Source organism: Nomascus leucogenys, chromosome 11 (genome assembly GCF_006542625.1).
Source record: "Nomascus leucogenys isolate Asia chromosome 11, Asia_NLE_v1, whole genome shotgun sequence".
Lineage (NCBI taxonomy): Eukaryota > Metazoa > Chordata > Mammalia > Primates > Hylobatidae > Nomascus > Nomascus leucogenys.
In genome coordinates, this window is record NC_044391.1 from 22,435,384 (window position 1) to 23,588,816 (window position 1,153,433).

General features: G+C 38.4%; 13 protein-coding genes, 1 long non-coding RNA gene, 1 other non-coding gene and 1 pseudogene across 42 annotated transcripts; 7 read left to right on the forward strand and 9 right to left on the reverse strand.

The window, feature by feature from the left end:
* The first annotated feature begins 5,136 nt into the window (after positions 1-5,136).
* AKAP9 (A-kinase anchoring protein 9) lies at positions 5,137-182,682 on the forward strand. 2 transcript variants are annotated; one of them, XM_030822060.1, is made up of 51 exons: positions 5,137-5,411; positions 43,624-43,881; positions 50,215-50,259; positions 62,066-62,119; positions 62,795-62,965; positions 64,528-64,683; positions 65,508-65,705; positions 70,705-73,092; positions 82,207-82,420; positions 83,696-83,775; positions 85,578-85,713; positions 86,469-86,554; positions 90,422-90,536; positions 90,998-91,196; positions 96,108-96,204; positions 98,053-98,145; positions 104,033-104,389; positions 106,294-106,518; positions 107,899-108,039; positions 108,518-108,621; positions 109,133-109,228; positions 110,864-111,069; positions 124,742-124,974; positions 133,234-133,396; positions 134,227-134,439; positions 137,194-137,426; positions 138,380-138,499; positions 142,264-142,440; positions 143,113-143,217; positions 149,057-149,209; positions 149,900-150,079; positions 151,273-152,346; positions 154,750-154,890; positions 155,400-155,885; positions 156,874-156,937; positions 157,052-157,173; positions 157,739-157,930; positions 158,479-158,667; positions 161,575-161,719; positions 165,280-165,499; positions 167,201-167,351; positions 168,826-169,494; positions 169,723-169,931; positions 170,247-170,352; positions 171,822-172,004; positions 173,320-173,520; positions 175,027-175,259; positions 178,106-178,191; positions 179,729-179,858; positions 180,931-181,070; positions 182,554-182,682. In XM_030822060.1, the coding sequence occupies exons 1-51, from the start codon at positions 5,364-5,366 to the stop codon at positions 182,589-182,591; spliced, it is 11,823 nt and encodes a 3,940-aa protein (XP_030677920.1). In that variant the 5' UTR covers positions 5,137-5,363; the 3' UTR covers positions 182,592-182,682. The 2 variants fall into 2 exon arrangements, with proteins under 2 accessions (XP_030677920.1, XP_030677921.1); XM_030822061.1 differs by lacking the exon at positions 109,133-109,228.
* A 2,194-nt stretch (positions 182,683-184,876) lies between these two features.
* On the reverse strand, positions 184,877-207,540 carry LOC100582853 (lanosterol 14-alpha demethylase). Its single transcript, XM_003252414.4, has 10 exons — positions 207,183-207,540; positions 204,770-204,868; positions 201,870-202,046; positions 200,518-200,644; positions 199,261-199,435; positions 196,754-196,873; positions 196,140-196,335; positions 191,532-191,627; positions 190,103-190,271; positions 184,877-186,544 (listed from the first exon to the last, which is right to left on the reverse strand). The coding sequence occupies exons 1-10, from the start codon at positions 207,372-207,374 to the stop codon at positions 186,366-186,368; spliced, it is 1,530 nt and encodes a 509-aa protein (XP_003252462.1). The 5' UTR covers positions 207,375-207,540; the 3' UTR covers positions 184,877-186,365.
* Positions 207,541-207,572: 32 nt separating this feature from the next.
* On the forward strand, positions 207,573-253,322 carry LOC101177545. Its single transcript, XR_178957.3, has 5 exons — positions 207,573-208,091; positions 210,990-211,174; positions 212,684-213,019; positions 237,666-237,750; positions 251,459-253,322. It is a non-coding gene; the product is annotated as an uncharacterized LOC101177545 (long non-coding RNA).
* LRRD1 (leucine rich repeats and death domain containing 1) lies at positions 215,056-237,894 on the reverse strand. Its single transcript, XM_030822063.1, has 5 exons — positions 235,972-237,894; positions 231,408-231,606; positions 222,856-223,017; positions 218,111-218,228; positions 215,056-215,411 (listed from the first exon to the last, which is right to left on the reverse strand). Exons 1-5 carry the CDS (start codon positions 237,886-237,888, stop codon positions 215,225-215,227), a joined length of 2,583 nt encoding a protein of 860 aa, XP_030677923.1. The 5' UTR covers positions 237,889-237,894; the 3' UTR covers positions 215,056-215,224.
* Positions 253,323-266,163: 12,841 nt separating the features above from the next.
* Positions 266,164-311,132, reverse strand: KRIT1 (KRIT1 ankyrin repeat containing). Of its 13 annotated transcripts, XM_030822070.1 has the most exons (20): positions 310,822-311,132; positions 310,496-310,707; positions 309,937-310,169; positions 309,044-309,191; positions 307,061-307,164; positions 306,011-306,170; positions 302,673-302,765; positions 301,426-301,555; positions 300,412-300,655; positions 299,811-299,926; positions 299,451-299,594; positions 293,286-293,442; positions 292,468-292,575; positions 289,572-289,728; positions 288,650-288,801; positions 281,415-281,581; positions 280,695-280,782; positions 279,996-280,202; positions 268,055-268,171; positions 266,164-267,554 (listed from the first exon to the last, which is right to left on the reverse strand). In XM_030822070.1, exons 5-20 carry the CDS (start codon positions 307,160-307,162, stop codon positions 267,486-267,488), a joined length of 2,211 nt encoding a protein of 736 aa, XP_030677930.1. In that variant the 5' UTR covers positions 307,163-307,164; positions 309,044-309,191; positions 309,937-310,169; positions 310,496-310,707; positions 310,822-311,132; the 3' UTR covers positions 266,164-267,485. The 13 variants fall into 13 exon arrangements, with proteins under 13 accessions (XP_030677930.1, XP_030677929.1, XP_003252474.1 ...); XM_030822069.1 differs by lacking the exon at positions 310,496-310,707; XM_003252426.3 differs by lacking the exon at positions 310,496-310,707 and having other exon boundaries at positions 309,937-310,206.
* ANKIB1 (ankyrin repeat and IBR domain containing 1) lies at positions 311,006-464,055 on the forward strand. 4 transcript variants are annotated; one of them, XM_003252435.4, is made up of 20 exons: positions 311,006-311,533; positions 360,787-361,065; positions 373,896-374,193; positions 385,752-385,934; positions 394,224-394,341; positions 409,637-409,845; positions 411,575-411,663; positions 417,549-417,693; positions 419,075-419,241; positions 428,762-428,850; positions 437,988-438,118; positions 449,173-449,307; positions 450,464-450,550; positions 450,641-450,707; positions 452,644-452,789; positions 453,836-454,014; positions 454,904-454,955; positions 459,041-459,152; positions 460,397-460,533; positions 460,885-464,055. In XM_003252435.4, exons 2-20 carry the CDS (start codon positions 360,878-360,880, stop codon positions 461,620-461,622), a joined length of 3,270 nt encoding a protein of 1,089 aa, XP_003252483.1. In that variant the 5' UTR covers positions 311,006-311,533; positions 360,787-360,877; the 3' UTR covers positions 461,623-464,055. The 4 variants fall into 4 exon arrangements, with proteins under 4 accessions (XP_003252483.1, XP_030677926.1, XP_030677924.1 ...); XM_030822066.1 differs by having other exon boundaries at positions 311,122-311,533; positions 459,059-459,152; XM_030822064.1 differs by lacking the exon at positions 311,006-311,533 and adding an exon at positions 345,902-346,383 and having other exon boundaries at positions 460,885-462,006.
* An 11,160-nt stretch (positions 464,056-475,215) lies between these two features.
* On the reverse strand, positions 475,216-501,160 carry LOC100604470 (protein lifeguard 1). The gene is made up of 10 exons (XM_030823074.1): positions 500,784-501,160; positions 495,726-496,000; positions 491,965-492,043; positions 490,603-490,656; positions 489,017-489,107; positions 485,021-485,058; positions 484,848-484,935; positions 481,003-481,092; positions 478,134-478,181; positions 475,216-475,783 (listed from the first exon to the last, which is right to left on the reverse strand). Coding segments are annotated over exons 1-10 (915 nt in total). The 5' UTR covers positions 500,786-501,160; the 3' UTR covers positions 475,216-475,633.
* Positions 501,161-505,827: 4,667 nt separating this feature from the next.
* On the forward strand, positions 505,828-506,244 carry LOC100594388 (annotated as a pseudogene).
* A 4,802-nt stretch (positions 506,245-511,046) lies between these two features.
* Positions 511,047-559,172, forward strand: GATAD1 (GATA zinc finger domain containing 1). 6 transcript variants are annotated; one of them, XR_004032243.1, is made up of 9 exons: positions 511,047-511,653; positions 512,428-512,553; positions 514,381-514,440; positions 518,784-518,967; positions 520,654-520,790; positions 521,810-521,847; positions 525,535-525,626; positions 527,184-527,256; positions 557,224-559,172. XR_004032243.1 is itself a non-coding variant. In XM_030822085.1 (6 exons), exons 1-5 carry the CDS (start codon positions 511,396-511,398, stop codon positions 521,839-521,841), a joined length of 660 nt encoding a protein of 219 aa, XP_030677945.1. In that variant the 5' UTR covers positions 511,047-511,395; the 3' UTR covers positions 521,842-521,847; positions 525,535-525,614. The 6 variants fall into 6 exon arrangements, 3 of the variants coding, with proteins under 3 accessions (XP_030677945.1, XP_012365917.2, XP_030677946.1); XR_004032242.1 differs by lacking the exon at positions 527,184-527,256; XR_004032244.1 differs by lacking the exons at positions 527,184-527,256; positions 557,224-559,172 and adding an exon at positions 540,057-540,327.
* On the reverse strand, positions 533,008-542,513 carry ERVW-1 (endogenous retrovirus group W member 1, envelope). The gene is given in 2 exon segments (NM_001304545.1): positions 533,008-535,236; positions 541,974-542,513. A coding segment is annotated over 1 exon segment (1,617 nt). The 5' UTR covers positions 535,010-535,236; positions 541,974-542,513; the 3' UTR covers positions 533,008-533,392.
* On the reverse strand, positions 553,023-595,371 carry PEX1 (peroxisomal biogenesis factor 1). 7 transcript variants are annotated; one of them, XM_003252445.3, is made up of 24 exons: positions 595,146-595,371; positions 589,141-589,284; positions 586,020-586,103; positions 585,160-585,274; positions 584,295-585,061; positions 581,011-581,130; positions 578,745-578,868; positions 578,112-578,215; positions 576,501-576,583; positions 573,871-574,003; positions 573,125-573,221; positions 571,591-571,761; positions 569,898-570,052; positions 568,752-568,941; positions 568,371-568,537; positions 566,263-566,397; positions 563,273-563,337; positions 560,469-560,611; positions 560,276-560,379; positions 558,937-559,113; positions 557,253-557,483; positions 555,708-555,905; positions 555,286-555,416; positions 553,023-553,542 (listed from the first exon to the last, which is right to left on the reverse strand). In XM_003252445.3, the coding sequence occupies exons 1-24, from the start codon at positions 595,272-595,274 to the stop codon at positions 553,458-553,460; spliced, it is 3,852 nt and encodes a 1,283-aa protein (XP_003252493.2). In that variant the 5' UTR covers positions 595,275-595,371; the 3' UTR covers positions 553,023-553,457. The 7 variants fall into 7 exon arrangements, 6 of the variants coding, with proteins under 6 accessions (XP_003252493.2, XP_030677942.1, XP_030677943.1 ...); XM_030822082.1 differs by having other exon boundaries at positions 585,985-586,103; positions 595,146-595,359; XM_030822083.1 differs by lacking the exons at positions 589,141-589,284; positions 595,146-595,371 and adding an exon at positions 586,988-587,004.
* A 246-nt stretch (positions 595,372-595,617) lies between these two features.
* On the forward strand, positions 595,618-607,942 carry RBM48 (RNA binding motif protein 48). Its single transcript, XM_003252446.3, has 5 exons — positions 595,618-595,763; positions 596,314-596,504; positions 599,242-599,387; positions 601,244-601,812; positions 604,296-607,942. Exons 1-5 carry the CDS (start codon positions 595,653-595,655, stop codon positions 604,380-604,382), a joined length of 1,104 nt encoding a protein of 367 aa, XP_003252494.1. The 5' UTR covers positions 595,618-595,652; the 3' UTR covers positions 604,383-607,942.
* A 7,629-nt stretch (positions 607,943-615,571) lies between these two features.
* Positions 615,572-646,841, reverse strand: FAM133B (family with sequence similarity 133 member B). The gene is made up of 11 exons (XM_003252454.3): positions 646,722-646,841; positions 637,700-637,797; positions 635,514-635,592; positions 634,515-634,589; positions 634,346-634,378; positions 633,565-633,627; positions 633,022-633,114; positions 631,735-631,785; positions 624,583-624,675; positions 620,796-620,843; positions 615,572-617,147 (listed from the first exon to the last, which is right to left on the reverse strand). The coding sequence occupies exons 1-11, from the start codon at positions 646,743-646,745 to the stop codon at positions 617,061-617,063; spliced, it is 744 nt and encodes a 247-aa protein (XP_003252502.1). The 5' UTR covers positions 646,746-646,841; the 3' UTR covers positions 615,572-617,060.
* A 15,006-nt stretch (positions 646,842-661,847) lies between these two features.
* CDK6 (cyclin dependent kinase 6) lies at positions 661,848-902,706 on the reverse strand. The gene is made up of 8 exons (XM_003252459.2): positions 902,620-902,706; positions 901,840-902,437; positions 843,320-843,455; positions 787,702-787,869; positions 727,581-727,690; positions 679,963-680,013; positions 674,974-675,109; positions 661,848-672,203 (listed from the first exon to the last, which is right to left on the reverse strand). Exons 2-8 carry the CDS (start codon positions 902,070-902,072, stop codon positions 672,057-672,059), a joined length of 981 nt encoding a protein of 326 aa, XP_003252507.1. The 5' UTR covers positions 902,073-902,437; positions 902,620-902,706; the 3' UTR covers positions 661,848-672,056.
* Positions 760,258-760,364, reverse strand: LOC115837466. Its single transcript, XR_004032498.1, has one exon. It is a non-coding gene; the product is annotated as a U6 spliceosomal RNA (small nuclear RNA).
* Positions 902,707-904,390: 1,684 nt separating the features above from the next.
* Positions 904,391-981,524, forward strand: LOC100604804. Its single transcript, XM_030823121.1, has 4 exons — positions 904,391-904,553; positions 905,125-905,297; positions 923,659-923,702; positions 981,174-981,524. Exons 1-4 carry the CDS (start codon positions 904,391-904,393, stop codon positions 981,274-981,276), a joined length of 483 nt encoding a protein of 160 aa, XP_030678981.1. The 3' UTR covers positions 981,277-981,524.
* Positions 981,525-1,153,433: the final 171,909 nt, after the last annotated feature.

Sequence of the window (1,153,433 nt, forward strand, 5' to 3'; positions counted from 1 at the left end):
ACTTACATTTTACAAGGATTAGTCTGGTTACTGTATGAAGAATATATTACAAGGAAGCAAGGGTAGAAACAAAGATATCAGTTAGGATCTTGGCAAAATTCAAGGTGAGAGATGATGGTGGCTTGGACCAGGGTAGCATTTGCAGAAGTGAGAACAAGTAACAGGGTTATGGATCTATATGAACGCAATTTACTGTTAGACTGACTATGGGTTATAAGAGAAATTGAAGAGACAAGGATGACTCCAAGATTATCGACCTGAGAAACTCCTAAAGTAGGACTACCATTTACTGTGATAGGAAGGACGACTGGAAGAGCAGATTTTGGAGGGAAAACCAAAGGTTGGTTTTAAACATATTTAAATGTGTGTTACTCATTCAAGTAGAGTTGGTAACTAAGTTGATAAATAATCAGATAAACAAATTTGGAGTTCAAGGGAAAGGTCCAAGCTAGAAATACAAGTAGATAGCCTATCAGTGGAATTTTAAGCAATGGCACTATCAGGGAACGTGCCCCCAACAATCACATAGGTTCTTTTCTATTTTCCCTAAGTGTCGGCCGGGTTGAGAAATAAAGGGACGGAGTATAAAAGAGAGAAATTTTAAAGCTGGCCGTCTGGGGGAGACATCACATGTCGGTAGGTTTTGTGATGCCCCCTGAGCCGTAAAACCAGCAAGTTTTTATTAGGGATTTTCAAAAGGGGAGGGAGTGCACAAATAGGGTGTGGGTCACAGAGATCACGTGCTTTACAAGGTAATAGAATATCACAAGGCAAATGGAGGCAGGGCGAGATCACAGGACCACAGGACCAGGGCGAATGTAACCCCAATAGAAGAGACCAATTAGATTTTATTTCCCTTTTCAATTCTGGTCCATTGGACATGACTGCCAGAGGCTCTTTATTGAGAAGGATACTGAAGCAGTGCTTGCACTCATTTGGAAATAATTAATGATTGATTTACAGTGCCTTCTATGGAAGCCTCCAGTGACCTTTACCTTGCTATATCCAATGTTTATTTCTCATTCCTCATTTTACGTGACCTATTAGCAGCAGTTGTCCTGGTTCATCACTCCTTCCTCCTTCACTTTCTTCGCTTGGGTACTGATTCCTTTCACATAGCTAGCCACTGTTCTCAGTCTCATTTGCAGATTCTGCTCACCTTGCCTCCCTCTTAGAGTTGAAGTATTCCAAAACTCAGTCATTGTAACACCTTTCTATCTAAACTTGCTCCTTAAAGCAGCATAGTCCAATAGAAAAATAATGTGAGCCACAAATGCAAGCCATATATGTAATTTGAAACTTTGTAGTAACTTCATTTAAAAAAAGAAACTGGTGAAATTAATATATATCTTCTTAAACCCAATAGGCCCCAAATATAATCATTTAATAATACAAAAATAGTGCAACATTTTGTTATTTTACTTTAATATTAAGTCTTCCAAATCCAAAGTGTTACACTTACAGCACATCTCAATTCAGACTAGCTAATAGCTGTTGTATTGAATAGCATCGCCCTAGATTATCTCATCCAATTCCTTAACTTAAAATACCACCTACATCCTGAATACTGACTACTCTCACATTTTTATTTCTAGCTTGGACCTGTCTCCTGAAGTCCAGACTAACTGATGTCTAAGGGTGACATCAGTTCTTGGATGCCTAATGTGTATGTCTAAATTACCATGTCCAAAACTGAACACTTGGTCCCCAGATTTTCTCTTCTCCATTTTGGTTACTGGCAACTTCATCACTTTAGTTGCTCAAGCCAAAAATGTTGGAGTCAACCTTGACTTTTCTTTTTGTCTCAAACCTCACATCCAATCTACAACTCCTATGATACTATTGGTTCTATGTTCAAAAGATATCCAGAATCTGATTCCGTATCATTTCCTCCACTACAGTACTATGGCCCAAATTCCCATTATCTGGGATTACTGAAATAACATCCAAACTGATCCCCTTTTCTCCTCATAGCAGCCAAATGTCCGTGAACAACATAAGCCAAATCATGTCATTTATCTGCTCAAAATTCTCCAGTGGCTCCTAATCTTCCCCAGAGTAAAAGCTGAAGTCCTTACAAAGACCCTTACAACTCTACAGGATCTGAGGCCGGGCATGGTGGCTCACCTGTAACCCCAGCACTTTGAGAGGCTGAGGCAGGCGGATTGCTTGAGCTCAGGAGTTTCAGACCAGCCTGAGCAACATGGTGAAACCCTGTCTCTACCAAAAATACAAAAATAAGCTGGTCGTGGCAGAGTGCGCCTGTGGCCCCACCTACTCAGGAGGCTGAGGTGGGAGGATTGCTTGAGCCCAGGAGGTTGCAGTGAGCCAAGATCGGGCCACTGCATTCAGCCTGGGTGACACAGTGAGGCTCCGTTTAAAAAAGAAAGAAAGAAAAGAAAGAAGGAAGGAAGGAAGGAAGAAGGAAGGAAAGTAAGAAGGAAAGAAAGAAAGAAAGATGGAAAGGAAGAAAGAAAGGAAGGAAGGAAGGAAGGAAGGAAGGAAGGAAGGAAAAAGAAAGAAAGAAAGAAAGAAAGAAAGAAAGAAAGAAAGAAAGAAAGAAAGAAAGAAAGAGAAAGAAAGAAAGAACCCTACAGGATCTGGCCCCCTGTTACTTTTCTGACTTCATCTCCTACTATTTCCCTTGCTTATTCCACTCTAGCCACCCTCACCTCCTACTCTTCCTTGAGAAGGTCCATCATGGTCTCCCTTGAGGGCTTTTCTTTGGATTTGCTGCATCCTCAACTATCTCCATGGCTCTCTACCCCCCACCCACCACCCCCTTGTTTTTTGGGACAGTGTCACCTGTTGTCTAGGTCCTTACTCTAGAGTGCAGTGGCACAATCTGGGCTCACTGCTTTGGCCTCCCGGGCTCAAGTGATCCTCCCACCTCAGGCTCTGGAGTAGCTAGGACTACAGGCTCCCGCCACCACACCCAGTATTATTATTATTATTTTTTTTGTAAAGACAGGGTTTTGTCATGTTGCCCAGGCTGGTTTCGAACTCCTGAGCTTAAGCGATCCGCCCCCCCTCAGCCTCCCAAAGTGCTGGGATTACAGGCGTGCACCACCCCGCCCAGCCTCCTCATCTCTTTCAAGTCTTTGCTGAAATATCTTCCGAAAGAAACACTTGAATAAGTGAATGACATGACATGAATTAATGATTGGTATGACGAGATATGACAGAATAGGTGCCATAAGGAAGAGTCAGAGCACTAGTGCCCAATGCTTGCCCTTCTAATAGAAGTTAACACAAATCTAACTTTCAACATTGATCGAGCACCCATTACGTAAAATAGACATGTATATGATTGGCTATCAGTGAAGGAAACATTGAAATAATCTTGTTGCTTTGGAAGATATTCTTGAACATTCTCAGCACATACAAACAGCTGACTTATTTAGTCACCGAGAAAGCAGTATCCTTTAACAAACAGGAATAGCTTCAGATACCCTGGGGCTTCCCCCTCCTAGGCAATCAGCATCTACACACATAATCCCTCAATCCAGGCAGTATTTAAATCACTGCACTATTAGAACACTTAGTTCTAGTCCTTACTCTTAATTTGATGGGTAACTAAGTAAATCACTTATTGCCTCAATTCTTTTATCCCTATGATAAAATGTCTAATTTTACCTGGTTCCTAATTCAGGTTGAGATAACAGGACAATATGCACTTGGCTGTTAGAAGTTGGCAGAATGTATGCATTACGGAGCTTAAGAAAAAAATCTTTTTTAAAGCTAAGATTTCTAAATGAGGGCTATTTAAAACTCATCTTCAGTTTGTGGTAGACTTAAGGTCTTTAGTCTCTCCTTTTTTGTTTTTTAACCTCAATTTTTCACTTAACAACACTTCTACGCTTGAACTCATTTTAGCCTATTTTTTGTTCACAACTGCTAGTTTTTCAGTCCAACCTACCTCAAAGCAACGGAGAAACATGATAAACCTGAGTAATCAACCAGAGACATTAAAATGTGTAGTTCACTCCAGGAATGGATGTGAGCATTGGAGGGTAGGGAGAAGAACACAAAGGATTGAGGGAGCACATGTAGGGGAAACAAGGAAAGATAGTAATGCTAAATTTACAAACACTGCTCAATTCAATCCGAAAAGCGTTTATCGAGTGCAGAGTTCTGTGCTGGTCATTTTAGTAAAGCCAAGATGAGCAAGACTCATGATGAGTCTCTGTCATCAAGGAGCTGGGGGTATGAGCTGAACTAAGACGCACACAAATTATTAAAATATGGTGCAGGGTACTTAAAGGAAGTCCAAGGAGAAATAAAGCTGACATTATTCAGGACGTTCTGATATGTCAGGGCAGTCACATATATTAACAACCCTTCCAAAAATTCCAGGTAGGCTCAGGGAGGATAGATAGGTAACTTGTCATTAAAGCTAGAAAGTTAGTGTAGTCTAGCATTGTCCCTAACCGAGGTTCTAAAGCTCAGGCTCCTTTCAGAACACTACTGTTAAAGGGAAGCCCGAAGGAGTGGGGGGAGGGGACTAAGTTTTGACTGGATGTGTCACGGTTGCCGTGGAGGGAACAGGAGGTCAGAAAAGCCATTTGGAGGCGGCGTGTGCGATGGGACTGGAAGGATGAACCGGAGATTGAGTGGGAACCAGCGGAGGAAAGAGGGAGGGACTTTTCAGGCTAAGGAAGTAATAAGAGCAATTAGCTGCTCTCATAATTCCTTTAGTCAAGCAGTTAATGTAGGTAGAAAAAACCTGGCGTCCGCCCCCCGACCACCCCCCACCCCCGGAACTTTTCCGTTGGAGCTTTTAGGTGTTCGCCAATTTCACCATTAGATGTGTTAGTTTTGTAACTTGAAGGAAAAAAAAACAAACTCATGTTTTAATAGCACTGGATTCCTCGGACGGAGGGTGGAGGTCCGGCCAGGAGCCTCTGGCACACTCCGTCTCTCCTACCCCTCAGCTCGGCCACCACCTGGGAGCCGTTGATGTGCGGGAAGTGCGCTCCCTACGGCGGGATCCTCGCCGGTCGGAGGCAGGTCCCATGCCTGGCAAGGGCTGACCCCTGAGGGCTGGACCGGGGCGGGACCCCAGGCGCACCTGCCCGCGAGGCGGCTGCGCGGACAGACGTTCCAGCCCCTCCCGCCTCGCCGTGTGTTTACGTGGAGACGAAGATGGCGGCGGCGGCGGCGGTGACGGCGCTTCCCGTGCGGCTGAGGACGATCCGCCAGTGAGCGCGGAGACTGCTTCCACTTCGGGCGGGGGAGCGCCGGACTGGCTCGGCTCTCTGAGCCGCGGAGCTTGCCGTCCCACCTCCCTCCAAACCGAGCTTTCCTTTCTATCCCCGACCACCCCTCAACCCCCGTTTTCCCCTGCTTTCCTTGCAGAGGCCATGGAGGACGAGGAGAGACAGAAGAAGCTGGAGGCCGGCAAAGCCAAGGTAGGAGAGCCCGAGGCAACCGGGCCTGCGGTGGGAGGCGGTGGCTAGCACGGGGTGGGAGGGGGCCTGGGAAGCGGAGTTCGCCGCAGCCCCAGTGCACTGCCCGAGAGGGAGGTGCTGCAGGGTCTCAGGGTCTGCATCTCTCCTCGCCCACCTCCTTTCCCCTTTTTCCAAATGGGGGACAAAGCCTTGTGCTAGCTGATAATACTTCCGTGAGGATTGAATATTGTGGCTCCTTTCTCGTGAATGTCCAAATAAAACTCCCCTTTTACTGTATTGCTGTAAACTAGTGTTTAGTTGCTTCTAAACCTCCGACCTTTCATTTTTTTAAGGAGTTTTCTGGGTGGTGCAGGCATTGTGCTTTCCAGGGTGGGGATTTAGAGCTTTTCTTTATTGGGTTGGGGATTTGTGCGCTGATCATCAGCTTGTCTGCCTTAGGTGGCACGCTGGCACTCTTGGGTGTGTGTGATTGGCCTGTGACAGCTGTCTCAGCAGTGGCTTGTGTGTGCCACAAGTGCCAGCTGTGAACTTGGCTTTAGGGGCGTTTTTAGAAGCGTGTCTTTGTATGTTTGTACTTGAAGGTCTTTGTCATGGCATGCGCTTTTGTGTCGTATGGAATGTTAATGCAGTCTGTGAGTGGAATTTCTGGGGACCGAAAGGTTCCATATGCCAACACCTATAGAATTCCTGCTTTAAATAATTTAGTTGTTATATATCTCTCTGGCGAATTCTGATTGTGCGTGTGTGTATGTGTGTGTACGTGTACGGAAGAGCCTGTAAAGCAAACAATACAATACACAGTTATACACAGGCATCGTTCATTGGGCTTCATGAGAAATTTAACATATACAGAATATAAGCTGCGTAGCATATTTCTTTTAAAAATTACATATTTGAGCATATATTTTGTCTGGACTCAAAAGCCCCCTTCCTCCCGTCAATGAAATCTTCTTTTATAGATTATATTCTTTTTAGAGATAATTGTTAGCAATCATACTTGGACAAAAAATTGTATTACAGGTAACCGTTTTTCCTCTCTTCCTTTCTCTTCTCCGCACATAAACAAAGGAAACCAGGTTAGTGATTTATTATCAATGAAGGGCCATACCGCAGAGATGCAGTGATAGAAGCTCAATACAAGTTTGTTAAATGAATATATATGTAAAAACTAGCTTCATATTTCTAAAATATAGTTGACTTTCCTATAAGCTCCCTCTATTTAAGATCAAGGTTTAAATGCTTGTATATAGCCAGGTAAATTTTTACTTTCGAATCTATAAATGGTGGGAAAGGGCAATCAGGGTATCTTTAGAAGCCCAAAGCTTACACTTGTGCAATATGAGGGGCTGAGCAAGCTCTATGCATCTAAGGAAGTAGTGGAGGTGAAGTGTGTGCCCCTCCAGAAGCATTGAAGATCTGATTAGATGTCTTATTTGTCTGTTACCTCACTATTTTTATTGCCTGCCCCCAGAAATATCTTTCCTAAATATATGTGAAGCAGTCCTACAAAACATGGTTTACTTTGGACATACACATTTCATAATAGAGGATTTAATTTAAATTGTTTGCAGTTGTAGTTGATTTGGCAAAATACAATTCTAGTTTCTTTGTGTGTTTCTTTGTCTTTCAAAATTCTACGTATGGGGTAAAAACCTGTTTAAGGTGAATTTTTGTTGTAAAAGAGTATCTTCTTTTAGAATTTAGCCCTTTTTCCAGTAAGATATAAATATATGAGACTTGTAAGGCAAGGTATGTTTGCTGCAACATTAGCTATACAATATAAAAATGCTGACATTGGGAGCCTGGGGTGAGAGGATCGCTTGACACCAGGAGTTCAAGACCAACCTGGGCAACATAGTGAGATTATACAAAAAATTAAAAAAAAAATAGCAGAGCGTGGTGGTGTGTGCCTGTATGTAGTCCTAGCTACTCGGGAGTCTGAGGTGGGAGGATCACTTGAGCCCAGGAGTTCGAGGCTGCAGTGAGCTATCATCATGTCACTGCACTCCAGCCTGGGCAACAGAATGAGATCCTGTTTCAAAAAACAAACAAACAAAAACCCTGAAAATAACTTTTAAAGACAACATGAAGAGAATCATTTTCTAAGTTATATAAATATAATGGAATATTTTAAAGCCATTACGATTATGAAGACTGATAGGAATATGAAAAATAGTGTGAAAAGGGCATTATCAAAAATAGTATCTACATTATTTCATTTGTATAAACGTGTGCTTTCAGATTAGAACTGAAAAACTCTGGATTATAATGTCATTCAGCAAACCTATATTGAACCCCTATTTTATACCTAGAGGTGGTGACAGTGTCTTCTCTCAAGTTGCTCACTGTTTAGTGGGAGAGACAGACTCTGGGTGATAAGTACAAAGAGGGATGAGCTGCAGTAGGATTTGGGGGATTTTTTCCACATATTGTTAAAGTGTTTTAAATGCTACTATCTCATTTTATAGAATCACTAAGAAAGCTCTTACTATTGATATTAATGCACCATAATATAATGCCTTTCAAATAGTAGTTATTCATACATATTTGCTTAACGAATGAGCAGAATGATTAATGAGTCATTAATAAGTGTTACTTTGCTAGCATGGTTGTAATTTAATAACAGTAATCTAGAATTCTCTTAATGTGAAATCCATATTGCTGGCATCAGAAACAACTTTAAATGATCATTTTCCAAAGTTTATCTGAGACTTCATTATCCAAGTGTCTCATTTGTTCCCTGGACTGAAGTATTGTATTTGATAATCTAGTTTCACAAACCACAACTTACAAATCTTTTTGGGGGTAATTTGTTGGTAAACAGTTCCATTGAAAAATTCCCTTTCTGTATCTAAACCTTATAAATGATCACTTTTTAAATAGTTTGTCATGTATGCAGTATAATGTATAGTATACTGTATAAAATGTTTTATACTACCCCAAATCTGTAATAATGGGTTAATAAATTATGGTATGTAAAATAATTCTACAAAGGCTTTTTGAGTGCGGAAAATGCCCACAAATAATGCCAGGTTAAAAAGAAAAAAGTTACCAGGAAAAGGTATATGTACATATTTAAATATGAAGACACCTGAAAAAAAGCACCAAGATGTAAATCGTGGCTATCTCTGGGTGGTGGCTTACAGGCAATTTTAATTTTCTTTATACTTTTAGTATTTTCCAAATTCTTGATACAATATATCTCTTTTATGACCAGAAAAGAATGTTCAAATGCCTTTTTTTTTTTTTTTTTTTGAGACAGCCTGTCTCCCAGGCTAGAGTGCAGTGGCAGGATCTTGGCTCACTGCAGCCTCCACCTCCCAGGTTCAAGTGATTCTCCTGCCTCAGCCTCCCAAGTAGCTGGGATTGCAGGCCCATGCCACCACGCCTGGCTAATTTTTGTATTTTTAGTAGAGATGGGGTTTCACCATGTTGGCCAGGCTGGTCTCGAACTCCTGCCCTCAAGTGATATGCCCGCCTCGACCTCCCAAAGTGCTGGGATTACAGGCATGAGCTGCTGCACTCAGCCTCAAATGCCATTTTTAAAAAAATATAAAGGCTTATCAAATACATTATATTAAACATATATTATAGTGTATGACCATTATCCAGAACAGGAAAATGAGGCACAGAATAATTAGGTTTCCTATTTTAGCATAGGCCTGGAATTGTAATTGTTCAGTGCAGAGTGTATTATATAGTTGGGATTATATCGTTAGACATTTTATAGATCTCCTTTCTGTTTTTGTTGTTCTTATTCTTTCCTTTGCTGTTAGTTCCTATTGCTGTGGGCACACTCTTACTCCTCATCTGCCTCTTTTTCTAATTTGCTGTTTTAGGTTTGCTACAACTAAGGAACCCAGAACTGAGGTTGATAGAATACTATGTAAAAAGAAAAAAAAACAACAACAAAGACCTTAGGTGGGGTGTGATGGCTCACACCTGTAATCCCAATACTTTGGGAGGCTGAGGTGGGAGGATCGCTTGAGCCCAGAGGTTCTAGATCAGCCTGGGCAATGTAGTGAAACCCTATCTCTAAAAAGAAAAAAGTATAAAAAACAAAACCAGTGGAGTGCAGTGGCTCACACCTGTAATCCGAGCACTTTAGGAGGCTGAGGTGGGTGGATCATCTGAGGTCAGGAGTTTGAGACCAGCCTGGCCAACATGGTAAAACCCCGTCTCTACTAAAAAATACAGAAAAATTAGTCAGGCCTAGTGGCGGGTACTAATCCCAGCTACTGGGGAGGTGGAGGCAGGAAAATCACTTGAACCTAGGAGGTGGAGATTGCAGTGAACCGACATTGTGCCACTGCACTCCAGCCTGGGTGACAGAGCAAGACTCTGTCTCAAAAAACAAAACAAAACAAAAACAAACAGGCCAGTGGAGCCTGCCCAGTGGGCTTTAGGGCAATTTAGTTTTTCTGCTGCTTGTTGGTTGTTTTGGTTTACTGTTGGGTCCTCAGCTGTTTCCTCAGTATTGATGTTGCAAGAAGCATGACCCTGGGAGATGTAAGACATTACTGCATTATGTATTAAGTAAGTATTTTCAGAGCTGGGCTACCTCCCTCTACAGTGTTTTGACGGGGATGGCACTACATAGGTTGTCCTTGTGTTGAACCAAACTATTTTAACTCCACTTTAAATGACTTCATTTTTTTCCAAGTATAATTATTCATGTCACTTTAAGGAAGTATTGTAATTTAAGTGAACAGAATTAAATAGAGGACAGTTGTATATTTAATATAAAATTATTACTCTTGTAAATTTGCAGTAGGTATACTTTTTAAAGTTATTAAGTATTTTATATAATGGGCATTATTTGCTGAATAATTGTAAAAAACTATTGCCTGTTATATTCAGTAATTTGTAATTACATGACTTTTGTTTAACAAGCATTTTCAGTGTGAAGAGTAGTTCCAATTATGTACAAAAAAAAGGATGGTGCTCCATGCAAGCTGTATATTGATTATTGATAGCAGGACTTTTCAGTTACTGTTTCCACTGTGATAGCCAAAGCTAGTTGTGCTGTAAAACTGTTCTTTACATGTTCCAGATACTTTGTTCCACAGCTAAGAAAGTGTTTTCCCTTCCTGTTTTAAGCATTCTAGTTTTTCATACTTACATGTGGCAGAGCTTACTTAGCATTCAGAGTAGATGCAGCAGTTTGAAACCTTCATCAACATTTATTGCAGCAATGGTGCACTGCCTGTGACTTAAAACTAATTCATGACCTTCAGGCTTTTTTTTTTTTTTTTTTTTTGAGACGAGGTCTTGCTCTGTTGTCCAGGCTGGAGTGGCAGCCTGCCTCGACCTCCTGAGCTCAAGTGATCCTCCTGCCTCAACCTCCTGAGCACCTGGGACTACAGATGTGCACCACCACACCTGGCTAATTGTTAAAATTTTTTTGTAGAGATGGGATTTCACCATGTTGCCCAGGCTGGTCTTGAACTCTTGGGCTCAAGTGATCCTCCTGCCTTAACCTCCCAAAGTGCCGGGATTATAGGGGTGACCCACTGCACCCAGCTTAGGCTTTGTCGGAATGAAGCAAAACATGGTGTTTAGAGAGAGAATGTGGAGGAAGGAATGTGATGCCCTGTCAGTGAAACTGAAAGTTGAATGATAGCTCATGGAAAGAGGAAGTGAAAAAGATAGGATACATTCAAGTGATTGAAATATGACAAGAATGGAACAAAAATTTTTTCAAACAAAAACATCTCTTATTTTATAAATAAAAAGGTTCTTAGTAAAAGCTAAACTATTACTACAAAGTATATATTATAGGCTACTAAATATTGAAATGTAAGTGAATTTCCTCTAATATAGCTAGAAAAGGTTATGGTAAATTGTTAATAAGGGACATTATATTCATTTCTTAGTAAGATTCCACTAAAATTAAGATTAGTCACTTTGTAATTGTTTAACATCCATTTAAAAACTTTAATTTGGAAAAGCTACAGAATTTTTCAAAACTTATTTATAAAAGTGGTTTGGTGTCTGGTGAAACTTATTTATAAAAGTGGTTTGGTGTCTGGTGTGTGTGTGTGTGTGTGTGTGTGTGTGTGTGTGCTGGAGAGAGGGAGAAAGAGAATTTATAATGCTATCTGGCCTGGTAGAAATGGCACTAGGACTTTGGAGACATTTATTTGTTCATTTGTTCAACCAACATTTTTGAACGCCTACAACTGCAGCTATGAACTTTTACTTAGCAAGCATTTTTTTTTTTTCCTCGAGACGGAGTCTTGCTCTGCCACCCAGGCTGGAGTGCAATGGCGCGATCTCGGCTCACTGCAACCTCTGCCTCCCAGGTTCTAGCTGTTCTTCTGCCTCAGCCTCCCCAGTAGCTGGGACTACAGGCACCTGCCACCACACCCGGCTAGTTTTTGTATTTTTAGTAGACACAGGGTTTCACCATATTGGCCAGGCTGGTCTCAAACTCCTGACCTTGTGATCCGTCCACCTTGGCCTCCCAAAGTGCTGGGATTACAGGTGTGAGCAACCGCACCTGGCCGCAAACATTTATTTAAATGATCACAAATTCTGTGCCTTATTGTCTGTTGGAATAATCTTATGATGTGTATCTCAAGAGATGTTTTGAAGGATAAATGAAATAATGGTTGGGAGCTTTTTGAGTTCTCTAGGTGCTAAATATAAAGAAGCTATAATTATTTTTTTAATTGAGGTGAAACTCATAAGAAAAATTAACCATCTTAAAGTGAACAGTTCAGTGGCTTAACACAATGTTATGCAACTACCACTTCTATCTACTTCCCAAACATTTTTTCATTTCAAAATATAACCCTGTGCCCATTAAGCAGATATTCTTCATTGCTTCTTCCCTCTAGCCACTAACAATCACCAACGCACTCTCTGGATTTACCAGTTCTAGATATTTCATATAAATGGAATCATATGTGACCCTTTGTGTCTGGCTTCTTTCACTTAGTATGTTTTCAAGGTTTATCCATTTTGCTGCATATATCAGTACTTCATTCCTTTTTATGGCTGAATAATATTCCATTGTATGTATATACCATAATTTGTTTGTCCATTGATAGGCATTTGGGTTGTTTCTATCTTTTGGCTATTGTGAATAGTGCTGCTATGAACATTTGTATGGATGTATTTGAGTACCTGTTTTCATTTCTCTTGGGTATATACCTAGTAGTAGAACTGAGCAAGGTCATATGGTAGTTATATTTCAACTTTTTGAGGAACTGCCAAACTGTTTCATAGTGACTGTACCATTTTACCTTCCCATCAGCAACATATAGGACATTCCAATTTTCCCATAACCTCATTAACACTTGCGTTTTCTGGTTTTTTGTTTGTTTTGTTTTTTGTTTTTTTTATACTCATCCTTGTGGGTATTAAGTGATTTCTAATTGTGGTTTTGGTTTGTATTTTCGTAATGAATAATGATGTTGAGTATCATCTTTTAATGGGCTTTTTGGCCACTTGTAGATTTTTTTTTTTTTTTTTTTTGAGACGGAGTTTTGCTCTTGTCGCCCAGGCTTGAGTACAATGGTGCAACCTCAGCTCACTGCAACCTCCACCTCCTGGGTTCAAGTGATTCTCCTGCCTCAGCCTCCCCAGTAGCTGGGATTACAGGCACCCACCACCACGCCCGATTAATTTTTTTGTATTTTTAGCAGAGATGGGGTTTCACCATGTTGGCCAGGCTGGTCTTGAACTCCTCACCTCAGGTGATCTGCCCACCTCAGCTTCCCAAAGTGCTGGGATTACAGACCTGAGCCACTGCGCCCAGCCCATTTGTAGATCTTCTTTAGAGAAATGTCTATTAATATCCCTTGCCCATTTTTTAATTGGGTTGTTACCAACTTCTTTTATCTCATATTAATTTTATATATATATATATATATATAAAACATATATATATATCCTTTCTGTATAAGTGGAGAGAGAGAGAGAGCGTGTGCACTCAAGCGCCAGAGAGGAATGGGTAGAAATACATATCCCCGGTGGGATTATCTTCCATATATATTTTTTTTAGGCTTTTTGGGCTTTGCCAAAATTTAAATTGTTGCTTCCTTTGAATAATAGGTTCTTGGTGAGTTGATAAGAGCATGATGCTGAAGTTTGATTTCTTTGTTGGCCAGTGAGTCATTCCATTCCATGACCAGCTGTTTTACAAGTGCATGCAGTTGGTTAAAGGGGCATCTGTTGGATTTTTGGCTTGATCATTGCCAGTCCATTTACACTGTGAAAAAAAAGTAACCTAGTGTTCAAAAATGAAAAGACCTGTCATTTTAGTATGTGAACATGGCGGGTCTGTAGCTACTTCAGTATGAGATGTCTTTGTTGTCATATTGACACCCCTTTTACTTTTTGTCTTAGTCATCACCAAAATGTAACGTACAACACTTAGTGCCCTTCTAGGTACACTGCATAAAGTTTTGGTTGATTCGTGCATGGGTTTAACAGTATTCAAAAGTGTTCAATATTCAGAGTATTCAAAAATTTAACATTATTTCAGGAGTAGTTTTGCTTAGGTTCCTTGTTTAAATTTATGGATTCTTTTGTAGTATGTAAAATTCCTTTTTCCTCCTTGTTCATTAACAATGTAGTGTTTGTTTTCAGTTACCATCAGAGTTAAGATTCTTATTGTGGTTTACTGTTATCTGAGATTTTTGTGTGGTCTGAAAGTTTCTCTGTAAAAATCTAAGGGTTTTTCCCCCTTTTAAGAAATAATTTCTTAAAGCCCCCAAGATTATTGTTTTGATGATTCAGAACTATAATCAACTTTACTATACAAAGTCCTAATCTGTAAAGATTGATTTCATAGGTTCTCTGATTTACAGATCTCTGAAAAACTAATAGGATATAAAATCTAGATTCTCTCTCCTATTAGTACTGAACACACTACAAAATTCCTTGTTGTTTACTAGGATTGCTCATTGTGGGCTCTGTGATTAGGCTGTATTTATTCCTCGAGGGTCTCACTTTTTTTTTTTTTTTTTTTTTTTTTTTTTTTTTTTTTTTTTTGAGACAGAGTCTTGCTCTGTCACCCAGGCTGGAGTGCGGTGGCGCGATCTCGGCTCACTGCAAGCTCTGCCTCCCGAGTTCACGCCATTCTCCTGCCTCAGCCTCCCCAGCAGCTGGGACCACAGGTGTACGCTGCCACGCCTGGCTAATTTTTTTGTATTTTTAGTAGAGACGGGGTTTCACTGTGTTAGCCAGTATGGTCTCAATCTCCTGACCTCGTGATCCTCCCGCCTCGGCCTCCCAAAGTGCTGGGATTACAGGCGTGAGCCACCGCGTCCGGGCTAGGGTCTCACTTTTATTCAAGTTAGTATTGCCTTATTGTTTCCCCAGAGAAGATAGTGACAGGGATCAATTATAACTAAAATAGTAGTTCTCCATGTGTATCATAGATCAAATTTTGTGTGTGAAGGAGACCTTGTGGGGATTGCAGTGGGCATGGGGCAGAGATCTCAGTTAATTCTTATGCCATTTATATCCTCTACTCCATTTCTTGAGAGCCAAATAAATTAGTAGATCTTCTTCTAAATGGCAAGGTATTAGAAAATATGTTAAAACTGCATTAGGAAATATCTACTAGGAGTTTATATATGAAATAATGAGTTTTGGCTGAAAGTTACAGAAACTCTTCTATTCATATACAACTTAAAAATACTGGAAATACTTTTGGTGTGAAATTTTTTATATTTGCCAAAATAATATTTAATTTTAATTTGTATAAATTCCTTTCACAATGAAAATTCATATCTGAGCATTTCTAATGACTCAACAAGAGAACTCTCACTTTTCCACTTTAAACAACCATTAGTAATTTTTATAATAAAGTTTGAGAAAAAGAAAAGATAATTTGAGGGTTTTTTTTAGTGGAGAAGAATATGTAATTTTTTAATAAATTCAAAGGGTGAAATAAGGTAGGCAATTTTAATAGGCCTCAGGATTTTAATTGTATGGCAGGAGAGTCTGTCTACTTTTTTTCTAGGATTTGTACTTAAATTTTTTTAATGTTCTAAGCTTTCTCTTCTTTCTCTATCTCACTCTCTTTCTATCTTCTTTTTTTTTCCTTTTTTTTCTTTTCTTTGATTTTTGAGACAGGATCTCATTCTGTTGCCCCGGCTGGAGTGTGGTGGCATGATCACAGCTCATTGCAACCTCGACCTCCTGAATTCAATTGATCCTCTCACTTCAGCCTCCCAAGTTGCGGGGCTACGGGGGCTCACCACCATGCCTGGCTAATTTTTAAATTTTTTGTAGAGACAGGGTTTTGCCATGTTGCCCAGGCTGGTCTTGAACTCCTGGGCTCAAGCGGTTCTCCCACCTTGGCCTCCCAGTGTGCTGGGATTATAGGTGTGAGCCACCACGCCCAGCCAGTTTTCTCTTTTCTGTCTCATGTATCATCATATTTTCTAGACTCAGTAGTTTAGTTCGTACCTATTAATATATTCAGAAAGCATCTTGATTGAAAGATCCTTTGAATTATTCTGTGATTATTTTCCTTTATTCTATATACTCATAACCACATGCTACTTTTTAAATTAAAAATTTGTCTCACACGCTTGCAGTGAGCCAAGATCATACCACTGCACTCCAGCCTGGGCAACAGAGTGAGACTCCGTCTCAAAAAATAAAAATAAAAATAAAAAAATTTGTCTCCCACTTAACCTTTTTCTTTCTATTCTAATATTGCAGTCCAATAAAATCAGGCCCACATCCCCTCATCTATCTAGTTCCCTTGCCTCTATTCATCTCTGGTTCATCCTATATATTGTCACTGCGTTCATCTTAAAACACCCTTTTCATTTTGTTAATCCTCTACTCCATTCTTTTCAGTCTTTCAGATCAAATCCTAGATAACTTAATATTTACTTGAGCCTCTACTTTATGCAAGTCAGTGGGAATTCAGAGATAGTCACAAGCTTGCCTCTGATACTTGCACATTCGAGTAGAGTAGAAAGTCAATCACGATATAGTGAGTATTCAGAGTGAACTACAGGGAGCTATTTATTTACTCATTCAGTAAATATGATTGAGCACTTACTACTTGCTAGGCACTTTGCTAAGATGATAGGATATGAAAGACATGGACTCTGCCGAGCATAAGCATTGTTTAGTTAGTAGGCAGACACATAAAGAGATAATTATAAATACACAATGGGTAATATAATTCTGGGTCCATGAAAAACACAGAAGAGGGATATCTGATTCTATCTTGGCAGTTAGGGAAGGCTTTCTGGATGGATAAACACTGAATTAAGCCTTAAAGAATGGGGAGGAACTGCCCAGGTGAGAAGGGAGTGGAAGGTGAGTAGAAGCTTCCAGAAGAATGAGACAAAATGGAAAAAGCACAGAGATGTGGAACCGTTTGACTTGTTTTGGGGAAGGTGTTGTATTACCTACCTTGTTTGGTATTATTGGAGTATAAAGCTATTAGCAAGATGTGGCAAGAAATGAGACTACAGGCTAGGGCTCCATCTTGAAAATCCTTGAATCTATGTTAAGGAGATTGAATTATATCGTGTAGATTGTGGGGATCTATTATTGAGGGGTATTTTTGTGTTTTATATATTTTTTAGAGGCAGAGTCTCACTCTTTCACCCAGGCTGGAGTGCAGTGGCGTGATCATAGATCATTGCAGACTTGAACTCCCAGGCTCAAGCAATCCTCCTGCCTCAGCCTCCTGACTGAGGACTACATGAGCCACCCCACCTGGCTTATTGATGAGTGTTTAAGCTGGGGAATAATGGTTAGCTAGATTTGCATTTTAGATAGATGTATTTGACAGCTGTGTAGAGGATAGGTTGAGGAGGATAAAACCATTTACGAGGCTGTTGAAAGGACAAATGACAGACAGTGAGGCAGGAACAGAGGGGATACATCAGTAAATATTTAGAAGGTAAAATCAGCAGAACTTGGTGACTGGCTGGATCTGAAAGGTAAAGGATAGTGAGCATGAAGAGAAGGTTTCTGTTACTACTAAGAAAAATGTGGTCAAGGTTTCGGTTGTTGACCTAGGCAAGATTGTGAAATCAGTTTTGTACATTTTTTATTAGAAGTTCCTTATTAGACATCTAAATGGAATTTTTCAAAGATTTTGAATTGATAATTTTAGTGGTTACGAGGTTGGACTGGACCAGACCGTCTAGGCTCAAATCCTGACTGCCATTTCCTAGTTTTTTGACGTCAGGAATTTACGTAACCTCTCTTTTCCTCTGTTCCTCCTCTGGAAAATGAGAACGATAGTAGTACCTGCCTTGGTACTTGGGGTAGTTGTGAGGATTCACTAATAAGTCTAAAACATTGAGAACACTGTCAGTCTATAAGAAGTGTTCGAGAAGTGCCAGTCATTATCATCAATTGTCATTCTGGAGCATAGAGGATTAAGCTATATAGCAGAAAATGGGATTGGAGAACTAGGGATCAGATAATGAGGAGCCACATATGACATTTAAAATGGTGTGGATGTTATCCTAACAGTAGTGGAAAACTGTTAAAGAATGTGTGTTTGTCATTGTTAACTTCTAATGTTACTTCTTTACCCCCTGCCCACACACACACACACACACACACACACACACATCTCATCTTAAGATAGGTATGCTGCCACCAGGTGGCAGTTATATGTTATTGCTGTACAAATGAAGTAAAAACCATTGTGTTTCTTTTTTAATATAAAATATTTACTTGATTAAAATAGCCAACTGTAAGCAGTCTAATTCTAGTAGGGCTCTTTTGTTCCAAAACAGAACAAAACTAGTTAAGTGAAGGAGAGAAAAGAGAGGGTTATTGTAAAGATGTGGAGATTTCAGAGGAAGGTCAGTGTATAGCTGGGCCTCGTGGAAACTGAAAAGCCATTGGAAACTGGTGCCATTCTCTCCATCATTTTTTTCTCTCACTTTCACAATGTGTTATATTCCTCTGTTTGTAGATCAGCTTCCTTGTCTACATATCAGTTTGCACATGACCAAAATTATGGGATGAGTCTCCAAATCTGTTCTATCCAGTGGAATTGTTTCCTACTAAATATACCCTTATTTATTTATTTTGAGACAGGGTCTCACTCTGTCACTTAGGCTGGAGTGCAGTGGCATGATCATTACTCACTTCAGCCTCAACCTCCTGGGTTCAAGTAATCCTCCCACCTCAGCCTCCAAGTAACTGGGACTACAGGTACACACCACCATGCCCAATTATTTTTTATAGCGGCAGGGTCTTACTATGTTGCATGGGTTGGTCCTGGACTCAAGTGATCCTCCCACCTCAGCCTCCTGAAGTGCTGGGGTTATGGGCGCAAGCCACTGTGCCCAGCCCCAGTAAATATACTTTAAAAAGAAAGAAGGGGAAAATAAAAATTATATAAATCATAGAAACACATCTACTCGTACAGTAATCATCTAGCCTAGAGGCTCCCAAATTTTGCTGCATATAGGAAACACCTGGGAAGCTTTACAATTTTTTTGATGCCTACATTACATCCCATACCAAAATCAGAAAATCTGGGGTGTCAGGCCTCACTATTTTTTGTAAAGATCCCCAGTGAGCAATAAACTTTAGGACCCACTAACATAGCCACTTCACTTGATTCTACAATACTGTGATTATGTATCACGACCTCTTCTAAGCCAGCTACTTTACTTGGTGTGGAACTGAAGGAATAGGGATGATTCAATGCCAGAAGGAAAATTGACTGTGTTGAATACAAAGAGAAGTGTTTTATAGTCTGTAACATGTTTTGTAGGTTGATTATGTAAATTGTACTTTATAGATGATTTTAGGAGTATCTGTAGATTGATATGATTATTGCATGACGCGCTCATTTTAGAATCCTTTGTATAAGATGAATCTCCTCGTGTTATCTTTCTGGATAGCTTCTTACCTTCTTGTTCCCTAATTCTAAGAGAAGAATCTAACTGACCTTTCTTTCCTTATCAAACTTAGGGTGGGAGGAGAGGCAGGGGTGTCATGGATGGGAGAAACTATGACCACTGACCAGTTCCCTCAGAAAGAAGTTCTACATACTTTAAAAATACTTAAATGTTTCTTCTAAAAAAGAATATATGTAAAATGTATGTATAAAGACTGATGATAAAAAGAACACCTCTGTACCTATCACGCTGCTGAAGAAGCATACACATACGAATATATCTGAAACCTTTCCTCATCTAATCCCAACCCCTCACCACTTGAGGTACCTATAGTTCTAAATTTATTTCCTTGCTTTTCTATACCACATATATATACACATACAACATACTAGTTTTCCTGTGCTTGAACTTAATGGTATCATATGAAGTCATCAGTGATTTGCCTTTTGTTCAGTATCATGTAGCGCATGTTCACATCTGCATAGTATTCCATTATAGGAATTTACATCAGTATCCATTGTGAGGTCAGTAAGTATTTGGGTTGTTTCCAGTTTTTGCTATTATAAATACTGCCACTGAGTGGTGCGATCTCGGCTCTCTGCAACCTCTGCCTCCCGGGTTCAAGTGATTCTCCTGCCTCAGCCTCCCGAGTGGCTGGGATTGCAGGCACCTGCCAGCATGCTCGGCTAATTTTTGTATTTTTGGTAGAAACGGGGTTTCACTGTGTTGGCCAGGCTGGTCTCGAACTCCTGACCTCAGATGATCCGCCCACCTCAGCCTCCCAAAGTCCTGGGATTGCAGGTGTGAGCCACTGCACCCAACCGCCTTGAATTTATTTCTAAGTTTACTTTTTATTTTCAAAAAATTATTATATATTTCCTCATTTTCCATAAGAAAATTTTAGTAATGTTTCCTCATCAATAAACACAAAAAAAGAGTCTTCACTATGCTATTTTCACTATCAACTTTAATTCAGTAATAAGCAAATCTTTGTTAAAAGTAGAGATGGAGGCCGGGCGCAGTGGCTCATGCCTGTGGTCCCGGCACTTTGGGAGGCCGAGGCAGGTGGATCATGAGGTCAGGAGATCGAGACCATCCTGGCTAGCACGGTGAAACCCCATCTCTACTAAAAATGCAAAAAGTTAGCCGGGTGTGGTGGTGGGTGCCTGTGGTCCCGGCTGCTCGGGAGGCTTGAGGCAGGAGAATGGCATGGACCCAGGGGGCGGAGCTTGCAGTGGGCCGAAATTGCACCACTGCACTCCAGCCTGGGCAACAGAGTGAGACTCCGTCTCAAAAAAAAAAAAAAAAAAAAAAAAAAAGTAGAGATGGGATTTCTAGCCTCCTAAATTAATTTAGCCTCCCAAATGCCAGACAAACAATCTAACATAAAATTTACCTTGAATAAGATATATGATATTGATTCTGAGCTGCTTTGTATTTTTTCTAACTTTGGCATCTGTATCTTGGTGCTTTCTGTGGACTGATAGAGTTTTAGAACCGAAGGAGTATGCATTGTACTTCAGCGCTAACTTTCTTCTTCATTACTTTCTGTGGATATAGACGCATATTTTTTTGTAGAACATTAACCCAGATTGCTAATAGCTTCATGTTGTGGCATTCTTCCACACAGTCCAGATTGATTTAAGGAAAAGCAGAAATGGAAGTCAAAGTGTGTTATAAATTGAGACTGAAAAACATGCTCTAACAAAATAGATTTAATTTCTTACACTGTGAATAGCCATTGTATTGTTTTGTTTCTGATAAATCAGTTGTTTTGGACTCCTATTTTTGAACTGTTAAAAAATGTTGATGCTTTTTGTGGATAAAAGTAGTGCCTCTCTTTACACAACTGATGGGGTTTTAAAAAGTATGTAAGTTGCCTTTTTTGTTAAACTTATTTTAAATGCTTTAGTATTTAAAGGGTATATGTTTTTAATTAATCTGCATATTTAAAAACTTTTTGTAACGCGAATAACTACTTCCTGATTTACATCTCAATATATTCTCCTTTCATTTGCCCAATTTAAAAAATATGTGGTCTCTATTGTTGCTGTTTACTAATAGTTTTAGATCCCAATGTGTATTAGAATTATAGCTACAAAAAGTTGCAAGTAAAATTTAGCAATTTCCTATTGAAACAGGATCTCATTATTATGTTTTTAAATGTGTAGAATTAACACTTTAAATAGGTGTGAAAATTGTAAAGGAATATATATGGCAACTATTTTCTGTACATTAATGTCTGAACATTATACTTGTTTTTCATAATAAAAAAGACATTTTGGAACAAAATTTGCTGAGTTTAGCATAAAAGCATCTTTGAATTATTTCTGAGTTTCCTAAAATATGCAACATTTTAATCTTAGCATATCTAATCCTATGTGCTGTTCTATAAGAGGTACACTGGACTTCTAATCACTATATTTAGTAGAATAATGGTATCACAAAGGAACAAGAATTCCAAACTTATAGTTTGAAATGTATCATAAACAACCCTTTCATATTTTAACTTAGTAGTTTTGTATAGCTATTTAACACAGATGAGTACAGTTAGCTTTATATATATTATCCTCTGAGTCTTATCTATGACAATGTGTATTTAGATTAAATATGTTCCTCCTGTAACTAAAGTTGTATCTTTGCAAAGGAGGAAAGTTCATTTCAGCAGACACAAATTCTTTAAAAGATTTGGGCTATAAACTAACACTTCAAATTTTGTAATAATCAATATACTTTTATCAAGAATGAAATTATTTCATGCTTAATTACCCTCCTTATTTTGTTTCCATAATAAAACTATTTTCAGAAAAAAAAATACTGCCACTGTGCTGTTTTTTTCTGTTCTGATGTACAGCACATGCCAAGGGTTTAGAGATATGCAGAGATCATGATCCCAAGGTCCGTCAGTCCTTGGGGAGTAGTGACTACATTCAGGAATGGAGTAAGAAGAGGGAGTGAAGTCAAAAGCAAACTGATATTCATGTGTTTATTACATGCCTGATTTCATCACATAAATGATCTCTGACAGATGTCCATGGGAGCTGATGATGGATACCTGATGTCCATCAACATGGACCGCTATACTGACCAGATGCAGCAGTTCTTTTATAGTAAATATTTCCACAAAAATATATCCATATAAAAGGGAATAATGTATAATGTAGGTTTATAAATGAGTTAACCTCAGATGGTAAACTGGCATGCATTTTATGCTGTTGAGAGAGTGTCTATTTGTTACAAATATACCTAGCTTTGGGCATTCTCCTTTACATAAACTGTGCAGTGTTATTTGTTATTTTTAATGGGATTAAACTTAATATACTTAGGGTAGATAACGTTAGGGGCAAAGTGCCATTCTTCTCACTGTTCATTTTTAGCAGTAACTGAGATGACTGTAAAATGAAGCAGAGATAGGTGACATCTAAACAGCACTTTCTTTAGGGATAAGATTTCTAGTAGGTATGTAGTTGTATATATCCTTTAAAAAATAGTGATATTAGCATATGGGCTCACGATAATTTTATTAGTGAATATTCTTTAGAGTTGTGTGAGGGAGGCAGGCAGTAAAGATCTTTCAAAGAGAAAAACAATTACCTGTTGTGTTATAACCTACAAGTAATGATTTTGAATAGTTTGTTGTTGTCTATTCTTTTTTTTCTATGCATAAGTAAAACGTTACTTAAATCTTACTCTATATATGCAGCTTTGTTCTTTTTTACCCAAGTTTATGTTGAGAGCATTTTTGCTCATTAAGTTTTTTTTGAAAACATTATTATTATTATTATTTGAGACAGGGTCTCATTCTGTCACCCAGGCTGGAATGTGTTGTTATTATAATTATTATTATTATTATTATTATTATTTGAGACAGGATCTCACTCTGTCACCCAGGCTGGAATGCAGTGGCATGATCTTGGCTCACTCCATTCTCCACCTCTCAGGCTCAAGTGACCCTCCCACCTCAGCCTGCCAAGTAGCTAGGACCACAGGCCTGCACCACCATGCCCGGCTAATTTTTATATTTTTTGTAGAGATGAGGTTTCACTATGTTGCCCAGGTTGGTCTCGAATTCCTGGGCTTAAGCAGTATGCCCGCCTCAGCCTCTCAAAGTGCTAGGATTACAGGCATGAGCCACCACACTGACTTGAAAACATTATTTTTGACAGCTACATGTTATTACATTGCATAGTTGTGCAATAGTGTAACCATGGACCTGATATATCACCTTGGTTTTTAAAATAATTTTAATTTTATTATTACTACTATTTTTGAGATAGGGTCTCACTCTGTTGCCCAGACTGGAGTGGAGTGCAGTGATGTGATCCTAGCTCACTGCAGCCTCGCTCCTGGGCTCAAGCAGTCAGTCCTTCCACCTCAGCCTTTCAAGTAGCTGGGACCACAGGTGTGGGCCACCACTCCTTTCTAATTTAAAAAAAAAAATACCTTTTTAAGAGATGGAACTTGTTACGCTGTTCTGGCTGGCCTCAAACTCCTGGCCTCAAGTGATCTTCCCACTTTAGCTTCCCAAAGCACATATTCTTTTTGAAACATTATTTTCCAACAAATAAACATTTGTGTCTACTATGTGGCAGGCAGTGAAATTGTGTTAAAATATGCAACATTAAGATGGTTCCTTAAGCTGAAGAATTTGTTTTCTTTTTAGACATGACGGTGGTCCAAAACCTTTATTTAAAAAAAATTAAATGAGATTATAGGCTATAAGTAGAACTGGACTGGTCACTCAATACTGTAAAGTCCTGTGGTCTTTTCCATTCCTGATTCCCTCAGGCCTGTTTGGCACTGTTATTTTCCAACAGTTTGTATCTTTGTGATATTTAATAATATTTTAGAGCATCCTTAAAATGTTGCCTTTGTCCTCTTTACTTTCAGTTGCCTTACTTCAGCTTCATTTACAAATGGTCTTTGGGACAATTGTTATAATCTTTTTATTCCCCTAGTTAGGCTACTGGAGTTTTGTTGTAGTTGTTTGTATTAGCATTCTTGTTTATCATTCATTAAGGAATACTAAAAACGTTTAAAGGCAGCATTGACAAGTATATATAGTCATCATAATTAGAATTAATTGGTATTTCTTAACTTTTCTACAGCAGAAACAAAAAACAGCTCTATTTACCGCTATTTTTGAATACTGGAGAAACTAGGTAACACATTTAAGTAATATTTTGTACCATTCTCTCGAGTATATTTGTTTCATAATGACAGATGAATGAAAAGCAAGATGAGAATGCATGGAAAGCAAATGGTGTAATGGAAAGTTGGATTTTGAGTCAGATACTGTTGTTCCATTTTATTTTGCTGCTTACTGCTTATGATCTTCGGCAGATAACCCATATTCATCTTTAAATCTTGGTTTCCACATTCTTTCAACATTTCCTGACTTCTCCCCACACAGCCCCATTTAAATTAAATCTTTTCTGTGTGAGGCTCTCCTAGTACCTTTTTCTTCAAAGCACTTTTTATCACTTGAGATGATATATTTCTGTGTTTATCTATATTTAATTTGTTTTTCCCACCTGTATTACAATTCATGAGAGTAGGGTTTATATCTCTTTTATTCCTCACTACATGTCTTACTTTAGCACAAAGTTGCATGCATGATGGGCAGTCAATAAATATCTGTTGAATAAATAAACTACTTACTACCTGACATATGCCAGGTTATTTTCTTCACAGGTAAAACTCTACAACCACATCTCTTTTGGAAAGCCTTCTATGAAGAAATCAGGACAAGGGAGGTTCCCATACCACCTCCTTAAATATATATAGGACTGTTGAGTTTGTGAAATTGTGTATTAACTTTTATCTCATTTATTTCTCACAACTTGATGAAATGAGAGACTGTTATTAAATAATAGTAGACTAAAGGGTCCTACTGTTAAGATCATATATTTTGACACATGTCTAGCACAGTGCCTGGCACATAATGAACAATGAACACTCAAGAAACTGAAGAGATTCCAAATAGTTGATTTTTTTGAATTGACGTTATAAAAACTTGGCTTTTTTTTTGTTTGAGATGGAGTCTCACTCTGTTGCCCAGGCTGGAGTGCAGTGGTGCCATCTCGGCTCACTGTGACCTCCACTTCCCAGGTTCAAGGGATTTTACTGCCTCAGCCTCCCGAGTAGCTGGGATTACAGGCGCCTACCACCACTCCTGGCTAATTTTTGTATTTTAGTAGGGACGGGGTTTCACCACGTTGGTCAGGCTGGTCTCCATCTCCTGACCTCAGGCTATCCGCCCGCCTCAGCCTCCCGAACTGCAGGGATTACAGGTGTGAGCCACCGTGCCTGGCCAAAACTTGGCATATTTTTTACAGCATTTTGAAAATTCATTGTTTTATTCAGAATGATCGTCTATTAAGTTAAAAATAGTGAGTTTGGCTGGCACAGTGGCTCACACCTGTAATCCCAGCCCTTTGGGAGGCCTAGGCGGGTGGATCATTAGGTCAGGAGATTGAGACCATCCTAGCTAACATGGTGATACTCCATCTCTACTAAAAATACAAAAAATTAGCCAGGCGTGGTGGCGGGTGCCTGTAGTCCCAGCTACTCCGGAGGCTGAGGCAGGAGAATGGTGTGAACCGGGGAGGCAGAGCTTGCAGTAAGCCGAGATCGCGCCACTGCACTCCAGCCTGGGCAACAGAGTGAGACTCTGTCTCAAAAAAAAAAAAAAAAAAATCTTGAGTTTAAGGAATAAGTTATTTGTATTAAGTCATTTATTCATTGTCTGGTCAGGATAAGACATTTGCTTGAGATCTGAACCAGTTTTGAAAGGCAATTATATATGGACATAATATCTTTCCAGTAAATCTTGCAACTATTTCTGTGACTACATATGTTAACATTTTTATAATTGGCTTCCAAATAACAAACACAGATGGCTGTAGTCTGAATTTTCACCATGTTTTAGAATAAATGTTTTCTCAGAAATTTAAAGTGCATCATTTCAGTATAAGATGATTACCTAATTGAGTAGAATTTTTTCCTTATCTGCTAGCTTGCCATTTTTCAGATTGAAAGTAAATAGCTTAAATATCTATTAATATAAGAAATTGGATATATATTATCTTGTTCCCTCTCTCACATTTTTACCAAACAGAACTCTTGCTAAAAAGTTATTGTAGATATTATTTTCCTGAGAATTTAAATTTTGTTTTGCTTTTTGTCTTCTGGTGGAGGAGGGAGATTATAATTTTTTGTGTTTTAATTCATTTAATAAGTAACTAGAAATTTGTTAATTTTGAAACCATGAGTTTTTAATGTAGTAGAATTAAATATGCCCGTTAGACTGTTTTGGTTCTCAAGTCCTATGAAGTGGTGCTTGAAATCATTGCTTGGTGGTGACTTTTCTGTAAAAGATAAATTATCTTTTTTTACTCTGAATATTATTTTAGGCTTTGTATATATAGCAGAGAACAAAAGAAAAGCCCTTAACCCTCATTGAACTTACCTTCCGGTTAATCTGAAAAATAATATGACTTCATATAATCAGTAACGTAGGTGTAAAACAATGCCATGGTAATTTAATGTCCTTAAAAGTGATTCATTCTAAGCACTATAATAGAAAAATTCCTATTTTTATTCCATATCTATCTATTATCTTTTCAATTTGGGTTCATTTAGTAGTGAATATTATTGTCTCAGATTTTTAATCAAACTTTTTATGATGCAGAGTTTTAGTTTTTCTTATGTGTTTGCACATCTGAATAAATATTAAATATAAATTATGTATATCCTAATTACAGTTGGAATCTCAAACCAAATTTTCATTTTTTCCCTGATATATTTTGCTGTCTAAATGTATTTTCTAATGCAGACAATGCGGAATTTTAAGTTTCTGAAATTGAGCATAAATATCAAGAATGCTATTAATTTCTTGTGGTTTTGCATCCTCTCTGAGGGATCTTTTCTTTTTAAACAATGCACCTAGAATTCTGATTCCATTTACAGATAATATATTTAGCAGTATTCCAGTTGGTTTATTTTTAAGAATGAATTTGCTATCCTCCAAAGTAGTTTGAGTGCATTCCAGTTGCTTAATGTACAAATAGAGGCAACTGGTCTTGCACCTGTTCCTCAAGGAGACATGAGGTGGAATAACTGTGTAGTTGCTGAATAACTGGGAAAAAATTTAAATATAATCTATTTTTATATCCTACTAGGCTAGTGATTACCTATTTCTGATTTATAAATTAGATGTCTTTATTAAGTAAATAGTACATATACTTTCCTTCATCCACAGCAGACAAAATAAGTATAAAATATGTTGTGTGTTATTCTGTAGATAACATATTTGTCACACACACACACACACACACACACACATATATATGTATATTTTTTTTGAGACGGCGTCTTGCTGTGTCGCCCAGGCTAGAGTGCAGTGGCACGATCTCGGCTCACTGCAAGCTCCGCCTCCCGGATTCACGCCATTCTCCTGCCTCAGCCTCCTGAGTAGCTGGGACTACAGGTGCCCGCCACCATGCCCGGCTAATTTTTTTGTATTTTTAGTAGAGACAGGGTTTCACCGTGTTAGGCAGGATGGTCTTGAACTCCTGACCTTGTGATCCGCCTGCCTCAGCCTCCCAAAGTGCTGGGATTGCAGGCGTGAGCCACCGCGCCTGGCCATTTGTCACATATTTTGATAGTAATATGAGCATCATTAAAAATTGCTTTATTTTTATGATAAATTTTCTGACCGTTGTTGTAATTGGTCTAATTAATAGTTATATTAATACTAGTAGTATATTTCCTTTTTTTAAAGCACAAAAAAGCTTACATCTTTTCTTATTCTTTGGTTTCTCTCCTCTCAGAATGACCAAAGAGCTCAAATTCAATTTAGGAATAGGTGGCTAATAGTTGCTTCTTAGAAAAATTAGAAAATCTATTGCACAGCAAAAGGAAATTTCACATCAGCAAAAGGAAAAATACCTGTAATCTCAAGTCCAGAGACACACCAAAGTTATCGGTTATATTCTTCCAGAGTTTCTTTATGCCTACAAGTACAATATTATTAAAATTCAAGCTAGATATAATTGTTGAAGGATGTGAGTTCGAGTCCTGCCTTCTCTGTTAAAAGAGGTGTACATATTTTTCCCATAAAAATAGGTTATACAGCAGTAATATACCTACTACTGTGTCATGAACATCTTTGTTAGCAATAATGTTTTACATAAATATTTTAATATGGCATCATCATAGCTAACCTAATGTTGCCTAAAGCATGTAATACATACTTCTGATGTTAGGTGGTGATATTTTAGGTCTATCCTGATCCAGTATTAAAAACATTGGATAAATGGGTACAATGTACACTATTTGGGTAATGCCTACCCTAAAAACCCAGACTTCACCACTATGTAATATATCGATGTAACAAAACTGGATTTGTACCCCCTAAATCTAAACATTAGATAGTATTGTAAGAAAGTTATTATGTTTGCCAGTTTTCTTTTAGTTCATCTGCTTGTGATAGCCAAGAGTCTGTTTGATACTCGTATATCTTTAACACCCTTTTAACACTTGTCTATTTCTCTCATACCCTTCAACAAAATCTAACTAAAATTTTAATAATTTTTCATTGTATTTATTTTTGTTTACTTTTCTAAAAAAGAAATGACAGTGATACTGACTTTTAATTTGTGCCAGAGATAGAAAGTCTCCTTTTAAAATAAATTTACTTTAAAATTTCTATTGATATGTAATGTATATGTTTTGGGAATACATGTGATAATTTAATGCACTCACATAGTTTGGAAAGATCAAATCAGTGTAATTGGGATGTCCATTACCTTTAAGTAGTGAAATATTCAAATATTTTTTAGAAATATTCAAATTATTTTATTCTAGCTATTTTGAAATATTTAGTAGTTTTTTGTAAACTATAGTCACCCTACCAATCTATCAAACACTAGGTTTTATTTCTTCTGTTAAACTGTTCTTTGTACCCATTGTCAGCCCCTCTTCATCTTCTCCACCCTCCTACTCTTCCCAGTCTCTGGTAACCACCAATGTACTCACTATTTTCATCTACTTTTTCAGCTCCCACATATGAATGAGAACATGTGATATTTGTCTTTCTGTGCTTAGCTTATTTCACTTAACATAATGCCCTCCAGTTGTGTCCATGATGCTGCAAATGACAATTTGTTCTTTTTTATGGCTGAATAATATTCCATTGTGTACATACCACATTTTCTTTATCCGTTTATCAATTGATGGGCACTTAAGCTAATTTCATATTTAAGCTATTGTAAATAGTACTACAAAAAAAATGGGAATGCAGATATCTCCTTTATATATTGATTTCCTTTCTTTTGAATATATACCCAGTAGGGGAATTGCTGGATCCTGTGGTAGTTCTATTTTTAGCATTTTAGAAATCCTCCATACAGTTTTCCATAGTGGCTGTGCTTATTTACATTTCTATTAACAGTATACAAGGGTTCTTCTCTCTCCACATCCTCCCTAGCATCTGTTATTCCCTGTATTTTTGATAAAAGTCAGTTTAACTTCAGTGAGATAATATATCATGGTGGTTTTGATTTGCAATTCTCTGATGATTAGTAACATTGAGCATTGTTTCATATACTTGTTGACCATTTGTATGTATTCTTTTGAGAAATGTCTGTTCAGATATTTTGCCCATGTTTTAATCAGATTATTTGCTCTTTTGCTGTCCAGCTGTTTGAACCTCTTATATATTCTGGTTGTTGTTAACTCCCTGTCAGATGAATAAGTTTGTAGCTATTTTCTCCCATTTTGTGGGTTGTCTCTTCACTTTATTGATTGTTTCCTTTGCTGTACAGAAACTTTTTAGCTTTAAAAACATTTTTTAAATTATTTATTTTGTGTAGAGATAGATCTATGTCTCACTATGTTATCCAGTCCAGTCTCAAACTTTCAGGCTCAAGTGATCCTCCTGCCTCGGCCTCCCATGGTGCTGTGCTTACAGGTGTGAGCCACCACACTCTTCTGAAACTTTTTAGCCTGGTTCCATTTGTCTGTTTTTGCTTCGGTTGTCTCTGCTTTTGAGATCTTAGACCAAAAAAACTTTCCCCAGACCAATGTCCTAGAGTATTTCTCTACTGTTTTCTTTTCGTAGTTTCAGGTCTTAGATTTTTTAATCCATTTTGATATGTTTTTTTTGTGTATGGTAAGAGATACTTATGTAGTTTCATTCTTCTACATATGGTTATCCGGTTTTCCCAGCATCATTTGTTGAAGAGATTGTCCTTTTCTCAGAATATATGGTCTATTCTGGACAATGTTCCATGTGCTGAGGAAAAGAATGTGTATTCTTCAGCAGTTGGATGAAATGTTTTGTAAATATCAATTTAGCCTATTTAGTGTGTAGTTTAACTCTGATGTTTATTTTCTCTGTGGATGTTGTGTATTCTTGGCACCTTTGTAGAAAATGAGTTGACTGTAAATGTGTGAATTTATATCTGGGTTCTCTGTTTCGTTCCATTGGTCTGTGTGTCTGTTTTTATGCCAAGACCATGCTGATTTGTTTGTATGGCTTTGTAGTATATTTTGAAGTCAGGTAGTGTGATGTTTCCAGCTTTGTTCTTTTTGCTTTGGCTGTTTGTTATCTTTTGTGGTTCTGTCAAAATTTTAAGATTGTTTTTTCTATTTCTGTGAATAATGGCATTGGTATTTCAGTAGGGATTGTATTGAATCTGTAAATTGCTTTGGGTAGTATCATTTTTACAATATTCTTCTAATCCACAAACATGGATTTCTTTCCATTTTTAATGTCCTATTCCATTTCTTTCATCACTCTTTTATAGTTTTCCTTGTATAGATTTTTCACTTCTTTAGTTAAATCGATTTCTGGGTATTTTATATTCTTTGTAGCTATAGTAAATGTGATTACTTTCTTGATTTCTTTTTCAGATTGTTTGCTGTTGGTATATATAATTGCTACTGATTTTTGTATGTTGATTGTGTATCCTGCTATTTTACGGAATTTTTTTATCAGTTCTAACAGTTTTTGGTGGAGTCTTTAGGTTTTTCTAAGATCATATTGTATGCAAATAAGGCTAAATTAACCTTTTCCTTTCCAATTTGGTTATCTTTTATTTTTTTTCTCTTGCTTAGTTGCTGTGGCCAGGACTTCCAATATTATGTTGCATGAAAGCGGACCTCCTTGTCTTGTTCCAGACTGAGAGGAAAGGCTTTTAATTTTTCCCTATTCAGTATGATATTAGCTGTGGGTTTGCCATATATGGCCTTTATTATTTTGAGGTATGCTTCTTCTGTATCCAGTTTGTTGAGGGTTTCTATCCTAAAGGGATGTTGAATTTTATTAAACGTTTTTTCAGCATTAATTGAAATGGTCATAGGGTTTTGTTCTTGATTCTTTCAATGCGATGTATCATATTTATTGAGTTGCACATGTTTAACTATTCTTGTGTCTTTGGGATGAATCCCGCTTCATCATTGTGAATGATCTTTTTAATGTGTTGTTGAATTCAGTTTGCTAGTATTTAGTTGAGGATTTTTGCATCTATGTTCATCAGTGATATTGGCCTGTAGTTTTCTTTTTTTGTTGTGTCCTTGTCTGGTTTTGGTATGAGGGTAATGTTGGTTTCATAGAATGAGTTTGGAAGTACTCCCTTCTCTTCAGTTTTTTGAAGACTTTGAGTAGAATTGTTATTCTTTCTTTAAATGTTTATTAGAATTCAGAAGTGAAGCCATGAAGTCCTGGGCTTTGCTTTGATGGGGGACTTTTTGTGTCTGTGTGTGATTGGGTCTCATTCTGTTGCCTAGGCTGGAGTGCAGTGGTGTGTTCATAGGTCACTGCAACCTCTGCCTCCTGGGCTCAAGCCGTCTTCCCATGTCAGCCTCCCTAGTAGCTGGGACCACAGGCATGTGCCACTATGCGTGGCTAATTTTTTGTATTTTGGTAGAGATGAGATTTTGCCATGTTGCCCAGGCTGATCTCAAACTCCTGAGCTTAAGCTCAAGCAATCCGCTTGCTTCGGTCTCTGAAAGTGCTGAGATTACAGGTGTGAGCCGCCACTCCCAGCTTGATGAGAGACTTTTTATTAAGGCTTTGATTTCATTATTGGTTTGTTGAGGTTTTCTATTTCTTCATGGTTTAATTTTGGTAGGTTCTATGTGTCCAGGAATTTATTTATCTTTTTCTTCTAGGTTTTTGAATTTGTTAGCATATAGTTGTTCATAATAGTCTGTAATGATTTTTATATTTCTGTGGTCTCAGTTTTTATATCTTCTTTTTCATTTCAGATTTTATTTGACCTTTCTCCTTTTATGAAACTTAGTATAGCTAAAGGTTTGTTGATTTTGTTTATGTTTTCAGAAAAGCAACTTTTTGTTTCATTGACTTCTTTTTTTTTTCTTTTTTTTTTTCTTTTTTTTTATTTTTATTTTTTATTATACTTTAGGGTTTTAGGGTACATGTGCACAATGTGCAGGTTTGTTACATATGTATCCATGTGCCATGTTGATTTCCTGCACCCATTAACTCGTCATTTAGCATTAGGTGTATCTCCTAATGCTGTCCCTCCCCCAACCCCACAACAGTCCCCGGAGTGTCATGATCCCCTTCCTGTGTCCATGAGTTCTCATTGTTCAATTCCCACCTATGAGTGAGAACATGCGGTGTTTGGTTTTTTGTCCTTGCGATAGTTTACTGAGAATGATGTTTTCCAGTTTCATCCATGTCCCTACAAAGGACACGAACTCATCATTTTTTATGGCTGCATAGTATTCCATGGTGTATATGTGCCACATTTTCTTAATCCAGTCTATCGTTGTTGGACATTTGGGTTGGTTCCAACTCTTTGCTATTGTGAATAGTGCCGCAATAAACATACGTGTGCATGTGTCTTTATAGCAGCATGATTTATAGTCCTTTGGGTATATACCCAGTAATGGGATGGCTGGGTCAAATGGTATTTCTAGTTCGAGATCCCTGAGGAATCGCCACACTGACTTCCACAATGGTTGAACTAGTTTACAGTCCCACCAACAGTGTAAAAGTGTTCCTATTTCTCCACATCCTCTCCAGCACCTGTTGTTTCCTGATTTTTTAATGATGCCATTCTAACTGGTGTGAAATGGTATCTCACTGTGGTTTTGATTTGCATTTCTCTGATGGCCAGTGATGATGAGCATTTCTTCATGTGTTTTTTGGCTGCATAAATGTCTTCCTTTGAGAAGTGTCTGTTCATGTCCTCTGCCCACTTTTTGATGGGGTTGTTTGTTTTTTTCTTGGAAATTTGTTTGAGTTCATTGTAGATTCTGGATATTAGCCCTTTGTCAGATGAGTAGGTTGCAAAAATTTTCTCCCATTCTGTAGGTTGCCTGTTCACTCTGATGGTAGTTTCTTTTGCTGTGCAGAAGCTCTTTAGTTTAATGAGATCCCATTTGTCAATTTTGGCTTTTGTTGCCATGGCTTTTGGTGTTTTAGACATGAAGTCCTTTCCCATGCCTATGTCCTGAATGGTATTGCCTAGGTTTTCTTGTAGGATTTTAATAGTTTTAGGTCTAACATATAAGTCTTTAATCCATCTTGAATTAATTTTTGTATAAGGTGTAAGGAAGGGATCCAGTTTCAGCTTTCTACATATGGCTAGCCAGTTTTCCCAGCACCATTTATTAACCAGGGAATCCTTTCCCCATTTCTTGTTTTTGTCAGGTTTGTCAAAGATCAGATAGTTGTAGCTATGCGGCATCATTTTTGAGGGCTCTGTTCTGTTCCATTGATCTATGTCTCTGTTGTGGTACCAGTACCATGCTGTTTTGGTTACTGTAGCCTTGTAGTATAGTTTAAAGTCAGGTAGCGTGATGCCTCCAGCTTTGTTCTTTTGGCTTAGGATTGACTTGGCGATGCGGGCTCTTTTTTGGTTCCATATGAACTTTAAAGTAGTTTTTTCCAATTCTGTGAAGAAAGTCATTGGTAGCTTGATGGGGATGGCATTGAATCTATAAATTACCTTGGGCAGTATGGCCATTTTCACGATATTGATTCTTCCAACCCATGAGCATGGAATGTTCTTCTATTTGTTTGTATCCTCTTTTATTTCATTGAGCAGTGGTTTGTAGTTCTCCTTGAAGAGGTCCTTCACATCCCTTGTAAGTTGGATTCCTAGGTATTTTATTCTCTTTGAAGCAATTGTGAATGGGAGTTCACTCATGATTTGGCTCTCTGTTTGTCTGTTATTGGTGTACAAGAATGCTTGTGATTTTTGTACATTAATTTTGTATCCTGAGACTTTGCTGAAGTTGCTAATCAGCTTAAGGAGATTTTGGGCTGAGACAATGGGGTTTTCTAGATATACAATCATGTCATCTGCAAACAGGGACAATTTGACTTCCTCTTTTCCTAATTGAATACCCTTTATTTCCTTCTCCTGCCTGATTGCTCTGGCCAGAACTTCCAGCACTATGTTGAATAGGAGCGGTGAGAGAGGGCATCCCTGTCTTGTGCCAGTTTTCAGAGGGAATGCTTCCAGTTTTTGCCCATTCAGTATGATATTGGCTGTGGGTTTGTCATAGAAAGCTCTTATTATTTTGAGATACGTCCCATCAATACCTAATTTATTGAGAGTTTTTAGCATGAAGGGTTGTTGAATTTTGTCAAAGGCCTTTTCTGCATCTATTGAGATAATCATGTGGTTTTTGTCTTTGGTTCTGTTTATATGCTGGATTACATTTATTGATTTGCGTATGTTGAACCAGCCTTGCATCCCAGGGATGAAGCCCACTTGATCATGGTGGATAAGCTTTTTGATGTGCTGCTGGATTCGGTTTGCCAGTATTTTATTGAGGATTTTTGCATCAATGTTCATCAAGGATATTGGTCTGAAATTCTCTTTTTTGGTTAAGTCTCTGCCAGGTTTTGGTATCAGGACGATGCTGGCTTCGTAAAATGTGTTAGGGAGGATTCCCTCTTTTTCTATCAATTGGAATAGTTTCAGAAGGAATGGTACCAGTTCCTCCTTGTACCTCTGGTAGAATTCAGCTGTGAATCCATCAGGTCCTGGACTCTTTTTGGTTGGTAAGCTATTGATTATTGCCACAATTTCAGAACCTGTTATTGGTCTATTCAGAGATTCAACTTCTTCCTGGTTTAGTCTTGGGAGGGTGTATTTGTTGAGGAATTTATCCATTTCTTCTAGATTTTCTAGTTTATTTGCATAGAGGTGTTTGTAGTATTCTCTGATGGTAGATTGTATTTCTGTGGGATCGGTGGTGATATCCCCTTTTTCGTTTTTTATTGCATCTATTTGATTCTTCTCTCTTTTCTTCTTTATTAGTCTTGCTAGCGGTCCATCAATTTTGTTGATCCTTTCAAAAAACCAGCTCCTGGATTCATTAATTTTTTGAAGGGTTTTTTGTGTCTCTATTTCCTTCAGTTCTGCTCTGATTTTAGTTATTTCTAGCCTTCTGCTAGCTTTTGAATGTGTTTGCTCTTGCTTTTCTAGTTCTTTTAATTGTGATGTTAGGGTGTCAATTTTGGATCTTTCCTGCTTTCTCTTGTGGGCATTTAGTGCTATAAATTTCCCTCTACACACTGCTTTGAACGTGTCCCAGAGATTCTGGTATGTTGTGTCTTTGTTCTCATTGGTTTCAAAGAACATCTTTATTTCTGCCTTCATTTCATTATGTACCCAATAGTCATTCAGGAGCAGGTTGTTCAGTTTCCATGTAGTTGAGCAGTTTTGAGTGAGTTTCTTAATCCTGAGTTCTAGTTTGATTGCACTGTGGTCTGAGAGACAGTTTGTTATAATTTCTGTTCTTTTCCATTTGCTGAGCAGAGCTTTACTTCCAACTATGTGGTCAATTTTGGAATAGGTGTGGTGTGGTGCTGAAAAAAATGTATATTCTGTTGACTTGGGGTGGAGAGTTCTGTAGATGTCTATTAGGTTCACTTTATGTAGAGCTGAGTTCAATTCCTGAATATCCTTGTTAACTTTCTGTCTCGTTGATCTGTCTAATGTTGACAGTGGGGTGTTAAAATCTCCCATTATTATTGTGTGGGAGTTTAAGTCCCTTTGTAGGTCACTGAGGACTTGCTTTATGAATCTGGGTGCTCCTGTGTTGGGTGCATATATATTTAGGATAGTTAGCTCTTCTTGTTGAATTGATCCCTTTACCATTATGTAATGGCCTTCTTTGTCTCTTTTGATCTTTGTTGGTTTAAAGTCTATTTTATCAGAGACTAGGATTGCAACCCCTGCCTTTTTTTGATTTCCAGTTGCTTGATAGATCTTCCTCCATCCCTTTATTTTGAGTCTATGTGTGTCTCTGCACGTGAGATGTGTTTCCTGAATACAGCACACTGATGGGTCCTGACTCCTTATCCAGTTTGCCAGTCTGTGTCTTTTGGTTGGAGCATTTAGCCCATTTACATTTAACGTTAATATTGTTATGTGTGAATCTGATCCTGTCATTATGATGTTAGTTGGTTATTTTGCTCGTTAGTTGCTATAGTTTCTTCCTAGCTTCGATGGTCTTTACAGTTTGGCATGTTTTTGCAGTGGCTGGTGCCGGTTGTTCCTTTCCATGTTTAGTGCTTCCTTCAGGAGCTCTTTTAGGGCAGGCCTGGTGGTGACAAAATCACTCAGCGTTTGCTTATCTGTAAAGTATTTGATTTCTCCTTCACTTATGAAGCTTAGTTTGGCGGGATAGGAAATTCTACGTTGAAAATTCTTTTCTTTAAGAATGTTGAATATCGGCCCCCACTCTCTTCTGGCTTGTAGAGTTTCTGCTGAGAGATCAGCTGTTAGTCTGATGGGCTTCCCTTTGTGGGTAACCCGACCTTTCTCTCTGGCTGCCCTTAACATTTTTTCCTTCATTTCAACTTTGGTGAATCTGACAATTATGTGTCTTGGAGTTGCCCTTCTCGAGGAGTATCTTTGTGGCGTTCTCTGTATTTCCTGAATCTGAATGCTGGCCTGCCTTGCTAGATTGGGGAAGTTCTCCTGGATAATATCTTGCAGAGTGTTTTCCAACTTGGTTCCATTCTCCCCATCATTTTCAGGTACACCAATCAGACGTAGGTTTGGTCTTTTCACATAGTCCCAAATTTCTTGGAGGCTTTGTTCATTTCTTTTTATTCTTTTTTCTCTAAACTTCCCTTCTCTCTTCATTTCATTCATTTCATGTTCCATCAGTGATACCCTTTCTTCCAGTTGATTGCATCTGCTACTGAGGCTTCTGCAATCTTCGCGTAGTTCTCGAAACTTGGCTTTCAGCTCCATCAGCTCCTTTAAGCCCTTCTCTCCATTGGTTATTCTAGTTATCCATTCTTCTAATTTTTTTTCAAAGTTTTTAACTTCTTTGCTATTGTTTTGAATTTCCTCTCGTAGCTCAGAGTAGTTTGATCGTCTGAAGCCTTCTTCTCTCAACTCATCAAAGTCATCCTCCATCCAGCTTTGTTCCGTTGCTGGTGAGGAACTGCGTTCCTTTGGAGGAGGAGAGGTGCTCTGTTTTTTAGAGTTTCCAGTTTTTGTGCTCTGTTTTTTCCCCATCTTTGTGGTTTTATCTACTTTTTGTCTTTGATGATGGTGATGTACAGATGGGTTTTTGGTGTGGATGTCCTTTCTGTTTGTTAGTTTTCCTTCTACCAGACAGGCCCCTCAGCTGCAGGTCTGTTGGAGTTTACTAGAGGTCCACTCCAGACCCTGTTTGGCTGGGTGTCAGCAGCGGTGGCTGCAGAACAGCGGATTTTCGTGAGACCACAAATTCAGCTGTCTGATAGTTCCTCTGAAAGTTTTGTCTCAGAGGAGTACCCGGTTGAATGAGGTGTCAGTCTGTCCCTACTGGGGGGGTGCCTCCCAGTTAGGCTGCTCAGGGGTGAGGGACCCACTTTAGGAGGCAGTCTGTCCGTTCTCAGATCTCCAGCTGCATGCTGGGAGAACCACTACTCTCTTCAAAGCTGTCAGTCAGACAGGGACAATTAAGTCTGTGGAGGTTCTTGCTGAGTTTTTGTTTGTCTATGCCCTGCCCCCAGAGGTGGAGCCTACAGAGGCAGGCAGGCCTCCTTGAGCTGTGGTGGGCTCCACCCAGTTCGAGCTTCCTGGCTGCTTTGTTTACCTAAGCAAGCCTGGGCAATGGCGGGCGCCCCTCCCCCAGCCTCGCTGCCGCCTTGCAGCTTGATCTCAGACTGCTGTGCTAGCAATCAGCGAGACTCCGTGGGCATAGGACCCTCCGAGCCAGGTGCGGGACACAATCTCCTAGTGTGCCGTTTTCCAGGCCCATTGGAAAAGCGCAGTATTAGGATGGAACTGACCCGATATTCCAGGTGCCGTCTGTTTCCCCTTTCTTTGACTAGGAAAGGGAACTCCCTGACCCCTTGCGCTTCCCGAGTGAGGCAATGCCTCGCCCTGCTTCGGCTCGCGCACAGTGCGCTTCACCGACTGTCCTGCACCCACTGTTTGGCACTCCCTAGTGAGATGAAACCGGTACCTCAAGCAGAAATGCAGAAATCACCCGTCTTCTGTGTCGCTGGGGCTGGGAGCTGGAGACCGGAGCTGTTCCTATTCGGCCATCTTCTGTTTCATTGACTTCTGTATTGACTGTTTTGGCCTCAATTTCATTTGTATCTGCTCTGATTTTTGTTATTTCTTTTCTTGTACTAATTTTGGGTTTGGTTTGTCCATGGTTTTCTAGTTCCTTGCAGTGCATTGTTTGGTTGTTTATTTGAAGTCTTTCTCATATTGTTTTATTGGTATAAACTTCCCTCTCATTACTGCTTTTGCTTTATCACATAGATTTTGGTATGTTGTATTTCCATTTTCGTTTCTTTCAAGAAATTTAAAATTTTCTCTCTTAATTTCATCATTGACCCATTTGTCCTGCAGGATTATGTTGGTTTTTTGTTTGTTTTGTTTTTTGAGACAGGGCCTTTCTCTGTTGCCCAGGCTGGAGTGCAGTGGTGTGAACATGGTTCATTGTAGCCTCGACCTCCTGGGCTCAAGCGATCCTCCTGCCTCAGCTTCTCAAGTAGCTGGGACCACAGGCGTGGGACACCATCCCTAGCCAATGTTTTGAATTTTTGTAGGTTTGAGACCAACCTGGGCAACAAAGTGAAATCTTGTTGCCCAGGTTGGTTTTGAACTCCTGGGCTCAAGCAATCACCCCACCTCAGCCACTCAAAGTGCTGGGATTACAGACATGAGCCACCATGCCCAGCAGGAGCATGCTTAATTATTATTTTTTTGTGTTTCCTGAGGTTCTTCTTGTGACTGATTTTTAGTTTTATTCCATTATGGTCAGAAACGATACTTGATATGATTTCTGCCTTTTGAATTTGTTGAGACTTGTTTTATGACCTAATATATGGTCTATTCTGGAGAATGTTCCATATACTGATGAAAAGAATACTCTTCAGGAGTTGGGTGAAATGTGCTGTAAATGTCAGTTTGGCCTATTTGGCATAGTGTGTAGTTTAATTCTGATGTTTTCTTTAATTTTCTCTTTGGATGATCTGTCCAATACTGGGATTGGGGTATTTAAGTTCCCTATATTACTGTATTGCAGTCTATCTCTCCCTTTAGATCTATTAATACTTGCTTTTTATACTTGGGACTCTGGTGCTGGGTGCATAGATACTTATAATAGTTATATCCGCTTGCTAAATTGACACCTTTATCATTATATAATGACCTTCTTTGTCTCTTTTTATAGTCTTGACTGGTAGCCTGTTTTATCTGATATAAGTATAGCTACTCCTGTTCTTTTTTGGTGTCCAGTTGCATGGAATATCCTTTTCCACCCCTTTACTTCCAGTCTGTGCGTGTTCTTAATAGGCGAAGTGGGTTTTTTGTGGTTAGCTTATGGTTGGGTCTTACTTCTGTATTCATTCAGCCACTTGCGCCATTTTAATTGAAGAATTGAGTGTATTTACATTCAGTATTATTAAGTGAGGAATTACTAGTGCTATTTTGTTGCTTGTTTTCTGGTTGTTTTGTAATTCCTCTCTTCTTCCTTTCTTACTGTCTTTCTTTGAAGTTAAGTGATTTTTTTTCTGGTAGTATGTTTGAATTTGTTGATTTTTTATTTGTAGTGAATATATTATAGTTTTTGGCATTGTGGTTACCATGAGACTTAAAAAGACATAGGTTCAAGCAGTTATTTTAATGAGATGACAGCTTACTTTAGATCACAAAGAAAAGAATGGAAACAAAAGAAAAAAAAACCCTCTATACTCTAACTCCATTCCCTCCACATTTTGACTATTTTGTCTCTACATGTTTTTATATTGCCTATTTCTTAATAGAATGCTGTAGCTATTGTTTTTGGTAGGTTTGTCTTTTGGACTTCATCCTAGAGTTATGAGTGGGCACTACACCACAATTACAGTATTAGAGTATTGTGGGTTTGTCCACGTACTTAATTTTACTAGTGGGTTGTATACCTTTACATGTTTTGTTTTTTCACATTAGTTTTTTTTTCTTTCAGGTTGAAGAACTCTCTTTAGCTTTTCTTGTCAGACAGGTCTGTGTTAGTGAATTCTCTCAGCTTTTGTTTGTCTGTGAAAGACTTTATTCCTCTTCTTTGTATTTGAAGGATAGCTTTGCTGGATACAGTATCCTTGGGTGGCTGTTTTTTTCCTTCAGCACTTTGAACATGTTATCCCACATCCTCCTATATGGTTTCTTCCTCCTGTATGACCTGTATAGTATCTGTTGAGAAGTCTGTTGCCGGATGAATTGTAGCTCTTTTATACATTGTTTGCTTCTTTTCTTTTGCCACTCTTAGGATCCTCTCTTTGTCCTTGACCATTGAGAGTTTGATTATTACATGTTTTGGAGTAATCTTTTTTGGGTCAAATCTGCTTTGTTCTCTAACGTTCCTATACCTGGATATTTTATCTCTTTCTCAAGTTTTAGAAAGTTTTTATTATTTCTTGAATAAGATTTCTACCCCCTTGCATTATAGTTAGGCATTATATTATGTAGTGCTGAAAAACAGGCAGTGACATGTTACAAAAAAAAAAGATACAAAAACAATACGTAAATTGCAAAGACTCTCTAAGTGAACACATTCAGTAAAAAAACAAGCCAGACACTGAAGACTAGAACTCCCTTTTCAACACTGATAATTCTTAGATTTGATCTTTCGAGGTAATTTTCTGTATCTTGTAGGTGATCTTTGTTCCTTTTCATTCTTTCTGTTTCTCCTCTGTGTATTTTTAAATAGCCCGTCTTTGAGCTCACTGATTTTTTTTTCTGTTTGATCCATTCTCCTGTTGAGAGCCTCTAATGATTCTTTCTGTTCAGCAAATCTTTCTCAGTTCCAAAATTTCTGTTTGATTTATAAAAAAATTTTAATCTTTGTAAAATTTTTCTAATAAATTTCTGAATTGTTTTTCTGTGTAATGGAGATCACTAAGTTTCCTTTAAACTGCTATTTTGAATTCTTGTTCAGAGTTCACATATTTCTGTCTTGTTAGAGTCATTCACTGGTTCTTTGCTTTGTCCATTTGACTAAGTCAAGGTTTCCCACTTGCTGTTGTTTCTTGTGGATATACGTCTATATTTTTAAAGTGAAGATTTTGTTATTTATTCTAGTTTTCTCTGTCTGGCTTGTTTTAGCTTTTACTGGATGTGTTTGCTTAGAGAGGCTTTCATGTTTTGCCTTTTTTTTTTTTTTTTTTGCACTATGTCACTGCCTCTGTTTCAGTGCTACATAATATAATGTATATGATGTCTTTAGCCCCAGTTTGCCTCGGTTCTAGTAGACAATCAGTGTTATCCATCCTTGATGGGTAGGGTCCCAAAGGCCCATAGTCTGGCTAGGGGCTCATGCCCAGAGGACCTGTGGCATGAACCTCTTACAGTGTGATGCTGCTGAACAGCCAGTCTGATTTGGCGTCTCCTTTGGCCAAGTTACAAAGCAGGGTTTTTCAGGGCTAGGAATGGTAGCCTTGCCTTCCCACTTGGTCTCTGGCTGTTAGGAATATTTCTCCCTTCAGATATTCCCAGTACTTCCCATGGGTTGAGCCAGGGACAGATCTCCTGTCAAGGAGCCCAAGTTGATGGGGAAGCTGGTTGTCCACCTTGATCTCACTTTTTCCAGTGTAGAAACCATGAGTCAGGGGAATATTTTCCATGTTTGGTGATGGGCAGATTAGGAGAATGGGAATCATGAAAATCAAAGTCTAATTCTTTTAACTTCTGCTCAGAGTTTTTTTCACTTCTCTGTGGTCTTGAATACTGTTTCTTCCTCATATTTGAGTTCTGGGATATTGCCAGTAATAATCTAGGCTGTGTATATTTGCTTTTGGTTTTCTGTGAGGGGAAGTGAAGGCAGCTTGCTTCTATGCCACCATTTTGGAGCTATTAGGTTGGTGCAAAAGCAATTGCAGTTTTTGTACCAATCTAATGGAAGCCTCTGTTCTTAAAATAAATTTAAATAAGAAAACTACATTGGTTAAAACATGTTAAGTAAATGATACATAAAGGTGGCTCTAAGATAGGACAAAAATCCTGATGATGATATGTAAATGATTAAGGGCTGGAAAGCACTGCTGTTTGATATTTATTTCCAGTTTTTTTCCCATTATAAATAAGGCTGCAGTGACCACTTTATATAGCTAAATCTTTTTGCATGAACTAAATCTTTTTAGTATATAGTGATAGAAGACACAGAAATTCCAGAAAGCAAATTCATTTAGTGCTCTGTGTGCGCATGTGTATATGTGTGTGTTTTCATATAATCTAAAATCCAGAGCTTGGCCAGCACCCTGGCTCACGTCTGTAATCCCAGTATTTTGGGGAGGCTGAGGCAGGCAGATTGCTTGAGCCCAGGAGTTGAAGACCAGCCTGGGCAACATGACAAAAACCTGTCTGTACAAAAAAAATACAAGAATTAAATTAGCCAGGTGGGATGACATGTTCCTGTAGTCCCAGCTACTTGGGGGCTGAGGTGGGAGGATCCGTGGAGCCCAGAAAGTTGAGGTGAGCTGTGATGGTGCTACTGCCTTCCAGCCTGGATGACAGAGTAAGACCGTGTCTCAAAAAATAAAAAAAAATCTTGGTGAGATTATATTCTCACTAAACAGTGAATGACAGTGCCTGATTTCCCTTATTCTGCCTAATTCTGGGCTAATTTTCTTTTATTTACACATGACATTTTCAGTTCTTACCCTCAATATTTCAGTAGGTTTATTCAGAAATGTTTCTTTGTACTCCAATAGTTACATTAAAGACTGTAATAATTGTTCTTTATTTTATCATTTTTATTTAGTGATAGTTTGATCTTTAAAAGAGAGACTCCCAAAGCTGCTTTTTTCTTGGTAGCAATAAAGAAAAATTATCTTTGACAATAACGGTAATTTTCTTTTTTCTTAGCTTGCCCAGTTTCGACAAAGAAAAGCTCAATCAGATGGGCAGAATCCTCCCAAGAAGCAGAAAAAAAAGAGAAAAACGTCAAGCAGTAAACATGATGTGTCAGCACACCATGATTTGAATATTGATCAATCACAGTGTGATGAAATGTACATAAATAGTTCTCAGAGAATAGAATCAACTGTGACTCCTGAATCTACAATAATGAGAACTCTACATAGTGGAGAAATAAGCAGTCGTGAGCAGGTCTTCTCTGTGGAAGTAAGTATTCTCCCAGATTTTTAATCATTATGGTTCTCAATGGAAAGTAGTTGTAATAACAACAGTCATTAGCAACTGTGTGCAATTTGATCATGATTTTTATGTTCTCTTGAAAGTTTTAGTAGTATGGTAACTAAACAGTCATAACTGAAAGATTTGATCACCTCAGAGAGGGAGTTTTATGAGTTTAATTTAATATATGTTGAACAACTGCAGTACACCAAAGATTGAGCACCAGAGTTACAAAGATGGATATGACTGTCTCTGCCCTTTAGGAAAATTATTCTAGTGGAGAAGGCAGACTTAAAGATATGCAGTGTGCTATGATTAAACCTTTGCTAGTATGGGAGATAGATGTCCAACTTCATTTTTTTTTGTTTGTGGCTATCCAGTTGTACCAATACCATTTGTTGAAAAGACTATTCTTTTCCCAATGAACTGTCAATGAATATAAAGGTGAGGGTTTATATTTATTCCCTCAATTATGTTCTGTAGATCTGTATGTTTAGCCTTTGCTACTATGCCCCCAAGTCTTGATTAATGTAGCTTTATAACAAGTTTTGAAATCAGTAAGTGTGAGTCTTCCAACTTTCTTCTTTTTGGGGATTGTTTTGGCTGTTGCCTTGCATTTCCATATCAATTTTAGGGTCAGGTTTTTCTGTTTCTGCATTAAAAACACCAAGGATTTTGACAGGGATTGCATTGAATCTGTAGATGAATTTGGGGAGTTTTGTCATCTTAACAATATTAAGTTTTCAACCTACGAACACAGGATTTTTTATTTAGGTTTTTAATTTTTTTAATGTTATCTTGTTTTCAGTGTAAATGTCTTACATTTGTTTTGTTAAATATACTCTCAGGCATTTTATTTTTATTTTTATTTTTATTTATTTACTTTTTGAGATGGGTTCTCACTCTGTCACCCAGATTGGAGTGCAGTGGCACGATCTTGGCTCACTGCAACCTCTGACAGCCAGGCCCAAGCCATCCTCCCACCTCAGCCTCCTGAGTAGCTGGGACCACAGGTGCATGCTACCACACCTGGCTAATGTTTTGTATTTTTGGTAGAGATGGGATTTTGCCATGTTGCCCAGGCTGGTCTCAAACTGCTGAGCTCAGGAGATCCACCCACCTTGGCCTCCCAAAGTCCTGGGATTACAGGCATGAACCACCGTGCTTGGCCTTGTTTTTGTTATTTTATTTTATTTTATTTTTTTGTAGAAATGTGGTCTCACTTTGTGTCCAGGCTGGTCTCGAATTCCAAGACTTAAGCGATCCTCCTGCTCTGGCTCCCAAAGTGCTTATGCCTGTAAAGTTTTATTTACAGCCATGAACCACTATGCCTGGCCACCAAGCATTTTATTGCTATTTTATTTCTAAGCATTTTACTGCTATTCTAAATGTAATTGTATTCTTAACTTTATTTTCTGATTATTCATTATCCATGTATACAAATACAACTAAATTTGTATATTGATCTTGTATCCTGTACCCTTGCAGAACTAACTCGTCTGTAAGTTCTAATAGGTTTTTTGTCTTGTTTTGTCTTGTTGAATTCCTTCGATTTTCCCTGTATGCAAGACCATATTATCTGCAACTAAACTAGAAATGTTCAACTTCTTCCTTTCCAATGTCGATGTTCTTTTCTCTTTTTTCTAATTGCCATAGCTGGAAGATATAGGACAATGGTGAAAAGAAGTGGTGAAAGCAGACATCCTTGTATTATTTCTCCTCATAAGGGGAAAGCATTCAGGTTTTTTTTTAACCACTGAGTTTTATATTAGCTGGTTTTTTTTTGTTTTGTTTTGTTTTTGTAGCTATCCTTTATCAGATTGAGGAGGTTCCCTTTTATTCCTGGTTCATTAAGTGTTTTCATTATGAAGAAATGTTGAGGTTTTTTTGTTTTGTTTTTATTTTTTATTTTATTGGTTTTTTTTTTTTTTTTTTTTTTTGAGACTAAGTCTCGCTTTGTCACCCAAGCTGGAGTGCAGTGGGGTGATCTCAGCTCACTGCAGTCTCCACCTCCCAGGTTCAAGCGATTCTCCTGCCTCAGGCTCCTGAGTAGTTGGGGTTGTGAGCCATCACGCCCAACTAATTTTTGTATTTTTAGTAGAGATGGGGTTTCACCATGTTGGCCAGGGTGGTCTCGAACTCCTGACCCCAAGTGATATGTCCACCTCAGCCTCCCAAAGTGCTGGGACTACAGGCATTAGCCACCATGCCTATCCATTTATTTTATTGTTTTTTGAGACAGGATCTCACTCTGTTGTCCAGGCTGGCATGCAGTGGTGCAATTATGGCTCACTGCAGCTTCAACCTCCCAGGCTTCAGTGATCCTGCCACCTCAGCCCGACAAGTAGCTGGGACTACAGGCCCATGCCACCACACCTAGCTAATTTGTGTATTTTTTTGTAGAGATGGAGTTTTGCCATGTTGCCCAGGCTGGTCTTGAACTCCTGGATTCAAGTGATCTGCCTGCCTCAGCCTCCCAAAGTGCTAGGATTACAGGCATGAGCCACTCACTGCTCCCAACCTGAGTGTTGAGTTTTGTTAAATGCTTTTTTTGTGTCTATTTGCAATGACTTTAATACAAAAACCAATACTAGGGACAAAAGATGTTACAGCACACATATTATATAAATTTAGCCTTTTAAAATATTTTGGGTATTTAAATGGTCTAACATATAGTCATCTTTCTATTCTTCAGAGTGGATAATTGCAATTGATCTATCTTGAAGTTTGCTGATTCTCTCTTCTTCCTACTTAGATCTACTACCGAGTCCTTCCAGTGGCTTTTCATTTATTTTCCTTTTCAGTTCCAGAATTTTTATTTGATTATTTTATAATTTCTTTGTTTTATTGATATTCTTCATTTGGTGAGATGTTGTTCTTACAATTTAAATTTTGTTTTGTTTTGTTTTTAAATTTTATTTCCTTTAGTTATTTGACTGTATTTAAAATAGCTGAGTCAAAATCTTTGTTGGCCAGGCGTGGTGGCTCATACCTGTAATCCCAGCACTTTGGGAGGTGGAGGCAAGGGGATTACTTGAGCTGAAGAGTTCGAGACCAGCCTGGGCAACAAAGGGAGATTCTGTCTTTACAAAAAGTAAAAAAAATTAGCCGGGCCTGGTTGTGCACACCTGTGGTCCCAGCTACTCCAGAGGCTAAGGTGGGAGAATCGCTTGAGCCCAAGAGGTAGAGACTGCAGCAAGCTGTGATCACACCAGTGCACTCCAGCCTGGGTGAGAGAGTGAGCTTCTGTCTCAAAATACAAGACAAGGGCCAAGCACGGTGGCTCACGCCTGTAATCCTAGCACTTTGGGAGGCCAAGGCAGGCGGATCACGAGGTCAGGAGGTCAAGACCATCCTGGCTAACATGGTGAAACCCTGTCTCTACTAAAAATACAAAAAATTAGCCGGGCGTGGTGGCGGGCACCTGTAGTCCCAGCTACTCGGGAGGCTGAGGCAGGAGAATGGCATGAACCCAGGAAGCAGAGCTTGCAGTGAGCCGAGAGCACGTCACTGCACTCCTGCCTGGGCAACAGAGCGAGACTCGGTCTCAAAAAAAGAAAAAAAAGACAAAACCAAAAATAACTTTGTCTATTAAGTACAATATCTGTGTTCCTCAGGGGCAGTTTCTATTGACCATTGTTTTTCTTGTGCATAGGCTATCCTTTCTTTTTTTTGTATGTCTTGTAATTTTTGTTTTATTAAAACTGGAATTTTAAAAATAATGCAGTGTGGCAACTCTACTGCTTGATTTGGCGCAAAAGTGTATTATCTATTTTTTAATATAACAAACCAGTATTTGGGTTCTCTATTCCATAGTTTTAGCATTTTGAATGCAACAACTGTCTTATTCACCATTTAATTCTCAGTACTACTGTTTCTAGTACACAATATGCACTTAATGAATATGAGGGATTGTGTCATGAAAGTATTTCAGATTTAAAAGATAATCTTGGCTGTGTGCAGTGGCTCATGCCTGTAATCCCAGCATTTTGGGAGGCTGAGGTGGGCAGATCGCTAGAGGTTAGGAGTTCAAGACCAGCCTGGCCAACATGGTGAAACCTTGCTACTAAAAATACAAAAATTAACTGGGCATGTTGGTGCGTGCCTGTAATCCTAGCTACTCGGGAGGCTGAGGCAGGAGAATTGCTTGAACCTGGGAGGCGGAGGTTGCAGTGAGCCAAGATGATGCCGCTGCACTCCAGCCTGGGCAACAGAGCGAGACTCTGTCTCAAGAAAGAAAGAGAGAATCTTATGAGTTAGGAACCACTGTTAATAGCATTTTAGATTAAAGGCAAGCTTATTTTTGTTCTTGGCCTCAGTTACTACTTCATGGAGAAGGTAGTTTTAGAACTTAGACTTGAATGTTGAACAGAATTTCCATAGGTGTAGATGAGAAAGGAGACAGTGACAATTAATATTTGTTGAATGAAAGGGTGAAACTCTCTGGGTCTCACCTTTCTAACCATTAAAATGAGATTCTTAGGTTAGATGACAGGGTCAACAGTGAAAATAGTACTTTTGGGGTCAGAAAATTTGGATTTGTTCCTTGACTCTTTCTACTACTACTTTTAAGGAAGCTTGAAAAAGCTGCTCACTTCATACCCAAATCCAGGGATGTGATAGTAAAACAAGAATGACTTTAAAAGTGCTTTTGTAAACTGTAAAGGTGTTATAACAACAAAAGTGGTTATTTTTTCTTTAGTTATTACTTTTTTTAGCACCAAGATGATATGATTTTTCTTTCAGAGAAATTGAGCTTTTCTTTTTTATTGATTTATTTTAATTATTATTATTTTTTTTTAAAGACAGGGTCTCACTCTGTCACCCAGACCAGAGTGCAATGGCACGATCTTGGTTCACCACAAGCTCTCCCTCCCAGGCTCAAGCAGTTCTCCTGCCTCAGCCTCTCAGGTAGCTGGGATTACAGGCAGGCACTACTACCGCCTGGCTAGTTTTTGTTTTTTTTTTTTTTGTTTTTTTTTTTTTTTTTTTAGTAAAGATGAGATGTCACCATTTTGGCTAGGCTGGTCTCGAACTCCTGACCTTAAATGATCCACCCGCCTCAGCCTCCCAAAGTGCTGCGATTACAGGCATGACCCACCACACCTGGCCGAACTTTTCTAACAGTAGCATTTTAGGACTTTGTTTCTTTTTAAAGAGGTACGGTAGTTCCTCCTTATTTGTGGAGAGTTGTATTATTCCATTTTCATGCTGCTGATACAGACATACCGGAGACTAGGTCATTTATAAGAAAAAGAGCTTTAATGGACTCACAGTTCCATGAGGCTGGGGAGGCCTCACAATCATGGTAGAAGGCAAAAGGCACGTCTTACAGGGCAGCAGACATGAGAGAAATGAGAGCCAAGGGAAAAGGGAAACGCCTTATAAAACCATCAGATCTCGTGAGACTTACTACCACAAGAACAGTATGGGTAAACTGCTCTCATGATTCAGTTATCTCCCACCAGGTCTCTCCCAAAACACATGGGAATTATGGGAGCTACAATTCAAGATGAGATTTGGATGAGGGAACTCAGCCAAACCATATCAAGAGTATAGTCCAATACCCCCAGTGGAGACCTGAAACCACAGATAGTACTGAACTCTGTATATACTGTGTTTTTTCCTATACTCATATACTTATGATAAAGTTTAATTGATAAATTAGGCACAGTACTCTTGTGCTTTGGGGCCATTACTTGAACACAAGCACTGCAATACTGCATACTGCCATACTGTATGACAGTGCATCTGATAATGGAGGTGGCTATCAAGTAACTGTTGGGCAGATAGCATATACTGTGTGGATAGCATATACAAAGGAACGATTCATGTCCTGGATGGGACAGAGTAAGATTTCATCATGCCACTTAGAACAGTGCACAATTTAAAACTTATGAATTGTTTATTTTTGGAATTTTCCATTTTAATATTTTCTAACCACAGTTAACCATGGGTAACTGAAACTATAGGAAGCAATACTGTGGATAAAGAGGGGGCTACTGTATGAGGATTGGAGGAATGGTGTCTTACTTTGTGCTTCTGGCTTACAAATGATATGTATATAGGACACTGTATGAAAGTACCTCTTGATACTTCTATATTTAGAAGATGCCTACTGGTACATTTTAGTTGCATTATTTTGCCATTGTTATTTATAATTAAATGAAAATTTTAAAGATTTGAATAATTTTTACTAGTTTTTTAGTGTTATTTTATGTGACTTTTCTATCATATGTTACCAATAGTAATGGTTTAGTAAAGTATGATATTTAGCACAAAAAAAGTCATAATTATATTTGGTTTTTATTGTTGTTTTAGCTGGAAAGTGAAATTTCAACCACAGCAGATGACTACAGTTCAGAGGTAAGACTAAATTATATTGATTTCTAATATCATAAATGTATATTTTATATTATTGAAATCATTGTTGCTACTTGATTTCTTGTCACTCATGCTTCTATTATATTTTTACAAATATAATGTTAAGTGACCAGAACCTGAGGATTATGTATTACTGACTTTTTTTTTTTTTTTTTTTTTTTTTTTTTTTTTTTTTTCAGATTATTAGCTAAGGTCTTAAGTCTGGTTAAATAGCTTGGTCTCTGTTTTAGTTTCTGGAAAGTATTTGATACTGGGTTTCTTAGACATGTGACAGTTACAAGGCATCCATATTTAGCACAGTAAAAATATCAAAATTTTTTTGAGACTTTGAATAGGATATTTCATTTTGAGTAATACTTTTTTATAAATGCTTGAATTCTAGTTAATCATATGAACTTGTTTATTGAAATTAATGTTTCAATAGTAGTTTAGGTGATAAAGGTATCGGCCACTTTAGGAAGTACCTTCTTTGTGTGTTGGTAAAAGTATATGTCATTTTGTTATCTTTTTTTATTCCTTTAGATGTGATTGTCATTTCTTTACTCCAGAATTTGAGGAGACTATAAACTATTCTGTACTCTGAATGGTTTAGCAACTCAGTGTATTCAGTAAGTCTCAATTTATTGTAGGTTTCTAATAGGAAAAAAAAAACTCCACGTTCTTAAATGAACATATTACTGTTTTAGATTGCTCATAGCAATAAAAACTGCTACTTTAGAAGTTAATGTGCTTAAAAGTTGGAACATACTTACTAGTAATCTGGCCAGGAAAATAATTAGCCAACATTAAATAAACACATTGGTGCCTGATTTAGGCTAAAGTTGCCTCTATGGGAAGTATCTTGATTTAAAATCACTGCTTACAATTCAGAGTCTGCTTTTGTGACTTTAAATTTGGGGCACATACAGTTGGCCCTCCATATTCCTGGGTTCTGCATTTGAGGATATGAACAACCACAGATAGAAAATATTCAGAAAAAAATTAAAAATAACAGTACAACAATAAAAAATATATAACATTTAAAAATATAGTATAACAACTAAGTACATAGTAATCTTAGAGATGATTTAAAGTATGTGGGCAGATGTCCACAGGTTTTATACAAATACTATGCCATTAAGGGTCTTAGGCACCTGCGATTTTAATGTCCTTAGGGGAGGTCCTAAAGCTAATTCACTTGAAGACACCAAGGGATTATTGCATTTGAAAGCTTTTTTTTTTCTCTATAATGCTCTAATTTTTGTACCTTGTATTTCTTTTTTTTTTTTTCCCCAAGATGGAGTCTCACTCTGTCGCCCAGGCTGGAGTGCAGTGGTGCGACGTTGGCTCACTGAAACCTCTGCCTCCTGGGTCTAAGCAATTCTCTGCCTCAGCCTCCCAAGCTGGGACTACAGGCATGCGCCACCATGCCCGGCTAATTTTTGTATTTTTAGTAGAGACGGGGTTTCACCATCTTGGCCAGGCTGGTCTTGAACTCCTGACCTTGTGATCTACCCACCTCTGCCTCCCGAAGCACTGGGATTACAGGTGTAAGCCACCGTACCTGGCTATAACTTGTATTTCTTGACCCAAAGTCATAGATGCTTTGGTGCTTAAACTGACTATATCTTTGGGGACACCCCAGAGTTCCACAAAGTGCATTTTTCTCTTTACACTAAAGTGAATATTTTTTAATATGCTAGTGGCTGTAGGTCAGACCCTCCCATATATGCCCATGAAATTTGGTTACAATTTGTATAGCTGTTCTCTCACATTGAGATAATAGAGCAAATTTTAATTTAATTTTTTTATCATTCTAAGTATTATTTTACATATGTATGTATGTATGTATTATACTTTAAGTTCTAGGGTACCTGTGCACAACGTGCAGGTTTATTACATAGGTATACATATGCCATGCTGGTTTGTCGCACCCATCAGCTCGTCATTTACATTAGGTATATCTCCTAATGCTATCCCTCCCCCAGCCCCCCACCCCTCGACAGGCCCCCATGTGTGATGTTCCCTGCCCTGTGTCCAAGTCTTCTCAATGTTCAGTTCCCACCTATGAGTGAGAACATGCAGTGTTTGGTTTTCTGTCATTGTGATAGTTTGCTCAGAATGATGGTTTCCAGCTTCATCCATGTCCCTGCAAAGGACATGAACTCATCCTTTTTTATGGCTGCATAGTATTCCATGGTATGTATGTGCCGCATTTTCTTAATCCAGTCTATCATTGATGGACATTTAGGTTGGTTCCAAGTCTTTGCTGTTGTGAATAGTGCCGCAATAAACATATGTGTGCATGTCTTTATAGTAGCATGATTTATAATCCTTTGGGTATATACCCAGTAATAGGATCGCTGGGTCAGATGGTATTTCTAGTTCTAGATCCTTGAGGAATTGCCACACTGTCTTCCACAATGGTTGAACTAATTTACACTCCCACCAACAGTGTAAAAGCATTCCTATTTCTCCACATCCTCTCCAGCATCTGTTGTTTCCTGACTTTTTAATGATTGCCATTCTAACTGGTATGAGCTGGTATCTCATTGTGGTTTTGATTTGCATTTCTCTGATGACCAGTGTTGATCATTTTTTCATGTGTCTTTTGGCTGCATAAATGTCTTCTTTTGAGAAGTGTCTGTTCATATCCTTTGCCTGTTTTTTGATGGGGTTGTTTGCTTTTTATTATTATTATTATTATTATAATACTTTAAGTTCTAGGGTACATGTGCACAACACGCAGGTTTGTTACATAGGTATACATGTGCCATGTTGGTTTGCTGCACCCATTAACTCGTCATTTCATTTGGTATATCTCCTAATGATATCCCTCCTCCTGCCTGCCACCCCACGACAGGCCCCTGTGTGTGATGTTCCTTGCCCTGTATCCAAGTGTTCTCATTGTTCAATTCCCACCTATGAGTGAGAACATGTGGTGTTTGGTTTTCTATCCTTGTGATAGTTTGCTCAGAATGATGGTTTCCAGCTTCATCCATGTCCCTGCAAAGGACATGAACTCATCCTTTTTTATGGCTGCATAGTATTCCATGGTGTATATGTGCCACATTTTCTTAATCCAGTCTATCATTGATGGACATTTAGATTGGTTCCAAGTTTTTGCTATTGTGAGTAGGGCCGCAATAAACATACGTGTACATGTGTCTTTATAGTAGCATGATTTATAATCCTTTGGGTATATACCCAGTAATGGGATCACTGGGTCAAATGGTATTTCTAGTTCTAGATCCTTGAGGAATTGCTACTAAAATGTCTACTAAAAATAACAAAAATTATCTGAACATGGTGGCGCATGTATTTTTGTTGGAGATGGGATTTCACCAACTGTCTTCCACAATGGTTGAACTAGTTTACACTCCCACCAACAGTGTAAAAGCATTCTTATTTCTGTACATCCTCTCCAGCATCTGTTATTTCCCTGACTTTTCAATGCTCGCCATTCTAACTGGTGTGAGATAGTATCTCATTGTGGTTTTGATTTGCATTTCTCCAGTGACCAGGGATGATGAGCATTTTTTCATGTGTCTGTTGGCTGCATGAATGTCTTCTTTTGAGAAGTGTCTGTTCATATCATTTGCCCACTTTTTGTTGGGGTTGTTTTTTTCTTGTAAATTTGTTTAAGTTCTTTATAGATTCTGGATATTAGCCCTTTGTCAGATAAGTAGATTGCAAAAATTTTCTCCCATTCTGTAGGTTGCCTGTTCACTCTGATGGTAGTTTCTTTTGCTGTGCAGAAGCTCTTTAGTTTAATTACATCCCATTTGTCTATTTTGGCTTTTGTTGCTATTGCTTTTGGTGTTTTAGTCATGAAGTCCTTGCCCATGCCTGACCTAAATGTTATTGCCTAGGTTTTCTTCTAGGGTTTTTATAGTTTTATGTCTAACATTTAAGTCTTCAATCCATCTTGAATTAATTTTTGTGTAAGGTGTAAGGAAGGGGTCCAGTTTCAGCTTTCTACATATGGCTAGCCAGTTTTCCCAGCACCATGTATTAAATGGGGAAGCCTTTCGCCATTTCTTGTTTTTGTCAGGTTTGTCAAAGATCAAATGGTTGGAGATGTGTAGTGTTATTTCTGAGGCCTGTGTTCTGTTCCATTGGTCTATATCTGTTTTGGTACCAGTACCATGCTGTTTTGGTTACAGTAGCATTGTAATATAGTTTGAAGTCAGGTAGTGTGATGCCCCCAGCTTTGTTCCTTTTGCTTAGGATTGTCTTGGCAATGTGGGCTCTTTTTTGGTTCCATATGAACTTTAAAGTCGTTTTTTCCAATTCTGTGAAGAAAGTCATTGGTAGCTTGATGGGGATGGCATTCGATCTATAAATTACCTTGGGCAGTATGGCCATTTTCACAATATTGATTATTCCTATCCATGAGCATGGAATGCTTTTCCATTTGTTTGTGTCCTTTTTTATTTCATTGAGCAGTGGTTTGTAGTTCTCCTTGAAGAGGTCCTTCACATTCCTTGTAAGTTGGATTCCTAGGTGTTTTATTCTCTTTGTAGCAATTGTGAATGGGAATTCACTCATAATTTGGCTCTCTGTTTGTTAATGGTGTATAGGAATGCTTGTGATTTTTGCACATTGATTTTGTATCCTGAGACTTTGCTGAAGTTGCTTATCAGCTTAAGGAGATTTTGGGCTGAGACGACGGGGTTTTCTAAATATACAACCATGTCATCTGCAAACAGGGACAATTTGACTTCCTCTTTTCCTAATTGAATACCCTTTATTTCTTTCTCTTTCCTGATTGCCCTGGCCAGAACTTCCAAGACTATGTTGAATAGGAGTGGTGACAGAGGGCATCCTTGTGTTGTGCCAGTTTTCAAAGGGAATGCTTCCAGGTTTTGCCCATTCAGTATGATATTGGCTGTGGGTTTGTCATAAATAGCTCTTATTATTTTGAGATACCTCCCATCAATACCTAGTTTATTGAGAGTTTTTAGCATGAAAGGCCATTGAATTTTGTCGAAGGCCTTTTCTGCATCTGTTAAGATAATCCTGTGGTTTTTGTCTTTGGTTCTGTTTATGTGATGGATTATGTTTATTGATTTGTATATGTTGAACCAGCCTTGCATCCCAGGGATGAAGCCAACTTGATCACGGTGGATAAGCTTTTTGATGTGCTGCTGTATTTGGTTTGCCAGTATTTTATTGAGGATTTTTGTATCAATGTTCATCAGGGATATTGGTCTAAAATTCTTTTTTGTTGTGTCTCTGCCAGGCTTTGGTATCAGGATGATGCTGGCCTCATAAAATAAGTTAGGGAGGATTCCCCCCTCCTTTTTTTTGTGGCGGAGTCTCTTTCGCCCAGGCTGGAGTGCAGTGGCGTGATCTCAGCTCACTGCAACCCTTGCCTGCTGGGTTCACGCAATTCTCCTGCCTCAGCCTGCTGAGTACCTGGGACTACAGGTGCGTGCCACCATACCTGGCTAATTTTTTGTATTTTTATTAGAGATGGGGTTTCACCATGCTGTTCAAGCTGGTCTCGGACTCCTGACCTCTTGATCTCCCTGCCTTGGCCTCCCAAAGTGCTGGGATTGCAGGCATGAGCCACCTCGCCCAGCTGATTCCCCCTTTTTCTAGTGATTGGAATAGTTTCATGAGGAATGATACCAGGTCCTCTTTGTACCTCTGGTAGAATTTGGCTTTGAATCTGTCTGGTCCTGGACTGTTTTTGGTTGGTAGGCTATTAATTATTGCCTCAATTTCAGAGCCTGTTATTGGTCTATTAAGAGATTCTTCCTGGTTTAGTCTGGGGAGGGTGTATGTGTCCAGGAATTCATCCATTTCTTCTAGATGAAAGAAATGGGACCTGCTGAGCCAGGCACAGGAGAGAATCTCTTGGTCTGCCAGTTTCTAAGACCATTGGAAAAGCGCAGTATTGGGCGGGAGTGTCCTGTTTTTCCAGGTACAGTCTGTCACAGCTACTCTTGGCTAGGAAAGGTAAATCCTCCAACCCCTTACCCTTCCTGGGTGAGGCAACGCCCCACCCTGCTTTGGCTCGCCCTCCGTGGGCTGCACTCACTGTCCAACCAGTCCCAATGAGATGAACCAGGTACCTCAGTTGGAAATGCAGAAATCACCCATCTTCTGTGTTGATCACGCTGGGAGCTGCAGACCGGAGCTGTTCCTATCGGCCTTCTTGGAACAGATCCTCACAAATTTTAATTTTAAATATTGATTTGAAAAGCTAAAGAGGTCAAAAGATGGTGATTTTCAGGTTTTCTGTAGGAAAATGTGAATTAATAATATGAGAAATTCTTGTTATAATAAGACAGTCTTCAGTTAAATTTTTTAAATTAAAAAACTGGTGGAGATTATCAGGTTCCAAAAAATGTATTGAACCTATTTATCTGAGATGCCTAGTAAATATATGTTTTAAGGTAAGGTACAAATAGTATTTAAATATAAGTACTACTGATAAAACTTAGAACAGTATTTATCATATTTGTTGACCATAGCTCGTGGTGAGAAATATATTTCACATACATGTTTGTAATTTCATATATATATACATATATAGTTACATATACTTATAGTTATATACATGAATAATTATATATGAATAAATATATACATATGCTTACTTTTTTTCAAACAAGTTTTTGGAAAGATACTTATTCTTACAGTATGACATGTCTTGTGATGATACTGTTCCTTGTTAATGTTGGTCAAAAAAACTAAACTGATGAGCTATCTTACCGTGTGGAATAAACAGTGACTTAGAAGATTACATTGAAAAAAGATAATTATGAGCTAGGCACATTCATGATAATTATGAGGTGGCTCATTCATGCCTGTAATCCCAGCACTTTGGGAGGCCAAAGTGGGTGGATCACCTAAGGTTAGGAGTTCGAGACCAGTTTGAACAACATGGTGAAACCCCATGTCTACTAAAAATAACAAAAATTATCTGAACATGGTGGCATATGCCTGTAATCCCAGCTACTTGGGAGGTTGAGGCTGGAAAATTGTTTGAATCCAGGAGGTGGAGGTTACAGTGAGCCAAGATAGTGCCATTGCACTCCAGCCTGGGCAACAAGGGTGAAATTCCATCTCAAAAAAAAAAAAAGAAGAAAAAAGATAATTATGAAGTAATTTTTGACAGATTTGACCTGGTTTGAATTATAACCCTAGTAATATTTTATGTGTTATGTATGGATTCACAATGGATTATACTTTGAGAAATTTATAGATTCACTATGTCTAGAGAAAACATAGAAATAATGTTGATATTTGGTGAAATGTTTGGTATGTGTCATCAAAATTGCTAAGATGGATACTAGTTGGATCTGTGATGCTCTAGGCTAGTTTCGAGGCTTGAATTCCTCCATTTAATGATATCAGACTGGCTTGACTGAACTAGAATTACAGGAGAGTTCTAAGCCATATCCACCTATTCAGGAGGCAGAAGAATCACCAGTGGACCAAATTTATAACCCGAGAAATAAACTCATACTGTAGTAGTTTTTATATTGGAACTTTTATGGAATTATCTGTCAATAACACACCTAAAAAATGAGATTTATTGGCTGGGCATAGTAGCTCACACCTGTGATCTCTGCACTTTGGGAGGCCAAGGTGGGAAGATCACTAGAACCCAGGAGTTCAAGACCAGCCTTGGCTACATAGGGAGACGTTCATCTCTACAAATTAAAATAATAAAATAAAATTAGCAAGGCACAGTGGCAGGCACATGTAGTCCCAGCTACTTGGGAGACTGAGGTTACATTTTTCAGTATAATCTTCTAAGTCACTGTTTATTCCACACGGTAAGATAGCTCATCAATTTAGTTTTTTTGACCAACATTAACAAGAAACAGTATCATCACAAGATATGTCATACTGTAAGAATAAGTATCTTTCCAAAAACTTGAGCCCAGGAGTATGATCACACCACTGGCACTCCAGCCTCGGTGACAGAGCAAGACCCCATCTCCAAAAAAAAAAAAAAAATTAGCCAGGCGATAGTGTGTGCCTGTACTTCTAGCTGCTCGAGGCTGAAGTAGGAGGATCCCATGCACCCAGGAGTTTGAGTTTGCAGTGACCTAATGATCACACCACTGCACTCCAGCCTGTGTGACAGTGAGACCTTGTCTCAAAAAGAGAAAGAGAGAGATTTCTGGACAGCGTGTAACATTATAACTTCACTGCAATGCCATATTTGCAAAGTTTAATAATCTTGGCAGATCTAGATTGTATTTGAGTATTCTAAAATTTTGAAATCAAGTAGTTTTAATCATAGATCACATAATTATCTCGTATTTTGCCTACATATGACTATCATTTTTCTGGTAAATAGGGCAATAAGATGTAAGAAAAGAGCAGGGGGACTTTGGAGCCAGAAAGTCCTGTTTACCTACTTCATCACCTTTGAGCTGTATGAACCTGGGCACATCACTTAAACTCTGAAATACAGTTTGTTTTTTTATTATTATTGTACTTTAAGTTCTAGGGTACATGTGCACAACGTTCAGGTTTGTTACATAGGTATACATGTGCCATGTTGGTTTGTTGCACCCATCAACTAGTCATTTACATTAGATGAAATACAGTTTTTTAAACTATAAAATGGGGGACGATAATATCCACCTATTTGCATACCTCACAAAGTAGTTCACAAAATAACATTGAGAATGTTTAATACGTGTTTGGCATACATTAGACGTTCAGCAAAGCGTGGTTTTTTAAATTGCTCATCACTAGAAATACACTTTTCTTTACACTATGTTTATACGAAAAGAGTGATGAGGATTCCCTTAATAAATTGTTCTCAGAAGGATTTCAGGTTCTGATAATATTTGATTAGAACTTACTTCGTAAATTGTGTTTATTTAGGTATATTGTGGGTTTAATGTTCTTGACTTCTGTGACTAGTACACTCGTTGGGTTGGAAAATGGGTTCCATCTTAGAATTAGTCAAATAATTTTATTCCAAGATCTGTTTTGTAGAAATATGTATCCTGTTATGTACACTAGAGAAATCAGACTAAATGAAAAATACTCTTCTTACAAATTAAATTATATGCAATCATCTTCAATCATTAATGAAGGGACGTTTCATGTCCAGAATACCATATTCACATGAATTGTTTTTGATACCCTTTGAGCAGGGTTATTTGGAGCAAGTTGGGAATACAGGCAATATAGTCAAGACAAGTAGATAAATATACTTTGCCATGTATAGAAAGATGAAATGATAGTAATAGGGTATTAACTCTTACTATAGATTTCATCTGATTATTGAATACTTTTTAACCAAGTGCTTGTATGGTTTATGACATTTATTTTAACCTCGTTAAGTACTTGACTGCAACTCCAGAAGTCATTTAGGCACATTGAACTCTTACAATTTTCATGAACTTTTATGAGCCATCAGATTTTTATTTTTTATGAAAATATTCAATATTAATGTTTTTAATTTATATATTTCCAAAGTACAAGAGTAAGATATTAATCATAAATAAGGATGAGTTATTCTTTTATGTTTCATCAACCTAATGTTCACCACAAGGATGAGTTTTTATGTGAAGGCCATTTTATAGTCACACAGTGAAAGTTACCTTTCCTCTGATTCTTTCTGAATAGCAATGTTGTTATGATGTGATGCCTCTATAAAACATTTTAAAATTTAAAATGTACCTCACTTGTACTTTCCCAGATCTTTAAGTTATCTGTACAGATAGAGTAAATTTTTCTGTGAATGCGGAAAGAATATATTAACACAGTCTGTAGGTTAAATAACTTCAACAAATGCCACAATAGAAAAGGACATTGAGAGAAGTTGAGCTTTTTTCAGTTGAAGGAGTCTGTTAATCTAATCTTCATGTTTCAAGTCATTTATTTACTTTCATATGAAGGTTTACTTAGTGTTAGAAGACTAATGTTAGAAGAGGAGATAAATACTCTACCCTTTAGGTATCAATAAAATAATTACCTAAATTTAAAAATAGAATAATTTATTGTTAACTATTAATGATCCTGATATTCCGTTAAGTGTTCCTATTCTGACTTTGGAATATAGTGTGTTTTAGTTTAGTTCTGGTGAATAATCTTTTATAACCAATTTGATGTTAAACTTTTCAAATTTATTAATATTGATAAGTTTTACATTTATTATAACATAAGTATGTTTTGAAAAACAGTCATGTATTAATGGTGTTTTAAGAATTCAATACATATGAGTTCAAGTATAATATTTGCTTATCTGAATTAGAGAAAAATTAAACACAGTGGCTAAATAAAGTACTAGATGAAACTATAAACATAATTATTACAAACTGGTAACTGATAACTGATTCATGTAATACTGACAATTATTACAAACCGATAACTGATTCATGTAATACTGACATAATCACTCCTTAAAGGAATATTCATTGCTTTATATCATATGTGAAGAAGCAGTAGTCCCTCCAACCCTGTTTTTACTTTCTGTAGTCAACCATTATCTGAAAATATTAAATGGAAAATTCCAGAAATAAACAATTAATAAGTTTTAAATTGTGCCTTGTTCTGGGTAGCATGGTGAAATCTTGCTCCATCCCATTCATCCCACCCAAGATGTGGATCATCCCTTTGAACATACAGTGGATCTACACCATATACTCTGTCCATCTCATATTCATTTAGTAGCTGTCTACCTTATCAGATCAAAAAAACATAGTGTATATAGGGTTCAATACTATTTATGATTTCAAGCATCCGCTGGTAGTCTTGGAACATATCCCCTGTGGATTAAGGAAGACTACTGTATTCATAAACATCCATTTCATTACACTGATGGGCTACATTAAACTATTTTAGAGGACACATCAGAATGCTACATTTCAGGATCAAGGAAAGCTAATTGCAATTTAGAAGTATTTAATTTGAAAGTTACTGCAAATGACTTGATATTAATAATCTTTTAATTAAAAAAAATTTCTTTAGAGACATGGTTCTCAGTATGTTGCCCACAGTGGAGAGTGGTGGCAATTAATAGGTGTGCCAGTAGTGCACTATATCCTCAAACTCCTGGGCTCAAGCAGCCCTCCTTCCTTAGCCTCCCTTGTAGCTAGGAACCAGCCAAATGGGAAGATCTCTTTTTTTTTTTTTTTTTTTTTTGAGACGGAGTCTTGCTCTGTCACCCAGGCTGGAGTGCAGTGGCTCGATCTCGGCTCACTGCAAGTTCTGCCTCCTGGGTTCACGCCATTCTCCTGCCTCAGCCTCCCAAGTAGCTGGGACTACAGGCACCCGCCACCACACCCAGCTAATTTTTTGTATTTTTAGTAGAGATGAGGTTTCACCGTGTTAGCCAGGATGGTCTCGATCTCCTGACTTCGTGATCTGCCCGCCTCGGCCTCCCAAAGTGCTGGGATTACAGGCGTGAGCCACTGCGCCCGGCCTAAATTTTTTTACTTGAAAATGAATAGGGCTTAATAAAAAAATAATTATTTGAACTATTTTAAGGAAGCCTTTCATAGAAGAGGTTTTATGGAGGTTTATACTTCTGAAGAGCAAACAGAAACTGCACTTAGAACTTTAATTCACTTAAGTGAAAATGTATATATGTAGTTCAGTGTCTTTTGCATTGTAAGCACTCAGATGTTTGAGGAATGAATGGCATTTGAAATGGTCATTATGTCTCTTAGATATTTTAAATTAATCTCTGTATCTGTTTTTGCAATGATGCATTTTCCTTAGGAATAAAAGACATACACATGAATACAGTTAACAGAAATATTGTTAGCTAAATAAAATTATGTCTAAGATCATAATATATCAGGAAATTGTTTTTATACAGGTAAATGGTTGCAGTTTTGTGATGAGAACAGGAAAGCCTACAAATTTATTAAGGGTACAGTATTTAAAACTACTCGTGATACTAATGTTGGATACTATTTAAAATCATCTGGCTTACTAACAAAACTTGTTCCTGCATGTACTTCTTTCTGTGTGTGATTTCAAATTAATTTTAATGTTTACTAAAACAAAGTTATCTACCATTTATTATAAAACTCAATTGTAGGCCGGGCGTGGACTTACGTCTGTAATCCCAGCACTTTGGGAGGCCGAGGCAGGTGGATCACCTGAGATTAGGAGTTTGAGACCAGCCTGACCAACAAGGTGAAACCCTGTCTCTACTCTAAGTACAAAAATTAGCCAGGCGTGGTAGCAGCCGCCTGTAGTCCCAGCTACTTGGGAGGCTGAGACAAGAGAATTGCTTGAACCCGGAAGGCGGACGTTGCAGTGAGCTGAGATTGCGCCACTGCACTCTAACCTGGGTGACAGAGCAAGACTCTGTTAAAAAACAAACAAACAAAAAAAAACCTCAATTATAACAGAATTTGCAGATAGCCTGTTTATGTTCTTGAGGTAAATATCATGTTAACAAAGTAGGTTGCCATACCGTAATCTTCCAGGTGGTGAGTGATGTTTTAAAGTGGACCTTGCTATGGATTTCAGTTTCTGAATCTCTCTCCCTAAGGAATATTGCTAATACTGAATTCTTTAAAATCTTGGATTGATTTAGGAAGAAGAATTTGGTGTTGATGATTCTTATTCTGAACAAGGAGCACAGTACAGTCCGACTCACCTAGAGATGATGGAAAGTGAGTTGGCTGGGAAGCAGCATGAGATTGAAGAGCTAAACAGAGAGCTGGAAGAAATGAGGGTTACCTATGGGACTGAAGGACTGCAGCAGGTATGTTTATTTTCTGTGGCTTTTGATTTGCTACTGACAAAAACAAAAACAGGAAATGTGAATAATAGTAGTCTTTAAAGGTGGGGTTTTTAAATTTTTTTTAAACTTTTTTTTTTTCTTTTCTTCTTCTTTTTTTTTTTTTTCCCCCATACAGGGTCTTGCTCTGTTACCCAGGCTGGAGTGTAGTGGTGCAATCTCGGCCCACTGCATCCTCTGCCTCCCGGGCTCAAGCGATCCTCCCACCTCAGCCATCTGAGTAACTGGGACTACAGGCATGCACTACCACACTCAGCTAATTTTTTATAGAGACGGGGTGTCACCTCAGATTCCTGGACTCTCCTTGGCCTCCCAAAGTGCTAGGATTACAGGCACGAGCTACCGTGCCTGGCCTAAAGAAGGGGGTTTTCAAATGGTAACTTAGTGGGACACAGTGGCATGCACCTGTAGTTCTAGTTATTCAGGAGGCTGAAGTGGGAGGATCACTTGAGCCCACAAGTTCAAGTCCAGCCTGGGCAACAGTGAGAGTCCCTGTCTCTTAAAAAAATCAAACAGAAAAGTAAATGGTAACAATATCACTCATAATTTTTGTCCTTATACATTGCATAAACAACCCTGTTTAAAAGTAGGATTTCATTCACAGGGTTAATATAACACAGACTCTTATTTAACTTTATGATAGCTAGCCTGAAATCACTTTAGTAAGACAGATGTTTTTGTAATCAGCCTGAGAGAAAATTATGGTGCAAACCACATCAAAATATTATAACAAGTCCATTAGGAATGTCAGCAAGTTGGGCATGGTGGCTCATGCTGGTAATCCCAGCACTTCAAGAGGCTGAGGCAAGAGGATAGCTTGAGTCTGGTAGTTTAAGACTGGCCTGGTCAAAATAGCAAGACCCCGCTTCTACAAAAAATTTAAAAATTAGCCAGGCATAGTGGTGTGTGCCTGTAGTCCTAGTTACTTGGGAGGCTGAGACAGGAAGATCACTGCAGCCCAGGAGATTGAGTCTGTAGTGAGCCAAAATCACACCACTGCACTCTAGCCTGTGCAACAGAGCGAGACCCTGTCTCAAAAAAAGAACAGAAAAACAATGTCAGTGGGTCCTTGTAAGTAACCTCTTGTGGTTAGACTAACATCTGTTGTTAGACTGCCATAACTGTCTATGGCAGTCAGTTATGAAAACAAGGTGAAATAAGACATTGATGAGGATGACAAAATACATTTCAGTTTCATCCTCTTCAGAAACAAGTTAGGATTAAACATGTCTAGGGTGGTGTTGCCTGGGAACAGATTAGGGGCACCCCTAAATATAAAGGCACTTGTCCTTCTATAAGTAAATATATGGATAAGCCAGATCAATTTTTTCCTTAGTTCAGATAAATTTTTTGAAGTTAATTTGGAAGCTCCAATTTCTGTAAGTTAATAGTTTTCAAATGTGGAAAATACTGATTACAAAGTGTAAGAATTCTACCAATGTGTTTTGAATTCTTATTTTGAAAAAGTTACCTGTAATAATAGTCAATTAAAAAAAATAAATCTAGCACTTACTATTTTCTTTTAGTTACAAGAATTTGAAGCTGCCATTAAACAAAGAGATGGCATTATAACCCAGCTCACTGCTAATTTACAACAAGCAAGAAGAGAAAAGGATGAGACAATGAGAGAATTTTTAGAGTTGACAGAACAGAGTCAAAAATTACAGATTCAATTTCAGCAAGTAAGTATTACTAATGCAACAAAATTCATTAGTTTTTTAGTAATGAATTTTAAAAATTCACTTTCAAGAACAAATCTAAATTTGTTAAAAGCCATTTCTTATTATATCATGTATGAAAAATAAGTGAATATGTGTTGCTATGTTAACCAGGAATTTAATTCATACTTCTTAAATGGTTCTCTACTAATATTTTCTTTTTGTTTACTCCCTGTCTCTATTTTGAAATCTTACAAATTGTATAAGGTTGATTGAGGGTATTTCTGCAGAAATTAACCTGTAGCCACATCTTACCTTTGCCAATTCTGGTATAGTTTATTTTAGTTAGGTTCTAAATGATAACACGACTAAATATATTCCATTTTCCTTGAATTAGAGCCACAGGAATCTAACTGCATTAATCAGAATTTCTGATGGCAAGTAGCAAAACAATTTGAAATAGTTTAAGCAGAAGGGAGGTATTTAGTGTAAGGATTCAAGCTGTTTCCAGAACCCAAGGGCAGAAATACAGCCAGGCCTCTGAAAGGGATTGGAACTACCAACTGGAAAGCCATAGGGAATTCGGGAAGTACTGTCTTTGAGGTCCCACTTTTCTTCGTATATCTGCCTCAGTCTCAGGAGATCTAGGTTCTCTGCTGTATCATGGAAAAGATAAGTTTATTGGCTCAGCTTGGGTATACCTATCTAGTCAGCCAAGGTAACATGTTTGCTAGGGTCTCAATCCTGCAAAGTTCCCAGAGAGCTATTGCAGGGACACCCCAAAGGTGTCTATTCCCTAATACAGTCACTTCAGGATTTAACATTTTGAGGTTTCTTTCTGTTTTCAGTTACAGGCTAGTGAAACTCTGAGAAACAGCACTCATAGTAGCACAGCTGCAGACTTACTACAAGCCAAACAACAGATCCTCACTCATCAACAGCAGCTTGAAGAACAAGACCACTTATTAGAAGATTATCAGAAAAAGAAAGAAGACTTCACAATGCAAATTAGTTTCTTGCAAGAGAAAATTAAAGTATATGAAATGGTATGTTTATTTTAAGGAAGTCAGCTAACTTGTAGAAGCTTTACAGTTTCAAGTTTTTTATGCAAGTGGTTTTTTTTTTGTTAGGCACATGAATCACAAAATTTTATAATTAAGCTCTTTGTGTAATTTATTTCAAAAGCAAATGGGAATCTCAGTAATGTAGTTTTTAAGATAATAGTCATTACTGAGTTCCCTAAAAGTGATCAGCCTATGTTAAACTGAATGAGCAAGAAAATACAAATTGATAACTTTTTTTTTTGTCATTTATAATTATTTCCACTTATTTTAGCCATGGTTGTGAAATTCAGAAAATATTTTCACAACAGAAAGAAATTGTATGGATTTTAATGAGAAAAAAATTGAATGTAGTCAGTTATCTTTATTTACATAAGTTGTGTTCCATAAACTTAAGTGTTTCTGGGAACGCTTATTTAGCAAATAAGTTCTCTCGTGGGGGACTGGTGGGGGGAATATGTGTCTGTGTATGGGTGCGTGTATTTTACATATATGTATATCACATTGATTATAATCTTAAATCATAAAAACTACTCATCCTGGAAGATTCTGTTTATTTATTTTTTAAAAGAGAAATCAAGGTTCAGAAGTGACTTGCCTGAGGTCGCCCCACTAACAGGTGTCAGACTGGGATTCAGATCCTGTCAGTTGCCCCACAGCTGGAGCTTCCTGTACTACACTGCACTACCTCGGGTCCTCTCCATCCCTCTGGTCCTCTCTATAAGGGATGAACAAGGCAGTGTGGTCACCTTGTTTGACCTCAGCTTGAAGTGTATGTCCAGCAACTCAAATTTTTTGTCACTCTTTGCACACCTACAAATGACTAAAAGTACCATGAGCATTGATTTGGGGGTTACAAATAAATTTTAGCAAGAACTCACAAATATGGAATCTACAAAGAATGAAGATGGATTGTACATGCAATATAATACTTCTTATAAACTTAGGAGGTTCTTCTGCAGGAGGTTGAGAAATTACCAAGACAAGAATATTGTTTGGATAATAATAACAGTAGTAGTAATTAGCATTTATTAAGTGCTTACTGTGTAACAGGCAGTATTCAAAGCATCTTATATTAACTCATTGAATCATCACCATAGGCCTGTGCAATAGAAGTACCATTATCACTCCTATTTTCTAAGTGAGGACACCAAGACAAAGCAAGATGAGGTAAATTGCTCAGGTATACACAGGTAGTAAGTTGATAGAGCCAGATTTCCAATCTAAGTTGTCTGACTCCAGAGACTGCTTTTAAATAATAGAGAATGTACAAATTGAAGACAATGAAATTATGAAAAATACATGGTTTACAACTAAGGTAATTTAAAAATTATTAGGTAAATGTTTACAGAACACCTATTTTTGTAGCAGGCCCTTGCAAGAAATACAGTGAGGCTTAAAGTGTGCCCTTTTTTTCACTGGAACTCATAGATGAGTAGGAGAGCTATGGCATGTACAAAGGACACCACAAAACAAGGATAAGTGTGGGCAAAAAGTGCTTTGAAAGTTCTGAATAGGTCTGGCTTCATGAGGGAAGATTCAGGGTAGGCTTTAGTGGAAGAGTTTCTATTTGAGGTAAGTTTATAAATTGGGACAACTCCTTTTTAATTGTATTTTGTTTCCCCAACAATTGGCCTAATGCCTGGAACATAGTAGCTACTCAATACTTACTTCGTAAACAACTGGGTAAATTAAGGATCTCAACTGATAGAAATGGGGAGGACATTTTAGATAAGAGTGTGGAGTAGGCATAAAGACTCAGGATGAAACATGTTAAAAATCAGTAAGGAGCAAAAAATGGTGTAATTTGTCTAGAAACAGTAGTCTTTGAAAGTTAATCTTTCCAGGAGGTAAGAGTAGAAGGATCATCTAGGACTAGGTGAGAAGAGCCTGGAGATTGGATTGGATTGTATTTACTCTGTGGGCAGTGTAAATTGAGATTATTTAAAATTCAAGTAATTCATTTTTGTAAGGGGAATAACCTTTGTTATTTGAATGTAACAAGAATACTTTTATCAATCGGTTTTTCACTATATACATTTTTTAAAATTTTTATTCTTAAAATGAATCCCCCCAAGTAATAGTTCTATTGGCAGCTGAGACATTAGGGTCAGCTAAGGCATTAGGGTCACAAATGAAATTATCTTGGTTCCCTAGACCAGTGGTCCCCAACCTTGTTGGCACCAGGGCCAGTTTCGTGGAAGACACTTTTCCCACAGACGTGGGGGAGGAATGGTTTTGGGATGACATCGGGCATTAGTTAGATTCACATAAGGAGCTTGCAGTCTAGATCCTTCACATGCACAGTTCACAATAAGGTTCGAGCTCCTAGGAGAATCTAGTGCCGCAGCAGATCTCACAGGGGCGAGCAGTAATGCTTGCTTACCTCCTGGTGTGTGGCCCAGTCTTTAACAGGCCCCAGCCAGTACTGGGTCGGCAACCTGGAGGTTGGGGACCCCTTCCCTACACAACTGTGTCGATGATCAAAAGCTCATTCTCATTGTCCTAATCCTCCAAACTTCCCATTGGTGCCATAGCATAGTATTCCCCCCATCTCAGATGTATTTCCAAAAGATAGTGTATTCAACCACAGGGCTTTTTTTTTTTTTTTTTTTTTTTTTAGAACACAGAATAAGTGATTTAAAACCATGTACTTTGAAACAAGTGATACTAAGAAAAATAAACCATAAATTTGTGTTGTTTAACAGTTGAATGAAGAATTATTGTTGGTTGTTATTATATCAGGTGTTGGACAATTTTGAATTAAATGATTAAATGATACTGTTTTATGAAGTCCCCCCTCCCCTATAGAAATCAGGAAACAGAAAAGTTAGATTTTATAGCATTAACATTTTTCAAACTTACTTATTTAACAGTTTAACTGGAATTGACCACCATGAACTGATTTTACTTTCTCATAGGTTCCAGATGTTATAGATTTCTTTCTAGTATGTAAATATATTACACTTGTATGTATTATAATAGTACAGTAAGAATAAAATGCTTTAATAGGTGGTTTTATTTTAGCATATTCTGTGAGATAGAGGAAATAATATTATTTGTATTGTACGTATGAAAACACTGGGATTAAAGGAGATTAAACTGATTTATTAATATCCTATTGTAGTGCAGAGTTTGAAGTAAGAAATCTCAGGACTTGGTAATAACATGGTAATATTGGGTGGGATATGTGATACCAAGACAAAAGATGATAGAATTTTGCCCAAGAGGCTGCATAGGATAACATTCATTGCCTTGGTTAATTTATATAGTACAGAATCTGGCCTTCGACTTGTAGGTTCAGAAGTCTGATTTTTTTTTCCCCTGTCAACTGAGATGAGCTACCTCAGAAGTGAACTCAGATTTTCCAAAGTTAACGAGGCTAATTTTTTTTGTTTGCTTTGAGACAGAGTCTTGCTTTGTCTCCCAGGCTGGAGTGCAATGGTGAGATCTCAGCTCACTGCAACCTCTGCCCTCTGGGTTCATGTGATTCTCCTGCCCCAGCCTCCTGAGTAGCTGGGATCACAGGTGCCCACCCCTACGCGCAGCTAGTTTTTGTATTTTTAGTAGAGACAGGGTTTCACCATGAGGCTAATGTTTAAAGCTTGAATAAGATTATTAATTTACAATGAGAAATCATTATCACAGAGACTTAAATATTTCAAGTTCATTGGATTTCATATTATTTCCACGGGCAAACGAATTTTAAAAGCCACACAATACTTAGAAAGTTATTTAATGACCATGAGATCAAAAGGTTTCAGAGGAATCGGATGTTCAAGGGCATTAAAATGAGATAACCTGATCTATCTCACAGTAGGAATGGTCATGCCTATAGATGGGAATTCTTAAATGCTGTTTGCTACAACCCCTGACATTTCTTTTTACATTAGGTAATGTTTTTTCTAGAGCGACCAAAATTCTCAAAGGCTGTACTAGAATGGGCACTGCCAACATTTCCCTCGGAGGCTTTTCTTTTTCTCGGCCTTGACATTTCTTCTTTAGATATGTTCATTCATTCATTCAAGGCACTTTTAAGTCCTGTTTGCCTGGGACTCCTGTCTCTTTAAAATGATTTTACTTACCTACTTATGTCCTGATCCATTCTGTAGATTTCATGTGTTTATTTGTTTTTGAGACTATAGCCCTCTATTACTTACAGAGGCAAATAAGTTACTGAAGCAAAACTTTGACCTAGGGCCTCTGCTTGACTTTGTCATGCTGAAGTAATCACTATAACAGATATGCCTTGGCCTGTGTCTGGGCTTAGCCTTATCTCCATTCCAAAATAGAATCCCAAATAAGAACTGGGGGAGAGTATCTGCTTTGCTTTGAAAATTCTGTTTAAACCAAAAGTCTAGGACCAAGTTGATATGCCGTAAACGGTATAGTTGTCTTAGATGTCACTTGAGGTTCAGCCTTTTAAGCATTGCATATCTCTAAATTTCTGACTGACTTAAGACCCCAGGACTGAAGTTAAGACAGACCGTTAGGAATCTGTTTTTGTTGTTTTTCTTTTTCCATAGCCCTTGCGCATGACACACATTGAAGTTACCGGAATACATGTGAGGAACTTTTATTTATTTTTATCTTTCTGAATGTGTCTAGAGTATATGCAGTACTTTAGCTATAGAGAATACTAAATATTGTTGATCAGTTAATAAGAAAAATGGAAATATAACAGTTTGGAGACATCTAAAATCAGACTGGGTTTTTAAACTAAAAATTTTAATCACAGAAATGTTAAGAGAAATTTCTTCTAAGAAGGCCAAAACTACTGTAGTGTTTGCTCACAAGTAGTGTTGGGTACACGAGTTCTAAGTCTCATTATTGTGGAAAAAATTGAGGGGCAGGACCAACATTTACTTTTTGTAGAATTTTTTAAAAGAGAAACTTCTATCAGTCTTTTGGTAATGAGATGAAGCAGTATAATTTGCCAGAAGCTAAAAATGCCATTCTTACATTTTCGTTTTTTTTCCTAAAGGAACAAGATAAAAAAGTAGAAAACTCGAATAAAGAAGAAATACAGGAAAAGGAGGCAATCATTGAAGAATTAAACACAAAAATAATAGAAGAAGAAAAGAAAGCTCTTGAGCTAAAGGATAAATTAACAACTGCTGATAAATTACTAGGAGAATTACAAGAACAAGTTGTGCAAAAGAACCAAGAAATAAAAAACATGAAATTAGAGCTGACTAATTCTAAGCAAAAAGAAAGACAATCTTCTGAAGAAATAAAACAGTTAATGGGGACAGTCGAAGAACTTCAGAAGAGAAATCATAAAGACAGCCAGTTCGAAACTGATACAGTACAACGAATGGAACAAGAAACACAAAGAAAGTTAGAGCAACTCCGGGCAGAGCTGGATGAGATGTATGGGCAGCAGATAGTGCAAATGAAACAAGAATTAATAAGACAACACATGGCACAGATGGAGGAACTTAAAACACAACATAAGGGAGAAATGGAGAATGCTTTAAGGTCATATCCAAATATTACAGTTAATGAAGATCAGATAAAGTTAATGAATATGGCAATAAATGAACTGAATATAAAATTGCAAGATACTAACTCTCAAAAGGAAAAACTCAAGGAAGAACTAGGACTAATTTTAGAAGAAAAGTGTGCTCTGCACAGACAGCTTGAAGACCTTGTCGAAGAACTGAGCTTTTCAAGAGAACAAATTCAGAGAGCTAGACAGACAATAGCTGAACAAGAAAGTAAACTGAATGAAGCACATAAGTCCCTTAGTACAGTGGAAGATTTGAAAGCTGAGATTGTTTCTGCATCTGAATCCAGAAAGGAACTAGAATTAAAACATGAAGCAGAAGTTACAAATTACAAGATAAAACTTGAAATGTTAGAAAAAGAAAAGAATGCTGTGTTAGACAGAATGGCTGAATCACAAGAAGCTGAATTAGAGAGGCTGAGAACACAGCTTCTATTTAGTCATGAAGAAGAGCTTTCCAAACTGAAGGAAGATTTAGAAATTGAACATCGAATAAATATTGAAAAACTTAAAGATAATTTAGGCATTCACTATAAACAGCAGATAGATGGTTTACAGAATGAAATGAGTCAAAAGATAGAAACCATGCAGTTTGAAAAAGACAATTTGATAACTAAGCAGAATCAATTAATTTTGGAAATTTCAAAGCTAAAAGATCTACAGCAATCTCTTGTAAATTCAAAGTCAGAAGAAATGACTCTTCAAATCAATGAACTTCAAAAAGAAATTGAAATACTCAGACAAGAAGAAAAGGAAAAGGGTACACTTGAACAAGAAGTTCAAGAATTACAACTTAAAACAGAATTATTAGAAAAACAGATGAAGGAAAAAGAGAATGATCTTCAAGAAAAATTCGCACAACTTGAAGCAGAGAATAGCATTCTTAAAGATGAAAAGAAAGCTCTTGAAGACATGTTGAAAATACATACTCCTGTTAGCCAAGAAGAAAGATTGATTTTCATAGACTCCATTAAGTCCAAATCCAAAGACTCTGTCTGGGAAAAAGAAATAGAAATACTTACAGAGGAAAATGAGGACCTCAAACAACAATGTATTCAGCTAAATGAAGAGATTGAAAAACAAAGGAACACTTTTTCGTTTGCTGAAAAAAACTTTGAAGTTAACTATCAAGAGTTACAAGAGGAGTATGCTTGCCTTCTCAAAGTAAAAGACGATTTAGAAGACAGTAAAAATAAACAGGAATTAGAGTATAAAAGTAAGCTTAAAGCACTTAATGAAGAGCTTCATTTGCAAAGAATAAATCCAACTACAGTGAAAATGAAAAGTTCTGTCTTTGATGAAGACAAAACTTTTGTAGCAGAAACATTGGAAATGGGTGAGGTTGTTGAGAAGGATACAACAGAACTCATGGAAAAACTTGAGGTAACCAAGCGAGAGAAATTAGAGCTGTCACAAAGACTGTCTGATCTTTCTGAACAATTGAAACAGAAACATGGTGAGATTAGTTTTCTAAATGAAGAAGTTAAATCTTTAAAGCAAGAGAAAGAACAAGTTTCATTGAGATGTAGAGAGCTAGAAATCATTATTAACCACAACAGGGCAGAAAATGTACAGTCATGTGATACTCAAGTAAGCTCTTTATTAGATGGAGTTGTGACTATGACAAGCAGGGATGCTGAAGGATCAATTTCTAAAGTAAACAAAAGTTTTGGTGAAGAATCAAAAATAATGGTGGAAGATAAAGTTTCTTTTGAAAATATGACTATTGGAAAAGAAAGTAAGCAAGAACAGTTGATTTTGGATCACTTACCATCTGTAACAAAGGAATCATCACTTAGAGCAACTCAACCAAGTGAAAATTATAAACTTCAGAAAGAACTCAATGTACTTAAATCAGAACAGGTATGTTTACTTCTTTATATATGGTAAAGCACAATGGAAAAATGTACATTTCACACTAAGGTTTCACCTTCATAAAACATAAGTTCATATCCTTACAAGAGAATGAAAGTGAACCCTCTGATGTAATTTTAACTTGAGCCTATCATTTATTTATCATTTAAGTATTTTTTTTTAACCGTTGTTGCCTTTCTTTCAGTTAATCTATCTTGTATATTCTGCTCAGGAAATAAAAGACACTAATGGATTCAGATTTTCTTTGGAAAGACGAGTTTGTATAACTTTGTGGAGAATCTCAGCATTAGAAAAGTTATTAATTTCATTTTGTAATTTTTGTTATAATCTCAAAGATTGGTTTCAGAGTTTTTATTTCATAGTAATGTTTTCAAGTCTCCACAACTGAAAATGAACTCCTAAGCTTTTTAATAGTCTCTGTAGTTGTTAGGTGGTTATGAAATTATATTTTCCTGGGAGAAAAAAAAAACCTTTGATTTAAATCCTAGAGTTTTTTCAGAAGGGGAAAAAACAGTATTGACTCTAAATGTAGTTAAAGAATTATATGTATATAATAATAGATCACTCCTGATAATTTGTATTTGCCAGATACTGATATTAAAATAACAGGAAAATTCTGCTATCTACAATGTAATGATGCTAACTAAAGTTTTATGTGTTTCTTCATTTATCTAACAAATACTTATTGACTCTCTTGGCAAGTACGAATATAGTGGCCAACAAGAGAGAGATTTCTGGTCTCAAAGAGCATATATTTTAGTGAGGGAGGCAGGTGATAAATGAAACAAGTAGGATAGTTAGAAATAATGATAAATTCTATGAAGAAATAAAACAGGATAATGTGATAGGGGATGATGGAATTATTTCTGAGGGCTCTGTTCTGTTCCATTGGTCTATATCTCTGTTTTGGTACCAGTACCATGCTGTTTGTAGTATAGTTTGAAGTCAGGTAGCGTGATGCCCCCAGCTTTGTTCTCTTGGCTTAGGATTGACTTGGCAATGCGGGCTCTTTTTTGGTTCCATATGAATTTTAAAGTAGTTTTTTCCAGTTCTGTGAAGAAAGTCATTTCTGTGAAGAAAGTCATTCCTGATGGGAATGGCATTGAATCGATAAATTACCTTGGGCAGTATGGCCATTTTCATGATATTGATTCTCCCTATCCATGAGCATGGAATGTTCTTCCATTTGTTTGTATCCTCTTTTATTTCGTTGAGCAGTGGTTTGTAGTTCTCCTTGAAGAGGTCCTTCATATCCCTTGTAAGTTGGATTCCTAGGTATTTTATTCTCTTTGAAGCAATTGTGAATGGGAGTTCACTCAAGATTTGGCTCTCTGTTTGTCTGTTGTTGATGTATAAGAATGCTTGTGATTTTTGCACATTCATTTTGTATCCTGAGACTTTGCTGAAGGTGCTTATCAGCTTAAGGAGATTTTGGGCTGAGACAATGGGGTTTTCTAGATATACAATCATGTCATCTGCAAACAGGGACAATTTGACTTCCTCTTTTCCCTTTATTTTTTTCTCCTGCCTGATTGCCCTGGCCAGAACTTCCAACACTATGTTGAATAGGAGTGGTGAGAGAGGGCATCCCTGTCTTGTGCCAGTTTTCAAAGGGAATGCTTCTGGTTTTTGCCCATTCAGTATGATATGGGCTGTGGGTTTGTCATAAATTGCTCTTATGATTTTGAGATATGTCCCATCAATACCTAATTTATTGAGAGTTTTTAGCATGAAGTGCTGTTGAATTTTGTCAAAGGCCTTTTCTGCATCTATTGAGATAATCATGTGGTTTTTGTCTTTGGTTCTGTTTATATGCTGGATTACATTTATTGATTTGCGTATGTTGAACCAGCCTTGCATCCCGGGGCTGAAGCCCACTTGATCATGGTGGATAAGCTTTTTGATGTGCTGCTGGATTCGGTTTGCCAGTATTTTATTGAGGATTTTTGCATCGATGTTCATCAGGGATATTGGGAATGATGGAGAGGGTAGTAACAACATTAAATATGGTGGTCAGGAAAGGTCTCTAGGAGGCATTGACATTTGAGCTGAGATCTGAATGACATTGAAATTAGAGCAATTGTAACGACAGGGGTAAGTTTAAAGAACAGAATGAAGGCTTGTGTAGTTGTGTTTGAGAGAGCAGGAGAGTGGAAGAAGAGTTTGAAGGAGGAAGAGACCAGACCTTGGAGAATCTTACAGACTTTGGAAGCCATTGGAAAGTTTTCTCTTTTTATTCCTAAATATATCATACTTATGATCTCATATCAAATGTCGAGATATTTTATATTTATGATTTATATCAAATGTAGAGATATTTTATATATTTAATTGCCTAGAGTCAAGAAATTCAAATTGCTTAACAATTTTTTTTTTTTTTTTTGAGACTGAGTCTCACTCTGTCACCCAGGCTGGAGTGCAGTGGCATGATCTCAGCTCGCTGCAACCTCCGCCTCCCGGGTTCAATCAATTCTCCTGCCTCAGCCTCCTGAGTAGCTGGGATTACAGGCGTGCACCATCACGCCTGGGTAATTTTTGTATTTTTAGTAGAGACAAGGTTTCACCATGTTGGCCAGGTTGGTCTCAAACTCCTGACCTTAGGTGATCCAACAGCCTCGGCCTCCCAAAGTGCTGGGATTACAGGCGTGAGCCACCACGCCTGGCCAAATTACTTAACTATTAATGTTCTGTTAAATGTCTGGAATTGTTTTCAAAACCAAAATTTATGGCAGTTACTTGTAAAAATGTCACACATCTTTTAAAATTTTTTAGAAAGCATTTTTGGGAGAAGACCTGAATTTGACCCTCAGATGGTCAAATTTTCTTATTAAGAATTCTGATTTTCTTTTTCTTTTTTTTTTTTTTGAGACAGGCTGTCACTGCCATTCAGGCCAGAGTCTCATAGCGCAATCACAGCATCCTGCAGCCTTGACCTCCTGGACTCAGATGATCCTCTCACCTCAGCCTCCTGAGTAGCTAGTATTACAGGCATGCACCACACACCCAGCTAGTTTTTTGTATGTTTTGTAGAGACAGAGATTTGCCATGTTGCCCAGGCTGGTCTCAAACTTCTGAGCTTAAATGATCTTCTTGCCTTGGCCTCCTAAAGTGCTGGGATTACAGGCATGAGTCTTTGTCCCCAGCCAGAATTCTATTTTCTGTACTAAAGAGATACTAAAAAGATACTTTTGATGGCATTCAGATACCCTCTATTTGACATTGACTACATAAAGTAAAGCCTGGAAACTTCCTGCCCATTCTCATTACCAAGACAAACCTCTTTATTGATGGGAAGGGAAGTTCACAGAAGAAATCGAGTGGTGACTTACACAATGGTAACACCTAAGAGCAGCCTAAATATGCTTGAAATAATGTGGATGCCACAAAAATATCTCTAATACACTTAGATAGTTTGGGCAGAAGGAGAAAAATAAAAATATCATAGAAGTCTTTTCAGTGTTGGGATGCAAGGAAGAAGGAAGAGTGGCAGGAATTTTATAGATACTGATTAATTATTGATGCTGGGAGAGGTCATAGATTGAAGTGTATGTGTTTAAAATTGAAGATGATTATTAGAATCAAAAGAGATACTGGAGCTTAGAAACTACAGGAGGAGCCACTAGAATATCAGCTCCTTGAGAGCAGGGACCCAGTCTCCTGTATCTCTAGTGCCTAGAATAATGTCTGACACATGATAGGCAGTTAATAATTTTTTTAAATGAATGAATGAATTCATGAATAAAAGGGGGGGGGAATAAATAAAGCCCACTTACCAAGAACCGGTGAAATAGCACAGGCCTTCATGTTAGAGTCAGGAAGAAGATCAGAATAGCTTTTGTCACTTGCCATTCTATTGTGTGGGTCCTAACCATTGCAAAGACAAAAAGATACATGGTGTGAATGGAGAGAAAGATACTTAATTGTCATAATTCACATGTATAATTAAATTAAAAATTAAGCATGATAACTGAAATCCTTTTTTTTTTTTTTTTTTTTGAGACAGAGTCTCACTCTGTTGCCCAGGCTAGAGTGGATCTCAGCTCACTACAAACTCAGCCTATCAAGTAGGTGGGATTACAGGTGGCCACTACCATGCCTGGCTAATTTTTGTATTTTTAGTAGAGATGGGGTTTCACCATGTTGGCCAGGCTGGTCTTGAACTCCTGACCTCAAGTGATTTATATCTTTAATGTAAAATAAATATGAATAAACCAATGTAAAAATTATAACACTTTAATGAAGGATAGGAGACTTGAATAAATGAAAAGTCTCATTTCTGAGTGGGAAAATTTGAATATTGTAAAAACCCAGGTTATCTTTAATCTATAATCCTTATGTAGTTCCATTCCAACTCACAATGAAAAGTTACTGAAATTCAACTTAGTAATTGCTTTATAGTTTATCTGGAGAAGAAATGCACAAGAAGAGTCAAGAATGTTTTTGAAAAACGCAGAATAGTAATTGGTGTGTAGTTTATCTGGAAGAAGAAATGCACAAGAAGAGTCAAGAATATTTTTGAAAAATGCAGAATGCATTTAACATGATGTGTTGAACAATTTTTAGCCTTAAATATATTGATTTTATAAATATTGAAAACGAGTTATGCTGTTAGTTCTAGAGGCTAGAATATCAGAGCATGTAGACTTAAGAAAAGTAAAAAGAAGGAAATAATAAAGTTAAGAACAAAATAAGCAAAGTTAGAATAACCAAAACAGGAGGAAAAGTTTTCAAGGATTTTGAAAGTTTATTATTTGAAAACACTAGTGGCTGGGTGTGGTGGCTCACACCTGTAATCCCAGCACTTTGGGAGGCCGAGGTGGACAGATCACAAGGTCAGGAGTTCAAGACTGACCTGATCAACATGGTAAAACCCTGTCTCTACCAAAAATGGAAAAATTAGCCGGGTGTGGGGGCGCGTGCCTGTAATCCTAGCTACTCAGGAGGCTGAGGCAGGAGAATTGCTTGAACCCAGGAGGCAGAGGTTGCAGTGAGCCGAGATCGCACCACTGCACTCCAGCCTAGGTGACAGAAAAAGAAAAGAAAAGAAAACACTAGTAAAGTATTGGACTTTCAAGAATATGGGCCAGTGGGCGTGGTGGCTCACGCCTGTAATCCCAGCACTTTGGTAGGCCGAGGTGGGTGGATCACGAGGCCAGGAGATCGAGACCATCCTGGCTAACACGGTAAAACCCCATCTCTACTAAAAATACAGAAAATTAGCTGGGCATGGTGGCATGCACCTGTAATCCCAGCTACTCAGGGGGGCTGAGGCAGGAGAAATGCTTGAACCCAGGAGGTGGAGGTTGCAGTGAGCCGAGATCTCACCACTGCACTCCAGCCTGGGTGACAAAGCGAGACTCCATGTCAAAAAAAAAAGAATATGGGCCAGGCACGGTGGCTCACGCCTGTGATCCCAGCACTTTGGGAGGCCGAGGCAGGCGGATCACGAGGTCAGGAGATCAAGACTATCCTGGCCAACATGGTGAAACCCTGTCTCTACTAAAAATACGAAAAATTAGCTGGGCATGGTGGCACACACTTGTAGTCTCAGCTACTCGGGAGGCTGAGGCAGGAGAATCGCTTGAACCCTGGAGGCTGAGGTTGCAGTGAGCTGAAATCGCACCACTCACTGCACTCCAGCCTGGCAACAGAGCGAGACTCCATCTCAAAAAAAAAAAAAAAAAAAAAGAATATGATCAGGGAAAAAAAGACTTAAACCAAATGAGGCTTGGTGCAGTTGCTCACACCTATAATCCCAGTGCTTTGGATGGCCGAGACAGGAGGATTGCTTGAGCCCAGGAGTTCAAGACCAACCTGGGCAACATAGCAAGATGCCTGTCTCCACAAAAAATTAAAAAATCAGCCAGATGTCTGCAGTGAGCTATGATTGCACCACTGTACTTCAACCTGGGCAACAGAGTGAGACCCTGTCTCTAAAACAAACAAACAAAATCAAATGAATGAAAATCAAAACCTAAGTATAGATACCATAGAGATTCATAAAAGTCATAAAAGAATACTATAAATAAACGTCCATTAACAAATGTGAAAATAGAGATAAACTGGATGGTTTTCTGGAAGAATATAAGCTACCAGAATCAACTCAAATAGAAACACAAAACCTGAAGAAACCAATAACCATTAAAGAATTTGAAATCATAGAGGTTTTCCCTCTCTCCTCTCCTCCAACCAAAAATACTAGACTGAGACCATTTTACAAGTGGGTCTTACCAACTCTCAATGAATATATAATTGCTTAATAAAATAGGATTAAAGAGAGAGAACTAAGGGGAAGAAAAGAAGGAAAGAAGAAAGGTAAGCTAGACAAAAGAAAAACCCAGTTATGAGACTGGTATAATATTGATACGAAGACCTGATAAGAACACTACAAACAAATAAAATTATAGATGAATCTTACTTATGAGTGGTTGTAGAAATCCTAAATAAAATATTAGCAAATTATTCTAAGAATGGAAGAACAGTTCAACATCTGAAAAATCTATTAATGTAACCTTCACATTCATAGATAGCAGGAAAAAAATCCATATGATCAATTTTATTTTTTATTTTGTTTTTGAGATGGAGTCTTGCTCTGTCACCCAGGCTGGAGTGCAGTGGGGCAATCACATTTCACTATGGCTGCAACCTCCCAGGCTCAAGTGATCCTCCCAATTCAGCCTCCCAACTAGCTGGGACCACAGGCACATAGCACCATGCCCAGCTAAGATTTTTTAAAACATTTTTGTACAGACAGGGGGATCTCACTGTGTTGCCCAGGCTGGTCTTAAATGTAGGGGATCAGTCAGGGTGGTGGGAGATTATATAAAGATAAAGTTATAGGAAATAGACACAAACCTTCTTGGGAGGCCGGGAGGTTTGCATAGCTTCAGTGAAAGATTTGGTTGAAGGCAGCTGAATTCTCTTAAAAGCTTAGGGCGTAGCTACATAGCAATGTAAGGAAGTTTATCTGAAGAGCTTGTTTACTCATGTGGTCCTAAGACCAACCTTTGATCATTCACCGGACTGCTCTCTCTGGGGAGGGCGACCAGATTAATTACCCACAAGTGTGTTGACTCAAAGCCTTTGTCATTAAATCTATGCTGAATAAATGCCCGCAGGGCCAGCTAGTCAGGGCGTGCACTACTGCAATTCTTTCTGTGAGCGGCCCAGCCCCCTAGCCACTCTTTCACTGAATACTGGTGTCAGAGTACATTATTCATCTGTTGTGCAGCCTGAGTCTGCAGGTCAGACCCTGGCACTTAAACTCCTGGGCTTGAGCAGTTATTCCACATTGGCTTCCCAAAGTGCCGAGATTACAGGAGTGAGCCATCATGCCTGGCCTTATTTTATGTTTTTAGAGACAAGTTCTTGCTCTTGCCAGGCTGGAGTGCAGTGGCATGATGATAGCTCACTGCAACCTTGAACTCCTGGACTCAAGCAATCTTCTCATCTCAGCCTCCTAAGTAGCTGGGACTACAGGCACATATTACCACTCCTGGCTAATTTATTATTATTTTTTTAGAGATGGGGTCTTTCTGTGTTGCCCAGGCTGGTCTTGAATTCCTAGGCTCAAGCAATACTCCCACTTGAACCTCCTGAGTAGCTGGGATTATAAGTACAAGTTACTGTTTCCAACCCACATAATCATTTTAATACATATTGGAAAATAATCCATAAAAAACTAATAACTCATAATTTTTTTTCAATGGAGAAAATCTGGAATAGAAGGGAAATTTCTTAACCGCAGTAATTGTTTTCATTAAAACATTTAGCAGATAACATTTCTAATAGTGAAATTTAGAAGCATTCCCATTAATATCGAGTATAGAATAAAATGTGATAGAAGCATTCCCATTAAAATCCAGCATAGAATCAAGTATAGGATACCCACTTTCAACATTACTATTTCAACATTGCTTTGTAGTTCCTAGCCAATGCAATTTGACAAGAATAAGAAATGAGATAAAGAATATGAAAACTTATTTATGAATAACAAAATAAACCCTACATAAGATGTTTTGAACTTTTGTCAAGAAAATTATAAAACACTGAAGCATGTAAAGACCACACTATATGGCAATATGTACCATATTCATAGTAGAAAGATGTAAAGAAAAATGTCAGTTCTCTCCAAATTAATCTCTGTATTCAGTGTACTTCCAGTCATAATGACAAGGAAATTTTTCATGAATCTTGAAAAACTGATTGTAAAATTGATACAGACAAGTAAATACTCAAGAATAATCAAGAGCCCTAGAAAAATGTATTGCATCTGACAGCAAGATTTATTACAGAATCATAATAGACAGGATGGTTTGATGCTAGGATGGACAATTAGGTCAGTGGAGCGTAATGGAAAGCCCAGAAACACATTGAGATCCTTGTGAAATTTTAATGTATAGGAAAGAGACCCTACAAATCAACATTTATCTAATAATACTGAGTGAGCCTCTGCTGCATTCTATGCACTGTTTTAGTCCCTGGTGATATAACAGTGAATAAAAACAAGTAGTAGGCGGGGTGTGGTAGCTCATACCTGTAATCCCAGCACTTTGGGAGGATTGCATGAGCCCAGGAGTTTCAGGCCAGCCTGGGCAACAGAGTGAGACCCCATCTTTACCTAAAAATAAAAAGTTAGCTGGGCATGGTGGCATGCACCAGTAGTCCTAACTACTTGGGAGGCTGAGGTGGGAGGATCGCTTGAACCCAGGAGGTCAAGGCTGCAGTGAGCGATGATTGCACCACTGTACTCCAGCCTGGGTGACAGAGTGAGTATTTGTTAATTTGGGTTGTGAGTACATAAATGTTTATTACTTCATTATTTCCATTTCTGTACATTTAAAATATTTTAGAACAAAAAAGGATGAGTCATGCTAGCTATACCAAATATCACAATTTAGTACAGGTAATGAAAACATTGTGTTACTTTCCTTGAAAAAGAAAGGTAGATCAATGCAACAGCACGAAGACAGAAAAAAAAAATTAGACTTCAGTTCTCAAGAATTTTTAAACTCTTGTAGTCAGTATATGAAAAAAATAGAAGTTAAATTATTTGATTTGTCATTTAAAAATATTACAATGTTTACATATGTTTACTTTAAGAATGATTTAAGGCTGCAGATGGAAGCCCAACGCATTTGCCTCTCTCTGGTTTATTCAACTCATGTGGATCAGGTTCGTGAATATATGGAAAATGAAAAAGATAAAGCTCTTTGCAGTCTTAAAGAAGAGCTTATTTCTGCTCAAGAGGAAAAGATCAAGGAACTTCAGAAAATACACCAGTTAGAGCTACAGACTATGAAAACACAAGAAACAGGTAAAATGGTTTCTGACTTATAAGTACCATGATCCAAATAAGTATTGGATAGAGCCCACCATTCTATAATTTTTTCCTTGTCATAGAACCCACAGAGGAAGGTGATTTGTTTACCAGTTGTTGATATAATCATTAGATAGTCATTTAAGTGCTTGAGAAAACTAAAATCATTTTCCCATAGGAAGTCACAATCCATTGCGAAAGCATATATAAAATAAACAATTTCTCCAACAGAAGAATGAATAGAAAGAATGGGAGGAGAAAGGAGAAACATCTAGTGCTTCCTGGCAGGATGAGTAGGGTGAGGTGGTAGACAGAGTGGTGGGGTTGGAATTTTAAGGCAGGCTCTGGAGTCTTTAGAATTGAGGTGTAAGGGTACACCCATTTTGGAAAATTGAGAGTTCAAGGTGTGTGAGAAAGTAGTTGGGGTTACAGCTAGAGAGATTGGCAAGAGTTTGATTAGAAAAAGTTTTATTCTGAAAGAAGCATGTATAAGCCTTATGCTGTTGGTGATAAGACCTACTGCAGGATTTTAAGTAGAGTAACACAATATGGTTTTTATTTTATGAAGACACCACTGGGGTGAGTTGGGGGAGGTGAGAGTAGTGATTAGAACATCAGTTAAACAACTAAGGCTGTCATTTCCATAAACAGTAAGTATTAACTAAATGTTAATGAGGATGGAAAAGAAGTTTGCATTCAAAAGTAGAAATTTGAGAGTGGCGTAAATAACAGTACCAAACTAAAATTTCAGGAGTGCTTTGGGTTTGAATTTAATAAGATTTTAAGCATGTGATATTTTTAATGATGTCCTCTTCAAACAGGCTAGTGTTTTTCAAACTAGAGGCTAATTAATAGGTCCATTAATGGGTGGTGAAGTCAGTTTAGTGAGTAATGATCAACATTTAAAAAAAAAAAAAACAAAGTAGAACAGAAAACATTGGAGTACATGGCACTACAGTAGAAGAATATTGATTCTGAGATTTTTATTTCAGTTTTACATAGATGTATGTAATAGGTTATGATATATGATGCATTTTTTTGTGTTGGGTTGTAGTAAAAAGAAGTCACTGCTTTGTACCATTTTGTGGATAGAAATGGAAAATCCCACAAATTTTCTGAGACAGTGTTGAGCAATGGAAAATAACTCAAAGAAGTAAAGAATTTAAAATGATTCTTACTGCAGGGGAGCTTCCAGTTGAAACATAAGTTAAATATGATCATAGTTCTTAAGTATTTAAATTGAATTTCTTAATCCATTATCTGTTCTATTAGGTGATGAAGGAAAGCCTTTACATCTGCTCATTGGAAAACTTCGAAAGGCAGTGTCTGAAGAATGTTCTTATTTTTTACAGGTAAGATGTTTAAAAGTACTTTTATGGCCATATGTGGTGGCTGACACTTATAATCCCAGCACTTTGGGAGGCTGAGGTGGGCAGATCACTTGAGTTCAAGACCAGCCTGGCCAACGTGGTGAAACCCGGTCTCTACCAAAAAATACAAAAATTAGTCCAGCGTTGTGGTGTGTGCCTATAGTCCCAGCTACTTGGGAGACTGAGGCATTGGAATCGCTTGGGCATGGGAGGCAGAGGTTGCAGTGAGTGGAGATCATGCTACTGCACTCCAGCCTGGGTAACAGAGTGGGACTCTGTCTCAAAAAAATAATAAATTTTAAAAACTAAATAAAAGGTACTTTACCACAAAGAGTGCTAAATTATAAGTTGCTACTAATTTGATGATCACCCAGCCTAGTTTTCTCCACTACCTTCAGAACTGTACTTAGAAAGTATTCCTGAGTTTTTAACTTAAAATGAGCATTAAAAATTTTCCTGATTATTGGTTCGAAACAAAAGAAATTCAGGTAAATTATCTCGCCTGTAGAATAGACACTAATTGTTGATGTTGCCATAGATGAGTTATAAGGACAAGATGGAGACATCCTGGAAGACTGTAGAGTGAGCCAAAACACTAAGATGGCACCCATCTTTCTGGGTCCCAGTTTCTTTGTCTGTAAATTGGTGATTGTTTTAAGTTTTCTAAAATCAACTCTAATGTGAGAAAACTGCATCTTAGGGGCTATGCTGAAAATTTAATAAACTTAATTGACAGTATAGTTTAAGCAAATCTCAAGAAATCTGGAGAAATGGCAAAAAACAATTTGATTTTTAAGTCTAGAAGTTGGTGGTGGTAATTTTTTAGTTTTATGAAGAACAAAGGTAAAAGTTATTTGAGAGCTTATCAAATGATTATGGGGCATGTATTGTTTTAAATGATGATAGAAGTGTCTGTTGCTCAGGAGAAGAACCGGAACAATGTGTCAAATATTTTCAGTTTTTGTGTGTGTATATAAACTACATAAAACTATTCTTGTGTGTTAGGAATCTTTTTTTTTTTTTTTTTTTTTTTTTGATACAGAGAGTCTTGCTCTGTCGCCCAGGCTGGAGTGCAGTGGCACAATCTCGGTTCACTGTGACCTCTGCCTCCCAGGTTCAAGCTATTCTTGTGCCTTACCTCCCGAGTAGCTGGGATGACAGATGCACACCACCACGCCCAGCTAATTTTTGTATTTTTAGTAGAGATGGGGTTTTGCCATGTTGGCCAGGCTGGTCTTGAACTCCTGACCTCAGGTGATCCACCTGCCTTGACCTCCCAAAGTGCTGGGATTATAGGCGTGAGCCACCACACGTGGCCTCATGTGTTATGAATGTTATCTTAAGTATATGAATGTTACTCTTTTGCTAGATACGATTTCTTTAGAATTTATAGATTTCTTTCTGATCAACATTTCTGAACGTCCATCCTTGTCCTGTGGTGTTTTTTCAAAAGTATTTGAGATTACAGAGATACATCAGAAATAGGATCCAAGCTAGGAAGTGGTTGATTAAAGTATAAGATAAATTTTATTATAGGGAAGCAGAAAAAATTATGGTTTTGTGCAATGAAGTTTATTATCTTCCTGATATAAGAAGATTTCATGCCAGAGAGATAGATTTAGACTTGTTTCTTTTGCAGATTGATAAGGGTATGGAGAGAATGTTTTCTTAATTATTTTTATGTGCCATTTTGAGCGCCTTGCATCTAGGAGAATAATGTTTAATCTTTAGAAGCAGAAATCAAAATTTAAATTCCTTAAAATACACAATTTTGTTGTTAACAGACTTTATGCAGTGTCCTTAGTCAATATACTCCTGCTTTAAAATGTGAAGTGAATGCAGAAGACAGAGAGAATTCTGGTGATTACACTTCTGAAAATGAAGATCCAGAATTACAAGATTACAGTTATGAAGTTCAAGGTAATAAAAGCTTACCATACTATTGAACAGTATTTAATCCTCTTAAATTAATTGATGACAGATTTTTACTTTTGATTATGATTTAATCACCCAGCCAAGTTGTTTTTCATCTTAACATTTTATCCTCCTTTCAGATTCATGAAATCTCATATTTAATATACATTTTAAATTTTTATAATGCGATAATGGTGATATGAATATAATTGGAGCTGTCCACTATTGTCTATCCTCTATTTCTCTACTCCTATCTTTTTCCTTATCCTAATTCTTTTAACTTTTTATACCATAGATCCAAATTTTTAAAAGTTATTGTATTTATTGAATAAGTTCATATCAATGGTTTTTGCTTTAAAATGAGTAAGATAAACATTAAGAAATAAGAAATACATTAGTATCTTTCTTAATATAGATCTGCTATAAGTTTGTTTTAACAAATAGCAATGTCACCACTTTTTTGATGTTCTTTCACAAATAAAATGTTTCCTAGCCCTGTCCATTTGTATAGCTAATGAACAAAACGTGTATAAATTAATGACTACCAAAAGAAATTAACATATTTTAATATGAAATTTTCAAGTTATCTTCACAGCAGGCATTTCACATGAATGAGATTTCAATTTTTAGTTACCAAATAGCTGAGGTTTACTTCTAGCAGGCAATTTTTTTAAGTTATAAATAGGTGAATAATATTTATTGAAAAGATGCAGACTTTTACTGTGAAGTGAAATTATTGTAATTGTTTGTTTACCATCCAGACTTTCAAGAAAACATGCACACTCTTCTCAACAAAGTAACAGAAGAATACAACAAACTCTTGGTACTTCAAACACGACTAAGCAAGGTTTGTGAGATGGAAAGTGTATTGTAATATTTGCATTTATTGTATTGTCTGCTTTTTTGTAAGCTGCTTTTATCAACCAAGAATTTCTAAAGTAAGAGAACATGAAAAAGGAGATTGGGAAAAGTGACATATATTTGTAGTAGATAATTTATATTGGTAAGCTGAAAGAATTTCTGCAAGTCGAATAATAACCCCTTTAGAGAGTTTTTAGAATTATGATAAGTTAAAATATACATAATATATCAACTTATAAACTGTGTGAAACAATTGCATTTAATTTTACATATAAAATTAAAGTAGTGGGCCTTCTGTCTTAGAGAAAACTGGTAATGAGTTTAATTGCTTAGCACATAGCTAATTAGTTTCACACAGCATTATATATGTCAATTTTATTTTCAAGCAATTTTTTTAAAGTCTATAGAAAACTAGGTAAGACAGTATACGTGACACAGTGTAATTTATTAACTCTTATCAGTAAAACAACTTAAGGCATATATTGGCAAGGATAAGTGTAATTCTCATGTAGAAAGAAATCCAGAAAGATGTCTATGTCTATTTATTTGGGGTGCTTTTTGAGGTTCAGTTAATATTAAAATGTTTAGGCAGATTTGAAAGATTTAATTGATAATGAAAGTTATAATGTTGATGATTTATGTTTTGGCTGAAATTCTTCCTCTCCATCTCTCTCCCCTTCTCTCTTTCCCGGATCCTGTTTCTTCTTCCCGACTCTGTTTCTGTGCAATTAAGTACAACCTTATCAGTAGCCTTTCCAAAAATCTATAAACCTACTCCAGTAGATTTATATAAGTAGAATCTCTTTTGGTTTCATCTCTTATTTTCTTGTTCATTATGGATTTATGCCTTTTAAATATTCTTTACTATCACTTTAATTGAGTAATGGAAAGGGAGGAGGTTTATGTCAGTAATCACAAATGTAAATCCCTACATTAACTTAGCTAATAAAATAAATGAAGAAGGCCAAATGAAACCTGGAGAAAACATGCCTCATCCAAAAGGGGCGGCGGCTGCCCAGCTTATGCATCTTGTTGCCATTAAGTAGGAATCAGGGCCCAGTGTTTTTAATCTATTAATTTTATATGATTTTTTTCTTTTAAAAATATTAGGAAGTATAAACCAGGCATGGTGGTACATGCCTGTCGTCCCAGCTACTTGAGAAGCTGAGGTGGGAGGATCACTTGAACCTAGGAGCTTGAGGCTGCATGAGCTATGATTGTGCCACTGCACTCCTGCCTGGGCAACAGAGCTTAAGACCTCTTTTCTAAAGATTTAACACACACACACACACACACACACACAGAAGTATTCAAAACTAAACGTTCTATTTTAAGGTTGGGAAACAGAAAGCAGCCAGACAACAACAAAAACTGTTTTGTCCCCAAAAGAGCACTTTTATAGACTGGATTTAAAGTTCAAGCTTTCACTTTGTAACCTCAGATATAAACCCCATCTCTACTAAAAAAAATGCAAAAAAATTAGGTGGGTGTGGTGACACGGGCCTATAATCCCAGCTACTCGGGAAGCTGATGCAGGAGAATTGCTTGAACCCAGAAGGTGGAGATTGCAGTGAGCCAAGATTGTGCCACTGCACTCCAGCCTGGGCAACAGTGAGACTCCATCTCAAAAAAAAAAAAAAAAAGAAAAGAAATGTAGATAAATACGTTTGCTTAACAGGTAGATGAATATAGCAAACAGGTAGATGTCTTTTCTGCACAAGGGGTAATAAGAGGGTATCATATTTGAATGCAGTAAATTAGCTGCAATTACAGAGGCATTTCAGTTACTTTGAGATCAGGATCAGGACTGCAGTACATCACTGCCTAACCTTTTGGCTTCATCTTCTAATCTTCCTCCTCATTTCAGCCATACTGAGATACTTAGTTTCCCAAATGCATCCTGATCTTTGGCACCCTGGGCTTTTTTGCATGCTGCCCTTTCTGCATAATACTGCCCATCCCCTCCAAGCATTTTTAGTTTGTTCCTGCTTGTTCCAATTGGCTCAAATGTTTACTCCCTCTGTGTCATCTTCTTTACCTGTCTTTCTAGGCTTAGGCATTTCTTCCTCTGTTCCCTTAGCAACAGTACAGGCCTTGCTTATCGCATTTCTCTTTTTTCGTTACTTTAAATACTTGATTACCCTTCTGTCCTTCTTCCATGTTCCTATAGCTCCTTATACACATTTGCATTTGTATCACATTACTTTTCATGTTATATAATTGTTTACCATTCTGCCTCTTTCACTATTATTCTAAACCCTTCAGAATAAGAGAATCTTCTGTTTATTTTTATTTCCTTCTCTTAACACGGTGTTAGCATACAGTAAAGGCTTAATAAATGTTTGCTGAATGAGTTAGAAAGGTTGGACTGGAAACTTAATAATTTACCTGATGATCTTTATTTTCCCTGGGAACTAAGAGGCAAGATTCTCTGTTGAAATTACTCATGAGGTAGGAGTTGGGTAGAGGATTTATAAGAGTAGTGAACAGTTAAAACAGCCTTCTTAGCAAATAGCTTTTTTCTCTTTTGCTCAGCTGCTTCTACAGTATCCTTTGTTCATCCGGTCTTGCAAGTCCAAAGTCTTTTCCCTTGCTTTTAAAGTCTTCTGTTATTTGGATCTATCTCATTTAACTAGTTTTATTTCCCCCTCCATATCCAAATTAAACCCTCCTCAAGAAGATCATTGTCAATTATGGCATACGTCATTCTTTCACAAATATTCTTACTCTTTCTTCCTTATAGCCTTCCCAAATCATTGCCAAAAATATATGAGCCTAAATCAAAATTGACTTCCATAATTATTCAGATCCACATCGGTCTTCTGTATCATTGTTGTAATAGTCAGATTTTATAGTTTAGCCATTCTCTAATTGTTTATTTTCCCATCTGATTGATGAATTCTGTGCAGGCAGATATATTGTTATTTTTTAAATGGATTTTACATTTTTACTGTCTCTTGTCACAGTGCTGGTCACATTGATTATTAAGTATTTGATGAATAAATAAATTAGTACACACAAGTATCTGACATATTGCTGCTTAGTTTTATTTATTTATTTATATACTTACTTATTTTTTTAAGGCAGAGTCTTACTCTGTCTCCCAGGCTAGAGTGCAACGGCTCAATCTTGGCTCACTGCAACTTCCCCTTCCCAGGTTCAAGAAATTCACCTGCCTCAGCCCCCAGGTAGCTGGGATTACAGGTGTGCGCCACCACACCTGGCTAATTTTTGTGTTTTTAGTAGAGATGAGGTTTCACTACATTGGCCAAGCTGGTCCTGAACTCCTGACCTCAGGTGATCCAGCCATCTCGGCCTCCCAAAGTGCTAGGATTACAGGCTTGCTGCTTTTTAATAGTTAAGGAAATAAGCTGAGATTTATCTATTTTCATTATTTTCTTTTCTTTTTGTTTACTGTACAGAGCAGCATACCATGTGTCAGTTACCTGGTTGTACATAGGATATATCTAGAGATAAACAGGCTGTATTAATCAAGTATTGGTAATATAAAGTTTATAATGTATGAATTGAAAGACAGGGTTATACTATAAATATTGTTATCAGCTGTCTACCAAAATTCTCAGAAGCACTTGTTTTTGTAGTAAAATGAACTTCCTTTTAGATATCAGAGAACATTACTAATATAATTTCAGTGCTATGAAAGGTATGGAATATGAATTACTGTTACAGAAGAGAACAAGGAATAACTTAGAAGGGAAAACACTTGTATTAGAGTACCACAATTTTGGGTGGTTTTAAAAAAGCATCTTAAATGCAGAGTTGTTTTAATACAGCTTTCTAATTGCTGGATTACATATTTATGTTACTGCTTTTATTCTGTGGTTTTCAATAGATTTGGGGACAGCAGACAGATGGTATGAAACTTGAATTTGGAGAAGAAAACGTTCCAAAAGAGGAAACAGAGTTTTTACCAATCCATTCTCGGATGACCAATTTGGAAGACATTGGTAAATTTTGATCATATACCACAATGTGTTGTTTTTATACCAAATATTGAGTAATTTGCTTTTTTACTTTAAAATGTGAGCTAACGTAGTGACCTTTGGCATTTCACTGTAGCCTCTCTGATCTCAATTTTTTCATCCTTAAAATGAAAGATTTGGACTACTTATCTATTTGGTCCTTTCCCCCTTCTTATGTTCTGTGATTCTAAATTGTTTTAAATTTTAAAGATATAAAATGTTGGATTTAGGAGTACTACAGCATGAGGATCTAAAAGATGATCTTGAATTATACTATTTATGTTTCTTGTTTTCATCAGAATGAGTTTAAATTGAAACCAGAGTTATTACCACTAAAAACATACTTTTTCAAAAAAGAATTAATATTTTCTGTACACAGTGATTGTGCTATTTCACTAAGAAACTTATATTGAAATGTGCATTTTTTGTCTCTTTATATAACATAGATGTCAATCATAAAAGCAAGTTATCTTCTCTGCAAGATCTTGAAAAAACTAAACAACTTGAAGAACAAGTTCAAGAATTAGAAAGCCTCATATCCTCTTTGCAGCAACAATTGAAAGAAACTGAACAAAACTATGAGGCAGAGATCCACTGTTTACAGAAGAGGCTTCAAGCTGTTAGTGAGTCCACAGTTCCGCCAAGGTATTCATCTGCTTATAGCTTCATTCAACAGTATTTGTAGCTTTGTAACAATTATAGTATCCTCCAGAATGGTTATTTTAAAAAGTAACTTAAGCAAAGTTGCTAGAAAGAGATAGGATGTAGCATTTTTTAGAAAGAAGAGCAAGAGATCATTCTATATCTTTGAAATGCCTGAAAAAATGTTGATGTAAACCAAAGACATAGGAATTTTACTTAAATTTTTACATTATAAAGATGTTGGTTGTTGTTAATCTGCTTAATTAAATTGGCAATGCGCACATATTTGCAGTTTATTCTGTACCTAGTCTTTGCTACTTTGATATGGTGAATACTTAAGGAATATAAGATAGGATCATTCCAGTCATGGCAGGGTTTCCTCCACTTTATTGTCTCATGTTCAAATTCACCACGTCCAAAGTAGAACTCTGGATCTTCTCAAAATTTGCTCCTTCTGCAGCTATATCCCTCTGTCGTTCCTCCTCTTTCTCTTATACCTCTCTTCTAGTCTATCAAGACATCCTATGTTCTACACCTTCAAAAATATATGCAAACTGTACCACTCCTTAAAACCTTGCTGGTCTCTGCCATCCTTTTGTCTCAACTGGATTACCCTAACTCCTCCCTAAAGTCTATTCTCGACATAGTTAAAGCAGGTGCCAGAATCTTGCTTTTAAAATTTAAAATAGATGATATCATTCCAAAGCTCTTCTGTCCTACATGATGAGTACCCATTACTTTTCTTATTTTTAATCTCCTACTGACTTGTCTGTCACTGTCTTCTGACCCCAAGATATCTGTCACCAGTATCTGTGACCAGTATCTTGGGGTCCTCAAACAAGCATTATCAGTGTGCTTCTGCTTTAGGGACTTCTCATTGGCTGTTCTTTCTACCTAGAATGGTCTTCCTCCAGATACATGCCTGGCCAACTCCCTCACCTCCTTTGGATCATTACTCAAGTGTCATGTTCTCGTGAGGCTTTTCTTAACCATTCTGTGTAAATTAAAATTGTCTCCTAGAATGCTGATTCCTATTTCTCTACTTTATTTTTTCTATGTTACTTAATATTGTCTATTTATATATATGTATACATTATGCATATTTTATATAATATATATTATATATATAACTAGGTTGGTCGTGGTGGCTCATGCCTGTAATTCCAGCATTTTGGGAGGCTGAGGCAGGCAGATTACCTGAGGTTAGGAGTTCAAGACCAGCCTGGCCAATATGGCAAAACTCCATCTCTACTAGAAATACAAAAATTAGCCAGGCATGGTGGCACGCACCTGTAATCCCAGCTACTCAGGAGGCTGAGGCACAAGAATCACTTGAACATAGGAAGCGGAGGTTGCAGTGAGCTGAATTTGCACCACTGCACTCCAGCCTGGATGACAGAGCAAGACTCTGCCTAAACAGATTATATATATATATATATATATATAATGTGTGTGTGTGTGTGTGTGTGTATATAAATATAAATATATATAACCAAATATATGTAAATTTGGAGGGGGTAGATTCATTTTTATTTTGTTTATTGCTCGTCTCTGGTGAAAGACTTTAAGCTTTATAAGGGTGGGGCTCTTTTTCCATTTAGGTCAGTGATATATCACAAACACCTAAGATAATTCCCTGCACATAATAGGTACTCAATAAATTATTTGTTTAATGAATGAACAGTTTATAATTTAGTTGGGAAGTATGCTATAGTATATAACTAGCTCCGTAAAACCCTCAGAGATTTATTCTAACTGTGGCTGGCTCTGCTATTCTAGCACTGATGTCTTCCTAGGCACTTGCTAGTAAAACCTCCACACAGTTTTTTTGGATAGTGGACGAAATATTGAATGTCTGCTTGTTTGGAACTAGTCGTTACTCTTTTTTATTTGAAACCTACATATGGGCTTTGGAATTATTTGCTTGGTATTGGGCTTAGCCTTATAAAGCCTCCATTTTCTTTGAGATTGGTGGTTTCTAAACATGACCATACATCAGAAATAGTTGGAGGTTTTTGAACTTTAATATAATTTTTTAAAATACTTACAGTGAAAGATCACTGAATTATAATTTGGAGAGTCATACTCAATAGCTTTGAGATGGAACTTAGAAATCTGTGTTTTTAACAGTATAATTCGGAGGCATGGAACCCATAGATTGACATTTGGAAACCACTGCTTTCTGATATGAAACAAAATAGGTAATTAGGAAGAACTTTGTAATAAACAGTATTTCAAGTAACCTTCCTTTAATTAGTGATGCTTTCTGTCCAAAGCATGAAGAAAAGAGAGGCTTCTGGAAACATAGGCTTACATTGTTATTCCTACATTTGGGCTTCTGCCAGCTCACCAGCCTCTCAGAGTTTCTATAATACTCCGTGGAAATGTGTTGACAATGGCTTTGAATGAAAACCATTCGTTTGCTCCCTGCACGCCTACCAAAAAGAGTTTTACTCGCCACCATCCTCATTCTTACTAATAGTAATGAGTCAAAATTATTTTTTGTAAATAGCATCACATATTTTGGACACAACTGTAACACATTTTGAATACAGTATACTGTTCCCTGTGGGTAGACTTGAAATAGTTAAGAAAAATAATTGAGTCATTCTCTCAACAAATATTTGGTGATTTCATACTAGAAACCTCTAAGAGAAACACTGTGAGGTTGGAAAGATCATGGGTTTTAGTCAGACAGATCTGTATTTGACCCTGATTTGACCTTTTACTGGCTATATGATCTTGGACAGATTATTTAAACATTTCTAAATAATAATAAGGATAATAATAATTACCCTTAAGATTGTGAGGATTAAATGAAACAGTAACTGAGAAGAGCCTTAGCTAGATACCCTGGAGGTAGAATTCGATGTTTATGTAAAGTGGCTATTTCCTTCCAGGGACTTCAGTGTAATCACTGAAATAATAATTACTTGCAAAATAATTTTTCGAAGGTAATGATTGGGGAATATAACATAGTGATATAACTAAAATGCTGGAATTTAAACCCATGTCTTTGTGGCATTTTTCACTGCACATCTGTAATACTGCCTATTAGAGTAATAACAGCAAAATGGAAATGAAGGATGAATATTTAGACATTGCAATGGAAGGAATGTTGGAAACAAAGCAGAGGGGAAAAAACAAAGATAATTCTGTGTTGCTTGAGCCTAGGGAGTATGGAAAATGAAGGTACATCATATGAATAGGAAAATCAACAGGGGTTGCAGATAGTAGGAGCTTAATTGCAAGAGGGGAACAATGAATTAAGTTTACGCCAGACTATTTTTTTCGGTTTGGAGTAAACACTTTCAAATACTGTAAAGCTTAAAGAATGAAGTCATTGTGGACTAAGTAGTACTTTTTGGAGTTTAGATCATAATGACCGGATAGATAATCAGGAGGATTTTCTAGGCTGTGAAAGTAAGATCCAAGACATAAAGCCAAGGATCAGAGGAGTATATATAAGGGACAGTGAGGAAAAGAGAGACAAAATAGTAATAAAGAAGAAGCAGGAAAGGGCAGAGAAGAAAGAGAAGGGAACGAGTTTTTAGAAGCATGGGATGGTCATAGAACATGAGAAGGCAGTTCACAGCAGGAAAAACCTAAATGGCCAATAGCATTTGAAAGAAAATGTCTTCTCAAAAATAAAGACATACATATTCTAGCAAAGTTTTACAATTGTTATGACCCCTGATTGCTGAAGTTTTAAGAAAATACTTAAATGATACTATTATGAGAACAAAATTAATAAAACTTTTTGGAATATGGCCCTGTATTAAAACATTAAATATTAAGCTTAACAATTACTTATAAGATTTTATCATATAGAAACATCCATGGAAGTGTGCCAAGATACGTTTGTGAAGATCTGTATTATAGCATTGTTTGTAACGGTGAACAATTGGAAGCAATCAAATGGCCATCGTTAGGGGTTTAGTTATATAAGTTATGAAATGGGATGATGACAACTTTGGCCAATTTTGGACAGAATTTAGGGTAGAAAAGAATAGGAGAAAGAAGGATATGTGGACAAGAGGAGGGTCAAACTAAGAAAGCAGCATAGTTGCACATGAAAATGGGTGTGGAAAATTATATTTGCCAGAAATGAAAATTATAATTTGCTCCTTTTATTTTTTTCCCATGGTTCCTAAATGCTGATCTTAACCTTAGTTTTTATGACCTAAGTTAAGGGTTTTAAGAAAAAAATTTTTTTTTAATAATGAATGCATGTAAAAACTACACAATACAGATGTGAATACCAACAGATAAAACGAAAAGGTCCGAAAGTGAATATTTGTAAATTGAGATTCTTCTCTTTGCCACCACTGCTCCTGACTGAGTTCCACTAGAGGTAAACATTGTTACTTTCGATGTGTATACATAGGAAGAAAATCAAACTTTTTGTCCAAATATACATATGTATGTTAAAAGAAGTTTCTCATAAAAGTGAGATTTTACAAACTTTTTTAAAGTCACTAATATATCTTAGATAACTTTAAAAAAAAATGTTAGTACTGGCCAAGCACAGTGGCTCATGTCTGTAATCCCAGCACATTTGGAGGCTGAGGCAGGAGGATCACTTGAGGCCAGGAGTTTGAGATCAACCTGTGTAACATAGTGAGACCCCATCTGTCCAAAAAAACAGTTAGTACTTATAGTTCCATATCATACATTTGTAGTGTAAAATGACATAAAATTCAGTTGATCATCTGTTAAAATACTGTTACTCAATTGTGTTCTTTTAAGTGGAAATATTAGTCAAAAATATAATGTAACTTACAATACCTGTAACCCTTGACTCATTTTTGTCTCCCATGCCCCATTACACATTTTATGTGTGGTGTAGATTTTGGATGAACACTAAAGCACATATACAACTCTAATTCTTTAACTTTTTTTACTTATATTCAGCTTACCTGTTGATTCGGTGGTAATTACAGAATCTGATGCACAGAGAACAATGTACCCTGGAAGTTGTGTGAAAAAGAATATTGATGGTACAATAGAGGTATTATATTTTTAATTTTTATCTTTTAACTGTTATATACACTGATTTTTCTGCTATCATTTTTATGTCTGGTTTACTATCTAATAAATAGTTGCTGAGAAGTAAGCATAATAAATATGAGGATAATACCTTATATAGAAAACTCAGAATACACATGTAAAGAAATTTAATCTATTTATATAGCATAGGTAAAACACAGAGGAAGTTAAGTCTGAGGGGTTATATTTCCCTTAAATATGTTATAGTTTAAGATTTATCTTGTTTTTGTAACATGTGGGCTATGTACAAACTAGTTTCAGTGCCCTAGTCAACAAAGCTTTGTCTTCCCAGCATGGGAAGTTGGACCAGGCCATCTCTAGAAAAGTGTTTAGGGGCCAGGCGCAATGGCTTACGCCTGTAATCCCAGCACTTTGGAAGGCCAAGGTGTGTGGATCATGAGGTCAGGAGATCAAGACCAGCCTGGCTGGCATGGTGAAACCCCATCTCTACTAAAAATACAAAAAATTAGCTGAGCGTGGTGGCACTCGCCTGTAGTCTCAGCTGCTCAAGAGGCTGAGGCAGGAGAATCACTTGAACCTGGGAGGCGGAGGTTGCAGTGAGCTGAGATTGCGCCACTGCACTCCAGCCTGGGTGACAGAATGAGACTCTGTCACAAAAAAAAAGAAAAAAAAAGGTTTAGGAATCCCCAGAATCCAAGACAATATGGCTGGGATAATAGATTAGGCCTATTCCAATAAGGTCCATATGGTAGATAAAAAAGTTCCACATCTTTTAAAGTGCATGCCATCTAACTAAACCACCCCCTGCCTCTGCTCAACATTGTGTTATTGTAAATTTCTCACACCTGCAACTTTCTCAGACCTGCAGCTGCCAAACCCTGGTCTTCACTCAGTAGATTTTTAGCTCTTAAGTCTTAGAAAAAATTAAAACATCGTTCTTCCTTGCTCAGTATACAGAGGAAAGATGTTAGACACATCCTTGATTCTGCTGTACTCATCCCATATCATGATGATTGGTAAATAAATACTTTCATACTGAGAACATATTTATATTTTTTAAAAGTTTATGGTTTTTTCTGTTGATAAAAGTAATTTGTATTTGTAGAAAGTTATAGTATTAATAAGTACCAAGAAGAAAAGAAAATTTGCTTGTAATTTTATGAACAAAGATAGCCACTGTTTAACATTTTACTTAAAAGAAAATATGTACACACATATATATTTTATTAGTTGTATTTAAGTGTCCTTTTCCCACTCTAGAACTGTACGTTGGCGTTTATAAATATGTAAACATATTTCTCTTTGCATCTTTGTTAAGTTCACAGTAGTAAGTATAATTATTTAGTAGAATTATTTACTAGAATTGTTTTTTTTTTGTTTTGTTTTGTTTTGTTTTGTTTTTTTGAGACGGAGTCTCGCTCTGTCGCCCAGGCTGGAGTGCAGTGGCGCAATCTCGGCTCACTGCAAGCTCCACCTCCTGGGTTCACGCCATTCTCCTGCCTCAGCCTCTCCGAGTAGCTGGGACTACAGGCACCCGCCACCACGCCCGGCTAATTTTTTTGTATTTTTAGTAGAGACGGGGTTTCACCGTGGTCTCGATCTCCTGACCTCGTGATCCGCCTGCCTCGGCCTCCCAAAGTGCTGGGATTACAAGCGTGAGCCACCGCGCCCGGCCAAATTATTTACTAGAATTGTTTTTAATTGAGAGAATTAAAATTTATTTTTTGCTGAAAGTATGTAGAACTTTTCTAAAAATACTGATACTTTGGGGAGATTTTGAGGTAGAAGTTTAAAAATAAGTGGTGTATAATTAATGTAAATAAATGTCATATTTTGCTTTTAAATGTAGTTTTCTGGTGAATTTGGAGTGAAAGAGGAAACAAATACCATTAAGTTGCTTGAAAAACAATACCAAGAACAATTAGAAGAAGAAGTAGCTAAGGTAAGCTTATAGCTTATCTGGAAGATTATCTTGGTTTATATTCCCTTTGAGCCTTCAAAAATAACATAGATTTTATTGATGGTATGTACTTTATTTTTATAAGTTTCATATACAGTTCATCTTTAAGTGGTTGGATAATATCAATTATAGTTGCCTTTAAACAAAATATCTTGTGAATTTTTATTTGAGAAGAGCATTCTTCTTGATGTAGACTAGTAAATAGAAGCTTTTCAGGATGCCAAAACAAGTCTATGTATTTGTTGCCTTGTGAAGAAGTTTGGTCTTCCTTAAAAGTTGGGGAGAAGATAGGAAAAGAAAGAGAAAGTGGTTGGTCCTCTGTATATATTATCTGTATCTATTTCCAATCAGAGAAGTTTTATTAGGTAATGACTACAGATACTAAGGGAGGATTATCACTGAGTATTAATTAGCTCCTGGCTAAGTGAAGGAGTTTATCAATGTGAGTTTTGCTCATCTCTGCTTATCCGCTGTGTCCAGAGTCATTCTTTAATATTAGCCATATACCCTAGTGTAACATTATGGTTCCATTTGTTTTGTCTTTGTATTCCTTTTCAAAACTTGTATACCTGATTGGCTTTTAATATTGGAACTGGCAGGGTGCGGTGGCTCATGCCTGTAATCCCACCACTTTGGGAGGCCGAGGCGGGCGGATCACCTGAGTTCAGGAGTTTGAGACCAGCTTGACCAACATGGAGAAACCCTGGCTCTACTAAAAATAGAAAATTAGCCAGGTGTGGTGGCGCATGTCTGTAATCGCAGCTGTTCAGGAGGCTGAGGCAGGAGAATCAGTTGAACCCGGGAGGCAGAGGTTGTGGTGAGCTGAGATTGCACCATTGCACTCCAGCCTGGCCAACAAAAGCGAAACTCCATCTCAAAAAAAAAAGAAAAAAAATATATATATATGGGAACTATTGAATTATGAGTTTGCTTATTTTTTATAATATTTCAACTGTCTTAATATAACAATCCCAGTGGAATATGTGCATTTTAAAGGGGTAGGATTGATTGGTAGGATATAAAGGAAATATATAAGGAATTAGGAAAAACATAAATTAGATGAGGAAGTCAAGACTTAAGGAAATATCTGGGCTGTAAGGACTTATTCACTTATTATGTCTAAAGTGAAAAGTGACACACTATCATTTTTTTAATAGCTTTCAATGTCTAGTTCTTGGAGGAATGCAAGTTTTCCCCTGCATGTAGCTCTTACACAAATTTATCAGATGGAATGGTGTATCAGGGTATAGTAATTAATATGAGGTTTGGTATTGGATATACCATACTTTAAATTCTTGTTCTTTTGGTTTACTAGATTTGTGACCTTAGGAAAGTTACTTAACTTGTGAATCTCAGCGTTTTATATGTTGAAAGAGGAAATTGGCTTAGTAGCAATTGTTATAAGGATTCAATGAGTTAATTCATATAGAACAGTTAGCAAATGAGTTGATACATAGTAAAGACTCATAAATATTATTTTAAAAATAGTCTTATTACTGTGATAATGGTGGTAATAAGATGATGTTTTATAAAGCATTACTCACTCAAGCTGATAGCAGAGCACCAAAGTACTGGTCAGTGATGTAACAGACCTGCACGTTGTGCACATGTACCCTGAAACTTAAAGTATGAGAAAAAAAAAAAAGACTCTTCTAAATGCAGCCAAGATACTGTGGTCCAAGAGATTACATTTGATGGCCCAGCTTGGTCCTAGAATAATATAGATTGTTGATATTAGTCACCAGTACCGATGGGATTATGCTGTACTCTGTACCCCTCAGATATGATAGAAGAAGATGGAGAACCATTTTTCTTTTCTTTTTTTTTTTTGGAGACAGAGTCTGGCTCTGTCGCCCGGGCTGGAGTGCAGTGGCGCAATCTCTGCTCACTGCAACCTCCAACTCCTGGGCTCAAGCCATCCTCCCACCTGAGCCTCCCAAGTAGCTGGTACTACAGGTGTGCACCACCACCCCAGCTAATTTTTTTGTAGAGACAGGTTTTGCCATGTTGGCCAGGCTGGTCTTGAACTCCAGGCTGGTCAAGAACTTCACTCTTGCCCAGGCCGTAGTGCAGTGGCAAAATCTCAGCTCACTGCAACCTCTGCCTCTGGATTCAAGTGATTCTTCTGCCTCAGCCTCTCAAGTAGCTGGGATTGCAGGCACGCACCACCACACCCAGCTAATTTTTGTGGGTTTTTTTTTAGTAGAGATGGGGTTTGATCATGTTGGCTGTAACTCCTGACCTCAAGTGATCCACCCACCTCAGCCTCCCATAGTACTGGGATTACAGGTGTTAGCCACCATGCCCCACCTGTAATATTCTTTTATCATTTAATGTCTGTGGAATCTGTAGTGTTATCCCTATTTCTCACCTTTTTGTCAGATTGGCTAGAGGTTTATTGATTGTATTGATAATATTAAGGATTCAGCTTTTTGTTTCATTGTTGTTTTTATTGTTTTTGTTTTTATTTTCAATTGCTACCCGTATCTTTTTGATATCCTTTTTCTGCTTGCTTTGGACTTAATTTGCTCTTCTTCTGCTTTTCTAAAAGGAATTTCTTTTCTAATGTATGCATTTAATGCTATACTCAAAAGCATAGCATTACAGCTTTAAACATTATAGCTTGTAAGTATAGCAATGCTTCCTTGTAAGCAATGTTTAAAGCTGCATTCTGCAAATTTTCATTCAATCCAAATATATTATTTCCCCTGTGACTTCCTCTTTGATTCATGGGTTATTTAGAAATGTACTGATTTCCACATTTTTATGATTTTCAGATAGCGTCCCATGGTTGATTAACTTAATTAATTTTTAAGTTTCTTTGTGGTCTGGCAAAATACCTCATATAATTTCAGTTCTTTTAAATTTGCTGCCCAAAATATGGTCTTTTCTGGGTGAAAGCTCCGTGTGTACTTGAAAAGAGTATGTGTTTTGCTGTTATTTAAATTTCAGATTTCCCTCTGGTGCCATTTTTCTTTAGCCTAAAAACCTTCCTTTAGCATTTCTTTTAGAACAGGTGAGCTGACAATGAGTTCGACATACAACGAATTTTATGTTGTCTAATTTTGAATTGTATATTAAATGTTTTGTATTTTATCTTTTATATGCTCTGGATGTCATTATAATTCTTTGAAGAATGTGAATTTTTTTTAAAAAATAGGCAGTCCGCCCAGTTAGGTTCAGACTAAAAATCCTGTTTCTTCTTTCCCATACAAATCACCTAAGTTTTGACTTCCCTCTGCAGCCTCCTAGTCATTGTTTACTCTTCAGAATTCTTTAGTTGTTTTGTATTGTGCTCAGTTTTTAGGTAATCAGTGGGAGAAGCAGGCTGTAGTGGGCTTATTTTATGTTGCCTGGAAGCACAGTCTTTGTGTTTTCTTATTCCACAATTCAGATGCGATTATTGCCTTATAGCATCAATTTACCCACATATTTTTTTAAAAAGGATGTTTATGCTGTAATCCTTTTTGCATCTTAGGCCATCCTTTTTTTTTTTTTTATTGATTATCTATTGGGAGTAAACTATGTTTTTTAGTTGTCTTTATTTTATGTCTTTATTGTGTTTTTATCCATAAGTTTGTTTTGTTGACTGTTTGAACCTGTTAACAGTTACTTTTATGCCAGAACTTTGAAGGTAGCATTCCAGTGTTTTCTGATTTCTTGTTTCTGCCGACAAGGTCCTTGTCACTTTGTTGTTCCCTTGTGGGTAATACGTCTTTTTTCTTTGGAAACATTTAAGATCTTTTTGATTTTGGTGTTCTCTTTTCTCCTTTTTTTTTTTAAGAGATGGGTCTGTCAGCCAGGCTGGAGTGCAGTGGTGTGATCATAGCTCACTGTCGCCTTGCACTCCTGAGCTCATGCAGTCCTCTCACCTCAGTCCCTGGAGTAGCTCACCACACCCAGCTACAAATATTTTTGTAGAGATGAGGTATTTGTTTTTATTATAATTCATTGATTATCTTGAATCTTGGCAGTGGTGTCTTCTATAAATATTCTCAGCCATTATCTCGTGAAATAGTTCCTTTCCATTGTTCTCTATTATATCCTCCTGGAACTCTAATTAGATGTTGGTTGACCATTCTCTATCCTTCGTATCTCTGTTCTTCTCTTTCACATTTTTAATCCTTTTTGTCCGTGTTACATTCTCAATATATTCAGTATGAAGAGACAGAGGGAGATCAGGTTCAAGACAGGAAATTAAAGCAAAACCCAGTCATAAGGTTTTGATCACTATTTAGAGAAGGTTAAAGATATGTTTTGTTAAGTTGTATTGTCTAGTTAATTATTTTTAATTATCTTTATCTTTTGACATTTTGCCGTAATGGGTATATGTTCCAGATGACATTGTTGTTACCAAACCCCGGTTCTTCCTGAGCTAGCATAGGCACCCAGAGGTCCAATTTGGTAGGTGAGATATAGTACCAGGATTATCTGGGAAGAAACAGGATGACATACAATGTTTAAGGTGCTTGAGCTCTGTATAGACACATTTTGATTCAAATTTCTGCCCTAACATTTATTAAATATGTGACCTTTGATGTGGTTCCTAATGTTAGAGCACTTGAATTTTCTCTGCCTTGGCTACTGGTATTATAATTATTCCTCTTAAGTCAGTTTTAGCATTATACTTCTGGACAGACTCATTTAGATGTGGAATAGTATAATGTTACCTTTTAGAAAGTGAGCTTAGGCAAGACTATAGGATTTTGAACCCCAGCTTCAATGATTTATTTGCTTTGTGTTTTTGAGTCAAATTACTCCAAAGGAGGCTAGCACAGGAATCAGGTGGGAATCAGGACCCCAGATAGGTGAATCACATTCAGGACAGGAAATTAAAACTAAAGTTCAGTTATATGACCTGGACCAGCAAGGAAAATAATGCTGCAGATCAGTAAGTACAAATATTTCTAATCCCAGGCATACTTTATTCTGGGTTTATTACAGCCAGCCTTCCTTCATTACAAATTATCTATGGAAAAAGGACTTAAAGTTACTGATACAGTTGGTTCTCAAAGGTGTAAGGGCTTGTCAGAGCCAAAACTACTAGTCAGAATTCCGAAGTACCTGTGCTGGGGTGGGATGGGAGGCTAGAATAAGCAGGGATTCAGGATCATAGTTGTAGTGAAAGGTCAAATTGGATTATAATGAAATGTCTACTCATATTTACCAGTCATACAAACTAAGTGTTCCGCTTCTGGGAATTTGTTTTGAGGAAATAAGAAAAGATATGCACAATTATATAATTACAAATATTTCATCACACTGGTATTTAAAATAGTAAAAGAGTGGAATCACTCTAAATGTCCAACATAGAGAATTGATTTAATAAACTTATACTACATCTGTGTAATATGAAACTTTGAACCCATTAGAAATTACATAGAAATGTATTTATTTCTTAACTTGAAGAGATATTTACTGTAGTTAAGCTATAAAAACTGGTTACAGTATTAGAATATGATCACATTTTTATAGGAAAATGATATCTGTATCTATTCATATCTATCTCTCTAAAGAAGAATAAGAAGATTTGGGAAAGTACTAAAATGTTTACAGTGATTTTTCTTGGAAGAGAGAAATATAAGGGCTTTTATTTTCTAATTTTTACTGAACATTTATGGCTGTTATAATCAGAAAACATTTTACTTTTTATTTAAAGTGGCAGGCAGTAAAATAAATACTTTGACATTAGATTTATTGTGAAATAGAGAATCTATCTCGGTATTACTTTATTATAGGATTTCTTTTTGTTTAGAACCATGAGGCCATGCTTTTTTCTATTCATACAATTTTGAGTAGTAACTTGCTTTTTAAATTCCTGCTGATATTTCTAAATCTAATCCTTTATTGTTTGCTTTTATTTCTTTAGGTTATTGTGTCAATGAGTATAGCATTTGCTCAACAAACTGAACTGTCTAGAATATCTGGGGGAAAAGAAAATACTACATCATCAAAGCAAGCACATGCTGTGTGTCAGCAAGAACAACAACATTATTTTAATGAAATGAAATTATCACAGGATCAAATTGGTTTTCAGACTTTTGAGACAGTGGATGTGAAATTTAAAGAAGAATTTAAACCACTTAGTAAAGAGTTAGGAGAACATGGAAAGGAAATTTTATTATCAAATAGTGATCCCCATGATATACCAGAATCAAAGGACTGTGTGCTGACTATTTCAGAAGAAATGTTCTCCAAAGATAAAACATTTATAGTTAGACAGTCTGTAAGTATGCCTCCTGGAATATAAAAAACTTTTTTAAAAATTGTGAATTCTTTCACTATAAAAATATTAGCAATAGTGCTGCTTAATGTTTGGAGGAGGAAAATATCAAATTCAGTCTTATGACTCACATTGTTGTTTTGTTTTGTTTTGTTTTTGAGGCTGAGTCTCACTCTGTCACCAGGGTGGAGTGCAGTGGCACGATCTCGGCTCACTGCAACCTCCGCCTCCCAGGTTCAAGCGATTCTCCTGCCTCAGCCTCCTGAGTAACTGGGACTACATGCGCGTGCCACCACATCCAGCTAATTTTTGTATTTTTAGTAGAGATGGGATTTTACCATGTTGGCCAGGATGGTCTCAATCTCTTGACCTTGTGATCTACCCTCCTCAGCCTCCCAAAGTGCTGGGATTACAGGCATGAGCCACCGTGCCCAGCCAGTTCACACTGTTAATGTGTTTTATTAATTGTAAGATATGTGGATAAGTGACTTAATATTAGTATCAAATAAAACAAGTCTGGTTCATAGTATTCTTGTTTATCTTAAAGATGTTGTACCTGGTAAAATCCCATTGTAAGTTGTACGTACATTAATTCTGTTTCAACCAATTCAAGATTAATTATACTACGATTTGGTAATATCTGTGAATAAAAGATTTGCTTAATTAAATATAACAATATTACAAGGAAATAGCTACCTATTTAGGAAGACTAAAAGATTTTACTATCTATATCCTAATTCTTGATTTATGTACTTATTTATTAATAGATCTATTCTGTGTCTGTGCCTCAACTGTTCACTGCCTTTAACAGAAAGTAATAAATCCTACTTCTTTTAACATTATCTGAATTAAAATTTTTTATTAATATTCAGGATAGGTTATGTTTTGTTCAGACTAATATTCAAGTAAAATTGCCAACTCCAGGCCGAGTGTGGTGGCTTATGCCTGTAATCCCAGCACTTTGGGAGGCCGAGGCAGGTGGATCACTTGAGGTCAGGAGTTCGAGACCAGCTTAGCCAACATGGTAAAACCCCCTCTCTACTAAAAATACAAAAATTAGCTGGGCATGGCGGTGCATGCCTGTAATCCCAGCTACTTGGGAGCCTGAGGCAGAGGAATCACTTGAACTGGGGAGGTGGAGGTTGCAGTGAGCCAAGATGGTGCCACTGCACTCCAGCCTGGGTGACACCAAGACTCCCTCTCAAAAATAAATAAATAGAATAAAATTGCCAACTCTTTATGGAATGCGAAACTTGTTAGGTGTTCTTCAAGACCTCTTTAATTTACCAGCAACTGTTCAAAGTAAAATTATTCGTATAAGTAACATTTCTCCAGGAAATGATGTACTCATAGAATGTATTAAGGAGTTGACTTCTTATGAGTGTGAGACTCTGGAATGTAAAGCTTTTATTTTAAAATAAAATGTATTGAAAATTATTTTTTATCAGTAGTTCTCTGTAGTACTGTGATAACCACTGTGTAAATTAAATGGGTAGTTTCTCATGTTTTATACATTTAATTTTAAAATATAAATATTCCATGGATATTATTTTCCCTTCATAAAATGTCAAGAGGAATAATGGCATTATAGCTTCATTAAGAGTAGAAGGAATCTTAAGTATCTTAGTTCTTTTTTTTCTATTAGAATTAGATTAAGTCTAAACTAATTGATAAATAGCTGTTTCGTTTTTGGAAAATAACATGATAATAAAGTAGCTTTATGTTGTTTTAGAATTGTAATTAAGAAAAACACCATTTTAAAAATTATGTTTTTGTTTAATAAATATTACATGCTTTATGGGATAAGTAATAGAATTGCTTTCGTATTTCTTTAAAATATTAATGCTGACAGATTTTTACAAAATGTGTTATGGTTGAATTTTTTTTTTTTTTTTTTACTATTAAAGATTCACGATGAGATTTCAGTGTCAAGCATGGATGCTTCTAGACAACTAATGTTGAATGAAGAACAGTTGGAAGATATGAGGCAGGAACTTGTACGACAATACCAAGAACATCAACAGGCAACAGAATTGTTAAGGCAAGCACATATGCGACAAATGGAGAGACAGCGAGAAGACCAGGAACAGCTACAAGAAGAGATTAAGAGACTTAATAGACAATTAGCCCAGGTAAGGGTCTTGTAGTCCCCTTTCTCTCCCCAGTTATTTTTTTTTTCCAAACACCATCTTGAACCAGATCCCCAATTAAAACAACAGTATTTTTTATGTAGCCATATTTTTTTTTTTTTTTTTGCTGAAATCTGAATAAATTACATATATTTAGCATCAGGTACACACTCTATACTAAGACAGCAGCTTTAGATCTTGTTAGGGACACCTATCTCAACCTTGGAGTGGGCGTTGTCTTTTCTGTCATTTTATTTAACTCCTTTTTCAAGCACTGGAAAAGTGACTACACGGTTTTGTTTTTTTCTTTTAAATCATTTCATTAGCCATATATAGCAAACTCACTTTGACATTTTGGAAATAACATTGCGCTGAGGTGCTCCATTATGCAGTTACTACCATTCAGTTTTATTATCTTCATTTATAGTTTTGTGAGTCCACCAATTAGCATCTTGAAGGTTTACCTTTATCTGTCTTTAATCCATCTTTTTAATCATGAATGGAAATCGGAAGTAGTATGCTTCTGGAACTCTTTCCAGGGAAACATTCTTCTTGATTTGAGAAATGCAAATTTATTTAACATTCTTATCCCTTTCTTGACTAAATTTAAATACTTCTTGGTATTTGGGAGCTGGATTCTTGTCAACCGCTGTATAAAATATACTCACAAAACCATTGCAGAAAAGCAAGAAATATTTATTTAGAAGTTCTTATGAAAACAAATTTATTGAATTTAATTTTGAAAACTGAAGCTAAAAAGAGATAATAAATATCTAGAGATAACTATTAACAGTATTCTTTCAAACATAAAATAATAGGATAATTGGGAGCTGAGCATAAAACATTATTTGGAAAAATTAACTTTGCTTTTCTTCATTGCATTTTGTGAATTCAAACTTCTTAATTTTCAATGCAAAATTGACAAAAAATAATTGAACTGCACAAATTCCTGAATATATAGACTTAATTGGCTTTTAAAAAATATTTTAACCATCCTGGCTAACACGGTGAAACCCCGTCTCTACTAAAAATACAAAAAATTAGCCAGGCGTGTTGGCGGGCGCCTGTAGTCCCAGCTACTCGGGAGGCTGAGGCAGGAGAATGGCATGAACCCGGAGGCGGAGCTTGCAGTGAGCCGAGCTGGTGCCACTGCACTCCAGCCTGGGGGACAGAGAAAGACTCCGTCTCAAAAAAAAAAAAAAAAAAAAAATTTTAAATTTTGCATTGATCTTTGTATATACTTTTAACCCCTTATGATGGAATATGAATCATAAGTAGAACCAGGGCCTGTTGGTCCTGGGGGTTAAAAGAAATCTGCTTAATATATCTGCCCTTTTTCTCTATCGCAAACAGTATTCTTTCATGACCTTTTTTCTTATTTAGAGATCCTCCATAGATAATGAAAACCTGGTTTCAGAGAGAGAGAGGGTGCTTTTAGAGGAGCTGGAAGCACTAAAGCAGCTGTCTTTAGCTGGAAGAGAGAAGCTGTGTTGTGAGCTGCGCAACAGCAGTACGCAAACACAGGTAGTATGGACTTTGCCCCACCTAGGAGCAATGGATCACCAATTCAGTAGGATTTGTTTGTCTTTGTTTTTGGTATGAGATGTATTATTTTACAGGTACTGAGCTTAACATATTTGTGACTGCATACGTGTAAGGTAGGTGGAGTCAAAATGCCTTACATTTCATTTAAGGTAATTTGAATATGACATTCTGTTAACAGCAAGTATTGTTTCACCAAAGAGAACCTAACAAACTTTATTGTTGCACTACAGCATGCGTAATTTGAACCCATTAAAATTTTTTATTGTGTACGAGAATGTTTTATCCTTTTGATAACACTAATCTCAAGTATAGTTAAATATTATACCAAACAGTATCAATTTTGTGCACAGAGGTTTCTATTTTATCTCATACCAATATAGAAGAATGACATGCTGTTTCCAAGATGACAGGTTTTCTTTCTGTCTTCTCCTCTCTTCCTTTACACAAACTTAAACAGAATGGAAATGAAAACCAAGGAGAAGTTGAAGAACAGACATATAAAGAAAAGGAATTAGACAGAAAACCTGAAGATGTGCCTCCTGAGATTTTGTCTAATGAAAGGTATACAAAATGTGTACTTTTTCAGTGCAAAGTAAATGAAAATGGTTGTTTCAATGTAATAGACTTTGTCCTTATTTTTATCTTGTACATTGATGCTTTGTCTTAAAAATCATCATACTCTCTGTGTATGAAACACGTCCATGTATGTGTAGTATGTAAAGGATTTTCAGTTTTTCATCATTAAATAGATAACATTAAAAAAAAATCTTTTCTATATAAATTTTGATTGGATATTAATCACATACTTAACTGTTAGTTACCTGATGTTAGCAAAACTTTTCCTTACTTTGATTTTGTAGAGGTTAATATAAAAATGTAAAATATTAAGTGAGAATAGTTATCCTACGTTAGTATTAAAGACTTTTAAGCACAATATTTTAAACTTTGTTTTGTTCAAATGAAAATAATTTCTTTAATTTTAAATTAAAACTAATATTTACTTCTTAATTTCCTCCTTTTCCAATTTCTGTGACTGTCAACCCTCTTGTGTTCTCCTAACCTCCTTCCTCAGCTTGCATGGAGGAATTTGGCCCCTAAGATTTTGGCTTCCCCATTGGATCATCAGTATGGAACGCAGTCAGTATGGAACTCAAACAAGAAAGACAGTGTATGAAAATTAGAGTTACCATGGCAATATAAAATAAACACTTTGTTTATTTTATATTATTTATCTCTAATTGGTAAATTTTGAAAACTATGGAGTACTTAATTTTTAGGAATTTTTATAGTAAGTGCCAATAAAATGAGTATTCTTTTTTTTAAACCATGATATTAATTTTAATCATTTCTCTTAAGTAGAAATATTTTCACATTATTCTAGTCCTGGGGTTTGGGGCTTAAACAAAACCTCAGAACAAGTTAAGGAAATAAAACCCTTGGCTTCCTACTAAATTAGTTTAGTTTTATTTTTAGTATTCTTGATTATATAAGCAGAGAACTTGATCTAGGTGCAAAAATAGAACTGTCTCTTTCACTTGACAAATACTAACGGAAAACTTCTCCATTTATTATCTTGTCTTAAAATAGATATGTCATGTGCCTGTGAAACAGGTATCCTTTAGCCTGATTTTTGGCAAGCTCCTACGGTGTGAAGCTAAAAGATAAAACTGTCTTAAGGCAGAAGACCTTTACCATGAAAATCTTTTATTTTGTCTGCATGTATAAAGTGTGCCTTTGTTGAACTGAGTTGCTAGGACAAGAGAGTTGTTTAATTTTTAAGAAAATTAACCAGGCAATCTTCTGAATCACCGTTTATGGAAGTACCTTTCTTCGCGTGCTAGAATGTTCATGTTAAGCAAAAAAGAGAGTACAAAAACACTTTGTTCAGGATGATCTCATTTTTGTTTTTAAAATATGTGTATATTTATAAGAGAGGCAGGAGGAAAAGTCTAGAAATACAGACATTAAAATTGTAATAGTGATTGCTGAGGTTTTTTGGTGAGTGGTTAGCAGTATTTTCCAAATTTTTTTAAGTAAGGATTACTTTTTAAAAAGAGAGACACACCAAATTCATTCTATTTAGTTGAAAACAGGTTTCTTCTACTGACTTAAATGAGTGTGGTGAGTGTAACTTGAGAAATTTCTGTCTCTGGAGCAGATGTAATAAAAACGGCCTATGATACTCCCTCTGGTGTTGACAGATAGTGGAATTTCATTACAGACCTTTTTAAAAACAGATCTCTGCCTAACTATTACTTTTTGTAATTTAAACATTCAGCTCATTACCATTAACTTGTACAGATACTACCACATAATTTTTTCTGGTGTGATTTTAAAATTATGTTTTAAAATATGTTTTTATGTTTAACATATAGAAAGATTAAATGTACAAAATACATATGTATAACCATGGACAGCAAGCTCAATAACTTGCATATGCTTTGGCACTACCATACTTTTTAAAACTTAAATTTTGTCTCCCAAAATTTTCTCTTAACCTAGTTACTAGCTTAAGACTTTAGTTATTTTTTTCAAGTCAACTAAATACTGTACATTTTAAAAAATGGTATGATTAAGCTAACTGGCCAAAATTTTTCAGACAAAAACAAATCATTTTATAATATAGTTACAAATAAAAAACAAGAAGCGCTTTATTGTTGATGCTGTTGGGTATTATTTTAATAAAAAGGATCATCTTATTTTTCAAATCAAATATTTTGCAGTGTACTTTTTAGTGGACATAAGCAAAGTGTTTGCTTCAAAAATATTAAACATTTTAATCAATGCTTCTTTATCTATACAGGTATGCACTCCAGAAAGCTAATAATAGACTTTTGAAGATCCTCTTAGAAGTTGTAAAGACAACAGCAGCTGTTGAAGAAACGATTGGTCGCCATGTCCTTGGGATTCTAGATAGATCTAGTAAAAGCCAGTCATCTGCCAGCCTAATTTGGAGGTCAGAAGCAGAGGCATCTGTAAAGTCATGTGTCCATGAGGAACATACAAGAGGTACTAGTTTTCTATATTGTGGAAACAATCATTTCAACGAATCTTGCTGAGTTCAAGGCATTTTGCCATGTGTTGAAAATATAGAAGAGAAAATAAGTATTTTCCAGCAAATGGACCTTCAAACAGAAATACATTAGAGCAACTCTTCTCAAACACCATTATTGTATAGCATTTGCCTAGTGGGTATCATAGAGTTGTCATTATATTTACCCAGGGTTGCCACAGTGTCTACATAAACCAGAATGCTGTTACATTTCTCCACTGATAAAATTTATACATCAGCACTCAGGACTCTTACCAGTATCTGTGAGGTATGGATGACATCCTGAAACCATCCTATAGATTAAGGAAAGATTAGAAATAAAGACTTTTTAGGAACCCAGCACCGGTTTCACGTACCTGTTGAAATGGTTAGAAGAAAGTCTTGATCAGAAACCCAAGATTTGGTCTTATCTTTGGACTGTCCTCTGCTAGATTCTTTCTTCCTTTTGAAAAAGTGAGTTGAAATATTACACAATGTATATGGATCAAGAGATTAGGTCCTGATATGCCAGAGCTGTCTTCGTAATTCTGTCTTCCTTCAGCTGTGTGGATTCGGCTCTTCTTTCCGTTTCTTTCTTTTTTTTTTTTTTTTTTTTTTTGAGACAGAGTCTCGCTGTGTCTCCCAGGCTGGAGTGCAGTGGCGCAGTCTAGGCTCACTGCAACTTCTGCCTCCCGGGTTCAAGCAATTCTCCTGCCTCAGCCTCTCAAGTAGCTGGGACTACAGGTGCATGCCACCACACCGAGCTAATTTTTGTATTTTTAGTAGAGACAGGATTTTACTGTGTTAGCCAGGCTGGTCTTGAATTCCTGACCTCAGGTGATCTCCCCAGCTTGGCCTCCCAAAGTGCTGGGATTACAGGCGTGAGCCACCATGCCTGGCCTCTTCTTTCTATTTCTTCCCATCATATTGCTGAACTCCATTGTCTCTTGTTTTTTCAATTTCTTTTTCCTTGCAGGAGAGGGAAATGAGGAAATCAAAAGAGGGGAAAAGTTTTGTGAGATGGAGAAACATAGGATCTGGACTCCTGGCTTAGAAGATCAAGCCCGCAGTTCACTACCATTCCACACTCAAGCACTTCTCCCATAGAGGCAGACCTAAAATGCCAGTTTTTGTAATTTTTGAGAGCATTCTGTTTGTTAAATTTCATGCGGAGAAATGAGAAGAAATTATCCCATTTATGGAAGGTTTGCCTAATTATAAGTTGGCCAGTAGTGTGTTTCTAAGTACAGAGAAAAGCTTGATTTGCAATTGCAAATAAAACTGATTTTTAAACACCTCAGCTGAGTTCAAAGATAGTTTTAAAAATTGCTTTTAGTAAATTAAGAGCTGAAATAATAGTGAATTTGAAACCTTGCTTTCAAATTCACTCTTTTCAAACTTGGTAGAAGGATTTTTAAAATTAACTTCACTCTTGGTTAAGCTCTCAGTCACGGCTATTTTATTTCTGCATATGGATCTTTATAGAGAAGAATTAGGTAACATTTTCTTGGTCTGGTAGAAGTGTTTGTCAAATTATGCTTTTTAAAAAACAATTATTTCACAAGCTTGTTTCACCTAACCATTTAGGGAGGGATTTTGCTGTTCTACTGGTAAGACCTAGACCAGGTTGACTGCCATATTCAGAAGACACTCTGAGAATGTTCTGTGCATTACAGATGTATTTTGTGCTTTTGTTGTTGTTGTTGGCACTTCTCTTAGATACTTCTCAACATGGCTGCCAAAGTATTCAGCAGACAAAATACCTTGAAAGACAGTGAACTTACTTCCAGAGCACTGTCTCCATAAAAAGGAATAAATTGATAATTTAACTCAAGCACAGAGGATTATATTTATGTTCATTTTCCATGAGAAAGCAGACCTAAAAAGACTTCTGATCCACTAGCCTATTTTCTTGCATAAGTGTATCTAAATCTTCCAACACAGATGAAATATGTATATCCTATTTTAAGATACAGTAATGGTTTTCTTTTTTTTTTTTTCCTTTTGAGTCTCGCTCTGTCACGTAGGCTGGGGAGCAATCTCTGCTCACTGCAACCTCCACCTCCCGAGTTCAAGCGATTCTCCTGCCGCAGCCTCCCAAGTAGCTGGGACTACAGGTGCCTGCCACCATGCCTGGCTAATATTTTTGTATTTTTAGTAGAGACAGGGTTTCACTATGTTAGCCAGGCTGGTTTTGAACTCCTGACCTCAAGTGATCCACCAGCCTTGGCCTCCTAAAATGCTAGAATTACAGGCGTAAGCCACTGTGACTGACCATAGTTTTCATTTATAAGCAATTTTATGAGTTTAATTCTACAGACATTTACTGAGCTATTTCTCTATGCTCTCAGCTTTACAGCAATTCATAGTCTAATGAAGAAGTCATTGCTATTCTGATTCAAAGCAAAATAGAGTCATAATACTTAATATTTTGCCTAAAACCACTACGTATATTTGAATCAACTAATAAAGCCTTTAAAATTTTAGTTATTTAACTGTTGACCGATTCTGAGAATAATAGTGAGATAAGAGAAAAAGCTAAATCCACAGTTAAGAAATATAGCGTATAGAATATTGTAGCAGAGATAATTTTGCTAGGATTAGTATCATTGGTTATATTTACTTTCCATTTAGTTAACTCCATCTTACTGTTTTTATGTTTAGCAGCGGTGTGATCGTCTTACTAATAAAATTGGAGCAACCACTAATATTACTGGGGGACACTTAATGGATCCATCTTGCATCTTTAAGGATATATTGAGTTAATAGAATTTATAATTTAAAATTTTTAATTTTTAAGTAAACTTGAAAGAAAATACTGGCTTTAAAATATTAACACTGTGTTCCATATGTAAGAATTTTTTCTGACATTCCTTCATAAATGTAATGGAAGCATTATTTTTAAAAATGAAATAACTTTTGACAGATTTATGTTTTTTAGTGTAACAAAAAAATTAAATCAGTCTAATTGCAAAGCAACTTTTGCTTTTCAGTTTTCATATATGACTTTTTGTTTTAACACTTGTGATGTATTTTCAGCCTTCAGGTCTGAACTTGTTTCGATTTTAAACATGTATGGACTTGTTAACACTCAAAAAGTAAAGAATAAAGTTGCTAATATTTGCTTCCGCATAAGAGTAACCTAGTTTATGAAACTGAAGGGAAAATTTGATCTAACATAAAATTACTTAAACCTGAATGAATATTAGATCAGTTCATAAAAGTGAATTCCCCAGGTTATGTTGAAAAAAAAATTTCCTTTAGGTCTTCACTGTGATGATTCAGTGGTTTTATGCTCACCTCTCCCATAGGAGGCCAGGGATGGAATCTTGTTTGCTGCTGCCTCCTTTTGGAGAAATGTGATCTTACAGAAGGAATGCTCTAGGGGCTGAGAGTCATGGCTCATGCCTGTAATCCCAACACTTTGGAAGGCCAAGGCAGGCAGATCACCTGAAGTCAGGAGTTCAAGACCAGCCTGGCCAACATGGTGAAACCCCGTCTCTACTAAAAATATGAAAATTAGCCAGGTGTGGTGGCGCATACCTGTAATCCCAGCTATTCGTGAGGCTGAGGCAGGAGAATGCTTGAACCTGGGAGGTGGAGGTTGCAGTAAGCCGAGATCCCACCACTGCACTAATCAGAAGGCTTTTTTTTTTTTCTAGCCCACCGTGATATTGGGCAAACCTCTTAAGTCTCCCAGGGCTTCAGTACAGTTTTCTCAACTGTCAGATACCAGGATCAGACTAAAGCCTAGTGGTTTCCACTGGAGCCATAGAGATTCAGAGAGCCTTTGGGGCAGAGAAGGCTTTATCATATTGCCTATCCCACTTTAACCTGAGAAGTTTATCGTTATCTGTCAGGGAATTAACATGTTATAATCCATAAAGTTAATAACTAAAGGACTTGAATAATCATCATTTACTATGTTTTAAGACATAAATCCAAGAGGTTCACCAATTTGAAATGATTATATTTACCAAACTGGACATTCTAAGATTATTATTGGCATCTTGTGAACTTCCCCTGCTAATCTATATTATCCTCTGAATTTTTCCCTCCAAGACTAGTTATTACAAATAAAGTTTAGGGGCAGGCACAGTGGCTCACGCCTGTAATCCCAGCACTTTGGGAGGCTGAGGCGGGTGGATCATGAGGTCAGGAGATGGAGACCGTCCTGGCTAACATAGTGAAACCCCATCTCTACTAAAAATACAAAAAATTAGCCAGGCATGGTGGTGGGTGCCTATAGTCCCAGCTACTTGGGAGGCTAAGGCAGGAGAATGACGTGAACCCCAGAGGCGGAGCTTGCAGTGAGCGGAGATCCAGCTACTGCACTCCAGCCTGGGTGACAGAGTGAGACTCCGTCTCAAAAAATAAAAATAAATAAATAAATAAATAAATAAATAAAGCTTAAGCTTGATGTCTTTCTCATATTTCTATTTTATAGGATTTTTTTAAATTCGGTTTTTTCTTGGAACATAATTCAGATTATTTCAGATTGTTTATACCTTCAAAATGTTATTAAGAAAATACCTTAAGCTAGTTGACGTCTTCGCCTTTTCTAGGTACTTTAATGTCTATTTTTAAAAATTAGCCATTTGGCTTTAAAAAGCCAGAGGCCTTTTATAAGTCACTTTCACGCACCCTCTGTATTTTGTGCTTGAGATTTGCTCCCATCTAATACACCATACCTTCAGTCTTTTCTTCATGTTGATTCCTTCTCTATAGCCCAAAACATTAGACTATCTTCATACTGCCTTAAAAATTTAAGAAGTGTTGAATTTTCTCACCTTTGTTCCCTGCTCAAGGTAAATTTCAGCAAACTTTTTTTAATTTTTTTTTTTGAGACGGAGTTTCGCTCTGTCGCCCAGGCGGGAGTGCAGTGGTACAATCTTGGCTTACTGCAACCTCCACCTCCTGGGTTCCAATGATTCTCCTGCCTCAGCCTCCCAAGCAGCTGGGACTACAGGCACGTGCCACCATGCCCGGCTAATTTTTGTGTTTTTGTAATTTTTTTTTGTATTTTTGTATTTTTTAGTAGAGATGGAGTTTCACCATATTGGCCAGGCTGGTCTTGAACTCCTAACCTCGTGATCTGCCTGCCTCGGCCTCCCAAAGTGCTGGGATTACAGGCATGAGCCACCGTGCCCAGCTGATTTGACAACTGGGAGGTCAGTGTTGTCCTCTGAGAGAGCAGCTTTGGTACTGCAGGAATAGAATTCAAGGCTGGTAAACACAGGAGTCTCCATAGCATCTTCCCAGTCATTGTCTTGTTTGTTTTTCTAGACAAATAACATTACTAAAGTGTCTTGAAGCTGTCTCTTTTTGTCTGCTGGAACATCTCTCTCCTGCCTCTCTCTGATATTTTTTAACACAGGTTCTTTTGTTAGATTGTGATATACAGAGGCTTCAACTTTGTCTTCCTTCTCTCACTAAATATTACTCCTAGGACAAATGTATCTACTTCAGGGTTTCAACTCTCACCTTTCTACAAATAACTCCTAAGTCATTGCAGACCCAAAATTCCAACAGTTGACTCATTCATAAATGCTATTAACACTTAAGACTAATCATTTTTCATCCCTACTCTGTATACTTTTTCCTGATTTTTTAGTATTTTTCTTAATGATTTCTCTGTCACCCAAGAATTATCTCAGCTGGAAGCCCAGACTCATCTTATGCATATCTTCTTTCCTTGTCTTCTTCTACATTGTCTTCTCCAACCTGTGCTCTTTCTCAATTTTTTCTCCTTTAACTTAGCTCTACATTGCTACAATTTGCTTCCTGATTCACATATTTGATATTATCTTCTTATTCAAAATATGATTTACTCTTTCCATTTGTTTATAGCAAAACCCCTAAGGTTCCTATAAAGTTTATGACCATTTACAACTTGAATCCAGCTTACTTTCCAGCTACCTTCTTTTAGCTCTCTCACCTACCTCACCACTACTTCTCCATGTCCCTTTGCCCTAAAAAGCCTAGCGTTCCCGTCATATCACACTGTTCCTTTGCCTCACATTTCTGTACCCATGAGAAAGAAAATGTTACTAGAATGCATTTAATTTCTCACATAAAGATGCTATAAATTCCAAGATTATCTTGCACTTCTAAATATTTTCAAGGCATTCAATTTTGAGCACATGGAGTAATATAAATAAGTACCAGTGTAGCTGATGTGTTTTTTACTTTGGAGAATAAAAATACAAAGTGAAAGTTGTATTTACTGTTACCTTAAGAATTAGATAAACCTGTATATAATGGCAAACATTTAAAATCATGCCCTAAAATGCAGTTTTGGGCTCTACAGCCAGTGACTTACAAAGAGGACATGTTTAGTGAATATGGAATTGTGCTGAATTCAGATCTTGCGTCTGAAGCTGTATCTGATGTCATTACTACATAGATTAAGAAAACTCAATATGGCACCAGCTACTTTAGCAAGACAAGTTCTAATAAGTAGCTCGTATTTTGAGTGAATGTGTCAAACTGAATGCTTATTCCAAGCACTTGATACATGAAGATTTCCTCTGCTTTAATTGGTTAACTTTGTACAGTTACTGATAACAAATATGTACTACATGTAATAAAAGAATAGGTAATGCCTCTTCAGGAAACTTCACTGTTGAGTTGTAACATCTGCCACAAATGAGTATTTAATGGCAGTGGTGAACAGCCTGTGCTTTTATTACAGCCTAGAGAAAGTACTTGGAAAGCTTATCTTCTACCCATGCAAACTCATTTTTTTTTACATAAGAAATAAGAATAGTGTGGGTAATGTGGATAACAATGTCCAAAGTTAAATTAGACCTGCTCATCAGTCTAATCTTATCCCAGTATTCCTCTTAAAACAGTAGCAAGCAACAAAATGATCTCAGTTCCTTTTACTGTGTAGCCAGAGCAGATGATATTGCCCAGTGTTGGCCCAAAAGTTAGTCATCACCAGACAAATTCAAGCACTTATTTCTATCCTGTACTCCCAATGCAGGCTCAAAAGTCAGTCTGCTCCCAACAAATTCAAGCACTTATTTCTATCCCTCTGTACACTTGAAATGGCCTACTGCACAATGCCTTTCTTTTCTTGTGATTGTTTATGTGTTTCCTCATTACATTGTAAAGTCGTCGAGGATTGGAGCCAGATCTTGTCACCTATATGTCCCTATTACTTAGCAAACTACACATGGTGGGCATGTAGTAAATTTCTGTTGAAAGGTATCTTAGAAGTTTTTATCAAAGAAAAAAATACTGAATTGCCCAAATGATCAATTTCTGCAAATTCCTATAAGCATAACATTTCTCATTCATTTTTTTATTATTGTACTTTAAGTTTTAGGGTACATGTGCACAATGTGCAGGTTTGTTACGCATGTATCTATGTGCCATGTTGGTGTGCTGCAACCATTAACTCGTCATTTAGCATTAGGTGTATCTCCTAATGCTATCCCTCCCCCCTCTCCCCACCCCACAACAGTCCCCGGAGTGTGATGTTCCCCTTCCTGTGTCCGTGAGTTCTCATTGTTCAATTCCCATCTGTGAGTGAGAACATGCGGTGTTTGGTTTTTTGTCCTTGTGGTAGTTTACTGAGAATGATGATTTCCAGTGTCATCCATGTCCCTACAAAGGACATGAACTCATCATTTTTTATGGCTGCATAGTATTCCATGGTGTATATGTGCCACATTTTCTTAATCCAGTCTATCGTTGTTGGACATTTGGGTTGGTTCCAAGTCTTTGCTATTGTGAATAGTGCCACAATAAACATATGTGTGCACGTGTCTTTATAGCAGCATGATTTATAGTCCTTTGGGTATATACCCAGTAATGGGATGGCTGGGTCAAATGGTATTTCTAGTTCTAGATCCCTGAGGAATCGCCACACTGACTTCCACAATGGTTGAACTAGTTTACAGTCCCACCAACAGTGTAAAAGTGTTCCTATTTCTCCACATCCTCTCCAGCACCTGTTGTTTCCTGACTTTTTAATGTTGGCCATTATAACTGGTGTGAGATGGTATCTCATTGTGGTTTTGATTCGCATTTCTCTGATGGCCAGTGATGGTGAGCCTTTTTTCATATGTTTTTTGGCTGCATAAATGTCTTCTTTTGAGAACTGTCTGTTCATATCCTTCACCCACTTTTTGATGGGGTTGTTTTTTTCTTGTAAATTTGAGTTCATTGTAGATTCTGGATATTAGCCCTTTGACAGAGGAGTAGGTTGCAAAAATTTTCTCCCATTTTGTAGGTTGCCTGTTCACTCTGATGGTAGTTTCTTTTGCTGTGCAGAAGCTCTTTAGTTTAATTAGATCCCGTTCCTCAATTTTGGCTTTTGTTGCCATTGCTTTTGGTGTTTTAGACATGAGGTCCTTGCCCACGCCTATGTCCTGAATGGTAATGCCTAGGTTTTCTTCTAGGGTTTTAATGGTTTTAGATCTAACATGTAAGTCTTTAATCCATCTTGAATTAATTTTTGTATAAGGTGTAAGGAAGGGATCCAGTTTCAGCTTTCTACATATGGCTAGCCAGTTTTCCCAGCACCATTTATTAAATAGGGAATCCTTTCCCCATTGCTTGTTTTTGTCAGGTTTCTCAAAGATCAGTTAGTTGTCGATATGCGGCATTATTTCTGAGGGCTCTGTTTTGTTCCATTGATCTATGTCTGTGTTTTGGTACCAGTACCATGCTGTTTTGGTTACTGTAGCCCTTATAGTACAGTTTGAAGTCAGGTAGCATGATGCCTCCAGCTTTGTTCTTTTGGCTTAGGATTGACTTGGCGATGCGGGCTCTTTTTTGGTTCCATATGAACTTGCAAGTAGTTTTTTCCAATTCTGTGAAGAAAGTCATTGGTAGCTTGTTGGGGATGGCATTGAATCTATAAATTACCTTGGGCAGTATGGCCATTTTCACGATACTGATTCTTCCAACCCGTGAGCATGGAATGTTCTTCCATTTGTTTGTATCCTCTTTTATTTCATTGAGCAGTGGTTTGTAGTTCTCCTTGAAGAGGTCCTTCACATCCCTTGTAAGTTGGATTCCTAGGTATTTTATTCTCTTTGAAGCAATTGTGAATGGGAGTTCACTCATGATTTGGCTCTCTGTCTGTTACTGGTGTATAAGGATGCTTGTGATTTTTGCACATTTATTTTGTATCCTGAGACTTTGCTGAAGTTGCTTATCAGCTTAAGGAGATTTTGGGCTGAGACAATGGGGTTTTCTAGATATACAGCCATGTCATCTGCAAACAGAGACAATTTGACTTCCTCTTTTCCTAATTGAATACCCTTTATTTCTTTCTCCTGCCTGATTGCCCTGGCCAGAACTTGCAACACTGTGATGAATAGGAGTGGTGAGAGAGGGCATCCCTGTCTTGTGCCAGTTTTCGAAGGGAATGCTTCCAGCTTTTGCCCATTCAGTATGATACTGGCTGTGGGTTTGTCATAGATAGCTCTTATGATTTTGAGATACGTCCCATCAATACCTAATTTATTGAGAGTTTTTAGCATGAAGGGTTGTTGAATTTTGTCAAAGGCCTTTTCTGCATCTATGGAGATAATCATGTGGTTTTTGTCTTTGGTTCTGTTTATATGCTGGATTACATTTATTGATTTGCGTATGTTGAACCAGCCTTCCATCCCAGGGATGAAGCCCACTTGATCATGGTGGATAAGCTTTTGATGTGCTGCTGGATTCGGTTTGTCAGTATTTTATTGAGGATTTTTGCATCAATGTTCATCAAGGATATTGGTCTAAAATTCTCTTTTTTGGTTGTGTCTCTGTCCGGCTTTGGTATCAGGATGATGCTGACCTCATTAAATGAGTTAGGGAGGATTCCCTCTTTTTCTATTGATTGGAATAGTTTCAGAAGGAATGGTACCAGTTCCTCCTAGTACCTCTGGTAGAATTCGGCGGTGAATCCATCTCGTCCTGGACTCTTTTTGGTTGGTAAGCTATTACTTATTGCCGCAATTTCAGAACCTGTTATTGGTCTATTCAGAGATTCAACTTCTTCCTGGTTTAGTCTTGGGAGGGTGCATTTGTCGAGGAATTTATCCATTTCTTCTAGATTTTCTAGTTTATTTGCATAGAGGTGTTTGTAGTATTCTTTGATGGTAGATTGTATATCTGTGGGATTGGTGGTGATATCCCCTTTATCATTTTTTATTGCATCTATTTGATTCTTCTCTCTTTTCTTCTTTATTAGTCTTGCTAGTGGTCTATCAATTTTGTTGATCTTTTCAAAAAAAAACCAGCTCCTGGATTCATTAATTTTTTGAAGGGTTTTTTGTGTCTCTATTTCCTTCAGTTCTGCTCTGATTTTAGTTATTTCTTGCCTTCTGCTAGCTTTTGAATGTGTTTGCTCTTGCTCTTCTAGTTATTTTAATTGTGATGTTAGGGTGTCAATTTTGGATCTTTCCTGCTTTCTCTTGTGGGCATTTAGTGCTATAAATTTCCCTCTACACACTGCTTTGAATGTGTCCCAGAGATTCTGGTATGTTGTGTCTTTGTTCTCGTTGGTTTCAAAGAACATCTTTATTTCTGCCTTCATTTCGTTATGTACCCAGTAGTCATTCAGGAGCAGGTTGTTCAGTTTCCATGTAGTTGAGTGGTTTTGAGTGAGTTTCTTAATCCTGAATTCTAGTTTGATTGCACTGTGGTCTGAGAGACAGTTTGTTATAATTTCTGTTCTTTTCCATTTGCTGAGGAGAGCTTTACTTCCAACTATGTGGTCAATTTTGGAATAGGTGTGGTGTGGTGCTGAAAAAAATGTATATTGTGTTGATTTGGGGTGGAGAGTTCTGTAGATGTCTATTAGGTCCACTTGGTGCAGAGCTGAGTTCAATTCCTGGGTATCTTTGTTAATTTTCTGTCTCGTTGATCTGTCTAATGTTGACAGTGGGGTGTTAAAGTCTCCCATTATTATTGTGTGGGAGTCTAAGTCTCTCTGTAGGTCACTCAGGACTTGCTTTATGAATCTGGGTGCTCCTGTATTGGGTGCATATATATTTAGGATAGTTAGTTCTTCTTGTTGAATTGATCCCTTTACCATTATGTAATGGCCTTCTTTTTCTCTTTTGATCTTTGTTGGTTTAAAGTCTGTTTTATCACAGACTAGGATTGCAACCCCTGCCGTTTTTTGTTTTCCATTTGCTTGATAGATCTTCCTCCATCCTTTTATTTTGAGCCTATGTGTGTCTCTGCATGTGAGATGGGTTTCCTGAATACAGCACACTGATGGGTCTTGACTCTTTATCCAGTTTGCCAGTCTGTGTCTTTTAATTGGAGCATTTAGTCCATTTACATTTAAAGTTAATATTGTTATGTGTGAATTTGATGCTGTCATTATGATGTTAGCTGGTTATTTTGCTTGTTAGTTGATGCAGTTTCTTCCTAGCCTTGATGGTCTTTACAATTTGGCATGATTTTGCAGTAGCTGGTACCAGTTCTTCCTTTCCATGTTTAGTGCTTCCTTCAGGAGCTCTTTTACGGCAGGCCTGGTGGTGACAAAATCTCTCAGCATTTGCTTGTCTGTAAAGTATTTTATTTCTCCTTCACTTATGAAGCTTAGTTTGGCTGGATAAGAAATTCTGGGTTGAAAATTCTTTTCTTTAAGAATGTTGAATATTGGCCCCCACTCTCTTCTGGCTTGTAGAGTTTCTGCCAAGAGATCAGCTGTTAGTCTGATGGGCTTCCCTTTATGGGTAACCCGACCTTTCTCTCTGGCTGCTCTTAACATGTTTTCCTTCATTTTAACTTTGGTGAATCTGACAATTACGTGTCTTGGAGTTGCTCTTCTCGAGGAGTATCTTTGTGGCGTTCTCTGTATTTCCTGAATCTGAATGTTGGCCTGCCTTTCTAGGTTTGGGAAGGTCTCCTGGATAATATCCTGCAGAGTGTTTTCCACCTTGGTTCCATTCTCCCCGTACTTTCAGGTACACCAATCAGACGTAGATTTGGTCTTTTCACATAGTCCCATATTTCTTGGAGGCTTTGTTCGTTTCTTTTTATTCTTTTTTCTCTAAACTTCCCTTCTTGCTTCATTTCATTCATTTCATCTTCCATTGCTGATACCCTTTCTTCCAGTTGATCGCATTGGCTCCTGAGGCTTCTGCATTCTTCACGTAGTTCTCGATACTTGGCTTTCAGCTCCATCAGCTCCTTTAAGCACTTCTCTGTATTGGTTATTCTAGTTATACATTCATCTAATTCCTTTTCAAAGTTTTTAACTTCTTTGCCTTTGGCTTGAATTTCCTTCTGTAGCTCGGAGTAGTTTGATCGTCTGAAGCCTTCTTCTCTCAACTCGTCAAAGTCATTCTCCGTCCAGCTTTGTTCCGTTGCTGGTGAGGAACTGCGTTCCTTTGGAGGAGGAGAGGCGCTCTGCTTTTTAGAGTTTCCAGTTTTTCTGCTCTGTTTTTTCCCCATCTTTGTGGTTTTATCTCCCTTTGGTCTTTGATGATGGTGATGTACAGATGGGTTTTTGGTGTGGATGTCCTTTCTGTTTGTTAGTTTTCCTTCTAACAGACAGGACCCTCAGCTACAGGTCTGTTGGAGTTTGCTAGAGGTCCAGTCCAGACCGTATTTGCCTGGGTGTCAGCAGCGGTGGCTGCAGAACAGCGGATTTTCATGAACTGCAAGTGCTGCCGCCTGATCATTCCTCGGGAAGTTTTGTCTCAGAGGAGTACCTGGCCGTGTGAGATGTCACTCTGCCCCTCCTGGGGGTCGCCTCCCAGTTAGGTTGCTCGGGGGCCAGGGACCCACTGGAGGAGGCAGTCTGCCCGTTCTCAGCTCTACAGCTGCATGCTGGGAGAACCACTACTCTCTTCAAAGCTGTCAGACAGGGACATTTAAGCCTGCAGAGGTTACTGGTGTCTTTTTGTTTGTCTGTGCTCTGCCCCCAGAGGTGGAGCCTACAGAGGCAGGCAGGCCTCCTTGAGCTGTGGTGGGCTCCCCCCAGTTTGAGCTTCCCGGCTGCTTTGTTTACCTAAGCAAGCCTAGGCAATGGTGGGCGCCCCTCCCGCAGCCTCGCTGCCACCTTGCAGTTTAATCTCAGACTGCTGTGCTAGCGAGACTCTGTGGGTGTAGGACCCTCCAAGCCAGATGCGGGATATAATCTCCTGGTGTGCCGTTTTTTAAGCCCGTCGGAAAAGCACAGTATTTGGGTGGGAGTGACCCGATTTTCCAGGTGCCATCTGTCACCCCTTTCTTTGACTAGGAAAGGGAACTCCCTGACCCCTTGCGCTTCCGCTTCCTGAGTGAGGCAATGCCTCGCTCTGCTTTGGCTCACGCACGGTGCGCTGCACCCACTGTCCTGCGCCCACTGTCTGGCACTCCCTAGTGAGATGAACCCGGTACCTCAGATGGAAATGCAGAAATCACCCATCTTCTGCATCGCTCATGCTGGGAGCTGTAGACCGGAGCTGTTCCTATTCAGCCATCTTGGTTCCCCCCCTTCCCCCCCCGCCGTTTCTCATTCTTTTGCTTGGTTATTGAATAATATTATATCCTATATTTGCGTATTTTATTTGTTTGGTTGCAATATTGTTTTAAAATACCTTACAATTTCCTTGATTTCCAGTTTAGTTTGATGTTGTTTTATAACTTTAAAAAAATGTGATTATTATAATTACTTTATGCTTTAAAACACTGTTATTCTAGTTACAGATGAATCCATTCCCTCTTATTCTGGAAGTGATATGCCAAGAAATGACATTAACATGTGGTCAAAAGTAACTGAGGAAGGAACAGAGCTGTCACAACGACTCGTGAGGAGTGGTTTTGCTGGAACTGAAATAGACCCTGAAAATGAAGAACTTATGCTGAACATTAGCTCTCGACTACAAGCAGCAGTTGAAAAACTCCTAGAAGCCATAAGTGAAACTAGCAGTCAGGTAACCTCCTTATATTGCTAATATGTACTGAGTTTGAAGTACAATATACTATCCCACTCTCTTGACTGAGCTAATTTCAATATTTTCATGGATAGCCGTTTGGCATTTTCAAAGCTTGAATGCATATGCATCTTAATTATCCCTTTGGTTGTATGAAAGTTGTATAGTAGAAGTGATTCTATACTGAATTCCTACATGATCCTGCTTTTGTTTTGTTTTGGTTTTTGCTTATTTCGGGTATATTAGTATTTAATTTTGTGATTTGTACTTTCATATATGAAAACAACTGTTAATACTTTTTGTTTCTTAACTGCTATTAAGTACTTTTGACCTGGATCTCAGCCAGTGTTAATGCTGTTGCTACTACTTGATACCATTGTAAATTATGAGCAGTTTAGTTAATGCAACATAGTATTTGTCTTTTGATAAGCAACGTGAAAAATGTTAAATAAATCGGAGGTGGTCAGTGGTTCCAATAGGCTACTTGTTCTTAACAGGCTACTAGAGAGAAACTTCTCCAAAATTTGTTAATGCTGCCAATAGTCAAGCGTGTGGGCTCCCCCTGAAACATTCACTTCCCCAGGCCAAGACCACGGCTCATAGCAGCCGTCTGCTTATGTGACCAGGTAGTGAAGTACAGTAGGAGTCTGACCATGGCATTTTCCAGATTTTTCCCAATTTGTTGAATACTAAATCCACACTGTGTTATTTAGCTTCTTCTGTATTGTGGTAATTTAAATATCACTGAATGGGTCACAAAAGCTTTGTGTAGAGCAGTAACCCTACGCAGAGACTTCTCAAAGTGCAGCCCATAACCAGCAATATCAGCATCACCTGGTGATGTGTTCAATATATAAATTCTTAGGCCCCACCCAGACCTACTGAAATTGAGGGCCCAGCAACCTGTGTTTTTAATAAGTCCTTTATATGATTCTGGTTCACACTAAAGTTTGAGAACCACTAATCTGTGGATTATTAGTATAATGTTCACATTGTTCTCTGGCTTAATTTTGAAGCACTCTACTAACATCTTTTATATAAAATGTTAAACTAGTTGTTGGCATTAGGTATAAAAAGTTATAAAAATGGAGGTATTTCTTAAGTGAATAATATTTTTCAGCATTGGGAGTAGGTGTTTTTAAAAACTTTCTTTTAAATGAATTCAAATCTTCCATGGATAGATGTTTAAAGCCATTAGTTTCTTCAGAATAGTCTTATTAATTAATAACTAAAACTATCTTGAACCTGGATGAATATTTTTAACAGATTGACACAGAATAATGTGTAATATCTTTGTGAAATAACTTATATTCCACTTTCCTCTTCAACGTGTCATTGTTTGGTCCTACTTTATAATAGTATACTTCCCTTTAACCTTCATTTTTTTTTCACTTATTATAACAAAATGTAAAACAGCTGGGAGGCATGCTGTACTATCTTTGCGTTTTCATTGAAAGAGAAATTCAGGAAAATAGCTTTGTACAGGATACTCTGAGACCAGAGAAGAGAGCAGCATCTGACATATTAGAGTATGGTGGGGACCAAGTAAAGTTTACTATAGGACTTGATGCTTAAGATGCTTAAGATGAGTCATTCATGGGCAAAATTTTTGAATATCAGGGCACTGGACAAGTATCTGCCTTATAAGCTGATTGGGTGATTTCATAACCTCTATTATAGGAGTTATTTACTTTAGATATTTGATTTGAGGGGTAACTTGCCCAGTGGTATGTCCAAGTCCATATTATAATACATTTATTACAATGGTTTTACCTCTCTTTTGCTTCGACAGGCTATCGTACAATCAGGCCTGTGTTCACTTTATTGTTAGGTTCCTACTGGTTGGGATAGCTTTCATGATAGTATGAAAAAGAATGCTTAAGAGACTGTCATAAGGCCCTTAGAGAGGTAATCTCTTTAACAGAATCCTTATTCAGTAGGCTCTTTGTGGTTCTGCAGAAATGTTATCTTTGAGAGTATGGTTTCACAGATTCTAGACTCCTGGATCAGGTAGAAATCAAAACCATTCTCTTCTTTAGGAATGTTTTTCAGCAATTAAAGTTTTCCAGAATCCAGAAGTATTATTTAGAGCCATAGGAGGTTATTTACCAGAGATTCCCCTAGGCCTTGGAATAAATTAATGTAATTTATTCCCATGGAATTATTTTCACTGTAAGAAATTTTTATGGGCTTCCTAATACTTGTTTTTAAGAATTACAACATCAAAGCTACATGCTTCTATATTTTCTGAAAAAAAGGAATCTGAGGATGAAACAGTAGTGTAAGTTAAGATTTTGTTTTGTCATTGTTGTGTTTGAAATGTAACTGTAATCAAAACACTGAAACACATTTTGCCTTCAAGTATTGTCCCCAGTATGCTTAGCATTGGTCTAGGCTCTGTCAGGGTAATGTTTGCAGGTTATAGGCCCTCTGTGAAATAACTTCAAGAAATAGGTGAACAAATCAAAGTCCAAAAGAGAGCAACAAAAGTGTTTTACAGTTTGAAGAAATAATTTATGAAGAAAGGTGGTTAAATGGTTTGACATTATTTGATTTAAGTAAAGCTATTTTGTTTAGGAAACAACTCTATGCTGCAAATTAATAGCCTTCAAATATACATTAAAATCTTGATTATCTGAAACCTGGCGATAATAAGCTAGTCTGGGTAATTAAAAGTGTGTTCTTCTAAGTCATTTTATTATAACTATTTTTGATTGCAAGAAGTTTTATATGCTTTCTAAAATAGAAGGGGAAGCAAGATAGAATATAATTTGAATTATTCTAATTCAGTCACCTTTCTGAACATCAATTAATATATCATCAGTTAATATTACTGTTGTTACAAGGGCTGTATGCCACTATCCTGAATCATCTTTATTTAATACTGCTTTTTTGAGTCTTTTTTGCCCTAATTTTACTTTATTTTCTTTGTGTAAGCTTCTTACCTTGACCTGTGCTCCTAATATAACTACTTACTTACAGGTTTTTGTTTTACATGGATGGAAGCAAGTTTTACATGCTTCTGAAAATGGGTGAAACAATAGACAATAATTTCAATTATTTTAATTCATGGTCATCTTTCTGAACATGAATTAATATAATACTCCATCAGTTAATATACTGTTATGAGGGCTGTTTGCCCTATTCTGAATCATCTTAATCTGTTACTTTTTTGAGTCCATCTTTCTCCATAATTTTTCTCTCTTTGTAGTTAGTTCTTATCCTGACCTAAATGTTACTGTTTATAAAGGGCTATTTCTTCTTACAGATTTTGTTTTTGCTCCAAATAAGAGAAATTGGATATCAGATTATCAAAACAAACTGTAGTTTGCAGAGGGAGCAGGGAAAGAGTATTTTAAGAGCTATTTGATAGGCTAAGCATGAGTCCCCACAGTTCATAAAGCTGAGCATCCGGGATATTGACAACTTCTATCTGCCAAAGCCCCACTAAAGTCACATTTAGCTGCAGCAGTGATAAGATTAGGCCTCTATCTTGTATAGGTGTTTATTAGGGTTTCTTACACAACCCTCCAATTAATCTGTGAATGTGCTTTGTTAAGACACCTTCACAGACTAACTGGAGGGTTGCATAAGAAACCCTAATAAACAAAAAATTTTTATTGCCTAGTCCAGACTTGTAAGAGGCAACTGCCCCTCCACAGCTACAAGCCATCTCCCTGTAGATTCTGGCTTTCTGTAGAAAATGTCATTTTCTCTGCCCTAATTATTAGTCTACCTACTGTGAAATGGTTTGAGTACTGGTTTAAACAACTTTATAGTGTGAGTAGCTGTAGAATGGATTTGTGTTGGTATTACCTGCCTTCTTTAGTGTGGGTTTTTCCATTTAAATAAAGGCTTTGTGGATTTAGGATATTTACTTACTGGATAGAATAATACCAAAATGAGGGCTTTTTCCTTTCTTTAAAACAACTTTCATTATTGAAAACCCTTTAATATTAAAAAGTAAGTTGTTTATCTTCTAAAATTCTGAGTGGCTTATTTATTCACTATTGCCCAGGTTTCTGGAGCTACCCAGAAGGCTATTATATATAACTTGGGCTCTTAAAGTTTAGTCAGGGTTCATAAGATACCTTAAGTGGTATAGTTTTCAACTATTACATACAGTGTAGCTTTAAAAAGAATTTTTTCCTCAACATGTACTCCATAAACAATATGAAAATAGGTTATAACTGAAATGTCTATATTTAGTTTTAGTGGCTGCTTGAAAGATGAGTAATATTTCTAAGGAAACAGCAAAAGTAAGTTTTAATTTTCCAAAAATAATTATGGCTATTTTATATACTTGAATAACTTGTTACTAATGTGGACTCAAACATAATTAATTTCACATTTTTAAATTAAAGCAATTTTTTAATGGAATGGAAAAATACCAGCTTATCTTACAAACATTATAAACTTGTCTAAATGCCCTTTCAAAGCCCTGACGTGGAACTTGGATCCTGTCTGGCAGGCTTTTTTGTGGGCGTATTAATTCACATTCCACCTGTCAGTGTACCTATAGGTAAAGACATTAAACCACACCCTCTGTTCTGACCTTTTCCTCAGGGGACACTGACTAGAATCCTTTGGCTCAGCATGAGAGGCTATTTGAATAGCTCAGTTCAGAAGAGCTTTTCCTTTTGATTAGAGTGAAGCAGCAAGAGCAAGAGAAATAATGTTGCAACTGCATTTCTCAAGACTGCTACTATGGAGATTTCAAACTTGACCTTCCCTGCCAGGTTCTGCTTTGAAGGCTTACTTATTACTACAGACATCGTTGATATTAAAAGCAATTTTATTGCTCGTCTAATTAGATGTTTTTTATTCTTCTCTTCAAGGACTTAATTATGCTAGTTTAAAAGGTGTTTTTGTTTGTTTGCTTGCTTTTATTTTTGTTTTTTGATGGTTTTTGGTTGTTGTTTTGGTTTGGGTTTTTTTGAGGGGGGATCAAGATTGATAGAGACCTAAGTTTTTTTAGATTTGTAGTTTTTTTCCTGGACTTTCCCCCTCCTTTTATTGTGCAGTTATATGAATTAATTTTATAACATTTATTTGATAGTGCTAAAAAAGAAATTTTTATACTGCTATGGTAGATCTTGATAAACTAAAAAGAAATTTTTAATGTATTAGAAAACTGATAAAGCAAATTAGGAAGTTCAGCAGCTATATCTTCTGGGATGGATTCTTATAGCACCTATTTGGCAACTGTCAAACTCAGTGGCTCGTGGTTAGAAGAGCAAGATGAAGACATTTATGAGGTTGAATCTCGTGTGCCTTTACCACATCCTTTTCCTCTATGTGAACATTTGGATGAAAATAACTCAGTAATTGTTAATACTTCTATTTTCCATTTTATTCATAAAAGAAACGGGCATATATTAAAGCTTATTTCTAAAATTTCACTGCCTACCCCTCCTTATTCAGTAAGTATAAAAATATTCATTTAGTTAAACACTATAATGAGAAATTAAATTTTGAGTGCCTATATTAAGGCTAAATGGGACAGAACCATGTTTGATGTGTTACTACTCATTCATCCTAGATGTATTTAAGGGCTAAATTTGGTCTGAGTTCCAACTTGGCTATGTTTTCAATTACAGAAAGCAGAATGAGATAATATTACATTTCTCCAATGCCAGGCAAGTTGTTTAAAAAGATCCTGCTTTTCCTTAATATTCTTGCTTTTGTATGTTTATGATGCCAATCCTGAATAAAAATGGAATAATTATTATATTTGAGAGACTAGGTATTATGATACTTATAAAGCAGCTAAGTGAATTGTCATTGAGCAATTAGGAAATGTTTACAATCATATGATATATTGGCTGTTCCAGTTCAGGAAAAAAGGAAGCTTGGGTTCTAATTTTAATATTCTTAACAACCTAAGAAACTTACTTTTTGTTTTTAATATGCCTCGTAATCTTGTGGAACAAGACCGTTTTCTGCTTTTTATATGAAATATATTTTATAAACATTGTTAAGGATAAGTGTTTAGCATAAAGAGGCTTGAATATTTAGTATTTCAGGTTCACTACAAGTTATTCAGTATAACTAAAAGTTATTCAGCACTTTTTATGACTTTCATAGCTTTATCCTTTACTAGCTAATATTTAACAAGCCAGATGGTTTTCAGAATAGTTTTGTTACCTCTTCTGCAACTTTTAATTAAAGTGACAGAATATTAACTGATACTTTACATGTACTTTTAATGTAATAGGTTTCTTAAATACTTTGGAAATATTGAATATTAAATCTTATATACTTCATATTGTTATAGATATTAGGAATAAACATACTCTAACTGAGTGGAAGAAGATTCTTTAAATATTAAGTATTTAATGAACATTTATTTGAAGGGTGTCTCTTATCTCCCGATGAAGTGTGGATCTCATCTGCTATAAGAAATGAAATTTTTTTTTGCTAGATTTACTGTGTTTGATTGTTCCAACTTTTTCATTTTATTTTGTAAAACAAGTTTTTTTCTTGTGGTTTTATGATAAATATTTAAATGGATTATAAGGCTGGTTAAATCTTGTCAAGAAGTAGAACATAGAAGCAAAGACTTATTTAATTTACTTACCTAAAACAAGCATTTATTTTGTTGTAAATCCTTTGTTGTATCCTTATAGTAAATTTGACAAAGACAAAAAGAAAGCATATCCTTTTTAGTTATATGTATTTACTAGTCATTATGTAATGAACAGAAAAAAATGACAAATGTGTAAAAGCAATTGATATGTTTTTAAAATATGGATTGTGACTAAATTCCCATGTAGTTGTATATAAATTAGTTCATACTTTATTGTTATGTTTCTTTATAATAAAAATTAATGATATTAGTTATCCAGACTTAAAGGAAAAACGCTTGCCAGTTAAAAGTAAAAATATTTCTTTTGAGATAACAACATATTATCATGGGTATTTTAGGAAATAATTTATAATTTAAAATGTATGATTAATTTTCTATTATGAATCTTATACGTGTATTCATCTTAATTTCAAATAAGTTATAAGTGATATTTGAAATATCTTATTAAAACAAGAATAATCGCATACTGGATATTTTGGAAATTGATTTAGAGTAGCCATCAAAAGCTATAGTTACTCTAAAATCCATTTGCTATGACAAATACCGCTCAGATATGAAAAGCGGAAGTCTTTAACAATAAAGTATTCTTTAATATTATCATGATTTTGTAATACATTTTCAATATGTGACTATAAATTAGAAACCACTACATTTGATCATATTTTAAGCTTAAAATGTAATATCTTTTTAATGCACAAAGTACTTTATATATAAATTTACAAATTCTTATGACTTTACTGTGAGCCTGTTATTAATATATGTGATGATTTCTTCTTAAAATTTTTGGACTAAATACTAGAAACATTTGAGTTCAATTTTTTCCCATGTAATTGTTTCAGTAATAACAGATAAGCAGGTACTGAGAGTCAAAAGCTCAGAAAACTAAGGCAGAGACAGTACTTTTCTGCAGTTTCACACAGCTCATTTAGTAGCAGTGATCAAGAGAGCTTTGGCCTTAAGCTTCCTGTCATCTTAGAAAATTGTTTAAGAATGTAGTCAGTATGTGCTATTGGTAGTATTTTAAGGAATCTGTGTTTATGGTTAATGTCTCTGTATTCTGCGGTTTTGAAAATAAGCTGAATATTCATAGGAGCTTTAGGTGTTTCACAAATGGACAGAAATATAAAGTTTTTAGTTAAGAACATGGATTATAAATATAATTTCATTTTGTTGTGCTACTATCATTTTGTTAATTGATGCCATTATATTAATCATGTATTATTGGTCCCCCACAGTATACAGCAGATACTATAGGAGTCACAATCCATAAATACTAAATGTAAAAGAAAGTTTATCATAGACCGTATAGTTACATAAAATTCTTTGGCAAATACAATAAATGCCTGTGCTTCGTTAACTTTATATCTTCTTTTATATGATAAACTACACAGCCATTGATTTAAAGTGGTTTATATCCAAAAGAAGCATATTCTTTTGTTCAGTAAAGCTAGAATGCATCACTTTACGGAAAGTTGTGCACAGCCAATATACATGTCTCCTCTGATTTCTCCTACCTACTAATCTTAGCATGCACTGGCAATATCTAAATGACTACAATTCAGTAGTATATCTTTATTTTAAAATCCTTCTTTTTTCCAGCTTTAATGGGGAATGAAACTAGTATTTCCACACTTTATTTTCTTTTATGTATTGTTTCCCTCTTTGTTTAGCTTGAACATGCGAAAGTTACACAGACAGAGTTGATGCGTGAGTCATTTAGACAGAAACAAGAAGCAACAGAGTCCCTTAAGTGCCAAGAAGAACTTCGAGAGCGCCTTCATGAGGAGTCCAGGGCCAGAGAACAGCTAGCTGTGGAGCTCAGTAAGGCTGAGGGTGAGCAATTTGCCATTGACAACTAAGGGTAGAGAAATTTCAGTCTTAAAATAGAGATTTTTGATGCACAGCCAGGTTTGGAAGCCATCAATCCAATTTAGAATGACCATTAAAAAGTACTTGTGGTTTATCTTCAGAGTTCCTCCAAGCAATTTTTAAAACTATATATATATTTAATTATAAAAAGAATTTACAGAGTTACAGAAAATATTAATAATTTCAGAAAATACCAAAAAGGATGGTGGTGACTCGTTACCATAATCACACCATCTTAAGACAACCCTTGTAATTTAAAGATGAGGAAACTGAAGCTAAAAGATGTTATTAAATTGTTAAAGGGCACCAATACCATTAAATGGTGATTCCAGGCTTTGAATCTCTAAAGCCCTATGCTCCTTTTAATTCTCCTCTGCTGTTACGGGTGTTGGCCTTCTAAAATTACTTAAAATGTCAATCTTCTAATTTTCAAAATGTGATTCACTTCACAAGCATCTAATTTGTATTAAGCTTTTGAGAAACTTACTGTTTATATCTGTTTAATAAAGTGAGTTACACCTACACAATGTGGTACTTTGGTATGGCAAAGTATTAGAAAATTCAGAGAAATTTCATGTTTATGCACAATGGTAAACAAGGAAATGTCTGCATTGACCATACCCTATTAAAGGTTGATAGTTGCTGTGATGAGCAGCAAATTCATTCAAGACTTTTAATAGGTTGGAATGATGGAAAGTTTTGCTAACAGTACACCTTTTGTTGTTTATATTAAAACCTAGTGGTTGAATTTGAAATGAATAATAGTTCTATTTTCTGTTAATTTTGTATTATAGGTGTCATTGATGGCTATGCAGATGAAAAAACTCTTTTTGAAAGGCAAATTCAGGAAAAAACTGATACAATAGATCGTCTTGAGCAGGAGTTGTTATGTGCAAGTAACAGATTGCAAGAATTGGAGGCAGAGCAACAGCAGATCCAAGAAGAAAGAGAATTACTGTCCAGACAAAAGGAAGCTATGAAAGCAGAGGCAGGCCCAGTTGAACAACGTATGTATTTTCAGAATTTGTATGAAACAGTCCTCTAATTTTATTTGTATTCTTCAAAGGCTTAAGGTGGCTTTTTTCCTCTTTCAGTGCCATTATTCATATATTTTATAGAGAGATTTGAAAAATTATAAGAAAATCTGCCTTACAGATAAATGTCTTATTAGCCAATCATGTGGAATCAGGTTTTTTTTTTTCTTTTTCCTTAGGCAGATGTTAACAGGAAAAGATAGTTCTTCATTTATCCTCAAACTTCTGCTTCAAGAGAAAGCTGCAAATAATGAGGCAGGATATTTTAAAAATTGTGTAAGGTTTAGTTCTAATAGCAGAGAGGCAGCAAAAATGTATACTTGGATTAAATATCTAAAAGCACTGATCTGGCACTAGTAATGAGCAGGTGGAGGGGATTTTTGACTTGCAAGCAGAGTAGATTTAAAAAGGTCAGTGGCTGGTAGGCTGACATCTAGTTTAATGTAGTAGGAATTCAAATAATACTTAAATGTATAAGTAACCTTTCATTTTTCATTAAATAAGAAATTAAGTAATATCTTGAAGTGAAAGTTTGTTTAGCAGTAAATGTCAGTCCTTGTAACGATGGAACTTTAAATCCTGTTTACCATGTCCTCTCACTTTTATATTACACATGCAGTTGGATTTTTAAATATGCAATTTCACCAGTTTCATTTTATCAGTTTAGAAATACAGCATACGTTTTTGTAATATAGTTAAGTTTCTTCCGGCTGCTCAAATTAATTAAACAGGTTTAGTTTGGGATTTTTAATATGGAAAGTATATGCCATATATGCAAAATATTCAAAAAATACTGGAACTTCTCAAAATGTTACCAGTGGTAATCAGTGTCTTCAACTCTTGCTTTTGTTACATGTGTGTGCCTGTGCATTATCCCATTTTAGGAAGTAGAAGACATATAAATTATACTTTTGTTGTGTCTTTTTTTTGTTGTTTTTCTCTATTTCCCTAGGACTAGTAGATGCTGCAGTCGATGCAGCACCAGGAGCAGGTGTGTGTATGCAATTGCATGGCCAATGTTTCGGTGGTAGACTTTAAACTCCAAAATGTGGGTGACCTCTGGATTTTCAGCCAACTAACATCTCTAGTTTTGCAGTGTTGCTGTTGTTCCATACTTACAGTTTTTCTCTTTAACAACAACAAATAAACTTTTCTTACAATAAAAGTACAAATTTTCATTTGAAATTAACATCTGAGATTCATACTGACCATCATCTTATGATGTCGATTTTTGCATAGAGCTTAAAACCATTTTGATTTTTGTCTGTTTGTTTGTCTGTTTGTTTTTTGAGATGGAGTCTTGCTCAGTCGCCCAGGCTAGAGTGTAGTGGTGTGATCTCGGCTCACTGCAACCTCCGCCTCCTGGGTTCAAGCGATTCTTCCACCTCAGCCTCCTGAGTAACTGAGACTACAGGCGGGAGCCACCATGCCTGGCTAATTTTTTGTACTTTTAGTAGAGACGGGGTTTCACCATGTTGGCCAGGCTGGTCTCAATCTCCTGGCCTCGGGTGATCCGCCCACTTCTGCCTCCCAAAGTGCTGGGATTACAGGCGTAAGCCACCATACCCAGCCATTTTGAGTTTTTTAAGAAACCATTTAACAAATATATTAAACTCTTTCAATCTATGAGTTTTTTAAATACTCCTTCTAAATCAGGAAGTATGTAAGATGATGGTAGCAAAAGGATCAGTGAAATTTAATAAGAGGCTTTCTGGTTGATTTATTTTTATGTTAACATCTAATATTGTTTTAAAAGGAAAGCTGTTTTCTAGAGATCCCTAGTCCTGAGTATAATGTTGGCATACTAGTTAGTTTAAAGACCCTAGGGATATGTTCTTTCCATTTTCTTCATTAGAAGATTGTTTTATTTTTACTGTATACACTTTGTTATATTAATAATATTAATAGCTAACACATAGTGCTTACCATACCTCAGACACTTTTCTTTACATATATTAACTCATTTAATGCCAAAATAACTCTGAGAGATCAGTAATAATATTATCCTCAGTTTACATATAAGGAAACTAAAGGACATCATCATAATTGTCACATCGGAGATAAGGTGCTGAGCTAGGTTGAGCCTATGGTCTGTTCTTAAGCACTACACCACACTGCCTCTCATACATGTCAGTTTTCCCTGGATTCACATACATGTGACCATGCAAAAGCAACTCAGGAATATGGATCTAATAAGGAGTAAGACTAACAGGAAATTTCAATTACAGCTGTATTTATATTTCTGTAACTCTTAGACTTGCCTTGGTTAAAGATTTACACTGTTTGATCTTCACGTTTATTGTGTATGCAAATAAAATTGACTTTATGGGTTTGGAATGAATTGCTTTTTGCCTGAGGTGAAGAAAACGCTGAGTTTTTTTCTGTGCTTGAATTTAATTGGACTTTGTTCTTTGCCCAATAGTAAAAATAGACTTTTTTTGGTCATTTGCTGTGTTCTTTTCACAAAAATATTATTTTTAGTGACAGGACATATTTTTTGTTAATAATTCTGTATAATTTTATTAATAATGGCTTGTTTACTTATATAGAAATATTTTAATATAATTTTGATATTTTCATAAGAGAATATTTACTTTCATGTGTATTTAAAATAATTCTCAGCCTTTTATTTCGTGAATGTAAAATTTGGACATAGTTATCAGGGATTTCATTATCATAACATCATTAATTGTGATTTAATTCAGTATATTTTGTATTAATAAACAGAATTACTACAGGAGACAGAAAAATTAATGAAGGAAAAACTAGAAGTACAATGTCAAGCTGAAAAAGTACGTGATGACCTTCAAAAACAAGTGAAAGCTCTAGAAATAGATGTGGAAGAACAAGTCAGTAGGTTTATAGAGCTGGAACAAGAAAAAAATGCTGAACTAATGGATTTAAGACAGCAAAACCAAGCATTGGAAAAGCAGTTAGAAAAAATGAGAAAATTTTTAGATGTAAGTATTCTCAAGTTGAATATTGATTTTTCTTAGTGGAATGTTCTTTGCTAGTATACTAGGCTATGAATTTTAAATTATGAAAAGACTGTTGAATTAGTTTTTCCGTGTTTTATTAGGTGTCGATTCTACTAATCGATCAAAAAGTACTATTCCAATTTAAGATTCCAATAATTTTTATTGTGCAGCACTCAGAATTAAAATCAGTACATTTTATTATGTATTGAGTTATACATAATAAAAATTATGAATAAGCCCCACTAGTTTACCTTTCCAAATTCAGATCAGAAGCTTATTCTAGTTTTTTATTTAGGTAGGCAAAGAGATAATGGGCCACCACTGCTTCACCTGTAAAAGATACTCATAGGTAACAGTGTGGCCGTTGGAAATGGGCCTGGAACAGTGGTCATGCTGTCATTACTCTCTTCCAAAAAGATGTTAAATCTCTAATTTCACATTTTTTTTTCTTTTGAGATTTCACTTAAGCCTGATATTCTCTTCATAGATCAGAGAATCAGATTCTTACTCATTTTATAACTTTAGATGTAAAACCTAGATTAGGATTCAAGAAATTGATTTACCAAACAATTTGTTTTATTTGTTTAATGGCTAAACTAACGTGGAATTCCTCCTTTGTTCCAGAAAAGTAAATTCATTTTAAGGTGAATATTTTTTCATCCTGTATTTAATATTACTTGAATAAAAAAAGAAATGTACTTCAAATAATATTTTAGTATTAATACTTGAATTTTTGTTGAGGAGGCCAAATAGGCTATATGGCATATAAAAAATAAAATGTTATCTTTTAAAACTTTTGTGGTTTGGGATATTCCATGATCATCAGTCCTTTGTCTTCAAACAAAACTAACATATATCTAAAAGAGAAGTAAGAAATAATAGCTTCACTAAATACTGTTTCTTCAGCTGCTATCATTATTATCATTAAACTTTAGGAGCAAGCCATTGACAGAGAACATGAGAGAGATGTATTCCAACAGGAAATACAGAAACTAGAACAGCAACTTAAGGTTGTTCCTCGATTCCAGCCTATCAGTGAACATCAAACTAGAGAGGTAAGGACTTCACTGATATTGCCCAACTTACAGTAATTTGTATCAAGTGTAAAATAAGATGCATATCATTAAAAACTTAAAAGTGGATTCTTTCCGTTGTATGTAAATCTTCAAAATCAGAAAACTTAATATTACTTAAGCATGAGAAGGTAATTAACCGTAAAAATTGTTGGTATTGAAATTTGGAATCATTTCCATCTGCATATGTCTTCTAGTATTTCCCAATTAAATAAACTCTGTTTATTTCTTTATTCCCATTCCTAACAAAAGTGATCAAGAGAGTTATCTGTGTTCACACTTTACTCTTCCATTTCCTATTCTCTTATTAGTCCGCTCCAGTGAAGTATCCAACCCTTGTTTCTCAGTAGGGTTATACCTTCTACTCCATTTAAATTGTTCTTGTGAAGCTGACCCAGAGCCTCATGGCTATGGCTAATATCCACCTCTGTCTCCATCCTACTCAACCATTTACGGCATTTATTGCAGCCTTCTCCCAGAAATACTTCCTTCTCTTGTTTCTGTGACACACCTACTCCACTGGTCTCTCTCCTCTAGTCTTTGTTTCTCCTTTTCCTACCCAGCATAAATGATGGAGTGCCCCAAAACTTACTCTTGGGCCCCTTTTTATTTCCTATTTATAGCCTCTTCCCAGGCAGTCATATATAAATGACTCCACATTTGTATTTCCATCTGTGACATTTCTGTTAAGCTCCAGAATTGGATATCCAGTGCCTACTCTGTCTCTGCTTAGATGTCTCAAAATTAACATGTCCAAAAGAGAGGTCTTGATTCCTGATTAGCCACTACCAGAGAAAGACAAGCATAAAACATTTTCCTTCTTCATCTCAGTAAATTCTGTACCTTCTAACCTGCCCCATTGCTGAGAACTAGAATCAGCCTTGATTCTCCTCTTTTTCTCAACCCCTACTTCCAACCCACTGATGGGTCAGACTGCACTGCCTCTTTCTGTTCTTTGCACTTTTGTTCATCTTCCTAAATCCCAGTTGTCACTTGTTTGCCTGGATCACTGTGGTAGCCTCTTAACCAGTCTCCCTGCTTCTCCTTTTTCACCCCAACTGCCCATTTTCCTCATAGAAACATAGTCAAAACTCTATTTACCAAATGAATGCTACATAAATGAGAGAGGATTCACTGTATGAATACCTAAAGATGGCTTGTCATGGTGATAAAGACATTATGCTTTGGGTAAGGCAATCCCAGTTTGTATCATGGCCCTGCCATTTACTAGGTAATGACAGTAACTAAGTCAGTTAACCTCTCAAATCTCTGTTAATTCATTTCTAAAATAGAGATTGTAATAGCACCCAGATCATAGGAGTGTTGACCTGGCACATAGTGAACACTTTAACTAGTATTATTTCTGAAACAATTTTTATTTCGAATGTAATTTCTAAACAGTTTAGTGGATTTCATTTCTCTTAAAGCTGAAGAAGTACAGAGTGCTAATAAATTCCTTATAATAAAATGTTGTATACTAGAGTAGTACAAAAGTTATCAGTCTCCAGGGCCGGGCGTGGTGGCTCAAGCCTGTAATCCCAGCACTTTGGGAGGCCGAGGTGGGCAGATCACGAGGTCAGGAGATTGAGACCATCCTGGCTAACACAGTGAAACCCTATCTCTACTAACAATACAAAAAAAAAAAAATTAGCCAGGCGTGGTGGCAGGCACCTGTAGTCCCAGCTACTCGGGAGGCTAAGACAGGAGAATGGCATGAACCTGGGAGGCAGAGCTTGCAGTGAGCCGAGATCGCGCCACTGCACTCCAGCCTGGGCAACAGAGCAAGACGCCGTCTCAAAAAAAAGAAAAAAGTTATCCACAGTTTCTAGTTATGGCCCCATTTCTGACAAACATATTTTTGGCTTTTAAAAAGTAGTCATTTGTTGTACTTCAAAGAATATTTAAGCTCTAGAACCTAGGCTGTCATTTCCTATTATGTAGTTTTCTTTTATTTGAAAAGGTTGGCCTGCTTTGCTCATGAAACTTTAAGAAACTAACAAAGATGTGCATGTTTGATTTTTTTTTCTAACTGTTGCACCATTTTATTGTACCTACATTGTTGCCTTTTTTCTTAACCTTACTCCAAATCTTAGTCAACTTATTAAAGTTTCTCCTCAGCAGCTTTTTTTTTCCCATTTTTTTCTTTTTCTCTTTAAAACTGACTGCACATATCAGTGGCTTTATTGCTATCATCCTTGAACCTGAAATTATAGTTAAGCTTGCATTCTTTTAATGTTCTGAGAAATAACTGTCATTTTTTAGATAATTTCCTCAGAATATTTCACTGAAAAGAAAAGGTAGAATTACTTTCTTAACGTCACACGTTGCTTTTTTTAAAGTAAGCTTTCCTTCCTCACTTTCCATACAGTACTACTAATCCTTCCTGTCACAGAACCATTCACTGGAAGGGATCTCCATATCATTCTTAGGGAATAGGTCTTGGCACACATCATTATTTTGGTTAAAGGAGAAACCAAGACTAGAGACATTTAGGGAAACCTTCAAGGTGCACAGATCCCTCTCACACCCCTTCATCCTTATCTCTTTCCTGGGCTGATGGAATGTATAGATTGAAAAAGCTTTCCCAATGACTGTTTCCAAAATATAGTCCATAAAAGATTTATTTAGGTCATTTTATCTCATACAAGAGTAAATCAGTACCTGCAAATTTGTCATCTTTATTAGGATTTAGTGTGGTTGTGCCATTAGATAATTCAGCCTTATGAAAAATGCATTTTTTTCCCCTCTTCCTAGGTGGAGAAAGTCTTAGTCTTAAGAGAAAGATTTTTTAAAGGATTACGTGAAAGCAATATTATTTGTGGTCTACTAGTGTTGCTTAATTTTTTCAACTTGTAAAATGTTACCTTTGTTGGAGACAGCAGTTGCTATCTTTATACAAAGTTATATTAGCATAACATTTAAAAATACTTTTTAGAAAAAAATTTTTGAAATGAAGATTGTTTTATATGCATTGAGTATTCTTTAAAATGCTTGAGAGAAGTGTTTCAGGTTTCAGATTTCAGATATTTTGAATTTTGTAATATTTGCATTATACTTACCTATTCAACATCATAATTTGAAATGTGAAATGCTCCAATGAGCATTTCCTTTGAGCATGATGTCAGTGCTCAAAAAGTTTCAGATTTTGACCTGGGCTTGTTGGTGTGCATCTGTAGTCCCAGCTACTCAGGAGGCTGATGCAGGAGAATTGCTTGAGCCCAGGAGTTTGAGGCTGTAGTGCATGACGATCGTGCCTGTAAATAGCCACTGCATTCCAGCCTGGGTAACATAATGAGACTCCATTTCTTTTTTTGTTTGTTTTTTGAGATGGAGTCTCACTCTGTTGCCCAGGCTGGAGTGCAGTGTCACAATCTCGGCTCACTGCAAGCTCTGCCTCCTGGGTTCACGCCATTCTCCTGCCTCAGCCTCCCGAGTAGCTGGGACTACAGGTGCCCGCCACCACGCCCAGCTAATTTTTTGTATTTTTTAGTAGAGACAAGGTTTCACCGTGTTAGCCAGGATGGTCTGGATCTCCTGACCTCGTGATCCACCCGTCTCGGCCTCCCAAAGTGCTGGGATTACAAGCGTGAGCCACCGTGCCCAGCCCCATTTCTTAAACAGACAAAAAAGTTTCAGATTTTGGAGCATTTTGGATTGTAGATATCCAAAATGAGGGATAACTCAACCTTTACTAACTAGCTTGCTGAAATTTTTTTAAATTAAATTTTTTGCCTCTTATATTTCAGGTTGAACAGTTAGCAAATCATCTGAAAGAAAAAACAGACAAATGCAGTGAGCTTTTGCTCTCTAAAGAGCAGCTTCAAAGGGATATACAAGAAAGGAATGAAGAAATAGAGAAACTGGAGTTAAGAGTAAGAGAACTGGAGCAGGCACTACTTGTGAGTGCAGATACTTTTCAAAAGGTGTGGCATTTTATTTGGGCTAACTTTATTAAGTGTTTTAATGAAGAATACTCTTAAATTGTCAACTTCTTGTAGGTATTATTACATAATATGTTTATGTCTCTGTTGACATCATAACCATTTCTGTTTGTTCTTATTTCCAAATGTTGCTTGCATGTCTTAGTCCTGAGAAGGGAAGAGTTTTTTTTGTTGTTGTTGTTTTGTTTTGTTTTGCTTTGTTGAGACGTAGTTTCGCTCTTGTTGCCCAGGTTGGAGCGCAATGGTGTGACCTTGGCTCACCACAACCTCCGCCTCCTGAATTCAAGCGATTCTTCTGCCTCAGCCTCCCAAGTAGCTGGGATTATAGGCATGAGCCACCACACCCAGCTGATTTTTGTATTTTTAGTAGAGACGGGGTGTCTCCATGTTGATCAGGCTGGTCTCAAACTCCCAACCTCAGGTGATCCACCTGCCTCAGCCTCCCAAAGTGTTGGGATTACAGGCGTGAGCCACCATGCCCGGCCAACTTTTTTATTATTCACTAATTAGAAGTAGACTTTCTACTTCTAATTGGAGAAACAGAATTGCTGCTTCTCAAAAAAAAAAAAAAAAAAAAAAAAAGCAAACAAAAAAAAACCTGGATAATCAGGATTTAATTTATCAAATTTTGAGAAAATTTTTATATATTTAAAGGTAGAGGACCGAAAACACTTTGGAGCTGTAGAAGCTAAACCAGAATTGTCCCTAGAAGTACAATTGCAGGCTGAACGAGATGCCATAGACAGAAAGGAAAAAGAGGTAAGGAGTTTGTTTTTAGATGACACAGTGTGGTTTGAATTATTTTAAATCAGTTACCTTGAAAATATTATTTGAACTCAATGGAGTTTATAATCTAAAACCAAAGTTGAGGCTGTTTCTCAGCTCAATGCCAAAACTGACCTTGAAGGCAGTAAACATATGAGTAATTAAGCTGACGGGAAAGAAGAGTGCTCCAGATAGAGAGAATAGCCAGCGTAAAGGCCTTGAAGCAGGACGAAGTTCGGAGGAACAGGAAGAAGGCCAATTTAGCAGGAGTGTAGAGGGTGGAGAGATATAGTAGTGTTAGGACAAAAGGCAATATCCCTTTTCTCCTAACCGTAGAATACATACTGAATTATTGCTGCTTTGCTGTGTTTTTTTTTTTTTTTTATTGTATTGCCCTGGGAGATTATAGTCCTATTTTACAATATATAGAATATGTTCCTAAAACAAAAGATTAATAGTAAATTGCTTTAATAGTAAGGCAATTATATAAAGTTCTCCTTTGTTTCTCTGCCCCTTCTTCCAAAAAACTAAAAATCTACTTTCAGAACAATGGTAACCTCAACTTCCTAATTTATAACTTATTTAAGCCTTTGTCTACTAATAGTTTTTAAAAAACATAGCCTACTCTACATTGTCTAGCTATATCTTATCATTTAAAATGTTTAAAATTTTTTAAATTACATTTTTGTCTCTAATATTCTCAGAAGACTTACTATATTTTAACAAATAGTTATGAACTTAAGCTGCTTTGAAAAATATAAGAATGATTTAGATATCAGCTAAAACTATAGTTCAGAAAACCTGTAGATTAGAGGAGAAAAAAGGCATCTATGTAAGTGACTATAGTTGAAATCATTTCCATGAGAAGGATTATTTTCTCACTATCACATAGTACTGAGTAATGTTTATCTGAGAGGCTCTTATTTATTTTGACTTTTGATTTTTTTGTGGGAGGTGGGGAGCACTTTTGTTTATATGTAACTATTTCTGTGTTTCAAAGAGTTAACATTTAAAGATTTCCCTTAAACTGAGTAAAGTAATTATATGTTACCTAAAAAGACAGACCTTCTAAACTGGACCCAAAGCAGTAATAGTTGACTGTGGATAATTGATTAACCTTACTGATTTTATATTTTTATTATCTTTTGAATATAATATAGCACTGCTATCTTGAATTAAGTATCTGATAACTGTCTGCCTTTTACTCAGAATCATAGTTGTTCAAAACTATGAGAAACTTTAGAGGGCATCTGTCAACTGACTGATGTTTTTTACAGATAAGGAGAGAAACAGTAAATGAGTAAGAGGTTAAACTGACAGCTGACCCTAATAACAGTAACAAGTACTTTATCAAAACCCATTCACCTACCATAACTGGAGACTGAGAGGCAGGAACATAGAATTAAAATGTATTTTATTGAAAATAACTTCTTAAGCATTTTTTCCCCAGAAACTAGGCAAATGCTTTCAGATATCTGATGGAGTATAAATATAAGATGTCCCTATGTATCATGGTATTTGAGATACTTTACTCTCAGAGCCTAAATTTGTATAAAACATTTTTTTAAGTTTATTAGAAATTTAGAAATGCAGGATGAATAAAAAGAGAACTACAAAAGAAAGGAGTTTTAGAATTATAGGAGGAGGTAGAAAATGGGGAAAGGAATAGAAGGATTTTAGAAAAAGATACATTCGATAGGTTTTAGCTCTCTGTAGAGCTAACGAGATCTAGCTTACAGTTAGCAATAATAAATAATAGTTTTGTTGAGGCCTATGTAATTAGACAGTACTAAGTATTTAAATGCCCTTTTACCATTAACACTTTCTTCCTGAGGACAGACTGTTATCCCCATTTTACAGATGTGTAAACTGAGCCTTAAGAGAAGTTAAATAACTTGATCATGGTCACACTTTAAGTGGTTGAAAAGGAGTTCCTCATAGATTTCTGTGAGTTTGAAGGCCTTGTGATACTATACTCTCAAAGCATTGGGGCCCATTTTGTCTTGTTGGTGAGAAGTATTAAAGACTGCCATTCAACATTTAGTGAGCTCTTAATGCACCTGTAGCACCAGTACCCAATTGTAAAACCAGCAGTGGATGTCTAGGAATCTACTGTGTAATTAAGGAGACATATGTACATTTGAAAGGGATAAAAATGCTTTTTAAAAAAGAAAACAGGCCGGGCATGGTGGCTCATGCCTGTAATCCCAGCACTTTGGGAGGCTGAGGCAGATGGATTACTAGGTCAGGAGATCGAGACCATCCTGGCTAACATGGTGAAACCCCATCTCTACTAAAAATACAAAAAAAAAAAAAAATTAGCCAGCCGTGGTGGTGGGTGCCTGTAGTCCCAGCTACTCGGGAGGCTGAGGCAGGAGAATGCTGTGAACCCGGGAGGTGGAGCTTGCAGTGAGCCAAGATCGTACCACTGCACTCCAGCCTGGGCAACAGAGTTGAGACTCCGTCTCAAAAAAAAAAGAAAAAGAAAAAAAACAAAAATAGATGCAAATTAATCCAAACATGAATTTCAATTATTAGATAAATTAAGCAAGATTAAAACAAATATTTACCAGCCTTTGTTTTTAAATCTTAATAATGTTCTTCTGGTTGTGGGTGGTTACGGGCTCAATAATAAGAGAGCCTAGTACTAAACTAGAGCCTGACTGAATAGAGGAAAGAATGTCTCATAGTGTCATTTGGGGGAATTGAAGTGTCTGATATGATGCCTGAACTTCAGCTACTTAGAATAGGAAAGTTAGTGCTTTAGACCAGTGCATTTCAAACTTTAATACACACGCGAATCACCCAGGGATCTTGTTAAAACACAAGTCTTATACAAAAATTAACTCAAGATGGATTAAAGACTAAGACCTAAAACCATAAAAACCCTAGAAGAAAACCTAGGCAATACCATTCAGGACATAGGCATGGGCAAAGACTTCATGACTAAAAAACCAAAAACAATGGCAACAAAAGCCAAAATTGACAAATGGTATCTAATTAAATGAAAGAGCTTCTGTACAGCAAAAGAAACTGTCATCAGAAACAGCAGGCAACCTACAGAATGGGAGAAAATTTTTACAATCTATCCATCTGACAAAGGGCTAATATCCAGAATCTACAAAGAACTTAAACAAATTTACAAGAAAAAAAAAAACCCATCAAAAAGTAGGCAAAAGATATTAACAGACACTTCTCAAAAGAAGACATTTATGTGGCCAACAAACGTATGAAGAAAAGCTCATCATCACTGGTCATCAGAGAAGTGCAAATCAAAACCACAGTGAGATACCATCTCATGCCAGTTAGAAAGGTAATCATTAAAGAGGAAACAACAGATGCTGGAGAGGATGTGGAGAAATAGGAACGCCTTTACACTGTTGGTGAGAGTGTAAATTAGTTCAACCATTGTGGAAGACAGTGTGGCGATTCCTCAAGGATCTAGAACCAGAAATACCTTTTGACCCAGCAATCCCATTACTGGGTATATACCCAAAGGGTTATGAATCATTCTACCATAAAGACACATGCACACATAGGTTTATTGCAGCACTATTCACAATAGCAAAGACTTGGAACCAACCCAAATGTCCGTTAATAATAGACTGGATAAAGAAAATATGGTACATAGACACCATAGAATACTATGCAGCCATAAAAACGGATGAGTTCATGTCCTTTGCCAGGGACATGGATGGAGCTGGAAACCATCATTCTCAGCAAACTATCACAAGGATAGAAAACCAAACACCACATGTTCTCACTCATAAGTGGAAGCTGAACAATGAGAATACATGGACACAGGGAGGGAAACATCACACACCGGGGCCTTTCAAGGGGTGAGGAGCTAAGGGAGGGATAGCATTGGGAGAAATACCTAATGTAGATGATGGATTGATGGGTGCAGCAAACCACGATGGCACATGTGTACCTGTGTAGTAAACCTACGCATTCTGCACATGTATCCCAGAACTTAAAAGTATAATTTTTTAAAAAAGATTAAAAAGGAATATATAATAGAGTTCATTTCCTATGTGATTACTGTAAAACAATAAAATGAGTCAAAAATTTTAAAAAAATAAAACGCAAGTCTGGGGTGTGACATGGCATTTTGCACACCTAACATGCTCCCACATGATGCCAACTCTACTGCTCTTGAGACCACACTGAATAGCAAGGCTTCATGTCACAAAGTTAAGAAATTGGTCATAAACTATTGTATAAAAAAAGGAAATTTCATATGAGATAGGGCAGCAATTTGAACTTAAATAACTATTTATATGTTGATTTTAAAATAATACCTTGTCATCAAAGTAGTTACAGAAATGTAGGGATAGTTGTAAATACTATGTTAGATCACTTTGAAGAAGATATAATCATTACAGTTTTCAACAACCTGGTAATTATTTATGTTCAGTCATTAAATGTATTTCAGTGTCTACTGAGTTTAATAACCAGTGTTACAGAAAAAATTTTAAGTGTAAGTCTTAGACATTAGTTATTAGAAGCAGGATAAATGATAGTTTAGAGTGGAAGATTCAGAGATAGACTCCTCAGGTTCAAAAGCTGGCTTCTCCACATACTTGCCATGTGGCCTCAAAGCAAATTACTCCTCTCTCTGACGTCCATCCTCATCTCTAAAATGGGGATACTCAGAACAGATCTCATAAAGTTGTAACAGGGTTTTAAGAAATAATACATGTAAAGCACTTTGTACAGTGCTTAGTGGTAAACTGTTACAAGTGATGGCTATTACTACTAGTATTGATACTGTTTAGGAAATACTAAGTTAACTGGTTTTTAAGGATTTGCCAGTGTTCAGATATGGTTCTCAGTATGTGATGTGTTAGTGTGTAATCAGCAATTCCCTCTTTCAGTTTCTAAGGCAGTAAATGATTTATAAGCTGCTTTCTGAGCCACTTGTCACTAAGTGTTGCTGAGGATAGGCTCTGTTGCCTTAAATAACAGAGATGCTCCTGCATCTTAGTTTGCTTTTTGATCAGCAGTTTTGATCATGAGGTAAATACACATTTGGAAATCATTCATTCACTTTGTATTAAGTAGCAACAAACCAGTGAGCTAAATGAATGTTACTGTCCTCAGTCAAAACCAGTTTTTAAATATAAAAATAATTCTTAATAGTCACCATTCGTTTCAGTCTCTAACCATCAAAAAGCAGTTGCTTTACCATTATTGATAATCCATCCTCAAAATGATTAAATAAATTTCTGTTGTCCTACCTATAGGAGCTATCTAATTTTCTCCTGAATTGTATAATTCACTTACTCTGAGGTTTTTGTAATTCAGACCTAAGGATCTCTTGGTCTTAGTTTCTATCTCAGCTTCCTTCTGCTTAACAAGCCACATGGCAGCCAGGCCTTTTAGTAAGTTAATTAGATATTTTTGGACTAAATTGAGTTGGTCTTATATGGTGGCTAACAAAACAAACAATTCTACGACTTTTCTAGGCCTTTTGATAGCAACTAAATGTAACATAAACTAAGATTTAATATGTGGACTCTTTCCCTTCCTCCTATGACTCTTTTCTGCTTCAGGAAAAGATACTTAGATAGGAAGTGGCTCCTTTTATCCTTCCTCAGGAGGTTTCCTCTGTGCTTTGTGTAGGATAGTTTAAGGGTGGCCAGTTTGAGCATGTCTAGGAACCACACAGGTAACACAGGTTATACCTGACTTAGAAAAACCACATTCTTTTATTCTTATGACTCATGTTTTAAGCATGCATACTTTGTAAAACTAATATAGCACTCTTCATTTTATCTTCATAAATGTTTGTATAAACATTTTTTCTCTTTTGATAATTTTGATATTAAAGATTACAAACTTAGAAGAGCAATTAGAACAGTTTAGAGAAGAACTGGAAAATAAGAATGAAGAAGTTCAACAATTACATATGCAATTAGAAATACAGAAAAAGGAATCTACTACCCGCCTACAAGAACTTGAACAGGAAAACAAATTATTTAAGGTAATTAGTTGAGAAAAACATTTATCTGTAAATAAGTCATAGTTTTAGTCCTATATTGCTTTATTATTATTATTGTTATTATTTCTTTTTTTTTAATTTTTTTTGAGACTTAGTCTCACGCTGTCGCCCAGGCTGGAGTGCAATGGTGTGATCTTGGCCCATTGCAAGCTCTGCCTCCCCAGTTCAAGCAATTCTCCTGCCTCAGCCTCCCGAGTAGCTGGGACTACAGGCGCGTGCCACCGTGCCTGGCTAATTTTTGTATTTTTAGTAGAGATGGGGTTTCACCATGTTAGCCAGGATGCTCTCGATCTCCTGACCTTGTGATCTGCCTTCCTTGGCCTCCCAAAGTGTTGGGATTACAGGCATGAGCCACCACACCCGGCCCCTATATTGCTTTATTAAGCATTCGATAAATCCAGCTGTTAAATAATACTCAACAGAGGGACATTAACAGGCAGACACATTTGCATAGAACTTATTTTCAGCCCAACCTGAACATTTGAATTCATCACGAATGAAAATTTTGGGATCATTTATCAAAATATTTTAAGAATTATTGATTTACAATACCCATATGGTATCTCTGATTTTATTCATTTGTACGTTATAGGCTCTGATTTCTTTTGTAATTATGTTCTGAAAATGATATGTAATGATACATCCAACAGTGATAATTATTTTTGTTCCTAGGATGATATGGAGAAACTGGGACTTGCCATAAAGGAATCTGATGCCATGTCTACTCAAGACCAACATGTGCTATTTGGGAAATTTGCTCAAATAATACAGGAAAAAGAGGTAGAAATTGATCAATTAAATGAACAAATTATGAAACTCCAGCAGCAACTTAAAATTACAACAGATAACAAGGTATATTCATTTAAAATTTATTATGAAATTAATATGAGCCAGAGTTTTAAAGGGCAAAGTGGTTATAAAGTTGCTCCCCATTGAATTTAAAAAACAAACCAATTCTATTTTATTTTATTTTATTTATTTTGAGACGGAATCTCTCTCTGTCGCCCAGGCTGGAGTCCAGTGGCGCAACCTCAGCTCACTGCAACCTCCGCCTCCTAGGTTCAAGTGATTCTTCTGCCTCAGCATCTCGAGTAGCTGGGATTACAGGCACCCGCGATCACCCTCGGCTAATTTTTTGTATTTTTAATAGAGATGGGATTTCACCATGTTGACCAGGCTGGTCTCTATCTCCTGATGTCAGGTGATCCACCCACCTCAGCCTCCCAAAGTGCTGGTATTACAGGCATGAGCCACCACGCCTGGCCCAATTCTCTTTTAATTTATTAATTTTAATTTATTAAGACACATTGGTGGCCAGGCACAGTGGCTCACACCTGTAATCCTTATACTTTAGAAAGCCTAGGTGGGCGGATTGCTTGAGCCCGAGAGTTCAAGACCAGCCTGGGCAACATGGTGAAACTTAGTCTCTACAAAAAATATAAAAATTAACTGGACGTGGTGGTATACCACCTGTAGTCGCAGCTGCAGTGAGCCATCATCATACCACTGCACTCCAGCCTGGGTGACAGAGACCCTGTCTCAAAAAGAAAAAAAAAAAAAAGCAAAGACACATTGGCTTAATAATTTATATGTATTTTTCTCCCCTACTAATATTGTCATAGTATTTTAATGTTTTTCAGAAAGGCTCTGTGACTTAGATTTTATCATATTATTCTAACCAAATCTATTATAAATTCTAATATTTAATATGAGTTAAGTAAGGTAATTACCTTTAGTGCCATCGGTTGTAGACTTTATTTCCGTACTTCATCCTTTTCCATTAAGAAGTATTGATATTGACTATTTTCCTAATAGGGAATCAGCAACTAAAAGCTTAAATTACTTTATACTTAACAGAACTTTCTGAGCCTTGTTTGATATGATGGGGGAGATACTGGTCTATAAAGAAATTAAGGTAGTATGTCTGAGAAGTAGTGTATTATTTTTGTGTGATCATCTCTTTGAGGTACTGCCCTAAAGTAAAGTAAAATTTTCAAAATGTAAATACATATATATTTTGTGTTACCTTTTTCATTAATTATTAGGTTATTGAAGAAAAAAATGAACTGATAAGGGATCTTGAAACCCAAATAGAATGTTTGATGAGTGATCAAGAATGTGTGAAGAGAAATAGAAAAGAAGAAATAGAGCAGCTCAATGAAGTGATTGAAAAACTTCAACAGGAATTGGCAAATATTGGACAGAAGACATCCATGGATGCTCATTCCCTCTCAGAAGAAGCAGACAGTTTAAAACATCAATTGGATATGGTTATAGCTGAAAAGCTGGCCTTGGAACAGCAAGTAGAAACCACTAATGAAGAAATGACTTTCACGAAAAATGTACTTAAAGAAACCAATTTTAAAATGAATCAGCTAACAGAGGAATTATTCAGCTTAAAGAGAGAACGTGAAAGTATGGAAAAGATTCAGAGTATACCAGAGAAAAGTGTTAACGTGGCTATAGATGATCTGAGCAAAGACAAACCTGAACTAGAAGTAGTCCTTAAAGAGGATGCTCTTAAATCCCTAGAAAATCAGACATACTTCAAATCTTTTGAAGAAAATGGCAAAGGTTCCATAATTAATTTGGAAATAAGGTTGCTACAACTTGAGAACACTGTTAGTGCAAAGGACTTAGAACTTACCCAGTGTTATAAACAAATAAAAGACATGCAAGAACAAGGCCAGTCTGAAATAGAAATGCTTCAAAGGAAGATTGTAAACCTACAGAAAATACTTGAAGAAAAAGTGGCTGCTGCTCTTGTCAGTCAAATCCAACTTGAGGCAGTTCAAGAATATGCAAAGTTCCGTCAAGATAATCAAACAATTTCATCAGAACCTGAAAGAACAAATATTCAGAATTTAAATCAACTAAGAGAAGATGAGTCGGGGTCAGATATATCAGCATTAACCTTGAGAATATCAGAATTAGAAAGCCAGGTTGTTGATATGCATACTAGTTTGATTTTAGAAAAAGAACAAGTAGAAATTGCAGAAAAAAATGTTTTAGAAAAAGAAAGGAAGCTGCTAGAACTACAGAAGCTATTGGAGGGCAATGAGGAAAAACAGGGAGAGAAAGAAAAGAAAAGAAGCCCTCAAGATGTTGAAGTTCTCAAGGTTAGTTTTGCATTTTATTAGTTTCATTTAAATACTCCAAGAAACTAAGCTGATTGCTAATTTAGTAAATATGGTGTTCTGTTTACATCTAGCAATTTATACAAGAGGGTTTTTATAAAAATATACCACTTATAAAAAATAAACTCTTGTTAAAAGAAAAACTAGGATGGGCACGGTGGCTCACACCTGTAATCCCAGCACTTTGGGAGGCCGAGGTGGGTGGATCTCGAGGTCAGGAGATCGAGACCATCCTGGCTAACACGGTGAAACCCCGTCTCTACTAAAAATACAAAAAATTAGCCGGGCGTGGTGGTGGGCGCCTGTAGTCCCAGCTACTCGGGAGGCTGAGGCAGGAGAATGCTGTGAACCTGGGAGATGGAGCTTGCAGTGAGCCAAGATGGCGCCACTGCACACTCCAGCCTGGGCGACAGAGGGATACTCTGTCTCAAAAAAGAAAAGAAGAAACACTAGACAAACTAAATTTATGAGAGTTTATTTGAACAAAAAAGGATTCATGTATTGGGTAGCACTCAGAACCAGAGGAGTTTCACAAATCTCTTGTGCAACAGTGGCCAGTGAATATTTATAGACAGAACTACCAAATAAAATACAGAAATAGCTTGATTAGTTACAGTTAGGTGTTTGCCTTATTTGGACCCGGTCTGCTCAGTTGACTGCTTGTCATTAGCTAAGAACTGGCTGTTTATTATACTCCTAAGATACGTTTTCAGTTTGCTTACGTACTCCTAAGTTAGATCACGGTTCCTTACCTAGGAACTCAAGATACAGAGACAGCCTCAGGCCAAATTTAACTTAACACTGTGTAGTCATATTATTATCACTAAAATAATGGATACAGACTGTATTTTGTGGTCTTTAAATATGTTTATTTCATTAATATCATCATTAAATGGAGCAGTCAGAAGAAACTCAGAAACATTAACTTTAGCAAATGTCCTCTAGGATTTTTGGGGATTTTTTTCTTAATTTCCTTCTAATATGCATGTTATGTTATCATTCCTTGTAAGTAATAATAAGTATGAAAATATATTAGGATTGACAAAGAATGCAGACTTTACAGAAAGAAATCTATTATTTAATAGCATCTACTGAATTAATTAATGTGTGGGTGACATATTTTACAATTTTTTTTTTTTTCTTGAGACAGAGTCTTGCTCTGTTGCCCAGGCTGGAGTTCAATGGTGTGATCTCAGCTCACTGCAGCCTCCACCTCCTGGGTTTCCAGCGATTCTCCTGCCTCAGCCTCCCAGGTGGCTGGGATTACAGACACGCGCCACCACACCCGGCTAATTTTTATATATATATATATATATATATATATATATATTTTTTTTTTTTTTTTTTTTTAGTAGAGACGAGGTTTCTCCGTGTTAGCCAGGCTGGTCTCAAACTCCTGACCTCAAGTGATCTGCCCGCTTCGGCCTCCCAAAGTGCTAGGATTGCAGGTGTTAGCCACTGTGCCTGGCCAGCTTTTACAAATTTTATACCTGATAATAGATTTCATCCGTTTTAAGTAAAAATGCGTCGTTGACCTCTGTAAGTTTACTTATGAGAAGATCTGAAATCGCAGTTATTTCTTAGCATATGACAGATAGGACAAGAGCTTTTTTTCCCTCCAAATTCTCACCTTATAAATTTATAACTTTGAGTAGCTGAACCTCAGTCTTCTCCAAACACCAGAAGATTAACTGATAAATCACAATTCTATAATTATATAATATATTTTGCAAAGAATAATAATTCCCTGGCTTTTTCCTCCTTCATTGGAACTAAGTTACTGTTAAGTTATAGATAATTAAAATAGTAATACAACTTTCTTTTTTTCCTGGAGACAGAGTCTTGCTTTGTTGCCCAGGCTGAAGTGTAGTGGCACAGCCTTGGCTCACTGCAACCTCGGCTCACTGCAACCTCTCCCTCCTGAGCAGCTCGGACTACAGGTGTGCACCACAACACCTGGCTAATTTTTGTATTTTTTGTAGAGACAGGGTTTCGCCATGTTGCCCAGACTGGCCTCAAACTCCTGGCCTCAAGTGATCTACCTGTCTCAGCCTCTCAAAGTGCTGGGATTACAGGCGTGAGCCACCGTGCCTGGCCTAAAATAGTAATATAACTTTCCATTTTAGGCTGTATATGAATGACATTACTTACCTTTTATTCCCAGAAAATCATTCTTTTCTCAAGAAGAAAATCATTGTCTCAAGAATATAAGATGATGGTTCTGAAAAAGCTTCTCTGTTTTTGGAAAGAGCATTGATTTGTTCCACCTCCTTATATCTGTAGGCAATCATTCCTTGGATAGTTTTATTAGAATGTATAAGAGCCTTGAATTTAGCTATTTTTTTTTAAAATTATGTGTTTCTTGTGTTTTCCACTGTCATTCAGACAACTACTGAGCTATTTCATAGCAATGAAGAAAGTGGATTTTTTAATGAACTCGAGGCTCTTAGAGCTGAATCAGTGGCTACCAAAGCAGAAGTTGCCAGTTATAAAGAAAAGGCTGAAAAACTTCAAGAAGAGCTTTTGGTAAGATAAGTAACATAGCTCCTAATTCACTCATTTCTACCTATCTTAATTGCGTTTCAAAGTATATACTCTTTTGTAACAAATGAGCTCCATAACTTAAAAGCTAGGTAAAAAGTACTTTGTGGATTTGATGAAAACTTTCATTGTTATAAATTTCTTTACCAACATCTTCTTGCCTGGTTTTCCTGGAAATCTTTGTTAGGAGGATACTTTTTATTTCCATTCTGTTAATGAAGGAGTAGAAAGTTGTTAAAGAGAACTGTATATCCCATGAGAACCAAAAATAGAAGCTGATAGAATTATTTCATTTCTATAGTAATCTATGACCATACGTACATACAAATATATATATATGTAAACTGTGAGTGTTTCTGAAATGTTTTTCCTACTACTCTGAGGAAAATGAACGTATAATCATGAATTACATTCCTCCCACCCCCTTTAAATTCTACATTTAATATGGAAAGATTTTAACTGAATGCCCTACTGTTTTATTCATTACGTTTTAGGTAAAAGAAACAAATATGACATCTCTTCAGAAAGACTTAAGCCAAGTTAGGGATCACCTCGCAGAGGCAAAAGAGAAATTGTCCATTTTAGAAAAAGAAGATAAGACCGAGGTACAAGAAAGCAAAAAGGCCTGCATGTTCGAGCCACTTCCTATAAAACTAAGTAAGAGCATTGCATCCCAGACAGATGGGACTCTGAAGATCAATAGCAGCAATCAGACTCCACAAATTCTTGTTAAAAATGCAGGAATACAAATTAATTTACAGAGTGAATGTTCCTCAGAAGAGGTTACTGAAATAATCAGTCAGTTTACTGAAAAAATTGAGAAGATGCAAGAACTACATGCTGCTGAAATTTTGGATATGGAATCCAGACATATTTCAGAAACTGAAACCTTAAAGAGGGAACACTATGTTGCTGTTCAGTTACTGAAAGAGGAATGTGGTACCTTGAAGGCAGTGATACAGTGTCTGAGAAGTAAAGAGGTATTTGGTTTTTATAATACGTGTTTTTCAACATTGTGTGCTTTTTAAAAAAAAAAATCAGTTTAAATTAATTCATTTTGTAGATGACAAACCAAAATGCAACTCATTAAGGCACTTGATCTTTCTAAGTAGGTGTATTATCAAGGCAAGTTTTAAACTCCTAGTACAATATTCCTTTTTTTCTTTTATTATACTTTAAGTTCTGGGATACATGTACAGGAGGTGCAGGTTTGTTACATAGGTATACACGTGCCATGGTGGTTTGCTGCACCCATCAACCCATCATCTACATTAGGTATTTCTCCTAACGCTATCCCTCCCCTAGCCCCTCACCCGCTGACAGGTCCCAGTGTGTGATGTTCCCCTCCCTGTGTCCATGTGTTCTCATTGTTTAACTCCCACTTATGAATGAGAACATGCGGTGTTTGGTTTTCTGTTCTTGTGTTAGTCCACTGAGAATGATGGTTTCCAGCTTCATCTATGTCCCTGCAAATGACATGAACACATCCTTTTTATGGCTGCATAGTATTCCATGGTGTATATGTGCCACATTTTCTTTATCCAGTTTATCATTGATGGGCATTTGGGTTGGTTCCAACACTGTGTGCTTTTAAGAGAAAATAAAAAAAAATCGGGAGACAGTCTCTTCCTTATGATCACAATTTTAATAGTTTTGAACTTTTTTAAATTTAAAGAGTTTTTAGTTTTAAATTTCTTTAAATCTTTCCATTGTGTAGAATTAAATAATATATGATGTTCCTGTATGGATTTGGAACATGTTATCATTCCTTAATTCATGAATATCTCTTCTTATGGTGATATTCATGAAGAAACAGACTTGTTAAAAAAAAATCCAAGAATAGTTTCATTTATTATGAAAGGTGTGACAGATTTGATTGATTACAGCATGAGAAACCAGCAAAATAATTCATTGTATTCTATTTTTATTAAAGCAAAAAAATATGTATTTTTTGTTTTCTCTAATTAGGGATCCTCAATTCCTGAGTTAGCACATTCTGATGCTTACCAGACTAGAGAAATATGCTCCAGTGGTAAGTTATATAAACATCTGTAATGTTTGTAGTATTTGTTTAGGAAGCATTAGTTTTTTGGGGACTGGGGTTTGATTTTTTTTTTTTAACAGCAAATGATTTTCTTTATTTTAGATTCTGGATCAGACTGGGGTCAGGGAATTTATCTTACGCACAGTCAGGGATTTGGCATAGCATCAGAAGGCCGAGGAGAAGAAAGTGAAAGTGCAACAGATTCCTTTCCAAAGAAAATAAAGGTACTAAAAGATAGATACCTTTTATTAACTCAGCCAGTGTTGTTTCTATGTTGAACATAGCAGTTCATTAGAAGTTATATGGTGGGATCGTTTCTGAAGAGAGAATTGCTTAGCTAGAAGGAATGTGAGAGATCTATTTTATTTCCATATTTCACAGATAATAAAGAAAGTAATGATGATATGTATGAAGACTTTTTTTCTTTAATTCTTATTCCTGATGTATTCGTTTGCCAGAATTTTTAAAGTAGTCTCAAAGAGGAGAAGTTATAGCCCATGTATTTATTTTGGTCAAATCAGTAGCTTATCAGTAAACCTAGGAGAGTACATTAGCCAAACAGAAGGAACTTAGAGATGAGAGTTTTGGAAAGTCATAGGCCATCTGCTGGGATTGGCTTACCCCTCCACAGGAAGAAGGCATTCAGTAATGTTGGGCTGGAGTTTTCTCTCTGCAAGCTATCTTGCTTAAAACTTATTTCTCTTTGTATTTCTCTTTGTATAAAATTTATATCTCTTTCAGTCTGTGAAGAAGTTGTCATAATTCTGGCTTTTGGGTTTTGGTTTCTAGGGATTACTGAGAGCTGTCCATAATGAAGGCATGCAGGTGCTTTCTCTCACTGAGTCTCCCTACAGTGATGGAGAGGACCATTCTATTCAGCAGATTTCAGAATCTTGGCTAGAAGAGAGAAAAGCTTACATTGATACAATCTCATCTCTAAAGGATTTAATTACTAAGATGCAACTGCAAAGAGAAGCTGAGGTACCCAAAGAATACTATGCATTTAAATCATTTTATATATTATTTGAACAATAATAATACATTATAAATTAAATTTTATACATATTTTTGCATGAATAACCGTATATATATATTTTCACACTTGAAACTCAGCCAGAAGCAGTGCCTCACGCCTGTAATCCCAGCACTTTGGGAGGCCGAGGTGGGTGGATCACCTGAGGTCAGGAGTTCGAGACCAGCCTGGCCAACATGTTGAAACCCGTCTCTACTAAAAATACAAAAATTAGCCAGGCGTGGTGGTGGGTGCCTGTAATCCCAGCTACTCAGGAGACTGAGGCAGGAGAATCGCTTGAACCTGGGAGGTGGAGGTTGCAGTGAGCCGAGATCACACCACTGCACTCCAGCCTGAGCAACAGAGTGAGACTCTGTCTCAAAAAGAAAAAAAATAATAAAATAAAAGAAGTACACATGCTCCTAGGCTTTTATTTTTCTTTGTAGATTAATATTTTTAGAATGTTTTTAAAACATGCTTATTTGAAAACTAACTATCATTGTATGTACTTTGCTAGGTTTATGATAGTTCTCAATCTCATGAGAGCTTCTCAGACTGGCGAGGTGAACTACTGCTTGCCCTTCAACAAGTTTTCTTAGAAGAGCGTAGTGTTTTACTAGCAGCATTTCGGACGGAGCTGACAGCTTTAGGTACTACAGATGCAGTTGGTTTACTGAACTGTTTGGAACAGAGAATACAAGAACAGGTATAATGAAACTTCATTTTAAACAACACTTTAATAGAAATAAGGAAATGACTATTGATTTTAGAGTCTTAATTTAAGTATGAAGGTTAAGATTTTAATAGGAGCCACTATGAATATTAAAAAAAATTATTGTAACTATTTTAACATATTATGTTAGAAAGTAAGAAAGACTGAAAGTTAATGAGCTTATTTTCTAACCTAGGAAATCAGAAAAAGAGCAACAAAATAATCCCAAACAAATTTGAGAGAGTAAATTCTCATTATTTGCACTGGTTACATTCCATAAAGTTGCTCTGAACATTGAGCGGTCATTGCTCCTAAGGGAAATACAAGGTTAGGTTCCTGTAAGCCTTTGGTCACAACATTTTCATCAGTCAGTACATAACCTTGTCTATATGTGATTCTATTTTAAGACACCTTATTTACTATATATTACTGATTGATTAACCTTGAACACCACCAACAGCACTATAACTCATGCCTGAAAAAAACTTGGCTGACACACATATTTTCTCCTTAAGGCACATCACAGCCTTCTCGTACTTAGGAACACCATAAAGCACTTCAGCACTACTTTTGGGGTCCATTCTAAAAAGTGAAATCACAAAAGGCACAAAAATTTGAGAAGTCACTAAATACTTTGTAAAAAGGACATTTGACTTCAGATGGGGACACCCACATTGGACCATTTAAATTTTTTGCTGCTGTATGCATTTCTGTGAAAGACAGTGAAAGCAACACAACAATGGATTTGGGAGTTACAAATACATTTTAGTGAGAAGGCAAATCTGCAAATATGGGATCAGAATAATGAGGATTCCCTTTACTGAAGAAGAAGACGTCAATAGACACACTGGTACAATAGGATAAAATGTTAAAAGTTGGACATTTGAACTTTTCTGGAGAATTGGTTAAGCAAAATGATAAAGCACACATTTTTAAAGTTAGGAATGAACTAAAGATATACCTGAGATATAAAAATAATAGAATATTATGAATAATTTCATGAGAGTAAAACACTTGGGTGAAATGGACAGATTTCCTATAAAAAGATCACTTATGAAAACTCTTTCAGTAAGAAATAGAAAACCTCCAAAGACCTATTACTAGTAACAGAATCAAATCAATAGTTAAAAATCTACTCATAATACTTAACACTCAGATCTTGTTTTTTAATATATTCTCCACTGAAAAGAACTAGGACTTCTTGCAGAACTGATGATTCTAGGGATGGATCAGGGAAAGTACAAGGTGAGTCTGGAACATCTTGTTTTGCTGGCAAGTAAGGAATTGTTCAAAGAATGAAGGAAACATGTTGAAAGGTCACAGAAGCCAGCTTGAAGGTGCTCCAATTGGCCAAATTCTAGAAAAATTTAAACATTATATTAAATGATAGTGACAAATTATAAGCCAAAGAGTGAAATAAGAACTCATGAGACCATACTGATATAAATAAATAAATATATATAAAAATAAATAAATAGTATTACCATGGAATGACAGCTAGTAAATGTAGAAGGAACAATTAAATTAGGAAATCACCCTTTATTAAACACTGTAATGTTAAATCACCCTTTATTAAACACTATTTAGGCAATAGTTCGCAACGGATGCTAAAACTAGTGTGAAAAGGTTTGTTAAGAAAGTATATTTACATAGTCTCAAAGTAAATCCCCAGAAAATCTTCTTTAATTACCAAGGAAAAGCAGTAACTTTACAGTGGAGAAACCTTGCAGATACCACCTTAACCAAGTGATCAGAATTACTATTACCAGTAATGGAATAGACATCATACAGTTCCTAATGTGAAGGGCACAATGCCACTTTTGTAGTGTTTTTGTCAAATGAATATTCAGAGTCTACTCTTGGGGAAATATCAGACCAAAACAAATTGAGAACACTACATCTATCAAAATAAAAAATAGTGACACTAAGTACTGGAGAGGATGAAAAGAAACTGTCTTATAGATTGCTGGTAGGAATATGAAATGGGAGGGCAACAGCCAAAAACGAATGTTCTTTGACAGGGGAATGGATGGACAAAATGTGGTACATCCATACAATGAAATATTACTCAGCAATTAAAAAGAAACAAACTATTTATGCCTACAACCACTTGTATGCTATATAATGCTCTTAAAATGACAAAATTATAGTAATAGAGAACAGATCAGTGGTTGACAGGGGTTAGGGTTAGGGAGAGAGTTTGACTACAGAGGAGTTTCTTTGTGTTGAGAAAACAGTTGGTACCCTGATGGTAGTGGTGGTTACATGAACCTATCTATACATGTGATCAAATTTTGTAGGACTACACACCAAGAAAACTAATGAAATCTGAATAAGCCCTATAGTTTAGTTTAGTATTGTACTAATACCATTTTCCTGGTTTTGATAATATACTATGGTAATGCAAGATGGTATCATTGGGAAAAACGGCTAACAGAAACATGGGAACTTTAGCTTTAATTAATTCAAAATAAAAAGTTTTTTTAAATTGAGGAACGTACAACAAAATAGCCTGTAGTCTTCAAAAATTCAAGGTCATGAAAGACAAAGAAAGACTTAGGAATATCACTTTTTTTCTTTTTGCTGTGAAGTACATTTCACAAAATTTGAATAGGCTCTGTATATCACATAATGGTATTGTAATGTTAATTCCACTTTCGCTAATTGTGTTATGTAAAAAGAATGTTCTTGTTTTAAGGAAATACACTGTGGTATTTAGAGGTAAAGGAGCATTTGTCTACAGCATATCCTCATACATTTTGGAAAGGAAAAATAAGAAAATTTTTTGAAAAAGAAGATTTTAGTATGTGTGTTCCATTCATTCTTCTTCAGATTTCTTGGTTGTTAATTGTATTGCCTTTACATTGCTCTTCACTTGATTTTTACCTTCCTTTGTTACAGGGTGTTGAATATCAAGCAGCTATGGAATGCCTGCAGAAAGCAGATAGAAGGAGTTTGCTATCTGAAATTCAGGCACTGCATGCACAAATGAATGGTAGGAAAATTACTCTGAAAAGAGAACAAGAGAGTGAGAAACCAAGCCAAGGTATGTTGTATGACAAGCTCATATGGTTACACAAATAGGTGAAAAGATTTCACTTTGTTTTCTTTCTTATTAAGTTAAAACATATTTTCTCGGTCACATTTTCTTCTCATTCTCATAATGTTAAGGATACAATCTATATTAATTACTCTAGGGGTTAGAGGATTGTCTAATTGGTTTTAAACAGCTATGTTGACTTCAAAATAAACTGCCATTCCCCTGATCAGGTTAAGCCCATTGGGTTCATTCTTTTTCTTTATTTTAGAGCTGTATGTTAAAAAAACAGTCTTTCCAATCATAAAACAGAAAATACTCTTTAGAGGAAAATCCACAATGCATGTAACTAGTTCTTTTTTAATCCTTTTTTTAAAAAATTGTGAGCCATAACATACAGAAAATTACAAATTGCAAATATGCAGTATGACAGATTTTTAAATGAGTATCTATGGAAACATCACCCATGTGAATATAGCCAGTATCCTAAAAGCCCTTTCTCCCAAGCACATGCTCCTCTGAGTAACTTAGAGGTAATTATTGTTCTGAGTTTTTCTTTAGTTTTACTATCTATTTATATATTCCCAAAACATATAAGTTTCAAGTTTTTTTCTGTTTTTGAACTTTATCAATCTGTATGTATTTTTTATCTTGTTTCTTTCACCTCTCTGTAACATTCTTCCAATATTCTTTAAAGTTACTGCATTTTTCAAGTTACTGCATTCTTCCAAATTAGTAGTAGAACATTCTTCCAAGTTACTGCATTTATCTCTAGTTCATTCATTCTTGTTACTCTGTAACTCTATAACCCTGTGTAGGGCCGGGCGCGGTAGTTCACACCTGTAATCCCAGCACTTTGGGAGGCTGATGTGGGTGGATCACGAGGTCAGAAGTTCAAGACGAGCCTAGTCAAAATGGTGAAACCCAATCTCTACTAAAAATACAAAAATTAGCCAGGCGTGGTGGCAGGTGCCTGTAATGCCAGCCACTCGGGAGACTGAGGCAGAGAATTGCTTGAACACAGAAGGTGGAGGTTGCAGTGAGCTGAAATCATGCCACTGCACTCCAGCCTGGGTGACAGAGCAAGACTCCGTCTCAAAAAAAAAAAAAAAAAAGAATTCCCTGTATAGATATTCCAAAATGTATATATCCATTCTATTAATATGATTGAGCATTTGGGTTGTTTCTACTTTTTAGCTGTTTAGCTATCAATGTTATTATAAACATTGTTGTATAGTGTTTCTGCTACATATGTGCATGCATCTTCCGAGTATATAACTAAGAGCAGAATTGCTGGGTCATGGAATGCCTATCTTAGATAATGTCAAATGATTTTCCCACATAGTCATATTAGTTTATACACTTAGTAGCAGTATATGAGAGTAACGTTGCTTCACATCTTTGCCAACAGTTGGTATAGTCAGACTTCTGTTGCCAATCTGATGAGTGTGCGGTGGATTCTTACTGTGGTTTTAATTGGCTGTTCTCTAGTTCCTGAAGTGTTTAGTCCTTTTTCATATGGTAATTGGCTAGTTGGATTTTTATTTTTGTGATATGCTTGTTTAGGTACTTTTTGATAACAGTATCTGGTCTTTTAAATTGAGCTACAGAAGGAAATCATTAGAAAGTAAAGTGAAATCTAATTTTCATCATCTCCACTGAGGACACATACCTGTGTGTTCAGTAATTTTGTTTCATGTACTGGTAGAAACATGTATCCTTTTGAAAATTTTGAAAGTCACAGCATGGTCTCACATTGGTCATTAAAAAGCTGAAGCAGGCCGGGTCCTGTGGTTCACTCCTGTAATCCCAGCACTTTGGGAGGCCGAGGCAGGAGGATCACGAGGTCAGGAGTATGAGACCAGCCTGGCCAACATGGTGAAACCCCATCTCTACTAAAAATACAAAAATTAGCTTGGCACGGTGGTGGGTGCCTGTAATCCCAGCTACTTGGGAGGCTGAGGCAGGAGAATCGTTTGAACTTAGGAGGCAGAGGTTGCAGTGAGTCGGGATCGTGCCATTGTACTCCAGCTTGGGCGACAGGGCAAGACTCTCAAAAAAAAAAAACAAAAAAAAAAACAAAGCTGAAGCATTCTTACCACTGAGTTTAAGAAGGAAAAAAAAACCAAAGCGGGTTAAAATTACTTCAGAAAAGAGAATCATAATGAGATAAACATACCACTTTAAACGTAGGCTTAATTGAAGATGCCTTTTAGAGATAGATTAATATTGTTTTACTTAGGTTAAATAGAACACCATTGAAAGCTTAATGTCACAGATTCACATTTATGTAAATCCTTAACCTCTAAAGTTTTTAGAAGCCTAAATTAAACATGATTGATTATCATCTAAAGCTAATGTTATTTCTGTCTCCTAACATCACTAATATGAATTGTAATGTGAATTGTTGAACTTTGATAGTATTTTTTAAGTTAAAAATGCTTTTCTTATTTGAGTAGTATAGTATTATATATTTATGGTAGAATACAGAAAAGAATAGAGTGAAAATCATCCCTTGAATCACCTAAATCCTAAAATAATGACTACCTAACACCTGGGTAAATATGTCTCCAGACCTTTTCAATGTGCATGTGTACATAAGCTTATATTTTTCATAAAAAAGGAATCCTGATACCTATTTTATAACATGCTTTTTTTCATTTAACATACTGAGGCATTTAAAATTTTCAGTTTGTTTTTATTGTAGCAAACATGTAGCAAGGGTTTTGTTGGCTTTCAATGGATAAAAGGACAGTATCCAAAGGGGGGTTTGAATTTCCCACTTCTGGGATCAGAGTCCTATTAAAGTTCCAAGGGACTATCTGCAAAGGGGTGCTGAACAAAAGATATCAGCAGTGCTCATCATTGTAGTCAGTTACTTTGGTAACTCCTGCAGGTACTTTGTGTGGCTATCAAAAATCTTTGGAATTTTTTAATGTACGTTCTTGAAATTCTGAATGTACAAATATGAGTTCCATTTAAAGTTTTTTTTTAAATTTTAAGTCTTGCATCCATTAATGTATTCTCTTAAACTTTTATCCTTATATATTTATAGTTCTGAAATCTTGGCCACTAGCACTGTGAGGAAAACATGCCTGAAATTTATTTTTATACATTACCAACCCTTTTTGTTTGTTTTTTTGAGACAGGGTCTCACTGTCACCGAGGCTGGAGTACAGTGGCATGGTCTCAGCTCATTGCAACCTCCACCTCCCGGGCTCAAGCAATCCTCCCGCCTCAGCCTCCTGAGTCGATGGGACTACAGGCACATGCCAGCATGCCCAGCTAATTTTTGTATTTTTAGTAGAGACAGAGTTTCACCATGTTGCCCAGGCTGGTCTTGAACTCCTGGCCTTAAGCAGTCCTCCCTCCCACCTCAGCCTCCCAAAGTGCTGGGATCACAGGTGTGAGCCACCATGCCTGGACTGCATTACCAACTCTTGGGACTATAATTTTTCATGTTTCCTTTGAAGTAATCTCCTAACCTACAAATCAGTTCTTAACAAATATTTATAAACCAAATATGAGTTGCTTGATTATGTTTTAAATATTAATCGTGTTCTATGTAGAACTCTTGGAATATAATATACAGCAGAAGCAGTCTCAAATGCTGGAGATGCAAGTGGAGCTCAGCAGTATGAAAGACAGAGCAACGGAACTGCAGGAGCAGCTGAGTTCTGAGAAAATGGTGGTTGCTGAACTGAAGAGTGAGCTTGCACAAACTAAATTGGAACTAGAAACAACACTCAAGGCACAGCATAAACACCTAAAGGAACTGGAGGCTTTCAGGTGTGCCCGGCTTCCTTATTATAAACATGTAACAAGGAATGGGAGTAATTTTGTCATAAACACTGTGCAAATATAGAAAAATATAACATGCATGATGTTTAAATAGCATGCAACTGTTTTTTTTAGGAAAAACTGTAATAGAAAAAACTCTAAATGCTTCCAAATCATGAACTTATGATCATGATTATAGCATATTCTCTACTGTGACTTCAGTTCTGTGTGAGACTTGTATGAAATATAATTTTGACTTTGACCTTTATTTTACCATCAACCAATTTGAAGTGATATTTATGAATGCAGTAGAATTCATGATTGAGTGAGCTAAAATATGCAAAATATTTGAAGAGACAATGCTTGTTAAAAGAATATATTTCTTGGTATAAATACTGAGATATTCTGTTGCCAGACACATTACAACTAGTCGTTTTTATATTGAACATTAGCTTCACACACAAATAGACATGGTGATTCCCATGTTCAGTAAAACTCAAAAATTTTTACTTTTTATTTATTTATTTTATTTTATTTTTATTTAATTGTTTTGAGACGGAATCTCGTTCTGTCGCCCAGACTGGAGTGCAGTGGCATGATATCGGCTCACTGCAACCTCCACCACCCAGGTTCAAACAATTCTCCTGCCTCAGCCTTCTGAGTAGCTGGGATTATAGGCACCTGCCACCATGCCCAGCTAATTTTTGTATTTTCAATAGAGACGGACTTTCACTATGTTGACCATGCTGGTCTCGAACTCCTGACCTCAGGTGACCCACCCACCTCAGCCTCCCAAAGTGCCAGGATTACAGGTGTGAGCCGCCATGCCCAGCCAAAATTTTTATTAATACTATTTTGTAACAATAAATTGCATAGTTGTTTGCATTGATAATTAATAACTAATAATTGTACTACTAGAAACAGTTAATTTGAAGCCAGGTGTGGTGACTAACGCCTGTAATCCCAGCACTTTGGGAGGCCAAGGCAGGTGGATCACCTGAGGTCAGGAGTTCCAGACCAGCTTGGCCAACATGGTGAAACCCCATCTCTACTAAAAATACAAAAAATTAGCTGGGCGTGCTGGCGTTCACCTGTAATCCCAGCTACTCGGGAGGGTGAGGCAGAAGAATCGCTTGAATCCGGGAGGCGGAGGTTACAGTGAGCCAAGATCACGCTATTGCACTCCATCCTGGGTGACAAGAGGGAAACTCCATCTCAAAAAAAAAGAAAAAAGAGGGCCAGGTGCGGTGGCTCACGCCTGTAATCTGAGCACTTTGGGAGGCCGAGGCAGGCGGATCATGAGGTCAAGAGATTGAAACCATCCTGGCCAAAATGGTGAAACTCCATCTCTACTGAAAATACAAAAATTAGCTGGGTGTAGTTGCGGGCGCCTGTAGTCCCAGCTACTTGGGAGGCTGAGGCAGGAGAATTGCTTTAACCCGGGAGGTGGAGGTTGCAGTGAGCCAAGATGGCGCTACTACACTCCAGCCTGGCAACAGAGCGAGACTCCGTCTCGAATCAAAACAACAAAAAAAAGAAAGAGTTAATTTGAAATGAACCCCAGTCAAGAATCTTTAATAGTTTATATTTTCCTCTTAGCTAGTTTATTATATGCCTCAGCTTATCAGTGGAAGCTGTTTTTCTCTCTCTCTTTCATTATATGCTTCGTCAACATAGCTTTATGGAAGTTCATTTGTCTTTCTGACTTAGGTTGGAAGTTAAAGATAAGACAGATGAAGTACATTTGCTTAATGACACATTAGCAAGTGAACAGAAAAAATCAAGAGAGCTCCAATGGGCTTTGGAGAAAGAGAAAGCCAAGTTGGGACGCAGTGAAGAACGGGATAAAGAAGAACTTGAGGTACTGTTATCTTTGTCTTTAAATGTCTGGAAAATCCAGAATGATAGAAGAGAGTCTTGAGACTTTCCTCCATCTAAAATGTCAACCTTAGACTTCTTAATAAGATATGGTAAGTTGTTCACTGTGCATTGAATACTACATAATGTTATCTAAACCGTATTATGAAGAAATGCTAATGGAGTGGTGATTGGTTTTTTTTGTTTGTTTTGCTACATCCAAGGATGCATATAGACTGCTCTGCTGCAACATGTTTTGGGCATGTGAATTGGTACACACAGATAAATATGGCAATCCTGTCAGTTTAATACAGAGGTAGTTTTGGTTCCTGTTTTCTCGTAGAGAAGAGGAACAGGGATACTTTTCTGGAGCCCTCACTGCTTAAGAACATTTAAAGTGAACATTGGCCCCTTTCAGAGAGACACATCCTTGCTTTGCAAGGATCTCAGCTCAAGGCAGGCTGTACTACTAAATGCAATATCTGCTTTTAATAGAGGTGGAGTTGTCTCACTGGCTCAGAGCTCTCCTAGCCATGTAATCCTAATTCTCACTAACTCTATGCTGAAAAACAATGTGTTGCCAGCATTTTTGCCCAATTTTTTATTTTTAATGTCCACTGTGTTAGCCTCCAGGCAAAGAGAACTCTCTGCCCGGCAGGGACATGATATCTCCCTAGGTACCAATTATAGTTTTTTGACCATTAAAAGTTTATGTATATTTTGAGTTATTTGCCCCTAACCTTGCTTTCCTTATAAGCCCTATTATTTTTAGCATGTGATACTGCAAAACATAAGGTTTTTCAGGAACTCCTATCACATTATATCAGGAACATTTATTTTTTTATACAAATTTATTAATGTGCACAGGAATCTTATCAAAACGTAAGATCTCCAGGAACAGTTATATTTTTAAAGGTTGTTATTCTTGTAAGAAATGTACCCTGCTTCATATTACCTAGATTAAGATTTTTTGAGAAAAGTATTATCTTACCCTTCTTTTATTTATATTTCATGATTATGCACTAACTACTGAACATTTAAGTTAATAAACTAAATAATCAGTTCTATTTTCTAATACAGATACTACCAACATAGTATTAATAAACACATGGTTGTATACTTATAAATTTTTTTTTTTTTTTTGAGTCAAAGTCTCGCTCTGTTGCCCATGCTGGAGGGCAGTGGTGCAATCTAGGCTCACTGCAACCTCCACCTCCCAGATTCAAGCAATTTGCCTGCCTCAGCCTCCCAAGTAGCTGGGACTACAAGCACGTGCCATTGCACCCAGCTAATTTTTTGTATTTTTAGTAGAGTCAGGGTTTCACCATGTTGGCCAGGCTGGTCTTGAACTCTTGACCTCAGGTGATCTGCCCGCCTCGGCCTCCCAAAGTGCTGGGATTACAGGCTTGAGCCACCACGCCCGGCCAAGTATTTATAATAATATTAACAAGTTCTTAAATTTGATTTTCTCGTACCAGGATCTGAAGTTTTCGCTTGAGAGTCAGAAACAAAGGAATCTTCAGCTAAATCTACTTTTGGAACAACAGAAACAACTACTGAATGAATCCCAGCAAAAAATAGAATCACAGAGAATGCTATATGATGCCCAGTTGTCAGAAGAACAAGGTCGAAACTTAGAGCTTCAAGTACTTCTTGAATCTGAGAAAGTTCGAATTCTGGAAATGAGTAGTACCCTAGATAGGGAGCGGGAATTGCACGCACAGCTGCAGAGCAGTGATGGTACTGGGCAGTCTCGGCCACCCTTGCCCTCAGAGGACCTACTGAAAGAGCTGCAGAAACAGCTAGAGGAAAAACACAGTCGCATAGTAGAATTGTTAAATGAGACTGAAAAATATAAACTGGATTCTTTGCAAACACGACAGCAAATGGAAAAAGATAGGCAGGTTCATAGGAAAACACTGCAGACAGAACAAGAGGCCAACACTGAGGGACAGAAAAAAATGCATGAGCTCCAGTCCAAAGTGGAAGATCTTCAGCGCCAGCTGGAAGAGAAAAGACAACAAGTTTATAAGTTAGACCTTGAAGGACAGCGACTACAAGGAATCATGCAGGAATTCCAGAAGCAAGAACTAGAACGAGAAGAAAAACGAGAAAGTAGAAGAATTCTGTATCAGAACCTTAATGAGGTAAACTGACAGTTTCTTTTTAGATATTTTTAAGGAAAGTACTGCAGCCCTTTGATCATTAAATTTTGATATTGGATTAAATTACTTAAATAGCTGTATGTAAATCACTTAAAAATGAAATCTATAGAAGTTTATTGGATATAAACAATAATTATGTTCCCTTAAGATAGACTGTGATATGCTGTCCACTTATAATTATTGTTTTCTTATTCTGTCCAAAATTGCCAGCCAACCACATGGAGCTTAACCAGTGATCGAACTAGAAATTGGGTTCTTCAACAGAAAATAGAAGGAGAAACAAAAGAATCAAACTACGCTAAACTGATTGAAATGAATGGAGGAGGAACCGGCTGTAATCATGAATTAGAAATGATCAGACAAAAGCTTCAATGTGTAGCTTCAAAACTACAGATTCTAGCCCAGAAAGCCTCTAAGAGGTTAGACTTTTCTGCCTGATCTTTGGGAAAGTAGTATTCTTAGGCTGGGTAGACCCCCATGCCTCTTTGACAGCTAGCCAAGGGTGGGGAATTGAAATTTTAAAGGTAATGCATGTTTACATTAGGAGGTGATATTCTTTAACATAACTGAAATGTCTGAAAACAACTATCTAACACTTTGACCCAGGGAAGAGAGCACGGGATATAAGGGAGAAGTGATAGGTGAAGTAGAACGTTGCCTGCTCTGTAATGTTTGTGGCAGTAAACACCCCTAATTGAGAAGGTATGTTTTGACTTTTTGTCTTTTTCTTGAAGACTACAGTTTGAAACAGCAGATGATGAAGATTTCATTTGGGTTCAGGAAAATATTGATGAAATTATTTTACAACTACAGAAATTAACTGGCCAGCAAGGTGAAGAGGTAATACTTTTTAAAAGTTATTTCTAAAGCATTGAGAGCAAAGATTTAATAGAAACTGAATCATTTGAAACTTGCAGCATATTCTTTATACTCTTTATATAGAGTTTTATTTGTATCTTTTCATTTATTTTAAATATGAATAATAATGCTTGCTTTCCCCCAAGAGAAGATAATGAAAGCTTAGGGGGGAAATTAGCTTTCATTATTGTTACTGAATAATTATGTTGACCTTTTACTGTATGGAGACAAGCTTCCTGAAAGAGTGATCTGGCTTCTATCCTCTCTACTCCATGAAACACCCTTAGACTCCTACCAGTGTCTAAACAATTGACTGGTGAATTTTTTCAGTTTATTTCTTGACTTCTTTGTAGCATTTGATACTTTTGACCTCTTTTATTTTCTTAAAACCCTCTCTTTCCTTGCCTGTCATGTCAGTATTCTAGCTTTTCTTCTGCTTCTTTCATCAGTTGCCTTATGGTTCCTCTTCCTACCCTCTTCCTTCTTTTCTCTAACCTGTAACTATGAAAGCTCACACAGTCCAACACCCTGAGCTCTCACTAGACTTATTTATTAAATAAATACTTACATTGAACACTTATTCTGTGCCAGATAGGTTCTGGAGATACAGTGAACAAATCTGACTAAAACCTCACCCTTATGGAACTTATCTTTAGTGGACTGTGGTTCTAGTCTAGACTTCTGTCCTGTGTTCCATGTTTATATTTTCAATTAGTTACTAGACATTTTTCCTTGGGGAAATGTACCCCATAGTGACCCCTTAGGAAACTCACAGGCACATTCCAAACTGAACACCATCTTCCCTTTCTACTTCCTGCTGCAGACCCTCATTTCTAGTCATGATATCACCCAGTTTAGAAAGCTGAAAGTCACCGTAGACCACTTTCCTTCACCCTTATCTGCACGTCTAGACAGTCACTAAGTCCTGTCCCTCTTACCTTCTAAATACCTCTCCCACACACCCTTTACTTTCTGTCCCTTAGTCATTGCCTCCATTCAGGCTTTCAGCATCTCTTACCTGGCTGTTGAAAGAACTTCCTGATAGGTCTACCTGACTCGAAGATTGTATCTTCCCTAATTTCCCCTGCTTTGTACGTTACTACCAAAGGAATTTTCCCAACACATAAATTTTGTGTCATATTTTTACATCAAGCCTTTCATGACTCTCCATTGCCTGCATTTAGGTCTGTTATTCATAAAGTGAAGCAATCTAGACTTACCAGGCAACCTACAACACCCCAAAAACAATACACACTCGCTCAAGCCTTTGTGCGTTTTGCTTAATATGCCCTTCCTTATCTTTTCTGCCTGGTAAATATCTACCTATTACTGAAGACTCAACTCAGGCACCAATTCATGAATTCTGTTGCTCTCAATGCCTATTCACACTTTATATGCATTATTCACATCCATTTGTGCTTAAGTGACCTTACACCATTTTATTTTTCCAGCCCAGCTTGGTGTCCCCAAGTACTTCCTGTGGCTCACTGACTGAAAGACTACTGAGACAAAATGCTGAGCTGACAGGGCATATCAGTCAACTGACTGAAGAGAAGAATGACTTAAGGAACATGGTTATGAAGCTGGAAGAGCAGATCAGGTGGTATCGACAGACAGGAGCTGGTAGAGATAATGTATGTCCATTTTTAGCATCTCCATATATGAGAATTAGTGCATGCTTATCATTTCTGCTATCTAGTTCAAGTTTTAATCCTGTTAATGTAAAACTGTCACACACCTGATTCTTAGTAGGATCTGTAGAAAATTTTATAGGGATGACAATAATAATATTATTACTAAGTTACTAATAATTACGTTATTTATTGGAAACCATCTCTGTACTCGACTCTGGGTTGTATACATATAGAATCTCTAATCCACATCCACCTTATACCTGAGAAAACTGAATTGAAGTCATAGTCAAACCAAGATACATTTATCTCCAAAGCCAGATACTTTGCTACCTAGGGACCAACAACAGATACACGAGATATTCAGTGTGAATCCTGACTGTTTTCTTCAGTTACTTTATCAGTTATTGTGTTCATGACTCAAGTAAAAGTTTCTGTTAAATTATGTCTTTCAGTCTGATAAATTACTCTGAGAATTTACTTAAAAGTTTTCCATTTAAAAACAGGTATAAAATTAATTGCTAGTTTCCATAATCACCCAATATAAAGATAGAAGAGACCTGTAAGACAACTGTATGGTTAAATACATAATAACACATTTACATGCCTTTTATAGAAATCCAATTATTATGTACATACTGGCTTGTTTTTTTCCCACTTCTCCAGTACACTATTTCAGGCACAGGCTCAAAATTTGGACCCAAATGGTCTGTTAGGTCTGTTGACTTTTTTAGTTCAAAGCTCTGCTAATCTGCTAAACCTTCCCTGTGGCCAGGCTTTCTCAAGGACTTTTAGTTGTAAAACTAATGTACTGAGCAAAGGACCATGTACTTAAGAGTTAGTGTATATGGGCCAGGCGCAGTGGCTCACGCCTGTAATCCCAGCACTTGGGGAGGCCGAGGCGGGTGGATCACGAGGTCGGGAGATAGAGACCATCCTGGCTAACACGGTGAAACCCCGTCTCTACTAAAAATACAAAAAATTAGCCAGGTGTAGTGGCGGGCGCCTGTAGTCCCAGCTACTCGGGAGGCTGAGGCAGGAGAATGGCGTGAACCCGGGAGGCAGAGCTTGCTGTGAGCAGAGATCGCGCCACTGCACTCTGGCCTGGGGGACAGAGCGAGACTCTGTCTCAAAAAAAAAAAAAAAAAGGAGTTAGTGTATATACTTAATGTCAATTGAGATTGGCTTTGAACTTTGTCTGGGTGGGGTTAGAAAGTTGAGACTGCATCATCATGCAGATATCTTTAATATGTTTAGCTCAGACTTTTCTTCAGAGACTTGTTCTTAAAAACCATGTAGTAGGCTGTGGTCTTTGTAGTCTTCCAGGTTTTCATTGAATGGCAGTGCCAACATTGAAGCCATCATTGCCTCTGAAAAAGAAGTATGGAACAGAGAAAAATTGGCTCTCCAGAAATCTTTGAAAAGGGCAGAAGCTGAAGTATACAAACTGAAAGCTGAACTAAGAAATGACTCTTTACTTCAAACTCTGAGCCCTGATTCTGAACATGTCACTTTAAAGGTAGGAGACATCTCCCATCTAAACATCACAGCTGGTTCTATGTTTTTGCCTTCTTTCATCTCTCACTGACCTTAAATAAACAGTCTAAAGAAATTTAGGGCCGGGCATGGTGGCTCACGCCTATAATCCCAGCACTTTGGGAAGCCGAGATGGGCAGATTACGAGGTCAGGAGATCAAGACCATGCTGGCTAACATGGTGAAACCCTGTCACTACTAAAAATACAAAAAAAAAAAAAAAAAAAAAATTAGCCGGGCGTGGTGGCGGGCGCCTATAGTCTCAGCTACTCTCCCAGGCAGGAGAATTGCTTGAACCCAGCGGGTGGAGGTTGCAGTGAGCCTAGATCGCACCACTGCACTCCAGCCTGGGCCACAGAGTGAGACTCTGTTTCAAAAAAAAAAAAAATTTTAGATAGTATTCAGGTTTTGCCTCTAGGTCTTTTTATTCCATCTTTGTCATGAATGCAGGTCACAGAGGTTTGTGGAAAGGCATGCCCAGGATTGGGACCAAATTAACCTCTATTAATGGTCACAGTGACAGCATCCTGGGCTCACGGTTCCACTTCCCCTGGTTTCATCCCTAATAGACCAAAAGAATGTTGTCTTTTCAACTCCTAACAAAAGCTCTACTATTGTCAATGTAAGAGCATCATACTCTGTAAAATGGCAAGCCCTCTGAAAAGCCTCTCTAGTGACTAATAATGAATGTTGTTAAAACTACCTTAATCAGTCAACAAGAAAAACTTTTGGAACATTTATTCCAGTTTATGACTCGGAAGGGATAGAAAACATTAACATTTAAAAAGTTAGATTAGGCCAGGCACTGGTGGCTCACACTTGTAATCCCAGCACTTCGGGAGGCCGAGGTGGGTGGATCACTGAGGTCAGGAGTTCGAGATCAGCCTGGCCAACATGGTGAAATCCCATCTCTACTAGAAATACAAAAATTAGCCAGGCATGGTGGTAGGCACCTGTGATCCCAGCTACTTGGGAGGCTGAGGCAGGAGAATTGCTTGAATCCGGGAGACGGAGGTTGCAGTGAACTGAGATCACGCCACTAAACTCCAGTCTGGGTGACAGAGTTTAGTCACCCATATGACTAAACTCTGACATATGACACTCCGTCTCATAAATAAATAAATAAATAGATTAGTTACCCTAATAAAAATAGCTCTGTACAATTAAAAAAAATTGGGATGACAGAAATATTTGCAATTAATATGATTGATAAGGGCTAAAACCCAAAAGCAACAAGAAGCCTAACTATAATATTAGTATTCAGACTCCATTGACTAATAGAGGCAAAAGTGTAAAGGTTAGTTTATCTTAAATTTCAACTTTGCTGATAAAGTAGAAAACAGTGATAGGATACCTGCCATTTTACTACTACTACTACTACTACCACCACCTCTACTACTACTACTTCTTAAAATCTAGGTTACTTTCCCCTAGAGAGCAGGTTGAATGTTTTCTTAATGTCTTTACATTCTTCTCTTCCTTAAATATAGAGAATTTATGGTAAATACTTGAGGGCAGAAAGTTTTCGAAAGGCTCTCATTTACCAGAAGAAATACCTGCTGCTGTTACTGGGTGGGTTCCAGGAATGTGAAGATGCCACCTTGGCCCTGCTTGCCCGGATGGGGGGGCAGCCGGCTTTCACGGATCTAGAGGTGATCACCAATCGCCCAAAGGGCTTCACCAGGTTTCGGTCGGCCGTCAGAGTATCCATTGCAATTTCCAGGTAAAGACTCGAAGGAAAATGCATTTTACTAGTAGACTCTCTAAAAGGATTAGTTCTTTTTAATTCTCCCTCTATTCTTTGCTGGTTATACTCTATATTTGTATAGTAGGAGGTATGTGCCATCACTGAAGCATGTCTGCCTTTTTTTTCTAGGTTTTCATTCATTTAGCAGGAATACTGGCACGGTATGTGTAGACTATGAAAAGGGCCTTCCTAGGTCCAGGCAGCTGGTGACTCAAGAGCTGGCCTATCCAGTCACGGCTGCCTTTTAGAAAACAATCTGGGTCGGGCATGGTGCCTCATGCCTGTAATCCCAGCACTTTGAGAGGCCAAGGGAGGCGAATCACAAGGTCAGGAGATCGAGACCAGCCTGGCCAACATGGTGAAACCCTATCTCTACTAAAAAAAAAAAAAAAAAAAAAAAAAAAATTAGCTGGGCATAGTGGCAGGTGCCTGTAGTCCCAGCTACTCGGGAGTCTGAGGCAGGAGAATCACTTGAACCTGGGAGGCAGAGGTTGCAGTGAGCCAAGATCGGCGCCACTACACTCCAGCCATGTGATGAGTGAGACTCTTGTCAAAAAAAAAAAAAAGGCCGGGAGTGGTGGCTCACACCTGTAATCAGAGCACTGTGGGAGGCCAAGGCCGGCGGATCATGAGGTCAGGAGATCCAGACCATCCTGGCCACGCTGAAACCCCGTCTCTACTAAAAATGCAAAAAAAATTAGCCGGGTGTGGTGGCGGGCGCCTGTAGTCCCAGCTACTTCGGAGGCTGAGGCAGGACAATGGCATGAACCTGAGAGGCAGAGCTTGCAGTGAGCCGAGATTGCGCCACTGCACTCCAGCCTGGGCGACAGAGCAAGACTCTGTCTCAAAAAAAAAAAAAAAATCTGAAAAAGCCCATGAACAAGCTCACACATGTAAATAAATAAAAGATTATAAAATTTAAAAATGTGGTTGACAAATTACTTCTTAGGCTGGCATACATTCATTTTCTTCATTGCTAAGATAACCCACTTTTGGTGCCCATCTATGGAAAGTCCTTTCCTAACTGTATTCAAGTCAGAGGTTAGCCTTTAGAGCATTGGATTTTTGCTAGTGCTTTTATTGTTCTTTCTCTAGTAATTCCAAGCAAAGAACTCTGGTATTCATTCTGTGATTGACATGGAGCCAAGACTCAAACTACTTTGAGGACCTGGCCCACTCTACAGTCTTCTGACCTGGTTATATGTGCATACAAACACCAAGGCTTCTCCATGCCTCCCCCTCCCTTTTAGGAGGCAGACAGAATCTTAAAGGAATTTTGCTTTTTAAAGTTCTTTCTGTCAGGTCACATCTGATGCTTCTTTTTTTTATTTATTTTATTTTTTTATTTTTTTTGAGACAGAGTCTTGCTCTGTTGCCCAGGCTGGAGTGCAGTGGCGTGATCTCAGCTCACTGCAAGCTCCGCCTCCTGGGTTCACGCCATTCTCCTGCCTCAGCCTCCCCAGTAGCTGGGGCTACAGGTGCCCACCACCACGCCCGGCTAATTTTTTATATTTTTAGTAGAGATGGGGTTTCACCGTCTTAGCCAAGATGGTCTCAATCTCCTGACCTCATGATCTGCCCACCTCGGCCTCCCAAAGTGCTGGGATTACAGGCGTGAGCCACCGCACCCGGCCTATTTTCCTCTAAAAATATGGCACAGTTTTTTAATTGGAAGCTGTCTGAGATCACCTAGTCCAGAATCTCCTTTCACACTCGAGGAAACTGAGGCAGGGAGAGGTTACAAAGCCAGTAGTGATAGAGCTAGAACAACCAGCCCAGTCTCCCAAGTCTCATTCATGCTGGCTCTGGAAACAGGAGCACAAGTTTTATCTTACTGTGGGCCTTAGACCCTCCTTGCTTCTGATATTCCATATTGTAGTCTCCTGGTTTCATTTACTCTTCATCACCTTTCATTTTCTTCATCACCTTGTATAGAGTAAACCAGGGTAAGTGCTGGTAGATGCATTGATGAGAAAATATATCATCCTGCCTAAATACCTAAAGGCAGCTCACTTTCTAGTGGGGAAGACTAATATGCACAGAACTTAGAATATAATAAATAAATGGGAGGTCTCAGGAGTTAGCTAGTAATTTTGATTAGAGGGATCTAGAGAGGCTTCATGAGAGCAATGTAGAAGTTGTTATTGACATACTTGACTCTGCCCCGCTTTTTCTTATCCAAGATTACGTTTATCATATTTTGACCCTTCTAAGACGGAGCCTTGGAACTGATTCAAAGTAAATCAAAAGTGGTGCTCCAAAAGCTCCTTGGGCCAAGATGGGGCAGGTGGTAACTTGCTGCACCTGGTTCATGAAGCTAACACTCCCGTTCCTTTTGAAACCAACATTTTTTTGTCCCTGATCAAAGGGACAAGAGCCTCACCCACCCACCTTGCAGCATTCCCAGCACATTCTTATTGCCAATTTAAGGGTCTTTTTGTTCTCTTCTTATCTCATCTGCCCTTTATTCTCTATTCTTTTCTCTTTTCATTACTTCTCACCCTTTCTTTGCCTATCTGCTTTTCCCATCTACTTTTGCCTTCCATCTCCTTATACCCAATTTATCCCTCAAGCTGCAACCTGATGCTGACAATATAAGAGACCTCTAATGCTTCTTGGGAAGGGGATGAGGGGATCTTGAATCCCTATTCTTCTGTTCCAGTCGATTTTGTCACAACAGGCATTGACATAATTTAATTGGGCAATTGTGAAATTTGACATTTGTTCTATGTTCATATTTAAATGTGTGATGTGATTTTTGTAGGAAGTGTATATACTGTTTATAGATGGGCTGTGAAATTTTATCTCGGAATCTTTTTTAGAATGAAATTTTTGGTTCGACGGTGGCATCGAGTCACAGGTTCTGGTTCCATCAATATTAACAGAGATGGCTTTGGACTGAATCAAGGTGAAGTCAAAATAGCATATTTTCTTATGTTTGTGACTCTCTAAGTCAGAAGTCCCCCACCCCCAGACTATGGACCATACTTGTCTGTGGCCTGTTAGGAACCAGGCCGCACAGCAGCAGGTGAGCGGCGGGCATTACTGCCCAAGCTCCACCTCCTGTCAGATCAGCCGTGGCATTAGATTCTCATAGGAGCACAAATCCTATTGTGAACTGCACGTGAGGAATCTAGGTTGCGTGCTCCTTATGAGAATCTAACTAATGCCTGATGATCTGGGGTGGAACGGTTTCATCCAGAAACCATTCTGGCCCCTTTGGGTCCATGGAAAAATTGTCTTCCATGAAATGTGTCCCTGGTGCCAAAAAGGTTGGGGACTGCTGCTCTGAATTACTGCATGTGTAATACTTAACCAAGTAATGAATTCTGGAAGCAATGTTTTCTAAAGACAAAGCCCTTATAACTGCCAAAACTAGGTAACTTCACTGTTTTAAAGAGGGTAATAATAGCTGATTTTCATGGAGAACTTAGTCTGCACCAGGCCGTGCTCTTTTCATGTATTCTCCCAATCCTATGATATAAGTACAATTGTTACTATTCTCACTTTTGGATGAAAAATCGAGGCATGAAAAACACATGTCATTTGCCCCAGAATGGCCAGTAGGGAAGTGATGGAACCAGGACCAAACACTGGCAGTCTGGCTCCACAGCCCACACTCTTCATAACTGCATTTAAGGCACTGGTTCAAGACAGCATTGCTATTAGTCATATGGAAGAATTAGGATGTTTTCATAATTTAACAATATTCAAACAGGTTTCTGAGTTTACCAAGAGGTTGTATAATAATGGTAACAGCTAAAATTCCTTCTCTCTACACCTAGAAGTGGAAACAAACTAGGGCTTGAACATTTCTGGCAATAAAGATGAGGTCCAAATCTGGGGAGCACACAGAGGTACAGGGGACACAGCATCCCTGTGCTGTGTGTTCATAGTAAACCACCTTTACATACTCTACCAGGAGCTGAGCATCCGAGAGAGGGGAAATAGATTTGATACCCTACACAAAGTATTTTGAAATATCATTACACTGAAACAGCTGAAATTTGTATCATAATGAGTTGTGTTTTATTAAAACTTAGCAAATCTTGGTTTCAAGTCAGTAGAGTGGAATGGTTACATTAGTCTAATATTTTTTATCCACATCATTTCCCACAAACCACACCCACTCTAGACACCCCTCCTCTCATCTACTTAGAGCTAAGGTCTTTAAAGAAGAAAATATGCCAATTAAATAATTTTCTTTGAGACATAATTCCAGATATCAGAAATACTCATATTCAAAAGTAAACAAAATAACATTTGAAAGCCAAATTTTTGTTTGTACTGTTTTCTCCTTTAGCAAGAATAATAGAAAATGACTATAAATAGGAGATGGTATAATATAGTATAATAGTCTTTTGAGCAGTTACCTATTTTGTAGAAATTTTTTAAGGACTTGGGATTTTATTTTTCTTTACAAGGAATATTTTGGGTTACTTTAGGTGCAGAAAAGACTGACTCATTTTATCATTCTTCTGGTGGGCTGGAGCTATATGGAGAACCAAGACATACTACGTATCGCTCAAGATCAGATCTGGACTATATTAGGTCCCCTTTACCGTTTCAGAATAGGTAAGAATTTGAGAAAATCTGCCTGGAATTGTTAAATGTATTAATATTTAACAGAAAAATGGACATTTTTAGGGCTTTGACTTCTTTGTATTGAGATAGACATCTTTGTTATATATAATTTACATAATCTGACCAGGTGCGGTGGCTCACACCTATAATCCCAGCACTTTGGGAGGCTGAGGTGGGCAGGTCATGAGGTCAGGAGTTCAAGACCAGCTAGTTTGAGACCAGCCTGGCCAACGTGGTGAAACCCTGTCTCTACTAAAAATAAAAAAAAATTAGCCGGGCGTGGTGGCAGGCGCCTGTGGTCCCAGCTACTTGGGAGGCTGAGGCAGGAGAATGGTGTGAACCTTGGAGGCAGAGCTGGCAGTGACCTGAGATTGCACCACTGCACTCTAGCCTGGGCGACAGAGCGAGACTCCGTCTCAAAAAAATATATATATATATATATACAAAAAAATTAGCCGGGCATGGTGGTGGGTGCCTGCAATCCCAGCTACTCAGGAGGCTGAGGCAGGATAATCGCTTGAACTCAGGAGGCGGAGGTTGCAGTGAGCTGAGATCACGCCACTGCACTCTAGCCTGGGCAACAAAGCAAGACTTAGTCTCCAAAAAAAAAAAAGTACATAATCTAAGGCTTAATGTGAAAATGTAAAAACCAGTGTTTAAATTTGTAACTGATTTCCAAGGGTATAGCAAACAAAGCTGACCAAGTGTTATTTAGTATATGCTATGGTTAGATATTGGGAAAAGTATTGACTAAAATTGATACTCTGACCATTATGAAAAGCTTAACAATCTTCATGACAAGATACATTTATACATACCCAATTTATTGAGACCTCTGCCACAAGCATTGTATTGGACATTCTTATGTTGACTTAGTAGCATCTTTTAATTCATTGGAGAGTTGTCTCTTTCTCATCCCAAGCTCCAAAGCTGAAGCTTGGGGGATATACATTATGTGTGTACAAGTGACCCACCTTTTTGGGGAAGGGAGTGGAGGCAGGTTGGTAACTTATATGCATATTTCTGGATAACTTGATTCATGTACATATTTTTAATCCTTTAGGTACCCAGGCACTCCAGCTGATTTCAATCCTGGTTCTTTAGCATGTTCTCAGCTTCAGAATTATGATCCTGACAGAGCCCTAACAGATTATATCACGCGGCTAGAGGCACTGCAAAGACGACTTGGAACTGTACAGTCAGGTGCTCTAAGTTTAACCACATCTTGGCAGCACCACAGTGCTAGACCCACAGCTCCTCTTTCTTTGAAGTTCTTTCACACTCATCATTAGGATGATCAAAGCTTCCAGTTTAGTACATGAGCTATTAAGTTAGCTAAAGCTTAAACTCTTGTAACCAGCAGAGAAACTGACTTTAAATAATTTAAGTGAAAATATGATTTATCACCCCAGATCCCACTCCTCCCAAAAATGATTTCCTACTATGTTCATTCAGCAGACTGATGACACAAAATGCACAGTGAGCACCAGTGTGCAAGGTACTCTAGTCTACAGAGCCTAACTGGAGAACGTATTCCTAAGTAGTGCATGGCAGAAAGTGGTAAGGCCGTGCCGTGGCACTCCAGCCTGGGCAGCAGAGCGAGACCCTGTCTCAAAGAAAAAAAAAAAAAAAAAGTGGTAAGGCATGCAAATCAGGTGGAGTTAAGGAGGTAGCACTTACTTTAAGCACTTAATGTAACCATTATCCCTGCTACTATATTGTGCTTTTATGTATCATCGAAAAAACTATCCCATTTAAAATACTTTGTAAGGATTCTTTTATTTTTCTTTGTTCAAAAACAAAAAACAATTCATACTTTAAAATGAAGGTGGATTCCCTGTTCATGGAAGGAAAACCTCTTTTCCCTATCTCACTTCAGATCACTCCTGATTCAGAGACTTTGAATCATTGAGTAGTTTATCTCTTCCTTCAAGAAATCATTTGTTTAAACCCAAGCATCTTGTAGTAGTAGTAAACTTTTATTATAGCTGAGTTTGTTTGTTGGTTTGCCTTGGCTTGTTTTGTTTTGAGCATCCAAATTTCACAAGACCCAGATTTTGAAGACCAAAAGATTTTTCAAAAATGTATGAGGTATAGAACATTCCATTTTGAGAGCACTTGAAAAAAACTCTAAATATTAGTCTCACCTACTTTGCTATAGAGCCAGTCATGGTGATTTTTACATATATATTCAAAATCTCTTAAAAATCAGCTTAAGTATATGGGCTGGGCGCGGTGGCTCATGCCTGTAATCCCAGCACTTTGGGTGGCCGAGGCGGGCGGATCACTAGGGCAGGAGTCAAGACCAACCAGTTCAAGACTAGCCTGGCCAACATGGTGAAACCCCTTCTCTACTAAAAATACAAAAATTTGCTGGACGTGGTGGCACGTGTGGGTAGTCCCAGCTACTCGGGAGGCTGAGGCAGGAGAATTGCTTGAACCCAGGAGGCAGGGGTTGCAGTGAGCCAAGATCACACCACTGAATTCCAGCCTGGGCAACAGAGTAACACTCCATCTTGGGGGTAGGGGGGAGAGACTCAGTTTAAGTATGAAGAGGACATTTTAAGGAAAAAAAGGGCTTTTAAAAAAATGGAGAATAATAATTTCCTTTGTGTGAACTCTGGTGGGTCTGATACAGGTAAAATGTAATTTGAAATCAGTTGAATTTCCTGTTTTTCTCTCATAGGTTCAACTACTCAATTTCATGCTGGCATGAGAAGATAATCCTTTGAAACATCATTAATTGAAGTGATTTTTTTTTTTTTTTTGAGACGGAGTCTCGCTCTGTCGCCCAGGCTGGAGTGCAGTGGCGCGATCTCAGCTCACTGCAAGCTCCGCCTCCTGGGTTCACGCCATTCTCCTGCCTCAGCCTCTCCGAGTAGCTGGGACTACAGGCGCCCGCCACCACGCCCGGCTAATTTTTTTTGTATTTTTAGTAGAGACGGGGTTTCACCGTGGTCTTGATCTCCTGACCTCGTGATCCGCCCGCCTCGGCCTCCCAAAGTGCTGGGATTACAAGCGTGAGCCACCGCGCCTGGCCGATTGAAGTGATTTTAAACAGATTTCCTTTTGTAAATCAATGGTTCTTTTGTGCTTTTGTATTGTGAATATTCAATGGGACCAATATGAACACAGCTTATGATTGTATACAAATCCCTTGCCAGCACATGAAAACAAACTGGAATTTGTATATATAAGCATTGTGTATGTATTCATGCACAATAATTATTGAATTACCTGTATATTTGTGGAATGCTAATTTAAAACATTAAATTATAAACCTTGTGTATTTATCCAATGGGTGAAAAGATTAAACTTTTACGCATTACAATACTGCTGAATGTGTAGCTTGAGGTGTCCTGCACTTTTCTTATAAGGCTACTGAAGTTACATGTTTTGCCTAATATATTCTACTGGTGATGAAGACAGATAATATCACTTGTAGAGACCTATTTTTGTATAATGGTAGAAGTTTTGAATTTTATGGGGTATTTTGTCAAGTACTGAAATAAAAATGACTTCACCATTTTCACCACACTGTATTTGAACCTTCTTCATTTTTAACTGAGCCATAGTTCTTGGTACATAGCATCTCGTTACTTATGTCAAATATGTAGGAGTGAGAGATTCAGAGAAAGCTGTCCTAATCTTAGAGTTAATACTGTTGAAAGTTTTCCATGTGTCTTTGTATCAACTTTACATCTACTTAGTGTTTTTTAAAAGCTATATTGGTATTTCATGATTAATCAATATTTACTGTATTACAGTTAGTGTTAATTGTTTCCAAAGATGTGTTCTCACAAATCCACGGCCCACTAAAAAGATGAAGAAATCATTAACTCACAAGATCTTAATCACATTGCAGCCGAATTAAACAGTATCCCTATTGTCCAAGCCACATTCAGACTGGGAGGCTCTCACAGAGATAATACAAATCGCAATGTTATTTCTCATCTGGAGTCCTCCCCAATAACATGGCAACTCACTAAAACAGCAAGAGGACTAGTATTTGATGCTTACATCTGGAGGATTTTGTCTTATTATTTGATGTTCCATGATTTATACCAACACAAACAGACATGGTAGAAAGTTGTACATTCTTGAACATTTCTAATTTCAGTCATCCCGCAGCATGTGTGGGGGATTAGTTCCAGGATCCCCCTTGGATACTACAGTCCGAGAATGCTTAAGTCTCTTATAAAACAATGTGCTATTTGCAAATAATCTACACACATCCTCCTGTGTACTTCAAATCATCTCATCTCCAGATTATTTGATACCTAATACAATGTGAACATTATGTAAATAGTTGCTAATACTGTATTTTTTTATTGTTGTGGGGTTTTATTTTTAATATTTTGAACCTGCAGTTGGTTGAATCAGAGGATACAGAACCCACAAATACAAAGAGCCAACTATACTTAAATTTTCCACATTAGAAGCTGGGTTCCAATAAGAGGAATTCTAGAAATAGCAAATGTACTCTAAAGCAGTTAGTTGAAGGGGCAGGTTGTGGGTAAAAACCTTTTTCAGCTAGCATGGCTTGCCATTCAAGGCCATTCTGCTCCAGGAGACAGTGGAGAAAAAAAACAGATGGACAAATGATCTGATCAAGCTGAGTTCACTGCCATTGTTTGACCACCACACCTCCTTATATTAGGCCTCTGCAATCACACTTGTTTATGCACCTCAACAATTAGTCTGTGATTAAAAACGAAATCTGTTTGTTACGTCTAAAACTATTCGCTAAACATTAGTCTAGCCTTATCTCGGGGTTGTAACTAGATACTTCAAGAAATCTGTAACATCTGTAATACAAAAATATCTGACATTTCTATTGACAAAATCTTGGATACTGCTAATGCTGCCCAAAGTCATAAATGAAATAAATACTAAATTCCAGTTAGAAATTAGTGCAAATAAAGATGTAATTTTTCCCACCCAAGTTCCTGGATTCCCTCACTCTGCTCACTGAAGCACATACTTTACAATTCATGAATACAGACTGTATTTTTTCAAAGAGAATTTTAATGTGAAAAATTAGCAGAGATTCTGCCTTCACAATTAGAGTTTAACATGAGTCTTCCAGTGTTTTAAAAAGAACTGTAATATACATAAAGCAAAATATTTTGGCATCATCTGGTGAAAACAGATGATGTGGTATTTTTTCAGCCATCTCATATAGTTAGGCCCCGAGTTACAATTATTTGAGATAAGTTGATTCCTAAACAGAATGTGCTTCACAGAACGTGACCAATTTTATTACTCCCAAGGACCTTGTTTCAGATTATCTTAAAACCAGAGTTCACTGATCTCACATTTTAAAAAGAAAAAAGTTTGTTTACTGTTTTAATCAACATAAGTAGTAACAAACATCCCTAATTGGATTCTAGAGAGGAAGCAGGGAAGGCCAGGCGCGGTGGCTCACGCCTGTAATCCCAGCACTTTGGGAGGCCAAGGTGGGTGGATCACAAGGTCAGGAGTTCAAGACCAGCCTAGCCAACATAGTGAAACCCCATTTCTACTAAAAATACAAAAAACTAGCCAGGCATGGTGGCAGGTGCCTGTAATCCCAACTACTCGGGAGGCTGAGGTAGAGAATTGCTTGAACCCGGGAGGCGGAGGATGCAGTGAGCTGAGATCGTGCCACTGCACTCCAGCCTCGGTGACAGTGCGAGACTCCATCTCAAAAAAAAAAAAAGCAGGGAACAACTGAGCCAAAACAAAATTATCCCCTAAGGACTTGACTTTGGATTTCCACATAAATGTGACCTTGTAGAACTAGATACATATTTATCAGGTAAATATGTAATTATTTAGTAATTAGATCAAGATACCTGAGCAGTCTTTAGCATTAATAATTACATTATTTTTAGGAAATCTTATCAAATATGGTCCTGGCTCTCTTAATTTCCCATATGCAGTGATTTTAGTTAAAATTCCAAAGGATTTCTTTTTTCTATAATATCTCCATTTCTGAGTATCATCATACCAAAACAATCAGTATTCTCTTATTCAAGGCTTTAGATGTTCGATTATTCCCTACCCTTCCATCCTCACACACACAATAATTGCCCAGATAAATAATAACCTGTGGTTTCCAAGTATCTCACTGGGATTTTTATTCTTTATACCTTGCAGGACTAGTCCAAGATTTGAATACCCTGAACTTATTTGGCAAGAGCAATGAGTACTCTTAAAATTACTACCTGGAAATTATATTATTTAGAATCTGCCAATTACCTAGATCCCCCCTGAACAACTGTTTACTAATGAACTTCCTGAAAGCATAAGTATCATAACTATTAGAAAATGTTTCAAATGCTATTATATTTGAGAGAACCATTCAATTAACAAAATACTAAATCATAAACTGGCTTTTAGAATTACACACAAAAAAACAGTACACTACAAGAGTTGTTTTGTACACTTCATTCTCTTCGAATGCCTTTGTGGTTTGCAGTGATGATCACATATATTAGTTCCTTGCAACCTTTTTCATTTTGATCTTCGTTTGTAACGGATAACTGGGTTTTCAGGGGTGTGAATCATAGTTGTATAATTCACAGTGGGAAAGTATCCATCAATGAGATCAAATTCATATAAACGAAGCATAGTGGACCAAATTGTCTTAATTTGAACATAGGCAAAATTTTCCCCAATACAACGATGACGCCCTAAAAAAAAAAAAAAAAGTTATAAGAATCAGTTTAACTTCTTTCTCATCCTTTTTAGCCTGGGGTGATATTTTTTATCTACATTTTTAGATGAACAGCAAATGTACAGATAGTATAATAAAAAGATGACATTCTTTTCACATAAAACAATGTGAATTATTAAAAATTCCAGGAGATTTTCAATATCACATTTTAGGAAAACAGTACTTGACTAACCACATAACTTTTCCAATTTTTCTGAAAATATATATCTGGGTTAAATATGTGGAAAGTTTGAATCATAAGATGGTAATCTAGTTTGGGAATATAGTAGAATATTCTGTTTGTCCCAAGAAAGCCCTAGTTAAAAGTCAATATGAAAACCTTCCAGTCAAAACCTCAAATGTCATTATAAATGATTATGGAAGAAAATGAGATTTACTGAACCCAAAATAATACATATACTAAAAAGTCACACCTATGTAGAAACTGACAAGCTGATTCTAAGATGCATATAAAAATGCAAAGGACCTAGGATATCCAAAGCAATCTTGGAAAAAGAACTGAGTTGGAGGACATAAAACTGATTTCAAATCTGACTTCAAGACTAAAGGTAAAACAGAGTGGTACTAGGTAAGGATCAACAAATAGATCAATGGAACAGAGCAGAGAGCCTCGAACAGAATATTTTTATGGTTATTTGATTATCAATAAAGACACCAAAGCAAGCCAATGAGGAAGTCTTTTCAACATAAGGTCCAGGAATAACTAGATATTACATGGGGGAAAAATGAAATTCAACTCCTATGTCACACCATAATCAAATATTAATTCAAGAAGGGTCACAAACCATGATGCTAACAGCATTAATTTCAGTAGAGAAGAAGAGGAGAATATCTTCATGACTCAGGGGCTAAGCAAAAATTTTAAGACAGGGCCAGAAAGCAATAACCATTTAAAAGATTGATAAATCAGACTAAACTAAAGGTTATTCATTTGTCAAAACTCAATGAATGTTGACCTAAGATTTGGGCATTTCATTTCAAGATTTTTCATCAAAAGAAAAAACCTAAACTGACAGTGCTTAGCACAGTGCTTGCTTGGCCCATAACTGTACTTATTTCTAGGAGTGACATTTAAGATGAGCATTTACAAATTGGTCCATATTTCAAATATAACAACCAAAGAGAAGCTTGGCTTACAGGAAGAATAGTCAAAGGACTTAATCGCAACAAGCAAGAAGTATCCCAACTGAATCAACATAAGAGTAGATAAATTCTGATGATTCACAAAATGTAATATGAAAATGAATGAACTATATGCACCAACATAAATAAACAGCACAATTACGAGGTAAAAGAATGAGTAAAGAAATTAGAGACATGTAACGTGATATTTAACAAGATTAACGTAAGATCATCTATCCCCCCACAAATTCAAGTCCATCCAGAACCTTACAATGTGATCTTAATTGGGAAATAGGATCTTTATATATGCAATCATTTAAGATGAGATGACCCTGACTTAGGGTAGGCCTTAGATCCAATAGACTGGTGTCCTTATAAGAATGCCATGTTAAGATACAGAGACATGAACAAGAAGAAAGCCTGTTGAAGACAGGGGTAGTAATTGGAACGATGTAGTTACAAGCCAAGGGTTGCCAAGAGCCACCAGAAGCTAGGAAGATGCAAGGAAGGATTCTCCTGTAGAACCTTAAGGAGGAGCACGGTCCTGCCAATACCTTGATTTCACACTTCCAGCCTCCAAAACTGAGAGAATAAATTTCTACTGTTTTAAGCCACCCATATTGTGGTAATTAGTTACAGAAGCCCTAGGAAACTAACACAAAGATTGAAAAAAGATTGAGACATTCTATCTGTACTCAAATACCTCATACAATATTAAGTTCAGAGACTATGGTTAGGACCAACTATAAATGGGATGTTAAAAGGAAACAGATTTCAGCTTTAACATAAGGCTCTAAAAATGACAGCTGTCCAAACATGGAATGAGCTATCATAAAAGGTAACTGAACAACCCACAACCTATTTCTAGTAAAGTTCAAGTGGAAACCAGATAATTACTAGTTTAGAAACGATTCCTCTTTGGGGCAGAATTTGGGCTACAGAACTAATGCTCTTCCCATCTGTTAACAATCTGATTCTTTGGCCAGGTGGCATGGCTCACACCTGTAATCCCAGCACTGTGGGAGGCCGAGGTGGGCAAATCGCTTCAGGCCTGGAATTCCAGACCAGCCTGGCCAACATGGCAAAACCCAGTCTCTACTAAAAGTACAAAAATTAGCTGAGCGTGTACCTGTACCTGTAATCCCAGCTACTCAGGAGGCTGAGTACCTGTAATCCCAGCTACTCAGGAGGCTAAGGCACGAGAATTACTTGAACCCAGAGGTGGAGGTTGCAGTGAGCTGAGAGATTGTGCCACTGCACTCCAGACTGGGTGACAGAGCAAGACTCTCTCAAAAAAAAACTATGATTCTTTTATATATTGTGTTATACACCACAGTATTAAATTTATTACATAAAGATCTGAAGTTCCCAAAGGACTTTATACTTTCCTTTATATGTGGAAAAAGTGTGACCAATGACAAGTCATCTGTCATTTAAATGATCCCTTTGGAAAGACTAAAGTCACAGAATATAGTTTAATCAGTACAGAGAACCAATGGACAGAGAAATTACTGGAGAAACAAGGGTATAGCTAAATTATTTTAGGATCTTACTGGAAATGAAATTTGCAAGCCTACAAAGAACTGCCCAAATTTAAAGAACATTTTCTCATAAGGATATTCACAGAGAGCAAAAATGTTGACTAACAATCCAGAAAAGCTTTAATTTTAAAAGACTGCCTTTGATTTTTTGTGAAATGCTAGTAATCTGTTATGATATTTAACCTAAATTAATTCCCTGAATGGTGTGCTGACTCCAATGGTTCTTTAAAAGAGAATCCACAAAGAGCTTTAAATACGGCCGGGCACGGTGGCTCACGCTTGTAATCCCAGCACTTTGGGAGGCCGAGGCGGGCGGATCACGAGGTCAGGAGATCGAGACCACGGTGAAACCCCGTCTCTACTAAAAATACAAAAAAATTAGCCGGGCGTGGTGGCGGGCGCCTGTAGTCCCAGCTACTTGGAGAGGCTGAGGCAGGAGAATGGCGTGAACCCGGGAGGCGGAGCTTGCAGTGAGCCGAGATCGCGCCACTGCACTCCAGCCTGGGCGACAGAGCGAGACTCCGTCTCAAAAAAAAAAAAAAAAAAAAAAAAAAAAGAGCTTTAAATACTATTGTAAGGGGAAACAAGGATGTTCTATAAAAATTAGACCTAATAAAACCAGACAGGTTGGGAAGTAGTGAAGCATTATGTAAGAGTTTATGGAACAATTCCATTTAGTACAAAGAAAATATTTTTCTCCAACTTATAAAGATTCTTCTCCTAAAAAAGTTTGCAAAAATGTCCCTATGAGAAAAGGGAGAGATAATTTGTAAACACAATTCGGAATATTTTGACAGAGACAAATATGTTATCAGAACAAACATTTCCAATCTAAAATATAATCATCTTACCAGCTCCAAATGGCACATAGGCAAACTTTTCCCCTGATGCTGGGTTATCCTGTAAGTAGCGATCAGGATTAAAGTCCAGGCGTTCTACCCATGAGTCTTTAAGTCTTTGATTGACAGTGGGAGAAACACACACCTGATGTCCTGGAGGAATGGTATACCCTGCCACAGTCTATAAACAAAAGCCACACATTTCATTAGAGAATTTTAAAATGTGCTGCCAAATAATCAGATAATTGTGTAATAAAGCACGAATATACATGGGATACTCAGATGCTCCTTGATTTATGATAGGTTTACATCCTGATAAACCCATCATAAAGTCACAAAATTGTAAGTTGAATCACCAGAAATCAAGAACCATCTGTACATATATTTAAAAACTGGCTAGATAATAGGCCAACTAAAAATTATTTTAACTCAAGATGATTTCCAGTGAGCCAGCGTTGGGTTGGAAGTACACAGTACACAAATCAAACCCATAATGCCTTGGAGGTAGGATTGGAATTTCAGAGAGGCTTTCACTATCAATTTGTACACTTCATATTAACAATTTTTTACAACAAAATGTTATGAAAAATGCAGAGCATGATTAGCATTAAAGATTAGCATGTAGGCCGGGCGCGGTGGCTCACGCCTGTAATCCCAGCACTTTGGGAGGCCAAGGCGGGTGGATCACCTGAGGTCGGGAATTCGAGATCAGCCTGACCAACATGGATAAACCCCATCTCTACTAAAAATATAAAAAATTAGCCAGGCGTGGTGGCATGCCCCTGGTAATCCCAGCTACTCAGGAGGCTGAGGCAGGAGAATTGCTTGAACCCGGGAGGCAGAGGTTGCGGTGAGCTGAGATTGCGCCATACACTCCAGCCTGGGCAACAAGAGCGAAACACTGTCTCAAAAAAAAAAAAAAAAAAAAAAGATTAGTATGTATACTATCTACAATTAGGTAAAAATATGTTTTCAGAATATATAAAACCGAAGATTAGGTAGAAGTGATTATTCTACTTTTTTAATTAAAAAAAATCTCTTTTATGCTACTCTACTTCCTCTTTTTTCTTTCTTTTTTTTTTTTTTTTTGAGACAGGGTCTTGCTCTGTTGCCCAGGCAGCAATGCAGTGGTGTGATCATGGATTACTGCAGTTTCAACCTCCTAGGCTCAAGCAATCTACCCACATCAGCCTCCCAAGCAGCTGGGACCACAGGCATGTGCCATTATGGCCAGCTAATTTTTAGAAAAAATTTTGTAGAGATGAGGTCAGTCTCACTATGTTGCCCAGGCTGGTCTCAAATTCTGGCCTCAAGTGATCCTCCTACCTCAGCCTCCCAAAGTGTTGAGATTACAGGTGTGAACCACCACACCCAGCTATTTCTTCTTTTTGATAAATAAAAACTGGGGGTATAGAGGGGAAGATGTAGCCAAGATACTCACCTGAGGAGTTCTGGCCATTCTCATCATGATCATTATAGGAGGTCTAAGTCTTAATGTTTCTTTTATACAGCGATCAAGTAAATTTAGATCCTTGAGCTAAAATGAGAAAGCATTTCCTGATTGTTATAAATAACATACTTCAACAGTACAAAAAATTAGTTTAACCTCTTAGTTAGTACAAGACTGGTTGCATTCCAGCTAAAAGTACAGAGGTAACTGGTTCAGGGTGGCTGGGGTTATCATGCTCTACCACTGTCCATGGTGAAAAAGGAGGGCAAGGGTAACAGAAAGAGACGATCGCCCTGAAGAATGAAGTAAGAACCTACAAAAATTCACTCCTCTAAAAAATGAAAACAGTAGCAACAATCTCAATGTCAACTTTTTCAAAATTCTGGAAGATTAACCAAAGGCTTGCAACAATCTAAGGAGAGTTAATTCAAGAAAAAGAAATCTGAATCTTGGTAAGAAGAGTAAGCTTTGTGGTAGTGTAAGTTGTATTTCTTTCATCCTCCTCTCCCCAAATCCATGGTAGCCCCGGAAACCAACAGCATGACAACTATAGCAGCTGTGAAAGCCAGAAGCCTAATAACTATTAGAGGAGCCAGAGCAAATTTTCCAAAAATAATTAGCAAAAATTATTTAACACTGAAGGCACCTGAGATGCTGATATTAGTTGGTGCTAAGAGACAGAACAAGAAGTTTAAACGGGAAAACTGGGGAGTAAGATGTCCACAGGAGACTTTGAAAAGTTCCAACATAAGAGAATCTTGAAGGCCACACATATGTATAAGACCATGCATATGCCCAGGTAAGATCTAAGAGGCTGTAATCTTCTACCTCTGGCTGACCTGTACACACAGGTAGCGAAGGCAGACTTGTAACTCCCTGTTGGAGTGTTAATAACATCCCCTAGCACACACACACAGAGCCTTTCAGCAAAAGCTAGGAGACTGGCTGTTCAAAGCACTTCAGTAAATCTCTGTCCAAATATTAGATGCCCACTAAAGTAAGCAAGCAGAGATTTCAGTGACCTCACTGAACAAGGAATGACATAATTAATCTAGGAAAGGCAGTAAACAAACAGCAGCAGCAACAACAACAACAAAAAGCCAGCAACAATAGACCTAGAGAGGAGGGCATCTGATTTCCACAGTTGCCACATTATTTTAAATGTACAGTTTTCAACAAAAAAAATTACAAAAAACACACCAAAACAGGAAAGTATGGCCAGTACATAGAAAAAGCAAGCAGTTTAATAGAAACTATCCATGAAGAAGCCCAGACATTGGACTTACCAGATAATGAATTTAAATCAGCTATTATAAATAGGTTCGAAGAACTACAGTAAAATATGCCTAGCTATCTCTAGTAAAATGGAGAATATCAATATATTATTTTTTTAGAGAACCAAATAGAAATCCAAGAACTGAGAAGTATGAGAACTGAAATGAAAAATTCACCCGAGGGGATCAACAGCCGATTTGAACTGGCAGAAGAAAGAATAACATCAAAAAATAATAATAACAAAATACTTAAGAATACATTTAACAATTGAAGTTTAAACATTGTGCACCAAAAACTATAAAACATTGTTGAAAGAAATTAAAGAACTAAAATAACAGAAAGACATCCCATGTTCATAGATTTAAAGACTAAAATTGTGCTCCCAAATTAATATGGTGATACAATGCAATCATTGTCAAAAATCTCAGCTAGCTTCTTTGCAGAAATTGACACACAGACCCCAAAAGTCATATGGAAACTAAAGGGACTAGAAGTAGATAAACAGCCTTGAAAAGGACAAAGTCAGAGGACTCACACTCCCGAATTCAAAACTTATTACAAAACTACTGTAATGGCATCAGACTAAACATATCAATGGAATAGAACTGAGTCCAGAAATAAAGCCTTAAATTCATGGTCAAGAGGCTTTTTAAAATGTATTTATTTTTTCAGAGACAGGGTTTTGCTATGTTGCCCAGGCTGGACCCCAAGTCCTGAGCTCAAGCGACCTTCCCATCTCAGCTTCTCAGTAGCTGAGAATACAGGCACGTGCCACTGCGTCTGGCTATAATAGATTTTTTTACAAAGACAATTCAACATGGAAAAAACAGTCTTTTCAACAAACAGTGTGGGACAACTGGATAAACACATGCAAAAGAATGATGACCTCACACCACATACACAAATTAATTCAAAATGGATCAAACATCTAAATGTAAGATATGAAACTACAAAACACTAAGAAGAATACACAGAAATAAATCTTCATACACTTTGATTAGGCATTGGTTTCTCTGACACCAAAAGCACATTAAAAAAAAAAATAGATGAACTCTTACAACTCAATAATAAAAAGACAACTCATTTTAAAAATGGGAACAGGATGTGAGCAGACATTTCTCCAAAGAAGATATGCCAAAGCCAAAGAACACATCATAAGACACTCAACATCACTAGTCACCAGGGAAATGCAAAATCAAAACAAAATACCAACTGGCACGGTGGCTCACACCTGTAATCCCAGCACTTTGGGAGGCCAAGGTGGGCAGATGACTTGAGGTCAGCAGTTTGAGACCAGCCTGGCCAATATGGTGCAACCTCGTCTCTACCAAAAATAAAAAAATTAGCCAGGCGTGGTGGTGTGTATCCAGCTACTTGGGAGGCTGAGGCAGGAGAATAGCTTGAACCCGGGAAGCTGAGATTGCAGTGAGCCAAGGTCGCGCCATTGCACTCGAGCCTAGGCATCGCACCAAGACTCTGTCTCAAAAAAAAAAAAAAAAAAAAAGTACCACTTCACACCTATTATAATAAAAAAATCAAGTAACAAGTTTGGTGAGGGGGTGCAGTCAGGACCAACATATACTGTTTAGTGAGATTTGAAAGTGGTGCAGCCACTTTTAAAAACAGTCTGGCAGTTCTTCTAAGTTACCTTATGACCCAGCAATTCTACTCCTAGGTATGACCCCCCAAAATTGAAAACACATGTCCACATAAAATCAGTACACAAATGTTTAGAGCGGCATTATTCATAATAGTTTAAAAGATGGAAACAACTCAAATGTCCATCAACTGATGAACAGATAAACAAAATGTGGTATATCCATATAATGGAATATTATTGGTGATAACAAAGACTGAAGTACTGATACATGCTACAACATGGATGAACCCTGATAACATGCTAAGTGAAACAAGCTAGTCACAAAAGACTACATATTGTATGATCCCATTTCTATGAAATATCCAGAATAGGCAAACTCATAGAGGCAAAAGGAGATTAATGGTTGCCAGGGGCAGCGGTCAGGGAGAATGAAGCATGACTGCTAATGGGTACCAGCTCTCTTTTGGGAGTGATGTAAATGTTCTAAAATTAAATTATGATGATGGTTTCCCAACTCTTAATATGCTAAAAACCACAAAGTGTACATTTTAAATGGATGGGTTTATGCTATGTAAATGTATCAGTTAAGCTGTTATTTTAAAAGTTACTAAAAACAAGAATGAGTGTTGAGACATCACTACTGAGCTTACAGAAATAAAAAGAACTATGAGAATACTATGAACAATTGCATGCCAACAAATTAGGTAACCTAGATGAAATGGACAAATTCCTAGAGAGATATAAACTACTGAAACTGACATAAGAAGAAATGGAATATCTGAATAAACCCGTAACAAATAAATTGAATTAGTAAGTAAAGTCTTCCCAGAAAGAAAAGCACAGATCTAGATGATTTCACTGTTGAATTTTCGCAAATATGTAAAAAAGGATTAACACCAATCATCCACAAACTCTTCCAAAAATTAGAAGAAAAAAAGAATACTTCCAAATTCATTCTATGAGATCAGTATGATCCTGATATCAAAACCAGCCAAAGACATCACAGTGAAACTAGAGATCAATATCCCTTACGAATATAGACGCAAAAATCCTCAACAAAACACCAGCAAGTTTATATGCAGTAACATATAAAAACAACTATGTACCATGACAAAGTAGGATTTATCCCAGGAATACAATTAACATCTGAAAATCAGTGTAATGTGCCATATTAATATAGGACCAAAAACACAAAAGATAACAGGAAGATGATATCACCAAGGTTTGCTTCCAAGATGGAATGTCAGGTTGTGCAGTGAGTTGTCCTCTCTTCCTTTCCACCCAGCAAGATGCATGTAGTATTTGTAAATGTCTAGTCCTCATTACTACTACTACTACTTTTAGAAGTCTCTGCTCATGCACAGGCCACTCTGGACATATAGAATTCTAAGTAACTCAGAGGCTTCTACACTTCATAAGACACACAACATGCACATAATATCCTCTACGTACAGAAGCCAGACTTTGAAGCAGAGGAAGTAAGTACCAAAGAAACATCCCCAAGGATCTCTAAGCCATCAACCCAAAACATATCTGATAAAGCTTAATGGCAAGAAGCAATAACATTAAGATATTTTAGGTAAGGTTATAGGGAATTGCTAAAAATAGAGAAGCTGATCAATTTAAGCTATAGTATATAGAAAATCTCAAATTGTCCCTTTTAAAAACAAGCCACAGATCCTCAAAGTCATAAGGCAGCAATGAAACTGAAAAATCCAACAAACCTGGTCATAAGTTAAAGGAGGCAGATTCTCTCCACAGACTGTTTTCTGTTCTAAATAACATTTTTCTTGAAGTGTTTTGTCTCTGGCCAAAAAGAAGCCCATCCAAGCACTAGTAGTTGAGGATGTATGCTGCCCTGCCAAGAGTAATCCAATAAGCATCCCTGCTACTTCATCATCAGTCAAAGGACGCCCATCCCTAAGGAATGAACCAAACACACAAATTTAACATTTTGGCAGATACATTTCATGCCGCAACCTTTAAATAAAGTGTCATAATGAATACATTTTTCAGGTATAATAGTCTCTTATATTTGACTATCACAAGTCAAGAGTTTTTTTTCTCTTAGGGAAGAGACAGACCAGCACAAAACGATTTTGATTACAAAAGACTCCATTACAGTTCATTAGCAAACTTTTACCATACCCAGTTACTGGGATTACAGTAAGACACAGGATGCCAATAGTTTATGTCTCAACAATTTAAAAAGTCCAAAGATCACAGCTACCAACTTATTTTGCCAGCATCACTGTTTTTTAACTGGAAATATTATTTAACTGTGTTTTAATGTGTAATTTCCTGCTTCAGCTTAATATGTTATCTGAATAGCTCTTACTTGTATGTAGCATCTAGTAAAGTTTGGAGAATGTCATCAATTTTTTCTTGAGACTGTCTGCGTTTCTGGATTGCCTTATAGAAAATATCCTTGATTTCCCGATGAGCTCTGTCCCTGCGTCTGTAATTAAAAGATGAAGATGATTTTCTTAAATAAAGAAATAACCTTCTAGGATCAAATTCATTTTGAGAATCAGGACCGAGCATAAAGCATCTTATTTAACCAACTTTAATGACTCTAAAATAATTGCAAAAAAATCAGAACCAGGAACATGCTGGAAGTCATGAAAATCTTACATTGTTAAAAATGTCCATAGTCCCTAAGGGCAAGAACTGTGCTTTATTTAACATCTATATCCCAGATTCTTAACACATTACCTGTGTTCAAACTAAAGGCCTAAAACAAGCAAGAAATTCCTTTAGAAGTATTTTCTAGTTCAACAGAAAGTAGAATACTCTTTTAAATTAACATAAAATTCCAATTTTAATACCAAATCAAGTCTTAAAGCAGAAGAGTCACTCTGGTTCGTCTATGGAATCTGATTCTACTTTTCGCTTTCTAATACAATAGTTTTTTGTAGGGGGTGAAAATACTAGCAGATTCAGAAAACAAGCTTCAACTCCTAAACTTCACCTTTAAATAGTATGTTCACTATGTAGCAGGTACCATATTAAGTGTTTTACATGAATTACTCACTTTTATCTTCCTGTGAGATACATACTATTAACCTCAAGTTATAGCTAGCTGCATAAGATCACACAGAAAGCAAACATTGGAGCTGGAATTTAAAACTAGGCAATCTGACTCCCAAGCCCCCTCTTAAATCAAGCCTTCTAATAAAAACTCCTACCCTGTTTCATTTACAAGACTGTTAATCTCTTATTGAGGATCAACTGAAACCATGTGTACAGAAGAGAAGATGTTGGGGCTTAACTGTATGAATACAGTCAAACCAGGAAAACATAGGCCTGTTTAAGACAGTGAATTGAATAATCTGGTTAAATTAGTTGGTATGAGTAGAAAAAAGAAAGACTGGGCCAGAATATGAAGGGCCTAACATAGCAAGCTCTGACTTCATCCAAGAGACAGAGCAGGTAGAAACAGGCAGGTAGAAATGCACATTTATGGGCCAGGCACAGTGGCTCACGCCTGTAATCCCAGCACTTTGGGAGGCCGAGGCGGGCAGATCACAAGGTCGGGAGATCAAGACCATCCTGGCTAACACAGTGAAACGCCACCTCTACTAAAAGTACAAAACAATTAGCCAGGCGTGGTGGTGGGTGCCTGTAGTCCCAGCTACTTGGGAGGCTGAGGCAGGAGAATGGTGTGAACCTGGGAGGCAGAGCTTGCAGTGAGCCGAGATCACACCACTGCACTCCAGCCTGGGCAAGAGAGAGAGACTCCGTCTCAAAAAAAAAGAAATGCACATTTATGGAGAACCCACTATGGGTCCAGGGCTGTGCTGGGTGTTCTAATATAAGATATATTAAAACATTTTGAAACTGCAAAGCTCCTTGCAAATATAAGGTATGATGAGTTCCAGAGAACTTTAGGGAATCTCTCCTGGCTCTTCCTTTTACTCCCACCCCTCTTCTAATCTATAACTAGATAGAGGGGGCAGAAATAGAAGAAAAGGGACTAGCAATCTATCTCCTCCCCATCTGTCACCTAAACACAAATAAATCAACAAAAGTATAGAAAGCCTACTAATACACAAAACACAAAGCACTAAGCTATAGATCAAGTCCTAAGAGCAATATTTCTTTATATCAGAGGCAGTCCTTGTCCTTAAGAAACAGAAAATTAAAGAAAGGCACAAATATTCAAAACAAAGAAACTTCACAATACAATAAAAAGCCACCAAAGATTTCAAACAAGTGCTAGAGAAGAGCTATATCACTTTTAGGTATAGTTCGGAGACTTCCCTGAGGATAAGGAATACGTGAGGTAAGCAGGCTTTTAAACTAGGCTGGGCTCAGTGGCTCATGCCTGTAATCCTAACATTTTGAGAGGCTGAGGCAGGTGGATCACCTGAGGTCAGGAGTTCAAAACCAGCCTGGCCAACATGATGAAACCCTGTCTCTACTAAAAATACAAAAATTAGTTGGGCATGGTGGCACGTGCCTGTAGTCCCAGCTACTCAGGAGGATGAGGCAGGAGAATTGCTTGAACACAGGAGGCAGAGAATGCAGTGAACCGAGATCACACCACTGCACTACAGCTGGGGCAACAGAGCAAGACTCCATCTCAAAAACAAAAACATAAATAAAATATTAGACTAGACAGACAACAAATCACCTTTTTAATAAACTGAAACTTACTTTAAATGAGCTCACTATATAAAGAAAATTTGTCTTGAATTCTTATAGAAGAAAGGGGATTCATAATCTTACCCATTTTGTATGTTTTACTTGTTTAATTTTTATCTTCGTTAAGGCAAAGCATACCAACACTACAATAATTATACAAAGTTAAATAACCAAGTGTAATATCTTCTTTATCCATACCTGAAACTAGGCAAAGGCAGCCAACCTGGTAAGAGCCAGGCTGCATGGCTGAAACCTCCATCCAAATCTGCATACAGCTGTGCTACCTTTTCATTGAGTTGACTTCTGATTTCCTTTCCATGCAAACAATGGCTAGCTGTTAAAATTATGAGCTCAGAAAGAGCTTCAAACACATCTAGGGAGAAAAAAAGATTATTCTCATTACTATTTCCAAAAAGTGAAAGAAAATTGAGAATTAAAAACAGAACTCAAACAAACAAGATCCTATTCATATCATCGAAGAAAGTCTGTAGACAGACATGTGACTATGTACAACAACAAAGAAAGGGGGGCAATAAACCAAACAATGGGAAGTACCCTGTCCCTCTGAACAGCCAAAACAGATCCCAGAAACACATCTCAAAACCCCACTCATGAGCACTTCATCATGAAAAGAATAAATGTGGTTATTTGATTTCCAGGTCACAATAACAAAAGCAGAAAAAAGGTTATTTATAGTGCATATGACAATAATAAGGTACGTCCCAAGGAATAGTAGCCAAAGATCAGATTATTTCCCAGGTTAAAAGTAGGAAGATCAGGGACAAAATGGAATTACTGGCCATATATAAAAGAAAACTATAATCACCAATTAGTATATCCCAACACTGGAGACAAATGCACCAGGCAAGCATAATTTGATGGCACTCAACTAATAAAAATTATCCAATTAATTTCCTGTTAATTCCACATTCACTAAATGAACTTCCAATGATCATTTGGCTTTCCAATTATATTTGTCAATAAAAAGAATCATCAGTAAATATTCTGGATTTCTTGGTGCTATAATTATATGTCTCACATGCATTATTACACTGGCATTCTAATTTATATATCAGTTTCTTGTATGGTTAGAAAATATATCATATCAACTTAAGTATACCAAAAACAAATATTCTGGACCTCTTACAGAGGCCAAAGGCCAGACCCAGAATATAGTGACCTGCTGCCCTGGGTCCTGCTGCCCTGTGGGCAGATGTTGCTTCCTACTATGGGCACAGCAATTGCTTCTGAAGGCAATACTTAACTTGCAGCCCAGCATAAAAACTGGATTCTCAGTTACGACTTTATGGCAACCATTACATAACCCTCCCATAAATCCAAGGCAGTTTTACATACACTGTAATTTGTTTTTTATATACTACACACATATATACTCTACTTTTCTATTCATAGAGAAGTAGAAATGTTAGGACAAACATCAAACATTTTGCTTACTTTTTTCTCCACTTTCTCCCCAACTCTCAAAGTATTCCTTTGTTTCTTTTTCAATTATAGAAACATGCTGTTTAAAGTGGGCTATGTTAAGGCCACTTTTTAACATTTTCTTCTGCTCCAAGAAAACCTTCAAAAAAATTCAAAAAGGCGATACAGCATTAAAACACATTTTTGTTTTATCATAAAATCCATTTAGGTTATTATAACTATGTAACACTAACACAACTAATGGTTTTAACCCTTTGGGCATTTACATTTTAAGAGTCTAAATGAATAGATCTATCTGACTCTAAATGAATAGAGTCTAAATGAATAGATATATCTGAGCAGAGGGATTTTCCAGGGCCCTCTTTCTTGGCCTTAAGGAGAGCCATTCATTCCCTCATTCCTCATCACTAGAAACAAGATTTAATGTTAACTCTTAACTGCTATACTAGGGTACTGGCTAATGTGTGTTACATTCACAGCCAGAGCCCATACCAAGCATTGGGGCCAATTGTCTGATTTGTGTTCTATATCAACTTAAAACAATTTCATATTTGGCTTTTGAGGGTAAAACATACACATAGATGTACCCCACACCTGAAGTAGTTGCATTAAAAGAGGACTTCTAAAGTCAGCAATCTCTAAACAGCTCTTATGTTAGAATTTCAGGGAGGAATGGGTAGGTAGGAAGTCCTTTTGATGAAGTAACAGGATTGTCTTATAACCCTTTCAAATTAAATCCCAATATGCTAAGTTATCATTGATTCCATTATTTGTACATGAAGCCCTTTAATATTGTTTAGCCATGACAGCAAATATAAAACTAAATACCCATTACTTAACAGTTATCCACGGCCTTCCTTCTCATGATTCTTCAGACTTTTGAACCAAGGAATAAACTGGTTCTATATTTTATTACATTTTTTTGGTTTGGTTGGTTTCTTTGTGTGTGTGTGTGTGTGTGTGTGTGTGGTTTTTTGTTTCTGTTTTTGAGACAGAGTCTCACTCTGTTGCCAAGGCTAAAGTGCAGTGTTGTGATCTCGGCTCACTGCAACCTCCATCTCCTGGGTTCAAGCGATTCTCATGCCTCAGCCTCCCAAGTAGCTGGGATTACAGGTGTGCACCACCAGCCCCACCCCGCTGTTTTTGTATTTTTAGTAGAGACAGGGTTTCGCCATGTTGGCCAGGCTGGTCTCGAACTCCTGATCTCAAGTGATCCACCCACCTTGGCCTCCCAAAGTGCTGGGATTACAGGCATGAGCCACCATGCCTGGCTGTTTCTACATTTTAAATGTATAATGTCTCACTATTAGCTATAACTACTGAGGTATAGATTTGTCTTTATTCATAGTAACAGTGTCACCTACTGGATTAGGCACATCATATGCAACTCCCTTCCCAAACACAGGTGTTGTCAGGCGACTGTAGACATCTTCTGCATTCAGGTCTTCATTTTTACTATTAAAAAGCAGTGCAGCAGCATCACTCCCCAGAAGGTAAGTAAATGTCTTGCCTACCATGGTAAAGCTAAATACAGGTCCATACTAAAAAGAGAAAAGTACATATAGCGATGTTACAAAAAATATGCAACACTAAGACAGTAACTTTTTAAAATCACAAAACAATGCATTATTGAAAAAATAAAAACATATATAAACCTTAAAGCAATTCTTTTCATCTTGCCATACTCCTCCTTCCTGTCTTTGTCCAAATTTATAATTATGTTCATTTAGTTGCAAATGTAGTATAAATATAACTGATTATGCTTTTTTCGCTTTTTTCAGTTTATATTGACAATATTTTCTATTGTCTATATAAACATCACGATGTTAATTTACTGACTACTCTTTCATTATTGGACATATGGGTGATATGTCAGGGTTTTCTTTAGTTATTACAGCTAATTCTGTGATGAACACCTCTGAAAATATAGACTTCTTCCCCCTTTGGTTAAAAACAAATTTTACAAGACTAGCCAAAGAATTTGACCTTTTCTATAGTACCTGTTATGTGAAGACACTACAAGTTTATTTATCTATTTTAGCACTATTTCATCTACACTAAATGACTTCATTTTTTATTTTATATTAATTTGGTTAGATGTTAAATGCTTTCCCTTGCAGTTTTCTGGTTATTATTGAAGACTAGACTCTAGGGGTATAATCATGAAAAAAAAATACTGTCCCAACTCACCAAGCTTAGTCTATTGGAAAAAATACAAATTAATCAAATAATCACATTAACAAATATAAAACTGCAAATGTGACAAGTATTACAGAAAGGAAAGCAACTCTGTGATGAGAGAATCTAAAAAAGGGAGACCTAACAGAGGAAAAGACAACTGGGTTGAGACCAGAAGAATGAGGAGTTAGTTTGGTAGCTAAACATACACAAGGGCCCTAAAGGTAAGAGAAAGAGAAAGGAGGAGATGAGAGTTGAGCATTAGGCAGCACTAGACCATACAGAGCCTCATAAGCCATTTTAAGGAAGTTTTTAAATGGGTGACAAGAATTTTTCAGAGAAAAAGGAAAGATGCCATTGAAAAAGAAATCAACAATACACTGAGAAAACAAATAAAAGTAAAAAGTTCCTGAGACAAAAGAGGGATGGAGAGTTCAGCCCCCGATAAGAGGCAAAATATAGTTGTAATAAAATCAAAGTGGTAGAACACAGTGAGCCAGACTGTCTGTGTTCAAATCCCAGCTCCTCCACCTATTTGCTGTATGACTTTGGTCCTATAGTCAGAGAACTTAACCTCTCTGTGTTTCGTTTCTCTCACTTGTAAAATGGTAATAATAATAATAGCAGTTCTTCACAAGCTGCTGCCAAATTTCATATACAGGGCAGAGAAGAGTACCTTGGCTTACTTAGCATCTTAATGACTTGTTTTCCATTATTGTTATCATTAATAAAAGTATAGGCTCAGAAATCAGACCATGTGTAAATCCTGGCTTGGCCGCTGTCTAGCAGTGAGTCCAAGAAGAAATTATATATCCTCTCTGCTTCTCAGTTTTGTCATCTATAAAACAAATATACCTGAAAGGGTTTTTGTGGAGCTTCAGTGAGATGATCTTTGTAAAGCACTAAGTACTGGCATAAAGTAAGTGTTTTATAATTATTACTATGATAGGAAGAAAAGAGAATAGGATTACTATATAAATACAAGTAGGTTTGCATATTTGAAATTGAGAAAATGAAGAAGTTTTCTTTGAATGGTTTTTAATAATTGTCTCCTAAATCAATGTTTTTAATCATTGTCTCCTAAACAGGAGAAAAAATCATCTGCTTTGATGGAGAGGTAGAAAGATTCAGAAGTTTAGAAAAGTGAAGGTTTGAATTAGTCACTGTAATGAGCAGAAAAGTAGGCCCAATCACAAGAACATAATAGGACTGTGGAGCAGTGTTCAAATATCATTAAGGTAGGCCATCATAAAATCAGGAAGAAACTAATCTGGTGCAGAAGGAGACAATAACTGGCTGCCTCCAAGGGTGACTTCTGCCAGCTGAACACAATGAAAAGATGCAGGGTCAAGGAAATTTAAAGTACTGTATTGCCAAGAGTGTAACAGAAGAGACATGCCAGGGACCCAAAGTGGAAAAAGGAAAGTGAAGAATGAAGGCTGATGGCTCAGGAGAAAGTAAATGGAATGCAAGATCCAATGAGGTCAAAGAATAGTTATAATTTAAGGAGTTGCACAAGCAAACCAGGAGACGGTATAGTCTACGAATAGGATATCTAAATAAATATCGTGGAAGTTAAACATTTAAGAGTGACAAGTCCAAAGTGAGACTGTGAAGTAAATGGCTTAACTGGCACAGGGAAGCTCATTAGAGAGAAGACGGGCAAAGAATTGAGTAGCTATGGTGTCATTTGGGTCATTCAAGTGGACAGTGAAATCACATAAGATGTATAGAGCAGGTTAGAAAACCCCACAGACGCATGGTAAAGAAAAATGAGGGTTAATTAATATCAATTTTAATGACAATAAGTGAATAGAAAACTCAGAACAGTGGCTTTTAAACCATAGTTGCCAGAACTACAGATTTCCTCAATGGTGTCTCAAAGACGACCCCAGGACATGGGAAAAGCTAAAAGGATAGGCATCTATAAGACATCATCTCTTAAACCAGAGCAGTTTCCATTTTGTTTCCTATACTGAGGATATGTATATGATTACAATGTTTTTAAATGTTCTGCCACTTTTCAAAAAAAGTTTAAAAAGCACTTCTCTAGTTTTTTTTTCCTCTAATTATTTGGAAGACTTACCTTCTCATATGCATTTTCTAAAAATTCAATTGGACTTTTCCCAAATGCTATGGCATGCCCAAGGAATGGAATTGGGGAGAAAATGTATGGAGGACTTTTCTACAAGAGAAAAAAATAATAAATTCAGTTCTCGTTTCATTTCAAGAGAGAAACCCAGTTTCGCTTCATGACCAAACAGTTAAACAAAATAGCTATTAAGACTTCAAAAAAAAAAGTTACCAAAAAAAAAAGGAAGCATCAGAAGTAACTTGAGAACAGCCAAATTGCAAATACCTTAAGAGAGTAGCTATTGTAGAAAAGAATAGAAACTCAAAACACGGTATAAGACAAACGACCAGATAAACACTAAGGCACTGTAAATTTAAATGATGGACACTGTTCAGAATATGTCCAATTATTATTGGCGTCTCCAGGCAACTTTTCTAACCATTAGTAGCACAAAACCAAAAAGGTCAAACTACACTTGTCCCTTGGCATTTGTGGGGGACTGGTCCCAGGACCCCCTCACAGATTTGTATCCAGGGATCCTCAAGTCCCTTATATAAAATGGCAAGGTATTTGCGTATAACCTATGTACATCCTCTCATATACCTTAAACCATTTCTATATTACTTACAATACCCAATACAATGTAAAGGCTATGTAAATTGTTATTAAACTATGTTTTTTTATTTGTATTATTTCTTATTGTTGTGTTATTTTGCATTGGGTTTTTTTCCCCCGGGTATTTTAGATCTACACTTGGTTGAATTCCCAAATGTGGAATTCGTGTCCCCAGAGGGCCTTCACTACTTACTTCTACTACTACTCACAATTTTAGTTCTAGATACTTGCTTAAAGAAGGTAGAGAAAAAGACAAGCAGTAACTTGTGGTATAGAAAGAAGGGAAATGTTTAAGAAGCTATATTTATTTCTCAGTAAACAATCAATCTCACGCTTCTCTCACTGCAAGTGAACTAGAGCCACTGATTTTAGAGTTTTTAAGAGAGTAGATCAGCTCTAACAAGAACTCTAGCATTCTTCATAAAAGTTTCTTCAGATGCCACAAAATGAGACCTGCAGATTACAACATTAAATATCCTGAAAATCAAACAAAATAATGAAAAAGGGTAATACTCCTCAATTCTCTGGTGGTCTCAAATAGAAAGGAGCACCACAACCTCACAGTACTCCTTAGCTAATAGAACTATCTTTAAACACTAAAAGTAACTTTGTCTTCCCAGAGACAAATATCATTTCCTTAAAAATCCCATGTGTAGGAAAAAAGTAAATAAATAAATAACTCTGTCTTATGCCTGGTATGGTTCAAACAAAAATTATTTTAAAAGCTACTTGGTCAAAAGTTTGTACATTGCATTGTCAGTAAAAGGGTAGTTTTCAAAAGCTACTTATTGCTGACTGTAAAGGGCACATCCATCAAATAACATTTGGGAGATTAAAAGCTACGTTAATAAGGCTGTTAAATTGAAGAAAATGACTTTTCCTTTTTTTTTTTTTTTTTGACACGGAGTCTCACTGTCGCCCAGGCTGGGGTCCAGTGGCGCGATCTCGGCTTACTGCAACCTCCGTCTCCTAGGTTCAAGCGATTCTCGGGCCTCAGCTTCCCATGCAGCTGGGACTACAGGCGTGCACCACCACACCCAGCTAATTTTTGTTTTGTTTTGTTTTTTGTATTTTAGTAGAGATGGGGTTTCTCCATGTTGGTCAGGCTGGTCTGGAACTCCTGACCTCAGGTGACTGGCCCGCTTCGACCTCCCGAAGTGCTGGGATTACAGGCGTGAGCCACCGCTCCCGGTCGAGAAACTGTTACATTATTAGCATCAGAGGAAGGCCCTTACCACACTCCAGTCACTCCCACTACCACACTCTACACATCCTCCTTAATATGGGTATAAACCGCCATTAGAGGCACTGCTACAGCCCACAGAACCCTGAACCAGACAGGGCAGCCTCCAGGATGACGGGCCAGCTGCCAACAGCATCTCCATCAGGACCCCCACCAAGGATCCCAACGACCACCGGGTCGTTCAAACCCACAGCCGCCAATCCAGCCACCGCCACTAGGGGCACCACTGCCGCGGTCAGTACAGCCATCGCTACAACCACAAATGGCGCAACCACGACCCCGTCCAGGATCAGATACACAGCCGGGGAGGCCAGCACCGCCCCCCAGCACAAGGCAACGGCGGGTGTTACAGCTAGCGCCACCAGCAGCAGTGCCGCCGCCGCAGCCACTACTCCAGCCCCCAGCGCGCCTGCCACCAAAGCCACGCCAAGCATGGCCGCAGTCCCCCCGCCCTTGCCATCCAGCCAGAGCACTGAGCCGGTCCGGGCCACGGAGCCGCCCACGCCAGCCCTTCTGCCGCCTCAGCTGCAGCACGAGCCCCACTCGGACCCTAAAGAATGTACGTACCGCCCGTGCGGGCAGCTGGACCAGGTGGCCGGCGGCGAGACGGAACAGGTAAACCAGGCTGAGGGTGAAGGCGCAGGCGATCAGCAGCATAGACAAGAGGTTGCCACCTGTCACCTTCTCCATCGCCTGGCCCAGCACCGACCCACCCGCCTGCAGCAAGCCCACCAGCATCATCCCGGCCGCAGCCGCCATTTCACTCTGTCGGAGACACTGAAGGCCGAGGTCGCCACCGGTCCTAATCGACGGAGCGAGAGAAGCTGGCAGATGGTCCTCTGCAGGCGGCCCCGGCCCCCAGGTCTCCTACTAAACCCAGCCCCACCCCTCGGGTCCCGCGCGCACCACCCCGTGCGTCACAGAATGGGGCGGGATGTTCCGCTGGCCACGCCCCTTAAATAACACTCTGTGAAGCCCTGGTCTTCTTGCGCGGGATAGGGCACCTGAGGAAGCGGGCTGCGCCTGTGGCACAGTGGTACGGGGCCAGAAGAGAACTTAGCTGAAGAGGCGATCAATCCTTGAGAATCGCGGGCGACCCGTTTTTGTGTGCCCGGGTGCGGGGTGCCGGGACACGGCGTTGAAGGCGCTGAGCGGAGGGATCTCAGGGTGAGCTCGAGCGGCGACGGCGCGCTCTGTGATTGCACCGCGAGCGCCTGAGGTGATCTCGGCCTACATCGCGTCAGCGGGGCCTAGGGCGTGAGCACCGCCCCCTGTCCGGGCGCGGGGTACTGGGGCACCTCGAACTGTGGCACCTCACCCTGCTCCGGGGCCACGTCCTGGGGACTCCGACAGCCCCAAATAAGCCCTCGGGGACTGGGGTTGTGAAAAGCGAGGTCGTGAAGACGCCGGCCTCATACCGAGGGGTGGGACGGTGAGGTCAGCCCCGTCCCACTCCAACTAAAATCAACCTGACAGGTATTAATATGCCACCATGAAGTTAACAAATGTTGGTGATTAAGTATGCTGGGTTTTACGAAAACAAATTTTCCAAAATAAATGTAGATGTTGTAGGACGTCGCGAGCCATTTGAGGCAGCATTCCCCAAGGACGCCACTTAGTCTGAAGGTTTAGCGGCCAGAAAGATTCTGAAGCTGAGTTCAGTCCTGCTGCCACAATCAACCTTCGCTCCTATGGCTTCACAGAAGCGTCTCCCATGACTACCAAATTTAACTCCTTCCAGATCACCCACGGGAGTACCTGACCGGATTCATTTATTTAATCAATGTTAAGAACTAGGTTTTGTGCTAAGCTAGGGGATAGAGCAGCGAATGAGACAAAACTGCAAGGCCCTGGGGGAATTAGTAGGAATATCCAATGAAAGGGAAATTAATGAATTTTATAAGTATATTAATCAAGAAGAATATTCTTTTCCTTTGAGGTAGAATGTAATATAGCACCTCCCCTACCCGAGGCCTGGGTTAAGAGTATATTAACTGCTTATTTCTCCTCTATGCACGGAGAGGCTTATCTGTGTTCCATCGCTTCACATTCCTTGAAGCACAGCGAGTTCTTGCTTCCCTCCCTAGCGCTGCTGTAAAGTCACAAAACTGATTAGCAAGTGTTACAAAAGCATGTATTCCCAAGGACGTAAGACAGGTGGTGTAACAAATGTAAGAGTAATTAACTGCCTTTGTTCTTGCTTCTGCAAGTACGCTTCGTGCAACACGTAACTCCCACCACAAACTGCTTAAAAGGTGATTGATCCCTTTGTTCGGGGCTCAGACTTTCTGGACCCTAGTCCAACTGAGCCGATGATCACCTTAATAATAAAGGCTCTCCTGAACTCTGCTCGGTCTCTCCCGTCTATGATTTGTCCCGCAACACCAGTTGCCTGTGGAACACCTCTACCTAGAGAGCTAACACTCATCCCCGGTCAGTAAATCCAAAACTAAACCCGTTGCCTCCTCCTGCCAACCTGTCCCTCCTATAATGCCTGTGAAGAAAAGGCATCACTGTGCACACTGTTGCCCTCTCCATGCTTCATCTAATCAGTCATCAGATCCTATAATTCTACCACCTTAACAGTTTCACCGTTCCTTCCGGCCAGTCGCCGTGGCTCACGCCTGTAATCCCTGCACTTTGGGAGGCTGAGGTGGGAGGATCACCTGAGGTCAGGAGTTTGAGACCAGCCTCACCAACATGATGAAACCTCGTCTCTACTAAAAATTCAAAATATTAGCCGGGTGTGGTGGCAGACGCCTTTAATCCCAGCTACTCAGGAGGCCGAGGCAGGAGAATCGCTTGAACCCGGGAGGTAATGGTTGCAGTGAGCTGAGATGGGTGGATCACGAGGTCAGGAGATCGAGACCATCCTGGCTAACACAGTGAAACCCCATCTCTACTAAACATACAAAAAATTAGCCGGGCGTGGTGGCGGGCACCTGTAGTCCCAGCTACTCAGAGAGGCTGAGGCAGGAGAATGGCATGAACCCGGGAGGCGGAGCTTGCAGTGAGCCGAGATCGCGCCACTGCACTCCAGCCTGGGTGACAGAGCGAGACTCCGTCTCAAAAAAAAAAAAAAAAAAAGTCCTAATGTAACCACCCAAGGGGTTCACCTTGCCTGCTGCCTAGACAGAGCCGATTCATCAAGGCAGGGGAATTGCAATAAAGTAATTCATGCAGAGCCAGCTGTGCGGGAGACTGGAGTTTTATTATTACTCAAATCAGTCTCCCTGAGCATTCGGAGAGCAGAGTTTTTAGGGATAACTTGGTGGGTGGGGGTGGGGGGGTAGCCAGTGAGCCAGGTGTGGTGACGGGTCAGGGATGAAATCATAGGGAGTCGAAGCTGTCTTCTTGCCCTCAGTCAGTTCCTGAGTGGAGGCCACAAGATCAGATAAGCCAGTTTATTAGTCGGTGGAGCCAGCTGATCCATCAAGTGCAGGGTCTGCAGAATATCTCAAACACTGATCTTAAGAGCAGTTTAGGGAGGGTCAGAATCTTACAGCCTCCAGCTGCATGACTCCTAAATCATAGTTTTTAATCCTGTGGCTAATGTTAGTATAGTTCCCAGGCAAGAAGGAGGTCTGTTTTGAGGAAGGGCTGTTAACGTCTTTGTTTAAACTGTAAACTACAAACTAAGTTGGTTTCTCCCAAAGTTCATTTAGCCTACACCCAGGAATGAACAAAGACAGCTTGGAGGTTAGAAGCAAGATGGAGTCTGGCTGGGCATGGTGGCTCACGCCTGTAATCTCAACATTTTGGGAGGCCGAGGTGGGTGGATCATCTGAGGTCAGGAGTTTGAAACCAGCCTGGCCAACATGGGGAAACCCCATCTCTTCTAAAAATACAAAAATTAGCCAGGCATGGTGGTGGGCGCCTGTAATCCCAGCTACTGAGGAGGCTGAGGCAGGAGAATCACTTGAACCTGGGAGGCAGAGGTTGCAGTGAGCCAAGGTAGCACCACTGCACTCCAGCCTGGGCAACAGAATGAGACTCTATCTCAATAAAAATAAAAATTAAAAAATAAGCAAGATGGAGTTGGTTAAGTTAAATCTCTTTCACTGTCTCAGTCATAATTTTGCAAAGGCGGTTTCAGGTTCCCTTCATAGACACAGAGCAGAGCAGTTGTCCTGTCTGAAGTTTACCTCTCTGCTGCTCCTCAGTGAATGGGCTTTGTTTAATCCCTCACCATTAAAAAAAAAAAAAAATCCCATTCCCTTTTAGGAAAACTAATGCCTACCCACAGGGATTGGTCTACCTCTGGCATCCACAGCCCACCCCACAACACTCCAAACCCCAACTCTACCTTTCACCAGCAGAGCAATTCATAAGACACAATTATGCAAAACATAATAAATCTGATTTTTTCCATAGGAGGTGGTTCAGGAAAATTGTCCCATTTGGCACCTCAAGTCTAGGTCCCTCAAGTCTCTACAACAGTATGCAAAGAAAATGCTCATCTTCATTCTTCTTATAGTTTTCTGGTAACTTACTGAACCAAGCACACACACACTCTCCAAGGACAAACATTTTTCAGTGCTGGGACAATGCAAATTCAGGTAAGGGAAGACAAACATTTCCCTAAGCGCAGATAAATCTACACAGATTTTCCTACTCTTAACAGAATGGGTTGGGCGTGGCGGCTCATGCCTTTAATCCCAGCACTTTGGGAGGCCAAGGCAGGTGCATCACAAGGAGAGGAGTAGGAATGCACAGTGTGGTTTGGGTGAGTCTATGGGCTAAGATATTCCTTAAAAGGTGTAGAATTGTAGCAATTTAGCAAAAGTTGATAAGAACTGACACTTTCGTGGTTCTGATGTTACCCAGCTTTCTTCTTTTCTCTCTGTCTCTCTTACTTCATACCAAAGCTTCACCTAGAACATTTTCTAGTCTTTATAACTTCATTTCTGAAGGAAGAGTAGAAAAACCAGTTCGTATCACTTAAATTTTTTTAGGTCTTAAGTTTGCTCATTTGTTAAATGAGAAGATAGACTTCACTAGACAATTTCCAAGGTCCTTCACACTTTAACATTCTATGGAAGTACCTTGCCTCCAGTGGAAAATATTAACAACAACCATCATTAAGCCAATATAAACCCACAGGTTCTTATCCCTACTGCAAGAAGTTTTAAAATAGGGAACGATTAGAGACACAGGCTGTATAATTGTTAAACCAATATTAACCTGTTGCACTTCCGGAATGGCAACAAAATATACACTTTAAATTTTAACCTGCAAAATAAATTTCTTTTTTTTTTTTTTTTTTGAGACGGAGTCTCGCTCTGTCACCCAGGCTGGAGTGCAGTGGCGCGATCTCGGCTCACTGCTAGCTCCGCCTCCAGGGTTCATGCCATTCTCCTGCCTCAGCCTCTCTGAGTAGCTGGGACTACAGGTGCCCGCCACCACGCCCGGCTAATTTTTTGTATTTTTAGTAGAGACGGGGTTTCACCGTGGTCTCGATCTCCTGACCTCGTGATCCGCCCGCCTTGGCCTCCCAAAGTGCTGGGATTACAAGCGTAAGCCACTGCGCCCGGCCTATAAATTTCTTTCTTTAATATGGTCTCACATAGAAAATTATTTTTTAAGGTAACAAAAACTGCACTATGTCCACAATATTTTTTTTTTTTGAGACAGAGTCTCCCTCTGTTGCCCAGGCTGGAGTGCAGTGGCACCATCTCGGCTCACTGCAAGCTCTGCCTCCTGGGTTCACGCCATTCTCCTGCCTCAGCCTCCCAAGTAGCTGGGACTACAGGCGCCCACCACCACACCCGGCTATTTTTTTGTATTTTTAGTAGAGACGGGGTTTCACTGTGTTAGCCAGGATGGTCTCGATCTCCTGACCTCGTGATCCACCCATCTCAGCCTCCCAAAGTGCTGGGATTACAGGCATGAGCCACCATGCCTGGCCTCTACAATATTCTTAACCACTTGTATTAGGTCTCTTTCCATTTAAAGTTATGGAAACCCAGGTCACACTCCTTAAGTGGGTTAAAAGTAAAAAGTGCAGAAGTATGGGGATTGAGGATCAGACAATATAAACAAGGTTCTGTCTCTCTCTTGCCATCCAGCTCTCGGCAGACTACTACACATTGTGCATGATATACCAAGACTCCAAGACTCATAACCTACCTGCAGGAAGAGTGCATCTTCCCTAGTAACTCTGTAAAAAGATCCAAGAGAAACTGTTAATGGCCTGGCTTGAGTCAAATTGTTTCCGGAATTGGTGGGTTCTTGGTCACACTGACTTCAAGAATGAAGCAACCGACCCTCACAGTGAGTGTTCCAGCTCTTAAGGTGGCGCGTCTGGAGTTTGTTCCTTCTGATGTTCGGATGTGTTCGGAGTTTCTTCCTTCTGGTAGGTTGGTGGTCTCGCTTGCTCAGGAGTGAAGCTGCGGACCTTCGCGGTGAGTGTTACAGCCTTAAGGTGGCGAGTCTGGAGTTATTCGTTCCTCCCGGTGGGTTCGTGGTCTCTCTGGCTTCAGGAGTGAAGCTGCAGACCTTCACAGTGAGTGTTACAGCTCATAAATGCAGTGTGGACCCAAAAGCTGAGCAGCAACAAGATTTATTGCAAAGAGCGAAAGAACAAACCCCACAGTGTGGAACGGGACCTGAGTGGGTTGCCACAGCTGGCTCAGGCAGCCTGCTTTTATTCTCTTATCTGGCCCCACCCACATCCTGCTGATTGGTCTGTTTTAGAGAGACGAGTGGTCTGTTTTGACAGGGCGCTGATTGGTGCGTTTGCAATCCCTGAGCTAGACACAAAGGCTCTCCACCTCCCCACTAGATTAGCTAGATACAGAGTGTTGACACAAAGGTTCTCCAAGTCTCCACCAGAGTAGCTAGATACAGAGTGTTTATTGGTGCATTCACAAACCCTGAGCTAGACACAGGGTGCTTGCTGATTGGTGAGTTTACAAACCTTGAGCTAGATACAGAGTGCCCATTGGTGTGTTTACAATCCCTTAGCTAGACATAAAGGCTCTCCAAGTCCCCACCAGACTCAGGAGCCCAGCTGACTTCACCCAGTGGATCCCACACCCCACTGGGGCCGCAGGTGGAGCTGCCTGCCAGTCCCGCACCGTGCGCCCGCACTCCCTTAGCCCTTGGGTGGTCGATGGGACTGGGCGCCCTGCAGCAGGGCGGTGCTCGTCGGGAAGGCTTGGGCCACACAGGAGCCCACGGAGCGGCGGAAGGCTCAGGCATGGTGGGCTGCAGGTCCCGAGCCCTGCCCTGCAGGAAGGCAGCTAAGGCCCGGCAAGAAATTGAGCACAGCAGCTGCTGGCCCAGATGCTAAGCCTCTCACTGCCCGGGGCCGTCGGGGCCCACCAGCTGCTCCCAGTGTGGGCCCGCCAAGCCCAGACCCACCCAGAACTCGCGCTGGCCTGCAAGCACCGCGCCCAGCCCCGGTTCCCGCCCGCGCCTCTCCCTCCACACCTCCCCGCAAGCTGAGGGAGCCGGCTCCGGCCTTGGCCACCCCAGAAAGGGGCTCCCACAGTGCAGCGGCGGGCTGAAGGGCTCCTCAAGTGCCACCGAAGTGGGAGCCCAGGCAGAGAAGGCGCCGAGAGTGAGCGAGGGCTGTGAGGACTGCCAGCACGCTGTCACCTCTCAAAAGGGCTTTCCCTGAGTCAGAAACAATCATTATGGTTAAATGAGTAGAAGATATTGATGTTAGTGCTGGAGTGGGGGAAGAGACTTACATGACAAGGTCAGCTCCACATTGAAATATGTGCAATGCATTCCCCCTATGAAAGGTTTTCTGATAGCGGAAGAAGGGGAGAGAGTCTCACATGACCAACAAGACAACAGATGGCCACTCTATCAATCCTGTCTGGACACTCAACTGAAGGATTACTGGCCCTGGCCCTAGTTTATGTTTAACAAAGCTATCCCATTCCTAATGGAGAAAAAGTAGGAATGGTATATTTATTTCTTTTTTTAAGCTAGCATCTAAAAAGAAACTGTTCTGCTTTCTAACTCCAGTGAAAATCGCTAGTAATGTTGCTACTTATAAATCGGGGGTTGTATAAAAGCATTATATAACAGGAAAATTTTAATAGAATTATTTTCAAGCTGGGCGTGGTGGCTCACGCCTGTAATCCCAGCACTTTGGGAGGCCCAGGCGGGCAGATCACAAGGTCAGAAGAGGGAGACCATCCTGCCCAACATGGTGAAACCCCATCTCTACTAAAAATACAAAAATTAGCCCAGCGTGGTGGTGGGCGCTTGTAGTCCCAGCTACTCAGGAGGCTGAGGCAGAAGAATCACTTGAACCCAGAAGGCAGAGGTTGCAGTGAGCCAAGATCACACCACTGCACTCCAGCCTGGGCAACAAGAGCAAAAGCTCCATCTCAAAAAAAAAAAAAAAAAAAAAAAGGAATTATTTTCAAATTCAACATCACTATAATAAGACAACAGAACAAACACACAAAACTGTCTGTAATATTTTATTATAACATTAGAGTGGTAGTTATAAGTTGCCATCGTCTCTTAAGAATGCAAGAAAAAAGATACAATTCTCTTGTATGATAAAGTGAAGTGAAATGGTTCACAAACACAGTTTCAATTATAAGTGCATCAAAAGTTTTCAGCTTTTATTATTGATCCACTGGTTAGAATTTAATTGCACGCGTAAAAAGATTTAAAGCTGTTATTTTGTCCATAATTTCATATGCTCCTATCATAGTTAGTGCTCGAATTAGTTGATCTCTTAAAGCAGCAGTGGTTAGTGATAACTTGTTACTTTGTGTTTTCCATATAACAAGTGTTTGCTGGGCTCTCTCACTTAATGAAACAGTGCTGAAAAACATTATTAATAATATTAATAGTTAAATATTTATTAACATTTAATATATTTAAATTACTAATAATTATTTGAATTGTCAATTAAGAACATTGCTTTAAACTCCTGTAATATTGTATATCTAGGTTTTCAAACCAATTTTACCAGACTGAAGTGAGGATGAAATTAATTGGTGAAGAGAATCTCTACAAAAATTTGGCATGGAGCTTGGGACATAGAAAGTAAATGTTAGCTCCAGCCCATCCCTTGTCCCCTTATAGAAAATCAACAATTCAATTTACATTCAGTTCTCAAGACCTCAAAATCATAATTATGGGTTATTTCCTTTTTTAATTTTTTATTTTATTATTATACTTTAAGTTTTAGGGCACATGTGCACAATGTGCAGTTTTGTTACATATGTATCCATGTGCCATGTTGGTGTGCTGCACCCATTAACTCGTCATTTAACATTAGGTATATCTCCTAATGCTATATCTCCCCCCTCCCTCCACCCCACAACAGCCCCTGGAGTGTGATGTTCCCCTTCCTGTGTCCATGTGTTCTCATTGTTCAGTTCCCACCTATGAGTGAGAACATGCGATGTTTGGTTTTTTGTCCTTGCGATAGTTTGCTCAGAATGATGGTTTCCAGTTTCATCCATGTCCCTACAAAGGACATGAACTCATCATTTTTTATGGCTGCATAGTATTCCATGGTGTATATGTGCCACATTTTCTTAATCCAGTCTATCGTTGTTGGACATTTGGGTTGGTTCCAAGTATTTGCTATTGTGAATAGTGCCGCAATAAACATACGTGTTCTTGTGTCTTTATAGCAGCATGATTTATAATCCTTTGGGTATATACCCAGTAATGGGATGGCTGGGTCAAATGGTATTTCTAGTTCTAGATCCCTGAGGAATCGCCACACTGACTTCCACAATGGTTGAACTAGTTTACAGTCCCACTAACAGTGTAAAAGTGTTCCTATTTCTCCACATCCTCTCCGGCACCTGTTGTTTCCTGACTTTTTAATGTTGGCCATTCTAACTGGTGTGAGATGGTATCTCACTGTGGTTTTGATTTGCATTTCTCTGATGGCCAGTGATGGTGAGCATTTTTTCATGTGTTTTTTGGCTGCATAAATGTCTTCTTTTGAGAAGTGTCTGTTCATATCCTTTGCCCACTTTTTGATGGGGTTGTTTGTTTTTTTCTTGTAAATTTGAGTTCATTGTAAATCCTGGATATTAGCCCTTTGTCAGATTAGTAGGTTGCAAAGATTTTCTCCCATTTTGTAGGTTGCCTGTTCACTCTGATGGTAGTTTCTTTTGCTGTGCAGAAGCTCTTTAGTTTAATTAGATCCCATTTGTCAATTTTGGCTTTTGTTGCCATTGCTTTTGGTGTTTTAGACATGAAGTCCTTGCCCATGCCTATGTCCTGAATGGTATTGCCCAGGTTTTCTTCTAGGGTTTTAATGGTTTTAGGTCTAACATGTAAGTCTTTAATCCATCTTGAATTAATTTTTGTATAAGGTGTAAGGAAGGGATCCAGTTTCAGCTTTCTACATATGGCTAGCCAGTTTTCCCAGCACCATTTATTAAATAGGGAATCCTGTCCCCATTTCTTGTTTTTGTCTGGTTTGTCAAAGATCAGATAGTTGTAGATATACGGCATTATTTCTGAGGGCTCTGTTCTGTTCCATTGATCTGTATCTCTGTTTTGGTAACAGTACCATGCTGTTTTGGTTACTGTAGCCTTGTAGTATAGTTTGAAGTCAGGTAGCATGATGCCTCTGGCTTTGTTCTTTTGGCTTAGGATTGACTTGGTGATGTGGACTCTTTTTTGGTTCCATATGAACTTTAGTTTTTTCCAATTCTGTGAAGAAAGTCATTGGTAGCTTGATGGGGATGGCATTGAATCTATAAATTATCTTGGGCAGTATGGCCATTTTCACGATGTTGATTCTTCTTACCCATGAGCATGGAATGTTCTTCCATTTATTTGTATCCTCTTTTAGTTCATTGAGCAAGGTTATTTCTAATAAACCAGTATATTACTGCTACTATACTATATGCTTTTTTTTTTTTTTTTGAGACAGAGTCTCACTGCCTCCCAAGCTGGAGTGCAACGGCGCGATCTCGGCTCATTGCAAGCTCTGCCTCCTGGGTTCATGCCATTCTCCTGCCTCAGCCTCCTGAGTAGCTGGGACTACAGGTGCCCGCCACCACGCCCGGCTAATTTTTTGTGTTTTTAGTAGAGACGGGGTTTCACCGTGTTAGCCAGGCTGGTCTCGATCTCCTAACCTTGTGATCCGCCCACCTCGGCCTCCCTAAATGCTGGGATTACAGGTGTGAGCCACTGCGCCCGGCTACTATATGCTTTATAGCTTGATCTCACTTGATTCTCATGACAATTCTCTTACATGAGTATATCCATTTTACCAGTGAAGAAACCAAGTCATCAAGAAATTCAAGGACTTGCCCAAGGTCACAAAGCCAGTTGTGAGTAAAAGTCAGTCTGTCCTCATAGCCTTTGTTCTTTATTATGTTATATGGCCTTCCAACATGGATCACAAACATGTAATAAACTGAAATCAGCTTTCTACAGCAAAGTAGAGATTGTGTTAATATGAATGTTTCAAAACCATGCAATATCGACATGATATACATCAGAATGAGAATAAATTTGTACTAAATGCTGTCATTTATACATACCTCTTTGTAGGCATATCAGTTTCTGAGTTTGCCAGGTTTAGTTTTTGACATAAAGATTCAAAATTGGTTTCAGTGATGTTGTTGGCAACTATCTTGATTATCTTCTCTAAGATTTTCTCTACATTTGAACATAAAAGAAAATGTATATCTTTTGAAAAAGATAATCTATTTTGAGTTCATATTATATCTAGTTTTCTTATTTCTATGCTTCTATGAAATGTATATGTTAAGTATAACTGAAAATTACAATGCTGGCCGGGCGCAGTGGCTCACACCTGTAGTCCCAGCACTTTGGGAGGCTGAGACAGGTGGATCACCTGAGATCAGGAGTTCAAGACCAGCCTGGCCAACATCGCAAAACCCCATCTCTAATAAAAATATAAAAATTAGCCGGGCATGGTTGTGTGTTCTTGTAGTCCCAGCTACTCGGGAGGCTGAGGCAGGAGACTCACTTGAACCAGGGAGGCGGAGGTTGCAGTGAGCTGAGACCGCACCACTGTACTCTAGCCTGGGCAACAGGGCAAGACTGTCTCAAAAAAAAAAAAAAAAAAAAAAAAAAGACAATGACGGCCAGGTGCGGTGGCTCATGCCTGTAATCCCAGCACTTTGGGAGGCCAAGGCGGGTGGATCACCTGAGGTCGGGAGTTCGAGATCAGCCTGACCAACATGGAGAAACCTCGTCTCTACTAAAAATACAAAAAATTAGCCGGGCTTGGTGGCACATGCCTGTAATCCCAGCTACTCGGGAGGCTGAGGCAGGAGAATCGCTTGAACCCAGGAGGCAGAGGTTGCAGTGAGCCAAGATCACGCCATTGCACTCCAGCCTGGGCAACAAGAGTGAAACTCCGTCTCATAAAAAAAAAAAATGACAATGACAATGCAGATCTAAAATATGAACTGAAATTTGAAACATTTGACATTTGTTCCATTTTTTTCTAAAATCCAAAAAATCCAACACTTAAAATGGCTGTTGAAAAGAATATTTATAAGCAACTTTTTTTTTTTTTTGAGACAGAGTTTCACTCTTGTTGCCCAGGCTGGAGTGCAATGGGGTGTGATGTGGTCTCACCACAACCTCTGCCTCCCCGGTTCAAGTGATTCTCCTGCCTCAGCCTCCCGAGTAGCTGGGATTACAGGCATGCATCACCACACCCGGCTAATTTTTTGTATTTTTAATAGGGATGGGGTTTCTCCATGTTGGTCAGGCTGGTCTCGAACTCCTGACCTCAAGTGATCCGCCCACCTCGGCCTCCCAAAGTGCCAGGATTACAGGCATGAGTCACCGTACCCAGCCTATTTATAAGCAACTTTGACCTCCAAGCTCTTTAATTCCTCCAGGATTTGAAATGCATTTGACTGCTTCCTTCAGTTCTGGCTTTTTTATGTGTATGGGTGTGTTTTGTTTTGTTTTATTTTGTTTGGTGGAGAATATGGGCAAAAATTGTATGTGCTTCTTTATGTACCAACTTGAGAAACTAAGTTCGCATCTACTATAAATATGGTGTATAAGTGCACATTTTATATTCAAGTCAATTATTTAATAAGTTGGCTGAGCAATTAGTGATTTTAGTTTTTTTAATTAAAACTTCCAGCTAATTTGAACAAGATCCATTTTTTCTTGACAAAGGTACTGTGAGTTTTTTCTTTTCTTTTTTTTAGACAGGGTCTCACTCTGTTGCTCAGACTGGAGTGCAGTAGCATAATCACAGGTCACCGCAGCCTTGACCTCCCAGGCTCAAGCAACTCTCCCACTTCACTCCCACAAGTAGCTAGGACCACAAGCATGTGCCACCATGCCTGGCTAATTCATTATTTTTAATTTTTATTTATTTACTTATTTTGAGACAGAGTCTGGCTCTGTAACCCAGGCTAGAGTACAGTAGCGGGATCTTGTCTCACTGCAATCTCCGCCTCCCGATTAGCTGGAACTACAGGCTCCTCCAGATTAGCGATTCTCCTGCCTCAGCCTCCCAGGTAGCTGGAACTACAGGCACGTGCCACCATGCCCAGCTAATTTTTGTATTTTTAGTAGAGATGGGTTTTTGGCATGTTGGCCAGGCCAGTCTCAAACTCCTGGCCTCAAGTTATCTGCCCACCTCAGTTTTTAAAATTTTTTGTAGAGACAGGGTCTCACTATACTTGATCTTAGCCAAAAGGCCAAGAAGCAATAGAGTCTCACTATATTGCCCAAGCTGGTCTCGAACTCCTGGGCTCAAGCAATCCTCCTGCCTTGGCCTCCCAAAGTCCTGGTACTACAGGTGTGAGCCACTACCCCCAGCCTGTGGGAATTTCCAGAACTCGAGATGTACCATCCCGCATGATCAAATATGTTCTGTTTTAAAAAGTTTTATATATACTCTCTCAGGCTATATTTCATGCTATGATATATATAAAATTCCAATCTTCTAAGTAAAAGTTTAAGAAAAAGGCTCCATTTGTTAATTGCAGAATAAATACATCTCCCGTGCTGATTTCTCTCTGCCCTCACTGGATGCCAAGCCTGCAATATGAAGGTTCCTTGGGCGTAGGGAAAGGAAATAAATGGATGAGATTCTAAGCCCTTCTCTAAACTACTGTACCTAACAGAAATACTTTATGGATCCGGCTGGGCACAGTGGCTCACGCTTGTAATCCCAGCACTTTGGGAGGCCGAGGCGGGCGGATCACGAGGTCAGGAGATCGAGACCACGGTGAAACCCCGTCTCTACTAAAAACACAAAAAATTAGCCGGACGTGGTGGCGGGCGCCTGTAGTCCCAGCTACTCGGAGAGGCTGAGGCAGGAGAATGGTGTGAATCCGTCAGGCAGAGCTTGCAGTGAGCCGAGATCGCGCCACTGCACTCCAGCCTGGGTGACAGAGCCAGACTGTCTCAAAAAAAAAAAAAAAAGAAATACTTTATGGATCCTAGAAAACCCCTAAAATCTTTATTCTACAGAAATAGAATTACTATAAAAGATCCTTTCATTTTTTTAGACGGAGTCTCGCACTGTCACCCGGGCTGGAGTGCAGTGGCGCGATCTCGGCACACTGCAACCTCTGCCTCCTGGGTTCAAGCGATTCTCCTGCTTCAGCCTCTTGAGTAACTAGGATTACAGGTGCCCTCCACCACGCCCAGCTAATTTTTTGTATTTCTAGTAGAGATGGGGTTTCACCATGTTGGCCAGGCTGCTCTCGAACTCGTGACCTCGTGATTCACCCGCCTTGGCCTCCCAAAGTGCTCGGATTACAGGCATGAGCCACCACACCTGGCCAAAAGATCCCTTTTTATAGTAACAATTAAGACAACTTGCACAGTAAGTTAAAGAAGACAGCTACTGTGGCTTTTAATTTTATATTTTATATTCCTTTATCAATAAAGCCCAAGTCTTGCAAAAGCCTCTAAATGATAGCCATGTATGTGGATGTATATTGTGACTTTAAGGACTAAGCAATTTTTCGTGACTGTCTCACTATGAAATTACGTTAGTACAAGCTCCTGATTATGTAGACAAGATACATGATAGAATGATCTGAGGGGATAGTTTTTGGTATTCCATTTCCCCAAATCTGGATCATAACTGATTGTTCTCTTGCATTAAATTAGAGGACCAAAATCTGGATTCATTCTGACTAGTGATGAAAAGTGGCAAATCAGAGTCCTAGGGAAAAGCCTAACTGTTGGGAACCCAGCCCTAGGGAAAGAATTGGACAGTGAAGATTCCCTCCCAGACACTTGAAACCAGTCTTCATCTAGTCCATTTTAAGGAAAATGGGCCTGTTCTCAGAAATAATCAGACACACAACAGAGAGCTCAAGGACAGATGGGATAAAGACTGTCAAAATATTTCAGACAGATGGTCATAGTGGGACTGACTGCCATCAGTGGAATGGCTCCATGGACTTCCCTCAAGGCCAAATGTATTTTTTTTATTTATTTATTTATTTATTTATCTATTTTTCTTAAAAATAGAGACAAGGTCACACACTGTATTGCCCAGGCTGGTTCTCGAACTTCTGAGCTCAAGTGATTCTCCTGCCTTGGCCTCCCGAAGTTTTAGGATTACAGGCATGAGCCACCACACCCAACTCCAAATGTCTTTTAGAACAACTACATTTGGTAGAACAGATTGGAACTGACAGATTTATGTGTGGATTTTGAGTCTGGCCACAATCTCAATGAAATACCTATTGAAGGGCATTAAGGTCAACAGGGTAGGAAACGGCCCACCCCTCCTCCACTTGGATTTGCCTATTTTCAGTGCCTCAATTTGTATGGACCTGGATTACATAATCTGAATTATCAAAAAGAAATCCTAACTTTAAGAAAAGAAAGATGATCAATATTTTCATATCTCTGCCAGATCGAAAGCCTCCAATTAAAGCAAACCATCTTTTAATTCATATCAGATTGTGTCTTGTGGCTGGGTGTGGTGGCTCACGCCTGTAATCCCAACACTGGGAGGCCAAGACAGGAGGATTGCTTGAGCTCAGGAGTTCAAGACTAGCCTGGGCAACATAGTGAGACCCTGTCTCTACTAAAAGATTAAAAAATTAGCCAGGCACGGTGACACACGCCTGCAGTCCCTGCTACCCAGGAGGCTGAGGTGGGAGGATCACTTGAGCCCAGGAATCTGAGGCTGCAGTGAGTCGTGATCATGCCACTGCAGTCCAGCCTTGGTGTCAGAGTGAGACCCTGTTTCCAAAAATATTAAAATAAAATAAAAAAAAGAAATGACTTGTTAGATAGTCAGTCACTCATCACCTACCATCTCTTTCATCTGCCCTCTGTAGATAGCGTGCAATAGTATACAACTGTTTTCCTTTACAGATTTCCATTGGAGGTCTCAGCAAAGGGTTGTCATCAAAATTTATCTCCTTCAGTGAAAAAAGATTGTAGATAGCACTAGGTAGAGCTGTCAGATTATTACCTAGTGGAAAAAAATTAGAATTGAATTACATCTTTCTATAAAAGAAAACTATGGAGACAAATAACATCTATTATGTCTTGCTGGCAGAGTACCAGAGGACCCTCACAATGCAGCAGGTCATAAATTATTTCTGATGTCCACATGCTAAGAGCAAAAAAGAATGTTTATAGAAAGACAGCTGTGGTTCCTTTCTCTCCTAGGGGTGGCAAAATGAGACAGAGACTATCCTCTTTTAATACAGCAAAGAACTTTGTAGAGTGGATGTGATGGTAATTTTTAAACTAAACTGTTTATTTAGCATGATTTTAGCTTCATAGAAATGTTGCAGAGATTGTAGCAAGTTCTTCTGCATTCCTCATCTAGCTTTAGTTTCACCTAATGTTATCTCACATTATCATATTACATTTGTTTAATCTAAGAAACCAGTATTGGTATGTTACTACTAAATACACTTCAGATTTTTTTGGATTCATTAGTTTTTCCATCAGTGTCCTTTTTGTGTTTCAGGAAATCTCATTGCATACATTTATGTCTCATTAGTCGCCTCTGGTTTGTGATAGTTTCTCAGTCTTTCCTTGTTTTTCATGACCTTGAGAGTTTTAAGAAGTACTGGTTATGAATTTTGTAGAATGTACCATAACTTGAATTTGTCTGATATGTTCTCATTATTAGACTGGGGTTATGTGTTTTTGGAAAGAATACCACAGAGGTGAAGTGCACTTATCACATTATATCAGAGATACCTCATATCCACATGACATCACTAATGATGTTAAATTTTATCTCTTGGATAGCACAGTCTCTGCTAGCATTCTCCAAGATAATGTTATAATTTTTTTCCTTTCCATACTCTATTCTTTGGAAGTAAGTCACTAAATCTAGGCTACCCTCAAGGGGTAGTGGGAATTAAACTCTACCTTCCTGAATGTAATTTTTTCAATGCCATCCTAATCCAATGTAAATCTAACATAAAAAGTAAAACCGGGCCGGGCACAGTGGTTCATGCCTGTAATCCCATCACTTTGGGAGGCTGAGGTAGGTGGATCACTTGAGGTCAGGAGTTCAAGACCAGCCTGGCCAACATGGCAAAACCCCATCTCTACTAAACATACAAAAATTAGCTGGGCGTGGTGGTGGGCACCTGTAATCCCAGCTACTCAGGAGGCTGAGACAGGAGAATTGCTTGAACCCGGGAGGTAGAGGTTGCAGGGAGCAGAGATAATGCCATTACACTCCAGCTCGGGAGACAAGAGTGGAACTCTGTCTCAAAAAAAAAAAAAAAAAGAAGTAAAACTGTGGTAAAAATGAATTTGTAGTCATTTAGAGAGGCCTAAAATTTGCCTTTATATTATTTATATATTTTATAGTTATATTATTTATAAATACAGATAAAGGAACTTGGTTCCTTTTAGTGAATAATCGTATTTAGAAACCAAGATCTGGATACAGTGTTTCTGGGAGTGTGTGTGTGTGTGTGTGTGTGTGTAAAATATATTTATTATAAACCTAGAATTTTATATATGCATATATACACACACATACATGTATAACATATATGTTATAAATCACAGCACATAGTCTTTAGGGTCTGACATCTTTCACTTAGCATTACAACAATATCAGTGTTGTGTGTATCAATAGTTTTTTTCTTTTTAATGAGAAGTATTCCATTATATAGATGTAAATAATTTATCGATTTAAAACATAAATGACATTTGAAGAGCTTCCAGTTTCGGCAATTACAAAGGAAGCTTCTCTATACATTTGTACTCAGTTGTTTGTTGAATACGTTTTCATTTCATGTAAAAGAGTAGTTGAAGTGAGATTGATGGCTTGTATGGTTAAGTGTATGTACAACTATATAAGAAACTACCAAACTTTTCTAAAGGGTTGTACCATTTTGTATTTCTTTCATCAGTGTATCCGAGTTTCAGTTATTTGTATTTTGATAGCTTTTGGTATTATCAGATTTTAATTTTAACTATTCTTTTTTTTTTGGATGGAGTCTCGCTCTGTCGCCCACGCTGGAGTGCAGTGGCGTTACCTCGGCTCACTGCAACCTCCACCTCCCGGGTTCAAGCAATTCTTCTGCCTCAGTCTCCTGAGTAGCTGGGACTATAGGCGTGTGCCACCACACCAGCTAATTTTTGTATTTTTAGTAGAGACGAGGTTTCACCATATTGGTCAGGCTGGTCTCAAACTCCTGACCTCATGATCTGCCCGCCTGGGCCTCCCAAAGTGCTGGGATTACAGGCGTGAGCCACTGCGCCCAGCCTAATTTTAACTATTCTAATAGCAATATTTCATTGTATAGTTAATTTGCGTTTCTCTAATATGACTAATAAGCATCATATTTTCATATGCTTCTTTTTTTTCTTCTTTCTTTTTTATTTTGAGACAGAGTCTAGCTCTGTCACCCAGGTTGTAGTGTAGTGGTGTGATTTCAGCTCACCTCAGCCTCTGCCTCCGGGGTTCATGCAATTCTTGTGCCTCAGCCACCCGAGTAGCTGGGACCATAAGCACAAGCCACCATGCCCAGCTAATTTTTGTATTTTTAGTAGAAATGGGGTTTCACTATGTTGGCTAGGCTGGTCTTGAACTACTGACCTCAAGCGATCCACCTGCCTCAACCTCCCAAAGTGCTGGGATTATAGGCGTGAGCCACCACGCCCGGCCTCTTATGCATATTTTTCATTCATATAGCTTCTTAGTAAATTATCTGTTCAAAATTTATACCAATTTTTATTAAGTTGTTTGACTTCTTAATTTTGTTTTTAGTTTGTTTGTTTTTTTTAAAGTATTAAGCAAATATTTTCTTCCAATCCATGGCTTTGCTTTTCATTCTTTTAAAAAATGTCTTTCGAGCCGGGCACAGTGGCTCATGCCTATAATCTCAGCACTTTGGGAGGCCGAGGCAGGTGGATAACTTGAGGTCAGGAATTTGAGACAAGCCTGGGCAACATAGTGAATCCCCATCTCTACTAAAAGTATACAAAAATTAGCTGGGCATGGTGGCAGGCGCCTGTAATCCCAGCTACTCAGGAGGCTGAGGCAGGAAACCCCGGAGGCAGAAGCTGCAGTGAACCTAGATCGTGCCACTGCACTCAAGGCTGGGTGACACAGCAAGACTCTGTCATAAAAAAAATAAAAATAAAAATAAAAAAATTTAAAAAGCCTTTATTTAGTCTTGCTCTTGTCGGCCAAGCTGGAGTGCAGTGGCAGCATCTTGGCTCACTGTAACCTCTGCTTCCTGGGTTCAAGCAATTCTCCTGCCTCAGCCTCCCAAGTAGCTGGGATTACAGGCACCTGCCAGCAGGCCTGGCTAATCTTTTTGTATTTTTAGTAGAGACGGGGTTTCACCATGTTGGCCAGGCTGGTCTCGAACTCCTGACCTCAGGAGATCCACCTGCCTCAGCTTTCCAAAGTGCTGGGATTACAGGCATGAGCCACCAAGCCCAGCCGAGAAGCTTCCAATTTTGATGAAAACCAACTTATCAATTAGGTTTATTTGTGGATTGTAATTTCAGTATTGTATATAAGAAATCCTTGCCAAGTTTTCAATTTTTTTCACCTTTTTTTTTTGAGACAGGGTCTGGCTTTGTCACCCAGGCTGGAGTGCAGTGGCACGATCTTGGCTTATTGCAGCCTCAGCCTCATGGGTTCAAGTGATCCTCCCACCTCAGCCTCTCAAGCAGCTGGGACTACAGGAGTGCACCACCATGCCCAGCTAATTTTTTTGTATTTTGTTTGTAGAGATGGGGTTTCCCCATGTTGCCCAGGCTGGTCCCAAACTCCTGAGTCTCAAGCAATCCTCACATCTCAGCCTCCCAAAGTTCTGGGACTGTAGGCATGAGCCATGACACCCAGACTTTTAATATTTTTTCACTTTTTTTTTTTTTGCAAAACAATATTTTTCTATGTTCTTATCTAGAAGTTTTGTAGTTTTAGCTTTTACATTTAGGTCTGTGATTCATTTTGAGGTAATATTTTTATATAGTGTGTAGGATCAAAATTATATTATGGTTATTTATTTGTTTTTGTTTTATTTTGTTTTGTTTTGGCTTTTGGACATCCAGTTGATCCAGCAATATTTGTTGAAAATAATGTTCTTTCTCTGTTGGATTACAGTAGTTCCTCCTTATCAATGGGAGATACCTTCCAAGACCCCCCAGCTGATGCCTACAAACTGAATACAGTATCAAACATGATTGCTGTCAATCAGAACACATCTGTTCATGTCTTTCACCCACAAATTTAATGCCTTTTCCTTCTTAACTAAGCACTTATCATGCACTGTGGCTGTAATTTTGTAGTTTGAGGTGCAACAGCAAAATTAGCACAAATTTCTTTTTCTGTCTTCACAAATTCATCGATAGAATATTCGTCCTTAGCGCAGATCTTAGCAACCTCATCATATGATTCTTTTCTTTCCAAGTTGAGAACTTTCACCTTTTCACTTAAAGGAAGCACTTTAAGGCTTCTCATTGGTGTATCCAAATTGCCAGCATCACTACTCTTGTGCTTTAGGGCCATTAATAAGTAAAATAAGGGTTACACAAACACAAGCACTGTGATACTGTGACAGTGGATCTGATAACTGAGACTGCTACTAAGTGACTGACAGCCAGGGAGCACATGCAGTAAATGGATTCACATCCCAGGTAGGACAGTGCGAGATTTCATCACGCTGCTCAGAAAAGTGCACAATTTTAAACTTATGAATTGTTTATTTCTGGAATTTGCCAGTTAACATTTTCAGACCACTGTTGACCATGAGTAAAACCATGGAAAGTGAAACTGTGGATAAGGGGGAACTACCATGGCAAAAATCAGTTGACCACATAGTGGGTATATCATTCAGGGTTCTCTAGAGGGATAGGACTACCATATAGTGGGTGTATTAGTCAGGGTTCTCCAGAGGGACAGGACTAATAGGATAGACATATATATAAAAGGGAGTTTATTAAGGAGTATTGACTCACACAACCACAAGGTGAAGTCCTGCTATGGGCCATCTGCAAGCTGAGGCACAAGGAAGCAAGTCCAAGTCCCGAAACCTCAAAAGTAGGGAAGCCAATAGTGCAGCCTTCAGTCTGTGGCCAAAGGCCCTAGAGCCCCTGGCAAACCAGTGGTGTAAGTTCAAGAGCGCAAAAGCTGAAGAACTTGGAGTCCAGTGTTTGAGGGCAGGAAGCATCCAGCATGGGAGAAAGATGGAGGCCAGAAGACAAAGCCAGTCTAGTCCTTCCACATTTTTCTGCCTGCTTTATTCTAGCGGAGCTGGCAGCTGATTAGATTGTGCCCACCCAGATTGAGGGTGGGTCTGCCTCTCCCAGTCCACTGACTCAGATGTTAATCTCCTTTGGGAACACCCTTACAGACACACCCAGGAACAATACTTTGCATCCTGCAATCCAATCAAGTTGACACTCAATATTAACCATCATAGGTGGATCTATTTCTAGACTCTCTATTCTGTCCCATTGATCCTTATGTCTGTTGTTTTGCCAATACTATCACTGTCTTCATGACTATAGTTTTGCATAAGTCTTGAAATCAGGTTGTGTGAATCATCCAGCTTCGTTTTTCTTCTTCAAAATTGTTTCAGCTATTCTAGTTCCTTTGACTTTTTATATACATTTTAGAATTACCTCATTGTTTTCTGAAACAAAAAACTCTGCTAGGATTTTATTGGAATTGAGTTGAATTTAAAGATAAGTTTTGGGAAAACTGACATATTAACAATATTGTCTTCCAGTTTATAAACACTATATATCTCTCTACTTTAGGTTTCTTTAGTTTTATCTGTGTTACAGTTTTCAGCATATAGATCTTATATGTAATTTGTTAGATTTATTTATGGTTTGGGTACTATTTTAAATTGTACTTTTAAAGAAATCAATTTCCAATCATTTCTTGCTAGTCTGTAGAAATATGATTGATTTTTGTATATTAACTCTGTATATGGCAATCTTGCTAAGCTTACTTGTTCTGTAGATCCTTTGGGATTTTTGACCTAGACAATGTGTCTCTATTATCAGAAATAATTTTTTCTTCTTCCTTCACAATCTGTTTACTTTTTGTTTCTTTTTCTTGTGTTGTTGTGATAGTTGGGATTCCAATTATAACGTCAAAAAAAAGTGGTGAGAAAGGAGAACTTTACTTTAATCCTGATCATAGTGGAAAATAAATCGTTTACCATGGAGTGTGATATTAGCTATAGGAGTTTTGCAGATGCACTTTTTCAAGTTGAGAAAATTCTCTTCTATTTCTAGCTTGCTGAGAGTTTTTTGTTGTTTGTTTTTGAAAATCTTGAATGGAAATTGTATTTTTTCATATGATAATTGCTTTTTTTTTTTTTTGAGATGAGGTCTTGTTCTGTTGCCCAGGCTGGAATGCAGTGGCACAATCATAACTTACTGCAGCCTCAAACTCCTGAGCTCAAGCAATCCTCCTGCCTATGTCTGCCAAGTAGCTGGGATTACAGGCATGAACCACCACATCTGCTTGCTTTGCTTTTTATACTTACAGTGAGAAGTTCATATGGCTTTTCGTAAGCCTGTTCAGATGGTGAATTATATACATTAGTTTTTGAATATTGACTCAACCTTGCATTCCCAGGGTAAATCCCACTTGGTCACAATATGATATCATTTTTTATATTGATGGATTTGATTTGCTTTAATTCATTAAGGAATTTTGCATCGATGTTCAAGCAGGATATTATTCTGTAAGTTTCCAAGTAATGTTTTTGTCTTATTATGGTATTAGGATAATGCTGGCCTCATAGAATGAACTGAGACATGTTTTATCCTCAATTTTATGACAGAATTTTTTAAATTGGCATTGTTTCTCCTTCTTTCCTTCCTTCCTTCCTTCGTTCCTTCCTTCCTTCTTCCTTCCTTCCTTCGTTCATTCCTTCCTTCCTTCCTTCCTTCCTTCTTTCTTTTCTTTCCTTGATTCTTTCAGACAGAGTCTCACTCTGTCGCCCAGGCTGGAGTGCAGTGGCACAATCTCAGCTCATTGCAACCCCCGCCTCCTGGGTCTAAGCGATTCTCCTGCCTCAGCTTCCTGAGTAGTTTTGATTTTGATTACAGGTGTGCCCCACCACACCCGACTAATTTTTTTTTTTTTTTTTTTAAGTAGAGCCGGGGTTTCACCATATTGGCCAGGCTGGCATCAAACTCCTGACCTCAAGCGATCCGCCCCCCTCGGCCTCCCAAAGTGCTGGAATTACAGGCATGAGCCACCATGCCCGGCCTAATTTAATGATTTCTTCTTTAAAATACCTGAAAGAATTCACCAGTGAATCCTTTTTGAAATTGGCATTGTTTCTTCTGTAAAATACTTCATAGAATTCACCAGTGAAGTTATCTGAGCTAGAAATTTTCTTTGTATGAGAGCTTTTAACTACAAATTCAATTACTCAAATAGAATTAGGGCTATCTGTTAGCCCACAATGATATCTACCTCCTGTTACCCCGTTGTGTAGTCCCCTTCCACATTATACCAAGGTTGGTCTGTGTAATCAATAGAATAGAGCAGAAGTGATGTTATGTCACTTCCAAAATTAGGCTTTTAAAGACACTGCTGGCTGGGCATGGTGGCTCACGCCTATAATCCCAGCACTTTGGGAGGCTGAGGCGGGTGGATCACCTGAGCCTAGAGAAGTCAAGTCTGCAGTGAGACATGATCCTGCCACTGTGCTTCAGCTTGGGCAACAGAGTGAGACCCTGTCTCAAAATAAATAAATTAATAAATAAACAAATAAATAAATATATATATGTGTATATATATGTGTATATATGTATATATGTGTACATATGTGCATATATATATGTGTGTATGTGTATCTATATATATATAATCAACACAGTATTTGTTGTACTTTAGGAAATCTTTTCTGATATCTTTAGAGTGGTTTATTTTATTTTCTACAATGTCATTTTTATTTTGTTTTGGTTATTGTGATGCTTTACCTTGTAAATGACTCCACGTAAGGTATTAAAGTATTATAGGGTATAGGGGAAGTATCAGGGGAGCCAACAGAGAAGGAAACGCAGAAAAAATGCTGACCTGAGGTTGTGTAGGTATGTGTAGAGGAAGAGGTGAGGTTGGGTTCAGAAAGGGAAGAAATACTAAATGACTGGGTATAGACAGAGAAGAGAGAAAATAAATGAAAATATGTTCAGCCTCTCCTACTCTTTCAAGGCAAGAACTGGACCTTATACTTTGCTTTCATTTTCTGTACCTAGGACAGTCATTTCCTTCTAATGGTGACTTAATACCTTATGTTGACTCTTTGCCATTCTGTATCTGGTCAGCAAAATTTGCAACTCAGACATTAATACTCTACTTATTGATTATGCTTACTGATTATGCTTGACACTCACCGCTCAGGTTTAGTTGCTGCAGATCATTTAAAGATAGCAAAGATGGTGGAAGATAACTTATTTGATTATTGTATGCATGTAAACTAACCAAATTTCTCAGTTCTCCTATATTTCTTGGAATCTCTCTGATTGCATTATTTGAGATATCAAGTTCTTTAAGTTGAGTCATATTAGATAGCTCTCCTGGAAGTCTTGTTAACTGTAACAAAGATTACACAATTATACATTTATTAATACATACATATTTGCATGACTAAAACTTTTTCTAATATCAAATGAAAGAGTTTTGTCTGTTTTTGTTTTTGTCTTAAAAAGGAGATATTTTTATTATGTCACAAATTCTTTGTGACTGACTCTCCCTTCTGGCTAAAACCCACAAGATATTGTGCGACATCCAAGTACCTTCCCAATCTGACCAATGCTTCTAATTCAACCCTGTGGCTTGCTACCCACTTTGCTCACATTCCCATCACTCAGTGTTCATTACCTCCTTATCCCATTCTCTTCTCCCTAAATCTGACCCTGTTTTGGCTTCTTTCCCGCCCCCCTCCTGGAAGTCTTTTCCAACTACTCCATCCCACATTTGATCTCCTTATTCCTAGTCCTATCAACATTGCTTTTTTTTTTTTTTTGAGACGGGGATCTTGATCTGTCACCCAGGCTGGAGGGCAATGGCGTGATCTCAGCTCACTGCAACCTCCGCCTCCCGGGTTCAAGCGATTCTCCTGCCTCAGCCTCTCGAGTACCTGGGATCACAGGTGCCCACACCACACCCAGCTAATTTTTGTATTTTTAGTAGAACGGGGTTTTGCCATGTTGGCCAAGCTAGTTTCAAACTCCTGTCCTCAGGTGATCCTCCCACCTCGGCCTCCCAAAGTGCTGGGATTAAGGGCATGAGCTACCTCGCCAGGCCCCATTGCTTTTTGTTCATCTTTTGCGTGCGTTTTTTTAGATTTTCTAAATGACATGATACACATGTTTTATACTTTTTGTATGTGTTCCTAAGCACAAAATGCATTTTGACCAAATGTTTAATAATGGAGTCACAGTTTGGCAATGTGACCTTAAATAAAAATTCCTACTATAAAAAGTGTTGCAAAATTACAGGAATTAAAATATTCTGTTAAAATGAAGAAGAAATATGCATATTTAGAGAAAATAGGGCCATTATGAGTGGCTTTTGAAATAAAGGAAGTTCTATGAACAAAACAATTTTGAATGTATAGGCACCTCTGAAATAGCTAAACAACAAGGTACATTCTGGATGTTGTGCTATATGTTCTTCCAGGTATAAAGGAAGCATAAGAGATAGTCTCCAACTTCACGGAGCTTAAAATTTATTTTAGGGAACACAATATATCCATATGAAAAAATCAGGAAATGGAATGAAGCAATAGGTAATCCAATGCCAAAATAATACAATTAATAACTGATTAATGAAAGTTTAGAAAAGGTACATTACTACAAATCAGAGAACTAAAGTAAAGCTTCACATAAAATGTAGAACTTGAATAGCCTCTTAAGAATGAATAGGCGGCTGGGCTCGGTGGCTCACACCTGCAATCCCAGCACTTTGGGAGGCCAAGGTGGGTGGATCACAGGAATTCGAGACCAGCCTGGGCAACATGGGGAAACCCCATCTCTACTAAAAATACAAAAATTAGCTGGACGTGGAGGTGAGTGCCTGTAATCCCAGCTACTCAGGAGCCTGAGGCAGGGGAATCACTTGAATCCGGGAGGCGGAGGTTGCAGTGAGCTGAGATCTCACCACTGTCCTCCAGCCTGAGCGACAGAGTGAGACTCTGTCTCAAAAAAACAAAACAAAACAAAAGCAAAAACAAAGAATGAATAGAATTAGAAAAAAGTTACAGGACACTTAAGGCAAGATAAATATCATGCATAATAATGGCCAGTGAGAAGCTGACCAGCAAAAAAAGGTGATGCAAAGCAGAGGGAGATTTGTTTGGATAAGGAGCATGGAACCAGGCTATGGCAAGACTTGAGAGCCTGGCCTATGAAGTAGGAGTCAGATCAAAACAGGTAGGTGGGTTCATTATTTGACATTCATTGAAACAAATATTCTTTAATTGCCTTCTCAGCATTTACTAGAGGTGGTGTCTGAGAGCTGTATGATGATAGAATTCATATAGAAGGAAGGTTTCTGTTGGGCATCCTTCCTTTAGTAAAATAAAAGCCCTGTGATTAATCTGATTTTTCTTCAGATAAGTGACCATCTGCTATTATATAAGTTAATTATTTGGGCATTTCATTTCCACCCCAAGGGGGTTATCAAGTGATATTTTCAACTACATGGGATATTCTTTTTGACAGGAGTTCTTGTAAATCATTTTTTCCATTTGATGACCTTTGCAATGATGTTGCAAATATGTGGACTGCTGCCTTGGGCAGCTACTCACTTTGAAAAGGCAACAGGCCGGGCGCGGTGGCTCACGCTTGTAATCCCAGCACTTTGGGAGGCCGAGGCGGGCGAATCACGAGGTCAAGAGATCGAGACCACGGTGAAACCCCGTCTCTACTAAAAATACAAAAAATTAGCCGGGCGTGGTGGCGGGCGCCTGTAGTCCCAGCTACTCGGAGAGGCTGAGGCAGGAGAATGGCGTGAACCCGAGAGGCGGAGCTTGCAGTGAGCCGAGATTCCGCCACTGCACTCCAGCCTGGGTGACAGAGCGAGACTCCGTCTCAAAAAAAAAAAAAAGAAAAGGCAACAGATACGCAATTTAGATTCCTGACAGGCAAGTATGATACATGGAGAATAGTCCTCTGCAATGAAGTCTGACAGCTTTGATAAGGCTTGCTAAAAGGGAGGAGGCTCCTGGCATAAATCTATGCATGAAGTGAGTGATAACCAAGGACCAGGTTGTAGACAGTGACACTGGAAAATGAGGGAGATAATCCAACAGCTTTTTCAGAGGAAAAATGATACAATTTTGGTGTAAGATGAGGTATAACCAATGATGGAAAAGGAACAAGAATGATTTCATGAGTTTAACCTGGCAGGTTTAAAAAAAAAACTGGCATCACAAACAGAAATGGAGAAGTTTTGAAAGGAGATGGAAGAAAAATGAGCTGACTTTGAAGTTATATTGAGTGTGTGACAACAAAAGAATAGAAAATGTATAATTTCCAGGAAAAAAATGGGAACTATGGGACTACAGCACTGGTGTGAGATCAGCTCTAGTCATGTAGACTTTAGGATAATGTGCATGTAAGTGACAGCAGGTGTGGTGAGAAAGGAGTTAATAAAAAAGAGAGAGTTAAGTACATAACATTGGAGATACCAACAGTTATCTTATAAGAGGAGAAAATGAGTGAGATGGTTATGAATCAGTCAATGAATTAACTGATTATTATATTGCAGAACTAAAAATTGTCTGTTAGTGCAAAATCAACTTTTTAAATACAAGCTGTATCATTATTCATTCCATCTGCTTAAGCAAGTATTCCCTGGAAGTACTTTTCTGGAAATGTAGTATATGATAGCTGTTATGTTAAAAATGGTCAAATAAGTTTGGGAAATATGGGAATATTTTGGGAAAATTAGTGCAAGACTCTTCAAAGCTTTTAATAGATCAGTATTCATTGTTATTCTTTAAGAGAAGAACCCAGTGCTTCTTAAAGCTATTTGATCACAGACACTGCTCCCCTCCTCCCTTTTTTTTTGAGCAGACGCTAATGGGACTAGGGCTTTTAGGAGTAGACTTTGGGAAGCCCTGCCTTAGATAATAGCTGTGTTCTTTTCATTTGTTTACTAAGATCTTCATATAAATCAGTAATGTTTTAGTTATTAAAAAATTATTTCCATAAAACTTACACTTAGAGTCTCAGTAAGATAAAATGCTAAGCTCTAAAAATGTTAATACTTATTGATCTAGCAATTCTTCAGGAAAAATTTCCTAAGGAAATAGTCTAAAATATGAAAAAGGCTATATTTATGGAAAAATTCATCACAGCATTATTATGAAGAAAAATTATTACATTCATAAATGCATAACAAGAGGTTTAGATCTATAAATCATGTACTGGTTATAACAATTTATTGGGAAGATGGTTATATCAAAGAGAAATGCTTATTGGTTAAAAAAAGAATTTAAAATTGACTGTGTAGTCTTTTATAATTCCTTATGAAACCATATGCATAACGGGAAAAAAGACTAAAAGTTGTGTCAACGTATGCCAGTAGTCATAATACAATGATATGCTTGTGGAATGATTTTTGTTTTACTTTTATCACTTTCCAAACTTTCAATAATGTGTTTATATGACATTCATAGCTTCAAAACTCCTTTTACAATTACACCGAAATAAAAAGGAATCTATAGCACTGTCAGCTTTCATTGCTTCATATTTTCCTGTACAGCTTTTGTGTTGTGAAGTGTATTTATAAGCCATGTTTGGTGGGGACGGGTAAGGCTTTCATTTAAAAAATAAAATATTTCAGCTCAACTTAAAACACACATACGGTACCCACAGATACACCACAGCTTGGATTCTGATCCTCTCCAGTCTCTCCTTCCCCACAAAGCCCACAATACCAGTCTCTTACCTTTCTCCCTTTTATCTGACTTATATTCAGCTGCTCCAGTGATTGAAGTTGGCACAGTTCAATAGGAAAATGTATAAATTGATTGCTTGAGAAGTTTAATTTCTGGATTCCTTTTAAATTACAGATGTCTGAAGAGATTTTCTGTAATTGGTTTTCTGAAAGATCAAGTACTTGCAAATTTTCTAAAGTACACAATTCTCTAGGGAAAGTTTCAAATTTATTACAGCGTAAAATAAGTACATGGAGTGATATCATATTAGAAATTGATGCTGGAATTTTCTTTATTTGGTTTTTACCAAGATCCAGGTATTTAAGATTAATAAGAGAACAAAAGTGCTCAGAAAATATGAGGAGTTTGTTTTCACTCAATTCTAAATGAAGCAGTTGTTTACTGAAAGATATATCCACAGGTATTTCTGAAATATAATTTCCATTAACATTCAAATAATAAAGAGAATCTAAAGCACACAGTCCCAATGGAAAATACATTATTTTGTTATAACTCAATTCAATTTTAATTATTTTTTGGCAGTTTTTTATCTCAATGGGAACACCTGTGATTATGTTTCCTGAAAATTCTAAACTGCATATGTTATTAAGATGTGAGATACTGTCAGTTATTTTTACCATATTATTTCTGTTTACATGGAGTTTTCTTAAATTGTTAAGCTTATGGATGTTCTTAGGAAGTTCTGTTAATTTATTATCACTAAGACTAAGGCATTCCAACATTGCACAGCAAGATATTTTCTCTGGTATATTTTTCAATAAATTTTTATCAAGTATAAGAATCCTAAGTTCCCTGAAATTCTCAATTTTGTGTGAAATAACTTCCAATTTATTGTCGGCCAGTTGGAGTTCTTTTATTCTGAGTAACTGAAAAATTTCTACAGCCAGAAAGGTAAGCTTATTGTGATCCAGTAAAAGTGTTTCTAAGTTTTTAAGCTCCCTAATTTCTTTTGGCAAACTGCTTATTAGGTTTCCAGTAAGGTCGAGTGAAATTAACTTTGGAAGGAAGCAGAGAGCTTTAGGAAATATTGTTAACTGATTATATTCCAAATTGAGAACCCTCAAGTTTTTTAAACTAGGCAGAGTGTCTGGTATATGTCTTAATTTATTTTTACCCAAACTTAAAATTTCCAAGTTTCCAAGACATTCTAAGTCAGAAGGAAAATTTTCAATGTAATTGTTATAAAAAAAGAGTTGTCTGATATTCCCAAGCTGAGATATTTCTTTAGGTATATGTGATATGTGGTTGTGACTGACGTTTAATATCCTTAAATTATGAAGTAACTGAATTTCAGATGGAAGTGATGATAATCCATTTTCTTGCAGGGATAGAATTTCAAGTCCTAACAGATCACCTGAGTCTGCCCCTTGAAAAGTTTTGATTTGATTCTTGTCTAAATATAGATATTTTACATATTTGATTTTTAAAATGTCCTTAGGAAATTCCTGTAAACCCTTGGCCTCAAGGTTAACTGTAAAGTTATCTGCCCCTAAGCCAAGTTGTTTCTGATTTTCTTCAGAGACTTGTGGACTAACTTCTCCTACTGTTTCATGAGTTAGGAAGTTAACCAAAGCCTGATATTCTGCAGTCCTCCCAGTTAGTGATGATAAACCCTGTGAAGTTTCTGTTCTAGTGCTTGTTTCAGAAAATTGAAGATTTTTCTTTTGTTCTTCATTTCTCTTAGACTTGCTTCCAGAGGAAGATGTTGACTCTAATGTATTCTGTCTAGGATGTGTTTCATAAATTTGGTTAGAAGATTTCCCTTCCAAGTAATCAGAAGCTTCATTTATCAAATTTGATGTTTCTTTAATAAAGTCAGGCTCCTTCATTGACTGTGATCTAGATTCTTTCCTAAATTGACTAATAGTATCCTCTAGCTCTTCCGACATACCCTCCATTTCAGACATCTTATTTGCTGATATGTTTTATGCCAATGCAAAATTGTAACTTGATTTTAATTTTCATGTTTTTTCCTTTGAATCTACAAAACAAACATTGAAATTAAAGATGTAAGAGATGTCAAAATTACAAATAAATCTTAATACAACTATTTTATTTTATAAGAAATAATTTAATACAAATACAAATAATACATTTATAACAAACTAATTTTATATATAATTCCTGGTTAAGGATGGTTTATTGATTGCATGTTTCACATGTACTCTTGAAATCACTTTAAAGTTACAGAAAGAAACAAAAAAGATCAAAGAAAATTAGAAAAAAGCCATAAGGGACTGAGAGGATTCAGCAAATTTCATGGAAAACATAAAAGGGGGCCGGGTGCGGTGGCTCACACCTGTAATCCCAGCACTTTGGGAGGCCAAAGGGGCGAATCACTTTAGGTCAGGAGTTGGAGACCAGCCTGGCCTACATGGCAAAACCCTGTCTCTACTAAAAATACAAAAATTAGCTGGGTGCCTGTAATCCCAGCTACTGGGGAAGCTGAGGCAGGAGAATTGCTTGAACCCAGGGGGCAGAGGTTGCAGTGAGCCGAGATTGCACCATTGCACTCCAGCCTGGGCAACAAGAGTGAAACTCCATCTCAAAAAAAAAAAAGAAAGATAACATAAAAGGGAGAGCCAGTGGCCTACCATGCCACAGGTAAAGAGTACCATTCTCACTGTGAACACTGGATGTTTACATATGGTACTAGTGTCTTGCTCTAACAAATTCAGCACATTATGACAATTTTCCTGCGGGTAGAAGTGACATGTCTTAAGAAAGGGTACGCTTTCTGTAAGAGTAAACTAGACATCAAACAGTCCTTGCGTAGACTGCAACCTACCTGAGACTTCTGAGTGACTCCTGTGGTACCAGCACCAGCTGGGTAGCACCACTCCTCAGAGGTCTGGGTCCCAGCTCTGTAAGTCCCTCCTTCAAGCTTGCAGTTTCTAATGACCCAGTATTTTCCCTTTGTCCCTCCAGCTTTAGGGTTGGTAGCTACTTCCTGTTTACTATCTCTGTGTTGCTGCAGTTCCATCTTTACCTTTTTAGTTCTCCAGTACTTGTCTAAGCAACTTCTTATATTAAATCCTGTCAAACTGGCATGGTTTCAGTATTTCACAAACTCTCCCAGAGAGTAGAAAAAGAGGGAACATTTTCCAACTTGTTTTATGAGGCTAGCACTAACCTCAATGTCAACGCCTAACAAGGACAATATGAAAAAGAAAATTACAGGCCAAATTTACTCAAGAACAAAAATGTAAAAATTCTAAACATTAGGGAATTATTCTAAATATTATAAAGCCATCAATATATAAAAAGCGTACTACTTCATGAGTCAGTTGCATTTGTCCCAGGAGTGCAAGTTTGGATTTAACAATAGAAAACTAATGTAATTTGCCACCTTAAGAGATTAAAGAAGAAAAACCCATGTAAATATTGCAATAAATGTAGAAGTACTTGATAAGTTGCAACATTTTTCATAATTTACAAAGTAGGAATAGATGGGAATTTCTTTAATCTGCTAAAAGGTACCCATAAAAATCTGCAGTAAACATCATATCTAGTGGTGAAACACTGAAAACTTTTGAGATTGGAAGCTAGAAAAGGTTATGCTCATCATTACTTCTATTTAACATTGTACTGAGATAGTAATTAGCCAGTGGCATAAGGCAAAAAGAAAAGGTATATGGATTAAAAGGAAGAAATAAAACGGTCATTAGTCACAGATAATATAATTATATATGTAGAAAATCCAAGCTCTTCTACAAGTAAATTATTAGAATAAATAAGAACATTAAGTAATATTGATAAATACAAAGTCAACATACACAAGTAAATTTTCTTTCTTTTTTTTTTTTTGTGGGGACAGTCTCACTCTGTCACCAGGCTAGAGTGCAGTGGTGCTATCTTGGCTCACTGCAACCTCTGACTCTCTGGTTCACGTGATTCTCCTGCCTCAGCCTCCCGAGTAGCTGGGACTACAGGCGCACGCCACCACACCCAGCTAGTTTTTGTGTTTTTAGTAGAGACGAGGTTTCACCATGTTGGCCAGGGTGGTCTCGATCTCCTGACCTCGTGATCCACCCACCTCAGCCTCCCAAAGTGCTGGGATTACAGGTGTGAGCCTGTAAACTTTTTAATTTTGGTAATTGCACTATGACTATGAAAAATGTTGATATTTTTGAAGATAGATGAAGGGTAGAAAGGAACTTTCTTTACTATTATTGCAACTTTTCTGTAAGTCTAAAATTATTTCAAAATAGAAAAAATTTTAAGGTAATTTGAGTTAAAATGTCCTAAAGTGTTTTTCATCTGGGGTAGTTAAGAAGTTATTCTGCTCAGCTGGGCGCGGTGGCTCACACCTGTAATCCCAGCACTTTGGGAGGCCGAGGCAGGCGGATCACGAGGTCTGGAGATCGAGACCATCCTGGCTAACACAGTGAAACCACGTCTCTACTAAAAACACAAAAAATTAGCCAGGCATAGTGGCGGGTGCCTGTAGTCCCAGCTACTCGGGAGGCTGAGGCAGGAGAATGGCATGCACCCGGGAGGCAGAGCTTGCAGTGAGCCGAGATGGCGCCATTGTGCTCCAGCCTGGGCAACAGAGCGAGACTCTGTCTCAAAAAAAAAGAAATTATTCTGCTCTAAGATTCTGTTAAAAATGCTTGATAAGATTTGATTGAATATTGATTCAGGAGATTTCTAGTTCCAAAACTGACACCACAAAAGCAAGCTGTCTTCTCTCCTCCCACCAGCAGAAGCCAAAAACAAATATACAGGGCCACGATTATTACCAGCAATATCCCAGAAGTCAAATATGAGGAGGAAATAGTTCCTAAGACCACAAGGGTGAAAAAATTCTAAGCAGACAATAAGAGAATTAGATATCCATATCCAAGATGCCCCTTTCTCCAATCTGCCTGGCACCAAGCATAAAATTTTTTACTGTAACTCATAGTTTCTAGAGTGGGAAAGTGAGATCAAGGTGGACAGCTGGCTTCCCTGCCAACTTGGATTCCCTGGCAGGAGACCTGTCCCTGCCTCAACCCATGGGAAGTACTGGGAGCGCCTATAGGGAGAAATATCCCTGACAACAGCCAAAAAGAGGAGGCAAATCTACCATCCCCAGCCCTGAAACTCTGCTTTGTAACTTGGCCAAAGGAGACACCACATCAGAGTGGCTATTCAGCAGCACCATGCTGTAGGATGTTCGTTCCACAGGTCACCTGGACATGAACTCCTACCTAGCCTTCTCACACTACCAAGATATCCCCTTTGGGATGTACCCCATCCAGAATGGGTACTTGACTATTTACTAGAACCAAGGCAAACCTAGGCTTAAGGTTCTGCATAGTGCTACAAAGGATGTAATGACTGAGTGGAGAAAAAAAAAAAAAAGAATCAACAAGTAAAAGTAAATTACAAAGAATCTCTAAGCAAACACATCCAGTAGAAACCCAAACAAGCCAGCCAAAGAAGACTGGAATAAATAACTGATCTTTCAATGTACATATGTACATCCATAAGAAATAACAGCAAACAGGGATCCATGATGTCCCCAAACAGACAAAGCAAGGAATTGGTGGATGACCCCAACAAGATGGTAATATGTGAACTCTCTGACCAAGAATTTAAAATGACAGGTTTGTTTTGTTTTGTTTTGTTTTTTGAGACAGTCTTGCTTTATCACCCAGGCTGGAGTGCAGTGGCACTATGCCGGCTCACTGCAACCTCTGCCTCCTGGGTTCAAGCAATTCTTGTGCCTCAGTTTCCCCAGTAGCTGGGATTACAGGCATGCACCACCATATCTAGCTAATTTTTGTATTTTTAGTAGAGACAGGGTTTCATTGAATTGGCCAGGCTGGTCTCGAACTCCTGGCCTTAAGTGATCTGCCCATCTCAGCCTCCCAAAGTGCTGGGATTATAGGCATGAGTCACCGCTTCCTTAAAACTGCCATTTTAAGGCAGTGATCTCAAAAATAACACACAAAAAAAACAGTGATCTCAAAAATAACACAAAAAAGCGATTCAGAAAATTATCAGAAAAATTTAACAGAGATTGGATAATTTAAAAAATCAAACAAATGTTGGAACTGAGAGGCTGGGCACGGTGGTTCATGCCTGTAATCCCAGCACTTTGGGAGGCCGAGACGGGTGGATCACGAGGTGAGGAGTTCAAGATCAGCCTGGTCAAGATAGTGAAATCTTGTCTCTACTAAACATACAAAAATTAGCCGGGCGTGGTAGTGGGTGCCTGTAATTCCAGCTACTTGGGAGGCTGAGGCAGATAACTGTAGATAACTCCGGGAGGCGGAGGTTGTAGTGAGCTGAGGTTACGCCACTGCACTCCAGCCTGGGAGACAGAGAGAGATTTCGTCTCAAAAAAAAATAAAAAAAGAAAAAAAAAAGAAATTTTGGAACTGAGAAATACATTTACTGAACAGAAAAATTCACTAGAGGCTCTCAACAGTAGAACAGATCAAGCAGAGGAAAGAATAAGTGAGCTCAAAGACAGGCCATTTGAAAATACTCAAAGAAGGCCAGGCAGTGGCTCACACTTGTAATCCCAGCACTTTTGGGAGGCAGAGGCAGGGGGATTGCTTGAGGCCAGGAGTTCAAGACCAGCCTAGGCAACATAGTAAGCCCTCATCTCTACAAAAAATAAAAAAATTAGCCAGGCATGGTGATGTGTGCCTGTGGCCCCAGCCACTTGGAAGGCTGAGGTGGGAGAATCACTTGAGCCCAGGAGGTTGAGGCTGCAGTTAAGCTGAGCCAAGGTCATGCTGGCATTCTGTACTTGGTGGCAGAATGAGACCTTGAAAAAAAAAAAAAGAGAGAGAGAGAAAGAAAGAGAGAGAGAGAGGGAGGAAGGAAGAAAGAAAGGAAGGAAGGAAGGAGGGAAGGAAGGAAAAGAAAAGAAGAAAGTACTCAAAAAAGAGAAAAGAATAAAAAGCAATGAAAATCGCCTACAAGATACAAAAAGTTACCTCAAAATACCAAATCCAAGAATTATTGATGTCCAAGAGGGAGCTGATCTAGAGCAAGAGGTAGGAATTTTATTCAAAGAAATAATAACAGAATACTCTCCAGTTTAAGAGCTAAATATCCAGATACAGGAAGGTCAGACAATACCAAACAGATTCAACCCAAATAAGGCTACCTTAAGGCATATAATAATCAAACAAAGGTCAAGGACAAAGAGAGGATTCTAAAAGTGGCAAGAGAAAAGGAGTAAATAACATATAAAGGCACTCTAATTCGTCTAATTTATCTAGCAACAGACTGAAATACAATAAAAGCGTTCTAATTTGTCTGGCAACAGACTGAAATACAATAATAGTAGGGAATTTCAACACCACACTCTCAATAATGAATAGATCATCCAGTCAAAAAATCAACAAAGAAACACTGGAGTTAAATTACACACTAGTCCAAATAGGCCTAATTGACATTTACAGAACACTTCACCTAATTGCTGCACAATACACATTCTTTTCATTAGCACTTGGGACATCCCGCAGAACAGACAATATTTTAGGACACAAAACTGGTCTCAACAAATTCAAAAAAATTGGCACTCACATCACGTATGTTTTCTGACAACAATGGAATAAAACAGGAAATCAATAACAAGAGGAACCTTGGAAACTACACAGACACATGGAAATTAAACAACATGCTCATGAATGACCATTGTGTCAATGAAGAAATAAAGGAAATTTAAAAATTTCTTGAAACAAATGAAAATGGAAATACAACATACCACAATCTATGGGATACAGCAAAAGCAGTATTAAGAGGGAAGTTTGTAGCAATACAGGCCTATATAAAAAGTAGGAAGATTTCAAATAAACTAATGATGTACCTCAAGGAAATAGAAAAGGAAGAACAAACCAAATTAAAATTAGTAGAAGAAAAGAAATAAGAAATATCAGAGCAGAAATAAATGAAATTGAGGCTAAAAAAGAATACAGGAAACAATAATGCAAAAAGTTGCTTTGAAAAGATAAATCAACAAACATTTGTCTAGACTAAGAAAAAAAAAAGAAAACTCAAATAAGTAAAATCAGAATCAAATAAGGAGATATAACAACTGAGACCACATAAATACAAAGAATCATTAGAGACTGTTAAGAACAACAATACATCAACAAATTGGAAAACCTAGAGGAAATGGATGAATTTCTGGACGCATGTAACCTACCAAGATTAAACTGTGAAGAAATAGAACACTTCAACAAACCAGTAATGAGAAATGACATCAAATCTGTAATAAAAAGTCTCCATCCAAGAAAAGCCCAGGCCTAATGGCTTCACTTCTAAATTCTACCAAACATTTAAAAAAGAACTAATGCCAATTATACTCAAACTCCTCAAAAAAACTGAAGAGGGAATTCCCCCAAACTCATTTTATGAGGCCAGTGTTACCCTGATACCAAAATCAGAGAAGGACACAGCAAAAAAAGAAAACTGCAGGCTAATATCTCTGATGAACGTAGATGCAGAAATCCTCAACAAAATACTAGCAAAATGAATTCATCAACACATTAGGAAGATTATTTACTATGATCAAGTGTGATTCATCCCAGGGATGCCAAGATGGTTCATTCAACATATGAAAATCAATAAACATGATACATCACATTAATAGAACCAATAACAAAAGTTATATCATCATTTCTATAGATGTTGAAAAAAATTCAATAAAATTCAACATCCCAAATTAGCTGGTGTGTTGGCACATGCCTGTGGTCCCAGCTACTTAGGAAGGTGAGATGGGAGAATCACCTGAGCCTGGGAGGTCTCAGGTAAGCCATGATTCTGCCACTGTACTCTCTGGCCTGGGTGACAGAGTGAGACCAACGCTGTATCAAAAAAAAAAAAATCCAACATCCGTTTATGATATCAACCCTCAACAAAGGAACATACCTCAAAATAATAAAGGTCATATATGATAATCTACAGCTAACATTATACTGAACAGGGAAAATTGGAAAGCATTTCCTCTAAGATCTGGAACAAAACAAAGATGTCCACTCTCACCACTTTTATTCAACATAATGCTGGAAGTCCTGCCCACATAATTAGGCAAGAGGAAGAAGTAAAGGGTGTCCAAATTGGCAAGGAAGCAGTCAAATTAGGCTTGTTCACAGGCGATATTATTTTACACTTAGAAAAATCTAAAGACTCCACTAAAAAAATTGTTAGAACTAATACATTCAGTAAAGTTTCAAGATTCAATATCAACATACAAAAATCAGTAGCATTTATATACGCCAACAGTGAACAATCTGAAAAAAAAATCAAGAAAGCAATCCCACTTAGAATAGCTGCAAAGAATATAAAATAGCTAGGATTCAATTTAACCAAAGAAGTGAAAGATCTATATAAGAAAAACTAGAAAACACTGATGAAAAAAATTGAAGAGGACACAAAAAGTGGAAAGATATTCTATGTTCATTGATTGGAAGAATCAGTATTGTTAAAAATGACAATACTACCCAAAGCAATTTACAGATTCAATTCAATCCCTATGAAAATACCAATGACATTCTTCACAGAAAGGAAAAAAAATCCAATCCTATAATTTATATGGAACCACAGAAGACCCTGAATAGCCAAAGCAATCCTGAGCATAAAGACCAAAGCTGGAGGCATCATCCTTCCTGACTCCAAAATATACTACAAAGTTATAGTAACCAAATCAACATGATACTGGCAGAAAAACAGACACATAGACCAATGGAACAGAATACAAAACCCAGATATAAATCCACTCATTTACAGCCATCTCATTTTCAACAATGGCACCAAGAACATACAATGGGGAAAAGACAGTCTCTTTAATAAATGGTGCTGAGAAAACTGGATAACCATATGCAGAAGAATGAAACTAGACACCTATCTCTCACCATATGCAAAAATCAAATCAAAATGGATTACATACTTAAATCTAAGACCAGAAGCTATGTAACTACTAGAAGAAAACATTGGGGAAACACTTTAGTACATTGGTCTGGGCAAAGTTTTTTTGTGTAAGACCTCAAAAGTACAGGCAACGAAAGCAAAAATAGACAAATGGGATTACATCAAGCTAAAAAGCTTCCACACGGCAAAGGAAGCAATCAACAAAGTGAAGAGACAGCCCACACAGAATGTGAGAAAATATTTGCAAACTACCCATCTGACAACGAATTAACCAGAATATGTAAGGAGCTCAAACAACTTAAAAGGCAAAAAAAAAATCTGATTTGCAAAAGATCTGAATAGACATTTCACAAAACAAGACATAAAATGGCCAAGAGGTATATAAAAAAAATGCTCACCATCACTAATCATCTGAGAAATGCAGATCAAATCACAATGAGATATCATTTTATGCCAGTTAAAATGGCTTTCATTAAAAAGACCAGGAATCACGGATGCTGGCGAGGATGTGAAGAAAGTGGTTCTGCGATACTGTTGATGGAAATGTAAATTAGTATGGCCACTATGAAAACTGTATTGGAGTCACCACAAAGAAAGTAAAAATAGAACTAGTATATGGTTCAGGAATTCCACTACTGGTATATATCCAAAATAAAGAAAATCACTATATTAAAGAAATATCTACACTCCATGTTTATTGAAGCACTGTTCACAAAAGCCAAAATATGGGATTGGCCTAAGTATCTATCAACAGATGAATGGATAAAGAAAATATCATATATACACAATGGAATATTATTCAGCCATAAGAAAGAATAAAATCCTGTCATTTGTAGCAACATGGATGGAATTAGACGTCATTTGTTGAGTGATATAAGCCAGGCACAAAAAGATAAATATCATATGTTCTCACTCATATGTGGGAGCTAAAAAGTAGATGAAGATAGAGAGTAGATTGGTGGTTACCAGAGGTCAGGAAGGGTAGGGGTAAAGAGATCATGAGGAGACGTTGATTAATAGGTACAAATAAACAGTTTGATAGAAGAAATAAGGCCTAGTGTTTGATAGATCAGTAGGGTGACTATAGTTTACAATAATCTATTGTATATTTCAAAATAACTAGAAGAGAATAATTTGAATGTTTCTAGCATGAGGAAAAGGCAAATATTTACATTTATGGCTATCACAGTTTCACTGAATTGATCTTTACAAATTATATGAATGTATTAAATTATCACATATACCTTGAAAATATCTACATATATTACGTATCAATTAGAATATATATATATATTATTATTTTTTTGAGACAGAGTTTCGCTCTTGTTGCCCATGGCACAATCTCGGCTCACTGCAACCTCTGCCTCCCTGGTTCAAAGTGGTTCTCCTCCCTCAGCCTCCCTAGTAGGTGGGATTACAGGCATGCGCCACCATGCCCAGCTAATTTTGTATTTTTAGTAGAGATGGGGTTTCGCCACGATGTCCAGCCCTAAAAAAATATTTCATAAAACTTTAAGTGTTGAAGGTTATTAAGATAATCTGTGTCCAGGCCAGGCGTAGTGGCTCACGCCTGTAATCCCAGCACTTTGGGAGGCCAAGGTGGGTGGATCACCTGAGGTCAGGAGTTCAAGACCAGCCCGGCCAACATGGAGAAACCCCATCTCTACTAAAAATAAAAATAAAAAAATTAGCCAGGAGCGGTGGTCCATGCCTGTAGTCCCAGCTACTTGGGAGTCTGAGGCAGAATTGCTTGAACTCAGGAGGCGGAGGTTGCAGTGAGCGGAGATCGCACCAATGCACTCCAGCCTGGGCAACAAGAGTGAAATTCCATCTCAAAAACAAAAACAAAAACAAAAACAAAAAACAAAAAAAAACCCATAATCAGTGTCCATATTATCTCCACTCAAAGTTTCTCAAAATGTGTAGTTTATGGTCTTAACTGTTTTTACTATGGCTGAGTCAAAGTATTTAGGTTTGTAATCTTCTATTTCCATGTTTTTTGCCATATTTCAATTTTATGGTTTTTTTGCTTTTTGTGCCTTAAGAAATTCTTCTACATTTACTTCTGTATCAGAGTCCTACAAGAAAGAGATAATCCACTCAAATTGAGTAATTTGAGGAAACTTTAACAGAGTGCTGGCCAGGCGTGGTGGCTCATGCCTGCAATCCCAGCACTTTGGGAGGCCAGGGCAGTTGGATCACCTAAGGTCAGGAGTTTGAGACCAGTCTGACCATCATGGTGAAACTCTGTCTCCATTAAAAATGCAAAAATTAGCTGGGCATGGTGGCACACTGCTGTAATCCCAGCTACTCGGGAGGCTGAGGCAGGAGAATCGCCTGAACCCGTGAGGCAGAGTTTGCAGTGAGCAGAAATCACGCCATTGTACTCCAGCCTGGGCAACAAGAGTGAAACCCCGTCCTAGAAAAAAACAAAACAAAAAAACAAAAACAGAGTGCTTATTTACAAAGGTGTATGCAGAGTGTAAGGAAACCATAAATTCTAAAAAATGCTATGCTTTGCTTTTCACAATTAGGTTTTTAATCCACATGGAAATGATTTTGTGTATGCTGTGAAGTAAGGATCTAATTTATTTTCTCATATGCCTAGTCAATTGTCTCCAGCAATTTATTATTCAATAGTAAATTATTCATTGATTTCTAATGCTGCTTCAATCATAGTTCATATATGTGTGGAGATGTTTCTGAACTTTCAGTTCTATTCCTTTTTATCTAAGTTTGTATCAATACCACATGTTTTAATGATTATAACTTTGTAATAAATCTGGATATGTAGTAGAGAAAGTCCTCTCACTTTATCCTTTTCTTCAAAACTATGGTGGTTATTCTCAGTTCTTTACATAGCCAGATCAATCTTAGGATAAGTATATCAAGTTACACAAAGTATCTTGCTTGGATTTCAGTTAGAATTAAATTAAATTTGTAACTTTATTTGGGAAAGAAGTGATATACCCATGGTGTTGAGTCTTTCTATTTAATAACATGGCATATTTCTTTTGCTATGGAGAATAGTATCTTTTTTTAGTTTTTAAAATATTGGCATATAGAAACTACTACTAATTTTTGTATGTTGGTCTTGTATGTAGCAATCTGACTAGGTTCTCTTATTAGTTCTAATAACTTTATACATTCTCCTAGACTTTCTATAAAGACAATATTCTAAGTATTGACAGTTGTTTCCAATTGTATGACTTACTTATTTTAGTGTCTTATTGCATTTTTTAAACCCTTTAGTACAAAGTGGAATAGTAGAGATAATACCAGCTATCTTTGTCTTGTTCCTTTAATCACTGGTGTGGTACATTACATTAATAGATTCTCTCTTTTTTTTTTTTGGTGAGACAAAGTCTTGTTCTGTTGCCCAGACTGGAGTGCAGTGGTGCAATCTTGGCTCACTGCAACCTCCACCTTCCAGGTTCAAGTGATTCTCCTGCCTCAGCCTCCTGAGTAGCTGGGACTACAGGTGCATGCCACTATGCTGGGCTAATTTTGTATTTTTAGTAGAGATGGGGTTTCCCCATGTTAGCCAGGCTGGTCTCGAACTCCTGACCTCAGGTGATCCACCTGCCTCAGCCTCCCAAAGTGCTGAGATTACAGGTGTAAGCCACCATGTCCGGCCACATTAATAGATTATTGAGCGTGAGGCATTTCTTGGATAAGTCAAACTTGGTTATGATATAACACTTGTGTGTATGTGTGTATATATATATAAAATACAAGAATGTTACTTGTATAATATATAAATAATAAAAATATAAGAAATTTATTACTTATACAAGTAATATACAAATGATAAATAAATATTACTAATTACTATAATTTATACATGGTAATGAATATTAATACATAGTAACATAATATGACATTACTTATCAATTATTATATATTATAAATCTGGTCACATTATATTACCGAGTAAATGTAACATTTACTCAGATTTTTATGACCATGTTCATTAGTAATTCTGCTGATTTTTTTTTTTAATACTCTTTGTCCAGTTTTGGTGTCAAGGTTATACTACCATCATAGAATGAGCTGGGAAGCCTATTCTAATTAGCTATTTGTTGAAGCATTTTACATATGTTGGGATAATGCATTCCCTGAAGGTTCAGTAAAATTTATTTTGTGCTCTCTTTAATGGTTAGTGGTTTGTTCAGATTTTCTTCTTCTTCTGGAGACATATGAGGATATAATTGCCTTCCCTGGCTTCATATTTCCTTGTGGAGGAAATTCTACACATAATGCCCCTGACCTGGAGCTTTATTGCTACAATTTCTCCTCTGTGGAGAAGAGAGGCAGATGACTCATAGCTCAGCTCCTTCTGGGCTCTCTCTTTCAAGGCTCTCTGCTTGCAAGATTTATGTTCTAGTCAGCTGTCTTCCATAGAATAAGGGGACTGTATACTTGTGTGGGGAGGCCAAGGTTGTGTATGATGACAGACTAATTATGCCAAATTCCTGAGCAAATTATTGCAGTCTACTTAGCTGCAGATCAACACCATTTTCTCTAAACTATTTTATCGGTAACGAAGGTGATATTTTGACCCACATCTGCCTGACTATATTTGATGATACAGAACTTGGGAGGGGAAGAAAGGGTGTTATTCTTTAAACAGCACAGATATGCAATGAAATTTCCATTAACCCAGAATATACATAGTGGTTAACATGCAGTGATTTGAAATAAAATATTATTTGAAAAGCATTTTTATGGCTGCAAAATATTGCATTGAAGAGGCTGCCACCAATTATTTGTTTCCATATGAGCATTTTTAAGGCTGATACACAACATTTTAAAAATGTATATGCACCTTGGGAGGCCCGGGCGGGCGGATCACGAGGTCAGGAGATCGAGACCATCCTGGCTAACACGGTGAAACCCCGTCTGTACTAAAAATACAAAAAATTAGCCGGGCGTAGTGGCGGGCGCCTGTAGTCCCAGCTACTCGGGAGGCTGAGGCAGGAGAATCGCTGGAACCCAGGCGGTGGAGGTTGCGGTGAGCCAAGATCACGCCATTGTACTCAGCCTGGGCAACCAGAGCAAAACTCCATCTCAAAAAACAAACAAAAAACTATATGAAAAAGTCTCTCATTATTTTCACAAGCATTAAGAGTCTCACTTAAAAACATGGCTGGGCGCGGTGCTTCACGCCTGTAATCCCAGCACTTTGGGGGGGCGAGGCGGGCAGATCACTTGAGGTCAGGAGTTCGAGACCAGCCTGGCCAACAGGGTGAAACCCCGTCTCTACTAAAAATACAAAATTAGCCGGTCGTGGCGGCGCGCGCCTGTAATTCCAACTACTCGGGAGGCTGAGACAGGAGAATCACTTGAACCCAGGAGGCAGAGGTTACAGTGAGCCGAGATTGCACCACTGCACTACAGCCTGGGCAACAAGCGCGAAACTTTGTCGCAAAAAATACATACATACATACATACAAATATCGCCAATTTGATAGGCAAAAATACATACAAATTATGTTTTAACAAATATTAATAAAGTTGAACAATGGCCCAATGTAATTTGTTACCTATCTGAAAGACATGCACATTCAGGGAGTTACAGTACTTTTTCATGTCGTGCAGCATCAACAAATTGTTTTCTAAATGTAGAAAAAGAGACATTCAATACAGGCTAACGTAACATGGGACAGCATGCAAAGCCATGAGAAGTGGGAAAATGGGAGAGAATCTGGGCGTGGCTTACAGGGCCACTGAAGTAACACACACCCTTCGCTTCACCTGTGGCCTCCCGAGGCGGCTGCGGCTCCTTTGCAGGACCGGTAGGGGGCGCGCGCGGTTGAGTCCAGTAATTGCGAGGACCCCCGCAGCCGCAGCCCGGCACTGAAGCCTCTCCGGGCCGTGGCTCCTCTTTCCCAGCCGAAAGCGGCCGGGGTCTCCGCTCCACTGCGCCCTGGCTCGGCCGCACCCAGTGCGCGTTTGTGAGCTGGCCATCGGTCACATTGGGATACTAGAGGAGGAGGCCCGGGGCCTCCATTCAATTCCCTAAAAGGGACCCGCGCTGGCCGCTGCAGGCGGGTGGAGAACGCCCATCTGAGTCTTTGGCTTTCGTACCGGAATCTCCCCGGGAGATTTTACAAGCCCCTCCGAGTGTTCTGATTGAATTGGTCTAGGGGTCGGTCCGGGCATCTAACGAGTAGCCGGGATGGAGAATTGCTAGTCTGGATTCTGGTCCTCAGAGGTTCACTCGCGTTAATCAACTCGAGTCCATCTTCGTGGGATTGTCTTGATCCGAGGCCCTCCCACTGAGCTTTACTTTCCTGCCTGATTTCGGGGTCCGCTAACAGGATGAACAGCGGACCATACAGGCACGGTGAAAATGGCACTTGGTGACGTGGAAGACCCAGCTTGCCACGGTTGAGGCAGATCTCCTCAGGGTCTTTTGTCTTAGTTATCCCCGAGCTATTCTTCAGGAACCGACAGGCTCCCCCACCCCAACACCGGATGAAGGCCAGCAACTGGAGGCCAGGAATAATCAAGCATGCTCTCATTTCAAAGAGGTGACGATTGTGCCCGTGTTTAAAAGGGATGCCTGAGACCATGAGGATTTGGAGTTTGGAGGCGGATCTGCCTTTGGGGAGTGAGCGTAGGGCCCTAAGATGTGGTAGTGCTTTGAGACAGTTCCCAGGGTGATGTGTCCCATCATCCAAACATTGGAGAAGTCAAAGTTGCAGAAAGACTCTAGTTTACTTCCAGCCTAACATTACCAAAATACGGTATTTGTCAGAAAACATGTAGTATTTGCATAATTTGAGAATGTAATTGAAGAACCCGATATAGAGCTTTTAGAAAGGGGAAATAGAAAACTTAAAAAGAATCTTGCTTGGTTTAATACCAACATCTAAAATATAATAAAATTGAATAAACCAGTGAGTTTTATACTATGATTGAAATAAAATGCGACTATGTTCTTAAGAGTGCTAGTTTAACAGGAAATCTCCAATGCATTATTATCCAGACTCATCTCAAAGGTTCACTTTTCATTTGCATGGGCCCTGGCTATTTGTAGGGTAGGAGGCTGCACCTCGTTCTGGTGGCTGCCACCTTGATGAGGAGACACTCCTTGTTAACAGGATGGTTAGCCCACGGCTTTTCCCAGCCCCCTTTTTCACACCCAGTAAATTGTTTTAGTTTATGGCCCTCAGCTGCATTTGCAATCATCATCAAATTCCAATTTTGAATTTAAAGGTGAATAATGAATGCAATGAACTTCCTAGAATTTAGAAGGGCAGTGATGTTCCCTTTTATCTAGTAATTCCACATGTGTAGCCTTTCAGTATGCTATTCTGTGGACTGAATTTACAAATTGTCATTTGTTTAATGAACTGTTAATATAACATGATGACTAACTGAAAACACATACAATTTGCTGGTATTCCAGAAGTCTATGGATTTTGTTGTTTTGTTTAAATAAAAGGCATTAAAAGCAGCTGCTTAGTATACTTACCTTCTTTACTCAGCATAAGGTAGAGGTGAAAAAACCTTCTTAATTTGGCAATTTATATAACCTTTTGTTTTTGGAATACAGACAGCTTTCTTCCCCTTTACATTCGTTCTTTAGAGAGCCTAAATCCTAAGTTTGCGACCTGTGATTTAAACTCCACGTGAGAGAACAGGTTGGAATTTTATCTTTAATAATTTTATTTATAACTTGAAAGTAAGTTTCAAAACAGTTTGTCATAGTAACTCCTATAATAGTGTTTATTTAATCCATCTTGTAAATTTTCTATTTCTGTATCTTTAATATATTTAACTATTCATTTGACTGTTAATGACTAAAAAAGGGGGAAACATTAACTTCACTGCAATCAGGAAAACTCTTTCAAACTGTTATACAAAAGAAAATATACGGTGTATGAACACCCATGTATTTTTAAAAAGTAAGTAACAGGTAAACCAAAGCTCAGATAAAATCCAACTTTTAAATACATATAATTAATTGTTAGTGAACTGGCTATAATAAAGATACAGGTTGGCTTTTCTTCCTCCTAATGGCTATGTGTACAAAACTAAATTTAGTATTAATTGAAAGCAAAAAACCCAGAAAGGGAAAATGGCACACATTTGATTTAGGTGAAAATTATTTACTCATTTTTCTATCTGCAGGTGATTTATCATTTTAGGTTCTTTCCCTTCCACTGTCCAACTGGTATATAATCGGTAAATACAAACAAAAATACCAATATCTGTAAAATATAACTAGGAAGACACGCTATGAAACATAACATAGCATATTCCAAAAGTCAACAAATGATTTGCTGGTTACTGGATTGAAATTATACTTACCTTATTTGCTCATAAAATTGAGTTCATGGCATAATTACATAATTCTGTGGCAAAGCATTTGGTATGCTCTAGGGGAGACCTGTTTTAAAAACAATTGCCTTGGATTTTTTTAATTTTAAAAATAATTTCAAATTTTATTTTTAGTTCAGGGACATACGCACATTTGTTACATGGGCATATTGCATGATGCTGAGGTTTGGGGTATGATTGATCCTATCATCCAGGTACTGAGCATAGTACCCAATCGTTTTTCAGCCCTTACCCCCATCCCTCCCTCCCACCTCCACTAGTCCCCAGCGTCTATTATTGCCATATTTATGTCCATAAGTACCCAGTGTTTAGCTCCCACTTATAAGTGAGGGCATGCGGTATTTGGTTTTCTGTTCCTGAACTAATTCACTTAGGATAATGGCCTCCAGTTGCATGCATGTTGTTGCAAAGGACATCGTTTCATTCTTTTTATGGCTGTGTGGTATTTTATAGTGTGTATATACCACATTTCCTTTATCAAATCCACCACTGATGGGCACCTAGGTTGATTTCATGTCTTTGCTATTGTGAATAGTACTGTGATGAACATACAGGAGTATGTGTCTTTTGGGAGAATAATTTATTTTCTTTTGGATATATATGAAGTGATGGGATTAATCATCAAAGGGTAGTTCTAAGTTCTTTGAGAAGTCTCCAAACTGCTTTCTACAGTGGCTGAACTAATTTACAGTCCCACTCACAGTGTATAAGCATTTCCTTTTCGCCAAAGTTTTGCCAGCATCTATTTTTTGACTTTTTAGTAATAGTCATTCTGACTGGTGTGAGGTGGTATCTTATTGTGTTTTTGATTTGCGTTTCTCTGATTATTATTGATGTTGAACATTTTTTCCCGTTTGTTGGCCGCTTGTGTGTTTTCTTTTGATAAGTTCTGTTCATGTCTTTTGCTCATTTTTTAATAGGGGTTTTTTTTTTTGCTTGCTCAATTAAGTTCTGTATAGATTCTTTAGAATTTTAGACTTTTGTCAGATGCATAGTTTGCAAATATTTTCTCCCATTCTGTAAGCTGTTTGCTCTGTTGATAGTTTCTTTTGCTGTGTAGAAGTTTTTTAGTTTAACTAGGTTACACTTGTCAATTTTTGGGTTTGTTTCAATTGCTTTTAAGGACCTAGTCATAAATTATTTCCAAAGGCTGATGTCCATAATTGTGTTTCCTAGGTTTTCTTCTAGTACTCTTACAGTTTGAGGTCTCATATTTAAATCTTTAATCCATGTTGAATTAATTTTTGTATATGCTGATAGTAAGGATCAAGTATCATTCTTCTACATATGGCTAGTCAACTATCCCAGCACCATTTATTGAGTAGGGAGTTCTTGCCCCAGTGCTTATTTTTGTCAACTTTGTTGAAGATTTAATAGCTGTAGGTGTGTGGATTTATTTCTGGGTTCTCTATTCAATTCCATCCGTCTATGTGTCTGCTTTTGTACCAGTACCATGCTCTTTTGGTTACTGTAGACTTATAATTTGAATTCAGGTAGTGTGATCCTCTAGCTTTGTTCTTTTTGATTAAGATTGCTTTGGCTATTTGGGCTCTTTTTTGGCTGCATATAAATTTTAGAATGTTTTTTTCTAGTCCTGTGAAAAACCACATTAGTAGCTTGATAGAAATAGTGTTCAATCTGGGCCAGGCACGGTGGGTCACACCTGTAATCCCAGCACTTTGGGAGGCCAAGGTGGATGGCTCACCTGAGGTCAGGAGTTTGAGATCAGCCTGGCCCACATGGTGAAACCCTGTTTCTATTAAAAATACAAAAATTAGCTGAGTGTGGTGGCATGGGCCTGTAATCACAGCTACTCGGGAGGCTGAGGCAGGGGAATTACTTGAACCCAGGAGGCAGAGGTTGCAATGGGCTGAGATCGTGCCACTGCACTCCAGCCTGGGTGACAGAGCAAAACTCCATCTCAAAAAAAAAAAAGTAGTGTCTGTCAAGTGCTTTGGGCAGTGTGGCCATTTTAACAATATTGATTCTTCCAATCCATGAGCATGGAATGTTTTCCCATTTGTTTACATCATCTATGATTTCCTTCAGCAGTGTTTTGTAGTTCTCCTTGTAGTGATCTTTCACCTCTTTGATTAGATACATTCCTAGGTATTTTATTTTTGTTTATGGCTATTGTAAATGAGATTATGTTCTTGGTTTGGTTCTCAGCTTTAACATTTTTGGTGTATAGAAATGCTACTGATTTTTGTACACTGATTTTTGATTTTTGTATCCTGAAACATTACTGAAGTTATCAGTTCCAGAAGCCTTTTGGTGGAGTATTCAGAGTTTTCTAGGTATGGAATCATATCATCAGCAAAGAAAGTTTGACTTTTTTTTTTTTTTTTTTTTGAGACGGAGTCTCGCTCTTTCACCCAGGCTGGAGTGCAGTGGCGCGATCTCGGCTCACTGCAGGCTCCGCCCCCCGGGGTTCACGCCATTCTCCTGCCTCAGCCTCCCACGTAGCTGGGACTACAGGCGCCTGCCACCTCGCCCGGCTAATTTTTTGTATTTTTAGTAGAGACGGGGTTTCACCGTGTTAGCCAGGATGGTCTCGATCTCCTGACCTCGTGATCCACCCACCTCAGCCTCCCAAAGTGCTGGGATTACAGGCATGAGCCACCGCGCCCGGCCGACTTCTTTTTATATTTGGATGCTTTTTCTTTCTTTCTCTTGCTTGATTACTCTGGCTAGGACTTCTAGTTCTATGTTGAATAGGAGTGGTGAGAGTGGGCATCAGTTTTGTTCCAGTTCTCAATGGGAATGCTTCCAGTTTTTGCCCATTCAGTATGATGTTGGCTGTGGGTTTGTCATAAAGGCTCTTATTTTGAGGTATGTTCCTTTGAAGCCTAGTTTCTGGAGGGTTATCCTGAAAAGATGTTGGATTTTATCAAAAGCTTTTTCTGCATCTATTGATATGATCATATGGTTTTTGTTTTTAATTATGTTTATTATGTTTATGTGGTGAATCCCATTTACTGATTTCTGCATGTTGAACCAATATTGCATCCGAGGAATGAAGCCTGTGATCATGGTGAATTAATTTTTGAATGGGATGCTGGATTCGACTTGCTATTTTTGCTGAGGATTTTTGTGTCTATGTTCATCAGGGATATTGGCTTGTAGTTTCTCTCACTGTCTTTGTCAGGTTTTGATATCAAGGTAATGCTGGCTTTGTAGAATGAGTTAGGGAGGAATCCCTCTTCCTCATTTTTTTTAAGAATAGTTTCAGTAGAATTGGTACTAGCTCTTCTGTTTATGTCTGGTAGAATTCAGCTGCAAATCCATCTGGTTTGGGGATTTTTTTAGATTTTTTTTTTTAATTACTGATTCAATTTTGGAACTCGATACTGGTGTGTTCAGGGTTTCAATTTCTTCTTGATTCAATCTTAGGAAATTGTGTTTCCTGGAACTTAGCCATTTCCTCTAGATTTCCTAAATTGTGTGCATAGAGATTTAATAATAGTCCCTGAAGACCTTTTGTATTTCTGTGGGAATGGTAGTAATGTCATCTTTGTCATTTCTGTGTTTATTTAGATCTTCTTTTTCTTTGCTAATATAGCTAACGGTCTACCAATCTTGTTTATCCTTTCAAAAAAACAATTTTTTTGAAAAGATAAAAAAATTGTTTTTCATTGATTGTATGGATTTTTGGGTCTCAATTTCATTCCGTTTGGCTCTGATTTTAGTTATTTCTTCTCTTCTGCTAGCTTTGCTGTTCATTTGTTGTTTTTCTTGTTCCTCTAGGTGTAATGTTAGATGGTTAATTTGAGATCTTTCTAACTTCTGGAGGTAGGTGTTTTGTGCTATAAAATTTCCTATTAACACTGTTTTGGCTACATCCCAGAGATTTTGGCATGTTGTCTTTGTTTTCATTTATTTCAAAGAATTTAAAAATTTGTTGTTTACCCAAAATCATTCAAGAGCAAGTTGTTTTATTTCCATGTTGTCATATGGTATTGAGAGATCTTCTCGGTAGTGATTTCTATTTTTATTCCACTGTGATCTGAGAGTATGGTTTAGTATAGACTTTTTTGAATTTATTGAGACTTGCTTTATAGTTGAGCACGTGGTTGACCTCGGAGTATGTTCCACGTCCACATGAGAAAAATATGTATTCTGTGGTTGATGGGTGAATTACTCTGTAGATATCTAGTAGGTCTAATTGGTCAAGTGTTGAACTTAAGTCCAGAATTTCTTTGTTTTCTGCCTTGATGATCTGTCCAGTGCTCTCAATGGGGTGAAGTCCCCCACTATTAGTGTGTGACGAAGTCTTTTTGTAGGTCTAGAAGTACTTGTTTTATGAACCAGGGTGCTCAAATGTTGGGTGTGTATATATTTACGATAGTTCAGTCTTCTTGTTGAACTGAACCCTTTGCCATTATGTAGTGCCCTTCTTCGTCCTTTTTCATTGTAGTTGGCTTAGTCTTTTATCTGATATAAAAATAGTGACCTTTTTTGTTTTCTGTTTGTGTGACAGATATTTCTCCAACCTTTTACTTTGAGCCTATGGGTGTTCTCATGTTTGAGATGGATCTCTTGAAGACAGCAGATGGATGGGTCTTGTTTTATTAATCCAACTTGCCAGTTGATAACTTTTTTTTTTTTTTTTGAGATGGAGTTTTGCTCTGTCGCCCAGGCTGGAGTGCAGTAGCATGATCTTGGCTCACCACAACCTCTGCCTCCCGGGTTCAAGAGATTCTCCTGCCTCAGCCTCCCAAGCAGCTGAGATTACAGGCGCAAGTCACCACACCCAGGTAATTTTTGTATTTTTAGTAGAGATGGGGTTTCACCATGTTGGCCAGGCTGGTCTCAAACTCCTGACCTCAGGTGATCCGCCCACCTCCCAAAGTGCTGGGATTACAAGGTGTGAGCCACTGTGCCCGGCCTCATTCTGTAGACTTTTAAGTGGGGGTGTTTAGACCATTTACATTCCAGGTTAATATTGTTATGTGTGGTTTTGATCCTATTGCAAAGCTGTTAGCAGTTTGCTCTGTAGTTTCTATTGTGTGGTTGCTTAATAGGTCTATGGGCTATGTACTTAAATGTGTTTTTTGGTAGCATGTATTGTTCTTTCACTTTCATGTTTAGAACTCCCTTGAGGATCTCTGGTAAGGCTGGTATAGTGGTAAAGAATTCTCTTCGTGCTTGCTTGTCTGGAAAAGATTTTATTTCTCTTTGGCTTATGAAGCTTAGTTTGGCAAGATATATTATTACTATTATTGAAACAGAGTCTCATTCTGTCACCCAGGCTGGAGTGCGGTGGCATGATCTTGGCTCACTGCAACCTCTGCCTCCTAGGTTCATGTGATTCTCATGCCTCAGCCTCATGAGTAGTTGGGATTACAGATGTGCACCACTACGCCCAGCTGATTTTCATATTTTTAATACAAAAGGGGTTTCATCATGTTAGCCAGGATGGTCTCGAACTCCTGGTCTCACGTGATCTGCCAGCCTCAGCCTTCCAAAGTGCTGGTATAACGGGCATGAGCCACTGCATCCAGCTATATTATTTTAAACTACACAATTTTGTTCCATATTTTAGGGTACTGTTAGAAAACTGTCATTTTTTCCTTGCTGAATTGTAATGCATACAATTTACTCCCTAGGCAAGTAGGGAAAAATATCAGTAAAGCACAGCAAATGAGAAAGTGGGGGCAGCAAGCTCATTCTCAGGTGGTCCTCAACGTGGGATCATCAACAGAATGAGAGTAAACATTTTTGAGGCTGGGTGCAGTAGTTCATGCTTGTAATCCCAGCACTTTGGAAGGCTGAGGTGGGCAGATCACTTGAGGCAAGGAGTTTGAGACCAGCCTGGCCAACATTGTGAAACATTGCCTCTACTAAAAATACAAAAATTAGCCAGGTGTGGTGGTGCTCGCTTGTAATTCCAGCTACTAGGGAGGCTGAGATGGGAGGATCACTGGAATCCAGGAGGTGAAAGTTGCAGTAGGCCGAGATAGTGCCATGGCACTCCAACCTGGGTGACGGAGCGAGACTCTCTCAAAAACAAAAACATTTTTGAGACTGCTTTTCAGGGCTGGCCAAAATATATTCCCCTATGTTGTCTCAGTCTTGTGCTATCATTCAATTTTATTAACGTAATCAGTTTTTATTATTCCATATAATTTTAACTAATTTAATAAGCTTCTGTTTTACATTTTTGTTAGGAAAATTTGTATTTCCCCATTTCTAAAATTCATTTGCATTTCCAAGCATACAACTTCTCTGTTAATCTTCTTTGACCACTCACTAAATGGATTTTGGGTACAGACATATTTCTAGTTAAATCTTAATTTCTGGCTGGGCAAGGTAGTTCATGCCTGTAATTCCAGCACTTTGGGAGGCCGAGGTGGGTGGATCACCTGAGGTCAGCAGTTCGAGACCAGGCTGACCAACGTGGTGAAACCTTGTCTCTACTAAAAATACAAAAATTAGCTGGGCATGGTGGCCCATGCCTGTAATCCCAGCTACTTTGGAGGCTGAGGCAGGGGAATCGCTTAAACCCGGGAGGCAGAGGTTGCAGTGAGCTGAGATTGTGCCATTGCACTCCAGCCTGGGCAACAAGAGTGAAACTCTGTCTCAAAAAAACAAAACAAAACAAAACAAAATATATTTTTGAATTTTCAGAACTTGGTTAGCAAGTGCTGATTCTTTAAGTGTATTTTGAAATTTGTCCAGTAAAATTTCCTTTGATAATCAGTTCTGTGAATTTTTACAAATATACTGAGTATGTCAATCACAATCAGAACATCCTCTCCCCTACCACCAAATTTCTCCATGCTGCCCCTTTATATTTCCATATTCCCCCCACACCTATCCTTAACTTTTGGTAACCACTGTCTGCTTTCTGATCCTACAGTTTTGCTTTTTCCAGAATGTTATCCAAATGGAATGTTATGGTATACAGTATAACCTTTTGAGTCTGGCTTCTTTCAGTTAGCATAATGCATTTGAGATTTATCCATGTTGTTCATCAATAGTTTCTTTTCATTGTTGAGTGGTATGCCATTATATGGATGTACCTGAGTTTATTCATTCACTCAGTGAAGGACATTTGGGTTGTTTCCAGTTTAATTATGAAAAAATTAAAGATGTATTCTACAAACATTTGCATATGAATTGTGTGAATATAAGTTTTAGCTGCTTAGATAAATAACTGGGAGTGGAATGCTGGGTCCTATAGTATATTTAACTTAGAAGAAACTAAACTGTTTTCCAAAATGGTTGCTCCATTTTGCATTCCTACCAGCCATGTATGAGCTCCAGATCCTCATTCTTTTGCTTTGCTTTTGATGTTTGTTCATGTACATTTAAAAAGCATTTTATTCACCTATCCCTCATACTCATTTAAGAAATATCCATAAACGAATGTGCTCTGACACTAAAATATGCTGGTCTGCTTTTCCCTAGCAATATTAAATGTTATTTTAAAATTTAAATTTTGCCCATATAAAATTTATTGGATACACAGTATGAAGAATAGTGCCAAGCTATTTCTTTTCTATACTGATATTCACTTAACAAGATGCTTTGTGGATTGTCCTAAGTTTGCCCATTTCTCAAGTGTTGTCATTCTTTTGCTTGCTTCTCACTGTGCTCTCTTCCTGGGTGGCTTCAAATCTATTCGTGGAGTTTCAATTGCCATCTCCTGACAGCCTTTTGAACTTCAGGCCTGGGAACCCTATTGTCTATTGACCATCTCCATCTATGTGTCCCTTGGGAGCCAGGAACTCAATACATTTCTTCAAAACTTCCTCCCCTATTCCCTATTTTAGGCAGTATATGGTACCATTTTCCCATATGTCCAGGACAGAAAGAGGATAATTATTCATTACTCCTACCTCTTCCTTATTTCCCGTATCTAAAAGGTCACTGGGTTTTGTCAAAATATTCTTTTCTCCCATTGCCATTATCTTAGCTTAAGTCCAGACTGCATTATACCTTCTTGCTCAGAACCACCTCTTTGAGCCCTTCTGTAGAAGGTGATGACCCAGGGTGATCTTTCGACACACACATCTGAGCTAATCAAGTCCTAAGGGCTCCAATGGCTCCTCATTAACAGGAAACACAATACCCTTCAAAACTTGATCCTTTTTTTTAAACCACTCCACCTATATCTCCTTTATCTGACAAATGTCTGAATTCAGAAGCCAGACTGCCAGATGTTGAATTCTGACACCCCAACTTACTAATTTTTGACCTTACACAAATAACATAGCCTCTCTGTATACAACTGTTCAAAGTTATACAATATACAAAAATGAAAACATTTACATCACTCTGTTAGAAACTATGGGTCCTAAGATTTTAAAGATAGAAAACAAGTATTATTTTATGTTTTTATTATAACCATACATCAAGTATCTGACTGACTTATACTCTGGAGTTTGGCTGCCTAGGTATGAATCTGAGCTCCACCACTCATTGGTTTGGAAAGTAATTTAACCCAACTCCAATTTTCTTATCTGTAAAATAGGAATAATAGTATCTGCCTCATAGTGATTGTTGTCAGCAATAAATGAATTAATATCCCAGAAGTGCTTCAAATAATGCCAATAGTGTAGTAAGAGTCACTTAAAGTAGTAGCTATTATTATAATTTAAATAATGAGGACATAAGTTCCTAATTTCCCACCCATGTGGGTGCCCTTCCAATGAATCCTGAACAACCTGGTACTTCCTTTTATCACAGAAATTAGCACAATGTATTGAAACTGTTTTTCTCATCTACACCCTAAGATGTCTGAAAGATATTCTTTGTCTTAAATACTCTGGCCTCTAAGATCCCCGAGAGCTTGATGCTTCTGCTTTAGGGCCTTTACAGTCTGCCTATGCCTCCCTCTCCAAACACCACAAATAACACTAGAGGTTTTCTGCCGTGCTTATGAATACAAACATTAAATGAGAATCATACCATCATAGATGGATTTTTGGTGAGAAAATATTTTCTTGCATGCACTCAAGCCTATCTCTCTCTCTCTGTCTCTATCCATCTATTCTCACACGCATTCAAGCCTATCTTGTCTATCATCTAATCCTTGCATACACGCAAGTCTATCTAATCTATCATCTATCTACCTACCTACCTACCTAGAGTCAGGGGCTTGCTCAGTCACACAGCCTGGAGTACAATGGTGCAATTATAGCTCACTGCAGCCACAAACCCCTGTGCCCAAGAAATCCTTCCACTTCAGCCTCCTGAGTAGCTGGGACTACAGGTGTATAACATCACTCCTGGCTATTTTTTATTTTTGTAGAGATGGATATCTTGCTATGTTGCCCAGGCTGGTGTGGTCTTGAACTCCTGGCCTCAAGTGATTCTCCCACTTTGGCCTTCCAAAGAGCTGGGATTACAGTGTGAGTAACCATGCCCAGCCTCAAGCCAATTAAGTGTCTTGATCAGTTTTCTACACAGTGCAGCAAAAACAAATTATGCTTTCACAGAAATTATTTTCACTGAGAGCATCATTTTCTATGTTAATGATAAGGCAACAAATTGATTCCCCAATCTGTTTTTTGCACATATAAATTCTTTTAGAGGGCCAGACACAGTGGCTCATGCCTGTATCCTAGCACTTTGGGAGGCCAAGGAGGGTGGATCACCTGAGGTTAGGAGTTTGAGGCCAGCCTGGCCAACATGGTGAAACCCTGTCTCTACTAAAATACAAAAATTAGCCGGGCATGGTGGCACACGTCTGTAATCCCAGCTACTCAGGAGGCTGATGAGGCAGGAGAATGGGTTGAACCCAGTGGGGTGGAGGGTGCAGTGAGCTGAGATCACGCCACCGCACTCCAGCCTGGGCGACAGAACAAGACTATGTCTCAATCATTCAATCAATCAATAAATATTCTTTTAGAGTTTTTGCCATTGATTTCTCAGGATCAAATAAAATCTAAATTTTATTAATGCAATTCCTCTATTAAGTTTGGTCAATAACCAGAAAGTTTTACTTTGTTGAATATTTCTATCAAGTCTAATTTTCCTAGGGTCAATTTTGGCCACTTTTTTCTTATTTTTTTTTTTTGCCCATCATTGGCTAAATTTTGGCAATTTTTAATCTTGTGGTTCTTCAGTAAGTTTTCTCTAATACATTTATCATGTGCAGTATTAGCTATTCTGGTTTTATTTGTATAATGAAAATTAATTCGTTGTGATTTGGATAAACAATTACTTGAATCTGGATCACAACTGAAAACGAGTAATTGTAAATCCCCTCATCAGTTCTCCAGGTCTGTCTTTTGGGGTCAAAACATCTCACTTCATTTCCCTTCCAGCTGTACTGCCTTCACATAACTAATTCCTGCTCACATGTCAGATGCCAACTCAAGCATCACTTGCTCAGGAAAGCCTCTCCTGATCCCTACTAGATCAAGGGTCCCTGTTAATGCTGAGATTTTTTTCTTTCATCACAGTAATTAGAGTTACAATTATATATTTCCATGATAATTTATTGTCTCCCTCAGACTTTGTTCTCTGAAAGCAGGGATTTTGTTTTCCTTACCACTGGGTCCCTGGCACATAAAAGGCACTCAAATTTACTGAAAGAATGATGAAAGGAAAATGGTATCTTATCTTGATCCCTAGAGCACATATAATGCCTGATCAATACTAGGCATTCATTAAAAGCTGTTTAGATTTCCCTATTTATTTCTGGATTGTTATGGTCTGAAAGATAATGATCAATTTTTTTCTCAATACTAATTTTTAAAATTGAATTTTTAATGCTATATATTTTTAAGCCTTTAATAACTATACTACTCTAATAGTCTCCTATTCCTTTCTTATTAGGGCTGCTATACTGTACATCTGCAGGAGGGTAAACTGTATTCCACAGAGCAGGAGGTTGTTTGATGTGGTATCATTGCATCCTCACCTCTCTCTGTGAAAGGAAATACATTCGGCTATCTTCTAAAGTTGCTTATAATTACAGTTCTAATTCCTAACTGTACATCATAAGTACATAGAATACTTTAAGAACAGAAATGCTTGGGTCTCACTCTAAAATTACTGAATCAGAAAGTACTGAATTTCCCCACATGACTGAGGAGTTAGGAAACAATGGGAGCATAGGATGAGTATGGGAGAAGTGGTTAGACAATAATCTTGATAGGCAGCTTAGCAACAGTGTACTAAGGGCCTTGGTTTCAATACTAAATAATTCGGAATTTAATTCTACATATAGTGGTAACCATTAACGATTTTCACAGTGTAATGAAATAATCAGACTGATGAGAAAGCTTAACTTGGCATCAGTGTGGCAGATAGGCAGGAAGGGTACAGAGCCTGAGTCAGGGGTAGGAAGCTACTACAAGCTAAGGAATGGATGGTGAGGACTTGAACTAGACTGGCTGCAGTGCAAGCTGGGAGGAAGAAAATGAGAAAGGACTCCCAAAACATCAGATAGGACTTTGATCCACAAAATATGTAAGTTGGGGAAAGGCTGAACACCGTAACAGTATTTCCAGGCTAAGCAACTGAATGCAGTTCGATGATGTCATTAACCAAATAGGGAATATAGTGGAAGGACAGAATGAAGCAAATAGAGGAAATAAATTCTGTTTCCAGCTATGTTTCAACTGAAGTTCTTTGTAGACCATTTAGATGGACCTAGAACAAGTATAACTTGGAAATTAAGATTTGGAGTTCAGAAAAGAAGTTGAGGCTAAAATCTTAGGTTTGGGAGTCAACAGGGTATTTGGTAACAGTTGAGGACATTAGAATGAAGGGAACTGAACAGGGTATTGTTCTTGTAGAATCAAAAGTACCTAGCACAGAATTAAAGATAAATCAGGCTTTCTTGTTAACTTTACTTAACCATACAATCTTAATTTTAATAAGGCCTACACATAGTACCATTAAAAATAAGCAGAAGTTAATGTGAAGAATAGTAATATAAAAATTATCTGCAAACTGTAGGGCAACTTTAAATATGACTATATCTCTGAACTTATTTAGAATTCATCACTTTAGTTTGGAAAGACTGTAGTTTCTAGCTTATGAATAGCACATTCATCAAGTTGGCTCCTCATCTATATCACTGCTTCCCTAAATGAAACAATCAGATATCTGGTGATTTGCTTCCTACAAAGTAAAGTCAATATACATAAACTATTAAGTCAACTCATAAAAAATACAGCATGTATTTAACAAATGCAACTTCTAATATCAAGAGATTATCACTTAAAATGTGTCTATGTATGTGTGTGCTTGTGTGCCAGGCAGTTTTGTGAAATTTCTCAACTTTAATAATCGAAATTCCTTATTGGGTCTGGAATTATTTTAACAGCAAAAAAGAAAAAACAAAACCAAATTTAAGTTCACAAGGCCATGCTACTTCCAGAGAGTGAATGCCCTTGTTTGGAATGTGTCTCTGAAATCTTCATTTTTAAGAGGCATCTAGGTAATTATGATGCAAGGAGTTCATGAACTATACTTTGAGAAACATTATCATATATCAGATTTACATTTTAACTAAGACTTTTTAAAAAATGTTGAGAAGTGTTTATAGACTGCAGAAGACTGTTTTAAATAACAGTGTTATATGGTTCAAGTAGAAAACACATTTTCTTTATTCAAATCACGTTGACATTCAGTATATTTTGAAATACACATGAAGTTATACCAAAGCTACATTTTAATCTCATCACATTCCACCCCAAATTCTTTACCATTTACCAAAAATAACTTTTTATAAAGCTTACTATTTTGTCTAATATTATACAGACTATCAATCTATAACTTTTCGTGTTTCTCTCAAAAATTAGAATAGCTTATGAGAATATTATATAAAACTAATTGGTATATTACACACCAAACATAAGTACAGATTCTGTACAATGCAATAGTATACATATATATTACAAGAGACTAAATGCCTTGTTGAAAGTAATTTTTTTTTTTTTTTTTTTTGAGATGGAGTCTTGCTCTGTCACCCAGGCTAGAGTGCCACAGTGCAATCTTGGCTCACTACAACCTTCACCTCCTGGGTTTAAGCGATCTCCCACCTCGGCCTCCCTAGTAGCTAGGATTATAGGTGCCCGCCACCATGCCCAGCTAATTTTTGTATTTTTGTAGAGACAGGGTTTCACCATGTTGGCCAGGCTGGTCTTGAACTCCTGACTTCAGGTGATCCGCCTGCCCCAGCCTCCCAAAGTGCTGAGATTACAGGGGTGAGCCACCATGCTCGGCCAAAAGTAGTATTTTAAGAAATCTTTCATGGAAAAAAAACTCTGCATTACAGAATGTGGTGGCTTGAGTAACAGTTACTTCTCTTTCATGAATTTCTTTCAGTGGGCATTAACTGTCCATTTAGTTTCATTAACAGTTTTACCACGAGACCAGCCTACAAAGTAAAACATGTCAATAATAAATATAAAACATATAAGAATGTTTAAAGGACATTCATGACACTGGGCAGTTCCCTATCTATTTGAAAGGGAACTTTCTTATCAGGAGACAGCTTGTTAAGAGAGAGTATAGAGGTGGATATTTACTCAGGCTTTTTGAAGGGACTTAAGAAGCAATCTGCTGGATGCAGCTAGGGGGCACAGGTAGCTCAAGGAGAGGGAATGACTACCTAATAACTTGATAGAAGAGACAGGAAATACTGACCAGAATGAAAAGACATGGCAAAAGAGTTTGTTATAAAACTGAAATAAACTATACAGATAAGTTTCTGATTTTTCCTTGCTTAGAAGGCCTGGCTTTATTCCTTGGTCTTAAATATTTTAATTTCATGGAATATTACAGGTTTTCCTTGAAGTTAAATGGATGTCACTTTCAAAAAAAGAAATAACTTTACTAACACAATAGTTTATGAAGTCCAAAATAAATGATACTTACCTGTTTTGTATGTACTATAAAGCTCATTTTATTTTCCATGCTATGGATCTGAAAACAAGTATCAGTATCTCCCAATTGCCACATAAAACAACCATACTTAAGACTGATGAGTAAAGCCTGCAACATAATTGGAAATAACTATATTGAAATACATATTAAAAACATCATCTATTTTATCTTACTCTCCAAGTTTATGTAGTCTGGTCTAAATATAATGGTTCAGAATGCTTTTTCTAAAAATTATTATACTTTAAGTTCTGGGGTACACGTGCAGAATGTGCAGTTTTGTTACATAGATATACACGTGCCATGGTGGTTTGCTGCACCCATCAACCCGTCACCTACATTAGGTATTTCTCCTAATGCCATCCCTCCCCTAGCCCCCTACCCCCTGAGAGACCCCGGAGTGTGATGTTCCCCTCCCTGCGTCCATGTATTCCTCATTGTTCAACTCCCACTTATGAGTGAGAACATGCGGTGTTTGGTTTTCTGTTCTTGTGATGGTTCAACTCCCACTTATGAGTGAGAACATGTGGTGTTTGGTTTTCTGTTTGCTGAGAATGATGGTTTCCAAGAATGTTTTAATGAAGCCTTTTCAAAGCACCCCACACTAACCTCACACAGCCTGCAGCACAGAATCCCATAGATTGGTAGACTCTCAGGAGAGTGCTGTGAGCAATATTTGTTGTATAAGATTGACAAAAATTTTTAAAGATATCAATTCTATCCATGGCTTTCAGGATAATGAAAGGTACTACCTTTATTTTCTTTCTGCAGGTTAAAAGCTATCTCTTTATTCAGTATCTTTCTTTTGAATATTTACATAGTACTTTCAGATTGTAGTTTATGCAACTGGGTTAACATGTTTACTTAGACAATCTCATCCCACTGAAAATAAGTACACTGATATATTTATTGTAAAAGTAAGCACAATTAAAAAATTACTAACATACCTTTCATAAATTCATCAGAGCTATTTTTTTAAGGATAGTCAAGTGAAGCACTGGGAGTGGAGAAGAACTGTAATTGGTTGTGATCAAATAGTTGTAAATACTACTGCACATGGACCAGCCAACAACAGAACTATTTATAAAGCAGTATTAATGATTCCTACACTTTCCTAATATAATACTGTATATAAGCAGACATTCAATATATCCTTGTTAATAACAATTCTCTTCTAGCAGTAACTTCCATTTTCTTGCCCTAAACATATATTATTTGTGTACATATAAACAAAGAAAGTGTTTATGGCATTTTTAAGATACATATGTTTAGAAGCATTCATTTTCTATAAATAGTGATTCTTACAATATTGACCACAAATACTAAGAATGTGCCAGAAATATAATGGGTTAGGGGATTTTTAAAGTGAGGTTCTGTCTGGGAGGCAGAGGTTGCAGTGAGCCGAGATCACGCTACTGCACTCCTGCCTGGGCAACAGTGGGACTCCATCTAAATAAATAAATAAATAAAATAAAGTGAGGTTCTGTGAATGAAACACAGATAATTTATGTGAGTATACATTAAGTATAAGGAAAAACTAATAGTATCTTTTAAAAATGACTATCTACATTTACATTGTAAAATATAACCTTAGACATAGGAGGATTCACTAAAATAGCTACTTATCAAGGTACAGACTGAAACAGAGTCAAGATATCATACTACCTTAAACTGCCTTCTCTTTTAAATCAATCACCTGAAATTTCTTTATTCAAAAGCCACAAAACAGTCCATTAATATGGCTTCAAAACAGTTCAATATACCGAAAAAAATACAACTGTAGTATAGTTACTTCTCAATTATGGAAGTCAAATTTCCAACAGAAGTACTGAGCCTGTAGTTATAGAAGATAGAGACAATTGATATGAAAAACACAACTGTATCCCATGGTTTTTCCTATCTCTGACGCTAATGTATCCCATGTAGTGTTTTAAATGCAAATAAAGGTATTTTTGCAGATGAAGGTGTTTGCTATATTTTTGCTAAGCTTGTTGAATGCAATCCTAGTAGACCTTGGTGAATCTAAGACAACTTAGGACAAGCTGGTTGTTCCCACATTTGACGGCTGAAATATGTAATTATCTTAAAGCTTTGAAAGGTGCCATAAATTTATCAGTTGTTTACAGAGAACAAGGTAGTGACTAGATGGATAGAAAATATCTTTACTCTTTGGTTCAATCACCTGTTTAGATACCCAAGGATAGCATTTCTATTTATAGTTCAAGAAATTGAACCTCTTATCTAAGGAAAAAGCAGACTGTTAATTAAGAATATTATTGTCATCCTTCTGTCTGTTACTGCTATCTCATTTATTTGAATCCTGGATCAGAGTATTATACATAATATGAAATGTTACATTTAAGTGTTAAATAATATCACTAAACCTTCATTTGAATACTATATAAAACTTTGTATTATGGCCAAAAATTGTAAAGCTAACAAACATAAAATATAGTTTAGAGAAATGGCACAGCATCACCATCCAGTTCTATGAAGAATGATTTGCAGATGTTAGTATAAAATGCTCTGAAACGGCAGAGGAAAAATTTCTTGAAATGCTGGGGGGGCATTTTTCCTTCATTTCCTTTAATGAACTTAGTACAAGAGAAATAGAAAAGTGGTTACAAGCTAATAAACAGTGGCCTATTTTGTGCGGGCAAAATAGTTTTAACAGAAAATGAGGATGGTGTGGTGGCTCACACCTGCAATCCCAGCACTTTGAGAGGCCAAGGTGGGAGAATCACCTTGTAGAGATAAGGTCTCACTTTGTTGCCCAGACCAGGAGTTTGAGACCAGCTTGGGCAACAAAGTGAGACCCTATCTCTACAAATAATAAAAAAATTAGCTGAGTGTGGTGGCATATGGCTGTAGTCCCAACTACTTGGGAGGCTGAGGCAGGAGGACTGCCTGAGCCTAGGAGTTTGCAGCTGCACTGAGCTATGATGATGCCACTGCACTCCAGCCTGGGCAACAGAGTGAGACTGTGTCCCAAGTAAAAAAAAAAAAAAAAGGAAAGAAAAAGAAAATGATAAGCAAATGACCCAAAAGCAAGGTGACCGTAAGAGAGCAGTCCCCAACCTTTTTGGTGCCAGGGATCGGTTTCATGGCAGACAATTTTTCCACAGACAGGGGTGTCGGGGATAGTTTTGGGATGATTCAAGCACATTTCATTTATAGTGCACTTTATTTCTATTACTATTATATTGTAATATGTAATGAAATAATTATACAACTCACCATAATGTAAAATCACTAGGAGCCCTGAGCTTGTTTTCCTGCAACTAGATGGTCCCATCTGGGGGTGATGGGAGACAGTGACAGATCATCAGGCATTACATTCTCATAAGGGGCATGAAACCTAGATCCCTTGCATGTGCAATTCAAAAGAGGGTTCATGTTCCTATGAGAATCTAATGCCACCATTGATCTGACAGGAGGCAGAGTTCAGATGGTAATGCAAGTGATAGGGAGTGGCTGTAAATACAGATGAAGCTTCGCTTGCTGCTCATCTCCTACTGTGTGTGTGCCGGTTCCTTACAGGCCATGGACCGGTACCAGTCCATGGCCTGGGGGATGGGGACCCCTGCTAAAAGAGACTTCAAGAAATTAAGCTCCAGGTCATTACTAAAATCAGACTCTATTCCACCCTATGTTCCTATATATTTTATCTCCATTCACATGTGTATCTATGAAAGTAACTATTGCCCTTAAAGATGACCCTGAAAATTAATATAAAATGACTAAACTATGACGGGGATATTTCAGGAAGTTATGTGATTATAAAGACCTATTAAGACACATAAAGGGGCAAGCACGGTGGCTCATACCTGTAATCCCAGCACTTTGGGAGGGCGAGGCAGTCGGATCACCTGAGGTCAGGTGTTTGCGACTGGCCTGACCAACATGGAGAAACCCCCTCTCTACTAAAAATACAAAATCAGCCAGGTGTGGTGGCACATGCCTGTAATCCCATCTAGTTGGGAGGCTAAGGCAGGAGAATCGCTTGAACCCCAGAGGCAGAGGTTGCGGTGAGCCAAGATCACACCATTGCACTCCAGCCTGGGCAACAAGAGCAAAACTCATCTCAAAAAAAAAAAAAAAAAAAAAAGAAAAGACACATAAAAATGAAGAAAATAAAAACTGGGTTTACAGTGAAATTTCCTAATCGAAGTGCCTTTTAAAAATGTGTAAGCTTCGTTATTACTTTAACTGATTTGGTCTATTCTTAACAAATCTTAATCAACAAATTACGAGGCAGGTGGATCACTTGAGGTCAGAAGTTCGAGACCAGCCTGGCAAACATGGTGAAACCCCGTCTCCATTAAAAACACAAAAATTAGGTGGGCTTGGTGGTTCATGCTTGTAATCCCAGCTACTTGAGAGGCTAAAGCGGGAGGACTGCTTGAACCTAGGAGGCAGAGGTTGTAGTGTGCCAAGATCACACCACTGCAGTCCAGCCTGGGTGACAGAGCAATACTCTGTCTCAAAAAACAAAACAAAACAAAACAAATTAGATTTTATTTTTATTAGCTTCCTATTATAAACTAAAAAGCTGTTCATCCCATTTAAATGTGTTAAATATGCCAAAAAATGACTGATAAACCTATATTTTATAATGACTTACGGTTAGAAAAAGGCGTACCATAAACTAACTTCTAACTGAAGAGCTCTAAAGTGGGACTGAAAAGGGTCTGACCCACCTACTGCTGCTGTCACCTGTGCACATAGTGCCAGGAGTTCAACCCACCTGCCTGCCACCAGCACCTGCAAACTCCAGAGGTGGGCTTGGAGAGAAGCCTGCCCTGCCCACCACTGCCACCAGCACACATTGTCTAGGGTCCTAAGGATAAGCCTGCCCTGCCCACTGCCACTGTCAACTGTGCCTAAGCATGCCATCTAAGGGCCTGAGAACCGACTCAACTAGCACGCTGCTGCCATTGCCTGCACACACCATCAGAGGGCCTGATGACAGGCCTGTTCTGCCTGCCGTTGGTGCCTGTGCATGTCATCTGGGAGCTTAAGGATTGTTATGCTCTGCCTATGCCTGCTGGCGCTCACATGCCAGGAAAGGGCCTGAGGAAAGGCATGCCCTGCCTACTGGCACAACTACTATTGCCTGAGCACTGGCCTGCCTGGAGTCACAGTCCCCAGAAAAGCCTACTACAACCTTCATTAACAACCACAGTCTAAGCCACTGAGGGACTGTTAGACACCACTAATGCTTATTAAAGCTGAAGAAATCATAGGGAGACTATACTACTGCACTCACCCAGAATCAAAGCCAAAGCACCCTATCCAACCAACACTATAGCTACATCTACAGGAAAAAGTCTTTCCCTACAAAAGCCAATGCATAAAATAGGAAGAAGTGACATCAGATGTACAGATATAAACATAAGGATACAAAAAAAACATTGAAAAGCAAGAAAACATGACACCTTCAAAGGAAAACAATAATTCTTCAGTAACAGATCCTCCCCCCAAATTCTGAAATGCCTAACAAAAAAATCAAAATAATGATATTAAAGAAACTCAGTGTGACCTAAGACATATAAGATAACAAAAGTACATAATCCTGGAATGGAAGAACTCAATAAATGAAATAAAAAGCACAACTGAGAGCTTTAACAATAGACTAGATCAAGCAGAATAAAGAATTTGTAAACCTGAAGGTATCTTAACCCAAGCAGACAAAAAAAAGAAAGAAAAAATAAAAAAGAATGAAGAAAGCCAATGTGACATGTGGGGACACCATAAAGTGACCAAACATTTGAATTCTGAGATTTTAGAAGGAGAAGAAATGGAGAAAGACAAAGAAAACCTACTCGAAGAAATAATAGCTGAAAACTCCCTAAGTCTTGTAAGAGATGTAGACATCAAGATACAGGAAGCTCAAAGATACCCAAGCAGATCTGACCTAAAAAGGTCTTTCCCAAGGCATGTTATAGTCAAACTGTCAAAACTCAAAGATAACAAGAGAATTCTAAAAACCATAAGATAAATGCATCAGGTCACATATAAGGACATTGCCATCAAACAAACAACAGATTTCTCAGAAGAAACTACAGGCCAGAAGAGCCTGGGATGATGTGTTCAAAATGCTAAAAGTTAAAAAAAAAAAAGGCTTTATATTAGGTTGGTGCAAAAATAACTGCAATTTTTGCCATTGTTATTAGATCTAAAGGGAAAGACAGACCCCAATACAATAATAGTTGGGGAATTCGACACCCCATTCTCAACACTGAATGGATCAAAATAAATTAACAAAGAAACACTGGATTTAAACTGCACTTTAGACTAAATGGATCTAACAGCCAGGTGCAGTGGCTCACGCCTGTAATCCCAGCACTTTGGGAGGCCGAGGTGGTTGGTTGGATCACCTGCGGCCAGGAGTTTGAGACCAGCGTGGGCAATATGGCTACACCTCGTCTCTACTAAAAAACACAAAAATTAGCCAGGTGTGGTGGCACGTGCCTGTAATCCCAGCTACTCAGGAGGCTAAGGCAGGATAATTGCTTGAACTCAGGAGGCAGAGGTTCTACAGTGAGCTGAGATTGCTCACTGCACTCTAGCCTAGGCGACAGAGCAGGACTCTTGTCTCTAAAAAAATATAAACGAACAAACAAACAAATACATGGATCTAACAGACATTTACAAAACACTTCATCCATCAGCTGCAGAATACACATTCTCCAGGATACATCATCTGTTAGGCCAAAAAACAAGTCCCAATAAATTTTGTAAAAGTATCTTCTCAGATATAAACTATGATCACAATGAAATAAAACTATAAATCAGTAACAAAAGAAATTTTGGGAACTGTACAAATAAATGGAAATTAAACAACATGCTCCTGAATGAACATTGGGTCAATTAAAAAATTAAGAAGGAAATAAAAAGATTTCTCAAATGCAATGAAAATGAAAACACCATATACCAAAACCTAAGGGATGTAGTAAAAGCAGTATGAGAGGCAAGTTTACTGCAATAAACATCTATGGCAAAAAAGTAGGAAGATCTCAAACACTTAACGATGCACCTCAAGGAACTAGAAAAGCAAGAAAAAACCAACCCTGAAATTAGCAGAAGGAAAGAAATAAGAAAGATCAGACCAGAACTAAAAGAAAGAAAGACTTAAAAAAAAAAAAAAAAAGAAAAAAATTACAAAGGATCAACAAAACGAAAAGTTGGTTCTTCAAAAAGATAAAACGAGTAAACTGTTAGGTAGACTAACCAAGAAAGAAAGAAAATCCGAATAAACAAAATCATAAATGATAAAAGAGACATTGTAACTGAGACCACAGAAATAATAAAGACTCCTTAGAGACTATTAGGACCAATGACAGGCTAACAAATTGGAAAACCTAAAGGAAAAAGATAAATTCCTGGACACAGACAACCTACCAATATTGAACCAGGAAGGAAAAGAAAGCCTCAACAGATAAATTCTTGGTAATGAGGTTGAATCAGGAACAAAAAGTCTCTCAATAAACAAAAACCAGATGACTTCACTGCTAAATTCTACCAAACCTATTAATGAAGAACTAATACCAATTTTCTCAAAATAGCCCAAAAAACTGAAGAGGATTCTTCCTAATTTATTCAACGAGGCCAGCATCATTCCAATAACAAAACCAGACAAGGACACAACAAAAAAAGAAAACAAGAGTCCAACAGTCCTGATAAACATAGATGCAAAAATCATCCACAAAATACTACCAAACTGCGTCCAACAACACATCAAAAAGATAACACACCATGACCAAATGGGTATGCCTGGGAGGCAAGGATGATTCAACATATGCAAATTAATAAATGTGATACAATCAATAGAATGAAGGACAAAAACCACATAATAGTTTCAATAAGTGCAGAAAAAGGATTTCATGAAGTTCAATATCCTTTCGTGATGAAAAAAAAAAAAACCTCTCAGCGAATTCACATAGAAGGAACATACTTCAATCAATAAAGGCCATATATGACAAACCCACAGCTAATATCATACTGAAAGGGGAAAAGCTGAAAGCCTTTCTTATAAGAACTAGAATAAGACAAGGATACCCCACTTTCAACCACTTTTAATCAACATAGTACTGAAGTAATGGAAGTCCTAGACAGAGCATCAGGTAAGAGAAAGAAATAAAAGCCATACAAATTGGTAAACAGGAAGTCAAACTGTCCCTCTCTGCAGGTGACATGATCTTATATACAGAAAGACCTAGACTCTACCAAAAAACTAATAGAACTGATAAAACAAATTCAATAAAGTTGCAGGACACAAAACAAAATTCGCATACAAAAATAAGTAGTATTTCTATACACCAATAATGAACCAGCTGAAAAAGAAATCAAGAAAGCAATCTCATTTACTATAGCTAGTAAAAAAAATCAAATAACTGAGAATAAATCTAACTAAAAAAGTGAAAGACCTCTGTAATGAAAACTACAAAACATTGATGGAAGAAATTCAAGAGCACACAAAAAAAATAGAAAGATATCCATTCTCATGGATTGGAAGAGTTAATATTGTTAAAATAGCAATATAGGCCAGGCGCGGTGGCTCATGCCTGTAATCCCAGCACTCTGGGAGGCCGAGGTGGGTGGATCACCTCAGGTCAGAAGTTCAAGACCAGCCTGGCCAACATGGTGAAACCCTGTCTCTACTAAAAATACAAAAGAAAAAAAAATTAGCTGGGCATGGTGGTGCAAGCCTGTAATCCCAGCTACTTGGGAGGCTGAGGCAGGAAAACTGCTCGAACCCAAGAGGTAGAGGTTGCAGTGAGCCAAGATCACGCCACTGCACCCCAGCCAGGGCGATGAAGCAAGACTCTATCTCAAAATAAATAAATAAATAAATAAAAATAAAACAGCAATATTACCCAAAGCAATCAAGTAATTCAATGCAATCTTTATTGAAATACCAATGACATGCTTTACAGAAATAAAAAAAAATTCTAAAATTCATTGGAAGAACAAAAGATTCCAAATAGCCAAACCAATAGTGAGAAAAAAGAACAAAGCTGGAGGCATCACACTACCTAATTTCAAAAAATAAACTACGCAAACCTACAGTAACCAAACAGCATGATGTTATTGTAAATACAGATCCCAATGGAACAGAGAACCCAGAAATAAATCCATTTACAGCCAGCTCATTTTCAACAAAGCTGCCAAGAACAAATATTGGGGGAAAAAACACTCTGTTCAATAAATGGTATTGGAAAAATTGGATATCCACATGCATAAAAATAAAACTAGACTCCATCTCTCACCATATACAGAAATCAAGTCAATATGGATAAAAAACCTAAATGTAAGACCTGAGCCTATAAAACTAGTAGAAGAAAACATAAGGGAAATGCTTTTGGACATTGGTCTAGGCAAAGATTTTATGGTTAAGACTTCAAAAGCATAGGCAACAAAAACAAAAACAGACAAATGGAACTATTTAAACTATTAAGCTTCTGCACAGCTAATGTAACAATCAACAGAGTGAAGAGACAATGTGGTGAATGGGAGACAGTATTTTCAAACTGTTCATTAGACTAGGGACTAATATCCAAAATTTACAAGGAAATCAAACAATTCAACAGCAAACAAACATATCCCATTATAAAGTAGGCAATGATTAGAATAGACATTTCTGAAAAGAAGACATACAAATGGCCAAGAAGTATATTAAAAATGTTCACCACAAGTAATCGTCAGGGAAGTTCAAGTTAAAACCACAGTGACATTTCATCCCACCCCAGTTAGAATGGGTATTATCAAAATGACAAAAACATAACAAATGCTGGTGAGGATGCAGAGAGAAGGGAACTTTTATACAGTTAGTGGGAATATAAACTAGTAAAGCCATTATGGAAAACAGTATAGAGGTTTCTCAAAAACTAAAAATAAAACCACCATATGAACCAGCAATCTCACTACTGAGTATTCTTCCAAAAAGGAAATCAGTGGGATCCTGCAACCCCATGTTGACTGCAGCACTATTCACAATAGCAAAGATATGGAATCAACCTAAGTGTCTACCAACAGATAAATGAATAAAGAAAATGTGGTATATATGCACAATGAAATATTATTCAGCCATAAAAAAGAATGAAATCTTGTCATTTGCAACAACATGAATGGAATTGGGGGTCATTTTGTCAAGTGAAATAAGCCAGGCATAGAAAGTCAAATACCCTATGTTCTCATATATGTGAGACGTTGATGTCAAGGAGGTAGAGAGTTGAATGATGATTACCAGAGCTTGGAAGGGTAGGGTAGGGAGGAATAAGGAGAGGGTCAGTTAATGGGTACGAACATACAGTTAGATAGAATGAATAAGTTGCGGTGTTTCATAGTACACTAGGGTGACTATAGTTAATAATTTATCGTATATTTCAAAATAGCTACGAGATGAGTTGAAATGTTCCCAATACAAAGAAATTATAAATATTTAAGGTGATGAATTTCCTAATTACCCTGATTTGATCATTATATATTGTATGCATGTATCAAAATATGACATGTACCTCATAAATATGTACATCTACTATGTATCAATTAAAAAAATGAGTGGGACCCAGTGGTTCATGCTTGTAATCCCAGCACTTTGGGAAGCTGAGGCAGGAGGACCACTTGAGGCCAGGAGTTTGAGACCAAACTGTGCAACCTAACAAGATCCTGTCTCTGAAAGAAAAAACAACAACAACAAAGAAAAGCCAGGCATGGTGTCATGTGCCTGTAGTCCCAGCTACTGAGGAGGCTGAGGTAGGAGGATTGCTTGAGTCCACGAGTTCAAAGCTGCAGTGGGCTATGATTGCACCACTGATCCCCAGCCTGGGGAACAGAGTGATGTCTCAAAAAATAAACATATAAATAAAAAAATGTTTAAATGTAAAAAACAAAAAAACAATAAAGAAGCTCTGAAGTATTCCAGTGGATATTCAATCCCTTCCATATTTCATCCTGCTCCCCAAAAGGTTCTTGTACTAATTCTAATTTTTCAAAGTGAAGCCCTTGTGTCACATATAATATTTTTCTTTTTTTCATTTTTTTCAATTAACCTAACAAATGTTTTAAACAGGCAACACAATCACACAAACTTTCAAGTTGCAAAATGGCATTGTTATGGACTGAATGTTTGTGCCCTGCCTCCCAAAATTGGTATGTTGAAATCCTAACTCCTAATGTGATGGTATTGGGAGGTAGAGCCTTTGAGAAGTAATTATGTCATAATTTATGAGAGCAGGGCCCACATGAATGGGATTCATGCCTTTATAAAAGGGACCCCAAGATAACTCCCTCATTCTTTCTGCCATATGAGGCTACAGGGAGATGTCAGCAGTCTCCAAGCCAGAAAAACACTCTCACTAGAATCCAACCCCGCTAGCATGCTGATCTCAGACTTCCAGTTTCTAGAACTGTGAGAAATAAAACTTCTGTTGTTCATAAGCCAATCAGTCTATAGGGCTTTGTTATAGTGGCCTGAACTAGATAGGTATGTAATGAAAAGTTTCCTTCCTTACTTTTATTCCTAGTTACCTGGTTCCCTTCTCTAAAGGCTTCAAGAAATATTTTATGCATATACAACCAGTATGTATTTATGTAAAAATCATCCTCATTTCCTCCCATTTTAATACCAAGAGTAGGCAGCATATTACATATTGTTCAGCACCTTGCTTTTTCACTAAATATATCTTGCAGATCATTCTACACAAAAATACTCTTTATTCTTTTTTATGGCTGAAAGGTATTCCAATGCAGAAATGTAATATAATATTAACCCCTTACTGACAGTGATTTAGTGTCCCCCTTCATCTGACGTAATGAATGAGTTGCAATGAACAGTCTTGTATATATGCCATTTCTAAATTCTTCATGTAGGTTGGTACTGTTGTTTTAGGTATTATATGACATGATTGGTAAAAAAGAGCTGAAAATCTACCTTAGTTTCCATGTTGAGGAGATGAAGTCCTTTTATATTCACTCCTACATACACAGGGATGACTTTATGATTGCTGGGGCTTGCCTTTGTAAATATCTGTCCTGTGAAAAATGCTGCTCCATAAGTAGGAATTTCCCAGCAATTCTGTAAGAACATGCGCTGAAGGTGATGCATTTCTTTACTGACACCTTCACTTGTACTGAGATTCTAAAAACAAACAAGGTAAATTAAAAATAAAAGAGATGTGAAAGGAAAATGTACCACTGATAATCCAAATAGATCAACTAAGCAGTTTCTAAAATCAAGACTGCCCCTAAAGAATAAAATCATAGCACATTATATCAGGAGTACTTTTTCTCTTGTGATGTTAATATTAAAAAAAAAAAAATTGAGGTCTAAAAATACTGTCTATGCTATTGGGTTTTAATTGCTTCACGGGCATGGATAGTATATTATTTCAAATTTTTATCTTTAGTCCGTACCACAGTATTTGGCATGTAGAAGGTATTCAGTAAAAGATTATATATTACTAAAAATAAAAATATCTTGCTACTTTCAATTTCAAGCATTGTGAACTAGAAGATACATTTTTAATTTCAGGACTATAAATTTAATCTACCTATGTTTAAAATATTAATAACACTAACAAAGTTTCAACTAGCCTATAAAATGTCTTTTAATTTCTATTAAACAGCTTACCTTGTATTCATGAAGTATGCGATTTGTCCAGTGAGGTGCCTTACTTTTCAGTTTGGTAATAGGTACGATGGATTTTAGATTTTCTTCACTGTAAGCACACATGCCAACATCCTTTAAATAAGTCATCTTTAGTAGCTAAAGCATAGTAATCATTCTGCTACAAATGGCTTTCAGTAACATAATTTTTAAGCTGAAAAATATTTTGCTGTAAAATATCAGAGAACTCTAAAAATGTTAAGCAAAAAGCCACAAATCTCATATTATCAATTTAGATAAATGTTTCTTCTTTCCATAACCAGAAAATATTTTTGAAAATTGAAAACCACAATAACCAAATTCAGATATGCTTAAAACCTCAGTGTTTTCTCTCAAAGACTGAATACAAAACTAGTTTTTATGGTGGGATTCTTAAGTACATCTGCCTTATAAAATGTTTTACTACTTATTCAAGTCAGGTTTTAGTGAACTTATTTAAGCATAAAGAAAGATAAAGAAAAAATATAAAGTATATCAAACTATAGTCAAATATGAGAAAAGTAAAATTGGAGAGTATAACTTTAAGAATGCTTTACTATTACGTCTTTTCTCATTCTATGTCTTATATTATTTAATTCCAAACCAATGTAATGTATAAATATTTTCTAATAACATTTTTAAACTTTCTTGGTTAAACAGAATCTTGAGCATAGCACAAGACCACGCATAATATTAAATACTTACTTTAGGAAACCTTGCTTGTGTTTTTTACTCTCATAATTTCCATAGACTATTTGCAAAAGCAGACTTGCCAATGTTATCAGCTTAGCATCAGGAGCTGTATAAAAGCCCTTCAATAAATTATATCTGGCTTCATCAAAGAGAATAAGAATAGCTAGTGGGTCTTCAATCTTAAAAGAAAAAGTATAATTTGGTTATTAGGCTACAATTTCTTTTTACAAATGAACAACTTAATATGGGAAAAGCAAAAGCTACATATTTGTATATAAATGAGCTGTTACTGCTTTGAGCAGAGGTTGGCAAACATTTTTTTGTCAAGGCCCAGAGAGTAGTATTTTAAGCTTTGTAAGCTATATAATCGCTGTTGCAACTAATCAACTGTGGCACTGTAGCACAAAGAAAGCCACAGGTGATACATCAACAAATGGGTATGGCAGTGTTCTAATAAAACTTTATGTAGGAATACTGAAATATGAATTTCAAAAAATTTCGCATGACAGGAAATATTGTTCTTTCGGTTTTTTTAACAATCAAAAAACATTAAAAAAATTAGCTTGTGAGGTATACAAAAATTGGCAAAATATGGCTATAAGCTATAGTTTGCTAACCTGGTTGTCTAACAAATATTATCAGTTTATAAATATGGATAATTTTTAGCAAAATTTTACCTAAATTTTTGTATGACTGGAACATTTTTCTATTACCTATGCTTCATACAATACAGTAGTGGACTTCAAAGAAGATAAAAGGAAGTATCTTAATTTCCAAAGGACAAATGCATTTTTAAAAAGCCTGTTGTAAGACATTTTAAATTTTGACTAAAAAGACTTTACACTTTCAAATATTAATAATATTCAAGAAGAGTAAATTTTTGTTTCGTTTTTTGAGACAGGGTCTTGCTCTGCCAGCCAGGCTGGAGTGCAGTGGCATGAACATGTCCCACTGCAGCCTCGACCTCGTGGGCTCAAGCTATCTACCTGCCTCAGCCTCCCAAGTAGCTGGGACAAGAGGTGTGCAACACCATGCCTGGCTAATTTTTAAATTTTTTCAAGACAGAAGGTCTTGCCATGTTGCCTAGGCTGGGCTTAAGCAGTCCTCTCACCTCGGCCTCCCAAAGTGTTGGGACTACAGGTGTTAGGCACTGCACCTGGCCTAGATCTTTTTTTTTTTTAAACTTTAGTTTTAAGTTTATTCAATAAGATTAGTAAAGATTTGAGAAATCCTAGCCTACAGAATATATTCCTACTTGTACAAAGTCACCGGTTATAAAGTTTCTGAATAAATACTTAAAGTATTTCCAAATACAATTCATAATGATCCCAAGCTTGAATAAAAATGATCTTTGCGGCCAGGCACACAAAATTTTTGCTCACGCCTGTAATCCTAGCACTTTGGGAGGCCGAGGCGGGTGGATCACGAGGCCAGGAGATCAAGACCATCCTGGCTAACACGGTGAAACCCCGTCTCTACTAAAAATACAAAAAATTAGCCAGGCATGGTGGCAGGCGCCTGTAGTCCCAGCTACTGGGGAGGCTGAGGCAGGAAAATGGCGTGAACCCAGGAGACGGAGCTTGCACTGAGCCGAAATTGCACCAGTGCACTCCAGCCTGGGTGACAGAGAGAGACTCTGTCTCGAAAAAAAAAAAAAAAAAAGATTTTTGTAACATTAACTGAAATAATACTATTTTTCTATCTTAAAATACTCTATACAATATTAAAAAAACAATTTCATGGGAAAAAAATGAAGGGGACTGTTCTAAATTAAAAGAGACTAAAGAGACATCCAAATATAAAGCATGAGCCTTGACTAGATCCTGGGGCTGGGAGGTATAAAAGTATTTTGAAACAACTGGGAAAAATCTGAATTTGAATCAGATATTATGTAATTGTGTAATTATTAATTTTATTAGGTTGGAAACGTTATCGTGGTAGGTAGAGATGTCCTTATTCTTAGAAGATGCACACCAAAATATGTAGGAATGACACCTGCAACTCAGTTTAAAATGGTTCACAAAGAAAGTAAATACAGTCAAGCAAATTGTTAACAACTTGTGATCTAATGAATGGTAAATGGTGTAAACTGTATTACTTTTTAATATGCCTATGGCTTATTATTTTATTTCTCAAAATAAATGGAAAATGACTGAATGAAAGCATATTTTCTAATAAAAACTGACATTGTATATTTGAAGAATATGAGTAGATAATAAGTTACAATTCCCAATACCATGTTCAATGAGTTTTAGTCACCATTTTTTATTTTCTAATGAAATAATGATGTTTTCATCCTAAAAGGATGATGCTAAACAATAAGTGTAATTCTGTTTTTCAGATGGTACAAACAGGAATTTCCTAATTATATAATGAGTGAAAGAACACAACTGCTTTACCAGATTATCATGACATTCTGGTTTACCATAAGAACTTACTAAGCCTTGCTTCCTTTTTACTTGAGTCTCCTTTATTTTATAATTATGCAATTTATTTATCATCCAAGTATTATCATTACTGCTCCTTTTCTCTACCAGTGAAGTATTATAATATTACTTGGGAGGAGAAGGCAGACTGAGTATACTTAGATTATGTGCAGATTTTATAGATATCATACATTTTTTAAGTTATAGGGTAAAACAGATACAACATTTGTCATTTGAACCATTTTTAAGTGTGAAATTCAGTGGCATTAATTATGTTCACAATGTTGTGCTACCATCATTACTATCTAGTTCCACGTAGTTTATATCACCCCAAAGAGAAATTGTTAACTGGTAAGAATTTCCCACCCCTCCCCTAGCCCAGCACCTCTGATAACTTCCCATCTATTTTTTCCCTTTATGCCTTTGCCTATTCTAGATTACTTAATATAAGTAGAATTAAATTATTTGTTCGTGTCTGGCTTATTAGTGTTTTCAAGGTTCACTCATGTTGTCACACGTATCATAACTTCATTCCTTTGTATCAGTGAATAATACTCTTATTTGTATATATAGATGACATTTTGTTTGTCCACTCATCTGTTGATGGACACTTAGGGTGCCTCTACCCTTTTGGTTATTATGAATAATGCTGCAGTGACATACAAGTATGTTTGAGTCCTTGTTTTCAATTATTTCAGGCATGTATCTAGGAGTGGAATTGCTGGATCATATGGTAATTCTATTTTCAGATTTTTGAAGAACCATTGTTTTCCACAGTGGCTGCACCACTTTTCATTCCCACCTGCAATGTACCAGGGTTCCAATTTCTCTACATTTTTACCAACTCATTATTTTCTGTTTTGTTTTTTATAGCCATCCTAGTAGGTGTGGTTTCTCACTGAGGTTTTAATTTGCATTTCCCTAATAACTAATGATGTTGAGCATCTTTTCATGTGCTTGTTGGCTATTTATATATTCAAGTCCTTCGACCTATTTTATTTACAGACAGGGTCTTGCTCTTTCATCCAGCCCAGAGTGCAGTGGATGGATCATAACTGTAGCCTTGAACTCCTGGGTTCAAGTGATCCTCCCATCTCATTCTCCTGAGTAGCTAGAACTACAGGTGTGTGCCACCACGCCAGGCTGTTAAAAAAACAAAAAAACAACAACAAAAAAAAACTTTTTTGTAGAGATGGGTCTCACTATGCAGCCAGGCTGGTCTCAAATTCCTGGCCTCAAGTGAGCCTCCCACCTCATCCTTCCAAAGCACTGGGATTACAGAAGTGAACCACCACGCCCGGACTTTTTTTTTTTTTGAGATTGTCTTGCTCTATTACCCAGGCTGGTATGCAGTCGTGCGATATTGGCTCATTGTAACCTCTCCCTCCCAGACTCCAGCGACCTTCCCACCTCAGTCTCCTGAATAGCTGGTACTACAGTGTGTGACACCATGCCTGGCGAATTTTTAAAGTTTTTTAAAGAGATGAAGTTTCACTGTGTTGCCCAGGCAGGTCTCAAATTCCTGGGTTCCCATGATCCTCCCATCTCAGCCTCTCAAAAGTGCTGAGATTACAGGTTTAAGCTTACCGCACCGAACCCTGACCATTTTTAATTGGGTTGTTGGCCTTTTTATTGTTGAGTTGTAGGAGTTCTTTATATATTCTAGATAGTAAACCCTTATCTATGATTTGCTAATATTTTCTCCCATTCTGTTGCTTTTCACTTTCTTAATAATGTCCTTTAAAGCACAAAAGTTTTTGATTTTGATGAAGTTTAACTTACCCAATATTTCTTTTGTTGTTCATGCTTTTGTTGTCATGTCTGACTCCACTGCCTAATCCAAGGTCATGAAGATTTATCCCTTTGTTTTCTTCTATGAGTTTTATGGTTTTAGCAATTATATTTAGGTCACTGATGCATTTTTATTATTATAATATTTGAGATGGAGTCTCACTTCGTCACCCAGGCTGGAGTACAGTGGTGTGATCTTGGCTCACTGCAACCTCTGCCTCCCGGGTTCATGCAATTGTCGTGCCTCAACCTTCTAAGTAGCTGGGACTACAGAGGTGTACCACCACGGCTGGCTAATTTTTTGTATTTTTAGAAGAGATGGGGTTTTGCCATGTGGGCCAGGCTGGTCTAGAACTCCTGTCCTCAAGTGATCCACCCGCCTCAGCCGCCTCAGCCTCCAAAAGTGCTGGGATTACAGGTGTGAGCTACCATGCCCAGCCATTTTAACTTTTTATATGGCACGAAGTTGGGGTCCAATTTCCTACTTTTGCAATGTGAACTTACAGTTATACCAGCACCATCTGTTGAAAAGACTCTTCTTTCTCCATTAGATGAACCTGGTAGCCCTGTCAAAAGTCTACTGGCTGTATATGTATGGGTTTATTTCTGAAAACTCAATTCTATTCCATTGGTCTGTATGTTTATCCTTATGCTAGAGTACCACAATGCTTTTGATTACTTAGCTTTGTGGTGTGCTTTGAAATTGAGTAATGTCAATCTCTCAACTTGATTCTTCTTTATTCAAGATTGCTTTGGCTATTTGAGGCCCCTTGCAATTCTTGTGCATTTGAGGACTGTCTGTTCCACTTTCACAAAAAAAGCTATTGGAATATTGTTAGGGACTGCATTAAATCTGTAGATCACTTTGCTAGTAGTGACATCTTAACAACGCTAACTATTCCTATCACTGAACATGGAGATGTCTTTCCAGTTATCAGGTCTTATTTTTCAGCAATGTTTTATAGTTTTCAGTGTACAAGTCTTGAACTTCTTCTGTTAAATTTATTCCTGGATATTTTATTCTTAGATGCTATTTTAATGGACTTCTTAATCTCTTTCTTGTATTCTTTGCTGGTATATAGACAACAGATTTTGTATGTTGAGCTTATACCTTGAAACTTCGCTGAATTAATTTATTAGCTCTAGCTTTCTTGTGGATTCTTTGGGAATTCCTATGTATACGTCATTTGCCAAAAACTAAGGTCTTGATTATTGGTGAAAGTGCACATCCTAATTTTGTACCTTATCTTAGGAGGACAGTTTTCAGTCTTTTACCATTGAATATGATATTAGCTGTGGGTTTTTCGTGAACACGCTTAATCATGCTGAGAAGTTCGCTTGTATTCCTGGTTTTCTGAGAGTTTTTTAAATCATGAAAGGGTGTTGGATTTTGTCAAATGCCTTTCTGCACCAATTAAGATGATCATGTGTTTTCTTCCCTTCCTTTCATTCTATTAATGTGATTCTAACACATTTTTAACAAATAATGAAGTCCTTAGTTTTTGGTAAATTTCATAGCAATTTTTATGTGACTCCTAGTATATTTGGCTGAGAGGATCACCTCTATCTTTGGCTTGATAATATAAAAGGAGCAATATATATAGTTATGTACAAAATGTTTACCAAGTTTGGACATGGCTGTTGAAATTTTCTTGTGCTAAAATTTAACTGTGTTTGTTTAATATTCCCTGAGAATAAAGAATTAAGAAATGTATTCTATTTTTTTCTTCACTAACATTGTAAGACCGTAAAACAATTTCACCATATTTAGATTATCATGCCTAATTTAAGCTGTTATAATCTCTCCCTTGTCCATTCATCCTTCTTTTTTTTTTTTGAGACGGAATCTCGTTCTGTCGTCCAGGCTGGAGTGCAGTGGCATGATCTCGGCTCACTGCAACCTCCGCCTCCCAGGTTCAAGCAATTCTCTGCCTCGGCCTCCCAAGTAGCTGGGATTACAGGCGCCTGCCACCATGCCTGGCTAATTTTTGCATTTTTAGCAGAGACGGGGTTTCACCATCTTGGCCAGGCTGGTCTTGAATTCCACCCGCCTTGGCCTCCCAAAGTGCTGGGATTACAGGCATGAGCCACTGTGCCTGGCCCATTCATCCTTCTTATGGCATTATGTCACTTCTTCCTCTCTAAAATCCACAGTAGTTCAAATCCAAATATACTTGTCTGGACAGACTTCTTTTTATCAAATGTAAATACTATTCTCATTTTTTACTATGTATAGAGTTCTCTGTTTGAGTTAAGATGAGCTACTTAGGCTAGGCACGGTGGCTCACGCTTGTAATCCCAGCATTTTGGGAGGCCAAGATGGGCAGATCACTTGAAGCCAAGAGTTCAAGACCAGCCTGGCCAACATGGCAAAACCCCATCTCTGCTAAAAATACAAAATAAGTTAGCTGAGTGTGATGGCACACGCCTATAATCCCAACTACTTGGGAGGCTGAGGTATGAGAACCGCTTAAACCTGGGAGGTGGAGATAGTAGTAAGCCGAGATTGTGCCACTCCAGCCTGGGAGACAGAGCAAGACTCAGTCTCAAAAAAAAAAAAAAGAAAAAAAAAGATGAGCCACTTACGGACTGCTAAGAATGACTTTCGCATTGTTCCCTTTGCTAGTATAATCTTATCCACCCAGGATGTTCTCTTCCACACCAGTGTTTCTCTTTCTTCCTTCAAAATGTATACAACTGATTAGCCCTTTATTAAGTTTATCCTTGACAGTGTACTTCCTAACTAGTCTAAACAATTTTTTTTCCTGTATAATTTGGCTCCACATCTGATTGCTAATTTTCTTTAGGATAGCGTCCCTATTTCTTTTGTATTCTTAAGACAATGGGAGTGGAAATGAAAAATCCCAACCAAGGGCTTTGTAAGTAGATCAACTGAAACTCCACCAATTATCACAGGGATGTAAGGATTGATTTAAGGATGTAAGCACAATTTCTGCCTCTAGTGCTTACGATAGAAACTCAACAGATTTTGTGCATTTAAATAACTGTAAGTAAGATTTCCAAGCAAACCTGTTTTTCAACTTCCAAAGGAAGTCTCACATCTCTTCTTAGAAAAAGCTGAGGTGTTTCCCTTTGAGGATCCAGATTAGTCAATTCAGCAAGTATTTCTGGCCAGTCACGAACATGTTGCAAGGGTTTATGATATGGTTTGAGTTGAAGGCCTGAAAAACATCTTTCCTTTTATAAATGATAATGTAAAAAGTCAATTATATCAATGCATAGAAACTTTGTATTAAACTATCTGCACTTCTGTACTGAATACTCACAAATTAAATTTAAATCTAAAATTAACATTTTAATCAATATGACTACCCAATTTGCGGTTAACTGCTTATTATCAAGAATATAAGAATTATTAAAAATAATTCTTACATAAAATTTATCAAATGTATATGAAATCCTTAATTCCATTATAGCCTATTTAATTATGACATAAGTGGAATTCCTAGTTAAAAAGATACAACTAAGCTATTAAATAACCAATCACATCAATCAAATTCTTTATGTATGGGTAACACGTTGAGGAACAAATATATAGTGTCATTAGGTTGATTTTAAATAAAAAGGTTGATTTTAAATAGAAAACTAATGTAAGAGAAAAGAACATTTGTATTATTTCAAAATGAGCACAAAAAATAAAGGCAAGTTGCATAAGCACAACATTTAATGGCATTCAAATCAAATGCCATTGCCATAGAAGAAAAGTTTTGTTTTTTAATTATTAAAAAATGCTTTGAATGAAGCAGGGAAGGGGGTGGGCAGGGACTTACCTGTTTCAGCAGTTTGAACACTAACAATTTATATAAAAGAGAAGAACATTGTATTATTTCAAAATTTAAGAGTCAAGAATAAAAAGAAGTTATACTTTTTACCAACCCACTCCCAAAAAGGAATAATAAGGTTTACTGTAACATAATAAAAACTTTCTTACTGAGGTTTTCTGAACAAATCCATATAGTGAAATATTGCTGAGTTTCTTGAGAGAGACGCATTCCTTCCATTATCTGCTGCACTGTGGTATTATTTCCATGCTTCAATTCAACAGAACGATATGACCCATCCATTCTGTATATTCGAACTTTTTCATACTACAAGAAACGATAACTTATGTAACCAGCTTAAAAAATTATACATCACAATCTAACAAGATACTTTCCTTCAACTTCATGTGCTTTATTATAGATTTCTAACATGAAAAATATCAGAAACACTGTTTCAAGTGAGAATCTGTTGGTGATATTTTAAAAACATTTTACTGGCCAGGCACGGTGGCTCACGCTTATAATCCCAGCACTTTGGGAGGCAGAGGCGGGCGGATCACGAGGTCAGGAGATCGAGATCATCCAGGCTAACAGGTGAAACCCTGTCTCCACTAAAAATACAAAAAAAAAAAAAAAATTAGCCGGGCGTGGTGGTGGGCGCCTAGAGTCCCAGCTACTCAGGAGGCTGAGGTGGGAGAATGGCGTGAACCCCGGGAGGAGCTTGCAGTGAGCCGAGATCGTGCAACTGCACTCTAGCCTGGGCGACAGAGCAAGACTCCGTCTCAAAAAAACAAAAAACAAAAAAAAATTTTTACTACCATTACTTGTAATTTCTAAAATATTTTCCTCTGGATGTTCCAGAAATAAGTTTGGGAAACTAAGGAGAATGACTTAAAAAAATACTCCATGTCAAATTCTTTTGATAGGATGTTTTAGCGCCTTTAATGTACAATGTAAATATCAAACAAGAGATACAAACTTGGTTACTGAATCTAGTGTTAGCCAAGTATTTCATGAGTCTAGTGGGTCACAAATAATACAACAGAAATGTGTACCACCAATAACTTGTCCTACGAGGAATTTGTGATGGAACACTTTGCAGGTAAAAGTTATCAATGAACTTTGAGCCAGTTTCCTTCCCCCAGTTTAGAAAATTCCAGAGTAGTAGCATTCTCAATGGATTTTTATTGTTATAGGAAGTAACTGATGTCCCCAAATAACTTCCAGGCCAGTTCACTTTGGATAAAAGAACTTCACCCCTCCTACCTTATTCATTCACAATATAAAAATTATATCAGGGATAAAAATGAGTTAAAACTACATAGTTAGAAAATAAATTGCAATGAAGTATAACATAAGGGTACCTGTACTGCTTGTCTATTTCCTTGACTCTGTCTTATGCTCTTGGAGTGTTTTGAAAAAATGCATGAGTGTGTGGTATGTGTGTAATATTAAAGGCAGAGACCATATATTCCTTATAATTTTCAGCACTTTGTCATGTTAAATCCAAACAGATACTCAACAAATACTTATTGTATAGTTGTTGGTTAATGCCTGGAGAGGCTTAGGTAAATGGGTTATATCTGTTAGTATAAACCCTTTATCCTTTATTTGTTGGTATAAATCTTATTTCAAACAGTTTTTAAACTAATGATAGCCAGGAGTGGTGGCACATGTCTATAGTCCCAGCTACTCAAGAGTCTGAGGTGGGAGGACTGCCTAAGCCTAGAAGGTTGAGGCTGCAGTGCATCACGATTGTCTGTGAATAACCATTGTACTCCAGCCTGGGCAACATAGTGAGACCCTGTCTCATAAAAATAAAAATAATTAAATTAATAATTTTTATAATCATTATAACCCTTAGGCATAATTGAGTTTCTTCTCATTGTTAATTCTTCTGTATTTTAATGTCACTAATTTGAGGTTTATGCCTCTAAATACAATTATTATTTTAATAGCTACATTTGCCAGCATTTTCGATTTATGAGTTTATTTCGTTGTAATTAGATGGAAAGGCCAGGTTGAGTTAGCAGAATAAAAAAGATTGGAAACACCTATTTTACTTTTATGAGGAGGAAAATGAGTCTGTTATATATAAACTAACTTGCTGAGACTGAATGAATGATGTGCAATGCTTTTATTTAAAAATATAAAATGTTGCTTAAGAGGCCTAAGTAGAGGGATATGCGACAATGAATAGATTAAAATTATGTGTAATCAGGCCGGGCGCGGTGGCTCATGCCTGTAATCCCAGCACTTTGGGAGGCCGAGGCAGGCAGATCATGAGGTCAGGTGATCGAGACCATCCTAGCTAACACAGTGAAACCCCATCTCTACTAAAATTACAAAAAATTAGCCGGGCGTGTTGGCAGGCGCATGTAATCCCAGCTACTCGGGAGGCTGAGGAGGAGAACTGCTTGAACCCGGGAGGCAAAGGTTGCAGTGAGCTGAGATCGTGCCATTGCATTCCAGCCTGGGTAAAAGAGCAAGAGAGACTCCATCTCAAAAAAAAAATGTTTAATCAACACATCAAGCGTAGAAATTATATGAAAATTTTAAGTGTTCTGAAAGTTTTATTTACTTATTTTTGCAAGTTTTATTTTGTTATGCAAGAATAAACATCCAAATGTTACGGATAATACAGTCTACAATGAGGTTTTTTGTTTGTCTGAGACAGAGTCTCGCTCCGTCGCCAAGGCTGGAGTACAGTGGCACAATCTTGGCTCACTGCAACCTCCGCCTCCCGGGTTCAAGCAATTCTCCTGTCTCAGCCTCCTGAGTAGCTGGGACTACAGGTGCACGCCATCATGCCCAGCTGATTTTTGTATTTTTCATAGAGATGGGGTTTCACCATGTCTGGATCTCTTGACCTTGTGATCCGCCTGCCTCTGCCTCCCAAAGTGCTGGGATTACAGGTGTGAGCCACCATGCCTGGCCTACAATGAGGTTTTATAGCAGTAAAGAAGCCATAATCGTTTGTCTTTCCACTCTTGCCACAGATCCTCAAATTTAAATCTTATTAATTTAAATACTATGCCTGGCTCTAACTATGAAGATAATTCTTACTGGTTTGTTAATGGCTTCCTTCAACAATTTTGCAGCTTCTTCCCAGTTGTTTTGTTTGTTTTCTTCACAAATATTTAATGGAGATCTTCCTTGTTGGTCTGTTATATGCTAGAAATGTGGGTGGGGAGGGGGAAAAAAGGCATTACATATTATGATATTCTAAAGGAAAATGTCATACAATTAATCAAAGTTTCATAAAAAAAGAGACTCTTGTCAAGTACTAAGTAAATATTAACCACACTTGGTACGTATTATGTTTAGAATAAACAAGAGTTGCCAAGATAAAGGACTCAAAGCACTAATCAATGTGATGACTGTTTTTTAAAAGTTCTGATATAGACATAATAAAGGTTTTAATACTATTATTTTCCTCTTTATGATATTTCCTTTTTATGAATTTCCTTTATGAAATTCTGGAAAATCTTTTTCCTTTTTCAAGATGTTTTTGGAGAAGTACAATATAAAATGAAGAGGTTAAATTCTACATACATTCTGAAGACAGACTGTGGTGATGGTTGTACAATAATGTAAATGTACTTAATGCCACTGAATTGTACGCCTAAAAATGGTTAATGTAAATTTTAGGCGAGGTGTATTTAAAAAATCTAAAAAAAAAGTATGTTCAAAAGCACAACTCATATATTCCATTACTTATTCTACAAAGCACAACTCATATATTCCGTTACTTATTCTATAAAGTAATGGAATTTATTTTTATTTTTCAGATGAACTCTCAAACATACAATTTAACATTTTAGTGTCATTACTTGTTACTCACTGCTTGAATATTATTTTTAAAAACCTGGAAAATAACTTACTCTATCAATTTCTGGATGGTTTAGGAGAATCTGTACTATTTCAGCATGTCCTCCTCCAGCAGCAAAATGAAGAGGAGAACTAAGTTGTCCATTTAAAAGGTTTGGATTGCACTTTCCTTTCTCTAACAATATGCGAGTGGCCTCAACTTTTCCATACCTGTATAAAAAAACAAACAAACAAAAAACAAAAAAAAAACTTACCTAAAAAAAACATCTGAAATGTTTTTAAAAATCCAAATTTAGATGGTATCTCAAAGAAATCTAAGAATTTTCTAGGACAGAGAGCAAAGGATTATTAAGATACTGACATAATGTTTTCAATGATTAGGGGTTTCTTATTAATTATTCTGGTTCAATTAAACGGTTTCTATTTCTGATAAACTGGAAGAAAATATAACCTCAAATACAAGATAGAGCAGATGACAGAAACATCCCATGTGAACTGCAAAGGTTAGATACAATTTTTAGTCAAATATAGTTTCAGAAACAGAAAATAACTCATATAAGAAAACTTAGTAAGAATGCTTTTCACTTAGGCCCGGCTGTTTACAAAATAGGCCCAAAGATGTAATTCTATACATAGTTGCTATATTAGACAATGTGAGAGAGACAAAGATGTATAAAATATGTGGTCTCTACCCTGAATGGTTTACAGTGTTATTTGAGGCAAAACATAAACATGGGATAAGTTACATAATGCTGTAAAATTTAAGTATGGTAATGTTTGTTCACGCTTTAAAAAACATCAGAGGCTGGGCGCAGTGGCTCACACCTATAATCCCAGCATTTTGGGAGGCAGAGGCAGGCGGATGACAAGGTCAGGAGTTCGAGACCAGCCTAACCAACATGGTGAAACCCCGTCTCTACTAAAAATACAAAAATTAGGCGGGCATTGTGGCACACGCCTGTAATCCCAGCTCAAGAGATATAATTCCAGAAAACAAGAGATATGATTTCAGTCTAGATGGTCCTGTAAAGTGCTCTGATAGAAGAACAATTTGAACTGAATGTTACTGTTTCTGAGACTGAGTCTCACTCTATGCCCAGGCTGGAGTGCAGTGGTGCAATCTCAGCTCACTGTAACGTCTGCCTCCTGGGTTCAAGAGATTCTCGCATCTCAGCCTCCCAAGTAGCTGAGATTCAGGCACGTGCCACCACACCCAGCTAATTTTTGTGTTTTTAGTAAAGATGGGGTTTCGGCCGGGCGTGGTGGCTCATGCCTATATTCCCAACACTTTGGGAGGCCAAGGTGGGCTGATCACAAGGTCAGGAGTTCGAGACCAGCCTGGCCAACATGGTGAAACCTTGTCTCTATTAAAAATACAAGAATTAGCTGGGTGTGGTGGCAGACACCTGTAATCCCAGCTACTTTGGAGGCTGAGGCAGGAGAATCACTTGAACCCAGGAGGCGGAGGTTGCAGTGAGCCAGAGATTGCGCCACTGCACTCGAGACTGGGTGACAGAGCAAGACTCCCTCTCGGTGGGGGTTGCGGGGGGAAGGTGGGAAGACAGGGTTTGGCCACGTTGCCCAGCCTGGCCTCTAACTCCTGGGCTCAAATGATCCACCTGCCTCAGCCTCCCAAAGTGCTGGGATTAGAGGCGTGGGCCACCATGCCCAGCCTGAACTGAATTTTTAAATAGGAAAGAACTGAAGAGATGTTGAAGAGAGGTAAAATATTTTAGGTAGACAGAAAAGGAGTAAGCAAAGGTTTCAGAAGAGTACAAAGCATATGCACACAGTGAGTCAACCTCTTGGTTACAGCCAAAGACTTATGTAAGGCTGCACTCTGAAGCAAGGGTAGAAAGTAATTTGTTGTGTGGAAATAAGACGGTGAGGTGAGGGGAGAAATGGAAACTTGGTTTTGGTTTTAGATATGGAACATCTGAGGGGAAAACAGCCCATCTTTAGAACTGATTTTCCATCTGTTTTTCCTTTCTTCCCCTTCGCAAATACAATGCCTTTTTCTATACTCCAAATCAGATACTTTCATCCTACACCTTACTCAGGTGATTTGTTTTGCTCAGTTTTGCTATTCTTTTTTTTTTTTTTTAACTTTTATTTTAGACTCTGGGGTACATGTGCGAGTTTGTTATATAGGTAAACTCGTGTCATGGGGGTGTGTCGTACAGATTATTTCACCACCCAGGTACTAAGCCTAGTACTCAATAGTTATTTTTTCCGCTCCTCTCCCTCCTCCCAGCTTCCACCCTCAAGGAGGCCCCAGTTCTGCTGTTCCCCTCTTTGTGCTCATGAGTTCTCATCATTCAGCTCCCATGTGTAAGTGGGAACACATGGCATTTTCTGTTCCTGCGTCAGTTTGCTAAAAATAATGGCCTCCAGCTCCATCCATGGTCCTGCAAAGACATGATCTTGTTCTTTTTTTCTGGCTGCATAGTATTCCATGATGTATACGTACCACATTTTCTTTAACCAATCTGTTATCATGGGCCTTTAGGTTGATTCTATGTCTTTGCTATTGTGAATAGTGCTGGAATGAACATTGCATGTGTGTGCATGTGTCTTTATGGCAAAATGATTTATATTCCTCTGGGTATATACACAGTAATGGGATTGCTAGGTCAAATGGGAGTTGTTTTAGCTCTTTGAGGAATTGCCATACTGCTTTTCACAATGGTTAAACTAATTTACACTCCCACCAACAGTATATAAGCGTTCCCTTTCTCTGCAACCTTGCCAGTATCTGTTATTTTTATGACTTTTTAATCACAGCCATTCTGACTGGTGTGAGATGGTACTTAAACTAAACAGCTGCTCTGCACAGCAAAATAAACTATCAAGAGTACACAGACAACCTACAGAATGTGAGACAATATTTGCAAACTATGCATTTGACAGAAGTCTAATATCTAGCATCTATAAGAAACTTAACAAATTTATAAGAAAAAACCACCCCATTAAAAAGTGGGTAAAATACATTAATAGATACTTTTCTAAAGAAGACATACATGCAGCCAAGAGACATATGAAAAAAAGCTCAATATCACTGATCATTAGAGAAATGCAAATCAAAGCCGCAATATTCTTTGCTATTCTTAAGGCATCCTTTCCCCCTTCCTGATTTCGTTCAGGTTAAATTCCATTATGCCTCTGAAATAGTTTAAAATCTATCTTCTCTATATTCCCACTATGTTTTAGCATTCTATTTTTGCTTCTTTTTTGTGACTTATTTCATTCGACCTAATTTCATCCTTGTTTATCCATACCTCTTCTCTATCAGCTTGGAAGCCCCTTGAGGGTAGGGACAGTGTCTTTATATTCTCCAAAATGCCTTATATACAAAAGATAAGTGACTGAAATGTTTAGTAGGCAACTTGAAACTACTTAGGCGGAAGGCAAAGGCTTAGAGTATCTATCTGAGAATATGTAAAATCATCTCACTGAAAAGAATTAAATGGTCTGAAAGAATGGATGAAATCTTTCTGAGAACGAATTTAGAGAAATATGATCACCTTAGAACAATGAAATACATCTAAAAGGGAAAAGATAGTGAGGGAGCAATTTGAGAAGTAATAATAAAAATAATACAAACATACATTTTGTATGATGCTTTAAAACTTCCCAGCTACCTTCTTATATAATTATTTAATATAATCATAGAAATTTATAAAGTAGGCAGAGGTACTTTTTTTACTGCACGGATGAGAAAAATGGAGCTTGATGCGGTTAACTAACTTGCCCAACGTCTCATGGTGACTAGCCAGAGTTAGAAGCCAGTTTTCTGAATCTTAGTAGTACTACTACTAAGACACAGGTTTGGATCACAGAATGGAGGCCAGTGAGTGTTTCAATAGCAATGATAAGATATCAATAATATCTTGCATTTGTACTGACCTTCATTATAGCTCCATTATACCCTTTCAACTCCAATTTGTTCTTAGAATGAAAAGTAGTCAAGAATTAAATGCTGCAGAGCAGGGAAACAGATCAAAAACTCAGAAAAAGTTAAGGTTTATGAAGAGTGAAAAAGAGAAAGCAGAGTGTGTCTCCCACTCACCTTTGAAATCTGGCTGTGAAAGGAGGGAAAGAAACAGGATGGTAGCTAAAAGAAGTAGGTTCAGGTGAAAGTAACTTTCAAGGAAGAGAATCATGCATGTTTGAGGGCAAGAAGAAAGTAGATGTGGAAAAAGAAAAGCGAATTTAAGGGGAATAAGAAGAATTTTTACACGTATACCCTATGATACAGGAGAGAGATGGGGACAAAAAGTGATCATTAGAGATGGAGAAGAACATTTCTGATGCCTTAAATTTTCTTTGAAAATAGGGGGCAAAAAAGAGTATAGGGAATGAAAGTAGAAAAAGAAAGTAGTGAAAGTTTAAGTACTTAGGAGTAGAAAGGTTTAGAACAGCTTGGAAGGGGAGGACTAAAAGGCTGAATGAAACAAAGACATTTTTTTTTTTTTGAGACGGAGTCTCGCTCTGTCGCCCAGGCTGGAGTGCAGTGGTGCCATCTCGGCTCACTGCAAGCTCCGCCTCCTGGGTTCACACCATTCTCCTGCCTCAGCCTCCCGAGTAGCTGGGACTACAGGCGCCTGCCACCACACCCGGCAAATTTTTTGTATATTTAATAGAGACGGGATTTCATGGTGTTAGCCAGGATGGTCTCAACCTCCTGACCTCGTGATCTGCCCACCTTGGCCTCCCAAAGTGCTGGGATTACAGGCGTGAGCCACTGCACCCGGCTGCATGTGATTTCTTTTAGTATTGTTTTTGCTGCCGGTATTTTCTGGTAATCTGAAGAAACAACTATTAACTCAGTTAAAGACGATTACAGTAACTCTTAATACAAAAATTCCATGTAATAAGAAATATAAGAGCATATTTTTAAGGAAACAGAAAAAAGATCTTTATATATATGTATTATATATATATACACACACACACACACACACACAGACATATAAAGCAACTATAGTTAGCTGCTTGATTACAAATATTAAAATCAGATAAATCAAAAGAATTTTGAGTTGGAAGAAACTCTAGAAATGATCAATTGCATTTTATATATGTATAAATAAGCTGACATGCAGAGAGGTAAAGTGAATTACCTTGCTCAATCTAATACAACTAAGACACTGTGGACATTTAACAAGGCAATAAATAATGTGGTACTTTTTTTTTTTTTTTTTTTTTTTGAGATGGAATCTCACTCTGTCACCAGGCTGGAGTGCGGTGGTGCAATCTCGGCTCACTGCAATCTCTGCCTCCCGGGTTCAAGCGATTCTCCTGCCTCAGCCTCCCGAGTAGCTGGGATTACAGGCATGCACCACCACGCCCAGCTAATTTTTGTATTTTTAGTGGAGACGGGGTTTCACCATGTTGGCCAGGATGGTCTTGATGTCCTGACCTCGTGATCCACCCGCCTCGGCCTCCCAAAGTGCTGGGATTACAGGTGTGAGCCACTGGGCCTGGCCGGTACCTCTTAAATTAGCCAAGGAAGCTTACTTTAAACAATAGGTGAAGAGCAACTTTCCTACAGAAATAATGTAAAAAACTTTATTATACCCTTTCTAGAAGATGACTTATAGTAAACAGTTAACTACTACTCTAAACACTAACAACCCAGCCCAACTGAGGGGAAAAATAATTATGTGAGAGAAGGAGACCAAGAGCTACACTGGGCAACTAGTGGAAAGAGCTAACCCCAAACCTGTCCCAACACTAGTATCTAACATAATGGAAAGCTGTGGTTCTAATGAAGGCTTTTGAGGGCTTCTTAATAACCACAGTTTCTCAAAGCACTAAAAGGATACTTTTATAACAAGACACAAGGTCAAATCGTAAGTAGTTAACACGTGCAAACTTCCAGTAAGGATAAGCATAACATAATCCCAGTACAAAACAAGAGAAACTGCAAGGGTGAATAAGTGACCTTGTACTCTACAACGACATTTACTAGTCATTAAGTATCCTACTATATGACCTTGCAATGCCTAAGAACACTAACAGTACGTTCCCCATGGGGCAGACCTTACAGTTCTGAACATTGGCACATATACAATCATCTAAGATCAAAACAGAAAACTCCTAAGGCAAACAAGTAGAGAAAAAGTATTTGGAATGAGAACAGTCTTGAAAAGAAGCACTAACATTTATAATTAAAAATGTATTCTTTCTAAAAAGAAAAGAATAAATATTCCATTTACCAGCATGCATAATGAATGGGTGCCCAGTGGTCACTATCTAATTGGTTGACTGAAAATCTTTCACTGAGAAGACGGCTTAGTAATTCTGAATCTCCTTCACAGGCGCTTCGGTGGAGAGGAAAATCATCTACCCACTGTCGTTCCCTAATCATTAAAAAGAAATTTTGAAAAATACAAACAGGACTGTAAAAATTGTTTCAAAAGAAATGTGACACATCTATGAAAGCTTTATATCACTGAGCAGCTGTAAACTCAGTAGTGACTACAATGTACACAAATTGCATATATAATTTTAAACAATACTTTAAATTAGAATGTAAGTTTTTATAAAAGCAATGTGGAGTAAAACCGAAACAGTACTTGTCTTCTGTGACACTGCTCATGCTTCTCTGCCATTTTTCCTGTTTAGGTATTTGGATTTTTGAGTAGTCTGGAGCTCCTAGACCAAAGTATGGATTTATTACCACTTTATCTACCTAGAAAGGGAAAATAATAATAAAAACCCATTAAGAGCTTTGTCATCTTAAATGTTTACATGTTTCTATTTTAAATTTTTATTTATTGATTGATTGATTGAGAATGAGTCTTGCTCTGATGCCCAGGCTGGAGTTCAGTGCTGCGATCTCAGCTCACTGCAACCTCCGCCTCCCAGGTTCAAGCGATTTTCCTGCCTCAGTCTCTGGGGTAGCTAAGACTACAGGGGTACGCCACCACATCCAGCTAATTTTTGTATTTTTAGTAGAGACGGGATTTCACCATGTTGGCCAGGCTGGTCTCGAACTCCTGACCTCAGGCAATCTGCCCTCCTTGGCCTTCCAAAGTGCTGGGATTACAGGCGTGAGCCACTGCACCAGGCCTTCACGTTTATAATTAGTAATAGATGTATATATCTCAGGAAAAAAAAATTACGCTTGAGATAAAACGTCTTTTAAATCAGAGCTAAAATTCATTCAACTCTTACCCGATTTGTATATTGAAGATCTGATCCAAACAAAGGGTTGTAAATACAGGTATCTGCTTTCTCTAGGGCTAACATCTTACTCTTTATTTCTAGTGCACTATAGCCCATATGTAGTGAGTTTTCTGTCTGACCTGATTCAGTAGCATATGCAGGATTTATGACATTAGTTTTTATCCGCTCAAGAGGAGAAGGTCGGAATAAAGCTGGAATAAAGTGAGATTGTGCATGACGTTCATCTAACCACCTGGCAAAATAAAAAAAGAGGAAGAAGTAGCCGTTCGAAAGTGAAGATGAAAAAGGTAGATTACTATCTAACTCTGATATATGACACTTGTGAATATTACCTTCAGATTTTTATAATTTTAATTTAGTGTTAAGTACTTTATTATTTTTAAAATTTATTTATATTGCAAATTGATTTTTTTTAACAATTAAAAAAACATGCATAATACTGTACATACTTTAGGGGCACATGTGATAATATGTTCATATGATCTATAAAGATCAAGTCAGTATACAAATACTTCATTTATTATTAATAAAAGTTTCGTTAATGGATATGGCAAATAAATTTTTAAAATGTATATGCCATTATAGTAATAAAAACTCCTTTCAAAAAACATAAAAGTTCTGTTAAAATTCAAACTACTGAGATGTAGGTGATATCAGCCCTGTTCTTACAGAAAGACAAAGGCATAAGAAGTTGAATGACTTATTCACTGATAAGAGTAACTCAGTATTAAATGTATAGCTTCATAACAGGGGAATCTTAATTCTTAAGCCAGGGCAGTGTTTGCCATTTCTGAAAAATAAAATTAACATGCTGTACCCAGGCCAGGACAACCTTATCTTCGGGTTTTTCATTTTTATATTAGAATTGAAAAACTTACCATTTTTTAATACATATATTATTTTCATTATTTTCTTCTCAAAGTGTCTGTATCTATCAGAACTAATTTCTACTATAAACATGTATTTGATTAATTAAAAGATACTTCTAATGGCATTTCTTACTTATCCAAGGCTATTAACATCCTTGCTGTAAGTGTAGCAAAGTGAGTACTGGATTCACTACAGACTCGCATAATATCTTGTAAGCAGTAAAAAATTGGGCATCCTGGGGTATATGTGTATTTAGTATTATCTGAAAAAGAAAAATGAAGAATTATGCTACCATATAAAAGGTTTACATCTGCATGTTTTCATCTAAAAATATATGTTAAAAAATTAAAACTTGTTAAGTATAAATAAATTGTTCTAGAAGGCCTGGATTCAAGTGATGACTAGCTCTGTGACCTTGTCCACTCAGGTAAATGCAACATTTAGAATTTTGGGGGACTGCAGAAACTGTTTCCTCTTTATCTTCCTCAACAATGTTGTAAAACTCATTAATAAGAATTCCAGTGCTACTTAAGATACTGAACTTTTTAACCTAAGTATGCCTGGAAAAATATATCTGGAATGCTACAGCTGGCTAATAAAATACATGTCAGCACTGTGTAGCAGCAGGCTGATGGGATGTCCCATGGTGGGTGATTAATACAGTATATCATCAGTATTACTGCTATCTTACATGATGCTAGTACTCTATAGTTTCCAAGGTGATTTCATATCTAATACCTCATTGAATTTTTCCAGCACCATGAAATAAGTGGGAGCAGGTAGCAATATTGTCCCTATTTTACAAATAAAGAGCTAAAGATTAAAGAGGAGATTTGCCCAAGGTCACAAAATTATAGGCTGCAAGGTCTGTACTGAAACTCAACGTGTTTATTATGCCAGGGTGTCAAAGGAATAAAATATTACATTTTCACATTAGATTTCCTTTTTAAAAATATTACTATTAGGCAGAGTATATTAGAACTATTATTGATTCTTGTCCCAAATACAAGATAGGTTCTGATCATAATCTGTTAATTTTCAAGAATACTTAAGGATCAATTTTTATTTTATCTATGGCATATCTTTAGAAAAATCCTTTATTGTAACCTGAGCACTTTAAATTTCAATTATGCCTTCCCTCCTCATTTCTTCATCCTTTTAAAAACTAAAACAAAAACATTACTATTGAGCCAAGAAGCCTGTATATTATTTTGAAATCAAAACGTCTTTAAGTAACATATTTCCCTTCTATTAATTTTAAAATATGTATTTTATAATATTATAGCAGTAACTATGAATGCAAATTCCTAAGTTCCTCAATAGACCTTTACTTAGCATCTAAAGTATATAAAGATTTGTAAGATACATTTAGACTTTACCTTTGACAACTGATGGAACAATAAATAATGATGCTTCTCTGCCCATCTTCTCTCCATCCAGAGGAAATTTTTTCATTAGTACAACTCGTTTTCCTAATCATTTTTAAAAAGTTAGCAAAACAAAAATAATACACTTTTAAATCTTATAAATTACCCTGAGAATTAGAAAACAGATACTTTAAAAGGCAGCATTAAGAGGAACTGAAATATACTAAGTAAATTTTATTATATGTACTAATAAAAACTGATAAATGCAAAATCATTCTGTGGACAATCCTTGTAGATTTAGGGTCCTGGTCTTGACCCCTAGAAGAGAAGCTTCCTAAGCATAGCTAGGAAAACTGTTCTGCTAAGAGCTGAGAAGGCAGAACAACAATGTACTCTGCAGGGTCAATATGCATATACCACCTCACTCATCTAGTATAGAGACAGTAAGAATTTTATTATATTCTGGCATATGTAAGTTTCAAAGTCTTAACGTTTAGTGGCTCTTCATTTAATATTTAACCTCCATCCTCAATTTCAGGTTTTATTAAAATCTGATTGGGCTACAAACTATTGTTCTGAATTGTAACTACCATTCTTAATGTTTTTCCTGAATTGGCAGGAAGTTATTAATAAATAATAACCTACAAGTCTTGTATTCTAAAACCCCTCATTCTCTAGACCTTTGTTATACTTTCAATGCTTCCAATTTCCTCACCATAAGAAACAGAACCTCGTTTCTGACCCAGGTAGAAATGCCTAGAAGGCAGGTGGGTTGCCTTCTGTGGGCAGGTAAATGATAAGACTTCAAATAGATTCACTTATTCACAAAATATCAGAGGCAATATTTGTGACTATTAAGACCTTCGATATTATAGCCCCCAATTATTTTACAAAATTAACACTTGTACAAAATATAAGTGTTAGATACAGAACAACATTCTAATATACTTCAGAGGCACTATTTCTTTTGTCTGGCTTGAAGTCTTGTCTCTGCTTAATCTTTCCTGCCTTGCTGTTTCCCCAAATCCAGTTACGATCCATTATTTAAATGCCTATTTTGCAAATTATATATGTAACTATGAGATCTGTCAGTGGGGCAGGGAAGCACTGACAAGTTAGGTGATGAAGGTTCTAGTCCTAATTCCTTTACCAATGGAAATGCTTATAGGAGGAGACAGCCTATGCCTCCATTCCCATTTTATAGATGTGAAAATCATTACCTATCAACAGAACCAATTTAAGAATTTCATGTATAAGTGTGATAGTGCTTTGTAAATGACATACAGCACAGTACAAAAATTTTAAGCCTAACTACTGCTAATAGTCATTTGTGATTTTCATGTGATGTTTATATAAGGTATTATTACTTCAAAAATATTTCATAGATTTAGAAAAACAAATAGGATACTCAGGATACAGTATGGCTCATTAATATATTAAACTTTTCTACTTTAATTTCTTGTTAAAAGCTCCCTGAAAATATATTAGTACATTTTATGTCTGAGTATACAGGGCAAAATGGTGCTAGATATGTTTCACGGTGACTGTTACTCATAACTCCTCCTAAGGGAATCTACCCAGCCCTCTGGACCAGGGGAAGTTTTTCGTTAACAGTGAGATCTCTTCCATATTCCTCTGGGTAAATGGACCTAGTGGCAGAGCTTATTTAATTCATAACAAATTATGACTTGTCTATAATTTATGTCTATAATGATTTGTCAGCTCAAATACGTGATTTAGGCTAATCAGATTTCTGTCTCAGGGATTTGGTGTCAGGATAGATGCTGATAACTGTAACAATCTGGCAATAGTAGAATAAGTTCAGATGAAAATTTATCAGAGAAGTCCAAGACTGAGGTAAATAAGACTGACCAACCTGTGGCATCCAAAGAGAGTCTTCATATGCCTTGATTCCCAAAAAAGGATAGCCCCCTCCACCTTTTTAATAAGCTAAGATTGCTTTCATGATCATCTTATTATATAGTGAATCTGGTAATTAGAGAAAAGGGATTCTATTTTTGAGACTCGGAGTGTTTATCACAGATCATATGCAGGAACTTTTTTTTTTTTTTTTGAGACGGAGTCTCACTCTGTCGCCCAGGCTAGAGTGCAGTGGCGCAATCCTGGCTTACTGTAACCTCCATCTCCCGTGTTCAAGTGATTCTTCTGCCTCAGCCTCCTGAGTAGCTGGGACTATAGGCGTGTACCACCACGCCGGGCTAATTTTTGTATTTTTGGTTGAGATGGGGTTTCACCATATTGGCCAGGCTGGTCTCGAACTCCTGACCTCGTGATCCACCCACCTCGGCCTCCCAAAGTGCTGGGATTACAGACGTGAGCCACTGCGCCCCACGTCTTATAAGTAGGAACTACTTATAATCCTGAGTTAAAATGCTTACAGTCCCAACCCACAAAAACTCTTCAGGCTCTATTAGGGGAAGTAACCTATCAGGGAGCTAAAATACAGTGAATGGTACCTCCAAAAGTTATGAAACACAGGCTTATAGCTCAGTTATGTATCTCTAGAAAACAAATAGCCAAAATAACTAATAAATCAAACCACAGTATTTGGCTGTATCTCTGCAACAAAAACAATCTCTTTACTGAAACAGATGAATCAGACAACTAATCCCTATAAAAATATACACTAAATAAGCTTTGAAAAACCAAAAAAGTAGGCATAGAGAGGTATGCTTTACTTCACTAATAACTGTTTTCTACTGCTGCTTGACTGAATTGCTTTTACTTTTTAAAGTAAAAATTGTAGTAACTGAATCTTGGATATAGTTTGTAGTTTCTGTAATGTTTGACTGCCATCTGTTTCTACAGCCTGAGAAAACGGATCATTAATTTTTAATCTATCCATTATGTAATATTTTAAATGGGGCCTCAATCTTTCAGGGTTAATACTTCCACAATTCAGTTTGACTTTCTGAAAAGGGTCTTCTTTCTATGACCAAATAGGAAGAAAACCTCTGCTACTTGGTAATTTACAGGACTTTCCCTAATCCATGAATATTAACTTTTACTTAGTTTTGGAGAGATGAGTATAGTTTCCTCTGTCATTAAGTAAAGAAATAGGAATAGTAGTTAAAAGATACTTACCTAGGGAACTACACTTCACATCAATATTGTGAATTCTTTAAATACTTTTCAACTTTTAAAAAATTTGTCAAGTTACATCTTGAAGGGGCTTGGGTGTACCTTAAAAAACACTTGAGTTTTTTTGCAAGTTTGTTAAATGTAAAGGAACATAAAAAGAAAATTGGTTTAATATGTGTATATTTTTAAAAGAATCTTTCTCCACAAGTATTTTAAACAATGTGTTTTTTAAAAAAGAAGTTTCCTACCTCTGATACCCTGGTTTGCAGGAGAAATTGGTTTGGTGGTTTCTACTACGTAATCCAATATGCCTTGTGTTATTTCACTGTTGCCTTGAAGTTTCGTTTCCAATAAAACTTTCTTTCTCTTTTTTTTCTGTCCTTCAATGGGAACTTCATGCAACAAAATCTTAGATGAGAAAAACAACATTAAGAGAAAGCTTAAAATAAAGTCTACTTGCCCTAGAATACTACAATAAGCTAGCAGTCTTTCTCAACTCTAGCTGCATATCAGAATAATTTGGGAAGCTTTAAAACAATAGCAATGCCCAGCCCCATCCCATACAGATGGGAATGTCTGGGGCCTGGTTCTTACAGTTTTAAGGTGCTTCTACAGTGCAGACAGGAGTGAGAAATGGTAAACTACAGCACTGCTGATGCAGTAGCCTACTGAGAAACCCTACGGTACCCTTTAACAGGTTTCAGACAACCTTAAAAAAGCAGTTTAAAGGAAATGCTAGATAAATTAGGTTAAATTAGAAGTATTTCATATTGCTTGAAATCTGTTGCATAAAAAAAGTAACAATTAAGTTATATATATGTATATGTATGTACATATAGCCTTAATTACATGTTTACTAATAAATACGATTCAAGACTACAGAAAAGTAACTTAATTGTCTAAAAATTTAAGGCAAAAAAGTATTTTAAAACGAATTGTTAAAAATAGTTATTTGGGAAAATAACCAAAAACAAAGTTTAGATTGAAATTTTAAGTGAGCTGACTTTTGCAGTGGTTTTTTAATTTTTGAGAGCCATTTCACAAACTGTAATAAAATTGAAAGCTATATATTGTAAGAAAAACTCAAACAAGTAACCTTTAATATCTAATAACCTACATGTCAATAAACAGCAAATGGTCAAAACGCACGCGGCAGAAAAAAGACAAAATAATGGGCAGAGACCTAAAATAAATGGCTTGTTAATACAAATTTACAAGATATAATAAGGCTTTATATGTGAATGATAATACAGAATGACACTCAATGGTAGAAATAAATTATTATTAAATGTTCTTACTTCATATGACTTAGCTCTGTATTCCCGAGAATTGAGACTGGCAGTATTCTTTGGACGAATAACAGCAACATAGGCATCTTCTATGTTTTCTGGATTTCCCATTGCTTTATAAAACAAATAAAAAAATCATTTGAAAGATTAAATGACACATTTGATGGCAAGATAAAAAAAAAAAGTAATGCATCTTAAATTGAAAACTTTTATTTCCAAATAATCACGTTGAAAAAAATTTAAAAAAAATAAAATGTTCTCTATCCTAGAATATATAGTGCCTAAAAGGCAAGCCAGGAATGACTTTGACTGCATCTTCACTGTTCAACTACTCAAAACCTTAGCTGATAATTTCAGATTTCCTTTGTATTTCTTTTTTCATTTTAAAATAGGTTATACATTTTCATAGGTCTTAACTGCATAGTAAGAATCTGCCTTTGGGGCCAAAAAAAAGTGATTATAAAATATTTTGTAAATAATGACTTGAAATAGTGATTCAGAATAATATACACTTCTTCCATAAATTACAAAAGTGAATATTATACTGTTAACAGTTTGGAAGCTGGAAATGGTAGATGTTTTATATCCATTGACATTTACTCTAGAACTTTTAGCAAGGAGAACTTTGATATTAGACATTTGGATGAGCTAAAGCATAGTATATAATTTTCTTTGGAGTTGCTTATCACAGAACCAAAACTATCTGGTCAGTTGATAAAAGCTTTCTGATGGTGATTTAAGAATCATCTTTTCCATTTCCCTTATCAATTCCCTTGATAATCCAAATTTTTGTTTTTTTTTTTTTTAGACGGAGTCTTGCTCTGTTGCTTAGGCTAGAGTGCAGTGCACAATCTCGCCTCAATGCAACCCTTGCCTCCCGGGTTCAGGCGATTCTCCCTCCTGCCTCAGCCTCCTGAGTAGCCGGAATTAACAGGCGTGTGCCACCATGCTCGGCTAATTTTTGTGTTTTTTAGTAGAGACGGAGTTTTACCATGTTGGCCAGGCTGGTCTCAAACTCCTGACCTCAAGTGATCCGCCTGCCTCGGTCTCCCAAAGTGCTGGGATTACAGGCGTGAGCCACCACACCTGTCAGTAATCCAAATTTTTTATTCCAAATATATTCACTGTGTGTGTGTGTGTGTGTGTGTGTGTGTGTGTGTGTGTATGCATATACTTTGTCCCCCTAAATCTTAAGTCTCCATTGCGCAATTTCCAACAAGTGACTGAATTTCAACCACAATCTTGGTTGTATAATAGTTTTCTTCACTGAATAAATTTCTTTCATGGCTACACTAAAGTGCATCTTTCTGTACTGATTATTTTTTATCTTTTTTTGAAAAAGCTTCTCCCCATTTATTTGTCAGTAAATTTCTAAAAGAACATTAAAGAAAGAGTTTCTTTCCCAGCTATGTTGAAATGAGCTTTCTTCAGTTTTTTAAAAATCATTAGGCATTAAAATTATCTCTTCATATTTAATGAGTTCCCTACTGCTACAACTCTCAAGATAGACCATTTTCAAGAAAGGGTTTTGAATGTTATTTGAGAGGAGATAGAGTAATTTATCCTGTTTCTTCCACTGCAACTGAAAATGTCACTCTGTAACTTTTAATTCACTTCCCTAAATAATAATTAAAAAGTGCCTTATGATTGTAAAATTACCTTAAGAAGAAATTCTTTTAAAATACAGTAGCTTTTGGCATTTTACATAAACTTTAGCCTAAGATTAAAACAACCATTAAAATTATTGTACAAAAATTTTAAATAAAATAATTTAAATAATTTTCAAATTTATTTTAAATTCTAAAACTTTCCATTGATTTAGATTAAAAAAAAACCCTACAGATATTTCACTAGAAAAAATACAGTGAAACATTAGGATAGAGACATTTCATTGTGTGAAAAGTTTTGAAGACATATCATTCTTTATCATTATATACTTCATGAAATTTTTTTCAGTTCCATTTTTTGTATAAAATCATTCTTAAAACCCACCTCATGCAACAGACCTTCCTACATCATGTGAAAAGGATGAGGCCTTTTTCTTCTCAGACTTTCTATTTAGCAATTACTTTTCACCACAGATTAACAATGACTTCAAGATAATAAACCTTTACAAATTATGAGACAGACGCATTGAAGACTGCAAGCCCCAAAAAAAAAAAGACATTGTATTGTGAATACACTGTATGATACATGGGCACAATTACAGAAACCATTTTATCTATTAAGGACCTAAAAGAGAAATCAAGCAACTCTTAGTTTTCTAAACACAATTTAAAGCAAATCAATTCCTGTCTTGGTCAACTCATATTAAGAAAACATTTACTAGCAAAGTACTTTGTCAATACTCATCACTTCTCTAGAATATTTAATTAATACTGCAAAGAACCCTGAACTTTTAAAAGGTAAACAAATGTGATTTTAAAAAGACATAACTATGAGAGTATTTTTTCTTAAACCAAATACTTTTTTACCATATCCCCAAAATATTCTTAAAATTCATTTTCAAGAACTATTCGTACTTGACTACTTAAAATCTACATTCTTCCAGTGACATGAAAGAAGGAAACAAAGGCTTAAGACAGGAAAATAACAAAAGTAACTAACATAGGAAGGTAAAACTGCTAAGGGAGAAACACATACAAACTGATAGAAAATGAGTAGCCTGAACTAAAATACGAGAAAGTATAACTAGAGCTTGCAATATGTTTAGACTGAGTCTGAGATAAGGGTTCAAGTGAATAAGTACAGGAAACGTGGCATTTTGTTATATGGCTCACTCCATTCTGGAAAATGTTAGGCACAAATGATAATATGCTGCCTAAGTAACAAGATCTTATAAATAAAGCAGTGGAAGTGGTCCTTAATTGGGGGGTGGCACCTACCTGGGATCACTGGAAAATATGGAGGGCATTTCTGGTTGTCACTATGACTGATGAGGGGAGATGTACAACTGCCATTTAGTGTCCATGGAACAGGTTTGCTAACATCCTCTTAGTATGCTAGACAGCGTTTGCAAACAGAAACTGTAAAGGCACGTAAGCACTCCAGAAGAGTAAGAAAATAATGAGGCTGAGATCCTGAGTTAGACCAGCGAGATGAAAGACTTCTGGTGAGGCTAAAAACATGTAGAAAAAGCGATGAAAGTCAAAAACCTTAGAAGGTGGAGAAAGGTGTAGAGGCGAGAAGTGAGTTAGAGGGGGAGAAGTGAGTTAGAACGACAAGCTGTGAATCCCTTTCCCTGCAATGACAAAAATACGTAATCACTCTGCCTGGGAGGTTTTTTCCTGCGCCACCACCCGTCAACGTCCACTACCGGGGAAAAATGTAAGCCTCTCTGCTCAGTTTCCACCCAAAAAGTGGCTATGGTTTCTCTGTAACTACATGTGAAAAATAAACTCCTTGCCTGGGGCAACTAGATGTGGAGATGGTTCAGTCTCCCACCTCTGTTTTCCCTCGCTGGAGTCGAACTTGCTCCTCCTGTTTCCCGAAGGACACCGAGAGGTCCCACCCGTATGGGCTGCCGCGAGTGCCTCTCTGGCCGCTACATTCAACTAAAAGGGTGGGACAGTCACCTGGCGAAGGGGGGCAGGGACCGTCACCGCCTTCTCATTCCTCCTTCCCTCCTCCCAGGCACAGCATCCCGACCCAGCTTCCTATGACAGAAAAACCCTCAGTCGCCAAAAGAAAGCCGTCTTGAGGGTTCCCCCGCGCTCCCCACCCGCGCCCCAAAAGCTCAGGTCTCTGGAATCGGAGACCCTCTTGCCCACCTGCTCTTTACTGTCCTTCCCTCTCCTCGCACCTCAGCACCATTCACCCCTCACCCTCTCCCGAAACTATGGGGTCCCAGGTCTTCAAAGGCCTTAGCTTTCCACCCCGCCGCTACCGTGGCTATGAAATCGCTTCCGGGTTCACACCCTTGGCAGCCTCGCGGTTGGCGGCGGAAGAGCTTCCGGGTCGGCGGCCGAGCCGCTGCCGTTCCTGCTCCTTTTCACTGGACTTGCAGTCTCTCAGGGGCTGGTGGCAGGCGACTAGGAGACTAGGGGTGTGGCGGCGGGGGTGCCAGCGGCTGAGCCGGAGCCGGAGCCGGAGGCGGGGGAGGGGGAGAGGGCGGCCGGGGCTGCGCGCGCGCAAGGCTGGAACATGAGCCGGACTTGACTGCGAGGCGGAGGCAAGAGCCACCGCCCCCTCTTCCCCTCCCCCGAGTGAGGCGGCGCAGCGGCCGGAGAGGGATGGGGGGCGCCCACCCAGTCTGAGCCTCGCCGTGGGCGCCTTCGGCTCACGCAGCGCTTCCCGCGGGCCGCCAGTGCGCACCCTCGGCCACATCAGCCTCCGCCTGGCGGGTGCACCCGGGCCGCCGAGGAAGGGGCAACCGTCCGGGTGGGTGGGGCGGGTAGGGTACCTGAGGTCATCAGCTCGGCTGTAGAGGCAGGGGCGGCGGAGGCGGAACTGCGACCCTTATCCTCAGCGGGAGAAGTAACCGTAAGTCTCAGCTTCGCGGTACGGATGTGTTTGAGGCTGCCTCTACCCATTTGTGGCTCCGAGTTCAGAGCTACCTAGTTCACACCCTCCCGGATCTACTAGGAGTGTGGCTGTCTCCTGTTTTGGAGCATTGTTCTTCTGTCTGTCTCCATCCCTGAACAGGCAGCATTCTGTGCCCTACAGGGCTTTTCGCCCAGAGAATTTACAAGCCTCCGGGTCTCCGTGACGCGTCCCATCCTCCCCATCTGGATGCATCTCCTTGTCCCTCTGTCCTCAAAGGATCTGTGTCCTTCCTCGCAGCCTTCCCCCCCACCCCCAACCCTATCCTTTGAGACGTGGAAAACCACGGGTTCTGCCGACCTCGGGGGCTAGAGTCTTGAGAAGCAGATGGGTAAAAGTGCTCTGCAGGGCTGTGATGGGTGGGGATAGGTGCAGATGGCTCCAGTGAACCTTTATTTTTGCAGCTTCTGCCACCAAAACAAAAGAATGGAGCACTCCCCTGTATTCTGATTCTTCTCCCTGTGTATGAGCTGTTTTTCTGTACGTAGCTGTTTGAGTCGCAGGACATTGAAAGTAGAGCTGTAATAAAGCATTTCCTGAGGAGATTTTGAGAATTAGTCTCCCAAGCTCTATTCACACGGAATGGCATATCGAACAATCTTGTATGGAAATGACCATTTCAGAAGAGCTTTACTGGTAGATCTGACAGATAAATGTAAAGATAAGAGTCTGCTGTTTCAAATAGATACTGCTGTATTTTAGATACCTTTAAATTTTAGTGTTTTGATTTTCATCTAGTTCTTAATTTGTGAAGTATGTGGGTATGTGTAAGGTGTAAAAATCTTTGTATTGAAAGGTTTTGCTTTGTTACAAGCTTTTGCTTTGTTGCTTTTGAGACAAGAGACTTTTAAAGATCATATTAGATTGTATTTGATAATTATTTTCAATCATTAATTCCAGAGAAATCTTTTTTTGTATCAGCCACTCACAGATGTTACACACCTTGGTGCCTATGACCCTCCTGCTGCTTAAACTGTGAATGTCTTCAAAGTGTATTTTCAGATTTTTAAACTAGACGTTTTTTCTCATTAGAATTTGATTTGCTTTTTAAACTGCTACTGCAGAACTTTCCAGAAATTAGATTTAAAAATAATTTTAATGCTGTCAGTGATTGGACAATAGCTCTTATATGACTTTATGCATTTGCTACTTTTCAGAGCACCATAGGAAGCAAACGATAATTTAAGAATAATTTTACTGTGTACTGCAGGTTGTTATTCTGCAAACTACTGTGTAGTGTAGACTGGTAGCTTTGGTGTTTTGTGTTGTTGAAAAACATTGTCATTTCATTAAGAAAGATGGATGTATTTAATGATTCTTTCCCCCCAACCTCCTTTCAGCAGTTGATTTTGGGCTATTATCTGATTTGTAACTTCTCACTGTTCACAGATTTTAATTTGAAGTAGGCTCAGGAGATGTAGCTCCAACTCTCTCTGGAAATGTACTTAGCACAGAAGCCAAGCACTGTACAGAGTTGAGTGTATTATTAAGGGTGTGGTTTTTGCTTTCTGTAAAATTGTTCAGTTTCCGAATAAGAGTAGGGTGCTATAGTGAGGTGTTGGGCGCTATCTTGGAGAAGTCTTAGAAAAAATGTTGTTGATTCTCTCTTTTCCTTGGGGTAGGATGGGGAAGATAGGACTATATTTTCCTATTTCACTGTTCCCTTGACCACTACACCGAAAATTTTGAGTTTTCAATATGTAAGGAGTCTGAAACTGTGCAGACTGTGCTGTACACAAGGGCTCTAACAAGTAGGTGACTCCTGAAACATGGGAGGGAAGTTTTGTTAGCCACTCTTTTGTACTCCTATGGCACTGCCCACTTCTCAAAGAGTGGGTTTTCTTTCCTCTTTCTTTTCTGGGATATGCACTCAAACTTGTGAAAGTGAAATATATGTATTTACAACTTGCTTGTAGATAAAAGTGCAAGCTCATTTTCATGTATAAGTAGATGGAAGAACTATGAATTAAGTTAATCTGAATGTTTTTGAAATGAAGTTGAAAAAGATTCCTCAATGCTTTTGGTAATTTTTCCCCCTTTGAAGATGCATATGACATTTATTTAGATTAAGTTTTTAAATATTTCCTTCAAATATTTGACACATTTGCCAAAATGGATTTGGGAGTGGACTAAGTCATTATTAAAGAGACCAGTCTGTGGGGAGTTTTTATACATTGATCTAAAAATGTTTAGGTTTTTAATTTACTTTTCAAAGTGACTTCCTTAGGGGGAATGGTAATTTTTGGATTCTCAGTTTATTTTTCAGACAACCTCAGACTGCCTCTTTCTTTTCCAGATACTTTCTCTCTTTTTTCTTTTTTTTTTTTTTCGAGATCGAGTCTCATTCTGTTGCCAAGGCTGGAATGCAGTGGTGTGATCTTAGCTCAATACAACCTCTGCCTCCTGGGGTCAAACGATTCTCCTGCCTCAGCCTCCCGAGTAGCTGGGACTACAGGCGCCTGCCACCACACCTGGCTAATTTTTGTATTTTTAGTAGAGATGAGGTTTTGCCATGTTGGCCAGGCTGATCTCAAACTCCTGAACTCAGGTGATCCGCCTGCATTGGACTCCCAAAATGTTGGGATTACGGATGTCAGCCACTGCGCCTGTCCTTCCAGATACCTTCATGTCCACTTCATTTCAGTAAACCTTTATTGAGCATCTACTGTGTGTGCCAAGCACTTTATTAGGTTCTGGAACTACTAGGGTAAATTAGTCAAGGTGCCTTTCCTCATTGAGGTTACCAGTCTAGATATTTGACTGTGATTTCTATTCACCTGCCTTTATTGGCTTCTCTTACAGGTTTTTAAGCCACTTGACCCTGTTGCAAGGTTGTTTCATATCCTCTGTATAAGAATAAGTGGCTGGGCGCTGTGGCTCACGCCTGTGGTCCCAGCACTTTGGGAGGCCAAGGTGGGCAGATCATGAGGTCAAGAGATCAAGACCAGCCTGGCCAACATGGTGAAACCCTGTCTGTACTAAAGATACAAAAAACTAGCTGGGCGTGGTGGCATGCCCCTGTAATCCCAGCTACTCGGGAGGTGAAGGCAGGAGAATCACTTTAACCTGGGAGGCGGAGGTTGCAGTGAGCTGAGATCGCACCATTGCACTCCAGCCTGGGTGACAGGGTGAGACTCCGTCTCAAAAAAAAAAAAAAAGAGTAAGCACGATAGATGCCATTTATTGAGTGCCTAATTTGTGCCAGTCACCATGCTAAGTGTTGTACATACATTATCTCATTTAATCCTTAGAACAGTCCCAAAATATATTTTATCTCCATTTAAAGACCTCCCCCCCACACACAAATAAACTAAACTAAATTATTATAATAATAAAAAGCCATACAGAATCTGGTGTATTTTTTTTCCTTGTAATATTCTCAAAAAGATTTGATGTACAGTCCTTAAAGGGGAGAAGCTGTTATACGGTCATTAACAGTTTTTAATTCTCTAATATTGCTTTGAATAGAAAAATCCTAATTTCATAAGGTGCTAGTATATTTTGTGTTCCAAAGCAGATAATTTGGCTGGGTGCGGTGGCTCACGCCTGTAATCCCAGAACTTTGGGAGGCTGAGGCAGGCGGATCACCTGAGGTCAGGAGTTCGAGACCAGCCTGACCAACATAGAGAAACCCCATCTCTACTAAAAATGCAAAATGAGCTGAGCGTGGTGGCACATGCCTGTAATCCCAGCTACTTGGGAGGCTGAGGCAGAAGAATCACTTGAACCCAGGAGGCGGAGGTTGCAGTGGGCCGAGATCACGCCATTGCACTCTAGCCTGGGCAACAAGAGCAAAACTCTGCCTAAAAATAAATAAATCAATAAAGCAGGTAATTATATACTATCAAAATTAATTTTCAGTCGTTTCAACTTTTGAAAAGACATAATTCTAAAGTTCATTATGGTTAACTGTAACAGATCTTCAGGCATGTTTACCTTTTTTTCCCTCTAGTTCAGCAATGGGACCACAAGCTTTTAAAATGTGCTAAAAATGTATGTATTCTCCAGGAAGGGTAGAGTATTGAGCCATGTGAAATCTGTTCAGCTTTTAAAATTTTTGAGTTTGATTTTGGCAACTAAGGGCCTTGGAGAGTTTTAGTTTCTGCAATGAAAATGTATTCTTTCAGATTTGAAAATTATCATACTCATTATTGTTAGGATATATGCTTTATCAGTAATTTGATATCATTCTGTAATAATTTTTCAGACACTCAGCATTTTTTAAAACATGGTTTTCCACTGTCAACTCTTTTCTCCAAAAGCCTTATTTTGATCCTAAACATTTTATTCTATCATTAATTTTTAACCAAAAACTGTTAGCAGTTTGCTATTCTCAGGATAATGATTTTTACTACTGGTTATACACTCTTCTGTTTTTAGGACTTTAGAGCAGATATTTAATACTTGAGTTCCTAAGAAAGTTAATCCTTGATATTTTTCTGTCTTCAGTCCGACATACAATTTTAACTTAACATAGACAGTCCTTCCCTTTCAGTGTAGCAAAATCCTTGCTACTCAAGTTACTATATTTTTCTCATTGAAACAATATTGGAGGTAGAATTCCTGTTCAAGGACATTAACAATGACTAAATTATAAATGGGCTAGGTGCTGGGTCTACAAAGATGAGTAAGTCAAGATTCCTTTCCTCATCGAGCTGTAAAATGTTCGTTTAAAATCCATGAAGAGAAGGGAGAGTTCATTGAGATGCTCTTAGTTCTCCAAATAGACATAAAAACATTGCCCTTCTTGTTAATGCGTCCCTTCAGAGTATGGTAAAGGAAAGTATGTAAATCAACATATTCGGCCAGGGTTTTCTTTGTGTTTCCTGGCCTTAGGCAATAGGTGATTCACATTTGCTCTATCACTAGATGTTCTATATCACATCTTTATTTTCAGATGAAAAAAACATTTTGAAATAATTTCAAATTTAAAGAAAAAATGCCAGAACAGTGGCATTTCTTATATCCCCTTCACCCAGATTTCTCCTGTTGTTAATATTTTGCTTAATTTCTTCTATTGCCTGCCCTCTCTCTCTCTGTCTCTGTACATACATACATACTCATTACAGTCTTTTTCTGAACCTTTTAGAGCAAACTGCCAACATGGTATCACATCACCCCTAAACACTACAGCGTCTGTTTTTTAAAAATAAGCACTCCCTTATACAGCCAACATACTACTGTCCAAAGAAGAAAATCAACATGGATACAACACTGCTATCTAGTCCAAAGAATCTATACAAATTTCATCTACTATGCCAACAATATCTCTTTATCTTCTGGCGCAGGATCCTATCCAGGAATACATGTTACAGTTGGTTGTTATGTCTGTTCATAGTTCTTCAGCCTCAGTTTTCCATCTTTCATGTCCTTGATAGTTTTAATAAGTTTATGCTCTGTATTCTGTGTGGTGACCCTCATCCTAGATCTATATGATTCTTTCTCATGATTCCAATTAGGTCATGCATTCTGGGCAGTAATACCACAGAAGTGCTGCTGTGTGCCCTTCTCAGTGTGTTGCATCCAGAGGCATACAATGTAAAACCATGCCACTAGTAGTGATATTGGCAAGATTATATTTGTGCCCTTTGTGATTGATTAGTGTTTGTGGAGATGTATTCCAAAATTATGCTAGTATCCTGTTTCTCAACCCTCCACTCATTAGCTTTGGTGGGTGTCATTGATGACTCCCACCTGAATTAACCACTTTTATGATGATTGCCAAATAATATTTTTTTGTTATTTCTTCTATACATATTAGTTGGTATTATGTCATGAGGTACTACTTTTTTTTTTTTTCTGAGACAGAGTCTTGCTCTGCTGCCCAGGCTGGAGTGCAGTGGTGTGATCTTGGCTCACTGCAACCTGCACCTCCCAGGTTCAAGCAGTTCTCCTGCCTCAGCCTCCCAAGTAGCTGAGATTACAGGCACCCGCCACCACTCCCAGCTCATTTTTGTATTTTTAGTAGAGATGGGGTTTCACCTCTTTCTCTCTTATTTATTAAAATTAAAGCAGTAAAGACTCATGGATTTCGATTTTGTGAAATGTGTTCTGATTTGTTGCTATTGTTATTTATTTTGCTTTTTAAGGTATTCCTGATTTAGCCAATGGTAGCCTCTTCAAGCTGGCTTGTCTGCCCATATATCCTGCCCCTATCTCATTGATTGTGCATTTCCTTAGGACTTTCTGGCAGAACAAGCTGTTCCTGGTTCATCTTGTGCTTTGTCTACTAGAGTAGACAAAGTAGATTCCAGGGCTAGAGCCCTGGAATCAGCCATTTCTCCAAGGAGCCCTATTTTTGTTTTTTTGTGGGTTGTTTGTTTGTTTTTGTGAAAGATGGTATTTAAAAACAAAGATTTGGGGACTTAGTGTGCTCATTGCTACTGGAGTGTCATTGCTTCCAAGCTGTCATAGAAGACAGAATTAGGACACTTGTATATGGTTTGTATACACACACATATGCAAAACACACACTCATGTACATACGTAGTTATTTCTGTACCTGTGTGTACATATTACAGAATCATAAAGTTGTTCCTGTAGTTCCAATTCTAGTCCAACACCCCAGGGTTTTTCCTAGCTTTCTCCCTTTAAATGATTATGAATGCCTTCTCCCTTTAAATGTTTATGAATGCCTTCTCTGGCAGTAAGAAACTAGGCTTTGCATTAGCCTGAATATATTTATCATTTCCCCAGTTATTTTACTTATTTGCCCAGTAGGCTACCATTCTCCCTGCCATGTAGACCATCTCCCACCTTCATCTACCCCTGCTAACATGCATCATTAACTGAGGGGCCTGCTGGCTTTTGCCTCTGTGGATCCACAACCCTTCCCTGGGCCTATGACTCCGTGCAGCTCTCTGTTTCCACACAACACCCATTGTCCTCGCCTCTAGGCTAATTAGCCTGCACTTCTGGTAGTCTTCCCAACATGACCTCACTGCCCTGCATCTTCAGCCAGCTTGCAGACCCCTTTACATATTCTAATAGTTAATTTTTAAATCTATTTCAAGAATTTACAAACATACATATATGTGATAGAATATACACATAGTTTCCCCACACACAAATGGTAACATACCATATTAAATATTCTACACCTTTTTTTTACTTATCTAGAAAACCTTTCCATTCTTTTTAACAACTTACATAGTATTTCATTGTGCATGTGAGTATGTGTGTACATTCAGACACACACATACACACACCTGTACCTGCCTACCAGTGGTAGAATATTTAAGTCATAAATTTCTCCTGTTTTGGTAGGCATTCTTCTTTGCAGTGTGCCTTTGCTTTTTCTGTCTAAAGGTAGAATCTATTTCTCCATCTCTTTCTTGAGTCTTGGCTGGCCTCGTGACTTACTTTGACGAACGAATATGATAGAAGTGATCTATGAGTTCAGGAACCAACTCCTTACGAGGCTTCAAGGAATACTTTCTTGCAGCTGAGTGTGAGGAAGCTGGTCTAGTGTACGGAAGCACTAGATGTGTCTTGCAGGAGAACCAAGATACCCCAGCTAACAGCAAGCACCAACCAGCAGATGTGAAAGTGGGTTATCTAGGACCTAGTAGCCCAGCTGACCCTTTAGCTGAATGCACAGGAGCCAGAGATGAAAACAGCAGAGAAACTGCTAGCCAACCTACAGAGTTGTGAAAAATAACATACTGTTTTAAGATACTAAGTTTGGGATGGTTTGTTCTGTAGCAGTAGATATCTGAAACGTTAACTGTGTTCATTTTGGACATATAGATGGTCTCTAGTATTCTATTATGAATAATATTATAATTAATATTTTTGTGCATAGTATATACCAATTTAATTTTAATAATTAATGCTAAATTATTTTTCAGAAATATTGACACAATTCTTATTGTCACCATTAATGTCTGAGAGTAATTATTTCCTGTATAAACTGTCACTGAATGCTTTTCTTTTACAATAAAATGAGTTTAAAAAAAAAGTTTCCTGGCTGGGCACGGTGGCTCACGCTTGTAATCCCAGCACTTTGGGAGGCCAAGGCGGGCGGATCACGAGGTCAGGGGATCGAGACCATGGTGAAACCCCGTCTCTACTAAAAATACAAAAAAATTAGCCGGGCGAGGTGGCGGGCGCCTGTAGTCCTAGCTACTCGGAGAGGCTGAGGCAGGAGAATGGCGTGAACCCGGGAGGCGGAGCTTGCAGTGAGCCGAGATTGCGCCACTGCACTCCAGCCTGGGCGACAGAGCGAGACTCCATCTCAAAAAAAAAAAGTTTCCTGTGGTGCATTTCCCTAACTACTTATGAGGCTAGCCATCTTTCAATATATTTGTTGGACATTTTGATTTTCAGTTCTGTGAATTGCTTATTCATATCTTTACTCATTTTTTCCTGTTGGATTTTTTCCCTTACTAATATGTTGGTGTTCTTTGATACCCTTATTATGGATATAATCCTTTAATTTAATTTGCAAATAAGTTTTGTAAGTTTGCTTTTGTTTTAGTTTATGGTATCATTTATTGTAAATTTTTCTTTTGGCATTTCATGTAATCATTGATATGGTTTGGCTATGTCCCCACCCAAATCTCATCTTAAATTCCCACATGATGTGGGAGGGACCCAGTGGGAGGTTAATTGAATCATAGCATGGGGGCAGGTCTTTCCCGTGCTGTTCTCGTGATAGTGAATAAGTCACACAAGATCCGATGGTTTTAAAAAGGGGAGTTTTCCTTCACAAGCTCTCTTCTCTTTGCCTGCTGCCGTCCATGTAAGATGTGACTTGCTCCTCCTTGCCTTCTGCCATGATTGTGAGGCCCCAGCCATGTGGAACTATAGGTTCATTAAATTTCTTTTTCTTCCCTGTCTTGGGTATGTCTTTATCAGCAGCGTGAAAATGGACCAATACAATCATCTATATCTGTCTTTTAAAGACTTTTTGATGTTCCTGTCTTGAGAATCTCTCTCTCCTCTCTAGGTTAAACAAACTTTTTCCTAAACTTTCTTCTGACTTTCTCATCAAATAGGAATCATGTTCAGCGGCCACAGAAATCCAAAAAAGGGTCATATAAATAAACAAGGGGGATTATTTTCCCCAAGTAATGAGAAATTAGAGGTAGACTGTCCAGAGCTGGTATAGTGGTTCCACAGTGCTATCAGGAATGCAGGCTCATTTGTCTTTCTGTTTAGTCATCCAGGCTTGTCACCTCGTGGTCTTCAGATGGCATTCCAGACTGAGCAGTAGTTTCGTTATATTCTTTTGCTATTCATGGCTCTGCTTGTTTTAACTGAGAATCATATCCAGTTTGGTGACTGTGATTTCTGGGGATGGGGCCAAGATAAAGCAGCTCCCTCCCATCCCCCAGAATAACAAGTTCTTATGAAATATATTTTTTTCTGTTCTTTGAAAAAAATAGTGCTGATTTTGCTTTCTGTGCCATAATAAATGTGTCTTCAGGGTAAAGCCCCAGATTTTTTTTTCTTCTACCTATTGGGCTGTCATGTTTTAAAGTTATTTATAAGCAAACAGGGAAATAAACATGATTATATTCTCAAATTGGAAATGTTGGGAACATGGGACTTTAGCATTATGTTCAATAAGTAATATTTATTGAAGGTGTTCTGTGTGCCAGTAACTGTGGTAAACAATGGGTATAAAACTGAATATGGTGTGATTCTCATCCTCAAAGAGTTTACCAGATAACTCAAGAAGCAGATAAACATTTAATTATAGTTTTAGATGGTAAGTTGAGTGTAGTATCAAGTTACGGAGGAAGGACTTTGAAGTTAGTTGAGGGCTGGGGAGCTATTATCGTGGACCTCGATAGAGAAAACAACTTTTAAGCTGATACTTGAATGACTAGTAGGAGTTACCCTTTTCAGGAGATGCTGGTAGGGTGGAGGAGACAACATTCTAGGAGCTTTAGTAGTTTAGTGGGCGGGGCTGAGTTATAAGTGATAGGCTGTGAAGAGATGAATGCTGGTCTTAGCAGGGACTTTTCCTTAGAGCTGAGAACCTTAAGAAGGTTTTAAAATGGAATCGGACAAGATCAGATTTGCCTTTTAATAAAGTTAATTTGGTTATAGTAGAGAAAATTCAGTTGGGGGTGGGATCTGGAAGCAAGGGCCACCTATTAAGGAGTTTATCTAATTCATTAAAATCTATTCCAGTATTAGTCAAATATCTCTTGAGCACCTGTGTAAATACAATGTGGCGGAATGCAGAGGTATGTAAAACATATAATTCCTATTTTCAAGGAGTTTGTATTTTAAAATAACTGAGAACTAGGTAACAACAATATGAGGCAGTATACTAATGTTATGGCTTCTGTCTTATAAAACGAGAGCAAATAAGGCTAGAATTAAGACTTGAAGCCAAAAGATCTTCATGGCTACAAAGCCCATATTCTTTCTAGGTATGCTACACTGCTTCCCATGGCACTTATTACCGCTTGATTTATTATCTGTATGTTACCTCAGAACCCTTGTGACATAAGATTAGAGTACAATTAAAATGATTTTCAACTTGAAATACCAAGTATCATATGATCTCCACTCTGGCTTTCTCCAGGTGGTCTCTGTTGGATGGAATATAACCAGAAAAATAAATGTTGGGTTAGAAAAATTGTCACAAGGGGCTGGCCAGGCTCTGTGGCTCACGTCTGTAATCCCAGCACTTTGAGAGGCCGAGGCGTGTGGCTCACCTGAGGTCAAGAGTTCGAGACCAGCCTGGCCAACATGGTGAATCCCTGTCTCTACTAAAAATACAAAAATTAGCTGGGCGTGGCGGTGCATGCCTGTAATTCTAGCTACTCAGGAGTCTGAGACAGGAGAATTGCTTGAACCTGAGAGGCGGAGGTTGCAGTGAGCCGAGAAGATCGCCTGACTGCACTCCAGCCTGGGAGACAGAGCAAGACTCTGTCTCAAAAAGAAAAAAGAAAAAAAGAAAAGAAAAATTGTTACAATGAAGAAGTCATTATGAACAGTCTTGAGATTAGTTTCTGTGAAACTTAGTATTGCACTGATAGGACAGTAGGGGACAAGATGTGCCATGTCATTAGATAGCTAGATAGCATACTTATTAATTTAAGGTTCTTTTTTCTGTATTTATAAGTAGAGCAAGGAATGAAAAAAGGGCATGCGCTACTGCCAATAAATAAAGAATTGGTGGTTTTTGGTTAGTGTATTTGCTTTTATTTCCAGAAAGCAATTATAAAAATAAAGATTATTGTAGCCAGACGCAGTGGCTCACGCCTGTAATCCCAACACTTTGGGAGCCTGAGGCAGGTGGATCACCTGAGGTTGGGAGTTCGAGACCAGCCTGACCAACATGGAGAAACCCCGTCTCCACTAAAAATAGAAAATTAGCTGAGCATGGTGGCACATGCCTGTAATCCCGGCTACTCAGGAGGCTGAGGCAGGAGAATCACTTGAACCCTGGAGGTGGAGGTTGCCATGAGCAGAGATCGTGCCATTGCGCTCCAGCCTGGGCAACAAGAGTGAAACTCCATCTCAAAAAAATAAAATAAAATAAAATAAAATAAAATAAAATAAAATAAAGATTATTCTATCTTTCAACCATTCTAACTCTTAAATCTGTTAAACCAACTATTGAGACTCAGGCCTTGTAAAGATGGCTAATTTATTCTTTGATCTTTCTCTATTTCTGTAAAAGGTGTATTTGCCATGTGGTGACATTTTCTTACCTGTATGTTGATGCATTTGAGTAATCTTCTGAGAGTCTTCCTTGCTCTGAAATGTGACTTGACATGATATCTACAGAATTACTTAAAAAATTAGGATATGATATTCTGATTTGAAAAACATTACTTTTCTTATAAAATAGGAAGAAGTAAAAAGGGAGAATAAATGTTGGGCTGATAATTTGGTATTATAGGATGAGGAGAAACAGGGAAACTCAGAGGGGATACTTATCTTTTAACTACTCAAAAACTCTGAATGTGGATTAAATGTCAGATGCATAAGGCAAGAGAAAATGAAAAATAATAAGGTTCCAATTCAGGAATTTTATAGTCTAGTAGTCTTTTCTACTGATAATCCTTGAGAGAATTGAGTGTTAATGCCCTAAGCCAGAGGTTCTCAAAGTTAATGTGTATCACACTCACCTGGAATGCTTGTTAAAATGCAGATTGCTGGGCCTCACCCCCCAAGTTTCTAATTCAGTAAGTCTGAATGGGATCTGAGAGTGTTCATTTCTAACAAGTTCCCAAGTTGGCTGCCAATTGCTGTTGTCTTTTGTATGAAATTAATTTGTTTCTCTCCTATGTCTTAGAATGGTACTGGTTATATACAATCATTGGGAGAATTTTAGAAATAGTTCCTCAAATCATTTTTCTGTGTTCTTTGCTTTATTTGAGAAATGCTGACGGAGAAACTTAGATAATTTTTTTTAAAAAATAGATGAAATTAATTATAATTCCATACCTCAGCTCATGAGAGAAGGTAAAAACAAAATTGAATAGACATAGAAAAATTAATCTGGCAGCCATTTGCAGGATGGGTTGGAATGGGAAAGGGCAGAGTGTAGGTTCTCTCATCCATCTGCTATCTAGATTATGATTTAAATAATCATAAAAGAGATCTCTCTATTTGGAATTTTTTGCCCTTAGATGGAAGTAGCATCAACCACACATCAAAGGCCAGGTTTTTTGTTTGTTTTTTGGAGTTTTTTTTTTTTTTTTTTTTTTTTTGAGACAGAGTCTCGTTTTATTACCCAGGGTGGAGTACAGTGGCGCGATCTTGGCTCACTGCAACCTCTGCCTCCCGGGCTCCAGTGATCCTCCTGTCTCAGCTTCCTGAGTAGCTGGGACCACAGATGCATGCCACCACACCTGGCTAATTTTTGTGTATTTTTGGTGGAGATGGGGTTTTGTCATGTTGCCCAGGCTGTTCTCGGACTCCTGAGCTCAAGCGAGCCACCTGCCTCAGTCTTCCAAAGTGCTGGGATTACAGGCGTGAGCCACTGCACCTGGCCAAGGACCAGTTTTAAATATAGCACATGCCATAATGTCCATGTGCCAGGTCGTAACCTAAAAGTTGTATAGTATTTGACTTTCTCCATGGTTCTTACCACCTTCCTTATCAATACTCTTTACGTCTTGTTGTAGTTTCTGTATACTTCTGTCTCCCTAATTGGATTTCTGCCTTTTTTTGTATTCAATTTTATATCTGTATATTAAATAATTTATGATTTTGAAGTCTAGATGGGATGGGCCGGATGAAAATCTCTGCATTTTAAATCTGGAAAAATAAATCTGAAAAAAGGAAATTATCAGGGGATTTATATCTTTGTAAACTTTTGTTACAGCAATTTAATAGCATGTGTAAATTGTCAACTACCAGGTTGTATCTCCACCCCAGACCTCACATTTCAGCTTCAGACTAGTATATCCTTTTGCCTACGTAATGCCTAATAAGCTTCTCAAATGTAACTTGTTCAAATATAAGCAGATTTTCCCCCACATGCCCAAACCTCACCTCCCGCAGTCTTCCTCTCTCAGTAGTGGTAACCCCTTGCTTCCAGGTGCTCATGCCAGGACCTTGGAGTCATTCTTATTTTTGTCTTCTCTCTCACTTCTGCTTCCAATCTGTCAGCAAATTTTTTGGTTCTTACCTTCAGAGTACATCAAGAATCCGACTAAGAATTCACCACCATCACTGCTACCTCCTGCCTTTAAGCCACCATCACCTTGTACTTGGATTAGTGCAGCCACTTCCTAAATGATCTGCTTCTAGCCTTTCTTCTCACCCCCATTAGTCTTCTTAACAGACAGCTAGGCTAGACCTGTTAAATGTAAGTCTGGTCATTTCACTTCTCTGCTAAAAACCTTCCACTGACTTCCCCTTTTACCGGGAATAAAAGGGTAGTGATTTACAGTGACCTTCAAGACCCTGCCTACACAGTTGCCTGCCCCTATTACTTCTCTTGAGTTCATATCCTACTAGTTTCTTCCTTACTCTCTATGCTACAGTAACACTGGCCTCCTTTTTGTTCCTCGAACACATAGGGTATGCTCCTGTGCATGCACTGGCTATTTCCTCTATCTGGAATACTCTTTCCCCTAGATACCACATGGCTCACTACATCACCTTCTTTAGCTCGTTGATGAAACGTCACTTTGGGCTTGGCTGGTGGCTCACCTGTAATCCCAACACTTTGGGAGGCTGAAGCAGGAGAATTCACTTGAGTCCAGGAATTCAAGACTAGCCTGGGCAACGTGGTGAGACCTCCCCTCTACAAAAGGTAAACTGAATTAGCTGGGCGTGATGGTACATGGCGGTAGCCCCAGCTACTCAGGAGGAGGCTGAAGTAGGAGAATCACTTGAGCCGGGGAGGCTGAGGGTGCAATGAGTCATGATTGTGCCACTTTACTCCAGCATGAGTCACAGAGTGAGACCCTGTCTCAAAAAAAAAAAAAAAAAAAAAAAAGTCACTTTGGTAAGGCCTTTGCTGACTACCCTTTTAGACATTGCAGCACCACAAAACTCTCCTTGCTGGCTTTATTTGAGAAAGAAACAAAAAGCAGTGATTTTAGTTTATTTTGTTCCTGCTGCATTCCCCTTCACCTACAATAATGCCTAGCACATGATTGGTGGTTGATAAATAGTTGTTGCAGGAGTTTATTATTTTAGCTGTCAAGAAGAGTATTCCTTTCCTTTCCTCTGAGAAGTACACTTGAAAAAATCCTGTAACTCTAGCATAGGCTACCAGTTATTGACTTCCAACATTTACTCTGCTTTCCTTTTTCTAAAATTGATAAAGTCCTACACCGCTCTTGTTTGGATTTGAAATTACTATGTTTTTTGTTTGTTTTGTTTTGTTTTGTTTTGTTTGGCAACATACTACCCCTGGCATAAATCCTTTCATTCTCTCTAAGGTATTTGAGTTATTAATTGCTATCATTGACTGTGATGATTCCTAACACTCGTAACGGTATTTTGGTATGCATTTTTCTTTGAGATGACTTTATGTCATGATTTATAACTTTAAAGCCATAGCTTTTTTTCATATTCTCCAAGAAATGTTAATACCTCTTTCTTCCTTTAAGCCTAGATTGAGAGTATTGTTCCTGTTTTGATTTTTGAGGGTTTTGTTCATTTTAGTATTTTTGTGTAGCTAATGCTTAATAACTGCGTGAATTGGAGGAGTTAGGTTCCACGGAAGCACCTTGCTCTCTTACTCAAACTTGAATTTTATGTACTTGCTATGGAAGTCATATGCTTCAGATATTTCATTTCAGATATTTTGCGCTATTGTCAAATCATGTTTTGAATCTTGTCCTAACTTTTCTATTTGAAAGAGTCATTGTAGCACTTAACGTTCATCCTGCTGCCATTTCTTCAGGATGTAGGGAAGCACAGTGACTCTAATCTCACTTCGTCATATCTTAAAAGAGATAGGTGTTACAGGCTGTTAGACTCTGCCCTTCATTACTTCATTAAGATATACGGAAAATAAGTGAATTCAAAGACATTAAGTCAAATACATAGGATTCAGGTTCTTATTTCTGATGTTGGAGAGGTTCTAGTCTCAGACTAGATCTATGGCCTTGGCAACAGACAGTAGACATGGGAGCTCTTAACTCCCTCTTAAATGTAACTGTTATATTTTGTTGCTATGGCAATAGAATGTGCTCAATGCTAAGATTCCATATCTATAGCTGAAGATGTATGCAGTATAAATTAATTCTTTTTCTCATATCCAAGCCAGGACTTGAATGTCAACATGCATAGTAATAGGGGCTTTGCTGAGAAAATAGATAACAGCTACATGACTTAAGATACCCTGTAGGAAAAAAAGCCTAGGTTCAAAGATAAACACAACTTTACCCAAAATAGTGATAAATTAGAACCAACTTAAATGTAAAGCAAAAACTGAATTATCTGTATAGCAGAATTTGATTATTATTAAAATGTGTCCAAGGGATAGTTAATCAAATGGAGAAATGTTCATGAGAAAGTAAGTACAAAAGAAAAGATTCTAAGTATATAGCATTATCTGGTTCTGCAATTAAAAGAAGGCTATATACATACAGGAAAGAGAAGAAGAAAATATACCAATATGTTAACACTGATTAATTCAGGAATTGGAGATTATAATGATCTTCTTATTTTCTTCTTTACACTTTTCCATATAATTTCCAGTTTAGATAACTATCTATAATTTTATTATTTTTAAAAGAAAGAAAAAAAATTTTAGAAACAGATACAGCTGTGTGATTCTAGGCAAGTTAATTAGTGATCACAGTGATGATGGCTACATTTTACTGAGTACCTACTATTTAACAAACATTGTGTGTATTTTACACATTTTGTCACCCTTACTTCATAATGGCCAAGCAAGGGAGGCCTAATTGTCTACCTTTACATATTGGAAAAAAGACTTAAAAACTTTAAGTAGCTTGTAAGCTAGTAAGTTATAGAGCCAGGATTCAAACCAAGATTTGTGTTCATAATTTTCTCAATATACTATAAGGTCTTTCCAAAATGATTAAACTTCCAAAACCTGTGATTTCTTATTGTAAAATGCAGGCAGGATTGTATGGGAATGAAATGACAGGAGGTATGTAAACCACAGGATTAGGTTTTTACACATGTATTCTTCAAGCTTTATTATTAAATATGTTCATTTAGCAACATTATCTAAGATTTAATTCTGTAATATTAAACCTGTAAGTTACATTTCTTCAAAGAAGAGCAATGTTAATCCATTGGTTAACATTTTGTCCTGTTTTTGTGTTTACACAGTACAGTTTTACAGTCAGTTTTTGAAAGCTTGGATTACATAAAGATAAATGATAGTGTGTTAAAAGAGGTAAAGCTTGTATTTCCCACTTTCCTTAAAACATGTCTTAACAAACCTGATATTTTGCTGGGGTTTGAAGGGACCTCTGTTCCTTACTTGAGTTCTGAACCATGTGAGTAGCCAAAATAGTAAAGCATATCCAGTTTTTTCTTCCCAGATTTGTTAATATCCCTAGGGTAGCTAAAGGTCAGGAATATTATTGCAAATGGAAAAGAAATATTACTGTCAATACCTCTCTCAAGTTTCATACTTTTGTTTAGAAGTTAGTGTAAAAAAGTTGCTGAAACACCAAAGTATGATAGATTGGGTTCTGGCTGATAGTTACCATTATAATCATCAAAATACATACATGCATACATGTATAGATATAGATTACTTACTCTTATGTTCGGTGTTACGCTGTTGCTTATGGGTATAATGAGCACACTTCCCAGAATATCCAGGACAAGTATGATTTCAAGTATTATTTAATACATTTGGTCTCTGTTAATTATGTGTCTTAATTTGGGATTTGGAAAATATGGACAGTATTATCTGTGGGAAAGATAAAGAAGTATAAAACCATTGCCCACAAGTTTACAATTTGACTGGACAAATAAAATATTCCTTAAGACAGTGAACATGTAAAAATTTTTTTCATGTGTTATGTCTATTGCACAGTGTTCCATTGTATGATTAACCATCACTTATTTTATCTATCCTAGTGATGAACACCTATTCTTCATTTTTAAGAAACAAACTTCAGGATAGTGTTTTTCGTTGGTTTTTTTTTTTTTTTTTTTTTTTCTGGAAGCGAAAAGGAGGGAAAGGGATTGTAGCAGAGGGAAAACCTAAGTTACATGTTTAAAAAAATAAGAAATTTTACAATTATGGGGAAAGAGGCAATGGCATTATGGACATGAAATAAATTAATGTTAACCATAGTAACAATTCAGAGGAGGAGGAGAATATTTTCAGGAATCAATCTTTCATTTGTCAATAAATTTTTTTTTTTTTTTTTTTAAATTTTGAGACACAGTCTTGCCCTGTCACCCAGGCTGGAGTGCAGTGGCGTGCTCTCGGCTCACCACAACCTCCGCCTCCCAGGTTTAAGCAATTCTTGTGCCTCAGCCTCCAGAGTAGCTGGGACTATAGGTGCGTGCCACCACGCCTGGCTAATTTTTTTTTTTTTTGTATTTTTAGTAGAGACAGGGTTTCTCCATGTTGACCAGGCTGGTCTCGAACTCCTGGCCTCAAGTGAACTGCCTACCTTGGCTTCCCAAAGTGCTGGGATTACAGGCATGAGCCACTGTGCCCAGTCTCATTTGTCAATAAATATTTGTTAAGTTTTTTAATGTGCCAAAATGCTAGGTGCTATTGTTACACCTGTGAATAAAACAATTATGGTCTCTGCCCTTAGCAAACTTATAACCTAGTAGGATAAACAAACACTAAACATATGAATAAATCAAATTTATAGCAAATGATTTGAAGGGATACATAGATTCAGTGATAGAGAATAATGTGATAACAGGATTAAAGACCAATATATAGGGTGTTCAAAGAAAGTATCTCTGAGAACATGATATTTGTTATTTTATTTTAGAGACGGTCTTGTTCTGCTGCCCAGGAGAGAGTTCAGTGGTGCTATCATATCTCACTATAACTTCAAAATCCTGGTCTGAATCTATCTTCCTGCCTTCCTTCTTCCCAAGTTGCTAGGACTACATGTGTGCACCACTATACCTGGCTCATTTTTTTCACATTTTGTAGAGATGGAGTCTTGCTGTGTTACCCAGGCTGAACTGCTGGCCTCAAGCAATCTTACCATCTCCCAAAGCACTGGAATTACAGGTATAAACCACTACCCCCAGTGAAGGACATGATATTTAAGACAAAGTTGGAAGGATGAGAAGATGTTAAAGCCTAAGAATTGAGGAGGGAGTAATGATAAGAATATTTCAGGCCGAAGGAAGTGCGTATGCAAAAGCCCTCAGGGTTAAAAGAAAAAAAAAAGGAAAAAGAGTTGATATATTCATGGAGCAAAAAAGGGGCCAGTGTAGCTGGAGCATACTAAGCACAATGTGGGAGGAATTTGAATACTATTCTAATGCAGCTTCAAGCCATTGAATTATGCTGTAAAGCAAAACATAACTATTGTCTGGCTGCTGTGTGGAAAATAGATTGTAGTGATGAGAGGGCAAAAGTAGAAATGGACAAATGAATGAAGCTGTTGAAGTTGTTAGGGTAAGAGGTGAAGGTGACCTGAGCTGGGATTACCCAAGAGATGGGAAGGTTTGGTCATATTCATAATATATTTTCAGACTAAGAAAAGACTGAAGGATGAGTTTTCTGTTATTGGCCTGAGGGAGCAGGTGACAATGTCATTTATGAGATGCATAAGATTGGAGGAAGAATAGGTTGGTGGAAAGGATCAAAAGAATTGAGGTAACCAGTTACATCTCTAGTACAAGATGTCAAGTAGGCACTGTTACAGGAGTCTGGATTTCAGAACAGAGGTCAATAGTTCAGAAGTTAGGAATCATCAGTATATGTAAGTATATGTGGGATTTAAACTCCTAAAACAGAATGAGATCAACCAGGGGAAAATGTAGTTGAAGAAGTAGGTGTGGGGCTTAGGAGCAAGCTCAGAGGACCTCCAACATTTAGACACCAGATAAATTCCATCAGGAATCTGAGAACTAGGTGTCCAGTGAGGCTGGAGGAAAGACAGGAGGTCCTGGTATCTTGGTAGCTGAAACAGGGAAGTATTTCAGAAAGGAGGAGAGAACATTTGTTCAGAAGGCTGCTAAGAGTTCAGATAGGATGAAAGTAGGAGAAAATATACTGGATTCTGTGATATGATCAGTGTCCAGTTAAGTGACAGAAACCACAAAGTAATTGAAAAGGGAAAGTTTAATATAGAGAATTATTTACTATAACAGATTACCTACTGAGGGGAAAAGAGAACTCTAAAGAATATGTATATATATGTAGCAGATATAGGGAGCAACCATTACCACTAGGCCTGAGGCAGAGCACCCAAGGAAGGAACAAATCTGAAAGAGGCCCCCCTCCACCACCCCTGGACTGAGATTCAGAGATCATTGGAAAGGGCGTAGCTATGGCCCTTGGGATGGCAGAGAAGTTCTCTGGGGTGCTGCACTTAAAGAACTTACCTGTAGAAAACCCTCATCTGAGGGGCCAGGGAAAACAGCTCATGGGAAGTGCTCCACCAGCAGAACTCACTGGGGGCACTGTGTACTGCCTGGAAAGCTATCTTCTAGGGTGCTGGGGGAAAAAACTGTAGACCTCTCTGGGAGTCCACTCATGGGGGTGATACGTGCTTAGAAGCCATCCTCCAGGATCCCAAGAGAAGTTGCCGACAGGAAGGTATCATTCACTATTAGCATCCACACACAGCAGAAGCCTACTGAGAGAAACAGAGCAAAACCAGGAAAATAATCCTTTCTCCTGTAGTGTCCCTCCCATATCCTCTACTGACAAAGTTTAACAGCATGACAGCCAGCAAAGGAAAGTAGTTTCCAATGCCCACCTTCATTATAGTGCAGCGGGTAATGGAGGATGAATTTTGAGTTGAGAGGCAATAAGTTGACAGTTGGCACACATGGGATATTGCTGTTGATCTTGATAAACAGTCAGGGAGTGGTGAGAATAGAAGCCAGATTGCAGTGAGTTGAAGAGCAAATGGGAAATGATTAATGGAACAGATATGTAAACAACTCTTTAGAGAAGAAGATTTACTGTTAGGTAGAGCAGAGTTAAGGTGTAGTAGCGACGTGTGGGATATTTGTGGAGTTTTTGTTTCATTTATATTTTTTAGAATGTAAGAAACTTTTTGAACATACATACATACATAAAAACATACAAATCAAGAATACAGCTCAATAAATATTCACAAAGTGAACACAACTATGTCATTAGCGTCCAGATCTAGATGTAGAGAAATGTAACTAGTACCCCAGAAGCCTTCCCTCGTCCATCCAGTAAAAATTGTGTCTCCCAAGAGTAACCATTATCATGACTTCAACAACACAGTTTTACCGTTGTGGTTCTTCATATAAGTTGAATCATGTAGTATATGCTAGTCTGTGTCTTTTCATTCATTCTACTCCTAAATGATATATATACTTCTAAAAATCTCCATAGAGATTTTTATTTGTCTTGTATATCTTTGTTTACACTGTGATCATGAAGATGTTCCTTCATGTTTTCTTCTGAAAGCATTATTGTTTTACCTTTCACATATACATCTGCAGTTCATCTGGAATTTGACTTTGGTGTGTATTTTTTCCTTGTGGATGTGCAATTGACCATGCGTCTATTGAGAAGACCATCGTTTAAGCCAGGAGATTTTTTTTTTTTTTTTTTTTTTTTTTTTTTTTGAGACAGAGTCTCACTCTGTCACCCAGGCACCCAGGCTGGAGTGCAGTGGCGCAATCTCGGCTCACTGCAAGCTCCACCTCCCGGGTTCACGCCATTCTCCTGCCTCAGACTCTCCAAGTAGCTGGGACTACAGGCGCCTGCCACCACGCCTGGCTAATTTTTTGTATTTTTAGTAGAGACGGGGTTTCACCGTGGTCTCGATCTCCTGACCTCGTGATCCACCCGCCTCGGCCTCCCAAAGTGCTGGGATTACAAGCGTGAGCCACTGTGCCCGACCTCATTCTACTCCTAAATGATATATATACTCCTAAAAATCTCCATAGAGATTTTTATTTGTCTTGTATATCTTTGTTTACACTGTGATCATGAAGATGTTCCTTCATGTTTTCTTCTGAAAGCATTATTGTTTTACCTTTCACATATACATCTGCAGTTCATCTGGAATTTGACTTTGGTGTGTATTTTTTCCTTGTGGATATGCAGTTGACCATGCGTCTATTGAGAAGACCATCGTTTAAGCCAGGAGATTTTTTAATGATAGAAAATAACAGAATATGTTTGCATGTTAATAGGTGATCTAGGCCTTTATCATTCTCTAGATTCTAGGGAAATGGTGGTATAGGAATGGGTTAAGATAAATGAGATAACATAATTTTTGGAAAGGAAGGAAAGGTTTTTGAAAAGGAAGGGATCTATTGCATAAAGAGAACATATGCCTTTGCTTCTAAAGATGTGTACTTTCATTGTGATAGGTAGAAGAGAAAAACGAGTTCAAGTACAGATTGGCTTGCAAACTTGACTATGAGGAGAGGAAAAAATTCTTTTTGTATACTTTTGTTTTATTTATGAGCTAAAGATGGGTCCTGAGAAGATACGTCAAGAAGGAAAGGGTTTCTTTGCACATGGATATTTAGTTGTTTCAGTACCATTTGTTGAAAAACCTATTCTTGCTCCATTGAGTTACTTTGTACCTGGAGTGGAGCCAGCTCTACTAAACTATGCTTTGAATGTGGTGAAAGGGGATTTCTCCAGAAAAATTGGATTGTTCTTTCTTAATAGAGAAGTGATGGAACCGCTGTCAGGTAAATAAAATTGGAATATAACGGAAGAAAGCATTTGTAGCCCCTTGATCTTTAAAGGCATATGATTGTATTTTTACAAAATCAGTGAATTAAAAACTGAAGCGATCATGTTATAAAAGGCATTATCTTCTTTTAGAATTTGTCTTTACTCCTTTTGATGGAGGAGAGGACAGGGCCTCACTCTGTCGCCCTGGCTGGAGTGCAGTGGCGCAATCTTGGCTCACTGCAACCTCCGCCTTCTGGGTTCAAGCAGTCCTCCCACCTCAGGCTCCCTGTAGCTGGGATTAGAGGTGTGCACCAGCACACCTGGCTAATTTTTGTATTTTTAGTAGAGACCGGCTTTCACCATGTTGCCCAGGCTTGTCTCTAACTCCTGAACCCAAGCAATCCTCCTACCTGGACCTCTCCAAGTGCTGGGATTACAGCTGTGAGCCACTACACTTGGCCTGTCTTAATTGGTTTCCTTTGACTTAATTATTAACACTACCACAATGGACTAGGTATTTCCTTTCGGCTTGCATCTCATCTAGCTGTACCTTACATTAAATTTTTGTTTAGTAAGTTTAAGGGATCTAAGGGAGAAATACCCTTCATTTTTAGAACACCTTGTGGTAGAATGTTTGGGGAAAGCGTTACTCTAAAGTATAAATTATTCATCACAAGAAGATACTTTTGCAAATGTGGCAGTAGGCCACAGTGTTTTCCAGACCATTCTTAATGTTTGACTTTAAACAGGAAGAACATTAGAAATTTTATCTTTCATTTTATAATATAATTGAAAGTATTATGCAGTACCTATAGCATATGTTCACTTTCTCCTGAAATCTCTTTTGTAATAGCATGCCTTACCCTGTTTCTTAGATTGAATCAGTGGGATAGCATTGAGGGACAGGAAAATAATAAAATATTCCCTGATTCTAAACCAGTTTCCTTAGGTGAGGGCTATAGTTGTTCAGCAATATAAGAGTTTGGCTATTATCAGGTAAGCCTACGATTCAGAAATAATCTTTCACTTAAATTAGAAAAAGCAAGTAGAATCCAATAGAAAAATAAATGTCTTTGTATTATCTTGTGATTTGTTCTTTCAGTAAGAGAAGGGAAGTAGACCCACTAGAAAAGTGTCTTTGTGTTATCTTGTGCGTTCATTCAGATACTGATTACTCAGTAACAGCATCTGAATTTGTGAAGAATATGTAAATATGTAATTTTTTGAGAAAGCTCTGTAAGGAAAACGCTTTTACTGTTAACAAACATTTTGTAGGGCCCTGTTGCCCTAGTATAGACTAGAATTATTCTGACTTTATTCAATGTAAGCCTATGGTAACTTGATTCATTGATACCTTCCAAGGGGTTAGCAGGCATCACCTAAAATATATGGGCTAACTTGGTGTTGTATCTTCTTTCTTTCCTATAACTAAAAGTGTTCAACTATCTCTTCTATAACTATCCGTAATACAGTTTCTGGTCTTTTTTTTTTTTTTTTTTAATTATACTTTCAGTTCTAGGGTACATGTGTACAACGTGCAGGTTTGATACATAGGTATACATGTGCCATGTTGGTTTGCTGCACCCATCAACTCATCATTTACATTAGGTATTTCTCCTAATGCTATCCCTCGCCAACCCCCACCCCCGCCACTGACCGCCTGACAGGCCCCAGTGTGTGATGTTCCCTGCCCTGTGTCCAAGTGATCTCATTATTCAATTCCCACCTATGAGTGAGAACAGTTTCTGGTCTTTTAAAAAAATTTTTTTTGGAGATAGGGTCTCACTCTTGTCACCCAAGCTGGAGTGCAGTGGTGTCATCACAGCTTACTACAGCCTCGACTTCCTGGGCTCAAATGATCCTCCCACTGCAGCCTCCCAAGTAGCTGGGCCTGTAGGCACATGCCACCATGCCTGGCTAATTTTTTAATTTTTTGTAGAGACAGGGTCTTGCTATTCTGCCTAGGCTGGTCTCTAACTCCTGGGCTCAAGCGATCCTCCTGCCTCAGCCTCCCAAAGTGCTGGGATTATAAGCATGCGCCACTACACCTGGCCTCCAGTCATTTTGAAGTACTCTTAACTGAATAATGAGCCAAAAAGACACTTGAGGAACTTCTGTACCATGACATAGAGAAGCTGAAACAAATAAGTTGGGGTAGGGGAGACCTGGATGATTTTCAGTTTCAGTAATTCAGGTAGTAGAAGAAAACTTTTATTTTTTAAATTCCATACAGTAAAATGGACATATTTGGATATACAGTTCTATGAATTTTAACACATGTATAAATTAGGATAGCCACCATCATAATCAGGATTCAGACAGTTCTGTCACCCCAAGAAAACTCCCTTGTCTTATCCCTGTATAGTCATACCCTCTCCCACTCGCTAGCCTTTAGCAACCACTGGTCTGTCTTCCATCGCTATAGTTTTTTTTTTTTTTTTTTTTTTTGAGAATGTCTTATCAGTAGAATCATATAGTATATAGCCGTTTGAGACTTGGTTTCTTGCATTCAGCATGATACCTTTGAGATTCATCTAGGTTGTAGCATTTTCCTTGTTGGATGTGTGATTTGCAAATATTTTCTCCCTGTCTGTAGTTTTTCGTTTCATTCTGTTAATAGCAGTCTCTTTTGCAAAGCACAAGTTTTTAATTTTGATAAAGTCCAATTTATCAATTTTTTTCTTTTATAGATAATGCTTTTGTTGTTATGTTAAGAATTCTCCCTAATCCTAGGTCATGAAAATTTTCTCCTGTGGTTTTTTCTTCTAGAAGTTTTACAGTTTTAAGTCTTACTTTTCAATCTATGTTCCATTTTTAGTTAATTTTTGTATAAGTTGTCCTTGTATCTTAGGTGAACGTACTTTTTTTTTCCTCACGTGGATGTCTAGTAGTTCCAACAGCATTTGTTGAAAAAACTACCCTTTCTCCATCGAGTTGCTTTTGCTTCATTGTCAAAAATGAGTTGACCATATTTGTATACACCTGTTCCTGAATTCTTTTCTGTTGCATGAATCTGTGTCTATCCCTCTGCCAATATGACCCTGTCTTGATTGTTGTGCTTTAGAGTAAGACTTAAGATCAATTAGTGTGTTTCCTTGAACCTTATTCTTCTTTTTAAAAATTTTTTAGTTATTCTAGTTCCTTTCCCTTTCCATACACATTTTGGAATCAGCTATATCTATAAAAATTCTTGCCAGGAGTTTGTTTGTAATTGCATAAAGTCTATAGATCAGTTTGGGGAGAATTGACACCTCTATGTTGAGCCTGGAAAACTTTTTTAAAAGAATATTTAATGCCTTTGTATAGATGAGACGTTAAGTCCAAGCTGCAAATATAGGATATTATAGGAAAAGGAGCAACAAGATGACAAGAAAGAACTATAGAAATTAAAATATGATAGCAGGAATCTAGATTGAGTAGAATATTCAGAAGATAAAGTTAGGGAGATTTCCCTTAAAGTAGAACAAAAGATAAAGAGATTAAAGATGAGACAAAGATTGGAAAGTTAAAGGATCTAGCTAGGAGGTCCGTTATCCAAATATTGGCGTTCCAAAAAAGTAGAGCAGGGAAATGAAATGGACAGGCAGAAATGATCAAAGAATTTATCCTAGAAGTGAATGAAGGAGCTGGATTTCCGTATTATAAAAGTGAATTTTAAAAAGAACCACATGATTTCATGGAGATAGAAAATGGAATGGTAGTTACTAGGGGAAGGGGAAATGAAGAGCTAGTGCTTAATGGATATGGACTTTCAGTTTTAGAAAATGAAAAAATTTTGGACTTGAGTGGTGGTGATGGTTGCGCAACAGTGTGCATATACTTAATGCCACTGAATTGTATGCTTAAAAATGATTAAAATGGTAAATTTTACGTTATGTATATTTTACCTCAATTAAAAAAACAGAACCGCACCAAGGCATATCAGTGAAATTTTATAACTATGGAGATCCACGGGGAGATAAAGAGAAGATCCTGAAAATTCCACAGAGAGCAAAACTAGTGACATTTAAATGTATTGGGAATTAAGACACCTAGCAGTAATATTGTAAGCTAGATGATATAAAGTAATTACTTCAAAATTGTCGGCAACCTTGTAGAAGGAGAGAGTAGAAGAAAAGGACAAAAAATTTACCTTTGATTGTTTTCTTTCCCAGTAGGCTACTAGAGGATGTGCTCTAGCAAAATGAGGGCATAGTTCAAGAGGTAGGAAGATTTAGCCTAAGATTGTACAGCAGAACCAGATCCAGAATGAAAAGCCCTAGGATGATAGTCGTACAGCAGGCCCATAGAGTATCTGGCCCAGATTGGTGTAGGAGGGCATCTCGGAGTAGGGAGTACAATAGGGGTTATGATAGATTATTTTGAATATGGAGAATAATGTGGATAGATAATGATGAATCTGATGAAACATTTTGGAAAAAATAAGAATATGGTCATGTGTCAGTTAAAATGGGGATACATTTTGAGAAATACATCATTAGATGATTTTGTCATGTGAACATCATAGAGTATACTTACACCAACCTAGATATTATAGCCTACTATACACCCAGGTTATATGTAAAAGCCTATTGCTCCTAGGCTATAAACCTGTACAGCATGTTACTGTACTGAATGCTGTAGGCAGTTGTATTGTAACCAAATGGTAAGTATTTGTGTATTGAAACATATCAAAACATAGAAAAAGTATAGTGAAAATACAGTATTATTTGATTTATATACTACTCTATATAAGTACAGTATTTGCCACATAACATTTTGGTCAACAATGGACTGCATATATTATGGTGGCCCCTGTAAGTGCAAAAAAGATAACAGTTATCAATTCCAGGAAAGTCAAGAAAGAAAATTTATGTATTAGTTAGAATGCCTTCAAATTCAAGAAATAGAAAACTTATTTGAGCATGAACAATGATAAATTTATTTTGTCACACAAGATGGCATAAACAATTAGAATGATTTATCATCTTATTCAGCTGAACTCAGATAGAATGGATCAAGGACTGGTTAATTCAGTGATTCAATGACATCATAAAGAATTAGGATTCTTTGCATATTCTTGTCTTCCACTTTCAGCTTTGTCCTTTCTGTCTCTAGACAACATCTATAAACAGAAGAAATGATTTATTACTATGAGTTTCATTTTATGATCCAGAAACCTCTCCTAAATCACCGAAGTAGAGTTTCTCTGTGCCTCACGACCAAGATTGCATTGCCTGAATAGTGAGAATCATTGTTACAGAAATAACTACTAGAATCATTGATGAAGATGAAGTAAATGTAGGGAAAACAGGTGGAAGATTATAGAAGGGAAAAGAGATGGAAGATGGGTTATTATAATTTGCCAGGCAGAAGAGGATGGCAGGCCAGAACTAATACAAAGGGAGTGGAAGTTTGTAGCACTTGGGAAATGACTGCATTAAAGATTCACTACTTAACATTGGTTAATATTTCAGACAGCTATTTTTTTTTTTTTTTTGAGACAGGGAATCACTCTGTCACCAAGGCTGGAGTGCAGTGACATGATCAAAGCTCACTGCAGCTTTGACCTCCTAGGCTCAAGCGATCCTCCCACCTCAGCCTCCTGAGTAGCAGGTACTGCAAGTGTGTGCCACCATGGCTGGCTAATTTTTTTATGTTTTGTAGAGATGAAGTCCCACTATGTTGCCTGGGCTGGTCTTGAACCCTTGGGCTCAAGCAATCCTCCCACCTCGGCCTCCCAAAAGTGTTGGGATTACAGGTATGAACCACCACCTGTGGCCTCAGACAGCTTTTTAATAGTTAAACTTTTCTGTTTCCAGTCAAGAATTTATTTTACCTCCCTCCCCTGAACTACTATTATTATTTATTCCTAAAGTTCAAGTACCTACAAACAATTTTTAAAGTTTGTATTGATAATATGCAAAACACTACTGGGCACTGCAGATTTGAAAAAACAAAAACAAGAGTATAGATGTAGTCCCTAACTTTAAGGAACCTAAGCTCACCTTAGAGCAGTAGGAAATTTACACAAAATATCAGTAATAAAAGATAGTTTATGCTTAGGTCAAAATTAGTTTGTAATAAAGAACCTAAGATTGTAAATTCCACTGTAATAAGTTATATGAGTGTGCCTTTAAAAAAATTTTACAGTGACTACTATATTGAAGGGTTTTAAGTAAGGAAATTGCATTTTAGATGCATAAGGATGTTTGCCATGTACGTTTATCATACATACTTTTGTAAATCTAGTAATTTTCTTTGTGGTAATTTAAAAAAAAAAAAAGCAATGTTTCAGAACAGGAGCACTAGCTCAGCTGCATTAGCTGGGATAGAGAATCTGGTCATTGTTAACTCCTTATAAGATTTTTTGGCCAAGCATGGTGACACATGCCTGTAATCCCAGCACTTTGGGAGGCCAAGGCGGGAAGATCACTTGACACCAGGAGTTTGAGACCAGCTTGGGCAACATGCCCAGCCTGCAAAACCCTGTCACTACAAAAATAAAAAATAAAAAAAATTATCTACATGGGAGGCTGAAGCAGGAGGATAGCCCGAGCCCAGGAGGTGAAGACTACAGTGAGCTGTGATAGCACCACTGCACTGCAGCCTGCGCAACAGAATGAGACCCTGTCTCAAAAAAATATATTTTTCAGTCTCTGCAGTTTTTAGCCACATCTCATGCCTCAAAGCTACCTATACCTCTAATTTCTGAGACTTTTTGGTGTTCTTTAACAAAAAGTAGGCTGCTTTTTTTTCTTTCTTGGTTGTAGAATTAGGTTTGACCTTTGCTTACTCAATTTAGCTTTGCTAAACTGGTTGCCTTTTGTGTATTTGTTTTCCAGCTTTCAAAATTCCAGCTTTTTTGAAATTTTTCATCTGCTATTGTTTCCTCTCGTTCTTTTTGACCTTGTAGATTTATCCTTTTTTCTTAATTTATTCTCACTTAATGGGATTTCAGGAGCATATCGACTAGTTTTCATTTTTACATATACGGGGGAGTATGACATAGACATCTCTGTACTTAGATATTACTGATGTAAGTCTACTTTGAATCAAATGAGCAGATGTTTAAAAAGTATTGTTCCCAATTGTTTTAATGATTTCTTCCTGTGAGTTGGGGTGGTGCTGCCCGTCACCAACTCAGGAGGGTATTTGAAAATACCTGGAAAAAATTGTAACAATGTCTGGAAAACACTACAGATATTTAATTGGCAGAGGTCAGGGATGATTAACATTGCAAAATGTGAGGGACGGTCCTACATAATGAAAAATTAATTCAATCCCAAATGGCAGGAAGAAGACAGGAGGTGTATTAACCTGAAAAAAGTGTGCCAGAAGGACAGGGACATAGAGCTGGGGGTGATGCACCATTCTGGAATTAAGTAGAAGTGCACAAACTAAATGGCGAGACCTCCCCCAGCTTCTTTCCTCCACTTAGCCTAAAGGAATAGACCTAAAGATTTTGACAATTGGGATACGTAATGAAACCACCAAGTCAGTTTCATCGTACAGTAGCCCTTGCTGGTTGCCTAACCCCTGCTATTATAAATAATGCCAAAATAAGCGTCACTGTACATGTCTCTTTGTGTACCTGTTATAGGAGTTATCCTAGGATAATATCTATTAATTTTTCAAAATTGTAACTCACAATAAGTAATTTTGTATCATAACCTTATATACACATACACATGCCATATGTCTTTGTGTGTGGTATATCTACATGTATATATAATTAAAAAGTTTTGCAAAACTACACTTAGTATATAGATGCACACTGATCTTTTTAGCTTGTTAAAAGTTGGTCTCATTATATCTCATTTAGGTACAGAAAATACATATATTAGGTAATACATAGAGGTGAATATATGTAAAATCAGGATTCTAGGCCCAAGGCATATTTATTTTCAACATGAACAAATACTGTAAAATTATTCTACAGAACAATTGTTCCAAGTTGTACCTCCATCAGCAATGAGTAATGACTTCAATTTGTGTTTCCAAATTCATTTACCAATTTAATAGGTAGAAATGGCATCTGTGACAGACACAGACACTATATATATACTGACCCCATCTTTATTTCTAAAACTTTAAAAATTCCTGTCTCCACTATAGAAACCTTAAAAGGTCAAAAGTTTATTCCCTAGGAGAGGAATCCAAGTTTCCAGATACCAATCATGGGCCAGTCTTGCAAGTAGGCCTTTGTAGGGATAGCCATCTCAAGCCTGATATGTTAACTCTTTTCTGCATGGTCCACTCCCTTGGCATTTAGCCAAGGTACCTTGACAGCTAAGCCCTTTAGAGGTCCAGAATTTGGCCAGTTAAAACAAATTTCATTGATTATAAAGGTCTATCATAGAAAGCCAGGTGGCTTCCGTCTTCAGTTTCTGCATTTTAGTTTCGTTTTTATCTGGCCTGAAGGTGAATTTGGACAGCACATATCTGGTTAAGTTGAATCATGTAAGTTCTTCAGGCTTTTCAGCAGTGTCCTGATAATCAGGGTACACTGAAAGGTGTGCATTTCCAGAGGACACTCATAGTACCTGATATGGTTTGGATCTGTGTCTCTACCAAATCTCTTGTTGAATTGTAATCCATAATGTTGAAGTTGGGCCTGGTGGAAGATGATTGGATCATGGGGGCAAATTTCTCATGAATGGTTTAGCACCATCCCCTTGCTGTGATAATGAGTGAGTTTTTGTGAGATCTGGTTGTATAAAAGTGTGTAGCACCTTCCCCCTTGCTCTTTCTCTTGCTCCTGCTCCCACCATGTGAAGTGTCTGCTCCTCCTTTCCGTTCCGCCATGATTGAGTTTCCTGAGGCCTCTCCAGAAGCAGAGCAGATGCAGTCATCATGCTTCCTGTACAGCCTGCAGAACCATGAGCCAATTTAACCTCTTTTCTTTATAAACTTCTCAGTCTCAGGTATTTATAGCACTGTGGAAATGGACTAATACAGTACTCTTGGAAACAAAGAATTCACAATTGTTAGGATACTCCAAACAGGACATATGCAGACAGTCCTTGACTTAATGATTATTTGAATTACAGTTTTTGACTTTATGATTGGTTTACAGGAGTATTAAATGCATTTTTGACTTGTGGTTTTGACTTAGAGTGGCTTTATTCAGAGGTAACCCCATCATAAGTCGAGGAGCATCTGTATTAGTCAGGCAGTCCCCAGTATGAACTCTCACCATTGGGTCTCCTGCCCAAGGGTTTCCAGTCCAATTAGTTCAGTTTGGTATTTGGCTTCAAGAATGCCTAAATATAGTCAGTTCCAAACAGATTTGCATGTCCATGATACCAGTTCATTTGCCTCACATCTATGGAGGACAATATTTATGGATGTTCTGTGTGAAAGTGCAGGGAGTGGGCGTGGAGGCACCCACCTGTAATCCCAGCAGTTTGGGAGGCTAGTGCCAGAGGATCGCTTCAGGGCAGGAGTTCAAGACCAGCCTGGGCAACATAGGGAGACCTCTTCTCTACTAAAAATAAAAAAAATTAGGCTAGGCATGGTAGCTCACGCTTGTAATCCCAGCATTTTGGGAGGCCGAGGCAGGTGGATCACCTGAGGTCAGGAGTTCAAGTCCAGCCTGGCCAACATGGTAAAACCCTGTCTCTCCTCAAAATACAAAAATTAGCCCAGCGTGGTGGCAGGTGTTTATAGTCCTAGCTACTCAGGAAGCTGAGGCAGGAGGAGAATCGCTTGAACCTGGGAGGCAGAGGTTGCAGTGAGCAGAGATCGTGCCACTGCATTCCAGCCTGGGCAACAAGAGTAAAACTCTGTGTCAAAAAAAAAAAAAAGTTACCCAGGCATGATGATGTGTGTCTGTGGTCCTAGCTACTCAGGAGGCTAAGATGGGAAGATTGCTTGAGCCCAGGAGTGATATAAAGTGAGGAGTTCAAGGTTTCAGTGAGCTATGATCACACCACTGTACTCCAGCCTGGGCTAGAGAATGAGACCCTATCTCAAAATAAATAAATAATAAAATAAAGAATTTTTTAAAAAAGGAAAAAGAAAATGCAGAAGCTGGGCCAGCCTCTGCTGTCTCATAGTCAGGGCTGTTAGGTGTAATCATAGGCTCAGCAGTCAGTTTGAGTTCAAAGTGCTGAAGACACTTAGGAAGGCAGCATGGGAAGTTTTCCTTCAGGAAGAGAGGAACCCTTCCAAAATCAGTTCTGAAAAACAAATCATTTCCTATGCCTCCCTAGGTGCCAGGTTTTTGTTTTATGTCTTGTTACAAAATGTGTCCCATTTAACAATCTTAACTTTATAGTTTTCCAGCTATCTCTTGTTCTCACCCAGACTTTTTATCCCAAAAGGTTGAATGCAAGAGGGACAAAAGCATTTTCTTAGAACAATATATTTATATAATTTGACCAGAAAGACACATTATATTCAGGAATTGGTCAGGATGAACTCTGAATTTTCAAAAATTTTCATAATGAATTTACATAACTTCGCCACTCTTTTTTTCCTAACCAATTATCTGGTGAGCAGCTTAGGAAAAAAAATCCCATTTTGGGGAAAGCTTCCTTTAGTAATCAAACTGTCTCACTAAGATGTGTGTGCGAGGAGAAAGGTAAGGGAAGTAGACTCAGGTTTATCAGTCTTTTGTTGTAAGTTGCAATGAATCAAGAAACCCAAACACAAGGCAAAAGCAGTGAGACATCCCCTAGAGCAGTGGTCCCCAACCTTTTTGGTACTAGGGATCGGTTATGTGAAGACAGTTTTTCCACGTACAGCAGAGTGGGGATGGTGTCGGGATGAAACTGTTCCACCTCAGATCATCAGGTATAATGAGCATACAGCCTAGATCCTTTGTGTGTGCAGTTCACAATAGGGTTTGCGCTCCTATGAGAATCTAATGCTGCACTGATCTGACAGGAGGCAGAACTCAGGGGGTAATGCTCACTTGCCTGCTGCTCACCTCCTGCTGTGTGGCCTGGTTCCTAACAGGCCATGGACAGGTACCAGGCTACGGCCTGGGGATTGGGGACCCCTGCCCTAAAGGGAGTCCAGAATCCAGTCTGTCAGGAATAGGTGTGGAGGGATCATACTTCTTGTGATGTGCGCCAACTTGTAGCTTTTGGCAGGAATCACAAATTAAGAACGCAATTAGCCACTTAATCAGAAATACAGAGTCGATCAGCAGCTCAATTTTAGATTGTCCCATCAGAGAACAGGTCCTTTCCTGTGGGTATTTGGATGTGACCCAGAGAATCCAGCTGGCATCTGTTGATGGTTTTCATAGTTTAGGGCCCACAGAGGGGTGTCCTAAATTTGCAGCAGTCCCAGAGTCACAGTTCTGTTCATTGAGCCTGTTCCTGCTTTTAGTTCAGCAGAGCTCATGCTGAGAGGCTGAAACAGCCCATATCAGACAGCATGAGGTTTTAGCTAATAGGCCCAGGTAATTAGGACCTGTGAATTTAACATTTCCAAAAAGCTTCCAGTTAGTCTTTGCAGCAAGAAAGCTGAGACTGTAAAACCAGACAGCTGTGTTCCATGTCCAAGTGACAAACAAGGCTTTTTCTTAAGCCTTTTTTATCGTGGCAACCTTAGAGTCCAAATCGACCCACTCAAAAAAAAACACACACACACACACACACACACACACATCAGGGTGAAAAATTGTCAGCCTCTAAGGGTCAGAATCTGATTTTATAAGAGCTCATTAGTAAATAAAAACTGGTTTTTAAAACTAAATGTGTATCTACATCTAGAAATTGCTTCTCCTTAACTGCAGACATTCTAGTATGCAAAAATCATCAGCTATGAAGACTTACTCTGTTTCTGATATTCAAAGTGTTCTGCTCACCAGCAGCAGAAAGCAAGGGAGTTTTGTCCCATTAATGGTTCTTCTTTTCAGCTTTCCTGATTGGGATGATCCCTCTAGCATTTATGAAATTACAAGCATGTAACATTTTATATCACTTTTATCATACATCCAGATGCAATGCCCACAAAATACAAAATGATTTTGTGAAAATTTCCTTTTTCCTTATAATAATTACACGTTTATTTAAACTCCTAGCAGTAAATTTCTCATTTACAGGTTCATATTACAGTGGTGGGGGTGGGAGGATTTGCGTAGATCTTGGATGGAACATAAGGGTGATGGGGTTGGTGCAGCAGCAGCTAGGCTTAACAAACGTTTGGAGGGCACCCCCCTCTTTTTTTCCTCTGAGTTTATCTAAAGCTTTACTCCAGCCTTGGGAGTTGATTTAACCTTTATCCCTGGCACTTGGAGGAGAAAGCAGTGTAAACTTTTAACACTTTGTGCCCACTCAGTGCTCACTTTTAGTAATATTTGGACTCTTTCTCCTCCTGTCTCAGGAAAGAACAAAAACAAAAGACATCACCTTGGATGTATCCCCCAACCCCCAACTTTAGCCAAAATTGCCAAAGCAGCCAGGGGATCAGCAGGTGAACTCTCCCAGCATTGGATCTATCGTTCTCAAATCTCGCTGACAACTTTTATCTCTCATAACAAAAAGCAGCTTACCTACTGTTTCATATTATGAATAATTCCATAGCTGCCCAGGCATCAAAGGTTTGTGATACTCTACCTATTCATCCTTTCTTTTCCCAAACAGTGCATTTGCCATATTTTAGTGAGATGGTCTGGTAAATCCCACTTCTGACACCACTTTTTTCAGGTGTCCTCAAGACCCTGCCAGGTTCAGTGATTCCCTTAGGGAACTCACAGGACTCAGCATATAGTTCAAAGCTAAACTTACAGGAAAAGGATTCCAAGTAAAATCAGCAAAGGGAAAGGGTTCATGGAGTGAAGCCCAGAGGAAACCAGGCACAAGCTTCCAAGAGTCTTCTTCCCATTTAATCATACAATATGTATGTAATTTACATAATTTCTCCAGCATTGAATTATGACAATGTGTATGAAATGTATTCTGCCAAAGAAGTTCTTTAGAGACTCGGTGTCCAAGGTTTTGATTGACAGCTGGTCACATAGGTACCTTCTAACTAGCATGTACCAATATTCCAGACTTTCTGAAGAAAAGCAGGTGATTAGCATATACCACATTATTTATACAAACAATTTTGGCACTTTGAAGGACTCCTAACAGTTAGGGTGATGGGAACCCACCTGAAATCCAAGTTCCCAGACACCAGCCATGGATCAACCTTGCAAGAAGCTTTTCTAAGGATAGCCATCTGAAGCCTGCTATGTTAACTCTTTTCCATATAATAAAGTAGAACGTCCTCAGAAAAATGGGGCTGAAATTGTAATATTGAATAAACTTAGTTGAACTTAATAAATTCATTTAGGTTCAGCAGGACAATGAAGAAGAAAAAAGGAGAGTTCCTAGGAGTGAAATAGTTTTGTACTCTGACACAATATAATACCTCTAGATTTTCCCCGGTAGTAATAATAATGGGTGATAAAGAGTACCTAATGGTGGAGGACACAGCAAAATTAGGAAGACTCAATGACTTTGAAACGGTGGTGGAGTGAGTTCTTTTCCAGTGAATATAATCTAAACAGTTTTGTACTGTAGCAATTTGTAGTTGTTCTTTGTAATAAGTTTGAGAAAGGGAATTGTTGTCTTTTAATATTATTTTGTAAACTTGTACTAATTTTATATGTACATAATTATTAAAGATATATTAGAGAGAAATCAATTCCCCAAAGTGTAAACATAGAATTCACTTTAAAAAAAATTTTTAAGCATTTAACACTGCTTAAAAGCAGTAAAAATTATTTCAAAAGATATTTGACTATAGATTTCTAAACTTCCATACATAGTGTGTAATTTTTATTTTTTTTCTTTAATAGAAAATATGATTGATTTAGGTTTATGGGGCCTCAGTTGAGGCTAAAAGTTCACCTTTTGGGGCATAAGTTATTTTTTTTTCTTTCTCTCTTTTTTGAGACAGGGTCTCTGTCACCCAGGCTGGAGTTGAGTGGCGCCATCTAGGTACACCACACCCTCCGCTCCCCAGGCTCAAGTGATCCTCTCACCTCAGCCTCCCAAGTAGCTGGCTTTACAGGCACGTGCCACCATGCTTGGCTATTTTTTTGTATTTTTAGTAGAGACAGGGTTTCGCCCTGTTACCCAGGCTGCTCTTGCCAAGCAGTCCACCTACCTCTGCCTCCCAAAATGCTGAGATTACAGGCATGAGCCACCATACCTGGCCAGCATAAGTAATTTTTGTGTCTGTCTTAGATGCATCAGCTTTGAGACCTTGGCTTCCTAATTCCAAGATAAACCCTTCTAGTTTAACATTTTCACTTATATTTTTGCATTAAGGACAATACATTATTCAAAAATTATGAAAGCCAACACTGAATAGAGATGCCAAAGTTACTAAAATTACACTATTTGCCAACAGCACCACAGTGTAAGAGCTTGAAATGTTTATTTTTCAGTCACTGTATAAAATCCTGAATTCAAAGTTTGAAAAATAGTTGTGAAGGGGAAGTTAAAGTATAACACAACATTTTGAGTAGTTGAAAAGTCAAATGTATAAAAGCTGAATACTGCCTATGAAAATTTTCAGCTATCTGAAAATTTACTTATTTAGAGAGCTGTGATCATTATAGGTAATTGTGTTTTCATGGGAAGTAAGAGTGATGTTTCATACAGTAGTTGTATTCCAAGTTTCAACAGTTTTCTGCTTGTAGACCTCATGCTAGCTATTTTCAGTGTTCATTTGCCAGTTTGGCAAAAAGAGGCAGGCTTTTGAATATAGCTTTTGCAGCTATTTTCATTTTTTCTCTAACTACAGTATCCTTTTTTACACTGTGAAAGCTATGTAGATCTAAAAGATATCTAAGAGGAGCCAGAATATGTTGTATTATCTCCTTGCTTACTGAGAAACCTCAGACAGCCAAACTGCCGTAGATATTTTTATTACTCTCATGATAATACTTTTGTGTTTATGTAGCCATTTTATTTGGAATGCTGCCATGTTAAGATACTAGAATAACAGAAAATTTGGAATGCTGCCATATTAAGATACTAGAATAACAGAAAATTTGGAATGCTGCCATATTAAGATACTAGAATAACAGAATTTTAATTCTGGAATTTATATTATAGGGAAGTTGCTTTCTCGGTTAAAAGATTTTTCTCAGCTCAGGTAATTTTCACTACCCTCTAATACTTGGAAGTTTTCCTGCAAACTGGGTATTCATGAACTTCTTCCAGAGTAAAGCCACATTGGACTTCAACTTAATATGCAGTTTGGTAAGCTAAGCCCCAAATCTCCTAAATCAGACTTCATTTTTAGCAACATTTCAGACTAAGATCTCTTTGCTCCCTGCCAAAGGTGTGTGTGTTTTGCACATACTCCCAGTATAAGGTCTGTCTCCTGCTGCTGGTTTTGTACTTAGGAATTCTGTGTCCCCTTCAGTTAGTACAGTCATGTGCCACATAACAATATTTTGATCTACCACAATGGTCCCATAAGATTATAAATGGAACTGAAAAAATGCCTATCGCCTAGTGACCTCGTAGCATCATTGTGCAATTATTTTATTTTTTAAATAAATTTAATGTGGCCTAAGTGTACAGTGTTTATATTTTATTTTTATTTTATTTTATTTTGAGACTGGGTCTCACTCTGTTTCCCAGGCTGGAGTGCAGTGGCGCAATCTTGGCTCACTGCAACCTCCGTCTCTCTGGCTCAAGTGATCCTCCTGCCTCCGCTTCCTGAGTAGCTGAGGCTATAGGCATGTGCCACCAGGCACAGCTAATTTTTGTATTTTTAGTAGAGACGGGGTTTCATCATGTTGGCCAGGCTGGTCTCCATCTCCTGACCTCGTGATCTGCCCGCCTTGGCCTCCCAAAGTGCTGGGATTACAGACATGAGCCACTGCACCCGGCCACTTTTCCTTATTCTTTTCTTTAGATGAATACAAGTTAACATTTCAATATAATGTTTGTGACATTTAAACTATACCTTAAGTTATGTTCATTAATGTTTGCGCTCAAGCAGAGTTTTTTTGTTTATAACAACGCATAGAATACCTTAGATTTTAACAATCTGTTTTAGTAATAGGATGAAGATAATGAGGCATATATTGGGGAGTCAGGGCGCATAAGGAACAGAGGCTACAGTGTGTTACCTATGGGGAACATAAAATTTCTTAGTAGACTCTGCCCTGATTGCCATTACATTTCTAAAGGCCTTCTTTATTGTCAGTTTGTCAATCAGATTCAGCCTTTTTATCTCAAGTCCATTTTCTGAGTGAACTACACCAGTTTCATCTTACTGTAATACTTTCTAATGCTTTTATTGTTATTGTTTGTTTCCTAAATCTTTATGGACTTAAAAACTAGTTTGCCAATATTTGACATCTCAGTTCTTAAAAGAATAAAAGGGGAAAATTAACATTGTCATTTTAATTTTTAAAAATTCATATTTTCTTAGCATTTTCTTTTCTTTTTTCATTTGTTCCTTCTTTTACCTTTCTTCATTCATTCGTTTGTTCCTTCTTTCTTTTCTTTTTTTCACATAGAGAAGTACATAATGTATTGTCCTAAATGGAACTTGTGATTTACTCATGGCCCAGCTTAATAATTTGTAAGTGATTGCATAGAGGTTAGATGTTTGGTACCCAAAATAGTAGTGAATAGCATTGATTTTTCTTGGAATGGCCTTTCTATTCATTTTCCAGTGAACAACTGGTTCTTCAAGGGTTTGTGAATTTAGGACATTGTTTTTATTTTATTCAATGACATTCTGTAGCCAAATTTAGGATAAGCTTTTTAGGTATCTAGCATAGAAGGTAATTATTTACTTAGAACAACCCGTGAATGTTTGGAGGTTTTATGAGTGGAGCTTTTATGGTTAAATCTTGGAGTAGAGGCTGGGTAGATTTTTTTTTTTTTTTTTTTTTTTTTTTGAGACAGAGCCTCGCTCTGTTGCCCAGGCTGGAGTGCAGTGGCACTATCTTGGCTCACTGCAACCTCTGCCTCCCGGGTTCAAACGATTTCCCACTAATTTTTGTATTTTTAGTAGATGGGGTTTCACCATGTTGGCCAGGCTGATCTCGAACTCCTGACCTCAAGTGATCTACCCACCTCGGCCTCCCAAAGTGCTAGGATTACAGGCGTGAGCCACTGTGTCCGGCCTAGGCTGGGTAGATTTAAACCTAGTTCTTTCTAGTCCTATGATTTTTTAAATTCACACAAATTTTATACTATAAACATTTTTCATATAGAAAAGTATAAGGCATGTTTTTATATTGGTGGACTTTGTAGTCTTAAATGGAAGATACGTTATGTTAATTTCTTAGAATTGTGAAACTCTGTGCACTATCAAATTTAATCTTTACAATAGCCTTCTAAAATAAATATTATTTTCTAGATGAGAAACCCTCAGTTGTCATTAAAGACTTGCCAAGTTCTAGACTAGCTCTATCTTAAATGCTCTTTCAACTCACTGAACTATGTTGCATTAATTATTCTGTCATAGGAAACAAGATCTATACATAACACTGAATTACACTGGCCAAGTTCAGAGTAGACAAAATAATAGATGAGCTACCATTTCAGAAATAGGAACTATCACTAAAAACTATGATGACCTAAAATTAAGTTGAAGATGTTAAAGCTGAAGCCAAACTCTTAGGGTAGGAATCAGAGGGTTCAGCCCTACCTAGCTATACAGCTTTACCTCTGCTTATTCCCTGTACAGATCCCCAGCTTTAGGCAAACTCATTGTGCTTAAAAACACCTTGATGATGTAGCCTTAGTTATGCAATTCCTAAGTTTGTCTTTATCCTGTCACCTATAGGAAACCATTGGAGATTTTATAGAAGGTAATTTAATGACTACTACTACCCCTTCACCTATAACTTAAATATAGTCAGATCTTGAACCCTGGTATCCCTGAAGCTGACTGTAATACCCCGTGCCCTAATAGAGGCCATTCTCCTTATTTCTCTCCAAATGAGATATTTTAATGTTGGACCTGATTACCAGCATGTGTACCTTTTAGTAGAAGGTATGCATATTGAACCTAGATTCCAGCAGCTGTTTTAAACCTTTCCCCCGCTTCCTTTGTCTCTTCTCACCATCAGGGAAATCTAGTGTAGAGGGACCAGTGGACCTTGTGATTTACATGTGGCCCAGCTTAATAATTTGAGTTACGAGATTGCATAGAGAGGTTAGATGTTTGCTGCCAAAAATCATAGTAAATAGCATTGATTTTTCTTGGAGTGGCCTTTCTATTTATTTTCTAGAGGACAACTGGTCCTTCAAGGGTTTGTGAATTTAGGATATTATCCTTATTTATTTATTTTTTTTGAGGTGGAGTTTCGCTCTTGTTGCCCAGGCCGGAGTGTAGTGGCGCAGTCGCAGCTCATTGCAACTTCTGCCTCCTAGGTTTAATTGATTCTCCTGCCTCAGCTTCCCAAGTAGCTGGGATTACAGGCATGCACCACCATGCCCAGCTAATTTTGTATTTTTAGTAGAGATGAGGTTTCACCATGTTGGTCAGGCTGGTCTCGAACTCCTGACCTCAGGTTATCTCCCTGCCTCAGCCTCCCAAAGTGCTGGGATTATAGGCGTGAGCCACCGCGCCCGGCTTATTATCCTTATTTTATTCCATTTGTTGCTTTATTTTATTGGGTGATTAATAACCCATACTGCTATGTGTACGTCTTTAAGGGTTTCTTTGAGAAAATACTATTTAGAATATATCCAGAATCCAAACAGCTTCTCAACACCTCTGTTGCTACAGTCCTGGGACAAAAACCTATCAGCTGTTGCCTGGTTTACCCTAGTAACCTGCAAATTGGTCTTCCTGTTTCTATTCATGCCTTCCTACAGTCTCTTCCCAAACACAGGAGATAGAATTTTTTTTTTTTTTTTTTTTTTTTTTTTTTTTTTTGACGGAGTCTCGCTCTGTCACCCAGGCTGGAGTGCAGTGGCGCGATCTCGGCTCACTGCAAGCTCCGCCTCCCGGGTTCACGCCATTCTCCTGCCTCAGCCTCTCCGAGTAGCTGGAACTACAGGCGCCCGCCACCACGCCCGGCCAATTTTTTTTGTATTTTTAGTAGAGACGGGGTTTCACCATGGTCTCGATCTCCTGACCTCGTGATCCGCCCGCCTCAGCCTCCCAAAGTGCTGGGATTACAAGCGTGAGCCACCGCGCCCAGCCAGAGTTTTTTTCACCTTTTTATTTTTAAGTAATTTTAGACTTATGGAAAGGTTGCAAAAATAGTACAGAGAGTTTCTGTATGCCTTTCACCCTAATGTTAACACCTTGCATAACCATAGTTATCAAAAGTAAGAAATTAACATTGGTACAGTACTACTAACTAAACTATTTACTGTGTTTAGATTTCACCAGTTTTCCATTAATGTCATTTTATCCATTTCAGAATCCAGTCTAGGGCCCTATATGGCATTTAGTTTTCATTCTCCTTAGTTTCCTTTAAACTGCGAACAGTTGTGCTGTCTTTTCTTGTTTTGATGGCCTTGACAACTAGCCAGTTATTTGTAGAACATCTCTCAACTTGAGTTTTTGTAATATTTTCTCATATTAGGTTGATGTTATAAATTTTTTCACAAGAGTACTAGAGAACTTACGTGCCTTTTTTAGTGCATCAGGTTGGGGTACAGGATGTCAGTAGGTTACAGGTGGTGTTTCCTGGTCAGAGTATTATCTCCTGTGCTTCTCCACTGTGAATTACTGTTTTTTACATTCTAATTATGAAATATATTGGGGGAGATGCTTTGAGTCCATGCAAATATCATGTTTCTTCTCAAACTTCTGTCCACAAATTTTAAAATTCATCTATCTAGTGCAGTAAGGCAAGAAAAATAAATTGAAGACATGCAAATACAAAAGGAAAAAAAGGCCAGGCGTGGTGGCTCACGCCTGTAATCCCAGCACTTTGGGAGGCCAGGGTGGGCAGATCATGAGGTCAAGAGATCGAGACCATCCTGGCTAACATGGTGAAACCCCATCTCTACTAAAAATACAAAAAAATTAGCCAGGTGTGGCGGCGTGTGCCTGTAGTCACAGCTACTCGGGAGGCTGAGGCAGGAGAATGGCCAGAACCTGGGAAGTGGAGCTTGCAGTGAGCTGAGATTGTGCCACTGCACTCCAGCCTGGGCGACAGAGCAAGATTCTGTCTCAAAAAAAAAAAACTGCCACCATTCATGGATAATACAAATCTACTTTAGACAATCCCAAAAAATCCATGAAAAAAAAAAAAAACCAAGAACTAATAAGTGAATTTATCACATTTGCAGAATACGGGGCCAATATACAAATTCAGTTGTATTTCTATATTCTAGATATGAACACTTGGTATTTGACATTTTCTAAAGCACCATTCATAATAGCACCCCCAAAAAAGAGATACTTAGGTATAAATCTGACAAATATGTGTACCATTTGTATGATGCAAACTACAAAACTCTCATTGAAAATCGATTACAGAAGACATAAATAGAAATCCCATGTTCATGGATTAGGAGACTTAATATTGTTAAAATGTTTGTTCTCCCAGTAATCAGGACAATATAGTATTCACAGTCAATTGGCTTTTTCCGAAGATACAAAGGGAACTCAATGCAGGAAGGACAATCTTTTCAACAAACGGTGCTGGAACTATTGGATGTCTATATGCAAAATACCTTATATACAAATTTGCTCAAAGTGAAATATTTGCAAATTACATTTCTAACAAAGGACTTTTTGTAGCATCTATATGGATCTCAAATTCAATAATATTTCATCTTAAAAATGGGCGAAAGATTTATTTAAACAGACACTTCACAAATCAAGGTGTATGCATGGCAAATAAGCATGAAAGCATGTTCAACATCATTCATCATTAGGGAAATGAAAATGAAAACCATTGTACAATACTACTACACATCCATTATAATGGCTACCAAAAAAGAAAAAAAAAATCTCACTAACTAGAAACTGACAATTCCAAATGCTGACCAGGGTTCAGAATAACTCTGAATGCTCTGAATCCTGGTACATTTGCTCTGAAAACCAATTTGGTGGTTTCTTATAAAGTTAAACATATGACTTAGTACATATCCCAGCAGTTGCACTCTTGGATATTTACTCGAGAAATTAAAACTTACGTTCATTTAAAGCCTATATATGAATGTTATGGTAGCCTTAATAATAATTGCCCCAACTGGAAACAACCAAGTTGTCCTTCAGTAAGTGAATGATTAAACAAGTAGTGGTATACCCATACAGTGGAATACTATTCAGTAATAATAAGGGTTGAACTATTGATTTATGTATCAACGTGGATAAATCTTAAGTGCATTTTGCTTAAAATGTTAAGCAAGAGCTAAGAAAGATCAAGCTCAAAAACCTGCACACAGAATAAATCAAAGCCTTACAGTGTTCATCTGTGTATCCCCACTGAAACATAAACTCCATAAATGTAGTGATTTTTATCCATTTGTTCATTTGTATTTGTTGACTGAAGAAAGTAGATATTAATACTGCTGGTTTACAGTTGAGGAAACATCTCAAAGAGGTTAAGTTACTTGGTAAACTAGATAACAAGCTGACTCCTACCACACTGCTCCTCACCATCACATTTCTGGCCGCTACTTTTGGCTTAGCATAGTTTCAAAATTAGTCCATGGTTCTAAACTCTGACATGCATTATAATCAGCTGGGAAGCTTTTAAATTTCCCACTCTGGCCTCGTCCCCCTTAAGACCAGTTGAAATCATCTCCTCAGGTGATTCTGATGCACAGGGACAAAATTACCATTGGTCAATAAATGCATGTTGACTGGGGGAATGAACAGGTTGAGAGCTTAGTATTTTATTTGTCCACATGCTTTTTGTCCACTGACTTTTCTTTTTTCTGCTCTCTTGTTTTCTTTCTTTACCTTATCCTTTGAAAGTTAAGTCTGGCTCTATCACCCAGGCTGGAGTTGGGTAGCACTATCTCGGCTCACTGCAACTTCCGCCTCCTGGGCTCAAGCCATTCTTCCACCTCAGCCTCTCAAGTAGCTGGGAATACAGAGGCACACCACCACACCTGGTTAATTTTTGTATTTTTTGTAGAGACAGAGTTTCGCCATGTTAGCCAGGCTGGTCTTGAACTCCTGGGCTCAAGCGATCCTCCTGCCTTAGCCTCCCAAAGTTCTGGAATTACAGACGTAAGCCACTGTGCCCAGCCCATCCTCTCCTTTTCTTGAAGTATTATTACAGTAACCATTAGAGCATTTCTTTGGAATTTGAGCTTTCTGGAATCTTAGAAACTCATCTGTTTGATTTCAACCTGGAGTGGGATGGGGTTGTGTTGGGACCTGCTGCCTGAATGAACTTCCTGCCTGTTTCTCTACTGGCTAAAGCATTTAGTTGTAGATTTAAGGTTGTTGTTATCAGTAGTGCAGATAATTGCAGAAGACTAAATTGAGTATGTGTATGAAAGTGTGTGTGTGTGTGTCTGTGTGTGTGTGTGTGTGTGTGTGTGTGTGTATGTGTGTGTGTATTGGGACCTGCTGCCTGAATGAACTTTATGCTTGTTTCTCTACTGGCTAAAGAGTTTAGTTGTAGATTTAAGGTTGTTATTATCAATAGTGCAGATAACTGCGGAAGACTGAATTGAGTATGAGTGTGTGTGTGTGTGACCTATATCCAGTTAAAATTAAGAATGGGAATCAGTTATATACTTTTATATAGTTACTATTTTTACTAAAAATACTTTTATGGGAATAGTTGAATTAGGATTTGGTTATTTATTTGTGAAGAACTTTATCTTCTGTAAAAGATTTCTGGGAGTAGTTTGTTAAGTACCGTTGAGTTTTTGTTACAGATTATTAACCTATGAATGGTGCAGTTGGGAGACAGATTTGAAGCTAGAATTATACACTTATTTGTGGGAGTTGAAAGTTAAAATAATTGAAGCTATGGAGATAGAAAGTAGAAGAATGGTTACCAGAGGCTGGGAAGGGTTGTTGCAGGGTGAGGGGGAACTGGGGATGGTTGATGGGTACAAAAAAAAAATAGAAAGAATGACTAAGATCTTGCTATCACAGTAGAGTGATTATAGAATTTATTGTACATTTTAAAATAACTAGAAGAATATAATTGGGTTGGGTGCAGTGGCTCACACCTGTAATCTCAGCACTTTGGGAGGCCGAGGTGGGCAGATCACCTGAAGTCAGTAGTTCGAGACCAGCCTGGCCAAAATGGCGAAACCCCGCCTCTACTAAAAATACAAAAATTAGAAGGTTGTGGTGGCGTATGCCTGTAGTTCCAGCTACTCGGGAGTCTGAGGCATGAGAATCGCTTGAACTTGGGGGGCGGAGGTTGCAGTGAGCTGAGATCATATTGCTCCACTCCAATTTGGGCAACAGAGCGAGATCCCGTCTCAAAAAAAAAAAAAAAGAGTATAGTTGGTTTGTTTGTAACACAAGGACAAATGCTTGAGGTGGTGGATACCCCATTTACCCTGGTGTGATTATTATGCATTGCATGCCTGTTTCAAAATATCTCATGTACTCCCTAAATATATACACCTACTATGTATCCATGAAAGTAAAAATTTTAAAAAAGAAAGCTAGAGTTACGAAGACATTCACAATTAAAAGTTAATCAGAAACTAAGTAAAGCTTTCTGGAGTCCATCAACAGGCTACATTTTTCTTTTTTCTTTTCTTTTTTTTTTTTCTTTGAGACAGAGTCTCACACTGTGGCCTGGGCTGGAGCGCAGTGGTGTGATCTCGGCTCACTGCAAGCTCCGCCTCCCAGGTTCAACTGATTCTCCTGCCACAGCCTCCTGAGTAGCTGGTATTACAGGCGCCCGCCACCACGCCCGGCTAATTTTTTTGTATTTTTAGTAGAGATGGTGTTTCATTTTGTTGGCCAGGCTGGTCTTGAACGCCTGACCTCATGGTCTACCTGCCTCAGGCTCCCAAAGTGCTGGGATTACAGGCGTAAGCTACCACGCCCGACCCAGGCTACATTTTTCTTCTTCTCATTAAATACTTATTAAGTGCTGTGCTTTACTACTCAAAGATGATGAAACCTTGCCCAGGTTTTCCTGTAAAGAATTGGAAGCCCAAAATAAGGAATTGTTTTCGCCTCTTTGGTACTCTAGTGCTTGCCTCATGAAGCTCTATACGTAGACATATTTTGGAGTTCCAGAAATATTACTTAAGGTTTTGATTCAAATAAAGAGGGAACAATCACCTCAGGCAATAATAGCTGTGGCTAGGGAAAAGCAAAAGGATACATGTGGCAAATTTCTAGGCAAGGTTTGTGAAGATAAATCTGAGGGGAATTGAGCTGTGACCGTTTAGATGATGCATTTCTTAGTGACTTTCAGGCTCATCAATCAAAATTTTAAAATGAAACAGATATGAAAATAACTGAAAGCCACAAAATGAGTTCTCAATGCCATTATCCTTTTCAACAGAGTAACAGTAATATTTAATGCACATTTAGAGTATTATTGATTTTTTTAAAAATCTTGTTGCTTTAAATGAGTACCCCATGATAACATTACTTTCTTAGATATTTCTTTTTTTTGCTTCTTAGATACAAATTATTTTTCTTATAGAATATTTCACTAAAGTAGTAATGTAAATCTCAGAAAATGTGCTATTTATTAATCTAATCCAGAACTTTGAAAATGTTTATAATTTGAGTTGTATTCTATCAAGGACCAAGACAACTGAAAGTTTCCAAATAGTAGCTGTAATATATTGTGTATAGTATGGGAGAGAAGGATTTGCTCCTCTTTTTCAAGATGAAACAATAAAAGTATAATATTTTAGGCTAAAGGTTTAGCAACCCTCTGAAAAAATTAAATAAAAAAACTATGTCATATGATCCAATTAATGTATACATGTTTATGTTGTGTATATGCATACATATTTTATACACACAAACACACACATACACATTTAAATAGGGTGGTTATGTATCAAAATGCTACCAGTGGTTTTCTTGCAGTAAACCATGAGGTAAACCATGAGCTTTTAAATTCTTTCCCTTTGTTCATATATTCAAAATGTTCTACTGTATGTATATATTTGCATATTTAAAATAAAAAAATCAATAATAACCCTTAAAAAGCCCAAATGGTGACCCCATTACATATAGTAGTGGGCCAGAAAATGTGCTGCTATATAGTAAGTAGGTAGTTAATGCCTACTTCCAGAATAGGCTTGGCAGACATCTTACCCTGATATTTAGCTGCAGGGCTCCAGAAGCCTTTTATACAGTGGTGTCTGCACATTGAAAATCACATAAAGAGCTTAAATACCCATGCCTGGGTGCTTCCCCTAGAGACTCTGATTTTTGTTATGAGATGTAGTTTGGTCAATAGGACTCTGAAGTTCCCCGGGTTATTATAATATACAGCCAAGGTTGAGAACTACCCTATACAAAGCCTGTGTTGAGCACTGTGCATATTATTTTCACCTGTGTTTGTTGTTGTTATTGATGTTGTTTGTTTTAAGATGAGATCTGGCTATGTTTCCCAAACTGGTTTCAAACTCCTGGGTTCAAGTGATCCTCCTGCCTCACCCTCCCGAGTAACTGGGATTATAGGCACGTGCCACCACACCCTTCACCTGTTTTTTAAAGCTATGTTTTAGTGTCCAGCCTCCCACTGAATTAATAGGGTAACATGAAAGACTGTTGTATTCTCTGCCTCTAAGTTTTCCTCCCTCTATTCTATCTTCTACATCGTCACAATAATTTTCTAAAGCATGAAATAATTATATCATTGCCCTGCATAAAAGCCTTTAATTATCTGTTCTTTTCAGGTTAAAGTGTAAGTTCCTTATCTGGTCCCAACCTATTTTTTCTTTTATCTCTTGTTAGTCTAATGCTAGAGACTCTGAACTCTGTTCATACTTAACTGTTCCTTGTGTAGGCCTTTTTTTCATACCTGCCTTTGCATATGCTGTTTTCTTTGTCACTAATTTTCATCATAGCTCAAGAATAGATCCAGAAACAACGTTTATTGGAATAGAATGAAACTAGCATTTATTGGACTCATTAACTGAGGACTGTAGTAGGTACTTTAAGTAACTCTTACAATCCTCATAGCCATACCTAAGAAATGGTCATTTTCCATGCTGTACAGATGGGAATCTGAGGCTTTTAGGGGATGAATAACTTGCTTAAAATTACATAACTAGTTGTAGGCAAATATGGTATTTTGAACTTCATGTCCAGTGTTTGTTTCTGTGACCTTCCCCCACCCACTTCACATTGCTTCAGTAGTAAATAAATTAGCAATCACATTGCCCATGTGATGACTATCATAACCTCTTTCCAGACATAGTATGCATAAACATTTGATGTTTTCAGACTTAAATTCTGTATAGCAGAAAGAAATAAATTTAATGGTCTTAAATGGTAGAATAATCACTGTATTGTTCTGTGTATAATCAGTTTTAGTACTTTTCTGTGATGATCTGAGTATCATTGAATTGTGTATTCCTGTATGTTTACATTTTAAGTCTTTTCTGTGATGCCCTCATAAAGTACTGAGCAGTTTCACTTTTCCTTTACTGCATTTTAATGCCTCTTCTGCAGTTCTTGTTTGGGCAAAATTTACTGCATTTTTCACTATCCCACAAATTGGCTGAGTAAGATTTATACATAATTTATACAGAAATTTAAGTGTTTTCAACCTTAAAATTCAGTCAAGCTCATTTTCTGCCATATGAAGAGGAAAATTGAAAAGTTATATATGGAGATAATTTTTGTAATCCAAAGGACAGCCTGTGAAACCTTAACAGTCTCTGTGTGGGAAAGTGTTACAGTTTAACAAGAAGTTAATTTGGACAGTGTTAAAAATTTGAGATTTTTTTGGCTGTTAAGATAAATTTGGTAAAATGTAATACAGTTGGTTCCCTTATCGATGATTCCCAGATTTTTTTTTTAGTGTTCCTAATTGTGTTATTGTTTCTTTTGTGATTATTGTTTTACAATCTAATTTGAATAACTTTTCCTTCATTAGAATGTGAAAGATGTTGCAGAAGTGTTCCAGAAGTGGCTGAAGATAGAAGGAAAAAAGTGCCACTGCCTATCAGAAAAAAACAAAACAAAACATGGGAAATACAACCACCAAATTCCGTAAAGCACTCATCAATGGTGATGAAAACCTGGCCTGCCAAATATATGAAAACAATCCTCAGCTAAAAGAATCTCTTGATCCAAATACATCTTATGGGGAGCCCTACCAGCACAATACTCCATTACATTATGCTGCTAGACATGGAATGAATAAAATATTAGGGTAAGTATTACTATAAACTAATTGGTATTAGGGTATTACCGTAAACTAATTGGTAACAAAGTGGTGAAAAAAAAAGGAACTATGATTTTTTAAAATACGGACATATACAGACATGATATATATACAAACATGTACATGTAATATGGTTTTGTAGTGAATTAAACTTCTAAAACCAAATATACCTAAATATTTGATATGATTTTCTTTATTATGATTTAGTAAAATTTTCTTTATTATATCTGAATTAGTCCAAAGCTTTTAATAGTGAGGTTGGTTCATGTGTTCTTGTTGCTATAAATATATTTTGATCCTCAATATGTTTCATAGTATGAATTGTGGATAATAATGTATTTAATTTACAACATTTCAATTCTAGAACAGTAGTTGTCAGCTGTCAAAAAAAATGCAGGGAATGGTGCCAAAGGCAAAGTTCCAAACTCTGGTTAGCTATTTTTAGTTAAAAAATGGATGCATTTGCCGTTTCTAGTCATGATCAGTTTGAATTTCCTTTCTTTTAATGGGATTCAGTTACTTGAAAAGATGTTTCTAAAATCCAAACATTTTCTTAAAACTGAAAATACTAAGAAACTTTAAAAAATACCTATTCAACGAGAAAGCTTTAGCGACTTGGCAAATCTATATGAAGAGTCTTACCTAATCACATGGGAATTACATTTGATATTTACTAGCTTATAAAATAAAGGGAACAAATAATAGACCAATAGTTACAAAGCAAGGTTAATTTTTTTAGAAGTAGATTATGCAGGTATAGAAGTCTGATGCTAGAAGAGAAAGGAAAAAAATGCTTATTTTCTTATGCAGTGAAATATAATTCTAGAACTAGTATTCAGAGCTCTTTGGAACTTGAAAAAAACCTTAACGTTCAGCCTTTTTCCTATTTCTTCCGTGTACAAATTATTGTTCCAATTAAGCTGCTTTTTTTGCTATCTCCAAAACATGCCATGAGGGTTCTGTCTGCCATGTCCATGCTGTTCTCTTGGCCAGGAGTATCCCTCTCTTTCTCACTCCTCTCCCTTTTCCCTTTCTTACCTAATTTTTTTTTTAATAGAAACAGGGTCTTGCTCTGTCACTCAGGCTGGAGTGTAGTGGTGTGATCATAATTTGCTGTAACCTCATACTTCTAGACTCAAGCTATCCTCCTACCTCAGCTTCCCAATTAGCTAGGACTACAGGCCTGGGCCACCATAGCCAGCTGGTATTTTGTGTATTTTTTGTAGAGCTGGAATCTTGCTGTGTTGCCCCGTCTAGTCTTGTACTCCTAGCTTCAAGCCATCCTCTCACTTGGCCTCCCAAAGGGTCTTTTTATCTAAATTTTGCTCTTCAAGATCCTATGTGTGCCACATTTATCTACTTAGGTTGTCATAACCCATAGGAACCTCTCTCTTTTTAAAAAAAACTTTTATGGCTCTTTATCATTTGTTTGTTTGCCTCACGTATTTGCTATACATTATCTATTATGTTTTACAATTTTGTATAGCTTCTCTCTGCCTACCTATATTAATAACTTTTCTAAAGGTATCTTCTTTGTACTTCTAGCATCTAGCATAGTATTTTACACAGAGTAAATAGAAGTTCTATAAAATCATTACACAAAGAAATATTTTTAATATCAGAATTTTTGAATGAGAAAAATTTCATAAATAATTTAGATCATCCAGGCCTATGACTTAATTAGGTTTATCTTGATTTTTATAGATATTTCTCTTACCTCATTTTTTTGCTTTTATCTTTCATTTTTATTTCTCTAAAAATAGATACTTAGAAGCCACCTCCAGCTTAGCTTGTTTGAAATTTTATATTTTGCCTTCCAAAACTGGGTCTTCCCCATGTTAATGACACCAGCATATTATGCTGATATAATAATGGCAAATGTTTATTGAGGGCTTACTGTTTAATAGAGCTATTAACAGTGCTGTACATGCTTTATCTGAATCCTCATTACAATTTTATGAGGTAGTTTATTGTCTGTATTTTATAGGTGAGAAAACTGAAGCACAGTAAGGTCTCACAACTTGTAACTGGCGAAGCTTGTTGCCCAGGTGGACGACTGTACGCTTTGGGCTCTTAACCACTGTACTGACAGCCTCTTATTTCAATAGTCATATCAGCTTATGTGTCAGGACTGCCTGTCACTTATTAGCAAAACAAATTACTTTGTCACTCTGGACTGCGTTTTCTTATCTGTATAATGTATATTTACCTCACAGAACTTGTAGGACAATTAAACAGTTAATGTGTTACATGTCTATTATGCTGCCTAATATACAATATACACTTGCTAATGTTTATTATTTCTCACCGCTATAATCCTTAATATCTTTAAATCATCCTTGATTTACTCTTCTCCTTTACCACCATGCTACTAAGTTCACTAAGTCTTACTCTTGGATTTACTTCTTTCCATTTCTTTTGCCCTAAACTTATTTCACTCTTAATCATCCCCTGCTCCTAATACTTAAAAGTATCTGGCATCTAAATGGTTTTTTTTACAAGTCTCTCCTTATAGTCTAATGTCCAGATTAATTTTACTAAAGCATAGCCTTTCAGTGTTCTTTCTGTCTTGAGAAGATTATAATACCTTGTTTATTACATTATATTCTATTTGGCTTCCAAAACTCTCTTTACTTCTGGCTTCATTCTTCTCAGCCTATTCTCTTGTTACTTTCTAGCATGATCTTGCCATTCAAACTGGTTGATTGACTTCCCTCTTGCTTTTCCCACTTTTAAGAATGCCACCCACTTAGCTTCATTCGAGTTGTTTCTGGATTCTCAAATGGCTTCTCTCTTCTCTAATTACCTGTCCTTGAAGTCCTAACTCAGTTTCTGCCTTCTTTGTGAATTCATCCCCAACTACTCTGACCTGCAGTATTCTTTCTGTTCTCTGAAATTCCTATAATACATTTAAAATCATATTATTATTATTATTACTAAACTCATCTCTACTAGAATTAGTAAATATTATAGATACAGTGCTAGACACCTAGTTTGTTCCCAATAGATTGTGGATTACTAATCTATTAAGGCTTTTTAACATGACCTTTTAGTTTTGCTTATTTAAGTTGAACATTTTAAGTGAAATTATAAAACTTGATATATTACAAAACTAATATTGGATACTTCAGTAATATTTAATATCAAATATTATATGTGATTAATTAAAACTTATTTATAATACCAATATAAAATGTATTTAAATATTATTATTACTGAGGTAATGTGTATATTTTAACATAAAAGAAACCAAGTGGTAAAATACTTTTTAACCTCTTATAGTAGAGTTTACAAATATACTTTATATAAGTGGAAAACATTACATAAGAAAGTCATTTAGTCCAGTGATTCTTAAAATGTGTTCTGAGGACTCCTGGATCCAGAGACTCTTTCAAAGGGTACATGAAGTCAAAACTATTTTTATAGTTATACCAAGATGTTATTTGCCTTTTATACTGTGTTGGCATTTGCAGTGGCAGTGCAAAAAATAGAGGATAAAACTGCTGGCACCTTTGAGATGAATGAAGGTAGTTGCACCAAACTATATTAGTAATCATTGTATTCATCACTGTTAGGCACTTGCAGTTAAAAAAAAAAAAAAAAAGCAGTTTCCCCTAAAAAAAATCCTCAATTAAAGCAGTAAAATTAATCTTAATTAATCTCCACCCTTAAGTAATGCATCTTTTTAATATTCTGTGACAACTTCAAAGTATGCATAAAGCATTTCTGCTACATACCAAAATACGACGATGGCTCTGAGGAAGCGCATCTGTGCTGTTGTTTGAGTTGTGAGTTGAACTGTGTACTTTTTTTTTTTTTTTTTTTTTTTTTTTTTTTGAGATGGAATCTTGCTCTGTAGCCCAGTACAATGGCGCAATCTCGGCTCACTGCAAGCTCTGCCTCCCGGGTTCAGGCCATTCTCCTGCCTCAGCCTCCCGAGTAGCTGGGACTACAGGCGCCCGCCACCGCGCCTGGCTCATTTTTTGTACTTTTAGTAGAAAGGGTGTTTCACCGTGTTAGCCAGGATGGTCTCGATCTCCTGACCTCATGATCCGCCCGCCTCGGCCTCCCGAAGTGCTAGGATTACAGGCGTGAGCCACCGCGCCCGGCCACTTTTTTAATGGAACAGCATTTTACAACTAGCAACAACAAGAAAACAGTGGTTGTTTAGACTTGGGTACTTAGCCAACAGTTTCTTGAAAATGAACTGAGTCTGTCAATTCAGGGAATGCTACTGCCAGTTATTTGTTGCTAATGATAAAATTTGAGCTGTCAAGTGATTATTAAAATCCAGAAAAACTTGTATTCACTACCTTCAGCTCAACAACTTCTCAACACAGACTTTTCTGATAAGATTGACGATGATAGCTTTTTATATTGTTTAATGAAATGTGACATCTGGAAGATCTGCGTAACTCAGTGAATCTATTTTTGAGAAGATCAGTGTATGATTTTTAAAAATTATGTATGGGTGAAAGATATATTCAAAATGTAAGATAGACCAATGGACTTTAATGTAACAGTATAAAAAGGTCATTGATATCATTTCAGATACTACATTGCAACTAATCTTTAAGAAATTACCAGTGTTGAATTTTTGGTATAGTATCAAATATGAATATTCACTATTATCTGAGACAGATATTTAAAAACATTTCTCCCTTTCCTAACTATATAAAGGCTGGATTTTCTTTATTTAAACCAAAACAATACAACAGATGCAATCCTGTGAAAATCCGGCAGTCTTCCATTTGTAGATTTGTAAACATGTAAAACAATGCTGCTCTTTTCACTTAATTTTTTAAAATATAGTTATTTTTATTTAAAAATGTTGTTAATATATAATGGGTTTATTTTTAAAACTAATGTATAACCCATATAAACAAAAACTCTTAGGAACCTACAGTTATTTATTTTTTTTTTTTTTGTCTGAGACAGGGTCTTGCTCAGTCTGCTCAGGGTCTTGCTCAGGTCCAGCCCAGGCTGGAGTGCAGTGGCACAATCACAGCTCACTGCAGCCTCAACCTCAGGCTCAAGAATTTTCCTGCCTCAGCCTCCCAAGTAGCTGGGACTACAGGCATGTGCCACTATGTCTGGCCAATTTTTTTTTTTTTTAATTTTTTGTAGAGATGGGATTTTGCCATGTTGGCAGACAGATCTTGAACTCCTGAGCTCAAGCAGTCCACCCTTCGTCGGCCTCCCAAAGTGCGGGGACTTACAGGAATGAGCCACCACACCTGGCCAGTAATTTTTAAAATCGTCTAAGGGTCTTGTTAACCTAAAATATTATAAAAACTGCTGATCTGGTTCCTCCAAGCAGAAATATGTCTGTCTGTCCCTGTCATGTGGTTATCATTCTATTGAATGCGTAAAGACCTACAGGAAATATGATTGTATATTCTCTTTTACTTACCAGTTTGGGTTACTTTTATGATACTTAACTTTATACTTACGTTCTTACAACTTCTACCGAAAGTCTTTGGATATTTTCTTTTTTCTTTTCTGGTTTGAAGGACAATGGCTTATAATTTTTTAATTAAAGCTTTTAACATATTAAGCTAGAAACAAATTACCTTATTGTTCCCATTTCCTGAGAATAAACAACCCTAATTCTTGAATCATGTATTCTTTTGTCTTTGGAAATTTATTTAGATAGTATAGAGAGAATCACAAATCAATTTTTTTCCAGGTTTATTTAAGTATAGTTGACAAATAAAAATTGTATATATTTAAGGTATACAATGTGATGTTTTAATATGTATGTATACATTGTGAACTGATTATGACAGTCAAGCTACTTAACATATTTATCTCCTCAGATAGTTTTTCTGTGTGGTGAAAATACTTAAATTATACTTTTGTAGCAAATTTCAAGTGTATAATATATAATTATTAACTATAGTTACCATGCTGTTTATTAGGTCTCCAGAACCTAATTCATCTTCTAACTGAAAATTTGTACCCTTTGGCGAACATCTCCCCATTTTCTTTACCCCTGACCCTGGTTAACCACCATTCTAGCCTCTGTTCCTGAGTTCAACTTTTAAAAATTCTACATGTAAGTGAGATCTTGCACTCATTTGTCTTTCTGTGTATAGTGCATTTCACTTAGCAAAATGCCCTCCAGGTTCATGTATGTCGAAAATGGCAGGATTTCCTTCTTTTTTAAGACTGAATAATATTCCATTGTATATATACCACATATTCTTTATCCATTCTCCCATTGATGGATATTTAGGTTGTTTCTGTATCTTATCTATTACAAATAATGTTGTAGTGAACATGGGAGTACCGATATCTCTTCTGAGTTTGTGATTTTATTTCCTTGGATATATACCCAGAAGTAAGATTCCTGGATCATATGGTAGTTCTGTTTTTAATGTTTTACATAACTTCCGTACTGTTTTCCATAATGGTTGTACCAATTTACATTTCCATGAGCAGTGTACCAGGGTTTTCCCTTCTTTCCACATTTTTGCCATCACTTACCTTTTGTTTTTTTGATAATTGCCATGCAAACAGGTATAAGGTGATCTTTCACTGTGATTTTGATTTGCATTTCCGTGATTATTGGTGATGTTGAAAATTTTTTATATGAGTGTTGGTCATTTGTATATCTTGTTTGGAAAATCATCTATTTAGGTCCTTTGCCCATTTTTTAATTGAGTTATTTGTTTTATGCTATTGCATTTTATGAGTTCTTTATATAGTTTTTATTCTATTTTTCAGGTGTATGGTTTGCAAATATATTCTCCAGTTCTACAGGTTGCCTTTTCATTTTGCCAGATTATTATTTTAAATGATTAATTGATTTTGGAATAAGAAATTAATTCTTTTATACTTTTACATCATGTCAAATAAGGATAAATAGCATTTACTCATCAGCATTAAGTAAAATAACTTTTATTTAATTATTTTTGTTTTAGGCAGGTTAAAATGTTGTGCTATATTTAATCCTACTTTACTTTCTCACAAGTTGATGACTATCACTTTCTCATGCTGCCTTATATAATCCGGGATGCCTTTCTGAGACTTCAGTGTAGACTCTAGCTGAGCTTAGCTAGATTCCTTTTTTCTTTTCTTTTGAGATGGAGTCTCACTCTGTCACCCAGGCTGGAGTGCAGTGGTGTGATCTTGGCTCACTGCAACCTCTGCCACCCAGGTTCAAGCAGTGCTCCTGCCCCAGCCTCCCGAGTAGCTGGGATTACAGGTGCCTGCCACCACCCCGGGCTAATTTTTGTATTTTTAGTAGAGATGGAGTTTCACTATGTTGGCCAGGCTGGTCTGGAACTCCTAACCTCAAGTGATCCACTCACCTCAGCCTCCCAAAGTGTTGGGATTACAGGCGTGAGCCACTGCATCCGGCCTAGATTCCTAATATATGACATATATATGTAGGCAAAGGTAGATATTCCTAGTCACGGACGTTTTAGCTATAAAGTAAAGCACCCATTTGGAATAAGACCTTGATTTTTTTCCCATTTCCTTTAGCTATGTGGTATCTGCAATAGCAGGCATCACTTTCTTCCTTTCTTAGGTAGAATAATATGGTAATAGATGCACCTTTGCATCTCTCTCTCTCTCTCTCTGAATCCACATGCTGTGTGTTTATATTATATCACATCACAATCACACTGCCTCTTTTATGGGAAACTAAATCTATACTCATAGCTACTGCTTAATGTATAAAAAAGCCATGGACTTGGAGTCAGTGTGTTCTAATTTGGATATATAATTCATTAGTTGTATCTTCTACAAAACAGCCTCTTTTGCTTATTTGGAAATAAAAGGGGCTTGTCTTTGGGTATAAATAAAATAGAAAATATTTATTAGAGCCTGTCTTCATTAGAGCACATGTTAATATCAAAGTCTGTAGCTTTGAGGATTAGTTAAGATAGAGTTTCCAGTTATTGATTTCTATTTTTTGACTGTTTTATATTTTAGGAGCTAAGTTCTTTTCAATAAATTGAAATACAGGTCTCCTCTACCAACCCCCCTTATCTTGCATGCAAACCCCGTAGGGCAGGGACTTTATCTGTTTTCTTTACAATATCCCTAACTTTTAGAATAGTACCTGGCAAATAATGAGTGCTCAATCAATGTTGCATGAAAGAGGATATTTCAAAGGAACTGAAGGTTTAAGTGTATATGACTGGTGGAATAAAAAGAGTTATTGCAAGAAATTGAGGCTCTGAGAGAAAAGACAGTTACTTCAGAGAGAGTTCACTTGAGTATGAGTGCAAGAGAAAGGCCCATAAGATTTAAGAATATGGAATGGGGTCAGATGAGAAGTCATATAGGATGATAGAGCATTAAGAATTATCACAGAAGTGACACAAATTGAGCATCTCTTATTCAAAATGAGTGGGACTAGATTGTTTCAGATTTTGGATTTCTTTGGATTTTGAATATTTGCATTACAGTTACCTAGTTGAGCATCCCACATGCAAAAATTTGAAATCTAAATGCTCAAATGAGCATTTTCTTTGAGAGTCACGTTGGCACTCAAAACATTTCAGATCTTGGAGCATTTCAGATTTCTGAATTAGGGATACTCAATCTATAGTAGAAGCCCTTTGAGGGAAACCCGTGATTCTGCCGCTACTGCCTGTCATTTGGGTTCTGGTCATACTTCCCAATTTACAAAGTGTATTCACATAAACCATTGAAAAAGAAATGGCTTTCAGAGTGGATGGACTCTCTGAAAGAAGACAATGTGTGTGGAGAAGAACATGGGGGTCAAGAACTGAAACTTGCTTCCAGTAATGGGGTAGGAAGTAGAGCCATCATCATGGGTAAAAGAGAAGTTGTTGTACTGAAAAAAATTAAGAGGATTATTGAAAAAGTGTGATTACGGAAGCCAAGGTAATAGAAAGGTCAGGAGGTAAATGAAGCAGTAGGTAATTTAAAGTTTAGAACAAAAATTAAGGACAATGATGAATAAGCTCTTAGGAAATTCCTGGTTACATGAGAGAGTGAAACTTCCATGTAGTGATAAGAATAGGGTCATACTGAAGTGGAGAATGAATGTAGAAGAAATAGAGGTAACAGCTATAAACTGGCTGCTTGAGAATTAACAGTGAAAGAATCTAGAAAAAAACACGTGGCTCCTGGATGGGTTATTAGGGTCACATGAAAGGGATGGATTTTTTCCCCAGGTTAATGTTTTCCCTACCCCACCTTCCTGTTAATTATCTCCTATCCCTGTTCCAGAATTAACTTCATATGCAAGTAGTTAAAAAAAATCCATAACTGGTAATATAGTTACAGAAAGGGGTCTAAAACATACATATCGATTTTATACTCATTATTCCATTTATACATTTATGTAAATTTAGGAAGAGTCTCCTTTGAATTTAAACAGATGAATCAATAAAATTAGAATATTCAATTTTATAAATAGCTTTAGCGTAAAATATGCAGATATGCTACTGTGTCTAGTAATTTGAGACTCTTTCTTGAGTAAATATGTATAAAGAAGTTATTTTAATACTTTTACTTCAGAATAATACACTCTGTGTGTTTGGTTTGATTAATGAACCCGGCAGATTGGCAAGAGAGTGTCTCACTCTCTTCTCTATATGGGGAGGATCTAGAGATATTTAATACTAGAGAGAGCGAGATTGGTCCTTCCATATCAACTGACATTCTCTCAATTTACATTAAATTTCTTTGTGATAAGAACCTGAACTCTCCTGAGCAAACTAAGAGAATAACTGATATATTGGAAATGGGGATAAGAAAGGCTAGATAAATGTGTTTGTACAAGGTATTTACAGAATCAGAATTAGCTTTAATAATTTCTTAATTAAATTTTTAAGAAAATGAAATCTTTTTTTGTCAATCATGCCTGGTAGAAGAGATATTAATCTTGAATACATTTTAGAGTATGGTTTTAATTTTGGCTACCCACTATAATTCAATCATAAATACAAGGAAATATGATTGGGAATTTTATTATCAGCAGTTGAATAGGGAAAATGTATATTTTAACTATTAAGCAACATTATGGCTGTATTAAAAAAATTACCCATATTCTTGCCTCCCCTAAGCAAATGTTAGAATTATTCCATGTTCCCTTCTAGTTTTTATCCATATATATTTAGAAGATTGAGAAGGGAAAGGGAATTCTATTCTTATATTTCCACTTAGCTATAACACTCGTGGATAGACTTTAATGACTATAATTTTCTATTGTATATCAGATTTACGTTTCCCATTTCTATTATTAAACGCTTAAGTGATTTCCAGATTTTTCTGTTCAAAGTAACACTGTATTGATTTTCATTGTTTCTATAAATTTTTATGTATTTCCCTTAAGATGAACTCTCAGGAGTAGTTTTACTCAGTCAAAGGATGTGGATCATATATTAGTTGTTATGAGCTATTATGTAACTTGCCCAAGGTGACACAGCTAGAAAGTGACAGAAGTAGGATTAGAACCTAGCAGTCTGGGACCACGTTCTTAACCAATGTACTGCACTGCTGGCTCAAGAGATCCCCAATCCCATGTCACTGATCTAGGTCATGAAAGTTTAATATGCATCCAATTCATTTATCAAAATTATGGCATGAATTTGCTGTGTGTGTGACACTGTGTTGGGGATTCAAGAAAGAACAGAATATAGGCCCTGCCTTAAAAGCCTATAAACTGTTTGGGAGAAGGGAACAGATAGGTAAAAAAGTATGATAAAATGTAATGAGTTGTATAATTAGGATGCTATATGAAGACAAAGAAAAGAGTGGCAAACTGAACTGTGGGGGGGAGCCTAGTGTAAAGAGGCTTCTAAGTAGTGTTGGGTTTGCTTAAGTGGCCTGAATCAGTTCCTAGGAAACCAAATTGAGCAAGTATTGGAGTGTACTGCCGGCATCAGAACACCATAAAGGCTACATGGAGCTGTAGAGAAAATAAGCATGTAGAGAAAACCTGAGCAAACTTTACTAAAACTTGGAACCTGGACTAAAAAATGAGCTTTGGAAATTAAATTATGGCTGAATAGAGGTTGAGGACTCCAGAGAGATTTACTGCCTGTGAGATACGTATTTACATTTGAAGGGAGTGAGGAGTGGATGATCCTCGAGACCATGAAAGTATTCCCTAAGTTGTAAAACCGAGAGGTGCTAGTCTTATCTTTCCCCTAGGAAAATTTGTTTTTGCTCAGGGATAGATTCTTCCTCCCACCCACCACCCCACTCCAGCCCACCCCACCCTCTGGTCTCCAAGAGGGGAGGAGGTCTGTTAATACAAGCCTTCCTCTATAACATCCCAGATTGATATTTTTAGGGTTCCTTGCTGAGTTAATTTCCTGTTGCTGCTGTCACAAAGTGCCACAAATTAGTGGCTTAAAACAACACAAATCTTACAGTTCTGGAATTCAGAAGACTATAATGGCTCCACTGAACTACCCTAGGTGTTGGCAGGGCTGCATTCCTTTTGGAGGCTCCAGGGTAGAATCCCTTCCCTTGCCTTTTCTAGCTCAACTATTAATCCTGTGACTCATTTTAGGAGCTAGGCACAACTCTTAGATCTGGGTTTGGCAGTAGTAAAGGCAACTCACCTAGACCTATCTTTGAGATAAACACTCACCGTGGAATTAGATCTCAGTCTTCTAGATCTAACCACAACTCCCCTCAGAAAGTATTATACTGTGTGCTGTGGTCTGAACGGGGCATTGGAGGGTAATTAGATCATGAGGTTGGAGCCCTCAGGAATGGGAGTAGTGCACAGTGACATGGTGGGAGTAGCTGCCCCTCCCACCATGTGAGAGAACACGAGAAGGCCTCTGTGAGGAAAGAGCCCCTACCAGACACTGAATCACCTGGCACCTTAATCTTGAACTTACCAGCATCCACAACTGTGAGAAATAAGTGTTTCTTGTTTATAAGCCATTCAGTTTATGATATTTTTGTAATAGCTCAAGCAGATTAAGACACTGTGTAGGCTGGGCGCGGTGGCTCACGCCTGTAATCCCAGCACTTTGGGAGGCTGAGGTGGGTGGATCACGAGGTCAGGAGATCGAGACCATCCTGGCTAACACGGTGAAACCCCGTCTCTACTAAAAATACAAAAAATTAGCCAAGCGTGTTGGCGGGTGCCTGTAGTCCCAGCTACTGGGGAGGCTGAGGCAGGAGAATGTCGGGAACCCGGGAGGCAGAGCTTGCAGTGAGCAGAGATCGCGCCACTGCACTCCAGCCTGGAAGACAGTGAGACTCCGTCTCAAAAAAAAAAAAAAAAAAGACACTGTGTAAATATATGCCTTATTATTTCAAAGGTTAGCTGATAACCTTGGTCGAGAAAATTTTCACTAGATTTAGTCTCAGGCTTACATATTACTTTCTGTCCTTAAATTAGTTGCCACTAATATAGTAGTTGTTATCACTATTAAATAACTATGTATGCAACAAATAGATCAGAGCAATAAAGGAAGAATTAAAAATTAGTGTGGAATGCTTAATACACCCTTAGGCATCTATATAATTGACATTAATCTGTAAATTACCATTGTTTTCTTTTCCTGTCCATTCCTCACCCCTTGTATTTCTCATCTTCCTTTTTTCTTCCTTTTCGTTTCCTTTCCCTCCCTTTTAATTAGCAAGTAGTATAAAGATATTTACATTTATTTTTCTTAGTATTGTTATTCTAGAATAGAGTTTTTTAAAACTAAGAATTAGTCATTCAAGCTGTTGTAAACCAGACCCTCAGTATAAATTGGATTATCAGCTTAGAATTTATCTTTTAAATGTGTTATCTTCAATGTATTTCAAGGTAGAAAATAAGCGATTTTCATCCTTTACTTTTCCCTTCCTTTCCATTTTAGGACTTTTCTTGGTAGAGATGGAAATCCAAATAAACGGAATGTGCACAATGAAACATCTATGCATTTGTTGTGTATGGGACCTCAAATTATGATATCTGAAGGAGCCCTTCATCCTCGCTTGGCACGCCCCACAGAAGATGATTTCAGAAGAGCAGATTGTCTGCAGATGATCTTAAAATGGAAAGGAGCAAAACTTGACCAGGGTGAATATGAGAGAGCAGCTATTGATGCTGTTGATAACAAAAAAAACACACCCTTGCACTATGCTGCTGCCTCAGGGATGAAAGCCTGTGTAGAGGTAAAACTTTTTTTTTTTTTTTTAAATATTCTGCATTGTAAAATTTGTATCCAGGTAATATGTAACTGTCAGTTTTTTGTTTTTTTTTTTTTATTGTCTTAGTAATTTGGTCATTTTTTTTCTCTTTTGTCTTCTAAAAGACCCTTTTAAATAAAGGGCCTCTTTTTTTTTTTTGAGACAGAGTCTTGCTCTGTTGCCAGGCTGGAGCACAGTGGCGTGATCTTGGCTCACTGCAACCTCTGCCTCCCGGGTTCAAGAGATTCTCGTGCCTCAGCCTCCCCAGTAGCTGGGACTACAGGCACGCACCACCACGCCCAGCTAATTTTTGTATTTTTAGTAGAGACGGGGTTTCACCATGTTGGCCAGGATAGTCTCAATCTCTTGACCTCATGATCCGCCTGCCTCAGCCTGCCAAAGTGCTGGGATTACAGGCAGGAGTCACTGCGACGGGCCAACGGCCTCTTTTAAATAAAGTTATTTCATTGTTTTAGGGAGGGAGAAAGCCCCACAGGTGAACAATCACTTTTCTAATAAAGTGGAGTCAAGAGCAATTAAAAATTTGTTAATCTCTTAAGATATTGGTCATCAATTAAGCACTATCATATTTAGAGTCATAGTTATAGTAGAGATATATTCTGCTTTTTTGCTGATTTTTTTGGTCACCAATTTATAAAATTTACACATGTTGAGTATAGCAAATTTTTGGCAAATGGAACCTATAGTTTATGTAGAATTGATGAGCTCACTAAGCAATGGATAAATATTAACGAATACATTTATTGGAGTCTTTTTAAAATCACTTGGAATTTTAAAATGTGTATTTTTCTGTTTAATTTGCGTTAAAGTGCTCCTGAATACATACTGTATTACATTGTAATTTTTCCATATATATTTCATGTATAAATATATAACATTATTTATATCTACAAAATATTTAACAACAAATTAGATAAAATCACGGATATAATATGAGATCTTAACTAAGTTAAGAAATCATTATATAGTATCATCACTACTATACATAGAATAGGTTTTTCTCAGCTACCAACATTCATATCCATCCTTACATATCTCATAGAAGTTCTTTTGCATAGATGTATTTAAGTATGTGCGAGGAGCATATTAGACTGGATTACAGAGTATCTTTATTACTAAAAGTATATACCTTTATTGGAAAAGCAATTATCATAATCAGATTAAAATATATACCTGAAAATTTCTTGTTTCCTTAATGTTGTTCATGTATACTTTAGACTTCTAAGTAGATCAATATACCAAAAATATGAATGTTCATTTTCTTATATTAAAAGATTACCATCACTTATATTATTTCTTCAGTATATCTGAAATGTCAGTTCTTTCATTTCTAATATGCTTGTGATCTTTTGTTTACTGCTAATGTTTGTGATACTTGCTAATCTTTTAGAGTCTTTGTCATTTCATTGAGTTTGTGTAACCTTTACCCATTAGTTAGTTAGTGATGGTCATTAACTTGAAACTATTTTTCAAGCAATACTTTTTTGTTTGTTTGTTGTTTTAAGAGACAAGGTCTCTCTATGTTGTCCAGGCTGGTCTCAAACTCTTGGGATTAAGTGATCTCCCTGCCTTATCTTCTGGACTAGCTAGGACTACAGGCACACACATGCCACCAAGCCTGGCTGCAATGTTTTCTAACATTGATCCACTATAGTGGAAGAATCTCCTAGGATTTGGAGGGTAGGCGACTAATAGAATTCCTGAGGCTTTTTACACAAGCTTCTCTGTACATTGTCCTGTGTTTACCTATTGTGGAAGAATTCCTGCTATAATGACTCACCATTATTGATGGGACTGCATCATATTTCTCAAATGGACTGGAGTAGAAAGTGGATTTTTCTGGATAGTAGCAATAATGCTCTTAAATATTTTAAATAGGCCAGGCACGGTGGCTCACACCTGTAATTCCAGCACTTTGGGAGGCCGAGGTGGGCAGATCACAAGGTCAGGGGTTCGAGACCAGCCTGGCCAATATGGTGAAACTCCATCTCTACTAAAAATACAAAAATTAGCCAGGTGTGGTGGCAGGCACCTGTAGTCCCAGCTGCTTGGGAGGCTGAGGCAGGAGAATCGCCTGAACATGGGAGGCAGAGGTTGCAGTGAGTCAAGATGGTGCCACTGCACTCCAGCCTAGGCAACAGAACGAGACTCCATCTCAAAAAAATATATATATATATATGTATATAAATTAAATGCTTTAATATCTTGCTTCCAACTTTTCTGTATAAGCATTGCTTTAGTAGTTGTTGATTTTGAAGTATGTTGACAATGACATACTTATTAAATTTTTCAAAAAATTGAGAGTGTTGTTTTTACCAGTGTTATTTTTTGCTCAGTGAAAGAAATTAGTGCCAGGTTTATACTGTACTATCTGGCAGGCATGACAATTTGCCTGATATGTATGTGTGAGCATGTAAATGTGTGTGTGTGCTTTAACTGTTTGACCTATCAGCATATCACATCACATAAACCACATCATTTGATGATTGTTTTCATTTTCTGTATTTAGAAGAGCTCTTTGACTTAATATTAAATATAAAACATTCTAAAAGGAGCCCTATAAATACCTTACATTTATTCTAGTTTTTATAACATTTCAGCATATTTTATTCAGATAAAGCTTATCTTTGACCTCTTATATATACTCTTGTCCAGCCTTAGGCCCTTAATGATTTTTTATTATGCATACTGCTAATTAAACCAGAAGAGTTTCTCAGGGAAGCATATATTAACTATCTCCAGAAGCCTTATTTTATTTTCTTGTACAAGTGCATACAATAAATACAATTGTCACTTGGTATCCAAGGGAGATTTGTTCCAGGACTTTCTGCAGATACGAAAATCCACAGATGCTCAAATCTCTTATAGAAAATGGCACAGTATTTGCATATAACCTACACACATCCTCCTTATACTTTAAATTGTCTCTAGATTGTGTATAATACCTAGTACAATGTAAGTGTCATTAGGGAATAATGACAAGAAAAAAACATGGATGTTCAATACAGACACAGCCATCCGTATTTGTTTTCCAAATATTTTTTACCTGCTGTTGGTTGAATCCAGGGATGTGGAATCTAAGGATGTGGAGACCACAGATGGAGAAGGCTGACTATACATTAAAATATGTGACCTGTTTAACTGTACAACTTAATTCTTATTATGAGTCTCTAGTTATTTTCAGGTGGTATCATACTACTTTGATGAACAGGAAAGGCTTAGATGTCTCTTATAAAGTTTAGTGTCATAGTTAATTTAAATATTTTTTTCTAAACTTATTTCTTTATATCATTGCTTTTAGTGTTTGGCTGTAAGAATAATAGTCATAATAACTAACATTTGTATAATGCTTTCTAATGTTTATAGTGCTCATTGGTACCAAGCATGATATAAAGGTTTGGGTTGAGTGAAAGTGTCATCAGATATTTATTTATGTTTCATAAAACTAAGAGATTATAGTATGGTGGAGGGAGCATTGATTTTTAGTCTTGGTTCTCAGAGTAACTATCCGTGGAACCTTGCATGTGTCACTCAGCCACTGTAATAGTTTCCTCTTGGGTGGTTGGAATAGATGATCTCAAATTTATTTGGAAGATTCCTTTTAACACAGATTCTCTATTAGCCTGTTATTGCAGTAAAATATATCCCATTTTTAGTGTCTAGCCTTTAAGATCAAAGAGATTATCTTTTTTCCCATTGTTAAGGCCAACCTGTTTCTTAACTACATCTGTGGAAGTATATCTTCTCTAGCTGTCAAAAATGTTTTTCTCTCTGGTATATTTATTTAAGGATAGAGTTGATGAAGTCATCATTGGCATTTAATAATTTAAACAGTTTCTTATAGCTCATTATTTTGTACCATAGAAATAAAATATTTATTTTAAAACTTCCCCATCTCCCTGTAGTAATTATGTTCTGTAACAAGCGCCCCCCCCCCACACACACACAGAGAACATAAAATTAAAACCCCTTAATTATAGAGTTCTTCAGGGAACCTCCAGGTGTGAAGGTATCACACGGTATGTAGAGTTGCATTGGTTATCTGTGTCTCTGATGCCTAGATCTGACTTCTTTGAACTTCTTCATGCTATATTGTTGCCTGGTTGACTTATGGATATCCAACAATCTCTCAAATTCAGCATTTTCAAAATTGTACTGTCTTCTTTTCTACCCAGTAGAGACTTCACTAGTGCTTGATTCTTGACTCTAGATTCTATTAATGATGCTACCATTATCTCCTTATCCAGTATTGATACTTGTACTTACCTTGGATTTCCCTCTTTTTTTTTGTTAATTGCATCAAACTCATACTACCCATGGCAGAGTAGACCTCTGTCTTTTTGGACCAGTTCCTCCATTTATTTCTGTGGCCACTTTCTAACACCAAGTGCTTTATGTTGAATCCTCACTTTGGCATAGTTTTCAGAACTTCCTTACACAGAAAAACCTGGAGTTTCACAAATTAATTATTCTAAATTATTTGTGAGGTAAAAATAACACAGAGGAGTAGTCTACAATTGTTTGACAATTAGGAATGCTTATATGATAAACATTTATTAAGGACAGACTATAAATAAAGCACCTGAAATTCTAATTTTATTTCATATTCCAAAAATTATTTACACATCAGCAAACTTTTTTCTGTGAAAGCCCAGATAGTAAATATTTTAGGCAACTCTGACATTTTACCTTGAAAGCAGCCACAGACAATACAGAAACAAAAGAGGATGGCAGTGTTCTAATAAATCTTTATTTATGGACATCGCCATTTGAATTGCTTATAATTTTCGTATGTCATGAAATAATTGTATTTATTCTTTTCAACCATTTGAAAATGTAAAAACTGTTTTTAGTTTGTGGGCTGTACAGAAACAGGCAGCAGGTTTGATTTGGCCTAAGATGACTCCATACTTGAAGATTATTTTAAATATGTAAAATAGCATTATCAATATGTAACGGGTCCTATAAGCTTCAGTTATGCAAAGGACTTAAAAAGTGCTATGTAATGGATACTCAGACACAGAAATAAAGTTCCATTAAATCATAAGTCTGACAAAAATTTAATAAATAATATACTGTTCTTAGTTACTGAGAGTTTTTGTTTTCTGCTTGGGAACAGGAATGGACTTGGAGGGGTGGTGGGTTAGATGTATTAGCATGGCTTAGTAAAACATCCAGTGATATTTCTTCCTTTGATAGACTTCCATAGAGCAACCCTAGTCATTAGGCCTCATTATGTTTCCATTAGTGCTTAACTTGTAATAGTGATTCAGTAAATAGTGAATGTGACGGGTTGTTTTTGATAGTGCTTTACTCTTTGTGAAAAGCAATTTTTTTAAATGAGTTTTATCTTAGCTATTTCCTGTTTAGCTGTGACCTACTTGCTTATGCAGAGTTTTAAGTGTAGCTGCTTCATGTCAGATCAAATAGAGGTCACTATAAAACCAAAGGTGGTAAGTCACACATTTTCCTTTACAGCTACAGGGCCTATTTGACACTTTGGCAGCTATGGGAGCATTTCACACTTCATTGAAAAGTCGTAAAAACCATTCACAGGTCAGACTGAAGAATATTACCTAATTATATTGTGTTTTTAGCACCTAGAGTTTTAAAACTGTGTAAAGAATACAGGAATTATGTTTCCGGTTCAGCAGCTGAGTAACTTTGCCTGTCTGGGCCTTTGTTTTCTAATTTTTAATCAAGATAGTTATGATCTCATTATTGTCCCTCAAATATTATGATGCTAAGGCCTATATTAACTATTTAGGCAGTGACTGTTACAGGTATTGAAGGGAAGGAGAGGTAATTTTTTAATTTTACATATCCTGGAAGATTTCATGGGTAGTAGTAAGATTGGAGTGGGTAATATTTCAGTTTAAGTATTTGTGGCTCTCAGACCTGCAGCTTCAGTTCTGACAACTTGTTATAATTAACAAATTATTGGGCCAACCAGACCTTCACATTCTGAACTTGTATCTCTGGGAATAGATTCCAGAAATGTTTAGCAAGTTCTCCTGGTGATTATTTGCATGGCAGAGTTTGAGAAGCACTGTTCTAGGTCTCAGACATATGCAGATTGAAATATTTTGTGGAGGAGTAATAAAACAGATTACTTTAAAGGAGGATAGAGGATGTACCAAGTACAAAGTACTAAATGCCAAGGTTAAGAATTTGGGATTTCTTTTGGAGAAAATTGAGCCATTGAAAATTTTTTGGCCAAGTGCGGTGGCTCACGCCTGTAATCCCACCACTTTGGTTGGCCGAGGCAGGAGCATATCTTGAGCCCAAAAGTTCAAGATCAGCCTGGGCAACATAGTGAGAGCTCGTTTCTACTAAAAATAAAAAAATTAGCCAGTCGTGGTGATGCACACCTGTAGTCCCAGCTACTCAGGAGGCTGAGGTGGAAGGATCACTTGAGCCCAGGAGGTGGAGGCTGCAGTGAGCCGTGATCATGCTACTGTACTCCAGCCTGGGTGACAGAGCGAGATCCTGTCTCAAAAAAAAAAAAAGAAAAGAAAAAGAATTTTTAATCGGAGAGTGATACTATGAAAGCAAATATGATGAGATTAGCCTGATGGTTGTAATGTACAATAGATTTGAATGGGGTACTTCCAAAGCAGTGTTTCTTAAAGCCTTGCTACTCAAAAGAATCGTCCTTAGACTGGCATTGACATCAGTCACCTGAGAACTTGTTGGAAATGCTGAATCTCAGCTCCATGCAAGACCAACCAGATTTGAATCTAGTTTAACAGAATCCCAAAGGGATTCTTATTTAAAGCTTGAGAACCCTAGCTTGGGGCATAATTTGTGGGCTGCCTATAATGGAATCACCTGTAAAAAGTATACATACCTCTTGCAGTCCCCTCTCCATATCTACCTAATAAGACTATCAAGCTACGCAAATAATTCTTACACCGTTTGAAAACCTTTGTGCTAGAACAGTAGTTCTAAGCATGACTACACAGAAACCTCAGACCAATAAAATCTAAATTTGTGAGAGGGGACCCCAGACATTGGTAAGTTGAGAACCAATGTATTAGAAGGAGTGATAGGAATTAGAAGATTAATGCGCTAATGCTATTGTGAACTGACAAAGCGTCTGGGTTTGTGTGGTGGTACTGGAGATGGAAAGGATGAGGCAGATGCCAGGGACATTGTGAAGAACTGTTAGCCTTTGGTAACTCAGTCAGTTGATAATAAGAAAGCAAGGGAAAGAAAGCTTTAAAAAAAAAAAAAAGAAAAGGATGGAGGCTCTATAATGTTTAATATTGACAATAGTGAGCTCTCTCTTTTTGATTTGTGTAAATTCTCTATACCTGCTATCACATCTATAATTAGACTAAAATTAATTAACTTTATTTTTAAATAAGATGGGCATGGTTTTGAGCCTGAGTGACTTCGAAGCCTGCTAACAATTAACAGACATTAGAAAGTAAGGTGAAATGGAGGAATTGGTTGAAAGGAAGGGAGAATATATTGAGTTTTCATTTAGAAGGCTGGATATTGACATCCTAGCTTATCCACATGAAATGGTAGGCAGGCTGTTGACGATTATGACTAAAGAGTTAAGGAATAAAGAATATAGACACTCATTTAGAATTTAGAATTGAGTGTTATCTACATAGAGTTGACAACTAAAAGCAAGATAATGTATAGATGAGAGATGCAAGGAAAAGACTTTATAGATAAAATAATAGAGTTAAAGTCACAGCATCAGTTTGAAGAATGCCCGTGTTCAAAGAGATGAGAATAAGAAGTAGTGCCTATGAGGGAAACACAAAAAATAGAGAAATAAAAGAACCAAGATGATACAATGTCAAAGATGCAAAAGAAGAATTTCAAGGAGAGGAGCTGTTCAATCATGTGATGTGCTGCTGAAAGTAAAGGAATTGGAGGACTGAGAAACGCTGATGGATTTGAGAGTTAAGAGGTATTAATGATTTTCTGGAATATTGTTTCAGTAAAATAGTCCAGGTAGAAGTCAGATTCCTGTGCATAATTGAGTCATTTGCTGAGGAAATTGAGAGACAATTGGTATCAATAACTAATTTGAGAAATATGAAGGCCAAGAAAGCTAGAAAATTTTTAGGAGATTAACCAGAAGGATAGCAAGATTAAGTTATAATCCTGAGTAAGTCAATCCAGAGTCACCACCCATTTAGAGGGTGATCAAAGGGATGGGGTGGGGTTTGTCTTGAATAGTAGGGGTTACCTCTCTTAAAGCCCCCTACCCCTCTTCCTCTGGAATTGTGAATGGAAAGAAAGGCAGAATAGTAGAACAAATATGTTGCGATCATGGTAATTTGGTTTCTTTTAAGGTAGAACATTTTATGTGCCACCAAGATAGGCTTAAAACCATGTTTAAGTAAAATACTCAGTCCTCCTATTAAGTCCTCCTTAGCTAATTTGAGACTGGGAAAGCAGATGCTTAGTTGGGATGCTTTGGTTGAAGCATTTATAAAAAGTACTCTTCAGAACCAGACATAACTTTCTATTTTGTCAAAGTAAGACACCTAACTTTATTCCACAACACTTTAGCAGCTATCTCCCCTTAATGCATCTTTTACTTACTGGTGTTCCTGACTTTATTCCCTAAAGGTCAGCAAACTGAAGTACTTTTTAACACATTCTCCTCAATGTCAGGCATTATTGCTGTCAGCTGTCTTCCATGCCAAAGGTAACATACAGGTGGATTTTCATAGCCAAGCCTAATGCTACAAACATGGATCCTCCCATTTCATAACTGATTATGAGTTTCTCTACAGGTGCCAAATTGCAGCAATGAGATACAGGTCTTTATGGTTCCCTCACCCCAACTGCAGTCAAACTCATTAGGGAACACCTTGCAAAGATAGTTTACTAATCATTCTCACCCAGGTTCTAATAATGGTCAGCAGTTACCTTCAACAATGACTTCTCACACATCCCCTCTTCACACATTTTTTTAACCCCCCAATGAATGAAGTCCACATTCTGGCATACCCTTTTAATAAGGTTCCCCTTACCAAGATTCTGTTAGGGTACAGCTTCTTAAATTTTGTTGTCTTTGCTTTTGTTAAGGAAGACTAGGGCATTAAGTTAAAGATGATTTGTTTTCTAAAATTAATATTTTTTTGTGTGGTAATATCTGTTGCAAAGTAAACCAAATCCTGATTTTGAAAGTTATCCCAGCATGCATTTTAGAAATAATTTTCTATGACTCTAAATAGAGAACTCAAGAATAAAGTCAGCTCTTTAGTTCTGCAGCAGTCAGGAGCAGATAGTCTATTTTGTATTTAGGTTTTGGTAACTTGTGAAACAGAGAGGGTAAAAATGGTAATAGATCCTGCTATGGATATGATAAGTCTCTGGATTTACTATAAGTTCCCCATATTGAATAAATTAGGTAATACAAATTTATCAGTTTCCACAGCCACATTGGTTGTACTTTAGGCTCATTGCTTCTCAAACATTTTTGTGCAAAAAGAATCTCTTGGAGATCAGAATGACATTTTTATTCAGAGGCCTGGGCTTGGAGGGGTTTGGGGGATGAGGCTGAGATTCTCCATTTCTAACAAATTCCCAGGACATACTACTGGTCCCCAGACCACACTTGCAGTAAAAAGGTTCTAGGTGGCAAATAGCAGCTGATAAGACCTTGCCCTCGGAATCTAGAAGGTGGCTGCCAGAATGACAGCTTAGAGCCATTCTTAGCAAACATTTTTCTGTAAAGGAACAGATAGTAAATATTTTAAGCATTGTGGCCACAGGTCTTTATTTCATAGTCTTGTTTGGTTTGCTTATTTTTACAACTTAAAAACCACCTTAGCTCTAAGGCATACCTCTGGCTAGAGCAAGAAGCTAAAGTCAAATCCAGTGGGCTCATCCAGTTAGCCCATGGCTTCCAGATCTGGCATTGATATAAGCCCGTTGTTTTGCGAGGATTCTTAGGACTGTAGGAGAACCGTGAGGATTCCCGTTCCAAAGAACTTTATAGGAAGATTGTGTGTTTGTTGAGGAGAGAAAGAAGATAAAATTATTTGGAAGAAAATAAAAAGAAGCTACCATTTTGATTAACTCACGCTAAATGAAAATCTCTAGAAAGTGTTAACATTTAGATCATAAGTAAGAGTCTGGGCAGAACTTCAAGATGGACCCAGAATGCATTTCACTTCGATTTATATGATTAGTCTACCTACTTACGAGTCAGTATAGTGTCCGGTCATGGTTAAAAACTTGGTCAGACTTGTGTCTGGATCCCAATTCTACTGCTTACTAGCTGGGTAACTTTAGTTAGTCAAGCTACTTAACTATTCTGAGATACAATAATACCCCTGTTATATGGGGTTGTTAATGTTAAATGAGAATGTGTGCTTTAAAGTGTTTAGAAAACAATAAATACTGACTGTTACTATATTATTGTGAGTATGACTGAATCCTATAAAAGAATCCTGTGGCCGGGCGCAGTGGCTCACACTTGTAATCCTAGTATTTTGGGAGGCCAAGGTGGACGGATCACCTGAAGTCAGGAGTTCAAGACAAGCCTGAGCAACATAGTGAAACCCCATCTCTACTAAAAATACAAAAATTAGCCAGGTGTGGTGGCGGGCACCTGTAATCCCAGCTACTCGGGAGGCTGAGGCAGGAGAATCACTTGAATCCAGGTTGCAGTGAACCAGGATCATGCCATTGCACTCCAGTCTGGGTGACAGATCAAAACTCTGTCTCAAAAACAAAAACAAAAATAATCCTGTGACTGTTAGGCTGTCCATTAGAGTTGTCCTAGATATGGTTATCCTAGCATTCATGCCCTTCTTAATATCTTTGCAGATATAATGGGAAACTTGAACCTACAGTCCTTAATAACAACATACTTAATTTCTGCAAAGCTAGCAGAAACCTCATTACTAAACAAGACAAGCTACTATTCCATGTGTTTTTAAAGGTGGGATTTCTTTGGGTCAAAGAGAGATTGGATAGACTTAGCTTCCCAATGTGGCTATCAGTAGCTAGTCCCATTACTTATTTTGAAGAATATTGAAAACAGCTCTACCTCAGTGACTTGCTCGTCCTAATTTCATTTCAGTGTTTCACTGGATAATGAATGAAACTTTTGTCTGCCATGCCAGGACATCCAGACTTTAGTAGTTAAATTAACAGTATCAGCAGTGTCCTTGTTTAAGAAAGATTTATACAAATTATAAGAAATTTAAAAATTTAAAGTACTGAGTAACTATAAACTTTTTCAAGTTTTATTTTTGGACTAAACAAAATGCTTAATTTCTGAAGTTTAAAAAACTGGTTTTGGGTTTTTTAAAATTATTTTTTAACAAGAGGAACTCATTATTTGAAAAACAAGAATGACTAATCTTAAAATCAGAAGCCACTGGTATCTAAATACCTCTTTTTTTGTCATTTCAAATACATACTGTACATACTGTTGCATTTTTGTTGTGTTAATTATATTTTTAATGTTTTAAAAACAGCATGAAATAACTTATTTGAACCTGCAGTTGCAAGTTTTTGAAAAAAAACTTTTTTAGCTTTTAGTAAAACATGGAGGAGACTTGTTTGCTGAGAATGAAAATAAAGATACTCCTTGTGATTGTGCTGAAAAGCAACACCACAAAGATTTGGCCCTCAATCTGGAATCTCAAATGGTATTCTCACGGGATCCCGAGGCTGAAGAAATAGAAGCTGAATATGCTGCATTAGACAAACGAGAGGTCAGTTTATTTTTTCTTCTCAGTAAAAAAATTACATGTAATTTTAGATTTTATGTTGTTTTGTACTTTTCTTCTTTAAAACTCAGTTTGTGTGTTCTTCTTTACAGTATTCTAAATATCCTGTCATCTTCATAGCCATAAAGTATAAAAATACGTCTAGGCCAAGCACGGTGGCTCATGCCTGTAGTTCCAGTGCTTTGGGAGGCCAAGGCACCGGAGTTCTGAGACCAGCCTGGGCTATAGCAAGACTCTATCTACAAAAAATTTTAAAAATTTGCCAGGAATGGTGGCCCACACTCATTGTCCTAACTACTCAGGAGGCTGAGGCAAGAGGATCGCTTGAGCCCAAGAGTTCAAGGCTGCCATGAGCTATGATCATGCCAGGGCACTGCCATGAGCTATGATCATGCCAGGGCACTCCAGCCTGGAGACAGTGAGACCCTGTCTCTAACTTTAAAAATAAATAAATAATAACATCTAGGAAACCTGGAGCTATGGGTCTTTTGTCTATCATACATGAGTGTGTTTACTTACAAATAAATAAGGTGCTGATGTGAGATATAAATCCCATTCACTCCTCCTACTACAAGACTCCAGTCCTCCGGTTCATCAGTCTCACCTTCTCTTTTGGATTGATCGTATCAACAAACATGCTTTGGTAGATCCCATCTTAAAAACAAAACAAAATACATAAAAGCAGCCATTGACTCAACCCTTCCCTAGCCCTGTCTCTCTTCCCCTTTAGTTGTAGCCCCATATCTCTTATCTTCTTATGAGAGAACCACTTCCTCACCTTCCATTCACTCTTTAGCCCACTGCAGTATGACTTTCTTCCCTTCTACTCTGATGGAACTGCCCCCTGTCGTGGAGTGACATGTTGCCAAATTTAGTAGGTACTTTTCTGCCCTCATCTTACTTGAATTCCTCAGTGGCACTTGATGCAATTGACCAATCCCTTCTTAATGAAACACTTTTCTCTTGACTTTGGGGACAACATTCTCTTCTCATTTTCCTTTATGTCTTCCCGGTCTCAATAAATATTACCTCTGTCCACTGAGTTACTCAAGCATAAATGAGGGAAGCATTCTTGATTCCTGACGTTTTCTTAATCATCACATCCAGACAATTGGGGAATCCTGTCAATTTTACCTCCAAAAATACAACCTAAATTCATTTGTTCTTCCCAACCTGTACTCCTACCTCTCTAGGCCCTCACCACCTTCACTTCTTATCTGAGCTACTGTAATAGTTTCCTTACTGGTCTTCTTCCTTCTATTCTTGTATCTTTAGAATCCATATTGTGCACAGGATTCAGAATGACATTTTAAATGTTATAAATATCATTTAAATCATTTAATGATTTTTCATTGTACTTAGAATAAAATCCAAACTGTTTGCTCAGATGTAAGCCCTTATGTGATCTGACCACTACCTACCTTTCCAGCATTATCTCAGACCTTTTTTCCCCAGCACACTTTGCTCTAATTGTAATACCTAGACTACACCAAGGCATTTGCAGTTGCTCTTTCCTATGTCTGAAATCTCGCAGCTGTTTTTTGCCATTCTTTCTAAAATAGGTCTCCTCTCTTCCCATTATTCTTTACTGTATGCGCTTTTTATTTTAATTTTTAAATTTTTTATTATTAATATTTTTGATTGAAAAATAATAATTGTATACATTTGGGAGTACAGTGTTGTGTTTTGATATGTATATGCAATGTGGAATGATTAAATCAAGCTAATTAACATGTCCATCCCTAACTCACCTATCATTTTTTTAAGATGAGACATTTGAAATGTACTCTTATTTTGAAATATACAATACATTATTATTGGCTAAAGTCACCATTGTGTAATAGATCTCAAAACCTATTCTTCGTGTCTTATCTGAAACTTTATGCCCCCTGTTTATTTTTCATAGGACCTATCACATGCTATAATTATTTTATGTATTTTGTTTACTTGTTTATTGCCTTTCTCTCCTTCATGGACTGTCAATTCCATGAAGGCTAGAGCCATATCTGCCTGTTCAGCAGACTATTTTCAGTGTTTGAAACAAGCAGTGGCTTGCACAAAATAGGCACCCGTAGATATTTCTTAAAGAAATTATAACACAGTAAATTTTTTCCTACCAAAAGGATTCTGATTCCTCAGTGTTTAGTGCTAACTTGATTCTAAAAGGTATTATGTAACTACTGGTTTGTACATGTTTAGAAGAATAATCATACAATCATGTTGTTTATTTTCCCAGTGGACTCCCAACAATTTCGGAGCTTTATACTCGCCATATGGCCAAAAGAACTGAGTTTCTTGGGATTAAAATTTACTTTTAAAAAAATCTTTTGTTTCTGTGGTTAGGTTATTTTATAGGCAAGCTTATTCAGATTAAGTACACATCGAAAGAGAGAGGGCCTATGCCCTAAGAATTTTGCTGGCCCTTCACATGGTTATTTAATCCACATGGGAACCTTGAATGACAGTTGTGCTCTCCTCCCCACCTTTTTTTAGTGAGGAAATAAACTAGAAAATAACTGAATAACTTGCCAGAATCAAAGTGAGCTGAACTTGATTCTTCTGACTTCAGGTCCAAGCACCTTCCGTTTGCCATATTGCCTCCTTTTTGACAATCCATTATCTTGAGTCAAACAGAAATTTTTACTGTAATAATTAATATAGTCATTTAGTCAGAAGATATTTAAGCAGTAATATTCCAGAAATAATATTGATGTAATTAAACTGCAAGACATTTAGTTTTTTCCCGAAAATACCATCTTATTTTAATTTATAATTGAATCAGGTAGTAACAGTAGGCATTATCAGTAGATTTAATATCTAAATGGACTTAATATAACTAATATTATATTAAGAAAAGTTACAGAAAAGTTTGATACTAATTCTATAGGAAAAAACTACTGTGTACAAGAAGAATATTGAAGTATACCAAAATGATCATTATGATTATAGGTAATCTGCTTTACAATTATTATTTTGTCTATTTTCATGCATTTCCTGACATTTATAATGAGTATTTATTGCTAAAAATGTAAAATAATTTCTTCATCCTGACTGTATCCCCGAGTGGTAACAGTTTCTTAAGTGTACTACCAGACTTAAGCAAACATATATATATATTGAGTTTTTAATGCAAAAGTAAGATCATGTCATATATTGTATTCTATATTTTTTCAACTTAACAATATATCATGAACATCTCTCCTAAGTCAGAACATATACTCTACATATTTTAAACATTTACCTGTTGCTAAACGTCTAAGTAATTTATATATATTTTACCTTTAAAAACAAGGCTACAGTGAATATTTGTCTGATATATATCTTCTTTATCCAATTGTGCCATTATTGTAGTTGAAAATACAGATTCTAGAGCCAGACTGTCTGAGTTCATATCTTTGCCTGATGGCTGACTTACTATGTGACCTTGAGCAGATTACTTAAACTGTCTGCCTCAGTCTCTTCTTAAAATGAAGTTAACAGTCCCTACCTCATAAGGTTATAGTGATCCTTAATGAGTTAATATATGTATATACTTTGACCAATGCCTGGCTCATTTTAAACATTAGCTAATTGTCTGCTGCTATAATCATGATTATTACTTCGTAGTCATCATTATTGCATTGTATACACATTTTAAAAGTATAGTTCCTATGTGTCTTTAGAAATTGATTTGATGGGCCATAAGATTTTAAACTTTGTCAGATGCTCTTAAGCTGTCCAGAAAGATTATATTGATTTACTTTTATTTCATTAGTATATTAGAGAATCTTTTTCTCCACATTCTTGCTAGCATTGACTATTATCAGTGTTATTATTATTTACCCAGGTTGGACAAATAAATGGTACTTTGTTTATTTCTCTGATTATCGTGTAAATTGACTGTTCAGTTGTACATTTTCTATGAAGTATGTTTTCTTAATGCTTTCTAAGAGAACTTTGTGTGTTTTTCCATATCCTAAGTTTTTTACTTATATGGTATTCAGAGGTATAATTTTTTTTCCTTTTTGTCTTCTGAGTTTGTGACTTGCTAATACTATGATCACATGTCCCTGTGTTTTTCTAGTTTTGTAGATTTTTTCAACCCATATTGGATTTGTTTTGTCTACTATTTTCACAATGTAAAGAGTAATACTTTCATACTCAAATAAATACCTATATTACCTGGATGTTTATAGCAGTACTATTTATGATAGCCAAAAGGTGAAAACAACTCAAATGTTTATCAACTAATGAATGGGTAAACAAGATGTGAGATATACACACAATAGAATATTACTCAGCCATAAAAAGGAATGAACTACTAATACATGCTATATATAATATGGATCAACCTCAAAAACATTATTCTAGGTTCAAGAAGCCAGACACAAAAGGTCACATTTGAATGATTCCATTTATATGAAAGATCCAAAACAGGTAAAAGCTATAGAAACAGAACTCATATGCTGGACATTGCCTTAGCTGTCTACCTGGTTAGCAGGTTTAACCTACTCTTCCTGTGATGCTCAGGCAAGAACAGCTGAATAAGGAGAGAGAAAACTAAAATGCCAAGAACTAGGGGCAGGGAAGATAAGGAGTGACTGCTTAATGTTTATAGGACTTTCTTTTGGAGTGATGGAAATGTTTTGAAACTAGATAAAGGTGGTGATTGTACAACACTGAAAATGTTCTAGATGCTGCTGAATTGTACACCTTAAAATGGTTAATTTTATGTTATGAGTTTTACCTGAATCTTTTTTAAATTATTTTTTATTTGAGACAGAGTCTCACTCTGTTGCCCAGGCTGTAGTACAGTAGTATGATCTCAGCTCACTGCAGCCTCCACCTCCCAAGTTCAAGCGATTCTCCTGCCTCAGCCTCCCAAGTAGCTGGGATTACAGGCACCCACTGCCACACCTGGCTAATTTTTGTATTTTTAGTAGAGACAGTGTTTCACCGTGTTGACCATGCTGGTCTTGAACTCGTGACCTCAAGTGATCCACCCACCTCAGCCTCCCAAAGTGCTGGGATTACAGGCATGAGCCACCATGCCCAGCCCCCTTGAATTTTTAAAAACATCAGTGCTTTCTTTAAAACTTATATTTGTACCTTCTACTTTGACCCTGGTTGACTTCTGGATTATTTTGCCTATGCTGGTGATTTTACATGGCCTGCTGTGTGATTGTATTAAGTCATATATTTAGATACTTTTAAAAATTTATGTTCTGAAGGTGAAATGTATATTTCAGCTGAGTTTTAATTTAGTCAATGATCTGGACAGTGTATATTTCTATAACTCCTTAATTTAGTCTTTTCCTCCAAATAATTAAACTATAAATGGATAAAATCCACTTCTTATTCCCATCATTCAACAAAACTGAGTGACTGCTAGACACTGTTTTAGATGCTTGGAGGAACAAAGATAAGTGACTACACTCTAGGTGTTTACGTTCCAGCAGGGAGAGAGAAACACACAAATAAGTTTAAAAGTAAGTGAACATGTAATTTTGGAGAGTGGGAACTGCTATAAACAGATTTCTTAAATGAGGTATTTAAGTGATGGCTAGGAAGAGTGTTTTCAATTTATTTAAACACCAAAGGGAGAACAGAAAAATTAGCGAGTATTAGACCTAGGTTGGAGTCAGATTCTGTAGGAGCAGGACTGTGTGACTACATCTGAGTGTATGGAGGGAAAAGTGGGCAATATGCTGCTATGAAAGCCCATCTAAAGAATCATCCTTCCCTTCTCCACTCTTAGTCTGTATAAGTTAAAAAGGCTCAACGTTCTTTTTCTGGCAAGAAACTCATGCTGGACATTGCTGGCTACATTAGTTAGCAGGTTTAACCTACTCTTCTCTGCAGAAGCTGCTGGGTTCCTGTTATTTCAGAGTACAGCTCAGGGTAGCCTAGGTCTTGATGCCCAGGCAAGAACTGCTGAATAAGGAGAGAGGAAGCTGAAATGAAGGGAAGGGTCAAAGAATCCTAAAAACTATCCTGGCTATTTTTTCTACCCTCCCTCCCAAGCTAAGCTCATGGATCAGCTAATGAGAGATTGCTATTAAAAGGAATTAGAAATATCCTTTCTCCCTGAGCATCTAAACATCTTTTAAACCTTTAACAGTTGCAGTTACTTTTGGATAAATAAATGCCTATTCTTTTTCTTTTCTTTTAACAATAAGCATGTTTTACCGATAGGGAGGGGAGGCTATTTTCCTTGTGAAAGAAATAAAAACAAATACTTTCATAACTCCTTTATGTGACAGCCTTTCTGAAATAATTTTTGAAGAGAACTATTTTATGATAATATCAAGGTAGTGCAGTTTGTATAATAGGCTGTTTCACAATTTTTCAGTGGTCTTTTGGTAGCAGTAGTATGCACTAATGCAAAAGAGGTAATTTTATTCACGTTTCTTTTTAATTTAGTTTCTTTTTCTTTCTTTATGTCAGTACTGACTGCTTCGAAGGTTATTACTGGTTTGTTTAGTCTGAAAATAGAAGCAGTTTATCTTTGCAACAGGAAAGAGAAAGGTACTTTCATTTTAATCTGTCTTGCAGAAGAAAGAAGTAGTGCCCACTTGGAACTGAGCAATGTATTGAAATGCTTCACATGACCTAATTACAGTTCTGTTGTGAAGATTCAGAGTGGATATATGTTCATGAAGGCAGTGTGTCTTTGTCCTTTAAGAATTATTTTTCTTCCACTGTCACCTATTGAAGTTTAAAACTGCGTGCATTTTAAAAAACTGGATCTATGCAGATTGTTTCATATTATCCCTTCTTTCTTAATTTACCTAAAATTAAATCTTCAGATATATCATGTGAGAACTGCAAGCAAAGCTAATTTTCCCCTATAAGTTACTTGCACTGTCATTCTCTAGATAACACTAATCTGGAGAATCATGATTAAATTCACCATTTTCTCTCTCCCTATTTGGTTCAACGTAAATGAAGTCGAATGATGACTAACCTGAAAAAGACCATTTAGGATATAAGACCAGGAAATACACGGTTGCTACCATTAGAAATATCAAGAAATATTCACTGTCATTGCTGAGGCAAGGAGAGGTAACCAGAATCCAAAGTCTGGCTTTGGAATACATTTATAGAAGCAATGTATGACTTCCGTACTGGAATGAGTAGTACTAATTTAACCATTAAAGAGTTTATTAGGTTTTTGTAGGAGAACTCATGTTTCATAAATTAGCTTAAAAGCAAATTGTATGTGACAGTTTGGAGCTTTTCTAAAGATAACTTGGATTAAATTGCAGTGCTTCTTTCTCTCTTATTTAATAGTATTCCTATATAGAAAAGTTTTGGTTAACTTTCCTTTAAAAAAAAAAATGAGGTCTTACTATGTTGCCCGGGCTAGACTGCAGTGGCTATTCACCGGCATGTTTATAGCACACTACAGCATCAAACTCCTGGGCTCAAGTGATGCTCCTACTTCTCAGCCTCCCTAGTAGCTGAGACTATGGGCATTCACCAAGTTCTGCTCCATTTCTTTTACATTGATAGGATACCCAAAACTGTGCCTAAATGAACATATATATTCATATTCAGTTGATTTGCAGAAAGAACAGACTGGACAATAATACCCAAGAACTTGAATAATGATTATTGCTCAATGGTGGAATTATAGGTTTTTATTTCTAATACTTTTTGTATAATCCAAAATTTTAAAACTGTAAGATAAGATGGTCTTGCCGTTATACTATGATATTTTATTTTTAGAATAAGGTACATGAGTCCCAGTATCTGCTTTACAGCATGAAAGAGACTTGTGAAAAGGCAGTTTGAAGTCCATGATAGTGGAACATTAAAAAAGCCTTTTGAACTTTAATAACCAAATTTAAATAGGAAGATTTTAAATGATAAGCATGTACAGTCATCCCTCAGTATCCTTGGGGACTGGTTTCAGGACCCTCGTGGATACCAAAACCCACAGATACTCAAGTCCCTTATATAAAATGGGGTAGTATTTGCATATAACGTATGCACATCCTCCCATATGCTTTAAATCATCTCTAGGTTATAATAACTAATACAATGCAAATAATATGTAATTAGTTGTTATACTGTGTTATTTAAGGAATAATGACAAGAAAAAAAGTCTGTGCATGTTTAGTATGGACACAGCCATTTTTTTTTTCCCAAATGTTTTCAATTCACAGTTGATCCAATCCGTGGAATGCGGAACCGTGGATACATAGGACTGACTATATATTGTTTATAGGCATTTTGATACTTCCTATGAGTATAATGCCCATTTAACTTTATTTTTTTTTCTTTTCAAAGCCATATGAAGGATTAAGGCCTCAGGATCTTCGTAGACTAAAAGATATGCTTATTGTGGAAACTGCAGACATGCTTCAGGCTCCTCTCTTTACTGCTGAAGCTTTACTTCGAGCTCATGGTAATGAAAGAAATGTCTTACGCTTCTAAGAACATGAGTAACTTTTGAAACTTCTGAGTTTTTAAAAGGGCTATTTTTGTATTTGAATACAGAACAAAATAGTTTGTTAAAAAAGCCTAAGTTGTGTTTTGTGCAGTTGTTGCTTCTATACCCAGTTCCTCAGAACATCTTGTATTTTGAAGTATAAATTGGCATATATCTAAGAGGAGAAACTGGAAAATTCTTTTTAGAAATTGAGCTACTAAAGCAAATTATAGATTGTCTAATTTTAGAAATATGTCTAATTTGAGTGAGATTGAGCATTGAAATCCATAGTCCTAGCCCTGGTTTTGACATTAATTTTTGCTGAAGTCATTCAAGTATAAAATTATGGTAGTTCAATTAAATACCTAAGAATTGTGCTATTAGTATTGTCAGTTGTATTTATTTTATATTAATAGCTATTTCTCCCCATGAAGTGCACAAAGTGAAGTTAAAGGGTCACCTTGGAAATATATTGTCCCTTTTAAGGGTGGTTTTCTTGTTTTTTGTATTGTTTTGTTTTGTTTTTTAGACATAACTAACTTTGTACAAGAAAATTTTCCTAAGTCCTCAGTTTAAGTTCTGTATAATCCTTATGACTGGCATTCTGGGAGCTCTCACATGCTGGATTGGATCTTCTCATTGCCCACATGAAATTTGACATTTTGGCTGGTTTCAAAGAAAAGTATTTTCTGGTTTAAAAATATTCTTAAAAAGATAAAGGTAAATGCAGAATTTAAAAAATAAAAACTAAAAATACATTTAAAAAGAAAAGTAAATGGCTATTCTATTCCAGTCATTTTGAGGCCTTAGCTGGCTATTTTAACTATAAATCTTTATCATCTATACTAAAATAGAATGCCACCTTCCAAAATTTTTATATAATCTTTTGATCAGAAGAAAATGTAAAACTCCCTATTTTGTCATTTGTTGATCACCACTGTTAATAATGTGGTATATAACCCTCCAGAATCACTACCAAAAAAATATATATAGGAATATATATATTATATAAAATGTATAATATATATATACACACACACAAACACACTTTTTTTTTTTTGAGACAGAGTCTTGCTCTGTTGCCCAGGCTGGAGTGCAGTGGTGTGATCTTGGCTCACTACAACCCCTGCCTTCCAGGTTCAAGCAATTCTCATGCCTCAGCCTCCTGAGTAGCTGGGATTACAGGTGCACACCACCACACCCGGCTAATTTTTGTATTTTTAGTAGAGACATGGTTCCATCATGTTGGCCAGGCTGGTCTCGAACTCCCAATCTAGGTGATCCACCCGCCTCACCCTCCCAAAGTGCTGGGATTACAGGTGTGAGTCACCACACCCAGCCTAGCTTCAATATTGATGTTTCCGACAGTTCTACAATTGCCATTCTTTTCCCACCTTATATACCTGTAGCTCTTAAATTTTAATGTAAATAAGAATTGCCTGGGAAACTAAATGTAGATTCCTAGAAATAACCCCAGAGAATCTAAGTCATTAGGTCTAGTGTAAGGCCTAAAAATATGTGTTGTGAACAAGCCTACCAAGTGGACCATTCTCTGAGAAACATTGCTGTGCACATTTATCTCATAAAATCAGTGGCTTCAAAAACCACCTAAACAATAAAGATTATGTCTACATTCTGACTTGAATCAAGTATTCTACTGTATTTCTAAAAGCCTATTTATTATTTCTCACAATCTGTGGATGATCACAGCTGGACTCATCATTTCTCCCATTGTATTGATTAGTGGGCAGCAATATTCACCTAATTTTCCTAGCCAGAAACTTGAAAGTCATATTTTAGTCCTCTGTCTCTGTTGTATTTGGCCACAGTCCCATTATTTCTCTTTCTAATTATCTTTCAGCCTCCCCTCACCCTCCCTAGCTCTTTCAATTCGCACTGCCACTGACTTAAGGCTGTCATTACTTTTCATCTAAATTGAAGTGCCCAGAGTCCTAGTCTCCAGTTTTACCATTCTTCTTTCACCCAACTAATTTCTCATACTGCCACTATTGTGTTATTTTAAAATGGAAACCTGAGCATGTCATTCCCCTGCTGAAAACCCTTCACTGGCTTGCTACAGACTTAAAATCATCCAAAATTTTTAGTAGACTTTATGACACATAATCTTTACCTGGACTGTCAGTCTTCCATTTCTTTGCCTTTCCCACTCTGAATTGTCCTTAGAAATCATTTCTTCTAGGAAACCTTTCCCGAGTGTGTCTTCTGAAGTCTCAATTGGGACCCATATAATGGGTCTATTCCCATTTTATCCCATGCATATATGTGTCATACACTTAGAATAGAATCTTTATTTGCTTCTTTTCTATTAACCTTGAAGCTCCTTGAAATGGCAGCTTTTAATTTTTTTTGGTTTCCATAATACCTAATATATATTAATCACTCAGAAAACAGTTTTGGAATGAATAGATAATATACCAAAAATTTTTTTTATATTTTTTGAAAATCAGTTTTTTTGTTGTAAAATTATATTTTTTATTGCCATGTTTATAAACTTCAAAGTAAATTCTATAGAAAAAATTTTAGGCCTGAGTAAAAAAAATTAAATTTAGAAATTCTGAATAGTTTTTAAAAACAAAATATTTTCAGCCAGGCATGGTGGCTCACGCCTATAATCCCAGCACTTTGGGAGGCCAAGGTGGGCGGATCACGAGGTCAGGAGATCGAGACTACCCTGGCTAACACGGTGAAACGCCATCTCTACTAAAAATACAGAAAATTAGCTGGGCGTGGTGGTGGGCGCCTGTAGTCCCAGCTACTCAGGAGGCTGAGGCAGGAGAATGGCGTGAACCCAGGAAGTGGAGCTTGCAGTGAGCCGAGATCGTGCTACTGCACTCCAGCCTGGGCGACAGAGCGAGACTCTGTCTCAAAACAAAAACAAAAACAAAAAACAAAATATTTTCTTTTTAGCCCATAATAATGCTTAATAGTCTTAATGTAAAAAACTTGTACAGAAACACAAAATACCTTAAATTGTGTTTCATTATGTTAGGGTTCATAGCACCAGAAGGTATACTCTGTCCATTGCTCGAGATTTTTAAAATTCAAAGTATGCATTTAAATATAATGTAGAGCTGGCAGAAAAGTAGAAGCTGTTCATCAATGGGGAGCCACTGCATCATAGTTGTACCGGTTAGGGTAGGCTGCTGCTGAAACAAAAATGTAGGATTAAATATAGTAAACGTTTCTTAATCATGTAATACTCCAAAGCATTTCCATTTAGATTAGATAGGATGTGGACTCTGGTCAGGGACTGTGACTGACTGGAACATTGCCATGTTAAACAACATCACTTCTTTTTTTTTTTTTTTTTTTGAGACAGTCTAACTCTGTCAACCCAGGCTGGAGTGCAGTGGCGCGATCTTGGCTTACTGCAACCTCCGCCTCCTGGGTTCAAGCGATTCTCTTGCCTCAGCCTCCCAAGTAGCTGGGATTACAGGTGCACACCACCATGCCTGGCTAATTTTTGTATTTTTAGTAGAGATGGGGTTTCACCAGATGGGGTTTGGCCAGGCTGGTCTGGAACTCCTGACCTCAAGTGATCCGCCTGCCTCGGCCTCCCAAAGTGTTGAGATTACAGGCATGAGCCACTGTGCCTGGCCAACAACATCACTTCTGAGGTTGTCCTGGGGGTTATCTAGGCCTGCTAGTTACAGCCAGCTAGTCAGAAAGAGAAAAGAGCATGAAGGAACAATTGTGGGAAGTTTTATGAGCCACTTGTGGAAGTGGCATATGTCACTCCTGCACATATTTCATTCATTGACCAGAATTCAGTCACGTGGGCACACCTCACTGTCACGTGGCCATACCTAACTGCAAACAAAAAAAATGTGTCTACACTATAGCATTTTTGTGTACAGATAGCCATCTTTGCCAAAGATCTCTGCATTCAGCCAAATCATACAGTGTTCATAACTCTTAAGCTATAGTATCATATAGAATCTAACTTAACCTATAATTTCACCATAATTAAAAGGAACATTTTTATCCCTATTTTTTACACATTGTATCATTAAATATTATTAAATGATCAACTCCATTTTTACTTCATTGATATTTCTCTAAATTAATTGTTTTACAATAAGATGAAACCCAACTGAATTTTCGTGCTTGGCATTGATAACTTACTAAAGCATTGTTCTATATTTCATTCTCCTATTAGGGCATAAAATAGAGGCTAATTCAGGTTTTCAAGTGAGCATCTCTTCTCTGTTGTTTAGGTAGTATCAATGACATTTGATAAGCAAATAAGATTTACAGAGATACGTGATGCTTGTGAGTTAGTGCACATAACTACAGTTTACCATAATTGCTCTTAAAGCCAGGACAGGATGTGTTTTAGAGCTATTAAACTGAACCATTAGGAAGATTTATAGATTGTATCCTTGGTAACATTCATTCATTTTTATACAGGAAAATAGTCTTGAGTGTTATACTATGTTGTCAAATATAACCCCAAGGTAATGAAGTTGATGTAGATTAAGCAGATGGCATAAATATTTAGCAGTATTTATTAAATGGAGTTGAATTTTAAGAAGGACTATGTTAGGAATACAAAGGTCATTCTCTGAGTATTTCCCCAGTCGGGCGGATCACGAGGTCAGGAGATCGAGACTATCCTGGCTAACGTGGTGAAACCCCTTCTCTACTAAAAATATAAAAAATTAGCCGGGCATAGTGGCGGTCGCCTGTAGTCCCAGCTACTCGGGAGGCTGAGGCAGGAGAATGGTGTGAACCAGGGAGGCAGAGCTTGTAGCTTGCAGTGAGCCGAGTTTGCACAACTGCACTCCAGCCTGGGGGTCACAGCGGGACTCCGTCTCAAAAAAAAAAAAAAAAAAGTAACTTATGTAATTGAATATTATCTAATGAAAAAATGAATATAATTTGCAAAATATGTGACTGAGGCTAATTTGCTTGTGCTTAGAATAAAATTATATTGAAGCATTATTTTTAACTCCTTTGGAGGTTCATCATCTTCCAAGCAATTAAACATTTGTGTTCCCACATCTTCTCTTCTCATTCTGTTCTTTTCCTGGGAAATGTTACCTTCTCCCAAGACTTTTGGAAATAATACATTTCTCCCCCCTGGACTAGACCTCTCTTCTGAGCTCCATATTTCATACTGTATATAATTGCCTATGTGAAAACCCCTCCAGTCTATCTCAAAGCTATCTTAAACTCATCGTGTTTAAAACTAAGATCATGTTCTTGGAACTGGACCTGGTTTTCTGGTGTTCCCTAACCCCATAGATGGCAGCACCAGGCAACCAACTGGGTATTCTAGGCAGAAACCTGGAACACCAACTTCGACATTTCCTGTCACATCCTGTCATCACTTAATTGTCAGTTTCACCTCCCCAATCTTAAACTTCTCCCTTTTTCTTCATTTCCACTAGCTGCTGTCATCTCTCAACTACACTACAGAAGAAAGTCAGAATAATCTTATCAAATCTAATCATGACAACCTATTCTTCCTATCTCTAGTCCCGATTTTTCATTGACTGCCTATCACTCCTAAACTGAAAATGGAAGTGTTTATTTTTTTTTAATCCTGCATGACTGAGCCCCTGCCTGTTTCTCTAGCCTTATCTCATACAGTGCTTCCCCTCTAGTCCCATGCTCTAGCTACATTGACCTTTTTAATTTCACAAGGATGTTACCCTCCCTCCTGCCACAGGCCTTTGAACATGCTGTATTCTATCTTTCTAGAATGTCTTTCCCTCCCCCTTTTATCTGGTTAACTCCCACTCATCTTTAGATGTCCACTCCATGCCATTTCCCTAGGAATGCCCTCTCTGACCTCCCTGACTCTGGTTTTCTACCTCTCTTTATGGTGTTTCTGACGGTGATTTTTTGGTGGTGTTTATGTGTTTATTTTACTCATGTCTTTCTCCTTACTAGACTGTAAGTTCCATGGAGACAGGAAAGGAATTATGTCTGGTTTTTCCTACCATTGTATCCCCACTACCTGACATAGTGGATGGGACATAAAAGGTATTCAATAAATATTTGCTAAGGACTCTGATGTGATAGAATCAAACAAATTTTGCTGAAACATATTTGTGGTAGAAAATACTAAAATGTAGCATATTTAATGTCTGTCTGTATTGGTTATATTAGTTGTTTTTACTTTTATTAAAAAGTAGCATAATGGAAATTTTTGAAAAATAATACCATCCTAAGAAAGTTATTTTTACTTTATATGCCTCACATTTTTTATGTGACACATTTTAACACAGTGACCAATTTATTCTTATTAAAGGTCTTCACATAACATCCTAAACATTTTCCAACAGTTATTATAATGACCACTTCTAGTGACTGTATATAAGAAAATTGTTTGGATGTGCTAAGCTAAAGCAAATTTGGGAGATGGCACTCATTCTTTCATTCATTTGTGATTATTTTATTCCAAGGAAAATTTTTAAGTGGTAATAGTACTTCATGCTGTTATTATTGAATTATTATGTGTTGTAATGCATTACAGAGACTTAAAACAGAATCAAAATGGGTATAATTATCCTATATTTTGCTCAGGTAAATAAGTAACATATAATTATCCTGTACTTTGCTCAGTTAAGTAACATCTGGAATTTGAACTCAAGACTTCCTGATTCCAAAGGATAATCTTTGTACTATGCCCCATTGCTAACATTTTGAATGGCAGCAATGAGAAAATTTGAGGAACCATATGGGGCATGCATTCCAGATGTAGTATACTATCAGACAGATTCTAGAAAATTACCTTACAAAGAATTGTTTCCTGATTTAGGTATGAAGAAATATTTTTGAAAATAATTTTCAAATAGTAAAATAAATTGAGAGAACAAAGTAAAATAAATAAAAATGAACTTTTCTGTAGTTGTCATTTTCAAACTAAAAGTGGCTCTCATGATTTTTATGTGACTCTAAAAGTAATAAATATCTATGTGAATGAAAATCCAATAGGGCACAGAGAAAACGTTTATAACAATAGTATGCTTAATCTACATGTGATATTTTATAATATAGTTTTTAAAATTAATGCATGATATAAAGCTTTTCATATCAATAGCTATATGACTACATAATCTTCTCATTATATAAACATACCATACTCTGTTGCTGATTGCACCATTTTTTTCTTTTTGCTATTGTAAACAGTGCTGTGATTAGCATCCTTCAAATATGCCCTTGTGTGCCTATCCATTAATTTACTTAGGATGAATTTTTAGCAGTAAAATTACAAGTTCAAACAATATGCTCTTAATTAAAACTGTACATTTCTTATTTAAAGTCCAATGTCTTTTCATGTTTCCTGTACATTTGTATTTCTTTTTGTGATTTGTCATTCATATCTTTTTTACTTTTTTTTCTGTTGAGGCCAAAAATTTGTATGTTGTATTTTCTTTATCATTCATTTTAAAATATTTTAAAATTTCCCTTTCTCCATTGCCCCATCTGTTATTTAGAATAATATAGTCTAATTTTCAAATATTTGAGATTTTTCTGGATGTCTTATTGTTTTCACTTCAATTTTACTGGTTAAGATTTCAGTCTTTTGAAATTTGTTGAGGCTTGTTTAAGCACGTAGTCTGTCTTGATGACTCTATATCATGTGCATTTGACAAGGATGTAATTGTGAAGTTGTTCATCATAGTGTTCTGTAAATGTTAATTAAGGTCAATGGTGTTCTTTAAATTGTCATTGTTTTTATTAATAAAAATTAAAGACTAGTTCCATCAGTTGATGAGAGGGGGATGTTAAAATTTCTATTTATGAATGTGGATTTGTATATAGCTCCTCCTTAATGGTGTCAATTTGCTTAATCTATTTTGTAACTCTGATATTAGGCTCATATACATTTATAATTATGTCTTTCTGACTCTTTTCTCACCATGAAATGTCCCTTATCTTTTTTTACTATTTTTTCTTTATCTGATATTAATATAGCACTTTGGCTTTTTTATGCTATTTGAATATCTTGTAAATAGCATTTGATTGAGTTCTTTATCCATTCTAATGGACTGTTTAGTCCATTTACATTTAATGTAATATTGTTGTGATTGGATTTAGGTCTTCCATTTCACTGTTTTATGTTTGTCTCTTTATTTTTTGTTCTCTGTCCCTCCTTCTCTGCTGTCTTTTGAATTAGTTGAATAATCTTGGCATTTGATTTTAATTATCTGTTGGGTTTTTAGCTAATTCTTCTTTGCATTTTATTCTTTAACATGCTGCTTTCTGGGCTGTTGTATATATTCTTATCATTTTATAGTCTATTTAGCATTAGTGTAGTACCACTTCCCATAAAATGTAAGAATCTTGCAACTATGTATGGGTACATTGCCCCATCCCTTATGCTATCATTATTATAGTACATAATCATAAATATCACAATGCAGTGTCATAATTTTTGCTTTAAACAGCCATATGTATTTTAAATAAACTAATCTATCTTTTTTTCTCTGTTCTTCAGATTGGATCATTTCTGTCTCCAGGTTCACCAAATTTTCCCTCTGATCTCTTTTTTATCTCCTCTAAACTGCTGTTAAGCCAACACAGTAAAAATTTTTTTTAGAATTGTTTTTCAGTTCTAGAATTTATACTTGGTTCTTTTTTATGGCTTTCATTTATTAGTTTTCCTGGCCTTTTGTACTTTGCAAACTATTTTTCTTTATGTTCTTGATCATAAAGTTATTTAAATCCATGGTGATTACTAGTTCCAATATATGGATTACCTCATTGGTGTCCACTGTTGCATTATCTGACATTTTCCAGTTTTTCTACATGTCTAGTAATTTGGAATTGGATCTTAGACAATTAGAGTATATTGCTGTAGGCATTATATGTAGGCTTCAGTTTGAGATTTAGAGAGTCTATATCCAGAATCTGTGCTTCCTGTGGCTCTCTCCTTTCTAGGATATCCTCCCTCATGTCCAAAGTGCTCTGGTCACCCTGAATCTAATCTCAGGTTCTTAAGCTAGTAAAATTTCAAGTTTCTGTCCTTGTGCCAAATGTTGTCTGCCCACAGAGAAAAACTTGTAGAAATAGAAACTCATACAGTGCTTTTTCATTTCGTCAAACATTAACTCCCCTCCAATTTCTGCCTGCTTTTGGTTGCTCTCTAGTGTCCTCAGATAGTTGTGGTTTATATTTTGTACAATATTTGTAGCTGTTAATCTGTAGGAGAGTTGGTCTGATAGTAGCTACTTTACCATTACCAGAAGTAGAACTCTGTCTATTATATTCAGAGTATCCCTTATGGTTTTCTTAAGATTACCAGGAGGGCTATCCTATCATTTGTAAATAATGATAATTGTTCCTGCAGCTTTCCCATATCTTTTATCTGGTTTAATTACATTGGCTAGCACTCCTATGTAACATTATAAGTGATGCTTATTATTTTCTTGGCTTAAGTGGAAATTCATTCAGTCACCAATTTGTCCTTTACTGTGTACTAAGCAGTAAACTTTGAGAATTCCAAATGGAGAAGTTGTCTAGAGCTCAGAATCATTTAAGCAGGAAATAGATTCTTGTAATGCATCAGTAAATAGATAATTGAAATTCTGAGAATGGCTTTTGTGTTTTAAATTAAGAATTAGGCTATTGGTTTGAAAGAGATTCTGTTTATCATGTTAAAACGATATCTTTTTCTTACTATTTAAGAGCTCTCTTTTTAAAAATTCAAGAGTAATTTTTCAGATTGTGTTTTTCCAGATCTTTTTTAAAAATGATAATACTGATTTTCTTCTTTGATACATTGGTATTATAAATTTCTTTCCTAATGTTCAGCTGTTCTTATATTCCAGGAATAAGGCATACTTGGGCTTGGGGTATATGTTATGCATATTTCGTTTCCTATTAATAATATTTTATGTAGATTTTGACATTATAATACAGTAAATGCTGTCTTAATCCACATCAACTTAACTTTCAGGATTCTCTTTGTCAAATAGACTGAATGCTTCTGTCTAGGGGACTCCTTTTCAGAATTGCCATGCACCTGGCTTGAATTGCATGCCAATTAACAAACCTGATTATCTCAGTTGTACACCTTGTTGTAATTACATAATATAATGGAATGGTACTGATAAAATATGAGTAAATAGTTATTTATTGAAATCCAAGTTGGAGGCTTTGGAAAGCCTTGATAAAGGCAAGTTCGTTTTAAAATTTTTCTGACTAAATTATGTGTGAGTGAAATAACTGAAAAAAAGGGAGGAGATCATAAAAATCTAGGCCTTTACATTCGTATTGCTATCTGAATGTGTTTTAACTCTTAATCTAAGAAAATAACAATGAGAAATGGACAGTGTTTTGTGGGTGTAGTTTAGGCAAGAAATAGGAAATAGAAGGAGAACGATAAGTTGGCCCTACATAAAAAAGATTATTAAGGCTAGGTGTAGTGGCTCAGGTCTGTAACTTTAGCACTTGGGGAGCCAAGGCGGGAAGATCACCTGAGCTCAGGAGTTCCCGACATACTTGGGCAACATAGTGAGACCTTGTCTCTACAAAAAAATTAAAAAAAAAAAAAAAAATCTGGGCATGGTGGCACATCCCTGTAAGTCCCAGCTACTCAAGAGGCTGAGGTAGGAGGATCACTTGAACCCAGGAAGCCAAGGCTGCAGTGAGCCGTTGATCGCCCCACTGCACTCTAGGCTGGGTGACAGAGCTAGACTTTGCCTCAAAAAAAAAAAAAAAATTAAAAAAAGATTAGGAAATTAATATATATGTTTTATTAAATGTTTATATGTATATAATTGTTTTTAATAATTCTGCATTTTATAATTCTTCATTTTACATGTCCAGTTATTTGTGCTGATAATGTCAAGATTTGTTTTATAAATAAGGTTGGGTTTTGGCATTTCAGGTTTTTATAATAGCTTTTTAAAAATATCTATGTGACTTGGCCGGGTGTGGTGGCTCACGCCTGTAATCCCAGCACTTTGGGAGGCCAAGGCGGGCAGATAACCTGAGGTCAGGAGTTCAAGACCAGCCTGGCCAACATGGTGAAACCCCGTCTCTACTAAAAATACAAAAATTAGCTGGGCGTGGTGGTGGGCATCTGTAATCCTAGCTACTTGGGAGGCTGAGGCAGGAGAATTGTTTGAACCTGGGAGGCGGAGGTTGCAGTGAGCTGAGATCGCACCACTGCACTCCAGCCTGGGTGACAGAGTGAGACTCCATCTCAAAAAAATAAAAATTTTATATATATATATATATATATATATATATATACACACATATATATATATATATATACACACATATATATATAATATATGAATCTTCCTTTTTATGTTTATGCAAGGACACAAGAATTAATTTCTACTTGAATTTTTCTTTTTTTTTGAGACTGAGTCATGCTCTGTCGCCCAGGCTGGAGTGCAGTGGCACTATCTCGGCTCACTGCAAGCTCCGCCTCCGGGGTTCATGCCATTCTCCTGCCTCAGCCTCCCGAGTAGCTGGGACAATAGGCACCCGCCACCACGCCTGGCTAATTTTTTTGTATTTTTAGTAGTGACAGGGTTTCACTGTGTTAGCCAGGACGGTCTTGATCTCCTGACCTTGTGATCCGCCCGCCTTGGCCTCCCAAAGTGCTGGGATTACAGGCGTGAGCCACCGCCCCCAGCCAAAAATTTTTTGAAGTTTGCTTATGAAACCATGTGAACCCTATACTTTTTAAATAAATAATTACTGTATTCTTCAGTTTCTCCCAATGTTATTAGTCTGCTTAGAATTACTACCTTTTCATGAGTTCTTCAGCTGTAATGGTTTACAATTTCCTGGAATATTATCTACTTCAGTTAGATTTAAATAATAGGAGCATGTGGTTTTATATTCATTTGTTCGTTCAACAGATTTCTATTGAATATACACTTTGAACTAGGCCTAGGCTGAGTAATGGAGATAAAATCGATTGCAATGTAGGTATAAGCTCTGCCGTTAAGTAAGTGTACAGTTGGAAAGACATTGCACTTTGTCACAGTTCTTTTAATTTTCTCTCTACATATACCTGTATCTTATTTTCAGTTTCAGTGTGTGTACACTGAGTTTTCCCGATTGCCTTGGTTTTTATTTTTAGTTCTTAGATTTTTGTCTTTTTTTCCTGCAGTTTATAGGTTGTCTATCATTTTTTCTATCAATAGTTTCTAACGTTTAATTTCTACTTTGCCTTTATCACGTTCTTCCTTTTCTTGAGTTTGATTGGTTGTAGGTTTGTTTTTTTTTAATGATGAGGGCTCAATTACATGTATTATCTTAATCAGAAACTTCTAGTTTTTTTGGCAAGTGTTTTCTTTACTTTTCGTTTGAAGTGTTTTTTCTCCCTTGGCCTTAAAGAACATTAATTTGTGTCTCAAATGGGACCATTCTCTTTATTTGGCCACTGAATTTTTTTTTTAATGATGGCTTTTTTTGTCCCAAGAAATCTTTTGTGCTAATCCTGATTCTCTGTAATGCAGCTGTCTCTCTGCAGCTGTCTCTCTCAACTCTGAGCCCAACTTTGGGTCTAAATAAGAGGCCTACCTGTTCAGCTCTTCCTCAGTTTCCTGAGGGTCACAGAGATCAGGTGTGCTCATTCAGTTCCAGTGAAAGGAATTAGCCTTACCAGAAAAGAGAACACGCTGTAAGCCACTGTAATTCAGTCAGCATGGCACTTGTTCAAATCTAAAATAGACCATTGAAACAGAATAGTAAATCCAATTTACAGTATTTGGGAATATAATTTATGTAAAGATGACATTATAGATCAGTGGGGAAAGGATATATAATTCATTAAATGGCCCTAATATGACTGGCCATTGGAATACCAAGAAAAAAAAAGGATGAGGGACATAAAGGCAATTCATGAATTTGTCAAGAAAGCTAAAGAAGAGATAGACATATTAAAGTATATTGGATTTTTAAATTTTTGTTCTAAGTATACCATAAACAAAGTCAGGAAACATAATTTTGATTTGGAAACAATATTAGCTAATGTTTATTGTATACAAAAGCCTTCTTTAAATTGACAAGAAATTGGTAAATACCTCAGTGCCAAAATGGCGAAAAGATATGGATAAGTAGTTCATAGAAGAGCACATCCAAATGGCCAACAAACACATCAAAAGATGTTTGAATACATCCATTGTCAAGAAAATACAAATTAAAATAACAGTGAACTATAAGTTTATAAATGTTTAAAAGAACTGTAACACCCATTGCTGTAGAAGAAACTGGTAAGGTTCCTCATTGCTGACAGAAGTAAAAACTGTTATAACCTGCCAGGCTTGGTGGCTCATGCCTGTAATCCCAGCACTTTGTGAGGCCGAGGTGGGCAGATCACTGGAGGTCAGGAGTTTGAGACCAGCCTGGGCAACATGGTGAAACCCTGTCTCTACTAAAAAATATATATAAAACTTAGCCTGGAGTGGTGGCACATGCCTGTAGTCCCAGCTACTTGGGAGGCTGAGGCACGAGAGTCTCTTGAACCCAGGAGGCAGAGGCTGCAGTGAGCCAAGATCATGCCATTGCACTCCAGCCTGGGTGACAAAGCGAGACCCTGTCTCAAAAAAAAAAAAAAGAATTTGTCATAACCTTTTTGGAAAGCCATCTAGCATTTTCTTTTAAAAACACGATGGGCCTTAGACTCATTAGTCTCATTCCAGGGAATTTATACCAAGGAAATACCAATATAAGCATGAATATATACTTATAACTGCACTGATATAGATTACAACCTCATTGTTGTGGAAAAAAAAAAACTAAACAAAGTAGGGGGGTATTTGAATAAATCATGATACACAAATTGTTTCACACAGTGGATTAATATTTAGTCATTAAAAAGAAGGAAATAATATTAAACTAGTTTACTTGAAGAGATTTTCAGGTTGATTAAGTGGGAAAAGGAGATAAAGTTTATATGATATTCTACTTTTGTAAAATAATCACCAGAAGAACTCTGTATATACACAGCTAGCCCCTGACTTAGGATGGTTTGACTTACAATTTTTTGACTTAAAATGGTGCTAACTCAATATGCATTCAGTAGAAACCATACTACTCTTGAGATGCTGGGTGACGGTAGTGAGCCATAGCTCCTAGTCAACCACACATTTTCAACTTATCATATTTTCAGTTTACAGTGGATTTGTCAGGACTTAACCCCATCGTAAGTCAAGGAGCATCTGTATTTATATATGTACTTGTTTATTTTCCCTACCTGGAAATATACTCCTTCTATTTTCATTGCATGTCAAAGTCATATTTATCCTGTTAAACTGCCAAATACATTGGCTTAATATAGTTGAAAAAAAAAAACCTTGTGTAGAAAATTTCCAGTTATTTGTATTTAAGCTATAAAATTTTATAGAATGTGCCTACAGTGAATAATTTACCCTTTAGTTTTCTCAGAAATAGCGTGTGATCATGGGATGAACACAGGCTTTGGAATCACAGAAATTGGTTTCAAATCTCTGTGTGAGCTTGGACAAGTTATATAACTTCCTTCAGTCTTGATTTCTTTGCCTAAATAATAATTGAAAAAAAAAATTTTGCTGGGAGGAATAAATGAAGTTATGTAAAACACCTAGCAAAATAATTGAATGTATTAGTTTGTTGTTTTTAAAGGGTTAGGTTTTTATGGCTCTAGACATTATAGTATGTTTTACTTGGCAATTTTTAAAATGTTCACAGTAGGAAGATAATTTTTTTTAGTTAGGCCAGGTTCAAGATCCCTTAATATAGAGTTTATACCTAATTCACTAAATCTTTATTTATAACCCTAATTTCTTCAGAAGTTTCTTCTGCTTTCAAGCTGTTTATTAAATGATTTTTAGGACCTGCTATTGGCATTTTGACATATCTATAGTGAACTATGTAATCATTTTACAACTTGATGCCAGTGAGGATAGTTAAAAAATTATGTATTTTTTTGGAAAGAGTAAAGAAGCTAAATTAAACCTATGCCAGCGAAAATGTAGTGAATTCCAAGAGTGATGTGTGAGTGACCTGTTTTGATTGGTAGTAGAAAGTACTGGAAATTTTGACCATACTGCTAGATCTTGACATGGTTGTAAGCCATGATCAATTATGAAAGCTTAAATTTTGTGTAAAAATGCTAATAACAAGAACATACCTAGACATTCATTTGCAGTTACTACTTTTATATAAGTACTTTTTTCTTTAGATGACCAAAATTTGTAATTTATTCTCATATTTGTGTTATTATATAGCTTTTAAAACATTACCATATTTTCTTTTTTGAGAGCTATCCATTCCATTTTTCTTTAAGACTGGGACAGGGAGAAATTACTTGAAGCTTGGATGTCCAACCCAGAGAACTGCTGCCAACGATCAGGTGTTCAAATGCCAACTCCACCACCAAGTGGGTATAATGCCTGGGACACGCTCCCATCTCCAAGAACTCCAAGGACTACGCGCTCTTCTGTCACCTCCCCAGATGAAATCAGCTTATCTCCTGGGGATTTAGACACCAGTTTGGTATGGTTTGGTATTCACCGTACTTCTCCTAGTTTTGTTTATAGTCTTTTAACATTCAAATGATTTAATATTGTTCCATGGAGTGTCTGGTTGTGTTCTTGTAATTGAATCCTATCCCTTTCTTGAAAGGTTCAGTTATTTCCATGCTTCAGTAAATATTTATTATTACAGAATGTTTTTGTGATCTCTGAATTATAGATTGAAAAAAAAAAGGTTTTCTTTCCTCATTTGCAAACAGAGAACTTAAAACAGTTTAGGGAAACCATCTATTTTATTTTCCCTTAAAACTTCAATTGCCTAATGATTTAAATACAGGCCAGGCATGGTAGCTCATGCTTGTAATCCTAGCACTTTGGGAGGCCAAGGTGGGTGGATTGCCTGAGCTCAGGAGTTTAAGACTAGCCAGGGCAACATAGCAAGACCCCATCTCAAAATACATACACACATATATACATCATATTGAAATATTGAAAGATAAGTTTGTGATAGGCACTGTAAACCGAAAATACAAAAACATTTTTTATAATTTCTTGAAAGCTAATTTTTAAGCATTTACAATATATTGATAGTTATGTATTTGTTTCAGTAAAGCTTCTGGAGTTTGTTATCTAGATGCATTTCCAAAATAAGTGTTTTATTATTTTACAAAACAGTACGCCATCGTCAGCATTTTTAACTGGCATATCATTGGTGTGCTATTATAGGAGATTTTAATATTTCTTGAATGACTCAGCCACTCAAAATATGTGATAAATATGAAAATGCTTCTCATTTTATCTGTGCCTTTTTGGAAAACAGAATCCTGTAATTTGCATATGTAACATGATAAATTTTGCTTCTAGAGAGCATTGTTTAGAAGATATTAGGTAGGCGCAAAAGTGATTGCAGCTTTTGCTATTAAAATGGCATAGTTTTAATACATAGGTGGGTTTTTTGTTGTTGTTGTTGTTGTTTTGTGTTTTTTTTTTTTGAGACGGAGTTTTACTCTTGTTGCCCAGGCTGGAGTGTAATGGCATGTCCTTGGCTCCCTGCAACCTCCGCCTCCCAGGTTCAGGTGATTCTCCTGCCTCAGCCTCCTGAGTAGCTGGGATTACAGGCATGCGCCACCACACCCAGCTAATTTTTGTATTTTTAGTAGAGACAGGGTTTCACCATGTTGGTCAGGCTGGTCTTGAACTCCTGACCTCAAGTGATCTGCCCACCTCAGCCTCCCAAAGTGCTGGGATTACAGGTGTGAGCCACCGTGCCCGGCCTAATACTTAGTTTTATAGCAGGGTTCTCTCCCTGGAAAGTCTGAATATCCTGAGTTGCTGCATTAAAAATACAAAGTTACTCTGTTTTCATAGATTTTGAAGGGTAGGTGTAATGTGAAGGGCATGATACTGAAGTGGTTTTTTGCAACATGTAATTTGATGTTGGCCCGAATGATTTGTTTCTTCTACTTCCTTTTCCAAATGCACAGTTGCTGATTAATACATAAATTTGGAATTTAAGGGTTTGATTTTTGCGTTAAAACATTTAAATCCCACTTTTGTTTATAGTGAGGTAGTCATGGTATTTGTTACTGAAAGGCATACTAACTGTCCTTAAAACTTTGAAAGAGGTAACTTTCAAAACTTTTAATTACTGTACTAGTATTTTTGCGTTTTAAAAAAGTAAACAAAATGAATGTATTGTTCTCCTTCAAAAGTACAGTTCTGTTTAAATCATTGTTCTTCTTCATCTCCAGTGTGACATTTGTATGTGCAGTATCTCTGTATTTGAAGACCCTGTGGATATGCCCTGTGGACATGACTTCTGTAGAGGATGTTGGGAGTCGTGAGTATATGAGCACCTTAGCATTTCTTACTGCATGATAGCGCTCTGATTTGTTAATAAAATTGTTTGCTTTCAGTATTTAATGATGCAAATTGTTTATATTGACTTCTGAGTTACACAGAAATGAATTTAGACTTTACTAGTAAGGAAAAATATTTTTGTTTTTATTTTTACGTCTTCCCCAGCTATTTTAATTAATGCTATTTAGCTTAATGTAAGGTACGTTTAGAAACAAAGCAGGTATACAAATAATTTTTCTTAGTATTTTAATTTATATTACTTCTAATGTAAATTTCAGGCAAGAATCAGTTTGTCTTATATCCCAGGAATCTTAAGCATTTGGTTTTGTGCTGTCTCAATTTTTTGTAACAACCAAATTGCCTTGAAAATCTGTAAGAATATGGATGTTTAAAATTTCTTTTAGTGAATGCAAAGTTAAATGTTTCAGCTAGACATAGTTGGGTATATTTTACCAATGGAAAATTTGTTTTGCTTCTTGTGTTTATCTCTATTTACCCTTCTCGTTACCTTTCAAGATTTGTACTTTTTCACCATTCATTAACTTTGCTCTCATGTTGCACTTTTTGAGAGAAGTTTCTAAACAAAGATTGCTATAATGAGCACTGTAATGTTATGTTATCTCTGGAGATACACAAAGCTATTGTTTGATGACCTAAGTGAGGTATGTCATTGGTATTTAAGAAAATCTTAGAAATCAGAAGTTTTTAACTTTTTTTTTTTTTTTTATGGAGTATCAGTTAGTAAGTGTAGGGAGCTAGAGAATACTATGTGGGTAAGAGAGCAAGAACCTGAGCAGATTTTCTGAGTTTTTCTTTTTAAACAGCTTTGTTGAGGTACAGTTGACATACATAAAGCCACACATTTAAAATAAATAATTTGATAAGCTTTGATATCTATATACAACCTTGAAACCATCACCACAACCCTTAGAATCTGTCATTCCCAGGTTTCCTCATTTCCCATTGAATCCCTGCTACTCTTCTCTTTCTGCCTTCCTTTTATCACCCCCGATTTGTAGGCAACCGCTGAGCTGTCATTCTGATTTTTTTTTTTCTTTGTTGAGACAGGATCTCACTCTGTCACCCAGGCTGAAGTGCAGTGGTGTGATCTCGGCACACTGCAACGTCTTCCTTCCTGGGTTCAAGCGATTCTCATGCCTCCGCCTTCCCAGTAAGCTGGGACTATAGGCACACACCACCATGCCCTGCTAATTTTTGTATTTTTAGTAGAGATGGGGTTTTGCCATGTTGGTCAATCTGGTCTCGAACTCCTGACCTCAAGTGATCCACCCACCTCAGTCCCCCAATGTGTCTGGTTTGATTTTGAGTACATTTCTTTATCTGTTTTCCAAATTGGAGTAAGAGGCAAGATTTCATTTGGAGGGGGAAAAAAACTGCTGCTTTTTAAGTCAGAATATCTGGTTGTTCCTTTTAAGACGTAGACTAGATTCTACTCAGAGTCTACTTAGATAGGATCAGATCAGTATAGCTGTTACAGGTAAACTAATTGACAAAGGTCAGAGCTCACAATCCAAAGCTATCCTTAACCCAGTTGTGCAGGCAGAAAATACTTCCCAGGTACAACCTTATCTTAGTTGTTAACTGTACCGAATTAGGAAGTACTACGTGAGCTCTACCAAGTTAGCTGTTGGTCTTGGTGTGTGTATGAAAATTGAGTACCCCAGGGATTTTCTTGAATTTTTTTGAGCTTCATTGACCTTCCTCACCTGACTTGTATCACAGGAACTATCTCCCAAACTCATCACAAACTAGCCATAAGAAATGTATGGTAAGATTTAAATTTGAAAGATCTAATTATTGATTTTCTTAGTACCTTCTAGCCTACCTAGGATTCTCCTTTCCACCCCTTCCAATTTTGTCAAATCAGGCACCAATAAAAGAAGTTCTGTGTTGGTTGATTCATATGTTGATGAAATCATTTTTAAATTATCACAATGTTTTTATAGGCACATAGAAAAAGAAACTCCTATCTAAAACCAAGGAAGCATTTTTAAAGGTCCTCAGATAGTTTGAAAGCCCCTCAATCTATCTTATTCATCCCAAACTTTTTATTAGTACAGCTAGATGCTTTAGTGCAAGCTTATCCAACTGTGGCCCACAGACTGCATGTGGCCCAGGACAGCTTTGAATGTGGCCCAACACAAATTCATAAACTTTCTTAAAACATTATGAGGTTTTTTTTTTTTTTTTGCTATTTTTGTTTTAAGCTCATCAGCTGTCATTATTGTTAGTGTATTTTTTGTGTTGCCCAAGACAGTTTTTCTTCCAATGTGGCCCAGAAAAGCCAAAACATTGGACACCCCTGCTTTAAAGTATCGATGCCAAGGGCTGAAATAAAAGGGAATAGCCAGGCATAGTGGCACATGTCTGTAGTCCTAGCTACTTGGGCAGCTGAGGCAGAAGGATCACTTGAGCCCAGGAGTTCAAGACTACAGTGAGCTATGATCACACCACTGCACTCCAGCCTGGGCAACAGAAGAAGACCCTGTCGATTGATTGATTGATCAATCGACAGATTAGATAGAAATTATTATTTTCTAGCCAGAATGGAATTTCTTTGCTAATATTGAGGATAAGAGCTCAGGTTCTGGATACAATAGGTCACTGGGTTGTGAATTCCAACTCTGCTATTTATTAGTTGTTGATTTAGGTAATTGGTAGCCTGCCTGTTCCTCAGTTTCCTAATCTATAAAGTGGTGATAATAGTACGTACTTCCTAGGATTATCGTCAGTTTTTTAAATTTCTTAATATATGTAAAGTACTTAAAACAGGATCTTGCATATAGTAATCGCTCAATAAATATTACTTATTATCATATTCCTAAGCATTGTAATAAGCAGAGAGAGCCTACCTATGATATCATCTGTGAGTCTTACCTGCAAGATAAAAATATAGGTAAGGTTTGCCCCAGATTTATCTCTTTTAGTGACACTTACCAACTCCATGTTCTGCTCATAAATTTTTATTAAATTGTGTCTTGATGAGAAATAATATGGCCAACAGAACTGATCCTGTCTTCAATGAGGTCTTCTCAGTTCTGTAATTTAATTCCCCCGAGATGATTAAATCTTCTCTGATATATTTAAAATATGTAAAATTCAAAACATCATCATGTAGTAACTATGTCTAAGCAAACTGTGAACTTTGACAAGGGACTATCCAACTTCCCAGGGAATCTATTCATAGCTAAAAAGAAGAGAATCTTGTTATGTGAAAAAGGAACTCTACACTTAACAGTTCTCTACTTTTAGTCTTAAGACTTCTTTTTTTTTTTTTTTTTTTTTTTGAGTTGGAGTCTCTCTCCGTCACCCAGGCAGGAGTGCAGTGGCACCATCTCAGCTCACTGTGACCTCTGCCTCCCGGGTTCCAGTGATTCTCCTGCCTCAGCCTCCTGAGTAGCTGGGATTACATACGCCCGACACCATGCCAAGCCAATTTCTGTATTTTTAGTAGAGACGGGGTTTCACCGTGTTGGTCGGGCTGGTCTCGAACCCCTGACCTTGTGATCCGCCCACCTAGGCCTCCCAAAGTGCTAGGATTATAGGCGTGAGCCACTGCGCCAGGCCACAAAATATACCTTATATACCTTGTATATCACTGCTTAGCACAGGAGTGAAAATGGCACTTGTGAAAAAATGGATAAGGATCTACCAGAGGTTGGAAGAATGCCAAGGAAAAAAAAAGTTAATTCCTGGAAGCCAAAGAGAATTTGAAAGAAGGAAATGCTCACAGTGTCTCATGCTCTAGAGAAATCAAGGAAGAAAAAAACTGAATTCTTTAATAAATTGGGCTAATAGGTAGTCATTGTGGCCCAGTGAAGAGGTGATAGCAGCCAGATGCTACAGATTGAGAAGTGAATGAGATGGGCTTGAGGAAGGAATAACAGATCATCATAAACTATTTTGTCAAGAAACTTTGATGTGAAAGAAAAAGAAAATGAAACAGAAGAGAGTCATGTGGTTAGTAAGGGTTTTTAAAATGGGAAAAACTTGAGCGTGTTTATTGCGCCCAAGGTAAGAGCCATTAGAAAGTAAAAGAGAGAAAGGATAGGTTATTGGATAGTGCAAGTCCCAGAGCTGGCCAGAGGATTTGAGGATTAGCCTGGGGGTAAAGGAGAAAGCTCTCCCTTTCACAGAAGTGAGTGGGAAGAAAGGAAAGAATGCTAAAGATACTGCTAGGTTTGAGGTGTGGTAGAGAGCACTTGGAGTGAGAGAACTGACTGTTGGGGATTCTCTTTTCTATGAATTGCCCAGACGAGGATATGAAAGAGAAGATGGAGCAAAGGGAACAGGCCTGCCAAGGTCTCAGTAAGGTGGTTGTTGTTGTTGTTGTTGTTAAGTGCAGTGGAATTAAGAGAATGAGAGAACTAAAGAAAAAAGATACTATAGTTAGTGAAATAATCAAAATGTTGATGGTGAGGACTAAGCAGTTAGATTTAATTGCCTGGTTTTCCACTTATTTTCTCTAGATTTAAGTGTTAAATTCAGTATACAGTAATCTGTACTTCAAAAGTTTGTCTCTTGCTTTTCTAAGGGCAGTATTAAATAATAATAACAATAATAATCCTTGCTAAAAGATTTATGAATTCTTACTCTATGTCATGCACCATGTAGATTTTTCACATATATAATCTGTATAACAACCCTGGGAAGTTCGCATTATTATCTTCATTTTACATATGGTGAAACTGAGGCTTAGAGCAGTTAAAATACATTGCTTAAGATCATATGCCTTGTTGGTGGCAGATCTGGAATTTTCTAACTCAGAACCCTGCTTTTAGCTGGACATGGTAGTACATGCATGTAATCCCAGCTACTCACTCAGGAGGCTGAGGTGGGAGGATCACTTAATCCCAGGAGTTTGAGACCAACCTAGGCAAAGAGAGAGACCCCACCTTAAAAAAAAAAAAGTAAGAAAGAAAAGGAAAGAAAAAAAAAGAACCCTGCTTTTAATCTAACCTTGGGCTAGATTCTTGCTACTTTTTTATAGGGCATTTTTTCCTCACTACTCAAGTATACCTAAGTAGGAAATAAAACTTATTTTAATATTCATCTAAATGAAATATAAAGAGAAAACCTATAAACCTATTCTTCAAAAAACTATGCTATATTTTAATGCCATCCCAAAATATCTTGATTTATCTATGGCTCATTTCTATATACCATTGCCCCCTTTTCTTTAAAGCTATAGCATATTGAGAATTGAATATGATCTTTCTGAGCCACTCATTTCTGAATTTTTAATTTTAAATAAAAATACTGTTTCAGATTTTTTCAGATTTTTAGAGGATAAAGCAAAATAGAAACATAAAATATAAAACATACGAGTATATATGTATATGTGTATGCATATATATTGATATATAAAATGAATGGCTTAACAGATAATGTGCATTACAATTGCTGTTTCACACTTTTGTTGGTATTATTTTAATTATACTCTGACAAAAAAATTCAGCATAAAGGAAAATTGGCCAGGCATAGTAATTCATGCATATAACCCCAGGGCTTTGGGAGGCCAAGGCAGGAGAATCGCTTGAGACCAGGGGTTTGAGACTGGTCTGGACAACATAGCAAGACCCATCGCTACCAAAAATTTAAAAATTAGCCCAGCATAGCAGCATGCAGCTGTAGGCCTAGCTACTCAGAAGACTGAGGTGAGAGGATTGCTTCAGCCCAAGAGTATGAGGCTACAGTGATCTGTGATCGTGCCACTGCACTCCAACCTGGGTGATGGAATGAGACCCTGTCTCTAAAAAAAAAGGAAAGAAAAAGGAAAATTCTTAGAATGTATGCACAACTTAATATCCTTGCTCCTTTGATGTCCATTGATCATTTTAATAGGTTTTTGAATCTGAAAATTCAAGAAGGTGAAGCTCACAACATTTTTTGCCCTGCATATGATTGCTTCCAACTTGTACCTGTGGATATCATAGAAAGTGTAGTTTCAAAGGAGATGGACAAACGATACCTACAGTTTGATATTAAGGTAAGGTATACTGCCAATTATCTGTCCAATTTCCATAATTTTGAATTTATTAAACCTTTATAACATTATTTTTTCTTTTTGTTTTATTTTTGAAAACAAAATAATGGCTCTTTTGTTAGAAACACTTTATCAGAAAAGTTGCATAAAGGAATGGTGATAAAGTTTGAAGCTAAAGCGTTATTTTATAATAATAAGAGGAAAGAGGAAAGGCTAAAGTACTGGTAATTTACAAAATTTAAAATAAAACTATTTATCAGAACTTTTTATTACTTTGCCCATTGCACTTTAATAACTGATTGATCAAGATAATGTTCAAATTAGATTTCACCTACTTTAAGTTTTCCAAAAGACATTATCTTTCATGCTCCTAAATAAAATATTTGGAAATAAAGACTTCCAACTTGGAAGTTTATTATCATTTTTATTCCAAGTAGTAGGTTTATATAATGAATTATAATGTTTATTTCATCTTTTTTTGGTCTTCATTCTTTTTCAGAAGTTGTAAGTGTAGGCAAGTTACTTTCTTTTGCGTGTGTGATTTAAAAGTTAATTTTAACTGCTTTGTGCAGATTTTACTGAGTCTAATATGTGAACTTTTAAAAGACAAGTCCTACTTTTTTTTTTTTTTTTTTTTTGGAGTCGGAGTCTCACTCAGTCTCCCAGGCTGGAGTGCAGTGGTGTGGTCTCAGCTCACTGCAACCTCTGCCTCCAAGGTTCAAGCGATTCTTGTGCCTCAGCCTTACGAGTAGCTGGGATTACAGGCGCCCACCACCACTCCCGGCTAATTTTTGTATTTTTAGTAGAGATGGGGTTTCTCCATGTTGGCCAAGCTGTTCTCCAACTCCCGACCTTAGGTGATCCACCTACCTCAGCCTCCCAAAGTGCTGGGATTACAGGCGTGAGCCACTGCGCCCAGCACCCCCTCTTCTTTAACATAGAAAGTATCATAATATTGATTATTATGTATTATTTGGGTACCATTTAGAAATTTACTGTTCTAATACAGCTACATGCATGTTTCTACTTAACAATTATATTCATCAGAAAAGTGACACATTGTATGAGAAAAAATTTTAAAATTACATGTTTTCTATGCAAACAATTACATTTTTGCCTTATCATCATTTACATGGTTTTTAGATTAAAGAAAACATAAATTTTAAAAATAATTTTATTACTAAGTTAATTGCCACTTTCCCCTTAATAATTTTTTCAGTACTTTCCAGTACTGTTTAAATGTCTTGAGACTGACAACTCCATGCATTTTATTTCACTCTTTTTCTTTCTTTGCTTTATAGTAAATTACCATAGAGGTACACTCTGTATTAGAATTTAGCATTAAAATATTTTCTTTTGTGTTTTGTTATTGCTGTTTAAACAGGCCTTTGTTGAAAATAATCCTGCCATTAAATGGTGTCCTACTCCAGGCTGTGACAGAGCAGTAAGACTAACGAAACAAGGGTCAAATACATCTGGATCTGATACACTCAGCTTCCCATTGCTGAGAGCTCCTGCTGTTGATTGTGGAAAAGGACACCTCTTCTGCTGGTTAGTATAAGACAAGTTGGAATCAGCCTAATCACCTTTCTTTCCAATAGTTATTAAAGAGACTTTGCACCTTGAGTCAGGCCTTTAAATTGTAGTATACTTGATAGTATTCTTCTTAATTTAAGAAATGTGTAATAAGTAGTAATAGTTCATATTTGTTGTGTGTTTAGTGTGTGCCAGGCACTACACCAGCTATTTTTTACATATTGAATTCTCCCAATAATGCTGAGTTGAGTTGATGTTATTATGCCCATTTTACAGATAAAGAAACTCGGGCACAGAGAAGTTCCCCAGGGTTATACAGCTAGGAATTGGCAGAAACGGGATTAGAACCCAGGTGTTTGATTTTAAAGCCTATGTGCCTAAACTGTAATACCAAATTGCTGACCATAGATTAGAAAATGTTTAGAGTTTAACCTTTCATTAAAAATATAAGCCTCTAGCAGTGATTCTTTACCAGGAGCTCCCAAAATTACCAAGGTCCCTTTTACGAAATTTTATCTTGGGCCCTAACAAGTAAGATTTCGATTTAGTAGGTTTTTGAGTGGGGCTCTAAAAAAAGAAAATTAAAAATCTCCCAGGAGATGCTAATGCACAGTTCTAGTCAGGAACCAGTGACTGCAGGCTCGTTGTTTCTTGTGTTTTATTTAGTTTCTAGTGCCTGATAGTACTCAATAAGTACAAACTGATGATAAATCAGTATTGGAAAGGATATGTAACTCTGAATACTCTTTTGACTATATATATGTCAGCCATCAGCACTCTACTTATTCATAGAAGATTCAGTTAACTGTTTTAATTAAATGATAAAAAAAGCTGCAGTATTTATTCTGCTTTTTGCTCATTTCCAGAATTACCACATATGCATGGATACACTTTAGGTGGATATGAAATTCTAGTCTTTACTTTTATGCTTATCAGAAACCAGAAACTAATTGTATCACTGCTATATAGTAGGAAGGTATAGTTATGGAACTATCCCTACCCTGGTCTACTTCTTACCTTCGCCATCATCATTAGTTAAAAGTATTTATTGAACTGCAAACCCCTGACTTTAAGTCAAGGGTCAGCAAACTATTGTCTATACCTATTATTAAACGTACCATTTTGTTGGAACACAGCCACACCATTTCATGTCACTTTATTTATGTATTGTCTGTGCCTGCTTTTGGGCTATGACAGCAGAATTGAGCAGCTGAGACAGAGACTGCATGAGCCACAAAACTGGAATCCTGGTTGAAAAAGGCTGATTTAGAGGATTAGTTGGAGAAGCTATGAAGAAGGAAAACATAAATTAGGAAAATGTCTAAAAGATAAAAAGATTAGCTTTTGCAGAGATCAGAGAAAAATTAAGTTTTGAAGGGAAAAGAAGAAACTTTGATTGGCATTGTCTGCTTAAGCACTGTGGTTTCTGTGATCTAGCTTTTACCAATTTTCAGTGTAGTTTAGCTTTTAATTTCTTGTGTTCGTCCCCATTCTCTTTGTATGCTGCAGGTAATAATAAGTTTGGTTGACTGAAGATAAGAAAGCTAATGGAAAAAACCTACCAGTATAGGTCAGACTCTATAAACTATGTATATATGTCTATAAACATAGACGATGCTATAAACTGTAAATTTCTAGAATAACATTTGGAAAAATACATCAGCTTACTTTTTCTCATACCCCAAAATAGCAGGCTGGTTATACTCAAGACGCATTGGAGACTATATACCAAGATCACAGGCCCTACTTTGAGTTTTATCCCAGTTCAAGGGATCTGTGAATGGCTACATGGACTAAGGTCACACTTGGTAATTATTTACTCTTTCTCCTATTCATTAGGGTAGTAGAGAACCTAACAAAATCATCACTTTTTGGACATAGCACCAGAGAGGAAGTGAAGAAGGTGACTTAAATGAAATAAAAATAAGTTTTAGTGAAGGACAAACTCAGATTTAAGTTCTTCAGCTTAATCTTTTGTCTTTCAGTTTTGGTATTTATGAAGTTATAGGATGGATTTTTTTTGCATTGCCTACTTCATGTCTCTAGGCATTAATTTACAGTTCCTGTTTTTTTTTGCATTCTTAGCTTCATACCCTTATTCATATAGTATAAGAGCTTTGTCTATAATTTTAAAATCTAAGTAGAAATTGTCATATGCTTTCCGTTGCCCTTATCTCTTATTTCAATGAGAAGCAAAATCTGTTCACGCAAAAAGACACTTGCAAGAGAGATCTTCACAAATTAAAGGCAAATAATTCTGGTTTTGCTTCTCCTTCTTCAAAAGCTCAGAAATAATTAAAGATGACTACAAAAACCACAACAAAAGACAATAATAGTTTCTTCTTTTCAAGAACTATATATGACAGAAACAGTTGAGCCATACCCTGGAGATATCTGCATAGATATAACTAAATATATTCGTTGTTGGGAGACAAGTAGTATTAATAGGCATTCCCCTTCCCTCCACAGGATACCCTTCTCTACCTGTTCACCTTCCGTACCTGTTCACCAAGTTCCATGCCCTTTGTAACTGAAGCTAGCATGGTTTCTCCCCCTAGCCTTTATAATTACAATTTGTGTGATCTGGGCAAAATTATCTCAAGACAATATTCAAAACTTAGATGGGTTCTGACTTGAACCAATGACTTTTCCTCTTTCTTTTCTTTTTAATTAAAATATGCTACTGTGTAACTTCTCTGTCTTCTGAACTGACGCAAAGTGTCTCTCTTCTCTGAGACAACTCTTCACAGATTTGTTGTCAGAAATACTTCTTGGCCACCAAACTTAAGATGGTATGGTGGCCATTTCTTTCCTCTTTTTACTCTGGTCCCTTTTAATCACCAGTGTGAATTGAAAACGGAAAACCTTATTTGGAATTTCTCTTCTAAACACATAAACACATTTTATTCACTAAAATTGATTGGCAGGAAATATTCTAAATAATAATGTGGTGCTAGGTGTGGTGGCTCACGCCTGTAATCCCAACACTTTGGGAGGCCAAGGCAAGGGGATCACGAGGTCAGGAGATCGAGACCACCCTAGGTAACACAGTGAAACCCTATCTCTACTAAAAATACAAAAAATTAGCCAGGCCTGGTGGCATGCTCCTGTAGTTCCAGCTATTCGGGAGGCTGAGGCAGGAGAATCGCTTGAACCCGGGAGGCGGAAGTTGCAGTGAGCCGAGATCGAGCCACTGCACTCCAGCCCGGGCAACGGAGCAAGACTCCATCTCAAATAATAATAATAGTAATAATAAGGTGGAGTTTATATTACCTAGCTGTTGAGCATTTATTTACTGAAACTGTGCAAAAAAGTCTTTAAAAGGAACAAATTTTTGAATCATAGTGATGTACAGCTTGAGAAACCACAGTATCAGGTTTCTAGTCCACTTAAGTTTCCACTGGATCAGAGTACAATGTACAGACTTGGCAAGTTTGGAGAAAAGTCTGAAAGTGAGTATCTTTTTTCTCCAACATTCACAATAAGGATTTTGATCAATACCTACTCCTTTATTCAGAGCAGTAGTTGCATGCATCATCTCCCTTTCCACAAACCTCACAGGCCAAGGGACTCTCCTGGAGTCCTGTGGACAAAATAGATGAAGCAATCTGTATTTGTAGACCTAATAATTGTATCTCATCTTTTCTTACAAAATCAGTTTTAAGCCGTTAGTTTAACAGCTCTAGTTATGGAAAAATAGATTTTTCTAGATTGGCAGTATCTAGCTATTTAAGTATCAGACTCCTGCCAACTAACAAAACATTTTCCAGCTCTTCACAGGCCCAGAAATAAAAACATGATACTACTTATTTGGCAATTCCTTCATAAGACCTTATTTAAATATCATGTGTACTCTCTGCAGAGTAGCACATCTGTATAAATAAATACCACTTGAGGGCTCAATTTATCAAATTTCAACAGAGTACGGAGTTATAATAATCTGGGAGATACAGGACCTGCCTGTGAGACAGCTCTGCCACTAACTAGCTCTGTGGCTTGGTGATAAACATCCTCTCCTAAAATAATATGATAAAATAAAGCCTTCCTATCTGATGCAGTCAACATACAGTGCAAGTTCCAGAACGAAAAACTATTTAGCTTCAAATTTTAGCTTATCCACTCTTTACTTATATGGCCTTTGATAGGTTACTGAACCTCTCTGTGCATGTAAAATGGGGATAAATAGTACCAGTTACAAAGAGTTGTTAAGAGAATTGAGTCAGTACATGTGAAGTATTTAGAACATTGCCTGGTATACTAAAAAATGTTAGCTAAAGGGAAGAATCATAAAAATGAAGATTTCTACTTAATTCACTCAGAATTGCTTATTAATAAAAAGTTCTAAAATGGCATTGAATTGAAATTGCCAACTTCTGAATAGGAATTTCTTCCATCAAGTAATAAATTTTAAAACTTTAGTGGAAGGTTTTTTCCTTTTCCAGAGCCCTTTAGAACCACTGTATAGTCATGCAACCAGTTGTGCATACTGGCACATTTTCAAGAAGAGAGCCATTCCTTGATCACTTGATGTTAGGTTAACCAATCATATTTGAACTATGTGTAGGAGTTTAGATTAGGCAACTATTTTTTTTCTTTATAATCTTTTACCAGGGTACTTTTTTACCTGAATAAACCCACCCTATTGGTGTCTCTGGCTGAGATTCAGTATGCTGTGTCCTGAGATTCCCCTCCCCATACTCTTGTTTTACTGACATTTTGAGATGCAGTTTCAGCAACAGATACCAGGGACTTTAGAATACTTGTCAACAGTCATTGGTTAAAATTTTCTTCAGGAATTTAGGCCGGGCTCAGTGGCTTACGGCTGTAATCCCAGCATTTTGCGGGGCTGAGATGGGTGGATCCCTTGAGCCCAGGAATTCGAGACCAGCCTGGGCAACATGGTGAAACCTTGTCTCTACAAAAAATACAAAAATTAGCTGGGCATGGTGGTGCATACCTATTGTCCTGGCTACTTGGGAGGCTGAGGCAGTAGGATAGCTTGAGTAGGAAGGAGGTGGAAGCTGCAGTGAGCCAAAATCACGCCACTGCACTCCAGCCTGGGTGCCAGAGCAAGACTCTCTCAAAAAAAAGAAAAAGAAAAAAAAAAAACTTTCTTTAGTAAGTTGGCATTCTAGCATCTTCACTACTTTTCTCAGAATAACCTCTCTTCCCTACGTTGATCATCTAGATTGTCAATTACTATGTTTAGTGGCATTGTTATTACTATACTTTGGAGAATTCTGAGTTTATTTTTCCAGATGCCATAGTTTTTAAATATATTTTATAGTATTAAATGGCAACCTCCGCCAGGTGCAGTGGCTCACGCCTGTAATCCCAGCACTTTGGGAGACCAAGGCGGGCATATCACAAGGTCAGGAGTTCAAGATCAGCCTGGCCAACATGGTGAAACCCCGTCTCTACTAAAAATACAAAAAATTAGCTGGGCATGGTGTTGCGCACCTGTAATCCCATCTACTCAGGAGGCTGAGGCAGGAGAATCACTTGAACCCAGGAGGCGGAGGTTGCGGTGAGCGGAAATCGTGCCATTGCACTCCAGCCTGGGCCATAGAGCAAGACTCCGTCTCAAAAAAAAAAAAATATGGCAACCTCAAGCTCTTTAATTCACAGTCCATGCTGTAGCTTCTTTTTTTATTTATAAGCTGCTTCTTTTTTTAATATCCTTTCTTAGTATTGCATTGGAAACTAATAGAAACTGTACCAACCAGTTATAACACCCTGAAGTGGTCCTACTGATTGGGCTCACAACCAAGGAAGCAGCAAGTCTGTGTCCTCCTGTGAGGTTCTGGGAAAGAAAACCTTCTTTTGCTATCTAATACAACACAGTCTTGGAGAGCCAAGCACATTGATAAGCAATTATGGCCTTTTGAAGAAGTGGCCTTTTTTTTTTTTCAGACTTTATTTGAAAACACTGGGCTTTGTTCCCCCATGATTCTTTCTTTTTTTTTTTTTTCCAGAACATTTTCAGAAAATGTTCTGACAGCAAAACCAGTATTTACCAGCGTTGATTCTGCCAGGAAATGGATATTGAATATGCTGTTTAATCTCCAGGGGAAAAAAGTCTCCAGGGAAAAAAATCTTAATAGAAATAATTTATTTCATTGATTACATTTGTTTGTTTTAGTTACTGCAGATATATGAGGGATTTTTATACTTCTGGGCTTTTTTTTCTAGCTTTATTGAGATGCAAATGACAAACAAGCTTTTTAAAAAAATGAGTCATGAGAAATGTAGATTCTGCATTCCCACCTGTGTTTGCAGGCACCATATGGAAACACTGTTCCTAGATCTGTGGCACATTTGTTACTCTAATGTCTGCTAGCGTGTGTGCCAAATTAAAATTAACAGTTATCACAGGTATCCCTTACATTTCTGGAAAGCAGAATTGATGTTAATATGCACTAAAGTGAATCTAATGTATCCACTTTTTTTTCATACTTAAGTTCTGGTGTACATGTGCAGAATGTGCAGTTTTGTTACATAGGCATACATGTGCCATGTGCTGCACCCATCAACCTGTCACCTTCATTAAGTGTTTCTCCTAATGCTGTCCCTCTCCTAGCCTCCCATCCCCCAAGTGGCCCCAGTGTGTGATGTTCCCCACCCTGTGTCCATCTGTTCTCCTTGTTCAACTTCCACTTATGAGTGAGAACATGCATTGTTTGGTTTTCTGTTCTTGTGATAGTTTGCTGAGAATGATGGTTTCCAGCTTCATCCACATCCCTGCAAAGGCCGTGAACTCATCCTTTTTTATGGCTGCATGGTATTCCATGGTGTATATATTCCACATTTTCTTAATCCAGTCTATCATTCATGGACATTTGGGTTGGTTCCAAGTCTTTGCTATTGTGAATAGTGCTGCAATAAACATATGTGTGCATGTGTCTTTATAGTAGCATGATTTATAATCCTTTGGGTATATACCCAGTAATGGGATTGCTGGATCAAATGGTATTTCTAGTTCTAGACCCTTGAAGAATCACCACAGTCTTCCACAGTGGTTGAACTAATTTACACTCCCACCAACAGTGTAAAAACGTTCCTATTTTTCCACATCCTCTCCAGCATCTGTTGTTTCCTGACTTTATATATCCACTTTTTTAAAGAGATTAGGTCGTGCTGTGTTGCACAGGCTAGAGCGGTAATAGCACACTATAGCCTCGAACTTCTGGGCTCCATTGATTCTTCTGCCTCAGCCTCCTGAGTAGCCATTGTGCCCAGCTCACTTCCATATTTTAATCAACCCATTTTTTTTTAATGTCTTTTGAGCTACCACTAAGTTGCTAGGAGCTCTGTAAAACCACAATTATGGAAAAGATTTCCCAAGTGCCAGATTAGATGATAAGTCAGGAGTGTGAGGAAACTAAATTACCCTTTCAAGGCAATTGGTGCATTTTTTTTTACCATGTAACCATTTTTAAGTATGCAATTCAGTGACATTAATTACATTCACAGTGCAACTATAACGTTTCATAACCACTTTTCATTTTCAGAACTTTTTCATGATCCCAAGCAGAAACTCTGTAACCATTAAGCAGTAACTCCCCATCCTCTCCTCCCCCAAGCTGGTAACAACCACTCTACTTTCTCTCTCTATGAATTTGCCTATTCTAAATATTTAATATAAGTGGAATTCTAGAATATTTGTACTTTTGTGTCTGGCTTATTTCACTTAACAAAATGTTTTTAAGGCTCATTCATAGTGTAGCATGTATCCAAATATTATTCCTTTTTATGGCTGAATATTCTATTGTGTGAACGTGTGTGTGTGTGTGTGTGTGTATATATACTTCACAATTTGTTTATCCATTCATCTGTTGATAGACACTTGGGTTGTTTCCCCCTTTTAGCTGTTGTGAATAATACTGTGAATGTTGGTGTACAAGTTTGAATCCTTGCTTTCAGTTCTCTCATACCTTAGAATGAAATTGCTGAATCATATGGTAATTCTAAGTTTAACTTTATGAGGAGTCACCAAACTATTTTTCACAGCAACTGCATCAGCATTTTCATTTCTACCAGCAGTGCACAAGGGTTCCAGTCTTTGCACATCCACACCAACAACTTGTTTTTTTTTTTAAATAATCACCATTTTAACAAATATGAAGTATAATCGATGCATTCTTAATTTCCTCTTAGTTTGTAAGACTACATGAGTCAGTTGGTGTGTCTTCTTAACACATATAACCTTTTTTTATTTTTTTTTCCTTGAAACGGGGTCTTGCTCTGTTGCCTAGGCTGGACTGCAGTGGCATGATCTCAGCTCACTGCAGCCTCCACCTCCCAGACTCAAGTGATCCTCCTATCTCAGCCTCCCAAGTAGCTGGGACTTCAGGCGTGAGCCCCCACTCCCTGCCCAAGCTTAACCTTTGTAAATAAAATCTTTTAAAATAGCACTGATGGTGATGATGTCACTTCCAGATTGGGTTGTTCCCTCCTCCGAATAATGTTATTATTTACTGGAATAATTAGCTTTGTCCTATACAATATAGCATCATCTTGAATTAAAATGGCAGTTCATCAAGGCTTTAGGCTCGTTTTAGTGTTTGACTTCTTAAATAGCTATGGAAAGAATATAAAATAGAGTTACAAATGGTAAATTGATGTTTTTAATTATTTAAATCAAAATTTCCCAAATTCCAATAAAAGTAAATTGAGTTACCCTAGCTGTTACCTGGGGATGCAGAGGTAAAAGTAACTACAATAATTCAACTTAAAACAGTGTTTTTCAAACTTTAAAATGAAGAAGGTTCATTTGGTAATTTTGATAAAATATAGATTCTAATCTGTAAATCACATGGGGCCTGTTCTTCTGCATGTCTAAAAAGCTGCTCAGTAATGGCCAGGAATACACCTTTGAATAACAATAATTTAAAATATTAATGAGGATAAAACGTAATTGGTTCAAATGTTTTAAAGCTCTGAAGACTTGCAAATCTAAGTTATAAATATTAATCTATTTAGAACTTTTGAAATATGTAAATGAATGTACTGTGTTTTTTTTTTTATAAAACTGGTCTAATGGTATCAAGCTTTGGAATCTCATTTTCAGTGCCTCCATTGAAATGCTCCATCTCTCATTAGTCACCGTGCCTTAGTTTTTTCAACTTTAAAATTGGAAGAATACTTTCTACTTTTTTTTTTTCTTTTTTTTTTTTTGAGGTGGAGTTTTGCTCTTGTTGCCCAGGCTGGAGTGCAATGATGCGATCTCAGCTCACTGCAACCTCCACCTCCCAGGTTCAAGCGATTCTCCTGTGTCAGCCTCCTGAGTAGCTGGGATTATAGGCATGTGCCATCACACCCGACTAATTTTTTGTATTTTTAGCAGAGATGGGGTTTCACCATATTGGCCAGGCTGGTCTCGAACTCCTGACCTCAGGTGATCCACCCGTCTTTGCCTCCCAGAGTGCTGGGATTACAGGCATGAGCCACCACGCCCGCCCTCTATAAATTTTTTTTACCTTGATGTTGATGAAGAATATTTTAAAATTGTCTTTTCTATGTTTATTTTCTTTAGGGAGTGCCTTGGTGAAGCACATGAGCCTTGTGACTGCCAAACATGGAAGAATTGGCTGCAAAAAATAACCGAAATGAAACCAGAAGAACGTAAGAGGAATTTTAGATAGCTTTGCTACCTATTTCCTGATAGCATTCAAAAGATAATGTGGTGATATCTTTTTTAGTCTTTATTTAAGAGGTTTTCACATTTGTTAATGCAAGGGCTCTCCTGTTTAACATCACAGTCCCTTTGACTAACTTCCTTTTGGAGGTAATAGAGTTTTGGCAAGGAGAAATCATGGACAAGTTCCATGTTTCTAACAGACTTACTTTCCAGCTGAAGATAAACAGGGTAAATGGGGGTCCCATTTAATCCTCCTCCTATAGCCCTTTTCTTTTATCCTAGGGTGAGCCAACCAGTTGTTCTGTACTTTGTGGAAGTAGTATATGATCTGTAGTGAGAGTGAGCTTCTCATATCCCTGAAAGCTTCCAATGAAGGATACAGCAAGTTAATTTCTTGCTGTTATGTGGTTCTATAGATTTACTGATGTTAAATACCATATAGATAAGTATTGTCACTGAGACTTCTGTAAATACGTTATGTCTGTTAATCATCACAGAAATGATATGAGGTTGATGTTAGTAATTCTGTTTTACAGAGGAAAACTAATGCTTAGATTGGGTTGAATGACACAGGGCATGTGCCTTGTGAACAGAATGGGTTTGAATCTCTGAGGGGACTCCTTTTTAAAGCCTTCCTAATAGCAGTTCCCACATTTAACAGATAAATCTATCTGCTTTGCAATAATTTCCCATCTTCTAAAATGTTTTATGACAACTGTTTTCTCTCAAAAAATATAAGTGAAAATTAATTAGTTCTGGTCTTTAAAAAAAAAAAAAAAAAAGACTTAGATAATGGTGTTAGCTTGAGATGTCACAAGTCACCCAATAAATCTACACTTATAGGGGCCGGGCACAGGGACTCACACCTGTAATCCCAGCACTTTGAGAGGCTGAGAGGCAGGCGGATCACAAGGTCAAGAGATGGAGACCATCCTGGCCAACATGGTGAAACCCCATCTCTACTAAAAATAAAAAAATTAGCTGGGCATGGTGGCGTGTGCCTGTAGTGCCAGCTACTTGGGAGGCTGAGGCAGGAGAATTGCCTGAACCCAGGAGGTGGAGGTTGCAGTGAGCCAAGATTGCGCCACTGCACTCCACCCTTGCAACAGAGCAAGACTCCGTCTCAAAAAAAGAAAAAAAAAATCTACACTTACATGAGCAAAGCACATAATAAAGATGATGCCAGACTTCAGGGCATGCAGAGGCTAGAGGGAAGCAGTCAGACATTACAGTATCATATGATAACTGATATAGTTGAGTGAAGTTGAGAGTCCACAAACAATGACAAACTCAGGTTGGGGGAAGAAAGGGTGTCAAAGAATCTTCTTGAAGGCAGTGAGCTATGAACTGGAGTTTAGTATCTCTGCCTCGTAGTAGGTAATTACTGTCAGCAACTGAAGTGGTGTTGAGAGAGATAGCCTGGTGGCCATGATACTTTACAGGCTTCTATTATATCAGGGAATTTACCACTGCCTGAGGGCTGGTCCTCAGCATTTTAGATCTACGAGGTTCATTTTGTCCACTGACTCAGGGTTATTCTGACCCATGGAGAAGAGACTACCGTATAAACCAAAATGCCACTTATTAGTTGACAATGAGGGAGATTCCTTTCACTTGTTGAGAAGGCTTCATGTCCATTATCAGGAGCAAAGAGAAGTGGATAATCTTTGGATATTTTATAGTGAAGTCTGATTAAACATTCTTGTCCTATTCATGCACCGTTTAGTCAACAGATTTTTTAAGCCAGGCACAATGGCTCACATCTGTAATCCCGGCACTTTGGGAGGCTGAGGCAGGTGGATCACTTGAGGTCTGGAGTTCAAGACCATCCTGGCCAACATGGTGAAACCCAATCTCTACTAAAAATACAAAAATTAGTCCGGCATGGTGGTGTGCGCCTGTAATCCCATCTACTCAGGAGGCTGAGGCAGGAGAATCGCTTGAACCCAGGAGGCGGAGGTTGCACTGAGCTGAATCGCCCCACTGCACTCTAGCCTGGATGCCAGAGCAAGACTCCATCTAAAAAAAAAAAAAAAAATGCCCTTATAGATTGTGTTTGTTCCCCAGATTCATTGTACTAGCCATTGCTCTTCATACCCACCCATTTCACCTATTCTCCTGATACGTAGGGGTGTGTATATGTGTTTGTCTTCTATAAATGGATTCATACCGTTACCCTGCAGCACCTTTAGATGTGATAAAACAATTGGAATTTGCTTTATTTTCTTGCTTCTGGCAGCTAGAAATATTTATATTTCTGTTATGAATGGCTCGCTATTGGCCACCTACCTGCATTTCTTTATACATTTCTTTAGAACTTAAGGTTAAGGTACATGGGAGAAACTTGCAAGAGATGAGGCTAGAAAGGTAGGTGTTGCCAGATTGTGAGTGTTATTGCCAAATTGTTTGAATTTATCCTCCTAATAGAATAAGCCATAAAATGTGTTATTTTAGTAGAGAAGTGGCAGTATCAGAAAAGTTATTTTTATCAAGATAACTGATGAGTATGAAGCGTGAATTGAAGAAAAGATAGACTAAAGGTAGGACGGTGAATTTTTAGTTTGGGTCAGAGGGTAAATTATGCCATTAGTGAAACAGGAAACTCAGATAAGCAAGTAACTTTCCGGGGAAAATAATGAGTTTTGGTGGACATTCTGAACTTGAAGTACTTACAGAACATATGTGTGGAGATGTCCAGTGGAATTTTATAAGTGTTCATCTGAAACTCAGAAAAGATGCTAAGAAACTTAGGAATAAATTGTTAATTTTAAATGTTATCTTCATTATTTAATTAATGTTTATTGAGTGCTGTTTTATGTTAGAATACAGAAATAAATGCCTTCTATGCTCTTGAAGTTTATATTTTAGAGAGGCAACTGTATACAAAACTAAGGAAAAATGTGTTACGAATATGAGAGACATTGTTCATGTATGTGATAACTTTTAGGGGAGGGGAAGGACAAAGAAAGAGGAGGCCAATTATCTATGGGAGAGGGTTAGGAAACACTTTATAAAAGAATTGATGCTCAAGCTGCATGTTGAAAGCTGATAGATGTCCTTCACATGAACCAGAATAGGAAAGACATTCCAGGCATAGAGTGAAGTGGCAACGTGAAGTAGCGTGGCATATTCAAGGACTGCAAATAATTCATACAATCAGTTTAGTGGTGCATTGAGAGATGAGACTGTGCAGACAGGAGTCCAAATCAAGCATTGGGCACAAAGAGGTGGTTATGCATAATGCTAGGAAATCCTAGACACTGAAAAGGGGTTTTAAGTAGGAGAGTGATGAAGATGCTTACTTACAAAGATCACTCAGGCAGAAGTAAGGATGATAAAATGGAGATTATTGAGAAACTAGGTAAGAATGTTAGTTCTGAGACAACTTCAGAATGACCAGGTGACAGGATATGAAGGTGTAAGATGGGTAATTCAGGTGGGAGGGGGCATACACAGGAGAGTTATAAGTTATATTAAATAATTTTTTTTTTTTTTTTTGAGACAGAGTCTCGCTGTGTCGCCCAGGCTAGAGTGCAGTGATGCGATCTCGGCTCACTGCAAGCTCCGCCTCCCAGGTTCACGCTATTCTGCCACCTCAGCCTCCTGAGTAGCTGGGACTACAGGCACCCGCCACCATGCCTGGCTAATTTTTTTGTATTTTTAGTAGAGACGGGATTTCACCGTGTTAGCCAGGATGGTCTTGATCTGACCTCGTGATCCGCCTGCCTCGGCCTCCCAAAGTGCTGGGATTACAGATTAAATAATCTTAAGTAGTAAATCTTGTGTGTCTGCTAGTTGCCTAAAAGATTTAATGCACCATAAGAAGTAATTAGTCTAGCATATTATTCAATTCTTGAGTAGAAAATGCCCAGCAATGTTTGAAATATAAAGCAAGTATTTTTCTTTTATTTTCCCCCAAACCCCCACCCCAGCCTCCAAGGCGAGTTGGCATCTCCACAGCTGTCTAGATCCTGGGTCCTGGGAGCTCGAGGTGAATACTCATCTCCTTGTGGGCACTAAGCGATACACTGGCCCTCTCAAAGTGCTACTATCCTGTGGCATCAAATGGCTTTGTACATCACTTTCCCAGTCTTTTATCCCCAAATTTGATCTATTACCCTGAAAGAACTGTTCATCTTTAAAGGTTCCAACTGTAAGAACAGATCACTTACTAGGTGACTGCTGATCATTCACTCAAACAGTCTCAAACTGTGGGTATGATCTTTTAGGTTTATATAGTCCTCTGGTAGAACAAATCAAAGGTGTCTTCAGTCTTTTGTCTCCTATCATATTTTCAAACATTCTTCCATCTTTCCAAATCAAAACCCCCTTTGGGGTTTCTTCCCACAATTCTTCAAGTTCATTATAATCTTCTGTTTTGCCTGTGATCTAATTAGAGTAATACATCTCCCTACTTGCCCTTAATTCACAGATTACCCTGATTTTACAGAGGGAGATATCAAGGCCAAGAGAAACAAAAATGCCCTGCCACACAGCATATCCATCTCACATCTGGTATCAGAAGGCAGAAAAACTCTTTAAAGCAAGTATTTTTAAATAGATGGCTATTTTTAGTTATCCTTTACCATATTAAAATTGGATGAATCATTCCATACCCACAGATAAGTTTTTGCCAGGGAAGGGGAAGGAGACTGGCCTGGCTCGTGAGAACAGATTATGGGTGGGACTGTGAAAAAATGTCCTTCCTCATGATAATGATCCTGATACTAAGAGGAGGAAAGAAATAGAAAAGCTAGAAAATGGTATAGATGGTATATACATGGTTACTTCTAGGGAGATCCCAAAGGGGGTTTTGATTTGGAAAGATGGAAGAATGTTTGAAAACATGATAGGAGACAAAAGGCTGAAGACACCTGAGATTTATTCTACCAGAGAAGGAACCAAGCCAAGGCTGCAGAGAAAGTCCCAGTTATTGTTAAGAAAAGCCTAGGAGTTTTCTCATTCTACTGATTTGTGTCCTCCACACTGAAAGATAGTGACCAATAATGGTCACTTATGTTTATGAAATTTAGAGCGAGGATTAAAGTGAACAATAATTGGCCAACTATAATACTAAAGTAGAACCCCATCATTAAATATACAAAAATGATATTTCAAAAGGGAAAAGTATGATTAGGTACTATTTTAACTTTATGTATTACTTTGGATCATAGCATTTTTACTTTGCATTTTATGCAAAAAAAAATGGCATAAACATGTTTAACCAAATTTGTGGTTTCATGAAATAGTTTTCTTCTTTATGCCCAGTTTTCCAAAGTCTTTGAATTATGAGACTCAGGATGAGAAAATCTAATTAATGAGAAAAAAGTATTAGAAAATATGCTGAAATCAATTCAAGGAATTAATTTCATATAAAGATTTAAATAGTGTTTGTTAAGCACTGAAATTGCCTCTGTTGTGTCTAATTAGAGCAAGAAGCAGGAATGGTTATATTTTTTATGAAATGATGGTTAATTTGTAAGTTTTTCAGACCAGTATTTTTCACGGGACGTACTCAATAAACTGAATTCAAATTGTATTATTTAAAAATTCAGTCTGACTAAGTGCAGTGGTTTACGCCTGTAATCCCAGCACTTTGGGAGGCTGAGGCAAGAGGATCACTTGAGGCTCAGATTTCAAGATAAGCCTGGGCAACACAGTGAGATCCTATCTCTCCAAAAAATAAAAAACTTAGCTGGGCATTGTGGCACATGCCTGTAGTCCTAGCTACTTGGGAAGCTGTGGTAGGAGGATCTCTTGAGCCCAGAAGTTGAAGGCTACAGTGAGCTATGATTGCACCACTGCATTCCAGTCTGGATAATAGAGTGTATCTCTATTTCTAAAAAAATTAAAAATTCAGTTTTTAAAAGCAACTGTTTTCACATGCATACATGTTGATTCTGTTAATAGATCTTGGATTTTGTGATACTCTAATACTTTATTATGAAGTTAATACATTTTAGAAAGAGACCTAAGCACACTAGATTATTAAGAAAGAATAAGAGCTGTAACTGAAGTGAAGAGTTTGAAAGTCAGTAGAGGTGAAAAAATCTCACCAGATAGATTGAAGGGAGATACGGTGTTGTTGGTGTTAAGAACAGTATGTGTAAGCTGGATGCAATGACTCATGCCTGTAATCCCAGTACTTTGAGAGGCCAATGCAGGCAGATCACTTCAGGTCACGAGTTTGAGACCAGCCAAGTCAACATGGTAAAACCCCATCTCTACTAAAAATACCAAAAGAAATTAGCCAGGTGTGGTGGCGGGCACCTGTAGTCCCAACTACTTGGGAGGTTGAGGCACAAGAATCACTTGAACCCAGGAGGCAGAGGTTGCAGTGAGCTGAGATCATGCCATTGCACTCCAGCCTGGGCGACAGTGCGAGACTCCGTCTCAAAAAAAAAAAAAAAAAAAATGTATGTATAAGGGACAGATGTATAGAATAAGCATGTTCAGAGAATTGGAAATAAAGGTATTTTTTCCAGCATGAGTTTTTATCATAGTAAGAGTTGGTTATTCCGTGAACATGATTTACTTCATGCAGTTCACTAAAATGCAGTTAGGAGATCACATTCTCTCTAAGGGTGGAAGAAAAAACTGTTATGTTGCAGGCCACACTGCAGCTTTGTTTTAATGGCTTTGTGCTTTATTTATTATAACAATGGACAATAAGAGTCATAAGAATATGTTAGTGCCTCTGAGCTAACAATAATGTTGATGCTGAAGGAAGAAGAAAGGCCACTACTTTAATAAAAATTAGATGTTTAAATGTGAAGTGTACTTAAATGATTAGGTATTATAGCAATACCCTTTGTAAGTAGAATTGCCTCCACAGCCTGACCTTATTAGCCCTGAGTATACTAAGTTCCTTCTGAAACTCCTGTCACCCACCAAATTATCTGAGAATTCTTTCCACCAACACCTTAATCAAACCATCTTCTACCAAGTATGTTCAGAACTGGAGTAAAGTCTGATCAGTTCATTACCGCTGTTTCTCTTCGCTGTGTGGTGTTAAAAACCAATGCTTTTACAGTCCAACAGTAGCTGCTGTTCTATTGTTAATATAAACTTAAGTAGGCAAGCACTTGGGGTTCCTTGCAGCAAGATAGCTCCACTTCTGTGCTGCTAGGCTCCATCAGAGGACTGCTTCTGCTGCTCAGCCCTTCCAATCCATACACAGAGCCACTTCCCAGGGGTCAGGGAGCCCAAACCTTTGTCCCTTCCTTCCCCAGGGGCTTATATCTAAGGGTTGGGTAACTTTTCTTCTTGAATTTCAAAATGTAAAGGGTCTGATTTCTCCCCTGCTTTGACAGTAGAGCCAACCATTTACCCTACCACCCTTCTGAAAGTGTCTGCATGTAAACAAAGCTTTGATTAGATGGGCCACTTTCAGTGATTCTAAAATGATTTTCTGGCATCTCTTTGAGTAAAGAAAATGTAGGGCTTCTCAGTGCACTTAGAGTTAAAAAAGAAAATAAAAACCAACTTAATTGCTGACATTCTTGCAGGAAAAAAATTTTTAATTATGCATCTGGAACTCTCTAGCCCCTAACTCTGTCCATGGAGGGGAGAGGGAAGTTTATAAAATGTAAAATTTAGCATCTTTAAAAACCATGGCGTTCCTTAAGATTGCGGATCTCAAATTATAGTAAAATAAGTTGAGTTTAAGAAAATGAAGAGTATAAGTTTGATTAGGGATGGAGGGTAAGAGGAGCTTGCAGATGGGCCATATCATAATGGGCTTTATATTCTTTGCAAAAGCAATTGGATTTTATCTTGTAGTCAATGGGGAGCAAATTAAAAGATTTTAAGCGGTGTGTATTCTAAAAAGATCATTGTGGGATGGGAGGCTGACAGGGGATGGGAGGATGAAGACAAGTTGGTTAATGGGGGGCGGGCACGGTGGCTCACGCCTGTAATCCCAGCACTTTGGGAGGCTGAGGCAGGCAGATCACGAGGTCAAGAGATCAAGACCATCCCGGCTAACACGGTGAAACCCCGTCTCTACTAAAAATACAAAAAATTAGCCGGGCGTGGTGGCGGGCACCTGTAGTCCCAGCTAGTCGGGAGGCTGAGGCAGGAGAGTGGCGTGATCCTGGGAGGTGGAGCTTGCAGTGAGCCGAGATCGCGCCACTGCACTCCAGCCTGGGTGACAGAGCAAGACTCTGTCTCAAAGAAAAAAAAAAAAGTTGGTTAATGGGGACAAGCATAGAGTTAGACAGAGGATAATATTTCTTATGTTCCAAAACAACTAGAAGGGAGGACTTGAAATGATACCAACACATAGAAATGATAATTACTCAAGGTGATGGGTACGTCAGATGTCCTGACTTATTACACATTCTATGCACGTTGCAGTCACATCTACCTCATAAATATGTAAAATATTTTGTGTCAATAAAAGAAAAACATGGAGAGATTTTTAAAAAATCACTGTGCAAGCAGTGTAGTTGGAGGTGGGCCCTTGAAGGAACTAGGGAGATAAGTTGGTTTTCTATGCTTTAGTTGTCTAGGCAAGAGGTATGAAGGACCCTAGCTTAAAGCAATAAGAACTGGGAATGGAAAGGAACCAGATATGGTAGAGAAAGAGGGTGTAATAAATGAGATGCTTAGTTTTAGATATGTCACATTGAATTAATTTTAAGCTTATCCAGAATAATCATGGATAAAAAAGATGTTGATATTTTTTGCTTTTTACTATGGTAAAGAGTTTCTGATAATTTTATTTGCATCTGGCCTGTTAAGTAAATTATTTTCTAAAGTAACTGTTCTTTCTGTAATTTTCTTTGATACAATAGTTATTTTAAATGGAGTAATATGTTGCTTTTTTTTTTTAAACTTTTTTTGTGTATGTTGTTTTTGATCCCAGTTTATTTGGGCACAAGTTTATGGAGAAATCGCCCTTAAACCAGGTTTCATGAACAGGTATTTTGGAATAGTGTTCCTTATCTTAGGCTATTCAAAATGAAGCAGTTTAAAAATGTTGCCACAGACCCTGATCAGAAAATAAATATTTTATTAAAATTGAGAGACAGCCTGCAAAGAAAAGTGTGGAGGGTTTTTCCCCCAGAAGTTGTACACTAAATCATTTATTTTTGTGTTTGTGCTTAATATTCCAAAGTTGTGGGAGTTAGTGAAGCCTACGAGGATGCTGCCAATTGTCTCTGGTTATTAACTAACTCCAAGCCTTGTGCCAACTGTAAGTCTCCAATACAGAAGAATGAAGGCTGCAATCACATGCAGTGTGCTAAGGTAAGAAGTTAAAGAGGATTTTGCATGCTTTGCATTTGGAATCTTAATTTAGTTTGATTGTCAATCCAAAGGATAAATTATTTGAGAGGGCCTGGTGCAGTGGCTCTTGCCTGTAATCCCAGCACTTCAGGAGGTTGAGGCGGGAGGATCACTTGAGGCCAGGGGTTCAAGACCAGCCTGGGCAAAATACCAAAACCCCATCTCTACAAAAACAAAAACAAAAACGGTAAGTGTAAGAATCTATGGTATTCAACCAGAAGATCAGAAATTCATGAATCCTTTCTTGCTAGTCACCTTCCCCAGTGAGAGTCTTGAGAGAGTTGTGTGTGTGTGTGTGTGTGTGTGTGTATGTATGTGTGTATCAAATGATTAACAAAGTGCTGCCTTCTATAGATCTCTTGCAAAGCTGGTTTTGGAGCATACGGCTTAGACTCAAGGCCCAAACTAGGCCCAAATCCAGTCCATATACTGTCTCCATACAGTTGGCTCTCTGTATCCATGGGTTTCATATTGTTGGGTTCTGCATTCATGGATTCAGCCAACCACGGATCAAAAATACTTAGGGAAAAAAATTGCATCTGTATCGAACATGTACAGTTTTTTTTTTGTAATTATTCCCTAAACAATGCAGTATAACAACTATTTACATAGCATATACATTGTAAGATATTATAAGTAATCTAGAGATTATTTAAAGTATACTAGAGGATGTGCATAGGTTAGTATGCAAATAATACACCATTTTTTATCGGGGACTTGATTATTCTCAGATTTTGGTGTTTGCAGGAGGTCTTGGAACCAATCCTCCGTGGATACCAGGGAGCACCTATATATAGATGTCTGTGTAATACAAGAACCCAAAGCAGTGGCCAGACTTTAGGTCTGCTAATAAAACCATCAATTAAATAAGTAACTCTTTATTATATTGAAAATGAAAATGCCAACAAAGATTCACTTGGCTGAAAAATACTTAATATAAATGATTAATGTTAGAGGTCAAAAAGGCTAGATAGAATAAATACCCTCTTTACTTACTTGTACAGGAAGAAACAGCAGTGTGTTTAAAACAAATATGCTGGTATGTTATTAATAACATTTTATTAATCCCTACCTACCTACATTTATGAACCTTTTTTTGGTTAAAATTATAATGATATTCTGATTTTTTTGCTTTATCATTAGAAATATCATCTATGTATAAAATGATTATTTAAAGTTATTGAGAGGAAAGTGTATTTTTTTTTCTAGTTTAGGACATGAAGGAAATTTAAATGGTTAAGATTCCAGTAAAATATAATAATATCTTCTAGGTGTTACTTGATTTTTAACTTTGAAGCTTAATGATTATTACTATACTTGCAAAAGAATGGCAGTTACAAAATAATTTTTATAAGTCTGTATTACTGTAAAATTAACATAAATGAATTGGCTTAGTGAGGCAGTAATAAGGATTCTCTAAGAGGCAGAAAGAAAAACCTAGGGCAGTGTTGTGAGCAAAATATTCAAAAGTGTTATTTATTGTTCAGCTAAGGATCCAGCCAAAATTATTTCATCTATTTGTGATCTTATCTCCAATGTCCATATATTTTTTATTCCTTTTAGAAAATCTGATATAGACTACATAGATGTATAAAGAACTGTCGAATGACAATAAAAATTTATAGTTGGCTGCTGAGACAGACTCCAATATTATCTTTATTTCCTGCATAACACCTACTGGTAGTAAATACTTGATAAATATGTATTACATTCATGAATGTTTTCATGAATTAATCTGGCTGCTAATATAAGGTAATCCAACTTAAACAGACTTTGCTTAAGCTTCTGTTGCATTGAAAAGAAACATTTACTTATAAGCTATGTAAATGTAGTAGTTGTATTTATTATACCATCTGAAGCGTTTGCATTGAACAATAAAAGCTGACAAGTAGCATTCTTACTATGACACAGAAGACTTATGTAAAAGTATCACATTACTGCAGCAAAATCATATACACTATGTTTTAAACGTGTAGGTGAAACAACATGGTTATGTGTAGTTGAATCCATGCTCTGACATAATTGATAGATCGTAACATACCTTTACTAATGCCTCAGCATTGATTATGTATGATTCAGTAGGCAGTTTTTACTTTTGAACTCAAATGTGTTTTTAAAGAGTGAGAAATTTCTTCCCCTAAAAATAAGCTTGTTTATTTTAAAAACACTTCTTAAAATTTCCCTTTAGATAATTTAAATTGTACATTCTTAAATATTTTAAATCACGTATAGTATCTGATTCTGTATAACTGTATGCTATAAACGTTTTTTCCATTATAAAATGTAGAAGATTTAAACCAAGTAGAGTTTATTCCAGGAAGACAGGTTAAGGATTGCTGATCTGGAATGCTTGGAACTGGAAGTGTTAAGGATTTCAGATTTTTTTTTTCATTTGGAATATTTGCAGTATACCAATTGAGCACCCCTAATCCACAAATTCGCAATCCATGTCAGTGCTGAAAAAGTTTTGGATTTTGGAGCATTTAGGATTTCTGATTTTTAGATTAGGGATGCTTCCACCTGTATAAGAATGGTTCAGTATTAGGAAAGTTGATGTTGTACCTCGTGTTATTGGTAGATCCAAGGGGAAAAATTACATATTTTCTATAGCTGCTGAAAAGGTATTTGACCAAAAAAAAAAAAAAAATCAACAATCATTCTTTATAAAACAGTCAAAGAAATAGAATGGATTCTTTCTTAGTATAATAAAAATAAATTACCTCATTTCAAAAGCTAGCATATTTAATGAGGAAACTAGTCACTCCCACTAAATTCAAGAACAAGATGAAGATATTTTTCATCACTAGTGTTATTAACATTAGATTGAAGATACCAGTCAACATAATTAGACAACAGAAAGAAATTAGTGATATAAAAATTAGAAATGAGATAAAATTATCACTTTTTGCAGATGACGTGATTGTATACCTAGAAAAGTCACAAAAATCAACTGAAAAACTGCTACAAACAAAAATTCAGTTAAGTAGCAGAGTACACAATTACTATGCAGAGAGTAATAACCTTCATGTGTATCAACAACAATCAGCAACCTTCATGTGTATCAACAACAATACTGAAAGGCCTCATTTATCTGGAAACAAATTTAACAAGAAATATGCAAGACTTATGGGGAAAAAATGTAAACCCACTGTAGGTCACAAAAGATGACAAACTAAGGGAAAGACAATGAAGTTCTTTGATAGAAAGATTCCATCAAAAATAGCAACAGGTTTTGTTTCGGAATCTAAGTAAACTAATTTAGGCTAGGCACGGTGGCTCACGCCAGTAATTCCAGCACTTTAGGAGGCCAAGACGGGCAGATCACAAGGTCAGGAGATCGAGACCATCCTGGCCAACAGGGTGAAACCCCATCTCTACTAAAAATACAAAAAAATTCAGCTGGGCATGGTGGCGGGTGTCTGTAGTCCTAGCTACTCAGGAGGCTGAGGCGGGAGAATGGCGTGAACCCGGGAGGCGGAGCTTGCAGTGAGCCAAGTTACTGCCACTGCATTCCAGCCTAGGCGACAGAGCGAGACTCCATCTAAAAAAAAACTAATTCAGAAGTTATACGGCAGGATTAAGGGGAAGCAAGAATAGGAAGTCTGAAAAGGAGCGTTGAGGGGGAACTAGCCTTGTCAAATAGCCATATTATGAAGCCTCAGTAATTCAAATAGTGTAGTGCTGGCACATGAAACAGAATAAAAAGAAAGCCTACAATATAGATACAGATACGTGGGAATCTAGTATATGGTAAATGTGGCATCTACAACCAGTGGAGAAACATGAGTTATTTAAATGGTATAAGGACTACTGGGCAGCTGTGTGAAAAAGAATAAAGTTGAATTCATACTGTATCCTATATAGTCAGATAAATTCCAAATGACTCAAAGATTTAGAGTTTCTTTAAAAAATAAAATAAACCAGGAGGCCCATTCCAAGATGGCCAAATAGGAACAGGTCTGCAGCTCCCATGATCGACACAGAAGACGGGTGATTTCTGCATTTCCGACTGAGGTACCTGGTTCGTCTCATTGGGACTGGTCGGAAAGTGGGTGCAGCACACAAAGGGCAAGCCGAAGCAGGGCAGGGCATCACCTCACCTTGGAAGCACAAGGGGTTGGGATATTTCCCTTTGCTAGCCAAGGGAAGCTGTGATAGACTGTACCAGGAAAATCGGGATACTGCCACATAAACACTGCGCTTTTCCAACGGTCTTAGCAACTGGCACACCAGGAGATTATATCCCACGCCTGGCTCAGCAGGTCCCACACCCCCAGAGCCTTGCTCACTGCTAGTCCCTAATCTAACTGCCAGGCGGCAAGCCAGGCTGGGGGAGGGGCGTCCGCCATTGCTGAGTAGGTAAACAAAGCGGCTGGGAAGCTCAAACTGGGTGGAGCCCACCACAGCTCAACAAGGCCCCCCTGCCTCTGTAGACTCCACCTCTGGGGGCAGGGCATAGCTGAACAATAGGCCGCAGAAACTTCTGCGGACTTAGATGTCCCTGTCTGACAGCTCTGAAGAGAGCAGTGGTTCTCCCAGCACAGTGAGCTCTGAGAATGGACAGACCACCTCCTCAAGTGGGTACTTGACCCCCATGTAGCCTAACTTGGAGACACCTCCCAGTAGGGGCTGACTGACACCTCATACAGCCAGGTGCCCCTCTGAGACGAAGCTTCCAGAGGAAGGACCAGCCAGCAATATTTGCTGTTCTGCTGCCTCCGCCGGTGATACCCAGGCAAATAGGGTCTGGAGTGGACCTCCAGCAAACTCCAACAGACCTGCAGCTGAGGGTCCTGACTGTTATAAGGAAAACTAACAAACAGAAAGGAATAGCATCAACATCAACAAAAAGGACATCCACACCAAAACCCCATCTGTAGGTCACCATCATCAAAGACGAAAGGTAGATAAAACCACAAAGATGGGGAGAAGCCAGAGCAAAAAAGCTGAAAATTCTAAAAACCAGAGCGCCCCTTCTCCTCCAGAGGATCACAGCTCCTCGGCAGCAATGGAACAAAGCAGGATGGAGAATGACTTTGACAGTTGACAGAAGTAGGCTTCAGAAAGTCGGTAATAACAAACTTCTCCGAGCTGAAGGAGGATGTTCGAACCCATCACAAGGAAGGTAAAAACCTTGAAAAAAGATTAGATAAATGGCTAACTAGAATAAACAGTGTAGAAAAGACCTTAAATGACTTGATGGAGCTGAAAACCATGGCACGAGAACTACGTGACACATGCGCAAGCTTCAGTAGCCGATTCTAACAAGTGGAAGAAAGGGTATCAGTGATTGAAGATCAAATTAATGAAATGAAGCAAGAAGGGAAGTTTGGAGAAAAAAGAGTAAAAAGAAATGAACAAAGCCTCCAAGAAATATGGGACTGTGTGAAAAGACCAAATATATGTTCAATTGGTGTACCTGAAACTGATGGAGAGAATGGAACCAGCAAGTGATGGAGAGAATGGAACCAAGCTGGAAAACACTCTTCAGGATATTATCCAGGAGAACTTCCCCAACCTAGCAAGTCAGGCCAACATTCAAATTCAGGAAACACAGAGAACACCACAAAGATACTCCTCAAGAAGAGCAACCCCAAGACACATAAGTGTCAGATTCACCAAGGTTGAAATGGAGGAAAAAATGCTAAGGGCAGCCAGGGAGAAAGGTCGGGCTACCCACAAAGGGAAGCCCATCAGACTAACAGTGGATCTCTAGGGAGAAACCCTACAAGCCAGAAGAGAGTGGGGGCTAATATTCAACATTCTTAAAGAAAAGAATTTTCAGCTCAGAATTTCATATCCAGCCAAACTAAGCTTCATAAGTGAAGGAGAAATGAAATCCTTTATAGACAAGCAAATGCTGACAGATTTTGTCACCACCAGACCTGCCTTACAAGAGCTCCTAAAGGAAACACTAAACATGGAAAGAAACAACTGGTACCAGCCACTGCAAAAGCATGCCAAATTGCAAAGACCATTGTTGCTAGGAAGGAACTGCATCAGCTAACGGGCAAAATAACCAGCTAACATCATAATGATGGGATCAAATTCACACATAACAATATTAACCTTAAATGTAAATGGGCTAAATGCTCCAATTAAAAGACACAGACTGGCAAATTGGATAAAGAGTCAAGACTTATCAATGTGCTGTATTCAGGAGCCCCATCTCGTGCAGAAACATACATAGGCTCAAAATAAAGGGATGGAGGAAGATCTACCAAGCAAATGGAAAGGAGAAAAAAAAAAAAAAAAAACGGGTTGCAATCCTAGTCTCTGATAAAACAGACTTTAAACCAACAAAGCTCAAAAGAGACAAAGAAGGCCATTACATAATGGTAAAGGGATCAATTCAACAAGAAGAGCTAACTATCCTGAATATATATACACCCAATACAGGAGCACCCAGATTCATAAAGCAAGTCCTGAGAGACCTAAAAAGAGACTTAGACTCCCACACAATAATAATGGGAGACTTTAACACCCCACTGTCAATATTAGACAGATCAACGAGACAGAAGGTCAACAAGGATATCCAGGACTTGAACTCAGCTCTGCACCAGGCAGACCTAATAGACATCTACAGAACTCTGTACCCCAAATCAACAGAATATACATTCTTCTCAGCACCACATCACACTTATTCCAAAATTGACCATATAGTTGGAAGTAAAGCACTCCTCAGCAAATGTAAAAGAACAGAAATCACAACAAACTGTCTCTCAGACCACAGTGCAATCAAATTAGAACTCAGGATTAAGAAACCCACTCTAAACCACACAACTACATGGAAACTGAACAACCTGCTCCTGAATGACTACTGGGTAAATAATGACATGAAGGCAGAAATAAAGATGTTCTTTGAAACCAATGAGAACAAAGACACAACATACCAGGATCCCTGGGACACATTTAAAGCAGTGTGCAGAGGGAAATTTATAGCACTAAATGCCCACAAGAGAAAGCAGGAAAGATCTAAAATCGACACCCTAACATCACAATTAAAAGAACTAGAGAAACAAGAGCACACACATTCAAAAGCTAGCAGAAGGCAAGAAACAACTAAGGTCAGAGCAGAACTGAAGGAGATAGAGACATAAAAACCCCTTCAAAAAATCAATGACTCTAGGAGCTGGTTTTTTGAAAAGATCAACAAAATTGATAGACCACTAGCAAGACTAATAAAGAAGAAAAGAGAAGAATCAAATAGACGCAATAAAAAATGATAAAGGGGATATCACCACCAATCCCACAGAAATACAAACTACCATCAGAGAACACTATAAACACCTCTATGCAAATAAACTAGAAAGTCTAGAAGAAATGGATAAATTCCTCGACACATACACCCTCCCAAGACTAAACCAGGAAGAAGTTGAATCTCTGAATAGACCAGTAACAGGCTCTGAAATTGAGGCAATAATTAATAGCCTACCAACCAAAAAAAGTCCAGGACCAGATGGATTCACAGGCAAATTCTACCAGAGCTACAAAGAGGAGATGGTACCATTCCTTCTGAAACTATTCCAATCAATAGAAAAAGAGGGAATCCTCCCTAACTCATTTTATGAGGCCAGCATCATCCTCATACCGAAGCCTGGCAGAGGCACAACAAAAAAAGAGAATTTTAGACTGATATCCCTGATGAACATTGATGCAAAAATCCTCAGTAAATACTGTCAAACCAAATCCAGCAGGACATCAAAAAGCTTATCCACCAAGATCAAGTTGGCTTCATCCCCAGGATGCAAGACTGGTTCAACATACGCAAATCAATAAACGTAATCAATCACCTAAACAGAACCAAAGACAAAAACCACATGATCATCTCAATAGATGCAGAAAAGGCCTTTGACAAAATTCAACAGCCCTTTGTGCTAAAAACTCCCAATAAACTAGGTATTGATGGAACGTATCTCAAAATAATAAGAGCTATTTATGACAAACCCACAGCCAGTATGATACTGAATGGGCAAAAACTGGAAGCATTCCCTTTGAAAACTGGCACAAGACAGGGATGCCCTCTCTCACCACTCCTATTCAACATAGTGTTGGAAGTTCTGGCCAGGGCAATCAGGCAAGAGAAAGAAATAGAGTATTCATTTAGGAAAAGAGGAAGTCAAATTGTCCCTGTTTGCAGATGACATGATTGTATATTTAGAAAACCCCATCATCTCAGCCCAAAATCTCCTTAAGCTGATAAGCAACTTCAACAAAGTCTCAAGATACAAAATCAATGTGCAGGCCGGGCGCGGTGGCTCACGCTTGTAATCCCAGCACTTTGGGAGGCCGAGGCGGGCGGATCACGAGGTCAGGAGATCGAGACCACGGTGAAACCCCGTCTCTACTAAAAATACAAAAAAATTAGCTGGACGTGGTGGCGGGCGCCTGTAGTCCCAGCTACTCGGAGAGGCTGAGGCAGGAGAATGGCATGAACCCGGGAGGCGGAGCTTGCAGTGAGCCGAGATTGCGCCACTGCACTCCAGCCTGGGTGACAGAGCGAGACTCCATCTCAAAAAAAAAAAAAAAAAAAAAAAAAAATTCAATGTGCAAAACTCACAAGCATTCTTATACACCGATAACAGACAGAGAGCCAAATCATGAGTGAACTCCCATTCACAGTTGCTACACAGAGAATAAAATACCTAGGAATCCAACTTACAAGGGATGTGAAGGACCTCTTCAAGGAGAGCTACAAACCACTGCTCAGTGAAATAAAAGAGGACACAAACAAATGGAAGAACATTCCATGCTCATGGATAGGAAGAATCAATATTGTAAAAATGTCCATACTGCCCAAGGTACTTTATAGATTCAATGCCATCCCCATCAAGCTACCAATGACTTTCTTCACAGAATTGGAAAAAAATACTTTAAAGTTCATATGGAACCAAAAAAGAGCCCACATTGCCAAGACAATCCTAAGCAAAAAGAACAAAGCTTGAGGCATCACACTACCTGACTTCAAACTATACTACAAGGCTACAGTAACCAAAACAGCGTGGTACTGGTACCAAAACAGAGATATAGACCAATGGAACAGAACAGAGGCCTCAGAAATAACACGATGCATCTACAGCCATCTGATCTTTGACAAACCTGACAAAAGCAAGAAATGGGGAAAGGATTCCCTGTTTAATAAATGGTGCTGGGAAAACTGGCTAGCCGTATGTAGAAAGCTGAAACTGGATCCCTTCCTTACACCTTATACAAAAATTAATTCAAGATGCATTAAAGACTTAAATATTAGACCTAAAACCATAAAAACCCTAGAAGAAAACCTAGGCAATACCATTCAGGAAATAGGCATGGACAAGGACTTCATGACTAAAACACCAAAAGCAATGGCAACAAAAGCCAAAATAGAAACATGGGATCTAATTAAACTAAAGAGTTTCTGCATAGCAAAAGAAACTACCATCAGAGTGAACAGGCAACCCTTAGCATGGGAGAAAATTTTTGCAATCTACCCATCTGACAAGGGGCTAATATCTAGAACCTATAAAGAACTTAAACAAATTTACAAGAAAAAAACAACCCCATCAAAAAGTGTGCAAAGGATATGAACAGACACTTTTCAAAAGAAGACATTTATGCAGCCAAAAGACACACGAAAAAATGCTCATCATCACTGGTCATCAGAGAAATGCAAATCAAAACCTCAATGACATACCATCTCACATCAGTTAGAATGGTGATCATTAAAAAGTCAGGAAACAACAGGTGCTGGAGAGGATGTGGAAAAATAGGAATGCTTTTACACTGTTGGTGGGAGTGTAAACTAATTCAACCATTGTGGAAGACTGTGGTGATTTCTCAAGTATCTAGAACTAGAAATACCATTTGATCCAGTGATCCCATTACTGGGTATATACCCAAAGGATTACAAATCATGCTACTATAAAGACACATGTACTCATATGTTTATTGCATCACTATTCACAGTAGCAAAAACTTGGAACCAACCCAAATGTCCATCAATGATAGACTGGATTAAGAAAATGTGGCACGTATACACCATGGAATACTATGTAGCCATAAAAAAGGATGAGTTCATGTCCTTTGTAGCCACATGGATGAAGCTGGAAGCCATCCTGAGTAAACTATCACAAGGACAGAAAAACAACACATGTTTTCACTCATAGGTGGGAATTGAACAATGAGAACACTTGGACACAGGGTGGGGAACATCACATACTGAGGCCTGTCGTGGCGTGGGAGGATGGGGGAAGGATAGCATTAGGAGAAATACCTAATGTAAATGACAAGTTAATGGGTGCAGCAAACCAACACGGGACATGTATACACATGTGACAAACCTGCACCTTGTGCACATGTACCCTAGAACTTAACGTATAATAAAAAAATAAAAAAATAAAAAAAAAATAAATAAACCATTAAGAGTACCTGAAGACAACATAGAATGGGAAGATCTTTTTAACTGACTCAAAATCCTTAGCATAAAAAAGGATGTATTTTTATACTGAATGCTCATATTTTTGGCACTGTCTGATAATTATGGTAATTAAGTTGAAATTTACATTAAAATGGGAAACCGGTTTTGTATCAACTGTTCCACTTAGAGGTCTTTTAAGCATAGTTCTAGTTTCAAAACCAATTTGTCAATATTGCCAGAAGTTTTTCAGATAGACTGGTGGAGCTTTATAGACCAATGTCAGATTAGAATGCACTTAAAAATGAAACACTTTCCAAAGATTATTTGGAAAGAATATCTTATTGATATTTTTAATGATTCCCTGTGATTACTTCATAATATTATGCTTTACATTTTAATATTTCCCTATAAACAATAATTTTAAACTACCTGAACATCTTTCCATAATGCAGATAAGATCTCCAGAGGACACATGAGAAAGAGGGCATGTCTTTGAGGAGATTTGTTCCTGGTCACACAAGCACAATTATGTAATCTTTACAGATTGGTTGGCTATAAAGCAGAAAATAATTTGCACATTAATATGGGGAGATGTTTTCATCTGTGTTTTCTTTTGAAGTGCAAGTATGACTTTTGCTGGATTTGCCTTGAAGAGTGGAAAAAGCATAGTTCGTCCACTGGAGGTTATTACAGATGTACTCGCTATGAAGTCATTCAGCACGTGGAGGAGCAATCCAAGGAAATGACTGTGGAGGTAAAGAGAACCAATTAAGCCAAGACATCTCTCTAAACCACTCACTAACACTGGAATTATTTTGCATTTCTTTTTCTATTTTCATCTTAATAAAGTATTAAATTGAATATACTTTATTATAGCCTTTAATTTCAACAAAATAGCTCTGTAAACTTGAGAGCTTTTTCCCTTTTACATTTTCCTTTTTTTAAATTTTGGTGAAGATATGTATGAAAAGTCTGATATATCCCAGCCTACCTCTGTAAATACTTAAAAACAATTTTAACATTAATGTCAACAATGCAGTATTACATTATACTGTGCAGGAAGTCTCTTAGTCTGCTCAGCTGCCATAGAAAATACATATACTGGGTGGCTTACCAGAAATTTATTTCTCACAGTTGTAGAGGTTGTGAAGTCCAGGGTCAAGATGCTGGCCAATTTGGTTCTTGATGAGGATTCTCCTCTTGGTTTGCAGACAGCCACCCTCTCACTATGTTCTCAGGTGGCCAGAAAAGACAGAGAGACCTCTGGTGCCCCTTCCTCTTCTTATAAGGGTACCAGCACTATCAGAATAGGGCCCCACCCTAATGACCTTATTTAACCTTTATCACCTTCTCACAGGTCCTGTCTTCAAACACAGTCAAATTGGGGGGAGGGCTTCAAAATAAGAATTTTAGGGGGAATACCATTAGCCCATAGCAAAAAGCCATATAATAAAACATTGAAGGCCGAGCACTGTGGCTCATGCTTTTAATCCCAGCACTTTTGGGAGGCCGAGGCAGGCGGATCACTTGAGGTCAGGAGTTCAAGACCAGCCTGGCCAACATGGTAAAACCGCATCTCTACTAAAAATACAAAAATTACCCAGGCATGGTGGTGGGCTCCTGTAATCCCAGCTACTCAGGAGGCTGAGACAGGAAAATCAGTTGAACCTGGGAGGCGGAGGTTTTTGTGAGCTCAGATTGCACCACTGCACTCCAGCCTGGGCGACACAGTGAGACTCTGTCTCAAAAAAAAAAAAAAAAAAGAAAGTATTCTGTCAAGAAAATAATTCACAAATCTGAATGCATCATTACTACCTATCACTAATAAAACTTTTAAATGATTCCCCCAAAAAACTATTTTAGTAGCTACTAGTTTTTATAAAAGTCATTTGTGGACTTTTGTTTTCTAGGCTGAGAAAAAACACAAACGATTTCAGGAACTTGACAGATTTATGCACTATTATACAAGATTTAAAAACCATGAGCATAGTTATCAGGTATGTCCCAAATCATTTCAAATGAGCTGACCTGTACTGTTGTGAATAAGTAAAGAGAATGGTTTAAATTCTTTATTTCTATTCCTTTAGCTAGAACAACGCCTTCTTAAAACAGCCAAAGAAAAGATGGAGCAATTGAGCAGAGCTCTCAAAGAAAGTAAGTTATAAGTTGTATGTGTGATAATTAATATAAAATATCTTTCCATGCTTGTCGCTTCACTAGTAGGTTAGGCCCTGAAAGGAATACATTATGTCCATTAGCTTGTTCTGGTACTGTTTTGAGTTCTTTCAAGCCCTGAGTGCAGCTTAGCAGATGAGGCCTCTGTGATTGGATTTTCTACCCAGCACCTAGCCTCCTCCTCTTGATGCAGCCTGTCTGTTATGAGATAAAAACACTTCATGATTTTGCTTACTCTATGTCACTGCTGATGCTCTACAATGTTGGGAAAAGTGGATGGGTCCTAAAGGACATCACTGACTTAGTCAGAGGAGCAAGATACACGTGCTACCCAATTGTCATGTAACTGAATACCCAAAAATTATTGAGAAGATTTAGCAGAGTGCCTAAGGGGGTGGAAGTCAATAACAGTTTGGGGAGAAATCATTTCACTGGTAAATAATGAACACTGGGGTCAAAAAGCAAAGCCATGAGGTGGAGCTAACGTATGGGCCCTAAATTATAAGTTAGAATATTCCAAAATATGGATTGAGTATTGACAGCATCGTTAGAATATAATAACCCACAATGACCACACAGAGTGTAGGTTCCGGTATGTTTGTTTTAAAAAGTCACCTTTTAAAAATAATAGCTTACATATGCAAAGTACATTTTAAGGTGAAAAATGTGATGTTTTACTTGGGTTGCTCCGGTTTATCAAAATAATGAATATTAAAATCCTTTTTATTAGGATAATTCCCTAGTCAAGACAATAACATAAGTTAAATGGAGTGGGGGAGAATATGTCAATAGCAGTATAGCCTGCTTGTTAATTATTAGTTCTTAGACTTCATTAATGATATAACTATATTAGGTAATATCAGACTCTTGAAGTATTGTCCACAGTATAAATTGAGAGGAAAAAATTCCTCACAAGTCGTACAGCTCTTCAGCAGGGATTTTTGTCTGGTCACTAATACATCCCTAGTGCTTCCAGCTGTGCCTGACCCTTAACAACATTCAATATTTGTAGATGTGAATTATTGCTTCTATTCAACATTCTGGAGGTTCCAGGCAGCATAATAAATTAGGGGAAAAAAACGAAAAGGTACAGTAATTGGAAGGGAAGAAGCAAAACCTCACACATTTCTCACATAAGTCAGAAATCTCAGGGTAGTCTGTCAGTTTGTGTACACACACTGAATTTCTTTCTACAGGTATCCAAAATAATCTGAGTTTCTACAGTATTTGCAAAGTTAGATTCTCATGCTTAAGTTCTGTTTTTTTTCTTTTTTTTTTTTTTTTTTTTTGGCAGTTAAGCGAAAACCTAGACTGTTATAATGATATTCTTAGAACAAAGAGTCTCAGATATTAAGGCAATTTCATCTTCCATCTTCCTCATTCTTCCTCCCCTTCTTTCTTTCTTTGGAGTTTTTTATTAACTAGGATTAGTTATCTAGTTGTTTGCCAGAATGTTGTATCTTTTTCCTTACAGTATTGGTTTTGCATTATTAGGCTGTTTTTATAAGCAACTTAGAAAAGGCATTTGGTCTCATTCTTAAGCAGGGAAATTCTGCTAGGGATAATCTGAAAAAGTAAAGCCTAGAACCTTTTGGTTGACCTAAAGCTAGATTTGCTTACCAATGGAGTGAGACCAGAATCCAAGATGAGTATATGCATTCCTTTATGACTACCATCAGTGTTCCTGGGCTGCTGGGGCATATGCTTCTTTTATAAACACATACATGTCACACATGAGTATTTTATGTAGGTTTTTAGTTTGGTTCAAATAGGTATTTTCATACAGTTACTTAAAACAGTTTTTGTCCTAATGATCCTTCTTTTTCCTTTTTTGAGAAAAAAAATCATTGTTTAATTAATATTATAAATGGCATGTTTGCCAAAACAAATTCACTGTGCCTCAATTACTTTTTAGCTGAAGGAGGCTGTCCAGATACCACTTTCATTGAAGATGCAGTTCATGTGCTCTTAAAAACTCGGCGCATTCTCAAGTGTTCTTATCCATATGGATTTTTCTTGGAACCTAAAAGCACAAAGAAAGAAATTTTTGAACTCATGCAGGTAAGATATTTTTTAATTACATTTAAATGGCAGCAGTTATTATGAAATACAGAGTTTTTCATTTTTCAAACCACTTGTTTTATTTAATGTGGACATGATTAATAAAACAATTTTCTTTGCATTTTTTAAATGGTTTTTAAATAAAGGAAAAGTTACCAGTAATAAATTGAAATTTTCTTTCTGTTTAAATTTGTCACTCTGCAGGTCTAAATGAGTTATGAGTGATGCAAACATTTCCTATAGCATTTATGTCTTTGTTTTAAACTGGTTGAAGTTTGAAATCAGGCATATTGCTGATTATATAATTAAGAATTTTATCATCAAAGATGAAACAACCCACATTACCTATAAGATGAGAAAGTTGCTGTTTACCAGTTTATTTTTGAAATGCAACTGAAAAAGTTACAGTATTTAAAAAACAAAAACACCTAAACCAATTGGCATCACTATAGCTAAATAACTTCATTGTACATTTCTTTTCTTTTGAAGCCACTAAACTTTCTCCTGTTACAGTTTTCATGTCATCCCTTGAACTGTCCTCTGCTAATTTATATCCTACATTTCCATCAAGGATCAGTATCATTTTCTCTATAAACCCTTCCAGACTTGACCCCGATCACTGTTGTCTTGCCTTAATTCAAATTCCTTCAGCACTTTTATATAGTCTGCACTATGGCATCATGCATTTGCTTGTATGGTACATTGAAATGTATTCGTTTTTTTCACATAGACAAATTATAAATTCCTTGTAAACAGCTGCTATACTCACTACTTCTTTGTAATCTATACCAATTTCATTTCTATAAATGCCTATCAAATGAGCGTTTTTTAAAAATTTCATGATTTTATATACAGTCCTTTCTCTTTCATAATCTAGAAAACATGTACAAAATAGAAAACACATTACATAGGAAGTTATTTCAAAATTTTAACTAGTTTCTTACTTCAAAAGAGTTAGATTTAACTGAGAAACCACATAGACTCTGGATTTGCTGTTGATTAACCTATGAAGCCTGTGATCTTTTTTTTTTCTCTGCTTGCTATAGACAGACCTAGAAATGGTCACTGAAGACCTTGCCCAGAAAGTCAATAGGCCTTACCTTCGCACACCCCGCCACAAGATCATCAAAGCAGCATGCCTTGTACAGCAGAAGAGGCAAGAATTCCTGGCATCTGTGGCTCGGGGAGTAGCTCCTGCAGACTCACCAGAAGCTCCAAGGCGCAGGTAAAAAGGATGTACACTGTGGAAATCATCCTAGCTCCAGCCACAAATGCCAGCAGTTTTATTTTTTATCCAACTAGGGTTCATATTCCTGGAAATTATTTACACCTAAAATATGTATAGCTCATAAAAGTATGTTAACTTTTTTTGGTGATTTTTTTTTTCCTCCATGCTATTTCTGTTTTTCTTGTTATTTTTTGTTTATTTATCATTGTGTAGCTCCTTAGACTAAATTAACCTAGGTTAATTTCACATTTCAGGTGAACTCATAAATAAGAGTATTCTAATGTATCATTTCAAATATGTAATATATATATAGTGATTTGATAGTTATAAACATCTTACGATGTAGAATTTGGAAACTTTGCCAGCTTGTTATGGTCATATTTGTATTTTTGTATTAAGTTGTGAAGGAAAGAGAAATTTGATATTTGTAGTTACTTAAGTGATAAACTCATCCACTAAAGATCAGTTGAGTTGTGGTTGTTTTACGTACTCATACTACTTCTGTAAATTGAAGCATACTTTCCTATTTGTAATAACTATAAGCATTAAACATTCCTTTAGCACTATTTTACATAAATTCCTTTGATCCTATTTTTACATAATATTTATGAGTAAATACTTGTAAAATAAAAATAGAAGCAGTCATAAAATACTTTGTTATAACATGATAATTTTTATTTTTTGATCATTTTACACAAACATAAAAACTTAGAATTTGGAAGAAATAATGAAATTATCATTTTAATTCCGTTTTAATAGTTGATCTACTTTAGTTAAGCAAGTTCCAACAGAGGAATTCAAAGTAATGTTCAAAGGGCAAGGATCTGATTGTATATCCTTTGTAGTATTGATATTAAATCAAATGGTATGTCTAATTTCTTTGTAGCTTTGCTGGTGGAACATGGGATTGGGAATATTTAGGATTTGCATCACCAGAGGTAATTGTTTTATGGGGTTTTTGTTTCTGTATTTTTTCTTAGTGCAGTCGTGCTTGCATTTGCATCCTTATCTATTCTAAATCCTACTGAGATTATCAGTAGTGCTGTCTCTTTCTTTTGTAACAAAAATGCCTTGACAGAGCCTACATTTAGCTATTTATGTAGTATTGATATATCATCACATTGTTAAATGCATTACTCTTTTATTGTTTTTAATTACTGAATAGTCAGAATTAAGGCAAATTTACAATATACATTTTTGGAAAATGTCTTCTAATTTGTTAATAGACAATTTATTAGAAATGCATTTCTAGTCATAATATTGTTTTAGTCTGAAACTATTAAAAATATAAAAGAACAATCCATTTTTTAAGGTTAATGCAACAACCTGAGGGAACTGATTTATAATCAGTTGCTAAAGTGGAAAACTTGACTTTAATAATGTATATGCAGAAAGAAATGCTTTGCTTAGTTGCTTTCTGCTTATCCTTAAGACTTTCACACTCTTCTTGTTTTTTTTGTTGTCATTATTAATATACCGTTTTAAAATACAGAAGGTCTAAATTACTAACACTACAGATAGCAGTTGTGGCAAATAAAAATAAGACAGAGTGAAACTCTTAATCACATAGCTGTTTTCTGAGATTTAAATTGCCACTGTTGAGTCTGACTTTAAAATGGTTTTAGCAGTTCTCTCTACTTCTCTCTTTCTATCCTTGCTCTTTATTAAACAGTATTTGATGCCTATAATATGATAACCCTTCAACTTAATTTTTGGAAGGGTACAGAACAAATGAGGAAATCTTCGTTTGTAATGTATAACCCATTTGTTACCTGCAACTGAAAGACAATGAAATTGATTATTATCCAGGCATGACTGTGGCTTATTTAAATCGGATACTTTCTCTTTTCAGCTGCTGAAGATACTTGCAATCACCTGTGGCTTTTGTATTGGTAGATACATCCAAGAAAATATTGACTTGAAAAAAATTGTGCTTGGAGCCCTGATCTGGACATTTTAAATTCACTTAAATTGTTTTTAAAATTGTGATATATTAATGAAATTTTTAATTTTAAAACTAATTATGAACCTTTATCTGATCCTGTATTTATTATTTCAATGTTATAATACATTTACAACTTTGGGGATATTGTGGAAAACTTCTACCTAAAAGGAAGAATAAGCAAACTGAAATTATAAAAGAAAAAAAAAAATACTAATGATTTCCGTGTTTTAAGGTAGAAACACAATTTAGCAAAAATAAATAAAACCTTCGTCAGTGTATTTACAAGCATGTATGTGTATCATCTTGCAGCTTCTGGCTCTGACAGAAACTTTAGGAATCCTGAAATATTTGTCCTTGAATATTGAGGGCCTACTAATATGACTGTCACTTTGTTTTTTATGAATTGATAATTTTTTAGAAATTACTTACTTTTAGTTTTCTTTAGTCTTTGACACATTGAAATACTAGGCTTTTACATAAATCTTATTGCAGATATAAAGAATTACTACACATTGTGAGACTTTCAAGTTCTGCATGTGTATATGACTATCGAGTAACTGCCAAAGTTATATTTTTGAAAAATAGCTCTTTGCCTTAATAGTGAGGGAGAAAACAAGGTTACCAACTCCAGTAGACTTAGATTGAATTTATATTTTTTTCATTGAAGTTAATTTCATCTTACTCTCTTCAATTTAAATTGAGTCTGGCAAGCATAAAGATTTGTTTTATGCTACTTTAAAGGCAATGGAGCTCAGTGGAAATAGCATAAAGTCTGAGGAACACCTGAATTCAACTTTTAAGTGTAACTTACTAGATCCTAGGCTATGTTCTTTCTTAATTTCTCGTCTTTACAATACGGATGGTGATACCCCATATAAGTTCTAGAAGGATTAAAGCATCTCATTTAGCCACTGACAAAATTGTCGCAATTATTACTTAAAACAGCTCCTTATAGCTTTTCCCTCTGTAAATCCTAGAACTTTTTAGTCTTTTCTGTATCCTTAACATTCTCAAAGCATTTGGAGTATACTGACTAAACCCTTTTAATATACATTCTTGAAGATCTTAGGAATCCTTGGAAATTTTCAGATAAATTTTATGAGAACAATATATTTAAGCCTGTTGCATCATGAGAGAATGCCATCTGAGAGTTTTCTGTCAGACGATTAGATATACAAGTTTCCTTTGCAGTTGCTTTTAAATGGTTTCATTGTCTTAAATTGGAAATATGTATAGTCTATGGTCAGTAATAGTTTAATTCATAACTTTGTACCATTATCAGGTTTACAAAGTAAGCAAATTATCCCTAATATAAACCTTGAATTGAGATAAAATTTTCACACCATCTTTGTCTAAGAAATCTAGTTGGTGTTCCTCACTGGTCTGTTGAGCCTTGATGACACTTAAGTCATCAGTTTGAGATCATGGGCCTCTAGGAAAAGAGGAAATGATGTCCCACCTCAGCAAGGCATTTTAAAGAACCAGTATAAACCCTCAGGGCACTTGGAGTATCGTTCATTTATTAGTTTCTAACCTAACGAACAGGATGCCTCCCACTTCTTAAGAGTCCAACTGCTTATATAAATAAAGGAGTTTAAATAAATGTCACCAGAGTGGTATGATGCGAAAGTTTTATTTGTGATCCAAAATTTGTCTTCACCTACTCCTAGTACTTTCACAATATAAGCATATTGAATATTCTAGGGTAACCAGGATAATCATAAAGTTGAGTATCTTAGTGTTTATCATGGAAAGACACCATAATGATTCTCTAAATTAGCCGTTTTATGTTGGTATCATGTACCCTGGCCTCCTCTCTTCTCTTTCCTTCTCTTTTGTTCTCTTCTCTTCTGTCACATTTATACCCAGATAATAGCAGATGGTCCCAGGTTGTACCCTCTGGTGATAACAAACTCACTTTAAACATTGTCACAAATGTAGAATAGACTGAGGACATCTGCCTAAGTCTGTGTTCATCCCATATGCTAAATAGAAAACATTTCCCCTACTTGTGTTGTAAATAGCACCACATATTGGCTTATATAGAAAAGAAGCTAAATAATCATCTTATTTTAAAGCTAACCTAACATTTGTCTTTTAATCTAAGTCCTTTGATTTGTGAATATGGTATGCAGTAGTCTCAAAGAATAGAAAACCCAACAGTCTGGCAAGTACTTAACAGTGTGTGTTCTTTTTTACTGTTGTTCCTTTTTTTCTTTTTCTGCTACATATATCCCAGTCAATTTTTTTTTTTTTTTTTTTTTTTTTTGAGATGTAGTCTTGCTCTTGTTGCCCAGGCTGGAGTGCAGTGGCACAATCTCGGATCACTGCAACCTCCGCCTCCTGGGTTCAAGTGATTCTCCTGCCTCAGCCTCTCGAGTAGCTGGGATTACAGGTGCCACCACCACGCCTGGCTAATTTTTTGTTTTTTTAGTAGAGACAGGGTTTCACCATGTTGGCCAGGCTGGTCTCAAATTCCTGACCTCAGGGGATCTGCCTGCTTCAGCCTCCCAAAGTACTGGGATTACAGGCGTGAGCCACCGCACCCGCCCCCAGTCACGTTTTTAAAACCACTTTCATATCCAGGTGCAATGACTCACACCTGTAATCCCAGCTACTTAGGAGGCCGAGCAGTAGGGATTGCTTGAGGCCAGGAGTTCAAGACCAGCCTAAGCAACATAGCAAGAGTCTGACTCTAAAAATAAGCAAATAAAAAATAAAAAACCTCCCTTCAAGGAAAGCCTTACTTAAATTAGTAATATGATTGTAGTATTAATTAGATAACAAGATCCTTGAAATCATCAGGCATATGAAATAGGGCTGTTCTAATGTAGCCCTGGGGCTTGCAAGTATTCCTAATTTATCTAGGCAATTGTAATGACTGTTGAAAACTTTCTTTTTCCATTTTACCTTTTGTGTTTCCTTGGCATGGCAAAACCTGATGTTTCAGCCAAGTGATTTTATAAGATGTGTATAAAATCACAAACTTTTTCCCCTGGAAAAAAGTGTGTACTTTGTTTTATTTGCATTTTAAAAATTGCATGCTCTCTTGTATTTTATAACCTTTGGTTTATGCAGGAATATGCTGAATTTCAGTATCGGAGGAGGCACAGACAACGTCGTCGAGGAGACGTTCACAGTCTACTCAGTAATCCTCCAGACCCTGATGAGCCAAGTGAAAGCACTTTAGGTAAGTCCTTGGGTTGAGTATGGTTTAATCTCATAGCTCTCCTGAATTTATCCTTCAAACTGGCTGATGTAAATGTTTGTGAACGAGTTTGTCATTTAGATATACAATAAATATGCAGATGTTTCTGTTGTGACAGGACACAGAAAATCAGAGGAGTTAGGAGCATGGTCTGTGGAGTCAGGCAAACTTGGATTCATGACCCCATCTCTGCTGCATATTAGCTGTGTAACTTAGTCAGATCACAGCCTCTCTAAGGTTGTTTCCATATTCTAAAGACATAATAATAATAGTGCCACCTTATAGGCTCATTGTGAGCATTAAATTAGATAATACATCTAAAACACTTAAGCATCTAGTGAAGCACTCAGTTAATTGTAGTATTGATTGATACTGTTTTTGTGTTCATGGAATATTTGTCTCCTAGCCTTAGTTGTCCTGTAGACATTTAAAAGAGAGAGAATTTCTGGCATTAGAGATAAATTATTTTAGTTATTCAACTTTTAAATGTTAAATTATTAAGTGAAAATCTTCTGACTATAATGTCAGGATCAATGGGACTAAAGATTTGCTCTTCAGACTATTGAAATTCCCAAATTATTTAATTTTAAGAAATCTAAAAATGAAAAACCTTTATTAGTTATTGCTTAACAAAAAAAGAGAAATGGATAGTATCACTTGCATTTATGAATAGAACTATATAGACTGCAAGCAAAAATGTAAAAAAGTCAGCCAGGCACGGTGGCTCATGCCTGTCATCCCAGCACTTTGGGAGGCCAAGGTGTGCGGATCACGAGGTCAGGAGATGGAGACCATCCTGACCAACATGGTGAAACCCCATCTCTACTAAAAATGCAAAAATTAGCCAGGCATAGTGGCACACATCTGTAGTCCCAACCACTCGGGTGGCAGAGGCAGGAGAATCGCTTGAACCCAGGAGGCAGAGGTTGCAGTGAGCCAAGATTGCGCCACTGCACTCCAGCTAGGTCAACAAAGCAAGACTCCGTCTCAAAAAAAAAAAAAAGTAAAAAGTTATGGATTTGAAGTGATAATATCATATATATATAATTGTTCGTGGTAAGACAAATATGGATGAGAAATCCCAGAAAGATTAAGTGAACACATCAACACAGGTTTTCCCCAGCACTGAAAGAGAAATTGCCAATCTAAACAACCAGGTGTATGAAAAAAATAAATAAGTCTTATTTGTCACTAAATTGTCTTTGGTACCAATTGCTTTGAAACAGATATTCCAGAAGGTGGCAGCAGCAGCCGCAGGCCTGGCACATCCGTGGTAAGTTCTGCATCTATGAGTGTGCTGCACAGCTCTTCCCTGCGTGACTACACCCCTGCCAGTCGCTCTGAAAACCAGGACTCTCTTCAGGTAGCCTTTCTGAGCAGCCTCATTGCCTGTGCTTTTACTCTTTCTCTGTTGAGTGTGGTTTCCTGTTGTTACTTTCATTGCTTTCCTGTTTCTTCCTTCCATTCCAAAATCTTTGTTTTAAAGATGTGCTGCAGGAAAAGGTATTCCTATATTTTAGATTTATTTTAAGGTATTTTTTTTTTCCTTTAGCATGGGCATGGAGAAAAATACAAGATTTTAGTAGATAAAATAATTTTTCTGTGTAAATAAAATTAATAATCTGTTGGTAAAGGAAGAATGGTAAACGTGATTGAGTTAAATCAGTTTTTCTTCAGTCAAATTTTAAAGTGGTTTTGCTTTCTGTTGCTTCAGGCTCTGAGTTCCTTGGATGAAGATGATCCCAATATACTTCTTGCGATACAGTTATCACTGCAAGAGTCTGGGCTGGCCCTCGATGAAGAAACTAGAGACTTCCTCAGTAATGAAGCATCCTTAGGTGCGATAGGCACTTCTTTACCTTCCAGGCTGGACTGTGTCCCCAGAAATACAGATAGCCCTCGGGCTGCATTGAGCAGCTCTGAGCTTTTGGAACTTGGTGACAGCCTCATGAGACTAGGAGCAGAGAGTGACCCATTTTCAACTGACACCCTGAGCTCACACCCTCTCAGTGAGGCAAGAAGTGATTTCTGTCCCTCATCTAGTGACCCTGACTCAGCTGGCCAGGACCCCAACATCAATGACAATCTTCTTGGCAACATCATGGCTTGGTTTCATGACATGAACCCTCAGAGTATTGCCCTGATTCCTCCAGCAACTACAGAAATCAGTGCAGATTCCCAGCTCCCCTGTATCAAAGATGGGTCAGAAGGTGTGAAGGATGTGGAACTGGTGCTGCCAGAAGATTCAATGTTTGAAGATGCCAGTGTCAGTGAAGGTAGAGGAACCCAGATAGAAGAAAATCCTTTGGAAGAAAATATTCTGGCTGGTGAAGCAGCATCTCAAGCTGGTGACAGTGGTAATGAGGCGGCCAACAGAGGAGATGGTTCAGATGTTTCAAGTCAAACACCTCAAACCTCAAGTGACTGGCTTGAACAAGTACATTTAGTGTGAACTACACACATCTGGGCTCTAAATGAATTACAGGTACAGATGGTATGCTAAGTGGAGTATGCTTGATAGAGACTTTGATTCACTTAATTCCAACTCAGTGATAAACCACTGACATTAGGGTTGAAAACAAAGAAGTTCCCTTGAATGGTAGCTTCATTTTCTATTTTAACCTTACAGGGAATTTCCTTTGTACTTAATTGAGTAGCTTTTCCCCATTTTGCTGACAAAAAGAAGAGCAAGAGAAAGAGAAACAAAAATGAAATAAATAAGTTGTATTCCACACTCGAAGAAAATGCAGTCCTCTATTTAGCCTAGGCTTGACAATACTTAAATTGAACATTTAAACTAAAGGCTTACTCCCTAATCTTTGGGTGGCTTTCCTTTTAAAAAAAAAAAAAAAAAAAAAGTTTCTTCATTCTAGAAATTTATTTTGGATAAATCCGATAACATATATGTCCTCAATCTCTGTGCTCTTCCATAACTTACTTCCTTTTTGTCTGAGCAATGTGAATTGAAGTCTCTTTAGTACCACATCTACCATAGTGTAATTAGTTTTAATTTTCACATGAATCAAAGGTTTCCTTTCATGTCTATTTACAGTCCAATTGTGCCAAACTCTGACTTGTGCGCTGACTAACAAGGCATTTAGGTGTGCAGCATCCTAGAGTGCTCCAGGGCAGTGTCAGCGTTCTCGGGAGTAAAAGGTGCCAGTTGGTAGCAATGATATTCCAGAATTAAATGGGTTTTTGTTGCCATGGAGACTGCATTTATATAAATGTAGCCTGTAGCTTAAGTTAACTTAATGCTGCTGTTAAAAACAGTTTATTTTAATATTAAAATACAGTTGATTAGCAACAGCGGTGCTGTATTTTAAGAGACACTTTATTGGAAGTGCAATCATAGTTATTTGTTTTCACAATTTTACAGTGCATTCTAATTACTAATGGGTGCAATTACTTTTAATGGTGTTTTATAAAATAGAAAAAAAGTGGAGTTTTCATGAGTTATAGTAAATCCCATGATTATTAAGAAATTCAATAAAACATCCTGCGCAACATGTTACCGTGCCTTTGCCTAACCTAAATGGATAGTTGCCAGTTAAATAAGTGAGTAATTCAAATTTCAATGTCTTTTCTGAAGTAACTATGCTATGAATTGCAAAGACCTCCATAAACCACCCATGGCCTTGCTTTTACACTAAATATAACAACTAAATGTTCAATCAGTTTGTTTGCCTAACTAGCAAATGCTGACATGTGTTTGTTCTACTGCGCAATACTCATTTGCTGTGTAATTACTGTTTAGTGTTGAAAAAAATCAACTTCCTAGTTATCAGTGTCTTACTGTGAAGAAAATACTGGTCTTAGTTGTAATTAAGATACAATGGTACAGTGTGTAATTAAAACTAGAGTAAACTGTTGGAATGGCTGTTTTACTTAAATATTATCAAAACTAGCATAACATAAGCAAAATAGATAAGTACAACACTCCATTTAGTGTTTTGCCGGATTGTTACCAGAAATCTACAGATACCAAACTTTCAGTTCTGAGTTTGTACAGGCAAGTCCTGGGCTGGATAAAAAGTTATATTAATATTGTTATCCACAAGAGATGTGATTATAGATTTTGATTACTTTTTTTTCCCAAACCCTGCTTTTGAAATATCCTTGTACTTAAAATTCATATTGCTAGGACACTGTATTAGAATATTTAATATTCCCCAGATCCTCTTAGGATAAACTGTGGGAATCCTCCTATGCCATGGATATCAAAGGTCCACATTAGTTTTTATTTCTCCAGTGATCAGAAACATTGATATCAATCCCTATTAAATTAGTGGGGGGAATATTAACTTTATCTACAGTGTATTACTGTATATTAAACTGAAATAGTCCATTAAAGGATTTTTTTACAAATTTATTTTGGATTAAAAATATCAGCACCAATAAGTTTTTAGACCAAGTTGTTTTAATTTTTCCAGTGTAGAGTCTTTGCATCACATTGAGGCATCTTGCACAGCTGCAGTTAAGGTAAGAAAGAATGCTCTGTGTGAAGATAGTGTACACAATGGGTTCTGGTTTCCTTGCACCTTGTGCAGTATCCTTTATTTCTGTGCTGTTCTCTCCTGAGCATGAAAAATGATCATTATCCAATTTGTATTACCTTGGTACATATTTTAAAAACAACACAGTCATTGACTTTACAATTCAGTAATGAAGTTTGGCAAAGCCTATTTTGTAAACAAGTTAATTTTATAATGTAAAAAAAAAAAGTTAATCTAACCTTGACTTGTTATTTGCACTTTCATAGTCTATACTTGATACATTCCCACTTTATATACAGTAGGATTCTACAAACGTGTAGATGTTTGGCCAAATGAATGCTGTTAATAATATGTAAAATTCTTTGATTAAACATTTATTACTTAAACTACTTCCATTTTGTCTCATTACATTGTAGACTTTGTTTTAACCAAGTCAGAAAGCTGATTTTCTTCAAATTAAATCCCTCCAATGTGATGGGATCAATTTGGTTCTTACATGTAATTGATTAGTGCCTAATATTTTTACACTAGCCACTTACTGAGCATTTTATATCCCAATTATAAATACGAAAACACTGCATGACAATGTGTTAAAACATTATGACATCAGTGCTCATTTTATTGACATCACTGTAGCTTTCAGGAGAAAAATGTTATTTTTTCTTGAACTCTAATAGAAATACATAGAAAAATAACTTTAAGATATGTTTTGTGAAATTGCTTAGGAAAGAAAAAAATTTTATGCCATATGAATAAAAATGCCTGCTTCTTTTTCACTTTATTATTGTGTCCCTTATGAGTTACGAAAATAACCCATGACATTTGACCTTGCCCCAGCTGGTGCTTCATGGGGTCTGCTGGTGATAATCATTTAAAATGGTCATTTTATTTATGCCTTTCATTGTGTGGATCTGAAGCTTAACTACCAATGTTCATAGGCTGAATTATTCCTTAATTGTTGTTCATTACAGCCACTGATCTCATTTTTTATCTCCTTTGAGTCCTCAAATATTTATCATTTACATGTTATGAATTAAAACCTGGAATTTATTAAAGCTTGATCATAATTTAAAAGCAGTGATAGTATATCTCTGAAGAGTAAAACCTTGGACTCTAAATATTAAGTGATAATACAAACTTTGGGGGTGTTTTAAGTCTGAAATAACTCCAAAGGAAAAAATTTTTCATGCAGTCAGCTCTTGGACTGAGTAGTAGTTTTTTTTTTTGTTTTCTTTGTTTTTTCTTCTGAGACAGGATCTTACTCTGTCACCCAGGCTGGAGTGCAGTAATGTGATCATAGCTCACTGCAGCCTCAACCTCCCGGGCTCAGGTGATTTTCCTACCCCAGCCTCCCAAGTAGCTGGGACTACAGGCACATGCCACCACGCCCGGCTAATTTTTGTATTTTTTGTAGAGACGGGGTTTCACCATGTTGCCCAGGCTAGTCTTGAACTCCTGGGCTTAAGAAATTTGCCCTCCTGGGCCTCCCAAAGTGCTGGGATTACAGGTGAGAGCCACTGTGCCTGGCCCAGAAGTTGTTTCATCTCAGCATTGTGCTACAGGTATAACTACTGGTTCTTCTCCTTGGCAACATTATATTGTCTTGTCAGTTGTTACAACCTTCTCACCAGAATGAAAGATTTCTTTCTAGAAAGATAGAAGAGGCTCCTTCTAGACTGTATTATGTGACAGTCCTTTAGGAACTGGCAGTAGACTTAGTTCTTAAAGATGAATCAGAAAAGTTTCCTTTAGACCTCAGTTCCACTTAGGACTCACAGGTAGCTGACAGACTTAGCGGTGGCCAAACTTCTGAAGGAATTATTCTTCTTCACTCTTTGAAACTGCAATTTGATAATATTCTTGATCAAGCTGTCTTCATGTCTTAGCCAGCTGTCCCATTAAATATTTATTGCATAAGTGCCTAGCCTGTGTGAGCCATCAGTACACAACAGATTGAGACAAACACATGAGAGTGAACAAAGCCAAAGCACAAAAAGGATAATTGTTGGAGGATACAGTCAGGCCTCTTATCTTACTAGGTGTGCCAAGACTGCAAGGCCCTGTTGGCAATTTTGCCTGAGCCGTCTCAGGATTTATGTAACTAGTAACTTGAGGTCAAGGAGTAGGCTTAACTGCTTAAGAAGTGGATTCCTCACACCCAGTGTTCAGCTGAACTATAACATGAACCCCATCGTGTGCTTGTTGTCCATCCAGGCCCTTTGCATTGCCCCCGTGAAACTGGAGACAAGGGGAACTGATGCGAATATGCTGAGGTTCATTCTGAGTGCTGTGCCATGAGTGATAAAGTCCTTTGCCTCTGACTCAAGAGTCGCATGTCTTCTGTCAGCATTCTTGAGATTGTAACAGGCTAACTTACTCGTTTGTCAGTAGGGTAAAGTGAAATCCTGGAACTGAGAGTTTTGGCAACAAGGATGGGATGCTGACAAAGACATGATATTCTGATAAAGGAACCATGGGCCAGGTTCTGGAATGTAAGACTCCCTGAGATCTGGTAGTGAATGCTCTAACCCTAATGATGGGTATAGGGCGGAGATTAAGGGTTCCCACTGTCCTACCTATTCATGAACAGGAGACAATGTTTAGAGGCTTAGCAACAAGAGGTGGGATTGAAACAAACAGTGCAAATGGTGCTTTGTTACTCCTGCAGGCAGGCAGAGGAAGGGATGTTTTCAAGGTAAGGAGTCAGCAACTCCTGTTACAATGTAAAATAATTGGTGTTATCAATAAGAACCTTACTGTTCGATTGAGAGCCTTGGGTAGACTGCAAACAGAAGGTTATTTGAGCTGCAAGCAGTTGCAAGGCTGTTCAGATGCTGAAGTGAATGCAATGCCATGCCTAAAAGTGCAGAGCAGCCCACAGCCGATTCAGCCAGTAATGAGGGCAAGGTGCTGGGTGCAGGAGTGAGAGAAGGTGCTGAAGACTTCCGGGTAAAATGTGGTGGTGTGCATGGGAGAAAATAGAAGCCCGGGGCCCCAGTTCTTTCTGGATGCTGTAGGGCTCACCACTGCCACAGGAGAGGTAGTTGTCGGTGTTCAGGCACTGATCCTGGAGCAAGAGGCTAAAGGAGAAAAAAGGCTGAAAATTTTGTTCCCCACGGACAGCCTCTTTTGCAAACCTCCTGGTTAGGGGATAATGTGACCGGGCACTCATTTGCCACATGTAGCCCCTGGCTTGCACACATTTTCGACTCGTTGGTCTGTGGTCTGTGTTCCTGTGGTGGAAAAGGCTTTTTAGCATGTTCTGTGGTGAGGAAGGGAAGCTAATAGGGTCTTGTGGGTGGAGCCTTTTGGGTGATTCAATGTAATGTGGCTTCTGTATCTAAATGTACAATGGAATTGATGTGCTGTATGCCCACACTTACCTGTCTGATGATTGTCAGTGGGATTCTCCCTTTCAAGGGCTCCCACATGTACAGAGGTAATAATGGGCTGTGTAAATTGCTCCCCAACGTGTCTCTGACCCCTCCTAGGTGGTCCTCCAGACACAATTCAGAATCCCATGAGGAGAAAGGGAAATTGCTGACTGACTTAATTGCACTCAGAGCACTCAGGCCTTTTCCAACCCAGTGTGGCCACCTACCTGACCCAACCACCAAACAGCATCCACTTTGAAAAACAGGCAGCTATTAATGTGCATCTCTCGAAACTGAATACCTAACCCATGGAAACCTTGGGACTTCCTGGTCTGACATCTTGACTTTAGGGTGGGTCAATTCTTAATTGGAGAATTAACCAGATAGAAAGGCTCCAACAGGCCTTGCTAGTCACATAGAAGTGATAGATTTGAGAGGGCAGTAGCCTGGCCCTAGCAGTATCTCAATTTTACTTGAAAAATTATAGCTGTGCCTTTGGGGGAAATTTTGTGCCCAACTTAACTGCCCATAGCACAGCCACAAGCTGATATCAGAATGGCTGGACTTAGTTCAATTGCAACAATTTGTGCCAAATCTCAGTGATATTTTTTGTAGCTATGGATAATTCTAAAATGTATATGGAAAGGCAAAAGAACTAGAGTAGCTAAAACAATTTTGAAAAAGAAAACTAAAATGAGAAGAACCATGCTACCCTTTTTCAAGACAGTGCAATACTGGTGAATGGATAAACACATAGATCAATAGAATAGAACAGAGAACCAGAAATAGCCTCACACTAATATTGTCAACTGGTTTTAACAAAGGCGCAAAAGGAGAAAGGATAGTATTTTCAACAAATGGCACCGGAACAATTGGTATGATATAAGGCAGGCAAAACTTAAGAACCTCTACTTAAAACTCACACTTTATATATAAAGTCGATCATAGATTTCAATGTAAAATATGAAACTTCTAGAAAAGAACATAAAGTCTTCTAAGATCTAGGCTAAGCAAAGAATTTTTAGACTTGACACCAAAAGCATGATCCATAAAAGAAAAAAATGATAAACTGGACTTCATCAAAATGTAAAACTTTTGCTCTACAAAAGATCTGATAAAGAAGATGAAAAGACAAACCCAGAAGAAAATATTTGCAAACCACATATCTGACAACTCATAGAATGTATAAGGAAGTCTCAAAACTAAACAGCAAAAAGACAATCCAATATAAAATGGACAAAAGAGATGAAGAAAAATTTCACCAAAGAAGATAAATAACACATAGAATTTGCTCAACATCACTGTCCATCTGGGAAATGCAAATTAAGATCACAGTAAGACACTACACACCTATCAGAATGGCTAAAATAAATATTAGTGTCAACACCAAATGCTGGTAAGGATGTGGAGAAATGAATATTCATACATTGCTGATGGGAATATAAAATGGTACAACCATCCTGGAAAATAATTTGGTAGTTCCTTTAAAAACTTAAGCATATACTTATCATATGACCCAACACTTGTTGCACTTCTGGGCATTTGTCACAGAGAAATGAAAACTTATCTCCACACAAAAACCTGTACACATTTGTTCATAGCAACTATCTGTAATAGCCAAACCTGAAATCCACCAAAATATCATCTCATAGTTGGTTAACAATGGTACATCTATGCAGTGGAATACTACTCAGCAATAAAAAGGAACAAACTATTGATTCAACCACCTGGATGGATCTCAAGGGCCTTATGCTGAGTAAAAAGAGGCAGTCTGAAATATATCACGTGCTATATTCCACTTATATAACATTATTGAAATGACAAAATAATAAGAGTTGGAAGCAAATTAGTGTTGGCCAGGGTTTAGGGATGGTGGGGGGCAGGGACGTGTATGTGTGACTATGAAGGAGTGACACAAGGGACATCTTTGTGATGATGGCATAGTCTGTATTGGTGGTGGCTACGTGAATCTACATGTGATAAAATCATATAGAAATATACATAGACATTTACCAATGTCAGTTTCCTGGTTTTGATATTGCACATTATGTGAAAGGTACTCATTGGAGGAAACTGAGTAAAGCATACACAGGGCCTCTCTATAATAGCAACTTCCTACGAACCTGTTTGAATTATTGGATTATTTCTATTCAATTACTGAATTATTTTAAGATTTAAAAAAACAACAGATGGCAGGCCAAAGTTGGCAAATAGGTTATGGTTTGCTGACCCCTGCTTTACAGCAACAATTCAATAAGTCAAATGTTATCTTAGTGCATTATGAGCTGTCAATATTACTACAACTTGGGAGCCATTGAAGATATCTTTAACAACTAATTCATTTGTTTCAGAAACTTGGATTAAGCAAATATACTTAATCCAAGTATCTTTGGATTAAGGTACTACCAATGTTGGTAAGAAACTACTAACATTCATTCTTGACAGTAATGTCTAATATATTCCACAACATTTTAGCCACTGACGTTATTTGAGCCTGTGAGTGCCAAGTGGCATACTGATTTTTAAAAGAACATGGCTAACTGCACTAGTCTTTAACATGAGTAGTTTCAACAAGGTCCATTTGTGTACACATAGATGTGCTCATCCAACTATGCCTAGAGCTAGATAAGGGAATACTCATTTGGAATAATACAAAGAATAACAATTAAAAGTAAATTCTGGGTAGTCCCTACATTTGTGTGCATTATAGAAAGTGTAGCCAAAAGCCAGAAAAGTGGATTCCCCTCTCTCTTTTCATGGCCAGTAATCCGTCATTACCCTTTTATGTTCATCTTGGGTTGACTTATAAATGTGCTACCCATTGTTGGATTTGGGGCCACTCCTGACAGATTTTCAAATTATTGGCTCTCTTTTCAAACAAAACTTATAATATTGAGAACAAATCAATCTACTCCTTGGATAGACTGACCCTAAGAGGTGTATTTTGCTCAGAGCCTTTACTAAATGCAGAAGTCAAAATGTTGTCATAGAAGTGTAAGGACTTTTAATCATCACCACTATGTAATGGCATGTACAATAAGCTCACACAATAGGCTGCATGTGGTTAGGAACATGGCTGAGACAACAAAAATGCCTAATGCCGTACTGGGAAAGGGAAAACTTCAGAAAGCAAGGGGGCTGTCACGTGTCTCTATTACTATGTGCATGGAGGTTTTGATGCCAAGGAGAATATGCAAAACCTTAAGCTTCCCAGCTGAGTTTACTTTTTTGTATGGAATTAATTCACTGTGTCTTCACTTTGGCAGGTATATACACAGTAATGTTTGTTAAAATATCCAGACCCAGGAGCTTTAGGCGGCCCTCCTGGAGTTTTTGCTGAGTGACTTTTTGTGTCTTCACTTTGGTAGGTGTATACACAGTAATGTTTGTTAAAATATCCAGACCCAGGAACTTTAGGGGGCCCTCCTGGAGTTTCTGCTGAGTGAGTTTAAAGACGCTTTTTCTTCTGTGTGCTCACATTGCCCATCTTCCAGGACTTTGTTAGTAGTAGTAAGAGATTATAAACATAATATGAAACTCTGCTAAAATAAAGTCCCCTTCTGAGAGCTACCATAACCAGAAAGTAATGGAGATAGGGCAAATTCGTAACAACAGGCAATCAAAAAGTCAGATGTCTGGGACTGCGTATAGTGTCTGTACTTATATTCAAATGTCTTCCTTGAGATCTGTAAATTCCACTAAATTGCCATGTCCAATACTTTTGATAACAGAAGGAGGAGTTATCACAGTCTTCTCTGGCTGACTCCCTCATGCACAGCCCGGGGCAGCTGAATTAAACGTCCTCCAGTGTTCTCTAAGCCCTAATTGCCCCAGCACCAGCTCTGCAGAACCCTTTTCCCTGCTTCCTGTATTCAGTCTTCTCACCTCCATCTCAAAAGAGACTGCCACAGGTGACAAGGCCAGTCCTGCCCTTCAGTTTTGGAAGAAAAGGGCCCTTGGCCTGACTAAGGCCATCCTCACTCCTGTCCGTACTCACTGGTTTTTACACCTTCACTTCCTTCTGCCTCCAAATATGTCCAAATTTCCCCCTATCCTGGAAAGTGAAAAAAACAGGAAAAGCACAACCTTTGCCAGCCCCTGCTGTTTCTCCTATTCCTTTAGGTAAACCTGGCAGACCTCTTGCAGGGGCTGTCCTTTCCTTCCACAACAACCATTCCTGCCTCATTGAAGTGTAGATTCACTCCTCCCTGCCCCTAAGAGTCAGTGATGTGGTCCCTGTCAAATCTACTGGCCTTGTTCCTAGTTTTATTGTGCCTTGACCTTTTGGAGTAGGTTAAGTGAAACAACCTCGTGTGTTCTCAAGGACCTAGGACACCATAGCCCTACGTCAGTTGTAGCTGAGCTTCACTAACATCCGGAAAGTCTCTGATAGCCTCCATAATATCACACTTTCATCATTCTCATATGTTGGCAACCAATGCCCTTTTTCTTTCATCTAGTCATGGGCATTCCCAGAGTTTGACTGTTGGGCTGTCCTTCCTTTTTCTCATTTCTGGCAGTTTCATCTGTTCTCACAGCCTCAATTCTCACCAAATTGTGATGGTCCCAATTCTTTCTAGCTGTGAGCTCCAGTGTCCAAAAAACTGCCAAATTAGCGTTTGCTCTGCTTCCATATACAGAAAATATCTAAACCTACATTATCACCTTGTCTCACATCTCCCTGAGCCATTTCCTTCTTTCTTAAGATGGCCTTTCTTTTTTTTTTTTTCTTTTGAGATGCAGTTTCACTCTTGTCGCCCAGGCTGTAGTGCAGTGGCATGACCTTGGCTCACTACAACCTCTGCCTCCTGGATTCAAGTGATCCTCATGCCTCATCCTCCCAAGTAGCTGGGATTACAGATGCTCACCACCACGCCTGGCTAATTTTTGTATTTTAAGTAGAGATGGGGTTTCACCGTGTTGGCCAGGTTAGTCTTGAACTCCTGACCTCAGGGGATCCACCTGCCTCAGCCTCCCAAAGTGCTGGGATTACAGGTGTGAGCCACTGCACCCGGCCAAGATGGCCTTATTTTATAAGTGACAATTACCCACAGTAAACCCTGGGACATCCCCAACTTCCCCGTGCTATACAGATCCATCCAATTAGATCTCAACTCCCACTAACCCCTTTGTCCATTATCTTGATCATATATGATTGGTTCATTCCACCCCATTTATCACCCTAGTTCTGTCCTTTAGTGCCGTAAGTCTAGGTTATTGCATTAACCCTTGCACAGGCCCTTTCTCTCTCCAATATCTCTCTTCTCCACCCTAAACCACCCACCATGACCAGACCAATTACCCTAAAGCAGTGCCTTCATCATGATACTGCAATCAAAACTTGACACCTACAAGATAAAGCCTGAAACCCTGTACCTGATATTTTAGGTCCTCCATCATCTGACACAACTATTCCTCTGCATAAATCTTTCTCTCTAACTCTCTCCCCAGACCACCTTAAGCATACCAGGAGCACGGCAGCTTAGCGTCTTTGTTCATACTGCAGCCATGACATATTCTTCCTGCTAGGGCAAGCACCAAAGACTAGCTGGCCTAGGACTTGGAATTAGAAATAGGTGAGGCGGCAATAAGATACCATCTCACACCACTTAGAATGGCGATCATTAAAAAATCAGGAAACAACAGGTGCTGGAGAAGATGTGGAGAAACAGGAACGCTTTTACACTGTTGGTGGGAGCGTAAACTAGTTCAACCACTGTGGAAGACAGTGTGGCGATTCCTCAAGGAATTTAGAATCCTTTGGGTGTATACCCAGTAATGGGATCGCTGGGTCAAAAGGACCTAGAACTAGAAATACCATTTGACCCAGCAATCCCATTACTGGGTATATACCCAAAGGACTATAAATCATGCTACTATAAAGACACATGCACACGTATGTTTATTGCAGCACTGTTCACAATAGCAAAGACTTGGAACCAACCCAAATGCCCATCAATGATAGACTGGATTAAGAAAATGTGGCACACATAACACCATGGAATACTATGCAGCCATAAAAAAGGATGAGTCCCTGTCCTTTGTAGCAACATGGATGAAGCTGGAAGCCATCATTCTGAGCAAACTATCGCAAAGATAGAAAACAAAACACTGCATGTTCTCACTCAGAGGTGAGAATTGAACAGTGAGAACATTTGGACACAGGGTGGGGAACATCACACACCGGGGCCTGTCGTGCAGTGGGGGAATGGGGGAAGGATAGCATTAGGAGAAATACCTAATGTAAATGACGAGTTAATGAGTGCAGCAAACCAACACGGCACATGTATACATATGTGACAAACCTGCACATTGTGCACACGTACCCTAGAACTTAAAGTATAATAATAATAAAAGAAATAGGTGAGGGGGGAATGTAGACACAGGTTTCTTTGGATTGATTTGAAAGTGTGAGCTTTTACACATCTGAGTAAAATTTTTTCTCATAAAAGATCTTACACCCTCAAGGTATGAAACTCCAGGGGGGATACAAAAATCTATTCAGACTGTAACCTTCAGGAATGTAATCAAATATATAAATAATTCGATTCAAAATGTTATGGAACTTTTTGTTGTTTAATAGATATAGAGCTTCAGTTTTGCAAGATGAAAAAAGTTCTGGGCTGGGAGTGGTGGCTCATGCCTGTAATCTCAGCACTTTGGGAGGCTGAGGCAGGAGGATTGCTTGAGTTTAGGAGTTTAGGACTAGCCTAGGCAACATAGTTGTTAGCAGTGGCAAGTATCCAAGTCATAGGTCTGCAAAGTATGTTACCAGCAGAACATATCAGTATCCATACAGGTCTACAGCAACCTCAATTCTTGCCTCCTCAGAAGAAAAAATTTGACTGAGGAGCATAAGGCAGAAGGAAAGATGGAGGCAAGTTTTAGAGCATGAGTGAAAGTTTATGAAAAAGCTTTAGAGCAGGAAGGAAAGAAAGTATACTTGAAAGAGGGCCAAGCAGACGGCTTGAAAATCAAGTGCGAAATTTGACCTTTTAACTTGGGATTTTATGCATTGGCATACTTGCAGGCTCTTGCATCTCTTCTCCCAACTCCTAAGATCTTATTGGGAAGTGGCTGATCACCAGTTTCAGGTGTTTTCTATCTATTAGAAGATGGCCTTTCCCTGGTGCCAGCTGTGACCAATGATTACTTTAGAGAGACAGTTAACAACCGCCTGACCATCACCTGATGGTCACCCAATGCTCCTGGTGTGTGTGAGGCGGGGGTGGGGGGGCCCCTCTCCCATCCTGCTCATACCACACTAGCTACCCACTGTAACATAGTGAGACCCCATCTCTAACACACACACACACACACACAAAGCCTGGCACGGTGGTGTGTGCCTATAGTCCCAGCTACTTGGGAAGCCGAGGCAGGAGGATCACTTGAGCCCAGGAGATTGAGGCAGTGAGCTATGATTGTGCCACTGCACTCCGGCCCAGATGACAGAGTGAGAACCTGTCTCAAAAAAAAAAAAGTTCTGGATATTGGTTGCGCTTAACACTACTTGAACAGTACACTTAAAAATGGTTAAGATGGGCCAGGCACGGTGGCTCAGGCCTGTAATCCCAGCACCTCAGGAGGCCAAGGTGGGTGATCACTTGAGGTCAGGAGTTCAAGATCAGCCTGGCCAACATGGTCAAATCCCGTCTCTACTAAAAATACAAAAATTAGCCAGGTGTGGTGGCACCCACCTGTAATCCCACCTACTCGGAAGGCTGAGGCAAGAGAATTGCTTAAACCTGGGAGGCAGAGGCTGCAGTGACCCAAGATCGTGCCATTGCACTCCAGTCTGGGCGACAGAGTGAGACTCCCTCTCAAAAAAAAAAAGGCTAAGATGATAAATTTTATGCTATGTGTACTTTATCACAATGAAAAATAAAAATCAAATTAAAAATATCTTGGGACTCCAAAGGAGGCTAATTTATCCAACAGTCAGAGGAAGTGGTCTCTGAGTTTCAAAGTTAAGCCCAGAAGCATGGGTGGGATGGTGACAATAGCAGCTAACGCTCTGCCCTGAGCCTTTCATGTACATGAACTTGATTAAACCTCTCTATACCCCACCAGATGGATGCTATTATTCTCTCCAGCCTGACTCCGGAATCCAAGAGAAAGGCAGAATTCTTTGATTTATCTTTTGGTTTATCTCTTTAAAAATATCAGATGCCAGAATATTCCCACAGAATGTCCAAATCAAGAGAAGAGAAAGAAGTAAATGTAGGTTTCTGTAGTCAATTGTATTCACGTGGAGATGTGTTGTTTACAACTTTAAATAGTGTTCAGAAAACTCCAACAAAGGAATGGGCATCTTACAAATGTTTGTAAGTATGTGATTATGATACTCATCTTTTGAATCTATAAAAATTAGAAATGTCCCTAGAAAGTTTTGCTATGTGACAATGGAACTAAAAACAGCTACAGCTATCATCTACTCAATGCTTGGTTTCATTTGACAAAAAAATAAGTATTCTTAAATTTTTTTTTAAATAAAAGAGCTTCTGAAGTGGTGACTTCTGCATGCCTGAGCCTGGCAACACTTCACAGCACCCCTCCTTCCTCTTCTCCGCACGAGCCAGCTTTGGTTGTGTCACTACCGTCCCAGTCCAATCAGACGCAGAATAAAAATGAAAAGGTTGATGATGTCCAAGTAGATGTTCAGGGCAGCAAAAACATACTCTTCAGGGTTCAGGGAATAATGGTGGTGCCCTCCCAGCATGAGCTGCACATCCATCACCAAGTACTTGAAGAAAAGGAAGAATTAGCTACTTAAATTGTACATTTCTATGAAATAAGTGTCCCAAATGATCTGGAAAAAAAATATTTTAGCATCAGGAGAAACACTGTTGAAAGTCTGTTTTGGGCCGAATATGTTATTCTTACGGCCCCAGTCGGTCACTGGGTCCCCAAGTTTGTACTCTATAAAAGCAGGTGCCTCACTTGAGCTGCAAATCCCTTCTCCCCCCTTTCTCCCTGTGTCTCATTTCAGCACCTTTGGAAGGAAAGAAAGCTAAGGTGGCAAATTATTCCAATTTGCCCAAGACTCTGATATTCTGGTAAAGTCCTCAGTCCCAGGCAAACTGGGATAAATTCATCATCTTTATGAAAAAAGAAAAAAAAAAAAGCCCCAATGGCAGAGGATGCAGCTTTGCTCTCAGCCTTCATCTATCACCCTGGAGTCCCAGCTCCTTTGCAGAAGTGGTTTTCTTTCCCTTGCCTCCTGAAATCTCTGGCTTTAATTCATTACTTCTTGTAAGAGGGGATATAATGACCCTCAATCATTTCACAGACATGCATGGGATGGTTAGGACTGTAGCTTCTCGGGAGAGGTTATGTGCTTGAGGGCATACAGGAACATGGGAGAGTGAGATGAGCTCACTCCAGTGGTGCCCTGCTCGTCCAGGAGGAACAGGGCTCAGGATACCACCCAAGACAAAACCAACCCACAGGGAAGCCCCAGCCAGGATTCAGACTCGTGTGAGCATTTGGGAATGAGGCACCCTGCCTCACCCTCATGGCCCCAACTCTGATACTTAAGCTTCCCCCAAAATTCAATTTCTTTTTCCAGCAATTTGTTTGGCATTGGATAGACCCGTTTGAGTCTACAATCGTTTTTACTCTGCCTGCAAACGGGAAACAGAAACATCAACATACTTTTGCATGGAAACGTTGTTTGCAAGCATCAACACAGCAAGCATCAACACAAAAGGTCCGAGAGTGTAGAAATAAAGGAATATGAATGCAAATAATTTCCCTTTATAATAGGAAAAGAAATGAGAAAACTGAAACGTATATGCTTAACCTTGTCTACACCCATACCACCCTAAACACATCCGATCTCGTCTGAAATGTATATGCTTAACCTTAACCTCCTGGTTGAAAGATGTAACACAACTCCAACAACAATAAAAAGGAAGCAAAATGTGGATAGTTTTTATGCCTAATGATAATATATGGGGTTCATTACACCATTCTCAATACTTCTGGATATGTTTGGAAATTTTGAAAATAAATAATATTAAAAAATAAAATCTTGGCTGGGCACAGTGGCTCATGCCTATAATTTTGGCACTTTGGGAGGTACCAAGGCAGATAGGATTGCTTGAGCTCAGGAGTTTGAGATTAGCCTGGGCAATATAGCAGGAACTTGTCTTTACTAAAAATAAAAATGAAATCAGCCAGATGTGGTGGCATGTGCCTGTAGTCCCAGCTACTGGGGAGGCTGAGCTAGGAGGATCGCTTGAGCCTAGGAGATAGGGCTGCAGTAAGCCATGATCATGCCACTGCACACCAGCCTGGGTGATAGAGCAAGACCCTGTCTCAAACAAACAACAACAAAACCCTGAAAGATGTGATATGATAAAAGCATGAAATGGAATTCCATGCAGCCCTTGAAAAAGATTAGTTGGACCAGGTCTGCTAATATGTGGAGGCCATTATTTTTAAGTGAAAAAGCAAAGGCAGGATGTTATACATAGTATAGCTACGTTTGTGTAAGAAGAAATGGTGCCTGTGTGTAAAGAAGTTCTAAAAGGATTCCAAGAAACTGTTAACAGTTGTTCCTTCTAGGGACAGGGGATAAGAGAAAGATTTTAATTTTCATTTTATAATCTTTTATGTTGTTTGAATTTTAAAATGTGTGCATGTATTACTTTTTAAATAAAACATTCCTTAAAATAGTTTTAAAGATATGACAGCAAGAGATGGGACTAAGTGGAAGGAAAGACATTCCCAGATACATTAGCAGTGACTTCCACCAGTTCTCTAGGAGAAGTTTCTATTGTGAAAGAATAGAAACTGGTCTGGAGGGAGAAACAAAAAAGAAACCACACCCCTGCTACAGTAAGTTTCAAAGCTTATAAATAATTCTTCATTCTTTTCTGAAATATTCACTCTTTCAACAAAAGTGATGTTTTCGTGGATCTGGAAGACCATCTGGCTCTCCTGCGGGTAATGGTTTTAAATATGATCCTTTAAAAGGGAGCTGAAGAGTTTCCAGTGAATTCCTAACCCCATGTGACTCCAGGCTTAGCACAAGGGCTTGTCAATGCACATACCACACTCTTACCAAAGAGATGGAGCAATGGACTTACGAGTGAGAAGAGCACAGTTCCGAGTCCCGCATACAATAGATGCAGCCACTGCAAAGAGAAAAGATATGGCTATATATGAAGAAAAATATTTGGAATAATGAAAGGGGCCACTTAGGTCACTGCTGCCAGATAAGGAACCAATATTAGGAAAGCTGAATCTATGGGGGAATTCATCTTTTCTTTTTTTTTTAATTAAATTTTATTTTCTTTCAATAGCTTTTGGGGAACAGGTGCTTTTTGGTTACATGGATAAGTTCCTCAGTGGTGACTACTGAGATTTTGGTGCGTTCGTCACCTGAGCAGTATATACTGTATCCAATATGTAGCTTTTTACCCTCACGCCCCTCCCACCCTTCCCCGCTAAGTCCCCAAAGTCCATGATAGCATTCTTAGTCAACAGCACCCACTCAATTCCAATAAGCAAGCAAATAAAAACCAAGCTTGCACATGCTAAATAATATTCACCAAGTAAATGCTAAACGTCTCATGCATGGCAGGGCAAGTAGAATGTATTAGATGTATTTCACTTCTTGCCCCATCCACATAGCCCTTCTAGAGAATCTGCCCTCTCCTCTCAGTTCATGGAACAGGAAGCCTTGGGGTCATAATGACCTTTACACATCCTAGCTAGAGCTGATTGACAAGCAGTGGAAGACCCCAGCTCCAAAAACAGTGAGTCTGATGACCGATCAGGGACTTCTGATATGTGAGTGGGCTTAGACAGATGCACCAGTCCAGCTGGAAATCAATTCTCAGGATAGAGGGAACCAAGTAGCAGAGGCTGTTGTACCTTTAGCGCGTGCTGGCACTGTTACTGCTATAAGCAGAGGTGGCTGGTCAACTCAGCCACAGAAAGGAAGGCAGGGTTTTCGTTCCTGGGAATCCCAGTTCTTCTTCCCACCTAGGAGGTCCATGAGTTTCTCTGGCTCTTTGCCTCAAGCTAGTCTGAGTGGTATCTGTTCCTTGCAACACAAACAGCCCTGGTCAGAATATGGAACTAGTCTAAATGCCAAATGGCTTAGTTCTACTGGGGAAGAGGATTAGAAAATGGAGTACAACATCTGAAAAAAATATGGCATTAACTCTTCAGGATGAGAAAGCTGGTTCTGAGAGGGGTGGGCAAAGCACTGCCAGCTTTCAACAAGGATAGGTTCTTGGTGAAGATGATCAGAAGCCAGTGACACAGTCTGGGAGACACAGTATTTCCAGACTGAGCTAATAGTAAGAAAACACCTGATCATAGGAGTCCAAAGGTTTCAAAATTGCCAACGTCCAACAAGCATGTAGACTTAGGGAATGGCTTCAACAAAGTCTTCCATTTGAACACGTGTGCAAGATTGTAGATATTCGTGAAAGAAAATTTAGAATGGGAATTAAGATCTATCTATCTAGTAGGAAACAGTTTTTTAACTTCACCTAAGTTATACTGTAAAGACCTATGGAACCCACCTAATATTTGCATTATTACTACCAATATCTCTGCTGTCATTAATAAGTAGAGAGCTGGGGCCTTTTAAGGCCCATCTTTGTGATGCCTTTGAGTTTATCTCTAAAGTGCAGGTGCCACCTTCCTAGCTCTAAGCCTATGGGGTCATTCATAACACTAAACCAATCCAGGAAGAACTGTTCATTCTATGTATGTCTGAAGATCGTGTAAATAGTCCACTTGTTGCCAAAGAAACTCCTTGGTTCAGCATTGGGACCAAGTTGGCCTTAAGGTTTTAGCCAAAAGGGTCCCAGGCCCCAGACCAGCTCTCAGTGGATCTGGCCTCCAACAGGGCCTCCACATAGGGGCCACTCACAGATTGCCAACACCAGGCCAGATCACACCTCTCGGTCTCTACAGCCCTTCAGAGTCAGTCCATGGACCGTGCAATGATGTGGGAAGAGCATGGTCACTCGAGTCACCCTGACCTGGCCTCAGTGCCACCCCAGCCACTCACTCCCTGTGGGATATAGATGAATTATTTAATTTCTCTGAGTCCCTTTTCTTTTCTATAAAATAGATGAGCTATGTACTTTTCAGGAATGTTGTCAGAACTGAATGTGATGTTTTGTGAAAAACACATAGGTCTATGACCAATATCTAGTAAGAATTCAATGAATATATTAAAGAAAAAAAAAAAACAAACAAAAAACTAGAATTGGAAAATAAGGAGCCTCCTCTAGGCTGCTATCAGAAAGGCCCAAACAAGCCTTTCTGTACCACTCCTGCTACTTCAAACAAGCAGCACCCAAATATAGGAGAAGGAATCTGGCCTGCCCTCATGGGTAGGTTCACCTCAAGACCCTCTTGGAGAAGGACAACTGTCTAGGGTTGTAGCTCAGTATTCACGCACCAGAGCTTCTGTCCATGGTGCCTCCTAACGACCACTGTGGGGTCCACTAGGATCTGTCTCACAGACCTTCATTTACCAGGAGAGGAATGGAACTGACCACAGGCACAGATGCTGTGCTGTGCAACCCATTGCAGTTTGCACTTAGGCCATGCTTCCCACTTCTCAGTCCTTGCTGGGAGCAACAGGGCCCTTCCTGGAAGACACGGGACCACCCTGATGATTGACTTTAGCTCTAGGACTTCCTGATGGCCTTGCTGAGCTGCCTTCAGACCACACCATGTTTAGAATGCTCCCACCCAGCCTCCCCTCCCTCTCCTTCACTCGAGGCCTGATATGCCATCATGGTCTGACAGCTCCCCCAGCTCTTGGCTCCTTGCCCCTTTTCTCTCATAGGCATTTCTCCTACTAAAATCCTGGCACACTTATCCCCAACTCCATGTCTGCTTCTCAGAGGACCCAGACTAACATAACCAGCACTTCATCTATATGTTTAACAATTCTCTGAGGTTTCCCAGTAAGATCTCACTTACATATGATCGCACGAAGATTAAGATAATTCCATAGATTAAAAGCACGAAGCAGAAAACGAACAGTGCTCCATTTAGCAAGGTAAAATCCCACTGAGGAAACATAAGCAGCATAAACAATTCAGTTATTATCTATAAGAAATTTTAGGATGTTTAAAGATGCATCTTATACCCCGTAGAAACTGGCCCATTGCTAATTACCCTGATCAATTCCAAGAACCATGGAAATTCATTAGCTCCAACCACTAAAAAGTGCTACATAAAAAGTGTTATGTTGACTGGGAGAAAAAGGTAGAAGTATGGGTGAAATGCCAGTAGCCATGAGTTGATAATTTTGGAAACTAGGTAATGAGTACTTGGGGGTTCATTACATTATTCTATTTTTGTACTTATATGAAATTTCCCATAATAAAAAAATACATTGAATAAGTAGGATGTATATTTGAAGATATAGGATGATCATAATCATTCATATGTTCAAAAGCATGTACATAGAAAACATTAGTGGAGTGAAATATGCCAAGATGTGAACTGGCTATCTTTTTCACATTTATATGCATACGTTTTAACAAAAGTATATACTAAGCTTCCAAAAGTTACTGCTAATGATTCTTTTGTAATTTGGAAATGTATCGATGTGATTTTTGTTTTTGTCTTTATAAATCAGTGACCCAAATCAGCCTAAGGAGATTAAGGTTTTCTTAAGAAAGAGGATGTTTATCTTCTGGCCTAAAAAAAATTAGATTATGCAGACAAACAAGAGCCTTTAATTCAGTATATTTTCTTGCAGGAGCATTTTCCTAATTCTTTTGTTTCCCCCTTTTTCTCCCTACCCTTAATACGTCAAAAGAATAATCCAAAACACTGGTTCTCTGAGTGCGGTTCTCAGACCAGCAGCATCAGCACCACCTAGGAAATTCATATTATCGGGCCCCACCCCAGACCTACTGATGCAGTGACACAGATTGCAGGGCCCTGCAATCTGTGTTTCAACAAGGCCTCGGGGTGATTCTGGTGCATGATAAACTTGGTCTAGGGTTGTGCTTTCACTACAGTAGCCACATATGGCTGTTGAGTGCTTGAAAGAAATGTGGCTGGTCTGAATTGAGGTGTGCTATAAGTGTAAAATACACAACTGGATTTCGAATTTCAGCTCAAAAAAAGTAAAATATCTCATTCATATTTGGGTTATGTGGATTACATGTCAAAATGGTAATGCTGCATATATATATATATATATATATATATATATATATGGTTAAATAAAATATACTATCTAAAGAATGTTACCTGTCCCTTTTGGCTTTTTACTGTAGTTACTAGAAAATTTAAGATTATACGTATGACTTGCATTTGTGGCTCACATTATACTTCTCTTGGACAACCCAGGTCTGGAAAGCAGTAAATCTGGCTTAGGACAGTGAAACCCTAAGGCTTGCTCCTTGTTGGCAGAAAGAAGATGTGACATCGTTAAGGAAGGATAACTGGGGTGAGGTAAATTCAGGTGGGGAGCCCTGTCAGCTCTGGCCAAGCCCAAGAGAGAGCAGGTTCCAAGTCACACCTGTGGGGGGTTGTCAGCTTCAGAGGCCCACGGAGCAGGCAGTCACTTTGGGATCCAGGTGACAGTCATTCAGGAACAATGGTGGACAGTAGCATCCCCACCCCATCGTCACCCTGTCCCCCTTCTTGGCCAGTGCCAAGAGCCCACACAAACCACAGTCACATCCCATATTCCCAGGCCCCGCTTTAGAGAGAAAGGCAGGGAGACAGGGAGGCTGAGCAGCTGAGCATTTTGTATCCACATGACAATATCACCCAGCCCAAAGGAACTGCTTCAACTGTGAGGTCCAATTGCAGTTAAACCAAATGGACATTTAGTTAATTTTCTCCCTGCTAAGTGGACAGTTGGAGTTCATGAAAAAACTCAGACTCATTGTGTTCCTACATTTCCTTTGCATCACTTGGGTTGTGGTTGGACTGAATTTTGCCATCCCCAACACATTACTTAATAAGGGAGAAAAATGTGGTTGACCATGGGTTCAGCTGCCTTTCAAAGTCATCAGTGTGAATACCATCTTTAAAATATTTTATGGCCGGGCATAGTGGCTCATGCCTGTAATCATAGCACTTTTGGAGGCGAGGAGGGAGAATCACTTGAGCCTAGGAGTTCAAGACAAACCTGGGCAACATAGGGAGATGCCTACTCTACAAAATATTTAAAAATTAGCCAGGCGTGGTGGCAAATGCTTGTAGTCCCAGCTACTTGGGAGGCAGAGATGGGAGGATCACTTGAGCCCTGGAGGTAGAGGCTGCAATGAGCCATGTCTGCACCACTGCACTCCAGCCTGGGTGACAGAGCAAGAGCCTGCCTCAAAAATAAATAAACAAACAAACAATTAAATAAAATACTTTGCAATGTAATATTCACTCCCCTGAACCCAGGTCATAGGTTACCTGTGACTTAAAATACTAATGGGCTTTTCAAAAAGTATTCTGGCAGTTTAGAGGATTTTTTTTTTTTTTTTGAGATGGAGTCTCATTCTGTCACCAGCCTGGAGTGCAGTGGCACGATCTCGGCTCACTGCAACCTCCACCTCCCGGGTTCAAGCGATTCTCCTGCCTCAGCCTCCTGAGTAGCTGGGACTACAGGTGCACGCCACCACACCCAGCTAAGTTTTGTGTTTTTAGTAGAGACAGGGTTTCACCATGTTGGCCAGGATGGTCTCGATCTCGACCTTGTGATCCGCCCGTCTCGGCTTCCCAAAGTGCTGGGATTACAGGCGTGAGCCACCGTGCCTGGCCAGCTTAGAGGATTTTAAACGGTTTAAGGAATCTGTGCATTCAACTGTGGCCCACCTTACTCATTGCAAGGAAGCCTGTCTATTTACAAATAGGCTGGTTTCTACAAATGGCCAGCTTTAAGATGGCAAATACTGATCTCATCATGAATTAAAGTTGAATCTCTAACTTTTGATACAGTTTGACTAAATATCTAGTAGATCCTTCTGTCTCTCTGACACTTCTTTTTCCACCAGGAAAAGGCTAAAATTCTGCATGTGTATAAGATCTTCCTTATGATGTGTGCCAAACAGCTTGGGAAATGCACTCCCTTCTGTGTAAGTTATTTACCTGACTAAGGCCAGCCCATGCTTTACAAAAGGCAATTGACCAGAACTGAAAGGAGGGGCCGCAGGAAATGCTGCATCAGATCTCAAGAACACCCTATGGTTGGACAGAGGCTGAGCCATCTCACAATTCAACTGTAATAATCTCGAATTATGAGATGTTCTCTGGGACATCTTGGCATTTTGGAGCCTGGTAAACTGTACAACTTTTAAATTTTTAAATTCCCTGTATCAGTCAGGGCCCCAGCAAGGAACAGATGACACACTCAAATAGGATGATTTGAGGAGGATTTGTTTGTAAAGGAACTCTCCACAGAAGTGTCTGCAGGCAACTAGAACAGGTAGTGAAGTAAGCTAGGCTGGCAGCCAGCCAAAGAGCTGTTACCAGCCCCAGGCCCAAAGGGGAAAGGAGAAGGGGCAGTCATAGGAGCCCAGAAGGTTGTGTTGAGTTGGCCACCTTGTGACAGGCAGTGAATCTTGCTAAGGCACACCGCTAGCCCAAGAAGAACTTGTCATTGGGAGGAAGCCATAGGAATCAGTGCCTCTCTCTTCCTGCCTCCTGTCTCCAGCTGGAACTCCCCATTGGCCAAAGCCCATGGAAAGCCCTAAGGCAAGAGGGCCCTGGAGGTGAGACCTCCAGTACTGAGAGAGCAGGGGAAGGCATAGGAAAATGGGTTGGGGACAAAGGGACATACCTGGAACACTCCCTTAAATAATACCTACTTTTGTTTGTAGAGCAAACAAAGTGAGTGCTAGCGTCACCAGAGTGGTTGCAGCTGTTGCCCATAACACTTCCTCGGCCTTGTAGAAACTAAAACCAGAGACTGTGATTATTGTTCACATACATTCCAAGAAAAGCACACACAAATCAAAGGAAATGTGTATCAAAGACTCACACTGATATGGCTCCTAGCAGCAGACCTTGAAGAGCTGTCTAAAAACAAAATTCACAATAAATCAGGAGCCTGCATCCCGAGGCATGGGGGCGAAGCCCGGAATCCAGAAGAGGTGATTTGAGGGGTGTGCTTCTGAGCAGGGTCTAGGGAGCAAAGGGGAATATGCACAGCCTGGTATACACAGCCACAGGGCGACTATGGGGAATAAATAGAATTCAATATTTCCGTAATATCCTCCCTAGGATGGACAAGAGAAAATTTTATTTATTAGTAAACATTTCTTTGAACACAATAGTAACTTTAACATGCTCAGTGAATTAAACATGTATTAATTATGAATGTAGAAACCAAGGTAAAAAGGTTCATTTGTAGACCATATTGTCATTCATCAAAGGGGACCACCCACCCGGTATCAATGTTTCATCAGGACAGGATATGCGGTATCTAAACTTCATAACATTCTGGGTACAGACACTTTCCACGGCACCTGAGGGAGAGCCTTCCAACCTCAAACATGGGATGAGAAACAAGGCCTTGCCAGGGCCGGAGATGGGGCTAGAGGGCAGATACTGGCAGAGCAGAGTGTGGAGCTGCACCTGCAGGGGCCAGCCCCGGGCTTAGGAGGACTGTCATCACCCAAATAGAGCCAGGGGTGCAGGGAAAGGTGGGATAGGGGCAGGGGCTGAGAGCCAGCAGGCAGTCAGGCTGGAGGATGAGACCAAGAAAGGCACTGAGGTTGTGCCCAGGCCCACAGTCAGGCCCACCAAGGCGTGAGGACGACAGAGCAGTGGCTGCAGGGCTGAAGGCATGCCCAGCTCCAAGGCTGCTCTGCCAGAGGCAAATCCAGAGACTGGGCTGACCCATTGGTCCACGGGCAGAGCCGGGAAAGACTCCTCCAGTCTCCAGGGGTAAAAATGAAGGCCCATCCTAGTACGAGGCCTGCAAGAGAAGGCTTTGAACTCCCACTGGCCAAGGATGGCCAGGAGCAGAGGCTGGGAAAGAAGTGGAGTCTCCAAAGTCCTGGGTCACCCCTCTGGCATTTCCAAACCCAGTGGGTAATCGCCTGATTCTCTACTTTGTAAAACTTAATGAAGTAGGCTATCTCTATTTCCATTATAGGGAAAACAGTGTATCCAGACTCCGTACAAATGATATTTAATAATGTGCTCGCTTCCAACCTTCCTCTCCAGATGCCTTTCTTCCTCTTATACTGGATCAGTTGCTTCCTATTTCTCCAGCTCCAGCAGCACATGAAGGAGGTGTGCATGTGTGTGGTGCGGGTGGTGTATATGTGAGTTTGTGAGTGAGGTGTGTGTGGTGTGCGTGCCTGTGTGTCTGTGTAATCTGTGTAAGTGTGTGAGCGTGCATGTGTGTGCTATGAGTGGTGTGTGTAAATGTGTGGTGTGTGTGTGACTGTGTGTGTATGTGGCATGAGGGGTGTGTATGGTGTGAATGGCGTGAGGGGGTGTGGGGTGTGTGTGACTGTGTGTCGTGTGTGTAAATGTGTGACTGTATGTGTAATTGGGAGCGACTGGGAGGAGACAGGGAGAGAGAAGAGTAAATGGTTTCAAGCTAGAAAATGGCTTTCGGTTTTTGAAAGAGTGGAAGAGAGAGTAGGAAGAGGCCGTGGAAGTCACAACTGTCTGAAGACTTCAAGAGCTCAGAACATGGGCTCAAGAGGCCAAAATTCTATGGGACAAAAGCTGTTGTCAGTGAATGTGTTTTCCTTTTTTCCCTCAACTCCTTTTCTGAAATGGGCTTTTTCCCATATGTCTTCTAACCCTTGGGCATGACGTTAAGTCTGGAAAACAACTAATGCTTTGCCTCTGTATAATATCTCCTCTTTTAAGCCGTTACTTGCTTTGAGATAACAGCAAAACCTCAGAGATGAGAGCTTCCTTGGAGACCAATAACTTTTATCTCTTGTAATAAACGTTAAGGCCATTTAAAATTTTTAAGTAAAAAACTCAAACATTTCTGGGAAACCGGCACGCCCTCCTGTCGCCCTTCCCCACCGTCTCGGCTCCCAGATTCCCGCCTCCGTCTGGCTTCCAGCCCCGCCCCGTTCTGAGTGTGATCTGTGCTGTCAGTGCAGGAACTGGGACACCCCACTGCTGGCCTGGGCAGTGAGCAGGGCACCCACACCAGCTAAGGAAGCCTCCTCCATGCTTTGGCAGGTGAGGAAATGTCCAAATGTGGACAGCAGGCAACCCGTCTTCTCCAGCCTCAGGAGCCAGCTATTCCTCCCAGCATGTAAATCCCCGTGGTCGCTACACGGTACTGGTGCTGAGTCTCACCAACGGTCACGTGTTCTTGCTCGCTTTGACCACCAGGGGGCGGAGAACCAAACCTAGGCTCCAGACGCGTGCATAGGACTTCATGCATTTTGTGCACGAAATCTAACCATTATCTTTATTTTTCTACCCTATTTTTCCTTTCATCAGATTTCTCTATTAATTGATCTTATCTTCGTATATTATGGATATTTTTATAAGCCACTTCAAGTCTGATTTGGAATCAGATGGGGAATAAATCAATTGGTAAATAAATCTTCCCATGAAAGAATGGTAACACTGCTTGGGAAGAAATGCCAGCCTTCCCAAAAAAAGAATCGTTTGCTGGCCGGGCGCGGTGGCTCACAACTGTAATCTCAGCACTTTGGGAGGCCGAGGCGGGCGGATCACCTGAGGTCAGGAGTTCGTAGACCAGCCTGGCCAACATGGTGAAACCCCATCTCTACTAAAAACACAAAAATTAGCCGGGCGTGGTGGCGTGCACCTATAATCCCAGCTACTCGGGACGCTGAGGCAGGAGAATCGCTTGAACCTGGGAGGTGGAGGTTGCGGTGAGCCGAGATCGTACCATTGCACTCCAGCCGTACCATTGCACTACAAGAGCGAGAGACTTCGTCTCCAAAAAAAAAAAAAAGAAAGAATCGTTTGCTGACAACCTCCTGAATCATACTGAGACGGTTCTAGGTTTTCATAAGAGGACCCAAACACTCTCGGAGTTACAATCTGTGAGCCTCAGAGAGACCACACCCCCGGGAGGCAGGAAGTTTGGCCTGACTGTTCCGCCTGACTCCTGAAGGATGCCGGGTCCCTGGGGAGGAGCCCTGCGACCTTTGGGGAGTTAAGCCCTGAGTTGGAATGCAGGAAAACTGGTGGAAATTCGAGTTCTATTCAGGTTTAGAAAAATCTAGGAGCTTCAGGTACCTGCTGAGAGCTGGCACGATCCTGGGGTTTCTGTGGGCAGCACAGAAAGGAATTGGCTGCAAGAAAGGGAGCCACCCTGGGTTCTGTGGTCTAGGGTGGCATCAACGACAGAAAATGGGCAGATGTGGCGAAGCCTTGTGAGTGGAAGCCACCACAATGAGGCGCTGGGGAACCCGGAACCCGGGACCAGGAACCAGGCTGCAGCTAAATCAGGAGAGCGCTCTCAGCCCCTGACTCTGCGGTGCTGGAAAAGCCCTCGTGAGCTGAGATGCATCTCAAGCTGTGGAAATGAGGAAGAACCTAGCTCAGAGATGGGTTCTGCTCCCAGTGGGACTTGAACAAGAAATAAAATACATTTTACAAGAATAAAGAAATATAAACTTCTTGCACACGACTTTGTGAACTAGACGTGGAACCCACTCTCCATAACAAAATGTGTTTGCGCCTGAGAGGGGTCCCAGCAACAGTCAGGTTAACTGTTCCTGAAGGGCAGCCCAGACTCGGGAGTGCGCGCCCCCAGGTGCCCTCATCAGAGGCAAGTGTGCCAGCACGAAGTCGCCCAGATCCCCAGATCCCCTAATCTGCTCAAAGGGTGTGATACCGTCTCATAAGTTTACTACTTCATTACAAACATAATTCCGCCAAGAGAACGTTTCACAAGTAATTTCTATCTGTATTATTCCACAGGAAGAGTTTCCACGATAAAATGAATGAACTTAATAATGCGACAAAAATATATTTCAGAGGTGAACTAGAACAGGTGCTGTCAAGGTTTACTTACAAACAATCCCAGGAGAATGTAATTTGCAGGCACCTGACGGCGGAGATTCCCACAGCAAGCAAGTATAATAAGTACGGCAAAAAACGCTGGGCTGGAGGATAATTTAAAACCACGTGTTATTTGCTTTCAGAGAGTATATCATAGCATATATTATACAGAGATAAATAGATGTAGATATAGATCATAGTAATAATTACCATGATCTTACTTATCTCATAGTATTATAAACAAAAATGTTAATTATTATTTTTGCCTTTTCGTAGTTTTTTTTTTTTTTTTTTTTCTGAGATGAAGTCTCACTCTTGTCGCCCAGGCTGGAGTGCAATGGCGCGATCTCGTCTCACTGCAACCTCCACCTCCCGGATTCAAGCGATTCTCCTGCCTCAGCCTCCCGAGTAGCTGGGATTACAGGCGCCTGCCACCACGCCCGGCTAATTTTTGTATTTTTAGTAGAGATGGGGTTTTACCATGTTGGCCAGGCTGGTCTACGAACTCCAGACCTCAGGTGATCCGCCCGCCTCCCAAAGTGCTGGGATTACAGGCGTGAGCCACCGCGCCTGGCCTTCTTAGCTTTTAAAATTAACTTTTCTCATTTCCATCCACAGGTAGCTTATGGGGCATTAAAATATTTTTATTTTAAAATAATTATAGATTCACAGGAAGTTGCAGAGAGATAAAGAGGTCCAGTGAAATCTTCACTTAGTTTCCCCCAGTGGTTACATCTCATGTATTTATAGTACAGTACCAAAACCAGTAATTTGACATTGATACAGTGTATATATCATCTCTGTCATCGAATTATGACACAAATATATGTGCAGATGCATGTAACCGCCATCACAATCAAGATTCAGAACTATCTCTTCAAGAAAACATGCACAAAGACCTCTCTTATACTGCCCCAGCCCTGTATAGTGTGAAAGTCACCAGTGCCAAGATGGAGTCACTTAGGTCACACCCAGAATGGAGCCAGAGGTCATGAAGGAGGGGATCTTGTATATCTAAGATAAGAACTAGGCCAAAGACCTTTTAAAAACCTGCAAGAAATTTCTGTATGCCCCACATGTCCCTACGTGTCCTGCCCACATGTGTATAACAGGGTATATCACAAAAAATTCCTCAAGATCACAGCATTCCAGCCAAGCTGCTCTCACAAAAACACTTGCCTGGCAATGGCTGTCTCCACCAATAAGTTAGCACCAGCTCCCGTGACAAGCCCCTGTGACCAATGATCTTTGTTTCAAAATAATTTACAGACTTATCTTTGCCTTTTAAAGGCTTCCTCTTATCCCAACCTCTCCATCATCCATCATGGCCTGTGTATCCCACCTCGCAATGCCCCTGCCACTTCCGAATACACTCTGCAGGAAGCCTCTCTCTCTATCGTTAATTTAGGTTGACAATAGTAACACCCACACCCACACACTCAACCCTAACTCCTGACAGCCATTAATTTGTTTATTTTTCATCCCTATAATTGTATCATTTCAAGAATGCTGTACCTTGTACCTCATTTTGAATAGTAAAAGAATCTCAGGCAATAGACAGTAGAAAAAACACATTGTATTAAGTCCGGTGATACTTACAAGATTGTATAGATGAACCAGGGGTTTTTGAGCACCCAAACTTTTAAGGCCTCCCTTGTTAAAAAAAAATTAATACAGTTTCACACAATAAATATTTCACTAACTAATATGATATTTAAGTAGAAATAAAGCAATATCATGAGAAGAAAGGAAGAAACCCTAACTGATGAATAATGACGGATGGGGAATGAAACAGTGAAACATTCTTTTTCTTAAAATAGATATATTCATAGTAAATTATAAGTAAAATTTGGATGAATGCAAATGTCCTAATAAAGGTTTTTATTTTTAAAATGCTGAGATTGATATGTGTGCAAAGCAAAAGAACTCAACTTCTCATCTGTTTGTTTTATAAATACAGATTTTCTTAGGATATGTTTAAGCAGTGACAGATCATAGACCCTCAAATAAGTTCTTTTTTTTTGTTTGTCTTTTAGAGACATGGTCTTGCTCTGTTGCCCAGGCTAGAGTGCAGTGGCATGATCGCGGCTCACTGCAGCCTTGAACTCATGGTCAAGCATTCCTCTTGTCTCAGCCTCCTGAATAGCTGGGACTACAGGCATGTGCCACCACATCTGGCTAATTTTTATTTTTATTTTTGTAGAGATGGGGTTCTCACTATGTGGCCCAGGTTGGTCTCAAACTCCTGGCCTCAAGCAGTCCTCCCACCTCAGCCTCCCAAAGTGCTGGGATTACAGGTGTGAATCACTGCACCCAGCCCCCTCAAATAATTTCTGAATTTAACACTGTTCCAGCCTCCAAGGTCTCCATAATCTCACCTTTTTTTTTTTTTTTTCCTTGAGAGAGCATCTCTCTCTGTTGCCCAGGCTGGAGTGCAGTGGCTCAATCTTAGCTCATTACAACCTCCACCTCCCAAGTTCAATCTATTCTCCTGATTCAGCTTCCTGAGTAGCTGGGGTTACAGGCATCCACCACTACACCTGGCTAATTTTTGTATTTTTAGTAAAGACGGGGTTTCGCCATTTTGGCCAGGCTTGTCTCAAACTTCTGACCTCAAGTGATCCGCTCGCCTCAAACTCCCAAAGTGCTGGGATTACAGACATGAACCACCACGCCAGGCTCACCTTTTCTTCTCTATCCAGTTTTACTGTTGAAACAGCTCAGAAGAAAATAAAAAAGAAAGCAGTGTCCAAAATAAGAGTTTAAAAAAAGTTTTTTAGCTTCGGTTAGGAAGTGAAAGTAAAATTCTAGAAATCTACCACCACCTTGGTCTAGGATTTGCCTCAGAAAAACAAAAACAGACAAACTATTTTTAAATGATCAAAATTAAATTAAGCTGATTCAATAAAAATTAATGTGAACAACCTAACACTTAATTCTACATCAGTCATAAAGACTTACCAGAAAATAAACACACCGGTAATTACTGCAGTGAGCAACAACTGAAATGACAGGAGGAGGAACACTTTGATAATGAAAGCTGAGGAGACAGAAACATTATTTTTATGACACAATAGTCAAAAGTAACAACATAAATGTAATGATCTATTTTTGATATTTAATAAAAGGAATTTTTTTTGCTCTTTTTTTAAGATGGGAAAGGCAGTGTTAGTTTACAGTCAGCAAATAGAATAACAACAAAAATGCAGCTCTATAGAACTTTTAGAGCGCACTCAATCCAGATGGTTGGATAGAGGTGTTTTATTGGAGATCTGATGGCTTATTCATGGGAGCTCCAGAATTTTCTTTTTTTTTTTTCTTTCTTTTTGGAACAGCGTCTCACTGTGTTGCCCAGGCTGGAGTGGAGTGGCACAATTTCAGCTCACTGCAACCTCTGCCTCCCGGGTTCAAGCGATTCTCATGCCTCAGCCTCCTGAATAGCTAAGATTACCACCACTCCCAGCTAATTTTTTTTTTTTTGTATTTTTTAAGTAGAGATGGGGTTTCACCATGTTGCCCAGGCTGGTCTGGAACTCCTGATCTCAGGTGATCCACCTGCCTCGGCCTCCCAAAATGCTGGGATTGTAGGCATGAGCCACCATGCCTGGCCAAAATCCACAATTTTCAAGACAAACTCAGGAATTTAATTCCTTGTCATGCACACCCCATCCTCCTTAGGATCAAACATGATTTGAAAGCCTCACCATGTCACAGGCCCATCATTAGGGATCCAGCGACACTACCTCCCTTCACCAGAGAGCAGCAGTGCCTCAGGACTGTGGGGAGAGGGGGTGTCTCCCTGGAGATGGACTTGGGCTGCAGAGAGTTTGTGGAGATTTTCTGCCACTTTTCTCTCCAGCCTACCTGCCTATAGTAACTCTCTTCTCTTCTGCATCCTGATGCAGAAATAGATGACTTGGCGAACTGTACATGAGACCAAAGAGTTCCAAGAGAATGACAGGCCAACATACAAGGCACAGCACACGGGCACCTCTTTCTGCTTACATCCTGGGCCCTCTAAATATGGCACTGGCAATGGCAATTTGCCTTTTGTGTGGCTTTATCCCAATTTCAAAGGAAAAAAAAAAGAAGTAATGCTGCTTAAAATTAACTTACAGGATCATCGGCTGTCCTTTTGCTGAGCAGTTTCTATGCATAGGAAGTATGACAACAAAGCAGTGGGTCTAAACTGTCTTAATAAAAATACCAGAACATATATTACCAAGTGTATGCTGCCTACATTAAAATATTCATTTAGCTCACATTAATTTGGCATCTGCTATGTAGCAGGGACTGTGGGGGAACAAATATTAAATGTGGCCCAGGCTCACAAGAACAGACATAGAGATCAATGGAATCAAAGGGACAGTCCAGAAACAAACCTTTATATTTATGGTCAATTGATTTTTAACAAATGTGCCAGGAAAATTCAATGAAGAAAGAATAATCGTTTTGACAAATGGTGCTGGGAAGACTGGATATACACCTACAAAAGGATGAATTTGGATCCCCAACTAACACCAATCGCAAGCCATAACATGGAGTCATAATGGCCATAGCAGCCTCAGCTACCATCTCATTGTAAGTGAATGAGAGCCCCCAACTCAAGACCAGCACAAGAGTTGACCAACTGAGTCAACCCACAGAATTATGAGAGATAATAAAATGGTTGCTGCTTTCTTTAAGTGGGCAAAGGATTTGAATAGACATTCCTCCAAAGAAGACATACGAATGACCAATAAGTATAAGAGAAAATTCGCTAATGAAATGCAAGTCAAAAGGACAATGAGATAACACTTCACGAACACTAGAGTGGCTATAACCAAAAAGACAGACAATAACAAGTGTTGACAAGGATGCAGAGAAACAGGAGCCCTCATACATTGCTGCTTGGAATGTAAAATGGTGCAGCCACTTTGGAAAAGTTTGGCAGTTCATCAAAATGTGAAACACAGAGTTATCCTATGGTTCAGCGATTCCTGGGTATCTACCCAAGAGAAATGAAAACATATGTCTACACAAAAACTTGAATATGAATGTTGATTGCAGCATTATTCAAAACAACCCAAAGGTAGAAACAATCTAATTGTCTGTCAACTGATAAATGTATAAACAAATGTTTTCTATTCAGGCAATGGAATTGTATACGGCCCATTCATAAAAGGAATGAAATACTGACACGTGCTACAACATGGGAGAACCTCGAAAACATTAAGCGAAAGAAGGAAATCACAAAAGACCACATGTTGTATGATTCCATTTACATGAAATGTTCAAAGTAGATTCATAGAGAGGTCTGAGAGTAGATTAGTAGTTGGCAGGGGTTTGGGAGAGGGAGGATGGGAGTAACTGCAAATGGGTATGGGTTTCTTTTCTTTTTTTTTTTTTCCCTCTGGTAAAGATGGTATTTCACCATGCTGCCCGGGTTGGTTTTGAACTACTGACCTCAAGTGATCCGCCTGCCTCGACCTCCCAAAGTTCTGAGATTACAGGCATGAGCCACTGCGCCTAGTCTGGGTATGGGTTTCTGTTTGAGGTGACGAAAATATTCTAAAATTGATCATGTTGATGGTTATCAACTCTAAATATACAAAATACCAGTGAATTGTACACCAAAAAGGGATTTTTATGATTTGCAAATTGTATCTCCATAATGCTGCTTTAAAAAATTACAGCTCCCATAACTCAATCCATTACCCTGCTATACTTTTCCTTTTCTCCACAACACTTTCATATTTTCATATACTATATTTTTTTTAATTGGGCAAAGGCCAGCCTCTGCCCTCCAGGAGAGGCAGATATAAATAACTGACTCTTACACTGGCAAGGAGGCTCTACATATTTTTCAATTAGACCTGAAAGACTAATTCGATTAGACTCCTTAAGCCTCATTTTCTCACCTGTAAAATGGCAATACAACTTCTGTATTTGTAGGGTTGCTGTAAGGACGAAACGCAACAGCGTTGCCCTTGCACAACACCCTGTGTAGGCCTGATATTGATCTCAGAGACAGCCAGGGGCTTAGTGACATCCAATATCCCTGGTTTCCTCACTATTTGACCCAGATCTTGTTAAGGGTGGCAATGGGCTCAGCTGAACAACTCCAGATAGAGGTGGCCATGTGATACAGGTGGGTCAATGACATGGCGTTCAAAACTGTGGGTGGGGTTTCTAGAAATGCCTCTGAAAAGAAGACTGGCTTGGTCAACTCTCAGGATACCTGCAGCCCTCTCTTGGCTCTACTTTGCCTTTGGCTGTTTGCCTTTTCCTTCTCCTACCTCAAAGGCTAGAGCTTCAAAAGGCAGCTTTCCAGCCACAGGAAAGGAGTGGTGAGGGCCACAGGGAGACCAATAGGATTCAAAGCTCACAGTCCACCTGCAAGTTGTCCAGGCCCTCAGAAGGCCTAAGGGTGGCAGAGTGGACACTTTAAAACTTAAGCCAATATTGTGGTAACACCTTTTATACAAGTAAAAACATTTTATGATCCATGATTAATTCATATTTCCTTAAAAAAAAGTTATTCACCATATGTTTCTTATGAGTTTCTGAATGCCCTGGACAACTTGGAAGCAGTCAATTATAGCAGTCCTACATCATATTTTATGAGAAAGCGTGACTCAGAAAAACTAAAAACAAAATTATATCTGACAATCTACTCTGTGGAAACATTTTAAGAGAACATGTGCTCTTCTCTTCTAAAAAGGTAATTTCTTTATTCTCACCTCTGCGGACAGATGCGTCTGAGAAAGGATTGCCTAAAGTTGCATTGCTATCGCCTGGGGTGACGTCATCTGAAATTTCTATCACATAGGTATTCGACTGCTCAGTGTCCTTTGGCCGTGGCTTCTCCTGAGTTTCTTGTGGGCCAGCTGAAGATGAAGGTGTGTAGTGCTCACCAGATTGGGACTGGATGCTTTTATCTGCTGCTTTCCGAATCAGATGTTGATGATCTCCAGAACCAAAGTCTATTGGTTCGCTGACCTCCAAGTCCAATTTCCTAGAGGGGAAGAATTGTTTTTCATGGCCTTATGATCACACCTCTACAACCTTAGCATCCTCAGAATCATCAGGCGATTTCTTCTTAATTTTAACTGGCTTGGTTCAGTATTTACCAAGTTGGTGCTTAGTAAATATTTGTTAAATGAATGATAACATTTAAGATGAAACCCATGGAGTAAAATAATTTTATTGTATTATGACATTAATTTTTTAATAAAATTTATTCAGCAAAAACTTAATGAGTACCAAGCATGAAGCTGCCCTTGCTGTCTCTGCCCTCAAAGAGCTTACATTTTGGAAGAGAGTATAATCAAGCAATCATATAAAAGGCAACATAGGTCGGGTGCGGTGGCTCACACCTGTAATCCCAACACTTTGGGAGGCCGAGGTGGGCGGATCGCCTGAGGCTGGGAGTTCAAGACCAGCCGGGCCAACGTGGTGAAACCCTGTCTCTACTAAAAATACAAAAATTAGCCAGGCGTGGTGGCAGGCACCTGTAATCCCAGCTACTAGGGAAGCTGAGGCAAGAGAATCGCTTGAACCTGGGAAGCAGAGCTTGCAGTGAGCCAAGATCGTGCCACTGCACTCCAGCCTGGGAAACAGAGCGAGACACCATCTCAAAAAAAAAAAAAAAAAGGCAATATAAGCAGACCAGGAACATTGGAGGAAGTCCTGAGAGCCCTGAAGGAAATCTGGAGGAACTTGCAGGGAGTAGAAGAGGTTGTCAAAAGCTTCCGGAGAAATTGAAAGTTAGGCCATGGCTAGAAGTGAGTAGGGATTAGTCAAGTGAAGAGGTGGGGAGAGGTTTTCCAGACAAGGAACCAGCCTGGACCAGGACTGGAGAAGGCAGGGAGGGCAAGTTCCAGAAATGTACCTGGAGCAGGGAGTTTGAAGGGGAGAGTGGAATGAGGTTACACGGAGAAGTAGTGGGCATGCCTCTGAAAGGCTGGCAAGCCAAGTTAAGGAGTCTGGACTTCATCCTGAAGGCCATGGGTGTGATTGGCAGAATGGCAGTCCCCCAGTGATGTCCAAGTCCTAGTTTTTGGAACCTGTGTCTATGTTATCTTGCATGTCAAAAGGAACATTGCAGATGTGATTAAGTTACGGACTTTGGGATGGGGAGATTATCCTAGATTATCTGGGTTGGCCCAGTCAGATCACAAAGATTATTATGATCATAGGTATAACAAGGCGGCAGGAGGAGCAGAGTCAGAGAAGGAGATGTGACAACAGAAGTAGAGGTCAGAGTGATACAATTGTTGTCTTTGAAGATGGAAGAATGGGGCCATGAGCCAAGGAACGCAGGTGGTCTCTAGAAGTTGGAAAAGGCAAAGAAATGGCTTTTCCCCTACAGCCTCCAGGAAGGAACCAGCCCTGCCAGAACCTGGATTTTAGCCTAGTGAGGTTGGTTTTAGGCTTATGACCTCCAGAACTGTAAGATAATAAATGTGTGTTGTTTTAAGTCATTCAGTTTGTGGCAATTTGCAACAGCAGCAACAGGAAACTAATACAATGGGGAATCAAGGAAGGTTTCCCAGCAGGGACCCTTGGAGATCTCCTAGAAAGAAAGGTTACTCTAGGTAGTGTGGAGAATGGGCCAGACTAAGCCAAAGAGAGGCAGAGACCAGAAATCCAGATATGAGATGGCAGTGGGCTTTGCCACAATGCCTTCCAGCCTGAACACAGTTCCTAAGAAACTACTACTAGGCCAGGCACGGTGGCTCATGCCTGTAATCCCAGCACTCTGAGAGGCTGAGGTGGGCAAATCACGAGGTCAGGAGTTTGAAACCAGCCTGGACAGCACAGTGAAACCCCATCTCTACTAAAAACACAAAAATTAGCTGGGCGTGGTGACGCACGCCTATAGTCCCAGCTACTCGGGGGGATGAAACAGAAGAATCACTTGAACCTGGGAGGCAGAGATTGCAGTGAGCTGAGATCACACCACTGCACTCCAGCCTGGGTGACACAGTGAGAGTCCATCTCAAAAACCAAAAAAAGAAAACCACTACTAAATGGACAAAAAACTGAAAGCAAAAGGCCCCTATTAACCTTCTGGGTAAAATGAAGTCTCAGGCAAGCCCCTGCTGCTGGCCTCCAGTTGCACAGAGAGTCACAAAGGGGCTTAAGAAGGACACTGCTGAGAGAGCAAAGACTCAGGCAAGCTGAAGGCCAAGTGGGAAAGGCATAAATAGAAGGTCTGAACAAAATGCCAGCTCTTGGAGAAGCAGATGCAGTGTGGGAAAGATGTCCATTCTCCTCAATCTCCAAATTTTACACAATTCATTGGGATTTTTTTTTCAGTACTTGAAAATATAACTCCAAAGTTTATCAGAAAGAGTAAAGGTGTGAGAATAATCAAGAAAAAAAATTAGAAGGAGGAGGATTATGGTGGAGGGGATGGTGATTTACTTTTATCAGAATCAAAAGATTATAGAGCTTTATAATTAAAACTGTGGTAATAGTGTGGCAATAGATAAATAGATCAATGAGTTGGAAGAAATTCAAGAAACAGACTGATGTACAAAGGAGAATTTAATATTTGATAATGGTGAAATTTCAAATTATTGTCCCATGGTCGGGGAAAATTAACTATGTACTTGGAAAACAAAATAGAGTTTAATAGCTATTTCACATCTTATACAAACATGCATACCAGATGAACTAAGGATATTATCATGAGTAGTAATAGCCGTAGATATTCTACAAGAAAATACCAGGAATATTTGTGTAAATCTTTGCAAGAATGATACCATATAAGAACTGCTTTGGCCGGGCCCAATGGCTCACGCCTGTAATCCCAGCACTTTGGGAGGCCAAGGCAGGTGGATGACCTGAGGTCAGGAGTGGGAGACCAGCCTGGCCAACATGGCAAAACCCTGTCTCTACTAAAAATACAAAAATTAGCCAGGCATGGTGATGGGTGCCTGTAATCCCAGCTACTCAGGAGGCTGAGGTAGGAGAATCGCTTGAACCCGGGAGGCGGAGGTTGCAGTGAGCCAAGATTGCATCACTGCACTCCAGCATGGGCAACAAGAGCAAAACTCTGTCTCAAAAAAACACAACTGCTTGGCAGATTTGGGATACAGGAGCACTTTAGATACCATTACAAATATTAAATGCAAAATTTTTTTTTTTTTTTTTTGAGACAGTCTCCCTCTGTCGCCCAGGCTGGAGTGCAGTGGTGCAATCTCGGTTCGCTGCAAGCTCTGCCTCCCGGGTTCATGCCATTCTCCTGACACAGCCTTCCGAGTAGCTGGACTACAGGCGCCTGCCACCACACCCAGCTAATTTTTTTTTGTATTTTTAGTAGAGACAGGGTTTCACCGTGTTAGCCAAGATGGTCTCGATCTCCTGACCTCGTGATCCGCCCGCCTCAGCCTCCCAAAGCGCTGGGATTACAGGTGTGAGCCACTGCACCCGGCCAAAATGCTAAATTTTAAGTGTAATATTTGTGATATTTACTATACTGTAAGAAGAACTTTAACAAAGAAAAGATGGGCAACTCAGTAAGAAAATGAGAAAAGGCCAGGCACAATGACTTACAACTGTAATCTCAATGTTTTTGGAGGCCAAGGTGGGAGGATTGATTGCTTGAGTCCAGGAGTTTGAGACCAGCCTGGGCAACATAGTGAGATCCCATTTCTAAAAAAAAAAAATTAGCCAGGCATGGTGACATGTGCCTGTAGTCCCAGCTACTCAGATGGCTGAAATGGGAGGATTCCTTTAGCCCAAAATTTCAAGGCTGCAGTGAGCTATGATTGTGCCACTACACTCCAGCCTGGGCAACAGAGCAAGATCTTGTCTCTAAAACAAAGAGAGAGACAGAAAAGAACATAAATAGGCAATTCATATGGTCAATAAACTTAGGAGACGATACCTCACAAATAACCAAAGAACTGCAAGTAAAAACGAAAAAGAGTGGCAAAGATTAAAAAGATAAGTCTCAGAATTGCAAGGCTATGAAGAGATAGATAATAGAGAATTCAGAGCTACAAAATGACCTCCATGGACCCTATACATGTTTGTGTTCACGGGTCCCTTCCTCCAAAAAAATACTAAAAATTATATGTCATTAGTGCATTGGTATAAAGATGAATATAATCCTCTCTGGAGTCATTATATATTACATATTCATTATTATATTCACTTTTTTCTCCTGCTTTAAAAAATTAAAACGTGTTTATGGCCCCTAAAACTATGGTGAGTCCTAGGCACTGGGCCTACTTGCCTAGTAAGTATCAGTCCTGGGACACCCTCATGGGGGCATAAACGTTTGGGGGGTGGGTGGCAATTTAGCAGCATCTATCAGAATTCAAAATGTGTCTTACTTTAGACCGAACAGTTACATTTTTAGAAATTTATCCCATAAACCTATCCACACAGATAGGCAAAGACACATGTATAAGGAAGTTCATTACGCCATTCATTGTTTGTAACTACAAAAAAATTTTAAACAGTTTAAATATCCATCAGCAGGGGAATGGTTAAATTAATTTTGGCACAGGAAAAGGCAGATATATATGGACTGATGTGGAGAGTTCACTGTTACACACTTTTAAATTTAAAAACTAACATTAGAAAATAACATTGAGCAAGATCACATTAATGTTGTACGTACACCCACACATACACACACACTTCCCGAGACTGGAAGGATACACTATAAACTGTTCATATGATCATCTCTAACCCAGCAGAGTTGGGAAACACACTCTGAATAGTATGAACTTTTACAATGAGCATCTATTACTTATATAATAACAGAAAAAGATATTTACATTGTGAAGAGAAAAGGAAATATTTCTCTTTTTGATAAAGTTTGGACTCCTCCGAGGAAAGCGGTCTTCACGCAGAGCTGAGAGGCACTAGAGGATGCTCAGATAACCAAGTTGATTTCCTCTCCAGTGTCTTGCAAATCAGAAGGAGGAGAGGCAGCAAGATTTTGAAAGCACTCAAAAACAAAAACAAAAACAAAGCCACAGGCAACTGAGTTTTCCTCATGCAACTATATTTGGCTGGTGCCTGAATCACAAAATGAGGCTTTCACTTGGCGCTCAAGTAGTTCTCCCAGCTCCTGAGCCAGTGGTCGGTCATCCAAAGCCTGGGCAGGCGCTGGGACTGAGAGGCAATGTTCTGAGCGACAGTTAGGAGAGTGGCAGTTGGAACATGGGTGGACCTAGGTGGAGGGGCCCTAAGTCAAGCGCTAACTGTCAAGCCTCATTCTGGTCAAAGAGCCATGCCAACGCACTCCTTATTGTCTTAGGCAAGACTGCACCAAAATCTCCAAACCGATTCCATGTCAGGGAACAAGGGGCTCCTGGAGGACGTGGTGTGTCTCAACCATGTCATCACTGTCTCCTAAGCAGGAGGAAGATGTTTATGAAACTCCACCAGAGGAGCCCACCAGAGATCCCTCACAGTTATTATGTTGGCGCAAAGGTAATCGTGGTTTTGGCCATTAAAAGTAATGGTGAAGCCAGGCGCAGTGGCTCATGCCTGTAATCCTAGCACTTTGGGAGGCCGAGGTGGGTGGTTCACCTGAGGTCAGGAGCTGAAGACCAACCTGGCCAAGATGGTGAAACCCCATCTCTACTAAAAATACAAAAATTAGCTGGGCGTGGTGGAGGGCGCCTGTAATCCTAGCTACTCGGGAGGCTGAGGCAGAGAATTGCTTGAACCCGGGGTGGGGCAGAGGTTGTAGTGAGCCAAGATTGTGGCACTGCGTTCCAGCCTGGGTGACAGAGCCAGACTCCATCTCAAAAAAACAAAAAAATTAATGGTGAGAGCTGCAATTACTTTTGCATCAACCTGATATTTCAAGTAAGTAAGACTTGTGGGTGATAAAGTGTGCATTGTTTTTTTTGGTGAATGATGATGATATTGGTACAGGGAGATGGCTACCCGTGGGCTGCAGGACAGTGAGGAGTCGTGGAGGAGCCTGATTCAGGCAGTGTGGCGGGAGAAGTCAGATGACCAGGCAGGGACAACTGGGATGAGATCCTCTTCCTGGAATTTCTAGGCAGGGAGGGGAGTGGGAGCAGAAACTTGTCCTGAATAGAGGCTGCTGCTGAGAAAAGGCTAACTGATACATTAACCCATTCATTAAACTGCTAATTAGTGCATGTCTACTGTGCGCAAGGAGCAGAGAAGTGGAAGAAACAAAAGAAGAAAAGGCCATATTTCCTGTCTTCAGGATGCTTATAGTCAGTTGAAGGAGACACAAAGTGAATGCCTAAGAGAGAAGGAAGAGCAATAGAAAGGAACAGCTACATAATGGATTCTGGGCTTCATACCAAGGTGATGGGTTGATCTGTGCAGCAAACCACCATGGCATACATTTACCTATGTAACAAACCTGCACATCCTGCACATGTACTTAAAATTTGAACTTAAAAATTGAAGAAAAAAAAAGAGAGAGATAAAGAAATAAACAGTTATGTAAAGTCAGGGAGTTGGGAAAGGAGATGTAACTTCCATCATGGGCCTGAGCCGATTCTTGAGAGATGGTCAGGGTTGGGTGTGAAGAGTTGGGAGGAGACACATTCCAGGCACCAAGAACACCCCGAGCCAAGGCACGAGGGTGAGAACTGTGGGGGCACACACTCCACATAGAAAGTAGTGCCATTAAGTTATAACATAGAAGGTGTGCCTGCAATGGAAGATACAAATGTCATGTGCACCTCCTGAAACTAAAAAACAAAAGGTTTCTAGGAATATCTGCCCTGGTTCTCCTCCCTCAAACCTTCTAGCAGTTTCACAAGTCTCTCTCATTTTCTCCCTGTCCAGTCCTCAGTATCTCTCTCTAGTTTGCTGATGTAAATAGGGAATTTGAGTTAATTTTTTCCAAAATGTAATTAACATGATTTACATGATTACATGTGAGGGGTATAACTAATGACTTGACCAAGATCCAGTGAAAAGAAATGCTTCCTCATTCTTCTTTCTTATCAGCCTCATAGTTGACATTAACAAGGCACTTACTAGATGTAAAAGTTGTTGATAACTTCACATGAACTGCTTTGTGTAATCCTCACATCAACCCTATGGGGTATGTTCTCTTGCTCTCCTCATTTAACAGTTACGTAACCAGAGGCTCAGTGGCAGTGTTCCCCCAACCCAGGAGATATCCAGGAGAAGGGTGCACAGTCAAGGAATTCCACATCTGCCCACACTCGTCAAGACACAAAATGTGGTGGATATGATGTCTTTGGAAACACAGAAATATAGAAAATATGCATGCATATTTTATGTATCTGCTTTTTTTTTTTACTCTTAAGAGTTTTAATTAATGAACCATGTAACATTTAAATCATGCAAATTAGATTGCATGCTGGCACTGACAATCCCCTGGGGAATTCGGCATTCTTCTTTTTCCCTTACTGTGAAATTTAAGGCCACAGGAGGTATTTATTTCTGTGTCCACAGCTTACATACACACCACCATCACCACCACCAGAATTTTCTCAGCCATTCCATAGGTACCAAATTGTCTCCATGAGCTCTGGGTCCAGGCTGAGTATCTCTCATTGCATCCTATGTTCTGACTGTGTCCCCCAAATTTTCATGTGTTGAAACTTAATTACCAATGTGATAGTATTAAGAGGTAGAGCCTTTGGGAGTGGAACCCCCGTGAACGGGATTAACAACCTTATAAAAAGGCTAGAGGAACTAGCAATTGTCCCCTTTTGCATTTCTGCCCTTCTACCATGTGAAGACACCTAGATGGCACCATCTATGAAGAATGGGCTCTCTCTAGACACTGGACCTGCTAACATCTTGATCTTGGACTTGCCATCCTCTAGGACTGTAAGAAATAGATGTCTGCCTGGGGACAGTGGCTCACACCTGTAATCCCAGCACTTTGACAGGTTGACGTAGGCGGATCACCTGAGGTCACGAGTTTGAGACCAGCCTGGCCAACATGGTGAAACCCCGTCTCTACTAAAAATACAAAAAATACCAGGTGTGGTGGCAGGTGCCTGTAATCCCAGCTACTCGGGAGGCTGAGGCAGGAGAATCCCTTGCACCCAGGAGGCAGAGGTTGCAGTGAGCCAAGATCATGCCACTGCATTCCAGCATGGGCAACAAGAGCGAAACTTAGATAGAAAGAAAGAAAAGAAAGGAAAGGGAAGGGAAGGGAGAAGGGAAGGGAGAAGGGAAGGGGGAAGGGAAAGGGGAAGGAAGGAGGGAAGGAAGGAGGGAAGGAAGGAGGGAAGGAAGGAGGGAAGGAAGGAGGAAGAAGGAAGAAGGAAGGAAGGAAGGAAGGAAGGAAGGAAGGAAGGAAGGAAGGAGATGGATGGAAGGAAGGAAGGAAGGAATGAAGGAAGGACTTTCTGTTCTTTATAAATTACCCATTCTCAGGTATTTTGTTACAGCAACACAAATGGACTAAGATATTGTGTTAGTCTGTGAGCTCTCTCCTGGCCAGGCCTACCGTGGCTCCTGTTTTTCCTGAGGTACCAGCTGAGGCAGCAGGGGGTTGAGTTACAGCCTTCATTACAGGGCCTTCTTAAGTTCTTCTCTCCTACCCATTTCCCTCACTTCCCCATTTGACCCCCCGCTCACCTTCTTCTCTACTTAGTAGTCCTTATTTGTCCTCACATACACTACTGCTATGCTATGCTCTAATACACATGCACAAGAATTTTGTCATACTGTAGCTACTGCTGCTTGGAGAAGCCCCATTAATTGAATCAGGACAATGTGCCAAGCACAGTAACTGATGAAATCTTCACACAGCCCTAAGGTGGACAATATCGTCCTCACTTTACAGATGAACTGAGCTTCAGAGACAAGGTCCAGTCAGCAGCCCTCAAACCAGGTACTGCCCACTATGCACTACTGTCTCTGGCTGGGAGAGAGTTTTAGGGTCAACAAACTGCCCTTATTTTCTTCTTTACCATTTGATACTTTCTCTTCTTGTTTATATTTTTAAATAAAAGTAATGCATACATATGGTGAAAAAATGTCAAACAACACAAAATCAAAAACTCCCTTATCACCCCTGTTAATATCTATTGTCAATAATTCTTAGTTTCGGTTCTAACAACTTAAAAAATGCAACACACACACACACGAAAGTTTCTAATTTACACAAAGTGATCTTATTCTGTACTGTTTTCTAAATTGCTTTCTTTCCTTTTTAATATCTGAGATTTTTTTTCTTATCAGCACTATATAAAAACCTCAAATAGTTTCCTGTCACACTGAAAATAAAATCCGAAGTCCTTACTTCGGCTATCACAATCTGATGCTAAAACTCAACAAGAAAGAAAAATTGTAAGTCTGTGTCACTTATGAACACAGATGTAAAAATCTTAAACAAAAGAGTAGTAAACCAAACCTAGCAATATGTAAAAGGGATAATACACCACAACAAAGTTGGGTTCATTCCAGGAATTGCAATGTTAATTTAACATTCAGAAATCTGTCTATGCAATCCACACATTAATAAAGGGAAAAAAACATGATCATCTTGTAGAGAAAGCCATTTGATAAAATTAAACACATTCGTGATAAAAATAGGAATAGAAAAGAAGTTCCCTAACTGATAAAGGGAATCTACAAAATCTATGGTGTTAGAGGTCAGGATAGTGGTTGTTTCTCCATAAAGGGCAAGAGGGGGACTTCTGGTAGTAATGGCTATTTCTTGATTTGGTTGCCTGGATGTCATTGCTTTGTGATAATTAAACTATACACATATGAGTTGTACACTTTAGAGTATGTGTATCATACTTAATTTTAAAAGGTTGTAAAAAAAAAATGGGGCAGCTGCTGTGGCTGCTTCTGCAAAGCCTAAGCACTGGTCTATATGCTGCAGCCATGTCCTACTGTGAGCAGGAAGGGAAGGATGGAATCATATTTGTGACCAAAGATGACCACAAAACTCTAAGCAATGTAGAGCTGGTGGCTGATGACCCCAGTGAGCCATACTCAGCATGGACTGATGCCGCCAAATGAAGACATTAACTGGAACTGCCCATGCCTGGGGGAATGGCCAGCGGCCCCTGTGGGGAACAGTTCAAGTTGGCCTTTTTCTGCTTCCACTATAGTGCAGAGGATCTCAAGGCGAAAGACTGTGTAGACCAATTCTAGGTCATGCAGGAATGCACGTAGAAATACCTGGACCTCTATCCCCAAGAGGATGAGGAGGAGGAAGAGGAGAAGTCAGCAGAACATATAGAAGAAACTGCTCCCACTGAGGCCACTGCAACCAAAGAAGAGGTGGGGACAAGTTAATGAAGGCCACAAGGCACCGGGCTCCAGTCCTTCCACTACAGAGTGATACAGGCCTTTTGCACAGTGACTTTCAGTCACCTCCTATTGGGAGAATCCACCCCCAATATTTGAAAGTAGGTTCTTTCTATTTTCCATGTGTCAGCTGGCTGAGAAATAAACAGAAAGAGTACAAAGAGAGGAATTTTACAACTGTGCCGCTGGGGGTGACATCACATATCTGTAGGACTGTGATGCCTGTCTGAGACTCAAACCAGCAAGTTTTTATTAAGGGTTTTAAAAAGGGGAGGGGGTGTAAGAACAGAGAGTAGGTACAAAGATCACATGCTTCAAAGGGCAAAAAGCAGAACTACTAATAAGGGTCCAACAAAGATCACAAGGCAAAGGGCAAAAGCAGAACTACTGATAAGGGTCTATGTTCAGCAGTGCACGTATTGTCTTGATAAACATCTTAAATAACAGAAAACAGGGTTCAAGAGCAGAGAACCAGTCTGACCACAGATTTACCAGGGTGGAGTTTTTCCCCACCCTGCAGAAGGGTACTGCAGAAGACCAGGGCATATCTCAGTCCTTATCTCAACCGCATAAGGCAGGCACTCCCAGAGCGGCCATTTATAGACCTCTCCCCAGGAAGGCATTCCTTTCCCAGGGTATTAATATTAATATTCCTTGCTAGGAAAAGAATTTAGCGATATATCTCCTACTTGCACATTCGTTTATAGGCTCTCTGAAAGAAGAAAAATATGGCTCTTTTTGCCCGACCCTACAGGCAGTCAGACCTTATGGTTGTCTTCCCTTGTTCCCTAAAAATCACTGTTATTCTGTTCCTTTTCAAGGTGCACTAATTTCATATTGTTCAAACACACATGCTTTTCAATCAATTTGTACAGTTAACACAATTATCACAGTGGTCCTGAGGTGACGTACATCCTCAGCTTACGAAGATAACAGGATTAAGAGATTAAAGACAGGCATAAGAAATTATAAAAGTATTATTTAGGAACTGATAAATGTCCATGAAATCTTCACAATTTATGTTCCTCTGCCGCAGCTCCAGCCGGTCCCTCCATTTGGGGTCCCTGAATTCCCGCAACACCCTCCAAGAAAGTGTCATTCCCTCTGTTGTCCTGTGCACTGTAATGCACAAAATAACTTATTTTGATGATCAGGGGTCTTGGCCTCTTGACATACACACTGAAAAAAATGGGAGTTGTGTTATGTGCGTCCTACATAAACATGTCAGCAATTGTGGCCACCACTTTTTAATTCTCTTTTCTCAGATTGCCCTGTATTTTGCCACTTTGAAGTAATGTGCTGAATAATCTCAGCAACCAAAAATGATTATCCAGGAATGATTCTTGTGAGTGAGCTCATTTACTCTGAGTTATTATATCCCTTTCAGTAGATTTTATGCCCCTTTAGGAAACGTAAGAAGAATAAAAACATCTTCTTTTAAAAATGCTGGTGTGGGGCCATGCCCACTAGAAGAGGCCAGATGGTCAGATAGGTATTTCCCCAAACCCATCTTGACCTTGAGTATGTGAGGGGGTACTGTACTTCATTCCTGATACATTTTGGTTTCCATGTTGGCACTGAGCTCTTGGTTTTCTGCTTGGATGGTGGAGATTGGGGTCCTCCTATTCACAGTCCCTTTCTAAGTGAAGGGAAAGTCTGGTTTTTGCTGTTCCTTGTGATTCCAAAAACCCTGGTTTGGGGCCCATGTTCAGGCTGGCTCTCAGTCTGGTCAGATGCAATGTTCTTGAGAGGTGGGGACCTGATTTTTACCATAGTAGCATCCAAGAGAGGAAACAGTGTGAATTAAGTACTCAAAAGGAAGCACGATTTACAAAAAAAAAAAAAAAAAAAAAAAAAAAAGACTTGCAAGGAAAAAAATGTAAATCTTCCTAATCATCTAAGAAGATTAGAAGATACAGCAGCCAGGGACTGGGGAGCTGACAAGGACAGAGGATGAAGATGAGTGGGATGAGGAGGAATTGAGAAGCCTGCTGTTGGGTGGTTATTCAGTTGGCCCTCCACAGCCATGGGTTCCACATCCACAAACTCAACCAACCACAGACCGAAAATATTCTCAAAAATAGATAAATATAAATATGAACAATATGACAATAAAAATAAACCAATACAGTATAGGAACTATTTATATAGCATTTATTTCATATTTGGCATAAGTAGTCTAGAGATGATTTAAAGCACACAGGAGGGTGTGCATAGGTTATATGCAAATTCTATGCCATTTTATATAAGGGACTTGAGCATCTATGGATTGTAGATTTTGGTATCATCGGGAGTCCTGGAATCAATCCTCCATGGATACTGAGGGACAACTGTACATGTGGTTGTTGACCTGATCCATGGCAGTGTCTGGTAGTGGAGAGGAAGCTGGTGAGTTATGGGCCAAAGTTTTCAGTGAATGAGAGGGAGTCACTTGCAGATGAGTTGCAAGGAGAGGTATATGTTCCCAAATGGAGAGACATTCAGGAGCATGGAAATCAAGTGCCTAGATTTCTTCACACTGTAGGTGAGGAAAAACTTCCTCCTCACCATTTTTTTTTTTTCAGTGGAGTCTCTCGCTCTGTCGCCCAGGCTGCAACCTCTGCCTCCCAGGTTCAAGCGCTTCTCCCACCTCAGCCTCCCGAGTAGCTGGGATTACAGGTGCCTGCCACCACACACAGCTAATTTTTTGTATTTTTAGTAGAGATGGAGTTTCGCTATGTTGGCCAGGCTGGTCTTGAACTCCTGACCTCAGGTGATCCACCTGCCTCAGCCTCCCAAAGTGCTGGGATTACAGGCATGAGCCACTACGCCGGGCCTCTTCTCACCTCTTTGGTTCTGTGGCTGGGCATGGGAATTAAACTAACATAAGACAGATTTACTGGAAAAGGCATAAATGTTTTAATATTTTTGTACATGCACAGGAGCCTTTGTAAGAAAAATAAAGACCCATAGAAGTTACTAGGCCCGAAAGCTTATATGTCCTTTTAAACAAAGAATAATAAATTGCAGGGATGTGACAAGACAAAGGGGCTTGGGCTAAGGCTGGCAAATTGTGGGAAAGTGACTAAGAACCGTATGTAGAAAGTTAATGGAAAATATGGGTTATAAATTTTTGTAAGGTTTTGTTTGTAGATTCATCTCAGTGGCAACTCTGCCTCTGGCAATAATATTCTCCTCTTCCTGATACAGAAAGGGCACCTTTCACAAGGGAACTTTTATGTTCTGCTTCAAACAGAAAGAGGGTGGTCAGAGAGCCTTCCCTGCATCTGTTTTTGCTCCATTGCCTCCGGCTCAGAAGAATCAATATGCCAAAGTGGCATATTTTAGGATGGCAGGCTCTAAACACCTTCAGCATTGTTCTAAAATGAGACAACACTCTTTACCTAGTCTCCTCAACCACTTTTACAGTTGGCCCTAATCCCTGTAACAGATCTGGAAACTTATTTTTACTGTTAGAGAAACTGAGATTTAGAGGGGGGGTGGCTGAGCCACAACCCACACCCCAGAGGGCTGCTCCAAAGCCCTCCTCGAAATTGGTGCCAAGGGCAGCAGCTATAATGACAGCCAGTCCACATAGAAGTGCCTCCGTTGATCACCAATTAACAGTAAAATCTGATAATATCTCATTCCAAGGTTGTCATAAGCACTAAATGTGGTTTTGTGACATAATAGGCGTTTGTTTCTCCCCACTGCTTCCCACCACAATATATTCATCAAGACCTTTCCAAGGATACTAAGTCTAGGAAACCTGGGATCATGAAGAGAGGGCATGTTCTTCCAAGTGAGGCTGAGGAGAGACTTGTTTGTCTGGCGAGGCCTGTACTGACTAGTGACATTAAAAGAGGCGATCTGACTTCTCATACTGCTCTTGTCCCAGGCCTGCTGTTTGTCAACTGCTGGGTCCTCAGAGCCAAAACTCTTTTCCAACAGTTTTGAATTGAATAACATCCAGCTATTCGATTTTCTTCGCATTCTCTAATCGGTATACTCTTGAGTCCATAGGACTTGCAACGATATTACCCAATGGCTGAAGAATGTGCGCGTGACATCTTAGGCTGTAAAATGTCTCGATTTCAATTTCTAATACATAAATGTCAGTGGATGGCATTTTCTGAACCCCTTGTCGATGTCCGTAAATGGCATGCTCTGAATTCAACTAAATAAAAGTATAGACGCAGGGGAGGTGTAGGGGGATGTCCAAATTATAAATTTTAAGAGTGTAAAGAGGTCCTAAGTAAAATTGCCATCTTTTATTTATTTATTTTTTTTTTGAGACGGAGTCTCACTCTATCCCCCAGGCTGGAGTGCAATGGCGCAATCTTGGCTCACTGCAGCCTCCACCTCCTGCGCTCAAGAGATTCTTCTGCCGCAGCCTCCAGGGTAGCTGGGATTACCCCAGAGCCCGCCACTGAGCCCGGCTAATTTTTGTATTTTTAGTGGAGAAGGGGTTTCACCATGCTGGCCAGGCTGATCTTCAACTCCTGAGCTCAAGTAATCCGCCGGCCCTGGTCTCCCAAAGTGCTGGGATTGCAGGCGTGAGCCACCACGCCAGACCTGGATTGCCAGATTTAGCACATAAAAATACAGGACCCCCAGTTAAACGCCTCTCGGATAAACCATTATTGCATGGGATACACTCACGCTAAAAAAATTGTTCGTCGTTTACCTGAAAGTCACATTTAATTGGGCGTCCTGTATTTTACCCGGCAAATTCTAGGCCTGAGACCAAAAAGTTTGAGAACCGCGCCCCTAGGCGACAGCAAGCGGAACTGCAGCAAGCTCACAGTAATTCCGGGTGCTGCACTTCCGGTCAGGCGGTCGGGCTGCGGGGCCCTGGGGCCAGCTCGCCGCCGGAAGTCTCCGCGTCCCAGCCGACCAGATCCCGTTCCCCGTCCTGCTTCCCAGTGCCTCGGGCCTCCCGGGGCTGGTGCTGGGCGCCGAGCCAGCGGAGCCGGCGGAACCCGCTTCCCGCCTTCACGGGTTAGCGCCAGCGGCCTGGTCCCTTCACGGGCAGCTCGGTGCCGTCGCCCTCACAGCTCTTCCTATCGCCAGGAGTGGCGGGCCGACCACGGGGCGGCCGGGCTACCGTCCGCCATTCCCGTGTCTCTGCGCCCGCGGGGGCCGCCCGAGCCGGCCACCATGCCGCTGGGCCTGAAGCCCACCTGCAGCGTATGCAAGACCACGTCGTCCTCCATGTGGAAGAAGGGAGCGCAGGGGGAGATCCTCTGCCATCATTGCACTGGCCGGGGCGGCGCGGGCAGCGGGGGCGCAGGCTCGGGGGCGGCTGGAGGGACTGGGGGCAGCGGCGGCAGCGGCGGCGGCGGCTTCGGCGGGGCGACCTTCGCCAGCACCTCCGCCACCCCTCCGCAGAGCAACGGGGGCGGGGGCGGCAAGCAGGTGAGCTCCTCCGGCCTCTCCCGCCGGCGGAGGCCGACCAGGCGCTAGGCGGGAGGGGACAGGCTAGCTGGCAGCGGGCGGGCCCGGGCTTCCCGGATCGCCGTGCTCCTGCCGGCTGGAACGTCCCTCCCCACCTCCTACTGAGATCTTTCGTTTGGCCCATTCCGAAGCATCTGTTACTGTAAGAAATTCAAAGCAATAAGAACCGAGATGTAAAGCCCTTAAGAAAATCTCAATATACACACGTCTACACAGTCGTATACAGTGTCATGCCACAAATGCAGGCGCTGGACCTCATTCCTTGTTAAAGGTTTTGTCATATCAGGTTATGAAGTAAGATTATTATGTCATTATTGTAAATGGCAGCTTAAGTATTCCGTTGTAGGAGGCGCCATAACCTACTACGTTCTCTGGCCTTAGGGAGTAAAGTTAGTTAAGTGTTTTTCTCTATTGTAGACACAACAAATGAATAGTGTTTGTCTTGGTCAAGACTGACTCCTCCTCCCGCCTCCTGCCCTATTACAAGCAGGTCACACCTTATGGAGGCTCTGGAGACGCCTGTCCAGCGAGCTCCAAGATTCCGGATGCTGAAGTTCCGGTTTTACTTAGCCTAGTTGCTGTAATTACCTCTCTTGAAAAGCAAAAGCGCACTCTTAATTGTTAAATGCTCTTATAAAGTACATACTCTGGGATCCTTGTAAGATGATTGTATTGCAGCCTTTATACACTTTTTACTTCTTTCTCTTTTTGTTCTTTAATTTGTTTGTGTAACAGAGTAAGCAGGAAATTCACAGGAGGTCTGCTCGGCTCAGAAACACTAAATACAGATCTGCCCCGGCTGCTGAAAAGAAAGTCTCCACCAAAGGAAAAGGGAGAAGACATATATTTAAATTGAAAAATGTAAGATATTTGTGGACAGTGCCTTTTACTGTAATGACGTTGTGTGTATCCTGCCACTGCCTTCATTTCTCACCGTTGAACTTGGACTCTGCCCTTGGTAGCCCTTCCTTAGTATTCTGGGGAATGGTCCAGACTCCCCAAAAGGGAATGAGCTCTGTTGCAGGAGGCTCACTGTTTATAAAGTTAATAATACTCTTTCCTTTTTTTTTTTTTTTTTTTAGCTTTTATTTTTTCCCCTGGAAAATATAAAATAGGTTTAAAAGAAACATCAACCTTGAGCCCATTTTTTGGGGTTCTCTGTGGAAAGGAAGAGGAGAGATTATGGTTCTTGATGTGGCCAGGTACACTAAGAAAACTTTTTTTTTCATTCTTTAAAAATCTAAGTAAATATTAATACTAGAACTCATCATTTGCATATTTATTTGTTATTAAAGCCCCAGAAAATGTATCTTACTGACTTATGATGATGATGTATTTGATGAATATGAGTCAAAAATTTTGCTAAGCCTTATCTCCTCTTCTGCTCTAAGAAAAGAGATTGTTGAAAGACCTGTGCTGGAAATAGTTGAAAGCATATTTTTATTGCAATTAATTCTCAGTTTTTATAAACAAGGGATAATGTTCAAACACAGTGGACAGTGCATTATGGACTATTTTTTTAAGTCTCAGTATGATATTCTTTTCTTTCAGAACAGGAATGTTTCACCTACCCATAAAGACGTTTCTGAAGTTGGGCATATTTATGTCTAAAACACAAAGGGACCCTGCATTAGACTTACGCAGATGGCAGACTATTTTCTTTTTTTTTTAAATTTAATTTAATTTTTTAAAATTTTACTTTAAGTTCTGGGATACATGTGCAGAACGTGCAGGTTTGTTACATAGGTATACATGTGCCATGGTGGTTTGCTGCACCTATCAACCCATCATCTAGGTTTTAAGCCTCGCATGCATTAGATATTTGTCCTAATGCTCTCCCTCCCCTTGCAACCCATCTCCAACAGGCCCCAGTGTGTGATGTTCCCTTCCCCAAAGTATTTTCTTATTCAGAGTAGTTGCTTCTAATTTATTTAAAATTTTTATAATTTAGTTAAGTGAGGCATTTGTTGATTACACAAAACATGTTATTGATATTTGTATCACATATGCACTTTTTTTCCTTTTAAGTGTGGTATACCATGTTCTCAGCAATTATTTCATTATCCTTTCTCTGCAACCCTTTCTTCAATGGTACTAAGCAAGACACATCTGGGGAGGCCTACTTTCTATGTTGTGGCATGAAAGTATGTATTGAAGCTTTAGTAGGGATTTCAAAAATGGTTGGATGGTAGCAAATTACTAAGAACTCTCAAAGTTTCTAAAGCCTTAGTTCCAGCTTGCTAGAAAACCGATGTTGAGTATTATGGCTAGTTCCATAGTTGAGTTGGAAAATGTCTTCGAGGAGACACTTTTTCACTTTGTATTCATCTGTACATTTTTTATTACTTGCATTCTGTCATGCTCCGGCTATTAGAGCAGGTGCATTTTTATAACTGGAATGTTTATGTGTAGTGAAGCTCTGAGAGGACTTCGCATTAGATCTCAGCAGCATAATCAGAAGCTTGTCCTTTGTCTCAGCAATTTTTAAGCTAATAGTAGCAGAAATTGCAGTGGAAATAGACTGCTTTGCCACAACATTCAGAAAATAATTTATCTTTTTATTGCAGTTCTTGTCACTGAACAATACATTTTGGTATTTCTCAAATTACAGAACTCTCATAGGGCTGGGAAAATGCCTGTAGACACATACATACTATGAATGTGCTAATGTTTTTTGTATTTTCATAGCCCATCAAAGCTCCTGAGTCAGTGTCCACTATAATCACTGCAGAATCAATCTTCTACAAGGTAAGCTTTTGTAGAGTTACTGAAGGAAGAGTTGGGCCTAGTGGGTAATGTGCCACTAAAATGTTGGATTAGTCTAAAGATCTCTGCTACTCTTTATTTGTATAAGGTGTGAATATACTTTTTGTTCTCTTCTTAGCTGTTTTCCCGCATAAGTGGCTGTTATTAAAACATCTCATCTAGAGCTGAAGTGGGAGGAGAAAGTGCCTACTGACATATGATGTGAGGATCTTAAGTATTTTTTTTTAGTGTAGATTGTAGGAATTATTCTTAAAATGCTGATTGTATAGTGTGGAGCCATGGAAGAGTCAGCCGTTAGTGTGATGGCATTGAAGAATGAGAAGGACAGAGACAGGATTTGGACTAGTAGAGGTTGTAGACTGTGGTGTCAAATGGGTAGAGTAGGCCCAGAGATTCTAACATGCCTTTAAGTGGAGTTGAGCTGAGTAAGGGCAGTAGTGAGGATTAACACCTACTAGAAATCCATAGTGAGAGGAATTCCAAGATGTTTTGATAAAAGAATGAGGAGGTCAGGTTTCCTAGGGCCAAAGTCCATGGACATCTGATACCTCAGTGAGAGAAGTGACATTGTTGTGTTTAAACCAGAAGTCTTAGGAAAGGAATTAGAACATAGACCCCCCAAGGCTCGGCGGGCCTGGCACGGCACAGGCAGCAACCATTGAAGGCTATTTGGTGTTTTGGGATCTGAACTGTCATTTAGGGGACAGTGGTGTGAGTTAGTGCTTTATACTTGACCCAGGTGGACTGAGCAACTCAAGTGACTTTGCCCTTAAGTATACTTTTTTTTAAGCCCACAATCTATATAGTCGAAGTCTGTTCCTCCCCACAGGGGTACACTGGCATTCCTCAGCAGGGCTGGGAAAAACCAACAACAACAAAAAGTCTGTACACAGGCAAACATCTCTCTTATTTTTCCAACATTTAATACATTGTTAATAAAATATCTAAAGTTTAGCAAACAGTTGCTATGTATCAGTGTCTGAGCATTTTGCATGCTTTATTTCATTCGGTTCACTCTGAGGTGGATACTACTATCCCCATTTTCTAGATGAGAACATTGAGGCACAGCGAGGTTAATTAACTTGTCCAAGATCACATAGCCAACAAGTCATGGAGTGAGGCAGTCTCATGCCAGAGCTTAAGCCTAGAGCATAGTTCCTGGCTCTACAGCTTTAGCAAGTGACTGGCTATGTGACGAGGACCAACCTCTCTAATGTCGCATCTGTAAAATAGGAATTGTAAATAGTTACTACCTCAGTGCGTCAAATGAAATCATATGTGTTAAGTACTTAGCAGAGTAAGCACTCAATGAATAGTAGGAGTTATCACATCTTCATATTTGTGCATTACTTTCACATTTCACAGATTAGGGCCAGAAGCAACTTGTCGAGCTACGGGTTTAGTGTACTAATGATTTCCATGTGTGTCTCCATGGAAAGGCGTGTGGGACCTGTTATTGTGACTGTCTGTACTTTCGTATTGTTGTCTGCCACCCATGTTTATTAAATGATAAGGACAATAATGCAACAAAGTAGTCAAGTAATGTTACAAATGCCCAGTATTGTGGTGGCTATCACAGCAGTGCCACTGGCAGGCAGCACCATGGTGGCAAGTTCAAGAGGTCACTGCCAGCCATTGAGCTAGAGCCCAGATCAGGCATGCAAGAGGAGCCTGAGTGGGAGCCACTGGGAATCACGGCCAAAAGTGTGACCACCCAAGACCCAGAATGGCTGAGTGGCCTCCCTGGAGCATGGCAGTAGCAGAACAACTCCATGAACTCAGCTCTAGTGATGCTTAAACTAGTGCTGTTCTCGTGTGTACCCCTTTTCTCCACCAGAAACCTTGAATCCTCTCAGCAAATGAGGAGACTACTCAGATCAGTGACTTAGTCCTGTTTGGTGTTATATATATGTACACAACACAGCACATATTAATAAATACCTACTATGTGCCAGGCACTGCCTACCACTGGAATCTTTCACTAAGACATTGTCTTTACTTTGCATTTCTGCCTTCACACTATGAAAGCAGATGTTTTGGATTCATATTCATTCAGCATACTTTTGAATATGCTGTGATGTGCATAATAAGCCTATGATAAGCAAGAATTCTCATTTAGAATTTGGGAATATTGATTATACATGTGGACAAAGCAAACCATAAATGCAAACTATTTATATGATAAATAACTCTGGGCTAATGGCTGGGAGGAAGGACCAGCTGTTGATGGGTAGGAACTAGCAAGTAGCAGACTGTGGCCTGCATAGACCAGACCCATCCATAGTGACCCAGATGAAACAGCCACCCTCAGACACTTGGATGAAGGGTCCACCAGGAAAAAACTCCCGGCCTATTAGGTGCTATGTTACAGTTCAGTTACTGGAAGTTATTTCCTCAAAAGTGTTTTTATGGTTGAGATACACATTCCTACAGCTTTACCTGCTGCCAAGTCCCTGTTTCAAGGGAAGCAGCAATGAATTTCACTGTTCCCGCAGTCAAGAACAGTATATCTTACCAAGAACTACACCCAGTTAAGGAGGTGCTGGATGTCATAAAGATTTGGATCAACCATTATGGGTGTTCAGAGGAGAGATTATTTCTAGCTCAAGACCCAGGGAAGAGGACATAGGATGGATACCAGAGTCATAGGGAGGATTTAACACAGGACATACACACGTTAGTTAGTTGGGTATAAAGTGGAACAGAAATGAATGAGACACAAAGCCTTGAATGCCAGAAATACTAGTAGTCCTGTTGTGGAAGGATATAAAACTCAACTGGGAGTGGAAGAGAAAGGCAGCAGTGAGTCTAGGAGATGTACAGTAGGTTGAGGTAAACATATCCTGAAGACTATAATCCAAAGATTATTTTTGGTTTGAATTTGTTTTGGTTTGAATTCATGGTATCTATTTTTCTATTTTCTTTGAATGGATGGTTAGGGAGGGTGGCATGTAGAATGCATTCTTACCAAATCAACATGATTTTCTTTTTTTTTTTTTTTTGAGACGGAGTCTCGGTCTGTCGCCCAGGCTGGAGTGCAGTGGCGCAATCTCGGCTCACTGCAAGCTCCGCCTCCCGGGTTCACGCCATTCTCCTGCCTCAGCCTCTCCAAGTAGCTGGGACTACAGGCGCCTGCCACCACGCCCGGCTAATTTTTTTGTATTTTTAGTAGAGACGGGGTTTCACCGTGGTCTCGATCTCCTGACCTCGTGATCCACCCGCCTCGGCCTCCCAAAGTGCTGGGATTACAAGCGTGAGCCACCGCGCCCGACCATCAGCATGATTTTCAAGGCAGTACAGAGAAAGACTGCTGAGCTGATGTAGGAGCTTTGGCTGCAGTTTCTGTGGCTTTCAGCAAGCTGTTTAACCTTACTGCCATGACTGGCTAACAAAGTAGGGATAATACGGAGCACAGAGGATTTTTAGGGCAGTGAAACTATTAACTCTCTTTGTATGATACTATAATGGTGGGTACATGTCATTATACATTTGCCCAACCCCATAGAATACACAGCACCAAGAGTGAACCCTAATGTGAACTCTGGTCTTTGAAGATGCTGTGTCAGTGTAGGTTCATCCGTGTAACAAGTGTACCACTCTAGTGGTGGGAGGGGGTTATTGATAATAGGGGAGGATGTGCATGTGTGGGGGCAGGGAGTATATGGGAAGTCTCTCTACTTCTGCTCAATTTTGCTGTAAACCTAAAACCTCTGCAAAAAATAAAGTCTATTTTTTAAAAAGTAGGGATAGTATTACAGCAATATAAAATCAAAATACTTTATGAACAAATGTTTTCTCCAGATGTAAACTGTCATATATGCACCCTCGCATGTGTATGTATAATTTTCATTCAAAAGTGAAACAACTTTAGAATTGGCACCAAACATATAAACACTGACACATTAGACTATCTCGAACACCTTTTACTGACCACTTTGAATACTTGCTTACCTATTAAGGTTCATTCATAGCTGTGATGTTCCTTTTTTTTTTTTTTTTTTGAGACAGAGTCTTGCTCCATTGCCCAGGCTGGAGTGCAGCGGCAAGATCTCTGCTCACCGCAAGCTCTGCCTCCCAGGTTCACGCCATTCTGCTGCCTCAACCTCCCGAGTAGCTGGGACTACAGGCGCCCACCACCACGCCCGGCTAATTTTTTTTGTATTTTTAGTAGAGACGGGGTTTCACTGTGTTAGCCAGGATGGTCTCGATCTCCTGACCTCTTGATCCGCCTGCCCCAGCCTCCCAAAGTGCTGGGATTACAGGCGTCAGCCACCGCGCCCGGCTATTTTTATTTTCAATGTGGGATTATCTTCTCTTTCCCCCAGGGAGTATATTACCAAATTGGTGATGTTGTTTCTGTGATTGATGAACAAGATGGAAAGCCCTACTACGCTCAAATCAGAGGTTTTATCCAGGACCAGTATTGCGAGAAGAGTGCAGCACTGACGTGGCTCATTCCTACCCTCTCTAGCCCCAGAGACCAATTTGATCCCGCCTCCTATATCATAGGTAAGTTTGACAAATGGCACAGGTTTTTTTTAACTTAGTTAACTCTCCAATATTATGTAAAAGAGTGTGTTAGTCAGCTTGGGCTGTCAGGACACAATATCACAGACTGAGTGGCTTAAACAACAGAAAGTCACTTTCTCACAGTTCTGGAAGCTGAAGTCCAACATCAAGGTGCTGGCAACACAGATTTCTGGGGAGGCTTTTCTTCCTGGCTTGTAGACGGCCACCTTCTTGCTGTGTCCTCACATGACCTTTCATGGAGTGAGAGCTCTTTGGTGTCTCTTCTTATAAGGACACCATTTCTGTCACATGAGGGCCCCACCCTTATGGTTTCATTTAACCTTAATTGCCTCCCTAAAGGTCTCATCTCCAAGTACCATCACATTGGGGTTTAGGGCTTCAACCCCTAAACCCCTAAATTTGGAGGGTGGCGGGGGGGATGCAATTCAGTCCATAACAAAAAAAGCATGAGTATTATTAAGTACAAAAAAATTAGAGAGCTTTATAGAAAATACGAGGCATTTTATGTAGCTGGAGTGAGTGCTATCAGTTATTTTGAGTTAGAGCAATGTGCATCTACTAAGAAGTGACATGGATAAGATTTTTTCAGAGTGACCCAGGGTTAAACTGTACTACAAGAATTTATTGCCCACTCGGTTATTTAGGTTACTTATTTATACAAACCTATTCAAAAATAATTTAGAAAAGAACTATCCCAGTTATTCCATACTTGCAAATTCTCAGTATACATGCCTCTGCATGCTACACATGTCATCTTAGGCCTTTATAGTATAAAGGCTGATAGTTGAAAGGGCAGCTGCTGTGCTTTTGTTAATTTCAAAGCTGCCAAAACAGTTTTGACATAGGCTCACAAGAATTTACTGATTAATACAATTTTAAAAGTTTTCAGATTTTTAAAGTTACTTCAGACTTCTTAATCTTTCTGCAGTGAGCATGCATCATTACTTTTGCATCCTGAGAACAAGCGTAAGTGTTTTTTTGGAGAGAACTCCAGGGACAAATAATATACCACTGTTATTCTCACCTGTATGTCAAGTTTGATACGTTACCAAACAATTCTAGCCTTCTGCTTATAAGTACATAGAATTTTTATTTACCTTATCTATGGATCAGGATCCCACAGAGGCAGTGGTGTATCAGAATCACATTCGGGATTCCTCTACTGCCTCCTCTTTCTAATCCCCAGATTCTGATATGCATCCTTGTCCTACAGTGAGGCAGCATGGCATAAGGTCAGAACACCAGTTCTGGAGCCAGACTGTCTGGGTTCACAGCCCGCCATTTACCAGCCGTGTGACTTTGGCAAATTTCTTAGTCTCTCTTGCCTCACTTTCCTCATATGTAAAATGGGAATAATAATAGTGCCTACCTCAGAAGGTTGCTGTGAGGAATGAAGGTATTGATATATGTAAACTTAGAACAGTGTGGGTACAAAATAAACACGATGCAAGTGTTCAATCACTGTTTTGGGGAGAATGCCATATTCTATAAGCCGTTAAAGAAGAAAAAATGATTAAGAATAATTTCAAAGTAATGCATTTTTCAAGGGCTAATGCCAGGTTGCTCCCAGAGTGGTCTCTCCCAGTGTCTAGAAATTTTAACATCTTATGAAAATGATATATATGGTCAAAAATGTATTTAACCTTTCCCTTGGCTGCCTTCCAGGGCCAGAGGAAGATCTTCCAAGGAAGATGGAATACTTGGAATTTGTTTGTCATGCACCTTCTGAGTATTTCAAGTCACGGTCATCACCATTTCCCACAGTTCCCACCAGACCAGAGAAAGGCTACATATGGACTCATGTTGGGCCTACTCCTGCAATAACAATTAAGGAAACAGTTGCCAACCATTTGTAGTTCATAAATTAAAACTGGGTTTCCAGGCCTGGTGTGGTGGCTCACGCCTGTAGTCCCAGCTATTGCACCACTGCTCTCCAAGCTGGGCAATGGAGTGAGATTCTCTCTCTTAAAAAACACAAAAAAACTGGATTTCCAGTTCTCTAATATTCTTAGTACCACAAGATATGTCATAGGTATCTTTAAATGAAATTCTTAGATGGAAAAGTGACTAAAAAGTTTTTTTCCTACTACCTAGTAATCATTAGATTGTTTATTACTGGTCACTTAAATTAAAAGGGATAGGGCCAGGCGTAGTGGCTTATGCCTGTAATCCCAGCACTTTGGGAGGCCGAGGCAGGCGGATCACCTGAGGTCGGGAAGTGGATCACCTGAGGTCAGGAGTTTGAGACCAGCCTGGCCAACATGGTGAAACCCCATCTCTACTAAAAATACAAAAATTAGCCAGGTGTGGTGGCATGTGCCTGTAATCCCAGCTATTTGGGAGGCTGAGGCAGGAGAATCGCCTAAACCCAGGAGGTGGAGGTTGCAGTGAGCCAAGATTGCACCGCTGTGCTCCAGCCTGGGCAACAGAGTGAGACTCTTGTCTCGAAAAAAAAAAAAAAGTCTGGGCACAGTGGCTCACGCCTTTAATCCCAGCACTTTGGGAGGCTGAGGCAGATGGATCAGTTTGGGAGTTCAAGACCAGCCTAGCCAGCATGGTAAAACCCTGTCTCTACTAAAAATACAAAAATTAGCCAGGCGTAGTGGCGCACATCTGTAGTCCCAGCTACTCAGGAGGCTGAGGCAGGAGAATTGGTTGAACCCAGGAGGTGGAGGTTGCAGTGAGCAGAGTTCGTGCCACTGCACTCCAGCCTGGGTGACAGAGCAAGACTCCGTCTCAAAAAAACAAAAAATTAAAAGGGATAGAATATAATGAAATGTACTTTGAACTTAAATTATATTCTATATGTGTATCTTCCTAGGCAAAAGCTGTAATTTCCAGAGAGACCATTAGGAACAGGTAGTATCTATTTTTCTCCATTATTTATTTCTAGAAACTCGTAAAATGGATTGTATTTTTCTATAAGAACAAAATATTAATTAAGGTATAGATGACTGACCAAGGGCTTAATCAAATAAAATGACTAACAGTATCTATCATAAAGCCACACAGGCCTTATGTTCACATCTCAAAAATGCTGTGACAGCTTTTTGGCTGCTTTAACCATAAGAAAAGTGATTGGTGGATGATTTTATTAGCCCAGGCTTTTAAAAACTCCATCTAGGCCAGGCGCGGTGGCTCACGCCTGTAATCCCGGCACTTTGGGAGGCCTGAGTGGATGGATCACTTGAGGTCAGCGGGTTCAGGACCAGCCTGGCCAACATGATGAAACCCTGTCTCTACTAAATATACAAAAATTAGTTGGGTGTTATGGTGCATGCCTGTAATCCCAGCTACTCGGGAGGCTGAGGCAGGAGAATTGCTTGAACTTGCAGTAAGCTGAGTTCGTGCCACTGCACTCCAGCCTGGGTGATAGAGCAAGACTGTCTCAAAAAAAAAAAAAAAACAAAAAAACTTTCATTTAATCCTTCTGTAGCAAACAGGCATTCAGAACCATTTCATTGATCTTAATAAAGCTGCTCTTTACTGTTTCTAGTCAAAAATGAGACTTCCGATCAAACCATAAGATTTTATACTGCAGATAGTCAGCTTCACCAAAGCCACAGAGGAAACATGTTGAGATCAGGCTTCCCGCTTGATAGTTTCTTGACTACCATTAAAATGAAGATTGGGAGGTCATGAAAGTCATTGGTAGGCCATTAGCATTCATATCTTTAAAACATCTACCCTAAACCATCTGCTGTGGACCCATAATAAGAAGCCTGTTGTATATGAAATTGTCTAGAATTCAGGTGCAGGTCTTTGCCAGTTAAGTAAGGGAGCAACATGTAAAATGGAGGAGTGGGGTGTACTCACTTGCCTCCTCCTCTGTCCTGATTTAACGAGCATTTTTTAACCCTGGGAAAATTTGCAGAATCTAAGTTGATTGTAATGATTTTGAGCTGCAGCGGCTTTAACTCTTACCCTTTTTCCACATAGTTACGGTTTTTGAGTTGGAAAGAAAACAACTGTAGGTAGCTACACGTACATAATTATCTCTTTATTCACAAAGGGTACAGTAAAATTGATTGTAAATAACTTTTGAAGTGCTGATATTCAAAACTTTTGGATTAAAATGTATTTTTCACAGTGTATTTACTTTGGATGTATTTATTTCATTTAAACAATTTAAATCGGGCTCTTTAACCAAAAATGGTATTTAAAACCAAAACAGAATAGTACTTAGAATTTGGAGTAGAGGCCGGGCACAGTGGCTCACGCCTGTAATCCCAGCACTTTGGAATGCTGAGGTAGGCGGATCACCTGAGGTCAAGAGTTCAAGACCAGCCTGGTCAACATCGTGAAACCGTGTCTCTACTAAAAATACAAAAATTAGCCAGGTGTGGTGGCGTCCGCCTATAATCCCAGCTAGTCTACTCGGGAGGCTGAGGCAGGAGAATCGCTGGAACTCAGGAAGCAGAGACTGCAGTGAGCTGAGATCACGCCACTGCACTCCAGCCTGGGTGACAGGGCATGACTCCATCTCAAAAAAAAAAAAAATTTGGAGTAGATTCATCATTAATAAGTAATAGATTTTAGGAAAATCAAAAAATGGCTAATAAAATGAACACAATGTAAAATATTTATTAAAATGTAGACTTTAAAAAATCTATAAATTGATCATCTGTTTATAAATTGGTAGATGGTTGTGTACCATCTTTTAAAATAAAGATTGAATTTCACCCAGTGTGATGGTTCCCATTGCTTACATTTCTCCTGCTGATGCTGGACCTGATATGGCCCTGGTCTGTGTTCCCAGCCTTGTCTCTTCATTACCACTAAAATCTTTCCCCTGTATACCTGCCTAATTTTTCTGGCTCTGAGCCCTTGTTCATACTGTTCTCTCCAATTCTACCTTCCAAAGGCCTTTCTTAACACCTTCAGATTCTTTCTTTGAGACCTTTCCAGATTCCCGTGCCTTTTTGAAATCAACCTCTATCCTATTGTCATCACATTTAAGTTTCTACTTCCATCATCCTCACTCCTATCCCTTTGTTCCTGGGAGGGCAGGGATGCTGTGTTTTATTTACTCATCTTTGTAACTTCCACATAACTTAACCCAGGTTCTTGCTTATGGGAGATGCTGAGTGTAGGGTCTGAATTAGATACTGTTAACTAAAATGCTTGTTGATATTTTAGTTATTAATATTAACTTTGGCTGAAACTTGTGAATAGTCAAGTAAAATTTAGATTGTTATATTCTGTGTTAGTATTAGATTGTTTTTAAGATTGTTTTAAACAAGATGTTTTTAAGATGAGTTTTAAATAGTTCTCAACACAAATAAAGCCCAATATGAGTATTTGAAAGAAATTATCCCAAACCATTCCAGTTCCTGGCTGTGAAAGGCTTTTCCAGGCCTAATAAGTTTTCCTCTTCAGCCATAAGTAGGTGAAATCAAATGAACAATAGAGGGAAATGTATTTATTTGCTTTATACACATGCATGTGTGTTGTGTCTACATATAAACATTGCACACGCTTAGAAGGAAGTTTCTGTCATGCCTAGAAAAGGGAGAGGCATTTTTGTGGATTTTGTCTGGCTGCCCTGGGCATGTTTGAAGAACTGTGCTGTTTACTTCATACCAGGTGTGTGAGCCATACCTTTGGTAGGAGGGTATACCTCCTACAGCCAAGAAATATAAGCCAGGAGAAGGTCTGTGCCGAGAGAAGGAACCCAAATGACCCACAAGAGGTGGGCCATTAATTATTGGGTCAGATGCACAAATGCACGGTAATTTATTTAAGCACCTCTTAATGGTGACCCACAAGGAAGATTGCTAGTAATAGCGGAAAGGTTCACAATAAAAGAAAAAAGCAGAATGTAGAACTGTATGATAGCAATTCTGCAAACAAGAAGCATCTTTTATAAAAGATGGAAGGAGCCCAGGCACAGTAGCTCATGCCTGTAATCCCAGCGCTTTAGGAGGCTGAGGTGGAGGATCACTTGAGCTGCAGTGACCCATGATTGTGCCACCACTCCAGCCTGGGTGACAGAAGTGAGACGTTCTCTCAAAAAAAAAAAAAAAGATGGAAATTCCTCCAGAATTTTAACATGTCAACAGAGGTTTTCTGCAGCTGCTTTTTTCAGCTTTATACTTCACAGTATTTTCCAAGTTTTCTCTAGCAAGCAGTGTTTTCCAAATTTTTTACAATAAGCACACACACACACACACACATTTGTTTGCATACTGCCCAACTGGTGGTGAACAACCACTGGCTTTTAGTCTATACATATCTAGAATATTTTATAAATAGTAGTTCTTAAACCCTTGAAAGGAAGTAAATGACCAGCTGAGGAAATAAAGTCAGTGATTTCGTTATTTTCCTATATTCACATCATGATTCTAGGAAGGAACTTGGGAGTGACTTCCTTCAGCTTCAGCCACTCCTGGGCCAGGCGCATGTTTAGCTCTGTGGTAAAGGTCACCAGCTTCTTCTGCAGGGTGCCTGTGTCATCTGAATTGGAGGTTTGGTGAGGGTAAGAGACTGATGTAGGTTCGAGTTTTTCTTTCCTGTCCTCCACTTGAAATCTGTCTTCCCTTCCAGACTGCCTGCCCTGCTGACTTAAGGCCCCAACACCAAACACAGAAGCAACAGCCTTACACAGAGCGTTCAGCAAGCTCCCACGATTGTGTAAGGTAAAGTTTCCTTTATAGATTCTTTATTCTATATTGCTCCTAGTGGTTCTGTTTCTTTGATCAAATTCTGGCTGATAACAGTTGCTGAGACTCTGAAAGAGAAGGCAAGGAACTACTGTTTCTCATTATAAACTGTTTAGAATTATTTGGCCATCTTATTTTTGCTATGAATATGTAGTACTTTGATACATTTTTTAAATTAAAAAGTAATGAAAGAGATCACATAGGGAAAGATAGATTGGATTATTTTTAAAGTTTATATACTAAATTGAAAAGCAAAGAATAAAACGGGAGAAGCAGCTCCCTCATGTGGCTGTTGGCAGGAAGCTTCCATTCCTCTCTGTGGGCCTCCACAGGTTTGCTCACAGCAAATGATCCGTGACAGAAAGACGCAAGTGCAGTTGCACCCAAGATGGAAGCCACCATCTTTTCTATAACCTAATCTGAAAGAAGGGACATACCAGCACTTCTGCCATATGCTGTTGGGTCACACAGACCAACTCTGGTACAGTGTGAACACAGGACCACACAAGGGCGTGAATTCCAAGGGCAGAGACCACTAGGGACCACCTCAGAGGCACAGAGGGACACCCTATCCAGCTGGTGGCTGATGTAAATTAACATAGCTTTTTAGAATAGGAAAATGTATCTATAATCTTAAAAGTATTAAAAGTACTTCTTGATCCAGTAATTTCATTTCTAAGAATCCATGCTAAGAGGATTTAAAATGTGGACCAAAAAATGGGTATAAAAAGAGGTTGTTTCTGGTATTTAAAGTTGTGAAAAACCAGAAACAATCTAAAGGTCCAACAATAGGAAAATGAATTTTGATATTTTTCTAATAGAATTTTATGCAGTCATCAGAAATACCATTTACAAATAATTTTTAATAACACAAAAAAATGTTTATAAAATGTTTAGTGTAAAACCTGGACACACCTACATAATGATTCTGATTTTGTAAAAAAACAAAAACAAAAACAAAACACACACATATACACATGCATACATATGCATATAAAGAAAACTGGAACAAACAAAATAACAAGCATAGTTGGAATTACAGTCATTTTAATATTCTTTATGCTTTTAAAAATTTTGAAGTTTGTATTACCAGCATCCACTACTTATGTAATCAGGAAAAAAATACAACTTTAAAATAGATATTTAGGTCCAAAGATGGTAATCTAAATGGTGTTACAGGCTGAATGTGTGCCCGATCCCCTTGCCCCAAGTTCATATGTTAAAGCCCTGGCCCCCAAGGCAATGGTATTAGGGGAGTAGGGCCTTTGGGAGGTAATCAGATTTCGACGAGGTCATGAGGGTGGAGCCCCCATAGTGGAATTAGTGCCCTTTTAGGAAGAGGAGAACAGACCAAAGCCTTCCTTTCTCTCCTCACTATGTAAGAAGACAGCCAGAAGGTGGCCACAGCCAGGAAGAGAGCTCTCACCAGAACCCAAATCTGCCAGCACCTTGGTCTTGGGTTCTCAGCATCCAGAACTGTGAGAAATGAATGTGTGTTGTTCAAACCACTCAGGCTGTGGTATTTTGTTACAGCAGCCCGAGCTGACAGAGATAGATAGAAACAACACAAGGACCCTTCAGCAGACGAATGGATGATCAAAACGTGGTGAGTTCGTGCAGTGGGATATTATTCAGCCATAGAAGGAATGAAATTCTGATACATGCTATAATGATGAACCTTGAAAACATGCTAATGGAAATAAGCCAAACTTAAAAGGACAGATATTGCCGGGCGCGGTGGCTCACGCTTGTAATCCCAGCACTTTGGGAGGCCGAGGCGGGCGGATCGCGAGGTCAGGAGATCGAGACCACAGTGAAACCCCGTCTCTACTAAAAATACAAAAAAATTAGCCGGGCGTGGTGGCGGGCGCCTGTAGTCCCAGCTACTCGGAGAGGCTGAGGCAGGAGAATGGCATGAACCTGGGAGGCGGAGATTGCAGTGAGCCGAGATTGCGCCACTGCACTCCAGCCTGGGCGACAGATCGAGACTCTGTCTCAAAAAAAAAAAAAAAAAAACACACACACACAAAAAAAAAAAAAAAAAAAAAAAAAAAAAAAAAAAAGGACAGATATTGTATAATTCCACTTATATGAGTTAGTTACCTAGAATAGGCAAATTATGTCATAGAGACAGAACATTAGAGGTTACCAGGGTTGGGGGAAGAGGGGTATTATGGGTACAAATTTTCTGTTTGGAGTGATTTTGAAAAAATTTTCAAATGGGTAGTGACAGTAATCAACACGATGAATGTACTTAATGACACTAAATTGTACACTTAAAAATGGTTAATACCGGGCTGGCACGGTGGCTTATGCCTGTAATCCCAGCACTTTAGGAGGCCAAGGCAGGTGGATCATGAGGTCAGGAGATTGAGACCATTCTGGCTAACATGGTGAAACCCCGTCTCTACTAAAAAATACAAAAAAAAAAAAAAAGCCGGGCATGGTGGCGGGTGCCTGTAGTCCCAGCTACTCGGGAGGCTGAGGCAGGAGAACGGTGTGACCCGGGAGGTGGAGCTTGCAGTGAGCTGAGATCGCGTCACTGCACTCCAGCCTGGGCAACAGAGCCAGATTCCGTCTCAAAAAAAAAAAAAAAAAAGTTGATGCCTGGGTGCGGTGGCTCACGCCTGTAATCCCAGAACTTTGGGAGGCCAAGGCAGGCAGACCAGAAATCAGTTGAGGTCAGGAGTTAAGGACCAGCCTGGCCAACATGGCGAAACCCCATCTCTATTAAAAATACAAAAATTAGTCCAGCGTGGTGGTGGGTGCCTGTAGTCCCAGCTGTTGGGAGGATGAGGCCTAGGAATTGCTTGAACCCAGGAGGCAGAGGTTGCAGTGAGTTGAGATTGCGCCACTGCACTCCAGCCTGGGTGACAGAGCGAGACTTCGTCTCAAAAAAAAGGTTAAAATTGTAAGTTTTGTTGTGCATATTTTACCATAATCTTTAAAAAATAGACATATAGGAGATAAAGTCAACAGAATTTAATAACCAGTTTTAAATAGAGACTGAGTGAGAAGGATGAATTAAGGAAGACGTTGAGTACAACTTTGTGGTAGGTGAAAAAATCTTAAAAATTACATGGGCAAAGATCCTACTTGATTCTTATAATTTAAAAATCTCCCAGTTAGTAAACAAGGCTAGGTGGAGATTTGCAGGTGTTGTGAGGTGTTTGTTCTGTTTTGTAATGTGAGGACTGTGAGCCATCTTCTGGACTTGAATATCCATTAGATAATTGAAAATAGGATTTGAGAACTCTGTAGACGTGCAATGCAGTAACAAAACTCTGCACCCAGTTGATTTCTGTCTCCTAATTTAATGCTTTTATGGGACAAACTGTGAGGCAGGTGGGCAAGATGGGCAGCCATGTTTTTGTGGGTTTCTGGCCTGTGGGCCAGCCTCAGTGCTCACTCTGAGGTCATGTCCAAACTTAGAACACATTCAGGCCTTCCACAGTCAAGGCTCCCTTTCTCAACTCTGGTCCTCTGCACAAATATCCGAAGCCTAGAAATAATAATTATCTGTCCTTGTGTCTTGCATTATGAAAATCTAGGAAAGGGCCTTGGGAATTAAGAAGAATGGAAAAACTGGTCTAACTGCTGCATGCTTCAGCTTACAGGGGAATCACTGAAATGAGGACAGGCCATAAAAGGACAACCAGAAGAGTGGCTGCAGCAAAGGCGTCGTTTTTCAGAGCAAGCTAGAGAATCCTGCCAGCGTCCTCAGGCAGGGCCCCTGGGCACAGAGGTTAGGCAAGGGAGTGTCCCAGCATGTTGATGCCCTGAGCATCAGAATAATGCAATAGAGGAGCTTCCAAAGAGTTAATGTCAGGTTTTGTAAGCTGAACATTTCTAGGCAAATAAAATTTGATTTTGTGAGTAAAGCTCATTTCTTCAACTCCAGTGCGATTCTCATAGATTGATAGTGGCTTGTGATCCAGATAAAGAAAACAATTTTTCAAAGATTCATATTCTTCGTAGACATACGGATTTAGAGACCATCTAATCTAACTCCCTCATTCTACAGATAGGAAAAATGAGGCCTAAAGAAGTTAAGAAAATACCATGGAAATGTCACTGCTGAACTGCCATACGTAAGATCCGAAAGAAATTAGGTAAATGCTACTGTGAGAAATACAGTACTAGGTCCAAAGAATCTAATACAAATTAAAAATCTAAATGTTACTTCTAAAGCATCCCTGCACATAGCTGAACTTACATAGTTTCATTTTCTTTCTTTTCTGTTGAAGAAGAGGCAATTGGCTGGGTGCAGTGGCTCACGCCTGTAATCCTGGCACTTTGGGAGGCCAAGGCGGGTGGATTACCTGAGGTCAGGAGTTTGAGACCAGCCTGGCCAACATGGTGAAACCCCATCTCTACTAATATAAAAATTAGCCGGCTGTGGTGGCGGGTGCCTGTGATCCCAGCTACTCCAGAGGCTGAGGCAGGAGAATCACTTGAACCTGGGAGGTGGAGGTTGCAGTGAGCCAAGATCACGCCATTGCACTCTAGCCTGGGTGACAAGAGGAAACTCCATCTCAAAAAAAGAAAAAAAAAAAGCAATCACTAACCTGTGTTGTTTATTAAACATAACAAACCGGCATGAAGTAATTACCAAACTATAAACAAAAAAGCTACAATCTGCCAGGCATGGTGGCTCATGCCTGTAATCCCAGCACTTTGGGAGGCCGAGGCAGGTGGATCACCTGAGGCCTGGAGTTCAAGACCAGCCTGGTCAACATGGTGAAACCTCGTCTCTACTAAAAATACAAAAATTAGCCCGGCATGGTGGCACGTCCCTGTAATCCCAGCTACTCAGGAGGCTGAGGCAGGAGAATCGCTTGAACCTGGGCAGTGGAGGTTGCAGTGAGCCAAGATCGCGCCATTGTACTCCAGCCTGGGCCGACAGAGTGAGACTCGGTCTCAAAAAAAAAGAAAAAAGAAAAAAAAAAAGCTACAATCTTAACCTCAACTTCTCATAACATCATCTCTACTTCTGGTTAGCAGAAGATGGGTGGAAGTGGGGAGGTTTATTACAAAAAGACTGTTATACCTTACACACTTCTCCCCATGAATAGTGAAGGTGTGAATGAAAAAGACAGCAATTTTATTTTTATTTTTTTTGAAACAGGTTCTTGCACTGTCACCCGGGATGGAGTGCACTGTTGTGATCACTGCTCACTGCAGCCTCCACTTCCCAGGCTCAAGTGATCCTCCTACCTCAGCCTCCTGAGTAGCTGGGACCACAGTTGTGCACTACCATGCCCAGCTATTTTTTTTTTTAAGAGATGGGGTCTCACTATATTGCTTAGGCTAGTTCTCAAACTCCTGGCCTCAAGCAGTCCTCCCACCTTGGCCTCCCAAAGGGCTGTGATTACAGGCATGAGCCACCACACCCAGCCAGCAATTTTAGAATAAACGGTGAAGGTGCTGTTGGGGAAATATAATTTAAAAAACAAAGTCTCTCAACCCAGAAATCCTCTCCATGAAGGCAGTAGAGAAAGAAAAGCTTTATTATTGAATAAACATTAAATGAGAATGTGATGCACATCACAGGCACTTTGCTAAGAGATCACAAAGACAGAAGGAAATTTCACCATTTTATACAGCCAAGCAGGTATAGCCCATTACATGTATGTTTTTGAGATAAATAGTCCTCAACTAAGAGAACTTGACAGCACCATTGGTCACACAGTTCATCGTAACTTTACCTGATAATTGATGTGACCACTTGTTATCTAAGATATCAACTTTTCGGGGTTGGGGGAGTGTGGAAACAGGAGTTACTTTTATAGCTTGGTGCAAGGCACTCATTAAGATTAGGCTGTTACCCTCCCACAGAAACTGGAAGATAGGTATGCTATCTGGTGATGTTTACATTTCCCAGGTCCTTGAGAAAGACATTCCCAGGTCATAGAGCTGACAAAAGGCTGATTCAGTTTTTAAATATATATATCTGTCTATATATTTCAGGCTGGGCATGATGGCTCATGCCTATAATCCCAGCACTTTGGGAGGCCAAGGCGGGTGGATCACCTGAGGTCAGGAGTTCAAAACAAGCCTGGCCAACATGGCAAAACCAGTCTCTACTAAAAATACAAAAAATTAGCCGGGCATGGTGACACATGCCTGTAATCCTAGCTACTGTGGGGGCTGAGGCAGGAGAATCACTTGAACTTGGAGGCAGAGGTTGCAGTGAGCCGAGATTGCACCATTGCACTCCAGCCTGGAAACACGAACAAAACTCCGTCTCAAAAAAAAAAAAATTTATATATATATATATATATTTCAAAGAGACTGAGAAAGTACATACAGGTTTTCTCAAGTAATAACCTGACATAAAGGGAGGGGAGGAAAATTTCTTGCCTCATTTTCAACAGGTGGAATTAAACTTATTATTTTAAATTCATATTTATCCTTACAGTGCGCATCCTAAATTTGGAAGAGGAAGGATGTGGGCCAACTTTTGGCTTAGGCACTCATGTCAGGGCTTCTCTTAGTACATATGGTACCTGTCTGAGATTTTCAAACTGGCAGCCACTTTGGACTGATCAAGTCGCAAAGCTGAATTAATTGCTTACTATTGTAAGGGAGAGCTATGCCAGTCAGGCCCGGGCTCACTTAGCAGAGCAGACTGCTGATCTTTTGTGGGGTTTTGGGGAAGCTGGAAGTTTAAGTACAGGCAGACTTTGAGAGGTATCAATAGGATGGTGTCATCTGGGGTGGAGATTGATTTGGGCTGTAATAGGAGCCCTACTTAGAGAAGTGACCAAGGGGTTTAATCTGCTTCAGGCAGAAAAACGCCTAGGAGTAGGACATCCAGGGCAGGCATTTCAGCTCACTGATGCCTTCAAGGAACCAGGGCCCTTCTGTTTTCTTGCTCTACCATTAGTGGCCCATGCATTTTCACCCTCATGGTTGTGTTACTTGGGGGTCTTTGCTCACAGAGCTCCCAAGATGGTGGTGAGCCGCTTCCCAAATGGTGGCAAGCCTCGTGTTCTCTGACCTGGGGTTCTTGGCCTCATGGATTCAAGGAATGGAACCTTGGGCCATGTGGTGAGTGTTATAGCTCTATTAGAAGCTGTGGGTCACAGAAGAGAACCGTGGAACCCAGTGACTAGTGTTCAGCTCAATTAGGATGAACCGGGGCACTTAGCCATGCAGCCACGCAGGAACAATGGCAAGCCTTTAGCCCGATCGGGAGGGGCAATGGGCGTCTTGCTGGATCAGGAGCACAGCGGACACCCTGCAGGATCCAGAGGGATGGGAGTCAGCGGCGGGTCTGCAGTGGCAGCAAACAGCAGTGGTGGACGGCGAGCAAAAGCTCAGCTCGAGCCGTAACAAACATGGACCAGAAGAGTGCAGTTGCAAGATTTAATAGAGTGAAATAGTGTGAAAACAGAGCTCCTATACAAAGGGAGGGGACCCAAAGGGGGTTGCCGTTGCCGGCTCAAATGCCTGGGTTTATATCCTGTTCGTTGTCCCTCCTGCTGTGCTCTCAGGCAATAGATGATTGGCTATTTATTTACCTCCTGTTTTTGCCTAATTAGCATTTTAGTGAGCTCTCTGATTGGTCAGGTGTGAGCTAAGTTGCAAGCCCCGTGTTTAAAGGTGGATGTGGTCACCTTCCCAGCTAGACTTAGGGATTCTTAGTAGGCCTAGGAAATCCAGCTAGTCCTGTCTCTCAGTCCCCCCTCTCAACAGGAAAACCTAAGTGCTGTTGGGGAGGTTGGCCGACGACCGCTCTAACTGCTTCCTGCTGAATTGGGGCGTAGTAGAGGTTGTGCAGTTGAGATTTCCTCAGGAGGGATGCCTTCGACGTCGTTAACATCAGATCGTGGGCTAGCAGGCCAGTCCAGGGATCTGCGGTAGGTCTTAGTCTTGGACTCTATCTTGGGCTCCATTTGTAGTTTTATAGCTTCAATTCTGGAAGAGACAAAGTTAACAAGGAGGTTAAAGATACAGGGTCCAAAGAGGAGCAGCAATATTATAGCTGCTAGAGGTCCTAAGAAGGGGAGAATCCAGGGCATCCATTGGCTGAGGAGGCCCCAGGGTCCAATGTTTCGAAGCTCCTCTGCTCTACGTTGTATTCGATCTCGAATTTCTTTAACTTTCTCAGTGACGATTCCGGATTGATTAACATAATAACAGCATTCTTCCCCTAAAAATAAACAGGTTCCCCCTCTTTCGGCGGTTAGCAAGTCTAAAGCTCTTCGATTTTGAAGGACTACTGCTGCTAGGGAGTTAAGTTGATCTTGCAAGGTGACCAGGGAGTCGGCGACCCGTTCCATGTCACCATTTAGTTCTCGAGATAGTTTGTAGTAGAACTGAGTAGAGGTTGTGATACTGCCAATGCCAGTACCTAGTGCACCTAGCACTCCTGCTCCCATAACAAAAGGAAGAATGGGTACTCTTTTGTTGCGGGGCTTAGATACGACATAATTGTATAAATCTTGTTCAGTGTAGATGGTCATAGGGGGCACTAAGAATGAGAGGAAGCACATAGATTCTGAAGAGCCATTCAAACAACGATAGGCTGAGGTACCACAGACAAAAAATATTCCTGAGGGTAGGCAGAATATTCGTGTGGGAGGAGTTACCCACCTGATGCATTGGGAGTTGGTTGTGTCTGTAGTATTGCTAAATTTTACACAGGTGAGGTTTGAGGTATGGGTTATTTCCAGATTGGAAACAAGAGGTCCTGCTAAAACGGAAGTGGTATTTATTTCTGTGCTGAAGTTGTTCCATTGTTCAGGTACAGGGATTGAAACATATGGCCTGAAGTCCAGGGGGAGGCACATCCAACAGTTAGTAGGGTTTTGGGCCGAGACCTCATGGAGCCCAGTGAGTGTGGTATTAAATAGGCTTACCAGGCGAGTATGGGTATGGAGGGTTTCATGTAGTTTTGAGAGATCTAGTCCTTTGTAGGGGCTAGAGGTGCTATGTACCTGGGTCAGTTGGGAGATTACTTCTTTTACATGTTTTTCTCTTGCCTGATTTTGAACTCCACCCCTATCAGACATACCAGTATGGGTGAAGTAAGTCCAACAGACAGTGACTCCAAGTCCTCCAGGACAACTAGGATTAATCATTTTTCCTGTCCAATACTGAGTATTTGCATGCATGCAAAGAGTGGCAGAGTTATAGCAGTTGCGGGGCATATGGGTGTGGGCAGTGAAGGTGGGGGTTCCCTTAGAAAAACTCCTATACGATGGGGCATCAATATTTCCAGGACGCTGCATTCTCCATAGAAACTCTTGGTAAGGGGAGCTACTGGTCATACAGCGGCATGGAGGGGGTGCAGTGAGAGTGAAAGAGGGTAAGAGAACAGTAAAGAGAAAAATATGATAAGGGAGGGCCATGGGGATTTATGATTTTAGTTACTTTCCTCCTGGTTGTCGTTTGAAGAGCAGGCACAAATCCTCTAGAGGTTCACAGGAATAGCTAGCGTTGTCTCCTGGATTTTCGGGTTCCTTTGGCAGTATCCAGGGTTTGACTCGAGTGTGATGTATCCAAGACTCCACTCCAGCCACTTTAACCGCGGTTGGGGTAGATAAAATGACTGGGTAGGGTCCTTCCCAGGATGTATCTAGGGATGGGGAATTAGAGGGAAGGGACTTGACTAATACCATGTCACAAGGGTGGAATAGTTCTTTTCCCTCTTCTCGGGGACAGGCTCCTTGTAATGTTTTAAGAACTTGTTGATATTTGGCTAAGGAGGTGATGTCTGCAACTAAGTTGGCCGTCTTGGTCAAGCACAAGGTCATTGGTTAGGAAGGGCCGTCCATACAGCATTTCGTATGGGCTAAGTACTGTGGGAAAGTTGCAGATTCTTTATAAGGCTATAGGCAACAGAGCAGGCCATGTGAGGTGGGTTTCCTGGGTTCGCTTTTAGATGTCCTTTGAGTGTTTCATTCATTTTCTCAACCTTCCCTGAGGACTGTGGCCTCCAGGCGCAGTGTAAGTGATATTGTATACCTAACGCCTGGGATGCTCCCTGGGTTACTATAGCCTTGAAAGCAGGGCTATTGTCACTCTGTAAGCCTTGGGGAAGTCCAAATCTGGGAATTATTTCATGAACTAGTGCCTTTATTACCTCTTGGGCCTTTTCTGTCCTACAGGGGAAGGGCTCTGCCCAACCAATGAAAGTATCTACCCAGACTAGTAGATACTGAAATCCTTGAGATTTGGGCATGTGGGTAAAATCATTTGCCAGTCTTCTCCTGGGTAATGGCCTGTTCTTTGTTCTCCTGAAGGAGTTTGGCGATAAGGTAGGGGATTATTTCTTTGGCACACTTCACAGGCCCTGACTATCTGCTTGATAGTTTTGAAAAGGCCTGATCCAGTAAATAATGATTTGGCCATCTGATGGGTGCTATCAATGCCTAAGTGAAAGGTTTGGTGAAGGGTTTTAAGTAATTTCCATTGGTTAGCTGCAGGCAAAAGTATTTTCCCTTCTTCAGTGGCTAGCCATCCTGAGGGGAGAAAACTATGTCCTCGTGAGGTTCCCCATTCTGTTTCTCCTGCTGAGTACTGGGGCTTGGTTTCCCAGAGGGGATTACCCTATACTAGGGGTCGTTTTATAAGTATTTCTAATGTAGGGTCCTGCCTTGCAGCTCTTTTGGCTTCAATATCCGCTTGGCAGTTCTCTTCTATTTCCCTTTCCTTTCTGATGACCCTGGCAGTGTAAGACTGCCACCTCTTTAGGTTTCTGTACAGCCAATAATAATTTCCTAATGGCTTCCTGATGTTTGATAGGTGTTCCCTCAGAAGTTAGGAATTCCCTTTCTTTCCATATTGCTGCATGGGCATGGAGGACTAGGTAAGCATATTTAGAGTCTGTATATATATTTACCTTTTTTCCTTCTCCTAATTCTAGTACCCGAGTGAGGGCTATTAGTTCTGCCAGCTGAGCACTAGTTCCTGGAGTGAGGGGATTACTTTCAAGTATTCCATTATCACTGACCACTGCATACCCCACTTTTCAAAGTCCTTTTTCTGCAAAGGAACTTCCATCAGTATACAAGTTGAGGTCGGGATCAGTCAACGGAACCTCTAAAAGGTCCCCTCAAGTGGCATAGGTTTGAGAAATTACTTGTTGACAGTTATATTCTATCTTTTCTTCATTGTCTGGGAGAAATGTGGCTGGGTTAAGAGTTGCACAAGTGCGCAGTCGCAGCACTGGCCCTTCAAGTAACAGAGCCTGATATTTAAGTAAACAGTTGTCTGACAGCCACAAGTCTCCTTTAGCAGTGAGTATGCCATTCACATCATGAGATGTCCACACAGTAAGATCTCTTCCCTGTATAATTTTAACTGCTTCAGATACTAAGACTGCTACTGCCGCCACTACCCATAAACAATGAGGCCAACCCTTTGCCACTATATCAATTTCCTTAGTCAGGTATGCCACAGGTTGCAAGCTGGTCCCTCAGATCTGTGTAAGGACTGCTAGAGCTATTCCTGTTTTTTCTGTGACATATGAAGAAAAGTCTTGCCCCGTTGGCAAACTTAACACTGGGGCTTGGGTTAGGGCCTGGAAAGCCACTTCTACTTCAGTTGTCCATCTTACTAAATGGGTATTGGCTTTCTGAGTTTCCTTAATTAGTGTATTTAATGGTCTGGCTATTTTGCCGTACCTGGGAATCCATATTTGGCAGAAACCTATTATGCCAAGGAACCCTGTAGGTTGCTTTAGGGTTTTGGGATGAGGATAAACCAGTATAGGCTGGATATGTTCCTCACTGAGGGCCCTGGTGCCTTCGGGTAATTTTAGCCCTAAGTAAGCTGCTGTGAGCAGAGCTGAGCCTTTGGTTTGGAAACCTTATAGCCACAGGTAGCGAGGAAATTGAAGAGCGCTTGGGTGGCTTGATGGCACAAGGTTTCTGAATGGGTGGCTAAAAGTAAATCACCCACCTACCAAAAGACAAGAGTGTCCAGGCATGAGAATTGGCTCAAGTCTTGGGCTAATGCCTGGCCAAATAGATGGGGGCTATCCCTGAACCCTAGGGGTAAAATAGTCGAGGTGAGTTGAGATGTTGGGTTTGAAGGATCTTCAAAGGCAAACAAGAATTGAGAGTCCGGATATACAGGGATGCAGAAAAAGGCATCCTGAAGGTCCAGGACTGTAAACCACTCTGCTTCCTCTGGTATTTGGGAAAGCAGAGTATAAGGGCTAGGTACAGCTGGGTATAGAGGAACAACAGCCTCATTGATAATCCTGAGATCTTGCACTAACCTCCACTGTCCGTTGGGTTTCTGTACTCCTACAATTGGAGTACTACAGGGGCTGCTGCATGGTTTTACTAGACCTTGGGCTTTTAGGTCCTTAACAGTCTTTTGAAGTCTTTGTTGGGCCTCGGGTCTAAGGGGGTACTGCCTTTGGTAGGGAAAGGAGGCGGAATCCTTTAGTTTAACTTGAACAGGATGAGCATTGTTTGCTCTTCCATATTCTCCTTCTGTTGCCCAGACTTCAGGATTAATTCCTTCCTCAAGCAGGGGACAACAAATGGGTGTTCCTCCTCTTATGTTCAGGTGTGTAATGGTCGCTGCTTTTGCTAGAATGTCTCTCCCTAACAATGTAGTGGGGCTTTCAGGCATAATTAGAAAAGCATGTGAAACGAATAAAGCTCCCCAGTCACAACTTAGTGGCTGGGAGAAGTATCTAGTGACTGCCCATCTTAGGACCCCCTCAGATAGTGACAGATCTGGAGGACAGTTGTCCGGGACAGAAGAGTAAGACTAAGAAGGCCGCGCCAGTGTCCAGGAGACAACCTCCTGGCCCTCAATGGTCAAGCATACCCAGGGCTCTATGAGGGTGATAGCATGGGCTGGCGCTTGCCCCAGGCACCCTCAGTCCTGCTGCTGGATCATCTGGTTAGTGGCTTCTGACTCAGAGGACTTTTGTCCCCTGGGGCAGTGGGCCTTCCAGTGATTCCCTTGACGTAAGGGGCATGGACGAGGGGGCGGCTTACTTCTACTTGGACAATATTTTTTAAAGTGTCCTTGTAGACCGCACTGGAAGCAAGCCCTATTAGGCATTCAATTTGCCCAGCTTTTCCCTTTTCCAGAGCCTCCAAAGTCCGCTTGCCTGAGGGCCATGACTAAAGCAGTGGCCTTTTTTTTTATCCCGTTTGTCCTGTTCCGCCTGCTCCTCCTGATCTCTATTATAAAAAACCGAGGTTGCCAAGTTCAATAGGGTTTCTAAGTTTTGCTCTGGGCCTAAGGCGGACTTTTGAAGTTTTTTTTCTAATGTCTGCAGCTGACTGAGTGATAAACTTATCCTTTAAGATTAGTTGGCCTTCACTAGAGTCAGGTGACAGAGAGGCATGCTTCCCCAGTGCCTCCCTTAGTCTCTCCAGAAAGGCAGTAGGATTTTCTTCCCTTCCCTGTGTTATAGTGGACATCACTGAATAATTCATAGGCTTCTTCCTAGTTTTCCTTAGTCCTTCTAGCATGCAAGTTAGCAAATGTCTGCAGCACCAATCTCCATGTTCTGATTCTGTGTCCCAATGAGGGTCTACACTGGGAACTGCCTGTTGGCCTGTGGGGAATCATTCTCTTTCCTCTGTTGTCATCCTATCATTGACCTGACTGAGATACCAGAGATCACCAAACTCTTGGGCTGCAGTTGTGGTGGCACCTCTCTCATTTGGGATTAGTGTCTGATTTAGCAGTAACATTATATCTCTCCATGTCAGATTAAAGAATTGTCCTAACCCTTGTAAAACATCAATATAGCCATCAGGGTTATCTGAGAATTTACCTAGGTCTGTTTTAATTTGCTTTAAGTCTGAGAGAAAAAGGCACATGCACTCTGGCTGTGCTGAATTATCCTCCTCCCACTGCTTGGAGGGGTCATAATCGGGGAATATTGGCACTCTTTGGTTCATTGTTTACGCTTTTGTCTATCTCCTTTTGGACCATTTGGGTTGAAGGGGAGTCCTTATTAGTTGGGGAAGGAGTCGGGAATGCTGGGATAGGGAGGTAGACTCTGAGGGCTTCCTGTAGGGCATAAATCACACTTTTTACATAATTGCGAGTTGTCTCTTAATGAAAAGAAAGTTTGTACATATGGCACTTCACTCCATTTGCCTTCTTTTCTACAAAAGAGGTCTAGCTGTAAGATGGTGTTATAATTTATACTTCCCTCAGGAGGCCAGGTTTCTCCCCCTTGAAGAGGATATCATGGCCAGGCGGTACTGCAGAAGAATATAAGTCATTTCTTTCTTAGCGTCTGAGGGTCAAATTGGTTCCATTTCTCCAGAATACAACTTAGGGGCATATTTGTCTTGCGGGGAACGTTTCCCATCTGAAAAAAGAACATAGGGATGCTAGCACCCCAGTCATTTTGCGATGAGCTTTAGTCCTAGAGTGTCCTCTATGGTCCTAATGCTTATTCCTTTCCAGAGTGGGTAACCACCCATGGACCTCTGCTTATCGGATTAGTTTACGCTCACTGATGTAGCAGTCCTGCACCTGTTTTCCCGCCTCTCTTGACCACAAAGAAAGGGGTCCAGGCTGCTGGATCCTAGTGGTCCGTTACCAGCGTGCCCAACATTGCCTTTGCGCTCAGGGGTGAGTTCCTTTCCAGGGTGCGTAACCACCCATGGACCTCTGTTTATCGGATTAGTTATGCTTACCGATGTAGCAGTCCTGCACCCCTTTTCCCACCTTTCTTGACCACAAAGAAAGGGGTCTGCGCTGCTGGATTCTAGTGGTCCTTTACCAGCGTGCCCAACATTGCCTTTGCGCTCAGGGGTGAGTCCTAGAGCTGGGCTGGGTTCCTGAGTATTTTATAACAACCCAGCTGCCACATCAAGATGCATTCCCATAAACAACGGTTCTTATGCAAATTCGTTACAGAGAGGGTGTAGTGAACCTTTTGAATCAGGATTGAGATAGTCTTTTGATTCTGTAAGTACTTCAAGGCTTGGCTGAGTGCAAACAGCTCACACGTTTGAGGAGACCAGTTATTAGGCAGTTTTTCTAACTCTGCTTCCACAAGTCTCCATATCAATTACCAAATGCCCATTGCGGTTTTTCCTCAGTCACCCGGGAGAAAACATCTATCGTCCTGTCCTGAAGGGAGTTCCTCCTAGGTCTGGTCGGACCTTTGTATGGTAATTAAGATTTAAATCCCCTGTTAGGAAATCTGCTGGGTTAAGGGAATTATCAGTGGTTGGAGTTACATTACCTGTTTCTGACAGAATAGCCCCATACTTTAAGATTTTTGAGTTAGTAAGCTACCATTTTGCTTTTTTGATTAGAATAATTCTGAACAGGTGAGGTGTGCTCACAATGAGGTTTCCTCTAAAAGTTACTCTTCTACTTTTAGCAAAGCAGTTGCTGCTACCGACTGAATGCATTTGGCCCATCTGCGGGTTACTGGGTTAAGGATTTTTTATAGAAAACTACGAGTTGTCAATGGCCTCAGTGCTTTCGGCCTACACTCTTATTTACACTGACCACAAAGTGGATTGGAGTGCTATAGGGTCACGGAGAAGACCTTCAATTATCAAGTACAGGTTTTAAATTTACCCTGGCTTTTAAAGGAATAGGGCACACTGTTTTTTACTATTTCTTTCTCTTTCTTTTTCTCTTTGACTCTCTCCTCTTTGTCTCTCTCTCTCTCTCCTCCATTTCTCTCTCTCTCCTCTGTCTCTCTCTTTTCCCTTAGCCATTTACAAACTTGGGGCCCTGGCAAGGGTGGTGGGGAATGGGTCCTACATAACTGCCCATGTTGAGAGCTGTATGCCTAAATTGGGAGGGACATCAGTGATAAGACTCCCTGGGTTATATCCTAGGTGCCTAAGGACGCAGGGTAGAGCTTCCTTAGGTCCCTTTGGAGATACAACTTGCTAGAGGAAATGAAAGTCTGAACCATTAGTACCTAGGCAGGATTAGAGGAGGTATATTCAGAGGTAAGGAGAATTTTGGGGCTACACTTTGAAGAAAGTCGTGGTTGGGACCCAGGAGGTATGGGTCAGAAGGAAAGGTAGGGGTGCACGCATGGGCGACTGTTGAGTAGAGACTTTTGGCTACACCATGATCTCAACCGGCTACTGCCAGGAGTTCAGGACGACAGCTTTCTGCCTCTAGTCGGCCCTCGGCTTCCCCAAGAAAACTGAAAGTGGAAGCTGGCTCGAGGCAAACCAAGTCCCCAACCCAGAAGGGTTGGGGGTTGTTAGAAAGCCCTTCCCCAGATAGCCTCAACCTGAGTCATGGTAATCGTTTTTAACTGGCCGACAAGTGCCCGGTATTTTCCTCCAATTCTAAGGAAGGATAGGACAGAATAGCAAGCGAAAGTGGTCCAATATTACTCACCGCTTTGGATGTCCGTTCGTGGTTGCCAAAATGTTACCGGGGGGTTCTTGCTCACAGAGCTCCCAAGATGGTGGCGAGCCACTTCCAAGATGGTAGCAGGCCGCTTCCAAGATTGTGGCAAGCCTCGTGTTCTCTGACCTGGGGTTCTTGGCCTCACGGATTCCAAGGAATGGAATCTTGGGCCATGCAGTTAGTGTTATAGCTCTCTTAGAAGCTGTGGGTCATGGAAGAGAACCATGGAACCCAGTGGCTAGTGTTCAGCTCAATTAGGACGAACCTGGGCACTTAGCTGTGCAGGAACAATGGCAAGCCTTTAGCTTGATCGGGAGTGGCAATGGGCGCCTCGCTGGATCAGGAGCACGGCGGACACCCTGCTGGATCCGGAGGGATGGGAGTCAGCGGCGGGTCTGCGGTGGCGGCAAACAGCAGTGGTGGACGGGCGGCGAGCAAAAGCTCAGCTCAAGCCGTAACAAACATGGACCAGAAGAGTGCAGTTCCAAGATTTAATAGAGTGAAATAGCATGAAAACAGAGCTCCCATACAAAGGGAAGGGCTGCTGTTGCCGGCTCGAATGCCTGGGTTTATTTCCCGATTGTTGTTCCTCTTGCTGTGCTCTCAGGCAATAGATGATTGGCCATTTCTTTACCTCCTGTTTTTGCCTAATTAGCATTTTAGTGAGCTCTCTGATTGGTTGGGTGTGAGCTAAGTTGCAAGCCCTGTGTTTAAAGGTGGATGTGGTCACCTTCCCAGCTAGGCTTAGGGATTCTTAGTAGGCCTAGGAAATCCAGCTAGTCCTGTCTCTCAGTTGCAAGATAATTGCTGTATCTCCAGGCGTTGTGCCCTCATCCCAGAAAGGAAGCCCACCCTAGGGACTTCTGTCTATGTTCACTGTCCAGAACTATGTCACATAGCCACAAATGACTGCAATGAATATCATGTGACTCAGTAATTCACTCTCCAGAGAGTATAGGAAGGCAAGAGAGATTGTGTTGGAATGGATGTTGAATGAATTCATCTATAGGATATACCACAACGTCGGGAATAAGTGGGAGATGTTGCAATCGAAATGGGCTGATTATAGTGGGGATAAGTGGCTCGTGGGGTGGCAGAGGTCAGGCAGTTGCAATGTGAGAGGCCAGGTGGATGTAGCGACCATAATCGGCAGTAAAGCCACCATGTTAATTGCAGTGGTCTGACCTTCAGGGATCTTTGGTGCTGCCTGATTATGGTAATACAGAAGTTATTAAGAAATAGTTTTTTGGCAGCTAGAAAGGGTAAAGGTTCTTGGAAATTTTCTTGTAATAAGAAGCAACCCTCCCCCATTCCAAATCATTTCTTTTCTAACAGAGAAGGCAGCTTAAAGAGCCAGGCCAGCAAACTTTGATATGCAAATGCAGGCTATTAAAAACTAGGTCCACCCAACATGGCCACCATGGCGATTCCCACCCTCTTCTCCTTGTCAGCACATGTACCAAGTGTCATGGCCCACTCCAGGTAATTCTTGTGTTTTCAGAACATCATGGCAACCCACATTTGCATATTAAAGGACTGAGGTGGGAGGGCCAGGTTTTTTGCGGGGTACATGAATGACACACCTGGTCAACCCAGTCCCCTGGGCCCTATGCAAATCAGACACTGCCTCCTCCAGCCTCCCAATATAATCAACCACTTTTCCACTGCACATGGGGTTTCCTTCTCTTGGCTTGGAGCCCCCTCCCTCTGTGTCTGTACAGGGGAGCCTCTTCCTTCTTTTTTGCGTATTAAACTCTCTGCTCCTTAAAACCACTCCATGTGTGTCCGTGTCGTTGTCACCTGCGTCTGTGTGAAGAGAGTCCACCAAACAGGCTTTGTGTGAGCAACAAGGCTGTTTATTTCACCTGGGTGCAGGCGGGCTGAGTCCGAAAAAGGAGTCAGCGAAGGGAGATGGGGTGGGGCCGTTTTATAGGATTTGGGTGGGTAGTGGAGGGGCAGGGGTCACAAAGTGCTCACTGGGGGAGGTTTTGAGCCAGGAGAAGGAATTTCACAAGGTTAATTGCTCAGTTAAGGTGGGGCAGGAACAAATCACAGTGGTGGAATGTCATCCATTAAGGCAGGAACAGGCCATTTTCACTTTTGTGATTCTTCAGTTACTTCAGGCCATCTGGATGTATATGTGCAGGTCACAGGGGATATGATGGCTTAGCATGGGCTCAGAGGCCTGACATTCCTGTCTTCTTATATTAATAAGAAAAATAACATAAAATAGTGTTGAAGTGTTGGGGCAGCAAAAATTTTGGGGGTGGTATGGAGAGATAATGGGCTATGTTTCTCAGGGCTACTTCGAGAGGGATTATGGGCGGTGTGGGAACCTAGAGTGGGAGAGATTAAGCTGAAGCAAGATTTTTTGGTAACGGGTGATATTGTGGGGTTGTTAGAAGGAGTATTTGTCGTATAGAATGATTGGTGATGGCCTGAATGCGGTTTTGTATGAATTGAAAAACTAAACGGAAGACACGAGGTCTGAATAAGAGAAGGAGTAAAACAGGTATTAAAGGACTAAGAATTGGGAGGACCTAGGACATCCAATTAGAGAGTGCCCAAGGGGGTTCAGCATAATTACTTGCTTGGTTGGTGAGTTTTTGGGCTCTATCCCCCTTTTTAAGTTGGAGGCTGAGTTTGGTGGGGGTGTGTTTTTAAAAGACCGTTAGTCCATTCTACCTTTCCTGAAGATTGAGGATGGTAAGGGGTATGAAGGTTCCACTGAATACCAAGAGCCTGAAAAACTGCTTGGGTGATTTGACTAATAAAGGCTGGTCTGTTATCGGACTGTAGAGGTGGGAAAGCCAACCCAAGGAATTATGTCTGACAGAAGGGAAGAAATGACCGCGGTGGTCTTCTCAGACCCTGTGGGAAAGGCCTCTACCCTTCCAGTGAAAGTGTCTACCCAGACCAAAAGGTATTTTAGTTTCCTGACTCGGGGCATGTGAGTAAAGTCAATTTGTCAGTCCTGGGCAGGGGCAAATCCCAGAGCTTGATGTGCAGAGAAGGGAGGGGGTCTGAACAATCCCTGAGGGGTAGTAGAATAGCAGATGGAACACTGAGAAGTGATTTCCTTGAGGATATGTTTCCATGATGGAAGGAAATGAGAGGTTCTAAGAGGTGGGCTAGTGGCTTGTAACCTACATAGAAGAGGTTATGAAATGATGACAGAATAGAATGGGCCTGTGAGGCTGGAAGGAGATACTTTCCTTGGTTGAAGAACCATTTGCCTTGTGTGAGAAGAGATTGATAGGTGGAAGTTTCAGTGGGGGAGTAGGTAGGAGTGACCGATGGGAAGGAGAAAAACTGGCTGTGAGGGACAGAAGTTGGAACGCTAACTGCTTCTTTAGCTACCTTATCGGCATAAACATTGCCTAGAGCAATGGGATCTGACGCCTTTTGATGGCCCTTGCAGTGAATGACTCCAGCTTCCTTTGGAAGTAAAGCGGCCTTGAGAAGAGTTTTTATTTATTTATTTTTTATTTATTTATTTTTTATTATTATACTTTAGGTTTTAGGGTACATGTGCACAATGTGCAGGTTTGTTACATATGTATCCATGTGCCATGTTGATTTCCTGCACCCATTAACTCGTCATTTAGCATTAGGTACATCTCCTAATGCTGTCCCTCCCCCCTCCCCCAACCCCACAACAGTCCCCAGAGTGTGATGTTCCCCTTCCTGTGTCCATGAGTTCTCATTGTTCAATTCCCACCTATGAGTGAGAACATGCGGTGTTTGGTTTTTTGTCCTTGCGATAGTTTACTGAGAATGATGTTTTCCAGTTTCATCCATGTCCCTACAAAGGACATGAACTCATCATTTTTTATGGCTGCATAGTATTCCATGGTGTATATGTGCCACATTTTCTTAGTCCAGTCTATTGTTGTTGGACATTTGGGTTGGTTCCAAGTCTTTGCTATTGTGAATGGTGCCGCAATAAACATACGTGTGCATGTGTCTTTATAGCAGCATGATTTATAATCCTTTGGGTATATACCCAGTAATGGGATGGCTGGGTCAAATGGTATTTCTAGTTCTAGATCCCTGAGGAATCGCCACACTGACTTCCACAATGGTTGAACTAGTTTACAGTCCCACCAACAGTGTAAAAGTGTTCCTATTTCTCCACATCCTCTCCAGCACCTTTTGTTTCCTGATTTTTTAATGATGGCCATTCTAACTGGTGTGAGATGGTATCTCACTGTGGTTTTGATTTGCATTTCTCTGATGGCCAGTGATGGTGAGCATTTCTTCATGTGTTTTTTGGCTGCATAAATGTCTTCTTTTGAAAAGTGTCTGTTCATGTCCTTTGCCCACTTTTTGATGGGGTTGTTTGTTTTTTTCTTGTAAATTTGTTTGAGTTCATTGTAGATTCTGGATATTAGCCCCTTGTCAGATGAGTAGGTTGCAAAAATTTTCTCCCATTCTGTAGGTTGCCTGTTCACTCTGATGGTAGTTTATTTTGCTGTGCAGAAGCTCTTTAGCTTAATTAGATCCCATTTGTCAATTTTGGCTTTTGTTGCCATTGCTTTTGGTGTTTTAGACATGAAGTCCTTGCCCATGCCTATGTCCTGAATGGTATACAACTATCTGATCTTTGACAAACCTGACAAAAACAAGAAATGGGGAAGGATTCCCTATTTAATAAATGGTGCTGGGAAAACTGGCTAGCCATATGCAGAAAGCTGAAACTGGATCCCTTCCTTACACCTTATACAAAAATTAATTCAAGATGGATTAAAGACTTAAATGTTAGACCTAAAACCATTAAAATCCTACAAGAAAACCTAGGCAATACCATTCAGGAGAAGAGTTTTTATTAAAGAGGCATTAATGATGGAGGATCCTTGTGTAGTGAGGAAACCTCTTTCAGCCCATATAACAGCATGATGGTGCAGGGATATGGAAGGCATATTTAAAGTCAGTATAAATATTGACGTGTAGTCCCTTTGCAAGAGTGAAGGCCCGAGTTAAGGCAATCAGTTTGGCTTGCTGAGAGGTAGTGGAGGGGGGCAGAGCGGTAGCCTCAATGATAGATGTGGAAGATTCTATAGCATAGCCTACCTTTGCTGGTGTGTGGCGATTAGGCCTGGTGGAACTGCCATCAATAAACCAAATGTAATCAACATGAGGAACAGGAAAGAAGGAAATATGGGGAAATGGGGTGAATGTCAGGTAGATCAGAGAGATACAATCATGGGGGTCAGGTGTGGTATCCGGAATAATGTGAGGGGCCAGATTGAAGTCCGGGCCAGGATCAATGTTAATTGTGGGAGACTCAACAAAGAGTGAGTACAGCTGAAGGAGCCGGGGAGCAGAAAGTGTATGCATCAGGTGTGAGGAAGAAAATAGATTTTGGAAGTTATGAGAGCTGTAGAGAGTGAGTTGAGTATAGTTGTGATTTTGAGGGCCTCTAAAAGTATTAGGGCAGCGGATGCCACCGCATGGAGACATGATGGCCAGCCTAAAACAGTAAGATTAAGTTGTTTGGACAAAAAGGCTACAGGGCATGGTCCCGGTCCTTGTGTAAGAATTCCAACTGCACAGCCCTGCACTTCGGCTGTGTGTAATGAAAAGAGTTGGGATGAGTCAGGGAGAGCTAGTGTGGGAGGAGTCTCTAAAGCTGTCTTCAAGGAATGGAAAGAGGAGTGGGGAAAGGATTTAGAATCTATGAGGTCAGCTAGGTTTCCTTTGGTGAGTTTATATAATGGTTTTGTTAGGATGGCAAAACCAGGTATCTAAAGGCGAAAGTATCCAACCATGCCTAGGAAGGAAAGGAGTTGTTGTTTTGTAGAAGGGGTTGGGGTTGAGAGATCAGTCGGAGACACAATCGGCAGGGAGGGCATGTGTGTTTTCATGAAGAATTATGCTGAGGTAGGTAACGGATGGAGTAGAAATTTGAGCTTTGGAGGGGGATACCCAATATCCTTTGGAGAACAAATGTTGAAGGAGCACGAGGGTGTCTTGTTGAGAAGATTTAAAGGAGGGGCTACAAAGTAGAAGGTCATCAATATATTGAATAAGGTGAGAAGCAGAGGGGTGGAAAGAAAGTAAATCATGAGAAAGAACTTGGCTGAAGTAATGAGGGCTGTTCTGAAGCCTTGCAGCAGTACAGAAGCTGCTGGGTCTGATGGGTGTCAGGGTCAGTCCAGGTAAAAGCAAAGAGAGGCTGGGATGAGGGACGCAGGGGAATAGTGAAAAAAGCATCTTTAAGATCAAGAACGGAATAGTGAGTTGTGGAGGAAGGCATTGAGGACAAAAGAGTTTATGAGTTCGGCACTACAGGGTGGATAGGCAAAACAATTTGGTTGATAAGGCGCAGATCCTGAACTAACCTGTAAGACTTGTCTGGTTTGTAGACAGGTAAAATGGGGGAATTGTATGGAGAGTTTATAGGTTTTAGAAGCCCATGCTGTAGCAGGCGAGTGATAACAGGCTTCAATCCCTTTAAAGCCTGTTGTGGGATGGGATACTGGCATTGAGCAGGGTAAGGGTGATTAGGTTTTAATGGGATAGTAATGGGTGTGTGATCGGTTGCCAGGGAGGGAGTAGAGGTGTCCCATACTTGTGGGTTAAGGTGGGGGGATACAAGAGGAAGATACGAAGGAGGCTTTGGGTTGGGAAGAAGGGCAGCAATGAGATGTGGCTGTAGCCCAGGAATAGTCAGGGAAGCAGATAATTTGGTTAAAATGTCTTGGCCTACTAAGGGAACTGGGCAGGTGGGGATAACTAAAAAAGAGTGCATAAAAGAATGTTGTCCAAGTTGGCACCAGAGTGGGGGAGTTTTAAGGGATTTTGAAAGCTTGGCTGTCAATACCCACAACAGTTATGGGGGCAAGCGAAACAGGCCCTTGAAAAGAAGGTGATGTGGAGTGGGTAGCCCGTGTATCGATTAAACAGGGGATGGACTTATCCTCCACTGTGAGAGTTACCTGAAGCTCAGCATCTGTGATGGTCCAGGGGGCTTCTGAGGCGATCGGGCAGTGTCAGTCTTCAGCCGCTAAGCCAATATCTGGGAAGGAGTCAGTCAGAGAGCCTTGGGCCAGAGTTCCAGGGGCTCTGGCAGTGGCTGCCGGGCGAGTTGGACAGTCCGATTTCCAGTGGGGTCCTGCACAAATGGGACATGGCTTAGGAGGAATCCTGGGCTGCAGGCATTCCTTGGCCCATCCGTCACTTGAAGCAAGATCCTGGGGGAGGTGGTCCTGGAGGAACGCCTGGCCACTGCGGTTCAGGCGTTTTGAAGTTCTTGTTTGCTAGAGATGTGGCTGGGGTTTCTCTCACAGTGGAGGCAAGGAATGGCAACTCAAGTACGTTGCTACTTGGCTGCCTCTACTCTATTATTGAACACCTTGAAGTGAGGTTAAGTCCTGTTGTGGGGTTTGAGGGCCAGAATTTAATTTTTGGAGCTTTATTTAATGTTGGGAGCGGGTTGGGTAATAAAATGCATGTTGAGAATAAGATGGGCTTCTGACCCTTCAAGGTCTAGGGCTGTAAAGCCTCTAAGAGTTGTTGCCAGACGGGCCATGAACTGGCTGGGTTTTTATAGTTGATGAAAAAGAGCCTAAACGCTAACTGATTTGGGAGAGGTCAGATAAAGAAAAAGGAGCATTAACCTTGACTATGCCTTTAGCTCCAGCCACCTCTTTAAGAGGAAATTGTTGGGCAGGTAGGGGAGGGCTAGTCACAGAATGAAACTGTTAGCCGGACCGAGTGTGAGGAGAGGAGGTGATAAGGGGGGGCGGGGAGCAGAGGCTGAGGAAGAATTGGGACTTTGCTCGGCCTGGCGAGGAGCAGCCCGGGGAGGAGGGGAGAGGTTAGATGGGTCTGTAGCAAAGGAGGATTCAAAGGACTCAGAGCTTGGGGTGGAGACTGAAGGAACAGACAGGAGAGAAAGAAGAAAGATTTCGGATGAGTCGCATTGGGAGCAGAGACTAGGGAGGGACCAATGTGTAAAAGAATGCCTGGACATCAGGCATCTCCAACCATTTTTCCATTTTTCGACAAAAATTATCTAGATCTTGTAGGATGGAGAAATTGAAAGTGCCATATTCTGGCCATTTAAAGCCATTATCAAGTTTGTATTGGGGCCAAGCGGTGTTGCAGAAGAAAATAAGGCATTTAGGTTTTAGGTCAGGTGTGAGTTGAAGAGGTTTTAGGTTTTTAAGAACACAGGCTAAGGGAGAAGAAGGGGGAATGGAGGGCGGAAGGTTGCCCATGGTGAAGGAGTTAAGTTTAAAGAGAAAGGTAGAGACACAGAGAAGGGGGTGGGTAAACAGCCCTGGGCTGCAATGTGGGTGAGCAGCCAAAGCAGGCGTCCCTTGCTTTTGCAGTTGACTTACCACCAAGGGAATGTGGGTGAGTGACCAAGGCAGGCGTCCCCGCCATGATCAGACACCAATGGAGTGTGGGTGAATAATCAGGCAGGCATCCCTGCAGTGATTAAACACCAAGGGAAGACTGTCTTCCTGAGTCCGTGAGTGGCGCTGGAGTTTTGGGTCCATGGATAAAATGTGTCTCCTTTGTCTCTACTAGAGACAAAAAAGAACTGGAATTGGAAGGACAGGGAGATTGAAGGGTAGTGAGAGAAGGGGTTTGAAGGGTAGCGAGAGAGGGAGTTTGAAGGGTAGCAAGAGAGGCTGGAGAAGAGAGTGAAAAGACTGCTTACCTGATTTGAAATTGGTGAGATGTTCCTTGGGCTGGTTGGTCTGAGGACCCAAGGTTGTAGGTGGATGTCCTCACAGAGTGAGGGCAAGGACAGGGGACTGGTCTCCTGAAGGAGTCTTCCTGTCCCGGGTTTCGGCACCAAATGTCATGAGCATCCGTGTGAAGAGTCCACCAAACAGGGTTTGTGTGAGCAACAAGGCTGTTTATTTCACCTGGGTGCCGGTGGGCTGAGTCCAAAAAAGGAGTCAGCGAAGGGAGATAGGGGTGGGGCCGTTTTATAGGATTTAGGTGGGTAGTGGAAAATTATAATCAAAGGGGGTTTTTCTCTTAGGGGCAGGGGCAGGGGTCACAAGGTGCTCAGTGGGGGAGGTTTTGAGCCAGGAGAAGGAATTTCACAAGGTTAATCGCTGAGTTAAGGTGGGGCAGGAACAAATCACAATGGTGGAATGTCATCAGTTAAGGCAGGAACAGACCATTTTCACTTCTTTTGTGATTCTTCAGTTACTTCAGGCCATCTGGATGTATATGTGCAGGTCACAGGGTAGGATGGCTTAGCATGGGCTCAGAGGCCTGACAGTCGTTTTATCTAAATCAGCATGAGACCAAGGACCCTGGTGTTCCTCCAGTCATTGGAGCCATATCGTTTGTGTTCTTAAGACCAAAATACATGGGCAAAGATCCTACTTGATTCTTACAATTTAAAAATCTCCCAGTTAGTAAACAAAGGCCTGGTTTGAGTCACCACAATATAGTCATGGCCCCGACCTAATTCTCACACCTAGGTCAGACTAAGAATGAAGAGCCAGAGAAAAGGCCCTGCCATCACATCACAAGTTCTTTTTTTTTTTTTTTTTTTACATCACAAGTTCTTGCCATGAATCTTCTTTTCTCCAAGCCTTCCTCAGAGGATCCAAGGGCACCACACACTCGGGGGATTATCAGACACTGTGTGTGCACGAACACTTAATTCTTGGAGACCCAGAATTCCACTGTGACTTACCCATCAGAGTGAAAGCATTACTGCTACATTGAGGGAGTAGCCCTTACAAACAGTGAAGATAGGAAGTCTTCCAAGGGAACAGAATTGTTAAGTAACGTATCTCCTCCATTCTGTCAGGAGGTAGAGATGTCTGATATAAAAATCTATGCTGATTCACAGATAGTGGCTAATAACGCAACCAGATGACCAGAAATTTGGAAAGAACACAACTGGGTATGAGGTCTGGAGGAAAAGTATGCCCAGAGTTCTTGGAATGGGCCCAAAGAATCAGAATATTTGTGTCCTGTGTGAATGCTCAGTTAAAAGCCTTCAGTGCTTATACTAATCAAATGGTCAAGATGACCTCTGTATGGATGTCAATCAGCCGTCTTTTCCAGCCACCCCAGTGCTTAAGATTCATGGTCAAATTGGCCAAGATTGCAGGGATGTGGCCTCCACAATGTGGACTTCCCCCTCACCACAGCTGACATGACAACCCAGCTATATTGACAGCCTATTTGTCAGCAGCAGTGACCAACCAGGCAAGTCCACACCCAGGAGAGACCAGCAGAAGTCTGAGGGCAGGCTGATGATTACATCTGATCCTCTTCTATCACAGAGCAGGCAGCAATTTGTCCTTCCTGGAGGGGACACACCTTGGAATTGTATTTGTTTTGTATGTTCTCCAAACTTTTACCACCACCACCTTTCATGAACTTACTAAATGGTTTTTACATTGTTATGCTATCCCATAGACATTGCATCTGATCATGAAACTCACTTTATGGGGAAAAGAGGGCAGGTATGTCAGCGCAGTGATTACATCAAAGAACTGAGAAACAAAGTGCAGCACAGGGTGATGCATCTCAGTTTTATACTAGTGATCCACAAAGTCTTTGTTTCTATCCCCTGGGATTCTGAGCTTTGCTGGTTTAGAACCTTGAACCTCCTGGGATCAAGTGATCCTCCTACCTCAGCCTCCCAAGTAGCTGGGACTGGAGGCATACCATCATGCATGGCTATTTTTTTTTTAAGAGATGGGGTCTCACTATGTTGCCCAGGCTTATTTGTATATTTTAATTAATGTTCTCCTTTTTGCTGTTCGCGTACCCCATTACTATGTAGTTATTACCCCATTACTATATACATATTAGATACACAGATTGTATTGATGGTGGCTAACTTTATAATTTAGTTCATATATGAGAGAATATCAAGATAAAATCATAACTGGAACTAGGAGAGGAATGGCTGTCATTTAAATATCTTGGGCTTGGAGCTGGACGTAGGGGGATGTGATTTCATTTCTGGTTGAGCGGATAATTAAATGTATTTGAATTATGTGTAAATTTCACATTTTTTGATATACAAAGAACAGATAATTGTATCAGTAGGTTATAGGATATTTTATTTCAAAACAGTGAAGAAGCTGCTAAGCATAAAATTTGTCAAATGCCACAAAGGTGATGAATATACAACTGGGAATTCCAAGAAATTTAAATTTAATTACATTCTTTATTATCTTTTCCTCAAAAGAAATAAATTAGTTCCACCATTTGGCTAATATCATTTCATTAAAGACTGAATTTAGATTTTAGGAAATAAAATATGTAATCTGTTATAAATGTCCCAATTTATGCTACAGTATTAATCTCAATCCTGATCATTACATAATTATAGCATTTACCAATCTGTGATTTTATAAATTAACCAAATCTGTTAAATTAAGAAGAAATTTATAGACACCATTTTTTTCCTGTTACAATGTATGGACAGGCCATCAAAAAACTTAACAGAACCAAACCAAAAAGAAGTATATTTTATGCTAAAGTTACTTTCTGTCCAGGTCGAAACATTGTTCCACTTTGATTTTTTCTCCTCTTTGGATTTTGAAAGCTTTCATATCTGAAAAAAGAAAGAGATAATTTAATATGTATTAATACTACCATTACAAAACAAAAGATAATGGATTGTTGGCAAACACAATTATATTTTAAGAAATGAACGGGAAATAACAAACTAGAAAAAAAAAAATGCCAGTCACAGAAATTAACAAATAAAATTGCACTCCAATAGAAAACGGAGCAAAGGGGATGAAGAGACAAGTTAGAAAAGATAAAATACAAATGACAATGAATAATATGAAAAATTGTAACTTCTACACTTTAATCAAAGAAATGTAAATTATTAAGATATCATTTTTCTAAAATCAAAAGGGCCAAGTTTAGAAAAATACTGCAATACACAATGTTAGCGATGGTGCAGTATATCTGGCAGGCAATTTGGCAATACATTTCAAAAGCCTTCAAAAATGTGAGCTCCCTGTTATGCAACAATTCCACCTCTATCCCAGTGAAACAATTAGATATGTGCATATATTCAGCTGCAACAATGTTCATTACCACATTGCCTGGGAGCAATTTAAATGTCTAAAAATTGGATATTGTGGCATAGCTACACTATAAAATGACATTTAAAAACAATAAAGTAGTTAACATTTAAAATGTAAAACAATTTTCAGGATGTATGTGGATAAAGGGGGACTGCTATATAGCAATATGTACAGACTGTTCTTACCATAATAGGAAAACATATATAAACGTATAAACAAGTATGCTTTGGGAGGTGGTGGCGTTAACAGAAATTTGTTTCCTTATTTTTCCTTACCTCTGTTTTCTGATTCTTCTTTAATAAATACATAACACTAATGTATATACACATACATACATACTCCAAAGTACTGCAAAATTAGATAACAAAGGGCAGCAGCTTCTAAAGACCAGGAATAAACATCTCTTAAATTGAATTACACTGAATCATTGACCTAGAATGGTTCCCAGTCCATAGGTCTCAGATTCATAGGTGGCCATAAACTCAATTGCAAGGATTCTTTAAATCCAATGTATAACAAATGTGGTCCACAAATGAATAAATCTGAATGTATTTAAATGTTCTTGAGATCAATAAAATATTAATATAAATTATTTTGAAGGCAAAACAGGTATTTTATAACAAAATTTTATAAACTATACATTAGAATCACTTTGAACTTTTAATTTTCCTTCTTATTTCTTCGAAGTTACTAAATTTTTTTTTTTTTTTTGAGACACAGTCTTGCTCTGTCACCCAGGCTGGATGGAGTGCAGTGGTGCAATCTCGGCTCACTGCAACCTCCACCTCCTGGGTTCAAGCAATTCTCCTGTCTCAGCCTCCCAAGTAGCTGGGACTACAGGTGCATGCCACCGCACCTGGCTAATTTTTGTATTTTTAGTAGAGATGGGGTTTCCCCATGTTGGTCAGGCTGGCCTCGAACTCCTGACCTCAGGTGATCCACCTGCCTTGTCCTCCCAAAGTGCTGGGATTACAGGCATGAGCCACTGCACCCAGCCCAAAGTTACTAAAATTAAATGAGTCTATTATGAATAATTCAAATATAATCAAATGAACTGGTTAATGAAAACTCAATTTTGACTTCTGTACTTCTGACATTTTGGGGTTTTTTAATGCATAGCTACGACACATATTTTTTGAATTGGCTTTTAAATATTCAAAATATTTTTATTTTAAACACGAACTTTAAAGGTTTAAGTGTAATACTATGTCACTTGTAATAGTAGCTGTACTTCCAAAACAGAATCTGTTACTTACAGCTCAGCAAAATTCTTCCAGTCATCTTCACTAATGGATGGTCTTGTGTGATCAAGTGCAGTCATTAAATGTGACTGACTAATAGCCAGTCTGGTTTTGATTGGTCCTGGTTGGTTAATGGATTCATCCTCCTTAAGTAAAAAAAGAAATTGACAAGAGTTAAATTAAGGATATGAAAAAAAAATGTGGTAGTCCAGTTGTTATTTCTTTTTGTCAGTTTTTTCAAGAGACCATACATTCTCTTCCTTATAAGATAATGAAACATTGAAAGCAAGGAAGCACATAACCATGACTGAGTTAATGTGTTCTGGTCCCTTGTTTATAAATATAGCTCATTTATAAGTCAAAGAAATACATATCAAAAGGGTGAAACAATTTTTTAAGAAGTTTTAACAATTATAATGAGGGGGAAAAAGCCATACTCCACTTTGGCTCCGGTATCTGCCTTTGATAATACTGATATCTGCCCTCAGTTGATCTCTTTGTTCTTGTGTAAGTTCTTGGCAACCCTCTTGTGAAGCTGTCCTTAACACTGCAGGCTGTGAAAACAACTGGTCTTTCCCAGGAACTCCAGGCAAATCCTGAGTCATGGAGCTTGGTGCAGAGAGACATTGTGAGCTCTGCACGGTAAATTGTAGTAATGAAAGATGGAAGGAAGAGGGGGAGAGAAAAAACTGTGTGTTTACCAAAGATAAAAATTAAACATTTTAAGCAATAAAACATTAACGTAGATAAGTATACATGTTAATTAACTGAAATTAAGCAAGTTGAAAAGTTGTTCATCTTCTATCAAGGTTCACTGATACCTGTGTTATACAACCACCATCAAGTGAAAATTGCCATAACACAGGGTAGGTTTTCTTAACTTTGTTGCTTAAATCCAACACACTAATGCCCAAGGACAGGTTTTTTCATTTTCAGAAAGTCAAGTTATACTAAGTTTCTGGGACATTTCTAGATAGAATAAATTAAAAACAGAATTAAAGACTAAAATTAAACCACCACCTTATTATTCTCGGGAATAAAAATGAATTGCTTTTATATTTTTAAAGTCTGAGTTAGGCTAGGCATAGTGGCTCACACCTGTAATCCTAGCACTTTGGGAGGTCAAGGCAGGCAGGTCGCTTGAGCCCAGGAGTTTGAGACCAGCCTGGGCAATATGGTGAAACCTCGTCTCTATAAAACATACAAAAATTAGCTGGGCATAGTGGCATGTGTCTGTAGTCCCAGCTACTCAGGAGGCTGAGGTGGGAGAATCACCTAAGCCCAGGAGGTCAAGGCTGCAGTGAGCCATAATTGTGCCACTGCACTCTAGTCTGGGCGATAGAGTGAGACTGTCTCAAAAAAAAAAAAAAGCCTAAATTAATAAAGCAAATGTACAAAAAACCAGGAAACATATAGATAACCACACATATGTACAAATGTTACATGTACCAATAAAATTACAGTGAACCACTATTAATTTTTAGAAGAGATGTTGAATGCTAGTAGAACAGTGATACTGCCCACATTTAAAACACTTTCCTGTTGAAACATTAGTACACTTCATTGTGCTTACTTTGCAGCAAAAGTATCACAGATAACATTGTGTTTTCAGGAATTTCTTACATTACTGTATCAAATTATTCATTATCCTCAACTGTTCATGATAACAGAATTTAAGTTTACTATAAAATGGAACTGCTCCTAAAGATGTTTTAAAGCCACTAGGTAAGAGAAACCTCAAAGAAACCAAAGGTAATCACAACCACGTGCTACTTTGGTTCCTTGCTCCCAGCCCTCTCTTAAAAATCTTAACAAGGAATGCAAATTACCAATTAGTGTAAGCAAGAAACAAGACTATTTTACTGAAGAACCAACCAACCAGGAAGAATATGTGGGGCTGGTTAGGAGAGAAATCACTCTAACTTTACACCAACATATAGCTTTATATTTCAGAACTGCATAATGATGACTGCACAAGATACCAAATCAGAAGAGGTTCCATTTCCAAGTTCTGATTCATAAGAGCTTCCAAAGTAGAGCCGGTACATATTGAATTTTGATTCATCTGGAAGGATATCGGACATCTCTAAAGAAACAAGGGACTGATCTAAGCCACATTCTCCATCTCCAGCTGAATCGTCAGAGCCACTGCTATGGTTAAGAAAGACCATTGAAGACAGACTTAGGTCACTATCAGAGCTGGAACTTCCATCCTAAAATACACAAAAGGACAACCAGTTTAAAGATGTAAACAATTTTAGTCTCAGAAATAAATAATAACATAGATAGCATTCTATTAGAGCAATACAAGAAACTTAGAAGCATTTTTCAAAAAGCTCATTAATTCTCTAATGGTTTTGAGGCACATGGTAAAAATTTAACTATTAAAATATAAAGACAAGATAGAATGTGTAGATAATTTACCAACCATCCCCCAAGAAAGTCTGTAATGAAGCTAAGACTCAGACCTCTGGGCTTTATTTTGATGTCTCTGACTTTCCATTCATACTTTTCTACTCCAAAATGATGAATCAACCATGTTATAGAGTGCTTTCTCATTATAGAGAGCTCTACAAATACACACCTTTCTGGTAGCAAAGGGAGAGGGGAGAACTTCAATGGCTTGCCAAAATAGCAAAAACTTAGGGAGTTTCTGATTTAGAAACTGTAGGCTCTGTAGACATTCCAACCAAATATGGTAAAGAAGAGTAATAGAATAATCCTTCCTAGAAAATATATGGTAAAGTGTATAATGTAACAGTTCAAATATCTACTGTAAATATTAAAATCATAATACTATCTTTAGAGAAAAGGCTGATGCTAGGGCTGGAATACAGAAAGTACAAGATAAACCAAGAATATTTTTCTTTTTTTGGGGCAGGGTCTCATTCGGTCATCCATGCTGGAGTGCAGTGGCACAATCATGGCTCACTGCATCCTGGATTTACTCAAGTGATCCTCCTGCCACAGCCTCTCCCAAGAAGCTAGGACTACAGGTATGGGCCACCATGCCCAGCTAATTTTTAAATTTTTCATAGAGACAAGATCCCACTCTGTTGTCCATAGTAGGTACAGTTTGTGCAACCATAATTTGGTCTCAAACTAGGCTCAAATGATCCTCCTGCCTTGGCCTGCCAAAGTGCTGGGATTACAGGCATGAGCCACTGCACCTGGCCAAGAATAACTTACTGTATCTGGAAGTGAGGAAGTGATTCAGTAATGATGAGGACATGTCATAAAGATACAGGAGCCATACAAAAGGGGCTCCTATTGGCCAGATTGGGACAATTTGAGCTTCAAAACAACAACTTTAACTGATTATTTTTTAAAAGTTAAAGTACAAACAAACTAAAAACCCTAATTATTTTTCTGTTTGTAGTATTTAATTCATGGTATCCCAATTTAAATAATATCCTTGCAAACACCAACATGTTTTTGCCAATATTAAGGTAATGTTAAGGAAACAGACATCAAACTCTTCATAATCATAAATTCTCTGCAAAACCCATATTCCAACTGTGGAACATTCAACTAAAGGTAAATTTATGTTTCTATACAGTTTTACCAAAGTTGTTTAAAAAATAGCATTTTTTAAGGTGGAAATTTTGACATTGTACTTCTTTTATCACTCATAAAATGTCATAACAACTTCCTCATATAACTTGCCTGGAGTCCACTCGAGAGCAGCATTCCATGTAAGGCCTCCAATTGAGCATTGTAAAGTAAAGCTTTCAGATCAGCTCCAGTAAAGGAGTCGGTTACTGATGCTACATGCTGAAGGTCAACATCATCTGCCAGAGGTAGAGAGTCACTGAGGACATTTAAAATTTCAAGACGTGACACCTGAAGGGAGAAAAATTTATTTAACAAATAAAAAATAAAATTAAAAATATTATCTTAAATTGTGTATCTTATGATTTTCTTCATAAATTAACCTTATATATCTAAAAACCTTTATGAGTAAGTTGAGAAATGTACCAACAGCCTACTATTTATCTTCCTTGGAACTTTTTCCCCAACAGAAATAATATATATAGGAAAATGAATGAAAATCAAACACTCTTAAGGCTGGGCATGGTGGCTCACGCCTGTAATCCCAACACTTTGGGAGGTTGAGGCGGGAGGATCACTTGAGCCCTGGAGTTCAAGAAAGCCTGGGCAACACAGGGAGACCCCATCTCTACACAAAAATTAATAATAAAATTATCTGGGTGTGGTAGCATGTGCCTGTGGTCCCAGCTACTCGGGAGGCTGAGGTGGGAAGATTGCTTGAGCCTGGGACATAGAGGCTGCAGTGAGTTGTGATTGTACCACTGTACTCCAGCCTGGGTGACAAAGTAAGACCTTGTCTGAAAAACAAAAAACCAAAAACCTACAAAATATTCAGTGTAAATAATTTCTTATTCACACAGTGCTTATTTTCTAGATTTAGGCAAGTGTGCCAAGAAGGTATTTCAAAAGGAAAATCTAAATAATTTAAATAATAGCTACATGTAACATATATTCAGATACTTTATACCTTTGACTATTCATTTGTCTATCTGTTCTTTCATTCATTTATTTGTTTGCTTCTAAATTGGAGAATAAGAGTTGGAACAACACAGGACAAGGAAGAGTTGAAAAATTATCTCTATGAAACCTGCTTACATGCTTACAATTCACATGCTTGATTCTGTATCAGAGTTTTTTTGACAGGATAATGGAAGTATGTAATCTTTGAACAGAAGAGAATGTGAAAATATAATACATTAGGTTTCTTGCATTTTTTTTTTTCCCCAATCAGCCAACACAGAAGGATTACAAAGTTTTCAGACTTGCACTGGGCCAAAAAAAGGCTTTGCATCTAATTCAGAATCTTTTTATGCTTTGAGCAAACAGTGGCTAAAGCTTTTCCCTAAGAAAGCTGGTCTTCTAAGGACAATTGCCATTACCTGGCAGAAGTAAAGCTCACAAGGAAAGAGTGTAGCATTTGTTGGGTTTTGGACTCTAAATATGAAATTGTCACCTGATCAGGAGGAGGACAGTATACACATTTATCTAGTCGACCAGGCCTAAGCAGGGCAGGGTCAATCAAGTCAGGGCGACTAGTAGCAGCCAATACATAAACACCTAGAGGAAAAAAGAACATTTTTTACCAAAATCTGATGACATGATGACATTTTGTTATAACATTCTATTTCTGTATTTATAATTATTACCCTGTAAGCCTTCTACTCCATCCAACTGAGTCAGCAACTGGTTAACTACTCGATCTGTAACTCCTGTGTTATCATGACCCCGCCGAGGAGCAATGGATTCAAATTCATCAAAGAAAAGAATGCAGGGCTTTGCAGCCTGTGCTCTGGGAAAAACAAACAACATTTCATATTTGAATCAGGCTTCATAGTTGGCAAAGTGATTTCATATATATATGAATGTATTTATTTTATGTATTTATATATATTTATGTACTTCTTTTAATTTTTACAACAAACCCTTAAGGCAAGTTGTATGTAATTACATATAAATACATATAAATGTATTTATATATATTTATGTATTTATTTTAATCTTTACAACAAACCCTTAAAGAAGGCAAGGCATATGAGATTACCCTTGTATTCAGTAAACTGTTGAGATCAAGGTGTTTATTAAGACCCATGCCTTCTGGCCGGGCGCGGTGGTTCACGCTTGTAATCCCAGCACTTTGGGAGGCCAAGGCGGGCGGATCACGAGGTCAGGAGATCGAGACCACGGTGAAACCCCGTCTCTACTAAAAATACAAAAAATTAGCCGGGCGTGGTGGCGGGTGCCTGTAGTCCCAGCTACTCGGAGAGGCTGAGGCAGGAGAATGGCGTGAACCCGGGAGGCGGAGCTTGCAGTGAGCCAAGATCGCGCCACTGCACTCCAGCCTAGGCAACAGAGCGAGACTCCGTCTCAAAAAAAAAAAAAAAAAAAAAAGACCCATGCCTTCTGGATAGACTAACAGGGATCAAAACAAAAACTGACTCTTAGTCAATAAGTCAAACACTTTTGATTCCTATTACAAGTAATCATTTTCATTTTTATATTAATATATACTTACTGGCCACCCTTCTTTTGTGAAATGCCTATTCATTTATTTTGCCCATTCAAAATTTGGAAAGCTCATTATGTTGGTACTGTTTTGTAAGGACTCTCTATAAAATATATTTTATTTCTTTTACTTTTTTAATAATTTGAACTTTGACTTTTAGTTTTATTAATTAACAAATTTTAATTCAAAAAAAGTGAATATTAATTCCATCTCTGGCAACAGGTGGACTAGATGTCTCGAGAATAACACCTAATATAAAACACCTGTCATGGTGATTGAAAAAAACCAACAGCTATCTCATTAAACACATGGCAAGTAAAATGTATCTTCTGGGGCCAAAAATAGACCAGAATTATCTGCTACTTGAATGTTTGGCAAAACTCTCCTAGAAAACTGAGTCTGATGTTTGATTTGTGTAAAGACTTTTTTATCTTTTCTAACTCAATTTTTACTAACTTATAGGACTACTCAGATTTTCTTTTTTGCTCAATTTTGGTCAGTTTTATTTTTGTCTATGTCACCTAATTGGCATGAATATTTTCATAATATTCCCTTATTATCTTTTACATTTCTGGGATATCTTTAGCTATGTTTCCCTTTTTATCCCTAAAATTGTTTATTCATGTTTTCTTTTTTCTTTTTTTTTTTTTTTTTTTGAGACGGAGTCTCGCTCTGTCGCCCAGGCTGGAGTGCAGTGGCGTAATCTCGGCTCACTGCAAGCTCCGCCTCCCGGGTTCACGCCATTCTCCTGCCTCAGCCTCTCTGAGTAGCTGGGACTACAAGCGTCCGCCACCATGCCCGGCTAATTTTTTGTATTTTTAGTAGAGACGGGGTTTCACCATGGTCTCGATCTCCTGACCTCAAGATCCGCCCGCCTCGGCCTCCCAAAGTGCTGGGATTACAAGCGTGAGCCACCGCGCCCGGCCCATGCTTTCTTTTTTCTTAATCAAACTTGCTAGAGATTTGTCAATTGTACTCGGTGTTCAGAAAATAAATCTTGGCTTTGTGAGCTTCTCTGTTTTGTGTTTCATTAAACTTCATTCTTATCTTTATTATTTCCCTTTTAACCTATTTTTTAGTTTATATCTATAATTTTCCTAATTTCATGAGATAGATACATAAGTGGTTGACTTTCAACCTTTTTTCTTTTCTAAACATTTAAGGCTGTAAATTTTCCTTGAAATCAGTTTTGCAACATCTAACAATTTTAATGGGTAGTATTTTCATTATCATTTGCTCCCAAATATTTTCCACTGTAACTTCTCTTTAACCCAGGAATTACGTGGAAGAGGTTTATTTTGTTTATTCTTTTTCCTGGTAAACTCGGTGGTGAATACATGAAGTATTCATTTTATTATTCTTCCTTAAGCTGCATAAGTATTTTATGTATATTCTCTTAACTGTATACTTTATAATAAAATTTTTGGAAGAATAAAACAGTAACTTTTAAAACTCCCCATAATGCTATCACATTTGAATAATTATTTTCATCCTTAAATACCATCTTCTGTATTCATATACGGTTTTTTAATATATGCAAAATAGTTACACTCACTGAAATTAAATTGGCCAGGTGGAATCTTGATTTATAAGAGATAAATTAGAAACTGGGGGAAAAAAGAATTTAGAACTTACAAAATTTAGAGATAAATTAGGGGCAATTATTTGCTTCATATAAGAATCTACTCTGAGATTTCTTTGAATAACCACTTCGATTCCACTTTGAGGAGTATTTCTATTGTAAATACAAAACCAAATAATTTCCAAAATTTAATATCTAAAATGTTTTGTATTATTTGATGAAAGAGAATCCACGTCCTCTAGCTTATTAATAATTCACATAAACCACAGGTTTCAAATATCAGTTCTTCAAAAAACAAGACCAAAACACTGATTTATAAATAATAACAGAGTCAGTTACTTTAAAAACGTTCATAGGATACCAACCTAATAAAAATATCCCGAACAGCTTGTTCACTTGCTCCAATATATTTGCTGAGTAACTCTGGCCCCTATTGGGTAAAATAAAATTATTGAGATAAAATTATTTAAAAAGAAAATATAAATTTGGTTTCTGACTAAGTCTAAATGAATCATGGAAATCTTTAATATGATTAAATGGATGTCTTTTATACATTTTTTAAATTAATGTGTGCTAGAATAAATATCATACCACAAGTTCTATGCTTGATGCTTCTGCCCAGAACATTTTCCACTGGATATTCTCATGGCTTGTTGCTTCATTTTATTTAGATCTCTGCCCAAATACCACCTCTTCAGAAACCCTTTCCTGACAAGTCCATCTATGACTCACTCCAGTTACTCTAAGCCTCCTTACCCTGCTTTTCTTCCTACATAGGACTTACCACCACCATCTGACGGAATTATACACTGAATGTGTCTATCTGCTTATTGTTGCTCTCCACTAGTAGAATGTAAACTCCAAAAAGGTAGTTTTGTTCACTGCTGAATCCCTTGTGCCAGAAACAGTGTCTGCCACATAAGTATTAGATAATCGTTTTTCCAAGTGAATAAGTGAATGGTGTAAGAAGGGACAAAGTCCCATCTATCTCAAATTTAAAAAAATGTGCAGAGATATGACTTTAATCACCATCTTCAATTACTGAAACAATTTATTTGCACAGGAGTTAAAGAATATATCATTTTTAGAACATGTGGGAAAAGGCCAAAAAAAAAAGAGAGAGAATATATGATCTTCCCTAAAAGCCAACTGAAAAACCTTTCGAAATAAACTTCCCTGCATATAGCAAAATCAATAATGAGAATAGTCTTTCCTTAAATTGGGATCTTAAAAAAAAAACTGAATAGGTCCTAAAGTCATCTCTAGTGAAAAATCACTATCTCCAAAAGACCAACTACTGGTCAGGATATGTGACCAAAATAAGGAATTTCTAATATTCAACCACATAGATATCTATTAACATAATATTTAATTACATTTCCTCAATACAGTCACAGAACTATAGGACTAGAGGAGGGAACAAGAAATAGCTAAGGCAAGGCTGGGCACGGTGGTTCTCGCCTGTAATCCCAGCACTTTGGGAGGCCGAAGCTGGTGGATCACAAGGTCAGGAGGTCAAGGCCAGCCTGGCCAACATGGTAAAATCCCGTCTCTACTAAAAATACAAAAATTCACTGGGTGCGGTGGCAGGTGCCTGTAATCCCAGCTACTCGGGAGGCTGAGGCAGGAATCGCTTGAACCCAGGAGGCGGAGGTTGCAGTGAGCCGAGATCATGCCACTCCACTCTAGCCTGGTAACACAACAAGACTCAGTCTCAGAAAAAAAAATAAATAAAAAATAACTAAGGCAAAATAATAGGAACAAGGCAACAGCCTGGCACTTTTAGTTTCTCCATCATTGCCGGTTCACAAAAAAACATGATAAAAGAGTAATTTACAACTGGGTAAAACCCAGTTATACATTACTAAACTGAGCTGGGCGTGGTGGCTCACGCCTGTAATCCCAGAACTTTGGGAGGCCAAGACGGGCAGATCACTCGAGGTCAGGAGTTCAAGACCAGCCTGGCCAACATGGTGAAACCCCATCTCTACTAAAAACACAAAAATTAGCCTGTAATTCCAGCTACTCGGGAGGCAAAGGCAGGAGAATAGCTTGAACCCAGGAGGCAGAGGTTGCAGTAAGCCAAGATTGCATCACTACACTCCAGCCTGGCCAATAGAGTGAGACTCCATCTCAAAAAAATAAAAATAAATATAGAAACAAATAAATAAATTACTAAACTGATATATAAATCAAGTTTGAATAAGGCTAGAATAATACACGATTCCTTTGTCTTGGAATCTAACTGCCCTTTGTTAAACTAATATTGCTGATGTGCTGAAATTATACAGCTAAGATACTGGATCTGCGACCACAATGACACACCAGTGGTGGACTGTGAAGCACTACCCAAAATGATCTGCTAGCATGCCCCTTAATTACCACACTCACCTTATACCTGAAAAAAACTTAGACCTAGTCTCACTTTGACACAAGCAATGGTGAGATACAGTCAAAAGTAACAGAACCATAAAAACCCCAGCTTCCTGCCTCAGTATGGTCTCCAGCCTCTAGTTGTCTACTCCCTTTAAGAATGGTTTGCCTTTCTATCTGAGTATTTATGTATAATTCTGTTCACAATGCATGAAGATTGCCTTAAGCAAGAAGATAATAAGCCCTACAAGAGAGAGGTGGCTCATTACTCAATTTCACACAACTTTTAATAGATGGATCGCTGCTCCTACTAGCTTTCCAAATGTGAGACTAGCCCACAATCGAGAAACATAATGGTGTTGGTAAAGATGTGGAGAATCAGGAACCCCCCACATTGCTAGTGGAATGGTGCAGTTGGTGTGAAAGACAGTTTGGTGGTTCTTTGAAAAGTTAGAGAATTACCCTAAGACCCAACAATTCTACTCCTCAGTTTATACCCAAGAGAAATGAAAACATATCCATGGAGAAATTTGTACATGAATATTTACAGCAACATTATTCATAATAGTCAAAAGGTAGAAACAATTCAAATGTTCACCAGTGATAAGTGGATAAACAAAGTATGGTAACATTATTCAGTCATGCAAAGGAATGAAGTACTGATACATGCTACTACCTGGATGAACCATGAAAACATTACATAAGTGAAAGAAGCCAGACACAAAAAGGTCACATATTGCATGATTTCTTTTATATGAAATATACAGAAAAGGCAAATCCACAGAGACAAAAAGCAGATTAATGGTTGCCAGGGGATGAGCAGAAGGAGGAGTGGAATGAAAAAGTTTTGAAATTAGAGGGAGGTGGTGGTTGCATAACATTGTGAATGCACTAAATGCCAGTGAATTTACACTTTAAAATGGGTAACTGCATTTATGTAAATTGTACCTCAATAAAAAAAGAAGATAAGTGGGCAACATACCTTGACACTTATAAAATTCATTCTACTCTCTCGTGCAATTACCCCAGCTAGTAAGGTTTTTCCTGTTCCAGGCGGACCATACAACAGTATTCCTGTTCTTTGTCGTATGGGCAAGTTTGCAAATAATTCTGGATACTGAGAAACAACAAAAAAAAAAAATATGAAAAAGAGCTCAAGTCTAAACAGAAATGACTAAGTAGCAGCTAAAGATCAATGTATAGAAAAAAATATTCAGATGGTAATCACGACCACCTTTCTTTAGTAACAGCAAGTACAACAGTAGAAAATACAGTTCCTACTAAAAACTATAAATGAACTCAAAGGAACGACTACAAATTTTTTCCAATTAAGAACACATTCTAAGGCCGGGCGCGGTGGCTCACGCTTGTAATCCCAGCACTTTGGGGGGCCGAGGCGGGCAGATCACGAGGTCAGGAGATCCAGACCACCGTGAAACCCAGTCTCTACTAAAAATACAAAAAATTAGCTGGGCGTGGTGGCGGGCGCCTGTAGTCCCAGCTACTCGGAGAGGCTGAGCAGGAGAATGGCGGGAACCCGGGAGGCGGAGCTTGCAGTGAGCCGAGATGGTGCCACTGCACTCCAGCTTGGGAGACAGAGCAAGGCTCCGTCTCAAAAAAAAAAAAAAAAAAAGAACACATTCTATATAAAATGCATATAACTGCATCAGAACTTCTATTTTTCCTGTTTTTAAAAGTACTACATTTAAAAAGTACAAACCAATCTTTTAACAAGTATAGTGCCTTTCATGGATATGCTTCATGGGGCAAGTTATGAGAGCTGTGTACATTTAAATCTATTCAATCAAAGATAGTAAAATATCCCAAGAGTCTCCAGGCTGAACAAATAATCAACTGCTTCTCAAATTAGCTTTTAAGGCACCACTGCTCAAGAACAAGAGAAATTTTGAACAGGTGAGCCAAACTTGAGGCTACTGTCTGCAATATCTTGGTCTCCTTTATTAGGTATGCCTATTTAGTTCCCTCTATTGAGAATATTCCCACTCACCTCTACCTCTGCTCCAATCAGAAAGAAGCCCAAAGTCAGCAGTTACGCATATAGTCTCCATGTACTGTATCTGGATGTACTGAATCTCCACGTACTAATGCTCGATGCCCCATCCCAGCAACGGGGTCATGATCCTGCTAGCTAGTACTTCCGTACCCATGTTCTCTCACACTGGTTTTAATAGTCCTGGGCTGCAATCAACATGTCCCAGGCCCCAGTGGCCACTGTTCCCAGGAGTTGCCATGCAGCAGGGTCCTTACCCATTTTTTTTTCTCACTCCTTTGCATGGGTCCCTGATCTCATGCAATGATCTTTGCCTCTCAGATCTCTGATTAAAACACACTACCTCCTAGACTCTACCATCTGATCTTCTGAAGAACAATCTACATTTGTCTCCTTTATCCTGCTCTCTGCCTTGTCTATGCCTGCCAACTCTGCTTTTCAAGGACTGACATCCCGGGTCTGGAAATCTAGCTTCACCCATCAGTCCTGTGAACCCTGATAACTCTTCTACCTCCTAGTTTATTCCTATCCATTTCTGCTCAAATCCCAGCAGACAGTCCATCTTGCTTTACTACAATTTGAATGATTAAAGCAAACAGAATTATACATCAAAATGTATTTACTGTAACTATCACCTCAGCTTTCTATTATAAGTTTCTTATGGTCAAAGACTGCATCATACACATTAAAATCTGTCAGCCTGGGCAACATAGCAAGACTCTGTCTCTACAAAAATTAAAGAGTTAGCCGGGCATGGTGGTTCATGCCTGTAGTTCTAGCTACTGGGGAGGCTGAGGCAGGAGGATTGCTTGAGCCCAGGAGTTTGAGGTTGCAGTGAGCTGTGCGTGTACTCCAGCCTAGATGACAGAGTGAGGTCTCAACTCTGATAAAAAATTAATTAATAAAATAAAAATTTGTTAAAGTACCTAAAATAGTGTTAGATATTTATTTGGTAACTCGCTAAACACTTGTTGACTCACATGGAGATTGGGCAAGCTAACACATAAAGCCAAAGCCAATAATACAGTGGTTCTTCTGGGAGTAAGTATTCACTTTTTCTTTTTTTTTTTTAAACATACCTTGGCAGGTAACTGGATAGTATCCATGAGTATCTGCCTAACTTCATGTAATCCACCAATCTTGTCCCAACCCAGGTCTCTAGGTTTATGCAGGTTGACACTTCGCAAAGACGCAGGAATAAATCCGTGGAGAGCCTTTTGGAAGTCCAACGTTGTTAAAACTAATTCTGTTTAAAAATAAACAAAACTTCTTTTACTAGTTATATTTCACTATATGAATTTTTAAAATATGCCATCATCTTAGCTGGAAACACTGATTTTCTACTCAAATAACTGCTTATTCAGATACTACAAATGGAATATATTTAATTCTTGTCTTGCTACAATTACATTTCTCCACAATAGAAGATTCCAAGTTCAGGTTTTAATAGTAAAACATACTTTCTCTGGTGGATATACTCTGACGAGAGAGTCGAGAATGTATGGCTCGATCCACAAGTACTGTAAAATCTCTAGCCACAAACCCTCCAGTTTCTTTAGCGACATGCTGCAGGTCAAGATCGGTGAACTTGCTTATATCACAGTCCAGTTTATTTTTTATTACATTACACAGAATTTCACATCTTTGTTCCTAAAGAAAAAGCACAAAATTCAAATTTCCAATTGTATTCAACTGTGTATTTTAAAATGTATATTTGGAGAAAATCAGGTTGACAAATCTATAGTGACAGAAAGCAAATTGGTAGTTGTCTGGGGATGGAGCAGGGGAGGAATGGGTAGTAAAAGGGCTAGGAGACTTCTGGAGTGATGAAAATGTTTGTTTCCTTAATTGTGGTGATGGTTTCATGGCATCTACATATGTTAAAACTGATCAAATTGTACACTTATGTGAGTTTGTTGTACTTAAATTATATCTCAATAAAGTTGTGAAAAAATTACATTAATAAATGATTGTCATTTCTTTCTCCAATAAGAAGCATTTTTAGTAATATATGGTTCCTTTAAGAATTTTTTTTTTTGGTTCCTATAAGACTTATTTCTAAAAACATATTCAGTGGCCAATATCTCAAATACCATTCTATTATCCTTAATAATAGATATAATACCTTTATTCTTCAATAGCAGTTAACTAGCACAGGGTCTGAATATTTAGGGTAGATGCTAGGTGAAAATTTTAAAGAATTTAAAATATGTTTGCCAGTCCTGGAACATATTTCTTTCAGCTCACTGCCACTAAAACCCTCATGAGTTCCCAAAGGGGACTAAGTGCCATTATGTGATGGTGGCAAAAAAAAAGTTTAATTAATGAAGTGTTTAAAAGCCATCTATCTATTTCTCTCTGTTCTTTCTCATTCAAAGAAATACCATTTTCAAAAAAGTCATTTTCTTGGAAAGTGCATACTAACATTTCAGGTGGCTATAAATTATAATTTATGCCTCTAGCACAATATGCACCAAATGTTGACTTACATATCCTTAAAATCATTAATAGAAGCATAAGTTTAAAGCCACAAATTACTAATAAAATTGAAAAATAATTTCTATAAAAGGGACATAATTCAATAATCCTTACAAGTAGTATATTACCTGATTAGGAGGCTGAATGTGTTGGACGCACTGAAATATGTGAACTCCTTGAGCAGAAACAAGTAAAGGATGTAGAGATTGTTGAGACTGACTTGTGGCAATCAGTGCAACCAAACTTCCCATGGAGATAAACTCTTTTATCATATCATTCAAAGCTGGAATTAAGCAATATAGTGTAAAAGCTTAGGAAAAATAAACATGAAATTTAAAAATTATACATTCATTAAAAATAAAAAAAAGATGATACTCTAAGGTTGACCTTTAAGGTGGAGTATGTATGGTATCACTCTTTCATGTCTTTAAAAAATGAATCCATCTAGTTATTCCCTGATTTATCTATCGAGGACCTAATAAATCTAATAGAGGCAAAAGAGGTACTGCAAACTCAGACCATATACTCAGAGCAATGTCTACTGAGGTTCCCTACTTGTGGATCTTATGAAATAAATGAAGCAATGATAAAAATTTGTCTCTGAAATAAATATGCTAGAAGGGTGATAAATTTCCATACTGTTTGTTAAACAGAATTCAGCTCATATTCCTATAACTTCCAGAACAATCTCTTCCTACCCCAGGTCTTGTAAGGTTTCATATGAGAAGGTCAGAACTGAAATAGGCATTAATAATGTACATCTGAGTCCTGTCCTGACCTAGAAATTTGCAGCACTCCCTTAAACACTGGACTAATAGATCTAGTATAAGAACAGTAACAGATCGAGTGTAAGATTAGTAACACCAGTCCTATAGATGCTATAGATTTCAAAATTTGAGATTAACACACTAGGTAATAATAATCCAAGCCACTCTTAGTTGCATTTTCTATCTATTTCAGCTTTTAAGAACCTTGAAGCAAGTCAATGCTGCCAAACCCTCCAACCTCACCTCCCTAGCACTCCTCTCCCTGCACTCTAAGCTCCAGTCAACAGGGTATTCCCCAACATATCATTACTTCCTGTACCTCTGTGCTTTTGCCTGTAGACCACACTTCCTTTGCTTCTTTATTAGCATGATATTTGTTCATGCTAATTTCTACTCTTCCATAAAAACTCAGCTCAGTTGTCAAGTCCTCCAAAAAGCTTTCCCTGATAACTCCTTATCCCACCTCACCCCGTTTAGGGTTATATGCTCCTATACTACTCTGTGTATACTTCTTGCATAGTGTATGCTGTCACCTCCTTGTTGGTCACCCTGGTAAAATTAATCTCTCTGAATTTCCATTTATTGACCTGTAAGGCCCAGGGAATATTTTCATGTAGAATACAAAGCAATCCAAGAAAGCCAAGAAAGGGATGGCTACTCATACACAGTAGCCATCATTATTAGTATCATTCTGTACTAATACTGTTCACCCTCCTTTTTCTCCTAGAATTTGAGAATACAGACTGTGCACAAGCATTTGACAAATATTTGTCAAATGAACGAAAGAGTAAATCTGTAAATTAAACAATAAGTAAGGGGGAATGAAAAACCCTAAAGGACTAACCATGAAGTTGCAGAATTTTCACACTGTTTTTACTCTACCAATTTTGCTAATACAGTCTATAGGACAACTGTAGAATGCTATTAGGGGCCTCAAACACAACACTTAACATAACACATATATTATTCTCTGAAGAGAGTAGATTTATCGTTAAGACTAAAAATGCTGACTGACAAAAGAACAAGACCTTAAGCCAGTGGTGGATGCATTTACCATGAGCAAGCCGCTGGCTCTGCACTGCGTCAGGACTGTGCTCATGTTCTGGGACAGCAGGCAGTCCAGCAATGAGGTCAAGGTCATCCAGCAGAACAACAGATGGCTGCATCCACACCGCCTCTGAGAAAGCCACCTCTAGGGTTTTTTGTATGTTTTCAAGCCTTTTTCCTTAATATAGAAGATATGAAATGGTTTCAATATCATTTCAGTGCTGGGAAAGTTCAAGTTGTCCTTTTGAAAGCACTAGAAAACCTCAATATTGATTTAACTATAAAAATTGATCTATATTTTATTAATATACCCATCACAAAAACTTGTTCATCATTAACATGGTTCAATTAATACAGTCTCAAAGGGTGCAGTAAAGTATCAAATTTTATAAAACTCAGAAAAGGAGGCCAGGTGCAGTGGCTTATGCTGGTAATCCCAGCACTTTGGGAGGCCAAGGCGGGCAGATCACTTTGAGCTCAGGAGTTTGAGACCAGCCTGGCCAACATGGTGAAACCCCGTCTCTACTAAAAATACAAAAATTAGCCACGTGTGGTGGCATGCACCTGTAGTACCAATTACTCGGGAGGCTGAGGCACAAGAATTGCTTGAACCTGGGAGGTGGAGGCTATAGTGAGCCGAGATCACACCACTGCACTCCAGCCTGGGCGACAGAGCAAGACTCTGTCTCAAAAAAAGAAAAAAAGAAAAAAAGAAAAGGAATATGCTACTATAATTCCTGTATGCATGTATTCATTTATACCCAGTTTCACCCCATTGAGAATTTTAGATGACTTACAACAAAATTTAAAAAGTAGGATGTGGGAAAACATAAGTGAGAGTAAGGGATCAAGATTCATGTAAAATCAAATGCAAATGCATCTGCCTAGAGATCCTGGAGTTGCTATATTCGAATCACAAATTTGGCTTCAAACTTCCTGGTGAGTTACAAAGTTTAAATTTACAAAGAACAGGAAACACACAAGTTCATGATTAGTTGGAACTATATGATAGCGGTACCCAAGGGGGAAAAATTAACTGTTCAAAGTAAAATCTTCCCAATATTTTTTTAATTGAATAGATAATAATGTAAATGTTATGGACTTTAAAAGTACAAAAGTGTTATATGGTAAACTGTAATTCTCCTCATTGCTGTCCACAGCCTCCTACTTTCTCTCCCCTGAAGCAACCATTCTCCCAGTTTCCCATAGCAATTCAGAGATCATTTATACCAATTAGAGTATATTCTAAGTACTAATTTTTCAGAGTGGTATCAGTGAGCACTTCCAGGAATGTAGTCTCAAAAAGTTCTGGCTAGAAGAAAAAATAGGTCTCCATCAAATATGGAGAGTTTTAGAAATTTTATCAAAAACTTTAAAAAGCCAAAGACTTAAAATTTCTAAGAAATTTTAATGACTAAATGATAAACAGAAAAGTTAAAGACTAGATGATATGTGTATTTATTAGATTGACAGCATTATGTATAACATTCCTGTCTTTCTAATGAAGAAGGGATTTATGTAGAGTGTTACCATACTCATACCTCGTAAAGCTTTACAGTCAACTCTCTCCACATGGGCATCCAGTTTGTCAAATGCTTCTTTACAGATTGCTTTGGCTAAAGTTGATTTTCCACTTCCCTAGAAAATAATTGCTTTATAGGAATTCCCAATATATTCAGTCACAGAAATAGTTTCTGTCATTGTGGCAACCACCAAGATTCAGCCTCAATTTTATACAACCTCTTCCAAAAAAACAAAAGAAGAGGAGAGAATACTTCCCAATTCATTTTATGAGGCTGGATTTACACGGATAGCAAAACCAGACAAAGACAATACAAAAACAGAAAACTGCAAACTAATCACTTTCAAACTTAAATGGACAAAAGCTCAACAGAACATTAGCAGATAAAACTCAGCAATGTAGAAAGAATGATACACCACAACTATGTGGTATTTATCACAGGTATGCAAGGCTGGTTCAACATTTGTAAGTTACTCAACCCTATCAACACCTTATAGCCTAAAAAAGAAAAACCATATAATTGTATCAACTGACACAGAAAAAGGGCATGGAGAACATCAGTCTTATTCGTCATCACTCCCCCAACACCTAAAAGCAGACACACAGAAATATTAGTGAAAAAATGAATGCTTTCCATATGTCGTATAAACCCTATATAATAGATGGTCAAAACCCACCCTATATAATAGATGGTCAAAACCCAAAGAAGGATAAATGGAAAGTTATTAAATGTTACAGAAAAATAAACACACCTTAACCACCTACCTTTCCTCCTGTGAGTAAAAGAGCTCCATTCCTAAGTCCTGCAACAAGAGACATCAGCTGCCGAGACAAAGGGCGTCCCAGGAGGCTATGAGTGATGTGCTCCAAGGAGGATACGCCTAAGGAATTCACTCCTCTGTAAAAGATATAGTTACATGATAAAAGACTGAAGCAGGATAAAATTTAGCTACAAAAAAATGCTGAATTTTGCCTTCCCAGTGTAGTTAGTTAATTTAATTTAATTTTTTATCTTTTTTTTTTTTTTTTGAGAAAGGGGCTTGCTGTGTCATCCAGGCTGGAGTGCAGTGGCGTGAACCCAGCTCCCTGCAGCCTCAAACTCCCTGGCAAAGGTGATCCTCCTGCCTCAGCCTCCCGAGTAGCTGGGACTTCAGGAGTGTAACACCACACCCAGCTGATTGGTTTTTTTGTGTGTGCATTTGTTGTAGAGACGGGGTTTTGCCATGTTGCCCAGGCTAGTCTCCAACTCCTGGGCTCAAGTGATCCATCTGCCTCCGCCTCACAAAGTGCTGGGATTATAGACATAAGCCACCATGCTCAGACTAGTTAATAAATTTTAAAAGACTAAAATCTTAGAAATTGTCCTCTACTTGAGAGAAAAGTATACTGATTAATGTCGAATCCGAATCCAAGCTTTTTTTTTTTTGAGATGGAGTCTTGCTCTGTCACCCAGGCTGGAGTGCAGTGGCACGATCTCGGCTCACTGCAAGCTCTGCCTCCCGGGCTCACGCCATTCTCCTGCCTCAGCCTCCTGAATAGCTGGGATTACAGGTGCCCACCACCACACCTGGCTAATTTCTGTATTTTTAGTAGAGATAAGGTTTCACTATGTTGGTCAGGCTGGTCTCAAACTCCTGACCTCAAGTGATCCACCCGCCTTGGCCTCCCAAAGTGCTGGGATTACAGGTGTGAGCCGCCGCGCCCAGCCTCCAAGCTTTATTTTTTTTTGAGATGGAGTCTTGCTCTGTCGCCCAGGCTGGAGTGCAGTGGCACGATCTCGGCTCACTGCAAGCTCTGCCTCCCGGGCTCACGCCATTCTCCTGCCTCAGCCTCCCGCGTAGCTGGGACTACAGGTGCCCGCCACCACGCCCGGCTAATTTTTTGTATTTTTAGTAAAGATGGGGTTTCACCGTGTTAGCCAGGATGGTCTCGATCTCCTGACCTTGTGATCCGCCCACCTCGGCCTCCCAAAGTGCTGGGATTACAGGCTTGAGCCACCACGCCTGGCCTCCTCCAAGCTTTTAAAATTAGTTTTATTACTTTTAAAATAGGCAGTTACTAAAAGTTTTACCCTAATAGAACTCCTTAAGGAATCTTAACACACACAAAAAAAATCTCTAACCCCCAAATGATTTAGTTTAGTAATCAACATAATCATAAATGGGTACTTTTGAAGTACTGAGGATAACTAAAAACTTATTTCCTCTTAAACATTACCTATGAAATCCAGTATCAATCTGTAGATTACATTTTACAAACATGAACTTTAAACTACTTCTTGACTGTGATGCCTGCCACTTTATATGATCACATGAGAGTCTGAAGAGATTTTAGTTTATGCTGGGTGCAGTGGTTCACGTCTGTAATCCCAGCACTTTGGGAGGCTGAGGCAGGCAGATCACTTGAGACCAGCCTGGCAAACATGGTGAAACTCCATCTCTACTAAAAATACAAAAAATTAGGCAGGTGTTGTGGCACATGCTTGTAATCCCAGCTACTTAGGAGGCTGATGCGGAAGGATTGCTTGAACCCGGGAGGCGGAGGTTGCAATGAGCTGAGATTGCAACACTGCACTCCAGCCTGGGTGACAAAGTGAGAGTCCATCTCAAAAAAAAAAAAAAAAGATTTTATCTTATATTAATAAACACTGTGCTATAAACATTTTGACTTTATGGTTTAATCCTTTTACTAAAACATTTACAGATTGTACCACTCTAGGAAATCAAATCACTACTACTATATCTACCAAAGCTTCTGTGAGGACTTCTAAGAGGTAATGTTTATAAGAGATTCTCGTATTATATAAGAAATATGGAAATTAAGAGTTTAAAAAATATTTTTTATATTTTATCTAGCCCTACTTAATCAAGAGGAATTTTTTAAATATTTGTTTTAAAAGTTGAGAAAAACACAAATAATCCAAATTATTACAGTAATACAAGACAGTGAAGGAATAACTTAATTTGAAATATTTTTAAACATTCAACTAATGTTTTTGGCTTTAACTTTTAAAATTTATTTATTTGTTCTAAGAATTATTGTTTTATTCAAGCATATATGATCCAGGTGACATCTAGTTGCTTTCTTCTCATCGATCAATTCTCAAAGTAAAATTTCTAATAAGCTTCAGACTTCTTGTTATCAAAGAAGACAAGGTTATCCCCTACCACCAGGGATGGATAAAAACATAAAAATAAAGAAAGAAAAAAAAGACGACAAGGCAAATTATAAGCTAGGCGTGAAGATAGAGACAATCCTTGAAAAAATATCTACTAATGCATTAGTGAGATCACTTATTGACATTAACATCTACTTTAATATTTACATTGAAAACTCTGCCAGATATAATGTTAAAACATGTCTCTAAACATGCTAGTTTGACCATAACTTCTTACCCCAAAGAGCTCAGCTTTAAAAAAGGAAGAATAAAGTCAATTTCCTCACTGTTTTCTTCTTTTACCATAGGATCTAGAAGGACCTACAGTTGCAAGGAAAAATCAGTTTTACATTTCAAAGTATGTCTTTTGCACGTTTTTCTCGGGTCCCAGAAAACTAAATTGCTGATTCTGTTATACCAGAGAGAATAGATAAATTATGCATGCAAGATCATTATTTAAACACCCTTGACAATAACAATGTACCCATGCAGGGAACATAAATATTTATGGTCAATAAGCAGAAAAAATGTTATTGCCTTAATACATTTTACAGATATATTTTTATTTATAATTTTGATTTGTGTCACAATTATCCTTTTCACAATTCTTACATTTGTATCTTCTCCAAATGGTATTCCTTCAATAATATTTCAAAAATAAAGAAACAATGTCTAGTTCCAAAACACTGAAATTCTAAATGACTAGAATATCTTCAATTTTATAATGACAAGAATGAACGTCCTAATCAAAAAATAATATTGTAAAAAGACCACTCTTGGCTGGGCATGGTGGCTCACACTTATAATCCCAGCACTTTGGGAGGCTGAGGAGGGCAGATCACTTGGGGTCAGGAGTTCAAGACCAGCCTGGCCAACATGGTGAAACCTCGTCTCTACTAAAAATACAAAAAATAGCAGGGCGTGGTGGCATGCACCTGTAATTCTAGCTACTAGGGAAGCTGAGGCAGGAGAATCACTTGAATCCGGGAGGTGGAGGTTGCAGTGAGCCGGGATTGTGCCACTGCACTCCAGCCCGGGTGACAGAGTGAGACTCCGTCTAAAAAAAAAAGTCCACTCTTAAAATACTTCTAGAAGAGCTGGGCGCAGTGGCTCACACTTGTAATCCCACCACTTTGGATGGGCAAGGCAGAACAATTGCTTGAACCCAGGAGTTCAAGACAATTCTGGGCAACATGGTGAAACCCTATCTCTACAAAACATACAAAAATTAGCCAGGCATTATGGCATTCGCTTGTGGTCCCAGCTACTCGGGAGGCTGAGGTGGGAGAATCACCTGAGCCCGGGAGGTCGAGGCTGCAGTGAGCCATGATCATGCCACTGCACTCCAGCCTGGGCAACAAAGCAAGACACTGTCTTAAAACAAACAAACAAACAAACAAAAAAAACCTTATGGAAGCAAAGAAAAGTGATCTGATAATATTTCTGAAGAGTTGCGAATTTAAGAACTGTCAAAATAAGATGGATTGTGCGGTAAAATTGCATGTAAAAATAGGACTTTAAAAAATCAAACCCTTAAAAATACGTTGTCATTTGTTTCAATCCTAGAAGAATTTTAAATCATGATCCATTTACCAGTTAACACGATCAACTCTATTCTTGGAACTTAATTGTGCTAAGGCATTCATTTTTAAATTTAAGATAAGTCAATAATTTGTACAGATAATTTAAAGAGATTACAGAATAAAATATTTTAAATCAAGTTATTCCTTACTCTTACCAGGTTTTTAATACACTTCACAATGCAAGGTGTTACAAGGAAATTCATACTTTATTATCAATCACATGTAACAAATAGTATTTTATTAAATATTCAATAATATGCTTTTACTTGTATTGTAATCTTCTGCAGCAAATTGGGACTCAACAGAAAAATATTTTTATCTTTTTCTTTTTCCCAAGAATGAACTATACTCAGAGAAAATTTCTTCAGCCCTATTAAAAAGAAAGTAATAAATGCAGAGTTAGTATTGAAACAGAGATGAAATAATTTAAGATTTTAAATGTCAAATTTGTTTAAGTTAAAGGCCTTTTTTTTTTTCCCAACAGGGTCTCGCTCTGTTGCCCAGGCTGGAGTGCAGTGGCAGGAACACAGACCTCCTGGGCTCAAGTGATCCTTCTGCCTCAGCCTCCCAAGTAGCTGGGACTACAGGCATACACCACCACGTCTGGCTAATTTTTGTATTTTTTTGTATAGATAGGGTTGCGCCATGTTGGCAGGCTGCTCTCAAACTCCTGGCCTTAAGTGATCTGCCTGCCTCGGCCTCCCAAAGTGCTGGGATTACAGGCATGAGCCACTGCACCCGGCCAAAGATATTTTTCAATCCATAAAATCTACTGTTTAATTATCATAATTATATTTCACTATTCACATACTGTTCACATGTATGACAGGTTGCAAGAACAATTAAAAATGTACAACTATATAAATAGAAAAAAAAGTCAAAATAACAAGTGTACTCACCATCTTTAGTTTCCAGCTTAATAAATTCTTCCTCTGATATTACCAAAGGAAGCATGGTGGTAGTAGACTGCTGTAGCCATGAATAAAATACAGTTTTTATGTCTTCTTCACTTATGTCTTTAGGCTGCCAGAAAAAGGAATAGTAATGAATTATCCTTATATCTGAACTTTAACACCCTTATTTTAACATCTTATCTTCCTAATAAAGTGTAAGCCTTACCAAACAAATCCAATGAAGGATGTTCATATTCTCTAGGCACAGGTTTGGGATTTGACATTACAGATAGCACAATGAGTGCAGTGTAGCCTGAAGAAACATCTGTTAGGTGGAAAAGTTTTAAATGCTCCTTATCTCTATGCCCAGTGATACACCTACCATAATTTGGCTCACTCACTAACCATTCCAACACCATTCTCCCTTTCCTCCCTCACGATAAAGACAGGAAAACAAATTCCTTTTTCTTTGAGACAGAATCTCGCTGTATCGCCCAGGCTGGAGTGCAGTGGCGCAGTCTCCACTCACTGCAACCTCTGCCTCCCAGGTTCAAGCAATTCTCTTGCCTCAGGCTCCCAAGTAGCTGGGATTACAGACATTGCCAGCTAATTTTTGTATTTTTAGTAGACATGGGGTTTCACCATGTTGGCCAGGCTGGTCTCAAACTCCTGGACTCCTGGCCTCAGGTGATCCGCCTGCCTTGGCCTTCCAAAGTGCTGGGATTACTGGCATGAGCCGCCACATCTGCCCTAATAATCTATTAAAAAAATTTTTTTTTTTGAGATATTGCCTAGGCTGGAGTGCAGTGGCACAATCATAGCTCACTGCAGTGTTGAACTCCTGGGCTCAAGAGATCCTCCCACCTCAGTCAGCCTCCTGAGTAGCTAGGACTACAGGCATGTGCCACCACATGTGTCTAATTTTTATTTTTACTTTTTTTGAGATAGAGTCTCGCTCTGTCACCCAGGCTGGAGTGCAGTGGTGAGATCTAGGCTCACTGCAACTTCCACCTCCTCAGTTCAAGTGGTTCTCCTGCCTCAGCCTCCTGAGTAGCTGAGATTACAAGATTAGCACCACGCCCGGCTAATTTTTGTATTTTCAGTAGAGATGGGGTTTCACCATGTTGGCCAGGCTGGTCTCAAACTCCTGACCTCAAGTGATCCACCCATCTCAGCCTCCCAAAGCGCTGGGATAATAGGCGTGAGCTACCACGCCTGGCTTAATTTTTTTTTTACATTTTTTTGTAGAGATGGGGTCTTGCTATGTTGCCCAGGCTGTTCTCAAACTCTTGGCCTCAAGCAATCCTCCCACCTCAGCTTCTCAAAGTGCTAGAATTACAGGTGTGAGCCACTGGACCCCACCTACAAAGATCTTTAAGTTCAGTATCTCATTTCCTGACTCTACCAGTATCCAAAGAATTTACTGAGTAAAAAGTAAAACAGTCTAGCACTCTTTTAGGCTACAATATTAATACTGAAACAACATGGGACAATTTTTTTAAATTACAACCACGTTTCAAAATTATCAATCTCTTAAAAGCCAAAAATACTCATATTTGCATTGGCAAATATATGTATTTGTGTTATCATTTATTAAAGATTTCTCAGCTTCTCAAAAAGTTAAACATAATTCCTAGGTATATCCCAAAGGAGCTGAAAAGAGGAACTCAAACAGATACTTGTACACCAATGTTCACTGTAGCATTATTCACAGCAGCGAAAAATGTGGAAACAACCCAAGTGTCCATCAACAGATGAATGGATAAACAAATGTGGTATATACAGTCAATGGAATAGTATTCAGCCATGAAAAGGAATAACATTCTGATACATACAACACAGATGAGCCTTGAAAACATTATGTTAAATGAAATAAGTCAGATATATAAGACAAATGCATACTTCCACTTATATATGAAATATCTAGAATAAGCATAGAGACACAATATACATTAGAGATTACCAGGGACTGGGGAAAGGAGTGGATGGGGAATTATTGTTTAATGGGTACCAAGTTTCTCTTTGGGGTGATGGAAAAGTTCTGGATATAGATAGTGGTGATGGTTGTACAATATTATGAATGTAATTAATGCCTCTGAATTATACACTTAAAAATGGCTAACATGGCATATTTTATGTTATATATAGTTTAACACAATAAAAAAAGACGTATCAAAAAGGAATACAACATTCTTATTACTTAGTTAAAGCAACTAGAAATCTTACAAAACGTGTAAAAGAATTTTGATGTAACATATATATTTGAACTCACTAAATTCTCTCTAGGTTGTAACTTTAGAGATCTTGGAATTTTAGGGGTAACTTCCACTGGAGTTATCCTGACTACGGCATGCATTTCTATATTTAGTCTCTTCCTCAGGTCATCTGGAATCTGAAATTTAAAAATAAACAAAAATATAAATATATTCAAAGCTTGGTTAAGAAATATTTCATAGCATCAATATTGATATATTGGCTTCTATGAATTTAGGTGAAATAACAGAAGCTATCATAATAACTCATAGTTGTCTCAGTCCATGCAGGCTGCTGTATCAAAATATCCTAAACTGCGTGGCTAACAAATGACAGAAACTTATTTCTTACAGTTCTCTTTTATAAGAGCACGAATCCCATTCATGAAGTCTTCACCTTCATGACCTAATCACTTCCCAAAGACCACACTTCCTAATACCATCACCTTGGGAGTTGGGATTTCAACATATGAATTTGAGGAGGGCACAAACATTCAAATACCAACGGTGTAAACAGATGGATGTCCAGATATTGTTACGCCATGAACATTTCAATCTTCTCCCTACATTTCTTTCTTTTTCTTTACATAATCTTCAGAATTAGATCTTTAAATGAATGTATTTGACTGTACTCACCAAACCCATCTTTTAAACTATGGTACATTTACATTCACATTCAAATTAAATGTTATTTCTAATCTTTGAGCAGCCTTTCTTTGTGAAAGTTAACAACCAACGAAGAAGCTGGAATGGACGAAACTAATCACAATCTGCCTGATTGTCTGATTAAATGATTAGATCCAGACAGAAACTTAATCTAAAAAGCAGAGTAAAATTTCTCCCACCCCCTAACAAAAATATTCTAAACTTAGATTGTGGTGATGGTTGTACAACTAGTATAAATATGCTAAAAATGACTGAATTGTACACTTTAAATTTTATCTCAGCTGGGCGCGGTGGCTCATGCCTGTAATCCCAGCACTTTGGGAGGCTGAGGTGGGCGGATCATGAGGTCAGGAGTTTGAGACCAGCGTGGCCAATATGGTGAAACCTCATCTCTACTAAAACTACAAAAATTAGCCAGACGTCGTGGTGGGAGCCTGTATCCCAGCTACTCGGGAGGCTGAGGCAGGAGAATCGCTTGAACCTGGGAGGCGGAGCTTGCAGTGAGTGGAGATCGCCACCACACTCCAGCCGGGGTGACAAAGCAAGACTCTGTCTTAAGAAAAAAAAAAAAAAAAGAAAAAAAAAAAAAAAATATATATATATATATATCTCAATAATGATGTTAAAAATTTTTCTCAACTTCCCAAATATAAGCAAGCACTGGAAGACATAAAGATGACTTTACTCTCTATTAACTTCTAAAGAGCAGGTGCAGACATATTAATGGTAGACAAAAGCATAAATAAAAACTCTAAGGTACATATTCTGACTTAAAGAGAATTTAACAATCAAGTTTCCTGTTTTTTTTTTTTTTACATCACCATGCTTCACAGGGTAATAAAGGTTCAAGTTAACATGCATTTGTTAGTTGTATCACCAAGTGATCAATTTTGATCTCTCAAGCCAAGTCCATTTTAGTATCTGATTTCACCTACTGTGACTTCTTATTGTCCATGGCTCTTCAACCTTCAGTGGAGTGGGAAGGGCAGAGTCCTTACTGCTATCTTAATCACAGGACTTTACCATCAGCACTTCTCCCTGTTCTCACCATATAATTTCAAGGAAATAAAAGGATATTCCCATCTAATGACAGAACCAGCTAAATCATAAGCTCAGTGTTAGACATTTTGAATTTGAGGATGCAGTGGGATCTCCCGAACGCACAGTTTAAAGCTAACAGAAAATAATGATCTGAGGCCAGGCACAGTGGCTCACGCCACTTTGGGAGACTGAGGCAGGCTGATCACTTGAGACCAGGAGTTCAAGACCAGCCTGGCCAACATGGTGAAACCTCGTCCCTACTAAAAATACAAAAATTAGCCAGGAGTGGTGGCACACACTTGTAGTCCCAGCTACTCCGGAGGCTGAGGCAGGAGAATCACTTGAACCTGGGAGGTGGAGGTTGCAGTGAGTGGAGGTGGTGCCACTGCACTCCAGCCTGGGCAACAAAGCAAGCCTCTGACTCAAAAAAAGAAAAGAATGGTCTGGAGCTTTAGAAAATGATGTAGGACAGCCAGGAGCAGTGGCTCATGCCTGTAATCCCAGCACTTTGGGAGGCCGAGGCAGGCAGATCACCTGAGGTCAGGAGTTGCAGACCAGCCTGGCTAACATGGTGAAACCCTGTTTCTACTAAAAATAGAAAAAATTAGCCAGGCATGGTGGTGCATGCCTGAAGTCCCAGCTACTCGGGAGGCTGAGGCAGGAGAACCGCTTGAACCTGGGAGGCAGAGGTTGCAGTCAGCCAGATCATGCCATTGCAATCCAGCTTGGGCAAGAAGAGTGAAACTCCCATCTCGGGGAAAAAAAAAAGAAAAGAAAATGATGTAGGCCAAAGAGATTAATGCTTTGTCAGTTATTTGTATAAAGGTCACAGGTGAAACTGTCGGAGAAAAAAAAATCTACAAAAGGAGACAACCTTCTCTCTATGTTATTCCCTTTCCTAACAAGTTCCTCTCTTTATCACTATAAAGTCTTACTTTACGGTGGTTCAAACTTAGGTTCCAATAAATGAACTAGTGACTTATGTCATATAAAGGCAGCATTAATATTTGTGGCCAGGATGAGGGGCTGGAACACTAGTTGCCCTGTCTACTTCTTCTCTGTTATACAAAAACTAAAGAGCAGACACCAGCAGGGTAAGCAGCTCCTGGATGCATTCCAATCCAGGTGCCACCACATGCAGCAGGAAGGTTACCTCATGCCATGGATCTCTCCCTACACTGGCCCTTTTCCCTAATATTAACAAGTTGCTTTCGGTAGCTGGGGAACAAATCTGCAAGCATTAAAAATGGGGGGCTTTGTAGGGCACTCCATGCTGATGAACCCCCAAGTCAATCTGCCTGGGATTGAATCCTAGTTGTAACACTAACTATGCAATCTCAGGCAAGTAATTTTGACCTCTCTGGGCCTGAACCTATCTAAGCTTGTACCTATTCAAGCTTACTTGGCCAGAAAATACACAATCTTTATCCAAACAAGGACTTTACTGCAAAGCGTAAATGTGTCCCCCAAGTGCCTTTAGGCACTGTGTTTCTTTTTAATTGATTTTCAATTTATATATGAAATACTATCCTAATTTATAATTTGGGGATGTTTAAGCCACATAAAATTTCTCCCAAGTTATAAAATTTACACTAACCCAGACTTTCCCAAGATGGAGAACTTCTACATTTTTGGTGTATTTGATGGTATTGTTCAATTCTTCAAGTCCATTCCAGACTACTTGTAGCACACAGGCCTTCTCATCTTCTTCACTATGATCTGACCTAATTTTTTTTTGATCTAGTGGCTCTGACATCTGCTTCTCTTTTTCAGGTAATAATACATTTTGTTTTGTTTTACTTTGCTGTTGCTTTGGAGAAAGTAGCTTAACTAGCTTTCCATATGTCACAGTAAAGCTGGGCTCTACATCAAAATATTCCTGGTCCCATGGAAATACATGAATGGCACAGTGTTTATGAAAAACAGAGGTTGCTGACGTGTTATACATACTAGGAGGTTGAGATTTGCATACTCTGAAAATATTGTCTAGAGGAACAACCTTTGACTGCATATTTTTGAATGCACTGATTTCAGTTAAACCCCAGGATGTCTCTTGTTTCTTCTCAGATCGAAAGGAAAAAATGCTTCCTATCATAGTCCATAAACTTGCTACTGATGATGAGTCAACTGGAATCTCTGACTCGTTTTCATTAGATTCAGTGATTCCCACAGTATTTGACTGAAGTTGCTTGGTTTGAAGTTCTTTCATCATTCCTTTCTGGTCTCTTCCATAACTATGAAGTTTTTTATATTCAGCATCAGCTTTTGAAAATGTATTCTCTCTGGCTCGGCGTGTCTTTGGCTGAATAAGGAGTTTGGTGTCAGTTTCCAGCCTTCCATAAGAGGCAGTTGGTATTAGTGCAACTGTGTAGAAAATAAAGCTCATTAGTGCACATTCATTTCTACTTTGGACTCAATGCTATAGTGTAGAATATGACAGCAAATATTACAACAGCACCTACCAATTTGGATAAATATGTACGTTTGTTGATCAACCCAAACAGGAAAAATGGCTTTTGGAAAAACTATTCGAATTTGATCTAGAAGATGCTGTTCAAGGGAAACAGCATGCAGCTCCTAGAACCAACAGACGAAAAGATCAATTCACTTTACAATTTGCCCACTCCATGTCTCGTTAAAAAAAATCTCAATTCATTTTTTTAAAAAACAAATTTTAATGTGCATATTTAATATATACAACATGATGTTATGAGCTACATATAGATAGTAAAATTGTTACTATAGTGAAGTAAATTAACATATACATCATCTCACAGTTACCTACTTTTTTGTTTTTGTGGTAAGAGTAGTTAAAATCTACTCATTTAACATGAATCCCCAATACAATTTTATTACCTATAGTTGTCAGGTTGAACATTAGATCTCTATCAATTTATTCTTTTTTTATTTGAGACAAGGTCTCACTCTGTTGTCCAGACTGGAGTATAATGGCAAGATCTTGACTCACTGCAGCCTTGACTTTACGGGCTCAAGCGATCCTCCTGCCTCAGCCTCCCAAGTGGCTGGGACTAAAGGCATGCACTACCATGCCCGGCTAATTTTTGTATTTTTAGTAGAGACGGGGTTTCACCATGTTGCTCAGCCTGGTCTTGAACTCCTGGACTCAAGCAATCCACCTGCCTTGGCCTCCCAAAGTGCTGGGATTATAGGCATGAGCTACTGTGCCTGGCCCCAATTCATTCTTATAATTCAAAACCAACTCAGAATATATAATAAAGCTTAGAGAAGAGAAATCTAAAAACATTGATATTGTGAAGTAATTTAACCTTAAATGAGATAGTTCTTATTTGGTTTTCTTTACCAGTATCTCCCAATCATCTGCTGAGAGGGGTTCCACCTCAACTTGTTGACAAGATACCACATGGGAACATGGTTTGAGAAATACCTAGAAAAAATTAAAAATTTAAAACTAGTTTAAAAAAACTTTTCTGTGTCATATATTAGAAAATAAGAAGTTATCTTCTTACCATTTTAGGTAAGTAGATGTGTGTGTGTGTTTTGGATGGGGGTGTATATGTAGTTTATGTAATCTTTCTCTTCTGTTTTGAGAGATGGGGCCCGGCTCTGTCACCCATTCTGGAGTGCAGTGGTACAATCATAGCTCACTGCAGCCTGGAAACCCTGGGCTCAAGCAATCCTCCTGCCTCAGCCTCCTGAGTAGCTGGGAAAACAGGTACAAGCCACTGTGCCTGGCTATATGTGTAGTCTTTCATGTGACAAATATTTCTTAAGTACTTATTCTTAGCCAAGACTTGATACACTCAGCATTTTAGGAAAAACTGCTTGATAACTAATTACAGAATGAAGAAAAATACATCTCAGCACGACACGTTTTTCAAAAATGAAAGTAATCATTAAAATGTAAAAATGTAAGTAAAAAACATAAGAAGAAATGACTATATCATCAAGTTATGGCTTGATCTAATATATAAATATTCTCATTATTTCTAGAAGTTTGGCAACAGACATGCTGCTTCAAGAAAAGTGAAAAATACACTGAAATAGACACTGGAGACAAATATTGAGAAGTATAATCCTTCACAGCTGAAAGTTAAGTAAAACAAATAATACCCTCATTATAGTTTAAATATATGAAACACTAGTATGTCTATAAGCTGGAGTCACCATCTTACTTTCTTTCCCCTTCTATAGGCATTTTCAAGGATTAAAGGAGTAAAATCCAAAACCTCTGCATGTTAAATACTCTGGGTAACCAACCCTTCCTCTCTGCTTTTGTGGACTGAAGCAGAATTTCCCTGAGCGCCTCACCTCCAGACTCCTCAGTAGATTTCTCTTCAATATCTCCCTTACTGAAAAGGATGATTCTGAGCAAGCACAAAGCAGCTCCTGCCCACCAAGAAGCTAGAGACTCAGTTTCTTAGCGGCATTGCTGCAATAAGGGATCTAAAAAAATCAGGTAAAGTCACTTCAAAGCAAATGCGAGTTAAAAACAAGTAGGATTCTTCAGAGTACTAATTAAGACTTGAAAATCAGGAAGTTGATGTTGCCCACAGGAAGTGCCGGGTACTCAGAGGGCAGAACTGTAACCTGCTAAGCAATCCTGGGTAAAATATTCCATCTCCTTGTATCGTAGAAAAAAGCACCAAAGTTAATGATTTCTAAGGTCCGTCTGGTGCTAAAATTTTAAGATTCTAGCAACAATTTAGAGTATGCAAGGGACTAGTGTTAGATTTATAGATTTCTCATGAGTAGCCTATTCTCATCAAAAAACATGCATAAACAAAATTAGACTGTGCTCAAAACAAGTTAAAAAGACATGGCACTCTCGTGTATTGTCATGGGAAACTAGTAATAGAGAGCAATGTAGCCCCACCTATATAAGTTTTAAACGTATAGCGCCCTTGGCTATTCTGTTTTTAAATGTTTCAGTCCACATATATATCTGATTCTGAGAAAGCACAAAGCAACTCCTGCCTCCTAAGAAGCTAAGGACTCCTGGGCTAGCCAGTCCATTTTCTGTTCCTATCAGTGATTCTTCAGGAGACAGTGTCTTAGTGGCAGGGCTGCAACAGAGGATCATAAAGACACACAGAGAGAGAGACAGAAAGAGAGAGACATGTTAAATGCACATTGTTTGTAATACATGGAAAGGTATCTGAAATATTTTGTGGGGTAATAATTGCAGAAAATATGAATGATCTCATTCTTCCAATCCTAAAGGTCTACTGAGATCCCCCAAAACAGTTGACATTCATTCTGAGGATGGGACTGGGGAAAGGTAAAAACTCATTTTTTACTTTCAATGGTAAAATAGTTATAATGAATACGTATTATTACTACATCTTCTTCTTTTAAGAGATAGGGTCTTGCTGTTGCCTGGGCTGGAGTGCATAATCATAGGTCACTCAAATTCCTGGGCTCAAGCATTCCTCCTACCTCAGTCTGCTGAGTAGCTGGGACTACAAGCATGCACTACCATGCCCAGCTAATTTTTTAAATTTTTTTGTAGAGACAGGGTCTTGCTATGTTGCCTAGCCAAGCCAATCTTGAACTCGTGGCCTCAAGTGGTCCTCCCACCTTGGCCTCCCAAAGCACTGGGATTATAGGCATAAGCCATTGAGCCCAGCCTCATATTATTCCTACAGTTTAGAAAATGTTTAAAGGAATAACTTGATAAACATAAGAAAACAAAAAATAGACATGGGTATTCAAGCTTTCAGGTTTATAATCTAAGCATATTAAACTCATAAGGGAAGACAAAAATGGAAAAATAATAACCTGTGTTGTAGAATTTTTTATTTTTTATGTTTTTCAAGACATTGTTTCGCTCTTGTCACCCAGCTGAAGTGCAGCAGTGCAATCTCAGCTCACTGCAACCTCCACCTCCCAGGTTCAAGCAATTCTCTTGCCTCAGCCTCCCGAGTAGCTGGGATTACAGGCACCTGCCACCATGCCCAGCTAATTTCTGAATTTTTAGTAGAGATGGGGGGTTTCACCACGTTGGCCAGGCTGGTCTCCAACTCCTGACCTCAAATTAGCCGCCCACCTCGGCCTCCCAAAGTGCTGGGATTATAGGTATGAGCCACCGCACCCAGCTGAATTTTTTATTTTTTAATCAAGTGAGACCATAGAAGGTTATAAAATGTCAGAAATAAAGTTTAATAATAGTAAGTAGAACCTAGTAATTCAGAAGGAAAAATAATTTCATGAAACCAAAATTAGGGAATGTGGGAAATGAGTTAAATAGTAGAATAAGAAGCAAGTAGGGAGTATGGTAAACTACAAGATAATGACCTAAAAACAGAGTATAGTCAGCTTCAATATCCTAGACTAGTTACGTAATAGCATACAAATTAGGTGTAATCTCACCTCCTTTAACAAAAAATCTAAACTTTTAATTTTATTTCTATTGCTGTATTATGTGACATTAGAAGAAAGTTATTGCCATCACATGTGCTTACCTGTCCCCCATTTGAGAGTCCAAGTTTTTGACCAACTTGTCTGTTAATTTCAGCCACATTTTCACCTTGATCACTAAAATGCCTGCCTTCCACCCAGCTCAAGAATGCAGGCTGGTGACTCCAGACCACTTCTATAGCTTGATTCTATTCATATAAGAAATGAGAGGAAAAAAGGTTTTCATATACATTTTTCTGGATTCACATGAAAATAAACTATTATTACAATTCACATGTCCAAAAAGAGTTCTATAGATAGTTTTCTGTTATCTACATTTGTTGTAGCATTTAAAAATCTATAATCATTTCCAACACCCAATGCTGGTGATGCTAACGAAACCAATACCCTTATATTCTTATGGCAGCATTATAAATTTAATCAACCCTTTCAGAATTCAAAATGGCAGCAGTCAGTCAATAAACTTACATAGCAGTTGAGCCACATATAACTATTTGAGCATTTATTCCCAATTAATGATTCAAAGAAAAAAGAAACTACAGCAAAAGCTATCTGTGCAGTATTTTCTATAATAGTGAACACTTCAGACTGTCTTAAATGTCTATCAATAGGGAAATTATTAAATAAGATATAAATTTACTATTTTAACATATACGTTAATAAGTAGAAACATATATCATCTTTAAAAATGTAGCAATATAATTTTAGAATTATGAAACACCAACCAGATGGAGTATGCAATCCATATTTATTTACTTATTTATTGGAAGAATAATAAATGCATGTGGCAAAAGCACAAAACGTACAAAAGGGTAAAATGTGAAGCCATGTCCCTGTTCTCAGAGGTAATTACTGCTGTTTCTTCTGTACCCTTTCAGGAACGTTATGTTATGCAGCCTCTTAATAATTGTAAGGGCTCATATAACTACGGGAATATAGGTTTTAAAAAAGCAAAATATAACATTTATTCTCATTAAAAGAGCAATTACATTAAAACACGTAAGTTTGTGGCCAAGGACCAAAAAAGGGTTTTCTATGATTAAACAATTACAAACTCATTATACAGACCGTGGAAAACGTATAAACTTGGAAGGAAACAAATGAACTACTGATATTCTCTCCACAAACAAGACAACCATGTGAACAATTTGGTCTATTTCTTGTTAATCCTTTTCTCTATGTGCAAGTTTTTCATACAGTTGTGTTCATATAGGCACAATTTAATATCCTTTTCCACTACTTATATTGCATCATAAGCATTTTCAAACTTTTTTTTTTTTTTTGAGACAGGATTTTGCTCTGTTGCCCAGGCTGGAGTGCAGTGGCACAATCATAGGTCACTGTAACTTGAAACTCCTGGACTCTAGCAATCCTCTCACCTCAGTCTCCTGAGTAGCTAGGAATACAGGCATACACCACCACACCTAGCCATTTTTTTTTTCTATAGAGATGGGATCTCACTATGTTGCTTAGGCTGGTCGTAAGCTCCTGGCCTCAAGTGATCCTCCCATCTGCCTCCCAAACTGTCAGGATTACAGGCGTGAGCCACCATGCCCAGCAACATACATCATTTTTAAAATAAAAAGAATTTTATTAACATGTATCAATAATAAATTTTAAAAATCAGCCAGGTGTGGTGGCATACACCTGTGGTCCCATCTACTCGGGAAGCCGAGGTGGGAGGATCACTTGTGTCAGGGAGGTTGAGGCTACAGCGAGCCATGATAGTGCCATTACACTCCAGCCTGGGCAACAGAGTGAGAACCCGTCACACACACAAAAAGACTTATTATATCAGGAAGCTTTGGTGATACTCATTTATTTATATCAAAATAAATTCATTAAGTTAAAAATATTAGGCCAGGCGCAGTGGCTCACATGTGTAATCTTTATACTTTGGGAGACTGAGACAGGAGGATTGTTTGACCCCAGAAGTTCAAAGCCAGCCTGGGCAACATGGCAAGACCTACATCTCTACAGAACATTTTTCATAATTTAAAATATTAAGTATCAAATTCATTCATTTACATGGAATTTTTTTTCCTGAGACAGGATCTCACTGTGTTGCCCAGGCTCGAGTACAGTGGTGCAATCTCAGCTCACTGCAACCTCCGCCTCCCAGATTCAAGCAATTCTCCTGCCTCAGCCTCCCAGGTAGCTGGGATTACAGGCCCCGACCAAATGCCCAGCTAATTTTTGTATTTTTAGTAGAGATGGGGTTTTACCATGTTGGCTAGGCTGGTCTCGAACTCCTGACCTCAGGTGATCTGCCTGCCTCAGCCTCCCAAAGTGCTGGGATCACAGGCGTGAGCCACCGTGGCCAGCTTATGTTTCTTTAAATGAGACAAATTTCAGACAATGTTGGAGCCACTTCTAGGACAATATAACGTACTGGAAATTAACCATGTTATTACAATTTTATATTTAAGAAAGCCATCATCGTGTATCACTTAGTTGTGTAATTTTTCTCACAATTTTCACAGAACAGTCCAACTGTTCTGGCTGACAAATTCTTTCAACTGAGTGTATTTTGCCTAGATTTGGAATCAAAAGTCTTAAGTTACTATATCAGCTGTAACCGTGTGAGCTATTACAAGAATGAAGGTGATTAAGCCCCAGATGTTTTCTGTGGGTTTTCATCAGAGTCAGCAATACATAATCCAGATCAATTCTACTTCACATGAAGAAACTTAAGAGATGGAAATATGAAAGATGCCCTGAAATATCAAAAAAGGAAACTCTACCAGCTCACTGAAAAAAGGAAAAATGAACCTTATTGAGGAGGAAAAGTACTTCTAATTATTTATTTGGTCAAAAAGTAGTAACCAGCTCCATAAAGCCATAATATGTGCTCAGTTATATTTAGCAAACTCTGCAGACCAATGTTCTAAGTTAACTTTTATGTCAAAATACTTCACTTGAACCACAGAGCCCTGGCTATTCAGGTAAAGAGAAGAGACAGCTAGAAAGGAGCCTCTTTTCCAGGAGTCAAATCAAATCAATCAATTAATTGACCTTCTTTAACCCAAACTGAGGTATCAGTATTACCAGGAAATCTGCAGGTAAAACCATCCATCAGAATGCCTTAGGAATGTCCAGGTCCAAAGCCTGGGGTATCTCTTGCTAACACAAGGGAAATGAAAATTGTGTGGCCACATCCGAATGGTGATTTAGGTTCGTTTGCATTCACTGTGTATATGAATCCTCTCCCCCTGTTGCAATCACATCAAGTTCTGAGTACAGAGAAGGTAACTTAGTTGAAGCAGTGGTTCTCAACCAGAGGTGATTTTGTCCTTCAGTAGACATCTGACAATGTCTGAAGACCTTTGTGGTTGTCACAGATAGGGGGAGGCAGTACAGGCATCTACTGGATAGAGGCCAAGGGTGCTGTTAAACATCTTAAAATGTACAGGACAGCCCCCCAAACAAAAAATTACCCAGCTCAAAATGTCAACAGTGCCAAGGTTGAGAAATCCTGACTTAAAGCATCTACTGGGTAGTCAGTCCTGAAATAATGACTTGAGTAAACAAGAGAATACAATACTTGAAACACAGTACAGAGTATATCAAATGTGATGTGTCACATAACACAACAGAGAAGTATTGAAAGGGAGAGAAATGTGGGCAAGAAAGAATTGGAAAGCTATGTGGAGGAGGTAGGATTATTCCTTTTTAAAGACATGGAATTTGCATGGAAGGAAGAAAAATGACTGAGGGAAGAATGGCATGAGTAAGAGAACAGAAGTGGGAAGGAGATTGGTTATAGAAGAAACAGTGAGAAGGGTAGGTTGGGTGATGCAGAGTGAGCTATAGACAAGAGGGCAAATTAGCTGCATGGCAATGGTACTGGCCTAGGAATGCCAGTTTCCTTACATGTAAAAGTAAAGAAATGACCTAGATGCTTAAGGTCTCTATCGTCATTAACATTCTATGAATCTAGGACAGTAGGTCTCAACTCTTTTGTGCATCCAAGTAGCCTGAATAAATTTTTTAAAATTAGAGATGCCAAAAGCCTATTCCCTAAGATTTTGATTTAATAGGTCTGAGGGTTGATCAGAACATCTGTATTCTTAAAAGCTTCAAGGTAAGTCTGACATAGGCCAGAAAACCATTGTTCCAACCCTTCTTCCCAGCATGATCTGTATTATGCACTCAATGCTTCACCCCAAATAAAGTAATTCAAGTATTAACTCCCAACTTGTGAACCTTTCTGCTTTCATAATTATCTATGGCCTCTAACCCAAGAATTCTGGGAATCTGTCCTAGACAACCAGAAATAAAAATGATGTTTTCTAAACAAAGATGTGTTATTTTCAACGTTTGATTAAAATACAGTTTATCACTTCCAATGCCTAAAAATTAAGTACAATCTAAATGGTCAATCATAGTAAACAATTAAATAAATTATGGCAAATTTGTGCTAGAATACTAATTAACAACTTAAAATGACAACCTTTTAACAGAATAAAACACTATTAATAACATTAAATAAAAACACCAGGACACAAAACTGTACATGTGTATATAGGACCTCATTTCTGTTAAAAATAAAGATTAGAAATAAAACTGAAAGATTTGATCCAAACTGTCAACATTAGTCACCTCTAAGTTCTGGGATTATGGGTAACTTATTTTCTTGTTAACAATTTTCCAAGCTTTCCAAATTTTCTATAAAACAAATTCTATAAATTTATATAATTCATCAAGGAATAAATGTATAGATTTATGGAATCTATAAAGTAATAAACTTATTACACTGATAATTAGAAAGCAAAGTTGACCTATTCTGCTAATATGGGCTGAACAGAAACCGCAATTTGTTCCAGGGCTACAGACATTTACATTTCAAAAAGATATGCATGAATTAATTCTTATAAGTACTTCTCGAAGGCTCAAAATTTAAAACAAAGATCAAGACCACTAAATTCTTAAACAGTGATGAATGTAAGGTAACAACTACATCTTAGGATCAAATTAGAGTTACTGTAAGAAAGCATTCCTACTATTACGTGCAGATTTGAAAACATGTTGAAAAATCCCATCGAAGCTGACAGAGCACTGAACCAACTTCTACCTGGAACTTGGTGACAGTGACTGATTTGTCTCTAGCCATAAAGCCCATCAAAAACCAAAAGATTGTCTACTTAGTGGTAAAAATAATAACGACGATGATAGGAGGATTCTGCTGAACTCATGTTTTCAATGGACCAAAAATATCTTCCCCTAGGTATGGGGAAGTAACTCAAGTGGAAAGAAGGGATGCTTGAAATTATTGCAAACTCTTTATTCATTGCATAGATTAGCCACTGGTGGGTACCATGCATCCAGGATTTATGAGGATTTCAAATACGCCGTCCTTTTGCCCCCAAAAGTACACGCAAACTCGTGAGACCATGTGCCTCTATTTTTAATTATGAAAATATGGACGCTGTATCTCCACCAGTGGTTAGAACTGTGAAACATCCTAACCATAACGTCCAGAAGGGCGACTGATCGCAGAGCTTCAAGTGATCTTAACTACGTTATGTGTTCCTGACACACTACGGCTGTGTTCCGAGGGTCAGCGACGCAGGGCAGAACCATCATTGTATTAACCTTTCCCGCTCATGGGACGCGGTGCTCAGTCCCCGGGAACCGACAGGGGCTCCGCCAACAATGCGACCCGCTGTCGCTGCCCGGACGGCAGCAGCGCAGGTAACTGGAAATGGCTGGCCAGGAAAACACCTTTTAAAATAATAAAAACAAACCACTTCTCAGGAGTTTTTCCAGCCTGGAATAAGGAATATTTATAAAAACAGTGGTAGAATATTAGGACGTTTCTAGGTCCAGTTTCACCAAGTGAAAAGACCTGGGATAAGACGAGCCCAGGGCTGCACTGGACTTGTGAGATCCAGAGACTACCCAGAAGGGCCCTGCCGTCGAGGGACCCAGATCTCTGCGCGCTTCGGCGGCGCCCGCGTGGCAGCCGGTGTCCCGCCGCGTCCCTGAGAGGCTTCGGCCTCGTCCGACCCCAGGCTGAAGATCAGGTGGCCCGGGGCCGGCAGGTTACCTGCAGCAGATGCAGCTGGGCCACGAGACGCCGCGGCAGGTGGAGGAAGCAGTCGCGAGCGTTGGTGAAGGCCACAGTCACTGCCGCCCCGCCTCCCCCAGCACCCGCCAGGCGATCGCTGCCCCACATCGTCCCGGAGCGTCGCTCTGGGTTCGCCCACCCTAGCGCCGCAAAGGACCCGGGACCCGGCAGGCCGAGGACGTCGGAGCCGGAGGAGATCGATCGGCCCGGCCCCTTGCGGCCCCGCCCCCTCTCCCCGCTGCGCGTCTTGTCGTAAGCCTGTAGTGGGTGGGACAAGAAAGCTTCTGTCACCCATCGCGCCTCTCCGCCGAGCCGCTCGGGGGCGGCACCTCGTTCATGAAATCTTCGCACGCAGGAAATGATGGCCGACGCTGTCGATTCTCCAGCCAATCCTAGCACTCCTTAACTCATCCCTCTCTCTTATTGGATAAAAGGGAGCTCAGCAGGGCGGATGTTGTCCTCCCTGCGAAGATCAAAGTAGGCAAAATGGCGTCGAGCGGCGGGGAGCTAGGGAGTTTATTTGATCACCACGTCCAGAGGGCGGTATGCGACACGCGGGCCAAATATCGGGAGGGGCGACGGCCTCGTGCTGTCAAGGTAAAGTGATTTTGGTTTCATCCACTCTCCTCGGTAGCTTTATGTGAGCGCTAGCGCCATATGGCCAGCCTACGGAAATAAAGGCACGACAAGGCTTCCGTCAGATCTGTCTCTCGTTAGAGCTGGCCTGAAGAACCCTGGGTCAGGTACCAAAGATTCTCACGACCCTTTTGGTCAACTATTAGAACATCAACTCCACGAGAATAGGACTTGGTTTTAGTCATTGGATCTTCTGTGTTTACAGTACTGCTTAGCACAGGTAAGCACTCAGTGAATATTCGTTGAGTGATTGTTCCCAGTGACTTCTACCGACTCAATTTCTGGAAAAAAATGTCGACTGAAGGTAGTCTGTTATATGCCTTAGGTAGCCTCTCACATGGACTGTTATTCTTTATGCAGAGGGAATGGCAGAAATTTTATTTTGTGTTTTTTGCTGACTGGGTTGAACAGATTATTTCTTGTTTTAAAAGTTCTGTTTTTTTAAAAAAAGAGGCAGATTCGTCCTAGGCTTATTTGCGAAATACGTTTAATAACTCTGCATTTCTTTTAGGTATATACAATCAATTTGGAATCTCAGTACTTATTAATACAAGGAGTTCCTGCTGTGGGAGTCATGAAGGAATTAGTTGAGCGATTCGCTTTATATGGTGCAATTGAACAGTACAATGCTCTAGATGAATACCCAGCAGAAGACTTTACTGAAGTTTATCTTATTAAATTTATGAACTTACAAAGTGCAAGGTAATGTGCAAGTTAAGCAATGACTCATTTCCTCATTTCCTCCATTCATATTTCTGTCATTTTGGCTCCAAGTTTCCCTTATTCATACCTGAATTACCCCAAAATGTAATCTAGCATATCTTCCTCCAGCCTTTTTAAAGGTTAACTTTAGTGAAACACACTGTATCCATCACATCATTCCCATGCTTAACAATCTAACGTCCTGTAGTGTGGTAGAGTAGAAGTTGGGTTTGGCCAGGCGCGGTGGCTCACGCCTGCAATCCCAGCACTCTGGGAGACCGAGGCGGGTGGATCACGAGGTCAGGAGTTTGAGACCAGTCTGGCCAACATGGTGAAACCCCCTCTGTACTAAAAATACAAAATTAGCTGGGTCTGGTGGCGCATGCCTGTAATCCCAGCTACTTGGAAGGCTGAGGCAGGAGAATCGCTTCAACCCGGGCGGCAGAGGTTGCAGTGAGCCGAGATTGCGCCATTGCACTCCAGACAGGGCAAAAAGAGGGAAGCTCTGCCTCAAAAAAAAAAAAAAAATTGGGTTTGAAGGCTGGGCGGGTGACTTACGCCTGTAATCCCAGCACTTTGGGAGACTGAGGCAGGCAGATCACTTGAGGTCGGGTTCAAGACAAGCCTGGCCAACATGGTGGAAACCCCGTCTCTACTAAAAATACAAAAATTAGCTGGTTGTGGTGGTGCGGACCTGTAGTCCCAGCTACTCAGGTGGCTGAGGCATGGGAATCGCTTGAACCTGGGAGGTGGAGATTGCAATGAGCAGAGGTCACACCACTGCACTCCAGCCTGGATGACAGAGCGAGGCTCTGTCTCAAAAAAAAAAAAAAAAAAAATTCTGCTTTGACTCCAGGCACGTGGCTCACATCTGTAATCCCAGCACTTTGGGAGGTTGAGGTAGGTGGATCACCTGAGGCCAGGAGTTCAAGACCAGTCTGGCCAACATGGTGAAACCCTCACTCTACTAAATACAAAAATTTGCCAGCTGTGTTGGTGCAAACCTTTAATCCCAGCTCCTGGGTAGGCTGAGGCACAAGGATCACTTGAACCCAGAAAGTGGAGGTTGCAGTGAGCCAAGATCATGCCATTGCACTCCAGCCTGGGCAAGAGGGAGACTGTCTCAAAAAAAAAAAAAAAAAAAAAGTTGGATTTGATCCCAGAACTTTGGAAGGCCAAGGTGGGCAGATTGCTTGAGCCCAGGAGTTCAAGACCAGACTGGCCAACATGGCCAGTATTTTGTATTTTGTAAAAATACAAAAATCAAGCTGGGCGTGGTGGTGTATTCCTGTAGTCCTAGCTACTTGGGAGGCCGAGGTGGGAGAATCAGTTGAGCCCAAGAGGTGGAGGTTGCAGTGAGTCTTATGGGCCACTACACTCCATCCTGGGTGATGGAGTGAGACTCTGTCTCAAAAGAAAAAAAAAGTTGGGTTTGGAGTAAGTTTTCCAGTTCCACTGCTTACTGGCTTCAGGATCTTGGGCAAGTTATTTAACCTGTTTAAGTTTTTCCTCTTCCATAAAATCTATATGGTAAAGGGACCTATCTACTTCTTGGGGTTGTATGAGGATGAAATGAGATAATCCATATAACGGTGTATCCTGGTCAGAATACAGTAAACATTAGCTATTATGGTTTCTACTGTTACTCCTTTCTGCAAATTGACTTCAGTTTTTTCCAGCCTTCTATGTGACATAAACCCTCTGCTCCAAAAAGGCTGAAGTATGCAATGCCTTATCTATTTTTATGTTGATCTCTGTTCTCCTCACTAATCTGCTCTGAGACCCATCCTTCTCTGGCTATTACAATTCATATTTTCTTTCTTGTGCTATAAGTAGAACTCATAATCTACCACAAAAGCACTTGATTTTACTGGGTCATGTGTGGTTTTCTCAGGCTGCTGTTATATGTAATTTCACTTTCTTAACCAACCTGCCAGCTCCCATGGTTAGGGAAACATTTTCTAGAGCTTTTCTGTTTTCTACAGTACGTAGTCTAGTAGGCTCTGAAGTAAGACATCTGGATTTGAATCCTTGCTCCTCAAACCAGACTATGAGCATGGCTAAGTTACATAATGTCCTAGTGCTTCAGTTTCATTACAGTGTTGTTTTTAGGTGTTAATTCAAGTGAAGTGCTTATGACATTGCCTGGCATATGGTAAAATCTCAACAAGTATTTATCATTATCCCTGGATATAGAAGTAGTTAAATGTATTGTAGTACCTGGCCAGTCATAGATGTTTAGTGAGTATTTATTGACTGAATAACATTCTTCTCATTTTCTCATTGTTATATATTTAATAGTTCCTCAGTTATTGAACGTTTTGTGATTATAGTATTTTTCATCTGATTTTTAAGGCATGAATCCCATCACAGAAATACATTGTGCTGAAAAAGCTTAATTGGGTATGAGCTAACTCTTCAGGGCCACAGAGAAAAGCTCTATTTTATGACCACAGTTTACATACTTCAGGCCAACCAGCTGGGTCCTTAGTTGTTTAAAGACTAGGGAACAAAGAGGCTCAAAGGGAAGGAAAGGGGAAGCTCTACGAGTACATACTCGATCAATGGGATGAATACTGTCCACAAGCAGAGCATCTTAATTCCCAATCCACAGGATATATATACACGTAGCAAAAGCTGGGCTTTGCTCTTTAGATCCAGATGTTATATACTAGTTAAGCTTTCATCCCAAGTAAATCTGGATTAAAAAACTGTGCTATCTTTTATTTCCATTCAGGACAGCCAAGAGAAAAATGGATGAACAGAGTTTCTTCGGTGGATTGCTTCATGTGTGCTATGCTCCAGAATTTGAAACAGTTGAAGAAACTAGAAAAAAACTACAAGTGCGGAAGGCATATGTAGTAAAAACTACTGAAAATAAAGGTATGGAAAGCATATTGCTAAATGCCTCCTGTGTGTCAGGCACTCTGCCAGGTGTGTCATCATGCAATTCCCAGTCTAGTGGGAGGAGAGGCAAGTAAACCATCACAGTATTCAGTAACTGTAAACCACAGGGTTCTCTGCAGCACACTGCGTAATCTGGGTTGAGAAGGGAGAAATACTGGTTCATAGAAGACTTCCTATAGTATGTGAGAAGTGGCTGAATTTTAGAGGATAAGTAGACATTAACTAAAAGGGAGAGGAAAAGATGGAAAGGCAAGCCAGGCAAGATATTTAAATGTTTAGAGGAATAAATGAGCATAATGCATTTAAGGAACTTTAATTAATACAGTATAACCAAAGCCCAAAGGTTTCAGTGAGAGATAAGTTTAGAAAAGTGGTTAAGAAGTGAATCATGGAGGGCCTTGTGTCCCATGCTAAGGAATTAAGGCTTTGACCAGAATGCAGTGAGAAGCAGTTATGATTTGCAGTTGTCAAATCATATAGTTGTCACTGTTAATCATGGAGAAGTTCTACTTTTGACCAGCAATTGGCTAAATGCCCCCACATGCCCCTTCTACTAGATAGTGGTGGAGAGAAATAAAGTGGGAAAACTCTTGGAAAACTTACTCAGAAATCTGGCAAGAGAGCTGTTGAGAATCCCCAGTCATCTGTAGACATTGAACTCTAACTTGTAAGATAAGTAAATAAATAGCACCAGGAAAACTTGTATGTTTGTGTGGCAAAGGAAATTATAAAATATTAATATGGAGAAAGACCTTTGACATTATCTGACCTGTGTCCTTATTTTTCTTGGTGAGGAAACAGTCTCAGAAAGTTTGTGACCGGCCTGTATTATTAGAGATGAATTAAAGACAAAATAAGGATTAAAACCCAAGCTTTGGACTCTCTGTCCAGAGTTTACTTTTTAACTGCTTTAATCATCTCAGTGTTGGTGACAGCCTAGGATTATCTTCATTATTTGCTCTCCTTCCTCTTAAGACCTTTTTGCCGTGCTGCTGACCTCAGAATTAAACTGTGACTTGTTTGGCCTTGGACACTTTAGTTAAGCTCTCTTTCATCTGCAGCATTCTAGCCTCTACACGATGCATTTGTATACTTGGTCTTACTTTTCAAAAACTCTTATTATGGAAATTTCAAAACACATAGGCAGAGAGACTAAGTTTACATATTTCCCATGTATTAACAACAATCATCAACACATAGCCACTTTCATCTTTGCCATATCTTCCACACTCCATTCATGTTGTAGTCTGCTTTTGGGAGAGTAAACCAGGGAAGAAGCCCTTGCCAGCCCTAGAAGTGGGACAAGCATATTGCTTTCTTTAGTAACTAACAAACAGAAGCCAAGGAGCATGATACATCCAGATAGTGGAATACTCTAAAATTGTAAAAAAAAAAAAAAAAACAAAAGCAACAAAACCTTTCTATATAATGATGGAAAACCTCTATAAGATCTACAGTGAAATGGAAAATGCAGAGGTGCAGAGAAATGCGTATTACAGGTTACCTTAAAGTGGGGAGAAAAAGAATAGGAGGAAGGAGGTGGCAAAGTAAGACATACTGAACAGATAAATAAAAAACAATAGTGATTACTTATGGGGATGAAACTAGACCCAAGGAGAGCAAGGAAAGGGTGACACTTGATACTATATATCTTTTTATCCGTTTTAGGTTTTAAACCATGTGAATATATTCCCTTCTCAAGAAGTAATTTTTTTGGAGTAGAATTTGTTAACATTTTTAAGTGATTTTTTAAAATTATATGATTCTGAATGATGAAAACAATAAACCACTTCTGTTTCCCTTTCCCTCAACTTTTAAATTGTAATATAAAGACCATTACGTGACAAAGAAGAAATTGGTTACAGAGCATAAAGACACAGAGGATTTTAGACAAGACTTCCACTCAGAGATGTCTGGATTTTGTAAAGCTGCTCTGAACACTTCTGCAGGGAACTCAAATCCTTATCTTCCATATTCCTGTGAATTGCCTTTATGTTATTTCTCCTCAAAATGTATGTGTTCATCCGGGGGACCTGTAGACAGAGCATCAGACTCCTCTAAGGATGGTAGAAACCATCATAAAACAATGGGGCATTATAACCACAATGACTCTTTGCAGAAAACACAGATAAACTCTTTCAAAAACTCAGTGGCCTGCCCTGGTGCACAAAAGGCTATTACATCTTCAGAGGCAGTTGACAGATTTATGCCTAGGACAACACAACTGCAGGAGCGCAAAAGAAGAAGAGAAGATGATCGTAAACTTGGAACTTTTCTTCAAACAAACCCAAGAGGTAATGAGGTTATGATTGGACCTCTGTTACCAGATATCTCTAAAGTGGATATGCACGATGACTCATTGAATACAACAGCGAATTTAATTCGGCATAAACTTAAAGAGGTAAGGTTATTTTAAAAAAACTGTTCTAAGAGACGATTTGGTTATAGGACTAAATGGAGAGTTATTTGTGGGAACAATAGTATTGTAATTTTTTTTCACTTTTTAGTGTTTTGATGTGTTTTTCTACAGTTCTCTGTTGAAATAACTGAATTTGGCTAACATTTTATTTGCTTTGAACTGTTAATACTTGCTTTAAACAACGAACAGACATTTTATATCACTGTAGATACAAAATATTAATTAGTAAATAAATAGCACCAGGAAAACTTGTATGTTTGTGTGGCAAAGGAAATTATAAAATATTAATGTGGAGAAAGACCTTTGACATTATCTGACCTATGTCCTAATTTTTCTTGGTGAGGAAACTAAGTCTCAGAAATAGTGATTTCTTATGGGGATCCTTATCTTCCATATTCCTGTGAATTGCCTTTATGTTATTTCTCCTCAAAATGTATGTGTTCATCTGGGGGACCTGTAGACAGAGCATCACACTCCTCTAAGGATGGTAGAAACCATCATAAAACAATGAGGCGTTATGACCACAATGACTCTTTGCAGAAAACACAGATAACAGCAGTGGTTTCAGCCAATTAAATCAATCTGTGAGAGTGGAGCCCAGGCCTGCCATTTTTGTTAAAAGCTCCCCAAGTAGTTCTAATATGAGCCAAAGTTGAGAAGGAAAAGTATTGTAAATTATTTCTCTCAAATTTAGAGTTATTACAGTTTATGTCAAATTCAAAATGCTTAATTTGCTTTTGTGATAAAGAGCAATAGAAGGTGGTGAGATTTCTAAAAATTAGGCCTCCAGGTATGCATTTCAAATGTAGACTTCTTAAATGATCAGAACCAGATTGTGCTGCCTAGGTAGTTTTTTTTTTTTTTTAATGTCATTTACATAATCATTTTCCATTTCCTAAGCACAAATAAAGTTAATATCTGAGTTAGCTTTTTGTGGGGTAGAGGCTACTGTTACAAATCATAAACTGAGGGTTATGACATTCTCTTATACTTACTCCAAGATGCAGAAAGTGCTTTTCACATAGTTTTCCTCATATTTTACAATGTGATTAAGGGAGGCTAAGGTAGCTTAATTTCATGTATGTACATTTTTTACCTAAAAATATCTGATTAAAGGCATTATTTAATAATAATTAAAATCCGTGGGTACAGTTTTGAAGCCTTCTTTAGTTTTTCAGTTTAGTCTGGGCCCAGTGGCTCACACCAATAATCTCAGCACTTTGGGAGGCTGAGGTGAGCAGATTGCTTGAGCCCAGGAGTCTGAGACCAGCCTGACCAATGTGATGAAACCCCATCTTTACCATAAATATACAAAAATTAGCCAGGCGTGGTGGTGAACTCTTGTAGCTACTTGGGAAGCTAAGGTGGAAGGATCCTTGAGTCTTCGAGGCGGAGGTTGCAGTGAGCCAAGATCATGCCACTGCACTCCAGCCTGGGTGACAGTGTCAGACCCTGTCTCAAAAAAAAAAGGTGTTGGCCGGGCGCGGTGGCTCACGCTTGTAATCCCAGCACTTTGGGAGGCCGAGGCGGGCGGATCACGAGGTCAGGAGATCGAGACCACGGTGAAACCCCGTCTCTACTAAAAAATACAAAAAATTAGCCGGGCGTGGTGGCGGGCGCCTGTAGTCCCAGCTACTCGGAGAGGCTGAGGCAGGAGAATGGCGTGAACCCGGCAGGCGGAGCTTGCAGTGAGCCGAGATTGCGCCACTGCACTCCACCCCAGGCGACAGAGCGAGACTCCGTCTCAAAAAAAAAAAAAAAAAAAGGTGTTCAGTTTGTGCTACCATCCTTACTTCCTTCCTTCAGTTACAGCTGAACTGAGGCATAGACATAGATACATAGCTGTCTCAGCCAGAGCTGATTACATTTTCAAGATAAACGTGTGAAGTCCAAATTCTAGGTCCAGAAATAGAACAACAAAAAAAAGAAATATTAAATACAGTTTACTATAGTTTCTAATAATTTTCCATTTCAAATGACTCTTACTTTGCTTTGACTTATTGTACACTCTTTTTCTGATAGTGTGTTTGCTTTTCCTTTTTCTCCCAGGAAATTGAGGATTATACTGCTTCCTGCTCATTTCTCCAAACATTTTCATCCCCCCAAATCTATCAAACATTATCAGTGTTTCAAGAATGCAAAACCAGGATATCTATCTGAATCCGTAATATAACAAGTGTCTTTAGATCTATAAAGGAATGTTAAAGTAGAGCATATGTTCACTTTTCTTCCTCCAAATTTTTTTCTTTTTAAATAGCTTTAGAAATTTTACTGTCATCAGTGTTTGAACGGAAAACTTCAGTCTGTGCCTAGGTCATAGGCTGTACCTTGAACTTAGGCCAACTCTGCCTCAAAAGTGACATCAAGGATTGAACTATTGGATGTAGTCTTACCTCTTCTAATAGCTTATTTACTCCTGTGCTATAGAAACTAAGTTTTAATAGTTCTTTTTTTTTTTTAATTAGGTAATTTCATCTGTGCCAAAGCCTCCAGAGGACAAGCCAGAAGATGTACATACAAGTCATCCATTAAAACAAAGAAGAAGAATATAGAGTGCCAGCAGCAAATTAGTATTTTCTAAAAAGAACATTTATTATTTATTTTTAGCCTGACATTTTAATTCTTCCAAGAGATTTTACTGCTGGTGTTTTTTAATGCACTCCTCTTTGTAATTTCATTCAAGCTATTTGTCTAAAGTCATTTCTTTGTTTTTTTGGAGATAGAGTCTTGCTCTGTTGCCCAGGCTGGAATGCAGTGGCGTGATCTCAGCTCACTGCAACCTCTGCCTCCCGGGTTCAAGCGATTCTCCTGCCTCAGCCTCCTGAGTAGCTGGGATTACAGGCGTGCACCACCACGCCCAGCTAAGTTTTGTGTTTTTTTAGTAGAGATGAGGTTTCACCATATTGGTCAGGCTGGTCTCAAACTCCTGACCTCGTGATACGCCTGCTTTAGCCTCCCAAAGTGCTGGGATTACAGGCATGAGCCACCGTGCCTGGCCCATTTCTTCTTTTTTTGACCCATACTTAATGTTGCAGAAACTCTTCTTGTCATAACATTACTTCTCATGTACAGTAATTATATGTAAATTAATTGAAGCAAATATGGAAACTTTACAATAGAAATAAAGCTAGGCAGCCAGCATCTGTTTCCAATTATAATACAAGTATTGAATGAGCCATTGAAACGCTAGAATTCAGGATGTTTCCGAATGCCAGGGTTTCAAAATCAAGACAATTCTATGAAGTAGAAAGTAGATTAACTGTTAGAACAAAGCTGAAATTAGAATCTTATATGCTTTAATTAACTTTTAAGAAAAATTTGCTTGACCTGTGGCAATCCAAAAATAAATCAGTATTTATAAATTCTAGACTTCTGTTACTACTTATGGCATATCCACACTTTTTTCTGTCAGTGGATCACTGAATTGGAAATTTCAGTACACCTAGGCTGTCTCTATTTTCTTTTTCTTTTTTTATTTTTAGTAGAGACAGGGTCTCACTGTGTTGCCCAGGCAGGTATTGAACTCCTGGGCTCAAGTGATCCACCCACCTTGGCCTCCCAAAGTACTAGGATTACAGGTATGACCCACTGTGCCTGGCCATTGTCTTTACTGATAAAAATAACTTGAGAAGGTCCATACCATTGCGTTTTGTTTTCATTTCTCCCTATCTTTGATGGCCTCTTGCCTAGTGGATTGAATTTGAACATACCAGTTAATAAGGTTCAATTTCAGCTATGATGTACTTGTAGCAGGACGAGCCGCAGACAAAACCCCGCAGACACCGGGTTATAGAAGGAAGAGGCTTTATTCAGCCAGGAGCGTTGGCAGACTTGCGTGTCAAGAACCGAGCTCCCTGAAGAAAAAGTTCCTGGTCCTTTTAAGGGCTTACAACTCTAAGGGGGTCCATGTGAAAGGGTTGTAATAGATTGAGCAAGTGATCTATAGGTAACACGTGGTTAGAGTGGGGGGCTTAATCTTTAACCTCAGGCCTGGTCAGTGGCGTTGGTTGGTTTTGCCACTGACTCCATTCTTGTAGTTTTTCAGCTTTTACTCCCTCCTTCTCTTCAGAGATGGGAGACAGTAAGAGAAATGGCCTCTCTCCTCATACTGATCCAAATTAACTAGGATGGCTCCAAGTGGTAGATGGTACTAACAGCAAGCTGCAGATAAGGAAGGTAGGCCCTACTTCCATGTGAGGTAATTAGATACAGTTTTTGCTGAAATCTCAGGTAAAGGATATATTAGAGACCTAAGCGTAGAATTGGAAGGAGCAAATTGCTGTATGGTTCAGGCTTCTCAGACTATAAGTTGCTATGATCTCCACCTCAGGATCTTGTTAAAATGCAGATTCTGGTGGTGGTGGCCAGGGGCTGTGGGGAGGGAAAATGAGGAGTTACTGTTTAATGGGTATAGAATTTCAGTTTTGGAAGATGAAAAGAGTTCTAGAGATCTGTTGCGTGACAAAAGTTACCTGACAGTTAAGGAGAGGAGCTGCTAAATGGGTCATGTGTTTCTGAATGGGTTCCTGATAGTCCCGTGACCATGTGGAAGCCAGCACTCCTCATCCCCACCAACATAATTCATCATGAGGAGAGAAAGAAAGAAACCTTTGTGGTGTCAAGCAGCAAAACAAAACAAAAAGATTCAAATTAAGTTGGTTTTGGGTGGGGCCTGAGATTCTGCATTTTTCCCAAGTCCCTAGGTGCTGCCAGTGCTGCTGGTGCACAGACCATCTTTGAATAGCAAGGCTCTAGATAACTGGGCTACACATGAACTCTGGAAGCAGCTGAAGAACTGTTGGCTGTTCCATCCTAAGCAGTTACTCTGATCTAGTCCATTATGCTATATACTGTTTTTGCCCATCTCTTCAGATTGGAAGCCTGCCTTTTACACATTGCTTTTTACCACGTTTCCAGAAAGTTAAAATGTGGGGTAGAGGGAATAAAGTACAGGGGGAAAAATTAAAGAGATGAGTTGAGGTGGATAAGGATAGCTTAATAACATACAAGCTGATTTACAAAATTTCCATAATAGGTTATTATTTTGAACACAGTGGCTCACGCCTGTAATCGCAACACTTTCGGAGGCCAAGGTGGGAGGATCACCTGAGGTCAGGAGTTGGAGGCCAACCTGGCCAACATGATGAAACTCCATCTCTACAAAAAAATACAAGAAGTAGCCAGGCGTGGTGGCAAATGCCTATAATCCCAGCTACTCGGGAGGCTGAGGCATGAGAATTGCTTGAACCCAGGAGGCAGAGATCGCAGTGAGTTGAGATTGTGCCACTGCACTCCAGTCTGGGCAACAGAGGGGGACTCTGTCTCAAAAAAAAAAAAAAAAAAAAAAAATGTTTTTGTATACCGTGTTTGAAAAGCATAGTTGATAAAGGAAGAATATGTGAGGCAATTTTATGAGCCAAATCAATTATTAGACTGATACTTGCAGCTCAGAAAACTTTTGTCAGATGCATACATGAAAAACCTTCATAAGCACAAAGTACTCTGTCTCCAAAATTTTAAAAACATTGACAGCAATTGGGTTGAAAGAGATCAAGTGTTCTAGCAGTTTGTGGTGTACTTGCTGAAACTCTATTCAGTGTTCTATCCCTTAAGCAAGCCAATATACCCTGGATTTGGTTTGGGAAATACACCATACTTACAAGAAACAGGAATTGTCTATTGCTAAAGAGGTTAAAAGCTCAATGAAAGTCTTGAATATAGTTACTGAAAGAATCATGAATGTCTTCTTGGGGCCCAAATGCCAGGATGGGGCTGAATTCTCAATGATTGCCTCAACAGCAGTGGGCTGCAGCCCAACAGAGTGTCTAGCAAGTATTACTTTCTGACCCTTTAAAATTTTTCCTGAATCTGTTTGGGCTATTGGCACTAGTAACTATACATTTGCTTCTGGTAAACATGGTCCAAACACCTCCAACAGAAGTCTGTCTTCTCTTACTGCTTTTTCAAAGTCTGCAAGTGATAGCTGCCATCATTGTCATAACCTTAGAGAGGAAGCTGTTTCTTGGTAAATACTAGTTTTAAATTTTGCATGGAAAATAGCTCTCTAGACTAAAAAAATTTTATCAAAGTTCACACTTCTGTAGACACCCTACATACATCAAAAATTATTTATTTATAGAGGCCACTTACTTTATTTGTATTATTCTAATAGGCCTATCTGAGTTACCTTAGATGTATAAAATATAACCCCGTCCCTAAAACACTTACACTGTAATTGGAGAAATAAGATAAAAATTAGAGGAAGTTGGCCGGGCACGGTGGCTCACGCTTGTAATCCCAGCACTTTGGGAGGCCGAAGCGGGCGGATCATGAGGTCAGATCGAGACCACGGTGAAACCCCGTCTCTACTAAAAATACAAAAATAATTAGCCCGGCGTGGTGGCGGGCGCCTGTAGTCCCAGCTACTCGGAGAGGCTGAGGCAGGAGAATGGCGTGAACCCAGGACGCGGAGCTTGCAGTGAGCCGAGATTGCGCCACTGCACTCCAGCCTGGGCAACAGAGCGAGACTCCGTCTCAAAAAAAAAAAAAAAAAAAAAAATTACAGGAAGTCCATTATTATATGGCTACTTTATGATAAAATAAGTACAATAGGGCAATGATTTTCCAATTAATTTTTTGTAGAATTTGTTCCACAAAGTATCTGTTACTTGGGAGCTTATCAGGTCAAAAGGGTAGCAGTGAAGTTGCTCTGTTAAGGAGCAAGGCACTGGGAGTTATGGAAGTTAACAGTTCTGAAGAAGACTTGCAGACCACTGCTGAACCTTTAAGGATGGTTGGGATAGGTAGAGAGGTGTGAGGAGGAGGTGCAGAAGAGTGGCCCACCTGAATTAAGACAGCAAATGGGTATAAATTAAGAAGACAGACCTGCCTGGAGTGAAGCATTCATGACAGGGATTATGAGAGACTAAGTATGTTGCGCAGGAGTAGGGGGTGAGAGTAGCATGTGTAGAGATTATGAATGCCTTTAACTGCTTAATTGGATTGGTTTCAACAAGTCCTTGTTTTTTCACTTCTGGGCCTAATTACATCAGGGTTGCTGAGAGTCTAATCTAGAGAAAAGTTTGAGTAATTGTCAGAAAAAATTTACTCCATAACATTTTCTTTCAAAGGAGAGATCCTAGCTAGCAATTAGACAAGAGAGAAATAAAGGGGATCCAAATTGGAAAGGAAGAAATCAAATTATCCTTGTTTGTAAATGATATAATCTTACATTTGGAAAAACCTAAAGACTACCCCAAAAAAGCTATTAGAACTGACAAATTCAGTAACATTGCAGGATGCAAAATCAACATAGCATTTCAACATAGCAAAAATCAGTAGCATTTCTATATGCCAACAATCTGAAAAAGAAGAAAAGTAATCCGATTTACAATAGCCATACATAAAATTAAATACCTAGGAATTAACCTAAGAAATTAAAGAGCTCTACAATGAAAACTATAAGACACTAATGGAAGAAATTGAAGAAGACACCCCCCAAAATGGAAAGATATTCCATGTTCATGAATTGGAAGAATCAATATTGTTAAAATGTCCATACTACCCAAAGCAATCTACAGATTCAATGCAATCTCTATTAAAATACCAATGACATTCTTCACAGAAATAGAAAAAACAATTCTAAAATTTATATGGAACCACAAAACACCCAGAATAACCAAAGCTATCCTGAGCAAAAAGAACAAAACTGGTGGAATCATGTTACCTAACCTCAAATTACACTACAGTGCTATAGTAACCAAAACAGCATGGTACTGGCATAAAAACAGACACATAGAGCAATGGAACAGAATAGAGAACTCAGAAACAAATCCATACATCTACAGTGAACTCATTTTCGGCAAAGGTGCCAAGAACATATGTTAGGGAAAAGACAGTCTCTTCAGTAAAGGGTGATGGGAAAACTGGATATCCATATGCAGAAGAATGAAATTAGACCCCTACTTCTCACCATATACAAAAATCAAGTCAAAATGGATTAAAGACATAAACGTAAAACCTCAAACTATGAAACTACTACAAGAAAACATCAGAGAAACTCTCCATACATTGGTCTGGGTGAAGATTTCTCACAAGCACAGGCAACCAAAGCAAAAGTGGACAAATTGGATCACGTGAAGTTTAAAAACTTCTGCACAGCAAAAGAAACAAAGAGAAAACCCATAGAATGGGAGAAAATATTAATATTTGCAGACTATCCATCTGACAAGGGATTAATAACCAGAATATATAAGGAGTTCAAACAACTCTAAAGGAAAAAATCTAATAATACGATTTAAAAATGGGCAGAAGCTCTGACATTTCTCTAAAGAAAATGTAGAAATGTCAAACAGGTATATGAAAAGGTACTCAACATCATTGATCATCAGAGAAATGGAAATCAAAACTACAATGAGATATCATCTTGCCCCATTTAAAATGGCTTATATTGGCTAGGCGTGGGGGCTTACACCTGTAATCCCAGCACTTTGGGAGACCAAGGCGGGTGGATCACCTGAGGTCAGGAGTTCAAGACCAGCCTGACCAACATGGATAAAACTGTCTCTACTAAAAATACAAAATTAGCCGGGTGTGGTGGCACATGCCTGTAATCTCAGCTACTTGGGAGACTGAGGCAGGAGAATCACTTGAACCCAGGAGGCAGAGGTTGCGGTGAGCCAAGATCGCGCCATTGCACTCCAGCCTGGGCAACAAGAGCAAAATTCTGTCTCAAAAAAAAAAAAAAATGCTTATATCCCAAAGTAAGGCAATAACAAATGCTGCCAGGGATGTGAAGAAAAGGGAACCCTCATACACTGTAGGCAGGAATGTAAATTAGTACAACCACCATGGAGAACAGTTTGGAGGTTCCTCAAAACTGGACGTGGTGGCTCACATCTGTAGTTCCAGCAATTTGGGAGGCAGAGGCAGGAGGATTGCTTGAATCTAGGAGTTCAGGACCAGCTTGGACAACATAGTGGGACGCTGTCTCTAAAAAAAAAAAAAAATTAAAAAAAAATTAGCTGGATATAGTGGAACATGCCTGCAGTCCCAGCTGCTCAAAAGGCTGAGGCAGGAGGATTGCTTGAGCACAGGTGATCAAGACTGCAGTGAGCTGTGATCATGCCACTGCACTCCAGCCTAGGTGACAGAGTGAGACCTTGTCTCAAAAAACTAAAAATAGAGCTACCATATGATCCAGCAATCCCACTGCTTGGTATATATCTAGAAGAAAAGAAATCAGGATATTGAAGAGATAGCTGCACTCTCATGCTTATTGCAGCACCACCCGTAATAGCCAAGACACTTAGGAAGCAACCTAAGTGTCTATCAACAGGTGAATGGATAAAAAAACGTGGTGGGGCGCAGTGGCTCGGTCCTGTAATCTCAGCACTTTGGGAGGCCAAGGTGGGCAGATCACCTGAGGTCAGGAGTTCGAGACCAGTCTGGCTAACATGGCGAAACCCCGTCTGTACTAAAAATAAGAAAACTTAGTTGGGCATTGTGGCACATGCCTGTAATCCCAGCTACTCGTGAGGCTGAGGCAGGAGAATTGCTTGAACCCGGGAGGCGGAGGTTGCAGTGAGCTGAGATCATGCCATTGCACTCCAGCCTGGGCAACAAGAATGAAACTCCGTCTCAGAAAACAAACAAACAAAAAAAAGTGGTACATATACACAATGGAGTACTATTCAGCCATAAAAAAGGATGAGATCCTGTCATTTGCAACAACATGGATGGAACTGTAGGTCATTAAGTTAAATAAGCTAGACACAGAAAGACAAACTTCACATGTTCTCACTTATATGTGGGAGTTAAAATTAAAACAATTGAACTCATGGAAATAGTAAAATGGTTACCAGAGGTTGGAAAGGGTAGTAGAGGGGTAGGGGTGAGGTGGGGATTGTTAATAGGTACAAAAATGGGAAGAACGAATAGGACTAGTATTTGATAGCACAACAGGGCGACTATAGTCAATAATTATTTCATTGTACATTTAAAAATAACTGAAAGAGACAGGTGCAGTGGCTCACGCCTGTAATCCCAACACTTTGGGAGGCCGAGATGGGCGAATCACTTGACATCAGAAGTTCGAGACCAGCCTGGCCACAACGGTGAAACCCCATCTCTACTAAAAATACAAAAATTAAGCCAGACACCTAATTTTCAGCACCTGTAATCCCAGCTACTAGGGAGGCTGAGGCAGGAGAATTGCTTGAACCCAGGAGGCAGAGGTTGCAGTGAGCTGACACCATTGCACTCCAGCCTGGGCAACAGAGTGAGACTTTCTCAAAAAAAACCCCCCCAAAACCCAAAATATTAATAAGAACTAAAAGAGGGTAATTGGATTGTTTGTAACACAAAGGATAAATGCTTGAGGGAATGGATATCCATTTACCATCATGTGATTATTATGCATTACATGCCTATATTAAAGTATCTCATGCACCCCATAAATATATACATCTACTATGTACCAACAAGAATTAAAAATTTAAAAAATATATTAATACAAAAAAAGAAGTGTGTGTGGTACTGGGAAGATACTGTCTCTCAAGAAGGAATCTACCCTCAGCCCTAACAGGCCTAGTGAGTGTATTTCCAAAAGAAGAGGATACTTTGGAGGCTGCATTAGCTGGATCTGAGACTCCAAAACCTCCCACCATCTGTTTCTTTCCTGAACTTCAAAGTAATACAGGTGAACTGGGCCTGGGCTGCCTTAGATTCACAAAACCTCACTGGTATCCAGCTTAGGATCAAAGAAAGAAAAGGGTAGAAATCACCATGTTCATAGTAAAAGAATTACCTTAGGCTTTGTTTTTTTTTTTTTTTTTTGAGACAGAGTCTCTCTCCGTTGCCCAGGCTGGAGTGCAATGGCGCAATCTCAGCTCACTGCAACCTCCATTTCCTGGGTTCAACCAATTCTCCTGTCTCAGCCTCCCGAGTAGCTGGGATGACAGGTGTGCACCACCATGCCTGGCTAATTTTTCTATTTTGGATAGAGACGGGGTTTCACCACGTTGGCCAGGCCGGTCTTGAACTCCTGACCTCAAGTGATCTGCCCATCTCGGCCTCCCAAAGTGCTGGGATGACAGGCGTGAGCCACTGTACCCAGCCAAGAATTATCTTAGGTTTTATTGAGAGATTATGCACCCCATTTTCTAGGGTGACCTTGGGTAAACCTTTCTGTGTTTCAGTTTTCTCATTTGCAAAATGGAGATAATAGTTTCTACTTCACAGTGATGGTAACAGCGGCCCATCTGGAGTGGCCACTGCAAAGGTGCCAGCTGCAGCAGGGAGGCGTGGCTGGGGCTGTGTGCTCTACGTATCAGGCAGGATCCCCACCCTCCTGGGCACAGCTGCAGCTGCCCAAGCCACAGCTGCGGACCCAGGCATCTCTGCACTCTTGGGGGCTGGGAAGGCCCCCCTTTCCCCCACAGGCTTGGAGGTGCCTGCTCCCACTCTCTGACCTCTCCCTTCTCCTGACACCTACTCCACAGGCTTCGAAGCACGTGCTGCCACTTCCTGGCCTCTCGCTGCTCCAGCACCCACTCCAATCTTAGAGCAAAGTTGAGCCCAGGAGTTTGAGACCAGCCTGGGCAACATAGGGAGATCCTGTCTCTACAAAAAAAAAATTAGCTGGGTGTGGCGGTGCATGCCTGTCACAGGTTCCAGCTACTGGGAAGGCTGAAGTGGGAGGCTGGCTTGAGCCTGGGAAGTCAAGGATGCAGTGATCCATGGTTAAATACAGTTGGGGGGAAAAAAAGGTTTCTCAAAACTTTTCTTAAGCAAATAAATGAGTATTCATAGACTTTAAGTTAAAAAGTAGCAATTTTTAAAAAAGCATGAACCCTGTCACTTAAGTTTGAAGAATAGCTGTTCTCACTTGGTTTCTGTGAGCCTTGTCTACGGGTCTCCATGAAATGTCAGAAAATTAGGCAATAGGTTTTTAATACAACTTGATTGAAGGAATGTAAATCTGTATTCTAGTCAAAATAAATTCAGGACACTCTAATGGTATTTAGAACATCTAAATATACTAAGGGCAGCCAAAGGAATCCAAACAATTACAAAGAGGTAGCATGAGTATAAAGCCAATTTTTCTATTTGGAACATCCACTGATTTACGGCAGTTATTCCAGTACCGTTATCCTGGTAACATGCCTTGTATTTATAAAAAATTGGTGTAAGCCGGGCGTGGTGGCTCACGCTTGTAATCCCAGCACTTTGGGAGGCCGAGGCGGGCAGATCACGAGGTCAGGAGATCGAGACCACGGTGAAACCCCGTCTCTACTAAAAATACAAAAAATTAGCCAGGCGTGGTGGCGGGCGCCTGTAGTCCCAGCTACTCGGAGAGGCTGAGGCAGGAGAATGGCGTGAACCCGGGAGGCGGAGCTTGCAGTGAGCCGAGATTGCGCCACTGCACTCCAGCCTGGGCGACAGAGCGAGACTCCGTCTCAAAAAAAAAAAAAAAAAAAAAAAATTGGTGTAAAGTTTGTCAAGAAAAAGGGTAGTTTGGAAGGGAGGAAGAGATGTTAGTAACTTGCACAGGGTAGTAACTTTGGAATAAACATAACTGATAATAGTACTGTCAGCTAGGCGCAGTGGCTCACGCCTGTAATCCTAGTACTTTGGGAGGCAGAGGTGGGTGGATCACTTGAGCCCAGGAGTCTGGGATCAGCCTGGGCAACATGGTGAAACTCCGTCTCTACAAAAAATAAAAAAAATCAGCCAGGCATGGTGGTGTGCGCCTGAAGTCCCAGCTACTAGGGAGACTGAGGTGGGAGGATCACTTGAGCCTGGGAGGTTGAGGCTACAGTGAGCTGAAATCACACCACTGCACTCCAGCCCAGGAAACAGAGTGAGACCCTGTCACCAAAAAATAAATAAATAAATAAATAAAAATAAAAAAATTACTCTGTCAAATTCTTTTTTTTTTTTGAGACGGAGTCTTGCTCTGTCACCCAGGCTGGAGTGCAGTGGCGCAATCTTGGCTCACTGCAAGCTCCGCCTCCCGGGTTCACGCCATTCTCCTGCCTCAGCCTCTCTGAGTAGCTGGGACTACAGGCGCCCGCCACCACGCCCGGCTAATTTTTTTGTACTTTTTAAATTAGAGACGGGGTTTCACCGTGGTCTCGATCTCCTGACCTCGTGATCCGCCTGCCTCGGCCTCCCAAAGTGCTGGGATTACAAGCGTGAGCCACCGCGCCCGGCCCTTTTCTTTCCATACTTTGTTAGGAGGCTGTTAAGGCTACCAACAGAGAACTAGAAAAAAGTGTTGCCCAGACAGTTAACACATTCTGGAAAGAATATAGTTTTTCACCAAATCACCTTCTTCCCCGTCTAATAAAATGAACAGTTGCTTCTAGTGGAATACAATCTTTATATACCTACTGGACTAGTCTGTAAACCTGCACTTCTGTGTCATACCAAAAGTGATGACCATGTGATCTGATCAACTTACCTTCTGGCATTTTCATGAACAACAATTCTAGGAAACTTCCTTTTGGATGCAAAACGTCCCTTAAATTTTCTGTGTATTCAAAAGCATACAGATATCTTTTATTAGGAAATAGTATGCAGCTTTGAGTACAAAATTTAAAGAAACCAAGATATGTGTTTTTTTAACAGCTAAAAATGTAGGGATATGTCTTATCTATTTCCAGCTTAACATCTAGGAGTGTTTATCTTTGTAAGTTTACTTGCAGTCCAAAGGGAGCTGATAAGAACACAGCTATTTTTAAGTAAAATAGCTATTTATTCAGCCTGTTGTCATGCCAACATGTTCCGTGCATATACCACTATAATTAGCACACCCTTTGTAACAGGCAAAATTGTACATCAAGTTGTATGTCATGTTACCTGATTATATAAAAATGTAAAATGAAAATGAATTATCAATTCCTTTTAACATTCCTAGTAAACAATTCAGCAGTAGACATGAGGCACAAAATCTTAGTAAAATATGACACAGGGAGAGCAATAATGTAACTCTTATTTAAACTTAACTTGTCATAATTTGTTATTAATATACAAAGACAACAAACTTTTAAAACATTACATTTACTAAGATTCTGGCAATAAGACACAGCATACCAGGCTTGCCACTCAACTTGTTATTGTAAGTCTCAGCTTCAATATGAAGCCGTTTTTTTTTTTTTAATCAAAACCCTGCTTTTTACATGCTAAATATCTTGGCAAGTAGGCCATTAAACCTAGTAATGAACTTAAGACAGCAAGAGTGAGGAGTTAACAAAAGCTAAACATTGCAGCCTAAACAAAATTCATACAAAAAAATAAACTATCACTGGTTACATAAAATTTTCCTGACTGGTTAAACTTAGTATAAAACATGCATTTTAGAATCTTTAGCTATCAAGTTCAAAAAGTACCAGTGTCTATTTAAAATAATTCCTCTCCCAAGCCAAAGTGTAGTCAAAATTAATTCAAATGACATAACACATTCTAATGCTAAAAAATATTCATTATTACTGAAGTGGAGGTAAATCCCAGAGCTTTTGGGGCTTTCTCATGCTGCAAATGACTGTTTCTCTGGTTCACTCAAAGCAGCATATGACAGCATTCAAGGATAACACTAAGCTCAGTAAAGGGCAAGACTGCTGGTAGCCAGCTCTGACCTCCCCGTGAAGCATGGCTACTGTGTCCATAATACAGGATGTGTGAGGATCAAAGGCACACTATTCTGCTAGCTAAAGAGATAGCAAATCAACCCCCCCCCAACCCTAAAAGCTCCTTCCCCAGGTAAATAAAAGTATACGAGGGGAAAAAATTAAAATACACTTATCTACAGAGTAAGGGTTTTGAAATATTAATGTAATCCTTCCTTCAAAAATTTTAACTAGAGTCATCTGGTCATTTCTGATTACATCTTAAAGATGTATCCAGATTCAATTTCTGTTGGTTATCCTTAGACACTTCTAGTGAAAAGTATTAATTTTATTCCCAAATATCTTAACCACTAGTACAACTGCAGTGTATTATCTCCCAGAGTTATCAAGCACTGGAAGAGAAAAAAATAGATGTTCAAGCGGCAGGCAACATTTATGGCCCTTTCACACAGTGGCATCTGAGTGGCTACTGAATAGTCCAGGAATAATTCTAAAAACAAGAAAATTCATGCATTTTAGTAAATATGTTGTAGTTTTCACAGTTGAAATTTCCTCAGACATTGCACTTTCTTTATAAGGGAATCCTGATTTTTCTTAATGTTATGGTGAGTCAGGACTTGAACTAGCAGCCTTCTTTTTCTTCTTCTTACTGTGTTTCTTATGCTTCTTTTTCTTTTTTGTTTTTTCCTGTAAAGATAATTCCATGTTAGACATTACTATATAAAAATATGCAAATTAAAAGCATCTTTGCCATGCTTCTTCTAAGCTACTACATAATTCCAAACAATCCACACAACCAAGAAAACTACTCAATACATTCCTCGAAAAGTCTCAACAACCAGTATCATATAAGGACTAGAACAGTTCTTGCTGATTTTCAAAAAGATAGGGAGAAAATCTTAAGTCATCAGCACATTAACATAACTTCTAACAAAATTTCCTGTAGGAAATAAATTCAACTGAATCATGCTACCAATCACTATATTTCATGCTACATAACTTCTAAAGTTAAAGTAATAGTTACTGGAATGGAGTAACCACAGAAAAACATAATTGTTTTTGTAAAATAGTTTTCAGACAGAACAGAGATATTAAATTTGCCAGTTTTAAGTAAATAGGTACACAGGTATTGTGTACTGCTCAGACTGGCAGCACTACTTGAAGTTGTCATTAATTATTAAATTAAATTATTAAATTAAAATCAACTAATTAGTACAAAGTATCAATGTATAGTTAAAAAGTCTATTTTGTTAAGCAAAACAGATGTCTGATTTTTAGAAGAAAATGCCACTAAAGCCTGGTAAAAGTAGTTAAACTATGAGTGGATTGAAGGGAGCTGGAGTTTTGCTGAAGTCTGACTCTCCTATTTCTGTTATAGAAGGCAGAACTTTCAGAAACATAGATACTTGGAAAGGTGGTACCAAATGAGAGACTGCTGCTAGTGTATTGATATTCAAGAGAAGAAAATGAAAAGCAAGAAAGGAGAAGAGACCTATAAGGATGGTAACAGGAGAGCTTCCTATCCATTTCCTATCTATCAACACTATCTACTCTCTCCCCTCTCTCAAAGGCCTCTGCCACTCTGTGGCACTAAGCTAATTTTCATCATTCTTTTCTCACTACATGTTTGAAGTACATAGGGAACATTACAGAGTCCAAAATCTTGTAATTTGGGCTTTTAAAACTAAGTTTTGGGTATAGGTTGCTTTTTCATAAAAGGACAGCTGAGCACTCTCTTCTAAAAATCATTTTCTTCTTAGCTTCCATGACACCTCTCTGCTGGTTTTCTTCTACCACAAAGACCTCTTAATTTCCTTTGCTGGCTCTTCTTCCTCTGGCTGGCTTTTCTGGGGCTTCCTTCCATTGTTTACCACATACTCTCCCAGTCACATGCTTTACATTCCACTTAAAACCAATGATGGCCAAATCTTTATATGCAGTCCTACACTTTGACCTCAGGATTGTAAGTGCCTCGTTAACAGCTCTACCTGGGATGTCTCGTAGGCATATCTGAAATTACCACAAAAAAATGCTTCATTTTTCTCTCCAAATCCTCAGCCATCTTAGTAACTGGCACTACTTATCTGTCATTTTGCTTAGGTCAAAGAATCTAAGCTATCTTTGATTCTGCTCTTTGCTTTAACTCTAATGTCCACATTCAAAGCACCAAGCAAGTCTTACCATCTAAGTCCAAAATGTATCTCAAATCCATCCTTGCCAGTCCAACTCTATTACTATCACTGCTGTACAAACACCATTCCTCACTTGTGCCCACTTATCTCCTGTACCAAAGCATTTACAAAATGTAAAATATTTAGGTCACCTCTTTAAAACCCTCAGAACAGCTTCTTACAACATTCTGATGAAAACACACTCTGCTGTGTAACGTAAGTAAGCCTCTGCTTACTTCCTACCCTCACTGTATGGCATTTCTCTTTCCCCACCAGGCATTAAGCCACTTACCTTCTCTTAGTTCCTCAAATATATCAAGCTTATTCTCACTATAGGTCTCTAAGAGCTCTTCCCTCTGCCTAGGATATTCTTTCCTTTGATCTTCACATGGTTGGCTCTTTCTTGTAAATCAGATTTCAGCTTAATTTCACTTCCTCAGCAGGGATTTCATGAGCCCGTCCCCACAGTATCTCTCTCACTTATCATATTCTTCTATCTTGTACTCTACTATACTCTTAAGACTTAGAAAAGTGCCTGCATAGAGATGCTTCATACATACACACTAGCTGAAAGCATGAAACAGTGAAAGTATGCAAATACTTATTTGGTTATGTCTTAATTAATTAATCCGAACCACAGACCAAAGCTATCTTCACCCAAACTACTTTCACATTCAGAAAAACAAACAAACAAACAAACAAACAAAACTTGTCATCGTAGGCTTGGAGCACATAAAATGTTATTTCTGAATCATTACTGGGGAGCCTTCCTATCAGAGAAGGTACCTCGTTTTAAAGAGTCAGGGAAATTCTGGGAATGGGTTACTCAAACCTACAAATCATGATGTTTTCATTTTTCTTTCACCTTTCCCTAAGAAAATGCCTTCAAAGGTCATAGCTCACATTTATACTGAGGACCCCTAAATTACTTTGCTGATATTGTTTGCATTACTCTTTGAAAGTAATCTCTGTTAACCATTTTCTCTTGGTTGATCTGCTTCTTGCTTAGATACTACTTCTATTTTCCTTAATTCGCCTCTTCTTTCTCTTTTCTTCTCAATTTGCATTAATAGCAGAGTTTGGCTTTAAAAGCTATCAAAAGAATCTTTATTAATGAGTCATTTATGTTGTCATATTCTTATTTTTTCATTGCAGCTAGTGCTTGGAGAGGCTTTTTCTGTTATTACCAGATTTGGCTGATTTGGAAGTAACTATTATCAAAGATAACGGAAATCACCATACTTTGGTCTCTCATATTTCATATTGTAGCTTAAAGAAGTCAAACAGAAATTTGAGCTTATAACTCTTTTTTTTTTTTTGAGACGGAGTTTTGCTCTGTTGCCGAGGCTGGAGTGCAGTGGGGCAATCTCAGCTCACTGCAACCTCTGCGGCCCGGGTTCAAGCGATTCTCCTGCCTCAGCCTCCCGAGTAGCTGGATTACAGGCGCCCGCCACCATGCCTGGCTAATTTTTGTATTTTTTTTTTTTTTAAGTAGAGACGGGGTTTCACCATGCTGGACAGGCTGGTCTTGAACTCCTGACCTTGTGATCCACCCGTCTCGGCCTCCCAAAGTGCTGGGATTACAGGTGTGAGCCACCGTGCCCCGCGTGAGCTTATATTTCTTTTTTTTTTGAGACGGAGTCTCACTCTGTCGCCCAGGCTGGAGTGCAGTGGCACAATCTCGGCTCACTGCAAGCTCCGCCTCCCGGGTTCACGCCATTCTCCTGCCTCAGCCTCCTGAGTAGCTGGGACTACAGGCACCTGCCACCACGCCCAGCTAATTTTTTGTATTTTTAGTAGAGATGGGGTTTCACCGTGTTAGCCAGGATGGTCTCGATCTCCTCACCTCGTAATCCACCTGCCTCGGCCTCCCAAAGTGCTGGGATTACAGGCGTGAGCCACAGCACCCAGCCCTAAGCTTATATTTCTAACAGTAAAATACTGAAATGGAAACAGGACATGCTTGCTACCAGGGTATTTTTTATTTTTCCTGAACCATTTTTACTTTCTCCCACCCATTAAGTGAAGCTGCTGAACACACCACACCTTTCCCAACAAACATTTATTTGGTCCAAGTAAATCCAATCAAGCTTTACCATGACTCATTTTATATTAAACCAAAACACCTATGCTATTGTTTGTAAAAACGTTAAGAGATACTTGCTGTTGCTTTTTCTCGTTCTTCACTGCTTTTCTTCTTTTTTGCTCGTACCTAGAAGGTTTAAATTTTTGTGGAGAACAGAAGACAAACATGTAATTGGTACTCAAGGCATTTTTCTTTAATTCTCTATCTTGCATCTTCAAAATTTAAATGTAAAAAACATTTTGACAATCACAGGACATTTAAAATAACTCCTGTTATATCTCAATGAGGTTTCAATAAGAAACATAAAGGAAGGACAATTAAGATGTAAAATCTCTAGACAGCTTCTCTTATATTCCCTTTCAGCACCTAAAAAAATGTGGTACAGTGGAAAAAAAACATCAGCTTTAGGCCGAGTGCGGTGGCTCTTGCCTGTAATCTCAGCACTTTGGGAGGCCAAGGCAGGAGGCTTGCTTGAGCCCAGGAGTTCAAGGCCAGCCTGAGCAACACAGGGAGAGCCCCCTATCTCTACCAAGAAAAAAAAAAGAAAAAGAAAAAATAGCTGGGCACAGTGGCATGTGCCTGTAGTCCCAGCTAATTGGAAGGTTGAGTTGGGAGGATCACTTGAGCCTAGGAGGTTGAGGCTGCAGTGAGCCCTGTTTGCGCCACTGCACTCCAGCCTGGGTGACAGACGGAGACCTTGTCTCAAAACAGGCAAACAAAACATCAGCTCTGAAATGAGATAGATTCCAAGGTCTGAATCCTATCTTACTCTCAAGATCTGTAAAATGGAGATAATATCCACCCTCAAGGGGAAGTGCCTAAAATACAGCAGGTATTTCTCTCTCTATGGTGCTCAACAAATGGTAGCTCTATATTCAGTGTAGTTAGTATAAGCCAATAGGTTAAAATTCTAAGTAAGAATTATCATCCCATTTACAATTTATTTCAATCTTTTTGAGTGTGGTACACTGGATTTAAATTAAACTGAGGCCGGGAGCAGTGGTTTGTGCCTGTGACCCCAGCGCTTTGATAGGCCAAGGTGGGAGAACTGCTTGAGGCCAGGAGTTCAAGGCCAGCCTGGGTAACCTAGTTAAGACTTCACCTCTACAAAAAAATTTTTGTTAAAAATCAGTGGGGTGTGGTGGCATGTGACTGTAGTCCTAGCTACTTGGGAGGGTGAGATGGAAAATCACTTGAGCCCAGGAGTTCCAGGCTGCAGTGATCTATGACTGCACCGTTGCCCTCCAGCCTGGGCGATAGAGCAAGAACCTGTCTCTAGAAAAATAAGAATAAATAAGCTGAAAGTTGCCAAAGCTTTCATAAACTTTCATATTACATGTTAAGTTCAAATGTAAGATATTTCATATTAAACTTGCTACCATATAGCAGACAAACATAATACAATACTAATACATTACATACAAAACGATATTTATAAATTTGCCTAATGTTGAATTGTGTGGTTCTGCTGACTACAATATTAAATACTTGACAAATACATAAAAATGCAATTAACAATAAAAGGAAGCAGAAGGACTAAAAAAAAATACAACACATAAGCATTAGAGACCACAAGCTCACAACAGAGATCACTAACTCACTAGCTCTCTTTACCGAGCACCCAGGAAACAATATTTGTATTGTTATTCTTGTTATTACAATGACTAAGGGTGACAGTAGATGTACTACATCTATATTTAGCCAGGCAGAGATGAGGGATGCTGTCACGCTATGTCCTCAACAGCTCTGTACATCCTCCACGACTTCTGAATAGCCTGCTAAACATTCATGTGATGAATCTGTTTACAATACAGAAACTAAATTTTTTTTTTTTTTTGACAAAGTCTCGCTCTGTTGCCCAGGATGGAATGCAGTGGTGTGATCTTGGCTCACTGCAGCCTCCACTCTGCTGGTTCAAGCAATTCTCCTGCCTCAGCCTCCTGAGCAGCTGGGATTACGGGTCTGTGCCACCATGTCTGGCTAATTTTTGTATTTTTAGTAGAGACAGGGTTTTGCCATGTTGGCCAGGCTGGTCTTTAACTCTTGACCTCAGGTGATCCATTTGCCTTGGCCTCCCAAAGTGCTGGGATACAGGTGTGAGCCACCACACCTGGCCCAGAAACTAAATTTTAAAAAGTAAAAAAAATTTTTTTTTTTTTTTAAGAGATAGGGTTTCGCTATGTTGCCCAAGCTGGTCGTAACTCCTGGTCTGAACTGATTCTCCTGCCACAGCCTCCCAAATTGCTGAGATTACAGGTGCCACAAGAGGCTGAGTCACTGCATCATGCCTCTTGTGCAGGATTTTAAGATATATTGTAATGGCACTGTATGGTCTTTGAAGGGCATATGTAATATACACCTGCTAGAGCCTGCATTTTGTTTTTTCTTAAGATTGTATGTCTTCTGGTGTTATCGCATTGACTGACTGATTGAGATGGAGTTTCGCTCTTGTTGCCCAGGCTGGAGTGTGATGGTGCAATCTTGGCTCACTACAACCTCCGCCTCCCAGGTTCAAGTGATTCTCCTGCGTCAGCCTCCCAAGTAGCTGGGATTACAGGTACCTGCCACCACGCCTGGCTAATTTTTTTTTTTTTTTTTTAGCAGAGATGGAGTTTCACCATGTTGGCCAGGCTGGTCTGGAACTCCTGATCTCAGGTGATCCACCCGCCTCAGCCTCCCAAAGTGCTGGGATTATAAGCACGAGCCAGTGCGCCTGGCCTGGTGTTAATCACATTCAGGCATTTACACTGAAATACAATTTCATAAAATTGCACATTATCATTATTATTTTTTTAGAGATGGGGTCTTGCTATGTCGCCTGGGCTATAGTGCAGTGGCTATTCACAGGTGGGATCAGAGTGCACTGCAGCCTCAAACTCCAGGGCTCAAGCAACCTTCTTGCCTCAGCATTAGCTTTCATTTCAGGAGCAATTACAAGACATTGCTATAAAATGGGGGCAATAGGTCTTACAGGACTGAGTGCCACTGTTGCAGACCAAGAACAATGAAATCAGAAAGGAGGCACAAACAAACAAAAATGCAAGACTCAGGGAATGGGGAGATGAGGAATATAGTAGACAGAGATAGAGCTGGGCAGGACTGATACAGGAGGAGGCTAATACAGAAATGATTAAGGAATCATGAAAACCAGCTCTTGTTGCAATCTGCTACCACCCCTTGTAAGCAAGGGTAAGATCCTCAACTGAAAAGATTATACTATTGGGGGTTAAATATGTTGATCGCCAAAGAAAGCTACAGTTTTAAAAATAAATGATTCTAGGGCAAACTTGGCTTAGATTTTACTGTAACACCAAGAATTATGCAAACTTTAGCTACCATTTACTCTGTCTCAGGTATGATGCAATGCCTTGAGTAATTTATCATCTCATTTAGTTCTCACAACAAAGTAATATGAATGTTTCCTGCCAACATTTCTTCTCCACTTCATCACCTTTCTACTCCCTGAAAAGTAGCTCAAAACACAGCTAAATAATATCAACTAAACTGAGACAGTAGATGCAATGTTCTATTTTAACAATGTAAGAGAATGTTGGGTTTCAACATGCTGTATGTTACACAGCTTCTTTCATGTAATAAGAATGGTAGCACAATAAAAAGGAAATATTAGAAGACTAAAAATATCTCAGATTGGAAAGGTATGTGGAAATATGGTTAATTATAAAAAATAATAGATAATTATCTTCTGGAAAAAAGAAAACTCATTCTGAAATAACTTTCATTTCTTTTTTTCATTCTAGAAAGGTGAATAAATTAAATATGAAGTATTTCTTTTTCTAAGTCATATTTATTAAATCAATAACTGAGCATTTTAAAATAGAGAAAATGGATTTGATCATATACTTACCTCCTCAATATACTCTGATTCTGACAAGGACTCAGATGATAAAGGTTTATCTTCAGAATACATCTTTCTCTTTTTGCTGAGTCCTTTAATATCCTATGAAAAATAAATACATTTATCTTGACTCAAAAAGATCTACTTTGTCACACACATTTTATGTTTCTAAGTTCTATTTAATTCTTCTAATTATTACAATTACCCATTTTTATTTTAGAATGTCTAAAAATTGTAACATTTACCAGGATTTAAGTCTTTAATTCCACTAAAGCAATATTAAATAAATTGAAAAGAAATAACTACATATCCATTTAGATGTAATATCCACCTTATTTTCTTAAATTATACAGAATAGACTTCAAACAGTCATATGAAACATGCAGATGATGTAAGATTTGGTTCCTTTGTATTCTAATTCTTTTGTTTCTACCCAGGATTGGATTACACAGGCCTAGTACTGCAGAAAAGAAAATAAACGGGTAATTATTTGCAATGATCTAAAAGAATCTCTACGTGGTAATTCCTTTAGTGCATTTAAAGTGTTAAATGTAAATACGTGTTTAAAAAAATCTTTTTTTTTTCTTTTTTTTCTGGTCATTTTTTTTTTATTTTTAATTTTTTTTTTGCACACAATAAACATTTTCTAAAAGTACATACAAACAAAAAGATGCATATCAAACATATTAGGAAGGTTGCACATGGGAAGGCGGGGAATAGAAATGGGGGGTGGGAATTAAAGAAAATAAATGAGAGAGGGACTTTGTATGGATCAATGATAATAACTCAATCCTCTATTTGACAAAGAAGAAGGAGAAGGAAGAGGAAGAAAAAGAAAGTGGGATAAACGATCAGAAAGGCAGGAAAATAGAAAAAATTAGAGTACGACTCCAGGGTAGACCTGTTTTGTTGTCGCTTGGTTGGTTGGTTGGTTTGTCAGTTGTATTTTTCACATGTTTCGCCATGTTGGCCAGGCTGGTCTCGAACTCCTAGCCTCAAGTGATCAACCCGCCTCGGCCTCCCAGAGTACTGGGACTACAGGCGTGAGCCACCACGGCCAGCCCCCACATTGCTTCTGGCCTCTGTGGTAGACATCCCAGACGGGGCGGCCAGGCAGAGGTGCTCCTCACTTCCCAGACGGGGTGGCCAGGCAGAGACGGTCCTCACTTCCCAGACAGGGTGGCGGCCGGGCAGAGGCGCTCCTCAGTTCCCAGACGGGGTGGCCGGGCAGAGGCGCTCCTCACTTCCCAGAAGGGGCGGCCGGGTAGAGGCACTCCTCACTTCTTCCCAGACGGGGCAGCCGGGCAGAGGCGCTCCTCACTTCTTCCCAGATGGGGCGGCCAGGCAGAGACACTCCTCACTTCCTAGATGGGGTGGCGGCCGGGCAGAGGGGCTCCTCACTTCCCGGACAGGGCAGCCAGGCAGAGGCGCTCCTCACTTCCCAGACGGGGCGGCCGGGCAGAGGCGCTCCTCACTTCCCAGACGGGGCGGCCGCGCAGAGGCGCTCCTCACTTCTTCCCAGATGGGGCGGCCGGGCAGAGGCGCTCCTCACTTCCCAGACGGGGTGGCCGGGCAGAGGCTGCAATCCCAGCACCCTGGGAGGCCAAGTGGGAGGCGGAGGCTGCAGCGAGCCAAGACCACGCCACCGCACTCCAGCCCAGGCAACACTGAGCACCGAGTGAGCGAGCCTCCATCTGCAGTCCCAGCACCTCGGGAGGCCGAGGCGGGCAGACCACTGGAGGTCAGGAGCTGTAGACCAGGCTGGCCGACATGGCGAAACCGCGCCTCCAGCCAAAAGAGAAAAACGAGGGAGGGGTGGTGGCGCGAGCCAGCAATCTCAGGCAGCCGGCAGGCCAGGGCAGGAGCATCACGGGAGCTGGAGGCAGGGAGTCTGCAGCGAGCCGAGTGTACTCCAGCCTGGGCCACAGAGGGAAGAAAAGGAAAGGAACGGACGGGAAGGGAAGGGAAGGAACGGACGGGACGGGAGGAAGGAAGGAAGGAAGGAAGGCAGGCAGGCAGGCTAAAAAAATCTTAACCTCTAAGTATTTTTAATGTTGAAAAAGTGAGTAACTCTGGAGAAGGAGAGGGGACTGAGATTGGGAGTAGTACTTAGGGGCTTAAATATATATTTGAAGAAATCAAAAAATTATGACAACACCCAAAGCAAGTATAACAAAATGTTAAGATTTATTCGAGCTGCATAGTGGATATGCTGGTTATCATTTTATTATTTTTCATAGAACTGTTCTGTATATCTGAAGTAGTTCATAACAAAAACAAAACTACCCAATGGAAAAAATGTTTACCACCTAATCTTACATAAAAATTCAGGATGTGTAATTTTTTATATAGCAAGAGTCTAATTTTGAAGACAAACAAAAATGCAGAAAATAAACTACCAGTGATGATCTCTCTATGGGCTAGATTATAGGAGACTTCCTTTTGTTTCTGCAAACAGCATCGTTATTTTGGCTGAAATGTTAAATGTTAATTGTAAGAAAATGGACTCAAATCCCACTACCAGAGATTAAACACCATTAAGATTTTTGGAAACATCTTTCTACGTGTATGCTTACAATATTACATAAATACTTGCCGTCTGGAACCTGCTCTTCTCACCCAATAGTATCTTTCCATGCCAACTACGTCATTTATGGCTACATTTAACATTCACTGAAATGTCAGAATTTACTTAACCTATCTCCTTCTGGAGGACAAGAATATGGATTCTTTGCTATTAAAAACAAAGTTGAAATAGAATGAAGTGTACGTGAGTGCAAACTCTTTAATAACGATGACTAAATCAAAGACCAACGTAGTCTTCACACAAATGATAATCTCTTTTTCCCACCGTGTCCAAAATTGTCTGTCACCCATTTATGAATCACACTTTACTAAGAAGCCTCCCTCTCAGGCTCTTTATCAATCGTATCAGAGAATACAGTTTGTGTTTTCTTTTATATTTATGTATATTTGCCAATTTGTCTGTGTATGTGTGGTATTCTTTTTTCCTTATTAATGATCATTAATTTTTTTGTGTTATATATTCTTAGAAGTTTTTCTTAGTCTGTTCATTGTATTTAAACTTTGTTCACAGTTTAATTTTTGTAATCAGTTTTTGCCATTCAGAATTTGAAATATATGGTCAAAAGTTTCTGAGTTTTGAGGCATAAGCCTTCCCCACCCCAGTATTGTAATATTCACCCTTTCTCTAGTTGCATTTTCATACATTTAAATCTCTGAGCTGTCTAGGATGTATTTGGCTTTATGTAGTAGCCAGCTTTATATTTTCCAAATGATTAGTCATTTTGTTCCAAGAAATGCCATCTTTATCATATTATTACATTCCACAGATTCTCGAATTTTCACCTGGACTCTACACTGTTCCACTGTTTTGTCTCTTCCTGTACTAGTACTGCACTGTGTTAATTAAAACATTCCTATAATGTTTTAATATCCAGTATGGCAAGTTATACCCAGAAACATGTTATGACTCTCCATTCAATCTTCATATATGTCTCTGAATAGACTTGTATAGTTTTCTTCAAATAAGTACTGCTTACTTCTTTAAAATTTTCCTATAGATATTTTGGTTACTACTATAAACGGGATATTTTCTTCCACTGTATTTTCTAATTGAGTATTTTATTATCAGCACTTTCAGAACAATTTTAAATAATAAAAGGGCTAAAAACAATGATTATGTGACTTAAAATGAAAGCCTTTATGACTATAATAGACACAAAAACAAAGTAAAGAGACGCCATGGACCAGAAAATGTTGTTTCTTTCCAACAGAAAAATGGGCAAAGACTATGAAAAGCAATGCAAAGAAAATGAAATATGAATGGCTAATAAGCAAGTGAAGCAGCTCAACCATTTGTATACATTACGTTTGTAATAATGACGTCTCTCTGGGTTGACAAGTATGTGAAACAAGGGTATTTTTATACACTAGCAAGAATGCAAAATAACAAGCACTTGGGCAAGCAAAATGTTCACAAGTTAAACGTGTATGCACATCCTAGAACTTAGAAATTACAGTCCAAAGTATCCTTTAGAAAATTAACAGTAAACTGGTTGGGTGCGGTGGCTCACGCCTGTAATCCCAGCACTTTGGGAGGCTGAGGCGGGCGGACCATGAGGTCAAGAGTTCGACACCAGCCTGACCAACATGGTGAAACCCCGTCTCTACTGAAAATATAAAAAAGTACCTGGGCGTGGTGGCACATGCCTGTAATCCCAGCTATTCAGGAGGCTGAGGCAGGAGAATTGCTTGAAAGTGGAGGTTGCAGTGAGCCGAGATTGCACCACTGCACTCCAGCCTGGGCAACAGAGCAAAACTCCGTCTCGGGAAAAAAAAAAAAACAACAGTAACTGCGGAAAAGAAGAAATGGGTAGGAAATATCCACAGCAGCACTGTTTGTATTACTGAAAAATTAAAATAATCTAGATGTTCATAAAAAGGAGAATGGAGAAATAATTTGTGGTGGATTAATTAGTAGAATACCATAAGCAAAAGAAACAAGCTTGAAAGTATCAATAAGGATAGATGTCAATAGTAATGCTGAATGAAAAGAAACAAGTTTAAGAAGGAAACACAATGATACCATTTTGATAATACACAATATTCTTCCCATTCCAGTAGGTGTAACTAAAGAAACACAATATTCTATTATTTATGAACACATACTAATATAATAAAAGTATATAAATGTGGATAGGAAACACACACACTAGTTTCAGTATCAGCTACCTCAAAGGAAGAAATGATAGTTTGGGGACTTTTTTTTTTTTTTTTTTTTTTTTTTTAGAGATAGGGGTCTTACTCTGTCATCCAAGCTGGAGTGCACTGGCATGATCATAACTCACTGTAACCTCCAATTTCTGGGCTTAAGTGATCCTCCCACTTCAGTCTCAGGAGAAACTTGGACTACCACACCTGGCTAATTTGTTTTCTTTGTGTAGAGATGGCATCTCACTATATTGCCCAGGCTGGTCTCGAACTCCTGGCCTTAAGTGATACTCCTGCCTCAGCCTCCCAAAGTGTTCAGATTATAAGCATGAGCCATTGTGCCCAGTCTTTTTTCTTCTTCTTCTTTTTTTTTTTTTACATAAAACAAGACCTGAAACCAATGTAAATCATTTATTAATTCTAGCTGGTAAAATGTATTAATATTTGTTGATTATATGTGTGTATATTACTCTGTTATCTAATATTTTAAGTACTTAAAAATTGCAGTTCAGTTTTAATATTTCATGTTTCTATGTTACCAGATTTAATTTCACACATATATATATATTTTTTTAAATATGAGGGTAACCACTTATTTTATAATCGTTCTGAAAATCAGGAATTAATGCTGAATTACATCACATCCTTCTGGCAACTACTGAAATAATCATATGGTTTCTTTCCTTGATCAGTTAATATGGCAAATTATATTAATAAATTAACCTTGAATTCTTGGAATTGGTCATTACAGTTTCTTTTTTAAGTGTCTTAAATTTTTTTTTTTTTTTTTTTAATTTAGATGCAGGGTCTCACTCTCTCCCCCAGGGTAAAGTGTAGCGGCATGACCTTGTGGGCTCAGTCTCCCAAGTAGCTAGGACTACAGGCATGTGCCATCACGCTGGTTAATTCTTAAAATTAATTCAAAAAAAAATTAAAATTAACTTTTATTTGCAAATTGTTATGTAAACCACTCCTAGGCATATACCCAAGAGAAATGAAAACATGCATCCATACAAAAACTTGTGTTTATACATGTCCATAGCATCATTGTAATAGCCAAAAGGTAGAAACAAAACCAAACGTCCATCAACAAATGAATGGATAGAGAAATCAGCCACACACACACACACACACACACACACGGAATATTATTTAGCCATACAAAAAACCAAAGTACTGATACATGCTACAACTTGGATGAAATTTGAAAATACTATGCTAGCTGAAAGACACAAAAGGTCGCATATTGTATGACTGCTTTCATATGATAAATCCAGAATAGGCAAATCCATAGTCAGAATGCCCATTAGAGGTTACCAGAGAATGAGGGAGTGGTGGTGATTATTTAATGGATATGGAGTGTTTTTATGGGCTGATGAAAGTTTTGAAACGAGAGTGAGATGGTGGTTGCACAACACTGTAAATACATTAACTAATACTGAATTTTAGCTTTAAAATTTCAATGGTATATTATGTGAACTGCACACAATATACCATTGTATATGGTATATACCATTGTGTACCATGGCATATTAAATGAAACTGAAACTGAATTTGTTTCATTTTGTATCATTAAAAAAATACATAAATTCTGAGAAAAAATAGTGACACTGGTCTGTAGTTTTATTACTGCCCTCTTTCGGTTTTTCTTTATTTTTAACAACCAGAATAACAATTTTAAATGTAAACCAGAAATTAAGGTAGGCATAAATTCTGCTTTAACTATATAGATAAGTTATAAATGAAGGTAAAACATCTATTTACAATAGTAAGAAGATTTTTCAATATTTATCTATGGTATATTCAATTTGAAAGAGAAATTAATGTTCTTTAATCAGAAGGGCCTTCTTCAAAATGATTTAAGAAATCAAAGGAAATAGGCTGGGCACGGAGAGGCTGAGGCAGGCGCATCACCTGAGGTCAGGGTTTTGAGAGCAGCCTGGCCAACATGGCGAAACCATCTCTACTAAAAATACAAAAATTAGCTGGGCGTGATGACACACACCTGTAGTCCCAGCTACAGGGAGGCTGAGGCAGGAGAATCGCTTGAACCCAGGAGGTAGAGGTTGCAGTGAGCTGAGATGGCACCACTGTACTCCAGCCTGGGTGACAAAGCGAGACTCCATCTCGAAAGAAAAAGAAAAAAAGAAATCAAAGGAAATGTTTAATCTGCTAATCTGCATTATTTTGTATTTTTAATCTGAGATAATCCATTAATCTATACAAATTCAAACTCTTGGCCTAGAATACTCTTTTGATCCTTTATCTTCAATAATGAATCCAAATTAAAAATTGCTTTAAACTGAAACAAAATATTACAAAAACAAAATAAATACATCTCTTAAAAAGAGGTAGACATTATTGTTATTTAAGTCAATTAAGTATTATATGACAGACTATCTTAAGGCAATGTAAAAGTATAGTTACCTTTTCTTTCTCAGTTCCATCTTTTGACTTCTTTTTCTTTTTTAAGCTATCCTAAACAAAGAAATATATGTATCAATTTTAAATGCTAAGGACACAGCATTATAGAACAAGGACAAAAATACTCAAAAAGTGATTTGCCCTATGACTGAAAAAAGGCTACTCCAATCCCAGTATATAATTCCGAAAATTTAAGAGAAATATATGTTATGTATACATTTGCTTGTAAGCAAACAGGCATCTTTATCTGGCTGTATACCAAATTTACTCTTAAAATGATAAGTATTGTCTGTAATACCCACACAGCTTATTTTAAAATAGGACTTCGTGCCATTGCCTGTGTTTGCTTATGGTGGTCACATGCACTGGAGTTGTATTCTAATTTGAGGAGGCAACAATTTCTGCTTTTGAATCCTTTGAGTTCTAGCTATTAATCTTCCTAAGCCTAGTTTCCTTATCCACTTTATCCATAAAGTGGATTACCAAATTACTTCCTAAAGTTGTTGAGATTAAATGAGTTAATAAATTAAGTGCTTAGAATTGTACCTAACAGATAGCAGGCACTCAATAAATGTTAGCTATCATTATCACGAGACTGGCTCTTCTGCTTTAAAAGACAAAGAGAAAACCAACATTTACTGAGTACTTTCTAGATGCTAGGTATTTTGCCAGAAGATCTCTCATGGGGGCAAGCAGCTATCTGTTACAAATGCAGACAGCTGCTTTGGTTTCCTGAGACTCCAGTACAGTGTTTGTCAAATTGTGGTCCATACACACCCCAGTATCAGAATCACATACACAGATTCCTGAGACAGGGCTCAGGAATCAACACTTTTTTCCGAGAACTTCTTAACTTTTTTCTGACCACTAATGTTTGAAAGCCAACTGTGTGTCTGACAATCCGGGTTAGTACAGAACAAATTTAGGTACAGTATAGTAGAAAGGACACTGGACCAGATTTTAGAAGATAAAGATTCAACTTTTAATTCTAATTCCAGCTGTATAATTTTAAGCCAATGCTTTTTATCTGAACTCTAACTTCTTTATGAAAACAGGGACAATAATGTCAGTTACCATGGAAATGTGGAGACATGGAGATATATATATGAAAGCACTTGAAGAATTATTAAATGTCACATGCAAGATATTATCAAGTATATCAATTAAGTGGCATAGAACATCAAAGTACAAACATCAGACTATCTTATTCTTAAATTGAGAGCAACTTTAGGAAGAAAAACTTAATTAAATGTCTTTTTATCCAATATATTAACAATTTAAATAATTTACCTTACTGTCTGATTCAGTTTCTGACATGGAGCTTTCAGAAGATTTATGTGAACGGTTCTTCTTTTTCTTTCTCCGTTTTCCTTGTTTCTTATCCTACATAAAATATTTTTAGGAACATTTGCTTTCTGTCTCAAAAATCTAATTTACACATTTATTAATATAAAACTTTTATCAGTGAACAAAATTTAATGAAAGGATCAGCTTCTACGTTTTTTTCTTAATACATCACTTTCCTGTTATAAAGATCAAGTGATTTGAATCACATGTAATGCCTAGCATCTAGTCAAATAGCATTTGATTTTTCAAATTTTTTTTCTACTGGTATTTTTAAGTCAACAAAACAAATTTTAAAATCTAAAAAATATATTATATACCAATATTTAAGTTTCTAGTTACCACTCATTCATGTTAGTCCTCTAAGTTACGGATAATTAATCAAAACCTGAAGTCAACATTTCTAACAGATATTTCACAATGGGTTTCCACTTGACATTAAAGAAATTAAGAGATATTATTTCATGAATCATTATAAGCAAACCTTACCTCATCTTCAGAATCAGAAGAACTGCTGGAAGAATCAGAGCTTGATGAAGAAGAAGATGAATACTTGACCAAGCACAAAATAATTAAAGCTTGTGAGATGCGAGAATTTTTTTCTTTTACAAAGTCTCTGAAATACTTAATGAAATCAATCTAGTTTCTGAGAAACAGATGCCATATTCATAAGTCATAAATATGAAAATATAAAATGTCACACTTGTTCTCTGTACAAAAGCTCAACAAGTTAACATATGTGGCCATGGTCACCAATCTTTCTCTTTAAATAGCAACAGAAAATGTACTAGGTTATAAGATGGTTGGCCGGGCACGGTGGCTCACGCTTGTAATCCCAGCACTTTGGGAGGCCGAGGCGGGCGGATCACAAGGTCAGGAGATCGAGACCACGGTGAAACCCCGTCTCTACTAACAATACAAAAAATTAGCCGGGCGTGGTGGTGGGCGCCTGTAGTCCCAGCTACTCGGAGAGACTGAGGCAGGAGAATGGCGTGAACCTGGGAGGCGGAGCTTGCAGTGAGCTGAGATTGTGCCACTGCACTCCAGCCTGGGCGACAGAGCGAGACTCCGTCTCAACAAAAAAGATGGTTGGCACCTTTTTTTATATCAGTGATAGAACAAAACCACTCTTCACAATCAAAGAACCTCTAAGTTCTTTGACTCATCTGGAGTTTAAGTTACCTTTAGCATACAGATTAAATGAATTATTCTTACTTTTTTTGTTGGCTCTTAATTGTAACATTTAGAAAAATGGAAAACTTTTGCTCACCCTACCAGATTTCTTCTTTTCTTTTTTCTTTCTCTAAATGGAAACAAAAGTACAAGTCTAAATAAGCTGATGTGAGTTTCCAAATGCATCTATTAACAGTAGTATACAGCATTATTATGAAAATCCAACTATGAGATTAAGAAGAGCAATAAACTAAAAGTGGTATTACCTGTCTTTTTTTGGATGAGCTCTCACTTCCACTTAACAATTTCTCCCTGTGTTTTTCCAGTTCTTTCTTCCAGTTCTGCAAAAAGGTTATGAACACCATCAGAGGCTATCTAACCTTTCCAATACACCTAATATATAGAGACAGCCACTGCTTCCTTCCCTCCATCCTCTAATACCTGTCACCCATTTCAGCTTCTAATTACAGTCAAAAGAAACACAGGTGCCAATCCTTGACCCTATCACCAAAGGACCCTCTACTAGCTCTTTTCAAAGAGCATATTAAGGGATAGGGGTTCTGTATTATTGAGGAGCAGGTATTATTACTGAAGCTGAGGTCTCTTTTCAACAAAGATGGCTAGATTCTCCGTCTAGTCTGTAAAAGTTGAATTAATCGTTACTGTGATTGATACGTTATATACATGTTTGTAATCAAAACAAGCAAACAGGCTGGGTATAATGGCTCACACCTGTAATCACAGTACTTTGGGAGGCTAAGGTGGGAAGATTGCTTGAGCTCAGAAGTTGGAGACCAGCCTGGGCAACATAGTGAGAACCTGTCTCTACTAAAAATAAAAAAAAAATTAGCTGGGCATAGTGGCCTGCAACTGTGGTCCCAGCTACTCGGGAGGCTGAAGTAGGAGGACTGCTCAATCCTAACTTGGAATCCAAGTTATCTAAGTCTTAGATGACTTACATTACAAGATGATTATTCCCTATTTTTTAAAGCATGCACGTAAATACAAACTTGTATTCACTATAACAATAACACTTCTAAAATACAGAACCTCTTTAAGAGAGCTATGCCCAAATACTTAGGGTTTTTTTTTTTTTTTAATGGAGACAAGCGGTGGCGGCGGGGGGGGGGTCTTACTTTGTTGCCCAGGCTGGTCTTGAACTCCTGGCCTCCCGTTTCAGCCTCCCAAAGTGCTGGAATTATAGGTGTGAGCCACCATAACTGGCCAAATTAGTCTATTTTTTTTAACAGGTACTTTTTACAAACCTCATTCATTTTTTCTTCAAATTCAGCCAAAGCCTTGGAGCCTTTCTTTTTCTTTTCTAGTTGCTCTTTTACTTCTTCCCTTAAAAAATAGAATGTACAAATAAAATTTCAAGCAATTCAAATTAGATAAATGCTTATGAATAAGATAACAACATTTCATAAACTCTTCTAAATATTCTAATAGACCGCTATTCAATGTCGGTAACATTTCAATTTCTTTGTTCACATCTATAAAAATACATTACCATAATAAAGCTAAATAAATAACACTAATCACTCCTTTTCTAAATATGGATTTTAAGAGCTAATACGCCAAACATCTAAGCACTTACAACAGGCACTATTTAAAATACATTTTCATTTAGTCCTCACAACAACCCTGTGAGAAAAGGTATGGATCCCCATTTTATAGATAAAGAAACTGAAGCTTGGAGAAGGTAAGAAATCCACCTAAGGTCATAAACCTGGTAGTTTTCAGTGTTAGGATGCCCTGAAATCTATCTGACTGAACTACTACATTCTATATATGATCCATTTAATAAGGTATCTAACATGCTGTGCAGAGACGAGTTAATACAGTTTGCCTGATTGCTTATTCTTGGAAAGACATACTTAAAAGACTGGCCCTAGATGGGCATCTGGGAACTTGAATTCGGAGGATTCTTACTATTCTCTGATAAGAGCAGATCATTGTGCCTAAAACTGTACAAACAATGGAGTTCAAGCTAAATACCTATTTTCCTTCTGGGAATCTGGATTTTTTTTTTAAAAGAGACAAGGCCTTGCTCTGTCGCCCAAGCTAGAATGGAGTGGCACAATCATAGTTCACTGTAATCTTCAACTCCTGGCCTCAAGCAATCCTCCTGCCTCAGTATCCCAAGTAGCTAAGACTACAGGCATGTACTACCACATCCAGCTAATTAAAAAAAATATATATATATATATATTTTGTAGAGACAGCATCTTGCTATGTTGCCCAGGCTGATCTCAAACTCCTGGCCTCAAGCAATCCTCCTGCCTCAGCCTCCCAAAGTGCTGAAACTGTATGCATGAGCAACCATGCCCAGCCCTGGAATCTGGAATTTTGGTAAATGACAGGCAGAGGCTAACCAGCCTCAATAAAAACCCTGGGCACTGAGTCTCTAATGAGCTTCAATTGGTTGCCAATATCTCACATGTATTATCACAACTCTTTACTAAGGGAATTAAGTGACTCTCATGTGATCCCACTAGGGGAGGACCCTTCAAAGCCTGCTCCGGGACTTACCCAAACTTTGCTCCCTGTGCCTTTTCCTTTTGCTGATTGTGCTTGGTAGCCTTTCACAGTAATAAATCTTACCATGAGTACGACTATCTGCTGAAACTCCAGTGAGTCCCTAGGAGTTACTCAACCTGAGGGCTGTCTTGATGATCTCTGATACACATGTAATATATTTACTTGGACATTTCCCCTTGAAAATTCATTCCCTCTCCCCATTAAAACAGACTTTGTTTTGGGATAATGCATTTTCTGGTATGCTGCAATGGTTAACAACGGCACTCACACACACTGGTAAACAATCCTTACTTCCTATTTAACTCAAAGGAAGGATTCCCTATTATACACAAGCATACTTTTCAACCAGTTGCCCAGTTTTCAAGGGCACTTGGGATTCTGAAGTTAACAGCTCTGAAGCCTATGTCATATGTTGTCTCAGGAGTATGGTATTAATAACGAGGAAGACATACTAAAGAATAACACGGCCCATACTCTGATGCTTTATTTACAAAAATCAGTAAGTTTTTCTAATTCATTGAAAAGCTGGCAGATAAAACTAGAAACAAAGCTGAATATTATTCTTCCTGCTATCTGGTTACACATCAGTAAAGGACAAGACTACTTAAACTCACTAAACAGCTTTGACCACTGCAAGGTTAAGGTCTTTTATGGAATAGAGAAGAGACTGGTATGAAAAAGTTACCTGGCAGTGCTTTGGCTATACTGGGTAGTGGGTTCTCAAATGTTTGCTTTATAATTGTACATGTGTTTCACACATTCAAAAGAAAGCACATATCAAATGTTACTTAAAAAAAAAAATTACTTATCTGGCAATTGCTTGGCAATCAATAAAATCAATTAAAGTCTTAAGAATAAACTTTAAAAAGTTGATAAAAGCTTATAAATAGGTAAAGTGTTTCACAAATACCAGGTAGGCCTTGGTCGATTCAGATAATCCTGTATTGTTGGCCCTGAAGACTGGATTGGACCCCTTGATCTCGCCATTGCTATTGGGTTCATATAGGCCTTGGGGAAAGAACAACAATTAATCCATTAAAGCAATCATTAAACATGCAAAAGCTCACTTACTCATCAAGTAATCTTTACTATAAATACATAATATATCCAGCTAAGTATATGCAATCTGACTAACCAACTCTTCATTCTAAAAACATTAATTTAATCCTCTTTTAAGCCTTAAGAGTTTGGGAGAAAATGTGTGTGTGTGTGTGTGTGTGTGTGTGTGTGTGTTTTACAACAGATATGATGAAATAATAGATACCTCTGAGCTACTGATGGCTTTACAGCTCTTTCTTCTAAAGCCCAGTAACCCTGTGAGGGTGATACCAGTATGTTCACTAGAAAATTAAGAAACTCAATTCCAGGCTGGGTGCGGTAGCTCACGCCTGTAATCCCAGCACTTTGGGAGGTTGAGGCAGGTGGAACACCTGAGGTCAGGAATTCAAGACCAGCCTGGCCGACATGGTGAAACCCTGTCTCTACTAAAAATACAAAAATTAGTCGGGTGTGGTGGCACACACCTGTAATCCTAGCTACTAGGGAGACTGAGACAGGAGAATCACTTGAACCCAGGAGGTGGAGGTTGCAGTGAGCTGAGATCGTGCCACTGCACTCCAGCCTGGGCGACACAGCGAGACTCCCCCTTAAAATAAAATAAAATAAAATAAAATAAAATAAAATAAAATAAAATAAATTCATTTCCAAAGAAGTTAAATAAGATCTAACTCTAAATTCATTGTTTATTCAACTACATCTTGTCTCCCAGGAAATACTATGTCATAGTGATGACAATTTTATTCACAAATAGTTAACATCAAAAATTATACACAGGCAACAAAAAAATAAACAGAACATCAAAATGTAAAATGTTTATGCATCAAAGGACACTGTTAAGAGTGAAAACACAATTCACAGAATGAGAGAAAATATTTGTAAATCATAAATCTAGTAAGAGATTAATATCCAGAATGTAAAATGAGCTCCTACAACTTAACAACAACAAAAAAACTCCAAGTAATTAAAAAATGGGCAGAAGACTTGAATAGGTATTTCTCTAAAGAAAGTATACAGTAAATGGCTAATAAACACACACAAAAATGTTCAATATCACTAGTCATTAGGGAAATGTAAATTGAAACAAAGAGATGCCATTCTATACCCATTAGGACGGCTATTATCAAACAGAAAATTGCAAGGGTTAGCAAGGATGCAGAGAAACTGGAACCCTTTCACATTGCTGGTGGGAATGTAAAATGGTGTGGCCACTGTGGAAAACAGTTTAGTGGTCCCTCAAAAAGTTAAACATAGAACTACCACATGATCCTAAATCTAGGTACACACCCAAAAGAATTCAAAGAAGGGACTAAACAGATACTTGTACACAAATGTTCACCACTGCAGAATTCACAAAAGCTGAAATGTGGAAACAATGCAAATGTCCATTTATGGATAAATGGATAAACAAAACTGTGGTATATACATACAATGGAATATTATTCAGCCTTAAAAAAGAATGCAATTCTGATACATACTATATACAACCTGGATGAGCCTTGAAAATATGCTAAATGAAATAAAACAAGAAAAACACAAAAGAACAAATACATGATTCCATTTATATGAGATACCTAGAAAAGAAAGTAGAATGGAGGTTAACCAGGGTCTGGAGAGAAGAGGAATTTGGGAGTTTATTGTTTATTGATACAGAGGTTCTTGTTTGGGATGATGAAAATGGATAGTGATGATGGTTGCACAACACTATGAATGTACTTAATGTCACTAAACTATATACTTAGAAACAGTTAAAATGGTAAATTTTGTTATACACATTTTAGCTCAATTAAAACATCTGCAAAAATTTAAATCGTGCTGTCTACCACACTTACTACAGCAGAAAAATATTTTAGAGATTTTTTTCAAAAACATATTCAGGCAAAACAAAGCAAAAGGTTTCTTTGTTAATGACAGTGTTTAGCAAAGCGATGTTGTTTTATTAAAATTCGCATTGCTACTGATACAAAGTCTGGTCTTTAATTCAGTCTCTACCTCTTATATTTAGTTTTTCCAAATTTATTTTATTTATTACTATTATTATTTTTTAAAAGACAGGGTTGGCCAGGCGCAGTGGCTCACGCCTGTAATCCTAGCACTTTGGGAGGCTGGGGCAGGTGGATCACTGAAGTCAGGAGTTCGAGACCAGCCTGGCCAACATGGCAAAACCCTGGCTCTACTAAAAACACAAAAATTAGCTGAGTGTGGTGGTGGGTGCCTATAATCTCAGCCTCCTCAGGAGGCTGAGGCAGGAAAATCTCTTGAACCTGGGAGGCAGAGGTTGCAGTGAGCTGGGATTGTGCCACTTCACTCCAGCCTGGGCGAAAGAGCAAAACTGTCTCAAAAAAAAAAAAAAAAAAAAAAAAAAAAAAAAAAAAAAAAAGACAGGCTGGAGTACAGTGGTGAGTGGTATGATCATATCTCACTGCAGCTTTGAATAATCCCCCTACCTCGGCCTCCTGAGTAGCTAGGACAACAGGTGTGAGCCACCGTGCCCAGTCAATAGACATATATGAAACTCTTCTACTTTTTAAATAAAAAGAATTTTGATAGAAAATGACTACCCTCAAGGTTGGTTTAAGGCGTTATACCTTGCAATAATCCAAAATAAGTGAAATGAAACAATATATTTGTTGCATTTTATTTAACAAAATCTATGAAAATGACCATCACTTCCCACCTCTATAACAGATAAAAGTTATATACTTCCCGATTTCTCTGTCAGAGTAAACAATATAAAACCAGCATAAACAATACATACTGAGAACTATTACTGTTCAACTGACAAAGCCTAATTACTTGGAATGAAAAAGACAAATCTTTGACATACTTTTCTACAAGCAGGAACAAATGCTAGAGCCCCTCATGTAAGGAATGTTTACAGAATCAGGGCAAGATGTGGACATCAAATGCAACGTTAAAGACAGAAGCATATTGTTCTATTTTTTGTATAAACGGTTATAACCTCAAATATTTCACTCAACTGCTTTTGCTAAGCATTTCGATTAGTTGGTGTGGAAGTATGACAAACAATGAAGGCAGAAATGAAGACAATGAAGGCAAGTACCATGTGCAGCTTAGTTCACCGTTTGTAAAATAGGAGTATTATTTGTGCTGTTCAACACAGTTAAGTTGGGCTCAAAGCGTCCGCCTACTTGGGTAATAAAATTTGGCCCAAAAGGCCAGGTGCACTGGCTCACACCTGTAATCTAGCACTTTGGGAGGGTGAGATAGGAGGAGCTTGAGCTCAGGAGACCAATCTTGTCTCTACTAAACAAAACAAAACACAACAAAAACCCTCTGTATATGGTGAACTGCAACCTGGATTGATGTGCAAATAAGTTCTAACCTAATCAAAGAGTATACCCTCTTAACCAATCAACTGAGTCTCAGCCAATCACAGGAGCTCAACCCTCAACCAATCCCAAACAGAAGGCTGCCAAATTATGCCCAAATAAGGCAAACTCAGAACTGCACCAATCAGGTAATCTCTGTATGTCATTTCCTGTTGCAAATATAGGTCACCAGGATGTAGAACATCTTCCTCCAGTTCTAGAATCTTTTTCTTGCTCAAATGACCTTTGTTAAATTTAACTGGTCTTGGCCGGGCGCGGTGGCTCACGCTTGTAATCCCAGCACTTTGGGAGGCCGAGGCAGGCGGATCACGAAGTCAGGAGATCGAGACCACGGTGAAACCCCGTCTCTACTAAAAATACAAAAAATTAGCCGGGCGTGGTGGCGGGCGCCTGTAGTCCCAGCTACTCGGAGAGGCTGAGGCAGGAGAATGGCGTGAATCCGGGAGGCGGAGCTTGCAGTGAGCCGAGATGGCGCCACTGCACTCCAGCCTGGGCGACAGAGCGAGACTCCGTCTCAAAAAAAAAAAAAAAAAAAAAAAAGAAATTTAACTGGTCTCAGGTTTTTGTTTTTGTTTTTAACAATATTGATCATATTCTAATTTCCTTGGTATCATGTCATAATTTTGGCAGTATCTAATGGCAAAATATTTCAGGTTAGAATTGTAAAAATTGTTTATTTCCGAAGAGTGCAAATATACACATATCAAGGATATTCAGGTCTAAATTACTAAAACAGCAAACACTGAAAACACCCAACTGGCTATCAAACTGGGATTCGCTAAATATATTAAAGTATCCCCCTATGAAATATTATGTAGCTACTAAAATGAAGTAGATCCATAGTTCCTGATAAGAAAATGTTTAAGATTTCTCAAGTGAAAAACAAAGGCAAGTTGCCAAAATGAAAGAATTATTTTAATAAATAGCTAAAAACTTAAAAATTAGAAAAAAAAATTTGGCTGCATGTGCACCAAAATATAAAGGAAAACATCCATATTCATTCACGCATTGGAGAAAAAAATTTTAAATAATGATTACCTTTATAAAACAAAAAATGTAACTGTATAAACATTATTATAGTAACAAAGGTAAACAAAATGACAAAAATCCAACCACAATACTGCCACTCCAACTCAGAGAGCTGAACTGTCCTTATGTAAAAATTCGCAGATAATGCAGTGGCAATTTTTCATTCTAATGAAAAAAAATGATAACATTTACCATGTTTTACAGTCTTCAAGTTATCTAGCAGGCATCTTTAAAGTATATTAATATTTTTATTATCTTACTGTGTACTATCAAACTGCTTTCATAAAGTACATACCAACCTATTCCTACTTTTCAGAGGAAAATAATAGTAAAGTAGTATATTCACACGATAGGACTACGGGTACAATTACATCAAGTACTGCTGAATAAGGCTTACTTTTAAGCTTTTGGCCACAAACACTATCTCAGTCTGCTTAAGTACACTCCAAATATCTCCATTATTTATTTCAAATATAATAGCAATATTTTTTAAAGTGCATCTTATGTTCCAGGCTCCATGCAAAACACTTGATAGTCTGCTCTTATTCATTAAGCAACAATACTTTTCTTTAAAACTATGCACAACAGAAAGCTTTTAAAACAAGAAAAATAACTATTTTTACAAAGGTACAAGAGTTTTCATTTTTGTATCAGTGTGAAAAATAATGCTTCTAACATTAAGTGGGTGGCATGGTTAAGCATTCACTAAAATACAGAGATTGTGCAATTTCTTGAAACATTTCACTATGACTTAATCATTATAAATACTGTGACCTTGTAAATCAAACATTCACATCCATATGTAACTAGAATTCTCTGTGGCTTCAAACTGCTGCATGAGTTCAGATAACAGAAAATGATTTGTTTCTGAAACTCAGGATGGCAAATTGGTCTCAAGGGGATATGTATGTGGGCAGGTACAAAAAGAGCAATGCAGCAAAACTGGCTAAAGACACAATGTGCAGAATTTCATTTGTCAATTTGATTACCTGTTTTTATCTAGAGGATACATCTATTTTAGAGGGCCCAAAGTAGCAGAAAAGAACATGAAGAACACTTCGGAAAATAACAAGCACAAAAGGTGGCCATCACGAACTTAAGAGCCCTTTACAAGTCCTGAATTAAAACGTTCAGTTATAAAAATTGTTCAAGAATGTATACCAAGTTTCCTAATGTAAACTACTGACTCTGGGTGATGATAATGTGTCGATGTAGGTTCATCAAATGTAACAAATGTACCACCCTGCTGGTGCTGGCGAATGTTGATAATGGTAGAGCCGCACAAGTGTGGAGGTACACGGGAACCCTCTGTACTTTCTGTTCAATTTTGCTGTGAACCTAAAACTGCTCTAAAAATAAAAATTAAAAAAACTGTTCAACCTGAAATTCACTGTGGTTTTTTTTGGAAAGCAATCCTATCATCTTTAAAACTATGATTGTTTCATCAACGTAAGAAAGAACAGGAACTGTTTTTGAGACAATCTCAAAAAATGCCAATATTTTCAGAGGCAAATATTCATTTTGTTGCTCCAAATCAAGTGTTATGGCAAAACTATGGAGTCAGTAAAAAGATCAGTGGTTGCCACACTTGGGGGCAGGGGTGGTAGAAGAATGGCTAGGCAGAACAGAGGATTTTTACTCTTTATGATACTATATTGGTGAATGCATGTCATTATAAATCTGTTGGCCGCATGTGGTGGCACTCCTGCAATCCGAGCACTTTTGGAGGCCGAGATGGGAGGATTGCTTGAGGCCAGGAATTTGAGACCAGCCTGGGCAGCATGGTGAAACCCCATCTCTACAGAAAAACAACAAAAAATTAGCCAGGTGTGGTTCCGCGCACCTGTGCTCCCAGCTACTTGGGGGGCTGACGTGAGAGGATCCCTTGAGCCTGGGAAGTTGAAGCTGCAGTCAGCCATGATGGTGACACTGCACTCCAGCTTGGGCAACGAGTGAGACCCTGTGTCTAAATAAATAAATAAATAAATTTATTTGTCCAAGCCCATAGAGAATGAACACTAAGAGTGAGCACTAATATAAACTACTGACTGGATGATAGTAACATGTCAATGTAGGTTCATCAATTTTAACAAATGTACACTCTGGTGAAGGATGTTCATAATGGGGAGGCTATGCATGAGTGGGGTCAGGAGGTAAATGGGATATCTTTGTACCTTCCTCTCAATTTTGCTGTAAAACTAAAACTGCTTAAAAAAAAAAGTCTTAAAAAGAAAATCAGGAGTTAAGATGTACAGAACTGAGTATCAGATGACTTAAGTTTTGGTCCCAGTTTAAACAGTCTTACCCCTCCTCTATGCAATGAGGAGACAATCCGTGTCTTCTACCTCTTAATTTCTTGTTCTTAATCCCAAATTTTGAAGTGCATACAAAATGTTACCAGAATACTCTGTGCCATAGCTGCATACAAAAAGTAGTACGTAGAGCCCAGAGCTATCAAAATGTTCTAGTAAATGAAGCTAATTTGGTTAAGTTTTTCAAATGCTTTAGAGGGATGTTTAAACCAAAACGTCTTTTCAGTAATATGAAACATTTTAGGTCTGTATACGAAACTGCATCCAAGGTCAGGTGATCTCTAAACATTCAAGGCCCAAGGGTATTAAAAGAGCCCAAATACTCAAACACCTAAGGACGCTCCTATGCTGAAATGGTGTTATGCTACATAATTTCAACGCCATGACAATCAAGACAGCACAACAAAGCCTCACCTACAGCCAGGAGAAAGAACATCCCGCTATCTTGTAATAAAGATTCACTACCACAGTGGTTCCTAGACATTTTCCATTATAAAGACTATACAGAAGTACAAAGTTTTTAAGATGGTGAAATGGTTTAGATCTGTGTCCCCGCCCAAATCTCATGTCGAACTGTAATCTCTAATGTTGGAGGTGGGGCCTGGTGGGAGGTGACTGGATCATGGGGGCGGAGTTCTGAATGGCTTAGCATCCTCCTCTCTCCCGCACTGTATAGAGATGAGTTCTCAAGAGATGCGGTTGTTTAAAACTGTGTAGCACTCTCCCCGTCCCTCTCTTGGTCCTGCTCCTGCCATGTAAGACGCCTGCTCCTGCTTTGCCTTGCACCATGAGTAACAGCTCCCTGAGGCCTCCCCAGAAGCAGATGCCGCTAAGCTTCCCGTACAGCCCATGGAACAGTGAGCCAATTAAACCCTTTTCTTTATAAATTACCCAGTCTCAGGTTTTTCTTTATAAAAGCCATGCAAGAACTGGCTAATACAGATGGCAAGTGTCATCATTTCGTAAATGTTTAGTCTCCTTTGGTGCGAGACACACACAGCTTGCAAGTAATTGCTGAATAAAAAAGCGAGTTGAAGAAACGTAGCACATTCGTTTTACGTGCATTTTCCTCATTTTGCTACTCAGTGGCTAAAACTTTGTCACAGGCAAGCCCAGGAATTGTCAGGCTGCAACCTAAGCTTATTGTTATTTCATTATGTTTACTACCCATTCAATCTGATTCATAACCTGAGTTTTTCAGCACCCCCCCACCCCTGGCCCAGCGGTCTAGAATACTTTCCTCCCATCTCCGCTTCTCAAAAGCACCTTTTCTTGTGAATGCCTTTAGAATCTCTAATATCTATCAAGGACCGTTTCCTACTCTTTCTGCTATAAGTTATTTATGCATCTCTTTTATCTCATTTACTACAGTAATAATTTTCATGCCCAGTACTCGCTCACACATCTTGCCTTTTGTGGTTTCAATTAATCTGTAAGGTTGTAGATAATAATGATCCCCTTTAATAGACGAAGGCACAGAGAAGAAAAGTAACTTGTTCTAGGTCACCCAACTTCCGACGGAACAAAATTGACATTCCAGTTTTGTGTTGGACTCGAAAGCCAACTATTTTCACGCCATTCATTCCCTCACAGTGTCTATGGGTGCTAGGTCCTATAGGGCGCTGGAGACACGAGAGCAAATGCTGCCATCCCATTTTCAAACGGGGGCCTGCTTGTCGCTAAAACCAGGCGCGCTGCTGGCTCTCCGGGACAGGTACCGCGTCGAGGCCTCTATGCCTCCCTCCCACTTGGGAGCGCAGGAGGAGAGGGGTGCGGACCTGGGGTGGCCGATACCAAGGGGCGGGTGAGTCGGGCGCCTCCAAGGGCCTAAGACTTCGGAGTTACATGGCGGGGCCGGGGGGGGGGGTTTCCCCGAGCCCTCGCAGTTCTAAGTGGACACTGGGGGCCCGCGTACAGCAGGGAAGGGTGCAAACCAGCAGCGCCAGAAAGAGCGACGAGGTGAGGGAAGAAAAAAGGGGCGGGCAAGAGAGAACTGGAGACCCTAAAGCGCCAACGGCGTGCGCGGCGCACGCGCATCTGGGATCGGCGGAGGGTGCTGGGTCTGCGGGCCCCACGTCCGAGGGCTGCCGCTTGCCCTCCGGCCCGGCCGGGAACAGCGAGAAGTCTTGCTGTCCTGCCCCGGCCCTGCGTCGCCCCACTGTTTTCCCGGCTGAGTACTCACCACCCGATTGTCCCGCTTCCCCATGGTGCTGGACTGAGCGCACAGTGGCACGCCGAGGGAAACCGGGCCGGAGAAATGGCGGAAGAGGGCCCGCCGCAGGTCCTCTTTCCGCCTCCCCACTCCGCCCAGAGAGCGGCACCACGCCGACTCGACGGCCGCGCTCTGCTACAGCGCCCCCTGTCTCTGTGGAGGACAGACCGGCTCCAGAGATCGCTGCAGTTGGCGGAGCGCCTGCAGGAGTCCGGTTGTTTATTAGACACCCAAGAGCAGGCGACGCTGCACTTCTGCACCGGAGCCCCACCAAGGCAGCTCGCTTCAGTTTGGCCTTGGATTGTTTTGCTTTCTCCCATTCTTTTTTTTTTTTTTTTTTTAGACATACTCTCGCTCCGTCGCCCAGGCTGGAGTGCAGTGGCACGATCTCGGCTCACTGCAGCCTCCACCTCCCGGGTTCAAGCGATTTTCCTGCCTCAGCATCCCGAGTAGCTGAGATTACAGGCGGCCGTCAACACGCCGGGCTAAATTTTTTGTATTTTTAGTAGAGACAGGGTTTTACCATGTTGGCCAGGCTGGTCTATAACTCCTGACCTCAGGTGATCCGCCCGCCTCGACCCAAAGTGCTGGGATTACAGGCGTGAGCCACTGCGCTTGGCCTTTCTTCCATTCTTGATACGCTGAAATCCTCATTCGAGGGGACACAAAGATTCTCCCGATGCTTACTTTGTGCTTGACAGAGTGCAAGTGCTGGGGACAAAGTGAGGACCAAAGAGCCTTGGTCCCTCACGGAGCCCATCAGCTGGTGGGGGGAAAGACAGTGCTGTCATAGACGCTGCTAACGAAATCACCCTTTAATTTCAATCCCATTCATTCATCACCTGTGCATTCATTTCACACTAATTTTTGAACACGTAGTTTGTGCAGTTTTCACTAACTGGGTGGCTGGAAGCTGGAGCTGGGTAGGGCACAAAGATGATTAAGAAAAATCCCTGTCGTCAAGGAGCCTGTTTATAAACTCTTAAGGGCGATAAACACACACAGGGCCAACTTTACTGCATAACATATCATAATATTGGCACTACCGCACTGCAACTTTAAGGAAGATGATCTGGGCTCCAGAGAAGATAATCATATTTAGTAAGTATTTATAGATAAAGCGACCCCTCTGGGTTCATCTTAGCAATTATCATTAGGAAGTAGTTGAAAATCAATTAGGATCTTCTCCGGACTCTTGGAAATGGCAAAATGGGAATTACACTCATTACATACAAGAACATGCCTTAAAATCATCTTTCCCAATCTCTGCCTCCCTCCCTGCATTTTTCATGCTACACTATATGACAGATGCTCCCAACTACCGTTCTCTGTCTCAAAACTTTTCCAAACTCTCACATGCAGTCCTTGGTGGTTCTGCTCCCTACTAAGTGTTGATTCTTCCTCAGTAACCCACTTTCCAAAATGAGGCCTCCAGTCTCTCATTTCTCCTCCTCCTCCATTACCCCTGACTTAAGCTGGGGACTCTGACTAAAGATAGGCTTCTTTTTATACACAAGAGGAAGAGGAGAACCTATTAATATTAAGTTATTCTTTCTTTCCTGGCTTATTTTTCATGTTTTAAATATTCTAGGCTGGGCACGGTGGCTCACGCCTGTAATCCCAGCACTTTGGGAGGCCGAGGTGGGTGGATCACGAGGTCAGGAGATCGAGACCATCCTGGCTAACACGGTGAAACCCCGTCTCTACTAAAAATACAAAAAAATTAGCTGGGCATGGTGGTGGGCACCTGTAGTCCCAGCTACTCGGGAGGCTGAGGCAGGAGAATGGCGTGAACCCAGGAGGCGGAGCTTGCAGTGAGCCAAGATGGCGCCACTGCACTCCAGCCTGGGCGACAGAGCGAGACTGTCTCAAAATAAAATAAAATGAAAATAAATAAATAAATAAATAAATATTGTAGGCATCTGACATATTTTTTTAATACTCCAACATGAGAAGCATGATAATACCTGTGAGAGAATATAGTTTTTTTCCCTCTTCAGCTCCTTCTTACCTTTCACTTCCTTGGTTGGCTGATTGTACAGAACACAGAGATTTTTTAAAATGTGGTATAAGTCAACAGAAAGATTGTGTTTCCTTTAGAAGTCTCTCTCTCTCTGCCAGTGTACACAACCCCTCCTGGATGAAACATGAATCCCTGGGGGGACAGAGAAACAAGAAAATGACCAGGGGCCTGTGAAGATAAGGAAGATGGCAAGAGCTATCAGGAGCTCATCTGAGTGGACTACATGAAGACCAAATCAGTCCAAGACTTCTCAGGATATAATTCATTGACAGTAGAAATCTTTACACATTCTCAGCACATGTGTGATCTGCTAATAAATACACTTCCCTCCTAGCAATGGGCCTACATGCGCTCCCAAATGTTCTAGGCATAACCAGGAGATTACATTCCATTTTGTGGATGAGAAAAACCCAGGCGAAGGGAAGCCGGGTAATTTGTGCCAGCTTCCACAGCAAGAAAGCAGAGAAGCTGGGGATTCAAACACAGGTGTGTCAAACATGAAAGCACTTACAAGATGCAGTCTCTATTAAATACACATGTAGACACACAGGCACACATAGACACACACACACGCCATGAAAGCATATGCTTTCCTTACAAAATCACACTGCCTTTGGGAAGGGAGAGAAGAGAGGGAGGATTGAGAAGTGGCATTTCAGGTGGATTGTGACCCTGGGCCAGCTTCCCTCAGAGGAACTGAGAGGGAAGGACATTACAGAGGGAACAGCCTGCGTAAAAGGAGTGGTGATGTGGTCAGGTTTGGCAGCATAGAACACATATTGAAGGGAACAAGGCTGGAAAGCTACACTGGGGCTGGAGGCAAAGGACCTCGAATGCCAAAGGAAGAAGTTATATTTTATTCTGCAGGCAGAGCCTTTTTTTTTTTTGAGACGGAGTTTTGCTCTGTTGCCCAGGCTGGAGTACAGTGGTGAGATCTCGGCTCACTGCAACCTCTGCCTCCTGGGTTCAAGCGATTCTCCTGCCTCTGCCTCCCAAATAGCTGGGATTACAGGCACGTGCCACCACACCCAGCTAATTTTTGTATTTTTAGTAGAGACAGGATTTCACTATGTTGGCCAGGCTGGTCTCAAACTCCTGACCTCAGATGATCTGCCCTCCTCAGCCTTCCAAAGTGTTGAGATTACAGGCGTGAGCCACCACACCCAGCTGTAGAGTCTTTTTAAAATTAATATTATTTTAATTGACAAATCACTGTATACATTTATGGAGTACAATGTGATATTTTGTTGTAGGTATACAATGTGGAGTGATTAAACAAATTAACATATCCATCACCTTACTTACCTGTCTTTTTTATGGCGAGACATTTGAAACTTACTCTTGGTTATTTTCAAATGTATGATACATTATTATTGACCATAGTCACTCTGCTGTGCAGTAGATCTCAAAACTTATTTTTCTTGTCTATTTAAATCTTTGTACTCTTTGATCCACAACTCCCACTTCCCTCCCTTCCCACTCCTCCAGCCCCTGATAACCAAATTTTACTCTCTACTTCTATGAGTTCAACCTTTTTAGATTCCACATATAAGTGAGATCATGCAGTATTTGTCTTTCTGTGCCTGACTCATTTCACTGAATATAATGTCCTCCAGATCGACCCATGTTCTTGCAAATGAGATAAAGCTTTTTAAGCCGGGTAGTAACACAAGCATTGAGAAAAGGCAACGCTGTAAAGAGTAACAGTCTAATAATAATAATAATTCTCTGGAGCAGGATTTTTCAGCTTGAATAACAAAGATTATAACTCAGATGGCATCTTTAGCGATGAACCTGGGTCTATATCCAAATTAAACAATATAGTTGTCCTATATATTTTTCTTTTTCTTTTTTCTTTCTTTCTTTTTTTTTTTCTTGAGACAGAGTTTTGCTCTGTCACCCAGGCTGTAGTGCAGTGGTGAGATTTCAGCTCACTGCAACCTCTGCCTCCTGTGTTCAAGTGATTCTCCTGCTCCAGCCTCTCAAGTAGCTGGAATTACAGGCACATGTCACCACCACGCCTGGCTAATTTTTGTATTTTTAGTAGAGATGGGTTTTCACCATGTTGGCCAGGCTGGTCTTGAATTCCTGACCTCAAGTGATCCACCCGCCTCGGCCTCCCAAATTACTGGGATTACAGGCATGAGCCACTGCTCCCAGCCTGATTTTCCTTTTTTTTTTTTTTTTTTTTTTTTTTGTTATTGTTATGTGGGTATTTGAGATTTTAAACAATGGTGAGAGATACAGAAACTCAACCCACAAACCCAAGTATATTGTTTTGGCACGCATGTCACTAGACTGGAAATGAAAGCATGGAGCTTTTATGTTTGAAGACAACAGCTGTTGTCTTTATCCAACTATCTTAAATGACAGAGCAAAAGACAGGAAACAAGTTAAATATCCAGCACAAGGGTTAAAGTACGGTATGTCCATGTAATGGCAAATTATGCAGTTATTTAGAAAGTGATGTAGAGCTGTATGTGTTGATAGGGGAAAATGGCCACTATACATTATTATTAAGTGAAAAAGAGAATTATAAAGAGTATGAGGCCAGGCACGGTGGCTCACACTTGTAATCCCAGCACTTTGGGAGGCCGAGGCGGGCGGATCACGAGGTCAGGAGATCGAGACCACAGTGAAACCCCGTCTCTACTAAAAAATACAAAAAATTAGCCAGGCGTGGTGGCGGGCGCCTGTAGTCCCAGCTACTCGGAGAGGCTGAGGCAGGAGAATGGCGTGAACCCGGGAGGCGGAGCTTGCAGTGAGCCGAGATTGCGCCACTGCACTCCAGCCTGGGCTACAGAGCCAGACTCCGTCTCAAAAAAAAAAAAAAAAAAGTATGAGTAGGCTGGGCACAGTAGCTCACACCTGCAATCGCAGCACTTTGGGAGGCCGAGGTGGGCAGATTGCTTGAGCTCAGGAGTTGAAGACCAGTCTGGGCAACAGGGCAAAATCTCATCTCTACAAAAAATTAGCCAGGGTTGGTGGTGCACAATGGTCCCAGCTACTTGGGAGGCTGAGGTGGGAGGATCACCTAAGCCCAGGGAGGTTGAGGCTGTAGTGAGCCATGTTCATGCTACTGCACTCCAGTCTGGGTGACAAAGTGAGACCCTGTCTCAAGAAAAAAAAAAAATGTGAGTATATAGAGTATGGCAGTATGTGCAGCAAGAGGATGTATTGGTTGAGCCTTATGAAATTGCTGATATGCAGTAATTTCTAACCTATGAGAATGGCAATTTCATATGGTTCAACTTTTTACATACGTATGCTTGAAATCTTCACTGCTGGATACTTCATAATGGTATTAGTGAGTTTAGAGGGTGGGTATTGGAATTTTTATTTTCCACCATATTCCCTTCTTTCTGATTTATTTTATTTTATAGGGTGGCTCAGCTAATCAACTCCCCTTGCTCCGATTCCACACTCACCATTTAACTTCTGGATGTAATTTTGCCTACATGCAGAGAAAACGATCACCAGCAAACATGATCATCTTGTGCTCCTGACAACTATATTTCTTGCTGTAAAAAATATAAAAAAGGATGTTTTTAAAAAAGAATTTGGATCATGAAAACCAAATAGACATTCATTTTAATTAATTTTCCTCTTGTAAACCCCGGGTTGAGTACTATTATTGGATAAAGGCAGTGGAAGCTACCAAGTAAAGTGAGTCAGAAAGGAAAGTTTCTGGTGTTCATGAGGGTGCCAACTGAATCAATGGGTTATAATTTCACTGTAATTTTCCTCTTGTTCCACCCTTGTTGAGGTGACTCACAAGCTATAAACATTCTTGGACAATTATTTCAGGATGGCTTTGTTAGCATTGAAAGAAAACATCTTTATTTTTTCTTTTAAAAATCAGCTTTATCGAGGTATATTCCATATCTAGTAAAATCCACCAGTTTAAAATGTTCAGTTTGATGAGTTTTGAAAAATACATATGATCATGTAACCATGACTACCATCAGGATATCATTTTTTTCCATCTCTCTAGAAAGTTTCCTTGTGCCCTTTTGCAGTTAAACCTATAACCTCGCTAAATTTATTCATTCTAGTAGCCTTTTTTTTTTTTTTTTTGGTAGAGCCTTTGGAGTTTCTACATAGACACTCATCTTGTCTTTGAATAAAGAGAGACTTGCCAGGTGTGGCGGCTCACACCTGTAATCCCAGCACTTTGGGAGGCCGAGGTGGGCAGATATCTTGAGGTCAGGAGTTTGAGACCAGCCTGGCCAACATGGTGAAACCTCGTCTCTACTAAAAATACAAAAATTAGCTGGGCATGGTGGCACATGCTTGTAATCCCAGCTACTTGTGGGGCTGAGGTGGATTGCTTGAACCCGGGAGGTAGAAGTTGCAGTGAGCCAAGATCTTGCTACTGCACTCCAGCCTAGGTGACAGAGCCAGACTCCATCTCAAAAAAAAAAAAAAAAAAAAAGAGAGAGAGACTTTACTTTCCTTCTAATCTGTATGTTTTTTGTTTTCTTGCTTATTGCATTAGCTAGCACCTCCAGTACAGTGTTGAATAGAAGTGGTGAAAGCTGACATTCTTGCCTCGTTCTTGATCTTAAGAGGAAAGTATGCTGAGCTTACCAAAGTGTAGGGTCAATATTGTACCAGGTCATACTTCGCACCTCACATCTTTTACTTTCCACTTAGTACTTTTCATTTCACAGTTAGTATTTTTCACCTCCCACTTACTGACCAGTTCTTTCTTGAATCCAATCTAATCAGGCTTCTACCTCTACCACCTAATCAAGATTTCTTTTCAAGGTTGCTCATCTTCTCTATGTTGCTTAATCAGTTGCCCCTCATTTTCCTTGACCTATCAGCAGCATTTGTCACAACAATGACTCTCTCCTCCTCAAAAGATTTTTTTTCACTTGGATTTCCAGACATTATGCTCACCTTCTGCTTCTCGTAAAGTCCACTTAGTCTTTGTTGCATATTTTCCTTCGTCTCCTGGGATATAAACACTGGGGCACTGCAGAGCTTGGTTCTGGGATCTCTCCTTTTTTTTTTTTTTTTTGAGACAGAGTTTCACTCTTGTTGCCCAGGCTGGAGTGCAATGGCATGATCTCGGCTCATTACAACCTCCGCCTCCCGAGTTCAAGCAATTCTCCTGCCTCAGCCTCCCTAGTAGCTGGGATTATAGGCAGGCGCCACCACGCTCAGCTAATTTTGTATTTTTAGTAGAGATGGGATTTCTCCATGTTGGTCAGGCTGGTCTTGAACTCCTGACCTTTGGTGATCCGCCCACCTCGGCCTCCCAAAATGCTGGGATTTCAGGCATGAGCCACCGCACCCAGCCGGGATCTCTTCTTTTTATAGACACTTTCTTTCTTGTTGATCTCATCCAATCTCTAGCTTTATATGCCATCCATACACTGACAACTTCAAAACTTTTATTTCCAATCTAGACCACTTCCTTGGAATCCAGACTCATGCCTCTAACTGCCTAGTCAACATCCCCACTTCAGTGTCTCATGTGATCTCAAGCTTAACATGTACAATGTCCAACTCCCAATATTCTCCCCAAAACCAGGTCCTCCTACATTCTTCCCATCTCAGTAAATGGCAACTTGATCTTTCCACCTGCTCAAGCCAAAAACTTCAGAGACATCTTCACTTTTTTTCTTTTTTTTAGACAAAGTCTCACTCTGTCGTCCAGGCTGGAGTGCAGTGCTGCGATCTCAGCTCACTGCAACCTCCGCCTCCAGGGTTCAAGTGATTCTTGTGCCTTAGCCTCCCGAGTAGCTAGAATTACAGGCGCCCGCCACCACACCTGGCTAATTTTTGTATTTTTTCTTATTAGTAGATGGGCTTTCACATGTTGACCAGACCGATTTCAAACTCCTGACCTCAGGTGATCCACCTACCTCGGCCTCCCAAAGTGCTGGGATTACAGGCGTGAGCCACCACGCCCAGCCCATCCTCGCTTCTTCTCTTTCAATGCCATGTCTAATTTATAAGCACCTACTATAAGCTTTACCTTCAAAACATCTTACATCTCGTTGTCTCCATTGTTTTCACTTTGATCAAAGCTACCATTATCTCTCATCTGGATTATTACAACAGCCTCCTAACCCAGGCTCCCCGCTTACGTCTTTGCCACCCTAAAGTCTTTTCTCAATAGAGCAGCCACGGTGGCTTTACAAACACAGTCAGATCATATGTCACGACTGTGCTTCTTGCCTTCCAGCAGTTTCCCATCTTATTCAGAGTAAATATCAAAGTCTTTGCATTGGCCAAGAAGCCCCTCCAAGATATGCTTCTCCTGCCACTAACTTCTCTGGAATTTCTCCTTTCTTTCTCCTGCAGTTAATTGCTGCTACACTGGCCCCCTTGCTGTTCTTTTAACATGGCAGGCATGCTCCTCCCTTAAGGCGTTAGCACCTGTTGTTTCCTTCATCACTAATACACCTAGATTCCTCTTCTCTGTAAGTCCTTTGATCTAGTGTTACCTTCTCTATGAGGCCTTCACTGATCTCCTCGTTTAAAATTGCACCCCCACGGCCCTTTATATTCCTTTCCTCATTTCTTCCCACACATGTATCTAACATCCTAGTTTATTATAATTATTTGTTTGTTGCCCCTCACTAGAAAACAAGCTCCATAAAAACAAGATATTTTGTTTATTTTTTTTACTGCCACATGCCCACTGCCTAAGGACAGTGCCTGGCACATTGTTGTGCTCAATAAATATTTACTAAGTGAATCAATGACTAGTTTCACTGCCATATTGACTGGTCTGTTTGTACCTGTACCCACTGTCTTTGCCTGCCCTCCCATTAATCCTTTTCTCTCTCAAGTCCAGCTCTTCCTCTTGGTCTCCTGGGCCCTTCCTCTCCCTCTTCTCATCACCTTTGCTTCTGCTGTTATTGCTTCTTTTTCACCCTCAATCTCTCTGTTTCCACAATGGACTGTCTTCCATCTCAGAAAACAAGAATTCCCCTTTGATACCACATTCTCCCTGAGCTCTACCTCCATTTCTCTGTTCTGCTTTATGATTCAGCTTCTCAAACAGGTTGTCTACATTCTCTACCTCTCTAACCTCATCTCTGACCACTCCTCCCCCGACTGACTATGCTCTAGGCTCATTGATGTCCTTTCTACATACCAAGCCTTCCTACCTTGAGGCTTTCATCTGCTTTCCCCTCCACACCCCACCTAGCTGCCTTAGTCTCATTCTTCATGCCTCAACTCTTTTGACAGGGCCTTTTCTGACACCAGTTTCCCATCTTCCGGCAGTTTCCATCTTATTCAGAGTAATCTTATTCAGAGTAAATACCAAAGTCTTTGCATTGGCCAATGCAAGTACTTCCTACTTTATAGCAATTTTAGCATTTATCATAATGTAATTATCCTATGCTAATATTTACGTTAGCTCCATGAGAGCAAGCACCTTGTTTTGTTCACTACTGTATTTCTAGGGTTTGCTGGTGCCTGGAACAGAAGTTCATTAAGTGTTGAATGAATGAGTGTATGAGTTTCCAGTGATCTTGACTTAAAGCTAGCTGCTGACATATGCAAATAAATGCATGCGCAGTACTGCCCTTAGAAGCGCTGTTTCTTTCTTCTTCTTTTTTTTTTTTTTTGAGACTGGGTCTCCCTCTGTCACCTAGGCTGGAGTGCAGTGGCACAATCATGGCTTACTACTTGGACCTTCCTGGCTCAAGCCATCCTCCCACCTCAGTCTCAGGTCCATGCCACTGTGCCTGGCTATTTTTTTGTATTTTTTGTAGAGACGGGGTTTCACCATGTTGCCCAGGCTGGTCTCAAACCCCTGGGCTTGGCCTCCCAAAGTGCTGGGATTATAGGCGTGGGCCACCGCACCCTCCTTAGAAGCATTGTTTCTAACAGTAAAAAATTGGAGATATGGTGGGGAGAAATACCTATCAATAGGGGATTGGGTAAGTAAATTATAGTACATTTACACAATGGCACACTATTCAGCTATAAGAGATGTTAATGTAGATTTATATGCATTGCAATGACGAATTGTCCAAGATCTTCTGTAAAGCAACACACAACACTCAAAACACAAGTTATTGAATGGGGTGTACAGCCAGCCCATCATCACAGAGTAAAATTTCATTCCTGTATCTTACATGTATCTATACAAAGCTAGGTACCTAGAAATTATTTATTAAAATATTAGCAGTGATTTTCTCTAGGTTATGGAGTTTCAGGTAACATTAATTTTTTTCTTAGTAGTTTTTGTATTCTTTAAATATTTTATGGTTAGTATGTGATCATTATTTCAGCAGTTACATTTCAGTCACTTGGCCACTGGAAATTCATCACTAACCCATTCAATACTATTGAACCTCTACTCTGTTTAGGCACCACTAGACCCTAGAGCATGCACTGGTATTTCTTTCCTATGTGTTTATATACAACTTTATTTCAGAACTTTTTGGGGCTGACCACACCATCTACTTATTCTCACTTTGGAGGTAAGAATGACTTGATGAAATAAGATAGTTTGTATGGCATGTACCAAATTGGCACTTGGGGAGTTCACTGGATGTCAATTGCTTCCCTTCTCCTCCAGGGCACTATTTTTGCTGCACCCACAGTTAAATAACACTGTATCACAATGCAATCCAAGGAGCAGGAGGGAGGGTCTATTATTACAAACCATCACTGTTGAACCAATGAACTACTGGGTGCCTCTTGATACTTCTGCCTCCTTGTATCGGATGTTCTTTGAAAGCCGAGACCAGTTGTAGACATCCAGTGAATATGGGTAAACTTGATTTTCTTTATCACAGAATAGATGTCATTTTCAAATGAGGAATCCTGGAGACCAGAGGACGTACAGCATTTAGAACAATAGACCCCATTCCAAACAAGTGCCAATGCGTTCTCTTGGCTGCTGTGGTGCGTCTCAAAATTTTCCACAGGATAGGGAATTGTATCAAGGGACATCTAGTGGTATCCTCCAATGTGGTTATTAAAGTCAAATAATATCTTTGAAGTTATCTGTATTTTTTTCATTTTTATAAAAATGGGTTTATTTAAAAATAAATCTGTAAAAGTAGAAATACATTGCCTTAAGAATCTGAATTTTGCATTCTATTCCACAGTCTCACTCTGTCACCCAGGCTGGAGTGTAGTGGTGTGATCTCAGTTTACTGCAGCCTCTGCCTCCCGGGTTGAAGTGATTCTCCTGCCTCAATCTCCCAAGCAGCTGAGATTACAAACATGCACCAGCACGCCTGGCGAATTTTTGTATTTTTAGTAGAGACTGGGTTTCACCACATTGCAGAGCAAACATGGCCTCCTGGGACCCATCCCTCCCATTAAGAGTGTTTCCCTAGAGAACAGGAGGTGCAAATTGGGCTGACATTCCAAAGGGCAAAATCAGCGGCAAACAGCTACTAGGTTCTTAATGTAATGTATAGTAGGTTCTGAGTGAGTAATACAGAGATAACTGAAGAAGCTGTTCATACGTAGCTTCAAAAAAAAAAAAAAAAAAAATGGTCCAGTAGGCCGGGTGCAGTGGCGCAAGCCTGTAATCCCAGCACTGTGGGAGGCCAAGGGGAGTGGATTACTTGAGGTTAGGAGTTTGCAACCAGCCTGACTAACATGGTGAAACCCAATCTCTACTAAATACACAAAAAATTAGCCAAGTGTGGTGGTGCATGCCTGTAATCCGAGCTACTTGGGAGGCTGAGACAGGAGAATTACTTGTACCTGGGAGGCAGAAGTTGCAGTGAGCCGGGATCACGCCACTTCACTCCAGCCTAAGCAATAAGAGTGAAATTCCATCTCAAAAATAAATAAATAAATGAATAAAATAAAAAATAAAGAAAATAGTCCAATTAAACCTGGTTGTAGATGCCTATGGTTTGTGGAAACATGTATCATTATGACTGACCCCTTTATAAACCACACGTTTTTGGTATCTTAATAAAGATCAAATTCTTGACCCTTTATATTACCTCTCATGAATATTTTTTAAAGAGTTTTAAAATTTAAAATTTAAAGTTTAAAAATTTAAATGGTTATGATCCAGATATTTGAGGGCCACTGTCCCAGGCACAGCCTCACCAGCCTCCTGGGCATGGTGGCTCATGCCAGCACTTTGGGAGGCCAAGGCAGGAGGATCACCTGACCCCAAGAGTTTGAGACCAGCCTAGGCAACATAGTGAGACCCTGTCTCTACAAATAATAATAATAATAATAATAATAATAATAATAATAATAATAGTTAGCCAGGAGTGGTGGTGCATGCCTGTAGTCCCAGATACTTGGGGGGCGAGATTGTGCCACTGCAGTTTAGCCTATGTGCAGAGTAAGATCCTGCCTCAAAAATAAATAAATAAAATTTAAATGCAATTTAGGACCTACAAAAAATGGCAAATCCTAATGGGAGCTTCTAGGGAATTCTGGAAGTCCAATTTAAATACGGTATACCAGATATTGTATATGAAGAGAGGAATATATGTATCAGTGACGATGATCCCCCTTTTGGTTTATTGTGTAGTATCTCAGGAGCTGCTTGATCTATTCCTCCCTCTGCCTCCAGTACATACATAGTTGAAAAAAAATTAACAGAAATAATCTCTTTCTTTAAAGTCCTTCTGTGGTTCCAAGCTCCTTTACGTGGCCTCCTGACTCTCCTTCACATACCTGCCTCTTTTATCAATAATTTTCAAACTGTAAGTCATGGCCTATTCATGTGATTGTGAAATCAGCTTTAGTCACTAGTTATTTTCAGAGTAGTAGATAACAAAACAGAAAAGAGAATGTGTGGACCACATAGCATCATTTTGTAAAATGTAAGTTTGAACAAATATGGCCTTCTGGGAGCCATCCACATAAGGAGTTCTTCCCTAGACAACAGGAAATATAAACTGGGATGACACTCCAGAGGGTAAAATCAATGGCAAAAGCCTACTAGGCTTTTTTAATGCAATGTGGTCCTAAGTGAGCACCCAATACCAGAGATAACCAAAGGAGCTGTTTGTACACAGCTTCAAAGAAAATGATCCAGCGTATATGTGTGTGTGTATGTGTATGCATGTGTGTACCAGCTCATGCTGGCAGATTCTATTTGTTTCTCTAGGTTATGATCCAGATATTTGAAGGCCACTGTCCCAGGCACAGTCTCACCAGCCTCCTCACCTTCCCTGCCTGCTCTTTCATAAAACTACAAGCCTCTACACGGGCAAAATATTTCTCCTCATGAAACTGGAAATCATTGCTCTTTGTTTTTGAGTCCCCTCAAGCATGATTTCCAATGTGAAACCTTTGCTCATCTCCAGGTGATTAGCAATTAGTTACACAAACCTTTTTCACAGCCCCTTCTCTTTCCTGTAAGTTCCTGAAAGGACTGTCCATTGCCTTCCTCATTTTTGTAACTTTAGTGCTTAGCATAGTCAACTAATGAGAGTTCAATAAATACAGTCATGCACTGCATAATGATGAACTGAATATATAACGGTGGTCTGGTAAGATTATAATGGAGCTGAAAAATTCCTATTGCCTAGTGATGTCACAGTGTAACACATTACTCACATTTGTGATAATGATATATGGCTGTTACCGATTTATGTATTTACTATACTATACTTTTAATCATTGCTACAGAGTGTACGCCTACTTATAAAAAAAGTTAACTGTAAAATAGCCCGAGGCAGTCCTTCAGGAAGTATTTCAGAAGGCACTATCACAGGAGATGACAGCTCCATGTGTGTTATTGCCCCTGAAGTCCTTCCCGTGGGACGAGATATGGAGGTAGAAGACAATGACATTGATAACCCTGACCCTGCGTAGGCCTAGGCTAATGTGTGTGTTTGCATGTTAGTTTTTAATGAAACAGTTTAAAAAGTAAAAAAAAAAAAAAAAAAAAATTAAAAATAGAAAAAATCTTATAAAGAAAATATTTTTGTATAGCTGTGCAATGTGTTTGTGTTTAAAAATAAAGTGTTATTATAAAAGAGTCAATCATGCCCCTGAAATCCCAGCTACTTGGGGGTAGGGGACTGAAGTGGAAGGATAGGTTGAGCCTGGGAGGTGGAGGCTGCAGTGAGCCATGATTGTGCCACTGCACTCCAGCCTAGGTGACAGAGTGAGACCCTGTCTCAAAAAAAAAAAAAAGTCAAAAAGTTAAAAAAATTAAAGTTCATAAACTAAAAAATTTACAGTAAGCCAAGGTTAATTTATTATTGAAGAAAAAATTTAAAATAAATTTAGTGTGACCTAAGTGTACAGTAAAGTCTACAGTAGTGTAATGTCCTAGGCCTTCACATTCACTCACCACTCACTGACTTATCCTGAGAAACTTCCAGTCCTGAAAGCTCCATTCATCTTAAGTGCCCTTTGCAGGCGTACCATTTTTTATCTTTTATACCATATTTTGACTGTACCGTTTCTATGTTTAGATACACAAATACTTACCGATGTGTTACAATTGCCTAGAGTATTCAATACTATACAGGTTTGTAGCCTAGGAGGCTTACGCTACACCATCTAGTCTAGGTGTGTATTTCTGTAAGTACACTCTATGATGTTCTCACAACGATGAAATCTCCTCACAATGCATCTCTCAGACTGTATCTCAGTCACTAAGCAACGCATGATCGTTGAATGAGTTTTTTTTTTGAGACGGAGTCTTGCTCTGTTGCTTAGGCAGGAGTGCAGTGGCACGATCTCAGCTCACTGCAACCTCCACTTTCCAGGTTCAAGCAATTCTCCTGCCTCAGCCTCCTGAGTAGCTGGGATTACAGGTGTGTGCCACCATGCCCGGCTAGTTTTCATGTATTTTTAGTAGAGACGGGGTTTCACCATGTTGGCCAGTCTGGTCTTGAACTCCTGACCTCTGGTGATCTGCCTGCCTTGGCCTCCCAAAGTACTGGGATTAAAGGCATGAGCCACCGTGCCCAGCCAATTGTTGAATGAGTTCTAAGCTCACTTAGCTGTTATTTACTTTTTAAACACTGGAAGCCTGAAAAGGAATCTCTTACAGTAAAACTTTAAAACACATTCTTTCTACCACATGGCCAGGTTGCAAATAAGAAGCACCAAAAAAAAAAAAAGAAAAAAAAAAAAAAGAAAAAAAGACATTCTGCTAAAACTTGGAATTTAATGAATTTTACTCACTACAGTTATACTCATTTTACATTAAAGTAAAAAAGAAAATAGCCAGGAGAGTAATTCATCTCCAGAAAGCAGTTTAAAGTTATTGTTTTTATTATTTTTATTTGCTACCAATATTTTTATTGTAAGAAATACAAAAGGTATGACAAATATACAAACTATTTTCTTTTTGCTTCATTCAATTTAGCTTTCACATAAGTGAACATATTGGACAGTGATATTTCAACACCAATTTTGAAAAAAACAATTAACTTCATCATCTGACAATAAATACCTACATTTTCATTCTAGCACCCAGTAAGACATCCAGTTTCCAAAGGATTATTGGTATGCAACCCTCTGAATTTTCTGACATGTTACCTTTGCCACTGCAACAGAAATACCACTGCAGTTCTCCCTTTCCCAATAAGTCAGAGTAAGGGGCAGGCAAGAATGGCTATCTGACTTCAGAAACCCTGGGTCACAAACCATCCCTTACTTGAGCTACTTTTAAAACCAGATTAATAATAGGGTACTTAATGAAAGTTTTCGTGGTCCTTGAATGACATATTTTACATTACATGTTTACCCTACTTTTCTATTCTCCTCCTCAGATGGGAAGGGTCTAGATAAACTGGCCTGTATTTTCATCTGCTTCTTGGGAAGGGAGCAAGAGCATTCAGCTCAGAGCATTCTGAAGACAGTAGCCTTATAGATAAGCTTTCTTTCTTTCTTCTTCTTTTGCTTCAAGAGGGCTTTCTGTGTGGAATGGAGGGATGGTTGCTAGAGTGAGACAGCCCTTCCCCTCTTGCTACGTCTACACCATACCTGAGGCCATTTTTCTTAGAGGGCAAAAACGTTAGAATAGGTAGGAAGGTTCTTGCTTTCAGAGAGCTGTGCTGCACCCACAGGGTGGACCCGAAAGGCCAGTGTGGTAACTCTCAATCTTGTGTACAGAGAAAAGAGAAGAAGCAACATCTGATACCAAGTCACCTGCCAACATTGTTATAAGACTGTGTCCCAGGCAGTGAATTTCCACACTGCTTCTTGGGTCTGCAGAACTCAAAGCACCAAAACAGAGCATTCTGTAGCAATATAAGCAAACGGAATGAGAATAATTATGCACCTTTAAGGAACATGCACCCTTATAAGTCTGTACCCTGATATGAAAATAGCAGAATGAATTTCAAGTATGAAGAAATACAGTAAAAGTGTGGCCTGTAGATGGAGAGAAAACAGCAGCCTGGAATGTGGTTTATATTCTTGATTAATTTTTCTCTTGGTACCACAGCCAAAACTGAATGCTCTGTACAATGACTTGGTTTAAAAATCAAGATGCATATAAAGATGCTAGAGGCATTTCTAATGGGTGCCATGAGCACAGTCTGTGCCCAGCATCAGGAACCATCTCTAGATGAATGTGGCTAGGTCAAGTTGGGAGTGGTGGCCAGGCCCAGACAGGCACACCTGTGGTCCATGATGTGGAGGAGGATGGAGAGCACCATGTGGACAAGCCAGGATGGTAGCAGGGAACACTTTAGTGGTAGACAGGAAGAGATACAGGGGACAGAGATGTAGAGGTGTGGGGATGTTGGTCATCTTGGGCTGGTCCACACAGCCTAGATGAGTATCTGATATACACAATTTCTACATTTCTAGAACCATGATTTAAAACACAGAAATTAACAAGTCAAATTTCCAAATTAGATAAATTTTTTTTTACTTTCAAAACATTTTCTATTATAAGTCAGAAGGAAAAAAGCTTACTGTGTGTGACAGTCTTCCTGAAACCTAACAGAAAGTTTTAACCAGGCCCTATGGCTATGCAGAAACACTAATACATTTTACAGTGAAAACCTACTTTAACACATCTCAAAATGATAATCCTATAAAACTCTCTAGTTCTAATTTGCCCTCTACGGGAACCAATATTTTTCTTTTCTTAACACATACTGCTCTTCTATACCAAACACTTGCCCTTTAACCTTCAGATAAAGACCTCAAATACCAAAAAATGCAACAAGCTTTTGAGGTGTTGGGAATTGTTGGTTGTTAAAATCCCTTTTATTTTATAATAAATTATACAGGCAATCCTTGCTTTTTATTACCACGCTGGATTGCTTCTGTACACAGCCAAGTTGCCTGAAGCATGGAAACTTGGACTTCTCCATCTGATACGTTCTGGAAGCCTCAAGGCACAAGCTGACAGTTCTGCTTCTACAGAAAAACTCTCACACTGCTCTCCTCTCAACAGTACTGCCTGTTCCCACTACTCCACATGACACCTACGAGGGCACTACATCACGTGAGGGAAGCTTCTTCATGAGGGCAGACAAGAGGAGGCACCACCCAGGCACCGGTCTCTGCCTGGTATCTATTCCGAGGGCCACCTGGCAGAGTTCCTAAATTAAGGCATATCTAAAATGCTTTTCTACCTTTAGTTTTTATTTTTGCTATATTTTCACACTCTACTATATGCATATTTAATAAAAACAACTACAAAGTCCTTTAATTCCTTTACATAATGATAAAACACCTAGATACCCAAAATACTACATCTATATATTCAAATCTACTAATGTTACAAATGCATGCAGCTTATTTGGGGGCTTAGTCTAATTTTTGTTTTCTTAGGTCCATCAATGCCATGATAATGAACGTTAGATGCAAAGTCCTAACACTTTCTGCCTTCAGTTGTACTTTCACAGGACTAGTGTGATTCAGAAATAAATAATATACATGAATAATAATAGAAATAATTTATGCAAATGTAGAACAACTTGAAAAAAAATTCTCCGCCTGTCAGGTGCTGTTCCTGGGGGTAGCTGATGCTATAAATTCCATGTACTAACTAATATATTTACTACAGGTAATAGGAAAACAAATGAATAAAAAGTGAGGAACTATGATATACACGTGTATATTTTTGCAAACACAGGATCAGAATGAAAAGATATATCATGCACTGGGAGGTTCAAGAAATGTATTACTGCTGGGATTTGTTTTATTATTCAGACTTTAAGCTCAAACTGAGAGTTATTGATGATCACAGGAATATTGCTAGCTGATACATATTATTGCATTTCATAAAACTTAAGATTAGAACCTTTCAAGTAAGGGTACAACGGGTATCTTCATAACTCTAACCTAAGCACATCAACGGAATTTTTCTAGGAACCACAGAGAGTTAGAAATTAAATAATTGTGTGGCTCTATGTTTGCTGATTAGTGCTACAGTCATAGTTCTTGGCAGTCAATATGTAGTTATATGCCCCCTTTGAGAAAAACCTACATTTGACAATCCAAACTCCTAAAATTGAGAAAGGGTTATTTGTGTGACCAAACAACTCACACAAAAGATTCCTCTCAACATGAGATAATTTGTTTACGTATCTTTAATTACCTAACAAAGAAAAAGAGAGAAAAGAAACTGGAAGCTAAAGACTTGGGAGCTTTTGCCAACTGAAGACGAAGGAGAAAATAAACGACTTTTCAAAACAAAACTTTTCCAGGCATATCTTTCACCATCACATATGTAGAATGATGGAAAATAAAAAAATAAAAAAAATATTCCCTGCAATTACACATCTTTTCTTTAAAAAAACAAAAACAAAAACTAAAACAAAAACTGAGCTTAGCGCCTGAGAGATGCGGGGTAGACAGCTTCACACAGGGCAGCTGCTACCGCATCTCTTTTTACCCGAACTTTCGGAGAATTGTGTTGTACTTATTTATGCACAGAAGACACCCGTTTGCTTCTAGGGACATTTTTCTTCCTAAGATTTGCAGAACAGATGCCTCTGAGACAGCAGCGGGTCACCCTGACCTCGGAAAGCAGCCCGAGGGGCCGCACATAATTTCAGGCACCGGCAGGTGAGCGGGAGGCGGGGCCCCAGCCCGGCCACGCCCACTGCCACTCTCCTGCCAAAGGGGCGGGGCAACGAGGCAGCGCGCCCGGAAGGCTTTCAAGTGGGAGTCAAGTTTTGAGCACGAGCAAATAGGGTTCAGACTGGCCACTGTGATAACAAACCCTGGGGTGGAATTCGGCTTTTCGCATAGGGGATTTAACTGGACTCTAGTTCCTGGGAGCAGAGAGGCGAATGAGGCGGGGGATTTCTCAGCCAGTTTCTGACTGCCCCTAGTGTATGTGGCATTTTGGTTCAGTATGAATTACTGAGACTCATCTGCTTGCCACTCAGGAGGAAAGTTGGGCAGGCACCGTCGAGTGTCTGCCACTCAAAAGGAATAAGCTGCTTTCTGTGGTGCTGTGCTAAGGAAACTGAAAAATACTGCAATATCCTTCCCTACTAAATTTCAAGTGACACTGTTGTGAGGAAGGTGACCTCTAAAATTAACTTAACCATTTGGGGTATAAGAAGTCTTTAAGTAGACTTGTGAATTTAAAAAAATATATAAAGTTGCCAAAAAGCTTCAAAAGTGAAGTATGTAGACACACTCCTAAGTTGTTATGCTCATATACTTAAGACATTATTTTTTTAAATTAGAGCTTCTTATGAATTTACATTTGTGATTCCACAAATGTTAAAATTACCTGGTCTTTTGGTATTTTAGGGCTCTGTTTCAATATGGCAATTTTTCAGACAAAAGTTTTGTCTACAGAATTACTGATGTGCTACTCATTTTGCTCACCTGATCTTTAAATTAGGATTTTAAAATTTAATCAATGTTGAAAGGCCACCATGCTAGGGAATTTGAAAGCAGCAGAGAGGGTATGAGTGTTTTAACTGGGGCCACTAAAGGAGTTTTATACTTCTAACGAAACTATCCTGTTCACAGATGAGGACTGCCTTTTTAGTAAGTAAGCCTGTTTTAATCTAGAAAAGTAAGGTGATTGGGTACTTTAAAAATTTTTTCTTGACTAAATGAATGACTAGGCTTTCTTTACTTAAATGATCAAAATGGGTGTATTATCCATTCTTAAGCACAATTTATTTGCAGACAATTGTTCAGAACCTAGGTAACAAGTAAAATATTGAAGTTACAGAACATTATAAAGACTATTAATCATCCCAAAAAACAAGAGCTAGGAAAGAGTTAAACATGCGCAGAAAAATAAAGTTAGAATGAAATCTCTTTTAGAAATACCTCTTTAGTCTTCATCGGAATTGTTTTTCTCTAAAAGTGCCACCTTGTGGAATATACTGGAATAAAACAAGAAAGCTCATCTCTTAGGACAGTGTGAATGTTTAGAAAGACTTTTGCAAGAAAAGCTACCTTCCTTTCCTACCACATTAACTTCAAATTGCTGTAACAGTATTTCAGCAGATGCTTGAAAAGAGCCTATATTTATTTTCAGGTGGCTCTTGTTTTCTTCCTAAGGCTAGACAAGGTAACAATATGCTGAAGGAAGTTCACTTCTACTCATTTATCTAAACGTTATCACTTCCTGGAAATGCTAAGAAATAGGAAACATTTTGAAAAGCTGATTGGTACTTCATTAAGAAAATAAAAACCCAGAAAGGCTACTTGAGAAAAAACATGTAAAAATGGGACCCCTTCTGTTTTTACATTTCTGTTGTTTACAAGGGTCAGAAGATAGAGAGGCCAAAGGATTTTTGGTTTATTTTCTGAAAAAGTACAAGATAGAAATGCTTGAGATATAGGGATGTATTAAAATTGGGTTGTGAATTGCATTGATATAGAAAGGGAGTCAATAAGAAATGAAAATGCTAGTTTCTCATGCTTTTGAGGAAAACAGCATTTCTAATTACTCTAAGGACTTACATTTCTTGGCACACTTTGGTAGCCTCAATAAGTTTTTCCACTGTGGAGAAGGAACATGTAAATATCTCCCTAATTATATACCCAAATGTACTTAATGGACATGATAAATGGTTTTGGGTAAGGTTCACAATTTTCCAAAAGTATTGGTGGCATAGGAAACACATGCCTTTTAAAAATTTATTTTTATTTTTACAATGAACATTCTTAGGCATGTGTAAGAAGTATTGCTTCATGTGGTTGCCTCTTCCTTTGAAATGAGAAAAAAAGTACAGATAATTTAGTTTGCTTGAGACAGCTTCTCCATAACATTTGTTTTTGACCATATTAATTCCACAGTTGCCAGATGACCTTAGTATAAATTCTTACAATATATTTATTCATAAAGAATATATCCTTCAAAATATATATAGCTTTGAAACTACCCTTTAAATACCTTCATTGTCTCCAGAATTTCCTTTATCTATTGCCCACTGTTTTATGAATAATTTTTAAAGCCTTAGAAATCCTACAACATCTTTATATGTCACAATGTGAAACATGCATTCTTTTGAATTATATAAATATTTAAGAGTTTATAATAACATTCCAATATTTTCTTTCCAAGGTAAATATTCTGTAGTTTCTATATTAACATAATTAAGTAATTATGGTGGCATATTAACTTTTAACATTTTTTTTTCCTAGACTCAACTATGCAATTAAAGCCTGCTTTTGGAAAATGTAAGACACTCTCATGTGCTTATCATAAGAATAGTCAAATTGTCACTTAAAAGAAAAGCAATATTTTAGACAGAAGAATTTTAATATATTTATGATATTAGGAAGCTTACATAATTTAATTTCCACAATGGAACAATAATGGCCATTACTGACTTTAATAGGCACCACTTTTAAAAGACAGCTACAGTTTCTTAAACACTCACTTTAAATACATAATTTAAAGTTCAAAATGTTTGGTACTATTTAAGAGTTTTATCATCAAGATGGATAGTACCACATTCTGGAGAGTCAAACTACACATTTCTCTATAGAAAAGAAACATACTTTATTTAAGATAGGAACATCTTGTGCCTTCTAAAGCCTTCATTTTTATTTAACACAATGCTGAGATTCTATTCTTAGGTGAATAATTTTCAACTATTTTTAGTTAAGTCACCTGGGGCTAAATGAAAAGTCTGCCATTCACAGTGTGTGCTTCCTGAGAGAAAATCATGAGAATACAGGGGGCTGAAATGGCCCCAAGCTTTCTTCCAAAACAGGTTCTTTGCACCTTGAGTTCCCATCCACTTCAAAGGAGGGACAAAGTGGGAGGCTCCAACCCATTGGGTTCTTACAAGTGCTTAGAAATTGTATTTTTAAGATTAGGTCCTTTTTATCACCCTTTGCCATGGGACTTCTTATGAAAGCTAAATGGACAAGTTTCTCTTTTTCTCTTTTTATATGTAGGTTGTTTTGACTCCACCCTGTGCAACAGTTCCCAAAATGCCTGAGCCGCCAGAACCAAACATCAAACAGAAACTAGCAGGGACATTCTTGTACTGGTCCTACTATGAAATTCAAACATGATTTCAAATCTGTCACAATATTTTAACTTGCTATGAGCTGCTTCAGTGTAACCTTGGGGCAATATGCCCTTTTCAGTTCACCACTGCTTAGCTTTTGGCAAAGATGTTTGAAACCATATGTTACAGAAGAATAAGCTGTAGTCACTAAGTTCTTACTCTACTGTCTGCTTCAAAATGCCCTAATGGCAAGACTGCTTGTGTTGGATCTGGATTTCAGAAATGGCGAATCTGGACATAAAATACATAAATCAAGAGAGTATTCACTCAAATGCAACAACTACACCGATGGAAGAACTGGGGACAGATTTTTACAAAGTTCAGACAGGCTGAGATGCCCTTTCATTCTGTGTCATCAGAAGATAATTTGCCAACGATTGAATGCCAGAATGTTTGTGCTTTAGTTTTTCTTTATAAGCACTGCCTAGAAATGAGTCAAAAGCAGATGCTAGGAATAAAAGTTGAGCTCTCTACTCATTTAAAATTCTAAAGAATGCTGAAAAATTCCAGTTCAGAACAGCTGCATTTTTCTTGAGTGAACTTATGAAAACACTTTTACAACAGCAAAAACTAAAGCTATGTTCACTCTAACCATGAATACTAACCAAAAAGCTCATGACAAATCAGTGCAGTGAGTTTTTAAATTCAATTTCTAGGCCCTAGCAAAAATGTCTTTGTATTTTGACCCTCGATCAAAGGAAAGGCAGAACTCACTTTTTCATGTGAGACTTTGAGTAGACCTGACCTTGAATGCTGTGGATTCATTATATCTCAAGCATTTATAGTACTGACAACACCTAATCAATGTTGTCACGATGAAAGTAGAAAACATTTGTATGGCCCATCTCCTTTATGATCTTGCTCTAGAAAACAGTGTTCCTGTTCCTCAAGCTACTGAATTACAACAATGTTAAGTAGTATAGCAATTAAAAAAGAGCAGTTCCCAACCCCAAAAGCTCTTCAGGAGAAACATCTCCTAGTTTTTTCTCTTGTTCAAGATAGTCATATATCACATTAAGCTGCAAAGAATTCAGTACAACTTAATAATGCATAAACATCATCTGAATTATTTTCTGAGTGCAGCAACCTCCATTCTTTGAAAATCCTAACTCTAAACATGATCTAACTGTTGCATGATCAAACTGTTGCATGCACTCTGAGTCAGAAAGCACAGGTGGCTAAACTTTCCAAAAGATACTTTGTGTCCTCTGGTTACTAGAGCCAACTGAGCACTAAATCACTTATAAGGCAGAGATGGTATGAAATATAAAGGACTGTAGGGAAAACAGTAAGAGAAAAAGGAAAAGCTGTTTACAATGCCCAGGCCAGGCTGGCTCTGTAGAGAGCAGGAGTGAGCACAAGGCACTAGAAACAAGCACAGCCTGGGGGATGGAGAAAAGATCATTTGATAGAGTAAATGTATGGCCCTAAAACATAGCCAAAGACATACCCTCAGGTAAAGACACTGAAAATATCTTCTACAAAAATGTAATTCACAAAGTAACAGTTTATAGCAATCTGTGTGCTGGTGATAAAACAAAACAAGATCCTACTCATTATTTAGGTAACAAAAGTGAACACCAGGTAGAAGGACTGCATTAGAGAACATATGTGACCCTGTTAGGTTTGCAGAATTGAGGCCATAAACCATAATCTGAGACTGCAAATTTATGAAAGGTTCATTGAAAGCAAGCAAACAGGTGGTGCATGGGAACAGCTTAAGCAATCTGTTATTAGTTATACAACGGTAGCAATATATTTCAGAAGTGCTGGGAGATAGACAAGATGGATATTTTGCCAACAAGGCAGTGTGTGGCAGAAAGTACAGTGTAATAGATGAGGAAAATTTCAAGGCCACTCCTGTCTCTAGGTAGAGAGAGAACTACTCTCCAAATGAAGACAGGAAAGAGTTTCTGACAAATTCCTAAAAACAAAGTAACAACAACAAACAACAACAATGACAACAACAACAAAAAAGTAAAGGGAAGAAAGGAATTTCAAACCAGGAAATAAAGGCTTTCTATTTTTTTTTTTTAATCTATCTGAGGTACACTCCCTAAATCTATAGCAAGTAATAAAAAGCTTACAGGCTATTTTCCAAAAGAAATGATAAAGCATGATATCATACAGAAGGTTAAAATAGACTTACAACAAGTAAATTCAGCGTTTTGAAGACTAAATAGAATGCATGCACATCTCTTAAAATATACTAGAATTTTTTCTCCTTTTTGCTTTGTGTATAAAACTTCATCTTTTACTGCTAGCAAATTTACTGCTTTTGGCCAGAAAAGAAATGCTGAGGACATGGGGTTAACTTTCTAATTTGAGAAGACTATTTTGGTGAATCACCTTCAGTGAACAAATGCCTGTTATTTACAGATCAGCTTGAGTCTTTAAAATTGAATCATTCTTGTCGTTTACAAAAAGTAACACTTTAAGAGATCACAGAATCTCTCTCTCACATACACACACACACACACACGCACACACACTCAAAAGTACCAAATCAGGCCCGGCAGCTGCAGAGAGATTACATCATAACTCAGCTGTGCCTGGATTACCCACTCCACACTGGCAGCATTCAAGGTTAGAAAAATCAAATGGCAGCACAATTGGTCAGCAGCTTCTCTTCTTCTGGAATTTTTCCAGGTTCTTGAAACAAACAGACAAACAAACAAACAAACGAACATAAAGCTGCAATCACTCTTGCATTGATTTCAAAACAGTAAACTAGGCGGTTTCCTTGGAGAAGCAGAGCCTGTCCAGAAGACAGCAGCTGGAAGGCCTCCAGATAGCAATCCTCCACAGCTCTGTAGGGCTTGCTCAGGGGGACCCATAAGCCACCAAGGGTGTTCTCTGCAGAATCAGCTTAAGGCAGCTGCTGAGGCCTCAGGCTGTATTCAGCTCCGAGGTGTTCTGGCTGGGCGGCAGATGGGAATCCAGGTTTTCTCTGCACCTTTCCAGGTCCTGGAAGTATGGGTGAGACAGGGCACTGTAGGCAGATATTCTTTTGGCTGGGTTAAATGTCAAACACTTCTGTAATAAAGAAAAAAAAACTGATTGATATACAACACATCAATGTAAATAATGTACTTACAGAGTTATCCCTTTATTCACTGTCATATGTTAAGTGCATCTAGAGTCAGAATGAGTATTTATTTAAATGGACACTAAATAATATGGAGACAGTACTAATATATATCCCTAATGCATAAAATGCCCCTCAGGAGAAGACCCTTTTGGGTGCCTATGGACTGTTTCCTGCCCAGGATTTCTCTCTAAGCCATTAAAGTATGCATATAACTTTATTTAGTAATTCTTCCAGTGCTAGCAAACTTAGTGCTACAGTCAGACGCTTCACCGTAACTTCTTATCCTGCCTCAAGGCTACACCACTCAGAGGCAGGGATATCTTCCTTCTAATTAATACCAAGGTGCCACATGGCTAGTAGTAGCTCTCTCAGGGGACCATTAGGTTCAGTTCGAGTCACTAAACTCTATTCCAGGCTGACAGCTCAAGTGTAGGGCTACCAAGGTGAATGAGCTGGTGCCTGCGCTTAAGAAGCTCCTGGTCCTAGTCAAGTGGTTTGGGCAGTTTGGCTGGGCTACTGAAGTAGAAGGTGAAAGGAGGGAAAGGGAAACCTTTGCAGTAGCAGCAATCTCTATTCCCAAACTGTCCATACCTAAATTAGTTAGAATGTGTCCCTAATTTTAGTCTCATTTCCACCCCTACCTCAGGTAATCCTGTTACTCAAATCCTCCTTCTCTCCTTCCATCAACGCCTCCTGCTGGGTGCCTAGCAGGTGGCAAGCACTAATTAGTGATGAGTAAGACCTCTTCATTGCCACAGGAGCTCACAAGTAGCAGGTAAGCCACACTGGCTTCTCCATCCTAAAGTGAACTGGGTATATGAAATGTCTATGCATTCCAGTCTTCTATGTAATTTACAGACTTTACATTATCATGGTTAATGGAAGACCTCTTCCACTTAAGAGGTCTGCATAACCATGATATTAATGGGACTCCTGCTCACAGTCCTAGTCAGGTTCCAACTGGATTAGGGACCTCTCTAATATTCTATCGAAAGCTACTGACCTAGAAAAACAAATACAAACAGAAAGTTCTATGTGTAATTTCAGGCAAATTCTTGGGTCCTCTGAAATCTGACTTATCCTGAGCTCCCCATCAGTCCATGGTTGCTAGCCTCCCTATAGGATCTTCTGAACATCAAGAGCTAAAGGGCAAGTGGAAGAAGAGCTTGTCTGTAGAAAGGTTCCAACTGTCTCTAACAGCAAGAAACATCTCTAGAAAAGCTTTGCAAAGGCTGAATTCCCAAAGGACCGGAAAGCAGGGGCAAAATTTCTGAGCCTGAGTTCTCTTTTCCCAGAGTCCAAGAAGGAGAAAATTAGGTAGTGGCATTTAATCTCCAGGACATAGGAAAGAAGAGAAAAGAGCTGTGGGAATACACTCACGATACAGAGACATGTCTCTAGAGGATTATGTGAGAGGAAGCCCTTTCCTCACAGCTACACTGATGGCTTAAAGCTGGGAAGAGGGCGGAGAGAAGGAGAACGCCTTAGCCAAATGTGGGGGTGCGGGAGAATCTCAAGTTGGAAGTCTTAATACATTTTGTCCTATAGAAACATGGTTAAAAAAAGGTGTTTAAGTTCTATTATTGCTCTACTTCAGGAACAAGGTTGCCAGGTTGAGGGTTAATTAAAAAACCTTGTGTTAATAATATTGTTTCTGCAAGAAAATTTAATTGCCAAATAGTTTACTTATAAAATGAGCTTTTGGAATCACAACTTAGTCAAGAGTTGGATACTATGGTAGATTGGACAACTTTTAGTACATATTCCCTCTTTTCTCTCCCCTCTCACCGTAGGGGGAGCATTCTTTCCTCCATTCAAGTTGGCCTTAGGCATGGAACTTGCTTTGGCCAATGGAACATGGGCAGAGTGGCGGGTACTTTTTCCAAGTATGGACCTTCAGGGGCATTGTATATTTCTGCTTGCCCTTCTGGAGCATCGATACCTTCTATCATGAGAAAGACACACCCCAGGGAGCTGCTGCCTTTCTGGCATGGGCCCCAGCATGAGACACATGGAGAAGACCTGTGCTTCACCCACAGGCAGAAGCAGATCTCAAAGGCTGTTAATTCAGGAGGTAAAGGAGACACTCATTACATTGGGTTTCAGACATTAAGAACAGCCCAGCAGGTACATTTTCTACCTATTGTTCTGGCCTCCAAGTATAGGAAATTATGTATATGGTCGAGTATTATGAGTCTCAGAGCACAGAAGTCCTTATTTTCAGTGAGGTAGTTTATATGTCCCTGGCACACTAAATACTTATTAAATAAATCAGCAACTAGAAGAAGTATTGCTATATAGTTCTTTTGGAAAAACATCTCCCCAAAGTTGTGGATGTTTAAGAAAAGGCACATTAAAATGACAAATTACTTAAAGTAGCATGAAACTGTAAGAAAGGAAACATAATATTTACTTCTAAAGAAATATATGTCAAAGTGAACTGAGAGGCTTCTAAAGCTGCATTGAAATAAACATTCAAAGATGGCAGATTTAAAAAAATGTGGATCAGAAAGACATTCCAGAATCAAAAGCCACCAGCTGCTACAACTGTGAAAATGAAACCTCTGGAGGGACTGTTGCCTCCTGCCCCATGTGGCTGTGGCATGTGATGCCTATAGCAGCTTCTGAACTGATATTTGTGCCCGCCACCCAGTCTGGGCAGGGCAGGTGTCTCACTGGCACAGTGCAGATGAGCTTGACATCAGAAAAACTTACCAGAAGTAAGTCTTTGCCTAGTTCATCGATATCTGTTACAAACTTCTCAATTGGTTGGGCAGATTTTGAATGAAAAGCCTGCCTGGGAAGGGCAACATCTCTAGGCCAGTCATCTTCTCCTGGGAGTCCAATTACGCTACAAAAGAACCACACATGGACATAAGCATTAGCTACTATGCAGAAGCTGTTTTCTCATCAATTTCCAGAGAAAGGCAAAATCTAAGGGGGAGACATGGGGGACAGAGTCCCAGGAGACCTTCACTTTATGACTGGCAGGGTCTCTGTTTATCTCTGTCCTACTGCAATATGGTGGTCATGGGGTAGAGGGTAATCTCACAGAAGAATTGTAAAATTCAGTGGGAGGAAATAAGAGATTGCTCTGGTAGCAGACACTAAATGTAAGGGATGATGTAGAAATAGAAAATATATTACCAGGCAGTAAGCTCTGACTTAGTGACAAAGTAGGACTTATTGTATTCAGAGGAGACCCATACTGGTATATATCTTCCTTTATGTCCAAGAATGCTTTTTGTGTTTTGATCAAACACCCCAGTATTGACATGATTTTATGATGCTCATCCAACATGGTTTATTAACATATCAATTTGGTTGCATTTTTGGTTAAAGAGTAATTCCCTAAATATTAAATATATACATTAGAATCAGAAGGAAAAATGAGGCTAAAACATGTGTTAGTCCTGCATTATACAAACATGATTTTATAAAAGGAAGTCTGTGGTATTCCAAAGTGAGCAAACAGTAAATTAAAAGACTATTATTTATATTTCCCCTGAAAACCATTCTGGGATCAGAAATGTGGAAAGAACAGCAAGTGATAATAAGCACAGGCTTTGCAAATAGGCAGATTTGGGTTCAAATCCTGCACTTGCCACTTACTGGCAGGTAAGGATAAATTACTTAACATCTATGACCCTTAGTGTCTTTATGTATACAATGATAATAACTTACAGTTGTAATGAGGATCAGTTATACTTTATTTAAATTTATAGTAATATATAAATTTATAATTTATATAATTTATAAATTTATATATCATAGCACAGCACCTGATATACATCACACACAGTCAATATCAATCAATACATTGCCGACTATTATTATAATTAGAAAGTTATTAATCCAAGATGCATAGGAAATACATCACTACCACACTTAAAATATGAACTGCTTATATCTATGTATAACTTAAGATTCTTTAAAAAATTAATGGGTCAATGGACTTACATAACTTATACATTGTATAGATATTATTTATAGTTTACATATAGGTCGTAAGTAGGTTTGAACAGAGAAAATCAGAGGATCCAGGGACTTCTTTCTCACACAGACTATATAACTCTGAACCAAAAATAAAATCATAGTTTAGTGGACGGGGTACATAGCTATTCAAATACTGGAACAAATAATTTTAACTACAGTTAGAAATTGTGCTGGCCCACTTTAGGGTCTTCTGCTTGGCCTATACTTGTTGGGACTAAGGCCCAGGAAGAGATGTTCTTATGAATGTACTTTCAGATTTCAGGAAGATGTGGTACAGGTCTCAATATCTGTAGCACTTTATTTCCCCTTCCCTCACCTACACAGAGCCCAAGCCATAGACTTTAGCTGGGAAGATACCCCTGTCATCACGGCTTCTCTGCCTGGGTGTCTGGGGAAGACACTGTAATTCTGCCTCTATCAGCCATACTGAGAGAGCTACATTATTGAGGCAAAGACAGATTCATGGACATATTTACTAGAAGCAATAAATAGAAATGACAATGAGCAATATATAGATTTGTTCAATAGTACAGCCTACAATAGAAGTAAAAAGAAAAAAACCAAAAATACCACTATTAATTATGAAAAGAAATGCACGTGTAAGTGTCTGGATACAATGGGACAGGGCAGAGGAGGGAATGAAGAATGCTTGTTAGAGAGCTTTAAAAATGTCCTGTCATTCCTTTTTAGTTTTCAGGTCTATGTGTATCAATATTTTTGTGTATATTCACCAGTCAGCTAGAAATTGATTATATTAATAACTCCTAGAAATATTTAAAATCTTTTTATTTGTGGCTTTGAATGTATCTATATCTAATTAAATCTTGCAAGTATATGATCAACTGAATGCCAAAAGCCTTCAGAGAAACAGCACATCTCTGTTTGTATATGTGTACATATACAAATAACTATATAATTTCATATAAAATTTTAAACAAACATATAACAATTTATATATATAAAACTTTAAGTCATCACCTCTTCTGATTCCTGTAACAATTTCCTAAGACATATAAGTCAGGTGTTATTAGTCTCATTTCATAGATGGGGAAATTGAGAATGAGGAATAAAATGAACTGCCAAAGTCACAGATAGCGAGCTCAGTCACAGAGTCCAGAGTGAGTTCCGTTCTCTCTGTTCCAATATTTTATTTCCATTTAGCTATGACATCATTCTTAAAAATGCTCTAAGATGTCACAGGCTAAAACTATTGTTTCACTTTTAATACTTGCTATTACTTGAAGGCTTAAATCTTCCTAAACACAGAAATGTTTTTCCCTTTAAGAGTATGTGAACATGGGCCAGGTGGGGTGGCTGTAATCCCAGCAGTTTGGAAGGCCGAGACAAGCAGACCACTTGACCCCAGGAGTTCAAGACCAGCCTGGGCAACATGGTGAAACTCCGTCTCTATAAAAAATATAAAAATTAGCTGGTTGTGGTATCCTGTGCCTGTAGTCCCAGCCACTTGGGAGGCTTAGATAGGAGGATTACTTGAGCTCGGGAGGCCAAGGCTTCAGAGAGTCAAGATCGCACCACTGTACTCCAGCCTGGATAACAGGGCAAGACCTTGTCTCCAAAGAAAAAAATAAAAAGGAGTATGTGAATATGGCTTTCCTTAAAAAAAATTTGGTTTCATGTCCAGAATGAACTTTTATGGCCCATACATGTGTTGTGAAATTCTGATAGGTCCATTAAAAAAATGCTTGCATTTAATTCCACTATTTGGACAGCTGAATATAAGCCTTAAAAGTTGACATTTATACTGGCAAGCCCAACAGGGCACAAAATCTATAAATGGCAGTGATGGCGGAGACAGAAATATTTTTTCAAGTACTTCAGCAGTGACACTAGGGTGCAGCATTGTCCCTCTTCTCTGGCAAGGTAATGCATTCAGAGGAAACAGAACATAATTTTGATGAAACAATGGCAGAAACCACAAAGTAAAATCTAAAGGCACAAACCATAGAACTCTACAGCTTCTTTGCTGTTGGCAACCTACGATTGCCAGGACTTTGCCAAAAGTAGAACTGGCTTTTCTTTGGAAGCAGGTCAAACATGCCGGTCAAATATTCCTTCTGGTCCATTTCACCGGCCTCATGTACTAAGTGGGCACTAACAATGTTAACAAGATTGCAGACATCAGTGCTGGAGGTAGACACAACTGTCAGGTAGTATAAATAAGGGAAAGAAGGTGATGGCCTTCAAGTCCTGGCAAGCTGACTTCAGTCAAGATTCTCTTTCCTTTTAACAGAAGGTCATCAGTATGTCTGCTTTCCCTAGTTTCCTCTTTATGATCACATGCACACAAAATATATTCAACAGTCATGGGGAAAAATAGATGGGAGTTCATCATTGAGTGATTAAAGAACTTGCCATTCAGAAGTAGGGGTAACATGAAGGCTTTGTGTTGAATTTATCCACTGTACAGCGTGGTCAGCAGTAGGAGCAGTAGCATCAGCTGCCCTGGACCCAGGAAGCCCCCAGGCATAAAAAACTAGCAAATGTTATTCAGGCCTTAAAGCTACTATGTTCTGACTCAGCAGTAGCACTGGCATTAACAGAAGTCTAGCTGCTTCCAGTCACTAGAAGAACAAAATCAGGTTCCAGTTTTATTAACTGTTTTAAGTAGTCATGCTTGAGTAGACAGTGCTGATATGAAAATCTGTTCTTTAGGAGTGGTTTTTTTTTTTTTTTTGCAGTCTTACAGACTTCGAATTTCATAAAAATCACTGGGATTCCTATAAAATGTCACAGACCAAAGATCAGGGCTATTTTTGGTCTAGAACTCCCACTTTTTTCCTACTCCACTCCAATTCGGATGGGCCTTTCAAACACAAAAACCCAAAAAAGGAGGCCACACTGCATGCTTTGTGAGAAGAAGTGCCCCAGTTACATTCTAGAAACATGAATGCATACATGCATGAACATGCAGACATGAATGAAACTATGTAAATCGTCAATGAGCGATGTAACTGAAACCAAAGAATTTGAGCACAAGAAAGGATCTTATAGAGAATTTAAGTCAGAGTTTCATTTCTCAGATGAAGTTAAGGAACTAAAAGGTTAAATAATTAATGATTAACTCTAATAATAACAGTAATAGATAACTTTTTAAAGTGCTTACTATGTGCCAGGCACCGTGTAAGCCCTTCACGAGGTGTTTTAAATGACTTTCTCGAAGTTGCAGAGTTATTTTGCCAAAGACTTAGGGTTCTCATTTTCTATTTTGGTGCTCCAAAGGAAAACGAGATGCGTAGCATACCATCCTTCGCCCAGGAAAACAAAACAAAACAATGCAGAACCAACCGGGGTGACCAAGGATACTCAATGGGGACAGGAAGCTCACTGGACAAGGATGGGTACTTGATCACCAGGCGTCCCATCTCTGATGGTGGGTGCTTTTGAAATGATCACAAGCAGAAAATGTATTTGAACTAAAGAACTGGAGCTCAGCCACACGAAGAAAGAGGAGCAGCAAAAAGATCCACACAAGCAACATACAAGCTTCCAGAGCAGAGCAGTTAGGGCTCTGCATAAAATGGCACTTCTACCATGTCTCCACTCACCACACAAATAGTAACACTGTCTGCAGCAGCTGCTTGAAGTAAGAAAGACAAGAGATAAACACATGATATGCATGTCAGAGGAAAGTCACTGTAAATGTTTTAATGCTATGGACACTGGTGTAAAATTATAGTTATTACTTACTCCAAGATTTTTCCTAGTTGATCAACATCTGAACTTCCACGAAAAAGAGGCCTAAAAGAATAAAGACACATTTTAAATAAGAAATGTTCTCAGATTACATTTCAATCATATTTGCCATTATCATTGTTTCACAGGAAGCAAAATATTCTTTATAGTTTGGGAAGAAGTAAAAAAATGGAGACATTTTTCCTTTGGTAAGTGAAGGTTTTCCCTGCATTTCACGTATGGGTTAGGATCTCTCATGAATACCTGGTGGTAGATGAATTCCATGTTTTACAATCACGGGCATTCTGTTTGCAGTCATTCTAACAACAGTGCTACCGTCAAATTCAGTTCCAGGTTTCAAAGATCTGCTTAACTTCGTGATAAGGTGGAACATACCACCATCCTAGTCTCGAATCATGAATAGGTAGGATTCTTTGATATTTCTCAGAGCACTTTTTCCATACTACTCTGCTATCAAAGTACTTCTTCATGGGTCTCTCTCATTTCTTTTTTTTTTTTTTTTTTTTTTTTTTTGAGACGGAGTCTTGCTCTTTCACCCAGGCCAGAGTGCAGTGGTGCGATCTCGGCTCACTGCAAGCTCTGCCTCCTGGGTTCACACCATTCTCCTGCCTCAGCCTCCCGAGTAGCTGGGACTACAGGCGCCCGCCACCGTGCCCGGCTAATTTTTTGTATTTTTTAGTAGAGACGGGGTTTCACCGTGTTAGCCAGGACGGTCTCGATCTCCTGACCTCGTGATCCGCCCGCCTCGGCCTCCCAAAGTGCAGGGATTACAGGCGTGAGCCACCGCGCCTGGCCTTCTCTCCTTTCATTTGTCCTCAATGCTGCAGTGAACCACCTCTGGGTCTATTTTTCTAATTATACCACTTTTCTTCCTCCCAATATTATGGCAGCTAACCATTACAAGTTCTAAATCTTAACTCTGGGCTTTAGAGGCAATTGTGTCTGCTTCGAACACACAGCCTTCCTTGTCTATGTTGAGCATTTAACTGGCAATTAAAAAAGGTCATTTTGTGACATTTCTGGCATTTCCCCAAGAAGATCAAGTAGCCCCTTGAGGGAGGAGACTTCTCTACGTTTCCCTATAAATCCCGCCATAGAGCTTTACTCTGACAGATGCAGTTACTAAACATTTTATTTGATTTTGCATACACCTATGGTACACAAATAAACATTCCCTGATTCCTTCCTCAACAAACGCCATAAACAGGTAATTTTCAACATTAATGTATTACAATATTTGTGGTCTATTATCAGGTATCATATCTCTTTTTATATTATATATCAAATTATAGAGCCTTAAACTTGACCTCTTAAATATTTTCTGTGCACAATAAATGAACTCACTATATACGGCCATATATGGAGAATCCTGCAGTCATAGCATTTCAGTGGTTAGAACACACCTTAACGTTTCTCAACCATACTTTCTATTCATGTTACTATTCCTGAAAATAATTATTTCCAAATGCAGTGGAAAAGAATTTACTTATGGCAAGGTGATAGGCTGAATTTCCCCCCCCCAAATTCATGTTGAAGCCCAACTCCCAAGATCTCCGAATTTAACTGTATTTGGAGATAGAGCCTTTAAATAAGTAATTAAAATAAGATAGGGTGGGCCCTAATCAAATCTGACTGTTTTCCTTGTAAGAAGAAGCCATTTGGACACAAAGAGACATCAGGGGTGCACATGCACACAGAGAAATAAACATGTGAGAACCATGAGAAGGTAAGCCTAAAAGAGAGCCCTCAGAAGAAACCAAACCTGCTGACACCTTCATCTTGGACTTCCAGCCTCCAGAACTGTGAGAAAATAAGCTTTTGTTATTTAAGCAATCCAGTCTGGTATTTTGTTGCGGCAGTCCTATAAAACTAATATAAGCCACCTGCATATCACTAATGCAGCCAAATTCATAAAGAATCACGAAGTTGGGCTCTAAAAGACATCTTGACAGGTCTTAAAAGATGACAAGGTGAGAAGTCCAAGTTTTTTTCTAAAACTTCCAAAAAAAGGCAAAAAATGGAATCTTAACAACTATAATTTATTGAGCATGAATGTTGTATCTGGCCTAGTGCCAAGTGCCCTAAACATAATCTCACTTGATTCTCACAAAAATTCCAGGAGAAATGTAGTAGTATAATCATCCCTATTTTCAGATGAGGAAACTGAGTACTGGAGATGTTACATGACTTAATTAAGGGCACAATATTCCCCTCTCCTTTTATTTCTTTTTAGTTAACATGTTGATTTTTCAAGATTTTTTTTTGACTGGGGAAAGGGTCTGTTTGGCAATGGACTGTCCTGGGAGTGAATCTCTATTTAGCTGTTTCTTCCTATATGATCTTAGGAAAGTCTCTTAATTTCTTTGACTTAGTTGCTTCATTTGTAAAATGGAAATAATGATACTTACCTCACAGGATCAACTAAGTGAGATTATGAATATATCTCATCTACTAGAATGCCCAGGTTATAGCAGAGTTACAATTAGGTGGTAACTAAACACACACACACACACACACACACACACACACACACACACACACACAAACATCTCTCTTATTCCTGGCCAATATTATACCCAGATAATCACGTAAAGTATTTCACATAGTGAACTAGAAAGGAAGGAACCATTTGCCACCATGTGGTGAGGTCCAAGTCACATTTAAGTCTAACAGTCTTTCCTCTGGGGTCACTAAATATTGCTTACATGTTACAGCTCTTACAACTTTATCAAGAAAAGAATTTTCTAAAGGATGAATGCCACATTTTTCAATAAGGATTAATTAATTCTGAATTGGCAATATCACTTCCTGTATGCAGTTTTGCAAAAAAAAAAAAAAAAAAAAACCTCACCAAGTATTTAAGTCTATCAGTGAGATAAATTTTCTCAGGTCAAATTACCAAGGGGACTAAGTTTCAGATTATATGCCTTTTTAAAAAAACAACTCAAAAATGCACAGATATCATTTGTAATCTCAGTAACAGTGGCAAACAACATTTAGAAGTTGGGTATGTTTTTTAACAGATGAGAAGTGTATACTGGTATGTCTGCTATAGAAAGGAAATGATTCACGCATAACGGGATGAAAGATTTCATTTAGTTACAATACTTTTATTGTACTCAAAAGACAAGGAAGTCATGGGTTAACCTATAGAACACCTTTGTAACCTGTATTTGACCTGAAGCTATGCTTTGACGGCTATTTTTCTTGATTAGTGGAAGAATTTTCCATGTTCATAAAGTGATCTTTCAAAAAAAATTACTGGAGAATATCTATTATTTTATACTCATTACCACATTCTATTCTAGAGTTGTTATCAGTTAAGTTAAAATTGTTAAGTTATCACCTTACAATTACCACCTATTCAAATAACTGGATTAAGCAGAAAATCAATTAACTGATCTACTTAGTACACACTAATTGACTGATTACCCACTAAGTACATATGGCTGTAATTGGTGCTGGGAAATACTAAAAAATACATATATAAAAAATATAGATTATATTTTAAAGTATATAATTATAATGTATGTAATATACATATAATGTAATAGTCATATGATATACATATAATATGTATTTATACATTAATAACAGGAGACAAGGAGACAAGATATACAAATGCAGAATCACCGAATAGAAGTTTACCTCATTTTACCAGTGGGAGACAGAAGTTGCGGTAATCATTCCATCTTAATAGAATGTTAGGAAGTGGTTTGATTAACTTACTTTTACAGATGGGAAGTAAAGTAACATCTAAGGAAACACAGATGAGTAAGTGGCTAAGCTGATCTGTCTGACTTCAATGAACAGCAATACAGAAAGAGTGTTTTAGAAAGACTAATTTGGCAGGGGTTTACTGAGTCAATAAGAAGGGATGGAAACCAAGCCAAGGAGGTCAACTGGGAAGTCAGTGTACAAGTAAGAAGACAAGGGTCTCAACTAGGTGGGACAAGGAAATGGCTAGAGATGTAAAGACATTTGGAAGAAGATGATCAGAACTTGACGGAAGTCTGAACATGACTTGAAAGGAGAAGCATGATTTTAAGTTTCTATTATATTATTAGTAAAGTCTGGCAGAATGAGATAGATGGAGGTGGTGGGGAGAGACTAGAAGGTAACTGATTTAGTTTTAAATATTTTCCTTGTATAATAAAATTATATAAAACATTTCACTGAAATTTGAGAATGAATAATATGCAAAAAAGGTAGTTAGGCATACCTATGTATATACCCAAAAGCATTAACATACAGGTCCACATAAAAACTTGTACATGAATAATGTTCATAGCAGCATTATTCATAATAGCCAAAAAGTGGAAACAATCTTAACGTCCATCAACTGATAAATGGATAAACAGAATGTGGTATGGACTTACAATGGAATATCATTGAGTCATAAAAAGAATGATATACTGAGACAACATGGAGGACCCTTGAAACCATTATGCTCAGTAAAAGAAGCCAGTCACAAACGACCACACATAATACGATTCCATTTATATAGACAATGTAAATTTACAGGATCAGAAAGTAGACTGGTGGTTGCCTGGGACTAGGGGATTTGAGGGAACTGACTGTATATAGACTGAAGGTCTGTGCCCCTGAAAATTTCCTGTGTTGAAATCCTAATCCCTAAGGTGATGGCATTAGGAACTGGGGCTTTTGGGAGGTAATTATGTCATAAAAGGGATTAGTGCCCTCATAAGAGAGACCCTGGAAGGCTCCCTTGTCCCTTTCACCATATGAAGACACAGCAAGATGACGATCATCAATGAATGAGGAAATGAACCCTCTCCAGATACTGGCTCTGACCTTGGACTTCCCAGCCTCTAGAACTGCGAGGAAGAACTTTTTGTTGTTTATAAGCCAATCCAGTTCATGGTATTTTGTTAGCAGCCCAAGCTGACTAAGACAGACTGCCAATGGGTATGGCGTTTCTTTTTGGGGAGATAAAAATGTTCTAAAATCGATTGTGGTGATAGTGGTACAACTCTGAATACGCTAAACTGAAAAAAAACACTGAATTGTACTATTTATATTGGTGAATTGTGTGGTTATATCAATTATATTTTGATAGAGCTGTTAAAAAAGGTGGTTAGGAAATTATATTTCCAAGCAGACATTACAGATTCAGGAAGAGGGTAAAAAAACTGCTAAGAATTTGGAACCCACCCACATACACACAAAAATAAATAAAAAAAAAAACTGCTAGGAAAACTGTTAGGTCTACGTATATGAAAGGCTTTAAGCACATGGTATTAAAGTATAGTGACAAACATTTTACCATATATTCAATCAAGTACGTGTCTGGAGACATGTGCTCCACAAGTTTTGATAATCTATTGTTATGATCTGAATCTTTCCAAACACCTGATTTATCAGATTAGGGTTAAATAATAAACCAAAAATACCTATGCATGCAAAAAAAAAGGCACTGGTATGAAACTATTATCTTATGCTTCACTTTGGATGGTGAGATGATGAATGATTTGTTTTCTGCATTTTTCTACTTTTCTATACCGCGTTTTATGAGTGTTAGTTTTAAAATCAGAAGGAAAAAACCCGACAACATTGCCTCTTGCCATATACTGCATGTATATGATCTGTTCACCTAACCTCTTCATTCCCTACTTTAATGCTAAGGCACTCTATTATATTCGTTTACCTGTTGATCTCTACACACAAACTGGAAGTTCTCTGAGGACAGGGCCAACCCTCACTTGATTCTGTATTCAGAGTATTTAATTTACTGCCCAGTTTGGCTATAATTGGAACTCAATTAATACATGCTGAGTGGTTATTGCTCCCCCCTGCAAGAAGGCTTTCTGTTCCTTCTTTCCTTCAACTTCAGCTCCTCCTGTCTCAAAATTCACTTCCTTGGTTCATCTCTGGGAATTCAAGTGCAAGCAGGTGTATCTGCAGAGATATATATATATATGATTAGATGTATACATACCAAGAGCCAACTCCAAATCCGATTTATACTGTTGTATCTGCTTATGCTTTAATCTGCCTGTGGCACCAGACAATATCTGCCTGCAAATAACGTGTATTTAAAAACTGGGGCTGGCTGACAATTATTCTCCTATATCCAAAACCTTGCGAAAACCTTCACAGAAGCAGCAAGAGGCAAGCAGGATAGGAACTTTGCCCTCCAGTGCTTGCTTCAGCCAGGTATGCAGGCTAGGGATGGTCTCCTTGGAAGACAAAGAAAGAGAAGTGTTGAGAAAAAGTGTAGCAAAGGCAAAACAGTATAGGATTAAGGAGAGTGGGGAGGGGAAAGACACACTTGAAGTAAAACCGGTCCAGAAAGGGAGAAGGGCTGGTGAGAAAGAGCACGGAAAAAAACAATTTAAAGCCCAAGTAATGAGAAGGAAAGACCGTGGCAGAAAGAAGAATCTGAGACGAAGTTCCATCACAGAGACCGAGACTGATAGGAAAAAACCTCTGCCAGGGAAGGGAGGTGCCACTTACAGGAAAGACTTGTGTCTCTAACACAAGTTAGAGAGTGTGCTGGCATCACTGTCCATAGGAGGGACTATGAGTCTGGTAATTTCCTTAAAAATAAATAGCTGAATTAATTTTTCCTTGTTACCAGATGTGAATAATTTATTTATCCACAGAGGGCTCATATTTACTGGACTATGAGTAACTTCCTCTAGAGAGAGAGACAGAGAGAAAGAAAGAGAGGGAGAGCAGAGAGACAAACCCTACCATTTTTCAACTCAAAATTGAGGATTAAAATTAAACTAGAACTCACCAAACTACTACAGATTCCTGAAACATTACAAAACTCATAAATTAATATATTTACTGAGTCAATTTTACATATGACTAAAGTAAGACTAAGCGGTCATTGAGATGAAGTCATTTCTAATCACTATGACAAAAATTGAATGGGTATCTCCCATTTCCAATAAATAGTTATTTCTCTTAAATATTCAAATAATTTCATTTCTATTCTCCCGGTGTCATCTCTCCCTGCCTTAGTCTGCTCAGGCTGCAATAACAGAGTACTGCAAACTGGGTGGCTTAAACAACAGAAATTAATTTTTTTGTGGTTCTGGAGGGTAGAAAGCCTGAGATCAGGGTGCCAGCATGGTAACTCAACAATTTAGGGTTCTGGTAAGATTCCTCTTCCTGGCTTGTACCTGCCTTCTTGCTATGTACTCACGTGGCTAGAGAGAGGGTATGCTCTTTGGTGTCTCTTCTTATAATGGCACTAATCCAATCATGGGAGCCCCATCCTCATGACCTCATTTAACCCTAATAATCTCCCAAAAGCCCCATCTCCAAATAGCATCACATTGGGGGTTAGGGCTTCAATGTAAGAATTTTGGGAGGGACACAAACATTTAGTCAGTAACACGTCCTTCCTCATATTAATGAATATATCTTCCATAATTTTAAAATTAAAAAGCTGGGCTGGCACATTCTTGTCCACTATAGCAGCAACAAATGTGATTTGTCTTTCTGTGATTAGGATCCAACTCTTCATTTTATACACTTTTTGATATTTTTTTCTCGCCAAATTACATGATTTATTTATTTATTTATTTCCCTTCCAAAGCCTCCCTTATCTCTTGCTCTCCAATCACACTGTTCAGGGGGATGCTTAAGGCTGGGACAGAAACGATGATGTATTTAGCACTTTCTAAGGGCTGGATTCCTAATGCATTATTGCATTTTAATTCTCACTCTAACCATGAAGTTAGGTGACTAGCAAGTACTGAATAACTTTGCAACTGAAAGTTTTAGAACCAGGAAAATAAATCTGAGTCAAACTCAGGAAGCTATAATTTGCAAGGGTAAAGACTTTATATTAGTATTATTAAAAAATTGGAGGCAAGTCAAGGATATGGTACCCCCATGGAATCACCCCTGTCACCATGGGCTTCTTTAATAGTCAGATATCGCAGGCTCAACACTCTGGGGAATACTGTCTTCTGTCTCTTCATATAACCACAGAGCTTGGATAACCCTTCTGCTCCCTTGTGGAAATTCTAGCTTTAATACTATAGTTTAAATTGAGCTTAGCATTGAAAAACTTTAATGACAACATGCTGGAAGGTCATTTGGAGCAAGGGTGATGGTGTGGTGTGGAGACAGAATAGATGATTAGAGACGATCAGGGACACCTGGCAAAATGAGTGCCACTGATTAATTAGTGAGGCTCTGATTATTAACTGGGCTCAGGGCTTATCAATTGCCTTCACTCTGCAGCAGAACTCTGAACTAGAGATATCACTCGACCAAATTAGAACCTCACCATACCACATAATAAACTTATTCTGTCTCACAACTCCCAGTCTTGCTTTATACTGTGCCTTCCTGGGAGAGAAGGAAAAGCTTTACCAGGGAATTCGTTCATGAGTAGGAACCTTAACACTGTTGTTCTTCAATACCTGGTCATTTGGGTAGGAGAGGGCCCAGGAATAGGGTAACCAACGAGCCCAGTTTGCCTAAGATTGTCCCAGTTTCAGTACTGAAAATGCGGTGTCCTGGGAAACCTCTCTGTCCCAGGCAAACTGGGATGGTTGGTCACCCTATCCAGGAGACTCAGAGAAAGAGGCTGTAGAAGACAGAATTTTTTAAAAAAATTAAGTTCTTCGTTATTTCAGTGGGGCAGGCTGTTTAAAAAAAATCAAATGAGCATACCTCAAAACAATCAGAACGAAAATGGTCCAGACAGACAGGTTTTATTCTCTTTTTTCCTAATAACTCATTGCTACTGTGTAATAAGGGACTACACCAGGGAGGAGTTCCCTCCTCATACCACAGTTCAAGATGTTATTTCTCTCTTTCAGTAAATGACTTTGTAAAACTATACGCATCTTGCCTCTTTTGCAGGGAAAGAGCATTGTCTATGGTTAGGTCCACATGGTTAAATTAATAGTCTGCAGGAAGTGCTGGATCTAAGGAGGCAACCACAACTAGGGGGTCACTGGGGTGGAGCTACCTACACCTACAGGATGACAAGGAGATTTCATCCAGTCCGGTTGGTAGCGATGGGCTGTAAGCTGGGTTGAGAATGATTCTGAAGTGCTATGTAGGTGGAGCAAGAGAGAGTGCTACATTAATCAGTAACACACACCTCTGAAAATGAACTAGCTAAGTGAGTCAAGTTTTCTCTCATGATAGGCTGACTTCAAAGCAATATTGACACAAGAAATAAAAATTAGAAAATACAAAAGTAAGTCTGTCTAATAGAGACATTTCAACAGCAAATACTACATACATTACGGTAACTAAAATGTGGCTCTCAAAACCACTTCTTACTTTTAACCTCTGAATCCACTGGTTTTGTCTTCAATGCAACATTTTTTGCCAAAGGGAGTCTTATGGGCTGTGTCGTGGGTGTGTCTTTGAGTATATAATTATCATCACCTCTATGCTCACACACCTTTCTCTCACAAAAACTCTAATACTGACATCAGCCGGATGTCAGTAAAATGACATCTTTCTGAGGCTGAAGGTTTTCATGTTGCCTTTGGGGGAAAATAATCACTAGACATTTTCTGAAATGGAAGTGTCTGTTGGCTGAAGTGGCTTCTTTAAAAAAAAAAAAAAGAAGCTTTGCTCAAAATGGAACCAAAAGTATCAGTCATAGAGCATTACAAATGATCTAAAAATATTCTCAAATTGGATTCAATCATTGGTTAAAAATAGTCCAAACACTGAAAGACTGATTTTCTCATTTTTTCCTTAAAAAATTATAATGTGCTCAACATATAAATAAGGGCTCTGGCCCTTGAATGTCAGTGATGTTGTCTACCAGTGTCTAGTATTGTGAGTTTAGTGTGTTGATTAATCAACAAAAGCTAGCATTTATTTTATCAGAATAAAATTTTACTGGCCCAACAGCAAGTTTAACTTTTTCAAAAAGCTTATTTACTGAATTTATATTTTGAATGATTCATCATAGGTACTGTTAAAAATAACAAATTATTGCATGCCTATATCAAAACATCTCCTGTACCCCATATATATCTATTATGTATCCACAAAAATTAAAAATAAAAAATTTAAAAAGTAACAGATTATCTTGATTATAAAATATATATGCATTGTAGAAAATTTGGAAAATAGAGTAAATAGATGAAAATAAATTACACAGCACCACTTCCATTCTTTTCTCTTTTTATATACAAATGGATATGATGGTATCTCTAAAGATCTTCTTTTTTTTTTTTCCAAACAAGCTAAGATGGCACCAATCCCAGGGCAGGATCTCAGTCTTGACTATAGTCCTTAGTTGTAAACAAGTACAGGGTGACAAGAAAGTACATAACAAAGCTATGACTGAAAAAAACTCAAACCTTGGTGAAGAAAAGAAATCAAGGACACATTAAAAAAACTATGGGTACACACATTTTCACCTACCTCTTAGTTTATATCTTATGGCAGGGAGCAGGAGTAATCTTTTCTTTTTCCTTTATGAATGGTAAAGACAACTGGTATCCTGTCTGAATATAATATGCCTATCCAGCACACTTTGGGTAGAATCCAATGATGTGTGATAACTCAACAATTTGGTACAGGAAACAGAGCCCACAACATTCCTCAGAAATTTCACAGACAATCTAGACAGAACAGACCTATTTGGATAGGGTTTTTTGTTCAGTAATATTTGAAGGATGCAATTTTTCACGGTGGACACATTGGGTTTGTGACAGATGCAAATTCAGATATGAATAAAACACAATTAAATGATTCAGATTCTTGAACTGTGCTTCCACAGACCTGATTTCTGCACGGGCCAAACAAAGGAAAGTTGGTGTTTGACAACTGTGGATGACTCATCAGAGGAAGTTCTTACCATGTGGATGTGCTTGTTGAAATAAAGCTGGTTAACAAAGCTAGCCTTTTTTTTTTTCCCTCTGTGGGCCAGCAAGAGTTTCATTTTAGGAAATGGAAGTGTCAATGTGGACAAACTGTTCTGAAGTATTTATAGCATAATGTAATGTGTTAGTTTCCTTAAACTGCCTTTGGACAAAGAATATGTGAATGGAAAATAAGATCTGAACTTCTAATACTGTCTTGTGTCATCTGAACTGTATTATGAGTATAAAATGATTTAGCACTGTGATATGTACAGAGTGTGATAGGAATGTAGGGTAGCTACAGTGGGATGTGCTAGTGGCTTCCCAATTAATTTTAAGAGCTCTTTTATTCATTAAGGATATTACACCTTTGTCATATTCATTCATTTTCTCCAAGATTATCACGTGCTTTTTAACTTGGCAGTGTTTTTATTTTCTGATGAACAAAAGTTTTCAATTTTTATATAATCAAATATATTAGTATTTTTGTTTGTGACTTTTTAACGCTTTGAAAATATATCACCATCTAGGGTCACAAATACTCTTATAGTTTATTCTTTCATGGTTTCACTTTTGATATTTAACTCTTTAAGCCATCTGTCATTTGCTCTGTGGTGAGGAACAGTGAGAATCTAATCAGGTTACCATTTTTCTCCCATGAAATTGACCAATTACCCTATTCTCATTTGTTGCATATGCCGTTCTGTCCTCCCAGATTTGTGATTTATGATACATTGCATCACTTCCTAAATCAGGGTTTCAAGTCTCATTCTCTATTCTGTTCCATTAATGTCTGTCATGTCTGCTGGTACCACATTATTTTTATTATTGTAGTTGCATAATGTATTTTAGTGCTTGGTAGCAGGAGTTTCTCTTCATAACTTTTTTTTTTTTTGGTAACAAAAAATTCTTGGATATTTTCGCCAGTTTAACTCTTCCAAATGCATTTCAGGAAATCCCACTGGAATTCTGACTGGAGTTGCATAAACCTATGAATTAATTTGGAAACCTTTTATATCCTTACAACTATTCAATCTTCTTGTTCAGGAAAATGGAATATTTAATATCTTTCTAATAATCAAATATTCTCTATATCTAGGAAAGTCATTATTACGTATCTCAATAAAGTTTTATAGTTTTCTTGATACAGATTCCACACATTGACTTACATCCATCTACATTTTTGATTTTTATACTGGGAATGAGATGGAGCTGCTGCTAACTCTGGAGAAACTTACTGCTGATCTTTTATCTTTGGACATGATCCTGACTGTTCTCCTAAGTGATGGATTATCTTAGATTTGAAAAGTATAGGAAGTAAAGGACCAGAGGGACATGTGCGGGGATGTAGTAGAGTCTGTTTTATATTCATAGTGAGAAGACTCTGAACCTCCCAGGAGGGCTCTAAAGGTTAAAAAACATGCAACCAAAAGCACTGAGGATCAGTAAAAAGAAATAATGTGCCGTGAGTGCTCAGAGGGATGACTCATTGCATTGGATCATCCTTGGGAAACCACCTACTAAGCAGAATTTAGCAGCTAAAGCGTTATTTTTGGTGCACAGTTTATTGCTACTTCCTCTTGGGAAAAAAAGACTAATCCTAGCTCCCTAAAACACTTAAGAATGGTCATCCTGGCAAACCAGCCTGCCAGGTAACAATGCTGTTTCTAGATCAGGGCAGTGTTAGGTTCCCTGTAGAGATTTCTTTAGAACAAGGAAGAAGCACTTTACCACATGTTATGGAAAGGAGTAAAGACCAGGAGACAGAAGATCCAGCTCTTAGTGCTGGCTCTGTAACTGATTAACAAATAAATCCCAGAGTGCAGGCAGGCCACTTAATCTCTGCTCATCTGTAAAAAAACAGATATCACAGCTTCTGTCGTACTCCATATCATGAAAGAAAATAACAAAATAATAAACCATGTGAATGAAGCAGTTAGAACTGCTGAGAAATAAAATTAACCTGCTCAGTAAAAGGCTACCAATGAAGAACAAATAGAATGAACTCTTACTCGTTCCAAAGTTATTTATTTTTGCTTAATACTGTATTACCTTCTCCTTTTTCTCTGCCCTGTGGTTTCTTTTCCTTGTTTCATTATGACTAAATATGCAAGGAAAATTCAATGCTGTTATTTTGGTCCTATCTTTGGACCAAATCTCTAGATTTAATTTACCCATGATACCCTGCTGTGCTATTTAAAAAGATCACTAAGAAAACTTTAAAGATGATGAAGTTAGGAAAATGACAAATAAGGGGATAAATGCATTTCCTTATTTAGGTGAGGACTATGGCTGAGAAGATTCTGTAACTTAGACATAGTCAGGGACGTGATAAGAGCAGGAGCAGTAATCAGTTTTGCTAATCATGATTTCTAAACAATACTATTTTATCAAGTATTTAAATGCAATCTATCATAGCACATTTAAAAAAGTTACAACAAATATTTTTAAATTTGTTATTATTATTATTTTTTGAGACAAGATCTCATTCTGTTGCCCAGGCTGGGGTGCAGTGAAGTGATCTCAGCTTGCTGAAGCCTCCATTTTCCGGGTCAATCATTCACCGACCTCAGCCTCCTGAGTAGCTGAGACCACAGGGGCGTGCCACCACACCAGGCTAATTTTTGTATTTTTTGTTTTGTAGAGACAGGGTTTTGCCATGTTGCTCAGGCTGGTTTCGAACTCCTGAGCTCAAGCGATCCGCTGCCTTAGCCTCGCAAAGTGCTGGGATTACAGGCGTGCGCCACTGTGCCCAGCCAACACAAATATTAAGGTCAACTTCTGGTTTCAGTACAAACTATTTAGTTTATTTATGAAGCAAATGAACTTACAAGAATGAGAAGGCTGAGGGGATATGATTATATATAAGATCCATTTGCATTATACATTCTCTAGAGAGGTACAACTCTGTCATATTTTTGATTTTTTAAGAGAAAAATATCACTGGCAAAGGTTTTATGTCACTCATAAGAAATGAAACAGCATCTGATAAAAAACAGCATGTACAGGAAGAAATAATTACATTTTGGTAAAAATATATGTTAAAAAAGATAAAATATTTATGAAATATGTTTTTTTTCCCCCTGAGACGGAGTGCCCAGGCTGGAGTGCAGTGGTGCAATCTTGGCTCACTGCAACTTCTGCCTCCTGGGTTCAAGCGATTCTCCTGCCTCAGCCTCCCAAGTAGCTGAGATTACAGGCATGCACCACCATGCTGACTAATTTTTGTATTTTTAGTAGAGATGGGGTTTTGCCATGTTAGCCAGGCTGGTCTCGAACTCCTGACCTCAGGTGATCTGCCCACCTCAGCCTCCCAAAGTGCTGGGATTTAGGTGTGTGAGCCACTGTGCCCAGCCTGATTGTATTTTCCTAAATGAAAACTTCAAAAATTTTGCTAGTATATTACTTTTTAATATGAAAATACAATAACAGTTGTTAAAAATGCAGCCATATGTTGCTACACTTACGGTTTTAGAAAGAGATGAATATGTAGACATAAAACAAAAGCCTCGGGAGGTATTTCTTCTATACTGTACTTAAGACTATGTGGCCACAGAGGGCTGTCAGGTTTTACAGACCTACGGGTTAAATAGCAACTGACTGTTTTACTCAAAAACTCCGTTTGAATTTAGAAAACAATTTAGTCAGATTTTGGAATATTAAGCAAATAAATGTCTACTTCCAATATAAAGTTTAATTACTGACCAGTTAGACTTCTTGATCATCACTTGTAGTCTTGGCATTATAACTGAGGGACACAGTTTCCTTGAAAATGAAATTTAGATTCTTCCAAACTATAAAATAACTTCTGACCACTTTTGGCTAGATAAAAATCCTGAAGAATTTTAAGGAAATATGTAAGAGAATTTCACCTTAAGATCATTATTTTTAAGAAATTAAGTAGATAAAAACCAGTGTGACCTAAAAAGTGTTGAGTAAATAACTTTTCTTCAACATCAACAGCTAATAATAATAATAAATTCAATTTACTGAACACTTATTACAGGAAAGGGGCTGCTTTGCTTTGTTTTACATATGTTGTCTCATTTACTCCTAACAACACTCTGCTAGGTAAATATCATTATCCTCATTTCAAAGGGAGAAACTCAGACTTAGGTTAAGTCAAGATCAAATATCAAATTTAAAAACTCTAACATCTACTATGCAATAACAGCCAACGACAAGGCCGATGGTATACATACAAGGTGATTACCATGTTTTGGGGAAGCAGAAAAAAGAGAACGTTGAGATAAATTTCAAAATTTGACCACTTGCTGAAAGGCATTAAAAAAAAAATGAAAGTTTGTACTGTGTTCATTTATCTCATCTAATTAAGTAGGGCCCTTTAAAGCTTACAAAGCATTATGAGTAAAAGTATTTAACATATTACAAATAACATGTTGGTATCATTTGTTAATAGACATTGTATGCATTGCTCATAAAATGCACCTTCAGATGGTATAATTTTAGCTCATAACTAATGTATACTTTGGATTACTGTGGTTTTGCATGCTAAAAAATTTAAAAGACATTTTCATTTTCTTTATATGGAAATTTATAAATTTGCCAAAACATATAGAAAATAAACTTTTAGTAATCTTTGGCATTATTTTTACTAACATCAGTGTATTTTGAAAATAAATGATATATTTCAAAAGATGAACCTGGAAGTAGGAAGGCCTTGATACCAGGGAGGAGGCTGCAGGCTGAGCATGGAGCAGAGTGACTCTGCCACGCCAATCCCATGTCCCACAATTGAACAACGTTTTACTGTCTCATGTCTTACTGACCCACTCATTTGAGGCTGAACTTTTTTGGTACCTTTACCCACTTATTTGGGAGTTCTGCCAATGCCCAGATAGAAGGATGCTTCAGAGCAAATTGGGGTCTGCTTCACTGAGTCTTGCTTTGTGCCTGCTCTGACAGGCAGCAGGACAACACACCCTGTGTTGACCCTCCAGACTGGGCAGGAACCTCAGTCCAGGTCTGCCATTGACCGGCTGTGACCCTCGTGGGCAACACTAACTGACTCAGAGTCTCTTTAGTCTATTCCAGAGTGGGTTCCTTGAATGCCTTGAAGGAACATCACTTACCTATTAAATTATAATAAAAATGTCCACAAATTAAATATGTCTTCTTCAGTAGCGCTTGAAGATGTCTTTTGACCCCCCCGCCCAGAGTTAAACAAACATTGGATGCCAATGATATGCTGAAAATTACTAACTTTTGCTCTTCCAGGAGAACCACCATATCTCATCAACTCTAAGATGTCACCAATTGACTGCGATTCACATTTTGATTTTAGAAATAAATGTGAAAAAAACGTAGATCTTAGAAACACTGCAACATGGTAGAATAGTTGGCAAAATAGCAATTTTCTTGTCGAGGGGTGATGAAATGCTTCAGCTACACTGTATTCAGATTCTCCTGATGTTACCCTGGGACTTATATCATCTGCTTCTTTATGGATCCACTTAACATTTCATTCAATGAATACAGATTTACTGAAAATATTTTCTCAAAATATTAAAAAAAAATCTTGGAGCTTTGGTGAACACACGTAGAAAAGCTGCCTCCTTAAAGTTCTTGAAATAAAAAAAGTACACGAGATAGATTCTTTGCTAAGCACTTCTCAGTTACAATGAGTTATTTCTTGATAACCAATGAACAATAGTGACATTATTAAACGTTTGTTCTGCAAAAGGCAGTAAAAAGGACTATGGGGTAAACTCTTTTGACGTTTTGTGACCAGATCCTTAGGTTCTTTTGCATATTAGTGGTCTGAGGAGCATGTTAGGAGACTGACAAAAATAGTCTCAATTAAACGCTATTCTCTTCCTTCAAGAAAAGCTTTCTTGCTCAGCAGTATTACCGGACAGCATGGCTTTGGTGCTTAAAGCCTTCCTGTTCTCACTGGAAAACTGGAGTCAGTGTCTTAGGCACCACCATGCTGCGGCACCCTCACGCCTAATGATCACATCAAACTGTACAGGCTTCAACCACTTTAAACAATTTCCTTTGTCTCCCCTTCCTTTTCTGTAAATTTTTTTGTTGTTTCGTTGTTATGGGTAGTGACAGTTTCTGGTTTCTTTCGTTTACCAACGGTTTCCTTTACCACAGCCTCTATTCCTCCTGCTGGAAGCCTGGCACCATTGGAAGCTGGAAGAAAAACCACAACTGAATAGCCTGGCACTTACTTTAACAGTCATTTCCAACCACAGATTAATACTGTTACTGGATTTGACTAACGGCTCTCAATCAGCCCAACTGTCATCACTTGAGAACATGCTAGCCAGTGAAAGCCAAAAAGGAAAATATAAGCAAATTCAAATTATGGTATAATTTTTCTGACTGCTCATCTTTTGAATCCAAGGGTATCTATCTCTCTAAATATCTTCTTCTGGGTTCTCCTTAATAATATATTTAATGTATAGATCAGGAGATAATACACCACCTGGCTGCAACTAGGGGGGTGGTTGAAGTCAGGAGGGAAGGGTTGCCACAGGCACTGGCTAGCACAAGAGAGCAGGCTGCTCAGCTGCCCATGGAACGTATATGTATCCTGCACCTTGCTCTGCCCACCTTTGGAAACGGCACTGGAAACAGCTGGTGTTAAGTGTGCTAAGTAGCCAGCATCAAAGTGCAAATGGAAGGGGGCCCTCATGGAGGTTCTATGTTGATAACAGTGATGTTCAATGCTAGCCTATCACAAACAGGAACCAGGTTTTTCTCTTTATCATTTACTTTGACATAGTAGACGTCAGGTCCAGTGCAGCTGATAGGATTTTTCAATAGATACAAAAGAAGGATGGTATAGCACATTATATGGTATATGACTGGCTTAATAAAAATAAGAGTCTATCCCAACTTGGAGCTTCCCATATCAACAAAAACTCCATTTTCTATGACTGAAGGCTTTGAAAACTCTTACTAATCCCAGCTTTTGGTCCTGACAGAATCTAACCTACAGATACAGAGAAAAGAATTTGGATGACTATTACTTTCTGGCTGACGACTTCTGGGTCTTACCCTGGGTATTTCACACACATTTAATCCCAACCTTCCTCCTTAAAAACGTATTGAATGACATTCATTTAATACACCCCTGGAGGGAAAATAAAGTAGAAAAATCTTTCTGGAGGGCAATTTGGCTCCATGTATCAAAGGGCTCAGGGTTTTGAATATGCTTTGTATCACTATTCCACTTCCGGGAGTTAGTCCTAAAGGAATAATCGTGAGAATGAAGAAAACTTTACTTATATGAATGTGCATCACAGCTTTCCTTAAAGTCTTGCAAATTTCATTCACCCAACCAATATTTACTACATGCCTACTATGTGCCAGGGAATATTTAAATACAAATAAATAAGATCCAGATACATTTTTATATAAGAAAAGCAGATTACAAAAAAGCATGATCTAATTTTACAAGAAAATTAAAATGTTATAATGCATAGGAAAAACAGTTGAAAGATAACTATTAAACCATTAGTAATGATCATCTCTTGGTCACTGGTTTATGGTTTATTTTTCTTTCCTCTTTCTTTTCTTATTTTTATTTTTAAAGCAAGTATCTTGTAAAGAGCCATTTTGACACTATGTAAATCTCCTGATGAAATTTCCACTCAGTAGTTTTAGCATCATCCATTGATGATTTTCTAACTCCATCATTCACTCTGTTATTATTGATTGTCAGTCTACCGTAAGACAAAGCTCTCTTTTCTCCCACTTTATTTATATCAGCATGGACTCGTGGATTTTAATTTTATTCAGGAGATTATAATCCTTTACTATAATTATGTATTTTGATGCCCAAATTGTTTTATATTTGTCCAGTGGCTCCTTCAAGCTAAATTCTGTGCCTTTTTGGTATGTTCCCGTATTTTTTGAGCATTTTCTTACTTTCTGGTATAACAAGATACTATAGACTTATACTCTTTACTCGTATTTTAAAAGCTCTACAACAACCATGTATACTTTTGTTAAATGAAAGAACATAATACATACTATTTAAAAAATAATCTTACATAAGATGCATACATTATACAGATTTTTATAAGATTTTTAAAAAAGAGTCCAGATTGCTGATCCTACATGGTTCAGGAATATTGAAACAAATGGGCCTTTTGAGTCCCACCTGAGATGGGAGAGGATAGCACCTGTCTTACAAACCAATATGAAAGGAAATTGTGTCTAGTGAGATCATTAAATGCATAAGTCATTGCTCTTTACTTGATTAAAACCAGTGAGCCAGCCACACAGCCTTAGATAAGAAAGGTAACAGTTAAAGTACATTCTGTTCGATTAATTAATGTCTCACAGCCAAATGTCTCTGTCTCGCCCCTTAGAAAACTGCATAGAAGAATGGTGAGACACCATCATTTTCATCTGAGTGATTGAGTTTCTTCCTGCTGACTGTTTGGAGTTCCCCTATGAGCTGGCGTAAGGTACTTCTTCCTGTGGCTCAGAGTAAGACTCTGAGAGCCTTGGGGACTACCCTCTGGATTCTGTGAGGAACTATGGAAAACAAGGGAAGACCAAGTAGGAGCCCCCAACTCCTCCTTGTGGAGGAGTCAGCTGACCCCACGCCTTGACCCCAGAGCCCTGCCTAGTTTCTTTAATCTTACTAGATGGGTTTCCTTAAACTCACTTTCATGCTCAGCCTTTTGCCGGACTCTAGGACCAGCTCTGGCCTTTGTGGTGACTGTGGTGGGATACAGGGGGAGAGATATAAGGAGCACTACAATGTTTAGTCATTCACTTCACTATTGAGTCATTTGGCGATGCCGCCCAGCCCGCTGTGACCTCAGTTCATGCTGTGTACCCCAGGCTTCAGGCTCTGTCTAGAATCCCAGTACTCCAGGTCCTTGGCCTTTTTTGACTCTGAATTCTTCTAATGTCTTCTGTTACCTCTGACAAGAAGCCATCCTTTATCCTGTTCTAGAAAAATGATACACCAAGGTAATTTAACATTATGAACAGGAAGTTCAGTGGCTAAGTTTCACTGAACATGTACAATGCAAAAGACAAAAGTGAAGTGCTTTATATATACTTTTTAACCTCAGATCAATGCTATGTGGGGGATATATATTAATATCCTCATTTTACAGTTGAGGAAACTGAGGTTGAGGGATGGTTAATAATAACTCATCATCACTGAGTTAAGAAGTGATAGAGACAACTAGATGCTCCAAAGCCAGCTCTTATGACCACTTCACTACATCGCATTGTTTGGCTATGACTACGGAACTGCTAGTGGACTTGAGACTCAGGCTGAAAAAAGCATTTTTTTTTTTTTTTTTTTTTTGAGACAGGGTCTACCTCTGTCACCAAAGCTGGAATGCAGCTGTGTGATCACATCTCAATGCAGCCTTGACCTCCTGGGCTCAGGTGATCCTCCCACTTCAGCCTCCAAGGTAGCTCGGACTACAGGCATGCACCACCACATCTGACTAATTTTTTGTAGAGACAGGGTTTGGCCATGTTGCCCAGGACGGTCTTGAACTCCTGGACTCAAGTGATCTGCTTGCATTGGCCTCCCAAAGTGTTGGGATTACAGGCTTGAGCCACCACGCCCAGCCAAATCCCAGGTTTTTAAAAATACAAATGAACGAATGGGAATAACACTGGTAAGCCTGATGTTGAGACCAAGTAGTATTCTTCAGCTGGTTCTAAGAAAAGAAAGAGGTGATCCCGAGGAGGCTGTAAGTCCATGAAGAACTTGGAACAGGTTTGCCATTATAGCACGCTTCAGCAGCTCATTCACTCATTCAGCACATTTAGAGTCTGTGATGTGCTTATCACTATGCTGAGTGTAGGGAACACAGAAGTAAGACTGACGTTGTCTCTGCCCTTGTGAGGCTTACAGTTTAGGAAGAAAGAAAATCATTAAATAAGTGGTAAGTGTTGTGACGAAAATAAGATATGCTGGTGGAGAATAATAGAAAAAGCCTCTTTAAGGAGGTGACATTTAACCTAAAGGATGAAACAGAGGAGGCAGGGCTGCTGAGGTCTATTCACTTTCTTTTCGTCTTTGGTTGTAGCTAGAATTTTTGAGTACTCTTCAAAGGAGCTTTATGACTTGGGTTCTGTTAAACAAGTCAACCACGATTTTTAATCCATGTGCTTTATCATGAATGGTTTCCTTCACCCTGTTCAAAACATCACAAATGTGATATAAATGGGACACTTACTATTCAGTCTAAAACTGTTCTCATTTATTTATTTATTAAATACAGAAAAATCCCTTTAGAATCAGGGATAAGAGGAAAGGTCTTTGTGTTTTGCAGAGTTCATCCAAGTGTACTATTTGTTTCTTCCCCATGGAATTGCCATATCAGCTTTAGGAAAGATGATGAAAGAAAAGAAATGTGCCCAGAGGGACCTAAGGAAACCAGGCCAAGCTTGCTGTTCACGTGGACCCTTAGGGGGAGAATGGAAGGCAAAAGCAGAGAACTGGGTCCAATTTTCTCTCAGTGCTATCTGTGCAGTGGTCAGATGTGGCACTCACAACCAAAAGGCTTTTGAAACAGCACTGGTGAGTCCTGACCTACCTTCTTCAAATTTCTGAAAATGATACATTTTATTATCTCATGAGTAGAGATACTGGAGATTCCTCTTAAGGCAGGAGGGGGAGACCTAGGGTCCCTTTCTTTGCTATAATCTAACTGCGTTTTCTCTGGGAGAACAGAAGCTCCCCATGGATATATGGCGTTGGGACAAGTGGCTATTTACAGCTAAGAAGGGAATATTTTTGAGGTTTAGAGAATTCAAATCACGATTACTATCTCCTGTTCAAAGACTGAAATAAAAATGGCTGTGTACTCTCTTCAGGGAGCAATTTGATGTTCTGAGGCCCTCTACTCCCTGGCTTTTGGAAATCTATTTTTCCCTCCATCACAATATTTCCTTTAACTACTGAATAATTAACCCTAGTGACTAACCTAGTCTCATAGGAAGAAGGCTTGTGAAATCTGCTCCTGATGCATGTAATAAGTGTAGAAGGACACATTAAGTAATGTGTACAGTCTGGGAAGGCCAAAATTCCTTTCCCAAGGCCTGGTCCACCCTGAAAAAGAGGAAGGAAAGCTCATACTTTAACTATTGGAGCAGGAATTCCACTGGTTCACACATTACCAGGACCTTAGAGGTTTCTTCTATCATACAGAACGAACCTGGATCAGCACACTTGCCTACTCTTCTTTGTCTGCCAGTGGAACTCCACACCTACTGACTGAAGCTGTCACCACCCCAGGCTGCCAATGTGGGCCTCCAGATTGTGAGGCCACAGGGTCAGATATGGGGCCTGGCGCTGCACTGACACAGTGCTGCATGTCCAAAGAGGCAAGCAGCCAGGCAGAGCCCTCTCTGTCACAGCTTGGCCACCTGTCTGAGAGGGAAGACAAATCCCATTTCATTGGGTTTAGCATGGAAAGCAAATTGTTCACCCCCACACACAAGCACTTGAGTGGCAGAAGGAAAAGTACACACCCCAGGTGTGAATATAAAAGTGGGTCTCTTTGGGATGAACCTTCTGGTTAATTTGGTTTGGAGTCTATGGTGTTTTCACTCAGCTCTCATCGGTTTTTAAGCCGTATTACAGCTCCCAGGCTTTTAGGATAATTCTCTTAATGAAGTAATGAAATGCCAAAGAAATGGCATCACAGGGCTTTGCCCTTTCCTGCTTTTTAAAGGCCATCAAAACCATCATTCCCTAACATACCCATACAGGAAAAAAGATGAGGCTTATCTTGTTTTTAAGCTATTGTGTTGCCAGCATTTCCATCGTACAAGAAAGATAAGTAAATGCTTGCAAAATAAAGTCTGACCCAAGCTTCACCTGACATGCAGTTTCTATCTTGCTGAGTGCACATGATAATAAGATTTCAAATCAGCATTAGAAACCATAGTTCAATCCAGAAGTGTGCTCCTGCAACCTGGGGGGGTGGGGAGGGGGCGCGCAGCTCCTGATGACTTCACAGTGAAGCCACCGTCACAAACAGGATTTCCTAAAGAGGTCTTAGGGTGAGGAAGCTTCATTCTAACTTTGGCTCTGCCATCTGGGCAGCACTGCTGCTCCTCCCCTCCTGTAAACAGGCAGTTAAGAGGGGGCAGGGGCACTCCTTCCTATTGTTCCTCATGGCTCTCACTTCCCTTTCATCTTTGGTAATAGCTGGAATTTATGAGTACGTTGGATGACCTTCCAAGTCTTTCCTTCAGAGTTTATTTACTTCGTGGATACTCCTCAGCAAGGCTCCATCTTTTGGCGGCTCTCACCCCGGCTGTATTTGTCCAAAGGTGTGGCTTTATCTCTGTATGGTATTGAATTCAATGGAAAAGGAGTCATAAAGACTGTGTGTGATTCATATAGTCCAACGGTGATTGTGCATACATGACACTATTTCCCAACTTATACCTTCCAGTACAGCCAGGTCTTGCTTTTCTGAGAATGAATGCACTGCTATTTTTGTGGCTTGCCTAATGAAGTTCTTGTTAAATATCCAATCAAACATCTCCAAAATCCAGCTCAGGACTAACTTCAGGAAGCTCCTTTTATTCTAGTTCAGGGTAATATCTAACTTTTCTAAGCTCTTAACAGTTTAAAAATCTGTACCATGTGGCTCAGCGCTTACATATGCATGGTCTGATACTGTTTGCTAATTATTACATGCTAACACATCATGCACATTTTTATTTGCTCATGTAAGTTATAACCTCCTTGAGGCTCGGTCTTCAGGTTTTTGCTATCTTCCACAGTGCCCAGAATGACTGTAAGCACCTGGTAGGTTTTCTTTTTTCTTTTTCTTTCTTTCTTTCTTTTTTTTTTTTTTTTGAGATGGAGTCTTGCTGTGTCACCCAGGCCAGAGTGCAGTGGCACGATCTTGGCTCACTGCAACCTCTGCCTCCCAGGTTCAAGTGATTCTCCTGCCTCAGCCTCCCTAGTAGCTGGGATTACAGGTGCCTGCCATCACATCTGGCAAATTTTTGTGTTTTTAGTAGAGATAGGGTTTCACCATGTTGGCCAGGCTGGTCTTAAACTCCCAATCTCAGGTAATCTGCCCACCTTGGCCTCCCAAAGTGCTAGGATTACAGGTGTGAGCCACTGCGTCTGGCCAGCACCTGGTAGGTTTTCAAAGAATATTTGCTCATTCATTGAGAGAAGAATCCCATGGGATTCTTCTGTAAGTTTCATTTCCTTATTATGCAACTGAGTTAAATATATAAGTGTAAACATTAGAATTACCAAAGGAATAATGCTAGGACCAGTATTGACTTAATATGTTTATACTGTTTTGATTAGTAAAATGACATAAAACCTCTAAATTTAAAATTAAGTGCTTTCTGGGAATATAAAATAAAAAAATGACTAAACTCTACTGAAAAAAAAATCTTGAGACTATGTGACTGAAGAGAAACATGGGAAAACTGGTTTGAAAAAGGCAAGAAGCAAACAATACATTTGGCCCATTTTATGCCAGAGCTACTCACAGAGTGATGGGCTCTGACCTACAGGCTGCAGTATGTTCATTCATTTATTCATTATTCATTTACTTAGTAGCCACTTTACGCCATGCTCTGTTAGGTACTAGTTATACAGTGGTGACTAAAATAGAGAGGGTCTGGTTTATAGTTTCATGAGTGATAAGGCAAATAGGTTTTAAGCCAGAAAACACTAAAATAGATATAAGTGCAAACTGTGCTAAGTGCTATGAAGGAAAAAAGCCAAGGTGTTGTGAGAGTGAATACCCGAAGGTACTGATTTTATTCTGGGTCAGGAAAGGTTTCTTTGAGGAAATAACATTTAAGATGAGATTGGAAGAATGACATGGAGCAGCCAGGAGGTGTGTTGAGGGGGTGAGTGGGCAATGCTCCAGGCAGATGACTCCAGGAATCTCTGCAGGCAGTTTCTTGAAGGCACCGATATAACTGCTGCTTCTGCACATCAAAGCCAATAAACTTATGGATCCAAATAAGAAGAATATAGGAAATTCATATACTCATTCAATGAATCTTTATTGAATGCCGACTACGTGCTGGATATAGTTCTCTGCCTCTGGGATATCCAAGTAAACAAAGCAAAGATCCTCGCCCTGTGGAGTTTAAGTTCTATAGTAGGAAATAAATGCACCAACATATTTTCATCTAAATATTGCAGGTTTGGCTACAGACCTTGATGTGCATATAATGAAACTTGAAATGTCTCAGAGGAAGGAACAGTGGTGTAGTGGACGTAGGGGACAGCTGTTCCCTGTTGGGAGACAATTCTGCATGGGCCCTTTGTATTTCTGCACATCTTGCAAGTAGAGACACTAACTGCATTTGTGCTGGATTAGATTTTCAAGTAAACTGCTTTGGAAGATGATAGTGTCTCCCTCTATAGCATGAGCAGGTTTGTTTGCTCTTAAACATAATAATAGCTTCTGCTGGGGCAAAGGTAAGGCCGACTTACTGACCATTATAAAAGATTCATGTTGGGGATTCGTTTTTGTAACACAACCCGTGTGTGTGTGTGTGTGTGTGTGTGTGTGTGTGTGTGTGTGTGTGTGATGCTTGCAGGTGTCATCTGCCCCCCTTCTTATTTTCCTATGAGAATTGGGAATCTGGTGCAAATGCTGATACTGTAGCTACTGCTATTGCTGTGAGTAATAAACTGGCCTTTGTCTCTAACCCAAGAGTCTTGTGTCTTTTGCCAGCATTCATGAAACTGTGGTAGACTATTTTGTTAACTTGCAAATAGGGGAAAAATCTCACATCCTTCACAGGTCGTGACATGAGTCAAGTGACAAACCAAAAAATGGGGACTTTTTAGTTGAGAAAGACAAAGACCAAAGGGGTGGAGGATAAGGCTGAAGTATATAAAATCAACAAAAGTAAACTTGGTTGTATCCACCAGTCTTGAATATCAAGTGAAGGGATGAATCCCTGATGTTTGAGAGAGGTAAGTTTAGGTCAATAGAAAGGAATTTCTTCATATACAGGATACTAACCTTATAGAACTTACCATCCCAATAAATGGTGCTGGCTGAAACTACAAATTATTTGATAAAAGGCCTCACTAAAGTGATGGATGACAAACCGAGAATGCCCAGTTCAATACATATTGGATGACTGAGTGTTTGCCAAGTGACCATCTACAAGATGATCTCATTATCTGTGTCAGAGAAGAACTACTGGGAAAAGTCATTAATTTGACCTAACAAGGACCATTTTTAATCTACAAAATGAGAAATAGACTCTTCACTGCTTTATCTAATTTTAGTTTTTACTATGGATACACATACATAAACATATACATTTGGGATATGTAAGTATAAAAATCTCCTTTACAACAAGCTATAATTCATAATAATCTTATAAATGTTAAATAATAATGGTAAAATATGCTATTTTAGGGCAGTTGTTTCCCAAGCTGGATGTGAAGAACACTTCCAGGAAATTTTAAGAGGCATATCTTGAAAAAAAAAGTCTCACGGTCAAATATATTCGAAGAGCTATGCACTGTATGTATATATCTTTGGAAATTCAAAATTTACATTAATGAGGGCTCTGATAAGTCCTGAGTCACAGAAACCTTTGTTTAAGCTAGTGTTTCCCAAATTTTTAGTATTGACAGATCATTTCACAGCATGCTCATTATTATCTCATGAAACACTATTCCATGAAATAGCAGATTGAGAAATGCGTTCGTCAATTGTTAAAAAATGAAGATTTTATGGCAAGGACTGCTATAATGCCAACATTATCTATAAAGCCTCACGAATTTGAAGTTAAAAACACCAGTGAAGGGGGGACAGAAGGGCCTGATAGGTGACTGGATGTCCTGGTTTGCTTCTCTCATACAGGTGGTTGGGCCATCTTCACTTGGGGGATCCTTGGGATTAATTGTTTCTTGTGTCCAAGGGGCCCGAATGCCCCAATTTCATGAATATTTTCATGTTTAAGGAAAGGATAACAATCATAGTTATAGCTAACATTTATTGCTTCCAATTGATGTGCTACAATGCCATTTTGAGCACTTTATATTCTAAAATTCTCACAATAAACCATGAGAGAGGTAGTTTTATTATCCATTTTCACAGAAAAGGAAACTGAGGCACAGGTGGTTCCGTCACTTGGCCAAGGCTATACAGCTAGTAAGTGGAAGAGCTAGGATTTAAACCCAGACAGTCTGGTTCCAACATCAACTCCTGTGCTCAACTACCTTTCGAATTACAGCATATGTTAGCAAACCTCCACATTACCAGTGTAATTCATACCACAAAGCAATTCACTTTACCTTCTAGTTGGGCTGAGCCTAGGTAAGTAGCCTTCAGAGCTTAGGAACCACAAATAACACCCAGACCTTGTGCTAACACATCTTGAAAAGCTTGTCTAAGCTTTACAACTGTACCAGAAGAAGGAAAATACAAATAGGACAGCATGTACCATTGTCAAAACAATCTCCCCTTTGTATAGTTTCTTCTTCTCACCAGTTTGTTACTATATGCAATACTGACTTTAAGTAAACAAACAAGAAGCTACAAACAATACACCCACCCTCTTTTAATTACAGCACTACAACAAGGCCACTTTGTTAAAATGGTTCATCTTTAAAATATTTTTCTTACCAAAAATGATACACAGATACATACATACTCATGTTTCCCCCTAAAACCCCAATCCTTTTTGTATGTTGTGAGTGAAGTGCAGAGAATAAAGCTCCCACTAAGTGCTTCTGGCCTTCAGATTTGGTGCTCATTACTGTGTAGGCATTCTCAGCCAGAGCGCGACAACAGGCATTCAGAACTGTTTTCTGCAATGTTTAGTGTTTATTCCACAACCTTTTGTTGTTTTTTTTTGTTGTTGCTATTATTTTACATGTTGGTATATTAATTTTCTATTGTTGTTGTAACAAATTACCACCAATTTAGTGGCTTAAAAAAACAACACTCATGTATCATCTCACAGTTCTGTAGGTCAAAAGTCCAAGTATGGCTCAGCTGGTTCTGTTAAGAGTTGTACAAAGCTGACATCAAGGTGTCGGCAGAGCTGTGTTCCATTCTGGAAGTTCTGGGGCTAAATCTGCTTCCAATCTCATACATGACTGTTGGCTGAATTCAGTCAGATGTGGTTGTAAGACTGAGGTCCCTGTCTCCTTGCCAGCTGACAGCTGGGGGCTGCCCATGGTTCCTAGAGGTCTCTCTCTGGTTCCTAATGTGGCTGCTACGTCTCAGAGCCAGCAAAACATGTTTGATCCTTCTCATACTTGGAGTCTCTCTCTCACATCTCTTTTGCTTCTAGCCTGAGAAAATTCTCTCTTTTTTTTTTTTTTAGACGGAGTCTCGCTCTGTTGCCAGGCTGGAGTGCAATGGTGCAATCTCGGCTCACTGCAACCTCCGCCTCCCAGGTTCAAGTGATTCTCCTGCCTCAGCCTCCCGAGTGGCTGGGACTACAGGCATGCGCCACCATGCCCAGCAAATTTTTGTATTTTTAGTAGAGATGGGGTTTTACCATGTTGGCCAGGCTGGTCTCCAACTCCTGACATCAGGGGATCCTCCTGCCTCGGCCTCCCAAAGTGCTGGGATTATAGGCGTGAGCCACGGTGCCGGGCCAGTTCTCTGTTTTTAAAGGGCTCATGTGATTAGGTTGGGCCCCCTCAGATAATCCAGAATAATCTCCCTATGGTAAGGTTCATAACCTTAATTACATCTGCAAAATCCCTTCTGCTACGTAATGTAACAAATTCATAGTGTTTAGGGTGTGGATATATTAGGGGACCATTCTGGGTACCACTTCAGGTGAACATTTCTGTGCCAAGATGGCTAAGAGTGGTGAATGGTAATGCTAAATCTGCCCCAAAACAACAAACAACAACAACAACGACAAAACCAAAAGAATAATTTCACAGACATTAAATTCTAAATTTTACCCATTTCCAGAAGCCTTTAAGGTCCAAGAAACAGGATGAAGATCAGAAGTCAGTTAGGGACTAGTAGTAGAAGGTCTTTGATATTATAAGGAGCATAAGGAATTGCTCTAGACCAGCATTTGTACAAGTGGTAGCTGGAAGAAACCACTGCCAGAAACAGAGTGACTTCAGGGGGCTTAAAGAGAATACAGGAATAACAGCAAATGTCTACTCCCAGGAATGCATTTCTATAACCTGAAATAATACTAAAAAAACTTTTTTTTTTTTGACATGGAAGAACACTGGTGTCAGCTGTTAACTCTCTAGTGGTGGAATCTTAGGGAGGCCCTGGGATCTTGGAGAGAGGCAGGGGCATCCAGGGAGCTGGGGCACTCCAAGGAGGGGCTCTTTACCAATGGGTCTGGAAGCACATCAATATTTTAACAATGGGTAAGGGATGCAGTAATATTTATAACACTAAATATTGGAAATGTAATCCAATAACATGAATGAGAGTCAACATGCTCACTTATAGGGAGGAACACTATAGCACAAATACGTTTGAATTTCAACATTTCATAACGTATTGATAGATTGTTATTTATTAAGCAGTTCCACAAATACTGAACATTCTGATTAATTTCACTTTTTGTATTAATATAGATCATCTTCAAGTAGAGAAATGCAGTGTTAAGAAAATTGGGAAAAATGCAAGAAATGATATCAGAAGGAACACATCACCCACCTGAGAGTTTAACCCAATTTGCCTTTGCATCACTTTCTCAATTCTCCTAAAGTGTCAATTTTGTTATTTGCTGTCTGCCTTAAGGGGACTGTAATTTAGCTACTCCATTTTATGTCTTTATAATTCTTTCTTATCTCATTCATCTCCCTTTCCATTTCATCTTTGGTTTTTCACTTTGAATAGCCTTTCGTATATTTATTTTTTAGTCTTTAGAGACCATTTCTTTCTAGTCAAAGGTAGGGTAAAATGAAACATAATTTTAGTCATACTTAATTAGACTTTTAAATCTGATGGTACACTCTGCCTGAAGCTTTTCAGGGGGGAATTTCTGAGGTCCAATTACAGGGCTAGCCTCATAATAAGAACTAATAATTCATAATGAAATTATTTGCTTTTAAACCTCATCCAGACGCTGTTGTGAAAAATATACTAACCCAACCACATTCCTATAGGGTCATTAACATGGCCAGTACAAACAGGTGAGGTCTGCTGAAGTCATAGTTCTCAGAGCTTCTGTGAAGAGTTGGATGTTGGTTCTGTGACAGTATCACTACAGGGCAACCCTTTCATACCAGTCCTTTCATAGTATGGCATCCTGTTCTTGATGTATGGACTTTGATATCCTTCTCAGCTCAGGTAAATGCCCAATGGGTATTTACCAAATATACAAATAGAAGCTAAATCCTTGCATCACTAAACTTTGTGTTGCCTTCATACATTAAGACAACTTAGCTGAAAATAAAGTTCTTAGGTTATAGACTTAGCCCCCAACAAAGCTGTAGAATTTTCTCTATTCTCCTCTGGCTTTGGTTCAACAAGAGAGAAGTCTGAGGCCAGCTTGATTTTCTTTCCTTTGTGTATAGCTTTAAAATAAACGTATTTGATCCTTGTAGGCTCTTTTCTTTCTCCCTGCAATTCAAACATTTTTCCAAATGTGCTCCATGTCAATCTTTGGAGTGAATTCCATGGGTTGTCTCCCCTTTCACCTTGTAGCACAACACTGATGTTCTTCAATCTACCATCTATCTGATAAGCAAATTCCTTTGTTCCGGTCTCAGTCACTGGTTCCACTGTAGGCCCACATCACAAGCAGCCCTAAGAAGGCATCTCAGGGCTCCTGTTTGAAATCCTGACACAGGAGAACGTACTCTTTATCTGAGTATCCTGCAGGGCAGATGTAAAACCTGGAACTACCGTAATCGCTTTGCCATGAGTGAAAACAGCCTTTGAAGATGCCAAGACATAGAAAAGGGAATCTTACAGAAATGGAGCTGCACCTTCTGGATTAAGCCAATCCTGACGCTCACCTATCTCTGAAATCACCATTTATGTGAGTCAACAAGTTTTTTATTCTTTAGTGGATCCAGAATGAGTTTTCTGTATTCACAGCCCTGAGCATCTCGACTACTAATGTCTCTTTTTAATGATTTCCCCCAAATATTACAAGATCTTTTAATTTGTGTACTCAAGTTTTTCCTCAGTTTAGGAACATGTTTCTTTAATTATGGCTTTTATTACTGCATTTTAAGACCATCAATTTCCTTTCTCTTTTCTTATTTAGAGACAGGGTCTCACTGTGTTGTCCAGGCTGGTTTCAAATTCCTGGGCTTAAGCAATCCCCCTGCCTTGACCTCCAAAATGCTGGGATCACAGGTGTAAGCCACCGCACCCGGCCTCAAGATCACCAATTTCTTAGGCCAGATTTCTATTCTTTATCCTTCATGTTTGTCAGTTTCTCACCATTTTATAAATCTTTCGTTCTTTTTTCTCAGTATTTTGTGAGAACTTCCAATATCTTCCTTTATGTCAATGGTTCCATTTCCTACAATATTAATTCTATGTTTTACTGCTTCCTATCAGATTTTAACTGTGCTATATACTCAGTTTCCTTAAAATTCCACTTACAATTCATCTCTCTTTCCATCTCAGATTGCTGTTTTCACATTTTAGAGTGTTCAATTCTTGTGGCTTTTTCTGTTTTAGAGAGTATGTCTTCTAGCATTCTTCTCAGTCTACTGACTTTTAGAAATTTTCTTCTGATTTAGCTAGTCATTTTCAGAATTTTTATCTTTGGTTTTTTGAGTCTTTTCGATAATGTTACTTTACCCTATCTAGTAGTATTTTTTCTTTTTACAGTTACAATCATTTTTTCTTTTAGATAGTTGTTTTTCATTTTCTAAGAGGAGCAATCTAACCAGGCAATTTGTAGTCAATGCAATGGAGACATTACTTTGAACTTATTCTGTAAATATTTAATGGTTTCTGAGTAGCTTAGATGTTAATATCTAGCATGTTTCTTCTAATATTACTCTTATATCTCTGTTCCGACTTACTAAATGTCCCATTCTTCTCACCTCTAGACCCCTAGTTCCTTTTTGCATGTATGTGTTTTCTGGTATTTGAAGCCTCTTACCCGAGAGAGCAAAAGATGTAATACTGTGGAGTAGGTAAGACAACAGCACTGTGGCGCTCTCAACAGGACGGGTAGTGGGAAGAGCTGGCCATTTTCTGAACTGAAGTCAACCTTGTGTTTCTGAAACAAGCGGACTTGAGGGAGGGGAATAAAGATCTACCTATTTCCAGGTGCACATAACAAACCTGTGTCACCAAATGGATATATATATATATGTATATTTTTCTAAGACAGTAAAAAGCCTGTCACCCAGGCTGGATTGCAATGGTATAATCATGGCTCACTGCAGCCTCAATCTCCCAGACTCAAGCAATTCTCCCACCTCAGCCTCCCAAGGAGGTGGGACTACAGGCACGTGCCACCATGCCTACATCATTTTTTTTTTTTTTTTTTGTAGAGACAGAGTCTCCCTATGTTGCCTAGGCTGGTCTCAAACTCCTGGACTCAAGCGATCTGTCCACCTTGGTCTCTCAAAGTGCTGGGATTATAGGTGTGAGCCATTGCACCTGGCCACCAAATGGATTTTTCAATCCAGTTCTGGCTAAATGAAAATTCTTCCTATAATTTTGATAATTATTTCACTGCCAGTCTTAGTTTTTTAATGCTGGATGTTTTGAGGGGCCAGTAGGTATCACTTTAAACTAAAAGCTTCCAATATTTTAAATAAATTTTGATTGAGAGTTTACGAGGTAAATGCAAAAATAAGCTGTTGATATGCAATCTGTAAAAAAGGTACTAGGTTAGAGAAAAAAATGAAACATGTCTAAGTTCAGTGCTGTTTTTAATCAGGGCTGTATGCCACCTAACAGAGTGCCTTTGAAAACAAGTGTATTGCATGCTGATGCCTAGGGAATTCAATATGACTCTGATAAGCAAAACAGATAAAGCAATTGGCTTCCAAATTACTTCTGAATATTGAAATATTAGCATGTCAAATTATTACAATTAAATGGTTGGGAAACACAGTGCAAACACATTTGGCAGGCTCTTGTTGCCCGACTTTCAAAGTATTGGATCTCCTCCCAAGTTTTAGACTCGGAATGTCCAGCAAACTTTGTGCCAGTGATAAGAGAAGAGCTGGTAGTATCCAGTTCAGTTCATGGTAAAATCTAATCTCCACTAGAAATCTGCCATCTTGAACTGTCCCTTGCAATGTTTCAATTAGCAAGTAAGTACAATCCCTATGTCTGCAGCTGTCTGTCACACCTTTCTTTTTCCTGTTATAAAAGTGCATGTATGTGCATGTGCACATACACACACGCTCCTAAGCAGCCAACAACTCTTAAACAATCCTATCTATGAGTAAATTCTAATACCTGTAAATTTAATTTGGCAAGCAAAACTGGAGTAATAAATCACAAACCCAATTCTATCATGTATTTCCAGAGAAGGTTAAAAGCGAAAGACCACACTGAATGCTCTATATTTCCTATGGTTAAAGTGGGAGGAAGAGAAGGACAAAGGGAGAGAGGGAAAGAGAAGGAAGAGAAGGAGGAGAACAGGAGTGTGGAGGGAGGGAAGAAGAGAAAGAAGATGAAGGGAGGGAATAAAAGAAGCTAGGTAATATATTTTATTTCTATAAGAATATACCCGATGTTTCTCAGTTAAACCAAGTGCTGGGTCTTATCAGACACCAGCTCCTTCAGCCACCATAGGAACACCAGATGGGAGGCAGATGCTCAGTGCAAAACAAAAGAGCAAGGGTATCAGACAGCCACAGACTACTCCACAGCAAGGGCCCATATGGAGTTACCTGGATTGTCACTACCACCTATCATTTTAGTACAAGATCTAGTAGAATTTTTTGATACATCTTACTATTTGTTGTAATTTAGTGCCTTGGTTGTGTTTGGTGGGAAATTATGTAGGCATACAATAAAATCCCAGCAATCTACATTTACCTGAAATTATTTACTATATTTATTATTGTCTAGTAAATTTGCATAAACACAATAAAACAAATGTAAATGTTACACCACACTTCAAAGGAGTTACCAAGGCCAGACTCAACTCAGATAGGAGGTCCAAGCCCCAGCTAGAATAATTTTGTGCAGGTGTGGTTCTTTTTATTTGTAGGGCTATGAAGTACCTCTTGCTCATGAGAAAAATGACATGGTAAGTTTGTCACTGGCTAAAGATTAGACTGGTAAGAACTGACTTTCCATCCAGGACACAAAAGGATTCTCTAATTCTCCTTTAGAGTTGGCCATAAAACTTTCATTCCAGAGGTGCCCACCCTACACCTGGTGGAAAGGAGCATTCTTATCTCTGAAGACCGGGGGACACAGAATGCACCTGAACAAGCAGCCTTGCCAGGTTTCCACCAGTTTATTACCATTAGATCATGCCCTTGGTCTTCTGGCCATACTTCTGCATGACTGTCCATAAAAATGCACAGTTGTCTCTGTTTCTTTGGGTCTTCATTTCTGAAGGCTCCCATGTCACATAAAACATATTAAATAAATTTGTATGTTTTTCTCTTAAAAAAAAAAGAATTGGCTTTCAATGTATAAAATAGTGACTGTCTCTGTGTTTTATAATCAAAAGTGGGTGGCTTCTGGACCTCAAGCTGAATATTTTCATCTGACTCAATGGCTGAAAGATGTGACCAGGTAGACCTGAGACTTTATGACCAGGTAGACTTGAAACTACTAGTTTGATTATTTTCCTATTGTAAGCAGCTGATGGAAAAGCTTCTAGAGGTATTCCAAGGAGTAGACCTAGAAGGCATCCAAAGTAATGATGCATGAACACTGGTGACTAAGAAGGAAAAATGACATGAAGGACCCAAATTCTGCCTGGAAGGAATATCATAACTCAATATACATTATTCGTCAAGCCTAGGCACTTATGAAATTCTGTAGAATAATCTTTGAACTGCCTGTGCACTGAAAAAAAACTGGTCTGAAAAACTGCTTGGGATGTGATCTGAGATAATTTTTTTTTAACTGACAAAATGAGGTTGATTCCTTCCCTATTGCTACCCAACTGATAAAAAGGAAACCCACAGTGAATTTTACAGTTGAAAGACACCTCTTATGCATCAAACCAAGCTTAACAAAAGTTTTATAAAATTACCATATTCACTTATGTTTTCCACTTATTATTTTTGACACAGTCTCACTCTGTTGCCTAGCCTGGAGTGCAGTCGTGTAATCATAGCTCACTGCAGTCTCCATCTCCCAGGCTCAAGTGATCCTCCTGCTTCAGCCTCTGAGTAGTTGGGAGTACAGGAGCACATCACTATGCCCAGCTGATTTTTTTTAAATTTTATTTTTCGTACAGACAGGGTCTCACCACGTTGCCCAGACTGGTCTCGAACTCCTGAGCTCAAGTGATTCTCCTGTTTTGGCCTTCCAAACTGCTGGGATTACAGATGTAAGGCACCATGTCCAACTTCCACTTGATATTATTTTAATGTAGTGGTAGAAAAGGTAGCAAGGCTTACATAAGAGTTCTTGTCTTGCTTTACTCTTGACAACCTTTCTTCATCTTTGAGAATCTCAATCCTACCTCCCACCTCAAGCTAAAGACAGAGTTTAGTTGAAACTTTTTGCAGGGTAATTTGGTTTAGCTAGCACAATTTTAAAAATTTGCATGTCATTTGACCCTGTAATTTCACTTCTGGAATTTACTGTACAGAAATACCTGGATGAATGCTCCATAAAATAAGCACAAAGATTTTACTGCAACACTGTTTGCAGTAAATATTGTTTGTATTTTTTGACAAAAAAAACCCCTAAATGTCCATCAAGAAGAAGTTAGTTAAATTATGAAATAAATGAACTGACAGTTATTAATCTGTTTAAAAATGAGTTAAATCTCTAGGTACTGACATATTATAATAAAATAAAGCGAATAAGCAATGTACAGAAGAGTATCGGGTAAGCCCATTTCTGTGAGAGAAAATTACAGATGTACATGTGTACCTATGTATTTCATGCATTTATAAACTCTCTCTCTCTCTCTCTCGAATTTGTAACAAGGAAGAAGTGGAAGTATATCCAGGGGGATATCTTTGGGAGTTTTGGAGGGGAGTACAGGAAAGACAATATTCACATTTTATACTTCCATATTAACACTAGTCATATTAGACATAGTAAGAGTTTCAGAAATGACCAAGATATGGCTTTCTCAAAGAATATCAGAGTTGGAGTGAATCTTGGGCATCATCTGTTCCAGTGTTTTAGGGTCCTTTTAAATCTCAGAAGCCCAATAGAGAAAAAAGATGAAAGCAAGATACTCTGATTAAAGCTGAGTGTGGGAACAAGAAGGGCCGAGAACTCTCTGAACTATACATAGGAAGGGGATCTAAGAACTGTGAAGCACAGTTTGAATTCCAGCCTCTCCATTTTACAGGTAAAGACGCTAAGCTCCAGAGGTTGATGGTTTGCCTTCAGTGGCAAAGCTGGTAGGGGTAGAGCTGGAACCCATTCTTAGATGTCCGGTTCCTAAGAAACAACACTGTGCTCTGCATTACATCATTGCCTCAGCTATGGTGGACAACTTGTGTGCATGGAAAGACAGTGGCTCAGGAAAGTGCTCTGACATAGGTACAGACACAATGCTATGGGGCTACTGTAAGCACAGTACAGTGCTTCAGGCCTCTTCGTTAAAGAAGCAGCTTCTAGATTTACCTTTGAAAGATGACAGAGAAAGCTGGGCACCCAGGACAAGAGAAGAGCAAGGGTTCTAAGGAGAAAAACCTTGAGGCATGTTTTGGGGCCAAAAGGTAGGTCTCTTTCACTAATAGTGACATCTTGGAGAATAATATATGCAACAGCCAGAATAGAGTTGGAGCCTTCTTTCAAATGGTCTTGAGAGCCAAGGATCCTACACCAGTCTTAGCAAGGTTTTGAAAAACGGTGATAATAAGAATATTAATTTATCATAAATACACAAATGGGCAGGAAACAGGGAGACAGATTGGCAGGTTACTGGGTGAGCCTCCATTAGTGAGATGCAGGTCATGATGGAAACAGGCCAGATTGGAGGGGCCCCATGGAGACAGAATCCACAGGACTTGGATACAGAAGGATGAAGATGATTCCAGGGTGATTCTGAGGACCCAGCTGGGGGGCTGTGGGATGGGGGTTCCATTAACAGAAAAAGGGAAGGTAAGAGAAGCTGGTTTGATGGGTTCAGTGAAGAAAGGGTATCTGTGAGGTGGTTGGTGGAAGAGTCAGTTCATTAAGAAACTGCAGTTTGGCCCTGGAGCCCATCTGAGGGTCATCTATATCTTATCTAGATAGAACTCTCTGTAAACACCTAGGTTTGGGAGAAGGCAGATGAAGAGCCAGAAAAGGGGATATGGGCAGAGGCACCCAGAAGTGTGCTTTTTACCAACAGTGAGGACAGGGAGGCTTTCATGGAGTGAGTGGCGCCACCAGATTCAAATGCTGCAGACATCAAGTGAAATGAGAATGGAGAGGAGGTCCCTGGATGCAATGAGGAGGTCACCATCAACCTCTAACACAGCAGCTTAAGTGTCAGGAGGACTCTGAAGTCAAATAACCCTGGTTCAAAGCCTCTTCTTGGGCCTCAGTTTTCTTACCTGTAAAATGGGGATGACAACAGTACCTCTTATAAAGTTATTCTGAGATTAAAATGAAACTGTGTATTTTAAAGCACCAAATATAGCTGACCCTTGAACAACATGGGGGTTAAGGGTGCTGACCCCCTGTGCACTCAAAAGTCCATGTGTAACTTTTGACTCCCCTAAGACTTAACTACTAATGGCCTATTATTGACTGGAAACTTAACCAATAGCAAACAGCTGATTAACACATATTTGGTATGTTATATGTATTATACCCTGTATTCTTATAATAAAGTAAGCCAGAGAAAGGAAATGTTGTTAAGAAAGTCATGAGAATGAGAAAATATATTTACTATTCATTAAGTGGAAGTGGATCATCATAAGGGTCTTTATCTTCCTCATCTTCACATTGAATAGGCTGAGGGTAAGGGGGAAGAAGAGGGGTGGGTCTTGTCTCATGGGTGGCAGAGGTGGAAGAGGTGGAAGTGGTGGAAAGGGAGATAGGAGAGGCAGGCACAAGTAAAAGTTACTTGCTGTAACTTTTACTGAAAATAATCTGTATATAAATGGACCTGTGTAGTTCCAACCTATGTTGTTCAAGGGTCAACTGTACAGAGCTTGGCTCACAGTAAGTGTGCAATAAATGTTATCTATTATTTTTATGATTGGAAGGGATGAAGAAATGAGCAAGTGAAGAAGAAGTGGAGGCTACATGTAGAGACGCTATTCTTTCAAGAAGTCTGGGCATGAAGGGAAGGAGAAAGACTGAGGGAATACAGAGGGGAATGAGATCTTTTCCAGAATGGAGAGACAAGGGCATGATTTGACTCTTACGAGGCAAGTCAGAAAGGGATGATGGATGAAGTGAGAACCTAGAAGCAGGGTAGGAACAAGAGCAAGGGTTAAGGGAGATTTGCCTTGTAAGCAGGGAGAATGCATCCTTCTCAGAAACTGGAGGGAAGGAAGGAGAAGGTGAAGATAAAGAGAGATTTTTGAACTGAAAGAGAAAAGGAGCTCACTTTGAGGGCTTCACTCATCTTAATTAACTGGAGATGGGGCTGAATGTTGGGTTGGGAGTGTGGAAGTAGGTTGGGGCTTAAGGATCATGGGGATGGGAAGAGAAGGGAATCCTGGCATGGAAGTGGGTATCAGACCAAAGGAGGGGAGCTGGAGGGGAGGAAACATGCCCACCAAAAGCCTAGGTGCAAGTGTTAAACAAGCACGTGTGCTCTAGTTGCTCTTATTTCTGTCTCTAAGTAGAGCTTTCTTTTCAGTGGTGGAACGTTTGGATGATGAAGCCCCTAATGTACAGTGTCATGAGAAGGGAGAAGAAAACATTAATTCTCACGGGGGTCACTAAATGCTTGCATATAGGCTGGGGGACAGGGAGAGTGCAAGCTGAGTGATGCAGCTGCTGAGTCAATCAAGACCCTCAAACTGCTCTGTCTCCACGTATGTGCAAAACACTTCCGTCAGTAACATCTACTCTTACTCTGTAGTGACTCTTTGCTTGAAAATCATGGGTCCTGAAAATCTCCAGGTCATGCCATTAGGACTGGGGAGACAGGAGTGTAAGAGGATTGCAAAGAGAAGTTGGGAGGCTTTGGCAGAATTGTGCCCCCAAGAAGCAGATAGCTAAAGACACTGCAATTCCCTTCTTGAGGGGAAAGAGCACCTACAGAAACAGGCCTGGTTTTATTTACCTTGAAGAAGATTGTGACTAAAAGTTTGGGGAAGAAAGGAACTTCTTCCTATGTGACAAGGATTCCAAGAGTCAGATCTGAAAGGAGTAACAGAAGGAGAGAGTCGGCGAGGGGAGGTATTGGGGGCTAGGAACAGGGATGGGAACATGGGAGGAAGTAATAAACCAGCAGTTGTTAGTAAGAGGGAAGCAATGGCTTGGGAAGTAAGAGGGAAGAAGGGTAGAGTGGTATATGATATGTGATAGAATGGTTAGAAGAAAACTAAGCAGATAAAATCTGGTTTGTGGTAAAGACCACAGAACAGGCAGACCTACGATATGAGAATGGAGGTGCCCTGGAGTGGGAAGGTGGAGGACCAAGAGATGCCCCCACAGGGAAAGGCCAGGTCTGGTGGTGGCTTCTCAATATATGTCATGAAAACAAATACATTTTTCAAATTCATGTTAAAATACACATCAAGAATTTAAAAAATCAGGCCAGGCACGGTGCCTCACGCCTGTAATCCTAGTACTTTGGGAGGCCAAGGTGGGCGGACTGCCTGAGCTCAGGAGTTCGAGACCAGCCTAGGCAACGACAGTGAAAACCCCGTATCTACTAAAATACAAAAAATTAGCTGGGCGTGGCGGCGTGTGCCTGTAGTCCCAGCTACTCAGGAGGCTGAGGCAGGAGAATTGCTTGAACCCAGGAGGCAGAGGTTGCAGTGAGCCGAGATTGCGCCACTTCACTCCAACCTGGGCAACAGAGCGAGACTCTGTCTCCAAAAAAAAAAAAAAAGAATTTAAAAAATCAGTATAAATAACATTACAAAAGTATTAATTTGTTCTTACTTAGAACTACCTTGTTTGCATTACTCAACCAAAACTGGACCTTTTCCTGGGTACCATCTTGGATTATTTCCTCACTCATAAAAATGCTTTTTAGAGATTTCTTCCCAGCCAGGCGTGGTGGCTCAGGCCTGTAATCCCAACACTTTGGGAGGCTGAGGTGGGCGGATCACGAGGTCAGGAGATCAAGACCACGGTGAAACCCCATCTCTACTAAAAATACAAAAAATTAGCCGGGTGCGGGGGCGGGCACCTGTAGTCCCAGCTATTCAGGAGGCTGAGGCAGGAGAATGGCGTGGACCTGGGAGGTGGAACTTGCAGTGGGCTGAGATCGTGCCACTGCACTCCAGCCTGGGCGACACAGTGAGACTCTGTCTCAAAAAAAAATTATAATAATAAAAAAGAGATCTTCCTATTTAGTTGGTTCTTTAAAGGAAGAAAAAAAAAAAGAGAGTCTAGGAAAATATCCAAGAAAAGGTAAGAAATCTGAAAGTCTAAAGTGCTCTGGTTTCCAAGTACGTGTTTTGACCTAACCTGAAATGATGGGTTTCTTCTCACAGGCTAGGGCGTGCCTTCTGGCACCTTGGTGTTCAGGTCAGCTTGTGAAGGACCTCATTTCCTGGATGTCACTAGGGAGGGTGCTTAACTATGGGGAGGCACCAACACAGTAACCGATGGGAAAATTGGCAAGGCAGTCAGTGACATTTTAAAGACATTTGCTTACTGACCACTGACCCACAAAGGACAGTTTCACTGTCAGTTTCTCAGCTACTGGTGTTTAATTCATAGAAATCAATGACGACAAGCCTAGAGAGGCCACCAGACGAGAGGCAATATATGACCAATCACGAAGCCTTGTTTGTTTCCTTCTAACAGTGACTCTATTTGTTATATTCTTCCTGGTGACATTTGGCATTTCTTAGCTAGGGACTGGCAGGGCTGGCAACTCGGAACTTCTAAGAATTACTATCTGCTTGCCACAATCTTCATATTCAAAGAATCATGTTTTATTTTATTTTTTCTTTCTTTTTTTTTTTGAGACTGAGTCTTGCTCTGTCGCCCAGGCTGGAGTGCAGTGGCACGATCTCAGCTCACTGCAACCTCCACCTCCTGGGATCAAGCGATTCTCCTGCCTCCAAGCGATTCTCCTGCCTCAGCCTCCTGAGTAGGTGGGACTACAGGTGCATGCCACCATGCTCAGCTAATTTTTTGTATTTTTAATACAGATGGGTTTTCACTGTATTAGCCAGGATAGTCTTGATCTCCTGACCTCGTGATCCGCCTACCTTGGGCTCCCAAAGTGCTGGGATTACAGGCGTGAGTCACCGTGCCTGGCCACATGTTTTATTTTCTAAATGTGCATAAGATTATGACTTTGCTGTAACCTGGAAAACCCCATAACTTTCAAACTACAGATAATAGTTCTAACTAGGATCACAAGGCAACCCATAGATACCTGGGGAGTTAACACTGTGAATTTATTTTGCTATATAGTTAAAAATCAATCTATCACAACCATCCAATCATCCATCCATCCATCCATCCATCCATCCATCCATCCAAACTCATCCTTTAAGCTGACTAGTTGTCCACTAACTGAATTCATAACAATTTTTTTTAGTATTAAAATCCAATTCAATGTGGAGTAACGATGGGTTACTCTGGATGAAGAATTAAAGGAGAAAGATAAAAAATGTAGCTCTTACCCATTTTGTAGAATGCTTCTGTGGGCCAGTGTGGGCAGTTATTCAACCCAGATGACAGTGACAGATGATATTTAAACTCTCTGGCTCTTTGTCAACCATCTGCCCTATGACTCTCTTTACTGAGTTTATATTTCCTAGGTATTTCATTTTTGAATAAAAGACATGCACCTCTTAATAATATGACAGAGAATTGGACAACCTTTCCAATATAGGACAGATTCTAAATCAAAGCTATTAAATACATGTGTGATTTGCTTCTTGACCACTCTAAAATATCATTGCTGCTATATCATAGTAATACACAAATCATTCCAGAAAAAAATATGGCCTAGTAGATCAAACAACAGCAATGGCAGAAACCCAGCAGAATAGAAAAATCAAAGGCGATGGAGTCAGGCAGACATGGGGTCTTGGCTCTGTCATCTGATTGTTGTATGCCCATGGGCAAGTTATTCACCCTCCTTGTGGAAGGCTCTAGTTCATTATCTGTAAGCTCTGGAAAGAAGTCTTCAGAATAGGGGTTTAAGCAGATGATGCACATGAAGGTGCCCCCAACCCCCAACCCCCAACCGCCAAGGCATGGGCCTGTCACATGACAAACGGTAACTCCCTTTGCTTCTTTTCTTCTCCCTAGGTTATGGAGGATGGTGAGCCTGGCTGACACATAAATGACTATTCCTCAAAGATTTTAAATAAACAACTAGGATGTGACCTCTAAAGAAGGTTAATCCCAACTGCTGGCTTTCCACTGAGAAATCTTCCCTCTCCAAAAACAGACTTGTCATTATACCCACTCACAGTACTCTACACTTCTTCACAGCATTTATCCCAGCTCTGGTTAATTAACTAATAGTGCAGGCAATGAATTTTTTCTCTACTAGTATTTAAGTCACCCCTCTAGAAGTGGGCCTGGCATACAACAGTCACTCCATAAGTTAATTGAAGACTGAATGGAACACTTGTTATAGGGTTTCCAACATGTGACATATTACTGTTGGTGACATGTGAGATGATTTAGGGGATGAACATGCATGAACTTTCTTAATAGTTTTAATGGTTATATATTTATTCTAATGTGTATCAGACAAATAAATAACTGGTCAAATCTCTGATTTTTATATACAGCCATGACCCTCATAATAACGTTTTGGTCAAAAATGAATGAACCACGTATGTGAGGGTGGTCCTAAAAGATTATAATGAAGCTGAATGACTCCTATCTCCTAGCCATCTTAACGTTATTCTAGTGCAGTGCATTACTCACCTCACATCTCTGTGGTGATGCTGGTGTAAACAACCTACTGCGCTGCCAGTCATATTAAAGTATAGCACATATAATTATATATAGTACATAATATTTGCTAATACAAGACTATGTTACTGGTTGATGTATTTAATATATTATACTTTTATCATTATTTTAGAGCGTACTACTACTTATAAAAAGAGAGTTAACTGTACAACAGTCTCAGCCAGGCCCTTCACGAGGTATCCTAGAAGGCATTGTTATCATAGGGGATGACAGTTCCATGCATGTTATTGCCCCTGAAGCCCTCCCAGTGGGACAAGAAGTGGACGGGCAAGATAGTGATATTAACCATCCTGATTCTGTGTAGGTCTGGGCTGATCTGTGTGTTTCTTAGTTTTTAACAAAAAAGTTTAAAAAGTAAAAAAATAAAAAATTTAAAAATAAAAAAGCTTATAGAATGAGGATATAAAGAAAAGATTTTGTATAGATGTACAATGTGTTTGTGTTTATTTATTTATTTTTTTAGACACAAGGTTATCTAGGCTAGGGTGTAGTGGCATCATCCTAGCTCACTGTAATCTTGAACTCCTGGGCTCCAGTGATCCTCCCACTTCAGCCTCCTGAGTAGCTAGTACTACAGATGTGTGCTACCATGCTCAGCTAATTTTTTATTTTTTGCAGAGATGGGGGTCTCACTATGCTGCCCTGGTTGGTCTTAAACTTCTAAACTCAAGTGATCCTCTTGCCTTGGTTTCCCAAAGTGTTGGGTTACAGTGAGCCACTGCATCTGGCTTGCTTGTGTTTTAAGATGTGTTATTACAAAAGAATCAAAAAGTTAAAAAATTTAAAAAGTTTTTTTTTTTTTTTGAGACAGGGCCTCCTTCTGTTGCCCAGGCTGGAGTGCAGCGGTGTGATCATGGCTCACTGCAACTTCTGCCTCTCATGGGCTCCAGTGATCCTCCCAACTCAGTCTTCCAAGTAACTGGAACTACAGGCATGCACCACCATGTCTGGCTAATTTTTGTCTTTTTTGCAGAGACAGGGTTTCGCCATGTTACCCAGGCTGGTCTCGAACTCCTGAGCTCAAGCAATCCATCTGCTTCACCCTCCCAAAGTGCTGGGATTACAGGCGTGAGCCACTGCACCCGGCCAAAAAATTTAAAAAGTTTATAAAGCAAAAATGTTATAGTAAGCCAAGGTTAAGTTATTATTGAAGAAACAAAAATATTTTTAGATAAATTCAGTGTAGCCTAAGTGTACAGTGTTTATAAAGTCTACAGTAGTGTACAGTTAACATCCTAGGCCTTCAATTCACTTACCACTAACTCACTGACTCACCCAGAGCAACTTCCAGTCCTGCAAGCCTTATTCATGATAAGCATTCTATATAGGTATATCATTTTTTATCTTTTATACCATATTTCTACTGTATCTTTTCTATGTTTAGATACACAAATACCATTGTGTTACAATTGCCTACGGTAGTCAGTACAATAATATGTCATACAGATTGGCAGCCTAAGAGCAATAAGCTATACCATATAACCTAGGTGTGTAGTAGGCTATACCATCTAGGTTTATGTAAGTACATTCTATAGTGTTGGCAAAATGACAAAACTGTCTAACAATGCATTTCTCAGAACATAACCCCGTCGTTAAGCAACACATGACTGTACTTTTGTTTAGGATGAGGCTAAATAAAAAAGTAAACTGATAGAGAGTAGTAAAAAAAACCTAAGTAAATAATAGTACCAGTCCCATAAGAATATGGCAAAAACAACGAAGGTGATAAAGAAAGGACAAAATTTGGTAACTACTGCCTTAGCATCAAGTGGGTACCGAGTTTAGAAGTTCAAGACCAACCAGGGCAGCATAGTGAGACCCTCATCTCTACAAAAAATAAAAAATGCTAGGATTCCCTGATTTAGGATTAGCCTAAAGCAATGAATAAGTCTGCTTTAAGAGCCTATGGCTTGTGAAGTCTCAATTGGGTCAATACTGAATCAGGAGTCAAGTCAGAACCAGGTCAAGCTGGTGATGGACCCCAGAACTCATCTGGCATAAGAAGCAGGACACGTGGATATCTGGGGGGTATCATAGGAAATACCAAGGACACAGGGTGCCCACCCTAGGAGGGATGGTATGATTGGCCTGGATTCACTATCCTTTCAGCCTTAAAGGCATATGGACCTGGTTTCTGATACTGCTTCCTCCTTCAAGCAATTATTTCTCAACTTTGTGCAAGGCTTCTGGAGAAAGGGTATTTTCTTATGTGCACATTTGAAGTGCCAAAGGATCTCTACCCAATGTGTCACTTTTCCAGCAAACTGAGGCAGACTGTTGCCACTATCATCAAAGGAGCCCTCCCCTGAGCTTCCAATATCTGAGTCCTACTTCTCAGTCCCAATGCTGAGATGGAGAGATAAGTATTCCTCTAGTCTTGGATTGGAACATAGAATGAATTTTCCCATAGAAGAAAAAATTTTGATGAATTAGTACAACGGGCGTTTCGCATATGTTCCAGGTCGTAGAGGATTCTGCAAGCTAGGCTTGGAATCCAGTGACCACTTATCACTTCAGTGGAAAATGCTTTTAACGCTTTAAAATAAAATTTGTTCCACAAATGGAGATCGCCTATACTTAAACACACAGCAAATTCCTTAGTAGAGAAACTTAATTCTACATATATCAAATTTTATCTTTCCTTTAACATCTTAAAAAAATTGACTTTTAGCATCAAGCATGACTAGTATCCAAGTCTGTAATTGTTGAAGGACTCTATCTTTACAGTTGAGACTATTCTAGACACATAAAGATAATTCCAATAAGCATTTCTGTAATCAACTCTTGGCTGTACTGAGTTATTCCTGGGATGAAGTAGAATGACTGTCTTAACTCCTACTCTGCTCTATTGACAGTAAATTATTCTTGGTTCTAACCATAAGCCTTTAACCCAGTGTCTTCCACACTTGTTGGATGAAAAGAATTGCTGAAGTTACTTTTAAAAATAAGAATTCCTGGCCCCAGCCCAGTAATGAATCAGAATCTCAAGGGAGAGGCCTGGGAGCCAGACTTTTAAAGACTGCCCATCCCTGGTCATATTGTCATCCAACCCAGGGGTTCTTATCCTGGAGGCTGTATTAGGATCGGAGGACTTGTTAAAACACAGGTTGCTGGCTCCCAGCCCAAGAACTTCTGAACCAGTAGGTCTGGGGTGGGGCCTGCGAATTCGCATTTCCAGCAAGGTGCCTGGTGATGCTGAGGTTCCTGGTCCAGGGACCACACTTTCAAAATCACTAATTTAGCCTGTTTGGCAAACACTGCAGCTGATTTCAATATTACTTTTTCCCTCCCCTCCTTGGGAAAAAAGCAACGCCGGAATAGAACTTGCAAGCTTCCTTTGGACTCATACCCCTGCTACTTCTTAGCTGCCTAATGTTAGACAAATAAATGTACCATTCCATCTCAGTTTTTTCTTATTGGTAGGACTAAGAAACGTAGCATAAAAGAAGAGGTTTGACACTATGCTTGGCACATGGTACGGCTGCATTAAACATCTGTTTACTCTGATCTCCTTGCGATGATCTCCCATCCTATGAGCCACAGATGAACTTGCTGCGTACTAGCAATAGTTCAAAAAATTTGTTACATGCACAAAACTTTGTTTGGTTAAAACCAACCAAACAACAAGCAAGCAATGGCTGACCACTTCTTTTCCTTGTGAGCTATCATGGAGCTACATTTTAAAGATACAATGGGAATATACTGCTTCTTAACTCACCTTTTCCCATGGAAATAAAAACAGAAAAGAAAAAAAGATTAGATTATGATTAGGTTCTCTGTTTAATTTAGACTAGGCTGAACTTAGTACCCACGTATGGATTATTTTCCTGGCAGATCTTTATTATACTATTTGGCTATTTCTTGTGACCTGAAAATCAAACAAACGAATCACATGCTCTCTCAGAGGGAACTTGGAGGGTATCTAGCCTACGCATCAACCCTATAAATGCTACTGAAACATCACCAGTGTGTGGAGGTCCAGCCTCTTCTTAGACACACAACGAAAACTCACTATTCTCACAAACCCCAATCCACTCTTCAGATAACTGTCTAATCATTAGATTTCTACCCCTTTTAACAAAAATCTTTCTTTTTGTAATTTCTGTATCCTTGGTCTTGTTTCTGTCCTCTATAGTACCTGAATATGTCTAATCTCTCCTGTACATGGCAGCATTTAAAGTGCTCCGAAGTAGCACTGACATCCCCATTGCCTATTCTTTTTCAGCCTAAATATTGTTTTTTTCAACTATTCTCACTATCGAAATTCCATTAAAAAAGTTTTCATATACTTAACAGCCTTGGTTCTCCTCCTACGGATAAAGTCCACTTTGAGGATATTTCTTCACTAAAAAAATGCGAAAATATGTGTTATTTTCACCATGTCCTATCATCACCAGTAAAACAATGTAAATTATAAGAACAGTGGGGTGTTCCTTCCCAGGCAGAGTTTCCAGAAGCTGCAAGCTACAGTCATATAAAACAACACTGTAAGCACTGAGAAGGCGGTTTCAGGACAGGCTTGTAAGTGGTAGCCTGGGGTAGATGGATCTGGCCATCATGACCCCTAATGACAGAAATGCCATGCTGCCACTTAAATTCACAAAGATCCACAGTCTCCTTTCAAGGAAAGCAGAGTGAAACAAAACGTATTTCTTACTTTCTACGAAACATTTCTGCAAATATGCAGCCAACACTCCAGAGATCCACGGGGGTGGCGTAGCTGGACTGGAGCAAGACTTCGGGTGCTCTGTACCACAGCGTGACGACCTGCAACGGCAAGCGGATCCGAGTGTTACTGACGAAGGTGGCTGTTGGCTTAGACTCCTCACTAAACCTGGTGGTTTAATGACAAGATGTAGTTCGGAAAGAACTCCTATAAATCATATAAGGACACTGCGCTAGAAGCAATAGGTAAATAGGACTCATCACTGACAGGCCAGGAGATTACATCAGCCCCACAAACTGGGTTCCCACCTCCGACTCTGTGTCTAAGTAGGATGGTCTAATAACATGAGTTTCAGAAAGCAAAGACCAAAAAAAATTTTTTTAAACTTAGAAACTGTTTTTTTTTTCCCCCTTTAAGGGCCTTTAAAAAATAACACATGGAAAACAGGTGATGGCAACAATTACAGCTCAATCCCCAGGCCAGCATTATTGGCAAATTAGAAGATGATGGCATACAGAGTGGTGTAATGGACTTTGGAGACTCAGAAAGGGGGAGGGTAGAGAAAGGGGTGAAGGAGAAAAAACTACATACTGGGTAAAATGTACACTATTTGGGTGATGGGGGCACTAAAATCTCAGACTTCATCACTATACAATTCATCCATGTAACCCAAAACCACTTGTACGCCAAAAGCTGTATACACACACACACACACACACACACACATATATGAAGATGGTGCCAGGGCTGCTGGATGGTGTCCCTGAAGTCTACAGAACATGTCAAAACTGCTCTTACCATGACAGCTTGGGGAATCAAAGTAAAACCCCTCTCCACGCAGCTCTTTTCAGAAAAGAAGCAAAAAATGGGGAAGAACTTAAGAGAGAATGTGTAACACAATTGTTCATATCATGTGTGAAAAAGCCAGGCAGAGGAAGGGATTCCAAAAAGAAAAGAAACTCATTTAATACAGAGCAGCGTATAGTAATAGATGAAACAAACACAACTGTAATTTTTCCTCCCAGGTTGAGGGCTGAAGAAAGCATACCATGTTAAGGCTGCAGATTTGAGTCACAGAGGGGGTTCAAGTGATTCCTTTTGTGGGGGAACGGGCAGATAGTCTATGGATACCTCGGAGGTGTATTCTTTATTGTCAGATAAGGAATTCAGAATATAAATCTACTACATCAGAATTTTATATTATTCAGATCCCTTTTATCCTTATTGTTTTGTCTAGTTGTATTATTATGGATGTCTGTCTAAATTTTCTAAGATACTGCTTTATATATTTTGATGCTATATTACTTGGTGCGCTAAGATTGCAGTAGCAAGTCTCAATAAATGGCGGCTGCCATCGATTTCCTTCTCTCCTTATTTGCACACACTGTTGCTCGTATCAAGGGATGGATTCTATTCATCTTCCACTGAATCTGAGTTGGCCTTAGTGACTTACTTGACCTACAGAATATGGTAGAAGTAATGTCTGAGACTACCAATGTTAGGTCATAAGAAGCCTGAGCCTAGGCCTTTTCTCTTGAGATGCTACCTCTTGGAACCCAGCTGTCATGCTGTGAGAAGCCCATGAAGATGCCCTAGTTGACAGCCCCAGTTGAGCTCTCAGCTGAAGGCCTGCAAATAAGCCATCTTGGACATTCAAGCCAACTGACCTCCCATATAACTGCAGTCCCAGACAATGTCACACAGAGCAGAACTGCCAGCTGAGTCCGGTCAACTGACAAGATTATGAGTGATAATAAAATGACCATTTTAAGTCTTTAGGTGATTATACGGCAACATCAAACTGGAAAAAGATTCTTGACAGGTTCCCCCTCTATAGCTCATCTAACATATTTTGCTTTGAATTCACACATGGGTCAAGTTTTGTATATAGGTATATAGGTCTTATCTTGTGCTAATGAATTAGACTTTCTGTGGGCTGAACTTTTTGGGTTGGAGTTTTCCTCTTTTGTTCCTTCCTTTTTTTTTTTCTTTTTGAGATGGAGTCTTGCTCTGTTGCCCAGGCTGGAGTGCAGTGGCACGATCTCGGCTCACTGCAACCTCTGCCTCCCGGGTTCAAGCAATTCTCCTGCCTCAGCCTCCTGAGTAGCTGGGACTACAGGCGCACGCCACCACACCTGGCTAATTTTTTTGTATTTTAGTAGAGACGGGGTTTCACCATGTGGCCCAGGCTGGTCTCGAACTCCTGAGCTCAGGCAATCTGCCTGCCTCAGCCTCCCAAAGTGATAAGATTACAGGCGTGAGCCACTGTGCCTTGCCCTTTCTTCTTTTTTTTTTAAGTTCTTCAACTAATCCTCACCCTTGGCTATGATTGAACACCACTAGATGATGCAAGCATATCCTATTGCTCTTGTCTCCATGCTTTTGTTTGTATCATTTTCCTAGCCTGGGCAACTCTTCTTTCTCCTCTCCACATACATAAATTTCACCTATTCTACAAGGCCTCGCCTAGATGCCAGCACCACCCTGATGCAGCACCAGCTGCTATCTGAAAATCATACCTTGTAACATAGTTCATAATATGGTTTGTTCCTGAGGACATGGCCCTGCCTTAATCTATGTTTATATCTGTAAACGCCTATCACAGTACTGTAAACACAACAATAAGGGTTTAACACCTGTCAAATTAATCCTTTAAAGGCAATCATTCCTAGAAAGATAACTGGGCAAAATTCAATGACCAGTCATTTCCAAAAGGGAAGGTATTGTTTTTGCTAAGCAGAGTGTCCAATACTGGGGTTTAGTTTTCGTTACATGACTTGTTTCTGCTTTATTAATATTTCTAGCTGGAGGAACACTTCTTTGCTTCCCTGACACACTGTAAACAAAACTGCAGGTGCAAACTGTCCGTAAGGTTCCACTTGAGTGGTTGACAGAAATACACAGATATCATGAGGGCACACACTTATCTTTCTACCTCAATTCAAAATAAAGTCTAGCAACATAAAAAGAAAAGTTTAATCTGAATACAGCCTTATTTTAAGCTGTTCTAAGGAAAATATTATTTCTTTCATTTTTCTTTTTAGACAGGGTCTTGCTCTGTTGCTCAGATTGGAATGCAATGGTGCAATCTTGGCTCACTGCAATCTCCGCCTTCCAGGCTGAAGCGAGTCTCGTGTCTCAGCCTCCCAGGTAGCTGGGACTACAGGCACACGCCACCACACCGGGCTAATATTTTTGTATTTTTTGTAGAGATAGCGTTTCACCATGTTGGCCAGGTTGGTCATGAACTCCTGGCCTCAGGTGATCTGCCCACCTCGGCCTCCCAAAATGCTGGGATTACAGGTGTGAGCCACTGTGCTCAGCAAGAAACTGGTTTCTGATTGATTACCCATACTAAAAAACTTTAGTAAGGCTGTCTTCATTTTCAATACGTTAGTCAGTTATACCTATTATGATAAATAAATGTACAGACAGTCAAAATCATAATAACAATATTGATATGTTAGGGAAATTCCGTCTATTCCTTTTAAAATTTAGTTACCACTCAAAATGTAGAATGAATTTTTATCAAATGCTTTTTAAAATGTCTATTAATAATGACCATATAATCATTTGCCTTTATTTTATTAATGACATATTAGTTACATTAACAGATTTCCCAATATTGTAGCATCCTTGCCTTCTTGGAATAAATAATTTCTGATTGTGTATTATTCTTTTAAGACACTCTGAAATTCTACTTGCTAGTATCTATTTAGGATATTGACTTATATTCATAAATGAGGCTGATCTGTAGTTTTCTTTATTGTGTTAATTTTTCATGTTTTGCTATCAGGGATATTCAAGCTTCCAATCTTTATTATATTCTGGAATAGTACAAATAACAGAAGAATAATCAGTTCCTTGAGGGTCAAACAATCTCGCTCATAGAGCTGTCTGGATCTTTGTTAGCAGTGTGTTTTAACGGTCTTTTGAATTTCTTCTTGGTAATTAGTCTGCTCAGCTTTCAACCTCTTTAGAAACCAATTTGGGTAATGATAAAGGATTTTCCTACGAACATCCTTAATCTAGAATTAAAAATGTATTGACTTAAATTTGAACATAGCATTTCTTATAATCATTTTAATTTCATCTGTTTCCTTGGTTATACTGATTTTCTTAATGTTGTAAATTTTTGTTTTCTCTTTATATCTGTCAGGTTTGTCAGAAGTTTAGCCATATTATTTATTTAAAAAAACTGACATAATTTTATTTCCATTTTGGGAGGATTATTGTTTTATTTTATAATTTGTTGATTTCTATTTTTATCTTTTAAAATTTTCTCCTCCTAATTTCTTTGTTGTTGTTGGTTTTTTTTTGAGTTAAAATTTAGCTCATTTCTTTTCAATTTTAATTAATAATGAAATGCTAACTACATATTTGTAGATAAACTTTTCTCATTTTTGCTCATCTTTAAATACTATGTAACTTATCTTTAATTTAGAAAAGTGTTTTAAGATGTCCATATGGTCAGGTTATTTATGGCTATCTTTAAATGGCTGAATTTCTACTTTTATTGAATTACAACCAGAGACTATAATCTGTACAATTTCTACTTGGTAGGATTTATTGTTGTTTTCTTTACAATGATGTATATACTTGGTTTCTGTTCTGGGAGTGTAATGAAAGTACTCTCTTTGTAAAGTTCTTTATTGATAAGAGTTTGTCTTATATAAATCCTTACTTATATTTTTCTATACTTCATTTGTCAAACTCTAAAAGAGAGTTAAGTTTCTGTTTTCCTTCCCCCAGTATCTCTTTGTACTTCTGAGGGTTTCTGCCTTATGCACATTGGCCTTATGTTTTTGGTAAATAAAATTTATGGTAACAAAAATATTATCAAAATAACAAAAATTGAGACTATGGTAGACATATGACATAAAATAAATACACAATTCATAGTAATTCAGTCACAAAATAAAATGGAAAAAGAAGCCCATTCATACTAGTAACAAAAAAATGTAAAACACTGAGGAATTAAAAGAAATTTACAAGATCCCTATTAAGAAAATGATATACTATTGTTGAAGAACATAAAGTAAAAATAAATAAATGGTGATACAGACATGGCTAAGATGGGAAAAGGCTATATTATAAAGATAAGAGTCATCCCTGCATTAACATAAAAATTTAGGATAGCCCGATGATTTGGGGAGAAATTTGACAATAAAGAGCCTTTGTTAGGATAATGCTTAAGAAGAGCCAAAAATAGTTTGAGAAATAGGAACAAGGGGCATTTTCTCTTTGATACCAAAATATACTCTAAGGCATGTTAAGTAGCAAATAAAATCGTAGGTGCTAACAGATCAAGAAAACAAAATGTCCAGAAAGAGACCGATATATTTATGGGGCTTAAAATCCTTATAGGTGGTCAAATTTCAACTTAGTTGAAAAAAAATATACTTCGATAATTGAAAGCAAGCCAGGTGGGTGGCCAGTGCATTTAGACCCATCTACTCAGGAGGCTGCAATGAGATCACTTGAGCCCAGGAGTTTGAGTCCAACCTGCGCAACATAGGGACGCCCCTCTCTCTAAAAATAAAAAATTTTTTGAAATTGAAAGCAAGACAAGTGGCCATTAATTTGGAAGACAATAAGTTTGATCTCTGCTTTATGTAGATAAAATTTCTTTTAAAATTTCATACAGATAAAATATAAAAAAAATTCATGGGACATCTAAATGTATGAAGTAGGACTAGAAAAATGTACTAAAAGAAAACAGCAGAGGACCTTGGGACGTGAAGGACTTTTTCAGCATGATTGTAAATCTAGAAACCTTAGATGCAGAGTCACAGATCCAGCTATTTAAAATTGAAACCCTCTTCAGCAAAAAACACTATATATAAAGGCTGGGAGAAAACACATATAAAGTCAAAGAATACACATCCATATTCCCTAAAGCACTTGCGCAAATCTGTAAGAAATAAAACCATACAACAGAAAAATACATGAAAGATATAAAAAGGCAATTCACAAAGAAAAAAACTATCAAAGATAACCTCATTAAAGAAAGGAGGAAAGAAGGCTGGGCACGGTGGCTGACGTATGTAATCCTAGCACTTCGGGAGGTCAAGGCAGGGGGATGACGAGAGGAGATCGAGACCATCCCGGCTAACACGGTGAAACCCTGTCTCTACTAAAAATACAAAAATTAGCCAGGCGTGGTGGCGGCATCTGCAGTCCCAGCTACTCAGGAGGCTGAGGCAGGAGAATGGCGTGAACCTGGGAGGCGGAACTTGCAGTGAGCCAAGATCGCACCACTGCACTCCAGCCTGGGCGACAGAGTGAGACTCCGTCTCAAAATAAATAAATAAATACATAAATAAATAAATAAATAAAGGAAGGAAGGAAGGAAGGAAAGAAATAGAAAGAAACCCATTATAATAAAGAGGTATCATTTTTTGCCTGATTTGCAGGAATGAACAGAATGACACTGTTCGGGGTCGGCCATCATATCGAAAAACTGTTTTAAATTGCAATTTGGGCTGGTCTTGGTGGCTCATGCCTGTAATCCCAGCGCCTTGGGAGGCCAAGGCGGGAGAATTGCTTGAGTGGAGGAGTTGGAGACCAGCCTGGGCAACATAGTAAAACCTTGTCTCTACAAAAAAAATTAAACAACTAGCCAAGTGTGGTGGTGCATGCCTGAAGTCCCAGCTACTCAATATTGACATGGGAGGATCGCTTGAGCCTGGCAGTTCGAGGCTGCAGTGAGCCATGATCATGCCACTGTACTCCAGCTGGGGCGACAGAGTGAGACTCTGTCTCAAGTAAGTGAATAAACTAACAAAAAACAAAAACACAAACAAACAAACCCCAAACCCCTGCAAGTTGGCACATCCTTTTTAGAAGGCTTTTTATAGACAGTATCTATAAAATTAATAGCACACACACCCCCAACACAGAGTTCCACTTATGGAAATTTATCTTATAGAAATATTCATACTAGTACACAAAAAGATATTCACAAGGATGTTTACTCCACAATAATTACCCAAAGGGGAATATTATTCAGTCGTCAAAAAGAATAAGATAGTTCCCATCTTGCTCATTCCTGTTCACATAGAAAAGATGTCCATGATACAGTAATTAAGTTAATAAATAAGTTTCAGAACTGTGTGAAATATATTCCAATTTCTGTTAAAAAGTTTTGTGTGGGTAGATTATATGTATGAAAAATGAAAATAGAAAAATGCCTGTAAGGACACACAGACATCAAACTTTAAATGGATAATTGCCACAAAAACATGGCAGCATGGAGGGTGGAAGGTGGAAAGGAAAAGAGATTCTGGATGGTTATTTCAGCGTCACGAGTTAGTCAGTTGCTGTCAGTAAGCATATGTTACAGCTGAGAAAATTGAATTTCAGAGAGGCTGAGTAAGCTGGGCAGAGTCATTAGCTGAGATTTTGGAAGAACTGGGATTCTTACCAGGACTGTCTGATTTCAACCCTGTGCCCCTTCTTCAATTTGCAACATAGCACCAACTCAGCACTCCAAACATCCACAAAATAAGGAGCAAAGATACAGGTTGTAATTAAAAAACCAACAGGAAACAATTTTAAATTTATTTTTAAATATCTTAATGTAAAAATTTATAACAGCTTACAAATCTCAAAAGCTCAGCTGTCCTTGAGGGTTAAGTGCTTTCCCTAAAAATTGTTTAAGAAAAGGGTTTCTGGCAGAGCGCGTTAGCTCACGCCTGTAATCCCAGCACTTTGGGAGGCCGAGGCGGGCAGATCACAAGGTCAGGCGATTGAGACCATTCTGGCTAACACGGTGAAACCCCGTCTCTACTAAAAATATAAAAAAATTAGCCACGCCTGGTGGTGGGCGCTTGTAGTCCCAGCTACTAGGGAGCCTGAGGCAGGAGAATGGCGTGAACCCAGGAGGCGGAGCTTGCAGTAAGCCGAGATCGCGCCACTGCACTCCAGCCTGGGTGACAGAGAGACTCCGTCTCAAAAAAAAAAAAAAAAAAAAAAAAAAGAAAAGCGTTTCCATCACTTTCCAGTTCTCTATATGATATGACATCTACTCATCACTTCACATTTAATAACTTCAATGAAAGCTAAAATTTAAATATCTCGTTTTTATCCGTAAGATTTTGCTCTAGTCTGTGTAAATCATTGTAACCAAGTGAGAGTGAAATTAGACTAACTTTATGCTTACACTCTATTTTAAACCATCAACATCTGTCTAAAGAGACATCATTTTTGGTTCAATCTTTGAGGAATTCAATTCCAAAAGAAAGTATAAATTGTTCAAGACTTACATTTCTAGTTAATTCTCTAATAAAAGAACCCCATCAATGACCTGGGCCTACATTTAAAAATAACAAAGTACTGGGCCGGGCGTGGTGGCTCATGCCTGTAATCCCAGCACTTTGGGAGGCTGAGGCAGGCGGATCACTTGAGGTCAGGAGTTTGAGCCCAGCTTGGGCAGCATGGCGAAACCCTGTCTCTACTAAAAATAAAAAAAATTAGCCAGGTGTGGTGGCGCACGCCTGTAATCCCTGCTAATAGGGAGGCTGAGGCAGGAGAATTGCTTGAACCTGGGAGGTGGAGGTTGCAGTGAGATTGTATCCCTTTAGTCTGGGTGAAAAGCAAGACTGTCTCTAAAAAAAAGAAAACAAATGACTATATTTTGCAATAGATATAAAAGAATAGCATTTTCTAATAGTTATTTCCTGGTTTATGTAATATTATTCTATATATCATGAGAGCATCCCCAGTTTTGTTAATTTACTTGGCTGTTCTATAATCTCTGAACCACAGTCTTTCAGTCCCTACATTAAGTCACTGTAATTTTAATTATCTCAAATTATGACAACTTCTGTAATTTCATAGGATTTAAAATATCTACTGCAACTAAATCTGGATCCAAGTTTTTGAGAACAAATTGCAACAAATTTTCCTGACAGTAAAATACAAATTCCCTTTGCTTAGACATTATTATACTTCTGTGCCTCTAAAAACTTCTGATGGAAGACTGCTGAACTTAAAACCAGTTTAAGTCATGCATGAGCAGAAGCTTATTTTTATTTGAAAGCTTTATAAAGAATGAATAATATCAATAAAGTTGTTTCAAGGTTTTAGTGCATGAAAGTTCTCAACAATATAATCAATTCTACCAGAAGATCTCTGTTTAATAACTCTAAATATCCTTAAAAACAAAATATAATGGTAAATTTAAATTTTAAAACATGTTGAGGAAAACAATGAGTGCAATTTATAAAGATCAACATTTAGAAATCCATAACGAAAGTCGCTACTAATGGTAACAATGCAGTTGTCTAGTAAGCAAAGACAATAGGAATTACGGACAGAGTTTGGTGATTGCAGCCAGCTGGAACCAAAGCAAATACGATGTTTATTACAATCATTACATGTATTAGCAGCCTCTAGAGGTGCTGAATGGATGTGGCAACAGGAGGGGGAGCAGAAGGCAGGGGGGAGTTCAAGGATATTAATACAAGTGGATGTATCTGTTCAAACTGCTTTGATCTCTATTCACATTTTTTTGAACCTGTTCAATAATAGTATAAGAAAAAGTACAGCCAAGGCCAACTCTGACTTAAAATACATTTCAGAGTAAACCGCTCTCACTTGACGTTATATTTAACAATCCTTTATCATGTACCCTTTCACCAAGGTCTTGAAAAAATTAGACGTTATCTGATTCATCCTCATTATATGGCCACAATGGCAGAAAAGCATGGTATGAACACTGTGCTGGATGTCTTCTTTTTGTTGCTCCAGATAGTCTCTGCCCTAGAAATGGACCTATATCTGCCACATGCCTCCAGTTTCTTATTGGTTTTGGCCAATGGGAAGCCTCGGCAGGAATTCAGAGAGAAGGAGAAGCATGAAGTCAGGATCCTCAACTCTTTGATTTTCCTCCCAGCAAAGCTGTCTAGAACTGCCTGTGTTGCCATCACAAAGTCAATGTCCATCTCAAGAAGCCTGCTCTACTTGCTTTCTTCCCCCTGGATTCCAGTAACTGCTTCCCCTCTTCTAGGGCCTGAGAATGGTAATGAACTGACTGCGAGTAAGACTCAGGTCCCAGCACCATCCCCCGCGTTCTCCTAAACCCACATCTCTGCAAATCACGCCTGTGTCAAGAAATCCTTGAACTACTTGAGTTTGAGTGTGCCATCTATTTCTTGTTGGGATCCTGGCTGATACATCCTGTTTATAGATGGAGAAACTGGCGTGGGTGGCAACTTCTTCTCCAAGTTTCAGTTTTCTCATCTGTTAAAGAAGATGTTTGGACTGGGTAATCGATAAGGTGTCCTCTGTTAACATTTTAAGACTCCCTAAATGATAAGGCAATGGCAATGAAGATTTAAAAAAACATATATACTTTACGGACCCAAGAACGTTATCGTTAAATATCTTTGCTGTCCTTTGGTTTAGTAATTACTTATGGACTGTTCCAGTGTGGTGATATTCTCCTTCTTGGGCCCACTTCAACAACATGTCTCAAATGCAAACATAGATAACGGTTTATAAGGAATATAAATATAATCTTTGAAATACTTCAGAATCTTTATTTTGTCAAAGTGAAGGTTTTCTAAACTGTGCTCTAATCTGTTTATTTGCATCAGAGCAATACAAAACTGTCTAATACATATGTTTTTCTACCTATAGAAAACTAGTATGGTTTTGTGAAGTGAAAATCAAAACTAGTGATAATTTCACTGACTTTTCAGAGTTGCAAAGTTTACTTCTTTTTTTTTTTTTTTTTTTGAGATAGAGTCTCGCTCTATAGCCCAGGCTGGAGTGCAGTGGTGCGATCTTGGCTCACTGCAACCTCAGTCTCCTGGGTTCAAGTGATTCTTCTGCCTCAGCTTCCCCAGTAGTTGGGATTACAGGCGTGCGCCACCATGCCCGGCTAATTTTTTGTATTTTTAGAGACAGGGTTTTGCCATGTTGCCCAGACTGGTCTCGAACTCCTGACCTCAAGTGATCCTCCCACCTTGGCCTCCTAAAGTGCTGGGATTACAGGTGTGAGCCATCGTGCCTGGCCATAATTTAGTTTTTTAAAATTATATATTTAAATGAAGAATATTATAAAGAATTGGAATTCAAATTCTGCCAAGCACGATCTTCTCATTATAACACCTTAACGGGTTATGGAAACTATTAAGAATTAAATACTGGCCAGGTGTGGTGGCTCACACCTGTAATCCCAGCACTTTGGGAGGCTGAGGAGGGCGGATCACCTGAGGTCAGAAGTTCGAGACCAGCCTGACCAACATGGTGAAACCCCGTCTCTACTAAAAATACAAAATTAGTCGGGCATGGTGGTGCATGCCTGTAATCCCAGCTACTCAGGAGGCTGAGGCAGGAGAATCGCTGGAACTCAGGAGGCGGAGGTTGCGGTGAGCCGAGATCACACCACTGCACTCCAGCCTGGGCCAACAAGAGTGAAACTCCGTCTCAAAAAAAAAAAAAAAAAAAGCATTAAATACCCATAAAATAATAATGGAGTCATCTCAAATTCACCCATTTGTAATCTAAGGCCCAGAAGGAGATGTTTTGACATATGGCAAAAAAATGTCTGAGGTCAATACAAAGATGAGAGTCTCACAGCATGGAGTGCTGTGCCAATAACTTTGTCCTCACCTCTGCTCTGATGCATCCATTACCAGCAGGAGGGCTGTATTTCCTCACACCTAGAGCTGCCTTGGCTCACATGGGGCCACTGGCTCCCTTTAGATATGTGGATGTCCCATCACCTGCTATTGCTGGTGTGGTTCTCTGATTCTCTCTCTGGGATTCTCTTTCTCTGAGTCTCTGCAGGTCCAAGTCCTACCCATCTTTCACGCCTTGCTCACATATTGCTTCCTCCACAAAGCCTTTCCTGATCTCCTAGCTGGAAGTAATGGCTCTTCTCTGAGCTTCCACTGCACTTCTATAGTACTTGACCCCTTCTATCTTGCATTATAGCTTTTCCATTTCTTGGCCACAATGCATTTATAGTGTCATGCATGGAAGGTGCTCAGTAATTATCTGATAGCTAGATACATGAATGAACCACAGGAAACTCCCAGTGGCAGTGCTGAAGATGGATAGAGGTAATCCCCTAGACTGGAGAATATGAGGACAATATTGTCCCATAATAACTTAATATCTTTGAGTAATCATGTATCTTTAACAGAGGAAATGATCCTGTGGAGGGAGGAGCTGAACCTGATTAGATTCAGAGAATGTGTAAGAAGACTCACAGGGCAATGAAAGGCACAGGGAAAATGAGCTGAATGGGTGCTCCCTCCAAGTAGAGACGAAAGGCATCTTGGGGGAAGACAGCCACTCAGTAAACAGGGGGGCTGTGTACTTGTGTCAGGGGAGGGATGAAAATGACTCACCGAAGGACCAGCAAAGGTAGAATTCAGCAATCCAGGTTTCTGACCTTTTGTGTTATCAGTAGCACTTGCCATTTCTTACTGAGTCGTATACCTCTTCCCCATTTTATCTATGTCTAAGCAGATCTACCTAAAAAAGGTCTAGACAGCAAGCCTTTAGGTCAAAGTAAGCTTCCAGTCAATTCATCATGTGAATGTCTACTCTATGAGGTACCACGTTAGTCCTGGACAGTGTGGTCGCAAATTAGGAAAGCAATGAGTTAAATGAGTTGGCTGAAGTACAACTGGGTTGGAGGGAGGGGTAGTGTCTGTGTAGCAATTTAAGTGCAGAATGCTACAGTCCTGTCCTAGCGTTCCTCCTGCCTTTGTCTCTTTTAAATTATTGCTTAATCTAAGGCGACATCCTCAGGCAGTCACTTTTCTTACATGAAGCACAATCCTTGTGGAGCACTCCATGTGCCTGTCCCCACCCCCGCTCCAATCCATGCTGTATTCAGAACTCTGCAGTCTCTGACCCACAAATCCAACTGTCTCCTGGACATCACCACTTAGTGCTGCTACCAGTATCTCAAATTCAAAATGCATGCATTGTCTTTCCTCTGAAACTTGCTTTTCCTATATTTCCTCTCTCTGTAAGCAAAACCACCACCTACCCAGTTTCCCTACTTCTCTTGACTTTCAATGAAGCCACCATCAGATCCTAACAATTCCATCGAGAGCATGTCCTCTCCTGGATGGTCCAAATAGCTTCCTCTGTGGTCTTTTCCTGCCAACATGCCCCCTGCCACTCTGTCTTCTTTACTGCATCTGAAGCTGTGCTCAACACTCTCCTGCTTAAAATCCTTCATCCATTCTCCAGCGATTTCAGGGTCAAGCTCAACTCCAGTTTACCTCCAGTGCTCTCATAATCTGGTTCCCACCCACTCTCTGCCTTCATTGTCTGCTCCCCCTTCAGATGAAGGCTTTCTTTAACTTGTCAGAGACCGTGAGGTTCTTCAAACACGTGTGCCATGTCATGCCTCATGTGGTCTTCCCACAGGCCCTTCTCTGGAATGCCCTCTTCACAACCCCATTCTTAATTCCTATGAACCTTGCCCTGCCTAGTCCTCCCCAAGCATAAATGATTGCAGCACTTACCACATTGCATCTCAATCATTGTATCCTTACGGTCTACTAGGCCCAAAGCCAGCCCTTTGAGGGTAGAGAGTATTTCTAAGTGGACTTTTAATCCCAGTCCCTCGCAGAGTGTTGCATAAAGCAAGCATAAAATAAACATATGTTCCAACAAATGTATGGGTAGCCAGAAGACAGCAGAATGGAGAGTTACAGGATAAGGAGGGATAACACAGGGCAGGACAGAGTGTTTCTATTATAGTATAAATTTTATAGGCCATAGTTGTGTCCCCATGTCCACACCAGGCATTCTGAGAGTCCACCAACACGATCTTTAGTCAACAGATGACTTTTTAATAAAGTGCAAGGACCATTTTATTTTTGTAAAATGAAGTTTTAAAATGCCTGAAGGGCCCATGTTTTCCTTCAGGCTGCACTGTTTAATTTCCTCTTGAACTCGTGAAACTTAAAATAGTTACCACTTATTAAACGTCTATTATGTTTCAAGTAACAAACTCATTCTCTTTGTAGAAGTACAGTATAGTATAGTTTTGATTTTGACACTAAACAATCATACATTTGATCTCCCTCTGCCTTCACCATAGAAACCAAGCAAATATTTGTAGACATTCCTTCAACCTTCACAGATAAGTAGAAATGAAAATTATTCTGAACACAGGATATGGCAGGCTGCAGGGCTCATTGTTTCCTCTTAAAAGTTGTTTTAACTCTTAAGGAAATCTATTTGCTTTGAGAGGCCACAAATTACTCAGATTTGTAAAAGAATCTAAAAACTGGGTTTTTTTTTTCCTTGCTATGCGAGGCCACATAATTACTCAGATTTGTAAAAGAATTAAAAAATTGGGTTTTTCCTTGCTATGGAAACAGTCAAATGCCTCTAAGGTCCATGCCTTCTTTCTCATTGGTTACTATGCTCCTTTTGACACAGGTTGCAAGCAAACCTACTAAATGAGTACTAGTAGGTTATATGGTTAGTGCAAGTGACGAGGGAAATGGAAGCATAGTTTTAAAATCCAAGTTCAGGCACGCACATTCTTCAACATTTTAAAATTCTATGAGCACTGCCTTCCTTAAATGGGGAGGATTTGCAGATTGTCAGGTGGAAGCAGTCATGAAGGTATAGCTCATTCAGCTCATTCTGCAGTACGCTCTCCTCCTCAAACACCCCCATCTAAAATGGGTCATCGAGATGCATGCAGGAAAATAAAACCAGCCACAACATTTCCCAGTAATCCAGGCTACCAGAAATGAATTTAAAGTCTACAGAGGACTCTGGGCGGGGGGGTCCCACTATATTTTGTGCTTTAAGCTATTAAAGGAAAGACATAAAGAAAATATGCTTCTGAAGATTAGGGTGTTTCATGCTGTTCATTTAGCAAGATTAAAACTGCAAACAGAAAAGGAGGACACATCTGAGAGAAGGACTTAGATTGCAGCATTAGGAATTGGTGTTAGACAGAAGGAAGTATTTTCTGACAATAAGAACTGTTAAATATCAGAATGGATTACTGTGGGGCCTTGTAATGTTTTCTCTTCTCTGAAACTTTTCATTTTTATTTTGAGTGTAAATAAGTAGGGGGCTACGGAAGGAGAGAAAGGAAACATTTGTAAAGCACAGAAGATGTAATGTACTGCGCTGAATTAACTTCATCTGTTCTTTTATATAATCTTCAGTTTAATGGTGTGAGGCGAGTATCAGTGACTCTTATTTTTACAGATAAGGAAGCTGAGACTCACAGAAGAGCCAATGGCAGAACCAGGATCTGAAGCAGGTCTTATTGAACTCAGGTTCATTCTCCTCACTGTGGAGTCTAAATGACCTCAGGTCTTCTCTTTTTTGGTCTTAAGCCTAACTACAATAAAAAAGTTTGTATTCCCAGAACGGTCAACATTTCCATAGTAATGCAGTTTACCAGAAAAGCTGACAAAAACAAAACAAGTTGTTTTTCTAAGATAATGGGACCCCAAGGGATTTCACCAAGATGGCTGCCAGTTGAGGGTTCAGGGTCATGGACGTGCAAATGACTGGGTCCTGGATGGAGGGCAGGGAAGGTTTGCCTACCCACAATGTTCTGCACAGGAGCCAGAAGTCGGGCACTGTGTGCACAGGCATGTTTCTGCTGTCCCCTAGAACATCCCTTCCCTGAAGACCAAGCATCACCCTTCCTCCCTAACATTTTCTCCTTTTGTATTCTATCTCTGCAAATGAGATCACCATCTCACCAACTGCCCATGTCAGACTCTTCCTCAAAATCACCCCTCACCCATTTATGCAGATGTAGTGTAAAAAGGGTGCCTTCTTGTTTACAAAAAAACAAAGTGCACAGATGACTTGAGCTGTGGAAATAGGAGAGAAGGAAAATACACAATTTAGGGAACCTAAATACTATCACCCACCATTTTCTAACACAGTCACTAAGCAATATTAAAAAAAATCATATTACTTGACATAAGAATTCTTTGGGTTTGAACACAGTGCAATTGTATGGACTCGACGACATTATCTAGATTTTACCATCTGATTTCAAAGTTGCTAAAAAAAAGGTCTAATATGTAATATGTGTCCTAGCCCTTTATTTAATTTCCTCTTTCTTTTATAACACAGTTTTGCTGTACTTACTGAATTTTAAATGTCTTCAAAATCTAAAATTCATTTCATATCTCTTCTATGAGCAGAGATGAAAGAAAGGGTCATTGAAAGGGAATATAGTTCTGTTGATTAAATAATTACAGAATAGATACATTCATTTGCTCTTAACGAGCCACAGTGCTTTTCTTAAAATTTTCTCAGTTTCTAGGAAGAACCACACTAATACCAAGGACTTACAGAGTATTTCTAGGTATATCCGCTGTCAGGAGAGATACATGTGTGAACATAAAAACCAGCGGAAGGCTTCTCACCTAGACTCAGGGACTCATGCTGCACGCGTGTTGGGGGCAGTGTGGTTGCTGCATGCAAACATTACTTGAAAGGAAAAGTAACCCTCTGAGTTTGAGTAAAACTTGGCTTCTAACTCAGAACTAATTCAAAGAAACGCTACCTTTCCATTTATAAACATTTCAGAGAATGTTACTGCTTTCTAGAAACCTGTGGCAGGTAGCTTCTTTTATCCTGGAAACTGTCAGGGCTTTCAAAATGGCCTAAGAAATATTCCACAAAAATTATAGCATACCATTATTTTGCACTAAACTCCTGCATTAGGCCCCAACAGACTGGACTAAAAGTTAAAATGGAGTCACTCATGCTCACCAAACCAAAACTGGGTAAATCAGGAGAGACAGAGAAGTCAAAAGAGAAAGATAGCCTAATTTCCCAAACAGGCCAGTTTTATCTTAAATCAGCATGATAATGAAGTTCCCTCTGTTTTAATCTTTACAACAGAGTAACTTGAAGTAACCTGATGTTAAGCAGTTATCTATTGTTCTGTCTCCCTGTCCCTTACATGGAAGTAACTTTGAAATGACCAAGCTGCTTTCTGTTCTTTTGTTTCTGCTTTCTTCTGCCCCTTTTCTGTCTATAAAGCCAGTCTCCTTTGTTTGACTAATTGGAACACTCATTCTGTTTTACAGAATGTGGCGTTGTCTATTTCTAGAATTGCAATAAAGCCAACTGAGATCCTTAAACTAAATTTGTTGGAATCACAGAAGTGATTACAATGATATCTAAGAAAAACATATAGATTACATATTTTAACTATCTTTCAGTAACTGAAAGTACTTTTTTCTCATTTATGTATTTATTTATTTTTGTACATGAGTAAGTTCTTTAGCGGTGATTTCTGATTTTGGTGCACCCATCACTTGAGTAGTGTACACTGTACCCAATGTGTAGTCTTTTATCTCTCACCCCCTTCCTGCCCTTTCCGAGTCCCCAAAGTCCATTGTATCATTCTTATGCCTTTGCATCCTCATAGCTTATCTCCCACTTATGAGTGAGAACATACCATGTTTGGTTTAACATTCCTGAGTTACTTCTCTTAGAATAATGGTCTCCAATTCCATCCAGGTTGCTGCAAATGCCATTATTTTGCTCTTTTTATGGCTGAGTAGTATTTCATTATATATATCTTCTTTATCCACTTGTTGACTGATGGGCATCTGGGCTGGTTCCATATTTTTGCAATTGTGAACTGTGCTGCTATAACATGCGTGTGCAAGTATTTTTTTGTACAACTTATTTTCCTTTGCGTAGATACCCAGGAATGGGATTGCTGGATCCAATGATAGATCTACTTTTAGTTCTTTAAGGAATCTCCACACTGTTTTCTATAGTGATGTACTAGTTTACATTCCCACCAACAGTGTAAAAGTGTTCCCTTTTCACCCCCACGGTGCCAACATCTATTATTTTTTTATTATGGCCATTCTTGCAGGAGTAAGGCAGTATTGCATTGTGGTTTTGATTTGTTGTTTCCCTGATAATTAGTGATGTTGGACATTTTTTCATATATTTGTTGGCCATTTGTATATCTTCTTTGGAGAATTGTCTATTCATGTCCTTAGCCCACTTTTTCAAAGGAATGTTTGTGTTTTTTTTCTTGCTGATTTTGTTTGAGTTCCTTGTAGATTCTGGATATTAGTCCTCTGTTGGAAGTATAGATTGTGAAGAAAAGTACTTTTAAATCACTATTGTAGATACTTAAAAGAGAACTCTGACATATGGCAAAAATAGAAGCAGGGCCTCGTGATACCCTCTGTGGAAGCCTTACAGAATATTCTGAGAGAGGAAGCAGATTCCTACTCCACACTCCTGCAGTACACCTCTCTTACAGCCCTTGCTGACGTCTGGTGTGACCAGAAGAATCTGCTTCCATCTCTGTTACCCCCACAAAATTGAATGCTACAGTGGCAGGGACTGGGGCTTACTAGCTAATCTTTGGATCCCCAGTGCTTAGTGCAATATCTGACACACAGCAAGCATTCAATGACTATTCGTTAAATGTATGACCAAGAAAAATATCTTTTCTGATAAAGAAGTTCTTCCAAATTTGCCCCCAAACTCCAAAAAATGAACTCCACCCAAAGCAACAAATCAAAACAAGGAGGAAAAAAACCCGCGATTGAGTGATTCTGAAGGTATGAAAAGTGTTCTAGATTAATAATTACGGCAATAGAATAAAATTTATACATAATATCTTAAAAAAGATTTCTTGTAAAGAATAACTTTGGCCTCTGTTGGCATTGGCTCATATATATATATATATATGTATAATTGCCTAAGGCATTTATTTATTTATACTGAGGTGTACACAAATCGTAACATGTTCAATGTATCTTTACACATGTACACACCTATATAAACACCACTCAGACCAATATATAGAATACTTACATCACCACAGAAGGTCCTCTTGTATTTTTCCTAGCAGTACCATTCCTGCACCCCTATTTATATAACCATAGATTAATGTTGCTGGTTCTTGAATTTCATATAAAGGAATCATGTGTTTTGCTTCTTTTGCTCAAGATAATATGTAAAAACTGTGTATGCTGTTGTAGTTATCAGTATATAGTTTTCTCCCTTTCATTGCTGTGTAGTATTCCATTGCATCATTATGCCAGAGTTTGTTTAGCCATTTTTTCTGTTGATGGTTATTTCTAGTTTTTGGATATAGTAAAATAAACATTCTGCTTTGAACATTTTTGTACATGTCTCTTGTTGGATACAGGCATGCACTTCTCTTGGGTATATAGAGAGTAGGCAAACGTTTAGTAGATACTACCAGTTTTCCAAGTGGTTGAACCATTTTACACTCCCACCAGAAATGTATGAGAGTTACAGTTTCTCCGTATCTTGGCCAACAGTTGATATTCCCAACCATTCGAATTAGTGTGTAGTGGTACTTTCTATACTTTCGACTGAACAATTTGTATTCTAAAAGGATAATATAATCTGGATTTATTAAAGCACTAACTAGACTTTCTTGGTAATGATAGAATAAATAATATCTGTCATTTGTGACTAACATTTAAAATTGTCTTAAACTATTGTGTGACTCAGTAGTTCAAGACAACTGTAAAACATTAGGCTGTTTTCTCACTTTTGTCCCTTCTATGTCTGACTTAGCAAACTCCCAACTCTTTAAGCATCTGTTTGTCCTCCTCTTGAGGTGTATAGACTATATATACATTACGCACACACACACACATACACACACACACACACACAGTTCTTAGACAATTTAGGCATTGAAAAAGAACTGAACTTAGTATTCTGAAATGTCTGTTTGAACATTAATAATGTAAACGTTTTAGAAGCTGTTGGATAGTAGTTTTTACTAGATTTCTTCTATGGACATAATTCTGAAACATCATTATACACTAAGCATAGAACCATATTTGTCAGTTTATAGCCCTGTAGCTTAGTTAAGGGGCAAACCACATTCCCTCTAAAGAGGTCATGCAGTCACATTTCCATTTGTTGTGAGTCTTCCCATTCACCCATGCATAGAATTTAAAAATGGGGAACCACAGCAACTATTTTGGGGGAGGGAGGCTGAAGGACAATAATCAGTGTACATAAGGTGCCGTTTTTTCCTTGTAGTTTAGAAACTCTGAATTAAGTCAACAAACATTTGCAGAGGGCTACTTGGTGGCCAACACTCAGTGCCAGTGAACTCTAGGGTATGGTTCTTGCCCTTACAAGGCTCATAGGCTTTACAGGTAAACGTGCGTCACAGGGGTTTGTTGTGCTGATTATTTCATCACTCAGGTGTTAAGCTTAATATCCATTATTTTTCCTGATCCTCTCCTTCTTCGTACCCTCCACCCTCCAATAGGCCCCAGTGTATGTTGTTCCCTTCTATGTGCCCACGTGTTCTCATCGTTTAGCTCCTACTTGTAAGTGAGAACATGCAGTATTTGGTTTTCTGTTCCTGTGTTAGTTTGCTAAGGGTAATGGCCTCCAGCTCCAGCCATGTCCCTACAAAGGACATGATCTCATTTCTTTTATACCTGCATAGTATTCCATGGTGTATACGTACCACATTTTCTTTATCCAGTCTATCACTGATGGTCATTTGGGTTGATTCCAAATACCCATAAAGAAATACATGAATGATAAAGAAAATGATTCTTTGCTATTGTGAATACTGCTGCAATGAACATACACGTGCATGTGTCTTTATAATAGAATGATTTATATTCCTTTGGGTATATACCCAGTAATGGGATTGCTGGGTTGAATGGTATTTCTGTCTTTAGGTCTTTGAGGAATTGCCACACTGTCTTCTACAAAGGCTGAACTAATTTACACTCCCACCAACAATGTATAAGCATTCCTTTTTCTCCACAACCTCACCAGCATCTGTTATTTTTGACTTTTTAATAATAGCAATCTGACGGTGTGAGATAATATCTCTTGTGGTTTTGACCTGCATTTCTCTAATGATCAGTGATGTTGAGCTTTTTTTCTTGATTGTTGATTGTTGGCCGCATGTATGTCTTCTTTTGAAAAGTGTCTGTTCATGTCATTTGCCCACTTTTTAATGGTTTTTTCTTGTAAATTTGTATGTTTCTTATAGATGCTCCATATTAGACTTTTGTTGGATGCACAGTTTGCAAAAATTTTCTCCCATTCTGTAGGCTGTTTACTCAAAAGAAATATGATAGTTTCTTTTGCTGTGCAGAAGCTGTTTAGTTCAGTTAACTTCCGTTTGTCAATTTTTGCTTCTGTCGCAATTGCTTTTGGCGTCTTTGTCATGAAATCTTTGCCTGTGCCTATGTCCTGAAAGGTATTGCCTAGGTTGTCTTCGTGGGTTTTTATAGTTTTGGGTTTTACATTTAAGTCTTTAATTCACCTTGAGATAATTTTTGTATATAAGGAAGGGGTCCAGTTTCAATCTTCTGCATATGGCTAGCCAGCACTGTTCACTGAATAGGGAATCCTTTCCTTATTGTTTGTTTTTGTTAGGTTTGTTAAAAATCAGACGGTTGTAGGTGTGCAGTTTTATTTCTGGGCTTTCTATTCTGTTCCATTGCTCTATGTGTCTGTTTTTGTACCAGTGCCATGATGTTTTGGTTATGGTAGCCCTGTAGTATAGTTTGAAGTTGGGTAGCATGATGCCTCCAGCTTTGTTCAAAAAGAAATATTTAATTCAGCATTTGCCAAGCTGAATGACTTTTTCCCCCTCATATAACATCTATTAACATTCTACAGAATTAGTGATCCTTGGAAAACGAGTTGAAAAGCACTACTCTATGACAACGTATAAGGTTGAGCACAAATAATCTAAAATAAAATTTGAAATGTATGTATGCATGTAATTTAGTAAGGAAAATAAGAGCTAGTATATCTTGCTTTAAGCAAGCAAAATATATGAAAACCTGGTTTTGCATTAAAAATGAAAGTAAAAGTTAAGAACCCTTCAGGGCTTTGGTAAAACCATTATGGGAGTCAATTACCACTATATATTATTATAGATGTAGATGGTGAGGAAATCTTGCTATATATCTGTATTAACTATACTATTTCTATTAGTTCAGCTACACTCACATTCAGGTAGTGGTTTTTCTGAATAAATATCTTATTTACTTTCAATTACTTCTTCACGATAAAAGTAGAGTGCAGAACAAATTCTAATTACTTATACTTTCTGGCTGTCTGTACAGCAAATGAGAAGACATTTACTGTTCATCAATAATTACTGGGCAATCAACCTACCAAGACAGAAGCTGAGACTATAAAGACAAATAACATATCATGTCTGTTCTGCAAGAGTTCATAGTCAAGCTAGGGCAAATGTAAAAAGAAATAACTGTAATACTGTGTGGCTGGAAGTATAATAAGGCATTGAGAAAGTGCTACAAAAACACAGATGACTTCATTAAACAGAATGGGTGATTTATTGCTCCTACAATAAAGTACACACAATGTCTATGTACAATAAAAATATGACTGCAATCAAGAAACTAATATTTATTGAGCACCTATTATATATTGTAAATGTGCATGCCAGAATTTCTTAATTATCAAATCGTTATTAGTTTCATAGAATTTCATATTGTTCTCAAAAGGAATATAAAATATTTCTTAGATTTTTGGGCAATTTTATTATTCAGAATCGGATTAAACAAAAGTTTAATTTTACATTTTAGAAAAAAGTCTAAGGCAAATACCATTATACGCAAGCAATCCCTCGGATTGGTAATCAGAACTATATAGATTACACGTGCTTTCATTTCACAGTTAAAGCCAGCAGAGGGAGTAAACCTCTTCAAAGAAAAGACTGAAGTATATATGGAGAAATGTAAGACTTCAGATGTAAAGAATGCCTTTGATAAAATGAAAATTTGAGTACTGAGACACAGATGTCAAATACAGGGAAGTACTTTTAACTGTACTCTTAAAACTCATTAAATGTAAGCGCCAAAGCAACAGCAACCACTGAGTAAACTGAAGGATGCCATCTTACTGCTTTAATGAGACCTACAGGACTGAAAAGTATTAACTTTCCCATATGAAAGCCGTGACAATAAGAAAGCTCTGTAGGCTGGGCGCGGTGGCTCACGTTGGTAATCCCAGCACTTTGGGAGGCCGAGGTGGGCGGATCATCTGAAGTCAGGAGTTCGAAACCAGCCTGATCAACATGGGGAAATTCCATTTCTATTAAAATACAAAATTAGCCAGGCGTGGAGGTGCATGCCTGTAATCCCAGTTATTTGGGAGGCTGAGGCAGGAGAATTGCTTGAAACCAAGAGGCAGAGGTTGTGGTGAGTCGAGATCGCACCATTGCACTCCAGCCTGAACAACAAGAGTGAAATTCCGTCTCAAAAAAAAAAAAAAAAGTTCTGTAAAACATGTTCTGTAGCAAAATCTGACTGATTGGCATTAACAGGAAGGAATTTCAATAGTCCATTTGCTAATTAGCAAGAGCTACTATCTGATGAGTGCCTGTTTTACTCCAAAGATAAGTCCATATACACCAATCACAGTACATTTCTGCCTGAATTTCTAAGGCTATGAAACTGCTATCTATGAAGAGAATGAAAATTATCTTGGGCTGGGCACAGCGGCTCATGCCTGTAATCCAGTACTTTGGGAGGCCGAGGTGGGCAGACTGCTTGAGCCCAGGAGTTCGAGATCAGCCTGGGCAACATGGCAAAACCCTGCCTCTACTAAAAATACAAAAAATTAGCTGGGTGTGGTGGTGCGTGCCCGTGGTCCCAGCTACTCTGGAGGCTGAGGTGGGAAAATCACCTGAGCCTGTGAAATTGAGGCTGTAGCGAGCCGTGATCATCATGCCACTGCACTCCAGCCTGAGTGATGGAGTAAGACTATGTCTCAAAAATAAAAAACCAATAACAAAAACAACTACCTTAGGAACACACATTCCTTGTGAATATTACAATAAATTCATTTTTTAATAGAACTACACAGGACTAAGCCTTTCTTTGATTTTCCTCATGTGGAAGAAAAAATTGAGAGAGAAAAATTTTCTGAACGAAAACCAAGCATTTTTATTCACTTTCATCTCTGGTACATCCACAATATTTTTTCATCTTTGCTCTTCACAGGGTACTTCTCGTACCCTTCTCAGTTGGTATTTTTACCATATTTGGTTCACCTACCAAACTATAAACATAATCTGCATAGCGGAAAATTATTAATAGGAATGTCTGTTTTGCACAGGCCCAAACTCTCCTTTTTGCAGGATACTATTTCCCTGTCTTTTGCTTACCTGCGAACCTATAACATGTATAAATAGGAGTTATTTGTTTTTCTTACCTGGGTTAAGAGAAATAGATACAAGCAGAGAAAGAAATGGGGGTGCCTAGGCTTGAGAATAACTGGATATGGGCTGAGTTCACAGAGAAACCCTGATCAGCACTCCCTCCCAGCCCTATGTGATCCTGTCTCATATGCCACAAGTTCTTTCAAAAGCTCTATTACCTAGTAGCAAAGTGGGCTGGCGTGATCTAGAAGGTGACTCTCAGGACCAACTGGTAGGTTTATTTTTCCATTTTATTGTTATCTGTTTTCTAATTTATTCATTTATGCTTTAAACTTTTCCTGCATCCTAGTTTATATAGGTATATTCGAATTAATTCATCATTATATACTTTAACATGTTTTAATTTTTCATAATGAGTAATATGTAAATACAATCGATGCTTGTTGAAAAGAATTCTTTTTCTTTTGTGCTACTTGGATTGAAGGCTTTTACATTTACAGTCAATCTTTCTTTTCCAGTCATAAAAGCAGTTAGTGCTATGTATTAGCCTCTATGAATAGCTTTGGTCATATTGTCAGCTTTGATGTAGAGTTCACTGTTGTCATGTGAAGTCACTGTTACACATTAAATAGGCAAGAGAAAAGTGGGATTTTACAGATTGTGAGAAGTTTATAGTGACATTGGGGTATGGCAAGTTGATAAGCTGAATGGTTGAAATGTCAGTTACCAGGTACTCTTGGGAATAAGTAAAGACCAAGACCCCATGTTGCCTCCTGCTCAGTGTACAAAACATCTGTTCATAATCATTTATATGGTCATCTACTTGCTGAAGATGATCTAAATATCTGCCATTTATTAGTCTCATCTTTAGTCATCTGTGAACACCATACAGTATAGGGGGTATGTGACTAGATGGACTAAGGGAAAGAGTCCCTGACTGAGATTTTGAAACCTGAGTTTTTGTTCCAGATATACTCTGGATATTAGTTATAAATAACCTCTGTATATTTATTACATTGCAAAAAAGTAATTTTATATCGTTAGGCCCTAGTTTCTCAACTACAAAATCAAGAAGTCACATTTGATTATTTCTAAAGTCTTTCCAACTCCAGAATCCTATAATTGAGAATAAATAAATTCTACATGCTCAGTGACACCATCTGAACATTGCCATGTATACCAATACATCCAGGTCAGTGATGCTGTTCACAGAAACTTGACATTTACATAAATCAAATTTTAACCAAGAGGAAAACTGAAAGAACATTAATAATTACCCAATATAATTTGTGATTCCATAAAGCAAAATTGGAATTCCAGAAGAGCCTGTGAAGAACCTTTAAGAGTTATTTAGCCTGAGTGGCAAAAGGCAAAGCCACATATCACTTATCAATGTAGCTACAGGCTAGAGAACAATCATGTCTGCATGTCATGTAACATGGGAGAGGCTGTTGTCTGTCTCGTGTTCTTTTCAGAATGAAGCATCATTGTTCAAACAGAAATGTGTAGTGATTGTGCTTTCGTTAGGTAAGCATCCAAATTTATTACAAAATATGCTCAGAGTGGCCACTACAGAAGACATGTCTGTCTCTAAAATAGACAATTATATATATATAAAAAGACCACAGCAAAAAGGAATGACATGGGATATAATTTTTCTGTTCCTACCTATTGAAATATGTCTCTGGTTCGTGTCTTTAGAAATTACCAAAGAGAAAAAGATGATCTCAAATGACTGAAATTACTTATAGACAGACGGATATTAACCTCCTACAACGTATTAAAAAGTTTGGGAGGGAGAAATTTAAGCTACAGATGATACTTCTGGAAATCCCATTCTGTTTCATGCAATGATCAGTGAAAATTATAATGATACAAAGTTATGTCAATAATAGACTTTTAAAGAACCAGGTATAAATGGCAGTGTAAATATACAAATCATCTTGGTTTCTTTTAAACATTACCAAACAAATATGATCCTAGGACTAAGGTAGAAATTAGGGGAAAAAAGTCTCATAGCTTCTTTGTTGGTGATTAAGGGACTCTGAGGTAAAAACAAATAAAAAAAAAAAAGAAAAAAAAACCAACAAAAATCAAGAAGCAATGCTCAAGGTAATAAGTGCTTTCATGTTTCCAGTTCTCATATCTGAGGGCACTGGATCAAGCTAAAGGACAAAGAGATAAGGACAATATTGCAAGTTATGAACAAATGGCAGATAAAAGAGCTCTTCTGGGTTCTGATTAAGTGACAGCATTCTACAGATTCTTTTGACTTGAGAAAGTCAGACTAAGAGCAGCGGCTAAGTTCCATGTGAAGCCCCGCTAAATAAGCGTATCTGCATGCTTTCACATTCTGGCAGGACAGGATTCCTCCCCTTTCATTGAACAGAGACATGTTCTCTGGGCTCACAGCGATAATGCGCCTCTGCTTCAACTTCCATAAAAAAGCATAAATGTATATGCTGAAAGCACAGAGAAGTTTTGTGCTTTGGGACAAGGTGGCTGGGAGCCAATGTTTACAATCCCCTGGGTGGGGAAAGCAGGCTGAAAGGCTCAGGACGGCAGGCTTTAAAAGTCTTTGCTGTTGCCGCCAGTGACCTTCGCCTCTGTTTTCAAAGCAGCTCTCACGTTAACCCCTTGGATTCTGTGTGCACTGGAGCTGCACAAAGGAAATACCTTCCTTTGAAGGACACCTCTCTCACGCACATCGGTTTCTGATTTCAGTTGGAGCAGCTCAGAAACACTGGATTAAGAAAGAAGCATGTATTCAATCTGCTGTCAAACCCACGGGCATGTCAGTGGTATTGGATCTGGGTTTCAGAGTGTGCTGTTCTACAAAGTGAAAGTTTCCAACTTTAGGCAATGGACTCAAGGTTATAAACCAGGGGATTGTGAAACATGAGCATATTTGGTCTCCAGGGGAGAAGGAAGCATCCAATTTATGCAGAAATGCTCTTTTCCCAGCTAGCCAATGAGAGGCGAGGCTACAAGAGTGGGCTTCCTATTGGGATCTCCTGACTAGAAGAATGGTGCTTAAAATTAAAGACAGGCTAAATTGCTAACAGGCCAACTTAAAAAGCAGCTGAAGAGAAAACACCAATTGTAGAAATGAAAAGGAAGTTTTCCCGTTATGAAATCAAAGCTGACCACATTTAGCTTACTATTATATGTTATTGTTTCACGGGGAAAGAATTAATAATCTTTTATTCTTAATGCTAAGAAGATCCTATAAAATCTTACCATATATGTGTATTTTTTAATAGTCTTTACTAAGTTACTCAAATGATGATATTCAAGAGTGGTATTATTTAATATTTATTTATTAAATAATATTTAATAAATATTTAATATTTAAATATTAAATATTTAAAATGTTTTCAGGACACAAGATTTACTTTGAAAAAACTGGTTCGATATGTCAGGGACTAGAACAAATGATTTACTTCGAAAAAACTGGTTCGATATGTCAGGGACTAGAACAAATGCTTTGTTCTATGAGAAATTTTGTGGATTTAAAGATGTTTGTCATCTAAACATTGATCATCATTGTCACCCCTTTATTGAATGGACAGCGTATGGAATCCTGGGGTCATGAATTGTGCAATTCTAATATTCAGAGTCTATGAACTCCTAACACATTTCCTGTCTTCAAGAGGGTTAAGATTTCTGGAGAAGAAAATGAAAAGCAACATACACCAGAAAATTTAACTGATTTGCAAAAAAAGTCATTAAGTCTTACTAAAATCATCCAATCAAATATGAGACAGGAACGAGACAGAGAATTTTCTCTTCACATTTGGAGATGACGCCTGGCCTCTACGTTACCAGGCAGCCATCTATAATGTCATAAAGTACACGTATACTGTAGCTGCAAGTCATCTTAGTAATATTTGAGAGAACTGTTTTTCAGGACTAATAACTGGCTTTTAATAAGTGCTTCTGAAAACAGTTAATAACATTTCAGCTTCTCGAAGAATGCTTAATAGTATCGTAACTATCAGCCTGGCTTTCATTACAGACCAAACAACCTGTTCCTTGTTATCTATTGTGGAAGTCAGTGGTGATTAAGTAAATATATTTTACTCTAATGCAGAAACTGACTAGAAGGAATGTTTTGAGAAGCTCAAAGAAACCCCAGAGCTGCACAACAGAGAAGACTTAGCCAAAGAAAAACAGCCGAAGTTTATCAAGGGTCTTCCATATGCCTGGCACTTCACTAAGGATTTCACACATTTTCTGTTATTTAAACATAAAAACGTGTGAGATAGGCACATAATTTTTTACCCATATTTTAGATAAGATACTGATATTCAAACATGTTAATAACTACAGTAGTCCCACAACTAGCCACTTGTCAGAGATACAATCCAAACCCAGGTCTAACTCCAGAGTCTTCAAGTAACCACTGAGTATGACAACCATGCAGGCAGACAGCCCTCTACCACTGCAGAGAAGCCCCCAGGAAACATATTTCACAGCTCTAACCAATTGGTGTACATTGCAATTACTATTTTATTGGGGACTCCAAGGCATGTCAATCTTTTAAGAAGGAAGCTGTGTTCAGTTGGAAATTTTTCATGGTATTACTGAATTAAAAGTCACATATGACTTCTATCAAAGCTTGAGAGGCTGCAATACTTGGTTTCTGCAATAGATTTACTAACATTTATATATTAATTTCACATTTTAAATGGAATTTAAAAGTAGCAGATGAAATTATGCTATCACAAATTTTCATGTTTTACAAGCCAGTTGGAAAACGTTTTATTCACAGGCTACAGGATCCATATTCTCATCATTCCCAGTCTGGGCCCCTCACTCCTACCCAAAGCTTTTAAGATGTTGTTTCTTATTTGTCTCCATAAATGAATCTTGTTTTAAAAAAAAAAACTGCTGTGAAATCAAAGAAAATAATTGTTGCCATCTTTTACAGTAATGACATGTCACTTAAAAAGTTTTCAACTTTTTTGAAGCAGCTTCTATGAACTAATAACCTAACAGCTCTCCATAAACTTTAATTATTGCAATAGAATTATTAGGCACCACCAGTTACAACTGAACTCCTCCACACACAGTATAAAGTTAAAACTGTACAAATGAAGCCAAAATATGCACAGCTAAAAGGAATGTTACAGGGGGGCCTCTCTTAGCGAACAAAGCAAGCTCAGTTTGGCTCTTTTTCCCTCGCGCTACCACATCCGCACATCGTTAGTTGGAAAATTCCTGATATATGCTGTAATTTTTTGTGCTTTTTTTTTCCCCCAGTACACTTGAGGCTTTAATGTCCAGATGCCATTTTCCCCCTTATCTGTCCCTGTTTGGGGCTCTGCCAGCTATGGTCAACAATTAATACAGCCGAAGAAAAAAATACAGTACGCTCCCTGGCAACTGGTACAGCCTCGCAGGAAATACCAAATAAAAACTTGATTATGTATTGTTTAACCATTTTGTTTGCCTGTAGGCCACCCTGTCGTCGGTGTAATTCAGACGAGCATGCTTCATCTGGACGGTCTGTGCACTGCACCATTGTTCCCAGAGTCTGTCACGCACAATCACTGGCTTCAGCCTGTGGCCCTCTAAATGAAAGGAGCAGATTTGTGGCAGCTTTCCAACCTGCATTCCTTTTAATTAGTCAACTTGTGGCCCAATGTTATAATAGATAAGTAACCTCTTAATATTCATGTAATTAATTTATTTTTTTCTCATTCAGTTATAAGCCTTTGCATGGTGGAAAAAAGCCTTTTTCCTATATGGGCTCTGGCTTATGAAATAAGCATGCTACTATTATAAAGAACATCAGAGACCATGTCTCAATGATTCTCCAGGAGGACACTTCCAGAAACCACAGTATGCCCACACCTATATTTTAAACATATTATTTTTGCATTTAAAATAGTAACTGATATCTTTCTTTTGCATGAATTTGATGTATGTAAGATGAATCATCTTCTTGCCAACTTCAACTGGGCTGATAAATTTTAACTGATAAATTAGTTCACAATCAGAGAGACAGAAAGCTTTCACATTTTAGGATCCCTTTTAAAGCAAGGCTGACATGAAAAGTGGCCAGGAGTTCCCAAAGTACTAGGAAGTCCTCTACTCTAGACCTCGATTAAGTCAATAATTAAACTGCTGATGCTGTTAGCTATTAGCACATGATGAACCTTTAAAAAGATAGGTTGATTTCTATAAATACTAATAGTGCCCCTTGGTAACAGGAATCAGAATGGCTTTTAAAAGCTCCATATTTAAGTTCTTTCAACTATTTAAATTTTTCTACTAAACCAAATTCTTCTCAAAGGCAGTAACATCATTTTTACTTCTTTCATGTCCTCATGGACAATACACATGGTGGGTGAAATACAGATATATCTGTACTACTCTCACATATTCTTAGTAGCACTTCCCATGAGATTTATGAGACATTTACAATGTCACATCAACAATTAATTAATTCATACATATACAAATGTGCCTACTAGGTGACAAGCATTGGATCTCAGTTGCAAAGATGACACATAGATGATGAAGTCATCATATCTGTTCTCAAAAGCTCACAGTTGAGCAGAGGAGGCAGACATGTAACTTACCAATTTCATAAGCTCTGTGCGAGGTAGACGTATATAATTTAAAAGCCTGGGTTCAAATCCTGTCTCCTCTTTTATGAGCTACATCACCTTGGCTAAATAGCTTAACCTCTCCATGCCTCTGTTTCCTCACCTGCAAGATGGAGAATCATAGTACCTGCTTAATAGGGCAACTGGAGAATTATATGGATAAGGTACATAAAGTACTCTGCAGGTGCCTGGCTCTATAAACTTCAGCTATCAGCAAATGTTATATACACATCCACTCCACAGGGGTGAGGCGGGGTGCAGGATAGGGGTATCTAGTGTTAGAGGCTTCAGCGAGGAGGGGCAAGGGCATGACTGGTAGAGAGAGCAACATGAGCAAAAGTTGAGGAGTATGAAACTGCATGGACCAGATAACAGGACCCCAAGTGTTACTCGACAGAGCTAGGACTTTATCCTGAGGAGAAGGGGAGGTACTAAAGGGTTTAATGCAGGGCATGTATGTCAGATATGCATTATTCTACATTTGCATTCTGATAACTGTGTAGGATTGAAATTGGAGATGATCCTGAAGGCAGGGATCTCAATGAAAAGGCTGCAATGATCCAGATGCTCTGGGAGGAAGATGTATAAAACCACAGCAGTAGGAGAGGAAAGGCAGGAAGAATAACTTCAAATGAGTCAAATGAGGGAGAAAGAAAGATTAACTGAATCTAGGATAAGTCCCAGGTTTCTGGCCTGGGTGGCCAGGTAGATGGTGAGTCCATCAGCCTGAATAGGGACCCAGAAGGGTGCTACTTAGGATGATATTCAGAAAGATATTTGGGTCTGGGGCTCAAGAGAGTGGACCGAGTTGGGCATAGATGAGTTCCCTGCCTCCAGGATTACCTCCACAGCAGAGGAGACTGTTGAAGGAGATAGCATGTACAGGCTAGGTGCCGTAGGGCAGAACCTTTGAGGAAGGCAGAGGTGGGCAATCAGCGGAGAGGAGTGAGAGACGTGGAAGGAAAAGCAGGATACCACGATGTCACAGAAGTCAAGGTGGATATTTACAAGAAATAACGAATGGAGAAGCATACATGTACCCGAAGATGCCAAACAAGGTGAGGTCTTTAAAATATCCACTGCGGTAACACGATGGGAGCAAAAGGCTGCCTGCACAAAATTGAAGGGTTAATGACATCCAGAGTGAAGTCCTTAGTTACAGAAGAAAAGAGGCAGACGACAGAGCCAACTGAAGCTGCTCTCTCTGCCTACCATGCCTTTCCCACTTGCCTCTAACTCTGCCCAGAACCTCTGGCCCCTTTAAGGCTTCTTTGGAAAACAGAGGTTACAGATTGTGCTTGAAGGCATGGGGGCAGCAGACATGATGGAACCAGGATCTGGAGAGGATCAAAGTGGATGGAATCAAGCGCCCAGGTAGTGAGATTAGAAGACCACTGACTCCAAGGCTACAGACTCAGAAGTGAAGATGAGCACAGAAAAACATAGATTAATTTGCAAGTATATGTTGTAGAGATGCACTGATGGAATTCACATTCAAAAGTTTATTCACTTGATTAAAATACAAACCTAATATCATCATTAACAGGGGCAATCTCTGGTTTGTGGAGCCTAAAGCTTACATACTTTTTTTTTTTTTTGAGACAGAGTCTCGCTCTGTCGACCAGGCTGGAGTGCAGTGGTGCAATCTCCGCTCACTGCAAGCTCCGCCTCCCGGGTTCAGGCCATTCTCCTGCCTCAGCCTCCCGAGTAGCTGGCACTACAGGCGCCTGCAACCACACCCGGCTAATTTTTTGTATTTTTAGTAGAGACGGGGTTTCCCCGTGTTAGCCAGGATGGTCTTGATCTCCTAACCTCGTGATCTGCCCGCCTGGGCCTCCCAAAGTGCTGGGATTACAGGCGTGAGCCACCGCGCCCGGCCAAAAAAAATATGGAATGCTTCACGAATTTGCGTGTCATCCTTGCGCGGGGGCCATGCTAATCTTCCCTGTATCGTTCCAATTTTAGTACATGTGCTGCCGAAGTGAGTACCTTGCACACTTTTAAAAAGCCGACAAATACCACAAAATGCAGAAATAAAATCACAATATTTTGATTAATAAACGGACACCTCCACTAGGAAACTCACTTGCCCTGTGTTATTTTTGGGCACATACTCGTTGACTGTCTTTCATCTGACAGCAATTTTTGAAATATTTTCTATAGGAAGATAACATGGTTGATCAAAAATTATTTTTATCGACAGCTGTGATGCAGAAAACATGTCACTTAACTTGTGCTCACTGTTGGTGGTAGTGCTACATGTTTTAGCCATCATCAAATAGAATATTGATAAAATCTATTTTGGCTGATTCTTATAAGGCTGATTCTTTCCTTATAGAAGAAAAATTGCATGGTTATTTCTATCACTAAATATGTTGCATTATCAAGTATATTCTTTATTTTTTTTATTTTTTTTTGAGACAGAGTCTCACTCTGTCACCCAGGCTGGAGTGCAGTGGCATGATCTCGGCTCACTTCAACCTCTGCCTCCTGGGTTCAAGTGATTGTCCTGTCTTAGCCTCCCGAGTAGCTGGGATTACAGGTGTGCACCACCATGCCCGGCTAATTTTTGTATTTTTGGTAGAGACAGGATTTCGCCACGTTGGCCAGGCTGGTCTTGAATTCCTGACCTCAGATGATCCACCTGCCTCGGCCCCCTAATGTGCTGGGATTACAGGCATGAGCTACCATGCTCAGCCTCAAATATATTTTCTTCTTATGAAAAAACTTCCATCTTAACTAGGCATTGATGAGAATAGAAACATTTGCTATCAAGGTACATGTCTGTTGCCTTGAAGAATTCTCCTCAGACTAGCCTTTGGCTCAGTATGTTTCAAACCTTGTTTCTCCTCCACTACCCACAGACTTTGGTGTCAGAGACCATAGGACATGGTCATATTGTGAAATGACCTCTGAATCCCAGGTAAGTCAGCACAGTGCTGGTGGGAGTGAATTCCTGGAGGCCATTTCTACACTGGGGTAGCCAGGCATAACTATGTTAGGGGGTTTCTCAATCTGGGCACTTTTGGCATTTGGAGCTGGGTAATTCTCTACTGCAGGGGGCTGTCCTGTGTATTGCAGGATGTTTAATAGTATCCCTAGCCTTCCATCCACTGGATGCCAGTAGCAACATCCCTCTCCCCCATATTGTAACAACCCAAAATGTCTCCAGGCATCAATGAGTGTCCCCTGGGGGATAAAATCATCCCTAATTGAGAACCATTGATATATATGTAACCAGTGAACCCCATATAGCGCTTATAAAACCCAAATGAACTCAACATCCCCTTAGCCAGATCTCAAAAATGCCCATGGTCACTCCATTGCCACCTGACACGAGAACTGTGATGGGTGAGGTGGAAGGTTAATCAGCTGCATTTAAAATAGCTCACTTCCACAATTAAAAAAAAAAAGACCAGATGACCATATTGCTAGAGCCTCTCCCATAACCTTGGTATGTGATGGGGGCTGAAAGTGAGGAACTCTGAAGCTTAAAACTCACTAGACACAGGTAAATCCACTTCTGATCATAATTTTAGTCATAAGCAATGACATATTTTTAAAAATTCTCTTTTTATACTGCATAACTAATGATATGACATGCTTCATACACATACTGCAAATCTCAAGATGGGTAAAAATACATTTCAAATGACCTCATTAATCATTACAATATGACCTGCGGTTGAGTAATCAAAGCACAAAACAAGTATTCTCAATTCTCTAGATAAACATCACATGTTTTATGACAGGAATGTGTTATAAAAAGAGTATCTGTGTGTTACGTATGCAAGCAACTAAAATTTTAACATTTCATTTATCTGGTAAGATGAATGAAGACTTAGATGTAACTAGATTTCTCAGATTACTTACATTTCTCTCTGTAAGCTCTGCAAGTGTATTATTTTAATCATTTAAATTTTTTCTTGCTTGTGTCTTATTATCAATTGCCTTTTTCCTGCAGTTATGATCCCTATGTTTATCAGCCTGACTCCTTTTCTAGTTTCTGCTTCTAATATGGACCTATTACACTTCAAAATGAATTCAAACACATTTACCAGGTCCCCCACAGAGGGGCCTCAGACTACCTCCCTGATCTCAGCCCTGACCTCTCTCCTTCCTACTTACTCTGCCTCAGCTGCACTGACCTTCTTGCTTTCCTTGGACAGACCAAACTCCCTCCTACCTTGGGGCCTCTGAATTTGCTGCTCCCTGTGACTAGAATGCTCTCCTGAATCTTAGCATGCTCTGTCCCTCATCTCCTGTGCAAAAGACCTTCTTTGACCACCCTCCCCCTCTAAAATAGATCCCCAGTGTATCACACTCTATTGCACTGCTGGGCCCCAGAGATTTTATCTAATATATTAATTTTTTTATCATCCACCTTCCTGACAAGAATGAGGGGAGATTTTATATATCTCATTAATTTCTACACTCTCAGTTTGGTGCCTGGCCAGCAGAAACTATAGCAAAATTTGAAGAAATGTTAAATAAGAGTATGGATCTAAAGAAGAACTCGAGAGGTAGATGTAAGGCTTTAATGATGTGATAGCTACTTGGGTGCTCAGAGCCCTCCTCTCTCTTTTGTTCTTCTGTATTTCTATTTCTATTCCCTTGCTTCTTTACTTCTCTTTACCCCCACAGGCAACCACTATCCTAAGTCTCACGTTTTTCATTTCCTTCCTTAAAAAATGTTAGATTTATCTATAAATACACCTAAATAATATTTAGTTTTGCTTTATACATATTCCATATGCTTTATAACTTTCATTTTGTTTTATTCCCCTCAATATTGTTGCTAATATTCATCCATGTTATTGCCTGTAGCTATAGCTCATTCATTTTTTTATTTTCACTGCTGTATAATTCTATTGTGGGAATATACCAGTGTCAATTTAATCATTCTTTTGTATATGAACATTTGGGTTGTTTGGAGTGTTGGTATTACAAACAATGCTGCAGAGTATTCCTGAATACGGCTCTTGGCACACATGTGCAAGAATTTCTCTAAGGTATGTAACTTAAGGCATGGAATTGCAGGGTTTCATGGTATAAGCATGTTAAACTGTATAGTTAATGCCAAATTATTTTCTAAAGTAGAGTATCATTTTATGTTCCCTTCAACAGAGGATCAGTTTTAGGTGTTTCTTGAAAGAGCAAAGACTTGGTTTTAGAGAAATATTTAAAAAATCTAATCTAACATTCTTTGCCATTGAACTGGTGAGTTTTGTCCATTTACATTTACTGTGATTAAGAATCTATTTGGACATTTTTACCAATCTATGCACTCGACATTCTTTCTTGCATCTCAGGCATTCCCTTTGAGATTATTTTCTTTCTTTTTGAAGTACATCCTTTAGAAAATTCTTGGTGGTGGTAAACTCTCTTGGTTTTTGCTTCTATGAAAATTTCTTTACCTCATTAGTATACTGTGTACTTAGAATTCCATATATACACAAAATAGTAACAAAATACCCAGAATATCCAAAGTATTTTTACTATGATGTCCTTCAGGCACCAAGAGAGGAAGCATATAACAAGTAGTTGTTCACCAAGTGACCAACCTTCTCCTAGGTTTTGGGTCCATGCTAAGGCATGCTTAGCAAACACAAATCATTGTTCCTGGTCTCAAAGAGCTTTGAGCAGCATTAAAAAAAATTGGAAATCACATGAAACCTAAGTAGAGAGTGAAAGGTTTCATGTAAAGGATGAACTGGGTGGCTTAGGAAGTGCTGTGGGCGTTCAGAGCAGGAAGCATCCAAAGAAAGGTAGATCCCAGTCAGGTCATGTTGCAGAAGCTCCTGAATTACATTTCTATACAACACTACTTATGTGGCCAAACCACACCTTTACCTTGAATCTGAAAAAAGCCAGGGTACGTTTTCTTTGGAGATGGTACTGTGGCTTAACTGAATCCTGAATTGGGCACTAGATAGATAAAAGCAATATTAAGACAAATGTTCTTAAAGACTAAATTAGAGAATAAGCAACTGTATGAAATGCTAAATACAAATTTCCAGAATTGCAGGTTGAATGTGCTACTCAGTTATTAGTCTCGGTACCAACTCCTTTTCTGAATAGGGGGCATTCCTGCATGGCTTTGTAAAACAAAACAAGACACTGCAGGTTATACAAGGGCTGGGCTGAAAGCCTCAGGAATTTCTTTTAACTTTTTTGAAAGGTTAATAGCTGAAAGAGTTCTTATATGACACATCTTAAGTAGACTATGTGAAAGAAGTGTATGTTATCTGTGACATTAATTCCTAATCCATAGTACAATGAGTCACTTATTCACTGGAGAATAATCTAACCTATTTGGGAAATGAACCTTTCTGAATATTAACTACCAGCTATTCCCAAGAGAAAGTGATCGGTGGAATACAAAATGGCTCAGTACAGAAATAACATTAAAATGCTCATTTTGGCCAGAGTGGTGGCTCACACCTGTAATCCCAGAACTTTGGGAGGCCAAAGCGGGAGGATGGCCTTCAGCCCAGGAGGCTGAGACTGCACAGTGAGCTGTGTTTGTACCACTGCATTCCAGCTTGGACAAAACAGTGAGACCCTGTCTTTTTAAAAAAGCTAATTTTGACTACAGTAGGGAAAGAAATTTACTTTCATAATTAATGAGCTGTTACTTTCCAGTCATCAACCTTCCACTCTATAGAGATTAAATACACAAAATGTTCTTCATGAAAAACAATTTTCTTGTCTTTGTAGAATTTGTCCTGTGGGTGGTAAAGAAGAAAAGCACAACCATGAAGGTCTCTGCTACAGGGCCACAACTCAATTTTTCTGTGCCATCCTCAACTACTTGGCTAGTGGTTGAAAGTAAGCAAGGAACAAAGACTGAAGAAACAGCACTGGATTTCTGGGACTCTGAGATGTCACACTGAGATATGGTGCCTGAAAGCAAAGCAATTAATACTGCCTATACAGTCCATTCACAATAACACACTCATCCATTCTTAGACTCTCAGTGAAAATTCTGCAACTGTCTGGATTTGTGCATTCAATTTCCTGTATTTGAAGAATAGATACGTATGTAGCCTTGGAAAAAATATATTTTATTTTTCCCCAGACTTCAACATTGTTTAAATAACTGATAATGGAAAGATTTCTTCAATATACTCATTTCAGGAATACCAGAAACACTCTCTCTTTTGAGAAATAATAATGAAAAAAGAGAGAATGGTCTCCCTAAGATGTTAGTAATCTAAACTTTAGTAAAAGTGATTTCTAAGTAACTGATTAACAGTAATAAAATGGTTTCATTGGTTTATATTCATTTCTTTACCTGTCTTCATATTCAGGTTCAAAGATGAGTATTACTATTACACAATTTAATTATAGGACTTTACTTTTTCACATATTAACTCATTTAATTCCCACAACAATCCTATTAAGATAGGTACTGTCATTTTCTCTATTTTAGCAGAGAAGAAACCCAGGATACAGAGAGGCTAAAGAATTTATTTAAGGTCACACAGCTTGTTAAGTTGCAAAATAATTTTGTATAAAAGATCTGGTTCCAGAATATGTCCCTTTAACCACGTACTGTGGTATTATACTATGTATAATAGCTGTTATACTGCTTTTTGAAGGAAGCAACATTTTTCAAAAAAATTATCTCTTTGTCTATACTTGAAAATAGTAGGAGAGAAAAAGTAATATTCCAGGAACACTTGAATCAATTCAAGACTTCAAAAACAATGTTGCCAAGAAGGAAGTGAGAAACGAGGGAAGAAATTCTAAAACAAGATCAATGGAGTCACTGTTTAAAGAAAAGAAAGGACCTATTCTCTTGGAAGGGTGTGAACTATTTATTCACAAATACCTGATGAGATATAGAAAACGTGCGTGCATGTGCACACACACACACTCACAGTCTCTTTCTCTCTCACACGATAAATAAATGTAGTATTAGAAAGAATGCTAGGTACATAGTGTTTTAAATTCTGCTGTCTTCCCAGATTCTTCCAACTTAACAATCTCTGGCCTCAAGAACATGACACTATTCTCTTAAGAGAAACAGCCATTATCAAGTGTATGATATTATGGGCAGCAGATGAGCAGATGGAGGAAGACACACAGTGGTGATGATGAAATTTTTAGGCATATTTAGTTGTTTAAAAAATCCTCAAACTGAACAGACTCTTACTAGATTATATCCAATATCTAATTTCTAAACTTGTTATTCTTTAGGAATAGTGAGGGAAGAAGGGTGAATGAAGGTAATTAGCCCCAAGGAGAGAAAAATCTAAAAAGGGCTGAAAAAAAATTTGACGCTTTTCTTTACTAATTTACAACTTTCTTTGAAACCCCAGTTTGATTATCTGACTTTTGAAATTGAGAAACTAATCTGTGTTACCATTTTTGAGAAATGAATGGATGAGGTGAACCAAGAATGGAGAATGGAGATAAACCAAGACCACACAAATTTGACTATAGTGAGTATATATTACTTCTATAATAGACATAAACAGCTTCAAAGTGCATCATCATTACCAATTGCTATTTGGTGAGCATAATCTATGTGATGCCCGTTTCTTCCCTCAAGGTGCTTGTTGTCTAAGGAAAAGAGTAAATTATGGTATTTTGTGGCTGTTTACGTTACATAACCCTCATTAGGGTTTAGTCATATAATGACCACAAGTGAGGTATACAATTTGCCAACTTTAGCAAAATCTGGATTATGTGGAGGAAAAAGGAGAAAGAGAAAGATAGGTGGCTAATTAATTAGAACATAACCATGTCACTGGCACTTTAGGCCCAATAAAGTAAAACATCTATCATTTAAGTCCTGATAAAAAGAAATATATTTTTTAAAAGGCTCTGTTTGTAAAAGAAAAAAAAGTCATTTTATGATAGATTCATCTGAATTACAATTGGGATTAACATTAAACCACTAGAAAATTTCTGATTTATACAACTACTAGTGAGATGTCGTATAGAGATTCTTCATTATAAAATTTGTTCCGTTTTGAATAAAAATGTTAATCATACCAGGAGAAATTACTATACATATTCAATACCACTGCCAGTAAAAATAGTAGTGATTACATCAGTAGTGGCTACTATGTTCTGAGCATGTGTCAGGACACATCCACAACAGTACAGTATGAGGGCAATTATGACCAGAGATACTTATTTGATTTAAATAAATATATTTTTATTTCTTATTTATCTCATAAAGTAAATTTCATATCAGATTTTGACATGAACATATTTTCCCCGTGTCTACATTTAACAGCCTGCAGTTTCTGTCCCATCTCATTCTTGCTCTCATGTAGTCCCTCGTCACACATCTTTCTTAAAACAGCCTCCACGCTGGTTTCCCTGCCATCAATTTCTTAATTCACACCAAATTCTCCCTACCAATCCACTCATCACATTGTAGTAGACTGTTTTTTTTTTAGGGTAAAAAAGGTTTTAAAGCACCCTGCTCAACAACCCACATACTTCTTGCTGCTTTGCCATTGTGTGTGTGAACATGAGCTGATGTTTCTCAACCCCATACCTAGAACACACCTTTCCCTGTGCTTTGCCAGGCAAACTCCTCCTCACTTGTAAGCCTGCCTCAAAAATTAGCTCCTCTGAGAAGCCTTCCCTGACTCTCCTAGATCTAACAATGCTTGTCTCCTAGATTCATCAGGGTTTATCTGGCTAGGTAAGAGTTGTAGAGGCAACTTCAGATTTACATATACATATATGTAACTAAAAGAACATACACATATATACATATATGTATTTTATTTATGCATCCAAATACTGAATATTACTTTTAATCATATGAATATATTAATAATGAACATACTATTTAAGTAATATAAATTACATAAATAATATTAATGAAATTCACATCTTTTTAAAAGTTCTTAGTTTAGCATAATTTTTCTTACCGCCTCACTGTTTTTAAAAGCAATCCTTAGCTTCCTGAATTTGCATGAGAAGAATGTTACCTGCTGATTGCTGGTGGATGGCTCATACTCAAAAAGTGTTTGCTGATTGCTATTATTAAGGAATCTAAGGAATCATAGTCCTGGTGGGGTGTGGTAAGCAATCATTCTTAGTCTAATCAACATTTCCATGAAACTCTAAAGCTTTCTGCTTTCAACATATGTGGAGCACGTAAGGAAAAAAGCACTGTGCTTTATAAAACATTTTATTAGAGATTGGTGAATATATCAGTGCACCTCTGAAAGAAACCAACAGCAGATGTTCTGCCTATACGGTAGCCCTGCTGCCTTGGTGGGGGTGTATCTCTAGATTAATGAAGGGCCTGTACATTCGTTGTTCACCCAACAGCCATCCCCTGCTTTCCTGGCTAGCATAACCTGATTTTCTTTTGGGTAGCAATATGCTTATCTACAGACTGATTGGTCGACGGGTAGGTATGGGATTCAATTATGAGTGATGAAACCTAAAGTGGAAGTTTGAAAAGAGCTTTTGGAAAAGATTGTCTTCCCTGATTAAAGAGACAATAAAACCCTTTTTGGCCCCTGCTTCCTCACCTACTGCTTAGAATACTGTTGTATGTGATATAATGCTTTTGAAGTTGTGGCAGCCATCTTGAGGCCCTGAGAGATGACACAATCAACTAACCAAAGAAGAAGGAATGGAATTTTCCCAATATTTGGTTATCGGAACCAAGATGATACCATCAAGCAACAGCACCAATTGCAGAATTATCTATCTCCAGACTTCTTATATCAGATTTAAACATTATTATTATTCAAGACACTTTGATTGGATATCTTGTACTTGTAACTAAATATATGATGTTATAAATGGGTCCAGAAAAAAATCTGAAGATTCTAGCTTTGGTGATTACCAGTAATGAAGTTAAACAAAGGAAACCAAAGCAGAATTGCCTAGGAAAGGAGAAGCTGATGAGTGATCTTTTTGTTACGATCTGTTTCTATTGCTGTGAAACACCAGATGGAGAGGTGGGGAAAAGTAGAGATGAAGGCTGATACTCAGAGGAGACCCGGGCAGATGGATGACTTGGACATCTCTGCACGGAGATGAAAGTTACAGCCATGGACCTGACTCAGACACAGAAAGGGCTGAAGTCAGAACATGCTGGATGCTTTTTTAGAGGACAGGAAGAGCAGAAAGCGCCAGCAAAGGCAATGGCCAGAGGCACTCAGGAGAGACAAAGCAGTGAGCTCTCTCACATTCAGTTAAGGAGTGCAGGAGTGGGAGTTGAAACCCTTTTGGAGAACAATTTGGCATTATCAAATTTTTCAATGTGCATTCTTTGTCCTTTGTCCTGGTAGTACCATTTCTTAAATAATTATCCTAAAAAAAATTAGTATTTCAGTGAAAAAACATAAGCCCAAAGATGTTCACTGCAGCCAAAAAATGAGAAACTACCCAAGTGTTCATCCTGGGAGACTGGGTAAAAATATTATGTAAATTTACACAGTGAAAGTAAGAAAAAGAATAACAGGCTAATATATGTTAGATATGGACAAAATGCCTAGGATAAATTAATGGACACAAGTAAACAAGAAATCCCAAACAAACAGAAAACCTGTATGTATACTATTATAGGCACATCCACATCCACCCTCACGCACACCCATACTGAGGGTTGTATACAAGTAGAAAAAAGTATAAAAGTTCATTTAACAAACTGTTAATAGTGGCTTTTTTTCTGGAAGGAAGGATCATTGAGGATTTTCCCTTTTCATTTTTTTACCCACCTGGAATGTTCAATTTTTAAAAAAATTTTTAAATTTTTTTTATTTTTTATTTTAAGATAGAGTGTCTATCTGTCACCCAGGCTGGAGTGCAGTGGCGTGATCTCTCAGCTCACTGCAACCTCTACCTCCTGGGCTCAAGTGATCTTCCCACCTCAGCCTCCCAAGTAACTGGGACTATAGGCACATGCCACCATGCCTGGCTAATTTTTTTATTTTTTGTAGAGACAAGGTTTTATCATGTTGCCCAGGTTGTTCTCAAACTCCTGGGTGCAAGCAATCTGCCCATCTCAGCCTCCCAAAGTGGTGGAATTACATGCGTTAACCACCACCACACTGGTGGAATGTTCAAATTTTAAAATAATTTTAGTAATGAAAGAATGCAGATAAAAAAACTGAAGAAAGAACCGTGACACTTTGGGAGGCCGAGGCAGGCAGATCACGAGGTCAGGAGATCGAGACCATCTTGGTTAACATGGTGAAACCCCGTCTCTACTAAAAATACAAAAAATTAGTCAGGCGTGGTGGTGGGCACCTGTAGTCACAGCTACTCGGGAGGCTGAGGCAGGAGAATGGCCTGAACCCAGGAGGCGGAGCTTGCAGTGAGCCGAGATAGCGCCACTGCAGTCTGGCCTGGGCGAAAGAGCAAGACTCTGTCTCAAAAAAAAAAAAAGAACCAAAAAAAACAAAACAAAAAAACCGTGAGAGTTTAAGGGAGTGGGGACTCGCATATACAAATGTTACAAAGTGAATGTGGAAGAACCTGCAAAAAATGCCACTGGATTTGGTGAACGCTATCTTATAAATGGGGCTATTTCTCTCTAAAAAATTGTCTCCTGAGACCAAATTTCTAAAAACAAAATTACTGAGTAAATGCATGTGAATTAAAAATAAAGCAATTGATGAATATCTTGTTTTTCTAAAATAGTATGGGACTAACAATACTTGAGAACTATAATCAACTACCGAAAAAATTTGATGCCTTTAAAAACAGGAGTACAAAAATTACAAATGATGAAGCTGATGGAAAATACAAATTGTACTGTGCATATAGCAGCAGCAACATGACCTTTAAACGCAGTTTTTCAGCCCCACATCCTAAAACCAAGAAGTCCTTATAGAAATAAAGATAGAACAATAAATACAAAGAAAAGATAAAGACAAGATTTTATTTCAACTTGTGTAAAATCGCTGAGGTCACTCTTGAAAGCTTTTCTTACTTTAAATGGACTATTCAATCTTGTCAAAATCTTAAATATTGTGCTACATTTTTAACATCTACTTGCCAATAAAAGGCATGACAGTGGACAGTTTGGGTATAAGAACATGTGAGTTTCTCTTTTCTCTAGATATTAATCCTATTTATTTATGTATTTGAGATGGAGTCTCACTCTGTCGCCCAGGCTGGAGTGCAGCGGTGTGATCTTGGCTCACTGCAACCTCCGCCTCCTGGGTTCAAGCGATTCTCCTGCCTCAGCCTCCCTGCCCCAGCCTGTAGCTGGGACTACAGGAATGCGCCACCACGCCTGGCTAATTTTTGTATTTTTTTTAGTAGAGATGGGGTTTCACCATATTGGCCAGGCTGCTCTCGAACTCCTGACCTCACGATCTGCCTGCTTCAGCCTCCCAAAGTTCTAGGATTACAGGTGTGAGCCACTGTGCCCGGTTGACATTAACACTTTACAATTCACAATGGGCTATCTGTGGCTTTTCCTAATACAGTATTTTTGAATGTATATCAAGTAAAAACTACAGTGGCCAGACAGTGTAAGTAGTTTTACATAATATACATAAACCTGTAAAGTCTTTTAAAATGCATCTTAATCTAGTAAATCATATTTTAAATGCATAGGCAGCTTTTGAAAAACTTTGCCAAAGCCCATATGCAAATTACTTGATTTTACATATTTGATTTTTTAAAACATTTATGCAGTTTTATTAAAGCTATATTGGTTTTTTGAACCCAAGATTTGGTTTCTATTATAACTCCATTAAAAATGTTCCCTGACTTAAATTAATATTGATAAATTAGTCATTTAACATTAAAAGTGGTTATGATTAGAACGAGTATCACTGATTAAGCTTCCATTTACTCTGTTTCTCTGTACTGAAAGCTGAAGAAATATAACTTTAAATACCAAGTCAATTTGTTTTAAGTCCTCAAAATTCAAAAAAAGCAAAAAAAAAAAAAAAAGAACTAGTATCACTGAGATCTTGTGCATTCTTGACAATATCCAACCAGCTGACTAAGTCATGTATTTGTATAAAATGCAGTAACTGGTTTTCCAGAATATCTTCTAAATATAAACACAAGATTTTAGCAATGAAAGTGACTAGCAAAATAAGTTTAATTCTTGGTGTTTAAATTTCAAGATGGATGCAGATACAAACCACAATGGCACCTTTCAGGGAAGTCAATATTTAAAGAACAGCATCCCTTCTCAACCTCAGTCCTCCTCTATCTCCTCTACTCAGGAGAGTAAACCTCCTATTTTACCACCCACATATACTCTATAAACACTCACTAAGCAGCTACCATGTGCCTGCGTGTTGTTACCTAAAGTGCTGAAATGGCTATTTTGCAATGTTAGTCTTTTAAAAATAGAAGACAGAAGTCAAACAAATGGGGATACTACCATATGAGAACTACTATATTACAGGCAAATAAAAAGTGCACGGGAGGGTAGGTACTTAACTTTATCCTGGGGAGTTGGGCAGACTTCAGAGGTGGCATCTGAGTCTTGAAGAATGAGTAGGAGATTGTTAGGCGGGGAATGGGAAAGGCAGTCTAAGCAGAGAGAATGTTTAATGACACGGAAGCATAAAATCTAATGGCATGATTTTTCAAGAAGGAGCAAAAAGGTCTGGATGGCAAGATCATAGGGTTTGTGGAGATGGGTTTGGTGTGGGTGGGAAAGCAAGAATGGAGAGAAAGGTTAGGAACAGTTGCCTGCTGCATTCCAGAGCTCAGAGTATACAAACTTGAGTGTGTGGGCAATGGGGAGTCACTGGGAATTTTTACTCCTTCACCTCCCCAAGCGGGCTTGTTTCCCACAGTGGTCCATGCTGTATCGCTGTTCGCACAGCTCCCTTCTACGTGCCAGTCTTGTCTTTCCAGGAAAAAGAAAATCTGCTTTTCTGACTAACTGTAATCTTGATCTTTCATTCATTCTGCAAAAATGGGATTTTATAGACAGGTAAGGACATTCTCATGAATATATGTGAAGACCATCATTTCAGGAATTTATTTCACATTCTTGATAGTAACTTTTAAATGCTTTACTTCATAAAAGTTTTACAGTTTTTTTTTCTTTTTCTAATCTGCTTTTTCTAAACTAGTAAAAGCTAGTTTTCTGGAACTAGGTTACAGACAGACTTTGGCCCATTTAACAAGGTCAGACTGTTTATTCTTGACAGAATTCTTTCCCACTGTAAAAAGGTACTTTTAAATGCCACATTCCAAAACCAGTGCCAGTAAGCCACTGAAGCATATTTTCCCACAAGAACTGATACCATGTGCAGTCCCTACCTCACTGAAATCATCCAGCGTTACATAAGGTGCAGATAGTATTTAACGTCACCATGAAATCTATCAACTGAAATATGCCAGCCATGTATTTATAAAACACTTCCATACATTTCAAAGCATTGGTAACATTTAAAAAGGTAATTATTAAAAATAGAAATGGGAAAAAAGAAAGGGAAGGACAGCGCTAGAAATTTTTTAAAAAGAATTTAAGACAGAAGAGGAAAATAAATCTTGTAACTTTATATCAGTATCCAAACCTGAAGTAGTAGAGCTTTTTCTCCCTTATTTTGGGGTTTTTATGGTTGAGCTGTTAAATTTACAGCCTCATTTTTAGATTCTGCCAGCCTTCAAAATAAATATATGAGCAGCACTAAAGTAAATTCTCCTACACTTTCCCCTTTCCTCTTTTGGATGCTTCCCTGAGATTTGAAGGTAGATTATTCCTCCACAGCCAACAGTAAAGTTCAACATTCAAATTTATGAAGGATTTAAAAATCATCAGTATCCTTGTAGATAGATGCTGGGTGCAACAATGTCACTCACCCTGGGTTTCAATCCCTAGAGAGGAGGAAAGCAGAAAGCAGGAGCAATAAGAGGAATGGTTCAGCAGCCAAAAGACTGTCATTTAGAAATGCATTGGGAAGATTAGCAATAAAGTCAATAAATGCATCAGAAAATCCGGCACTACAAAGTAATCATATAAAAGTCTGAGCTCAACTTTTGGAGAGACCTATACAGATAACAGGAACACAAATTTAATCTTCTCAAGGACCCAAATGGACTAGATAAAATGACTAAGGGAAACTACAATGCAGACATTTTCAACCCCTTTTTGGGACACTATGGTTTCTCCAAAGATCCCAAGGGATCTTAGTTTTAAAATAAAAGCATAACATACAGAACATCTAAGTGCACAAGTCAGGAGATCTGGCAAGGTTTGTGATCTCAAATAAAGAGGGATGGAGCACAATAATTATCTGAAGGTTATGAATGGCTGCCCAGACAGACATTCAAAGTGTAAATGTTACTCCCTCAGAGCTCAAGTTATTATCAAGGAGTGACGCAGGCAATTGGGAAGATTAGCTGAAAGTTGTGTCTAAAACAAATTAAAAAAAATTTTTTTGGATGCTTATAATTGATGATGCAATGACACAAGCAGCAACATGGAGAATGCAGAGTAGGAAATCCATTCATTGATTTATTTGTGAAAGCAGGGAGTTGTGAAAGCAATTAAGTTCAAAGAATAGTAAAAAACTGATAAAGAATATGTGCTTATGTTATATGCTTACCACTCTGGGTAGAAGTGATGGAAGGACAGAAAGGTAGGTTGGAGCTGAATTAAAAAAAACTTTGTATGTCATGCTGTAGAGTTGCAATTCATTCTCTAGGCACTAGAGAATCATAAGGATTCATTCATTCATTCACCATGTACTCAAGTGCCCACCTCGTGCAAGGAAGGCACTGTGGGAAATGCTAAAATACATAACGTATTATTTGGACTGAGTGAATAAAAATGGATATGGCCAATGTTACAGAATTTGAGAAACATTATCTTGACTCAGAAACCTACACTATGATATTATCAAAGCCTAAGCAAAGTAAAGATATTGTCACCTCTCCTTTCCTTACAAGGAAGCAGTGACAGCTCTAAAATACAAGCAGCTCACATGTCCAAAGAATTAAAGAGGACACAAAAATCCAAGTTATTGAAATGTTGCTTTATATTCAATTCCAAGGACCATGTCTCATACTCCTTTGAGTATGAATATAACATTTGCGTTGAGTTAAGCAAATTTAGGGGAGATGGAATTATCTCATTAAATAGAACTCTTCAGACAAGCCCCTAAACCAGCACAGGGGCATATTCCCAAAAATGTTAAATGTAGGAGGCAAAATGTTTTTTCATCTTCTGGATCCCTGAGAAGCCCTTTACTTGCAAAACCTTTCTGAAGCATATGGTCTCATTAATCTTAAGACAACGCTTAGTCTTTATATCCAATTTGGCCTCAGGCTTTTGAGATTTTGAATGGCATCATATAGGGTGTCCATATGAAAAACAGGCCCAGGCATGGTAGCTCATGTCTGTAATCTCAGCACTTTGGGAGGCTGAGACAAGAGGATTGCTTGAGGTCAGGAGTTTGAGATCAGCCTGGGCAACATAATGAGACCCCCATCTCTAAAAAAAAAAAGAAGGTAGCTGGGCATGGTGGTGTGCACCTGTAGTCCTACTACTTGGGAGGCTGAGGCAGGAGGATGGCTTGAGCCCAAGAGTTGGAGGCTGCAGTAAGCTATGACTGTGTCATTGCACTCTAGCCTGGACGACACAGCAAGACCTGGTCAAGGAAAGGAAAGGGGAAAGTAAAGGGAAAGGGGAAGGAGAAGCGGAAAGGAAAGGAAAAAGGCAGGAAGGGAGGGAGGGAGGGAGGAGGGAAGGAAGGAAGGAAAGGAAAGGAAAGAAGAAAGAGAAAAAGAAAGAAAGAAAAAAAGAGAAAGAAAAGAAAGAGAAAAGAAAAAGAAAAGAAAAGAAAGGAAAAGAAAAAAAAGAAAAGAAAAGAAAGACAGACAACCAGACTCTCTCTGTGTCATACCCTGGTAGATGCTGGCTGAACAAATGTAGGAGGAAAGCAAGGAACTTCTGGCTCTTTCTCCGAGTAAAACATCCTCCAGGCAGTAGCATTACAGTTGAACTGTTTTTGTTCAGAACTAATTCGCCAACAGTGACCACTTATGAAGGAGCTAGAATTAGGTGAGTCAAATGAATGACTATCTTTTATAAACAAGGGAATCAGTCATTTGATTCACTTCGCAAATCCACTTGGTGCAATTAGATAGCCACATGCATGCACACGCACCAACAGCAGCTTTCTGTGCAGTATGGAATACATTGTCTTTCTACATGGCAGAAATTCTCACAGTGGTCATCGATATTTGCCTTCACCGTGGAGGCAGAGTTAACCTATCAGATGGTAACTCAAATGTGTTTTATTACCACTGAGAATGCGCAATGGAGAATCTGGATGGGTTTTCATGTTTGTTTTGGCTCTGGCATTTTCCATGTACCCAGCCCTGGGAATCCTAAAGAAAACGTGTCCTGTTCCCAGCTCTGTGCACTGCCCCCATTGTGTTCCACTTCCCTCACTGGTGAAAGTGAAAACGAAACCGGCACAAACACTCCATTGTTAACTATGAAATATGTACTGGCAACTGGATGTTTTAACAAAACAGACCTGGTTGTGTCACGGCAAGATGTTGAGCGGGGAAGGAGTCACAGGAGCTCTTCCTGCTTCAGAGGTGTGTCCTGCACTTTCGCTGAGGTGCCGAGGCGACGGGGCTTTGGGTTTTTTCCATTATACTCATGTAATGTTCTTGGTTTGATTTATTCAGTATGCACTGGCAGCTTTTGGAGGCTTCTGTGTGAGCTACTCGGCTGCCCAAGCCGAGGCACAAACCCTGCCAGGTCTCCATAGTAAATACAACACGCACGAAGAGGAAACAAGCATAAACAATTTATTTTCTCCTGTAAAAGATGACATTGTTCTCCGATCTCTGGTCCTGCTTCACTTCGTCACTTGGTGGTGCCAACTGGGTGCCGTGGAATGAGTTATTCCAAACACACACGCACACACACACCCCAAGCACGAATTGCATGACGCGCACATTCACAGGGCCCACATCCAGACGTGTTCAAGAGGAGGATGCTGGTGACCTCTTTAAGCATCCCACATTTTGACCTGGGTAAGGAGGGAGGGCTTCCCTGGCCCTTAGCCTAGGCAGGTTCTTGAGCCTTATCATATGGCCTCATAAAACCATATCCCTTTCCTTTATTGCATTTATCTCTGTTTCTAACTAGACATTTCTTTGTGTGACTATCTGATTCAGATCTATCTCTCCATCTCGCTTGTAAGCTCTCTGACTTTGTCCATTTCCATTCACCATCATCCCTCAGCTTCACTGACAGCGTCTGCACATAGAAAGTGATCAGTAATTATTTGTTGACTGAAAGCCACAACTCTATTTCATTGATTTTCTCCCCTAGGCTTATCAAGAAGTTTCTGAATCCACGAGGTTCCGTTAGTGTTACTAAATGCTATCAACGCTGAGGTCAGAATACGGAAGGAATATCATCAGAAGTATAAGAAGGGGATGTAAGTAATTTTTTTTCTTCAACTTTAAGTTCCATGGTACATGTGCAGGATGTACAGGTTTGTTACACAGGTAAATGTGTGCCATGGTGGTCAGCTACACAGATCATCCCATCACCTGGGTATCAAGTCCAGCATTCATTAGCTATTCTTCCTGATGCTTTCCCTGGCAATTTTTGTAATACTTGTGGTATTAAATAAGTTAATGATCTCAAATAAAGCAATATTGGGAATCTTATCAGTTATAGATTTTAAAAAAATTTCCAAAATTAAGTTTTGTACTTTGTACAGCTGTCGAATAAAAGTCTTCTCATGTTTAACATTTACTTGTTGTCTTTTTGTAATTTCTATGGAATAAAAGGTGTTTTCAGAACATGTATATCTTTTATTAGTGAGGGCAATATGGAAAAAAAGATTCTTGGAGAAAGAATATAATTCACTTAGTGAGAATTTTATTAAGTCACTAAAAAGATGGGAACATATTCCCACTCTTCCATTACGCTACAAAGAGGAATTTTTCTCTAAACTATATGAGTGTGTTTGGCACACACATTTGAAGGAAAAATGCTAACTTCATGAATAGCATTAAATGATTGTAAAAAGGCCCCCAAAATACAATGACAGGCCACTCTAAGACTGTTCAGTGCAAAGAAGACATCGATTGAAGGCAGGTCAATTTTGGACTTCATCTCAGGAGGGGAAGATACTGAGGTACCAAAAAGAAGGACCTCATTTTAGGGTACACTTCTCTCTACCCATGGATGGCTTTATGATGGCTGTCCTGGGGAGTAGCTGGCTCTAACTGCCTGGGTGTTGGCAATCACCTGTGGTATAAAAACATAAATACTGGCATTGCCTTGGGTGGTCCTTAAAGTATTCCCATGTACAGTGAGAGCAGCACAATGAATGTGCTGTTGCAATTATGGACTTGGGTGATTTTAAGGGAGAGGACACAGACAGGACTGAATCAAGAGAATGCTTCATTTTTCCTAAGCAATGATACCTTTATAAGACATTCAGGTGCACAGTGTGGCAAAAGTTGTACTGAGGTCTACATAAAAAAAGAAAACCAGGAGGCACCAGTTCATGACCCAGTGTTTCTCACTGTGTCAAAATGTAGCATGAGCTAGTTGTCTGTTTTTGGTTTTATTATTATTATTATTATTATACTTTAGGTTTTAGGGTACATGTGCACAATGTGCAGGTTTGTTACATATGTATCCATGTGCCATGTTGTTTTGCTGCACCCATTAACTCGTCATTTAGCATTAGGTATATCTCCTAATGCTGTCCCTCCCCCCTCCCCCCACCCCACAACAGTCCCCGGAGTGTGATGTTCCCCTTCCTGTGTCCATGAGTTCTCATTGTTCAATTCCCACCTATGAGTGAGAACATGCGGTGTTTTGGTTTTTTGTCCTTGCAATAGTTTACTGAGAATGATGGTTTCCAGTTTCATCCATGTCCCTACAAAGGACATGAACTCATCATTTTTTATGGCTGCATAGTATTCCATGGTGTATATGTGCCACATTTTCTTAGTCCAGTCTATTGTTGTTGGACATTTGGGTTGGTTCCAAGTCTTTGCTATTGTGAATGGTGCCGCAATAAACATATGTGTGCATGTGTCTTTATAGCAGCATGATTTATAGTCCTTTGGGTATATACCCAGTAATGGGATGGCTGGGTCAAATGGTATTTCTAGTTCTAGATCCCTGAGGAATCGCCACACTGACTTCCACAATGGTTGAACTAGTTTACAGTCCCACCAACAGTGTAAAAGTGTTCCTATTTCTCCACATCCTCTCCAGCACCTGTTGTTTCCTGACTTTTTAATGATGGCCATTCTAACTGGTGTGAGATGATATCTCACTGTGGTTTTGATTTGCATTTCTCTGATGGCCAGTGATGATGAGCATTTTTTCATGTGTTTTTTGGCTGCATAAATGTCTTCTGAGAAGTGTCTGTTCATGTCCTTTGCCCACTTTTTGATGGGGTTGTTTGTTTTTTTCTTGTAAATTTGTTGGAGTTCATTGTAGATTCTGGATATTAGCCCTTTGTCAGATGAGTAGGTTGCAAAGATTTTCTCCCATTCTGTAGGTTGCCTGTTCACTCTGATGGTAGTTTCTTTTGCTGTGCAGAAGCTCTTTAGTTTAATTAGATCCCATTTGTCAATTTTGGCTTTTGTTGCCATTGCTTTTGGTGTTTTAGACATGAAGTCCTTGCACATGCCTATGTCCTCAATGGTATTGCCTAGGTTTTCTTGTAGGATTTTAATGGTTTTAGGTCTAACATTTAAGTCTTTAATCCATCTTGAATTAATTTTTGTATAAGGTGTAAGGAAGGGATCCTTCAGCTTTCTACATATGGCTAGCCAGTTTTCCCAGCACCATTTATTAAATAGGGAATCCTTTCCCCATTTCTTGTTTTTGTCAGGTTTGTCAAAGATCAGATAGTTGTAGATATGCGGCATCATTTCTGAGGGCTCTGTTCTGTTCCATTGATCTATGTCTCTGTTGTGGTACCAGTACCATGCTGTTTTGGTTACTGTAGCCTTGTAGTATAGTTTGAAGTCAGGTAGCGTGATGCCTCCAGCTTTGTTCTTTTGGCTTAGGATTGACTTGGCAATGTGGGCTCTTTTTTGGTTCCATATGAACTTTAAAGTAGTTTTTTCCAATTCTGTGAAGAAAGTCATTGGTAGCTTGATGGGGATGGCATTGAATCTATACATTACCTTGGGCAGCATGGCCATTTTCACCATATTGATTCTTCCTACCCATGAGCATGGAATGTTCTTCCATTTGTTTGTATCCTCTTTTATTTCATTGAGCAGTGGTTTGTAGTTCTCCTTGAAGAGGTCCTTCACATCCCTCGTAAGTTGGATTCCTAGGTATTTTATTCTCTTTGAAGCAATTGTGAATGGGAGTTCACTCATGATTTGGCTCTCTGTTTGTCTGTGATTAGTGTACAAGAATGCTTGTGATTTTTGTACATTGATTTTGTATCCTGAGACTTTGCTGAAGTTGCTAATCAGCTTAAGGAGATTTTGGGCTGAGAGGATGGGGTTTTCTAGATATACAATCATGTCATCTGCAAACAGGGACAATTTGACTTCCTCTTTTCCTAATTGAATACCCTTTATTTCCTTCTCCTGCCTGATTGCCCTGGCCAGAACTTCCAGCACTATGTTGAATAGGAGTGGTGAGAGAGGGCATCCCTGTCTTGTGCCAGTTTTCAAAGGGAATGCTTCCAGGTTTTGCCCATTCAGTATGATATTGGCTGTGGGTTTGTCATAGATAGCTCTTATTATTTTGAGATACGTCCCATCAATACCTAATTTATTGAGAGTTTTTAGCATGAAGGGTTGTTGAATTTTGTCAAAGGCCTTTTCTGCATCTATTGAAATAATCATGTGGTTTTTGTCTTTGGTTCTGTTTATATGCTGGATTACATTTATTGATTTGCGTATGTTGAACCAGCCTTGCATCCCAGGGATGAAGCCCACTTGATCATCGTGCATAAGCTTTTTGATGTGCTGCTGGATTCGGTTTGCCAGTATTTTATTGAGGATTTTTGCATCAATGTTCATCAAGGATATTGGTCTGAAATTCTCTTTTTTGGTTATGTCTCTGCCAGGCTTTGGTATCAGGACGATGCTGGCCTCATAAAATGTGTTAGGGAGGATTCCCTCTTTTTCTATCGATTGGAATAGTTTCAGAAGGAATGGTACCAGTTCCTCCTTGTACCTCTGGTAGAATTCGGCTGTGAATCCATCAGGTCCTGGACTCTTTTTGGTTGGTAAGCTATTGATTATTGCCACAATTTCAGAGCCTGTTTTTGGTCTATTCAGAGATTCAACTTCTTCCTGGTTTAGTCTTGGGAGGGTGTATTTGTCGAGGAATTAATCCATTTCTTCTAGATTTTCTAGTTTATTTGCATAGAGGTGTTTGTAGTATTCTCTGATGGTAGATTGTATTTCTGTGGGATTGGTGGTGATATCCCCTTTTTCATTTTTTATTGCATGTATTTGATTCTTCTCTCTTTTCTTCTTTATTAGTCTTGCTAGCGGTCTATCAATTTTGTTGATCTTTTCAAAAAACCAGCTCCTGGATTCATTAATTTTTTGAAGGGTTTTTTGTGTCTCTATTTCCTTCAGTTCTGCTCTGTTTTAGTTATTTCTAGCCTTCTGCTAGCTTTTGAATGTGTTTGCTCTTGCTTTTCTAGTTCTTTTAATTGTGATGTTAGGATGTCAATTTTGGATCTTTCCTGCTTTCTCTTGTGGGCATTTAGTGCTATAAATTTCCCTCTACACACTGCTTTGAATGTGTCCCACAGATTCTGGTATGTTGTGTCTTTGTTCTCATTGGTTTCAAAGAACATCTTTATTTCTGCCTTCATTTCATTATGTACCCAATAGTCATTCAGGAGCAGGTTGTTCAGTTTCCATGTAGTCGATTGGTTTTGAGTGAGTTTCTTAATCCTGAGTTCTAGTTTGATTGCACTGTGGTTTTATTATTTTAACAAGACTTAAAATATATTTTTAAAAAATGGACTCCTAAACATTTGTGGAACCTCTAAATACCCTTTGTAGAATCTGAGAGTTCCACAGAATACAGTTTGATACCCTCTCGGGTACTGAATTTTTGGTATGGAGAAAAGAGGAGTGGGGATAGTGGGCCAGAGCCGGAATATAAACATTAGAATTCTCCAAGCCATTTACAATCTATTTGGTAAATTCAGACTTAAGCTGCTCACACTGCCTGTTTGAATGGCAGTTTCCCCGCTTTTCAAAATGAAATGGTTGATAAAGAGTTCCAAGAACACCAAATCCAAAGGCAACAATATCCCCCTCCAAGCTGTATGATTAGGTTTAGAAAAAAAATTAAAGATTTTGCATCATAAATGGGAAGACAAGACTGCTCCCTTCCTGAGCTTGCTGGTCACAGTGCTTCACGACTGTCAGAGCCCTCACCAGGGCTGCTGGTGATGTTCCTGGCTCTGCTCTAAGACATGTCAGACCTGGTGCACAGTGAGGTAGGACTGAAATTGCTGGCTGAGTGGCTGGTCTCTATTTCCCTTATCTTCACAAAAATGAGTTGCACCATGCACTACATTTCACATGAGAAGGACTTAGAAATGTTGACTTCAGAGTGACCCTAAATATAATTTCAGCTAGTCACAACAGTCATTGTACCGAATATGTGTATATTATTGAAACACTTTTGCCACAGACATTATATAACTTCACGTGTCATGATTTTTACCTATCAGCTATGATACAATGGAAAGAACCTCCCCTGTAACCTGTTCTCACTGGTTTTCCAATGAGAACAAATGTAATAGTTCAATAGAGGTCACAGAAGTTAATTTTTCATGGTTTCAGAGAAACTTTTCTGATAAAAATAACCCATGCCAGGTGTTAAGCATAATAGGCCCCACTTCTCTTCACATTTCCAACTCCTTCTTTGAACCACAAGGCGCCTCATACACATGCTTACGGATACTCCAGTCTGCAAGTCCAAGCTCTGCCCATATGCTGCAAACAGCTGCCTCTAGGCTTAGGAGTGAACACACAAGTGGCAAAATCCCTATTAGGAGGAAGGATGAGCTCATGCCATTCCCATTTAGTCAGGGAATTGCAATGTCCTTTGTGTGGTATGGGGTGGGGGTGGAGGTCTCAAGGGACATGCTTCCTTGGCACCCTGGGTTGTGTGCTCCATGAAGGGAGACAAGGCTGGAGTAGGGCCAGTGTAGGCTTCTCTAAAGCATGAGATCCAGGCCAGGGGCCCCTCTTGCCTAGGACCAAGGCAAACACTGTTACCATCCACATCTTAATTCTACAACCTTTAAAGAAATAGGTATAATACTCTGTATGGCTACATGTGCATACAAGACACTATATTGAGCAGTAAGAACCCAATACCCCATAAAGACACCTGAATGTCATGTTGGAGGCAGCCTGGCAAAGTTAGGCAAAGGACATTTAACTCTTTGATTAGTCCTCAATTTATCAAATGAGGACAAGATAAGTCATTCGGCCCAATGTTACATACCACCTACAGCTACAACTATGGTCCAGGCTACTGTACTAAATTAATTTCTACCAAAGGCCAACATACGAAGTATACTCTACTTATGAAACTTGTGTTTCTTAACAAGAAACTTGTTTTCACTAGAAAAATAAAATAATAAAGATCACAATATAAAGGGTTATATCCTAAGATGCCTGGAAAGCTTACCTGTCTAGAACAACTAATTTCTCAATTAATCCAAAAGATGCCTTGTCTTGAATACTGGCATAGAGCATACTGGCTCAGAAATTAAGGAGAAGTAGTACTTCAGGATCTGTCAGGTGATCATGGACTTAAAATGAAAATAAATACTGTTAACTGCTCCCTCAAAGTTCTATATGTAAGAACATTTTGAAGTTTTCAGAAAGAAGCTAATAATATAAGGTTTTATAATTGTTCAAATAGAAATATCATTTATTATGTAAATATATATATATTAACATAGATAGTAAAAGTTGTCTAGTAATTCACCCATTCTTTCATTTAGAGGATGTTAATTATTTTAGAAGAATACGACTCTTCTTCTAAAACTTGCTTTAATAACAAAACACAAGGGGCTAAAGAAAGTCTTCAAATAAGTAGAATTACAATAATGCTACATTCCTCTATCTCTACAGCTTTCTGTTCAGGACAGGAAGTTCAATTCATACACGTAATTTGTTCATGAGGCAGTAGAAAGGATTACAACAAAAACAATACACAGACTGTGAACTTGGGTTTGTGTCAACTTTTCACTCCTAACTTGAGACTGAGCTACAGCATGTATTAATAGCTTTCATGATTTTGAACACAGATATGTGCTCCCAATAAATCAATCAGGACTAAGGTGCAAAATGGACTTAGCCATTTTAAGGTATATGGAGTAAGTCCTTCAGCTTAATATTACCAGGTAGCTATGAGGAATATTGACACACATCAAATGAGACCATTAAATGTATAACATAGCTCCTTCTCTATTCTTGTTATGACTCAACTGCTTACATCTGCAAGTCAGCATTTGTCAATTTATTCACTGAAAAATGTTTCCTGAGTGCCTATCAAGATAAACAAGGCACTGTGTGTTAGGGCTGAATAAGATGAGCATCTGCCTTCGAGGAACTTATGGCCTGATAAATAAAATTCCCAAATAACTAAAAACAAGACAGAAAACAGTATTATAGGCCGGGCACGGTGGCTCATGCCTGTAATCCCAGCACTTTGGGAGGCTGAGGCGGACGGATTACTTGAGGTCAGGAGTTCGAAACCAGCCTGGCCAACATGGCAAAACCCTGTCTCTACTAAAAATACAAAAATTAGCCTGGGGTGGCCTGTAATCCCAGCTACTTGGGAGGCTGAGACACGAGAATTGCTTGAACCCGGCGGGCAGAGGTTGCAGTGAGCCGAGATAGGGCCACTGCACTCCAGCCTGGGCAACAGAGTGAAACTCTGTCTCAAAAACAAAAACAAACAAAAAAACTCAAAATATTACTCTGGAAACAGAGAAGAAAAAGAAATTAATTTCTGAAAAGGATACTAGAAAGGGTACCCCTGGAGTCAGGCTTTGAAAGATAAGTAAAATACTAGCATTTCTCATAGTTTTAAGATGTCAGTTTCGAATCAGTTAACTTGTAATTCCTTTAACATTCCACAAATTAAGTCCTGTATGACATAACCCACTAAAAAATGTGTATTTCCAGGAAGAAGAGTGTAGTCTTTTTCTCTTCAAGAGACGCTAAAAATGCATACCAGTTCAGTCTAAAAAACTATGATTCCAGGTTTTTATATGTCACCATGTGTATATAAATTGACATGTTACTATATTAAATGGGTATTTCCTTTAAATAGAAAAATACAAAAGAGTGGGGAAATTTTAAAATGCAGTACCTTGTAGGAACATACCTTTTATTATTGCCATTAAATTCCAACTGTCACTCTTTCAAATAAAGTCGGAATTTGTTTTAGTGTCTTTCTCAGCTGCTAACATGTTTTACTTATGTCACTATAGGAAATATAAAGCATGCAGTATAAACTAGATACTGAAAAATTGTATATTTATGACTGCCTTTCTCCTTTTCCTCTAGTAAATAATTTGTCTACATTTTCCTGTTTGAACATATCAACTTTCAGCAAGAATGGAATGTTAATTGATGTTACTCACAAGCTCAAATTTAATAAGCAAAAAAAAAAAAAAAAAAAAAATCAAACACAAACCAACTGGGTTTCCTGTTTTTATTTATGGTTATTAGTGCCTATTTGAGGGGATTAAAATAAAAGCGTCCATCTCAGTTACAGCTTATCCTTCCTTCAATTAATGTACCCAAGGAGACAAGTTCCTTCCATCTACTCCCCTGATGACTCTCTGGATCACAAAGCCTATTCAAGCTTCTCCCCAGGGCCCCAAAACAACATGCGCAACAACTTCCTAGGGAAACTTGAAGCCTACCTCACCCTTCCCACTGGGGAAATACACAGACTCAGCCCTTTCTGGTGTGATTACGTAAGAATACAAGGGCTTGCTTGACCCTGCTCAAAGCTGAGACCTATCTTTGAAACATCAACTCGTGCCATTTCTCCTCTAAAGCAATGGTGTATGCAGGGCAAAGAGGAAATGAGTAGGATTTATCTTCTAACAATGGCAACATTTTCCAAGGAATCCTCTGCACCAAAAGTTCTGATGTCCTAGGAAAAGTCTATAATGTTTGGAAAGTAACTGGTCTTATGTGTCTAGGTGGTAGCACCCCTATTTTGATTGGGAGCAGGGGGTGGGGAACACTTTTATAAATTGGATTTTTTCCTGAGGCAAGTTATCTGTCTCAGAGAATTTCCAACTCCTCTCTTGAATATCTACTTATCAGCTGCAGTATTACTGAAATTTAGGGAAACAATTTTTTGCTGTGCAGAATGACCAAAGATGCTGCCAATCATTCCTTAACAACAGGGCCATGCTGTCCCTGATGTGAGAACCACTTTGAGGCTAAAGATGGACAATATGGATGCTTTTTCTTTTTTATTTCGTTGAATATACAAAGATATTTTCTTTTTTTTTAAATTCTTTTTCTTAAGACCTAATTTGCTATATATCATTTATTTAATTTACCGTATGTAAGGTATGAATTTACTGTACGCAAAACAGGTCTTTCAAAGAGAAGGGTATTAACACCTATTTCCAGGCTGCTCTTTTTGTATTCAGGGTGCAGAATTTCACAAAAATCCATCTGAGAAATAATGAACTATACGGAGAAGTAGAAGCTAACCAATGTCAATAGCTATTATGGTTTTGCATCTGAATGGCAAAAAGAAACAGGGTGTTATAACTGTCATTTTTTGCCAAAACAGGGCTGTTGGGTTCGCTCTTTCTATTCAGGGTTATATGAGCCTTCACCTGGCATGGCGGTGCTCTACGTTCATGCATCATCCAAGTTCACTGTGAATTTGATTTCTTCTTTACAGCTGGCACCATAGCTTCAGATGAGTGCATTAACACACCTGTGTAGGCACTCTGTTTCTCAAACCAGGATGCTGCAGACAGGTCAACGTTGCTCGTGCTCCTTCTTCCCTGACCTTGAGCTGTGTGTTCCCTAGGCATTGTGCATACAGCTCTGAAAACAGTGGTTATGGCAGAAAGCATTTGGAAACTTGTAACTGATTCCTGTCCAGTGGCTAAGATGCAACAGGCTATTTCTGCAATGGATCCTGTCCACAACAAGCCCAGGCTGGATGTGACTGTAGCTGTAAGCAGAATGCTTTCTGCCTACCCACTGCCATATAAACAAGGGCAAAGACATTCTATCCACCAACTAGCCATGGGCAGTAGTAACATTAGGGACATGGAAGGGGGACAGATTGTCATTCAAAAGAGGAAAAATAAGTTTAACAAAAGGACAGCACTCTCTCACTCACCACTGAGGTTAGAGCCATCTGGAAACTATAGATGCGGGCAAGGCCGAAGTCAGCGAGTTTTATTTGTCCGCTGCTGGTCACCAGAATGTTCTGTGGTTTTAGATCGCGATGCACTACTCGGTGTGAATGAAGAAAGTCCAGACCTCGGAGAAGCTGAAACATCATATCCTAATAAAATTAAAAAAAGAAAATCAATAAACACTGAAAACGGAAGTTGAGCATTTGCTATGCTGGACGCCGAATCCTTAGCATTTTGTGGCTGCTTGGCATGCAGCAGGCATTTGATAGGTATTGGCTGAGTGAGTGAATTGTCTCCCTTCCTGCCTTTCCACTCCCACACTTTCAAGAACACTGCAAAAAATTTCACTCTCAACCTGTACTTTATTAATGAAAGGACAATTTTAAAATAGTTTTTGATGGAACAGGAAATGTTCTGGAAGGATATCTGCCAAACTGGTTTCAGTGGCTCATGCTGGGGAGAGGAAGGAGGGGGTCGTGAGGGGACACTTTTTGCTTCTCTATTGTTTAATGTGTCATTTCAACAATTAAAATCCAGTGAATAATAATATTGTTATTAATGGTGATTATTATTTTATAGCACCTAGTACTTAACACTCACTATATATCAAGCACTATTCTAAGCATTGTCCACTTAGTAAATAATTTAATCCACACCACAACATTTAGGTAAATAATATCATTACACCATTTTACAGGTCAAGAAACTGATACACAGATGTAGGCTACGAATTGGCCCAAAGTCATACTAGCAAGAGAGTGCTGATTAACTTTGTTTTTTTTTAGACAGGATCTTGCTCTGTTGCCCAGGCCGGAGTGCAGTGCTGTGATCACGGCTCCCTGCAGCCTTGACTTCCTTGGCTCAAGAGATCCTCCTGCCTCAGCTTCCCAAGTAGCTGGGACAACAGGTGCATGCCACCATGCTAGGCTAATGTTTTTAGTTTTTGTAGAGATGTGGTCTCACTATGTTGCCCAGGCTGGTCTCAAACTCTTGGGCTCAAGCTATTCTCCTGCCTCAGCCTCCCAAAGTGCTGGGATTACAGGCGTGAGTCACCATGCCCAGTCTTAATCAACTCTTTTAGAATATTAACAGAGTCTTGATTTAAACTAGGGTCTGGAAAATCTCGATTCAAATCTCCAATGTATTCCTTTATCAAATCAATGAACAAATGAATACGTAAAATAAGGCAAGCCATTTAACCTCTCTAAGCCTTAGCTTCCCTGTCTGTAAAATGGGACAGTAACAAAGCCCACTTTATCATAGGATCATTATAAAGCACTTAGCACCATAGTTAATATTCAGTAAATGGCAGCCGTTATTACCGTTATTATTAACCAGTATGGAGGAGAGGATCATTCAGGATATAAACCAATATCAGATCTTTTTCTAATTTTAGGACCAATACAAATATATACAAGATTTAATACTCAGGAACAGTGTCTGAAAGTAGGAACTAAGACATTGGCCATGATGTCATAATCCTCTGAAATGTGTGGAAATTAAGAGTGACGTACTCCCCTGACCCAAATATTCTAAGAATGGTGTATACAAGGGAGGATGGAGCTGTTTTGTTAATACAAGGGTTAGAAAAATGACTGGGCACCATCATGGATTTCAGAGCTGGAAGGGGCTGTGAGGATACACTTATCATTGGCAGGACCACTGAATCCTCTCATCGAGAACAGTATATTTGGTTACTGGTTTATGGTTTTGGTTCTTCCTTTAGAGTTCGGAGTTCTGTCTTTATGTTTTAGCTTGTTCAAAACCAAAGCCTTAGTTTTTCCTTTTATAAAGTGGAGAAAGTAGCGATTACTTTTCCTACTATTAGGGGGGCTAAATGAAGTAATGTATGGCAAGTGCTTGTGCAGTTTCTGGCATATGGTAAGCATTTGACAAACAGTAATTATTAGGATGATTAGTGCCAAGATAAGTGTCCTGATTTCTGGGGGAGACTGATTCGCAAACAACTAAAAGAAAACATGACCACTGCTACAAGGTCAGTGTGAACAAAGCACTCAGAGGGGGCACGCAGTGATCTAGAATCATTTTTGAGATCCCCCTGAGTGAGTATTCTGAACTGGCAGGGGTGACCTTCTAAGCTTCCCCAAACCCTGGAGAAGACTGCATTGGGGAGGAAAAGCCCTTCAAGACTTGAGAAACACTGCAGGTCCAATAAGTTGCAATGAATAAACAGGAGTGTGAAAATGTAGCACAAAATGTTCAAGGAACATTTTGGCAAATAAGTCTTTACTGGAAACACATGCATACAACTTGTAGGCACTGAATTTTAAAAAGCATGACTAACCTAAAGTAATGTCATGTTGGCTCATCATCTTTAGCCTCTATACAGTTAAGTGTCACTCATTTAAAACAGTATAAAGAATAAATCTGTTTGGTTGATGCTGCAGTGTTCAAACAACTTTAGCAGCCAATTAGCAGTATACAAATTTAAAAACATGTACATTGCTTTTGTGTTATAACACATACTATGTTTTTCTTAATTATAAAATTGCGAAGATGTATAGATGCATGCTTAATACAGAAACTAATAAAACGTTTTAAGAATCCAGAGAAGAAGAAAATCACTAAAAAATTCCACTACTTGGAGAACGGAGAAAACTTCAATGTTAATATCACTTTTTTTGTGTCTTTTTAGTCTGTCTTTTAAAAATTCTGTATTTTATTATATTTGGATGTATATTTAAGTAAAAGTGGTTATTATTCTGTAAACATTATTTTGTAGCTCTTTTAAAAACATGTAACAATTCATTACCAACATTTTGCCACTAATAAAATTCTGCAGTATGACTTTTTTTATACAATGAGATTTTTAATAGCTGCATGGTTTCTCACCCTGGGATATGCCATAATTATTATTATTCAGTTTTAGTTGTGTTACTTTGGTACTTATACTACAGGTCTAGTTCTCCTTTGTTTAAAGGTAGTGTAGATTAAAAGGGCTTGTTAATATCATACCAAAGCATGGGTTAGGCAGTATGAATCCACATGACTGCACTAATGTTGATTCCACGTGTATGATGCCTAGAGATGTAAGTTGGTTCTACATAAGAATGACTATTCTTTAGATTTTATTAGGCTACTTACATTTTTTTTTGTTTAGCAAATGGCTTTTCTTTTAAATCTCCAATATCTAGATACAACTGGAATTCTGAACCAATGAACACTGAGTTAATGACTTAAAAAACAAAATCTTGCCAAACATCTCATGACCTTCAGTAATTCAACCACGAGTTAGGTTGTTGGGCATGACTGGGGAACCCCTCTCAGTCTTTAGCCATCCTTTATTGCAATACCTAATTTCAAAGGTGAAATACATTCAGCTATGTCAGGAACTCTGGTCCCAAATAATCATAAGATACAGTCCCAATTCCAGAGGATGACATAAATAAACAAATTACAACATTAAATGAGGTAAGAAAAAACACCTTTCCTACAGAATCACAAGTGTTTTGATCAAAGACATTTCAAAGGACTCTCTACGTAAGCTTATGATCTGTTCTATCTCAAGTTATAGTATCGTGAAATATACTTTTAAATTAGCTCCTCAAGATTTTAATCTAAATTATTCTGTCCCATATATGACTCAAATATTTCACAGTAACCCTAGTGATGCAATGCAATGAAACTACAGATACCACCAATTAAGGCTCTTTCAGTTAAACGCAGGTTTAAAAGTTTCCCTTTTTATGTTATACGGCACAGTCTGGTATCAAAAGTTTGAGCATTTAGTCATACTTATGATAAACAGTCACTTGGGACCCTCACTCTATCTTTTTAAAACATGTGACTTGCAAGCATGTTTCAACAGGACACCATTGTGGAATGAAGTCTGGCTCCGAGAGATCTTAGGAGGGGCTTTATCTTGGCAATGCCCCTAAAAAGACTCTGGACCTTTCTGAATACAAGAAATCCTTGAAGTCTTGTAATTGTTTCTCTTAGGCGTTCCAGAGCTCTAATCCTCTTATTTAAAATCAAGACAAACAAGCAAACTAAAAAACTACTTCAGGCTTTTCTAATGGGAAAAGGTTGATCATGGGGCCTTCTTTTCTTTTTCTTTTCTTTTTAGAGACAGGGTCTCGCTCTGCCACCCAGGCCAGAGTGCAGTGGTGCCATCATAGCTCACTGCAACCTCTAATTCCTAGGTTCAAACAATACTCCTGAGTAGCTGGGACTACAGGTGTGTGTTACCATGCCTGGCTACTTTTAAACTTTTTGTAGAGACAGGGTCTTGCTATGTTGCCCAGGCTGATCTTGAATTCCTGGCCTTGAGCCAGCAATCCTTCCGCCTTGGCCTCCCAAAGTGCTGCGATTACAGGTGTGAGCCACTGCACCTGGCCTGGGCCTTATTTTCTCATTACAAGAAAGTATGATTAGTTCCAAAAGACACTAAAAACACCCAAGTCATATCATACAATAAGTCACAGAATGACAACTTTAAATAGACAATTCTGGATATGGCGATATATCTAGTGATATATTCACATCTTCAAAGTTTTAGCACCAAAAATGTACAATCATCAGTTTATTTAAAAATTAAAAACAGGACATATCCAACTTGTAGGCAAAGATAATCTATTTTTCTCCTTATACTCTGTAAACCTCAGTCTTTTCAAATTTGTTATTCAAGTTTTCACAGAAATCTCTCCATAGTGGTTTGTCTGTTTCCTACCAAGGGTGTTAGAGGAGGCCACAGCCTAAAATGTATCACATATAACAAAGGTTTTTTAACACTAAACCAATGAGAACATGTTGAATTAAGGTGAGGGTTACGATTATAGCAACAGAGGGAAAGGTCACCTGAGCCTGCATATAACTTCTCTCGCATGTCTCCCCATGTACTCCTCCCCTCAGTCCCTGACAGCCACCATTCTATTTTCTGTTTCTATGAATCTGACAACTCTACATACCTCATACATGTGGAATCACACTGGATTTGTCTTTTTGTGAGTGGCTCGCTTTGGTTAACATAGTTCCTTTAAGGTTCATTCATGTTGTGGTGTGTATCATAATTTCCTTCGACTTTAGGGCGAAATAATATTCCATTGTATGTATATATGACATTTTGTTTATCTGGTGATCCATAGATGGGCACCTCAGTAGTTTCCACTTTTTGGCTGCTGTGAATATTGCTGCTATGAAGACAGGTGTAGAATGATCTCTTTGTGACTCTGCTTTCAATTGTTTTGGGTATATACTCAGAAGTGGAATTGCTGGATCTATTCCCAGAATGTTTTAAAACCATAGTTCTCCCATAAAATGTGGTATAATATTGCTACCTAAGCAATGAAATAGTGACTAACAGCATCGTGTTAAGGTCCCAGAGGGTTAGCCAAGTGGCTTCATTCACTCCTTGGAGATTCCACGCACTTTTGTCTGCATTCCGGGAGAATCTACACCGCAGGTCCCCACATCAAGCTTGCTGTATGTATACAGCTTCTACTCTATCTCAAAACTTGACAGGGTTCCTGTGTGCTTTCATTGATCAATTCGCAATGAGCAATGAACTATGAGCTTCAAAGGCTGTTTATAAACAGGTCTCCCCTACCTTCTCACTGTGGTCCTCAGGAGGACCCAAAGAATGCTTCATCCAAAATCACAAAGAGCAAGACAAACAAATTCTGAGAAAGCAAGAGGAGGGTTCAAGAGGATTCCTTAAAACTTCCAGATCACCTGGAAAGTTGTAATGGGTGAATTCAAAGCAAGCCATTAACTGGCAAGTTAAAAGAGTCACACAAGAGCTTTGTTGCACAGCAAAGCATAGTCCAGCAGTGCCATAGTGCCCATCTCTTTGCCATTGTGCATGATGAGTTAGGCACACATCACCTCGAGGCCCCTCAGGAGAAACAAAGACATGGGCCCTAAATGGAAACACTGGCTTCTAATTTTTACTGCTTCTGAGCAACTGGATAAAAGTGTAATAAAGTGGCATTGCATGTAAATTTTAAGTCAAATATGTATTCTGAAATGAGAACAGAACACACTTTTTATTCATTCCTGGAAGTGATGATAATGCTGAGAAGGTCTTTGCCTTCTCAGTCTTAAGAATCAGTCTTAACTAACTAGAAATAAAAAAAAAAAGATAGTAAGTCATTTCCACCAAGCCTGAAAATGTTGGTGTTTGAGGAACAATGTAATGACTTAAATGAACAATATGAAAGAATAAATCATTACCTCATCATAATGGCTATTTTTAACCCACTGTGGAAAATCATCAGGAACTGAAACTGCAAATATGCAATGCTAAACATAATTTCTTCAGAGCAGGAGATAAAAATCAGCACTGGGTAAAGAAGTAAGAAAACATGAAGCCCAAGTTCCTAGGTTGTTGGGTAACGACCCAAGTGGCTATCATTCTATACACATTGTTTTGTGAGGCTTTTAAAAACATTTTACAATGTGCTGTGAATGTTTCCCCATTTCAACACATACTTTTCTATAATGAAATTTTAGGCCAGGTGTGGTGGCCCACACCTGTAACCCTAGCACTTTGGGTGGCTGAGGTGGGAGGATCACTTGAGCCCAGGAGTTTGAGACCAGCCTGGGCAACATAGGGAGACCCTGTCTCTATAAAAAACAAAAAATTAGGCATGGTGGCTCATGCCTGTGGCCCCAGCTACTCGGGAGGCCTAGGTGGGAAGATCACTTGAGCCTGGGAGGTTGAGGCTGCAGTGAGCCGTGATTACACCACTGCACCCCAGCCTGGGCAACAGCTCTCAAAAACAGAAGAAGAAATTTTAATAAGCTTTCTAATGGCTGCAATTGGACAAAATACTTTATCTTTCCACATTCTTCCTCTCAATTCCCTCTTTTGAGAATTTTCCCCTCACTCTGTACTTCCTTCCTCTTCAAATGAGGTAATGCTTAGAGAAGCTGGTTTTCCACAAGAGTAGAACAGACAATTATTTGTGTGATATAGAAGACACTGTTGGTTGTCAGCCATGAAGACGTGGTCCAGGCCAATGAAGGCAATCACATTTCCTTTTGCTAGGAATTGATCCAGGGATGAACATGACACCCAGTCCTGTATGGGCAAATTGGCTAGAGAGTTTCAGGAAGCATTTTCCTCCTTGATAAGAGGTGCACAGTAGAATGCTCTCTGCTGTACTTCCTCATCTCCCATTCCTCACCCACGTCTTACACTGAATGCTACCACTTTGGAGGGTCAACTTGCAGCTGTAGCAACCATCTTGAAACATCATCTATACACATAAAAGGCCAGAGTGTAAACAGGGAAAGAGTCTGGGTCTTTGATGACATCAATGAATAGCTGCATCAACTTTAGGGCTGCCTGCCTCCAGCCTTGTAGTTATGTATATAATAATGCCTTTATCTGGATCCGCTTCTCATTGAGTGTTCTGTAATTTGCAGCTGAAAATTATTCTAACAAATCCAACTTAATTAAAATTATATTAACTTAAATATGTTATGAACATTATCTTTCATTTATAGCCACCATGATTCACCCCAGGGTGAGGTACAGACCCAATGGGGCCTGTACCAACATTCTTTTCTTGTTGGCAATTATCCCTTTCAGGTGGTTATCCTTTTCTCTTTGAGGTGTGTACCTCCTTCCATTAATGTTTATAGTATCGCCTTCGCCATCACTATCATTTACTGTCAACTCTCTATATTCCTCAGGGGCTATGGCTCATCCTATCTACCCCACACTCAACATCTTCCTGCAGGACTCCAACATCCCTAGGATGCCCAGCTAATATTAGCTTCAGAACTTTGACTTCTTTAACCTCATCCCACTTTTGCCATCTACATAATACTCATGCAGATGGCTAGTCTCTGTTTTATAAAGAATGCGAGTGCATACAATTTTGTAACTGTCTTTTTCACATCACACTGTATACTGAACTCATTTGCATGTAGATCTATTGGCAGTGTAGATCTACAGCTTAATTTTTAAAGGTTCTATATTATTCTATTTCTATTTATATTCTATGATTAACAAAAGGGTTTAAGCAGTCATTAAATTACCCACCAATTTTAAATGCCACTATTTCTCATGTTCTAAATTACTTGAAGTTATTTTCTGGACTTTCGCTCTTTTGTCTCTGGCTCTGTTTAGAGTACCTCTCTCCTTTATTTATTAAATATTTAGAGTAAATTTTAATATCTGCAGGGAAAAGTTTTCTCTTTCCACTCTTTATAAAACATTCCTGAATATTTTTTGAAAATAAAAATAAGTACTTATTTATTTTTAGAGGCTGGTCTGTGTTACCCAGGTTGGCCTCAAATTCCTGGCCTCAAGTTATTTTCCCACCTCAGCCTGCCAAATAGCTGGGACTACAGGTGTGCACCATCGTGTCTGGCATTCTTGGATATTCTTATACGTTATGATTATGAACTGACTTCAGAATCGTTTTATTGAGTGCCCACACCTTCCAAAAATCCTTTTAGTATTTTCAATGATTTTTAAAAATTGATAAATTGATTTGGGGATAACAGATACCTTTACAATATTGTCTTTCCTTTTCTTCATTTACTCAAGTCTTGTTCTGGGATCCTCAGTAAAGTCGTGTCTTTTTAAATACAATTCCTGCACCTCTGAGGCTCCCACTATAGCGGGTCTGGTCTGCCTTCTCCTTCCTCACATGTACCATTACCTAGCCTTTCCCCACTGATCTCAGTCCTCAAATCCATCTTGTACTCTGTCTAGACTGAACCCTTAAAAGTGTAAACCTGATCCTATCAGATAATTCTCCTGCTTCAGCCCCCTCAGCCAAAGCCCACCTAGCTCTCTGGCCCTGCCTCCTGGTACTCTGTGGATTTCTGCCATCTTTACTCATTTACTGCCCCATGGCCCCATCTCCTGGGAGGGTCCTGCTTAAATCGCTCTTCCTCTAGATTTATTGGCCTCCCACCACATTGTACTGATGGGTGTCAATAAATGCTCAATGAGTTTTCATAAAGAAGTGAGGGCCCAAACAAAACTAAAAATGACCATGAAATCTATAAAGGCCATTAGCTTAAAAAGAACTCACTGACTCCTCTTAGGAGGAATGCGATAAAACTCCAGGGGAATCAGAAAGAGCAGGTTTGGATTATGGGATAGGGACAAAAGAGGCATGGCATATAAATCAGTATTCGTACCTATTAGCCATTAAAACATGTTCATATGTGTTGAGACTTTGGGCTCATTATTTTAGAAATATAAAACTCCCATGCCTATAATGAACACTGACGCATTGAACAAAAACAATGAAGGATGTTTCCTATCTTACCATCTCTTTCAGAAGCAACTTGCCCAGGGGTCAAGAGACATGGATTTCAGCACATTGTTCCACAGCTTGGGGTAGGACTAGCTTAAGTACCTTATCCTCTCTCATCTCTAAGAGAAGTATTCCATGGATCAAATCACTTTGCCTGAGTCTTCACTTGGATGCAGAATTGGACTATTGGCCAAATCCACTAATACTACTTTAATTTCATATGATCATATCAGAGTTTCTCAAAGTACAGTCTCTTTCTCCAGTGTTACTAAGTTCCATTCAACTCAGCCACTAGTTAGTTGATTAAGCAAGTTCCACCTTCCTTCTTTTTTTTTTTGTAATAGTACAGATTTTTTATTTCATTTTTTACTTTTGTCAACTTTTATTTTAGAATCAGGGGGTATATGTGCAGGTTTGTTACAAAGGTATATTACATACCTTTGTATGTCTAAGGTGTAAATGATTCCATCACCCAGGTAGTGAGCATGGTATTCAATAGGTAGTTTTTCAGCTTTTCCCCGCTACTCTAGTAGTCCCCAGTGTCTGTGAAGTCCCAACTTTTTGGAGCCTCAGTTTTTCATTTATAAAAACCAGAATAAATCCTGCCCTGCCTCTGTCATAGAACTGTGGAGAGAAGCTAGACATTTGATTATTTTATATTACACACTTGATTGGTTTTTTAAACTGCCAAGCACTATTCAGCGAGATTGCAAATTCCTTGAGGAACCGGAATGCAATGCATCTTCATATTCTCCAAGAATCCAACAAGGCATGTTATACACAGAAATCTTTTGGTTGTACTTGATTGGATGAATCACCCAATAGTCTATAGATATGCATTAAGATGAATTATAGTGGCCTTTGCTCTTGGCTTTGTGTACAGGAGTTATAGAACATTCTCACTGATTAAACTGATTCCTGAGTCTTTCTTTAGCAAAAAGGCCATAATCCTGCATTGTGGCTTATTGGTTATTCACTAAGAATTTATTGACTGCTTGCCAAGTGGAGGCATAAAAGTATAAAAAAGGTTTCTTTTGGGTACGTATAAACCTAAGTGAGTCACTTACACATGAGATGTAAATTTCCATTTTTGAAGGCAGTATGATTTAAAAGAAAGAGCACTGGGTTTTGAGCTAAAAGCTTTGGATCCAAATTTGTACTTGCAAGTTAGATAATCTAAGACAAGTCACTTGCAACTTTTGTGGGCCTTGCTTTTCACATCTATTTTTGAGAAAATAACCCCATAAAAAGATTTAAACAAGATATCATATTATAGATTATGTAACATATATTTATATATAATTATGTGTATGATGGTTATATATATGACATAGGATATTATGCTTAAGCACTTTATTTATTGTAAAGTTCATACACATAATAAATTGCTACCACTTATTCGAAAGAACTATGAAGCCCCTACTATGTGTAAGGCATTGTGTCAGGTGATGTTACACAGAAGCACCTGAATAGAGTGTCCCAAGGAGCTCTTACTTTAGCAGGGAGAAAAGAGTATGTACCTACATACTTCATGTCAGTATGTGCCTAGGACCACAAATGGCATAAGAGCGCTAGGCACTGAGTAAGCACCAAGGAGGGAGCAGCATCTAAGCCAATCTGGGAGGAAGGCTGGTATTAGTTTTGGTGTGGGGAAGCATCTGTCATGGAGGACACTAGTAGAGGAGTAGAGGAGGAAGTGCTTACGTGTTTGTACACCAGGTATAGCTCCAGCAGGCAGGGTCCTAAAGAGGGCACACTGCTAAATGGGACCACGCTGCAAAGGGATTTATTGCTGGTGGACATAGGAAGTCTATAGTGTTTGATCTTATATTCAGTGGGTAAGTAGTAAAAATGTGTAAAACAATGGCATGCTATTATTGACATTTTAGCATACATAATGGATGGGAGGTGGTGTAATATGATAGAGGAGGTCTAAACTAGAATATTGAAACAAAAAGCAAGGGGAAAAGCAATTCAAGAGACAAATGGGATATGTTAATATTTGTTCTCACAGTTCAATTTTAACGGCCCATCTTTGGAGAGCTCTGCTACATTTCCAGGTTGCACACTGTGTCATCTTGGGCCTGTTATTTAATCTTCCCTCCACTAGCATCTAACCTTCGTTTCTTCATCTGTAAAATGGGGACAACATTTTCTTGTAGGGTGGCTACAAGAACTAAAAATAATGTGTAAACCTCCCAGTTTGGGTAAACAATGTGTAAACCTCCCAGTTTGGGTAATGGGTTCAGCACTGGTGCCACTAAATGAAGATGAGGCTCTAGTAATGCTATAAGTTCAGATCCACTGAATTTTCCCCGGTTAGTACGTGGATAGCCGTCTATCTTCCCTAACACTCTATTAGGACCAACAAACACAACTTATAATATAATCCTTAAAATATCTATTGTTTTAATTAAATCAAATGTTGTGTGGTCTGTTCTTAATTTTGAAAGTCTAGGTCCTTAGAAATCATCTGTTATTATTCATTGAATGTATTACATGTTTCTTTTTGTAAATGACCGAACTTGCTAAAATGGTTTTAAGTTGCTTTTTCCCTATACCTGGACAGATTTTTCTGTAGGCCTCTCTGACTATTGAGATTTCCTGAAACTGTCCTTGGGTGCTTTTATAGGATAAAAACCGTATACTATAAGCATGAAATATACCATTCTACTTAATCAAAATATATATTCTGAAGCTACTACCAAAAAGGGAAAAACATTACAAATGAACTTTCTTACATAGTTAACTCTGGTTGCTTTCTCAACTTAACAAATAAGAACTGGAATTTGTGACATTATTTCCTTATGTTATCCATTAATGCTGAACTGTGTGCATTCCAATACAGAGAGGGGGAGAGGAGCAAACAAGGACTCTGAAAAGAACACTTGGCTTCATTTGGTCAAAAAATGGTCTTTACAAGGGTTTTTATTATGGGTCATAAAACACTGCTTACCACAATGTACCTCCTTGAAAAAGAAAAGAAACCCTTGCAGTGGTGAGAAACTGAAAACAACACACTGAAAGTCCTTGTGCCTCCTTCCCATAAACACATCTGTGCATATTATCTGTTTGGGGTACAGCTGCATGCACAGCTGCTTATGGGGACTCCATAGAGGTGGGACTTCAACATTTTTTATTTTGTGTTGTTGCAAGGACTGACTTTTTAAACTAAAGTCAGTTATGATAGAGGTAGCCAATGTATCTCCAGTGGAAGGAGGACCATGTACTCCTCACTAACAACTTCTTCAATCTGCTGGAGGAAGAGGATGGGGGTGGTCACAACTAGTCAGGAAAAGCATGGAGGCGCAGAGGAAGGGGGATCTTCAGGCCAAATGGAACTGAAGAGCTACCCACCGAGGCAAAACTGAGAACTGGGTTAACGATCTAATGACTCTTACAAAGAAGAATTTATCCAGCTAATGTTAAAATTGGTATCACAGGCCAGCACAGTGGCTCACGCCTGTAATCCCAGCACTTTGGGAGGCTGTGGTAGGTAGATCATCTGAGATCAGGAGTTTGAGAATAGCCTGACCAACATGGTAAAATCCTGTCTCTACTAAAAACACAAAATTAGCTGGGTGTGGTGGTGCATGCCTGTAATCCCAGCTACTGGGGAGGCTGAGGCAGGAGAATCACTTGAACCCTGGAGGTGGAGGTTGCAGTGAGCCAAGACCATGCCACTGCACTCCAGCCTGGGCAACAGGGGCAAAACTCCGTCTCCGAAAAAAAAAAAAAAATTGGTATCACAATAGGAATTGCCCAGGGAAATGGGCATCCCTATAGATGGGAAACTCTTAGTGTTGAGCATAATAGAGTACAGGTACATTTATGCATTCAGTGCTACTCTGGTTTAGGGATACCCCTGTCTAAAATACAGGGTTCTGTAACTTCTTGAACTAGTTGTTTTCTTAAACATGCGCCTCTTGCCTTCAAACTTTTCCTGGCCCACCTAAAACCCCTAGTCAGCTTTTGGTATTGTTCTTTTTCCAGGCACCAAAAATTGGCTTCCACTTTTTCTTATACTGGTCCTCTAAGGCCTAATCTCAGAACAATTTGCATATCTCTACAATTAAGACTGCTGAGAGAAAATGTTCATAACAAGTCTGAAGTGGTTACACATCATGGTCTCTAACTTCATCTGGGCTTTCGGTACTGCCTTCTCTGGGTCTCTAGTAAACTCCCTTTGCTGTTGTCTATAATGGCTACCAAAAACATTCACCATTTGTTTGTGTTTCCATAATTACCTTTGCAATTATACTTCTCAAGAGTATCTTAAATTTTAAATTCTGCCGCCACCCCCTCACCTCCCACTCATTCGTGGCTTCAACATTTAGTCACATTCTGAGGCATCCCAAGTCATAAGGCAGCTGGGACTGCTCTCCCAAGCTCCAGATGTGCAAACTTCTGCATGTGCAAATGTACACATACTTCCTGCTATGTTTTTTAGAATAGTCCATGGTAACTGTAATCTCCCTCTGTTCCAAAATAACAATACAGTTTCTTTACTCCCATCAAAACCTGTCCTTCCATCTGTATTTCTTACCTGGTATAACGGTACCACGATCCACTCAAATGATCAATTCAGAAATCCAACAGACATTTTAGATTCTTTCTCTCCTCCCAAACACATATCTAACGAGTCACTAAGTCATGGTAATTATAGTTCCTACATTACCTTTCAAATAAGCCCTTTTCTCCCATCTCCATGGCCCTTGTCAAATAATCCGTATCTCTTGCCTGGATTACTACAATGGTGTTCCGACACAAAGAACTCCTGTCTTTAGATTTTTGCATCTTTAATCTTTTCTCCAATGTACTAAGTGGTATTTATTTATGTATTTTTTTTGAGACAGGATCTCACTCTGTTGCCCACGCTGGATGGAGTGCAATGGTGAAGTTCACTGCAGCTTCAAACTCCTGGGCACAAGCAATGCTCCTTCCTCAGCTATAGTAGCTGGGACTATAGGCACATGCCACTATGCTCAGTTAATGTTTTATTTTTATTTTTGTAGAGACAGAGTCTTGCTATGTTGCCCAGGCTGGTCTAAACACCTGGGCTCAAGTAACTCTCCTGTCTTGGCCTCCCACAGCACTGGGATTACAGGTGTGAGCCACCATGCCAAGCCCTAAGTGATATTCCTAAAAGGTAAATCTGAGTCATGCAGAAGTCCCCCACTGTTCACTATAAGACAAAGGTAAAACTTTTATTGTTACCTGAAGCACTTTAATGTCTGCTTCCTGACTATCTCTGGATTAATTTCCAGCTGTTCCTACATCCCTGTTACTATGCTCCGAGGGTAACATGCTCTATTATACCTTTGTTCTGTTGCAATGCTATTCCCTTCTCCTGGAATGCTTGCTCCACTGTCCTATCCCCCGATATACACACATCTTCCAACATACACATCTTGTCTGTCTGGCTCCTTTCAACCTGTCTTTCGAGGCTTACTTTAAGTAACCTTTGGCCACGTCCTGGGAAATTCTCCTTACAGGCACAGGTTATGTGCCCGCCTCGTATAATCCCACAACGCTCTGAGCATAGTTCTGGCACAGAACTTATTCCACTTTACTCTAGCTGTAATGTCACCCTCCCTAGATTACAGCCTCTTAATGCTAAGAAAGTAACTGGAAATGGGGGTGGGATGAGAAAAATAAAGGAGCATCCTAGGCATTTCACTTTATTTTTTTCCCAGGTACTCTGCATATATTATTTCATTTATTTTTCTCAGCAACTCCTTGAATAAATTCATATTCACTCACTCATTCTACATTTGTATCATGAGCCAACTTGTGTGGCAGGCTGGAGAACAAGGATGCTTCATCTCATGGAGCGAACAGTGAAGGCGGGAAACCGAATTTGAGAAGCCAGAAAGGTGCCTAACACACACAAGGCTCATTCCATCAGAAGCCTAAGCTCCTCCTCACCTCGTGCCCAGGTCCACCTGGCCCCTCTGCAACTCCTCAAGTCTCCAGCCTCAGGCACTAAGTATGAAAGGAATGACCAAATGCTGCTTTAAAAATATGCTACAACCTTGTAATTCAACTTCTAGGAATTCGGTCTACAAAACCAACAAGTTTACAATGAGTCAATACAAAGACATTCAGTGCTATTTTGTTTGAAAGAGTAAAAAAACGAAGACAGCTAAAATATCCACAATTAAAGGAATAGTTAAATAAATGATGATGTGTCTCTCTGTGTAATATCAAGCAGCAATTAGAAAGAACACGGGTAATTCTAACATGTAAACTAGAGAAATCGACAGAGAAAGGAGTAAGGCTTAGAGTGATACATACAGCTTGATTCTATTTTGACAAAACAAGAGATATATGTACGTTTATGTATGTGTGGCTATGTTTGCATCAGGATGGCCAGATAAAACATAGGACACTAAGGTAAATTTGCATTTCTGATAAACAACAAATACTTTTTTAGTTTAAGTGTGTCCCATGCAATATGTGGGACATATTTAAATAATAAATTATTTGTTGTTTCTTCGAAATTCAAATTTAACTCAATGTCCTTATTTTATTTGCTAAATCTGGCAACTTTAGTCTGAATATATATAAAAATGTTTGGAAAGAGATATAGCTACAGTTAAAGATTGTTACCTCTGTCAGGTGTTGAAAATGGTAGGATTATGGGTGATTTTTACTTTTTGGATTCTCTCGAATTTCCCAGGTAAAATTATACATATATACCAATGTTCCTTTTAATCAACTCTACTTTTTAAGTTAGTAGCCAGCAGTCTTTAGAAAATAAAAAAATGTAGTAAGTCTCTGGTAAAATTTGTGAAATAAATCCTCTAAGGACTATTTAAAAAATATTCCACAGAAACAGGCGGCATAGCACTTCAGAGTTTTCTAAGTAATGGCATATAACTTTCTAAATTATAGTTAAACAGTACTGTTTTATGTCCTCAACAGACTATAGCTACTTGAAGATAGTAAGTACAAGTTATTCAGGTTTTTTTTTTTGTTTTGTTTTTATTAACTGCCACTTCCTGACAGATTCTAGGGAAGAATAGGTGCTCAATAAGTTTTATGCTTTTAATATTTAAAGCATAAAATTATTGGAAAAGTAAAAGCTAGAAGTGGTGCTGACAGACAATAAAATGAACCATTTTAGAGACAAACAATGATACAAATAAGTACTGGGTTGTTTTTAAGATTTACTCAGTTTGTTTAAAATATTTTAGAATGAAAACTAAATCAATAATGTCCTCTCAGAACAACTTGAACTTTCCTTAGGTTGAGAGTGAAAAGCTTAATCAAAAGTTTAAAGGCAAAATAACCAAGGTAAATACCCTAAGCAAGAAGTTTCTTTTGAAACAGAAATTGTACTTTCTTTCCTTGAATATTACCAATCTCTGCTTCTGTTCTTCTGTTATGTTTGTCAGAATCAGCACACAGCACCTTTCAAAAATGTCTTCTGAAGGTTTTTATCTGCTAAGGCTGTAAGCAGGCAACTTTTTAGCACAGATTTTGGGGTCATCTCGGAGTGTCAGACATGACACTTGCTGGTTTGCCAAGAGGTATCAGGCTCACCAATGCTATCTGGTGTTTCTTTAACACTTGTATTTGAATGTAGTTTGTTTTTATTTTGTACTTTAACTATATATCTAAGAGGAATACAGTGTTTACACTCATCCCAAAATACACATACACATACAACCTCTACACACAAAATTAGACTCTTCATTCAGCAATGGTAAGCTAAACAAATTGTTTTTCTTCTTTAAAGTTTGTAAACTCTTTTTTTTTCTGAATTTACCAGTTAAAATTTTATATGTATAAAATTTATACACACACACACACACACACACACACACACACACACCCCCTTTTTGTACTTTTTTGGAAGATAAAATGCATGCTGGAAATTGAAAGTGTTTAACATTTAAAAGCCTAGCTATGAGGCTTCATTATCCATAACATATATTTAGTTTGCAATTAAAAATATTTTACTGGAGACTTAAAATGTACAAGTATGGGATGTTTGAGTTCCATATTATGAATTGCTAAAATAGGCTAAAAGGCAATAGGGAAGCATTTTGTCTCTATTTTTTTAAGTGCTCAGATAGAAGAGAGGTCCAAGTGATAAGACCATTAGTTTGCTGCTCTATCTAGGTGAAGAGAGAGGGGAAGGATCCCATTCAAATCCCTACATTCTGGGAGATTTTTGCACTGCATGTATCTGCCATAGGACTTATACTCACAATATATAAAGAACTCCTGCTACTCTGAGTTCGAGACCAGTCTGGCCAACATGGTGAAACCCCATCTCTACTAAAAATACAAAAATTAGCTGGGCGTGGTGGCAGGTGCCTGTAATCTCAGCTACTCGAGAGGCTAAGGCAGGAGAATCGCTTGAACCAGGGAGGCAGAGGTTGCCATGAGCCAAGATCGCGGCATTGCACTCCAGCCTGGGCGACAAAAGCGAAATTCTGTCTCAAAATAAATAAATAAATAAATAAAATAAAAATAAATAAAAATAATAATAAAAAAAGAACTCCAGCAACTCAATTAGAAAAAGACACACAAGAGCGAAATTCTGTCTCAAAAAAGAAAGAACTCCATCAACTCAATTAGAAAAAGACATACAATCCAATATTTAAAAATGGGTTAAAGATGTGAACAGGCACTTCACAAAAGGGGAAACCCAAAGTCTAGTAGCTTGTAAAAAGGTTAACCTCATTAATCATCAGTGAATTGAAAATTAAAAGCACAATAAGTATCGGTTTAAACTGACTATATCAAGAGTTGACAAAGATGGAGAGCAGTCACATACACTGATGGTGAAACACAAATGGTCTATCCACTTGGGAAACATTTTGGCAGAGAGAGGAATAAAAATTCATCTCACAGATAAGATGCTCAGTAAAAGAAGCTATACACAAAAAGCACATACTTTTTATATGAAATAAGTCAGTGTAGTGATTACATCTAGGGGAGGGAGTTATAGACTGGGGAAGGCATGAGGAAGACTGGAATGTTCTGTATCTTGATCTGGATGGTTACACTAGTAAAACATCATCAAACTGTATGCTTGAGATTAGTGCACTCACTTTATTCTACATCTCTTATACTGCAACTAAAAAAAAAAAATCCTTGTCTTTCCAATATTCGTCCAAATCTGGGAAGTTATTTCAGTACAGGTATGCTATTCAGGACCTCCCTGGCAGGCTAATCATTAGACGTTTCATGGACTGGCACAGAGACTGTATTAGTCTGTTCTCACACTGCTAGTAAAGACATATCAGAGACTGGGTAACTTACAAAGAGTAAGAGGTTTAATGGACTCACAGTTCCACATGGCTGGGGAGGCCTCACAATCATGGCGGAAGGCAGAGGAGCAAAGTCACATGTTACATGGCAGCAGGGAAGAAAGAATGAGAGCCAAGCAAAAGGGGCTTCCTCTTATAAAATCATCAGATCTCATGAGATTTATTCACTACCACTAGAACAGTATGAGTGAAACTGCCCCCATGATTCACTTAACTCCCAACGGGTCTTTCTCACAACACATGGGAATTATAGGAGCTACAATTCAAGGTGAGGTTTGGGTGGGGACAGAGCCAAACCATATCAGAGACCTCAGTTTTCCTTTGGGATCTGCTGCTGCTTCTTAGTAGTACTTTACCTAATTTCCACTTATATCAGTTTCCTCATTGGTAAATGGGAGGATACTACGTTTCTCTCATACACTATTAATCAGGTAATATGCATGTGTATAACTGCTTTGAAAAGTAAAACTATTATATGAATGTACATATTATTATTTTACAGCATTTGGAAGAATCCAAATTTCTCCAAGTAATGTTAAATATGTAACATTTTTATCACTGCCAACTCCCTGGACAGTTCTCAATTTCTTGAAACACGAAGAGTGGAAAGTTTGTAAGTAAGACAACAAGTGTATAGTCCTCTTCCTTTCACTCTATAGCACACTGCAAGAGACTCAAGGTATAGGCTTTATGGTCCTAACTTACCTTTCTCACTGGGCGACCTTGGGTAATTTTGTGTATTTTATTTTTAATTGACAAATAATAACTATATATACATTCATGGGGTGCAATGTGATGTTTTGATAAATGTATAAATTGTGGAATGATTAAATGGAGCTAATTAACATGTCCATTTTATCGAATCTAAATCTTAATATACTAGTAAGAAAGACAAATGACTGTCAAACTATGATATGACACAATTTCTTATCATTTAGAAGTTTTAATTATACCCATTAAAAGGGCTCTTGCAGACTTCTTCATATTTTGATTTTATCTATATCATTCTTGAACATACATTAAAAATTAAATTTGAAGTGAAATAATTTGATGAAGGTATTCCAAGAATTTCTTCACATTCAGAGTCCTGCCCTTTCACATCCTTTTCTACTCAGAGTTGTTAGATGTCTGTGTTTTCCACACAATTTTGTCTTCTGTCCCATGAAGGGCACTGATGACAGAGCAGTAGAACTCTACTATGATCTCTAGGATTTTCATGCCTGCCATTGAGTAACTCTGCAAGTTTCAGGCACGTGTGCAGGCAGTCACCACTGGATCAGGACTGATGCCTGCGAACAGTGACTTCAAAATGTGTTCTCTTTTCAAAATGGGCAAAATGGGAAAAAATGGGCATCTTAGAACTGATCAAATGTGGTACTTCGCTCTTTGAACCTCTTCAATAAAATAATATTTATCTTCACAGGATATGATAAAGATTAAATTAGATAAGGTTGAGGGTAGAGTATTTGAGTTTGAAAATAACTTTCCGTGAAAAAATTTTAAATGTAGCCACTATTTCCAGGAAACTGTGTTACTGATAAGTCTGCTGCTTTTTCACTTTGGGCCCCAAATCTGCTTCACACTATATTTATCAATCCAGCCATCCAATAAACACTGAATATACAGCAAAAGAATGAAAATTTAACTAGGCACTATCTGTTTTCATTTGCTAAATCTGGCAAACTTATCACCTATCCTAATCTTAGTCTCTTCCAAAGAGGTAGTCCCTATTATCAGTTTGTTGTATATTCTTCCAGGTTTGGTTCTGTGAATTATATGAGATATACATGTACTTCAGATAAATGGAACCAACCAGACTGTACCTACAGTCCCAAAAATGGCTTTCCCCCCCACTCAACACTGTGCCTTAAAGATAATTTCTTATAGATCTATGTCATTCTTTTTAATTGTCACATAGTATTCTATACATAGCAGTCTATTCAGCCATCCCCCTACTAATGAACTTAGATTACTTCCATTTTTTCCATTATAATTAATGCTACAGCAAATTTTCTTATTCATGCCTCCTTTTGCCCTTGTACCAGGATTTCTCTGAGAAGTGAGAAGGCTCAGTCGCTGAACATATGTATTTTTAATATTGAAAGATACTTCCAGATTACCTCCAAAATGCTTTAAAGGCAAAGCATCCCTAATCTGAAAATCCAAAATCCAAAATGCTCCAAAATCTAAAACCTCTTGAATGCCAACATGACGTCACAAGTGGAAAATTCCACGTGTAAGTACTTAACACAAACTTTGCTTCATGCACAGAATTATAAATATTGTATAAAATTACCTTCAGGCTATGTGTATAAAGCATAAATGAAAAATAATTTTGTGTTTAGACTTGGGACATATCCCAAAGATGTCTCATTATATATATGCAAATATTCCAAAATCTGAAAAAATACAAAATCCAAAACACAGTTCTGGTCCTAAGCATTTCAGGTAAGAGATACTCAATCTGTTCCAATTTATAATCCCAACAGTTGGTGTATGAGACTATCCATTTCTTTTTTTTTTTTTTTTTTTCCAATCTCATCTTTAGGTAAATTTTATTTTTTTATTTTCTTTTTTTCTTTTTTTTTTTATTATACTTTAGGTTTTAGGGTACATGTGCACAATGTGCAGGTTTGTTATATATGTATCCATGTGCCATGTTGATTTCCTGCACCCATTAACTCGTCATTTAGCATTAGGTATATCTCCTAATGCTGTCCCTCCCCCCTCCCCCCACCCCACAACAGTCCCCAGAATGTGATGTTCCCCTTCCTGTGTCCATGAGTTCTCATTGTTCAATTCCCAACTATGAGTGAGAACATGCGGTGTTTGGTTTTTTGTCCTTGCGATAGTTTACTGAGAATGATGTTTTCCAGTTTCATCCATGTCCCTACAAAGGACACAAACTCATCATTTTTTATGGCTGCATAGTATTCCATGGTGTATATGTGCCACATTTTCTTAATCCAGTCTATCGTTGTTGGACATTTGGGTTGGTTCCAACTCTTTGCTATTGTGAATAGTGCCGCAATAACATAGTGTGCATGTGTCTTTATAGCAGCATGATTTATAGTCCTTTGGGTATATACCCAGTAATGGGATGGCTGGGTCAAATGGTATTTCTAGTTCGAGATCCCTGAGGAATCGCCACACTGACTTCCACAATGGTTGAACTAGTTTACAGTCCCACCAACAGTGTAAAAGTGTTCCTATTTCTCCACATCCTCTCCAGCACCTGTTGTTTCCTGCTTTTTTAATGATGGCCATTCTAACTGGTGTGAGATGGTATCTCACTGTGGTTTTGACTTGCATTTCTCTGATGGCCAGTGATGATGAGCATTTCTTCATGTGTTTTTTGGCTGCATAAATGTCTTCTTTTGAGAAGTGTCTGTTCATGTCCTTTGCCCACTTTTTGATGGGGTTGTTTGTTTTTTTCTTGTAAATTTGTTTGAGTTCATTGTAGATTCTGGATATTAGCCCTTTGTCAGATGAGTAGGTTGCAAAAATTTTCTCCCATTCTGTAGGTTGCCTGTTCACTCTGATGGTAGTTTCTTTTGCTGTGCAGAAGCTCTTTAGTTTAATTAGATCCCATTTGTCAATTTTGGCTTTTGTTGCCATTGCTTTTGGTGTTTTAGACATGAAGTCCTTGCCCATGCCTATGTCCTGAATGGTATTGCCTAGGTTTTCTTGTAGGATTTTAATGGTTTTAGGTCTAACATTTAAGTCTTTAATCTATCTTGAATTAATTTTTGTATAAGGTGTAAGGAAGGGATCCAGTTTCAGCTTTCTACATATGGCTAGCCAGTTTCCCAGCACCATTTATTAAATAGGGAATCCTTTCCCCATTTCTTGTTTTTGTCAGGTTTGTCAAAGATCAGATAGTTGTAGATATGCGGCATCATTTCTGAGGGCTCTGTTCTGTTCCATTGATCTATGTCTCTGTTGTGGTACCAGTACCATGCTGTTTTGGTTACTGTAGCCTTGTAGTATAGTTTGAAGTCAGGTAGCGTGATGCCTCCAGCTTTGTTCTTTTGGCTTAGGATTGACTTGGCAATGAGGGCTCTTTTTTGGTTCCATATGAACTTTAAAGTAGTTTTTTCCAATTCTGTGAAGAAAGTCATTGGTAGCTTGATGGGGATGGCATTGAATCTATAAATTACCTTGGGCAGTATGGCCATTTTCACGATATTGATTCTTCCAACCCATGAGCATGGAATGTTCTTCCATTTGTTTGTATCCTCTTTTATTTCATTGAGCAGTGGTTTGTAGTTCTCCTTGAAGAGGTCCTTCACATCCCTTGTAAGTTGGATTCCTAGGTATTTTATCCTCATTGAAGCAATTGTGAATGGGCGTTCACTCATGATTTGGCTCTCTGTTTGTCTGTGATTGGTGTACAGGAATGCTTGTGATTTTTGTACATTGATTTTGTATCCTGAGACTTTGCTGAAGTTGCTAATCAGCTTAAGGAGATTTTGGGCTGAGACAATGGGATTTTCTAGATATACAATCATGTCATCTGCAAACAGGGACAATTTGACTTCCTCTTTTCCTAATTGAATACCCTTTATTTCCTTCTCCTGCCTGACTGCCCTGGCCAGAACTTCCAGCACTATGTTGAATAGGAGCGGTGAGAGAGGGCATCCCTGTCTTGTGCCAGTTTTCAGAGGGAATGCTTCCAGTTTTTGCCCATTCAGTATGATATTGGCTGTGGGTTTGTCATATATAGCTCTTATTATTTTGAGATACGTCCCATCAATACCTAATTTATTGAGAGTTTTTAGCATGAAGGGTTGTTGAATTTTGTCAAAGGCCTTTTCTGCATCTATTGAGATAATCATGTGGTTTTTGTCTTTGGTTCTGTTTATATGCTGGATTACATTTATTGATTTGCATATGTTGAACCAGCCTTGCATCCAAGGGATGAAGCCCACTTGATCATGGGGTATAAGCTTTTTGATGTGCTGCTGGATTCGGTTTGCCAGTATTTTATTGAGGATTTTTGCATCAATGTTCATCAAGGATATTGGTCTAAAATTCTCTTTTTTTTTTTTTTTTTTTGCACGGAGTCTTGCTCTGTCGCCCAGGCTGGAGTGCAGTGGCGCGATCTCGGCTCACTGCAAGCTCTGCCTCCCAGGTTCGCGCCATTCTCCTGCCTCAGCCTCTCCGAGTAGCTGGGACTACAGGTGCCCGCCACCACGCCCGGCGAATTTTTTGTATTTTTAGTAGAGACGGGGTTTCACCGTGGTCTCGATCTCCTGACCTCGTGATCCGCCCACCTCGGCCTCCCAAAGTGCTGGGATTACAAGCGTGAGCCACCGCGCCCGGCTAAAATTCTCTTTTTTTGGTTGTGTCTCTGCCTGGCTTTGGTATCAGGACGATGCTGGCTTCATAGAATGTGTTAGGGAGGATTCCCTCTTTTTCTATCGATTGGAATAGTTTCAGAAGGAATGGTACCAGTTCCTCCTTGTACCTCTGGTAGAATTCAGCTGTGAATCCATCAGGTCCTGGACTCTTTTTGGTTGGTAAGCTATTGATTATTGCCACAATTTCAGAACCTGTTATTGGTCTATTCAGAGATTCAACTTCTTCCTGATTTAGTCTTGGGAGGGTGTATTTGTCGAGGAATTTATCCATTTCTTCTAGATTTTCTAGTTTATTTGCATAGAGGTGTTTGTAGTATTCTCTGATGGTAGATTGTATTTCTGTGGGATCAGTGGTGATATCCCCTTTTTCGTTTTTTATTGCATCTATTTGATTCTTCTCTCTTTTCTTCTTTATTAGTCTTGCTAGTGGTCTATCAATTTTGTTGATCTTCTCAAAAAACCAGCTCCTGGATTCATTAATTTTTTGAAGGGTTTTTTGTGTCTCTATTTCCTTCAGTTCTGCTCTGATTTTAGTTATTTCTAGCCTTCTGCTAGCTTTTGCATGTGTTTGCTCTTGCTTTTCTAGTTCTTTTAATTGTGATGTTAGGGTGTCAATTTTGGATCTTTCCTGCTTTCTCTTGTGGGCATTTAGTGCTATAAATTTCCCTCTACACACTGCTTTGAACGTGTCCCAGAGATTCTGGTATGTTGTGTCTTTGTTCTCGTTGGTTTCAAAGAACATCTTTATTTCTGCCTTCATTTCATTATGTACCCATAGTCATTCAGGAGCAGGTTGTTCAGTTTCCATGTAGTTGAGCGGTTTTGAGTGAGTTTTTTAATCCTGAGTTCTAGTTTGATTGCACAGTGGTCTGAGAGACAGTTTGTTATAATTTCTGTTCTTTTACATTTGCTGAGGAAGCTTTACTTCCAACTATGTGGTCAATTTTGGAATAGGTGTGGTGTGTTGCTGAAAAAAATGTATATTCTGTTGATTTGGGGTGGAGAGTTCTGTAGATGTCTATTAGGTCCACTTTGTTCAGAGCTGAGTTCAATTCCTGGATATCCTTGTTAACTTTCTGTCTGATGATCTGTCTAATGTTGACAGTGGGGTGCTAAAATCTCCCATTATTATTGTGTGGGAGTTTAAGTCCTTTTGTAGGTCACTCAGGACTTGCTTTATGAATCTGGGTGCTCCTGTGTTGGGTGCATATATATTTAGGATAGTTAGCTCTTCTTGTTGAATTGATCCCTTTACCATTATGTAATGGCCTTCTTTGTCTCTTTTGATCTTTGTTGGTTTAAAGTCTATTTTATCAGAGACTAGGATTGCAACCCCTGCCTTTTTTTGTTTTCCATTTGCTTGATAGATCTTCCTCCATCCCTTTATTTTGAGTCTATGTGTGTCTCTGCACGTGAGATGGGTTTCCTGAATACAGCACACTGATGGGTCCTGACTCCTTATCCAGTTTGCCAGTCTGTGTCTTTTAATTGGAGCATTTAGTCCATTTACATTTAAAGTTAATATTGTTATGTGTGAATCTGATCCTGTCATTATGATGTTAGTTGGTTATTTTGCTCATTAGTTGATGCAGTTTCTTCCTAGCCTCGATGGTCTTTACAATTTGGCATGATTTTGCAGTGGCTGGTGCCGGTTGTTCCTTTCCATGTTTAGTGCTTCCTTCAGGAGCTCTTTAGGGCAGGCTGGTGGTGACAAAATCACTCAGCGTTTGCTCGTCTGTAAAGTATTTTATTTCTCCTTCACTTATGAAGCTTAGTTTGGCTGGATATGAAATTCTGGGTTGAAAATTCTTTTCTTTAAGAATGTTGAATATCGGCCCCACTCTCTTCTGGCTTGTAGAGTTTCTGCCGAGAGATCAGCTGTTAGTCTGATGGGCTTCCCTTTGTGGGTAACCCAACCTTTCTCTCTGGCTGCCCTTAACATTTTTTCCTTCATTTCAAGTTTGGTGAATCTGACAATTATGTGTCTTGGAGTTGCTCTTCTCGAGGAGTATCTTTGTGGTGTTCTCTGTATTTCCTGAATCTGAATGTTGGCCTGCCTTGCTAGATTGGGGAAGTTCTCCTGGATAATATCTTGCAGAGTGTTTTCCAACTTGGTTCCATTCTCCCCGTCATTTTCAGGTACACCAATCAGACATAGGTTTGGTCGTTTCACATAGTCCCAAATTTCTTGGAGGCTTTGTTCATTTCTTTTTATTCTTTTTTCTCTAGACTTCCCTTCTCGCTTCATTTCATTCATTTCATCTTCCATCAGCGATACCCTTTCTTCCAGTTGATCGCATCTGCTACTGAGGCTTCTGCAATCTTCACGTAGTTCTCGAAACTTGGCTTTCAGCTCCATCATCTCCTTTAAGCCCTTCTCTCCATTGGTTATTCTAGTTATCCATTCTTCTAATTTTTTTTCAAAGTTTTTAACTTCTGTGCTATTGTTTTGAATTTCCTCCCGTAGCTCAGAGTAGTTTGATCGTCTGAAGCCTTCTTCTCTCAACTCGTCAAAGTCATCCTCCATCCAGCTTTGTTCCGTTGCTGGTGAGGAAATGCGTTCCTTTGGAGGAGGAGAGGTGCTCTGCTTTTTAGAGTTTCCAGTTTTTCTGCTCTGTTTTTTCCCCATCTTTGCGGTTTTATCTACCTTTGGTCTTTGATGATGGTGATGTACAGATGGGTTTTTGGTGTGGATGTCCTTTCTGTTTGTTAGTTTTCCTTCTACCAGACAGGACCCTCAGCTGCAGGCCTGTTGGAGTTTACTAGAGGTCCACTGCAGATCCTGTTTGGCTGGGTGTCAGCAGCGGTGGCTGCAGAACAGCGGATTTTCGTGAGACCACAAATTCAGCTGTCTGATAGTTCCTCTGGAAGTTTTGTCTCAGAGGAGTACCCGGCCGAGTGAGGTGTCAGTCTGTCCCTACTGGGGGGTGCCTCCCAGTTAGGCTGCTCAGGGTGAGGGACCCACTTTAGGAGGCAGTCTGTCCGTTCTCAGATCTCCAGCTGCGTGCTGGGAGAACCACTACTCTCTTCAAAGCTGTCAGTCAGACAGGGACGTTTAAGTCTCTGGAGATTCCTGCTGACTTTTTGTTTGTCTGTGCCCTGCCCCCAGAGGTGGAGCCTACAGAGGCAGACAGGCCTCCTTGAGCTGTGGTGGGCTCCACCCAGTTCGAGCTTCCTGGCTGCTTTGTTTACCTAAGCAAGCCTGGGCAATGGCGGGCGCCCCTCCCCCAGCCTCGCTGCCGCCTTGCAGCTTGATCTCAGACTGCTGTGCTAGCAATTAGCGAGACTCCATGGGCATAGGACCCCCCGAGCCAGGTGCGGGACACAATCTCCTAGTGTGCCGTTTTCCAGGCCCGTTGGGAAAGCGCAGTATGAGGGTGGGACTGACCCGATTTTCCAGGTGCCGTCTGTTACCCCTTTCTTTGACTAGGAAAGGGAACTCCCTGACCCCTTGCGCTTCCCGAGTGAGGCAGTGCCTTGCCCTGCTTCGGCTCGCGCACAGTGCGCCTCACCGACTGTCCTGCACCCACTGTTTGGCACTCCCTAGTGAGATGAAACCGGTACCTCAAGCAGAAATGCAGAAATCACCAGTCTTCTGTGTCGCTCGGGCTGGGAGCTGGAGACCGGAGCTGTTCCTATTCGGCCATCTAGAGACTATCCATTTCTTAACAGTCTCACCAACACCTGACATTATAAAACTTTTAATTTTTTTTGCTTGCCTCAATTTGATGGGGGAAATATTTACTATCATTTTACTTTTCATTTCTCTTATTGCAGTGAGATTTGGGCATTTTTTCATACTTCTTAACCAGTTATTTTTCTATATGCTCATAACTTACTATTTTAACAACCTCAAATCAGTATCAATTTTGCTGGATTGTATTTTGTAGAATCCATCTTTTTCCTATCTTTAAAAAAACACAGAACATTTCTCACTTCTAGTATTCTGGCACCTCTCCTAGATTCCATGACTCCTCAAAGGTTACGTGGGGCTCAGAAGTTGCAGCCACAAGTTATTGCAGTGCCCTGAGATACAACTTCCTATTCCAGGCCAAATTCAACAAGACTAAACTATATAATCACCTTCCCCAAACTGATAATTAACTTACCTATTTCTGCTTTTCCTTTACTCCGGACAATGAGTAACCAAGTCCTATCAAGTCTTCTCAATTTCTCATTTCCTTCCAATTAATCATCATTGCCCCACTCCAGGTATAGGCCCTGATTATTTCATTCCCAAACCACAGGACCATTCTTTTTGACTGATCTCCTGTTGTAATTTCGCCTAAACGAGCACACTGCTACCAGATTAATCAGCTGAAAACACAAGGATGGTATCAGCCACTCATCCAAGAGCCGCCTAATTTGAGTTTGAAACACAGTGCCTCCACAATCAAGTCCACTTCTCTCCTGCTTAACTGGCTTCTTGCACTCATCTCTCCAGATGTACCCAGCCTAATGGTGTCTTTCCCCAAGTGGAAACCAGCAAATCTTGAGCAAGACTTCAAATCCCTGGCTTCTGCTGGCTTGTGTCACTCATGCCTCAGAGCAACATCTTCAAGATTCTAAAAAAATTGCCACTTTCTTTAGGAAGCCAGTCCTTATTTTTCCTTCCTCTGAATTCCTGTGGCTTTTGTCACTTGTAACACTTACACTGTATTTGTCATAAACTGCCTTATGTGGTGGCTATTTCTCTATGTATCTCATTCTCCCTTTCTAGATTTTCAATTATCTACAAGCTGTGTGTCCACATTAACATTCTGCTGCACAAGGACTTACAGAATAAATAAGATATAAAACTAGGCTGTATTTCTTTGCTAGGTAGGCTTTCTTGTTCCCATATAAAGCAGGCCAATAAAAGGTGATGTATTTTAAATACATCAAATATTAGAACATTTTAAAAATTACCATTTCAATTTCATCAGCTACCATCAGGAAAGAATTGAGGGAAAATGCACAGATGGTAATATACTATATTATTCCCAGGGCTTTTACTTTTAAGTGTTTCAATACACAATGGAAAATTCTTAAAATTAACTCTCTAAACTTATTGTGTGTTCTAATGGCATACTGCATGTTCTATACTCAGAACTTTTACAGATAACAGGTTACAGAATTTGGCTTTCCAGAGAATCTGAAGATTTTCAATAGTATTTCAAGAAGTAACTATTATATCATCAGCAAGAAAGAGAAGGAAATGCAAAAAAGGCATTTTATAGTCAACAAAGGCCCAAACCAGAAGGAAGAAAGGCCTTTAGGGACACCAAGTAGATCAAGTGATTTTGGCGGGCCATTAAAGGCTCCATGCAAAATCTAGCTGACATCACTTTAGGCAATTTTGATATGCCAGTATTATTACTGGTCAGACCCTTGGTATAGTTCTATGACCAGTTGAAAAGTACATGGACATAACTAGAAAATACACAAGAGAAGAATCTTCATCCTTTATATCATAGAATGCTGAACTGTCTACAAAATACTTTCTACATTTTAACTCACTTGACTTGCATATTTTAATCCTTGTTTTACGGATAAGAAAACTAGGGCTCAGAAAAGTCAAGTGACTTGCTCACGTCACATGGCTAGTAACTAGACGTCTTGTTGCCAGGGACTGTCTTTCATAACATCGAATAAATAAAATGAAATAAGCAGATGGTGTCTCTTGGCCTCAAGACCTCTCACTACTACAGTACTTCCTTAAATCTAGTTGAGGCACTGCTTCCTGAGGCGCCATGGAAGGCAAATATATGACTACTTATATCCCACTCCCATTCCCCATCCACACCTATGGAATTAATGAATGTGATTTTGCAACTTAAGATCAAGTGAGCCAGGGGTGGTGGCACATGCCTGAAATCCCAGCATGGCTGGGTGCGGTGGCTCCCGCCTGTAATCCCAGCACGTGGGAGGCCGAGGTGGGCGTATCACAAGGTCAGGAGTTTGAGACCAGCCTGACCAACATGAAACCCCATCTCTACTAAAAATACAAAACTTAGCCAGGCGTGGTGGCACATGCCTGTAATCCCAGCTACTCGGGAGGCTGAGGCAGGAGAATTGCTTGAACCCAGGAGGCGGAGGTTGTGGTGACCTGAGATCATGCCACTGCACTCCAGCCTGGGCAACAGAGCGAGACTCTGCCTCAAAAAAAAAAAAAAAAAAAAAAGAAATCCCAGCACTTTGGGAGGCTGAGCCAGGAGAATTGCTTAGGCCCAGGAGTTTGAGATTAGCCTGGGCAACATAGCGAGACCCTGTCTCTACAAAAAAATTAGAAAGTTAGCTTGGTGTGGTAGTGTGCACCTGTAGTTTCAGCTACTTGGGAGGCTATGGCAGGAGGATTGCTTCAGCCCAGGAGTTCAGGCTGCAGTGAGCTATGATCTCACCATTGCATTCTAGCCTGAGTAATGGAAATGTCTGTCTGACAAAAACAAAAACAAACCAAAAACCAAAACCAAACAAACAAAAGATCAACTGAGAAAAAACAGATGCCAATGTCCAAAACCAAACCTGAAATTCTTCAGGGTATTCATATCAAATTCTCATTCCTGTAATCACATGTACATTTTTGATCCTTTGAACCTCTTTTCCACTTATATCTCACAGGGAACTTCTGACTGCTCTGCAGCACTTGGTGCATGTGTCCTGTAAGTTTTTGAAGGCACTCTGCTGTACTGATTTGTAGCCTTCTTTAGTCCTGTGAGGGTGTGCGATAAATGTTTACCAAATTGAATAAAAGCCATGTGCTTATTCAACATACACCCTTATTTGACAAATATGCAAGTGATTACCAGGGAAATAGGATAATAACTTTGATAGTGCATAGTGAGCACTACTGAAATTATGCGGAGGCATAAATGATTACAATTCTTCATGGAGAAAAAATATATACTGTACTTGGAATGAGGCTCTAGTTGAGGAGAATAAAATGTTAAGAATGAAAGTTCTAGTGAAGAGAGCATTACTGATTCTGGGGTAGGTCAGTCAAAATGAGGGTAAAGTTCAAACTAACATTGTTTTTAGAGCAATGTACAAGCAAGTATAGTAACTCATTCAAACCAGTAATAAGATGTTTTAAGTATAGGTCTTTATTCTAGGAAATAATTCTACATGAGCAAGAAAAACACATTTATATGGCTTTTGGAAAGTCCACCGAACTAGAATAATAGGAACTTGGTTAGAGTCCCAGCACAGTATTAACTGCATGACTTTGGGCAACTCACCACCCTCTTTGGGACCCACTTCCTTAAACATAAAGTGGGGAGAGGCTGGGCTACATAAATTCCAAGGAATTTTCCAACTCTAAAAATGTTATAATTTCATTGATTTGTGTATAAGTGATACCTTCAGGACTCTAAAATGGCCTCTTGAGTAGGTTAAAAATGATTCCTCCAGTTCTGCTTACAATCCTAATTTGTGGATCCCACTTTGATCAACCTTGTCAGCTTCTCAAGATTTCAATTTGGGTTGCCACTATGCCATATTTTGAAAATTGCAAGAAAGAGTAAAATGGGAATGGGCTGAATTTACATGATCTATGAGTCACAGTGATAAAACCTTATTATAACAAGCCATTTCTAAACAAAAGTAACACAAATAAATGAATTTAATGTCACAATGTGGAAGGCAAACCTTTTTCAGCATCTGAGTCATCTTTTGAGACCTGATGGAATGACCTGACAGAACAACTGGAATGCTGGTTTTGAAAATGTCTTGTTATATTCACAGTATGATTTGAATTGGTTTTTGCAAGCCCTTCTTTGGCTTAATTCAGTTTTCACAATATAAAAATTTACCTGGCATAAAGGAAGTTTTTAAAAAAAGGATTTAATGATATTTAATGATAGAGTTTTCAACAGCTAATAAGCCGTTCATTCCTAGGTTTTGAGGCAGAACATGGATTACCAGCTAAACTACTACAAGATTTATTTCCTGTACAGACGTCATATTTGATCATTACAAGAACTGATAATAAAAATTATGACTTGGGAGGTCTTCCTATTTTTTTACAAAGGAAATAGACACAGATTCTAACATATACAAAACACTAACTAGACAAATTCCTGGAGTGCTTTCTGAATTGCCAGGAGGAACAATGCCATATAAAAATTCCTTCGAAATGCTAAAATTCCATTTCTAGTGGTCTCTCATAATCTTCCTTTGTTCTCAAATAAAGGTGTAAAATATTTTGTCACACAAGAAAAACTGCTAAGAAGTCTTAAGGTGATGATGAATCTCCTACTTTGGATACTAGATTATTGCTGATATTTTAAGAAGAAAAGAAGTGTTCAAGATACATTTTTGTCTTGAACTAAGTTGGGCTCTAATTCACAGTTGTGTTAAAGTTCGTGTATCATGTGTTAAAGTTGTACATCATACCCTCAGATTTTTTTTTTAAGCAGGATTTTTTCATTGGAGAGAAGATAATTTAACTGGAGACTATCCTAATTCAATGATAACAATACAGAAAAAGTAATCATAAACAGGTAACAATTAACAGAGATCTGTGAGGAAACAGCATAAAAATTGTTATCACATAGGCAGTTTTATTAACTTTTTGCAAATAAATTAGGCTGTATCTTTGTAAAGCACACAGTATATATTCCTCAATGGTTGTAAAGTAAATATTTAGTGATAAGGGTATATTCTCCTTAACTCTGAAAATAATTTTAGGGATGTTAGGCAAAAAACAATATATTTTATGAATGGCCAAAATCTAATGAAAAACTTTTATTTCTGAATCCTATCATTGATACCATGTGGTTTAATAATAATACAATTAAATATATGTCTTCATTTCATTTCTGAATTTATTTTATACACTTAAGAGGATTATAATAATTAAAATTATAAAAATAAATTACCTTAATGGCCCAGAGGGCATGGAAATGCTAAAACATTTATGTAAGTAGGAGTTAACTCATTAAAGAGCACTGACAAAGACATAAAAATTATATTTAATTCTGCTATGGTGACTTAGATGAAATGCAAACAGTCTAATGGGTTGTGCAAGAGTCACAAATCTAGCTCCTGGCTCTATACTTGTGCGAACTTGGGCAAATCATTAAGTAGCTATTTATGCCAGCTGCCTCCATCTGTAAAATAAGGACAGTGCTGCTTCCCAACTGCATGAGAATGTCCTAGGCTCAGCTTTGAGAAGTTTCCCTCAGAGTTTAGTCTTAAAAAAAAAGCCAAACCCAATCAAGATATAAAGGTATAGGAAATGTTAAATTTCCTTAAACTTGCAGACTAGACAATGTCTTCCAATGGCATTGCAGAGGTTGAACTATTCCACTGTTCATGAAAATAGTCATGTTATTGATTCACTACTAGGCTTGTGTCTACATGAGAGAGAACTCTGAGGGTAAACAGGGGATAAGTTCTGGTGAAAAGAATGCAGTGAGTCATTAGGACCACAAGTGAAATGAAATGCTATACCAAATGCTGTTGAAACTTTAGGACCTAAAATGAGAAACTACTTTTTCCCATGAGAACTCGGTAATTATCATTTTACTGCATGTTAGGAAAGATTTTCAAGTTCTTAGATGACATGTTTAAACATGAGTGTTTTCAATGAAATATGCCATTTTATAAAATACAGTCACAATTAATGCCAAAACTAAGAGAATTTTTACAGAATTACATACAGACATATGACTACCAAAGCAGTTCATCATGATTGATGTTATTATTCTGAATACCACAGGAGTTAGTAATGATTCGGTGCCTTCCCATGAAGTTCAAGCCAATGTTTTTTTGTCTAATTGGCTCATCATTGTTCACTAAATTGGTATTTTCTCTGCTATTCCTATTTCCAATCCTCTGGTATTCCTCTAGAGTCTACACAATCTTCAGGTAACTGCTTCAACTGAAGCCTGACATTATATGACAGATCCTGAAATTAGGCCAAAGAAACAATTCTGAAATAATAATGCTTTTTAAACATGAAGTAAGCCTAATTTATTTACTTTCTCCATATTTTCACATTTAACCAAAGAAACAACCTACTTTATGGTGATTAAATCTACTTCTGAACATCAAATTGTGACCTTATTAAGTTATTAAATTATATGCTTCACCTGTGAATACTGAAGCATATGATTTAATAACTTAATAAATGTCATAATTTGATGTTCAGAAGTGGATTTAATCTCAAATAGAATTCAATTACTGATTTTCCCCTAAAATCAGAGAGCAGCAACAAGAGTAGATGAAAAATCATTTACAGTCTACCCATCTATAAGACAAGAGATTCCCTATTTAGTGATTGAGCCCATACTCATGAGGGCTCGCATTTATGTGTACCTTACTGATTTTCCTTTGTGATCTAACATTTGAAAAATTATAAATACTGAATGAGACAAATTTCTCAGAATCTACACATTATTTTGAGAAATATTTTTATTTCTCAATTTTTAGATATACTTAAAATTGCATAAGAAGATTATCTTATTTATTTATTTATTTTTGAGACGGAGTCTTGCTCTGTCACCCAGGCTGGAGTGCAGTGGTGCGATCTCGGCTCACTGCAACCTCTGCCTCCTGGGTTCAAGCGATTCTCCTGCCTCAGCTTCCCGAGTAGCTGGGATTACAGGTGCACACCACCATGCCCGGCTAGTAAGAAGACTATCTTTTGAAATTGGCATCTCTTGCTCTAAGATGGCCAACTAAAACTGGTGCCTCAAGTTTCCCGCCTGACATCATGGCAGAAATATTGAAGAAAGCTGTCTCTACCTCAGATTTGTGGTTCGTTCCTACTCTCTGCTGTCAACGAGGTAGGGGGACCCCTTTGTTGCTGCTAGTATCGGTCATAACTCCTTCTGTGCTGAGTCAGTTCACGGAATGATATAAAAAGTTCACCTGGGAATGGAAACCTTGGGTTCCACCTCTGCTTCACTGTGAGATCATAGACAAGTCCCTAACCTCTGATTTCTGTTTTCTAACATATACAATGAGGGTCTCAGACTAGATAATGTCATAGGATGGGAACATTCATCACTGACAATCTCTCCAGGCTCTCCTTGGTGATCCTGTCACTTCTTCCACACAGGAAGAGATGAAGTCTCAATAAACACAGTAACACTGTTACTTCTACTCAATTATCCTAATGGTTGCTTCTATCCCTCACTTAAATATTTTAAATGGTGCCAGCACCTTCCTCAGTAACATTCAGGAAGCATCTCAGTAAAATCAGAAAATGATTATTCCCTGCACTGCGTTGTCTTTGGTGCAGTCATTTAGATGAACATCAGCTCATTTTCCTGTACTCATCAGTATTGATCATTTTCAGAACTCCTGCCATTTTTATGCCCCCAAAGCAAAATGGTCTCTTCTCAGAGGAGAAAGTTCCAGGTCCACATAAATGAACCCAAAACCTGTTGAAGTTAAAACATGGTAAGAAACCATTCTTTTCCCCCATTCTTTCTGTGAACAGTTTTAATGATTAGTTCAATTGAGTAAGTTGGAACAAACATAATTTCACACAGGACCATGTCAGTCACCCATCCCTCTGTGCTGGCAATCAGACTTTGACTAGACAAAACCACTCCAAAGCACAGTATGTGCTTACAAAGGTTAGTCAGGACTGTATTTGGATAACAGCAGCTTAATCATTCCAATCTTTAAAAAATAAAACAACGTTTTTGGAAGCCTGTATTTTAGAGTTTCTTTTCTCATCTTGGATTGCCTTTCTCCTCTATAACTGGTTCTCATTTCCCAAGTCTCTTCTTGTTTGTGCTCCCTAAAAGTCACCATAGCTTGTGGTAAAGAAGGGTTGACAGTCAGCAAGATGGATCTTTCTGGAAATGGAAGCCGTCTGGAGCCCACCAATTTTAACTACTTCAGTTTGAGCTGAGGAGGAGTTTATTGCTGCTCTAGTCCCCTTCCCTGTGGCAGTAAATTACCAACAATTAAGAGAGTCCATTTCCTTTCACCCTCTTGGCCCTACCACTCTTCTCTGCTCTCAGCAAAAACATAAAAACGATCCCCCAAAGGACAAAACCTGCCACCAAGGCAGCAGCACTGTGGTAATTTCCCAAGGCATTATGATTGATAATGATCAGCAGAGCGTGGGATAATAGCTCCCCTTAATTTACTGGTTCCTTTGAAGGGTTAAAATATGGCAGATGTTGATAGCCGACACTCCTTGCTAACAGGAAAGACACATTGCTGTGGGGCCCACTTCTAGGCTTTCCTTTCCCCGCAGCTGTCTGTGTAGGGCTAATTGTATCCACTTGTTTAACCTCGGGGAACGTCTGGAGGGGACCCAGTGCCACAAGGGTACCTTTTTTTTTTAACGGTCATTTCCTCTCTGGTGTAACTTGCATGACAGTATGTGACAAGCAGAAATTAATGGGGACACTGCTGTGCCAATTCCTCCTGAATTGCTGACACTGGCTACAGGCTGCCTGTTTGCCACCCAGCCAAGACCTCACATGAAACATGGCGAGGGGCCCATAGCTCTATTCACCAACAAGCCAGCTGGTCAGTGATGAGAGGAGCTGAAACAATGTGGTGCGCACAAACCAGGAAGAAAATGCTTTACAAACCGCTTCAAACCAAGGAGGTGGCATTTGCTGGGAGTTAATATGCTAGTTTATTTTCCTGAGTGGCAAATTGCTGCAGGACTCCAATCTCCAAAGTGCATTAGATATAAAAAGTATTTCTCTTCCAGAGCCTCCTAAGGTATAAGTTGGGGTGCGGATACCATTCAGGCAAAAGGGAACCACATGAGATTTATCTCCAAGGAGTCTTTTCCAACAGTCAGCTTCCAGGAAGGTCTGGGAGCCAACAGGGTATCTCTTGCCTCTCGCTAAGTACCACAGAGCTGCCTGGTTTAAAAATTCAATGCATGCGTATCTCTTTCACTCTTTCTTGCACATACAAGTGCACATACAAACACACACACAAAAGAACCTCATGTTCAAGCCCATTAATTGCCCACAACGTTTTGCAAGGTTGGAGAATCTGCCCCAACCTTGGCAAAGTCCACTTTCTCCCTTTAATATAATAAGGGATCAAACTCAGCTGGCGGTCACTTAAAAAGGTGGCTCTGTTATAGATTAGGCTCTGCTGATTTAGGCACAGATGAGTGAATAGAGGCACGTAAAATTGTAAAAAAAAAAAAAGACCCAGCAAAAAACTCACCTAACTATGATCTTGTGTACGACTCAAAAGTCAAGTTTAAGGAGAAAAGGGGGAAAGGCGTAATGGGAAAATTACATTGGTAAGAGTTTTACAACAAATTTGGGAAGCCCTAAGGCCATTTCAAAAAGGCACAACAAACAGGCTCCTCAATTTTGTGGCTGGGCATGGCATGTAGTGAAATTTTGCTGCTCTGAAGTAGTGGAGAAGCTCATAAAAACAAGAATCTATTTAATTCACTTTTTCTTCCATTCAAAGTTTTAACGTGTACCAGTTGATGTGAATCGGCTTTAACCAGTTTCTGGGAAAATAAGGAGCCCTCACAGAAGCCAGGGAATTCAGTCAATGAACAATGTAGGTTTCGATCTAGGTTAGACAGGGCTCTCATTTGCTGGAGAGTAAAAGAGAATAGACTGCAATAACTTAAAGAGTTGTATCAGGTTCACTGTTGGTATTAATAGAAGGAAGATGTATGCTTCTACTTCCAGGGGAACTCTTCCAATGCAACATTAGAGTGGTGGGCTCAGGATGGTCATTCTTTGGCCATCCTGTTAAAGGGACAGGCAATCTATCTTTCCAATAACAAATAGGATTAACAAAATTCTCCATTTCAACTGGGCAAGAAACGAAGACTAGAGGGGGAAGAAACGGAGCATGCATACCCACCTCCACTGGATAAGGGATCTGGGAATAATTTTGGAGGGGCTGCTATTTCTCTAAATATAATGTGAGAGAGCTACTGAATTTAGGAAAGGTTTAAAATGTTTCTAACCCAGAACTGAAACACAGGCCTGGAAAAACACAAAGGAAGAAGTCATGGAATTGGAAATGCTAATCTCTTAAACAAATACATTTCCAAAATATACTATATAATGCAACCTGAACCTTTTAAAAATGTTCATTGCCAATATAGTCTTTAAGGATCTGTGCTTTCTGATAACAAAGTACTGTAATACTGATTTTTAACTTTTATTTTAGGTTTGGGGGTACATGTGAAGATTTTTTATATAGGTAAACTTGTGTCACAGGAGTTTGTTGTACAGATTATTTCATCACCAAGGTATTAAGTCCAGTACTGAACAGTTATCTTTTCTGCTCCTCTCCTCTCCTTCCTCCTACCTTCCACCCTCAAGTAGACTCCTGTGTCTGTTGTTCCCTTCTTTGTGTTCCTTAAGTTCTCATCATTTAGCTCTCACTTACAAGTGAGGACATGCAGTATTTGGTTTTCTCTTCCTTCATTAGTTTGCTAAGGATAATGGCCTCCAGCTCAATCCATGTTCCTGCAAAACACATGATCTTGTTCATTTTTATGGCTGCATAGTATTCCACGGTGTATACGTACCACATTTTCTTTATCCAGTCTGTCACCGATGGGCATTTAGGTTGATTCTATGTCTTTGTTATTATGAATAGTGCTGCAATGAACATTCACATGCATGTGTCTTTATGGTAGAATGATTCATTATTCCTCTGGGTATATACCCAGTAAAGGGATTGCTGGGTCAAATGGTAGTTCTGCTTTTAGCTCTTTGAGGAACTGCCACACTGATTTCCACAATGGTTGAACTAATTTACACTCCCACCAACAGTGTATAGTGTTCCCTTTTCTCTACAACCTTGCCAGCATCTGCTATTTTGTGACTTTTTAATAATAGCCATTCTGACTGGTGTGAGATGGTATCTCATTGTGGGTTTGGTCTGCATTTCTCTAACGATCAGTGATATTAAGCTTTTTTTAAATATACTTGTTGACCACATGTATGTCATCTTTTGAAAAGTGTCTGTTCATATCCTTTGCCCACTTTTTAATTTTTTTATCTTGCAAATTTGTTTAATTTCCTTATAGATGCTGGATATTACACCTTTGTCAGATGCACAGTTTGCAAATATTTTCTCCCATTCTGTAGGGTGTTGTTGTCTGTTTGTTGATAGTTTCTTTTGCTGTGCAGAACTCATAAACTTAATTAGATCTCACTTGTCAATTTTTGCTTTTGGTATCTTTGTCGTGAAATCTTTGCCCATTCCTATGTCCAGGATGGTATTGCCTAGGTTGTCTTCCAGGGTTTTTATAGTTTTGGGTTTTACATGTAAGTCTTTAATCCCTCTTGAGTTGATTTTTGTATATGATGTAAAGAAGGGGTATAGTTTCAATCTTCTGCATATGGCTAGCCAGTTATTCCAGCACCCTTTACTGAGTAGGGAATCCTTTCCCCATTGCTTGTTTTTGTCAGGTTTGTGGAAGGGCAGATGGTCATATGTGTGTGGCCTCATTTCTGGGCTCTCTATCCTGTTCCATTGGTCTATATGTCTGTTTTTGTACCAGTACCATGCTGCTTTGGTTACTGCAGCCCTGTAGTATCATTTGAAGTTCGGTAGCGTGATGCCTCCAGCTTTGTTCTTTTTGCTTAGGATTGTCTTGGCTATTCAGGCTCTGTTTTGATTCCATATGAATTTGAAAATAGTTTTTCTCCTAGTTCTGTGAAGAACGTCTTTGGTAGTTTAATAGGAATAGCATTGATTCTGTAAATTGTTTTCGGCAGTATGTCCATTTTAATGATATCGATTCTTCCTATCCATGAGCATGGGATGTTTTTCCATTTGTTTGTGTCATTTCTGATTTCTTTGAGCAGTGTTTTGTAACTTTCATTGCAGAGATTTTTCACCTCCCTGGTTAGCTGTATTCCTAGGTATTTTATTCTTTTTGTGGCAATTGTGAATGGGATCTGGCCTTCCTGATTTGGCTCTTGGCTTGGCTGTTGGTGGTGTATAGGAATGCTAATGATTTTGGTACACTGATTTTATATCCCAAAACTTTGCTGAAGTTGTGGTTAAAAAGCTGCATGGCTTGTCAAAGGCTAGCCAACTATCCACATGTTCTATTTGTGAGTTAGGGAACTATGAATTGTATTTTAAAAGGCAATCCAGCAAGCAGCTGAATATAACACACGCCCAGGCTTCTTAGCCCTTCTTCATGCTTCCTTAGGTCTCTTATCAGAACAAGAAGAATAGAGATCTCTGTTATGGCTTTCCTGTGGCAAGTAAAAGACAAGGCGATGATGATTTTCCAGTCCATTTCCCCTGGCAACATGCTCATCAATCACCAAAGGCTAGGACTTTGTTATTTTGGCTGGAGGCAAAAAAGCTTAGTGGTTTCTGTCTTAGTGAAATGGGACTCTCCTTTAACCTGTGTTTCAGATTAGCATCAGGGCTTGCTGCCTCCACCTTAAGTGTATCTGCTTTGATGGCATATGGGCTCACAGGACGAGTCTGGAACACAGCAATTTTAGCTACTACAGAAATGATTTGGTCTGGGATAAAAGCTATTTTTTTAAAAACTGTGTTTGGTGGCACCAGTTTTCTAAATCCAACAGGGGCATTACCAAAACTATGGGTATTTATCTTTCTGCAAGTGATGTGTCCTCAGCAGTTTTCATTTACTGTTATCCATACTGGTCTATTTTCACCTTCATACTTTCAAAAGGCCACAGTAGGATGGAACAACAGACTTTAAGGCAAAAAAAAGAAAAAAGAAAGCTTAAAAAAAAATAAACATACACACAAATTCCCTTTGTTTGGCGTCACGTTCCCCTTTTATCCCATTTAATTTGAAAGAAATGTATATTGCCCTTGAGTGGACAGTGGAGTTATATACAAACATGTTGCTGTATGGCCATGCACATACAATGAAGATTGCTGTTAGCACTTCAAGTCTCAAATTGAATATTTTGCTTCAAGAAAAACTGAAACTGGAAAGACATCTAACACTGCTTCATTAAACCAATTCTGCATTCATAATATCTTATCTATTCATGGACAATCTCCCTGTACCTGCCAATCCAGGATTTTAAAAGTATTGAAAGCCTAGAGATTGTTACAGAAATCCCTGTACCAGTACCTGTCATTGTAGTAAAAATAGGCTTGCAACTTTACTGTATTCTATACACAGACATTAATTTTAAAATTTGCTACTCATAGCAATTGCTTCCATTTACAATCAAGTGAAATTTCTCCACAGCCCAATTATACTATTTAATGGTAAAATGTTTGTAAGATTAAAGGAGATAACAATGGTGTCAATAAATCTGATTAGAAAACTTATCATATCATTTTTCCTAGTCCCTCAATGTTTGCTATTTTATCAATATCATCATTAGTAAACATGTACTGAATGTTTTTAATGTATACACACTGATTATTTTACAAAACCTGTCCCCTTGTGTTGCCTAAGAGCAAAGGAGGTGATACCATGTTGTTAATTCTTATGTTGGTCTCTAAAGAAAAGATTCAGATGTGAGAACTTCAACTTTTCTGTAACACAGGGCATTCCCCAATAAGATGTATGTATGTTAAAACACCCTTTTGTTGGATTATAAAAATATTGGGTTGAATTATATGAAACTGTCATTTTTGTAGGGCAAAACCAGTCAATTATTGGGAATGTCAAAGGGTTTCAATGTTGTGTGACACTAGCTCATTGTAAACAATAAATTATAAGGAACCCATAATACCTTGACAGAGATATATACTGTTAGTAATTTCATGCTAGTTTTTTAATATATGTATTTGAAATATATTCCCAAAATGGGATCATATTGTATATATGCATTTCTTTAGGCAATTATTCTTCAATAATATGAGATTTTTTGAAAAATCATCCTATGAGATGTATTCATTTCTTTAGATAAATTTTCATAATGTATTTAATCATCCCCTATGGTACATTTTTTTATTGTTCAGTTCTCTAATTATTTGGGAGGTTGAGCATTTCTCATGTCTACCAGCGTTCTGTATATAGGTACATCTTTGCAAATTTGTTCATGTTCTTATCCATATCTAAATTGGGTAATCTCCTTTTTCTTAGTGGTCTGTAACAGCTTTTTATATATTAAGGATATTAAACCTTTGCCATACTTTTTGCAAATATTTTGTCATTTGCTTTTTAGTTTTATTTATAATATTTTAAGTTTAAAATTTTTATAGTCTAATGCATGAATCATTTCCTTTGTGATATTTTCTACTGTTTTGCACTTAGAAAACTCTACTCCCAGATCTGATAAACATTTGTTTACATATTATTATATCATTTAAAAAATTAATAATAGCTCTCTCCTACACACATACCTTTTGAAACTATAAAGTATTTAGACTGTGTACAAAATATAAAACAGGCCACTTTCCGTGGTATCCAAAGCTGAAAGTGTTGCCTTCAGCCTCCTAACCAGCACTAAATGTTACTAAATCAGGCCTGTTTCTAGCAAAATTTACAAGCAAACTCAGCTGTCTTCTTTTCTAAGGAAAATTTCCTGCTGTACAAAGGGTTACCTCTGAACAGTATCTCCATTATTTCACTCATGACTCCATTCCTAATTTTCTGTTTTCTGGCAGCTGCTCTCCAACTTACAAATAATGCGTGTCTTTGTTTAGAGTTCCTTAAAAAAACTGTATATTCTAAATGTGGAAGAAAGCTCAATTTATTTTACTTTGAAACCTGAGAAATCAATAACATGAACCATATGTTAATTATAGAACTTGGTGATAAATAAAGTAAGAAGTCCAGTGAAACTGTGGAGAAAGTGATGGTGGAGTTGAAACAGAAAAGAAGTCCTTTCTCTTGATGTGTGATGCTCTCATAAATCTCCCCACTTGGGAGGATACCAAAATGCAACTCTTTTTCTTAATTCACTCTAATGTAATTTGTGTTTTACTTCCTTCCAAGTTCCCAAGTGTTTTTATTAGGATCTTACAGCAAAGATAAGACGCATATCATGGGCTGTTAGTATAGTGGCAACATTAAGAAAAGACGATGTCAAAGACAAAACTTAACTGATATTTATGTCCTCCCGTGGTGGTTATTTCGATTTACATAGTTTTGTACTAAAGATATAAATCAACTCATCTTTAGTTTCTGGTTGAAATATTAAAGGATTTGAGGTTTACAAGATCAATTGCTATGATTAGAGTAATAACCATAATGGGGGGGACAAGAATTAGCAACGTAATGTTTCAGGCACTTACACTCGGCATAATCACATGCTTTTTAAAAAAGCACTTTTTTTTGGTTTATTTATGGTAAATAAATCTCTCCTTCTTTTTTGTGACCCATTCAACCAATTCTCTTCCTGTGATCACCAACCTATTTCTTCCCTATTCTTGAACCCCATACTCCTAACCCGGAATATATTTTGGTAGAGGAAGGAAGCAGAGGGAAGCAGGGCCCTCACTCATAGCTTTTATACCATCTTAGTCTCAACAAACATTTCAAGTCTTCAACTATGAGTAATGGTGAATTTCTCAGTTCCAGACTTAAATATTAACATATGATATATTAGTGAAATTAAAATTTTAACAAGTGTTTATTCCATACTAACCGTCTTCACAGAACATCTTTTTTTTTTTTTTTTTTTTTTTTTTTTGAGACGGAATCTCGCTCTGTCACCCAGGCTGTAGTGCAGTGGCACAATCTCGGCCCACTGAAACTTCTGCCTCCCGGACTCAAGCAATTCTCCTGCCTCAGCTTCCCAAGTAGCTGAGATTACAAGCATGTGCCACCATGACCAGCTAATTTTTTTTTTTGTATTTTTAGTAGAGACGAGGTTTCACCATATTGGCCAGGCTGGTCTCGAACTCTTGACCTTGTGATCCACCCACCTCGACCTCCCAAAGTGCTGGGATTACAGGCATGAGCCACTGTGCCCGGCCTAGAATATCTTAAATTGAGGATAGCTATTTCCAGATTGATCTAAATCTAATTGCTTAATAGTAAACTTATCTTTTAATGTTGCAGTTCCTAAACATTATTTTTATGCCTTGCAGTCCCCAATCTTTGCTACATTTGGTTTAACATTCGAATCTAAAAGTGGTGTGACTATACTACAGTAGAATGATAAATATTTTCTTTGGTTTTGGCCAAGAAAGAAAAAATTAACAAGTATGGCCAGTGACAACAGTGAACACTGATAATATAAAAATCAGCAAAACTGCTAGCTTAAATTTGCTAAAGGCTTAGAATGACAATTAGAAAATTAGATTCGGGGTACTCATGGCTTTCAATATATGAGCCTCAGAGTACTAGGTTTAGCCACATTGGTGTCAGCACTAAAAACCTATGACTATGATCTATTTAAATTTCATATAGTTTTGGTTCCTTACCAATAAAACAGGAGTAGGAATTCTGACCCATTACACTTGCAGGTCTGGTAATGGTTTACTAATTTAAGACCCTAGAGAACTGTGAAATCGTTACTGTATATGAAACAAATAGCAACTTTCAAAGGTCAAATCATGAATGAGTAATGAACACTTTTTTAAAGGAAAGATTTCTGTGTGTCTTAAAAATTTTTAGTTGGAATTTTTAGTTGGAATTCTCCTATTCCTAAGCATCTCTTTAACTTATATCTCCTATTAATGAGTAAGTATTTTTCAACAGAACATTTTAAGGAAAAAAACAAGTTTCGTACATATCAATGACGTTAGTGAAAGCACCACACTTGACTTCACCTGGGCTTAGATTGCCTAAACCTACTGATTGGCTGGGGTTACCAATGCACAGGCAAGCAAATATTCCAGAGGTCTGAGTCATCTCAGAATGTAAGGGAGATGTTTTCCATTTCCCACTGTGTCATATGACACACTGTGGGGGGTGTGGGGGGGGAAATATGTCTTAAGCCGCAGTGTCTGGTGGCACCAGAGGGTACTTATTAGAAACTCCCTCCTGAGACTATGTTTGACAATGAGGAATCAGTTAGGGCAGGATTGTCATTTTAAGTGAGCACCCCAGGTGGGTGATTCACTGACCACACTTGGAGAAACAGAGCATAGTGTTTACAAAGCCTTTATCAACCCTTTATTAGATGGTTACTCATTTTTGCAAAATCTGTTGGGTTTAAAAAAAAACCTGTTGGGTTTAGTCCATTTTCCAGGCATCCTAATTAATCTAACCATTACATAGTAGTAGCCAAGGTTTATTTGCCTTTTTTTTTTTTTTTGAGGCAAGGTCTTGTGCTCTGTCACCCAGGCTGCTGTGCAGGGGTGTGATCATGGTTCACTGCAACCTGAATCTCCCAGGCCCAAGCAATCCTCCCACCTCAGTCTCCCGAGCAGCTGGGTCTGTAGGTACGCACGACACCACCTGGCTAATTTTTGTATTTTTTGTCAAGACAGGGTTTCTCCATGTTTTGCCATATTGTTGAACTCCTGGGCTCAAGTGATGCGTCCTCCTTGGTCTCCTAGAGTGTTGGGATAACAGGTGTGAGCCACTGCACCTAGCCCACTTTGTCATTTCTGACATTCAAGGAATTCTCTTTTACTCCCTAAACTCAAAGTGTCACAGTGCCCAGATGCTAAGTCCTTGATTAAATATATGAATCCATATTCAGGCCAACCTCTCCTCCTCATTTGATTTACCGTAAGAATCAATCTTTCAGGACAATTTTGCTCTTAGAAGGTGATGATGAGGAAGAGGAAGAACAGAATGACAGTAACTACAACATTATTCTACATGCTGAAGACACCAGATTCTCATAACTGGCACTATGGGGTTTGCAAGGCTTCATTATACAACTTTTCGTGAAAGCACATATACATTCAACAAATATTTACTAGAACCAGTAATTACTTTCTTAACTGCAATGAAAGGATTGTTTAATTTTTTCCACCTTGCTTAGGAATGAGGAATAAGATACTATCTCAGATAACTGATGGATACCTACTTTGTATGCCTTTCACTAATTTAAAATTTCATAATGACAATACTGCAAATTGTTGGCAATTGCTCTAGTAGAAAGGTCCTTTTTTTCAACTTACAAACTCCACAATACATATGGGCATCTGAAATTTCTGGGTAAGAATGATAAAATCCAAATGAATAAATACACTATAGTACTTTAAAGATTTTAAAAAATAACTTATTCCTTTGAAGCTTCTAGTTCTCATGATGGGAATGGGGAAGACAGCATACAATTGGGATATATGGAAAGCAATTTTAAAATGAAAAACATGTTTCAATACAAAATTATTTTTTAGATATATACTCCTGAGATACGAGGATAGGGTCTAAAATTCATGACATCCATCAGTCTCTTCATTGAGCTTAGTTCCCCATTCTTGGTATAAAACATATTTAAGCATCCTACCTTGGGGAAGAACAATTTCTGGAATTCAGTTAGTATTTTTGGAATTAGTCAGTACTATTTTAAGGAGAAAATATCTTATAGTTTTGGTAGGATCAGTTATTGGTTTTAGACTATGTCTAAACCAAGCCAAATTCTCAGCTACAACATAGATAATCTCAGAATCCCGGCCCACCACAGAGAACTGAATGCGCAAGTGCAAAGTCAATGTGCCGAGATATGACATACCTTCAGCTTATTTTTCTGTAATATAAATATTTAAAAATTTTATCCTTGAAAAAGTACCATTTCCTTGCTTGTACAATGGTGGTATTGATGCCTACATTTCTGAGTTAATTAGAAGATAAACACCTAGTACAGTTACAAACATGTGTTTACTGAGGATCCCCTATGTTCCAGGCAGTATGCTGGCCCTGGAGCTAGCACAATGGACTAGAGTCTTGACTTAAAGTCTCACCTAGTTGGGAAAGATTAAAAAACAAACATAGAAAACAAATGAGATAATTTCAGCTAAGTGCTATGAAGAAGAAGATAAAATAGGATAATGTGGTGTAATGTGATAAACTATAACTAGATGTGGAGTTGTAGCTGAGAGGGTCAGAGAAGGAATGATGAAGACATGGCACGAGCTAGAGGGTGTGGAGCATTCCAAACATATGAAAAATCAGCACAGACACATGCCGAGCTAGAAGCAAGCTGCAGGAACAGAAAGAAGGCCACTGTGGCTGGAGAACTGTGGGCCCAAGGAAGGATGGAGGTAGATCAGAAAGGCAGGGGGTGGGGAGCACTAGATCATGTAGGACTTCTGATTTTATTCTATAGGTCATGAGAAACCACTGGAGCTAAGTTTTCAGTAGGGGAGTTAGAGAATTTTATTTCTGCTTTAATAAGCTCCCTCTGGTTGTTATACAGAGGATGGTCCATAAAGCGGCAGGAGCAGAAGTGGTGTGTTGAGTTAGGAAGCTGGTTGATGGGTTAAACTAGAGCCTATAGCAATGAAGATATTGAGAAGTAGTCAGATTGGGGATATCTTTTGGGGATAACACCAAAAGCACTTACTGATGGATTGGATGAAGATTGTGAAGGAAAGCAAAAAATCAAGAATTATGCCTAAGCTTGGGGCTCAAACAACTGGCAGATAGGGAAGGCTTGAGTTGGGCAGAGGATTCTTGGTCAATGTTTTACATGGTTAGCTGACTATCTGTACTAAGGGCATGTGGGAGAGGTCAGGCTGGAGAATAGGTATTTGAAGATTCTGGACTAAATGACATCACTTGATTAGAAAGTGTAGCCAAGGAAAAGAAGAAGGCTGACAGTGAAACCTTGGATGTTCCAATGTTTAGAGGAAGAAGAGCCGAAAAAAGAACTGCAACCAAGGAGTTTAGCACAGGCTAAATTTAGATGAGAAATATCCTTCCTTCTACACAGAAGAGCACTCTGCTGTCTGTTGCCATGGTGATATAAATGGGTATATACTACCTGCAAGTTTTAATGGACTTTGTAAACAGATTCAATGCTTAGGGTGAGGAAGCATTTTCTAAAGAGATTCTAACTTATCTGTTATTAGCTGAATCTAAGTGTCATTTGCCTATTTAGTGAGTCATTATTTATTTAGTGAGTCAGTCTTACAGTACCTTTAGAAAGAAACTAGCTTTTCTTAAACCCATATTTCCTATCCCCCTACCACCACTATCAACCCCCTGTACCCCACCAAAAGTTCCCTTGGCTCTGCATAGCTCTGCCCCAGCTTCCTTTTAGTCCCTGGCTTTAGGCTGTCTCCAACCTAAGTCTCAAGATTCTTTCATTTTTCGTTCTGCTGCTCTTTTATATTAATGTAGCTTTTTATAGGATTGGAGACTTTTAAAAACCCACTAAATAGCTCTGTTATATTTGTTATTAGGATATCATATACATGCATAATTCTGTCCTCTTTCTCTTCTGATATTTTCAGCTACGATAAGGGTTAGGAATTTGCAAAAGGATTTGTTTCTGAGAGTCTTCAGAATCTAGACTGCATAAAAATGTTCTCCTTTAAGAAGTTCCTTGAGTTACTGAGTTTTCCCTTGGAATGAAAGATACTTGAAAGCACAATATGTATGCTTCTGATTGGAGCAGGGGGAAACAAATGGAAATTATTAGTAAGATCACACTGAAATCTTACTAATTAGAAAGATTACACTGAAGATTTTATTTCTCTCTACACTTTAGATCTGGGCTTCTGAGTTTAGTAGTATAAACTCCCACAGTTGTTAGAGCTCACTCACTCTACATTTCCCCCTGAATTTGGAATACACTCAGTATTGACTCACTATTCTTCCATCCTTCAAATCATCTCTCCTATTTCACTCAGTGGTCAGCTGCTGGCACTGCTTTGATTTATCACCGTCTACTCTCAGGCTGGCTGCTTAATTTTTGCTTAGCAGTATAGTCTTTAAAAATAAAAAACCCAAATCTCAAAACTCTTAGTATGTGTGGGGGCAGAGGGGTGCAGAGTGGGGAGGGGCAGTAAAGTTGTGGTTTCTGTGGAGAAAATATTTCTTTGGAGTCAAAAGACTATATTAAAAGCTCGTCTTCCACAGAATATAGGTCACATTCCTGGTAAAAGTTTGGATGCCTGTTTTTTAAAAAAACAGAAGGTCTGTAAACACCATAGTTAATATACTATAAGTGATATACTTTGAATAAGGCATAATAAGGGTCTACAATGTGCATAAATCAACTAGGTAAAACATTATAATAACCAATCCTGTAAAAAGCTACATTAATGGAGAAGGGCAGAAGAACTAAAAATGAAAGAATCTTGGGACTCAGGTTGGAGAGAGCCTAAGGCCAGGGTAAGCTGGGGCAGAGTTCTGGAGAGTCAAGGGATGCTAAAGGTGGGAGGCTGATAGCGGTGGTGGGAGTTTGTAGAGGGGTAAACAGTGAAAAGAAAGGAGATAGAAAACATAGGGTCTTGAGTGCCAAGAAGAAAATAAACTGGGAAACCACGCTGGCAAGTTAAAAGCCTTGAAAGATCGACTATACTGTGAGGAGTGAACTATTTTAAGTCAAATTGCAGTAGGTTAAGGCCCATCTTACAGTAAAAGATGGCATCACTGATCTATAAGGTCTTCTACACCAGAACTACGTTATTCCAACGTTCGGCTTTGCTTCTTTAAAGAGATTTTATTGAACAGTCCTCTCAGGTATCTTTCACAAATGTACTTTCTTTTTAAAATTATTTCCTGTTACTATGAAAAGTGGTTTGCATCAAATATCAGGAGAGATGTGTATGTGTTTTTAAAAACATGGTCTATTCAATTAGTGCAGCTATGATATTAGATTGAAAAAAATTTCCTTCCAAGATCTTTATCATTATGGTAGAGTATTTGTTCTTTGAATTTCTTGCCTTGTTTTTGGGATCACCTTATTATGCAACATCTGCTCTGAATTTCAAATGTGATAAACAGAGTATGAGTGTCAGTGGCAGATGGCTAATGACCAGCAGCGACAGGGCATTCAAGCCTGCCTTGTTTTCTGGGAAGCGATATTTTCATGTTAATTTGCTCTGTGTCCTGCAAAGATGAGACAAATCACCTGCTCGTAATTCAGGCAAAATGGAGACCACCAGGAGCTGAGAGGGGCCATGGCTTGATTCCTTTAGGAGTGAGAAGAGAAGATCTGAGAGACTTTCCTCATCTGCAGTATAGGGACCAGTCAGTCACTTTGCATTATGTCAAATTGAGAAAGATGAATCAGCCCTGGGCATCCCATACTGACATCAGAGCCACTGTTTACTGCAAGCAGATATTATTCATGAAAACAGATATTTCCCAGAGGCAAAAAACAGGTGCTATTAACAGTGTGTGTCAGTCTCTGAAGTCTGGGTTTTGTAAAATAAACCTAATAGTGTGTTTTATCTCTTACTGAAAATATTACAACCAATAGAAAACTCTAAGAAACATTCAATTGAAGATAAAATGAAATCTAATTCACAGAGAAAACGACCCACACAGACATGAACCCGCAGCATTTCTGGCCCTCTCAAGCTCTATAGAATTCATTTATCATAAAGATATATAAATAAAAAAAATTTTATTCCAAGATTGAATCATCAAAAGAGGCCATATGGTCTTGAGCTCAAAGAACCCTGTCCTATTTTAGAGGCTGCTGTTCTTTTGTGTGACCTTTCAGTGCCTCAAACTTGTGAAACTATATTGACAATTGCATCAAACATTTTTTTTATCAAACATGTTACATGCAGTTTCATGCACAGAATGTCCACAGAATAATTCTAGGTTTTCAAAGAGTTTATAAAATAGTTGAGAAGCCAGGTCATATCCTAGGAAAGATTAATGTATTATACAGATGAGTCTAAATACCAAATGAATGATTTAGTAAAACAGGGCATTAAATTTGGAAAAGCCTGTACAGGAGAATATTTTACATAAGAGTCTCTCTCCATCTATATCTTGCTGTGTACAGTTCTTTTTCTGGGCAGCAGTTACAAATGACTATGAAGAATGGTGAGGAAATTTCTTTACAGTTCTTTCTGACCCTCTCTCATAGGATGGCAGATGAAAGCATGAAAGAGAAAAATAAAAATCTGAGAGCTGTTTTATTTTTCTCATAAAGCTCCATAAATGGAAGGTGCTATATAAGCATAGATACTCTGAATTTATCATGTACCCTAAAAGAAAAAATAACACAATCATTAAGGTGTCAATTATTGCCTCATAAATCTCAGCACAGAAACCCAGGAAGGCAATATTAAATCTCAAATGAGCCAATAAAAATTTAATAAAGATGGCACTGAACTCTTCCACAAGTAAACAGACCCAAAGATAATATTCTGAATTAGAAAGAGGAAAGCCAGATATGTCAACAATAAGTCTATGAGGGAAAATTAGAATATTTGTTGACTTCACAGGACAGCAGCCAACAGGCTGCTTTATGCAAATGTCATTGTCAACCAAGAACGGATGCACCTAAAGGACATCAAGAAAAGAGGTTAAATAATGTGATGAAAACCTCTAGATGAAGTATGAATGTGATTTCTATGTATGCTTATTTTTTTTTTTAGAATAAGGTATATTTAATGATGTTGGAAAGAATCACCTATGATTTTATTTTATTCTCATGAACTTCTCAATGAAAATTTTCAGTTCAGACCTATACTCTTAATGTACTTTATTAAAGTCCCACGAGCACCGTGCAATAATTAGAGTTTCCCCAATAAGTTTACCCAACTATCAACCTTTATGAGTACTTACGGCTTATGGTGTGGTTTAATGTCTTTTTTATTTTTCGAAAACAAATGGCATTTAAGTGCACTTCAAAAATTGTTAGGTGATACAAGTAAGTTGGAAAAATAAGATCATCATGGGCTCTTTTCTAACAAAAGTATTGATGAAATGATAAGCAAAATGATGTTACCCCTATGATATCTAGTAAGACACCATGGAGCATCCTAGTTTTACCCAAGTACTGCCCAACTAATGCAATTTATGTCCTGAATGTGCATTAGAATATCCTGAGTTTCAGTGGCCTGTTAACTGGTAAACAATGCCACAGAAAACACGGCACTGGGTAGAGGAAAGTGGGTAGAGGAAAATCCCCTGAGCTTAAATGATCTTAGATGAGGTCTTGTTTTGATTTTCTATTTTATATATATTTCATGTTAAAATATCTGGTCAGGCATGGTAGCTCATGCCTGTAATCCCAGCACTTTGGGAAGCCAAGAGGTGGGCGGATCACGAGGTCAGTAGTTCGAGACCAGCACTGACCAACATGGTGAAACCCCGTCTCTATTAAAAATACAAAATTAGCCAGGCGTGGTGGCCCGTGCCTGTAATCCCAGCTACTCAGGAGGCTGAGGCAGGAGAATCGCTTGAACCCGGGAGGCGGAGGTTGCAGTGAGTTGAGATCGTGCCACTGCACTACAGCCTGGTGACTCTGTCTCAAAATAAATAAATAAATAAATAAATAAAAATAAAATATCTTAGATATGTGACTCCGTCTCAAAAAATAAATAAATAAATAAATAAAAATAAAATAGATATGTGACTCCGTCTCAAAAAAAATAAATAAAATATCTTAGATATGTATAACTATTTAACAACATGATACGTTTTAATCTATGCAAGACAATGTCAATATTAATACCTATGATTTGGATCCTTTGAAAAGTAATTTAAGTACTTTAAAAAATAGTTTGGCACAATATAGATTGTGCTTACTTATACATAAGTAGTCTGTTCTTTACTTGAAAATACCCCTAAACTACTTAAATAACCATACAGAATGTGTACCACAGGCTTGTGTTTGCATTTTATCTCTTCTCTTATACTCTAAAGGTCCTTCAGAGCAGGTCCTCTCTTTCTCATGCCTAATTCAATTTTGTGTCCCTGAACTGCCTAGCACAGAACCCTCCCTGCACAGAGTGAATATTCAATAAATATCTGTACGAGTATAGTCAGAGAAGCTCTTATTGCAACAGAGCTTTCTATATAATCAATTTCTTTGTTCCCAATAGGTTGTTCAGAATAACAATATTTGCTTGATCTAGTTATTAAGGCTTCCCATAAATGAGCCTATATAACAACAAAATATTTCTGTTCTCTGGCTGTGTGCTTTAAAATTTCAATTAACCAGAATTCAGATTCTGCTACTTAGCAGCTGTTTATTCTGCATTCCAATTCTTAAAAACAAGTCAATCACAGAAACAAAAGATACAAGTGTTGATTAAAAATAATTTTGTATCAGTTATATATTCAGCCTAAAACTATCCATTTGATGGTTTTATTACGCTTTTAAATGATTATTCAAGTTTTCAGCAATGAACTTAAAGCATCACAAACACTCAAATTATTTTTTTAAAAAACCTTATATTTAATAAGGAAAGAAAGTAGGTTAGTATAGTTCAGAATTTTTTTTAAAAAATTAAGAATGAAGATAAAGGAGTCTTCTAATTAGCTTTTAAGTTAGCAAAAAATGTTCAATTAACCACTAACATATAAATTAACTGCCTGAAATACTTCATTTGACTATGGTTTATTTTACTATGAAAACATCAATACACCATTAGCCACAAACCTTCAATAACTAGAGCCCCTTGCCCCCAACTCCACCTCTTATCTGCCAATTTGGATCAAGGGGTACTGATCCTAATGGCTGAAGAAATTTAACAGCCTCCAGGACAATCCCTGTTCAACACGGAATGAAGTGACATTCCCTTTCCTGGAGATAGACAAAAACCTCAAAAAAAAAAAATTAACTTTTAATGTCACCTTGTTCAAGAGCTTCTGGCAACAAACACCCCCTTCCAGCAAGCCTCCAGCTCCATCCTGGCTCAGCCACTGCCCCCTGTCTTCTCCTCCCCTTTCTTACTTTGGTGACCACCCTTCTGCCTGTTCCTTTTCTTATCCTGCTTGCTCCTCCACCCTCACCCTTGAGATTCCCCCCATTCCACTTCATTTCTACTCCTGCCTGATCAAACCTGAGTCTAGTAAACTACTCTGGCTTATCAACATTTTAACTGCACAGATGCCTTTGCAAATGATTCCACTCAGTAGCCTCCAATATCCTAGGAGAATTTAATGTAATGCTCAAAAGATCTATGTAGGTGGTAATGTAAGATATAAAAAATATAAGATATAAAAGATCTATGTAGGTGGTAATGTAAAATATAAAATATATGGTTGCCTCATCTGTCCGTTTTTAAAAAAAAGATACTGCCCAAATAACTTTGAACTTTGAAATGTATCAGAAAATGTCAATGATTTTTTGATAGTCTATGTTTAAAGCCTTTGAAAGTCATTTTAAAAATAATTTTGAAAATACTTATATCTAAAGAAAGCTTGACAGCGTGTCTTATTTACTTAGTACCTATGTGTATAAATCACTGTGTAAGACACTGTCAGGACATGAGGATGACTGAATACATGAGATATGTACATTAAAAAAATCCCAATTAAAGGTAGAAAACAAGATAAAGAGGTAGAGATATGTAGAACAAGTGTTATAAGGCACGTGAGATTACATCCAGCTATAAGAGTTGATCAAATGGCATTTGGGACGGCACTTGAAAAATTTAGGTAGATAGCTTGGTGAGAAGGAGCAAAAGAAATGGCATGAGAAGGAAGGCCACCAAGGTGGAAAATCACAGATCATACTAAGAGAATGGTGAGCAGTCCAATTTGGCTAGAAAACTGTATAAGAAAAATAACTATGCCCTGCTCTGCATGCTGAACACGGGGTTTCTGACAAACTCATAAAGGAGACAACTAAAGCTTCAGGGGTGGAATAGAATGCCAGAGGAAAGAGGGGTGCACAGACAGAAGATGGCCAAGAACAGGTAACTATCAGGCATACCTACATTTGGAGGGCCTTAATGTCCTTGAAACTGCTCAGGAAAAAATGGGACTATTATTAAGCGCCAGATTCTTTAATGAGAGCCAGATGGGAAAAAACATAATATTGATCTAAAACAAAAGGAATAAATCATTCAATATGTCAAATTCTAAATGTATCAGTCAGTATCTGAGAACGTAATTTAGCTATCACTAAAGACATTTCTTACTCTGTTGAGAAGATAAACTATTTTTAGCTATTAACTTCTATCTAGAATGATGGTGAATTCTATAACTCATTTCTAAACAATGAATGATAAGGCAGGAGTCTGTTTAAGCTACCTAATTCACACAGACAAAAAGGTTTTCATGAAGACCCGCACATGATGTGTATAAATCTAAAAGATCTACCCGGAAGTTCAGTTAAGCAGAATGCAAATAACAACAAAACTTTATCAGCAGCATTTTCCATTAGACTTAAAGGTAGGAAGAACTTCCAGTCAATATACTGCATCTAGTTTACTGACCTCGAAGGGTAGAAAGCATGTCTCAATCATCTTTGAAACCCAGGAGTTTGGCATAGTATCTGGTTACTTAGGCTTCCGTATATACATTTTATGAATAAGAAAAATGAAGAAAGGAGGGCCTCACAAGTAGTATTTCAGATTCACATAGCATCGGTTGTCCTAGAGTTATTATACAATCATAATATATAATGTGCTCATGAATAATGTTCAAATTATGTCCCTCATAGACAATGAACCATCAGAAAAAGACTGAGCTATACTTACTAAACTATGTTTCCTAAGGTCTAAGAAAACGTATAACTAGATCTTTTTAAATAATTTTAATATGCATTAGAACTAAAGGTTTGTTTTTCCACTTAGTTCTAAAATTAATGGACTAGAATACATATGGCTGTACTTTGAACATCTCACTTAGTTGATGAACTGGAATATATCCCAATCTTTGAACATTTTCTTTGATTTTTTTAACTATATACCGAATTCTAAAAGTTGTAATTCTGGCAATTTTCATAAGGAAAGAAAGCCATTGCTTAACAGACTATAATAGTCGACTGCCTGATAAGACATAAAGATGATTCTTGATACCTTTATGGTTTCAGTGGGCACTCCAGGCTCTGGAACTTTATCCAAGTAAGTGGTCAAGTCTTGATCAACATGTTCAAACACTAAAGTTAGTTTGGTTTCTCTGTCTGTTCGTGACACTGTGCACACATCAAACAACCTAGAAGAAAAAACAAAGAGGTTAAGTAGGTGGCAATAAGCAAAGAAGTAACCTGTATGTTTTATACATATTGCTCAATTTGGTCTCATAATAGAAAAAAAAGGCCAGTGTTGATCATTTCTTGTGGTCATATGTAAAGATATCAAATGAGATCTGATGCTTGAATAACAACATGAAGTTCAGGAGAGGGGCACTCAGAGTGTGTGGTTAAGCATGAGAACATCTATAGTAACAATGAGAAAGCAACGCGATTGGAGCACAAGAACGCTTGGAGAGTTTCCTTAGTTAGGACCTTAGATAGAACTTGCCAATGAGGATAATTTCAAAAACTTGATGTCTACAAGTTTTTTCTTGTTTCTTCTTAGCTCACAGTTTGAGAATTACTAGAGATAGATTGAGCATCCTTTGGAGATGCTGAATGCTGTAATCAAGATTTTCCTGGAATTTAAGGTGTCACAACCATGTCTGTGAAAACAAATATGATGGAATATGGAGAAATTTAGTTTATTTCTAAGACAGCCCTCGTCCTGCCGAGTCAAATCATTCCCCGGAAAGGGCATACATTCTTAGCTTTTAAAATTCCAATACCATGTTAATCAACATTGTAAAATTTAAACATTTTTTTTCAGGGGTAGGGGGACCTGCATTGGTAAACTACATTGCCCTGAAATAATAAAGCAACAGATTAACAAATGAGTGGGATGGGTGAATCCAGTTTCTTCCATAAAAATCTTAAAATAAGTCAAAATTTAAGTTTTAAAAACTAAGGCTTCCGGAGTCAAAAGAATATTCAAACCAAAGGACAAAATTTCCTTTAGTTTCAACCACAGTACACTATTTAGCACAACAGATTCTCACCGACTGTTTGAAGAATTAAACTACCCATAAACAAGCTGTAAGTACATTTCTTAACAAGAATGTAATATAAATACTAAGAAAAAGCTAATAAAATACTATTCATATTTTTAATTTTTTAAAAAAATTGAATAAATGTCTTCTTCAAAGAAACTATAAATGTGCATAGAGTGCAGTAACTGATGCACAGGGTTGACTATCAATTATCCTGCTTATATATTACCTCCGTTAATTTTTTTTATTATATTTTAAGTTCTGGGATACATGTGCAGAATGTGCAGGTTTGTTACATAGATATACAAGTGCTATGGTGGTTTGCTGCACCCTTCAACCCACCATCTACATTAGGTATTTCTCCTAATGCTATCCCTTTCCCCTTCTCCCACCCCACAACAGGCTCCAGTGTGTGATGTTCCCCATCCTGTGTCCAAGTGTTCTCATTGTTCAATTCCCACCTATGAGTGAGAACATGCAGTGTTTGGTTTTCTGTCCTTGCGATAGTTTGCTGAGAATGATGGTTTCCAGCTTCATCCATGTCCCTACAAAGGACATGAACTCATCTTTTTATGGCAGCATAGTATTCCATGGTGTATATGTGCCACATTTTCTTTATCCAGTCTATCATTGATGGGCATTTGGGTTGGTTCTAAGTCTTTGCTATTGTGAACAGTGCTGCAATAAACATATGAGTGCATGTGTCTTTACAGCAGAATGATTTATAATCCTTTGGGTATATACTCAGTAATGGGATCGCTGGATCAAATGCTACTTCTGGTTCTAGATCCTTAAGGAATCGCCACACTGTCTTCCACAATGGTTGAACTAATTTACACTCCCACCAACAGTGTAAAAGCATTCCTGTTTCTCTACATTCTCTCCAGCATCTGTTGTTTCCTGACTTTTTAATGATTGCCATTCTAACTGGTGTGAGATGTTATCTCATTGTGGTTTCGATTTGCATTTCTCTAATGAACAGTGATGATGAGCTTTTTTTCACGTTTGTTGGCCACATAAACGTCTTCTTTTGAGAAATGTCTGTTCATATCCTTTGTCGACTTGTTGATGGGGTTGTTTGTTTTTTTCTTGTAAATTTGTTTTAAGTTCCCTGTAGATTCTGGATATTAGCCCTTTGTCAGATGGAGAGATTGCAAAAATTTTCTCCCATTCTGTAGGTTGCCTGTTCACTGATGATAGTTTCTTTTGCTGTGCAGAAGCTCTTTAGTTTAACTCTATCCCATTTGTCAATTTTGGCTTTTGTTGCCATTGCTTTTGGTGTTTTAGTCATGAAGTCTTTGCCCATGCTTGTGTCCTGAATGGCACTGCCTAGGTTTTCTTCTAGGGTTTTTATGGTTTTAGGTCTTATGTTTAAGTCTTTAATCCAGCTTGAATTAATTTTTGTATAAGGTATAAGGGGTCCAGTTTCAGTTTTCTGCATATGGCTAGCCAGTTTTCCCAACATCATTTATTAAATAGGGTATCATTTCAGGTTTGTCAAAGATCAGATGGTTGTAGATATGTGTCATTCTTTCTTGTTTTTTTTTTTTTTTTTCCTTTTTGTGATGGAGTTTCACTCTTGTTGCCCAGGCTGGAGTGCAATGGCACACCTTGGATCACCACAACCTCCACCTCCCGGGTTCAAGTGATTCTCCTGCCTCAGCCGAGTACTACTCCCACCTGAGTGGCTGGGACTACAGGCATGGGCCACCACGCCCGGCTAATTTTACATTTTTAGTAGAGACGGGGTTACTCCATGTTGGTCAGACTGGTCTCCAACTCCCGACCTCAGGTGATCTGCCCACCTCGGCCTCCTAAAGTGTTGGGATTACAGATGTGAGCCACTGTGCCCAGCCATGTGGCATTATTTCTGAGGCCTCTGTTCTGTTCCATTGGTCTATATATTTGTTTTGGTACCAGTACCATGTTGTTTTGGTTACTGTAGCCTTGTAGTATAGTTTAAAGTCAGGTAGCATGATACCTCCAGCTTTGTTCTTTTTGCTTAGGATTGTCTTGGCTATACAGGCTCTTTTTTGGTTCCATATGAAATTTAAAGTAGTTTTTTTTAATTCTGTGAAGAAAGTCAATGGTAGCTTGATGGGGATAGCATTGAATATATAAATTACTTTAGGCAGTATGGCCATTTTCACAATATTGATTCTTCATGTCCATGAGCATGGAATGTTTTTCCATTTGTTTATGTCCTTTCTTATTTCCTTGAGCACTGGTTTGTAGTTCTCCTTAAAGAGGTCTTTCACATCCCTTTTAGGTTGTATTCCTAGGACCTCTGTTAAACTTTTAATGCCTTGCTGGTTCACCATGTCATCCTTCTGCACTTCTGGGCTTCATGAACCCCACATTTGGTACTTCTCTGTGAATCTATACTAAATTTTAAAGGAAACGAAAACAAAAACAAAAACAAAAAACAAAAAACATGCAACAAAAAAACCCCACCACTGTAATTAGGTTAAATCTGGCAGGTCAAAAAACAGAACACCAACAACTACACATGCTTCATAGCCAGATCCAAACTTCTTTTTAATTATGGGCAGTTTGGGGTGAATTATACAACTCCATTAAAATTAACCAGAATCCACTGAAAATTTTTTCCTCACATTTATCTACTTCTAAACATTCTGGTTTTTAAGTTTTAATATCCATTCCTAAACTTAATATTTTCCCCTGATGTTACTTATTCTGGAAAGTTATTCCAATAAAGTAAAAACTCCTAACAGATTTATACCATAAATCATATTAAGTCCTACACTCTAAAAATACGATTGCTATCATGCATGGATTTAATATGTGGGAAATTTATCAAAACAGTTCTTTGGCTTGATAATTTAAGATAACTACCATTATTTACATGCTTTTTAAAGCCAGCTTATTGCTATTAAATCCACATACTTGGACCACTTCACTCTTTTCTTCCTATTGAAAAAGAAAATGGAGTTCTACAATCCCCAACTTTCTTTATATCTGTTGCTTGTATTTTTGTAATAAAATAAAAGAGCAGTGAACCAAAAATGGCATGTCCCTAAAGTCAAATACAAACACAGAGCTGTTTCATACTATGACCATTTCAGTTGTGTTTCTGAAACATTACTTTAAAAATATTTCCCATTATAATTAATATATTTAGTGAAAAAAATTACATTGCTTACCACTACCTGGAATCAACAGTAATTTTAGTAACTCCAGTTCCTACTGCATTTATAGTTTATCAAATATATTATAGTAATTTCCAAAAGAGAAAAAATTTTAACGGGGGCATAACTGGAGAATAAAGTGATCCTAAAATACTGCTGAAACAAAAAGTCATCTGCCCCTGAACCGTTGTCTTAGAAGTTACCTAACAACCCTGGCCGTATGCCCTGTTGCTTCATCTCACTGAAACCGTTTTCAAGCACTCTTTGTACGACACGATTTAAAAATAACATCTAACCCACCCAAGTTGCTTTCCTCAGAGTTATACTGCTCTCTGCAAAATATTAAGACTCACTGATGCCACCTGCAGCAACTGGACTCCAGGCCTCAGTTTCAATGGATGCTCAAGACAGGAAAGGTGAGCTCACTGAAGCCACTACTAATTGTCCTAAATGATAAACCTTGGAGAAAAATGACTCATTTCAATCGGTAGTTTTTAAAACATGGAATTTTAAAGAGATGTGCAATAGTCCATACAGCAGAACATTTTCACATAAATTTTAATGTATATACTTGCATATTCTTAAAAAATGGTATTAGGTAGAAGTGACTCCTCTAGGTTCAAGGAAATAATCCTTTTTAATTTTTAAGGTGCCATTATTATTAACTTCATTTGGGAAATGGAGCATATTAGAGACTCCTCAGACATTCACAAATGGCATCAAGGGACATCAAAGTCCTAAGGGTGCCTGTAGGATACTCTCTTTTTTGGCTCCAGTGCTGGCTAGCCATCCACATCCTACAGACCTAGTACTCCATGGAAGACATCTGGGGAAATATTGCTCTTCACTAAACTATGAAATTCTGTCTGACTTCAATTATGTCTGATTAATGGTTAGTAAACATTGTAGTAAAAATTAACAGTTATATTAGTCACAATGGGTAGGAAATGCATTTTGAATCAACGGTTGTAAACATTAATCTTAGAAATGTTAGAATATAATATTTATGATGCTTTTTTTTGTCTACAATGACTCCGTCTGGAATTTCCCCAAATCAAATAATAGTCACTTTGGTGGGAAATAAAGAGAAAACAGAAACTTTATTTTTATTTTTATTTTTTTTTTAAGATGGAGTCTCACTCTGTCATCCAGGCTGGAGTGCAGTGGTGCAATCTTGGCTCACTGCAACCTCCTGGGTTCAAGTGATTCTCCTGCCTCAGCCTCCTGAGTAGCTGGGACTACAGGCATGCACCACCATGCCTGGCTAATTTTTGTATTTTTAGTAAGGATGGGTTTCACCATGTTGGCCAGGCTGGCCTCGAACTCCTGACCTCAAGTGATCTGCCTGCCTTGGCCTCCCAAAGTGCTGGGATTACAGGCGTGAGCCACTGTGCCCGGCCAGAAACTTTAATATAACAAATGAGTTTCATATAAAACAACTGAGCTGAGCATGAATTAAAGTCCCTGGTATTTGGCTAGAGGTAAACAGTCTGTAATATATTTATATAAATCAATAAGGAATGTGGCTAGGCTACCTAGAACCCTTACACTTGCAAAACAAAAGAGCCAGACAGGTCTGAACATTTGAATGTAAAAACTGGAAAATAGGCTGGGCGTGGTGGCTCACGCCTGTAATCCTAGCACTTTGGGAGGCCGAGGAGGGCAGATCACAAGGTCAGGAGATCGAGACCAACCTGGTTAACACGGTGAAACCCCGTCTCTATTAAAAATACAAAAAAATTAGCCAGGCGTGGTGGCAGGCGCCTGTAGTCCCAGCTACTCAGGAGGCTGAGGCAGGAGAATGGCGTGAACCTGGGAGGCGGAGCTTGCAGTGAGCTGAGATTGTGCCACTGCACTCCAGCCTGGGCAATGAGCAAGACTCCGTCTCAAAAAAAAAAAAAAAAAAAAACCAACAAACAACAACAACAACAAAAACAAACAAAAAACTGGAAAATAGCTTCAACTGCATGATTCCTTATATTGACCAACATTTTAAGACTTTCTAAAACCTTTTTTTAAAAATTTTTGCTAGATAATCTGTAACCTGACAAAAATAACATTTCAAGAATTGTATGACAGCATTCCATAAGAAAAATGTAATCACAGTGTATTGAATATGAACAAAATATCTCCGATGACTTTTAAAGGAAAGGAAAATTACCATTAAATATTTATCCATTAGAGCTTAGCATAATGTGATCCAAGTGAATGTTCAAAAAGTCAAAGTGCAAACTGGTTATCAGCATTAACTAAGGCTATGCCTTCAGTTTAGCTGTGCAAAATGCAATCCAAAAAAGGCAGATAGGTCGTTATCATTTCACAATTAAGTTGGCCAAGCCCCTAACTCTCCCACAAAGTAAGTTCTCTTGCTGTCTCTATTGTCCTGACCCGCCAGCTGCAGGGCAGAGAACAAGGCTTGCAGTCCAGCACGGCACTCAGCTTTCCAGCTGTCCAAGTGATGTAATTATCTAATAACAAAATATCTCTGTGAATTAACTCTGCATCCTACCCATTGTAATTCTTAATGACTACTTCCTGTTCATGTTCTCAATTTAACTTGCTCTTCTGGAACTATTGCATAGGCAAGTTGCCTTCATCTAATGGATGGGATTACATCCAATAGGTTTGGGATTTCCAAAGATTACAATTTACAAAGGTCTCCCAAACAAGATGCTTTGTAAACACAAGCCCTGCCTTTCTATTGTGGTTACAATAAAAGGGAAATCTGTATTATTTGCTGTGATTAAACTTTGACCCGTTCACAGGAAGTTCTATGAGGATTTTTTTCCGGTCACTTTTTTTTTCCCCCATTCTCTTCAATGTTTGGACATCAAATAGTTCAAGAGCTGAGAGATGTCTGGCACAGCTACCTAAGGGCCACAACAAAATTCTACTTGAACTAGAGCCAGTATTTGGAATCGAGAAGAATTTTTTAAAATATCTAATCTCCTCCTCTTAAGTGCATGAAGCATGTTCTGTGGCTATGGCTTGTATGCACCAAATTTATGTTCACACATCTCACTAGCCCTACACTACTGGATATGGGCCACTGTATTCTCTTTTTTGCTCATTAAATATGGACTCTGTGTGCACTTATTCTCAACCAGCACTGAATGGTATAGCTCCAGGAGTATTTGCCACCAACAATAATGTGCATGCTGCTAGAAGCAAATTGCGATTTCAGCAGCACCCATAAACATTTGCCAGCACCTACCATGTGCAGGTACTATACTCAGTTTTAGAGTTTCCAATAGATACGACAGGTATTGTTTTTAAAAGCTTTACTATCTAGTTGTGGGAAAGAAGACTTACAAGTAAAAATGCAGGTATTGATGTATGGCTATGTATTAGTACCAAATAAATTCTATAAACACTGTGTACAACTTTATATATCACATCAAAGTAAATTCATTCTACATCCTATTAAGTAAACCACAGATGGTCTCTGCCTTTCCATCCATTTACCTCTCTTGGAAGCCACACCCTTATTTTCTGTTGAGGAATTACTCCTGTCCTAGAATCTGGCAATCTGGTGTTAACGGCAGGGGCCCACGGATGGCATGTGAACAACCCTGGATTGAGTGACGACGAATGATTCAGAGATGGACAGGAGCATAATAATCAGTCTCAGAAATTTTGCTAGGACTTCTGGGAGAGCAAAACTCTATACTGGGATTAGTCTCAGCCTGCAGCTACTGATGGCTGTCTTTGCCACCGTTTTAGTGAACCTACTATGGGATGCAGAAGAGGGCCAGAACAAGGGACAGTGGGCAAGAGATTCCGGAAGACATTATTTCCATACCTGGGCCCACTGTGTTTGATCTACCCCTGGATTTATTAATTATGTGAGTCACTAGAGTCAGTGTTTTGCTTATCCAGCTTGAGTTGGGTTTTTATTACTTGCAACAAAAAATTGCCCTAAGACATCTATAAATATTTTGAAATGATTAAATGACTTAGAAACATCAATATCTGGCCTCAAATACGTCTTACAGAGTAGACACAATGAGTGAAGCTCAAGCACAAAAGAAGTAGCAATGTCCTCAAAGTGACTGTCCCAGTTCTCTGACTTGGCTGGGAATCTATTCACCTTAAATGGCTCCTCCATTCGCAGGTCCACTGGGCAAAAGTAGCCGACAGCAGAGAACCAGATCAATTCATCCTTCCCAAGGAGCCAGGCAGCTTCCTCTTAGACCCTACTTGAGGTTCCTGGTCTGACCATAGAGATATTGGGTGGAGAAAAGCACAGAAGGAAGAAGACAGACGGACAAGTTTATCACAAACAGGAATATAAAACCTAGAGTAGAAAAGAACTCAATGGTAAGAGGAAGCAAGGAGAAAAAAGAAGAACTTAAAAATAATACAAAGATACAGGGTTCAATTAATTTAAAGGTTGAATCCAGTGTGCAAGGTGTGTTCTCCTGAAGCCTTCAATTAAACAACCCCTTTCCCACTAGCTGTTGCTGAAAAGTGGAAAAGGACAGGGATGTCAAACCAACTCTAAAGCAGAGAAATCCTTTGTATTTAAACTGTTAAGTTTATGGCTGCTATTATCTGACAAGGGAAGGCAAAGTCAACATCGCTTATTTACTAAATCATTTTATTTCTATAGCCTTTAAGAGAGTATTCATAAGAAAGTTTAATTGTTTATCTTCTTTCCACATTTAGAGTTGCTATTAATCTAGTTTCAGCTTCTATCTATATAGACCTGGCACTGTGGCTCTATGAGTTAGTATCTTCTGAATCTGTTAACCAAAAAATGTTTTACATGTGGAACGGGAATCCCCCAAACTGGGCAAGTTTACAAGATGTGACTCTTGCACTACAGTAAATTTTGAAAATAGAGCAAACAGTAAAACTATGTATATGGAAACACATTCCTACCACATGATCAGCAACAGAACTGATGTACTACTAGCTGGGCCTGAAACAAGCTATTTAGGATGGCTTAATGGGTATATGGGATGCCTATGTACCCCTCTCCTCATACCAGATCAATTCCTGAACTGGACATTAAATAAGAGAATTCAAACTTCTTCCATAGTCCTACGGCAAGCACTACAAGCACTTCTACGTCATCAAACACAATTCTTCAAACTGCTAATGCATTTCATCTGAATGAAAGGCAGAGAGAAGAGTAAGGCTGTAGCATCACTCTGTTATGCTAACTACATGCTATTACGGGAAAAAGAAAAATATTGCTTTAGTGCTGCCACAAAGAAGGCATATCATAAAATGCGATTTGTTGTCCTGCAGGGAAGAGAATGGTAGCAGGGGCAAAATCCTTGGTTAAGTGAACTCCAAGTCACTAACCATGTGGATCATTATCTCCCCAAAGACAAGAGAAAGAAAACAGCTAAACAATAGCTGTTTTCTGTAGGCAGCTAAACAATAATCAGTTGATACTTTTGATGAGTCCAGTTCCAATACAAAATAGTTTTGGAAGTTCAAAGAGAACACAGCCAACTCTACAAAAACAAGAAACCTGCCAATGGAGAAAATTAGGAACTATTAGGTCTAGATTAGTATAAAGAACAATTCACCAACCTCAGCTATAGGTCAGGAACGGGGGCATTGTTTACCTCTTGAGGTCTCCACCTAGACATGATGAACTTTTAGTCTTTCCTTAACAGTTACCTTCAATCAGCCACTCCAAAAACATAAATATGATGGACAAAATAAGGGCCTAACAAGAGTGAATGGACTGAGAGACCCCAAAACCTGTGGCTTTTGGTGAGAGGATGGGGTGAGGGGAACTCAAGTCCCAAGCCCTACTGGCAGGTCAGAGATGACAGTGTAGCAAACTAAAGATAGCCTTAAACTACCGGTGCCTCTTTGTGTTTTGCTTATTCTTTTCTTTCAATTCTCAATGGCACCCACAGCCATGTCTGATACATAGGTGTTCAATATATATTTATTGAATAAATGAAATTTTTCTAAATTATAACTTAGGGAAAAGTCAAAGTAAAATGAAGTAAAAGTGAGCATACTTCAAGATGTCCAGGAAAGCGTGGCATTCTGAGTAAGCCAGATTTTGTAACTGCTGTTAAATGAAGACTCAAACACTAAAATATTGTATTTACTAGTTAATTAAAAAATCTTAACAACTGTATGAGATGGTACTCATTTTAGAGACGAAGAAATAGACATAAATGTTCACTGAATGATGATGCAGTGAAGGTAAACAAATATTCACTGCGGCATCATTCATGATAGCCCAAAACTGGAAATAACCCAAATGTCCATCAACTGATGAATGCATAAACAAAGTGTGGTATATCCATACAATGGAATACTATTTAGTAATAGAAAGAAATGAAGAAGAAATACATGCTACGACATGGATAAACCTTAAAGAGATTATGCTAAGAGAAAGAAGCCAGTCACAAAAGGCTATGTATTCCATTATTTCATTTATATGAAATATTCAGAGCAGGTAGATCTATAGAAATTGAAAGTGGATTTGTGGTTGCCTGGGACAATGAGCGGTGGGAGAGTGTGGAGGAATGGGGACTGATAATGTGCACTGGGTTGCTTCTTGGAGTGATGAAAATTTCCTAAATTTAGATCATGGTGATAGTTGTGCAACTCAGTAAGTATACTGACCTGAAGTCTTACACAGGTGCATTTTATGGTATGTAAATTACATCTCAATAAAGCTGTTTAAAAGCAAAAAACGGAAAGCAACAGTGGTAGAGAGGTTTAATACTTTGCCTAAAGTACAAAGACAGTAAGTGGTGGAGATGGGCTTTGAAATCAGACTGTCTGGCTCCAGAATCTGATTTTCTAACCACTCTGTTATTCTGCCTCTGAATGCAGCACACCATTTGGAGCTGCAGTAAAGCAGGGGTCAGTGATGGGAAGACTCTGTGACAAATGAGACACCCTGCTGACAGGCATTGTGGGAATGCCAAAGCCAAAATGTTTTTGGTAAATTTAGAGATCCCAATACATACTTTACATGGTGGGCTGAAAAAAAGAAGTTCAGAAAATTCACAGGAAAAATTTTAAAAAGGGAAGACTGCTGATATCCCAAACCCCCTTACATTCTTCCCTTGACTAGTTAGAAAAATGGCACACTTCAATTCACCCGACAGAGCTTGAAAAAGAGATTCTGATTTCAGAAATACGTGAGTTAAGTGTATTTTTAAAAGCAGAGCGAACAGCTCTGGCTTAAGTCAGATAGAGTGTGGAACATTCTGGACAACTTTCAACATTTAGTTCTCTGTCCATTTCTGACCTGTGAAAGCCCTGTTCTCCAGCTTTGGGCCTCTCTTGAGGAAAAATGACTAAGCAGCCAAAACTAGGCAGCCGCCTGTAATGAAGACTGTCTGCTGTGTCTTAGAAGAAAGCCAACCAAGCTTTACCTACACTGTAAGCCAAAAACCTTTCATAATCACATCCTTAATAGGTGAGTAAATTCATCCCAGCACTAATTCACTCAGGTACTTATGATTAGGTACTGATCTAATAAAACAACCACTGAAGTTAGTTCCTTTTAAGGAAAGTTTTGATCATAAACATAGAAAATGTTAAACCTTAGTAACTTAAAGAAACACAAATGAAAACCTCAGTGAAACACTAAACCTTTCAAATTGGGTTAAAAACAAACTTGTTTAATGACAAAACTACACAACACTTGTTTATGAAAATGAGCCCACATCACTGTGGGAATACAAACTGATAAAAACCTTTCTGAAGAATAATCTGGCTCTGTGTGTGTGTGTGTGTGTGTGTATATATATATATATATAAAAATAATCTGGCTCTGTGTGTGTATATATATTGTATATATATACATACATACACATTATATATGATATATAATGTATATGTATATATATATATATAATGTGGCTCTTAAAATAATGGTACTGATACATCTTTATTGAAAATGGAAAGACATTCACAATATATTTTTTTAAAAATGCAAGTTTCAAAAGAGTGTGTACAATATGATTCCACATATGTAAACATAACGGTAGAAAGATAAATCAAGACGTGGCTGGGTGCAGTGGCTCACCCCTGTAATCCCAGCACTCTGGGAGGCTGAGGGGGGTGGATCACTTGAGGTCAGGAGTTCGAGACCAGCCTGGCCAACATGGTGAAACACTGTCTCCACAAAAAATACAAAAATTAGCCAGGTATGGTGGTGCATGTCTGTAATCTCAGCTACTCAGGAGGCTGAGGCAGGAGAATCACTTGAACCTGGGAGGCAGAGGTTGCAGTGAGCAGAGGTTGCGCCACCACACTCCAGCCTGGGCAACAGAGTAAGTGAGACTCCATCTCGAAAAAAAAAAAAAAAAAAAAAAAAAGATGTAGCCAGTCGTTATTTCTGGGTGACAAGATTTTGGAATGGTTGTTTTCTGCTATTTGCTCATCTAAACTTTCTACTGTGAGAACCTATTAATTTTTAATCAGAAAAAATCATTATTTAAAAAATAAGAATCATAAAAGCCTATTTTTCAATTCAGATTTTTTCTCCTACCATACATGTACTTTTCTTCAATCTGTTCCTCTGAATTAATGAGGAAATCCTAATCATCAATCCTGAAATGCAGTTTTAAAAATTAAACATGTAAAAAACATAAATTCTTTTGTATTTAGAATTGTTTATGTTTGTCCTCTTAGAATATAAATTTTTTATTTATGTTTTGTTCTCTTAGAATCCTGAAATCTCTACACATCTTAAAATATTGTTCTAAGAGAAAAAAATAATATGTATGCATTACTGCCTCATTAAAGTATGTGCTTTTCAATCCCCTCCCAATATGGAGTGACTCTATAAAAAAGAATATGAGAAAAAATTGTTTTTCTGATACTTGGTGAAAAAGGTCAAAGTAACAGACTACCACAAAACAAAAGAGAAACAATGATGGCTCACAAAGTCTTCAGATTACTCTAACGTTTCTTAAATAAGCCAAGAAAAAAAATCCTGCATGGTAGAATTTAGTACCCTTTGTAATGTAACAAGGCACAAGCAACCAAAATAAAGCTTGGTCAAAAATAAAGATCCTTATAAAAATTAAAATATAACATCTTATATTTTTAAATTAGATCTACTCCAGCAAAATTTCTGGGAATTATTGTGTTGAGAACTAAGAAAAATTCTAGAAATATATTTTAAGATCACCAATGGCAAACTATATTAAAATATTAGAAAACACACTGCAGTTGGAGAAGCTGGAAGAACTGGTATTTCTACCAACTTCTAAACTTAAAGATCTAAAATTGGGTTGTTTTGTTCAGGTGCAAACACTTATAAAAATTAAATTATGATTTGCTATATTTCTATAAGTCCATTTTATTTTAGAGTTTGATCTTTGTTCTAGAAGTATCTCAGATAATAAGGAAAATGTTTCATGGTGTTAATGGTAATGAAAACTGTGGGACATAACTGGTAAATGTAACTGCAAGTTTATCTATTTCAAGGCAGACGTTTTCTTTTGCAAAGAACAGGAACACCTCATATACTAATAATCTATTAGTCATGTGGTTGTCCCATGTAAGTGAATATTTTAGATAATTGATTCTTACCCATCTTAATTCCCTAAACTATTTTTTAAAATTAAAGTTTTAGTGGAATTCTTGGTAACATGCATTGAACATTTTCCTGACTTTTTAAGCACAATATTATGTTTAACTGGTAGATGATTCATGGTCATTACTGTTACCATTAAATTATAATCATTTAATTCTGCACCATTATTATGATCACTTATTTGAGTGTTTACTAGGTACATGCAGATGAGACCAGAAGATCCACAATGAGGCACACTATAATTAAACTATGAAAACCAAAGACAAAGAGAGAATCCTGAAAGCAGCAAGAGAGAAGCAACTCATCACACACAAGGGGTCTGCAATAAGATGAACAACTACTTCTCATCAGAAACTATGGAGGGCAGAAGGCAGTGGGATGGCAATTTGAAAGTGCTGGAAGCAGCCAGGCACGGTGGCTCATGCGTGTAATCTCAACACTTTGGGAGGCCTAGGCAAGAGGACCACTTGAGTCTAGGAGTTTGAGACCTGCCTGGGTAACACAAAGAACCCCCTCTTCTCTACAAAAGATTTTTTTAAAAATTAACTGGTCATGGTGGCACGTGCTTGTAGTCCTAGCTACTCAGGAGGCTGAGACAGAAAGATCATTTGAGCCCAGAAGTTTGAGGCTACAGTGAACTATGACTGCACCACTGCACTCTAGCCTGGATGTAAGAGTGATACTCTGTTTCTAATAAATAAATAAAGAAGTGCTGGAAGAAAAAAGAAACCTGTTAACCAAGAATTCTATATCTGGCAGAACCATCCTTCAAAGATGAAGGCAAAATTAAGACATTCTCAGATAAACAAAAGCTGAGGGAGTTTTTTGCCAATAGATCTGCCCTACAGGAAATGCTAAAGGGAGTCCTTCAGGCCGAAATAAAAGGACACTAGACAGTAACATGGAGCCCTATGAAGAAACAAAGAACACTGCCAAAGGTAACTAACTACACAGGTAAGTGGTTTGTAACTTTTAAAATGTGATTTAAAAAACAAATGCATATGACAGTAATTATAAGTCTATGTTAATGGCCACACAATGTATGAACATGTAATTTGTGACAATAACAACATGAAGGAGAAAGGACAGAACTGTACAGAAAAAAGTTTTATATACTATTGAAGCTGAAATAGTATCAGTTCAAACTGGATTGTTATAAGTTGAAGATGTTAATTGTAATCTCGGGGGTAACCACTAAAAAATTCTTTGTTTTGAAACTGCTCATATCTTGGGAACATTTTCTTGAATGTACAACTTAAAAGCCCCTGCAGTGAGCCTGGGACTGTGGCAGGGATTTAATATATGGAAACTTATTGAATCCTTTCAATATCCCTATAAAGTATATACTATTACTATAAGTACATACTTATAAAGTATATACTATAAGTATATACTTATAAAGTATATACTATTACATTTTACAGATGAAGAAGCTAAGATTCATAGAATAATTTGTTCAAGCATGATAGAACAGAGACAAGAGGCAGAACCAATATTTAAATTAGAAACCTTCACAGGCCTCTCTCCTTCTTGATCTGGACCTTCAATATCAAGATCTCCTGGACCTATTCTCTTCTTACCCAATGTACCACCACCACTATGACAATCTAATCAGCAACAGATGACAGTTATCTCCTTTATGGTCACAGCTTCAAAGAGTACCTAGAGGTTGGTAAATCTCCAACTTGTCTCTCCAAAATAGTACTTTCTCCAAACTCCATACCCAGTTATCTCTTGGACAACTTCAACCAATACTCTGAATCTCAATTTCAAAATGTTTAGAACACAATTCATTCCCCTTGGTGAATCACACCCCCATCCAAATAATTTTCTAAACCCAGAAACCTTCAAATAATCGTAGATTGTTTCATTTCCCCAAATGTTCAATCAACCACCAGTTCCACCACCTAAATATTTTTCCATCCACTGCCGCTTCCCCGAGCTCAGGCACTCAACACTCTTGGCTAGTTTTCTACAAAGGGCCTTTATCCTGTTTCCCAAATCCCCTGAGACTCCTTGTACTCATCCCTTACTCTGGTCAGTGAGCCTTCCACAGTAAAAATCTGATCGATAGCATTGAACAAATGCATGTAACCAGCAAATGTTTATTAAATATTTGTTATTTTCTAAGCATTAGATTAGGTGCTAGGGATAGAAAAATCAAAGGGTAAAATAAAATTTCTTAAGTTGTTCAGAGTCTAGTGGGAAAAGTAGACAAAGTATCAACTATTCTGTAAATTCTGAGGTATGTATGTGTGTGGTATACACAGATACACATAAGTGTATACACATATACTTATTCACATCCGCACACACACACATCTTTCTATCTCTTATGTATATACCTATGGAATTTTAAGAAATGATAAAAAGAAGCAATCCATCCATATGTGGAGGAAAACTTTGTAGAAGAAATGACAATTTAACTGTCAGAGTATCAAGAGTTACCCAAGCAAGTGGCAAAGAAAGGGCACTTGAAACCAAAGAAAGTGTGAGCAGGAGCACAGCAAGAAGTCCCACTGGAGAGAAACTTTGTATGCTATAAAGAACTTTGTTCCTTGGGAAAGTGGGCATCTATTTTTTATGGTTTTCAAAGAGCCCAATCTGATGGCATGGGTAAGGGGAAGTGTGGTAAGACCACCTGTACGGAGACCGTTGCTGCAGTAGTACAGAGAAAGTAAAGAAGGCCTGTTCTAAGGAATTGGCAGCAAGGATGGAGAGGAGAGTACAGATTCCAGAAATATTTAGGAGGTTGAGTTGGCAGGACTTGCTAAGTGTCTAAATGTGGCGGGGGTGGAGGGATGGGGAAGGAGAAGCCAAGGATGACTCACATGCTTTTGACTTTGGGGACTTGGTGCCACCCTCATGAGATACAGCAGTGTTCCCAGATCTTTGGTTTTCAGAGGCCTGGAAACTTTCCAACAACTTTACAGCTCTGACAGAACATTGCCAACTAAAGACATTAATATACCCTACTATCTACTATCAATATCATTTCACAAATAAAGCATATTTTAATATCCCAAATGTGAATAGATTTAGCTTTCTGAAAAATTTACCACAGGGCCCTATTTTTCTAATTGCATCACAGACGATGGAAAATTGGTACCAGGCCTCAGACCAACACTGCAAAGCCCTGAGGTAGAATATAGGAGAAGTCAGTGCAGCAGTAAGATGATGAGTTGAAGTCAGAGGAATAAACAGGCTTGCCCTGGCTAACTCTCCAGCCCTAGAGGAATGTATATATATTAAGAATTATAAAAAAGTTCAAGTGGTGTTGGAGGCCCTGAAGAAGAGGCATTCAACATACCTCCAGGGGAAGTGGCTGGGGAGCTGAGTCTCATAGGACAGTCTGGAATTTGCCAGATAAACAAAGGAAGTTTGGCATGGTCCTGGCAGAAGGAACAGCATGTCCAAAGGTATGTAGGTACACAGAAAAATTCATATTTGGGGAATTGCGGATAGTCTGGCATGATTTGGTGATTATCTTGGAAAATGGCAAGAGAAGAGCTGGAAAAGTACACAGAAGTGAAATTATGAGGGTTTAGTAATCCAGGCTAAGAAGTCTGGAAATTATCTTATGGGCACTGGGAAAAAAGCAAAGGACTTTTACAATGAACAATGCTATGGTAGGATGTGTCACTTGGAAATACTACTCTGGTTGCACAATGGAAGTTGGATTATAGGAGAATAAAATTGGAGGTGAGGAAAACAAGTAGGAAGTGTTTGCAAAAGCCCAGGTAAAAAATATAGACAGACTGGTTAGAGAAATAGTAGCAGCAGAGAGAGACCAATACAACTAACAAATATTGACTGAGCACATTATACTCTTCAGCTGCCTATCAGGATCATCAGGCAAGATCCTTGCTCTCTTAGACTTATTTTCTACTGTTGTTAAACAAAGTTGAATCATGTTTTGCAATTTAAAAAGTTTAAGTGTACCAACCACTTTCACAAATCTATCTCCATTTTTAGGTTGCACTAAGTTATATTCTATATGTAATTTATTAGACCATTTCCCTGTTCTTGTAACATTGGCTCATTATTATCTTATGATAAATTCCTAGAAGCGGCATTTTAAAAATAAAATGGTATACACTTTTTCTGAATCAAAATATATACATTTTTTGAAAATTCTTGATCCAAACCACCTGACAGAAGATTGTACCAATTTATACTCCCATAGTGATATCTAGGAGGTGGAATCCAGAAGATCAGGTAACCTACCAGAATGTACAAGTTGAAAGAGAAGTTTGAAATGACTTTCAGATTTTGGTTTAGACAAGGTAGATGGTAGTACTATTTCCAAAGGCCATAAGAAGAGATGAAAATAAGATGAGGGAAGTAATTAATGAGCTCAGTCTGGAAGAGACTAATTTGAGATGTCTGTGACATTCAGCTGGTAAAGTCCAATAAACAACTGTAAACATACACTTCTCGGAGCTCCAGACACAAGTCAAGCAATAGTTTGGGAAGTTATCAGCCGCCAGATGAGACGGAATCTTGGAGGCAAAACATGAAACAAGCAGAATAGCATCCCTAGATGAATCAGAGAGGTGAGCAAGAAAATAGACGAAGAAAATGATATCATAAAACATCAAGGGAATTAAAAAAAGCAATTCAATGTATGGCATCATCAAAAACAAAATACGTATAAATTTAACAAGAGTTCACTGTACAGCGAAAACTACAAAACAATATTCCAAGAAATAAAAGAGCTAAATAAATGGAAGGACATCCATATTCATGAATCAGGAAGACTTGATATTGTTAAGAGGCAATACTCCCTAAATTGATCTAGAGCTTCAATGCAATCCATATCAATCCCAGCTGGCTTTTTAGTAAAAATTGACAAGCCGATCCTAAACTTCATATGAAAATGCAAGGAACCCAGAATAGCAAAAAACAATCTTGAAAAAGAAAAACAATGTTCGAAGACTCACACTTCTCAATTTCAAAACTTACCATGAGCTGTAGTACTTAAGACAGTATAGTACTGGCATAAAGATAAACAGATCAATGAAATATAATTTAGAGTGCAGAAATTAACTTTCATATTTATGCTAAATGAATTTTCAACAAATGTGCCAAGGCCACTCACTCAGGAAAGAATCATCTTTTCAACAAATGATGCTGGGATAACTGTGTATCTACATGCAACAGAATGAAATTGGATCCTAACCTCACAATATACACAGAAATTAACTTAAAATGGATCACAAACCTAAATGTAAGACCTAAAACTATAAAACTCTTAGAAAAAAACATAGGAGTAAATCTTTGTGACCCTGGGTTAGGCAATATCTTAACTATAACACCAAAAACATTAGCAATATTAGAAAGAACAGATCACTACGGATTCATCAAAATTAAAAATGTTCATTCATTTGTAAGAAATGGACAGAGTAGGCAAATCTACTGAAACAGAAAGTAGATTAGTGGCTGCCTAAGGCCAGGGGTGTGGGGGTTGGGGAAAAGTGGGGAATGGCTGCTAATGGATATGGGGTTTCTTTGAGGGGGAATAAAAAGGTTCTAAAATCAGACTGTTTAACAACGGTTGCACAGCCCTGTAAATATAGTAAAAACACTGAATCAAGCACTTTAAATGGGTGAATTGCTTTGCATGTCAAGTATGTCTCAATAGAACAGTTGGAAAAAATCAAGGGAAGAGTCAGTTTCAAGAAGAAAGAAGTGGTCAATGGTGTATGTAAGATAAAGAAGCGTGTTCTGCTCTTTAAAATCCTTCTATTGTCATTTATCCACTGGACAAAGTAGCAGAAGAAATAGCTAACATTTATTGAGTGCTTACTGTGTGTCAGACACAATGCTAATAATTTTATTTGTTGTATGTATTTAAATCTGTTAACTCTATAATATAGGTACCATCATCTCTTTTACAGATGAGAAGAATTAAGGTATGGAAGTTTAGTAAATTGCCCAGCATCCTAAAGACTGTAAATGAGAGAGCCAGGATTTGTACTCAGATAACCAAGCAAGAGAACCCTCACTCTTAACCACTGTATACCCCCATCCCATGGCTTATTAGGTCACTCGTGATCTTGCCCCACTCACCACTCCATCCTCATCTTTTACTGGATCCTAAAAATACTTACAGTTGCTAGAATGTGCGTGGTTTTTGTGCTGTGCCTCAACACAAGCTGTTACTGCTGCCTAGAAAGCTCTCTTTTTCTCTGTCCATCTGGTGACCTCCCTACTCATCTTCAAAGATTCTGCTCACACATTCTCCATGATCCTTACTGTCTCCCCTTCCACCCTCTCTCTCCCACAGCTAGGACTCCTCTGTGCTACCACAACATACCTGACTCATTGGGGGTGCTCAGCCATGATTGCTGAATGGATATATAATATGAATTAATAAAAATATTCAATTGTCCTATAAGAGAGTGTACTGTATTTTTGGAAGAAGCCTGAACCAAGTCTGATAATTAAGTGGGGGATCAGGCTGAGTAATATTCTTTTGGGTCCAAAAAGAGGTGTGATAATAAAGTAAAGATGTTGATTCTTTGGTTTGGCCCATAAAACAATTCTGAAGATAATTCCAAAAGAGTCTGAAAATGTTTTGCTCAATTAAAGTAGGGCTAGAAAAACTGGACTGCTTCCCATGGGACCAGATTTATTTGGTCATATAAGTTCTTGTATGGAGTGTTTTCATTTTCTCTTTGTCTCATTATTTTCAAGTCACACGGGATAAGGCAATTATCCTTTTATTAAACATATTCCATTTCCTAAAGAGCAAATCTCTGAAAAGTTATTGTCGTTTTTCCCCTCATGCTTTCTTTCCTCAGTAACTGTCTTGACATGTTCAAGAAATATTTTATTATCAGAAGGGTGATTTTGCTTATTTCCAAAGAGGGAAGCAATTTGCTACTCTTTAATTTAAACCTACCCTTAAATCCAAGGAATGTTTGGCTCATGAAAGGGAAAACAAGGTCCAGAATCTATTAACTTGTGATCCACAGCCTTCAAAGCAATTTACATTCAGTATACATTTGAGTTCATTTAGCTGTCAGAGTAAAGTCTAAATCCTCTGGGTATCTTGCCAGTAAAAAAGTATACTCAGACCAAAACTAGGTCACAAAATGTTTTACAATGACAATGTGTTTCACTCTTCCAACATTTTGAGAAATTTCCAAGGAATTACAAAAAAGAAAGCTTCCTGAAAGAAATAACTTCATACCTTAAATCACATCCTAGATAAGCCCTGCCCCAATACGGATTAAGGGCACCATTAAAATAATAGAAGGGAACTAACTGTGCCACAGCACACATTCAGTCATGCTATTTCTTCCAAGTCTAAATCTTCCAAGTCTAAATCAATAAGCCTATCTGTGTTTAAATGTCCTTCAAAGATTTTAATATCCAGATAGTTTAATTTAACCAGTTTTTCTTGTGTCAGAATTTTATAGATTTTTACATTATGCATTTTGAATCAGTTTATACAAAGGTTTGATCTAAGCATTAGCCTATTAAGTACATCTCCGTTAATGTCATTTACTAGTGTTTCTTAGCTGTTACTAGGTCATTCTACGAAAGCCACCTTCTTGTCCTACATTTAAGTGTTATTTGAGTATAAGATCACTCTCTGAAGAATATCCACTGAAACTAAGATGGAAAGTTGTAAACACAGAGCAATGCTATCTAAATGGAGGACAAAGGTAACACCACCAGCAGCTGAAATTAACTTGAAAAAAAAAAAAACTCATCCAAAAAAAAATTTCACTTAGCATGTATCCGTTTTTTTTTTCCTGTAATGAGCAACAGATTTTTTGAAAAATATAACCCTAGGAATAAATATATATTTATACAATTTTTTAAAAGTTGTAGACATATGGATATTTAATCACTACCCTCTTGGCTTGCATTTCTTTGTTTCAAGTAAAAGCAAAAAGCAAAATTGACAAATTAGCAGATAACAAGTAGCTCTATGAGATCATAGTTTTTGCTGACTTGTTTCAAGATACAAAAATGATAACAAACCAGATAGTTTAGACAGACTCTTCTTAGTCTTTTAAATCATTCTCATAGAATAACTTGAGAGAAAATAATATTTTACAAATTGCTATGTGCATAAATATTGTTTATTTATCCTAAACATTGTTTCTTCAGTCTTGGATATTCCACATCTCTTTTCTACATTGTAAATATATACAGTCTATTTCCCTTTTACAATTGAAAGGGAAAACTGAGTTGGTAAGAGTAGGATATTTTCCCCTTAACTGTAAACATATTTTTTTTATTCAAAAGAAAATGATCTCTGTATCAAAATTCAACAAAAAAACCCTCAAAGTGTACAATTTATATTTTAGTAACTGTTTAATCATAGAGGTAAATAAAATAACAGGGCACTTTAAAATATTCCACTTATACCAGTTAAACTTTTTTTTCAAATACCACTATCAAGTCATGTGCCAAAAATTTATCTCCAGGAGGTTAGTTTTTAGTCAGAGAAGTTATATCAGTGAACAGACAGAAAAGTATCCATAAGCAGGACATGAGACGGGTAACATGGTAGCCCCTGAACCGAACTGATGGACAAACTCTAATATGGAAATAGGGAAAACCAAAATGTGGGGATGAGTATGAGCTACCAATAGAAAAGGCCCAAGAGACTACGACCACCCCAAATTGAACAGACTAGGCTGTGATAACAGCTAAAGGGTACTTTTACAAAAAGTATGTATGTTATCTACAGAAAAGCAAACTCTGGCAAGACACAACTGGCAGCATGGCTCAACCCTGTCATAGGTGAGAGTTTGTGAATGAAACTTCCTCTCCTACAGCCAAAACGGATGCAACTGGCACCAGAGCTTGAGGCTATCAGACATTAAGATCATCAGCTAACTCCCGTCTCCAGGTTCCATGTTCACAATGCAATTATCCTACTATAACCTGGCTTTCCCACAGATAAGCATGCAAGAGAGACAATGATTTGGTTGGCAGATGCAAGTATACTTGACACGTACAGTTTTTACTGGAAAAGAATGCATTAACATTTTTGTTCAAACCTCAGTTTTCTTGTGAGGTCGGGATGAGTCTGTCAACCTTGGACTCCCAAGCCCTCTATATATACTAATGAAATTGGGCTTCTAGGCATTTCGTGCCAGGTGGATACTGGATCATGGCAACCACATCACAGAATTGGCTCCCTATGTTTAGGCAGCCAGCCATCATTCTGACTGCCTCTTAAAAAGGCCCTGGCCCTCAGACATACCTTTTCTTCACACTGTAGCATAATGTTTCTGCATTTTGACATTAACTCCTACAACTTTTAACCTATAAGAATAAAGATCAGGACTACCCTGGTTTGTTAGAACTTCTAAAGAAATCATCTCTTTGGACAGCACAGATGAGCACTTTCGAAAAGGCTACTTCTTAGATTGGTTTATACTGAATTGTTTTGGTTATGAATTGCCTCATGGGATGGGAAATCCCCTGCAAGTCCTTGTCAAACACCTCCTCACCCTCCACTGAAAATCAGCCAGACAACAATGGGATCTTGGACACCTTCGATGTGTTAACACTGGAGGTGCTCCAGTGAGCAAAACTGTCCCCTCTGGAAGTTACTGGAATCACTATCCTGGGAGCCACTATAACAGATGACTCTACTTCTTTTCTCAAGTGTGCTAGGGTGGAAATTAAATTGAAAATGACTCGTCCTGAATGATGACTTGACTTTTCAAGTGAATTTTGTCAACACTGTTAGAGAATTTTGTTTCTGGCTTTAGCCATACAAAGCCCAAATTTGTTCAATTCATCTGAAGTAAGACTAAACAAAGGCATTCATGAATAAAAAGCAGAAAAAACACAGTGCCAAAATCTTTGTATATTTTAGTGCATAATACATTTATCTTCTAGGCAAATGGCATGCAACTTGTTTCTAATTCAAAGAAAGATAATGGAAAAAACCATTTACAGTAGAATAAAGTTTAATAATTCATAGCTTGATGATCTCATGAAATTACTTTAAAATGCCAAATGTCAAAATGCTGTATCAAATCTCTTCCTTTGCATTTCAACTCTAAGTTAACATTTTGATGAAAAAGGAATTCAACAAATATTAACTGTGTTTTAGGAAGGATTTGCCCAACTTCTGCTAAGCCCAGTTAGCACACTAATTTTTATAGGTCTGCTACATAAAACAGTTCTTACTTTTTATAAAATGTCACCCTAACAATTTTTTAATGTCTACATATCAGTGAATAAATCCACTCTTATTGATGAATGAGGGAGAGTCTCTCTGTGGCTAAGGGAACCCAAGTGTGCTGACCACTTTAAAGTCTTCCACAGGCTTGGGTCCCTCTTAGGACAGCCAATCCCTCTGCTTTCTCCTCTTCAACATCTAGCTCTTCCTTCTCCTGCCATCTCTCCCTAACTCCAGACACTTCCTCAGCCTTGACTTACGGCTCCCAATTCCTCCACGCTCCACACAAATGTCCTTTTCTTGTGATAGAAGATCAAAGCTATTGTCCTCTTCTATATGGATCTTCTGTCCCTCATGATTCACAGGAAACTGTCCTCCTCTTCAAGACGAACCCTATTCCTCCTGAACTGTGCCTCTCCACAATGTGCTAAATCCGCAATTCATCAGCTTTTATTCCCTTTCATTCAATTCCCCTTTAAGTGTTCCCCTCCTGGCTCCTTCTAATACACTTCCCTATTTCCTCATAACAATAAAAATGTTTAACTGTGCCCATCTCTATCAGATTGTCATTCTGCCAGCCACATTCCATGTCCCCCAATTTACTGAATGACAGTCTACACTTTGTGCTACACTTTCTCACTCCTTAGTTATCTATTACCAGGTTTCCCCTCTTTCTCTTCCAGCGAAATCTGTCTCTCAAATGGATAGCAGTAATTCCCCACTACTGGATGCAGTCTTTAGGTTCTTCCACCTCTTGGATGCACTTCAGATACCAGAATGAGATGCCTACTCCTCCCCGAAACTCTCCCCTCCCATGGCTTCCCTGGGTGTTTTCTTTTACTTCTCCCTCTACTTCTCTTGTGTCTGCTTTTCTCTCTACCCCTTTTTTCTCCTTCAATCCTAAATGCAGAGTCTCAAGTTTCCATAGTCTTTTTTTTTTTTTTTTTCACTTAAAATACAGGGTTTCTTGCTCATTCACCTATTTAATATACAGGGTCCTATTTGCCAGTGACCCTGAAGATCTACTACAGACAGCAACTGTGTCTGAGGCATTTTTGAACCGCCTGTGCTGTGAAGGTTGGCATGGGTGAGCAAGTCACTTAGCTGGTGACAGCCTAGTCACGTGCTCAGTATCCACATTGGGGCATTCGTGATTTTCCCCTTATTGTGGGACAAATTATATGCAAAAGTGATATTCCAAATGTGGGGCTCAAAAAAGATCTCTATACATGTCCTTTAAGAATGTCACAGGTTTTCCGGATTCCTCTCTGGATGGAGCTCTCAATTTCCCGAACTTTGACTATAACTCTGCCTTGGCTATTTCCTGAAAACACATGTAACTCAACGTGTTCAAAACTGAATTCATCATTGTCCCTCCAAACCTGTTCCTTCTGCTGTGAATGCTATTTCTAACAGTAACATCACCATCACTATCCTCTCACTCAAGCATAAAACCATAATTCATCTTGTTGACCCTACAGCTCTGTTCACCCACACATCTAACTAGCTACCCACATTGGCCAATTCTAGGATTTAACTATCTCTCTTATGCAAACATTCCTCTCATTTCAAGGGCACTACCCTAATTTAGGCCACCATTATTTTTTCTCTCTCCAGGGAATGGTCAATCTCCTAACCAGTTCACCTGTCTCTAGATTCCATTTCAGGCTGGTTTACCCTCTGCTATGATTCTGACCCTATCGATTGGGCATTATCTCCATTCCTCTCTTCTCCTCAAACTGTGGTTAACTCAGCACCTTAGGTTCGTCTGCCATACGTCATGTCATTCATCTCCATGTATATGACGTGTCTGTTTCTTTTCACACCGTTCATCTCGTTTGGAGCCTCATTTTCTTGCTCCTGCAAATTAAACTTAATTTTGTCTTCTGAACTGTCCTAGAATCGTGTCTGTATCTCTGAATGGTCATGACAGCTTTATTCTTTGTATTACAGTAATTGGCACAGGTACACACACGCTCTCTCTCTCTCCACTAGGTTATAAACTCACTTAAAGCAGAGATTAAGGAATACACAATCTGACCCACTGTGCAGTCCCTATAGTAGGTGCCTTGCATTCAGGAGGGGCTCAATTAACCTCTGTTAAACCAAAAGTCATCTAAGGCACTATTTATGAACATGTTCTATGCCATGTACTGCTATTCCCTGTAGGAACATTAATTCTGGGAATAAGATCTAACATGTAGCTGGATATCCTTTGCATCTCTGGACCCACCCCAAAAACATCTTCGATTCAGGCAATCTCATTATCCAAGTTCTAGAATGGACTCTGAGGAAACGTAAGAACAGAGACACCATAGAAGCAAGCCTCATTTCTTGGGATGTATCCTCAGTCTGGTGAATATCAAGGCTCTACTTAATTTTCCATCCAGAAAATAACACTTTATCATTTTGTCCAATATCCAGTAACTTCCAAAATGATGGATTAAAAATCATTATAAAGCTTCCAAATGTGTTTTACCTTTACAAGCAAGATGTGGAACCATCTGAGAAATTTTAACATAAATTGTATGAGAATCTTTATAAAGCTTCCAAATGTGTTTTACCTTTACAAGCAAGAAACTTCTCAGATGTGGAACCATCTAAGAAATTCTAACATGAATTGTGTGAGAAAAGTCAGTATTATTAAAATATTTTCTTTATATTTAAATATAAACAAAAGAAAATAGATAAAAATTTCAAAATTAGCTAATAATGACACTTTTGAATCAATTGTAAATTTTATTTCACTCTTTTTATTTTGTTTGGGAGCAGAGAATAACTTTTATTTATAACAGGAATTCCCTTCTTTAAACACTGGAATTAAGCTTTTAGAGAATGGAATATTTCTGAAATTTCTAAGAAACGAAATGGAAAAATTGCCTTCAAAGTTTCTTTCTTAAATAACTGTACATACATGCTCTCTCTCTCTATCTGAAATTACAGGGACATAGAATTTTAAAGCTAGAGGTCATCAAGCCTTAGCCCTTCTTTTTGAAAATGAGGAAACAGGCAGCGAATGGTTAAGGTGCCCTGCCCAGGATCTCTCTGAACTGCTCCCTCCACCATACCACTCTTGGCCACATAAGCACCTCCCAAAATTAATTTCAAGAGAGAAAGAATATTCTCTTTCCCTCTTTCCTTCCTTCTTCCCTCCCTTCTCTCTTTCTCTCTTTCTTTCTTTTGGAGTGCAGTGGTGTGATATCGGCTCACTGTCACCCCCACCTCCCAGGCTCAAACAATCCTCCCACCTCAGCCTCCCAAGTAGCTGGGCCCACAGGCGTGCGCCATCATGCCTGGCTAATTTTTGTATATTTGGTAGAGATGGGGTTTTGCCATGTTACCCAGACTGGTCTCAAACTCCTGACCGCAAGTGATCCACCCACCTCAGCCTTCCAAAAGTGCTGAGATTACAGGTTTGAGCCACCGCGCCTCCCCTCCTCTCTTTTCTTCTCCACTTCTCTCCTCCCCTCCCCTCCCATTCTCTCCCCTTCCCTTCTCCTTTCCTTCCCCTCCCTCCCTCCCCCTCCCTCCCTCTCTCCTCCCTCCCTCCCTTCCTTCCTTTCCTCTCTTTCTTATTTGTATATATTCATGGGGAACAAGTGCAATTTTGCTATACTGATCTACTGCATTGTGGTGAAGTCAGGGTCTTCAGTGCATCCATCACTGGTGCAACCTATATTGCACCCATCAAACAACCTCCGATCACCCACCCCTCCATCCAGACCTCTGCCAGTCTCCACCTCTGAGTCTCCATTGTCCATCATTCTACACTCTGCTTCCGTGTGTACACATTATTTAGAGAAATAATATTATTGTTACACCTTAAAAACTATCAAGTATTCTTCAAGGAAGCTTCTAAAATATTTGAAAATATGGAAGGAGGTAGATTTCATTCAATATTCTAATATAACTATCAATCCTTGCAAAGGAATTACAGTTTATTAAAAATGTGACCTGAAATTCCAATACATCCTTCTGGGTTAGCAAATGCCTCTAATTTTCTAAAATTACGGGCTATGTGCATTCAGTATTAAGAGAATTCTGTCTACTTAACAATCATTCTCTCCTCTCAAAGTCCAGGCCAAAGACATAAAGTGCTTGTTTATGGTACAAGCAGCTATCACACGTCTTTTTAACTATCCGACTGTTCTGCTTTATGTACACAGCTGCAGTTCCCACCGTTTAGGAGTTTACAATGTATGATCATTTCCTCTATATAAAAATGCACTGCTTTTTGCATGCTTCCATTCCTTTAGGTGGTAAAGTATGTTAATGACGGTGCCCACTCAATGCTGTAAATTAGGGTTTCTCAACCGTGGAACTATTGATATCTGAGGCTGGATAACACTGTTACGGGGGTACTGTCTTGTGCACTGTAGAATGTTTAGCAGCTTCCCTCGCCTCTACTCACTAAATACTAATCATATCCCTCCATTTGTGACAACCAAAAATATCTGGAAATGTTGCCAAATGTCCCCTAGGAGCAAAACCGCCTTCAGTTGAGAACTACTACTATAGAGGGCCAATTCATCACTGCGTTCTTACAGTTTTTCAAATATGCCCTTCCCATGTACACCCAATATTAAGATGACTGGCAGTAATTAATCTTTTCAAGTACTTCTTGTATAATAGTTACTGTATTTGTACATATCATTTCAATGACATTTTTAAAGAAATAGGCTATCTTGCATAATCGACCACATAATAAGCACTTACTAAGTACTTGCAATATGGTTAGCAGTATGTGAACCTTCAATAAGTCATAGGTTTTGCTTACAACGAGCTTTCCCTATAGATGAGGAAAGAAGACATGCACATGTGAATAACTAAGGACATTGTAGGACAAGATATAACACAACGCTAAACCAGGTGATACAAACTTCACAAGGGAGGAGTGAACGTTAGTACTAAAGTTTTCAGAAATGCTCCCATGGAGCTGATGACAGACAGGTGCAATCTTTGAAGATGAGCACATATCACATAGGTAACAAGGCGAAGAGCAAGTAAGCCATGGAGGGCAGCCACACGAACCAGGCTGGTTGGAGAGAGCAAGCAGGCTCCGTTCGAGAGCCATGAGGGCAGAGTCCCCATTTAGAGGACAGTGTGGGGCATGAACATGTAAAACGGATGCAGATCACGAAGAGCTTTGGACCACAAATCAAAAAGTCTGGGTTTGAGATGGTAGACATTCGAGACCATTTTGGGGCACATGTGTGATGTGGGAAGAAGGCATCATATGAACTGGAAGATAACCCAAACGAGAGAGAGAAAAAAGTTACTCATACAGGTTTATATTGATTGACTCCTGGGACAGTATGAAAAGGGGAAAAAAATGGGCACCAGGAAATGTTTTAAAGGGAAAATCTATTAGACTTGGTTAATATCAAACTATGACAAGTAGGAGAAATTAATCTTCAAGGTTCAAGTCTGGATGAGTAGAAAAAGAAGTAAAGCCTCAACCTATATAAGCCATCTACCGTATTCATAGATCTCAATATTACCTACCTTAATTAATCTTGAGTCACTTCTCCACTGGTTTGTTTCATTTAATCACCTCATATAGATTAGTGACATTTTATAAATGGAGGCATGAAAAGAAAAATATAAAACATAATATACCAACCACACACACATTAGGACAATTGAGAGCAGAGATGAGGCAATGCATTCATAATTTAGAAGGAGCTCTGATTTGAGGTCTTGGTTGCCTGGAATTACCTAGACCCTTTCACTTGAGGGTATGTATCCCCTCTTATAAGAACCAGTCACTGAGCTAACCCATTCCTTAGGCCTCATTCTAGTTAGCTTCCTTTTTTAAACCCCTGATTCCCTAGCAGGGTCCAAATATAACTAATTCGCAAATTTAGCCAACCAAAACAAATCAACAAAAATTTCAACAACCTTTTGCCTCTTAACCTTCACCGTGGATTCTAGTTCTGAGCCACACTCTTAAGGAAATCTCACATTTTCCAGTTGTTTTTAACTCCGTTCAGCCATCTCACCTTGCTTCCAATCAAACAATTATGGGAAAAGACTGTACTTACTCTTGGTTTTCCTCTTCTTGCCCGTGGATGGTAATGAAAAATACTAATACTAGGAGTGCTAATTATATAAATGTGAGCTTGTTAATGCTAGATGGTTGGACTTACGTGTTTTTTCCAATTTATGCCGCAGACCTTTATAATTTTTTGACTTCTATAAATTGTTGTTAAATAGTGCCTTTTTGAAATGCAGAGTTCTGAATCTCAGGACTATCAGCATTTTGAAATATGTTTGTTGTGGGGAGCCATCCTGTGCGCTGCAGGATACTTAACAACAGCAGTAACCTCTACCTATTAGATGCTAGTGGCAGTAGTCGCAGCACTAGTAACATCTATAACCTCTACCGCCCCAGTTGTGATAAACAAAATGTGTCCAAAGATTGTCAAATCCCCTGGGGGACAAATTCACCCCTGTTTCAAGACCACTGCTGTAATGTGATCTTGGGGACAAATACTGGTCATGTACTGTTTGTATAATTCTAGGTTCAAAGACTGAACAAATGAGTAGAAAAATTAGATAACCTATTAACTCTGAAAGCCTATAATTTCTTAACCTCTAAATAAACATATTGCCTTCTCTCTTGATTCAAAGAGCTTGAAATCTCGACGAGGGAAAATTGGCCACATAGCCTATGCCCTTAAAGTAGGCATACTAAGAGGGGCATGGCTAGACTTGGGATGAGTCGGAGACTGAATCATGTAATCTGCCCACTCCACATCCTTCACCATTATCACGTTGCCACTTCCCTCAGCTCAAGTCATTCAGGATCAAAGAGATGCTGCTTTGGGGGTTAGTGAGTAAAAGCATCAGCTTGTGAGGTAATTATATGTAAGGTATCGCCTAGCCATCATAAAGTCATACAGCATTTCTTCTCAATGGTTTAAAATAAAAATCCATTTTCCGTCATGCTGTTCCAACTTTTCACTCTGAAAGCATGATTTTCCCACCAAAATGAGTGAGCTCAAGATGTCACTATGGCCAAGACTGATAATGTTCATCCATGAAACCTACTCTTCATAAACTCCCTCAGTGTAATGATGATGTGCTATAGTTGAAATTAGAAAGGATGTTATGATCAAAAAAAAAAAAACTACCGTGAAGTCTTGGCATGCAGTTTTATACCGTTCTAGTAACACCTACATGGCTTCAAAAGGCTTAGTAAAACTTCGAAACGATTTAAGAATTATCCTAAAGCACTCCACAGAGGCTCCTGGTATCCAGAACCCCTGTTCCAGGAGACCAGAAGTGTAATTATTCTCACGAACCTTGTTCCCCCCTTACAATAAAACCTCTCTTTCTTGAGCTAGTTTCAGTGGGTCTCTATTATTTCCAATCTGAACCCTAAGGTTACCGGCTATGGCATAAACTACCTACTGGTTCTCTTCTGATTTTAAAATGTTATTTAAAAATGTATCTTCTTGTCGGGGAAGGGGAGTGAAGAGTCATTGTTTAGTGAGTACAAAATTTCAGTTTGGGATGATGAAAAGGTTCTGGAGATAGCAGTGATGGTTGCACAACAATGTGAATGTACTTAACGTCACCGCATTATACATTTAAAAATGATTAAAACTGTAAATTGTATGTTATGTATATTTTACCACAATAAAATAAGTTTTTAAAAAATCTATCTTCTTGAAAAAAGCATGATTGAAATACACTGTCTACAGAAGCTTCTAATCCTCAACGTGAGGATAGTTGGGGCTTTTCTCCCTATACCTATGAATATATATAAATGTATCTTCCCAACTCTCCCAAAATTCAGTAAAGTGTTTTGAGCCTGTATCCAGGACTATCAAAAACGCCCCTGTTAAAACATATACAATTGTAGATTCTGAAGTGATCTTCTGTTTTGTCAGTGATTCCCCCCACCATCCCTTTACTTTTATCACTACTTACCACTTTATTAGCATCTTTATAAAATGATGTAATAAAGTGCAAAATGGATATGCACATGCCCACATGCAAAGAGGCAGACCCTGGTGGGAAGGAGTGGAGGATGTCAGGGAGGAATGAAGAATCTAATTTTGTAGACTGATTACCACTTACCTATACATTTAAAGCAGTCAGTTCATGTTATAACATGACAAAAATATCTGGGTAACCAGAAGACGGGCCCAGGATATCACGTATATTAATGCCAACAATAAAAACCAACAAAAATTTTGCAACATGTGGAACAGACCGACATCTCTTGTTAGCATGTCAAGTATAACAACTCCTTTGTTCACTTTGACATTCAGAGCACTAGACAGAAAGGCTGTGAGCCTTTACCTGCACTTCATTGCATTTCTTCGTTTTGATAACAACTGTTTTATCCATATTTTTCTACTGTAAGACCATAAGCTAGATGAATGCAAGAAAAATTTACTTTGTGTTTCCCACAAGAGACATAATACGAAGAGGACAAACAAATACACATTTATTTAGGTTTTGGGCAAGAGGTCAACGATTTAAGATAAGCCATACTGAAGTTGTAGCTTATACCAATTTTGGAGCTAAACTAGTTTTAATTCTGTATCACTCCCTTGAACTTTTTGGTTTGTTCACCACCTGTCCTCTGTTCCCCTTAACCTCATTTCTTCTTTCTACCTAATCTTGGGAGCCTCTAGATCCAGAAGTTTTTGCATATGAATTTTTACCCTTCCATGATATTTTTAAAACTTTAAGAAATCATTTGTTTTCTTAATTTGATCTCTTCTAATTTGGTCATCTTTTACTCTATTTATCTACTTTCTGAAAGTAGATCTATATCTATATGGAGACATGTATATCTATATCTAGAGATATCTATATCTAGACAGAGAGATGCATATCTCTATCTCTAGATTTCTGTATCTGTATCTAGAGATATCTATCTAGATATAGATACAGATATACATCTCTTTAGATATAGATACACATCTACTTATAAATATATCTACATAATTATATGTGTTTATATCTATCTAAAAATAAAATGTATTTAACTCTGTCTCTATGTACATATATATCTATATATAATAGGTATAGATATAAATACATATTATTTTTCTTCTGACTTCTCATTATTTTATTCTCCACTAAACTTCCTGCTTGCCCTTCACTAGTACTATCTCAACCTTTCCGTCCATAAATAAATTTAAAAAGTGAAATTTTATACCTAACCAAGCATAATTCAGCAATTGACTTTGTGTTTCCATTGGACATGACACAAGGCCTTCTCTTATCTATCATGATGAATAGCCAAACGGTATAACCAAGTGAAAATTTTATTAACTATAGTTCTCTAGTAGCAAGCACAGGCAACATTCATCATAACTACCATTTTATTAGGGTACAATAAACGATATAGCTTGAAGTATCTTCTCAATGCTCAACAAAGATTAAATTATGAGTTTTAGTGTTAAGTGTATTTTATCACATTCTAATCCTTTGAAAAGGGGACTCAGAAGAGACAGAGATGGCAACTTTCTAATAACTAAGCTTTCTCATTAACTGGACTGCTCTATTCCTCAATTACGCAAGTTAACAGACGACTCTCCTGTAAATTAAAAAGAAAATAAAAACTAGAAACCTCATATGGTATTTTTCTTCTTTATGTTTAGTGATAGTTAAGTAGAACTCCTGCTATTGCTCAATACACAGAACGCTCATTAAATCAGCAGATGAGTAAAAGGCAAAATGAACCAAAATGCTGTGTTGCTGTGGGGCAGCATCAGAAGCCTGCAGTCTCAAACATATGCTCCCAATTCTCAGATTTCTATAGCAGCATCTGAGAGAACACACAAGAAAAGAGGGAGGTTTCTTTGCTTTTGCCTATATTGGCCAGTATTCTCACATTTAGAATGCTTGATATCATAAGGTATACTTGGCCAAATAGTTTGGTAGAAATGTTACAGACAGGTCTGAAACAAATGATTCACTTAAAGTGCCTTCTATAAAGTAAATGCTGCTTAAAATAATTCACTATTAATTGGACAAATATTCTGCCTAGTAAAAACTGTGTTTGTATATTCTGTTTATCTATCTTCTTGCATTATTTGCTATTTATTTTAATCATCAATGGAGTTAAATCCAATGTTCAATTTTCCAATGTCCCGAGCCCTTCTGAAAATTGTATGCTTTGGAATGAAATTCTTCATGTGATTTCTCAAGTATTTTGAGGTAGGGTGGTTAGATGAACAACCAGAACATAACCCATTTTCAGCTGGGAGGATAGTCAAATAAACAAAAATATGTTTCTGAATGAAAGACATTCAAAGGAATACATATTACTGCATATTTTCAGTATGATTATGTAACAAGACTCCACTTCAAAGCTAACTTTTTGTTTGGATTACATGTGCAAAAAGGTCAGGGCTATGTTTTCTGTAGGAATTTTTACTTTTGCTTATTTGGAAGCAGTTAAAGGGCCAGAAATCCTGGCTATTTAGGGGCCTCTATAAAGATGAAAACACATAAACACATTTAACAATAAATATTTGTATTTTAAATATAGGCATATTTTTGCTATACTATAGCTATTTCCTTCACTGCAAACCACTGGCTTAAGATTTCCTTTAATAATAAAGATATATTTCTAAAGAAATATATCTAGATAATCTATAAAATGGTTTTTAAATCATTTCATAAATTGTAAAACAAATTGGTTGTCAACATGGAGAAACTCTCAATAGCCCAGGAAAACTCAGGCTTAAAAAGTTTCAGGATTTCCTGGAACTTTCAATGTTTTCTGAAAATTTTCATCTCCAAATGTGCTCAATGTTAATAATTTTAGAGTCTAAAAATTGTGGCTGATCCTAAATATAAAACTAATTGACAACGACAGTCTGGTTTCACTCATGGTAGACCTGTTCTGGACCATTCAGAAAGTGATGAGGGACCCAAGGGGCAGATCCACAATTACCTTCCCTTACTTGGCCTCACTGGTCACTAAGCCTTTCCTAAAACCAAAGCTACAAACACAGTGCAACTGAAGTTTGAACTCCATTTCCTTCCACTCCTGCTCTACTTATTAGGTTGCACAGAAACAATAAAAGACCAAATGAATTATAGCAGGACTGCTCTTACTTGAGAGGTAAGGGTATATTTATTTATAGTCCAGGGTCAAAGCTACTTCCTTAGATTGTGAACATCTTAAGAACAAAAAGTATCTAATCCAGTGTGAAATATAATAGTTCATACCTAGTACCATTAACTAATTAAAAACAGAAAGGAAGGAATGACTGCAAATTTTGATGATGAAGAAACCAAAGGTTCCCTGAAACTCTCAGTTTGAACCAAGGTCATTCGATATCATTAGCCAGAGTGTGGCTGAAAAGAGAAACCAGGAAGTGCTGAGTCATCGTGAGCGTATGCAACAACCTCATCAGCACTTCTGGTGCCAGATTCAAAGGTATGCGTACTTCCTTTGACCTGCTACTCTTCCATCCTTTTCTCAGTAACACAGGGTAGGTCATGGAAAGCTAACTGCCACCAAGTTGAGAAGCAGCATGAACCCTAACAAATAACACTACTTAACACTGTCAATTCTATATGCTGGTCTCTAGATATGGCTATGAAAATAGGTTGTTTAAAAATATATATGCGTGTGTATGTGTGTGTATATGTATATCATTTACTATCTGTCAGAATTAAGCCATTACACCTCTAGTTTCCAGTAAGTCAAGATAGTTTCCTCTTCAAATAATCAGCATGCCTTTGTCAGCATGCAGTTTATGTGCATTTAATTTGCCAAGCAGTTCTTACTAAAACAGTCAAATCCAAATGACCTTTGCATGACTGAAACACTTGTAGTATTAGGTAGAAAAACTATATAATAGGGGAAATAACACCCTGGAGTCAAAAGGCTTGTGGTCTAGTCCTGACTCTGCCAGCAGACAGTTGACCTTGAGCAAGTCATTTACATTCTCCATTGTCTGTTTCTTTATCTGCAAGACAGGATTAACAATCTTCCCCCAGTCTCCCTCACTGCTGCTGTGAGCGTAATTATATTAACAGCACTTAAGAAGTAGACAACTGTCATGATGAAAAGAAGTGATGAATTCATTACGTATTTTTTAAAAAGCAAAACTTCAGTCTCAGGCTAGCTTCTATGCATTTTATTAGAAACAGACAATAATTTTACTGGAATTGAATGTTTAAGCTGTCACCCAGGTTGGAAGCGACATAAGAAGATAAACAGTAATAGTAAGTAGATGGGCAGAATTCAATAGTACAGGGCTATATAAAAGTATACCTCAAAAAAGGCAATTATAGGCCGAGTGCAGTGGCTCACGCCTGTAATCCCGGCACTTTGGGGGGCTGAGGTGGGCGGATCACGAGGTCAAGAGATTGAGACCATCCTAGCGAACATGGCGAAACCCTGTCTAAAAATACAACAATTAGCTGGGTGTGGCGGTGCGTGCCTATAGTCCCAGCTACTCAGGAGGCTGAGGCAGGAGAATTGCTTGAACCCAGGAGGCAGAGGTTGCGGTGAGCCGAGATTGTGCCACTGCAAACCCGCCCAGTGACAGAGTGAGAACCCCCCCAGTGCCAAAAAAAAAGGCGATTATATAGGAGAAATATCAAAATAATACTTTATTGACAGTAAGAAAATTTGAAGTAACATAAATAATCAGTACCCAGTATTTTCTCATAGAATTTCCACAGGTCTCCAGCTTTCTGCAGTATTTTCTTCAGCTATATAAATAAGCATTGTGAACGAGCCTGGGATTCAACTACAGTTACAATGTTGTATCTATAAGAAATCCTGAGTGCTCAAACCTAAATGTAGCAGGGTACTTTGGGCAAACATCTTTTTAGTCCCTTCACCATCCTTGTACACTGAGACACATGGCTAAAAATATTTACGCCCTCCCTACTGTATGTAAAAACAAAATGAAAAGATTCTTTCTTGGCCTTTGACTCTCAGAAGGAAGAACAAACTGGGGTGGCTTCAAGTGAACAGTCTTGAGATTAAATGTGGAAATAATTCTAGCACCTGAAGATGGCAGAAGGTGGCATTCAAGATGACAGTGTAACTCCATCTAATAGCAACCATTTGTTGAACAGCTCCTATGTCCATAGTACCCATGACTTGCCCTTGCAACTACTACCTGATACAATGTCATACTTATCCAGAGAAGAAGTAGGCAGACTTGAGAGATTCCTAATGGACTTAATCATTTTGTCCCAGAGAATGAGAGATGCACATAATATTAGAATTTGAAGAGGATTTTGTCAAGTTCTGCCACCAATCCTATTAACAAAACCACCCCCCTTCAAAATATTCTGAAGGAGACGAAGAAGTAAGGCAATTAAGTATTTGACAAGTACCAAACACTTAAAAGGGCCAGGCGCAGCGGCTCATGTCTGTAATCCCAGCACTTTGGGAGGCTAAGGTGGAGGATCATGAGGTCAGGAGTTCGACATCAGCCTGACCAACATGGTGAAACCCTGTCTCTACTAAGAATACAAAAATTAGCTGTTCATGGTGGCACGTGCCTATAATCCCAGCTACTCAGGAGGCTGAAGCAGGAGAATTGTTTGTACTCGGGAGGTGAAGATTGCAATCAGCCAAGATGGTGCCATTGCACTCTGGCCTGAGCAACAGAGTGAGACTCCGACTCAAAAAAACAAAACAAAACAAAACAAACAAAACAAAACACTTAAAAGGTACCTAACTTCAGAGACATCAGTTAATATGTGTCCTAATTTTACAAATGAAGAAATTGAAGCTTAGAGGTAGGAAGCATAATGGGGTTAAGACACATAGTCATGTGGTAGAACTGGAATGTGAACCCACATTTGACCTCCTCTCTTAGATAATCAATAATATCCAATAATCAACAAGTAATGTGTTTGTTATTTCTGAGGCCCATGTGTAGCCTTAGACTTTTAATTTAAATTTTCTCACTCAATTTTTTTTTTTTTTTGAGACAGTGTCTTGCTCTGTCTCCCAGGTTGGAGTCAAGTGGTGTGATCATGGCTCACTGCAGCCTCAAACTCCTAGGCTCAAGCCTTGATCTTCCCACCTCAGCCTCCAGAGTAGCTGGGACCACAGGTGAGTGCCACTATACCTGGCTAAATTTTTGGAAATATTTTTTGTAGAAATGAGGTCTCACTACGTTGCCCAGGCAGGTCACAAATTCCTGGCCTCAAGCAATCCTCCCACCTCAGCCTCTCAAGGTGCTGGGATAACACACATGAGCCACTGTGCCTGGCCCACACTCAAACTTTTTAAGATGACAGCACAGTACCTTTCACAAGAATATCATATATTGAATTACTGAGCTGTGGTTCAAAAATTTGTTCATGGTTTACCCTACAGACATTAACCACTGCTCAATCATTTCTAATAACATATATATAAAGTTGATGCTAATTCACAATCACCAGAATTTATTTTTAATTGTCATACTAACTGGGTGATCAGATCCTCTTCTATGTCAGAAACAAAGGGTATATATGTGAGTTGACTGCAGCCTTCTGACAAGGAGCAATTTTCTTCTAAGTAAGTTACAACTAAATTCCCAACCTTGGTCTGTACACCCATGATCTAACAACTTTTTTTGCCTTTCCCAACAGTGGCCAAGAAAACATATGCAATTCATAGTAATTCATGATTTGGGATTTTATTTCTATGTAAAATGGGATAATTTTTAAGGACCCTAAAGTCCTTTAAATCACAAATCACTTTAGGGTAGCAGTCTATTCCTGCCAGAATTCATTTACTGGAATTACAAAGTAAATAACCGTGAAAAGAAGATGGAGGTGAAAATCAAGGTTGTAGAAAATTTGAGAGGGAAACAGAAAGGGAATCATACTGCTTGCTTAAAAAAAAAAAATGCACCAAAGCTTTCTTCATTCAAGCAGTTGGTTTTGTTCCCTAACTGGTCCCCCACGTATCTAAGTGCAATGAGTACATTCCCAACTCCTACTGCCAAGTTAAAATGAAAACGTTCTCAGTCTAGAAATGATTGAGGTGGTTTTCTTTAATCAAATTAGAGCAGCCAAATGTTCCTTTCAAAGGTAACTGTCTACTCTGCAGCTGTATGCAAACTACCACATCAAATGTGAGGGAAAAAATAGCGATAGAATTGTGTCCTTACAGTACAGAGCTAGCTGCAGAGATGGAGAAACAAAAGCATTTGTACAGTTAAGAATTACATTCACAGTGAGCTTCCAGAAATATGCTGACTTCACAAACTGTGAACAATGTATTGAAACTTCCAGTACATAATTAGCTATTTTGGGGAGGGGAGGAACGTGGGGGGAAATGCCCCCGTAAAAACAGCTAAGCAGCAATAGATACCTTGAGTCATTTACCCTCCTAACCAAAGCTTCTCAATGAGAAACATTAAAAGACTGGCTGAGACTTCACAGGGAAAAAAAGTCTCATAGACCTTGCTTTTTCACTTCCTGTCTCCATCAAAAACACACCACAGTGAGTAAACTTGAGTATCCCGCAAGCTTCAATTAAGTTTGTAATGATTCATTTGCATGCAGAATTTATTCTTTTAAATAATCAGACATGGGAATTTCCTGCAAAGAATTAATTCATAGTGGGCTTATTTTTTCAGTTTGTTTCCCTTAAGAAAAATCAATTGGCTAACATTCCCAATATGATGTCAAATTAGCTTTTCTATGTTACAATTTATATCAGCTGTTGGTTTCAGGGACGGTATATCAACAGTATGAAAACATAGAAGATGACAATGAATTTATAAAGCCAGGTGCAATCAGCAACAGAAGAATGAAACAATGTTCTTTCTTCAATTATGGATCCTCTCCAGATGGTTATACTGTCCTTTAAATTAAGAAATGTGGCATAAATAGGGGAAAAGTATATCTCATGTGATCCCAATATTTCTCCAGAGCAGCTGTTCTTAAACTTTTTTGCTTCTGGTGAAATTAGCAGACAACTTCCTTGGTTCACATGCCCTTTGACATTACCTAAATTTAAGAACTGCTGCATAACAAAAACTTCCTGCAGGTAATAAGCAATTCTTGGGCTGCAGCCCTTCTGCTGCCAACCAGGAAAGCAAACTGAATTGCAAAAAAAAAAAAAAAAAAGGCATTTTGATTATTCAAAAATTTATTTTAAGAAGTGTAATCAGACTTCTAGTTCAAAATGGTGGACCTATCACAAATATTTGCCTCCATTCTTTCTCAGTAAAAGAAATAGACCCATAATTACGAAAGGGCGTCCCACATACACAAAAAGGACAGCATTTAGTAAATTTGCTGGGTGACTGAAAATAAACAGAAATAAGGTGATGGAAGAAGTCACCAAAGAGACAGCGGTCTCCAAAGTGAAGAACATATAATTAGGAGATGTATTAAGAAAATATCTTCTATTTTTAGGTATTTTGTACCCCTTCATTTCAAAATCATTATTTTTATTAAATATACAATAATATATCTGTATATGTACATAATTTTTATAATTCAGTGAATATCAGTGACATGCTCAAATATTTTTACTAGAAGGGAGGCCACTGCCCTAGAACAAGCTATGAGGGCACTGTGGAGGAAGCAGAAGCTGGACTACAAGTCAACAGGTGCAATGGAAAAAGGGAGGAAGAAGGGCAGCCATTTTCTTCCCACATTCAGGGGAGTCAACGAAACGTCTGTATATAGGATAACTGCACCAGTTAGCATTCCCATTGCCATCCCTGTACCTAAGATCTTGGAGTAAACCCTTTCTTATTGTGACATTTGAGAGTTTTTCCACATCCTGACAGCCATTTTTCCCAGCCACCCAAAAGTAAAGCCTGTGAAGCATACTCCCATCCCAAGATTCCTATGCCAAACAAGTCTCCCAAAAATTTTACTCAGAAATGACAGCTAGCAGGGAAGAAAATATCCTATTTAATAGTCTTACTAGCTAATCAGTCTTTACAAAAACTAATGGACATACAAGGCAGTAAGGGAGCAAGAAGGTCCAGACTTCTTACTGCCAGAAACAACTAGAAACTAGATAAACATATGAAACAACTGCTTTCAGATATTGGACTATAGGTAGTAGGGGACTGTGATTTCTGAGAGAGGGGAAACAAATGAGGTGAGCCCTAGATTGCCCTACCTTTCTGTTTGGAGGCAATTTCCAGACCACAGGCACAGGAAGGAGGAACCTCAAACAGAGTTCTGTAAATTCTGTAGTCTTGCCCAGCTGGGTAGGCAGAGATCAGAGTTGAGAAGACAAGGAGGCCAAAGTGGCTAAAATTTGGAAGACACAATACTGAAGAAGAGCTCCAGAAATCTACATGGGGTCTATCGAGTCCCTGGCTGAATATTAAGTTACACATGTGGAACTGCATGAAGTCAAGAAAGGTCAGCTTCTAAGAAAAGATCACCGAGCAGTTGTAAGATGAATGATTCCAGAGCTCACAGAGGGCAGAAAATGTTTCAAACTCCTTACCAGCCAAAGAGGAGAGAATACAAAAGAGTAATGTCTTAGTAGGGCTAAACTAGCCTGGAAGCAAAGCCTACATATACTAGATCCTCTCCCCAACAACAACAAAAGAGACAAACTAAAAATAAGCCTCGGAAGTGTAAAACTGAGCCACACGCAACTTTACTGCCTGCCAGAACAAAATCCAATTCTCTTTAAAGGAACAGAACAAAATCCAGCAGTTGACAATGTCATATTCACAATGTTTGGCATCCAGTAACACGTTATTAGACATGCAGCCATACAGAACATGACCCATAAGCAGGAGAAAAATCAGTCAATAGAAATAGACTCAGAAATGACAGAACTTATGGAATAGCAGACAAGAAATTAAATAAACTATTATAAACACTACAAAAATGCCCAAGGCCTTAAAGGAAAACATGGACACAGTGAGGAGAAAATTGGAAATATATAAATAAAAAATCAAATGGAACAAGTACCAAGATAAGCTATATGTTGGGCCAAAGCAAGTCTTACTATCTTTAAAAAGTATTAGAATCATACAGAATTGTTCTCTGATCACAACAGAATTAGACAGAAAGAAACTGGAAAAACCCCTCACATGTCTGGAAATTTAAGAATCCATGGATTAAAGAATATATAACTAAAAATGGCTTAAAATAACCCAAATTGAATGAAAATTAAGCTATGACATATTCAAATTTGTGGGAAGATGCATATATTTGAAGAGCCAAGCTTCTATTTTAAGAAGCTAAAACTAAGAACAAATTAAACCCAATGTAAGTAGGAAAAGAAGATAAAAACAAAATAAATATCGAGAGACCACAGACAAACAGAAGTGAAAGTTAATGAAACAAAAAACTGGGTTATCATCAATAAAACTGACAAAACTCCAGCTGTATGTCAAGATAAAAAGAGCAAAATGCAAATTACCAATATCAGGAATAAAAGAGTGGACATCACTACAAATTCTACAGACATTAAAAAAGATAAGGAGATAAAGAATCTATACCAGTAAACTACCCCCGCCACAAAAACCCTAGAATAGACAAATCCCTTGAAAAATACAAAATTATAAAAGGTGATCTAACCTATAAGGTCTCATATCTATTAACAAAATATAATTTGTAGTTAATAACCTACTCAAAAATAAATGCTAGGCCCAGATGACTTCATTAGTAAATTCTGTTAAATATTTAAGAAAGAAAGAATGCCAATCCTACACAAAATCTTTCAGAAAATAGAAGAGGAAGAAACACTTCTCAACTCATTTTATGAAGCCAGCATTACCTCAAAATAAAAATCAGAGTTATTATAAAAAAAATTACAGACCTATATCATTCATGAATATGCTTAACAAAATTTTAGCAATATATAAAAAGGCTATATCATGACCAAGTAGGGTTTATCCCAGGAATGTGAGCTTGGTTTAACTTTCAAAATTCAATCAGTATAATTCACAGCACAATAATAGAGTTTTAAAAAAAATATAATCAATTCAATTCTTCAGAAAAAACACTGACAAAATTCAGTACCCGATCATGAAAAACTCTCTAAGCAAACTAGGAATATAAGGGAACTTCATCAATCTGATAAAGGACACCTAGGAAAACTTACAGCTAACATTATACTTGAGGGCAAAAGTCTGAATAGTTTTCTCCTTATTATTGGGAACAAGGCAAAAACATCTGCCCTCACCACTTTTATTTGACATTACACTAGAGGTTCTAGCCATGGCAAAAAAAGAAAGGAAAAGAAAGAAAAGACATATATATATACATATATATATACACACATATATATATACACATATATATACACATATATATATACATATATATATATATATACATATACTATATATATATGGGGAAAGTACAACTGTCTATTCTCAGATGATGTGTCTGTGTATGTAAAAAAACTAAAATTTACAAAGAAGCTACCAGACTAATAAGGGAGTTTTTCAGATCACAAAACACAAGGTCACTATACAAAAAAGACTATAGCTCTCAATGATAAACATTTAAAAAGAAAAAACAATGCCTTTTACAATAACATCCAAAAACATTAAATGCAAAGAGATAAATTTAATAAAATGTAAGCAAGGGCATTACACTAAAAGCTACAAAACTCTGATGAGAGAAATTAAAGACCTAAATAAATGAAGAGATACACCATGTTCGTGATCAGAAGTCAGCGTCAATGTATATGCCTTCGCCCTAATTAAGGGATTAAATGCTATCCCAATAGGAGAATTTTTGTGTTAACTAACAAGCTGACTCTAAAATTTATATGAAAATACAAAAGAAGAAGAGCAACAACAATTTTGAAAAACAAGAACAAAGTTGGAAAATGTATACTACCTGATTAAGACCGATACATTACAGTAATCAAAGTATGACATTGGCAAAAGGATAGACATATAGATCAATGGAAAAGAACAAAGAGTCTAAAAATAGGCCCAAATGTATATGCTCAACTAATGTTTAGCAAAGCTGCCAAGGTAATTCAAAATGAAGAAAGCACAGTATTTTCAACAAATGGTGCAGAAATAGCTGGATATCCATACAGGAAAAATGAACCTGAACCCTTACTTCAAGCCACACACAAAGACTTGACTTGAATGCATCACAAATCTAAAATAAAAGCAAAAACTATAAAATTCTAGAAGAAAACACAGGAAAAATCCTATATGCCCTAGAGGTAAACAAATATTTATTAGGTAGGATACAAAAAAGCATAAGCTATCAAAGAAAAAAAAAGATAAATTAGACTTAGGTTAAATTAAAATATTCTGTTTGACATAAAGCATTAAGGAAATGAAAAGGCAAGCCAAAGACCTGAAGAAAATATTTGCAATCCATGTAGCTGACAAAAGACTGCTCCAGAATATATAAAGAACTCTTACAATACGATAAGATAACTCAATTTTAAAAAGTGGTCAGTTTGAACAGAAACTTCCCAACAGAAGGTATCAGAATGGTCAATAGCCAAATGAAAAGATATTCAACAACATTAGTCATCAAGTAAATGTAAATTAAAATCACAATGTGTTATTAGTTCACACTCACTATAGAATGACTAAAAATAAAAAGATTGACAATACCAAGTGTTCAGAAGGGTGCAAATCACATGGAACCTTTATACACTAGCACTGGAAATGGAACAACCAGTTTGGAGAAGTTTGACAATTTCTTAAAAATTAAATACACAATTGCCATACCAGTCAGCAATCTACCTGTAGGTATTTACCATACAAATGAAGCATATGTCATATCAATACAAAGACCTGTACACAAATATTCACAACAGCATTATTCATAACAGCCCTAAACTGGAAACAACAGAAATGATCATCAGCAGGTGAATGAATAAACAAATTGTGGTAAATCCATATGATGGAAAATGAACTACTCAAACAGTCAACAACATAAATGAATCTCAAAAACACTATCCATGAAAGCCAGATATAATAGAACATAATACTCTTTGATACTGTGTATATGAAACTCTAGAAAGGACAAATCTATAATGACAGAAAGAAGATTAGGTTGGCAGGGGTCCTGGTAGAGGGAGGAGATTTACTGCAAAGGGCCCCGTGGGATAATGGGAGTATTTTAGATGTTGATTGTGGGGGTGGTTAGTAGGTGAATAAATTTGTCAAAACTTGTAAAAAGCACACACTTAAAATGGGTGTATTTTACTGTACAAAAATTACACCTTTAGCTTTTTTTGACTTTAAAAAAGCCAAAGGATATTCAAAGATTACCAGACATTTAAAAAATCCAGCCATAGGAAAAACAAAAAAGTTAACCAAAAAAACTAAACACTGACAGAAACAGAGATAATGTGGAGGACTTTAAAAAAATTCACAGTAATTCAAAGAAATGTTACAGAAAACCAGAGGAGGATGCTTTAAAAACCAACAACAAGTGGAGAACAAAAAATGATGTTTTGAAGTTAAAAATATTAATTACCGAGAGTAAATTCAGTAGACATTTGGAAAATAATATAGAAGTTTCTTTAGAATACAAAGCAAAAACCAGAGAAAAGAGATGAATAAGAAAACAGATTAAAAGAAGAGACACAGAGATCCCAACTGCAAGATCAAATATCTGACTAACAGAAGAACCTTGTAAAGAGAATAGAACAAATGATGAAGAAGAAGCCATTAAAAAAAAAACAAAATGAAGCAAATCTGCACTTAGAAAGATTCCACAGAATGCCCAGCAAATTAAATGGTGGCGGGAAACCGACCATATGTAGACACATAATATTTCTGGAGAACACAGATTGTGATAAAGGCAAACATGGCAAGAAAAAATAAAAAGGCAATTAGAAACTCCAGGAAAAACAAAATGATACAAGAAAGTCATGGCCTGAATAAAAAGTACACGAAAATACGGCATATTTTAAACAAGTGATGCAGAATAAGACAAGAGAATCCAGATGTCTGTTTTTAAGAAAGAAGGACTCCATCAGCTTCATAGGATTATAATGTTGAACCTGGAGAGAAGGAAACATAAAGGCTGAGTATTTGACCTAGCACTGAACTCTCTCTATATAGTTAGAAGAATGTAAGCACTGTTTACCAGTGTTCAACTTGCAAGGGTCAACCTTTAGAAAAGCAGGGAAGCCTCTGTTGCAGTGCGGAACAGAATGCAAATAAACAATTTTAGCAAAGTATCTGATAGAAATTGTGATGTTAAAGGGAGAACATAAGTGGAAGAAAGGTTAGGGGGATAAAATATTCTCTTCTTACTAAATGGAGAATCAAGAGATACTGCCCAAAGTGAAAGTACAAAAAATTGAAGTTTAGGGATATTATATAAAATTATTATATGAAATAAAAATATCCCTATCTTACAGAAAGTGAAGGAAATACACAGTAGTATTATCAAGCTAAGTCCTCATTTTTCAGAGTAGAAAGTCAATAGATATTACTGAAGTTTAAATATCAAGAACTAGAGCAAAAACATATTATCTAAATTTATGGAGACCATAAACAGAAGCACCAAAAACAGACAGTGAAAGAAGCTGTATCTGAGTACTGGGAATAGGAATAACTGGGGCAGCAGCTTTGCCTTTTTTATCATAAGCCCTTTCATACTACTTAGTATTAGTATTAATGTCATGATTACAAAAAAGCTGGGGGTGGGGGGAGTGGAAATTCTTTAACATTCCTTCCATTAAGAGGTGGTGTATGTCTCTACCTCTTGAATCTCTGGGGCTTTGAACTCAAATATAAACAACAAACCATGGCATAATTAACACTGCTTGTTCTCAGGGACACCAACTTTTAAAGCCATGAGCCAACATGTACATTCAACTATTCTGAAGCTTTGATGCTGAAAGGGAAGCCCAGGCCACCTGGTGTAGGTCAGTGTAGGTGCTCTGCTCAAAAACCCGAGCTCAGATCCCAGCCTTCGCCAACCAACTTGCATGAACCACCCAGGCTTGAAAGTGAAGACGCCTAGAATAATCAAACTACCAGTTTTTGAATAATTTCCAGCTGATGTCCCAGACATCTTGGAACAGAGATATGCCACTCTCACTGTGCGCTGTCTGAATTCTCCACCTGCTAAATTCATGAATATAAGATAATGGTTGTTTTAAGCCCCTACATGTTGGAGTAATTTACTACATAGCAATATTAACCAGAAAAATTGCTTTAATAGAAAAATGTAATTATTTTAAACAAAAAACTGCAAATAACTCTCCTCACCTGCAAACTTTGGTACTCTATTAACAACTTCCTTGCAACATATCTGACAACTGACTGGGAACACCACAATTTTTTTTTCTTTTCTATTCTATTACTCATTCCCTCTCTTCCTTCCTTCTTTCCCTTTCTTTTCCTTAATTCTTTTATTACTATACATATTATATAAATTATGTTATACATATAATTAGTTTATTGCTACGTAATAATATATTAGTATTATCAGTGATGTCACAACCCATTACGTGATCACAATCAGCTATTCTAAGCAAAGGAGGAAGGTGCTTGGAATGGTAGCCCCAAACAGGAGTAATGGGACAAGGTTCATAATGGGACTGGCCACTTGGGCTTCACAGCTTGTAAACGCAGCGATAGCCACTTACACAAGGCTCTTTAGGGAAATGCACGTCAATATTTTAATATGACATACATATTACGTGGGCATCCCTGCTTGTAAGGACAGCTATGGCCATTAATATAAGGCTCTTTAGGGAAATATAAAATATGGCTCTTTAGAAGTCATATTTTAATATAACTAATTTTACAGTAAAACAAAAATGAGCAGTCACAGCCCAGAGAATCTTAAACCATGTTCATAAATTTCCATCAAAATATGTAAATTCAATCTGCAAAAACTGATATGACGATTTAAAATATCATTAAAATATCACTTAATATTATTGGCATAAAATTATGTTCATAATTTAATGAAAACAGTAGTGGAAGAATTAGCTTAGAAAGGGTATATCTCAGTGTCCAATCTACTTGCCAATCATTACATTATTAAATAACTCCTAATTCTTAGGTCAGAATCCAATTTACTACCTATTAGAGACTATATAATTTTGAAGAGTTTTAAATGCAATACTGAGTGAATAGAAAAATAAAATATCTAATAAATTGTAGTGTTAGTTTACATTTTTACTGTCAATAAAGTTACTGTGAAAACAGTAATCTTTAGTCATGGCTTAACTATTTATTCACTCAGTCATTTACTCAACTGATATTTACCAGGCACTGTTCTGGATGCTGGAGATAATGCAGGGAGCAAAACAAAAATTTTTGCCCTCAGGGAGCTTATATTCTAATGGGAAGCTGACATTCAACATTAATTCATACAAATATTCAACAGATAATTGAGTGCTAGGCACACTGGGCAATGCAAAAGTGATTAAAATAAGGTGCCCAAGAAAAAGCAGACAGCAATGCCATTTTATTTTTGCAGAATTGTAAGAATGATAATCTGAGTTTACTCGTTCCATAAGCACTGGTTTGAGGGCTTTCTAAATATGGCAGAATTTTCATCTACTTTCAGATCACCAGGTTTCAGAGTTTGAAGTTTATCAAGAAACTTCAGATCTACTCACTATCCCAAGTTCTCTTACTGTTTTTTTATTTTCTCTCTCACTGCTACCTTAACTTAGCTTATCTTCTACCACCTTCTTCCCTTCTTTTAATGAGCATGTTGTCCTTTCAGATACATAAATACATCTCCAGACCATTTTCTATTTGCCTAATGATGGATTCACCTCTTACTTTTATCAACTAAAGTTAAAAAAAACAAAAACAAACCTATACCATCTTTCCTAAACAAAGATGTTTCTCTTGACTCATCTCAAAAGTCTAGTTTTTCTAGGATTGGATTGGTAACACCGAGTCAGTCACATTCATACAGCTCTCCTTGAAATCAGTTCCATCACTTTGAGTCAGTCAATACTTGAGGAGTAATGTCTGTGAAAGAGACTTCTTCCCTTCACAAAACTTTGGCTGAGAACCCAAGTGGCATCAGTTCTCATCTAATCAGCTAGAAGTTAAATAGCCATTGATTAAGTTTCATAGGCTTAAAATAATTTGTAAGAATTAGCAGAATGTTACCACTCTTCTTTTGAGTCTTAATATGTAAAAAAAAAAAAATGTGTCATTTCAAAGAAGCTACGTTTTCCCAGGTCAAGGGAACTTACATAATTTGAATGTATTTCATTCATGATCAGCACTGGGAGTCCCTTCTAGCCCAATCTCCAAATCTGTCTCTTGGTTTCTTATGGTTCAACAAGAAAATATCCCATTTTAACCCAAGATTATTTAATAACTTTTTAAAGTGATTCTACATGGTTGAAATGTATACTATATCAGCTAAAACTCCCAACTTGAAATGACTCAGACAGTCCCTTGGGTTCTTCTAAAAAGTTTTAAAACGTACTGGTCTGAGTAAACTAAACTTTAAAACTAAAGTTTAAAAGTCTACCCTTGAAATGCAAAGATGTCTTTTTTCAGAAAAAGTTTTTATTATTTGTGGAGACAAGGTCTCCCTATGTTGCCCAGGCTGGTCTCTAACTTCTAGGCTCAAGGAATCTTCCCGCCCTAGCCTCCCAAAGTGCTAGAATTACAGGTGTGAGCCACTGTGCCTGGCCTTCTTTTGTTTTTCTTGTTCTGCTGCTGGAAAGGTGTGAGAGTTAATGTTCCTAACTTTATACTTTGAACCTTCTAAAAATAAAAGTATCTTAGGATAAATGAATGTTTTTTTCTAATCATTAGGAACACCTACCACAGAAATTATAAGATTATTTGCAATAAAAGGAAGCAAAGGAAAAAAAAAAGCAAATTCACTAAAGATTAGTGCCCCTAAAAAAGAACTGCTTCATTGCTGTGAATAGAACTCTTAATGATTTAAACAGAGGACATAGAACAAAATTTTAAATGTCATAAGTCAGTCACGCCATAGGAACAGCCTCAGAAAATAAACAAGCAGAAATTCCAAGGTATGACAAAAATGAATAATTCTGTTTGAGATTTTGAAATTAAAAAATAAAAGAAAGAAAGAACAAGCAAAGAATCCAACTCCTCTTTGGGTTAATTTGAATAGTGAAATACAGAAGAAATCATCAAGCTCCCATCAGTTTTGACAATGTGTTTTCAGGAGCATTTGGTCCACAGATACTCCCACAATAAACCCATTAATAAACAGGAAGAGCACTGGGTAAACACGACACCAATATCCAATACCCAAATGAAAGATTATATTTTACTTTAATTACTATAAACTCAATACACATCTTTTCAGAAGTAGCTAGCTCCATTCATACTTTCACAATGTAGGGTGGAATGAAAGTGCTGCCAATCGGTAATACAGATATCTGTGTACATGTCAGTTTCTTCCAGGAAATTATAAACTACTTGAGAGCAGGAATTCGTTTTGTTAATAATACCTTATATTTGTATAATATTGGATCTTTGTATACATAATTTCATTTGATCAGAGTAAACCACTAAGGTCTAAAGAGCAGTAGTAATTTCTATTTTATTGTGGGGATATGGCAGCCAAGAGACATGAGGAATTTACCCTAGGTCACTCAACTATTAAATAATAAGTAGAGGAATCAGGATAAGAATCAGTTTTCTGACTCCTAGCCCACAAGCATGAACATTTAAAAAACTTATTATTATGGAAAATTTCAAACATATATAAATGCAGAGAGACTAGTACAATAAAACTCTACAGTTTCAACAGTGATCAACTCATAGTCCATTCTTATTGCATCTCTATCCCATTTTGAAACAAATTCAGAACACATACCATTTTTTGGGTAAACATTTCAATATGCACTTTTTGTGACTACTGCCTTAATCCCATTTAACAAAGCACTGAATATAACAGATGCTCATAAATACTTGCTGAATGCCAGAGACCTCACCTGTATGTTCAGACATGATTACTCATTTCTAACTAAAAAAAATTAAATTCTGAATTTCTAAATGGCACATATTCTGTCACTTAGAAATACTTATTCAGGGTTACAAGACATCAGACATCATGCTAAATGCTTGGGATACTGCAAGGAACAAGACAACACAGTCCCTTCTTTCGAGAATCTTGTACTCCACTGTTCTGCATGCACATGCGTGCACACACACACACACACACACACACACACCCTAACCATATGTGTCTTAAGAAACTGGAATGAGTTCAAACTGGAAGAATACTTAATTAAACCTACCAGTTTGTCAAGATGGAATCCAAATTCTCTGTTCACAAATTATGAAGAGGAGTAGAAGACAAGGCTCAAATGAAATTCAGAATCATCTTTTATAGAAATTATTAGGAAGGTTTTACCTAATTCTGCTCTAACAGGTTTTCACTATTGAAAGCCAAAGAAATTAAAATTAATGAGAAAAATAAAAGAATTCAAGCAATTGATCAAAATGTATTTATAATACCTTACTTTCTTACATTTGAAATGTTCAAATCATTTTCAGCTTTTGCTGAATGCATGCTCATTTCCTAATGTTAATGTCTTCTTTGCAGTATATAAATTAAGTCCAAGGTTGCACAGTTAACTATAAGAATGAATTATACTTAAATTTTAAAACTCACTTTCATATAAACTATGTCAATTGGAGTAAGACAAAAATGAAACTTCCTTTTTTCAGTATTTCCTAAATTATTTCCCAGGAATTCCAATAAGTGTAATCCAATATACAGATCCATTCTCCCTCCTTGACACTCCTTAGTATTAACATTATTTCACATGATAGAAATAATTCATATGGTGTCTTCCTTTATAACTGGACCCCTTTTCAATGATTTCACTCAACTTGTTACATATTCACCTTATATCCAATGGATATAGGGTATAAACGAACGTGACCACAAGACACTCTCTGCCTTAAAGAGCTTACAAATAGAGTGTGAAAGAGTAGAGAGTCAGAAGAGGGCTGTCATGAGAATTAACATTCCATCTTACATAACAGAAATAATATAAGGGGACAGATAACAAGCTAAGTGCCATAAAGGGGGTCCAAAGTTACCAGGGCTCAAAGGAAGCAGAAATGTTATCCAAATCGAGGTATTAAGGAATACAGAACAAAGAAAGTGACATTTGAGGTTGGCCCTGAAGGATAAGCAGAATTTCAACAGGTGGAGAGTGGTACAGGAGAGGTACCAAGTGCACATTCAAAGATCTGTTCAAATTAAAGTAACAGAGGTGGATGGCAAGAAATCTATTAGGGCAAATGGAGTAGTCCATTTGTCTGCAGGATATACGTTAACAAATACAGAGGAAGAACATGAGAATATCCTGTCAAAGCCAAAGCAAGTACAATATTGAAGATAAAAAATGGGTAGTCAGGAAAAGTTTAAATATGAATAAGTATTTGAAGACTCTTACTAAATAGACTTCACATGTGTATGCCTTACAGTTAATACCCACAGATCTCCCAATGTCAATAGTCCAAGATACTTGCTAATGCAGTATACAACTCTAAAAGGATGAAAAGTGCTTATCTAAGGGGTTTAAAATTTCAATCAATCAGGAAACATATACGGGTTAACCAATGGTTATGGACACCATGTTGTTTATGGATATAAAATACACAATCCTGGTCCTCAAGTCAGCAAACATAAAGTCACTAAACTGAAAATACTTTTACATCTCAAGGGATTTTTTTCTGGTATATGCAATGACCATCAGTCATCCTGTCCTGCTAATGTTTAATATAAACCTCTGTCTGAATCTTAGCCATCCTCAATCAGTTTATATCTACAATGCATATAATCACAGAATAACACTGTTCACTAACAATGAGATAATGTTTTGCATTCATAAAACAACTCAAATTTTATTATTATAAAACAGATCAAAGGGGGTTGCACTAGGTTAAATCTAAGACTTCTTCCAATTAAAAAAATCCTTATGCTGTGATTCTAATTCTACTGAACTAAATCCTTTAGGAAGGCCAGAGAATAGGAATAATTTAAATGGCTACTTAAATTACAAAGCCAGTAGATGTCCAAATTTCGGCAAACTACTATAGACAAAGGAGATGGTCAAAAATGTTTCATAATAATCCTGACTCAAATGGACTTCCAGACTACAAATGTACACTTGCATAGATTCCTGTCACGTGCCTTGCAGTCCCTCTGGTTCACCTCTCAGGCAAGAACAGCTACATGTGCAGCTGGTAAAATAAAAATCAGGTATGGCAGCAAACTGGTGATATTCAAGACAACTACCAAGCAGCTCTTGGAAAAATCTTCTCTCTGATTGCTGGCCTGCCTGCTCCACCAAACCTAGCATCTATGGATCATCACTCAAATGGTGACCTTCATGTAAGAATGCTTGTTATCAACCACTGGTGCGTTTTCAGTGCTGCCTCCTGGATCTTGGACAAAGCCCAGCATCGTACACACTAACTTCTCGTGTTAACAATTCACTGACACCCAGATTTCATCTCTGCTGTGTTCTGTTACATCAAGAAGCTCACAATTAATTTACTTCCTATGAAGACAGAGCAACTCATCTGAACCTCATGAGAAAGAACAATAGTGTGATTAGTTCCTCAGAAGGCATGGAAAACACATATTTATGTGTCTGATGGTTGTTGTGCCATCTAATTTTTAAGTATTATGATGTTTATTTCATTAACCAGAATGTTACGTAATGTGCCAGAGCCACATTATGTAATATTTCATTCATCAGACAAGTACTAAATGTTTCAATTTTTCCTATTCCTCTTTGTCTAAAATGAATTCAATATTATTGATGAATTACCTATATAATTTACCTGTATTATCATTTAACTATAGCTATTTTAAATTATTATAATTAATTTAAATTATCATAATTATAGCACAACTTCCTTAAAAGAAGAATTTACTGGAATAATACTTTTGAAGAGCTATACTTCAGTATGGTATACTGCAGAATTCAGGAATTTACTGAATTGTTATTCATTTATTGTTCTGTCATTCATTCCTGGCAAATCCTGGCAAACTGTCACTTTTGTCTACATATAGTTCATTTTTTCCAAACTAGAAATGTACTCACCCGATTTAACTGCTTCCATCAAACAAACAAACAAAAATTGCTACTTAGTTTTAAGAACAAGTCAATAACTTTAAAATGGCATGACAGACAAGTAGCTTGACCTCCAGAGTGTCTTCCAACCCTAATATCCATGGTTTTACAATGATAGGCTGCATGTATGGTGTGTTTCCTTCTTAAAAAACTTTCCTAAGAAATCATTAATAGTGAGGCATTTGTTTTTTTAAAAAAGAAATAATTTATTTTTAATAGGAACCTATTTGCATAGATATTCATTTACCCACGTCTTAAACATAGGAAAATATCCCCAAAGATATTCAAGTTTATACAAGTTTTCCTCTTATAGACCTTTTTTGTCCTTGATTCCATAGAGAGATTCTAATAATTCTATGTTGATAATAGTTGTATAAAAGGGATATAACTGCAATGTCAAAAATTCAGCATTATCAAGTTCTTCTGTAGGAACAAAAAATGAGCAGAATACCATTGTGAAAATGTTTATTTACTAAACAAACTTGATAAATTAGAAACTTTTCAAGGAACTCTCAGAGACAGAAAGAACAAACATATTTTTAACATACTGATATTTAAAAGGAGAATTAAACTCCTGCTTTTCCTGCTTTTATTGAAAAAAGCCCTAGTAAATGTATTATTCAACCACACAAATAGCAATTTTATTCAGAAGGATTCTCATGAACTAATCCAGTTGAAGACCTGGCTTTACAGAATCAAATACGTCATGTGTCTTTTACCCTGTTAACAATTAGGTTTTCCAGAGAAAATCACATTTTTACTCACCTTTTATGCAATATATTACTAAGATCTTTAAAAAAGAGAAAATTAGAAAACTCTCCTTGAATAATCACTAAGCTTTACAGCCTTTTCTTTGGGTTTTTTGTTTTGTTTTTAAAGCAGTGACTATTCTAATTATAATATTTAAACATCGTAAGTTTATTCACTGATATGTAATGACTTTTAGTTTCCAGAGCCAATACTTGAATTTGAATTGCTTTTACTGTTACACTAATAAATACAATCCCTAGAGACAATACAGGTAAGCACTTGCTTGTATCTTTCTTACAGCACATGATCCTATCATGTATCAAGGTTATGGTGATCATCTTATTCCTTCAAACATGGGAAGAACTGCTTCAGGAGAGTAGCCAGGTATGATTTACCCAGGTATCTTTCCCAGCACCTAGCCCCATGGTTTTTAAAGCACATGCCCTTCCTAAATCCTTTTTGAATAAACGGAGCTCAAATGTTCACTTATATTAGCTATGTGTCAGTATCTCATATAGATAAATCCCTATGTCCCTAAGGTAAAATTTAATCTTCAAAAAGCACTTGATTCTGATTAGCCTTTTGGTTATGTTGCCTACTCAATCAGGAAATTCCTGGTAACCGAATTATCAGAAATCAGTTGTTCTATAAAACTGGTTAGGTTAAGTATAACAAAGCAAGGCAATTAAAATAAATATGCGTAAATTTTTAAAGAGAAGAAAGAACTGCTCATCTCATTACAAGGCAAGTTCTACAAGTGCGGAGACTTTTCCAGGCTTGTTCATTGCTATATCCCCAACTTCTAGAAGAGTCTGGCACATAGTGGACCCTCAGTAAATATTTGGTGAATGAACAGACTGCTGACAAAACATGCTATAATTTTATCTCTTGTTTTTAGTTCAGGCTGTTAAAACAAGATCCATTTGTGCAGTGCAGAAACTCCAATACAGGTTCACAGTGAAGTCCTATTCTGGCAAAGGTTCCAGGATTTGGGATTACCAAATGTAAAAAAAGAGTAAATTTACTTCCCAGACACTGACTGGCTGATCAAGCGAGGGCCTGGGATACATCAAATGCAGGTAAGCAAGAATTTCAAGTCATTATCCCTGTGCATGCAGGCAGTACCATTACCAGCAATAACAAGTCAGCTTTTCTGGCAAATCCATCAAAATTAAATCTTACACTTTTGAAAAAACTAATATGTTTATTATGCTCTGTTAGCTTAGAGGATTAACTATCTGTGGGGAGGGCCTATAATTATGATCAATTACTTATGACTTGAAGGTACTTATAAAAGCATCTGCCCTTTTAAGAAACCATTAAAGAACCAGGCTTAAGACTGTAAAACTAATCCTAGGGGCAATAATAAATCACAGGTTTGGGGACCCAACTTTGACAACTCTCCCTTGGAAAGAAAAGAATTGCTGTCAACTGTCCTTATTTCCTGACCCTGTCTGAGCAAATATTTGCGACCTCTAAAATCCAGAATTCTTAGTCTGGCCAAGCAAATCATGGAGACTAATGGTTGTTTCAAGGCAGAGGCAGAAGAGAAGAAACAGGAAGGAAACAAAAAGGGAATGAAGATCTGTAGCTCATGAGGGTGACATCATCAATAATTTCCTCAAGTATCACTGAATTTCATGGCTTGTGACTGGGAGTCTTTTCTGACATCCTACAGGCTAATTATCCTCAAGCATCTTCTTGGTTCCAGAGCCTGTAATGTCTGGGTTTGAATATGATTTGTTCTACAAAAAAGGTCAGGTGAATTGACCCCTCCCTGTGAAGCTGCTCCATGGCAAGAGACCATGAATCTGCTGAAATGCAAACAATCCTTTAGATATCTGAAGTACTTTCAAATTTACAAAGTGCTTTCACATACACCATCTCATTTTATTCTCACGACTTTAACCGGTAGGTGCCATCATCACCACTTAACACGTAAAAATAATTTTAGAAAACAATGCCTTTGTCTTCAGTTCATAAGTATATTCTCCTGAAATTCACAGTACAGAATCCATGGGTCAGTTAGAAACGTCTAGAAACACATCAATCTCAGGAGGATAAATCAAGAGAATAGGATGGATCAGACAAAATCTACAAGCACAATGGCAGAAAGTGTGCCTCTGGTATAAGAATGGCGTGAGCTTTGTAAACAATAGTGTTATACAGGGGTGCCTCTGCAGTACCTCTACGTTTGGAAGGACATTATTCATTCATATACGTGATAATCACCCTTAATTGGATACTCCATAGGTAACAGACAAAATAAAACAAGAACTTCCATCTTAAATTTGTAGTGGTGGAATTCATCCTTCGGGATGTATTAGGTGATTCCTCTAGGACGACAGCTGAGTTACAGGGAGCTAAATATACCCTCCCCTTTTCCCTCCAATATCACAAAGAGCCCCCAAAAGAGATTTTGTTGCTTTTAACAAAGAAAATACACAGGAAAAAAGTCATCTATAGCTTTTTATATATAATCTCATCTTCCAAAACACTCATTCTCCTTCACTAGCTAAAGCAGAGGTATAATGCAGTCCTAACTTTATAACCATTTACTGCTTTATTTATATATTTATGATTCTTTGATGCCTTCTAGCTTGAGTCTAAACTGCGTTGGGAACAAAGCACCGCACAAATCACCAGCCTGGGATAAGAGGAGACAAGTTAAAACCTCCCAGGAAGATTCTGTAGATACTTGGTCTCTCTGAGTCTGTGGAGAGTTTGGTATTTCAAAGGTCAGTCTTGGGTCTCTCCACTTTGATGACTAATGTTAAATTGTTTGACTTTTTACAAAAATATTTAGCTGTGCTTATTTACATCATTTCATCCTCAGCGCACACAGTAGGCATGTATTTGTTGAACAGAAGCCCTAAATGGATGAGAAAAAAGATATTTCTGCTACACATTTTCTCAAGATCGAGAAAGGTAAAATCACAATCCAATTTGTAGAAGTTTCTAGGCATTCCTTTTCAATGTAAAGCTATGCATCTCTGTTTAAAAAGGAAAAGGATGACACAACCAAACAATGTCAACCACACAATGGGGAAATTCCAGGATCACTAAGAAAACACCATTATCCTAAGTCACACATTTTCATTTAATACTGGTTACCACACAGGAAAGGGTAAGAACTGCTGTCTCCCCACCCACTCGCACAACCCATCTGGGAGAAGCATGGGCAGAACATTTATGATCTAACCATACCACATCTTGGACTCACATTTAACCCTTTGGGGAATTAGTCTACAGAGTATGTCCACCCAGAGATACAAAGTAAAACAGACGCAGGGATAAGTTTTGGAAGAAATTTTTATGACGCTGTTTGAGATTGGGCATCAGCACTCAAACTCCTTAGACCACCAGGAATCATTCTTATTACGCAACTTTAATAAAGAGAAACTGAGAATATGACTGGCAAAAATATTATGATGTTTCTGCATCTTCTTAACCTGATTTATACTAGGCTCCACCCATGAAGTTCCCACTGATTATCACACAGCATCCTCATTCTCCAGTCTCACCTACTCTGTCTTTCAAAAATTCCCTAACGCAATGGCCAGGAAAAATATGCGGGAGCTAGCAGGGCATGTCTCAGGTTGGCTTATCCTGTCCCTAAAACGCACCTACCTCCCCCGGACCCTCCTTCAGGGCGCGCAGGGAGAAAACGCTTCTAAGTTGCACAGCTGCAGGGAAGCCTGCCCAGGTCATGTTTTTTTGACTTGTCTTTCGGCTCGCTGTCTGGCAAGGTCACCGGCTCTGGCTCGCGGCTCTGTCGATAAAACTTAACTCTCACTCTCTAAGACCAACAGGTCGCGCAGGACCTCCCCAGTCGCCCTCTGCCCCGCACCTTTCTGGGCCTGAGGATTCCCGGCTCGGCCCTCCCCGCGCGCGCGCGGCCCCAGAAGCGAGAGCGCAGCTCCCTGGCTCACCTGACCACGTTGGGGTGCTCGAAGGTCTCCAGGTGCCTCAGCACCGCCACCTCGCGGATGGTGGAGAGCGGCATGCCCTCCTCGCCCGTCTGCACCCGCACGCGCTTCAATGCCACGAAACGGCCTCCGTTCTTCAAGTCGCGGGCCTTGAACACCTTCCCATAGGCGCCCTCCCCGATCTCCGCCACGCATTCGTACTGCTGGTCAGCGCGACACAGGCCGTCCTTCTCCATGCCGCCTGGACGCCGCCCGGCGCGGCGCCGCTGGGGCGGGGGGTGCGTTCAACTAGCTGGCGGCCGCCGCTCGCCTACTCCGGGGCTCCCCAGAGATCGGTCTAGCTTTACTTGCTCCCCGCCGGCTCAGGCGCTCGGGCGCTAGGGCTTTCGCCGCTGCAGAGGCTGGATGGAGAGACCTCCCCGCGGGGCTGGCGTAACCCTGGTGCCGCCGCCGCGAAACTCCGCCTGCAGAGTCGCCGCCGCCGCCGCCGGAGGAGCGGAGCCGATCCCTCCTCTTCCCGCCCCGAAGCGAAGTCCTCAACACAGACAGAGACGATTACATAGCCTCTGCCCAAGCGCTTCTCAGTCCAGAATCATTGCACCTAAAGGAGGAGACAGGAGGTTAAGAAGAAAGTGCAATCAGACAGCCCAGAAGCCTTCCTCGGGGTTCCTCCAGACTCCCCTCCTCCTCCTTTACGAAGCCTCCATCGCTACCCTCCGCGCGCTCCTGCCCTCTCTCAAGCCGCTTAATCCTTCCTGGTTCCTCCGAGAAAAGCGAAGTTACTTTTCTTTCCCTGCAGGGCTGAAGCCGTCTTCGCGCGGAGAGGTTGCAGGGGCCCCTCGGGGATGAGCGAGCGGCGCGGGACGCAGTGGAACGGGAGGGGGCGTGCCGAGCAGCCCAGAGTGTGCCGGGAGCGCGGGGGAGGGGAGGCGCCGGGCACGTCAATGTCACGGCTTAATATTTATCCCTATATCATTGTGTTGCGCCGCTACCCTCCCCGCCTCCTGAGGCCCGGACGTGCAGGGAGACGGGGTGCAGGGGTGCCGGAGGGCGTTCAGGGGTCGCGCACAAGCTGGAGCGGAAGGACTGTTGGTCCATCCGTGTGGGGCCGCAGAATGTGGGTGGGGGCTCCCAGGACCCTGTAACCCGATGCTGGGAATGTGCGAGAAGGGGTGGTCAGACATCTGCTCAGAAATTGCTTCCTTTCTTTCTAGTTTCAGTTTTTCTACGAGGAGACATTTAAAAACGACTCGCATACACAAATGGTCTTTTTGGGGTAAAGGAGTCTCGGCTGGAAACGGAATTCTCTCTCCGACTGGGAGGACCTCCCTGGTGGAAACCTTGGGAAGACCAGCCATCTGGTCGGGGAGGGTTGGGGCTAATCGGGGGTGGGCGAGCGAGAGGTCCTGGAGGAGGGGAGACACCGTCCCCCACGGGATCCCAAGGGTGGGAGAAAGGGGTGTTCACCACAATTTCGCTTGTCGTCTCCTTAAAGAATAACTTCAGGAAGGGGATAGCATAATCGCGCCTCGTCGTTTTAAACTGATTTCGACCTGAGCAAAACTCAACCTCCCTTTCAGAGGGTGGGGGGTGGGGGGTTAAATCCTGCGCCTCCAGGGGTGAGAGAGAAGGTCTCTGCCCTCGGGGCCCGGACTCGCGAACCTTTTCCCACTCCCAGGACCTCCCCGCTGTAGGTAGCAGAGGTGGCTGCCCCATTCCCCCTCCGGCTAAAGGCCCGGTCCAGTCTGCAGCCGGACGCCCCCGGAGCCCTCTGCACAACAAAGCACCGGAGAAGGGTACCCGAACTTTCCCTCCCCATTCAGCAGCTATCTGGGACCTAGGGGGCCTCCCTCCTCCACGGCCGCCGCGGCTCGGCAGGACTTTCACCACGACGGCCGCGTGTCCGGAATTCCCGGGGCACCTCGGAATTACCTGCCTCGCAACCGCTGGCCCGCTCGCCTTTTGCCAGGAATTAAACGGCGTGACCCCCACGAGGAGCGGGTGGAGCGGACCGCGGCGAGAGCAGAGCTTCTGGCACTCACTCCATTCAGAACTTTCCTTAAAAGCCGAGGAAAGAGCCCCGAGGGACTGCCCGGAGGTCTGAGCCAGGTCGAGGGCCACACAGGTAGCCGGGGAGCCGCCGCCGGCCGCCTAACCCGCCTGTCCTGCGTCCCCCCATCCCCCTCCCGCTCGAGTCTAGCCCCGGGCTCCGTAGCGAAGGAAGCGTCGGGGACGTCCCACCCCCGCAGGGAACTGCGCCTGCTGCCCCCGCCGGGCCCCGCACTGCCCTGGCTCTCCCCCCACTCGCCCCCCAGACGGTCGGCTTCGGCGGAGAGAAACGGGAGCAGCAATGCCTTTTCCCCCCCTCTCCTCCACTTTTTTTTGTTGTTGTTGTTGCTTTCCCACGCTGGCTGAATGTGACTTGACCCCATTTCAAAAAAAGTTTGACATAGTGCTTCAACATTTCCGCATTCCTCCGCGACTACAAAGGCTGCAGCCGCCTCCTTCTGCTTTCTGTCTCTGCTCTCTGTCTTCACACTCAATGAAATCCTTCATGCGCCTCTCCCGAAGCCTGCCAAGCACCACAAGGGTCGCCACCAGCACAGCGACAAGAGGCCACACCGGGGACCGCGACTCCCGCGTGTGCGCACACGCAGATGCGCCCATATGCACACGGACGGGCGCGCTGCGGGGACCAGGGCTGCTCACTGCGGGGCGTGTTTAACTCCAATACTTTAAATTATAAAAGTAAACTTGGAAACTAAAGCAAACGTGCGTCTTCGCGGGGCTCCAAGCCTGGGCACTGGCCGGCTGCGTGCACTTTTCTGTGTATAACATGCCCGCAGGAAGCCTGCGTTAACATTTATCTCGTGGAGGGGAAGGTGGAGCCCACACCCACACCTCAGCGAGCTGGAGAGGGAGTTTTCGAGGGGGAAACGCAAGCACATTCTCCAGCATGGAGTCCCTAGAGGCAGTGCATTTTAAACCCTAAATGTGAATTATTATGTGAGTGTCCGAGTAGAGTTCCAGTTCCGTTTGGAGAAACTGGATGAGGAGTGTTCCGTGTGGGTGTGTGTGCGCACGGATACGTGGAAGCAGGATCTCGGTGTCGTGGGTGTCCCTAGGATGGGATCTCCCCCTCTCGTCAGATAAGGAGAATCCTCTAGCTCCCCAAAACTGGCCCCCATAACCAATCCCGTCTCAGTTCGTAAGGGGTTAACCAAAGCCGATTCCAAGGAAACACAGGTCCCAGCTACCCCCGCCACCCTCCACTTACCCCACCCACAGTTCTGCCTCGGACCCCGGCCAATCCCCCAGATCTCCCCCGGGACCCCCCACCCCGCAGCCCACCCACCCGAGCGCACAGCTCCTCACCTGAGGGGCCCAGTCGCGTCGGGCCTCCCGAGGGGGCTGCGAGTGTCAGTCGGCTCTCCGCACGTGTCCGCGGCCTCGCGGAGCAGGTAATCAGACTCTGGGGAAGGAGTTACCAGCACTCTCTCCGGCGAGGGGGTGGGCACAGCGGCGGAGGGCGGAGGGACGGCGGAGGGCGCCGCCCGCGCCGCTCGCTGGGGGCGGACGGGGGCCGCGGGGCTCCGGCCGGCGCTGGGGGCCCCAGCCGGGGAGGCAGCGGGGGCGACCGTGCTGGGTGGGGGCAGGGACCCGCGAAGCCAACTCTGCCGGAGACCCAGCCCGCGGCGGGGCTGGGGGCTCGTGGCGCAGTGGCAAGAAAGTGTGCAAATTAAAGCCTTCCGGAGAGAAAGGAGGCGGCCGAGCCCCGGCAGTGCTCCTAGCTCCGGGCTCCCTAGCTCCCTTCTACGAGTCGGGGGCTAGAAGGGCGCGGGGGGGTGGGGGTGGGGAGTTAAATGAAAATTTCCGGCTTTCACTGAAACTGTAGTAGGGGGATCCTGCGACTAAAATAAGCGGCATTAGTGGGAGAGAGTGGGACGTGTCGTCGGGAGTCGGCGGAGTTTCCAAACCCAGGGTCGCCCAGAGTTGGGGTTTTGACAGGGTGAAGCGGGGGGTATCCTCACTTCATGTGTGACGTGGACGGATGGGAAAAACACAAAACAACCAACAATAATTATGAGGGGCCGATGGGGGTGGTAAATACCAATACTTTTCAAGAAACTGAAAAATCAGACCAAAAAATAACTCTTCTCTTAAAAAAATAAAGAAAAAGTTTGGCAGGATGCCTTGCAGAAAAGAAAATACTAATCTGTCCAAGCACTTTTCACTTTCAGCATGAGCTACATTTGTTTTGTTTTCCTTCGCTTCCTTTCTGCCTCACAAAGCCCTATCTTTTCCTTTTAGACAGAGGATATGGTTTGGAAATTGTCAGGCACTTTTATGGTTAACGATCTACTTGAAGGGGCTGGCGGGTTCACAATTATTAAGTGGTTAGTAACTGCTGAGGGTTCACTAACGTGTTTCAGAGGAACTAAAAAGACTAAAATTTAGTGTAAATAATAGAACTGCAGATAGTAGATACATACACAAAAAGAGGAGTGCTCAGTTTAAATGCATTATTGGAAATCTGAAATTTGAAACCTTGTAAGAATGTATACTTTACCTGCTGAGAAACCCTTGAATACAATTATTTCAGGTGAAAATGAGATTTTGGAGAAAAAAAAGTCTTCAAAACTTTCTACAATGGAGTAAAAGAAAACTTGAAATAGCTGTCTTTTTGGAAAGAATTTGGTGTTCTCCCCAAAATCTCTATCTGTAGAATACTTGAAACCCTTTAAAACATCTTAAAGCAAAACTTTTCACAAAATTATTTACTTCAGTGCTTTGTAGAAAAATTAAAACCTGGCAAAATTCTGTTTGAATTGGAAATACTATTCTATAAATCTTTTGACTTTAAAACCATGTTATTAATCTCACAGTAAATCAAAATTTTGCCTTTATAAAATTGATTCTATATTATAGTGTGAGGTAAGGCTAGGGAAATAAAAATTGATGCATTTCCAGTAGCACATATTTTGCAATGCATTATAATACTTTTTTCTTTAAAAATAAAAGTGAATAATTGTATGTCTTTAAGCTTAAGATAATTCATAAAATACATTTGTGTTAAGAGCATGTCTTCTAAAATAAGATCCAGTTTTCTGAACAAAATTTGTATTTATAAGGCTATCTATAATCTCATATACCTTATAAATTTAAGAAGGCAAATCATTAGATTTTATATTTACATAAAATATTGGACCACTACAAGTCACTAATTAGACTTTAAGCCAGAGACACAAGTGGGAATCCTCCATTTTGATAATTGTTCACACTTATCATTTGCCTTTTAAAACAAGATTTACTTGCTGGTAATTAACATGTTTATATAATCCAGAAATAATTGCCTGCAAATAGGAACCAGCACATCATGGCTAGAATTTATTTGAATAAATCATTTATTAAAAAAATAGCCACAAATATTAAATTAACAGAGAAGTGTCTTTTTTACACTGGGTTGAATTTTTAGTTACTGAATTCGACAACAACCATTGCTAGATCAGAAATTCCATGATTTAGGTTACTAGATCATTTGGACAATGTAAAAAACAATGAAACTTTATTTAATTATATATGTTAATACTGAGTGTTAACTCTCTGTCCTCTTCTTTTCCTGATACTGCTATCTTTTATGTTAATTTATCATTGTTCACTCTCCCTGGTTATGGTTCACATCAAATCCCAGTTGGTGAAAGCTTCAGACCCAAGGCAGTTTTACAATTGATTGTATAAAATTAGTAAATGCCAGATTATTTTTGTTTATGGATAACTTCTGCTGTGGGTAACAGGTTATCATAAGAAAATTTGTTCAAAGTTTTTAAACTGTGAACCAAATTCCAGCTTCTTTGTTTGGGAGTCTTCTGAGAATTAATATATAGAACTCAAGAATAATGACTCCAACCAGTATTTTCACACTGCATACCAGATATTCTAAAGTTGCAAATCATCTTACAGGTATTTAAAAATTACATTTCATGGACTTATTTCCAAATATGGTGGTGTAACTTACACTGAAAGACTTGTTAATGTCACATAAGGAATGTATTTCATGTGTGTATTTATATATCAAATACCTGTACAATTTTGTTTTCACTGAAATACACATAAAATTTTAAATTCTGGTCTATAATTTTTAACCTTGTTAAGGAAATGTGTAATTTAGTTACAAATAATAATTATATAATGTACACCTAAATCTAATTCATTTCTGATTTATATTGGCTATTTGAGTTTATAAAATATATTTTCCAGAAACTCAGAAATGAGATTTTGCTATAATGTACTACACAATTATTTTAAAATACACTTCTAGTTTAACTTTGAAATAAGTTACCCTGCTTTTTAACCTGATTTATGTGTTTGTGTACATGTTATCTTTATTGAGTAATAATCATGAGAAACTATAATTTTAACAGAAAGCATAATATAAATGCAGTACATTTTAATGCATTCTTCTTTCCCTTCTCAGACATTTCCAAGATATTTTCTTGGGTTTTCCCCTGAACTATATTATAGAAAGTTTGCTAAATATCTTAGGAAAAGTCAATTGTATTATCAACTTTTTGCATTGTAAAATTCTGAGCTTTAAATGATTTTTAAAGTTCAGTCTTCTAAATAAATTCTTTCTGTCAATTTGGAAATGACCTGGGTTTTTCTGTTTTTACTGTTGCCTGTAATCTATTGCATTGCATTTGAGCAGTGAAACTTGAAATGATTTTGATATTTGCCATGAGGGAAAAAATAGATATAAAGTAGTAGCTTATAACATTTAAGGAGGAAAAAAACAAACATTACTATCTTTTGGAACATTCTGCTTCCATTGGTTCTACTACTCTATAATTTTCTTTGTGCAGCATGTCAGTACTATGTTCATATTTGTATAATTGCCATCATCTTTTTTAATTTTTCCCTTTTGGTAGACACCCATGTCTTCTTTTTCCTTTGTGTGTGTGTGTGTGTGTGTGTGTGTGAATACCTGTATGTTCTTGGCATATTGTTATGACATGTTTGAAACATGTTCTTAAGATCCTTTCATCATCTATATTAGAATTCTGAGTAATCAGAAAAATAACTATGGAAATATACTTACAAAAGATGGTGATAATCATGTTAAAATACCTATATTTTCTTTCTATTTACGGTGACCTGTAATTTTCACTGGTTTCTAACATTTCTTTTCTGAGATAATACTTGCATCTCAGCTGCACACATGGCCTAAAACTTGTGTTGCCATAGCTGCTTTTGGTTGAGCTAAAAGTTGTTTACATGCCTTAGATAGACCATTCAGTTGGAGCAGTGGAGGTATAACACAGTGAGAGTGAACGATGATAAAGTGGGATCTCAGAGGTAGGAGGAGGGACAAAGAAGGCACCCGGGGAGAAACTTCTGTGAATGGCCTGGCAGCAGGGACAAGTGAAGGAAGCACATGCTGAGGTCCTGGGGCTGAGAGATGCAGCCTCCGTGCTTATAGGTATAGCGTAGCCAGGCAACCCGATTCTTTCAGGATGAATGGCCTTCTGTGTCTATCCTATTACGCAATTAAATCTGTCTTATTAAATGAGGTTGTATACTGTATGACTCCATATTCACATGTAAATCTATTTTATGTTGTCTTATTCTGGATTTTTCCCGAAAATAACATAGAATGGAATTCTTTGCAGAATTCTTTGAATGCCTAGAAGAAAATATATCATAGCATATTTCTGTGGATCAAACATTTTACCATAAATTGAAGCGAGAGTTTCATTTCTAAACCTTGTTATAAATTTGTTCAAAATTACTCATATCTTTGCATCCCCGGTACCTAGCACAGTAACTGGCAAGCATTTTATGTCCAATAAATGTATGTCAACAGAAAAGTTGACTTCGCATCCTTTAGACCCTCTTCTTTGGAACTGCTTAATAAAGTTTAAGGATCTATGTGCTGATTTCAGGACCTCAGAAATGTGTTTTCTCTACCTACATTTCTTTTCCTTTTTAGCCCTCTTCTCTAAGTCCTATCATCCTTGCACGCTCAGCTCTTCCATAAAACCTTTGAGATTCCCTCAGCTGGAAGACATCCCCTTTTGCTCTAACTCCTTGAGGCAATTCGCTTTCTACCTTACTAAGCCACCCTGAGTCCTCCCCAGAGCATCCAGCATGCTTAGTTCCCTTTAGCAATCCTCCAACTCCTTGTTGTGTCCTCTGGCCCTAGTAAGTGGTCAATGAATGCAGTAATGGTTCTTGTCCCCTTCTAGGACTGTTACTGAGTCGAGCGGCCACAGAACAGACTGGTACACCGTGACATAACTAGAATAACATTTGAAAGTTGAGGACCGGTGTTCCATGTTGCTTAAACAGGAAAGAGCCAGGTCATCCTGCTACTTGGGGTAAATTTGGTATGTTTTTTCTTGTGTTGCCGATATTAGTCATTTAAAACATTTTTGTCTGAAAGAAAATGTGTTTAGGTACATTTCTACATTTGTTTGAAAGACAAATTCCTGAAATCTTGGCTGAAAGAAAATGTGTTTAGATAAATGTCTCTTTCCTCAAAATTCCAATTAAATAAATTTTATTTTAAAAGAGCAAATACTAGACTTTGAGGTAAACTAGATACTATATAGCCCAGAGTTTGGAAAGATTGCTAATTTTATTTGCCAATATCCTTAACATCTATGTGACTATGTCCTAAAAGATAGAATCCTTGATTTCTAAGTCAGAAGACTTGTGTTTTCATTCCCAGTTCTTCCTCTCTCGGTACTTACTATTCATTGCATCCTCGGTGACCAGTCATTTAATTCTTCTGACCTTCAGTGTTTATGCCTATTAAACGGGGTTTCTAATCATTCAGAAAGATATTATAAAATAGTCTGGAGAGAGACAACAAATAATTTTATCTTCACAAGAGAAGATATGGAGATATAATGGAGGTTGCTGTTCTGGGTATTGAAAGACCTGAAATTTAAACTGGAGTTGGCCACAAACTACCTGTATGACCTTGGGCAACACATTACACCCCTGGGCTTTAAGGTCCTCATCAATAAATGAGATGATTGGACTGGATGATTTCTATAGCCGCTGGAGCTTGAAAATGCTGTAGTTCTGAGCAGCGTGATATGCCATCATTATAGATCTGTTTTTATAAACCCCCTAAACAAGAGTAATATCAGAGGATATGACTCTGATATCTGCAACCTAGAGAGGTTTCTGGATTTCAAATGTGAATTATATTGAGTTATCTCTAACTTAACCCTGTAGGTTTTTAAGACTGAATAGAAATGAAGACTTCTAGAAAAACATTAGGGAAATTCACTAGTGTTTTCATTCGAGATGGGCAGGGAGGAGCTAGGCTTAATTATTTGGCCAAAACTAAAAGTGATAAATTAGTCAACCCTCATTAAGAAAAATGTGATAAATAAATTACAATAGTATACACAGAACCAGGATATCCAAGATTAGAAATCTTGAGTTATCACAGAAATTCTTCAAAGGTGTCATGAAGCTTATCGGTAAACTATTAAAAACATCAGTGCCAGTTGGACTCCAGTGAGAAAGTGGGAAGGTGGGGGTGGGAGAGTCAAAGGTGATATACTGTGAATTTGAGAGGTTCCAGCATATTTCTGGAGCTATTGATTAAAAGCCATTATTAAAACGTGAGTAGAGGAACAGCTGTTCTCTCTGTGTTCTTATTTCCCACTGCATCAGACCATGTGCATTGTTTGAAGGTCCTCTCTAGATGTTCAGGGAAGGGAAATATAGGTAGTTAGGACCAGATAGTCATGGATTGAAAGTCTGGCTTTATTGTGTAACCTTGGGCCAGGTTCTTAAGCTTTCGGATCACCAATTGATAAGGGTATCAATAAAGTAGGGATACTATAATCTGCTGCATTAGGCTGGTGTGCGAAATAAGTGCTTGCTATATGCATTTTGGAATTAATGGACATTTAATAAATATTTGTGTACAGTCCATATCCCTTTCACAAAATCATATTTTCCATTTTTTTCCTCTTTCGGGGGATAACTAATCCTTTAATGGACATGTCTTTCTTTTTAACTGGAACGAAACATCCACTCATTGCAGGAAAAGCAACCCAAGAAACAGCATATTCAAGATTATCTTGGGCCTTGACAAAAACCACAGCTGATTCTAGGTATGTGAGGAATGGAGGAGCGGGTGGATTTTCTCATCGGAGACCTCTCCTTCTTGTTCAGATCTTATCCCAGTACTGCTGAATCTCCTTAGTCTGTTCCTTGCTGTTTTTGTTACCCTTTTTGTTCCATGTAGTTCTGTTCTTCCTTTTCTTACTGCTTTGGTGTGGCCCAAGGACCACCCCATTATGTCCCTTAAATCTATACCCCATATATTTGCTGGCATTTGTCTTTAAAACCCCATAATTTGCTGCCTAACTGCAAAAGGTCCCTCATTGGTTACTCTCCCATAGTCACTATGTCCCCTCCCATTTCTGTTGAAGTGCTGAGTGTCCCCCTGTTTGTCACTGATATGGTTTGGCTCTGTGTCCCCACCCAAATCTTAAATTGTAATCCCCATGTGTCAAGGGAGGGAGGTGATTGGGTCTTGGGGGTGGTTTCCCCCATGCTGTTCTTGTGACAGTGAGTTCTCATGAGATTTGATGGTTTTATAAGGCAATTTTCCCTGCTCTTGCTTGCTCTCTGTCCTGCTGCCTTGCGAAGAAGGTGCCTCTTTCCCCTTGCGCCATAATTGTAAGTTTCCTGAGGCCTCCCCAGCCATGCAGAACTGTGAGCCAATTAAATTCCTTTGTTTATAAATTATCCAGTCTTGGGTAGTATCTTTGTAGTAATGTGAAAATGGACTAATACAGTCACCATGTCCATCTCTTCCCTACCACTTGCCTTATCTTCTTGGTGTAGCATGACACTACATTTCCTACCCTACACTCTCTCCCGAAAAACACTCAAGGGGAGCCACCACACTTGCCCCTCACCTTTTTTTTTAACCTCCCATGGATATTTCCACAGTTCCTTGGCTTCTTAGCCTTTGATATGCAAATGTTACCTTGTCAGCCATTTTTCTCACAGTTTTCTTATCCCTATCCATAGGCCATCTGGTACCTTGACCACATAGTTGCTGTACTTCTCCACTGACTCCTACTAAGAGAGGCTATAAAAATGTATATAGGACTATATGCACAGGACTATAAAGGATGATGGACTCAAAGGTGGGAGGGACTGAGGACTTTCTTTATATCTGAGTCCTAGTCCAGCATCCTCAGACAGTAAGTACAGGTTGAACGAAAGATATATCACAAGAAACACAGGTGTCATCAGATAATTTTCCACCTCAGAAGTCACCTGGTACACACTTCTAGGCCACATCTTACCTGTTTTCTTATAATGGATTCCATGTTATCTCCTTTGAGGATGAACTCTTAGGCAGGGCTGGTAAAGGTCTTCATTTTTATTGTTCTGACACCCTCAGTCTCCATCTTTGGGTTGCACCATCATGGCTTCCCTCAACAGGAGCGTATAGAATGGTGGATGGGAAGCTCAGGAAGCTAAATCAATCTGACCCACCCAGGTCCACGCTACGTCAAAAAGAGCCATGAAATCCAGGCAGGGAAGCTTAAACCTAATTATTAGGCAGAAAACACAATTGATTTAAGATTTGCCAGCAGAAAAGGTAGTTCTTGGAGCAGTGATAGGACAAAAGCCACAGAAGAAAGATGACTTGGCAGTCGCAGGTGCAGAACGTGGGAGTCAGAGAAGCCAATCTTCAGGATCCTACAAGTGGTGAAAAGACCCCTGGTGATAGTCTAGGAAAGAGGGGAAAAAAGAATGTCTACCAGAAAGAATTCAAAGTAAACATTTGACAGGATTTGGTTAATAAGACAAACAGAATAATGAGAAGAGTCCTGCCAGGATAGCTCTAAGCACTTTATGTAATTTGCCTATTGATACCCAATTATCTCCATTTTGCAGACAATGAAACTGAAGCATAGGACCAAACTCCTTATTAGGTTTTGGGTTTGAGGTATTAAAAAAAATGGTGCAGCTCACAAGAGATAAAAGAAAGACGGCGAAAGAAGATGACTTGATGAAGGTTTTGAATTTGAGATGACAAATAAAAATATCTAGTGGCACAGGGAATAGAGAGCTTTTCACCTTTGCCTAGCTCTGCCTTAAAATAACAACCAGACCTACCATCCTAGAGAAAGCCACTGCTGTTTCCAGATGACATTCTACTTTTCTTCTTTCCTATCTGTGGGGCCAGCTTCATGCGTCCTTCAGTGTAGCACAGGTCCTAGACTTGGTATAATTTCTGCTTCGCCATCTTAATAATTTTTGAATTAGGTGTCCCACATTTTTATTTTGGACTGGACCATGCCGATTGTGTAGCCAGTGCTACCTACCCGATGGAAGGTCTGGGGTGGACATTCCAGATGTGGGCATTCATTTTACACTTCCAGTCTCCTTCACCTTCAAGGGATGTTTGCTCCTTCAACTCTCATGAAATTGTTCTTTCCAACACCATCACTGATGCACTCAGAAGCAGGTTTTCTTAGTTGTTAGGCTCTGCAATTCTAACACTGGTTTTCGATCTTTTCTCAAAATTCTCTTCTCTCTTAGCTGTCATGACACACGACTTCTGCCATTTCTTGATTCAGTGTTCTTTTGTGTTGCATTGCCAGCTTTTCCTCTTGGTCCTGCCTGACATCTGGAGGTATCTTCTAAGACTTAACAATCAGCAGTTGAATTGTTCCTCTACAAACTCATTTACTCCCATTGAAGTTATCAAGCCTTCCCCTGTGCTGTGCACATAAAAATGTGTTTCCATCAGGCTTCTAGTATTCATTGCCTCAACCCTAACCACAAACCCGACCTGTTTCACTCTCCTTTTCCCTGCCTGCCTACACTGCTTCCTACTTGCTGACTTAATAACTCTTTTCAAACTTACGGCTTCTTCTCACTGTTAGCCTTCACCTTTGGCTTTTCTACTCAACCGCCAGTGAGTGTCAGGCACTCTCTGATTCAGTTGTTTTAGGCCACCCTGGAAAATACTTTATCTAATGCAGTCCTGTTCTGACCAGGCACTAGAGGCCAATGCTCCCATGGGGTTGGCCTTAACTCTGTTAGGGTCCTCCCCACAACTTCTTCAAATCTTCTGTCTGACACTGAAGCTGAGCAAGTCTGACATTGAATTTTGCAAATCAGAGCCACCCAACCCACCCACCATCTTTTCTTTTCTTTTTTCTTTTTTTTTTTTTGAAACAGAGTCTTGCTCTGTCACCCAGGCTGGAGTGCAGTGGGATGATCTCCGCTCACTGAAACCTCTGCCTCCTGGGCTCAAGTGATCTTCCCACCTCAGTCTCCCAAGTAGCTGGGACCACATGCATGCCACCACTACACTTGGTTAATTTTTTTTTTTTTTTTTTGTATTTTTTGTAGAGACAGGGTATCACCATGTTGCCCAAGCTGGTCTCAAACTCCTGAGCTCAAGCTATCCACCCACCTAGGCCTCCCACAGTGCTGGGATTACAGGCATGAGCTATCGCACCTGGCCTCCAATCCACCCTCTTCTGTGTTTGCTAAAAGAGCAGCTTTCTTTAATAGCACACCACTTGTAGGCAATGCTACTGTATTTCCCTAGTCAATTCTCTATCCTGCTTTCCAGAGATTATTTCATTTCTTCTCCTATCTTCCCAAATCTCCAGCACCTTCTTTCTGGCCTCATTGTCATGATGCCTTTGCTTTTTATTTCATTGAGAAAATAGAAGACATCAAGGGAAAAGTCCCATGCACTTTGCCTGCTCACCCTTCTTGAACTGCTGCCTTCAGTGTCCCCAGGACTTCACTCTCTTGCTTCGTCCTCCTCCCTCACAGCCTCTCCTACTCACTCCCTTGTTGGTTACATCTTCCTCTTCCCGACCTCTAGATTGCTATATTCTGGGGCTTACTGCTCAGACTTCATCTTCCCCTCTCCACTCTCACTCTGGGTGACCTCATCTAGCTCCATGACTTTATGTATTATTTGCATACTGACACTCCAAAATTTATATCTCCATTCAGATATCCTCTTTGAGTTCCAGACATGTATATCCATCTGCCTACCGGATGTTTCTGCATAAATGTCTAACAGGCATCTCAAACTTACACATCCAAAACCGACCTCCCCAAATTCCTTCACCGGCATTTGTTTTCATCATAGTAAATTAAGAAATGAATTCTTTGGTCACTTAGTCAAAAATTTACCAACCAAGTTTGATTCCTGTCTTTTTTGCATATGCTATAGGCAATCCATCAGCAAATCCTGCTAGCCTTATAGATACAGCTCGACTACTGGTGCAGCCACCTTCATCTTTCACCTGGTCTGTTGCATGTGTTGCAGTAGGCTCCCAACTGATCACCCTGTTTCTGTCCTTGGCCCTCTGCCTTCTGCACACAACAGTCAAAGTGATCCTTTTAAAACCAAAGCCAGATCATATCAGTCCTCTTCAGTATTCAGACCCTTCAGTGACATCTCCGTTCTCTCAGAGTAAAATCTAAGTCCCTTCCATGGTTTGTAAGTCCTTACACAATCTGACCCTACTCCACCACTACTCTAATTCTTCTCCTCACTCTCCCTCTTGCTTTCTCTATGGCATCCACACTGGCTCCCTTGCCGTTCCTGAACTCACGAAGCACATCACACCTCTGAGCCTTTGCACTTTGTTCCCTATGGCTGAAAACTCTTCACCCACAGGTCTGTCTTCCTCACTTCCTTCAGGGCTCACTCAAAAGTCACCAGAGGGGCATTCTCTGACCACCCTACCTAAATTGCATTCACCCCAGTCTTTCCCTTTCTCCATCTTAACTTCACTTTATTTTTTGTTCTCAGCAGTTGTCACCATCTGACACATTATAGGGTTATTCATTTATTTGTGTAGTGTCAGCCTCCACCATACCCACCAGAATGTTTTCTACAGGAGAGCAAGAACTTTGCTATATATGCTCTTGTATCACTAAAATAAGCATTTGGCATGTAGTGGGCACTAAATAAATATTTGAATGAATGAATGAACTCCCCTTTTATACCTGGGCTTGCAACTGGCCTGTCCTTGGCTGGGTTACAGTTTACCAGTTGAGAATAACTGTCTATAATATATACCTTAGTATAATCTTCTTAAATTTAGGTATTTTATATTCAACCAATTTCCTACTAGCAGCCTTCAGCTGGGATTGTTAAAGGTATTACTTAAGGATAATTTGTCTCACACACCAAAGACAAAATTAAATATAAAATTACTAAGACTATAGAGTAAGTATATTCCATTAATTGAAATTATCTCCTACACTGGAATGTGTGTGTAACAAGTATGAGTTTTGTTTAAAACATTTGTCTTTCCTCATAGAGAGTGAGAAACAGTTTGAAAGCCAGAGGTGGCCAGATTCAAGTCTCAATCCATCAGCTTATTGCTTCAGCTTCTTGCATGCTTGATGAGAGGCGTAGCGTAGTGCCTAAGAATGGGGATACTGGGGCCAGACTATGTTGGTTCAAATCCAGGCTCTGTCACGTGTTAGCTTTGTGACCTTGGGTAAGTTGCTTAACTTCCCTGAGTCTCAGTCGATAAGATAGTTGATAATTGATAAGACTCCCTGTGTGTGTGTGTGTGTTTTTTTTTTTTGTCTTTTTTTGACAGGGTCTTGTTCTGTCACCTAGGCTGGAATGCAGTGGTGCAATCATAGTTCACTGCAGCCTTGAACTTCTGGGCTCAAGCAATCCTCCTTCCTCAGCCTCTGGAGTAGCTATGTACTGAGGATTTATTGAGTTAATCTATGTAAGCATTTACAGGATGGTACATAGTGAGTATGTGTTAGCTATGATTATTACTAATATTCCTCCTGAAAAAACAGCTGTCACTCCTTAGAGTTTTACTGTCCTTGTTCCTGTGCACCTGGCACAGGATTTACTGCATTGCACTGAGTCCAGTGGGTTACAGTCACCACACCCTTTGAGCCCTTGCTTCTAGTGTTATATGTGCAGTCTTTTCCTTCCTTCCGTTCACCCTTTTTTCCCTTTTCTTCTCTTCCTTCTCTCCCTCCCTCCCGCCCATAAGTTCTGCCTTTCCTTACTTTTTTCTATACATCCTCTGTCATACACTACAGTCTGTTCTGCATTAGCTCTCTATCTTCTCTCTTCCTTCTGCTGTTTCTGCTCTCATTCACAGAGTTAGAGTTCTGCAGGGGAAAGACCTGTCATGTCACCAGGAAGAGTCTTCATAGGCAAATCTTTCACAGTTCTCACTTCCGAGATAGAATTTTGCTCTTTCAAGCAGCCCCTACTTTTAGAGCTCAGAGACTCTTTATCAAAGACTCCTCGTTGTTCAAGTTGATCAGAAATGCCATCTCAGCACTTTTAACCCATGTGTGGGTTGTACCAGCAATGTCTGTTTCTTTAGAAAACACTGACTCGTCTTATCAACAATCACGGGCTAACCGTAAAATCAACCATAACCAATTGTCTTGCTTGCTGCTCCTAAGGGGCATTGATAAAATAATGCGGTTGCTTTGGTGCCTAATAAAGTTCAACTCCAATGATGCTGAGAATGTAGGAAGGAATGAAAGACGTGTTCAGTGGAAACACTTTTTTTTCTTTCTTCTATTAGATTAGGAATTCCTCAAGTGAAGAGACTATGCATACTCTATTTATTTTTAATATATATGACTAGTGCCCAGCTTAGTGCCTTACAATACATGCTCAGTAAGTAACTGTGCCTTGAATTTTTGCTTCCCAAGAATTAGGCAAACATGGTAAAAAATTCTAAGAACACAAAACCTAAAACCATGAATAAGGGCAGTGCTTTGTGTGATTTTCGTTTGGGCAGCCTTGTAAAACACACAGTTTGATGCACTGAATTGTCACAGTAATGAAATAATTATCACAGATCTCTATAGTCTTATTCATTTTTATAACATCTCTTTTGTGACAATTATTATTATAAGTTATGGTGAAATGTAAATATATATTAATTCTTTCTATCACTTGAAAAACTCCTTGGAGAATTAACTCATAATTTACTCCATACATTCTATACCTGTCTGCTGAATAAATGAATGAATGATTAAATGAATGATGTTATACTTATATTCATTCAGAATGTTTGAAGAAGTCTACGTAATTAAATGGTTTTAATAAGTAAAAGTATCTATAGAATCTACATGGGTTATTATATTAGGCTATAAAATTAAGTGAATATAAAATTATATTAAACATAGTGTTATTTTTTGTTGTTCAAAAGGCACTTCAAGATCTTTAAGCTACAAAATTAAAAGAAACCAACAGGTCTCCTAAAAATATATCTTCTTCTTTTGTTTTGGTCTACCAGTACTTTACTATGCCTTTAAAATAAATCTGCTTTTCTAGTTGTATAGATTCTGAATAAAAAGCAACTTTATATTCTGTTGGAAAGTTTTAGGAAGGTTAAATTACTTTGAAAAAGACTATAACACCAAACCAAAGTGATGAAAATGTTTGTGTTTAATTTTTCTTCAATCCGTTTATATCTCAACATACTACATTTCTAGACAAAACTGGTTTGTACATCTCTCTTGCTTGAGCAGGAGGAAATCATTATAATGGAAAGAATTATTGAAAATGGTCCATGTTGTGTAATTCCCAGGATAAATGGGCTGAGTAGCAAATATTTCTGTTGTGAACTGTTTTATACCGAAATGTGCATTATTAAACCCATTTGTTGAACACATTGAAAGATCAAATATCTTCCTAACCCGACACTGGAAGATGTTTATTTGCCATTCTTCTCCTTCCCCTGCTCAGATCTTGGCTTCCTGGAATTCATCCACATTTGAGGGGCAAAAAATCATAGATGAAGAAATCAGAAAAACAGAATTTAAAATTTATAAACACATATTTTAAACAAGATCATAAGAAATTTAAAATAGTATACATAATAGAAACAGCATGTGGGGAAGCATATAGAACAATGTGGTAAGTGACCATTTTTTACATTATCATAAACATCCTATATATTCGAAGAACGTAGAAAGCACAGTAGTCACCAGACTGTAAGAATCCGAAGGTAGCAAAAAGAATGCTCATGATCAGAAAGGTTCGGGGGTGATTTTATGCACCTTCTGCTTTTATAAGGATATAACTTTAGATATACTGTGTATTTAAGTAATATATATTTAACTATTGCCCTTTAAAATATTGCATATCCAATCTGGTTGTTTTTATTTCAGCTAGATTAATCTTATGTATGCCCAATTCCATATTCCAAACAACCCTAAAAACCTCAGTTAAAAAAAAAAATCACTGGAATGCTTCAGTACTAGATTTGAAGATAATAGTAGCAACTGGAGCAGAAGGAGCAGAAAGCTGCTTTCCACCCCAAAATAAAACATTCTTTCTCTTTGATGATTCTTTTTCTTTCTTTTCCAGTAACTCTACTTTTTTTTTTAGGATTGTATTGAAAGTAGCACATTCAGGTATAGATTCATTTATTCATTCATTCGATAAATATCTACTGGGTGTCAACCCTGTGCCAGCTCTAGACTAAGCACTGGGACATGTTATAAGAAACTTTTAATGTGGCATTGGACTTCGGGAGAGATCTCAAGGCTAAAGATATAGGATTGGGGGTTAGGTAAATGGTGGTAATAGTGCCTTTAAGGCATATGGAAATGGAGAGAGTTAAGTGAAGAGACATCTGTATATTGAGGTGAAGAGGAGGGGAGGGTAGATGAGACCAGTTTGTAGTTGATTGCTTCACAAAGTCGTTGCATGAATGGTACAGGGAAGATACAAAAGGCTTTGGGTAAGTGAGTAAGAATGATGTTTGTAGAGCTGTTAGGGAGAATGTTCCCAGCAATGAATCAGAGGATTGTTGTTGGCGTTTCCAGCACAGTGGAAGCTAGCGTCAGTATGTTATAGTGAGCCAGGGCAGTCCCAGGTTTTCTCCAGCAATTCTTATCAGCAAAAGCAGAAAAATTAGAGAGTGTGTATGATGCAAGTTTACCCACTGACATGGTGGGTAATGAGAACTGGAGACTCCGTGTTAGAAAGGATGATAAAAAGGGCTGAAAAGAAGAAACTAGAGGAACCTTCCATTTTGCAGAAAGTTAATGGATGCATTAAACTATGAGAGTTTTAGTGTTTATAGAACTTGGTGAGCAGAAAACAAGGAAGGAGATGGGAAGGTGGAGAGGTGCAGTGGTAGAACTGTGGTTGTGTGTGGAGAATGAATATTCTTAGCACTGGTAATAATTAAATTCAGCAAATGATCTTGCTGGTGCATGACTCAGGTAGATGGGGTTGGAGGATTACAGGTAGCAAGATTATGGGATTATATAGTTGAAGTATCTCATGGGTGCCTAGCATGAATTTTGAAGTTGTCAGAGGTGATGATGAAGAATGACTGTGTGGAGGAAAATCAAAAGCCAGGTGCTGCATTAATTTAGAAAGTGGAAGTGGGTCTCATAGGAGTTCAGTAAACAGCAGCCATGGTGCCGTTAAGATGGTAGAACAAAGAACCAGTGTAAATTTTAAATGAGAAGAAAGAAATGGACAATCGGGTAGTGAGTAGTTTAAAGTGTGGACTTGTGAATTACTGGAAGAAAAATCCCAAGAGGGCCAGAATTTATTTTGAAGACACTCATATACTGTATTCTAATCAGACAACCATATTTTTTTTTACCAGACTCATTTAAATCAATATTAGTTGTTGATTTGGTTATTCATTATTATAGATACTATCTCTGGTAAGAAAAAGATGTTATTTTATTCTGCCTTCATTCCTTTCTGGCACTGTTTTGTAGTATTTCTTCATCGTTCCCAGCCTTAAAAAATGTCAGTTAGTGGGAGGATATACTTTTCCAAATATCAGATATCCTAAGTTTTTCATATATATCAAGACTGTGATCCAATTGGTAGAACCACTAAACTAGAGAGCATGTTATTTTTCAAATCGTCTGTATCTAAAAAGAAAACACTGTATTCTTCCTAATATCTTCTCCCTGAATACCAACATTTATTTAATCTCACTCATGTAAGCATACTCTTGGACTAGTTCTCCAAACTACCATTATATTAACTATGTAAACTGTAACAGATATAATTATTAAATTACCTTTTGCATTAGAATAGAGAACATACCTTTCTATGATTTTCTTGATGTATAAATAATGGCCTGATAACTTCACAGACACACTAGTATATTCACAGATACTCTGGTCATTGCAAAGCCAGTTCTTCACCCCTGTAGCTAAATAATTTCTATACAAAGCATACTGAATGCTATTTAAATCACAAGTCTCTTCCAAGAAATTTCTTCTCTTCCTAGAAAATTATTTAGTAGGGGCAGTATATGGCAGCACTAAAGGTGGATGTTGAGAAACCCCTGTCCTTTACAGTTAAGTGCTAAAAGGCAGGTGTTCTCACATTTATTATACTTCTATTGTGCTTTCCATCACTAATGTAACACTTATTTGAAAATCGATAATTTTGAAAGATTTCACAGCTGCAGTATTCTTTCTGCTTTATCACTAAGAACAAACAAACCCTATTCATTCAGTGGGACGAACTTATTACTTTTCAATCCTTATTTAAGTAAACCTAGTTTATGGAATTCCAAAGTAAGATATTCTGCTTTCCTACTTTCCTTCCTGCAGTGTTAATTCTCCTTTGGAAGACAGTCATCTTGCCTGCTGTATCCTTCTTTTAGTCTAACTCTTGTTTGATATAAGATCAAAAGGTGTTCGTTTTCTGTATCAATTAGGCAGGCTGTCTTGTCTCGATGAGATTAAGTAGCCTCTGAAGAGAAGTGACACCAGGGAGGAGGTAGATGAGCTGATAGTTAACATACAATATGGCTGTCTCAATTCTTTCGAAATGATAGTTTGCCTAGTCTGATGTCTTTCTTTTATAATTGTGTCCATGGCTCATTTGTTCAGGGCAACCAAGCAGCACACACCAGACCTGATAATCAGTGGTTTGGGTTTCTAATAAAGCTGGAGGGACACATCAATTCCTTCCTAGGCTTAACATTTTTTTTTTCTTACTAGGGAAAGGCTCTAATATTTTCTTGTTTCTTAGATTTTTTTAAGGACATTCATGAAGTACCAGAATATCTTATTCCAAATAAATTATAAATGCAATACCCAGTATTAACTCCCTAGTTTCTTAAAGAAAATGTTATGAAAAGCAATTGTTGAGCCCCAGACAAAGCTATGTAGACAGGGTATCAGTCCTGCTATAGGTAGACTCTACCTGGAAGCCTGAGTTTTTATAGCCTGAGTTTTCTGCAGTCATATTTAACCACGTTTCTTGAGATAAGACTTTAGTTACCTCATTACAGAAAATGAAGCAGTGTTTTCAAAGGAGCAAACAAAACACTGGTATTTATTAACAACATTTTCTTTGAGCATATTTCTTCTCACTTCACTTTCAGAGATTTTCTAGCCAGTTACTTCTCTAAGAAAAGATTGTTAGGCACAAACTCCCTGAGTTTAGCTCCCTTGCCATCATCAGACTTCTAGGCTTAAACCTATTTTTATCTACTTCCTATTATCCCAGAGGCAACATTTCTACCCCTTTCCAAGTCTCAGCCTTCAATCTGTGCCCACACATTCTGGCTTCCTCCGCCATCCCCTGCTCTCGTGCTTTTGACCCATCCTTTTTCTTCTGGCTGTATATGTGCTCAAGACATTACGGAAGTTAAAACAAGTGATCCAAACAACCATTCTTTATTTAGCCCAGCTTCTTTTCTTACTAGGTTAATGCCTTACATTTCTCCATCATCAAATTCTTAAGAAAGACATTTACATGACTTATTCTAATCATTAGTTCTATTCGCTTTGCAGTCCACCCCGGCTGGTTTCTGCTTCCACCTGCTGATCTTGCAGAGGTGATAACAGTGATGAAACAAAATCTTCAAACCACAGCACAGTAAGAAGATGCTGAGTTTATATGTGGACACTGCTTTTGTGACTATGACTATTGTTGTGGGTTTCCTTGCTTTCCATCTCGCCAATTCCCTTCTTGACATTGTACAGCTATTTCCTTTGTAATACAGAAACTCTCTTACAGAATATTTTTCCACAGCTGGCTTTCATCACTTCTTGATAGGTACCTAAATATTTCAGTTTTTTCCACTTTATTTTCCTTTAACAATAACTGCTGCCCAATTAAATAATTCATCTTTTCCCCTGTATAAGTATTTGTGGTACTGAATGAATGTTTATCAAGCACCATTTGGAATCTTCTATTTTCTCTGGCTTGGCTTTTTCACAGACTGTTGGTCTCAATTACACATGGCAGTTTGAATTAAGTGTATTTAACCATTTTAAAATTAAGAATGAGTTTAGAGTTTGTTTTAGAATTTTTTCTACCCCATAGAGATGATTGTGTGTAAATTAAAGACTAACTTTAAAATCCAAGAGTTTCTTTGTTGTATAATAGTTAGATCATGCACATTTATAAATAACATTCAGAAGTGTGACACAGAAAAGCAAACATTATGCTTTAAAATGTTCACAAATGATAATAATAACAATGTTTATTTTCTGCTGACTATGAGGTAGGTGCATAACTAAGTTCTTTGTGGGCATTAATTTATTTACTCTTTTCATCAGCCCTAGAAATTTGGAATTTTATTATTGGTTCCAGAAAGGTTACACAGCTTGCCCTAGATAGCTCAAAACTGGTGAAGGTGGGATTCTCAAGTCTCACCCCTGCATCATATGCCATTCTGCCTCTCCAAGGATGTCTACACATCAGTGAGTTTGTTAAAACAAATACTACCATGGCTTCTTGATTCTAAGATACTATCAAGTGTAAGCTGTACCATCTATTTAATATTATCTTTCCAGGATAAAGTGAATCACTACCAACAGTATGTGTGTGTGCGTGTGTGTGTGTGTGTGTGTTATAGATATATCACACTATATTTTGTCTCTTGGTCTCAAATTATAATTTTTGGTATTGAGAACGTGTATGTCTTAATTTTTTCATACATATGGAAATTTTCAAATATTGAAATATATAAAATGTTTAAGTATATACTTACTATATTATATACATAATGCATATTATGTATGTGGGGCAGTATATACCCAACATGCATATTATATATATAATACAGTAAGTATATACTTAAATATTTTATATATAACTGAAACATAATATGCATTATGTATATAATATAGTAAGAATATACTTAAATATTTTATATTTATACATAATATGCATTATGTATATAATATATTATGTAATAATATGTAATTATATAATAATTATACTATGTAATAATATATTATGTGCTTAAGTATACTGTATATTATACATAAATATAGAAATTAGTATCCCTTTCCTCTCATTTTACCCTCTATTTTAAGTCTTTATTCTACATAATGGTGAAAAAATTAATCTTGTTGATTTTAAGGGAGCTCAGTTTTTACAATTTTATTTTAAAATCCTCAATCAGGATTTATTTCTGCACACTTTTCCTTAAGTTACATCTGAGTTTCTGAAGGTTTGTGCTAAAATTATGCAATAACCAGGAAGGGGATATTTGCTCTTCATTTGTCCTTGATCTTCCACTGGCATCTGCTGAGACAGAAATTCCATATGGTTTTGGTTGTCTGCCTCTATCCCTTTGGCCTATGTTAGGAGACCACAACCTCACAGAATTCTTGATTATGAAGACTATAAACTACCTCCTCCTTTTTTCAACCATCAGGATTCTGGGGTCTGATGGCCTCCTTTCAGTCACATATACACCTCTCTTTGAGGTACAGTGGCTGTCAGTTGTTCTCCGGTATCACACTGGGGATGCTTGAGGCTACTCCTAAACTCCACCTCACTTAGCCCCTGGAACTTCATTCTGGTTTGAACCCCGGGGAGAAGTGGAGTAAGGCTCCTTCCTAGCTCTCTTCTTATCTGCCCGTGGTATAGCAACCAAGACCTCTCCTTGTAGGGGCAGAAAAACTCACCCTCTTATTGTTAGATACTACTCTTATCTCTATGGTATAAACTTTATGGACCAAGTTCTTCAGGATTTTGGCTTTTTATATTCAGTGCCAAACTTCTAGTGCTCAAAACACTTCTTTTTCAAAAAACTGAGCTATCTCAAATCAAAAGCTCATTGGCTTTCAAGACTAAGTCCTCTGTTGTAAATTTTTTAAAAGCCCATTGCCTTCTTTGTTTTTCCCTATGATAACTTGTGCCCTGCTTTCTCTGGGACAAATAAATGTTCCCCAGAGGCTGTGAATACTATTTACTCTGGAGGTAGTGATCACCAAGACAACAGCAAAAAACTTGGTTAATATCTCCATATGTAATTCCTCCACATATATTAAAATATAAAAATATATAACATATAAATATAATCATACAACATATATTAATATAAATAACTCCACAACATTTATGATTTTATATATTATATATAATTTATGTGTAACGTGTATAGGTATATAATTTTTTCTGCCTTCTTATGTGAAGACAAGTGTTATCAGGAGAACCTGGACCGGGATAATGGCAATAAGAGTAGTGTTAAAAAAAAAAAAAGATACATACTAGAGATATTTCAAAGAAAGAGTGGTTGCAACTTAGCAATAATGTGAAGACATGGCACTGTCTACACTGGTGGGAATGTTTATATTAGAGAGACTAGACAGATTTTGGCAAACCACCTTACCTTTCTTTGCTATTACAGAAATGGCCTTGGAGGATAATGAACCTTAGAAACAGGTTTCGGAATTTTTCTATTCCTTAAAATCTGCTATGCTTTGAATGTTTGTCTCCTCCAAAACTCATGTTGAAATTTAACTGATATTGTCACAGGCAATGATGAGACCATTTAAGAGGTTATTTGGCCAAAAGAACTCTGCCCTCATCAGTGGGATTGATGCCTTTATAAAAGAGATGCCTTTATAAAAGACACAGTCACATTATACTCTACAAGTATTTATTGAGCATGTATTACATGAAAATCTTTGAATAAAGTGTTTCAAAGAATTCAGAGATGATTAAAACACATGCTTTAGCCGAAAGTCATAGAGTAGGGACTAAGTATATATTGTACTTCAAAGAATATAAAGGACGCTTCATAAAGCCCAAAAGTGCTTGATCAGAGAAGCATTTTGTAAATTACAGAGACTTAGAATTTAGGGATCTTATTAATAATAATATAATTATATTGGACTTCGAAGACATCAGGGAGCCAGCAAGGAGGAAGCTCCCAAATTACAAAATAAATAAAGTTAGAACTACATATGCAATCAAGTTAGAAGAAAATGAAAAGTTATGATGTCAAGTATGACATGGTAAAGAGCAGTGACATAGGCAAGCTTACATCCTGCTGCTGGTGGTGTCTTGCCATCATTCTGCAAAATCATTTTTTACTCGTGAGTCAAAATCCTTAAACAAGTTTGACCAAAGGAATAGTCTGCTAAATGTGCAGGAATGTATTTACAAAGGCTTTTATCACAACAAAATTAGGAAAAGCCCAGGTTAAATACCTTGTATAATATTATAATGGACATTTACCTACCTCAAATTGGCCAAATAAGTTTTCTCAGAATTGCTCCTTCACCCACCTCTTTGCACTTAATTGAGTTGGGGCTGTTATGTAACTTTCTAGTAAAGTACAACTGATTGGTCTAATTGATGGCATTGCCCAGGAAATTTGGAAAATAGCAAGAGCTTGGGAGGCTGAGGTGGGTGGATCATGAGGTCAGCAGATCAAGACTATCCTGGCCAACATGGTGAAACCCTGTCTCTACTAAAATGCAAAAAAATTAGCTGGGCGTGGTGGCGCACGCCTGTAGTCCCAGCTACTTGGGAGGCTGAGGCAGGGGAATTGCTTGAACCCAGGAGGTGGAGGTTGCAGTGAGCTGAGATCGCGCCACTGCACTCCAGCCTGGTGACAGAGCAAGACTCTGTCCAAAAAAAAAGAAAGAAAATAGCAAGAGCAAGAATAGAAACCATCCTTTGTACAAGAAGGAGAAAAACACCAGGTGCTGTGTGTGTGGCTGTATCAAGAACACACAAGAACACACACACACACACACACACACACACACCAGGAGCTATTGGCAACTTTTTTTTTAAACCACAATATGGATTAGAGAAGTACAGGAAGCCATCTATACAAAGAGAGAAGAATAAAATAGGTACATAGTAGAGACAGTTCTGATAGCTTAATAACCTCTGCTTCTGGTTTGTCCCAGAGGTTCAAGTGTTTTTTTGCCCTTGGTGTCCGTGAGAAATAACTGATCATTATAACAGTTTGAGTTGTAACCTGAAGAATATTCATTTATATAAACATGATATATGTCATCATGTATGCATATGTCTGTGTGGGCTTGTAAAATAGAGTATATCCCAGACAAGGAGAGATCAGATATAAAAGAGTGCTCTGTCTATCTCATACTCATTTGACTGAATATGAAAAGGCCCAGGGGAACTTTCTGGGGAAAAAAATACCATACCAAGTATTTGAGTCAGGAGGCTAACTTGCAAGGATTCCACTTGCATGGGCCCATTAAAAGGACTTGACTTTGAAAAAAGAAAATCTGAAAATCTGAGGGGTTGAATAAGTAAAACATAAATATGGTTTAAAAAACAGAAAGACATACGATAAAAGTTTCCCTACCATCCGTGTCCTCCTCTGATCAGTTCTGACGCAGCTCCTTCCATTGGTAAATATTGTACTTAATATCTTATGCAAATTTTCATAGTTTATTCAAACATATACAAGCAAAAACAAGTATTGATTCTTATTTTTCATTTGTTTACAAAGGTAGTATATTGCACATACTGTTCTGCACCTTGCTTTAAATATATGTTTATATATCTATATCTGTATAGACATATTATTGTAGATTTATTATATATCTAAATATATATACCTTCTTTTCCTTTCAGTATAAAGAAAGATTCCTCATTTTTTTTTACAGCTTCCCAATGTCCTATGTATAGATACATCATTGTTTATTGAACTAGATCCTACTGATAGACATTTAGTTGTTTCCAGTCTTTGGCTCTTACAAACAATGCTACAATAAATAACTTTGCACAAAAGTCATTTCTCACCTGTGCATGAATATCTGCACAATACTTTTTTCCATAAGTAATTCTGAGTCTTTAGTGGCTTTTTTTTTTTGAAAGAACTCACCTGATTATCCTTTCTGTGGGGATGTACGCTGGTGGAAGAAAGGATGTGTTTCTATAAAGCTAAAAAGCTATAACATGTTAGGGCTGAAGCCACTCTGTTACAGGGACTCCTTAAGATAGTCCAACCCAGGAAGAAGAGCCATGCTTTTGTCTACTTTTGCAGAAAGGATGAGTAGTGGTCTAAACATAGCCAAAGAGATGAAATTGGGGTGGAGATAGTGGTCTGATTGAAACATGGGGCTGTGGCTCAAACTTGAGGCCATGATTATGTTATGGGCTGTTGAGGTTTGAGCAGAACTTTGCAAAGATGAGTGACTCTAGCAGTACAAGGGGTAGCACAAGGATAACTTGTTTCCATGTTCTTACATTTTCTGACATTTTTTCACAGCTAATGAAAGCCATAGCACTGTGAAGCTTGGTGATATTTGAGTAGTATGTACTTAGAAAAGGTTGGGAAGAATAGAGCCATATTAGTGGTGGTTTTCTCTAGGAGTACAAGGTAATAAGTGAATGTATCACTTTACCCATTTCTTGACATTAATAAGTGCAACCTCTGGTGAGAATTGATGTATGTCTCTCCTGATCTTTTCTCATATAAGTACATGTATTTACCACATAAGTGATTTTTTCTTTTATTGTCTAGATAGGATATTTCTACACATACATGTGATTGTGAAATTATCTGTTTTTACATTATATATATTTTGGAGATCTTTCCAAGTTAGTATTTGCACTCATGTTTAAAAAGGGAGGAGGGCCTTTGAAGTTAGGTGACATTTACACCTTTTATCATGACTACTTTTTGTGGAGTTGAAATGATATTTTCATTCTGCTTTGGTGTTTCAGTGCTTTGTTCGAAGTTAAGTGTTCTCAGAAAAGTATATTTTGCTTTTTTTTTTTTAACAGCCTAATTTTTGGCTACTGGGAAGTGTCTATTGTATAAAACTATTTATAAAAGCTTTTTCTACTGACTCCAGGGTATTCTGATGATTGAAGCCTGTGTGTAAATTGCTACCAAATGGTAAAAAGCAACAATAAACAGTTTGACTTTTTATAACTATGTAAAGTTTGATTCTAATGTTGAAAAAAACGTGTGCATGTATATACAATTTTTATTATGCTCTTAGGAAGAAAAACTACTAAGAAAGCCTTCAAAATGTTAAAGATGTATATCTTTGGATTGGCTCTACGTTTACAAATTTTTATATTTATATTTATACTTATTTTATTTTAAAAGTTTTCTGTAAGAAGAATTGCTTTTATAATTAGAAAAATTCATAAAATGCAATGCAATTTGTACTACAATATAGTATCTACAGTCCTGTGACACAGGAGAAGACAGACATAGGAAGAGTTTGAAGAGGTGGGTTTTAGAGTTTTGGGAGGAGGGATCAATTAAGAAAACCTCTTTGCCCCATGGACTTTGGCACCAGCTGAGAGAGGGGCAAATGAAGATCAACTGATCACTGTTACCAGGACAAATACTGCATACTATCACTTGCATGTGGAATCTAAAAGAGTCCAACTAGTGGGAGTAGAGAGTAGAATGGTGGTTACAAGGTATATTAGTCCATTTTCGCCCTGCTGATAAAGACATACCTGAGACTGGGATATTTACAAAAGAAAGAGGTTTATTGGACTTACAGTCCCATGTGGCTGGGGAGGCTTCACAATCATGGTAGAAGGTAAAAGCCATGTCTCACATGGCGGCAGACAAGAGAAGAGAGCTTGTGTAGGGAAACTCCTTTTTTTGAAACCATCAGATCTCATGAAATTCATTCACTATCACAAGAGCAGTGCAGGAAACTCACCCCCATAATTCAATCACTTCCCACCAGGTTCCTCCCACGACATGTGGGAATTGTGGGAGTTACAATTCAAGATGAGATTTCGGTAGGGACAAAACCAAACCATATCTTTCTGTCCCTGGCCCCTCCAAATTTCATGTCCTCACATTTCAAAACCAATCATGCCTTCCCAACAGTCCTCCAAAGTCTTAACTCATTTCAGCATTAACTAAAAAGTCCAAGTCCAACATGTCATCTGAGACAAGGCAAGTCCCTTCCCCTCTGAGCCTGTAAAATCAAAAGCAAGTTAGTCACTTCCTGGATACAATGCAGGTACTGACATTATGTAAATACAGTTGTTCCAAATGGGAGAAATTGGCCAAAACATAGGGGCTACAGGCTCCATGCAAGTTCAAAATCTAGCAGGGCAGTCAGATCTTAAAGCTCCAAAATGATCTCCTTTGACTCCATGTCAAGTACTGGGTCATGCTGATCCAAGAGGTGAGTTCCCACAGTCTTGGGCAGCTCTGGTCTTGTGGCTCTGCAGGGTGCAGCCTCCCTCCTGGCTGCTTTCATGGGCTGGTGTTGAGTGTCTGTGACTTTTCCGGGCACATGGTACAAGCTATTGGTGGATCTATCATTCTAGGGTCTGGAGGACAGTGGCCCTCTTCTCACAGCTCCACTATGTGGTGCCCCAGTAGGGACTCTGTGTGGGGGCTCTGACCCCACATTTCCCTTCCACAATGCCCTAGCAGAGGTTCTCCACGAGATCCCCACCCTTGCAGCAAACTTCTGCTTGGGCATCCAGGCATTGCCATACATCTTCTGCAATCTATTGGAGGTTCCCAAACCCAAATTCTTGACTTCTGTGCACTCATAGGCTCAACACCACATGGAAGCTGCCAAGGTTTTGGGCTTGCACCCTCTTAAGCCATGGCCTGAGCTCTATGTTGGCCCCTTTCAGCCATGGCTAGACAGGCTAGGATGCAGGGCACTGAGTCCCTAGGCTGCACATAGTACGGGAACCCTGGGCCTGGCCCACAAAACCATGTTTTCCTCCTAGGCCTCTGGGCCTGTGATGGGAGGGGCTGCCTTGGAGACCTCTGACATGTCCTGAAGACATTTTCCCATTGTCTTGGGGATTAACATTTGGCTCCTTGTTACTTGTGCAAATTTTTGCAGCCAGCTTGAATTTCACCTCAGAAAAAGTTATTTTATTTTTTATCACATTGTCAGGCTGCAAATTTTCCAAACTTTTATGCTCTGTTTCCCTTCTAAAGCTGAATGCCTTTAACACACCCAAGTCACATTTTGAATGCTATGCTGCTTAGAAATTTCTTCCACCAGATACCCTAAATCGTCTCTCTCAAGTTCAAAGTTCCACAAATCTCTAGGGCAGGGGCAAAATGCTGCCAGTCTCTTTGCTAAAACATAGCAAGTCACCTTTGCTCCAGTTCCCTTCCTCACCTCCATTTGAGACCACCTCTGCCTGGATTTCATTGTCCATACCACTATCAGCATTTTTGTCAAAGCCATTAAACGAGTCTCTAGGAGGTTCCAAACTTTCCCACATTTTACTATCTTCTTTTGAGCCCTCCAAACTCTTCCAACCTCTGCCTGTTACCCAGTTCCAACATCGCTTTCACATTTTTGGGTATCTTTTTTTTTTTTTTTTTTATTGAGACAGAATTTTGCTCATCGCTAGGCTGGAGTGCAATGGCACGATCTCGGCTCACTGCAACCTCTGTGTCCCAGGTTCAAGTGATTCTCCTGCCTCAGCCTCCTGAAGTAGCTGTGATTACAGGAACCTACCACCATGCCCGGCTAATTTTTTTGTACTTTTAGTAGAGACAGGGTTTCACCATGTTGGCCAGGCTGGTCTTGAACTCCTGACCTCAGGTGATCCACCCACCTTGGCCTCCCAAAGTGCTGGGATTACAGGCATGAGCCACCATGCCCACCCCATTTTTGGGTATCTTTTCAGCAACACGCCCTCTACTGGTACCAATTTACTGAATTAGTCCATTTTCATGCTGCTGATAAAGACATACCAGAGACTGGGAAATTGCCAAAAGAAAGAGGTTTATCAGATTTACAGTTTTACGTGGCTGGGGAGGCCTCACAACCATGGTAGAAGGTGAAAGGCATGTCTCATGTGGTGACAGACAAGAGAAGAGAGCTTGTGCAGGGAAACTCCCCTTTTTAAAACCTGTGAGACTCATTCACTATCACGAGAACAGCACAGGAAAGACCCGCCCCCATAATTCAGTCAACTCCCACTGGCTTCCTCCCACGATGTGTGGGAATTGTGGGAGTTACAATTCAAGACGAGATTTGGGTGGAGACACAGCCAAACCATATCACGAGGGAAGAGGAGAAGAATGAGGATTTGTTAATCAAAGGATACGAGTTTCAATTAGACAAGAAAAATAAATGTTGAGGTCTATTGTAGAGCAGGGTGACTATAGGCAATAATAATGTATAGTATATTTTCAAACAAATGGGAGAGTAAATTTCAAATGTCTTGCCACAAAAAATGGTGAGGTGATTAATATCTTAATTAGCTTGACTTAATCATTCCACTTTGTATACATGTATCAAAACATTACACTGTACTTTATAAATGTATACAACCATGATTTTTTAATTAAAACTAACAATGTTTTTTTTTTCTTTTCAAGTTGGAGTCTTGCTCTGTTGCCCAGGCTGGAGTGCAGTGGCGCGATCTCGGCTTACTGCAACCTCCAACTCTGAGGTTCAAGCAATTCTCCTGCCTCAGCCTCCTGAGTAGCTGTGACTATAGGTGTGCATCACCAGGCCCAGCTAATTTTTGTATTTTTAACAGAGACGGGGTTTCACCATGTGCCAGGGTGGTCTCAAACTCCTGACCTCAAGTGGTCCACCCACCTTGGCCTCCCAAACTGATAATGTTTTTAAAAGTAAAAAAATAAAGATAAAAATGCATTACTCTAAAGAATCTTCCTACCCCTAAACCAATCTCTGTTATATATTAATAAAAATTAAAGCATATACCTTTACGTTTGTTAGTTAAGCTGGTTTGCAAACAAAACAAGACGGTTTTATAAGGGTGGTCTCTGATATATTTGCCACAAGTCGCCTTATAGCAAGCAGAGGCAAGGAAGAATGCATCTTCTCGTAAGGAAGAGGCTGAGAAGCAAAGCTCTGCTCCTTCTCTCAAACTAATCAGAAAATTTATTCTTTCCCTGTGGAGGGCAAAGAAAGTGCTACTTTAGGGATCCTTGTTCCACATGAAAGCACATAGCCAGAAAAAAATGGAAATGCCTCATCCCCAACATTGGGGAATGTTCAGTCGAGTCAAATACCATAGGAAGATAAACTAGGCATAGTACCAAAATAATTTCTGCAGAATGGTGGAGAAGAAATCAGAAGTAAAGAATTCCCTGAAGTAGACAGTAGAGATAATCTCCATCGACTACGCTTTTAAGATGCGTGCCAGTTAACAAGTTTGAGAATCGGATGTAGGTTGAGAGAGAGTGCATAGAGAAAATAAGGTTCACTTTTTATTTTAATTTTATGTATTCATTTAAAAACTTTTAGAATCAGAGAAACTTAAGCCTGTTTATAGCTTGAGGGGAGAGAGTGAAGAGGGAGAATTTAAACAGAGGAGAGAGAATAACTGGTATTATGGAGGTCTAGAGTTGGTTGGAGGCAAAGTGAAGCATATTTTTTTCTGAAGCAGGAGGTTTCATCATCAGTTCAGCCAAAGAATGTAGGCATGGAGAATAACTGGGAGCTGACTACAGATAGTTGAACCATATTTGGTCAAGTATGAAGTCCCCAACAAATTTGTAATTAAATCGATCAATACAGTTATTTAATTTAACTATTATAGGAGCTTAGAAGCAAAGGAGATAAATATTTTGTTACATTTCGTTTGGGGAATTGGCAAGGCAGAAATAGCTTATAAGATTAGGCAAACAACCCAAACAAATAAAATAAATAAAATTTAACAGATCACAATTTTTTTTTTCCTGGAAAGAAACCTGTCCTAGAGAATAAAATTCAAAAGGAATTTTGGGAAGGATAAGGTTTAAGTTATAGTAAGCATAAAAAATAAAGGTTCACTTTGTTGACCAACTCTCTGGATTATGCTTTATTGTTATTATCAAGTCAAGTTCTATTAAAATAAGCACATTTGATAAAGTAACCTAATATGTCAAATATGTTATTAATAAAAAATCTTAAGTGATGATGTTAAGTGTCATAAATGATCTACTGAACTGAGAATGTATGCCTATAGCAGTACCTGATTTGAATTACATATATAGATGTGGGCATGTTCAATGAGACAAAGCAGATAAACATACGTAAGCATTGGTTTTATCTAGTTACTATGATCGTTCAATCCTTTGCTCTCATGAACCTTCAAAATTGGCAAAAGAACAAAGTTAGAACTGAACAGTGCTGCTATTTTTAATCAGTCATGTGTTCCAAATACATTAATTGCATACCAGCTCTGTGAAATAAGTGTGCTTGGCTAAGAGACAGGACATTGTGTTTTAGAAATAAAGAATTTCCCCAAATGTCCACATTTTATAAATGTAATTCATGTTAAGATTTTATTACAGATTAATCATAAATATGGTACTGACTACAATATGAAGTCAGGAAATATAATTTTTAATATCTGACCTTCTTCATATTGGATCCCATTTGTGCTATAGGCTCTTTTCATTGGAGGATGCTTTATGTGTGTGGGAGGTACTCATCAAGTAACCGAGATTTAGGGTCAAGTTACCAATTTGTATAAAAGCATGGAGGGTATAATGTAGGAAAGATGGAGATCAGACGCAGGTTGCCATATTTAAGTCAGGACTTAGAAAACAAGGCAGACTTGTCAAGTCAAGGTCAGAACATGTAGTAATCAGTCAACTAGGGGAAGGTAGGAGAAACATTGTAATGAAGGATAGACAGATTAGTGAGAAGTTTTAAATAGCTTAATAATTCTTCTATCTCTAACTGACCCCACCTATCAGTTGAACTCCCATTTGGTCAAACCATGTTCTGTGATTACACGTTGTAGTGCGTTCCATGAAAATAAGTCGTCTATCATAAGTTAACAGGATGTTTCTGAACCACCATGTAAGTATATGTTTCTGGAATGATTATACCTATAGTTTTGATCAGTTCTGAAGAGCTCAAGGTCTCCCTTGGGATATCACTGTGAGCACCTGCATCCCTTGGTGGAAGAGCTGACTGGAATTAGCTGTTGGTGTGTATTCAAGGTCATGATACAGAACAAAACCAGTCAGGGGTCAGAGTGTTGACTTCGGCTTTAGTTGCACCCTTCTCTAACCTATTGAACTAATTTGCCATAGGCAGAGTGGGATCAAAGTTATGCATATGCAACTTAAGGAAAGGGTATTTTCTGACTCTTCATCTTTAAAATCCAGCTTTGAAATCTTCTTAGTCAAGTCAATCCAGACTTTTTAGTCAAGGCAATAAATAAATAAAGGCAGGTAAAGGACTATGAATGAAAATACATTTGTTTCTGAATACTGGTAATAAGTGACAAGATTTCTTTGGTAAAAATCAAGTTTTACTCATTGTGATTAGACATTTATTCTTGTGAATATAAAGCTGTTTTATTTAATATCTTTCAAATTATCACTTCCATTTTCTAAATTAAGGGTCAGTACACTTTTTCTATTAAGGGAGTATGTATTTTAATTTTTGTGGGTCATACTGTCTTTGTGGCAGCTGTTCAACTCTGCAGAGTGAAAGCAGCCACAGACAATATGTAAGTGGTTGGATATGCCTATGTTCCAGTAAAACTTTATTTACAAAACAGGTGACAGACTGGATTTGGCCCTGCTTGCTGTTTATTATATTTAGGAAATTGAAAACATCAGTTTGCTTTCGATAATAATAATATTAGCTTGACAGCATTGATTGGACATTTATGCTAGGTATTGTTGTGAAATCTTTATTAATTCATTTAGTCTCCCACTAACCCCAATTCTGTGTGTATAGGTTAAGAAACTTGTCTAAGATTCTGCAGCCTGCAAGCGCTGAAGCAGGGATTTTGACCTTAACAGTGTAACTCCAGAGTCGGAACTCTTAACGATGAAAAATAGATACCACCCAGGAGACACTCTACCTGTTTCCAGTGTCACTCTATTGTTTTGCACTTGGGAAAGCCTGACAGGTGAACTTACCCCACAGTACCTGAGTTGTCTAACTGATGGCCATTTCTCCCACTTTGTGACTGGCTGGCCCTGATTCACTAGGCTGCAGCTTCCCCATGTGGATATCCACAGGAAGGAGGATGTGGGCCATACCACATCCCTAGATACTGCTCTGGCTCTGCATGCCACATGCCACACCACACATGCGCATAGAGGTGAATCCAAATGACCAGGAACTTTTGGTGTGATTAATGAGATTTCTGACTTAGTGGGGCAACATTTGAAAGTCTACCCTGCATGGATCTGTTCCCATGCCCAAAAGAAAAGCACACACACATGAAAGACAAACTTTGTATAGGGGAGGCATTGGTGGACACACCCCTGTTTCTAACCTTCCTTTCTAATTTTGGGGCTTCTCTCCTCCTTAAGGGGCTTCTTTCTTCAAAATGGCACAGTATGAATCCTCATACTGTAGGGATTCACCTTTTTGAGAGTTCTGCCCCCCAACCCACAGACTGTGGTCTGGAGCTTGGTTCTAGCTTCCTCCCCCACACTCCAGGCAATCTGTGGAATCCAGTAACCTGTAAGGACTCCATCAGTGAATTCTCCACCTTCTAACAACTGGTTGGGCTCAGCTGATGGAGAGCCCTGGAAGTGGATAAGAGGGAAGCAAAGAGGAAGAAGAGTGAGGTCAGGATGTGTATTCCCTGGATCCCTCTTTTCAAGATATCAGAGATGGTTAATTTTTATGTGTCAACATGGCTAGATAGTAGTCCCCAGTTATTCAGTTAAACACAAATCTAGGTATTGCTGTGAAAGTATTTAGTAGATGTGATTAAAGTCCATAACCAATTGACTGTAAGCAAGGGAGAGAGATTATCTGAATCTGGTGGGTCTGACTCAATTGGTTGAAAGGCCTTAAGAGATAACTGAAGCTTCCAAGAAGAAGAACTAATTCTGCCTATGGACTGTTGCTTCACCCTGTGCCTGAGTGTTCTAGTCTGCCCTTTTTACAATGGCCTGCCATACAGATTTTGGACTTGCTTTGTCAGCCCCCACAATCACATAAGCCAATTATTTGCAACAAATCTCGCAATATATAGCTCTTACTAGTTCTGTTTCTCTGTTTGAGCCTTGACTGATATAGTGGTCTTGAACTGGCTGTGTCTTTTAACCAAAGGTCAATGTTCCTCTGAAGTGGCTGACTCTACCTGACTCTTTATCCTTCCTTTTCCTGTAAATATTTCCAGCCTAAGGGTGATAACAGTTTAAGTTACTATCCCATTATTAGTAGTTCTCTTACACCCCACATTTGTATATAATCTCTTTGTAAGTCAACTATCCTTGAATTATCCTATTTTGAGTATGCTCTTTCCTCTTGGGAGTCAATAGATATATCCACTAATTAAAAATACTTAAAATCTAAGGCAATCATCGTATACATTAATTCATTTATTCAAAATACTGTTGGGTGCCTTTTATGAGCTTGCCAAGTGATAGGCTCAAGGGATATAATGGTTAATTTAAGAACACAGTTCATGTATTAATGAGCTTACTATTTGGTGGAAGAGGCAGACAATTAAACAATTATTGTTTTGTGGGGGAAATTTTATGTTGAGGAAAGACAGCATGTGTGAGAAAAAGAGGGCCGGATGCAGTAGCTCACGCCTGTAATCCCAGACTTTGGGAGGCTGAGATGGGTGGATCACCTGAGGTCGGGAGTTCAAGACCAGCCTGACCAACATGGAGAAGCCCTGTCTCTACTAAAAAAAAAAAAAAAAATACAAAATTAGCTGGGCGTGGTGGCACATGCCTGTAATCCCAGCTACTCGGGAGGCTGAGGCAGGAGAATCTCTTGAACCCAGGAGGTGAAGGTCGTGGTGAGCCGAGATCGTGCCATTGCACTCCAGCCTTGGCAACAAGAGCAAAACTCCATCTCAAAGAAAAAAAAAAAAGAGAGAAAAAGAGAAGAAAAGATTTATTCCAAAAAGAGAAAAAGAGAAAGAAAAGATTTATTTCCCCCGCAAAAAAAAAAAAAAAAAAAAAAAAAAAAGGAGGCCGGGTATGGTGGCTCATGCCTGTAATCCCAGCACTTTGGGAGGGCGAGGTGGGTGGATCGCTTGAGCCCAGGAGTTTGAGACCAGTCTGGGCAACATGGCAGAACCCTATCTCTACTAAAAATAAAAAAAAACAAAAAACAAAAAACAAAGAAGGTGCTTCTAACCCGGTATTATTAAGGTTAGGCATCCGGGAAAACTTCCCAGAGGAAGAGATTTCTAAGCTGAGACCTGAAGTAGGAGAAAAAAATGAGCAAGGCAAAAGTGTGTGTAGGGTAAATGGTATATGTGTGTGGTGGGGAGAAGTGTTTCAGACAAGCGAGTAATATGTTCTAAGGGAGTGTGGCTTCTTTATGACCCTGAGAGTTGTTGGATATAGAGGTGTGAAAGCACCATCTGCAGAACCTGGCAGGCACCAGATCGTGGAGGACCTTGCTGTCATGATGAAGAGTTGGGGTAGCGGAAGCCACTGGAGAGTTTTAGGCCTGGGGATGTTGTAATCAGATTTGAGTTTTAGAAAGATCCCTCTGCAGAGTGGAGAAAATACCAACGGGGCAAGCCTGGAGTTCTAGTTATGCAGGCAAAAGATGATGGTGTCTTGCACAAGAGCAGAGACTAGCCCAGGAAAAGAGAAAATGGTAGGTTTTTAGAGATGTTTAGAAAGTAAATTTGACTGATCTTAAGAAAAATTGGGATTTTGGCTCTGGGCATTGTGGAAGGTAAAATAAAAAGAAGAGCTACAGTCCCTTAGGTTTCAGCATTGGGTGAATGGATGATGGTGCATTTCCTGAGATAGAAAACACAGGTTTGGGGAGAAGAAGATGAGTAATGTTATGAACATGTTGAGTTTGAGGAACCTGTGAGATGTGTAGGTGGAAGGTGAGTAGTAGGGTAAACAGGCCTGAAGGCCATAAGGTAGTTTTGAGCAAGAGGTAAAAATCTGAGATTTATCAGTAATTAGATAAGTCTTGGAGTTAAGGACTTATTTATCTATTTGCTGATAAATCTCAGATTTTTGCCTCTTGCTCAAAACTGTGTAAGTCCTGGAGTCAAGAAACCAATTAAGACAGGGCGTGGCGACTCATGCCTGTAATCCCAGCACTTTGGGAGGCTGAGGCTGGGCAGATTCACCTGAGGTCAGGAGTTTGAGACCAGCATGGCCAACATGGTGAAACCCCATCTCTACTAAAAATACAAAAAGTAGCTGGGCATGGTGGCACGTGCCTGTAATCCTAGCTACTCAGGAAGCCAAGGCAGGAGAATCGCTTGAACTGAGAGAGTGGAGGTTGCAGTGAGCTGAGGTCATGCCACTGCACTCCAACCTGGGTGACAGAATGAGAATCTGTCAAAAAAAAAAACCAAAAAAAACCAAAAAAAAGCCAATTAGGCCAGGGGAAAAAATCTTTGCTGGAACACAGTTAACTCCTGGAATAGTCTTCTGTTAAGACCAGTTTGAGAAGTGTTCAAATAGTTGCTTTTGAACAATAACCAAATGTGAAATGTGTAGTGATATACTGTAATATTACAGCGAGATACCTAAGGAAATCCAATCAAAGCTGAAGCCTATTCAGGTGCAATTTTATTTGTTTTTAATTATATCATACAGAGGGGTTTTTGTTTTCATTTTTCTGTAGAGTCTGGGGGGTCTCTCTATGTTGCCTAGGCTGGTCCTGAACTCCTGGTCTCAAGCAATTCTCCTGCCTCAGCCTCCCAAAGTCCTGGGATTATAGGCGTAAGCCATCATGTCTGGCCCTTGCAGAAAGTTTTAGATGCCCCAGTCTGTTGGCTATGCTCAAAAATAACAGTAGCAAATATTTGTGTGGCATTGACAATGTTTCAGGCAGCATTCTAAGCACTTTACAGGTATTAACACATTCATTCTTCAAAACCACCTGTGAAATAAGTACTATTATTATCCCCATTTTATGGATGAAGGTACTGAGGCACAGAGAGGTTATGTCATGCCCAGGTTCATAAAGTTGGGTCCAGAGCTCTAGCCCTTGGCTGCACGGCTGTGCTGCTCTCTGATGGGCTTCTTATAGCCAGCATGATCTGCTGAAGCTCAATTTCACCTCTGCATAGTGGGATTGGCTACCTGTAAATTTGCCAAAATAATGAATGATAGATGGAACTGCATTTAGACTACACAGTAAGGATCCACCTGACTTGTATTGGCGTGTTTCTCAGGTTTGATGACATCATAAGACTCTGAACTTTTCACAGGCTTTGGAAATAGTAGCAGCCCCAGGTGAACTCTCTTTGAAAAAGAGTTACCAAAGTATGGATTTATCACACTTCTAAGGAACCATAAACTTGGAGGAAAGAGTTTACCTCTATCCTCTCTAGAAGGAGTTGGCCAGGATGAACTCATTTCTTGGTCTGGATTTATTTTGGGAAATGCTCTGGGACCCAGGGGAAGGCTCTGGTTTCAAGACTCTTGGCAAAAAGGCTCCCAGGAAGTGGTTAGGCTAGAGCTGGCAAATGTTGGAGGCAGTGGGGGCCAGAGGCCTGCTAATCCCTAATATCAGTTATCATGGGCCACCATCCTAAATCTCTGCTCAATTCCTGGGCTTTCATATGTAATTAACCTTTCATATGAGAAGAAATAAGATTTTGACTTTGTGCCTCTTTGGAAAGTGCTTACATAAAACCAGTGACTTAGTTGGTTCCAGTAAAATAATTATTTTATGCCACTCTGAGAGTCCAGTGAACTGGTGATAACTAAGCAACTAGTAGAAGATCTGGAAACTTTCAGTACTAATTTAAGCTCAGTATGGTTCTGCTCCCCTTTTGTGGCCAAATTACACTGGAAAAAGCATTTGCAAGTACCTCTGGATACCTTCAAAGTTCATCCTGCATTTAATGATATGTGGTGTTTTTTGTTTTTTGTTTTGTTTTGTTTTTAGCATACCAAAGCCAATCCTGTTGGGGGAGGGGAGATTGGAACGTCTAATTTAAAGGAATTAAAGCAAGAATTAAATATCAAGAAACTCAATAGAGAGAAATTGAAATTAAAGTAGTATTTCTTGAACAGTGAATGTAATTTTAACAAAATAATATAACACTGTTAGTTCTACAAAAGCACAGAGAACCCACAAATATAAGCAATAAATCTATTTGGCTAATTTGGTGTGTAAGCAGGTGTAGAAGGTAGGAAAATGTGTTTGTCAATTCCTAAAAGACTAGCAATAAAGTCCAAGGATAGAAGGATAGAAAGCTGTCTTCTGTGAATGTCTTGTTTATTCCTGAAATAGAAATTTTATTCCTGTTATTTTGGTTCTGCCCATTTCCCACTAAACTGACAGAAGAAGTTTCAATTTATCACAGCAGGTTATGGTCAGCCTGGAAATCAAGTAATAAAGTGTCTTTGTAATCACTTGATAAATCATGCTGAGATAAAAGCTCTTTGCTCATTCAGAGATGGAGTAAAATATGTGGGACCCAAAGCTGGTTCACAGGCCATTTGCTGATAAGCTGCTGTTTCAGAGGAATTCAGGCTTTTAAGAAATCCCACCCTAGTCTTCTGGGTTTCCAGTTTGTTTTTACTAGTAATTGCACATTAAAATACCACTTTGCTTCGCTTAACAGATGACATCTAAGATCATGGATGACAAAAGACAGATTACCAAAGGAAGTTGTGGGAACTCTTTCCAAACCATTTAAAAAAAAGAAAAATTTTAAGCCAGGAGTGATTAAACTCAGCCAGGCCTAACATCAACATTCACAAACTATATATTGGGGACAATTTATATCTCTATAATTAAATAATTTTATAGCTTAGCTCAACCTTTATGAAGAAACGAGTCTGTTGTTTGATAGAGCAACGTATAACAGAAAGATTATAACTATTGCTAGATCAATTAGGGTCAACAATATAATATTTTCTTAATTATCTTTTTTTTTGTCAAAAATGCAGCATAAAGAATGCCTATAAATTTCTCACATTGCATACTCATGTCCATTATTTTCTAAATAGCTTTATAGCAAATTTAGTGCCTTTTTGGTATTTACTTGATTCTGCTTTGTTTTCAGATAAGGGCATATAAAACACTAGATTAATAGCATAACAAAAATTTTGCATGTGTTGAAAAATTTCTAGAGGACATTACAGGCATTTTCTATCCATTCTCCAAGACCCAGCTGAAAGGTCACCTTCACAGGAAGCTTTCTCAGCTTTACTCATACAGTCAGCTGTTTCCTTCTGTTCACACAGCACTTAGTCCAGACCACTGTATAGCATTTTTATCTATTACTTTAGTGTGATTATTTGCTTCCCTTTAATCTGGAAATTCTTCAGAAACAGAGACCTTGCATTAGTCATTATGTCTTTATCATCTAGCACAGTACGTGGCATATAGTAGGCGTGTAATAATTACTATGGGGACAACAATATTTATGGTAAGTGAATGTAGAAACCATGTTTAGCTTGCAGATATACAGCTGCAATTCAGAAGTTGAAGCCCCTTGAGACGTCATTTTTGCCATTAGCTTGTGTGATGACTCTGTTAAAAAATTCAGCGTGGTCTGGTTCGTTTTCTGGTCTTTCAAATCTCCCAAAGAATGGTTCAAAGCTTTGGTTATATTAGATTTGTTATGTTGAATTCAACTTGAGGTTAGGAGGCTATAGGAGAAAAAATTGGAAATGTTTGGGCTTTATATAAAGACTTGGATGGGAGTAATATCAGCAAGATGGCAGAATAGGAGGTCTTAGGCTTCAGTCCACCACACAGAAAGTCCAACTAGCAACTATTCAGACAAGAACACCTTTGTGAAAACTGCAAAACTTGGAAATGAGACTGAGATACCTACATGGACTACAGAAATGAAAAACTATATTAGAAGGGTAAGAGGAACTGTCTCACTTTAACCATGTCAGCACAGTCCCACACGGAGGAAATTCCCCAGGTCTATGGTTTCTATAATAGGAAAAGTGAGCCTGGTTGGACATCCAGCTTCCCCAGCATCATGGGACACCACTCCTATCTTGCCTTATGGGGAATACTATGGGTAATGGTGGGACTAGAGTGTTTGGAGTCAGGTAAAAACAAAAAAAGGGGGAAGGATTCATAGTGACCACTATACAGATCTTGGTGGTAGCTGTGTATTCCTGACAATGGTGGCACCTGATCAAAGATACCAGGCCAGTGTTATAGCCTACCCGCAAAGCTGAGCTGATTGCTCCCACAAATACAGTGGGAAGTTCTACCTGGCCTGAGTCCCTAGCCAGCCACTCCAACCAACCTCACAGCATACCACAATGGTCCACCCAGGCAGGGAAATGTATGCCACCGTGTATTTCTGCAGACCATAGGGGCTGGACCTGCCTGACCTGGGAGCCCAAACAGTGACTTGGCCCTACCTCAGAGCTTACCTCAAGATTGTGCTCTAGCAGGGAAATGCCTGCCACTGTTTTTTTTTTTTTTTTTGTACAGCATAGGGGCTGGCCCTGCCCAACCTGGGAGTTGAAACAGTGACTCAGCCTAGTCGCAGAGCCCACGCAAGACTCTGCCCAGGCAAGGAGGCAAGCCTCAACTATGTATTCCTATGGAGCATAGCCTCTAGTCTTGAAAATTCCAAGCAATGACTCTGCCTAAGCTTAAAGCCCAGTCCACAGGCTTGTCCAACTCTAGAATCCAAATAGTAGTACTGCACAGCCAGGGAATACAGTCTGTGACTCTGCTGGATTAGAGGTAATCAGTGCCTGGCCAATAGGTCAGCCAGACTGCAGAGTCCAGTGAATGGTCTCACTGGACAGCAGCCCCCAACTGTAGTACCACCTAACCTCACAGCAAAGGCAATGGACCCTAAAGAAACAGAGATCTATAAAATGAGAAAGAATTCAGAATAAATCTCTTAAAGAAGTTCAGTGACCTGTTTAAAAAAATAAGGATAGAAAATTAAATAAAATTTGGAAGCCAATACATGAAAAAAATGAAAAGTTTCACAAAAATAAGAACAAATAAACAAAAACCAAATAGAAAACATAGAAATGAAAAAGACAATTGCTTAATAGAATAATTCAATAGAAGGCTTCAACAGCAGACTCAATCAAGCAGAAGAAAGAATCAGTGAGCTCAAAGAGAGAACATTTTAAATTTTATAGTAAGAGAATCATAAAGAAATAAATTAGAAAGAATGAAGAAAGTCTACAGGAATTGTGGTGTGGGGTACTATCAAGAGAACTGACTTTTGCATAACAAAAATACCAGAAGGAGAAGAGAAAGAAGGCCAGGAAGCATATTTTAAGAAATAATAACTGAAAACTTCCCAAATCCGGGGAAGGATGCCAACATCCAGGTACCAGAAGCCCAGAGAACTCCAATAAAATTCAACCCAAAGAGGAGTTCACCAAGTTACATCCTAACCAGATTATTAAAAATCAAAGACCAAAAAGAAAAAGACAAAAAAAGAAATCTGAAAGCAGTGAGAGAAAGGAGACTCATCACATAAGAGGGAGTCCCAATGCAGCTATCAGCAGATTTCTTAGCAGAAACTTTGCAGGCCGGGAAAGAATGGGATGATATATTAAAAGTGCTGAAGAAAAAAAATTGTCAGCTAATAAAATGTCACCTAGCAAAGCTATTCTTCAAAAATGAGGAAGAAATAAAAACTTTCCCAGACAAACAAAAGCTAAGGGAGCTTATCACAAGGCCTGCTACAGGGAGTTCTTTAAGCTGAAATAAAGGCTGCTAACTAATAAAAAAAACATATGAAATTACAAAACCCAATGGTGTAAGTAATATGTAGTCATATTTAGAACATTCTAGTATTTTAACAGTGGTGTGTAAAGTAATTTTACCTCTAGTATATGGGTTAAAAGGCAAAACTATCAAAAAGAGCTGTGACTACAATAGTTTGTTAAGAGATGTAAGTTACAAAAAAAAAATGTAAATTTTGACACCAAAATCATGAAATGTAGGGGAGGGTGAGTAAAAATGTATAGTTTTAAAATATAATCAGGGTTAAGTTGTTACCACTCTGTAAAAGCCTATTATAAATGTAAGAATTGTTATATAAGCCTCATTATAACCACAAAGCAAAAACCTGTAGTACCTGCACAAAATATAAAAAGGATTCAAAGCACACCACTACAGAAAACCATCAAACCACAAGGCAAAACAGCAAGAGAGGAAGAAAGGAACAAGGGATCTACAAAAAAACCTTAAACAAATTGCAAAATTGGAGTGGTAAGTCTTTACCTATCAATAATTACTTTGAATGTAAATGAATTAAATTATTCAATCAAAATACATAGAGTGGCTGAATAGATAAAAAAAGACACAATGATATGCTGCATGTAACAGACTTACTTCATTCTTAAGGACACACATACACTGAAGGTAAAGGGATGTAAAAAAATATTCCATGCAAATGGAAACCAAAAGATAGCAGGAGTAGCTATACTTAAATCAGACAAAGTAGAATTTAAGTCAAAAACTGTAAAATAAGACAAAGAAGATCAATATATAGAGAAAGGAGTTAGTTCATCAAGAGGATGTAACAATTATAAATACATACGTGCCCAAATTTGGAGAACCTAAATATATAAATAAAAAATTAAATGATATGAAGGGAGAGATAGATTGTAATGTAATAATAGTAGTGGACTTTACTAATCCCACTTTCAACAATGGACACAACATTCAGACGAAAATCAATAAGAAAACACTGGACTTGCATTGCACATTAGAACAAATGGACCCACCAGACAAATACACAGATTCCATCCAACAGTAGCAGAATACACATTCTTCTCAAGTGCACATGAAACATTTTTCAGGGTAAATCATATGTTAGGCCATAAAGCCAGCCTTAACAAATTTAACAGGACTGAAATGATACTAATTATCTTTCTAAACACAGTAGTATAAAACTAGAAAATAAGAGAAATCTTGGAAAATTCACAAAAATGTGGAAATTCACAAGCTCCAGAACAATTTGTGAGTCAAATAAATTGAAAAAGAAATAAAAATGATCTCAAGACAAATGAAAATGGAAACACAACCTATTAAAACTTCTGAGCTACAACAAAAGCAGTTCTAAGAAGGAAATTATAGCAATGAATACCAATATCAAAAAATAAGAAGGATTACAAATAAACAACCTAAAATTATACCTCAAGAAACTAGAAAAAGAAGAAAAACTAAACTCAAAGTTAGCAAAGGAAAGAAATAACAAACATCAGAGCACAAATAAATGACATATAGACTATAAAAGCAATAGAAAAAATTAATACCACTAAGAGTTGGTTTTTGGAAAGATCAACAAAATCAACAAACTCTTAACTAGACAAAAAAGAGGGAAGATTCAAATAAATAGAACCAGAAATGAAAGAGAAGACATCCCAACTTATACCGCAGAAATACAAAGGATCACAAGAAACTACTAGAAACAATTATATGTCAACAAATTGGATAACCTAGAAGAAATGGACAAATTCCTAGAAACATATAACCTATCAAGACTGAATCATGAAGAAATAGAAAATCTAAATAACTAATAACAAGCAAGGAGATTGAATCAATAATAAAAAGGCTCTTATCAAAGAAAAGCCCAGGACCTAATGGCTTTACACCTGAATTCTACCAAACATTTAAAGAATAACAACCCTTGCAAAACTCTTTCACAAAATTGAAGTGGAAGGAGTACTTCCAAACTCATTTTATGAGGCCAGTGTTGCCCTGATCCCAAAGCCAAACAAGGACACTATAAGAACGGAAAATTACAGGCCAGTATGCCTGAGAAACATGGATGCAAAATTTTTCAACAACATACAAGCATACCAAATTCAATAGCACATTGGAAAGGATCATTTAGTATGATCAAATGTTATTCATCCTTTGGATTCAAGAATGATTCAACATACAAATCAATAAATGTGATACACCATATAGACAGAAGAAAGGACAAAAATTATATGGTCATCTCAATAGATGCAGACAAAGAATTTGACAAAATTCAACACTCTTTCATGATAAAAATTCTCAACAAATTAGGCGTAGAAGGAATATACCTCAATAAAGGTCATATATGACAAGCCTGCAGTTAACATCATACTTAATGGTGAAAAGTTAAAAGCTTTTCCTCTAAGATCAGGAGTAAGACAAACATGTCCTTTCTCACTACATCTTTCCAATATATTACTGGAAGTCCTAGTCAGAGCTATTAGGCAAGAAAAATAAATAAAGGGCATCCTAATAGGAAAAGAAGGATTGGAATTGTTTGCCAATGACATGATATGTAGAAAATCCTAGACTACACTAAAAAACTGTTAGAACTGATAAGTGAATAAAGTTGCAGGACAAAAAATCAACGTGCAAAAATCAGTAGTGTTCTAATACACTAACAATAAACTACCCAGGAAAGGAATTAAGAAACCAATCCCATTGCAATAACAACAAAAATTAAAACAGGAAAAAAATTTAACCATAGAGATGAAACATCCCTATACTGAAAACAATAAAACATTGATTAAAGAGGAGGGGCTTCAAGATGGATTATTAGATGTATCTGGTATTCACCTCTTCCATGGAGAGGAACCAAAATAGTGAGTAGATGATCACACTTTGAATAGATTATCTAAATGAGAACACTGAAAGAGAGAGAGAGAGAGAGAGAGAGAGAAAGAGAGAGAGCGCTCATGCTGGGTGCCACAAACCCCCAAGTCCTAAGCAGTTGCAGCATGGCACATTTTGAGAGCCCGGCTTCTACCAGACTGTGTCTTGCCCTGGGGCTCAACAGTTTCTGCATCTCTACATCCTTGGTGCCTCACTGACATTCAACAGAGAAGTGATGGGAGCCACTGAAAGCAAGAAGGGAGAAGGAAGTGAAGCAGCCCGTTCAACTAGCATTGGCTAGGAGTCTGGAGAGGCTACCTAATGTGGGTAAAGGGTAAATGAGTGACCCCTAGTGGTCCACTTTCCTGCCATGGGCATCTACAATTCTAGCCATGGGAGAGCCCCTACATATAGGGAGCCTCCTGAGGACTGTGAGGCATTACTCCAGAGAAAGAGCTCATGCTTGGTCCCACAAGCTCCCAAGTCCTAAGAAGCTGCAGCATGGTGCATTTTGGGAGCCTGACTTTTACCAGACTGTGTCCTGCCCTGGGACTCAACAGTCTCAGCATCTGTACATCCTTGGAGTCCCACTGACATTCCACTGCCCACAACTGCCATCACTAGGGGTTGCTGCAGGGCAAGGCACAAGTGAAGTATGCGCTGTTGCTCCCCCTGCTACCCGCCTATGACTGCTCCCACTGACCATTGTAGAGCTGCAATGCAGCCACAGCTGCCCCCTCCTGACCATCCTGTCAGTGGCCTGGGATCATCTTGCCACTGCTTATAACAGCTAGCACCTGCAGGCACCACTGGGGGTCCTGAAGGCAGGTCCGCCTGACCCAGCTCCGTACCTCCAGTACCCAAGCATGCCATCCGGGGGCCTGGGGATTGCCCAACCCAGTTCACCACCACTGGCACCTCAGCATTCCTCCCAGGATATGAGGTTGGGCCCACTCAACCTGCCTCTGCCACTATAGCTGGCACCCAGCTGTATGTGCCACTTGCAGGTCTGAGGTCTGGCCTGCATAGCCCTTCATAACCAACACCAATGTGAACTGCTTGATTTCCAGAGAGTTTTCCCACCACTGGTCCTTCCATTGCCCATGCCATGCCCACCACCCAGGGGCTGGAGAACCCACCTATCTGCCCAGCCCACTGCTGCCATTCCAGGCACCCAAGCAGGCCACTTGTAGGCCCACGAGTTGGCTGGCCTGTACATGCTAACACCAGTGCCAGCATACGTCACTCTGGGGCCTAAGGCAAGCAAACTCAGCCCACTACTGCCACCCCTGGGGCTTGAAGACTAGCCTACCTGGTATCCTTGTCCGAGCAAAACTTCACCACAAGCCTCCACTAACAACCACATCCTAAACCACTGAGGAAATCACAGACACCACTGATGCTGTTCACAGCCAAAGAAACCATACAGCAACAACACTACTACGTGCATCCAGAATCAAAACCAAAGTGCCTTACCCAACCAACTTCATAGATACATCTTCATGAAAAGTCCTCCCCTATGAAAGCAAATTAAAACAATTAGAAACAACCATTACACCAGATGAGGAGATATCAATGTAATGACACAGGAAGCATAAAAAAGCAAGAAAATAAAACACCTCTAAAGGAACACAATAATTCTCCAACAACATATCCCAATCAAAAGGAAATTTATGAAATTAAGGACAATGAATTCAATGATATTAAAGGAGCACAATAAGATACAAGAGAATACTGAAAAGCAATACAAAATGATTAGAAAAACAAACCAGGATATGAATGAGACATTTACCAAAGAGTTAGATATTGTAAAAAAGAACTAAACAGATATTCAGGAACTGAAGAATGGGTTGAATGAAATACAAAATTCAAAAGCTTCAATAACAGGCTAGATCAAGGATAAGAAAGATTTCAGAACTTAAAGACAGGTCTTTTGAAATAACCCAGTCAGACAAAAATAAAAATAATCAAAAAGACTGAGCAAAGCCTATCTGACATATGGAACACCATAAAGCAAACAAATATTCAAATTCTTGGTGTCCCAGAAGGTTAAGTGAAAACTAAAGGGTTAGGAAACCTATTTAACAAAATAATAGATGGAAATTTCCCAAGTTTAGCAAAAGATTTAGATGTACAGATACAGGAGGTTCAAAAATCCCCAAATAGATAGGATTCACAAAGTCTTCTCCATGGCACATTATAGTCAAACTGTTAAAAGTCAAAGAAAAAGAAAATTCTAAAAATAGCAAGAGAACAGTGTCTAGTATCATAAAAGAACCTCATCAGACTAACAACAGACATCTCGGCAGAAACCTTACAGGCCAGGAGAGAATAGGATGATATATCCAAGGTGCAGAATTAAAAAACTTGCTGCCAAGGACATTATGCCCACAAAGCTGTCCTTCATAAATGAAGGAGAAATAAAAGCCTTTCCCAGACAAGCAAAAGCTCAGGGAATTCATCCCCACTAGATCAGCCATACAAGAAATACTTAAGGGAATTCTATATCTAGAAGGGAAAGAACAATAACTACCATCATGAAAATACATGAAAAGATTAAAAATAACAACACTGTTAAAGCAAATACAGATAAAAACTCAAATGTTACCACTACAGGATACTACCAAACCACAATGATGAACAATAAGAGAGAAAGGAGCAAGGATATGTAAAACAACCATAAGTCAACCAATAAAATGACAGGAATAAGTCCTCACATATCAATAATAACTTTGAATGTAAATGGATTAAATTTTCCACTTGAAAGATGCAGACTGGTTGAATGGATTAGAAAAAAAAACAAGCAAAAAAAGAAAACATGAACCAACTATATGCTGCTTACAAGAAACTCATCTCAGTTGTAAAGATACAGACACGTCTTGAAAGCAAAAGGTGGAAAAAATATTCTATGCAGTTGGAAGCTCAACACAAGCAGGAACATGGGAACACTTGATATATTACATAAAGCAAATATTATTAGATCTGAAGGGAGCAATAGACTCCAACACAACAATAGCTGGGGACATTAACACCCCATTCTCAGCATCAGACAGACATCTAGACAAAAAATTAACAAAGAAACATTGGATTTAAACTGTACATTAGACTAAATGTACCTAACACACATTTACAGAACATTTGGTAGAACAGCTACAGAATACACATTTCTTTCATCAGCACATGGAATATTCTTCAGGGTAGACCAGATGTTTGGACACAAAGTAAGTGTGAACAAATTTTTAAAAATTGAAACCCTGCCTAGTATCTTTTCAGAACAAAATGGCCTAAAACTGGAAATTAATAAAAAGAGGAACTTTGGAAACTGTACAAATACATAGAAATTAAACAACATGCTCCTGAATACCACTGAATCAAGGAAGAAATTAAAGAGGAAATGAAAACAGTGTATTGAAATAAATGAGGCTGGGCATAGTGGCTCATGCCTGTAACCTCAGCACTTTGAGGGGCTGAGGCAGGTGGATCACTTGAGGTCAGGAGTTTGAGACCAGCCTGTCCAACGTGGTGAAACCCCATCGAAACCAAAATTACAAAAATTAGCCAGGTGTGGTGTTAGGTGCCTGTAATCCCAGCTACTTGAAAGGCTGAGGCAGGAGAATCCCTTGAACTGGGGAGGTGAAGGTTGCAGTGAGCTGAGATCACACCACTGCACTCCAACCTGGGTGACAGAGTGAGACTCCATCTCAAATAAACAAAACCCAAACCAAACCAAAACAAAACAAAAACAAATGAAAAGCAACATATAACATACCAAAACCTATGGAATACAGCAAAAGCAGTGCTAACAGTGAAGTTTCTAGCAATAAATGTGTACATCAAAAAAGTAGAAAAGTTTCAAGTGCACACTCTAATAATGAATCTCAAAAAACTAAAAAAGCAAGAACAAACCAAGCCCCAAATTGGTAGAAGAAAAGAAATAATAAATATCAGAACTGAAATAAATGAAATAGAGACTTAAAAAAAATACAAAGGAGCAATGAAATGAAAAGTTGGTTCTTTGAGAAGATAAATGGAATTGATAAACTGCTAGCTCTACTAACCAAGAAAAAAAGAGAGAAGACTCTTCTGATTTTATATAATAAAATCACAACTGAAAAAGGAGACATTACAACTGATACTATAGAAATACAAAATATCACCAGAGACTATTATGAACAACTCCACACTAACAAACTAGAAAACCTGTAAGAAATGGATAAATTCCTGGACTCATACAACCTCCCAAGAATGAGTCAGAAATAAATAGAAAGGCTGAACAGACCAATAATGAATAATGAGATTGAATCAGTAATAAAAAGTCTCCCAAAAAAGAGAAGTCCAGAACCAGATGACTCCACTGCTGAATTCTACCAAACTTTCAAAGAAGAACTAATACTAAATTATCTTCAAACAATTACAAGAAATTGAAGAAGGGGGAATTCCTTTTAACTCATTCTGAGATTAACATTACCCTGATAGAAAAACCAGACAAGGCCTACAAACTACAGGACAATATCTCTGATGAACACAGATGCGAAGATTCTCAAAAAAATTCTAGCAAACTGAATTCAACAGCACATCATATGCACACACACACACACACACACACGATAGTGTGATCAAGTGGGATTTATCCCAAGGGTGCAACAATGGTTTAATGTACACAAATCAATAAATGTTATACATCAAATCAACAAAATGAAGGACAAAAATAGCTGTGATGAACATACATGCATACATAGCTGCATGTATGTTTGTAATACAATGATTTGTATTCCTTTGGGTATATACTTAGTAATGGGATTGCAGGGTCAAATGGTATTTCTGGTTCTAGATCTTTGAGGAATTGTCACACCATCTTCTACAATAGTTGAACTAATTTACATTCCCACCAACAGTGTAAAAGTGTTCCTGTTTCTCCACAACCTCACCAGCATCTGTTGTTTCTGGAGTTTTTAATAATTGCCATTGTGACTGGGGTGAGATGACATCTCATTGTGGTTTCGATTTGCATTTCTCTAATGATCAGTGTTGTTGAGCTATTTTTCACGTTTGTTGGCCACATGAATATCTTCTTTTGAGAAGTGTCTGTTCATTTTCTTTGCCCACTTTTTAATAGTTTCTTTTTTGTAAATTCTAAGTTTCTTGTAGACTCTGGATATTAGACCTTTGTCAGATGGATAGATTGCAAAATTTTTCTCCCACTTTGTAGGTTGCCTGTTCACTCTGATGATAGTTTCTTTTGCTCTGCAGAAACTCTTTAGTTTAATTAGACCCCATTTGTCAATCTTTGTTTTGGTTGCAATTTCATCATGAAATCTTTGCCCATGCCTATGTCCCGAATGGTATTGCCTGGATTTTCCGTTTAGGGTTTTTATAGTTTTGGGCTTTATATTTAAGTCTTTAATCTATCTTGAGTTAATTTTTGTATAAGTTGTAAGGAAGGGGTCCAGTTTAATTTTCCGCATATGGCTAGCTAGTTCTCCCAGCACCATTTATTAAATAGGGAATCCTTTCCCCATTGATTGTTTTTGTAAGGTTTGTCAAAGGTCAGATGGTTATAGATGTGCGGTCTTATTTCTGAGTTCTCTATTCTGTTCCATTTGTTTATGTGTCTGTTATTGTACCTGTACCATGGTGTTTTGGTTATTGCAGACTATAGTTTGAAGTTCAGTAGTGTGATGCCTTCAGCTTTGTTCTTTTTGCTTAGGATTGTCTTGGCTATATGAGCCCTTTTTTGGTTCCATATGAATTTTAAAATAGTTTCTTCTAATTCAGTGAAGAACGTCAATGGTGGTTTAATTGAATCTATAAATTACTTCAGGCAGTATGGCCATTTTCACAGTATTGATTCTTCCTATCCATGAGCATGGAATGTTTTTCCATTTTTTTGTGTCCTCTCTGATTTTCTTGAGCAGTGGTTTGTAGTTCTCCTTGAAGAGGCCCTTCACTTCCCTTGTTAGCTCTATTCCTAGGTATTTTATCCTTTTTGTAGCAATTGTGATTGGGAATTTATTCATGATTTGGCTCTCTGCTTGTCTGTTATTGGTGTATAGGAATGCTTGTGACTTTTGCCCATTGATTTTGTATCCTGAGACTTTGCTGACGTTGCTTATCAGCTTAAGAAGCTTTTGGGCAGACACAATAAGGTTTTCTAGATACAGGATCATGTCATCTGCAAACAAAGATAATCTGACTTCCTCCTTCCTACTTGTATACCCTTTATTTCTTTCTCTTGCCTGATTGCCCTGGCCAGAACTTCCAACACTATGTTGAATAGGAGTGGTGAGAGAGGGCATCCTTGTCTTGTGCCGGTTTTCAAGGGGAATGCTTCCAGCTTCTGCCCCTTTAGTATGATATTGGCTGTGGGTTTGTCATAAATGGCTCTTACTATTTTGAGTTTCTTCAGTACTTAGTTTACTGAGAGTTTTTAACATGAAGGGATGTTGAATTTTACCAAAGTCCTTTTCTGCATTTCTTGAGATAATCATGTAGTTTTTGTCTCTAGATCTGTTTATGTGATGAATTACATTTATTGATTTGCATATGTTGAACCAGACTTGCATCCCTGGGATGAAGCCAACTTGGTTGTGGTGTATAAGCTTTTCGATGTGCTGCTGTATTCAGTTTGCCAGTATTTTACTGAAACTTTTTGCATCAATGTTCATTAGGGATATTGGCATGAAGTTTTTCTTTTTTGGTTCTATCTCTGCCGGGTTTTGGTATTAGGAAGATGCTGGCCTCAGAATGAGTTAGGGAGGAGTCCCACTTTTTTAATTGTTTGGAATAATTTCAGAAGAAAGGATATCAGCCCCTCTTTGTATCTCTGGTAGAATTCAGCTGTAAATCCATCTGGTCCTGGGCTTTTTTTGGTTGGTAGGCTATTTATTACAGCCTCAATTTCAGACCTTGTTTTTGGTCTATTCAGGGATTCAACTTTTTCCTTCTCCTATATTGGGTGCATGTATATTTAGGATAATTAGCTCTTCTTGTTGAATTGACTTGTTTACCATTATGTAATGCCCTTCTTTGTCTTTTTTTAAATCTTTGTTGGTTTAAAGTGTATTGTGTCAGAAACCAGGATTGAAACCCTTGCTTTTTTCTGTTTTGTATTTGCTTGGTAAATTTTCCTCCATCCTTTTATTTTGAGTCTATGTGTATCTTTGCATGTGAGATGGGGCTCTTGAATACAGCACACTGATGGATCTTGACTCTTTATCCAGCTTACCATTCGGTATCTTTTAATTGGGGCATCTAGCCTATTTACATTTAAGGCTAATATTTTTATGTGTGAATTTGATCCTGTCATCATGATGCTATCTGGTTATTTTGCAGACTTGTTTATGTAGTTGCTTTGTAGTATCACTGGTCTGTGTACCTCAGTGTGTTTTTGTAGTGGCTGGTAACAGGTTTTCCTTTCCATATTTAGTGCTATATTCAGGAGCTCTTCCAAGGCAGGCTTAGTGGTGATGAATTCCCTCAGCATTTGCTTGTTCGAAAAAGATTTTAATTCTCCTTTGCTTATAATGCTTAGTTTGGCCAGATACGAAATTCTAAGTTGGAAATTCTTTTTTAAAGAATGTTGAATATTGTCCCCCAGTTTCTTCTTGTAGGGTTTCCACTGAGAGGTCTGCTGTTAGTCTGATGGGCTTTCCTTTATTGGTGACCTAGCCTTTCTCTCTGGCTGCCCTTAACATTTTTTCCTTCATTTTGACCTTGGAGAATCTTATGCTTATGTGTCTTGGGGTTGATCTTCTCCTGGATTATCTTACTGGGGTTCTCTCTGGATTTCCTTAATTTTTATAATGGCCTGTTGGCTAGGTTGGGGACGTTCTCTTGGATGATATCCTGAAGTGTGTTTTCCAACTTGGTTCCATTCTACTCATCTCTTTCAGGTATCCCTATCAGTTGTAGGTTTGGTCTTTTAATATAGTTCCATAGTTCTTGGAGGTTTTGTTGGTTCTTTTTCATTCATTTTTCTCTAATCTCGTCTGCCTGCTTTATTTCAGCAAGACAGTCTTCAAGCTCTGATATCCTTTATTCCACTTGGTTGATTCAGCTATTGATACTTTTGTTTGCATTGTGAAGTTTCTTGTGTTGTGTTTTTCACCTTCATTCGGTCATTTATTTTCCTCTCTAAACTGGATATTCTGGTTAACAGCTCCTGCAATATTTTATCATGGTTCTTAGCTTCTTTGCAATGAGTTAGAACATAATCCTTTAGCTCAGCAAAGTTCATTATTACATGTCTTCTGAAACCTAACTCTGTCAAATCATCCATCTCAGTCTCAGCCCAGTTCTGTGCCCTTGCTGGAGACATGTTGCTATCATTTGGAGGAGAAGAGGCACTCTGGCTTTTTGAGTTTTCAGCATTTTTGTGTTGATTCTTTCTCATCTTCATGGGTTTATCTACTTTTGATCTTTGTGGCTGCTGGCCTTTGGATTGGGTTTTTGTGAGTTCTTTTTTGTTGATGTTGTTGTTGTTGCTCTGTGTTTGTTTTTCTTTTAGCAATCAGGTTCCTCTTTTATATGGCTGCTGAGGTTTGCTGGGGGTCCACTCCAGACCCTATCCACCTGGGTCCTTCCTGCTCTTGGAGGTATCACAAGTGGAGGCTGTAGACCAGCAAAGATGGCAACCTACTCCTTCCTCTGGAAGCTCTGTCTCAGAGGGGCACCAACCTGATGCCAGCAAGAAAACTTATGTATAAGGTGTCTGGAGACTCCTGTTGGGAGGTGTCACCCAGTCAGGAGAAGTGGGATCAGGGACTTGCTTAAATAAGCAGTCTGCCTGCCCCTTGGTGGAGTGGGTGTGCTGTGCTGGGGGGAATCCCCCTAGTCTGGGCTGCCCTGACTCTCTAGAGCCAGCAGGCAGAAAATACTAAGACCACTGATTCACAATACCTCAGCCATCGCTCCTCCTAGGGGCTCCTCTCAGGGATAGCAGAATTCTGTCCATAAGCCCCTGGCTTGAGATGCTGAAGTTCCCACAGGGAGGCCCTGCCCAGTAAGGAGTGGACCAGGTTCCTACTCAATGAAGCAGTCTGGCCATGAACTGATCCAGCTGCTGTGCTTCATTATAGAAAATTGGTCTTGGTCCAGACTGCCCAGTCTTGCTGGCACAGGTGATGGGGGAATATGGTCAACTGGAGCCGCAGTGATGGTGGCCACCCCTCCCCCCTGGGAACTCAGTCTTTTTAGGCAGTCTCCAGCTTGCTGTGCTGGCTGGCAGGGATTCCAAGCCAGTGGGTTTTAGCTTGTGGGGTTGCATGGGAATGAGGCCACTTGACTCCCTGGCTTCACCCCCTTTCCCATGGGAGTGGACGAATCTCCTGCCTCATGGGAGTTCCCAGAGCTAGAGTATGCAAATACTCCTGTGTCTCAGTGCCTGCTCAAATGTCTGCCCACTTGAGCAGCAGCTGTGAGTCTTCACAGCTCTATGCTTGGGACCCAAGGCCCTGGTGGTGTGGATTCACAAGGGGACCTCCTGATCAGTGTGTTGCAAAGATCTGTGGGAAAAGCATGGTTTTCAGGGAAGGGTAGCATAGTCCCTTACCACCTCCCTTGGCTCTGTGTAGCTCCGGGGTGGGGCCTTGCTCCACCCTGCTTTTCCTTGCTCTCCATGGGTTGGACCAACCACCTAGTCAGACCCAGTGAGAGAACCTTGGTACCTAAGTTGAAGATTCAGAATTCACTCACCATTTTCCTCCTTCTTGGTGGGAGCCACAGAGCAGAGCTCTTTGTATTTGGCCGTCTTGGCTGCTCCCCCAACAGGTATAAATTTAACCAAGAAGGCGAAAGATCTTTACAAGGATTACTACAAAATGCTGATGAAAGAAATTGAAGGGGGCACAAACAAATGGAAAAAACATCCCATGATCATGGATCAAAATTAATATCATTAAAATGACCACATTGTCAAAGCAATCTACAGATTCAGTGTAATTCCTATCAAAATACAAATGTCATTTTCACAGAAATATAAAAAATTCCTAAAATTTATATGAAACCAAGAAAGAGCCCAAATAGTGATCCTGAGGAAAAAGAACAAAGCTAGAAGCATCACATTTCCTCACTTCAGAGTATATTATTGGGCTATGGTAACCAAAACAGCATGGTATTGGTTTAAAAGAAAACACAGAGTCCAGTGGAACAGACTAGGGAATCCAGATATAAATCCACAAATTTATTGCCAACTGATTTTCAGCAAAAGTGCCAAGAACATACATTGGGGAAAGGACATTCTTCAATAAATGGCACCAGGAAAACTGTCTACCCACATGCAGAAGAATGAAACTGGACCCCTACTTCTCACCACATACAAAAACCAACTTAACATGTATTAATGACTTAAACTTAAGGCCTGAAACTAATAAATAGGAAACATAGGGAAAACACTTCAGGACATTGGTGTAGGCAAAGGTTTTATGGCTAAGACCCAAAAACAGAGACAACTAAAACAAAAGTAGACAAAAAGTCTATATTAATCAAAAAAGTTTCTGCACATCAAAGGAAGCAATCAACAGAGCAAAGAGACCTGTTGAATGTGGGAAAATACTTGCAAACTGTTCATCCAACAAGGTACTAATATCTACAAAACATTAAGAATTCAAGCCATTCTTCAGTAAAAATGCCAAATAATCCCATGAAAAAGTAGGCAAAGGACATGAATAGACATTTCTCAAAAGAAGACATACAAATGGTCAAAAAGTAAATAAAAATGCTCAACATCACTAATCATCAGGGAAATGCAAATCAAAACCACAATGAGATATTATAATCTTACCCCAGTTAGAATGGCTAGTATTAAAAAATATATATAACAGATGCTGGCAAAGATGCAGAGAAAAGGGTATCTTTATACACTCTTGATGGAAATATATACTGGTGCAGCAAATATGGAAAACAGGATGGAAGATTCCTTAAAAAACTAAAAATAGAACTATCATATGATCCAGCAATCTTGCTACTGGGTATTTATCCAAAAGAAAGGAAATTAGTATAACAAAACGATACCTGCATCTCCAGGTTTATTGCAGCACTATTCACAATAGCAAAGATGTGGAATCAACCTAAGTTGTCCTGGACCTGGACCTAAGTGTCCATCAGCGGATGAATAAATAAAAAGAATGTGGTATACACACAGTGGAATAGTATTTGTTATGTTCTTTAAGAAATAATAAAATTCTTTTATTGTAGCACCAAGAAATAGCCTGGAAGACATTATGCTAAGTGTAATAAGGCAGTTGCAAAAAGACAAACATGGCATGGTTTCACTCATATGTGAAATCTGAAAAACTCAAACTTACAGAACTAGAGAGTAGAATGGTAGTTACCAGAGGCTGGGGGTTGTGGGAGGATGGAAAATGGGGGGAAGGTAACCAAAGGGTACAAAAAGTTCAAGTTAGACAGGAGGAATAATTTTTCAATATCTAATGAACAGTAAGGTGACAATAGTTAATAATGAAGTATGTTTCAAAATTGCTAAGAGGATAGATTTTAAATATTCTCACTACAAGAAAATGATGGGTATATGGAGTGATGGATATGTTAATTACCTTGATATAATCATTCCACAATGTATTAATGTATCAAAGCATCATGAACTTCAAGCATATATAGACTTATTTGTCAATTAAAAATAAAAATCTAAAGAAAAGACTTGAATGTAAGGCTTAATCAGTTTCCATATATCAAATATGAATGCACCATTTTAGTTACCCCATAACACTCACTGTAGGAGTATGGGTGGGCTGTCTTTCTGTCATAAGTTTTTAATTTAACTTAATTTTATTGCATTAAAAAGGAAGCATTGAGATATAACATTCATACAAGCCATGTATTTAAAGTGTACAATTCAGTGGTTTTCACTATATTCATAACATTGGACAACCAATACCACTAATTCCAGAACATTTTCATCATTCCCTGCAAAAACTCTGTACCCAGCATTAGTCATTCTCCATTTCTCCCCAGTCCCTATCCTCAGTCATAGGCAACCGCAAATTTACCTTCTATTTCTATAGATTTACCTATTCTGGACATTTAATATCAGTGAAATTATATAATACATGGTTTTTTAATGATTGGCTTCTTTCATTTGTTATGTTTTCAAAGGTCATCTGTGTTGTAGCATGTATCAGTTCTTTATTCTTTTTATTGATACATCCCATCATATGTACATACCACATATTATTTCTCAATTGAATGGGCATTTGTTCATTTTCCAAATGTTGGCTGTTATTAATAATGTGGTGATGGACCTTCCTGTACAAGCTTTTGTGTGGACATATGCTTTAATTTCTTGTGGCTGAAAACCTAGCAGTGGAATTGCTGGATCACATGGTAAATTTATATTGGACTTTTTGAGAAACTGCCATTGACTTTTTATATCTTCATCAGCAGTGTATAAGGCTTCCAATATCTCTACATTCTCATCAATACTTGTAATTACCTGTTTTTTTAAATTATAGCCACCCAGTATGTGCAAAGTGGTAGCTCATTATAGTTTTGATTTATACTCCATGATGTCTAATGATGTTGAACATTTTTCATGCACTTTTTCACAGAAATGTCTATTCAGATCCTTTGCTCATTTAAAAACTATGATATTTGTCTTTTTATTATTGAATCTTTTAAAAAAATTATTATACCTTAAGTTCTGGGATGCATGTGTAGAACGTGCAGATTTGTTACATAGGTATACACGTGCCATGGTGGTTTGCTGCAACCATCAACCCATCATCTACATTAGGTATTTCTCTTAATGCTATTCCTCCCCTAGTGCCCCCACCACCTGCCAAAAGGAAACCATGTGTGATGTTCCCCTCCCTGTGTCCATGTGTTCTCATTGTTCAACTCCCACTTATGAGTGAGAACATGTGGTGTTTGGTTTTCTGTTCCCATGTTAGTTTGCTGAGAATGATGGTTTCCAGCTTCATCCATGTCCCTGCAAAGGACATGAACACATCCTTTTTTTATGACTGCATAGTATGCTATGGTGTATACATGCCACATTTCCTTTATCCAGTGTATCACTGATGGGCATTTGGGTTGGTTCCAATCTTTGCTATTGTGAACAGTGTTGCAAGAAACATATGTGTGCATGTGTCTTTATAGTAGAATGATTTATAATCCTTTGGGTATATACCCAGTAATGGGATTGCTGGGTCAAATGGTATTTCTGGTTCTAGATCCTTGAGGAATCACCACACTGTCTTCCACATGGCTGAACTAATTTACATTTCCACCAACAGTGTAAAAGCATTCCTATTTCTCCACATCCTCTCCAGCATCTGTTGTTTCCTGACTTTTTAATGATCGCCATTCTAACTGGCATGAGATGGTATCTCATTGTAGTTTTGATCTGCATTTCTCTAATGACCAGTGATAATGAGCTTTTTTTCATATGTCTGTTGGCCGCATAAAGGATCTTCTTTTGAGAAATGTCTGTTCATATCCTTTGTCCACTTTTTGATGGGGTTGTTTTTTTCTTGTAAATTTGTTTAAGTTCCTTGTAGATTTTGGATATTAGCCCTTTGTCAGATGGATAGATTGCAAAATTTTTCTGCCATTCTGTAGGTTGCCTGTTCATTGTGATGGTAGTTTCTCTTGCTGTGTAGAAACTCTTTAGTTGGATTAGATCCCATTTATCAATTTTGGCTTTTGTTGCCATTGCTTTTGGTGTTTTAGTTATGAAGTTTTGCCCATGCCTATGTCCTGAATGGTATTGCCTGGTTTTCTTCTAGGGTTTTTATTGTTTTAGGTCTTACATTTAAGTCTTTAATCCATCTTGAATTAATTTTTGTAAAAGGTGTAAGGAAGGGGTCCAGGTTCAGTTTTCTGCATATGGCTTAGTTTTCCCAACACCATTTATTAAATAGGGAATCCTTTCCCCATTGCTTGTTTCTGTCAGGTTTGTCAAAGATCAGATTGTTGCAGATGTGTGGTGTTATTTCTGAGGCGTCTGTTCTGTTCCACTGGTCTATATATCTGTTTTGGTACCAGTACCATGCTGTTTTGGTTACTGTAGCCTTGTAGTATAGTTTGAAGTCAGGTAGCATGGAGTCTCCAGCTTTGCTCTTCTTGCCCAGGATTGTCTTGGCTATATGGGATCTTTTTTGGTTCCATATTAAATTTAAAGTAGTTTTTTTCCAGTTCTGTGAAGAAAGTCAGTGGTAGCTTGATGGGGATAGGACTGAATCTATAAATTACTTTGGGAAGTATGGCCATTTTCACAATATTGATTCTTCCTATCCATGAGCATGGAATGTTTTTCCATTTGTTTGTGTCCTCTTTTATTTCCTTGAGCAGTGGTTTGCAGTTCTTCTTGAAGAGGGCCTTCACATCCCTTGTAAGTTGTATTCCTAGGTATTTTATTCTCTTTGTAGCAATTGCGAATGGGAGTTCACTCATGATTTGGCTTTCTGTTTATTATTGATGTATAGGAATGTTTGTGATTTTTGCACACTGATTCTGTATCCTGAGACTTTGCTGAAGTTTCTTATCAGCTTAAAGAGATTTTGGGCTGAGACGATGGGGTTTCCTAAATATAGAATCATGTCATCTGCAAACATAGACAATTTGACTTCCTCTCTTCCTATTTGAATACATTTCTTTCTCTTGCCTGATTGCCCTGGCCAGAACTTCCAATACTACGTTGAATAGGAGTGGTGAGAGAGGGCATCCTTGTCTTGTGCCAGTTTTCAAAGGGAATGCTTCCAGCTTTTGCCCATTTAGTATGATACTGGCTGTGGGTTTGTCATAAATGGCTCTTATTATTTTGAGATATGTTCCATCAGCACCTAGTTTATTGAGAGTTTTTAGCATGAAGGGGTGTTGAATTTTACCAAAGTCCTTTTCTGCATCTATTTAGATAATCATGTGATTTTTGTCATTGGTTGTGTTCATGTGATGGATTACATTTATTGATTTGTGTATGTTGAACCAGCCTTGCATCCCAGGGATGAAGCCAACTTGATCATGGTGGATAAGCTTTTTGATGTCCTGCTGGATTTGGTTTGCCAGTACTTTATTGAGAATTTTCGCATCGACGTTCATCAGGGATATTGGCCTGAAATTTTCTTTTTTCAGTTGTGTCTCTGCCAGTTTTTTGTATCAGGATGATGCTGGCCTCATAAAATGAGTTAGGGAGGAGTCCCTCTTTTTCTATTGATTGGAATAGTTTCAGAAGGAATGGTACCAGCTACTCTTTGTACCTCTGGTATAATTCATCTGTGAATCTGTCTGGTCCTGGGCTTGTTTTTGGTTGGTAGACTATTAATTACTGCCTCAATTTCAGAACTTGTTATTGGTCTATTCAGGGATTCCACTTCTGCTTGGTTTAGTCTTGGGCGGGTGTATGTGTCCAGAAATTTATCCATTTCTTCTAGATTTTCAGTGCTGGGAGATCCGCTGCTCTCTTCAGAGCTGGCAGGCAGGAATGTTTAAGTCTGCAGAAGCTGTGCCCACAGCCCTTCACCCAGGTGCTGTGTCCCAGGGAGATGGGAGTTTTATCTGTAAGGCCCTGACTGGGGCTGCTGCCTTTCTTTCATAGATGCTCTATCCAGAGAGTAGGAATCTAGAGAGGCAGTCTGGCTACAGTGGCTTTGCCGAGCTGCGGTGGGCTCTGCCTAGTTCAAACTCCCTACAGCTTTGTCTACACTGTGAGGGGAAGACCTCCTACTCAAGCCTCAGTAATGGTGGATGCCCCACCCCCCACCAAGGTCCAGCATCCCAGGTTGACTTCAGACTGCTGTGTTGGCAGCAACAATTTCAAGCCAGTGGATCTTAGCTTGCTGAGCTCCGTGTGGGTGGGATCTGCTGAGCTAGACCACTTGGCTCCCTGGCTTCATCTCATTTTCCAGGGGAGTGAACAGTTCTGTCTCGGTGGTGTTCCAGGCGCTACTGAGACATGAAAAAAAAAAAAAAAAGAAAAGAAAACTCCTGCAGCTAGCTCGAGGTCTGCCCAAACGGCCACCCAGTTTTGTGCTTGAAACCCAGGGCCTTGGTGGTGGTCCTGAGGAAATCTCCTGGTCTGCGGGTTGTGAAGACTGTGGGAAAAGTGTAGTATCTGGGCCAGAATGCACCGTGCCTCATGGCACGGTCCCTCACAGCTTCCCTTGTGCTTCCTGGGTGAGGTGACACCCCACCACACTTCGGCTTGCCCTCCATGGGCTGCTCCCACTGTCTCAGTTGGAAATGCAGAAATCACCTGCTTTCTGTGTTGATCTCACTGGGAGCTGCATACTGGAGCTGTTCCTATTCGGCCATCTTGCCAGCCACCTCTGAATCATAAGATTTCTATACATATTCTAGGTATAAGTCTCTCATCAGAAATATGATTTGCAAATATTTTCTCCCATTTCATGGGTTGTCTCTTCACCTTCTTGATGATAACTTTTATAGCACAAAAATTTTAAATTTTGATGTAATCCAATTTATCCATCTGTTTCTTTGTTGCTTGTACTTTTAGTGTCATATCTATGAAACTTTTCTCTTACTCAAGGTTATAAAAGTTTAAGCTGGTATTTTCTTTTAAGAGTTTTATAGTTTTCATTTTATAAACTCGTTTTATGAAATTATAGTAGTTCTTACAGTGAGGTCTTTGATCTATTTTGTGTGAATTTTTCTACATAGTGTGAGGCAAGGGTTCAGCACCATTTGCTACAAAGTCTATTCTTTGTCCATTGAATGGTTTGAATAGTTGAGTTGAATCTGTAGATCAGTTTGGGAAATATTGCCCATGAACATGGGTGTATTCATGGTATCTAATCTATGAAAGTGTTATGTCTTTCCATTTATTTAGGTTGTCTTTAATTTCTTTCAATAATATTTTATACTTTCCAGAACACAAGTTTTTCACTTCCTTTGTTAAATATATTTGTAAATATTTTATTATTTTTGATGCTGTAAGAAATGAAATTATTTTCTTTATTTCATTTTGGATTGTTCAGTGCAAGTGTGTAGAAACACAATTGATTTTTGTATAATGATCTTGTATCCTGCAACATTGCAAAACTCATTAGTTTGAATAGTTTTTGCTAGATTATTTAGGATTTTCTGAATCATGATGACTTAATCATGTCATGTATACATATATTTTACTTCTTTCTTTCAAATTTTATTGCCTTTCATTTCATTTTCTCCCCTAATTGGCTCACCTTGTATAATGTTAAATGGAAGTAGTGAGAATAATCACTCTTGTCTTGTTCCTGATCTTAGGGGAAAAACATTCAGTTCTTCACCCTTATGTATTACACAGGTTGTATATACCTTATCTGAACTAGTTGGGACCAGAAGTGTTCTGGATGTGGTGGTGGTTTTATTGGATTTTGGTATATTTGCATTGTACTTACCAGTTGAATATCCCAAATAAAAAAATAAAAAAATTTGAAATGATCCAGTGAACATTTCTTTTGAGCATGATGTCAGCACTCAAAAAGCTTTGGATTTTAGGGCATTTTGGATTTTGGACTTTCAGATTTGGGATGCTCAACATGTATTAACTGTGGGTTTTTCCATATATGCACTTTATCAAGTTGAGAAAGTTCCCTTCCATTCCTAGTTTTTTATAAGCAATATTTTAGTCTTGCATTGTGTGAAATGTTTCCCTTTTCTATTGAGATGATCATGTGAGCTTTATTGTATTGATATGATGTATTACATTGATTAATTTTTGGTCTTTAAACATTTGTGGGCTGTTATCCATTACAGTGTTTGCTCAACAGTTATACCTTGACAAGTGTGAGATAAATGCTGAGTCCTGGCCATGTTGCTGTCCCTCATTTTTAAAAAAACCATTTGATATTAAGTATGGTATTTCTAATGGAATCTTCTATTAAATGTCACACTGTAAAATTCAAAATTTGCCATTTCTCAGTTTCCTAAACTTAATAGAGCTCTTACTAAATTGTCTTTATGAGAAATGTGTCTCTTCCTATTTATCTGAAAGTAGATGAAGAGAATTTTGTATTGCTCCAGCCCTTCAGCCAAAATTAAATCAGAATAGGATGAAATTCTTAAACAACATGAATGTGTATCTATAATACACCTTTCAAAAAGAACAAGTTCTTACCAAATTACGCTGTTGTTTTTACTGGAGTCTTAGCTTTTATGATTTTAAAAACATCTCTAAGGCTCAAATTCTATCGTTCTTGGTTTGAAATCAACCTCTTCTTTTCCTATATGGTTGGAAGGGTTACACAGCTATGGCCCACAAGCCAAATTTGGCCTGTAGATATGTTTTATTTGTCCATAGACTTTTGAAATTTAGGCCAAGCATGTGCTCCCAGCTAGACACCACATTCAATCTTCCTATTGTCTTTTATTATGCATTTAAGCATGGCTTTGGAGTTTGTAATGCTTGCAGTAAACATCTTGTTTTTGGCATTTTTATTCATCTCAATGGAACCATTATCTCTTGGCTTACCCAAATTTGAAATATTGGAATCATGGAATCATTATTAATAATTTTTATAAAGATTTTTTAATATAAAAATCACTTAAATACAAATAGATTCTCATTATGTAAGATTTAGACAATCAAAAGTACAAAATGCTGAAAGTCCCTTTTCACTTCTGTCTACCACTTTTTTCTCATTTACATGTAATCATTGTCATTAAGTTGGGCTGTGTTCTTCCAGCTCACTTTGTAGACTTTTACACACACACACACACACACACACACACACACGGGCTATTTTTTTATATAAAAAATAGGCTTGACAAATATAGTCCAACTTATTAACAATGGTTACTTCTAGATGGGGAAGAAATAGTAGAGAGGAGTGAAGGGGATTTTCAATCTTTAGCCATTACTGCCAATTCTGTATAATCATGACTTACAAACATATTTATATGAAGACTACATCAGCAAGACACAAAACCCAGCAGCTATAAATGAGAATATTGATAGATTGACTATGTAAAAATATTATACTGTATCAGGGTTCAACCAGAAAAGCAGAACCAGCAGGGAGAATAATTATAAATACAAATTCAAATTTAAATACACACACACACACACACATATATATAAACAGATAAATATAGATGCAGATATATATATATAGAAAGAGATGTGTGTGTACACAAACAGACACACACACACACATATGGATTGTCTTGTGTGATTGTTGGGGTTTACTAAGAAAGTCTGAAATCAGTAGAGAAGGTCTTTAGAAAGGGAATTTCATAGTGTGAAACTTCATATTCCTTTGGGAGAAGCCTCAGTCCCACTTTTAAGGCTTTTCAACTGATTTAATTGGGTTTACTCAGATTATTTAAGATAATCCCCCTTATTTAAGGTCACCTGAGTAAGGGCTTTAATTATATCTGCAAACTACCTTCACAAGAAAACTAAGACTAGATGTTTAATTGAATAATTAGATATTGTAGCCTAGCTAAGGTAACACCTCAAAAAAGTCATCATATATACAAATAAAATTTACATACAGCAAAAGACACTATGAACAGAGATAAGCAACATGCAAGTAAAATAGCTATACAATATAGGTAATAGACAAAGGATTAATATTCAGAACTTACTGAGTTCCCCCAAATCAGCAAGAAAGACAAGAATCAGTTGATAGAAAAATGGGCAAAGGATATGCATAGGCAATTTACACACAAATTTTCATAGTCTGGTGAAAAAATACAAGAGAATGCTCAAACTCACTACTAATTAGGGAACTGAAATGTAAAGCAATAGCTAATTTTTCCTTATTATTTTAGCAAACATTTAAAATTATGGATAGCATCAAAAGCAGGCAAAAATGCAGAGTAATGGGAACTCTTGCTAGGAATCTGTCCTTTCTTACTTTCTTTTTTAATCACTAAGTTCATATGTTTGATTGTTTATGGTTGAGTCTCCCAATTAAATTCCCTAATTCTTTTCTCCCTATCTGAGTTCAGCTTGCGTAGTACTACTAGATACATCTTAATTCTCTCTCTCTTTTTCTCTTACATGCACACAGACAATGCCTTAACATTATTTGTAATAGCCTCAGCCTGGAAACCACTAACTGTCTAACAACTATAGCATGGATAAATAACTTGTGATATATTCATGCAACAGATTATTTATAATAAAGAAAGTGACTATGAACTACAAGAATCAGCATGGATGACTCCTCAGAAATACTGTTGGGCAAAGAAGCAAAACAACAAAGAAAACATCAAGCATGATTGTATCTGAACAAAGTTCAAAAACGGCAAAACTCAACTATCTTATTTAGCAATGCATACCTAGGTGGTAAAAACATAAAGAAAAACAAAGAAATGATTATTCCAAATATCTGGGTAGCAATTACCTTATGGTTTGGGAATGGTGGATGCACAGGGAGAAAGTTGTGATTTGGGAGTGAAACTCAGGAGATTTCTGGGGTGCTTTTGATCTTAGACTTCTTGACCTTGATGGCAATGACACGTTAAACAGAACATACATGTTTTACATTTTCACTCTATTTGGTTATAGTTAATAATTTTTTAAATTTAAAAATACCACAAGGGAACTTCCTGAGGTGCTGATAGTTTTCTATTTCTTGACATGAATGGTGATTGCATAATGTGTGATTTAAAAAATTAAATTTACTTAAAATTTCCACACTTTTCTCTTTGTTCTATTTGGCTAAAAAATTGTAAAAATAAAGTAGATAAAAAACCTTTATGAATTACTCCCTCCCTACAGAATAAAGATCAGACCCCTAACCTTTCAAAGTCCTCCATATATTGACTACCACAACCTTTCTAATCCTAACTCCCACTACTGCCTTCAGTAGAAACCAATAATAATAATGATAGCCCAAAACAAATGTAAAAAACCCCAAAAAACCCCAACCTTCAAAACTGCAAACAAAATTAAAAAGTCCACAAAGACACTAATTTTACTAAATTTCCTTTAACAAAAAACTTGACCTTGCCTCTTTTTATTCTTTATTTGAAGGATTTTGAATTGCCTACCACATGTTTTCCTAAGATGAATCAGAGCAGGATGACATGCTTGCTTAGTCTTTGATGATAATGAATATGTGTTTACACGATTGTCAGAAAGAACACATTTCTCCCAAGTTGTTACCTAACTGGTATTGTGTGTTTAAGAATTTTCTTTCTGATTTAAACCAGCTAAAACCAGTTTTTTAAAGGACATATATATATAAGATGTTAGATATTGGTTTGTGCCCAAGAAAACACAGTGAAAACTAAATAACCCAAATCAAGCCCTGAGTATTCATGTGCAGACTATCAGCTTCACACTTGGTCACAGTCAACTTCACACCTAAATGCCATTGAAAAGAAGCAGGGCCAAATGTTCCTGGAAAATGGGACTCTTAGGTTCACAGACATTTGCTGAAAATACCTGAGCCCCATGCTTCAGGGAGATTTTACTAAGAAGATTGATGTGCAGCTTCCAGGGGAAAGAATGAGGGAGGGGCAGGATGTGGTCTTGGTGAATCAGAAGTGGCCCTCCTTCCCCACCCCTCTTCTGAGTCAGCATGCAGCCACACGGCCCCACATGGTGCAGTTCTGGCTCTCGGATGAGCTGTCACACGGGGTCCTCCCTGCCTGCCTTCATTAAAGCAGTTGGTGATTTCCAGCAGCCCTATTTGTCATATGAATAGTTTTGTTCTGTCTATAAGTTAGTCAAGCAATCCATTTTTGAATCTTTCTGATAGTGACACAGTGACATGAGGTGTTGTTGGATTTGCTTGCCTCATTTGGTCCTTAAAATGGTAAAGTAACATCATCCGTTTGTAGACAGCCTCGCAAAAATTTGAGCCCCTGGTTTTGGAACCAAGTCAGCTGGGTTCAAATTCCCACTTGCCACCTTCCAAACCTGGGATTTTATAAGTGCATATATTCCTTTTTGCCCTAGGGCATGAAACATGTGCTCAGCACTTGGTTGCTGCAGTGGGAACTGAGAGTCATTCTTGCTGGTGGTGCTGGTGGCAGAAGTTATGGCAAGCTCCCACAGAGCAGTGGCAGATTTGCCAGTACCCGTGTCTGGGCTCCAGGTCTGGCAGTGTGGCAGAGTGGGCCACACTCACCAGTGCTGGGCAATAAAACAGCGTTTTCACATTGGACCAGCTCCATTACTTGATTTGGGGTATTGTTCATGGCTACAGGGTCCTCACATTGGCTGTCCTGGCAACTCTGGGAGTTCTGCAATGCCCTTTTAAGCACATTCCCTTTTGCTTAAATGAAAGTTGGTCTCTTTTAAATGTAACGAAAGATATTGACTGATATAGTGACCTTGTGAAAATTTACTTTCTCATCTATAAAGTAGCTTAATAATAGCCATCTCTAAGGGTTATTGGGAGATTTCAATATATTAATGCAGGCAAATAGTCAGTGTGGTGTCTGGCACTAAAATATTAGTTATTAATTATTAATAATGTGCTGGGCACAGGAAGAGCATTGGACTGTCTGTAATGAGAGTGCATCTTGTTATCAGGAGGGCCTCACTGTTTGTTTTAGGGTTAGGAATGATAGGATTAAAAGTAATTTGGGAATTTTTATGACTCATGACTTTATGGTTGGTTGATTTAGGCAACGATATAGCTTTTGTTTCACTTATTAAATTTAAATTTAATTTATGGACTTGTAAGGGCATAAATTTAATTTTACAGCTTGATTTTGACACAAAGCAAGATACTGAACATTAACAACACACAGAGGCCTACTTTGTGCTCCTGTCCCTGTTGTTACTTCCTCCAAAGATAACCACAGCACAGATTCCTATTACTATAAATTAATGTTGCCTGTTTTTGAATTTTAATTGAATGAGATTACATAGTATATACTCTTTTGTTGCTTAATGTTATACCTTTGAGATTCATTAATGTTTTTATAGATAGATATTGTTTTCTTCATTGCTAAATTGTATTCCATTATACATATATACCACAATTTATCTATTCTATTGTTAATAGGTAATATAGTTTGGCTCTGTGTCCCTACCAAAATCTCATGTCAAATTCATGTCAAATCTCATGTCAAATCTCATGTCAAATACATTTGTTACAGTTGATGAACTGGTATTGATACATTGTTATTAACATAAAGTCCATCTCTTTTTATATATTTATAAACATCCTATTGGTTCTGTTTGTCTGGAAAGCCCTGATTAATACACCTTGGCAACCACTAATCTTTTTACTGTCTCTATAGTTTTGTCTTTTCCAAAATGACATTTGTTGGAGATACACATATGTAGCCTTTCAGACTGGCATCTTTCACTTGGCAATGTGCATTTAAGGTTCCTCTGTATCTGTTTGTGGATCATTTTTTCTTATTGCTCAATAATATTAATATTACATTGTAGGGATGTACCACAGTTTGTTAATTCATTTATCTATTGAAAAACATCTTGGTTGCGTTCAATTTTAGGCAATTATTAATAAAGTTCCTGCAAACATTAATGTCAAATTTTTGTGTGAACATAACTTTTTAACTCATTTGGGCAAATACATAGGAGTATGATTGCTGGATCATAAGGTGAGACAAGGTTTAGCATTGTCATAAAATTCCATTTGTCTTCCAAAGTGGCTGTACCATTTTACAATCCTACCAGCAATGAATAAGAGTTCTGGATGGATATGTGTGCGTGTGTGTGTGTGTGTGTGTATTCTATATATGTATATATGTGTCTGTGTGTGTATACGTGTGTGTATGTAAAACTTGACCACTACTTCACATCAGATATAAAAATCAATTTCAGAAGGATTGAAAGATAAATCAATAAAAGTTCGAGAATATAACATAAGAGAAGATTCTGTTTTTAATTTCTTTTAAAGCATTAACTTAAGAGAGTAAAAAAAACAAGTCATAGACTGAGGGGAAATATTTGTAAAACACGTACCTGATAGAGGTCTTGAACCTAAAATATACAAAGAACTCTTAAAACTCAACAGTAAGAAAACAAACAACCCAATTACAAAGTGGGCAAAAGACCTGAACAAACACCTCACCAAAGAAGATAGACAGATGGCAAATGGCATATCAACAGATGTCCAACATCATATGCCATTAGAGAATTTCAAATTACAACAAGATAACACCACACATCTATTAGAATGGTTAAAATCCAAAACACTGAAATACCAAATGCTGATGAGAATGTGGAACAATCAATCCAACATAATTTATTTAAAAGACCATCCTTTTTCCGCTCCATCATAGTAACAGTGTTGTTGAAAATCAGGTAACTATATATAAGGACTATTTCTGGACTCAATTCTATCCTCTTGGTCTGTTTATTTTTCCTGGTGCCAATATCACTCTTTTGGTTACTGTTGCTTTAAAATAAACTTTGATAGCTGTAAGCTAATCTTCACAATTCTCTTGGCTATTCTTGATCCTTTGCATTTCCATATAAAGCTTAGAAACAGTTTGCCAATTTCCACACACACAGACAGATAAACAAAAACCGTGCTGAGAACTTGATTGTAAATGTTTTAATCTATAGATCAGTGTTATCAAACCTTTTGGTCTTGCAACCCTTTACAATCTTAAAAAGTATTGAGAACTCTAAAGAGCTTTTCTTTATGTGGGTTATATCTATTAATTGTTACCACAATGAAATGGAAAACAGAAAATTTAAACATACTTATTAAATCATTTAAAAGTAACAATAAACCCATTACATGTTAAAATACATAAATAAGTGAAAACAGCTATATTTTCTAAAACAAAAAATATTAAGTGAGAAAAAGAACCTTGCTTTATTGTTTTTATAACTTTTTTCTTTTTTTGGATAGAGTTTTTCTCTTGTTGCCCAGGCTGGAGTGCAGTGGCACAATCTCGGCTCACTGCAACCTCCACCTCCTAGGTTCAAGCAATTCTCCTGCCTCAGCCTCCCAAGTAGCTGGGATTACAGGCATGTGCCACCACGCCCGGCTTGTTTTTACAATTTTTTTAAAATGCCCAGTTTAATGGAAAACAGTGGGATTCTCTTATTGCTTCTGTCTTTAATCTGTTGTGATATGTTGTTTTGATTGCAGTACATAAAGAAAATCTGGGCTCAGGTACATGTAATTAAAAAGGGAAATGTTTTAGTAGTCTTTTTCAGAAAATGGTGAATATTCTTCTTTGATACTACAGTGAAATACAAAAAGTGGTAGTTTCTTAAATTTTAATTGTAGTGTTTGGTACTTTAAAAATGGGTTTTAATTCCGTGGTAAATTTTTTTTTATCTTCTTATTTATGTTTTTTCAAAATATCAGTTACAGTTATTTTAAAGTCACTGTCTTATAACTCCAACGTCTGTATCACCTACGGTTCTGTTTTTAATTGTCTATTTTTTCTCTTTATTTTTGTTTTGGCCCCGTTTCCTAGTATACTTAGTAATTTTTACTGATTACAAGAAATTTATTGAAAAAATTAGAGTCTCTCTGAATGATGTAAGCTTTTCCGGAAAAGATTTAGTTTTTTTCTCCTGGAGGGCAGGTAGAGTACATGCAGAACACTTTAATCTGGTTAAGGCTTTTCTATTTCTGCATTGTTCTTACTCCTAGGGTATATCCCTTTCAGGGCCCTAATTGAAAGCCTGAAGTGTTTACTAGTGCCTCTTTTACTTGGTGGTTTCTGAATTCCAATTTTTGTTTCCTTGGTACCATGAGATTGCCTAAATATCTGCTTAGCTTTTTAGCTTCTTAGCAGCTGCTTTCTGTCTAGTTTCTGCCATCTTGCCCCATATGTGCTCATCTTAGAAATCAGGAAATGCTTCATAGGAAAATTTGCATGCAGAATATTGGGCTTACTTCTCTCTGTAACTCCCTTTTCTTCTGGAGCTGGATCCTTATAGTCTGGGCTTTCATTTCTCTTCTATGTGCAGAAAATATATTAAAAGTAAGAATAAAGTTTGTTACAGAAATCAAATATGTCTTAATATTAGGAAACATATTAATACAGTTCATCAAAATGTTTTAAAAATCAACAATCCCTTTTAATTGTAAATGTTTTTCTTAGTAAACTATAGCTTGATGACTGCTTTATCACCAGGACTTAAAAAAATCTAGTTATCTATCCAAGGGATTGGCAAATATGGCATGTGGGTAAGTCGCATGCTTTTGTAAATAAAGTTTTATTGGAACACTGACGTGCCAATTTATTTATGACATCTATGGCTACATCTATGCTACAATGGCAGAACTGAGTAGTTGTAACAGAAGTTGGGTCATGGCCTAAATCCTAAAATATTTACTTTTTGAGCCTTTAAGCAGATGTTTGCCAATCCTTTATCTATCTTAGGCAGTTTCCTCATCTGTAAACTGGGGATAACATAACCTTACTTCACTGGGTAATAAAATAATTTTATATCATTATATATATTTGTGTATACAGTTGACCCTTGAGCAACACAAGCTTGAACTGCACAAGTTTCATTTACTATGCAGATTTTTCTCCATATATATTTTGGAAAATGCTTTGGAGATTTGCAACAATTTGAAAAAACAGATGAACTGTGTGAATTAAGAAAAAGATATGTAATGAATGCACATAATATGTGTAGACAATCATCTGTTTTACCATTTACTATCATAAAATATGCACGACTCTTATCATAAAAAGTTAAATTTTATCAAAATTTACATACACACTTATAGACCAAATATGGCGCCATTTGTGGTGGAGAGAAATGTAAACAAACGTAAAGATGCAATTTTAAGCAATAACTGCATAAAACTAATTGTAGTACATATTACAGTACCATAATAATTTTATAGCCACCTCCTGTTGCTATTGTAGTGAGCTCAAGCGTTGTATCTGCTTAAAATGCTATGTGGTGCTAATCATCTCCATGTGAGCAGTTTGTCTCTCCAGTAAATTTGCATATAGCAGTAAAAAGTGGTCTCTTGTGATTCTTGCGTATTTTTCATTATGCTTAGTGCCATACTGTAAATCTTGAATAACATTATGGGACCCATACAAAGTGCCACTTAGTGATGCTGGAAGTGCTCCCAAGAAGCATAGAATAGTCATGATATTACAAGAAAATGTTGACTTTCAGACAGATGATTCATCCTGTAAACAGACCATGTAAATTTATGGTATTGATAAATACAATATAGTACTGTAACTGTATTTTCTCTTCCTTATTATTTTCTTAATAACATTTTCCTTTTTCTGGCTTATTTTATTGGAAGAATACAATATATAATATACATAACATACAAAATATGTGTTAATCTACTGTCAGCCTACTATGGTAGGCTATTAATAGTTAAGTTTTTGGAGAATCAAAACATATATGTGTGAGGGGTTGGCACCCCGACCTCTGCATTGTTCAAGGGTCAACTGTATATCTGGATGGGTGTGTATACAACTGTATATCTGTATATCTTTATGTGTGTGTATACATACACATAATATTTTTACTCTTAATATTAACATTGAGAGAGTCAAATAGAGGGGACAAGTGATGGTTCTTACATTTCATTCTGTTCTATTCAAAAGTTTTACAGGTAGGCTGGATTGATGAAAGGTATGATTATAATTAGGAGAAATTAGAAAGTAACCTAATAATCTCATCAACACAAGGACCACAAGTGGGCTCCTTTGACAGTAGAAACATACCACAATACACAGAAAGATATTTTTCCTTAGCTTCGATCAAGAAAAAAGAAATATCTAGACCAACAGAATTAGAGGAAATGTTGATCAATTACTTGGCTCAGTCTGTTGCTTTAGATGGGTGTGTTTATAAATTACCTAGGCCATAGCTTAACTTTCAAAGATCTTCTGAGACATTTTTTTCTGTCTTATTCCAACATTTTTTTCCTTTTTTGACATCATTAAATTCTTCCTAGTGTCTCATCGAAATATCTCTAGAATTACATTTATCTTATTTTGTTCTTCTTTTTCACTCTTTTGAGCACATGGAGAACAAATGATCAGTGACTCTAAAATCCTTCAGTTACTTGATGAAAATCATCAAGCCTCCCTTGAGTCAGCTGTAGAATGAGCACTCCTTTCTTCACAAGACCTGCTCTGTTCTTTTAGCTTTTTAATCAATGACAGTGAGGAGGTTATCCATGAAGAGCATTAAATGAAAATCCAAATGTTGCAGCAAATATTTAAATTGATTAGAAGGAGCATAGGACATGAAGGGAACTAATATATATTGGGTGTCTATATCAGAAGCTATACTAGCCCTTTAACCACATTAAGGCACTAATTCAAATAATACTGCTATCAACTCTATAAACTAGGTGATATCACTGATATTTTATAGTTGAAGCTAGGAGACATTAACTAAGATACCTACAATGAGTTGCAAAAATTTCTGAGGAATGTATAAGTAGGTAATTTGTAAGTAGTTTTAAGTAGTTAATGCCACTTGCAAGTTGTAGTTAACTCTTTTGTAATCAGTCTGATGGTACAGCCATTTCTATTATTTCTCCAAGAATATAACACAGGCAGAGTAGCTGAGAGCTTAAGAGTTTAGGCTTTGATCTGGATTCAAATCTGTTCCCCACCACTTTCTGTCTATATAATGGGAAATGGATTTAATATTCCCAAGCTACAGTTTTCTCATAAAATAATAATAAGAATACCTTATAGGGTTGTTGTGAGGATTATATGAGATAACACATATAAAATCATAGTATATTTCCATGTAAGAGCATAATACATAGTGGTTTTTATTAATATTATTGCAGGTGAGTGGTAGAGCCAAGATTTTTTGGACTCATTTATCTTAGTATCTTACAGGGCTTAGAGTAGTATATAGTCTTCAGAAGAGAGAGTTGTCACACAGCACAGAGAAAGTGAGTTAACAAAGAATATTTAGTAATAGTTAAGCAAGTAAGGGTCTTCTTAGGCCTAGAGAATGGCAATATTGACAACATATGTACCTAAAAGTATGAAAGGAAAATATCAGACTTTGATATTTTTGGTGGTTTGCTTCAAAAATACCAATAAATAAATTGCAATGCATTGAGAGATTATTTTTTAATCTGATGACAGTGCATGACTTCAATTGGGTCAGAGAAAACTAGATGTTCAGATTGGAGGCTGAGGCTTGGATGAGAGGGGACAAAAGGCCTGCTCCAGGGTGGCAAAGGTAACAAAAGAAAGGCGTAGATTTCAGAGACATCATGAAAGAAGATGCAGGCTCAACAAAGTATCCTGAGTATCTACCATGGGATAGGTGTCATGCTAGGAGCCTGTGTGGTTTTCTCATTGATTTGAAGGTGACAAACTGAGGCTGTGAGAGACTAAGTGATTTGCTTAGTGTCACAGAACTAATAGATTTAACGTGGGGTTCTAATTCCAAGGCCAGCTTTGATTTTTAAATATACCTCAACTACCTCTCTTGGAGTCAATGACAAATTGGACATGGAAGAAACATGAGGGGGGAAGCAAGATAATTGAGAGCATAATAATACCATGAGAAGTCAAGAAGTGAACATGCACTAGCATGCATATATATATACATGCACACACACACACACACACACACACTCTGTCCCACCCTCCCTGTTATGGTCTGAATGTTGGCACTCCCTCAAATTCATACGTTGGAACCTAGCACCCAGTATGATAGTATTAAGAAGTGACAGTCTTTTGGGAATAAAGTTATGAGGGCTCTGTCTTCATGAATGGGATTAGTGCTTCTTATAAAAGAGGTTGAAGGGAGCCGCCTTGCCCCTACTGTCATGTGAAGACGAAGCAACAAGGTGTCATCTGTAAAGCAGAGATTCCTCACCAGACACGGAATCTGCTGGTGCCTTGATCTTGGACTTCCCAACCTCTGGGACTGTGAGAAATAAATGTGTATTTTTGTAAGTCTGTAAGTCAGCCTCCAATATGAGCATCCAGTTTTCTCTGACCCTATTGAAATTATGCACTGTCATCACATTAAAGAACAATCTCTCATTGCATTGCAATATACTTATTGGTATTTTTGAGCACCCAGTGTAAGGTATTTTGTTATAGCAGTCTGAATGGACTAAGACACTCCCAAATATATAACAACACACACAGATTCTCTAGTTAATATCCATAATCACACAGAATCCATAAATCTCTTATCTGACAGCAATGTTTTGAAATAAACTTGTGTAGTATGCCTCCCAAAAAGAACCAAATACAAATAGATATAGTAAAGGTATATGGCCAATTTTTATGGAACAGTTACCAAATCATAGCCCTGTGGTTACATGCATTATGTCATTTAATCAGAATAACCCTGCGAGAGTCTTATGAGGTAGGTATTCTCATTGAACCCATTTTACAAAAAAATGGGAGATATTGCTTCTAGCTAGTGTTCTCTGTTCCTATCTCCTAGATACAGTATATATTTTTTAGTTGTTCACCTCTTTTTCTCTGTTATTTATCTTTCTTCCTGCAGATGCCCATCAATTTTTACTACCAGACCCAAAATAGAGCTTCTCTTTTTAGCTCCACCCCAGTCCTGAGCATCTTCTCACTACACTTGGGAAGCTGAAAACCTCAGAAGCCATGTTTTATGGATGCCTGGACACCCCCCAGTGTGGGCAATAAAACTATACAGAGGATGGAATTATGGCTCAGTATCTATTTGGGCTTGCTGTTCCTGGAACCAGAGATAGTTTATTTGCGACCAACAGAAAAACTTACTAATCTATCTTCTTTAAGTGACAAGTAACAGAAACCCAGCTGAAACTTAAGCAAAGGAAAAAATTGTTTGGTTGTCTGGAACTAAGAAGAATCAAAGAGGAGCTGGAATCAGACACTATCCCAAATCTCTCTCTGTCTTTCTCTCTCTCTTCCCATATCTCCCTCTCACTTACAGGATTGTCAACAATAAGAAAAATACAACCTATCTTCCACTGGTTTAAGAAATAAGTCCTTCATTTCCTTCAAGTGTTTGTTCAAATCTCACTTCTTCAGTGAAGCCAACCAATTCTCACTTTATTCAACATCGAAACCTGTCCCTTTGATCCCAGCATTCTTGATTCTTTTTGCCATGCTCCTCTTATCAATTTTTTCCTGCTTACTATTTCCTAACATACTATAGAATTTTCTTACTTACGTTTTTAGTTTATTATAATATCTCTCTTGGCTAGAATGTAAGTTCCACAAGGGTAGGGATCTTGTGTTTTGTTCACTGAGCTACTTCAGACACCTAGAATAGGGTCTGGGACATGGTAGATGCTCAACAAATATGATTGCATGAATGAAAGGGAATCTATTATCTTACACAAGGAGAAATCTCAAGTTGAGTGGACCCAGGATTTTTGGTTTAATGGCTCAATGACATAATTTAAAACCATACTTTTTCCATCTTTCCTGTCTGCCATCCTCAGCACTTCAGCTAGGCCTCTTAGGCTGGCTCTTTTCATGTTTGCAAGATGGCTGCTGCAGTTCCAAGTATCACATGTTGACAAGTATCACAAGTTGATAAGACATGTGCAGCAACAGCAGAAGGACGGTTGCTAGCTGCTTCTTTTCTGACTCTATTTTTTTCTTTAATCAGTGAAAAGTCATATATTATTTTTTAAAAGCCACACTTACATATATAACAACTGAAGTTAAGATAACTGGTTATAGTTGCATTAGTTTCTAAGCTAACCCTTACAAACAAGAATACTTACTCTTTTTTTTTTTTTTTTTTGAGACGGAGTCTCCCTCTGTCACCCAGGCTGGAGTGCAGTGGCGCGATCTCGGCTCACTGCAAGCTCTGCCTCCTGGGTTCATGCCATTCTCCTGCCTCAGCCTCCTGAGTAGCTGGGACTACAGGTGCCTGCCACCATGCCGGGCTAGTTTTTTTGGAGAATACTTATTCTTAATATAAGTTACTCAAGTGCAACAGTGTGTTAGTTTTGGAAGAAATAAGTCAATGTAAATGTATGAAATATCAGGAAGGCATTTCTAGGTATAGTAAGTATAATAATTCAACATTGCTTTTGAAAAGTATAATAGCTCGAAAAATTACTTTTAAAAATCTATAGTAGTTTCTTATTTTGATAAAATTCTTAGAGAGAAATAAAACATGAGGAGATCTGCCATGAAGATGACTAATGGGAAGGTGTTCTTGATTATATTAAAGTTAGGCAAAGTATCTTTAAAAACTGTGAAAATGTATTTTAAAATACAAATTTTCTATATGGTATAATATAGCCAAAATATATGAGAGACAATTTATTTGTTTTTTGGCTTAATCGATGGAATACATATTTTATTTAACCTGTGTTACAGGTCAAATGGATTAAAAAATTAACTTTTGCTAAGAAGATGAGACAGTGGTAAGGGGTCTGTTGAACTCATTTAATATTACTGTTTGAAAAAATAAAGAGTATATGGTGTAAAAATATTAATTTAAAAATGGACTATATTGGTTGTAATCTTGTTCAACATTATCTGTAAGCCTCATGCTTATAAAATCTGAAGCGAAAATAACTACAGATCACCCTGTTAATCCTTTGGGCATTCCTAGTTGAATTAAGTTTGTCCTTGTTAAAGAAATTATCTTTGTTTTTTTTCCCCCTCAGGCATGCATGTAAAACAGTTCCTGTCTCAATGTATGCCTTAGGCAAAAAGTTCAGTGCTCAATTACCTGCTGTCTGAAGTCTCATATTTTGCAGCAAGCAAGTGAAATAGCATTTTAATCAGAAGTCTTGACCTCTGCTCCTCTTTTCCCTTCACAGCACTGCAAGCTATTTGGCATATGAAGGTCTTGACCTGAGAAAACCATCTTGGATAACCGCAGCAAGGAAAAGGAAAAATGCAACACCTAGGAGATTTCAGTAAACAGTAGAATCATGCCAACCTAATCTGTGTTAAAATGCTTGGAATGTGGGAGCCGCTGATGATGCCTGTTGTCTGTGTGTCTGACTGAATCCTTTCTTTTCTCAGAGCAGCAAAGCAAAGCCTGGGAACCAGGCCAAATGCCTGCCACTTACCTTAAATTGATCAGCCACTTTGAGATTAAAACCCCTGAAAGCTGCCACACCGTGAAAACAAGGCCTCCTTCACATTAAAGGCAAATTGCGACTTTGGGTTTGCTGTGATCTTTTTTCCATTTTATCCAGTTTTTCACAGTGCACTTTTTTCCCCCCTTTCCATTTATGCTCCAATATAGAAGCCAATAGTTACAGCATCTTGGCCAAGCATTCATTAAGGTTTATAAGAACAAAATTTATGGTTATTTAGGAGTTGGCACAAAGGCAGACTGTTGCTGGAAAAAGAAAAAGAAATACAGGTGGGAAATAGAAGCCTCCACAAATGCCCACACTATACAGTACTGTACTAGGCTCTAGCAGTGGGCTGGGAGGAAAATGAAATAGTATTTGAAACCAGCTACTCTTCTATTCTGAATCATTCTCATTTATGGCTCTGCAGATTATTGAAACAAGTATACTGGTTATTCCAAGCGATTTTTCTGTCTTGGGTAAATGCTACCATTTACAGGAGCTGACAGCAGAGATAAATAGATGTGTGCCAATCTGAGTGATCTGGCAGTTTGGCTAAAGGATAAAGTGCATTTAAAAAAGAAATACATATATATAATTTCTATATTTATATATAGAAATTATATCTATATATTCCTATATAGAGAGAATCATATATATATATATATATATATATATATGATCAGAATGAGGGCTTTCCCATAAAGAGAAGAGTCACATTATCCTCCTCAGCAGACCTTACATAATGCTGAGGCTGTGTTCCCAAAAATCTAGGGTGTGGGTAAAACACACCCTTAATCTTAGAATTCGGGTAGTAATGTGGAATTCTGATGCAGGCTGGAAGGCTTTATTCTCCTTCAGGAAATACTGTTAATGATTCTTCTTCCTTTAAAAAAATACCCTGGCTTTCTTCACTAGCGGAATAAGAAAGCTCTTTGCCCTATCTTTTGCAATATTTATTAAGTAAGCCCTTTAAAAATATAGTTTAGTTTCTACTCATTGTTGTCTAAGAACTACCTAGAGTACTATCATTTATTGAAAGAATATACAGCTTCAGTGTTTCATGATGTAAACTGTTCCTAAAATATCACTTATTTTAGCTGTACTGTAACTCAGTATATGACTTGGGGCAGGTTAATTTACATGCCCAGCCATCTCCCATTCTCAAATAGGAATACTAATAACAATTATAATAATAAAACATACTATTCCACTGTGATGAGGTACACTGTGATGAAGTATTTGCTTCTACTTCCATAACTTTGCATATGCTAGAATATTTTACCCTTTCCTCCCCATGAAATTAAGTTCATCATTTTTACTGATACTGTTTTGAAAACCTTCCACCTGATTCTTTTTATTCCTGTTTATCAGCATTGCTTCAACATGGATACACATACTGATATTTTGACCCACATTTGTTCACAGGTTGCTCTGCAACAGACCTATTTAATTGTGCATGGATATAAGTGATTCCTCCTAACTATAGCATGCTTAAAGCTCCCCAGGGGCAAGGGGAATGACCTTCCTGATATCTCTCTACCATTCTTGTAACAGTCCTCTGTTCTGAAAAGACACTCACTAAATCTGGAAAATTGAAGATGCACAGAATCTTTTGTGTCATTTCATAAAATGCCAGCTACAACTCAGGATGCATGAGCACTTATGTGACCATCATTTGCAAATAATACTGATTATTTCCGAGCCTGAGTTAGTCTGTTTAGCAATCATAATAAGTTATTTACCTTGTTTTGTGGAGTGTCAGAAAGCCACAGCCATGTTAAAAGGAAACAGAAAAAGCTATGGCTCAGTCAGTTGGTCAACTCTGTTTCTGCCCCTTTTTAACCAGTTTGTCTTATAAGTTTGTTATTGAAATTTTCCATCACACCTAATAGACTTTTATCTTGATCATCAATTTTATAACTTCCAAGTCTTCATACATCATATTTCCTATTAATTGTGATTGTTCTGTATTTCTTTTTTTTTCTATTTTTAAAAAAATTATCTTTAAGCTCTGGAGTGCATGTGCAGAATGTGCAGTTTTGTTACATAGGTATTCATGTGCCATGGTGTTTTGCTGCACCCGTTAATCCATCCACTACTTGAGGTATTTCTCCTAATGCTATCCCTCTCCTAGTCCCCCACCCCCTGACAGGCTCTGGTGTGTGATGTCCCCCTCCCTATGTCTATGTGTTCTCATTGTTCAGCTCTTGCTTATGAGTGAGAACATGTGGTGTTTGGTTTTCTGTTCTTGTGATAGTTTGCTGAGAATGATGGTTTCCAGCTTCATCCATGTCCCTACAAAGGACATGAACTTATCCTTTTTTATGGCTGCATAGTATTTCATGGTGTACATGTGCCACATTTTCTTAATCCAGTCTATCATTGATGGACATTTGGGTTGGTTCCAAGTCTTTGCTATTGTGAATGGTGCCGTAATAAACATACATGTGCATGTGTCTTTATGGTAGAATGATTTATAATCCTTTGGGTATATACCCAGTAATGGGATTGCTGGGTCAAATGGTATTTCTAGTTCTAGATCCTTGAGGAATTGCCACACTGTCTTCCACAACGACTGAACTAATTTACACTCCCACCAACAGTGTAAAAGTGTTCCTATTTCTCCACATCCTCTCCAGCATCTGTTGTTTCCTGACTTTTTAATGATCGCCATTCTAACTGGCGTGAGATGGTATCTCGTGGTTTTGATTTGCATTTCCCTAATGAACAGTGATGATGAGCTTTTTTTCATATGTCTGTTGGCTGCATAAATGTCTACTTTTGAGAAGTGTCTGTTCATATACTTTGCCCACTTTTTGATGGGATTGTTTGTTTTTTTTCTTGTAAATTTGTTTAAGTTCTTTGTAGATTCTGGATATTAGCCCTTTGTTAGATGGATAGATTGCAAAAATTTTCTCCTATTCTGTAGGTTGCCTGTTCACTCTGATTATAGTTTTTTTTTGCTGTGCAGAAGCTCTTTAGTTTAATTAGACCCTATTTGTCAATTTTGGCTTTTGTTGCCATTGCTTTTGGTGTCAGGAGGTCTTTGCCCATGCCTACGTCCTGAATGGTATTGCCCAGGATTTCTTCTAGGATTTTTATGGTCCTAGGAAGGAGTCTTTGATCCATTTTGAGTTGATTTTTGTATAAGGGAGTCCAGTTTCAGTTTTCTGCATATGGCTAGCCAATTTTCCAAACAATGTTTATTAAATAGAGAATCTTTTCTCCATTGTTTGTTTGTGTCAGGTTTGTCAAAGATCAGATGGTTGTAGATGTGTGATGTTATATCTGAGGACTTTGTTTTGTTCCATTGGTCTATATATCTGTTTTGGTACCAGTACCATGATGTTTTGGTTACTGTAGCATTATAGTATAGTTTGAAGTCAGGTAGCCTGATGCCTCCTGCATTGTTCTTCTTGCCCAGGATTGTCTTGGTTATGCGGGCTCTTTTTTGGTTCCATATGAAGTTTAAAGTAGTTTTTTCCAATTCTGTGAAGGAGGTCAGTCGTAGCTTGATGGGGATAGCATTGAATCTGTAAATTACTTTGGGCAGTATGGCCATTTTCACGATATTGATTCTTCCTATCCATGAGCATGGAATGTTTTTCCATTTGTTTGTGTCCTCTCTTATTTCCTTAAGCAGTGGTTTGTAGTTCTCCTGGAAGAGTTCTTTCACATCCCTTGCAAATTGTATTCCTAGGTATTTTATTCTCTTTGAAGCAATTGTGAATGGGAGTTCACTGATAATTTGGCTGTCTGTCTTTTATTGTTGTATAGGAATGCTTGTGATTTTTTCACATCGATTTTGTATCCTGAGACTTTGGTGAAGTTGCTTATCAGCTTAAGGAGATTTTGGGCTGAGATGATGGGGTTTTCTAAATATACAATCATGTCAACTGCAAAGAGAGATAATTTGATTTCCTCTATTCCTATGTGAGTACGCTTTATTTCTTTCTCTTGCCTGATTGCCCTGGCCAGAACTTCCAACACTATGTTGAAAAGGAGTGGTGAGACAGGGCATCCCTGTCTTGTGCCAGTTTTCAAAGGGAATGCTTCCAGTTTTTGCCCATGCAGTATGATACTGGCTGTGGGTTTGTCATAAATAGCTCTTATTATTTTGAGATACGTCCCATCAATACCTAGTTTATTGAGAGTTTTTAGCATGAAGGGCTGTTGAATTTTGTTGAAGGCCATTTCTGCATCTGTTGAGAGAATTATGTGGTTTTTGTCTTTCATTCTGTTTGTATGATGGATTATGTTTATTTATTTGCATATGTTGAACCAGCCTTGCATCCCACGGATGAAGCCAACTTGGTTGTGGTGGATAAGCTTTTTGATGTGTTGCTGGATTCAGTTTGCCAGTATTTTATTGAGGATTTTTGCATCGATGTTCTTCAGGGATAATTCTCTTTTTTTGTTGTGTCTCTGCCAGGATTTGTTATCAGGATGACGCTGGCCTCATAAAATGAATTAGGGACGATTCCCTCTTTTTCTAATGATTGGAATAGTTTCAGAAGGAATGGTACCAGCTCCTCTTTGTACCTGTGGTAGAATTAGGCTGTGAATCCATCTGGTCCTGGACCTTTTTTGATTGGTAGGCTATTAATTATTGCCTCAATTTCAGAGCCTGTTATTGGTCCATTCAGGGATTCAACTTCTTCCTGGTTTAGTCTTGGGAGGGTGTATGTGTCCAGGAATTTATCCATTTCTTCTAGATTTTCTAGTTTATTTGAGTAGAGGTGTTTATAGTATTCTCTGATGGTAGTTTGTATTTCTGTGGGATCAGTGGTGATATCCCCTTTATCATTTTTTAATTGCATCTATTTGATTCTTCTCTCTTTTCTTCTTTATTGGTCTTGCTAGCGGTCTATCAATTTTGTTGATCTTTTCAAAAAACCAGCTCTTGGATTCATTGATTTTTTAAAGGGGTTTTGTGTCTCTGTCTCCTTCAGTTCTGCTCTGATCTTAGTTATTTCTTGCCTTCTGCTAGCTTTTGAATGTGTTTGCTCTTGCTTCTCTAGTTCTTTTAATTGTGATGTTATAGTGTTGATTGTAGATCTTTCCCGCTTTCTCTTGTGGGCATTTAGTGCTATAAATTTCCCTCTACACACTGCTTTAAATGTGGCCCAGAGATTCTGGTAGGTTTGTTCTCATTGGTTTCAAAGAACATCTTTATTTCTGCCTTCATTTCTTTATTTACCCAGTAGTCATTCAGGAGCAGGTTGTTCAGTTTCCATGTAGTTGTGTGGTTTTGAGTGGGTTTCTTAATCCTGAGTTCTAATTTGATTGCACTGTGGTCTATGAGACAGTTTGTTATAATTTCTATTCTTTTACATTTGCTGAGGAGTGCTTTACTTCCAGCTATGTGGTCAATTTTGGAATAAGTGCGATGAGGTGCTGAGAAAAATGTATATTCTGTTGATTTGGGGTGGAGAGTTCTGTAGATGTCTATTAGGTCTGCTTGGTGCAGAGCTGAGTTCAAGTCCTGGATATCCTTGTTAACTTTCTATCTCGTTGATCTGTCTAATGTTGACAGTGGGGTGTTAAAGTCTCCCATTATTATTGTGTGGGAGTCTAAGTCTCTTTGTAGGTCTCTAAGGACTTGCTTTATGAATCTGGGTGCTCCTGTATTGGGTGCATATATATTTAGGATAGTTAGCTCTTCCTGTTGAATTGATCCCTTTACCATTATATAATGGCCTTCTTTGTCTCTTTTGATGTTTGTTGGTTTAAAGTCTGTTTTATCAGAGACTAGGATTGCAACCCCTGCTTTTTTTGTTTTCCATTTGCTTGATAGATCTTCCTCCATCCCTTTATTTTGCGCCTATGTGTGTCTCTGCACATGAGATGGGTTTCCTGAATACAGCACACTGATGGGTCTTGACTCTTTATCCAATTTGCCAGTCTGTGTCCTTTAATTGGGGCATTTAGCCCATTTACATTTAAGGTTAATATTGTTATGTGTTAATTTGATCTTGTCATTATGATGTTAGCAGGTTATTTTGCTCATTAGTTGATGCAGTTTCTTCCTAGCATCGGTGGTCTTTACAATTTGGCATGTTTTTGCAGTGGCTGGTACCAGTTGTTCCTTTCCATGTTTAATGCTTCCTTCAGGAGCCCTTGTAAGGCAGGCCTGGTGGTGACAAAATTTCTCAGCATTTGCTTGTTTGTAAAGGATTTTATTTCTCCTTCACTTATGAAGCTTAATTTGGCTGGATATGAAATTCTGGGTTGAAGATTCTTTTCTTTAAGAATGTTGAATATTGGCCCCCACTCTCTTCTGGCTTGTAGAGTTTCTTCTGAGAGATCCACTGTTAGTCTGATGGGCTTCCCTTTGTGGGTTACCTGACCTTTCTCTCTGGCTGCACTTAACATTTTTTCCTTCATTTCAACCTTGGTGAATCTGACAATTATGTTTCTTGGGGTTGCTCTTCTCGAGGAGTATATTTGTGGTGTTCTCTGTATTTCCCGAATTTGAATGTTGGCCTGCCTTGCTAGGTTGGGGAAGTTCTCCTGGATAATATCTTGAAGAGCATTTTCCAACTTGGTTCCATTCTCCCTGTCAATTTCAGGTACACCAATCAGACATAGATTTGGTCTTTTCACATAGTCCCATATTTCTTGGAGGCTTTGTTCATTTCTTTTTACTCTTTTTTCTTTAAACTTCTCTTCTTGCTTCATTTCATTAATTTGATCATCAATCACTGATACCCTTTCTTCCACTTGATCGAATCGGCTACCGAAGCTTGTGCATGCGTCACGTAGTTCTTGTGCCATGGTTTTCAGCTCCATCAGGTCATTTAAGGTCTTCTCTACACTGTTTATTCTAGTTAGCCATTCTTCTAATCTTTTTTCAAGGTTTTTATCTTCGTTGTGATGGGTTCGAACATCCTCCTTTAGCTTGGAGAAGTTTGTTATTACCAATCTTCTGAAGCCTACTTCTGTCAACTTGTCAAAGTCATTCTCCGTCCAGCTTTGTTCTGTTGCTGGCGAGGAGCTGTGATCCTTTGGAGGAGAAGAGGTGCTCTGGTTTTTAGAATTTTCAACTTTTCTGCTCTGGTTTTTCCCCATCTTTGTGGTTTTATCTACCTTTGGTCTTTGATGATGGTGACCTACAGATGGGGTTTTGGTGTGGATGTCCCGTTTGTTGATGTTGATGCTATTCCTTTCTCTTTGTTGGTTTTCCTTCTAACAGTCAGGACCCTCAGCTGCAGGTCTGTTGGAGTTTGCTGGAGGTCCACTCCAGACCCTATTTTCCTGGGTATCACCAGTGGGGGCTGCAGAACAGCAAATATTGCAGAACAGCAAATGTTGCTGCCTGATCCTTCCTCTGGAAGCTTCATCTCAGTGGGGCACCCGGCTGTATGAGGTGTCAGTCGGCCCCTACTGGGAGGTGTCTCCCAGTTAGGCTACTCGAGGGTCAGGGACCCACTTGAGGAAGCAGTCTGTCCATTCTCACATATCAAACTCCATGCTGGGAGAACCACTGCTCTCTTCAAAGCTGTCAGACAGGGATGTTTAAGTCTGCAGAAGTTTCTGCTGCCTTTTGTTGAGCTATGCCCTGCCCTCAGAGGTGGCATCTATAGAGGCAGGTAGGCCTCCTTGAGCTGCTGTGGGATCCACCGAGTTCGAGCTTCCCAGCCACTTTGTTTACCTAGTCAAGCCTCAACAAGGTAGACGCCCCTCCCCCAGTCTCGCTGCTGCCTTGCAGTTCAATCTCCAACTGCTGTGCTAGCAGTGAGCAAGGCTCCGTGGGTGTAGGACCCATCGAGCCAGGCACAGGATATAATCTCTGGTGTGCCATTTGCTAAGACCATTGGAAAAGTGCAGTATTAGGGCAGGAGTGTCCCAATATTCCTGGTACCATCTGTCATGGCTTCCCTTGGCTAGGAAAGGGAATTCCCTGACCCCTTTTGCTTCCCAGGTGAGGCAATGCCCTGCCCTGCTTCAGCTCACACTCCATGGGCTGCACCCACTGTCCAACCAGCCCCAAAGAGATTAACCCTGTACCTCAGTTGGAAATGCAGAAATCACCCATCTTCTGCATCCCTCATGCTAGGAGCTCTAGACTGGAGCCATTCCTATTCGGCCATCTTGGAACTCCCCATAGTCCCATATTTCCTAGAGGCTTTGTTCATTCCTTTTTATTCTTCTTTCTCTAATTTTGTCTTTTCTCTTTATTTTGTTAAATTGATTTTCAATCACTGATTTCCCTTCTTCTGCTTGATTGATTTGGCTATTCAAACTTGCATATGCTTCATGATGTTCTTGTGCTGTGTATTTTCAGCTCCATCAGGTCATTTATGTTCTTCTCTAAACTGGTTATTCTAGTTAGCAATTCTTCTAACCTTTTTTCAAGGTTCTTAGTTTCCTTGCATTGGGTTAGAACATGCTCCTTTAGCTTGGAGGAGTTTTGTTATTATCCACCTTCTAAAGCCTACTTCTGTCAATTCGTCAAATGCATTCTCTGTCCAGTTTTGTTCCCTTGCTGTCAAGGAGTTGTGATCCTTTGGAGGAGAGGAGGCGTTCTGGTTTTTGGAATTTTCAGCCTTTTTGCACTGGTTTCTCCCCATCTTAGTGGATTTATCTAACTTTGGTCCTTGACATTGGTGACCTTTGGATGGGGTCTTTGAGTGGACCTGCTATTCCTTTCTGTTAGTTAGTTTTCCTCTGATAGTCAGGCCCCTCTGGTGCTGGTCTGCTGGACTTTGCCACTCCCAACCCTGTTTGCCTGGGTATCACCAGTGGAGGCCACAGAACAGCAAAGATTGCTGCCTCATCTTTCCTCTGGAAGCTTCGGGGGCCCCTGCCAGATGCCAGTGAGAACTCTCCTGCACGAGGTGTCTGTCGGCCCCTGCTGAGAGTTGTCTCCCTGTCAGGATACATGGGGTTCAGGGACCCACTTGAGGAGGCAGTCTGGACCCTTAGCAGAGCTTGAACTCTGTGCTGGGAGGTCTGCTGCTCTCTTCAGAGCCATCAGGCAGGGATGTTTAAGTTCTGCTGAAGCTGCACTCACAGCCACCCCTTTCCCAGCGTGCTCTGTCCCAGGGAGATGGGGGGTTTTATCTGTAAGTCCCTGACTTGGGCTGCTGCCTTTTTTTCAGAGATGCCCTGCCTAGAGAAGGGAAATCTGGCAGTCTGGCCACAGCAGTGTTGCTGAGCTGCAGTGGGCTCCACCCAGTTCAAACTTCTCAGGGGCTTTGTTTACACTGTGAGGGGAAAACCGCCTACTCAAGCCTCAGCAATGGCAGATGCCCCTCCCCCCACCAAGCTCAAATGTCTCAGGTCAATCTCAGACTGCTGCTGTGCTGGCAGCGAGAATTTCAAGCCAGTGGATCTTAGTTTGCTGGGCTCCCTAGGGGTGGGACCCGCTGAGCCAGACCACTTGGTTCCCTGGCTTCAGAACCCCTTTCCAGGGGAGTGAACGGTTCTGTCTCGCTGGGGTTCCAGGCGCCCCTGGGGTATGGAAAAAAAGAACTCCCACAGCTAGTTATGTGTCCGCCCAAATGGCTGCCCAGTTTTATGCTTGAAACCCAGGGCCCCGGTGGGGTAGGCACTGGAGGAGATCTTCTGGTTTGTGTGTTGCGAAAACCGTGGGACAAGTGCAGTATTTGTGCTGGATTTCCTCAGACTCAGTCTCTCAAGGCTTCCCTTGGCTAGGGGAGAAAATTCCCTGATGCCTTACGCTTCCCGGGTGAGGCGACACCCTACCCTGCTTTAGCTCACCCTCTGTGGGCTGCACCCACTGTCCATCCAGTACCAGTGAGATGAACTGGTACCTCAGTTGGAAATGCAGAAATCACCCACCTTCTGTGTCGATCGTGCTGGGAGCTGCAGACTGGAGTTCTTCCTATTTGGCCATCTTGCCAGCCTCGACAAAATCTTAAGAGTTGTTCTGTATTTCTTTAGCTATCAAATATTTATGGAGGTCCTGGTATATATTTAATGTTAGGCTAAGGATAATTCAAAAATCACTGTATAAAATGAAGTAGTTGGTAAGAAAATACAAACAAGCAAACGACTGCCTGTAGCAATTTGCTTTGTATTTTGTTGCAGAGGGTAACAATTTGAGAACAATTCAAGATAATATAGTAAAGAGTCATATTTCACGATTAAACAGTCAATTTGCACAGTTCAAAGAGTATACATTGAAAACACCATCATAGATTGTATAAGACTTGAACAGGGTCTAGAGGGATGATGGAGAAAGGCTCTTTAAGAGGGGAATGGCATAAACAAAGACGTAGAGGTGGGAATGATCTTGGTTAGCTCACAAAGCAGCCAAACAGGCTTCAGAGGGAGAGGTGGGAGTGTAGCTAAAATGTGGTGGGAAATAGGGTTGAGAGAGAGACAAGAGCCAACTAATGGAAGGCCTTGAAAGTCAAAGAGAGGAGTTGTCATTGTCTTGGGAGAAAAATAGGATCCTCTTAAGATTTGGAGTCCAAGAACGAAAGATTTTAAGATGTTTATCTTTTTTTTTTTTTTTTTTTTTTTTTTTTATGGTGCGAAGAGCCCCGAATCCCAAAACAGAATACCTAGTCTTGGTTTCACCATTTTAAAAATGTGCAATCTTGAGCAAGCTAGTGGATCTTTCTGAGCTTTAGTTCTTGCATTCACAAATTGGGGATGAAAATACCAGCCTTACCAGTCAGGTTCAGCACACCATTAAGCCACTGCCGCTACACAGGTGTGAGGAAATGAGGATCTGGACGGTAGCAGTGGCTACAGAAAATGAGTGGGAGAAACAAATCAAAGAGATGCTGCAGAGGCTGACATTGTGTCCTGTAGGTGACTTTGGTCTGCCTGTCTCCAGAAAAAAATAACACTTCCAATTCACTTCTTTCCCTGAAACTTTATCTTCTCACCTCAGGTCCTCTACAAATCCTCACATTTTGCTGTTCTCTTTCTTCCCTTGTCCATTTTGGGAGAGAGTATTTTTGTCCCTACTTACATCACACAAGAGGGTTCAGACTCTCTCTGAGGAGTCACCAACAGATTTCCAAAAGACTTCTGTCGTCTACTGTTTCTTCACCACTCGGCTTATATGCTTTCATCTATTAACCTGTTAACATCTTTCCTTAGTAATGTACATCTTTCCTTTGTTTGAGTTCAAGTGATTGTTTTATTGTAAAGGCAAATAAACTTACTAAAACTAATACATGCGAGTTATAGGTGTCACTGCATGAATGTATTGACTGAATATCTGCTAGGAAATGAAATGTGAAATTTAAGCATACTTTTGGAATTATATACATATTTTTGTTTAAAGCACATTTTAATGGTTCTGTAAAAGTATAACATCTTCCTTAGAGCATATAAATGATTAGTATCAAAATCAGACATATAAACACCATGTGGGTTCACTAATTTTTCCTTATTTCTGCCTGCTGCAGAACTAGCCCTGTGACCGGGTTCTGGCTGCGTTTTAAATCACATGCACACTATATTATTGCTTCCCTCATCTTCCATTCTGGGCTAAGGGAGTCCAGAATGGGCACCATTAGTAATTCCTAATGGAAGCTCTAATTGCTACATAGAAGCAAACAGTAGGAAATTAAATCGGTTCAATCTAAAAAGATACAGTGGCAATTCTATTTCACAAGGGATGCTGGTTAAACAGTTAATCCAGAGTGAACTCCTCCTGTTCTTTGATTGGGAAGCCTTTCAGATCTTAATTACTGTGTTCTGTGAATCTGTGAGAGATGTTGGTAATGTCCTTTCTTATTAATTAATTAATTAATTATTTTTTAGATGGAGTCTCGCTCTGTCGCCCAGGCTGGAGTGCAGTGGTGTGATCTTGGCTCACTGCAAGCTCCACCTCCCGGGTTCACGCCATTCTCCTGCCTCAGCCTCCCGCATAGCTGGGACTACAGGCATCAGCTACCACGCCTGGCTAATTTTTGTATTTTTAGTAGAGACGGGGTTTCGCTGTGTTAGCCAGGATGATCTCGATCTCCTGGCCTCGTGATCTGCCCGCCTTAGCCTTACAAAGTGCTGGGATTACAGGCGTAAGCCACCGTGCCCAGCTGTACCTTCTTATTTTCTGTATCTCTCCAGAGTTTCTGCAGAGTCTGATTCTAAATGACTTTTATTTCCCACCTAAAAAGTTCTTGAGAGTGATGTCAGCAAGAATCACTATTTGATCATCATCACCCCACAGAAGCATCAATTTTAATAACCACACATGGATGAGAGTACCTTTGAGAGAGTCTGGGAATCCAGTGGACAAATTCCAGCTTACCATTGAAGAGGAAAATTTGAGAATAGATGCATTGAAGAGGGTAAGAAAAACAGTTTCATTTACTTATGTCACTCCTCTAAGGTGGCATAGCTTAATACCAAGAGAGACCCCTTTAGTCCATGATTTATCCTATAGGAAAAAGTGAGAGTATAGTAAGTGAGCACCCAGCCATGGGGTGCTGCCAAAGAGGGTCACTTGTTTTTAGCCCCACCCAGCACAGTTGAGTGGCTGGGAGAGGCTGGAAGCAGAGAAGAGAGATGGGGATTCACAGCAACCATGGCATGGAACTCAACCAAAGGCCTTGGATGCTACTAACTGCTTTGGAGACTTCATCAGAAAACCTGCCCATGAGCTGCTTGGGAGACCTTGCCTGCAGACCCCTTCAGCTGGCTCATGGGCGCCCCCAACACTGTGTACCTCACTCCTGCCCCCGACTGCAGCTGGCTGTGTGCATGCCCCTGTGAACAGAAAGTACAAGCCTCTGCAGATGAGATGGCTTGTGAGCTTGCACAGACAACCAGCCTGATTCTGAAAAATAGGAAGAAGCTATACAAACTTGAGCATTTCAGGGCACTGACCTAGGAACAAGAAATGGTAGCCTTTTTTTTTTTTAAATTTACCATGGCTTGTGTGATTGAGAGAAGACATACAATCTTAAGTATTCCTCCTCAAGAGGGAACAAGAGATGTGGAGTGGGCAAATCCATAGGTAAGTTCTGAGAGAGCCTCAGAAATCCCTAGTCAGGCTGGCTGGTGATCGTATTTCTCTTCTGAAGCTAGTCAGTACAGATTTGAGGAGGTGATTACTTTTTCAGCTGTCTTTACTTTAAGGAACAAGAAAAACCAAGTAAACACGATACTATCAGAGGAATAGAATACTTTTCCAGTAACTGACTTTAAACAAATGGAGATCTACAAATTGCCCACAAATAATTTAAAATAATTGTTTTAAGGAAACTCAGCTGTGTTCAGCATCTTTTCAACACAGAGAGACAACTCAATGTAATCAGGTAAACAAAATGAGAAGTTAACAAAGAGATAGAAATTATAAAAAAGAACCAAACAGAAATTCTGGAATTGAAGAATAGGATGAATGAATAAAAAAACGCAACAAAGAGCATCAAGAGCAGACTAGATCAAGCCAAAATACATAAATACATAAATAAATAAATAAAAGAAAAAAAACTTGAACTCAATGACAGATCATTTGAAATTATCCAGTAAGTGAAGAAAAAAGAATGAAAAGAAACAAGGCTATGGGATTTATGGGACACCATCAAGACAACTATTTTATGAATTAAGGGAATTCCCAAAGAAGAGTGAGAGAAAATAGAAGAAAAGCTCATTTAGGGAAATAATAACTGAAAACTTTCCTAATCTAGGGAGAGATATGGACACCCAGGGATATGACACATTATAATCAAACTATCAAAAATCAAAGTCAAGGAGAGATTTTTGAAAGCAGCAAAAGAGACTCATCACATACAAGGGAATGCCCATTAAACTATCATTGGGCTTCTCTGTGGGAATTTTGCAGGCCAGGAAAAAGTAGATAATATATTCAAAACGCTGAAAGCAAAAATTGCCAATCAAGACTACTTTACCTAGCAAGTCTGTTTCAGAAATGAAGGAGAGATAAAGACAAACAAAAGCTGAGGGAATTCATCACCACTAGACCTACCTTATAAGAAATGCTAAGGGAGTTCTTCAAACTGAAATGAAAGAATGCTAATTAGCAATACAAAAATATATGAAAGTATAAAATAAGTATATAGTCAAATTCAGAATAATCAAATACTGTAAATATGGTATGTACATCAATTTAAACTCTAGTATAAAGGTTAAAATACAAAAATATTAAAAAACTAGAACTACAATAACTTGTCAGTAGATACATAGTATAAAAAATAGATTGTGGTGTCATATTTCAATATGCTCCACATAGAAAGACAAATACAGCATCATCTTATGTGTATGCGGAATCCAAAAAAGTTGAACCTGTAGAAGCAGCAGAATGGTGGTTATCAGAGGCTGGAAGGTAGGGGAAATTGGGAGATTTAATTAGAGTGCAAACTTTCATTCATAATATGAATAATTTCTAGGAACCTAATGTATAGCATGGTCACTCAAGTTAACAATAATATCTACTTGAAATTTTTTAAGAGAGGAGATCTTGGCTGGGGGCATTGGCTCACGCCTGTAATCCCAGCACTTTGGGAGGCTGAGGCAGGTAGATCACCTGAGGTCAGGAGTTCAAGACCAGCCTGGCCAACATGGTGAAACCCCATCTCTTCTAAAAGTACAAAAATTAGCCAGGCTTGGTGGTGGGTGCCTGTAATCCCAGCTACTTGGGAGGCTGAGGCAGGAGAATTGCTTGAACCTGAGAGGCAGAGATTGCAGTGAGTCAAGATTGTGCCATTGCACTCCACCCTGGGTGACAGGGCGAGACTCAGTCAGAAAAAAAAAAGGTTAATACTGTGTGATTGATATGTCAATGAGCTTGATTGTGATAATCATTTTGCAATATATACTTATATCAAAACCATGTTGTATGCCTTAAATATATACGATTTTCATTTGTCAGTCATACTCAGTAAAGCTTAGGGGGGAAAAAGGGTATCTTTTCCACACTTTCCCAAATATTTCACTATTTTTTTCCTTCCTGTTGGCCAGCTGATCTTTCTGGTTACTTGTTACCAGCACAACTCTCTCTCTTCCTGTTCCCTCATTTCTTTCTTGAGTCTCCTTGTGTTTAGGATTAGGAAAAGTGAAGTGATTTAGGATTAGGAGAAGTGAAAGGATTAGGAAGTCACACTGCTAACGCCAAATCCTGGAGATGATGTGGAGGAGCAGAAACTCATATAGTGCTGGAGAGAGTGTAAACTGGTGCAACCAATTGGAGATCAGTTTGGCAAGAGATATTAAAAAGATGCTCAGCACCTGACCTGTAATTATCAATTACAACAATTATCATTAGGGCAGACACCTAGCAAGTGAGGTCTTACTATGTGCAAGTGATATGGTTTGGCTGTGCCCCCACCCAAATCTCATCTTGTCTTGTAGTTCCCATAATCTCCACGTGTTGTGGGAGGGACCAGGTGTAGATAATTGGATCATGGAAGCGGTTTCTCCCATCCTGTTCTCGTGATAGTAAGTTAGTTCTCACGAGATCTGATGGTTTTATAAAGGGCTTCCCCCTTAGCGGGGCACTCACTCATTTTCCTTCCTGCTGCCGTGTGGAGGATGTGTTTTCTTCCCTTTCTGCTGTGATTGCAAGTCTCCTGTGGCCTCCCCAGCCATACTGAACTGTGAGTCAATTAAACCTCTTTCCTTTATAAATTACCTAGTCTCCTGTATGTCTTTATTAGCAGCATGAGAACGAACTAATACAGGAAGACTATTTTTGCTGCTTTAGTCTCTTCAAGGAGGTTCTATCATTATCCTAATTTTACTAATGAGGAAACCAAAGTGCAGAGAAACTAAATAACACACCCAAGGTCGTACTGTTGTGGTAGAGCTGGGGTGTAGATTGGAGCAGTTAGGCTCCAGAGCACCAAATATTGCCTGTAATAACGCAGGTCCCAGGAGTGATGATTATGAGTATTCTCTGCAACACTACTTAGAACAATAAAAATGCATGAATAGCCTAACTTGCTCCTTCAAGAGGGAATGCGTGGATATACCCATGGACTGTTGTTAGGAGCTAAAATGAATGAACTGGATCTACAAATATTAACATGGAAAATCTCAAAAATAGAATCTTGCAGGAAGAAAATCAAGGTACTGCAAAATACAATAACACCATGGATGGAAATTTTAAAACACATAAAAATACATAGTTTACAGATAATTACATATGTAGTAGTTAAAAACCTTAGGTGAGAATGATATAGTCCAACTGAAATATGTCTACCTCCAGAGATGAATGGAGTAAGTGATAAGGAATGGAGGTGATTTTCTGTTTTTATTTAACACAAAAAAGAAAGGTGATGAAAACATGGCAAAATATTAACGTGTTTAATCCATGCACTGGGTACATAAGTATATTATTTTTTAATTCATTTCTGTATGTTTAAAACATTTTATATAAGCATTTTGAAAACACTTAAAAAAGAAATGAGAAATTAGCCAAAATCTTACATGGAGGAGACCATCAATTTGGTGGATTTTCAAGTCAAAACAAGTAATTCTTGAGTACAGATTAAGTTCCCAATATGGTGAGGGAATAAAAAAATAAGGAAAAGGCACTTTCTGGGGGTCCAGAGATCAGTTAAAAATACAGAGCCAGGCCAATACGATAACTAGGAAACAACATATGCATAGGCAGGGATTTGTGTAGCATAACCTACATATACTAGAGAAATTTCACTTGAGAGGTTTTAGCAGCTTGTCTGTGGTCAGTGTTGCAGAGGAAAGATGACTTTTTTGGGCTAGTCTTTGACCTATGGCTGGCCCTTTGAGTATGATCCCTAATGTGAGTGGTAGCTGGGATTCAGCTCTCAAGGAATGGAGGATAGGGAGCACTTAGATATCCACCCACATTGACAGCCTATTTCTGATGTAGAGAAGCCAAAAATGTAATTTTATTATTTTTTTAGCCAGCTCTGCTTATATATCTCATGTCCATAGATTTGGTGTAATTACAGCCTAGAGATAATACCTAAGGTATTTATTGAACAAGTTCATTCTGACTGGGTAATATTTGTTATTTAGCTCTCTAAATGTACACGGTACTTGACAAATATGTAGAAAGACAAGTTTCCTGCCCTGGGGAGTTTATGTTCTAATGCAGACAAACAGAACAGAAGGGGTGGGATCTTGACTTGAACACTTGGCAGGTTGGGAGAGGCTGGCTTGGTAGGAGAGAAGGGAACCTGAAGACTGGAAAAGTGAGACTGGAAATGTGAAAGGAATAGAGGACTTTTAAAGACATCCTTTAAAATTAAACATAATGTTCAATCAGTATAATGCTTTTTTTTTTTTGAGATGCGGTTTTGCTCTGTTTGCTCAGGCTGGAGCGCAATGGCACGATCTCAACTCACTGCAACTTCTGCCTCCCAGGTTCAAGCAGTTCTCCTGCCTCAGCCTCCCAAGTAGCTGAGATTGCAGGTGCCCACCACCACACCTGGCTAATTTGTTTTTGTTTTGTTTTGTTTTGTTTTTAGTATAAACAAGATTTCACCATGTTGGTCAGGCTGGTCTTGAACTCCTGACCTCAAGTGATCTACCTGCCTCAGCCTCCCAAAGTGCTGGGATTACAGGCATGAGCCACTGTGCCCAGCCTAGTATAATGTTCTTAAAAAACGTTTTTGAGGATGGAGGTTAAGGGGAGGGAGAGCATCAGGACAAACACCTAATGGATGTGGGACTTAAAACCTAGATGACGGGTTGATAGGTGCAGCAAACCACCATGGCACATGTAAACCCATGTAACAAACCTGCATGTTCTGCACATGTATCCCAGAACTTAAAGTAAAATAAAAAAACAAAACAAAAAAAAAGTTTTTGAGGGTAGGGAGAAAGGTTAAGACAAATGAATCTGATTGTGACAATAGCAAGATTAGTAGCAGAAGCATTATTACGTTAGCAGCAGCTGTAGTGTATTGAAGCTACCATATGCCAGGCAATGATGCAATGCATCTGTGCTAGGCTCCTTGTATAGATTGTTTCACCAGTTCTGAAAGGCTGATTTTAGTGTCATTGCTTTATATTTGTGGAAACTGAGGTCCAGAGAGGTTAGATAACTTGCCCAAAGTGACACATCTGGGAAGTGAATAAGCATGAATTCAAACTTAGATATGACTCCAAAGTCCATGCTTTTTACTCTATGCTCCCCTCCACACAAAGAGAACATTAAGGAATGAGGAATAGACAGGAGGGTTAGAACATAGGCTAATTGTACACCCTCAGCAACATTAAATGCAACCACCTCAGCATTTAAGGGGGTAAATTTCCTTATGTGAGAAAAAGTAGAGTTGCAGCTAGTAGGTGAAATGACTGAATTGAATTGCACTTATTGCTAGGAAATTAAAAAAAGACAAATTTGTTGAGTCTTATGTTAATGTTCTAGGAGAACAGTCAGGGAGTAGAAAGATATGGTATTATCATGGAGGAAACCAGCAATGAGGAAAGATGACAGACTAAGCTTCAAAATTCCTTAAGAAGTGGACATTTAAGAGCTCTGGATCTGCAACTAAATATACCTTCCATTGTTTTTTTTTTTTTTTCTTTTTTTTTTGAGATGGAGTCTTGCTCTGTCCCCCGGGTTGGAGTGCACACTCAGGCTGAAGTGCAGTGGCATAATCTCGGCTCATTGCAACCTCCGTCTCTCGGGTTCAAGTGATTCTCCTGCCTCGGCCTCCTTAGTAGCTGGGATTACAGGCACACACCACCACACCCGGCTAATTTTTGTATTTTTCGTAGAGACGGGGTTTCGCCATGTTGGCCAGGCTGGTCTCAAACTCCTGACATCAGGTGATCCGCCTGCCTTGGCCTCCCAAAGTGCTGGAATTACAGGCGTAAGCCACCGTGCCCAAGCTACCTTTCTTTCTTGAGTCTGTGATCAGGTTGTTTTGGCTGCCTGTCTCTCCCCCTGCAACCCACTGCACAAGGTCCAACTGGCATGGAAATCAGTCTGTCTGTATATTTCTGTTGTCGATCTATCCATCTTTATCTATCTAATACTCTCCCACCTCTTTTCCAAAAGGATTTAAAATAAGTTTTAATAAAATTATATTGAACAGATATAATTATATCTATAATATATACATGATTATATACATTCAATTAGATAATATAGATAAATTATATCTATTCAATAAGGTTAATAAAAGTAAAATGATTATAAATTTACCTGAAATACTCTTTCCCAACCCCTCACTCCCACTCAACCACCTACCCATCACACTTCTATTCATATTTTAAGACCCAACTCAAAATTCCTTGTCAATCCGATGCTTCTATGTTGTCTTACCACTGTTCCATGTACATAATTTTATGATAGCATTTATTATATGATCTTATAATTAGTTGTTTTGTGTAAGTTTTCTTTATAGACTATAAGGTCCTTGAAGGCGGGAACCAAGTTTTGCTCAAAGTGTCTGGCATGTATTAAGTACTCAAATAGTTATTGAATAAGTCAATGACTAGATAAAATGAGAATTAAGGGAAAGAAGAGGAAGCAAGTATGCTAAGTGTATGGATTGACATGTACTTCTGTTGCTGAGCATCAGATTTGATTCTGGAAGCCAGGGCAAAAGGTAAACACAAAGTCACATGATTCTGATCGTCAAAAGGAAAAGGCAAACACATTCTCAGGGAGGCAGTGTTTATGGCTATTTATGTCTGATTAACCTTTATTTGTTATAAGTAATATGCAATAAGTAATATGTTCTAAACTGATGTTTTTCAAGCAGAAAGTTCATATTAAAGTATATCTCCTTATTTAATAAGGGATGGCTGGGTTGTCAGAGCTATAACCAGAATTTCCCAGTACCATTGACAAAAGATCCCTAAATTTATTAAGAAAGATGACAATATTACCACGAAAATGCTTTCTGCTTTGTTGTTGATGAGTTAGTATGCCACCAAAGGAAATACCATTCTAATCACCAATGAATGTAATTCATAGCAGCATTTAAAAAAATCGTATGTCAAGTGCCTTCTTTTTCAGCATATTTATTTTTTAAGTTTAAATTTATATTTTAAACAACAAATAATAGTTGTGTATATTTATGGGGTACAATGTGATACTTTGATATATATATATACACACACACATTGAGAAATGATTATATCAAATTGATATATCAATCACCACATAATTTTTTGTGAGAGCATGTAAAATTTATTCTTTTAGCAATTTTGAACTGTACAACACATTAGCTATGGTCACCTTGCTGTGCAATAGATATTGAAAACTTATTTCTCTTGTCTAATTGAAACTTTGTACCCTTTGGTCAACCTCTTTCCATTCCTTTCCCCTTCTCCCACCTCTGGTAATCACCGTTCTAACCTTTATTTCTATGAGTTTGACTTTTTTGGATTCCATATATAAGTGAAATCATGTGGTATGTTTTTCTGTGCCTGGTATATTTTAGCATAATGTCTTCCAGATTCATTCACGTTTTTGCAAATGACAGAATTTGCTTCTTTTTAAAGACTGAATAATATTTAATCGTATATATGTATAAAAACACATTCATACTCTATTCTTGCATTGATGGACACAGGTTTGTTCCATATCTTGACTATTGTGAATAATAGCATATTTGTTTTGAAATGTGGTTCAGTAAATAGAAGATGTATCTTGGAATCAAGCATCCTTAGGCTCACTTCCTAGCTCTGCCATTTATTTGTTATGTAATCATGGAAAAATTACAGTATCTCTGAGCTTCAGTCGCTCGTCTGTGAAAATTCTATAAGCAGTGTATACAGCAGTATATTTCAAACATGTAGGGATTTCATATAGTAGCCACTCAATCAATGATGGTTATTATCAAAGGCAAAAATGCAATTCTTCCCTGGTTGCCTTTCATTAGGGTATTTGAAACCATTCTCTGTGGTTTAAGAGTGGTAAGTGAGGAGTGAACACCTTTCAGGTTGTTTCCTTGGGGTGGGTTGCCTTTGACTGTTGCTTTGCTGATCATGGCCAAAACAATCACTGTCTTAGATGGGGATGAGCCCATATGTTGCCAACAGGGGAACTGAAAATTTTGTCTATCTGAAGCCCTCTTGCTTTGAATAGTACCATTTTCATCTTGGCATCTAACCCTGCTGAAGCAGATACTAGAATTTCTTATATTATGCTTTCTCTTTTTGTATTTTTTTTTTCTTTTTAGTAGAGACGGAGTTTCATCAAGTTGGCTAGGCTGGTTTCAAACTCCTGACCTCAAGTGATCCTCCTACCTCGGCCTCCCAAAGTGCTGGAATTACAGGTGTGAGCCACTGTGCCTGACCTATGCTTTCTTTTTTTAATCTTCACAGCCTGCATCCTGGTCACTTACCTGAACTCATCTTGTTTTAGTTCATTCTAAAGAAATGACCAGGACAATCTTACTCAAGCTCTGAGTTCACGATTGAATTACCACTTTCAAGAATTTAAGATATAAGACATACTAATGTAGTCAGATTGTGGATTCATCCATAGGGGTATTTTGCTTCTGCACCAAAGAACATTTTTTGAGGAGTCTCGAAAGGTTATGGAAATACCCATTATCTTTAGTAACTTTCTAGTAACCTATTACCTATATATCTAGAATTGCTTTCTTTCCTCAGGGTTGGCTCCTTGCGACAGTGACATATGTAGGGTAGAAAGAGCACCAAAGGATAAAAGGATATAGATTTCCACCCCCATTTTTATCTCAAGCTTTCTGCAGATAACGGGAAGCAGTCACCCAAGGTGCATAAGCTAGGGGTGCTTGAAATAGAGGTGATAATTGGGGTCATGTGTTTATTTCAATAAAGAAGAAGTGAAGAGAAAAATGCTCTGATCTGGTGACTTCTGATTTCCTCAGAAAATACACCTTCAGAAGGAAAAAGCAAGGAGATATCTAGACACACATAGAAAAGAAATGATAAACGTCTGCCTACAAGGAAGGCTAGTAGTAACTATAATAATAGGCACCATTGACTTAGAACCTTCTGTTCCTGGTTTTCATTCCCTTTTAAAATCCTAATTCATGTTGATCAGAAAAAGACTATTTAGCATCTATTTAGGTGCTGAAATTCTGTAGCTTCTCATTTATTTTCTGTAAAGTTAAACTATGCAGTTCTTCATCAATCACAAATATTTATTAATTGATTACTGCAAGAAAGGAAATGAGCCAGGTTTTGTAGTACAAAAGTAGCATATGGCTGCAGTGGACGTTTGTAGGATTTTTTTTTTGTGTGTGCTCAGTATTCAAGCTCCTTTTTACTTGTGGACATGCTCCAATGTGTGGTTCTGGTGAAATGGAAGCAGAATGGGGCAGATGCCCCTTTTGTCTTACTCTTCTTGTATCTAGGGTATGAATGTATGATGTAAGCTGAGGTCATTTCTCCCTTTGGTACTTTTATACTGAAAACAGTGACCCAAAGACACAAAGATTGTTTAGAAATTATTATACGGTGGCAAAGAGAGTCAAGCAGCAGTGATGTCCCCTGGGGCAGGGATGATGAGTCCAGCAGCAGTATCTTAGCCAGATTTTTCCTATGGCTTGACTTTGACTATGATTCTTGTTTTGGAGTCTGATTCTTACCTGCTTTCTGAATCTGCTTCTTAAGCTTCCCTTTGATATTTTGCCTCAGTTAGCTAGAGCAGATTTCTATTATTTGTCAGCCAAGAAGTCTGACTGATGAAATACAAACACAGCTCCTTTCTCCATATGTGTCTCGGGGATTCAGTCTATTTCCATCTTGTGACTTCACCATTTCAGCCTGGCTTCCAGAGTTGCCACAGCAGAGAAAGCGAGAGTGTGAGAACTCATACTCTCTCTTAAACAGTTTGGCCCAGAAGCACACAAAGCACTTTTTCTCATGCCTGTTACCCAGAATCAGTCACATGACCTCACCTGACTGCAGGGAGTCAGCAACTAGACCCCTGTGTGTCTAGGAGGAAGAGGATGTTCACATATGGGTGGACATTAGAGGTCTGTGTCATAGAGAGTGTAGATGAAGTGGTAAGAGTTCACTAAAAGCAGAAAGTGATGGAGGTTTAGCAGGTCAGAGAAAGTGTATCAGAAACAGCTTGAGTGCTTCCTCTGGTTACTCTGCACCAACATCTCCTGAACCATTAGTCTTAGCCACGGAGCCCAAGTGGTTCCAGCACCCACTGCTACCCAATTGCTGGGTGGGCTGGATTGTGTAGCTTCTTCTGCCACTTTTTGATTTGAGTGAAATGCTGCACAGTGATATATGGAATCTAAGTGGATACCAAAGGGGCTGAATGCAGCTACCTGGAAGGGCTGGGAAACAGACTGCCTGTGGTTCAAATTTGACTAATGGAAAACAGGAGTCAGGATGCAACTAGGCAGATACATTCCCTTTTTCTTCCTCGTCTTCGAGGCATAGTTTCTCTGTAAGATCAGTCAGTAGAGACACAACTGTTGTGTCTCTTCACGGCTCATTGTAAATCAGTGGCCAGCATGGAAATATTTCCCCTTTTAAGTTTTCCCATCTTTTCCTGTTTTACTTTCTTTCTCCCTCATTCTTATTGACCTAGGATTGTGTTCCCAAATAAAACATCAGCACTTAATACCTGCCTCAGGCTCTGCTTTTTAGCAAACTCAGACTAACAGGAGACTTCATGCAAAATAAATTAATATTATACACACTTACTTGAGCTTTAAAAATACTAATTATATGCAAGACTTACATTAAGAAAACTTGAAGAATAGAAGTTTAGTCTATTATAAATTAAGAGATAATGGTGTACTTTCAGAAAGCATTCCTTTCTGTATTTACTAATCTTTCACTGTCAAGTCAGGAGAGGATGAAGAGTTTTAGGAACGTTGAGATCGTAATAAAAGTTTACAACTTTCAAGTTCTCTGAAACTAAACTACATTGTTGCGAAGGTAAATCTAGTCACATGAGGGTAGAAGGTAGCGCAGAACAGTGTGGCTATCAAAACAACAAATAGAATTTGTAATGCAGAGTATTTAATATTCAGAAACAAAGCAAATAAGATATAAACAGATACAGGTAGGCAGGTGGAATAGAATCAAATCAGCCAACTTCAAAACAGTTGAATTGTTTGACGATAAACTTAAGTTTTACTGAGCTATATATGTTTGATAAACGTTCATATTATTCTATGAGGTTCTGAATGGGATGCACCTAGAAAAAAATAACTTCTACTGGAAACATGTCAACCTGATTCAGAATCTGGGAAGATATTAAGAGAATATCATACTATAAGTATTTACTATCTAAAAGCTCTAATCAAGGAGGTTAGAAATCCATTATCCTAGGCCTGAATCTCTTCCACAATATCTTCACTTCTGGTCCTTCTGCCTTTGCTTGCAGAATGCTAATCATGGGGAATTTGCTTTCTCAATTGAAAAATGATTTCTGGGGTCATCGTGTGAGTGTGTGTATGTCTTAAAAGTAAAATTTGCCACCCTTTAACTTTAACTGATCCTAGGTCCTTAAACCAAACAAAAATGGTCTAATTGCTCTCCCATATGATAGTACTTAAAATACTTGAAGACAGTTTTCATATTTTCTCCGGGACTCCTGTGCTCCAGGCTAAATATCTACCACTTCATCAATCACTCCTCCTATGATTTCGTGCTTTTTTTTGGCGTGACCCATGTTGAGTTTCCAAGTGAAGGAGAATCAGTCACTTTCTCTGATCGAGACATTATATTCTTCAAAAATGTAATGCCCAGAACTGAACACAGAATTTTAGGTATTGTGTGGCCCGTGTAGAATAGATAGGATTGTCAGTTCCTTTATTAAAGATTCCCTACTTCCATTAATGCAATCTAAAATTACACTATTTTTCTTAGTGGCCACTGTTGACTGCAATAAAACATAGCCAGCTGCTAAGCCATTAATTTTTTCCCTTCTGTTGCTTCCCAGCCATATGTCTTCCATTTTGTCCTTGTATTAATTTGTTTTGAACCCCAATTTAGTGCTTCACATGAATTGTTATTAAAGTTCATTTTATTTGATTCAGGCCATCATTAATGCCTTTGGAGATTATTTTTTAATTCAGAATCTGCCAACTAAGATAGTTACTATCCACAGGAAGGGGAATATCACACTCCGGGGACTGTTGTGGGGTGGGGGGAGGGGGGAGGGACAGCATTGGGAGATATACCTAATGCTAAATGACAAGTTAATGGGTGCAGCAAACCAACATGGCACATGGATACATATGTAACAAACCTGCACATTGTGCACATGTACCCTAAAACCTAAAGTATAAAAAAAAAAAGATAGTTACTATCTTCTTAGATTTTGAACACAGGCCTTCAATGATAAGCAAATTGACAAGACAGAACCAAGGATGACACTATGGCATATCAGTAGGTCATGCAGGTTGACCTCAGCCTGATATTCAATCAGTACTCATTGGGTACCATCATCAGTTAGTTAAAATATGTAGCTGTACCTAGCTCCAGAGACTTTATGAGGAGATTTGTTGAAATACATTTCCACTTGTTCTACCACTTTTCTATTGCCTTACTGACACTCAAGAAAGAGAAGGCAGCTCTTGGCATCCTGCTTTATTCCAGGCACAGTCAGTGAGGCCTTGGTGTTCCCAGGTGGCCTGGTGTTCACAACTAGGTCTTGGTTTTCTCTTGTTTGATGTAAACAATTTCACAGAACATGCCCCATCAAATAAGACCCACTCTGTGACCATGATGGATCAAGACAATGACTCTATAATCATGTTTGAGCACAGACAAAACATTAATGTTGTCCAGGTCTGATATGGTTTGTCTGTGTTCCCACCCAAATCTCATCTTCAGTTGTAGCTCCCATAATTCCCACGTGTTGTGGGAGGGACCCAGTGGGAGACAATTGAATCATGGGGGTGGTTTCCCTCAGACTGTTCTTGTGGTAGTGACTAAGTCTCACGAGATCTGATGGTTTCATACAGGGAAACCCCTTTCACTTGACTCATTCTCTCTCCTGTCTGCTGCCATGTAAGACGTGACTTTCACCTTCCATCATGATTGTGAGGCCTCCCCAGCCATGTGGAACTGTGAGTCAATTAAACTTCTTTCCTTTATGAATTACCCAGTCTCATGTATGTCTTTATTAGCAGCGTGAGAACAGACTAATACAAAGTCACAAGTTATCAAACCTTTCCCTCTCCTGCCTAATGTAATGGACTGTTACTTCTTTGGCAATTACAGCTTTATCTTTGCTTTACTCTGCTCTTCCTATAGATAAGATTTATTGAGATACCTAATCATAGAATTGTCCCCACTTTATGACAGAATCCAATCTAAAATGAACTTACACATCTCTAGAGCCTCCCTGAAGAACTCAAGCCCAAATTTTATAATAGGTTATTTCTAACACCATCTTACTGGGTGCCTCATGGTTTCCCCATAATGAATGTTATCCCATGCGGCAATGCGTAGTAATAAACCTAACTTAATCAACTACAGTTGTGTTTTTGGTAGTCTTTGGCTGGAGGTGTTGATATCCTATCAGAAAAGAAGGAAACTGTGTCCTACACAAATGCATACACACACTCTGTCTCTTAACAGATTTATTATTTTCAGTTTGGCTCTGGGGATTAGACAGGAGTCACAGTCACAGAACCCTATTAGTGTTTTCTCCAGTTAGGATCCAGAGTGGCCCCTGGCTTTCCTAAAGGAGGAGATGGCCTTGTCTCCCTCTGCACGGACACAGCTCTGTTCATGCTGATTTGAGCACTAATAGTGGAACCCAGGGCACAGTCTATACTATCCTGGCCCTGTGTCCTCAGCAGAAGTCTTCTGCTTGTGTTGTTGTCACCAAATCCAATGATGCTTTCAGTGGCATAAGGAAACTACTTGGCTTGTGGTGACTGTGGTGTCTGGCTCTGGGAGAGCAATTCTTCTCTTGAGTTGTGGGCAAGCCTGGCTCATGGGCTGAGGCCAGGGGTGGGATAGAGATAAATGCTTTTCTCTTCTCTGCAGTACCCAGCTAGAACCAGAGTCACTGAACCAGATCTAGCATTACAAATATTGTATTCATGTGTAGCTTGTATTCATTTAGTTTCAGGGAATGTCAGTGTTTTCTTGGCACTGGATTCTATTTGCACTTAAAGCCTGTGATTTTTTTTTTTTTTTTGCTACCAGTTTACATACTAACTGTTGTCCCTTACAACAGACTTTATCTTTCTATTTAATTTAATAAATATTTATTCAGCAACTATCATAGAGCTGTGAAAATACAAAGATGAATGAAATATAACTTATCTAAAGAACTAGATAATCTAGAAAAGGGGATCAGACATGTACATGAATAGCTGGGTGTTAATCTTTCAGCCAACAAATATTTATTAAGCAAATAGTTGTTCAAGGAAGTTCAAAGGAGAATAATCTACTTTTTGAGCACCTTCTATGCGTTAATACTGAATCAAGAACTTTTCCCTGGATAGCTCCCTTAATTCTCAGAACAACACTTTGAGATTGATGTTATCACTCAGTTTTGCAGAGGAGGTAGCTGTGGCTGTGGTATAACTTGCCAAGATCCCGGGGCTAGTTACGGGTGAAAGCCCGGATTCAAACCCAGACGCGGTGACTTTGGATCTGTGCCCTTAAAAAACACTTATCATTTGTGTTTTGTTATTCTTTGGGTTCACAGTTGTTTGGGATGTTGTTGATCTCTGAGAATCTCTGCTTAGAAAAATTGTGATGCAAGTGAATGTTTTAGAAGGTGTTTGAATGATTTTCCTGTAGTTACTTCACCTAGGAGCACATGTGAACACATAGGCACCAGAGTAGACCCTGGCGTCTGCAGCTATGACTGTACTGTCGTTGTTCTATGTATTCTGTACAGTCTTGGGAGGTTATTTTTAATGCAACATGCCAGAGTGGCATGTTGAAAGAGCCATAGTAACCAGCTAACAGTAACAGCAGTGCCTGCCAAGTAAAAGTTCCGTAAATCAGTCATAAACGCAGTTACAAAATCGGGGCCAGTGTCGTGTGCATGAGGGAGTGTCTCTGGAGAAGGCACAATTCATGCACAGTTTCGTGGGATCTCCATGAAATTCCATGGGAGTGGAGAGCTCTGTGGCCAAAAAAAAAAAAAAAAAAAAAAAAAAAGGGACAGAAAGCAAAAGAGGCTTTCTAATGGGAAACTTGCTCCCATGCCATCAGGTAACTCAGAAAAGCTAAGGAAAAGATGCTCAGAGTAATGAATGCTTTAGATACCAAGTGTCCTCTGGTCTCATGTTTTTAATACTTTTGGAATCATTCCTTTTCTGCTACCACAGCCCACATTCAGGCCTTAATGACTTGGTATACTGCAAAGCCTCATTGCTTTGATGTATCCTCCCTCAAATCCACCAAATGCAAAACAGTAATAATTATCCTAGGCAGAATTTTGAATATCTTACTTATCTTGTGAGTGAGAATTTTACAAGGCGCTCCCAAGCACTACCAACCCCCATGAAAAATCCATAATTTGAAACACTAGAGGCTTTCTCCTATGATAGATTTATAGAAAACTCTTTGAGGGAGCAAGATGCTTTACTTGGGATTTGGAAATTGTGAGGCTTTGGGATAAGGACTTTCTTGTCAGGCAATAGGGACATCGCCAGTGAGTACTAACAAATAATGTGTTGCATTTGAAAAGTCAGAGAAATCACCCTCACTGATTTGGCTCCCTGCTGTTACAGAAGATCTGGGCATAGGGAGCAGGTCATTCATGACTGACGGTATATTATACAAGTATAAAATACACCACAGGCAGGGAATTGGAGCACTGAGAAACTTAATGCTCAATAAAAGAGTTAATCTGTGCTTACTGGAGTGGACTATGTTGCCTCTTCCCTTTGATGCCCCTTCTGACTTTACAAATAGCTGGCTCTCTCCTTGCGTACCTATTTGTTTAGAAATCACTATCCTCTTTGTAGAGGAGTGTTAGGTAGGGGAAGAAAGGATGAGATAAACCCAAAGGGAAAACTTGGAGCAATGCCACCAGGTGAAGAGCAATTTTCATTTAGATAAAACCCCTCTGCCTATATAACCTCGGTTATGACCTGGGAAGATATGATTTACCTTACAACTTTACAGAAATATTGGTACTGGTAAAATGAGGTGTGGCTGTGTAACCCGAAGGACTAGAGATAAGTTTGAGTGGAAAGCTCTTTCCACTATGCTTGATGAGGACACCTACCTTGGTTGGGAATTCCCCACTTTGGGTGTTCTCCCAGAATGAGATTCTTATTGAACAAAAGGGAGTTATGAGGCTGATTTTTCTCTGTTGACTATGAACATTTTTATATTTCAGGAATTTTAATATTTTACACACTTTTGTTTCGTTTTATTGTGGTAATATATACATAATGCAAAATTAACCACCTTAGCCATCTTCAAGTGTTGCAACTCAGTGGCAATTAAATATATTCACAGTGTTGAACAACCATCAGCACTAGCCATTTCCTGAATTTTTCATCATGCCAAATAGAAACTCTGTACCCCTTAAACAATAATTGCCCATTTCTCCTTTCCCTAGCCCTTGGTGACCTCTATTTTACTTTCTGTCTCTGTGAATTTGCCTATTCTAGGTATCCCATATAAGTGGAATCACAGAATATTTGCCCTTTTGTGTCTGGCTTCTTTTGCTCAGCATGTCTTCAAAGTTCATATTGTAGCTTGTATCAGAATTTCTTTTCCTTTTAAGGCTGAATAATATTCCATTGTATGTAATATACCCATATTTCTTATCCATTACTGGAGTTTGGGGTCATTTTCACCTTTCGACTATCATGTATAATGCTGCTATGAACATTGGTGCACACATATCTGAGTCTGTCCTTTCCTTTCCTTTGGGTATATATCTAGCAGTGGAATTGCTAGGCCTTTTGATGATTCTATGTTTAACTTTTTGAGAAACTTTGGAGACTTGTAAAGAAAGTATAAATCAAAGAGGCAGACTCATTTCAGAGTCTGAGCTGAAACCCAAATGAGGAGTATTAATAGGATTTAGTTTAAAAAAAAAAAAAAAGTGACTGTTGACCCTGATGTGAACAGTTTGAGTGGAGCAGTGGAGACAGAAACCAGACATATTTAAGATGGGGGAATCCTGGGCATGCTTAAGTGTTGTGGGAGATATGAAAGGGAGGGGACAGTCAGCAGAGCGAGGTCTCCAAGAAGGCAGGAAAAGGAGTTGCCTTGGCCTGCTTTGAGAATCTACCTCTTTATAATGAGAGGCAAGGACAGCTTCAGGTGCAACCCAGTGTAATCAATCAAAGGTATTTACTGAGTTTGGCATTGTGCAGGAAGATAAAATGAAACACGACTTGGATTTTACCATAAATGGCACAGTGGAAAGGCTTGAACCTCGAACCAAAAATAGGGTAGAAAATGCTAACTGTCACAAAGGAAAGGTAAAAAGCAGGTGTTAGATCCTCAGCAGAGGGACAAGGTACTTTCAGCTGTAGAGGAGGACAAATAACGAGGAAAGCCTTCGCTGCAGTGTAAACTATTCTGGATGGGATTTGAGATCTGGATAGGCATTGACACCTGGCAAAGTGGGGGAAAGTTCATGCTACCCAAACTGTATTCTGCCACATACTTAGGTATTATATGAAAAATGGGAACAGTGGTCAAATTAATTTAGAAAGTGCTGTATCTAGGAAAACCATATTGTACAATGTGAGACATTTTTAAAAGCTAAAAGGGATACTGGTAATTATGCTGGGATGACAGGTATACATTGGGACTGTTCTAGGCCGACTGAGATGAGTGGTTATCTCTACCACTTCTATACCATATTTTACCTTGGAAGATTTAAATGAACATTCGAATTGTAAAAGGTTCTGAGACTTACTATAGTAAGGAAATCTATTTTATGCTGGTTAATCCAGCATTTTCCAAATTTATTTGACCATGGAATCCCCAACCTGCTTCCCCTCCCCTTCTGAGGAGTATTTATTAGCACCTAATAAATACTCCAAAGGCAGAGAGATGAAAGAGATGTGGGGATCAGGGAGGATTTGGTTTGGCAGAAAGAAAGCAATGGAAGATGAGATGAGAAATGTGGGTTGAGCCATGTCTTAGTGGCTTTTGAGGGCCAGATTTAGAACTTTTACTTGATGAAAGCCTTTTCTCATAGCACCAAATGGTGCTATGTGCCTACAACTCAAAAAGAATTTTGAAGAATCATGATTTTCAGGAGGATAAAATGGCATATTTTTCCTGGTTTTCCTAGTGCTGTTCCTTCTTTAATCTCTGAGATTAGTGGAGACAAAACCCTCCAATTTTGGAGTTTTCTTCAATTTTTGAGGTATTAAGGGATGAGTTGTAAAACTCCTATCTGAAGTCATGTCTTCTCTTAATCTGGTTTCATTTGTGAGGTCTAAAGGATAAAGGCATGGGAGAATGCCTAGGCTTTGAAAAGAAAAGTCATCTAGATTTCATTCACGATTGTGACTGCTATAACTTTAAATATAGATTTGAATGCAAAGAGTTAGCATTGTTAGAGCAGCCTAGTAATAAGTGAAGATCAATGATTATTACGTGACCACAGTTAGGCTTTTCTTAGTTAGAGGTCATATATCTGGCAACCTGGTTAACTGGACAATAGACAGGTAAGAAACAGGAGTTATTAAAAACAAACTTCTTGAGAAGTTATGGCACAAACTTTACACTGAAGGCCACACAATTCTCAGAAAAACTCATTTATAAAACCTTATTTGCACACACACTTCCAGTAAATTAAGTGAGCTAGATTTTTTGTACATGATAAATTTAATGGCAAATTAAAAGGGAAGAAAAAATTAACAGTGGTAGGTACATTTAAGTGAAAAGAGAAAGTGTAAACTATAAAAATTCAAAGGACTAAGGTGTAAGGTTCTGAAGGCATCTTAGAGGCAAAAAGTCCACCAAATCTCAACTATTCTCCCTGAGGATACCATTCAGTTATACCATAGAATCATACTTATTTAAAAGGCTTATATTTGACTCACCAAAAGATATTAAAGCATGTACCATTACTCAGTTTAAGATGGCAAGAAAGGGCCAGATGTGGTTCCTCACTTTGGAAGGCTGAGGTGGATGGATCGCTTGAGGCCAGGGATTCGAGACCAGCCTGGTCAACATAGCAAGATCCCATCTCTACAAAAAATAAAAAATGTTGCCAGATGTGGTGGTTTGTGCCTGTAGTTCCAGCTACTAGGGAGGCTGAGGTGGGAGGATTGAGCTCAGGAAGTCAAGGCTGTAGTGAGCTGTGATCGTGTCACTACACTCCAGCCTAGGCAACAGAGTGAGAAAAAAAAAAAGGCAGGCCAGGCACGGTGGCTCAAGCCTGTAATCCCAGCACTTTGGGAGGTGAGGCGGGCGGATCACAAGGTCAGGAGTTCGAGACCAGCGTGGCCAACATGGTGAAACCCTCTCTCTACTAAAAATACAAAAAAATTAGCTGGACATGGTGGCATGCACCTGTAGTCCCAGCTGTAGCTACTTGGGAGGCTGAGGTGGGAGAATCGCTTGAACTCAGGAGGCGAAGCTGCAGTGAGCTGAGATTGTGCCACTGACTCCAATCTGGCCAACAGAGCGAGAGACTGTTTCAAAAAAAGAAAATAAATAAAATGGCAAGAAGGCATATATGACATTTTGGAAATAGTTCAATCCAAAATGCTTGTGATTTTAAGTTTGGTCACTTGAAAGTTCTGTTATCTGGGGCAGTCAATATATAAATCTGATATTCTATCCAGGTGTCTTTTCCTTTAGAAAGAAGTTCATTGTCAACTTTTTCCAACCGTATTTCAACATCAATTATTAATCCTTTAGGTTAAAAGAGGATCAACATGGCAACAAAGTGTTTTGGAAATAGCCTCTTGTGATTTGAAGATTAAATAAATCATTAAATTCAATTACTATATAATCAAATGTTTATGGCTGTTTGAAGTCGGCCACTCTGTAAAGAGACATCGGCTGAATTATGTCATAAAATATGGCAGCTAAACTCTTATCACCTTAAAAGCCACATGCGGTTCTTATATGGGGATGTTGGCTGTTCAGGGTAGTGAGCAACAATCCTGTGTGTCAAGAAGCAGCTGTGGCATTGTATCAGCTGCCTTCCAAGAAGAGAGGGCCAACAGTGCAGTCCACAGAGAGCTATTTTTTCCTTAATATTTGATTTTGGAGCATTTTTGCCCACTTTAAAGGTACTTGGCAATCTTTGCCTCCAAAAGTGGGGGAAAAAATCAAACAAAGCTCCCTTTAAGCTAAACTCAAATAAAATTTGGAAATTGTGGAGAAAAAAAAAACACACCACTCATGCTCAGTTTGCCACTGTTAAGAATAACAAAGCACTGTCCCTAACATATGGCCATCAATCCTTACTTCTTGGAAAACAATAGCATTTCTACTTCTTATTCCAAATTGAGCTAGACAGTTAAAGAGTAAATCATAATTAGAAGAGTACATTTCCTCTCTGATAATCTGAACATGCTAAGATTTATCAGTCTCTTATTATATAATTTAATGTGGTTTGCTGTTACCCATTTTTTCTTCATCAGAAATATAGGTAGATTTCTAAAAAAATCTGTCTCTAATGTATTAGGAAACCCTGAAAATTTTAAACAACTAGCTAGAAAAGGCTATGTTGAAAGTATGTAGGACACTCTCCTGAATGGTAATTTGGACAGAAACAAGCAAGCACACAAACCAACCTATTGTATGACTCAGGGGCATTATGGCTGCCATTCCATGAGAGAGGTTGGGAGGGACACAAAATTGGTCCAATCCATACAGTTTGACTTTTATTTTTTTAAAAGAAGTAGAATTTTAGGACTTGAGGGAATCCCAGTGTGTGATCCTGGACCAGCAGCATTGGCACCACCTGGGAGCCCGATGGAACTGCAAATTCATGGATCTCACCATCCCAGGACACCTGAATCAGAATCGCTCAGGTGGAACACAGGAATCTGTGTCATAGAAACTCTCCCAGGTGATTCCGGTGTGTACTAAAGTTTGAGATCCACCTGTTGATTGACTTTCCCTTCTGACATCACTGTGGAGCACCATTGACTTTATTGACTGTATGGGGAATGTTTATTATCTTCTAAGGCAACCCATTCCATATTTGGATAGCTTTGAGTTTTCAGAGAAAAGTCTGATATTGAGCTGATAACTGTGTCTCCGAATCTCTCTTCTGTCGCCCCAATTCTACACAAACAAGCCCAGCCCAGTTTCTTTTCCTCTGTAAGGTTGTGAGACAGCCCTGAAGGATGGGTAACAACAGACGGGTTCTGGGTTTGAATCTTAGCTCTGTCATTAATGCCTGTGTGATTTTTGTACAAGTTATCTGACTCTGAGTTTGTTTCCTCATCCATAAAGGGAGGATAATATCAGTACTTTTCTATAGCGTTGTGGTGAGGATTAATTGAGATAATGCATGTACTTAGCACATAGTGATGACTATTATTCTGGAGGATGACTCTTTATACATTTTAAGACAGTTATATTCCCCTCTGAGTTTGTTTCTCTCCAAGGTAGATATGTACCCAGTTCTCTCCACCATCAGTACTATGATGACATGCTTTTGGATCCTCTCCAAATGCCCTTCAGTTTCTATATTCATGTCCCTCCCAAAGTGTGGCTCCCAAAATAGAAGGAGTTCCATATTCTAGATTTGCATAGTTGAACTAGTATGGCCTTTTGATTTTAAATAGCTATTCTTCTGTCTATGTAGGCAAACATAGCTATTTTGACTATCATGAGTCCTGTAGACGCACACTAACCCTGCTTTCAACAAAAACACTGAAGTATTTTAAGAGAAGTATTACTTTTTTAGCTGGGTGTGGTGACACACCTGTAGTCCCAGCTGCTCAGGAGGCTGAGGAGGGAGGATTGCCTGAATCCAGGAATTTGAGACCTGCCTGGGCAATGTGGTGAGACCATCTCTCTAAAATAAATACACACACACATATATATATAAAATAAATACACATATCTCTAAAATAAATACACATATATATACACACACATATATGTACATATATATGTACACATATGTACACATATATATGTACACATGTACACACATATATGTACACACATATACACACATATATGTACATATATATATATATATATAGAGAGAGAGAGAGAGAGAGAGAGAGATGGAGTCGCACCCTGTTGACCAGACTGGAGTGCAGTGGCATGATCTCAGCTCACTGCAACCTCCGCCTCCCAGGTTCAAGTGATTCTCCTGCCTTAGCCTCTGGAGTAGCTGGGATTACAGGTGCACACCACCATGCCTGGCTAGTTTTTGTATTTTTGTAGAGATGGGGTTTCACCATGCTGGCCATGCTGGTCTCGAACTCCTGGCCTCAAGTGATCCACCCACCTTGGCCTCCCAAAGTGCTGGGATTACAGGTGTGAGCCATTGCACCCAGCCAATAAATATTATTTTAATTACACAAATGCTATGCATTCAATAAGCAAAAAGAAAATGCCACCAATAATCACTACACAGATATAATTATAGTTAAAAATTTAGAATATATTTTTCCAGACTGTAAAAAAAAAGATATTCGGTAGTGAGTGTTTTGGAAAGCCAACAGCATGGACTTTGGAGCCTAAGAGAACTGTACTCAAATACTGGCTAGTTGTGTAACACATGAAAAATTGTATAATCTCTCCTAATCCCATTCCTCACTGGTAAAATAGGAATAGTTAGATCTATCCTTTTAGCTGATGTGAAATATAAATGAGATACTATTTGTGAACCACAAAACAAGATTTCAGTAGGCGGTACTCTTGTCATAATTACATAAATTACATGGATATTTTACCAAAAAAAAGAATTATACCTTCTGATTTGGTATGAGCTCTTTTTCCATAAAAAGCTTTCTATTTTAATAAATTTATTCTTTTTATTTCAAAATTATGGTAGACTTACAAAAATTTGAAAAATTATTCCAAAGAAGTCCTGTACACCCTTCAGTTAGCCTCCCCTGCAATGGCAACCTTTTACATAAGTATAGTACATTATCAAAACCAGAAAATTGCATTAGTATACCACCATTAACTAGACTATAGATTTTGTTTATATAATCCTTTCCTATTGGGGATGTTTTGTATGCATATTCATGAGTGTGTATGTTTTTCCATTATTAACAATGTTATGATTAACCCTCTGGTAGCTAAATATTATGTACATCCTTAATTATTTAATGAAGAAAATTCCTATAAGTGTAATTGCTAGGATGAAAGCTCTGCATGTTTTTTTCATTTCTAATACATGTGGCCAAATTGTTCCTGAAGGGCTTACCAATTCACACTTTCACATGATGTATATGAGAAAGTCTATTTCTTCACACCCTTTTCAGCATTGAGAATTACAATTCTTTGTAGCTTATCAATTTGGTAGGTTGAGGGATTACTGTTTTAATTTCTTTGACTAATAATGCATATAGTTTTATTATTTATTTCTTCTTTATATGGTTGTCAGTTCAAGCTAGTTCAAACCTGAGTCTTTAAAATACACACACACACACACACACACACGCAAGCCCACACACAGGCACACACACATATTGCTCCATGCCTCTCCCATCCTGTACTTGTACGTAGTTTTTTTTAATATGGGCTAGAGTGCAGAAACTTACATTTTCTTCATTGTAATCATTTCGTTAAATTCAGCCAAATGTTTCAGCTTTTTGGATCCTGATCCTCTCATCCTGTGTTTGCTGTCCTTTCTTTTTTTTTTTAAACTGGAAATCTGATAAATATGCAAAAAATATCTTTTTATTCTCATCTTTCAAAACAGGATTAGCAAGACAGGGCTCTGTCCAGAGCCTGTGGCACTCCCTCTGAAACTGGCCCTTGCATTGACATTAACCAGTTAATTAGATGGATTTACAGAATTACTTCCTGGTAGGCAGAGCTGTCATCCCCACTGTGGATGTTGTTGGAACCTCAAGTGTTCAAATGCTCTCTCAGCCTTAGTGTGTTGATCACTGCAGCTGTGTGTTGAGGTCCTCTGATGCAATAGGATCACAAAGTTTTGATTTCCCTGTTGACTGTAGACTTCTGAGAGGTTGGTGATAATATCTCATTTGTCCTTTTATGTCTCTCCTCATCCCTCCCCCCAGTTTCTTTCCATAGCAGTCATTCAATGAAAGTATATAAAATTGAATATAAATTTTCCCGGTTCTTAAGCACTTAGGGACAAATGAGTCACCTCTTCTCCTTTCCCCACAGTTAGGCGTTTCCATCCTATATCCAAGTAGCAATATATACACAATAAAACTTCAATTAACTGGACTCCAGTTACTCAGAAATCTAAATTAATTAGATAATATTATGCACTCCATTGTTGAAAAGGGAGGGATTGCACAAAAATGCTTATACCTTATAGTTTTAAGAGTACTATCTTTTTTTTTGTGGAGTTTTGTGGAGCTACAATAAGAACTTATTAAAGATGAACTTGAAGCACTGAGAATTTCTAGGTCATAACAATTAAATTATCTTCTTTAATGAGAAAAGTAGACCAACACACTTAGAAAATATTTTCAAGGAGCATTGAAGCTTAAAAATAAATTTCTGGTTATTCAAAAACACGTAAGTCTCAAACATTCTAGTTAATTGAGATTTATTATGCCCTCTTTTCACTTCAGTCTAACTTCTTTGTGGTTTCAGACCATTAACATTTTGTTGTTAGTTATTTGCCCAAGCCTAAAATCTGCATTTTTTGCCTAAACATTCTACGAACCTATCTCACGGAATCCTCACAACAAAAAAATGTACGGAACCTTTTTAGAAGAAGAAATTGACGTGGACTTTTAATGCTGAGGTCAATTATTTTAAATACCATGCTTCTACAGTATGTACAGTGATAAAACTGGATTCAGACTCATGATACTTACAGCTCCTATTAAAATAACAAAACAAGGGCAAATCTAGTAATTAATACAAATAAAATGACAAAACAGTGGCATCCAAATGAACCATATATGATTGATGTGATGGATAGTTTTGTTTGAGCTTTGGGCTCAATGTAAGAAAAAAAGGCTTACGTTGACTTGATTCTTTTGATTTTGAGCACTATGAGCCTTTGTTTGAATAATCACATGATCAGTATCATTAATTTTTCTCTTAAGCAATTATCTTGTTTTTAACGTTGGCCCTTTGTTTTGATGGAGCAGTCATTTGAATAATGCACCCCAAAAACGATAATAAAAAGCAGTTAAAAGTTGCTTTATAACAAACTTCACAACAGGTATACTATCACCCATACTGTTAATGAGCTGGGACAATTTGGTCTGTACAGACCAGGACCTACAATACATTCACTCCCAGGGCTCCCAGTATGTGGTGGTCTGACTGCTGTCGTGGGTAATTTGAGTCTAGTTTCCTTTTATTGGCATGAACTCTGTGGTGGCCAGGTTTTCCCATCACTTTTTTCTACGTAAATGACTCTCAACCTCATGTCTGCAGCTTGCCCCAAGGACTTTTGGCTTTTCCTGTGGTGAGAAGGAGATTGTAAACATGAATAAAGCATGGGCACTAATGTTATCTGTTGGTGGTCATCAAGATAATCCCAACAAATGGCTATACTACTTTTTCAACTTTTGTTGAAGTAAAAATTCCAAATTAAAACATTCTAAGGTAACTTCACAGGGGTTGACATTTTGAGAAACTTTGTAAACAGCTTTATTAGGATATAGTTCACATACCCTACAATTCACCCATTCAAAGTGTACAGTTCAGGCTGGGCCTGGTGGCTCATGCCTGTAATCCCAGCACTTTGGGAGGCTGAGGCGGGCGGATCACGAGGTCAAGAGATCGAGACCATCCTGGCCGACATGGTGAAACCCCGTCTCTACTAAAAGTACACAAATTAGCTGTGCGTGGTGGCAGGCGCCTATAATCCCAGCTACTCGGGAGGCTGAAGCAGGGTAATTGCTTGAACCTGGGAGGTGGAGGTTGCAGTGAGCCAAGATCGTGCCACTGCACTCTAGCCTGGTGAAAGAGTGAGACTCTGTCTCAAAAAAAAAAAAAAAATACATAAATAAAAAGTGTACAGTTCAATGGTTTTATTAGATTGGTGCAAAAGTAATTGCAATTTTACCATTACAATTTCAATGGTAATTACTTTTGCACCAACCTAATAGTATATCCACAGAGTTGTGCAACCACCAGTTGATTTTAAAACATTTTAATCACTTCAAAAAGAAACCCTATTTCTGTTATCTATCACCCCCCTATTCCTTTACTCTCCATCACCCAGCTTCCCCAGTCTTTTTTTGTTTTCTGTCTCCCAGGCTGAAGTGCAGTGGTGTGATCATAGCTCACTACAGTCTCTAATTCCTGGGTTTAAGGAATCTTCCTGCCTCAGCCTCCCAAGTAGCTGGGACTACAGGTGTGTGGTACCATGCCTGGCTCTTCTCCCTTAGTATTAAACCATCACTAATTTATGTTCTGCCTCTTTAGATTTCTCTGTTCTGGCCTTCCATATGAATGGAACCATATAGCATGTGGTCTTTTGTGACTAGCTTATTTCACTTAGCACAGTGTCTTCAAGATTCATCCACCCTGTAGCATGTATCAGTATTTCATTTCTTTTTATGACTAAATCTTCCGTTGTATAGACATACCACCTTTTGTTCATTTGTCAGTTGATGGATGTTTAGATTGTTTCCATTTTTGACTATGATAAAACATTCATGTAAAAGTTTATGTTAATGTATGTTTTCATTTCTGTCAAGTATATATCTAGGAGTGAAATTGCTTGATCAAATAATAACTCTATGTTTAATTCTTTGAGGAAGAACAAGACTGTTTTTCAAAGTGCTGCACCATTTTACCTTACCACCAGCAGTGTATGATGGCTCCAGTTTCTCCACATCCTTGCCAACACTTGTTACTATCCGATTTCTTTTTCCAAGTCACCCTAGTGGGTGTGAAGGGGAATCCCATTTTGATTCTCTCTTAAACTGTGCTCAGTACTAATTTTGTTTGCATGTGTTTGTTGCATCATTTGTTCTTTTTAAAAAAGGACGTCATTTCTTTGTTTTTTATTTGAACACTCTAAACTTTTTTGAAAATCTTCATCAGACTATTTTTGATAAATTATTTTCATCCGGAGCAAATATTTGCTTAGTCTGTCTTAGTATTACAGTTTCTCAAACACTTCGGAATTTCAGTGTATAGGCTGATTTTCAGTTAGATGTATTTTATTAAGACCCTCTCCCTTATGGGCCGATATTCAACATTCTTAAAATAATTTTCAACCCAGAATTTCATATCCAGCCAAACTAAGCTTCATAAGTGAAAGAGAAATAAAATCCTTTACAGATGAACAAATGCTGAGAGATTTTTGTCACCACCAGGCCTGCCTTACAAGAACTCCTGAAGGAAGCAGTAAACATGGAAAGGAACAACCGGTACCAGCCACTGCAAAAACATGTCACATTGTAAAGACCACTGAGGCTAGGAAGAAACTGCATCAACTAATGAGCAAAATAACCAGCTAACATCATAATGACAGGATCAAATTAACACATAACAGTATTAACCTTATATGTAAATGGGCTAAATGCTCCAATTAAAAGACACAGACTGGCAAATTGGATAAAGAGTCAAGACCCATCAGTGTGCTGTATTCAGGAGACGCATCTCACATGCAGAGACACACATAGGCTCAAAATAAAGGGATGGAGGAAGATCTACCAAACAAATGGAAAACAAACAAAAAAAAAGCAGGGCTTGCAATCCTAGTCTCTGATAAAACAGACTTTAAACCAACAAACATCAAAAGAGACAAAGAAGGCCATCACATAATGGTAAAGGGATCAATTCAACAAGAAGAGCTAACTATCCTAAATATATATGCACCCAATACAGGAACAACCAGATTCATAAGGTAAGTCCTTAGAGATCTACAAAGAGACTTAGACTCCCACACAATTATAATGGGAGACTTTAACATCCCACTGTCAACATTAGACAGACCAATAAGACAAAGTTAACAAGGATATCCAGGACTCGAACTCAGCTCTGTACCAAGCAGACCTAACAGACGTCTACAGAACTCTCCATCCCAAATCAACAGAATATACATTCTTCTAAGCACCACATCACACTTATTCCAAAATTGACCACATAGCTGGAAGTAAAGCACTCCTCAGCAAATGTAAAAGAACAGAAATTATAACAAACTGTCTCTCAGACCACAGTGCAATCAAACTAGAACTCAGGATTAAGAAACTCACTCAAAACCACTCAACTACATGGAAACTGAACAACCTGCTCCTGAATGACTACTGGGTAAATAAAGAAATGAAGGCAGAAATAAAAATGTTCTTTGAAACCAATGGGAACAAAGACACAACATACCAGAATCTCTGGGCCACATTTAAAGCAGTGTGTAGAGGGAAATTTATAGCACTAAATGCCCACAAGAGAAAGCAGGAAAGATCTGAAATTGACACCCTAACATCACAATTAAAAGAACTAGAGAAGCAAGAGCAAACACATTCAAAAGCTAGCAGAAGGCAAGAAACAACTAAGATCAGAGCAGAACTTAAGGAGACAGAGACACAAAAAACCCTTCAAAAAATCAATGAATCCGAGAGCTGGTTTTTTGAAAAGATCAACAAAATTGATAGACTGCTAGCAAGACTAATAAGAGAGAAGAATCAAATAGATGCAATTAAAAAAATGATAAAGGGGATATCACCACTGATCCCACAGAAATACAAACTACCATCAGAATACTATAAACACCTCTATGCAAATAAACTAGAAAATTTAGAAGAAGTGGGTGAATTCCTGGACACATACACCCTCCCAAGACTAAACTAGGAAGAAGTTGAATCCCTGAATGGACCAATAACAGGCTCTGAAATTGAGGCAATAATTAATAGCCTATCAACCAAAAAAAGTCCAGGACCAGACAGATTCACAGCCAAATTCTACCAGAGGTACAAAGAGGAGCTGGTTCCATTCCTTCTGAAACTATTCCAATCAATAGAAAAAAAGGCAATTCTCCCCAACTCATTTTATGAGGCCAGCATCATCCTGATACCAAAGCCTGGCAGAGACACAACAAAAAAAGAATTTTAGACCAATATCCCTGATGAACATCAATGCAAAAATCTTCAATAAAATACTGGCAAACCAAATCCAGCAGCACATCAAAAAGCTTATCTACCACGATCAAGTGGGCTTCATCCCTGGGATGCAAGGCTGGTTCAACAGGTGCAAATCAATAAACATAATCCATCGTATAAACAGAACCAAAGACAAAAACCACATACTTATCTCAACAGATACAGAAAAGGCCTTCGTCAAAATTCAACAGCCCTTCATGCTAAAAACTCTCAATAAACTAGGTATTGATGGGATGTATCTCAAAATAAGAGCTATTTATGACAAACCCACAGCCAATATCATACTGCATGGGCAAAAACTGGAAGCATTCCCTTTGAAAACTGGCACAAGACAGGGATGCCCCCTCTCACTACTCCTATTCTACATGGTGTTGGAAGTTCTGGCCAGGGCAATCAGACAGGAGAAAGAAATAAAGGGTATTCAATTAGGAAAAGAGGAAGTCAAACTGTCCCTGTTTGCAGATGACATGATTGTATATTTAGAAAACCCCATCATCTCAGCCCAAAATCTCCTTAAGCTGGTAAGTAACTTCAGCAAAGTGTCAGGATATAAAATCAATGTGCAAAAATCACAAGCATTCCTATACAACAGACAGAGAGCCAAATCATGAGTGAACTCCCATTCACAATTGCTTCAAAGAGAATAAATACCTAGGAATCCAACTTACAAGGGATGTGGAGGACCTCTTCAAGGAGAACTACAAACCACTGCTCAACAAAATAAAAGAGGACACAAATGGAAGAACATTCCATGCTCATGGATAGAAAGAATCAATATCATGAAAATGGCCATACTGCCCAAGGTAATTTATAGATTCAATGCCATCCCCATCAAGCTACCAATGACTTTCTTCACAGAATTGGAAAAAACTACTGTAAAGTTCATATGGAACCAAAGAAGGGCCTGCATTGCCAAGACAATCCTGTCAAAAGAACAAAGCTGGAGGCATCACACTACCTGACTTCAAACTATACTACAAGGCTACAGTAACCAAAACAGCATGGTACTGGTACCAAAACAGAGATATAGACCAATGGAACAGAACAGAGCCCTCAGAAATGATACTGCGTGTCTACAACTATCTGATCTTTGACCAACCTGACAAAAACAAGCAATGGGGAACAGATTCCCCATTTAATAAATGGTGCTGGGAAAACTGGCTAGCCATATGTAGAAAGCTGAAACTGGATCCCTTCCTTACACCTTATACAAAAGTTAATTCAAGATGGATTAAAGACTTAAATGTTAGACCTAAAACCATAAAAACCCTAGAAGAAAACCTAGGCAATACCATGCAGGACATAGACATGGGCAAAGACTTCATGACTAAAACACCAAAAGCAATGGCAACAAAAGCCAAAATTGACAAATGGGATCTAATTAAACTAAAGAGCTTCTGCGCAGCAAAAGAAACTATCATCAGAGTGAACAGGCAACCTACAGAATGGGAGAAAATTTTTACAATCTACCCATCTGACAAAGGGCTAATATCCAGAATCTACAAAGAACTCAAACACATTTAAGAAAAAATCAACCCCATCAAAAAGTGGGCAAAGGAAATGAACAGATACTTCTCAAAAGAAGACATTTATGCAGCCAACAGACACATGAAAAAATGCTCATCATCACTGGTCATCAGAGAAATGCAAATCGAAACCATAATGTGCTACCATTTCACACCAGTTAGAATGGCCATCATTAATAAGTCAGGAAACAACAGGTGCTGGAGAGGATGTGGAGAAATAGGAACATTTTTACACTGTTGATGGGACTGTAAACTAGTTCAACCATTGTGGAAGTCAGTGTGGCGCTTCCTCAAGGATCTAGAACTAGAAATACCATTTGACCCATTACTGGGTCATATAGCCATCCCATTACTGGGTATATACCCAAAGGCTTATAAATCTTGCTGCTATAAAGATACACGCACACGTATGTTTATTGTGGCACTATTTACAATAGCAAAGACTTGGAACCAACCCAAATGTCCATCAATGATAGACTGGATTAAAATAATGTGGCACATATACACCATGGAATACTATGCTGCCATAAAAAGATGAGTTCATGTCCTTTGTAGGGACATGGATGAAGCTGGAAATCATTCTCAGCAAACTATCGCAAGGATAGAAAACCAAACACTGCATGTTCTCACTCATAAGTGGGAATTGAACAACGAGAACTCTTGGACACAGGATGGGGAACATCACACACTGGAGCCTGTTGTGGGGTAGGGGAAGCGGGGAGGGATAGCATTAGGAGATATACCTAATGTAAATGACGAGTTAATGAGTGCAGCACACCAACATGGCGCATGCATACATAGGTAACAAACCTGCACGTTGTGCACATGTACCCTAGAACTTAAAGTATAATTTAAAAAAAAGACCCTCCCCGTTATCGTGTTCATGTCTCCCTACCCAAACGTGGTGGTGGCTTCAGCTGGCTCACTATGTACCTCTATGCAGAATATGCAACAGCCTTTTGCAGGCTCACCTTCAAGGCAACAATGGGGGTATTGCAGATCCAGTTAGTGAGCCAGTGGGAGACTTTATCAGGAAGCTGTATTTGGTCTGTAGGCTTTCACATTGCTAAAGGCATTGCCCCAGTTGTTGGTCAGTAATAGTTTTCTCCAGCCTTCTTTTACAGGTATGGGGAGAGGGGCTGATCATATACAGGACTGAGAATGGATTTGGAGGTGGGGAGAGAGGCCAACATTATGCTTAGCTTTAAGTATTAAAATGGTCATATGTCTATCAATTCCTGCTCTGCTCAGAGTTTTATGCTGCTTTTATTGTTTTTGGTCTACAAAAATATTTCTTTTGATTTTGTATCCAGTTTTTTAAAAAGTTGTCTGTTATCTTTCCTTTTTGTGTGGTCAAAGCAGAGGGAGTAAAAGTGAACTCCTTGTGTCACATGGACTAGAAGTCTTGCTTTACTTAAAGAAGGATAGCAGGGGCTGGGTTAATTTGGGAGCAGGAGCTAAATGGAGTTAATAGTTTTGCAGGTAAGGAAGTAGAGTGGAAATTTTGTTTTGACTTCCCAGCATTCTTTCTCATATTAGGCAACCCCAGCTTTCCTCTGGGAACTTCCCTCCCTTCTGACATCAGTCAGCATGATTTGGGGTTTGGCTCATCCTACCCCCATAGTATCAGTATGTGACCCAAGGCCTGGCCACTGTAATTGGTTCAGGGATAAGCAAATAATTCAAGTTGTCCAATGAGATCTCTCCCTGTTGTTTTTCTATCAGGAAAGACATACACTTTTCTTTTTTGTGTCTAGCTCCCAGCATAGTCCCCTGTAAAATAGGGTCGATAGTGTTGTCTATCTCATAGAGAATCAGAGGCTAGGAGAGCCTGGCACATGTTGGCTGTTGTCATCGTTATTATGATTCCATGTGAAATTTAGAGGAGGGAGCAATTGCCTTCAACTGGTCTCGTCTAGGAGGGATTCATACAGGAGATGAGATTTTAAGTGGATCTTGAAGGATACATAGGAGGTTGATGGAAAGGAACAGAGAAAAAGCACTATCAAGAGGTAGAAGAGGACAACATAGTGGTGGATAGGAGGGATGGTGAGGAGGGTTGGTTGAAAGCTGAGGGTGGGTGTGGCAGTGGAGACCATATTGGGAAACTTGTTGGGGCCTGAACCAAGGAATTGGGACTGCATTTGGCAAGTATTGGGAAACCAGGGAAGGTTCCGAATTATAAAATATGATTGAAGTGGAATGGCTTATAATGAAATGACTCTTCTATAGGCAGAGGGTGGAGAAGTGAGAAATCACTCCACATGTTCCTTCACTGTAACCTCTTGATTACTTAAGCCCCAAACACAAAGCCAAACCACACATAGGAGAAAGTCTAGGAGAATGATGGAAGAAACAAAATATGAAAACACCATTTTCCTCCTTCCTTGCTGGATTCATAGCCTATGTTTCAGTTTTCTGTATATTAACCAAGTCAGCTTTCCTTTATTTCTGGGTCATGTAAGCTTAGTGTGTGTGTCATGGGGGTGGGGGGGTTGTTTTATGCACGAGTTTTTTTTTTTGGCAGTGTATACATTTGTACGAAATTACTTTTTTTGTACAAATTAGTGATGTACAAAATTATTTTAATGAGTTGGTTATCGTTGGTTGTCCACATTCCTTTTACTATTTTTTCCTTAAATGAATAGGTCATTGTAGGGACTTCAGCAAGATGTGGGCAAACCAAACGTAGCTTCCTTTGTAATATTTGAAGACATGTCATCAAATAGGTAGACCGGAGCCGTGATTACTCCCTTTCAAGAAGACATGTGTTCTCTACTTTGCCACAGCCGTCACTACTCCTAGTTTTTCCCCAACTCTGAGCCCCTGCATCAGTAGCATTTATCATCACCTGCTTAGTTCCATACATTAATTTTCATACCTACTTGGCCACTATGGGCATTCATGTATAAAATCAATTTTTATTTTTCACTTCTGAAGTTAAACTTTTATGGGTATTTCTCATAAGTTTTCTGAGACAAGCTAAAAAGCAGCATTAATTATCCCAAATACTGAACAGCTGAGTTCAGGCCAATTCTCAGTTGTAACTCATGTATGCCACCTTTCTTGGCCTGACTAGTTTTGTGCATTCGTTGAGAAAGGGAGTCTGCCAGGCGTTGTTTTCTATCTGATAGTAGGCCAACAGATGCCGTGAAATCATGCCAATACGTGCCAAGCTGTCACCTCTGCATCCTTATTTATCAGGGAGTCCATTGTACAAGTCTCCTATTACATCATGTTTACTTGTTCAGATAGATAAAGGTCCATACCCAGATGAACAAATTCTTAGGAAGGTGCTATTTTTACCCAATTCCCTAAACCACATATGAGTGACAAATATTTCCATAGGATTAATGAATAGGTGTTTCAGTCTCCTCCACCCTTATTAAATACTAGCTTTTTCTTTCATGCTTGGAACACTGTTGAATTTGTGGATGAGAAACATTTTCCATATGTAATGAATCCAAGGACTTTTTTAACCTATTAGATTTTGTTGCATATATTGGTCACTGTTTTAAATAATAGTTTCAATCTAACCAAAAATCAAATAACCTGAGAATCTGATATGCCTTCATTTTGAATATTTTCATAGTTTACAAGTAATGTACACAGAGCTCATTTTTTTGATAAGATCGAGAATTGACCAAAGGAATCATGTAGCTTTAGCCATCTGTAGTTTTATCATTTGCCAAAAAATTTCCTGAGCTTCGTAGAAACCACATAGAAACCAAATGACTTGGTTTTATTTCCATTTCTCTAGGCAATAAACCAATTTTTCAGTCTCCATGGACACCCAGTGGAGCAACGGTAGTTAGATCTGTAAAAACTACTATCTGACTTAGAATCTGATGGTGGCCTGCCCACCAGCACTTGATGACAACTTAGGCTTGACCCTCTAAGAGACCACATGTGTGAGAGATTGCACGTGGGCATCTGGAACAGTGCCAAGCTACTGTTCCAGGTTCTTAAATTGTGGAGGTTCGCAAATAATTATGGATCGTGTCTTGAAAGCTGGGCAGTTAGAAAGTCCAAAATAAGGCAGTGGAAATAGTAAAAAAAAAAAAAAAAAAAAAAAGTCTGGTTGAAATAGATTTACTTTCCACTTGGTTAAGCAAGAGCCGTCACATACTGATGGGTATGTTAACTCAGTTAAGAAAGAATACATATTTGGAAATCCTTGTGGAAAGCCCAAAATAATACTTGAAATGAGAGAAGTCTTAGGCTTATGTGTCAGTACATATGAAAGATAGCTTTGACTCTAAGCAGTAATTGGAAAGCCTGCCCTTTCAGTCTCAGCAGCAATATAAGAAAAGATTGAACTGAATTGCTCTGTGTCATATATTAGTTCTCTAGGGCCTGATTCCTCTAGCCTAGAATAGTGATTACTTGAAAAGATTAATCTGGTTTAGAGGTTTTGAATATGTAGTCCTTTGCTCTTGCTTGCATTGTGTAAAACTCCCTATTTCCCAGTTACTCTAAAATTAAGAAATTAAAAACTAGGTCTCACAGATCATTAAACAGCATTGGAAATGTCAAAAAAGAAAGGCATATGAAAATGATACCTTAATTGGCATTAGGGGACATAACACAACTCTGTAATAAATATGCTAGACCATTCCAGGTATGTAGTTTCTTTTTTCTGGGTTTTTGCCTCCTTATCTGTAAATGGTGTGGGGTGGTTGCTAATATTCCTTCAAGTGCTAATATTCCTTCTATTACTAATATTCTACTCGTTAATGAAAAGTCAGTTTTCATTTCACATATAACAAATAACATGGTCTTGAGAAATCTAGCTTTCTACAGGAAGAAAACATTCAAGTTTACGATCTTCAGGAATTGGATGAAAGAATCAATCTTGTGCTTTTTGAACAAGCTATAATCATTCCTGTTTCTCCTTAGACCATGGAACATTTCCATGAATACCATAGAAAATGAATTCCTGGGGAATAAGAATAGGTGCATTTTCTCAGAGACTTTTATTTTTGGTTTGTTTCTAGATATTTGAGACAAAAAATAAGAATAGAATCTAAAAAGTAAATTGTTTTTTAAAAGGAGGAGATAGTAATAGATGGTAGTTAACTATCAGAAATCAGCCATAGTTTTGTGAATATATAATGAACTGATTTTGGGGTGATATATTTAAAAATTGCCTTGGGAACAGGAGAAAGATTTAGGAGAAATGTTACAGAAGAAACCTTTAGCTTTACAAACCCAGGGATTGTCATTCATATATATATATATAAAATTGTTCCTTGACAGCACCTTCCCTCTGTTCAATGTTTTCCGTCTCACTCAAGTCAAGTCACATGGGCACATAAGGAAGGAAAGGCATTCCAGGTAGAAGTGACACCATGAACCAGAGAGAGGAGGTGTGAGACTGCATGGCATGTGGAGGCAGTGTGAGGAGTATAAAATGTAGAAAGAGGCTGGATTACTCAGAGTTCAGGTGCAGATAATAGAAACCACTTGAGCAATTTTGAGCAGTTTTAATATAGGCATATGGTGCTTACAAACCTGTGGGAAGGGGTGGAACAGTAGGCTTCCGGTGGGCCCTTCAGAAATGATTCTTAAATTGACACTTCAGGACCTATCTGCTTCTTGGCCTCAGGAACACACACCTTAGCCATGATCTGTGTATAAAATAAGCAAGCCAACTCAGAACCAAGCTGCACCTGTTAGATTCTTTTTAGCCAAATGGAGTCAGAGTGCCTTGCCCTTCTCTCCCTTTAATTCAATAGCAAAATCAAATCTTGGAAGAGTGTTTCTGATTGGAGGAATCTGAATCACTTCCAGAACTCTAACTGCAAGGAATTTGGGGAAATAAATTCTTTAGTTTTTTTTTTATCTTCTATTGTTCAGGAACAAACACTAAGAAGATAGATGGATGCTGAGCCCACCGATCTATCTCATCTGCTGTGGTATCTATTGCAGAAGTCTAGGCAACTAATGTGGAAGGCCTGAAGTAGGGTAGTCAGGAGGGTGCTGTAGTGACGATGGTACAATTCAGTCAGTCTTTATAAGGCAAAACCATAAGACCATCAGGAAATAGGAGTGAGATAAAGGATGATTTCCAATGTTCTGATTTAACCTGTACTTGATAAAAATTATGTTGGAGGAAGGGCAGATTTTGAGGGCAGGAGTAAAGAATTGAAAATGGGAAATGTTGAAGAGTTTAGTTTTATAGAATTTGAAGTGATAGAGGGGATACTAGGTTGACATGTCTAATGAACACTCGGGGTTTTGGTTTGAAGCTCCAGAGAAAGGCCTGAGTGAAAATATAGATTGAGGCTGGGGATGGTGGCTCATGTTTAATCCCAGCACTTTGGAAGGCTGAGGTGGGAGGACTGCTTGAACCCAGGAGTTTGAGACTAGCTTGGGCAACATAGTGAGATCCTGTCTCTATTTTTTTTTTAATTAAATAAAAAGGTAAATGTAGGTTGAGAAGTTATATGTGGCACTTAAAAGCCATGCATGTGGCCAGGCACGGTGGCTCATGTTTGTAATCCCAGCACTTTGGGAGGCCAAGGCAGGTGAATCCCCTGAGGCCAGGAGTTTCAGACCAGCCTGGGCAACATGGCAAAATCTGTCTCTACAAAAAAAAAAAAAAAAAAAGAAAAAAAAGAAATTAGCCGGGTGTGGTGGCTCACGCCTGTAGTCCCAGCTACTCGGGAGGCTGAGGTGAGGGGGTAACTTGAGCCCAGGAGGTTGAGGCTGCAGTGAGCTGAGATCAAGCCATTGTGTCCCAACCTGGGCAACAGAGTGAGACCTTGTCTCAAAAAAAGAAAAATCCATGCATGTGGATGAAATTTTCTGGAGAAAGCAAGTAGAAGGACAAATGAAGATTCATGGCAGAACAACTCTGGAGACGACTAATGTAAAGAGGTGTGAGGCACAATAGGACCATACAAATGAGACCGAGTGGCTACAGTGGTAGAAGGAGAACCAGAGAAGAAATGTGGAACAGAAATCAAATAAAGGGACAGTTACTTAAGTTCAAAACAGCTGTGATGTCAAGTAAGCTCAGGGCTGAGGAGTGTCCAGTAGTTTTGACCATTAGGAGATCCTTAGCAAAACAGGTCAAGGTGTTTAGTGGGACTACACTGTGTTGATTTAGGTACGAATGAAAAGTGAGGAAGAATGGAGTAATCTCTGCTTTCTGGAAACATGGCTCTGAAGGGAAGGGAAGCTTTGGAGAAAGAACACAGAATGGAGGGAGAGTTTAATCATAAGCTCCAAAAGTCTTAAACAGGCTTGGATGCTGAAAAAAAGGAATCAATGGCCAGGTAAAGATTGACCATATGGGAAAGAGTCAGATACTAGATACCAGCTGCCTACAGATTTGGAAGAGGATTCCAGAGTCTGTACTACTCCTCCTTAGATAGGGGAGGAATATGTATTTCTCTTACACATGGCAGTGAGGGAAACCATGAATGAAGAAGCAGATATGTTTGTGAAAGGTGGGAAAGAACAGAATAGAAATCACACCTGATAGATTATTTTCTGGATGATATAAAATGCAGATAATTTGCTGAGAGAGGGGAGAGTGGGCATGGGGTTAAATAGAATGGAGTAAGAGGTTTGCAGAAAAAATTGGGTTGGGGGAAATGAACGAGAAATGATTAGAGACCCATGTCAGAATTGCTAATCAGGACTGACCATGAAGAAGTGGGGAGATTTCTGAGGAAAGGAATAAAGTAATATCATAATTGTCATGATCATAAGGTCTTTGGTTCTTTAAAAAGTGGTGGTGTGTCCTTACAATGATGGTGTTCCTCTTAAAATATTTGTTTTAGAGTTGTCCAACTGTTGATTAGGTAAGCCTTTTAAATCACTGCCATTGTCATCATCATCATAATCATAATCTGTTAATCTATTAATAAGATCAATCTTGTATTTGTATTGCAACTTTCAGTGCCTTGGATAAAAATGAGACAAAATGGCAGAAGTGTATCATTAAAGAAAGAATGCCTAAGAATTTACATTTTGAAGGACTCTTCTGTGACTGAAAGCTGTCCCCTTAAGTTAAACCTGATTGAGAATTTGAGAAATCTTCCCAACAGACTAAGGACATGAAAAGATGCTCAATATTATTAGTCATTGGGGATATGCAAAATGAAACCACAATAAGATATGACCAAGTATTTATTAGAAAGTCTAAAATGAATAAGACTGAAACATCAGGTATTGGCAAGGATGTGGGGCAACTGGAACCCTCATACACTGCTGATGGGGAAGAAAATATTTCAACCATCTTGGAAAACAGTTTGACGATTTCTTGGAAATACACACAGACACACCCACACACACACGCACGCACACACATGCATGCTGTATAACCCAGTCATTCTATCTTCAGATGCCATAAACATTTGTGTATAAGTCTTTACCCAAGAGAAAAAGAAATACGAGTATACAAAGACAATGTTCATAGCACTTTTATTTGTAATAATAAAAAATTGAAACAACATATATCAACAGATGAATGGATAAACAAATTGTGGTATATCCATACAATGGAATACTAATTAACAATAAAAAGGAATAAAGTATTGATTGCACAGCAGCATGATGAATCTCAAAATAATTATGGTGATTCAAACAAGCCAGACAAAAGAGAATATGTAGTGTATTATTCCGTTTGTTAAATTGTCTACAAAATTCAAACTAATCCATAACAACAGAAAACAGATCAGATGCCTAGAGATGGGGGTGAGGGCAGGGCAGGGCTGAGAGGGGATTACCAATAAGCACAAGGAAACTCCTGGGGGTGATGCGTGTGTTCATTATCTTGATTGCGATGATGGTTTCACAGCTACATTCATAGGTCAAAGTCTACGAAACTACACACTTTTAATAGGTGCAGTTTATTATACTTTAATAAAACTATCACAAAAAAGAAATAACTTATGTTCAAGAACTGGAACATGATTTTATTATGTCATACAACAGCACACTTTTTGAACTTTGTATATCTTTTAAAAATCATGTTTTGGAGCCTATGTTGTGTCATTGGAAAATGCTCATAATATTTAGAGACAAGCTTGGTTCTGATTTATAATAGCTCATTAATATTTGTTGAAAGTTAAATCAATGATGTAGTGTTAAATGAAAACAAGATACAAAAAATACTTATATAATATCCCAAATGTGGTAACTCTCTCTTCTCTCCCACTGCTGAAAGGAAATACCCCAAAATGTTAACACTGGTTGTGTCTGTTAGGTGGAATAACATATAATTTTTATTTTCCTTCTCATGGTTTTGGGGCTTTTCTAAAATTGAGCTTCTGTTACTTTCACAAGCAGACAAAAACCCAATAAATGCCCCTCTAAAAGATTCTTGCCCACACGAAGGAATTCATTTGGTGCAAATATTTTTAGAAAACATTAGTCTAATTGAGGTACATAGCATCTTTTCTTGCACTTTTTTGATAGCAACATGTTAGCAAATACTTCTCAGAGATTTTACTTGGAATGGTGGATGTGCTGGAAAGAAAGACTTATACCAGCTTCAGCCTGCCAGCTTGTTATATGCTGTCTAGAAATGCCTACTTATAAGCATGTTTTATATAGCCTTAGGAGTTCCGTTACCTTTATTGCTCCACCTCTAGCAGTCCTTTAATAAAACAAGGTCAAAGACAAGGACAATAAATTCCCAGGGCCATTCCTGGCACAGTTCTGCAGGCAATGATCATCAAAGATGTCCTGATCAGAAAAAGAGAGTTGCTGGATGTAGGTTTTTCTGCGAAATGCAGATGATTTCTTGCTCCTTTGTCTAATCAGTGGTTACCTTTTTTCTTTTTGCAAAAAAAGCAAGTGCAGGGTGAGACATGTGGGGTTAGAGCAAAGGAGAAAACCCTCCCCTGGGAAGGTGAGAGTCAAAGGTGATGAAGAGTCAGGAGGGTTCTCCCGCATAAATACATGCTGAAAGATGTACCTTCCTTACTGTCCCCAAGAGTATGAAGGGCATTTGTCCTGGGAAGCTTTCATTTTGATTTTCTGCTTGTGTGAAAAAGACAATGACTGGGTGCTGTTTGAGTAAGGTGGGATTTGGCAGGAGGGTGGGGGCTGGGCCATGAAGGAGAGAGATTGGTGAGACTGAGGTAGTCCTAGGTCCTGCTTTGTCAGGACGCTGGGATTGTATCTTACAGCCTAATCTGTTCTTATCCAGTGACATGAACATTAAAAATAAAGTAGGAATGGAACCTTCCATGTTTGAAAATCATCCAGCGGCTTATAAAATTTTAGCTTTTCATTTCTTTTTTTATTATTTAAAAAGTTATAAGCAAATCCTTGAAAATGTGTTTGTTCGTGTCCCTAGGACCCATTGTAATCCCTCTGCTATGTAAACAATCTTATCCTTGAATGTATCAGTTTGCAAATCAGATCTTCAGGTACTTTTCTTAAATGCTCTGCATTCTTCTCATCTAGATTTCCCTAGAGGATTTTTTTTGTTGTTGCTGTTGTTTTTTTGAGATGAGGTCTGGCCATGTTGCCCAGGCTGGAGTGCAGTGGTTATTCACAGGCACAATCCCACTACTGATTAGCATGGGAGTTTTGACCTGTTCCGTTTCAGACCTGGGCCTGTTCACCCTTCCTTAGGCAACCTGGTGGTCCCCACCCCCGGGGAGGTCACCATCTTGATGCTGCACTTAATGCAGACATCCGATGGGCATAGCGCACTACAGCTCAGAACTCCTGGGCTCAAGCGATCCTCACGCCTAAGCCCGCTGAGTAGCTGGGACTACAAGCATGTGCCACCATGCCCCACTAGATTTCCCTTGAGTTTTGAGAGGGACGTCTGGTCACTCCATCGTAGTTCTTCAGCCTTCTGGATTTTACCCTCAGCCTCCTTGCACTTCCTCAACTGGTCAGGCCATAGAGACTACCATTGTTGGGTGGAAACCATGAAAATCCAGTTCCTCTTGCTGGCCTAGGGCCAGGGATGGTGAGTGGAACAGGGAGTCAGGAGAATTCTCCATCTGGGAACAAAGTTTTAGGCATTACAGGTGAGAATTACATATGCTTCCCTCACCCCCACTTAGAAACATTGTTATACATGGAGACTAAGTGCTAGAATGCTATGATGGTGGAGTTTAATGCGTTTGTGGTTAAACAAGTTTTAGTAGGATCACTTGGGCATTCAAGGTCTTTGAAAGTTGTCGTATATGTGTGTATATATGTCACATATGTATGTTACATATCTATTATATATCTATACAATTTTTTGTTAAACTAATCATTTAACCCAAACCTTTGAGCAGAACAACACATTCCCCAATCATGTTTGACAATAGGATTGGCCACATTTAATTGTGGAAGAATGAAAGGATATGGAAGAATTATATGTTCATGATCTATTTTCTTTTACATAGAAATACTTTTCTATGTTATAATTTCTTTCAACATAGTAGAAAATCTGGTCACTGGTCTGAGTCCTCTCATTTCACAAATTGTCCCTTACATTTAGCTGGACTATAGCTAATTCATATTTCACTCTGATTATTGCAGAATCATTTACTTTTGTATAGGCAGTTGTATTTGGCCATTCTTGCACTGCTATAAAGAAATACCTGAGACTGGGTAATTTATAACAAAAGAGGTTTAATTGGCTCATGGTTCTGCAGGCTGTGCAGGAAGCATAGCAGCATCTGCTTCTGGGGAGCCCTCAGGAAGCTTCCAATCATGGCAGAAGGCAAAGGAGTAGCAGGCACATCACATAGCAAAAGCAAGAGCAAGGAGAGACTAGGGGTGTGGGTGGAGGTTGGGGGTGGTGGAGGGAGGAGCCACACCCTTTTAAACGTCCAGATTTCACAAGAACTCACTATCGCAAGGACAGAATCAAGCTCTGAGGGATCCACTCCCATGATCCAAACACCTCCCACCAGGCCGCACCTCCAGCACTGGGGCTTGTAATTCAACATACGATTTTACTGGGGACAAACATACAAACTATATCAGCAGTAGTTATTTCATAAATAATTTAAGTCTTTTCGGTATTTAAAAAAAGTTTTTGTGCCCCAAGTGGATTCCATATATTTGTGAATAAATAGTGAAATCTAAATATGCTGTTGGTTAAAACTTGTTTTTCAGTCACTCTTGAGAATTTGAAGAATGACCCTGGTGTACATCAGCATTCAAAAATGAAATATCCATATTTCTTTTTGGTAGGGAAGGAATTTTCTTTTTTTTTTTTTTGAGTCGGAGTCTCACTTTGTCACCAGGTTGGAGTGTAGTGGTGCAATCTCAGCTCACTGCAACTTCTACCTCCCAGGTTCAAGGGATTCTCCTGCCTCAGTCTCCCAAGTGTCTGGGACTACAGGTGCACAACACCACGCCCAGCTAATTTGTATATTTTTAGTTGAGATCGGGTTTCACCACGTTGGCCAGGATGGTCTCGATCTCTTGACTTTGTGATCCGCCTGCCTCTTTGGCCTCCCAAAGTGCTGGGATTACAGGCATCAGCCACCATGCCGGGCCAGAAGGGAAGAAATTTTCTAAAGAAATATACTGCTGAGTGCAGTCTTCAACAACAGCATTTAGGGACTCTGAAATAAGATCTAGGCAATCCAGGTCTTGGGAATGATATCTGGGATACATTAAAAACACCACTTTCAATATTTAAGCCCTAAAATATATTTATTATTGTTGGAATATTATATATTCCAACAACAGTTTATTAAGGTACTCTATTCAATAGGTTATTGTTCCTTTTAAACATAGTTGTATCCTAGGTAAGAATTTTTGAGTATGGAGGATTATAGACATGTGACATTTATACACATAGAAAAAAAGTCATTTTGAAACAGAAAACTGCTTCATTCCATAAGCATGCCATTAATACATGATTCAAGATGTCAGAGTTTGGATGAGATAATCAAATTCCTCAGATAAATCTGTTGAAAGCAGCTGCTTCATTCAGGAGTGATTTAGAGATACATAAATTGAGGACAGTAGATTGAAAAGGAAAAAAGATAAGTGTAAATTTATTACTGAAAGTGAAAAATGATTAAAAATTGCCATTATGACTATTGGGCCAATAAAACATTTTATGTTCATTCTTCTTTCAAGAAGGCACCTACAAATGAAAGTATGGCACTAGCTCTACTGTTAACAAATAGAGCTTGTTTGATGTAAAATGCCATCATTTTGAGACTATGCATTTTGCAATCTTTGGTGATCATCATAGAAAGAATGAACTAGCATTCTCTGAAAAATCCTAGTCCAAGGAAGTTTGTTCTTGATAATAAAATTTCGTGTTTATAAGGTGCCTTTCATTCAACTGTTAAGACTTCACGTATAAATGTGTTTAAATATGCAGTCATATATCACTGTCTTCATATATCATAGCCCAGATATTTCAGTTCTTTAGACATAAAGCAATTCTTTATTTCATATGAGAAAATACAATCTCTACTCCTGCCACACACATTCTCTACAAATAACACCTTCTTGTTAATGCCTCTATATTGCTTGTGCTGAAGGATTGCCAATGCAATCTTTTCTTAAAGCAATGTTTTAAAAAATTCTTTAAAAACAAAACACCTGTGTTTCCTGGCAGAACAACAATGTATCAGCCAAAATACTTTTATTTAATGACTAACTGTGGTTAGCTAGCGCCCCATAATTCATTTCATAATTGGAAAAAAATGTAACATTTGCTGACATCATCTGAGTGCTGATCTGGACCCATTGAACAGGGAGTTTTCCAACAAAAACGATTTAATTTTCCACTTCACAACTCAAGAAGAATTTAGGATTAGGGCATTCATGGAGTCTAGAAATGGTTTTCATATTCAGAATTTTAGCTCAAAATTTGGACAGGAAGAAAGACTGAACATAGTTTAATTTCCAAGACAAAAGTTTATCTGTAAAATCCTACTTCTTTTTATGCATGTTAATACCAGTCTGAGATCAAACATACTAAGCTCTGAAGATAAAAGTATTAGGAATAAAAAATTAAATGAAAAATCTAATGAGGGAGGAAAGACAGTTACCATTAAGTTTTATTCTGAAAGAGTTTCTTAAATATGTACTCACCTGATTTTTGCCTACCCAGATCTCAAGTTTATCTGAGTTTTTCATGCAAAATGTACATGGAATGCATAAATCATTATTTAAAAGTAATGTACTATTAATCATAGTGGCATTATTTGATATTAATGTGGTAATGGGTCCAAAATTGTATATACTCCATTGCAAACATGGCCAAAGAGTATCTAGCTTATCTTTCTTAAGAAACTTTATATCACAGAAGAGATGGAGACAAATTTGTTTTTGGAGTTGTCATTTTCAGTGTTTTTGTCTCTTATTTATTTTCTTTTTACTGAGCTATAATCTATATCTCTTCTCATTTAAGCACTGTCTTGTGTAATTTTTTAATTCTCTGTCTACTTCTTTTCTTGACTGGACTTCGCTCCAGAGTCATGATCCAGGTTAAACCTATCTGTCTGCTTATCCTATGCCCATGTCCAAGCAGTTAAAATGGCTGGAAAAAATACCTACACACACATATACACACACACACACAGACACGCACACACCCCTGTGTTGCTTGGTCTCTCTTTAAGTTCTACAGACATAAATCTCAGATGTACACTCAACATCTCCAGAATCTTACTAAACTTCCATAATATTTTCATCAGCTTACATGTCCTAATGACTATGTCATGTCTTCTGTGTGAACCTCCTGCATTACGCAACCTCTCTGCCATGCTCATGTGCACTATAAGCTTGTGTTATATGCATCAGGAAAGCAGGAGCACTTAGACAGGAACTCCTTCATATTTCTCTGTGAAAGCCACCACCCTGCCCACATCATTATTCCCCTTTTTTGACTTCCTTCTCATTTCTGTGGTTGATGTGCTTGGCCAAGGTCAAAAGACAACCTGGTCAGGGGCCTCTATTGATTATAAATCCTTTCCAGGGACTTCGTTTCTATAGTTATCCCCTCTGTCTCATGTCCACATGTCTTTTGAATTTCTATCCCATTTTTCTGTTCCCCTTCATAATAATTGTCTTCAAAGAGTTATCTAGAGTTGCTTGCTCTTATGGACTGAATTGTATTCCTCCAAAATTTATAGGTTGAAGCTCTAACCTCCAATGTGGCTGTATTTGGAGATAGGGCATTTATGGAGACAATTAAGGTAAAATGATGGATTTTACCTTATAAGGATGGGGCCCTAAACTGACAGGACCAGTGTCCTTCTGAGAAGCAGAAGAAACACCCGATGATCTCTCTATCCACACACATACAGAAGAGGTCGTGTGAGGATACAATGAGAAGGCAGCCATCTGCAATTTAAGAAGAGAGGCCTCACCAGAAACCAACTTATAGCCTCCAGAACTGTGATAACTTCATTGACTTTGCCCTGGTCAAAATTAACAATGTCCCTATTCTTAGCACTAATGGCCATTCCATTATTTCTCTCTTGCTTGCTCTGTCAGCAGCATTTAACAAAGTTGATCACCACTTCCTGCTGATAGTTAACTTTTCTTGGAAACCATGGTACCATACTTTTTTGGTTTCCTTCTATTTCGTTGGCTGCTGCTGCTTATTCTTCATCATGGGCACTTCTTCTCTGCCTAAATGCTAAAGGTAGGAGCAACCCAGGTCCTGGTCTCCTTTCTTTTCTCTATCTACACAGTTTTTCCAGTGAGCTTCGTTCAGTCCCATGACTTTAAATACTATTTGTATACTTAAAGTTTCCAAATCATATACTTAGCTCTGATCTCTCTTCTGAGCTCTAAATTTTATATTTAGATATCTTTGACAGCGCCACATGAATATTAAATAGCTATCTCAATTGTATTGTGCTCAAAATAGAACTTTTATTTGTCACCCTTGACTCCAATCCTGCTTGGTCTTTTTCTCAGTATATGGGAACACCATCCACCCACTGCTGAAGCCAAAATTCTAGGAGTCAACCTTAATTCCTCTGCTTTCTTCATTTACTCTCACCTCTAAACCCTTGGTAAGTCTTGCTGACTCTACCTCTAAAAGTGTTTTGAAACCTTTTCCAGTTCCTATCACTGCCCTTTTAGTTCTAGCTGCCATAGTCTCTACCCTGGACTATTTTCACAACCTTCTAACTATAACAGGGTTCCCTCCTGTTCCCCACCCCACCCCCTAGTCCAAATGGAATTCCAATGAAATGGATATGTGGTAGCCAGTGTGCTTTTTAAAAAATATCAAATCATGACCCTCTAATTCCTCTAATAACTTCTCTAATGACTTCTCATCAGAATCAGAATAAAATCCAGAGTTATGACCTTAAAAACTCTAGGGCTTGAAGCCTTTAAAATATATTCTATGAGAAAAGTCCTGCAAAATTATTTCACTATTAAATATGATGTTGTGGATTTTTCATAGACCCTTTTATTAGGTTGAAGAAATTTTCTACTATTCCTAGTTTGTTGAATTTTATAGTGAAAGTGTGCTGAATTTTGACAAACACTTTTTCTGTATCAATTGTGATGATCATGTGGTTTTGTCCTTTATTCCACTATTACGGTGTATTATTTTCATATGTTGAACCATCCTTGCATTCCTTGGGTAAAGTGCACTTAGTGATGGTATAATTCTTTTTATATGTTGTTAGATTTGGTTTGCTGGTATTTTGTTGAGGATTTTTATTCTCTTGTAATGTCTTCGTCTGGTTTTGGTAGCAGAATAATACTGGCCTCATAGAATGACCTGAGAAATCTTCCCTCTGTTTTATTTTTGGAAGATTTCATGAAATTTTGATGTTAATTCTTCAAGTTTGGTAAAATTCACCAGTGAAAGCAATTGAACTGGACTTTTCTTTATGAGACATTTTTTGCTTACTAGTTCAATCTTTTACTTGTTATAGACCTATTCAAATTTTCTATTTCTTCTTGAGTCAGTTTTAGTAGTTTGTGTCCTTCCAGGCATTTGTTAATCTTAACCAGGTTATCTAATTTGTTGACATACAATAATTCCTAGTATTCCCTTATATGCTTTCTTATTTCTGTAAGATCAGTAGTAATGCCATTCTTTTCATTCTTCATTTTAGTAATTTGAGACTTGTCTTTTTTCTTGGCTAGAGGTTTGCCAGTTCTAATGTTGTCTTCAAAGAATCAACTTTCTTTGGTTTTATCTAATTTTTATTCACTGTTTCATTTATTTTTGCTGTAATAATTATTTCCTTCTTTCTGCTTTCTTTAGGCTTGGTTTTCTCTTTTTCTTGTTTCTTAGAGTGGAAAGTTAGGTTATTGGTTTGAGATTTTTCTGCTTTTTAAATATAAGCATTTACTACTATATATATCTCCCTAAGCATTGCTTTAGCTGCATTTCATAAGTTTTGGTATGTTGTGTTTTCATTTTAGTTCATCTAAAAGTATTTTATTTTTATTTTTTTGAGACAGGGTCTTGCTCTGTCACCAAGATTGGACCTCAGTGGTACGATCACAGCTCACTGAAGCCTCAGCCTTTTTGCAGGCTCAAGTGATCCTCCTACCTCAGCCTTTCGAATAGCTGGGACTCTAGGCATGCACCACCATGCCCAGCTAATTTTTTTTTTTTGTAGAGATAGGATCTCCTTATGTGGCCCAGGCTGGTCTCAACCTCTTGGGCTCAAGTGATTCTCCTGCCTCGGCCTCCCAAAGTGCTGGGATTACAGGTATGAGTCACCAGGCCTGGCCCTCAAAGTATTTTCCAGTTGTCTTTTTGGTATCTTCTTTGATGCATTCATTATTTAAGAGTATGTTGTTTAATTTCCACGTATTTGTGAAATTCCCAAATATCCTTCTTTTACTGATTTCTAATTTCAATCCATTGTGGTCAGAGATCATATTTTGTATTATTTCAATCCTTTTTAATGGCCTAGCACGTGACCTATCCTGGAGAATGTTCCAGGTACACTTGAGAAGAATGTGTATTCTGTTGTGTGACATGTTCTGTTAGGTCTAGTTAGTTTATGGTATTATTTAAGTGTTCTATTTTCTTGTTCATCTATTTAGTTGTTCTATATATCATTGAAGTGGGACAGTGGACTCTCCAATTACTATTACTGAATTGTCCATTTCTCTCTGCAGTTCTGTTTTTGTTTCACGTTTTTTTAAAGCCCTGTTATTAGGTGCAATTCATGTACATATATGTTTATCATCACCCTCTTGATGGATTGACCAATTTATCATTATAAAATGTCCTCCTTTATTTCTAATAATAAATTTTGGGTTAAAATGTAGTTTGTCTGATATTAGTATAGTCACTGCAGCTCTTTTTTTGGTTAACCTGTATTATATATTTTCCCCCATCCTTTTGCTTTCAACTTATTTGTGATTTTGGATCCAAAGCTCTTGTAGACAATATATAGCCAGATCATGTCTTTTAAAAATCCTGACTGTCAATCTCTGCTTTTTGATTAGAGTGCTTAATCTATTAAATTTAATATATTTCTGATGTCAGTATTTGTGTCTGCTGTTTACTCTTGCTTTCTATATACCTCTTTTTTTGTTTTCGTATTTCTTTATTAACACCTTATTTTGCATTAAATAGATATTTTCTAGTGTATCATTTTAATTCTCTTGTCCTTTATTTCACTGTCTTTTGGAGTTATTCCTTAGTGGTTGCCCTGGGGATTACAAATAACATCTTAAATAATTAATCTAGTACATATTAATATCAACTTAATTTCAATAGTATACAAAAACTTGGCTTCTATATAGCTCTGTTCTCTCCTTTTTCTTTGGTGCTATTATTGTCATACAAATGACCTCTTTATATATTATATGTCCATTGATGCAGATTTATAATTATTTTATACAGTTTTCTTTTAAATCAGATAGAAAACAGAGTTAAAAATGAAAAAAATACATTTACACTGTCTTTTATATTTACCCACTGTATTATTTGCTAGGCTGCCATAACAAAATACTCCAGACTAGGTGGCTTAAACAACAGGCATTATTTTCTCATATTTCTGGAGGCTAAAATCCAAGATCAGAGTGTCAGCAGGTTTGGTTTCTCCTGAGGCCCCTTTGGCTTGCAGATGGCTACCTTCTCTCCATGTCCTCATATGGCCTTTTCTCCATGTGTGTACATCCCTGGTGTCTCTCTCTTCTTATAAGGGCACTAGCTATGAGGGTGACCCCTCATCCATAATTATTGGATCATTTAACCTTAATGACTTCTTTAAAGGTCCTATCTTCAAATATAGTTACACTCTGAGGTGTACTGGGTGTTAGGACTTCAACACATAAATTTTGGGGTGCTACAATTTAGTCCATAACACTATTGATATAATTACCTTTATCAGTGCTCTTTATTTCTTCACATGGATTTGAGTTACTGTCTAATCTCCTTTAATTTTAACTGGAAGGACTCACAGTCCTTCTTCTTGTAATCCCATATTTCACAGTATTTATTGAAAGACATGTTTGCTAGTGATGAGTTATCTCTCTAATTTATGTGAGAATATCTTAATTTGTTCTTTACTTATAAAGGATAGTTTTGCTAGATATAGAATTATTTTTTGATGTCCTTTTTCTTTTAATAATTTGTATGCTTCATCCAACTGCATTCTGGCCTCCATGGTTTCTGATGAGCAATTGGTGGCAAATATTATTGAGGATCCCTTGTATGTGATGAGTCACTTCTTTTTTTTTTTTTTTTGAGATGGAGTCTTGCTGTCGCCCAGGCTGGAGTGCAGTGGCGCGATCTCGGCTCACTGCAGGCTCCGCCCCCTGGGGGTTCACATCATTCTCCTGCCTCAGCCTCCCGCATAGCTGGGACTACAGGCGCCCGCCACCTCACCCGGCTAATTTTTTGTATTTTTAGTAGAGATGGGGTTTCACCGTGTTAGCCAGGATGGTCTTGATCTCCTGACCTCGTGATCTGCCCGCCTCGGCCTCCTAAAGTGCTGGGATTACAGGCGTGAGCCACCGCACCTGGCTGAGTCACTTCTTATTTGCTGATTTCAACAGTTGGTTGTGTCTAGGTGTGGCTATCTTTGAGTTTATCCTACTTGGAGTTTGCCAGGTTTCTTAGACATGTTGACTAATGTTTTTCATCAAAGTTGGGAAGTCAAAAAACTTGGGCTACTATTTCTTCAAATATTTTCTCTCTCTCTCTCCTCCTTCTTGTAATCCCGTTATTCATATGCTGGTATTTACTGATATTCTCTATTCTGTGCAGTGTAATTCGCATACTTTCCTTTAATTCTTTAGACGTGGTTTCCTCTCATTCTTTGAATGTATTCAAAATACCTGATTTTAAATCTTTAATTAGTCCAACAGCTGTCTCAACATCATGTCCCAACATTCTTTAGGGACAGTTTCTGTTGGCTGCTTCTTTTCCTGTGTATGAACTAAAGCTGCCTTTTCCTTTGTATGTCTCCTGGTATTTTTTTTTTTTTTTTTGGAAACTAAGCACTTTACATAATACAATTAGACAACTCTGGAAATCAGATTTCCCCTGCCCTAGAGTTTGTTGTTATCATCACAGTTTGTTGTCTAGTGACTTTCCTGAAAAAAATCTTTAATGTGTAGATACTTTGTTATGTGATCACTGAAGTCTCTGCTTAGTTCACTTAGTGATCAAATAATAATTGGATAGACATTTTCTTAAATGATTGGGATCAATTCATTTCCAATCCTTTTTCAAGGGTTTCTGTGCGTGTGTGTTGGCAGGAAGTCTACAACTCTGCTTTAGCCTTACTTTCTGCTTGTGTAAAACCTCAAGGTTAGCTAGATGTAAGAGCTTCAGGCCTTCTCAGTTCTTTCCTGGGCATGCACAAAACCCTATGCAGGTGTGTGGCCTTCTGGATTACCAGAAATATGTCAGAGCTTTTCTAAACACCCAATGGCCATCTCCTTCTCCAGTTCTATCTCTTTTTTTTCTTTCGTATTTTTTCTTTCATTTTTTATTGTAATTAATTGACTACAGTGCTTATGTGCAGTTCCTTTTACCTTCAGTTGTGTAGACTCTGAAGTTTCTTAGGCGAGCACCTTTTTTGCATGCTCACTTCAGTGAGGTTATGTCATGCATTTGTAATACAGTTAGATTCTCTATTCACAGTTTGTATTTTTTCCTGGAATTCCCCCAGTCTCATAAATGATTTTTTAAAATAATTTGTATATATTAAGGCTCATTCTTTGTACTGTAAAGTCACTTGCGATTTGACAAATGCATAATGTCATGTATCCACCATTACAGTATTATACAGAATAGTTTTCCCATCCTAAAATTTCTCTGTGTTTAATCTACTCATCCCTTACCACCCCACTCCCAAATCCCTGGAAACCGTGACTTTTAAAACTGTCTTTATGTTTGAGTCTTTTCCAGAATGTTGTATAATTGGAATCATACAAACATAGACATTTCAGACTGGTTTCTTTCACTTAGGAATATCCATGTCTTCTCATGGGTGATAGCTTATTTCTTTTTTATTGCTGAATAACATTCTATTGTATGGTTATCCATTCACTTATCTATTCATCTTGGTTGTTTCCAGTGTTTTGTGATTGTAAATAAAGCTGATGTAAACATTCACGTGCAGGTTCTAGTGTGGACATAATTCTTCATATCATTGGGTAAATACCTAGGAGTGCTATTGTTGGATCATATGGTAAGATGTAAGAAACTTCCAAACTGTCTTCCAAAGTAGCTGCATCTTTTTGCATTCCCAGCAGCAATGAATGAGCATTCCTGTTGCTCTGCAACCTCATTAACATTTGGTATTGCCAGTTTATTGAATTTTTGCTATTCTAAAAAATAATGAGTAGTGGCATTTTATTGTTTTAATACAGAATTTCCCAATAAAATGATGTTAAGTGTCTTTTCAAGTGTTTATTTGCCATATATTTATCTTCCTTCTCAGCTGCTGCTTTTTTTTTCTTTTTTTCTTTTTTGCTACAACTGTTAGCCCTGCCTCAGGCAGCTGCAATGTTAAATAATTGTTGCTGAATTTTTTGACAAATATGTTGTGGAAAAGGATGCTCACATTAAGTGAGGTTTCAGGTCAAATAAAGACAAGACCTCCTAATGGAGTTTCCAGGAAACTAACAGACCAACATAGATAATGACAATTCTCTTGAGTATGGTGCTTTTGGGGAGATCAGATTCTATTCTGCTACCATCAATGGCTGCTAGGCTTCTGGTTTCACTATAATTGTGGGGATTTTGGTTTTTAAGGATATTGTGGAATCAGGGGAGGGGCATGGGATTAAGCAAATTAAAATGCCGCAGATATTGCTGTTCTTACAAAGATTCAACCATTTTTCCTTGGATAAGCCCTCATTGGATTATTGTAAGACTTTGATTAATTTCTAGAGTCCTTAAAAGTTGACTTGGATACTTTTGCCAATGTTTTTATTACTTTTATGGAAGGGCATCTTTTCATAGGTCATTACTGTACCATTCTTGTTGATGCCCCTCTTCATTTATTACTGCTTTATTTATATTTGTTGGTATCATTTTTCCGTTGTCTCCTGACTTCCATAATTTCTGTGAGAAGTCAGTTATTTTATGTTGTTCCTTTGAAGGTAGTGTGTCCTTTTCCTCTAGCTGCTTTTAATGTTTTCTCAGTTTTTATGGTTTTCATCAGTTTAACTATCAGGTGTTTAAGTGTGGTTTCTTTGTATTGATCCTCCTTGGGATTTACAGTGCTTCTTGAATCTGTGGCTTAATGTTTCTTGTCAGTTTTAGAAAATATTTAGCCATTATCTTAAAATATTGCTTCTGCTTCATACTCTTTCTTTATTTTTCTTCTTTAATTATATATACATTATATCCTTTCAGCTTATTTCATACACAATTTTCTGTATTTTCCTTATTTAAATCCCTGTGATCTAGACATTTTCTGATTATCTTCCAGTTCACTGGTCCTCTTTTCTGCTGTACTAAATTTGCAGTTAAATCTATTGTGTCCTTGATTTCAATTTTTGTACCTTTTCAATCTGTAATTTCCATATACTATTTTTTCTATTAGTTCTAGTTCTATGGTGAAGTTCTTCATCTTGTTATCTGTTTTTTCAATATATATTACAGTAATTTTAAAGTTCAAGTCTGTTAACTCTAAAAGCTGGGCTATTTATTCTTATGTTATATATCTGAGTACCATAGTTTCCTATGCCAATTTAATAAACTCATAGAAAATAGTCATTAAGGGGTTATATTATTTAAGTCTTTTACATTTCCATCTGAATTTGTGAACCTTGAGTTGTGTTTCCATTTTGTTTCTTCGATTGCTGACATCATGGAATTGTGTTTTTACTGAAAACAGACAAAAAAATCATTTGAATCTAAGACTCCAAACGAGGTCATATAGATTCTTTCCTGCTTTTTCTCTTTCACTTTTCTCCATTTGTTTCCCCTTCTGTGTTGTGTTTTTTTTTTTTTTTTTCCAGGTGGACACATTTTTCCAAACCCAGAGGAAAGAGAGCTCCTCTTTGTGATGGTTTCAAATCATCTCAGGATTGAGATTTGCTTTTACCTCTGAATCAATCGATGTGACCAGAGATACTGACTGCTTTATTATAATGACTGGACAGATCTAGCATCAAGACCCCCAATAGGTCTTACTCCATTTGGGCTGCTATAACAAAATACATCAGACTGGGAAACTTATAAGCAACAGAAATTGCTCACAATCTTGGAGGCTGGGAAGATCAAGATCTAGGCACCAGCAGACTCAGTGTCTGGTGAGGTCTTACTCTCTGCTTCATAGATGGCTCTTTCTTGCTGTGTTCTTGAGCAGAAGAAGGGACAAACATGCTCCCTCAGGCTGCTTTTATAAGGGCACTAATCCTATTCGTGAAAGTGGAGCCCTTATGACCTAACCACCTTATGAAGTTCCCAGCTTTTAACACTACTGCACTGGAGATTAGGTGGCCACATATGAATCTGGGAGGACACAAACATTCAGATCATAACAGCTCCTCATGAAGCTGGTGGTAGAATCAGCCAGACCCACCCGCAGGGACTGAGAGTTGGGAAAAAGTGGTTTCTCAAAGGAAAACTGAGGTATTCTTACTAGAAGAGGGAAGAGATGGTGGACAAGCAAAAACAAGATGACCAATGTCTCTGATGTATTAGATCATAAGAATCATCAGAATGAGTGTTAAAACTGAGATTTCTGGGCCCTACTTCATTCTTATTGAATCAGAATCATTAGAGGAGTTGTCCAGAGATCAGGGGTTTAAATAAGATTAATTACTCCTCCATTTTAGTTATTGCTTTTGCTAAAATGTAAAGAAGTAATTGGAATCTTTTGTTTTTCTGTTCATATTAAGATATACTTCTTAGCTAGGTTCCATATCCAAGCTAAAGAGGGCTAAATAATTATTGATTGCATTTAGATTGTATAGATAAACACTTGAAATTTGGTATGGGGATGATCTGAAATACATATTGATACTTCTTCTTCTTCTTCTCTGTCTCTCTTTTTTTTTTTTTTTTTTTTGACAGAGTCTTGCTCTGTCACCCAGGCTGGAGTGCAGTGGTGTGATCTCAGCTCACTGCAACCTCCCCTTCCCAAGTTCAAGTGATTCTCCCACCTCAGCCTCCCGAGTACCTGGGATTACAAGTGTGTGCCACCACACCCGGCTAATTTTTGTATTTTCAGTAGAGACGGTGTTTCACCATGTTAGCCAGGCTGGTCTTGAACTCTGGAACTAAAGTGATCCACCTGCCTCGGCCTCCCAAAGTGCCGGAATTACAGGCGTGAGCCACTGTGCCCGGCCCATATTGTTATTTCTTTAAACTACCATTTATCACCTTTTTTTACTTCTGCAGTGTAAAGCCAGGAACATGTTTTATTTTAAAAACAAAACAAAACAAAACTTTTCTAGTCCAACTCTCTTCTTCTCCCAAAAGGCAAAGATCAATAAATAGCTGTACTATGGACTCAGTAAAAGAGACCACCTTTTTCATGTCTTGAATTGTACCATGTTCCTCTGTTATTTATTTATTTATTTATTTATTTAGAGATGGAATCTCACTCTGTCTGCAGGCTGGAGTGCAGTGGCATGATCTCGGCTCACTCCAACCTCCGCATTCCAGGTTCAAGCGATTCCCCTGCTTCAGCCTCCCGAGTAGCAGGGACTACAGGCACGTGCCACCACACCCAGCTAATTTTTGTACTTTTAGGAGACATGGGGTTTCACCATGTTGGATGGTTCCGATCTCTTGACCTCATGATCCACCCGCCTCGGCCTCCCAAAGTGCTGGGATTACAGGTGTGAGCCACCATGCCTGGCCTACTCTGTTATTATATCTGTTTAGGCTTCATCACTAGAAGAGAAGATATCCTCAGCAGATGAAAAGTCACAGCGGAGCACCAATTAATTATTTGCTGCTCATATGACTGATTTAAGTGTGTAATGTATGAAGAGGCTTTGAGATAGGTTTTCTGGCTCTGCTGCATGTTCAGGAAGATGTATTGACTGCTCTTGAATCTATGCACCTGTGGATCTGAGTTTTACAGCCAATATGTACCAATGCTAAAGGAATCCTAGCTACAACACAGACTTATATAAAATTAGCACCACGGATGGCATGTGCTTTGAGATGTCATTCGATAGCAAGAATAACAATAACAGCAATAATACCAACAACAACAAATTGAAGTAAAAATTGACAATTCATTTTTGCTATGTGCCTACCATTGTGTTAGACATTTTGTATGGGTAATTTCATTAAATCTTTACATGAACCCTATGAGGTAGTTGCTATAATTATCCCTATTTTATCGTGAGACAATGGCAGCACCAAGAAAATTTAGTAATCTACTAAAGTCTACATAGCTATGAAATGGTTGAGACAGGATTTTAGGACAGTCAGTCAGTCTCCATCCATATCCACTTACCCTTTCCTCCTAGTGACTAATGGATTTACAATGACAGTGGGGATCCATTTGGTGGGGATATATTCAGTGAACACACAGGAAGACAAGATTAGCTGGATTAGATTAAGATGGAATTAATGACCTTGACTTCATTAACTCCGTACTCTACTCAGCTAAATAAGCCTAGTAGATCTGAATGTTTTGGAAAACTTGCCTCTGGGTTGAAGGCTCCCGGCCTGGAAAGAACAGGCTTTAGAAGGCCTTGCTGTCTGTTGTGGGATAGACAGATTAGGTTCACAGAATGAGGGCAAATGAACATGCAAGTGATCACCTGTACTCTTTAAAAACTCAATGAAAGCAAGAACAGAGCTCATTCATTTCTGGCCACCACCAGGAAGCTCTCATTTATTTAGCCTGTGTCTCCAGGGAAGGTTGTTATTTTCATAAAAAATTTATCTCCATATTAATTTTATTTCTTTAAAAATAATGGTAGATTGTTTGAAAACTTTTCTCAGTCTTTTTATTAGCTTCTTGGAAAGTTAGAAGTAGCCCTATGCTCTCTAAAATTGGTTTGAATTAGGTGCATGATTAAAAGTCCATCAAATTGGGAAAGATTTGAACTTTCTAACACTGGTTTATCATCATTTTTCTAAAACCAGTATCAACAAAAGAAAAAGGGAAAGCCTGCTTCAAGGATCCTATGCGAAGAGCTCTCAGTTTGTTTTTTCTTGTAATTATTGTCAGTCCTTAAGAAATGTACATATCTGTTGCAATAAGCAAGAGTTGTGGCATGCTCTGTGAAGATGGGCCAAACCTCCCGCAGAACTGTGTGAATGGAATTCAGTATACACTGAAGCCTGAAAATATTGTAAGAGCATTCCATTCTTCTCATGTGACTTTTCTTTCTTATTCAGCTGTATTTGGATCTCTGTGGGGAGCAAGTAAGAGACTGTGGATTCAATGAAATGGAAAAGCAGGAGAGACTTCCAGAGAGCCTCTTTCCATCCTTCAGGGTCTTCATTTGTCTATAACACTTGATAGATCAGTTTAGTCCAGAATTCACTGATATACGAGAGATTGACCTGCCTATTATGCTAACATAGAAAGCCCCAAATCAAAACCCCTGCCACTGACCCCAGGCCCCAAGCTCTAGGAGCTGTGAGGTTGAGACAAGAAATTGTGAGAGTCAACAATGGCACTGACAACCATACGTTATTGACTCAGACTGATTGAAAATTAAAGCACCAACCCCGGAGGAAAATTTGCAAAGAAATCAGGATGTGCTTAGATGCTCTGAATTCCTGAGCTCTTGCTTTTGCCTTGACTGGATCATTATAAGTAAAGACAAGTAGAAAAGCCACAAAGTGCGTTAGTAAGTTCTTCTCCCTTTTAAAAAGTTGTCATTGACTAAGGTCCTATGTGGAAAACCAGGATGGGATTTAGAGGTTTAACATTAAGTGGAGTCTCTGCCCTTCAACTGATGTGACTTTAGGGAATTCATGTCACCGCTTGATGTCTCTGTCTTAAATTTGTAAAAAGTGAGATAATTATATTTTCTTCCTTCCTAATCTTCCAAGACGATTATCAGTCAGGTTGTGGACAACAATGTGTTGAATTCTGAGCAAAGAAGGCTCCCATGAGATTCAAAAGAATACCTTTTCCCTTACTGTTGTATTTTTCTTTCAGTGTAGTTTGCCTCTAACAGACAACAAAGTAGCACAGATATGTCCTGTCTTGTTCCTGGTATCTTCCTTCTCTCCAAAACATTATCAGTGACTCACCAATAGGAAAACAGGGCTTGGGAGATGGGATTTGTCAGTTAACTTGCACTCCCTCTGCTGGTTGGATGCCTTGTATTTATTTTTCCATGACTCCCAGGCTGTAAGGTTTATTTACTTGTTTTTGGTAAACTTGGAAATTATGTATACTTTTTGGAGAGCAATCAACTTAGAATGAATTTGCAATATTCTATGTTTTCCAGTATCTGGAAGTGTTGCCATTTTATTTAGTACAAATGTAAAGGCCAGGTTCATAAAACTGTTTTATCAAGGCAATATTATCAGGAATTAGCAACTCTATCCAACTCCAACTTTCTATTGGTACATGTGAACAAAGGGGTAAGAAATAAGTACTTATCTGACATCAGGTATCAGTCATTGTCCTTAAAACACTGGAGGAGTAGCTCAGTGCACACAAGAGCAGTCTGATAAAAGCAGCCAGAACCATCAACTATGTTTACATTAATGAGTTCATAGTAATATGGAAAAATAAACTGATCGGTTATCTTCAGAGGATGATAGAGAAACAATTCATTATTTTGAAAACTGGAAAATAAAGGGAAAGACAAAGCAATTATCCTGTCTTTTCTGTGTGAATTATAGTATGGGGGTAATCTAAAGTAAATGAAAGGAGTATTTCTTTTTAAAAGTATTCTAGGCAGTAAATGTAAAAGAAACGATAGAATTAGAATATAATTGTTCTTCAATCCCTAATCAATTAATGGATCTAGGCATCAAGCATCAAAGGCTACCGACATCACATAAAGAGCTACATCTCGTACCTCCCAATGAAAGAACATACTACCACCTATGAACTTGCCAAAGGTATTGAATTTGAGTCTGATCAATTCTCTGGATCCAGTTGCCAGTTTGCAAAAAACGGAGGACAGAGGAAATGTTGAAATGTAGCATGAGTGTGCATTCAGCAAAATCCAGACTGAGGGAAATTCTACAGGTCAAATGCCCTGAGTTCTTTAACACATATATTGCAAAGAAAAGACATGGATAGAGAAGTCTCTAAAATAAAGGTGACTTAAGAGACATGTCCATTTTTTTTTTTTTTTAAGGGCAAGTCTTAACCAGAGTGTCTAAGATGCCTCTGTGGGTGATAAAACTATGAAGAAACAGAAGGAAGTGATTACCGTGCTAGTTAGGTTGTGGTTATTTCTGGGAAGAGGGAGGGCACTGAGATTGGAATGAGGCTAATGGAGGTGCTTCAGGGATGCTGACAAACTTTTATTTCTTGACCTGGGTGGCGGTTATTGGGTGTTCACCTTATAACTAATTAAGGTGTGAATTTGTTTGTGTGGGTTTTTTGTTTTATTTTACCATGACAAGTTTTTTTTAAAAAAGGCCTCCAGGATGGCCAGCTGCGGTGGCTCATGCTTGTAATACCAGCACTTTGGGAGGCCGAGGTGGGCGGATCAGCTGAGGTTAGGAGTTCAAGACCAGCCTGGCCAACATGGTGAAACCCTGTCTCTACCAAAAATACAAAAATTAGCTGGGCATGGTGGAACACGCCTGTAATCCCAGCTACTCTGGAGGTTGAGCCAGGAGAATCGCTTGAATCCGGGAGGGGAGGTTGCAGGGAGCCGAGATCGCACCACTGCACTCCAGCCTGGGCAACAAGAGCGAAAACTCCATCTCCAAAAAAAACGCAAAACAGCCTTCAGGATGAGAAAGGTGCCTTTCAGCAGCCTCAGTCAGTCCCCCTCCTCCCTATTTCTTTCTCTTCGCCCCCTCCTCCGCACCCCCATCTCAAGCTCTCCATCTTTCTAATCACTGTGATTACTCTCCCTGGTTCTCAGCTCTCGGCCACCCCTTGACTGAGCCTTTGGCATTTCCCTCATGTGGCTCTTTTAGATCCAGATTGAAGTTCTTTGTGTGTTGGTTTTGGTGACTGCCTTTGCCTAGTCTCATGTCATGACCAAGTGAAACAGCTGGGAAGAGAAAACAGAGCCCAGGAAATCTGGTTCTACTTTGCTGGTCTTCAAGGTCGGCCTGCCAGATAAACCCAGTTTCACTAGACTTAATGTTCTCTTATATGTGTCTCATTGTATATTTTTGTATATGTATATGATTTTATATTTCTTTTCTATTTATAGAAATATGTTTGTTCTTTTTCACCATAATTAAATATTGACTTACAGCAGTCTCCATTATACAGTTAAAACAATTTTCTATTTATAGAAATTTCTACTTCTCATGATGAAGTACAACACTGGACTTGAGTTTCAATATGAGTTATAAGATTTACTGTGGATGTTGATGTTTTGTGTTGGCTGTTCTTCCCGTTATGGGGGTAAAGCACAGCTGTTATGGCAAACAGATACAATCACAATTGAGTATTAAAAATTAAAGCTAATCGTAGAGAAAACTTCCCAAGTGCTTGGCCAACTGTTGCCTTTCCTTTTCTACCTTTGGCACTGCTTCACTTCAATGTGCTTCACGTCACTCATGCTTTGTTTTTCTCTTACTACCGGGTAACTGAGGGCTAATGTGTTGATAGGAACATATTGCTGATTTCATAGTAAATCAGCGAAAATAACTCCTCCTGGTCTATTATTACAGTACTTACAAGGTGATTTCGCCCCATATTATGTTCAATTCCGGAGCTCTTCTGCATTTGGACAAGTAGGAGACAGTAAACAGAATCAGAATAAGAGAGGATATATACATTTATTGTAAAATTGTTCATTATGTAACCCAATTCTCACCTGGAAAAAAAGTCACTTAATGTTGAAAGATTTTCTATCCTGGAATTGCATAATCCAGTTTATTTACTGCACAGGAATAAACATGCACAGACAAGGGGGTAAGAACTTGACTGGGTTTCTTGTTATAGTAGTCTTACAAGAAAAAACATTTTTATTTCATTTTAAAAATTGCTTTTTTTATGTCTCTCAACTTTCCTCAGGGTTTTTGCTCTCTTATAGCTTTTCAAGTAGAATTTGAATAGATTGTGATTTTTTTTTTTTTTTTTTTTTTTTTTGCTGCGGAGTGGACAGAAGAGAATTGTTTCCCAGTTTGAGTATTAATATATTGGCAGGCTTTTTTTTTTAAGCTAATCTGCCACAAATCCTGCAGAAGAAGCATTAACACAGATTATTTTTGTATGACTCTTACATACCATATGTATGTAAGCCTTCATAAGGCTATTTATTCTTTCATGTTTATAAAAGTATGGATATTGCTGATACAATTTTTTTCATTTTCATTTTTAAAGAATATAAATCACACACACACACAGGCCAGACTAGAAACTGTGCTATTCTTGAATTTCTCTAAGAGCAAAAACCCCTGTAATCCTCTAATATCTGAAAACGAGTCTTTGGCTATTTTTGTTTGTTATACATCGAGGATAGATTTTTAAGGTGCTCAACAGGGCCTTGAGAACTATTTGTATGTTAAGACCTAGACTTACTGAATATTTTCAAAGCAATCAAGTTAAATACCTTTTCTTTTGAAGAATCCTGGCTACTCTTAGAGAAACTCAGAACACTCCATAGACACAGCAGTGACATGTAGGCCTACAGATCACTTAACAACGACAATCCCAAGCATCTGACTCTGCTGTACAAAGGGAAGGCTATTTGGCCAAGTGAGATGCTAAAGTCAGTGGACTACAATAAAGAAAATCCCTTAATAATTAAAATACAGAGTCTAAAAACCAGACATCCCTCAACAGCCAGCAATTCTTAACCCTCTGTCCATTAGAATTACTGGGAGGGAGTGCATGCGAATGCTCTCAATGAATACTGATGCTCAGCCCCCTTGCAGTTCTCTAGGTATGGATTGGAGCCATCAGTGTTTTTCAAAACTCCCCAGGTAGTCCTTATTTTTCCAAACATATTGCAAATTCTGGGGTTACCATGGAATGACTTATTCCTAGTCAGAAAGTCTGATTTAGATAGAGGAGAACATCATCAGCAAGATTGGCTCACTGGCAATTCCTTTATTTCATTTAGAAGGCATTACTCTACATTACTGCATGGAGGGATTGTATGCAGACTCCAGAGATATTTTGCCAGACATCTGTGGCACCAGAGGGTCTGGAAACTTTCCAAATGATACGTTTCCAGACTAGAGAAGGTTTATGCATTTGGGGTATGAAACGTGCTTTTTGGGGTCTGTGAGAACTTTTTAAACAAGAGTATTTAGAGAAAATTAGGAAAGCTTCCTCCCCGCCCCTTCATTTTTACTTTCTGAAATGTATTCATGATGCCTGGGACTGATCAAGGTGTCATAATCCTCACCTGAATGGCACAGAGTAGTGTTTTCCATAATGAAGGAGCCCACAGGTCAAACTTTACATAAAAATTCTGACATTCCTGCTCTCCAAAGCCATCCTCTCCCACTGATAATAACTTCCAGTTTCTTGAGATCCACTGGGCATTTTGCTATGTTGGAAGGCATTTTGTTTGCTTAGTTTATCCTAAGATCTGAAACAAGAGTGGTGTGTGGAGCAGATTTGCCTTCTGGACACTGTGGAATTTCAGCAAAAAAAGATCAGCCTGTATGGCTCGTTCTAATTTATCAAAAGCTGCCAGGCTTGGCTACAGTGTAGATCTAGCAATCCACTTTAATGTAAACATTTTAATTACTATTTCTAACATTTGTCTTTCATTAAAAGAGAAAAACTTTAAAGTTTTTTTATAAAGTTTAAAGTTTATACTTAAAACCCCTTACAGAGTGTACCCCTTCCTATTTCCAACACACACACACACACACACACACACGGTTTTGATTTAAAAACAAAAAGGAAAATCCATAAATAAAAGGAGAACAAGAAGAAAGGGAGGGGAAGGGAGGAAAAGAAGGAAGAAAGGAAAGAAAAAGAAAATACCCCAGTAACCCAATAGCCCAAGTGTGAAGGCAAGGTTTAGGTCTTAAAACATGAATAGAAAAGAGGTAACCTCTGATTGATTCTGAAATTCAAAAATATCTTTTTGGCAAAGGACCTTGAAAAAATATGATGCATGGTGAAGTGTAAAAATGTTTTGCGGGATATATTTTCCTGCCCAGTTTTAAAAAGATTTATGGTCATTTATAAGGTGGACTGTGATGCGAACCAGTACAATTGGTGTTGAAACAGAGCCTGGGCTATCTGATGAAAATGGAGGGAGAGGGTGTTACCTGGAATTTGGGATGAGTTGCTTACTTCTGGGCATTTTCAGAACCCGCTACTTCACACCCCTCTGTAGCAGCTAAGCAGTACCTCTTTCTCAGGGGACTGAGCATCAACTCATTGGGGAACCTCCTTGGAGCTTCCAGGTCCTGGTAGCTCCAGCTCCTTCCCTTTAATTCCCTGGCAACTGCTTCCTGCAAGTATCATCTCTGGGCTCCTTCCATGTTCTTTTTTTACTCTTTTGGTTTTCCAACATGTATGTAACCAGTCCCCAGTATTAAATTTTGTCTGCTAAAAGGCTTAATGTGGTTTCTGTTTTCCTGACTGGACCCTAACTGGTACATTTTGTCTAGTTATTAAATGCTATGATCCGAATGTTTGTGTTCCACTAAAATTAATATGTTGAAATATTAACCTCTAATGTGATGGTTCCAGAAAGTGGGACCATTGGGAAGTGATTAAGTCATGAGGGTGGACCCCTCATGAATGGCATGAGTGCCCTTATAAAGGAGGCCCCAGGGAGACTGATCTTCCCTTTCACTGAGAGGACACCATAAGAAGGGGCCATCTATGAGAAAGTAGGCCCTCAGCAGACACCAAATCTATTAGCACCTTGAACTTGGACTTCCCACCCTCCAGAATGGGAAGAAATACATTTCTGTTGTTTATAAGCCACCCAGTCTAGGGTGGTTTGTTATAGCAACCAGAATATACCAAGACATTATTAAATAATGGAAATTCTTTGGAATCTGGTTCTGGGTTGGGACCCAGGGATCTATATTATTCTAAAGTACTGATGCATGGCCAGTTTAGGGGACCATCAGGTAAGATCATCTATAAGGTCTCTTTGATCACTAAAATTCAATTATTTCTTAGAATGACAGAGTCATAAATTTAAAAATTCAATGACGTGAACTTGTTCTAAACTTGTATTTTTAAAAGATGGATGTTGGGGAAGACTTACTTCTATACCAGGGTGTTATTAGTCTCTTAGAGTGGCAAGGGACCTTAGATTTTATTTAGCTAAGCCCTCCTTCTAGTGCAAAATGGATTCTAAATGGCTCTTGCAGTAAGAACATAAAATCAGATCTGAGTTCCATTCAGGGAGCAGCCTGTGTCACTGGCATTCCTATAATGTAAAGTTCTTTCTATGTGATAAGTGACCTTGACTAAGACCAGACTCCACTACTTTTTTCACCTTTGTGTGAAGAAATGAAAAAAAAAAAGTATCCGTTTGTAAACTGCAAACAGTTTTCTATATCTTAAGAGGTGGAGACTTAAGTTTTATCTTCTAAGCACAGTGTCACTTTATTCTGGAGAAACCTCTCCCAACTAGTGCAAAGGCAATCTTTAAAATGAAGTTTGACATAATTTGGCTCCAAGGAGATAGAATGAACTAGGTAATGAAACTTTTCTCTATTTAGGAAACCATTGCATCTCTACAGAAAGTGTTTCCTTTAGACTGAAATCCCTTCCCTTCCCTTCCCTTCTTCCCTTCCCTTCCCTCTCTTTCTCTCTCTCTCTTCTCTCTTTTCTTTTCTTTTTTCTTTTCTTTCTTGCAGGGTCTCACTCTGTCACCCAGGCTGGAGTGCAGCGGCATGATCCTGGCTCATAGCAGCGTTGACTTCCCAGGCTCAGGTGATCCTCCCACCTCAGCCTCCGAAGTAGCTGGAACTATAGGCATGCATGACCACACCAGGCTACTTTTTGTGATTTTTGTAGAGACTGGGTTTCACCATGTTGCCCAGGCTGGTCTCAAACTCCTGGGCTCAAGTGATCCTCCTGCCTCAGCCTCCCAAAGTGCTAGGATTACAGGTGTGAGCCACAGCGCCCAGCCACTTTTCTAAGTATAGTCATGAGTCACTTAACGATGAAGATACCTCTGAAAAATATGTCGCCAGGCTATTTTATCATCATGCAAATGTGCTTACACAAACCTAGATGGTACAGACTACTACACACCTATGCTAGTTGGTATAGCCTACTGCTCCCATGCTATGAAGCTGTACAGCAGTTAACTGCACTGAATACTGTAGACACTTGTAGCAAAATGGTATTTGTGTATTTAAACAGATCTAAATGTAGAAAAGGTATAGTAGAAATATAGTGTAAAAGATAAAAACTACCCTTGTATAGGACACTTACCATGAATGGAGCTTGCAGGACTGGAATTTGCTCTGGGTGAATCAGTGAGTGGTGAGTGGATGTGAAGGCCTGGGACATTATTGCATACCACTGTAGACTTTATAAACACTCTACACTTAGGTTACACTAAATTTATAAAAATATTTTACTTTCTTTTGTAATAACACTTTCTTGTGTAACAACGCTTAGCTTAAAATGCAAATACATTGTGTAGCTATACAAAAACATTTTATTCCCTTATATCCTTAAGCTTTATTTAACTTTTTTGTTTTTGTCTTTTAAACTTTTTTTTTTTTTTTTTTTTTTGAGACGGAGTCTCACTCTGTCACCCAGGCTGGAGTGCAGTGGCGCAATCTCGGCTCACTGCAAGCTCCGCCTCCCGGGTTCACGCCATTCTCCTGCCTCAGCCTCTCCGAGTAGCTGGGACTACAGGCGCCTGCCACCACGCCTGGCTAATTTTTTGTATTTTTAGTAGAGACAGGGTTTCACTGTGGTCTCGATCTCCTGACCTCGTGATCCGCCCACCTCGGCCTCCGAAAGTGCTGGGATTACAAGCGTGAGCCACCGCGCCCAGCCTAAACTTTTTTTTTGTTAAAAACTAAGACACAGACACATTAACCTAGGCTTATACAGCCTGAGGATTATGATTGTCACTGTCTTCCACCTCCACACCTTGTCCCACTGGAAAGTCTCAGGGCCAATAACATGCGTAGAACTGTCGTCTTCTATGATAACAATGCCTTCGGGAATGCCTCCTGAAGGACTTGCCTGAGGTTGTTTTGCATTTGATTTTTTTAAAATAAGTACAAGGAATATACTGTAAAATAACAAAAAGTATAATATATTAAGGACATAAACCAGTAACAGTTGTTTGTTATCAGGTATTATGTATTGCACCTAGTCGTATGTGCTATACTTTCATACAACTGACAGTGCAGGTTTGTTTACCCCAGCATCACCCATCACCACAAACATGTGAGTGATGTGTGCGTTATGATGTTACAATGGCCACGATATCACTGCGCAATAGGAATTTTTCAGCTTCATTTTAATCTTATGCAGCCATCATCATATACGCAATCCTTTGTTGATCGAAAGTTCTTTATGCGGTGCATGTCTGTATAAATTTAGACCAGTGCAAACTATGCATGGGGAAAATCTGGCCTAGCACCTGTTTTTGCACTGCCTGCAAACTAAGCATGGTTTATTATATTTTTTAATGGTTGGAAAAAAATCAAAAGAAGAATATATCATGCCATGTGAAAACTATGTGAAATTCAATTTAGTGTTCATAAATAAAATTGTACTGGAACACAGCCATGCACATTCACTGACATATTGTCTGTGGCTGCTTTTGTATAAGGACAGAATTGCGGAGTTTTAATGGAGACATGTGGCCCACAAAGTTAAAAATACTTAGTATCTGACCCTTGACAGAAAAAGTTTGCCAATCCCTGGTTTAGACCACGCTGTGTTTGAAAACCGTTGTTTGTTCTTGTGGAAGTGTGTGCGTGTGCATGTACAACCTCAGTTGCTCACTGAAGATTGGGAATGAAAATGCAGGAAATGGTAGATAAAATATGGATTTTCATCTTCAGGGCACAATGGTGGAGAGATCAACAAAGGAGTCAGCCGAGGACTGCTGAAGCTCCACTTGAACTTTTCCATTACATAAACTGTGTACGGCATCTGGTGTTTATTTTAAGCTGATTAACACAGAATCTGGGAAATACAATCATGCTGGACTGTTGTTTTCTGATTTTGTCCTGGAGACAAAGGGCCACTCCACACTCCTGCGATATGGGTGGAGCTTCCCTTGAAAGGAATGGATCTTCTCACCCTCAGTTACCCAAGGAAGAGGAAGACTTCCATCTGAGGCAGAGCAATGGGGACTTGGAGGAAAGTTTCTGCTCTGTGGGTTTCTAGATAGTGGGACTAGACTCCAAGCAGGGCAGGCACAGCAATGTCACACCCCGGGACTAACCTTTGTCCGGGACCACTCCTCATCTGAAAGTTTCGTCAGCAGTATCCCACCCTCTAACTCGAACTCCCCATTTTCCAACTCCCATGCTTTCTCACTCTATTCTGTCTCAAGACCTCCATTTCCTTGTGCCTTTCTTCCCTCTCAATCTTATGGCTCCTTTTTGGATTCACTCCCTTTCTTTTTCTTTTTTCCCCTTTCCTTCCTTCCTTCCTTCCCTCCTTCCCTCCCTCCTTCCCTCCCTCCTTGCCTCCCTCCTTCTCTTTCTCTCTCTTTTTCTTCCTTTCTCTTCTCTTCTTCTCCTTCTCCTTCTTTCTTCTTTTTCTTCTTCACAGGGTCTTGCTTTGCCACCCAGGCTTGAGTGCAGTGGTACAGGAATGGCTCACTGCAGCCTCGACCTCCAGAGCTCAGGTGATTCTCCCATCTCAGCCTCCCAAGTAGCTGGGACCACAGGTACCGACACCATGCCTGGCTAATTTTTTTGTTTTTTGTTTTGTTTTGTGTTTTTCTTTCTTTTTTTTTTTTTTGTAGAGAAGGGGTTTTACCATGTTGCCCAGGCTGTTCTCAAACTCATGGGCTCAAGAGATCTGCCCGCCTCAGCCTCCCAAAGTGCTGAGATTACAAGCGTGAGCCACCATGCCCACTTCACTTCTTTCTGTAATTAACCTAGATTTCATCATTCAGTTTTTCAGTGACTCCCTTGCTGGTCAATGACTTCATTTCATTTCCAATGTCTTTTGCTTCTCTTGCCCTAGTAATACTCAACCCTGGATAAATCCAGCCATTTGCCTTTTCACTCTCTTTCATCTGACTATGGAGTATTTTTGCAAAAAAACACAGCAAAAATTCATGATTCAAATTTCAACTTGGCCATATCTCCTTATTCAAAGGGAAAAGAAGCTATCATATGGAATTCTCTGCCTACAGACTTATCTGATTCTGCTTGGTCTTTTTCTCCTCTTCAATCTTAAAGCAACTGCCTCCCTGTCCTCCTATGCAAGAGTTTGGCTCCTCTACTGACAACTTGGATCCTGGTCCCTCCCTATTTACATGGACTTGCTCTGTCTTTAATTCCTTCCTGCTTATATTTGATTCCTTCCTGCTTGTCTTTATCTTCTTTATCTCTGTTACCTCTTTCTCCTGAGCATAGACCTATGCTCAAATCTTGCCTTAGAAAAAATCTCCCTTTTCTACAATGTATCAATATTGTTTAATATTTTAAATTTGCATTCCTCATTGACTAGTTCTATCTTGCGTTTATTGCATGGAAACTAAGATGTTCTCTAAGATGTTCAAGTATTTCTAGGCAGAATAAAACATAAGAAACAACCTAAATGTCTGTCAATAGAGGTTTGGTTAAATAGATTTTGTTAAATATAAATATATTTGTATGCCTTCATACAAATAGAATGCTACAGGTCCAGTAAAAAAGAATAGGATTAATCTCTGTATCCACTGACATAGAAAGAGACACACTTTTAGGCAAAAGGGGCCAGTTGAGGGACATATACGTATTCAATTTTTATAAACTTTAATTAAACACACACATACAAATGCTAGTGTCTTCTTAGCAGGCAAATCTCACATGCCACAAAGTTATGTGTAAATCAAATGTATTTTTTTCTTTATTTTTCTATAGCTAAACCTAATTTCTTACATGTCCTTTCTGCCTAGTGACATAAACCTATTCTGAGTCAATTCAGGTTAAATTTAACTAATTCAGAGTATTCTCAGTTAATATAAATCTTGTCTCCTTTCCTTTCTCTGCAGAGAAGCATCTGGTTTTTAGGGGAGCTTGTGTAGTTTCCAGGAAAGGGGATATCAATACTCAGTTGCCAGCCTGTTCATTCATTCACATAGTCAATCAACCATTTTTGATTGTGTATCATATGTCAATCATTGTTCTAAGTTTCTAGAAATACAGCAATGAATAAAGCAGTAAAATCACAGCAGCAGCAGCAAGAAAATCCTGACTTCATAAAGCTTAATTTCTATTGGGTACAGACATACAATAAAATAATAAGTATGCAGTATATCGAGTAAGTGTTTTGGATACAAATTAAGAAAAGGGGACAGGGAGGCTTGGGCAAGGGATGTTGCTGTTTTAACAAGGCTGATCAGGGCAACTCATCCTGATCAGGCAACCTTTGAGCAGAGAGCAGAAGGAGATGAGGGCAGCAGCCATAGATGTGTGGGGGAAGAGGATTCCAGGTAGAGGAAAGAGCTACATTTGCTCTCTTATTCAAGCATGAAGCATGCTTGACCTGCTTGAATAAGAGCAAAGAGATCCGTGTGGGCCAAGCAGAGTGAACAAAGCAGAGAATGACAGCAAAATAGTTTGGAGATAAAGTGGGGAGTCATGATGGTGGTGGGAACCTCTGTTGCTCCTTATCCCTTTCCTGGATAGCTCAGCTCAGGATGGCTAAGGGTTCTCAATCCCTTCTCAGGACATTTACTGCCTCTATCACTCTGGCTTCCTTCTGCTTCTGAGCCTTTGCCCCAGCTCCAGATACATGTTTATGTAGGAAAAAGTGCACTGAACCACAAACTTCAGATCTAGGGTCTTTTAGAACCTCAACTCCTAAGACTCAGAGCTTTTCTCTCAAAGATTTACCTCTGTTCAGGACTCCAAATTTATCCAAATTTCAAGATTTATATCTGCTAGGGATTTTGAGATTTTTGAATCTCAAAATTGAGAGTGGACTTTTTCTTTCGCTCAGAATTTTTGCTGTAACTGCCCTCCTCTGGAACAAAGGATGACACTTGCTTAAATAGGGAAAGAGCAGAGGTGGACATAGAATGTAAAATGGAATTCCTAGAAATGAAAAACACATTGATTAATATTTAAAACAATTACATATTACCTTATCTTCCTACTGTTAATGATAGTTATCTCCTGTGTTCTGCATTCTAGGAGGCTTTTCTTTACTATAGCTTTCTGAATCTCTTGAACCTTTTCCCAGTTGCCATGTATTAATTTTGTAATCATGCAAAGCTATAAAAATAAGCAATAAAATTATATATAAGTTGTCCTTTGGTGCAATTTCACTCTTTATCTCTCTTCCCTCTTTCCTCTACACCTGCTCAGCCAACCTTCTTAAAGAAAAACCTGTACTTTCTCTCCCACTCCTTAGTGTACTGTTATCTGACATCACCCTCCAACTCGCCATGGAGACTGTTTTCTAGTTCAGTCAACTCTAAAATGCCAAGGAAAATGGATGTCCAACCTATTTATCCATTACCTTGTCTGCTGTGTGTGATACTGTTGACCATTTGCCTTTCTCGACACTCTTTCTTTTCCTACCTCTCTGGATAGACACTGTTTCTCAGTCTCCTTCTTGAAGTCTCCTTTCTCCTTGTACTGTGTCAATGTTGGTGTTCTATTAAATTCTTCACTTGATCTTAGCCAAAAGGCCGAGAAGCTATATGTTCTACTTAATTCTGTCCTCAAACTTCCTCCCTCCCATTACCAATCTTGATAAATTTTCATGGATACAAGCATTTTCATTTGTGACTCCAACTTCCCATGTATATAACTATTAATCCTTAATATGTATCTTCAACCTGGAAAAATATTGTGGATTAAAAATGCTATATTCAGTGGCTAAGACATCTCTGGCTGATGCACTGACATCTCAGGTTTGGCTTCTGCATACATGATTTTTTCACTCTCTCAAACTATCTCTTCTTCCTTTATTTCCTATCTCGGGTTTTAATGGCTCCACCATTCAGTTTCTGAAGCCAGAAATGGTGGCATCTTCAGTTATATCTACCTGCCTGCTCGCCATCTTTATTCCTTATACTTACTCCACATTTAATTGCACTCTCAATTTTTGGAGTCGTGTTTTCTAAATGTTTGTGAAATATTTGTTTTTTTCTCTCCATCCTTATTGTCATTGCCTTGGTTTTGGTTTTGGTAATTCCTTGCTTGTGCTACTGTAATAGTCTTCTGGCATCCAGTTTCACCTCTTCTAATCTGTTCCAACTGTCACAAAGGTGAATTTTGAAAACTGAAATCTTGTTCTGTTCCTTTTTTTTTTCATTTTTAAGGGCCATTAAAAATGGTTTTCAGAACAAAATCAAGTTTGTCAGCATTGCATGCAAGGCATTCCATGATCCAGCCTCTATCTACTTACCACACTAACTTCCTACTAAAAATTTCTTTGGCGTTATTGATCCTCTTGGAGTTCCCTTATATATTCTTGTTCTCTCTTACTTCTAATTCTTTGCATAAATGATAACCTCTGCTAGTAATGTCCTTCTTCCCTTTCTCCCCAAGTCTGTGAAGACTCCACTTAAACCTCATATTCTGTTAAAGTACCTTTTAATTTCTCTGCCTCTCCAATTTTACATCTGTTGCCCCTCCTAAGTATTCCTTCTCTGTGCTACCATACTGTCCCAAGCATTATCACTCTACACTTTCATAATCACATTTTTTTATCTGGTCCCACATGAGCCTATAAATTACCTAAGTATAGGAACTGCATCTGGTTCTCTCCCCTGCTAGAACACTACTTGACACACAATAACAACTAGCAAATATTTGTTGTCTGATTTAATAGCCACCAAAGATATTTCAAAATAATTCTCTCCCATAGTGTATATCTCAAATTGATTTCTTGTTTAGCATAAGAATCAATCTGCTTTGCTAGAAAATGTATCTATGCTAAGAGCAAGAAATATTGTACCTGGATTTTCATAGCAGCATTATTCATAATGGCCAAACAGTAGAAACAACTCAAATATTCATCAACCGATATTTGTGGTATAAACATACAATGAATACTATTCAGCCATAAGAAGGAATGAAGAACATTCATTCCTTCATACATAATAGAACATATTTGTAATACAACACAGATGAACCTCAAAAACATACTAAGTGAAAGCGATTCACAAAAGACCACATATTGTATGATTCCATTTATATGAAAGTCCATGATGGAGAAATCTATAGAAACAGAAACTGAATTGATATTTGCTTGGGCTTTGGGTGGGTAGCAAAGGGAGGATGGAGAAATAGTGAGGTGATAAAATTGTTGGTGATAGTTGCATCTTTCTGTAAATATACTAAAAACTGCTGAATTATATACTTTACATGGGTAAATTACATGGTATATGAATTATTTTCAGAAAACTGAAGCCAGTGGCTGGTATTTGACTTCTCTCCATACCAGTCTTGGCACCAGTCATGAACCAATGCAGGACCAAGGTCTTGGTAGTGCTTGGGATGGAAATGGCCCTTAAAAATCTGGCTACATTAGCCTAAGACTAACCCGGTATATGCTCAAGAGGCCAGATCGAACACAGCAGGTGTGGGAACAGGTGTTAGTAGGCAATGTTTTAGGAGTTCTGGACCAAGTGCACTCAAGAGAGCAAGTAAACTGTTCCTACCATTTGCCTGGCCAGCTCAGGAAAGTTAGTCCTTGTGGACAAACTATAACCTACCTTAGTCCTTGTGGACAAACTATAACCTACCTTAATACACAGACCAGATTGAAAACCTAACTTAGGAGTATGTGCCTGTAACAATAGCTGAGTCTTGGCCAATCCCAGCGGCCATACTTCAACCACTTATAGACTGCTACGTGTTCAAACTGTGTTCAAACAAGGCAAACGTCAGTCTGTAACCAATCCAGTACGTCACTTCCTTTTTTTCATCTATAAATTTGTTCTGACCACGAGGCATCCCTGGAGTCTCTGAATCTGCTGTGATTCTGGGGTCTGCCCGATTTGCCAATTGTTCATTGCTCAATTAAACTCCTTTGAATGTAATTTGGCCGAAGTTTTCCTTTTAACAAAGGTAAACAAGAAGAGTCAAGATTATGGAGGACATTGGGCAGGAAATGATGAAAACCTTTGACTGTATCTTGAGGATGATCAGGAGTGAGTGAAAGGCTTTCTATAGGGGAATCCCAGTCAGAATAGAGTTTTGGCAAGAGCAATCTGACCATGATATGGAAGGTGGACAGCAGGTAGAGTGAGGCTGAAGATAGGATGGCCACTCAAGAACTACGGGGTGGTCTAGTGAGAAGCGGAACTTGAACCCAGCCAAGAAAGTGGGGCTGGAGAGGAGAGCAAATGTGCAACAAGCAGTGTCTACAGCACCAGCCCCTCAGTTTACAGAGTTTATATTCAAAGGAAAACACCACAAAAGACACACTTAGCCTCTTCAGTTTTAACATAGGTTCATCCTCAAGGTGTTGTTTTTTTGTTCCTGCTGCGTAACTGTAGGAAGGAGACTGTTAGTCCAGAGCTGGGTGTAGCACGTGGTCAGTAAAATTCTCTGGGCTGCTTTCTGCATGTCACGGTGGTTAACTGGTCCTCACCCTGGCTGTAGGTGTCTGATAATACAAGGATTTGGACCCAAGTTGTAGGTAGCTCCTATCTTAAGGCTCCTGCTCAGACCCTAAGGGAGTTTCCTGGAAACCCTAGCTCTGTTGCTATAGGGAATCGGCTCTACTCTAAGTGGCAAACAGGGAGACACTTGGGCTCTGAGGAGAAAAGAACTTTGCAAGTCTCAAGAAAGATTGAGTGATTCTTTAAGTTCTCATTTAGAATTTGTTTTTGCCTTTCTAAGAATGCAATACATCTGGTTATTGACCTTTTAATATGTTCTGCATAGAATAAGGCTAATAAATATGGGTTATAGCTTACCCTCCTCATTACCCCCTTATAAACCCACTTTTTATTTATTTATTTATTTGTTTTTGAGATGGAGTCTTGCCCTGTTGCCCAGGCTGGAGTGCAATGGCATGATCTTGGCTTACTGCAACCTCCGCCTCCCAGGTTCAAGTGATTCTCCTGCCTCAGCCTCCTGAGTGGCTGAGTAGCTGCATCCCACTTTTTTATGAATTGGGTTCTGAAGAAAAAATATTCCAGACAACTTCACAAGATGGCCAAGAAATGTATAATTTCATTTTTAAATTATAAATTATATTTTTATGGTTTAAGAAAAAATTACATGACTAACATTTTTTGAATTACATAGACAATAGTTACTGGGTCTAACTCTAGTTAGGTTAGTGGACCTATATGTAATATTCAGTAATGATTAGTTTCTTTATGCTGGGATTAAGCTGAATTGCTTGGGGCTACTGAGAAAGCATATATGAGAGGTCATTTGACAAAAACTAAGAGTGAAATATTGAGAGAAAGTAAAAGCTGTTCTTTGCTAGGTGGTCAGGAATGTATGGGAAGCCCATAGATATAAGGACAGGTGTTTCAGAGGTGGAGGTGCTCAGAGCACAAAACCAAAGGGCGATGTGTGTTCTCTAGATATTTTGCAGGTGAGGAACCCGAAGCCCGGAGAAGTGAACTGTCTTGACAAGGTCATATAGCTGGTTAGTGGCAGGGCCTAGATGAAAACTGACCCCCCTTGATTCAAAGTCTATTGCTTTTTCTAATATCCCACATTATGCTGTGATTAAATACAGAGCTCGTGATTTCGGTGACTATAGAGCCACACAGATAAGGACCAGAATAGAAAGAGTGGTAAAATTATATGAGAAAATGACAAAAACAGACTTATAAAACTAAAGTAATAGGTCAGATTCATCTTTCTAGATTGAAGGAAACAATAGCTATCTCCTAAGGCTGGGGAGGGATGGGTTAGTGGCAGAAGAGTGCACTGGGCCCTTACTTGGTATTTGGTTCAAGAAATAGTATAATAATCCAACTTTAAGAAAAACCTTCAGGTAATTTTTTTCACATACACATAAGGCAAAGGGTGAAAAGGTCTGATTAAGAGGCATACCCAATAGAAGGCTCTAGCACATTGTTAAATAATTATATTACCCTTCTAATTGCCGGGGAAGTGGGTGGAGATCTGTTAAAACTTTACAATAGACAAGGCGCAACAAGGAATCTAGATAACAGCCAACAGAACTAGTTATAAAAAGATTAGAAGCACTTGAAGTTGACCAAACAGCAGGAGCAGATAACACACATCTGCAAGTTCTAAAGGCATAAGCAAGGCGACTGGTGAAGCTAGGATGTGCATATACAGCACGAAGGGGAAGTTTGAATAAGAATCTGAGGCATTCAGGTGTCAACTGTCTAAGATATTTCAGTAAGCCACTTTCTAAAAGCTGACCAGAACAACTGGAACTCAGTTTTCTCATATGTGTGAAAAAGAGCACCCTAGGGACCTATGATTCATAAAACTTCAGTGTAGTGTTCCAAAGAGGTAGGAAATAAAAACACAGATTACCGAGCAGCTCCTATAACCAGGCACTGCATTAGACTCTTCTAAGAATCTGCCAGCTTAGTGTTATTATCCTTACTGTATAGAGTCTTAGAAAAATTGATTAATTTGTACAAGGCCATTCTACTAATAACTTAGTGATGGAGCAGGAATTACTACCTGGTTATGTCCAATGTTTATCCATTTCTCATACAGCACAAAGTAGATCGGTGGGAAGAGTTATAACTTCTTGCCTACTCTGTCAAGGCTCTAGCGGAAGACACCTGGAGAAGGCAGATCAGTTCATCCTGTGTTGGTGAATGTGTTCGTGATCCTTCAGGAAGTGATGTTCTACAAAATTTCCCAGGTAGTTTTTAGGGGAAACTTGGGAGGAAGTTGTCTGACTCTGGGTCTCAAACATTGTGCAGATGCCAACAGTTCCCTCATAACTGTAGGATAAAATTTAGTCTTCAAACTCCACATTCTGCCATAAAAGACCCTTGCAAGTTTGCCCACGCTCTTTTGTTTAAACAGTTTTTATTGTGAACTATAGCAAATACACAGACAAATATGTAAAACGTGTGTACAATTTTAGAAATGATAATTTATAAGACTCTAGTTATATTCTAGGCACAATGACCAGCACTTTCTTCTCATTATATTCAATCTTCGCAAAAACTTAAGGTTTTTGAAGGAAATGAAGACCTATTTTATGAAGGAAAAAGCAGAGTCTGAGGATGGGTGGGTGGTTAGGGGTAGTTTAAGCAACTTGCTCAAAGTCATACAGCCATACAGCTAGAAAGAGGGAGAGGGATTTGAACCATGGTCTGCTGGATGGTAGAATTGTCTACTTCCTATTTGGCAAAACATGTCCTCCCAATGCCACTTAGGTGCATCATCCACTTTGCCCTGCCCCATCACCATCTCCATGAGGCACAGACTTGGCCACAGAGGCTGTTCATTACAGTTATCCAGATCCCAGGTAAGGGAAAATGGTCATGGGCAGAAACCGCTAGGCAGCCAAGACTCATGCATGGAGGTAGTAGTGACCATTTTGCTACTGTTTATTTGCTTTAGAGCAAAAAAAAAAAAAAAAAAAAAAAAGTCACAGTTGAGAACCACATATTTGATTGTTCCCTAACAGAGAACACAGAGAAGTTGTCAGCATAGGTATGTTCCAAATACTTCATGGAACTAAAAAATTAAGTGTTTTTTATCTGAGTTCAAATCTAATTGTGCACTTTGTAATTTATTTGCTAAATTTAGCAATCCTAGTCCTTAAAGAGAAAGGCTTCCCATTATCTCCCATTCTTGGAAGCAAAAAATAATTGAAAATAGCTAAAATAAACACAGAGCAAGAAGCCCAAAAGCAAGAGTCCATGATCCCTAAATGTGGTTTATTTAGGATAAAATTATTTGGTCTCTCAGTTCTCCCTCCAGCTCTGCTGCTTGATACACCACAGTTGGAAGCAGGTGCTTTAGGGAAAGGATTCATGTGAACTGGAAGTTGGACTTCTAACTCTGAGTGAGTTTGAGCAACCCCTTAATCTCACCGAACCTAGTTTTCTCATTTATAAAATTAAAACACTAGACCAGGTAACCTCTGAGGTCTTTCCAATTCTAAAAATATTCTCCTTTGTATAAAAGAAGTGAGGAGAAATCAACATTTGCTGAACATATATTAAATGGTCAGTATTGTACAGGATAGTTTAATACATTAATCCTCAAAATAATTCAGAGAAGCAAGTTTTACTATCCTTGAAATCAATACATGGCAATTCTCAAAGGCAACCTTTATTTTTTCTCTTCTCTCATTTCAAGGAAAGACTACATAGATGCATTATAGAAATGAGTTAAATTTCACAGCACGTTAACTAGACATGGTTAGTTCACTGATGATTTGGTGGAGTGACAAAGTACCAATAACATACCAGATTTTCTGCTCTTAATTATGAATTTCCAATCTGCCACTAGCTATCATATCTTCTCAATTCTCAAATTCTTTTCTTCCAAACCAGTCTGTTGTCCCTAGACTCCTTCCTCAATGGGATTAGACTCAGTAATAAAGTCGAATTCAGGGCATTTTCAAAGTGTGGAGAGGCTGTTTGAACTGGCCAATTGTCACTGAGAACTATCTTTCAAGCACTGAACATCTGTTGGTAAAAAGCTTCTGGCTGACTTTCAAGAGAAACTCTTTAACTTCTATTGATAAGTAGTTCAGTTAAGTAGAAAAAAAAACCCTGTGAGATTAATCAAATAGAAAATACACACAAAAGCGTTGTATTCTACAATATGCCTTAGTGTTATGCTGCAATTATAATTGGGTTAAAATGGCAAAGATGAGGAGCATGAAATCATTTTAGGAAGCCTTTCGAGTAAGGCTGTTTTCTTTCAGCATAATACTCTTGAAATTAACCCACAGTTGTGCATATCATTAGTTTGTTACTTTTTGTTACTGGGTAGTATTCTATTGTATGAATGTACCACAGTTTATTCATCCTTTTTGACCATTTAGGTTGTTTCCAGCTTTTGGTGACTATGAATAAAACTGTAGAAATAAAAGATAAAAATTTCATATAGGTTTTTGTGCAGACATATGTTTTTATTTTTTGTGGATAAATACCTAGAAATGGAATGGCTACACTGTATGGTAAATTTTTGTTTAATGTGTAACTAGCTGCTAAACTTCTTCCCAGTGTGATAGTACCATTTTACATTTCCACCAGCAATGTATGAGAATTTCAGGTGCTCTGCATCCCAGTCAACATTTGCTATTGTCATTCTTTTAAATTAGCCACTCTGATGGGTGCGTAATAGTATCATATGATGGCTTCAACTTGCATTTCCCTAATAACTAATGACATTGAGCATCTTTTCATGTGCTTATTTGCCATCTGTATATCTTCTTTTGTAAGTTGTCTATTCAAACCTTTTGCCTATTTTTTAAAAATTGTGTGGTTTGCTTTCTTATGAGTTTTGAGAGTTCTTTTATATATCCTGGATACAAGCCCTTTATCAGATATGTGATTTGTAAATATTTTTCCCACTTTGTCTCTTGCTTTTTAATTTTCTTAACATTGTCTTTCAGATCTTTGAAAGTGCAGAGCTTTTAATTTAATGAAGTCTAATTTACCATTTTTTTCTTTTTGATTTATGATTTCAGTGTCCTAAGAAATCTTTGCCTAACTCAAGGTAACCAAGATTTTCTCCTTTTCTTTTTTTCTACATATTTTATCATTTTAGCACTTATGCTTAATTCTGTGAGCCATATGGAGTTAGTTTTTTAAATATGGTGGCAAAGGTTCACATTTTTTTCATATGTATACCCATTTGTCCAATACTATTTATTGAAACAACTCTTTTCCCCATTTAATAACCTTGACATCATTGTTGAAAATCAATCGACTGCGTGGGTCTATTTTTGATTCTCTTCTATGTTTGTCCTTATGCAAACACCACATTGACTTAATTAGTGTAGCTTTTTACTAAATCTTAAAATCGAATGGTGAAAAATCTCTAACGTTTAGTACACTCTCCTAGAGTGTTCAAATTTGGAAATATTAGGAGGGGATATTTCTTTTTCCCACAAAAGTACTCTGAACAGTTGTACATATTCTGGAAGCATCCTTTGCTTTCTGCAGTAATTTATATCTGTTACTACTAAGCTTTAAGTACTCCAAGAGTTCATTATAAGTTCTTGCTTTCATGTTCTCTTGCAAATGAACCCCTTAAACAGATCACTTCATGTCCATGATGTGTGTAATTCGTCATGGAAGTCACTAATCCCAGATCTCCATGGAAGGAAAGTGGTAGCATTATTGAACAACTTGACTTTTCTGACTGTCAAGTTATCTTGCTCACCCATGGTTTCCTGATGCTTGGAACTCTGGCTTCTCACCTCAGAGGCTTTGTAAACAAAACAGGTTGTATAGGTTGCATTTAAAATGCAAAAAGCTTACTTTTTAAGTGTTGGGAATTCTAGGGAACATAAAATCACTTTCACCAATTCAATCTATAAAAATGAGAAATCAAGAACGTTAGTCATGCAACTATAAAGTCACAAATCAAGGAGATTTCTGCTGAAGACAGAGCTTTATCCTTGTTTTTTGGATGCAGGGACCCTCCTTTCTATCACCAAAGGAATATTTTGGACAGAAACAGTTCATTTGCTAGGGTATTTTCAAACTGGAAGAAGTGTGCCTTATATCACACTTACCAGTCTATAATTATTGTCCAATCTATCATTTTATCTCCCCAAACTAGAAAAGGCAAAATGTGATAAATATGAGTTTAATGGTGAGTAACAAGTATCTTTGCATAATAACAGCTCATTTGTTATCAATATTATTGAAGGAATAGAACAAAGTATCAGCTTAAAAATTCAACCTTTTTAACAAAATGAATTAACACTTCCTTGTCTTGGTGATGGATAATGCTGAACATAATTTAATCTCACCTAGTAACTCAGGGACTACTGAGGGTATAGTGTTGTTTGCCCCTGCATTAAATGGTCCCTAATTATTGTGCTTTTTACTTCCTGTATTCACTTAATAGCTCCCCTCCCCTGCTGTTGGTATGCCTTTTATTTTGCGATGAGATAATGAGATTATTCAACAGCTCTGTTAGATATGAGATAATCGAAGCTTGCTGGAATTGTGAGAAAAGTAAGAGCACATGAGTTTTGTGTGAGGCCCAAAGGCTTCTTCTGTGAGCTCATGATTTTTTCTCATTAAACATTCTGACATGGTTTGCCTTCTACATGACTCAGAAGTTCTTGGCTTTGTAGTAGATTGTCAAAGTTGCTGGAAATGACCAATCGTGTATGCATGTGTGTGTTTCTGGTTTGGTGTCTGTGTGCTAAGTATGTGAGAAGTAAATACATGAATATATACACATAATATAAATTTTAAGTTCCACAAGAGCATTTCTATATGCCTGTATCTATATAAACTTTCAATAAATGTTTGAATTAATTAAAAACTGTATATATTTTGTATTTCTTGATTGGTGACCATCATAGCAACTTCAACAATTTTAGAATTCCTGCTGCCATGTGGGAAATGTGTAATGTCCACCCTGGAACAATGCCCCAATTCCTTTTGGAAGAGAAAGGTATTCTGATAGCATTGTTATGACTACCATCCACACTTGTTTTGGGGGTTAAACTTCCAGGCAGCCAGCTGTATGCAGAAGGGTGATTCACTGTTTCTGTGTCCATCCAGCTCAAAGCCCCTCTGGGGCTGGAACACCTTTAGTCTAATTTTCTCAAAAAAAAAAAGCATATTTGCCACTTTCCATTTAATAAAATGCTATGTAGAATATTGATATCAAAAGGCAGTTGCAGTATCAAGATTTTCATACTTCTATTGGATTAAGAGGGAATATATTCTTTTGCTGCTAATGCTATTGACAGTCACAAAGATAAAGGGGAATTTAATGGTTTAAGAGCAATTAACTGTATTTCCTTCCTCGAATCAATCAGTAAAACACAGCACATCTGAGAATAGAGAAAGGGATATTGGATCCAAATCCCGAAAATCTCATCTGAGATAAATTTAAAAATTAGGACTAATAACATTGGACTATATCTACCATGAAGTAAGATATTTGCTTTGACAAAGCTTTGCTTCAAAAATTTTTTCATCCTCTTTAATCATGTTGGAGGTCTACATCAATAAAGGATCAGTTACTTCTAATGGTATCTGTAAATTTATCCTTTTTAATAATTATTAGCCTGGTTTTTGCATTCACATTCTTTTAAAAATAATTGTAATGTGTCTTAATGCTTAAAATGACCAGTTCAGTGCTCCAAATTGTTTGAAGTTGATTTTGATTTTGAAACAACTTACGTTACTCATTGACAGCAAGTTGTACCAGTAGCATGTGAATACTTAGATCATACTATAAATCCCAATATAAAGATTAGAGGTAGGGAGAACACAGAAGAATAACAGAATCTTGTGAAAGCCTCTGTGCAAAACCTCTATCTCTTTGTATGCTCAGAGGATCTGATCTGGCACTCAATAGCACAAATCTACATGCTCTTCTAATCAAGATAATCCTGAGATTATGACATCTGTTGGGGCTCAAACTCAAGATTAAATGTCCACCCTGCAGGTTGGAAAGACACGATGAAGAGTTAACCTTATGATATGGAAATGCTAATGTGACATGAATCTTTGTAAAACTGTAACAAGCCTTCTCACTGTAGAGCTATAGTATTTCTTTTATTCTAAGCATTGCACAACTGACCCAAACTGTATTCATGCAGCGTTCATTTTATAGGAAAAAGTATTATGACCAGTGGTTAATGTATTGGGAGACTAATGAAGCTTAAACCTCAGGGTGCTTCACTTGCACAGGCCCCTTCTAAATAAATCTTCACATCTATACATAATTTTTTTAAGACATAAGGGTCTTGCTATCTATGTCACCCAGGCTGAACTTGGAGTCTAGGTTCAAGTGGTCTTCCCACTTTAGCCCCTGGAGTAGCTGGAACTATAGGCATATGGCACATAGTTTTGTATTTGTATTTTTTAAAATGTTTTCTTAAAAAGGCCCTCAATGTTATGTAAGTATCCAGCCCACAAGACCTGGCTCTGTCCAGCTGTATCCAGTGGGGTTTCTATCTGTGATCAAAATAGCTGGTTTGTGAGCAGCAGTCTTTTCTAAGAGGCACACATCTAAACATTATCCTTTTGTTTCCAATGGTTATCCAGCTTGGTTTTGTTTCTGACTCTACTGTGTTGACTTACAGTTTGCATGATGCATCTGTCCAAAAACTATTTCCCTACATCAGAATTTCCCTATGCCAGGCTTGTCTATCCCCCTCTTGAATTTCAGTTTAAGTTTTCAATCCTTCCTTCAATCACATAGCAGTCAGTCATTGCTCAGATATTCTGCACACATCTGGTCTGGTGCAGATAAGACATGGTCAGTCTTGCTTAGGATTTGTGGATGGGCTGTTAAACATGGGAGACTGATGTGTATCTGCAAATCTCAAATGCTTCTCATCCCTGGAGTTGTGTGTGCCTATTTCAAATATTTACACATATTTTTCTTTCCAGTCATCTGTCCCCCCAAATATTATCAACAAATACATTGTTGGAAGCACGTTGTCTATTTGAGTGTCATAGAATCTCTAACACTAGGAGATTTCTGGGGCTACGATGGGAAGAGGCAAAAGTTGGAAAAGTTAGTGCACATTGTTTTGTTTTACAGAAAGTCATATTAAAAAAAATAAAAGTAAACATGTCGTTTCCTAGATTTGCAGACCCAGCTTTCTTTAATGATGTAAAAATGCCTAGAGAGGCCCTGATAGCTGTGCAAATGTTTGCAAATTGTATCACTTTGACTGAACTGAGGGAATTTTAATATCATCAGGTTGGGTGGGCACTAGTAAGATCTGTTTGCAATTGTAGTTCCCTGATGCTGGCCACAACTTAAAAACATACTTTCCTACATACTTGTTGGCCAGTTTCTGAATGGAGGCAAGGCCTTTCTTCTGCAATCTGCACTCCCATAGCTGACTTTTTAATGAACAGTGGAGTAGAACATACTGTGGGAAAACCACCCTCCCATGCTGATTTCCAGAGCCATTAGAAATGAACAAGATCTAGTATATAACAGAAGCCCTCTTCCTGCTTAGCAGGCTTGACAACAACTTCCTTCTTGGCAAGACAATCAGTAAGCCCAATCACTTTGAAACACACTCGTCTGGTTATAAACGGAACCAGGAAGTTTTCTGGAAGTGCTGAATATGCCCCCCAATTTGAGGGTCTGACTCTGATGTCCCTTCTTAGACATAATGCTTCTTTATTTCCATGGATGGCCTGTGTGAGGGAGGACTCTGGGACTTGTTTCTAAAGAGGTTTAACATTTTAAATTGATAAGGCTGGAAAATATCCACATACATGTTGAATGGCTCCTTTTCGCATTCCTGTAAAAATGATATGTCTATTATGACTCAAAGATGGTGCAGAAAATAATTATTAAAATAAGCAATTTTATACTAGACTGCTTTCTCTCCACGCCCATTGATTTAAAACTCTGTCTGAGTCTGCATGGAATATCCAATGCTTTTCTCTAAGAGAGATTAAGAATTAAGTCCCCTGCCTTTCCCATCTGTTTCTTCTTCTTAAAAATGTTCTCAGGCTTTTTTCCTGCCACTTTTCCTGGGATCATGACAAAGGTACACAGATGAAGGCTGATCTCAAAATAAGCATGTCAGTGCAAAGAAGTAAAGAAAGAAAAAAGAATGGTGGCCTAAAAGAATGCAGAGGTTTACAGAAATGATGTACCTCCTGTAAAAATCTTAACTGCTCAGAGAGTCTTGGTTTTATGGAATGCCTCCTTGGAATGATTTTTTTTCCCAGTGGCTGCAATACATAAAGGCCACTGAAATTTGCTGTTACCCTCCCCCTGCTTTTTATATCCCCTCAAGTTCGGGTCAGTTTTCACCCATCTAAGCCCGGGTGGCAACTCTGGTTTAAATACAATTTCATGCCTGATAAAATTTCATTAGGCATTTTAACTTTTAATTTCTTTTATTGACTTATTGTGCAGATGGAGAGAAATGTTTAGAAAGGGAAAAAAATTTAAATGGGGGATTTACTGAAGTCATGTTTCAGTAAGGAAGGAAATACCATTGACTTTATTACAGCTGCCTAATGTTTTCCACAAACTGTAGAAATAATGCGTTGTATCTTGGTGACCTACAATAGCAGCTGACTGCTTGCACATGATGGAAATGCAATCTGGTTTTGCTAAAAATTAACTATTTAATGTCCTGGTGTCCTGTGTCTCACTGTATCTTGTGTCTGATTTCTTTTATATGTTCTTTTCTAGTTGTGGACAGTCATTTGCTATAGGCCTGAATGCTGTGCAGCTTCCTGAGAAGGGGCTAGGGATAGATGGGGAGAGGCTGCACCAGATACCTGTATGTCTGTGTTTGCTGAGCCTACATGGTCCTAAATGCTGATGTGAAGATTTCTTCTTCCTCCTTCCTGTGCCCCCTTTACCTACTCCCCTATCCTCCATCAACCAACCCCAAAAGGGCTTTCTCTCCCTTCGTTTTCCCTTTCTTCTCTCCCTCCCTCCCCCTTCCCTTTGCCGGGCCTTATCTGATATGTTCAATGATGCGATAAAACAAAAAGGGAAGTTTTTGATTGCACGAACACACCCTTTGGAGAGATTCCAGCTGAAGAGTCTGTTAAGGAAAGCGAGAGCTGTGTAAGGAGGCCTGGGTGCTGGGTGTGAGGAAAATGCTAGCTTAGGAGGGAAAAATAATAACATGCTAGGATGGCAGTGGTGGTTGCAAGAGGTCTGGAGGGTGGGGGGAGTTCAAAAACGAGCTTGCTTAATGAGGCCTCTCTGAAGATTTACTGCTGTGGCTGCTGCTGAGAAGAGGATCCGGAGAAAAGATGTTCTGCCCTGACTAGCTTCACAGGAAGTCAGACAGGGCTTGTGTTCTCTGGCAGGCAGAAGAGAGAGCCTGTTAGGCCCGCAGCATCTAGGGACTTTCAGCCTGATTGTTTTTAAAGAGCCCTCTTCCATGCACTGTTGATGACTTTTATACATATAGTTCTCAAGGCAGAAAACCAAATAGGGAAACTGTTCTGGATGGAAGCCATTCCCCAGTTTGTCATGAGGATGTTCATATTGATTCCCAGGGGTACCATTTCCTCCCCTGACTGTACCTCTCATGTAGCCTCAGGGTGCATCCTTCAGACATCAGCTTCTTGGCTGGGAGGACACAACAGACCATCCGCGGAAGTCAGAATGCTGTCTGTCCTTTACCCAGCGGATTGGGGCCTGGCCTTTTCCCATTTTCTCCTGCGAAACCCAAAGCCTCCCTCTCTTCCAGACACTGCAAGTCAAACTCTCTGGTGCAAATATGACAGCAGCAGGCTGCCTGCACTCAAATGGGAATGCTGTCTTCATGCTAAAGGAGTTATAAGGATTAACTGCTGGGAGAAAATACTACCTTTCAGGTGCAAAACTTCACCTCTCTATAGAGTAGATACCATCACTGTCATTTTACTTATGGGAAAACGGTGGCTTAGTGAACAGGGTGATTTGCTCAAGGACACAGAGATATTTGGCTTTAGAACAGTCCTGCCCCATCTGACTACTGGAGCACACATGCACCGTGCTCTCAAGGACAGGCTGATGTCATCTTGAGAACTCATTCTGGGTAATAAATCAGAATCCTTCAAGGGGAAGAAAGACAAATGGGGTTTTGGGTGTTTTTCTCACAAAAGACAGGAAAGCAGCCCTCTGGTACACCACGTAAATCATAGTAAGTGAGACAGAATATGGAAAGACAGAGTTCAGGATTCCCACCCGTGCTACGAGCTGAGGCTGAGCTGAGCTTCAATAAAATGAACTCAGCTTACCAGGAAGGCTCAAGGTAAATCCAAAGAAGGACTGAGTGTAGCCACAGTGAGGGAAGAAAAGCAAAGGAATTCTTTGATGACAGACAGGTTCTTAGATCATTTTTCCCCCAAGGACTGAGAAAAACAGAACAGTGGCAGGAAGGAAGTCCTCCCTTCTTCACTGAGTGGTGTGTGGCAACAGGTAGAATGCCCAAAAAATTCTAAGCAGAAAATTACTTCATTGACGTCTGTTTCCACTTAAAAAATACAAGATTCCTAGTTGCCTACTGAATATATTTTCTCTTTCTTCTTTAGTAAAAAAAAGCCTGATTTTTTGGAGGGTGAGGTGAGGGACATAAGTTGCCTATCTAAAGTTTTTATTTCTCAACCTTCCTTGCTGTTAAGTTCTGGTGAATAGGATGTAAAGTCAAATTTATTTGGTGGAACGTCTAGGAAATTTCCTTTTAAAAAAAACAGACACATGGCGGCTCTCTTGTCATAAGATACAAAGCTAAGTGCTAAAGATGTCGTAGCAGAAAAGATAGAAGCCTGTGTCTCTAATGATATCTTCTTGGCCACATAAAGACTCTGAATTGTCTTTTCTCAGATTTCTTTTACAAGAAAGAATAAATTCCTCATTTGTTTGAGCCACTGTGACAGGGTCTCTGTTACTAGCAGGAGAAGCCAATTCCTAACGATACAAAAGGGAAGCTGCTTACTTTTTTCTCAGTACACAGGTAGTACACATGACACAAAGAAGTGAATGTTCAAAGTATGAAGGAGGCCAATAAATACAAGGGAGGAATTCTAAATCTATTGCATTCACCCCTTCAATGAGAATGTCATAATCTTTAATGTCAAAGGCCCTTTTGAGAAACTGTAGAAAGTTGTAGAAATCTCCTTAGGGAAATGCATATATACACTTCTGTATGAAGTCTTCACACATAATCTCAAGCATGTTATGGAATCAGTGAAGCCTGTCCGCAAAGCCCTTGTTAGGGATTTCTGCACTGGGTTACAGTTAGGTCAAGACAGAAAAGAAGGGACTAGATCTGGCTTGACTAATAGACTGTGCATTCAGGGTCTTTTACACAGGAAGTCTCACGACTAGACTGAGTTACCTGGGTAGTCATACATCTTCCTAGGAGCCTTCTAAGAGAGCAACCTAAATCTTTTGGACTTGAAATGGGGTAATAAGACTGTTTTCTAGAGGAAAAATGAAAGGTCTGAGATCTGGTAGGACTCAGGGACAGTCCGGGCCATCACAGGGGGCTTCAAGAGGTTTCTGAGGCCAGCTGTAGCCCAGTGTTAAAACAAAAAATGTGCAAACAGCTGATTTACTCTGCAAAACGGAGCAAAGGATGTTAGGAAGTGCCTCAGGATAGAATGGGAACCATCTTTAAGGAAGTATCCACTTCTGTTTATTGGATTTTAGTAGATTCTGAGTAGTTTTACAGGACTTTATATGTTTGTGTGACACAATGACAAGACATTTGAATAGTTGGTTGGTTAACAAAAATGTAACAAGATATTTTACTTATAGCACAGCTGTTCCAATGTTTGGGCATTCCATTTCAAACTGCTATGAGCTGATCTAGTCCAAAGAGGCTTTACTGAAAAAAAAGTTGCAGTACACAGTGTCCATTGGTGAATTCGCCTAAATAGTGTTTTGTGCATTATGTCTGACGGCAAGTACATATATTTGGAAGCTGTTTTGGTTTCATTTTCCAACAAAGTAATCCTTCCCTCACAAATTTTAATTGGATGATGCCACAGAATAGGCCTAATCCAGTTGTGAAAATGTGTGAGTCCTATCATATTAATCCCCAATTGGGAAAAAATGTATAACTCATTTCTTTAGATCTTTATCGTACATGATTTCTTCTTGAATTATTTACGTATCTTTCACTCTTTTTCAAAAACAAGGTAAAACAAAAAAACAAAACCCCAGAAACAAAAAACAAATGCCCTGATTTGTTCATTTCAACCTCCAAGATTATACAAGGAACATAATAATAGTGTTTGTGGAGCATTTTCTCATATTTTAATAGAAAATTAGAATATTCTGGGGCAGTTCTTGAATTTCAGTGTGATAAGAATCACTTGTGGAGTGTGTTAAAATGCAAATACCAAGGCCCCTCTGGACTCATTCAGGGGCCCATGCTGCTGTTAGTAGCTATTGTGCTTTTTTTTTTTTTATAGTTTAAGTTCTAGGGTACATGTGCACAATGTGCAGGTTTGTTACACATGTATACATGTGCCATGTTGGTGTGCTGCACCCATTAACTGGTCATTTACATTAGGTATATCTCCTAATGCTATCCCTCCCCCTTCCCCGCACCCCATGACAGGCCCCGGTGTGTGATGTTCCCCTTCCTGTGTCCAAGTGTTCTCATTGTTCAATTCCCACCTATGAGTGAGAACACGTGGTGTTTGGTTTTCTGTCCTTGCGATAGTTTGCTCAGAATCATGGTTTCCAGCTTCATCCATGTCCTTACAAAGGACGTGAACTCGTTCTTTTTTATGGCTGCATAGTATTCCATGGTGTATATGTGCCACATTTTCTTAATCCAGTCTGTCATTGATGGACATTTGGGTTGGTTCCAAGTCTTTGCTATTGTGAATAATGCCACAGTAAACATACGTGTGCATGTGTCTTTATAGCAGCATGATTTATAATCCTTTGGGTATATACCCAGTAATGGGATGGCTGGGTCAAGTGGTATTTCTAGTTCTAGATCCTTGAGGAATCGCCACACTGTCTTCCACAATGGTTGAACTAGTTTATAGTCCCACCAACAGTGTAAAAGTGTTCCTATTTCTCCACATCCTCTCCGGCACCTGTTGTTTCCTCACTTTTTAATGATCGCCATTCTAACTGGTGTGAGATGGTATCTCATTGTGGTTTTGATTTGCAGTTCTCTGATGGCCAGTGATGATGAGCATTTTTTCATGTGTCTGTTGGCTGTATAAATGTCTTCTTTTGAGAGGTGTTTGTTCATATCCTTCACCCACTTTTGGTTGGTGTTGTTTGATTTTTTTCTTGTAAATTTGTTTAAGTTCTTTGTAGATTCCGGATATTAGCCCTTTGTCAGATGGTTAGATTGTAAAAATGTTCTCCCATTCTGTAGGTTGCCTGTTCACTCTGATGATAGTTTCTTTTGCTATGCAGAAGCTCTTTAGTTTAATTAGATCCCATTTGTCAATTTTGGCTTTTGTTGCCATTGCTTTTGGTGTTTTAGTCATGAAGTGCTTGCCCATGCCTATATCCTGAGTGGTATTGCCTAGGTTTTCTTCTAGGGTTTTTATGGTTTTAGGTCTAACATATAAGTCTTTAATTCATCTTGAATTAATTTTTGTATAAGGTGTAAGGAAGGGATCCAGTTTCAGCTTTCTACGTATGGCTAGCCAGTTTTCCCAGCGCCATTTATGAAATAGGGAATCGTTTCCCCATTTCTTGTCAGGGTTGTCAAAGATCAGATGGTAGTAGATGTGTGGTATTATTTCTGAGGCCTCTGTTCTGTTCCATTGGGCTGTTGTGCTTTCAAACACACAATCTAAGTTTTACAGAGCTGAAGTTTCTTTTGATAAAAGGGTGAGATTATTTGCTTATTTTATTTCTTTCTATTTGAAGACTGTACAAATACTTTAAAACAATATTATATTGAACAGTAGTGTGAATAGTGACATCAGGAAGAAAGTAGGAGGGAAAAACCTTGGTTCTCGTAACCACTGTACCCTGAGTGGGATATAAAGTTACATCTGACAACCCATGAGATGATGTACGTGCCTGGAACATAACTGACCGTCAGTCACTGGAGTGAATTCTGAGGGACCCCATCATTTCTATGGTGCCTCCTAAATGCTGTGTCACCTTAGGATTTGAAAACACCCTTCTCTTCTTAGACTATTCAAGTGATGATTGAATTGATGACAATATCAGGAAGAGAAACTTTTAAGCCCTTCTCAGATGCTGTTCTATCTGCTTCATGTTATAAGCCCACAGATGGTTCTCCCTTTAGGAGACTTCGAACAGTCTTGTTTTACAATGTTAGGAATTATAGTATTTTCAATATGCTGCTCTAAAAGTGCCATTTATGTTTATAATATACTGTCCTTTAACCTAGAAGTATGTATCATGTAAACTATAGATGTCTTTTATATTAATGCGGAGGGTCTAGTTACTCACTGTCTGCTTTCACTAAACCTCTGTGCGCAAGGAGAGCTTTCCTCTCTCTGACTCCACGTGTTGAGAAGCAGGCAAAGCTGGGTGGAGCAATGAGGCTACTTCTGAGAGGTGCCTACCCTTAGATGGGGTGGGCTAGTGCAGGGTCAACTGTGTTAGAAAGGGAAAGGTCAAACCAGCAGAAGTCCAACACATCAATCATCAGGGAAAGCTGAAGTGTGGATAGTCAGGAAAAAGAGAAGGAGAAAGGCTCACACAAAAGCAGTGGGAACTGATAAGACAGGTGAAAAAGAAGCAATAGAGTCTAGACTATTTTTCATGAATGGGTTCATGGTTCTTAAATTTCATTTTTGGTAGCATAAAATTTCATTTTCCTGACAATACAAGCCTTTGTGAGTCACATTTTGAGTAATCATTCAAGGTGTCTAACTCTTCCAACTACCTCCAAACGCAAGATCTGTAGTAACACTGGAGTCTCACCTATTTATTTGCAGAGGGTCTTAGGGCATCTAAAGGGAGCTCACTCCACGCCCTATATCCTCATATGATTTTGTTACAGCTTCTCTGTTTATTTCAGCCACCTTTGAAGGCGTTGAATAGTACCATCATCCCAATGCCACTGCCCACCTGTGGGCACTGATGCCCTTGCCTGGGATGGAGCCCCCTCGAGGCCCTTCAAGCAGCCAGTCCTCAGGGTGCGAGGGTAGAGTGGCTTTCCCTAGAGCCCTCAAAGTGAGAATGCTGCTGTGTCCAACCTGACACGGGGAGACCAGTTCTTCCTCCCAGCTGGCTGTCACACTTTGTCTCTAGGCCCCAAACAGTGTGGCTCCCGTCTCACAGAGTTCCTCAGGAAAACTCTTTCTTTCTGCCTTTCTCTACAGAGCTCAGAAATGAATCCATGGGGCTGAGATGAGGAACTAGAACCCAGGGCACATACCACGTTATTCTGTCTATTTCTCTTCCTCTAAAAGCCTACTCCCTTTTTCTGGTTCTTCAGACTCAAACCTTCATGCAAACCAACTCCTGGGATGAGCTCCACTGGTGCATTAACCATGCCTGGTATTGTGTCTGGAATTTATTCCTTCTGGTGGGTTCTTGGTCTCGCTGACTTCAAGAATGAAGCCACGGACCCTTGAGGTGCGTGTTACAGTTCTTAAAGACGGTGTGTCCAGAGTTTTTTCCTTCAGATGTTCAGACGTGTCTGGAGTTTCTTCCTTCCTGTGTAGGTTCGTGGTCTCGCTGACTTCAGGAATGAGGCCACAGACCTTCACAGTGAGTGTTACAGCTCTTAAAGGTGGCGTGTCCAGAGTTGTTTGTTCCTCCTGGTGGGTTCGTGGTCTCGGTGACTTCAGGAATGAAGCCTCAGACCCTTGCGGTGAGTGTTACAGCTCATAAAGGTAGTGCAGACCCGAAGAGTGAGCAGCAGCAAGATTTATTGTGAAGAGCAAAAGAACAAAGCTTCCACAGGTGGAATGGGACCCAAGCGGCTGACTTGGGTGGCCAGTGTTTATTCCCTTATTTGGCCCCACCCACATCCTGCTGATTCGTCCATTTTACAGAGTGCTGATTGGTCCGTTTTTACAAAGTGCTGATTGGTGCGTTTACAAACCTTTAGCTAGACACAGAGCACTGATTGGTGCATTTTTACAGAGTGCTGATTGGTGCGTTTACAAACCTTCAGCTAGACAGAGCACTGATTGGTGCATTTTTACAGAGTGCTGATTGGTGCATTTACAAACCTTTAGCTAGACACAGAGCACTGATTTATGTGTTTACAATCCTCTAGCTAGACAGGAAAGTTCTCCAAGTCCCCACCCGACCCAGAAGCCCAGCTGGCTTCACCTCTCAGTATGTCTGCATCTCACTAGACAGAAAGGCATCTCTGCTTCTGGGGTCCACTTCTTAATGCAGTCATTTCTTGGCCTGGTTTAAAGCCTTAGCATCTATGTGGACAGCGTGGGACATGTTGTGCGTGCATACCCTATACACAGATAGCGCTCCAGCATTTGTCCGTTGCTTTCTTAGAAGACTAGGAAACCACTGAAGTAAGCAGCAGAGTTAACCTCAAAGGTGGAGGTCACATAGTTCTCATATTATAGCTAATATGTATTTGCCAAAATAGTTCTAAATCTCAGGACCTGTGATATTTCCTGCGTGAATTCCACAGTTTAGTTATGAGCCCCTAAGAGTGAGCATGTTGTCTAATATCCTCAGTAGATCCCAAATGACTTTTAGTTAGAAAGAGTGAAACTGGATAATTAAACTCTGTGACAATTAATTACCTCTCTGCTTGAACAGAGCCTGCTCTGAACAGCGTTATGCGGTGGATGAGGTTCTGGTCTCATGGCACCAGCAGTTCACACTCTTCCGTGCTTCTACCCCCACTTCACCTTGTCTAGGGAGCCCTCTGTCCCTTGGGGGAAGTAAAGGCCAGAAGCACTGTGGCCAGAGACAAGGATCTGGGGTCAGAAAACAATTTCAAAGTATAGCCTTGCCACCTATTAGCTGTATGACCTTGAGGGTTCCTTAACATCGATAAGCCTCAGTTTCCTTATCTGACAAATGGAAATAACCTCAAAATGCTGGCATAAATGTCAAATGAGATAGTTCTGCTACCTAGTTAAGACTTGGTAAAAGAAAGCTGTTCTTATTCTTGGTTTTCCTTTGTATGGTTCTCCCTCCCAAGATGTCCCATGTCCCATACACATCCTCTCCCTCCCTGCATGTGAAACCTGCTATCAGAAAAGCATCAGAAAAACAAATTTCATCATAGCTGCTAAGTGCATTATGGGAAGGAGATAGCACGGTTGTGGTATATGGTGGCATTTAAATACTTTGAGTCAGTTAAGGTACATGTGACATATCTGCAGACTATATTTTTCTGAAGGTATTTGCGTGATTAAATGAAAGAAGGCTAAAAGCTTTCCCTTCATTCAACAAACCTTCATTGAGCACCTACTGAGTGTGAAGCACCGTGGTAAGCATGCCATATATGTACAGTAGCATTAGAAGCTGATATTGTCTCTGCACTCACGGAACTTTGAATCTTGCAAATTAAAAAAAGGCTAACAGTGGAATGTTAAATACTGGCAACCATGTAGGATGGGAAAGTAAATGTTAGGCATCTTCATGTTCACAAATTACTACATTCCATTTTATAGTTTGGTGGGAATGGGGGATAAGAGAGTTTTAGGGGAACTAGGAGATTGGGAGGAATGATGGTGAATATGGATTAAAACATAAAAAAATAGATAATTTCTAAGTAAAAGAGCATTCTAATAGGTTGAAAATAATCACACACAAGCAGCTCTAAGATCAAATGACCTCTTGGTTGAGATTTGAGATTGCAGACTAGCTCCCTAAAGCAGCTGAGGCTCAAATTCAGTAAAATATCGATTTATGGCTTGACTAAGCACTGGGATCATTCCATAAAAATGGATATCCTAGAAAAGAGGAAATTGGCTATTTTCTTAATAATTTTATTGAAAAAAGTTCTCTTTTTCAGCAGTCAAAAGAATGTACTTCTATTTCCCTCTATTAATAAGTTAGAAAATACAAAAAGCTAATATAATTACAAAAAAGCTTACAAAATTATTTAAACCTTTACTAGGTGCTTTGCATGAGACTACCACATTTTACCTAAAATGAAATCCTAAAAAGAGATTATATAAAAACAAAATTTTCTTATAAATTAAACAAAATCTTTGAAACTTTTGAAGGGCTACTAAATCTTGTACAATATGTAGTTTAACTATTTTCCAAATCTGATAATTTTTTTTAAAGGATTTAGAACACATAAGTACTAACAGTGCCTTCTCCTGTGGTGCTTATGTGGCACTGTGTGATAGGAGCACTTAAAGAGATTTTTTTCTTTCAGTCCCATATAATCCTCGACATCACTCTGTGATGTGGCTTTTATGCTCATTTTACTCATAGGAAACTGAGGCTTAGAGAGGTTAATGTCATTTACTGGCAGGCAGAATAACCAGTATTTGAATTTCCAGCCCTGAGCTTTTTCCACTAAACCAAGTGGCGGCACACAAATCTCTATGGGTGACAGTCCTGGCAGCTTAGATTTTGCCTTTTATCTGAAAATGGCTTATGATTTATTTTCTGATTTAGAATCTGAAAAGGATGTGGATTAAGTTATTTTATGAAGACAATTAGCCAGCTCTTGAAGCAAATTTGAATCAACAAAACTACAAAACCTCATAATAATCTGACCCTTAGATTGCAAGAAAAAAAGGAGAGGAAGGGTGGGCAAAGGGCAACAGGAAAAGGGAAGAATAATCAGGCTTTGGTGCAGCAGAGAAGAGTAGAGATGGATTCCCATGAGAAAGTCCCACATGAATGAGGGACACTCATGCCTGGGTCTTCAGGACCTGGTTACCTGCCTATTGTAGGCTCCCACAGGGCCCATGGGCTTTTATACTAGGAATGGTATTGGGATGGTATCAGGACTGTTTATGCTGGGAAGAGAGTGGGCATTAGAGATCAGGTACATCCTATAGCAAGAGGCTCACTGAAATGTAATACTTTGTATTCAGACTCATACACAGACGAAAACAACTAAACATTGTAAGATTTTTGGATGTTTCCTGGAAGTATATGACATTTGCTTTCAAGTATGTGACGACAATCATCTGTTATTTTCCACTTCTGGCCAAGGCAGAAAACAATGTGAGAGGCCAGTTTCACCTTTGATATAAGTTCTAGACCTTGGATTAGAAACTTGGGGGTGTACACTCCATCACAAAAGACTTCTTTGCTGAGTTTAGGTGATCTTTCTGGAGGGTGGGAGGTCAATCCAGGTTGTCATAGAAGTGAGGATCCAAGTATGGGACAGTGTGGCTAAATGTACTTTTCATTCATTCTTTTGGATGTGGTTAGGGTCATGGGCCCTAGAGTCCAAAGGTCTGAGTTTGAATCCCAATTTTGCCGATTCCTAGCTGTGTGACCTTGGGCAAGTTACTTAATCACCCTATGCCAAGGTTTGTTAAATAATAATGTGCTAAATAGGGATAATAGTAATACATAGGCATGTAGTGGGGGTCATATACGACAATTTCTATAAGCCATTCAGTACATAGTAAGCTTTTAAGAAATGTTAGCTGTTATAGGCTAATTAATTCTTAAATGAATATTGATTAATCTAATACAAAATGTATCTTGTCACTCAGGAGTTTAAGAAAAGAAATTATTTCTTCTTTGTAATTTAGGTCAGAAAATCTAAGGAAATATATAGGTTGAAAGCCTTCTAACCACGATTCCATAATGAGAGGGCTCATGTCCTGTTCATGTGGCAATTCTAAAGCTGGAATTGGTGGGGGTTGCCTCTTGGAGGAGGTTTCAGGGACTGAGTCTCTAGAAAGGGATCTGGCTCCTGGTAGAAAGATTTAGGAAATATAGCTATTAGTTCTATTCATGAGGCTGGAACCAGGCATTAAAGAACTGCTTACAAAGCAGAACAGTTTCTGATATTTCTGGGAATCAGAAGTTGTGCGAGTGTCTGTGTCTATGTGGGTGCGGGTAGGTAAAGGGAGGAGGGATAGATAAGGGAGGCTTAAGAACAAAGTGAGTCGAGGTGAGGCAGCTTGTCTACAAGAACCACAAAATTTTACATGGGGTGGAGGAAATGGGGAGATTGTAACAAATCTAGGCTCACCAGGGTTTTCTTTGTACATTTATTGTGCAATTCCTCCAGCCTTTTGAATTCTGATTTAAGATGTTCCCGGCCCTTTAGGTGCACCAAGGTGACACATGAAGAAGAGAGTTCAAGCTCTTTCTGAAAGCAAACCCATCAGGAGGAGAGAGACTCTGTATATCATTACGAATCTAGAGTGAAAGGGCAGAAAGCATATGTTTTTATATTGCAAAGAAGCATTATCTCTTTTGCTTTCAATTAGAAATTGTTTCTAATAATCAAGTTTTCTAAATAGTCACTTTGTACCTTAACATATCTAGCAGAGCACATTTTTAAAGCAGTGCCCTAATACAACCAAGGATTTATTGTACTCTCATTTTTTAACTACTTTCATAACACAGGAATGGTAAAAAGTTTAAAAAATGTTTCTATTATATAAATATAATTAATACACACTTTAGCAAAAATTCAAACAATTTCAAAATTAATTAATAATGAATTTAAAATTTATTGCGTATGTCTGTGGACTTTGACCACATTTGGTTACACACTAATTCTATGATTGATTTTGCAAAGGAATTATCTGTCAAACTAATATTAATACTTATTGAGCACCTATTATGTGCCAGGCACTTTGCTAGAAGCTTACCCTAAAGGAATCAGTAAGATAAACATAGTTTCTATCCTCAGGGAGTCTATCAGACAACAGAAATCTTATAATAAGTGAACGTGTAGTGAAAACATATATTAAGTCGGCTGGGCGTGGTGGCTCACGCTTGTCATCCCAGCACTTTGGAAGGTTGAGGCAGGTGGATCATGATGTCAGAACTTCAAGACCAGCCTGGCCAACGTGGTAAAACCCCATCTCTACTAAAAATACAAAAATTAGCTGGGCGTGATGGCGGGCGCCTGTATCCCAGCTATTCTGGAGGCTGAGGCTGAGGCAGAGAATTGCTTGAACCCAGGAGGTGGAGTTTGCAGTGAGCCGAGATCGCGCCACTGCACTCCAGCCTGGGTGACAAAAGTGAAACTCCATCTCAAAAAAAAAAATATATGTGTATATATATATATTTAATAATAATATATATTTTAATGTATTATATATTTTTAATGTATATGTTATATAATATATATATTTTAATATATTATATATGTTAATATATATTATATAATATATGTTAATATATATTATATAATTTATGTTAATATATATTATATAATATATATGTTAATATATATTATATAATTTATGTTAATATATATTATATAATATATATGTTTATATATATTATATAATACATGTTAATATATATTGTATAATATATATGTTTATATTATATAATATATGTTAATATATATTACATAATATATATATTTTAATATATATATTATACATATATTAGGTCAAAAGAAAGGCTCGTTCCTGCTCTAAGATGGCCAACTAGATGCAGCCAGGAGGAACATCTCCCACAGAGGGACCAGAACATTGGGAAGACTGGCACACTCCTAGCAGATCTACAGAGGGAAGGCATCGAGAGTGGACAGAGGGAAAACAGAAATGCTGGGCTGAAGCAGGAGGAAGCAGGAAATGCTGCATGGGGCTACCATGCATTGGCTGTCATTCCTGGCCCCCAGTGATTTCTGCCTAAAGGGTGAGTTGAACAGGCAAGGAGCAACCCGCCCTCTCCACAGGCCTCTGGAATCCCAGCAGGAAGAGACCTCTTGATGACCACAGGCGGTGGTGGGGAGAGCTGCTCTGAGAAGTGGTAGGGTCAGAACTCCAGCCAATGCAGAGCCCAGAGGGCTTGGTGTGGGAGTGTCTATAGTGGAACACAGCCAGGGATGCCCCTCAGTTCTACTGGCTCCCAAAGGAGACTTTAGCCCTTAGGATAACTGTTGGACTTGAATTCTGCAGGGTGGTCTTGCCCATGAGATGGGGCCAGTCCAACCTGAGCACCCCTCGGCCTGCTGGCCTCTCCGGGGCCCAGAAGCTTGGTTGTGTCTGCTTGAATTGGAGCCCCTAGGCACCCCCTGGGGGCCCGTGTCATAGCTGTTGCACTGGAGGACCACCCATGACCAGCAGAGTACTCCAGCAGAGCTGCGCCCACTGGACACACAGCAGTCCACCTGTGCCCACCCCCCACCACACTTCCCCATGGTGCTTTGCCTGAACATGTTCACCCACGGCCAGCCACCCCCCATTGCTTTGCCAGCACATGCATGCCTGGGTGGACCTTGCCTTCCCTTCTCTGCCAGTACATGTCCATGTTCACCCTGCTGTGTCACTGCTGCTGGTGTGAGTGTGCCCTGTCCCCATTCAACCCACCTGGGATGGTTAATACTGAGTGTCAACTTGATTGGATTGAAGGATACAAAGTATTGATCCTGGGTGTGTCTGTGAGGGTGTTGCCAAAGGAAATTAACATTTGAGTCAGTGGGCTGGGAAAGGCAGACCCACCCATAATCTGGGTGGGCACCATCTAATCAGCTACCAGCATGGCTAGAACATAAGTAGGCAGAAAAATGTGAAAAGAGGGACTGGCCTAGCCTCCCAGCCTACATCTTTCTCCCATGCTGGGTCCTTCCTGCCCTTGAACATTGAACTGCAAGCTCTTCAGGTTTGGCACTCAGACTGGCTCTCCTTGCTTCTCAGCCTGCAGATGGCCTATTGTGGGACCTTGTGATCATGTGAATTAATACTTAATAAACTCCTCTCTGTCTGTCTGTCTGTCTGTCTCTCTCTCTGTCTCTCTCTCTCTCTTTAGAGAACTCTAACACACCACCTTCCTGCCATTGTCACTGGAGCATTGACAGACACAGAGCCTGCCAGCCCCACCAGTGCCCCACCCCTGCACTGACACTGCTCCTGGCATGAAACTAGGCACAAAAACAGCAGACTTGCCCCTAACCTGAGTATTCATCACCACCAGCATGAATGCACAGAGGGCACACACAGTCCTGTTCCCACCAGCACTCTGCCCCCCTGCTAACACCACAACCAGCGCAAAAGTGCGCACAGTTGCCAGAAGGGATGCCCTCTCCCCGCAAGCTGTACTGCTTCCACTGTTGCTGTGAACACCTGCAAAGAGGCTGGCACCCCAGTGCCTGCTAGCACCCTGCTGCAGCTGATATATGTGTACCCCACCACACTGCCATTGCCACTGCTGCTGTTATTTACAAACGAGGACAAATCCCACTGCCACTGGCCTACAAAGTGCTTTGGCTGACACCACTCATTGCAGTGTTGTGCCCAGTGGTCTGTGAATACCTCAGGCCCTCCAGTACAGCAGGCTTCTAACCTCCAGGAGCCAGAGAACAAAGCCAGGGCTCTATATAAGTCCCTCAGAATTAGAGCACATAGTCCAGGAGTCACCTGCTGAGCCTTGCCCCGCTAAAATCTTCCAGAAATGAAGCCAGTTAACGGCTTCAAGTTGACACTCAGTATTAACCATCCCAGGTGGGTTGAATGGGGACAGGGCACACTCACACCAGCAGCAGTGACACTGCAGGGTGCACATGGACATGGACAATCAAACCCCCAAGGTCATCAAATGAAAGAAAATAAAAAAAACCATCTAAAGGTCAGCAACTTCAAAGATTCAAGAAACGTGAGCCCACAAATATGAGAAATATCCAGCATAAGAATTCTGACAACTCAAAAAGCCAGAGTGTCTTCCTTCCTTCTAATGACCACATTAATTCTTCAGCAAGAGTTCTTAACCAGGTTGAGATGGCTGAAATGACAGAAATAGAATTTAGAATATGGTAAGGAATGAAGATAATTGAGATAAAGGAAAACATTTAAACCCATTCTAAGGAAGATAATAATCTCGATAAAATGATACAGGAGCTGACAGACAAAATAGTCAGTATAGAAAAGAATGTAAAGACCTGATGGAGCTGAAAAACACACCGCAAGAATTTCATAATGCAATTGCAAGTGTTAACAGCAGTACAGACCAAGCTGAGGAAAGAATCTCAGAACTTGAAGAATGGCTTTCTGAAATAAAACAGTCAGACAAGATAAAATAAAAAAGAATGAAAAGGAATGAACAAAACCTCTGAGAAATGTGGGATTATGTAAAGAGACCAAATCTACAACTCATTGGTGTTCCTGAAAGATGCAGAAAATGGAAGTAACTTGAGAAACATATTTTAGGATATCATTTATGAGAACTTCTCCAACCTAGCTTGAGAGACCAACATTTAAATTCAGGAAATGCAGAGAACCGTTGCAAAATTCTTCACAAGAAGCATCCCCAAGACACATAATCATCAGGTTCTCCAAAGTCACATGAAAGAAAAAAATGTTAAAGATAGCTAGAGAGAAAGGGCAGGTCACTTATAAAGGGATGCCCATCAGACTAACAATGGACCTCTCAGCAGAAATCTTACAAGCCAGAAGAAACTGAGGGCCTTTATTCAAGATTATTTTTTTTTGAGATGGAGTCTCGCTCTGTCACCCAGGCTGGAGTGCAGTGGCGCGATCTTGGCTCACTGCAAGCTCTGCCTCCTGGATTCACGCCATTCTCCTGCCTCAGCCTCCTGAGTAGCTGGAACTACAGGTGCCCACCACCACGCCCAGCTAATTTTTTGTATTTTTAGTAGAGACAGCATTTCACCATGTTAGCCAGGATGGTCTCGATCTCCTGACCTCATGATCCACATTCCAACCAAGAATTTAATATCTGGCTAAACTAAGCTTCATAAGCAAAGGAGAAATAAGATCCTTTTCAGACTAGCAAATGCTGAGGGAATTTGTTACTACCAGATCTTCCTTACAAGAGCTTCTCAAAGAAGCACTAATATGGAAAGGAAAGACTATTACCAGGCACTACCAAAACACACAACTACACAGACCAGTGACATTTTAAAGCAACCACACAAACAAGTTGGCATAATAACCACCTAACACCATGATGACAGAATCAAATTCACACATATCAATATTAACCTTGAATGTAATCAGGCTAAATGCCCCAATTAAAAGGCACAGCATGGTAAACTGGATAAAGAAGCAAGACCCAATGGTATGTTGTCTTGAAGAGACCCATCTCATATGCAGTGACACCCATAGGCTCAAAATCAAGGGATGAAGAAAAGTCTACAAAGCAAATGGAAGACAGAAAAAAGCAGGGGTTGCAATCTTAATTTCATAAAAAATATGGATTTAAAACCAAAAAAAAGTTTTTAAAAAAGACAAGATCATTGTATAATGGTAGAGGGTTAAATCCAACAAGAAAAGCTAACTATCCTAAATATATCTGCACCCAACACAGGAGCACCCAGATTCATAAAGCAAATTCTTAGAGACCTTCAAAGAGACTTAGATTCCCACACAATGATAGTGGGAGACTTCAATACCCTACTGACAGTATTAGATCATAGAAACAGAAAATTACCAAAGATATTCAGGACCTGAACTCAACACTGGACCAAATAGACTTGATAGAAATCTACAGAACTCTACTCAAAAAAACAAGAGAATATACATTCTTCTCCTTGCCACATGGCACATACTCTAAAATTGACCACACAACTGGACATAAAACAGTCCTCAGCAAATGCAAAGGAACTGAAATTATACTAACTACCCTCTTGGACAATGGCACAATAAAACTAGAAATTAAGAATAAGAAAATTGCTCAAGACCATACAATTACATGGAAATTTAACAACCTGCTCCTGAATGACTTTTGGATAAATAATGAAATTAAGGCAAAAATCAAGAAGTTTTTTTGAAACTAATGAGACCAAAGATACAACATACTAGAATATCCAGGACACAGCTAAGGCAGTGTTAAGAAGAAAACTTATAGTACTAAATGCCCACATCAAAAGTTAGAAATATCTTAAATTAATAACCTAACATCACAACTAAAAGAACTAGAGAAGCAAGAGCTAACCAACCCCAAACTAGCAGAAGACAAGAAATAACCAAAATCAGAGCTGAACTGAATGAGATTGAGACACACACACACACAATTCAAAAGATCAATGAGTCCAGAAGCTGTTTTTTTTAAATTAATAAGATAGACTACTAGCTAGACTAATAAAGAAGAAAAAAGAGAAGATTGAAATAAACATACTTAGAAATAACAAAGGGAATATTACCACTGACTCCACAGAAATACAAATAATCGTCAGAGACTACTATGAACACCTCTATGCACATAAGCTAGAAAATCTAGAAGAAACAGATAAATTCCTGGACACATACACCCTCCCAAGGCTGAACCAGGAAGAAATTGAATCCCTGAACAGACCAATACTGAAATTGAAACAGTAATAAGTAGCCTACTAACAAAAAAGGCTCAGGACCAGGTGAATTCACAGCCAAATTCTGCCAGATGTAGAAAGAAATGTTGGTACGATTCCTACTGAAACTATTCCAAAAAACTGAGAAGGAGGAACTCCTCCCCAGCTCATTCTATGAGGCATTATTCTGATACCAAAACCTGGTAGAGACACAACAACAACAAAAAAACAAAACTTCAGGCCGATATCCTTTATGAACACTGAAGCAAAAATCCTCAACAAACTACTTGCAAACTGAATCCAGCAGCACATCAAAAAGGTAATCCATCATGACCAAGTAGGCTTTATCCCTGGGATGCAAGGTTGATTCAACATATGGAAATCAGTAAACATGATTCATCACATAAACAGAAATAAAGAAAAACACCACATGGTCATCTCAATAGATGCAGAAAAGGCTTTCAACAAAAGTAAAATCTCATGTTAAAAACTCTTATTAAACTAGGTATTAAAATAACATACCTCAAAATAATAAGAGCCATCTATGACAAACCCTTAGCCAATATCACACTGAATGAGCAAAAGCAGGAAGCATTCCCTTTGAAAACTGGCAGAAGACAATGATGCCCTTTTTCACCACTCCTCTTCAACATAGTATTAGAAGTTTTGGCCAGGGCAATCAGGCAAGAGAAAGAAATAAAGGGCATCCAAATAGGAAGAGAGGAAGTCAAACTATTTTTGTTTGCTGATGACAGGATTTTATATCTAGAAAATCCCAGAGTCTTAGCCTAAAAACTCCTTCAGCTGATAAACAACTTCAGCAAGGTCTCAGGATACAGAACCAAGTACAGAAATCACTAGCATTCTTATTTACCAATAACAGACAAGACAAAAGCCAAATCAGGAATATTTTCCCATTCACAATTGCCACAAAAAGAATAAAATACCTAGGAATACAGCTAACCAGGGACCTGAAAGATCTCTACAATAAGAATTATGAAACACTGCTCAAGGAAATCAGAGATTACACAAACAAATGGAAAAACATTCCATGCTCATGGATAGGAAGAATCAATATCATTAGAATAACCATACTGTCCAAAGCAATTTACAGATTCAATGCTATTCCTATCAAACTCCCAATGACATTGCTCACAGAACCAGAAAAAACTATTTTAAAATTCATATGGAAAGAGCCCAAATAGTCAAGGAAATTCTAAGCAATCGTAAGGAAAAAGCAGGAGGGATCATGCTACCCAACTTCAAACTATACTATAGGGCTACACTGACCAAAAACAGCATGGTACTCGTAAAAAACAGACACATAGACTGATGGAACAGAGTAGAGAGCCCAGAAATAAGGCCACAAACCTACAACCATCTGATCTTTGACAAAGCTGACAAAAACAAGCAATGGGGAAAGGATTCACTATTCAAAAAATGGTGCTGGGATAACTGGCTAGCCATATCCAGAAGACTGAAACTGGAAACTGGACCCTTTCCTTATACCATATACAAAAATCATCTCAAGATGGGCTAAAGACTTAAATGTAAAACCCAAAACTGTAAAATCCCTGGAAGACAACATAAGCAACATCATTCTGGACATAGGAATGGGCAAAGATTTCATGATGAAGATGCCAAGAGCAATCGTAACAAAAGCAAAAATTGGTAAGAAGGTTCTAAGAAAACTAAAGAGCTTTTGTAGAGTAAAAGGATCTATCAACAGAGTGAACAGACAACCTACAGAATGGGAGGAAATTTTTGCAAAGTATGATCTGATAAAAGTCTAATATCCAGCATCTGCAAGGAACTTCAATTTGTAAGAAAAAAAAAACCATTAAAAGTGAAGGAAAAATACTTCTTTATTTTCAATTTCAGTGCTTGAGAAATAGAGCCAAATATAGCTACTGGTTGTAGCAACTACTGCAGTCTTCTTAGCTACAGAGAAGCCATGACTGCTCCTGTGCTGCTCATCAACATTTCAAAGTTACAAAGTGAACCCAACACCATGCCCAGTTCAGTTACAAAGTTGGAGACAGAGTTGTGCATACCTACAGGTATGTTATCTGCAAGAAGATATTGTAAGAACATAGAGCCTCATGACTTTGAAAAAAATATACATCAAAATGCAATTTTTAATGAGTCTGCTATCTGTTCCTATAAGCCAACTCCAACTCACTGCTTTGCAACTTGAGCCTTTATTCTTTCTGCAACACTTATACTTCATTTCTTGCTACCTTTCCCTTCTCAGTTGACAGTTCCAGTTTCCACAGAGGCAAAAAACAAAAACGAAAACAAAAACAAAAAACAACAAAAACAGCTGCATTTAAATATATATTTAAAATTTATGATATATATGTGCAAGGATGTTTATGGCAGCATTATTGATATTACTGATGAATTTGGGATAACTTTAATGACCATAAATATGGGAAGGACTAAATAAAACATCATACACTGATATTCTGGAATATTATGGAGCCACTACAAATAATATAATACTGGTATTAAAGGCTATTCATGATTATATTTCTGAGTAAAAAGAAGGAGGTTATAGAACAATATGTTTAACAAGATCCCATTAAAAAGAAGCAATCCTCTCTCTATAGGTACATTAAATGTATATTGCATGTATACACATATATTTTATACACACATATATATTATACAGTATATGTGTTTGTGTGTTTAAAAAGACTGGAAAGATACTTGTTGGATTTGTAAGTGATTATTCCAGGGGAGTGGGAATGCGGGTAATTTTTACTTTTAAACATTTCGGTATTGTTTTCTTTAATAAGAAGGCAATACATTAATAATTCAAAATTTTTTTAAAGATAGAGCATATCTGCTATTGAGAGTGTACTTTATAAGTGATGTCCATTTTTTTTCTCTTTCTCTCTCTCTTTTTTTTTTGTAGAGATGGGGTCTTGCTGTGCTGCCCAGGCTGGTCTAAAATTCCTGCCCTCAAGCAGTCCTCCTATCTTGGCCTCCCAAAGTGGTAAGATTACAAGCATGATCCACTACACCTGGCTGGATGTCTATTTTTATGTATCTTCTCTAAAAATGCATTATGTGTACAACTGGGTCTTCAGTATCTGACTTTTCATCCCAGGCTCAAATGTTTCCTAGACTCTTAAACCTGCCATTGTCACTTCTGAAGCATAGAAAAGGCACAGTGAGATAAAATGATTTAAAAAAAATCATCATCCAGGTTCTTGATAGTGGTAAGTCAACAAACTGAATCATAATTAATATTTTGCTTAGCCACCGATGAAGTGATATCAAATCTTATTAAATATGATCAATTAAAGCATTGTTGTAAATAAACACAAATCACTGACCACCTCAAAGCCTTTGCAGCCGCTTTTGAGAAGTGCATCTCTAAGACTGACTTGGATTTTTCCACTCCCAGTCTCATCCTCAGACAGCCCAATTACTGGGAAACACAAAGCTGAATTTGAAATTATTTTATGGGGGCGATTTTTCTGTCCCCTTACCCCCAGTTTCAACTCAATTAAGGATGCTTTCTTGTTTGGCGATTGCCCGATTGTGGGATATCTTCATATAAATTCCCCCAAAATGGAATCATGGATAGATATGTTGTAACAAACTCCACATTCCCTGATGTTTGCTTTTTTCGAAAATGCGTTAGTTCTACCTTCTTTTTAAAAATTCATTAATTCATTTATTTCTGCAAAGAGGGAGCGCCTCTAAGTCCACACACACACACACACACACACACACACACACACACGCACACGAATACCCAGGTACTTAGGCCCATGCAGTCAGTCATTTACTAAACCAATCTAGGCCGGAGAGACTGTCATCCTTCAGCCCTACAAAAGGGCTCAGTGTGTGCATCTTGCGCGGAATTAGTGCAGGCAAACAGTTCCTGGAAGGGTGAACAGCTAGCTCATGTGTAAAATGATCGCACATCGGTTCCCCAGCTGCCGCAGCCCAGCGCCGGAGCCGGAGCGGCCAGGGAAGAGCCTTCCCCCGAGGCCAGCCAGGCAGAGACGCGGGAACATAAAACACATTCCAGCGGTTGGCATCTGGGCGTGCAGCTGCCAGGCGCAGCCACTGTGTGGCCGCGGGGGCTGCGGGGCGGGCGGGGGCAGAGCAGGTCCGGCGCCAGGCCTGCAGAAAGCGGCCTGCGGGCCAGTTTGGCTCTGCAGGCTGTGGCCTCATTACTGAGAGCAATAGTTTTATCTACAAAGTGTGCTGTGGGGGATTTTGGAATCCTCCTCTGGGGCGAGGGCTTGGGGGGAGTAGCTCTGGCACTCCCAAGGCTCTGGGGTCGGGGAGCATTCCGTGTATCGTGGTGTTCATGACTCAGGCAAAAGGGAAACCCCAGAATTACCACAAAGCCATCCCAATCCTGGCTTGGCATCACCAATCAGCTAAAAGCAATGTTCTCATTTAGCATTTAGGAGTGCACGTTTGTGTCTGTGTATGCGTATGCATATTTTTAAGAATGAATTCTCCCGATTTTCATCTTTGCAAATAGATTGGGGGTTGGGGGTAGATGGCCGGTAATGCCTATTAGAACTCCAAGGGATTGGTTTTCACATGAGAGAGCTTCAGAAATGAGAAATCGCTGAAATTATCTAGTAGCAGCTTCTGAGGGACATTTACCGTGGATTCACTTTTACATTTCAGTTCATTTGAAAGCCAGTATGGTTAAATTAACCAAAATCTAAATTAAAAAAAAAATTCCACGATTCTTCCAGGCCTACTTCACATCATCAAACCAGGCCCTGCTGGAGGCCCCATTAAAATGGCAGCTCCCACTGAGAGAGAGACAAAAGCCCCCTCTCTGAATGGGGATGCTGAAACAGTGATGGACTCTCAGAACTGCTTTTTTTTTTTTTTTAATCCATTAAAAAAAAGTTACCTCTGCATTGACTGTGAGAGAGTATTTATTTCGCTCTCCACACTGTGGGAAACAGAGGCGTTCTCCCTTATAAGGACACCCAGACCTTCTTGGGAGAGGAGAGAAATATGAATCCATAACATGGCTGAACAAATTCCTCCTCGCAACTGAATTCATGGAATGTTTCAGACGTGAACAGCTTAATTTTGGTGTGGTCTGGGACAAATTAATATGACTCAAATCCCACCTCACAGAGGAAGCATCTCCTGATGAAGTGGGTGGGGTGAGTACACTCACTTCCTTCAAAATTCTGTCGAACAATCATCTCTATTAAATTTCAATATGTCTCACCCTCTCCCCCAGCAAGAAAAAAAAAACTAAGAAAAAAAAATAGGGAAATCAAGAACAAACTAAAAATATATCTAAAAAGCCTAACTGCAAAGTGTTCAGCAAATGATTATGTGAAATTTTAGGCTGTATGAATGATAATGAGTTTGTATACAACAGAATAAAAGCTTCTAGAGGGTAGTCCAGAAACTTTGTATTTTGGGAGTGAGTACATTAAACAAGATCACTCTTCTAGGTTCTCATGAAATCCTAGTTATCGTTATTCCAACCCGGAAGGCTTAGGGATGAACAAGGACATATCGTTCTTTTCTTCCAGAAGATGAACTGGACTTTTCACCTTAACACTTAATCGGACACCACTCTTTTCCAATAGAGATGCTCAGTCTCTAGCAGGGAAGGACATCTATACATGAAAATGAACTGTAATGTTATCCTCTCCAGACTAAATTTATTTACTTTTGCAAAATGGGAATAATTTCTTCACTCTTTCAAAATGGAAAAATGATTGCTAGAACATATGGGAGTAGATTGAAAGTTACTATAAATATTAGATATACAGTGGGATTTAGCAACCCACTTGCATGTGGCTCACACACATTACCTTGTATTTATAGAAGGCAGTGGTGAGAAAGATTACTTTTCAATGATCAAAAATAGAAATCACGTTTATTTGGCTTTGAACTGCATCATATGCTTGTTCTTTCTACATGTTTAGCATGTAATTATGTTTGGGTTTGGTTAGTGTTAAAAATTAGATTACATTTCCTGAACCGCTGATAATCAGCAGAAGTTCTTCAAGAAGCAAGATGGGTTGCTAGGCACTTTGAGGTGGAATGCCAGCCAAGATGCCATTTTTGAGATGCCCTTGGGCTCTATAAGCACATGAGACCATTAGAGACCATGAAATGCTGACAAACCCAGTGTGATAATGCCACTCTGTATGACAATCTCTGTAGTGGTAGAGGCTGTATATGTACTCTAATACAGTGCTCCCATTCTAGAGTGGGGTTCTCAGAACACATGTCCCTTTCCAGATGCATCTGCTATACATAGTTTTTCTATAAGAACACTGTTTTGATCAAGAATCAATAGGAGAGACATTTAATTTAATATCACTGTTAAGAGCCTTTGAAAAATGCTTATTAATAAAAGATACAAATTTATGCATCCCCTTTTCATTACAAGAATCATACACCATCAGAGGTAAAAGGAACATCCTTCAGAATTGGTTTTCAAATGCTTTTTTTGACTTGAAATAGGCTCCTTTTAAAAATGGAATAAAAAGAAATAAAAGTCTACATGGTATTCCAGTATGTAAAATAATACCAGTATGTCTTACTGAACAGGGGAAATAAATAGGGTTCCAGAAGTTCATTTTGAAAATCACTGTGTTAACATGTTTCTTAAACTTCCTGAAAAAGAAACTATATGAATCATCTGAGGATGCAAAGGAATAGTAACAAACACAGAAATCCTAAAATATCGGGGAAATGGTATCATTGTACTAAGATGGCACCTACTCGTATACAGATGAAGAAATGGGAGCCTGATTTTTTGCAACAAATGGCCAAAGGTTGCACAGCTCCTTTAGGACAAATTCAGGACCCAAATTCAATGTTTTTTCCCCCAGCTTGCAGGTCACTATCTGATGCCACCTCTGGAGTCTGGAATGCCTTTGAAATCAGGCTGTATGACACTCTAATCAATTTTAATGATCTAAAGCTTTTATAAATTGGTGAAAAATTTTATAGCACAGAACTACTTTCTGCATTGTTCTGTGCTGCCACAAAAATCAATCATAATTCTCAGGGATATTTTTATGTTCATATGTTGATGATAATCATTCCTTATATTTATGTAGCTCAGTATGCATGGCTTAAACACCACCACATGCATTCTGGAACTGGACATAGGACATGACATCCCTGACCAGTAAATCCCTTGAATGAGTGCATTTTCCCCCTCTGTGCATGTCTCCTTCTCGTCCATTGTCTGTCTCCTTTTCATGCCTGTCAGGCGGTGGCCATGACTGTGCACTTATAAAGGTCAGTGACCCAGCAGAGAGGGCAGGCCCTGCAGAAGGCGTGTTGATGAAGCATTACAATGCACACTGAATTTGTTAGCTCTCTGGCTTACTCCCAGGGGCAGGCTACAATTGTTTCCTGTGTGGCATGGCACCCACCCGGAACTCTAATGGTATGGGCCATTCCAACCAGGAATCTCTAAACCACATCCTACAAAATAAACATCCCATGTTTCCCAGCTCACTAGATTCTTATACCTGGCTATCCTTCCGTTAATTTGTACACTATACCCAGTGAAATGAATTAAAACAGAGTTATCTCTTATTTACATAAACAGCCATAGGGAGGTTTTCAAGGGATTATCTGCAAAACTGGGAGGCCACATAGATAATAATAAACTCACATCTTTCAGGTTGAAAAGTTTTAGAAGGCTGAGGTCTTAAGCCTCTTTATATTACAAATACTAAATTAAACAAAAACAGTCATGGCATTTCCTTTGAGATTGTCTCAAGGAAGGCAAGCATTTATTTCTCTCTTTGGAGCATCTACCTTTTAGTAAAGCAATGACAAAAATTAGGCCGGCAGCGGTGGCTCACGCCTGTAATCCCAGCACTTTGGGAGGTCGAGGCGGGCAGATCACAAGGTGGAGATCGAGACCATCCTGGCTAATACGGTGAAACCCCGTCTCTACTTAAAAAAAAAAAAAAAAAAAAAAAATTAGCCGGGCGTGGTGGCTGGCGCCTGTAGTCCCAGCTAGGGAGCCTGAGGCAGGAGAATGGCGTGAACCCAGGAGGCGGAGCTTGCAGTGAGCCGAGATCGCGCCACTGCACTGCAGCCTGGGCCACAGAGCGAGACTTCATCTCAAAAAAAAAAAAAATAAAAAATTAATAATGTGGGAGATTTTGATACTAAGAACTATCTTGATCTAACTGACATTCACCGAATGCTGTAACCAGTAACTTCAGAAGGTATGTTTTTAAGTACATAAAGAGCATTCATCAAGATAGACCATATGCTGGGCCATAAAACAAGACTCAAATTTCAAAGGATTGGCATTTTACAAATCTATTTTCTTACCATAGAGGAGTTAAATCAGAAATTAATTACAATAGGATCTCTTGAAGACTGCTAAATGAACTGTAGGTTAAAGAAGAAATCAGGAGAAAAATGAGAAACTTTCAAAATGAATGATAATGAACATATAACACATCAAAATTTGTGGAATACAAGTAAATCAGTTCTTAGAAGAAATACACTTTGCAATGTTTATATTTTAGTTAGGCTGGGAGTGTGGCTCATGCCTGTAATCCCAGCACTTTGGGAGGCCAAGGTGGGCAGATCATTTGAGGTCAGGAGTTTGAGACCAGCCTGGCCAACATAGCAAAACCCTGCCTCTACTAAAAACACAAAAATTTTTATTTTTGGGCGTGGTGGCACATGCCTGTAATCCCAGCCGCTCAGGAGGCTGAGGCAGAAGAATTGCTTGACCCAGGAGAGTGAAGGTTTCAGTGAGCCCAGATCGCACCACTGCACTCCATCCTGGGAGACAGAGCCAGACCCTGTCTCAAAAAAAAGAAAAAAAATGCTGGTATTTTAGTTCAAGAAAGATGTAAAATCAATGATGTAAATTTTCACTTTAAGCTACTACAAAAAGAACAAATTAAACTCAGTTAAACCATATATATGTAAATAATAGAAATAATAAATGTAAAAGTAGAAATCTATGCAATAGAAAAGAATAAAGAAAATTAACGAAAGACACAAGTTGTTTCTTTGGAAAGAGTAATAAAATTTATAAACTCCCAGCAAATCTGATTCAAGAAAAAAACCAGAAGCACAAATTACTAATATCAGGAATAAAATAAAACTATAGAGCCTATGGACCAGCAGTCCCCAACATTTTTGGCACCAGGGACCAGTTTTGTGGAAGACAATTTTTCCATGAAACGATTGGGGAGTGGGTGGTTTCAGGATGAAACTCTTCCACCTCAGATCATCAGGTATTCGATTCTGATAAGGGGCATACAACCTAGATCCCTTGCATGCGCAGTTCACGATAGGGCTAGTGCTCCTATGAGAATTTAATACCACCGCTGATCTGACAGGAGGCGGAGCTCAGGCAGTAATGCTTGCTCGCTCACTGCACACCTTCTGCTGTGTGGCCCAGGTTCTAAGAGGCCATGGACCAGTACCTGTCTGTGGCCCAGGGATTGGGGACCCCTGCTATAGACATTAAAATAATAATAAAATAAGGGTGACTTATGTCTTTATGACAATACTGGAAAAATTGGGTAACTGTATAGTAAAAATGATCCTCAGCTTCTACCTCACATAATACACAGAAATTAATCAGATGGATTATTGCAGATCTGAACCTAAAACCTAAAACTTGAAAGTTACTAAAAGAAAACATAGGACAATATTGGACGCATTAATTAAAAACAGTAAGCCATAGACAGTGAGAAAATATTTATACTATCCATATCCTACAAAGGATTTATATAGAGAATACATAAATAACTCTTACAAGTCAACAATTGGAAAAACAAGAAGTGTAATAGACAAAATACTTGGACAGATACTTCCCAAAAGATATGTACAAGAATAAATGCTCAAATATCACTAATCATCAGGGACATAAAAATTAAAACTATAATAATATATCATTTTATATCAAATGTTTGTGAGACTGTGGGATTCCTAGAAATTTCATACAGTGCTGATAAATATATAAAATGATACTGTTTGGTAATTTCTTATGAAGTTAAACATAGAACAACCTTATCACTCAGCATTTCTACTCCTATAAACTTAGCTAAAGGAACAGAAAATATGTCCGCAAAAATATGTGCAGAAGGGTATTCATGGAATCTGGTATTTATTGAAGAGAGTATATGGAAACTTTCTGAGGTGATAGAAATATCCTCTATTACATTTACCAAAACTCATTGACTTGTATGTATACTTAAGATTTGTGACCTTCACTGTATGTTAATTTTAGCACCCCCCACCCACCACAAAGCCAAGAAACAAACCTCATGAATGCCACTATTTCGCCTTGAGAAAAAGCAACAATGTCACAAAACATTGATAAAAGGGAGTGAAAAGTATTCTTAAATGAAGATCCTGAAGCCTTTGTATACTTTCTAGTCATTGCTCCCATTTGTCTGTTTCGTGAAAATAATAATAGTTTCTATTTATGTAAAAGGTTTAAAAGAAAGCTAAACTAATAACTGGTAGAAGCATAACTTCCTAGACACTTAGGAAGACAATTTAGCAATGCCTGTGAAAACTCAAATTGCTCTTACCTTTGACCCAGCAACCCCCCTTGTTGACACCTGTTCCACAGAAATATTCACATTAAATGTATAAAGATATGTGGACAAAAATTCCACTGTAGCATGTCTTGGAACAGGAGCAAACTAGAGACTGCTAAATGTCTACTGATAGGGGAAGAGTTAACAAACTATGTCACATCTATGCTAACAAATACTGTGTAGCTGTTAAAAGAAAATATAAATATTAGATGTCTATAGGACAGTCTTGTGTGAAAGAAGCAGGCTGCAGAACAAAATGCACACAATATTGTCTGTTTTGAAATAACTTCCTCCATTCTGTCTTCTTTTTCTCCGCTTTTCTCCTTCCTTTTTCTTTGTGAATGCATAGAAAATGACCCAAAGGATACACATTAAACTTTTATCAGTGGTTCCCACCTGGAGAGAGGGTGTGGAGAGGTGGTGAGAACTTTCATTTTTTTTTCTTTCCATATGCCTATATTGTTTGATTTGTCTTGTCAATGGATGTGTGGTTGTTTTGTAATTTAAAAAAGAAAAGAGCGGCTTGCACCTGTAGTCCCAGCTACTCCTTCGAAGGCTGAGATTGGAGGATCGCCTGAGCCAAGGAGGTGGAGGCTGCAGACGGGATCTCACCACCGTACTCTAGCCTAGGTGACAGAGTGAGACCCTGTCTTTAAAAAAGAAAGAAAGAAAGAAAATAAAAGAAGAAGAAAAAGACAAAAGGAAATGAAGGAAAAGGAAAGTGAAGGAAGGAAGAAAAAGGAAGGAGGAAGAAAAAACAAAGGGAGGAAGGAAAGAGAGGGGAGGGGAGAGGAAGGAAGGGAAGAGCCGGGAGGGGAAGGAGAGGAGGGAAACAGGAAGGGAGACTGCAGGTCTCTGAAATGGAAAAGCAAAGACAATCTAATCGTCAATGTTCTGAATTGCTCAGGGCTTGGCAGAATGATCCCTCCGGTCTATGAACCATAGATTTGATCTCTGCACCTTGAGAAGGCAGTGAATATTTCTTATTTTTAAAGACAGAGTAGTCGATTCCACAACTTCCCTTGGTAACATTTTTATGTATACTGATATTTACCTTCAGGTTATTACTTCCTTGTATCTGAGTACTTCTGTCCCCAGGCTAGAAACGGAATCACTGATCATCACATATCATCACACACAATGTTAACTTTCAGTTAATCTCGTTAATGTTAAAGGAGGAACAATGACTTGGAGGAATCAAGTTAGTTACTAATTAATAACTGTAATCAATATAATATATTAATTAATAACTATTAATTAATAATCAATAACAATTAATAGTAATAATTATATATTATTAGTAGCTATAATTAATATAATAGCTACAATTAATATAATATATATTATATTATTATAATATATTGTATTATAATATAATTTATTTATTTATGGGGTGGTCATTGTTCCTCCTTTAACATTAACGAGATTAACTGAATCTTGGTTAAATAATCAAGATTATATTAATATATTAATATTATATTAATAACTTGATTAATATAATATATTAATTATAGTTATTATATATTATATATTATATAACTATAATTAATATAATATATTAATCAAGTTAGTTATAATATAATATATTATATTCATATAATCTTGATTATATAATCAAGATTCAGTTAATCTCGTTAATGTTAAAGGAGGAACAATGACCACCCCATAAATAAATAAATACATATGTATAAAAATATATATATATATTTATCCTATCACTTTAAAGCCAGAAGAACTTGAAGAACAGTGGTGTACTGTACCTGTACAGCCTTGGAGTCAGGCAAGAATGAAAGCCAGCTCTGTCTCCTACCAGCTGTTTGCTTTGGGCAAACTAATTAAATTTCTTGAGCCTCAGTTTCCTTATTTGGAAAATAGTTAGAATCATAATAGTAACAATGATAACAATAACTCCTAACTTGCAGGCCTTTTGTGAGGATTACAAATACTTAATTGGCCAAGACTTTGAGTATTATAAAGAATTAATTGGCCAGGTTCACCTCTGTTATCCCAGCACTTTGGGAGGGTGGGGTGGAAGGATCCCTTGAACCCAGGAGTTCAAGATCAGCCTGGGCAACATAATGTGACCCCGTCTGTACAAAACAAACAAACGAACAAACAAACCTGGGTGTGGCGGTGCATGCTTGTGTTCTCAGCTACTCCAGAAGCTGAGGCAGGAGGATGGCTTGAGTCCAGGAGGTTGAGGCTGCAGTGAGCCATGATCGTGCAGTGGCACTCCAGCCTGGGTGACAGAGTGAGATCCTTCCTAAGGAAAAAAAAAAAAAATTAATGAAAGCACCCTGTTCATAGTAGGTGTTTAATCATGATTATATTTAAGGGAACCCCCTAACGTAACCTAAAATGCTACTGGAGATAAGAACCCATCTCTCTTTACTTCAAGGTCATAACTCCATAACTGTTTGTTTCAGGGTTGGATCTCTTTACAACAGGCTTTTGTGCGATAGTCTCTTAATGATAACATTTGGGCTATTAGTAATTTACTGACAGTTGCTCATAGCTACCTGCCTTGTTGAGATCCATTTTATAGTTCATAAGAGCCTAATATGCATGTATTCTGGGATGTGAAAGGTTATTCTTTAGATGAGAATTGTGGACAGCAGATGTCCTTCAACTTCACTGGAAAGGCCCACGCTACAGGAAATGGGATTACACTTCATCAGGAGGGGTTTAGGTTAGATGGGAAGAAGAACTTTCTGACTGATGATTTCCTCCCTTGAAGTCTTTAAAAACAGACTAGTTCCCCATTTGTCAATTTTCAAGATGCTGGGGGTTAGAATAGATGGTTTTTCAAGATCTCTTTTAATTCCATGTATTGCTTACGTCACAGGGCTGTATTTTTTTTTTTTCTTGAGACGGAGTCTCGCTCTGTCGCCCAGGCTGGAGTGCAGTGGCGCGATCTCGGCCTCACTGCAAGCTCCGCCTCCCGGGTTCACGCCATTCTCCTGCCTCAGCCTCTCCGAGTAGCTGGGACTACAGGCGCCCGCCACCACGCACAGGGCTGTATTTCTAAGAGCCACACACTTTATTGCAAATGTGTATAGAGACAATTTAGAGACCTTTTATTTTTTTCCTAAAGCAATAGGAAATGTTTCTGTCTTGCCTGCCTCTTGAAGGGCCTATAGAATAACACAAAATTGCTTTAGCAAGTTAAAGAATAATTAATGGAAAATATGCAGAGATTTAAAAAACTATTGTGTAATAAAAATTTATATTTGTATTGCACATTAAAAATGTTACTATAGGTATTATTATTTCCTCATTATTAGATGTTTGAGTCAAACCTAAAACAGCATTGAATTGAGTCTGAAATCTAATTCGTTGAACGCCATTAAGTCTGGAACCCACTGCGCTGAAAAATGAGAATAAATATAAAGTAACACTGCCATCTAATGGATTCTATGTGTTACTGCCATTGTCTGAGGCAACATTTAAACTCAGATCTAATTCTAATTAATCATTGATATATTCCACCACCTTATTTTGTGTTTTTAATTCACCGTTTTTTTCTTTGTATTTTTTTCCTATAATCTGTTGGATTGATTTTTAAAATTCTTTCTTTTGTCATTTTAGGATATATTGTATTACTGGTTTTTTTTATATTTTATCTCATAATATTTTTATTATGAAATAGTTCAATATACAAATGAGTATATGATGACCTATGTGCCTGCACCTTAGCTTTATGAAGTTTTAATAAACCTAACTTTCTGCTATAAGTGCTTCAAATTTTTTAAAAGGAGAAAACATTACAGATTTAGTTGAAGACTGTATATTTCTTCTCAATTCTATTTCCCTCTGTCTCCAGAGTTCATCTTTCTCATCGGTTTGATGGCTATTAATTCCATACATGTTTTAAGGTTTTATTCTGTATTTTCTAATTAAACAATATATTTCAGCAGTTTTAAATTTAAAAAAATGTTTATACAAATAATATATCTGCTACATTAACATTATATTTTTGATATTCATTCATGTTGATTCATCTACTTCTGGCTGATCATTTTAATACCTGTATAGTAATATTACATTTATATATGTACATTTTTTCCAACTTATTCTCCTGTTGATGGACACTGAGTATTTTCCCCAAGTTTTCCTTTTATCAGGCAATGTTAGAATGATGTTATTTTACATTTCTTCATGTACACGTGTGAGAATTTCTGTAAAGTGACTCATTTACTTATGCATCTCCTAAAATAATCTTGAAAAACTATGTAATTCCTTAAACATTTTATTTTAGAGACAGGGTCTTGCTGTGTTGCCCAGGTTGGAGTGCAGTGGTGTGATCACAGCTCACTGCAACCTCAGACTCCTGGGTTCAAGTGATCCTCCCACCTGAGCCTCCCAAGTAGCCAGGACTACAGCTGCATGCCATCACACCTAGCTAATTTTTAAAAACATTTTTTGTAGAGATGGGGTCGTGCTATGTTGCCCAGGCTGGTCTTGAACTCCTGACCTCCTGTGAGGCCAAGTGATCCTCCTGCCTCAGCCTCCCAAAGTGCTGAGGTTACAAGTGTGAGCCACTGTGCCTGGCCTCCTTAAACATTTTCAAGGTAACATTAAAAATTTTTTATTTTAAATTTCAATAGTCGCAAATGACATGATTTTGGGTTTATTAAAATATTAATATTTTAAAATACAATGGTTCAAATATTGAGGCAGCACCACCATCAGTATAAAGAAACATGAAGATGCTCTATTGGAATAGTCAAATTTTACATTGTTCCTTTTTCTCCTTACACTCACATTTCCATTTCACTCCACAGAGTTTTATCCCAATGCACCGCTTTAATGTATGAAAATATTTTCTCAATCATCTTCATATTTCTCCATAATACACTATAAATCAAAATTTTAAAAAACATTTTTTTCTCTGTGATTAAAAGACTGAAAGGTAAAACATTTTATTCTGCATTGAGTTATTAGCACTATTATTAGTAGTATAAAATTAGTCAAAGCAAGACAATAATTATTTTGATAAGTAGTTATTAAGCATAAATATTAAAACTTTAAACATTAAAAACATATTTTGATGAAATATATTTGAGCTTCTTTTTCAGTTACAGGCATACCTCAGAGATAGTGCAGGTTTAGACAGTAGCATTCTGTCTAAAAACCAATGTATATACTTAAATTAAAATACTTTATTGCTAAACAATGCCAGCAACCATCTGAATCTTCAGTGAATTGTAATCATTTTACTGGTGGAGGGTCTTGCCTTGATGTTGACGGCTGGTGAGTCTTCAGGGTGGTGGCTGTCGAAGGTTGGAGTGGCTGTAGCAATTTATTAAAATAGGATAATGAAGTTTGCTACATCCATTGACTATTCCTTTTATGAAAACTTTCTCTGTCTTGCAATGCTCTTTGATAGCATTTTACCCACAGTAGAACTTCTTTCAAAATTTGGGTCAATCCTTTTAAACATGCTGCTGTTTTATCAGCTAACTTTATGTATAATAATATTCTAAATCCTTTGTTGTTATTTTAACAATGTTCACAGCATCTTCACCAGGAGTAGATTCTATCTCAAGAAACGACTTTTTTGGCTCATCCATAAGAAGCAACTCCTCAACTGTTTCATCATAAGATTATAGCAATTCAGTCACATCTTCAGGCTCCACTTCTAAATCTAGTTCTCTTGCTATTTATACCCGATCTGCAGTTACTTCCTCCACTGAAGTTTTGAGCCTCTCAGTCATCTATGAGGGTTGGAATCAACTTCTTCCAAACTCCTGTTAATGCTGATATTTCAGCTTCCTCCCATGAATCACATATATTCTTTCTTAGTGGCATCTAGAATGGTGAATTCTTTCCAGAAGGTTTCAAATCGCTTTGCCCAGCTCCATTAGAGGAATCGCTATCTATGACTGCTATAGCCCTACAAAATATATTTCTTAAATAATATGACTTGAAAGTCAAAATTAGTCCTTGATCTGTGGGCTGCAGACTGACTGTTGTGTTAGGCATGAAAACAGCATTAATATCCTTGCATATCTCCATCAGAGCTCTTGGGTGGCTAGCTGCATTGTCAATAAGCAGTAACATTTTGAAAGAAATTTTGTATTCTGAGCAGTAGGTTTCACCACTAGGCTTAAAATTATTCAGTAAACCATGCTATAAACAGATGTGCAGCCATTCAGGCTTTGCTGTTCAATTTATAAAGCCCAGATGGAGTAGATATAGTACAATTCTTAAGGGCTCTAGGGTTGTTGGAATGGTAAACGAGCATTGGCTTCAACTTCAAGTCACTAGCTGCATCAAGAGAGTCAGCCTGTCTTTTGAAGCTTTGAAGCCAGGGATGGACTTTTTGAAGGCGGTTTCATCTACATTGAAAATCTGTTGTTCAGTGTGGCCACCTTCATCAGTTATCTTAGGAAGATCTTCCAGTTTACTTGCTGCAGCTTCTACAGCAGCACTTGCTGCTTCACCTTGCACTTTTATGTTATGGAGATAGCTTGTTTCCTTAAACCTCATGAATCACTTCTTCTGCAGCTGCCTCACTTCTCAGCCTTCATAGAATTGAAGAGAGTTAGGCCCTTGCTCTGGATTAGGATTTGGTTTAAGGGGATGTTGTGGCTGGTTTGATCTTCTATCTAGACCACTCAAATTTTTTCCATATCAGCAATAAGGCTGTTTCGTTTTCTTATCATTCTTGTGTGCACTGGTGTAGCACTTTTAATTTCCTTCAAGAACTTTTCTGTTGCATTTGCAACTTGGCTAACTGGTGCAAAAGGGCTTTTGACATGTCTTCCTCACTAAGCTCAATCATTTCTAGCTTTTTTGAAAGTGAGAGATGGGTGCCTTCTTTTCACTTGAACACTTAGAGGCCATTTTAGGGTTATTAGTTGGCCTCATTTTAATACTGTTGTGTCTCAGGGAATAGGGAAGCCCAAGGAGAGGGAGAGAGGTGGGGGAATAGCCAGTTTGTGAAGCAGTCAGAACACACACAACATGTATTGATTAAGTTTGCTGTCACGTGACACCCCAAAACAATTACAATAATAACATCAAAGATCACAGATCACCATAAAAGATGTAAGAACAATGAAAGAGTTTGAAGTATTGCAAGAATTACCAAAATATGATGCAGAGACGCAGTGCGCATATGCTGCTGGAAAAATGGTGTCAATAGACTTATTTGATGCAAGGTTGGAACAAACCTTCAATTTGTAAAAAATGCAATACCTGCAAAGTGCAATACAGCAAGGTGTGGTAAAACAAGGTATGCCTGTAGATTGTGTAGTCATGAAAGTTCAAAATAAATTCTATTTCTGCTTGTTATTGGTGTAGCCAAAGCTGCTAAGAAATCTTGTTCACATAAATAAGTGGATGGGGTTGGAATTGTTTTGCTAAACTATGTCAATTATATGAACTCATGATGAGTTATATTGTTAAAAATTAATGTAATTACCATTAAAATTATGTTAATGATCTGTCAGCTGACAACTCAATTAGGTCTGCCTTCAGTTATATTGATAACAAAGATTTGCACATGACTTGCAAAATATTTTGTTATACAGACAGTGTAGATACTTTCCCAGTTTCTTAGAAATATACCAAAAGAAGGTTTAGCAGTTTAATGGAAAAAATGTTAATAATAACTATTGCTCTTTTATTGAAAGTCACCTTGTTTAACAGAATATAATCAGAAAGTTTTGGGAAAATAAATATGTTTTTAATTTCAGTACAGCTTTGCTAACAAAGTAATTTTGATAAAATTGTGTAATCTCATGTAAAGATATTTTCATTAAAATCTTAAAACTACAGATTTATCTAATTTGATTAATCGAAACTGGCCACTTGAAATTTAATTTGCATAGTTAGTCCTCATTGTCAGGCTTATCCGCCAAATTCCACTTTCTGTGAAAAAAAGTAACTATTTTTTAATTCAAATAAATGTGTTAATACATATTTCAAGGTATATTATGAAATCCTATGAGAAATAAAAATATATCTTGTAAAATAGACTAATAAAAGATGTTAAGATGAAGTTAATGTGATGTAGCTCTAATATAAATTATTCATTTTATAAAGTCATAAATTAGGACTGTAATTGTGTTTTTCATTACTTAATTTGAAATAACACAATGTATCATATACCCCAAATTACATTCTTTTTGTGAAACAAGGGGTAAGCAAGGACGTGGGATTTCTTTTGGTAAGAAAGTGTGACCCTGTGTGTGTGTGTGTGTGTGTGTGTTTGAGTGTGTATTGAATTCCAGTTTAACTTTTGGAAATGATTAAGAATCATGTAAAAATTAGAAATAGCTTCAGTAATTTTAATAGACATTACAATAAAACATTTAATAAAAAACATTTAATAAAAAATAAAGGTATATTTGCTGTAAATACATTGGACCACAATCTAATGGGAAATGAAAAAAATTAAACATATTATAAGGTGGTATCAGATCATCTTATATAATCTTATATATTTGTTGTTATTATATGATTATGTAATTGTTACAAATAACTCACAATTTGATAAATGTGCTTTAAGTATTTCATGGAATATTTTGCTAATGTATTTATTATTTAATAAAAATAGCATTTACTGTGCTCCCAAAACTCTGCAAATATTAACTGATCTATCTATTTCTTATAACGACTCTATGAGGTAGCTACTCTAACTTATTTTATAGCTGAGGCACAGGGAGGTATCTTAAATACCGACATAGGTAGTGAGAGGCACACTCTAAGTTTATACCAAATAGCACACATTGAATCTGAAAGATAGCCATAAAATTTTCATCCTTAAATTTTATCCAGTTCATTAAAAGTATTAGATACTTCTGGAAATCTTTTTTTAAGCACAATTCATTTCAATTTCTTTGAAATGAATCAGCATTACTAACTTGTCTTGTTTCAGTTGTTCAAAGACTCTTTTTTTTTTTTTTTTTTTTTTTTTAGATCAGGGCATGTTTTAGGATTTTGAGACTGGCTGATAAGTTTATTACAATTAAATATGTGAAAAGGCCCTTTTGGCATTATTTCCTACTAACCTTCTCCTTGCAGTGCTCTTATGGGACCCCTCCTCAAGAAGGATTTTTTGATAATAAGAGAGAGATTGAAGAGATAAGATCACTAAATGAATGTTATCTCTCCTATCTTCCCACAGCACAATATGTTTGTATTCACAACAACCCAACATGGGCCAAAATATTCTGTTCCTAGCACTTTGTGTCTCTATCTTAAAAGAAATATGTACAAGACAGAAAAGAACTTTGGGTTATAGTGTATTGGCCAATTACTAAAGGAAAAACCAGTATTTCTAATTGCTTCTTTGTTTGGTGGCCCTGAGGTTTTTATACCAGGGGCAACATAGTATAATGAAGTTTAGAATGGTTAGAAGCATGTCTCTGTATCAGTCAGGATAGGTAATTTGTGCTGCAGTAACAAACAACCCCCAAATTTCAGTGACTTAAAGTAGCAAGGCTTAATTATTTCTCATTCAGCATGCCATCTTGGATTAGCTGGGCACTGTGCTGTACTTTATCCCCACTCTGGAAACCAGACTGATACAGCTACCTCCATCCAGGTTGTTGTCATTTATCTTGGCAAAGAGAAAAGATCTCTGGAGTGGTTTGCTATGGTAGTTCAGTCCTCTGAACATTGTAAAGTGGAGAGGATATTTGTAAAAGGGGAGGAAGGAAAAGACTAACTATATGAGCCTTAGAGTGAATGAGTCAGTTAGTTTTCCAGGTAGATCACTTTTAGGAAGGAAAAAATATGAAAGCTGAAAGTCTAAAGTTGATTTTTTTAAATCCCAGTTTAAAACTCAGCATCTTCACTTAGAAGTCTAATATGAATCTCAGAGCTACTATGGGCAAAAATGAAATTCCTCATCTTCCCCCTACATTGCCCCCATGAGCAGTATCACCATAAAAGATGTAAGAACACCATAAAAGATGAAGTATTGCAAGAATTACCAAAATATGATGCAGAGATGCAGTGCACATATGCTGCTGGAAAAATGGTGTCAATAGACTTACTTGATGCAAGGTTGCCACAAACCTTCAATTTGTAAAAAAATGCAGTTATTGGTCTCCTGTTATCGGTATCTCCATCCTTCCAATTAAGTTAGGCTGAAACTCTTGGAATTAATATTCACTGTTAATTGTTCTCTCTCAATCCATATCCAATCTGCCAGCAAATTCTGATGATTATACTTTCAAAAAAATGCCAGAATCTGACTACTTTTTTCCATCTCTGTTGTTTCCATCCTGGTGAAGGCGACCATCATCTCTGGCCTGGAGAGTCACAATAGCCTATAACTTATCTCCTTGTTGCCTTCCTTGGCTGCCACCCTCCTCCCTACCAGTCTATTCTCAAAATAAAGGTTTGGGATAAAAAAAATTGCTAATTTCAATAAAGCTTTGCTAATATAATACTTTTTTTGACAAAAGCAACCTAAGAGGTACATTGGTTCCCATCTTACCCAGAGTAAAATCCAGTGTCATCATGGCTTATAAAAAGTTATGAAGTCTAGCCTCTTCATGCCTCTCCAACTTCATGCCCTTTCACTTTCCCACTTGCTTATTCTGCTCTTGCCACACTGGCCTTCTTTTTGTTCTTCAAACATGCTAAGCCTATTCCCACTTCAGGGTCTTTGCACTTACTGTCTTCTCTGCTTGGTGAGTTCCACATGGCCTGCTCCCTCACCTCCTTCAAATCTTGCTTTGGATCATGTAATTATCTTTTCGGTAAGGCCTTTGTTCAGCATCCTGCTTTAAATTGTAACTGATTTAATGTCTACAACTAACACAGAGGTAGAAACTCAATAATCTTGATGAAATTAATGAATCAACCAACAATATTTTATTTTTATACAAATGTATGCATATTTTCTTTCATATTGTCCAGCTTATTATCTTGTTTGAGTAGATTCTTCCTACACTTAGATTGCACTTTTAGTATTATAGATTTTGTTTCTACATTTTAATTATTTTGACATTTATTTTGTATATGGTATGAGATAGAAATACAATCTAATTTAATTCCAAATGAATGACCACTTGTGCTAGTATCATTTAGTAAACAATTTATTGTTTTCCTACTCAATCGAGCTGATGCCCTTGTCTTGTATTAAAAATTTCACATATTCTGGAATCTATTTCATGAATCTTTGTTCTCAATGATCTATTTGTTTATTCTCTTACCAATATAATATTGATCTTATTAAAATCACTTAATAGTATATTTTGATATCTATTAAAACAAATCTTCCCACATTATCCTGTTTTAACACTGTTTTGGGGAGGGTTTTGAGGGGGTATTTTCTCTTTCATATAAATGCATCAATCAAAATAATTGAAGATTTAATGGCATTACATCTTTACATCCAAGAATGTGGGTTTTTTTTAAACATATTTCAGATCTTTTATTTTGTCCTTCAATAAATGTTATGGTTTTTAAAAGTTGTGAAATATTTTTTATATATGAAATATCTTATTGGTCTTATCCCTGCTTGTTAAACTTATTCACTAGTATTTTAAGTTTTTATTTTTAATCACTTTGCATTCAACAGCATCCAGCAAATATTTGTTGGGTTTTCTGCCAACTGCTGTTAGATCATAGAACAATACCTGGCCAAAAAAAAAGAAAGAAAATCTTCACCCTCATGGAGTTCACATTCTAATAGGAAAAAGAAAATTAAAAAAGCAAAGTCAACAAAAATATATAATATGTTAGAATATGATAAAGCTGATGGAGAAAAACAAATCACTGTGTTGGGAGGGGATGACAGTTTTCAATGGGGAAGGTTTTACTGAGAAGATGATGTTCTGGTAAAGATTAGAGATAAGGGAGATAGTCACCTAGGTTTCACAGGGAGGGGCATGTCAGGTAGAAGTCTCTGCAAATGGAAAGGCCCTGAGAAGGGAGCTGGCCAGGTGTGAATGAGGAACAGTGTCATTGTATGTGGAGCAGAGTGAACTAGATTAGAAGGAGAAGAGGTCAAAGTAATGGGAGCCAGACCCTACAGGGCCCTGGGTGTCTCCATATAAAGGTTGAATTTATTCTGAGTGAGTTGCAAAGTCATTGGCAGGTTTTGAACAGAAGAGTGGCATGATCTGACTTAGGCTTTCATAGAATCCCTCTGGTTATACTGAGAATAGACAAAAAGAGGAGTGAGGTTGGAAGCAAGAAGGCAGCAATCCAGGTAAGAGGTAATGGAGACTTGGCCCAGGCTGGGAGCAATGAAGGTTTAGAAGATGTGATTAGATTCTGGATACATGTAGAAAAAAGAGCCAAAGGAATTTGCATGTAAATTAAATGTTGGGGGGTGTGAAAAGGAGGGAAGTTAGAGATGAATCTATGGCTTGACAGACTGGAAGAGTAGAGTTGTCAGTAATTGATTTGGAGAAAACTGTGGAAGGAGCAGGTTTGGAGGAAAGCTGAGGAACCTAGTTTAGATACGTTTGAGATTTGCCATGCCTGTTAGACATCTAAGAGGAAATATTGGGAAGGAAATAAGAGGAAAGGTCCAGGATGCAGATATAAGTGTGGAAGTCACAGGCACATAGATAGTATTTAAAGCCAAGAGCCAGGATGGCATCAATGAGTAAATGAGTGTAAGATAGAAAAGAGAAGAGGTCCCAAGACTTGAGTTCTGGGACACTCTAACTTTAAAAGGTCTTGGACTTGGGAGCTCTTAGGGGTGATAGAAATGTCTATGTTGATAAGTGTACAGGACATATGCTTATATACATTTTTCATCCTATTGGACACATAAGAATTGTGCATTTCACTATATTACTGTCTATACATTTTACAAAAAAATTATTAAGCATACAAACAAAAGCTCTCAAAGATAAGGAGGGACAAGAAAAGTAGTCTCAGGATGAGTAGCCAGTGAGGTTGGGAGAAAATCGAGAGAGTGAGGTGTCTTGATAGCTGAGTGGAGAAAATATTTCAGGAAGGAGGAAGTGATCATTTATGTTAAATACTGCTGAGAAGCAATCTTATAGTAATATTTCCAGCAGAGCAATAGTGGTTATAGATTAAAATGTGTTCAAAAGAGAAGGAAAGGAAGGAAGACAGACAGTGAATTTCAACAAGTTTTTGAAGGAGTTTTTTCAATAAAGGTCTGTAAAGGTGAGGAAAGGCATGGATATGCTATTTGGAGAAATGAGTCAAGACAGGACTTCTATTTAAACATTTCTTATAAAATTTCAAAATATACATACTGAAAAGAGTACTACACTTACATATAGTTTTAAAATAGTTATAAAGATAGTACTCATCTCACTACTAGCTGAATCAAGAGTAGAACATTTCAACATCAAGAAAATATGAGTGTTCTGTTTTTCCCAAACTGTGCCTACCTCCTTAGGAAAATTTACCTTTATGGTAGTCATTTCCCTGCTTTCCATTACTTCCTGCCCATGTAAAGATCCCTAAAACATACAGTTTTGGCTTTTTTCTTATATATAATATATATGGGATCATAAAGTATATTCTTTTGTGTAAAAACACAGGTGTTTTTTTTTCACCCAATATAATGTTTGTAAGGCATATATTGTTAATGAATATAATTTAAAAAATTTTAATTGCTATATAGTAACTAGAGCTTGTATGTTCTACACTATAATAATTTATTTCATTTTTGATTAGCACTTGGATTGTTTTGTGATTTCAGGAATTAGAAATGATGCTACAGGAGACTGATTCTCAACTAAGGAGATTTTGCTTCCTAGGAGACATTTGTCAACGTTTTGAGACTTTTTTTATTGTAACAACTGGCAAGTGCCACTGGCATCTAGTAGGTAGAAGTTGGAGTCCTGCTAAACAATCTACAACGCACAGGACAGCCACCCATGACAAAGAATTAACACACCTATAAAGTCAATAGTGCTGAGCCTGACAAACCCTGCTCTGGGTTATATTGTTGTATTGTTGGGAGAGGAATTGCTGGCTGATAAACTATATTTCTCTTCAAACTTACACAATACTACGATTGTACCAATTTACAGTGCCATCATCAGAGTGGGAGGCTTCCCGATGCTGTATATCTGCACCAGGGCTAAATATCACCAGCTTAAAGATATTTTGCTCCAGGCATGGTGGCTCACGCCTGTAATCCCAGCACTTTGGGAGGCTGAGGTGGGTAGATCACAAGGTCAGGAGATGGAGACCAGCCTGACAAACATGGTGAAACCCTGTCTCTACTAAAAATGCAAAAATTAGCTGGGCATGGTGGTGTGCGCCTGTAATCCCAGCTACTCAGGAGGCTGAGGCAGGAGAATCACTTGAACCCAGGAGGTGGAGGTTGCAGTGAGCCGAGATCGTGCCACTGCACTCCAGCCTGGGTGACAGAGCGAGACTTCATCTCAAAAAAATAAAATAAAAAACTATTTTGCCAATCTACAAAGGACATGAACAGATGCTTCTCAAAAGAAGACACACAACAAACATGAGAAAATGCTCAACATCACTAATCATCAGAGAAATGTAAATCAAAACCACAATGAGATACCATCTCACACTAGTCAGAATGGCTATTACTTAAAAAGTCAAAAAAGAACAGATGCTGGTGAGGCTGTGGCAAAAACGGAACACTTACACAGTGTTGGTGGGGATGTAAATTAGTTCAACTCTATGGAAAACAGTTTGGAGATTTCTCAAAGACCTTAAAGCAGAACTATCGTATGACTCAGCAATCGCATTACTGGGTGTATACCCAAAGGAAAACAAGTCATTCTACAAAAATGACACATGCATGTATGTGTTCATTGCAGCACTATTCAAAATAGCAAAAACATGGAATCAACCTAGGAGCCCAACAGTGTTGGATTGAATAATGAAAATGTGGTGCATATACACTATGGAATACTACACAGCCATAAAAACAGTGAAATCGTGTACTTTGCAGCAATATGGATGCAGCTGGAGGCCATCATTTTAAGAGAATTAACATAAGAACAGAAAACCAAATAGTGCATATTCTCACTTCAAAGTTGGAGATAAACATTGGGTAAACATGGACATAAAGAAAGGAACAATAGACACTGGGGTCCATGGGCTGGGGGTAGCAGGGAGTGGAACAAGGGCTGAAAAACTACCTATTGAGTACTACGCTCACTACTTGGGTGACAGGATCATTTGTACCCCAAACCTCAGTGTCAGGCAATATACCCATGTAACATACCTGCACATGTACCTCCCGATCTAAAATAAAAGTTAAAATTAATAAATTATTTTTGCCAATCTAATTAATTATATTTCATCAGAGTTTTAGTATTTCATTATTAGCTAATGGGGTTAATCGCTTTTTCAAGTCTTTGTTGGCCAAGTTGATCAATTTAAAAAATTGGCTTATCTCCCTCATCCTCATTTGTTTGTAGGTATTCTTTATATAATCTGGCCCCTGGACTGTTTTTGGTTATAGGTTGTTCATATCTTCTCTTCTCTGTGGCTTGTCTCTGTATTCTTTTTTTTTTTTTTTTTTTTTGAGACGGAGTCTCGCTCTGTTGCCCAGGCTGGAGTGCAGTGGTGCAGTCTCGGCTCACTGCAAGCTCCGCCTCCCAGGTTCACGCCATTCTCCTGCCTCAGCCTCTCCGAGTAGCTGGGACTACAGGCGCCCGCCACCACGCCCGGCTAATTTTTTGTATTTTTAGTAGACACGGGGTTTCACTGTGGTCTCGCTCTCCTGACCTCGTGATCCGCCCGCCTTGGCCTCCCAAAGTGCTGGGATTACAAGCGTGAGCCACTGCGCCCGGCCGTCTCTGTATTCTTATGTGATATTTTTTAATGTATAGAAATTCCTAATTTTAAATAACAAATATTTCTCTTTATTGCTTTTTGTGAGGTGCTTAAGAAATCCTTATGTACCCCAGATTCATGATGATTCTTCTAAAATCGTTGGCATTTTACCTTTTTCATTTAGATCTTTAAATCACCTGGAAATGATTTTTGTGTAGGCAGTGTGATGTAGTGTTCAATTTCGCTTTTTCCATATGGATAACAAATTTACCTTTCATGACTTACTGGAAAATCTGTTCTGCTATTCCACCTTTCTCATAAATCAAGAATCCATATATATGTGGGGCTTGGTTTATGGTCTGCTGAATCTGTCCCATTGGTCTATTTTGCAGGTTCAGCCCTCCAGGAAGCCGACTTTGAGACTCTGATAGAAGGGAGTTTATTAAGCAGGGTGATTGGGATCAACACATGTGGAAGGGAAGGAGCGAAAGTAAGATTGAGCAGAGGGAGAAGCTGGGCTGCAATTCAGTCTCAACAAAGCCTCAGTTGACCATATGAGAAAATGAAGCCAAGGTGGTTACTGAGAGTTGTTCAGAGTCAGGATGAGGGGGGCATAGCCTTTATATTCCATATCAATTATTGGATACAGGCTCTCTTCAGCTGAAATAAATCATTTATTCTGGCAGCACTCCCAGCTTCTGGGAAAATAAGTTCTATGATCCCAAAGGGATTTCAGCGGTACATCACAACATTCACTACAGCCCACCTCTTGAGCTGCTTGGATTTATTTTTTCATTTGAGGAGCAGATCTTCTAGGATTCTGGAAGACCTCTTTGAGAAACCAGTAAGAGAAAGCAAATGGGACAAACTACAACCCTTGCAATGTAGGCATTCTTAGGACTGAAACTGATACTCATAATCTTCCCTCTTTGCTCTCTATTCTAGATTTTCTCACCCTCATCTAGCATCTCTGCTGGTCTTGGTGGCTAACTCAGTGTTACAAAACCTTAAACCTTGAGAGTTCTGAATCCTTGGTTACCATGCCCTTCTCAGGCCATGACTGCTGCAATTGTCCATCTACTGTCAAAATTGGCAAGAAAGTACTGATTCACCCAAAGATATCACTTACATGCAAAACATTCTTCTCTGCTATCACTGTATAACAGCAGCTTCACCTCTCCTGATGGCAGGGTCAATAGCCATTGCTGTAACTCCTCTCTTACCTGCTGACCTTTGACACAGATGGTCAAGTGGCTCGAGCAGCAACCATAGCTTGTGTTTCAGTGGGACTCTTGCTGTGTGTCAAGCACTGTGGAGGGTCTGAAATTTTACATTACTTGCAAGCTAACAAGTTAGCTTGCTGTAGTTTCACAGACCATAGTGGAAGACTTAGGACTCCAATTCCTAAAGGGCAACATGAAAAAGACCAGGTAACACTTGCACATGCTGTCGGTTGCATTCTAGGAGAGCAATCCCAAGTGTAGGAAATCTGATTCTTTTATAATGGTTAGCAAGCCTCCTGAGGGAGACACTATTTCCAAAACTCTTCACTGTAAAAATAATCTTAAGAAGATATTCTGGATCAAACGAAGTCAGTGCCACTTCTCAGAACAGCTTCAGAAACACAAGATACCCATGGAGAATTTTCTCCTGGCACTATTGTTGTTTTATGTTTTGCTTTTACATGTTATAAACCTCACAGTATTTTAGTCATTATATTTGCTAGAAAAAGTAATTTTCTTTCAAAAATATTTTATATTTTAAAATTCTCTATTACCTATTTTTAAAATTATTTTTGGTGCTCTCTGTATTTTTCTGTAAATCAAAATTTCCATTTGGTATTATTTCACTTTAGACTGAAGAATTCTCTTAGCCCTTTTGTTTTTAGTTTTGAGTCTGCTGGCTATGGATTATTTTAGATTTCATTTACCAGAAAATGTATCTTTCTGGATACATTTTTGAAGAATTTTTTTTTTTTACCGGATATAGAATTCTAGATACAGAATTCTGGATATAGATTTTTTCTTTCAGCATAATTTTTTTTAACTTAATTTATTTAATTCTCCTCAAGTAGAGATTATTTTTCTCCCTTTTATTTTTAGTTGACATGTAATAATTGTACATATTTATGGGATACAGAGTGATATCTCAATACATGTATACAATGTGTAATGATCAAATCGGGGTAATTAGCATACTCATCACCTTAGACATTTATCATTTCTTTGTTTTGGAAAGATTTAAAATTATCTCTTCTAGCTTTTTGAAAATATACAGTAGATTATATTACAGTTAACCATATTTGCCCATTAGTGCTGTAGAGCACTAGAACTTATTCCTCCTATCTAGCTGTAATTTTGTATCTGTTAACTCTCTTCCTATCCTCCCCTCCGCCCTATCCTTTCCAGCCTGTAACAACCACAATTCTACTCCCTATTTCTATTAGCTCAACTTTTTAAAGCTTCCACATATGACTGGGAACATGTGGCGTTTATCTTTCTGTGCCTGACTTACTTCATTTATCGTAATGTCCTCCAGGGTCATCCACATAGCTATAGTAATAACAGGATTATATTACTTTTTATGACTGAATAGTATTCCATTATGTGTATATACCACATTAACTGGATCCGTTCGTCTATTGATGCACATTTAGGTTGATTCCATATCTTGGCTATCATGGCTAATGTTTCAATAAACATGAGGGTGTAGATATTTCTTCCATATACTGACTTTCTCTCCTTTGGATAAATACAGTCATGGAATTGCTGGATTATATGGTAATACTATTTTTATCTTTTTGAGAAGACTCCATACTACTTTCCATAATGGCTCTACTAATTTACATTACCAGCAACAGTGTATAAGAGTTCTCTTTTCTCCACATCCTCACCAGCATTCATTTTTTTTTGTCTTTTTGATAAGAGCCATTCTAAATGGGGTGAGATATGACCTCATTGTGGTTTTGATTTACATTAATCTGATAATTAGTGATGTTGAGTATTTTTCATATACTTATTAGGCATCTGCATATCTTGTCTTGAAAAATATCTATTTAGATGCTTTGCCCATTAATAAGATTTTTTTTGTTATTAAATTTCTCTTTTTTTTTTTTTTTTTTTTTTTTAGGTGGAGTCACACTCTGTCGCCCAGGCTGGAGTGCAGTGGCGCTATCTCGGCTCACTGCAAGCTCTGCCTCCAGGGTTCACACCATTCTCCTGCCTCAGCCTCCCGAGTAGCTGGGACTACAGGCGCCCACCATCATGTTTGGCTAATTTTTTGTATTTTTAGTAGAGACAGGGTTTCAGCGTGTTAGCCAGGATGGTCTCGATCTCCTGACCTCGTGATCCGCCCACCTTGGCCTCCCAAAATGCTGGGATTACAGGCATGAGCCACTGTGCCTGGCCTATTGAATTTCTTTAGTTCCTTGTATGTTCTGGATATTAGACTCTTGTTGGGTAAATAGTTTGCAAATATTTTCTCCCATTTTAGGTTATCTCTTCACTCTATTTGATTATTTTGTTTTTTTGTGCAGAAGCCTTTACATTTGATATAGTCCCATTTATCTATTTTTGTTTTTGGTTGCCTGCGCTTTTGAAGTCTTACTCATACAATATTTGCCTAGGCCACTGTCCTGAAGTGTTTCACCTATGTTTTCTTCTAGTAGTTTTATATTTTTGAATATTATATTTAAGTCTTTAATCCATTTTCAATTGATTTTCATATATGGTGAGAAATGGTGGTCTAGTTTCATTCTTCTGTATAGGGATACCCAGTTTTCCTAGCATCATTTATTGAAAAGGCTGTCCTTTCCCAAATGTATATGTTCTTGGAGCCTTTGTCAAAAACATGTTGGCTGTAAATAACGTGGATTTATTTATGGGTTTCCTGTTTTGTTTCATTGCTCTGTATGTCCGTTTTTATACAAAATACCATGTTGTTTTAGTTATTATAGCTTTGTAATATATTTTGAAGTCAGGTGGTGTGATGTCTCTAGCTTTGTTCTTCATGCTTAGTGTTGTCTTGATTATTCTGGGTCTTTTGTAGTTCCATATGAACTTTAGGATTTTTTTTTTCTATTTCTGTGAAGAATGTAATTAGTATTTTTATAGGGATTGCTTTGTATCTGTAGATTGCTTTGGGTAGTACGGTTGTTATAACAATATTAATTCTTTCAATCCATGAATATGGGATGTCTTTCCATTTGTTTATTTCCTCTTCAATTTGTTTCATCAGTGTTTTATAGTTTTCATCGCAGAAATCCTTCACTTTCATAGTTACATTTATTTCTAGGGTATTTTCTTTTTTTTTGCAGCTACTGCAAATGGGATTGATTTCTTGATTTCTTTTTCAGCTAGTCCATTATTGGTGTATAGAAATACTATTGATTTTGGTATGCTAATTTTGTATTCTGCAACTTTACTGACTTTATCAGTTATAAGAGTTTTTTGATGAAGTCTTTAGGTTTTTCTATATATAAGATTATGTCATCTGCAAAAAGGGACCATTTAACTTTCTCTTTTTTAATTTGGATGCTCTTTCTTTCTTTCTCTCACCTAATTGCTCTGGCTAGGACTTCCAGCATTATTCTGAATAAGAAAGGAAAAGTGGGCATCTTTGTCTTGCCCCAGTTCTTACAGGAAAGGCATTCAACTTTTTCCCATTCAGTATGATGTTAGCTGTTGGTTTGTCATATATGGCCTTTATTGTGTTATGATATATGCCTTTTGTTCCTAATTTGTTGAAAGTTTTTACCATGAAGGGATGTTGAATTTTTCAAGTGCTTTTCCTTCATCTATTGAGATGATTATATGGCTTTTGCCCTTCATTCTGTTTACGTGATGTATTACATTTATTAATTTATGTATGTTGAACCATCCTTGCATCCCTGGGATAAATGTCATTTGCTCATTGTATATTATCTTTTTAATGTATTATTGGATTGATTTCTTCGCAGATTTTTGCATCTATGTTCACCACGGATATTGCCCTGTAATTTCTTTCTGGTTGCATCCTTGTCTAGTTGTTATGTCAGGGTAATGCTGGCCTCATAGGATGAGATAGGGTGAATTCCCTTCTCTTCTTTTTTTTTAGAATAGTTTGAGAAGAACTGGTGTTAGTTTCTTATGAGTTTGGTAGAATTCAGCAATAAAGCCATCTGATTCTGGACTTATTTTTTAGGGGGGAATTATGTTACTGATTTGCTCTTATTACTTGTTATTGGTCTGTTCAGGTTATCTATTCTTTCTGGTTCAAACTTGGTAGGTTACAGGTATCCTACTCATTATTGGTCTGTTCAGGTTTTCTATTCTTCCTGGTTCAATCCTGGTGGGTTATAGGTATCCAGGAATTTATTTTCTCTAGATTTTCCAATTTTTTGACATATAGTTGTTCATAATTGTCTTTAACGATTGTTTGAGTTTCTGTGGTATCAGTTGTAATATCTCCCTTTTTGTTTCCAATTTTGTTTACTTTTTTCCATTTTTTTCTTAGTCTAGCCAGGGGATTGTCAATTTTATATATCTTTTCAAAAAACAAAACTTTTGTTTTGTTGATCTTAAAGCTCTTTTAAGTCTTTATTTGGTTTAGTTCTGTTCTGATCTTTATTATTTATTTCCTTCTACTAATTTGGGATTTGGTTTATTCTTGCATTTCTATTTCCTTGAGGTGTGTTGTTGTTTATTTATTTATTTTATTATACTTTAAGTTTTAGGGTACATGTGCACAACGTGCAGGTTAGTTACATATGTATACATGTGCCATGTTGGTGTGCTGCACCCATTAACTTGTCATTTAACATTAGGTATATCTCCTGGTGTTATCCCTCCTCCCTCCCCCCACCCCACAACAGGCCCCAGTGTGTGATGTTCCCCTTCCTGTGTCTATGTGTTCTCATTGTTCAATTCCCACCTATGAGTGAGAATATGCGGTGTTTGGTTTGTTGTCCTTGCGATAGTTTGCTGAGAATGATGGTTTCCAGCTTCATCCATGTCCCTACAAAGGACTTGAACTCATCATTTTTTATGGCTGCATAGTATTCTATGGTGTATATGTGTCACATTTTCTTAATCCAGTCTATCATTCTTGGACATTTGGCTTGGTTACAAGTCTTTGCTATTGTGGATAGTGCCACAGTAAACATACGTGTACATGTGTCTTTATAGCAGCATGATTTATAATCCTTTGGGTATATACCCAGGAATGGGATTGCTGTGTCAAATGGTATTTCTAGTTCTAGATCCCTGAGGAATCGCCACACTGACTTCCACAATGGCTGAACTAGTTTACAGTCCCACCAACAGTGTAAAAGTGTTCCTATTTCTCCACATCCTCTGCAGCACCTGTTGTTTCCTTTTTAATGATCGCCATTCTAACTGGTGTGAGATGGTATCTTATTGTGGTTTTGATTTGCAGTTCTCTGATGGCCAGTGATGATGAGCATTTTTTCATGTGTCTGTTGGTTGCATAAATGTCTTCTTTTGAGAAGTGTCTGTTCATTTCCTTCGTCCACTTTTTGATGGGGTTGTTTGTTTTTTTCTTGTAAATTTGTTTGAGTTCATTGTAGATTCTGGATATTAGCCCTTTGTCAGATGAGTAGATTGCAAAAATTTTCTCCCATTCTGTAGGTTGCCAGTTCACTCTGATGGTAGTTTCTTTTGTTGTGCAGAAGCTCTTTAGTTTAACTAGTTCCCATTTGTCAATTTTGGCTTTTGTTGCCATTGCTTTTGGTGTTGTAGACATGAAGTCCTTGCCCATGCCTATGTCCTGAATGGTATTGCCTAGGTTTTCTTCTAGGGTTTTTGTGGTTTTAGGTCTAACATTTAAGTCTTTAATCCATCTTGAATTAATTTTTGTGTAAGGTGTAAGGAAGGGATCCAGTTTCAGCTTTCTACATATGGCTAGCCAGTTTTCCCAGCACCATTTATTAAATAGGGAATTGTTTCCCCATTTCTTGTTTTTCTCAGGTTTGTCAAAGATCAGATGGATGTAGATATGCAGCATTATTTCTGAGTACTCTGTTCTGTTCCATTGGTCTATATCTCTGTTTTGGTACCAGTATCATGCTGTTTTGGTTACTATAGCCTTGTAGTATTTGAAGTCAGGTAGCGTGATGCCTCCAGCTTTGTTCTTTTGGCTTAGGATTGACTTGGCGATGTGGGCTCTGTTTTGGTTCCATATGAACTTTAAAGTAGTTTTTTCCAATTCTGTGAAGAAAGTCATTGGTAGCTTGATGGGGATGGCATTGAATCTATAAATTACCTTGGGCAGTTTGGCCATTTTCACGATATTGATTCTTCCAACCCATGAGCATGGAATGTTCTTCCATTTGTTTGTATCCTCTTTTATTTCATTGAGCAGTGGTTTGTAGTTCTCCTTGAAGAGGTCCTTCACATCCCTTGTAATTTGGATTCCTAGGTATTTTATTCTCTTTGAAGCAATTGTGAATGGGAGTTCACTCATGATTTGGCTCTCTGTTTGTCTGTTATTGGTGTATAAGAATGCTTGTGATTTTTGCACAGTGATTTTGTATCCTGAGACTTTGCTGAAGTTGCTTATCAGCTTAAGGAGACTTTGGGCTGAGAGGATGGGGTTTTCTAGATATACAATCATGTCATCTGCAAACAGGGACAATTTTACTTCCTTTTTTCCCAGTTGAATACCCTTTATTTCCTTCTCCTGCCTGATTGCCCTGGCCAGAACTTCCAACACTATGTTGAATAGGAGTGGTGAGAGAGGGCATCTTGTTGTTTAGTTAAAACCTTTCTACTTTTTTGATGGAGGCACTTACTGCCATAAACTTCCTTCTTACTACTACTTTTGCTATATCTCATAGGTTTTGTTATATTGTGTATCTATTTTCATTTGTTTTGAGAAGTTTTAAAATTTCCTTTTTAATTTCTGTTTTTCTGTTTTGTTGTGTTTTTGTTTTTGTTTCTGTTTTTTTGTTTTTTTGTTTTGTTTTTGTTTTGAGACAGAGGCTCGCTCTGTCACCCAGGCTGGAGTGCAATGGTGTGATCTTGGCTCACTGCAAGCTCTGCCTCCCCGGGTTTTACTTATGCCATTCTCCACCTCAGTCTCCTGAGTAGCTGTGACTACAGGTGCCTGCCACCATGCCTGGCTAATTTTTTTTTTGTACTTTTAGTAGAGACAGGGTTTCACCATGTTAGCCAGGATGGTCTCGATTTCCTGACCTCGTGATCTGCCCGCCTCAGCCTCCCAAACTGCTGGGATTACAGGTATGAGCCACCATACCCAGCCCTTTTTAAATTTCTTAATTGACCCATTGGTTGTTCAGAAGCATGTTACTTAATTTCCATATATTTGTATAGTTCTAAAAGTTCCTCTTGTTATTGATCTCTCATTTTATTCCATTGTGGTCTGAGAAAATATTTTATATGATTTTGATATTTAAAAATATTAGTTGAGAATAATTTTGTGGCCTGACATATAGTCAGTCCTGAAGAATGTTCCATGGGTTGATGAGAAGAATTTGTATCTGCAGCTATTGGGTGAAATGTTCTGTAAATGTCTGTTAGGTTCATTTGTTCTATACTAGAGTTTAAGTCCTATGTTCCTGTGTTGATTTTCCATCTAGGTGATCTGTCCAGTGCTAAAAAGTGTGATGAAGCCCGATTATTGTATTGGGCCTATCTCTCTTTTTAATCTCTAATAATATTTGCTTTATATAGTTGGTTGCTCCAGTGTTGAATGCATATATATTTATAATTGTTATATCCTTTTGGTAAGTTGATCCCTTTATCATTATATATTTACCTTTGTGTCTTCTTATGCCTTTTTGACTTAATGTCTATTTTGTCATATATAAACATAGCTATTCCTGCATACTTTCGGTTTCTGTTTGTGTGGAATGTCTTATTCCATGCATTTACTTTCAGTCTATGTGTGTCTTTACAGATGGAGTGATTTTCTTACAGAGAGCATATAGTTTGGTTTTGTGGTTTTTAAAAAATCCATTCAGCCAGTCTATATCTTTTAATTGAAAGATTTAAGCCATTAACATTCAAGGTTATTATTCATAGGTGAGGACTTACACTTGTCATTTTGTTAATTGTTTTCTGGATTGTTTGCATAGTTTTGTTCTTTTCTTCTCTTACTGTTTACTTTGTGGTTTGATGGTTTTCTGTAGTGATATTTGGTTTCTTTCTCTTTTGTGTGTCTGCTCTACCAGTAAATTTTATGCTTTTGTTTGTTTTTGTGTTGGTATATATCATCCTTTTGCTTCCAGAGGTAGGATTCTCCTAATTATTACTGGTAGCACTGATCTAGTGGATCTAAAGAATTCCCTCAATTTTTGCTTGTTTGGGAAAGGCTTCATTTCTCTTTCATTTCTGAAGTATAGCTTTGTTGGGTATGGTTTTCTTGGTTAGCAAGTTTTTTTCTTTCAGCACTTTGAATATTTCATCCCTTTCTATATTGGCCTGTAAGGTTTCTGATGAGAAATCTCCTGTTGGTCTGATGATGATTCCCATAGATGTGACTTGATGCTTTTCTCTTGTTGTTTTCAGAATTTTCTGTTTGTCTTTGATTTTTGACTATAATATATCTCAGAGAGGACCTTTATGGGTTGAATCTCTTTAGGAATTTTTGAGCTTCCTGTATCTGGCTGTCTGTATCTCTCTCAATACTTGGGAAGTCTCTGGTTATTTTATGAAATAGGTTTTCTGTGCCTTTTCCCATTTTATCTCCTTTTGGAATTTCCAAAATGCAAAAATCTGTTCAGTGTTGTCTTGTGTCATGTGGGCTTTCTTCTTTTTTATTTTATTTTATTTATTTTTTAGTCTAACTGGGTTATTTTGAAAGAACTGTCTTCAAGTTTATAAACATTCTTCTGGCTTTTAGTGTGCCTCAGTTACTTGGAAATGGTGAAATAGAGCATAAAGACAAACTCTGTGAGCTTTTAATTAAGGAAGGAAAATAGAAATTCACCAGAATAGTGAACGACACCCCAGATCCTGGAAAAGGGAATGTGAGCAAGCAACCCTCATTACAGTGTTTAGCTGATAAAACTGCATGAAGCCACTGTACATGAGACAGACAGAGAATCTCCCTCTTTGACTCATCTTTCCACTAGGAATCCATGCAACCCAGGCCAAAGGAGAGCACTTGGTTTCTCCCAAGCCCTGAAGCTAACTTGGGGAGAGGCTGGGAGATGCTGAGAGGGAAAGACACCAGGAAAAGCTGCAGGCACTTTCTCAAGCCTGGGAACAGGGTTCCTGGGACCCTGCCATTTTTAAAACAACCTCAAACAAGTAAACTGAATTCAAATAAACTGGATAATAGACCAAATGTATCTTACAGACACTTACTGAACATTCTAACTACAGAATACACATCCTCACCTCTACGTGGAATGCTTTCCAAATTTGCTCATATGTTTGGTCATAATAAATCAATAGGGCAGCCATCATTACAGCTCCAGGCTGCACTTTACCCTGACTGGAGCCAGGGATGCTGGACAGCTTGGTCCTGAGAGATATTCCCCACAGTACAGCATAATGGCTATGGCAGACCATGTCCATATTGCTTCTTCAGGCCAGACCCTGACCCATATCTCCTCACTGGGTGGGGCCTCCCTGCAGGAACTCCAACAACTCCAGCCAGAGGCTCAAGGACAGAACTCTGATCTCCTTGGGCCTGAGCCCCTAGTGGGAGGGGTGGCCGCAGTCTCCATGGACCGGCAGACTTATTCTTTTCTCCTGCTAGCTCTGAGGAATCTGGGCAGCCCAGACAAGTGGGTTTCCACCCAGTGCATCACACCCCTTCCACCAAGGGACAGCCAAAGTGCTCCGTTAAACTGGTCCTGCTTTCCGTATCCCCCCAACTGGGTGAAACCCCTGCAACAGGGGTCACAGAGACCCTATATGGGAACATTCCTACTGGCATCAGGCCGGTGCCACCTGAGGTCAAAGATCCCGGAGGAAGGAGCAGGCACCCATCTTTGCTGTTCTCCAGCCTCCTCAGGTGACATCTCCAGGCGTGGGAGTGAACCAGACAAATAGGGCCAAAAGTTAATCTCCAGCAAACTGCAGCAGCCCTACAGAAGAAGGATTTGACTATTGAAAGAAAAACAAACAGCAACAACAGCAGCATCAACAAAAAAGTCCCCACAAAAACCTCATCCAAGGATCAGCAGCTTCAAAGATCAAAACTAGACAAACTCATGAAGATGAAGAAGAATCAATGAAAAAATGCTGAAAACCCCAGAGTGCTCCTTCTCCTCCAAATGACTGCAACATCTCTCCAGCAGGGGCACAGAACTGGACAGAGGATGAGATGGATGAATGGACAGAAGTAGGCTTCAGAAGGTGGGTAATAACAAACTTCTCTGAGGTAAAAGAGCATGTTCTAACCCAATGCAAAGAAGCTAAGAACCATGATAAAAGGTTACAGGAGCTGCTAACTAGAATAACAAGTTTAGAGAAGAACATAAATGACCCGATGGAGCTGAAAAACCCAGCACAAGAACTTTGTGAAGCATTTACAAGTATCAATAGCTGAATTGATCAAGCAGAGGAAAGAATATGAGAGACTGAAGACTATTTGCTGAAACAAGGCAGGCAAACAAGATTAGGGAAAAAAGGATGAAAAGGAATGAACAAAACTTCTGAGAATTACAGGGCTATGTAAAAAGACCAAACCTGCAACTGATTGGAGTACCTGAAAGAGACAGGGAGATTGAAATAAGTTAGAAAACACACTTCAGGATATCATCCAAGAGAACTTCCTCAACCTAGCAAAGCAGGCCAACATTCAAATTCAGGAAATACAGAAAACCTCACTAAGATACTCCACAAGAAGATCAACCCCAAGACACATAATCATCAGATTCTCCAAGGTCAAAATGAAGGAAAAAATGTTAAGGGCAGCCAGAGAGAAAGGCCATGTCACCTACAAAGGGAAGCCCATCAGGCTAACAGCAGATGCAGATCTTTCAGTAGAAACCTTACAGGACAGAAGAGTGTGGGGGCCAATATTTGACATTCATAAAGAAAAGAATTTTCAATCCAGAATTTCATATCTGGCCAAACTAAGCTTCATAAATGAAGGAGAAATAAAATCCTTTACAGACAAGCAAATGCTGAGGGAATTCATCACCACCAGGCCTGCCTTGCAAGAGCTCCCGAAGGAAGCACTGAATATGGAAAGAAAAAACTGGTACCAGCCACTGCAAAAACACACTAACATACAAAGACCAATAACACTATGAAGAAACGCATCAACAAGTATCCAAAATAATCAGATAGCATCATGATGACAGGATCAAACTCACACATAACAATATTAACCTTAAATGTAAATGGGCTAAATGCCCCAATTAAAAGACAAGGACTGGCAAATTAGATAAAGAGTCAAGACCCATTGGTGTGCTGTATTAAAGAGACCCATTTCACATGCAAAGACACACATAGGTTCAAAATAAAGGGATAGAGGAAAATTTACCAAGCAATTGGAAAGAAGAAAGAAGCAGGGGTTGCAATTCTAGTTTCTGACAAAACAGACTTTAAAGCAACAAAGATAAAAAAAGACAAAGAAGGGCATTGCATAATGGTAAGGAGATCAATGCAACTAGAACAGCTAACTACCCTAAATATATATATATATATACACACAATACAGGAGTACCAAGATTCATAAAACAAGTTTTTAGAGACCTACAAAGAGACTTAAACTCCCATACAATAATAGTGGGAGACTTTAACACCCCACTGTCAATATTAGATGATCAACAAGACAGAAAATTAACAAGGATATTCAGGACTTGACCTCAGCTCTGGATCAAATGGACCTAATGGATATAAATAGAACTCTCCACCCAACAGTAACAGAATATACATTCTTCTCAGTGCCACATGGCACTTACTCTAAAATTGACCACATAATTGGAAGTAAAACACTCCTCAGCAAATGCAAAATAACTGAAATAATAACAAACAGTATCTCAGACCACAGTGCATTACAAACTCAAGATTAAAAAGCCCACTCAAAACCACAAAACTACATGGAAATTAAACAACCTGCTCCTGAATGACTCTAGGGTAAATAGTGAAATTTAGGCAGAAATCAAGAAGTTCTTTAAAAACAATGAGAACAAAGAGAAAATGTACCAGAATCTGTGGGACACAGCTAAAGCAGTGTTAAGAGGGAAATTTATAGCACTAAATGCCCACATCAGAAAGCTAGAAAGATCTCACAATGACACCCTAACATCACAATTAAAAGAACTAAAGAAGCAAGAGCAAACAAATTCAAAATCTAGCAGAAGACAAGAAATAACTAAGATCAGAGAGGAAACAAAGGAGACAGAGACATGAAAACCCCTTCAAAGAATCAATGAATCCAGGAGCTGGTTTTTTGAAAAAATTAATAAGATAGATGGACTGCCAGCTAGACGAATAAAGAAGAAAAGAGGGAAGAATCAAATAGACACAATAAAAAATGATACAGGGGATATCACCCCTGGCCCCACAGAAATACAAACTACCATCAGAGAATACTATAAACACCTCTACGCAAATCAACTAAAAGATTTAGAAGAAGTGGATAAATTCCTGGACACATACGTCCTGCCAAGACTAAACCAGGAAGAAGTTGAATCCTTGAATTGAATCCAATAGCAAGTTCTGACATTGAGGCAGTAATAAATGGTCTACCAACCAAAAAAAGCCCGGGACCAGACAGACTCACAGCTGAATTCTACCAGAGGTACAAAGAGGAGATGGTATCATTCCTTCTGAAACTATTCTAAACAACTTAAAAGGAGGGACTCTTCCTTAACTCATTTTATGAGGACAGCATCATCCTGGTACAAAAGCCCAGCAGGGACACAACAAAAAAAGAAAACTTCAGGCCAATATCCTTGATGAACATTGATGCAAAAATCTTCAATAAAATACTGGTGAACCAAATCCAGCTGCACATCAAAAACCTTATACACCACAATCAAGTTGGCTTCATCCCTGGGATGTAAGGCTGGTTTAACTTTTGCAAATCAATAAATTTAATCCATCACATAAACAGAACCAATGACAAAAACCACACGATTTTCTCAACAGATGCAGGAAAGGCCTTTGATACAATTCGAAATCCCTTCATGTTAAAAACTCTCAATAAACTAGGTATTGATGGAATGTATCTCAAAATAATAAGAGCTATTTGTGAAAAACCCACAGCCAGAATCATACTGAATGGACAAAAGTTGGAAGCATTCCATTTGAAAACCAGCATAAGACAAGGATGCCGTCTCTCACCACTCCTATTCAACGTAGTATTGGAAGTTCTGGCCAGGGCAATCAGGAAAGAGAAAGAAAGAAAGTGTATTCAGATAGAAAGAGAGGAAGTCAAATTGTCTCTGTTTGCAGATGACATAATCCTATATTTAGAAAACCCCATCATCTCAGCCCAAAAGTGCCTTAAGCTGATATGATAAGTTGCTTAAGCAACTTCAGCAATCTCAGGATACAAAATCAATGTGCAAAAATCACAAGCATTTCTACACACCAACAGTAGACAAGCAGAGAGCCAAATTATGGATCGAATCCCATTCACAATTATTATAAAGAAAATAAAATACTTAGGAATACAGCTAATAAGGGACATGAAGTACCTCTTCAAGGAGAACTACAAACCATTGCTCAAGGAAATAAGAGAGGACAAAAACAGATGGAAAACAATTCCATCCTCATGGATAGGAAGAATCGATATCATGAAAATGGCCATACTGCCCAAAGTAATTTATAAATTTATGGCTATTCCCATCAAACTAACATTGACATTCTTCACATAAATAGAAAAAAACTACTTAAAATTCATATGGAACCAAAAAATAGCCTGTATAGTCAAGACAATCCCAAACAAAAAGAACAAAGCTGGAGGCATCATGCTACCTGACTTCAAACTATACTACAAGGCTACAGTAATCAAAACAGCATGGTGCTGGTACTAAAACAGACATATAGACCAATGGAACAGAATAGAGACTTCAGAGTAAGATCACACATCTACAACCATCTGATCTTCGACAAACCTGACAAAAACAAGCAATAGGGAAAGGATTCCCTATTTAATAAATGGTACTGGGAGAACTGGCTAGCTATATGCAGAAAATGGAATCTGAACCCCTTCCTTACACCTTATACAAAAATTAACTCAAGATTGATTAAAGACTTAAATGTAAAACCCAAACCCATAAAAACCCTAGAAGAAAACCTAGGCAATACCATTCAGGACATAGGCACAGGCAAAGATTTTATGATGAAATGGCCAAAAGCATTTGCAACAAAAGCTAAAATTGACAAATGGGGTCTGATTACACTAAAGAGCTTCTGCACAGCAAAAGAAACTATCATCAGAGCAAACAGGCCACCTACAGAATGGGATAAAATTTTTGCAAACTACCCATCTGACAAATGTCTAATATCCAGAATTTACAAAGAACATAAACAAATTTACAAGAAAAAACCAAACAACTCCATCAAAAAATGGGCAAAGAGCATGAACAGACACTTCTTAAAATAAGACATTTACGTGGCCAATAAACATGAATAAAAGCTTAACATTACTGGTCATTAGAGAATTGTAAATCAAAACTACAATGAGATACCATCTCATGACAGTCAAAATGGTGATTATTAAAAAGTCAAGAAACAATAGAGGCTGGCAGGCTGTGGAGAAATAGGAATGCTTTTACACTATTGGTGGGAATGTAAATTAGTTCAACCATTGTGGAAGACAGTATGGCAATTCCTCAAGGATCTGGAACCAGAAATACCATTTGACCCAGCAATCTCATTACTGGGTATATACACAAATGAATACAATCATTCTATTATGAAGATACATGCACATGTATGTTTATCGTGGCACTATTCACAATAAGAACGACCCAACCCAAATGCCCATCAATGGTAGACTAGATAAAGAAAATGTGGTACATATACACCACGGAATACCCATAGAAAGGAATGAGATCACATCCTTTGCAGGTACGTGGATGAAGCTGGAAGCCCTTCTCCTCAGCAAACTAGCACAGGAACAGAAAACCAAACACTGCATGTTCTCACTCATAAATGGGAGCTGATCAATGAGAATACACGGACACAGGGAGGGGAGCAACACACACTGGAGCCTGTTGGAGAGGAGCAAGGGGAGGGAGAGCATTGGGACAAATAACTAATGCATGCGGGGCTTAAAATGTAGTGATGGGTTGATAGGTGCAGCAAACCACCATGGCATGTGTGTACCTCTGTAACATACCTGTGTGTTCTGCACATGTATCCCAGAACTTAAAATAAAAATCAATCACTCAATCAATCAGTTAAAATAACCAGAATCATATCAAGTATTTTCTTGGACCATAGTGGAATAAAATTAGAAATCAATACTAAGAGGAACTCCAAAACTACAAAAATAATGGAAGCTAAACTATTTGCTCCTGAAATATCCTTGGGAAGACAACAAAATTAAGGCAAGAATCAAGACATTTTTCAAAACAATTGAAAATGGAGACACAACATATGAAAACCTCTGGGAAAAGAGCAAAAGCAGTGTTAAGAGGGAAGTTTATGGTGTAAATGCCCACATAAACAAGACAGAAAGATGTCTTATTAATAACATAACATCAAATCTCAAGGAAAAAGAAAAATAAGAACAATTTAAACCCAAAGATAGTAGAAGAAAAGAAATAACAATAATTTGAGTAGAACTAAATAAGTTTGAAAGTAAAAATCCACAGTATAACGGATCAGAGAAACAAAAATTTGATTTTTTGAAAGGATAAACAAAATTGACAGGCCACTAGCTGGATTAACCAAGATAAAATAAAAGAAGATTCAAATAAGCACAAGCAGAAATGAGTAAGGGAGCATTACAACTGATACAACAGAAACAAATGGATCATCAGACACCCCTATGAACACCTCTATGTACACAAGCTAGAAAACCTAGAGGAAATTGATAAATTCCTGGAAACATACAACCCCCCTAAGATTGAATCAGGAAGAAATAGGAATCTTGAACAGACCAATAATGAGTAATGAAATTGAATCAATAATAAAAAAATCTTACAACAACAACCCAAAAATCTCAGGAACAGATGGATTTATAACCAATTTTTGCCAGATTTACAAAGAAGAGCTGGGACCAATCTTACTGAAACTATTCCAAAAAATTGAGGAGAAGGGAGTCCTTCCTAACTCATTCTACAAAATCAGTATTACCCTGATACCAAAATCAGGCAAGGACAATTAAAAAAAAAAGAGAGAAAAAGAAACTACAAGCCAGTATCCCTGATGAACACAGATGCAAAAATCCTCCACAAAATACTAGCAAACTGACTCCAACAGCACATCAAAAAACATAATTCAAGTGGGTTTTGTTCCAGGGATGCAAAGATGGTTCAACATCCACTAATCTATAAATGTGATTCATCAAATAAAGAGAACTAAAAACTAAAACCATATGATCATCTCAACAGATGCCAAAAAGGTGTTTGATAAAATCCAACATCCCTTAATGATAAAAACCCTCAACAAACTAGGCATCAAAGGAACATATATCAAAATAATAAGACATCTATGGGAAACCCATAGCCAACCTAATACTGAATGGAGAAAAGTTGAAAGCATTCTCTGTAAGAACTGGAAGAAGACAAGAATGTCCACAGTCACCACTCCTATTCAACATAGTAGTGGAAGCTCTGACCAGAGCAATAAGACAAGATAAAGAAATAAAAGACATCCAAATTAGAAAAGAGGGAGTCAAATTATCTCTGTTTACTGATGAAATGATTATATACCCTAAAACCTTATAGACTCCTCCAAAAAAAACTCCTAGAGTTGATAAACAAACTCAGTAAACAACTTTGATACAAAATCAAAGTACAAAAATCAGTAGCATTTCTATACACCAATAAAATTCAAGCTGAAAATGATATCAATAACTCAGTCCCATTTATGAAAGCCACAGGAAAATAAAATACCTAGGAATACATATAACCAAGGAGATTAAATATCTCTACAAGGAGAATTATAAAACACTGGTGAAAGAAGTTGAAGATTACACAAACGGAAAACTTCCTGTGCTCATGGATTGGAAGAATCAGTATCATTAAAACGACCATACTGCCCAAAGCAATGTACAAATTCAATGCAATGTCTATCAAATTACCAATGTCTAATTTTTGTCTATCAAATTACCAATGTCTAATTTTTACAGAATTAGAAAAAACAATCCCAAAGTTCATATGGAACCAAAAAGAACACCAAATAACCAAAGCAATCCTAAGCAAAAGAATAAAGTCAGAAGCATAATACTGCCTGATTTGGAATTATATTACAAATCTATATTAGCAAAAATAACATCATACTGGTGTAAAAATATAGATCAATGGAACAGAATAGGGAGACCAGATATAAAGTCACACACCTACAACCAGCTGATCTTTGACAAAGTCAACCAAAATAATGGGGAAAGGACACCCTATTAAATAAATGGTGCTGGGAAAACTGGCTAGCCATATGCAGGGTAATGAAACTGGACCCGTATCTCTCAAGACATACAAAACTTAAAGTGTTCAAAGGCTTAAAGGTAAGACCTGAAACTATAAAAATTCTATAAGAAAACCTAGGAAAAATGTTCTAAAGACTTAAATGTAAGATCTGAAACTATAAAAATCCTACAAGAAAACCTAGGCCAACTCTTTTGGCCTTGGCAAAGAATTTTTTTAAAGACCCCAAGAGCAACTTCAAGAAAAAAAATAGACACATAGGACTTAATTAAACTAAAAAGCTTTGCAAAGAAATAAGCAACAAAGAAATAATTAACAGAGTAAGCAGACCACCTGCAGAATCGGAGAAAATATTCACAAATTATGCCTGTGACAAAGGACTAATATCCAGAATTTACAAGGAACTCACTCAAACAACTCAATAAGAAAAAAAAAGCCAAAAACAACCCCATTAAAGGCTAGGCAAAGGATATGAACAGACATTCCCTAAAAGAAGACATACAAACAGCTAACAAACACATAAAAATTTTCAGCATCACTAATTATCAGATAAATACAAATTAAAACTTCAATAAGAATATCGTCTTACACAAGTCAGAATGGCTATCATTAAAAAATGGAAAAGCAAAAGATGTTGGCATGGATTCAGAGCAAAGGGAACACTTATACATTGTTGGTGGGAATGTAAATTAGTTCAACCTCTATGGAAAATAGTATGGAGATTTATCAAACAACTAAAAATAGAGCTACCATTTGACCCAGTAAATCCAGTACTGAGTATTTACTCAAAGCAAAAGAAATCATTATATAGAAAAGACACCTGTACTTGTATGTTCATTGCAGCACTATTTACAATAGCAAAGTCATGGAACCAACCTAAGTGTCCATTGACAGTTGAATTGTTAAAGAAAATGCGGCATATATACACCATGGAACAGTAATCACCCATAAAAAAGAATGAAATCATGGTTTTTGCAGCACCATGGATGGAGCTGGAGGCCATTATCCTAAGTAAACTAACTCAGAAACAGAAAGTCAAATACCACATGTTCTCAGTTATAAGTGGCACATAAACAATGAGTACACATGAACATAAAGATGGAAATAATAGACATTAGGGACTCCAAAAGGGAGAGGGTATGATGGGAATAAGGGTTGAAAAATTACCTATCAGGTATAATATTTGCTATTTGGGTAATGAGTACACTAGATGCTCAATCCCAGTGTGCAATATAACCATGTAACAAACAAGCGTATGTACCCCCAAATCTAAAATTTAAAAATAATAATAATAAAAATTCATTTATATTTTAATTATCTTTTAAATAAAAATATTTATTATCTTAATTATCTTTTTATTATTCAACAAAGAATATCTTTGTGGAATTTCTCATCAAATTATGAATTATTTTCCCAATTCCTTTGTATTATTTGTGTTCTTTTGTATTTTACTGAGTTTCCTTAAGGTCATTACCTTGAATTCTTTTTCAGGTATTTCATAGATTCTCATTTCTCTGGGGTCTGTTACTAGATAATTATTGTGTTCCTTTGTGGAGGTGTCATATTTCCTTGCTTTTTATTTATTTATTTATTTTTTTTGTTTTGGTCATGCACATTGATATCTGTGCATCTGGTGTAACAACTGCTCTTCCAATTTTATGGAGTAGCTTTTGCAGGAAAAAACTTTGCCCTATACATGTATCTATAGTGTCAGTTGGGTGGGGTGCTTTGGCTTTGGGCCTGGGGGGCTGTAGTATAGTCCTTGTATGTTCTCTTGGGCTATAATCAATACCAGTGCTGTCTGTGAGTTTCTCAGTTACTTAAGCTGTGGATATTTGTGAAGGTTGTGATGCAGCTTTGATGGAGGCAGGGGCAATGGGCAGGCCCGTCCTTGGGACCATGGGGGACCCACGAAGGTGTGTGGTGGCCCCATTTCTGGAAAGGGAGGGTTTTCCAGTGGTGGTGATGACAGACCCTGGATGGGCTGGTCCTCAGGCCCCTGGGTAGCATGTTCAGGCACCAGTGGTTGTGGTGGTTGTGATGGGCCTGCGTGGGCTGGTTTTTATACCCCTGGGTGGCACATGTGGATGCTGGCAGTGGTGGCAACAGGTTTTGAGTGAGCTGATCCTTAAGACCCTGGCCAGCATGCATGGTGGCCCTGCTGCTTGAGGCAGTGAAGTCACTGGTGGTGGTGGTGTTACGCCCCAAGGAGTGCAGTGCTTGGGTCCCTGAGTGGTGCTTGTGGCCCTGCTGTTGAAGGGGTCAGGGTCAGTGTTGACAGAGGTGGCTCTGGGCAGGTGGCTCTCAGGTTCTTGGGAGTACATGTTTTGGCTTCCTATATTCAGGGGACAACTTCCCTGATGCGCAGGACCATCTGTTTCACAGGGCATAAGGTGCTATATGGGATTCGGTATTAGGGACGTGGCTGCACCACTGGGTCCTGGTGGTGTAATGCTGTGTCCTTCTGGGTAGATTAAGGAGATGTCTTCACATATTTTCTTTATTTATTCATCTGTTGATGAACACTTATGTGGCTTCCTCATCTTGGCTATTGAGAATAGTGCTTCAATAAACATGGGAGTCTAGATATCTCTTTGACACACCAATTTCCTTTCTTTTGGCCATATACCCAATAGTGGTATTTTTGAATCATATGGTAGTTCTAATTTTAGTTTTTTGAGGAACCGCCATGCTACTTACCATAGTGGCCATACTAATTTACATATCCACCAACAGTGTATGAGGCTTCTCCTTTCTCTGCGTCCTCACCAAAATTGTTTTTCGTCTTTTTTTTTTTTTTTTTTTTTTTGAGTCTTGCTCTGTTGCCGAGGCTGGAGTGCAGTGGCACAATCTTGGCTTACTGCAACCTCTGCCTCCTGGGTTCAAGTGATTCTTGTGCCTCAGCCTCCCGAGTAGCTGGGATTACAGTGTGCACCACCACACCTGGCTAAATTTTTTTTGTATTTTTTTTTTTTCGTAGAGATGAGGTTTCACTATGTGGGCCAGGCTAGTTTCCAATGTCTGGTCTCAAGTGATCCACATGCTTCAGCCTCCCAAAGTGATGAGATTACAGGTGTGAGCCACCATGCCCAGCCTGATAAACATCCTTTTAACTGGGGTGAGATGATATCATGTTTTGGTTTTGATTTGCATTTATGTGATCTTAGTAATGTTGAGCATTATTCATGTATTTGCTGGCCATTTGCGTATCTTCTTTTGAGAAATGTCTGTTTGGATCTTTTGCCCATTTAAAAATCAGATTCTTTGTTATTTTGTTATTGAGTTGTTTGAGTTCCTTACATATTCTGGATATTAATCACTTGTCAGTTGAATAGTTTGCAAATACTTTTTCCCATTCTGTAGGTTATCTCTTCACTTTGTTGATTATTTCCTTGCTGCATGAAGCTTTTTAGCTTAATGTGATCCAATTTGTCCATTTTGCTTTGGTTGCCTGTGCTTTTGAGGTCTTACTTGAGAAATTTCTGCTCAGATCAATGTCCTGGAGCATTCCCTCAATGTTTTCTTGCAATGATTTCATAGTTTCAGGTCTGACATTTAAGTCTTTATTCCCTTTTGATTTGATTTTTGTATACAGTGAGAAATAGAGGTATAGTTTCATTCTTCTGCATATGGATATCCAATTTTTCCAGCACCATTTATTGGAGAGACTGTCCTTTCCCCAATGTACGTACTTGGTGTCTTTTAAAAAAATGAGTCAATTGCAAATGTATGGATTAATTTTTGGGTTCTCTATCTTGTCCACTGTGGTCTATGTGCCTGTTTTTATGTCAGTACCATGTTGTTTTGTTAATACAGCTTTGTAGTATTTTAAGTCAGGTAATGTGATGCCTCCAGCATTTCTCTTTTTGCTCAGGATTGCTTTGGCTATTCTGTCTTTTGTGGTTCCATATAAGTTTTGGGATAGTTTTTTTCTATTTCTGTGAAGAATGTCATTGGTATTTTGATAGGGATTGCATTGAATTTGTGGATACCTTTGTATAGCATGGACATTTTAACAGTATTAATTGTTCCAATTTATAAACATGGAATATCTTTTCCTTTTTCATTTCCTGGAATATTTTTCCTTCCTGTCCTCTTGATTTCTTTTATCAATTTTTTATACTTTTTGTTGTATAGATCTTTGACTTTTTTGGTTAAATTCATTCCTAGTTACTGTATTTTACTCGTAGCTGTTATAAATAGGGTTGCTTTCTTGGATTCTTTTTGAGATTGTTTGCTTTTGGCATATAGAAACGCTACTGATTTTTGTATGTTGATTTCATATTCTGCAACTTTACTGAATTTATCAGTTCTAATGTTTTTTTTTTGGTGGAGTCTTCAGGTTTTTCCAAATAAAAGATTATATCAGGGCCGAGCGCGGTGGCGCACTCCTGTAATCCCAGCACCTTGGGAGGTTGAGGTGGGCAGATCATGAGATCAGAAGATCCAGACCATCCTGGCTAACGTGGTGAAACTCCGTCTCTACTAAAAATACAAAAAAATTAGCCGGGCATAGTGGCAGGTGCTGGGAGTCCCAGCTACTTGGGAGGCTGAGGCAGGAGAATGGTGTGAACCCAGGAGGCAGAGCTTGCAGTGAGCCGAGATGGCGCCACTGCACTCCAGCCTGGGCGACAGAGTGAGACTCTGTCTCAAAAAAAAAAAAAAAAAAAAAAATTATATCGTCTGGAAACAAGGATAATTTAACTTCTTCCTTTCCAATTTGAATGCCATTTATTTCTTTCTCTTGTCTTATTGCTCTATGACTTCCAGTACTATATTGAATAAAAGTGATGAAAGTGGGCATCCTTGTCTTGTTACAAATTTTAGAGAAAAGGCTTTCAGTTTTTCCACATTCAGTATAATAGCTGTGGGTTTGTCCTATATGGACTTAATCATGTTGAAGTATGTTCTTTCTATACCCAGTTGGTTGAGAGTTTTTATAATGAAAAGATGTTGAATTTTATTGAATGCTTTTTATAGCATCTATTGAAATGACAATATGGTTTTTGTCCTTCATTCTGTTGATGTTGTATATTATGTTTATTGATTTTCATGTCAAAGCATCCTTGCATCCCTGGGATAAATCCCACTTGATCATGATGAATGACCTTTTCAATGTGTTGTTGAATTTGGTTTGTTAGTATTTTTTTTTTTTGAGAATTTTTGCATCTGTGTTCATCAGATACATTGACCTGTAGTTTTCTTTCTCTGTGTGTGTGTCTTTGTTAGTCTTGGTATCAGGGTAATACTGGACTCATAGAATGAAGTCAGAAGTGTTCCCTTTTCCTGTGTCTTTGAATAGTTTATGGAGTATTCCTATTAGTTCTTCTTTAAATATTTGGCAGAATTTAGCAGTGAAATAATCAGTTTCTGGGCTCTTCTTTGATGAGAGACTTTTTTTTTTTTCAATTATCATGACTTCTATCTCATTACTAGTTTTTAGTCTATTCAGGTTTTGTATTTCTTCATGGTTCAATCTTGGTAGGTTTTATGTGTCTAGGAATTTAACCACTTCTGGGTTTTCCAATTTATTGGCATGTAGTTGCTCACAGTAGACTTTAATGATCCTTTGAATTTCTGTGGTATCAGTTGTAATGTCTCTTTTTCATCTCTGATTTTATTTATTTGGGACTTCACTCCTTTTTTTTTTTTAGTTAGTCTGGCTAACAGTTTGTTGATTTTGTCTATTTTTATAAAAACCACCTTTTCATTTCTTAGATCTTTCATATTTTTTGTCTTGATTTTATTTATTTCTGCTCTGATCTTTATTATTTCTTTCCTTCTATTAATTTTGGGTTTGGTTTGCTCTTATATTTCTAGTTCTTTAACATGCATCATTAGGTGGTTTATTTGAAGTCATTGTACTTTTTTGATGTAGGCTTTTATTGCTATAAACTTCCCTCTTAGCACTGATTTTGCTGTGTGCTCTAGGTTGTGGTATATTGTGTTTCCATTTTCATTTGTTTCAAGAAATTTTTAATTATTCTGCTTAATTTCTTTATTTGCTGAACAGTCATTCAGGAACATGTTATTTAATTTCCATGTATTTGTATAGTTTTTAAATTCCTCTTGTTATCGATTTCTGTTTTCTTCCATTGTCATTAGAAAAAAATACCTGATACAATTTCAAATTTTTTGAATTTTTTGAGATGCATTTTGGTACATCCTTGAAAACGTTTTATGTGCTGAGGAGAAAAATGTATATTCTGCAGCTATTTGATAAAATGTTTTGCAAATGTCTTAGGCTTATCTGGTGTATATTATAGATTATGTCCAATATTTCTTTGTTGATTTCTGTCTAGATGATCTGTCCAGTGCTGAAAGCGGGGTGAAAAAATCCCCAGCTATTATTGTACTGGGGTCTCTCTGTCTCTTTCTTTATCTCTCTGTCTCTTTTTCTCTGGCCCTAATATTTGCTTGTTATATCTTCTTGCTGAATTAACCCCTTTGTCATTGTGTAATTACCTGCTTTATTTCTTTTGCAGATTTTGTCTTGAAATATATTTGATCTGATATGAATATAGCTATTCCTGATCTTTTTTTGGGTTTACATTCATATGGAATATCTTTTTTTCTATCCCCTCATTTTCTGTCTATGTGTGTCTTTATAGGTGAAGTGAATTTGTTGTAGGCATCATATAGTTGGGTTTTGTTTTTTAATTCCTCCAGCCACTCCACCTTTTAAATGGATAATTTAGTCAATTTGTACTCAATGTTATTATTGATAAGTAAGGACTTACTACTGTCATTTTGTTTTCTGGTTGTTTTATTAGTCCTGTCTTCCTTTCTTCCTGTCTTCCTTTGTGTATAAGTGATTTTTTTTCTGGTAGTATGTTTTAATTTCTTGCTTTTTATGTTTTGTGTATCAAATAGGTGTTCTCTTTGTGGTTGCTATGAGGCTTGCAAATAACATCTTATAACCAATTATATTTAACTGGTGACAACTTCATTCACAAAAAAGAAAAAAACAAGCAAAGAGAAAATTGAAGAACTCTACACTGTATCCCCTCTACTTTTTGACATTTTATTGTCTCTGTTTATGTCTTTTTATATTGTCTATCTCTTAGCAAATTGTTGCAGTTATTATTATTTTTGATAGATTTGCCTTTTAGTATTCATACTGAAAATTCTGTATTCCTTCTCTGTATTATCTTGAAGATATGAGTGGTTTATCTACTATAATTACAGTATTCTGTATTTACCTCAGTACTTAATTTTATCAGTGAGTTTTATGACTTATTATTACACATTAGCATCCTTTTCTTTCAGATTGAAGAACTTCCTTTAGCATTTCTCATAAGACAGGTCTGGTGGTTATTAAATTCTTCTATTTTTGTTTATGTAGAAAAGTCTATTTTTCATTCATGTTTGAAAGATAACTTCACTGGATACAGTATTCTAGTTTAAAACTTTTTTTCCTTTAGCAGTTTGAATACGTCAATCCATTCCCTCTTGATCCATAAGGTTTCCACTGAGAAGTCTGCTGCCAGATATATCGGAGCTCATTTACCTGTTACTTGCTTCTTTCCTCTTGCTGCTTTTAGGATCCTTTCTTTATCCTTACTTTTGAAAACTTAGTTTACTCCTTGAGGTAGTTTCATTTGGTTTGAATATGTTTTGTGTTCTTTGATCTTCTTGTACCTGGATATTCATATTTTTTCCCATAGGTTTGCAAATTCTTTGTTATTTCTTGGAATAAGTTTTCGATCCCAATCTCTTTCTCTGTATCTTCTTTAAGGCCAATAACTCTTAGATGCGCCCTTTTAGGTTATTTTCTAGATATTGTTGGCATACTTCATTCTTTTTTTCTTCTCTGGTGGTATATTTTCATATAACCTGCCTTTGAGCTCACTAATACTTTCTTCTGCTTGATCAGTTCTGCTGTTGAGATATTCTGATGCAGTTTTCAGCTCGTCAGTTAAATTTTTTAGCTTCAGAATTTCAGTTTGAATTTTAAATTATTTCAATTTTTGTTAAATTTCTGTGATTGAAAATTCTGTATTCCTTCTCTGTATTATCTTGAAGTTCATCATGCTTCCTCAAGACAGCTATTTTGAATTCCCTGGCTGAGGTCACATATCTCTGTCACTCCAAGGTGATCACTGGTGGCTTATTTAGTCTTTCTGATGAGGTCATGTTTTCCTGGATGTTTCTGATGCTTGTGGATGTTCGTTGATGTCTGGGCCTTGAAAAGTTAGGTGTTTATTCCAGTATTCACAGTCTTGTCTTGTTCATACCAGTCTTTCTTGAGAGGGTTTTTCAAGATTTCAAAGGGTATTGAGTATTGCTACTTAAGCCTATGTTTACTGCAGTCATTTCAACACTAGGGAGTGCCCTAAGCCCAGGAACACTGAAGCTCTTGCAGACTCCTAGATACACAATCTTGGTGGACTTGGGGAAGATAAAGGAGAATTCCCTGGGTTCCTAGACAAAGTCTCTTACTCTCTTCCCTCTCTTTTCCTTAAGCAAAAGTCTCTCTTTCTGCACTGGGCCTTCTGGAATTGTTGGAAGGGTGATATGGGCACTCCTATGGCCACCCCAGCAGGCACTGTTCTGGGTTGTACCTGAAGCCCATGGTCTCCCAGACCAGCACAGTTTTGGTGCTTGCCCAAGGCCCATGGCCACTACTGCCTGGTGGCCACTGATGTTTACTCAAGGCCCACAGCCTCTTTAGTCAGCAGGTGGTGAATTCTTCAAGGACTAGGTTTATCCTTGGTTCTCTACACTATAGAGCCAAACCATATCACCAGGTCACTTTAGTTGGCTGGTGGTGAAGCTGGCCAGGACTAAAGTTTCTCCCACTGAGACAGAGAATTTTTCTCTGACTCAGGGCTAGTCTAAATGCTTCCTTCATGGACACTGGCAGAATTCTACTTGGTGTTGTGTTCCACTGTGACAGAGTGGCACTGAGTTCAAATGCAAAGTTTCACACTCACTTTGCTCTTTCTCCTTCAAACACACAGATTATCTCCCCATATTGTGCTGCTGGGGTTTGGGGAGGTGTGGTGTAGGCAATGTAAGACTGTCCTTCCTACCTTCTTCAATGCCTCTTTCCTTATCAGTTTGTTAAAACCAGGTACTAAGATCACTCATCTGATTTTATGTTCTTTTGAAGGTGGATTTTTATATAAACAGTTGTTCAATTTGCTGTTCCTGCAGGGGGGATGATTGTTGGAGGGCTCTATTCAGCCATCTTGCTCCTCCTCCTTCTCCAAATTATAGAATTTAAACATTCTGTAATTAAGTTTGTGAGGCCAGGCATGGTGGCTCACACCTGTAATCCCAGCAGTTTAGGAGGCTGATGCAGGTGAATTGCTTGAGCTCAGGAGTTCGAGACCAGCATGGACAACATGGCAAAACTCTGTCTCTACAAAACATACAAAAATTAGCTGTGCACAGTGGCACGTGCCTGTAGTCCCAGCTACCCGGGAGGCTGAGGTGGGAGGGTTGCTTGAGTCCGGAAGGCAGAGGTTGCAATGAGCTGAGATCATGACGCTACACTCAAGCCTAGGCAATGGAGCCAGACTCTGTGTGTGTGTGTGTGTGTGTGTGTGTGTGTGTGTGTGTATCTATATATATCTATATATATCTCAAGTCTGTGATTGTTTTAGAGTTAATTTTTGAAAAAGATGTGAGATTCAGGTCGAGGTTCATTGTTTGGCCTATGGGTATTTAATTGCTTCATACCACTTATTGAAAAGGTTATCCTTTCCCCATTGAATTGTTTTCATATATTTGTCAAAAATCAATTGATCTTATTGTGTGGGTTTATTTATGGAGTCTCCATTCTATCCCATTGTGTCTATCCCTCTGCCAATACCACACAGCCTTGATCACTATAGCTAAATAATAAGTCCTGGAATCTGGTAGACTGGTTTTGTCTACTTTCTTCTTCCGTATGTATGTATGTATGTATGTATGTATGTATGTATGTATGATTTTAGAGACAGGGTCTAGCTCTGTCACCCAGGCTGGAATGCAGTGGTGCAATCATAGCTCCCTGCAACCTTGAACTTCTGGGCTCAAGTTATCATCCCACCCCAGCCTCCCAAGTAGCTGGGACCACAGGTGTTTCCCACCACTCCCAGCTAATTTTTGAAATTTTTGTAGAGAAGGGGTCTTACTATATTGCCCATGCTGGTCTCAAACTCATGGTCTCAAGCAATCCTACTGCCTCAGCCTCCTCAAACATTGGGATTACAGATGCAAGCCACTGTGCCTAGCTAAGACACACACACACACACACACACACACGTTTTGTATAGAGTGACATATATATAACATATGATATGTTATATATATATGTATATATATATATGAGTCACTCTCACAAACAGGCTGTTATATCTCCCAAATACACACACACACACACACACACACACACACACACACACACAGAGCGAGAGAGAGAGACAGAGAGAAAGCATGATTGGATTCCGGTAAGACTGAGAGAGCTATCAAACTGGGATGAAAATCTGACCCAAGTGAAGGAGAAGTGAAGCATCCTTGACTTACTAGATCCCCATTTTTTACTCCTAGGCTTTCTTTCTAATAACATCTTCACACATTTAGTCCTTTCTTGGTATCTACTTCTTCAAGGACCTGGAGTAACAGATTGAAAAAAAACCTGGTGAAAAGGGGAGATAAAGTGTTAACCTTAGAATTTTTTGTAGCATTCCCAAGGGAATGAGAAACATAATCTACAAACATAAAACAACAACAGCAACAACAAATACTAGTAATAATAAAAGCATTAGTGCAAGAAAACACAGTTGAGAAACAAGGGATAGAACTCTCTATCTCACTGCCTACCTTGGTTAGTTTACATACCATGTTCACACACCTTTGAAAACCTGCCACGTGGTTCAAGGTATGATTGAAAGGATAGCCCCTGTTTTGGAGCTTAAAGTTCTTCTGAAACATACACAAAACTTCCATAAATTGGAAACAGATATGTATTGGGAATAATAGTTAAGAATGAAGAAAAAATTAAATCAGTTCTCAAGCATGTACCCATTAAATAATTTCCTGTAAGTCCTCTTCAACTGCTTTCTTAAAAAACAGGAAGAAGATTAGGTGAATGGACAAAGACTAAACTCAGGTTAAGATGTCACTGTTATCACCTTGGAATAGTGAAAGAAATTTGCTTTTTAAGGTCATGTGTCAATGCCATTTAAGTTTCAAACTCAAATGGGTATTGGAGATGGTTGTAGGAATTAAAGAGTTTCAGGGATACCATGCTGGATATCTTGTTTGTCCCTCCATATACGCTCTCCTCTTTTCCATACCTTGCTGATCTGTATGAACTGTGTCAGTGGGCACCCTTGTCCTCTAGTTTCTGGTTGAATCTGAACCAATGGGAAGCACAGGCAGGAGATTAAAGGGAGGAAGAAGAGTAAAATTACATTATTTATTCCCCTGGGCTTTCTCCTTGTGGGGCACTTCAGGCTGGTTGCATCCCTCTACTGAAGGTCACAATTCCTATTAAGCAGTCCTCTCCAGAAAGTGCCCTCACCTTACTACCACCGCCATCCTGCTAACAGTTCCCTTCTCTTGGCCTTCAGGAATAAGGATAGTAGGTGCTCCTCATGCTACTAGCTAGTCTCAGGGCACTGCTTTATCCCTTGAGACTTCCCTACTCCCTATCCACACTTTGGAAAATAGTTCTTTTATTAGACTCTCCTCAAAGGACTACTTTTAAATGTGTCATCTGTTTCTTGCCAGGATTTTCACTTGAAGAGCATGAACTTAAGTGAATCACTAAAATACGGGATTAAATTATATTTACTTCAACTAGGAAGAAATGGTGATAGCTTATCACTAAAGGGTAGATATCTGGATTTCAAACTGAACAATTCCCTTCTTCCACTAATGAAAGGAAATGCACTTTTTGACTTTCCTGAGTGTTCTCAGAGGTGAGGTATGACTTTCAGGCCATATTGGATGCCATAGAATTTAAAACTTGGCTATGATATTATGATGGTGGTGTACATACATATTTAAGTTTTAGAAATACATAAAAGAACAGAGAACAATAGTATACGCATTTTAATTGGAGATTAGCTTGTTGACAATAGAGAAAGTGAAAAATCTATAATTATTTCAGTGTATATGAACTCTTTTTTTTTTTTTTAGCACATTTTAAGT

Coding starts and splice junctions, on each gene's coding strand:
- AKAP9 (XM_030822060.1), top strand. CDS start 5,364: ATGGAGGACGAGGAGAGACAGAAGAAGCTGGAGGCCGGCAAAGCCAAG. Junction 91,197..96,107: donor GAGTCCACAGTTCCGCCAAG/GTATTCATCTGC, acceptor ACTTATATTCAG/CTTACCTGTTGATTCGGTGG. Junction 108,040..108,517: donor ACAGCAGTACGCAAACACAG/GTAGTATGGACT, acceptor AAACTTAAACAG/AATGGAAATGAAAACCAAGG.
- LOC100582853 (XM_003252414.4), bottom strand. CDS start 207,374: ATGGCGGCTGCGGCCGGGATGATGCTGGTGGGCTTGCTGCAGGCGGGT. Junction 191,628..196,139: donor CTCCTTTAACTTATGACCAG/GTTTGTTGGATT, acceptor TTCTCATTTTAG/CTCAAGGATCTAAATTTACT. Junction 186,545..190,102: donor CTATGTGCCATTTGGAGCTG/GTAAGATGATTA, acceptor TTTTTTTTTTAG/GGCGTCATCGTTGTATTGGG.
- LRRD1 (XM_030822063.1), bottom strand. CDS start 237,888: ATGTCTGAAATGGAGGGTATGTCGGAAGAGCTAGAGGATACTATTAGT. Junction 231,607..235,971: donor GTCAGATAAAAGGGAGAAAG/GTAAGAGACTGG, acceptor TCTTTGTTACAG/TTAACAAGACTTCCAGGAGA. Junction 215,412..218,110: donor ACTGATATGCCTACAAAGAG/GTATGTATAAAT, acceptor AATGTTTTTCAG/CACTGTTTCATTAAGTGAGA.
- KRIT1 (XM_030822075.1), bottom strand. CDS start 307,162: ATGGGAAATCCAGAAAACATAGAAGATGCCTATGTTGCTGTTATTCGT. Junction 293,443..299,450: donor CCCATTCATTATGCATGCTG/GTAAATGGAATA, acceptor TTTTTTATACAG/GTATGGAAAAGTTGAGGCCA. Junction 267,555..268,054: donor TTATAGTACATACAAAACAG/GTAAGTATCATT, acceptor TTTACTTTGTAG/GCTGGTCTCGTGGTAAAACT.
- ANKIB1 (XM_003252435.4), top strand. CDS start 360,878: ATGGGAAATACAACCACCAAATTCCGTAAAGCACTCATCAATGGTGAT. Junction 394,342..409,636: donor AGCTTTACTTCGAGCTCATG/GTAATGAAAGAA, acceptor TTTTTCTTTAAG/ACTGGGACAGGGAGAAATTA. Junction 449,308..450,463: donor CCAAGGAAATGACTGTGGAG/GTAAAGAGAACC, acceptor TTTGTTTTCTAG/GCTGAGAAAAAACACAAACG.
- LOC100604470 (XM_030823074.1), bottom strand. Junction 489,108..490,602: donor TGGTTCATCTATACAATCTT/GTAAGTATCACC, acceptor ATTATCCTCCAG/CCCAGCGTTTTTTGCCGTAC. Junction 481,093..484,847: donor TGTTTGCTCTACAAACAAAA/GTAGGTATTATT, acceptor ATGTTTCCTCAG/TGGGATTTTACCTTGCTAAA.
- GATAD1 (XM_012510463.2), top strand. CDS start 511,396: ATGCCGCTGGGCCTGAAGCCCACCTGCAGCGTATGCAAGACCACGTCG. Junction 512,554..514,380: donor ATATATTTAAATTGAAAAAT/GTAAGATATTTG, acceptor GTATTTTCATAG/CCCATCAAAGCTCCTGAGTC. Junction 514,441..518,783: donor CAGAATCAATCTTCTACAAG/GTAAGCTTTTGT, acceptor TCTTTCCCCCAG/GGAGTATATTACCAAATTGG.
- PEX1 (XM_003252445.3), bottom strand. CDS start 595,274: ATGTGGGGCAGCGATCGCCTGGCGGGTGCTGGGGGAGGCGGGGCGGCA. Junction 560,612..563,272: donor GTTCGGGATATTTTTATTAG/GTTGGTATCCTA, acceptor TGTTTTTCCCAG/AGCACAGGCTGCAAAGCCCT. Junction 555,906..557,252: donor ATGGAACCTCTTCTGATTTG/GTATCTTGTGCA, acceptor TTTACCGTGCAG/AGCTCACAATGTCTCTCTGC.
- RBM48 (XM_003252446.3), top strand. CDS start 595,653: ATGGCGTCGAGCGGCGGGGAGCTAGGGAGTTTATTTGATCACCACGTC. Junction 595,764..596,313: donor GACGGCCTCGTGCTGTCAAG/GTAAAGTGATTT, acceptor CATTTCTTTTAG/GTATATACAATCAATTTGGA. Junction 601,813..604,295: donor TTCGGCATAAACTTAAAGAG/GTAAGGTTATTT, acceptor TTTTTTAATTAG/GTAATTTCATCTGTGCCAAA.
- FAM133B (XM_003252454.3), bottom strand. CDS start 646,745: ATGGGGAAGCGGGACAATCGGGTG. Junction 635,593..637,699: donor AATCGACCAAGGCCTACCTG/GTATTTGTGAAA, acceptor CTATTTTTTAAG/GGAAGAAGTAAAAGAGCAAC. Junction 634,590..635,513: donor TTGAAGAAAAAATGAATGAG/GTTTGTAAAAAG, acceptor ACCTTTTTGCAG/AACTGGAAGAAAGAACTGGA.
- CDK6 (XM_003252459.2), bottom strand. CDS start 902,072: ATGGAGAAGGACGGCCTGTGTCGCGCTGACCAGCAGTACGAATGCGTG. Junction 787,870..843,319: donor TGCCCACTGAAACCATAAAG/GTATCAAGAATC, acceptor TAATTTTATTAG/GATATGATGTTTCAGCTTCT. Junction 675,110..679,962: donor CAACTAGGAAAAATCTTGGA/GTAAGTAATAAC, acceptor GTTCTTTTGTAG/CGTAATTGGACTCCCAGGAG.
- LOC100604804 (XM_030823121.1), top strand. CDS start 904,391: ATGCGCCTCTCCCGAAGCCTGCCAAGCACCACAAGGGTCGCCACCAGC. Junction 904,554..905,124: donor AGGGCTGCTCACTGCGGGGC/GTGTTTAACTCC, acceptor CCCCACCCACAG/TTCTGCCTCGGACCCCGGCC. Junction 905,298..923,658: donor TCCGCGGCCTCGCGGAGCAG/GTAATCAGACTC, acceptor TTCGCTTTGCAG/TCCACCCCGGCTGGTTTCTG.